This window comes from Equus caballus, chromosome 15, assembly GCF_041296265.1.
Source record: "Equus caballus isolate H_3958 breed thoroughbred chromosome 15, TB-T2T, whole genome shotgun sequence".
Lineage (NCBI taxonomy): Eukaryota > Metazoa > Chordata > Mammalia > Perissodactyla > Equidae > Equus > Equus caballus.
In genome coordinates, this window is record NC_091698.1 from 41,435,219 (window position 1) to 42,588,651 (window position 1,153,433).

The 1,153,433-nt window shown below is 36.1% G+C and overlaps 1 protein-coding gene, 5 long non-coding RNA genes and 1 other non-coding gene across 10 annotated transcripts; 5 read left to right on the top strand and 2 right to left on the bottom strand.

Moving 5' to 3' along the window:
• The first annotated feature begins 6,335 nt into the window (after positions 1–6,335).
• LRRTM4 (leucine rich repeat transmembrane neuronal 4) lies at positions 6,336–756,962 on the top strand. 4 transcript variants are annotated; one of them, XM_070236231.1, is made up of 5 exons: positions 6,336–6,577; positions 21,578–21,667; positions 31,186–31,465; positions 31,805–31,885; positions 33,703–35,503. In XM_070236231.1, exons 4-5 carry the CDS (start codon positions 31,882–31,884, stop codon positions 35,253–35,255), a joined length of 1,557 nt encoding a protein of 518 aa, XP_070092332.1. In that variant the 5' UTR covers positions 6,336–6,577; positions 21,578–21,667; positions 31,186–31,465; positions 31,805–31,881; the 3' UTR covers positions 35,256–35,503. The 4 variants fall into 4 exon arrangements, with proteins under 4 accessions (XP_070092332.1, XP_014586555.3, XP_023474592.1 ...); XM_014731069.3 differs by lacking the exon at positions 31,186–31,465 and adding an exon at positions 755,716–756,962 and having other exon boundaries at positions 6,347–6,577; positions 31,509–31,885; positions 33,703–35,249; XM_023618824.2 differs by lacking the exon at positions 31,805–31,885 and having other exon boundaries at positions 6,365–6,577.
• Positions 193,225–272,287, bottom strand: LOC138917835 (uncharacterized). The gene is made up of 3 exons (XR_011426355.1): positions 272,043–272,287; positions 197,026–197,105; positions 193,225–193,762 (listed from the first exon to the last, which is right to left on the bottom strand). It is a non-coding gene; the product is annotated as an uncharacterized lncRNA (long non-coding RNA).
• Positions 274,319–333,165, top strand: LOC111768057 (uncharacterized). Its single transcript, XR_002800048.2, has 2 exons — positions 274,319–274,434; positions 328,591–333,165. It is a non-coding gene; the product is annotated as an uncharacterized lncRNA (long non-coding RNA).
• Positions 345,974–349,887, bottom strand: LOC106781726 (uncharacterized). Its single transcript, XR_001378432.3, has 4 exons — positions 349,678–349,887; positions 348,541–348,667; positions 347,490–347,659; positions 345,974–346,372 (listed from the first exon to the last, which is right to left on the bottom strand). It is a non-coding gene; the product is annotated as an uncharacterized lncRNA (long non-coding RNA).
• Positions 565,327–569,858, top strand: LOC138917837 (uncharacterized). The gene is made up of 2 exons (XR_011426357.1): positions 565,327–565,425; positions 567,049–569,858. It is a non-coding gene; the product is annotated as an uncharacterized lncRNA (long non-coding RNA).
• On the top strand, positions 581,534–587,370 carry LOC138917836 (uncharacterized). Its single transcript, XR_011426356.1, has 3 exons — positions 581,534–581,670; positions 584,317–584,386; positions 587,254–587,370. It is a non-coding gene; the product is annotated as an uncharacterized lncRNA (long non-coding RNA).
• Positions 756,963–857,612: 100,650 nt separating the features above from the next.
• LOC111768263 (U2 spliceosomal RNA) lies at positions 857,613–857,803 on the top strand. The gene has a single exon (XR_002800442.1). It is a non-coding gene; the product is annotated as a U2 spliceosomal RNA (small nuclear RNA).
• The last annotated feature ends 295,630 nt before the right edge of the window (positions 857,804–1,153,433 follow it).

The following is a 1,153,433-nucleotide window of genomic DNA, read 5'->3' on the forward strand; positions in this document are numbered from 1 at the left end:
AGACTATGGGCTGACTAGGCTCAGGAAGGGCCATCAGTGCTCAGACTGGGACATTAGCAACAGGAGTAGGGGCCCTTGTTCCATAATAGTCATCGTTGTAAATGTTGGTGGTATTTTCCAGCTTCAAAAAAGCATCTTTGATATCTAGCTTTATTATTTAGCAGTAAATGAGATGGAGCACTTGGAAATACCAGGTGAGGGGGACCTTTGGGAAGTGTTCTGAACTTCTGGATAAGATGGCCATGTGGAATATGGAGTGCTCTCTTTGCGATGTTATTGAAGGATGTTATTTCCCAGTTTTAAAATAACACTCTTGTGTTTAACACTACATACTACAGTACATTTAGCACTGCATATTATAGTATCGTCATTGGGCACTGGTTGTATTTTTGCATGAATATGACTGCTGTTTACTTCCCTAATGTGTTATTTTTTACCCTTTCTGAGTTGTTGCTTTGTGGTTTTGGATGACCAAATCTTAGAGTCTCTGTGTTCTCATTTTGACAATTAATTCACTTGCATTTATAGTCATAAAGGTTTCATTATTTTACCTACTCTTTGTTTTGAAATATTGGAAGCATTGTATAGGATGGATGATCAATTCCAGGTGGCATGACCACACATGACTGACAGGATTTTTTAAAGTAAACTTTTCATTTTAGAAAAGTTTTACGTTTAGAGAAATGTTGTAAAGACAGCACAAGGAGATCCCATACACCCCATGCCCAGTTACTCCTACTATTAACATTTTACATTAATATGGTAGATGTGTCACAGCTAATGAACTAATATTGATATGTTGTTATAGCTAAAATCCGTACATTATTCAGATTGCCTTAGTTTTTAATGTCCTTTTTCTGGTCTAGGATCCTATCCAGGATACATTACATTAGGCAGTCGTGTCTCCTTAGGATCATCTTGGCTGTGAGTTTCTCAGACTTTCCCTGTTTTTGAGGACCTTGATAGTTTTGAGGAGTGTTGGCCAGACGTTTTGTAGAATGTGCCATAATTGAGATTTTTCTATTTTTCTCATAATTAAACTGGGTTATCTCTTCCAGAAAGGAATCCAATAGAGGTAAAGTGCCATTTTCATTACATAATATTAGGAGTACAGGCTATTGATATAACTAATCACTGTTAATACTAACCTTTATCATCTGGCTGTAGGTAGTATTTGAGTGGTACCTCCACTGTAAAGTTACTTTTTTTCCTCCCTTCTCATATTGTACTTTTATGAGGGAAGTCACGGTGTGCAACCCACACTTTAAAAGTGGACAGTCGTCATCCAGCCCTTTCTTTAGGAGTGGCATGTATACATAAATTATTGGGAATTGTTCTGCATGGGAAATTTGTCTCTTCTCCCCCATTTTATTTATTTATTCAATTATTTATATCAGTATGGACTCATGGATATTTATCTTATACTTTGGGTTATAATTTAAAAATATGTTACTTATTCTGTTGTTCAAATTGTTCCAGCTTTGGCTATTAGGAACTCTTTCATTTGGTTTCTGTGTCAGTTTCACATACCTCTGTCAATAGATTGTCATTGTTTTTGTTTTAAGTACTTTCTTGATTTCCGGAATTAAAAGATGCTCAAGGTTCATCTGTATATTTTCTATCTCAGCCCTTGAATTGGCCATCTTTCCTTGGTTTTGCTTTTTTTCGAGAATGTTATCAACAGCCAAGATTTGCGTATCAGATTTCTTGCTACTTCTAGGATGCTGATATTCTGTGTCCTCTTGTATGACAGAGCATGGAAGCATATATGTGTATACTAACCTATATATATACAGAGGTCTATAAATTTATCCATCTATATCGATAATAAACTCAATGAGTTCATACTGATGTCTTCAACTCTAATCCATTGCCACATTCATCATTCTAGCCTTCTCCTCTTGCTTGCCTGTCACCTCCAACAGTGAGAAGCTTGGTTCCCACCATCCGTCAGCCATTTACTTAGTTTTTTAATTCCAGTATACATGTATAGTGATTTTAAAACTGTTAATCCATGTCCCCATGGAAAAAAACTTTATCAGGTAGGGTATAATGCTTCTGTACAGTTCCTTTTGCCATTAGTCACGGTCTCCTCTCATTTACGAAGAAGGTTAGGTCAGCACCTCTCCTTCCTTCTCCCACAGTGGGGCTAGTCCATACATTTGTAAACAGTGAGATTCTTTTGTCACAGCCCCTGGGGTCCCATGACGTCATGAATGATTTTTTTTACATTTGCATACATTAAAGTTCACTCTTTCTGTGTTCTGTTATGTTTTGACAAATACAGAATGTCATGTATGAACCCATTACGATATTATACAAAATATTTGCATGACCCTAAAAATCCTGTGTTGTACCTCTTCAACACTTTTCCTTCTCCAAATCGATGGCACCCAACAATTTGTTTTGCATCGGTATGGTTTGGCCTTCTCCAAAAAGTTGTGTAAATGGAACCATAAATTGTATTGCCCTTTCAGACTGCTGCCTGCTTTTCATGGTTCCCTAAATTTTTTCTGTTTTCAGCTATGATGACTTTTGTGATGTTTTTCTTTTTCTTCAAAAATTCACTAGCAATTTGGGGAAAAAAACCCCAGCTTATTTTAGTGCAGCTGTTAGTTACCTTTACACCTTTACCTTTACCCTTAAATAGATTCTATGTAGAAATCAATTTTAAACGTATGTCAAATTTCTAAGCACAGTCGTGTATTGCTTAATGATGGGGATGTGTCCTGAGAAATGCATCGTTGTGCTAACATCGTAGAGTGCACTTCCACAAATCTAGATGGTACAGCCTACTACACACCTGGCCTGTATGGTACTAATCTTATGGGACCACCATCATATGTATAATCCGTCATTGACCAAAACATTGTTATGTGCTGCGATACTAAAATAAAGCAGATTTTTAAAACTACATACAATAAAATAAAATTATCTTTACCCTTCTTTATGGAATATAAGACAACCCATTTTAGCTTTTAAAATTTTATCTTTCCTCATTTTTCCTCTCTGTTTTAGTTGGTATAACGTGATATTTCAGACCGTGTTTGTGTATTTTTAAATGGGTTTTCAGGTGATAATATTAGTAATAATAATTATTAGTGTGTATACACATATATACACGTTTTATACAGTATATGTATACTCCCACATACTTCAAATTTGCATTCTTTTGATAACCTTTTTTGACCGTGCTTAAGGTATAATTTTTTTTTTAAGATTTTATTTTTTTCCTTTTTCTCCCCACAGCTCCCAGTACATAGTTGTATATTCTTAGTTGTGGGTCCTTCTAGTTGTGGCATGTGGGACACCGCCTCAGTGTGGCTTGATGAGTAGTGCCATGTCCGAGCCCAGGATTTGAACCGATGAAACACTGGGCCACCTGCAGTGGAGCGCGTGAACTTAACCACTCAGCCACGGGGCCAGCCGCAAGATATAATTTTTTTTTTTTTTTTTAAATAAACGTGCTCTTTTTTTTTTTTTTTAAAGATTTTATTTTTTCCTTTTTCTCCCCAAAGCCCCCCGGTACTTAGTTGTGTATTCTTCGTTGTGGGTTCCTCTAGTTGTGGCATGTGGGACGCTGCCTCAGCGTGGTCTGACGAGCAGTGCCATGTCCGCGCCCAGGATTCGAACCGACGAAACACTGGGCCGCCTGCAGCGGAGCGCGCGAACTTAACCACTCTGCCACAGGGCCAGCCCCAAAGATATAATTTTTAAAGTATTTTCTAGTATCTATTTTTTTTGCAACCACAAGATTTTACAAGAGTTTTTTCACAGCTTTGATTCAATTTACTCTTCATTTGCTGTTAATTTGTTGATTTTTCTCTTTATCATTTTCAAAAAGTGTAAAGTCGATTCACAGTCAATATCTGTCAAAGGAGAGTCGGTTGCCAAGGGTCAATATCTGCCCGCCATCACTGTATGCTATCTATATGTAGATCCAGTTGCTGCGACTTTATCCATCAAACGTTAGCTGTTCAATTTTCCTGTCCCTAAGCACTAGAAACAAGAATGGGATGGTCCTTCTCATACAGTCAATCAAGTTGGTCAGACATTCTCTCAGTCTCTTCCCTTAAAAAAAATGTCTAAAAGTCTCTGAGATATGAGGCATAGTTTATCCTGGTTTTCAGCATGGAAACATATGTTTTCTTATTCTTGAATTACTTTGCTAATTTCTATGAAAATTTATGAGGCTGGGGTTCTTCAGTCCATGGAATTATATCACTCTGTTTTCTGGAAACTCAAACGTGTTTTAGTTTTCTCTACGTTTGGTCATTTTGATGAAAATTCATCTCTTTTTCTGTCATTTGAAATGATTCTAAATTACTTATTAAAGAATAGATGCTTTATGATAGCCAAAACATTTTTGATAAAAATTATCAGGAGTATGACACAGAAAATTTAATTTATATGTTTATCCTCTATTTTCACCCCCTTCCTCATCATAAAAGGGAAAGTCAGATCTGTGATAGAGCCTAATATTTTACCTGATACTATTAGTGTGTGACAATTTATAGAATGTATATTTATTTTCTTGTTTTTTTTTTTTTAAATATAGCACTGGGCTGTTACACAATATATTATTTTTTGTTTGCTTGTGATTGAAATAACAGAGTCTGTTATGAAATTGAGAGGGATTTAAGAAATAAGAACTTAAAAATTAAAAGAGCTCCTCTGAGGGAAAAAAGGATGTGACACAGTAATAATGTTTAATAATGTTGCATGATCATTTTTAGCATCTCCACTTGAGACTAAGAGACATTTGCATCGCTAATATTTTAAATATGTTTCTTTAAGGGATAATATTCCCCAATCCCCAAACAGAAACTAGGAGAAGAATTCTCTAAGAAGCACTAATTGGACTCTTGAGTATAAAAATTCCATCTGTTTTTAAAGGACGCTTGTGTGTTAGCAGCAGAATATTTCTACTATAAAAATATCTTAATTCTAAAAAAGGCATATAGAGCAAAGTCCTAAATAGCCATTATTTAATTACCCAGAATTCTCTCTGAACTAGTATTTCTAAAAAGCCTACCTTATGAAGAACCAGTGATTAAAATAATAGTCCTGAAATGCACTTGTTTTAAGATTCTGTAAAAATAAAAAGCATTAAAATATATTTGTCATGATTTTCATTACTAAGTCTATCTAGTTAGAAATATTTAAACAAAAATATATCAACTATGTTGCTTACCACACGTATCAAAACTATTTCATTAAAAGAAGACCTAGGGGCTAGTCTGGTGGTGTAGTGGTTAAGTTTGCACACTTCTCTTCTTCGGTGGCCTAGAATTCGTGGGCCCAGATCCCAGGCAGGGAGCTACACATGGCTCATCAAGCCGTGCTTTGGCAGCATCCCACATACAAAATAGAGGAAAAGTGACACATCTGATAGCTCAGGGCCAATCTTCCTCACCAAAAAAAAAGAAGAAAGAAAGAAAGAAAAAAAAGAGAGAAGACCTAGCTCCATATATTTATTGAATACTTGAGATATAACTACATTTGACCAGACACACTCACATACACACATTTTGTTTTTAAAAAATTAGTTGCAGGATGTCATTTCTACTTACAGGGTAAAACCTTGGCTATCCCCCCATGTCTTCTGTGCTAACTTCCTTTCTCTGTGGTAATTTTCAGTAAAAATACTTAACATCAAACAAAACTTATATATACACACACATATATTTAACATGTATGCATTTTTTACTACTGCATGTGATACCAGATAAAGTATGCACAAAAATTCAACTTTCCTGTTGTATTCATATTTTTCATAAATGCTTGCCCTGACTTTTCTTTGCAAGGTCTGTCTGTTATCTTTGACTTTATAATGGATTTTAATATTCATAAATTCCAAGTAAGTTAGAAATGTCCAAGAACTATATTAGGTCAGACATCAACATCACTTTCATCATCAATAGAGCTCTAATCAGCAGGGTGATCAGGTTTGTTTTCAAATATCCATGTTCATTTCTACTTCTTTCTGCAAATGGAGTAGGGCAAATGAGATTTCCAAATGAACGCCACTCTCCCTGGGTAGCCACCTCCATACTCTAATCTCTCAAATTTCGCAATGATGGAAGGAATATGAAGTTGAGGAGGGATAGCTGTATCAGTATCAGGGATACCGTAACTGTATCAGTACAAGGATCAGAGCTGTTAAAACATGGCCCCCGGTTCTTTGACGCACTCCCTTCTTTTGGCAGTCTCGTTGAAACCTGGTCAGGCTTGTGACTCCTTGGACCACTGTGGACTGAATGATGCTCTGTGACTCCTGAGTCTGAGTCATAAAAGATGATGTGGTTTCTCCTTTGTTTGGTTGTAACACTTGTGATTGAGTCCTGCCTGGGTCTGTCAGGCTGCAAGGAAGCCAAGAGACAGAGACAGAAGCCACACATAACTAATCAGCAGCCCTTGTGTCTGAGTCATTGAAGAGCAGGTGCCAGACGTAGGAGTGAACAAGTGTTCAGGGATCTCCTCATCCTTTGAGTCTTCCCAGCTGAGGCCCCAGATACCATAGAGCAGAGAAGGCCATCCCTGCTGTGCCCTGTCCAAATTCCTGTCCCCAGAAACGGTGAGCATAACAAATTAGATGTTTTAAGCTGCTAAATGTTGATTAATTTGTTACACAGCAGTAGTAACTTTAATAAATGCCATCTTCCTGAAGAATGCTTTGGGAAACTTTTCTAAGATATACTGCAGGCTGGTTGAGGGAAGGGGAAATTGGCCCCTGGATTTACTTATAAACAAAAGGGGCCCCAAGAAGAGTGGCCCTGACCCTCACTGCCTTAAAGTAACAGACAGAAGTTCTAGATACGGGAACAGTGGGGATGGGATGTTTGTGCTGGAGTTTGCGGCAAGCAAATTTTAATCTTATGAGCTATTCCTGAGTATGCATTTGGTGTTGGCAGGGTAATGTTTACATCTTGCTCTGCTTTGGTCTACACTCTCAATAACATAATACAACCCCCCTAAAAGTGTCTACTAAGTTCAAGTATGCTCCTTTGAGAAGCAGGCCAGTATCCCAACTCAGTACACACTTCTAAATACCCAAGAAGTAGAAACCTGTGAGCGTGTTGGTTAAGTGCCCTCATGCACTGGCCAGGGTATAGCTTGTGCTGGCCTTTCTAGAAGCAGTAGCTCTGAGAAGAGCACTGAGCACAGGATTCGCACGACTTATTTGTATTTTTAAAATATAATCTCTGCTGTTCAGTGTAAGATAGATTTGAGAAAAGCAAGAGTAGAATTGCAGAGGTTTCTTGCAATAGTTCAGGTGAGTGATGACAGTACCTTAGATTAAGGAGGTCACAGGGGACAGAGTCTCACTTTATTTTGAAAGTAAACCATAAGAATTGTTGATGGATCCGGCCCATGGTGGCGATGGTAGAGGTTACTCTTTTTAATTTAACTTGCATTTATTTTATTATTTATCAGAGTGAACTTTTTTTACATTTGTTATTTGAGTATCTATGTTGCCATTCATATCTTTACTTTTCTTACTGTTAATATGTTTATCTTTTTTTATGATGCTTTTAACTCAAATATGATCCTAATAAATCTTCTTAAGCAAATTAACCCTTCCACTTTGGTATATTTTGCTGGTACTGTCCCAACTTATCATTCCCCTTTTACTTCTGCTCGTAGTATAATTAGATTACTATTTCAGAGCTTAACATTTTTATTCCTGAGTATTTGGCTTTACAAAATGCACTACTCTCAACATGTTTTTAAGTCTCTAGTTTAAATCTAAAGAAACAAACACCAATGTGGATGCACTGATGTAATTATGTTCTCTATCCTCCCTAAATTTTAATACATTTTTAAGGAAATAAATAGAAAATAATGTCTCTAAGGAATAATTTATATAATAGGCTTTACTCAAAGCAAATTGATTTCTGATTTCCCCAGACATATTTCTACTAACAAAAGATTGAATTGCTCAGAAGCCCATACCCCTGTGTTTTTGTTTTTGCTTTTCCCGCCAAAACAATAAGCTGTATGATCAACATCTATTAAGTTGTGTCAGATTTCTTCTTCATTCTGTGAATCTTCATTCTGTGTATCTCTAAATGGATAAAGAAAAATACAATGAAAATAAATGATTCTTTTTTAATTTCACTTGGATTTGAAAGATATGAAGGAGGAACAACATATATCTGCTGTAGAGTCTTTATCAGCTCTAAGTATTGAACCAAAAAAGACCTCCACGCACACAGAGGGTCAAAGCAATTGTCCACGTGTGCTTGCATGTGCTTACTGACTTTTGTCTTCCTGGAGTAGTCCTAACTCAGTGACCAGCTTGTGGCACTGTCAAAGCATGTATCTTGAGAGAATAAATGAAGTTTTTAAATGACAGTTATATAAATACTTGATTATTCACAATTACACTAATTATTGGTAAATGTCATTTGGTTGTTCAAAACATGATCAATTAAGAAAGCATAGAGACCATAGATATTGGCAGCTAGGTCTAGGGGAAATATGATTTATTTTATGGCATACATTTGTGCCATCTCTCATGAAACATGCAGGCATTAGAGAGAATCACATAATTTTTAAAGCTATAATGAAGAGAGTTGTAAAATACATTCAACTCATAAGAGCAAGGGGAGGAAATTGGAAAGAATATTATGTTTTTGCTTATATGTGGAGATCCAATGCAGGTATACAGATACAAATATATATATATATTTGCTTAAAAAAAAAAACAGAAAGGAAAAATTTAAAAACTAAGTAATCCTTACCCTTTAGGGAAAGAGAATAAGGGTCAAAGTACAACAAGATGGAGTTTTTTTTAAATAATTATTCTACTCCTTAATTTTATTTATGTATTTGTTTTTTTGTTGAGGAGGATTGGCTCTGAGCTAGCATTTGTGTCAGTCTGTCTCTCTTTTGTATGTGGGACACTGCCACAGCACCGCTTGATGAGCCATGTGTAGGTCCATGTCTGGGATCCGAACTCGTGAATCCTGGGCCAGCAAAGTAGTGTGTGCTAACTTAACCACTACACCACAGGCTGGCCCACTGCTTAATTTTTTACTGTATTTACTACTTTATTTTTTTTTTAAAAGAAGACAATTTCCATACAAAAATGGCACTTTTGAATTCACATGTCATAGTAATAATGATGGCAGCAGACAGCCACTTTTGGTGTAAGTTCAGTTCCAATGCACCACTGCATAAATTAACTGCAAATTAAAAAAAAAACAAAATATTTTCTGCTAAAGGTCTGCCTGACTCAGCACCCTCACCTCTTTCTTTGCTTTTGGGTGGACCCACTCCACATACTTTTGGTCAGACTTTCAGTCTGTCCTGGTGGTGAATGTGGGTAGTTTCATTTGAAGGAAATGAAGCCTGATGGAGCCCAGAATGGTCTCGCTGGATAGGGGAGCATGGCCAGTATTTGCTTACACACCCAGAGCAGCTACAGCCAAATCCAGATCACCCTAATTATCTTGGTTTAAAATGCACAGGACATTGTCTTTGCAATTTAATAATTTAATGTAGAGGGAAGAGAACACAACAGCGTTTCGTATTTCTAATGATGCCACCAAAAAGTAAAAAAGTAAAAGGAGGGTGCGGGTTTTTCTAGCAGAAGTACTTGAGTATCTTTCTATAGTACAAGGAAACTGAAATATGTAAATGAAAATATTTACCATGTTAACTGATCCTCTTATTGAACTTTTAATTCTTGTTTTATTGTTTCACAAATAATGGAAGCTAATCCAGTATTTCCAAATAACTACTATAAGCTGTTTGATTTTTCCCATTCTCCCTGAAAATAAGAGTGAAGGAAATTATCTTTCAAAAATTTAGGGGCCCAGCCCCATGGCCGAGAGGTTAAAGTTCCGTGTGTGCTGCTTCAACAACCTGTTTCACAGGTTTGGATCCCGAGCGCAGACCTGGTCTACTCACCACCCATGCTGTGGCAGTGTCCCACCTACAAAAAGATAGAGGAAGATTGGCACAGACGCTGGCTCAGGGCTAATCTTCCTCATGTAAAAAAAGAGGAGGATTGGCAATGCTTGTTAGCAAAGGGCAAATCTTCCTCAGGAAAAAAAAAAATGGAAAAGCTCTTAGCTCACAGGTTGTGCAAAAAGCAAGCAGCTGGCTGGAATTGGCCCAAGGGCCAGGGTTTGCCAACCCCTGATGTACAGTGACAGCTTCTTTTGGTAAAGGAAGGAGGGAAAGCCTTGTTGCTATTCTTCTGGTAAACAGGAGAAAAGTGTGTTCTTTTTTAATAGCAAAATGTTTACAAGCAATTTAAAAAATAATAAATTAAGACAAGAAAGCTATCTATAATTCTTATCCCTCTTAAGTGACTTTTTTTTCTTTTCTTCCATCCACCCAATGTAGTTTTATATAGTTATTACTGCATAATGGATATACATGTACATTTGGCTTATTCTTTACTTACCTAAAATTGTTTCTCTTATTGCTGCAGAGTGTCATTAAATTCTACTTAAGGGTTATATCGTGTATTATTAAATTGATTGAAGCAATTTACTTAACCTAAGCACAGGTACAACAATAGTTAGATGATTCATTCCAATTTTAAAATGGTGATGCTGTAATGAACGTCTTCAATTTTTTGGAGTTTCTGCCTGAGCATCAATTTTGGCAAGCCAAGGTGCTAAGTCAAAGGATATGTAAATATATATATACACACATATGTATATGGTTATTGATAAATTTTGTAAACTTGATTCCAAATTACTATGCTAATTGTGTATCCCACCAGAAATACTTATACATACATATTATAAATACATATTAACATTTATTGTTTTTAGCACTTCTTAAAATACTACTATATGCTTTATGTTTGAATTTGCATTTATTTTACCACAAAAAGGTCCATTCACATTTTCAGAATTCCCCATTGCATTTACCACATAAGAATTGCATTTTCCTATCTGTTGCTAGTATAGCTCCTTGAATATTGATGTATTTTTGCCAGTATTTACAAGCTTTTTTTCGTAAAGTGTATTTACACATGGTCTCTCAGAATTGCTTTGTAGATTAACTGGCTTTGCTTTCCTGTTTAATTATATTTTGGTTATAGAGAAATTAGTTTTAATTTTATGTAGTCAGTTGAGTCATAATATCTTTATTTTTCCTTTCACTTCCATGGCTAACAATGTCTATTTTTCCACCAATCTGATAAACTTTCCATTTTGAGCCTACTTTTTATACTTGGAATGTTTACTTTTGTGTCCACCTGAGATTTAATATAGTTTATGATATGAAACATGCATACACAAATTTTTAGGAATTCATCTATCCAATGGAAAACTGTATATAATCCCAGACCATGGAAATGACATAGCTAAGGAGAAAAATCTGTAATCCTCTGTTTAAAAAAATAACTTGCAGCAGCTTATGCTGACCCGTTTCATCACAGAGGGGACCACATTTCATCATTTCCTGGCTGTCACTGTTGGGTGTAGGGTACCCAGCAGGCTGCCGCATTGGTTCTGGGCCAGTAGACAGTAGCAGAGTTTGAATGGAATGAGGCCTTTTCTTCCTGAAAGGAAAGATGGAGAGATGTGCATTGTGAAATGAGGGTACACTGGTGGTTTCTGGAGTGTGGTTCCAGGACCAGCAGCATCAGCGTCACATGGGAACTGTTAGAAATACAGATTCTTGGGCTACACCTGAAACCTACTGAATCAGAAACTCGGGGACAGGACCCAGCAATCTATGTTCTAATAAGCTCTTGAGGTGATTCTGATGCACATTCAAATATGAGAACCTGAGACCCACTGGTATACGAGTCAGGACCTGCATTTGACTTTAATACGTAAACAGATCTTTCCTTTGTCATTTTCAGTTTTTATATGTTGAAAGATATTTTTATTGCCTATTAATAGCAAGCTCTACTTTTAATTTTTGAGGAACTACCATATTGTTTTCCATAATGGTTGCACCAATTTACATTCCCACCAACAGTGCACAAGGGTTCCCTTTTCTCCACATCATCACTAATGCGTGTTTTCTTTTGTCTTCTTGATAGTAGCCATTCTAACAGATGTGAGGTGATAGCTCATTGTGTTTTGATTTGCATTTCTCTGATGATTAGTGATGGTGAGCACTTATCACGTACCTAGTGGCCATTTGTGTCTTCTTTGGAAAAATGCCTGCTTGGGTGCTTTGCCCATTTTTAAGTGGATTATTTGTTTTTTTTGCTATTGAGTTGTATGAATTCTTTATTTTGTACATTATCCCCTTATGAGATATATGATTTCAAAATATTTTCTCCCATTCTGTAGGTTATCTTTTTGATTTACAGATTGTTTCCTTTGCTTTGCAAAGCTTTTTAGTTTGACATGGTTCCTCGTTTATTTTAGCTTCTGTTTCCTGGGTTTTTTGGGTATCTCATGCAAGAAATCACTGCCGAGGTCAATGTCGAGGATTTTTTCCTCTAGGAATGTTATGGTTTCAGGTTTTACGTTCATGTCTTTAATCCATTTCATTAATTTTTGTGAATGGTGTAAGGTAGAGGTCCAATTTCATTCTTTTGCAAGTAGATATACAGTTTTCCCAACACTGTTTATTGAAGAGAGATTATCCTTTCCCCATTGTGTGTTCTTGACACCCTTGTCAAAAATTAGTTGACCTTATATGTGTGGTTTTATTTCTGGGCTCTCTATTCTGTTCCCCTGTTCCGTGTGCCTGTTTGTAATACCAGTACCATACTGTTTTGATTACTGTAGCTTTTCAATATAGTTTGAAATCAGGACATGAGATGCCTCCAGCTTTCTTCTTTCTGAAGATTGCTTTGGCTATTTGGGGTCTTTTGTGGTTCCATAAAAATTTTAGAATTGTTTGTTCTATTTCTATGAAAAATGCCATTAGCATTGTGATAGGGATTTCAGTGAGCCTGTAGAACTCTGAGTATTAGGGACATTTAACAATATTAATTCTTCTAACCAAGAACATAGATATCTTTCCATTTATTTATGTCGTCTTCAATTTCTTTTATTAATGTCTTACAGTTTTCAGGTTTTGTACCTACTTGGTTAAATTTATTTCTAGGTATTTTATTGGTTTCAATGCTATGGTAATGGGATTACTTTCTTAATATCTCTTTCAGATAATTCACTGTTAGTATATAGAAGCACAGCTGATTTTTGTATGTTGATTTTGTACTCTGCAACTTTACTGACTTCATTTATTAGTCTAGCAGTTTTTTGGTAGAGTCTTTAGGGTTTTATATATATAAGATCATGCCATCTGCAAAGAGACAGAATTGTACTTCTTCCTTTTGATTTGCATGCCTTGTATTTCTTTTTCATGCCCAATACTATTGCTTGGACTTTCACTACCATGTTGAATACAAGTGTCCTGGACATCCTTTTCTTATTTCTGATCTTAGAAGAAAAGCTTTTAATTTTTCTCCTTTGAATATGATGTTAGCTGTGGGCTTGTCATGTATGACATTTATTATGTTGAAGTACGTTTGTAGTAATTTCTTTATATATTCTATTTATTAACCCCTTATCTGATAAATGATTTGCATATATTTTCTCTCATTCTATAGGTTGCCTTTTCATTCTGTTGATTGTGTTCTTTGATTTATAGAAGTTTTAAATTTTGATGTAATCCAGTTTATGTACTTTTGCTTTTGTTGCCTGTGTCTTGGATGTCATATATAGGAAATCTTTGCTAAATCCAAAGTCATGAAACTTTCCCCCTGTTTTCTCTTAAAAGTTTTATAATTTTGGCCTTATGTTTAGGTATTTGAGTTAATTTTTGTATATGATGCAAAGTAAAGTTCCAAATTCATTCTTCTGCATTTGGATATCCAGTTTCCCAGCACAGTTTTATTTACTATTTTATTCCCTTGGTCTATATAGCACAATTTCTGTAGAGATGTATGGCATAATTTCTTGATAATTATGATTAAAACTTTAAGAACCATAGAGTCTATGTAACTTGATTACCTTTGTTCAATTATTTCCTTGGAATAAATGCCTAGAAATAGAATTGCTGGGTAAAAAAGAATGCATGTTTACACACATTTCCAGATATTCTGAAATAATCACACTATCAGGATAAGAGTTCATTTTCTCTGAACTCTTATTATCAGTGGATATTAACTATCAGCATTTTAATCTTTGTCAGCTGGCTACGTTGTTTCCTTTTTTTCTATTAGTATATGTATAGCCATAAATATTGTGTATTAATTTTATTACCTTGTAAGTGTTTCTGTATGTTCAGGATTTGGAACATGTACTTAAAATGTTCTTTTAAGAAATATTCATGAACATTAATGATGGAAAAAATCACACAAGCATTCATGCAGAAAAGACATGTCATCTATAAAAGGTGAAGAAAAGATGTAGTTGGACTCAGATTTCTCTGCATACAGGAAGGCAATGAAAGATGGATACAAAATTTGAAGTGAAAAGATTGTGACTGCAGAAATTTAAATTAGCGAAACCATCTCACCTCACAGATTCTCCGAACTGCAAAAACTCACTTAGAATGCCGCTCACATACCGATTCTGAAAATCTTACATATGAATGGGAAATTAAATAGTAATAAAAAGGATAACAGTGATATAAAAGAAAGGACAATAGGCAGTGTGCTAGTAAAGCATAGTATTGTCATTATAAATTGGGGTGCAGGAAAAAATTAAAATTGTGATAAGCAATAAAATATTTCGTGGAAAACAGAGCAATCTGAAACTGAAGTAAATCAGGTTGCCATGATAAATATTTAGAAATATCTATTTAAGTATAGTCTACAAAAGTTATCTTCTATTTTCAAGAATGGCAGGCTGAAAAAAGAATGTATAACTTCTAAACCATTTGAGCCCAAGTGAAGATTTGAAATGTGTACTTGAGCAGAAAAAGAAAGGATAAGTATGGAAAACATAAAGGAAGATAGTCAGTCTCAAAGTCAGAACGATCAAGAATTACTTTTCAGGGCCAGCCTGGTGGGGCAGCAGTTAAGTGCGCACCATAAGCTTTGGCGGCCCGGGTTCGTAGGTTTGGATCCTGGGTGTGGACATGGCACCGCTTGGCATGCCATGCTGTGGCAGGCGTCCCACATATAAAGTAGAGGAAGATGGGCACGAAGTTAGCTCAGGGCCAGTCTTCCTCAGCAAAAATAGGAGGGTTAGTGGCAGATGTTAGCTCAGGGCTAATCTTCCTCAAAAAAAAAGGAGTTTCTTTTGTTCAAAAAAAGAGAGAAGAGTTACATTTCTTCATCTCTAATTGTGTGGAATATGGTGCAATTTAAAGTAAACTTGCAAGTATTATTAACACAATTATTTTATTAAAGCAAAACAGAAAAAACTATAAATACAAGGATAAATTAAAATAATAATAATGAGAGACTTAAAATATCACTTTCATCTTTGGCCGAAAATAAAGAAAAAAATTAGCAAGTCATTAGAGAAATATTAATGGGGCTATATTTGTGTATATATGAAAAAAGACAAAGTATTGTAAAATCTTAATGTGATATATAAATGCAGTCTTATATTTTATATATTAAACTCTAAGGAAATATCTAACATCTTTCCTAAAGTTGAAAATGTGCACAACTTTTTATCATAATTTAAGAAATCTTTGAAATAATAATTAAAAAAGAAAACATTAAATCTCTTTCTTGGGGAAATTTGGAGAAAATTCAAATTTCGCAAATAATGCCTTCACAAGGAAAAAATTAAAACTATACTGATGTAACTGCAAATTAACAATAAAAATAATATCTTTTATTTAAAATATTTAGGATATTTTACGATCATATCATGAGAAAAATTGATTCTCTTAAATTTTTATATTTTAAAAAATGGAAAAAGCATTCATCTGAAACTTAGAATATAGACAACAACAATAGGAAATATAATGGGAAAACTCAGTATAAATGTTCAACAAAATAACAAATATTGTTTAATAAATCTAAGCATATTTATTTGAAAAGGTCAATAAGAACCTTTGCTACATTTAATTAATAAAATTATTACAAAAATATTATTATAAATAAAAAACTGATAAAACAATAGGCATTACTGGCAGAGAAAACAAGTTTTATAAATGTTTATTTGATCAATAAATTTTTTTTAGAATTAAAAGCACTTTTAAATTTGTTTAGAGTTTAGGAAATGATGGAGTATTTCCTAATTCATTTTAAATAAACAAGAATAACATAGATAAGAAAACCTAACACTGCAAAAGAGGAAGTTACAGATAATAAATTATTAATATATGCCAAAATTGATTTCATCAATAGACCAATACAACATTTAAACATAGAGTTCATTCCACTAGTGCAAGTATAATTCAATACTTGATAACTGTAAATATAATTCATCACATCAATAGTTTATGTAAGAAAAAATTATATGACTATCTCTATTGAAGCAAAAGATAATTTAAAAAATTCAACACTAGTCTTCGAAATTTCTTAGCAATCTATGAATAGTATAATCACTAAACATAAATTAAAGCTATTTAGTTCTACTAACCAATATCAAACTTCATGCAGAGACATGAAGGCAGTATTTGAATGCACCCTCATAATTTTTCATCATTGTTTTGTAATTTTTGATTATTAAAATGAAAAATATATTTTTTTACTTATTTATACAATTGTATACAAAAGTAATTGTATACAAATTAAACAATTATATACAAAATAGACAACATGTTATTGTCTATTTTGATTATTAAAATAAAAAATAAAATGAAAAATAGAACTATGGAGAAGCAGGATGCTTTCCTGAAAATCACTTAAAAATTTAAAAACATAGAATTATTTAAATAGATCTTGGTATATTCTGTTAAAGAAACACTGCAGAAAAATATCTGTTGACATAAATATACTTATTTCTTAGTAAAAATATGCCTTCCAAAAAGACTTACAATTTAGGATTTTTGTAAATTATATAGGCATGTGTATCTGCATATGTTTAATCATAATATTATTTTAAGTTTCTACTGAAGACATTAATAGTGGTTATCTCTAGGGGAGAGTACTATACGAAATATATATTTTTTTAAATTTTCAGGTTATACCTATTATGTATTACTTGAAATGAAAAACTAAATGCTGTAAAAATAGAAGAAGCAATGTTAATACAGGATACAAAGAAAACTGATAATCAGCGTGGGGTAAGGTGTTTAATATACTACGATGTTGACAGAATTTGGTAAATGAGCTTTTAAATGTAGGATTATATTCTAGTAAGTGGGAACTTTGCTCTGGCAGCTGTGGTTAAAAGGAGAGGTGTAGCATAGAACATTTAATTCCAGGGGTTCCTTTTACATGTGGAACCCAGGAAGTACATGACAGGATTTGCTATTTTTCTCAAATTCATAATCTCTCCGAATTTTGTAAATTTTGAATCTTTCTTCTTTCTCCCTCTCCCGCCTTCTCTCTGTGTTTTTTTCATTCTCTTACTTTTTTTCTTTTTTTTTCAAACCAGGTTCTTCTCCCCAGGCATTATTTAAAAATTTGATAGAATGCGCCTATGTTCCCCCAATATTGCACAAATTAATAAATCTGTCTTGGTGGTCTCTTGCCACCACCACACGTTTATACAAAACATGTGCACAGACCTTGCCCTAATTCTTAACAGTGATAGCAGAAACTAATTTCCAGCTTAGGCAAAATATATTGAAGGCTTGTGAAAAACAAAAGGGCATTGTCCCCAGATGTGGTTACTGTACCGTCATCTCTGTTCTCCTCTTATTCCATGGAGCCACCGCCATACAAAGACTAGATCACCTCAGCAACAGAGAGTGACAGAACTCACTCACTCGCAGTTGTTCCCTCAAGGCATCCAGCCACCTACTCCCTAGAGCCTTTTTCTTTTCATTCCAGTACCTGCATGATGTCACTTCCATTAGGAGGTTGATGGCCTCGAGCCTAAGACCTTCAGGACAAGCTGTCAGAATGTAACTATCCGTCCCAAAGCCAGGTCCAAGCACTGGGTTACCTAGTCTGAAACAGAACTTGGGGAACCTCCGCAAAATGACCCAGGTTGGTCTTTGCCTCTCTCAGCCTTTTTCCCTGTAGGCTTTGTCTGCCAATATGAAATCAAGATAATCCTTCCTCCTCTCCTCTAGGCTCTGGATTAGATGCCCTCTGGTTAACCACTTGGACACAGATCTTCCCAAAACAAAGAATAATTTTCAGCAGAAGTACAGTCTAAATCTAAAATTAGTGAAAGAAACATTATATGCATCCATTAGAGCCGTAACTGCAGCCATAACTTTCACAATGAAGTGCCCGATACAGCCTCAACAAGAGCCCCAGTCAGGCACATGGGAGTTTCCCATTTTTCAAGAGTTAGCTGGTCTTTAACTTACTTTTACTTTTACGTGAAAGCTTAGCAGAAAGCCTTCAAGAACTTAAAAGCCACTGAGAATAAAAAAGTTTTAGCAAGCAATGTATTCCTGTAGAAATGTAGCCAACATAATGTATTATTTTCCCACCTGCCAATCTGAATTTGAATATTTCTCTCCAGGCAGACTCGGGTTAGTGTCGCTTAGTGAAGAAATGGTGCCATAAGACACTCGTCAGTGCCCCCCAACAGAAAACTCACTGGCAGTGTGTGGATATTTTGTCTGTGAAATCCCTTGAATTGCTTGATGTGGTTGTAATATTCTATTGTTTTTCCAAGCCATTCTATTTATAGAAATTAAGACATCACCACAGGAAAACAGCCTGAAGCTTGTACGAGGGTCTATGATACGTTACAGACGTGTTTAGTAAATCTTGTCTTGATTTAAGAATTGACACATCTTGTCTTGCAGGAACGCCAGAAGTTTAATTTTCATTCCAAAGTACAAACGAGCACATGTTAACGTAGTAATTGAGTATCGCATATCTCATGTGTTTCCTTCTTAATAACATTAAGAATAAGGACCAGTGACTTCTTAGTCTGTTGAATTGTTCTGAGGCTGACACAAATTATAGTTTAAATTTATTAAAAATTGCCAAGTTTGAATTATTTTTATGGCACTCTAGCCACAATTAACTAACTTTAGGCTGATCTTTTAATATAAATGATAATTTTTACTGTCTAAAGAAAGAATTGGAGCTGGTGCTAGTAAATGTAACTCTTCTTTAATATCATTTTATTTAAGGATAATGTTAATTAAAATTTGTATTAATAAAACTATGTTTCTAATTTCTTTGTCATAATTGTGTTTTCTGAGTTTCAAAAATAAAGGGTGATTAGACTATTCTAACAGCTAATTTAGTGTCCACTCATCTTTTAAATAATATTCAAATATGTTTTGAGATAGCCAATAGTGTCTTTCTTATTTAAGATACATTTTCCCTCTATTAGCCTTTAGTTTAAATTGATTAGTAGTTGGAGAATGGTATCATCAGTAAGATGATGTGAGAAACACCTCATTCTGAAAATGTCCATCTTTTTTAGAAACAAAATTATTCCAATCTTCCATTTTGAAAATTCTGAAGAATGGACTTTCAGAGCCTAATATTTTGAGACCAAAAGAACCTGTCAAGAATAGCAGTGCCTTCACATATTACATTTTCTTAATTTGGAAATTCAGATGGTCTTATAGCATGTGAATAAGTAAATTATTGTGGTCTTGAAGCTGATTGACTTTTAAAAATATGTACATTAGTAATCATTTTGTCTTTAATAATTTTAACATAATGAAACATATTGACTTTAATTCTTCTATTTGGTTTATACTAAATGTTATTTTTTGTACTTAAGACCTTTCTGGAAAAATTCCTGTGCTTAGATCCTGCCCTTGATTTGTGGTCTCTGAATTTTCTTCACCCTCCTCTACTTGAGAAGTGGTTCTCAGTGTGGGAGAGAGTGTATTTTGGTCCCAAGAGACATTTGGTAATATCTGACGACATTTGAGATCTTCATAACTGGAGTGGGAAGTTGTGACTGGTATCTAATGGGTAGAGACCAGGGATGCTGCTGAATATCCTACAATGCACAGAACGGCCCCCAGAAAAAGGATTATGTGATCTAAAATACCAGTAGTGCTGACCTTGAGAAAGCCTGCACTATGGTACCCATCAACACTGAACCCAACATTTCCTTAGAAAGCAGCTCTGCCAGCTTTGACAGCATGGGTGAAGGCTGTTTCAACAAAGTGTTTAAGTGTCACATTCAGTCAAGTCACTTATGAAGTTAACAAGTCAATCAACCACAAGTCACAAATCAATAATAAAATAAGCTTCATTAGCTCCTACATTTTCTCTAAGGAACAGTTTGCTAAATCATGCAAGTAGAAATAACTCCATGTGTGTGCAGGTATTAAAAAGGAAAAAGCGAATACTGTTAATATGCAATTTTGTTATGAAATAAAAATATTGAATACAGTGTTTCTTTATTACTCAAGAACTCTTTTACCCTGAAATTTATGCATGAGTTTTACATATTGGTCATATCCACTAAACACAGCTGTAGCATTAAAACACCAAATATTGCCTAAATCAGCCCTCTTCTCATCAATGTGGGTTTTTGAAAATAACTCTCAATGCATGATCTTAATTATTTAAATAATATCCACATTTTTGTAGAGTTATAATAACATACATCTCTCTATATATACGTTATGCAATATCTAGTTACATAATTATGTGTCTATATTGATGTGAAAAGCAGTGTGATGCAGAAACTTCGGAGTCAAATTAAAAGTTAATATTGGATAAGAATTTAGCAAATTAAAGCTCAGATATATTCTCTGTATCATGATTAACTCGCAGACAATTTGACCTGAAAGGGTAATATAAGTAAACATTGAATTGTTATACAGCCTAAGAAGACTTGAATTACAAGAATTTTGCTGACACTTCTGTTAACAAACAAATGGCTTCCAGCTTTATAAATTTGTTCTCTGTCACGGGCCACAGGAGTAATTCGCCACATTCTTATTGTACGCTTTCGGTACTTAGTTTTATCACACTCATGCATTATGTTAAAAGATAAACTGAGGCACGTTAAAATTTTCAAGAGTTTATTTCAGCATTCAGATCAGGCAACACCAAACCCAAAGTGGTTAGGAACACTACACCGGCAGGAGAGGTTTTTATAGAGAAGATGTGGAAGCAAACCAAGAAAATTATTTGATTGGTTCTAGCTTAGGGTGGCCTTAGTTTGGAAAGCCAGGTTGGCTGTTTGTAGTTGGTTGTTCTTAAGTTTTATATTCTTAGATTTAACTGCACTGATTCTGGCTTAGGTTTCAGTTTGCTTACATAGGCTGCTAAGGCATCGGAGCCACCCCAGTCTAATGGCCTTCTTGTTTAATTACTTTAACTATTGTAAGTTTTTTAGTATTATTTTACCGATCTTTTAAACTATATGCATTATTTCCTTTAGGAAGACAGAAAATAACTTGAAATTGGATATATTGTATATATTTATTCGTACTCTCATTTCTAATACCATGCTAAGTAAGTGCTAGTAAATGATTCTTCATGGCATAACGTATTCTTATCTTTCCTAGTTCATCTTGGAGTCAGTGAGTTGTATTTGTAAAATATGTAGCTGGAGAGAGAGTTAGAGAACGTGAGAACAAAAAGAGAAGTTTCTTCTAAATGTGCTAATTTTGCCTTTAGGTCAGTTGCTTGGCTAAAAAACATGTGTGATGAAAAGTCTGGGAGGCCTCAGCCCACCAGCCGGCCATCAGCGTGACTTCCGTCATTCAGGTCAGTCTTTGGCGGAATGATACCATCCTCTGCAGGACCTAGAAAAGTGGTCAGTCCGTCTTGGACGCAGTTCAGCATTCTCCATTGTTCCTTTGCAGGAGATCTCAGCCCATGCAAACTTGTTAGAGGGCAGATGCCCAGAGGTTAGAGCTCCCATACTTTCTTGAGTCGGAGGGTGTTCGTTGCCGAATTTAGCTCTGAGGATTAGTCGTTTTCCATACAACTTTTGTTTAGTATAAAAGTCAAACCTGGTCAGGACTGAATCTACCTCCAGGACTGTGGGAATTTATAGCTCCTGCTCGTGTTCCTCCACACTCTCAGCGCAGCTCCTATAGAACAGCTTCCAATGGGCCAGCCTTGAGGCTAAGGTCATGGCTTCGGAGGCCGACTCCATGAGTTCTAATACTGGCTTCACCATGTCATTGGCTGTACAGTCTTGAGAAATTTATTTTAAAACCCATACCTCTGCTTCTTCATCTGTAAAATGAAAATTGGAGCAGTACCTCTAGCATATGTTTGAATAAAATATATAATGTTTTAAATACAACCGTATTTTTACAGGCAGTCATTTATGGCAAGTAAAAACATGCATAAAACAATCAAACTTGTGTGTTGGGGGTGCGTGTTTGTGTGCATACACAGATACATATGAGAAATCAATGTTTCTAGTACGGAAGTATTATTTTCTGATGGGACCTATGTTTCAGGGTAATATGTAGATAGTTCTTATTTACATTCTAATTATATATTAATCATTAAACCCACAGGGTGTAGGGACTGCAGTGATAAGCATCTGAGTTTGTGTTGCCTTGCTACTTATGCTCCTGCTGCTGAAGGATGTTCATTTTCTCATTTGCTATTGTCACCATTAACTTCATGCTGTCTGCTTTAGATGAGAGTGACTCAGGGTCATTTGGGGACCTTGTAACATAAACATATATCTCACTTCCCTAAATAAATGCAATACTCACTCTGAAGTTGCTACAAATTGTTCTATATAAACTCAACTTTTAAGTTTTGGGTTTTTTTCCCCCTCAATTGGGCTCTCTATTGCTACAAATAAGGAGAGTTTACATTTGGGATATATTTAAGATTTCTTTTTCAGTTAAATGGCTTTGTTTAGAAATAAGGGGCTAATTTGTGAAGTCGTGAATTGCCTTATAAAAGACTCTAATCTGGGCAGGTGGCAGTTAATGTCTTCTCATCTAGTTCACTAAAAAGTTGTTCTCAAACATTTTCTTTTTTCTTTTATATAGTATATGAGATAGATGGAGAGATTTTTGGTAGCTGGTAGAATAGTCTGTGATCGGACTAATTTTGTCAGGGTGTATAAGGAAGCAAGATGACCAAATATTGCCCTAGATTTTCCTAATATTTATAACTTATTTGTTTGCTAATTCAGGTAATATGCAGTTAATCAGGGACTATTAGCCACTAAAGCAATCTGATGCCGTCTTTTAGAGATTATTGGAAAAAATGTTTAGCTGAATTGTGCTATTACTGAGGTCATGTTGCTGGTTTATAGTTGAGCCTGGACCATAACACAGGTCGCCATGGTGATAGTGCCAACGCAATAAGACCTGTTTGACAGAAGGGCTTGAGCAGACCTGGGAATGCCCTGGCAATATGGTCAATAAGAAAGAAATAAAAGCCGATTTTCTCTTCTAAGAAAAAAGTTGATAGTGAAAAATGCAAAAATATATACAGACAGGCTCATTTGAATATTATTAAATCTATCACAGAAAACACTGAACTTGCATTAATTAAATATGAATATATTGCTATACCTCTCAATATGTGGATATTGATATGGAGATATATACATTTAATACTCAAAATAACCTTAGAAATTATATGTTATAATTCTGTTATTTCCATTTTACAGATAAGGAACTTAAGTAAGGACTGGTTAACTTAATTTTTTTATATCCAGCTTTGCAGAGCCAGATCTTTTTTGCTCACTGATACGGTGCATACTCAATAAGTATTTGTGAAATGGAGAAACAGCTCATAGAGCTGCATCAGAATGCAAACCGGTCTCCTGTTTCCCTCAATATTCCTGTTCTTTCTAATGTACTGTTTTGCTTTCATTTGGAAACATGTACCAGAAAGAGAAAGAATCTCGACTGATGGTGTTATTCAAGACTTCGTGCATTAGTTGATACAGTATGCCTGGTTGGGCTACTTCAGTCAAAGCTGTTCTGTATAGTACTTCACAGAGGACCATGCACGTATACGCACATCATATGATGACAATGAGTGTAACTATCTAGCGAACAAATAGAAAACTTTTGTTTACGGAAGACATTATAAACCACACTTTGTAGAAGGCCAAAACCAGTCCACAACAGCAATATGATGACAGTTACCAACATATAATTGCTAGATATGTCAGGCCGATATGCAGAAAATAATAAACACAAGTACTTACTTAGTAAATGTGTTTTTTTTTTAACCAGCTGTATAAGCGTGAATACTACTGGCAATATTATAGCAAAACTAAGCACTTTATAGGTCTTTATATGTGTTGCTATCATTATTTATTTAACCCTCAAAATCTCTGTGCTGTACAAATTTGTGTTACCATTCCCTTAATTATAGAAGATAAACATGAGATGTAAAGGGCAAAGAGATCTATCAGAATGGTTCAGATACAAAAAGGAGATTAGAGAGTAAAATAGCTATTCTAACCAATCAGCCTGCTGTAATGGATGTCTGATTGAAGGTGTTTATGTAGTCAGGAAAGATACTTAGTTTAAAATCATTTACAAAGTATTCCAGATCTTTCCATAATACAGTCAGAAACTTGATCAATATCTGAAATTAATTTGTCATAATTTAGAGTAACATCAACACTCTTCTGGTACCATCTTCTAGCCTTCTGACTCATAAATATTGTAGAAGGAGAATTATAACCATACAGACATTATCAAAACGGTTATAAATTTGTCAAGCCAATTCTTTTTCTGTGTCACTTTCACTTTTTTTGGCATAAGTATAGATTTTTTTCACATGTGTAATCAATAAAAGGAATACCATTTTGCTTTTGTCATAAAAATTATTTTCATATGTTAGTGGGTGTAAACATTTTATTGATTAATATGTCATGTTTCAGTAAAATATCCTAGTTTTTTGAAAGTTTATTTTTGTGACTTGTTTTTTTCTTGTCTTTCTAGTAATACTGCAATGCATATGTTTGAATATCGTATTCTATTATTTTAAGACATCCTAGGATGGGAACACTAGGTTAAAGGCTAGGAATGTTTCCATGGATCTTGATACATAGTGCTAAGTACATGACAAAATAATTATTCTAATTTATATTTTCACTATGGATATAGGTTTCACAATAAACATAAAACATGTACAATATGATTTAAAATATAATATCTGATAATATAGTCAGTATGTTGTTTACCTTTTATGTCTTTTCCTAGTAGGGATATAAATTTTATGTTTTCTTCTAGTCTGACTTTCTGAATTTCTAATAGCTTATTACCCCATCTATATTGTATGCAAGTAAAAGTTCTATTCATTTGCTGAAATCCTCCATCTTATGATCTAATTTTTTAAGATAGTAACCACAATTATTTTTAAGCCTGTCTGATAATTCTCATGTTGAATCATCCGTGAGTCTGTTTCTATTGTTCATCTGTTTTTTCCTATTATTTATTCAAACAAGCCAAGCATTCATCTCTCCCCAAACTATTTTCCTGTTGTTTTCTTTGCTACATTCTTTTCCTTTGTCTTTCATTTTTGCCTGGTTCACTCCTACTCATCCGTTTTGTCTCACAAACTTTGAGTAATTTATTCATTCCACAAATGTAGAAGAGCATTTTACTTAAAAGTACATTAAAATATTATTTCCAAAGATTCCTTTCCTAATTCTCCAGTAATAATTATCTCCCACTATTCTGTTCAATAACATCTTTTTTTCTTTACTAAAATTTATTATAATCTATAAATTATAAATTTATTTTTGTTTTCATTGGTTTAATGTCCAATTTTCATCAACACCAACCCTATTTTATCATGTCTTACATTTTCGCTATCTACTTATTAATATCCTATCATAATATCCTATTATATCCTGTTATATCATATCCTATTATAATATCCTAGCATAAATTATTTATTTTTCGTGTGTGATGTTAGTTCACTGGTTAATAAAATGAGACATAGGAAGAGTCCATTTTGTGTGTGTGTGTGTGGTTTTGGTTTTTTTTTTTTTTGAGGAAGATTAGCCCTCAGCTAACTACTGCAAGTCCTCCTCTTTTTGCTGAGGAAGCCTGGCCCTGAGCTAACATCCGTGCCCATCTTCCTCTACTTTATATGTGGGACGCCTGCCACAGCATGACTGCCAAGGAGTGCCATGTCCGCACCCGGGATCAGGGCCGGCGAAGCCCGGGCCGCCAGAAGGGAACGTGCGAACTTAACCGCTGCGCCACCGGGCCGGACCCAGAAAGAGTCCATTTTTGTATGTCTGTATTTCAATACAACTTTTGCTGTGACTATATTAATAATATGAACATTATCTTAATTAATATACATATTGGGCCCAAAGGTTTTCAGCGTGGAGATCAAGATTCCTAAATTCAGCTGAACGCATATATAAAATGTTATTTTTCTTTAAGTTTGTAACAAGTTAAGTAACTAATTATCACTACTATGAGAAATGAGGTACTGTTAAACCATGATAAGTAAATTGAAAAGGGAGAAAAGGTCGAAAAGGTCCTTTATTTTGAAAAACATGATTCGAGGTTTCTCTTCATGTTGAAATTGAATTATGCACATCATTAAAATGTGTCTTGATGAGTACATTATTTTTAAACGTGCATGCATGTATTGTGTGGTTTCAGTGTGTATGCGTGTGTGGAGGAGAAAGCAGGCACAACATGTTAATTTTGCCTTTTTACCATTTAAGAGTGAAGTTAGGAAGTTTAGGAATTGGTGAATGAGAATGGGAAGAGGTTTACATATTGAGAATAAAGTGAGCATAGTACCATGACATGCTGATGCCAGAGTAGAGGAAGATCAGAAGGTTAGTGGAATGTTATGTTTTGTTTTTGCTTTTTACTTATTATTTTTGTTTGCTTACATGTTTGGTTGGTTTATTTATTTATTTGCATGGTGTATGCTTTCTGTTCCCAATATCTATCATAACTCCTTATTCTATTTACACTGCTAACATAAATAATCCCCTGTAATCTAGTAGTTTAACAGAGCTTTAGAGTCCTGGGTTCTGGTCAGAAGAAGGAGAGAGAGACCTTTTATCTTGACTCCCTGGACCTGGAAGTGATCCATATCAATTCTGCTTAGAGTCCATGGTGAGGATTGGTTACACGGTCCCCACCTGAATGCAAGGTGTGCCTTGGCGGGGCCGCCATTTTTTAGTGGTGACTTTATACTTCAGAAGAGATGCGCACGTTATTTTTCCTCCCACTTTCAATACATGTTTTCTAATAAGCTATTCCCAACACCACTTCAGGGGTAGAAAAGATGACCTTTATGTAAACCACCCAGGGAGTCTCAAGCCTCTGGGCACAGAAAGTTATTCAAGAGTGGGAAAAAAAAGACTGCACCGGAGTCACTGCATGCAATGCGACATTTACTATTGGTTCTTGAATCTTAATGCACATGGTACTAGAATTACTGGAGCTATCTTGAAACCAGAATCAGAATGGAAATAACACATTGGAAGTTAGGCCTGAGAAGTGGACCAAAGGATCCAGTGATACCTCTAATTTCTGGATCAAGCTGTGTCTAGCTATAGAATTCTCTTTGGCGTGATGTAAAATAATTTTCCACTTTATTTTCATTCAATTTGGGTTGAGATTTCTTTCACTTGTAATTTTTAATTTCTTAACTGACACAGCCTTTTAATTTTCATTAAGGAGAACATACTATTTTAGGAAAGAAAGAAGTTATTGAAGGTATTGAAAGTAACATTGTGATAATAGAAATTGATTGAGTACTTGATTGAACCAGGTCATCACTAACATTTAAGTGTTCAAACTAGTTCACTTTTTGAGCAATAAATATGTAGACCACTAGGCATGATGGTATGCTGGTAAATGTTTGACAAGTGGCTCTCCAACTATTGTTCCAACATGAATACTACCTGATATTTTTGTTTCTATTAATGGGTAAGACAAAAGTGAAACAACAAAGACATATGTTGGAATTTCACTTGTTTGTCAACGATGTGAGTGACTTCTTTGCTCAATCAGATAATAGATATCAAAGACTGGAAGAATATTTCTCAACTTTTGTGTTATTTATAATTAAATGGCTACAGACAGAGAACTTTTAAGTCTAATCTGTATTACTAATATTTTCTTCATCACTTTCTTAAGTCTAGACGCTCAACAAAACAATAAATCATGCTTTAAATTTTGGCTTTTGCTGATTTCCTTCGTGTAAATACTCCTACCATGGTCAGTGTCAAATTATCAAGTGAGGTCACTGAATGTTCTTTGAGATAACAAAAAATCCTGTTATATATACTTAGTTCATGAAGTCTCAATTTAGTAAATGAAAGTAGTAAGTCCACCATATTAATCAACACCTCATATCTCATGAAGCGTGAGCATTCTCCCCCTGTTCCAGTGTAGGACCAGATGGAAGTGGGCCATCCATTACCTAGGAAAATAAAGGAAGTGTAGTCAGCTTCCCTCATTCTTGCTTACCTCTTCCTACACTAACTCACCTCTTCCTACACTTACTCGCTACTGTTTCTGACCTTTCCGGGAAACTTGTTTTGACTGGTACAATTGTAAAAGGGTTTTTTGATTTCTGGGCCTAGCAGATGTCAAAAGATATTTCTCTTTCTTGTGGGCGCATTGATAAATCTTTAATAGCCACATTAGGAATAATGCACAAAATTTCCCATGACAAAGATCACACATTTTTTCTTCATCTCTATGATGCATGTCCAAACTTGATTGGCTTCTGTTTGTTTTTTTTTTTGTCGATTTGTTTCAGTAGTGCACTTACACAGACTCTTACTATTGGGGGTATCACCAGGATTTAAAATGGCTTCAAGCTGACTCTCTCTCTCTCTTCTCATAGCCCTCCTCTCTTCCATGGAAAACTCTTGCATGTACTTTTATCCAGACCAACACTGAAAGTGAAAGCCAATCCCAACACTACTTTAACTCTTCTTTGCTTTGACAAACACATCTCTTACCCTCTGGATTTCTCAGACAGGAATCAGATACCATTCCATAGTGCTGGGCTCACAACTGGAAACACACATCAAGCTCGTCAAGGAGCCTGTAGAAATCCCTTGCCGTAGAATTAAACTGAGGAGCTGACATACCCCTCCTTCCCTTGGGTGAAAGGTGTGTGTGTGTTTGTGCATGTGCACACATGTGTAAGTGATACCAGGATACCTCATTCCAAAGAAATCTTCCCCACAACATTCTTTGTCACACCCAACTCTCTTGATCCGTTTATGTCCTCGCAGTGTGTTCAGGAGACCTGTAATTGATATTTTACAACATCTTTTGTAAATTGTGCCTATGATCTAGTATCTACTTTGGAATACAGTGTCTACTAAATCTTAGTACTTCAAACGAAACTTGCATTTGAGCTGGTTATTGCAGCATAAGTGTGGGTAGCATCATGAGATTTTTCCAATCCACTATCAAAAGCTGTTCTCATATCTTGTATTCAAACCAAGGAAAATTTATATATATCTCACATGTACCTCACATTCATCATATTTAAAAAATTAGCAAATACAAATAGATAAAAAATCATAAAAGATGAAATAAAATACATCCAAAATCCATCTCCCAGGAAAATCAGGTCTGTATATTTTATTCTGGCCTCATGCAAATAAAAAAATGTACAGAAATAGATTCCCTGTCATCCTCTTCTAGTACTTGCGTTCTCTGCCCCACCCTCCTTCCTTTGTACATTACACATTCGCTATAAGCAAGTACAAACCACTTTAATTTTAATGGCAGCATGTGTTCTATTTCATGAATATATTAATTTTCCTTAACTAATTCTCTGTCATTGAGTATTTAGGTGGGGTTTTTGTTTTTATGTAAACTACACTACTATGAACGAATTATATGTGTATCGTTTATGTTTATTTCCTTAGAAAGGTATACCTCTTTCATTAACCAAATAAAATTGCCTCTTTTGGTGTTCATTTGCATTTTAATAGGTATTAAGCCTTAAGCCAAAGACACACATTTCTAAAATAGAAATTCAGGTATCAGTTAATGGGAAAGGGATATATTTGGGGGACAAATTACCCCTTTCTGTTCCTTGAGAAATCTTAGTAATTACACGATTGCCTGTGACTGCCTATTCATAAATCTGAGTCAAATGATATATGTTATTCATGTGATAAGCCCTCCATGCTTATTAATATTCTGGCAGATAATACAAAACCAAAAAATATTTCTAAAAATATTTCCAGTGGTCCACAGCAACTCTAAATGCTTGTGTAAAATTTATTTGAACTTCTCACACCTGCTTAATTAGGTTAGCAACTTACCTAACAGTCTTTCTCTGTACTACTTTGTATTGTTCTTCTGGATTGTTCCAGAATTTATTATCTGCCAGAGGATTATGAAATAAACAAGTAGAGAAACAAAATGGAGGTGATGCATTCTATTATTTTTTTCAAAGTTCAGTACAAGTTCAAGGAAAGTGTGTGTGGGCTTTTAAAAATACATGTCTCAGGTATTTCATCATTTCATCCTTCCTAATTCTAAGGATATTCTGCAAATTTTAGAAATACAGAGATGATGTAGAGCTCACATGTTTTTGTTTTCTTGAAATTACAGATTATGAAAGTGACTTGCATAAGAAAAAAACTGCATTACAAATGTAGACAAGTTTAAGAAGTGACAGCACTAAGGATGTCAAAGTGGAATTCTATCCTTATCTAACATTTAGTTTCTCTTAGTTACCTTCACATTTAGTAATATAGTATTATAGAAACCGCTTTAAGACTAAAAATGTGCACCTTTAGAAAATAATGATCTAGACTGTTTGATAAAATGTGCATAATGGCAGAATATGTTTTATTATCGGGGTTGGAAATTTAAAAATTAGACCTAAAAATGTTAGATGTAACTATCTTTAAAAACGATCAAATTACATTTTTCCCTTGGGTAAGTTTGTTCCTCTATGTGATTTTCTTTAAAAATGTAAATAAGTAAAACAAACCAACAGCAACAAAAACAAACCTCAAGTTATTTCTATTGTTGAGAAAACATAAGAAATCTCTTGTGATATGTGCAGCGGAAAAAAACATTTCACGTCAAGGCAACTTTTAAAAACTACTACCTGCATAATATTTAGAGAAGCAGTATTTTACTTAATATTTAATATCACCGAATGGAACACCTTGGCATAAACCTTTTATAATTTGTGTTATTGGAGAGAAAAAAGTGATCCTGTGCCTTTAATTCCCCTTTCTGAGAGAGAGAAGGCTGCACACCACTGACAGCCTCACTTGTTCCCGTCTTTAATGTGCAATCTGTTTTCTCCAGCGGAGGGCACTCAGTGTATCACAAACTCAAGCATTAGCACCAACAAGCTCTGAGCATCATCAGTCTCTGGAAAGCCTTCTGAATTAGACAAGAGCTGCCTCTCAGCACAGCTACAAAACACTTTAAACCTGACCAGCTAAATGGATAAACCTAGCCTGCACAGCTTTTAAACTGGGGTCTCATACAGCACAGGAGGCCTACTTGCTTCAAGAACTGAAAATCCAGAGGATGAATTGCTTTATCTGGGAATGGCAAAAGCCAGCACAATAAGGAATGCCAGGTATTCTGAAGATTTTCTTTTTTTTTCCTCTTTTTTTTTACAGAGAAGTTGGTTACCTTCGAGATGGGCTGTAGCTCTTTTGCACAGATTGCCAATTACTGCTGATGGGTCTCTGGTGAATTACACAATGGTCCTCAGAGCCTAGAGGCCCACCCCCTCCCCCCCAAGGCTTCCTTCTCCCTGCCCCCCCCCCCATCCTACCCCATGCTGGGATTTTTTTTTTTCCTATATGTATATATATATTTTTTCGCCTGTCCTCTTCGGGGAAGTTTGTATGGGGCTTCTCGCTCACATGCGGGATCAGAATGGTGTGAATGACAACCGCACTGTGTCATGAAGGTGGCGGTGGTTTCAGCCCGAGAGACCAAATAAGAAGAAAGCTGAGAGAGGGGGGCAACGTTTTTGGATGACAAAGGATGGGTAAGTGAACTTTTGTTGTTTCCTTCTTAGCAAAGCTGATCCTCTTGGCTTCCTATCCTCAGTCATGGCATTAGCTGATAAAAGACGGAGAAACAGGCAAAAAGCAGCAGCCTCTGAGTTTGCCAGTTGACTCACTGTAGTTGCTATTATATTTTTAGATCATTTTCCTCTTTGTAGTTTTTTTTTTTAATCCATGAATGCATAACACGGACTTAAACAGACTCTAGAGGAATATCTTTAAGACTGTCTCTACCGTATGCGTATCCACAGCTTGGGAATTGAGCATGAGATAAATGTTGTGTTTGCTTCTATTTCTTGATAATATTAACAAGCTTGTATTTCTGGTTGCCGTCAGGAAGATTGTTCCCACTTTACTGCGTGTGTGGAGGGGTGGGGTCGTTACTTTATCAGAGGTCGCCCAAGGGCTTGTTTTATCTTTGAAGCTGTATCCTGAACACAGCTTCCAAATTTCCAGCAGTCATTTGCCAGTCTTATTTTTTCAAGTGTGACTGGCTTTTTCCCCCCCTTTCTCCTGTCTGGGAGAGCTGGAATGTATTTCAATGAGTCTGTAGCTGGCAAGAGGACAGAGAGCAAGATCGGGTTTCAAATAAAAAAAAAAAATACTTAACTGGTTGAGTCAAAGAAGGAGAGTTTTTTGATTAGGGGTTTGGCTGATTGCCTCCTGGTTAAAAATATGAATTTTTAAGAGAAATGAAGAAACTGCAGCACACGATAGGATATTTTTTTCCCCACCGCTAAGATATAATAAATCTGCTGTTGACAGAGGAAAGAAGTCCCTTAACATGCTGTGACTTGGAAATGCAGTGTGAGTGCCAATAGATTGCAACTTTGCAGGTTTTCTGAAGTTAATGGCGGTAGGGGAGAGAAAAAAGTGAGTGAGAAATTTGAGCAAGTTGGCGTGGAGGGGAGGGGGATAACCAGTCTGCTTCTCTCCTTGTTTATCCCTGAAATGTACAAAAGCAGCTGTGTGAAAAATAACAGCAAAACTGACACTACCCAAGATTATTTCGCCCTGCATGCAAATGTTTAATTCGAATTTGATGGTCTTAACTTTGGAGTGTCCTGTGTTACCACTAGTTAGGGCTCTGAGCAGATGTATGACTGGGCAGGACAGCCACAGTAGGTAGCTCTTCCTGACTGTTGAGAGCATGTATGCTTATGAACACATGGAGAGTACCTCACCCTGTTATTAGTCTTCATACCATGCTTCATCAGCTGTCTATACTAGTCCCAATGCCATTTTTTCAGAGCTCATATATTGTGATTTCATTATGCAATAAGGATTCAATTTCAGGCAGGGCAAACTTGGGTTACCTTGACAGCTTACTGAAGCTCCTTTGCCAAATCACAGCCTGTTTGCTAAACTCAGAAGGACATACAAGTGTGGGGCTTAGTAAGTCACATTTTTGCCATTACCAAGAGAATTAGAACTCTTCCTTTTGGTACTGGCGTTCAACAGAGTGACTAGCCAGATATTACCATTATTAAAATATGGGCATTAAGTGATAAGATAGTCTCTGTGCTTTTCAGTGTTGATCTACATAGGAACTCTTGAAACTCAGGAGGGCTTTTCTTAGTTCTCTGGCACACTGGTGATTTGACAATCGAGGAAAGAATGAAACCTAAATAGCAAATGTGCAACACTGAAGAAAACAAGGCTTTAGATGTTAGATACATTGTGCTTAAATCAGCTGCCCCATTGCTACCTAGATGAAATGCCCCTGATATTGGTAAGCTGGTGGTGATTTATATTAGTAGCTTTACAATGTGCATTTGTCTTCTTTTTAATATTGTAGGTTTCCATTTAATTACGCAGCTGAGAGGCATGCGTGTGGTGCTAGTGCTTCTTCCTACACTGCTGCTTGTTATGCTCACGGGGGCTCAGAGAGCTTGCCCAAAGAACTGCAGATGTGACGGCAAAATTGTGTACTGTGAGTCTCATGCTTTCGCAGATATCCCTGAAAACATTTCTGGAGGGTCACAAGGCTTATCACTGAGGTTCAACAGCATTCAGAAACTCAAATCCAATCAGTTTGCCGGCCTTAACCAGCTTATATGGCTTTATCTTGACCATAATTACATTAGCTCAGTGGATGAAGATGCATTTCAAGGGATCCGTAGACTGAAAGAATTAATTCTAAGCTCCAACAAAATTACCTATCTGCACAATAAAACATTTCACCCAGTTCCCAATCTCCGTAATCTGGACCTCTCCTACAATAAGCTTCAGACCTTGCAATCCGAACAATTTAAAGGCCTCCGGAAACTCATCATTTTGCACTTGAGATCTAACTCACTGAAGACTGTGCCCATAAGAGTTTTTCAAGACTGTCGAAATCTTGACTTTCTGGATTTGGGTTACAATCGTCTTCGAAGCTTGTCCCGAAATGCTTTCGCTGGCCTCTTGAAGTTAAAGGAGCTCCACTTGGAGCACAATCAGTTTTCCAAGATCAACTTTGCTCATTTTCCACGTCTCTTCAACCTCCGCTCGATTTACTTACAGTGGAACAGGATTCGCTCCATTAGCCAAGGCTTGACATGGACTTGGAGTTCCTTACACAACTTGGATTTATCAGGGAATGACATCCAAGGAATTGAGCCGGGCACATTTAAATGTCTGCCGAATTTGCAGAAATTGAATTTGGATTCCAACAAGCTTACCAACATCTCACAGGAAACTGTCAATGCGTGGATATCATTAATATCCATCACCTTGTCCGGAAACATGTGGGAATGCAGTCGGAGCATTTGTCCTCTATTTTATTGGCTCAAGAATTTCAAAGGAAATAAGGAGAGTACCATGATATGTGCAGGACCTAAGCATCTCCAGGGCGAAAAGGTTAGTGATGCAGTGGAAACATACAATATCTGCTCTGAAGTCCAGGTGGTCAACACAGAAAGATCACACCTGGTGCCCCAAACGCCCCAGAAGCCTCTGATCATCCCCAAACCTACCATCTCCAAACCTGACCTCACCCAGCCCACCCTTGAAGCACCAAGCCCTTCCCCAGGGTTTCAGATTCCTGGCACAGAGCAAGAATATGAGCATGTTTCGTTTCACAAAATTATTGCAGGAAGCGTGGCTCTCTTCCTCTCGGTGGCCATGATCCTCTTGGTCATCTATGTGTCTTGGAAACGCTACCCAGCCAGCATGAAACAACTTCAGCAACACTCTCTTATGAAGAGGCGGCGGAAAAAGGCCAGAGAGTCTGAAAGACAAATGAATTCCCCTTTACAGGAGTATTATGTGGACTATAAGCCTACAAACTCTGAGACCATGGATATATCCGTTAATGGATCTGGGCCCTGCACATATACCATCTCTGGCTCCAGGGAATGCGAGGTATGAACCATGATCCTCCTAAAAGCATTTCTACTGCGGGGAAGGAGAGGTAAATGTTTGAAGCTCTAGAGGTGTCTCTAATCACTAGAAAGATTAATGACCCTTTTGCTTTTGGGTTTTGCTCAGTGTGAAAGGTTACTTAATTAAATTACAACCACCAGGAAATTGACTGCTTTTTTTTTTTAATGGTTGAAACTTGAAGGAAGTTCATTCAAGGATGAGATTAAGTTGGAATAAAGCACTATGTTAAAACATCTGTTTTTTAACAGTTTGTATGCAGGGGTTGGACTTACAAAACACACATACACACAAACGAAACTTTTCATTCTGAAATTTATGTCTGGTTCTTCTTGTTTGACTTTTGTAATGGAGTAAAGAAGGAGGGGCCAGCTTAATTTAAAAGCAAAGTGATTTTACCAAAATTCCAGGAGGTAACGAAGATTTAAACCAAAGAGCAATTTACCCAAGGGTTGATTTCGTTGTAAATTTTTAGTTTTAATCGAAGCATGCAACAGGGACCTCGCGGGGAAACCTGTCTTCGTGTTACTTGCCATTTAGTTATTATACCAGCACAGAGAATGTCAGAGGCCCTACTGTGTCATTGTATTAGGCTTTTAAAGGTGTCTTTCTTTACTTTCATTTTTTCCTTCTCTCCTTCCTTTTTTTTTTTTTTTTTTTTTTAAACTGGACGTAGATCACTTTTCAAGGTTTTCTTAAGTGCTGGCTATTTGTATGTAATCAGAATGAAACTTAAATTCTATGTTTTGGCTTTGTCCCTGGTAACTACAATCAGGTCATGATGTTGTGGATGATTTAGCAATAACATAATGACAGGCATAACAGGGACTGTTTGTCAGTGTTGCTGTCATCCCCAAAAGAAATAATGTGTATTCTTGTTAAACTTAGTGATGCAAATATTTATAAATAAAAAGAGAGAGATTTGAATTTTGGGTAGACTCTCTTTCTGTAACATTAGCCTCAAAGGAGGGCATTTCATGTATGCTGTTTTCATTTTCATGAGAGTTCAGTTTGGACCCAGTTTCTGATTATTTTATTTTAAAGATCACTTATGGGAACATGTTTATGAGTAGAAAAATAGAGATTTCCAATTTGTCAATAAGTAATACTGGATGCAAATTTTTCTTTTTTTGGTAAAGTTGATCAAAAAGTGCACAGATTGTGACTGCCAAGACCTCGTTGCTGGAATAAACTAGTGAAGAGAGTTTGAGTTCTGGCATTATGTTGTCTTCTTACCTGATTTTAGATGATTACTTTTTTCAAAAGAGAGTTTTAATGAGTATTTAAAAGATGTTGCCTTTTTTGATACTAGTTATAACAGCTGGAAAATATAATTTGCTCTTTGATGAAATATACCCAAATCTTTCCATAGTTCTAAATATAGATGCTAACGAAAATGGTTTCAGACAAAGCACTGAGTTTGAAATAATCTCCAACTCAGTGTAATCTGGAATATTGAACTGTCCTTCAGAGTTCATTTTCTCTTTTTTGTGTATGATTGAAAACAAGAGAAATAATCCCAGATAATAAATCTCTAAAAGAAACCTGTGTAAGCAATTGCCCTTAATAATTAAAGAGAATAAAAGATTTTACATAAAAGTCTAACAAGGCTTGATGTTTTTATTGCAGGCCAACATTTGTACAATATACATCAATATTAGTAAAACAAATTTATCCTGTTTTATTCTAGATTCTCCTTATATTTTGTGATCCTTTTAAAGGCTAGTAATATAAGAAGAAAGGCAAATCCAGGTCAATTTCATTCATTTTCTTTTGACTTTTGTAATACAATGATGGTTTTCACTTATAAGAATCACCACAAAGAAAAAAAATTCTTAAAGAACTAAGACTTGAGAACATTGGTTCTAAAACTTTTCCAGAGATGTTAAATTCCAGAGATTATTCCTTCAAAGACCCTAGGCATTACCATGATAGGAACAAAATACAAACATGTTTTATTCTGTAAAAGTATGAGTGTTTCAAAACACGTTTTGATACTATGTTATGTAGAGTGGAGTTTATGGTCATGAAATTGCAGTGGCATTGTTGGAGATGAATGTAATGGTAAAGCCTAAACAATGAAGAATTTAATGAATTATTATAGTGAAGTCGTTGAGCCAAAATGGCAACCGTACAGAAGTAGATCAAACTCTCCGTGCCCTAAAAAGTGGAATATACTAGGCCAGACATTTAAGACCTTTAACTCCGCCAGAGTGTGAGGGATCCAATTAAGCTCTGTTTAAATGAATGTTGGCGTGTTTTGAAACACAGAGAAACACACGCAAATCTCAGCCGCCACTCCTCCTTTTTGACAGGATGTTTGGTGAATTACAGTTCTAGGTGGATATAAGGAATGAGGAAAAGGAAATTCTCAGAAATTATTGTGAAAACCATGATTTTCCCTTACTGCTTTGTCACCCCAGAGTGTAATTTCTCCTGTTGAGAAATACCCTCTTAGAGAAAACGTCTCTACAAAATGAAGCCAAGCGAGAGGAATGATATGCCCAAGTTTATGATTTTTAGGAAAGTAGAGGTATGCTGTGTTTTAGTCATGTTGGTTTCAAAAACATCACATATCAGTAGCTTAGAAAACTAGAGAACCATTCGTATATTTATGATACAATTTTGTGAGAGAGTGTTTTTTAACTTCAAAATGCCAAACTGTACCCAATAAAGCCATAAATATTTAACTAGAAAACTTAGCACCAAATGCTAATTTTCTAAGATAGTGCCTTGAAAATAAATTGCATTAAATTGAAAATTCCGCTTATCCAACTAATGTTATATAAAGTCATTATGATCTAAATATAGATAAAGTATTCATTTTGTCTATTTCTTTTAAGAAGAAAGTAAAAATATTCAGATTTCTATTGGTATGATATCTGTGAGCCACCACAGAAATATAGCATGCAGTTTTCAAAGTAAATAACTTTGGCTTTATTCTTTATGAGTTTTAATTTTGAAAAGTCCACGTGCACATTCTATGCTAATAAATTGAAGGAGAATATTATAATAACTTAGGCAGTAAAAATCTCTTATATCTATAAAAGAGGAATAGAGTAGATAGTTATGAATAATTAATATGATATATGGCACAACTCTAATAGATACATACATCTCAATCATCATACTTTGACTGGATCAGTGTGCTTGGTTGAACTGAATCATTTAATTTGTCTGTCCTCAATATGTGCTCAGAAAAGAGAACTTAAAGCCAAATGGATACAGCTTTGCCTAAAACTTAGTAAGATGTCATTAAAAGAGAAAATTACAAAGACTTCCTTTTGAAAATAGCTTGTGAAATTTTCCATAGCTTTCCCTCATTAAAAATTTTAGGGGAATTATGAAGTTATTTCATTCTATATACCAAAATTTTACTTAAAGATTATTCAGAACAAAATTGTGAATACCTGATTCATCTAGGATATATTTTATCAACTGAAAACAGCAAAGACCTTTATAAAATTAGTCATCATGAATATAGGACAAGAGAGAACATTTCTAGTTTGTCTTTTGAATTAAAAGAAAATGAAGTTGGTAAAACTTTGAAATGAATAAAAGTGGTCTCTAAAGAGATTCTCCATCTAAAGTGTTTTAAAAGTTAAGTAATTGAAATATAAAGTTTAATGATCCCATAATGCTAACAGTGCTGCCATTAGGAAAATGGGAGTATAGGTGACATTATAGGTATATATTTTCCAAATATTGGATATTTTGGTTATACTTTTCAAAATCAAATAAAATATACATATGTTGGTGGTCAGTTTAAGCTTATATGATTTCTTTCACTGCTGTGCAGTGAAATGGTATAAACCATCTCTAACAGTTTACATTTATATTTACTGAATATATTAGGTCAGATCCAAACTATTGATTTAAGGGAGATTATTAAGTTCTTTCTACACTTTAGAAATTGACATCTGAAGTTCATATGTATTCGTTCTTGGAATGAATTTCCAGGAGCTAGAAAGCATAATATGTTCAAAGAGGGTTCTAAGTGCAGCAGGCCCTGTACCCTTGAGTTTAATATACACTTACCAATATGAAGTTACAGAAAATGAAGCTTATTTTGGTGGCTGACTACTACTGTGCCATGTAAAAATGTTATAATTGAAACCATAATTTGTATATTCACGTAAAGTATATTTGTGTGTATGTTTGTAAGTATGTAATCATGTGGATGTGTTCATATTCAGAGAGGGAGAGATAATATAAATATTTTCCATTAAAATTTTTGTCCGTTTTGAAGATTTGAAATACTGGTGAAAAAAGTCTTGAATTATAATTACCAGAATTTGTTAGTCAGGAACATACTTCTTAAGGTAAATGTTCAGTCATCTCTAAAATTATAAGTATCTTATGTCTAGATAGTCTAAAGTTCTTTTTTAAAAAAAACAATTTAAAGTTTACATCGCCATTTTTTGTGTAACTTGGGGCTAGTCACTTCATTTATCTGTGACACATCACTGAATCGACTAGCGCAGTATATCCCAACTCAAGGCATTCCTCAGATCAGGAAATTTTGTGAAATCTCTGTGGTCATCCCCAGGACTACAAGAGCAAGATGAGATATGGAGGGAAAACTGAGCTATTTATGTTCATTGTCAATGAGGAAAGAAAGGACTTCTTGATAAAAATCGGGGTGCTCAGGTGAGCAGCCATGTAATTTCTTTATGCTTGAGGGGAAAAACACACTCACACACACACACACACATGCAAACATTCAATCGAACACGCACGCAAACTTATATATCTTTTAAAATCTCCCAAGCAACTAGTTCTTTTAAGAGCATTTAAACTGTGATTGCCTTTTCAAAACTCTATTGTTTGAATCTAATCCAATTAAAATCTGTTTGTGAATAGAGTTTTCATTTGAATCTGCAAATGGTAGGAGTGAAGAGTGACAGCTACCAAGAAGGAAAGATTTTCAAACTGATGTTTGTAAAGGGTTCAATTCCTTTTTCAAGAATTAGCTCATATTCGCATCTCATGGACGAGGGTTTAGTAATTGGTTGTTCTCTAAGATCTCAACTTGAGAAGTCTGACTATGGTCTTAGGAATGTGTACACACTCCCATAATCTTGATATTTTTCCAGGATTTTTCTTCTTGAGACGTTTCTATATTCAATAAACTCTTGTCATCCTAGTTCTTGGTAATTGCATTTATAGATAGCTTTATGCTTTGGAAGTTGCTCGGTGATATTAGCACTGGGGACTTGGTGACTCCTCAGAATTCTCATGTGTCTAGAGTCTCATGATTCACTAAATCAAAGTGAAACAGTGGCAACCTGTATATCACTGGACATTGGGAGTTTTGAAGAATTCATAGGTCTTTTGATCAGTGAAAAGCATGAAAGTGGTGTTGAATATGTTTGAAAAATTAAAATTGCTTTTTATAGTACTAGAGGAACCATCATTCATTGGGTCAGTTTAATAAAATCTCAATATTCTTAAAAGGAAAGGGAAATTATGAGGGTATTTTTCTCATGCACTGCATAAGCCATTAAAATTTTAACTGTAAATTAAGGGAGGTTGAGAAAAAGCACAGTATTTCCTATGGTATCAAAATCACTGTCTTTTTAATAAACAGCTTTAATATGCTTGCAACTGCTCGATATGTACAAAGGCTATGATTTATACTCCTGCTAAAGAGTCTTAAAAATAATACTTTCACTGTCAAGAGAAATTAACGTCTAAACAAATGTAGCTACAGCAAATTAGTCCTTTAAAAGTAAGATGTTTGACTTTAAGTTAAATCTTATATATTGTAATTCTTGTAAACATGAGGCTTGGGAATGAAATGACAGCAAAGCTGTTACACATTAATAAAAGGTTAATGTAATAGTGAGAATACAAAAATCTCAGAAAAGGTCTTGTCCAAAAATTATGAATAAGCCTGAGTAAAAGGAAAACATTGAACAAAAAGCTGATACCTGGATATCAGGTAAATAATAAACAAGTGCATAACTAAATAAGATTACAATATTTAGCATTATTGTTTAAATATGGAAATGAGATATCCTTGTATTTTACTATTACATAAATGGTACTCTTAAATGTGGGTATCAAAGTAACTTTGAAATATAATTACGTTTAAACAGCCATATACAATTAAACACCCATATATCCCACATAAATGTTTCTAAAATACTGAAATGTATATTACACAAATAGTAGAGTAATATATATTATATGTTTGAATAAACCCTGTTGTTTATAAACCTATACAGTTAACAGGAATTGCCTCAAAAGTAAATATTTGAAGATGTTAAAATTTTTTCAAAAAATCAAAATAATGTCATGTTTCCTGTGTCATTGCCTCAAGTTGTCATGCTGGTTTTCTGAATTTTGGGGCATCCATGCCCCCATCTCTTGGAAGGTTCTAATTTCCCCTTTACCTCAGTCTTGTGTGTATTTACTGAATTCTGACGCCTCAGATTTAGGGGTAAAGATCTAATCATTAAATCTAGCAAGAAGAGTCATCTTTTTCAAAAATATAAATTCTTGTAGTAGAAGAAATTAAGGTACAGTAAACATTTTTATCACTCTGGTTTTAAAAGAAAGTTGTAAGTTAAAGAAAGAGTAGCTATAACACCAGAGCAAAATTTTCTGCACAAATTTATAAGGATCATTTTTACCTAATGCTGAAATGGTTGGAGTCTTCAAATCTCATTGAATTAACAAACTAAAAAAGGGCATTAATTTTTAACAGTTATTTGAATATTTGAATCAGACAAGCAAAGATAAATATAGATTTGTTTAAGAAAACTCACTCTTTTTTAGGATCCCAGTAAGCAAATGTGTACTTCCAATTAGAAATATATAGAGTTATGAATTGATTCCATTTGGGGGCCATTTTTAGGGTTAGAGCAACACTAGGTAGAAACTAATTTTGGAATAACAAATGATATAGACAAAGAGAAAATACTAAAATTGTTTTTTTTGGAAAGTCAATGCTACTTATTTCATGTTCACTGTATATTTTCATTTTAAAGGATAGCACTTGTTTTGCTGCCTTCTTTAAAAATTAAATGTCATCAGATAAAGCATTTAAATTACGCTGATTTTATTAAAGCAAACAAACATAAAAACAAGAAATAGTCTTTGGGTATAAATTTTATGCTTGCTTTTTTCAATTCCTTCCTCCTCCCTCAAGTCACATTTACTGAAACATTGGTTCTTTTGTTTTCTCCTAGAGACCTAATTATTTGCAATGCTGGAAACTATTAAAAGTTGATTTTGTGTCCTTTAACTGACTCCTATTAAACACATTCATGTTCAGATGAAGCCCTGAAAATATTGCTTGTTTGTTTCAGCATAAATTTGATCGTGATGCATTTCACTATTAAGTATTTGATATTTACAGTTTTAAATTGAATCCTACTATTGTTAAGTGTTTCTAGGAAGATTTAAAAAAAGAAAAAAATAGGAATGGAAACTAATTATGTCCGAGTCCTTTTTAGTATTGGTCTCCATAGATGAAAAATTGTTACTTTCTTCTGTGTTTATAGGTCTGTAAAATTAATAGCAGAAGGTCAACCTTGAAGTGCTTTAGGCTGGTGGTCAAACCACAACATGGACCAAAATTGCATTGGTCCAGTGGTTAGATCCAGGGGTGAAAAAGAGGTCTCGAGATTGAAACTGGCTCACTTTCCTTCTGTAATATTGGACAAGTAAATATATATCTGACCTTTCTGTGATATAATTTTCCATCTCTTGAACTGGGATAATAACTTTCCAACTAGTTGAAATGATTAATGAGCTACTATTCGAAAACCACTCTGAAATCCTCCATGAAAACTTCACTGTAAATATAAATGATTATTAACCATAAGCCCTACTGTCTACTGAAAAATGCAAAATATTATATAGCTGTATTATTTTCATTGTTATTATTAGTTACAATGATGGTTATAATACTCCCTGATGTAGAAGCAAGTGTTGTGGTTACGTTTTTACTAACGTGAATAATAAACCTGACCTTTCAGTCCCTTGTCTGAGCTGTAATTTAGTTTGGGTACCAGACACACTAATATTTAAATCATACCTCAGAATTTTTAAAGTATTCCCTTGGCTGAACATTGTATTCACATTTCAAGGAAAGCAGCATTTACAATTCTTTTATTAGTATTAGTTCTAAAGAAAACATGGGTTACAGAAACAACTTATAAATTTCCAGTCTGATCAATATAGCCCTTCAATTCATTTTCTTAACTAGTGGATGCAGTTTTCCTTCTCCCGAAGGCTTTATGCATGACAAGTGGGAATTTTCGAGCACTATACAGAGTGTTCCTTGTGAATAAAAAGTCGTGATTTCAAGAAGACCTAATACTTCTCTAGAGTGTATATATATATTTATATATATATATATGTACTCTAGTCTATAGTCTCTCTATATAGTCACATTTAATGCTTTGGTGTTTATAATATGTATTTATTTTGGTTGAATATAGTATGAGCTCTTATTTTCGCATAACTACATATTATATAATTCCTACTTTTGTCCTTTTGCCTATAATATGCTTTAAAGTGAAGTACCTTTCCTTTTAAGTTCCCCCATGGAATACGTCCTGTGATGCTATTGTGTGCTATGGAATAGAGGGTGCCACTGATACAGATCCTTAACAAAAACAAACACCCTACAGGCAAAAGCAGAGTGTTATCTTTGCTAGAGAAGACAGTAAGTTGTTTTATTTGTGATTGGAAAGGCAGAATTATTCCAAAGTGAGGATTGTGCCAGTTGTTGAATATGTCTCTTCCAGTTATGTATTCTAGAACTGGGAAAATAACCACAGGATGGGTTCAGGGACTCGCAGGCCCCGTTCTGAGATGGAGCTGAGCTAAAACTCCATTGATCACCTGACTTCCATGAGCTCCTACCCTGACCGGGAGACCACAGTGATGTTTTAGACCTCCAGGAATTAGTGTCATTTCAGAGTCAATGACCAGTAATCCCCCGAAGTCTGCTTCCTCTACTTTCTCAATGCACAGTCATATTGGTAAATAGCTATTAAGTCCCTTGGGGAAGGCCAGGGGAAAGATTCAGAGTATACATTTTTGATAGTGTAGCAAAGTCTTTCCTCAAGGGGATCTAACCTGCTTTCATTCAAAGGGTTATAGATCTTTAAACTTACTCAAGTCATTATGAAGCCATGACTCTATTTTGATAATTCAAATTAGACTTCTGTTCGCTCGACCTAGCACTGTTCTGCTTATACAGATCGAGTAAGAAGCTAGTAGACCACTCATGTACTTTTTTCTGGGGACATCACGATCAAATAGACAACATGATAGGTCTCTTTTGCTTACCGCTTTAACTCTGCTGTCCTTTAATGGTAACCACGCCTATATTGTCTTTGGCAGTTAAGTTCTGACACTAGCCCCAGGACACCCAGGGATCTCATCTTTTCATTGTTTTTAGAGATATGAGTTTAGTGGTAGCTCTTCCCACTGTAATTTCTGACCCACAATGAAGAGTGACTACATAACCATTAGCTCTGACCTTACTTTTCTCAATCTCTTCCCCCTCTCCGGATGCCAGTTATTCAATCAGTTTCATCTTGGGATGTAGTCTACAGTACTCTGACCAGAATTGTTTCTTAATTTTTGAGAATCGCTACTTAGATTTCAATCTTAAAAGTTGAAAGATAAGAGAATGTTGTTAGTAAATACAAGTTTTTAACCTTTAGCAAATTGTTAAAACCCTTTGGCTCTCTGTCCACTCACGATCTGTCTTTTCTCAAATGATGGAGGATAAGAGATGATTTTAAATTGGTATTCCAACATTTTGCCCCTTTAATTTTGGCATAACATCTCTCTTGAGAAGTGTATACAATTCTCCATGGAAACATGAAGATTGGCAAGGATCATTGGCCTAGAAAGATGGTAGCATCCATTCTCTTTCTCATTGCATTTTTTACTGAAAATGATTTGGAACATAATGATTAATTACATAAGCAAATACACTATTTTGTCAGTGTTGTCAGACAATTCGTACTGTTGATGCTAAACAATTAAATGCTATTCTGAAATATGAACAAGTATAATTTTGTGGATTAACCTGATGTATTTTCTTTTTCATTATTAACTAATTATAAATGAATGCTTCTTTAGAAAGTGTTGAAAACATGAGACTTTTAAGAAAATAAACAGACCAATTATCAAAAATCTCACTATGCAGAGATACTATTTTAAAAATACTGCTACATTTACTTCTATGCATAGGTATGTGTATGTGGGTGTCTATAAACTTAATTTTCCGTTGAAAATCTTAGGTATACATTTATATACTGTTACTTTAAATTTTGTATTTTGTGGTGAATAGTACATCTTTTAAAAACATCGTATTTTGAAATTACATCCCTAAAATGTGTCATATTTTACTTAAGCCTTTCTTTTAGCTGCGTATTTATGATGCTCCGTTTCACTGTTATAAATATTTCTTCAATGACCTTTCATTTAGCTAGATACCTAGAGGAGAAAATACTTAGAAAAGAGAATGAAAACTTTAAACTTAACTCGTATTGCTAAATTACTCCCTCAGAAATATATACCTATTTGTATCACCACATGCATTGTATAAGATTTATCATTTCCCCACATATACACAAACATTATTTATCCTTTTCTTTTAACGTTGGCATGGTATTTTTTAGTGTTAATATTTAGATCTTTGACTTTAGTGCAGTAGAATTTTTTGTATGTATTTTGTGTTATTGGGTTTCTTATTTTGAAATATGATGTATCAACAGTCCATGAAGTTGATAATAGTAGTTTTCATTATGTTGTCTTACATTGCTTTTATTTTTGGAAAGGCCTTGCCCATCCTATGTGTAAGTAAACATTCACTATCTTTTGATCATTTCCTCTAGAGGTTTATTTTTATATTTAATTCTTCAATCCATCTAAACTATGCTTTAGTATATCATGTGAAATATAGACCTAACTTGTTTTTCTCACTAAGGAATGATAATTTTTACAGCGTGTTTTACTTAATGTAAAATGTTCATGTGTCCACATTATTTTTGTGCTTTTTATATTCTTCCCACGGATTCACTCTCTCTTCTTGTACCAGAACCGTATTTTCACACTATTATACTTTTAAAAATATATTTTAATTTTTATAAATGTGTCTTTATTCCTACTACTAAATTACACATATATTTTTAAAAATTGTCTTGGTTATTGTTTGCTATTTTGATTGGAAATAAAATTTTACATCTCTCTCTTCCCCCTCTCTCTTTTTTTCCCCCCAGAACACACACACACACAGACATGCACATTTATGGTCTTTTGACTGAGATTATGTGGATCTGTGACTCAATTTAGAAGTAATTGAAACCTCTACAGTTGTCAAAAGGAAATGTTATAGGTGGCATAAAAATGGCATAGAGCTCCATTGGTAATAACCATTGTAATAACCTTGTAATAACCATGTCCCTAATAAAGATGAGTTTATATGCTTTATTTTAAAATTCTAATATATATGTAAGAACCTATGTGTGCATATATGCATATATAATTATTATCAACATTTTTACCAATCCATTGATTTCAGTTCATTTTTAAAATTTCCAGTTCAACAATAATTTTGTAAAACACAAAATATGTTAACTTTCTAATACTTACATTTATTATTTACTTACTTTTGTATATTGTAGTGACTGAATCTTCTAGAAAAATATTAAATAATGAAGGTGATTTAGAGCAACATTTTTTTGGCTCCTAATTTTGATGGGGCTGCCTCCTGTGTCTTTGTCCATTTTATCATTTTATTTATTCATTCACTTATTTACTCAACAAAAATGTATTGTGTACCTACATTAGTAGGTGTTAAAAGTGGGCTCAATGCTTGTGTTTACAATAGTGGATAAAATACTTTGTTTTAGATAAAACTTTATCATATTTTTCATGCCTATAGTCTCATTTATAAAATAAACATCAGGATGGACATTAAATTTTGCTAAATGACTGTTTGGCATTCAATTGTTCTCTTTTTGTGAGGCATATCTTTTTCCTCCACCTTTTAGTTATTGGTTTCATGAATCGTATATTTTCATTTCAATATTATTTGTATTTCTGGAATAAATTATGTTGTTTCTTTCATAATATCTTTTCCTAGATCAACTCTCATTTGGTTTATTTTATTTTGTTTTCTATTTTTGAATCTCTATTAACTAATAAGGGAGGGGTCAATATTATGCTCTCTTTATCAATTGACTTGTATTTAATAATTTATCTTTTCCTAGCTCTGAAATGGTTAAAATAATATGGACATTATCTTTTCTTTGATATTAATAAAATATCCACCAAAAACGGCCTTTGTAGTGGCGCTTTTTGGATATAATACTGAGAAAACATTATAAATCTTATGTAAATCTGTTTGCCTTTTTATGTCCTTTAATCAGAATGTTGAATTGTAGTTTCCTAGAAAAATAGCCATTTCACTGAAAATCTAGCATATATAATGATTTATTTTATGTAATAATTATTTATTCTTAAATATCTTCTCTAGTCATATACTTGTCCATTCAATCACTTTGGACCACTATCCTAGAAACGATAAATGAGGCAGTTGAGTTTCTTTGATCCATAATCTTATAATTAGAATAAAATTGTTAGATCATTTGATGTACTTTTCCTTAAGAATGTAAATTTCTTAAAGATGTAAAAATTCCCCAAGACTTAGTTTTTGTATTTTAGTTTTGTTAATTTATTCTTTTTCATAATTTTTTCATAACTTTTTCATAATAATTTTTTCATAATTTTTCGTAATTTTCATAATTGCTGAAGATTTTCAAATTTATTGATTTTTTTAAAAACAAGCAGAGGAGAATTACCTTCAAATGATAGGGAATTATATCACTGTTCTACTTCCCAAGGTATAACATCACCTATGTCTGAATGAACCCAACAAAACTCCCAGACATTCTAACTGATTTTTACCTTGTCATCCTTATCTTACCTTTCACTTTCTAATACAGCCAAATTATTTTTTTTGAGCTAGATCAGGGGTCAGCAAAATATTTCTGTAAAAGACCATATAGTAAATATTTTAGACTTTGTGGGCCATATGGTCTCTGTCATAACTACTTAACTCTACCAATGTAGCGTGAAAGCAGCCATAGAGAATATATAAAGGGAGGCACATCTGTATCCCAACAAAACCCTATTTACAGGAACATGTCCAAGTCTGGATTTGGCGCATGTCTTGTAGTTTGCTGACTCCTAATCTGGATGATTTCCATAGGCTTTTGGACGTGCTGGAGGCTTACCTACCAAAAATGAACAGCATAGAATTTTCTCCTAACACGCTATCTTCTGGTACTACTGCCCTATCTTATCCTTCCCCTTCACAGAAAATCTTTCCAAAAGACTCTATCCTGGTCTACATTCCCTCATCAATTTGTCAGTTCTTCAACCCATTACAAACTGTCATCAGAGCCTACCAAGTCATCAAAATAGCTCTTATTAAGTTTGCCACTAACTTCATTGTCACTAAGTTAGATGAATTCTTTTTTTATTCTTTGCTTCACTTTGATATCTCAGTAACATTCAACACTTGGTCTTTTACTTTTTCTTCAAATGTTCTCCTCCCTGGAATTCTATACGCAATAGACATGGACCATTCCCTCTGCATTTCAGCATGTTCCTTTTCCATATCCTTTGTAAGCTCAAATTCCTCTACCTGAAAATTATGTTTTCCTATGGCTCCATCCTTGCACCTCCTCTTATGCCACTGTATTCTTTTTTTCTCTCTCTCTTTGGATGATCGCATTTACATATGCAAGATACTTTACCATTTATTTTTTACTAACAATGAATGGTTATTTCTCTATTGCTTGACCTCTTCCCTGAGCTCCCCACATGTATACCAATTTCCTATTTGACATCTGAATTTAGATATTTAAGAGATACCTTAAATCCCCTGCCACACCAAACCATGGTCTTTCTTTCCAAGCCTGATTTTCTTTTGGTGGTTCTTGTCTTGTGAGTGAAGCTATCCATTTCTGCAAGTCAGATTCGTAGGCATCATCCTTGACCCCATTCTCACCCTCACGCTTCATAAGCAATCCATCTTGAAGTCCTATTGATTTTACCTGTGAAGTGGCTGTCATATCTGTCCATTTCTGCCTCCACTAGTGCCACCTTTTGCCCCATTTAGTCTCCCTAACTCAAATCCTTCTCCATTAGATTTATCTTCTACACTGCCCTCATGGTGCATCTTTCAAAATGAAAGCTGATCGTGCCAACCTCCTTTATTTAAAACGGTTTAATGGAGTTCTGTTGTTCTTAGGATGAAAACTGAAAGCCTTAACATGACCTTTAAAACCCTGAATAACTTGGCCCTGCCTTCACAGATTCTTCTCACCTCACACTCCCCCTCCTCTCAAATCTCCATCCAAGGAAACCTACATGCTCTGTACACTGGCCTCCTTTTATTTCCCTCCTATTTGTCATGTTCTCTCCTTTGACGACAGCATTGTAATGCCCAGCCCTAGAATGCTACTCACTCCATCCACTTGGTTAATTCCAATTCATCACCTCCTCAGGAAGCCACTGCTGAAATCCTTGCATTGTCAAACCACACTATTTTATTCTTGCTTACCACTACTTCTTTTTTATTATTTGATTAATATCCACGATTCAATTTGAATATAATCTACCCAAGGGAAGATAATATAACTGTTTTTCCTTGACTTTATATCTCCAATGCCTTACTCCATGTCTTGTATAGAGTAGGAACTTAATAAATATTTTCTGAAAGAATAAATGATTGCATTCCCAAATTTTACTTCTCTTTATTTGCTGTCTTTTAAAAATAGACTCTCTTCTTTGGCAAATTTCTTTATAAATTTTGTCTCAAAGAATTGTAAGTTTATTTCATTATTTAAAATTCAATACGATAGATTAATTTTAGGTATAGACTTCAATGTGGCCTATTTTTTAATATACATTTTCCTCACAGACTTTTTTCATTAATATGCCATTTTATTATACAAGTTTATGTTCAAGATGACAAAATATGTAAGGGCAAAAACAAGAAAATGCCTTTGTCTAAATTTTATTACCATTTTATAGCATAGTTGTGTATTTTTGTTGCACAAAATTAATAGAAGCAAGTCATTTATAATCTGCCATTTATTTAACATATTGTGAACATATTTATCCATCAGTAATCATTCATCTACAACATATTTTAGTTAGTGGATAATATTGTATGTTACTTTACTGTGCATGGGTTCCAGTTTTGTTTTGGTGGTGGTTTCAGCATTTTTGGAATATAGAAAATAAAGATGACCACCTCTGACTGGTGTCTTTCCAAATATACTTAATGTTTAAAAATTTATTTTTGTATCTCAATCCATCTTCTACACTTCAACGTTTAAAAAAATTTTGGCAGTGATCTATTCCAATTTAGATCAAAAAGTATTTTGTGGATTTTTTAATATTCATTACTTTGATTACTAATGATACGTGTAATTTCTTACATTTGTTTGACCTTTGTTAATTTCACATTCTGTATTTTAAATTCATTTTCTTTGTGAGTTCATAATTTTTATTGACTTAACCTGGGTTTTAAATTAGTCTATGAATTCTTTAGCTTCTATAAAGATCAAAGATGTTTTTGTCAGAGCTTCTCATTCGTTGTTTAATTATTTTAAGTGGGATTTTGGTTGTATAATTAGAAAGTTAATTTCACATATTTAAATTACTCTATATTTTATTATTTCTTCCTTTATTGTATGGTGCAAAGGTTACCTCCAGAAAATATCAAATAAATATTCATCCTTATTTTTCTCTAATGGTTTCATGGTTTTATTTTTTGCATGCATATCATTAATTCAACTAACTTTTTAATGTCAAAAATTTTGCCTGTTTCCTCAAACTCATTTGTCATTTACTCACAGCTTTGAAATGTTATATTCGTTAACTTACAAAACATTAAATACTTACAGACACATATATTAAAGTTTTATGCACATATATTTATGTTTAATGTGTATGGATTATATATTCACATATATGCTTCAATATATATACAAATATATATATATATGAATACACATGCTCTTCTGCTAAACTTTTTATTTTCCTAATGCTTTTACCATACTGCTTAAGTAATATAATCGGTTAAGTTACACTTCATTATTCATATTTTTAACATATTTTTGGGTATCCTTTTCATCCAGTTTCTGTATTTAATTATAAAAGTCACTATAAATATATATAAGTGGTTCTTTTCCATCATCTTGTTTTCTGTTGCCTTTTATCCTCTCCAGAACCATATTCTAGAAAAAAGTCATTGTTAACACCTTGCTCTGTATTCTTATAGATATTTTCTATGCATATATAAAGGAATACATTTTTCTTCTCAAATAATATTATACTAGCTGTACTGATCTAAATTCTGTTTGTATGCTTTTGGATTTATTTGTTTCATGTAATATATCTTGGACATTTCCCCTTGACAGTAAATAAAGATCTACCTCTGTGTTTTTACTTTATTAAAAAGGTTGTCTAGTGGTAGACAAGTGAGATGCTTGGGATATGGAGAAGACCTCTAGAATTACTGTGTCAGTGCCCTAATAAAATTTCTTTGATACATTTATCAGAATTGTGTTATTTTTAAAGAATTACCTGGAGTGATTAATATCTTTTAAATTCTAAATCTTTCATCATGGTATATGGTAAAGCTCTGCTTATCTTAATTTCTATTTGTGAGTTAAGTATACAGTGAAATGCTAAAATGTTCTACATATAGGGCAAAATTTATTTATATATATAATATGATAATTAGTTTCTGATTTTTGTTCCTCACATGAACATAAGGAATTTTTCTTTTTGAATATTTTCTACCTGTTTTTTGCTATCATCAGCTAATGCAGATTTGTGTGCTTGTGGGTGGGGTTGTATTTTTTTAATGTGTCTATTCCAGCCAGAAACAATAATATTTCAAATGTTAATTCCATATGTTTCAGTATGTTTTCTTTGTTTTAATAAATAGTACATTCTTTATTTATCCATTCTCTCTCAATGCTCCCAATTGTTAAAATTCACATTCTTTATTCTATATTATTGGACAAACTTCTAAAATGCTGTTGACAAACTGGGAAGCTCTGAGGGTACTCAACAACTTCCCCCTCACTTACCTCCACCGTTGTTCTGAGGAGGAAAAGCATTACTCTGGATGATTGGGGCCAAAAAGATGGATTGTTCAAAGTGATGGAGAAGTGTTTACAGCTGATAATAAGACTCTTCTGCAGGAAGAGGATGCAATAAAGTGCAGCAATCCTCACATGAAAGTATGCCTACTCTGGGAAAGTAGACTTAGCTACATTGCTCTAAGATATAGAGAGAAGTATCAGTTTCTTCTTTAGTGTCCTTTATTAAGCTTCCTACAGCTCTTACACTCTTTTGAATGGAGAGACCAAGAAAGCCAAAATAAGCATGTGAGTTTGGGACAAAATGTTAGGCAGGTCCTCTGTTCAAATTTGCCCATGGGTTGCACTTCATGAAGCCTAGGCCAACTCATGCCTTCAAGGTCAAGAGAGGTAAGTAACGTAGTGGTATCTGAAGCAACATCTATAAATAAATAAAGATTAGCAATTAGTGAAAACCAACAGTTTGCATAGTATCTGTGAAGGCATTCAAGATTTTAACACTTCTGGACAATTAAAATAGATTTAGTCCAAAGTCTTTTTTGGTTACCTAGTTAGAGGGACTGACTGTGAGCTTTAAAGGTTTGAAAGCTGTCTTTGTGATTTATGGGTTGTCCACTCCAATTTACCAAAGCTAAGATTAAGAATTAAAACCATGGCAGAACTTGGCAGCTTTGAGGCTTTTTTTTTACATTCTTTATTCCCATCATGACTTTATCTCCTTGCATCCCAGAGACACAATTAAAATCTGGCATAGCTGGGTAGGCTCAGGTCAGTGTGTAGAGAACTAGAACCAGTTCTAGTTCCCTCAGGGACTTATAAATGCTGAGATGGCTCTGCTTCTCATGGACACGTTTCCATACAAAAAATTAAACTCCCAAAGTAGGAAAGATCTAGTACAGGGTTTCACAACCTAAGCCTATTGACATTGGAGGCAAGATAATTGGCAGTGGGGGATATGGGAGACTGACCTGAACATTGTAGGTACTATGCCTGGCCTGTATCCATTAGATGCCAGCTTCAACTCCCACCCCCAAGTTGTGACAACCTACAATGTCTCCAGATATACCAAATGAACCCTGGGGGGAGCAAAAGCAAAATCAACCATGGTTGCGAACTGTTGATGTAGCACAGAAAATCTGATCTTGGAGAAGAAAGGTGCATTTCTGTAGCAGAGGATGATTCATTAGTGATCCTAACACTTCAAGAGTTTGATGTCATATGTAGGGAGCAAGGGGTAATCTATGCAGAGATTGGCAGGTGTCTCTGAAGTAAACTAAGGCTCATTTCAAAATGGAAAGAAATTTGGTGTGTAAGATTTTAACAAAGTGGTGTCAGGATTTTGTTGATGACGTGAATGATATGCTTTGCTTTATCATGACTCTTAACCAAGGTTAAAGGACTGACAGGTTTGTACAGATAAAACAGCAATATCCTGTTCCAGGAAAGAATGAGAAGAAGAAATGAACGGTTTTGTTGCCACCATAGTAATATTGTAGACCTGGAGAATTTTACAGGAGGAGAAGCAAGTTCATGGCAGAGAAAATACATCTTTTCACAAGGTTCCTAAGTAATTGGGTTTGGGAAACACAACTAGCACCAAGCAGTCCTACAAATATTTAATGCTTAGTTGGACATCAGTGAATTTAAGGCTGTGACTTTGTTTGTTTGCCTAGTATATGTATGGAAAAGAGAAGAAACCCTAATAAGAGAATTTCTACACTCAGTTCAACGTTGGACAACCTGTAAGGCAAGAATCAAGGGGAAACTGAAAAGCAAATAAAAAGTTTTGAACACACGAAATGGAAATGTACGAGAGGAAACTAGCCTCAGGGAAAACTTGGGGATTGGCAGAGACATTTCGTAATTTTCCACAATCTCTAAGAAGATAGTTTTTCAAATGACTTGCTCTATTGGAGGAAGCAATTTTCACGGATGGTAGAATTTTCTCCTATTATATGGGAGAGATATGGTTAAACTCTCGATGAAAGATTTCTTCCAATTGAGTTTGAGGCTCACAAGTAATGAAATCTGAACAAATGCTATAGACATACTGGTACAATGGAGAGGCTGAAATTAAAAAGAAAATGATATTTTTTCTTCTCTCTGTAGAAATACTTCGGAGTCAAAATGACCTGGGCTCAAACACTAGCCCTGCCATCTTTAACTCTGGAATCATGGGCAGACTATGTAGCCTGTGTCAACTTGTTTTCTTATCTATAAAATACTTATACCATTTGTACCTTATAGGGTAATATGAAGCCATCATTTGGTAAAGGACATAATATAGTCTCTGGCACACAGTAGTGATGGCTACTATAGTAATGTTATTATGCTTGTAGTATACCACCTCTTCATCCAGATATCACTAATTTTTGGTGATGTCTATTACTGTATCAGCATTTTAACCATAGAACAGGATATGTGGTGTCATTTTGGAATATGTCATTATAAAAGATAAATAAGATTATAATTATTCTTTCTCTGTATACGTATATAAAATTTCATATAAATCTGTGTATCTATATAGTATGTGTGTGTGTGTGAATGTGGATGTAGAACCAAACTTAAAATATTTGTCATCTTAACTTCTTGAAGCTATAGAAAAGCGCAACATAAGGGAAATGTGGAAAAAGATCTTGAGTATAGGCTCTGAAAAAATCTCAAAACTGCAGCCAATACACAGAGGGAAATCTGTAGCACTAAATGCCTATATTGGTAAAGAATAAAGATCTCAAGTCAATGACCTCAGCTTCCACCGTAATAAACTATAAAAAAGAACAGCAAATCAAACCCAAACTAAGCAGAAGAACATAATTAATAAAGATAGAAGTTGAAATCAAGCAAGTAAAAACAGAAAAATAATAAAATTGATGAAACTAAAAGTTTATTCTTCGAGAAAACTAATACAAATGATTAAACTCTAGTCAGACTGATCTGCAAAAAAAAGTACAAATACACAAATACCAATATCAGGAATGAGGGAGGTGAGATCACTCTAGATTCTCAAGGTGTTAAAAGCATATTAAGGGCATATTACAAACATCTTTTTGGAAATTAATGTTACAACTTAGATGTAATTTACAAATTCCTTGATAGACACAAGCCACTAAAGTTTACTCAAGAAGAAGCAGATAACTTGAACATCCCTATGTTTATTAAAGAAATTAAATATGTGCTTAAAAACCTTCCCACAAATGAAACTCCAGATTTAAGTGGCATCTCTGGTAAATTCTACTATACATTGAAGGAAGAAATAATACAAATTCTACACAAATTTAAGAGGACTCAAGAGAAAACTAGAGAGGAGGGAACATTTTCCAACTCATTCAGTGAGATAATGACTACACTGATAATAGAAATGGATGGATTAAAGGAAAAGGTAACTACAGGCAAACATACCTAATAATCATATGTATAAAATTTCTACGCACATTTTAACAGATCATCGCCCCCAAGGAATAATCATGACCAAGTGGGGTTTATCTCAGAAACACATAGTTGGCTTAGCATCTGAATAGCAATTGACGTAATTCATTATATGATATAATTAACCTAGAATTGTCTTAGTACATGAAGATAAAGCATTTGACAAAATCCAACATAAATTTCTAGTAAAGATAGAGCAAACTAGGAATAGGAGGGAACTTTCTCAACCTCGTAAAGGACGTTTATGACAAATCACTTGTTAGCATCATACATAATAGTGACAAATGAGTGCTTTCATCCTAAGATCAGGAACAAGAAAAGAGTGTCTGTTTTCTCCATCTATTCAACACAATGTGAAGTTCTAGCCCATGCAATGTGGCAAAATAAGAAAAAAAAAGGCATCCAGGTTGGAGAGAAGTATGTAAAACTACTTGTATTTGCAGATGACATGACTGTCTATGTAGAAAATCTAATGGCATCATGAAAAAAAAAGAAAAAAAATTCACAGATATGAATTTAGCAAGGTTACAGGTTATAGTATTATTACACAAGAAATCAATTGTATTTCTATATTAACAACAAACAAAAATTTAAATAAGCAGTGCTGTTTATCCAACATCAAAAAATATAAATTGCTTCGGAATAAGTCTGACAAAAATGCCCAAGACTTGTACTCTGCAAGCTGCAAAATATTGCACAGGGAAATCAAAAAGATATAATAGGTGAGGCATAACTTGCTCATAGATTGGAAGACCCATATTCTTACCATTTAAGTTCTCCCTAGATTGATCTACAGAATCAAGATGATTCCAACCAAAATCCAGCAGGGTATTTTTTTGTGGAAAATGACACATTGATATTGAAATACTAAAATTCATACTGAAATGCAAAATACCTAGAATAACCAAAACAGATTTGTAAAAGAAGAACAAGTTAGAGGACAAATTACCTCATTTCAAGACTTACAAAGCTTTAGTATTCAATGCAGTGTGGAACTGACATGAAAATAAATAGATCAATGAAACAGAGTACAGAGCCCAGAAATAAACCCACACATATATAGCCAACTCACCTTTGACAAAGGTGCAAAGACAGTTCAGGAGAGAAAGCATAGTCTTTTCAACAAATGATGTTTGATATCCATATGCAAAATAATAAAATAGTAAAACACTTCATACTTCATACCATTTTAATTGTATGAATCATAGGCCTAAGATTATAAAACTTCTAGAATAAAACATAGGAGAAAATCTTTGTGATTTTGCAAAGCATGATTCACAAAAGAACAAAGTGATAAATTAGACTTAATAAAAATTAAAACTTCTGCTGTTGGGAAGGCACTGTTAAGGGAATGAAAATAGAAACCACAGACTGAGAGAAATAGCTAAAATGGAAATGACGGATCTCACTGAGTGTTGGAAAGATGTGGAAGAGCTAGAACTTTCATATAATTCTGGTGAGAATGTAAAATGGTAAAATCCTTTTGGAAAACCATTTGGCAGTTTCTTAAAAAAACATGAACCTAGCCAAGTGACCTAGCCATTCTACTTCTAGGTGTTTCACCATGGGATATGAAAGCACGTGCTCATACAAAGACTTGTACATAAACGAACACAGCAGCTTTATTTGTAATATGCAACAACTGGAAACAACCCAAATGCCCATCAAGAGATTAATGGATAAACAAATTCTGGTTTATCCATGCAATGGGACACTATTCAGAAATAAAAAGGAACCTATGATTGATACTACAATATAGGTGAATCTTACAATATTTATGCTGAGAGGAGGAAACCAAACAAAAAAGGACACATTCTATGTGGTTCCATTTGTATAAAACTCTAGAAAATACAGACTAATCTATAGTGATAGAGAAAAGATCAGTGCTTTCCTGGAACTGGAGGGGATTGTTGGTAGGTAGACTGAAAAGGGGCACAAGCAAACTTCTGAGAGTGGTGAATACATTCACAATCTTGATTGTATTGGTGGTTTCACCAGTGTATACATGTGCCAAACCTTATCGGATTGTGTATTTTAAATATGTGCAGCACACTGTATGTAAATTATACTTCCGTAAAGCTGTTAAAAAATGCAACCACAGTCTTGAAGGATAATCTGTGGCCTGGACCATGCAAAATAAAAAGAAAGGAGGGAGGGCAGTGCACAGACTTGGGGACTTTTCTGTAACAAGTTCTTAGAGTAATGGAAAAAGAAGCAGTAATGGAAAAGAGAGCCTCGCTTCTAATCCTCTGCTGGTCTCCTTTCTGAGGGCCTCCCTGCCCAGTCCACAGGTCTCAGCCTATAGAATGACTAGAAGTATCTAAATGTTGGGGAACTGTGGATCTAGGAGCACTAGCACAAGTCATTACTCATCATCCACAACTTAGAGAAGAACCACTGACAGCCATGAGCAAGACCAAGGATGATTTGGTAGCAGAGATCTAGGGAGTGGACTGCCTGGGGGTAAAAAGCAAAACACAAAACAAAACAAATGAGGTTGTTAAAGGCACTTCTGTCTCTACGTGTTTTAAATCTAGTTTATTTTTCCTCACTTAGATTCTCCAAACTCATAGGCCAAAGCTTGGCAGGTTTTCAGTAGTCCATGATTATTGACAAGAACAGCAGCTGCTTTTACTTGTAAATTCTTTAGCATGTTAAGGAAATACTCTACTTCTTCCGGTTTATGATGAGTTTGTAAGAAATGCATATTGAAGTGTATCATATAGTTATGCCATATCTATGGAGATGACTTCTGTTAACTCATTAATCAAGCTGACTTATTTTATAATTTTCAACCATTGTCGCTTTATCACTAGAAACTATTTTATTATGGAATATCATGGTAATATATAGCTGAAGGAAGTTGGCTATAAAATACTAAATATTTTGAATCTGTATCTGTAAAGAAAATTAATTAGTACTTTTTTTTTCCTTTGTCGGTTTTACCAGCAAAGTTAAACTAGTTTTGTTAAATGCATTATGAAACTTTCCATAATTTCTGTATTCCTCAATAAGTTGTTTTTATTTTTTTGGCAAGGAATATTGGCCCTGAGCTAAAACTTGTTGCCAATCTTCCTCTTTTTGCTTGAAGAAGGGTGTCCCTGAGCTAACATCTTTGCCAATCTTCCCCTGTTTTTTATGTGGGATGCCACCACATTATAGCTTGATGAGCAGTGTGTAGGTCCCAGCCTGCAAACCCTGGGCCGCTGAAGCAGAGCACTTGAATGTAACCTCTACGCCACAGGACCAGCCCAACTCAATAATTTAAAGTCCTTAAAAATAGATACTATGGAGGCCGGCCCAGTGGTGCAGTGGTTCAGTGCACACGTTCTGCTTTGGCGACCTAGGTTTCTCCAGTTCGGATCCCCAATGCAGACATGGCACCACTTGGCAAGCCATGCTGTGGCAGGCGTCCTACATATAAAGTAGAGGAAGATGGGCATGGAACTTAGCTCAGGGCCAGTCTTCCTCAGCAAAAAGAGGAGGATTGGCAGCAGTTAGCTCAGGGCTAATCTTCCTCTAAAAAAAAAAAAAAATAGATACTTCATTTATGTCATTCACACCTAAAATTCTTGGGATCCTATGTCTTTTGGGGAAGATACATCTCAACTCACTTTTATATAGCTGCTATGGTCAGGGATTTATTTATATAGTCCTCATGAAACAGTTTTGAAAATTTCTATTCTTTAGAAATTAATTTGTAAGAAATTCTCAACTTATTTGCAAAGTGATAAAAATAGAAAATTTAAATAATAAAGTAAAAGAGCAATGTTTCTATTTACAGTTTTATAAATCATTTACTTTTGTATGTTCTTAACATTTTTCTTATGCACCGCTGTCCAGTATACTTATCTCTTCTTTTCTCTTGATTTTGTTTTCAGGAAGTTTGCATATATTTATCATTGTTAACAAAAAGGGCTTTAAGAAGTATTTATTGAATATAAATACACTGTCTCCTGATTTCTTATTACTGCTTCAGTTATTTTTTTCTGTTTAATTTTTATTAATTTATATTTTGCCTTAAATATATGTTCTTATACCACTTATATTACTAAATGTGATAAAATTTCCTTTTTTGTTTCATAATGAAACATGTTAAGTCCATGGCATTTCTTCAGAGTATAGTTTTGGCTACATTCCGTGAGTTCTGATGGATACAGTTCTGATTTTGTTGATAATTTCCAAATAGATTTTATTTTCTATTTTGTTGTCTAGTTTAGCCTTAGGTTTATTAGGGAGAATGCTATGCTTTGGTTTTTTTGTTTTTGTTTTTGCGTTGTTGATTTGTGACTTTTAAAAACAACTCATTAATTTCTAATTTAATTGCATGAATTTGTTTTTACTTTATAAGACAAATTGAGTTTTTTTGTTGACTATTGCACAAAAATTTTACAGTGTTATGGGCTTTGGGTATGAAAATGTATTATTTGTTTCTATGGTATAAGTTTCTATATATTAACCCTCATAATGATATTATTTAAGTTGTATAATTTCATGCTTGCATTTTGCTTATTGATCTCTCAGAACTGAGAGCTGTATATTAATTTCATACAGTTTTCTGCACCTCAATCCTTAATTTCATATTAGATCCTTACATCTTGATCTGTTTTGTTTTTAGTATGAATAGGTTTGTATATATCCATCGGTGCTCTATATTACGTCGCACATAAGTTTCAGGAATTCTTATGTCCCTTGGGGAATATTTCCTATTACTAATAGTACCAATTAGGAATATATATTTCTACAATCAGAAAAATTCTTTTTACTGAAATGCTATAACATTTTATACTAATTTTGTGATCTTGCATAAGATGTTTGAGAACCATAAATGAAACTGGCTGGCCAGTTTTCCAGCTGATACAGTTTCTGGGTCTTTGAAACATTAGTGGAGAGTAAGGGAGGGATTAAATGTTTGCCAAATTACTTTTAGGGACCACTATTTCATGACACTGTGCATATTTATTCCATGCTTTATTTGTCTAATGCTTTGGAGGGTATCCAAAATTTGTAAAAAGATTCTCTCTCTGTCTTAGTTCTCAATCTTATTTTAAATTTTCATCATTTTTTATTTGTATATGATTTAATGATAAATTGGAAAATATATATCAGAGTCCACTAGAGATATGACATTTTATGTTTACACAAATATATATGTTTAACCAAAAACCCACACATATAATTTTTATATCTGTCAATATCATAATTAACTGTTATTAGCTCCCTTAAATTGAGTAGGTCTAATCTACTCAATTTTAAAATAAGTTGATTGAACAGGTCCATTATAATAGATGTAACATTTTACAGCATAATGTCTTTATCTTTAGATAGCAGTTGAATAATTTCAATAACATTTTGTAAAATATGAACACACCTAAAAACCAAGATAGACGTGTTCTTTAGCAAGGGGCTGGTTACCTCCATTGTACACACTTACATCTCCTATCACACTCTAAACCTGCTTTAAATATCATTCAGAGCGTACTGAGGAAGGTAAAGGATGGGAAGAGTACGTGAAGGTGATTAGAACTTAGAAATCTAAGAGTGTGGAATTGGTTATCTTAGCCCATCCAGTTATAATTCTTACCTGTTGTAAGAGAACATTGCTGGTTTTTTTGAAATACTGAATTATTTAGGTATGCTACAAGGCTAATTATGGTAATTATTCCTCAGGCACTGCAGTCCATGTTTTTGAAATAAAGAAAACTCTTAAAGATGCGTGTTGTTCTAAATGTTGAATATGTTTCCTTTAGTAGGATTATTTAAAACAGAGTAGCTTATTTTTGTGAACAAGCTATTCTCAGTCATTTGCCTTGTCATTTTGTGAAACCTTAAATCAGAGTCTATGTTAGATATGGTTGTTTAAATATTTTGAATATCAATCCCCACTTCTCCAAATCACAGTAAAATCAGCTTCTAAGAGAGACCAATAAATGGTAGGTAAATTGCAGTTCTGTGTAAATGAAAACCTGAAGGACCACCTGTGGCTATAACTCATGTGCTCTCTGCTACCAAAGGGTAATATTTTCACAGGTTCAGAGAGATTATAGTCTTCCGGACAAGAGGCAATTTGAAGAGATCAGAAGCAAACATCATAGAATAGTGTTGAAAAATCAAGATGTATAGAGACCATCTGACTATCATTGCATGTATTACTAATACATATACCTGTTAGATAGAACAGTGGACTTTGGGTAATGGTTTATAAGGTTTTGTGAGGTCACAGTAGATGTGGATTATTACAGCCCCTTGCCCCATACCAAATAGTTCAATGCCTTATATAAGACTCGTCAGAGTACCAGGTTCAAACATGGCAAAGTCTGTAAGTGAGTGGATAAGAAAAAAAGGTGTAAGTCAGTTTATTAAATTCTGCAATTGATTAGATTGCAGATAGATAGTATTAGAAATTAATTCATATTTGTACTTCTACTAAAGAACAGCTTGTTATTTTGTTCGATAGATCTGCAAATATGTCACTTTAAAATTCCTTTAAAGTTTCAACATGTTGCTCTTTCCATTTAAATTTTAGATTTTCATTATTTTACTGAAAGTAAAACACATGCTTTGATGTTCTGTAAATTATCTGTGCTGCTAGAAATGTTTGGCTGTTTAATCTTGCATTCTTTCTGCATGCCATCTTATCTTTGACAGTCTTCTTCCATTCAAATGAGAGGAGAACATTCCAAATATGGATCTGTCATTTTTACATGTTTATCACAAGAGTTGGAAATGGACATTATCACTGTTGTGAAACACCAAATGGCATATCACTTTATGCATTAATTCATTTCTTCATTTTAGTGCACTTATTTAAAAGTATAGAGGCTAGTGATCAATCACACTCCATGTGTAATAATAGTTTTTTTAACTTGCTTAATAATACAATCCTGTGTCGTTTAGTGACAGTTATATGTTCTGAGAAATGTGTTGTTAGATGATTTTGTCATTGTGCAAACATCATAGTGTACTGAAGGGAAACAAAACTTGCCGCTCCAAAATGTGTCTCTTTAACATGAGGATTATTTTAGGCTGATTATTTTTAAGATATAAAATACTCAGAAAGTTTTTTTTGTTACCTCTTCCTTAAGTATCTAAAAGAATTCAGATAATAAAACCTGTCTTAAGAAGCAAGCTATCACCTTAGCATAACATGAACAAGGGGGTAGACAGGGAGGAACCTAGAAAAGCCTGTTTGTTGGGCTCCCCTCTGTGTTCTTCTGTTTCTGTGTGGCCAAACACTTGTTTCCAGATGGATGCTTCTTTTAACCTACCTATGAATTGCTTTCCTTCCCTTTGAAGTCCTTGACTCTCTACTCCCCACATCTTCTTTTGTCTTTAGCTGAGGATGGTATTTAAGGTGAGAGCTTTGGATACTTAGGTGAGACACTTGGTTTTCCTGGGTTTCTCCCATGTGTGCATGTTATTAAACTTTTGTTGTTTTTCTCCTGTTAATCTGTCTCATGTCAATTTAATTCTTAGACCAGTCTGAAGAACATAGAGGGGTAGAGGAAAATTTCCTCTTCCTCTACAGTACTTATACAAACCTGGATGGTATAGCCTACTGCACACCTAGGCTAGGCACACGTGAAGCTTATGGGACCACCATCATATATGCGATCTGTCATTGACTGAAACGTCATTATGCAGCACATGACTGTATTGCCTTTTTTCATAAGAAATATGCCCTTATAGTGTATCCATCCTTGTAATCTATAATTATGCCATGTCTTTCCTTAAGGTAGTCACAAAACAAGCACATTATAGTTTCTTACACAAAATTCTACTTGATAGAATGAATGAAGAAAGGGTTTTATTATTTTTTTTGCAAGATAGATAAGTATACAAGAATGGAAATCAACATTTTCTCTCTCTCTCTTTTTTTTTTTTTTTTGAATAGGGAGAGAAAGAAAAGCATACTCAATTTTTTAATTTGTTTCTAAAATCCATTAGTTAATATATCATTAACGTCCATGAAAATAGCTGCCATCCCTGTTTATTTCTGATGAAACTGCTCTATTGAGTGGGAAGGAAATGGATATTCAAATCAATGTGAAGCAATAGCCAGTTAAAATAGTCTTCGTTACTTAACTGTAGAAGAAGCGTAGATAAATAATAATCACTATTTATTAAGTATGTCCCTATAAAGCATAATAGAAGTTTTTAATTTATTTTTAAAAATATAGCCCCTCCTTTGAGGAAGTATATGAGAGACATTGACAGTCTTCATTTTTGTTGAGTACCTCCAAGGCTGTCTTCTTAAGAAACAAATCTTATGTCATACTCCTGATTTGAAAATCTTCTTGGCTTCCTTTCACTTCCTGATAACATCCAAACTCCTAACCTTTTTATAATTTTTTAATCTGATTTCAAACCTCTATGGATTAAAATGCTGGTAATCCCCATTACATGTATTTCTTTTGCAGCAAAAGCTGTTGGTCCACAACTATACAGGAACATCACATTTTTCTTTACTTACTGGATCTTTGTTCATAGTCCTCTGTAGATTACACTTTGCCCTATTTTATCTACATGGAAAATCACCCTTATTTAAGATCCATTTCAAATTTCATCCTTAATTCTCCAAGTGACTCAGTGGTGCCCTCTTATGTATTCCCAAGATTTGCATGCTCTCACTGTCTTTCTCCTCGTTTACATTACATGATCCACTTTGTGAGAATTCTTTGTGTACATACTGTTCTCTACATTTGAGTTTGAGCTCCTTGGGTAAAGACCTATAGTGTATTTATCTTTTATATCTAGGAATCTGGTAAATTTTATGGCACACTGAAGCTTCTCAAAAATAAATTTTAGAAGTAAACATGTCCTGAAGAACATATTAAATATTGCAAATAATCCACTGAACAGAAACCAATTCTGGAACTTATTATAAATTCTACTCTATATCTTGATTCATTGAGCATTTTTGTTTTTAACCTGAGTTTTCCTAATCTCTCTACATCTAGATATTCTACACCTAGATATTCGTTGGTGTTTTCTATTGATAAACATGTCGTTAACTTTTGTTTGTGCTTGGGTAAACTTGGGTTGTAGTAATTAAATCCAATGATTACAAGATTGCTTTTTTATTAGCTATTAAAAACACTGAAAGGAAAGTGAGTTTATTAGCATAAAGAAAAAAACCCTGAAATTTTTTTAACTTTCAAGTATTTGTATTTAATCAAATAAAAATAATTTTTAAATTGGAGTTATACTTACTAGTGTCAAAATCTTTTTGTGGATGTCTCAAACATGTTTCTGCTTAATATACTTACAATAATACATTTAAGCAAGTTGTATTATGATTATTAATGCCTGGCTCTGAGCAGTATCCTTGACTTTGAGAAAGAGATTCTTAAAAGATAAACTATATATATATATTTTTTTTTTTTTTAAGATTGGCACCTGAGCTAACATCCATTGCTGATCTTCTTTTTTTCTTCTTCTTTCCCCAAAGCCCCCCACTACACAGTTGTATATTCTAGTTTCAGGTCCTTCTGGTTGTACTATGTGGGACGCTGCCTCAGCATGGCTTGATGAGTGGTACCATGTCTGCACCCAGGATCCGAACTGGCGAAACCCTGGGCCACCAAACAGGGGTGCGTGAACCTAACCACTCGGCCACAGGGTTGGCCCCTAAAAGTTGTTTTTACAGAAAGGAAGTCCTCATACTCTAGACCAATCTTGGATCTATGGGCACTCCTTTGCAGTCTTAGGTCTGGCTCAAAGATAGAGACATCCTTTCAGATACAGACAACTAACCTTGCCAAAGTATAGGAATGATTCCATGATCCGATACAATACAAGCCACCACAAAGGGGCAGACCACCTAAGTGTGTTAGGGAAAAAAAATAGAATATATTGAAAATGTCAAATATTAACATTGGGCTGTAAAAAATAAGTCAACTGCCCAAGAAATCACCTGTTGCTTAGTGAAATGCTTGGTTACCTAGTGGCCAAAGCCATGACTCGGTATCTCAAACATTACCCACTGCCTGCCTCTGAGTAACGCCACTAATTTCTTAACCTATGTGTGTCTCGGTACCTTTCAGTTAGGCTCAAACTAGTCAAATAGACACAGCCCAACTGTACTTCACTACACTAGGTTCTAATGGTAATACAACAACATATGTGATTGGTACTAGATAAACCTTCTAAAACGGAGTTAGCAATGATGTAAAAACAAAGCGAAACACCCACTTTGAAGTATGGGGTTAAAAATTCTATATAAGATAGATGCTCCATAGAATCTCTGACATAGAATAGACAATCAATAAATTCAAACTATGATTAAAGATATTGACATCCCAGCTACCCTTAGATGGGCAGCTTGTTGCATTAACCAAAAATCATGCTAGCGAACTTTATTAGGTAGATAAACTTGTTTTTTACACCAATCCAACAAGGTTTTCTTAGTCCATATTCGTTCGGACATCAGCTTACACTCAAGGTCACTTTTGTTCATTTTTTTTTTATAAGATTGGCACCTGAGCTAACAACTGTTGCCAATCTTCTTTTTTTTTTCTGCTTTTTATCCCCAAATCTCCCCAGTACATAATTCTATATTTTAGTTGTGAGTCCCTCTAGTTGTGGCATGTGAGATGCCGCCTCAACATGGCCCGATGAGCGCTGCCATGTCTGCACCGAGGATCCCAACCAGCGAAACCCTGGGCCGCTGAAGCAGAGCGTGCAAACTTAACCACTCGGCCACAGGGCCGGCCCCTTATTTTTGTTCTTCAGCTGCTAGAAGTTCTCCTCAAAAAGGAAACTCCACTCAAAATCTTCTTCCCAGGATTTTGGCATCCTCTGTTCTGTACTCACTTAGCTTCCACATAAATTAAAAAATTTCCAATACAGTCTTCTAGATTTTCATAGAAGACAAAGAACTCACTTATATATAATTGTTAGATGATATATATTGTGTTATAACTTAGAACCTCATGACATTTAACCCAGTAACATGAAATTCTAGGCTAGATAGAAAAAGATTTTGAGGGAAGGGACAAACATGTTTTACTATTCATCAGTTAATACTAATTAGTTCCTATTAAACGAAATACATTCTAAATAAATACATGAGAGAGAATTTTTAAACCTAATTTTGAAAGTGATACATACTACAATTATTTGTATTAAAGTCACAGAAGGATAAAATATATTTGCCATGTGGTCTTATGTCTAAGAATGTACCAGTCAATATATTATATAATGATTTTAAGCTTCTTTTAAAATTATCATGTAATTATTCTCTTCTTATCTGGATCAAGGCCTCCCTGGAATCTGTGTCAAGTTTTATTTTCTAATGCATTCAGGTAGAATGGAAAATTATTCACATGGCTTATTGTGTCCTTTAAAAACTATTTCTATGGATGGGCTGGCCGCATGGCCTAGTGGTTAAGTTTGGTGTGCTCCACTTCGGTAGCCCAGATTTGGCTCTCGGGCACAGACTTAGACCACTTGTTGGCAGCCTGTTGTGGCAGCAACTCACACACAAAATAGAGGAAGATTGGCACTGATGTTAGCTCAGGATGACTCTTCCTCAAGAAAAAAGAGGAAGATTAGTAACAGATGTTAGCTCAAGAGGAATCTTCCTCAGCAAAGAAAATATAAAAATAAATTCTATGGTTGTTTTTATGTTCAAAAATACATTTTTAATGGTAATTTATGTTTCATTTTTTCTTTCTTTGCCTTTTCATTTACTTCCTGTAGTCTCAAAAATCTCATGTAGGGTGTTCGATTTACAAGCCAATGCCTTGTAGGAAATCAAATGAGAAATAAAGATTCCTCTTACTCTCTCACAGTTGGAATAAAGATTGGCCAAATCATATCGCAAAAAGCACTAGCAACTTCAAATTAGTGAGAATCATCTATGGTCGTTCATAATGTGCTTCCCCCATCCATTATCTTCTTTTTATTAAAGTCACTAATTCAAACTCAGGAAAAGTTTAGCTATCCATTGACCTGAAACATATAACATTTGATTTGAAATTTTAGAACATTTTTCATTATTGTCATACAGCTGGATAGAAATTAGAGTTGTATATTAGTTTCAGGCTGTAAAAATTGCAACAGAACTTTAAAGCAATCCAGGACTGCTGAGAGAACTGCATTTCATGCTTAGTGTCAGGTCCCAAAATAACTAGAAGGAAAAAAAACCTCCACCCTCTTCTTATGTTATTCTATAGTCATGTGAAATAAGTGAATTGGAGCAATTGCCCTCGTCCTTTGGATAATTATAGTTTTTTGGAATAGGGTCTTTCTGTTTTATGTGTCTATAGAAAGAAGTATTTTATGTGTCAAGGAATGCCTAAGACAAATACCACACACTTCCAAAAAAAATCTCACAATTTCAAATTAAGAAGCAAAGAACATGGAAGGAGAAACAAAGCGTGGCTCCTAGTGCGTAAGAAAACCTGGGGTGGTGAACTCTCTGCTCTTGATTTTTCCCCTTAGCTTTATCTAGAGCCTAGAGGATGAACAGGCACCAATAGCAAGAGAACCACTATTCTTGCACTATTTTAATTTGATCAAGCCTCTATATTTGGTACCTAGGCAAAGGCAGAGTCCACCTACTCTGGGATGCTTAGTTCTGTGATGTGCAAAAAAGAGGAGGGAACTAATGGAGGGCTCTGCTAAAGCCAGATTTTTCTCATAGTTAAGAAAGCAGGTTCTGGAACCACATTGCTGCATTTAAATCTCAGCTCTGCGTTATCCTTTCTGTGATCCTGGGCGGGTTACTTTACTTTTCTGAGCCTCAATTTTCTCTGCTGTAAAATGTGAAATAACCGACCATGCCTCAGAGTTGTAAAGAGAGTTAAGTGAGCTAATGTATATAACAGTTTAGAAGAGGAGTTGGCACAAGGGATGTGCTCACTAATGTTGGTTAGTCTTCATGTTGCTTTTTCCTGAAAGGTGCTGATATGTGTGGAGTGGATGAATACTCTCGGGGGAAGAGTTGGGATTCTCTTGGCAGAGAGGGGATAGAGGGATGGCAAAGGTTGTGTTTCCATATAGGTCGTATCTGAAAAATCTTCCAACAATTCAAGAGCCTGTCAGATGTGACAGTTTTGGATGTGTTGGGTCATTCAGTGACCCTCTGTTGCATTTGGATGTAGAGTTCAACTGTGAAGAAAAAAGCAAGAAAAACCTGCACCAGAGCTATTGTAATTTTGTCTGGCTGTCTGTCTCTGTTACTCTCTGGCTCTGTCTCAGGTACATACATGCATAAACACAAGGACACACATCGCCAAAGCAGCCACATATACCAAGTTTTGAGTGTCAGAGTGTTGGAGAGTGATGCTGAATGACTCATGTGGCTTATTCTTTTTGTAACTTGTGAGCTTTTATGCCTGCACTTTCTTTTTACCCCCGGCCTCCCCTGCTGCTGACAGAGCTTAATTTGCCTGCCTTATTAATAGTGACAGTATGGAGTAGCAGAAAGAGATCTATCTAGGAATTGAAATGATCCATTGATTGATTTGCTTGAGCCTATTTGCCTTTACAGTGGTGAATTGAACAAGTGTCCACTGAGCAGCTAGACATTAACCCTGGATAAAACGGCTGCTAATTTTCCATGGGCTGTGCTCTCTTTTCTTTGCATCTGCATTGGCTAACATGTTAAGTAGAAGGAATACACTATTCTGTTGGGAAAATAAGACAAGAATTAGAACAAAGCACCTCTAAGGAAGAGTGAACATCTTCTAAGTTAGCTGAAAATACTCTGCGCCCAGGCATTCGTGCTAGAAATATTTTACAGGGGCTCTGTCTCTCTTCTCCTCTGTGATTCTTCATACTTGATATTTCCTCTTTAAAGTAGAAATTCATGAACATCTGCTTCACTGATTAAGCAGGATTTGCTGAGGCTGATACTCAGAGGCAATGTAGTTTAAAAGATAGAGCATGGTCTGAGGCAGACCCCATGTCTTCCTTACACCGAATTCGAATATTGTCTGCACTGGTCAAGCACTATAGCTCTGGAAAGTTCAATTCCTCATCTGGATGGTGGTGGCATCACCACCATATGCCAGATTAAGCTGGGAGGAAGGGGGAAATGAGATCCTAGATGAGAACTAGGTCATGAGAACTCATCCTAGATGAGATCTTAGAGGTTCCTCGTGTCATATGTAAAGTATTATTTGAAATATGTTTGTTTTTCTCTCTAGACATCGAACCTTTTCCTATTTCTGTGTTATTCAAATGTCCGCTGATATGCAGCCTGGGGAGAAGATGAAGTGTGCAGTCATTCTGAAGGGGTCTGAGGAGTCACTGGCATGAGAGAGAGGGCAGGAAATGACACGAAGGGATGGCAGGATTCCTCCTTTAACCCCGAGACCCATTGTGGCTTGGGATGACTTACAGGGCAGTAATGCACTGTGTACTTTCTGCAGGTCATGTCACTTTCCCACTCAAAGTCACCTGCCTGTTAGTTATCTTTGTTTAGGAGTCTGCAGAGATTAGTACCCCGCTAAGGTGCACACTCTCCAGTAAACTCTGAGCGCTTGCGTTTTGAAACCTCCAGCGCTTTCACAAAGTGCCATGCCTATTTGATCTCTTTTATGTCAGATATATTTTGTTAACAGAAAAATATTCATTTCTGGAGTATCTCACTTCCTATACATTTTTGTGATGAGTGGTAGAGAGCCCATTAAAAGATTCTCACATTCACTTTCATATTAAAAAAAAAAAATCAGACACTCACGTTAACGAAAAGGTCAACAAGGAAACTAAATTGCTTAAGAGACAGAAAAATCCTTATATAAAAATAAATACTGAATTACATAAAAATCCTTCACCCTAGGGGACCGATCAAGACTAGCCCTTTATTCTTTTTAGAAAGGATAAAAATTGTAAACTCCTCTGTGGAATGATAACAGACGTGGTCTTCACATCAGAGACTACTTACAGGTCTTCAGAAGTAAGTGCCTCTGAAATGACATGAACAAATAAAATGCGTTTTCTCTAATTGGATATCCTGGAAACCAGATTGTTTTCCAGGAAAGGAGTTAGTGTGTATATAGCAGTGTATGTGTAGAGACAAATACCTCTCGATCAATGGGCTTTTGTCAAAAGTGTGAAAGTTGCTCAGTCCTAAACTAAACGCTTGCACAAGCAAAGTCTCTTTCCTTAAGGGATCCAGAAAAAAGAAGAAAATATTTAAAATACTGACTACTGATACAGAACACGGTGTGTTTAGATACACAAAGTTTTCTCAGTAACCTGTTTGAAGTCTAATAATTCACAGGAGACCGAGGAGTAAGGCGTGGATATTGGTTGTGGCACTTCATCCTGAACATTTTGAAAGCTGAGCTGTGTCTTGTGTAATGCAGAATATTTGCAAAGATGTCAAGATGAATTTGGACTTAAAAATAACATTTTTATCTTAAATTACATTTCATATTAACAATAAAAAAAGATGACTTTCCATGAATGAAGTTTGAAATAGTGTGTTTCTATTACCTCCATATGAAATCCTGATCAATTTTCATGACGGGTGAGATAGAAAAGAAAATAGAGGGGAAGAAAAATATTTAGGAAGCAGGAAGTAATAGTAGAGAGAGCAGTGGTTTTCAAAAGTGCCCAAACTGGATTTTAATTTAATTAATCTTAAAATTTAGAATCTGTGTAACTTGGAAGAAGATACTAAACATCTATGAGCCTGATTCTGTCATTCTTAAGATGGAATTAACAATACCTGCCTCATGTGGTTGTTGAAAGAGTAATAAAATGTTAATACATTTCAAATACTATGTGGCACAGATATGCATCTGAAAACAAATCAATTTTTTTTTTTTTTTTTTTTTTGCTGAGGAAGGTTCTCCCTGAGCTAACACCTATTGCCTATCTTCCTCTTTTTCCTGAGGAAGATTTACCCCAAACTAACATCTGTTGCCACTCTCCCTCTATTTGTATGAGAGCTGCCGCGACAAAATGACCAAAAGTGGTCTAGGTCTGCCCTGGAACCCGGGCCGCTGAAGTGGAGTGTGCCTCGTTGCTTTGCCAAATCTCCTCGGAGGACTTCCTTTCATTAGAAGGAGAGTAATTTTTGTTCAGAAAATCATTGTTTTTGCCATGGATGTGTCCATCTGTTGTATCACCCAGAATACTTCAGCTGTATCTCACTAAGTACTTATATTTTCTATGGTGGCTCTTGATGGTCTAAAAACTGCTTCACTGAATCCTCAGCAGGTCTTCTTGAATTGTACATGAAGCTAGTGGTCACTTCACCTGGCCTACACTCTGCCTTCCTCTCTGTCTCTCCCTCCTCTTCTTGCTCCTGTCCCCCAACCCTTTTCCAATGTCCCTGGAGAAGGACGTTGGAAAACCAGTAAACTGCCCTGACAGAGATTAGCATTTGTCATCCTTTTGTCACATTTATGGGATAGAAACCACAAATGCATGTACACACATACACGTATTCCTTCAGAATTAATTTATTCCACATATACCTGCATTTATCTTAATTCTTTTTGAGGTAACATTTTTGAAAGAGAAATTAATAACATATTCCTAAGGCAAGAGAAAGAGAATCATGTTATCTTATCCCTTAAAACCATCACTCAATTTTTTGGTAAAATATGCGAGAGTAAATTGTTCACTTAGACTATTAATTTAAAAAAAAATTGACTATTGCTGTAAATAATGTTTGTAACTAGCTTTAGTTACATCATAGACAGTAGCAATCATTCCATGTCATTAAATATTCTATTGCAACATTATTTTTAGATTGAATTATTTACCATCATAAAGATTTTCCAAAATAAATTTGGCTCTGATTATAGCGTTAACTACAACTCATACTTTCTACTCTTTTCATTATATTCTAAAAATTTTCTAAACAATGCTTTTGATTTTCTTCTTGATGTAAGAGTTATTAAAGAGAATACTTTGTGCTTTTAAATTTCTAAGGTTTTCTACTAAAATTAATTTGTGGTTTGTTGCATTATGATCAGCTAATGTGACCTATTATTTACTGGCTTTGAATTTTTGTATCTAATTTTCACTTAGAATATTATTAAGTTTTCTAAATGTTCTACAAGCACTTAAGAAAGGTATGCTCTTTGTATTTTAGATATTTCAGTACAGAGCTCTTAAATAACTCCTATCAATTACATTATCCTATTTCTTTTTTTGAGGAAGATTAGCCCTGAGCTAACATTTGCCACCAATCCTCCTCTTTTTGCTCAGGAAGACTGGCCCTGAGCTAACATCTGTGCCCATCTTCCTCTGCTTTATATATGGGACACCTACCACAGCATGGCTTGCCAAGCGGTGCTGTGTCTACACCGGGATCCGAACCAGAGAACCCTGGGCCGCCGAAGTGGAACGTGCGAACTTAACCGTTGCGCCACCTGGCTGGCCCCTACATTATCCCATTTCTTGATCATCTTATTTACATTTCTCCAAGTTAGATATGTCAAGGACTGAAAAAGATATATTAGAAATGTTCCCCTAAAAGGGTGCATAAGTTAAAAATTTTTCTGAAAAGTAATGTTTATGAGTCTCACACATAACCATCAAGTGTTTCTTCTCAGAGAGAAAATGGAAGTAGGATAACTGGTTAATTATTTTAGAAAAAAGAGGTAATTGTCGATATCATATAGCAATAGTAGTGTTCATTCTGAATAAATTCGTATCATATAAAAATAGTAACATTCATTTTGAATAAATGGGACATATGGAAATAAATGAGATCATTAAAGAGCCAGAGAATGTAAAGGTGGACGTTTAGCCAAGCATGACTGGGAGAAGGGTGTTACAGGCAGGTCACAGAGGGGGCAACAACAAGGAAGGGAATTCTTCTTTTGCATACAGAGCCCGCTAATGAGTTCAGGTCGTTCATGATTCTTCTTTTTACATCAGTAAGCAAAGTTGTCTGGATACTTTTTTTCCCCTGAGAAAAGATTCCATTGAAGTTTTTACCCTGAGAAAAGACTCCATGGCTTTCATTGAATTTTCCCATGTGTCTATGTTAGATAAGATCACTATTGATAATAGGGAAAGGTAGAACTGTATTTTTTGTATGTCATAAAACCTTAAGTGAATTTATAAGGAAAGAGATAGGCAGAATATTATGATGGACAAAATAGTTATTTTATTAAAGAAGAAAAATAGACCTTCAAACAAATCAATCAAAGATAAAATGTCATATACCTTAAACTAAAAGAGACAAAGGATACAAATAGCCAATCTAAGAAAGAAGAAAAATAAATTGCCAATATATGAAGAAATGCCCAAATTCGTGTGTAAAGACATGCAAATTACACTAAAGAATTAATTACCTTCTTTTCCTTGTCATAATGGTAAATATTTAAAATATTATTAAACTCTAATGTTGGTGGAGAATGGGTAAACCTTTCTAGAAGACAGTTTAGAAATATCTATCAAAAGACTTCAAAATACGCATATTATTTAACTTAAAAAGTACACATCAGAGAAATTGACCTATGGAAATAGACATTCATTTATCTTTGCCTTCTCCGTAGAAAAAAATTCTACAAAGAGGGGAAAAAATTTCTACAAAGTAGAGGAAAAAACTCACTATGAGGTTACGGTATATTCCTTAAATAAAATACTATGTGTCCTTTCAAAATAGGTGACATATTGGGGCTGGCCGGGTGGCACAGCATTTAAGTTCGCACCTTCCACTTCGGCAGCCTGGGGTTCACCAGTTGGGATCCTGGGCGTGGACCTGTGCACAGCTTGGCAAGCCATGCTGTGGCGGGCCTCCCACGTATAAAGTAGAGGAAGATGGACATGGATGTTAGCTCAGGGCCAGTCTTCCTCAGCAAAAGGAGGAGAATTGAAGGCAGATGTTGGCTCAGGGCTGATCTTCCTCAAAACCAAACAAACAAAATAGGTGATATGTTTGTGAAAACTAGCTTAGGCATTGTTCATTATGATACTAACCTGTGATATCTAGCAATATGCAATGGGCTATAAAAATGATGCAAGCTAAAATGATAAATAAATGAATTTTTAAATGATGCCGGTTTATCTGTGCAAATTTGAAAGTTTGGAGTTTTTTATTTTCCTAATAGGATTAATGCGGCCCCTCCAAGTAAGCAAAATCGATTGTTTATGAATGAACTGAGTTGTAAAACAACACCACCTATGCTTCTTCATGGGCGTGAACTGGAGTTAACTTCCTCTGTAACACACAGCTGGTGTATTAGGGAAAGAATAAGTTTACTTTCTTTTACGTGTTTTGGAAGAAAATATTTTCCCATCGAAGTACGTTTTCTCTCTTGGTCACGAATTTTCCTTGCTGCCCATATGTCTGCCTTTCACAAGATCAGTTGTTTACAATACACTAAACCTTCCCTTTCGCACACTTTAGTCTTGCTTCGCAAAATGAAATTTGGACTTTTGGGTACCAGCTGGATGAGCAAAGTTTTATGTTATCGTCCTGTGATGCTGCGTGGCAGTCAACAGCTATGTTGTGAAAGCCTTAACTGCATTCATATTATAAAATTGTGTGCTGATTATTTGACAATTTCATCATGTTCTGCCTTTATTATTTTATAAGGAATGCAATATGAAAGAATTGCTAATTGTCCCACACAACGTAATTGAACCAAAGGTGATCGTTGCAACACCTGCAGAAAACAACTCATTTTGACCCTTAATCATAAATATATTGGATTGAAATAGGTCAATATGGATTTAAATAGGAAATTGAAGGAATAACTAGGGGTTTTTCGTTTTCTTTTAGCGATTTTGTACCAGAATTCCTATAACATTTATTTGACTTTTGAACATTTTATTTCTTGATTTAATTTTGACTTTTTTTTTTGTCTAAACCAAATCTATCATTGATTCTGTTCCCACCTTAGTCTTGACATCATTGTAGAAGTTCAGCCCTACTGAGAAGTTTCCACTGAAATAGGCTTCTGTGTCTATTTTATATAGTATAAATCATATAAGAATTGGCCGTTTCGTTCTGTCAGAAAGCCATAAATACGGTTGTCAACAAAGCAAGAGATGGGACTGACAATTTATAAAAAAATTGTACCTGTGTAAACAAATAGCTTCAGCTCCAGACAGATACCTCAAATCTACTCAACACCTTTTGCTTCTGTTTCTCTGTTGCTGCCTCCCTGTTTTGCTCTCTTACCTTCCCTCCCTCTCTCCTTCCCGCCTGTCCTCTGTTAGCCTGTCCCTCAACACATGTTAATTTTTGAAGTAATTTTCTTTTGACTTTTTCCTCTGGAAATTAAACACACACACACACACACACACACACACACACAAAACACTTTGTTTAAGTGTGAAACCCATGGTTGATTATTTTTTTCCTGCATCATTGACCCAGAAATAACAAAAAATCACTTATGTGTTTTAGTGTAATACCAATGAGAGATGATAACAAAACAAGGACAGAACAAACAAATCCACCTGGCTCCTGTTCTAAGCAAAGGAAGTGACAATGAACCCTTTCCGAATTACCAGGACTAATTGAGTAAATGGTTATTTGTGAGAATGACTTACAAGCGGGCTTGGCTTGACGGTTGGAGTCCTTCAAATTCTACCTGCGAAAGAAATCGGAGAAAGTGCACGATAGAAGGAAATCTTTTTCATTTCTTTATTAGTGTCACATGCCCTGGTTCCGAGAAAGCTGTCAGGCAGATGTTTCAGCTTAAATACCCCTGGCAGTAACTTTATTGAAAACCAACACAAATCATGGTCAGCTATCAGTTCTTACTCCCCAAAGAAACAATTAAGTCAAAGTGACAGCTGAAAGGCCCTCAGGAGGTAAAAGGCCAAGCTCAGGGTGTCTGAGTGGAAGGTGTTCTATGTCACAGTTGTCAAGTTCCAGTCGGGTCAGTGGTCCTTGCTTCATTTGACTTTACTTGTACCTCAGTCCCACTCATTTCTAGAAAGAAAAAAAAGGACTCATAGAGCTATCAGATGAACACTGTGAATAAAATCAATCCCATTAGCCTGAAGGGAGACCAAAACTCGTGTCTGAGTGATGTTAATTTGTGTCTATGTCTTTGATTTCACATATTTTCTTATTATCACAATAGGAGTATTTATCTGAAAACTACCTCCCTCTGAATTCTTTGGTAAATATTTGTTTCAAATGCTTAAATGAGTGGTTAATATTGCAAAATGATTATTCAGTATTTTAATACTATTTCATAACATTTAGCCATGTTCAAATTGCTTTTACATTCATTATCCCCCTTGAGTCCTTCACTATCCAGAAAAGTAGGCAGGGAAGATATGCTTGGATGTGTGTGATAGTGCCAAACCTGAGTTTCGAAGTCTTAGTGACTTGATAATGAGCATAAGATGGTATGTGTATGTAAGGGTGTGTGTGTATGCAAATATGTATGTAATGTGTGTGTATGTAATGTATGTGTACATAAGTGTGTGTGGGTGTCTAAAGCCCAGGAAAAGGCCGCCCAGTACAGGAGTAGAGCCCTATTTTACAGCTCTGTGTCCTCAATCAGTTATCCACTCTAGGCTGCTTTCTCATTTAGATCAATCTTTGCCCTTATCTATTTAGTATTCTAATTTAGGAATAATAATAAATCTTCATATCACAATTAGTTTAATAACAAGTGATATGGGCTTGACTGTGATCAAAAGATGATAAATTTGGTTTAGAATTGTACATACCTGAAATGCACTTGTTTAATTCGTTCATTTATTCCTTCATTTCATTCACCAACCAAATAGTTATCCACCAACTTCATCTGGAGTGATACTAAGGTGGTTAGGAACCCAAACACGCTTCCTGGTTTCATTTCTTAGTGCTGACAATTACCACTGAGTAATCTTAAGCGATTAAGTAATTGACCTCTTTGTTATAAGCTTTTTTATGTGTAAAATGGATGCAACAGCCCCTACAACGTTAAATTATTGGGATTATTACATGATGAAATGAGGGATTATTACTACTGAGTATCTGCTACTGTCCAGGCACAGGCTGAAGCACTGGAGACACAGTAGTGAGGAAAATAAACAAGACCCAGCTTTTACAGAATCCCCTGCCTTCTAGGGAAAAATATGACAATAAAAATGAACAAATACAGTCGAATCTCATCATTCGCAGTAGTTATGTTTTGTAAAGGTGCCATTAACACGGAATTAACACACACTACCCCATTGCTCCTAGGGGAAATTCACGGTAGGTTCCTGTGAGCCTCTCGTCACAACATTTTTTGTCAGCCGATCAATACGTAACCTTGTTTTATGTGTGTTTCTGCTTAAAGACACCTTATTTACTATATGTTGTTGATTCACTGGCATTGAACTCATGGCCAGCAGCACTGTAACTCACGCCTGAACCAAGCTCATCTAAGACGCAGCGCGTTTTCTCTGTAAGGTCCATCATATCTTTCTCACACTTAGGAACACTACACAGCACTTCAGAGTACACTTGGGGCCATCTTAAACAGAAAAATCACCCACAAAAGGCACAAAAACTGCGAAAAATGTGGAACAAAATAGACTGCAGAAAGGACACTTGTTTATAGTATGAGAGCTGAAACAAGAAAGCAGAGAATTTAACCTCCACTGAGAACATGCCCCCTGGGTAACAAATTTTTCGAAGCTCTGCACGTGCCTGTGAATGACCCTGAAAACACTGCAGATATTAGGTTTCAAGTTCCAAGTAGATTTTAGTGAATAGGCTAATTTGCAAATACTACAGAATTTGCAAAAGAGGAAGGACTGTGTGTGTCTAAAATAGAGCAGGTGGCAAAAGTGTTATGGAGAAAAAGAAATCAAGGTAAAGGGGGTAGACAGTGCTGGTGCTGTTGGTGGTGAAGGTGTGTTATATATCTAACACAGTCAGCAAAAACCTCTGTAACAAGTTGACATTTGAACAAAGATCTTAAGAAAGTTAGGGAGGACGCCATGTGGGTATCTATCAGAAATGTCTTCCAGGCAAAGAACAACAAATACAAACAACTTGAGGCAGAATCCTAATCATTTGTTTGAGGATCAGCAAGAAGGCCCGAGAGCTGAAGTGGAGGGAGGTGAGGATTGTGGAGGAAACGGGGTTGGAGAAATTGCAAGGGGACAGGTCACATGAGGCATTAGGGCTATGGGAAGTCAAGGGGGATTTGAGGAGCATAATCTGCCATAATTAAAGTGGATCATTCTGGCTTTTGTGGACAATGGATGGTAGAGAGCCAAGAATTCATTTAGGAGCCTACCACAATTCCAGAGCTCCTTGCAGAGTTTGGCTGAATGATGATGATACTCAAGACTGGGATGGTCAGAAGTGGTCAGATTTGGGGTATTTTTGGAAAATAGAATTGATAGGATTTTCTTATTGTGTATAAGGTATAGGAAAAAGGAGTCTATGGCAACTCCATGATGACTCTCTGAGCAACTGGAAGAATGAAATTGCTTCCAATGAGAGGAATGACTCTGTATGAAGGGTGGCTTGGGGGGAGGGACAATCAAGAACCTGGTTTTGTGCATGCCAAGTTTCAGAGGCAGATTTGAAATGCAAGTGGAAATAGCAAATCCGTAGCTGTTGTGTGAATTTGGAGTCTAGGGGAAGGGTCTGGACTAGAGATGTATATCAGGAGTTAGCAACATATGGAGAGTATTTCAAGCCAAGAGACTGGAAGGGATCACTGAGCAAGAAGGATACAGATGAGAAGAGGTGCTAATACTTAGTCCTGCACAGTAAATTACTAGATGATTTGTGGTCTTGATAAGTGTTTATACCTGGTTTTTTGGTACTAATCGAGTCCCACAAAATTCCCCATGATTTTCAAAACAATTGGCATGATCTTGTATCTTCATCCATATAATCTAAATGGAAAGGAAAACCTGTACATTTAAAAAATATTGGGTTCTATTTTAAGGACACTAGAGTGTGATTTTGTGTTCTATAATTTCAAAAGCAAAATCTTAAGACAAATATGTCATAAAACACTACATGAACTGCTAATTCTGACCAGGAGCCACCCTATGATGCTGAGGTTCATTTTTCTGGACGGTCAACAACCAAAGGTTGTGACTGTGCCATAATCATTCTTACCTTACCTCATGCAACGGTCTTTGGATCTATCTAATGATTGTTCCACTGACTCACCTTTTTGTTCTTTATTGCTTCATTGGGTGGCAAACTGAGTGCCTTTTTGTGGGCTAGTATTTTAGTTATTCTAAAAATATACATTTTCATGTCTTCCTTTTGAAAGTGTTTCATGCTTTCAAACACTTGCTTTGTGTCATTTGGTCTCTGTTTTATGTAATTTTCAACATATTTGGCATCAACTTGGTGTGCCTTCCAAAATCTTACGTCCATCCATCTGCTTGTCCATATGCCAAAATCTGGGATAAATTGCTCTTAATCCTGAGTTCTCAAGGGAAGAGTTGGACTACTTGGAATGAAATATTCTACCTTGCTGTCTGACATGTGATCATGAATGATACATACAACTTGCTTGCCTAATGTTATACGTTTTTGAAATGTGTTTGCCTACAGCCTGACTGCCACTGCTTTTCTGTAGAGTTCTATGTCCATCGTAAGAAACTATGCCTAATAGAGCTGATACAAATTGATCCTGAGTGATGCACTTCTTACCCTATATGACCCACCCATGCCTTTCAAAGCAGTGTATAATCTTTCCTTTCCAGGAGTAGAAATTTATTGTGATTGGCTGCACTTTTATAAATAAGAAACATTTGTTTTACTCAGTTAGGATATTAAAGTAATCATCACCTAAAAATGGAAGTAATTATATCAGCCTTATCTACCCTCAAGCGTTTTATAAAAATGTCAGAATGTGTATAAAGTGCCATAGGAAAAGAAAGTTGTCCTTGAATATGTATAAATTATAATAGTGAATATAGCAATATATGTATTCATATGTATATTTTAAATATATATGTGATGTACATACATAAAAATTTTTAATCCTCTTCCTTTTCCAGAGTGAGATTGATATCTTTAGTTTGCTGCAATTCATCGTCTCACTTTCTTAAAATCTTTTTATATATTCATCAAAATTAGGGCCTTTATTCTGGAATCAGATGAAAATGAAATAAAGTCCCTGGCTTTCTCATTTGCATAATTGCAAAATTTTGATTTATGTGTTAACCTGGCACTAATTCCCATTTATTTCTTGGCAGTGTCTTTACTGTTAGCAGCAAGCTTATTTTTTCAGTACATTAGCTCTCTATTACTAAAATTCAGTTTGAATTCTTTGTAGGATTTTTCTCCTGCCCCCTGACACATTCTCTCTTTCTCCATCAAATAGGCTTCTGTTTGAGCAGTTTATTAGCGGCTTTCTGTGAAATAAAGACGCTTCTGTGTGGGCTGCCGTCTCCCCACTGCCCCTGCTTTCAGAGGCAAACCCTTGTGGCTTCCTCTGCCCAGGAGATTCTGTAGATTTTAGAGATCACCACTGCAGCCTGACTGCTTTCCCCAAATGAAAATGCTTAAGCAAGAATCAAGCTAATCTCATTCCCTCTTGTACTTCCCGCCTCACTCCCTTCCTCTGTCCCTTTTAAGCCCGCAGCTGAAGTTGGGCGCAAAGGGACAGTTTCTGTGCTCTGTAACCGAGGCACCATCCGCACCAGTGGGGCATGATCTGGCCCTCCTGAGTGAAGATCTGAATTGGTTTTCAACTTCAGCACAAATGGGCAAAAACAGGCAACATCCTAGGTACTTCGAAAGCATGAAAATCTGAGGGTGGGCCCATTTAGCAGATGTGTTCTGTCATGGCCTCAGTGAGTGAGAGTAGAGCTCTTGTGCTGCTCCTGTGAGGGAAAGTGAGAGGATCAATCTGGAACTTAGGAGTCTGGCCTGTGTGGGATAGACATCACGTCATGGGAGTTTGGGCATGCAAAGTGGGCACACAGGACGCCAGCACCAGGAAGAGAACAGGAAGAGAGCCAGGCAGTATGTGAAGATTTCCAGACTCCTCCAGTTGGAATGAATATCCCCAAGTTTGGGTCAAGAGTGCCTGTGATGGCCCCAGAGCACTCTGCAGGGAGTCCTAAGCTGTCACTCATCATGCTGCATAGTAATTGCCCCTTGATGTGCCTGTCTTCCCCATAGACTCTAAGCCCAATGAGGGTGCCCCAAAATATACCAGCTTTTCAATGTTTGAAGAAAGAAAGAAAGAATCCTCCAAAAATACTTTAAGCATAGCTCAATTTTATAGTGCATTGCAAGAGAATGATCAATTTGTCTGACTGTGGGCTTCCCGTGGACAAGGAGTGTGTATTACTCATCTTTGCATTCTCAACAAATAGTGATTCTTAGTTCATATGATTCCCAAGAGCGTAACATAGTACTGTACTCATAGTAAGAGTTAAATATTTGACATATGCGGACACAAGTAGGGAAGTGAAAAAAAAAAATCAGTGATAGCCAAACATATAGCTAATTAATGTGATTTTGATGAAATGATTTTTCCTTGCTACTCTCTGATCCTTTACTCTTTATTTTCTGGAGAAGAAGAAGAGGAGGATAAAGTAAATAGCACAGCCACCAGCAGGATATTCCTTGATGGATATTTATAATATCATAGACATTTTGGAGAAAAAAGGAAAAAGCTAATGAAATAAAAGCAAAATTCAAGAATAAATAAATAAACAGAAACCCATATGACCTTTTCACCCCGTGGCTGACGTAGAGAACTATGTAACTGTCTCTGATTGCATCTCAAAAGTAAACAGTAGTGGAGGAAAAAAAGACAAATCAATAAATAACCTCTGACATTTATTCAAAATATTTTTTCAGGGTTGACACTCATTGATTTTATAGCACACAAAATGTGTTTCCTTTCTAAAAGTCTTGCCATTTTCCCTACCACCCAAATTTAAGGTCATTTTATTACTTTTTTCTCTTAAAAATGTATGATTTTCAGACTAAAATGTCATTTTAAATTGTGTCTCAAACCACTGTTCCACTCTTTATGTACTCAGACTTAGCCTAACTATTCATCAGTTTACTGTGCTTGGGCCTAATTTCTTTGACATGTGTCATTCTTGGAATATATCCAAAAGAGTCCCCTCACTACCTTGGTGGCTGAGTATGCAGGTGTACAAGCCTACACACACACACATGCAGTCATAAGTGTGCACATGAATGTGTGCGTACATTCTCAGGCTATCTGAAGTGGAATTTATCTGAGCAACCGGACTCTTCAAAAGGATGTGTAAAATGGCTAGATGACTTTAGTGAAGTCCCTGGTGCATGAGAATCCAGAGCAGCAACAGCATGGCTTTTGTTCCCAAATGCCCACAAAGATGGAGAGGTCATGCTGAAACTGTCCATGGAGGGTGCTGAGTCTTGCTGTTATGTGTCAGGAGGGTCATTCCAAACTGAGAGACGTGAGTAAAGAGAGAAACTTAATGTGCTAACCGCCAGACCTGGTGAGAAACTCAGGAGTCAGAGCTGCCCGCTGTCCCTGAGATGTATCTTTTAACCACACAAACTCCACTCCCTCTCCCCACCCTCAAAAACAGGACAACGGCCATAAAAACATTCTTGTTTATATGAAAATGTTAGCACGTAAAATGTGATGTGTCGTCTCAGTAACTATAATAAATTAGCGAACGGACAGTGAACGTTGCAACGGTTTGGAAGCTTTTATCCTATCCCTAAATATTTTATTGGAGACGGTTTATTCCAGAAACAAAGGATCGGAAAAGGAACTTTGCTGTGTTGGTGTCTTACGGATCTAAACTTGTTGATTTTCGACAAAGAAAAGCAATGATTAAGAAGCGTGATGTTATCATTTAACTGTTAATAATAATATAAAATGAAGAGATGCTTTAAAACATAAAATAGGTGACAAATTGGATTGTTTAGTAAATGACTTTAGAGAGTCGCATCAGCCACCTTCACTTCCTTGCATTAATGCATCTCTCCCAGACCATTAACCTCAAACTTGAGGTTATAAAACTTGAAATACTTTCACTTAGCTGCCAGATATTCTCATTATTTTTTTTTCTTGCTCAGTGGTAACCAAGACCAATTTAATTGCGACTCCTCTGAAATAATTAATTTGAGATCTTTTAAAAATCACAATTCTGCAGAAGCAGGGTTCTTTTCACTTCCATCCAATTAAATCCACAAGCCTTTACTGTCCCCGTATGCCCCTTTCTGATAAGCTTTGTTCAGAATTGAAACTCTGTGGAGAGCTGATCTGAATTTAATTCTATTGTTTCTAAGAAATGTATCCCATAGTCAAAGTCTTGTTGTTTTTCTCTAAAACAAAGATCTCCTCCTTATAGAAAAAGAGTCATGGTTACTTAGGGCCCGAGTTAGACAAGTTTTATGTTCTACGAATGAATTATAATCACAAGTAAAATAGAGGCGCAAAGGAAAAATAGTCCATATTGCATTTGAGAAGCCTGCTGTTTTTATCATTACCTTAGGTGCCAGCTGCGTGTATGTATTGTTCTGTGACGCCAGTCTAATCAGTGCAGAGACAGGGACACAATATCCGTGAAAACCAGAGAAATTTTGCTAAAAACAATAAACCCAAACAGAAATCATAACATCATAATCGTTGTATTCTGAAAGAAAATGCTTTCCGGGGCAACCAGTAGGTAAAGTCTTTGGCAGAAACAAATGTGTTTTCTACTTAGAATTGTTGTGTTGAACCAGGTTTAGGAGTCTTAGGTGCCTCTTTCTGTAATAAAATTATGGAGAATTTCCCTTGTCCCCCACTATGGTCACTAGATAGAATAACATCTATTAGAACAACTCCTTAGGGATTGAAAAGGATGTCTTTAGATATTTGCTTTTAAAATGCAAGTGTCCTTGGGAGAGAGAATACAACAAATTACTAACAACTCTGATTTTATGAACTCACTTTTCTCCCTCACAAGAAAAATAGACTAGCAGTGGGGAAAAGTTGTGTTAAATGAAGACCTTGTACATATAATTAATTCCCATTTCATACAATCCTGCAAGATACATGTTGTCTTCAATTTGTGGACGGACAAACTTTTAGTTCACATAGTTAAGTAACTGACTAATAGAAGTAGAGATTTCATTGATTCGTTAATCAAATATTTATTGAGCACCTACTATTTTGCCAGGCACTGTTTTAATAGATATGTACTATATACTATGTAGATACCATGCATCAGTCCCAAACCTCAGGAAGATTGTAGGTTTGTGGTGGCAGAAAGGCAATCAGCAAGCTATATGACGGTGCGGGGCAGTGATAAATGCTGTGATGAAAAATTAAAGATTTGAGCTTCTGAGAGTATGGCAATTCGTATTTCATAATTTTCTCTACGATGATTCCCCTCAAGGTAAAGAAGGATTGTAATTAATTTGGTTCTAAAATATTAATAGTTTCATGAGGTATCTCTCCTTGTGTCATTTGTTTATTGCGAAAGTATTATTTAAAAGCTGTGTCTTCAGATGCTCATCTACATAAGAAATACTTGGTTAGCTCGTTTTAAAAATGCTGATTCTTATTGCCCAACCCAGAGGTTCTAATTTAATAAACCTTGTTAGAAGATTATTTTAGTAAGCATCTGAGATGATTCTGCTGCAGGTAGTCCACTGGCCACCTTTTGAGAAGCAATTATCCCAAAGAATGGATAATTAACATTGATTATCCACTGTGGTGTCAGGCCCCACCAGCGAGGGTTCTGAAGAACAAAAGTACTCAAGGCCAATTCATATCTGAGCACTGCTTTGTTCAATACATATGACTCCCGAGCCCTTGAACTATGCATGGTCCAAATTGAGATGAGCTGAAAGTGCAAAATACACACTGGATTTTGACGACTCAGTTAAATAAAAGAGAATGTAACATAGCTCATTAATAATTTTTATATTGATTAGATGCTGAAATGATAACATGTTGGATATATTGGGTTAAATAATATATATTGTCAAACTAATTTTACCTACTTAAGCATTTTTAAATGTGGTAACTAAAAAATTTAAAATTATATATGTGACTCACATTATAGTTCTATTGAACTGTGCTGTCTACACCAATTATGAGCTATTGTTTATTTAAAAATCTATGGAAAATGAATGCACTCTTATCCTAAACTTGCTTCCTGGGGTCATGTTACCATGGCATGTATGGGTCTTTCTGATATTTCCTTGGTCTTATCCCATCCCGGCCCCATGTGCTCTCTTTGCTTGCTATGTTCTGTACCAGTCTGCATCCAGATCATTTGCTTTGTCTGCTTTTTCCAAACAAGAAACCGTCGCTACTCTTCTGTGATCCTACTATTCCATCAACCTCACTTCAAATCCCATCTTCTCTAAGGAGTATCCCCATTACCTGTAACATTTATTGTGTAACTCTGTACTTGTCAGTTCATTGATCCACTCAAAAAATGATTAAAATGGTGCAATGATTAAGTTTCTTATTGTATACTGTAGAGCAACCAGAGATGTGGAGTCCAGAGGAGATGTGCAATCACTGACGACACTAATCTTATAAAGCATGTCACTAGAGATGGTGCTGCAGTGGAACTCTGATAAAACATGTACATTCACTTGATTACTCATGATTTCACTTGTAGAAAAGGGATTGAACTAGGAGGAAGGTAACAAGGGCTGTGAATGAGAAAAATAGCATCTCAGAATCATCGTCAGAACTGTAAAATATGTAGTGACCTTTCATTCCTACAAAATATGGTTGCTATTTTCTAGTGAGTTTTCTTGGAGAATAATTGCAATCATAAAAGTGCACTTAGAAACCAGGAATATTTTCCAGTGTTGCGCTGCATTACAGGTATCTATAAGCTATGATGAATTTAGTAATTATGAACATGTGAAAGATTTTGATTTATTGATTAAACAGAGTATTTGTATTCATACATAATATTTAAGATTTGAAATGGACGGGTTATTCACAAAAATACCTTAACATACAAGAAAACAGGGGTTCGTTATTTCTTTGCTAAGATGATATAATCAAATAATAATTAAATCCAGCGTTAAAAATCAAAATAATTCTCTTAGCCATTTCTTCTTTGAGACTTTCATAATCTTTGCCTAGATCCTTCTCTCTTAATTCAAGTTGCCCTCACTCCTTAACCCTAACACACACACAGACACACATACACACGCACACGCACACACACACAAATGGACTCTTCCAGAAGGCTCTCTTAAAACAAGGAAGATTGTCCTAGTCCCAAAATTTTAAAAATCATATGTGCATTGATTTCTGCACAGGTAGGCGATTTGTGTGATTTTCTTTTTTCTTGTGCTGATTGCTAATTAGGGCGGATGCAAGACCTGCTTTGTCTCCATTAAAAGCCTTTGCTTGGGAGTAGTTCATCATCTGTGAATCCAGCAACAGCATGAATATCAAAGAGAGAGCTGTTGGTAGATCTTCCTGCCACCTGTTTTTATTTTTTTATTTTTTTCCTGATGAGCCAGTCGTGCATTTCCATATGCTAAAGAATTTCCCTGTAAGGCTTCCTTCTGCCAGGCCAGGCGGTTTATTAACTGGCGGAGGTCAGGAGTGAGGGTAGGGCTGGGTCAGGAAGTACGAGGAGAAGGCTGGACTCTCTATTATCCTTGCTGCTGTTCTCCGCTGAGTTTACTCAAATCTCTACCAGGGAAAGATGCTATGCTGCAACAATTCCTATGTGAAGTAAGGCTTTCCAAATGTCTGCACTGATTGCTTTTTTTCTGGAACGATAATCATTCCTTTGAGAGATTTGGTTTTATTTTGGTAAAGACTTCTCTCTGGCAAATAATTTGCTATATCCTGGGATGCAATAGTGAATACTCCAGAACTCACATCATGGCTTTCACGATACCGTGAGGAGGACAGCAAGCAAACTGAGCTTTACAACAGGGCATAAATAAGTACTTTGGTTGAGTTATGCCTGCGGTATTATGGGAACAGAGTAGGTGGGGCATTGAAATCAGACTTCCCAAAGAAAGTATCAATTGAGCTTCCGGGTTAAGCAAGTAGAAAACTAGGGAAAAAGAGAAAGGATGCCCTTAGTTGCTCTCAGAGAGAAGTGAATTCAAGATACCATTTTATTTGAATGTTCAAGGGTTATGGTCTAATATTAATTAGTATGTACAGGAAAACATAAACGATCGGTAAGTTTTTGATAAAAGCAAGCAGACAAAACAGATAATTGGAGAAAGGAATAACAGTTCGGTCAGCCATTTGAGGCAGTTGACTGAAAAATCATTCCATTGGTTGCTCAGTACAGTTCAGCACCCCCAGGTGAGGGACCAAAACCAGCTGCGGAGCAGGGGTGCTGAGTGAGAGGGCTGTGAGGGTCCCAGACCCTCAGAATGAATTGGGTTAACTGAAGAGGTTGCTTGGGTTCTCAGCCAAAGAGTGATATGCATGCAATTTTTAAAAAAATAATTCGTTATTTCAAAATAATCATAAAAGTAGTCCTCATTAGTAAAATGGTATTTCTTATGGCTGTTTTACAGTTTTGTATCACACTTATTTTTCCTGGCATAGAAGGAATTGGAGGTGGGAGGTATTTTGACATTTTCAGTCCATATGACTCTGAAGTTCTTAATCCTTGCCATGGCAGGAAGATATGTGCATTTGGTCACAAATCAAAGAAGATATTTAACCAGCACTCTAATGAGAAGAGCCAAGGAAATACAAATATCAGGGCTGCTGGCAAGTCCTGACTCTGAATAAATTTCTTTGCATTTGAGGATGCGTACAATAACCAGAAAATCAAGTCCGTGGTAACAGTGGATACCTGTGGGTGAATTATAATCTATTCTCATTGATAGCTCTACATTTTATGAAATAAGTATATAGTTTAAGTCAGAGAAAAAAAGGACTTTAAAATCAGCATATACAAATCTGGTTTGTGTGTGTATAGGTATACACGTGCACATAAATGGGTGTGTATGTGTGTGAACATACACTGATGTTTTTAAAAAGGAAAGTTGGGGGCTGGCCCTGTGGCCGAGTGGTTGGGTTCGCGCGCTCCGCTGCAGGCGGCCCAGTGTTTCGTTAGTTCGAATCCTGGGCGCGGACATGGCGCTGCTCATCGAGCCACGCTGAGGCACCGTCCCACATGCCACAACTGGAAGGGCCCACAACGAAGAATATACAGCTATGTGCTGGGGGCTTTGGGGAGAAAAAAGAAAAAAAAATAAAATCTTTAAAAAAAAAAAAAAAGGAATGTTGAAGTACACCAAAGGATTAATTAAAATTTTTGACTCTGAGTTGAAGAATTTTTTCTCCCAATTACTTCTTTGTAATTTTCCAATTCTTAAAAATTTAGTCTATATTCCATTTCTGATATTAAATGGAGAAAAACATTGCTTTAAAAAATGTCAGGCTTGGTAGAGAGTAATGGAAATGGGTTGGCTTACCCCGTGTCAGAAATAGATTACTAAAGCACGGCTACTTGGAAGTTACTGCTCCAACTAGGGTGAGGTCAAGGGAGCTACATTCCTGGGGACTTTTACACTGGTCCTTTCCTGATGCCCTCAACTGAGGTTCAGAGAGCCAATCACTCTAAGAAATACATAATGCATTCTCTAACCAGCAAGTCAAATATTTAAAATATTTATATCTTTCCTACCAGCGTACCTCTAAAATAATGACTGCATCATTTCAAAGAGAAAGTTCTTTTCATGATCAATTATCTTATTACATGTGAATAATTATTTTGGTCAATGAACTATATAAATCACCATTTTAAGTTCAATTTTTTGTTTGTTAGGACTTACAAAAATGAGCTCAAGAAATAAACCAACTGAGAAAATAGGTTTTTTTCTTGCCTGAACGTATGGATGTGCAAAAGAGATTTGTCACCATCATCTTCAGACTATAGTTATAATGGCTTCTCTCTTACTGATGACACAATGCCCGAAGTAGTTAAGTAACTTAAGCAAAGTTATCAAGCTAACAATGGTGCACTTTCAGCCTTGTCTTAGTCCAGTAGTCATACTATTTCCACTACGCAGAATTAAATTTGGTTTAATAAGAAAGAAAAAAACCTACCTCTGACATGGGCAGCGGCCTAGGTTAGCTTGATTATGGGGGCGTATCAGAGAGTGAGTAGATTAAATATAGAGAAATTGTATGTTATTCAGGAACTGTACAGATACTTAGGTAGTCAGTCAGTTCTCCATATGTTTTCCCTGTATTCCTCTGTGCATCTGTGGAGAATGCGGATGTAGAATTCTTTCAATTAGTTCACTCAAGTGGAAAAAGAAATGTAGTAATTTGAAGATTATCATTTTTCATCATGATCTTAGGATAGACTGGGACTTGATGAGATGGTCATTGTAATAAGAAGAATTATGTGTCTAAGGATAACACAAGGCAGAAGCCCATTGCTAAAAGATAAGATTAACTCATGAGCATGCAACATTCCATCAGCATAAATTATTATTCAAGAGCCATACAATTTGGTGGTAAGCTTTCTTTTCTTTTCTAACCAAAACCAATTCATACATGAAGAGTAAAAAGCTTTTTAAATATGTCATGGAAAAAGAATTCTCTTCTCTCTCCCTTGTTTTAGTGACATATGTTTCACTGAAATGTATTTCACCGGAGTCTCAGATAGCATTGATATTAAATATGTTTAATATGAGCTGTTTATATAAATACCATGGATGCCACTATATGGTGTTTTGCAAAGGACTAACATTTTACAGAATTACTCTATAGTGGGAACTGGGCAAGGGAGATGATCAAGGGCTGACTCCTAATCTTTTAAAGAAATTAACTTTGTATTGTGTTGAGAAGGGCTTTTAAATGCGTTTCATGGGAGGACCTTCCCACTCTTATTTGCTGTGTATGTATACCTGTTTATTTAAACATAGGAAAAACAATCTTAACTTTAATATGCTGAGTTTTAGGTACATCTGAAAAAATCACCTTATTCGTGTCATTCACAAAGATCAAAAGCCTGCTTCACTTTTACTCCTTTGAAATGATCCACAGTTTAGTAGTATGGTAATGAAGGTTAAATAAAAACCCAGCACACCTCTCACAGGAATGAGGTGAAGACAAAGTCGATTTTTGGAGGAGATAAGTAATAGTTCCTTCTGGCATTTTATAGACTGGAGAGCTTATTATTTTAGGTATTTATTGTTATTTTGGGTAAGAAGTGAATATCTGAACTTTTTGAACAAATATAAATAACAAGTTGTGATATATCCTAGGTTTTTTAAAATAAGAATTTCCATATAGTTTGTATGATAAACTTTAAAAAAATCCAGGGCCTGGCCCCATGGCCGAGTGGTTAAAATTCCACATATGGTTAAAGTTCCACATACTCCACTTCAGCAGCCCAGGTTCACGGATTCGGATCCTGGGCGCAGATCTACTCCACTCACCAGCAACACTGTAGAGGTGCCCCACATACAAAAAAAATAGAGGAGGATTAGCACAGACGTTAGCTCAGGGCAAATCTTCCTCAGCAAAAAAGAAAAAAAAATCCACATAGATATACTATCAGAACAGGAAAAGAACCTGGTGTGTCATGTTCCCACTTATATAGATTGCTATTCCACTGGACAGCTCAATGCATATTTAAGACAGCAATCAGAGCTCACACATTTAAATTTCCTGCTTAATTTTCGAATTTCCGCTGAAATGATGAAAAATAATGCAATAAAAGTGAAAATCCCTATCAACACTAAAATCTCTTAAGCCACTGGAATGTAGAAAATATTGAAGAATTTCTGTAAAGTAAATTGTAGCAATGAACATCATCATAGGCCAGTCAACCATCCAGTGAGTCTGCAAGGATGGGAAAGTCCGCCTGGATATAAAAGATAGTCCCACTAACATTCTTTCATTTACACCAGCAGAAGCTGGAGCCAAGGGCAGCCTTTGGGCACTTGATGGGAAGTACAAATTGGTTTCATTTTTCCCTTAGATTTCCACCAAACACTGGAGTCAATTCCATGGGACAACTCTGCAGTGGTGTTGCCCACCAGGTTACATTTGGCATGTGTGGCCTTTTAAGTAAATCAGGGCTGTGCTACAGCTGGCTCCAAATAAAGGAAGTGGTGCCAGCTCTGAAGAGCACCACTGACCCAGCTAATGCCTGCTGCTCTGAGAAATACAAAAAGAAACAATTTGGCAGAAAGGTGAAGTACTAGGTTTCGGCTCTTTCTGGCTATAGCTCCCTTGCTACTCCACGCTGGCAAGTGAAAAGAGAGCAGCTCTAAACCTTCTCCTTTATTCTTTTGTCTGGTCTGGAAATATTTGAACAGAGATCATCATAATCTCTGATAGATCTCATCACAAATCCCAAATCTGGAAAAGAACTCTTGACTGTCTGCACTCTGTAGGGATGGGAAACTGTTGGACATATGCGAGGACTAGGTTTTAAAAAGAGAGTTAATCTAAGGATTCAAACCGATGCTACCTATGAGACAGATTCGGCCTTTCTCTCCCCTGGGTCGTTTTTACTGTCATCCAGTTGGGCTCCTCTAGCCTGACTTCCTTTCTCTAAATGCACGTCTGCAGTGCAGCCAGAGTGATCTCCAAAACAAAACTCTGTCAGGAAGGCGTCTCTTAGAAAGTGACCTTTGGGCTGAGGCATGATGAAGAGAAGAAGGTGCCAGGTGATGCTATTTGGCAAGATTGTTCTGGACAGAGGGATCCAAAATGTCAAGTCATTAATTCAGGGATGAAATGGGTTTATGAAGGGAAAAAAACAAGTCGAATGGCTTCAGTGCACTGAGCGAAGAGGAGAAAGATCAAAGATGATACTAGAACATTAGGAAATAGACAGTAGGAAGATCACATTAGGTCTGGTACATGATACAGCATAAGAATGTTTTTAAAGGGAAATGGAAAGCTGTTTAAGCGTTTTGAAGTAAGAGAGCTATATGTATGATTTATGCTTTAAAATATCTTTCTGGCTTCTGTGTGGAAAATGAACGAAGGCAAGGAGATTGGTGTTAAAGCTCTTGCTGTAGGCCAGCTGAGAAACGAAGGTGATTGGATCAGAGTTGTAGGTAAAGAGTTGGATTATGTGCTGAGATGAAAAAAAACTTTAAGAGTTTTTAGATTTGTGTGTTGAGAGATGGAGGTGATGAGAGAAAGGAAAAAATCGAGAATGAGTTTTAGCCTAACCAACTCCCTCTTACTGAAATATGAAAATCTGAGGGAGAAACAGATTTTGTGGTGAGAGAGGGGAAAATAAAGTGTACTTATAAGGCATTGTTAAGCTTGAGATATCATTAGATAGTTGGATAATGAAATATTCAACTCCAGGGGATGATCAGAGTTGGGGATATGGTTTAAAAATTAGCTAGTTGCGGCCAGCCTTGTGGTGCAGCAGTTAAGTTCACATGTTCCACTTCAGTGGCCCCAGGTTTGCCAGTTCAGATCCCGGGTGTGGACCTATGCACCACATATCAAGCCAAGCTGTGGCAGGCATCCTGCATATAAAATAGAAGAAGATGGGCATGGATGTTAGTTCAGGGCCAGTGTTCCTGAGCAAAGAGAGGAGGATAGGCGGCAGATGTTAGCTCAGGGCTAATCTTCCTCAAAAAAAAAAAAAAAGAAAATTAACTAGCATATAGATCATATTTAAAAACCATTGGACAAAAAGAAATTATCAAGGGAAGAGCAAAGAAGGTTTTCCAAAATAGCACAGGGGAAAAAAAATAGAGTTTTACAGAGAATGAGGAGTCAGCCAATAAGAGTGGGGGTAGGGGATGATGAGAGAGAATGAAGGATGGTGTTACAGACAACTGGAGAAGAAAGTAGGAGGGTTTAAATAACTGTGTTAAATTCAAAGAGAAGCATAACAAGGTAAGGTCAGTACGTAGACCATGGATCTGACAGATGGAGATCACTGATGACCTTGATAAGAACATTTTTAAGAAGTGAAGGGGTGTAAGTTTTACTGGAAGAAGTGTGAAAAGGAGGCTGTGGCAGATGTAGGACATAAGGGCAAAGGAGGTTTTCATTTGGTAGAAATTACATTAAACATGTTTGTGGGTAGATGGGAATATCCCAATAGAATGAGAAAGATTGAAGTTGTTGGAGAGAAATGGGATAATTTCAGAAATGAAGTAAATAGGGGAGTAAAAACAAGATAGAAACTAGATTACCAAGGGACAGACTGACCTTCCTTAGGAGCATGGACAGTGAACTTACATTATTGTCAGAATGCAGAGCAGTTGTGGAAAGAAGTCTTTCTCAAGAAATGCTTGGGAAGCGTTTCTCAATTTAAATCATCAGGAAGATTTAAAAAAAAGAACAAAAATCTCTTCTCTCTGTGACACTAACTGGATGATGTCCATAGCACTCTGAACAGTGGCACTTAGCTGCTTTTCAGTACACACTGAGAATTTCTGCTGCAGCCTATGAACTTTATGCTTAGCTAGGGTCTGTTGAGTTTGTTCCCAAGTCTGTTTCTACACTGTGCTTGTTTTTAATAATGGAATTTAATTAAATATTAGATAAACTTTGAGACCTGCCTATTCTATGGAAACTAATGAGTGATTTAAAAAATGTGGTAAGGGAGATCACTGAAAACAATTGCAATAGAATTAGGTGTGGGCAAGACAACTCTAAATGATGGGGAAAACATAGTAAAAAAGCAGATTCTGCTCTCAGATTCTCTGGCTGGTGTGTCTAAGTTCTTGCTCCACTTTTAAAACATAAAAAATAGATCTCTATCAGAAGATAAATCAAACTACATTTGTATGTTTTAACTTACATTAAAAAAAGAGATTTGCTTTATCCTTTTATAAATTCCTGATTTAATAGAATTTTTGGAATAATTGAACAATTATGAGATCCAGTCTATTACAGTCACAGAAACATGTAACTGCTAACTGTAATATGGGCTCTAAAAAAAGGGGTGTGAGCTGTTAAAAGGGGAGATAACAGAGGAGGGAATCTTGTATGTGGAGTATTTAAAGAAACTGAGTTGAGATGTGAAAGATAAGCAGATGCTCACTAGATGAAGTGGGGGTGATTACTCTGAAGAATAGAAATGTTGAGAAAATGTGGCCAATATGGCAGAACGTGTGGAGAGGAAAACAAGGGAAAACACAAGGTAAGAAGAATGATAAAAGTATAAATGAGAGGCTTAAATGTGAGTGGGGTAAAGAATATATAGGAAGAGAACTCAAAAATATGCCTTTTGCAATAGATATACCCCAAACAAAATACCACAGAAACATCAAAATAAAAAAGACAGAGAAACATTGACAAGCCAAAGAAATGCAGAAGATAATATTAATAGAGATAGGAATATTAATATCAAGAAAAGTAGAATTCAAGGCTAAAAGAATTTATCAAGTAGCCTTGATCATTATTTTACAAGGATCAAATGTATAAGTGTCTACAGTTCATACAGGCCACAAATAAATCTTTATAAGCTAATATCTTAGAATGAATACTTGCAAAGAAAATAAAACTTCAAGAAGAAATTGATAAAATTAAAATCATAGTGGGATATATTAATATACATATCTATATTTGGCATATCAAAAATCGCAAAAATATGGATGTTTGATTTAAATAATATTAGCAATAACTTTCGATCAGTAGTTCTATATCAGACTTCCTCCCCTATTATCAGAAAATTATTTCCAAATATGCATAAAGTATTTGTATAAAAGATCATTTACAGTATCACGTAGAGACCATCAACAGATTTGGATGAAGCAATATAAAGCATTTACTCTTGTGAAAAAGTGCTGTGAATAAAGACCTGGAAGCTGAACATATAAATCTTAGCTCTTCTAGTGACCCATGGTGTACTGGCTCTAAGTCATAAAATCTTGGCTGAAAAAGTTACCATTTTAGCTACTGTTAACTCATCCTCAATCTCACTTTCTATTTTTGAGTATGACTCTCTAGCAGGACCAACTACATAATTTGCAGGACTCAGTGCAAAATGAAAACGCAGAGCCTATCGTTAAAAAATTATTCGGAATTTGAAGACAGTGATAACAGCACATTAAACCAAGCACAGGGCCCTCTGAGCTCAGGGCCCTGCGTCACTGCACAGGTTGCACATTCCTCTGCCTCCTAACGTGATCCATTAAAATGATTCTCCTCCATCTTTACTCCTCAATTTAGCCCATGCTCTCTTGCACTTCCCTTTTCACATACAGACTCTTCTTTATTTGTTAGGAAGGTCATTAAAATGAATTCATGACGCATTCATTTTCAAAACCTTCCAAATGTTCTTATAGCTCCTAGAATAAAATTCAAAGTTCTTACTAATCAGACATCTGTTTTCTTGCTTTCTGTTTTTCCCTTTACTCCCCACATCCAACCACATCCAATTCATCAGCACTTCGTGTCAGTTCTACTACCAACATATATCCTGAATTTGTCAACTTCTCCACAACCCCACTGCTGTCATCCTACTCCACGCTACACAGATCACTATGATAACTTTCTACATGCTCTCCTTTTACCTGTTTTTATCTTTAGTTAAGTCATTCTCTTCGCAAATGTAAAAGAACTTTTAAAATCATAATCATGAAATGCCTCTGATTAAAACATTTTCGTGGCTTTGAACTGCATGTAAAGTGAAATCTGAACTCTTCCCCTTGGTTTACAAGGATAACACACATGTCTTGCCCCTGTCTAGCTCTTCAACTCCCGACTTGCCTGGACCTTCATTCCTTATCCTTCCTTTATCCTGTAAATAGAAGTTTACCAGACACATCAGGAATACTACCTTTAAACACTCCAAACTCATTGGTGACTAAAGGCCTTTGAACTCTTTACAGATCCCTTTGCCTGGAGGGCTTTTCACAACTCAGAGTAGCTCTTTCTTATCATTTCTGTCTCAGTTCAGCTGTGGCATTCACAGGCATTCTAACCAGAAGTGGCCTCTTGCCTCTTCCCCACTGCCCTGTGGATTGTATGCAAAGTAATTGTTACTATCTAAAATCACCTTATTTATTTAGTTAGTTAGTTCTGTTTCCACCTACTGCAAAGCAAGATCTATGAGAGCATCTTGCTCTTTGCTGTATTATCAGTGCGTGGAATAATACCTAGAATTTAGGAGAAACTCATAAGATTTTAAAGGAATAATTACAAGTAGAAATAGTACAAGCCTCATTCTCTAACTCCTGTGAGAAAATTAGAACTGACAATAAAAGAATAAGCGAGCCGACACAAGTGTTTTCCCCACATCCCAAATAAGACAAAAGTACACCAATCTGATTTTGTATTCGAGTCTCGACTCTAATCAAGTCCACTGAACCTCTGTGTTTCATTTTCCAGCTCATCAGGAAAAATAGCATGGATGTTCAGATTGCATCTAAAAATTAATCAACAGATATTTATTGGTTGCCTCTTACAGGCATTGAGCAGGATTAGATGATGTGGGAAATTAAAAAATCTAACATGCAATGCTTGTGTCATTTGTTCAAAGGGACCGGATGCTATCTAACAATGCCGCACGTGGGATATGCTGAAAACGCTAAAGAAACCCACAAGACAGACTGGGATGGGGGCACCAGGGATGACCTCAGGAAGAGCTCATCTTCAGATAAGGCTTTCAAAGGTGGCCTGGCTTGGCCTGGGACTGGAGAACGAGACTTACAAATGTGGATGTTGTCCTCTCCAAAGGAATTTTATGGGACTGTATGTGAACTACTTTGGTTAGTGCAAAAATTTACATATAGAATCTGTGGAAAATAAATTAGAAAGTTATGTTTAGTTAGATCATGGTGATCCTTGAATGCTAAGTGCGTTTAAAAACTAAAAGGTAGACAATTTGTAGATTTATAAAGCCTTTTCGGCAGGGGAGTAATATTGACGGAGTAGCATGTTATGATTTAGTCTACAGTAAATTGTAGAATAGATTGGACTAGCAGGAACTTGGAGCTGAGAACCAAAGTTGGACTATTACAATTGTCTATCTATAAGTTGAGAAGTGCTTCAGCTGGAATGTCTGCAGTGGAAATTGAACTGGGGAGATAGAAATAGCAAGCCTTTAGCATGTGGCCAGATGAAGTTGCTTTGGGAAGAAGAGTCGTCAAATTCTTGGGTATTGTTCCAACTCTCTGCAATATGGAGATTGAGAGGGAAGAATAATAGATGGGGACTCCTATGAAAACTGGATTTCTACTTACATAGATAGATGTGTCTCTTTTTTATTTTTTCCAGTTTCTAAAAGTCCTGTCCAGGGACTGGCCTGGTGGTGCAGTGGTTAAGTTCACACGTTCCACTTCACCTGGCCGGGATTCACCTTTTGGATCCCTGGTGCAGACCTACGCACTGCTTGGCAAGCCATGCTGTGGCAGCCGTCCCACATATAATGTGGAGGAAGATGGGCACGGATGTTAGCTCAGCGCCAGTCTTCCTCAGCAAAAAAGAGGAGGATTGGTGGCAGATGTTAGCTCAGAGCTAATCTTCCTCAAAAAAACATAAAATAAATAAATTAAAAACAAGAAAGCCTATCCTGTCGTAGTGCTGATTATTGGCACTTAGGTAAAGAATAAACACACTTGTGTATTTTCTTTATTACCAGAAAATATTTAGTTAAAAACAGAATCAAATATATTATAAAGCCGTCTGTTCCTCTGTTATTTGTTTAAGTTAAAATTTAAATTTAAGTTCTAGACTGATAGACCTCGATTGGGAAGCAAATTTTTGGTTAATGAAAATGGAACAAGATAATTTTTATTATGTGCCCTGTAACTTTGTACTTGATGAGATGTGTGCGTGTGTGTGTGTGTGTGTGTGTGTGGTCAGGGGTGGAGAGTTAATATTAGATAACTCCCCAGCTGTTGAATAGTGTCTTTCCAAGTAGTGTTAGGTGTCATCAAAATATTATGTTAAGATTTTTGAAATAATTACTTTAATACTTCAATGACAATTTTTCATGACTACATTTTTACCTGACAATTGTTTCTAAGGTAATGATAGCAAGCATTCACCCAATAAATATTTATTTAGTGCCCGCTCTCTGCTAACCTGAATTAGGTGCTGGAAATGTAACACTGTACAAGTTAAACATAATTCCTGACCTCTCAGAGCTTATATTTATTATTCATTATGGACCTGGTACTGCTTATGTATTTACATACTGTATCAGTCAAGGTTTATTGCCAAAAGCAAGAGAAACTGGCTGATTTGAGTATGAGCAGAATTCATTAAGAGTGGAGCTGAAGAAGAGGCTTTGAGGTGACATAACCTCTAATAGTGTCCAAAGTGATGCCAAAGGAAGTGATCCAGTGAAGTTACACCGTGGTCACACCGGGCCTCAGAAGCTGCAGTTGGTAACTCTGACCCCACCAACACAGCACACTGGACCGTAGACCTGCGGCTTCTGGGAACGAGATGTGGCTGCTGCCGGTGGCTACTCTTTCCACAATGGATTCTGTGTAGTCCCTGCTGCTTTATATCAATGGCTTCTGATTCAAGGTCTGTGGACGGTGCATCTAACTGGCAGAGTCTAGGTTATGTGATTGCACCCCGGTATAAAGGAGGCTGGGATGTGAGCCTGGTGCTTTTAGGTTCTGTAGATGCAGGAATACTTGCCTCGTGAGGTGGGATATACCCTAAATATAGGAAGCTGGCTCAAAATCCTGAAAAGGCAAACAAGCAACAAGCACAAATGACAAATACCCACTCACTGTGCATTATCTAATTTAAGACTTACTACAATTCTTGTATTATTATAATTATCTAAAGTGTACGATAACTGACAAGCAGAGATTCTAATCAATACATTGAATAGCCAACATTTTAACCAGGTCCTTTTAGATTCTAAAACCTGTGACAATGACCTTGTGCTGTAAAACTTCTCTGAATTTACATACTTTTGAGATATCTTAATGTACAATTAAGATCAATAATTGTCTTAAACATATACTCATGTTGGTTGAAATACTCAAATTCCGTAAGATTTTAGATCCTTTATTAACCTAAAATCTATAGCCAATGACAGAAAAGGAATATATAAACTTAAAGAATACTTCGTATTTTTAGACTCAATTTACTGCCCTTCCTTGTGTTAGGACTCATGATATATGTCACACGGACACAGAAGAATTGTCAAATGCTTCTAATTTATCTAAGTTTAAGATCATCAAATTTCAAATATTTAAATGTCAGTTGCAAGTTCATTAAAATGGCTTGAACCTGTCACTTTCCATAAATATCATGCAAGCATCATTGTCTATTGATATGGTCAAATTTGAAAAAATCTCCTAAAAATAAACAATGCTTTCTTAATATTGTTAGATAGATTCAGAAATAATATAATACTTTGAATCTTGGCAAAGAACACCCACTTAAAAAAATAAGATATTAGAGAAGGGACCACTATACAACCTGGTATTTCTACTCCTAGATCTACTCCAAGAGACTCCTGCTCATGCTCACACAAATATTTATAGTACTATTGTCCATAATAGCGCAAACTAGAAATGGCACAAATGTCCGTTAACAGGAGAATGGAAGAAAGATTTTTGCTTTATACAATAGAATACTATACAGCAATAAAAATAGATTAATTATAGCTACATATATCAACATGAAGGGATCTCAAGAACATAATATTAACTGAAAGTATTGTCACAAAAATATATATACAGTGTGATTTCATTTATATAAATTTTAAAACCAGGAAAAACCTAATAATATGCTATTCTGTGATATACCCATAGTGGTGGGATTATAAAGTAAAAGAAGGGAAAGATTTAAACAAGATTAAGTGCAGTGCTGACTTCAGAAGTAAAGAGAAGACATGATCAGAAATTGGTACATAGGAGGTCTCTAAGACACTGGCAATGCTTAATTTTCTGTGTAGTTTTTGTTTTATTGTTCTATTATTACCTTTATACAATATATACAGGATTTACACACTATTGATTACATAACATAATCACATTTAATAAAAAAAGAAGAGAAACATTAATGTATATATTAACTCCTTACTTCATGCCAAAATCTATAATCTTAAGACTTGATTTGAGGTGACTTCGTTGGGGGCCTTTGAGGACCTGAATGAAAATAGGACTAATTCTATGCTAAGCAGTTGGGAAGGAATTTGAACTCTGCAGAACTCTTCCCTTTCTACATCCATCCTTTCTAACATCTTTCCCCATTTCTAAAGGAAATACAGTCTGCAAAGGGTTTTACCTCATTTCCTGTCTACCAAAATATTCTTTTGTTTCCAGTGTGCTATATGTAGGAACCAATCAGCTATCAACAGCATTGCTTTTTTCTGTCCTTTCTTTCTTTTCCCATCTCCCAGAAGATCTTTTATTTATGTCTTACTCTCTTTTAGATTTTAAGTAGGAATAAGTTAATTCAGAGAGACCACACATTTGTACATTTACTAGCAATATATTATTAATTAAATAATTATTACATTCGTAATTAGGTAGTTATTTATGGACTTTTTTTACAGTGAAGAAAGCAGCTTATTTTAATGGCAGAATTATTTCTGGGAGCCGAGTGTGTTATAAATTTTTTGACAAATTCGGATGAAGTGATTTTAGTTTCATCCCAAGAATGTTGTGTTAGCATGCTTATAACTACCAATCCTGGCACTATTCATATACATCATGTGGTTCTGCTTATACATGATTCACCTATTAGGTTCAGAAACGAATTAGAGTAATATTTACAACTGATTTAAATTGACCCTTGGATAGTCAGTGAATTAAAAAAAATAAATAAAGCGAAACAGCACAACCAACCAAAGAAATTTGGACACAGGATAATTAACTCTACTTTTACATTATTATGTTAACCAGGATTCCAAAAGCAAGACAGTGGCTGACAAAAAAAAAAAAAAAAAAAGTAAACATCTAAATACACAATATATTAGTTATAGGCCCCTTTTCCTGCAAATCTCATTGTCCCATTGAATCAACATTGGGCATACCACAGAGATGATACTATTTCTGTCTCTTCAACAAAACTACTCCCTTTCCTCTTCCTAAATCAATAACCCAATAGTGAACATACAGGAGGGTGCAATTTCTACATATAGGAATATTTTCAGATTAAACTTTTTCAAGGTGTTACTATCATTAGTAGAAAAGAAAAGACATCGGCATTCTTGTCCTAGCTCTACCACTAATTAGCTGCGTTATTTTGAACAGCAGCTTTATCACTCAGGAGCTGTTTCCTCCAACTGAATCACAGAGTGCATACTGCAGAGTGTGGGCCATATATATGCCAGACAGGTATGTTTCATTTGGTTTGTTATAGTATTTTAAAACGCTTTGCATTCGTTGTCAGCATTTAAAAATTGGAGTTCTTCACTTAAATATCAAGATATCGAGTGCCCTGTGCATTTCTGTGGCTCCTTACAGGTTGATGTGTATATTCTTCCCGGAGCCTGAATTCATCGACCCTCCTCCCACACAACCTCCATATCCAGTCATTCACCAAGTATTGTCAACTTTATCTTCTGAGTAACTTTCTAATTCATTTCTCCTCCCCATCCTCAAAGCATTGTCACTGTCCTTGCTCACATTATCACTTGCCTGCATTATAGCAGTAGATCGCTATCAAAACTTTTTGCCTACAGCCTCTCCTTGTTTCAATCAAATGTGATTTTATTCCACGACACAATATTTTTAAAAAAATTCTTCTTTGTTAGATTTAGGACAAATCCTAGATCATGGCACAGACAGAGGGACAAGGACACTAATTGTAGGCACTGCCTGATTCAGAGCTGTTTATGCCACCTCATTCTCCCACATGCAGTCTCCTTCCTGGGCTCAGCAAACTTTGCAAATCTGAATCTCCACAGGATCTCTTGCTTTGGGGTCCTTGTATATGCTGCTTATTCGCTCTATCTGCACCACCCTTCCTTCTGTTTTTTCCTAGTTAATTCTTTCAGGAATTCTATTATACTCACTTCCTGTGTCTCTAACTTGAAGGCTCTGCCACAAAGTTCGGTCTTCCTCCTCTCTGGTCCTTGAGTATTGTGTGCATGTTTCTTCAATCGCATGGATCATCACCAAATTTGTTTATTAGTCTAACTCACTCAAGATCTTCTTTCCATTCATGAAATACTCAATTTCAAAGACTATTTTCTTGCTATCTCTTCAGTCTTTAGTAAAATTAGAGACAACTATCTCTTAAATCACATTTTTTCCTTTCCAAAGGGGTCAGAGAGCTAATTGCATCAAAAACACTGGACATTTGGCCCCGTACCAAACCTACTTAACAAAAATCTCTGGAGGTGGGGCTCTGAATTCTTCAGATCGTAAACATATATGTTAGGTAACGTTCATACCTATTGAAATTGAAGAACCACTGCCCTAAATGAATATTTGTTGAATGAATGTGTCTATTCCAGCCTATTTAGATGTTCATTTCAACTTATTTAATTGTGTTTTCGACTTAGGCTAATCATAGATTTTCCATTTTCTTGATTTCACATCTATTTTCTTGAAAATAACATTTTTATCAACCTAGCATTAGACTTATAGATCAATAGGTTCAGAACTCAGTGGAGCTGGGTATGAGATGGGGCTCCACCTGGAGAGGAAGTCTGTAATTGCAAAGGTGCTGTTGACAGATTCTTAAAGGACAGATTTCACATAGAGTACAGAAAAATGAAATCTAGCCAGTTAAAGGACTTCCTTGTCTAAGGCTCCTTGAGTTGATTTAAGTTATTAAGTGCCTAGAAAGTATCACGTGTGATTAGTTTTGTGCGGGACCACATTTAAACAGTTTTGAATTAACTGCTAGCACTTTAGTAACGTGGGCATGGGACCTGTCAATTCCTTCTTGGTGCCATTATATTAAATTTATTTCCTCAGAATCCTGAAGAAAATCAGAAAGCGAAATGAAACTATTTGTGAGCGTCAACTGAAAAATGAATTACGCATTTTGGCTTCCTCCTACTCATTCTGCCCTCTGCTCCCATCCCCCACAAAGTATATAAAATAATTTTTATAATGCTGTGGTGTAATTTTATGACTAAAACCAAAGATATTTCATAATGGTGAAAAATGGAAAGTTTGACAAAATAAGGATTAAAACTTTTGCTAATCATTAGGATGTGGTTTTAGTCCCAATACAGTAGATTATGACCAGGCACACAGAAATGAATGATCTTCTGTGCTCATGCCTCCTTCCCATGGGGCTCCTAAAGAGGGCACACACACAAGATGGAATAAGAGGAAGACAGAGAAGCCCTTGACAAGGCTTGGCTAAGATGCAGAGCTCTGGAAAAGGCTGAGTTGGAGCAAGCGTGTAGAGTTAAGGCTTCTGTACGTATCCGTAGTCCTCTGCTTCTAATTTCAGAATACCTGTGGTCAGTTGTATCTGTGGAGCTTCAGAGAAGGCCATGTTGCAAGTTAATCTTTTAGCAATGTGGAACTGGAGGAGAGGGAAGTGACTGTTTCTTGAGGGTGTGGGTTGGTGTTGTGGAGTAGGCTGATTCAAGTTATCACCTATATCTGCCCATCCACGTAAATCCAAGGAAATAGAAAGAAAGGGTAAAGAGTCTCATGTTGGAAGCTCGGAATGGGAGGAGGCAGGATGAGAGGAAACAGAGAGAGGACAGCCACAGCTTCTTAAATTTTAAGGCACTCAGTAGTAATCATAGCTCAATCCATTTTTAATATTTTAAACTATCTAATTAACATCTTCTCCTCCCTCTAGGAAGAACATAGAAAGGGGGTAGGCAGAAGTGTCCCTGGAATAGGAATAGGCACTCATAACTATCCCTAACCCTTTACCCTGCTTCCTCTGCCTCCTCCAATTTTTATTTTCTCTTTACACTTTGCACTCAGGGGTCAAGACTGCAGGAAAGAGAAATGAGGCTCTCTCCTTCTAAGGAGGAAAATGGAACTATAGCGGGCGTCTGGCTTTCTTCTATATGGAGTTATTATTCAAATACTTAACAAATTTTTTATAGTCTTCTGAAACCTCTGAGAAAGACAGATCTGCGCCTCTAAACCCTCCAGGTCAAAAATTCACCCTGATTGTATTTCCCATCTCAAAACATGCACAGTCACAATTGTCCAGTCTGATTCTCTAAAGTTTACACAATGAGCCCCACATGTGAACATGATCCAAATGACAATGAAGCATGGATTATGGTTCAGCACTATGGAGTCCTACAAATTCCATAACCCATCAGAGATATTAAAATCCAGATCTGAACACTCCTTTTCCTCTCTCTTATACAATGTCCCCCCAGAATCAAAGTTCCCAGTTGTGACGGTGAGAAACTCAGGATTACTCCATATTTATAGAACTTAGAATGGCAGCATAGCAAATGGTAAGGAGTATGGGCTCTTCAGTAAGTCACTTAGGCACTCTGTGCTTCTGCTCTCCCACCTGTAAAACAGGTAATACTGCAGTGAGGAGGGAATGGCCTAATGCAGGTGAGGTGCTTCCAACAGTGCCCAGCACATCGCAAGTGTTTGCTAGTATAACTCTTAGCACTAAATAATCAGATTAACAAATATTTCTCTTTTTCATCCCATTGTGAGACAAAAGGAGGAAGTAGAAGGAAGTAGGGGAGCGAGTCCAGTGGCCGGCGGTTAAGTTCGCACATTCCGCTTTGGCAACCAGGGGTTCACCTGTTTGGATCCCAGGTGCGGACCTATGAAATGCTTGTCAAGCCATGCTGTGGCAGGTGTCCCACAGATAAAGTAGAGGAAGATGGGCACGGATGTTAGCTCAGGGCCAGTGTTGCTCAAAAAAAAAAAAGGAAGAAGAAGAAGGAAGTGAGCCTAGCATTGGAAGATGGGGAAAGCTCTCCCTTCGCAGTTGTAATATCGTTGATATTGAGCCCCGTGATTTCCTTTTGTTAATACAAATGCAGTACAATTAGTAATAACATATTTGACTGGTCATATTTATTTTGTAATGTGTGTGTGTGCGCGCGCATGTTTAAAAAAATATTTTATTCACTTTTTTGTGATCGGAAAAAAAGACCTAAGAAAGTAAGGAAGAGAGTCAGAAAAAGAATCATCTGTATGGCCTCCTTCTCTGGTTCTTTTCCCATTAGAACACGTCAGATAATGGTAACTTTAAAATCCAAGCTGCAAAGAGGAACAGTTACTTGAATATATATTTTGGTTTTCTTGGTAATGCAATTAGAATGCCACAGATGCAAAATTGTAAACTATTTTCCTCTAGGGCTCTAGTCATTTTTGTTGTAGGCTAAAGAATAATTTAGAGATGGGGCTACGGAAGGTACTGTGTAGATTATGAGTAATAATTTCATCATTGAAGTAAAGGGCTGCCCTCCACCAGAAGCCAGGGATGCTCAGGGCTTGCCAGTCATCCGAGGGTGTCTGTAGTTGAATCCCAGTGCTGGACAGGAGGTCATAACACCCTGAGCCATCCACATCACAACAGCTGATTCTTATGCAAAATCTTTCTGACAGTGACAAAGGAGCTAATGCCACCTTCTGTGTAATATGGCACATGTCCTACTTTATAGCCCCTTGAGAGTGGCTAAGAAATTAATTATAGAATGATTAAGGAAAGGGAGCATTTTCATAATTTGTTTTCTCTCCTTTGCACCTTTCTCCTGTTTCCCCCGTGGTTCACTCATCTAATCTCCTCTTTAAACAAACAATGAAGGCCGCCTCTCTTCTTATATGAAAAAGGAAATGTTTAAGAAATCAATTGGACCAGTTCAATGCTGAAATTCCCACATTCAACATTAGTTGCCAAAACCTTTATGTGGAAACAGCTAAATCCAAGAACACTGGAAATATTCGCCAACAACGTTAAACTACAGTTGAGTCTGCCTAACTTGACATATGTGTCCCTAAAAACCACTGTGATATGCAAAATTGTGCAATAAAATCCACAGAACATGCTGTAAAATGCAGTTGGGGATGCAACACTCAAAAATGTCATCGGAGATATATTAAAAACACAATTATAGGATCTATTTAATAAAAAGTGTAGCACTTTTATATATATGTTGAATGGTAAAGATATATAGAAATACCACAATAAATATGGCACATAACCTTGAAAAATACCTAAAGTTAACTTATAGAAGTGGACTTTAGAATGATTGGAGCTTGTGAGTTATTATATAGTGAGAGTGGAGGGTTATTCAGATTGGACACCAGATGTGGATGGGCATGGTTAGTAACACAGTGAATTGAGGCAATTGGTAGACATTTGTAGTGTGTTCCCCACCTGGCTCCATTCTCTGGGTGAAGCTTTCTGCATTCACCTAGTGTTCTTGCAGATGCAGTTGCACATAAGAAAATGTATTGGGGCCGGCCAGGTGTTGCAGCAATTAAGTGCGCACGTTCCACTTCGGCAGCCCGGGGTTCGCCGGTTCGGATCCCGGGTGCGGACGTGGTGCCACGTGGCAAGCCATGCTGTAAAAAGAAAGTAAAGGAAGGTGGGCATGGATGTTAGCTCAGGGCCAATCTCCCTCAGAAAAAGAGGAGGATTGGCAGATGTTAGCTCAGGGCTAATCTTCCTAGGGAAAAAAAAAGGAAAATATATTTATATCTATACAAATACATCTATGTCCTTATAGATATATTTGCTTACATCATATGTATAATATATTTACAATTAATAATAATAATATATATTGTACATACCTATCAATTGCCTTGAAAAAAATTTGTGTCTTCAAAATAAGTGTTACAGTAGAACTGACTTTAGCAAAACTAAGTGATACAGTGTAGTAGAATTATTTGGAGTTATTAAAGTATTGGAGAATCTAATGAAAGGTGTGAATCTTCTCCCATAAATACCCATATCTGCAGACATTCATGGACATTGTATATACAATAAGATCCCCATCCCTTACGATTTCTGTCTTTGGTGCCATGTTCAAGTTCTTTTGTATTACAGGATTATATACCCTCTTCACCCTTGTTTTGTACTAGTTTTGATTCATAATTTGGGGACTATAAACTCTCAAATAACAAATATTTGTCTCATCAAAGAACTTTCAAGTTTCTTCCCAAATATGACTCCATTGTAGGGGGTACCTTTATGAATCTCCAAAGTCTGAGTGATGATTTCCATTGTCTTTCTATACTGGTAGAAAGGAGTGGCATATTTCACCAAATCTGGATTACAGAGAGAGCCAGATTCTTTTTTATGGAGGAAAATTGCATTTGTTGGGTGAAGTTCGCCTACAAGGGCATCGTGATGTTACAGTAGCCGTATTTAAAGTGCTGTCTTGTTGTGGCTCAACTCCAAACTCTGACTCGCTTACATCAAGAAAATGAAAGAGGAAAAACAGTGAGGCCCATGTTAAATCTTAATGAGGCCAAAAACGGGTGAGTTTACTTTGGAACTAGACCAAATTAGGCCCCACAAAGGGCTAATTATTGTGGGTCATTAATGGTACTAAATTAGTTGCAAGAATAACTTAAATATCTTTTTATTCTCTTAATTTTCAATAGTAGTTCTATTTTCTTGTTGAGGAGGATCAGCTAAAGCTGTAATCACTGAAGATCAAGGTAGAACAGTGGTTCTCAGCCAGCGACGATTTTGTCCCCAGGGCTGTTTGGCAATGTCTGGAGACATTTTTACAACTGGGATGGGGGATGTGCAGCTGGTGTCTAATGGGGAGGACTAGAGATGCTCTGAACAGCTAACAATACACAGGACAACTTGCCGCAAAAAAGAATTACATGACCCAACCATGACAGCATTTGAACCTGGCCACTAAGGTTTTACATATATATATAATACGTATGGATAGATAGATAGATAGATATCTTAGTAGTGTTAAGATTGAAAAGACATGATGTAGAAGAAACATAACATTTTGTTAATTTAAGTAAATGAATAGATTGATTATTGCATACCGAGTGTTACATTTAGTAAAGCATTGGTCTGTGCCACCTATAAAAATTATACGATGTTGCGGATGTTTTGAAAGTTCTTACTTTCTGTTACATATCACCCCCCAACCTCGTCTCCAAGTAATTCAGAACATGTCACGTATTTTTTGCTTGATTTTTACAACATCTCATTTGGCAAAATAAAATTAGTAGTAATACTAATAATGTCAATAATTAGCCTTTATTGACAGCTTACCATTTGCCAGACACTGTTGAATACTTTGCACATTTTATTTCATTTAATTCTCACAACAGCCCATGGGATACATACTGCTTTTCTCACTGGTTTACAGGTGAGGGAACGGAGCGGATGAAAAAATATAGGATAGGGGAAAAAAAGAGCGATGAAAAATATGTGCGAGAGGCTTGATGCATGAACGGTAGAAGAGTCATGCCAGCCTCAAGGATTTGAGAAGGAAAGTGTCTCAGAGGCAGAGAAAAATGATGAAAACTGATAGCACTCTTCTAAAGGTGTTACACATGTTGACTCACATAACTCTCACAATAACCCTGTGAGGTGTGTATGCCTGTTACTCCCATTTTACAGATGAGAAAACTGAGACATAAAGAGATTGAATAGCTCGTCCAGTCAATACAGTTGGCAAGCATCTAAGACAGCATTTGAATCTGGGCACTAAGGTCCTAGCATCCATGTTCTTAACTATATTCATTTGTTTTAAAGAAGATGCTTGAAATCTAAAACAAGGAAAATCAGTGCCTGAGATGTCTGGACAACATTTCTAAGCATGTCAGTTAGGAATTGATCTCTTTTTGGTGATCATCAGTGTGTGTGTCTGTGTGATAGAGAGAGAGAATGCAGGTGCATATGCTCTGCATTTTAATCTTTTTATAGACCACTTAAAATAGGGTAATAGAGGAAAGTGATATGATGGTATGTGAGACTGATTATTTTTCTCATATTTTTCAACAAATAGAAAGCTAGAGGCTGAAGTAACTCATTGAAGGAAGTTGTTCAATAATCTGTGAATGTTAATAGATACTTCTCTTTAGAGTCTAGTGATTATCATGTTTGGCTGAAATCAATATTAAAAGATTTTTGCAATTTTAAAGCTTACTTGAAGTTTGAAGTTTAAATTACAACAGCAATATATGATTATTCAATGAAGTGAAATAATAAATACAAAGAGATATCTGTGGAAAGAATATCACGCGCCTCCATTCTCCCTCCTCATACTTACTCCCATCCCTGAAATAATCCATTCTGTCAGTCCAGAGTCTGCCCTTCCACATAGTTTTATTTTTGAATAGCATAATAAAAGGAAACATCTATAGGCTTAAGAGTCAGCAATTATATCACTCCAGTGAAAGATTTAACTTCAGAAATTATGAATTTTTTCTGGAAATATAAAAGTTACTTTTGTTGAGTAAATGATATCCTGGAAACTTTGTGACTATGTGACTTCCTGTGTGTATCAACATGATCCACATCTCTTATGAGTGAACAGTATATTAAACGTCTGTCTGTGGGCACCTGTCTACGGCATAAATGTTTCAATGATTGAGCGTTCTGTTAATAAAAAATAACTTTAATTCTTAATTATCATGTTACTAAGAGTCCCTGAAGTTTGTTGTGTCAACCTTCTTTAGAGGTATCCAGTTAGCTCTTATTTACTTGTTAAATGGACTTCGCAGCCATCCCCTAACTTAATTTAATTCCTTTAAACAAAGCTCTCATGGTGTGACTAAGATCTGATCAGCCTGTTCTTGTCTGCATGTTCTTGTTCAAGCTTCCCTTTATACATCTACTTATTACTCTTTTTATTTTTTCTGAGGATTCAACCTGAGTAAGAGTCTTCTCGCTGTTGATGCGTGGCAGCCTGATATTGCCATAGCTATGAATCATAACGGTGAAGACATTTAATTTAGAAAGGAATCAATCCACAACTTCATATCAAATGTCTAATATTAGGAAAGCTATTATACTTTTTGAGACATTGCCGTGGCTCTGAAAAGTGCCTACAATTGTATTACATGTTCTTTCCATGGAACTCAGAATGCTTCACATGTTATATGTTTTATCGTTCTAGGATGTCATTCAGCTAGTGATAGTAATAATTACAATAATGATAAATAGCTAACATTCATCGAGTGTCAGATGTTGATAAAGGCAGTAAAACATTAAATATTTAGTTCAAGTATATGTTGCTTCTAAGATTATAAGAATGTCATCTATAATAACCGTTTTAGTAAAAGTACCTATATGCACTATCTACGCACCCATTTGTATTTTCAAAGTATGTAAAAGTAATAAAATGATATTGAGCACCATATAGATGTTATAGTCTCCGTAGCACCATTGTTTTTTTCTCTGGACAACTACCAAGTTGGCTAATATGGATCTGCATCCCAAGCTGACCCCCTTCCAACCCCTGTGACTCAGAGCAAGGGTCATTTTGCATCAGCTCAAATATGGTCAGTTCTTTTTCATTCTCCCTTTTCGAAACCTTTCTTAGAATTAAAAGAAAACACACAGCACACAAAGCCCTAGCTAGATTGACTCCTACCTGCCTCTACAGCCCATCTTATACAATAACCCAAATTTTCTTTCCATTGGAGCCACACTACCTTTCTTTGAGACCTTTTTTTGGCCACCATCTCTCATGCCACAGGAATCTGGGGATTGTTTTTATTTCTGATAGTGATAAGAAGAAGAAGAACGAGAAGGAGAGGAAGAGTACAAGTAATAACAGGAGGCCCTAGAGTGTGTTCCTGGAGCTGATCAAAGCACTATCCATGTATTATATGACTCAGTTTTCACGATGGCCATAAGTGTAAGACTCTATCAACATGAACACCTAGAATGATCCCATCATCTCCATGGAGTTAAAATCTTTTGGCTCAATCAGACTTCCATCCAAGTGTCACTTCTTCAGAAATATCTTCTTTGACCTCTTTGACTTGGCTGAATCCACCTAACATACAGCTAAAAATACACTGTTCACAAAGCCTTGAGTGCCAAGTGCAATGAGGAAAAGAAGCTTCTTGTTTCTCACCATTGAATTCTCAGAGTTTCTTATAGGGCCTGGAACATAGAAAGTGTCAATAAATATTTGCTCCATCAAAAGTGTATATTTGATATGTGGGGTTTAAAGAACTTTAACACATAAGGATTTTCATGTCTTGAGGCAATGTTTATAACAGAAGAGCTTGACACATGTGCAGGTTTCAGGGAAGTCACATAGAAGGTGCTAATGTAATCACTACACTACTTGATAGGCAGTGTGTCATAAATTTTTGTTTCTGGAAGGAAGAAACAAGTTGTGGTATATAAAATTTCCTCTTGCTTCCATCCAAATACATGAACTACTGAGTGTTAGAAAATCTGAAATGCTATTAAATGTAAGACTCATCATTTTATATACTTCCTAGGAAGAAAATGGAAATATGACATGAAGCTTCTTGTTAGTTAGAATCTTATATAGTTTACTTATTGAAATAATGCTTTTAGACTATTTAGACAATGATATGTACATTAATAAAAGGAAAATATATGTGAAATAAATTGACTATGGTTCTAAAACCTGTTCACATTTAGGGCTCTGCTCTTCTGTATTAGATTTTAATCCAGAGTCCTCTGTGCCTATGGCTTTCCATATTACATTGCTCTCTAGGACACTGAGAATGTTTACAGTGCAGAATTTCTGAAAATAATACTTCACCATTGTCTCTGCTTTGTTTGCTGTTTTCTTGTCTTGTTTTGTTTTTCCAAGCTGATGACTTCTATTCTGTTTTCTTATTTTTTACTTTATTTTTTGTTGAGGAAGATTGGCCCTGAGCTAACATCTGTGCCACTCTTCCTCTATTTTGTATATGGGACGCCATCACAGCATGGCTTGATGAGCAGTCTGTAGGTACACACCAGGATCCAAACCCACGAACCCAGGGCTGCCGAAAGGGAGCACACGAACTTAACCACTATGCCACCGGGCTGTTCTGAAGTTTTCTTGACGATACTTTATTGTTTTTATCAGAAAGAAAACTTCTAGACAATAATGAGGACTCATATCCCTACCTCAGATGGTCCCTAAAGGGTTTATTGACTAAAACAATGAGCAGCCACAGTTGTCTAGCTAAATGACCAGAAATAACAAGTTTATACTTATTCAAGAAAGGAAAACTATGTCCAACTTCCATTTAGTTGACTGTCAATATAAGATGTGAAAAAAGTGTGCTTGGAAGTCTCATTGAAATATATTTAGTGATTATACACTGCCAACCATGTGTCTAGCAGTGTGATAATTTTTTTTGTGTGTGGGGTGGTCATTATTTCTTACAACTACGGCCAGATAAGCTTATTATCTCCATTTTACAGCTGCCGAGAGAGAGAAACAGAGTCATTGACTTGCCCCAGATAAAATAACTAGTAAAAAAGCTGGCATGTAAACCCTCATTTATAAATGTAGAATAGCAAGAGTATTTAGTTAGGTGATTGTGAGCATTAAGTGAGGTAATAATCCACTTAATATTCTTGGCACAATACCTGGAAAACAGTAAATATTCAATACATGCTAACTATATCATTCATTTGTTCAACAAGTATTTTTTGAGTATCTACATGGGATTAGTAACTGTTCTAGGCACTGGGTAAAATTAAAAAAATAATCATCATTAAAAAACTCAGTCCTTGCCCTCCTGAGCATTTATTCTAGTGGATTGTTAATAAAGATCTACCTTTTCAATTCTGAGGACTTGGTGTAAATAAACTATAACAGCTCATCTCCAATTAAGGTGAGATAGGGATATTCAGACATGAAGGAGACTTTCCATAAATTTATTAAAGTATACAAATTTATTAACAAAGTCAAGCTCTTCAGGCAGACTTTTTCAGCAGATTTAGCTCATTGTGAGAATAGTTTTTGTGAGAGTAAATAATGTAGGCAGTTCCGACACATGCAGTCGCACCATAACAAACCTTCTTCATTAAGTTTGGGAAAGCACCTCTTAATTTACATATGAAATGGTCAGTCAAGACTTCCATTAAAATATTACACCCATTCCTGCAACGCCAAATTTATGTGACTATGGAAGAAAAATATATCTAAATTTTCCTGTGGCATTTATAACTATACTCATCTAAAGGAAATTTTTGTGTGTTTTGAAAATAATATGTAATATAAGCAACCACGTCTATTAGAAACAAATTGTATTTGTACTGCCTTTGTACGAATTAATTCAGTACCAGTTAATTAATTCATAACTGCTGAATTAGTACTGATTTGCAAGCTTAAAGACAGGAGCTGCTGCGTTTTAGTTTATTTGCCATTAACATTCCAAGCGACCAATGTCTAAAATAAAATTATTTTCACAGTAAATATTTAATTCCTTAGTAAACGTTAGAAGAGAAATTTATTCCTAATTTTTGTTCCCAGTAGACTGTGCACTCCTGTGTGGTGTTATCTCTCACACATGATTTTTAATATATTCTCGGGCTTGTTTGTAGAATATTTAATTTCATCTCTCTGTCCTTTGCCAGTGCCACATTACTTTAATTACTGTCCTGTAGAATAACTTATTATTCGATAGAGCAGATATCACTTTCTATACTTAGACGTACAGTCTAATTTTTAAGAGCACAGCCTCTAGGATCTGCCAGCTTAGTTCATTTTGTACTAGCTGTGACATTCACAATAACACTCACATTTCCCCTGCCTCACTTGCCTTGTCTGTAAAATGGCAATACTGATATCACCTTCCATGTAGCTTTGTTCTGAGGATTAAATGAGATAATGCATGCAAAATAGCACAGCACTGGCTTTTAGAGAGTGTATAGTATAGTAGTGTTGCTATTGTTTTATTATTATTTTTGCTGTTTCAAGAAAGTCCATATCTTTTTTAACATAATAACACTGTGGACTTCCAAACATAATCCTGTTTGGATTCTGACTGATATTGCATTGAATTTAGAGACTAATATTTGGAAAGAGTAATCCATAGTATAATCGGAAGTCTCATTCAATAGATTTATTTATTTAACTAATTTCTTTCTGCAAGATGGTTACTTTTTTCTTAAGCTCTTGAATTCAGTGAAGATTTTCAGTTTTTCTTATTAGATAATAGAAAAAATAAATACATATCACTGTGATTATTTCCATATTTGGCCATATGTGGTTTTATTCCATAACATGCAAATATGGTAGAAGGAGGAGAAGGAAGAGGTAGAAAGGAAGGAGAAAGGGAAGATGAAGAAAACTGTGAGTTTAACATTACAGATCCTTTAATATATCAACTAAGAGCTTTGAGTGGTGAGTTATGTCTAATTTTTTCAGCATCCTGAGTCTGGTCCTGGTTTTATTGCCCTTCAATAGATACAGCTTCTTAGGCTTGAAAAGGTCAAGTAACTTCTTCAGCTTCACATCTGTTCAGCCTGAATCTGAAGATCAGGAACTTAACACTGCTGTCTTAGCTCCTTACTCTCTACAGAGCCTGTAAGAGCAGTTTGAGTTACTCTGCCTCAAACAACTTGCAGAACCATTCCTTAACTTCTAATTGGCGAGACACCTTGGTTTACTTGTGTTATTAAGTCTAGTTCTGTTGCATGATGCCCACAGGAAAGGGTCTATATATTTTATGCTTTTCAGAAAGTTTTGAGATTGTGTCCTTGCTACAAACGAGACCTGCTGTTGTAAAATGTTCCACGTGCTTCCTGGAATAAAGAACTGTTTCCTATTTAAAGTCTTCAGTTTGCTACCTTTTTGCCTACACCCATGCTAATAACTACCGTTAGTTTTTGAAAAGATTTCTTTAATTTATATTTTTCTAGTTATCGTTATCAAGATAGAAAAACTAGCTTTTAGATTCTACTATATATTTTATTTCCACCCTCCCCACAAAATAAGCATTTTTTAAAATACTGTTCTAAATTCACATTACTGCTCTATTAATTTCTATATTATGTAATCAATGTCAAGATTATTTCTGGCAGGGGCCGGCTAGGTGGCGCAGCGGTTACGTTCGCACGTTCCGCTTCTCGTTGGCCCAGGGTTCACCGGTTGGGATCCCAGGTGCGGACATGGCACCGCTTGGCACGCCATGCTGTGGTAGGCGTCCCACATATAAAGTAGAGGAAGATGGGCACGATGTTAGCTCGGGGCCAGGCTTCCTCAGGAAAAAGAGGAGGACTGGCAATAGTTAGCTCAGGGCTAATCTTCCTCAAAAAAAAAAAAAAAAAGATTATTTCTGACATTCTTATTCAGTGCTATGACAATATTCATCACTCTACTGAAATACATGAATTTTTTTCATTTCATGTTTGGCAATTTAGTTTGTATATATTTTAGATACTTTGTAAATGATATTTCACAGGCTCTGAAGTGAGAATATATTAATTACAATTTTATGACCTAGCTTTGTTTAGTTTTAAGAAATTTAGTAAAAGTGTCATTTATACAGTAACTGTGACATCAGTTACAAGGGTTTAAGTCGCCATAACAACTTGATAATAAACTTGTTATACATATAGAGTATCCATACTTAAAGTATACTGTTAGTTATTTATACTTGTTTAATAATCTCTATATAGTTTCTCCTCTGCTCTCATTTGGAGGAAATTAAAAAGAAAATGACATATTATAAATGCTCAGTAAAATATGTGCTTATTTATTTCATTATTATCTTCAGAGAAGAAAACTATTCAAAAAGGGACTGAGATAATATTAAATGGCTCATAGAAACAAAAATATCTAAAATAGATATTCATTAAATATTCTGGCCTTATGTTTTCTATCAGACATGATTCAATTAATTTCTGCAATGTGCTTTTTATGTTTTTTTAATCACTTTGATAACTTTACAAGAGCCATGTTGGTGTTCTACATTTATCTAGTGAGTTAAATCTCCCTATGAGACGTATACTTTTTTCCAATTCAATGAATTTTCATTCTTTTATATGAAAAGGTTATGCCCTAATTTCCTCAAAGCAAGTTGGTTATTTTTTAATATATTTTTTCAAATATTAGGTATAATAGCTCTAATACTATGGCTTAAAAAGTCAGTGGGGTTGAGATAATATAATTACCTTGTTTTCTTGCATGAGTCAACAAACAGAGTTCTGTATAATGTGAAGCTCCTGTGAAAGGCAGAGCATATTTAAAATTTCTCATGCTTGCCTGCTCAGAAGGCCATAGTTAATAAGCTCAGCTTTTCATGTTTAAAAATACCATTGATATTTCTAATTTCTTTAACTATCCAAACCATTTTGCTTGATCAAAAATTCATAAAAATCATCTTATTTAGCCAACTAGAAATGGAACTAGTCAGTATTGTTGAAAGATCTTCTTACTTACAAAGGATACTCTTAGCAAAATTATTATACCCTGAGTTCTTTCTAATCAGGTCACTGTCAAAACAGATAATCATAATTTTCTTTCTAAACCTATAAAACAGACATATAAGAGTCATTAGTATACATTAATTATCTCTATTAATATTTAAGTTGTTATACTTTGTGTGGATTCTTAGCTAATGAATAACAACTTCTTTGTTGTAGTTATGCCAAGAACTGATTGCAAGGTACTTTAACTCTATATCTTTAAACTTGATTTGTTTATTATTTTACAAGTTTAGAGAAACAGTTGACAGTTATCCTTATAGGACCAACAGCAGAAAGTAAAGTCTTGGTAAGGTTAAGCATGTAACGATTTTACTTCTTTTCTCTTTTATTATATTTCATCATCTAAAGATTGTATATCATGACTTACCCATTGACTCTATCTAAAGCTTTCTAGAATCTTTTTATTTGTTTATTTATGTACATGTCATTTCTGGAGGTAATGATTTCTACAATAGACTAATCTCTTTACCATTGGTCTTAACTTTACTTCTTCCTAACATCTAAGTCTGATTCCTAATTTTAATTTCATTTTTTATGGCATTATATAATTATATAAAATCAATTATATTAAGTATATAATACCATAAGTGATTATCTATGTATATAATTAATGTAATTGATTTTATATAATTATCTAACAACTTTAGTATTGATCTTCAAAGATAGATGATTTTCCTATTTTTAGGATTCTAGTCATCATGAGATGAGAATTACTGGCACCGCCTGGAGGACAAGTATGTGTAATGGTCATTATTGTAACTCTACCACTTTGCAACGTACTTGACTTTATTAAATGGTCTATAGCCTTTTAATGATTTCAGTACCTGTTCTGGGCATTCTTTCTTGTAGCAATCCATAAAAATACACAGCATGTTTTCATCACTTTGAAAGGCATTTCAATCATTTTAGTATTGCTTTTAATATCTTTCCTTCAACACTCTGTCTTGTTTGAGATTATCAATGTCTCCCCTAATCACATATATTTCCACATAAATGGAAAATCAAAACTACCTAGGGAGAGATGTTCGTGTGGAGGAAATAAAGGAATTAAAACTGAAGGAAGGCATGAATCAAACATGTCTCTGATAGTTCCATTGATCTTTGATTTTTTTTTCCCCGTGTTGTTCTGGTCAAGATAAACATGGTTTTAGTCTCCCAGCTTTACAGTTAAACAAGTTTTGCTTTCATTGTTTTATTTTATCCTCCTAATCATATTATATAAAGTGTACATTGTGGTCTTTATTTTAGAAATGAGAGACTATGCATAGATAGGGTCATTGACCTGTCTAAGAATTTTCAGCTGAGCCATAAAGCAATTCAATGAAGAAATGGTTGAAAAATAAAATTTGAAAACATCTTATGATGCAGTTTCTTTCCATGAATTGTTGAAATGCCTTCAAGTCTTCTAATTACTTGAATCAAGTCTTCAACATCAATTATGAGGTCCCAAGAAATCTCAAAACTAGAATCTGGATTGAAGGTAAAGGAAAAAGTCAGTTGAGTGACCTCTCAACCACTTTAAATGTAAATCAGTGGTTCCCAAATGGGCATGATTTTGCCTCTCAGGGGACATTTGAGAATGTCTGGAGACATTTTTAGTTGTCACAACTAGGGGTGGAACCTCTACTAGTATCAGTGAGTAGAGGCCAGGGATGCTGCTAAACATCCTACAATGCACAGGCTATCACATCACAACAAAGAATTATTTGGCTTAAAATTTCAATAATACCAAGGCTAAGAATCCTTAAAACTGGAGGATCAGGTCTCTTGAGGTAGGAGATGGACACAAAACCTTCAATTTAGCTGTAGTGTATATATTGACTCACCAGTTTCCGTGTCCTTCCTTCTGCTCATGAATATATGGTATGGTTTTCAGAGGTAAAATTGTTATGGTCTGCTTTGCGTTTAATTCCTGGTTCTACCACCATTGGCTTAATAATCTTGGGCAAGCCATTGAGCTTTATTTACCTGCTAAATGGGAGTGCTGTAGTAGCAATTTATAAGTTGTGGTGTTGTTTTGAAGGTAAAATAATACAGGCAAAGCACTGAACACTTAACCTGGAGAGTAAGTGCTCAATAAAGGACAGATATGTTAATTTTGTGCACCACTGGTTGTGAAGATATATCAATTGTGGTGTGCAAAATATTTAACTTTGTTTTCATAACTCTAATTAATTTCTACCATGAGCTTTGAGCCTGGTAGTAAAATAAAATTAGTCAATTGTTGATAAACTAAAATAATGCATTAGTTTCTTAACTTTTGTTAAGGGTTATTGTGTTCTTTCTTTGTTTCTGAAGTTGCATGTAAGTTTCTGAATCACATCAAAGGCCTGCGAAAGGCGGCTGGGTTCTTGGTCACTATTGGTCCACTTTGGTATCTTTGGCAGCCTCTTTATTGCCCTCATCCCCGTTCAGCAAGAGCTACATGCTGGCATTTGGAAGACATTTTTTCCAATCTGGGCTCTGATAGATTGTCCTTACCTCACTCTGCTTATTCAACATCCTAACCCGGATGTTACTTTCTGCGGCTCTGTGTCCTCCATAGGGAACTTTTGGATGTTATCCTATATCACTTTGTCCCTGTAGGAAGCTCAATAGGGTGATCTCACATCTAGACACAGTAGTCAATTATGTGTAACTTTAAAGCTGCGGCAAAATATTCATGTCCGGGGAAGTCTAGAACCTGATCATGCAGGTCCATGAAACCAGGCGAAGGTATCCTCTGCTCTAGAATCCCAAAACTTATGTAGGGATTCTATTGTTCCCCTTCTAATGAAGCTCAGAGAGGGTGGAAACACAAAATAGAAGGATGTTTCTCAGGCAATTTTTCCAAAGTTGACTTAATTCCTATGTTCTTCTCTCTGATGCTTCCCATGTCTCAGCTCAAAGGTGAGTAAAAAGAGGTTTATCTACTCCTTCTGTAGCATCACAGTGGCTTGGAAATTTTTCCTCCAACCCTGTTGTTTGTGTTAGGACCTCAGCTTTCAAAAACCCAGAAGCCAAGGAATTCTCCTTTTGTCTTTTAATGTCTGCTATGGCTTCCCTTAATTGATAACAATATGGCTGAAGGTCTTATGGTGATGAAGAGTTAGAAAGGGATAGGTAAACTTATCAAAGTATTATATAGTCAGTATATTATCTTGCTTTACTACACAGACACTCCACTTCATAATGAGAATATATTATAGGTATAGTGTCTGACTTTTAGAAATTTAGGCATTCTTAGATTTGTTAACATTGGTGCAAGGTTGAGATGGAAAGTAATCCTCCTCTTGGCTCAGCAACCTCTTTTGATTGTAGGATGGCATTGCTGATTCTGTTTGATCTTTCCCTGTTCTTATTTCCTCAAAATGTAGTATTATAGCTTTAAACGGATCCTATTTTTCTCATACTGCACTCATAACTTTCTGTCCCTCTCTTCTCTCCTATACCCATTCTTAAGGAAAATGGGGTGTCCTACCTGAGTCCTTCTACAAAGCAGCAGTCTTCAAACTGCTGAATGAAGCCTTTCTTCGTGGTGCAGGAAGAAGGTTCATGGGTTCAAAGGGCATGGATAGATTTAAGGGATTTAATTTCCAGATCCACATATACTATTTCCTAAAACTGACCTACCTGGGAACTGTCTACTGGCTGCAGATTTTTTTCCCACCTCCTTTTTCACAATTGCTGCACACTTGTTATACAGAAGAAAGATGCAACTTTCACCCAGCTACCATCTTTCCGTTGACAAGAGCTATAAACACCTCCTGGGCTCCATGCAAAGAGGCAGTTGAAGATGATTTGTTTCTGAAGGATAGCGCCAGGAACAAAGCAAAGGAAGCATTAATAAATATTTAAAGGGACAGAGTCTTATTTCATTCTAGGTACATACTTCTTGCTTATAACTAGAATGAAATAAGACTGCTTCTTTTAATATTTCTTACCAGCACTTTCTTAGTATGTATATGTGTGTATATGTGCGCATGTGTATACACATATATATATATGCCAAATGTGTATTAATCTCTTAATCTCTATCTCTCTACCTATGTAAGAATTAGAATTCACAGTGAGAAAGTTGTCACAAGACGTAAGCCGTGTGTTGATTTTCATTAGAAAAAAAGTCTTACTTTTTCTGAGAGAAATGTTGTCTAATTTGGATGAATGATTTGACAATGAGAACTGGCTTTTACCAATGCAGACATTTTCCCTAAATTGAATGAGATAAATCTGCCACTTGAACCTTTAATAAAATGTAAATTTTAAAGCATATACTATATACAATTTGCCAAAAAAAAATTTCGTAATGATTTGAGCATAAAATAATCTTAGGGGTCAACTTAAAATGTACAAGATGTTACCTAGTATTCCAGTCTTTGTATGGGACACGTGACTAAAATTTTTGAAGGCCAAAGTTTTAGAAAGCTCTAAAATATCACTGGAATAAACTGGAACTAGTAAACTGGTATAGTAGCTTTCTGCAACCCATTCTTTATGTAAGTGACCAACTGCAAGCTAATCCTACCTTATAACAGCAATCATACAAAATATCTTCCCCTGAATTCATTTATCTTCACTGAGTATTTTTGGAATTTTCACATGCAAATTGCAAAGTTCATCCGCACCTGAAATCTTGTAGTGGTAGTTTGGAGAAATGTGTACAAAAGATAATATGTGGCAGGATGTTTTTTAATAGAAATAGTATTTCATATTACTAATTAAATCTTAAACTCTTTAATGTAACTCTCAACATAATGTTTGGTTTGAAATTACTAACATAAACAGATAGGTAGGTAGATAGACAGATAATAAGTAGAGAATGTGAACTAGGAAAAAGCAGACCATTAACTAAATGTTTTAAAACATTGGAACTACTTTGAATACTAGATATAAATTACTAAGTACATTTGTTTCTTAATAAAGTGAATGTTTTCCTATCTGTACCAAATGCAAATTTAATGAATATTTAATAATGTTTCCTTATTGATTCTAGGATACTTAATACTTTCTACAAGGCTTCATTTGTCTTCATTGCCCTTGTTTTCAGAGGAAGACAGGTATAGCAGAAAAAACAAGGATTTTGGACCCAGAATTTGGACATTTGTTTTTACATGTGATCCTATATTTTGAATTAAAATAAAATGTTTAGTTAAGATATTTAGTATAATAGTGATAAGATTAGCTGGAACAAGGTAAGACTCATTCATTCATTCATCTATGTATGACAGGTTTATCCAATGGCAGTGAGCACCCACTCTAAAAATGAATGAGATATAGTCCATATATACAGTCCATGTTTTACACAGGAAACTTTGTCATTGCACTACAGTGTCCTAGAAGTACAGAGTGGTTTTACAGAATGCTATAGAGCCCCTGAAGAGAAGCATCTAGCAGTATCAGAGATCCAGAGAGGGAGTCCATGTGAAGTATTCAGTAAAACTGAGCTCTGCTTGATGAAGAGGTGTTTGCCAGAAATGAGAATGTTGGGGGACATGCCAGGCAGACAAAACAAAAATTCTAAATGCGAAAGTACATTCTACAAGAAAACTTAGTTTGTTTGAGAAACTCCACGCAGTTGCGTGTGCCCAGGGAGTAGGGTGCATGGGTATGTGGCACAAGACTTGGACAGAATTAGGGAGGTATTGAGGATAAAATTCCTGAGGTGTTAGGCAAAGCAATTGAAATTAATTGCAAAATCCTGGAAAGCCTTTGAAATATTTCAAGTAAGGAAATGATAGTATAATATTTTTATTTCGTCAAAATCACAATAATAATTAGTATGGAGAGGGATAAGTGTGCATTATGGAGAGAAAGGCCAGTTAGGAGAGGTAAGAAATAATAATAAGTGAACTGAGGTAGTGACAATGCAAAGAGAGGAAAAGTATGCAGTTACTTTTATGATAATAAAGTCTTCTAACTTAATAATTCATTAAATGTTGGATTAATGAGAAGGAAGCTAAAATGACTCCTAAGGCTTTGGTGATTAGGTATAAGACTATGTAAATGTTACTCCTTAAAATACAGAATACAAGGAAAATGACCCACTTTGAGGAACAAAGCAATGAGCTCAGTTTTGAATGTGTAATTTATGACATTACAAAGGAATACTCAGGTGGGGGTAACCATTCAATTGGAAATATAGCTGGATTTCAGAAGGGAGGTTTGTCCTTCAAATAGCTCACCAGTATACAGCAGTATATATTCTATATTGGTCAGCATTTATTCCCCTTGTAAGTGACAGAAACCCAACTTAAACTAATGTAGAAAGAAATAATTTTTCACTCATATAATATATAGGGCTGCTTTTGGGTACAAATTTATGTAGGGTGCCAAGATTTCATGTCTCTGTTTTTTGCTCTGGGTTGGCTGCATTTTCAGGGTACATTTGAAGGCTGCCATCAGCCTTAGGCTTCTCACAACAATGACTACTGTCTAGAATCCATGTTTTTATGTCACCAAAACCTAGGAAAGATAGAATGTTTTATTCCCCCCAAAACATCTCACAATTCCTTTACTCAGACTGGGTTACTTGTGCTCCCTGAACCAATAAGTATGCGTAGGGTACAGTATTTGCTGATTCTCATAGGTTAATCTTGTCTCTTTGGAGATATGTGTAGCGTCAAATTCACCTGGAAACACTTGGGCCAAGAGTGGAGAAGGTGATAGTTCCCCCAAGGAAAATTGGAATATGTTACCGAAGAAGGGAAATGGAATATTGACCAGGCAAAAACAAGAACACTAAAGGGAAAAAAAAATTGAGATATATCCATTAGGTACAGCAATAAAACCATAGGTTTGGAAGCAGATTACCTTAGATAGTGTATAAGAAGGAAAAGATGTAATCTTGTGGTCTTCTAAGGAATTGCCAACGTTTGAGGAGTCCACAGTGAGTGAAGTTTTCGCGAAGACTTTTTTGAATGAAAGAGCATATTGTAATTCTTAGATCATTTTCCTGGATCATAACTGATATCTCATAATCTATTATCTGGAATTGTTCTTTAAATGCTTTACTTCACTCTTGCCCACATTGGAGCTCAATTGCCATTTGTCTTACCCCACACAGCGTCATGAGTTCTTTCTGCACTTTACTCCCACTGACTCAGCATTCCTGTGCTTAGAAGAGCTTGGATAATTTACTGTGTACTCCCACTTTTAGGTTATTTATAAAAGTCTTTAAATAAAATTACTTCAAGCTTGGGGAATGACATTGTTAAACTTCCCCACCCAGTAGAGAACTAATTTAGCTCTCTGTTCTTTTTCTCCTAACTGTGTCTACTCCTTATCTATCATAACCAATATGTATTTGTTAAGCAGCACAATATGTGCTTAAAAGTACACCAGAGACTTGGGGCATACTGATTAGTTCAAAGACATTAAAGGAATTCTACTTAATCACAAGGAAATTAAACTTCGTTTTTTTAATAGTATCAATGATGAAACTTTGCTTAAGAGCATGCATTAGTTATGTCTCCATTTACTCTTCTGGTTCTTCCATTAACGGAAGGCCTTACCTGTCTTCCCTATTGACAATCCACAGGTCAACTTCAACATTTCTTCTCAGTTTTAAACACTCATCCAATCAATACTGAAATTACTTGGAACCTCTTCCTGAAAAGACTAGAACATTTCACAGAATTATTACTAAGAATGGGAAAAGGAAGGGGCTGGCCCCGTGGCCGAGTGGTTAAGTTCGCGCGCTCTGCTGCAGGCGGCCCAGTGTTTTGTTGGTTCGAATCCTGGGCGCGGACATGGCACTGCTCATCGGACCACACTGAGGCAGCGTCCCACATGCCACAACTAGAAGGACCCACAACGAAGAATACACAACTATGTACCGGGGGGCTTTGGGGAGAAAAAGGAAAAAATAAAATCTTAAAAAAAAAAAAAAAGAATAGGAAAAGGAAATATTTTACTGTGTTAAAAGTCCTTCTCACTTACATTATATGAGTGATCCCCAAATGTCACACTATGGGCTGGAGCCAGTCTCCTGATAGCAATTTTAACATGCCAAGGTGAAATGACAGAAATAAAGACACTCACCATAGTTTAACAGAAGGTTATGCTTATTTAGTTGAAAGTTCTATCCATATGTCCTTTTTATTTTTTTGCTGTCACTATATCCTTCCTTTGCTGATGATGCGATTATTGAACAAGGAAGGTGGGCATTTTTAACATCCATCTTTGGGTAATGAAAAAGTTGGTAAGTTTATGTCTGTTTTCCATACGTCTTTAAACATTGTATGGTTTGTAAGATTCTGTATTAGTAAGATTGATTTATATACCAATAGGCAAAGAATTTCGTCTATTCAGCTGAGCTGAGCTTTCAAGATATTTGTAAAAATTTCATATCTGAAAAATATAGTGTTTTCCCCACTGTTGTCTCCCTCTGGCACGCTGACAGCCCTATCACATAATCTGAGATGAAAATATATGTTAAATCAACAGGTCAACTACATAACTGCGTCACATGGAAGATTCATCTTCAAAACAGACCTTAACTATCTCATACTTCTCTAAGAATTTTAACTGCAAACTACCAGTAAAGGAGAATTTTCTCTGTATTCTATGTTGATGGTCAGATTATTGTTGCCTGTGTTTATGTGTGCATGAAAATGTGCACTTCTTTCCACTTCAGGAAGAAGGTTCCCAAGGTAAAAATATTTAACTTGATGAATGCATTGGTTTTTAAAATAGACAATATACATGAAGGTAGAATTAAGGCAGGGATACATGACTTGAAAGTCTTGATTTGTTATTTGTTCAACAAATATCTCTTAGATACTAACAAGGTCCAAGAACTTTGCTAGGTGCTAGGAATAAATAAAATCATATGGGGTCCTTGCCCTTATGGAGCTTAAAGAATAAGGGGACACATAGGCATTTATCAATAGTCTTACAAGGAAGTGGAAATTCATACCTGTGAAAATAGAAAAGAAAAAAAAGTATGGATTTGTATACTTATGATATATCACATATGCATATCAGAGATTTGAAGAATAGGTGGAAATTAATAGAAAGGGAATTCAAAGTAGAGGGGGAGGTGAAGGCCCTGAGACTCCACGGAAACAGATGAATTTGAGGGGCTAGTTGATGCTGCAATGAGAGACTGGCAGGGGTAACTCAATGTTTCTAGGAGAAAAGGGAAGCCTATAAGTGTTTTACTCAAATTCCAGTATCAGATTAATGTGATGAGAGTCTTGCTCTGGCTAAATGTAGAGAATGGACTTTAGGGGAGCCTGGGGGATGCATGTGGCTAGATGATTTAGGTTTCTATTGTAGCTTTTAAAGATGGAGATAATGCTGGTTTATGTTAAGAAAATGGTATTTGTGATAGGAATGTTCAGAAGTCAATGAGCTTGAGTAGCATTTAACAGGTATATCTGAGTGAATTTTTGGTGGATTGGGTAGAGGAAATAAAGAGACAATGTCTAGGTAGACACTTAATTACTGACGTGAATAACCAGATGCATAGGGGTTCCATTACATGAGAAGACAAGATTTGAAAGGAGACATAGACTAGACCATGCAGAGATCACAATGCCTTTGAGACAGCCAGGAGAAGTTGTAAAGGAGGCAATGAATACAGATGTCTGGAATTAAGAGTGAGACCTGGCCTAAAGATACAAATTTCCTGTGCCTCTCCTTATAGGTGTCAATAGCTATGTATCTGATTACCTAGGGAAATAGTATAGAGTGGAAAGAAGAGAGATTTTTAGACTGAGTCATGAGAAATTCCAATCAGTAGATAAGGTGAGGCTCCAAAGGAGGCGTAGAATAGGCAGGCTGATGTAAAGAAAGAAACACGAAAGATAAATGACCAAAAAGCCAAGGGAAAATGTGTCAACAATAGTGAAAGCTGCTTAGAGGCCAAGTAATATGGTGGTTGGAACTGACCAATGGATTCAGAAAAATAGGTTTGATTGGTGACCATCATGAACAACTTTAAAGTAGAGTGATGGACTAAACTAATGTCTAGGCTGAGAGCTGTGTAAAAAGTCAGAAAATGGACAAAGTGAATATAGACAGCTCTTACAAGAAGTTTGTCTATGAAACTGGAAGATCTCTTACTTGCTCCTTACTTTTCAGACATTGCATTACTTTGGACAGATAAAAGCAAGAAGAAGCAAAACTTAAGAAATATAAATGAAAATATTTGAAAATTATTAAATACTAAATTTCTGACAGTACGAGTGCAGTTTTATTTAGCACCGGTCTTTTTGTAATTAGCATAGGTTTTGCTTAATCATCCTCAAGAATCTGCCACTGTGATTCAAAGATGTTTCATATTCCATTTAAAATATCAAGCATCTAAAATAAAAAAGAATATATTAGTTCACCTCCTGGAGCTTCGAGACATTTTAATAAAAACAACTAACACTAATAATGGACTCATTAACTTTTGCCTCTGCCATCTATAGCGATCCCTGCGTCTGTAGCCGAACACAGTATGACTTCCACCAAGAGTGTATATGAGATTAAGGCTGGAATTTCTTCAAGTTTGTAGCAAATGCCCAAAACATTTATTTGTTCTGATGCATTTTTTGTTGACTAATCTCAAGAAATTCACATCAACAGGAATGGCAATTTATACAGTCGTCTCTAAGGTATTATTTGATGGGTTCTGGAAATTTTCCTTTACTAAAATATTTAACCCATCCGAACGTTGTCAACAGAGACATCACACATTATGAAATATGCTTTCCAGTCTGATAAGGAGCTGGTTTTGGTTAAAATTAAAATATTCCATAAAAGAATGGTGAATTATGTCATGTCCATTATTAACGTTTTAGTGCTAGAGTTTATCTGATACTATCCAAAGCAACAGTGAGCTGATATCACCTTATTCTATAATGAGGCATATTATGAAGATCTTTTGAAGGCCGAGGAGCAGAACAAAATGTCCAGAGCTAAAGCACTCTCCATGGAGGAGGGGTGAAATAATATTATTTCAAAGATTTTTTTTTCTCAAATTCAACTTTCCAATGGTTGGTTATTTTATCATCCTCGCCATCAACAACAGCAACAAACTAAAACATATAGAATGCTTGCTGTGTTCCCAGCAGTGTGGCAAGTTTCCATGATTATTAAGGGCGGGAGCGTCACACTAAACCAGAGCTATTTAACTTCAGTGTCTGAGTTCCTAACCCTCTCAATCACTGTAACACCTGCCTAGCCCAAAATTATTGACATAAATTGTTTAATAAATATGCAGATTCTTATTTAGGTAATGGCTAAAATACATGAATAGATAATTTAGAAAAGATATAATAAAATTAGTAAATATATAAAACAAATTTAATCTCATTAACAGCCCAATAAGTGCAACTTAAAAACAATATAGCAACTTATATGTAATTATTCATGAAATGTGAATGGTTGTGCCAAAAACTAGATTTCATTTGCCACTTTGGTATTCTTGTACCGTGTGGGTGGGGCTCATATACCATGAACTAGGTCACCAGGCATCCATTCCTAAGTATCTTATCTCTTTTATGGAAGCTAGAAAACTAAACATCGTATTTTCCTACACAACTTCTAGTCAGGCATGAACTTGCACCACAATTCTCACCAATGAGAAGTCAGAAGAAGCCTGGGGGGAATTTCTTGCTTATCTACGTACAAAGACATAGGCTTGAAAGAAGGTTTTGGCCCTTCCATCCTATTTTAATCTTGCCCCTAGATATGGTGCTATGGCTAACGAATCCTGACCATGAGGCAGCACTAAAGATGGCAGAAGAGAATAGGAAGAATTTGTGTTACTAACGACACCATTGTGCCGCTGTACTAGCCCTGAACTTTATATTATGTGAGATAAACAAAACATCTCTTATTTAAGTAATTGATATAGGATGTTCAGTTCTTTGCTGCGAAGTGCTTTCTTAATCTCTGCAGAGAGCGATTTGTCTTTATGTCTCAATAGTCTTTAGAATGATGAAATCTTATATTCAGTTATTTAAATTCTGGGAATTATTCCAAAGAGATGGATTTATACAAGACCTACATGCCCTAAAATGAATGAGTTTGGATAAGAAATTATATTATTTGCAAAGTTGTTGATTTCAGCACTATTTATAGTATTGAAAAGTAGAAAAAAATTAAATGGTAAATAGGGATTGAAAAGTAAATTAAAAAAGTGATGTTTATTTAATGGACCATTATCTAACAATAATATGACTCTTAAAAATGAATAATGAGAACACTTATTTTGATATAAATAGAAAGTTAAAAATTAATATTCACTATCATATTCAGTATGATTAAAATGCTATATTAAAGCATATGTAGTGCTAAATTTTGTTTGAAGTTGATATACATTATGGAATATTTTTCTGCTTTTTTATCATCTATTTTTCCCTTAATAAGACTATAGTAATGAATAATAGAACTTGTAAACTTTTAAAATTTTCATGCAAAGTTTCACAAACATGAATAATAGAACTTGTAAACTTTTAAAATTTTCATGCAAAATTTCAAAAACATACAAAAATAGAAAGAATATATCATGGATTCGTTGCTTCAAATTATTCTACCCATATTCCTACACGTAGCCTCTTTTTCCATTCTAGATTATTTTGAAGCAACTATCAACATCATATCAGTTTTCTGTAACAATTTCAATCTATGTTTTAAAAAGATAAGAATACTTCATGAAAATATGACCCCCATATCATTGTCACACCTGGAAGGATTTAAATAATTTCTTAATATCCTAATCAAATATTCTATTTCTTTTCAAATTTTTCTGATGGTCTTATAAATTGTTTTGTGCTTATTTGCATTAGTATGTTCCATGTATTGCAATTGGTTAATGTGTCTCCTCTGTCTCATTGTTTCCTTGCAATTTACTCATTGAAGAAACTGAGTTATCTGTCCAATAGAATTTCTCAAAGTCTGGATTTAGCAAATTGCGCTTGGCTGGTGCCATGTGTTATGTTCCTCCATCAGACATGGATTCAACATTTTTACAATAATATTATGTGGATGGTTGTGCTCTTTCCTGTCTATGTGATATTAACAGCCATTGATGATCAATGCCCCAAATCCACCTTTTGTTAGAGATTGCAGAAAGGTGGTATTTTACTTAAACATTCCTACTTCACTTATTAACTGAAATACCTCAAAAAGAAAATTTTCATCTCTTCAACTATTTGTTTATCTGAAGGTTTCTCCACCCAGGTGCTATTGATAATTTTAGAATGGTAATCCTTGCTTTGAAAGGTCGTTCTGCGCACTGTAGGATGTTTAGTAGCATCCCTAGCCTCTTCCTACTCGATACCAGTAGCATCCTTCCCCCAGTCGTGAGAAATAAAAATGTCTCCAGACATTGCAAAATTGCCCCCAGCTGAGGATCACTGGATTGTCTTAAAGTTCAAACATATAAAGCAGGATATATGCTTGGTTCTTTTCTTTTATTTGTTAGTTTATCAGTTTTCAAAATGATGAGCTAGTTCTCAAGCTTTCCTTAGAAGAGATAGATGAGATTTTTTCTTTCTTTCTTTTGTTTTTTTGATGAGGAAGATTTGCCCTGAGCTAACATCTGTTGTCAATCTTCCTCTTTTTACTTGAGGAAGATTGTCGTTGAGCTAACATCTGTGGCAATCTTCCTCTATTTTGTATGCAGGACACTGCCTCAGCAGGGCTTGATGAGTGGTGCTTAGGTCTGCACCTGGGATACAAACCCGTGAAGCCTGGACCGAGAAAGCAGAGTGCGTGAACTTAATCACTATACCACAGGGCCAACCCCTGAGATTTTTTCTAATAATGTTATGAACTCGTGATTTTAAATGTAGTTTATGTCTTTGAAATCAATGTAGTTACTATTCCAAGTTATGCTCATGTTTTCTTATTTTTTATCTGTTTGAGTCTCTTCAAGTTATTTCCTAAATTCATTTGATACTTCTAGTGGCCTTGCTTCCGGCTATAACAAGTTCATCCAAGCTAATTTTGTACATTTCTCGCCCAGGCCTAGAATCTGCTATTTCTCCAAGGAGCTTATTTCTTTCCGTAGGAAATAGAATTTAAAGTGTAATCCAGGCGCTTGAGGTTCCCATCAGTTTTTAGACCTTTGCAGTGGACAAAAATAAGAAATTTATACATACACGCATACATATATTTATGTATATTATATTATATTATATATATGTACATATATTTATGTATGCGTGTATGTATATTTACTTGGATTCATACTTCCAATTCAAATTCAGGAGTACAAAATTTTTGCTTAATCTTTAATCCTACACAGGTACCTCTTCCTCCACTGCTGCAAATCCCAATAACCAATAATATCAAGTTAGTCACTCATTTGCTTTATAACCGTAGTGGACAGACTCGAATGGTGTCCTTAAATCTCCACTCACTGGTAGTCATGCCCTGGTGTCATCTTACCCTTTTGAATGTGGGCTGAACCTAGTGACTCACTTCTAATGAATGGAATTCACCAAAAGTAATGGGACATCACTTCCCGGATTAGATTATAATGAATGTGACTTCTGTCTTGCTGGCTGTCTCTAGTTCTCTCACTGGGTTTGCTCTGAGAGAATCCATCTGCCTGTTATGAGCTGCCCTATGGTGAGGGCCACGTGACAAAAAACTGAGGAAGACTTCCCACCAACAGCCAGAGAGGAACTGAGGCTCTCAGACCAACAGGCCGGGAGAAATTGAATCCTGCTAACAAACACATGAGTGAGCTAGGAAACAGATCCTTTCACAGTTGGTCCTAATGACTGTGGCCCCAGCCCACACCTTGATGGCAGTATTAAGGGGAACATGAGGTACAGGCATTCAGTTAAATTGCACCCGGAATCCTGGCCCTCAGGAGCTGTCAGATAATAAATAGTTATTCTTTTAAACTGCTAAATTTTGGGTGCAGCAATAGGTAATTAACATAATAACATACACACACAACCTGGTCTCATAAGAAATTGATCTATGGATGTAGATATAGATATATAGATATAGATATAAATTTTATATTTCTATAAATTATATATATATTTTATCCTTACCACCAATGATTGGAATATTGCAAATATATGTAAAAGAGTTTAAAAAATTTGGAATCTTTTATTTTTGTCCATAGTACTTAAATTACTAGAGATGGACACTTGAATCATTGTGTTTTAAACTCACTTAATATAATTCCTATGTGTGTGATTATGCCACTAGATCAATACCAAAATACCAAATTAGGTTCGTTATTTTATTTTTCTTTTCATTATTATAAATTTAGTTTTGTTTTATAATTATGAATATATTTATATAGTTCTAAGGTTAAATCCGTAAGCAAGGAATATTCAGAAAATTCTATTTTCCAGCCCTATTCCTTCCATCCTATTGTTTGCCTAACCTCTCCTCATGGACAACTTTTTGTTTTTTCAAGAAAATATAATCAAATGAGTTAATATATTTTTGTCCTCTCTTATGTATATTAGGTAATGTTAGCATATTCCATACATTGTTCTCCGTGTGTTTACTCATTTGCCAGTATATCCTAGTTCAGGATTTCTCAGCCTCTCCATAGTTGACATTTGGGGCTGGATAATTCTTTTCTGTGAGGGGCTATCCAGTATTGTAGGACATTTAACAGTATCCATCTTCTCTACCCAGTAGGTGCCAGTAGCACCTCTCCACCCAGTTATGACAACCAAACATATTTCCAAACATTGGCTAAGGTCGATTGCTTTAGAGAACCACTGTCATAGAGATGAAATGTACCCACACTCCTTTTTGTACAGCTTCGTAATACTCATTTATGTGCACATACCGTGGTAGATACAGTCTCATCTTTTTTCACGAGTCTCTTATTGATAGACATTTTGGTCTTTTCCAGGTTTTCGTTATTACATGCAGCACTGGAGTAAATAGTCTTGTGCTTTTATCTTTTATATATTTTGGCCAGTGTATGACAGAAATAGATTCCTAACAGTAGGATTGCTACATCAAAGTCTAAATGCATTTGTAGTTTGGCAAGATATTGGCAAACTTTCCACTCCTCCATAGGTTTTGAACTCTTTACTTTCCCCAGCAATATATAAGACTGTTTCCCCATGGCCTCACCCACAGTTTGTTGTCCAAGTTTAGGATTATTGCCAATCTGATAGGGAGAAAGGGTATCTCAGTGTCATTTTTACTTGCATTTCCCCTATAAGCAAGAATAAGCAACTTTTCTTATATTTATATTCTTTTTTTTCTATGAACTGTCTGTTCATATCTGTTGCCCATTTTACATTTAGTTTTATTCTATTTTTCTTTTAGGAGATCTTTACCTATTAGGCTCATTAACCATTTGTAATGTAAGTAGAAAATACTTTCCCAATTATCCGTTTGTCTTTTTACTTGTTTACAATGTAAAATTTTTTAGATTCTTTCTTTTATTTTATTTTTTTGGCTGAGGGAGATTTGCCCTGAGCTGACATCTGTTGCCAATCTTTCTCTTTTTTATTTGAGGAAGATTAGCCCTAAGTTAATATCTGTGTCAATCTTCCTGCACTTTATATGTAGGTCACAACCACAGCAGGGCTGATGAGTGGGATATGTCGTGCCCAGGATCTGAAGCCATGAACCTGGGCCACCAAAGCGGAGCATCCTAAACTTAACCACTATGCCACAGGGCAGCCCCTTGGATTCTTCTTTCTTAAAAAATTTGTTGGTATTTGTCTTTATTGCGTCTTGATTTTGAGTAATGATTAGAAATTCTCTCACTGCCCAAAATAGAGAGGAATTTAGCCACGCTTTTTGAGATCAATTGTATAGTTTCTGAATCATTTTATATTTATTCTGATGTAAGTAGGAAGAGGAACCATTTCAATTCTGTCTTCTTCAGTGTGGCTACCCAATTTTCCCAACATTGCTAATTTAAAAAGTTCACCTTTTCATCACTGACGATTAGAGAAGATACCTTTATATTATAATACATTTCCAAACATGTTGGGTCTACTTGAAGTTTTTTAAATTCTTTTCTTAAATACCTTTATCGAGGTACATTTTACATGCCTTGAAATTTATTTGTGTTGAGGGTAAAATTAAATGGCTTTTAGTAAATTTACAGAGTTGTACAACCATCACCAAAACAATCACTCCAAAAAGATCTCTTGTTCCCATTTGCTATCATTCTCCATTACTATCTCCATCGCCAGGAAACCACTCATCAACTATCTGTATTTTTAGATTTTCCACTTCTGGACATTTTATATAAGTGGGTTCATATAATATTTGGTATTTGTGTCTGGCTTCTTTCATTAAGCATAATATTTTTCAGGTTCATCCATTATGTAGCATGTGTCAGTACTACATTCCTTTTTATCATCAAATAATATTCCATTGTAAGGATATACTACAACTTTTATCCATTTATCAGTTTATGGACATTTGGATTGTTTCCACTTTTTGACTACTGTGAATAACGTTGCTTTGAACATTAACACATATGTATTCATATAAACAATACATATTTCATTTCTCTTAGGTGTATGTCTAGGAGTGGAATTGCTGAAATATGGTAAATTTATGTTTAATTTTAAAAGAAACTTCCAAACTGTTTTTCTGGATTTCCTCTTCTTTAACTTCAGTCTGTCTATGTGTCTAAGTCACACTAATTATAGAAAATATACCTTTTATTGTCTGAAAAGATAGACCCCCCGCCCTCAACAAGATATTTCCTGACTGTTCTTGCTTTTTTTTGTTTTGTTTGATTTCAGTTTTGAAAAATGGCAATTTAAGATTAAATGAAATTTATGAAGTGAGGAGGACAGCCATTGGTATAATATTAAGTTTTTGTATTCAAGAACGAAGAACACCTTTCCATTCGTACCAAGTCTGGGAACTAGACTTGCTTCTAGTTTTGTGTCTCTCAGAAGTATAAGTTTTAGGCTTTTCTTTTTGGGTCTTTTCCTGGATTTCTCCTGTTTTATGAATTATTCTAAATGTAGTTTTCTCTTCGATTGCATCTTGTAACAAGTTGTTGCTTTTTTTATGAACCCCATTGGTTTTTGTGTTGATTTTATAATTTTCTACTTTGTTCAATTATCTGGTTGTTTATAGTACATTTCCCGTTGACTCTTGGGTTTTCTTGATCTATAATAGTATTATCTGAAAAACAAAAACCCAGGAGTTTTACATCTTTCTTTCCAACTCTTATGCCTCTAATTGCTTTCTCTTTTCTAATTGGATTGGATAATACCACCAGTAAAATCTAAGTAATGGTGGAGATGTGGATATCCTTGTTTTAATTGTGGCATTATCAAGAAAGCCTCTATAATTCTCTGTTGAGAAAGATGTAGTTTTTGGATGGGGCATCCCTCAATCCTTATTTTATGAAGGAAATTCCCCTATAGACCAGTTGGACCCAGGTTTTTGTTTGGTTTGATTTTGTTCTCTGTAGAACTTTCTTTCTTTTATGGTAACTGGCCTTTTCAGACTTCTGTCTTTATTGGGGAGAATTTTTGTTAAATTGTGTTTTTCTAGAAAACTATGTATTTCATCTAGATTTCCAAAGTAGTTTCTTTTTAAAAACATTATCTGATTCAACAGTTATTTTGCTTTTATAAATTTTTAAAAAAATTTTTCTGTCTGAGCTTCTGAACTTTCTTTCCCCAAACTACAGTCCACCTTTTTTTTTCCTTTATTGGGTTGGCTAGCAGTTTGTCTATTCTTACCATTTTTTTCAAAGAAACTTTTTGTTATATAATGGTTTTACTATATTTTATTTTGCCACTGAAATATATTTACAAAGAAAATCACTGAACATGCAAAATAAAAAAAAAAAGCCTGAAGAATTAATAGCAGTCCCATAAGAGAGGAGACCAGCAGAATCATATGCCCTGGGGTTCAAGTCAATGTAGCTTCCAATTTTGGCTGTATTGAGAGAAATTTGTGTGTGTGTGTGTGTGTGTGTGTGAAGATTGGTCCTGAGCTAACATCCATTGCCAATCCTCCTCTTTTTGCTTGAGGAAGATTGTTGCTAAGCTAACATTTGTGCCAGTCCTCCTCTATTTTGTATGTGGGATGCTGCCACAGCATGGCATGATGAGCAGTGTGCAGGTCTGCACCTGCGATCCAAACCGGGGACTCCGGGCCCCCAAAGTGGAGCATGCAAACTTAACCATTGTGCCACCGGGCCTGTCCTGAGAGAAAATTTTTGAAAGGAAACAGGATGGGGCTTTTTCACATGTGTTGCTTATAGCTGAATTGGCTGTCATTCTATTTAAATATGAATGTCAGAGGACAAATTCAAAAGTAAGAGTCTTACAAGTCTGATGTATACCTGATTAGCTGTCATTAAATTTATATTGAAAGGATACGCTCTTTTAAAAAATAGGAAACCCAGGAAGTCTGTGCAGAATTCATAAATTGAAAGTGAAAGAATATTCCATATTTTAGAATTCTTTAAATGCTGAGCATTACCTGTGGACAACCCCTAGGACTACTTTCAAGTCCATGGTGAAAAATTCCAGCTCTTGGCTCTAGGTATTGACAGTGAGTAAAAACAAACTTGTTATGAGCAACTTGGTTCAAGAACTCATACCACAAATGGGATCAGCTCTGTCTACATCCGAGAAGAGACAGTCTCTGAACCGTGAAAACTGCTTTTACCACTTTTGAATTAAACCTAAACTGAACCAGGGAATTTGTATCTTTATCCTCAGGCACATAAATGTGGAAAGTAACAATTTAAAGTAATTATTTTAAGGATTAAGCAAAATCTGAAGCAAACCCACCACTGGCCAACACTGGGGAACCAAGAGAAATGGACTGAGAAGCACTAGAAACCCAAACTTGAGATGAGGGACCTCATCGGTGAGGCCTACGAGGCGAGGCCTGTGTACATAGAGCCACCAAATACCCCTGATGTCACCATGCCTCCTCCCTCGATGGCCCTGTTAACCTGAAAATGTCTTTGTTGATGCTTGATACTGGCTCAAAAATTGAGGGTTTGAGCTCTACTGTAAAATTCTTGTGTGCTGTAGTCCTATAGCCATGGTACTGACTTCCTTCTCTTACACCAGGGTTTCTCAATCTGGGTACCGTTGACATTTTGGTCCAGATAATTCTTTGTTGTGTGTCTTGTGCATTGTATGATGTTTAACAGCATACCTAGCCTCTACCCACCAAATGCCAGTAATAGTTGTGACAACCAAAAATGTTTCCAGACATTGCCAAATGTCTTCTTGGAAGAGGTGGGCACAATACAAACTAATGCACTATATTTGTATTGACCATATTCCTTCTATGATTGATCAATCATTCCTTTTGTATCCCTGGATGTATACAGGTGGAAGGGACAGGCATTGATTCATCCTTGTTTTCCTTTTTTAAAATAGCATTTTTTAATCTTGTATGCTTTTTCTTTTTAAGTCCACCAAAATTTGTTCTGTAATTCCCATAGTGAACAATGGGGCACAAAAATGGAGATTTATAAATTAGTAATAGACCTCAAACAAAGCATAACACATGTTGGGGCTGGCTTGGTGACGTAGTCGTTAAGTTTGTACACTCCGCTTTGGCAGCCCCGGGTTTGCAGGTTTGGATTTTGGACTTGGACCTTACACACCACCCTTAAAGCCATGCTGTGGTGGTGTCCCACATACAAAGTAGAAGGAGATCAGCACTAATGTTAGCTCAGGAACAATCTTCCTCAAGTAAAAAGAGGAGGATTGTCAATGGATGCTAACTCATGGCCAATCTTCCTCAGCCAAAAAAACAAAAAAGCTTAACACATGTCAAAATGTGGGACTACCTATTGCCTGAGTATTAATTCTTCTTAACCATGAATTTCCTTAACCAAGCACATGAGCCCTATGATTAATTTTGGGCTTAGGTGTTTGTAATCACAACATAGACATTAACACAAAACAAACAAATAGACAAGTCCACACACAGGGCAATCAAGAAGCATTTATTTCCTCATGGAACAATTATCTATTGTGTCTACTGTATACCAAGTACTATTCTAATTATTTGGTATACCTCAGTAAACAAAAGAGACAAAAACCAGAAAACATTTCATGCCCTCGTGGAACTTATAATCTAGTAGGAAGAGATAAACAATAAACATGATAAATAAGTGAACATTAGGAGGCAGGGATCCTAGAGGCCATCTGAAGAGTCTGTTGGCCACAGTAGGTCAGTGACATGGTATATTGGTTATATTGGAAGCTGATAAATGCCATGGAGATAAATAAAGCAGGGAAGGGGATAAGGAGTATGTATAAGGGATAAGTTATGTACATGACTCAGAAAAGAACATCTGGGATAGGAAGAGCAAGTTCAAACACCTGAGGCAGGTGAATACTTTCCATGGTCCAAGAGTCATGTGGCTGGGACAGGATGAAGGAAGAGATTAAGTCAAAGAGATCTTGAGGGGGACACTGGCTTGTGCAGGGTCGTATAGGCATAGGAGGACTATGTATTTTTATCTGAACACAATTGAAAATCATTGGAAATTTTTGAGCAGAGATTTCTTAATAACATTAAGATAACAAAAGTCTTACTTCAACTTATGGTTTTTGAAATAGGCCAAGAGCGTATACTACAGTGGTTAAAAAGGAATTTTTCAGGGCATCGAGCACCACCTAATAATTGTCTAACCCGATCTCAAATTTCTTTTTGTCTTTGATATATAAACATAGTTTTTCTCAGTTAAATATCTTACAAAGTCATTAAAAGATTGAAATGAATGAAAAATATATTAATCCACCAGATCAGGTAACATATTATATTAAAAAAAAATAATTAAGAATACTATGTCCAACAACGCTGTTGTCCCTACCTCACAGAGTCAGTTTGGAGAACTCCACAAACCCACATGGTTTGTGTCTTAAGAAACATGCCAAAAATTTAATTAGAGCCTCAGCTAAGAACGCTCCGACAGGAATAGCTGCAATCGGGTCTTGTGTACTTCTCAATGCCAAGGGCATCCCTGTTACAAGCTCATATTTGCTTCCTTCAGGCATCATCCTATGCCACTAAACTAATTTTCAGGACTAGTCATCTAATTAAGATAACTGTGTTCTCCATCTGGTCTTTTCTCTCCTTCTAGAACTCCTATAATTCAAACACGTAGTAGAGTTGTGTATTTTCCTTATTTCTGAAGCTTTCATTCTCACTTTCCATTATTTTTAAAATTTTGCTCAGTGTTTGTGTTAGTTTAGGCTGCCATAACTAAATACCACAGACGGAGTGGCTCAGACAACAGAAATTTATATTCTCACAGTTCTAGAGGCTGGAAGTCCAAGAGAGGGTGCCAGCACAGTTGAGTTCCATCAGGGTTTGATTTCTGGTGAGAACTGTCTTCCTGGCTTGCAGAGTGCTGCCTCATGGGACATCCTCACACAGTGGAGAGAGAGAGAGAGATCTCTGTCTTTCTCTTCTTGTAAGGCCACCAATCCTGTTGGATTAGGACCCCACCCTTATGACCTCATTTAACCTGAAATACTTCCTAAAAGCCCAATCTCCAAATACAGTCATGTTGGAAGTTAGAGCATCAACAAATGAATTTGGGGTGGGGGGGGGGACACAATTCAGTCCATAGAAGTATTGTCAAATAATTATCCTTATTGGTATTCTAGACCATTAATTTTATGTCAACATTTATCTATTCTGTTATAATCCTCTTTTGGTTTGTAAAGTTTAAAGTGCATATATCTATATCTATCTATACATATAAACATATGTATGTGTATGTGTGGTATATATATGTAAGTATATATGCATATATATGTATTGTATACGTACATATATATATATATAAGTAGTGTGTATACATATATATGTATGTACAATACATAGAGGACAAAATTATGTAAACTTCACAGATCACTCCTTTGTAATAGAGTCTTGATTTCTTCTAAGAATTTGAAATATAGATTTTTTTCTTTGAGCCTAAAATTCTTCAGAGAAAATCACCTATAGCAATTTGTCAGTTTGATCATTATCATTCAAACCACTGAGTCAAACAGTAAGTTCCCTTTGTCTACTTATACTATTCCATGCATAATAGACCAACCCTCACCATGAGTGGGCGTTTATTATCTGCTTGCGAGTTCAGGGACTAGGAAGTTGCCATTCATCAGACAGTAAACAGAAGCAATTCTTTCCTTGTGGGCTGAAAATAAACGGGCCTCAGAGCTGAGTCTCTTCAGGAGAATTAAGGGGAGCTTCCCAGTTCTCAGTCTTTGATGAGAGGAGAAGGAATAGGCCTATTTCAGTTGCATGATTGAGAATTAATTCTATGTTTTGAATAGATCCTCTAGAGGGCAGCCAGGACAGCAAGATCAGCAATATTTCCCCATGTTAGCATAATATCTGGGCAGAGGCAATTCATCCCTAATGTTGAAGGGATGCTCTGGGCCAGTTAGTGCCCAATAGGTACACTCCACTGGTTCACACATACAAGGAGGGCTCAGTACCAAGAATTCCCGCGTGTGGCATCCCATTAACCACACTCCCATGCCTCCCCCATCCCTCTTATCAGTGTCTGCTATTTATATTGATTGAGTCAGCCTTGCAGGATATATTACAGACAATGTCCTCCTATGCCTGCTTTGCTCTGCAAAAGTCAGAGTCCCCGACACCTCTTTGACTTTATCTTTTCTTCGTCTTTCTGTTTGAGGGGTCAGAGTCCTTCACAATTTTTAAAAATTTATTTTCATGCATCTTGTGTTCTTGTCTTATTCTCTTAAAAAGAGAAATTTGAGCAATTTAATAAATGTTCGTTTAGCAATTATTTGCTGTCTTGTGGTGTTTATACAATCCTCTACTAGGTATAATTGGATAAATAATGGAATTAAAAGAGACTTCATGAGTTTATTATATAGTTAGAAGTTCAGACATGGTTAAATAAACAGAGATAATTAAAATAAGCCTGGATAACCTCTTGCTGACTTTGCTATAAAGTCCTGTAGAAATACAAAATAGTGTTGGTCAGAATGAAATTAGAGTTCACGAGGAGATTTATTGAAGAAGCTGTCCTGAAGCAGTTTTAAAGGAAGTCAGGGATGTGAAGGGGCAGAAATTGTTACCTAGCCTGTATCAAAAAACAGCAAATATGAGAATAAACAAAGGTGCAAGGAAGATTAGAAGATTGTCAAGTAAGCCACATTCAGGTATAGCTTAGTTGATATGATTTAAAAAACTCTTAAATTTGCTTTAGCATATATTTTTTATTCATTTAGTAAACATAATTTTTATTTAACTCAATACATTTCAAGCTTCATGAGTGCTAAACAATCTAGTTTCAGTGATAATTATCAGGTTTCTACAATGTGATTAGTTGTATTATAGGAAAATAGAGTGGATCCGTGCCTTATTCTCTGATTTCACTAGTTGTCAGCGTAGAAATGGTACAAGAATATGAAATTCATACCTCTTCCTTTGACCCAACCTCAGATAAAATCTGAATGAGTCTTGGGGAGGAAGGATTTCCCTAGCAACGAACCACGGAATCTTCATAGGAACTATTCTAAAACACAGAAGTGATGCAAAAGACATAGTTTGCAAGAGTGGCAATCAGGAGTTTCAGTGGCTGTCTGATGGAAATTCGTTTGGGCTAATATGTGTGGGTCCCAGTAAATCAGGATGAAAGAAGAACCAAACGAAAAGAAAGATTGCTTTCTCGTGATCCTCCCTGCTGCTGACTCAGAAACTCTTGCAAGTTCTTAGCACTTCTATTCCCAATAAAATGGTGAAAATGAAATCATATAAAACGGATAAACATAGAAATGCAATTTCTAAACCTGAGGTCTAAAAGTTGTTCTATTTGAGGTAGGGACTACTTACTTGATGATCTCACTCAGCTTTAATAAGATATGAGCCACACAGTGTGCCTGTAAAATGACTTATGAAGGGACTCTGAGCATGTGATCTTTCAATCATAAGATTTAAAAGAGTCAGATTATTTGGGGACCAGTGGGGTGGCATAGCGGTTAACTTTGCACGCTCCACTTTGGAGGCCTGGGGTTCGCTGGTTCAGATCCCGGGTGCAGACCTATGCACTGCTTGTCAAGCCATGCTGTGGTAGGCATCCCACATACAAAATAGAGGAAGGTGGGCACAGATGTTAGCTGAGGGCCAGTCTTCCTCAGCAAAAGAGAGGAGGGTTGGTGGCAGATGTTAACTCAGGGCTAATTTTCCTCAAAAAAAAAAAGTCAGATTATTTGAATGTTTCACTCTAAAATGACAACTTAAGTAATTATTTGCAATAAGCTTCCAGTTAAACTAACACACAACAGAATAATAGTTTATGCATTCAAACGTCTAGAGTGAAAAAAATGTTATTAAGTTAAAATGCTTCTTAGAGGATTAAGTTACTACTATGTAGTTTTTTAAAATGGTTACCTTCTTATCATATTTTCAAATTCCTTGCCTACTGCTTTTGAGACATCTGTTCTTAGAGACAATTTAGGGAGTTAAAGCATATTAGCAGGCTATTTACAAAATGAAATTGAAAGTAAATTAAATAAATTTACTCTTCAAAGCAAAAGCAGAATTTTGTGAAATACTAAAAACTTAAAAATTAATTTGTATTGATTTTAGAAAATATTTTTGATTCTTCCTTTTGAGAAATGTAAACCATTTAGGTTGGGGGAAAAAGCTTTTATTTTTACAGATTTACTATAATTTATTAGGGCAAGAGAAAATATATCTGAGGTTAGTTACTGCCCTGCGTCCTTGAAAGCTCTGCATCCTGTTGTGAAAATAATAAAAATATAATAATTTAGTGTACTGGCCCACTTATCCTCACAAAGTATTACCGTAACACAAAAATAAGCAGGAATCTGCTTTCATTGCATTTATATTTTTATTGTCTATTATATTTATATTTTTTACTATAATGCATGATATATAAATGTATACTTGTATTAGCTATTCTCAAAACAAGTACTACAGATTTCTTACCTTTTAAAAGCTATTTTCAATGTAAAAGTTGTAAGAAAATCCATACACCAAAAATGTCCTTTAATTGATAAAGTCAGTACTTAAAGGAAGAAGTAGATATGGCAGGTGTGTCATTTTTGTTCACTGACCTACTTCCAGCACCTAAAGCCACGTCTGGCACAGGGAAGGTACTCAAAATGTATTTGTTGAATACACAAGTGGCTGAGACTGCTATGATCATGTGTGTTCACTGTTGAATTCTTAAAGAAGGAGGTATAATGGCTAATGAACTCATATCTTTGAAGGCTTTTAAAGTATTTTTTATAACTAGGTCTAATGAAAGATGAAATATTATAGTATTTTGATGGGACCACTTTCTTAAGAGAGTCATTTATTCAGTTACCATGCTAACTTCTTTATGTCTCATTTTTTCTTTGACTCAGTTCCTTCAGTTTTTCAGCCAGAAAGGAGCTTTTTTTTACTAAAGGTGGGAAGTCTAATTCTAAGCTTTAGTTTTGTCTGAAGTGGTATGCTTTTACTAGTATTCCATTAATAAATGTCATAGTAAGAGAAAGCTTTTGACTATAGTAACTTTCTGTGTTCGTTTTTAGGGAGGGTCAGAAAAATTGGATTTTTTTAATTGAATTTTTAGCAATTTTAATGTTTGGCAATTGTAAACCTTTGTAAAAGGTGGGACATATTTATTAACAAACCCAAGGCATTCAATGACAACCCTTACAAGTAAATGTTTGAGTGCATACCATGAGTTACACATTTATTTCATTAAAAATCCTATGTCGACTGAATATTCCATAAGTGACAACAGAATAATTGTTACTAAAGGCCAAAAGGTATAATAACATCAGGCCTGCTCATTCTTAGGCCCATTATGGGCATCATGGAGGTGAACACTTATTAGATGCTAACTGTGTGTCATTAATTTTGCAATCATGATTTGAAAGTCTACAAGATTTAGAGGACAAAATGAAGGCAATATTATTCTATACTATAATAAAGCAGATTGGAAAAATGCACTCACTACACAAAGGTAAAAGTATAAACCATATTTTATTTTAAAGGAAAAAAAATGTTACATGAACTATGGAGAGAAAATATTTTTATATTCTCATACTACATTTTGTTTCTAAAGTATAACTTAAGAGAAATATTAGCCAATTATATAAATTACCTACAGAGGATTTTGGTCATAATCTAGTAATCCAGAATAAATCAGTCATTTGGATTTGATCAGTTAACTAGTATTTAATCAATGACACTCATTTATTTTTATTTATTTACACATGTGACAAATATCTAGGGAGTAGCTAAGAAGTACCAAGCATGGTGTTAAAGTCTGATTCAGAAACTGCATTGGATCTCATGGAATCAAGGCCAGTAGGGTACACACAAATAAATAGGCAATCGCAATGCAAAATGTTGAGAGAAAAGAGCAAGGTGCTATGGAAAATTTCTAAGAGATATCCATAAAGGGGATTCTACAGGAGACTCCTAGAAAAAGTAGTACTTATGATGAAGCTGTATGTTGAAAAGGAATTAACCAGGCAAATGAGTGGGGAGATAGAGGGTTTTATGCAGACAGAACAGTACACACAAAGGTTCTCATAGGGAGTCAAAAGAACATGGTATTTTGCAAGACATAAATGTAGTTCTAAATGGTTGACACATGGAACTTAAGGAGGCCACATGGATAAATCTGAAATTCACCAAGACATCTTGATAGCTACAAAACTGAAAAAGAATGGATTTGAGGAATTAATATACTCTTGCACCTTGAAAAAAGGAAAACAGTTTTCAACTGGTAGATATATTGTAAAGAGTAGTCTTTAGTACAGAAAAAGAGAATAAGCATTAGCATGAAGAAATGAATTTCTCTAAGCAAGGTCTGTTAAACATAATTAAGGTAGAGTCATTCTTCCATTATAAGTATTGTGTACAGGAGTACGATTTTCCTAAAAGTATTCCCTCAGAAAGAAAACAGGTATCAAATATTTGGGTAAAGTGGGCCAACTTATTTACATCGTCTTTGGTGATTTTACAGTGAATTTGATTTGCAGTCCACAGGAATGCAAACACTTCGGTACAATTTAGAACCGTAATCAATATTCACTCCTGCCTAAATCATTACCATTAAATCTTTCTAAATCTGTTATCAAATGATTGGATTTCAATAGGGCTTTAGAGATTATCTTGTCTAACTGCTTTATACTGTAGGGGGAAAAAGCCATTGGAAATAGTCAAACTCCATCTTTTTTTCCCTCACCTTTGTTGAGGTAAAATTGGCAAAAATTGTATATATTTGAGGTGTACAATGTGAAATTTTGATACAGGTAAACATTGTGTAGTGATTACAGCAATCAAGCTAATTAACAAATCACCACTTCAGGCAGGTACTGTTAGTTTAGTTTTGTTTTGTGATGAGAACATTCAAGATCTACTCTCTTAGCAAATGAAGCATCTTTAATTTTAGTTTTGATGTTTGATTTTCTAGCCAGGTAGCTCACGTATTGTGAATGAATTATCGGTGCTGCGTTTGTTTGAGGGGGAAAAGGGCGTAAAGTGTGTGAAGGGAGGATGGGGGAGATTTGTTCGCAGGTCACATCGATCAATAAGCTTAAATTTCTTGGCGAGAACCCCAGACTGCTGACTTCACTCTCGCTCCTCCCCTAATTGTCTTTGTCTTCCTGAGAAAGCATGACGGGATCAGAACAATCTCTAATCACTATAAGAAATTGTCGGAAAAAGAAGTACATTCTTTGCTGATGGCAAATTATACTTAAGAACCTGTTCTTACAGAGTTCATGATCTCTAATCGGTTCTAATGCTGAAAGTGGCTATGGTTGGCAAAGAAATAGAGACAATTAAAACACCCTGAGACAAATGGAAGTATGAACAGGGTTCTGTGGGAACACAGAAGGAGGTCACTAATCAGACAAGGTTTGGGGACCGAGCAAGGGAAGGCTTCACTGGGCAGGGGCAATTGAAGCTAGCAGGTAAGCTGTCCATATAACACGCAGTATCTCTGTTTTTCATAGTATTTATCTGACTAAATTATTATTATCTGTGCTCTTGACCATCTCCGCTTCAAGGCAAGAATCTGGCCCTATCTTTGTTTTCTCAGTTCATAGTACCGTGCCTCATACTTAGGAAACCTTCAATATCTGTTTGTTGAATGGAAGGAAGATAGGAAAGGCATAAAAAGGAGAGAGGAATGTAGGAAGAAACGAAAGAAAATGAAAGAAAGAAATCTAACAAAATCAAGCGGAATTAGGAGCATTTTTTATGTCAGGAAGCAGTCTAGTCTTTTTCCAACCTTCAAGCAGGAGGGTCAGTCAGCAGTATTGCAAGTATTTTCTCATTTTTCTGGTATAATGAAACAGATTTGTGATAAACTCTGCTTGCAGGAAAGTCTCATTGACTAGTGGTGAACAAGTTGCCTGCCGAGTTAGGGTCAAGGACCCCAGCCATCTACACAGTCGAGAATATGTCTGAGGGAATTAATATAACTCTGCATGGAACTAGACAGAAATATGATTGATGTTTTCCTGGTGCTTTGTACTTATAAAACATGGATCCCTATGTAAACACATCATTCCATTCCGGCAGATGATAGCATCCATTTTTTGTGAGTGGAGGGTTAGAGAAGGGCAGCCCTATACTGGGCATTTGTGTTTTGCTTCTCAATCTCAATTCTCCCTCCTGCTGGAAACAGTTTCACAAATTTCCTGTGAGAAATTATCACTCTACTTCTCATGTTCAGGTAGAGTTTGCTCCAACACCAGCTGTATTGGCTTAAACCAACTGGACAATCCATCTCATGCCACAATAATTGGTTCAGAGTAGAACGAGTAACACATTCAGAACAAAGATGATCAAAGGAAGCATTTGCTGGGACTTCTGAAAAAGAAAAATTTTCACTGTCTTTGGAGTGTGTAGAGCGAGTTTGGGAAGCTGGGACTCCTGAAGTCAATTGGCTAACATGAAGGGAGGAAACGGAGGAAAGGGACTTGAGATATGAATCTTAATGACTCGGTTTGAGCCTTAACAGTAAGTACAGTCAGACCTACCCATAATCTTTTCAGGTCCATGAACCAACACATTTCTTTTTATTTTAATACAATGTGGGTCAGGATTTCTTCCAATTACAAGAAAAAGAACCCTTAATGATGCAAGTAGTGAATGAGGAATTATAACACCAGTATTTGAATCAGTAATCTTGCCACTAACCAACTGCACTTGGGAGCAAGTCACCTCTACTTTTATGAAAACTGACTACAAAAAAAAAAAGGAAAAATCTTTCCTGCCTACTTCAAAATACTATTGTCAGTCTCAAGAGAGATGATGTATGTGAAAATACTTTTAAGTAATACATTAATAAACACATAAATATAAGGAAATATTATTATTACCTCATATGATGAACATCACTTTCTTCCTTCTTACTGTTAATGAAGCTGAGGTACAAAAACTAAATAGTAAAAAGTTAAATTAAGATATTTCAACTTCCTATACAAATTCATCTCTGCCACCTTGTGCTGCTGGTAAAATGTAGAATAATTTTCAAAATCATATTTCATTAATGGTGGTAATTTCTGATTAATTATTACACACTTCTCCCTTGATACTCCTGCAGCCAGTTACCTTTCTGGGCTTTGATTACACAGACATGACCTTGTGTTTCAATGTTGTCATGTCTTCTGTTACAGACAGACATGATTTGAAGCAGCCAAATTTCCTTTTTACAACCAGTAATTCACATTTAGGCTGTTCAAAATACTCTTGGGGTTAGCACATCAAGAAAGCATTATCCCAAGATTAAACATTGGTAGCTGCTTTCAAAATGCTTGCCAATATGGAATATTTGCTAGGTGGCTGAACAGATGCAACTGTAGTATGCTGTAGAGATTTAGGGAAAACTTAACAGTGGAATATATTAAGAAAGGATTCCTATTTTTTCACTGTCTAGTAGTCTTTCTTTGGAGATAAATTAATTTCTTTTGAGTGATATCCTGCTAGAATCTTGGCTGTATTGCAAACTAAAATGTTGGTTGCCTCAAGATTATCTACCTGTGTCTAGTGTCCTTGTCCACTCCACTGACCTCTCTCTCTTTCCTCCCGCTGAAGATACATATATTTGTGGGACGTACTTGGAGGTGCCCATGAATAATGCCAAAGAGAGGCAGAACTTCATCCTGTGGAAATCAGGAACAGGTGGTCAGTTCTTAGAGAATGACACAGTCATGCCTATGGGAGGACTGGGGTTGCAACAGGTGGCCCAGCTGATACCACACAGGCTCATTCCTAAAATAAAGTGAAATAAGCAAGGGACAACATGGCCTCAGAAACTGGAACTAAAATCCCATTATCGGTAGTCCATGTGTTCCTCAAGGATAGAGATGGGGTTTTATTTATGCCTGCCTTTTAAAGCCAAGCATAGTGCTTTACGTGGGTAGTGAGCCTTCCGTAAATTGGCTAAATAAATGCATTGGTGGTTGTGGTGGGGTAAGCAATGTAGTAGAAACTCAAGATCCTGGAGTCGAATGCTTGGGTACCCTATCCTGAGGCAAGGCATAAGGGAAAGTGATTGGAATCTAGGGTCCCACCTCACCCTTACATTTTGCTGAGGCTGCTTGTGGTCTTAAGCCAAACATGACTTAGGGACACAAAAGAGACTAAGCCTGTTGGATAGACTGCCAGCAGAGTCCTTTGTAAGGGACCAGGGGAAAGTGGGGAGAAATGAGGGAGGGGCCTGAACACGTGCTCTAGGAAGCCTTTCTTGAATGTTCCTTTCAAAAGTAATCGATTTCTCTACATTTTATTTGTAGCAATTTATAATACTTAGTAGATTATGCCTTGTATTTCTAATACTCATGATTTATTATTCCTAGTAAATTATAATCTCCTTGAAAATCAGATTCACGTCGAGTCCATCTATTATATTCATGTTACCTCAATATTGTTCCTTCTACATAGGAAGTTTCCAGTGAATATTTGTTGAAGGGAATTGAGCCCAATGTCGTTAACTTGCTAGCTTTTTATGGCAATGGTGTATGTAACAGAATCATCTGGAGAGATTTCAAATATGCAGGCCTGCTCTGTCTACCAGAGATTCTGATGCATTCAGTCAATTTTGGGACTCAGGACATGATTTTAATAACCATTCTCTAGATGATTCTTATATACATCCATGATTAAAAGATCACTACTTTAGTGAGTGGAGAAGAAAATGGAATTAAAAGATCACTCCAATACATGTATCCCTAGGAGAAATTTCAATTTGACCAACTTTTCTTTAGCATCCTCCTTCTCAGTCAGTATTCTTCTCTTCCTTATGGACATCCCACTCTTAATGTACTTTCCCATAGGAACTATCTCACTTAATTAGCTGTCTGCTAGATTGGAAAGCAATCCCTGATCAGGTGTTAGGTGATGCTTCCTAGGGTGTTACATCCTGTAAAGCAATTTCAATTTAATAGAGAAATGTGAGGACCAAATCTTTAGGGCTTAAGATATCTAATAGGGGTTTCAAGCCAGTATGGGAGCTATTTCTGGGCAGGGAGGTCATTAAAATAGACCTTAAAAATCACAACAAAACTGGCTCTCTGCTCATGTATCTGGCCCCATTTCCCCAAATATCAGACCCCAGTTATACCTGACGTGAAAAATTTCTGGTAATTTTTCTTCTATTGAATTTTAAAGTCCTGATGTTAGAAAATACTTTTTTGGTATCTATTTGTGGATTGTCTTTTTGTATAATATCTTTTAAAACCTTTGAGTCTTTTGAAATATATATATATATACACACATATATATATATGCAATATCTATGTGAAAAAAACAAGTTATTCTTCCAGAATCTTCAGGAAATCATGATTTGTGGAACAAGTTTAGTGGTGACAGGTCAATTAATCCAAACTGTTTCCCTGCAGAAGCCAAGTCAAGATTTTCTTTTTGGGGACTTTTTCTACCTTCCTCATCCTGATATGAAGTTGGACAAGAAGGGGCAGGATGGCCACCAGAGGAGAATTGTGTGCTGCACCAGGAGGTTGTGAATGCCTCGCTTTTCTACTCTGGGTTTGATTAACATTGCTCCTTAAACTTTTTTGGTCAACCTCAATATGAACTCAGGGCAAATAAGATCAAACTAAAGACAATACTCTTCTGCTTAAAAAACATGTTTTTGGGTTTTATTATTGGTTTTTATTTTTTAAAGAGCAAACGCTGAAGAAATGGTATTTCTTATTAAGGAACTTTGTGTCCTTTATTTGTCTTTTTTAAAACTTCTGAAGGAAGTAAAAGCACACATGCACATGTACACACAAACACAAATACGCAAATTATACAACCTAAAAGACAAATAAACAAAAGACCTCCAATTGGTTAAATGGTACTGTGTATCAGACACTCTCACATATTTATTATATTTAATCCACATACTAATCCTGTGGCAAGAAACTATTATTGTCTTCATTTTTTTTCCCAGCATTAACTGCCTTGGTGAAAATCCCACATAGTAGGATTCAATGCTCATTAAAAAAAAAAAAGCTTTCCGTGAAGAATGTTACTTGTATGAGTAGATGAAAACAGCTATATTTTTCCCAAGAGAAGTTGACTCAATTATAGTATTTTTTAAAAAAGTGCAACTCGTTAGTGTCAGTAGACAGCAGAACATGCACGTGTGGTTCATTACGTATTTTCTTAATTGATTGTTTAATTGATATTAATTTTTTTGTGCAAACGTATTTATTAAACAGAAACCATGACACCTGCATTAGACACTAGGGATTTAGCATGGGCATAATTTCTTCTTTTGAAGAGCTTCAGTCTAGTGGGGAACACAGAGATGTAAAAAAGCAATTATAATACAGAGTGACAGGGACCACAATGGGGAATCAGAGTTTGACAGAGGAGGAGCACCTCACCCTGACAAGATGATTGGGCAGTTTCTGGAGACATGCAGGGCTCACTGGTAATTTAAATGAACATAGCAGTCAGCGGCCCAGTTGCTGCAATTACTTATTTTTATGAAAAAACACACGATGAGAATTATTTGTACACAGAATTGCAGCAAATTGAGTATTGATTTTATATTTTTTTTTAGGGATTTAAATTCTAAGCAGACAGATGAAAGCCCTAATTAGTAGCAGCATTTTTTAATGACTTATTTCAAATTGAGATTTATGACCTGATACAATTTGGTCTATAAAAAATTATATCTGGATAAATATTTTAAACCATGATAAATATTGAGCTATTAACAAAGAATCACTAAATTGGAAGATAAATTTCAGCAGCGGATATGAGAGCAAATATACTAATTCCATGAGATTAGAAAGCATCATGAAGGGATATCATGTGCGTGTCAGAGGCCATACTTTTTTTTTTTTTTTTGAGGACAATTAGCCCTGAGCTAACATCTGGTGCCAATCCTCCTCTTTTTGCTGAGGAAGACTGGCCCTGGGCTCACATTCATGCCCATCTTCCTCTACTTTATATGTGGGACACTTGCCACAGCATGGCTTGCCAAGCATTGTCATGTCCTCACCCAGGATCCGAACCGGTGAACCCTGAGCCGCCAAAGCAGAACATGCGCACTTAACCGCTCTGCCATCAGGCCGGCTCCGGCCATTTTCTTACAAAACAAATCTAGATAGGAGAAGATCATTCCCATTAGGAGGCAGGATTAAAGGATAGGAATAGAAAACATCAATGAAGAAAACTGATTTTTAAAATGGGGAATAATTAGAGGAAAATATACTTTCTAATAGAGTTGATAAAGTTTTTTGAATGTTTGTCAAAATAGAGATTCTTATATGTTTGAGCCTACAGACTTTGATTTACAAATCTCTTCTGAAACTTACCAAGGGTAAAAGGACAGGCTACGGGTTTGGACCCAAGGAACAAATAGTTAGGCATTTGGGTTTTTTTTTTCCCCGGTTGCCAGATTTTTCTTTTTTTTTTTTTTTTAAGATTTTATTTTTTTTCCTTTTTCTCCCCAAAGCCCCCAGTACATAGTTGTACATTCTTTGTTGTGGGTCCTTCTAGTTGTGGCATGTGGGACGCTGCCCCAGCGTGGCTTGATGAGCAGTGCCATGTCCGCGCCCAGGATCCAAACCAACGAAACACTGGGCCACCTGCAGTGGAGCGCGCAAACTCAACCACTCGGCCACGGGGCCAGCCCCATCCCCTGTTGCCAGATCTTTTGATGATCACTATATCTTCAAAACCCACACCTGGATCAAAGAGAAATCATTCAAACACGACTTGGAAAAGGGCCTAAGCTAGTGTTTAAAGACAACTTTGGAGGCATTGAAATAGCCCTGAGTAGTAGAGAAAGCTATTTGCAGTCCTTTAAATGCATAAATATGATTTTTACATGGCTCTTATTGTCAATATTTACCAATGACCTTTAACAGCCGAAACCAACAAACAAAAACAGAAACTAATGAAAAACTCAAACGTAAAACAAAACGTGTCCTCAAAAGTAGATGTGCTTTTGTCCAAAACTAAAGCTTCACTCTTCAGAGTACTTGGTAGTTTGGAATCAACCCATGGTGATTACAGTCAGCAATCCAGATTTTCATGCAGGGATTACGTTTTACACATATTACACCATATTACACTCATTTTACATGATATTTCAGGATATGTTCGAAACATAATCTAAGGTAAATTTACTTGGTTTATATACATTCTGTATTCTCCTAACCAAGTATTATTTCCTTGACCCTGTCTCAAATTGTTCTCACATCGGGGCATGAAAGATTGGCCTACATGTGGAAATTCCTCTGCCCTGATGAATACCACAGAGCAAGCAAGCCGATGACAATTCTTTCTGAGATTTTCTTGATAAGATTTACTTTTCATTACAAGTGAGCTCAATAATCCAGGTCCAAAGAATAAATTCTTCCTCTAATTAGAAATTATCTATTTAAAAGATTGGCTTTATTGACCAACTTTACAGTAGTTAACTTCGTAGGATATGCATCAGCAGCCTGCTGAAGGAGAATTTATTTCTCCCTGGGCATTGGGCAGTATAGTTTCCCAGGTATTTCCCATTATAATGGAAAGGCCTATTTTTTGGTAGTCACATTTTTTAAGATACAAGATTACTGTATTCTAGTCTTTCCTTGTTATTTTTGGATTTAGAGCAAGAAAAATTTTCTTTATACTGTATTTCTTTGTGTGAAATGGAAATAGTCTCTTATCACACTGATGGAAAAGATTTTAGCTCAGTCTGTACACTGTATATAGTGGTCTGATGACAATCAATTTTTTATATTAATTATATTATTGTTTTAAAATAAAAAATGATTTTCTTACTACTAACCTAAACTAACATTAGCAAAAGAGATGATGTACGTAAAAGTTCCTATTAAGAAATCCAGTACATAGTCATTAGTTGCTTAGTTTAGCAGTTGATTAAAAAACTTCTCTCTATTTGAGTTTTTGGCCCAAATTCAAGTCAGCAGTTTCCAGGTATATCCTTTGTTTTCCCCTTAGTTTCCTATTTGTGTCCCCATCCTTCAACTGCTGAAGGAAGAAAGGTTGCTATGACAAATATCAGTCTATTAAAACATGCCTAAGAATATTGGTTTGCCATAATTTGTTATTAATGTATTCTTTCATTTCTTTACCCAATATCTACTGATTATGTGCTGAGTGTTAGGCTTTATTATAGGAATAAAGGTAAAGAAGTTAGTCTTGCTCTTAAGAATTTCATTTTCTAGTGCGAGAGTCAGACATGAACACAGAAAGATGGTGGAGAGAAATAAAAGCTATGGAAACCAATGGAGGAGACTTTCTAGACAAAGGAGATTATAAGGAAACTGCTGCCTCCCTTACTACAGTAAAACAGAGATAATCCCAAGGATGCAATGCAAGAAGACTGGGCTGATGTGGGATGGCTAGATCTGAACTCCTGATTCTTGGCTCTCAAATTCCCCTTCCCGTTTATGGCTCCTTACCAATTACAGCTGCCAACATCTCCTTTGTTTCAGGAGTAGCTCTGTTGCTAAACTAATTTCAAGTGATTACAAGAGAAATACTGAAGGGTATGTGTTTGAATCGATATCGAATACAAATAGGGAATAGCCAGGTGAAGTTTGAAAGGGGAGTGAAGGAAGAGATATTGACAAAAACAGAATGTTTCTTGATGACAAAGAAAGAGTGTTCATGATGTAATAGGCTCAAAGGCGAAATGAAACTATGTTCAAAGTCCAAGAGATATATCACATTCAGGTACATGCATGTTGTTCAGTAGAATAGAAATAAGGCTTTAAAGGGTGCCAGTGGGAAGAGGTGGCCCACATCATGGATATTGCCTGTCTCTACTATATTTGGGGGCTTCCTCCACCTCTGCCACGGTTTTGAAGAAGTAACAGTAGTGCTGGAATTATCTAATTCCCGGAAGGGCAACCAAGTCAAAATTAGCGTTTTGCCCATAAATCAAAGTAAATTGTATTAATTTGGTTGCAATTAGAGTGAGACTGATAAGTGGAAGCTTTCAACTCAAACATCTGTGGAGGCTGAGTTTTTGTATTAGACTTTTAAAATTACATTATAAGAGTAATTTAAATCATGGCTTACACCTGCTATTTAGTATCGCTGATTGCAGAGTATTTCATAAGTTTATAAATTTAGCGTGAAAAGTGACATCACATTTACCAATAGTGTGAAAGTTCAATGATTTAAAAAGGAGGAGGGGGAGGGATTCATGAAAAACATTAGAAACATTAAATTCAAGATACCCAATAATTCCTGGTGCTTAACTAAAAATACTATTTTTTTGCTTTTATTTCATGCAGCTACCTATTTAGAAGTTCCCTGTGGCCATTTTAATTAGCTTTGCCACCACTCCTGTGAGATAGGCAGATAGCAAATATGTTGGATTAGATTAATCTGGCTAGGGCTTAACTATTTTTTACAGATATTTAGAGGTTTTGATAGTGTCGAAAGAAAACCCCAAATACGGTCAGTCCATTTGATAATTTGCTGAACTGAAGCATTCAGAGATCAAACTCTTATTGTGACATACATGTTAAGTGTGTATTCAGCTACGATGCTCTCTCAGCATTTCCTCGCCTCCTAAGGGCCTCTTTAAGTTCTTAAAGGCAAATGTTTTTCTTGCTCTAAGAAGAATTAAATGCATGTCATTTTCTGAAATGTAGTACTCAATAGAGAAAGCCCCAATATTAAAAGAATTTTTTTATATTACAATATTACTATTGTAAAATGCTGACACATCAAATCGAATGAAATTCTTTGCCTGTATTAAGTAGCAGTCATCTGAGAAAAGATGACGGGAAAATTAGAGATAGTGACAACCGAAAGCGTGCTTTTTCCCCGGCACACAATTACGACAATTTCAAATTTGCTTTTCATTTCTATAAATCAGTTATGTGACCATGCTTTAAAGTACAGTGACTTGCTAAATCAGAAACTAGCATAACATCAAGCAGCATTCCTGTAATAAGAGCTGATCTAAGGACTATTCTCTTACATAAACAATAAATTAGAATAGAAATGGTATTGTCTTATTCATCCAGGCAAGACAGCTTATGACTCCAACTGCCTCATGTTAAATGCCAAGATGGATCCTTTAAAACTATGACAATAAATTGCATTGTATTATATTTATCTATATGAAACTCTATGAAATGATAAAAAAGTGTAATAAACATTTTTCTTCTAGTGAGTACAAAAGAAAAACCCTCTACCAAATTTCCTTTCCTAAAGTGTGTCTGTTTCTCATATAAATGAGAAGAAAAGAGATATACTGACCTATTAAAACAACAACAACAATTAGTTATATTTAGTTTTGGCCTTTGCACGATAGAGTTGGGGGTAGGATAGGGTTAAGTTTCAAGATGATGATGGCAAAATGTGATACATAAATTTGAGGGCAGACAGAGAACAAGATTTGAAGTGAAGAATTGTCTAAGACTTACCTCAATTATCCAAGACATGCCAGTTATCTCAGAATTATCTAGGACCTACCAAGTCCCCACCCCATTACAGAGGAGTTAGAAAGCATTCATTAGATACTTACTAAGTAGAGCAATAAGATAAAGAATAAATAAAAGTTCAGTATATTAGGTGGTAAACTTCTACAGTCTTCTCAATTTTCATTATTTCCTATTCATTGTCCATTCATTTATTCATCCCCTCTTTATATAAATATTAAGTACCCACTCTACTTCAAGTACCATACTAAGTACTAGAAATCCAGCCAAAGCAAACCATAACTCCTGGTCTCAAGGCAGTTGCAATCAGATGGCAATGACAAGACAGTGAGTAGCAGTAAATGATGTGTGGGAGTGCGCTCAGGGGACTGTGGGTACACATAGGAGGGTAAACCAGTCAGCTCCCGGGGACTGCGCAGGCTTTCTGCTGCTATAGAATTCTGAGGAGAGACCTTAAAATAGGAGTTATCAGAAGAAAAAAGCAGAAAAGGGGGTAGCAGGGATTTTGGATAGAGAGAACCACGGTTAGCAATATATATCTATAGAATCAGAGATAATTGTCAAAGGGCTGAAATTACTTAGGATTGGAGCCCTGATACCAAGATGGCAGTGGAAGGTTTATTTTTTGTTTTGTTTTTGGGGGCAGGGCAGTGGTTCATGAAGGAATAGCCTTAAAATTTCAGGATGGAAAGACAAACTGATTTTTAAGTGTTTTCCCTGGTCACTTTGGGGACTTTAAACCTTACCTAAGGTTAGTAGGGAGTCATCATTAGAGGGTTTTCAGCACGAAAATGGTCTAACCAGATTTTTACTTTAGGAGGATTTTTATGGCTCAATGTGGGGAATGGCTTAAAGGGAGGGAGATACGAGAATGCTTTTACAGAAATCTAAGAAATAATAATGTTGTCCTCAATAAGGGTAGTGACCAGTGGGAAGTAGAAAAATGTACACTTTTTATGAGCAAAAGGACTAAATTTTTCTAATCTACCATGATAATACAGAGCCATGAAGAATGTAGATATTCAATAAATATGTATAGGCATCCATGAAAGGTCATAAAGGCCCTTCTCAGACTATTCTTTTTTTTTTTTTTTTGATTTAAGATTAGCCCTGAGCCAGCATCCACTGGCAATCCTCCTCTTTTTGCTGAGGAAAATAAGCCCTGAGCTAACGTCTGTGCCCATCTTCCTCTATTTTATATGTGGGACGCCTGCTACAGCATGACCTGATAAGCAGGCACAGGTCTGTGCCTGGGATTTGAACTGGCGAACCCTGGGCTGCAGAAGCAGAGCACGGGAACTTAATCACTGTGCCACTGGGCTGACCCTTCAGAAAGTAGAGCAGGAAAAGAAGCAGGGAGACTTGTTAGGAACCTCCCTCAATTGTCCAGGTGAGTACTTTGGCCTCGAACTCAGACAGTGGCATACAGGTGGTAGATATGGATTTTTGAGATATAAGCCACCTACACATGTTGATGGATGAGCTGTAGGATGAAAGAGAAATAAAGTCAATGATAGTTCTAAGCATGTCAGTCTTGGAGGCCAGATGCAGCATAGGACTAATTCCTCAGCTGTAGGCATTAGAGCAAATTGTAGGGTCAATTAATCAGCTGTAGGCGATAGAGTAAAAGCTGTGAAAAGGCAGAATAGTTCTGATGGAGGAAAAACCTAAGAATGCACCATCATGCCACCAAGTAAAGGAAGTGTTTCAAGAAGAATGGGATCAACATGGTCAGATACTGAGAAGTAAGATAAAGGTGAAGATGGAGAATTGGCCAAAGGCCTAACATTGACAGTTTTTGTGGAATTGTAGTGCTAAAATGTGGACTTGTGGCTGAGGTTCAAGAGAGGATGGGAGAAAAGAAGTAGGGGCAGTGTTTACAGATTGTTCTAGGAGAGTTTTGCAGACACAGGGAACAGAGAATAGAAAGTGGCTGGACAGGTGGACAGAGAAAGCAGCCCCTCCTTTCGGTAAAGATTGGAAATATTACAGTATGTGTGTTTGCTGATGTGATTATCCAACCAAAAGGAAAAGCCTGATGAAGGGGAAGAGATTGAGAAAAATTGCTGATTTAGGTTCTTGAGTTGGTTAGATGGGAAGGTTTTTTGTTACTGTTTGGAGGGTTGTCTTCCTATAAACAGGAGAAAAAAGAGAGTAACACGTGCAGGTGAAGATATAGTTAATGTGGAGGAGGATGCACATGTTCTTTTCTGATTGTTTCTAGTTTGTGTGGTGTGGAAATGACAAGGAAAAGCTCTACATACCTCTAAGTACCTTGTGAATTGCAGTGAAAGAAAATAAACAAAGGAAAAACAGCTGCTGCTTGAAAGGATTTCCGAGGAATCCATTTTATTCAAGGACAGCCTGGTTTCATGAAGGAGATGTTCAGAGAAAAAATTGAGGGAGTCTGTTGATGAGGACATATTTTGAGAGCCAGAGGAAGGGTCTGAGAGAGGGGCTCAAATTAGGCTGTGTATAGCATGTGATGGGCATATGTGTCCAAGTTCAAAGTATTGCATTTTCTTGAGACTGAGTGGTGTCATAGGTGATGATGCTGGAATATTAGGGAAGAGTGGTGGTCTGACCAGTAGAAGAGTTTTGTGGCTCTGCATCCAGTCTTTTGGGATCAGTTGTGAAGCCTGGGATGGGGATGAGAAGTGGGCTGAGCCTTGTGGGCTTCTCCTTAAATCCTGCAAAGGCAGTGCCTAGGCAGCTGAGGGTCACTTGCGAACACGCTCTGTGCCAGCCCACATGACATTATCCCATTTAGTTATCTTAACACTGTGTTACAGAGCCCATTAGTCCGTCATTCCATGAATTAGCGTTAGGGAGTTTGAGGCGCCTTTACCCAAGTTTTCTGAGATTTCAATCCAAGTTTTCTGACTTCATGTTCTATGCTTTTAGCCACTTCTAAGTGAACAAAGTGAAGAAGGTGCTAAAGATTGAACTTGCACTTCTTTTCCAATTTCCCTTTTGGAGTTAGTGTGGTGTCATGTTTAAAGGCAACGGCACGGAGTTTTATGTTCTCAGAAACTTACTAACTGTTTGACTTTGGGCAAATTACTGAAATGTTTTTGAGTGTTTGATTCTTCTTTATTTAAATGTAGACAGTAAGGAACCACCTAATGTATAAGACTGTTGTGGAAACATAATGAGAATTCACTAAATTAAAGGTCCACAATCCCTTATCCATAATTCTGAAATCCAAACATTCAGAAAACTGAAAGTTGTTTTATATTTCATTTGACATCAAAAGTTGACCTAAACCTACAGGGATTCCTTTTACCCTTTATTTGTCCCATTTACTATAGATGTCTTTACATTTATCTGAAAAAATGTCCTTGTGTTTGATTATGGGGTGTGGCTGGGACCCCTCTGAGATATAATATGCTGTATCCAGAATATGTGCATATTACGTTTCTAAAATCTGAAGTATTCTGAAATCCTAAATATATGAGGTTTCACAGATTTCAATGAAGGTGTTCCAGACCTGTTTTATTATCATTATTCATTATCCTTAACCAGGATATGTTGTAGATTGTTATGATTATGTGAAATAACTAGTTCCTTGGCAAGAAAAAGATATTTTTGTCATAATACAATTAGAAGAATATAACTTACATTGGTAGAAATGTTTGAATTGGAGTATTTATGCCGAAATAGAAGAATTGGAAGTTCAAAGTAGGGCACAATGAAATGGAAGCTACTTCTGGGTCAAGCCAGCTAGCTGGCTCCCTGAAAGTCTGATGGGGTAGCATGACCTACAGGAATCTGCTGCATTCCTAAGTCTAGCCTTAAGCCTTGCAGCCTTAGAAATCTGTCAGCATCTTCTCAAGAATGCATGTGTCACCTGCCGTTTGACTCACCTAAATGAAGCTCCTGAGATTGGGGTGTAAACTGTAATGCCAGCCTGGTAATTTCCAGTGGGAACCATCACTGCCAGTGAAATCAGATATACTTGGTGCAGAGTCTCCCTATAGGCAAGGGATGGAGAAAGCCAAATTATACTCAAGGCGTCAGTTTAAAAATGTTCTGATAAGAGGATGGCACATTTGGTCCAGCACATGGGAAGACAACGATATGCATACCTCTGTTTATTTAGTATAGAATCAGGATAAAAGAAAGGGGATGATACTATGAGTTTAAATGTTTAGTGGCATATGCATGAGAAAAACGGGGCATAGTTTCACACAAAGCATCTTAGTCAAGATAGAGGAGACAAATCAAATTCTTGGGCCGGGGCACCTCACAGCTCAGCACAGCTCTGGAACGAGAATTGCAGAGGTTCTTCTGTGTGAGTCTCCTTTGTATCTGTGCTCTGCAAACTGCCACACCCCCTTAGCGAGATCCATTCTTTTTCAGAGATGATAAATAATTTGATCAGATTATAATTACATCCTGCTGGCCTGTAAGCCATCAAGTCTCTTTAAAATGCCTTTCCTTCTCTTTTCCCTGATTCATTGTCTGCTGATGTCTGCGTTTAATTAGCAGAAATCAGTCTTAGAGGTCTTCCCTCCACCTCCTGTTTCCAGGATACTGAGGGTTAGCACATGGTAATAAGGAAGGACTGAAAATATAAGCAATGGCCATGAACTGTGCAATCAGAGGACCCGGGTTCCAGTCGTGATTTTATAACTTATTCTAAGATGGGAGTTCTTACTGTATCTGTTAGACAGTAACTATGCAATTGGAAATATTTTAGTATGGCCTTACATACTTATTTTGATAATCAATTAGACAATGCATGTAAAAAGAAACTTGAGAAACAGAGAAGTCTGTTTAAATTGCATTTATTTGGCTCCCAGCGTATGTTGCACACTCTTTGCACTCCAGTAGACGTTTGTTGAATGATTAAGGAAATCAATGAGTAACCAACTGTCAATTATTGTGTCTTGCTGTATTGGAAGCCACAGGTCGAAGCTTCCTGTTATGCATAACTTATCCATGGGTAAAGTGAAGAATAGCAATAAGAGGAGACAGTAGCAATGTACTATCTTCAATGTATGACTAGCTTTCTCTTAAGAAATATATATTCAGACATTGATTTCAATTGACCTTGTTGCTCGACACTCTAGCAGCAACAATGCCACTCAATCACTCCACTGTTCCATGTGTACTTCAGGAAACAACTGTCGTGCTGGATGCTGAGTCTCACTAGTAAATTACTTACTCGCTGTCAGCTATGTCCCTGAAACATAAACCTCTGACACTGTTTTTCCTTAATCTCTCATAATCTAGTACTCCTTGTTTTTGTCTGTCATGAAAAAATCATCCATAATCTCCCTTGGATTTTAAGGGCGTTTGAGTTTGTTCCTTATTATCAAGGGGAAGACCATACCATGTGTATGTGCCTCGTGTGGTTTATTCAGACAAACTTTCACAAAATATAGGCCCTAGATAGAGCTGTCAGTTCAGTTTTCTTTCTTTTTTTTTCTTACCCAATTCGCATTCTCTCTCTCTCTCACTTTCTCGGTCTATTTCTCTCTCTCTTCTTCTCTCCCTCCCTCTCTTCCAATCCCTCTCCCTTCTTCTTTGTGGCCTCTCATTTCTTTAATTTATTAAAATAAAATAATATAAATAAAAATAACATTTTGTAGAGCCTAGAAAATTAAGCTCAGAAATTCAGACGTAATGCAGTAGCAAAGGAGAGACACACAGTATGGATTTTTGAGAGCTGTTAATAATCATCTTCTAAACAAAGGATCCTGCCTTTGTGTGCTCTGTTGAGTACTTCATCCACCAACAATGGAAAATAAGTGTGGATGGCAACACTGTGGTCATCTGCCTACTATGGATTATCCTAAAGACCTGTAGATTGGGGCGAAGAACCAGGGGTGAATGTAGACCCGGTGTGCCTCCTCATCAAGAATATTTCAAGAGATCACTGTAGATACTTCATAAAAATCTCTGTATCTGTTCAGTTTAGTGAATATTGAATAAGTGAGGATCTCTAAAGTATTAGGTCTCTCTTATACAATAGGTTGAAATGAACACTGGAGGAATAAAGTATTAAAGAAAAGAGGAAATTAATATTTTAAAAGACCATATATAAAACTACTAATTAAAATCAGATAATATATGTAAAGACCTCAGTATGTAATAGTTGCTCACTAAATGCTATTTTATTCCTTATGTATGTTGACTTACAAAACATTATTTGTTATATCATTTTCATGGATAGGTAAATTTTATTTAAGAAAAGAATGACTGCGGGTATTTTCCTTAATGTATCCACATTCTGAGGAAAGAAATAGATGCAGTGAGCACAAAATAATAAAAGCAATGGCAAAGCCAACAATAATTATGATTTACATTATTTTATTTAATATCCTGTCAGCAAAAATAATCCATAACCAATCTATAAATGAAAATTTGGGGTGAGTTTATTCTGAGCTAAAATGTGAGGACCATGGCCTGGGGCCTTTCTTCCCGAAGGAAGAAAGGGCACCAAAGAAGTGGGCTGGACAGAGTGGTTATACACCCCCAGAGAGGATGTTTCACATATGACTGAAATGTCCCCTTTACAATAGTCATGAGACTGTTCTGTCGGCACAGCGATTGATGGACACAGCAGGTAGGTCTGCTGTCTCGGCGAACACTGCAGGGTGACAGGTCTGTTGTCTCGAGGTGTGTGGTCACAGGTGAGCTGGGTGGTCAAAGGTGAGCACAGTAATCAGTTCCTAGCCTAAGGAAAGGTGCTTATCCTTAAGGAAATGCCAATGTGGGGGGAAGTTGCACCTTTATCTTAAGGCCATTTGTTCCTGCCATTGTAAATGTTTAAAGCAGATTTACAATGCATGCTCCATGGCCATGTCCCACCCTTTTGGAAAAACAAAGTCAGGCTGAATTAGGTTTACACCAAATGGTTTCCTCAGTTACTCCAGTATGTCCTATTGCTTGCCATTTCTATTTGTCAATTCAAAATAAACTATCTAGTAGTTACTATAAATAAGCCCATTTTACAGAAGAGAATGCTGAGACACAGTTTAAGTAACCTGTTCAAGATCTCATAGGCAATCAAGAGAAGAGTTAGGATCTAAACTCTAGTCAGTTGGCTGAGGTCTACAAGAGAGATGAAGCTGTTAACTAGCCCAGAAATTTACACATGTGCAACTCCAAAGTAATTGTCTTGTCATTCAAAGCACGTGCTTCGGACAAACGGTCATTGGTAGATTCAAAACTTTGAACACATTTTTAATCAGTAGTGATCAATTTCATCTGCACTCTCCAACATTTTCCCTCCTTGCTAGGGAACAGTTGTGTTTTAAGAAAAGTAGGAAGTTAAATTATTTATAGAGGATTGAATTCAAATGATCATATTTTAATTTGATTAAGTGGCTGGAAAGAATAGAATTTAGCTGCCCCAAGAGACTGTGTCCCCAGGGCAGCTTTAAGAATGGCAAGTGCCTCTGAATGGAGGAGATCCTGAAATACTTTTAATTTTCCCGTGTTTCTACGGGCTAAAATGCCTTGGTTTCTGGAAATGAGAGTAGTTATTCATTGGGGCAGCATGCATTTGGGGAGTCATTTGCTGTTTATCATGTCTTTCAGAGAAATAGGAAAAATAATAAATATTTAATTTAAATAAGTAACTAATTCAGTTGCTTTTGAATGTTTCCAAATGTTGAGTTTATCACACAGATAATTCATGGAGGGAACTTCCTTGTCTGTTAATAATTTAGTAATATTCAAAGGGCGTTAAAAGATAGGGTTTTAATGTTCTCACTGGCAAGAAAGAGGCCTTTCTCTGTTTGATGCTTTTCCTTCAAGAAAGAACATTTTAAATCTTTATCCAGGGACATCTTGCCCAGGACACCAAAGTAGCTTTCTCCCTTGCAGTCAGGACAAACTGTGCCATAACAATTTTGAGCACCCAGGTATTAAAAGGGCATTTTGGTCAAGGTTGATCCCAAATTTCTACTTCTATGACCATAATTCCTACAACTTTTGACAGTCATTGTGCTGTATTCTATCTGGTACAGAGAAAGTACAATCGTGTGGTTTCTGTGTCCAATGACAATACGGACACAAGTATAATTTAACCAAGATTGTTAAAAAATAGATAACAAAATCAATTTGAAAAAAACAAAAAAACAAACTGGGCTTTTTCCCTCTAGCTTCAGTGCAGGGAGAAGCGAAATATGTTTGCACTTTCGTATGCCACGCTGTGTTTTGCAGAACTCTTCTTTCCTTCTAAGCGTACAGACCACATTTGCCAATATTTTAATGAAAGTCAAGGTTTCATAAAAAATTATCTGTTTCTGTAATATATATTTATTTTGTATACTATTCTTTTATCTCACGAGTGTTGCCTTTTTTGTTGTTCAAAGAAATGCGTGGTTTGTTTTTATTTTTAAAAGAGGAAAATGGTCTTTCTGATTTTATTTCCACCCCAAAATAATGTAAGTGAGGTCATTTAGATCTCTTCACTCTTAGCACATCTATTGCTAAAATATTCTTTTTGGTGACTCAGATGTGGAAAGGACATGGATCCAAGTTTATTTGTGGGGGGCCGCCATCTAGAAACTGAAGAGGAGAGATTGCCCTGGGCGATCCCAGGAGAGCTACCTTGAAGCTTGACTTTCTTCTCTGTGTTGTTTAAATCTATCTTTCTGGAGACCAGCTTTTCTGTTCTACTTCTGTGTATTCTGCAAACAAGGAGTAGGGTGTCCCGCCTCCTTCTCTGTCACTTCTGGCCACATCAAAGGAGGGTTCTGTAACATCAAGGGAAAGTCTTTCCAAACAGAAACTTATTTCCATTTAGCATAGTCACACGACCTCTTGAACCTACCAGTTCAGCTAAACTGGAAATATTTTTTACCCAGAATGGTCAAAGGAGTTCCTAGCAGAAGAGTTCCATTCTTTCCCTCCAGTTCCCACCTTTCTAATTTAAGGCACATTGTGGGGTTCTTTTGGCTTTTTTCCCCACTTACTTAGCAGCAGTTTGCATTGCTTTTTCAGAAGTAAATGGCTGTCCTTCAATTAGATGCCATTTCAATTGAATTAAGTAGCGATCCCTTGAGGAATTCAAAATGTAGCTGTCTTCCTTCCCTATTAACAGAGCTGATGCAAGTTTTCTCTACGTTTATTCACCTTGACTCATTTCAGTCAACTTCTTATATGAAAGGAAGGGGAGTTTTAGTTGCCTATTCTGAAGTCATCACTATTCTCTGAAGACCCTCCGTGGAATAAGCTTTCGATCTTTGGCATCCTTAGACTATTCAGTTAAGTCACTATATGGGAAAGTGATATTGCTATGCTTCACTGGCCAATATAGAAGGATTTTATAATCAGAAGGCAGAATAATAAATCTCAAGTATTTTCTATTTTCATCTTAAATCCCTTTTTAACCTCACATCTGTAGTAGAAGATGGTACTTTATTGATAAAAGAATAATTTAAGGTTTGGGAAATAAAATACATCAGTAAGAAATAAAAGAAAGATCTGAGAAAAAGCTTTCATAGCGTCTGGATTTACTGCATTTTAATAAAAGAATTTCTAGACTGAGGGGTCAAATAAACTAAATTTACCTTTTTGTGTCATTCATTTAACAAACATTTAACAAGTACTCACAGTATGCAAAGCTGTGTGTAGGTTCCGTGGGAGAGATAAAGATGAATTAAACACAGTTCCTACCTGTAAAAATCTTCGGGGAGACAAGAAATATGCATAAATAGCTCGACTACAAGCTCAAAAAATGATGAATGCCATAAGGGGAGCATAAACAAAATCTATTGAGTTCAACAGCTGCAGATATTACTTTCTTGCTGAAGATAAATGTGGAATGAATAGAGGCATGTATGTAGGTGCACATACACACACATCCATATACATGCCCGGGGCCCTTTTATGTGTTAATCAGTCTTTAACATGTTAACCAGTCTATAAAATAGATGAATCATTTTGGTGGTTTTAATAAATGAACCAACAAAAATAAGCATGTGCTACTGATAGAATCTACACGATTCAAAACATGATCCTGATTTTAACGTTTCAAGAAATATTTCAGTACAAATATTAGTTACAAGACGTGAAACATATGAAATGATTAATAAGGAGCAAAATGAACTCCTTGCCTCTTGGCAAATGTCATAGACCTACATCCATTTGTATCTAATTATTTAAAAAGTGGCAAAAATTAGGAGGAAAACTGGACCATTTAAAAAAGAAAATCTAACAGCTGATATAATACTGAAATGGGTATTCAGTGAATGTGAAAGCATCAAAACATTTTGTGAGTGCATTAAATCATTTGAAATAAGGCCTTGGCCCAATGGACTTAAAGCACAGAAATTAGGTTTTGAAAATAGCACCAGCCAGCTAGTCTCATTTGTCTCTGTGAGTAGAGAAAGAGCGAATGCATTATAATTATATCAAGACAAGCTTATGTTAGATTTTATGAATTTTCAAAGAAAGCAACCTAAATATGAAGGAAGCATGGAAGCAATTTATTAAGAATTGTCAACTTATAAAACTCATGTTAACCAAAGAAGCTTGACAGAAGTTGTAGAGGAGGTGGTCTCTTCAAGGCAGTTGGTACTGTGGCATAGTCAAAACCAACTAAATCCAAGTACTGGCTACTTTGGGGTCTAGCTATGTAATTTCAGGCAAATTTTTAACCTTTCTGAGCCTTTTTTAGAAGCATATATCTTAAAGCTAGGATAACATTAATACCTACCTCATTGACGGTTTTAAAAATGTAATGAGTTTATTCATGTGAAGTTTTAGACTAGTATTTTCTCAAATATTAACTCTCAGTAACTAACTCTTCTCCACAAAGCAAAAACAAAAAACCAACAGCAAGGAAGAGAGGGAGAAAACAGTGACACGGGGAAATTGATTGTTGCAAATATCATGATGATACTTTACTCTTCTGCGTGAAAATCTAGATGGGACCCAGAGGTATTATAACAGAATAAAGATAAGTTCCTTGAATTTTTTATTCAAATCTACTTTATTTTTACACAATTAGCTTTCCGTTCCTCCAGTCTTTTCTGGCCCTAGATTTGCTTTTTTCTGGTATCCTTGATTTAAAATTATGAGCTGTGTTAAATGAAATGTAAACCTATATCTGTGTTAGAAAGTGGACGGACTCCTGAATGTTGCAAAAATGCAGGTACTATATCCAATACTTCACTGCTGTATGTCTGGCAGATTAAATACAGGACATCTGGTTAAATTTGAATTTCAGATACGCAAGGACTAATTTTTTAGCACAACATTTTAAATTTACATGGGAAGTGTTTTTATTAATAAATTATTGTCTGTTTATCTGAACTTCACATTTACCTGGGCATCCTCTTGTCAACACAAATAATCTGTAGTCAATCCAGAAATCAAAATTTGGGGTAAGTCATTATGAACCAAGCTTGAGGACTATAGCCTGGGGACTTCCTTCCCCACGGAAGGAAACACACCAAAGTGGGGTGTACAGAGTTGTTATATACTGTCTTGGAACAAAGAGCATACATCACATATGACAGGAATGTCCCTTTTACAAGAGTCATGAGATTGCTTTGCCCACACAGCAGGTCAGTGGTCACAAGGTGAGCACAGTGAGTTGGTAATTAATCCTTAGCTTCCAGGAAGAGATGCTTATCCTTAAAGAAATGCTGATGTGGAGGGGAAGCTACAGCCCTATCTTTAAGGGCATCATTCTTATCTTTGGGACATTGTAAATGTTTAAAGCAGATGGACAATGCGTGCTTAGCATTCCATGTCAGGGCTTTCCAGAAAAACAAGGTCAGGCTGAATTAGTTTTAAACCAAATGGCTTCCTCATATACTCCAGTATATCCTATTGCTTTTCACTTATTTAACACTGTATTTTTGTTTGATAAATCTGGCAACCCTGGACTGTAGGAAGCCCACCCATCTCCAATGTGTAACCCAAAAACAAATCAATCAACAAGTAATTCTGTACATTTATCTCAGTCCCTGCTGCCACCTCCTTTCTTTAGACCTTAATCATTCTGACCCTAATAATTCCAAGAGCCTCCTAATTGTCTCTGGCTTTATTTTCTCCTTCTTCCAATCTATTCTCCACCCTGTAGCAAGGTGATTGTTCTAAAACACAAATCTGATCCCAGGACTTGCTTGCTAAAAATTTGTCAATGGTTCCCCAGAGCTCTCTGGATAAAATTTCACTCCTTGGTAAATAATGTAAGGTAAAGCCCTAGGTGGTCTAGGCCCTGCTGTCTTCTCCAGTTGATCCATTGTAAATTAAACTCCAGCTACAGGGAGCCTCATTCTGTCTTGATTCCTCTGCCTAGAAAGATATTCTGGAACATTCCCCACTTCCTCCCTTAGCTAACTCCTGCTCTCCAATCTGAGTCATGTGCCTTTTCTCTTATGTTATCCCATAGTGTTCCAGTTTTAGCACTTTCTAACAATTATCAAATAACACTGCAATTGCCATTTTCACTCTTTGGTACCCCCGGTAGACTCTCTGCTCTGAGAAGGAAGGAACTGTGTCTTTTTTAACTTTACTACACAGCGCTCAACACATTTTGAAAGTGTTGAATGAAGAAAGAGATCTTTAATAATATATCAGGGCAGCAGGTAAGATGAGAGGAGAGTATTTTTGAAAAGCTATTGCCACAAAACTAAAGCCATCCTCTCAGTCAGCTCTCCTGTTTTGCTCAACTTTGATAATTCATTGGTGGCACAGTTCTTGACATGCTAGGTAAATGACATCCAATTATTGGTTTAAATACTGCAAAGGATTATAGGCTAAAATATCTTGTTTTTCTATGCATTGAAGACAGAAGTGAACTAACATGAGCTGATGAAGAATTTCCTTACTTTCAACCAAGGTCTTTTCAAAAATCTTTGATTTAAAAACTATTTATTTCTCAAAGGGCAACATGCACACAATGTTCAAAAGTATAGAAAGCATCCTGCTCCACAAACCCAGTCACTTACTCCCCTTCCCAGAGATAACCATTGTCAAAATTCCCCATGTGTCCTTCCAGAAGCGTTTTATGCATACACAAGCAAATATATGCAAATAGAAGCACACACACATTTCCATTGTTTCTATGGGTAATTAAATCCTCAGCTGGTAAAGAATATAAAGTTATAAAGCTTTCATCTGACCTATTCAAGCAGTGGATTTCATGAGAATAATTTTTTTTCTTGGTTTCACTGTTTCAATCAGTAATTAAGTAATTAAATATTCATTAATAAAGAATTTGTAATGTCCTGATTACAAATTTTAAGTGGGTCATGCTCCACAAAAATATGCTCCCTTTCACCATCTCAGGTTTTTAAAAATTTAAGCAGGCAATCTCTCTGAATATTATATATTTCCTTTGTTTTCAGTTGCATTTTTGAATTTCCTATTTCTTTAGCAATATTTGTACACTTTCTCAGTGCTCAAAAGGTTTAAAAATTAAAATATGACCTGTCTACCAAGTAAAGAATTAGATACATCTTAATAAGACTATAAGTGAAATCAAAATATTAACTTCCTAAAACCTCTTTCTTCTAAATTATTCAAAATTGTATTTTATAATTTGTTTTGCCTCTTAACTCTAATTAATGTAAATCAAAATTTTAAGTGATGTTTATATCAAGATCATTTTATTTAGATTTTGAAAACATAAGTCAAATTTATGACACTTTTACAGTAATAAGACTACTTGCAATTTTAGCTTTCTAGAAGATAAAGAACATCCTGGTGACCAATGTTAAGAGCAGAGATCATGCTTCACATATATTATGTCTAAACTTTCATATGTACTAATTTACTGATGATATAAATTATTTCATACTACAAAATGAATCTTGACTGCTATGTGCAGCTTGTATGAAAATTGCAGTAATGTGTGAGTACCTCTAGAAGCACAAAATGGTATAATAAGGAAAAATGGATGCTCTACCTTTCTGGGAAATGATATTTTACTCTGCAAGAAGGTACTGCCTTCCTGCTAAGTTTAAAAGTAAATACATGTGTATTTTCTCTTATCTAAGCCTGTCCATTGCTCAGTTCTCTCCACAGTGTCCAAAGCATTGTCCATCTTCCAGTGCCAGAGGTCATGCAAATTTTTACAGCACTCAGATACAGTTGCCTGATGTTTAAAAGGAATAGGTGGGGGCCGACCAAGTGGCAGTGGCATAGTGGTTAAGTTCACACACTCTGCTCTGACAGCCCAGGGTTCACTGGTTCGGATCCCAGGTGTGGATCTCCACACCACTCATCAAGCCATGCTTTGGCAGTATTCCACATACAAAGTAGAGGAAGATTGACACAGATGTTAGCTCAGGGACAATCTTCCTCAAGCGAAAAGAGGAGACTGGCAATAGATACTAGCTCAGGGCTGATCTTCCTCACTAAAAACCAAAAACAAAAAGAATAAGGAAAAATGTGAAAAAGTGTTTCCCTCAAGTCTGAACAGTATTATTATGAAAGTAAATGTTTAGCATTGAGACTTATCCTCTGCTGGATCTGAATGCTAGATTCTTAGTGACAAAGTGGCTGTGTTCTTCAGTACATACTGTGTATGTGTTTGTGATATGCCAAACCCTCTAAAGCCCAGGACTCAGGGCAGGGGTCCCTCTCGCCCAGTTCTAAGGGTAGCACGAATGTAGTCATTGAATTGTTGGCCTTGTCTAATGATGATTGCCATAAAGCCTGCCCATTGGATTTGCAAAACCTAGCACAGGGGCCAGCCGTAGCTGAGTGGTTAAGTTTGCACACTCTGCTTGGGTGGCCCAGGGTTTTGCCAGTTCAGATCCTGGGTGAGGACATGGCACCACTCAGCAAGCCATGCTGAGGCAGAGTCCCACATAGCACAACCAGAAGGACCTACAACTAGAATATACAACTATGTGCGTGGGGTGGGGGGGCAGTGGTGCATTGGCAATGAATGTTTGCTCAGGTGTCAACCTTTAAAAAAAAAAACCTTGCACAGAATCTGGCATATATTAGGAGGTCAAGAAATGAAAAGAAGGAAGGAAGGAAGGAAGCAAGAAAGGAAAGAAGGTTCATGTTTGTATTTTGCTTAGGCAGAGAAAAATTATCCATGCCTGTGGGATGATGGGAAAAGTGAGGTTTGTTAGCTCCTTTGGCAGTACTATCTTGCATAGGAATTTCAAGTTCCTTTTGGTGCTAAGTAGTTTGAATGTAAGGAAGTATCAGTTGTTTTAAGATGATCATCCAGGAAATAGATTTAAATTACCAATTGACTTTGCTAATTGGATAACATTTAAGGATTCACAAATGTCAAGGTCTTTTAAAATCTCTGTCTTTTGGTTCTCTATCTAAACAAAGAGCCAATGAGTAAATAATCACCTTGAAATTATCCACCTCCTTGTTACTTTTGGCTCATTAACACGATGGAATGGTTCTACCTTATCACAACCCTCATCCGGCTTTATCTTTGGCCCTGGCTCCAGGAAAGTCTGTCTTCAGTACTGTTTCTGTAGACAGAGGTTGACATCTAATTTATTCTCTCAGATTTCCCAAATTTCTTTTTGAAACAAAACCAAGCAGTTTTCATCCCTTTTAATTCTTAACTCTGTTCTTCTGTGGGCATATTAAAATACAGTTATAATAAAAATATAGTTAATTTGATTTGCAATGACAGTATGATTGGCAGCTACTTAAATACTTTAAAGTAAGATTGTAAAATTTTTACCTGGCATTTTTTCATGCTTAATTGTGCTTATTTTTTGATAATACGTGTGAATACACAAATGTTTTGGTAGACATTATGGGAAATCCTCCATCTTTCAATATCTAACTCTATAAAATCTAATATACCCTTGGAATTTCTCAGTATGTTCTAACTTCCAGCTAAATGGTTATATTACATTAATGGATAATTGTATCACCCAAATTACTATTTGAAGAACCCTTCCATTTATAAATAGAAATTTAAAAATATATGTGACAAAGTATATATATTTATATAAAATAGTATATTTAAATATATGCTATTTTACATATTAATCTATAAATTTATTTTATTAATTCACTGAAATGAATTAACAACATAATGAATTAACGACATAAACACATTCACCAACATCCCTGCCTTAGGATGTGTTGACAAAAGGACTTGGAGAAAACATTCAACTAAGTTCCAAATTTGAAATACAATTGACACTAAACTGATTCACTGCTATTTCATAAATAATACTCCTTCATGTTTACTATAAATTATTTGATATATAATGATCGTAATAGAAATAGAAACCTTATAAATTAGCCTGGGTTAAAAACAATATTTATAAATCTTAAAAATGCCTATATTACATGTAACTGTAACACAATTGCAGGAGAGAAAAATAATTTGTCTCCACTAAAGTGAAGGAAAGAGACAATGAATGAAAAAAAGAAACTCTCAGATTTATTTTCCCCGTATCAGGGGCTGCAGCCTCCTTCTGTATTGGTGTCACAGCTTTGAATGTCTGATGTAGAGAAATAATATGCTGGCCTTGTAGTTATAAGATCTGTGCGCCACCAACTGCACGGTGTGACCTTGGACAAGTGACCGAATCTCTATAGACTTGGACTAGATGATATTTATGGTCTGATCCAGCTTTAACGTTCTATATCTAATCTAATCTTTTCTGTGAAGATTCATTTCACTCACTTCTCTACACACTGGACTTGAAGGACTGTTTACTCTCAGAAACACTTACTTTTTTATTTTTGAAGACTGAAGCTACTAATCTGACTTTTCCTTTCTTGAAGATGGTCATGTTGCTTAGTCTTGCATTACACTGTCAGGTAAATCAATTTGCCACACAGCTACAACAGCCTTCATCCAGTCAGGAACAAAAAGTCTGCATCAGAAGAGTGATTTGAGCAGAAAAAGAACAAGGACCTGATCTTATCCCAGGTCTCCTGAAAATATGAAGTAGAGAACCAATTTAACTATTCTCTATTATATTTTTGTTTCACGGTCAGTGAAGTGGTATATAATGAAAGTTTGATGATGTTTTAATATTATGATCTCTATGCAAAAAACATAACATGGTAAAGTAATTTTATTAACTATTAGCGTTATGCTTTCCAACTCATTACCATGTCCCTAGTTTTGCATAATTTTTCATCAGGTGGAATGACTTCTGTTTATGTAAACTAGTCCTTGTCAAGAACTGTGAAGGCCCCAAGATGTTACCCCACTTGCAAGCTAATGAGTTGGCCTGCCACACTCTCATAGAAGCTGGCAGAAGGTACATGAGGACCAAAGGGAGAGCACACAGCACAAGCTTTGTGTTCACATGGCTCCTCTGGACCCCTCAGCCCCATGGATGGTATGGAGTCTCCAGCTTGATGGTGAACTTGATGGTTTATGTGCCAGCTGAGAAAACTTGAGCTTAGGAAACCCCAATCTTTTAAAGAGGACTGCTAGCAAACCTGCCCATCTTTGCCCCAGATGGAGACACCCTGGACAGCAAAGAAAGCTGCCCTTTGCTTGGAAGACATGCAGAAACACATGAAATCCATGAAGAACTGTCTGTCAACAGTCTTCATAAATAAACAAAAATCAAAAAGAAAACTTCAAAAATTTATCTTCATATATAAATCAGCATCCTCATAAAAATTAATCTGTCCTCTTTCCTAAGGAAGAAGCAGAGATGCCATAACCAACCAAATTTAGTCATCTAACATCTATTAAATGCTTATCACATTGCAGGTATTTTCATATATACCTTTAATCTAATTCCTAAAGCATCTCTGTGAAGAATATTATACTGTTCTCAGTTACATAGGTAAGGAAATTAATGTTCATGCAAGGCATATTACCTGCCTCTTGGTCATAAAACCAGTCCATAGCAGCATTGGGATTGAACTCCAGTATAACACATTGAGAAATAATTTGTATGAAGCCTTAAAATGGAGTGAAAATAATAACCAACTTTTGATCACAAAACTTTTCTTTGTTTTACTGACTTGGTAGATGCACTGAATTTATGTAATCATCTTGTTAAGAGGTAGTAATGTCCATTATATAAATGTGCTAATATAGGATCAAATAGATTTATGGATTTATGAAATCAGTCACTCTTATTTATGCTAGAAATCTTATTGATCTAACCTCTCCAACCCTACTTTTTCCTCTCTTTGGTCTTTTAGTTGTCAAATGCAGTTATTTTAGAACAATTTGATGAGGAGTTAGGCTCAATAACATATCTTTAAATACTTTCTCTTAGAAATCTGTTTATCTTCTATATCAGAACTTCTAAAATGTGTATCATGTAACATATTTTAAGTATATTCTAAGTCTTTATTTTCAAAAAGAAGACAGAAGAAAAGAAGAATAAAGTCTACATATTAGCTTAGTACTTCTGGTAACATTAAATGGAGTGAGAAATTCTGAGGTATGTATATTTATTTCCCAAGCATGTTTTTAAATTAATCTTTTCAATCATTTTAAGAATAGCATAAATCGTACTCATTCAATCTGAGGTTTTTCATTGGAAAACGACTCCCATTTTGAAGCTCAAGACTGTCATAGGTCAACTGCCCAAGTAGTAAGTGAGTGGGTTAATCGAGGAGCAAAGAATTACACTACACAAACATTTTCAAAACCAAAAATAGCTAAGAGGATTTGTTCTTTACCAGTAAATCTACTTCAGAAATCTCTTTGGAACCACAGTAAACACAATTCTATTCTCTTGCCTATTGTTAATGTTGTTGTTAGTTGACTTAATTTTGGCTAAGCCCTAAGGATAAAAGGTTGAGAAGTGTACAGTTAGAATTATTAATGGAATTTGTGAAATCAAATGGGTCATTAGAGAACAATTGCATCTGATCCCTTTTGTACAATTCTATTTTCCATTATCTCTTGATCTGTTTCTCATGCTCAATTTTTAGCCTACAGAGATCCTACTGTGATTGTCACCTCAAAATGCATTGCCCAAGAATGTAATTTTTTGCCTTTCTATCCGTGTTTTCGTTCTTCACTTCATTTTTCTTTTCTACACACTTTTCACTTGACATGGTGTTTAGAAGAGTAAGAGAAGTCCAGTATAGCTGGAAGATATTAGATCTCTGTAAATCCCAACTACTTGAGTATTATAACTTTCATAGTTTTGCGATAGCATATATTATTTGTATAACATGAACTGTGTCTTTAGTAGAGATGAGTTTTACTTTATGACAAGATAAAGCTCACATATATTAACTTAAAACCTGACATTGATTCATCTTCACCTACTTTCCTTCACAAGTATTTTGCCTCATCGAAACTGATTTATTCACTTTCCTAGAAATAGTCTTGCAAATTCCTCTTTTTCCCAACTCCTTTTCCTTTTCACAGAGGCAGGTAAAGACAGGTGCTGCTCAACTTAGGTCCCATCTTTTTTTTTGAACTTTTCCTTGAACACACCAGTCCCCAGTGACCTTTCAGTTTTATCAACTTCTAATGGTAGCAAGAAAAGTAGTGATAAGTAACTAACACTTACTGAGAGCTTAATATATGCTAGACATTGTACAAAACACCCACTTTCATGTTTAATTCTCATAATAATGTAACGTTAAGATATTTTAAGAAAGATTGAGAAACTGAGTATTTGCACAGTCAAATAACTTGGATAAAGTCACACAGCTAATCGATGTGGGAATAAAGATTCAAACTCAGGTTTTCCAATCCAAGATGTCACACTCTAAACTAAGCCATCAAACTTATAATGTTTTTAGTGATCTTCGTTTTTTAATCTTTTTTATCTTCCTAATTATATTACCAGCTCTTTGAGGGAAAGGACAATGTCTTATACAGTTTTTGGTCCCGCAAAGAGTCTAATTTCTTGTACACTAAAAAGTTTTAATGAATATTAAGTAATTAATTGAACAACTGATACAGTGAATTATAAAACATCCCATTTAACAAACTATAAATATTAAGACTAAGAACAAAATAACCAACATTAGCTTTATTTATTCCAGCACATCTCTGTTACTCCTGTATATCCAGCTCTCGTTAAATTAAGCACTGAGACACAGCTTATGTAGTGGTTCTCATATTTGGGCTTGCACCAGAATCTTCTGGAGGGCTTGGCAAAGCACAAATTGCTGGAATCTACCTTAAGAGTTTCTGATTCAGTAGACCCGGGGTACATCCAGTAATCTGCATTTCCAACAAGCACTTAGGTGACGTTGATTCTGGTATTCCAGGATCCACTCTTTGAGAACTACTGGTTAGTGATTTTAGAATCAGAAGGGTTGAGCTAGAACCCCAACTCTGTGACTTATAAGCTGTGTGAACTTAAGCAAGTGATTAATATCTCTGGGCCTCAGCATCTTCATCTCTATAAAGGGGACATTAGAATTTGTGTGTGGATTAAATGAGGAAGCATACGTAAATTGCTTAGAACAGTGCCTGGCACATATATAATAAGTGTCCAGTAACTATTAACTATATTTATTTTTATATTAACTGTAGTTATTAAGTTGCAAACATCTATATCACCAACTCTTTCTCAGACTGCCTGTTGTGTTGTCATGCAAAAATCAAAATATTGAGAAATAGACTCTGAGCTGTGATTCTCAGAGTAGAAGAAAAGCGTGAGGTATGAGAACAATCTTAGTAGAAGATCCAAACAGGTGTGAATGAACACAGAGAGGCTCATAGGGAAAAAATGTCTGTGAGAAGAGAGAGAAAGCAGGATGATTTACAAAGGGACAGAGTAAAAGTCAGAAAGTCAGGTTGTTTTAAAGTCAATTTTTAATAAACATGGGACCAAATCTGAAGTGTACAAAGTCAAAGATGAATGTTTTAAGCATAAAGTGATCACTCCTTTATGGATACTTAACATGATCCATAGTTTTTTCAATCATTTTACTTCAGTTAACAAAACATGAAATTGGTGTAAATTCCAAATTTAATTTTGAAATTTAATTTAATTTTGAGGTACAAATATTTTCCCTATTCCTTGTGAATATGCTAGTACTAAAATTAGAAACTGGGGTAATTTTGCAATTTATTGCTCTAAATGGAGAATCTCCATATTTTTAAGCAGCCGGATGTACTGTGCAGGGTTCCATTCAAATTGGGTTTTTTTAAAGAGCAAAAGTAACCACATAACAGGATAATACCGAAAGATGTAAAAGATGTGTTTTTTGGTATGGCTAGTCCTCTACCAACTAACCCGTTTTCAGGTTAGATCCCTTGTAGGCTTAGCTTTTGACTTAAACCAAATATTCCTTTCTGCTTTTAACAAGACCACTTCATTCTAATCTAAAATGATAGGAGAAAAAACAGCAGTGGCATGATTTCCAGCTTAAACAGTTTTTGGTAAAAGGTCATCCTGTGGCCACTGTTGTGAGAATACGTTCCTGATTATTTTTGCATACCTCACGAGGCAACAAAAAGGTAACCAAAACAAATTAACGTTGCCAGGATTTATGTAAAGGACAAATACTTCTGCCAGTGCTTCTCAGACTGTAGTCTGTGGGTGCCTGCCCCAGAATCACACAGGATCTTTGGTAAACATTTAGGTCTCTGGGCGTCTCCCAGCACCCCTGACTCACAGTCTCTGGGAGTTGGCTCATGAATCAAATGTTTTAGAAATACCACGGGCACTTTCTTCTAAGCCTGTAGCTATCTAATGTTGATGAGTGCAGGCTTCCTGGGAGAAATTATATGGTTAAAAATAATTACATTTTCTTCCTTTAAGTTAGGAATTGTGCAAATCAATTAAGGATGCCAGTCAGTGAATAAAATATCTGCTGAGAGAGCAAAGCACATATTAATAAATATTTTATTTTATATTTACCTTGAAAAATGCTGCCATATTTTCATGTATGCTACAGATTTAACACAGAAAAATCTTCAAAGGGTATATAATAAACCTTGATACTTGAGTCTTGACCATGGTAGAAGATTTCTAGAAAAATGTTCTCTTTGTACAAATAGTCTCACCCTGAAAATATCTAAATAGATATTTGTATTACATGATAACAGTACAGAAAAACATATATCCTATAGCTTGTTTATTAGTATTCTGATTGAGAAACTAAAATGACATGCATTTATTATATATTACATAGTATAAATTATATAAATTTTCCCTTTTCCCGGAAATCACCCATCTTGTCAGAAGCAAATAAGAGTGGTCTCAAACATTCTTTTTCTGTGCAAAAATGTGTATGTATGATTGTAGAGTAAATATCTAGAAGTGAATTTACTGGATATTATTTTTCAAAATACCACTAAATTATCTACTTAAAAGGTTATGACAACTTACACGTTCATCAAAACATTAAAAGAATCAACTCTTTTTTCCAAATTCCTATTTGCATTAGCTATTAATATACTTTTTCATCTTTACTTGTTATATGGGTAGAAATGGTATGTGTTTATTATAGTTGGCATTTATTTAATTATGCCTGAGATTGCACATTGTACGCTTGTTGGCTATTTATATACTTCTTGGCCAGTTTTGCCATGGGTCTGTTTGACTTTCTCTTATTGATTTCTAAGGGACGTTTTACATTAAAACAATTGCCCTCTTGCTGTCAGTTGTTTGCCAATTTTTTTCTGCTTTGTTTTTTGTCCTTCAGCTTGCTTTATTATATTATCTATATAAAATTTATAATTTTATATAATCAAATTCATTAATATTTCCTTTTCTGCCTTTGGTGTATGTAACATGCTCAGAAAGTCTTTTTATACTTTGCTAAGAGTGAAATCTCTAATTTATAAATCTGCATTTCTCTGGTGCTCTCAATAGATTAATAATAATTATTATTTATACTCTATTACGAATATCTAGTTTACATCTGCTTTTACTATGTTTCTTGTGTTCTTCCCATTCAGAATAATTGCTTTACCTGATCATAAGGGTAACTTTTGTAAAGAGCTTAGAATTTCAGAAAGGAAAAAAGAAAAAGAAAAATCATTGATAGTGATATTACCCAAATACTAAAACTGCCACTAGTTCGTATATATTATGCACTTCTTTTCTTATGTTTTATCTATCTATCTATGTATTGCTGTGCTAATCAATTAATTTAGCCATGTTTTTACCTCATTGCATATATTGTTTTAGAAAGTAATTTTAAATATGATGTATCTCATTTTACCTGAAGTTCCTTGAAAACATTAATAGCCATATAAGCACTTTATTATACTGAGATGCCATAAATTTTAAGCATGCTAATTCCAATCTGTTTGCTATTTTATTAAAAATTGTGTTGAATATCTTTTTTTCACAGTCTGCTGAATAAAATTACCATTATAAAAAGATCTTAGAAGTTGAATTCCTGAGTCAGTTTGTCTGAATATATTTTGAGCTTTTTCCATAAGTCACCAAATAGCCCTAAAGAGATAATTTACCGACGGTTATTTCATGAGTTGTAAATGAGGATTTTCATTTAACTGAAACCTTGCCAACGTTTGATAGTGTTTCTTGAAGTTAGTCTATAACAATGAAAATTTTTGAAAATTTAACATACAAAGGATGTTTCTTAGCCTAATTGTGTATATCAATGGAATATTTGCCCTTGTTGTATCTTAAGCATAGTTCCTAATCAGCCATAAGTTTAAAGGTCTACTATTTGAGATGTTTGCTAAGAATTGTAACTTCACAGTCTACTGGCTTAAAAAACATTACCTAATGAAATTTGAGTCACATATGCCCTTGTGTTGCCTGCTACCTGCATATAAGCACAATATTATGAAACTGTAGATTACCAAATATTAAATGAAAATTTTAAAAGCAACCAGAAATAAAAGATAGATCAGCTACAAATTAATAACGAGACTGAGAGCAGACTTCCCAACTTCAACGTAAAGGTCAGAAAACAATGACATCATGTTTGTAATTTATTGAGAAAAATAACTGCCCCCCAGATTAACAACCGTTGAAGAAAGATGGCAAAATAAAAGATAAAATAAGGTAGAGTTTATTCATAAGGCTTTTTCTAAAGAACTACCACAAAGGTATAATTCAAGGAGAAAAAAAAGTAACCCAGCAGAAAACAGGGAAATAACAATTATGAGCAAAGAAATTAATAGTTATGTAGGGAAATCTATATATAATTAACTGTAAATATCAATATTAATAGCAGGACCTAGTGAAGAAGATTAAATTTAAGGTGGAGGTAAAATAGAGGACAATAATAACAGGTAGTGTGTCAGGAGAGCCACTGGAGTTAAATTAATCTAAATGCCAGATTCTACTAGAAAGGAGAGTGGAGTTGTATATTTTATTCAGATATTGTCACGCCAAATTTTCATGTTAAAAATATACACATAAACAGTAAAATCACATAAAGATAAGGTAGTACTTCCAAACCAGTGAAGAGAAAGAGAAGGAATAAAAGTTAATAAAGAAAATTTCATCAATGAATAGATGTCCAGAAAGGGGGAGAGGGTGAGATAATCACTGATAATAAAAGCACAAAAGGTAGCAAAAATAAACCCAAAAATATTAGTAATCAAAATAGGGGGAATCTACTCTTAAAGGTCATAAATACATATTTGATGGAAATATACATCAATGGGAAAATATACTAAAAGCATATTAAATAATTCCCATTAAAAGCAAAAAATGGGAAAGTATACTAAGCAGTTATTTACAAATGAGAGCAACATTAGACAAAATGAGAAAAAAGAACATTTTGTAGTGATGAAGAGCATCGTTATGCATAATGACAAAAAGAAGACTTCAGGAAGACATATTTCTGAGCCTTTGAAATGTGTAATAGCAAACACTATGTCGCCTAACACATTTCAGGCAAGCCTCTAGCTTCTTTATGTCACATACATTAATTAGCTCAATACTCATCCAGACTAGACAGGAGGGTCCACTGAAAACATGAGGACACTGAGGCAGGTGGAAGTTGAAGTGCCCAGTCCGAGCTCACACTTCTAGCCATGGATGAAGTCAGCTATGCACCCAGGAAGGCTGGCTGCAAAGCCTGGGCTGCTGCAGAACCTTAGGAAAGCTACACAATCACAGCAAGAGACTTTTCCCTCTCATCTGAAAGAAGGCAGACTGAACCCAAGTACATGTGGAGCTTTTAACAACATCTAATCACGTCCCAGGGAGCAAAGAAAGTATCAAAAATACCCAATAGTTGAAAACAGACAGAGCGTGTTCTCAATGCACTCAGGTACTTATCCAGAGAAAGATATGAGAGCTCCCAAAACACAATATATACAGTTTTTAAAAGACAAACATAGACAGACATAGACACACACACACGTTAAAGAATTGCTCTAAGAAGAAATCACAATAGAAATAATGTATATTTAAACAATGAAAATACCAAATATCTAAACATGTGGAATTTATTTATTTACTTATTTATTTATTTGTTTATTTAGAGGAAGATTAGCCCTGAGCTAACATCTGCTGCCAATCCTCCTCTTTTTGCTGAGGAAGACTGGCCCTGAGCTAATATCCATGCCCATCTTCCTCTACTTTATGCATGGGATACCTACCACAGCATGGCTTTTGCCAAGCGGTGCCATGTTCTCACCCAGGATCCGAACCCGTGAACCCCAGTCTGCCAAGAAGCAGAAGGTGCGAACTTAATTGTTGCGCCTCTGGGCCAGCCCTGTGGAATGAATTTAAAGCAGCCTTTGAAATAAAAATTATAATCTTAAAAATAATAGACTAAAGATAGAAAATGAATTAATTTTATTTATCACAAGGAGGCAAAAGGAGATACCCCCAAAAGTAGTAAGCAAATGAAAAAAGCAGGTTTAATAAAGGGGAAAATGAATTAAAATATAGAAAACAATTAATAGGCCCCAAAATTGTCATTTGAAAAATAACATAGACAAATATATGGCAAGATTACAAACAGGAATAAGAGATTAAAAGTTCAACATAATGACATTTAAATGAAGTAGGTAATATAATTACAGATACAGTTTTAAAATTATAAATGGATATTGTGAATAATTATATATCGGTAAATCTCAAAACTTAGGCAAAATGGGCTTTTATAGAACAATCTGAACTGACAAAATATTTTTTAAAAGATATAAAATTTTGATAGGAAGAGAGAGATTAAATTAGTTTTTAAAAGATTAATAGGTTGATTTTACTTTAAGAAAATACATGCTAAAATACAAAATAAAGAGTTAGCATATTCTATAAAGCATTGAAAATATAAATATATCCTGACCAAAGACAGTGTATCTCAGACGAGCAAGAATGGGTTAATATTAGAAAATCTGTTCATGTAATTCATCACATAAACTGATTAAAAAGATTAAAAAATCATGTGATCTTCTCCATTGATTCAGAAAAGCATGTGATTAATATTCAGTACCCCTATGAGTTTTATTTATTTTTCTTAGCAGTTTGTGGATAGAAGATTACTTCTTTAGCCTGATAAGTATTATTATCAAAAACTCGTAGAATATTCTTTTAAAATAAGAAACATGACACAGATGCTACAATTTAACATTGTCCTGGAGATGCTATCCAAAAGATAAGACTAAAAATAAAGTGAAAGGTGTAAGAATTGGAAAGAGGAAATAAAATTGCCAAAAATGTTATGATTATTCGTAGAGAAAATTCAACTACTACCTGTAGAATATTACACATAACCTTTTAGATCTAATGTTGATAGTTATAAGATCAAAATACAAAAACCAATAGTGATCTTGTTTACCATAAATAAACAACTAGAAACTCTAATTTAAAAAAAAATTGCCCACACAGTGTTCAGGTCTTGGTGTCCAATACCATTCTCCTAGAACAGGAATCAGAGATCCCTGGAGAAACGATTGATTCCAGGGCTGGGGAAAGAAATACACAAAATAAGCCTGGAGAATCTTTCAGTGCCAGAAAGTAAGAAAGTGCTCAAAATACAAAACAATGGAAGCATCTCAATGGGACGCAAGAGTCAATCTAAAAGAACTCTCAATGGACAGAACGGGAGCAATGCGAGCAACCGAATAAATAACATATTAAATCATAATCCAAAGCATAAAATGAGTCCAGACTGATATAAATAATTGATAAAATATAAAATATATATAAATATATGGGAGAAGAGACAAATACCCATGCAGCAGAATTCCAAATATTTCTTGTAGACATTCCCACCACCCCAAAGAAAGGAAGGTTAATTCCCCACTCCTTGAGTATGAGCTAAGCTTAGTGACCCATTTCTAAGGGAAGAGTATGGGACTGGGAGAAAAAGTAAGTTGACAGTGGAGAGGCTTCACAAGCTCTACCTCAGGCAGGTGACCAAGGCTAACATCATCAGTGATAAATCGTGTTAATAGCATGATAAATCATGGTAGTTCATAATCGTGAGAATAGCATTTTACTTCTGTGGTCTTCTTCCACAAAACCCATAACCTCAGTCTAAACGTGAGAAAAACATAAGATAGAGTTTAACTGAGGGACGTTTAAAACAAATAATTGACTAATTGTTCTCAGAACTGCCAAGGTCATCAAAATCAACGTGGAAGAAGCTATCACAAACCAAAACAAACATGAAGACTAAACGTAATGTGGTATTCAGGACAGGATCAGGGAAAAGAAAAAGAATATTAGGGAAAAACTAGTGAAATCTGAATGAACTGTGGAGTTTAATTAATATAACATAGCAATGTTGTTTTCTTACTAGTGACAGATGTAACGTAGTAATGTAAGAAGATATCTATAGGGGAAACTAGGAGAGGGGTATATGGCAACTCTGTACTATTTTTGCAATTTTTCTGTAAATCTGAAACTATTCTAATACAAAAAGAGGTTATTTAAATAATTTGTTAAAGGCAAAAATTGCTCACAAAACGAAAACCTACAAGATACCCAGGAATAAATCGAACAAAAGGGGTATAGTTATCATACAAAAATTATTTTTGAACCACACAAACACCTGAATAATAGAGATATTTATCATTTTGATGGACAAGACAAATCAGTTTTGTAAAACTTCAACTATCCCCATGTTAATCAATATGAAGGGTCAGAAAACTATGACCCACAGACCAAATCTAGCCCATGGCTTGTTTTTGCACTGCTACATAAGCTAAGAGGGTTCCGTTTGTTTGATTGTTTTTTGTGTTAAAGGATTAGGGAGGAAAGGGAAAGAAGGAGAGGAGGAAGGGAAGGAACATAACAGGGCTCACAAAGTTTAAAATATTTACTATTTGGCCCTTTACAGAAATAGTTCATAACAATAATGATAACAGTATCTAACATGTACTGAGCATTTACTAAGTGTCAGGCACTTTTCTAAGGACTTCACTTGTTTCAAATTTTTTTCCTCTCACAAACCTTCCATAAAGCGGTAGTCATGTTTTCCCACTGTACAGAGAAAGAAACCAAGGCATAGAGACAGATAGCTACTTGCTCAAGGTAACCGAGCTAGTAAACAGTGGAGCATACCTTCCAATTCAAGCTGCCTCCCTCTTTTGTTCGTACATTTGTAAGCATTCATTGGAATGATCATACCAACTTTAGGATCATGGTTATATCTGAGGTTGACGAAAGGGAGAAGGCTTGGAGATAGAGACTTAGATATAAATATAATGTACTCTTTGTTTCTTTCCTTGCTTAGATTTTTTTCCCCTAATTTTGTTGTGTCCTTTCCTCCAGAGAGAGTTAAATGCAACTGTAGCAAAATATGAACAACTTCTGCTTCTCAGGAGCATCTACATTTTTAAAAAATCAAATTAAAAGATTCCTCCTGAGTTTGAAAAGGTGATGATCTGAAATTTCTATAATTTGACTCTCCTTGAGTGGTGAGGTTCACAGTGAGAGAGAAAAGACGGAACGGAAAGAAGAAAGGAATGGATGGGTATACAATTGTAAAGTTTGTTAAGAAAAAAAAAGGTTTGGATTAAGATTCAGAAGAAATTTAGGAAAGAGGAAACTTAGGAAGTTTAGAAGATTGAAAGAAACTGAGGAAATTGAGAAATAGGTAGGATCATCCAATGATCTCTGGAAGAAGTTCTTCTAGAAATTGAAAGTCACAGTAGAAAAAAGAAAATTAATAATTTTCTTCCCTTTCTCGAAAGGAGACTCAGGGATTTTTCTCTCCAAAATGACTTTGGAACTTAAAATTTATAGCAACTAGAGCAAGTAGTGTTACAACCACAGAATGTTTGATACTGAATTTTTAAACTACATACAGATAAATCTTTGGCACCAGATGGTCTCTAGTCAAGAGTTTTGAAGGCAATTAAGATTGCCATTAAAGTTGCATCAATAAAAACAAACAGCCATTGAGAGTACTCACTCTGTTGGAATCTCGTGACCAAGGGAGGGAGTTGACTTTCATCCAAAAAAAAAGTCCTACTATAAACTCTAGAATCTAGTAAGCTTCACTTCCATATTAGAAAGATGGTAAAATCTGTGCAAAGATATTGCTGTCACTCACATTTAAACAAATACCTTTGAGAAAAGAAATAATGTGTGTTCTTTGTTTGAATAAACCATGGCTATCTAATATGGAAACGATAGGGAAATGGGTACTAGGTTTTAGTAGCTGGATTATCCTTATTTAACATCTTTGTAAATTATGGAAAGAGGAAGTTCGCTGCCTAAGTCTCTGCTAGTCAGTTTCCTCTTCTGTCTTCAATATATTTATTTCCATTTGCTTTGAAATTCTTTCTTAGCTTCTCAATCGCACATTTCTTCGCAGCTTCTTTGCTTTTAATTTTAGTCTTTTCTTTCCTGCAGCTATTTCCTCCAGCCTCACATGTTCATGTAATCTGTTGAGTGTGCCAACCTTCCCAACATTTTATATTTGTCCTCACAGTGGCAGCTGTGGATAGGCAGGATGTGGACATGAGCTTGCCCCCTGGCTTCCAGTCTTAGGCGGTGGAGGAGCGCACATCAAAAGCTCTCTGTGTAGTTTCTCACTTCTACCAAGGCTTTGTCTTGTTTGACTCTATAACAGAGGGGGTTCATCTCCATTTCCCACTACACAGTTTTGTGGTATTGTCAATTAGTGGGCATAGTAAAAAACAAAAACAAAAACAAAAACAAAGGTAGGCTTTTCTCTGTGCAGGGACCCAGGCTGTTTCCATTCCTGCCTCAACTTTTCTGGCTCTATGTTAACAGGAATGTTCCCTGCAAAGGGAACCTGTGCTTCCACTCTCGCTCCATCCCCACTACACTCTCTGGCCCATTATTTTCTATGAGTTGTATATCTGACTACAGCTTTACAAAGGAAGGGAAGGGCAGGAAATGTGATGAAATCCAAATAAGGTCTATAATTTAGTTGATAGTAAGGTATCAAGTCCAATTCCTGTTTTGTTTTTACTTTTTGGGTTTTTTTTCAGGGAAAGATTTACCCTGAACTAACATCTGTTGCCAAACTTCCTCTTTTTTTCTTTTCCTTCCCAAAGCCCCCAGTACATGGTTGTACATGCTAGTTGTAAGTCATTCTAGCTCTTCTATGTGAGCTGCCGCCATAGTACGGCAACTGACAAAGGGTGGTGTGATTCTGAGCTCAGGAAGCAAACCTGGGCCCCCAAAGCAGTGAGCACCAAACTTTAACCACTAGGCCATCAGGGCTGGCTCTCCAGTTCCTGGCTTTGATGTTATGTGTTTATACAAGATGTTTTCATTGAAGGAGGCTAGGTGCAGGGTACCTGTCAACTCTCTCTTCTCTTTTTACAATCTCTTGTGAATCTAATATTTTTCAAGTAGAAAGCTTAAAAAAATTAAAGGGGAGAAGATGTTTGGCAGTGAGTGTCCCATATACCTGAAAACACAGTACCATGGTGTTGAAGGACAGCTGTTCCATTTTATGTTTTGTAGAAGCTTTGGATTTCTGAGTCTGAAGACAGAAATTGAAGACAAATCCTTTTCTAACAATGTTTTCCCAAGTGAATTTTATTTTGGAAAGCAAATCCTGGTTGACTATAATGCAAACATTCAATATATTATTTGTTTACTGCTCCCACAATCTCTTTATTACTCTTGGAGTTAATGAAATGTCTTCAAGGATCCTCTTTCTAAGTTGTCTGTCTAAATTTTAAGCGAGTCTTCATTTTGGCTGCTCCATCTTCCTAGTATGTGTTTCTTTATTTTTTCGTTTTAATTTCATTTTCTTTTGTTTTATTATTTTATTTTTGAGGACTGGGAAAAGTTGTATAAGGATCTATAAGCAAATGCCATTTTAAGCCAAAAGTGCCTGCAATCTGGTTGATATTCCTTATGACCCTTTTTAGTAAGCTTTTTTTTCCCCAGAAATCATTGTTTATTTCTGTGAGCAAGTAAATTGTGTTTGACCAGCTGTTCTATTGCACTCATTTCCAGAAAGAATTGAATTTGCTTCTGAACTCTGAACTCACAATGGCTAAACTTGGCAAAATGTGTTTTTGCATCCCTACCCCAAAAGACCAAGCCCACAAAGTTATTACTATAATGTGATTTCAACTGTTGGCTTCAAACAAAAGGGAGGCTTCCAGCAACTAAAACAGTATATTTCCCATGAAGGGCCATTTCTGTGTCTTACGGAGTGAAGAAAGCACTGTTAATGCTGAAATATTATTTGCAATTTATTCTTATTATTGGATGAATACTAACATATGTGGAGATTTTTACCAGACCTCAATAACTAGTAACCTTTCAGCAGTTTATAATGAAATGACTATGTTGATTTAGGATTTATAATTAAGAGCTTTTAAAAATCACCATTATTCCTGAAATGTGCAGTGAGGTTCTTTGTGTTAAGAATTAAAAAGGATTCTTCAAATCTCGTACTGTGCTCTGCATCTCGGTGACTCCTCACCTAGCAAAATTGTGAGCATATAGAGGACATCCAGCAGATTTTTTTTATTAATAAGAATATAAATAAATGAAAGGCAACCTGTTGAGCAGCAATTTTCGATGGTGTTTCTACACGTTTTGGGACAGCTTTAATCCCAGGTTATATTTTCAGAAATGTTTGTATAATGGCAAGCCTTGGAAGAGAGAGAGAGATTCTCCCCTCAGGACAGAGGGCAGATTTGTTCCTGAGCAGAATAACAAAGATGGCGTCTTCCTCCTGCACAAAGTTGGATGAGTCTGCCAGCAGCCTGTTCTAATACGGTCAGGTGTCGCTTAAGGACAGGAATCCATTCTGGGAAATGCGTCATTAGGCGATTTCATCGTTGTACGAACATCATAGAGTGTAATTACTCAAACCTAGATGGTATAGACCATTCGCACATAGGCTAGACGGTACTAATCTTATGGGATCACAGATGTATATGCAGTCTGTCATTGACAAAATGGTCTCTATATCCCTCAAATTAGAACATGGCACATGGCTATATTGGGGTTTTTCTAAGTGTGGTTGGTTCCTTAGGTATAACATAAATCCACTGTGTTCACAGAATCCCTGTGGCCATATGCATCACCACTGTGGGACTTGGGGGCACCAGGAACCAAAACAAACATAAGGCTCATGATTCTTGGTGAACCACGAGTAATAAAGCACTTTTTCTCTTACCCATGAGTTTTGCCTCTCCTGGAAGGATGTATGAAACTGTGGCAGACTAACTTGCTAGCCTTCAAGTGGAGTAAAATCTCATTCCCTTCAAGTTTCTTGGCATAACCATTTAGCGTGGAGCACATTACTGCTTTTTGAGTAGCTAGGGAGACCAGGGGGCCAACGGAAGGGCTATAGGATTTGGAGGATTAAGCTCAGAAGGAGGAGCCAGCAGAAAGGAGAAGTTGAAGGTATGCAGTCAGGTCCTAGAACATTGCCAGGAGAATGCTTCCACCTAGAATTGCCAGGAGAACGTCAAAGGCACAACAGTAAAGCGTGACTTGCAGCAAGAGGAATGCCACTTCATCCTGCAGGATTGGAGAAAAGAAAGAAAGGGCGTTTGCTACAGTAGAAAGTTTAATAGATAAAGAGGTGAAAAGTTGAGGTAAATCAAGCCTGGTGGCCACCATTTTCTAGGTAGTCAGGCTGTCAGCTGAGAGGCAGCAATATGGAAATTGCACACCGAGAAAGTTTGAGGAAAACAGATAGTTCTGAAATTGTAAGTAGGAGGAGATAGGGGAAGTAGCTGACTAAAAACAGGTAATGGGATCGGTAAGTAGTGCTGAGGCCCCAGCTGAGTTTAGAAAATATAAATCTGTAGAGTTTTTATTATACACTGTTACATAATGGTCTCTGGCAGAATCAAGTTGCTCTGAAGTAGGAGAGAAGGCAAATTTCAGAAGTTTTACTTTCCTAATAAGGACAAAGAATAATATCCATTGTTGACGATCTTGGAATGAAAAAGTGACATACCTAGCCCAGATCCTAGCTAACTGTACATCCACAGATGTAGGTGACCATTGAGATGATGGACGAGGAACATCCCTTTAACAGAGGACTCACCCTTTGATCCTCCAGTAAAAGATGAAACTGACATACATGTTCTGATACCTTTTTATTACATGATACATCCAACTAGTCATATTATGGGTTAAATCCACCTTGTCTTGAAATCATGTATTAATTGAGGGGCCTTGGGCGTGAAACTAGGGCTAATTTGCATGGATACCTAAGTTCTTTTTATTATTGAAAACTAACCAGACCATGTCACCAGGGAGCTATGAGTGATGGGGAACTTCAATGAAGCACTTGGAAAATGCATGTCAGTGAAATTCTTAATAATAATAAATCCTCTGACAAGACAAGAGCACTTAAGTCTGATGGTGACAGTTTAGTTTACAGAAATAAAGCCAATGTTCTCTGCTCCATTTTCAGGGTCTGAATGGTTTTAATCATGCTGCTTGGCAGATAGCTACATCAATCCATCTCATCATATCTAAATTCTGCCATCTTTAGCTAGTCATCCATAGACATATTTCTAAACTTCAAAAGCAAATCAAACCTCTTTTTATTTTTGTTCAGCAACCATAGAAACATTCTCTCATTTACAGTTTAAAAATGAATGCAACCCCTGAGAAATGAAACAATGCTCTCTATATCCCCCAAATTAGAAACATAAAGATTACTGTCAAATAAATCTATGCAAAGGTTAAGGTTTCAGGAAGTAGTATGCTGGGGGCAGTGGTTAATATACTTAGACTCGAAAACCTGATGGGCTATATACCTACCCTCTTACATCGGGATTTGTCCCCATTTTCTGATCTGCCCCCCTTGCTTTCTCATGTCAAACTTGCTTTTTTCCAGGCCTGAGTTTAGTTTAGCCTTAGTGGGGAGCATATCTCTCTGGAAATGCCCTTCTATTGCCAATTTGTAAATAATTGTTGGACCTACCATCTGATCCATAGTCCCTGTGGGCCCCTCAACTCCAGTCTGCTCAGCTGCTTCTGGTAACTTGCTTCTGTTGATAATAAAAGTTTGGGGATGACCTCAGTCTCAGTCTTTTCCTGGGATTCCCCTATATCATACACACAGCCCTGCTTCAATATACTTAATTTCTGTTCCTTTCCTATAGCCTGACCTGCAATGGATTAAAAATATAATTAACTGAAGGCAATGCCTTATTTATTCCTTTATCCTCAGCTTCTAGCACAGAGACTTGTACCCTGCTTATATTGTTGCATAATAGAAATACGACATGTTCTCAATTCACATAAACCATAGAGATTTGAATTTGGGCTCTATTACTTTAATTGAACTCACTGAACCAAAGGTTCCTCATCTGTAAATAGAAATATTAAAATATACCTCGTGGTTTATTATGAGGATTAAACAAAAGCTATTCAAGCTAGTTTATATTTTTTACAAAGGTAGCTTATGTTTAAGGATTCAAGGGTAGCTCATAGTACCCCAAGGACAAGGATAAAGAAAGGACTCAGAAGAAGACAGTATGTGAATATTGCCATGATTTTCATGTTCCTTCTCATAAACGGTTGATGGCACATCTGCTATCTTCTTTATTTCTTGAATCGGGTTCCTCTTCCTCTCCCAAACACATGGTAGAAATGGGTGAGTCACCTGGAGAGAAAATGATCTTTCTCTCCTTTAGCCCAAATTCCAAATTTTTTGGGAAAAGACAGGTTGCCTTAGCTTGGACACCTGCCCACACCTGCTCCTGGGTGAAGGGGGTAGTGAGTTCTGGCAATGTCATACAATAGAAAGCCAGTTCTTCTAAGCCACCACTGGGAGCCTATGAATCAGGGGACAAGTCTAGGTTAAGGCAGAGGAAGCAATATTTTGCAACTACAGAGTTGATGAATTAAAACACAGATTGTAAGAAAATATCATCTCCTGGAGCTTTGTATGATGATGGAAAAGAGCACCCAAAGTTCAGCTATTGCAAACTAGGAAATTCTACTTGATTTTCATTAATTTACAGTTAAATAGCCATGTGTAACTAGTGACTACTGTATTGGACGGTGTAGCTATAGAATCTTGTAGTCAATAAATGGAAGCCATTAATATGAGGTAATCTATAATTGTTTAGTGAGTGTGTAAATGAACCTCTCCCAATCTAGACCTGGAAGATGACAGAGTACACTTACCTATCATCTCTTATTATTCAATCCTGCTGTTTTTATATTTTCTGCAATTTCCCCTGTTCTTTAGAAACCTGGAGACAGGAATATCCTAGGAGAGGTGCATTAGCATTGCTCCAAAAGAGTAGATCTATCTGAAGCCTGCAGTGGAAATCACTGAGTTTCCAAGGGTGAGGAAATTGCCAGATGTTGGATGAGGGGAGGGAAGTGAAAAAAAGAGGTAAGAGAGATGTATTAATAAATCTTTGTCTACTCCACAATTTTACATGAGAGATGCCCTGTTCAGAAGTCCTTTAGGTAAGTTATTCAATTCCAAACAAGTTACTACCTCAAGTAGAAAATGAGATATTGGGGCCAGTCCAGTGGCGTCGTGGTTAAGTTTGCGAACTCCACTTCAGTAGCCTAGGGTTTGCGGGTTCAGACCCTGGGCACAGACCAAGCACTGCTCGTCAAGCCATGCTGAGGCAGTGGCCCACATAGAAGAACTAGAAGACTTACAACTAGGATATACAACTACGTGCTGGGGCTTTGGGGAGGAAAAAAAAAAAAGAGGAAGATTGGCAACAGATGCTAGCTCAGGGCCACTCTTCCAAACCAAAAAAAGCATACCTCAAAAAAAAGAAAAGAAAACGAGATATTTACTCACAATTTAAACATTATCATGCACATATTCTCATAGTGGCAGCTGGAGTTCTAATCATGAACAAAAAGAGACAGGCTCCTGTGTTCATGTTGCTCATTGTCTAGTAGATGATAAAAAAAAAAAAAATCAAAGAATGATACCAACAAGTGCAAGCATCATGGGCAGAAGCACTGACCTAGTTTGGGAGGGCAGGATCTCTGTGGAAGTACCTCTTTAGCTGAGAGCTGCAAAAGGATTTTATCTTCATATAAGAGCAATTGGAATTCACTAATGACGGGGAAGAGGAAGAGGGAAGAAATAGTGATGTGACTAAATTTGCGACTTTTTTTTGTGTGTGTGAGGAAGATTAGCCGTGAGCTAACATCTGCTGCCAATCCTCCTCTTTTTTTTGCTGAGGAATACTGGCCCTGAGCTAATATCCCTGCCCATCTTCCTCTACTTTATACATGGGAAGCCTACCACAGCATGACTTGCCAAGCGTGCCACGTCTGCACCCGGGATCCAAACCAGAGAACCCCAGGCTGCCGAAGTGGAACGTGGGAACTTAACCGCTGTGCCACTGGGCTGGTCCCTAAATTTGTGATTTTTAAAAGATCATTTTGATTTTAGTTTGGAAAGACAGATGGGAGGGTGGGAAAGTTAAGTTGCTAATCCATTATCTGGAGCAGAGATGACTTGACCTATGATGTTGATGGAGATAGAGCGACACTGATGCATAGAAAGATAATAGTAAATACAATTTTTGAGACTGGAGAGGGTATTGGACAATGTAGATGAGTGTGAGATAAACAACATTGATGACCTTTCTGTGTCTCACTTAGCTGCACGGATGGTGGTACTTTTCACTGACATAAGGGACACTGGAAGTAGGGTTTGAGAGAAGAGGAATTATAGATTAATTTTTGATGAGATTGGCCTTTAAGATACCCAAGTGGAGATGTCAGAAAGTTAGAAAGTTAATATATGTGCCTGGAGCTTTTAAGAGTGGTCAAGGTTAGAGATATATATTTGTGAGTCACGTATTTATTGGGACAAAGCTTGGGGTAGAAATGAGACAATCCATGGTGAGAATACAAAGTAAGAAAAGGAAGCCACTTAGGAATTAGCCTTGAAGAATTTTGATAGTTGATGACCGTAACATGGCTGCAAAGACAGAGGAGGAATAACTAGAGAAATAGAAGGACAAAAATATGTCTTGGAAGGCAGGGAAAAGCATGTTTCAAGGAAGACGGAATGGTTAACTGAGGTGAATCCAACTAGGAATTTAAGTAAGTTGGATATGATGAAATGACCATTAGATCTGGGGACCTTGGTGAGAACTGTTGTAGAAGAGGACAGTTTGAGGACCCAGTTTGGATTGGGTGAATGTGTGAGAGGAGGTAAAACAATGGAGGTAGAAATTATGAACGATGCTTTTAACACAGTTGGCTGTGAAGAGGGAATTCATTATAGTTATTTTGACTTAATTTTCAAATAGATACATCAATCAATTTGGCACATTTTATTTCCCATATACAGCTTTCCCTCACCATCAGAGAGTAGAGCATTCCTACCAAACTTTTCCTAAGCCAAAATGGCCTGAGGCAAAGAAGCAGTTACCGTTAATTTATATAGGAAAAAGTTTTGAGCCTTCCCAGACCCAAACAATAACCTACAAATCATACCAAATAACACATAACGCCAATGTATAGTGAAAGCAGGAACGATATAATAAATACACAGCTTCTGTAAAGCAGAAACAATGTCCAGTGCAGTTTCACTTAGCAGAATCGGGAAGCCAGCGAGCACACTGTAAGGCTGCGAGGTGGTGGTGATGATCGTCTGCTGCGCTGAGTCTGCAGAGGTTCCGGTGGTGGGATGTAAGGAGACTACGGTGTGGGAGAGGGAGGAAGAAAGTCATCTGCTGACATCGCCTAGTGTCTGAATCCGTAAGGGCAGGCCGTCACTAACGTCTACACTTTCTTGTCTGCCTGGTTCCATGTAGAAGATCAAAGTTCGTCATCTGCTGTGGCTGATGTGGTAAGCTGGAAATAGGACAAGATGCTTGACTATTAGCCTCTATAACAGATCATTGCAAAAGAAACGCTGAACGCTATTTTCGCTTTATTTCGTAAAAACGAAAATCCTCTTCAGATTTTTTTTTCAGTGCTGATGTAGGTCTTTCATCAAAGCGAGGTGGCGTAGAGTGAGCTTTAAGATAGCCGGGGACACATATATACAAATATGTATATATACATTTCCGTCAACGGGTAGGAATACATTGTTTAGATTTTTTAAATATATGACGTAGAGAAAATAAAGATGCAAATAAAAACATCTACAATCTCAACACTAACACATTTTATTTTCTTGTATTAATAGGTGATAATTATATTAATATGTATTAATAAGGTAACTCCAGAAAATTCTTACTTCCTTTCCCTCTGTTTAGGTGGAGGTCTTACAACGTATTTTAGAGATATGCCAAAATTTAAATTACTTAGCTTTGTGAAAAAAACCTGTGTCAAGAGAGAAATCATGAGAGCTTTTCCGGTTGCTTGATTACTGAACGACTCCTTGGTTTATTCATAACTTTTTCATGTAATTAAAAAAATGCTAAATGTTTCACAGAGCTGGAACACAGGCATATAGGATGTAATTAAGCGTTATATTCTGGAGACAACCCTGAACTTTCTAGTACTTGAAAGTAACTATGTGATAACAAGACTTCTTTCATTGACTCTAACATTTTTCTGAGAACGTCAATATTTAGCAGTAATCTTCTTGGTAAATTTCACTCCACTTAAGGCTATTTTTTACATGAAAGAGTTAAAATATAGATCTAGATTCTACCAGTGGAAAGAGATGTTGCTCTTTTATTTCATTTTTTGTTTTAAAGATTACTAGTTCTTACATTTCATTAGTGTTCAACGTCTACCCTGAAAATAGAGGTAGAGATTTGGTCCCTGAAAGAGTTGATAGAATCCATAAAAGAGAAATCCTTTTTGCTGGAAGGATCAATGTTGGTTTAAAAGTTTGATTTAAATAAATGTCGTTTGTTTATCTGCTAAGAGGTAGGATTATGTGATTATTGGGGATTTGTTCTACTCTGGTGAATCTAAAAGCAGTGATTTTCCCACACAGAAATTACTGCAACAATGATAATAACAAAAATAACAGAAGTGATTCTGGTTATGATAGTGATTCTATGATCTCTGGGCTCATTTGATATGTCAGGAACGCTCTTTATTGGAATGGATTTTGTTAGGTTGCTTCCTTCCTTCTAGGGGTAGATGCTGCATTAGAGGCTATTGAGTCACTGAGGGTGAGGCAAACTGCCAGAAGATGGAGGAGGCAGCAAAAGGAGGGAGTGAAAGGGCATGATAAGAATTACAGAGGGCATGATAGGAATTCAGATGGCTGTATAAATTCAAAGAGAGGTGTCTCCAATTTTCATTATGGCTGCTAGGCTGTTAGAGAGTTGTCCCTTTAAAATATATGTAGGTAGAAGTTTTATCTGTAAGTGAACATTTAGTCCTCTGCTGGTAACTCCTCCTTTCTTATTTGGACTTAAATCTACAATTTCCTATAATTCTCTAAGTCCTTTAAAATGGAATCAATCTTTTAGCTTTCTCCAAATACAACCCCTATATATAGCAGTTAGTTTGAAGACTCAATTTTTAGACGAATTTTAAACAAACGTTTGCTGAGGTGTAGAAGGTAAACATTCTTGTGCTCAGAAGCCATTCATCCTGCTACCATGTGGCAGGTGTGCTGATGTTGAATGCAAATATTCATGCAAACACAGAGAGGTAAACAAGAACTTTTTCTGTTTTTTGGAATTGTCCATGGCATTCTCTGCTTCTAAATGTATGGTTTATGAGAAAACCTTTACCAACTTAAATTTCCCTTTTGAGACTCAAATTTAGGTGTATTTCGGGGGAACACATGTATCCCTCATTTATCTTTAGTAATTTTGTAACAGTGGTAAATGTGTCAATCATACTTGGAATTATAAATCACCTGTAATTGAAGCTTTCCATTATACTGAGAAGTACTCTGCTTCAATTATTTTAAACGGGTTCTTTTCATTTGAGAATTCAAAGAGTTATATAATATGTTTAGTTAAGATTCCAAAGCATTCTTCCTAACACCTTCTTGAAAAGGAGGAGATAAATCTTATATATATATATATATACTCTATATTCAGTTAGAGCTGTAGGCTACACATAGGAGATGCAATTATTTATGGTAAATTCTCCCCCTTTTATTGAGGACCTGATGTTAATAAGACAGTATTTTGAAGAGCACATTCATTAGTCATTTACTATTTATGTCCCAATTCTGAGTCAGAATAGAATTTCCACTTAGATGTAAAGCTCAATAAACCATATCAGGATGAGAGGACATGGAATTCTTAAAATTGTGCATGGCCCTGGTTCCTTAAAGGACATAAGGGAAATTACCACCACTAGACCTGTTCAGTGAGATGACAGTAATAATACCTGGCTTTGTTAGACTCCATCTACTGCTGTCATTAGGGACAACGCTGGAGTCTATGTCAGTTCAGGATGATATGCTATATTCTTAGGGGCACATTTTTCTTTTTCTTCTGCTTTCCTATGCTTTTTAGTTTTGTTATTTTTCATTCTTGCCTCCTACTTTTTTTTTTAGAAAAATTCAGGTCCAAAAACTAAAAATATGTGGATAGCCCATGACAACTACATAATATAAAATTTGGAGGTATAGTACAATTTTTGATTATGAACCATGGTAAAGTTTACTGTGGATTTTAATTATGGACATAGTATAAATTCTAAAGAGACAAAATCACATTGAGGTTAAGAAAATGGATTCTGGGGACAAACTGCCTGGCTTCAAATCCTCTGTTTGCCACTCACGACTTAGTGTTCTTGGACGCGTTACTAACCTCTTATAGGCTTAATTTTCTCGTCTGTGAAATGGCTGGCAATAATAGAATCCGTACAGATTCTTATGAATATCCTTTGTTAAATACAGAAAATCATACATTATAGGTTAAATTCAAATTCAATTAAAAATTTCTTACTTTTTAAATTGAGAAATGTGCTAATTGACTCTGGGCCAGTTTGAGTTGTTCACAAATTGACTACTGTAGGTCTCCTGATCCTACTGGCCCGTTTTGTCTTGAGAAATCTCTAAATCAGACACTTAAAAATAGGACTTATTTATTTGGTTGTTATGGACAAAAAGTTAAAGGAAGGAGTAGCAATAATCTTCTCTTTATGGCCCTGATAGCAAGGTAAACAAGTCAAATTATTTTTCTTACCACTGGTCAAATTTTACTTTATATAAACTGCGGTCTTTGGAAACAACAGCTGAATTAGGCCAGTCCCCATATCGCTGTTCCTGGGGAAGAAAGAAGAACAGGTTCAGTTTTAGGGTAACATGGACCACGATAACATCAGCCTGTGATCAAAGCTCAGGCTTCTCTAATAGTCTCTCCTGAACTCTTGTCTTTCAAACCAATTGATTTCTCCCCCCCAAATTTTCACATTAGAAGTGTTGCTTTGTTCTCCGATTGGTTTATGTTGTCCCGGTCAGAGTGGTGTGAATCTAAGTTCTATTTATGCTTCCCTTACTTAGGGAGACCAATCTATTGTACTATTACCTTCTTCGAATTAGGAAATGCTGAGCATAGTTAAGAGGAAGATACGTGTGTTGTTAAGACTATGAACTCTGAAGACAGACTGCCTGGATGGAATCCAGGAAATGCCACTTTCAGCAATTCAAGTAACCTTTGTGGGCCTCCTATTTCTTATCACTATCAATGAAATATCAATGGCTGTAGTAATGGAAATGGAGAAAGGGAGATGGGTTTAGGAAATATTAAAGAGGCAAATATTTGATGTTGGGGTGGAGTGATCCTATGATGGCACCCAGAGCTTATGTCACTGGTCTTAAGTTTACAAAGTCCTTGCCTGTTTTGTTTGTTTGTATTTGTTTTTTATAGTGAATTTAATGGATACTTTGAAGGTTTATCAGGCATAATTACTCCATGGAAAAGATAAGTGGGATGTCTTAAACCTTCCAGACTATTCTTTCAAGTACTTTAGCCATAAAGAGAATATACAGAACCACAGCAGAAGATGTAGATTTGATGTAACATTTTCTTTTAAGATGAGATAAAATTGAACATTATAATTTATCTAAAGGTAATAAGCAAAAAAAAAAAAAAATAAGTGAGGATGGAGAGAATAAAGGTGATTGAAAAATCACAATATCTCAAAAAGTACAAGGGAAAGAAAGCTGGAGAAAGGGGAAAATTTTGCTTTAGAAAGGAAACCTCTTCAGCTAAAATGGGAGGGAAGCATAGAGCAATGCAGAATTTGATTCATCTGCCAGTGGCAAAAGGAGGAAGTTTGGAAAGTTCTTGCCCGATTGCCTTTTTCTTTTCAATGAAGGAGGAAAGATCATTTGATGAGAGGAAGGAGGGAGTGAGGCATATGGGATCTGAGGAAAGAAATCAATATTTAGAAGAGTTCCTGAAGGAGTTCATATAGAAATAACTAGGAGCATATTGAGGAGGATCTGGCAGAGTTTAGAATCTAGATGAAATTGGAGATTTCGTGAGACTGTCGCAAGATTGTGAGCTTTCTCTTACACATTCATTCAGCTGTCCAAGACCAGAAACAGCGAAGCTAAATGGTTGTCGTCATGTCAGCCTGGGACAAATGGTGGGTCAGTAAACAAGAACATGGAGCCCAATGGTGAGATGAGGAAAATGTGGTGGCAGATGCCATTGATTCTGAGTGAAATATTGAGGGAAAACAATTAATGGATTGGGAGAAGATTAGTGTAGGAAGCTGCCATAGAACTTTAAAAAATAGGTAATGGGATAAGAGTATCCTAGAGGGGTAAACGGCTACTGACTAATGGAAGTTAACATTCCCAATTGATTTGTTGAATTTTGTTAAATCCTATTCAGTTATATCACAATGCCTTGGACTATTGGAAAGAGTCTAGAGCTCAAAGTCCCAGGTCTGCTCTGCTGTTCTTTAGCAAGGGGAGGTTAGGAAAGTTGCTTAACTTCACTGGACTAGTTTATTTATCCACAAATTACAGCACTGTTTGTTTTTGGTAGGCATTCAATTCATATCAGGTGAACAAATTAGTAAATAGAATCATTGGAGTTTAAGGATAAGGTTGACATGAGTTGTTATAACACATTTATACAACACTACATTTCCATTTCTCGGATATATAAACCTATATCCTGTTATTTTTATTTTTTTTGAGGAAGATTAGCCCTGAGCTAACATCCACTGCCAATCCTCCTCTTTTTGTTGAGGAAGACTGGCCCTGAGCTAACGTCCGTGCCCTTCTTCCTCTACTTTATATGTGGGATGCCTGCCACAGAATGGCTTGCCAAGTGGTGCTGTGTCCACACCCGGAATCCGAACTGGCGAACCCCGGGCCGCCGAAGCAGAATGTGCGCACTTAACCGCTGTGCCACTGGGCGGCCCCTCATTGATACAATATTTTAAACAGATTTACAAATACTGTTTGAACTTTGCCAGTTTTCCCACTAATATATGTTCAGGTCCAAAATCCAATCCAGCATCCTATGTTGCATTTAGCTGTCATATTTCTTTAGGCCCCTCCAATCCGTGACAATTTCTCAGACTTTCTTCCTCTATCATGAATTTGACAATTTTGAGGAATACTGGTCTCAATAATGTCTCCTTTAACTAACTGAAATTGGCCATAATATATTTCAAGTTAATTTACCCTGTTGAGTTGAAGTGCAAAGATCTCTATGAAGCAAATACTACGTACGGGGTACTTTGCATACCTTGTCTCACTCTTTGACTTTGCACGACCATCATCTGAGGGAAGTAGGACTGCTCACATTTTATAGTTGAAAAATATGAGGCTTAATGCATTGGTTACAGTGGCAGACCCAGGATTCAAACCTCAGTTTATGAAAGATGTGTGGCTCAAAATCTCAGCCTTCCCTACTACTACATTGCTCTTAGTTTGTAGAGAGACTGAAAAGCCTTCTTAAGGAGAATACAATTTGCAGCAATATATTCCGTAATACCTAAACATCCTATGTCTTAAAGACCTGCACATTTTTCTCTAATTAGAAAAATGCTCAGAATAGTGAGAGAATGGAGGAGGGGGATTAGAGGAAAATGAGATGGTAATATTTTAAACTACAATATTTAATATAATGTGGTATTGATGAAAAATAGAATGAAAAATTCAAAAAGAGACCCCAAAACTTGCAAGAACTTTCTATATGCCATTTTATATGAGAGAGGAGGTGATTGCTTATATCAAATGTTTCATTTAAATAATCTGATTGGATTGGGGAGGAAAAAAAAATGAGAAGAACCCTGTCTCACAACAGACTACAAAATGAATTTGATTTAGATTAAAAAGTTAAAGTTGAAAAACAAGATTATAAAATAATTAGAATCCAAGGTAAATAGTTACCTGATTTTAGGCTGCAAAAGATTTATGACCAAGTCCAAATTCAAAATAATAGAGAAAAATTTGATACATTTGTTACATAAGATATAAAAAATTTAGTAATCAAAGGCATCAAAAATTAAGGTGATAAATTAGTAAAATGTTGTAATTAAATGGACAAATATAAGATTAGCATGATTAAAATATGAAATATTTTCATCAATCAAGAAGAAAAAGTTGAATCACCTAATGGGGAAAGGGGCAAAGTATCCAGAGAGGTAAGTCATACACACACATGATTATTCATTAACCAAAGTTTCTATTAAATATTGGTAGCCCACCAGTAATTAAAACATTTTTAAATTCAATGGCAAAGATCTCAAAGTTATTAACCACTGTTACCAAAGCCACAAGGTCACGGGCAATCTCATTTGCTGCTCTTGGGGATACATATTAGAAAAATCTCTTAGGAATGAAATTTGTCAATATCTATTGTGACTTCATATTCTTGAATATAATAATTCAATATCTAGTAATTATCTCATTGAAAAATATTCAAAGGTGTAGAAAAATTATGTATGTAAATAAATACTATTAAAAACTGTAAAAAACCACAGAATAGAATATTTTCCTGGCATAAAACATCATCATTTTAATGGAAAGGTTAAGGAAATGATTTTAGCCTATAATAATTGGGGAAAAGTTTGAGTCTAAAGCATAAAGTGTGATCTTCATTTTGTCTGAAGTATGATATATTCCAACATACTACTCAGTAACATAGAAAAATATAGAAGGAAGTATATTAAAATAATAACAGTCCCTCTGGGTGGTGAGTTAATTGTTTTTTCACTCATTGTCTGTGTTTCTTGAGTTCCTGTAATAAGCATTCATTACTTTAAAATGGGGTGTGTGTGTGTGTGTGATATTCGTTATACTAGTGTATATAATTAAAAGTTAGATGTGTTTTAAAATATATATATAATGTTTAATGCAATAAATCATACATCTTCTTTACCTTAAATTTATGAGTTTTAGTCAAATTTCCAAGTTTGCTGTGGTGACATGCTATCTTTTAATTGTCTGTGTCTTCTTAACACCCAACACATCTCCAGGAATAGAGTGAACAGTCAAACCTGGTTTGGCGAATGAATGAAGTTCATATTTGTATGCATAACTCTTGGGAAGATTTGAAGCAGACATTTAGCCCAACTAGATATTTTCCATTTAATTAGTATTCAGGAGGATCGGGAATATTGGGGAAGGATTTTCCTAAGCACTGATTAAAATACCAATGTGGAATTGAATATGTTGCCATGATTCTTGATTTCCTGTAGAATATTCCAGCTGTGCTAATTTATAATGTGTTGTGGGAAATACGAAAAGGTCAGAATCTTCTTTGCTCATTTTGCAACATAATGACACTTTTTGCAAAAGATTGTTCTTTAGTTTTCATTTTATTTGTTTTTCTTCTTCAAAGACTTTTGAAATTAGCCTGCACTTCCACTGTCTAAACAAAAACATAAAATCAACTTAAACGTTTTGAAGTTAGGAAAAAAGTACGTGAATGTAATGCCTACATATAATAAAATATCTCAGGAAAAACAATTTAATCTGATTCTAGTTCATAACCATTAAACACAAGAGACTATAAAGTACATCATGTAAATATTATTTTAAGTCACTAAAAGCTAAGGATGACACCGTAAACTTTTTCAAACTGAGAGGAGGAAAACACGGAAAATTGCTAAGTATCAGTGTTTCATAATTATAGTCAAATGGCACAGTGCACTCTTTCAAAAAACTTCAAATGTGTTAATTAATTTGACCTTCATAGCAATTATAATACCTACAATATGGCATACACTTACGTTTTGCAGATAGGAAAACTGACATACCAAAAGGTTGAATGGTACATCTAAGATCCCACAATCAGTTAGCCCCAGTGGGAAGATGGAAATTCAAATTTTGGGTTTTATAATTATTTCAAGTGGACATTTGACTATTAGCCCTTGTGGTTGATATACACGTTTATGTGACTGTGCATGCTGAAATGGTAGCGTAGTGCCCAGGCACAGAAAACATACAGACCACTTGTCTTACTGATTTCTTTTAACAGACATTTTTTATATTGTTCCTTGTTCTCATTTCTAATTAACTAAACAGAAGACTCTTTTTGCCTTTTCTGTGATTTTTGATACTGCTCTAGATTGTAGAAATACATTTCTTCTGCTGTCTGAGGTTTAGCATGTCAGAGTAATCTTTTTTTTCTTTTTACTTTTTAAAAAAATTTATTTTATTGCACTAACATTGGATTATAACATTATATAGCTTTCAGATGTACATCATAATAAATTTCGAATTCTGTGTAGATTACATCATGTTCACCACCCAAAAACTAATTATAGTCCATCCCCTCACATGTGAGCCTAATCACCCCTTTTGCCCTCCCCCTCTCCCCTTCCCCTATGGTAACCACCAATCCAATCTCCGTTGCTATGTGTTTATTATTGATTTTATCTTCTACTTATGAATGAGATCATATGGTATTTGACTTTCTCCTTCTGACTTATTTCACTTAGCATAATACCCTCAACGTCCATCCACTCTGTCACAAATGGCCAGATTTCATCATTTCTTATGGCTGAGTAGTATTCCATTGTGTATATATATGACATCTTCTTTATCCATTTGTCCCTTGATGGGCACCTAGGTTGCTTGCAAGTCTTGGCTATTGTGAATAATGCTGCAATGAACATAGGCGTGCAGGCATCTTTACACATTTGTGTTCTCAAGTTCTTTGGATAAATACCCAGCAGTAGCATAGCTGGATCATATGGTAGATCTATTCTTAATTTTCTGAGGATGCTCCATACTGCTTTCCATAGTGGGTGCACCAGTTTGCACTCCCATCACCAGTGTACAAGGTTTCCGCTCCCTTCACATCCTCTCCAACACTTGTTGTTTTCTGTCTTGTTATTATAGCCATTCTGACCAGAGTGAGGTGATATCTCATTGTAGTTTTGATTTGCATTTCCCTGGTAGCTAATGATGTTAAACATCTTTTCATATGCTTGTTGGCCATCTGTATATCTTCTTTGGAGAAATCTCTGTTCAGATCCTTTGCCCATTTTTTAATTGGGTTATTGGTTTTTCGTTGTTGAGATGTATGAGTTCTTTATATATTTTGGATATTAACCCCTTATCTGATACATGGTTTGCAAATATCTTCCCCCAATTGTTAGGTTGTCTTTTCATTTTGTTAATGGTTTCCTTTGCTGCGCAGAAACTTTTTAGTTTGATGTAGTCCCATTTGTTCATTTTTTCTTTTGTTTTGCTTGCCCTGTCAGACATGGTACTTGAATATATGCTGCTAAGACCGATGTCAAAGAGCGGAGCATACTGCCCATGTTTTCTTCTAGAAGTTTCATGGTTTTGGGTCTTACATTCAAGTCTTTAATCCATTTTGAGTTGATGTTTGTTCATGGTGTAAGGTAATGGTCTACTTTCATTCTTTTGCATGTGGCTGTCCAGTTTTCCCAACACCATTTATTGAAGAGACTCTCCTTTCTCCGTTGTATGCTCTTGGCTCCCTTGTTGAATATTAGCTGTCCAAAAATGTGTGGGTTTGTATCTGGGCTCCCTGTTCTGTTCCCTTGATCTGTGTATCTGTTTTTGTGCCAGTACGATGCTGTTTTTGTTACTATGGCTTTGTAGTATATTTTGAAATCGAGGAGTGTGATACCTCCAGCTTTGTTCTTTTTTCTCAGGAATCCTTTGGCTATTCGGTGTCTTTCATTTTTCCACATAAATATTAGGATTCTTTGTTCTTTTTCTGTGAAAAGTGTTGTTGAAACTTTGATAGGAATTGCATTGAATCTATAGATTTCTTTAGGAAATATGGACATTTTAACGCTGTTAATTCTTCCAATCCAAGAGCACGGGATATCTCTCCATTTCTTTGTGTCTTCTTCGATTTCTTTCAACAAGCTTTTATAGTTTTTGATGTACAGATCTTTCACCTCTTTGATTAAGTTTATTTCAAGGTATTTTATTCTTTCTGTTGCAATTGTAAATGGGATTGTATTCTTAATTTCTCTTTCTACTACTTTGTTGTTAGTGTATAGAAACACAACCGATTTTTGTTTTTTGATTTTCTATCCTGCGACTTGACTGTATTCATTTATTATTTCTAAAAGTTTTTTAGTGTATTCTTTAGGGCTTTCTGAGTATAAAATCATGTCATCTTCAAAGAGTGACAGTTTCACTTCTTCTTTTCCAATATGGATCCCTTTTATTTTTTTTTCTTGCCTGATTGCTCTGGCTAGGAATTTCAATACTATGTTAAATAAGATTGGTGACAATGGGCATCCTTGTCTGATCCCTGTTCTTAGAGGGATAGCTTTCAGTTTTTCTCCATTGAGAATATTTTCTGGGGGTTTGTCGTACATGGCCTTTATTATATTGAGGTATTTTCCTTCTATACCCATTTTATTTAGAGTTTTTATCATAAATGGGTGCTGTATCTTGTTAAATGCTTTCTCTGCGTCTATTGAGATGATCATTTGATTTTTATTCTTCATTTTGTTAATGTGGTGTATCAGGTTGATAGATTTGCAGATGTGGAACCATCCCTGCATCCCTGGAATGAAACCCGCTTGATCATGATGTATGATCTTTTTAATGTATTATTGTATTCAATTTGCTAGTATTTTGCTGAGGATTTTTGCATCAATGTTCATCAGTAATATTGGCCTGTAATTTTCTTTTTTCGTGTTGTCTTTGTCTGGTTTCATTATCAGGATAATATTGGCTTCATAGAATGAGTTAGGAAGCCTCCCCTCCTCTTCAATTTTTTGGAAGAGTTTGAGAAGGATAGGTCTTAATTCTTCTTTGAGTGTTTGGTAGAATTCACCAGGGAAGCCATCTGGTCCTGGACTTATATTTTTTGGGAAGTTTTTGATTGCTGTTCAATCTCATTACTGGTGATTGGTCTATTCAAATACTCTACTTCTTCTTGGTCCAGTTTCGGAAGGTTGTATGTTTCCAAGAATTTATCCATTTCTTCTAGATTATCCAATTCTTTGGCATATAGCTTTTCATAGTATTCTCTTATTATCTTTTGTATTTCTGAGGTGTCTGTTGTAATTTCTCCTTTTTCATTTCTGATTTTATTTATTTGAGCCATCTCTCTTTTTTTCCTCAGTGAGTCTAGCTAAGAGTTTGCCAATTTTATTTATATTTTCAAAGAACCAGCTTTTAGTTTCATTATTCTATTGTTTTCTTTGTCTCTGTTTCATTTATTTATGCTCTGATTTTTATTATTTCCTTCCTTCTGCTGATTTTGGGATTTGTTTGTTCTTCTTTTTCCAGTACCTTTAGATGTGCTGTTAGATTGCCTATTTGGGATTTTTCTTCTTTGTTGAGGTAGGCCTGAATTGCTATAAACTTCCCTCTTAGAACCACTTTTGCTGTATCCCATATGTTTTGGCATGTAGTATTGTCATTTTCATTTGTCTCCAGGAACTTTTTGATTTCTCCTTTGACCAAATTATTGTTCAGTAGCATTTTGTTTAATCTCCACATTTTCATGGCTTTTCTGGTTTTCTTCCTGTGATTGATGTCTAGTTTCATACTTTTGTGGTCAGAAAAGATGCATGGTATTATTTTGATCTTCTTAAATTTATTGAGACTTGTTTTGTGGCCTAATATGTAATCAATCCTGGAGAATGTTCCATGTGTATTTGAGAAGAATGTGTATTCTGTGGTTTTTGGATGAAATGTTCTATATATATCCACTAAGTCCGTCTGGTCAAATGTGTCATTTAAGGCCAGTGTTTCCTTATTGATCTTCTGTTTGGATGATCTATCCATTGGTGTAAGTGGAGTGTTAAAGTCCCCTACTATTATTGTGTTACTGCCTATTTCTCCTTTTATGTCTGTTAATAATTGCTTTACATATTTAGGTGCTCCTGTGTTGGGTGCATAGATGTTTCTAAGTGTTATATTTTCTTGTTAGATTGTTCTCTTTATCATTATGTAGTGCCCTTCTTTGTCTCTTGTTACAGTTTTTGTTTTAAAGTCTATTTTGTCTGACATAAGTATTACTACCCCTGCTTTCTTTTCTGTGCCATTTGCATGGAATGTCTTTTTCTATCCTTTCACTTCCAGTTTGTGAGTGTCTTTAGATCTGAAGTCTGTCTCTTGTATGCAGCATATACATGGGTCTTGTTTTTTTTATCCAATTGGCCACCCTATGGCATTTGATTGGAACATTTAGTCCATTGACATTTAAAGTAACTATTGATAAATAGTATTTATTGCCATTTTGTTACTTTTTTTCTGGATGTTTTAGTAGTTCTTCTCTGTTCCTTTCTTTTTCTATTGCTCTCTTCCCTTGTGGTTTGATGGCTTTCTTTAGTAATATTTTTGACTTCTTTTGTCATACTTATTTGCTTATTTATTATAGGTTTCTGATTTGTGATTACCATGAGGATCCTATGTAATATTCTATGTATATAGCAGTCTATAGTGAGTTGATAGACTCTTTAGCTTGACCTCTTTCTAAAAGCTCTTTTTCACTCCCCTCCTCCCACAATTTATGTTTTTGAAATCATAGCTAATCTCTTGTTTTGTGTCTATCCATTACCCTCTTATCATTGAAATAGTTAATTTTAGTATTTTTGTCCTTTAATCTTCATATTATCTTCACAGTTGGTTGATCTGCTACCTTTACTATATTTTTACCTTTACAAGTGATTTTATTGCCTGGTTTTTGGGTTTTTTTTTTTTTTTGATAATTTTTTATCCATATTTGTGGTCATTACTTTCCCATTTAAATAAGTCCCTTCATCATTTCTTGTAGAACTGATTTCTTGGTGATAAACTCTTTTAACTTTTGCTTGTCTGGGAAGCTCTTTATCTCTCCTTCCATTCTGAATGACAACCTTGATGGATAGAGTATTCTTGGCTGTATGTTTTTTCCTTTTAGCACTTTAAATATGTCAAGCCATTGTCTTCTCGCCTGTAGGGTTTCAGCTGAGAAGTCTGCTGATAGCCTTATGGGCTTTCCTTTTATGCTACTTATTGCCTTTCTCTTGCTGCTTTTAGGATCATCTCTTTATCTTTAATTTTAGACATTTTAATTATAATGTGTCTTAGTGTGGGCCTCTTCGAGCTTATCTTGTTTGGAGCTCTCTGTGCTTCCTGTACTTGGATGTCTGGTTCCTTCCTTAGGTTAGAAAAATTTTCAGCTATTATTTCTTCAAATAAATTTTCTACCCCTTTATCTCTCTCTTCTTCTGGGACACCTATAATATGAAGGTTAGTGTGCTTGATATTGTCCCAGAGTTCCCTTCGACTGTTCTTATTGTCTAATTTTTTTTCTTTTTTCTGTTCAGCTTGGGTGATTTCCTCTAGTCTTTCGTCTAGCTTGCTGATCCATTCTTCTGTATCCTCTACTCTGCTACTGAGTCCCTCTAGTGAATTTTTCATTTCCAGTATTGTACTCTTCATTTCTGTTTGGTTCTGTTTTATATGTTCCAGTTCTTTGCTGATGAGCTCACTGTGTTCATCCAGTCTTCTCCCAGTATCTGTGAGTGTCCTTATGAGCTTTTGTTTGAACTCTTTATCAGGTAGGTTGCTTATTTCTGTTTCATTTAGTCTTTTTTCTGGGGTCTTGTCCTGTTCCCTTGCTTGGAAAGTATTCCTTTGTCTTCTCATTATGCCTATTTCTCTGCGCTTATTTCTATGTATTAGGTGAGTTGGCTATGTCTCCTGATCTTGGAGAAGTGGCCTTATGTAAGAGATGCCTTTTGAGCCCCAGCAGTATGCTTTCATCTCATCACCAGTCCAAATGATCCAGGAGTGACCTGTTTGTGGGATACTTATGTCCTTCTGCTGTGGCATGGTTGCTCTTACTGCAGGTACCCAGGGAGTCTAGTCTTTCCTTCCCTGGACAGCTGTTTGTAAATCCAGTTTGGGGAGCCTCAGCACCATTGGCTACAAGGTCTAACAGCACACTCCTGTTGGAGCTTTCCTGTTAATTGGGTAGGTACCCAGTGTAGCTAGTTTCTAGGTTCAGGGGCTTACAGTTGCTATAGGCCTCAGGCCTACAAGGCATTTTCAGTTCTCTTGGAGTGCAGCTGAGTGGGGCTGGCACTAGTCACTGGGAGCACTCAATCGTTTCAGGCTTTGGAAGGTGGGGCTGATCCTTTTTATGGCCTTTTGTGGAGCACTGATCTTCTGCCACTGATAAGCCTTCCCCACCCCCCCGCTCTGGACCACACACAGATCAAAACAGTACTGGTCTGTGCACACTTCCCAAGCCCCTGAAGCATACTCCAATGCCCCATTGCAGAGGCCCCCACCTCTCCACAAATGCCCCCCACAGTTCACCTGGTCCTCACACAGTCCCTGCCCCAGAGAGGCAGACATGCTTGCCTGCCTGTAGAGGATCAAGGCACCCAGTCAATGCAGGCTGACAAGTAGCCTGAGGGCTTACTGTTGGGTGGTGCCGGTCCCTAGGACTTGGTGCCTGCTCTTGCTGAACTGGATTAAATCTGTGCTCTAGTGGGTGTGGCAGACTCCTGGGATAACAGGCCGGGGGAAGAACCTCAATGGTGTCCGCACATTAGCGCACATGGTGTCTGTGTCAGCACACATGCACCAGGTCAGAACAATGGCCCCCACTAAAGTCTCAGTCTCTGGAGAGGTCCCTCCTCTCACCAAGATGACCCAAGATCCCACCAGGTGTCTCTTTTCACCAAAGGACTATCGGCCTTCTCTCTGGGGATTTTAGGTTGCTGAGACAGGTGAGTTTGTGTGTGGGTCCTTTAAGACCCAGAGCATTTAAGCTTTCATCTGATAGCTTTTCTGGGGGTATCCCCACTGCAGTCAATAGCCAGCAAAGCCAGATAGTAAGACCCTTGTGTCAGTTGTGCTGAGTCTGTTGGATGCTTATAGCAGTATCTGCCCCTGCTCCAGACCTCACTCCTCCAGGGAGGGCTGTGTACCTTAGGGTGGCTCCTGCCTGATCAGCTGAGAAACTCTGCTGCTCTCGAAGATGGCTTTTTTTCTCTCCAGCAGGAATTTCTGCCTCTTCCGCCTTAGTCGAGACTGTCCCTTGTTATAGGGGTTCTTTTTATCCAGTTTTCAATTTCCTATCCAGGGTAATTTTTCCAAAAATAGATGTAACCTGCTTGTGTTCATGAGGGGAGATGAGTTCAGAGTCTGCTTACACCGCCATCTTGACAAGACCTCCCAGAGTAATCTTTGAAGCTGTCTCCTCTTTGATTCTTCCATCTTCATATGTTTTCAATTATTATTTTTATTTGAGTTATTTATGCCTTCTGTTGAAATCTCACTGCCAACACACTAGTAGAGATTTTTGTAACCTAAGCCTAGCATAATTTAGGAACCTCCAAAATTGGTCTAATATCCTTTAGAATATCTTTCAGACCACCATGAAGTCTAGCTTCTAGTAAATATTCTTAAAATTTTGCAATGGTCACGTTATTCCTCTGAATAAAATATTTGTTTCAGATACTGTATGATATAAATTAAAAAAAAAAAGCTTTATCCTGGTATTCGAAGCTCATCTATTATTTCCTCCCAACATCAACACCGTAGAGGTTTGACACAAGTTTCACTGCATTGTAGCAGAACCAGTGAAACAAACTGCCATTCCTCAGCAGAGAGTACTTGTATAGGCTCTGTATCTTTGCTCTTTCAGACTGCCTTTCCTCTTTACAGGGAAGTGAAATATGTCTATATATATTTAAATTTATGCTTCCTGGCTGAGCACTTTGATACTGAGAAAAATAAATAGAATCTATGAATTTTTATCTTGTTTCTGAATATGCAAGTTTTTCAATGATAGCCTTATTGTTATAGCAATTTGTGGCCATGCAAGGGATCAGAAAAACTGATGGCTAGTAAGAATAAGTTATTTTGGGCTAGCAGGTAGCTATTTCAACATTGATACTTTCCTGTGAATGTTAAGAAATTCTCAGAGAGACTCTCCAAGGGATTCTGGAACCCAAAACCAGAACATTCAACATTTACTCTCTGTTGTCCAGTATAAATTATGAAGGAGAGAGGGGTCAATATTATAAATTTTATCTTTAATTTCAAAAATACCATCCCAATTTTGGCTATTTTTATATGAACTGGAATTAGTTGGGGAAGACTTCCCAAAGATGCTATACCACAGTACATATGGAATAATAAATAGCACTTTCATTTTATTCATTAGACCATAGCATAGCAAACATTGGAAGCAAGTTATTAGGCATTTGGGTGTTTGAAATACAAAATCCATTCTTGAGATGATCCTATCCTTTCTTACATTCAGTAGTACATTTCAGCGAAATAAGACATTCTATAGAGTTATGAGAGAGTCTGCAAGTGTTTAAATTGTTTTCATCCATTCTATTTTTATCTCCAAGTATATTTAAAATCCATACAAACCAGTTGAGGAAATAGTTAGCAGCCCTTGACCAACAAGGGAGACAGAGACATGAGCACTGTCTGTGTGCCACCCAGCTCCCTGTGGATCTGTGACTCTGTTCTCAGCACTGCCACTTTACCTGTAAGAGCTGGGAGTATATTCATTCCTGTCTCTAAGAGGCCCCTTAGCCAATGGCTGACTAGTGTGGAAGTATGAAAGAACAGTTGCCTTACCAAGAGCTGAGAGAAGCTCTGAGTTCTCTCAGAGATCCTCTATATCTTAGAGACACCCTGTGGTATCTGGCTAAAGCTTGAGACTGCCTGAAATCATACCATTGCTTGTCTTTTTCCCCTTTCCTTGTCCTATTTCCCCCATTCCCTTTCCAGTGTCTCCTGTGAGAGCACTTCCTTTAATAAATACTTGCCCATGACTCCTGGTATCCAACTTTGGTTCTGGGAAACTCACAGAGTCATATGCAGATGGCATCACTTAAGAATGGGGATTTCTTCTGAGAAATGCATTGTTATGGGATTTTGTCGTCATGTGAACATCATAGAGTGTCCTTACGCAAACCTTGATGGTATAGCCTACTACACAACTAGGCCACATGGTACTAATCTATGGGATCACCATTGTATGTGTGATTGTTGTTGACTGAAACATCATTATATGGTACATGACCGTAGTTGGTTAGTGAGAGCCAAGTTTAGAATGTGCTACTCAATGTATAGTCCTCAATCCAACAGCAGCAGTAGCACCCCAAAGACATTAGAAATGCTAATTCTTTGGCCTCACCCCAGATCCAATGAGTAAAATTCCTAGGAGATATGTCCAAGAAATTTGTGTTTCAAGAAGTTCTCTAGATGGTTTTTACACATGCTAAAGCTTAAGAACCACTTGTCTGGAAATGCAGCCCCTAACTCCTAGCCCAGAGCTCTTCAACATCTTTCTTTCTCTCCCCTACCTTTGTCTTCTCCTACCATTCTCTTCTCATTTTCTTTAACTTCCTTCCCTCCTTCCCTCCTTCTTTCCTTCCTTCCTTCCCTTCTTCCTTATTTTCTTCCTTCCTTCCTTCCTTTCTTTCTTCTTTCCTTCCATGTGTCTACCTATCTATATATCTAATCATCTACCATTTACTCTCATCTAGTTAGCAAGGTAAACAAAGGTATTTTTATTTATTTGCCTTTTCCTCTTTATATGTTGTAGGCTTTCCTCTACATATCTTGTTGCTCAAGGAGTTACTTACCCTCACACAGGGAAGGAAGGATGATCAGATTTTTCATCCCTGTACTCCTAAACGAATCATAAGCAGCTTAGATCATAAGTGGCTGCTGTTTACTAGTTATTCTACTTCACTCTGTGTTTTTTTTCTTTTAAGAATCAACACCATTCAAATAAGATATAGTAAGAAATGAAGTTACCTTCTAAACTTATTTCAATGTAATAACTTTATGAAAAATATTGTTTCGCTAAGTGGTAAATGATTTGAGTGATGGGTAATTACTGTTAGATTGGTCATATTTTGTTTTTTGATGTTCATGTACAATAGGCATAGTATTTTGAAACTTACCATGTGCTAGGTACTGTCTGATAACATAGGAATTATCTTAATTAATCCTTGCAGCAAGCTTATGACATATGAACTATTATCATACTCATTTGTAAAAGAGGATGCTCAGGCTGGAAAGGATTAAGTAAATTTCAAAGTCATTTACTTTTATGAAAATTTCTACCTGTCTGTAGACTCCTAGAAAGAAAATATCAGACATAGCCAACTTGTATATTCTTTAAAAATTCATTTATAGTTTTAAAGAACTTGTAATTAAAACTACAAAGAGATTTTTAAAACTGGAAAAAGTGAGTTTAAACTACAATTGACAGAATAAATAGGCAAACGTATCTTAGATTTTTAAAAAAAATAAGAATGATGAGTGACTTGCTCTGTCTGATACCCAATAAAATCTAAGTCTGTAATAAGTTAAAAATAATCAAACTGGAACCAGAATACCAAAGTAAATGGATCAGTCAATGGCATATATATCTACATATATGTGCAAATGTGTATGCATGTATACACACATACATGCTTACTTATATGTGTTGCCTCAATATACAAATATATATGCTCAAATATAGGTACAAAAGTATACACACAAATACAGAAGTAATACATGATAAATTCACACTTCATATCAGTGGGAGTGAATTGTTCAATAAGTTATATTGGTCTATGTAGATAACAATTTGGTTTAAAAATTGTTTTAGTCTTACACCAAAATAAACTTCAAAAGGTAAAAAGAAATAATAAGCCTATAAAATAACTATATGAGAAAATGAATATATTGTTTCAACATGGTGTCATTATATCTATGAGTATAATTCAGAAAAGATATGTATAAGGATGGTTCACTCTAGTTTATATGAAATAAGGAATAAGTTGAAACTATCTGAATATCTACAAATAGGGAATGGGCTTCATGTATTATGATTTAGGAATACAACGAAAACTATTTAGTCTTCAAGCATGGTGCTGAAAAGTTTATAAATGAAAAAAAATGTTCATACAGTGATCAACAAAGAATATACACTTTTTTATTTTTTGCAGAGAAAAAAGAAAATAAAGCCTTGAAAAATATACAGCAGAAGTTAACGTCTATTCACTGAAGGCACTAAAATTATACTGATTCTTACTTTCATCTTTAAGTCCTTCATTTTTAATGTTTGCATTTTCTAATGTTATGCATCTAGCCTATAAATTGTGATATAAATAAAAACATTTTTAAAAGTTCACATTCCATCTTTTTAACATGTGTTAAAGCGGTACCTAAAAATTTAAAAATTGGCATGTATGATGCTTAACTTAAATATTGTTCAATTCAAATTCACAGAATAAAGTGAGTCATAAATTTTAATTACTTAAAACTATTAATAAGGACATATGTGTAAAATTAATTACATCTACTTGTTTTGATTTGCTTAATGCTACCAATTAGGTTCCTTGCTAAAAACCTTGCAATTAGGTTTCCAGTTTTTATGTTCTCGTTTGTTTCTCTATCAGTCAACTTTCACTGAAAAGACATTTATAATAGCTCACACTAAGGAACAACAAAAAACAACTGTTCTTTCTTATTCTCCTTAAAACCCTGGAGTTTCCAAGCCAGGCTGCAATAAAATCTTATCTTGGTTTGGAAGATAGAATTGTTATGATGCTTAAGGGATCGCTGTATTGTCACGTTTAGACCAATAACTCACATGAAAATATAGCTCCATCAAGCAGAGACAAACCTGGTCTCTCCTCAAATGTAAACACCTAGAAGAGTGAGAACTTTTGATTATAACTCAGTTCCAAGCAATTTCCTAGGCTAGTGAGTGTTTTAAATAAGGTGGGTCATGCATAAAATTAATTGCAATTCCTGGAGTTCACAAAATGATCCAAGGGTGATGCAGATCACTTAATAATTGCCAGGGTAATTTGTCTTCAGTGTGTTAGGTCGCCGAGGGAGCTTGAATTTACTCTTCATTGCAATCAAGTGTAGGAAACTAACACATTTTTCTCTGGCCATCTGGTGAGTTGTACATCAAATCAGTAATATGACTTCACTCCTAAAATCTAATTATTATTCAAACATTGGTAAGGAGAACTAAACAAATAGCTTGAAACTGTTATTCCATAACATGGAAGGTCAGGCTCAGTATCAAGAGGAGAGTGAACAGCTTCTCGTGAATGCTAAACAGAGGAAAAGAAAAGTGGTCCTGTAATGATAGAATCTCCCCTCATTACTGATTGATGTTCGTATGATTGACTAGGAATTATGGCATGCTTATGTACCTTGATCCTTCATTTCTCATTTTAATTTACACTGTCACATATTTCAAACATGTAATGAAGGTGACTTTGTTAATAAAATTGTACAAAGTGAAGCAAGGAGGATACTCAGAGAAATGTACACAAGACATATCAACTGTTCAAATATATATTATACAATCAATATTTCATTTAAAAATATTTTTATAAACACAAATTACACACACACATATACTCATGAAAGAATCCCATTGTCCTGTGTACACTTTTTTCATATTCTTTTTCTTCGTGTTGCTGTTTTGTGTTAGTGTGATCCTTTTGTCCCTAATTTGCTTGGTTCCTGCCTTCTCATTGCACACATTAACCACCAAGTAGAGGTGAGTTAATGACTTAATACAAATCCTTCTATACTTTTCTTTATGGTGGTGTGTGTTTGTGTTTGTGTGTGTACATACTCATAGGCATAAGCACACATATATAAGGGTTTGTCATTCTTTCACAAAAGTGTATTAATTTTTGCATCTTGCTTTTATCATTCAAATATATCTCATGGAAATGCTTCCAAATAATTTGGTTTATTTCTGTTTATCCTTTAATGTTCCATGGTGCAGATGTGCCATAGGTCATTAGCCATCCCACTACTGATGGGGCTTCAATTTGTTTCAAGTCTTCTACCGTTATACAGTAATAAATGCCGCAATAAACAGCAATCCAATTATATCATGAAATATACTTATTTCTAGGAAATGGAATACTTGGATTGGGAATATCTTACGAAAGAGATAGTTGTTTTTGAATTTTATGGATCTTGACCACTGGGTTTCACAATGCACTGTAATAACTTATGTTTTCACCAATAAAGACTTTGTTTGGTTGTTTGCCCTTTATTTTTTTTCAATGATAAGCTTCAAGTGATATTTCACTATAGTGAAATAATTTTATACACGGCATATTCCTGAGTACTGGTAAGTGTGAAAAACTTTTTGTTTGGGAATATTTTGTAGTTACTAATTCTCTGCTTGCTGGTGGAAATAAGGTTTCCCAACTCTGTTGTTTGTACCTTTAACTTGTCTGTGATATTTCTATAAATTGTTTAAAATTATCTTTATACTTAAATATATCGCCATTTCTTTCATAGTTTTAGGTTTCAAGTCTTGGTTATCCCTTAATGATGGATTATATATAATTTCAGAGAAATCTTGTGGAAATTTTTTAAAACAATTTAAATATTTGTTCAATTTTCTCAGATTCTTCTAAATCCATTCTCTGACACTTCAGCATTATCAGGTTCTGTGTGGAAAAAGTTATTAAGGAAAAATTTGAAGTTCCTGAAATGAAGTTTCCATCATTGAAAAGTCTGAATGTAGTACTAGGGGAATAATTGAAATTTATTATTGTATGTGGTGTAAGATAGGAGATATAATTTTATATTCTCCTAGATAGCTAGCTAGCTTTCTCAATGACAATAATTAATTTGTAATTTTTTTTTGCCTACTGAGTTGGGATAACACAACTTTCATAATTCATATTCTCATTTACATTGGAGTTTTACTTTTATAGATTTCCTATTCTCCATTGACTTTTTTTTTTTTTTGCAATTTCCAATTTGCATATAGATTTTATTGTAGTATATTTACAGGTTTTCTAATATATGGTAAAGTATGTCCTCTCTTTCCTTTGCTCTGTAGCAAAAATGTCATTGGTATTTTGGGGTAGGCCAGTAGCATAGTGGTTAAGTTCGTGTGCTCCACTTCAGTGGCCCAGGGTTTGAAGGTTCAAATCCCAGGTGCGGACCTAGCACCACTCATCAAGCCATATTGTGATGGCATCCCACATAAAATAGAGGAAGATGGACATAGATGTTAGCTCAGCAGCAATCTTCCTCAAGCAAAAAGAGGAAGATTAGTAACAGATGTTAGCTCAGGGACAATCTTGAACAATATTCCCCTCACACACAAAAAATGGATAGTTTTTTATGTATTTATTTTTTTCTTATAAACTTTAGGGTCATCTTATCTCCACTCCCCAACTCCAACAACAACAAAAAACATCATCAACAACAAAAATGTTACATTTAATACCTTTTATAATTATTTTAAATGTATAGTTTATTTTGGGGAAATAAGCCTCTGATCAATAGCACAGTATCACTTTCCATTTGTTTACATTTTATTTCTGTCCTTCAAAAAGATGATTAGCTCTTTTCTTCACCATTCGTTCTGGACCATTCTTTTTTTTTTTTCTTTTTTTTTTTTTTTTAAAGATTTTATTTTTTCCTTTTTCTCCCCAACGCCCCCCGGTACATAGTTGTGTATTCTTCGTTGTGGGTTCTTCTAGTTGTGGCATGTGGGACGCTGCCTCAGCGTGGTCTGATGAGCAGTGCCATGTCCGCGCCCAGGATTCGAACTAACGAAACACTGGGCCGCCAGCAGCGGAGCGCGCGAACTTAACCACTCGGCCACGGGGCCAGCCCCCGTTCTGGACCATTCTTATGAAATTCATTTGTAAGTACTTTCTAGGTGTTTTTATAATTGTGAGTAGGAGATTATTTTTTATTTCTCTCTGCTTTTCCAGGTAACTATTGCTTGAATAGAGACTAGCTGGGGCTTTATTTTTTAATGTATTTACCTCGTATGCAGCCAAGGCACAAAAGTCGATTATTAATTTTAATGGCTTTTCGCTAGTCTCTAATATCAAGATAAATAGAGTATTATCTCTAATTTTCTGAAATTATTTCATTTTCTTACTGCTTTCACTAGATTCTCCAATACATTGTTGATTTAAAAAATGGAGCTAGCCAGTATCCCTATCCACCTCCTCATATTACTGGAAATGCTTTTAGTGGTTTGACATTTATAATCATATTTGCTGTCAGTTTTAATGGTCTTCTGTTTTTGTTTTTTAGTTTTTATTTTAAGTGGCTGCTTTACTTTATCAAATGCCTTTTCATTTAATTTTCTCATTAGTTTGTGGATGCAAGATTATGTTGATAGATTTTTTTTAATCTAACCCCTCTTCATTCCTGTAATAAGTTCTACTTAAATGTGATCTTTTTTATATTAATGTCTTCTATTTGCTATTATTTTTGTATACTTTTTGTAACTATGTTCATAAATAAAATTCGATCTATAGTTTGTTTATATTTATTTATTTCAAAATATAAGTTCATTGAAGATATTTTAAGATTGTATAGGAAAAGGATAAAACAAATATCATAATCCTAATAGAAATAAATTTTAACATATTGTTTTTATACTTTTCCAGATATATACGCTTTAAAATTTGACATTCTGCTTTGTACACTTATGAATTTCACTTTACAATAGATTTGTGTATTTCCATGACATTATATGTGCTTCTACAATTGTATTTTAGGGTCTGCATCATGTTCCATTATAATTTTATGGAAGCATTTAAACTCTTCCTTTTGGTTGGAACTTTATTTGGACTTTTCCAATTTTTCTTGTCTTATGAATAGTACTAAGTTTAATTGTCAGGTCAAAAAGTGTACTCCTTTAAGCATTCAGGTAGCTTGTGCCTATTTTCAGTTTCCAGGTAATATACAAGATAGCCCTGTTCTCTGAAACTTTAGCAGCAAAAGAGACAGTATGTATATTTGTGTGTATTCTGCGTTTTATAACCATTTGATTCTTTTTAAAAATTGTTCATTCATATATTTAACAAATATTTATTGAGCACGTAATAGGTGACAAGACACTGTTTAGGCATCATTAATTATACATGTGTATAGATAGATAGATGTAGACATATATAGATATAGATATTATCTTATTTGATGACTCGCTGGATCATATTTTAGACTAATGCTACCAAAAGTGTGATCTGCAAACCAACGCAAGTTCAAAAACACTATATATTTTGAGATTAAACATTTAGAAACTTTTATAGCAATTTATCAGAGTATATGTCTGTTGAATTTGAATATAAAAATGTGGACTTGTATATTATTTTTTAATTTTTTGCAATTTGTTTTCATTGTATTTTATAAAACTGTATATTCATGACTGATTAAACAAACACAACTAATCTTTCACCACAGATGGTTTGAGAAACATTATTATAGTAAATGACGTATTTTTCCCTTTGTAGGTACACAAATCCACATCAAATTAAATAACACACAAAACACACATAAAAGTGAATCCACATAAAATTAATATAAATAAATAAATAGCATTCCATAGCAAGGAATAACTTCTGCTAATATTTTGGTGAAAGTATTACTCAGGATCCTAGCATGAAATATCTGGTAATTAAAATGAGGAGATTAAAGAGCGAATTTAACAACAAATATACTACTTACAAAGGCGTTAAAATATAATGACCAGAGATGCTAAAAAACTCCAGGAGTTGGGCCAGTGTAAAACCATCATATCGCCTGGGTCAGACAGAATAGGAGGCAGTGGTTACTTGAAGTCTGTGGAAACTCTAGCTTATTAGGGTTTAACGGCTTGACAGGAGTTATAGCCTTTAGCCAAGGCTTGCAACCACTATCAAGTCACAGCCCACAGGGAGAGCACTGAGGAATAAGCATTTTCAGTCTCCTGCCCTTCCTACTCTGTCAGTGCCTTACGTTGGCCAAGACAACTGGAAGCCATAGTGTAAGGGCATCCCATTGATGTAGTCCCAGGCACGGAGAAGTGGGTGGAGATTGTACCCATAGAGGAGATTGAAGGATATGTAGCATAATGTAAATGATTTGTACTTTTGGGCTAGTGTGCAAATTAAGAAATATATAAATATCATTTAGAAAATACTATGTCCTTATACTCTACAGCCTTATGCTCTATAACTGTCCTTAAATTCTATAACCAATTAAAAAAAAGTCGATTGTAGTGATTATTTCCTTTTAAGTAAGTATTCTCAGCATCATTTCAATGGCTGCTTATATTATTTAATTAAACTTCTATTATTGGTTATTTTACATTTCCCTGAATTATTCAATATTATAACTAACTCTTCAATTGAAAACCCCATAGCAACATTTTTGTCTACATCCATGATTATTTCTTAATTTGGTTTCCAGAAGTAGAGTTCCTCAGTGAAAGTTTTTGAAATATTTTGAGGCTTATAATTATTCCAAGGAATATTATACCAATTTAAAATTCCTACTGACAGCATATATGAATGTCTGTTTTTCACATCCCAGTTGCCCACGTCCAAATGTAGGTACATGGACTCTTTCCCACACACATGTGCGTACATACACTTGCACATATCTACTTCTATCTCTGTCGTTTTCTTGGCCACAGATACTTTCTCATGCTTCTTAAATTTATATTTATTTGATAGCAAAATGAAAAGTTTTTCATATCATTTAACCGTTTGTATTTCAGTTTCCTGCAAATTGCCTTAATATGGTTTTACCCATTTTTTTAAATTTAGTTATCAACGTATTAAAAGTCAATTGAGAAGAGAGCCTCATAAAATAGGGTGAATTAAAACCTTATGTTGTCATGTGCATTGCAATATTTCCCCTGAGGTATAATCTACTTTCACTTTATTACATTTGCTTATCACAAAATGCTTTAATTTTCTTTCAAATCTATATTTTTGAACACAATTTCTGCCTTTGTATGATCTTGAAAAAAATATACTCAAACAATTTTTCTCATATCCTTCAAAATTTTTTTCATTTATTTTCACTAAAACTGACTTTCTTTTTGGTTTGCCACTCTATGAATTTTAACACATGGTTAGATTCATGTAACTACCACCACCAGTTGGGATACAGAAGAGTTTCATCGCCTCACCTAGAATTACTCCTTTATAGTCAAACTCTCCCCTTTGCCTAACCCCTGGCAACCTCTGACCTGTTCCCTGTCCTTATAGTTTGCCATTTCCAGAATGTCATCCAAAGGGGTCATACATTATGTAACCTTTAGAGAATGGCTTTTTTTGCTAAGCATAATACCTTTGAGATTTGTGTGGACTGTGATGTGTAACTACACTTTATCAGTTTTTATTGGTGAGTAATATTTCATTGTACAAAAGTACCACAGTTTGTCTATCCATTTATTTGGTGAAGGACATTCAGGTTGCTTTTGCATTTTATGGTTATCAATATAACTGCTATAAATATGATGTACATGTTTTGTGTGAATGCAAGCTTTCATTTCTCTAGGGTAAATGTCTAGGAATGAGATCACAAATTCACATGCAGGATGTATATTTAACTTTAAAAGAACTTGCCAAAGTATTTTCCATCATAACTCCATAATGTGGCAGTCTCACCAGCAATGTTTGAGCTTTCCAGTTACTGCACATCCTCCCCAGCAGATGGTATTGTCAGAGCTTTGTTGTTGTTGTGGTTTTATTCTAGTAGGTGTATAGTGATACCTTGTAATATTTTAATTTGTATTACCCTTGGAGGTTCAACAACTTTTAATGTGCTTGTTAGCCATCTGTGTACCTTCTTTGTTGAGATGTCTATTCAAATCTCTTGTCTATTTTTTTTTCTGTTGAGTTGTTTGTTTCTTACTGTTGAGTTTTAGAGTTCTTTACCTCTTCTGGATACAAGTCTTTTTTGGATATAAGTTTTGAAAATATTTTTTCCCAATCTGTGGCTTGGCCTTTCCTCTTCTTACCTCTGCAGTTCTCAGAGAAAAAATTAACTTTTAATAAAGGCGAATTTACCATTTTTAAAATATATTTTGACAGTCTCTATTTTTCTTTTTAACTGGTATGATTACGTAATTTATATTTAACATGGTTATTGATATGTTTGGAGGTGTTTTTTTTCTCTATTTCTTTGTTTTCCTTTTATTCACTTTACAATTTTTTCTTTTCTTCCTTCTTCAAATTGTCTATATATATTTATTTCATTTAGCCTTTTCCTGAGTGTTTTACTATTTCTATGATTTTTTTAGTAGTTGCAGTTGCTTTAGAGAGTTTTGTCTTTAGTGTTGAGCAGTTTGATTATGATATATTGTATCTCGGCGTGGATTTGAGTTAACCCTGTTTAGGGGGCTCTGAGATTCTTAACTTTGTGAATTCATCACTTTCACAAAGTTTGGAAGTTTTCAACCGTTATGTTTAAGTATTTTTTTCTGTACTACACTCTTCTTTTCTTCTAGCATTACAATAACAAATATTAAACTTTTAGTATTTCCCTGTAAGTGCCTTAGGCTCTATGTTTATTTTTTTCCTCAATCTTTTTCCTCCTTGTTGTTCAGATTGGATAATATCTATTGATACATCTTCAAGTTCACTCACATTTTCCTGTGTAATTCCCATTCTCCTCTGAAGAGCAATTCATTATTTTTAGTTCTAAAACTTCCATTTACTTCCCCTTTATTTCTATTTCTCTACCAAGACTTGGCCTGTCTCAATGCATTTGAAGAGAATTCACCCTTACTTCCTGGGGCATGGTTATAATGGCTGTTTGTAGTCTGTGTCAGATAAGTCCAACATCTGTGTATCTCAGAATTAGTGTCTGTTCATTATCTTTTTTATTATGATACGTGAATATAATTTATTATGGTAATATCTTTTGTACAGAGAGTAATTTTGATTAGTATCCTGGGTATTTTGAATATTATATTGTAGAATACTCGGTCCTGTTTACATCATATAGACAATGCTGAGTTTTTGCTTCCTTTCTTGCTTGCTTGTTTATTTTAGCAGGAATGTGTGAATACCACTCTATGGCCAGACTGACCTGTATTTTTAAATATCTCTATTTATTTTTTTATCCAAGCCTTCCATGGCTTTTTCAAGACACCTCATCTTTTCTTCTATTTCTCCATTGCCGCAGGCTAATGCCCTAAGGACCTTTATACCAAGTATATGATTTTCATGGAGCACTCTTCCAGCAATTCTGCTTGCCTAACTTCTTCTCTACTTTCAGATAGAGCCTTCCTTCCCTGATCACCTGCATACTTAAATTTGTATCATAATTTCTTATTACCTCATAGAACAAAATACGAAGGTTTTATCTTGCCTACTATTTGTCTTCACCATTTAGATAAATATGTCAGTTTTTCACCATACGAACCAGCATATAGTAGGCACATACCAAATACACAAGTATTTACTAAATAAACAAATCTACTAAATATAGCTAAAAATTCTTTCATTATTCTATCTTTAAAATATATAACAGTCATAGTCATGATCGTTTCAATTTGTTTAACTGATGTCTTTTGCTCTTTTAGAGATTTCTTGAGAAAGTCAGTACAAGTTACCTAAGTACTACTGACCATATATACCTAAAATCAGAAACCAAATTTTTAAAATAGAATACAGAATAAAAAACTTTTTATCACTACATGTTTGAGATTAACTTGTCTTTGAAAGTTAATATAAGTTGCATAAAACCCAATAACTAAATTGGGATTTGGGAAGCCCTTATGTTTTAATTCAATAATATGGTTTGCATTATTGTCTGTGAAACTTGTTAATATTTTTCCTCTAGGGCAATGTATTTTATGATGGGATCAAGACAATTACCTAGGATAACCCTATCATAATGTATGTTAGAAAATATGAGAACTCTCCATTTCCTACAGAATAAATAACAAGTGTACCTGTGTTTGTTAGAACTGCTTTGGTTCAAGTGACAGAAACCCAATGAGCTGGCTAAAGGAATATAGATGTTTTGGCTGTTACCTCAAATGACGGGGGGAGGAACTGGCTTCAGAGATGGCTGGATACAGGGCTTAAATTCAGTCTTTCCATCTACTTCTCTCATATTTTCTTTCCTTTCTATGGCAGCTTCAAACTCTCTTACTGTAAAAGAACTGTATTGAGATTCAGTACAACTGTATCACAGTCCCTTGACGAGGGATTAAGAGTGTTGTTTTTCTATCAAGTTTGGAATCCTTGGGAAAGCACTAATGGCCAAGTCTGGATCATCTTCCCATTCTCAGGATTCTAATCTGGCTACTGGCATAGGGTCCTAAGTTTGAACCAGGTTGGGGCACATCCACTGGTGTGTCCATGGAGTAGAGTTTGTTAACAGAATATTTAGAAGCAGAGAGAATAAGATTCCTGGGCATGGAAAAAGCCAACTAAACAAACAAACAACAGCATCTAGCTATCACAGTACCTTTATTAATTGACTCTTCTGCAGCAAATAATCCACTGCAATTTCATCTATATTATCTTTCTTAAAGCAATCTTTATCCTCCCAATAAGTAATTTCATTTTTGTTTTTCCAGTGAAGAATCTGAGGCCTAGTCAGATTAAATAATTTGTTTAAGATCCAATAGCTATTGAGCAGCAAAATGGGGATTCCAAGTCCTATCTGAATCCACAACTATTGCCCTTTCTACTACACTAGATTATCTCAATTTTGGCACTATTGATACTTTGGGCTGGATAATTCTTTGTTGTGGGAGCTGTCTTGAACGTTGTAGGATGTTTAGCAACATCCCTGGCCTCTCTTCACTAGAAATCAGTAGCAACTCCTGACCTGTACAGTTGTGACCACCCAAAATATCTCCAGACGTTGCTAAATGTCCTCTGGGCTGAAAAACCATCCCAGTCTAGAATCATCGCTCTACACTACTGATTCCCAACATGTGTTCTGTGTACAGAAATCCCTCATGATGCTCCAAGAAAAAGAAGAGCACTCCATAGACAAACAAATTAAAAAGTCTCTCTATATACTGTAACTTCATGGTAAAGACATTATGTAGTACATTGCTATAGCAAATAGCTCTGAGAAATCCTGCAGTAATGAAATCTGTCCAAATTTTATTTAACTTAAATGTCTTCTTTCTGAATCACCCATTAACTCATACAGAACTTCTGTGATGCTATGACACTTCATCTGTCTTGATCCCTATGCCTTTGAGTATTCTATTAAGCCCTTTACAATCTGTCTTTCACAAGCTATTATTCTCTACAAGGAATTTTTCCAGCTCAAACCTGGGAAAGATCCTGTAGTCTTTACAAATGCTTTCTTTCTATTCATAATGCTCATCTCTTTTACCCTGCCTGATAAACCCAAATTCATGCCTAAATGACCCATATAAAGGAGGCAGCACTTAATATAAACTCCCTAGTCTTCCCCCAAAATAAAATATTTTATCTCCATGGCCTCTCAGCTTTTAATCCAAATGGTCAGGTGGCATTCGTTTTTTTCATTCATTCAACAGATATTTATTGAGTGCATTCTCTTGTGCTAAAGGACTGTATATGAGGTTCTGGTTCTCATAGGGCATAGAAGCTAGTAAGGAGGAAAAGAGTTAGGTAATTATCAATAAAAATATGATAAACATTGTTTTAGAGGGAGTATGGATTACTCTATATGACCATAGCAGCTGAAACAACCTCTGATAGTGTAAGGAAAGGCTTACATGAAAGAAGAACATCTCAACTGAAACCTCAAAGCTAAGCAGGGTCCGCTAGGAAACAAGAGCAGTGGGGATGGAGAGGGGCATCCCAGGCAGAATGGAAACAGGAACAAAGGCTCAGAAGCAAAGGAGAATACATTTCATTCATGGAACTGGAAGAGCAAAAAGCTTAGGAGGACCTGATCATAGATTGTGAGCGTGAGAAGAGGAATCTAGTAGAAATGGGGATATGTTTTCTCCACCTGGGTGTGTTCATTAGAAATTAAGGATTACGTGCTAGTCTTCATGTCTGCATAGGAAGTGCCTGACTCATGTTAGTTATTCAAAAATTATTTTTGAATGAATGCACCTTGTATTCTAGATAATCCATGGCAGAGTGAGAGATAAGCACTGTACATCACTGTGCTCATGGAGGATTTCATTTCGCTAGCAGAACATCTGAAATTGGAACTGCAATATGCTTTATATCAGGGTTTGACACAGCTTGAATGTTCCCTGACTCAGAGGTATTTTATGAGGTTGTGTGATATGCACTGTTAAATTTCCTCTCTATACTTTCACCAAGTAACTTTTTTTTTATCTTCTTTTACTTTGAAATGTAGATCATGCTCCCTGAGCAAGGTCCATATTTTTATTCTATTAAGCAACTTATATGAGCAATTCTAGTGTCAAATACCTGAAAAGAATATTGAAATCACGAGTTATGGAGGCCAAATTAAAATCATTTCTGATGCTCAATGAATGGTAAATCAAGAGAATGCAAACATGGAGGCACTATAAATTCTTTTATTTCTAGATTAATATGAATTCCTGGCTCATTATTCCATCCCTACCAATTCTTCCCCAAGTCTAAGCACTCCTCATTTTCTGCATGTGACAATGAAAGAGGTCAAAAGGTCAACAATCTGTGTAGAGCAGTATTGTGGTTAATTTAGTGCTATTTCAGCATATAGGTATATACATTTGATTCCTTGAACTTGAATACCTAACCTTTAGTGAGGACTTATGATGTGCCAGGTAATATACTAAAGTCATTAGACGTATTAAGTGGTATAATCCTCACAGTAGTAGTCTTATATTGCAGGTTATTTTATTATTCCAATTTTATAATTGAAGATACCAACTTATAATGGTTGTTTCCCCCAAGATCTGTGATCTTCTAACTGTGGATTTATATCCTTCTGACTCCAAAGCCATGTTCTTAACCACTGCTATATGATACCACCTATAGCAGTGCATGGCTGAGAGTGTATATTGTGAAACCAGACAGATGTATACTCAGTTGCTCTGTGACATCTTTGCTGTTGAGGATGCATTGATAGTGTGTTATCAATTTTTTTAAAAATCTATCAGAATGTGGTATACTACATTTTATATGGAATCTATTTTATACTTGCATTCCTTTAAGTACATGTAAACTCATATTCAGAATTTAGATTTATGGCCTTTAAGTGTTTGCCCACTTCTTTGGTTACAGATTTCAATGTGTATCATTCTAGAAAGGAAACGAAGTAGCATTCGTTAGCGAGAATAAAATCAATGTGAGGGTTAAGAGTAAACACTCTTCTCATGACAACCTTTCCTCTGCTCAGGAGATGAGCCTACACTTCTTCACTTGTCACACTATCCCCAGCCTCTGAGAGAGAAAACATGGCTCTCCTTCTCTTACCTTCCACCCAGTCTCCGTATATCTGTCTCTGACCCGTCTTCCATTGGGGAGGAGAAGGCAACAGAATACAGTGGGAGTTTTTAAGGAATAAGAGTCTAGAAGCCTTAGTAATTAGCTATATGGTCTTGACCACTTCATTTACACTTCGAGAGTCTCATTTCTCTCATTTCTAATTTAGAGTACTAATGCATGCCTTACCACTAAACAAGGCTTATTTATTCTTTTGACAAATATTTATTGACCACCTGCTACATGACCATGCTGCCTTTATGGAATGACATGGGGAAGATAGATACTAAACAGACAAATAAGTATATAACATACTATTGAATAATGAGAATTGCTTTTGATAAAATAAAGCAGAAAAAGAGGGAATGGACAGTGATAGGCACAAGAGGATGCTTCAGGTAGGGTTGACAGGGAAGATTTTCCTGAGAAGTTGGCATCTGAATGGGGCATAAATGAAGTGAGGGAGCAAGCCATGGCTTTCTGAGTTGTGAAGTGCTATGCTAATATTTGATTTTGTTAATTTAAGTCCCCTCAAATTTATTCAGAGTGTGGGTCTCAGAGGAGGGAAACAGCGAATTTCCTGGAATAATGAGGTAGGTACAGCAGAGAACAATGATGGGGTGAACAGTGCCTGTCAGAAGCCTCTAGTTCATCCAGGAGGTACACTGGGGTCTCGGATGCCTTTAACTAGTTATGGTGCTAAATGATGTCTGTTTGGATATGTGAATGATTGAGTGCTTGTAAATCGATGGTACAATTAAATTTTGGCATGCCAAATTATTTCACAAAGCCATTTCAAGGCAGTGTCTTATTAGATATATGGTAACTATTCCTTAAGTGGTTACGCTGTAAAAGCAATAGGAGATGGATAAGTAGAATGTCACTGCAGTAACAGAAACTTTCTATGTCTCTGCCTTAAGAAGACAAGTGACTTTAAGAAATTAGATCAGGTTTGGGGCGGGCCCAGTGGCGTAGTGGTTAAGTCTGCACCCTCTGCTTTGGCAGCCAGGGGTTCATGGGCCCAGACCCCAAGCACTAACCTAGCACCACTAGTCAAGCAACACTGTGGTGGCATCCCCCATAAAACAGAGGAAGATTGGCACAGATGTTAGCTCAGGGCCAGTCTTCCTCATAAAAAAATAAAAATAAAGATTAGACCAGGTTCAAGTAATATGTACTTCAATTATGACCTCACTGATACATGACATTCTTCTTTCACCTAGATGTAAAAGTGATATTTCTGTAAAAGAGGATTTATTTAGTCTAGTTAAATAGCTTTGAAACTATTTTAACATTTAAAGCAAAGAAGGCAGCTGTACTAGCCCTGGTTATGGCTGCAAGTAGAGACTGATTATGAGAGATGCTTGGCTGTCCCAATATGCAAGAATCATTGACCTCCAACGACCTCCAATACTCTGATGGCAGAGAGAGAGAAAAGACATATACCCTAAAACTATTAATTTTAGGAAAGATAATGACCTAAAAATCATATTTAAAATATCTTATGGAAAATGATTATAAAAAACTCTTGAGTATTTTAACATATTTTATAGAAATTGTAGGAAAAATTTATAGTTTTGATCAAAAATTTATTTATGAACTGTTAAAGGTCCAAGGCTCTGATAGGGCTTGATGAGGGAGTGTCTTTTCTTAGAAATAATTTCACAAAAGAACAGTAAAGATGCTAGAGTAGGGTCAGAAAATTACAACCTGCAGATGAAATCCAGCCCACTACCTGTTTTTGTAAGTGAAATTTTCTTGTAACTCAGCCATGCTCATTCGTTTATTTATTGTCTAGGTTGCTATTGTGCTGCACCATCAGAGTTAAGCAGTTGTGACAGAGACTATATAGTTCATGAAGCCTAAAATATTGATCATTTGCTCCTTTACGGAAAAAGTTTGCTGAGCCCTGCACTAAACCCTAACCTGTTGAGTACAGGGATGTTAATTAGACATAAGAAATTAGCAAGGGATACTTGCAAGAAGCTCCAAAATAACTTCTATCTGAAAACCCCTGACAGAAGAAGAGATGACAAATTTGGTTTTGAAGGGTGTGCCAAGAGGGTTATGGACCTGTTCACTACATTCTACAAGGCTAGGTCAGCAATACTTCCGTATGCCCAGGGAATGTACGAGGCGTCACTGTGTAGGGAGAATCACAGTGCGCGTTTTGTTATCGTACCTCATTCAACCTTACAAAATCAGATGCGTGAAGTACTATTTTATTCCTATTTAAAGATGAGAAAACTAGACTCTAGAGCATTTAAGACTAAATAACTACAACTGTGTAAATACCCAAGTTTGCCAGACCTCAAAGTCTACGCTCTTTATAGTATTAAACAATACTATTTCCAATGAAATACATTTTTATACATTATTTTGAAAAATTACATAATTAAATACATTAATAGACTCATATATAAGAAAGTTCTACTTTAATACAAGTGGATAGTTACCAGAAAATAAATAGTATGTTTAAGTATTTCAGGGATAAAAAAATGAGATACAAATATTTGAATTATTTACTTTAGTATGTCTTGGGAATACATAGGGTGAGGAAAAGGGAATTTCCACTGAATCATCTTTGGAAGAGATTCGTGTAAATACCGAGAGTAACTTCAACTTTATTAACATTAGATAGAGACACGCAACAACCCAAGAGCTTAATTTAACCAAGACTTAAATTATGAAAAGTATTAGAATAAGCCTAATTTGGAGTTAATTTACTCATTCATTCAAAATATGATTGTTGAATGCCCGCTAGGACCTAGGCAGCGGGGATGTATCAGCGTTCAAAAAAAGACAGAAACTCCTGTCCTCATGGAGCTTAAACTCCAGGAACAAGAACTATGACAAATAAGTAAGGTATATATTATTTAGAAATGATCAATAGTTATTCTATTGAATTCTCTTAGTTATTCTAAATGATTTGTGTTGGATACAGGAACAAATTACAAAAGATAAAGGAAGGTGGAGATACTGGGACAAGGTGCAGTTGTGAACTGTGTGATGAAGATGGGCCTTCCTAAGCAGGTGTAATTTGAGCAAATACTTGAAGACCATGAGGGTGTGGCTATGGGGAAAGGTGAAGTGTGAGCATTGGGGGCAGAGAGAAAAGCCAGGGCAAAGGCCCTGAGACAGGAACAAGTCTGTGTGTTAGAGGATCAACAAGTAAGACGTCAGCCTGACTGAAGCCAAATGAACACGGGGCAGGGTGGGTGGAGTAGATATCATAGAATCACCACAGGGACAAGATTGTTCAGCGCTTGTCCTATTGCAAGGTAATGGTTTTTTATCTTAAGTAGGAAGTGCTTTGAAGGTTTTGATCAAAATTTTAAGTAGATGGAATCTGGAAAAATACAACAGAAGCCCCAGTTCCACGTTGGGCCAATTGGTAGCTTTTATAACAAAGAAGAGTATCATATAATATCCAAAGTAATATAAGCTATTAGCAAATGGTAATGCATTACCAGTATCTGTAAGAACTTAGAACCATTAACATGGGAAAATAAACGAAGCAAGCTGAAGAAAGAATTAAAGAGACTGTATAAATGGGAAAGGAGAGTATTAGAATTAGAAACTAGCATTTCCTAAATATCTATTAGATGCTAGGCACTGTACTAGCATGAGAGATATATTATTGATCAAAACACCTCTGAAAGAGTTGTTATTTCTATTTTGCAGATGAGGCAAACACTCAATGTGGCCTTATACCTAGAAAACCTAGCATATGTAATGGTACCTATGGTGGGGGTTACAAAACTAAGAGAAAGGAGAAAGACTGTTATCCTATCCTTGACTAAACCTACTTCTTCTCTAAGTAGAGTGCCATGCTGCAAGTAAGATGCACAGAAACTCAAGAATAGAGGTAAATATACCAAGGAGGGATTTAACTGTGCTGTATTCAGTCAAAGCTTAGGGCTCCCGAAAATTAAAATGCGAATAGCTAGAATCTCGAATAATTAAAATCATACCATTGTATAGGTAGGTGAGAGATACAATGCAGTACAAGGACGAGTAACTATTACATTATGCAAATCAGTATAAATCCAAGTAAGTGTGAAAAAGATGTAATAAATTGAGGGATGTTGGAGTATTTTAATATTATTACTGAGGAAAACATGTTTGGAACTATAGCTGACCCTTCTGTGGTAGCTCTCTAAGAACAAATTGATTAAAACATTTCCTTGAAGCCTAGTTAAAGATGAAAGTCAGGTAGAATTTGATATACGGTTTGGCTAAGGGAAGAAATCCTATGACCAATTCTGATATCATCAATATACATACATACACCACTAATAAAAATTCTTTACGTTAGAGCAAAATCAAATTTATGATTATGGGGAAGGTCTATTCTAAATGTTTACTAATAATCGGGGCTGTAATTTACAGCTCCTGGTGTCTCTCTTCTTTGATTCTCACCAGAACTTCCCAAATATCCAACCCACTGTTTTTGTGACATGTCATATTTACTGTTTGGCTTCCTTATGAGTCTAAATTCCCACTGCCCCAGTCTTGTTGGAGGAATGAGTGCAATTAAATCTGAAAAAGATTTGTTTGTATATTTCTTTTTGTTTGCTTTGTTTTGTTTTTACCAGATTGCGATGTCTATGAGAGCCCTTGCAGTCTGAAGAAGTTCTATCCCAGAGTTTAGCCAGTTAACAATATGAGACAATTCTTCCTAGAAAACTAGGAATGCAAGATTTTCCCAGGAAACATATTTGCATTTTTATTATTTGTAACAATATTTGTCACTTTGCCCTGATATTGAAATTCATCTTAATTAATGAAAGTACACTTTCTGTCTTTCTATATAAGTTTTTCAATACAAATCTGGTATTCAGAGAATTTTCATAAAAATAATTTAGTTTCACATGCCCATCCATTTCTTTAGGGAAGTAATCCATGTCCATTCCATATGATCTTGGCAGGGCTTGACACAAAGATTTGGGCTGTCAACGGTACTTGCAAAAATTAGAGATTTTACCCAGTATCAACTGTATTAAAATCTTTGAGGATACAAGTAACCGTAAGGGAGAACCAAAGCCGGGAAGAGTCTGGGACCTCAAACACCATTCCCCAGATCCTTTCTTGCCAAATCCAGGCCCAGATTAATATAGGAGGTTGCTAATCATTGTGTGCGATCACATGATTTACAGAAGTGAAGTCACAATCTCTCTGTTTTCGCTTAGACAGGTTCATAACCTAGGTACACTTTCTCTCCCAACGGCAGCACTCAATAAAGGAAGAGAATGGGTTGTAGACCTCCTCCTTATTCATTTATTGCACACTTTCGATTACAGTATCTTTCCCTCTCCAGACTTTAAGAGGAGGCCTGGTAAATGCTTGCTCCCACCCCGTTGCCCCAGTAATAACGATTGGCCCAATGAAGGATATGTAAACCAAAAAGAGCCGATGAATCTTCCCTGAAATTTATATATAAGTCCTGGGAGATGGAGTTTTTTTATTTTTTACTACTGGGGTTGCTAAGCCTATATCATGGAAGGAATACATGTCTGAAGTAAGAGAGAATAACCTTAACGTGAAGAAGAAAACAAGCTGGAAAGAGAACTGTAGAGAAAGAGAAGAAGAGAAAACAAGATAAAAATACTGAGTCCTGAGTTAGAACCAAAGTTGTGTTTTTCTTTGCATCTTTAGATTCATCCATCAGTTGTACCGTTTTTCTTTCAAATCACATAGACCAGTCTTTAAAAATTAGATTATTGCTGCTTTCCAAAGACTTTAACAAACAAAAGTATAGAGAGAAATCTTGACTTGAGTCCCACTGCCTCATTTCTATAATGGATAAAGTACCATATTGATATTTTGACAACTTAATCATTTCTTTTTCCCATAACATAGAGAGCATTATGAAATGCTTGGCTTTGAAATTGATTCCAACATTGAAAAGAATTAAATACGTGAAACTTCCCATATTTTGTTTTTTCGAATAAGTAGTTTTACTGATGGAAAGTTTAGAACAGGTTTTGTTGACGACACAGATGCTTGTAAAAGAAAAAAGAAACCACTCATTATCCAATTACCTAAAGACAACAACTATAAAATGTAATTTTATTCACATATATATACAAATATATACTACATATATACATATACATACACATACATATAAAATAGAAACCAGATTATAAATACAGTTTTTTGTTTTCATTTGATTTCCCACGCCATAGGAATTTTTTTGCATCATTAAAATTCTTTGCAAGCATAGTTTTGGAAGGCAGCTTATCAGCTTATTATTCTCCAGTTAGTGTAGGATGAAACTCTTTGAAGGATCACTTCTCTCCCCACTCAGCAAAATATAAACAATTAGTAATATTTTAAATATCAGTATTTTGATTGCAATCAACACTATTGAATAAAGCGTTATTAATTGGATGCATGTCAGCTCAGTCTGTGCGTAGTTAGCTTTTGAACCATGTGGGAACATTATGACTAACCAAGTTTAAGAAAGCAAATAATTAAACACCAAAACAGCTCTCAAACTTTTGCTGATTGCTTGGTCTGTGCTGAGCAAGTGGTCTCCCCACCTACAGTCCTGCCCCTCCAGATCAGCCCTCTCCAAGTGACATTTACCAAGCGGCACTTCTAAAATACAAATCTGAGCCAGTCATTCTTTCATCCAAAGGTCCAACTAAATCAAGTCTCTTGTTTAGAGGGGAAGAGGAACTGGTCTCCTGTGATCTGATCCTGCCTTCCTTGCTCTCCTTGCCCCATTTCCCATAATCCAGTGAAGCCCAGGTCAGTTCATACTCCAGTCAAGCCCAGTCCATTCTTTTAGCTTCATGACTGTTCCTTGCCTAAATAAACTCACAACTTCTGGCTGAGTAGGATTATTCAGTATATTCTGTTTTTCTTTTTCTTTCTTTCTCTTTTTTTGGTGAGGAAGACTGACCCTGTGCTAACATCTGTGCCAATCTTTCTCTGTTTTGTATGTGGGATGCTGCCACAGCATGGCTTGATGAGTGGTGTGTAGGTGTGTGCCCTGGGTTCCAAACCCATAAACCCCAGGCTGCTGAAGTGGAATGCACAAACAACAATTCTGCCACCAGGCCAGCCCCTCAGTTTATTCTTATAATAACGGGATTATTATTTACCCATATAACATCTTCACCCTGGCTAATCAGACCGTCTTGAAAAAATCCTATACATCTCTCAAGACCCCAAACAAATGCCAGCCACTGCTAAGAAATTCTTCTTCATTTTCTTCTCTACCTCACCCACATTATAGTCCGAGGTGAATATCCTCTCCCCTTTCCTCTCTCATGCTCTCCTATGCACTTGTTGTGAGGGCATCTATGGCCTGTGCACCATATTTGTCCATGTGCCTGACACCCTCGCGAACCTGAGCACCTTCAGGCGGGGACCATGTTGTATGCAGCTTTAGAGCTTCAGAGCAAATATAGTACAGGGAGCCCTCCCTGACTTTAGTTTTTCCTTAACACTTAGCACTGTTAAACAAACTATAGGTTTCAAAATAGTACATATATTTTTTTTAATTGCTCGTCACTCCTTCTAGAATGTAAACTCCCTGAGAATAAGATTTTGTTTCCATTGTGTTCACACCCATATTTCTCACCTGGAAGAATTCCCAGCCCAGCACATATTAGGCAAGCAGTCAAATATTTAATGAATGAAAACTTATGTTTGATTAGAAAAAAGTAAAGGTACAATTTTACATGAGCACTTTAGGGTAAGTTGGGCTGAATTCTGTAAAGTTCCTCACAGCTGAATGTATTTTAACCAGTCAGTGGAGCCCCACAGCTGCTCCTGGATGAGTGGGTGGCTATCCTAGGGTTCATGTCATCCTGGGACAGGTACCTGAGTGCTCTAACCTCAGAAGAAGACTGTTGGTGTTAATGTTCAGTGGCCATCTCGTGTAGGGTTCACAAAATCCTGGGTTTTCTCTAAACTTCACAAGTGAGAAAACTCAGTTCAGAAACACTGAAGGTGCCAGGTCAAGTTTCCTAGGGAGGTGTTGGACCGTTTGGCCTGTTGCTGTCTCACTTAGCTCTCAAGAGATCTCTACTCCGAGGGAGTCTATATCTAGAGCATGCTTAGTGCCTTTTGAGGTACCAGGGCTGAAGTATAGAAGCCATTCATCAGCTTGTTTCAATTTATGTGCCTATGGTACAGCCTGAAATCCCTAAATGGGAATAAATCACCCACCGAGTTGTGCGAAGAGTCCTGTGTAACTTCTCCCAATGACAGCCCTTGTAAACTGTAGATCATAGCTCCCTGCACTCTCCCCCAGGGCTTCACATTTTGCTCATGAATGTATAATAAATTGGGGAAGTTAAAGTTTTAGCAACTGCCGTTGTACAGCTCCAATCCTTCTACGTATCCTCAAACTATGGCCTGAAAATGTTCTCATGGAATAGTTGTGATCAATGAAAGAAAGAGGATGAGAGAAGGAGGGGAGGGAGGGGAGAAAGAAAGATGACACCTACCCTCATTACTGGAAATTTCCCTTTTCAACTACACAGTTGTAAAAATGTCAGCCGGAACAGCCAGCTTCAGGATTCTCCGCGGAGAAAGCAGTGAACTCTCTGGCAGCAATCATATCCGAAGCTGGCGAGGTTGCTATGACTGCCAGCGCAGAGGTTTTATGAGGCTGCGATTGTACAGAGAGCTGTATTGAGCGAGCCCAAAAAGCAGCAACCTTCACCTCCACCTTTGAGCTCACTTGGACTTTAAATTTGACTTAATCTCAGGTTATATCAAGCAGTCTAGGGAGTTAATGGATAAAACCTCTTTGCTGAAATTATAACTTATATTACCAAAAATAAGGGGTCACCAAGGGTTTCGCATGGTATGTAATAAGAAATGCAATGCCATGTCTCTCAATACATGTATTTTGATAAAAGGCAGATTCTGGATATAAATCCGTGAAATGACAAATCCACCAAGTGGCTTTCTTTCTCTCTCTGTTGTCACCTCCCTTCTCCTTTGTTTTCTCTGTCTCCAGTGTATCTTGCCTGTGACTGCCCCGTCCCCTCCCTTTAAATTCCACCCCCCCCAACCCTTTTCTCTCCTCCTCACTACCTCTCTTCCTTTACTTGTTTTATTCTGGCTGACTTCTTATTTTCCTTTATTCTGTTTTTTTTTTCCCCTTTGACTAATTTTCACTTGCATTTCTCGTTACATTTTTCCTTCTACACACCAGCTACTGTGATTGTTTTTGAAAGGGGTAACCATGTGACTATCACTGGGCGTCCTGTCCCCCCAAAAAATGCTGCCTAGAGAAGGGAGGGCCACCTATGATTGAACAAAGGAAAAGTAGAAGGCAAATGACGATGACATCACTCTCAATTGCCATCATTTCATAGAAGAGTAAGGGGTCCTTCAACTCCTCTCTCCTTTATCCCTACTTCCCCCCACCTTTGTGACCTATTGTTCACCCCTTCTCTTTGTTACCTATAGAGAATTTAAATTGCTTTTTCAAATACAAAGCCTACTGTGACTAAGGAGCAGTTTTACGTAACAGTCTTTCATACACTTAGCCAAATAGCTCTTCATTGTTATTGATGCTACTAATTACCCTGGAAAAGAGAGTTCTACACCCACCTAAGTCATGTGCAATACTGGGGAGCTGTGGGGACCCAGAGTCTTGAAATTATGTGTAAACACAATTTATATCCCATTCTCACGTTACGCCATCATTGTTTTTTTAATCTTCTATAACTTTTTATATTTTGTTCAATGTGATTAGGCCCATAAGTTATTTGTTCACACAGTATTAACCCTGGTTCTATAGTATATGTAAATAGTTTAATATGAATAATTTGCCTGATTGCTATCCTTGCATCCAAGTGATAAGATGTCCTCTACATTTAATTTAGCAAGAAAACTTTCCCCTACTCCTTTACTGAATCTGTCTTAGAAGAGAGAACTGCAGATTCAAACACAAAATGAAGCAAAAAATAAAAATCTTCCTTTTGCTAAGATGGGTCTTGCAGCAGAGACAGCTCACGCCCAGGTTCAGGGAACTTTTTAAATTCTGAAATTAAAACAGGCATGTAAGGGAAATGGAAGCTCTTAAGTAAAATCAGTGAAAAGGAATTTGTCAAATGGTGGTCTCAAACCTGCGTGAAGTAAGCATGACATTTTTGTGACAAGATGGTTACAGAGAAAGGGAAATGAGTCCAACAGGATGTAATGCAGTATCTTTCATTCCATTGATTAGAAATGAGATTAGATTCTATAGATCCTCTTCAAAGTAGAGATGGAGAGAGGAGCGATCTATTTAGATGATAAAAAGGTAAACTATGAGTGGTTTAAACATGACCCATAATATTTCTTCTGCCAGAATCAACCCTGGATAAAGCTGATGCACTGCCTAGGAAGAAAAGCTTTCACACAATCTCTACCAGTACATAGTACAAAGAGCTGAGAGCTGAAACCTGCAAAAATAGTTGGTATCACTTCAGAAAGAGTGCCCTCACCAAAACCAACCAAAAGGGTAAATTTCCCACACCTCGACATGAAAGGGCCCTCAGAGAAGGAGAGAATTCTCTTAGCAAATGACTCACTGGTAAGTCCACGTCTTTGAGGGGAGCCTTGACCTTTTCCTTGTGCTATTCTCACTTCCATCCCCATGCTGCATTTACTTTTTATGACATCTGTACAATCTAATTTTATTTCTTTTCCTTTCCGAGGTCCAGAATGTTCTATACACGAGCAACAATTTGACATCTCTACTTGACTGGCTCATATGGGTTCCAAACCCAGTACATCCCATACTGAATTCACATCTGTAACCTCCATAACCAGCTCTACCTCCAATACGAGTAAAAGTTGCTTTGGCCAGAAGAATGAGAATCATCCTGGAGATATTTTGTTCTTTGCCAACTGCCCAGCTGTCTTATTTTGAGTTCCCTAGAACCAGAAACTGAGACAGGGATGTGGATACACAAGATATTCTGTGTCAAGAGGGACGGTCCTTGGAGACCGTCCGTCACTGGCTTGGGGTGTGGTTATGAAGAATGAGGAGTGGTATCTAACTTCCAAGGAGCTTCTCAAACCTTTTCTCCAGAGGGTGTTAGCTGGGAGCCTAGCAGCCGACTGAAACAGCAGCTGGTCAGGTAGAGAGGATTTGGGTGGGCACCATGGTACCATTTCACCAACTATATCTAATTCCTCACCAAGTTTTATTAGCTCAAATTCTTTAATAATTGTTGATTCAGCTAATTTTTCTCTATCACTCTACCATCACCCTTGTTCAAGGCAAGAGTTTTGCTCCTCAAGACCACAAACATATCCTCCTAATTATTCTTCACAAACCTATCTGTATGCATCTCGCATCTATCCTCCACAAAATAGTCAGTGACTTCCTTCTAAAAATGAACAAAACCACATCACTGCCTTACTTATGACCCTTGGGATGAATTCACAAATCTATAAAGTGGCCTACAAAATGCAGTAAGATCTGTTTGGTGTCAACCTCTCCAGCCACACAAAATGCAGTATGATGTGTGTTGTGTCAACCTCTCCAGCCACTTCCCTGACTATATATCCCCGACCTCACTCTGCTTCAGCTTCAGGAGGATGCTACAGGTGCCTGAAAGCAAGAAATTGCTTCTTGCTTCATGGCTGCTGTACACGCTGTTGTCTCTCCCCTAAACCCTTTTCTCCAGATGAAGCTAGTTCTAGATAAAACTCTCATCTTCAGGGGCCCTCCCCTAGCTTCCTGGACTAGATTTGAGCCTCCGTTTATCTGCCCTCACAGTACACTACACTTGAATTTTGTAGCACTTGTGTCAGAAATATATTTGCGTGTGTGTGGGCTTGCCTATTGATGTGTCCATTTCCTATACCCGACAAGACTGTTAAGCTCCATGAAAGCAAAAACCTTCTCTTCTTTATGTTTGCTATTCTGCCCCCCCTTTCCAAAACTCCTTAACACAAGCTAAACTCTCAATAAATATTTGTTGGAGGAAAAAAAATCAATAAAGTCAAATACATGTGGGATAAGAAGACAAAACCAGAAATATTGCAGCCTGTCTCATCTGAGCTCTATGACAACCCCACGGTTCCAGCTGAGATTTATTTAGAGCTGTTTTTAGGCAGTGATGGTGTGTCTGAAGAATCTGTATTCTGTTGGTTAGGGAACATAATCTGAAAACTTTTTCATGAAGACTAATAAATGCAAGCCTAATGTCCAATGACAGAACTAAAACAATTTAGTAATGAATTTGATGTCCTTTATTCAAGGACGTCACTCATTTACTCATTTCCCTTTCTCTGTAACCATCTTGTCACAAAAATGTCATGCTTACTTCACGCAGGTTAATTCATGGGTTGGGGGAGTTCAGTGCCTCACAAGCAGTGGAGCATCTTCCCAAAGGATTTTGGTCAAGAGCGAGTTTTAGGGTCTTACAAGTGTTAACAGGGCATGATTGGCTAGGAGGCCAGGGATTTACTTAGAAGGCCATCAGGTCCTACGTTCTAGGGTAAGGGAAGCTAAAGCTGAGTTGGAGGATTGTGATGGTGTATGTTTGGTTTCCTTGACAAGTGTTTCCTCTAAGTCCAGGCTGACTTAGGTTTAGATTTGTGACATACGCCAGGCCACTGGGGGCAGCCTCCATTTTGTGGGTCCAGATATACAAATTAACCTCATCACTAGTAATTATAATAAGAGCAAATATTTTTTGAGTGATTACTGTTATATATGTACTTTTCTAAGCACTTCATATGTATTAACTCCTTTAATCCCCATATGAGGGACTATTATTTTCCAAATTTATGTTTGAGGAAATTGAGACCTAATGATGTTAAACAACTTGCCCCAGGTGACACAGCTAATAATGGTGAAGCCAATATTCAAGTCCAGGATGAGTTTTCTTAACACCCATGCTTTCATCCGGGACACCCATAGTATAAGGTTTAAGAGTGTAGACTTTATAATCAGAAAGACGTCATTTTAATTGTAGCTCTGACAATTTATTAGATGCGTGATCTTAAGCAAGCCATTTAACCTCTCCAAGTCTGTTTCCTTATCAGTGAAATGTAGGTAAGAAAAGCAACTGCCTCCCAGGGCAGCATTTAACATAAAGCCTTTCCATTAAGAAATGCTCAAATAATAATAATTACTGTCATAGCCATTGTGATTCTGTGTTGAGGTGCAGAAAGCCTAAATTAAACTGGCGTAAGCAATAAAGGGAAATGGTTGGTTCATACAACTGAAAAGTCCAGTGTAAGATGGACTGCAGGCAAGAATGAGGGCAATATTCTCCAGGACCCAAAATTTTTCCAACTCTGTTTTTCTATGCTAGCAGCTTTATCTAAAGGCTAAATCCCTTCATGATCTCAAGATAATGGCAGACAGTGAGGATGCTGGCCTCTTTCTGGTTTACAGGGAGAGTATTCCTCCTCCAGCCGCTAAACAAATTCTGGGGAAGGAAGTTCTGGGATTTACTCTGTTCAGAATAACTGTGGTCGTGAAGCAAAGTGGACAGGAGATTGCCATGAGCCGTTGCAAAGATCTGGGCTGGCTGCTCATTGGAGCAAGAAGAGTAGGAAGAACAGAGGCTGCTGTGATAATCAGAGTTCTTCCCAGAAGCCAATGCCACCCAAACCTTGTATGTTCAACACAATGGAAAGTAGTTTGTTCTCCCAAGGAAATGCTGGATGCTATTGAGAGACAATGATTTTGTATGGACAACCAATGAATTTTCACTAAAAATTATTACTGTTATAGTGTTGTTGTGAATGTAAATGTCTATGTAACAGGTATTGGGTGATGACGTTTCTATTTTGCACAACCGGTTATACATAACAAACATTAGAGAAGAGAAAGAGAGCATGTAGTCCCAAAGTCCCAACTCTCAGTCTTGGACCTTCTCCAGCATATGTGTGCTCAAATCAGATGGATTTTGAGAATTGTGTGTGGACTCTAGGTATTTCACTTTTTTAAACTAATTTTGACACCTGTTTGATGAAGATTTCTTATTGATATTGGGTTCTGTGAAGGTTATTTTTACCCTAGAGCTAGCTAGGTAAGTGTTCCTGGCAGAAGCAGTTTCCCCTAAAGCCATGACAGACACATTTTTATCATCACCTATAGAGTTTGTATGAATGCATTGTTTTCTCCCCATTGAATGCAGCAATGTTCCAACATTTAGGAAAGTATCTGTTGAATGAATTGTTAAATTTGCTCTCTCCCTTAGTGAAAGCAGAATCATTTTTAGTTCATCTGTGATATGGGATCACATCTTGAATTACTGAGTTTATTCTCAAAGTGGTTAGCAGAGCCAGATGGATAGTAAATGTTCTTAATGTCAATTTATTTTACTTAAAAAGGTCTGTTTAGATCACATAAGAGGAGTGGTAAAGTAGCATCATAGTGAAGCTTCGAGACGGTTACCCTTATAATTGGAGAAGTTCGTTGTCTTCACCCTTGTCTACCCACCCCCTCCCACCTCCCGGGAAATAAAATACAGGTGTAACTGTCAGTCTTCTTCATAAATTTGAAAAACAATGCTTTTGTAATCAAAGAGCCTGAATTAAAAAGTCCAGTTCACCAATTCACAGATTCTGTGTAGAATTTACTTTGATTACCCTTGAAATTCAATTTCTCCATCTGTAATGGAGAGAAATTAATAAAAAGAATTTTAAAAAACCTTTTCCCTCCTACAGTGCAGAATTTCCTATCCTAAATTTCAATTTGAAATAATCTGATCAATCCTTTTAAGAGAATGTAGAAAATAAGTTCTATTGAATTTACAACAAAGCTATGTAGCAACAGAAGGTTTCTTTGTTCTGTGTTTATAATCTGTTAGGTCAAATGCTTACACTAAAAGTCTTTTAACTTTCCCAGAATTAATATCTTGCCTCATTTTTTAAATCTCAAAAATTTCTAAATTTATTCTCTGCATGACGATCTTACTTTAAAAATAAAAAGCATCACTCCTCCCTTGCTAATGCTAAATTCACACATCAAATTTTGGCATGGTTAAAAATATCGATCTAATGAATATAAAATATGAGGGTTTCCCCCCTCCCTTTCATCTTATCTCACGTCAAGTCATAGCAACGAATTTATTTTTCCTGTCTTCATTCAGCCAACACTTATTTAGAACCTACTGTGGGCTAGAATTAGGCTACAGGCTGGGCTAGTTAAAACACTTCCATTTAGATTCTGTAATGTCTCCTGTGGGGGAGGGCTCTGCATTTACTGCACTAACAATTGCCTTTTGGTTATGTAAGACTGATTTAAAAAGAGAAAATGGTCCCATTTATATACCTAAGGTTTCCAATAAAAGGCAAGCTGAAAAATTGATTTCCATTGCCTGCACACACACATAGACTAAAACATTTTACCAATAAAATCTACCTCCTGTTTCTCTGGGCTTGTAACTTCAATATGCAGTGGGGAATCTGTGCAGGCATGCAGGAGAGAAATGTTCACTATTCTTTAATCAAAGAATCTAAAGACAGACAGATTGAAACGCATCAGTTTCTAATAACCAGCAGATGGTGCTTTTAGTAGTAAATTTATAAGAGGTTACTTGAATATTCTTTCTGTAGAGGTTTTTTTTCTTTTTAATAAAACTAACCAGAAAGCAGACAAGGTAATATTTTGCCATGACATGAAGCAAAGTCTGTATCTTTTATTGTTATTAACGTGTGTACTTACAAAGCTCAGCACAGCTTTTCCAATATCCCTATCAGGTATCTCTCAAATAATGAGAGAGATGAAATAACAAAGAAACTGAAGTTAATATGAGTATTAGAACCCAATGATTTATTTCACCACTGGGCCAGCCCCTAAAAATTGAAAAATTGAAATGACTCAAAAAAGTAAAATTATACCATGAAGGTAAGATTCTTGATCGCTGATAACAACTATATTAACATTTGCTCTTAGCATATTTTATTTGGTCTCTTTTTTTGGTTCTGGCCTCCATTTCTCTCTTTTTCTTTCTTCCTTTTTTTTTTTTTTTGTGGAAGATTAGCCCTGAGCTAACTGCTGCCAATCCTCCTCTTTTTGCTGAGGAAGACTGGCCCTGAGCTAACATCCGTGCCCATCTTCCTCTACTTTATATTTGGGATGCCTGCCACAGCATGGCTTGCTAAGCAGTGCCATGTCCGCACCCAGGGTCCAAACCAGCGAACCCTGGGCCACCAAAGCGGAATGTGTGCACTTAACCACTGTGCCACCGCCTGGCCCCTCTATTTCTCTTAATCAACTGAATTGTATTATGCTTTTCTGGTTGGTCGCCTCAAACCCTTTTTAGACAGAAATTGACTTTAAATAAATAGGTAAGTAACACTAGGTAGTATATGGTGTTTAATAGTATAACAGTAATTTCAAGTATGTTGTTCAAAGATTAGAGAGGAAAATCATGTTAATTTAACTTTTTTGTGGAATAGCTGTGCAGATCACATTTGAGGTCACCACAATGTGAAGACTAAATGCCTTCTATAATAGCATGAGAAGTTTCATTCTCCTTCCACGGCCAATGTCTACTAGGTGGGAAATTAAACATGTTGGTGAGACCACCCTGTAACTCTCTTTTATCAGCTGAAACATGGGAAACCACAATTACTTTTATTTTTATTGTTTTTACCCTTTAGTCCCTTGTAAAATACCTTAAGCCTGTGTGTAGCAGTCATTTTATCTCTCATTTAAAAAAAAATTGTGTTATTATGGTCATAATGGTTTATAACGTTGTTTAATTTCAGGTATATATTTTTACATATCACTTTCTGTATAGACTGCACCTTGCTCATCCCCAATAATCTAGTTTTTATCCGTCACCATACATGTGCCCCTTTATCCCTTTTGCCCTTCCTCCCATGCCCTTCTCCTCTGGTAAACACTTATCTGTTCTTACTCATGTGTTTGTTTATCTTCCACATATGAGAGAAATCATACAGTACTTGTCTTTCTTTGTATAGCTTATTTTGCTTAACATAATACCCTCAAGGTCCATCCATGTTGTTGCAAATGGCACAATTTTGGCTTTTTTATGGCTGAGTAGTATTCCATTGTGTATCTATATACCATGCCTTCTTTATCCACTCATCAGTTGACGGGCAGTTGGGTTGCTTCTGCATCTTGGCTATTTTGAATAATTCTACATTGAACATAGGGGAGTGCATAAATCTGTTTGTATTTTTGATTTCATGTTCTTTGGATAAATATCCAGTGGTGGGATAGTTGGATCATATTGGATTTCTATTTTTAATTTTTTGAGTTATCTCCATACTGTTTTACATAGTGGCTGCGTGAGTTTGCATTCCCACCAGCAGTGTATGAGGGTTCCCTTTTCTCCATATCCTCTCCAACATCTGTTATTTTTTGTCTTATTAATTATAGATATTCTGATGAGTGTAAAGTGATATCTCATTGTACTTTTGATTTACATTTCCCTAATAATTACTGATGTTGAACATATTTTCATGTGCTTGTTGGTCATCTGTATATCTTCTTTGAAAAAATGTTCATATCCACTGCCCATTTTTTGATCAGGTTGTTTGTTTTTTTGTTGTTGAGTTGTATGAGTTATTTAGATATTTTAGAAATTAACCTCTTGTCAGATAGACGATTTGCAAATCTTTTCTTCCAGCTGGTGGATTGTCTTTTCATTTTATTCATGATTTCCTTTGCCTTGCAGAAGGTTTTTAGTCTGATGTAGTCCCATTTGTTTATTTTTTCTTGTTTCCCTTATCTGAGTAGACATGGTATTCGAAAAGATACTGCTAAGACCAGTGCCAGAGCATACTTCCTATATTTTCTTCTAGGAGTTTTATGGTTTCAGGTCTTACATTCAAGTCTTTAATCCATTTTGAGTTAATTTTTGTGTGTGGTGTAAGATAATGGTCTACTTTCATTTTTTGCATGTCTGTGCAGTTTTCCCAGTACCATTTACTGAGGAGACTTTCCTTTCTCCATTGTAAGTTCTTGGCTCCATTGTTGAAGATTAGCTGTCCATAAATGTATGGTTTATCTCTCATTTTTGACTTGAGCATGAATGGAATTAGCTGATCTGACGCTAATAAGGAGAAGACAGGGCAGAGGCACTAGGGTACACCATGTCTTGGAAAGCTCAAAAAATAGCAAAGTAGGAGTGATGGAGGGTATGGGGAGCCTGAAGCTATTGGAACACTTTCCCCTGAAAAAACCAATAGGTGGGGGTTATATTATTACTTTTTCCTTTCCATTCGTCATTAAAAGTAAATGTAAATGGAATTTGCCTTCTAAGTAGGCAAGGCTGGAGAGGATACTCAATGATGGTTTTCATGAAAGTCAACAAAGTGCATAAGCCTGGATTTTGAATCCCTGAAAGTATACATGAATTTTCACATTTAGGGTGAATAACATGTCTTCCATGAACAACAAATGTTGATTTTAGTATAACCCAAATATATGTGCTATAGTTTCTTTAAAATATAGGTATCCTTACTTTTAAAGCCAATAAGCTATTGTATTTATTGTGACATGCTGAGAGAGCTGCACTTGTACAGCTTACTCTCAAATTTCAGGACTTCTCCCTACAAAATCACACACGTTCATCCCTCTGTAATCCCAAATCTCTATCAGCCTCGTTCCTACAAGATACAGGAGAAGGAACATAAGGACAAGTTGGAAGTATTCAAGAACTCTCCTTGGTCTCTGAATCACTACCCCAGCCACTCCAGCAGGACCCACCTCAGTTTGAAGGGGCAGCACGAGAGATGGTTGGATGAAATCAACTAGAGGGTGGGGTTTAGCTAAGTTATTTGACTTTTATTGGGACTTGGGGCTGGCCTACAGCAATATAGGTACAAAATTGTGAGTGTCCCAAACTCCACTCGTGTTTTCTCCACCTGCAGAGCATAAGTTTTGTGTTAATTCTTGGATACTCCATTTTAAAGAAATAAATTACACCCCAAGTATATCAAGGGAGTATGCTTCTTAGGTTAGCTGCTGGGAACCTTCCAATAGTGAGAGTGATAATAAAATTTAAAATATTAAAAACATTTCAATTTACCCTAAGGTTCTTTATATTTCATTTTAGGTTTGGAGAAATGCTTTTGAAAATAAGTTTTTTTATTCTTTACCCACTTAATCAAATTAGACACCTCTTTAAATTCTAAACTAGATCTTTTTCTTTAATATGTATAGTTATGAATATAGTTCTTAGAGTTGCTATAAATTAATATCAAAACAGCAGTCCCATTAATTTCCCTACAGCTTTAGATTCACATGGTTCCTGGTTACTGAGCTATATATATCTTAGCAGTTTCCTCCCCGCCTCAAAGTCCCAAATATCAATATAGAGATTTCTCTCCTGAAGATGTACCATTCTAGTTGTTTTTTGTTTATCTGTATCATATATTAGCCTCATTTTCAGCTTAATAGAAAAAGGTTGATATCTATATTTGAGAAATGAAGAGTTAACTTCCAAAAACATGGCTGGTTTTTCTTAATGATAATTTTTGATCAGGAATCATAGGCATAAATAAATTATTCAGTTTGAACAACATTTTGGGATAGTCACTTGCCAACAGTTACGTTTGTGACATTTCCAAGGACATTTCCTACTCTGGAAAGCAAGGCTATAGTCTGAATAACATCATGTACCTCATGATGGGATGCACTGAGAAGGGCTCAACGTCACTTCTGTGCTGTTCTTACCCCAAAATCCATAACTTCAATATAGTCATGAGAAAACTGCAGATAAACCCAAACTGAGGGACATTCTACAAAATATTTGACCAGCATTCATCAAAATTGTCAAATTCATGGTAGAGGAAGAAAGTCAGAGAAATTGTCACAGATTGAAGGGTCCTAAAGAGATATGACAGCTAAGTGCAATGTAGGATGCTGTATTGGAGTTTGGACCTGAACATATATTAGTGCAAAAACGGGCAAAGTTCAAATAGTATTGGTAAATCTGTTTAAAATATTGTATCAATGGGGGGCCCAGCCCAGTGGCGCAGCAGTTAAGTTCGCACGTTCCACTTAGGTGCCCCAGGGTTCGCTGGTTCAGATTCCGGGTGCAGACATGGCACCACTTGGCAAGCCATGCTGTGGCTGACATCCCACATATAAAGTAGAGGAAGATGGGCATGGATGTTAGCTCAGGGCCAGTCTTCCACAGCAAAAAGAGGAGGATTGACAACAGATGTTAGCTCAAGGCTAATCTTCCTCAAAAAAAAATATTGTATCAATGGAATTTCCTAGTTTCTATTATTGTTGTTCTATTATTGTTCCACAGTTGATGAGCTGTTAACAATAAGGGGAATCTGGGTGAAAGTGTAACCAAACTCTGTACTTTTTGGTAATTTTTCTTTAAGTCTAACATTATTTTGAAATAAAAAATGAGCGGATAGGTATTTAAATAATCCATAAAACTCAGAATTTTACAGAAGTCAATCAGATTTACCTTAGCTTTCAAGTGTTCATTCTTACAAATCTTTATATTAGTTTAGCTTCAAATAAGAGTCTGTGAAAAGGAGTGTTATCATGCCTAAGAAATTACTCCTTCTACAATAATAATTATCACTATAGTATGAAAGAAAACAGTATACATGCCACATAAATGAATTGATACTGCCTGTTTCTTTACCCAAATTAAATAAACTATTCTATTTCAAGCCAAAATGATATTAAGTAAGGAGGTTATTAGATTTGGGCTCTGTCCCTTGAAAAGGGTAGTTATATTTTCTAGGTGTCATTTTAATTTTCAGCCAAAAGGTAATGTGATCTGCAGCAGTCCTGTGGAAGTTCTGGGTCTCAGCTTACTTTACAATGCTGCTCCTAAGCCCTTCAATGTTTAGTCTGAGCTTCCTATGTGTCTCCATATGAGTCACGTGAAACAGAGACAGGCAATGTATGCTGGCTGACTTACCATAAAAATGTGCTGTAAATAAAATTGAGTGTTAGGAATTTAAAGGGAAATGTTGATTTGGAGAGGAAAACAATAATACACTAGTTTTCCATATTCTGACCAAATGAAATCCACCATATGAGTCTTTGTTAACATTATCACCAACCTATGGTAAATCCATGTTATTTTGATAGTTCTTCAATGAGAGATTGTTTTTTTTTCTCAATAGGCAATTTTCACTCAGTGGTTTTAAGTCTTATCTATGTAGACAACAGAAATAAACCAATAAATCAAATTTCCTTATTAAAAGATTGCCATCCAGCCTCCCACTTGTCCCCAGCTCAGCAGGATACTGGCTGAACTGACTGATGGTTTACTGATTCCGTGGGAAGACTAAATAGCATTATCTCATTTTAGGAATACCACTTGATGCCTAAATGAAAAAAAAAATGCATAAGAAAAAATGTCTATTTCGGGTGTGTGATCATCTTACAAATATACAAACAGTGGAAAATATTATATTAATTGGCAGATAACACAATTTACTCTAGACCTATATAAAGGAGTTAATGAGAATTCATAGGAATAAAGTCAAAAAAGCTAAAAGAAAAAAAAAAGCAGTAAGGAATACCTAAAAAGAATACCTCAAACAATATAGAAATATTTATTTTAATACCTATTAGAAAAAATGGCCTGAAAGAAAAATCTTGCCTTTTAACTAGAGGATGAATACCAAAGCTGATGGCTTTGATCTTTTTCACATGTTTTGTGATTAGTTATGAAATGGCATAAAACTGAAAAGATGATAATCACAGTTAATGTTTTGTATTATCTATTTTAGACTGCTAACCAGCTCCCTTGATATACAGCATATAAATTATAATATACAAATTGTTTTACTTTTTTCACTGCACATTTGTCAGAAAAATTTTCTCAAACTATAAAAGGTTTTTAAATGTGATTCTAAATGTTTGTATAGTAAATTCCCTGGTAGTTGTACAATGATTTATTTATGTTCTCTCTTATAATTTGGTTCCTTAGGTTGGTTCCAATTTTTCATTGTTAGAAATAGAGCTGGGATAAACATCAGTGTTGATTAATTTTTACCAGTGTTGAGCTATTTCTTAGCCCTAAAAGTAAAATTGCTAGGTAGGCACAATTTAAAGATTCTTGATACTTATTGTCATACTGCCCTCCGGAAAGATAATAACAATTTATATTTCCACCCCTGGTGTATGAGAATATTTGCTTTGCCAAACTCTTGCCAACTCTATGGAAACACTTTTAAAACTCTATGCCATTTTGATTGCTGGAAACTAACATTTCACTACTTCAACTTGCATTTTTTTTAACAATTTACAATTGACATGGAACATTTTCTCCACTGCCAAGTGGCAGATGTTTTCTAATTGTCTATTCAAACTCTTAGCCTATCTTATTTCTAGCCTTTACTGAGCACTTCCTATGCATCATTCTGTAGAACATCTTACATATGTTATCTTTGATCTTGACAGCCACCCTGCTTGGAAGGCGCAGTAAACTCCTATTTATAAATTGAAGCTTAACCATGTAACTTGCCTTAAATTACGGAATAAGCAGTAAGAATCCAGAACCACTGTACCTCTGTTTAAAAAAAGAAAGAAAAAAATCTCACAGGACAAGAGAAGCAAACAGAAGCTGATTTTATTCTGATAAATTTACCAACAAGAGGGAAGAGAGAACAGATCCAGTGTGGATAACCCAGTTCTGCTGAAATGAAAGTCTGGAGAGTTTTTTAGAGCTGAGGTTGGGGAGGATCATAGGTCACCTGTGTTTGCTCATTGGCCTCACCTGAAGGAAAAGGAAACTTTCTTGTGTTTTTGTTGCTAGAGGTAATTTGACAATTTGGAGTAAGTCTCTTGCCAAAATTAGGCTCCTACCCTCCCACAGAAACTGGCAGGGAGGGACACTATCTTCCTTGGTGGTTATATTCCAAAGAGGTAGATCTCAGATCCTTGAGAAAGACAGTACTAGCTTGGGAAACTGGCGAGAGGCTTTAGGTAGAGAAAGGATTTACAATTACGCTGACCTTACAGTTAAATTGCTCCAAGAAAAGGGAAGTTAGGGGCCTAGAGTCAAGAGGAAGCCTTTCTGAAGTTTAGGGGAAACTGAAGCCTGTCTTCGTTACTTCCAATAACCTTTGATAGTCAAAGAAATTAACTCTATGTTAGTCATAATTATTGCAAATAATTTTCAACAACTATATTTCACTTTATAATTTAGTAAATTTTGCAGTACTAGCAATCTCTACTGAAGAAAATAAGGAACAAGTGAGTGGTAGGAAAACTTTATTTAGACTGGCTATTTATATATGTTATACAAATGCAAAAAATACCTACTTTTTCCAATTAACAATGTGTTTTAAATGTTGTTTGTAAATAACGATACTCTACAATCTCATTCTAAATTTCTGTTGACATTTTATCAATGTTTTATAATTTAAGCAAACCCATATTTCATGTAGATGGTTATCAATCTAATAATAAAAATGTGTACATGCCATATACTATTCCAGAAATATTATATTTTTTTGCATAATAATAATAACGTATTGTTATTATTTTATAGTACATACTATATTTTCTAGGTACTTCGCATTTAATTCTCTCAAAAGTCCTAAGAGGAAGGTAGTATTTTCGTCTCTATCTTTAAGATAGGAAAATTTAGAGGGGCGGAGCAAAATGGCAGGGCGAGCTGACCTGGGATTCTCTCCCCTCCAAAATACAACAAAAGATTGGAAGAACTGAATTTCAGAGAATAAACATAATGCCAGCTCGTTAGAGACCTACAATACCAAGGAGGCGGAGATCATAAACTTTGCTCACACCCTCGGAGGCACTGGAACAGTAGGAGAGAACATCGCTCCCTCCCCTAGAGTCTGCGATCGCTGCGCGTGGGTCAGGAAGGAGTGGGGGAGGGGCCGCGCGACCAAGGGATCATCCAGGACTCCTGCCACTGATTCAGTGGAGACCCACTGATGGGGGGAAAGCTTCCGTCTGCGGGGACCCCATAAATCAAGGGCCTTGGGAGACCAGAGAACAGAACTGATCTGAACCCAGACCAGTGCGTGTGAGTAACAGCCCCTCCCCCCTAACAAAGCCAGTGGGCGCAGCCATCTTACCCCAAGGCGGAGAGCTAACATGCCGCTCTCGACCCCCATCTAGTGGCGACAGGCTGTAACTGCAACTGAATTCTACCACCATGAGAAAAAACCGCTCCTCTACCATCCAGCAATTTATAAAAGCCCCAGACCAGAAGGAAAACAATAAAAACACAGAATTAAGTCCTGAGGACTTGAAATTAGGTAAACTAAGTGATAATGAATTCAGAGCAGCTATAATCAAAAAACTCAATGAGGTAGAGAGAAAGATAGAGAAACAAGCTGAGTTCTGGAGTTACTTCACAAAAGAGATTGAAATCATAAAGAAGAATCAAACAGAATTACTTGAGATGAAAAACACAATGGACCAGATAAAACAGAATATGGATTCCCTGAATGCCCGTGTAGACAACCTAGAGGAGCAAATCAGCATAATTGAGGACAGACAGGCTGAATGGTGCCAGACAGAAGAAGAAAGAGAACTAAGAATTTTAAAAAATGAGGAAAATCTCCAAGAATGGATTCAATGAGGAGTAAGAACATAAGGATCATAGGAATTCCTGAGAATATGGAAAAGGAAAATGCAGCAGAAAGTGTGCTTAACGAAATTATTGAAGAGAACTTCCCAAATCTAGGGATGAACGGAGAAATGTGTGTAGAGGAGGGTTTTAGATCTCCTAGATTTGTCAATGTAAAAAGACCCACCGCAAGGCACATAATAGTATGGCAAATAGGAATGATAAGGAAAGAATACTCAGGGAAGTAAGAAAAAAAAAGAGAATAACCTATAAAGGAGCCCCTATCAGACTGTCAGCAGATTTCTCTACAGAAACCCTACAAGCTAGGAGAGAATGGAGTGATATATTCAAAGCTTTAAAGGATAAAAACCTTCAGCCAAGAATAATCTATCCAGCAAGAATTTCGTTCAGATATGAAGGAGAAATTAAATCTTTTCCAGACAAATAAAAGTTAAGGGAATTTGTAACTAAAAGCCCTCCATTACAAAAAATCCTCAAGAAGGCTCTCATACTTGAAAAAAGAAAAAAGGGAGAAAGGGGACACAATCCACAGACTAGGGAGACCGATGGATAGAACCAGAACAGGATAGCAAATATTCAACTATAGCATTAGGGTAAAAATAAGGAAACTACCAAAACAAGGACAATCTTAGCACTCTAACTGCAAATTAATAAGACGAGGTGGAATAAAAAATGAAAATAATTATTTAGGAGGGGAAGAGCAAAGGGGCTAAATCAGTATTGGTCGAGTAAGTAAGAGACCAGCAGAGAATAGACTATATTATACATGAGATTCTAAATACAAACTTCAAGGTAGACACTAAAATAAAGTACAGAACAGAGTCACAAATCATAGATAAGGAAAAATCTAAGAAACCCAGCATAAGAAATTACAGTATTAAATGGGTAAGATGAAGCACACAGGAAAAGAAACACAGGAAAACAAGATAATGAGTGACAGATTGACAGCATTAAGTCCACATGCATCAATAATCACTCTCAATGTGAACGGATTGAACTCTCCAATAAAAAGACACAGAGTGGCAAAATGGATTAAAGAACAAGATCCAACAATTTGTTGCCTCCAGGAAACACACCTCAGCCCCAAGGACAAACACAGACTCAGGGTAAAGGGGTGGAGGACAATACTTCAAGCAAATAGCAAGGAAAAAAAGGCAGGTGTTGCAATTCTCATATCAGACCAAGTGGATTTCAAAATAAGACAGGTAAAGAGAGACACAGAGGGACAATATATAATGATCAAAGTGACACGTCATCAAGAAGCAATAACGCTTATAAATATCTATGCACCCAACCCAGGAGCACCAAGATTCATAAAGCAACTATTAACAGACCTAAAAGAAGATGTTAAAAACAACACAATAATAGTAGGGGACCTCAACACCCCACTCACATCAATGGACAGATCATCCAGACAGAAAATCAACAAGGAAATAGTGGAGCTGAATGAAAAACTAAAACAATTGGACTTAATAGACATATATAGATCACTCCACCCAGAAGGAGCTGAATACACATTCTTCTCAAGTGCACATGGAACATTCTCTAGGATAGACCATATGTTGGGAAACAAGGCAAGCCTCTACAAATTTAAAAAAATTGAAATAATAACAAGCATCTTCTCAGATCATAGTGCTATAAGGCTAGAAATTAATTACAAGAAAAAAGCTGAGAAAGGCACAAAGATGTGGAGACTAAACAACACACTACTGAACAAGCAATGGATCATTGAAGAAATTAAAGAAGAAATAAAAAAATACCTGGAAACAAATGAAAATGATAGCATGCCATACCAACTCATATGGGATACAGCAAAAGCTGTATTAAGAGGAAAATTCATTGCAATACAGGCACATCTTAACAAACAAGAAAAATCCCAAATAAGCAACCTTAAAGCACACCTAACTGAACTAGAGAAAAAAGAACAAATGAAGCCCAAAGTCAGCAGAAGGAGAGAAATAATAAAAATCAGAGCAGAAATAAATACTATTGAAACGAAAAAGGCAGTAGAAAGGATCAATGAGACAAACAGCTTGTTTTTTGAGAAGATAAATAAAATTGACAAACCACTAGCCAGACTTACAAAGAAAAAAAGGGAGAAAGCTCAAATAAACAAAATCAGAAATGAGCGAGGAGAAATAACAACAGACTCTGCAGAAATACAACAGACTATAAGAGAATACTACAAAAAACTATATGCCAACAGAATGGATAACCTAGAGGAAATGGATAAATTCTTGGACTCCTACAATCTCCGAAAGCTCACTCAAGAAGAGGCAGACAATTTGAACAGACCAATCACAAGGAAAGAGATTGAAACAACAATCAAAAACATCCCAAAGAACGAAACCCCAGGACCAGATGGCTTTCCTGGGAAATTCTACCAATCTTTCAGAGAGGATTTAATACCTATCATTTTCAAGGTATTCCAAAAAATTAGGGAGGATGGAACACTTCCTAACACATTCTATGAGGCCAACATCACGCTGATACCAAAACCTGACAAGGACACCACGAAAAAAGAGAGCTACAGGCCAATATCACTGATGAACATAGATGCAAAAATTCTAAACAAAATTTTGGCAACCAGAATTCAGCAAGTCATCAAAACAATCATACATCAGGATCAGGTGGGATTCATACCAGGGACACAGGGATGGTTCAACATCCGCAAATCAATCAACGTGATACACCACATCAACAAACTGAGGAATAAAAACCACATGATCATCTCAATAGATGCAGAGAAGGCATTTGACAAGATCCAACAGCCATTTATGATAAAAACGCTGAACAAAATGGGCATAGAAGGAAACTACCTCAACATAATAAAGGCCATATATGACAAACCCATAGCCAACATCATACTCAATGGGCAAAAACTGAACCCCATCCCCCTGAAAACAGGAACGAGACAAGGATGCCCTCTATCACCACTCTTATTTAACATAGTACTGGAGGTCCTGGCCAGAGCAATCAGGCAAGAAAAAGGAATAAAAGGAATCCAAATAGGGAGGGAAGAAGTGAAACTCTTGCTGTTTGCAGACGACATGATCTTATATATAGAAAACCCCAAAGAATCCATTGGAAAACTGTTAGAAGTAATCAACAACTACAGCAAAGTTGCAGGGTATAAAATCAATTTGCATAAATCAGCAGCATTTCTATACTCCAGTAATGAACCAACAGAAAAAGAACTCAAGAATACAATACCATTCACAATCGCAACAAAAAGAATAAAATACCTTGGGGTAAATTTAACTAAGGAAGTGAAGGAACTATATAATGAAAATTATAAGGCCTTTCTGAGAGAATTGGATGACGACATAAGGAGATGGAAAGACATTCCATGTATATGGATTGGAAGAATAAGCATAGTTAAAATGTCCATTCTACCTAAAGCAATCTACAGATTCAACGCCATCCCAATCAGAATCCCAATGACATTCTTTACAGAATTAGAACAAAGAATCCTAAAATTCATATGGGGCAAGAAAAGACCCCGAATTGCTAAAGCAATCCTGAGAAAAAAAGAACAAAACGGGAGGCATCACAATCCCTGACTTCAAAACATACTACAAAGCTACAGTAATCAAAACAGCATGGTACGGGTACAAAAACAGGTGCACAGATCAGTGGAACAAAATTGAAAGCCCAGAAATAAAACCACACATCTATGGACAGCTTATCTTTGATAAAGGAGCTGAGGGCATACAATGGAGAAAAGAAAGTCTTTTCAACAAATGGTGCTGGGAAAACTGGAAAGCCATATGTAAAAGAATGAAAATTGACCATTCTTTTTCACCATTCACCAAAATAAACTCAAAATGGATTAAAGACCTAAAGGTGAGACCTGAAACCATAAGGCTTCTGGAAGAAAACGTAGGCAGTACACTCTGACATCAGTATTAAAAGGATCTTTTCGGACACCATGTCTTCTCAGAGAAGGGAAACAATAGAAAGAATAAACAAATGGGACTTCATCAGATTAAAGAGCTTCTTCAAGGCAAATGAAAACAGGATTGAAACAAAAAAACAACCCACTAACTGGGAAAAAATATTTGCAAGTCATATATCTGACAAAGGCTTAATATCCTTAATATATAAAGAACTCTCGCAACTCAATCACAAAACATCAAACAACCCAATCAAAAAATGGGCTGGAGACATGAACAGACATTTCTCCAAAGAAGATATACTGATGGCCAATAGGCACATGAAAAGATGCTCATCATCGCTGATCATCACGGAAATGCAAATCAAACTACACTAAGATATCACCATACACCCGTTAGAATGACAAAAATATCTAAAACTAATAGCAACAAATGTTGGAGATGTTGCGGAGAAAAAGGAACCCTAATACACTTCTGGTGGGAATGCAAACTGGTGCAGCCACTATGGCAAACAGTATGGAGATTCCTCAAAAAACTAAAAATAGAACTACCATACGATCCAGCCATCCCACTACTGGGTATTTATCCAAAGAGCTTGAAGTCAGCAATCCCAAAAGTCCTGTGTACCCCAATGTTTATTGCAGCACTGTTTACAATAGCCAAGACGTGGAAGCAACCTAAGTGTCCATCAACAGACGAATGGATAAAGAAGATGTGGTACATATATACAATGGAATAGTACTCAGCTGCAAAACAGAACAAAATCATTCCATTTGCAATAACATGGATGGACCTTGAGAGAATTATGTTAAGTGAAATAAGCCAGCAAGAGAAAGATAATCTGTGTATGACTCCACTCATATGAGGAATTTAAAACTATGGACCAAGAACAGTTTAGTGGATACCAGGGGAAAGGTGGGGTGGGGGGTGGGCACAAAGGGTGAAGTGGTGCACCTACAACATGACTGACAAACATTAATGTACAATTGAAATTTCACAAGATTGTAACCTATCAATAACTCAATAAAAAAAAACTGAAAAAAAAAAAGAAAAGAAAATTTAATCACAGAGATGCTAAGTTACTCCCCTAGGGTCACACAGCTAGAAAATGATCTTGCAGAGTAGCTTTTAATTAGTAAACCTCTCAAGCATAGAACGTATATTGTTAAGTGAAAAAAGACCTGAATAAAAAGCAGTAAATATGTTATGATCCTATTCTTGGAAAACTGGTACAGATATACTTATGAAATGTATAAAAGGCTATAAACCAAGATCTGAACAATGCTCACAGGGGCTGGCCCAGTGGCACAGCGGTTAAGTTCACACGTTCCACTTCTCAGTGGCCCAGGGTTCGCCGGTTCGGATCCTGGGTGCGGACATGGCACTGCTTGACAAAAGCCATGCTGTGGTAGGCATCCCACATATAAAGTAGAGGAAGATGGGCATGGATGTTAGCTCAGGGCCATTCTTCCTCAGCAAAAAGAGGAGGATTGACAGTGGTTAGCTCAGGGCTAATCTTCCTCAAAACAGAAAAAACCCCACAGTGGTCACTTCTGTTTAATAGGATGAGTTTTACTCTCTTCTTTTTGTTAATATTTCAGGGTAGATTGAATTTATGATAGTACGTGATACATATTTATTTTTAAAAGGTATGATTGATGAACCTTTCATGTTCACTGAACATTAAAACACAACAAAATATAAACTAACAAAATGTACCAATTTGAGAAATGTTATGATTATAGAGATTCTCTATCATACTTTTGCAGTATTTGAACATTCAAGAAAAGAAATAAATAAAAATCTAGATGCTTTGAATATTATACATAAGCTTGATCTAACACATGTGTGAAAATTTTCCTACAATCATCTAAAATGTAGACATCCTCCAAAAATTACCTCTTTGGCCACACAGGATAGTATCAGTTACATTGTCAGCAATTTAGAGATAGAAAGCGAATTTGTTTCAAAATCCAGGATAGCAATTTCTGTTGCAATGTTTTTTCATTTTACCATAGACTTTTGTAACAAAAAATAAATAGATTTTTGTTCAAAGGGGAGTGTAATAAAGCATTAAAATATTTTGATTTTGAGTATTGTTTCCTAAGGAAATTGAATGTTACTGCGTGGCCTTTGGGGAATCATTGAATCTAGGGGTATTTTAAGTATTGAAAGAGAAGGAAATCAGCACTGTTTGTTTCAGGGAGAACATTCCGTCAACAGTATGTGGGATGAACCGAAGTGGAGGAGAGACTGGGGGCAAGAATACCATGCAGATGATCAGGAGAGCAATAGATAAACAAGAGGGATATCATGTGCAGAGTCCTTAAAGAAGATGAAAAATAATAGGGGACAAAAAAGCATCAGGAAGGGCACTCGTGGATGCCAGGATGAAGGGAAAAGGTAGAGAAGAATATCAGAGCAACAGTTCCCAGGGGGCTGTTTGGTCTTTGAAGGTGTGTTTTGATTTAAGCACCTGAAAATTTACCTCTGTGATTTGGGTTAGATTTTCCTAATGGTGCAAGGAAATAAAACAACCTAAAGAGATGATGCCTACTTTTTCTATAAACTTATTTACTCTAACTTTAGGTATGCACCATTGTCTTTCTGAAGACCTTTCCCCTTCACTTCCAGGACTCTGATCAAAGAAGAGTTGTTGGTACCAACTCACTTGACCTTGTTCATGTGACTTTATCTACTCAAGATTCTCCTTCAACTTTGCATGATTCTAGAAGGGCCATATCAAATTTCTATTTTAGTTTTAGAGTTATTTGAGTTGGTATTTGATTAATATTTTTTTCTTTTTTCAGAGTAGATCAGGCTTATCAGATGATGGATTTCCATTTATTTGCTTGGATGAGATTTAAAGACAAAGTTTAAGCCACATTATAGAAGTGTGTGTGCGTGTGTGTGTTTTGAGAACCACACAGGTAATTATGCAGAGCTGAAATAATTGAAGTACAATTTTTATAAAACATAGTGAAAGCATATTTATGTATTACCTAGCAAGAAAATACTTAAATTTAGAAATATTTTTGTCTCCAAACGTTAAATTTTTAAGTTGGGCTTCAAAGTGGATAATTGAAGCTGTGTGTACTGATCTAAAATTAACTGGTAATGTCAGCAAAATAAAATGGCATTTACATAATTATGTTGATACCTTATGATGTTACTGAAGGGGATCCAATAACAGCATTTTTCACTGATTGAAACAATCACAGTCCAGAAGAGGTTGAAATCCAACACGAATAAGCAGGTCACTTGTACATTATTAGAAGATTTAAGTGACATCTAATTAATACTGAGAAATTATATACTTTTGTAGACTAGAACATACTATTGAGAAATAAATGGGAGAAACTAATCTTAATGACAAGGATATGTGGGCAGCGAATGGTTTGAAGTCAAACAACTTTTAAAACAAGCAGCGCATATTTCAATAGCTTAAGTGTCCAAGGTTGGAGTTGGGGGTATGGGTGGAGGTTATGGGAACTCACCAACTCTCTAACATTGAGGATGATAAAAGGCAAAATGTACTATGCCTACTAGTCATTTGTGGAATAATAAAGAGAAAAAAATCAGAATCCAAGGCCCCCACATGGATTGCCTCCTACCCATTTAGAATTGCCAGGGTAAGGTTAAAACAAAATTTACTTACATTTCTCCTGACAACTCAGTATTTTGTTAGACTGTCTTTCAATGTTTAGTCCATCTTCATTTTCTAACAAAGCTAGAATTCTCAAGCCTTGTTTCTTTTGGAATTGTTTTTTAAGTCTGTGTGTGGCCTATGCCTTGAGCTTACAACCAAACTTGTCTTCCCTTCCTAAGTTCCTTTTCATTCATGCTCACTCTTTCTTGTGACTTTATATCTTTGGCCCATTATGGCTTTTCAAATAAGTGTCACACTGATCACCATTTACTTAACCAATACATAACACATACAGTCTTTAATACAATAGTTGCCTCTTATCCATGGTTTTACAGTTTTACTGTCTACAGTTTCACTTACCTGTGGTCTACCTTGGTCTGAAAATATTAAATGGAAAATTCCAGAAATAAACAATTCATAAGTTTTAAATTGCACACCATTCTGAGTAGCCTGATGAAATCTCAAGCCATCCCACACCATCGAACCCAGGATGTGAATCATCCCTTTGTCTAGCCTATCCTCTCTGTATAGGCTACCTACCTGGTAGTCTCTTAGCAACCGTCTCGGTTATCAGATTGATTGTCTTGGTATTGCAGTTCTTGTGTTCAAGGTAACCCTTATTTTACTTAGTAAAGGCCCCAAAGTGCAAGAATAGTGATGCTGACAATTCAGATATTCTCTTACTGTGCCTAATTTATAAATTAAACTGTATCATAAGTATGTATAGGCAGAAACATTGTATATATAAGTTTTGGTACCATCTGCTGTTTCAGGCATCGACTGGGGGTCTTGGAACATATCCCCCACAGAGAAGGGGGGGACTACTATATGCTGTCTACTGAGCTAAACACTTTACAAATATTAACCCATTTGATTGTCAAAACAACCTTATGAGAGAGACAGCTAGTAGCTTAATTGCCTACACTTTAACGATGCAACGAGCAAACTGAGAATTTGAAACTTGCCCAATTTCCCACAGCCAGTAAACAGAGTTCAATCCCAATTATTGTGACTCCAGAGATTATGCCTTTAACCCAGATACTGTTTTCTTCCACAGCAGCACTCACCCTTTAGGTGCCCTAAATTAAGTGATTCCGTCTGAGCCCCAGATTACACCTATACTCTTCTTTGTAATCAGCAGAAAATGGGAGAGTTTTAATAAATGCAAAAATGACATACAGAGAACATTTTTAAAAAGGCCCAGGCTTATAAAGTTCATCAGATTTCTACCGTGCACCCTAATTTGTTAATCTTGGGCACTATTTTACAGTTGCATTTTAATTCAACTCAATTTTTGCCAAAAAAAAAAAAAAAATCCTAGGTACTCTCAAATAATTTGGGGATATTCTGTGGCAATATTTGCAAACCTCTAGTTGACAATGAAAAGCAAACTTTGCAGTCCAAGGCTTAATTTCCTTTGCAAATGAAAATCATGAATTGGGAGAGATTTAAATATTTCAAATATATCACATTTTTACTTTAAGAATGAGTATATTAGGTCAAGTGACAGGCTAAACACAAACCATTTAAGCACGTATGTATACATATATATATATATATATATATATATATATATAATACACACACCATATATATACCTATATTGCCATGATTATTATTCCCATTACTGTGATGCTTATTATTATTAAAAAATTAATTAGTCATGGTTGCCTGATACAGGTATTGACATATTGGCTGTAGTTGTCTGATCCATAGCAGCTGCTGGGCTCTTAGATCAAGAGAAGCCTTTGCTGCCACATCAGACAATAGTCTTGTGACAGCTGTTCCATGTTCGATTGAGGGAGCACAGATGAAAATAACAGTCTCTCCACGCTTGTGAGACTACAGTTGAAAATGAGCAGTTGTCCCCCTTCCAGACAACTGCTATCAAACTCATAGAGCCTTGAACTAATTTGCACCTGCCCTGCACTAGAATGAGGCCCGCAGAGTCCTTGAGGCTGGCAAGCTCTTTGCTACTGAAACGCAAGAAGGGTCCGTATTCCTTTTCTGAAAATTCAGCTGTTAGAACCAATAATTGTACAACCAATGATAAAAACTGCCTCAATGATTTTGCTCACTTTCTATCATAAAATATCTTTGTTTTGTTGTGTGATATATTTTCCTTATGGATAAATTTTAAGAATAGATAATAATGACAAAATGGAAGTCATCAATAATCCTATCAAATAGATATAGCCTTTGCTAACATTAACGTATTTATCCTTCCTATAAACTCACAAATGCACACACAGAAACACACATTTTTAGCTACACAGAAATATGAGGTTAGCATACATGCTTTATAATCTCTTTTTTCATGTAACATTATCTCACAAAAATGTTTTCAGGTCAATAAATATATCTCTTTTTTACCAGGAGTAAGAAAACTTTTTCTGTAAAGGGCAAGATAAAAAATATTTTAGACTGCTGGCCAAATGGTCTCAGTAACAGCTATTCAAATCTGCCATTGTAGCTTAAAAGCAGCCATAGGCAATAGTTAAATAAATGAGTGTGGCTGTGTTCTAATAAAACTTTATTTACAAAAACAGGAAGTGTGCCAGAATTGACATGCGGGTCATAATCGCCCATCCCTGACCTACACTATTATTATAAGGTTGGCATAAGCTTCCATAATATGGAAATGGTATGGTTTATTTCAGCCGTTTGCTCCCATGGGATTTCTGTGTGCTGTCAGCCCTTTATTGTTATAAAAACTCCTGCACTGCCAAGGATTCCCCTGCAGGCATTCCTCTCAGTGCGGTGGCTAGTATCCCTGAGGGCCAGCTGTCCTATTAATTAAAAACTCTCCCAGCCTGGCTGGACTTCCAGGCCTTCTCCTTCCCAGCCTGAGGGCTTCTGTGGAGTTCGGATTTCCTCCACTATGTTGTCTCAAGTGTGTCCCATTTTATCAGAGACGTTAATTACAAGACAGGATCTCATGGGTGTGCTGTTTTATTATGGTCATATCTGCACATCATTTTGCAGACATTCTGCAAAATATTCAGCATTTGCATGGTTCTTTTACATAGCTTGGAAGAATGATGAACTTGATTTTTCATGTTTTCACGTTTCCTAAGTCCTAAGAAAGGGATGGAGAAAGAGTCAGACATTTGTCATTCTGACTCCTGCAAGACCTGTCCATTTGATTTTTTTTTTTTTGAGAAAAATTAGCCCTGAGCCAACGTCTACTGCCAATCCTCCTCTTTTTGCTGAGGAAGACTGGCTCTGAGCTAACATCTTCTTTGTGTGTGGGACAACTGCAACAGCATGGTTTGACAAGCGGTGCATAGGTCCACACCCAGGATCCTATTGGGTGAATCCTGGCCCACTGAAGCAGAACATGTTAACTTAACCACTAGGCCACTGGGCAGCCCCCTGTCCATTTGATTTTCCCGGACATGTTTCTATTCTAATGTCATTTAAAAGTGCATTATTTGAACTGTATGCCAGCTTCTGCCTTTCTGCATTGGAAATGGTCAATAGAGAATCATCATTAAAGGTTTTATTTCTGCCTTCTTGTTTCTAACTCATGTTTTCTTTTTCTTGAATTTGTTAATGAAGAGAAATATTTGGGCTTTTTTTCTATCCCTCTTAGGAATATTTTTCATTTGTTTTTGCAATTTGTATCGTCTATCTCAGGAGATTCTGAATTTGAAATTCGATTATTTTGTGATTTTGAGTTTATAATTTGTGGTGTTTTTTTAAGTCAAAATTTGTGCATTCCACAGAGATTTAGGATGTGCTTACCCAATACCCAAAATGCCCGAATATGGTGTAATTTGATACAGACTGCTGCAAAAGAAAATAGTTTGACCTAAAAGAGAATAGGTTTGTCTTGTATGAAACCTTGTCGATGTACATGCATTGCCATGGTGATAGATGTCAAAAAGTGGGGATGATGGAAGACAGGTGGGAAAATGTAATGGCAGTTATTTCCTCTGTTATATAGTGTATGGACTAAGAAACAGTGTCCCAAGATGACAGAACAGTACATAGAGGTTTATGTATTTTATTTCAAATGATAAACAAAGAAATACTGATCTATAAAACTCATAAGAAGAGTGGAGTTAGTATGCAAATATGAACTACATTCCTCAAATTGAAAGGAGCTAGTAAGTTGATACTGTTTGAAGTTAAAAGTCCAGAAGTTGAGGTAGTACCCTGTTATTGAGAGTTATAGCAGGAACCAATGTAGTAATCAAAATAGAGTTGAAATAGTTCTCTTAGGACTGGAACTAAAATTGAGAAAGGAAGGTACTAGTGTCTTTCAACTTTCATTTAGTATTATTTTCACCATTTGAATCTTTTAAACGTGAATTTGTATTGAATTTTATTAATAATGAAAGAAACATCACATTTAACATCAGGTATTGTATTATAATTATTGTTTCTTTTTAATCTTTTCCTATACAGATGCAAATAAAATGCCAAAATCATATATGTGTGTGTGTGTATATATATATGAAACTAAATTATTAAATTTTATAACAAGCACAAGTCAGAAACATTGATCATATACAGAAAAAGTCTCTCTCACATTTGTTAATAAATGAAAGTATAATAAGCACAGCTGGGAAGCAAAAAGTAACTAGTAATTTATATTTTAGAGAAAATTTCATGTTGGTCTCTGACTAATTTATATTTTATTCTATAAGATTTCAATACCCAAAGTAGACTAGAAAAATGTATAAAAGCAGAATATAGCTACTATTTTAGAAAAGTATATAAAATGAAAGATTTTTAATTTATTTTTAAGATGATTAAGAACATTAGGAATTCATCCCATCAATTGCAGTTCATTGCTTGGCATTTAACTTTTTTTTTCTATTTTGTCACTTTATAACCTGATCGAGGAACAAAAAAGTTTATTTGAAAGTCAGGGTCACATGTATTGAACTCTCTTCCAGATATAGTTGCTTCTCATATCCTCAACTTGGAAAGGTAACTGCATCACAGAAAATTGCATTAAGTTTATCCCTAATTGGCCTCAGGTTAACTGCTTTGGGCAGGAGAGGAGGAGAGAGAGATTAAGGATTTATCAGCTGCAAAAGCTGAATAGTCATTTCAATACTAGTGGTGTCACATTTGCATACCATTTTGGGATATATCTGTTCCCAATGCCTCAGGTGAGACTTAATGGAAACTGTGGAGTTTAAGGTTTTGCAACACAAGGCCATCAACAATATCCCAAAGCCCTGGTAAATTGCAGGAGAGCTACTGCAAGGAGGTCCCATACTATCCTGATGTGAGCTGTTGTCCCTGCCACCTGTCATTGTTGAGTGACCTGTCAGATGCTGCAGGATGCAAAGGTGCACAAAATTTGATTTCCGTTGTTAGTTGATATATCACAAAGGCAATGCATATTAAAATTCTTTTAGAAGAAATCAAAGCTTTGACTTGGCAATTTCACTTAAAAGAATTTGTCTTATGTACATAATAAGAAAATTACAGGATTAGCGATAATATTGAAAAATTGAACCTAATTACATGTATATCCACACATCTGGGATTGAATAAACAAGCTGTGATGCATCCATGCACTGAATGATATGCAGCCATTAATTAAAAAGATGTGGATGTGGTCATAACACATGGTTAAGTTTAAGGAAAACGTAGATTTAAAAATGATTTGATCCATTTATACACACAAATATACACACATACTGTTATTTTGGCTTAGCTATACTTTCCGAATAATGTATACTGAATCAATAGCCAGGATTTTATAGATATATTTGTAGAATCTTAGAATGTATAGGCTTATTATTTTATTATGAGAGCATAAAAGAGATACTTCTGGTTATGCTATTTGAGGATATCACTTTGCACAATTTTCAGAAAACACAACATCCACCTTTTTTTACTTTAAGGTATCGTATGAAAAAGTCATCTGCCAACTTTTAGTAGCATAACAAAGCAATGGTTTTAAGAGCTTGGCAGTAACACATGGATATGCAATGAAAATTTTAAAACTTGCGTTGACTTTTAGGACTATGCCTGTTGAATATTAAATACCTGAATTTGCTAGTGCCTAAACCTCTTCATTCAGCATAATATATATAAACTTTAGAACTATTTTAAAGGCACTCATTTTATTAAATGAAGAGCAAGGTGGAGAAAGAAGTTGACTACAAAATATTTTGTTTTATAATCAATTATTTTAGCTACGACCTGTACTGAAACTTTGTCTCTAAGACTTGTGAAGTTAGGAAAAAGGTTGTAAGTGGGATTGGCATTTGAATGTTTTGATAATTTGAGCTCAAGCACACTTTTTAACATGTTCTCAGGAATCTCAAATTCATTTGCAATTTACTTTTATGTAGTATACAGGATTTGCATTTGTAACACAAAAAAATAAAAGAAATTTGACAGGAGGTAAACAAAACAGCTTAATTCATATATAAGTCAACAAAGAAAACTAGGCAATTGGTGTTGAAGTAACTAGTTTTGAGTTGTAAAAACAATCATTAAATAATCTCAAATAATTGAGCTTTATGTGTATCTTTTCAACCCGACTTTATATGGTCCAATGTTCTCAGAAACTAATGTGCATTAAAAGTGTTCCTTCCTTTCATATATATACGTGGCGTGGTGTTGCTAGTATGAAGAATTAATCCACAATGAAAGAATGAAAGGATAGGCTTATTTAGACTGCATAATTCTTGGTATATTATAAAGGGAACTTAAAAGACATTGTAGCAGCTGCATATTGCTGTGATGCTGAAAGCTATGCCGCTGGTATTTCAAATACCAGCAGGGTCACCTATGGTAGACAGGTTTCAGTGGAGCTCCCAGACTAAGACAGACTAGGAAGAAGGACTTGACCATCTACTTCCGAAAAAATTGACCATGAAAACCAGTGAAGCATTGTCTGATACAGTGCCAGAAGGTGAGAGGATGGCACAAAAAGACCGGGCAAGGTTCCGCTCTGTTGTACACAGGGTCCCTAAGAGTTGGAATCGACTGGATGGTACGAACAACAAAAAAATGGACACAATAATACCATTTGCACAAGGTTATTTTAAGGAATAAATGAGTTAATGTCAGGAAAGCACTGAGCATAATGCCTGATCACATAGGAGTTGCTCAGCACATGATAGTTATTACATTAACACAATTCTTCATTATTGTGGCATTACCCCACATCGTCTGGCAGCCATTGGAATAAACCAGAGAGGCAAGAGGCATCTCTGTCTAACTTGTCTGTCTGACTTCTGTTCATGCTATGTCTCAAATATTTTTTCAGGTACATCATTTGACTATTCTTTTTCATTCATTTATGATCATTTTCATGGATAAAAGTAGTTCCATTAAAGTAGCCTAGATGATGGGCCACTTGCCATTAAACTCTACACTTCTTCCTTCTGGATTCAGGAACTTGGCACTCACTTATCACGAGAGCTCTTTTCACTCATTCAACGAATTTTTGTTGAGTGTTTCCCACGTGAGCAGCACCGTGGTAAGATGTGCTGAGGTTGAAGAGATGTGGACTTCAGGACACTAACCTGTTGTGATAAAGTCTGAGCCACAATCAGAAGTGCCAGGGTCCCACCGCTCACCACTTGCAGTGGACACGTTTGTTCTAGTTCATCACTTTTCCTTCTTCTCTATCCAAAGGAGTAGGTAGAAGCCTTTATCATGTTAAAAAGATAAATTACAGGGGCTAGCCCGTGGCTGAGTTGTTCAGTTCACATGCTCTGCTTCAGCAGCTGGGGGCTCACTGGTTCAGATCCTGGGTGCAGACCTACGCACCACTCATCAAGCCATGCTGTGGCGGCATCCCACATAGAGGAACTAGAATGACCTACAGCTAGGATATACAACTCTGTACTGGGGCTTTGGAGAGGAAAACAAAAAGAAGTATAAATTACAACCACCTTCTCTGCTAAAATTTGCTGGCTTTGGTCAAATCTACTTTCAAATACATATTGATCAACCTGTGACAATTAGACTTTATTCTGGAGAAGAAGAAAAGATTTGGGGTTTTATGCAAGTGACTGAAATTTTCAGCTTTATGTTTTAGAAAGATTTCCATGGTAACATTACAGAGGGGGCAGGGCAGATACATAGGCAGGAAAACAAGGGCTTGAACAGTGACAGGGCCTAGCATGGATACTCTACCCAATTCAGTAGCTAGAAGCTTCTGCCTGCTTTCCTGAGCTATTTCCGTCTTTTATCCTCCCACCTCTGCCACGCTTAGTGGCTTTCAACCAAAGGTTAGGTTCCACTAAGAAACACTGTATTGCCCCAACATTAACTGCACACAAGCGGCTCTGTCTCCTACCTTCCCTAAGATTTTTCTAATGGCACTTCCCCCAAACTCATTCCACAGACCTAGGAAAGGGTGTGTGTGCAGACATTTCACTCCAAATTACTGAAGAAATCTCATCAAGGATGTTGGGGTAGATTATAGCAGCTCTACCTGCTGTTGCCAACACAAGTCCCTCAGCTATTGAAAGAGTTCCCATGGGATATTACAAATCAGAGAAAGAGTAAGGAAACATTTATTGCAAACACCTCCTCTCCCCAATAAAGTAGGGACAGTGCTAGACAATGTTATCTGTGTGTTTCATTTAATCCTCACAACAATACCGATAGGCATCTTCTGATTTCCAACCCCATAATTTGTTTAGAGGAAATCTTGAGTCCTCCTATTAGTGCTTTTGAGAGCCATTTGCAAAGAAATCAACATGTGAATTATCAAGCTTAGCAATTAAAAGTAAATATATAAATGGGGCTGGCCCCGTGGCCGAGTGGTTAAGTTCGCGCGCTCCGCTGCAGGCGGCCCAGTGTTTCGTCGGTTCGAATCCTGGGCGCGGACATGGCACTGCTCGTCAGACCACGCTGAGGCGGCGTCCCACATGCCACAGCTAGAGGAACCCACAACGAAGAATACACAACTATATGTACCGGGGAGCTTTGGGGAGAAAAAGGAAAAAATAAAATCTTTAAAAAAAAAAAAAAGTAAATATATAACAAAACTGACTTTTAAGACAACGATTAAATTGATCTAATATTTCTTGAAATAAATGAAAAGAACCAGAAATGATATCAGGATGCCACGTTGAATCCAGACTGAATAATATTGTGACACAATTCTTTATCTTTGCGTTAGATTTATATTTTATTGCTTTAAATTTGGAACTCATTTTTGGTGACTTCTGATGGAAATCTTGCTGCCCTGATGTGAGTTTGCAGTGATGAGGAGAAAGGTACGTCTTTATTTCCATCTATTCCTCTATCGCTCCTCTGATGCGTGGAAAATGAGCCCATTTCTGCTTAGCTCTCTTTTTCTACCTAGATCACTTAGAAACTATGTCTAAAATAGTTTTTAAATGATTTCACCTGTTCCCATTTCTGTGAGTCTTCCATAGCTTTCATTTTTTGAGGCGTTGCTAAGCGATATCTTAACTTTTCTTCATTTCTTGTGATTCCTTAGTTTCTCCGTGTTGCAGATAAATTTTGAGTAGAGGTCACACAATATGCCGTTTCTACCCTGTGTTTGAATCTCTCTATGGCCCAAGTTTAATATGAAGAGAATAGGATACTATTCATTTTCAGTTCTATTAGCAAAAACTCTGCCTAACCATTCAAAAGTAGGGAGAAATATAATTACATGAGTGGATTGCCAGCTGCCTCCTGCACTCCCCTTCTGTCTCGTGGGACAGAATAAAAGTGTCTGCAATTATAGTTCAAATCTCAGAGGAATATTAATGTGATAGTTTTAGCAATAGCTTTCTCGTTTTTTATAAAGTTGTGTTAATAAAAAGAATGGCTCTGGTAATTTGGCAATATTACATTTTGTTATAGTAATTACTACTTAATATAGTCTATGTGACATAATGACATAAAAAAAATCTTCCCAGGATATACACCATTCCAGGGTAAAACCTCCTCAACTGCCATTCTTGTTTATTAAATATTTTCTGACAATATTTTATGCTGATAGTGCCAACTTAAATTCTTTTTAGCAATGCTTTATTTCTTTAGCTATGGTGTTATATTTTTCAAATTTAATTACTTTAGTATGTAAACTCAAAATTAGAAATTCTCAACATTAAATGGTTATAAAATTTGGAAGGATAAAACTTATCCATTTTCCTTCAAACCTGTTTAAATATGTAAAGCTAAACAAAAAAGCAATCCTAAAAATTTCATGAAGTGTCTATTTCAGAGTATACTGAAAATGTGGAAAGTATATTTTTCTATGATAGGTTTATATTTGTACTGTTAACCCTAGACAAACTGGAGAGTCCAAGTAGCTTTAAAAAAGGCATTGTAGGGCTCCTGTTAAGGAAAAAAAAAAGGAAGAATTCTATTTAGAGTCATCTAAAGTGCTTTTCCATTTACAGCAACCATATTTTTATTATGATTTACATCCTTCTTTTAACTTAGTATGTATTCCTATTTTTAACTATGAAGGCACAGAAAGCACAGGATACCACAGAATACAAGTTCATATTCTAATCAGGTAGGTGAGGATAATTGATAAGCACAAAATGAACATAGCAATGTACACATTTAATATAGGCCTCAAATCCTTTTATAAGAAGTAGTCATTAATAAATGATCTGCACGCATATTATTTGTGTCTGATTTACATACAGCAGCGATGGCTACCATTTTGTGAGAGCTTCCTTTGTGCTAGATGCTGTACTAAATAGTATGCATGGTTATAATTTATTCTTCACTAGAACCTTGTGTGCTGTTTATTATAAACTATAATGAATGGAGAATTGAGCCACATATTAAGCAAATTACTCCAAAATTACCCATCTAGTCTTTGATAGAACTCGGTCACAATCCTAGGTTGTAATGCTAAACTGTCTTAACACTTATTTTGTCACCTGCCTTTTATATAAAAATACCTTAGGAATCTGATCAAGGTTTAAAATATTTCTATTTTTCATCTAAATAGTAGCACCAAAAGATTCATACAAGTCTTCTATCTATGATAACAGTTCTGATTAACGAAAATGACTTGTGAATAATGATTTCTACAAATTAAATATAAAGTAATGCCATGTTTTCTAAAAGACATTGCTTTTATGTAGTCTATTAGACTATGTGGGCTTCAAATAAACTTTTAAAAATCATCGTCATCTCACATCACGTCCTCACACTTGGTGACAATGTGTTGTTATGTTTCCATATATCTGTCAACATGTTTTCTTTGAAAGGTTAAAAGTATTTCTTTTCAATAAGTTATAATGGATAAACCCCTCTGGATTTTCTGCCCACCTTTTAGAGTCTCAGTGTATCTTACAATGGATAATGTGACAGTTTCACTTAGAGAGGCTTTTATTTTCCTGCACTCGATCTTAGAGTTAGATGGCTGAAAGTAGCAAATATTATGCCTCCACACAAAAAGGAAACAGTCTCCCAGTTCTTCCAGTCATGAGACTGAATTTTGAAGAGTCTATTGTCTAGTTCAGGAGTCTTTTGTGAATTGTTTTATTCAAATATCTTTCACACTTACAATGTGGTAATGAAGGAATGTAATTGTGATATTTACATATATGTATATGTATACCTCATGTGAGATAGATATATTATGACAAGTAGGAAGAACCACTGTGCATTCCTCTTCCTTGTCAACAAAGCTGGTCTGCATCATTGCCAACAACCATGTAGAGTGTCAAATTAACAGTTGAACTGTTATTCCTATATTTGTTTTCCTAATTTTTTGCTTTAGCCAAATTGTAAATCTCCCTCTATGTCACTAAAAAGAGAACACTTTTATACAATATATGAACATATAATGTTTTATATAAAGATCTTTATACCTCATCTTTTGTATATTTTAGAAATCATGTTAGGTGCTTCTCACAGACCTTAATCAATAACAAAGGTTTATCACTGTTAAGTTAGAGTTACAATTAGTAGTAGGGTAATTTCAAGTGCCAACAAAATTCCATTTTCTTTTTGGAAAAATAGTACAAACACAGCACTGTTTTACTCAAGTTATTTTTCCTCTGTAGTGATAGCAGCAGGACACTGATGAATGTAAAATTAATTAGTCAAGGGGCTGGCCCCGTGGCCGAGTGGTTAAGTTCGCGCGCTCCGCTGCAGGCCGCCCAGTGTTTCGTCGGTTCGAATCCTGGGCGCGGACATGGCACTGCTCGTCAGACCACACTGAGGCAGCGTCCCACATGCCACAACTAGAGGAACCCACAGCGAAGAATACACAACTATGTACCGGGGGGCTTTGGGGAGAAAAAGGAAAAAATAAAATCTTTAAAAAAAAAAAAACTTTATAAAAAAAATTAATTAGTCAACTGTAAATGTCATCAGATTCACTTGTGGAGAGGGTTGGCCAATGCATTTTCAGTTCATGATCTTGGTCCATCACCTATCCTGGTTGTTTTCAACTCCGGTTTTGCATAAAAACAGCTTCTAGAATTTTCAGGAAATATTCATTCTTAGATTCCATTTGAGATGTTGTTTTACTCAGTTGTAGCAAGATCTGGGAATTGATTTACAAAGTTCCTTTAGTGGTTCTTGTCTGAAATAATTTTTAGAACCACTTGTCTATCTTAATTAGATGGTCTTCATTTCGTGATAGGTCCACACAGAATTCTAGGCGATGTTACTCTCAATGACTGGTTAATCCACTTGTCTCTTGATCTTGGATTATTTAAAGGCAGAATTTAGTCTCTTCTTTTTGAGTTTCTTACAGATCACATGCTCATCCATCATACTTAATTCCTAAGCGTTTTGTGTCTAATTAGAAATTTAAACCATATCACCTGCTTTGGGGAATGATGCAAGATTTAAAAAAAAAGCAGCAGCAGCAGCAGCTCATTTTCTTTTTAAGTGGGTAAGCCTTTGACCACGTGATCTTGTGTCAGTCCTAAGGTGACATTGTAATCATAAGGTACTGCCAGTTTGGGTAATTTGGAGAACTTAAAATTGATGATCTAAGGACAGGGAAAACACTGAAGTGCTGCCTTCAGGGGCAACATCTAGATGCTTCTGAAAAAATGGTAGCCAGGCTTGGTAAGAGAAGAGCCCCCAGGTATAAATAGACCAAAAAACAAGCCAGGCTTACTTAAGCCCTGGGGCCCAAGATGTAGAAAGGAAGCAGAAAACACTGGCTAGTGCATGCACGAGGAGAGTCCCTAAGATCAACCTTCTAAGTTCTGTCTGTAGTTTTCCCTTTCCCCCCAACACTTGATTTATAGAGAAAACATCTAAATAGAAGGTACTAACCTCATCAGGTGTAAAATAAAATGCAGGGGCTATAGAATAATTAGAATGATCTCTGTAAGTCAAATAATCAGTCTCATTACATTTTAGCAAACTTATTATACAACAAAATTGGTCCAACAGTCTATTCTTTTTTACTTACTATGATGCAAAAGCCATATAAAAGAGGAATTTTTTTAACAGTAAGAGGTAGAAAGGAGCTTCTGCAGCCTGCTTGTGACAGCTAGAATGTTTGAGGAAAATCTCCACATAGATGCAAAAGAAATATGTGGCAAAAAACAAAACAAAACAAAGACCCACCACCAACAACAACCAAGCGAGAGTATAGAGGAAAACCCATTCCTTACCTATTGGAGCTGTGATGAGGCTCAAGGGCAGAGAGACGTCTCTTCTGTGCTGATTCCAGGTCTCATCTTACGAAACAGAAAGAGGCCTGGCCAGATCCTTCCCTCCCAGCTCTCAGAAGGAACCCATCCTGCTGACACCTTGATCTCAGACTTCTACCTCCAGAGTTGTTAGAAAGTACATTTCTGTGCTTTAAGCCACCCAATCTGTGCTACTGGTTACGGCAGCCTTACCCATCCGCTCTAATGATGGTCAAGTCGTGTAATTGGATATATTAATTTGTCAAGGTTATTCTTGGAGAAGGAATTTCCCTGGACCTGCTAACATGAGCCTGAAAGTGCTGATCCACATAAGAACTCCTAATTGACTTCTCAAATTACGTAGGCTTTTAATTTAAGGAAAAAATATATGTCTTAGAAAAATTATGAGTAGCAGAAACTTTTCTGACTAAAAAAGAGCTTTTAGAGGCTGGCCCAGTGGTGGAGTAGCTGAGTTTGTGCGCTCTGCTTCAGCAGCCCTGGGTTTGTTGATTTGGATCCCAGGCACAGACCTATACACCGCTCATCAAGCCATGCCGTGGTGGCATCCCACATACTAAATAGAAGAAGATTGGCACAGTTATTAGCTCAGCAACAATCTTCCTCAAGCAAAAAGAGGAAGATTGGCAACAGTTGGTTGCTCAGGACCACTCTTCCTCACCAAAAAAAAAAAAAAAAAAAAGAGGGAGAGAGAGAGAGAGCTTTTAATATAGAGAGAAACAAATGTTAGGAAATAAACTCCTTCTGCTGTATCTAATGTGATATAAGAGAATACTGTAGTTATGTTCTTAAATATGTGAAAGAAAAGAAATCATGTTTGCTTTAATTTAAACACTTAAAAAGAATGACCATATCATCAATTCTAGAAATAGTTTATTAAATTTATAACAAGTGACAGTGATGTAAGCACTATGGCTAGAAATGCTAGTATTATTGTAAATATGTAAAGTTGGCTGTATCCTAGAAATAAGACAATTTTGATCACCTGGAGTCATTTTATGCTTATAAATTTTTCATGACCATTAAGCAAATGTACTTTGCATTACAACATTTAAATATCTCTTAAATGGAACACGTGGGTTAAATGTAGGAAATAATTGTATGTACTGAATGTTTGTTTTGATTTTTCCAGCTTTAAAATATAGACGCTGGTAAAATATAAATCCTGTGTGCATTACCCATTGCAACTGAGCTCAATTCTTTTCCAGTGTCATTTCGAGTTCCCTGTTGCCATAGTTGCTGCTAAGAAAATGCGTTTTTCCAAAAGATTTATAAATAATGATTGCAATGTTTTTAGCTCTTTGTAGTGAAATACAATATCCAAAGCCTCTGAGAAGAATATAAATCCAAGCACTAGGGAGCCATTCAGGTCACACTTGAGTCTTGTTACAAGTAGGGCAAGAAAAGTGTCGCACTGGTATCCATTAATGTGCATTCTCCTGCCCACTCAAAAGATAAATTCTGTGTACTTAGGTTCTGAAGACATATATAAGACTGTCTTTAAGCTTTATATCTGCTTTCGTTGCTCCAACATCTTGTCAAACAGAAAAAGGTGGCATTTATTAACCCTTTTCCTTTCAAATATTGCTTGCTGTCATCATTCTTCTAAATGGTAACTTAAAAGACTTAGTTTGTATGAACAAGTTTTGCCAATTGCTTGCATTCTTAATGTCTCTGAAAATTAGGTAAATGCTAATTTTTAGTGTTACAGGGAATCAAAGATCTCTACATTTGATAAGTTGATTTTAATTATGACTCCATATAAGTTGAAAATAAATATTCAAGCACCATTTCCCTCATTTTTTTCTCCAACAATCAGCACTATTTAGTAATTGAATAATTCATTAAGTTATCCTACATATAGTACAAGCCTTCTGAAGTACAAAATGTACTCAAAAAACAAAAAAGCTGAAAGCAGAGAATAATGATAACCTATAAATGTCTACCATCCAGAAATAAGGAAAATTTTAATGTTTTTGATGTACACACATACACATAAATCTGCACATAGGTACACACATCTGATAAACATGTATGTGGCATAGACACACATATTACTTGGCTAGTCTAGGCTATGATGCAGTAGCAAAACCAAATTTCAGTGAGTTGAAAAAACAAAAGTTTATTTTTCCCTCATCCTTATGCTCGACACCGTCAGCTGGAAGAGTTTACTTCCCTTGGTTACTCAAGGACCCTAGGCGGGCAGAGTTCCACCATCTCATTGTGAGGCGTCAGGGTTTACCCTGGCAGGGAGGCGGGGCTGGTGCTGCAGGCTCCCACAGCAGCAAGCAAATGTTTTGGCCGTAGTCCAGTAGCCACAGGTAGTCACATGACCCTGACTAATGGCAAATGATGGGTAAGTGTGCTCTCTCATATGTCCGAAAAGAGGATAAATGGCTTTGAATAAGCACTAGAAAGATCACCCACAGTGTTCTTCTGCACAAATATTCATTCTCTTCTTTCTTCTCTTATTCTTTCTTATTTATGCCTCTCAAAAGTCCATATATATATAGTAAACTTAACCTTTAGCTTATTTTTATCTTGTTCAATAGTGTCAATAATAATAATATTTGCACGTTAATAAGTAGATATCTATATCAATAAGCAGATATCTATGTCATCATTTTAGTGTCTCCCTGATTCCATTATATGGATTTGTAGAAAAATTGTCCACTTTATCCACTTACCCCTTCCCTGGTTTTTCTCTAATAGGTTAAACCATGCGGTGTTTACAGTGCTTGGCAGATAGTGTGTCTAACAAATCATATAGTTTAAAATTCTCCCTCCTGTCTTGTATATGTTTTCATTTGGCACACACTAAGTTCTTAACAAATCTTAGCTCTTATTATTTTGGGTCATAATCACCACTTTTTTCATTGGAGTCCCATTTTTACTACACCTTGTGAAAACTTCTCAATTTCTTATTTGAGGACATTTTTTTCCTCCTGATTTTACGTTTTGGTTCTACTTCCCCAGCTTGCCATACTTTCCTCTGGATTTCCATGAGCATTTGAAAAGGAAAGTAATCAAGTATGCAAGCTCAATGTAGCACCTTGGTACAAAACTGAAAATTTTCCTCATGACACAATAAGGCATATTTTAAAAGCATACTGGACTTAAAGTCATGTGATATGGATTTAGTTTCCAATTCTGCTAGTAACTAGTGATGTGTTTTGGAGAAATACTCGAATGGAGCTGAATTTTTATTTTACCTTTCAAAAAAAAAGGAATAATAACAGATTTGCCTAAGACTTATTAAATAGAAAAAATATAGATCACATGTAAAATATAATGGCCACTTGATGAAGGTTTGTTTGTTTATTTTCCTCTTGCTCTAAATTTTTCTATCTGAAATCCTGAAACACACAGAAACTTTGCTAAGTATTCGTATGTGAATAGTGTTATAGTACTTTTTGATCTTTACTGGAATTATTTAAGTTGATCTCATTGGAAATAAATAAAAGACACCTATGTACATACAAAAGAAATTCTAATTTTATGGCTTCTTAAAATTTGAGCTGTATTTTTGAATTAAGAATGTATCAAAATATACAAGGTAGAATTTGAGGAACAAATAGTATAAATTAATAGTAAAATTATTGACTTTCCATTTTCCAATTCTTTTAACATTACTTAACACTTTATTTTTTACTCACAAAAGTCCACATTTTACACCAAACTAGTTTGGGTCGTGCCAGCATTTTAATTAACCCCAATATGCTTAACAGAGGGATGTAACAAAGACTTATCCCCACTCATACAACTACTGTTTTTCTTCCATCTCCTACCTGTGTAATAAAATCACAAATAATTTTTCTAGTGTTAAGAAAACCTACTAACAGCTACTAAATACCATCCTCTGGGCACACACTGTTGAATAGGGCACTGTCCCTACCTTTTCCAATTAGGAGAGAAAGTGGAGTTATCTGTGGGCTCTGATAGCAGAAAAGGGTCATGTCCCCCAGCAGCAATGCCCTCCTGTATGAGGTATGTCTTAAAGTGAGATGGAAAGATGCCTGAGCTGGCTGATCACTGGGAAGTCAGGAGTCATAGACATTTCTGGCAGCAGATGCAGCAAGAAGAACACAAATTCCAACAACTGTAAGTCATTGAGTGTGGCTGGAGCATTTAAAAAATCCTGGAACTGTAGGAAAGGCAAGAATAAAGGAAGCTAGAATTATAGGTAGGGCCATGTGAAGAGATTTACATACTAATCCTAGAGTTTGGACTTTGAAAGCAATGGCACACCATTGAGGATGAAGTCAAGTACCCAAGGAAAATTATCAAATGCATGTTAACCATGCTTCAGTAAATAACATGTGATGACTGGGAAAGGACTGTCACTGCTACCGGCGATATTAGCATCCACGTTTGTGTAGGCTGGGATTTTTATCTGCTCCAGCATGTCTCATGAATCATGAAGTTTAAGATTCTCCTTCTAGTCTTGTACATGTTTTCATTAATTTTCATCCTGTTTTACTTCACAAAATATTTAAGGTTGCTTACAAAGCATTAAAAAATTAAGCAATCAAAGTCAACTGATAAAGAAAAAGTAAAACCCTTCCTAATATTATGATAGGGCAGTAATTCCTCCTGGATGTTTTTCATGTGCTTTCCCTGAGGGATTAAGAATAAATTAACTAGGAGCCAGTGGCCAAGAGAAAAGATGAAGGAATACTATTCTGAGAAATATGGAAAATGGCGAAAGAGATTAGTAATGTGTGGTTCTTCATATTAAACAGAGATTCACCTCAGAGTTTGGAAACATTGAGATGTTTCGATTTCAAACAGAACCGAATAGACAAAAATCTTAACGTCTAGTCAATGAATATGAAATCCAATCAACATGCCCACTTTGGAGCTAGAAGTAGGCCTGAGTACAAGCCCCAGAGTCCAAGCTGTCAACAGCAACCCAGATTGCCCTCCAAACAACAGTTCCTAAAATCACAAACACACCTTCTTGATCTTGCATATATTGCTGTTGGCATGAGATAAAATACCAGGTTTCTTTGTCAACTGTGCATTCTGAAGCCCATGGTTAATATAAATGTTAATCAGGGTTATGATAGTAGCCCCAGGGATTATGGTAATCGTGTAGCACATAATGCAGGCATGGCTGTTTCCATTCAAGTGTAAATATCTAGTTAATGAAAGGTACAATCACTTAACAGACTGTTTCTGTAAGCTCAGTTTAGAAAGGTCAGGGCTATAAATCCATTATCTTTCAAATTTTCCTTTGGAAAATAAAACACCTGTTTTGTATTAGTGCCTAAATTAAGACATGTTGTTATGGCAAGGAATGAAAAAAGGAACTGAATTAAGAAAGGAAGTAAAAAAATATTCATAATACTACCACTGTGTGTAAACAAACCGCTTTCACATGTTGGTGATGTGGGCAAGGTCTAGTTAATGCATATAGTATTGTTTTTATGTTTTTTGTTTCTTTGCTGAGGAAGAGTCACCCTGAGCGAACATCTGTTGCCACTCTTCCTCTATTTCCTACGTGAGCTGCCATCACAGCATGGCCACTGATAGACAAGTGGTGTGTAGGTCCACGCCTGAGAACTGAACCTGGGCCACCAAAGTGGTGGGCATGGAACTTAACCACTAGGGCACTGGGGCCTCTAACACTAATTATAAACATATTTTCAATTTTCCTTTTTGTGTGTGTGTGTGAGGAAGATTGGCCCTGAGCTAACATCTGTTGCCAATCTTCCTCTTTTTCCTTGAGGAAGATTGTTGCTGAACTAACATCTGTGCCAATCTTCTTCCATTTTATGTGGGATGCCACCACACTGCAGCCCAAGGAGCCTGGTCCACGCCTGGGATCCAAACCTGCCAACCCCAGACCTGAGTGGAGTGCATGAACCCAACCACTATGCCACCGGGTTGGCCCCCATTTTCAAAATATTTTAAATGGCCAACGATTTTCCATTATATGGATGAGCAATAAATTAATTGATCAATTGCCTCCTTACTGTTTTCCTTTCCCAATGTTTAAAGAGAAGTAATGTGGTCACACTTGTAACTTTATTTTTGTGGCTCCACCCTGGCTGGCTTCCGGAACTGAGATACCATTGAGCAGGAACAGAACCTGAGAGCACTGCTGGCTGCAAGGAAGTCTAAGAAAATGGGAGACAGGACAGTTAAGATGAGTTTGAACCTTTTACAGTATTTAGTTCCTAAGAACTATACAAATACTGTTCCATTTCCTTCTCAAAATTAAATTTTGCAGTGTCAAATTTTGAAAGCAGGCAAATTTTTATTCCTTTGTATGTATTTTTTTCCCTGCCTATGAACTTTACAATTCAAAAACATTGCAATGGTATGTTGATGTATTGGACATGTTGCCCTGAAAAATAATGAGGTTTTAAAACCTGTGTGTATCATTTTTTAAATAGTTTATTAATATCATCCTCTAATACGACATTGCTTTTTCGCTTCTGTTCCTTTTACTTTTCATCTTTCGTTGGAAACATCCACTTGTCAGATACTGTTCTCTTTAGCAGATCCATCCTACTCTATGTCATTAATCTATTTTTACTTCTTTTTAAGCTAGTTTGTTTTCCATACCAGTTTCTGCAACATTATGTTTGTTATTTGTCTCCAAATTGTATTGGAATTCCGTTGTTGTTGTTGTTGTTTTACTTTCTTTATTATCTTCCTTTTTGTGTTTCTCCTTTAAATTTATTACTTTAATTTTTAAAATTTGTCTATTCTTTCTGCTTTGCTCTGATCTATAGGGACCACGCTCTATTATGATTTGGTAGGTCAGTTTTCTGTGTTTTCTTTCTGAAGCTTCTATTGGGTCATATTCAAAGGTAGGACGATCCCCCGAATCATGAAGAAGCTTTTCTTTTCCTCTTTTTCCAATCACAGGACCAATGTTGTTGTAGCTTGTTGTCTTTTCTTTGTTTTTACTTATCCTTAAAGAATGTCCGGATAACAGACTTGTCCAATGCTCTCATATTAATGGATTGCCTTTTTTTGCACGTGTGTTTGGATATGTATTATAACTAGGCATATGTATACAATTTCAAGGTAAAGGATGAGTAGCCATGAAGAGCTCCCTGTTATAATAGCTACTCACTGTAATTCTTCTGCCGTTCTAGGATGGTATCCTTCCTCTCCATGCACTGCTTGGTTCTCTGCATTGTGAAACCCACCGTGTGAAACAAACAAGTCAAAAAACAAACTACAGGTCCCTTCCTGAATTTTCCTAATACCTTCCCCTTTCTTCTTGTCTCCTGAGTAACCTACACAGGCTTACCTGTGCACGGATGCTGCATTGGCTCATCAGCACTGACTCGCCAAATGGGCCAGTGGGGTCTTGTTTTAGGATTCCCGCTGTGAACACATTACCCTTCATTTTCCCTATCTACTTTTCCCACTAGTGTAAAGATGGAGAGGCTGAGATAGGATTGGGCAGGAAAATTACAAGATTAATTTCGAACAGCTTTTCCTTCAGGTAGCTCATAGCTTCAATTAGTGTCATTTTTTCCCCTAAATATATGACAATTCTGAGACATTTCTTTGGTTGTAATTTCTGTCCATGGTCTTAATGAGTATTTTTATGAAATCTACTCTAAACTAAATTAGAAACTCCTATAGAGATATCAATTTAAAATAGAAGTCCTCTTCTTAGCTTCTACTGTTTGTCTTAAATATCACTGTGTGGTTACTACAACGTGACTTTCTTTTTTGCTGGAGTTTTATATATATATTTGTTGGTGGTGATTTATAGTGAAAGAAAACTGCCAATTGAGAGAAAAAAGTCATTTGCATTTTATAATGCTAACATAGCAGATGCTTAAAGGCCAAAATGTTAGTTAACATTTAGCATGTTTTTAATCAATTAGGTTAGTTTTTATGACATTATGATTAAATTAGATAAAAAGAGTATGATGATTACTAATTAAAAATTCTTAGCTAACCTCTATTTTTAAAATCAATATCATAAAAAATGGCTTAGAATGATTGTTACTGTTTACTTTGGCCACCTTTCATTTTATGTACTTAAAAGCGCCCTTTTACTTTACTGAGTTATTCATTAAAATGAGTCTGAAGAACAGTCTTAAGCTCTTCAAAAATCTAGATTTTAATCTGTATACCCCAGCTGAATTTACAAGACTGAAACGGTTCATGAAATCAATCAATCCACAGCATTCTTTCAATTCTGTAAATAGCAGGAAACATACAAGTTTCCCATATATAAGATTATAATCTTCCTAAGGTTTATTAGATTATAGTCTTTCCATCAGTCACATTCAATGCAGTTTAACATGCCATGAAATATAAACTTAGACATCTATAATTACATATAAGAAAAAGTTATTTATATTTAAGGAAAATATTTTGATTTATCATTTTGTCTGTCACTGCAGAATTTTATATTACTTCTTTAAGCTTAGATTTACATTCATTTTATACTGTTGCCATCCAGTGTGGCTTGCTTTACCCTACCTTGTGAAGATAGAGATATATCTAATTGGCAAAATTTAGAAGGCATAGAATACCTAAATACTGGTGTTGCTTGTCCTCTTCTATTTTACACTATCAGGAGCAAGTTTTAACATTTCTCCTTCTTAGGGGATTTTTTTTTTTTAAGATTTTATTTTTTTTCCTTTTTCTCCCTAAAGCCCCCCGGTACATAGTTGTATATTCTTCGTTGTGGGTCCTTCTAGTTGTGGCATGTGGGACGCTGCCTCAGCGTGGCTCGATGAGCAGTGCCATGTCCGCGCCCAGGATTCGAACCAATGAAACACTGGGCCGCCTGCAGCAGAGCGCGCGAACTAAACCACTCGGCCACGGGGCCAGCCCCTTTCTTATGGGATTTTTGTAATGTTTGCTTGCAATTAGTCATGCCACTATGTTTTTGTATTTCTGTTGGCCAAGTAGATTTTTAAAAAATGTTGTGTTAGGAGTGAAATTAAATTTATGCAATTATTCTCAACAGTTATTTAAACTTAGCACTAAGGCATTTCCTTTTACTGCAAGTTGAAAATACTCCCATTGCTTTTTAAAGAGAATCGGTTCTAGAATGCTCGCAGATAGGTATTGGGTGTGTTTCTACTGCAAGAAAATAAAAGGGCAGGAGAAACCGCAAAACATTAATAGAATAAACTTTTTCGGCCAGTTTCACTGCTATCAGAGGTTTATATCATTTGACCTTTAGTTAAACACTCTGAGCCTCCAGGAATAAAGGCTCTATAGTAGCATTAAGTATTATTGTTCTTATCTTCATTATCTAAATGCAATCTTTAAACTACTTAAGATTCACCTCTCACTGTTGGGCACTTTCCTTAATACCTCCGTAATTGTAGAAAGGACTTTGATGAGTGTATTAAGGTTTCCCCAGCTTCTGAGTGAATTGCCTGTTTAGTAGTAGATAAACAGACTTCAAGGGCTATTGAGATTATCAACATTCAGTTTCCTTTGATTTCTTTATTTTCTAATTTCTTTAAAATTCATCTCTTTCTCACTACTGTGAAATTGTGGGAGCAACCACCATGTTAAGGTGGAAGGAACACAGAAGGACTTAGAAAACAAATTTTCCTAATTCCTTCATTAACTTTGAATAAAATGCTGAGAAAAATTACTTCATCACCTACAGAATGAAGAGGACAGCACCAGAGACCTCTGACTTGGAATGTTGGGATTACTCAAGCATGTATTTAGTGCATACTGGGTATCCAGTCATCTTTTCAGTGATTTGCTATCACTTAACAAGAAATATGTCACCTGTCTACACGGAATTTTAAGTATAGCTGTATTTTTCTTTTTAAACTACTTTCTATGTTTAAGGAAAAAGACATTAGGTTGAAAGAGAAAAACATTTTACATTTGAAATAAAATGTAATTTTCCACCAGTTTAGATAAGTTTGGATTTCTAATATGTGTTATTATCTGACTTTAGCTAGTATTAATAGAAAATTATTCCCTGGGACAATGACTACACCATGAGAATTATCATTGACAGATCATTGTGTGCATCTTTGATATATCAACAACTATATGTGAACATCCTTCCCACGTGACACACATCCCAAGGGAACACTTTGGCAACAAGTTGCTGTTATCTGTTGACTCCTAAATAAGGAGTGAGCATTGCTTGTTGGACAAAGAAAGGAACACCATAATACAATTCAGAATCCACCTAAGGAATCACAAGGCATTATTTTTATATATGCAGGAGACAACACACAAACAAGTGCTCTCTTAAAAACACACATGCACATACAGTATGAATGAAAGTTGTTGGATGTGTCACCTGTATTTTATGTTTAAATATGTTAGGAAGCGTGGTGGAACTAGAGAACTGACATAGTTAAAGTGGTCAAGCTTTCTCTTAGTGAACTCTCTACGCTTGGCTGTTTTTGTCACTTCGTTTGTGTGTTTTCCTTAACACATTTACTTAAGTCAGGGCTCCTGTCTCACCCATTTGCATGTACCTGTCCACAATTGAAATGTTGAAGCTGTTTGAATGTAATACGTATCATTTCTGCCATCCCATTTTTCTTCTACTGTGAATTTATAAGTTGGGAACAGCTGCAAATTGATAGCCTTATTACCTAAATCACAAATCAGATCAGCCGTTTCTTTTACTATCAATGCTCAGTCACATAAGAAGTTGATATGGGAAATTCCCTGTTTCACTCCTACTAATTCTAAATTTGCCTTTATTATTTGTTTAAGTAAGTAATTAATATTTCAGTCATGGTGGCTCACAGTTCCTTGGCAGATGTTTGGAGATAGCGAGCGTGAGAAAGTACTAGTGTCAACCAAATGGTGATAGATGGAAGCTCCAGTTAAGAAACAAATCTAGAACATAAAATGGTAAACCCATCATGGAAATTCCTCAAAGAATTAAAAATAAAACTACCATATGATCCAGCAATTCCACTTCTGGGTATTTATCCAATAGAATTGAAAGCAGGATCTTGAATAAATATGTGCACTCCCATGTTCATTGACGTGTTATTAACAATAGCCAAGAAGTGAAAATAACCTAAGTGTCCACTGATGGATGAATAGATAAAGAAAATCTGGGGGACCGGCCCGATGGTGCAGTGATTAAGTTCACATGTTCCACTTCGGTGGCCCAGGGCTTGCCAGTTCGGATCTTGGGTGCAGACCTACGCCCCACTAGTCAAGCCATGCTATGGCAGGCGTCCCACATATGAAGTAGAGGAAGATGGGCGCAGATGTTAACCCAGGGCTAATCTTCCTAAAAAAAGAAAATCTGATATATATGAACAATGGAATATTATTCATCCACGAAAAAGAAGTAAATCCTGCCATTTGCGACAACATGGATGAACTTTGAGCACATTATGCTAAGTGAAATAGCTCAGAGAAAAACAAACACTATATGATCTCACGTATATATATATAGAATCTAAAAAAGCTGAACTCATAGAAAGAGCAGATTGGTGGCACGCACTGGGGCTTGGGGGAAAAGAGATGTTGGTCGAAGGGTACAAACGTCTACTTATAAGAGGACTAAGTTCTGGGTATCTAATGCATAGCATGGTGACTGTAGTTAATAAAATTATAAACTCGAAAGTTGCTAAGAGAGTAGATTTTAAATGTTCTTACCATAACAATAAGAAACTAAAATGGTAATTATGTGAGGCGACAAATGTCTTGACTAACCTGATTGTAGTAATCATTTTGTATCAAATCATCACATTGCACACCTTAAACTTTATACAGTTATATTTCAATTATATCTTAGTAAAGCTAGAAAAAAATAAAACTAAATTTTAAAAAATGTGGTATGTAAATACAATGGAATATGAATCAGCATAAAAAAGAAAATTCTGTCATATGCCTCAAGCATGTACCTTGAGGACATTATGCTGAGTTAAATAAGCCAGTCACAGAAGGACAAATACTGCATGATTCCACTTATTTGACATATCTAAAATAGTCAAACTTTCAGAAGCAGCAAGTAGAAAGATGGTTGCCAGGCACTGGGGTCGGGGGTTAGGGAGTTGCTGTTCAATGAGTATGGAGCTTCGTCCACGCAAGATGAAAAAGTTCTAGAAATCTTCTGTACCACATTGTGCAGATAGTTAAAAATATTGTATATTCACTTAAAAAATTAAGAGGGTAGATTTCATGTTTCATCTTGTGTGTTTTTTACCACAAGAATAAAATAAAGGGAAGTGACATTGTATGCTTCAGAAGCTGGTTCCAATTGTGAGTCAGACCTTGTAACTTTGGGAGGGTGAAGAGAGGGCTGGAAAAATGGAAAAGCCTGGATACATAAGCTGGGCTAGTTGTTAACTTTCTCACTGAAAATCCATTCTATTAAAATATTTAAACCTTTTTTAAAAATCTAAAAATTATAAACTCTGGAAACACTGTTATGATCTCCAGAAATCATGGATAATAGGAGGTTCTGGAACTGTGAGGATGACCTTTGCCAGCCTGTGAGCTGCTTCTAGGCTTTCACAGTATCTTATATCACAAGAAACACTAAGCATGAGTTTCTGGAATGAAACAAGGAAGAGAAGAGTGGGACATTGGGCAAACATTAGCCAAATGAGATTGACATTGATTTCAGATGAAATTCTTGAACCAATTATAAAGGAAATTATTAGTGAGTACTTGCAAGAAGGAACACACACCACTCAGCTTCAATAAGGGTTCACACAAACTAAGTCATGTCAGACTAATTCAATCTCTTCTTTTAATGGGGTTAGTAGCTTAATAGATCAGGGGATATTAGAGACACTGCAGAGAGGGTCTGGATTTCAGCCAGGCATTTGACAAGTCTTCTGATGTTTTCATTGTTGACAAGGTAATTAAAATAAGCTGGATTTAGGGGCAATTTCTGCTTGAAGAGAAGTTACGATAATGTGTAAATAATTTTATAATATTAAACTAATGATAATTACTTATTTATAACTTTATGTGCAAGCCACTGCTATGTGCTTTACATGCATACTGTAACATTCTTAATCCTCATAATCTATGAGATTTTATACAAATTCTTCAGGTTAGAAAAATGAAGCAAAGGAAGTTTAAGTACTTTGTATAAGGCCATGTGGATAGTAACCGGCAAAGCCACAATTTGAATGCAGTAAGTGTAACTTCAAAATCATACCCTTAACCACTGTGTGATACTCCACGTGATTTATTCTGTACCCTTACACAATTTAGTTAATTATACCAATGGAAATATAAAAGACACAGTCATCAGTTTTGGCATATTCTGGACAACTTAATTAACATTAGAGTTTGCCTCCCTGAGTTAGTTTCTATGGCTATTGCAACAAATACCCACAAACTTAATGGCCTAAAACAACATAAATTTATTGTCTTACAGTTCTGTATACTTGAAGTCCCACACAGGTCTCCCCAGGTTAAAATGAAGGTGCCAGCAAGGCCACATTCATTCTGGAGGCTCTAGAGAGAATCCGTTCTCTTGTTTTTTTCTGGCTTCTATAGACTACTTGCATTGCTTGGCTTGTGGCCCCATTATATCTCCAAAGCTAACAACGTTGCATCTCTCTGTGACTCTTCCATATCTACATCTTTCTCTGACTCTCTTCTGTTCTCATATTCCACATTTGTGGTTATTATATTGGGTTCACCTAAATAATCTAGGATAATCTTCCTATTTTAAGGTCAGCTGGTTAACAACCTGAATTCCATCTGCAAACTTAATTCTCTTTGTCGTGTAACCTAGCATAGTCATATTTAGGGGGATGTCAATATCTTTGGGTAGGCCATTATTCTGTCTACCACTCTTCTCATAATTCATTATAGTCTATATGTTATAGCAAAAGTGAAATTTCTAAAGCATACTTCTGGTCAAGCGTATATTTGTGACTTGGTAAGCATTGTTTTTTCTTCCCATAATTGCTTGCATATGCTTGCTAGTGCAATTTCTAGTTTAATATGTCTTGCTTAGAAACTTGTACTCTCTCTTCATTACATTATAGATAATAGTCAACCAACTTCATAGCTTATATGACTCGTAATGGCCTGGAAATTGAAAATTGTTGAAACTGGGTGATAGATATCTGGGGGATTTATTACATTAGTCTTCTTTTGCATATATTTAAATTATTTAATAATAAAAATTTAAAAATAGACTCGGGTTTAATGGTCAGCTGTATCGTGAGAACAATCTAAAAGCTAATGCGATATGTACTAAAATAATAGAATTGTAATAAGTAGAATAAGAGAGCAGGTGTTCAACAGTATTATAATGGTTAAACAATTGACTTATGATATCCACTTACAAGTATTACAATGGAAAAAATGTAGACAAACTGGAACATGTTCATAGGAGAGTAGCTAAAATGATGCATGAATAATAATCTACATGAACTTGGTGAAGGAATAATATTTAGCTTGGCCAAAGGGAAAAAAAGCTATAATATTATCAAGTATTTAAAGAATCATCGTAGTAATAAACAAGTAGGTTTATTTCCCCTGACCGCTGGTAAGACAGATATTTAGTAGGCCCATAGAAAGAGTTTTTGATGTCTATAATGATTTGAGTTATTCAAGATGAAAGAGCTGTCTTCAATGACAGTGAGATGAATGACACTATGAATAGGATCCAAGCAATTGTTTGTTGGACTTCAAATGTTTGTGGTTTCTTCTAACCTAGGCTGAGAATTTGGTAATGGATGAAACTTTGACGGTTTTAGTTTGTAATAGTCTCTAAAAACATTCATCACATTCTACTTGATTTCTCAGTTTTACAGTCACCATTGCCTATTATAATCACACTAAAGTATTTGGACAAGACAAGTGAAATCTCATTGCTTTGAGCCAACTTACAAAGGCTTGTCTATGCATCAAGTAAGATCAAGTCAAATAAGACTGAGGGCAGCGGGATGTACTGCTGCACTTACTAAAATCCATGAGGGTGGTTATGGGAGGAAAAAAACGATACTTGCCAAACGGTATTGAGCCAGAAAGTGGTGGAATCTATATGGCATGCACTACTTCCTAACCCGACCTCTGCAAACTGTGAAATCAGATATGGTGGCTGGGGTAGCTATGTTCCCCACACGTATCTGGATCCTTCCTCCTCAGCTATATTGGGTTAACTGTCCCCTTGTCTCACTCTAGATATGCCCTGAAACTCATATTTTTGGCTTTTTAATTTTCTTGCCAACTCTTCCCATATATCTTTATGCAATTTTGGGAAAATCTTTTTTCAAGTGACATTTAGTGCTCTCCCACCATGATTTTCCAGGCAATCTCAGTCTCTTATCTATTGCTGTGAGATGCTTGAAGAATGAAAAACACATTTCAAGGGTGCCAATCAAGCGTGCACAGGCACACATATGGTGAATTTTTAAGCTCCTTCCAGCTATCATAAGACAGTATTACATGCAAAGAAGATGTTTTTCGTTTAGTAATTATTTAAGCCTCCCCATTTATGTATAGATTTAGAATTTTTGTAAATGTTTCAGAGGTATAATCTCTTTTGATCATTACAAAACTGTTAGAAAAGTGGCATGAGGAAACTGAGACCCACTGTCTTTGCCCAAGGTCACATTGCTGGTTGAAGGTCAGCAGGAGTTTAGAGATACTGCTGCTATCTCATACTCATCCCACTAGACAGGAGGAGAACCAGGCTTTGAACCTTGGACTTGTAATTATAAGTTCAGTGCTCTTTTCACTATGCCATGTGACCTTTCCAAGTGAAATGCCAACATGGTAATTGGCTTTCACTGTGACTTTGAGGCAGTGATTCTTCTGGGGGAAAGAGAGAAACAGAGAGAGAGAGAAGCAGAGAGAGAGAGGAGAGAACAAAACTCCCAAGTGAACCACTCCAGTTAACCCTAGCAAATGAATTTGATTTATTTTTCTTAGGGACCTAATCAGGGTTGGAATTAATCTGAAATGAATAGCTACAGTTTTCTCATCTTTAGTTTGCCATATAGAGCTACTTTAAAAAGTACTCAGTGACATTTTAGAGTAAATATGACAAGCAAATGTAAATGTAATTACACAAGTCATATATGGTGTGAGTCATTTGTAAAGTTCACTACGAATGAGCTATACTGCACAGAATCCATTTGTCACTTAAGAAAATGAGATCATCTGCTTTTACATAGGAAGGGAGACATTTAACAGTGCATTAAACTCAGTCTAAGCCAGAAGATGTCCAAATTATCGTTCTCCAGTGGACTGGGTTCAAATAATCTAACCACGAGCATATTCACCACTTGCTCCTTTCTTGACAAATGCTGGCAGAGAAAAAGAATGGAAAATCTGAAAAATATGTGTATAACTTACTATTTTGTGGATTTGAAAGAGTATATGAATAAAAGACAGATGGGTTTCTCTTCTGTTTAACCTCTTCATTATTTCATGTCTCTATACTATATGTTTTCATAATACACAAGTTCTGATTTTCTGTGAGATTATATGCAATTAGCAAACAATGATTTTCTATGAGATATAATTGGCCAGATCAGAGAGAGAAACGTTAAACTCATACTGAACTAAAATGAAGTATTCTTCACTGCTACACAGAAGTACTGAAAACTGAAAACAGTAAAATTTATTTTCTTAGGAATCATGCTCTCTGTGCCATTGTTGCTGTCTTTAATTGGTTTTGAATATAACTGTTTCCAACAAGTGAAAGTATAGAACAGAGGTATGTGCCACATTCTAGAAAATTATTTCAAAATGCACATTTTGGATGTTCCTTCTGCCCTGACATGTGCTCTATAGCTTTTGGCCTTGCCTATTATGTTTTAAAGAATGAACACGTAAGAGCACAGAATACTGATGGAGGGTATAAAGCCAGGGAGAAAGTGAAATAAACCAATGACAATGCTTACCCACCCTTGCCCTCTTCCCTGGACTCTAAATCTGACTTCTCCTCCTCCTTATTTTTGTTTGGCATTGTTGAGTGCCCTGCTCCACCCCCAGCCCACCTCATCCTTTATCAGAGAGAGCTCTCCTCTTTCCTCACTGCTAGAAGACAAGGGTGGTTTCAGTCCCCCATGTTGCTTCTTGCTTCTAAGCTTTTTCCTTCCATAAGTTACTCCAGCAGCTAAGGTTAGAGACAAAATGTCTTTAGAAAAAAGTATATATATATATATATATATATATATATATATATTTACATTTTACAGTAGTTATGTCTACATATACTTCCTATGACAAGATGCCTCCCTCCCTCCTTCCCACCTTCCCTTTCTCCTCTTTCCCTTCTCCTTTCTTCCTTTCATCTTTCTACCTTTCTATCTTCCTGTCTGTCTTTCTAGCTTTTAGCATGTTATATATTTTTACAGCGCAGCGTTTCCTTGCAACTCTGAAGTAGTCAATTTGGGGGCTCTTTGGCAGATCCCCCCCCAAAAATCGGCCCGTTTCTAATGGTTAGAATTATCATTTAGTGATAATGGTAGCTCCTTAACTTAACAGACAACTCCAGGAACAGCAGTTGAGGATCGATTTAATACTTTTTTTTTAACTTTGTTTGCTTGTTTTGCCTGTACCCCTTATAACTAAGTCAATTAACTCTTCTCAACTCAGTGACTGACTTGTTTCCCATTTAACTCCTAATTTTTGAAAATCAGTTCTTCCCTAAAGCCTTTACAGAAAGAGAACTGTCTTTTTACATTTGGAGAACTCCAGTGAAAGCTCATCCTAGAAGTTGAACACAAGTAAACAACTTTTTCCTAGGCAAAAACCTCTAAGAAAATCTCTCACTACCTTATTTATCTCTTTATCTGTTTCTATCTCTTTATCTATATTGTCTGTCTCTTTGATTTGGCATCACATTAGCCTTGAGGCTCCATGAGCTTCCTAATGCTTGCATCTAATATCAGGTTACAAGCCAGGCATTGTAGCTCAGCTTGAGTACAGGTGAGCACAGATGAGCTTCAGCCTGGGGAGGAATGCATTTTGTAGAAGCTTGGAGCTCTATCTCCTCCTATAGATCTGCTGGAAGCTGGGCAAAAAATAACAATAGTTTTAAAAGCCCTACTAGTTTAAGCCCCTTGAACCAATTTGTATGCTCCCAATTTTATTTTCTGGGGTATTTTTGCAGAATAACATAGTCTACAGAATAATTTTGTCTGATTATCAGTTATATTTTTAAATTATATTCAAGAACATGTACTAAGCTTCTATTGATTGCCTCAGGCTATATTTGGTTCTATAAAAAATTCGATAAATATTAATTTAGCACCAATTATGGAAGAGACAGATCAATGCCTTGGAGAGAGGGGACGATCAAAACGTTATCAAGAACCACCCTCATTTTACAGGATTTTATAAACTAGCTTAAAAGTTATAAAGAAATCCCTGCAGGAACAAATAACAATGCAAATCAGTGTAGGTGGGTACTAAATGTGTGGCACAGAAAAGTTCTGTGGAAGAGATTATTTTAGGCAGCCAGAGTGGCTTATGCTTACGTCAGGTGGGTTTAAATGGTCCATAGCAACCATTTTCTTTCCTTTCTTCTCTCTCTCTCTTTTTCTTTTAAGACTTAAACTTTGACTTTTATACAGTATGTGGTTTCCATCACTGTTAGGATTCTAGTGTTCTCGCTCATTAATGCTTATCTTTGTGTCCTTAGTGACTCTCAGAGAGCCTGACACATGCAGTGATATCCATGGTTAAGTGACTGGAACCCATGCACAATGTGAGCCACCAAAACCCTGTTACTCTTTGTTTCTTTTCCAGCTACACACTCTGTCAAGCTTTCTGGGTTTTGCAATTTTAAGAAAGAAGGGAGGACCTAATGACACATTTTTAGTTAACTTGTTTGTGGCTCCTTTTATATCCATTTTAACAATTAGGTACCCAGGTCTTCAGCGGATATTGTCAATGGGTCGTAACATTAAAAATCCAAAAGCTATTTTATGATATTAATATAGCCAAAACAATCCATGTGATCATGTATTTAATATAACAGAAATAATAGCTTTCTTCTTTGTTTGTTTTTGGTCAAAGCCTTTGGCACATTTGAGTTTATTAATGATGTCACTTGGAAATTACTGATTGAGTACCTAAATTTTAGTCTTTAAATACACTGAAAAAAGAAAAGTCCACAGAGGTATAAAATATTTCCCGACACCAAATTGGAAGCATTTTTGTTGATTTTTAAAAGAATTCTACCCATAAAAAAATATGGATAGGTAGGTGAGCACATTTATCATCCAAACACAGTGACCTTTATTGCACCTGTGGTTTCATCATGCTCTTCTGCAGTTTGAGATATTTTTCCACAGGTGCAGTTACAGCCAGGAGCCAAGGCCACAGTTAAAATCACTGAGTGAACATTAAAACCCTTGGGTTCCATCTAATCTTGATGCTCATTAACCTTTCGGTGATAGATTGTTTAGTCTCTTAATATATAGATTGAACAACAGAAAAATCTCTTGCTTGATTGCCAAGAAGAAGCTTAACATTGTGTGTGTGTATATTCATATATGAAAGACACAAAGTAAAACAGAATAAGAGCATGAGGGCTTGGAAATATAAAATTAACATTATTTCCCCCGAGTGAACATAAATACTGCCAGAATAATCAAATTAATGAATCTCAAGCATTGTTAGCTTCTATTTTTAGGAGACTAAAAACATGTTTTGTGAGGGCCATTTCCTAAGAGTTTTCTTGTTACTAAAATAAGTAAGAAATAGGCATCTTGCATTTACTGGTAAGGAAAAACGATGTCGGTTACAGAACCTTAGGATACATAACTGGCCATATGTTTTATAAAATCAATACATTATAAATATATAATCATCAGTTTAAGAATCTCACAAGTTGTGTCTATTTCTAAATGCCTTCGGATGTCAAAAGCAAAACAGAAAACCACAAACAACTTAAATTTTTACTGCTTCTTTTATATATTGATCTTGCTGTTTTGTTTCTAAAGAGAAAGTATAAAATTGGAACAAAGCATTGTACTTTTTATCTCCTTTAAACGTTATAAAAACCTTAAATCTCATCCCATAAAATTTAATTCACTATTCATCTTAGAGGTTTCTTAAGTAATGATTGCCGCATAAAATCTACCCAAATCCCTGGGTTATTTGTGTTTTGTGTGTGAAGGTGTTGCCCATGTTAGACTCAACATTAGCTTATATTCTTTCTTCTGTTAAATCCATATCAAAAGAAAAATAGAGTTTAGTAACTAAAATTTTTGCCATAGTGATTATAAATTTAGAGTAATAGACAAAACAGGGTAGAGGTCGGTTTCTTCGGATTGCTGGTTCATTGCATGGGAGAATGTAAACTGTTGAAAATAAAACAGATGCTATGAAAATTATCTGGCTTGTATTTAATTTATGCAGTTTTCCCATTAATAGCATTATCTATTTAACACATCCATTACATATCCTCAGTGTTAATTTAGACAGAAAAAATGTAGCAACTTCAAAAGGAAATCTTCCATTAAATTAAGGATATTGACTTTAATGGATGTCCCAAATAGACATGGAAATTAACAGGATGAAAAAACAAGTTGATTAAAAGTGGTCCCATTATAATTTGTTGTGCCACATAAAATGAAAATATTAAGATGGAATTCACCAAAAAAAATAGGGCCGTCAAAAGCTCTTTTTACTTTAAAATACATAACTTTAAAAACTAAGTCATAGAATCTTATGTAAAAATATGGCTTTCTACAGTTTTGAATAAATCTGTGTCTTGCAAAAAAAAAGAAGATGATATTTACAAGGCTCACTTTGTTTTGCTGGTCAAGGAATTGGAAATGGTGATCTACGCACTTGGTTAATGACCTCATTTCGTAGAACCTCTGTACCTTCTCAGAGACAGTGAATTGCTGCTTCTTCCCCCTCCCTCTTTCTCCTGTTTGTATCCTCTACCTTCACAAATAGCTATTATGTTCATTAGATTGTTTGAAATTCCTTTTTAATGATTTATTCTTTTGGACCTTAAAAGATTTTTATTTTCAAAGCCACTCCTATTAAAGTACCAATATGCCTGAGTCATCGACTAACCAGCAACTCAATAAAAGTCGTAGACAGCAAGGATTATCCAAACTGATCAGAAGGGGGAGGGGAAGCAAAGATCAATGAGAATGGGTACAATATAGGACCTGGGGTAGGGAAAACGGGGTTTAACAGCATCGGCTTGTGAAAGGGAGAGTGAGTGGGGACTAAAGGCAAACTATTCCTTCTTTACAACATTGTTTACGTCTAGTTCAGCAGTTTAGCTTATCTTTTTTTTACTTACCACTTCATCTATTCAAACTGCTTTATTGAACACTTGTAATCCGATTGGCCTTGTGTAGGCATTGGAAATAGAAAGATAGAGATGACAGTCCCAGTTCAGTCTAATGTAATAATGAGCTATCAATGTAAATTATCATATTGTAATAAATTTTAAAAATATTCATTCATAGTATATTTACTGAGGATCTTCCCTATGCTGGGCATTGGCCATAATGTTGTTAGACAACATTACTGTCTTTAAGGAGCAATCTAGGGGAGAAGGACAGAAAATTAATGTTTTTATTGAATAAATTTCACATGCAACATTATGTAAATTTAAGGTGTGCAGCATGTTACATTGATACATTTAAATATAATATGGTAGCTGGGGTAGCAATATTTATCATGTTACATAATTATAGTACAGTATTACTGTCTATGTTCATTATACTGTGCATTAGATCTCTATGCTTATTTAGTCTTCGCTATAAGTTTGTACCCTTAAACACTGTCACTCATCCACCCTCCCCACTACCATGCCGTAGTAACTACCATTTTACTCTCCATGTTTTACAGTTTTAACATTTTAGATTCCACATTTAAGTGATATCATAAAGTACTTGTCTTTGTTGACTTATCTCACTTAACATAATGCGCTCCAGATCCATCCATGTTGTCGCAAATGGAGGGATATCTTCCTTTCTTATGGCTGAATAATATTTCATTGTGTATATGTACCACATCTTTTTTATCTGTTTACCCACTGATGGGCATTTGTGTTGTTTCCCTCTCTTGGCTATTACGAATAATGATACGATAAACATAAAGTGCATATATCTTGTCAAAACCCTGTTTTCATTTCCTTTGGTTATATAAACAGAAGTGGAATTACTGGGTTGTATGATAGATCTATTTTTAATTTTTTGAGGATCTTCTATATTGTTTTCCTAAGTGGCTGGACCAATTTATATTCCTACCATCAATATATAAGGGTTCCCTTTTCTCTACATCCTCACCAGCATCTTGTGTTCTCTTATCTGCTTGATGATAACCATTCTAACAGATGTGAGGTGTCATCTCATTGTAGTTTTGATGTGCATTTCCCCAATGATAAAGGATGTTAAGCATCTTTTCATGTGTCTGTTGGCCATGATATCCTCTTTGGAGAAATTTCTATTTAGTTCTTCTGCCCATTTTTTAATTTGATTGTTTTTTGTTGTTGTTATTGAGTTGACTGAGTTCTTTATACATTTTTCATATTAACCCCTTATCCAATATATGGTTTGCAAAAGTGTTCTCCCATTCTGTAGATTGTCTTCTCATTTTGTTAAGTGTTTTCTTTTGCTGTGTAGAAACTTTTGAATTTGACATAGTCTCATTTGTTGACTTTTTTCTTTTGTTGTTTGTGCTTTTGACATCATGCCCAAAAAATTATTGCCAAGAGCAGTGTTGATGAGCTTCTTCCCTACATTTTCTTCTAGGAGTTTTATGGTGTCAGGTCTTATGTCTAAGTTTTTGATCCATTTCTAGTTAATTTTTGTGATTGTGGTGAGATAGGGGTCCAATTTCATTGTTCTGAGTGTGTTTCTCCAGTTTTCCCACTGTCAATTGTGGAAGAGACTATCCTTTCTCCATTGAATATTCTTGGTTCCCTTGTCAGATATTAGTTGCCTGTATTTACCAGGGTTTAATTGTGAACTCTACTGTATTTCTTTGGTTGATGTGTCTATTTTTGTGTCAGCACCATACTGCTTTTATTATTATTCCTTTATTGTATAGTTTGAAATCCAGAAGCAGCATACTTCCAGCTTTGTTCTTTTTTCTCAGGATTGCTTTGACTATTTGGGGTCTTTCGTAGTTCCACACAAGTTTTAGGATTGTTTCTTCAAATAGAAGAATTTGGAGAATGCTTTTGGTATTCTGTGAAGAATGCTTTTGGTATTTTGATGGGGATTGCATTGAATCTGTAGATGGCTTTGGGTAGTATGGCCATTTTAACAATACTGATTCTTCCAATCCATGAATATGGGATGTTAATTCTTCCACTCCATGAATATGGATGTCTTTCCTTTTGTTTGTATCTTCTATTTATTTCAGCAAACTTTTGTACTTTTTATTGTATAGATCTTTCACTTCCTTGGTTAAATTTACTCCTAAGTATTTTATTGTTTTTGATGCTATTGTGAATGGGATGGTTTTCTTTATTTCTATTTCAGATGCTTAATTATTTGTGTAAAGAAATGAAATTGATTGCATGTTGACTTTGTATGCTGCCACTTAACTGAAATTGCTGATTAATTTGAACAGCTTTTTGACTGATTCTTTGAGATTTTCTGTTATATAGGGTCATATCATCAGCAAATAATGAATTCTTCCTTTCTGATTTGGATGTCTTTTATATCTTTGCCTGGCCTGATTGCTCTAACCAGGACTTCTAGTACTATACAGAATAAGAGTGGTGAAAGTGCATATCCTTGCCTTATTCCTGACCTTAGGGGAAATGCTTTCAATTTCTCTCCATTGAGTATAATGTTAGCTGTGAGTTTGTCATATATGGCCTTTATTATCTTAAGGTATGTTTCTTCTATACCAAGTTTGTTAAGGGATTTTATCGTGAAAGGATGCTGAATTTTGCCAAATGCTTTTTATGAATTTATTGAGATTATATGATTTTTATCTTTCATTTTATTTATGTGATGTATTACATTTATTGATTTGTTATGTTGAACCATCCTTACATCCCAGGGATAAATCCTAATTGGTCATAGTGTATAATTCTTTTAGTGTGTTCTTGAACTCAGTTTGCTAATGTTTTGTTGAGAATTTTTGCATCTATATTCATCAGGGATATTGGTCTATAGTTTACTTTTCTTGTAATATTCTTATCAAGTTTTTGTATCAAAGTAATCCTGGCCTTGTAGAATGAGTTTGGAAATGTTCCCTCCTCCTTGATATTTTGGAGGAGTTTAAGGAGAATTGATGTTAATTCTTCTTTAAATGTTTGGTAGAATTCTCAAGTGAACCCATCTGGTTCTGAAGTTTTCTGTGTTGGGAGTTTTTTGGTTACTCATTCAATCTCTTTACTCATTATTTGTCTGTTCAAATTTTCTATGTCTTCCTGATTCAGTCTTGGTATGTTGCATGTTTTTAGAAAGTTATTTGTTTCTTCTAGGTTATGTAATTCATTGGCATATATTGTTCATAGTAGTCTATTATGAGTCTATGTATTTCTGTAGCATTGGTTGTAATGTCTCCTCTTTGATTTTTAATTTTATTTATTTGATTCTCTTTTTTCTTAGTCCAGCTAAAGGTTTGTCAATTTTGTTTATCTTGTAGAATAATGAGCTCCTAGTTTCACTGATCTTTTATATTGTTTTTCTAATCTCTATTTCATTTATTTCCACTGTCATCTTTATTATTTCCTTCCTTCTGCTAAATCTGGGCTTAATTTGTTCTTATTTTTCTAGTTCCTTGAGGTGTAAATTTAAGTTGTTTATTTGAGATCTTTCTAATTTCTTAATATATGCATTTATTGCTATAAAGTTCCCTCTCAGAACTACTTTTGCTGCATGCCACAATATTTAATATGTTGTGTTTTCATTTTTATTTGTTTGAAGATAATTTTTTATTTTCCTTTTGATTTTTTCTTTGACTTAATGGTTATTTAGAAATATGTTGTTTAGTTTTCATATATTTGTAGGTCTTCTCACTTTCTTTCTGTTGTTAATTTCTAGTTTCCTAACATTGAGCTCAGAGAAGATAGTTGGTATGATTTCAGTCTTCTTAAAGTTGCTAAAATTTGTTTTGTGGCCCATCATGTGATCTATCCTGGAGAATGTTCCATGTGCACTTGAGAAGAATGAGTATTCTGCTGCTGTTGGATGAAATATTCTGTATATGTCTGTTAAGTCTATTTGTTCAAAAGTGTGAGTCAATTCTAACATTTCCTTGTTGATTTTCTGTCTGTATCTATTCATTGCTGAGAGTGGGGCATTGAAGCCCCCTACAATTATTGTATTGTTGTCTATTTCTATCTTAAGAGCTGTTATTCATTGCTTAATGTATTTTGGTGCTCAGATGTTAGGAGTGTATATATTTACCGTTGTTATATATAATGACCCCTTTATCGTTATATAATGACCTTCTTTGTCTCTTGTTATTGTTTTTGGTTGGAAGTCTATTTTCTCTAATATAAATATGACTACACTCACCTTCTTTTTGTTTCTGTTTAATTGGAATATCATTTTTCCATCCTTTCACTTTGAACCTGTGTGTATCATTAGAGCTGAAATAAATGTCTTGTAGGCAGCATATAGTTGGTCTTGTTTTTTATCCATAAAGCCACTCTGTGCCTTTTGATTGCTGAGTTCAATGCACTTACATTTAGGGTGATTATTGATATGTAAGTACTTACTACTGCCATTTTATCTTTTGCCTTCTGATTATTTTTTCTCTCCATTTTTGTTCTCTTCTCTTTGTGTCTATCTTTGTAATTTGCTAGTTTTCCATGATGTTTTTGCTTAGTCTCCTCTTTCTTTATGTGTCATGTCTCTGCTCCAGAGTTTTGCTTTGTGGTTACCATGAGGGTTACATAAACCATCTCATAGATAAAATAGTTCTTTTAGAAAATTAATTTTGAAACCCCACAAAATTTATATAATATCTTACGTGTTGACAAATGCACAGAGACAACGAGAGTGTTACAAAAGGAGCGATAACTATGCTTATTGAGAAGAGGGGAGGGATGTTTGGGAAAGGTTTTAAAGGGGAGTTGGAACGTGAGCTGTCTTGAAGGAGGACTAAGAATTAATCAGGCAGAAGACTCTAGAGAAGGAATTGGACATTCTGGGCAAATGATCACTGCAAATATAATTGCCTTGAGGTGTTAAACAACATGATATACTCAAAGAAATTTAAAGAATAACTTATGCTTGAACTACCTGTGCTTGTGGACTAAGTATGCATAGGATTTGGTGGTGGAGGCATGTTTTGGTAGGAGATAAGAATAAATAAGTAATCTGTTACTGGATTACAGAACGCTTTTAATCCTAGACTGAGAGATTTGGCCATTAACCAACCATGGAAGGATAGACAAATGGCATAATAAGATTGATACTGTAGAAACTTCAGCCTGAGTGGTAGCCTGGCACATCACTTAGAGGGGCAGCAGAACTCAAGATCTTTTAGGAGGCTCTTTCACAGTCTAGACTCCAGGTAGCTAATGAGGCATGAACTAAAAAAAGGAGAGTGGGGATGATATCAGAAATGTAAATGGCCCAACAACAATGAGGAAGAAGAGTAACATGGATTATCAAATAAGGATCCTTGAGAGTCAGGCTTCTGAAAAGGAACAGACATTTTTTATCCAGAAAATGCCCTAGTAGATTTTAATTTCAGAGTCTTTTACCGTATGTATATTACCACATCAAATTTAAATTATCTTTTTCATAGAAAAGGACGTTTGGAGGAGAACTAAGCCAGGGTGACCTTATTTTTATACCAGTCATCATACAGAGACCTGGATCTAATCTCCGTTTAGCGGGCATAAAGAAAGGGCAAAAGGATGCAATTTCACAACCTTCCTTGGCAAACCAAGAGTAAGACCTATTACTTTTTTCATTTTTTTCTTCCAATTAAGCCCTAACTTTTTGATTTTCTAGGTCACTTTTCTAAGCTGTCCTTTTCTTTCTTAAAACCAGTGACCTAAATACATAACTTATTAAGATAGAGGTTTTTAGTTCTGCCCAAGCCTCTGCAGAGGGATGCAGATGAACAAGTGCTGCCTTATCAGTCAATCCAGACCTTTGTCACAGTTCAGATCTTAAGTCATCATCTTTCTCCTTTCATGCATGCCTGTGGCCAGATGACCTCAACTTCTATGTCTCTCAGGTAGGAAAGTCCCAGCTAAATCTGTGTTGAAAGAATGTTCCTCCATGAGGCACCCATGTTGCTTAGTAACCAGGCAACGTAATTCAGAATTTAAGGAACCAGGGCTCCAGGAGTTTAGTTCAAGCTCTTTCCAATAAATCGCTGTTCCCAAAGATAAAACATTTACCTATTCAGTCTCTTTTATTACTTGATTTTTGTTGAATGTTATAAAATTTTTGTATAGAGCATATGCAAGACAAGCACAGATTAAACAAAGCTCCTTGTGCTCTGAGAGAAAAAGAAATTAAGAAAAAAAAACTTAACAAAGGTCCTTGTTTATAAGAGTTCTATGTAATTATGCTCTGTGTGACTAAGCACCTTTTTCCTTTCATTAAAGTCATTAGTGATTATCAGCAATTAGTATATTTGAATTTCATTAATATTCTTAAATGGTACTGGCTTAGAATGTCTAGCAGACATTTTGATTCAGTAAGTTTCATATAATGACATATAATCTATTGTCTTACTTAAAGCCCTGAATGCTCATCATTAACAAGATGGTATGCTAATTGCCTTCCTTTACCTTGTCTTTTCACTACTGTTTTATCTCTGTGTTTAACATATTCACAATAACTTAGTAATATTTATTAAGCCTCTTTTATGCGCCAGGATTCTTGATAAATTATGAGTGGATCTAACCATTTCCAGGGCTTCCTGTTTTGCAAAGTCTAGTTAGGCAGACAAACATTTAATCAACTAATCACAAAATATGTAATTATATGTTGTAACAGTTGGTTTGAATGAAAAATGCAGGAAGCTGTGAGAGTTTATAACAAGAAAATATAAACTCAACATAGGGAAAGATGAAGCAACAGGAAAGATGCCCCAGAAGAAATACAATTTGAGCTGAAATATGGAAAACATTTAGAAAGTAAGAAAACGGAAGGAGGAAAACAATGAAAGAATCAGTATGTGCAAAGTTCACTGGTTCTCAAGCTTTAGAGTGTATCAGAATTATCTGGAGGGCTTATTAAAACATGAATTTCTGAGTCCCATTCTAAAGTAGGCCTGGGGCAGAGTCCAAGAATTTGAGCTAATTGCATTTCTGACAAGTTCTCAGGTCATGCTGGTCCAAAGAATATACTTTGAGAACCAGTGGGTTGGCAAAATTGAAGAAAGGTGATTATGGTTAGTCCACTGTGACTATGGCACAAATGATTGAGGAGACAGAAATGTAGAGAGAACACAGATGAATTGAGGTCTACAGATTTTTTTTTTCACAATTTTAAGAGCAGTGAGTGTGACCTTAGTGTATTTTAAGCAGGGAACTGAGATGATCACATCTGTCTTAAAATGATCACTGGCATGTAATGTGCAGAATGAATTGAGGAGGAAGTGAGAATGCATGCTGGAAGAGCAGTTAGGATATTATTCCAGAGGTTCAGAGGAAAGCGATGGCAGGGTGATAGGAACGGTAATGCAAAGATTTAGAGAGATACAAGGCATACTCAGGAGGGAAAAATCAATAAGATTTGGTGATAAACCAAATGGTAATTTATGGTGCTATCCAGGGAGCAAGATTCCTGGAAGAGGGCCAGGTTGGAGGTGGAGGTGATGAAAGGAAGAGGGAATTATGATGTGGATTTAGGATATTGGGAATTTCTTTTAGTGGAAGTGTCAAATGGGCATTTGGATATATTTGGACCTAGAGCTCAGATGAGAAGAACGTGCCAAAAATACAAATGGAAAAGTCATTGCCCTATTGATGGAATTTGGAGTTTTGTGTATGGACCAAATCCCATAAGATAAAAGTATAGAATGAGAACATGAAAAGACCTAGAACTGAGTTTAAGGAAACAAAACTTTACAGAAAAGAGTATGAGCTGATAAAGGAAACAGAGGTAACAGCTGAAGATGCAGGAGGAAAAAGTACATAAATTGCTGTTCAGATGCCTGATCATTTTCGTATTAGGTAGTCTTGTTTTTCCACTTCTGCAGATGTTTAGGATCCTCCATTTAACATCAGTGCTCCAATGATTTACCAGCATCTACCAAAACTTTTTCTCTTTTTACTTTTCTTTTTGGAAATTCTAATTGTCTAATACTGTGATCATATAATTCATGGTCCAAATTAGGATTTTTTGAGCTTGAAAGTGGTATTATCAATAAATATGCTGGAAAAAACTTCTAAACTGGACTGACCAGGGCAAACTGGAATATATAACTGTTTCCATCAGTGACATGTTGGATCTTCTGGATTAATATTTTAAATTTTCTACTATATTCTCTCTTATTTTCAATTGCCTCATTTTCTACTTTCTAGGGGATTTCTTCAATAATAATTGAAACACTAAAAAGCTTATTGGAAGATGTATTTGGGGACATTTGTTTCCTGGTGACTTTACTATACAGAGATCAGGAGGAAAGCAGGGTATAACATTTTTGGGGAGACCCCTCACTCCGCCAAATATTAGTGTTTGAATGTTTTTGTTCGTTTGTCTGTTTCCTCTGGATAGTATAACTTATTCATTAATCTTCGAGTCTCTGACCTATTTTCAGGGAGCAGAGTGGCGGAGGCGGGGCTCTGAGTTTAGCACGTCGACCTTTACGCACCCCTGTTTCAGCCCGATGCCTTGTCCCTGCACTCCGTGAGCCCTGACATCTTGCACATCCGGTGCGTCTACAGCTCTGTTGATCTGTAGAATTGTCCCCCTGCTTCCTGCAGTCAGGAGAACTCGGCCTTTCAAACATAATTTCAGCACCAGTCTCTCACTATCCACTATCATTCCTGCCAGACCCTCTTGGGAGACAGGTGGGACAGGTAGGCCCTTTTCCTTTTTTGTTTCTTTTTTTAATTTTTAAATTATTATTTATTTGAGGAAACTTAGCCCTGAGCTAACATCTGCTGCCAATCCTCCTCTTTTTGCTGAGGAAGACTGGCCCTGAGCTAACATCCGTGCCCATCTTCCTTTACTTTATACGTGAGACACCTACCACAGCAAGGCTTGCCAAGCAGTGCCATGTCTGCACCTGGGATCTGAATTGGCGAACCCCGGGCAGCCGAGAATCTGAGAGCGCGCACTTAACCACTGTGCACCCTGGCCAGCCCCCAGGCCCTTTTCTTATCAGAATCCCTTCTGTAGATCCTGGAATGTAATTTCCTCCACTCTGCTAAATTTAAAACTCCTTTATCTTCTTTGTTTTCCAAAAATCAGTTGAAATATTATTTTGGTTTTGATGTTTGCTTACATTTTTCATTTAAATCTTATTCCACTTGAAATTTATTTTGGATGTAACATTAGGTAAGCATCTTCTTCATTTTTTCTCCTAAAATAATCAGTTGTTCTTCCCCAATATATTTAATTATCCATTATTTTCTCATCAATTAGTGATTCTAACTTTATTATAGACTAAAGACATATACACTTTCCAGGGTTTGAAAAGCCTTTTTTCAAGGTTTTGCATGTATTAAATCAAATGAAATTATATGGAAAACTGTGTAGCACATTACTTTGAGCATGTTACTAATACAACAGATATTACTGTCCTGTTTCCTTCTCCAGTACAATCATTAGAGTAGTGAAAATACAGCTTTATAAATATGCTGAACAAGTAGAAAGCAGAGAAAAGCTTTACTTTTTATATCATTGTCCCATTTTTTCTCTCTTGTATTAAGCAGACCTCTCTTTTGTCCTTTTATTAGCATATTAGGATGACATGATTTTAAGGCTTTCTCAACTTATAAAAGCCATTCCCTGTGACTTCTCCTGGTGAATGGCTCATTATATTTTCCAAGACCCTGTTGTTTTACCATCTTTGAAAACAAATAAAAATGACACTTCTAAACACTCCACTAAAACAAATTAGATTTATTCTGAAGCGTTCAGTGAACAGCATTTTGAATGAGATCCATAATGGGCTTTATAATTAAATGAATATAGTCATTTCATAGAGGCAATTCTCATTAGTAGAGCAGGATTGAGATGACCGTTTCATTCTAATTGTGCTGTGTGTTTATATAAGGGGCCTCATTTTAGGGTTGGTTTGAATAGATTTATATCTAATCACGTCTTGACACCTAGTGCATATTTGAAAGGTAAATATTACTGCTGTCCCAAAGCAAAATAGTCTTAATAAAGACATTTTTTTTCCTAGTAATTTGCTATTCTTTGATTCCTACTGGATAAAAGAGAAATTAGATTTCTCATATTGTTTTCTATTAATTACTGGGGTTTTCTTTGATTTCCTTTCTATTATGTATTGAATGTGTCTCCTAAAAATTTATATGTTGATATCCTACTTCCCAAAGTGGCTGTATTTGGAGATGGGCCTCTAAGGAAGTAATTAAAGTTAAATGAGGTCATAAGGGTGGGGCCCTAATCAGACAGGATTAGTGTCCTTATAAAAAGAGACACCAGAAAACTCACTGGCTCCCTCTCTCCGCACACAGAATGAGGTAAGGCCATGTGAGATGGAGAAGGCTGAGATCTGTGAGCAAGGAAGCGGGCCCTCGCCAGTAACCAACCACTCTGGCCCCTAATCTCAGACTTCCAGCCTCCAGAACTGTGAGAAAATAAATTTCTGTTATTTAAGCCACACAGCCTCTCGTATTTTTATGGAAGCCTGAACAGACCAATGCAGCCTCCTATGTGCAATTCCGAAGTACTGATATTCGAAGTTGCTATGAGAGTAGGTATGTAAGTATTGGATGAAATTTTATAGAAAAAATTTGAAGATGTGTGAATTTAACATATCTTTCTACAAGTTAGAACCTTTCTTACCTGAAAGTCTTCCTTTGTATAGAGACCATTAAGATAAGGTACCAAGAAATATTCGAACATTCCACCAGTACAGAATGAGACTCCAGGTAGAATTGTCTAGGTATAAAAATATGTATGCAAGTAACTTCCTTCAGTAGCATATACTTTGAAAAAGTGGAGTGAAGAGTCACTTTACAGTGGGGAAAACCTATCAAATACCACCTCAGCCAGGTAATTAAGGATAACATCAATGATAAGCCATTTTAATGTATGTACTCTGGGTATGATGTGATATTCTTGCCCAAAGTGCGTAACCACAGTCTAACTATGAGAAAAATACCAGAAAAACCCAAATTGAAAGATAGTCTACAAAATACTTGACCAGTACTCCTCAAAACTGCAAAGATTACCAAAAACGAGGAAAGTCACAGAAACTGTCACAGTGTAGCAGGGTCTAAGGAGACATGAACAATAGATGCTATGATGTTCTGGATGGCATCCCGGAACAGGAAAAAGGACATTAGGTTAAAACTAAAGAAATGCAAATAAAGCATGAACTTCAATTAGTAATACTGTATCAATGATGGTTCATTAGTTATGACAAACGTAGCATACTAATGTAAGATGTTAACAATAGGGGAAGCTGGGTAAGGGATATATGGAAACCTGCTGTATGATACAGCAACTTTTCAGTAAATCTGAAAGTACTTAAAAATAGAAAGTTTATTTAAAAACTGTATATGTAAGGGATGCTATTTTTTAATTTGCTTTTATTCAAAGTCAACAAGACCCATAGACCAGGATGGGGAACCTCCTCTCTCCAAGGGTCAGTCGTCCTAATGCTGTTAGGAATCCTGCACAGACTCACTTATCCACGTTGCATCCTAAGACCCTATCCAGGGCACAGTGTATGTCAGTCAGGAGAGGCTAGGCTTAGCAATTAAAAAAGAAGTGACTTAAAGTAATCCAGGTTTATTTCTTTCTCATGTTTAATTTCCAGTTTGGGACCCCAAGGGGGTCTGTTTACTCAGAGACCAAGGCTGATGGGCGCTTCATAAAACACTAAGTTAAACAAGGTTTTCAGGTTCACCAGAACAAGGAAAGATACCCTGGATAATTACATACGGACTCTTCACCGCCTTAGTCTGGAAATGACACGTTACTTTCCCTCACAGCCCATTGACTAGAATTTGTCATATAATAACTGCCAGCTGCAAGAAGACTGGGAAATGTAGGGAACAAATGGAATGTTTGGTGGTCAGTAAATTTACCACCCATTCTTTACTACTCCTTGGCTTACTTTTATTCAATTCCTTTTTTTACTGCTACCTCCAAAATATTTGATAACTGTACTTTTATGAACACTGCTTAATTTTCAATGCTCGCAGTGCTCTCAGTCCCTTCTCTAGAGGAACGGTGAACCCCGTTGCAGATTCCAATTTTCCACCATCTCCTATAGACTAAACACAATACTCATGCTTCCTTCAATTTGTGCTCACTTAAGACTTATCAATGGAAATAAAAAGAAACATGAAATGTGTGTATGTGTAAATACAGGAGATGATTATTTTGAAGTTAGTGCCTAGTACAAGTACAAGTACAAAAGTACAAGTTACCCTATGTTTCATCTCCAAAATCGTTACTCTGAGAATGTCTCCCCTTCCAGTGTCAGAAATTAGTATAAGGTCCCCAACTGCATTTTGATCAGGCTTGGTGAGGCTTTATTTTCATAAGGAAATTGTCCTCTTGCCTCCTAAATTGGATAATTATAATTCCAAAAACCCACTCAGAAATGTAAATGCCCAATCGCATATGAAAATGCTATGTTTTGACATGCATTTATTGCATCTGTGCCTATGAGTATACTCGAATTAGCTTTTGCATCCTGGTGCAAGCTCAGTTTATATTTACCTTTCTTAATAACATCAAGAACTAAATGATGACAAATTAGAATCTCTTTCATGATGCTGTGGTAGTTAATGGTTATTAAAAAAACATATTAGCAAATTTTGGCAAGACGTGGTTTGCTATCTCAATGCTGCTCCCCATTTGTGCAGTGATATGTTATGAATCACAACTAGTCATTGAAACTCACTTCTATAGAATATATTCTGACCCCTGATATACAGACCACACTGCATTCTATACTGAAAGCAACCGTTCAACTAACTTGACACACCCACACACCCACACACTCACACACACACAATTTCTTGGCAGTTCCAATCTGTTTAATGATGAGTCAAGTGGTAGGGAAAAATTTGATGTAGGAGGGGACCTTTGTATACCCTTGTGCTGTGTTCATGTTTTCAATCTCTTCAGCTGCTTCCATAAAATTTCAGATGAGCATATTCTGTCCCTCTGTAACCTGTGCTGTAACCCGTAACTTTGTAGAGCTGAATATTGTGTAAATTCTAAAAATATTATCTCTCTGTTAAAAATCTGACAGACTTTCTACAATATCTCCATACAGAATTTTCTCCTGCTGTCCCAAATGGAGGCCTATGATCTATTAAGCTGATCTTTCAGTTCACGTCTTTAACCTCCTGAGAGTGAGCTTTTGTTTGTTTTACCACTCTCCAAATAGAATGCCCTCTCCTTTCCTTTCTGTGTTTCTCTTTCCATTCACAAAAATTAACTAAAGAGTTAGGACTCTATTTTGACCTACAAGGCTCTTGATATGGGTTGTTCTATTGAACCTCTTTGTTTATCAAACACATGAGTGTTACACATGGAAGCGATGAAAAGTCAGCTAGTTATATCAATGTTGAATAAATTATTTCCTCTCAGTCTTGCAAATGGTGTACCCTCTGTATTGAATCATGCTTACAATCTTAATTCACTTCTCTCCATTCCTCACCTAGGCCACTCTTACTCATCCTTAATGTATACCCTTAGGAATCACTTCCTTCAGAAAGGGTACTCTCACGTTTTAATCCTGTATTTGGTTTCTCACCTATTGATGCCATATTCCCCATACTTCCTGTGTAGCCTATCTCACTGTATCATAACTGATTGTCCATTTGTCTAGATCCATCTTGCATTTTTCTTACAGGATAGAATACGTCTGTCTTGATTATTATTGCTTTACCAATGTGGCACATAGTCCTTGAAACATAGGTAGCCCTCAAAAAATTGCTGTTGAATGAATTCAAAATTAAATATTATGATTATGACTTGTATTGAAAATATGTATTGAAAATTTGCTATATGTCAGGCACTCTGCAAGTCATGTTTATTTCTCAACACTTAAAAATTCTTAAGATCAGTATTATTGGTCCTATTTTACAAGTGTTTGAGAGACGGTTTTGAGAGGTTAAATAATTTGTTCAGTGTCACACAGCCAGTTAACGTAAGAGCCCAGGATTCACATCTAAGCTTACTTGATTCCTATACCCATATTCTTGATGCAGCGTATTGTCACTAATATTAGTACTTTAGAGGACACTAAATTCTTGTTGTTTTTGTTTAGGTGAAGAAGATTGGCCCTGACCTAAGGTCTGTGCCAGTCTTCCTCTGTTTTGTACATGGGATGCTGCCACTGCATGGCTAGATGAGTGGTGTGTAAGTCTGCACCCAGGGTCTGAACCCACGAACCCCAGGTCACCTAAGCAGATCACGTGACTTTAAGCGCTACGCCACTGAGCTGGCCCCCTGGAGGACACTAAATTCTTTTTTAAAGTTCTGTTTGTCTTTGGACTTTCTAGATAGTGCCAAATGTCTTCCTGATACTTTCTGGTCAATAATGTACAAATTTAGTTATAATCATTTTATTATATCTTTTAGTCCAAGTCTCTCTTCCCTGCTCTTCCAGACCCCCTTCTCCAAATCCCTGCTGTCACACATTTTTACTCTTTTGTTTTGTTTTTTTAAAAATTTGTGCCCAATATCTTCTTGAAAATATTACCCATATTGTTCTAGGTAAACCTTAGGAGAACTTGGTCTCATTCTAATGAATGTGCCACTGAGATTTTCATTTGAGTTGTGGAATTTATATATTAAAAAATGAGGATAGTGGGGACATGTAACCATCTATTTGTCTGATATTCAGGTTTTGGATAATTTTCCTTAATACAACATAAACAATCATTTAATAGTAACACAAAATATTTCCTAGTTTACTATCTCAGTGCTGTGTGCTTATTTTATTTAATTATTTTTGGTCTCTTTTTTTTGTTGTTGCTGACTTCTTATTCGGAAATAATTATAGAGTCACAGGAAATTGCACAGAGTGTTTTCAGGTGCCATTCACTCAGTTTCCTCCGTAGGTTACATCTTACATTGCTATAGTACTGGTTCTCTGGTTTGCTACCGGTTTATAGCAAAACCAGGAAACTGATAGTACCATAAAATGTGAATATAGTTCTATCATTTTATGACATATGTGTATTGATGAAACCACCAGTGCAATACACAATCAAGATACAAAACTACTTCATCACCGTAAAGATCATCATTGTGCTACTTCTTTGTGGTGGTGCCCAGATCCCTTACTCCTCACTATTCCTAAACCCTGGCGAGCATTGATCAGTTCTCCATCTGTATAACTTTGTCATTTTGAGAATATTGTATAAATGGAACATACAGTATGTGACCCTGAGGGACTGGCTTTTTTCCCTCAGCACAATGCCCTTGAGAACCATCCACATTGCTGCATGTATTGATATTTTGTTCCTTTTTAATGGTTACTAATGTTCCGTGATATGGAGATACAACACTTTGTTTAAGCATTCATGTGTTAAGTAACAATTTTGTTGCTTCTAGTTTTGGCTATTAGAAATAAAATTGGTGTGAAAAATCATGTGTGGGTTTTTGTGTGGATATAAGTTTTTATTTCTCTGGGATACATTTCCAGAAGTGCAATTGATCTGTTTTATGGTAATGTATGCTTTAGTTTTTTAAGAAACTGCCAAGTTATTTTTCATAGTGACTCTTCTATTTTACATTCCCACCGAAGACATGTGAGAAATTGAGTTTCTTCACATCCTCACTGGCATTTGGCGTTGTCACTATTTTTGATTTTAGTTGTTCTAATAGATGTGTAGTGATATCCCATTGTGGTCTTAATTTGCATTTTCCTAGTGACTGTTGATATTGAATGTCGTCTCACAAACTTATGTGCCACTCATGTATCCTCTTCAATGAAATGTCTCTTGCCCGTTTTCTACTTTGTTGTTTTTCCTGTTGAGTTTTATGAGCTCATTATAAATTCTCAATCTAAGTCCTTTATCAGATATGTGATTTGCAAGTGTTTTCTCCCAGTCTATAAAGTATTTTTTTCATTTTCTTTACAGGGTCTTTCACAAGGCAAAAGTTTTAATTTTCATGAAATCCAATTTATCTTTTCTTTTCTCTTTTATGGATGTCTTTTTGGTGTCATGTTTATGAACTCTTCACCCAGGCTGAAGGCTCAAAGATTTTCTCCTATGTTTTCAAAAAGTTTTGTAGTTTTTTGGTTTTATTTAGACCTACAGTCCATTTTGAGTTAAATTTTGTATAAGTTTTGAAGTTTAAGCTGAGGTTAATTTTTTTTGCCTGTGGGTATCAATATCGCTCTAGCACAATTTGTTGAAAGATAATTCTTCCTTCATTGAATTTCTTTTGTCTCTCTGTCAAAAATCTGCTGGCTGTACTTCTGTGGGTCTGTTACTGGACTCTGTATCCTCTTCTATTGATCTATATGTCTATCTAATATCACACAGTCCTGACTACTATGGATTTATAATAAGTCTTAAAATGAGGTAGACTGACGAATCCTACAATTTTATTACATTTTTCAGAAATTTTATAGCTATTTTATTTCTTTTGATTTTCCATATATCTGCCTGCAAAGTATCTTGCTAGGATTTTGATAGAAATCATGTTGACTCTGGATGTCAATTTATGGAGAATTGATGTCTTTCTTATGTTGAGTCTTCGAATTCCTGACCATGTTACATCTTTCCATTTGTTTAGACCTTCTTTGATTTCATGATCATTTTGTAATTTACAACATACAGGAGTTATACATATTTTATGAGATATATACTTATTTCTCTTCTTTGAGGGGTTATAACTGGTATTGTATTTTTAAGTTTGATTTTCATATGTTCACTGCCAGCATATAGAATGCAACTGATATTTTTATGTTTATCTTGTACTCTGACATTTCTCAACTCACTCACAAATGCCAAAATGGGGTTTTTTGGGTAGTTTTTTTGGATTTTCTACATAGACAATCAAGCTATCTGTAAATAGGAATCATTTTCTTTTCAATCTGTATGCCTTTATTTCCTTTTCTTACCATATCCTGTCGGCTGGAACTTCCAATTTTATGTTGAATAGCAATGGTGAGATTGCATAGCCTTGCTTTATTCCTAATCTTAAGGAAAAACCCTTTAGTCTTTCCCCATTAAGTATGGTGTTAGCTATAGATATTTTTTTTATCAAGTTGGAGAAGTCCCTCTACTCCTAGTTTTCTGAGAATTTATGTTGTGATTGGATGTTGAAATTTGCCAAATATTTTTTCTGTATCAGTTATTAAATTGTGTAATTTTTCTTTCTTAGCCTATTAATATGATAGGTTACATTTCTTGATTTTTTAATATTGATCCAGCCTTGTATTCCTGGAATAAACTCCAGTTAGTCACGGTGTAAAAGTCTTTCACATATTTCTGAATTCTTTTTGCTAATACATGGTCAAGGATTTGTGTGTCTATATTTATGAGAAATATTGACCTATAGTTTCCTTCTTGCTTTCTCTCTACAGTCTTTGTCATCTGGATTTTTTATTTTTTAGGAAAGCTTGTTTAAAATTGTTAATTCTTATTCAAATGTTTGGTATAATTTTCCAATGAAAACTTTTGAATCTAGAGATTTTTTTTTCAGAATTTGTTAAAGAAACAATTCAGTTCCTTAATAGTTATGGGGCTATTTACATTGTCAATTCATGTTGGCTGAGGTGTACTACAATTGGGCTATTTTATCTATGTTGTCAAATTAATTTTTGCAGCGTTTTTTGCATTATTCCCTTATTATCACTTTGATGTCTGTAGAGACTATAGAGATATCACTTATTTCATTCATGTCATTGATAGCTTCTCTTTTTTTCTCATCTGTTGTGCTAGAGGTTTGTCAATTTTATCAAACTTATCAAAGAACCAGATTTTGTTACATTGATTTTCTCCATGGTTTTTCTGTTTTTTCACTTCACTGATTTCTGCTTGTGTTTATTTGCTTCTTTCTACATGCCTTGGGTTTATTTTTGCTCTTATTTTTCTAGTTCCTTAATGTGGGAGGCTAGATTTTTCATTTGAGGCTTTTCTTTTTTGTTAATGTAAGCATTTAGTGATATAAATTTCCCTTTATTGCTACTCGAGCTGCATCTCACATATATTGGTATGTTGTAATTTCATTTTCATTCTGTTAAATGAATATTTTTTTATTTCTTTTGAGGCTCTTCTTCGACCCAGGGATTATTTAGAAGTGCAGTGTTTAATTTCCAAGTGTTTTGAGATTGTTCTGTTATTGCTCTGTTATTTATTTCTACTCTGATGACATTATGGTCAGAGAATATACCCTGTATGATTTCAATTCTTTTTAACATTTTGAGTTTATTTCATGGTTTAAGATATGGTCTTTTTGTGTTATGTGTTCTGTGGACATAATGTGTCATCTACTGTTGTTAGGTGGAATATCCTATAAAAGTGTATTAGATCCTGTTGGTTAATTATGATGTTGAGTTATTTTACATTCTTGCTAATTTTCTGTCCAGTTGTCTATCACGGCTGCAGAGATGGGTGTGCAAAGGTTAACTATAAATATGGATTTGTCTATTTCTCCTTTCAATCTGTCAGTTTTGCTTCACATATTTTGCAGTCTGCTGTTTAGTAAAACTAAATACACACTTAGTGTCACTGTCTTATTGGCAGATTGACCCTTTTGTCACTATGCAATGACTCACTTTGTTCCTGGTAATTTTCTTTGCTGTGAAATCTACTTTGTCTGATACATTAATATATCCTCCCCTGCCTTCTATTGGTTATTTGCATATTCTTTATAAATACTTTCACTTTCAACCTGTATATATTATTATATTTTAAGTGAGCTTCTTGTAGACAGCATATAATGGCATCATATATTTTTATTGGCTCTTTCAATCTTTGTCTTTTAATTGTTATATTTGGATCATTTACACATAATGTGATTACTGATGTGTCAGGGCTTATGACTCATTTTATTTTTTGTTTTCTGTTTGTTCTCTCCGTTTTTCATTTCTGTTTTCTTTTCTTCTCTTCCTATGGGTTATTTGAACATTGTTTAGAATTCTGTTTTAATTTGTCTATCCTGCCTTTAAGTGTATTTTTTGTGTAGAATTTTTGTATATTAGCTCTAGATATTACATTATGTATAAATAACTTAGTCTGCTGGTGTCAACGTGTTACCAGTTTAAGTAAAGCATAGAAAACTTTTCTCTTTTTATATCACTCCACCTTCCCTCAATTATAATATAATGGTCTTAAATATTTCTGGTGCATTCATGAGAAGTACAATAGACAGTGTTATAATTCTTGCTGCAATCATCTGATATAATTTAGAAAACTCAATAGGAGGAGGAAAGTCTATTATGTTTCCCCATAGTTTTGCTTTCTGTTGTTTTTTCTTCCTTCCTGATGTTCCAAAATTTGTGGGGTGTTTTTCATTTTTTTTCTAATTGGCTACCTTTCTTAAGCCATTCTTTTAGGGTAAGTTGTCTGGCAACAATTCTCTTTTGTTTTTCTCTTTTGCTTCTTTTGTTTTATTTTCCATCATCTGAGCCTGTCTTGATTTCCCCTCGAAGGAGATTTTTGTTGGCTATAGATTCTGCAATGATAGTTTTTCTGCATAAGCGCTTAAAAACATGCCTCTTTCTTTGGCCTCAGTGAATTCTGTTGAGAAATTAACTATTAGAAAATTTTTCTGCTCTGATAAGATGTTGTTTCTCTTTGTCTGTTTTTAAAATTTTCATTTTTCTTTAGTTTTCAGAAGTTAACTATTATAAGCCTGGACATGAATTTCTTTGGGTTTATCCTGTTTGGGATTTGCTCAGTTTCTTGAATCCGTAAGTTTGTGTCTTTTGCCAATTTTATTCTTTGAATATATTTCTTTGAATACTTCTCCCAGCTCTACCCCTTTGTCCGCCTACTTAGACTCTGATAACACAAGTATTAGATCTTTTGTAATACTTCCAGAGATCCTTGAGGCTCTGTTTTTGTGTTATTTTTCTAGATTGTTTTCTTTCTGTTCTATTTGCATAATTTCTATTGTTCTCTCTTCATTGTTCTACTTTATATCTTCTATTTCTTTGCTGAGATTTTCTTTCTTTGTAAATTTACATCAAATATGTTTATAACTGCTCATAGAAGCATTCTTATGATGTGGGATTTAAAACTCTTTTCAATAGATATTTCTATCATCTGGATCATCTAGGTATTGGTATCTCTGGTTACTTTTTCTCATTCAAGTTGAAATATTCCTGGTTCTTGGTATGTCAAAAGATTTTTTTATTATACTCTGGATATTTGAGGGGCTATGCATGAGACTCTGGGTCTCATTTAAATCTTATTTTAGTTGGTCTTCTCTGACGTTGCTCTGGCCACTCATTAGTGCCAGGTTACGGTGAAAGTCCAGATTCCCCACTCAGCCTCCTTTGACACAAGTGGAGGAGCGACTTCTCTTTACTACTGAGTAGTGATAAAGTCCTGACTCTCCACTAGGCCCCCTCTGACACCACCTCAGTCAAGAGTAAGGAGCGGGTTACCTTGTTACTGTCAGGTGGGGATGGAAGTGCAGGATTCTCACATGGTTTCCACTGACACCAAAGTGGGAAAGGCGGCTTAGTCATCACTCACTCTTCAAGGATGAAAGTCCTGGCTCATCACTCATACTTCTTTGTCCACCCTCACTGAGAGAAAGGTTAGGCAACTTTTCATAACCAGTAGAGAGTGTAAATCTTGGTTCCACCCTGGGCATTTGCTGGTGTGGGTGGAAATGGGGCCACTTGTTTCTGTGGTGTTTGGATAGAGTTAAGTAGCTGTTTTCTGAAAGTTTTCTATCTTTCTAGAGTGCCTCTTTTCTGGTCACACTAGAGAGGTGCAGGCTTTTGTTAGGGTTCTTTTCTTTTTTTTTTTTTTTTGTCGATGCCCTTTGGTGTTTCCAGATTACTGGTTTTTGCAGTAGCAAGTCTGACATATATGAAGAAAAAAGAAAACCCACAGGACTTACTCCTGGGTCATACCCTGCCTGCCAAACTCCCTCACTAGTCAGCCTTCTCCTCTCTAGTGTTTTTCTTTGCAGTTGGCAGGAAGAGTGGAGAATTATCTCTGCTTCATCTTTTAGGAAACTGAAATCTTTGCATGTTTATTTTAGCTTTATTTATTCCAATGTTTTATGTGATTAATTTCTTAGTCATCTGGTGTACATATTTAGGAGGTTTTTTTTTAGGTTACATTGCATTTTGAAACTATTATATTTCTGGCAACGTTGTTTGGTGCCATGATTTATGTATTACAGATGAAAAGATTAAAAATAAATACATATGTATATATACTTACTCATAGGTATAGAAATATATGTATATTTATATGTATGTCCCTCTTCCCTAAATTGTGTGGATCCAATTGTTTTCTAGCTCTCTGGCATTATTAATTCAGGAGAAAAGTCTGCCATTAACATAAAATGTTGTTTCACTGTGAATTGGATTTGTGTTTGCTCCTCTGAAAATACTTAGAGAATTTTGTTTGTTTTCTTTATCTTTGACATTTAAGACTAGCTACAGAGATAAGTAGAAAGTTAAGGCTGTCTATGTATTTATGCTGCATGGTCGTTTTTAAACCGTCTTGATCTCCAGACTCAAGTGTTCCTTCATCTCAGAAAGATTCATTTTATTACTTCTTGATGGCTGATTTTCATCTTATTCTTGACCGCAATCTGGACTACTAATTGTATTTCTGGGTACATTTCGTGTGCCTTCCTTGCTGTCATAATTTATGTTCTCTTTTCCTTTTTCTTAGGCATTTTGTGAAAGATTTCTTAAAATTGACATCTAATTTACTCATTTGGGTTTCCACAGTATCCAGCATTCTGTACACTCCCTCTATTACAGTTTTTACATCAGTTATCATGTTTTTCATCTGAGGTGAAACATTCGTTTTTCTGAACAGCTGGCGCAAGAATTCCTCTTAGAGAGAAAACACTATTGGAAAAATATTTTGTTTGTGGATGAGAAGCTAAGGGAATGCTTAGGAAACCGAGAATGATTGCTGAATTGTAATGTGTGAGAGGAGAAGTGGAGAGAATCAAAGAGATCCTGGAAAGTTCTGAGGCACTCATCCTGACTCCCCTGGTGGAGCTTCAGCACATTTTCAGCATGTGGATATTTGGTGAATCAGCGTGATTAATTTTTGTTTGTTTGTTTGAAAATGGAAGTACTAAATGTCATGTTTTATGTTAGGGCCAATATATTAGGGCCATTAAGTAATGCAAGAGACAGAGAAAGCAAGAAGTATGTAATCTCTTTAGCGTTGGCATAGATTCTTGGGGAACCCTTGGACTTCCGAAAGCTACGAGATTGGTGGGGAGGGGAGTAGAATCAGGCACAGAAGGACTTCTGTTTAAGCCACTCCCCACCACCACCAAAAGAAAGCCAGGGATGTTTCCATGCAGCATGTGGGTAACGTTTGTTTTCTTGTTCCCAATTCTTTCCTTCCTTATGACTCCTTCTTTTAGTTTCCGTGATGGTTTTTTCCTTGCTAACCCATTGTGCTTGTGCTTCATGAAAATTTCAGGAGGGTCATCTCAGATTTTTGGTTTGAATGGATTACACCAAAATGAGGTAGGAAGCAAAACATTCATACTCACTTGAATTCTCTGTTCCAGTTTAGAGACCTTCAAATCTGAAGACTTAGGGAGGAAGCTAGATAACCATGATAGTAAGCATGACATGGTTCTGTCTCCATTTTTGTTGAGCCCCTAGAAGTTGGTTAGGGCACTGTTCCTTTTCTCTCAGAGACTCATTTGACCTTATTTATTAGAAAAACAAACAAAAAAATCAAACCTCTTTGCTTAGCAAGTCAAACTGCCCCAAGTATAAGCAAGGAGTAATATATGCCAACACAGGATCCCCACTCTGTGTGATCTCAGGCATTTGTGACCTTCCCCAGGGCCACAGTTGGATCAAGATTTACACCTCCCCGCTGCTCTAGCAGCTTCCCTATCTCTGATCCCAGATATTCTGGAACAAGAATGCGGATCTGTTGGAATCTCCTCCACATATTTCAGGTCAACGGTTGTCTTGAATTTGGTAAATGGTGAATTTGTTGGCCTTTCATTTGGTCTCGTTCTTTCTGTCTTATAGCTTGCCTCAAGTCCTCAAAGTTTCTTGCATACTTTTATCTGTCTGATAGTGTGTGGGAATATTGATATTTTTAAAATTTGGTTTTAAATTAACTTAATTATGCCTCTGGGCCCCCATTCTACAAAGCTGGTAGAAAATTCAATTTCAGAAATTCTCATTCTCTAACAATCACCATGCACTCAAATATCATCACCCTTAAAGAGACAAACTCTCCTTGGGCTTTATTTAGTGCCATGACAGTGAGGGATTTGCCAAGAAGATACCATGGAGGTGAAGCCTAGAAGCCCATGCAGCCATGAGAAGCAAAAGAGTGTAGTGGCTGAATGCACAGGTGGTGGAGCCAAGCAGTTCGGAGTCACATACCATCTCTACTACTAGCTGTGTGCCATTGCCTATCATATAACCTCTTGGCCTCAGTTTTTTCTTCTGTAAAACGTAAATTCTAATACCTGATCTCAAAGGAATTTTGTAAGGATTGAATGAATAAGTGCAGGCAAAGTTCTTGGAACAGTGCCTCACACACAGCAAGGTCAAGATATATGCCTGATATGGGGTTCCCCTGAGGTCTTGCCTTCTCCCTGGGGTGCTATGCGTTCCCAAGAACAGAGATTAGTCAGCCCCCTCTCACACTTAGTTCTTATCTAGCGAGCTGCTTCTTAATTTTCCTTCTTCCTCCGTTTCCCTGGACATCATAGGAGTCCTCTTTGCAGAGCTTAAAATTGCACAGAAAAACAGGAAGTACTTTTGCTTTTGTCTGGTCATCCAAAATCTGTGGGGGAAAAAAAAATCCCAGGTACTTTCTAGAAATGGGAGGAGAAGGGTAAACACATAAGGACAAAATACAAATATTATCCTGCCATACGGGATCTATGCCTTCCATCATTTCAGTGGGAATGTTGGCGAGAACTAGAATTTAAATCCATCTGCTTAAGCTTTTATCTTTCTGAAAAACTTTGATAGATTTGTTTTTTTTTTTTAAATCTACTTTTTGCTAACTGGGATCCTATAGAATTTATGATTTCTTCAGAATATAGAGAAATTGTTTTTACTAGGTATACACTACGATAGTAAAATTATAGTAATACAAAATTGAAAAGGGGGCTTGTTTCTTTGGCTGTTCAGATAAACCAAAACAGTACATCAAACTTTTCACCTTGGATTATTCCATTCCCTGTTAAATGTATCTATAATTTCAATATTACTTGTGATGTCCTATTAATAGTTCTTAGACAGCTAGAGTGACATAAAGTTTGGTGTTCTAGTTTACTTCAAGGCTTTCAGGCTCCAATGGTACTGGGAATTGATTTTCTATGAAGTTTTGGTGGCATAGAAATTAATTATTTTCATTCCAGTTGGATAGGGGTTTATAAAAATTATCTTTATTTGGTATCAATATTTTATGCCCATGCTTTTCTTTGCAACTATATAAATATACACTGATTTTGGTTCATATTTTAATTTGCAAATTAAATATACGCACTTCTTTTGTGTCCATGTTTTATTTTGCAAATGATTGCCTATATCTATATTTTTGTAATTTATAAAAACACCTAAAACTTATGTATATATAAATTCATATATGAATATATATTTTTACTTAATGTGTATACATAAAATGTTTCAATTTTCAAAAATTGTTTTTGACTATCCAATGACAGTCATTTCTGGTGCCCTAGGACAACCGAATTTCAAAATAAAACAGTCTCCAAAGTTAAAATAATATACCAATAACATATTGATATAGTAGGTACAATTAATATTATGTATCATATTATATTAATTTATATTATGTTAATATATATTAATGTAACTCATATATTAATATATAAATTTAATTAATGTATTAATATTGTTAATTTATAATTAATTTAAATACTATCGTAGTAAAATGACCAATTGCTTCTATAGGAAGTACTAAACCTAAAAGCATACTTTCAAAATATTAATTAATATCAATTTTTGTGGGCAACATACTCTCTCTCTTTTTTTTTGGTGAGGGAGATTGGCCTTGAGCTAACATCTGTTACCATTCTTCCTCTTTTTGTTTGAGGAAGATTGTCTCTGAGCTAACATCTGTGCCAATCCTCCTCCATTTTGTATGTGGGACACGGCCACAGCACGGCTTGATGTGCAGTGTGTAGTGAACCCTGGGCAGCCAAAATGGAGTGCGCACACTTAACCGCTACACCACCATGCAGGCCTCCAGTGGACAACATTCTTATTTACAGACGTAAGCCTAATAGATTTTCCTTAACATTACTCATGCACATATTGGAAGAATACCTCATTCTCACATTTTTGTGTCACTCAAAATTTTCTCTCCAACTTCTTAACAATCCCAACATGTTGGCAGAGAAATGAGAGCACTGGGAGATGTGGTGAGCACCTAAGTTATGAAAAACCAGAGCCCACATGGAGTTACTAGGTGGTTTATAACTTTCAGACACAGGATCTTCAAAACAGCAATGGATTCTGCAAAGTAGTTCTGTTCTGAGAGCTGTATGTGAAGAACAAATAGACCTATTATTGTTAAAATGCCTGTCTAAAAGACACCATTGCTAGAAACTAGAAAACACAGGGAAGATTTTTCAGAACTCTAAATAGAAAGAAAAAGGAAATGTTTCAATAAGTCATCTACTGATGCGATTTTGTGATCACTCGGTTCACCTATATCAAGTTTTAAGTGCCTAGGAATTACAGCTGCTCAAGTTTGTACATTGTATATTACTTTCCCCTTGTGAAGTTATATTTTCTTTTTATTTTAGTTACTGCTAACGTTTCATTAATTTTAAATGATTTATTAATTTAAAACATATTTTAAGTGCTTATTATCAGATTTTTAAAAACAATATGTGGCACACTTCTGCACTTTCGTTAATCAAAATGTTATGTGCACACCAATCAATATAATTTTTCAAAATCTCACCCTACTAGAAGGATGTTTATTTACAAAATGAAATAAAAATTGCATTGATTACAATAGTGAATTTTTGATTTTAAAAATATTTTAAAATAGTGATTTATGAATGTAGGTCTAAAACATCACATTTTGCAAATACTTTTACATAAGCTGGTATGTTTGCCTGTGAGAATAGTCCTATAATTTCATCCAGAGGTATGATATTGTCATTGATAAAAAATAAATCATGACAACGGAAACAGTGATGATGATAATAATATGCCATTATGTCTGTAAAGAGCTTTTATATCCATTATATTGGATCACCCCATCTATATTGTGAGGTAGGCAGGAATTTTCATCTTCATTTTAAAGCCGGGAAAACCAAAAAGGGCGATGGTTGAAGAAGCTTTGTAGAGTAGAACGGTCGGTGGCGATGGGAATGCTCTGTGCCCGTGCTGTCCGGTTCACTAGCCACTGGACTCACGGGGCTGTTGAGCACTTAAAATATTTAGTGTGACTGAGGAGTGAAATATTTAATTGTATGTTAATTTAAATGTTAATAGTCACACATGGCAATTTTGAATAGCACAGGTACTCAATGCTGTTCATTTATATACTGATTCACTTATTTGTCGTTGTAGTATGTATATATGGGAGAAATGGCAGCAGATTTGGACCTATGACTTCTGAGTCCTCCCATCGTACTGACCATATTATGGAGCCTGCGAAGTACCTTGCCTAATTCCCACTTTATGGGGAAACAGTGATTAGAAAGCACATTCAGATGGAGATTTTTTTAATTGCTGAGCAATTAGATTGTAGAATATAAACTGTTGATGAGCCACTGAGTCTAGTGAAATAATTTGTTTTGTCACTTTTAAATGTTTCTATCTTGCATCACACATATTTCAAACTAAAGGGAGCTTTGCCTACTCAGCTCTAAAGGTGACTACTCAAACTAGGCATTGGAAAAACCCAGAGAAGATAAAGAATTGAGCTAAGGATTTGCAGAGAATTTAGTGGCATTTAAGATTAATGGAACTGGCTGACCATGTTATGTGGTTGACCCACGTAGATTCTTGGCAAGTAGCAAGGACCAATTTTCTCTTGTGAGGTTCCAGGGATAAAATCCATGCAATCCAAATGTTACTTCACAGCTCCAGTGTTCATTTGGAAACTGGAAACGGATATCTCTACTAATGATTGAGAAAGCCACTTTAATCTCTTTCATTCCTTCCCATTCCACAGCTTAAAAACCCCCAAAACAGACATTATGTGTTAATGCAAAAATTATCTCATAAGCTGAATTGAGAGCTAGTTCACTTGACGAAGAAATAGTGTAGACTAACCCATGGTGACACTAGAAGCTATGACAAAAATGTGTTTAAAATAAGTGTAGTTGGTTTTTGTTTCCCCTAAACAAATCTTAATTCTGAACATCAATAATTTCTAACCTTAGGAACACACCGAATTCCACCTTTTAGGAAATTATTTCTGCCTGTCTCCTTACCCTTGGAGATTATTGCCTTCTTTGAACTTTCTCATAATCCCTTAGCACTTTTTATTTCTGTCTCATTCAATGGCATTTATCATATAATAATTAACTATTTTGGTGTAAAAAAACCCCCAAAATTTAGTGGCTTGAAAAACCATAATCTCACAATTTAGATGGATCAGGAATCGGAGCTTGGCTTGACTAGGTCCTCTGGGTTTCTGGGCCTCTCATAAGAGTTCAGTCAAGGTAATGGCCAAGGTAAGGGTCATAGCAAGGCTCCACTGAGAAAGAATTCACTTCCATGGTTACTCATGTGGACGTTGGCAAGATTTGTATCTTGGGCTGAGGGCCTTAATTCTTTGCTGGCTACTGGCCAAAGTCCTCCTTCAATTCTTTGTGGGCTTCTTCATAGAGCAATTAAAAATATTGCAACTTAGGGGCTGGCCTGGTGACATTGTGGCTAAGTTCATGCACTCTGCTTCAGTGGCCCGGAGTTCATGAGTTTGGATCCTGGTCATGGACCTACACACCACTTATCAAGCCATGGTGTGGCAGTGTCCCACATATAAAGTAGAGGAATTGGCACAGATGTTAGCTCAGGGCCAATCTTCCTCACACATACACAAAAATATTGCAGCTTACTTCATCGGAGTGTGCAAGTGAGGAGAGGCAGAAAGAGAGAGAGAGAAGAGAGGCTGTGAGAGAGAATGAGAACACCGAGGAAATTACAGTGTTTGTGACCTAATCTTAAAAATGCCTTCCTATTACTTTTGCCATATACTATTAATTGTGAGCATCTAGATCTGGCCCACCTTCAAGGAGAGAGGATCATATAAAGGCATGAATATCAGGATGGAGGGCATAATTGGAGTCATTTCAGCAACTGCCTACTGTAACATCTATAGTTAGGTCTCTACCAATCTCCCCATATGTTTGTTCCCATTCTGGTCCTTCTTGCAAATTTCTTTTAAAACATCTAGATATGGGTATCTGTTATGGATGATAACCTTAAAATACTATTGAACAAAATTGAAAAGTGATGTAAATACTTTATTTCAAAGGCTGTGATATCAATTGTCACTTTCTTAAAATAAATTTTTAATCATAGTAAAATGCATACAACATAAAATTTACCATTTAACCAGTTTTAAGTGTATAGCTCAGTAGTGTTAAGTACCATCACATTGTTCTGCAACTGGTATCCATACTTCCAGAATTCCAAACTTATTATAAAGTTACAATAATCAAAGCAGTGTGCTACTGGTGTAAAGATAGACTTATAGACCAATGGAACCGAATAAAAAGCCCCAAAATGAACTCTTGCACATATGGTCAATCAGGGGCCAATGGTGTATGTCATAGTCTGAGTCTGAAATCCTTTGAACCAGGGATGCTTATGTCCGAGAGGAGAGGAGATGAATGTCTCAGCTCAAGCAGAGAGAGCGAATTCACCCTTCCTCTGACTTTTTGTTTAGGCCCTCACCAGATTGGATGATGCCCACTTGCATTGGTGAGGGTGATCTTTACTCAGACTACTGATTCAAAAACTAATCTCTTCTGGAGACACTCTCACAGAAACATCCGGAAATGAGAAATAATATTTTAGCAGCTCTCTGGGCATCCCTTAGCCCAGTCAAGTTGACATAAAATTAACCATCACGTTAACCATCAATTAACCCCTAGTCCTTCCATCTGGGACTTGTAGTTGTGCACACCGAAAGATGAAATAGCATCTTCCAGAGCTTTACCTTATACTTCACCTCCACACAATAATGGTCCGTGTGCACTGGAAAAGAATATGTCTTCTGCTGCTGTTCAGTGGATTATTCTATAAATGTCAATTAAGTCAAATAAATTGACTTAATATATTGAAGAACAAATAGAGTTCTCCAGATTTTCTCTATTTGTACTGATCTTCTGTCTACTTATTCTATCAATTACTGAGAGAGAAGTATTGAAGTCTCCAACCCAATTTGTGGATTTTTTATCTGCCTTCATTTCTATTAGTTTTTGCTCTATGAATTATGAAGTCCTGTTAGCAGGTGCAAAATGTTTAGGATTATTGCATCTTCCAGAGGTGTTGACCTCTTTATCATTCTGGAATGACCTTCATTATCCCTGTTGATATTCCTGTAATGTTACTATAGCTACTCAAGATTTCTTTTATATTAGTGTTTGTGAGGTATACTTTTTTCCCATCCTTTCATTTTTAATCCATCTATAACTTTATATTTAAAGTGGCTTTTCTATGGACAGCATATAGTTGGGTCTTGCTTTTTCATCCAGTCTGACAACCTCTTTCTTAATTGCTTCATTTAGATCATTTACATTTAATACTGTTGATATGGTTGATTTAAAATCTAGTGGATTGCTGGTTGTTTTCTATTTGTTCCATCTGTTCTTTGTTCTAATTTCCTTCTTTTACTGCCTACTTCTAGAATGATTTGGTATATTTTTTATGGTTCCATTTTAACTATTGTTCCATTTAAAGCCGATGCAATATTGGCTTCTTATTTATTTCTTTATCAAAATCTACATTTGAATAATATTATACAATTTCATGCAGTATGCACAAGTATGCCCAGCAGTATACTTACATTTCATCCCTCTCTTTTTTTGTATGGTTATTGTCCTATATTTTACTTTTACATGGGCATAAATCTACAGTGCATTACTATTATTTTTATTTGGACAGCCAATTGTATTTAGAATGATTAAAAATAAGAATAAAAACATCTTCTCTGTTAACCTTTATTTAGAACATTTTTGGAGCTTGCTCTTTATTTCGCATTTCTCTGTATTATAGTCCTTCTGTCTGAAGAATTTCCTTTAACATTTCTTATAGTGACGGTGTGCTGGAAATGAATTTACTTAGCATTGATTTGTCTAAAATATATTTGTTTTAATTTTAAAAATTATTTTTGCTGGGTGTATCATTCTGCTTTGACTCTCTATTTGTTTTAGTATTTTAATCATGTCACTTTATTGCCTTCTGCTTCGCCTAGTTTCTGACCATAAGTCAGCTCTAATTCTTGCCTTTCATCCTCAGTCAGTGTATGATATATAAATATTTTTTAATGGCTTCCTACAGATTTCACTCCCTTTGGCTTTAAGCAGTTTGAATATAAGATGTCTAATAGTTTGGATATAATATGTCTTGCTTTGTTTTTAATATTTCTTCTGCTTGGATCTGTTTGCATACAATTTACGCTCTCCCAGAAGTACACTGTTATTTCTTGGTACTTTGTGCTTGTTAGCATGGTTTTGGGGTGGCAGGACACAGGGAAACACGGGCAGATCTCTGTTTTCATGATCCAGATTCAGTGTTAGGCAGGCACTGTATGTCTTTGTCTTAGAAGTTCTGCTTGCCCTTACTGTACCTCCTTCCTGGAGCAAATTCTGTCTTATTTCTTTGGTATTTTTGGGGAGAAAATGTCCTGCACTCCTCCGAAGTGAGGGAACTGCCAATGGTATTGGTATAGCTTCTGGATTCAGAATTGCCCCACCCCCAATGGTAGGGTTATTTTTCTTTTGCTATTAGCTATCACAGAGTGGTTTTTACCTATGCCCTGGGGCCACAGGGTTTGCTACCCCTTACCAGGCATTCTAGAGCTGTTGTACAGTAGAGAAGGGTCTAAGTGGAGTTCTGTGCCTTTCCTATCCTAGCAGCAGTCCCCTCCTCCATAGTTACCCACCGAATGAGGCTCTCTCCAGTCTACCATTCTGTTCTAAATCTTATTCATGAGGACTTGATGGAGATTCATGGAGAAGAACCCTCGAGTGAGTGCAAACTCCCTTGTGTCTATAGCTCCCAGTGATTCTGCACTCTCATTGTGGCTCATGCTCAACCTTGAGAAGTTCATTAAAATTCTGGTGTGAATATTTCTTACTTGCTAGTAGGACACTCTGTCTTATCTTCTCATGCTCTGCAATAATTTAGCCAGTGCTTGCAAACCATTTCCATTGGGTAGCAGTGGGAGTTGGTTCTTCAATTTCAGGCTATGTTGTTGCCTTGTGACCTCTGCAATCTGGGTTTAAGAAAGTTTAAACTTTCGTAGTCTGTATGGTTTTTCTTTTCTTTTTTTTTTTTTTTAAAGATTGGCACCTAGGCTAGCAACTGTTGCCAATCTTTTTTTTTTTTTTTCTGCTTTATCTCCCCAAACGCCCCCTGTACACAGTTGTATATTTTAGTTGCAAGTCCTTCTAGTTGTGGGATGTGGGACGCCGCCTCAACGTGGCCTGACGAGCGGTGCCATGTCTGCGCCCAGGATCCGAACCCTGGGCCGCCACAGCAGAGCACGCGAACTTAACCACTCGGCCATGGAGCTGGCCCCTGTATGATTTTTCTTGTTGTTAGGTTGAGAGTTAGGATTTTAACAGATTTCTGAATCTTTAATGGCAGCAGAACTCCTGCATCAGGCTCTAAACAACAAAAACAAAAGCTAAGAAGGTGTATCTAATATACAATTACAGTTGAGAACTCCAGAAACTTGAGTACCATGCATGGCCTCTAATGCTGTGTTGTTCAACCCTGGGTGCGGATAGGATTCACTAGGGGACATTGTCTAAAAATACTGATGCTCAAGTCCCAACCTCCAGAGATTCTTAATTAATGGTCTGAGCAGAGCCCCAGGCATGGGTGTTTACTAAAATCTACCTAGGTCATTCTAATGCAGAGCCAAGATTAAGATGACTGCTCTAATCATCCTAAATGGTCCTGTAAGTATGTGAATCAACAAATTTCAGCAAATGTACCATGATATTCTTAAATCTATTATAATTGAAAAATTATTTGAAGATATTGGCTTTTTAATTCTACTTCCTTGCATGAAACCAACCAAGGTCATATTTTTCACACTTGTAGATACATATTCTACCTGAGGTCATATCCAAACTGTAGTCACAGATTGTGTGAATCATTACAGTGATTTGATTTTGTGAGCTAAGGAGAGAAGTGTCTTTTCTAAAGAGTTAAATGAGCCCCCTTGGGCTCTTCTTTTGTCCTGGTTGGATAGGATATGGGCTGAGTTTCCTTTGAATGGTCTGCACAGAACATTAGAAATATGGAGGGAGGCAGAAACAACAAGGACATACGTCTCCTCTATATGATCTGTTTTTCCATGACCCAATTCAATAAATGTGACCATATGTCATCAGATACATCATATAGTATATAGCTGGCACACACCTGCAACTCAGAAAATAGTCTTAAATAAATAAATCAAATGGTTACCAGGCAAGTTTCATGCACATGAGCTATCCTCTGAGGTTTTGATTTACAAAAGAACATTTTTAATAAAATGTTCTTAATTATTAGGCAATCTAATTATATATGAATTTATGGGTGAACAAAAACATTGAAATTTTCAAACTATGGAGAATTTGAGATAGAGAAAACTTGAAGTATAGAATTTGTGATATAGAAAATTAAAGGAGCAAAATATTACATTATAAATATAAATAGAAGCATCAAATTAATAAAAAAGCATAGGTACAAGTGTGATTGCAAGATATTCCAGGATTTATACTCATAAAGAAAACAAGTTAAGAAATATCAACTCTGAATTTTATAGACGTAGCTTTAATATTTCTACTTTTCTGTTATAACCCATGTAACGGTGATGAGGCTCCCTGAGGCCTAGTTATGGGTTGTTTCAAAAAGTAGCTTTAAAACCAGTCTCCAACCGAGGACTATGCCAAAGAATATTAAAGATTGGACAGAAAGGAGAGGAAATTGGTAGATTTTAACCTTTGAATCATTTTTAGCAAAGCCCAAGCCTCTGAGTACTTCATAAACACTATTTTATTTCTGCAAAAGGAGTAAGTCTAAGATGTTAATTTGTCATAAGATTTGTGACCGCCAAAAGGTAGACTTCCTACCCATTTTCACCTCAGAAAACTCAAAAATTTCAAGCAATGCACTCTCTTTATCTTTCTCTCTATCTATATTGTACAAATTTAATTTTCTTTTAAAGATTTTTGCTTGAAATAGTTTTGCCGTGCTTTCTAAAGGCAAATAATTGAGTTCATCATATTCTTCTGACAATTCACCTCAGAACTTAGAAAAAACATTTTCACTCAACTGCAAACATATTATGAAAAATAATATGATTTTAAAGTGTAGATGGATTCCGTGCCTTGAAGAACCACTGATGTTAAGCACATTTTAATTTTTTCTGTTAAATTCCTAATTTAGCAGTGGATAAGACCCTAAGATGTAATTATTGAATGTTTATGACAGTATATTCATGTTGCCTTTACAAAACTTTTTTTTTATTGAGTTATTGATAGGTTACAATCTTGTGAAGTTTCAATTGTACATTAGTGTTTGTCAGTCATGTTGTAGGTGCACCACTTCACCCTTTGTGCCCACCCCCCACCCCACCTTTCCCCTGGTATCCACTAAACTGTTCTTGGTCCATAGTTTTAAATTCCTCATATGAGTGGAGTCATACACAGATTATCTTTCTCTTGCTGGCTTATTTCACTTAACATAATTCTCTCAAGGTCCATCCATGTTATTGCAAATGGAATGATTTTGTTCTGTTTTGCAGCTGAGTACTATTCCATTGTATATATGTACCACATCTTCTTTATCCATTCGTCTGTTGATGGACACTTAGGTTGCTTCCACGTCTTGGCTATTGTAAACAGTGCTGCAATAAACATTGGGGTGCACAGGACTTTTGGGATTGCTGACTTCAAGCTCTTTGGATAAATACCCAGTAGTGGGATGGCTGGATCGTATGGTAGTTCTATTTTTAGTTTTTTGAGGAATCTCCATACTGTTTGCCATAGTGGCTGCACCAGTTTGCATTCCCACCAGCAGTGTATGAGGGGTCCTTTTTCTCCGCAACCTCTCCAACATTTGTTGCTATTAGTTTTAGATATTTTTGTCATTCTAACGGGTGTAAGGTGATATCTTAGTGTAGTTTTGATTTGCATTTCCCTGATGATCAGCGATGATGAGCATTTTTCATGTGCCTATTGGCCATCAGTATATCTTCTTTGGAGAAATGTCTGTTCATGTCTCCAGCCCATTTTTTGATTGGGTTGTTTGATGTTTTGTGGTTAAGTTGCGAGAGTTCTTTATATATTATGGATATTAAGCCTTTCAGATATATGACTTGCAAATATTTTTCCCAGTTAGTGGGTTGTTATTTTGTTTCAATCCTGTTTTCATTTGCCTTGAAGAAGCTCTTTAATCTGATGAAGTCCCATTTGTTTATTCTTTCTTTTGTTTCCCTTGCTGTTTGCTTGAAGTATTGTCCTCCACCCCTTTACCCTGAGTCTGTGTTTGTCCTTGGGGCTGAGGTGTGTTTCCTGGAGGCAACAAATTGTTGGATCTTGTTCTTTAATCCATTTTGCCACTCTGTGTCTTTTTATTGGAGAGTTCAGTCCGTTCACATTGATGGGGTGAGAGGTTAGATGAAAGCAGCCATGTAAGATCCTCTTGTGGCTGCACAGTTAGGCTTGGTTGCCTGGGGAAGGAAGACGGACTTTGTTCTAAAGATGCAAGAGAAAATCATGAGACTCATAAGAGGCCAGTCCAGCCAAACAGGGCACTATTTGGAATCAATCTCTGAAGCAACTCTCTGGATTTGCTCTGTGGAGAGCACACCGTTCATGAATGACATGGAAAGATATGTATCAAGTAGAAGTTAAGGGTTCACATTCTGTTCCTAGACAGAAATGCTAATGTTATATAAGCAATTCTTCCTCTTTAATAGTAAATCTTAAAGAAATAAGTAGAGTAGATGACTCGGGAAATGTGTTAGGGATGAGTAAAGACAAAGGTCAGATCTGAAGTCTACTGGGTAATGATAGCTACTATCCCATTTATAAGCAGAGTAGATTTGACACGTCTGTCTGCCTGAGTGTTTTCTCCCATTCATGTTTTACCACTCAATATGTGCCCTGCCAAACTTGCATTTTAGATAAAAGAAGTTGACCTGGAAGATAATGAGGATCATTCCATGGTGATGTTGTAACATCGCTTTGCTAGAGTTTCTTTGAAAACTCTGAACGAAGGAATACTCTGAAGGAAAGCAAAAGGTATATGAAAAGTAAATTTTGAATCGAGTATTTAAAGTGCCAGCTTACTAAACATAAAAAAGAAATCAGAAAATAAATTTCCATTTTTGGCAGGGCTAAATTATTAGCTTGCATTATAAAAAAGTCAAAATACCTAACTTTAGAAACATTTGTTTGTGTAATGTTCTATACTTTAATATAGATTCGAGTGCTTATAGATTTATTTCAATGCTTGTTTAATTAAATGTCTTTTTCCTTTCTTCATACTATACTGTAAGCTCCATGAGGGCACCCAGCAGGGTTCCTGTGACATAGTTGGCTCTCAGTAATTATTCCCTGAATGAATGAATGATGAATGAGTTTCTTCCTGTATTCACAAGTTGACAAATGTTCGCTATAAAGGACCAGATAATAAATGTTTTAAGCTTTGTGGATCACATAAATTCTCTATCTGGATATTACTCTTTGTTTATAAATTAAAATATAAAAATGTTAAAACCATTCTTAGCCTGCGGGCTGTGTCAAAAAATGCCATGGATGAGATTTAGCCCACAAGACTTGATTTGCAGACCTCTGCTCTATGTTTTCAATGGATCTTAATTTGCATTCTAAGATCTCTGGTTTTCTGAGTTCCCTTTCAGTTGTACATCAGAGCTGGTCCTTGCCAGCTCAATACATGAAACTGGCAAGCACAGCATGTAAGGCCTCTGTTTGTGTATGCACATGTATGTGTGTGTGTCTTTGTGTGTGTATGTTTGATGAGCCTTTTTATCAGCATACTGTTTAAGTTAAAAAACAAAGCAAGGGGCCAGCCCGGTGGCATAGTTGTTAAGTTCACATGCTCTGCTTTGGTGGCCTGAGATTCACAGGTTTGGATCCTGGGCGCAGACCTACACACCACTCATCAAGCCACGCTGTGGCAGCATCCCCCATATAAAATAGAGAAAGATTGGCATGGATGTTAGCTCAGGGACAATCTTCCTAAGCAAAAAGAGGAAGATTGGCAACAGTTGTCAGCTCAGGGCCAATCTTCCTCACCAAAAATAAGTAAAAATAAAGGCAGGGATTGTATTTAGGGTTGTCAGATTAAATTCAGGTGTCCCAGCTAAATATGAAGTCCAGTTAAAAACTGAATATTTTAAAGCATGAGCATGTCCCATGTAATGTTTGAGACATGCTTGTACAGAAAATTATTTTTTGTTTATCTTAAATTCAAAGTTAACTGAGAACTTTGTGTTTTTATTTTCTAAATCTGGCAAATCTTGGGGAATTAATTGGAAATCCTGTGAAGAACAGTGAAAAACAAGTATGTTGGTCCTATACAAAAATGACCATTACAAAATAGAAACTATTTTGTCTACCTTTTCATCATAGCCTGTGTTATTTTTCCTTGTTATTAAAGTAATAGCTATTTCATTTTAAAAAAGTATATTAAAGATAATCTCTGCCATTCTATGGCTATACCATTCATGCTGTTCATTTAGTCTACGTTTTCCTTACTCTTATAGTAATAATTGAGGACTAACTATGTGCCAGGCACTATATATATGCTTTATGAACATTTTCCTCATTTAATATGCACAAAATTCCCTGTTATATAGACGAGAAGACTAAATATCAGAGAGTTAAAAACAAAACATCAGTAAAAGTTTAAGGAAAAAAAATTTCAAAGACCATGTAATTAGCAAGTGGTGGAATTACCTATTCTTCTCAAGCTTTTTATGTTTAAATTATTTTTAGAGTGAGTCCAACTGCCAGCTGTGAAACAAAGCTTTCTATTACTCTTCTTTGCCCATCAAGAATCATTTTGCACTTTGGAGCATTCCTAGACTTTTGTCTTTATATTCTTTTCTCTCTGATGATGCTCACCAATTTATGTAGTTTTAAAGAGAACAATAGTGTCTTATTTATATGTATATTCCCAACAGTATTTAGCACAATCTATTATATTTATATGGGTTTAAAAGTATGTTTGATGAATAATTTAATAACATTGAATAAGTACTAGTTATAGATTAATAATGGTGTGATTGCCTAGTGTATGTGTTGAATGAATGCATAGGGTGTGACTCTTTTATATTAAAATCTTCTGTTGTGAAACTAAATTTACAGCAAAATACTGAAAACTTCAAAGTGAGTGACTTTTATGAGCTGCCAAACAGGGACCTAGGCACTAAAAAATTGGAGGAATGACCAGAGTAAAATAGTCCTGTCTCCTATAGTGTATATTTTTCTGGGGAAGACAGACAGACATAGTATTTCAAATGGTGGTAAATGCAATGAAGAAATATAAAACAAGATGAGTCAATAAAAATTTATTGTTGAGGATGTGATATTTTTTATGAGAAATTTTTTAAAAGGCGACACTGATAAGGTGATATGTGAGCAAAGATTTGGAGAAAATAAGAAAGCAGCCATTCAGCTATTTAGGAAAATAGCATTCCAGGCAGAAGAAACATCTAGTGCAAAACCCCTGAGCAGATGTGTACTTGGGTATTCAGGGGAGAGTCATGATACTAATGACATATATGCAGCAAGGTGACATCAATCCTCTACTCAAAACCGTTGCTCTACTGCTGTTGTCTGGAGAACATTCATTAGAAGGGCAAAAGTGGAAGCACAAAAAATTGCTCGGAAGCTATTGTTAAGTCCAGGCAAGCGATGATGGTGCCTTGGACTGTGGGCAGAGCAGTGGAGGTAGGGAGCAGAAGTTGGAGTCTAGATATATTTCAGAAGAATTGTCAACATAATTTGCAGATGGCTTGGATGTGGAGTATTAGGGAAAGGGAAGTCAAGAAGACCAAGTCAATTAGTGTAAGTATCCAGAAAAATGTGGTTACTATTCAGTGATGATGGGAAGACTGAGGAAGAAGTAAGTTTAGAGGTGGACAAATTTGGACTTACTAAACTTGAAGTACTAATTAGTAGCCTAGGTGAAAATTTCCTTGCAGAGAATAGAAGGTTAGAACTCATTTATTTATGACTCTCTTACAAAGTTGAGAAGTCAATTGGGTAAAGGAATACATAGTTTAGAGTAGAGATTGAAGCTAGAAGTATAAAGTTGTTACTCACTGATTACAAGTGATACTCAAAGTCATGGAGCAAGAGGAGGTCATCTGAGGAATGAGTATAGCAAAGTATATAGAAGGACCAAAGGCTAGGATGCTTTAATTTTACAATTCGTGAATTCAAGTGTAATCAAGCAAAGGAGAATAAGGAGGAGTTACTAGTAAGTTAGGAAAAGAATCAAGAATGTGGTAACCCAGAAACTAGTTAATAAAGAGCTTCAAAGGAGAGAGGGAACAGGATCAACACTGTCAAATTCTGCTATTAGGATGAGTAATATTAGAATAGAGTAGTGATTATTTGATTTGGAAACATGGAGATGGCCTAGCACTTTTTTTTATTGGATCATGGGGATTTTCATTAAAAAGGGAGAAAGGTCAAATAGTCAAAGAGCACATCAACTAGTCCCCCTCGTTCACTGGGAGATAACTCAGGGAGACAGAAGTAGCAGGTACTTGGGTCTCATGATGCACTTTCATTCTAAGGTAAACTCCAAGTATCTAGCAGGAATGGACATCAGATTTCAAGTGAGGGAGCCTGACTCTTGGCTTTGGGAATTTTATGCAGCGTTAAGGAAGCACTAGCTCTTCTCCTGATATGAACAAGGGCAGGACACAGCAAGAATACATACATTTTGACAGAACCTTGGCTTCAGCCCAATCCTGCTTACTCAGCGTTAATGGTTGGGAGGAGCACCAGCCCTTTCCCTGGGGTGATCAGTGGGCTAGCATCCATGTCTTGAGCTCGAAGCTGTGTAATGTAAAAAGCCAGCAGCAAGATTCCCCACATCAGGATGTGCAGTTGGAAAACCATCAGACCCTCCTCTGGCATGATCAGGTGAGCTGAATCTCAGCTTTGAGGATGTCCAGGACTGAATACCTTATTCGTGGGCCTCTCTCCAGTTTCCATTGAGTTTTGCAGAAAGCGTACCCCTATTCTGGGTGACAGTCTGCAGGAGATCAGTCTGGGATGGGTCATCTCTTCTCTGTCAAAATGGAACAAAAACAAATTGGAACAGATTCAAGAGAGAAGAGGAGGACAGGAAGTGGAGTAAAGAGTTTAGATAGCACTTAACAATGTAAACAGAAAATTATCATGTGGGAAAAAAGAAATTTGGTGGAAAGATCATGGATTTGAACAGCATCCACTATTATTAAAATCTTAGACCTGTTAATGGAACGCAAGCATAAAACTAAGTCTCTTTGATTCTCCGTTTCTTCAGATTTTCTCTGCCCAGGCTTGCATTGTGCTATAAGAGTTTATAATTGTATTCTAGTTCAAAATCTAGTTAATATTATAGTTAATAATATATAATAATGTCTCTATGACTCCTATATTTTATTTTTCCTGAAGATCCCTAAATGGTACTGATAAATTAATTACTATTTAAATAGTAATAATAAAAAACAAAATAGACCTATATAATTTTTCAAGAAAAAAATAATAATTTAGCCACATGTATAAGACAAAGACTGGAAAGTACAACCATATTTTAAAACCTAGAAAATGTATTCCTTTAAAGAATTCTTATTATAAATACTAATTATATTTTAAAAGACAATAATTATTGGGCAAAATAATTTATAAATTTAACTGTGAAAATTAGTTAGACCACAATATGTCATCTTTATTTAAAACACTGTAAAGCAAGAGAGAAATAGAGTTTAAAAAAGAACAAACATATGTAAGACCTACTTATACTAGGCCCTGTTGGATTAATTTAATCAAGCAACTAGTCCGGGACATGTTTATAATTAAATTGACCTAGCTTTGTCATTGTACGACCCTGTCTTTGTGATGTTGAAAAGAAACAAGACTCTTTGATTAATTGCCAGTGTAAAAATCATAAATGCTTTCACCTATTTATTTTTTGCTCCATTGTTTCCTCATGGTTTTCCTCCTGCTCAATGACTCCTCGGCCTTCTAGTGTCATTTTTGTAGACACTACATTGAATCATTTATTAAACTGTGTTTTTAAACTTTCAAAATATGCTCATTAGTGCTAAATTTATTTCAGTCGGCAAAACTCTTTGGCAGTAGTATTAAAATAAAATAAACATTGAGTGTGAGCTATGGCAATTTAGAAATTCATAAAAGTGCAATTTTCTCTCCTTTTGTTTCTCAGAGGCTGTACATTAAATTCTTAAGGCAGATTGCTGCTAACACTCCTAAAACTGGGGGTGGGGGCTGGAAAAGTGATGGAAGCATTACTCTACCAAGGCAGATATTAGCAAGAACTAGCACTGAGAACTACAAAACCAGGTGGCAGTGCTATTAACCCAACCTCAGCTTGTTCCTAGATATGGCTGGGAACAACTGTCAATGAACACATTTCATTAACTTTCCATCCAGTAGAGTATGAGGCAACACATGGAAAATGTAACCTGGAGCACAGGGAAAGAGGTATTGGATGTTAAACGGATGAATTTAGTTCAGGTCTTAGAAGCATAGTGTGTGCTCTCTGTCTAAAATCCATCATCTTCCTAAAATCACTCAAATATTAGTGCATTCTCCCTTGTACCTGTGCAAACAATTTTATTTTCAGAATAATAGTCTGCCCAACTGTGTTCCTATTTAGAGATTCAAAGTGTATCAAAAAACAGGTTTATAGAATGTATGTTTTCCTTAAGAGGAAAAACCTATATCTAAGAACAAGTGCTTTACTTATTTATTTATTTGTTTTTTGAGGAAGATTAGCCCTGATCTAACATCTGCCGCCAATCCTCCTCTTTTTGCTGAGGAAGACTGGCACTGAGCTAACATCCGTGCCCATCTTCCTCTATTTTGTATGTGGGACAGCTATCACAGCATGGCTTTTTGCCAAGTGGTGCCATGTCCGCACCCGGGATCCGAACCAGCAAACCCCGGGCCGCCGAAGGAAAACATGAGCACTTCACCACTGCACCACCAGGCCAGCCCCTGTGTTTTGCTTATTAAGCTCAACAAATGAATGTTATTTTTTTGATTTTTGAAAAGAGTTTACATCATTTGACAAACTTAAAGCACTATTAAGTGTAAGGAATTGTTTTAGGCAATTGCAAGGTATGTATCATCCTGTTATAAACTATCAGTAGAAATCTTAGATGATAGAAAGATGAGAGAAATACCAACAACAACAGAATTGTGTTTTATTCATTTTAATTCGGGATATGGAGCATAAGTGGAACTTTAAATATTTCTATGCTCTAGTGACAAAGACATTGAACTATTATAATAAAAATTGAAAAGGGATACAAGTTATATCTGATCATTAGTAATTTTATTTTTGCTTTGTGACCTCTAACTACTTGAGTTCATTTTACTCAGTGTAGGAGACGGAGTGAAAGGAAAGAATTCTGAGAGTTACAGGCTAAACAGTTACAGGTTAAATTTGAACATTGCCTTGTTCAAACCATTTTAACAAAATATTAGAGTTGGTCTTTAAATTTGGTTCTTTATGATTTTGAGAGTCATCTGATCTACAGTAAGCAAATGTGTGTTTCTTTAGAAAATAAAAATATTTCAAGATAAAAATATAACTTTATATGTAAATATATATAACTTTATCCAGCTTATAAAATGTTTAAAAATATTGAATAAAAATGTACACGTTTTTCACTCATTTTTACTGCCGTGCGGTAAGAATCAGTTACCTATCAGAAGTAATAGATACTTATTATTCATTTCCAAAGATAGCTATTTGGTGTCATCTCTGTAGATGAATAAGAAGAGCTAGCTCTGTTTTCTCTGTCAAATATTATCTTTTAATGTGCTACTTTATACCAAAAGCAAAGACAAAATGATTTAGGCAACTCAAATCAGTTTTCATATACATTTTATTTTTCTCCCTAGATAAATTTAAGCTGTTCAAGGGCGTGGCTATATTATGTATTTCATGTATTATGTATTTTCACCATAGCATATATAGGTGTAGGCAAATAGTTATTATTATTTATGTACAGTGTATGATTAAAATGTATACAAGCATTGTTAATCAATTAACTCAATAAACATTTATGGGGAATGTTAAACTAACATGGACGCACAGACAGTAAGTGCCCTACTATTTGCCTAGGAAATAATAAATATTTGTTGAAAGGCAGAAGAAAGGAGAATGAGTTAATATGCGTACTTAGAGGAGTGTCAGGCACACCAAAGGCAAGTTATAAACTTTAGCTGTTGTTATTGTCATTAAAGTGACCTCTCTGAAGTCACGTAGCTGCCCAGTGGCAAAGGTGTGGCTCAAATCCTCAGGTTCTTTTCTGCCAAACTTCACTTGCCAGCATACTCAACCCTGAGATGAATAAATGTCAGGGAAGTATTTACACAGTGTCAAGGATCTTCCCAATATTTTTATTAGACCTGTTGTAGAGATGAGAAATAGCAATCTCTTCTCAGAAGTTATCAGCTCTGTGAACAAGGGTACTGCATACTTGTTTACCACTTATCACATCCTGGCCCTGTCTTTTCCTGTAGACTTCCTGACTGTGAAGGAGCGCTCCAGGAATTCAGATTCTAGGGGAAGGGACTGGAGGCCTCCTGAGATCTTTCATTCTAGCAGCTCAACAGCCTATGCTCTTTGATCAGTAATTCTAGATGGTGACCAATACAAATCTATGATGTTCTAAGTAAATACAAAGAGGACCTGATGATGTAAGCTCTGCCTTTCTATGCTTCTCCAATTGCTCTTATCACAGAATCAGGTTTCACAAACCCAGACACATTGAGAGAAATACAGCTGATGCTTTTCTCCTTCCAAAGAATTCAATGAAGCATCAGACTAAAACTATCCTCTTGCCTCTTTTATGACAACCATGCCTAATTGTTTTTCAAGAAAGAATTCCATGGTAAAAATCGGAATTTAATGTTATTCATAGGAATTTCACCATGCTGCCATTCTGTGGTACTCTGGCAATGCCCAGCACTTATCATGATGCATTGTCATCTTCCTCACTTTATTTTATTTTATTTTATTTTATTTTATTTTTTGCTGAGGAAGATTCACCCTGAGCTAACATCTGTGCGAATCTTCCACTATTTTGTATGTGGATCACCGCCACAGCATGGCTACTGATGAGTTGTGTAGGTCTGTGCCCGGGAACCAAACCTATGCCACTGAAGTGGAGCGTACCAAACTTAACCACTATGCCATGATGCTGGCTGCCTCCCCACTTTATTTTGAGCCCCTTGAGGGCAAGGGTCCAGTCTTTTTATCTCAATATCAATAACTCTTTGCTTAGTAACTGGTGCTATTTATTCAATGAAGGCATCAAGAATTTTGCACAAATAGCATTGCAAAAACCACTTTAGCCAAGCTGATTGAAATTCTTGCTCATATGAAGCTGAATATGTGGCATTAAATAAATGCCCAGGTGGCTACAGCTGGGAGAAATGTTTGCTAACACTACCAAGGAAGGATTGTGGAACCAATGGTTTCAGATATTTAGGGGAAATATCTCCAGATCTTTTTCAACTTATGAAACTGTTTGCTCTTCATTAAACATGGGACAGACCTTAAAACTATTTCCAGTATCACAGGGCCAATCAAAAAGCCAATAAAGCAGAAGAACCCAGAGATGTAGAGAATTGAGAGATGTCATTTCTGGGCTAAAAGATAGCTATTTCCCCCTACTCTTTTTCTTCTTTACTTGCAGAAAGCTCACATTGACGATAACAGATCTGAATGCATATCCAAAATAACTCAACCAAGAGCAATTATTTTAGGGAAAATAGAGCCGTGTTTTGTTTAATTAACATTTATGGACTCTGTCATGTGTTAGGTGCTCACAGCGAGGATAGTAGGCAACAAAGGAGATACAGTCTCTAATCTGAGGACACTCCCATTGTATTTCTTTGGGAATCAAAGTACGTAAGATATGTATATTCCATGCTGTCATGAGCAATTAAGGATAAAGCAGATTACTATATGAAAATGGGATTAGTGTAGACTATGCTAAAAGTATTAATTTTTAGTTACTGCAGATAGAAAACCTTATAAATTGTCTGTAATTGGTATAAAAGCACTTAGAAAGTAAAGAAACCATCTCAATATAGACGTGATGGGACATGGAACACTATCACAGAGCAGCAGAGCAGAACCAGCATGACCCAAAAAACAGTCACGTTTGCCTTGACGCTTCTAGCTCTGGCTTAAGTGAAGAGTAATTTGAACTCAATTCTAGAAACACAATTTGTGTGATTTGCACATTATCTTCAAATTAAAGGCTTAATGTATAAATATATATATGTTCATTATGTGATATAGCTCACATCATATTCAGTTAGTATAAACTTAATGACTATATATAAACCAGATACGTATTATTAAATATTAATATCTCTAATATGTTGACTTCAAAATCCTGGTGCCTAGAATAAACAGGTTAGGTAAACAAGACTCAACAGGAGGATAAAATGGCAGCCAACAATAGCTGTGCATCAGTTACCTGTAGAGTTTGAAAAAGAGAGAACATTCAATGTCTGGGTACCAGTCCTGAACTATCCCTGGAAATCCTTATTCACTGGCCTAGGACACGCCCTCCCAGGTTTTCAAAAGTCTCTTCAAGTGATTCTTAGGTACACGTAAGTTTGAAACCTCTAAAACATGTCTGCCTTAACAAGGCTAATTTCTGTGCTTATGTCACATGTTATCCTTTCAAATAGAAAACACTAATTTAGGGGACTCGGTTTTACCTGCTTAAGTGAATAAGCTACCTTCAAGGGGATCATTTTAAGGAAATACTACTATTTACAAATACATCATATATTTCTTGAAGTAAGGCCATTATTATTTCTCCTAAGAAACCCTTTATTAGCCTTGCCTTCAAGTTACTCTATGCACAAAAACTTATAAGCTCTCACTTATTTAAAAATATCTAGGAGGTCTGGCACCATGGTGTAGTGGTTAAGTTCGGTGTGCTCCACTTCAGCAGCCTGGGTTCGTGGGTTTGGATCCCAGGCACGGACATGCACTGCTTGTCAGCCATGCTGTGGTGGCAACCCATGTATAAACTGGAAGAAGACTGGCACAGATGTTAGCTCAAGGTTAATCTTCCTCAAGCAAAAAAAAAAAGAAAGAGGAAGATTGGCAACAGATGTTGGCTTAGGGCTAAACTTACTCACTTAGAAGAAAAAAAAAATCTGTGATTCCTTTGCAACCACGTCCACCCTAGTTTTCCATTTCATATTCTGGCAGTGGTGTCCAGCACATTTCACCTCATTGTTTGTCCAGGAAGTTTCCCATTACCACTTTGAAATCCCGGAAATGCTTCAGAAATCATGTTTTCTAGTTTATAGAAGTCCTAGTTGCATTGCTGTGGAAGGGCTTTTCAAAGCATTATAACCCTTAGCTTTTCTACAAGCAATAGAAGCTTCCCCTCTTTATTCTTATACCAGCTCCAGCAGTCTACAAGCAGCATAGCAAGGAATAGGAGCAGGGATCAAATGATGTAGGCGATGGGGGGAGGGGGTCATATAGTTAACCAATAATTTGCCCCTGTTGCCATTAGCAATGGTAATTCTAAACAAAAATGATGTTCATAAATATATACCCATTATTTCAAACGTTTTACTAATTAAGATGCATAAGCAGTTAAAATCTATGAGGTTTTACTAGAATTGACATTGTTCAGCAGTGGCAAGTAAAACCAGTCCGTCATTCTGCAGAAACTTGACTGACCAAAGTTCAAGTAAACTGTAAGAGAAGGGAAAGACTGGATGTTTAGCCAGTTCTGAAGCAGTGCTTCACTACGGTGAATAAAAAAGTGCCTCATAGCTACTTCAAATGAAAATGATAGGAGCTGAGAGTTCAAGTTTCAACCCAAAAGTAAGGCTTCAATTCACTTTCGCTCTGGGTATGAGAGAATAAGCCAATTTGTGTTTAATGAGGAGATACCAAGAATAGTTAAAGAAAAAAATAGGTCATAATTCTATCCTGTTAAAGATATCGTGTTAGACTACCTCCTAATTAGCCCATGACATTTTCTTAAAGGCAAGTGATGCGTCTGGGCATCCGAGTGTCCAATTGTACCAGGGACTTTGAAGTGTATTTTGGGTCAAGCCACTCTTCTCATTAATGAAGTATCTAAAACACCTTTCTACTCACGAAGGCCACGAGTTTTAAGAGTGAGAGCATTTCCCTTGACCTATTTCATTCAAAACGTTCTTCCACAATCACTTTTTCTTTCTTTCCTTTTTTGTAGCATTTTTTCCTTCTTAAAATGTCTTTTGATACATAAGTCATTGTAGTTGAAATTTGAATACTTGTATTGTTAAATGAGGAAGACTTATTGTTAAAACATAAGGTTTGCTTATGTTAATTGATAAAGTAGTAGCCATCCAAAATTTACTACATTAAGGCCCATCTGGAATATATGGATAGTTTTGATCAATTTACTAAAAAGAGGCATTTGGAAAGTTACTAGGTCTAATGTAAGCCAATTAAATTACACAGGAAACTTTATTTTATTTAATCCAAAGAAAGCAGATTCTAGATTATTTAATAAAATAAAAGAATATGAGGATGCTTCACAGAAACCTATGTCACCCTGGAATAAAGACGAGAGACTATCTCTTTAGATGCCAAACACTAAAACATCTGTTTCATTCAAGGAAGGACTATACTCTGACCGAATTATAAATAAATATGTTTGCAGACAAAAGAGTTAACAGATGGCTGGAAATGATTGTCCATATCAGCGAGTGTTAGCAATGGTAAAAAATAGTTATATAAAAACATACTAATTTTGCCACTTACCTCTTTTTCATATTGTACCTAAGGGAAAATTTCATAGTACAAGCATTGCATGTAACATGAATAACTATGAACTCAGGAAGTTAAATATTCTCATAGGTATTTTTTCTATTGAAAATGGCAAAGTAATTTACTATTCTGGAGACAATTTAAGGAAGCTTCAGTTAAGTTCTGCCGTTGTACAGAATAATTGTCATTGCACTGAAGGTGTAAACTAAATAAAGTAAAAATAGCCTCGTTTGTGAACCAGCTGTGCATCTGGCATGAAACTGGGCAATGCAAGCAGTATATCACTTAATAATACTAACAATAATGCAAAGAAATATCGTCATGCCTGCTGTAAAGATAAAGAGAATCTAAATGGCAATCAAAGTCAATTAATAAAGAATAGGCATAGTTGGGATATAAACATGAGTCTCTTTAATTCCCAAGCTACAACTTTATCCCATGCATCCTTTTCACAGGTCCCTGTTTTCATTACCTTACTTGCATGTTAAAATTATATTGTGATATTGTCTCCATATCGGATCATTAACTCTTAAGTAAAGGTAAGACTTAATTAATTCTTTATTGCTAGAACAAAGCCACGTCTTCACTTTGGCTCAGTGTATAAGCTCAAAGGGACATCTTGTTCATCCCACAGGGGGATTTTTTTCTATTGTGATTAAGAAGACTTAGCATGAGATCTACCCTCTTAATAATTTTTAAGTGCACAGTACAGTGTTAACTATAGGCACAATGTTATACTAAGTCCCTACATTTCAGTTTCCTCTAAGACTCAGGATGTAGCCTTGTAACAGAGGAGCTGAATGGCTGGTTGACATTTTGGTTCCATGTTCGTTACATATCTCTTCCTTATCTACTCTACTACAAGGATAGATGAAGTAAAGCACTTTTCTCTCTGCTGGAGTGCCGTCAAACAAAGGATTGATTACCCCTTCCTAACAACCCTCAAGTCTCCCTAGCATATCTGAACCGAAGCTAGCTGGCAGATAAGAGAAGAGGATAGCTCAGCCTATCCCATTAGTCCCATATAGGTTGTGAGAGTCCTGAGCTTGGATGTTATAGATTTCAGCACCCACTGGGAAAGGACAGCTCATGAAAAAGTCTTTGTTTTTTGCTGTGGAAGATAACCTAGGGCCTACTTTCAAGTTCTTTTACAGTAAAATGGTGGCAGCTAATGTTATTGAAAATGTACTATGTGCCAGGTACATTAATATGTATTACGCTTAATTTGTATTACATTTATATGCTTAATATATATTCATTTGTTCTTAATGAGAACCCTATGAGATAAGTGCTATTATCATGAAGTCCATTTTGTAGGTGAGGAAGCTGAGGCCAAGAAAATTTAAGGGACATGACCAGATGATGCAGTGACTTGAGAAGCTGATTGAGATTCAAAGCCAGTCCATCTAGCTCCAGAATTCCTGCATTTCACCATTAGTCTACACTGCCCATCTCCTAGATATCAGATTGGCAGTGTTCCTCAGGTGCTTGCCAAGACATCACTTTGCAAGCTAAAGTTATCATTGATAGTACTTAAAACAAAATGAAAATTATATTTAAGAATGTCATTCTTGACAGAATGACCTACCAATATATTTTGTTTCCCTGTATCATTTGTAGGAGTTAACTGTGTTGATGAGAGTTGCTATGCCACTGATTCAGAACAATTAACTTTGATTAGTAGATCAATTTGCGACCTTGAAACAAAATTTTGACAGATAAAATTCTTCAAATAGTATATTTTCTGCATTCTTAATGAAATACAATATAGTGCATTATGTGATCAGTGGGTACAAAGAAATAAGATTGCTTGCGTGAAAACAACAGCTCATTTCTAAAATGTTTCATTTCACTTTATTCTCAAAGACTGAGTGCACAAAATAAATACAACACCTTTTTTTTAACCAAGAAAAAGATTGTATAAACAATTGTACCAGAAGTAAATTATATCTGATGTAATATATATACTAACCACCTTGGGGTTTTTGTATCAGACACAGCATGGTATAAAGTAAAGGGCACATATTTTCAAACAAAATAACAAATTTGCATTCTCAAACTATATTATAATTTACCAGTTACTTGATAAAAGAAAATTTACTTAAATTTCTATACCACTATTTTTCTTATCTATAAAATAGGAATACGCATATTTATCACATGAATTAATTATCAAGATTACATAAAGATAATATAAACAACTTAGTATTTATTAATAGTTCCATAAATTCCAAAGTGGATTTACATTTTTACAGAAACTCTTCTGTATAATATTGTTACTATTATCATTATAATAACTATTAGTATTTTATTAAGTAATCAACCTAGAATAATGACTTTTTGGTAAACATTCTAAACCTAATAATATCATTTGGTCATTTCAATAATGCTTTCTGGCATCTTTTTTCCTGTATACTTAGGTCATATGCCATACATTGTATGCATTTTTCTTTTTAAAGATTGGCACCTGAGCTGACATCTTTTGCCAAACTTCTTCTTCTTTTTTCTCCTTCTTCTTCTCCCCAAAGCCCCCCAGTACATAGTTGCATATTCTAGTTGTGAGTGCCTCTGGTTGTGCTATGTGGCACACCGCCTCAGCATGGCCTAATGAGCAGTGCCATGTCTGCACCCAGGATTCAAACCGGCAAAACCCTGGATCACCAAAGCGAAGCGTGCAAACTTAACCATTTGGCCACGGGGCCAGCCCCCATATACCTTATGCATTTTGACATGTATGTGTAATAAGGAAAGAAGGATATATTTCATTAATCCTGAAATTCATTACTATATGCATGGTACTGGATCAGGTGCCATTGGTACTAACAGACATATTACTGATTGTTCCTATCCACAAAAAGCTAATTACTGAGTCTGGCCGGGTGGCATAATGGTTAAGTGTGCACTCTGCTTCCTTGGCCCAAGGTTCATGGTTTTGGATTCCAGCCATGAACCCACATATCACCACTCATCAAGCCATGCTGCGGCAGCTTCCTGCATACAAAATAGAGGAAGATTGACACAGATGTTGGCTCGGGGACAATCTTTCTGAAGCAAAAAGAGGAAGAATGGCAATGGATGTTAGCTCAGGGCCAATCTTCCTCACCAAAAAAATAAAGAAAGAAAGAAAGCTTATTACTAAGTTGGGAAGAAAATTTTCACGAAGAATTAATGAACATGATAGTACACACTAAAATTTTATTTCCATGGAAAAATTGGAGAATACTGCTGCATATAATAATGTAATAATTAAATTTTATTTGTATTACATTTAATATAAGATAAAGGGTGGTGAAAATTTGAATTATCTAGAGAACGCCTATGGTAGATTTAACATAAGTGTCTTCTTTGGTAGGTTTTAAAGTGTCAAGAGACATAGCCATGTGACTGGAATCTTTCTGATGGCCCCACTGGCATTAAATTGATGCCGTGTTTCATCAAAGTGAATTCATTTGCCCACTGCACTTTGCTGAAAAGACTAGTGGTAGAGTTAGAATGACCGTGATGATAATAATTATTAGAACCAGAAAGAAATATATACATTTGGATATTACTGAATAAAGATAATAAGTATTTGATTTCCTTTAAATACTTTATCTTTGGAACCAAGTTGTGAGTGGATTGGAGGTTGGGTCAATCACTTGCCCATTTGCTTTCAAACCTATTTCTTTGTCTGTGTCCTCGCCCAATATTTTCACCTAATGTAGACACAGACAGGAGATTGAGGGAAAGAGAATGGGAGAAGCATGCCTATATCTCATTGTCTCCCTCTGTTTTGGGTTGATTAAGGCAGTATCTGCTTTCTCTTTCACGATTCTAGTAGCTGTTGGGTGAACCCTCTCCGTCTTTCAAGCTCTTGCACGGTGCTCCTAGCACTTAGTTTCTAGTAGCAATATTCTTTCTTTGTCTTTCTAGCTCTAGAGCTGAGAATACTTTGTATACTTACTTGTCTTTGGGTTGCCCAACCTTCCTCAGTGTTCAGCTTTTCAGTACATCTGTATCTAGTTGCCCATATTGAATTATTCTATGCTATTCCCTGGACCCTCTGTTCCTGGATGTACCTTGAGCATTGGAGCTGTTCAGAGGGATGTTTTTCTGATGGAGTCATTGGTGTAGAGTGACTACACTTTCACATCCAGTGTGCCTCCCAGGCAATGGGTGGGCTACGAAATCTGTTACTCCATTGCTCAGCAGAGTTTCTTGACCTTACTGCACAACAGAGACAGTGCAATAGGCCTCTTTCCATGCTCCATATGTGCCCCTCTTTCAGCTGCAGATTTGGGAAATTAGGATGAAATTGCCTGATAGAATAGGTCATTCTTCAGTTTAGTGAAATGATTAGCTGAAAGCTCTCAGGTAGAACCTCTAAACAAGCTCTCAATTTCTGTTGTAACTTCAAAGACATAACTAGAAACTGAAAATGCAAGGGGGGAAAATGGCAGATTAGGAGTCAATCTGAAATTATTAGAGTTTTATTTTCACCATTAACCAGCTGTATAACCAAAGGTTATGGGGAGAGGGAGAAAGATTGCAGGGAAAGGGGACTCAATTGAAAAGATACATAAAACTATTCATGAATATGACACAGAGACACAAACAAAAAAATATGATGATTCGTGCTTTATTAGGCTGGTGAATTATATGAAATTTTCCTCTTCATTTCCTCAATTATTTTTAATATTATTTTGTGACTTTTTTGAAGAATTTTAATTTATTTTAAAGGATTCTATTCTTTCCCGATGTTAGCTAGCTAAAGGAAAGCTTTGTGAGGGGAGGAGGAAGGAAATACAGAGAAAGAGAGGCTTTCAGAGCCACGGTTTTCCAGAAAAGACAGGACTCGATGAGTTTTGTGTTCTTATGAGATAAGAAGCGAAGAGGCTGTAACTAATGGGGGTGGAAAAAGGGCAGCATGAGGCCCAGGGGTGGTGGGCTCAAGCCAAGACAACTTTGCTCTTGGCCTCCTTCAAATGCCTAGTCAATCCCTGGCATGTTAGAAATTATCAGAAACAAAATTAGTTATTATTTCTATCGGTAAAATACACCTTGGTATATTTGTAATGGACTCATAGAGTATCCTAGTGAAAAATGAAATGCTCATAAAGTCTGTATAGATGGCTATATTATTGCATTCTGGGTTGAGAACAGAAAGTTTTGAAACCAGGAGTAAAGAGTTACTCTGTAAAGAAGCAAGAATTGTAGAATGTGAAGTAGATTTAATAGGGCTTTACTTTTGTGGTCCTGCTGAGTTACTATTATCTAAAACACACAAAAGCTGTTTCACCTTGTTCATGGTTTCTTCTAATGGCTTTTCCCAGATAAAAGTATTTTCAGTGTGTGATTATTGAGGTCAGAGCATTGTTTCAGTGTAATTGTTTTTTGTTGCCTTTTATTCCTTTCAGGAAATGGCATAAGAAGATTACAGTTCACTAGAACACTTGATGCTTTTTTTTTTTCCACTAAATAAATCAGACACAGGTAAATGGTCAGATTGACAACATCTTTGAGTGTTCCAACAAATGGGCTTTATTTAAATTGTACCATTGTTGATAATACCTGGCTCTAAAACATCGTCTGTGATTTAAAGGACATTGACACTGCCATTGCAAGAGGAGTAACAGTTGTGATGTTGGTGCTTTTGCAGTTTGGTAGTGAATTGGCTAGTTTTCTTCTTATGTACAAAAGCCTCTCAAACACTCCAGTTTTCTCTGAGTGCCAACGAGGTATTAACACTGTGATTGATACAGCTGCACATTGAAATGACCTGGAGAACTTTCCCAAAACACTGATGCCCAGTCCTCACTTCCAGGAAATTCTGACTTCATGTTTAAGTGTGGAGATGAGGCAAGAGTATGTTTTAATGTGCAACTTGGTTGGGAAATATCCTGTGAGGAGACAAAAAGGAAAAACAAAAAGTAAGGCAAGATTTCTCTCCTATAAGGAGTTTATAACCTTGATAATTAGACAATCATCAAGGTCTTATGTCCTATAGGAAAGTGGAATTGAGGAGCCACGTGAGGACAGAGTGGTGATCAGGCAGATAGAGTATTCTAGATAAGTCGTTAGCATTGAATCACAGAATCACTGACATCTCTAAAACATGCCAGTTTTCTTGTAATTCTATTTTGTTTGTGTAGTACAAATAGCCAACTGTGTTAATTTCTCCCGAATATATATATTTTAGTATATAATGTAACTAATTTTCCATCAAAACTTTCAGGCCACTGACCTTGGCATTTTCTGACAAGCTGTTAACTTGCACATGGTTTCATTGTTCAGTGTAAACCTCTGGCCTCCCATTTCCCACCCTGGTCCTATGAGCAGTCATCCTTCTCCCCAAACCCCCCTAACTCCACTCCTTCTCCCTAGATAACCTAACCGCATACTTTCTGACATAAGTGTGGCCATCCCAACTCCTTCTTCAACAATTGACCAATATCTCTACCTATAACCTTTTCTCTTCCCTTCTGACTCAGTGAGTGGAAGTTGTCTTCCTCCTACAATCTTCACATTTGCTCATGCCAGCCTCCTCATGTATGGAAGTAATTCCTTCACATAATTGATTCTGTCTATCCTTCAAAGACTTGTTGAAGCTTCAACTCAGGAGAGGAGGCTTCCAATCATTTAGTTTGGGAGGGAAAGAACAGGAGGGAATTAAAGTCCCTTATAGCACCTATTCCCCAGATATAATGTGCAATTATTGGTTAAACTGTTGTCTTGCACACAATGTGCTATACCCCTTAAAAGAAGCCACCATGCCTTATTGAACTTTCACTAACCAGTACCTAGCACGGAATAGAGTCTACAGAAACATTTCCATCCAGAGAGCAAAAAATAGAACATGATTTATTTTGAAATAGCTTATGGTACATATAATACATTGTTTATTGATGAGCCAGAAATATTAAGGAGAACCTGGAGGCCTGTAAAAATCTCCACATTACCCAGAATTATTATAGGCATTTAAAGGTAATAGCATAATGAGATATTAAGGAGACTTACTTGTGAAACTTTGTATGAATTTATAACAAATGGCCAAATGCTGTGAGCTCAACTCTGCAGTGGACAATAAGTCACAGCCAGCTTGAGAGACAGCATCAATTATAACCTCACCCTGACAACTTGCCACAAGGAGAGCAGAAGGTAACATCGAAGTGTGTCCCAAAAGTTTTCTGGTGAGAAAATAAAATGATATCAGAAAAAACACAATTTTTTAAGTTTCTTCAATCTGAATTTCAATCGGTTGCAAACAAAGGGCAAAATGGCAAGTTGTGTTTTGCATGGAATGTTTCAGGCTCTGAAGGGGTGTCACGGGAAGTTGTCCATGGATAACCTTGCGGCCTCTGTGGGATGATTCGAGTGGTGGTGCTCCGTCAACTGGAGTTATTGTCAGAGACTTTTCTATAGTTTGGTAATTTTTGGTCCCAATTTAAATTAGCTGTATTTCGTTTGAAATGTGACCCACGCTGCCTTAATTAAGGCCATTTTTATTGATCTGTCAACAAAATCATTTGGGGGATGTTGGAGAATAGAGAACAATTGGACTGTAATGTTCAGGCAGAAGGATGCTGCAATCATTATGTAGCATTGAAAAAAGAAACAAAATCTCTAGAAACATCATTATTAATGGTGTCTGAAGTTTATACATAATGTGTTCATTCAGCCTTCATAACAGAATGGGTACATTTTCCTTATAATAGCCATGATGGTTTTTTATAATGCAAATAATGCTGAAAAAAACCCCATGGGTTTCCATTGGAATCAGAATAACATCCAAATGGCCATGGTGCACAAAACGTAAAGGATCTAGACCCCGCTACTTCCCTGACCTCATCTCACTCCACAGTCTCTCTTCCTCTTTATGGTTTAGCCTCCTTTGCTTTCCTGGTCCTTTGCTCACATCACAACACTCTCTTCTGAGAGCCTTAACCTATGTTGTTTCTTTTGCCTGGAATGGTGTCTCCCAGATCTTTTCAGTGCTAGTAACTTCTTGCTGTTCATCTCTGAAGAAAAGAGTCATGACTATCTAGTCTAAAATAGCCCCATTCGTTACCTCCCAGTCTTCTGAATCTCCTTATCCGATGTTATTTTCTTTCTTGGCACCTTTCAATATCTGATATGATCTCATTTCTTGGTTTCTTGTTTCTTTGTTTTCTCTTGTCCTCTCTTGAATATAATCTCTATGAAAACAAAGGACCATATTTATCATGTTCACTATTGCATCCTCCGAATCTAGGATAAGAGCTACTCAGATAGTTACCCCATGAATGAATAATTGAGTACTGTAATGTACTGTATTTAAATGTTGCCTTATTCCAAACTGGAAAATGTTCATAGCCTTCCAATGAATAACTAATCACCCTTTTGATTTCTAAACATGAGGAATCATAAATCTCTCGAATTAGTTCTGGAGTTACATAATACCAACAGCCTTATACTTCTGTTTAATAATGATTTCACATTAGACTTACATTGGAAATAATCACACTAGTTCTGGATGCTACTGGCTTTATATCCGATGGTTATACTTATTTCTTTCTTACCCAAGTCGGGGGGTGAGTGCGTAGGTAGGTTATGACAATTGATGGGTTAATTTCTTCACTTATTTAGCAAGTATTTATTGAGCACCTCTTATCTGCTTAGTGCTGTGCTTGGGGTAAGGCATAAATTGGAATGGCCCCAACTTGCATGGAGTTTACAGTTTACTGAGAGACCGACCAGACAATGAGATGGCTCCTTAGAATGAATCACAAAAAGTGCTATGATAAGGGAATGACAGAATGCCAAGGGCACACAAAGCTGAAGTACTTGGTTCAGCTTAGCCTGTCAAGGAAGGTTTCCCGAGGAAGTGGCATCAAACCTGAGCCTAGAAAGGTAAATAGGAGTTAGTCAGAGTTAACCATGTAACCACCCAGCCTGATCCATCAACTAGAATAATTGCTGGAATCCAATTCTGAAAATGCTTCATTCTATTTCTGGCAGTGTTAAATTCAGTTTTCTTCCGAATGTACTCTACCTGGTTGCTATTATCAATGTCATCATCATCATCATCATCAACATTTATTCAGTGAAAAATTACTTATAAACTCTGTATGTATTTTATTCAAGTATTCTTCATAGTAACCCTGGCAGTAGGTACTAAAATTATATTTATTTTATATATGAGGGAGTGAAACTCCCAGCATTTTACCCCAGCTCATCCTGCTAGTCAGTACCACGTGATTCTATTTTCTGCTGCTCTCGGTGATATCTTCATTGAACTCAGTTTGCTAGGGAGATGCTCTCCTTGGTTGGTAACATCGGTCGCATGTCAATGTAGACAAAAGGTGTGCTTTAATGCCCTGGTTTCCATATCTGACACTGACCTTGTGACTTTCAGGTCATTTCAGATAATGGCACTGGACACTTACCATGTAGCTTCAATTCAGATGTAGAGTTGCTATAGTGACTTACTTTATGACCTAGCAAGAGGGAAAGTGTCCTCTGCCTCAGGTTGCTAGGTTTAGGATTATTGCTACCTTGAATTGTAAACTTCTTTAAGATATCTTAGTGGAACAGAATGTTCTTCAACTTAACCTTATAATAGAACATTTTGAGTATAAAGTTGCTAGACAGAGGGGAGTTACCATGCACTGGCTGTACCAAAGTAAGCATCTCCTGTGAAGACTAGCCAATGCCTCTGAATGAAACTTCTGTGCTTGACTCTCTCTTCTAAGAAATGCATTTTGTAGGCCTATAGCTGCCACTGATAGTGATTCCTCTGATGGATCTGGACAAAGTCCATTGAAAACCTCCTGGGAAGGATTTACCATTCTAGATGCCGTTAAGAGCATCTGTGATTCACGGGGAGAGGTCAAAATATTAACATTAACAAGAGCTTGGAAGAAGTTAATTCCAACCTTCATAGGTGACTTTGAGGGACTCAAGACTTCAGTGGAGGAAGTAACTGCAAAGGTGGTAGAAATAGCAAGAGAACTAGAATTAGAAGTGGAACCTGAAGGTGTGCTGCGATCTCAGGGTAAAACTTAGCAGATCAGGAGCTGCTTCTTACGGATGAGCAAAGAAAGCGGTTTCTTGAGATGGAATCTACACCTGGTGAAGATTGTTCAAATGACAACAAAGCATTCAGAATGCTACAAACTTAGTTGATAAAGCAGCAGCAGGTTTTGAGGGGGCTGACTCCAATTTTGAAAGAAATTCTACTATGGGTAATGCTATCAAACAGCGTTGAAGCTACAGAGATATCATTCATGAAAGGAAGGGTCAATCAATGCGTGAAGTCATTGTTGGCTTATTTCAAGAAATTGCCACAACCACCCCAACCTTCAGCAACTACCCGATCAGTCAGCAGCCATCAACATCAAGGCAAGACCCTCCACCAGCAAGATTACAACTCACTGAAGGGTCAGATGATGGTTAGCATTTTTTAGCAATAAGGTATTTTTTAATTAAGATGTGTGCATTGTCTTTTTCAGACACAATGCTATTTCATACTTAATAGACTACAGTATAGTGTAAACATAACTTCTATATGCATTGGGAAACCAGAAACTTTGTGTGACTCACCTTATTGCAACATTCACTTTGTTGGAATGTCCTGGAACTGAACCCACACTCTCTCTGAGGGATGCCTGTATTTATACTACTGCTATTAATAATAATTGGTAGAAATATCATTTATAAGGAGTTGTCAGATGGGGATGTTAGTGCCCAGATCTCCAGATTGACATGTCTGGGTTTTTTTTCCATTTTAGCTAATTTGATTAAGTTTTTCACTTCACTTTCCGTGTAAAGAAAATGTAATCATCAGCAGAAGTGATGATTTTAAAGCATACCCAGGGGAAAATGAAACATCGAGGATTCCCAGAGAGATTTGATAAGTTTACACAAGTCACTCTTTCCACTATCTGGGACCACTTCTATTTCTAGCACCCTTTTACTGTTACTGACAACATTCCCAGTTGAACTGAGTAATTTACCCTCTCACCTGACAGCAGCTGTCATTATAAAAATTGCCAAGCCAATTCAGAGAGCATCTGCACAATGGGGGGACTTAAACTTTTAACAACCTTCAAGAAAGCCTAGACTCATCACCACCTCTTGTCAGCTTGTACATGAGCTCATCTTTTAGTTGCAAAAAGTTGGCAGATTAGAAGATTACATATGACAGATCTGAAATAGCATCCATGACATCCCTCCCTAGTAGTAACTCTGAAAAGAAGCATAATGAAAAATCATATTTAGAAATTTGATAAGTACTTTACAAATTGAAGGAGGTTAGGTTCATGGTTAACTATTTATAATCTACTCCGTTTATCTGTAATAAAGACCTAGCGATCTGTGATTTTAAACCTCACCATTTGTCACAGGTTTTGAAAAATTTTTGTCCACCAAACTATTATTTTTAAGTGATAATTATTTCATTTTTCAAAAATTCAATCCTAAACACAAATATAATTTTCAATGTCCAGAGATCAGCATTATATAAACCAAAGTAAGCACATGGGCTTAAAGTAATTTTAGGCAAAAATAAGGAAATGTAACAATTTGTTTTTCTTGAACCCTCCTATGACAGATGACTCCCATTCTGGTTTCTGTAATTCTAAAATACTCTTTGAGTGCCCCTCTTACTACCTGTGTAGTTAACCTCTAAGAATCCAGGCTATCAACCACTGCATTATTTGAACTTCTCTCTTTCTTTGTCTTTACTATTTGTTCATACTTTGAAGTATGTTGTTCAGACTTTGAACTGCCTCTTCTCTTTTCTTCTTTTATAACCCATTGAGTCTAAGCCATGGAAGTATAAACGATAACCTTCCTCAAATAATTTTTACTAAAAGCCCAAGGTGGTACAGTGTATTTACACTGTGATGTGCTTATTTACACTTGCCTCAGCTGACTTAGGAGGGCTTTTTGCCCCAAGTTTTCTGTTATAAGCCTACAGATGATTTCGGCTACTGGGTGGGAATAGGCAGGCAGTTGTGGCAAGTAGGCTTTAAAATCCCAAACTCATATTTTATAAGTAGTGAGTCATAAATAACTTAGAATTCTATCCAGCTCTCCTTTACCAGTTTAATGAGGTAAAGGAGAGCAGTCATCATATTAAATTATGTCAGTTTTTCTGGGAACAGGTGACAGAACAAATCATTTCAAACCCCCTCATTGTACATTCTAAGAATCCGCTGAGGATGATAACTGCTGACCTTTGTAGCAATGAGTTGTAGCTTGGGGAAAAAAAATATGAGTGAAGATTATATCTTACTGAACATTTTTACCTTAGCTAAAGTGATTCTTACCAACCCCCACCCCTATAAAATAGTCTTCTGACAACAGGGATATATCCCTTAAAGAGAGTTTCCTAGTACGGATAGTCACGTTGCTCATAAACATTTTAGAAAGTTAATTGCTTTGTCCAGAACTGAATTCAGAGGGTTTGTATTTGAAATAAATAAATATATATATACACATATTACAACAATTATATATTTACATATATACATATATAGAGAGATGTATATGTACACATAGATTGAATAATTTTTGTCAGCATATATATATCTATATATAGGTATATATGAAATTAAACTTTTGATCAGAAAGTTACATTATTAAGAGAGCTAAAATGTTATTGTTTCTTTAAAGTTCCTGGGACATTTAAAAGAAACTCAGTATTTTTTATTTCATGTTCCCTTAACGTCAAAATCAGTATTTCCTAAAGGATGTTTCAGAGGCCATCAATTACATGAGATGCTTCATCAGAGAAATAGGGCTTCCATAGGGGAGTGAGTTGGGAAAGGCTGTTTCTTCTAAGAAGTATATGATTCTATCATCATAGAGGAGGTTCTAAGAAATTTGCTTAACGTTGCTTAATCTAGCATCCCCTGCGCCTTTGATTATGAAATTAAACACTTCTTGGAGACACTGAAGTGCTGAAAAAAAGAAGTTTTGAACTTTTCAGAGAAATTTGTGCTGTATTTACGAAGGGTTGCTTCAAATGCTTTTTTTTTAAAGATTGGAACCTGCACTAACATCTGTTGCCAATCTTTTTTTCTTCTTCGTCTTCTTCTTCCCAAAGCCCCCCAGTAGGTAGTTGTATATTCTAGTAGTGAGTGCCTCCGTTGTGCTATGTGGGACGCTGCCTCAACATGACCTGATGAGCGGCGCCATATCCGCTCCCAGGACCTGAACCTGCGAAACCCTAGGTTGCTGAAGCAGAGCACGCGAACTTTAACCACTTAGCCACCAGGCTGTCCCCTTCAAATGCTTTTGATTCCTGACTTTCTCTTGGTTATGACATGTGACGCTTCCGCTTATCTTGGGTGTGGTATTCCTGAAACTAATTTATGTTTGCTGTTAATTAATTATAATGAGTAAACCTCCCTTATTGAACAACTATAATTGTTCCTTGTCTTTAAAGTATAACAACATGACAACATAGGATGTTACAAATGGTATTTCTGTCACTTCTGTCAGTTACATTTGAGCAGAAATTGTGGAGATTCTTCTATGCAAAGGTTTGCAATTTAAACCTTTTCTCTAACCTTACTCACAGACTCAGGAAAAGCAAAGTGGGATCTGGGGATCATTTAGTCTCAATCTTTTATTTTTTTCCTTTTTTACAGAAGGGAGAAACAAAACAAAATGGAGAAAACAACTACTCCAAACTTAGAAACTTTAGTGAAGGTGGAATCTACCATTAAGGAGGCATTCTAGCTTGACAAAGGAGACCATGGGCCTCGGAACGAGACTGAGGTCAAATCTTGTCTCTATCACTTTTTAGCCATTTGATCTTGGGCCAGTGGCTCACCTTTGGTGTTTTTAATTCCCTCATATGTACAATGAGCATAATAAGAGTACCTGCCTCAAAGAATGGTTGTTTGGGGCCAGTGAGCTAAAATATGTAAAACGCTATTATCTGCTACATACAAGTGCTGGGTAAGTATTTGCTGTTAATATTTTTAAGATTCAAGTCTCTGATTTCTAGCTAAGTATCTTCAGAAGACTATTTAATGTCCCTATAGGGAATATTTAATAATATTCAATGATTTACCATCCAATAAGTACAATCAAAAGGACCTCAGGAGGTTTGTGATAAAGGGTCCAAAGTGTCAAAGCAGAGGTACAGACACCAAAGACACAGAGGATTTCAGAAGTTGGAAAGGACAGTCACTGTGTGGTAGGCTCCCAAGATACAAGGGCTAACAGGGCAGATGGGGTCCCTGACTATGTAGCACTCACAGTCTGAAGCAAGTGGTTATCACAAGTAAGAAGGAAAAAAAAGTGTCTGGAGGAAACGTGATGAGCGCTAAGAAGATAGTAGGCAGAATGCTTAGAGAGAGACCACCTGGGTCTATGCTCGCCTGAGTAACCAAAGGGAGCTAGTGGAGAAGACTCTACAGAGGAGGTGCATTTGTGCTGTAGTGTAAGAATGAAGATCATCCAGTAGCTTGGGAAATGCCAATGGTTGAAAGCAAATAACTAAATTCACTGATTTTTATAGCTATTCGAGTCTTTTAAAAAAATCTGGTTTACAAGTTCTGTATCAGATATTTCCAGGTTTTTTTAATGCTCTCTGAACTTTCACCCCTGCTTGCTTCCAAATAATAGATTTTCAATTTAGTTTGCTTGAATTACAACTTCTTTTAATTTTAATCATCTTTTAATAATAACTAAAGAGTTAGAATCACTCAACCAGCTTGACCATGTTGCATCTGAAACTAATGGAGGCAAATATTTATGATTTCTGAGCCAATGGCATTGGCTAATGTGAGCTTTTGAGCTGCTTTGCTGATACTCGGGTTTTCTCCTTCTGACGACAACCCAACACTAGGAAAGCTGAACCTTCTGGGCTCTGTGTGGTGAGATGGGGAGAAATTCTGGCCAGTGAGTGGCATAGGGAATGGCATGTGTCACTACCGGGCCAGAGCTTCAGATTGTACAAGGCCCTCCAGGGGCCCCTTCCTGCTGAGGCAGTGAACAGGAGGTTGTCAAGATGAGGTCTCAGTTGCCCTTGGTCCTAGTGAAGGTGAAATGAGCAAAGCAACCCTCAATGCAGAAGTTACATGGGGAATAAATAAAAGTTTGTTGTGGAAACTGTGGAGCTTTTAAGAGTGTTACTGTCCTGCAACATGATCTAGCGTAACCTAACTGAAACTCGTATCTATCAACATAAAATCATGTTTATGTGTGTCTGTGTATTCCTTTTCCTCTTAAGAGTAAATAAGAAAACTTAAATGAAAATAGAATTTAACACAGTATTTCCCCTGGTTGATAATAATGCATGCAAAGAAAAAGAACTAGAACTTTCTCTATGTCTTTGGAAGACATCAAGTTTTCAATAAAGGAAAGAAAAATAATTAACCTAATATCATTTCCTATCATAATGATATATTAGATAAATAGATGGGAAGAATGAGCACGGCATAAGAGATGCTCCCTGTTCAGATGAAGTAACTGAAATTCAGCTAAAATGAGTCAATTTCCCAAGGTCTCTTAGAAATATAGTTGAAAAATCATAAATTATACCTCACTGAGGCCCAGTTCCAGTGTGCTGCTTCCCAACTCATTTGCATTTTCAGTGTGTGATTTATTGCATAAAGATTAACGGGACAGTATCTTAGAGGTATAATAGATTGACCTCAATTATTTCAAATAATAGCATTATATTAAAGTTACATTAATGTATTTGAATAAGAAGTTGTAAGAGGGTTTTTTTTAAGTCTAATAATCTCTAAAATCAGCAATCTGAAATAATAGTAACTGCTGCTCTTCCTCATTTCATATAACACAGATGTATGGGAAACTAATGACAATTTTGCTATTCTATTTTACTTTGTGTAGGTTATAAAGAATAAACAATGTGTCAGGTTCACTTTCCTATTTTCTTACATGACCTCAATATTCTCAAAAGTAATTTCCTTGGAACACATTTATTTTAGAATGTCTTAATTCATTGCCATTACTTAATGGGAAAACTATCGAGAGATTTCCACTAAGATCAGAAACAATGCAGTGATGGCCACTATTTCCACTCCTATTCAACATTGTGCTAGAGGTACAAATTTAGGAGGTCTTAATTTTAAAAGGTTGCCTATTGATACGAGGAAGGAAAAAAAATGCTTAAATTTACCAATAGATTTAGTAATTGGGACTGATGAAGCCAAAGGTTAGAGACCAAGAAACTTATAGAATGAAAAAGAATAAATCTGGTATTCACCCAACACTGGAATAAAGCAATCTGTGGTGCTACAGTCATTTCTCCAATTATTCTAAAATTTCAGCCTTCATCTTTTTAAAATGGTTTATTTCTCCTATTTTTATTGTTCTTATATTAAGTATTCGTATATATTTTCTTGCTTTTAAATTCACTTTCATAAATCTTAGGTTCAACTTAAAGTTGTTAAATAGCAATTTGTCTTTTATCTCCTCCCCTGTCCTATTTTGATGTTGTGTGTGTGTCTGGAGTTCTCATGTTGCCCTTTCACTATTTAAGGTCTCTGCTTAGCTCTGGCCAATGTTATCCTCTTCCTAAAAATATAATTTCCTTTTCACTGCCACTAACATTTTGGAAATAGCAAGCTAAACAAATACACCATTATTTCTAGTATATTAATAAATGTTAAACATTTTCATCCATGAAAGTGATATATTTGGGTTTTAATATGAGTGCTCAAGAGCCATAATGAGAAATTGTGATTTCTGCCTGTCCTGGAAGGTTAATGACTTTTCTACACATAGGGAAGTTTCTTACAAGATTCAATATTTAGGCTCCATTTAAGATAACACCCCTTCTATGAATTCATTTCCTATCCATACAGTGGCCATATATTCTTGTTTGAATCTGAAGACTCACCATAATTAACAGCACCCACTATTCTCTCTTGAGATTTCATATCCCGTTTGGATAGAAAATTGTATGCTCACCTACCAACTCTAGAAATCAGAAAATTAGAATTGAAATTATCTTTATTTTTTGTTATTGTAGTATTTTATTAATGCTTATATTCTGGAATTTATTAAATTTGGAATTTAGAATGTCATAGTTTCATTATACGTATATATGTATAATATAAGCAATGTATTATGTATATTATATATGTAATTTTCATCATAAGTTAAAGACAAAAAATGTGACATTGTCTATATTTACAACTTTACTTACATACAGTGCATTGAAATGCAGCTAGCAGATTCTTGATAAATTTTGAATAAATGAATGATCTTAGTTTTAGATATTGTTCTTTATAGTAGGTGTTCAGTTTTCCTATTTGTTGTTGTTAAAGCTTATTAAATAGATGTATAATGGTCTTGGTTATTTAATCTATAAATGCCTAGGTTTTTAAATTCTTTATAATTCATCTCTCCAGGATTAACCTCTTTTATATTTCTATGGAATAGTGCCAAAGTAAATATTTATAAATATTAATAATTCACTATGTATTTTCAAGCTGTAAGTCAATCCTAATCTATTTTCGGAGGCACGTCATTGTAGCAAAAACAAGTAGGATAAAAAATTAATTCCTCCTACCCAATAAACTTCTTAGAATATAGTACATGCTTATTTTAAATAATTTGTAAAAATTCAGATAAATACATAGCAAATTTATGAAAACAAATTGGAATATTATTGAATTTAATTAATTATATATCAAGGGGTCTTTTGCATCATGGATTGTCAAACATTTTGATAGCTCCAGCCTATTGTAAGTAAAGAAAATACCGTGAATTTTAAATATTTTGATTTTTTAACTATGCTATAATGGATATCCTTAAAAAACAGTCTTATTTTTTCCTTTACTTAATTTGAATGCCACTTGTGCTCTGATGAGTGAGTCTGTTTTGCTGTAAATGGAAGAAAGCCCAAACGTGTTGAATTGTCTGTAGTCAACTTGGTATCATAACACCCTCCATCTACACTCTCTTCTGTGGATGCCAAAGAGTAGCATCGGGTACATGTTACTCAGGTCCCCTTCCCCATAGGTTAAGGCTCAGATTCTTCTAATGAGAGGCCACTGTGCAAGGTTTGGAAAGCTGAAGAGAAGGACAGGCCTTGGTTCTCTGGGTGCATTGTAGCCAGATGAATGGGTAGTCAGGAGGTTTACAGTAATTTACCAGTAAGCTCTTGAGAACATCCTGATTTGTTGATGTTATCTGGGTACTTGGTAGAACCTTCTACAGATTCTTGAGAATTATGGCAGTTCCCATGTGTGGAATGCTGAGAACCTCACACTTTAGCTTTTCATGTTGAGATGTTTGGTAGTGGCTTCCTTGACTTTCTTTCCCCAACATATTCAAATGTTTTCATCCTTCTTATATTAAATTCTATTTTTCTTTCTTTTTTTTTTTTTTTTGCTGAGGAAGATTCACCCTGACCTGACATCTGTGCCGACCTTCCTCTATTTTTTAGTATGTGGGCCACCAGCACAGCATGGCTACTAACGGAGCCTTGTCGGTCGGTGCCTAGGAACCAAGCCCTGGTGCCGAAGTGGAGAGCGCTGAACTTAACTGCTAGGCCATCAGGGCTGGCCCTACATTAAATTCTTCATACCTGAAATGTGTGAACCAGTTTCTGCTTTGCTCTCTGAATCCTGACTGATATGCCAACTAAAAGTAGCCTAAATCAATGGACTTTTATTTTCTGATATAAGAATTCTGGAGATAGCTGTGTTTTAAGGTGATTATATCAGGGACTCAATGCCATTGTGAAAGACCCCATTCTCTCTCTTTCTTTCCACGCTATCCTGAAGATCTGGGCATTTTCTCTTAGATTGGCTCCTCTCTTCATTACCACTCCAAGACCTAGGCAAGAGGGCCCCATGACACAACCATCACTCAGCACCAGTGAAACATTTCTCTGCATCTCTCACCCTAATCCTCAAAACAAAAGGTGACTAGAGCCAAATGCCTGGAAGGTGTGTGAGTTCTGCCACTGTCCTTTCCAGAACAGTGAAATTTTAAGCAATAGAAGCACTTAGACGAAAGAAAATGAATTAATTTAATAAATCCTTTGTCTTCAAGAGTGTGAGTCCTGTAGATTCTGGCATAATCTCTTCCCAGAAGAGAAGAGTTTCTAATTTTTTGCTTCTCCATGTGTTCTTCATATCATGTGTTCCTCACATACGTGTTAGTGTGTCCTAACAGTGTGCAACAGTTGCATGGTGACAGAAAAATATTCTGTGATATTAAAAATACAAATTTCTCTCAAATTTGTATATACATAGTTCTACAAGTAGCATGATTAAGGCATGAGAGCAATTTTTATTCTTACAACTAGATAGCTTCTTAAATATTTTATAAAAATATTTAACAATATTTAATTTATTTTCAAAAAATTAAAATTTTATATTTATTTGAATAATGTAAATATTGTCAAAAACATGGGGGAAATGCACAAGCTACAATTTAGACTGAAAATCATCAGCTTTCTTTTTTCCATGTGCAGTCTGTGGTTTGTCTTACTAAGCAATGATATTCTTTGGAATAATTCAAATATTATACATGATGCTTTCTGAATCTGCCCAGAGGTGAAATATCTTGTGAAACACACATAAAATTTGACCTTAAACTCCTCTTGGATACACAATGGTAATGCCATCTAAATTCTGTAAAAACAATTTGATTTAATATTCATGAGACATGAGACACACTAGAAGCAAATTGTGTTCTTTGAAAGAAAATCAAATTAATTTTGAACTTGTGCTATCTACAGTTATTTGGCATGGTTGACAAAAAGACAGATTTAAGTTTGGCTATTTCACTTTGGAAAAGATTAAAATTATTTTTAAATTTTTTTAGAAAACATTACTTTTTACTCAAAAAAATTTGAGTCATATAATAGCAATTTATGAGGAAATTTTTAAAAATAACCAAGAACTAGAATAACTCCAGAAAGGTCGTCTAGTTTAACATCATGCTCAATACATTTATGTCAAAATCTTGATTTAAATAACTATTTATTTTGCTGAAATGGAAGTAAGGATCATAAATGTATGGAATAAAAAACATACAATTTTTTAGAAATATATGCCTTTATTTTATTTTTCTTATAAACACCCCAGCCCTTCAACACCCAGCATGTACAATATCACTTAAATTCAATTATCTTTGGTATTTTACCAATTTTCAGTTGTATAAAATTCTAGTTTCATGTACAGATATTTGGAAAGTTTATCTGTTGTGGGTAGAAGGTATATCATATCTTATTGACCAGCTGGATATATTTACTTTTACCTTGTAAATGTTTAAACACATTAATTAGTAGGTAGGACTTGATTTGCACTATTGCCCCATCCTGTAAAGGTTAGAGGTGGACCTGCTCCTCACATTCTCCAAATTATGGTTGTAGTTCTAGGTGGTAGAGATGTAGAAAAAGTTATTTTTACTATTGTAAAGGAATGAATTAACCTTTCTCAAAACTGTTTCAACAGATGTTCCACATGGTAATTTATTTATTCAAGTATTATACTTCTTCTTGAGTTCAGTCAAATTGCATTTTATCAAGAAAATTTTCCATTTTATACACATTTTTCAAATTTCTAGCATATAGTGTTTCTTATCATTTTAGTCTCCTTAGTACTTATCATCAGTATTTTAATGATTTTTATCCTAGTGAAATTTGTTAAGGAAATGTATATTTCAGTGGTCTACTAAGTATGTTTCTTTTTTAATCATATTTTTGTTTTTCTGGTTTTTAATCAATTTCAGTTATCTTTATATTGCCTTTTACCTTATATAGGTTGGTTTTATGTTTGTGAGATGACCTTTAGTTTAAATTCATACCTTTAATTTTTTTCTTGATATAGTAAACTTATTTACATATAAATATTTATCAGAATAGCGCTTTGCTGATATTTTGTAAACTTCCATATGCAGTGTTCTTATTGTTCTTGTTTTATTATTGGCCTTTTTAAAATTTTATTTCCTCATTGAGAAGTTATCTAGTAACATTCTTTGAAAAACAAAGTTTCGAGTAGTTTGATAGTTTATCACGAATTTAAAGCTGTATTACCTATTTCCATTTTACTGCATGGCTTTCAAAGAATATGTCCTATGTATACATTTGGAAACTTACTGAGATTTTATTGGTTGCCTCTTAAACAATGATATTTAAAAATCGTAATACTATAATGTAGTTTCCATTTTCTAGGTACAAAATTTCATATATCTTTATTAAGCCAAGCTTGTCAATTTAATCCAATAGCATAGATAAGATTAAATAGAACTTTCTCTGGAAAGCATTCCATGCACAGTTCCTGATCCCAGACTAGGTTAGCTACGCCTGCTACACACTGCAATAGTATCTTGTCATTTCTCTACTGTGCACTTATTCAACTGAATGGTACTATATATAATATTATATTTCCATATTAAGCTATAATATCAGTGAGGCCAGAGGCCCTATTTATCTCGTATGTACTTATTAAAATTTTGTATGGTGATTATGTATCATGTGTGCACGTATGGTCTGTATTTCTAGCACTTAATACAGTGTCCAGCTTGTGTCCCTGAAGTATGGATGATAGGCAGAGGAGATTTCAAGATGGATAGATCATGTTTGAAATGAGAGTGAAGCATCTAAAGGGAGATGCCAATAATATGGAGTCTAATGCCCAGAAAGGCAAGTTGGGCTAGAAATATACCTGTAGAGGGTGGAAACAGGAGAAAGGACCAGGGCAATTTTTTTAAAAAATTGACCAAATACATAGGGAAAAAAATGAGGAACATATGGTATCTAAGACACTAAGAGCACAGGCAAGTATTTGAATTAGCAAATGACTGGGTCAAATGGGATAAATAGAGAGACAGGGAAGTAACTGGAAGAACCTTCGGACCAGGGAGGGTTTTATTTTGTATCATTGTGCTCAGAGATCACATGTAACATGGAAATAGTGATTGGAGATTGAAGACACAGTATAGTCCCTAAGAAGGTCAGAAGGGATGAGCTCAGAACACATGCCAGACACTGGCCTTTGATAGGAGAGGGTGCCCGTCCTCTGTCACAGAAAGGAAGTGCAGAAAGGGCTGATACAAATAGCTTAAGAGTTTCAGGGAGTAAACAGTCAATCTATTCAAAGTCCTCAGGCCAACTTTTTAAGAAATAAAAGCTGAATTTAAAAGTTTGGTATGCAGGGCCAGGCCCAGTGGCTGAGTGGTTAAGTTCATGCACTCCACTTTGCCAGCCCAGGGTTTTGCCAGTTTGGATCCTGGGCACGGACCTAGCACCATTCATCAAGCCACGCTGAGGTGGTGTCCCACATAGCAGACCTAGAAGGACCTACAACTAGAATATATAACTCTGTCCTGGGGGGCTTCGGGGGGAAGAAAGAGAAGGACAAAAAAAAAAAGAACTTTGGCAACAGATGTTAGCTCAGGTGCCCATCTTTAAAAAAAAAATTAAAAAATAAAATAAAATTTGGTATGTAGTACAATTTAAATCTAATTAAAAACTGTAAAAAATACCAAGAAAAAACAGAACAATATATAAAATGTTTGCAACTGCTTTTTTTAAAAATAATTTCATGTAGTCGTATATTTTTGTAAGAAGTATGGATTACTATTTAATCAAAAGAAAAAGTTTTAAACCAATTTACTTATTTCTCTTTTGATTTTCTCCAAAATCTTTCAATTTACATGCTTCTATGGAGGACATATTTTTCGTTTTTGTTTATACAAGTTCAGAGATGAGGCTAAGAAGATTCACAGATTTTCTTGTTAAAGAATGGAGAATTTAAAAAAATAAAATAAAAATAAAGAAATATCATCAAAAGAGATGGACAGCACAGATATTTTAGAATGGCTTTTGTATAGGAGGCTCTGAGAAGGTAATTCTTGCAGAGCTGAGTAGCTGAAGGAGTCATCTTGAGAGAAAACCCTGGGATAGAGGATAAGATAGGGAAGAAGCCATGCCCGGTGCTGCTGAAGTCCAGTTACAACAGGATCCCACAGGAACTCTGGAGCATCAGTGGCACTACAGCTGTTCTTCACGCAAGCGGGGCTGGGTTCTTGATAGGCCTGCATCCGTCAGTCATGGGCTACAGGCCTCCGTCCCTCCCTTAGAGTTTCTGAGTATGGTAGCTCCTGATGTCGAAAAAGGTACAGCTCTAAGCATTTAAGCAGCCATGGATGGGTACGTCTGCAGTCAATCGGATCCGGGTGAGACAATTGCACTTTTGCGATGAAGGATAATGGAAAAATCCTGTCCAGGGAAGTCAAAAGATTAGGGTCTAACCCTCATTCTGCTTTTAATCAGGGCAAGAATCATTTTATTCATAGTGAAAAAGGCAATTGGGTTAAATAACTTCTAAGGTTATTTTCAGCAATGTGTTTTGGTAGAAAGAACATGGACTTTTGAGTGAGAAAGCTATTCAAATAGTTGTCCACCAGTAATTAGTTTACTTCAGGTCTCAATTTTTTTTAATTTATGTGAATGATAAATCCTAAATCAAATTATGTGGCTTTATCTAATAAAGCTCTTGATGTAGTCATCATCAATAAAAGATTATTTACTGAAATAAACAATACATACATTACCTCCTTATATAACCTTTGTCTCTGTAGTTCAGGTAAAAAAATCTCACCATTCAAAGCTATCAGTATGCTTTCAGTATATGGATGTTGCTAAAACCATTTTTAGTTTTTCATCAAAATAGGGTTTACAACTCTTGTCTTCTTCTTGGCCTCACCCATTGACTATAGGTCTATAGAGGCCATATAATCAACATAGTTAAAGTAGCATAAATGAAATTAAAAGAATTTGTTCTCGTGAGAGTGCAGTGATTGGCTCATTTTGTTTGTTGGATGAAGAGAAAGATGTTCGAAGTCTATAATCTCTGTAATAATCACTATTGTTTTTCACTCTTTCCCAAAAACCTTGATTCACTCTATGGTCCTCAGATACCACTTGAGCAGATCAACATATTGTGCTAAGTGTTGATTTCTATTATGACATGGTTTAATCAGTATCAGCAAGATTCTTTGCGTAAATCCCAGCAACGTGGAACACAAAACCTAGTGTTGCTACTTCTAATAAAACTTCGCTAACAAAATAGGCAGCCAATTTACTGGCCAGAGTTTACTGATTGGATTCTTTTCACTGTGACGTTAATATAGTAATTATCTTGATCACTGTGTATTTCGTCATCCCTGAAATTTTGCATCTGAAATGAATTCCTCATTCACCTTACACTAGTCCTGTCTCTGCTCAGGAGCCCAGGATGTTCTGTATGAAAACAACTGTTGATAATCAGCCATCCTTCATGCAGAATGAAAGCATTGAATTTAGATCTTAGTCTAGAAAATAAAAAACAAAAGAAAATATTATGGAAAATCTGAGATTAAGGGCATCTTTGCAAAGGTATAAATTTATGTATCATGAATCTAAGCATAAGTTTGGACCAAAAAAAGACACACTAAAAGTTATATCAAACAAGTGTCAGTACTGATGTGATATTATTTAGCGAACAATATAAGGATTAAAAAATGGAATAACTTTTTAAATGCAAGTCTATCAACCTGTTGCCAGTAGGTTTAAGTAGTATTCCATTTTATGTTTTCATCATGATGTAATACCTTTTTTATTTTTATTTTTGTATTCTTTTAAAGATTGGCACCTGAGCTAGCATCTGTTGCCAATCTTCCCTTTCTTCTTCTTCTTTTCTTCTCCTTCTTCTTCTTCTTCTTCTTCTTCTCCCCAAAGCCCCCAGGTACAGAGTTGTGTATTCTAGTTGTGAGTGCCTCTGGTTGTGCTATGTGGGATGACGCCACAGCATGGCCTGATGAGCAGTGCCATGTCCACGCCCAGGATCTGAATTGGCGAAATGCTGGGCTGCCAAACTTAGCCACTGGAGTGTGTAAACTTAACCACTTGGCCACCGGGCCGGCCCCAGTAATACATTTTTTAAATAGCTCCTCTGATGACTCCAAAACTTATTAGTAGACCTTGGCGGTTTTGCTGTGGGAGTTAGCAATAATATGGAAAACCAAGCTTCTCTCAACTCATAGCTGGATATCAAGTATTAATTGCCTGATATAAATCTCTCTATAAAACAGTTGGAAGGATCATATAATTGATACCCAAATATAATAGAAGCACCATTTGGGTGGGAAATTATTTCATGCCAACTAATTTTCATCCTAGAAAATTACTTTTCTCATATGAGATCTATGGCGTTTTAATTGGATTTAACTTTGTCATTGTTTATACAATCTCATTATCTCAAATTTTTTGAGAAATACTGTGCTTTCTAAGTGAATATTGGCATGTTCACTGATTTATTTTTCATTTGGCAAGCACTTATTAAGTGCTTAAATTTTGTATAAGGTAATACACTAAGCAAAGAAATAAGAAACAAATTCTGTTATCCAGAAACATAAAATCCAGGAAGATAACTGAGAGATATTCACAATTCATTTCAACCCAAGCAAATTTCTGATGAGTACCACATGAGAAGCACAGGCCATATTTGTTACAGAGAGAGCAAGCACCTCCTGATGATCTTGGAGAGCATGATGGAGAAGATAACATCTCATAACATTAGAACTGATAAATTGCACTGTAGAACAGAAAGATTGGATGTAGATTATCTCAAGCACAGAATTGAATATGCAAAGAAAGTAAGGTATGGAATCTCAATTTAGGGTCCTGGGAACTAGTTTGACTGAAGTTCTGTGGGTCTGATATTGAAGAAAACTAAAAACAACAAATATTCGCTTCATTCTGTCACTTTGTAGCCTTGTGATATTAAACACATTACCTATTTTCTTCAAGTGTCAGGTCATCATTTACCAAGTAATGATAATAATAACTAATATCTATTGATTACTATATGCCAAACACTTAATTAAAGGTTTTACAAAGATTATCTCACATAATCCTCATGTAAAGCTCATAGGTGAACTCTCATTTTAGCCAACTAAAGCTTGGAGAGGTTCAGTAACTTGCCTAAAGTCACGCCACTCGTAAATGGCTGAACAGGAATTCAAACTAGGCCTGTTTGACTTCAGTTTCCATGGCCCTAACTATGGCATTATACCTCCAACTATCTGCCTTGTCCAATTCTCAGAGTGAAGGTTAGTTTTAAAAGATGTGTGTGGTTTGTGGGCACCTATTTAATCTTGAATGAGAAACAGTCTCGGCATGTAATTTACAGTTTTTTTCTTGTTTGTATTTTAGTTTGATTTCTCCACCTCCAACTCTTACACCATAATCACCCCAAACGTGCAAACATACCACACTGCTGTGTGACTTCGGTCACTTCCCTGTGAAGTGACCTCAGCTGTGAAGCACTCAGCTGTGAAGGTAAAGTAAAATGGAAGTTCTCTTCTCCAAATTGTGTGGGGTGGGTGATATTTTAGTAACAGATCCTCTACTCATCCATTTCCAGATCCAACAGAGTGACAAATGCATGAATGTGTTGGTTGTAGGGGAGGAAGAACTATTTCTCTACCCTCCAGATCCTTCTGACTGATCTAAGAATTAAATTGAAATGAGACAGAATGATAAGAGAAAATCAAACAAAGTTTAATTATATGTATATGGGAGAGAAACCCAGGAAATCTGAGTAATTCACCAAAATGGCAGAAGCCACTACCTTAAGTATCGTCTTCAGCTAAAGACAAAGGAAGACATTGGGGGTAGTGGTTTGGGACTTCAAAGAGGAGGGAGACAATTTACATGGAGATGGAAAAGAAAATGTTGGATAAACAAATGATAACCATGCTGGGGCTGGCCTGGTGGCACAGTGGTTAAGTTCACACATTCCAATTGGGCAGCCCAGGGTTCACCGGTTCAGATCCTGGGTGTGGACATGGCACCGCTTGGCAAGCCATGCTGTGGCAGGCATCCCACATATTAAGTAGAGGAAGATGGGCATGGATGTTAGCTCAGGGCCAGTCTTCCTCAGCAGATAGAGGAGGATTGGTAGCAGATGTTAGCTCAGGGCTAATCTTCCTCAAAAAAAAAAAAAAAAACTCAAATGATGACCATGCCTTGTAAAGACAATGAGAGACAGAGAGGGCTTTAACTAAATGGCCATTACTGGGTTCCTCCCTGTCTATCACATCTACTTTATATTATACTATAGTTATCTTATGGTATAGCTGCTTCTTGGAACAGGCCTTCTATCTTAAATTCTGTTAGATGGTTATGCAGAAGATCAGAGTTTCTTCCAGAGTCTTTTCTTCTTAAAAAATAATCAGACCAAAGAGATACATTTTGGAGACTCCCCATATGGTCAAAATATGACCTTTATCACTGATACAGTTGGTTTGAAAATTACTTTAGATCTGTGGTTGTGTGGGCTTGCTGGTGATTCATCCCAAAAGCTCTGGACAACTACAGATTTTCCGTATCATGAATGTCCTCCTTACCGGAAGACAGGGAGCAGACCAGAACATGTGGATCTGAGGACAGCCTGGCTGAGTCAAACATGCTCAATTCCTTCTCCAAAGATAACTAAATCAATACCCCATTCCTCTTCCCACAGGAGAGAATGAATGGCCAGTGGGGAGTTAAAGCCCACGAGTGTCAGTTTAGGTCCACGGTTTTCATCCCAGGCTATACTGTGGACTATGTAGTACCCACCAACAAGGAGTTTCCTTAATCAATCTGATGTGAGGCTCAGGCACTAGCAATTTCCTCCATGTGAAAAAATAAAGAGCCTGAGGAGTAAACCTCCCCCAAATCAATGCCACTTTATTTCCCAAATACATTGACCAATAAGATACAAAACTACATAGTATCTTTCTCGTTTTCAGTTTTATTAACAAGGAAGCAAACATTAGAATATTTCTCCTGATGAAAATTATGATTTCCACTTTTACATAAGGAGGTACAAATTTAACATTCACGTGGAAATCAACATCCCCCAAGTCTTCTTAGTATTTATGGCTGGGATAAGAGAAGACTAGAGTGAAATGGAAGATGACCCAGAATCATTCCAAGAGCAAACTTTTAAATGGAACTTTTTTGAAAAAATGTTTTATATATAATTCTAATAGTCTGAACGTTATTGTTGGCATTGCCTAGCTATACTAGTAGCATTCGGGGGTCAGGACAGGAACGATAATTCCACTTCCTTTGTAGTGTTTCTTTTTTAGATATGTAAACCAATTGCTAAAGATATTCTCACTAGAATATAATTTTTATAAGGAATTACTTATCAATTTTCAATAATCTCTCTCTGTGGGGACTTGAGAGGTAAGTAATGAGCATGAGTCTCAATGCTGTCACTTCCTTCCCAGGAATCCTAGGGCAGGTCAGGATTGTCCTTTTTGTGGCTGTGTTTTCCCATTTTAAACAAGGAGATAATAATTCATATATTGGAAAGACATTATGAATACGAAATTACTAATGCACGTAAAGCTCATTCAGGGGTGTACGTGTGTGTGTGTGTGAAAGAGAAAGTGAGAGAAGAAAAGAGAGGAACTATGAATAAGGTAAACTTCTAATAAACTCACTCCCGCTGAAGAATTCTGGGTCATAATTTTCTAGCTCCATGGGAAAGCAGATTACTTTCATATAAGTAAGTTAAGTGGAATGAGGTACAATATATTAATAATACTTGTAAACATTCAAGAAAAATATTGAAAACTTTAGGCATTTTAGTGTTTCATTAGGCTGCAGGTTATGGAAGTGACCCTAATTTCTTATTTAGACATAGAGTTTATTTTAATATATTCTCATAATAACTTTCATTAAACATGTTAATAAAATATATATATATATTTTTGGGGGTGAGGAAAATTTGCCCTGAGCTAACATCTGTTGCCAGTCTTACTCTTTTTGCCTGAGGAAGATTGTTGCAAGCTAATATCTGTGCCAATCTTCATCTGTATTGCATGTGGGACACCACCACGTTCCACGGCTTAACGAGCAGAGCATAGGTCCATGCCCAGTATCCAAACCCTCCAGCCCCAGCCTGCTGAAGTGGAGCACACAAACTTCACCGCTAGGCCACCGGGCCAGCCCCCAATAAAATATTTTTTGATGGAAGAGAAATTAAGAACTAGATGCACAAAATGGAGACAAGGAAAATAACATTCACTTTATAATCTTTGTTTATTTAGCTATATATATATTTGGCAACCCATACTACACTTGAAACCATTCAAATCTTTTTGCAATTGTTTCTTCTGTGGTTTCAAGGTAAGCTATCACTATTACTTTAATGTTTTATTCTAATATTTTTTACTCCTTTTTAAAAACTCTTTTTAATTCAATTACCTTGGCTAGTCCTTTCATAACAGTGGAGAGGTCAGATGTTTCTGTCTTGTCTTGATCTTAATGAGAAGGCCTCCATTATGTAGAATTTTAGCTGTTCTTTATGATAGATAATCAATTTTTATTATGGTATTCACTTGTCCTTTCATTTCTATTTAGTAAAAGTGTTATATTTTGTTAAAAACCATCTACATATGTTGAACTTTATCCAATGCTTTTTAGGGGACATTGCTCCAGATTATATGTTCTTTTGCTTTAAACCTCTCAATGTGGTGAATTTTTATTATCACATTTCCTAATACTGCACCACTATCAGACTTTTGGGGTAAAACAAAGATTTTTGATTTCTCTATTTTTTTGTCACCTCTGGTGATTTGAAGATGTATATCCTAAGATTATTAGAATACTTGTTCTATTTTAGTAAGAAACAAAATGTCAGACCTAATTATTCTTACTAAAATCATAGATAAAACTGAATCCTTTGCTCTTCTGATGTAAAATGAAAATTTTTTGCGTATTTTTACTTCCTTGCCCATTAAGCTTCTTCCCCCCATTGAAATATCACATAGTTATTTTGGTGAGAAACTGTGGATTTTGCCTCTGGATGATAACGGTTTTTTGAAAGAAAATATGTCTTTTACTTCAGTGTGTTTCCATTGATTGTGTTTCATAGCCATGTCACCAGTAATTGTTTAGATATTAAATATGAATATGACTGGTTTTATTGCTCATAATCTTTTCTTTTATATCATCATTTTGCTATAATTTGATATCAAACAGATACGTTTTCTTTTATGAACTTTGTGATTTTTGTTGTTTGCTAATGTTTATTGACAGATTTTTTTTTTTGTCTATTTTTGTACTGGTGCTACACTTTGTTGAGATTTTTCATTGTGTTGTATAGTAAGGCGGGTGCCCCATATTGTTATTTTTCTGAACTTTGCTAGATATCCTTTGATTACTTTTTCTACGTGTTTTTTGAAATAATCTTTTTAAATTGCCACTCCCCCCCAAGAAAAAACCCTGTTGCTTTTTTTTATTGGCATTACATTAAATTTATTAGTTAACATGGGGAGAATTAACATTGTACCTCACAGTTTGAGCTGACTGTCCATCTGTTATTCTTCTGTGCTATTTGGGAATATTTAAATTAGCATTCATACTCTGGCTCATTTTTTGAAAAATATATGCCTGGGTAATTTATCTTCTTTGTTGTTGTTTGCTATTTTTACAGGAAGTTTTGCTTTTGTACCTGAAAGCTCGAATTCCTTCCTTTTGTTGTGTGTCAGTGTAATAGTAGTTAATTCTTTCCTGACAGGCACCATTGCGCTCTTCTGAAGCCATTTTAAGCCATTGTCTTGTTTTCTCCACCAGCCATTCAGTCAAATGCAAATCCCTGGCACTATGATGAGAATGCTCTGTGCTGCCTCTGGTATCTGGGCCATTTCTCTAAGTCTTTACTAATATTGTTATTTGCTCAACTTTCCTCCATTCCCTTTTCCCCATCTGCTCCACCATCAGACATCAAATTGCTGGTGCAAGGTAGATTTGTCCGTGGATCTTTTGGACACCCTGCCCATTATATCCAGGCAGGATTTTCCTTCAAGCAGTAAATCACTGGTCCTGCCCTCAACCCAGTCTAACCTGAAGACATTTCTCAAAACATCTGTTCTATATGCCATCCTATGCTAGAAACAATTTCTACTCATTATTATACTTCTTCGGTAAAATGATTTGGGATTAGGAATTAGGAATGGACAGATTAATCCATGGATGCAAACTATAGTCTCCATTCCTCATGTCTTATTCTTTTAAGTCTATTAAAGAGAAAAGATTAGAGTTATATCAGAATCAAACATAAAACATTAGAGGGTAGAATTAGTATAGTAAATATAAGTGTCCTTAAACTTTATATAATTTAATGGTTATTATTCATGCCTGATTCTGAAAGTATTTATACTATGTCTGGAGAGATTGGAACAGAGTGTTCCATAACCTTCTGGATTTACTATTTTTTTTCAACTGATTTTTGTGATATCTTTTTGACATAGCTTTTACGACAAATGGATATTATTAACTTACAGTACACTGGCATAAATGAGACAATCAGAATTTTCTTCCAAGTACAAATAGAAGTGAAATTGACATATATTCAACATCATGACATTAATAAATAATTTTCATGATTTTTCACAGACTTTCTGGAGAAAAGAATAGTGAAAGTTATATTTTTTTAAAACAAGTGTTTTATATGAATTTCTCTACTAGACTATTAGTTAGGAAGTACTAAATCTCTATTTTATTTTGGGGGAAATTGACGCAAAGAGAGGTTACACTACTAACGCAATTCACACAACCAATTAGTGGAAGAGCCAGGATTTAAAGCTATACCATTAGACTGTATAGCCATACTCTGTAACATATTAATATTGTGATATTGGTTCTGCGTATACAAAATATAAACAGGAGAGAGAGAGAGATTAGGCGGGCCAGCAGGCATGCTTTAGGGTCTCATTTTGCCATGAACTAGTATTCTCCATTTTTTGAAAGATAGACTGTCTTACCAGAGGACTGGACTGGGGTTCAGAATCAGGGTACTGTCATTTCTGTCTAATGCTGCTAAAGTTGTGAATTCTTTTGTATGTAAGAGAGACTATAGCGGCCTGCTAGATTCGCATCAAACTCTTCTGTGTTCTTACATTGCTTCTGACGAGTTTGCAGATGCTAACTTCTTAGATGTTGATATCCAAGACTAGAGCTAATCTTATAAGCAATTCTTATAAATTGTCTTGTTTTTTGACCATCCACTTTCTCATTAGAATTTCTAGTCAGCTCTTGAATATAAGCTTTCAGTTCTTAAAAAAATTTAATTCCATTATAACATTATTCAACACATTTAGATATTCTGATCAATAGTCTTGTTTTGTTGGTGAATTTTTACTTATGTTTTTCTAAAGATCAGAGAAACTAGTGATTTAGAAGAATTGGGTTTCTATGTCTATGGCCAAGACACTTCACTTTTGACTATATTGAGACGTGCATCCTGGATGTAAGATGATTATGCTGATAAGACATCAGTCTTGTCTTAGTAATAAAATGAGTTGGCTCTTATTCTCATTTTTTTTCTTCCAGCTGAAGCCCGAATCATCCTTATTAGGACAGTTTTATGGTCTAATTTTTTTAATAGAGTAAAAGCTGACATAAATCAGTGGAAAATCGAACATTAAACCCCTAAACCTTAAATGACTTTACTCTCAACTTAACCACACAGCCTTCTTGAAATACTGATGAATGACAAGTAATTACTTACTCAATGTAATGCCTGTCAATCAACTGAACAAACAATTGCTAAATCTCACATCATATTATTGAGCAAAACCCCAAGCAACCCACAGGAGGAAAAGTTAAATATTTCAAAGACCACTGACTCAGGACATCTGTAAGTACATTTATTCTGACTTCGTTCATTGACTTCTTTGACTTACTCTAGGTACAATGCCAAATTAGATTTCTTAAAATAGAGTGAGCAATCCTAGCTGCTAGCACTATATTTCAGGAATTTACTTACTGACATGTTAATTCTGCTCGCTAAAATGGAAAGGATCTTTGGCTTGGCATTCAGAAACCTAGGTTTTGTTCCTTTTCCACTTGCTGACTTTATCATCAACCCATAGATTGACGGAGCACTTCTGTGCCTTAATTATGCATACCCTGTCTTCATCACAGAATTACAAAGATTTTTTGAATTATACAAAAATGCCCTCAAAAAAGAATTTTGAAAATGCAGTTTACAAAAACTAAAATACAATTATTGACAAAGATTAAATTAAAAATATAAATCCACATACACAGATATGGATATCTACATACATTTATAAGGATTTGAGAGGATGTGGGAAATTTGGTACTACTTATGTGAATGGAAATTGGCCACACTTTCTTTGAGAGCAGTTTCACCATATGAGTCACATGTTTTAAAAGTGCACTCTTTGGCTCAAAGATTCTCCTCTAGAATTTGATCTGAAGGAAATAATATTTTGCTGAAAAGTTTAGTTAAATATATAGCAACAGATTTGTTCAAATAAAACAAGGGAAAATCGATGTTTATTATTAAGGAATTCATTAATTAAACCGTTTAACAGTTACATGATAGAAGACTGTGCAGTCATTAAATGAATATATAAAATAGTGAAATAGTGAAAAAAGAGCTTTAAAATTTATGCATAGTATAATTTCAAATATATATGTTATCACTGAGCAGAATACTTCTCTTAGCAGAATAATTCCAGATGATTTCTATATTCTCCTGCATGCAATTTCTACATTTTATTTTTCACATGAGGGAGATTCGCCTGGATTTTGTATGTGGGTCACCACCTTAGCATGGCCAGTGAGTGGTGTGGGTCTGTGCCAGGCATGCAAACCCACAAACCTGGGCCACCAGAGCAGAGTGTGCTGAACTCAACAACTACACTGCAGGGCTGGCCCAATTTCTACATTTTTAAGATGCTTGAACTACTTCTCTTTTAAGAAAATATTTATTCATTACAATATAACATTAAGATATAGCAGTTAATCACTGACATGTTTTGAGCACTTACTCTGTGCTGGGCATTCTTCTTCTAAGAGCTTTACATGTATTAACTGATTTAGCATGAATTAAGTTGTTGACATTGCTAAGCATACAAAAGAATCTTTCTCCTTTGGGTCACTTATTGTAGTAAAAGTCTCTCAAAAAGGAATTTTGTGAATTATAACTGGCTCTAAATCTTCTCATGAGTTTTGGAGACTTCCGATTGGAAGGGAACAAAATGGAAGCGTCAGGGAAAGTTCTGAGAGGGGATCAGGAACATCAGTGGAGTCAGCTGCCTTCATGTATGGGGAGGGATAAATTCATGAGGGTGGTAACTCAAGTGTTAACTGAAAAGAATCCAGTCCTTAAGAAATAAATCCAGTTCCAGTGTCACCTGAGACCTGGGGCCTCTTGTGCATATTTGAAAATGTAGACCTCAATCATGGAAATTCTTTAGACAGTGGAAGTCCTAGGAAAGGATTCTGACTTGGCAGGTTTATCTTCAAGAAGCCCCACGTGCCGGCTCCATTGCCAAGTGGTTAAGTTTGCATGCTCTGCTTCAGTGGCCCAGCGTTTTGCTGGTTTGGATCCTGGGCTCGGACATGGCACCTCTCATCAGGCCATGCTGAGGTGGTGTCCCACATGCCACAACCAGAGGCACTCACAGCTAGAATATACAGTTATGTAGTGGGAGGTGCTTTAGAGAGGAGAAGAAGAAAAAAAAGAAGATTGACAGCAGATGTTAGCTCGGGTGCCAATCTTTTAAAAAAAAAAAAAAGGAAGCCTCACTTCATGAGAATGAGCAGACTTCAGAACAAGAATGCTTTTGTTAAAATAGATCGATTTCTGCACCCTGAGAAATTTTAAGAGATTGGACAAAATGTTGAAGTACTTGGCAGGTGGAAGACGCTTAGAGACAGAACATGGTGGGAAGATGAGAAAGCAGTGAGCATTCGCATAGATTCCCTCCTGATATTTTGGATTAAAAAAAATGCTCTCGCTTTCTAAACATGGTACTAAGAGAATTCTGAGATATGAATTAAATAATTTGTTACTGGCCATGCCTTATGACTGTAATGCAGATGACTATGGCTTGGAGATATTTGGAGTAGTAGAAGGCCTGAAATATCATAAACTCAATTGATCAAATGAGTCTCCTAATCACCTCAATTCATAGCATAATACAAAGCAGTGTAATTTGTTTTTTTGTTTTTTCTTTTGCTTAAGGAGGATTAGCCTTGAGCTAACATCTGTGTCAATCTTCCACTATTTTGCTTGAGGGTCACCACCACAGCATGGCTGATGAGTGGTGTATGTCCGTGCCTGGGAGCTGAGCCCATGAACCCAAGCTGCAAAAGCAGAGCATGCCAAACTTGACCACTACACCATGGGACCAGCCCCCAGGAGCCTATTACTTTTTATCACTTTGGTCCTGACAATCCAAATGTAAATGATTTAAATTGTTTGTTCCCCATTTCATCACCCTCCTGCTGCCTGACTCTTAATTTGATCATGAGTGTCTTTTCCAGAGAAATTATAAAGAAAAAGGAAAGAAATTGAAACCAGATGTAGAAATATTTTCCTGTGACCACAGGGGTGACCACATCATCCCAATTTGCATAGTCCTCACCTAGTTTTACTCGTGAAAGTCAGGTATTGTGGGAACTCCCTTAGTCTCAGGCAAAGCAGGGCTTTTGGTCATGCCAATTGTATCATCTGCATAAATACTTTAACACCGGTAGAGAATTATATCCAGAGTGACAGGTGACAAATGTGAAGAGGCACTGACAAACTGGAACGTGGTTGCACAAGTCTAGAAACATTAACCTGATAGCTGACTTTCAACATCTAAGGAAATTTTATATCAAAGAGGAAGAAAGCAATCTGTCACTACAGTCAAGGATTCAGTGGGAAAACAGTGAGCTTGATTTTTGGCTTAAAACAGTAAACACCATTCAGACCCCCCAATTTGCCTACACCCACTACCTTCAAGCTTCAGGGCTCAGGTAGATAACTTCCTATTATTAAAGCAAGATTCCTAAGCATAGACTAAATATATTTAAATGTGTGTGTCAGGGGAATTGTGTAGAAGATATTGGAATTGAGAGTTAGACCTTAAGATCCTGCCTAACTTTGACATTCTGTGATTCTATGAAGAGACCACGGAGAGGAACATAAAATGGAAGCATTTTCTGTCTTCGTATTTAAACTGACTACTTTCCTGGGATGACACTTTACTCATTTTTCCTTCATTCAACAATACTAATTCAGATTCTATATGATCTGGCAAAAGGAAATGAAATCATGACCAAATTCAATTTTAGATCCTATAAGTTCAGTTGAGACTCTGTTCTTAGCTATTGATCCCTGGATTTATTTATGATTATTTCCATGGCAAACTCTTCATTCCAGGTAATTAGGATCATGTCTTCCTTTTTGCTGTACTGTCCTCTATTGAACAAATCACCCATCATTCCCAGCAGATCATATCATTCCTTGCTTTACTAGACTTTTGGAAGATCTCACAAGAAATCCCATATTTGTTGTTCTTTTGATCTCAATATACTTATATTTTTACCGTATCTTCTCAACCTTTTTTTTCCCTCACTTTAGAAGAGAAATCGATTGCTGTCTTTCAAGCTGTGATATCTTCTTATCACCCCTTCCAAGTACTTAAGAAACCTTGACCAAAATTTGTACTAATTTTCTTCCATTTGAAGTATCTCTGCCTTTAGAACATTTCTCTCTGCCTTTAATATGTTCAATTCTCCTCATCTAGAATAAAAAGTGTTCTATTTGATCTTACTGCCCTGACAACCTATGATATTTCTTTCCACCCCTTTTCCTAAAAAGTATATTGAATGAGTAGTCTACACGTTACAAACTACAAAGTTAAAAGAGATGAGATTACTGCATATTGATTGCTTTTTCCTGTCAAAGGTTTACAATATCTGTCCCTATAGTTCTGTTGGTAGGCAAGATACAGATACATTTACAAGTAAGTTCTGTTCAAAGTTTTTGTCCAAATATGTGAAAGATATTCTCCTTTCTTTTCTTAGATATTTGGAGATATGTGTCGTATGAGGGAGGAGGAGAAAGATAAATAGGCAGAGGAGATCAATTAAATTGAAGTAGCTAGTAGAAAACATAAACTATGACTGAAGGAACGGTTTCAGAAGACATCTCCATTTTCTGAAGCATATTACTATATTGCTTAAAAACAAATAGTATGATATTATTGTTTTTCTTCAAGAATATTCTCATGGCTCCTTAAATCCTTATATATCGCACAAAAAATGGCTTGTGGAACATGTGTCTTACCATGCATTGCATATGCCCACACCTCTTCTTGACTCTAGACAAGAACTGTCTAATTCTCTTGTATTGTTTTGCTACTTTTTAATTTTTAAATTATTTTTTGACTTAAATGGTTAAACTTTATTTAGATGTTCAAATGTATTCTTAAAGTTTTGTAATATTCTTGACAAATTCTTTCATAAAATTGAACATTTGTCAAATCACTGATCTCAGCCAAACTCTTATAAGAGGCCAATATCAAATTGAATGACTGCTCAACTGGTCTTATTTATTATTTTCTTTGTGAAGCAGAAAATATCTTAAGACATAACTTTACCTCCACAATAGCTTGATGACACAGCTGGAGTAGTACTGTCTCCAGTTCTACTTAATAATGTTGGAGAGACAAAAATGAAAAAAAACTCATATGTTCATTAAGGAGAAGAGGAAGAGAAAAAGCAACCATCTTGTAACATTTTTTTCATAGCAAAATGTCCAATCTAGGTGAATAAAAAGATAAATGTTGAAAATAAAGACATACTTTATGATGCTAAAAATTATAGAATGACAAATAGTAACAAGTGTTTTTGTGGGGGTAGCTAAGGTGTTTTTTGTTGACCGAAGTGACTTATTGAATTGAGCATTTATGACGGGTGCTCAATTCTCCATTTTTCTCTTCCGTTTGCTGTCTTGACTATAAGCATTCTAGCTGAGATAGCCTTTCTTGGTCTGATGCCCAAAGTGAAGAGGACATGGGGCAGAGAGCCTCACTGATAAACATGGAAATGCACCATGCCTTGCAGATAAATCTTTCTTATTTTAAGCTACTGGTATTTGTGGTTTACTTGTAACTTGACCATAACCCTATCTATCCTCACTGATACATCACAGGGAGATCATGGCTGATCTAGAATAGGAATAAATATCACAAGATATTTATCATGCAGAGATCACTTCTGAGAATTTCTGTCGTCACATTTTTGGGGAAAGGGTAAGCAAATTTTAGTTGTGTGATGAGTAGTTACACCAAGTTAGACGAAAGAATACTGTTGTTTGTCTATTGCAGTGTAAACATTTAAATGAAGGTAGAAGGATGTCTATAGATGCTGAGTAAACAAAGAAGTACACTGTGCTGAATTATCTATTGTAAACATTGTATCAATGCTACCCCAACATGAAATCTTTTCCGGAAGCCTGGAACTACATTTTCCAGGATTTCTTTATATTTATGGGTCAAGATAAGAGTTTCTCAGTGAAATGCATCCCTGTAAAATTTGTAAAGTGCAAGAGAAGGGAAAGCAGTTATATCCTAGTAACATCAAGTTTTTGAAAATCACCAGCTAGGTTGGTAACAGACTCTTTCATTGTGGCTACTGCATGAGCCAGTATTAATCTATTAATTAATCATAATAGTAATTAATTAATCTAGAAATCTATTTATCATCCATTTATAGCTATGGCTTCCTGGAATTTTTTAAACTACTATGTACCTAATAATATAGTTTTAAAATACATAATGTAAAATTTGATACATCTTTGAGGAGAAATTGAAAAATCTACTGTCCTAGTGGGAGATTCAAACATCAATCTCTTAATAATAGATAGAGGAGGTAGTTAAAAATTCAATAAGATGACAGGACTTTTGCATCACAGGCCTATCTGTAGTCAAATGTACAATGCTGCTCCACTCTCTGATCACAAAGATATCAAGTTAAACATCAGTATGAAAAAGATAACTATACTCATACATTTGAGAAAAGGTTATCGTTTTAAAATGCATCAAATATCACACACAGTGATGAAATAGAAACATTAATTTTAAAGTCGAGAACAAGAGAGATAAGTCCATTATCATGATTTCTACAACATCAGATTTACATGTGTTCATGTTTTTAGTTTCAAAAACGTATCTTCTTGGCCTTTTGCTGATATCCTTATTCTATTGAATTTATACTAACTAAAATGACCCTTCACACAGTTCTTGACATCTTATTGACAGACTCCACTCCTCATCACTACCTTCTTTTTCTTTCTCCCTTCCACCAATACGTATAAAGTTCCTACTATAGTAGACTTTGATATGCATCAGTGAACAATATAATATTTAGATTTTCTAATATTAAGTAATCTCTCTCAGATATATCTTTTAGTTCATGGATTTTGTTTTTAAAGTGTTAAATTATTATGAACCCTGTACAATAACTTAACAAAGATTATTGTGGAATATTTAAGAAATACGAAATGTTTAAAGAGCAATATGCCCACTAATGACCTGGAGAGGAAAAATGCATTAGTAAGCAATTGAAGGCCCCATTGTGTCCATTTCCAATTGCCGTCTTCCTGTGTCACCCTGAATTTTATGTTTAAATGCATTTGTTGGCACTGATACTACGCATATATTTCTAAATAATATATGGCATTGTGTGGGTTGATTTTAGTCTTATATTATTGGCACCATTCTGAATACATCCTCTTATCATCCTTTTTTTTTTTAACTAATGGCCCTTTTAATAAATAAAGCTTGAATTGATTTCTTTTTTCTTCTATCTGAATTCCCATTGTTTGAATATACTATAATTTACTTAACCTTTCTCCTAGGGCTGGACATTAATTTCAAAGACTTTCATTTTATTTTTAGAACTTTTCTTTTTCAAATCTGCCTGCTTCTTTTTTTAGTGCCCTTTCTTTTCTTTATAGTTGTTATTCTTACCTGTATTTCTTAAATTACTTGAAAATCCTTGTCTTGTAGTCTTCTGTCTGACCCTGTCCTAGTTGGGTTTCCTATTTGCTAAGCTTTCTCTCTCGTAGACCTTCAGTTTCTTCACGTTGTTTGTAAATTATGATTCTTTGTCCCTGAGCTCTCATCTTCAGTACAACCCCCTGCCTTTCTACAGACACATGCAATTTGGGGAGTGCTCTGTGCACTAGAGAGGGAGTCTGAGGGTCTGTTTCTTTAGAAGTTAAGCTTCTTGTGGCTCATGGAAAGAATTTTTTTCTAGTCTTCTCTTCAATTATAGATCAGCACTTCAAAACTTTGTGTTACACAAGGGGCTCAACCCTTCTCCAGCATCCAAGGCACGTGGAGACACCTTCCACTCCACGTGGAAGCCATCAAGGACAGCGCCGAGGGCCTATATGCAAATGCTAAATTTTGGTGTCCGATCCCACTTTTGCACTCCCTTTGCATTCTTTCTTCATTTCTGGCACCGTTTGTCCCTCCTAGATCAGCTATGTGTTAAAAGATATATGTAATATTTTTTAAACTTTTTATGTGTTTATAGCCAAATTTAGTATCACTTTGATTTATCACAATCCCCATGTTGTCCAAATTTTTTAAAAATATTTTATCATTGGGGCTGGCCCCGTGGCTGAGTGGTTGAGTTCGCGCGCTCCGCTGCAGGAGGCCCAGTGTTTCGTTGGTTCGACTCCTGGGCGCGGACATGGCACTGCTCATCGATCCACGCTGGGGCGGCGTCCCACATGCCACAACTAGAAGGACCTACAACGAAGAATATACAGCTGTGTACCAGCGGGCTTTGGGGAGAAAAAGGAAAAAATAAAATAAAATAAAATCTTTAAAAATATATATATTTTATCATTCATTTAATTCTATCTCTGGTGACTTCTCAAACTCATATAAGTGCAGTTTGGATTAGGAAATATATACTTTATCTTTTAGTAATTTTGGTGTAATTAAGTATAATTAAAAATTCTATTTTTACTGTAGGATATGTGCACATTTATGAATAATTATATGTGTGTATGTGTATAAAGAAACTAATTTTTTATTATTTAAAGATAAATTGGAAAAAATCTACTTTAAAAAAACTCATTTAATATCAGTGTATTACTCAACCTTGGATTTATATAAGACTTAGCAAAGGGTAAAATTCTTTTTTCCTGTAAAAATTAAACAATAATGTCTGAATATCATAGAAAAGTAGAATAAATAAACAAAGAAATTGTATGCAAGCTTTTTTCTTTTTTGAGGAAGATTGGCCCTGAGATAACATCTGCTGCCAATCCTCCTCCTTTTGTTGAGGAAGACTGCCCCTGAGCTAACATCCCTACCCATCTTCCTCTACTTTATGTGTGGGACACCTGGCACAGCATGGCTTGACAGGTGGTGTGTAGGTCCATATGCAGGATTCCAACCAGTGAACCCTAGGCCACCCAAGCGGAATGTGCGAACTTAACCCTGCACCACAAGGCTGGCCCCTATATGCAAGCTTTTTTTATTCTCTTTCCCTATTTGTATTTAAAACAGAATTTTACTTGAATACTATTCTGCTGCCATGTAACTGTTTTCTTTAAGTCAGCAAGTAATTAATAATTATCTCCCATGTCAGTTGACATAGCTTGCCTCATCCCTGTTAACGAATGCCTAAGAGAACCCATCATGTAGATTTATACTAACTGAAGGTTAATAGCACAATGCTCAAAACAAATCATGTCTCATTTAGTTCTCACAACAATCCTCTGATGAAGACACTATTACTATTCCCATTGTAAAGGGTCAGAAACTGAGTTTTACAATGGTTGAGGAATTTTCACTAGAAAATATTACTAAGAAGTTTCAGAGTCCTGAAATCAAACAGGCTCTCTGACTCCAAAGCCCATGTCCCTAACTGTTATTACACTGTGCACAGTCCCATCAACATTCATGTAACTAACTCCTATTTTTCAATGTTTAAGTTTTCTTGTTTCATATTTTGTCTTTGCTATCACTAATAACTATAAGCTAAATGTTCTTAAGTATAAATGAAATCCACCTTTCAAAAGGTACCTTTAGTCTCAGTATAAATTCTTAGAAGTGAAAGTATTGAATTAAATGGCTATTTTTATTGCTTTTAATGCATTTTTGCAAATTACCACCCATAAAGTTTTTACTAATATACAGACTTACTTCAACAGTTTAGGAAAGTGCCTTTTCCCTAGGTTCATGCCAATATGCTTGTAATCAGCCTTGTGTCTTTGCCAATCACCAGTTGCATTGTGAAAAACTAAAAACTACAAAATGCATTTTTATTTAAAATTAATTATTGGGATTAGGTTGATTACTTTTTCAATTGTTTGATTGCAATTTGTAAAATTCTTCTTTTTATTGATGGATCAAGTGCACAGGAGGTTGACTAAGAGAAGAGAGAAAACTCAGATAGGTTGTCTCTCAAAGGAACTATAATGCATCTTTAGCCAATGTCTATAGTTGTGAGATGTGGAAAATAAGGAGAAGAAGCTAAATAGCTTTGCTAATGTCACAGCTTTTGTGGGAGTGGCAGGCTTAGAACCCAAGTCTTCACAAAGCCAATTCAGGACACTTTCCACTATCCTACAACACCTCTGAATTTGATGTTAATTGAAATTGATCAGATCTTTTAGTAGTTGAAAAGTTTGTAATTGAAAAATATTGAGAGTAATAGTAATTTATCCTAACCTCTTGTGAAACAATTCTGAAAGTTCTACGATGTATCTTAAACATAGTGTCTTACAACACATTTAGTGTGATAAAATAAATTAGATGTCAACTGTGGACTGCTATAAGCTTTTAATAATTAAATGCTTCCTCTGTCACCAGGGACAAAAAAAATGCACTCTTTAAATCAAGAGGATAATTATTTTTCCTGACAAGCCTTCACTGTGCTTGATTGAGATTTTAGGATGCATACATATGAGTTGACAGTTTGCATTTGCTACTTTCCCCTAGGTGAAATCTAAAAGCATTCATAAGTTTTAGTATTAATGAGAACAGAAGCCATTAGCCCTAAACACACCCTTTTAGCTCAAAGGAATATTCCACCTGGAAAACTGATATAAAGATATGTCTCATCATGAGATGAAAATTCAGCATTTCAAATAAGGCATGAGACTCTTTAATTTGAGACATAATAAATAAAGAAATTGTGCATCCCTTTTTATGGTAAAAACTGTATTTGTCTTGGCTTTTCAAGAGGGAGAAACTGACTCACTTTACGTTTTGCATTAAATTTACATGAGTTAGTATTTCTTAGATTTTTAAATTGGGAGCTGTGCAAAATATTCAAAGAGCTAACCTGAGTGAAGACTATGGACTTAGAAAGCAAGGCAGCCCTAAGCATCTGAAAAACTATTACAGAAAAAGTGGGCATGGACCTTTTCCCCACATCTTCAGACAACACAGTTACGGCACAGTGATGCCTGTGAACAGCACAGCACTCATCTGAGACGCCTCAGCACCTCTTTCTCCAGAAGTTTCGGTGCTGGTTCTAATGTGGAGGAGGTCCTCTGTGAGTGTTAAAGGTAATAACAAGTTGCATTGTTGCAAATTTCAAGACAGGGCAAATCTTACAGTAAATATCAAAAAAGAAGGATGAAAGTTGAATAGGAGAAAAATAATGAATAAGAGGCACATATTGAGTGATTACTCACTCATTATTATATGTTCTCATGTATTAGCTCATTTAGTTCACACAGCAAGTCCTTGAAGTATAATGGCTATCTCTATTTTATGAACGAATAAACTAAGACACAAAAAGTGAAAAAATATGTCCAAGTGCCATGTCAAGTGTGGGGTGAACCTTGGCCATGAGGCTCGAGTGTGAGCGCTTTAACACCGTGCCCTCTGGTCTCTGCTGGGGTCAAATGGCAGTCTCATATGATGGCCATGAAGATGCCAGTAAGGCTTCTTTATAGCCCAAATTCCCAAAAGAGTTAGGTGAATGAGGTGGCATGTAGTCAAGACATCAATTAAAGATGTGACGCAAAGAAACAAGTTACATCTAATGTCTAATTTTCTTCTTTGCATTTTCCAAATGTTGGTTAAATTTTCCATCCACCTTGTCTACATGCTTATCCCTTTATTATACTCAATTGGGTAAAATTCCATGAAAAGCGTTATTGCGGTAAATATCTTCTTGTTTAAAAAAATTAAACTAATGAGCCTAAATATGAAAAATAATGAGTGGGATAGAAAGTCTTTATGAAAAGTTATTTGATCGGGGTTATAGTCAAAAAAGAAAATAAAACCTTTTTGTTCCTAACCTTACATACCATGCTTAAATGAATGCCAATCTGCTTCCTCTTGTACTATGTTTTTAAGTGTGTAAATGTATTCAATTTGTTGAATAAATGGAAGGTGAGGCAAGGAGAAAACTCATTTTAAAACAATAATGGGGAAAGACTCCAGTAAAGAAGGATTAAGTCAATGGAAGTGGATATATTTGTTGAGGGGTGGTGTGGGAGGGAAAGTATGATACAGTGATTTGACTTAGAAATATTATTTTTATTTATTTTTGAATAATATAAGCATATGGTATATGATTTAAAAAGTGAAAGTGATATCCAGTCACCTCAGTTTCAGAGCCCCTCAGGCTGTCTTTTAACAGACAACGATTATATTAGTTTCTGGAATATTCTTCTTCAGTTAGGGAAAAACATTATATATAAATGTATATTGGTATGTATACACGTCTATGCATATATGTGTATACATCTATGCACATTATACATATAATGGGACATATATGTATGTATGTATATATATAGTGTATGTGTGTATATTTATATAATATGTGTGTGTGATTATGTAAATGCAAAGCATAATGCCACTTGAAACCAGGCATAATTCACTAAAAATGAGAACATAAAATGAGTGAGGGCTTCTGGGTCATTCCTATAAATGTAGTTAGTCAATCAATTTGTCTGTTTGTAATTGAGTTCCTGCTATATAGCAGGCTTACGGGACTGCAAATGCGGTATTTTATTAGCAAGATGTTGAAATCTTCATTTCGTTATGAAATAATTCTTATTTAAAAAAAGAAAAAAAGGAGGAAAAGAGAGAAAGAATAGACCAATAGAGCTATATCCAAGTTTGCCTGGTGACATTGTGGTAGGCTGGGCCTTTTGTACTCCATTTCGAAAGATAAGGAAAAATGCAAAAGAAATGAACGTTCGGGTATCCCATTATTCCTATTACCTAGTCCAGCAAACCGGTAGGAGAATTTTCTTTCAGTTTTCACAGGCTTATCTAACAACTGAGCTCAGCTCCATTATTTAAGGCTCAAATTCTTTGGCAAAGTAGTTGATCTTTTCTCTCTACTAAATAGATGACATTCAAGAAGCAGCTAGGAGAAGTATTAATGTACAAATTAACCAGGAGTAAATACCAATTTTCAGCCTTTCTTAGAGAAAAAAAAAATGGCTCCAAAGAACCACATTGCTTGTCTTCATCAAGTCAATAATGTATGTAAGCGAGGCTGTGTGAACTCCTGGGCAAACCTAAGGAGAGAGCTCCATCAAGTCGGGAGGGGAGCTAGACAGCAAATGATTGGGGTGGCCGCCTGGGAGTCTAAGCTCAGTGAGGTGTGAGATGCTGGCAGGTAGGCACTTAGAGCTCACCAATGAGGCATACAGCCCCTAATGAATATGTGCCTCCACCAAGCCACATTCAGAAGTTCTTACATGATTCTTCCTTCACATAGAGAATTTTCCCTCAGTAGCTTAAATCCTCCCCGAAAAGCCTATGTCAGAAATCAATCTCCTTAATGAAAACTCCAACAGGTTTTTTATGCTCCCTGACAAAGTGATTTCCACATTTTTCACAGATCACATACATTTAGCAGGTATTTATTCAGCATCCACAACAGGACACACACTCTGACAAACTCTTTCTTTACTTCAAGAGACTCTGTGAGCCTCAAGTTCTTCTTTAATAGACCAAGGAATCTGTGAAATTAGTGAAAGCTCCTGATGAATGGTCTTCAATTGAAATACAATGGGAGACATACCTGTGAGCCACTACAGAATTTTAAAATTTCTAGAATTTAAAATTTTTTAGCCTCATTGAACAAATTTTTAAAATGGTAAAAGTTAAAAATGTTTCACTTAAACCAATATAGCTAAAATGTTATATTTCAGTATATAATCAGTAAAAATATTATTCAGATATTTCTAATTTTTTTCATATAAAGTTTTTGAACTCCAGTGTGTACTTTTTCACTTACAGCCCATCTCAATTCAGGATGGCCATATTTCAAGTGCTCACTAGCCTTGTGTGGCTGGGTCTACAATACTTATCAACACAACTCTTGATTCTAGGCTCAGAAAAACATAGTGTGAATATATACAAACACAACTTTGAATAAAATTTCAGGGACTCCTTGGACCTCAAATTAAGATTTTCTGTTCATATTATTAAATGTTTCTTTTAAAAGATATTTCTCTTTGGAATTGAAGAGATATCTTTAAGGTGGCATAGGATAAAAATCTTCCTGAGTATAGACAGCCATAAAAAACTAAAGGCAGACGGAATTAGGAATCTCTGCTATAAAAGTACTATCCTTTACTGCCTATCTTTTTTTTCTTCAATGAATTATGAATATGGAAAATTCTTGATAGTAGTTGACGAATGGCTTGTAAATTGCTATAACTATCTACCCAAACAAAACTGCTTCTGGAGCCATGAGTTGCAGGTGTTTCTTCTTCACCTCTTTTCTAATTCCAAACCAGTCCTTTCCTCCTCTCCTGTCATGTTTCTGTCTTCCTATGTCAGCCTGATTCCCATGTTGCAGCAGGTGGAACTAGATGACGTTTCGCTTCATTTCCATTATTCAAATGCAACAGAATTACCATTTACAAAAGTAAATTGACTAATGTGGGGAATTGTGTTTTGGGCAACACCAACTAGTTATCTGTCTAGTTCTTAGAAAAGAAGGAAAATGATAAGATGCACTGAGGTTAAATTCCTCACATTCTTAGCATAGCAATTTCAATGAAAGTTCCAGCTCGATTGAGTTGTCACGCTAGTTCGCATATTTATCTCCTTATTTGTTTTCCACCATCAGTTCAAGGTATGCCAAATAATTTTCATTTTGCAAGACATCCAAGCCATTCTCAGAATGCATTTGCCAGGCTGAAATCAATAGCAACCGAAGGAAGAGCTAATTACACATGTTCATGAGGTACAAATTAGAAAAGAAGGTAGATGCTATAAAGGAAGCGGTTTCATGCCAAGGGATGGAGCCATAGATTTGGGCGCCACGGCATCGCAGCCATCTTGTAAAAGTGGCTAATAAAAATCACTCATATTGAGTGCAAAGTGTGCTCAGATTATATAAATTAGGAGGAAATCTCCCACGATAACAAGTGTAACATTCATTTCATTATTAATAATAAATTGAACAATTTTTCACAGCACCAAAATCTGAGTGAAATAAGCTCTATTTGAATAAATATTTAGAAGAATCCATGTTTAAAAATATTTTTAAATGGCCTAAAACCTATTCTATCCATAAGTAGGTTAATCTTTCCATTTTATTTAATCATTTGACACAATCTCTAGTATATACCTCCTTACAAATCATCCCAATTCATATGAATGCTCTTTTTTTAAATGTATATTTTATATTGGATTTTCTCAATTAAGTTCAGGAGAGAGCTTTAACTGAAGCTGTCAATTCTAGCAAATAAGTTTTCTTCTAAATAGTGTTTGCAGCCGTACAACAGAATAACTAGGAATTTGGAGAAAATAAAAGAACTTCAGTTGTAAGTGGGAGAGTGGAGAGCCATGGGAGAAAAACTTGTCTTAATGAGATGGAAACCCAAATTAAGAGGGTCCTGGTGAGGGGATAGAAAGGTGATGGAGTAATGTACGTGACAGATCTTTTCTAATCACATGAAAACCAACCCCTCAGAGCCTAGAGAGAAGCATAGTGCCATTAATTCTGCTCTGCTCTCATGCACACTGACAGTTCCTGTCCTAATTGAATGTGCTCCTAGAACATATGTTTTATTGTCTGAGCTGTGCTGTTAGATTTGATATACTTGTGACTCGTGTCATCTGGGAATGGGAAATCCCGCTTGGAGCTTATATCTGTATCAACGTCTTCCCTGAGCAGAGGGTATTTAGCATCATATTGTATTGGCAATAAACAGCAGGTGTAAATATAAGAACCAACAACATTGAAATCATCCTTTGAACTTTGTATGCGTATAGAATTAGTGGAAAAGAAATATATGTATGGAAAAAAATACCTTAAGTCCACTCATCCTTACGTTTATGTAGTATTCTTATTTTTCTCTAGGAAAGATGTACAGTTTTTAAAATTGAAAATTGTATTGATTTCTATGAAATCAGATATTGCACTAATAACCACAGCTTTCATTATTAAATTAATCTGAATTCATTTGTCAGGTAAACTGGCTCCCTCTAAATTCTTTTTTCTAAATGGAATACAGTATTGCTCAAGTAATTTTTGATCAGAGAAGAGGAGAATGAGGGAAAGAGGAAAGATCCTTCATTGTTTACATTGTCGGAATAAGTTGCTTAACTGGGTAAAGGAAATTATTTAAGATTGATTTGACTGCTTGGAGATTTGAATTGCTTCCAACACTCCAAAATGGAATGTGTCCATTTGGGTGAAACAACAAAATACTAGTGAAACACATGGTTTATTTTCTGGAGTCTCTGGGTTCTACTTCATAGAAATCTCTGGCTTTTAAAGGATCTAAAAGGGAGAAAGGGCAGCTAGAGAAAAAGAATGTTTTAATTCTAGTTACTCTAACCTAAAATTCAGAGCCTTCCATTTCTTGCTAATTTTCAAAGACCCTCAGTTGAAACACAGCCCTTTGTTTCACGAGTTTCCTTATAAATTTGCTGTGTTGGCTTAGTTTGGCTTTTCAGTTCTAAAGTTTAAAACAGGTTGAACCTAGTACCATATCTCTAGCATCTATGCCATTTTTCCCATATAAACAAAGGTGAGCGGAGTAACTGATCTTGAAAAAGTTGGTAAGCTTGGGTTGAAATGAAGATTGTTGAAAATACAAACTGTTAGAAGAATTTTTGCAAATATCCTTGTCAAATTTAGACTCGAACCCTTTCACTGTTGTAATTCTATTCCCAGTCCTTAGATTCTCAATCATTACAGAATAATATGGAGACAGCAACTTAGAACTGTAGGAACAAGTGTTCAATGATATAGTGTTTGAAGATTAATTCTAAAAGTAGGGTTTAAGAGCAAAAATAAGTTAATATACACTGAAACAAGAAGTTAAATATATACCATCAACTGAGAAGGTCTGAATATAGATTTTTTAAAGGCTGCCTTTTTAAAATTGCTTACAAAACTTCAAGCAGATGGAGGACTATAGATTAAAGGTGACATACTGAACGGACTGTAGCAGTGATGGAATTTGAAAAACTCTGGTCTTAAATTTTCTTGGCAGCAGGGTAATCTTTGAAACAATTTATTTAGTTAATATTTCTCTGTTGGTTGCTCTGTTCTTTACTTTTGGAGTTTCTCTTCCATCACTATGGTATCCTTCCCAGCTTTTTGCTCTACCCATTATCTTTATCTCTTCCTGTTCATGTTGCCATTTTTTCATGCCGAAATGAATACTTTTCCTTACAAGTCCATAAATTGGTTTTCTACATGTTTTATTTGCTGCACATTATTTTTACTATTTTATTTTTAAAAATTCTCTGGGCCAGCCCAGTGGTGCAGTGGTTAAGTTCGCACGTTCTGCTTCTGTGGCCCGGGGTCCGACAGTTCTGATCCTGGGTGTGGACATGGCACCGCTTGGCAAGCCATGCTGTGGCAGGCGTCCCACATATAAAGGAGAGGAAGATGGGCATGGATGTCAGCTCAGGACCAGTCTTCCTCAGAAAAAAGAGGAGGATTGGCGGCAGATGTTAGCTCAGGGCTAATCTTCCTTAAGAAATAAATAAATAAAAAGGAAAAACAAATTTTCTCCAACCATGTTTTTGTATCAAAGCACACACTCCACCGTCACTCTTTCCCCAGTTGATAAATTCAGTCCTCTCAAATCGCCTTGAAAGTAAGAATTTTCTAGAGGTCCTTCCAGAAACTCTATTGCATCACTATATATTTGTTTTTGTTCCCCGCATATTTTCTCTTCTTTAGAATTACTGAATCTCTTTAGGTGGCTTGTGCTGTTTTTTCTCTTTGATCATCTTCCATGTGGTTGTCTATAGACTATCATACAATTTGAGAGCTAAGGGGAATTCTGTCATATTTGTGACTCTCTCTTCTAATTTCTTTACTAATATCATATAAAAAGAGAAGGGAAAGATTAGCCCTTCTGAAGTTTTATTTTTCTAGGGCTGAAGTCCTATTGCTTCTATCAGCAGAGCAGATCTATAGATAGAGACAGATGGAGGCAGCTATGGCAGATAATCTTGTCTGGGGGCCAGTTCCTCTCAATGTAATTCATAGCTGACTCTGTGTTACCTTCTCTAACCAGCATGACTACTGTCATGAGAAAATAGTAGTATTTTTGTTCTCACTTAATATAGTAATCTTGTCATGCCCTCAGTAAGTGTGGTGAACACTTTGACGTGTTCCCATGTCTCCCTTCAAGGATCGGCCTGTCGCCTAGTTGTTGGAAGTGCTGTCAGCAGGCAGCCTTCAGGTATTAGCTCTTTCAGGAATTGCCTTAATTATAGAAAGCCACTTTATCCAAGGCCACAGCCCTTCCCAGGAAGATACACATTCAGTGACTGATTGACTTGGGGTCATAAAGGCCTGACCATCTTGGCTCACCTTGGAACAACTCAGAAGGACCATGCCAGCTCCATGGCTTCTCACTGGGTTGGTTGAAACTATCACTGGACCTTCATTACAGCTCAGCTTCTCCTTCTGCTTAATCTCTTGTCCTTCTCCCCACTTCCACAGGTGTTGTCTCCAAGGGTGTTTCCTAATAAATATCCTAAATATTAAGCCCTGTCCTTGAATCTGCTTCCAAGGGAACCTACCGTGGGACTACTTACTAGTTATATGGAAATGACCTCAGGGCATTTCAGTGGTGTGGACTCATCAACGGTGAGAATTTACGGAGGACACATACACTATCTAGATCTAGTCTCAACTGATTGTCCCCAGTCTCCCTTTTAACTCCACCCCTTGCCTCTAAGCTAGCAGTTGACATTGGAAATCTTCTCTTGGTTTTACCCCTTTATTTTCTCTCTGGGCTCTTACTTTCATCTTGTGAACAATGAATTGATTGGCTCTTTCCTCAATCCAGCCTCTCCTCCTTTATATCTTGAAGAAATTCTGAAAAGCTTCTGGCTTTTGGATGATACAAGTGTCCTAGATTCTCACACTTTGATTGTTTGCTTTCTCTGTTCATGTACACCATTGGTTATTGTTACTGAAGTTTTGGAGACAAGGGGAAATCTATAAGCGTGAGCTCATATCACCATCTTGAAACAGATGCCCCTGACATATTCTTGATATCAGAATGAATGTCTTTCACCACGACAGCGAGGGAAAGTAAAACAGCACTGAAATTTATCAAAAATGAAAATGAATAGATATGACAGTGTTTTTTCCTATACACCATAATGAGATTTTAAGGTCAAATTAAGATATAGTTAATTATCTTACAATCATTTTGATTATAAATATCTGCCGGTTCAAATAAGAGAAGAGCTGCCAAAAAATTTCTAGTTGAGGTTGCTTTACTCAGAATAGTTATAGTTGGGATTAGGAGTATAGATTTAAAAATCATCCATCATCCAATCTGGATTTGAATGCTGGATCTTTCATATATTTACCTCGAGATTGGTGTTGGTGGTGTTGATGTTAATTTTGTTTGAGTGTGAGGACAGATAACGTGAATAGAAGTAAAATGTAATTATTTGATACAACGTGATTCCCTGAACTGAAAACTTAGATTCGTACCATGGCTTTGTCACAAGAGAAGTGAGACCTTGTGAAATTTTTTTGACATCAATGTCACCCAGTTTTCTCGTCCATAGGTGCAAATTAAAAAAAAACAAAACTGGTATATTACAATGTTCGGAGACTACGTGTTATGAGAATCAGATTAAAGGATACATCGAAAACCATCTTGAAAGCGTTTTAGTATTGTAAACATGGAAGACATCATCACCATCATTCTCTTCTTCAATCTATCTTTGTCAATATCCTTTCCTGAAGTTGGTAGAAGGTTCTCACTATAAAGTTCAGGGGTTAGGGACGGTCTTGCTATTCTACTAAAATTGATTCACCTGACTTATTTATTGGGACAAACATCTAGAATGTGATAGTAACTAACCTTTAAATTCAAGAATTAATTGTTAATATACTGGACTTTTAAATTGAAAGTGCATATTATCTTACATACTTATCAATAGAACTATCAACTTTTATTTCAATTAGTGAAGCTTTGAGAGAGATAGAGTTTGTGCGTGTGTCTGTGTGTGTGTGTGTGTGTGTGTGTGTGTGTGTGTAGATGGTGATAAGCAGCGACAAAAAGGAGAATGGCTCATTAGGTGTTCGATCTAGTCTAGTCCTTGGCCTAAACATCCCAGGAAACCATGGAAACAAGAATAAAAACTTAGTCACAGGGTGCAAAATAGAAGATTTTCAACCTGGTGAAAAAATCTCAAAAATTTATGCTGAACAAAGGGCAAGGCAATTTGATGTTGTAAACGTCTTCACATGTGTTGAAGGGTATTAATTCTAAATGTTCAGATCACTGAGGAAGACTTCTAGAAATCATTTTCTAGAATTGTCAAGCCTGTGACAAAACTATAAAACCCACAATCTTTAGTGTGAGGTACACTTCTTATATGTGTTCTGTCTAGACATCAGTGTGTTGGTAACTGTGGAGTTTTCTGTCTGCTTCAGCACTGGCTCCAGCACAGATAGTAAACATGAATTCTAGAGACAAATATAATCAGCAAAGAACAGCGTTAAGATTAAGATAAGAGACTTTGGAGTTGAAGCCTGGGTTTGTATCTTCTCCCTGTTACCTCCTTGCAATGAAATTTTTCTGAGTTTCGGTTTCCTTAACTGATGATTTGTGATACTTAGGGCTGTTGTGCCATAATATAAACCAGTAGATGCAGCATATAATAGTCAAAAAAAGTTTATAGAATTAATAACAATATTAGGAGTCACTAACACATGTCAAGTGAGTTTTGGAACTCACTTTAAAAAATAAAATTTTATCGATTTACTCATTTTACTATATTGTAAGTCTTCTTACATAGAACTGGAAAGTATTTCCTTGTAATTCTCATGTTTGTAGTGGTTACTTTCAATGGGCTAGCTTCCAAATTTTATATGTATATAAAAGCCTTCAGAAATAATGCTGCAAAGAAAACCCAAAGAATTTTCATAACAGTAGACTTCCCCATAATCATTTATTGAGAATTTTCAGAAGCTATCAATAACTTTCTCCTTCATGGCAGATTTATGAGATGTTTGTGAATGAAATGATGCAGAGTAATCAGAATGAGTTGTTGTAATAAGAAAATGTAACATTTATTTTCTAGATCAGTGTCTCCCATAACCAGTTTTATTGTGTCTATGTGGTTCTGTCACTGACCATATTGGTGTCTAATCCATACCTTGTAGGGGCTTTATAATCTCAGAAGACCCTAAGCAACTCTGTAAAGACTTTGTCCTCACTAGAGGGTAGAACTCGTCACTAATGACTGTGTACCATGGCTATGATGAGGACAGAAGTGAGAAAGCATGTGCCATTGGACATAATGAATGTCCCTCAAAGGAAGAATGATCCATCTCCCTGAAAAGGGACACATGGGCCTGCCTCATGCAGAGAAAGCTCTAGAGTCCTTTAACCCTATTAAGACTGTGGCTAGTGGTACAAGGCCTACACACTGGCTCCTGTCGGCCAGGGCACTGATACTGCAGTGGGTGGAGATTGTTGATCCAGGATTTTCTAAATTTAGATTGGATGTTTTTCCCAGTCCATTTTTGGTCATTGCTGTTGTGTTTCACCTATAATTTTCAGTCAGAGTAATTTCAGAATTTCTATTTGCAATATCTTTCAAATAAAATCATTGATGCCTCTGAAATTTTTGAATGCCTTTAAGGGTCTCTCAATCCTCTTCTGCAGAAATAAACTTGCCATTTACTGTTAGTTAGTCTTATCTTCAAATGCGCACATTCCCCCTTTACGTTGTAACCTGAGCATAGATGCAGTAAATAAAGGACTTATTTATGTCATTTAATTCACTTTGTGATTAATTCCTCACATGATGAAAAAGATATTCTCATGAGTTTTCTTCACTTGACATGTTATCAGGGCTCTGTAAGCCCAGGGCTCTGTAAGATTTCAGTGAACTTTTTCTCTAGAAATGATGTTTTCAGGTCTATAAAGTCAATAGATAGGAAGATAAGAACTAAAATTGTAAAACAAATTGAAAATGAAACAAAAAAGTTCATTACATTTGTGAGTTACAAGAAATTTGATTCATTTAGTCACGTAAAAATGGAAGCATTGAGTCCACTTTTTTGGTGTCCCTTAAGAGGAGAGCAAGATGCATAACTAGCACAAATATATTTAACATATTTTTAAATAACAAATGTCTCCTGAACCTTGAACTTCTTGTGGTTACCATAACGCTAATGAAAACTATTTTCCTAATGGAAAAAAAATGCGTGTGAGAATATTGGACAAAGTCATCAATCTAAAAGCAATCACCTCAAACTGGGCAAAGTGCCCTAGTCTGCAAGCCACCTGCTGGGATACTTTTTTTTTTTTATGGTGAGATTGACCCTGAGCTAACATCTGTGGTTAATCTTCCTCTTTTCGCATGAGGAAGATTGTCCCTGAGCTAACACTTCTGGCAATCTCCCTTTATTTTGTGTGTGGGATGCTGCCACAGCATGGCTTGATGAGCAGTGTGTAGGTCTGCACTGGGGATCCCAACTTGCGAACCCCGGGTGGCTGAAGTGGAGCACACAAACTTAACCATTACGCCACCAGGCTGGCCCCAGCTGGGATACCTTTTGCATCTTATAAACAAGCCATGACACTATAAGATCTTAACTTCATACAAATTTAATTTGGTCAATTTCGAAGTGCTAGCATCTTACTTTAAAACAAAAATGTGCTTATTTTCATCTTTATTATCTCTTGATTCTAGATGTTTATGGATTTTTACTCATGAACTCTCTAAATATAGATTTTGAGTATGTATAATATAGATATATTGATAGATGCGGATATATTTTATATTAATATTTCATAGAGTTTTTCTAGTACTTTTTAATCTTTGCTATTTTCAATGTTAGCTACCAAGGCAGAGTATATTAATATTGATTTTTGGATTTGGCATATATAACTCATTTTTAAAATCTCTTCTTATTGTATTTAAATAATGAGTGGTTTATAATTCCTCAAATATGCATCTGGAAAACAAAATAAAACAAAGTACAACTGCATACTTTTATCCCAACTGACGGTGGTAACCCATGCCTCAAGAGTCTGGGTGACATTTAATGGCATAGTGGTAATATAATGAGGAGGCAATTATCATTCTGCTCTTTTTTCATGGTACCCACAGGACCATGCTGCATGAACATCCATGCAGAGAAATAGTTTAGATCATTCTGCTTATGAATCCTTCAGAGATGTTTCCTCCTATGTATTTACTAGTCAGGTGTATTCACAGAAAGTTTGTTGAGAAAGGGGGGCTTTTTTTCTTTTGAGGAAGATTAGCCCTGAGCTAACTACTGTCAATCCTCCTCTTTTCGCTGAGGAAGACTGGCCCTGAGCTAACATCCGTGCCCATCTTCCTCTACTTTATACATGGAACACCTACCATAGCATGGCTTTTGCCAAACAGTGCTATGTCTGCACCAGGGATCTGATTCAGCGAACCTCGGGCCGCCAAGAAGCGGAACATGAGCACTTAACTGCTGTGCCAGCAGCCAGCCCCAAGGGGGGCTTTTAAACCCTATCTTTGAAAACATTACTCTAAATTTCTCCCCAGTGTCTTCACCATTGACATTTCCTCCATCCTGTACAGCCCAGATCAGGCAGATCTTTGACAAAATGAACTAATAGAGAAATTTGCGTTTGGCATTTTCCCACCTTCCTATGCAATGCACCACTCTTTTAAAGTAAGTTACATTCTGATAACACACAATATATTATGAACCACAATTTTGGTTCAGTTAAGATCCTAAACCCACGTATTACATTGCTGAGCAAAAGACAAGCTAACTCCGTCAGTTCAGTTTTATGCATTTAACATACCAGATTATCATGACCAATTAGTGATGGAAATACTGGAGCTAAGAGAGTTGGGATTTCAAAAGAGCTGATGTTTCATTCCAGCTTTGACACTAACAACGGCACTGACCTTGTTTAACCTCTCTGAATCGCAATTTCTTTGTCAGTAAAATGGGAACAACATTATTACCTCCCCCATAGGTTGCCGTGATGATTACTTGCCTATTAAACATTTACTTGCAGCTTTGTTTAGGATGCATTCCCATATCAGGCTCCACTGCCTGTCTGATACATAGGGAAATAAAATAATAGAAGAAAAATTAAACATAAATAATTATATGTTATTGCATAGGGCCTGGCATCCAAGATAATAACTGTTATTATTTTTTACTCTGGAAATTTCTTCAACACTTTCCACACTTTACAAATAATGATGAAAAAGAAAATAAAACTCTCAGTCTGTCACAGCCTTAAATAACCCAAATAATGGCATGGAAGACTAATAACTTTTACTAGCCTTGAGGAAAGGATATTGACCTCTGGAAAACCTGAACAATTGAATAATGCCTACTTCTTGATAAACTTAGATTTACACCAAGTGAATAATACATTCAATTATGCTCATGTTTTTGTGAAATTCAATAAGTCTTTCCCTCTAACTAATTTCCCTAGTAATAAATCCATTACAAAGCACTGATACACATTAAAAACAGCTATGACAAATAACTCATATCCTTGGCCCGACGCCACACTTCAAACTTCTGTGTTCTTTTTCACAGTCTTTGGATAACAAACATGGATTAAGTCTTGCATATCACAAACTGAAAGCTGCATTGAGCAATACTTTCAGGCACAGAATACAAGTTACTCAGAAGAAAAGAAATAAGAAATTTGTTTTTACTGATAATTTTGGTCTCTCTCTCTTCTCTTTCTCTCTCCCACACACGCACACTGAATATGAAGAAACAAATATCCCTCTTTCTTAGCTTTTCTAACAACCCAGTTATTTGCTCTGCTCCTAAAGTTATACCTTTCATGGTAAAGAGCTAGATTAAAGAATAATGAGGTAGATATATATGGGGGAAGCCAGAGAGTGTTTGACGGAGAATTTAATTGTGAATGCACCATATAGGTCTGAAACATAGAGGGAATGGTAAGGCTCCTGGACTTGTTTCCAGAACAAACACAAATTGAAGATTTGTAGATCAAGGCATTTGAGCCTAGGTTCTCACTTTTATTATTCTCATTTGTTAGCTAGAGGCAAATAGCTTAATTAGACAAGAAGATAATATGTATTTTTCTCACATATACAATAGGTGATTCTCAAAACCAGTGACAAGGATAAAATGAGGCATATTATAGAAATTCTGGTAACTGCCTTTTCTGAAAGCAAAGTGATTACTAGATTCAAACAACTTATAGAAAGATGATAAATCACGACTTACCCTAATGAATAAGAACCTCCAAATGGGATATTAGAAGCTTTTTGGAGGAAGACTATGATAGCTATATCTCTGTGACTACTTATGCTGTTGTAATTTGAATTCTAACCTTAACATTTCAGGAAACTTGAAATCATCGATGAGCACTCTAGGTTACTAATAGTTGCTTTCCTTAAGCAATGCCTTATCTCAACGGATAAACCACTGAATTTCACTTAATAGTAGACAGTGACAATTATTTGAAAGGCCTGATGGTCACACCGTGCAGACAATCACTTACTTGACATATACAAGGCTCTGTGGGGCTGCCAACCAGGTTTCTATAGAGACTCCCCGGAAACTTTGTGTACCCCAGATTAGCTATCTGCGGAGGACACTTTATCCTTCCCTTTACTTAAGATCATGTCTGGCAAGGCTTGATTCTTGCCACAAAGGAGCAACTGCAACACTTCTTTGAGATACCTCAGCGAAACCAGAAATCCAAGTTAGGCCAAGTGGGTTTTGGGTCAGGCAACTTATCAAACATTGTAAAAGTTTGAGAGAACCAACTTGAAATACAAAGAAAATTTGTGTTAAGTAAAGCAACAGAGAGCTTGGATCCACTCATTAAGAGGGGCCTTTTGTGTTTGTGCTCCACACAGTTCTGATTTTGCACTGTCCCAGACCAAATTAATTACTTTCATCTTCCTTGCAGGAGGTGTCCAGTAATTTAGGCACCCACCTCTGCATTGCAAGCATTTGTTTGTGCAGGGGATATGGCAGTGTTGTCTTTCCCTCACCTTCACCTATAAGAGTGTTTGGTATCAGCATTCAGTGGAAGTCTTGTTTGCTCATTATTTGAGACCACTGGAGAACCAAGAGATCAGTCAGTCCTGTGAGCTGTAGAGGGGAGTGAGCTGCTCTTTTCTTACTCGCTTTATCCCCTACATCAAATCAATGCTCTCAGGCCATGGCTGTGGAGCTGGATCCCTGAAAATATGCCTTGAGAATGAGAAGCCCAAGAAAACAAAGGAGATTCAGAGACACAAATGCATATTGTTTGTTTGGGAGCACATGTTTGCAAGGACAAAGTGGAAAATCAAACATGATGTGAATAAAAATATGAAAAACTCAAATTTCAGTACAATTTTCAAGTATAAAAATGTTGGCACTATTCTCCTTTCTCATTATAAGGCAAAATGAAATCTTGTCTTTGACTGTAAGAGAGAAGCACAGGGTTGGAAAGGTTTTACATGGTGTTACCGGGTGGGACATCTTCAAGTGATTTGTCTGTAAGGTAGCGTTACTCATTGTGTCTGAGTCTAACTATCACGAATGCATAGGCCCAAACATCAATGGGAACAGCTTTAGTCTTAAATTTGAAGATACACACTAACGTGTTTGTAACTTGCAGAATTTCATATCTGGGCTCTTTCATGGCTGTCTCATACCTCTAAATCCAGATGTCAAGCTTCGGATGAAAAAAATATCCAAACCTTACTGATTGCTTAGAAATGTCATTTATTATATGCATGAACTTTTTGATTTCTGGGGGGTTTTTCCCCTAAAATAATCCGATTCTGGTGCCCAAAATTTAGCAGCTTAAAACAACAAACATTTATTACCTCACATAGTTCCTGAGGCTTAGAAATCTGGGGGCTGCTTAGCTGTATGGTTCTGACTCAGGGTCCCTCCTAAGGTTGCAGCCAAATTCTCCATCAGGGTGACTATCATCTTTGAGGACGTGACTGGAGTTGTAGGATTGGCACCAAGATCACTCGTGGTTTTTTAGCAGGAGATTTCTCTTCTTGCCCCATAGACCTTTCTATGAGGTTACCTACAAAATCACTTCCCCTAGATCAAGTGATAAGAAAGAGAGAGAGAGAATGATTAAGATGGAAGCTGCAGGCATTTATAACTAATCTCAAACACAACATATCATAATTTTCCTAATAGTCTATTGGCCACACAGACCAATTTTGGTATAACATGAAGGGAACTACACACAACATGCATATCAAAAACCAGGGATCATTGTGGGCTGTCTTAGAGATTAGCTACAATATAATTTGTTAGTTTGTTTAAACTAATTTGATTTAATTGCTTAAATCAAAATGAATAATTTTGATTAATTTACTCATTGAATATTTGTTAATTACATACCATGAACCATAAGGAACTTACAAGATAGCCACATAACAGGAGATTAAAAAGGAAGTGAGAAAAGCTGGAGTTGGGTGGGCTCAGGAGTCCTTGGGAGTGCTAGAGTCTGGGTGGCCAGGGAAGACAAACAGCTGAGTAACTTCTAAACTGAGGAGGAGAGAAGTAAAATAAAAATGTCAGGGAAGTAAGAAACCAGGGCATACCATGTAAATTTTTCAGTATATTTAGAGGATAATAATAGATTGAGTGGGAAGGGGAGAAAGATGGATTTGTACATAAAATAATTAAAAACCTGCAGAAAACCAGTAGTAGAATAAAAAATAAATTCCAGGGCCTCTCACTAAGCCTAAGTTTGCATGTTATAATTCTCAGGTGCCCTCTGAAAACTAGAAAACAAAGAAGGGTAAATATCTTTGAACTCAAAGAAATACAACCCTCTCTTGGAAAAAGCCAGTGATCCAAACACCTTGCAAGGATTATATGCCTGATTTTCCTTTTACCATCCTGATACTCATCATCTACTTTGTTCTTCCATTTTTAGGTCTTGCTAAGTCAAGCCCCAGAGGACCCCATTAACAGCTCCAAACCTTTCCAGGAATGACCTGACAAGACCCTTATGTCATTTCACATTTCTCTCTTCATCCCACATTTCACTTGTAGGATGAGAGAAATCCATATAAAGTGAGTTTAGAGAATTGATTTCCCATGAAGGAATCCGTCTTTCTTACTTAAATAGCCTCTCTTGTAATGGAATCACCATTTTACTTACCTTTGGGACATGGACGCAGAACTTTTTCCTTTCATTGCACAGGGAGAAATATACTACACCACAGGCAAGGAGAAGATACAAGAAATGATACAGAAGCCTAGAACAATGATCTGCCCACCTCCATCACCCAAACCTTTTCTCTCCTGCTCTTCACTGTAAATCCCATGATCCCAATATGAAATTCCTACATTTATTCCCTCATTGACTTGTCATTGTTAATGATGCTTAAATATAACCTTTTGTCTCTCCAATTTTCAGTTTATCTCTAAGAATACTGTTTATTAATGTATTCCTTTATTAGGTCATGTCACTTTGAATTGATCAACAATCAAGGCAAGTTAGCTTTACAACATAAAGTCGTGGAGTGTTTTGGAAAAAAAAGCAATTGAATGGGAGTAAGCAACTAAGGATTCTGTAAATGTAATTTACTTGGATCTATGGAGCTTAATAACTTAGTTATTTTACTTTCTTATTCTAGAAGATCAATTTTATTTTTACTCAGAATATGCACACATGCATGTATATATATATAGCCCAGAACATATATGCATATATATGATCCAGTGTATGTGTATGCACATATACCTACCTATACACACATTTATATGTATATATGCACACACAAACATGTGTATGTATGTGTCCAATCCTTTACTTGCTTAAGTCACTGGAGTTGGAGCTCTGTTACTGACTTCAAATGAAATTTCCAATATGTGCAATGGTTTGTCAAATCATATAAACTATGAATGATATCTCTTATGTTTTTCAGTGTAGAGGTTTAAAATGTCCATATCTTTATATCTTTCTTAAATCATGCACACACACACACACACATTAGGGATATGCAATATACTTGCATTTTATTGGTATGTAGACAATAAATACTGTTAAATGTCAAAGAAAGAAAATTCAGGGAATCATCCAAAATATGGTCAACTTATTAGTGCAGGACAGTCCCGGTTAACTTCTGTTGCCTTGGTGTAATTATCAATAACCTCAATCCTAATGATAAAGGAGGTTTGACTTCAACGGGGCTTTTGGGTGGGAAAGAGCAGGAGATTAAAAGCAAAGCCTGATCTATCAAATTTGTGCCAGTCTTCACCTGCTCTATAATGGAGGAGAGAAAGCTGGACCTGGCACAGACCGCGTTCACATGCTCCTCTATCTCTAATGGAAGGCTTTCTAGAATATCTTCTTCGTCTTCATATAATATGTCATCTAAACTTATAGTAAAACTGGTTACAGAATCTTTAAATGTCATCTTACGACCAAGAACAACTGTTTCACAGATGACATTTAAAATATGGCTTTCTATTGTGAGGGCAAAAACTTACAATACAGTAGAACAGTCAGAGTCCAGCAAATTTTGTATGTGCACGGTCAAAAATTTTAGAAGGAAATCCTGCTAAAGTCTATCCATGATGGAACTGGCAATGACTTTGGATCCTTTTCAATCAGATTCACATCTCAGTTGGAATAGTCATTTGTTTTTATGGATTTTGAGGAGTTCTGTTTAGGAGAATTGAGAAAGGAGTAACAGCCAAACTCTTGATACTTATTCAAAATGTGTCCTGCTCACCCAGGCCCAGAATACTATGAAAGCTACACATTTCTACTTGCTGGTTCCTGTTCCCTGGAGACACATTTGCAAGACATGCTGGGCAATAGAAATGTTTTTGAAAAGTCAGCATAATGTTATGTATGAACCTGAAGAAGATGGATGTCATGAACTACATCACAGCGAAAAACAGTATAGTCAGCAAAATGTCTTCCTGCCATGCTGCATTGTCTGGAAAACATGCTACCTAAATCTGTGCTGATGGCCAGAGCAGTACAAAATGGAATAAAAAAATATTAGCACTCCCTTCAGGGAACTGGAAACACAGAGAGTGACTCCAATGTTGCCAATTTAATCAAAGGCTGACACGGAGTCACAGAGGTGGCATGGATCATCTGGTGAGATCTGTGACTTGGATAGGAAAGAGATCTCCATCGGACCTTGTTGAAAGCTTTCTTCCAGCACAAATTTGGCTCATTGGCACTGAAGTTTTGTTTTAATCTTCTGAACCAGTGCTGCTCTGTGCCAAAATTTATGACCAATTTTGTCTTAAAGTAGAGAGACTTAAACATTACTGTTTCTTTTTTATTGCAGTAACATTGGTTTATCACATTATGTAAATTTCAATTATATAAATGACATACATCATTATATTTCAACTTCTGTATAGATGACATTGTGTTCCCCACCAAAAGTCTCATTGCCATTGGTCAACATACATATGTGCCCCTTTACCCCTTTCTAAACGTTACTCTCTCTCTGTCTTTAATGTCACAGCGTAGAAAGAATCATGTCAGTCTCACGATTCTTTGACACTGTCCTGAATGTCTTTAACCTTGCCTCCTGCTTTTGTTGCTCTGAACAGCCCCAGGCCCCTTCCACATTCTGTTACTCTTTGCCCTCATCTTCTTCCTCATCCTCATGTTTGGGTTCTCTTTACCTTTCACCCCAGTTCCTCCAGATATAGGACTCTGATTCGAACTTTCCCCATGTCTAGTCTGATTAAAGTTCTGTCCCCACCTCTAACTTCTGTGGCTTCATTTTCCTTGACGTCAGACACCCCTGAGGCTCTGCCTAGACAGCTGGGTAAATCACTGCTTTACCTGCCAGTAGGCATTCCCTATCCTCAACCTCTACTACTCCCTCCACTAGTCCATAGTGGAAAACTTTCTTTGCCTCAGCAATTTCTAGATCTCCCTTATTTCCACTGTCTAAAACTGTTTGCAATGCCACATCAGGTGTGACATTTTCTCAGTCCCTCACCAGTACCCAGGAAGAGGTACTTAGATTACTGTCAAGTAGGAAAAGGTAACAGGTGAAGTCTCATGATAGTGTTTTAATTGGAATACTGATGTGCATGCCATGAAAATCACTGTGATGCCATCCAACATGCATTAATATAGCAAATGTCAACCCCTGACATGAAAACAAGACTAAAAACCTATATTTTGTGTTAACTAGGGAATGGTTTCCATCATTGTTCCTTTAGAAGGTGAAGGAATAAAATGAGATGAAATTAGGAATTTCTAAAACAGAAAAAAAAAAAAAAAACCAAAAGACAAAATAACCCTTCTCCTTCTCATCCAAATTTCATTCCAAAAATGTTTTTTTTCCTTCATTTATCTCTGTAGTGAATATGATATTTAAGGTCAGGGCCTAGGTATGGGATTCATGAACTTAGGCCATTGTGAATACTTTCTGCCCATGTGTGTTTCTTAATCTCGCTGTTCTTTGCAAAGGCCCGATCCCACACAAAATGCATGGAAATTAATGAACGTGGGTGAAATACTGCAGCATTGCTATTTAGGTTCCTACACGGTTTAGTCGGGGTTTCCTCCTCTGTTTATTTACTTGAGGCTGTAAGCCAGAAAACAGAAAAAAAATTTAATTAGAGTTCAACAGGAAGGTTAATTTACTTTAGCGTGAGAATATGAAAAGCATGCCAAAATAGCAAGTAAAAAGACTGAATTATGAACCACATTGCTTCCTCCAAACTTCCCCCGCCCCTTCCTCCTTCTCTCTCTGTCATTCTCTCTCCATGTGGGATTGGGGTTGTATATAAAGGGGGGAAATTTTTGCTTGTATGCTTAACTTGTTTCTCCTCAGTTCATCCATTTGCTTGCATAACAGGTTTCCACTCTGCAAATTAATTCGGGTACTCTGTGTTAGAGGGAGAAAAACCATTTTCCACATATTTGAATTGATTCTAATCCATTTTGTTTGTTGTTCTTAACACATTGAGCCATGCCAGAAATTTTTATTATAGGTCTCATCATTTTCTGATTCTCAGAGTGGATACATATAAAATGTGACATGTCCTAAATAAATAAAAACCTTGAGGAAATCTGAGGGACTGCTGAATCACTTTGAGTGATAAAGTCACACAAATAATATTTGCAAAGCTAGTTACTTCTCACTCATTACAGATTGCCAGATTTTCTGAGTTTTGCCTCTCGTTGAGCTTATTGTCCTTTATTATCTGAGAGAAGCTTTTTACTTGGGTAATTTTCTATCATTTATTCAGTTAAGTCAGTGAGCAGACTCCCATGGGGAAAAGTACATTTATGGATGTGGATGGTAGAGCATTAGAGTAGAATATTAACATCCAATTGCCCAATATCAAATTTCCTGAGCTGCACATATGCAATTTAAAGAATGTTGCATGCCTGTCCAAAATATGTCCTTTTAAATTTATACATAAATATATAGTGAATCCTACATCATGAAAGCTTTCTGCAAAGTAAGGTACTTAAAAAAGAAACCAAAGATAAAAATGTATCATCAGGGCTCATTACACTTATTTTTACACTACAAAAATATTTTTAAGGGGCCGGACCCGTGGTGCAGCAGTTAAGTTCACGTGCTCTGCTTCAGCAGCCCGGGGTTCACCAGTTCAGATCCCCGGCATGGACCTATGCTCAGCTTATTAAGCCATGCTGTGGCAGGCAACTCAACATATAAAGTAGAGAAAGATGGGCACGGATGTTAGCTCAGGGCCAATCTTCCTCAGCAAAGAGAGGAGGATTGGTAGCGGATGTTAGCTCAAGGCTAATCTTGCTGAACAAAAAAAATTAATGTGCTTATCATGGCACTAAATCTCATAATTTGATTCATGTATAGAGTTGCATGCGAATAGTTCCCATTGAACTCAGTCATTTTGCTCAGGGAATTTTTGCACAGCTGCCTTTTATGAACTAGTGCTTAAATTGCTAGCTGTTAACAAGAACCTTGTTAAATGCATTTTCTATTTGTTTATAAAATAATGTATGCTATATGGGATGCATATTTCTGCATAAACATATAAATAAGGTACATGTCTGTACCTTCTAAAACAAAAATAGCAGTGTCAACATATTAAGCAATTACTGATAATTATATTGCAAATTTTTGCAGAATTTTACAATGGTCTTCAATCTCCTATATTATTCCAAAATGTAAATTTTAATCAGGTTTATGTTAAGTTCTTACATCTGAGGACTCCACATTGTAGTGGGAGCTCACCACAGGGTGGTCTAGATTATTGCTACCTTCTTATCTTTCCCCAAAAGACAGTAACCTTAAACATCATCTCACTTACTTATAGCCAGTGGTGCAAAGTGGTTGGCTAATATCATCTACTCAGGGAAACTGGACTAAAATCAACCCTCAAATTAAAGGAGAAATCTGTAACATCATTATGAATCTCTGGTTGTATAATAATACTTCTGCTGTTTTTCTGTGGAAATTTATTCATACCAGAACCTCCTCTCATCTTCTGAACTGTTATAATTTTGTTTCATTTCCATGGTATAAGAATCTTTCACTTTTTGTATGTCTTGTCCACTTTGTAAATTCAAACTTTGCAGAATTTTCTAAAGCGAGTTTCTCGGTTTTAGTCTTAGATATGTGTTTTTTAAATGTGAAGCATTGAAATAAATATATATTTTCTTAGCACTTTTTTTTCCCTTAAATCGAGGAGACACAACACCATTTATCCTCTGTCTGGGAGAAGTAATTTATTATGCTGTGTTCTTATCTAAGTGCAGCTCAGTTTCATTTAAAAGAATGTTCGTATTGATATTAAGATGAGGAGCTGATGATAAAATCATCATGTATAGTTTAGTCTTGAAAAGTTGGATATTTACTCTTTTTTTTTGTTGAGGAAGATTAGCCCTGGGCTAACATCTGCTACCAATCCTCCTCCTTTTTTTTGCTGAGGAAGACTGGCCCTGAGCTAACATCCATGTCATCTTCCTCTACTTTTTATATGTGTGACTGCTACCACAGCATGGCTTGCCAAGTGGTGCCATGTCTGAACCCAGGATCTGCGCCAGCGAACCCCTGACTGCTGAAGTGGAACGTGCAAACTTAACTGCTACACCACCAGGCCAACCCCCAGATATTTACTCTTATGTAAAACAAAATTTAGAGTGCTACAGGTGTCAAAAGCATTAAATGAAATGGTGAGTTCCTAATTGCCTTTCACTTTCCTTTTTCCATCCTATTTCCAAAAAACGAATTCTTTCACCTAGACGTGAAGGTTTGAAACTAAAACTGTCTCTTGTCTTGTTTATCTCTCTTGTCATTATCTTCTAAACAGTACACCTACACACACACACACACACACACACCCCACACAGACACATACACCTCCTGTATTTCTTTTTCCAGATTTGCTTCAAAATCATTCTAAACACTTGAGGTTCTGCACTGAAGAGCTGTAGACTGCTGTTAAAAACTCAAATTAAATTACGTATTCTCAGATTGTCAGAGAACAAGAAGTGTTGATAGAAAAAAGTTTTCCTCCCTTGACACCAATACCATGCATTGGTGAAGTGGATGCCGTGTTTGGCTCTATCAGAGATGTCAAAGACATTTTTTGAATGTGCAGATTTTGTTTTCCTACCAAAATAAAGACAGTCCTTTATAGAAATATATATATTTCCTGGCACTCTCAAGGCATTTCTCAATGGACTTGCATCTAAGAAAGTGAGCTTATGAAAGACAGATGCTTCAATCTAGTTTTGAAAATGAAGCATCAGAAGCATGAAATTACATTATTGACCTAGAAAATTAGTGAAGTATTTGAAAACCTTATGTACCTCAAGTTTCAGAATACTTTAAAATGATCCATTTTAATATTCTACTTTATGTTATTGAACTAATATTGGAGAAGAGCTCTGCTTTAAGTAGTTTTGATGACTTTCTTCCTGAAACACTTCCTCACTCTTTAATAAAGCACCACTTTTGAAATTCTCACCACCACCCTTCACCTCAATTTCTGCTCAGGTCCTAGGCTGAATTTAACAAGTATTTCTCCAAATAGACCTACACGCCACGTGACATTTTCTTAAATCTCTTAGAGTCATTCTAGAAACATGTAGAACCATGTGGATGATACATTTGCTGCTAGTTGAATATCTATATGCTCTACCACATATCCAGACCTCTCGCAAATACCGAGGGCCAATAGGATATGAGCAGTGATGTGAAACCAATCTGGACTAAAGCCATTTTTCAACCTCCCAGCACCTCTTTCCTTTTTGGCAATGACTGTGGCGGCCAAAGTAGAATATTCACAAGAGAGAACTATCTTGGATCACAGGGTCACCATTTGGAAGTTGTTGCAGAGATATGTCCAGCCGGTAGCAAAATTTCCTTGAGTAAAAGCAGGCATTTATTTGTTAAGGCATTGAGATTTGAGGGTTATGCATAAATGTGGGTCATCCTTACTAATATAAGTGAGTGCTAGCTCTTAGACACAGCAGGTTCTAGACCAACTACCCAGAATATCTGTATACTTCAGTTCCAGTCATGATCTAGAGTAGAAAAGAAACATGAAAGAGAGGAGTAAGTTACCCAGAGCAGGGATATTTAAAATTCTAGAGATCTAAGCCAAGATTCATTTGGAAATTCTGCTACAAAAGCAGACTTTCACCATTGGTTACCCCCCTTTTTAAGATTACCTAAACAATTTTGTTGTCTCTTGAGTGTATTTTTAGGAAGTAAGCTCCAAGGGGCAGAGACTATCTCTATTGGTCTGTCTACAGTATCTTTCCCAGTACTTGGAGCTGAGTAGGCATACTCAACACGGCTTACAGGAATGAATGGTTGCTTGATAGCTATGCCTATGAGTAAAGTTCCTAGGACAATAGTTGGGTTGAATTTTGATCTTAGTTGCTCTTCAATCAAAACATTTTAAAAAGAGATTTGAGCTTGAAATATCAGGTGAATAGATAAAAGTGAAAATAACAGTAATCTTCGCTTGCATTGATTGGACACTAACCAGGTGCCAAGCACTGTGCTAAGCGTGCTTTATATAGAATAATTGTGTGTCCAGCTGGCTCAAGAAATCTTGTTGTGTGTGTGTTATCTCAGCGAATAGTGCCTCTTCTCAAAATGTCCTGATTAGAATAAAAATGTGTGATCTGCCTAGCCTTATAGGATTTTCTTATTTGATTTTCAAGGAATCTCTACACCTTTATTATCCCCATTTGAGAGATGAGAAAACCAAGGCCTAAAAGTTTGAGTAACTTGTCCCTAGCTCTCATATGATTAATAAATAACAAGTCAGATAGTGTGGCTCCATAAATGCATGTCCCTAACTACTAACCCTGACCACCTTCCAGTTATCAGGAACATGTCTATTGCATTCAGGGATAAATATTCACCTTGATTGATTCAATTTTACTAGATTGCAAAATTTTACTTTATCAAAAGTTGAAGAATCTCAGAAATAAATGTGCGTAATGATGCCTTAGCAATGTTGCATGCTCTATCCATCATTGAGAGATTTTGAACATTAATAATGAGCAAGCAGGATTGAAAGAAACTGTGTGCCTGCCAACTCCTAAACCGCAGCAAATAATAAAAATGGAGTTAGTCGATGACTTATCAGCTGCCTGATGTTACTAACGAGAATATAATTTTCTTTCATGAAGAAAGTAGATACTCTTCTGAGTTTGAGGTAGTAGTTTTTTCTAGATATTACATCAATATCAGTACTCAATGTTCCTTAGCCAAGCTATCATTTAATAATGTTTGGAAGTAAGACTAGCACTTTATTTTTTAAGGATATTTTATCAGTTTTTTTCCTAACCAAGGTGACGTGAAATGGGCTTCACTCCCGGTGGCAGTGTCTACAAAATTTACCAATTTCTAGCAGTGACAGCATTTGATAAAAGTCATGGCCTTATGCAAATAAATGAGGTCAGGGTGAGGAGGAGGAACATTTTCTGAAGAGAAGAAATTTACTTTTTGTTATAGTATGAATTTCTAAAGTCAATGAACATGGGAAATAATAATTTAGTTGTGACATAAACTCTAGATTGTAACAATAATACATTTTCTGTGTACGATGTAGAAATTTTGAACTTCCCAATGCTGGAGTTTTGCAGATGGACAATAAGTTCTTCCATAGTGCTGGAATCATGTCTCCTCAAACAGCACACAGACACTTAAACCCAGTTAACCCTTGAAGTTTTAACCCACGATTAAGCTCCAGCACCTAAAACAAGTCTGGACTCTATAAATGGTTTTGAATGTTTGAATAAATTAAACCGCCTATAAGACTTTTTAAATACATAGCAAAAATGTATATTTATGTGTGTGTGCACACATTTTGTGGATTTCCCATATGATTAAAACTCTTTTTTAAATTGGATCAGCTAATTATATTTTTTGCAGCAACTTAACTGCATAAATAAGTTGTGACTGGCAAGGTTATTTATTTGATCATTGCTGATATAGAGAAATACTTCTCATATACTTGCCATTCCTTTATGGAGCAAATGATTTATGGTAAAAAAGGGAAGGATATCACCTCAGGAAAAATTGACATTGGAATTTATAATTGAGAATTAGATATAGTGTGTAATGTATTTCCTCAATTCTTATGAAGAAAAATGGATGCATGTATTATTAAAACATGTAAGAGATAATATTTAAACAGCTTTTCAATGAAAGGAAAGTAACATTTTTTGCTATTGAGTAATTCTGAAATTGTATATTTTCCAAGGTTTTTTCCCATCTTAGTTTTGATTCCTTAAAGTTACACAAATATTTGAAAACATGTTCAGACAAAGGCTTATTACATGGATGTTCATAGCAACGTTATTCATTACAAAATAACCCCCCTCAATGTCCGTTAACTGATGACTAGATAGATAAAATGAGCCATATCGACACAATGGAATACTTACCCAGCAACTAAAAGGAAGAACCTATAGATACATCCTATGACATGGATGGACCTCGAAAACATACCCTGTGATAAAAGCCATAAATAACAGGCCATATATTATTGATTACATTTATACGGTACACCTTGAAAAGGATAATCTATGGAGACAGTGGTTGCCTGGCGCAGGTGTGTGTGTGGGGGATGGTGTGTTTGTGTGTGTATGTACGTATTAACAGTATATGTGCATGAAGAATCTTATTGGGGTGATAAAAATGTGCTAAGAGTGATTTCTTGTGTTGGTTGCACAACTTGGTAAATTTACTAAAATATCATTGAATTTGATACTTTTTACTTGGGTGAATTACATGATATATAAAAACCTTGGTTTCTTTTGAAAATAGAAAGGGAGGTTGACTACATAGGGGAGCAGAATGAAACTCTATATTTTGCATAAAATGAAAAAAGGAAGTCTTTACTCTGTGAAAAATAGAGTATTGACCCTTGTCAGGCTTTGGAGGACTATACTGTCTGCCTTTGAAATTCTCCCGATCCTCTGAACAAAACGTAGCAGGTTATGCTGTGCTACATACAGGTAAAAGGAAATGAAGTATAGTTGGCTATTTTCCTCCCGGTTAGAAAGTGAGTGGATAATAACACTGAATTTAAAATATTAAGTTACTAAAAATAACCTGCAAGCTTTTGTGATTAGCCCTCCCTGAACTGTAATAATAATATATGTCAATAATTACACACAATAAATATTTACATTTTTTTCTTTTGGGTTTCTCTACATAGACTGCTTTAGTGTTAAATTGGAGTTGATTCTTACATTTCTGTTATTAGAAATGTTAGTGAATAAAGTCAGTGTTCTAGATTGACCATGTTACATTACATACGTTTAAAAAAATTTAAGTGACATCTTCCAATCTGTCTAATAAATCATATTGTTGTTGAATCTCACTGTGTTATACGTATAACTTGTATTTTGCTTTTTTGCAAGATACTTTAGTGGGATTATTGGGGTAATTTCAGAGGCCTCAGATTCATGCCCACTTCATCTTTATCCAGTAGGCATTACCTCCGGGAAAGCTTGTTACACACCATTTCTATATGACTTCCCATCTGTTTAAATCCTTCATCAGTGATTCTTGAGCATTGCACTTAACAATCAATAAAATGTTTTGTGTAACATTGAAAAGCTATTACAGATTTATTAATTGCAAAACCCATAAAAAGGAAAAACACTCCTTTAACTTCAGTAATGACTTTTCAGGATGATGTCCATGCCTAGAGTTGTATTAATATAGAGTCATTTCAAATAAATATGGTAATAAGATACCACATATTTTTGCCACTTTATAATCCACTTATAGTCTCAGTGAAAACTGGTAGCTTAATTTCTTCATTGGTCATTCAAGAAAATAGCCAGTTACAAGTTCAATTTGCAAGGAAAACTTAAACAAATAGAAATAAACAGTAGTAATCACCAAACACATTTATGAAAAGTCAGTTTTCATATGCTTATGCTGCAGACTGCTGGATAAGTGATTGTACCTTGAGATTGGTTGGAATGAGCCTGGTTGCATTAGAAACAGCCTCAGATTCCCATGGGTACTTTTCCTTCCATGTTTCCTCCTCCTGCCTCACACATTGTCTAAATTAAGTGTATGAGACTAAAGGTAGTGGTGAAAAACCCTTTCTTTTTTTTTTTTAAAGATTTTATTTTTCCTTTTTCTCCCCAAAGCGCCCTGGTACATAGTTGTATATTCTTCATTGTGGGTCCTTCTAGTTGTGGCATGTGGGACGCCACCTCAGCATGGTTTGATGAGCAGTACCATGTCCACGCCCAGGATTCGAAACAACAAAACACTGGGCCTCCTGCAGTGGAGCACGTGAACTTAACCACTTGGCCACGGGGCCAGCCCCTAGAAGAACCCTTTCAATACTTCCTTTCAGTCATGAGCTAATCAGAGCAGCTGTTTCATTCTCCTACATGCCTTGTTTGAATTCTTTATTTACAAGCTTTCAAAAACTGAGGCCCTATTCATCTCCAGAGACAGAATTTATTTTTTAATTTTTTTTCTTTGTGTGTGGAAGATTGATCCTTCTTTAACATCTATTGCCAATCTTCTTCTTTTTGCTTGAGGAAGATTGTCGCTGAGCTAACATCTGTGCCAATCTTCCTCTATTTTATGTGAGACGCCACCATAGCCTGGCTTGACAAGTGGTGCTAGGTCCATGCCCGGGATCTGAACCTGTGAACCCAGTGGTGCCGAAGCAGGGCGCACAAATTTAACCAATATGCCTCCAGGCCGGCCCCCAGAATTTATTTTTAATAATATTTTTTCCTGAGTACCAAAACAAAAGTTTAAGGTAGAAATAGTTTTAAAATATTGTCAGGCGTGAAAAAGCAATTTGAAAGTGCTCACAATTCCATGGCCAGAGTTAACTAATCTTAATATTTTGGAGGACATGTCTCCAGTAGTATTTCAACAAAATTGTATTCAAACTGTGGATAGTAGTGTAGGCTGCTCCTGAAAATAATATACCATTGATACTTATACATGCTTTTTGACAAATGTCTTTCTATGAAAACATGATAAACAATAACACAGTATTTCAATTTTTCATGGGTATTTCTCACATCCCTTCCTTTTGGGGTCAAGAATATTTCTGATTTCAATATTATGAACAAAATTGAAATGTTATTGTGGGCAAATATTTGCACATATCCATAACAAAATTATTACGATGAATCTTATGGATAAGAAATTCCTCATGCAAAGGGCATGAACATTTAAAAAAATTTAACGTATAATAGCAATTTATGTTTGTATCAATTTAAAATTCCATTAACAATCCTTACTGGATCCAGTTTTATTTTCTATAATTATTATCTTATAAGAGATACTTCAACAAAATTCTGTTGGCAGATTTTGATTTATCTGAAGATTTTATTTTTATTTGATTTGATTAATTGGTTTTTACATGATAGTTTAGCTGAGTATAAATTCTAAGTTGCCAGCTATTTTCTCCTAGTATTTTGTCATTGTTGTTTGTGATTTGTTTTGTTTTTTTCTCCCAGTATTTTAAGGAGTCAGTCCAGTTGTCTTTTCTTCATATGTGCTTAGTTTCCTACTGATCAATTTTCCTCATTGCTTTAGTGTTCTGGAGATTGACTCCACGTGATTAGATGTGGAGTTCACTTGCTTTATCCTAGTTAGGTCTTCTTGCAATGTCTGCATCTAATTATTCACATCTTTATTCAGTTATGAAAAACATGAAGCCCTTTGACTTTATGTATATCTCCGCCTCATGTTCTCTGCCCTTTATTTCTTGAACTGCAATTAGATATGTATTTTCCCTTCCTTATATATATTCCATATATATATATTTATCTCTATAGTGGCTTGTGCTACACTGTGGGTAATTTCTTCACATTTATCCATTTACTAATTCTGTCTTCAGTTCTTTCAAACGTTTATTTTGCTTTTAATTTTAGTTATTTCTTCAACTCAAAAAGTGCTATTATTTTACTTTTCCTTGGCTTTTGTGCTCTTGTGTTTTGAGTCTCCTTTCCTGTCTTTAACAGCTTTATGCATGTTAGTTTATATTCTTTATCTGATATTCTGCTAATCTGAAGGAAACCATGCCTGCATGAGATCTTCACATTAGGACCCTGGCACTCACCGCTGAATTGGACTGAGCTACACCCATCTCTGTTTCAGCTGCTGTCGTCAAATTGTCCTCACCAAGCTTTCCAGTGAACACTTCTTGACTATTTTGAGATTCTTCTCTTTTCACGTTTATTTGATCCCGTGTTGCCTTCTGCACAAATGTTGATAAATCTGGGTCTTTAGCTCTTAGTGGTTTTTCACCACCTAATTATATTTTGAGGTTTGTGGGAATATTTAGTTTTGTTGTAGCTATTGTGTGTGAGTTTGAGGTTTTGCTATCCTAGTGGTACAATCTGTCTTTAAGGGAGCACCCAGCAAATTAAAAACCTACCCCACCATTGCCTTCAAATTCCTATAGGTTATTCTTACAAAGAGAAGTAATTCGAAGATTCTGGTAGGAAAGTGGCATGATCTGGTTTTCATTTTTAAAAGATCACCTGATTGTTGTGTGGGGAATGGATGGTTCCGGGAGCAGGAGTGGAAGCAGGGAGGCCTGCAAGGAAGCTTTCATATCAGTTCGGGTGAGAGATGATGTTGACCTGGACCAGTGAGTCAGAGGTGGAGGGAATACACAGAAGATGGTAGCGATATAGAGGTAAATGTAGGCAGACTGGGCTGATGGATTCCTTCTGGGTGTGAGGGGAAGAGAGGAATCAATGACTTCTAGATTTTGGCCTTGAGGAAGTTGATGTTAAGTAAGTTGAGGAAGATTGTAAGAGGAAAAGGTTTGAGCAATAGAAATAAAGAATTTTGTTTTGATCTTGTTAAATTTGAGATGCTTATTAGATATTCAAGCAGAGTTGTCAAATAAGTTCATGTCTGGAGTTCCAGTGACAGTTAAGGACAGAGATCCATCTGATTTAGCCTCCCTTTTTCTCTTCTTTGAATCCTTTTTTTTTTTAAATTCCAGGAGAATTCCTTTAATTAATTAACAGTTGAGTTTCCTGCAATTTGTGATCTGCCATTTACTGCCTCCACTATATTTTTAATTAGGGCAACATTTCCCTCTGAATAGATTTTCCCTCACTTGGAGTATTACCCTTTTCTAACTGCCTATTATGTTGTAATATATATAATACCCTTATGAATTAATTGAGAGTGCCAATTAAAAACACCATATAGTTCACATTGTACATCTATTTTTAAGAGGATATTCGTATAGAGTTCAAAGATTGGTTGCCTGTTTTCAACTGCTCAATCTATTCACACGCCCAGTGAACAAATGTTTTCTTATTCTCACAGATGGATGGCTATTTTTTATCCTATTGGGGATTTTCTTGGAGATTGCATGGAGCTGTTTAAATCTTTCATGATAAGAGACATGGAAAAAGTTTGGATTCAACTTGCCAATTTAAATCTTCAATTGTCTGTGCCATCTCGCTCAGATCTATGGTATCTCTGGAGGCCAAAATGTGTCTTTTATGTTCTGTGGTGACCCAATTTTTTTTTTTGGTGATACCTTCCTTCTTCAGATGTCATGACTTCCCTCATTAGCAGCTACGTTTGGCAGTGGCCTCTACCTTTAGTGTTCAGCCTGCTGTCCCTCAGCCGTAAATGAAAGCTGGAGTGAATGAAATGATGCAGTGTCTTATCTGTGTGAATTCTTGCACCTTGTCTAATATTTGGAATTAATGTGGAGGTTGAACTTTGTTCAGTACAGATGATAGCATATTTACCCTTGGATCTACTGTCTACCATATCAGCAAACTTTTTCTGTAATGGGATAAATTATAAATATTTTAGCCTTTTCATGCCATATGTTCTCTGTCACAAGTATTCACCTCTACCTTTGTAGTACAAAATCAGCCATAGACGATACATAAATGAATAAACGTGACTATGTTCCCATAGAACTTTATTTACAAAAGCAACTAGCAGCTTGATTTGTCACCCTAGTCACAATTTGTTGACCCCCATTACGTGGTATTACCGAGATTTCATGGGAAAGCATTTCCTTTGCCTTCAGAGTTTCCCAAGTCAGCCCAAGAACTCCAGAATTTTGTATTGTTTTAGCCCTTCCTTCAGTCTTTTTCCTGCCCTCAAAATCTAAAAGAAAATTTTCTTGTTTTGGGGCTAACAGTATTTGCCACTCACCTTATGCCCCTATTGCATAACTTTGATCATTTGAAAAATAATTTGATAAAATAAATTTAAATATGTGCTGAGATCTCCATCTTGGAATGTGTTTCATTTGGCTCTAGTTGGGAAAACATATTAAATGTTTCAAACAAAGGGTGACTGTTTACCCCAGTGATGGGAGTTTAAAAGAACTCTGAGGTAATCTAGAAATTCATAACTGCTGAAAGCAGCCATCACCTCTAGGGCTGGTGAAAGAAGTGGGACTGGACGGAATTAACTAAACCTAGGAGCAGAGAGATGGCTATCCATGAATACAGGGCTTTGATGTGGGAGGGGGATGGGGGAGCAACACTTAAGAGGTGCTTGGGCTTCTGAGGAAAATAGCGAGGCTGACTGGTACTTGGACCCACAGGAGGTGCATGGCGAGGGGATAGGAGGCTGCAGTGTGCCTGATACACTACTTGCCTAGAAGACATGGCAAACCTGGGATCTGAGGACAGAAAAAAGCTGAAGGCTGGAGCCAGTTGTTCACTGCTGGAACATTAATAGTAACTGGAAAGGAAGAAGGAAGTCCCTTTGCCTGTGCAAAATCTCTACTTGGTTCCTGCCATTAGCATTATTTAACAGAATGCTAACTGACTAAGGAAATGTGGGAAATGTAGTTTGCAGAATCACGTGAAAAGAAGGTTCTAAAATAAAGATGAGCTTTGGGCTGCAAGACAGTGGTAAATAACCAGCACAAACTGAATTTAGACATCTTTACCTTAGGGTTTTAATAGGCTAACTATGATGTTTGGGTGTGGGGTAGGGGAATAGTACAAATGCCATATTTAGAAATATTGCTTATCAGAATATATACAAAAATCTAAAAACTTTGCTGTCAGGTTAACAGCATTACTCAGTTTTGATGGTACTTGCCTAATCTTCACTCTCCATGGTTTGTTGAAAAAAACACTTTTGGTCAAACCGCATTTCATATAAGGAAGACTTGTGGTATTGAGAATGCCATTATTCCTAGGTTTCTAAGGTTTTTTTATATATATATTTATATATATATATAACCTTAAATATATATATATATAAAACATATAAGGGCCAGCTCAGTGGTATAGTGGTTATGTTCATGCACTCTGCTTTGGCAGCCCAATGTTTACAGGTTCGGATCCTGGGCACGGACCTGCACACCGCTCATGAAGCCGTGCTGTGGTGGCATCCCACATACAAAATAGAGGAAGGATGGCACACATGTTAGCTCAGCAACAACCTTCCTCAAGCAAAAAGAGGAATGTTGGCAACAGATGTTAGCTCAGGGCCAATCCTTTCACCAAAAACAAAGAAACAAAAACATATATATTAGCATATATATTGTCATATATATTTTAAGCTACAGTCATAAATAGATCTTATTACTATGTATCTTGCATATATTTCATATATCTTATATAATTACTAAATGTATACATGTGTCTGTTTCTTGAGAAGCAAATGCTTTATTTACCAATAGTTTGTTTACCTCATTGATTGTTTGATTACCTCAAAGATTGTTTACCGCATTTATTCATTTAAATATTTTTCAGTGTCTTCTATGCATATAACACTGTGCTCAATCCTAAGGAAATGCAAAATAATATTTTTAAAACTTGCAATTAAATAATAAAATTTCTGGGTTATAGAATTAATTAAAAGAATCGGAGCTAATTTAGTGAGACCTGGAAGCAATTCCCAAATTTGCATGTACTTTAGTATAACCTCTTAGTGATAACATTTTTAATAACTATCTTACCGTTATTAATTTAACAAAATAAAAATATTTCCACATCATCTAATACCCAGTCCATATTCTTTTCTGATTGCCTCAGTGATTTTTTTCCCCAATATTTTGTTTATTTTAAACCACACCAAACATGGCTGCCCACTGTATTTGAATATTACGTCTCTTAAGAAGTTTTAAGAAACTCTTCCTTTTATTTTTTATGATATACATTGTTGGAGCAGCCAGGCTGTATCCTGTAAAATGTCCCACATTCTGGATTTGGTTGACTGCTTCCGTGTGGTGAGGTTAAACTTGATGTTCTAACCTTACTATTTCCTGTAAGCCAGTGTTAAAACTAAGGGTAGGATTTGACTCAGCAGCAATGCTTTTGCAGCAAGAACACTTTATGGGGGGTGCTGTGCATTTCCTATTACGTTGTATGAAATTTTACAATATTAGTGGCTGGGAATTGGGAGATGTCCAACACGAAATTTAGTTTTTAGAAAGTACGTCAAGGTGTTGTGAGTGTCATCTGATGAAGTGCTTAATGGTATAAAATAAATTCTTCGCCCAAGTTAGCGTAAATTCTTGAGCCAGTGATGGATACTCCCTCTTCTATCACAGTCAACATTATTAATGCAAACGTGTCAAAAGAGTGCGAGGAGGCTGACAAGAAGGTTAATGTGTAAATGATGCAGAAATGACAGAAAATTCATCGCATCTTCGTCAAACGACCAAGAAGACACCAAAGGAAGAGAAAAAAAAATCAATGAGCAGCTTAGGGAAAGAAAAGAATAATTTGTGGAAAGGATGATTCAGCTATTCATAAAATAATTATGTTATTTATAAAATACCTGTAAGTCATGGTCTCTAGGAAGTAATGCATCTGCACTTTTGCACATGACATTTGAGAAAAACACAGAAGTGACAGTGAATAATATTGTATTTTAAAAATTATGTTCAGATGTGTTAAATTTCAATGAATTTCATTATATTCAAATACTTTGAATATTACCCAGATTCCAGAGGTTTCAGTTAATCATCATAATCAATGCAAACAACTGTTTCTCCAACTTCTTGACTGAAACAGACATTTACACATGTTGGTCTGATTGTTCTATTAGTTAACATTTATCATAAATTATTTCTTATTCACAAAAAACATAAAGGATAACATTCATGTGCCCAATATATACCTAATAAAATAAAACACTATAAACTCTGTTGGAGTCTTTTGGGTACCCCTCCGGATTGCATCTCATTCTCTTTCCGCTAAGGGTAACCATAGATGTGTATACAGTCGTTCCTCAGTATCTGAGGGGTGTTGGTTCCAGGACTCCCGCGGATACCAAAGGGGACATGGACAAGTCCCTGAGGGTTCTGCATCCTCAGATTCACCCAACCACGGATGGTAAACACAGTACATACAAGATTCCAGGCTGGCTGAATCTGTGGAAGCGAAACTGTGGATACCGAGGGCGAGCCGCATACAGATCCTTAAACGTGTACAATATGGATACATGAGCTTTAGTATGCATATAAATGAAATCAGAATATATGCATTATTCTTCAGCTTTTGGCATAACAATATCTTTGTGAAATTCATTCATTTTGACATGTATATGTTTAATTCATTCATTTTCACTACTATGCAATAGTTAATCATGAGAACATCACTTTATTTTTCTGTTCTCCTATAAAGGGACAGTATTTGGTATATAATTATTCTGCTAGAGAAATAATAGTATTATTATGAACATTCTTATGTATGTCTTCTGGTGCAAAAGTTCCTCTTGATTATACCTAGGAGTTTATGTATTTACTAGATAATTCCAAATTGCACCCTAAAATGCTCTTGATCAATTTAAATTACCACCACAATGTATGAGTTTCCATTGTTCCATCCACTCACCATCATTTGACATTATCATACCTTTATATTACTGCCAGCCTAGTAGATGTGAAATGGTAGGATTTATAATATCATCATGGTTTTAATGTTAATTTCCCTGCTTAGTAGTGGGGTTTAATAATTTTTCCTTTTTTATTGGTTCTTCTGGTTTCCTTTATGTAAATTGCCTCTTCACACATTTTGCTGATTTTCCCATTTGTCTTTATTTTATTGACTAGTAAGCAATCCTGACATATTCTAGAGGCTAATCTTTTGTGGGTATTACATGTTATACAGATTGTATTTCCTAGTCAGTAAATTGTATATTCGCTTTTTAGTAGAATCATTTGCATCGCAGAAGTTTAAAACTTAAACATGATCAATTTTATCAATCTTTCTGTTTGTGGTTTGTATTCTTTACATCTTGTTAAAGTAGTTTCCTTACTAAGAGGTTCTTATGAATACAGTCTTATATTTACTTTTGCACATTTTAAAGTTTGAAGTTTTACATTTAGGTCTTGAAACTGCAACTATAAATTTGTGTCTATGGTAAGCGGTAGATATCTAATTTTATTTTTTCCCATAGGAATAGCCTTTTCCCAGATATTATTCTTGAATATTCCATCTTGTCCCAAGTGATCTCAGTGTCATCTGTGTTACATATTAAGTTCCCATACATAACTATCATTCCTTTTTCCTGAATTCTCAACCTTTCTTTGGTCTAATTGTCTATCTCTCTATCAACGCGCATGTATGATTATCACATTGCTGTAATGATATTTGATAGGCTGGGTTCTCTCAAGTTGATTTCTTCAAAGTTGATTAACCGTGGCCTTGTCTTCCACATACATTTAAGAATCAAGTTCTAGGTCTAGACGCAAGTTTTAGATCCACTTAGGATTTCTATAGATTTTGAGTAAGAACAGTAATTTTCCTTTTATGGAAAAGTGTTTATCTTGCCTCAGTCTTCAAATTTACTGTCACAACATAGTTCATAATATTCCCTAATTAACTTTTAAATTTCTATTACATATGTAATTTTTTCGCTTTTTTACTCAACATTTTTATTTGTTATTTTTTGATCATGAATACTCTCTAAAGAGCTTGAAGATTTAATCTTTTAACTTTTTCAAACAACTCTTTTCTTTATTGATCCTCTTATTGTGTCTTTTTTTCTTCATTAATTTCTTTCCTTCCTCGTTTATTTCTTCATTATTTTCTTTTACAGCCTTGTATTACATATTCTTTTTAAATTCCTTAACTTAAGTGCTTGGATAATCAATTTTCACACTTTATTTCCCCCCAAAATGAACATCACAGCTTGAAAATTTCATCGGAGTATGACATTAGCTTAATTTGATGTTACATGTTTTTATTATTATTTTAGTTTTATTTTCAGATTTCCAATATGATTTCTCCTTTAATTCATGAGTAATTTAGAAACATACTTTTTACCTTTCTTGATATTTTTAGATATATTTGTATTTACTTTTATTTAATATGTTGTGAATACTATCTATATGACATGAAATTTTTGAATTTGTTGAACATTGCTTTGTTTTGCATAAGCTTGATTCCAAGTGAAGAAGAATTTGTATTTTTTAATTAGTAGAGAGTTCATAAATAACCACAAATAAGCTGTGTTAATCACATTATTCAATTTTTTTGATTCTTACAATTATTTAAGTCTCCTATTCTTAACATCTATATTCCCAAATAATGGTGAGTTTGGTCAATGTCTCATTATAATTTAGACAGTTTTGCCTTATAAATGATTTGCCAATGTCAATAAGTAAATAAGTCCGTAAAGCATGAGAATTTTAATATCTTCCAGGAGAGTTGTCACTTTTTTGTTGTTAAAGTTAATTTTATTGAGTTTATGATAGTTTACAATCTTGTGAAATTTCATTTGTACATTATTGTTTGTCAGTTGTGTTGTAGGTGCACACCTTCACACTTTGTGCCCAACCCCCACTCCCCCTTTCCCCTGGTAGCCACTAATCTGTTCTCTTTGTCTACATGTTTAAATTCCTCATAAGAGCAGTGTCATACAGAGATTGTCCTTCTCTATCTGGCTTATTTCACTTAACATAATTCCCTCAAGGTCCATCCATGTTTTTGTGAATGGGACGATTTTATTCTTTTTTGTGGCTGAGTAGTATTCCATTGTATATTTATACCATATCTTCTTTATCTAATCATCAGTTGGTGGGCACTTAGGTTGCTTCCACATCTTGGTTATTGTAAATAATGCTGCAATGAACATAGAGGTGCATGCGACTTTTGGAATTGCTGACTTCAAGCTCTTTGGATAGATACCCAGTAGTGGGTTATCTGGGTCATATGGTATTCTATTTTTAATTTCTTGAGAAATCTCCACACTGTTTTCCATAATGGTGCACCAGTTTGCATTCCCACCAGCAGTGTATAAGGGTTCCTTTTTCTCCACAACCTCTCCAACACTTGTTAATTTTTGTTTTGGTTATTTTTGCCATTCTAATGGGTGCAAGGTAATATCTTAGTGTAGTTTTGATTTGCATTTCCCTGATGATCAGTGATGATGAACATCTTTTCATGTGCCTATTGGCCATCCATATATCTTCTTTGGAGAAATGTCTGTTCGTGTCTCCTGCCAATTTTTTGATCGGGTTGTTTGATTTTTTGTTGTTGAGTTGTGTGAGTTGTTTATATATTATGGAGATTAACCCTTTGTGGGATATATGACTTGCAAATATTTTTTGCCAATTAGTGGGTTGTGTTTTTTGTTTCAATCCTGTTTTCCTTTGCCTTAAAGAAGATCTTTAGTTTGAAGAAATCCCGTTTGTTTATTCTTTCTATTGTTTCCCTTGTCTGAGAAGACATGGTGTCTGAAAAGATCCTTTTAATACTGATGTCAAAGAGTGTACTGCCTACATTTTCCTCTAGAAGCCTTATTGTTTCAGGTCTTACTTTTAGGTCTTTGATCCATTTAGATTTTATTTTTGTGAATGGTGAAAAAGAATGGTCAATTTTCATTCTTTTACATGTAGCTTTCCAGTTTTCCCAGCACCATTTGTTGAAAAGACTTTCTTTTCTCCATTGTATGCCCTCAGCTCCTTTGTTGAAGATTAGCTGTCCATAGATAAATGGTTTTATATCTGGCTTTCAGTTCTGTTCCATTGATCTGTGCATCTGTTTTTGTACCAGTACCATGCTGTTTTCATTACTGTAGCTTTGTACTATGTTTTGATGTCAGGGATTGTGATGCCTCTAGCTTTGCTCTTTTTTTGTCAGGATTGCTTTAGCAATTCGGGGTCTTTTGTTACCCCATATGAATTTTATAATTCTTTGTTCTATTTCTGTAAAGAGTGTCATTGGGATTCTGATTGGGATTGCATTGAATCTGTAGATTGCTTTAGGTAGTATGAACATTTTAACTATGTTTATTCCTCTAATCCATGTATATGGAATGTCTTTCCATCTCTTTATGTCATCATCGATTTCTTTCAGGGAAGCCTTGTGGTTTTCATTGTATAGGTCTTTCACTTCCTTAGTTAAATTCACCCTTAGGTATTTTATTCTTTTTGTTGCAATTGTGAATGGTATTGTGTTCTTGAGTTCTTTTTCTGTTAGTTCGTTATTAGAGTATAGAAATACTACTGATTTATGTAAGTTGATTTTATACCCTGCAACTTTGCTGTAGCTTTTTATTATTTCTAATAGTTTTCCTATGGATTCTTTGGGGTTTTCTATATATAAGATCATGTCGTCTGCAAACAGCAAGAGTTTGGCATATAGTATTGTCTTATAATCCGTTGTATTTCTGCGGAGTCTGTTGTTGTTTCTCCTCTTTCATTTCTGATTTTGTTTATTTGACCTTTCTCTCTTTTTCTCTTTGTAAGACTGGTTAGGGGTTTGTCAATTTTATTTATCTTCTCAAAGAAGCAGGTCTTTGTTTCATTGATCCTTTCTACTGCCTTTTTTGTTTCAATAGCATTTATTTCTGCTCTGATTTTTATCATTTCTCTCTTTCTGCTGACTTTGGGCTTTGTTTGTTCTTCTTTCTCTAATTCACTTAGGTGTAATTTGAGGTTGCTTATTTGGGATTTTTCTTGTTTGTTAATGTGTGCTTGTATTGCGATGAATTTCCCACTTGATACAGCTTTTGCTGTATCCCATATGTGTTGGTATGGCATGTTATAATTTTCATTTGTCTCCAGATATTTTTTGATTTACTTTTTAATTTCTTCAATGCTCCATTGCGTGTTTAATAACATATTGTATAGTCTCCACATCTTTGTCCCTTTCTCAGTTGTTTTCTTGTAATTAATTTCTAGCTTTATAGCATAATGATTGGAGAATATGCTTGTATTATTTCAATTTTTTTTAATTTATAGAGGCTTGCCTTGTTTCCCAGCATATAGTCTATCCTTCAGAATGTTCCATGCACACTAGAGAAGAATGTGTATTCTGCTGTTTTTGGATGGAGTGTTCTGTATATGTCTGTTAAGTCCAAATGGTTTATCTTTTCATTTAATTCCACCATTTCCTTGTTGATTTTCTGTCTGGATGATCTGTCCAATGATGTGAGTAGAGTGTTGAGGTCCCCTACTATTATTGTGTTATTTTTAATATCTTCTTTTAGGTTTGTTAATAGTTGCTTTATGAATTTTGGTGCTCCTGTGTTGGGTGCATAGATATTTATAAGTGTTATTTCTTCTTGATGTAGTGTCCCTTTGATCATTATATACTGATCCTCTATGTCTCTCTTTACCTGACTTATCTTGAAATCTAATTTGTGTGATATAAGTATTGCGACACCTGCTTTCTTTTGTTTGCCGTTAGCTTGGACTATCATCCTCCACCCCTTCACTCTGAGCCTGTATTTGTCATTGGAACTGAGGTGTGTTTCCTGGAGGCAACAGATTGTTGGATCTTGTTCTTTAATCCATCTTGCTACTCTGTGTCTTTTTATTGGAGAGTTCAATCTGTTTACATTGAGGGTGATTATTGATGCATGAGGGCTTAATGCTGTCATTCTGTCACTCGTTTTCTGGTTTTCCTGCATTTCCTTTGTTTCTCATCCTGTGTGTTTTAGCTTACCCATTGACTTCTGCAGTTTCTTATTTCCTTACTTATTTTTTGTGTCTCTGTTCTGTTTTTAAGTTTAGTGGCTACCCTGAAGTTTGTATTCAGAATCTCATGTATAACATAGTCCATTTCTGGTGGCCTCTTATTTCCTTACCCGAAACTGATTCAGTCCCTTTCATCCTTCCCTCCTAAGTTATTATTGTCATCTCATTCCAACTTGTGTTGTGAGTTTGTAGTTAAAGTCATAATATTGTCTTTGTTTTTGGTGTTTTCCTTCCCTTCATGCTAATGTTATAGCAGTATATTTGCTATCCTATTCTGATACTATCTGTTTGTTTCCTTCTCTGTGTTTTGTGACCCCTTTCTCCCTTTTTTTTTTTTCAGGTATGAGGGCCTTCTTGAGGATTTCTTGTGGGGGGGGGGGGGCGTCTCGTGGCTACAAAGTCCCTTAGCTTTTGTTTGTCTGGGAAAGCTTTAATTTCTCCCTCATATCTGAAGGATAGTTTTGCTGGATAGAGCATTGTTGACTGAAGATTGTTATCTTTTAAAGTTTTGATTATGTCATTCCAATCTCTCCTAGCTTGTAAGGTTTCCACAGAGAAACCTGCTGAATGTCTGATGGGGTTCCCTTGTAGGTTATTTTCTTCTGCCCTGCTGCCCTGAGTATTCTTTCTTTGTCATTCACTTTTGCCAGTTTTACTACTATATGCTTTGCAGTAGCTCTTTTTATATTGACCTCTAGAAGACCTGAAAGCTTCCTCCACACATGTTTCTCTCTCATTCCCTAGGTTTGGGAAGTTCTCTGCTATCATTTCTTTGAGCACGCTTTCTGTTTCATTCTTTTTGTCACCCTCAGAGATACCAATAATTCTTATATTGCATTTCCTCATTGAGTCAGCTATTTCTCAGAGATTTTCTTCATTCCTTTTTAGTCTTAGTTCTCTCTCTTCCTCTGTCTGGAGCCATTCAACCTATCTATCTTCGATTATGCTGATTTGCTCCTCTATGGCGTCCACACACACATTCAGGGATTCCATATTATGTTTTATTTCTTCCATTGTATTTTTCATCTGTAGTATTTCTGATTGATTCTTCTTTATAGTTTCAATGTCTTTTGTGAAGTAACTCTGGAACTCATTGACTTGTTTCTATATATTTTCCTTTACCTCACTGAGTTTTTTAATGATAGGTATTCTGATTTCATTATCACTTAATTTACCTATTTCCATGTCCTCAGGACATAATTCTGTGTTTTTATTGTATTCCTTCTGGTCTGGAGCTTTATAAATTGCTGGATGGTAGAGGAACAGTTTTTGTGCATAGTGCTATTATTCTCTTGCAGTTACAGCCTGTTGCCACTAGATCAGGGTCAAGAGCCGCATATTCTGAGCCCTCCACCTTCAGTGGAGATGGGCGGCACAGTGCGGGTTGGGGGAGGGCAGGCACTTTCTCTTGAGCACAGACCCGATTTCCCTATCAGCTCTCACTATCTACTCTCCTGGCATCTTGGCCTGTTGAGGTCACCCCACTGGAAAGCTTTCACCCTGTTAGAGGGCTTCTGTCTGGGCTGCACGTGCCAGTGGGAGTCCTTGGTGTTCCCGCAGATGCGTGGCCCCTCCCCAACTCCTTCCTTCACGGAACCTCCTGCAACAGCGATCCCAGTCTTTAGGGGAGGGAGTGAAGATCTCTCTTACCCTGTTCCAGCTCCTCCAAGGGAGGCTGCAGCTTCTCTGCCCTCCGTTATTTGGCTGCTTTGGGTCTCCAAGGATTCCTGTGCTATTAGGATATTTTTTGTTGGAATATGGTTGCTCCTTTTTGTTGTATGTTGGAGGGGACATAGTCCTGGGCAAGCTCACTCCACCCTGATGCTGATGTCACTCCGAGAGTTGTCACTTTTATCATTATATAAAAATTCTCTTTATATCTAATATGTTTTTAACCTTAGAATATTTTTTCTTGAAATTACTGTAGCTCTGTCAGCTTATTAATTAATATTCACCTGCCATGTATTTTCTCTTCTGTTTTCCAATGTTCTATTATCCTACCTTTGTACTGTGTTCTTTATAAATACTGTAAGAATATCTGTATGTAAATATGTTTGCATACAAATTTTACATTTTGAATAAGGCCTGAAAATCACTCTTTTTTACTGAAGAATTTAGTCCAATTATCTTAAGCTGACAACTGATATATTTGGAGTTATTTCTGTCACTTTATATGGGCTTTCTCTTTATTCTGATTTTCTGAGCTTTATTTTCATATGTTAAAATTCTTCCTCCTTTTGGATTGATTAAAAATTTATTCAATTTTTCCTGGTAATAGAAATTATATAGTCTATTTTTAGTGTTTATAGTTACTCTCAACATGCTAACATTCATACTTGATTTGACAATATCTATATCTCTTATCTCTACCCCACTCTAAAAGCAATTCAGAAAATATATAGTATTTTATCTTTTATCACTCTATTCCATTTTATAAGATCTTGTAATCAGATATTATTTAACTTTCATTTTGTCTTTTATTCCGTTATTGACATTTTTATTATTTTGTACACTCTATTTTTCTTTATATATATTTATGTGTTAATCAATTTGCTTGCTCACTATTCTTTTCTTATATATCAATCCTTTCTTTGAAAATATTTTTTTCTTATTCCTGGAAAACATCGTTTTAGAGCTCCTTTACAGAAAATCTCTTGGTAATAAATTTTCTTTATTTGAATATGTCATTTTTTTCTTCATAACTGCATGATACATAAACATATTTCAATTCTAAATTGAGAGGTTTTTGTTCAACATTTTGAAGGCATTATTCCCTAACTTCTCCATTCTGTTACGGCCATTGAAAAATCTCCTAATTCTCTAATTTACATCATTCCTTAATTCTAAAATATTTAGTGATTATCTCCTTTACCATTACCTCTCTTCCATTCTCTGTTATATCCACCTGAAACATCAATTAGATGAATGGTAGACTTTCCTTGTCCTCTAATACAGTATATTTGTGGGTATTAGTAAGCAAGAGGCTGTTTGTAGACAGCTAGATTCAGGCTATGCTTTTCCCAAAGTCTCTATCAATGGTTTGTGCTGCTTCTCTGTCTTGGAGGCAGTTCACTGTGACCAGTGTCACTATAAGCTGAGGGATCTTCTGAGGCTACTGCTCCTAGGCCCTCCTGCCACTCAATGAGTCAACTCACAGTACTAATTGGGACTAGCTTCATGCCTGCACCATGCACCTTTCCCCTTCACCTTAGGGCTTCCAGTGGCTTCTGAGGCATGAGGCACTGTGGGATCTATTTGATGTCTGCCCATGTGCAAGCTGTTAGTGTATGGAGTTAACCTCGTAGGTGGTAAACTTTGACAAATAGGAGAAGAAAATCAGTGGTCAAGATCAATTCTTATCTCTTTCTTCTTCTGGTTCAGGCAAGACCAATCATTCAACTGGTCATGAAGTTGTGACCAGCTCAGTAACACACTCAGCGCATTCAGTTATATTTTTTGTCCCTGCTTCCCTGCTTCACTTCCCTTTTCCACTCACTTTTGCCTCCCTGAGATTGCACTCCCCAACAAAGTGTTAACATATGGTCTTTTGCCTCAGGAAAATGGGAACCTGGAAAAAGACATATATTTATGTAGTTTTATATTTCTGTTGCTTTATTTTCTGCAATATGTCTATTGGTTCATTAATTCTCCTCAGTTATTTACTTCAGCACAGTTATTAAGATTTTTTTTTCTACTGAGGAAGATTAACCTTGAGCTAACATCTGTTACCAATCTTCCTCTTTTTACTTGATGAAGACTCACCCTGAGCTAGCATCTGTGCCAGTCTTTCTCTAGTTTGTGTGTGAATTGCTGCCACAGCATGGCCAATGACAGGTGGTGTAGGTCCGTGCCCTAGGACTGAACCCGGGCCACTGAAGCAGAGCATGCTGAACTTAACCGGTAGGCCACAGACCAGGCCCTGTTGAAATATTTTTAAATTAAATGATTATATTTTTATTTTGTACATTTGTTTTCATAAATTCCCATTCTCTTTTGACAATACTATGTGCCTTTCTACTGTTGCCAATACTATATTTAAACATGCTCATTTTGTAAGCTTTATCCAATTATTTTTATTATCTTTAGCCTATGCTGTTGGTATTTGAGTTCTATTTCTTAATGTTCTTAATGATTCTCACTCACTGTGGCTCGTGTCTTCATGTACTTGATAATTTTAAATGGTGAGCTTAGGTTTCCCAAGATTTATTTTGTGAGACTCTGTGAAGGTTGGTTGAAGGTCTGTGCATCAGGAGAATATTTAGGCTTAATTCAGCCAGGTGTTCTAGGTTATTGTCAACCTGGGAAAATTTTAAGTGAACTTATTGAGTGGCATTTTTTCCTGGACCATTCAGAAATTATAAAATCAGATTCCTAACTACTGAGAGTAGGTTGTGATTGTGAATTTTTATGGGTGAGATTTTTTCCTACCACATCCTATGCCAAGATAAGTAAATTAGCTAATGGTTTTGACTTTGCCAGCAGGAAGAATTTTTCTAGTCCACCAGTTCACTTAGGATGTAAGCCTTTGAGAGTTCAACTTGACTGTGTGTGTGTGTGTATGTGCACACACATCTCTTTGATGCTGTTTAGCCTAAGGTCTTGTTTCCTGTTTACAGAGCCGTTATTAAAACTCAAGCTGCCAACAAACAAGGCTTTTGCCGAATAAGATCAGCAACTATACGCTGGTTGCTTTAGTTTCAGTATTAACTTCATTCTCATTTCTAATTCCCTCTTCTTTTGGGCCTCTGGTAATTTGTAATACTATGTTGTGACCTCAGCTACAATGTTTAATAGTTGTATTTTTATATTTTATCCAGAATGTCTAGGTGTGCTTTGTCAGTTGCTTTTTCAGGTTATTTAGATAACATTGCTGCTAGAAACAGAAGTCTCTTCTCTAACATTGAATTATGGTGTTAATTCACTGAGCTAGAGCATAGCAGCCTTGCACCAAGTGTTTTTTAAAATTATTACATACGGCCTCTAATCTTAACTTCTTAAAGACTAACAAACATGAAATATGCTTGAAAAATTAGAAGAAATGCAACATTTAAGAGGCAACAAAATATGTTAGTGAAACACATACACTTGGGAGGCAGACAGCCTGAGCTTAACTTCTGATTCCATTGCTTCTGGAGTGTCAGACCTTGGAGCAGTCACCGATCTCCTTGACTTGCTTTTCTTACCTACAAAATGAATGCACGAATAGCGGTATCTACTTCTTTGGATGGCTGTGATGACTAACTGAATTCATATAGGAAAAGTGTGTAGAACAGTGCCTGCCACATTAAAATGCTCTATGAATACTTCCTATTATTATTATTATTATTGCTTTTTACTGTCCACTTTTGGTGCAATTCTGAATTACTTAATCAATTTGATCAAGGTAGTCTTTCACCAGATTGTTTTAAACCTGAATTTAACTCACATGCTTTCACTCCTTTTCAAAAACTGGCTTACATTATAATAACAATGGCATAGAAGAGTTTGCTCCTTTTGGTTCTTCATTATCCATGTAGGTTGTGTGTATGTGTATGAGGAAGATTGGTGGTGAGCTAACATCTGTTGCCAGTCCTCCTCTTTTTTTTTTCTTGAGGAAGATTGTCACTGAGCTAACATTTATGCCAGTCTTCCTCTATTTTATGTGGGATGCCACCACATCATGGCTTGACAAGCAGTGCTAGGTCCACACCCAGGATCTGAACCTGCAAACCCCAAGCTGCCAAAGCAGAGCACACGAACTTAACCACTACACCAGCAGGCTGGCCCCTATCCACGTAAGTTTTGTGTGGATAGGAATATGCATGCCAATAGGAAATATTTAAAAGATTTAGGAACAGAGAACATTTATAAACCATTTGGCCTCATCTATTTTACATTGGCTAATCAGTTTGCGATAAGAAGCCATATTTAAACAAGAAGAAAATCATTATATGATGTACAAAATGCTGAAAATACACAAAGAGAATATGATATCAGTTCAAAATAGAAAATTATTTGATTATTCTCTTTAGTTGAACACATTTTTCTTGGTAAAAATTAAAGGAATTTTGCCAGGCAGAAAATTGTGTTTCATATAGTATTTGCTGAAAATGAGCACATAGCACCTTCGTTTTTCCCTAGAATACAAAGCCAAGCTATTCTTTCTTAATACATAATTCTGTGTAGAGAATAGGGAATTATATAAGTCTTTAATAATTTTAGTTTAAGTTAATCTATCTTTTACTGAGAGAATCAGGTCAGAGTCAAAAGCCTCCCTAAATTTGTAAACAATATCCTTAAAACAAACAAAAGAAATGTGTATGTATGTAGGTACTTCTTCCAACTCTTCAAACAACAGTTCTTTTGTGCGTGTGAGGAATATTGGCCTTGAGCTAACCTCTGTTGCCAATATTCCTCTTTTTGCTTGAGGAAGATTCACCCTGAGCTAACACCTGTGCCAATCTTCCTCTGTTTTGTACCTGGGGCACCTCCACAGCATGGCTTGATGAGCAGTGTGTGGGTCTACGCCTGGGATCCAAACCCACCAACCCTGAACTGCAGAAGTGGAGAATGCAAACTTAACCACTATGCCACCAGGCTGGCTCCAAACAATGATTCTTAAGCTATTTGTTAGCCTATCATGCTTGCAGATAAAGAAATGTCAAAAAATAGAAAGCTGACTATAAGAATATTTTCATATATTGCTGAAAAAATTTTCTGATTTATTTACTATATATATCTATATATATATATTAAAATGATAAATGTGATATTAAAGAAAAAATAGTTCCATAAAATATTTCTTCATTAGCTCAGATGTATCTAAAATTCTTAAAGCTAGTCCATCTAACACATAAAAGTATTTTCTTTTCAGCAATAGAAAGAAGTTTGCTTTGGAAATTATACTACTAAAATCAACTCAGCTTTAGTGGATATTTAGGCATTCACTGTTATATTGCAGATATTTTAAAATTTTTCTTATATAAAAGATAACTTTGACTTTTACAATACATATTTTAGAATTTAAAATTTATTGTGTATGTGTGTGCATTTGTGTGTGTGTATAAAATTATCACCACCACTATTAAGCATTAAAATCTAGCCACCATTAATGGTCCAGTGCCTGTCCTATAGCTAATAATTTGAAAAAATATAACTGTAATTTTATATATGCATATTTATCTACATTACAAATTTTGAGTGCTTGAAATGTGTTCTCAACTAAGATAAATCCCTATATAGAGTATCAAAATTTTTTCTCATGACAATATTACATAGTAAGCACTCTTATTGTAACTATTTATGATTAAGTCAACTGAGGCTTGGAGAGGTTAAATAACTGGAGGATATATCTGGTAAATGGCAAATCAAAGTCAGTCAAGCTCCGGTGACTATGCACTTAACCATTCTTTCTAGATAGACAATAGAGGATGTAGACAATTCCTGAAACACCTGTGAAGCTAAAACATAAACAAGGTGACTCAGTATAGGTAAGATCACAGTAAATTTGGAATTAGTAAATGTGATAGAATTAGATACATTGTAAGAGAAAATCAAATTAAACATGATTATACAAGAGAGGCACTAGTTTCTCAAGTAAAATTCTGGAGGCTGCTATGGAAATTCAGTTTGCAAAGTCCTCCAGACCTAAGCTAATTTCAGCTTGCCACCCTTCCATCCTAGGGTGTGGTCTTTGTTTCCAGATTCAAGATGGTTGCTAGTAATCCAGCCATTACATTCTATACTACAGGCATCAGAATGCAAGGCTACTTGAAGCTAGGCAAAAGACAAAGTCAATTTTCTTTTAAGGAATGTTCATTGGATGTTTTCCCAGTACTTTTATGTTTATTTACCATTGGTGAGAGATTAGTCATACTTTTTATTTAAAAGAATGCTTCTGTCCACTTAAAAATTAGGAATTAAAGAAGATGGGTTATAGTCAACACAACACCAGAGTGAGTAAAAGGAGTATTATAGTAGTAGTATAGTGGTATTATATAGTATTTGTGTCCTTTTGTGCACCATGAATTTCCCACCATCCTGATTCTTGTTTTATGGGAAATAAAATGGTTTGGAATTTTCCACTCCACTTACAGAGAAAATAATGAACAAACCTGGACATATTTACCAAAAACACATGTGTACACTAATATCATTTTGTATCAATGAGATGAGTAATTGACATAGTTAAAAAAGCTATAAATTAAAGAACAACAGCCCTGAAAATATCAGCACATCACTGAACTTATTTTTCCCTTCTTGAGGATGAATAAAGGCTTGGAATTATTCCAAATATAAGGCACATAACAAGCTGGTCTCCTAAAACAATAGAATATAAAGAAAAATTAAAATGACTCAATATTCCTTGTATTGTGTACATAGTATTTGTGATGAGGCATTTGTGTTTCTTCTTTAAGAAAAAATGTACAACATATCATAAGAAGTAATGAAGTTCTTGTAAGAAAAGGGCAAACATGTTCAAAACAGAAAGATATTTTTCTCTGACGTTCATGTCAGAACCAAAGAGGTGAGTGTAATTTTTTGTTTTTTATACTTTATATTGATTTTTTAAAAAGTAAGATGAGAAACACAAATATGTGCGTGTATCTGTGTCCACATTTTGTTTGTCTTTACGAGTTCTCAGTTTATTAAGTCAGCAACAATTTTCTGCCCTGACCTCTAGACTGTATATGAATGGTGCCCTTTTGAATTGATTTCTTAAGTAAAATTGTCCTTAAGTAAAATTGTAAAATTGTCATCAACAGTGGAAACTGTTGCATTCACTCTAAACATTAATTTCTAAAATATGTTTGAAATTAATAACTGTTTCTGTGGCAAAACTCTTGAAAAGAAGGAAATAAAGCAAGATGGGAAGTTTGGGGATCTGGCTCCCTCTAAGCATTTAGTCTAAAATTAGTCACCTCATAGATGTTCTATAAATCAAATTGTAGTAAAAAAAAACATTGAATCAACACAAGCAACTGGGGAAAACAGGAATCAGTTGTACCTCAGGATCAAAATCCAAAAGGACATAGCAATATTCCTGAAATTTTACATGAAGCATAAAGATAAGTGAAAAGTATAAAAGAAAAGTTGATGAAAAAAGGCCTTCAAGAGAAGAGGTATTTTTCTGGGATCTACTTATCTTCTTGAAAGATAACAAGGAATAAATAAACAGCAAAATAAAAATTCAAAACAAAGATAAAACATAGGTGTAATTAAGGTTGTTAACCTTAAATCTTTCAGAGAATGTATGTGGATTATAAAATAGTAATCCCATTAGGATGAGATTTGGATAACAATTTTCATTTATTTGATTATTTGGAAATAAAAACCAAAAAGCTTACTAAATGAGTCTTTCCTAATGGATTTTGTGACTGTCACTATTGGGGCATTGCTTCCAGAAATGAGTACATCTGATTGGTCGAGGAAGATATTTAGTCGACTCAACAATCACCCATGACAAAAAAGTGAAACAGTTTTTCAGGGTATCACATTATCAGAAAATTAGGTCTAAGACATTTTTTAAAACCTATCCAGAACGCATTTCCAAACTGATAAACTACTACTGAAATGTAAGATTTGAGAAAAATATGTAGAATCCAAATCTTTCAAATATACCTGGCATTTGTTGGGAAGAAAATTACTTCTCTGCAATAAACCAGTTGAAAGTGATGGAAACCTGAATTCTTCTGGTGTGAGTGGCAGGTAGACATGTTTGTCTTTATGCACACACACGTTTGTTAATTTCTCATATATTTATTTAAATATGTGTATTGATTGCTGTCAGGTATGATTTTAGGTGCTAGAAATGTATCAGGGAACAAGACAAGGATCACTGTTTTCATGTGGCTTCTATGAGAGCGACAGATAAATAAAAATAAACATAAGCATAAAGTCAATTATAGACTATGACAGAAGATAAGAAATGCAATGAATGAAAGAAAAAGTAGATCAAGGTGAAGAGGATTTGTTATATAGGAGTGTGGGAGTCCTTGAGAAGTTTCTACTAAAGCAAGGCTTGGAGGAATGGAGAGAATCACCAAGTTTATAGCTGGGGATGTGGGCAGAGAGAATGGCAAGTACAAAAGCCCAGAGGCTGGAGTTCTTCCATTTAACTGTAGAACTTGAAGGAGGCAGTTTGGTCCAGAGAGATGAAAATGGAGCAAGGTAATAGCAGAGGAGCGTTACCCATTACCCAGGAGCTGACCACAGAGGCCTTATAGGCATTGTAAATACCTTGCAGATGGGAGATGATGACTCAGAGCAGGGTGTTAGCTGTGTTGGTGGCAAAAGGGGTGAGGTTTAAGTTCTGGACATATTGAAAGTGGAGCTTTCATGATTTGTTCAAGTGGGCTGTGAGAGACAGGGAGAAGTCAAGGATGACTTCAAAATTTTGGCCTGAATCGTTGGAAACATGGAGTTTCCATTAACCGAATGGAATGGATGCTGGTCAAACCAATTTAGGGTAGAGCAGTGGTCATGAATTCAATTTTGCCAGGTCAAACTTGAGATGTCTGTTAGACTTCCAAGTAGAGATGTCAAGAGGGCAGGATATCTGCTTCTGGTGTTCCAGAATGACCCCAGAATATACATTTTAGAGTGCTTAGTATTTGGAAGAGACTTAAAGCCAGAGATGGGATATGCACAGGGGAGTGAGTGTAGGCTGAAGAAGGTGATCAAGGACAGTCCTAGAGCAATCCACAATTAGAAGGAGGTTGGGGATAAGAGGAAGTTGGCAAAAGAGAATGAAAACAAGCAACCAGTTATGTAGGAGGAAACCAAGAGAAGATAGATTTCTAGAAGTCAACTGCAGGAAGCATTTCAAGGAGAAAAGAGTGATCAACCTTTTCAATTGCTGCTAATGGGTCAAGTAAAATGAGAAGTGAGAAGTAAATAATATTGAACTTAGCAGTGTAGGGTCATTGAAGACCTTGATGAGAGCAATTTTAAAGTCATTATGGGGATGAAATCCAAATGGGAATGAGTTTAAAGAGACTGAGAATTAAAGAATTGGAGACTGAATATAAATAATTCTTTTGAGGAATTTTGCTGGAAAAGAGAGGAAACAAATATAATAATTTTTAAAAGTGCATTTGAAAATATATTCCTATGTAAAATGTATATTTAAAATAAAATTAAATTTAAAATGTGTTTCTATGATGGGAATTATATTCTAACATTCCAAAAAATTTGAAACATACAGAAAACTGGAAAGAAAGCAGTAAACGAAGGGAAATAAAACCCACCATTATTCTATCCTTCAATAAACAATACTTACTGAAATTTTAATTAATAATTATGAAGTTTCATGGGACAGCAAGACCAGAGGTCAGAAAACATTTTCTGTAGAGGAGACCGTAGTAAGTCTTTTAAGCTTGTGGGTCAGACAGTCTCTGCCCTGACTATTCAGTTCTACTCAGTTCCACTCACGGCGAAAGCAGCCACAAACACTATGTAAATCAATAAGTGAAGCTGTGTTCCAATAAAACTGTATTTACAGAAGCAGACATTGAGCCCTACTTGCCCTGCAGGTCATAGTTTGCCAGTCCTTGTGCAAGACTATCATGGCATTTAAGATTCCAGTCCCTAGCTTTAACTCCATTAAAAGCTGAAATGTTTCATATTTGTAAAGTGCAAATCCATTACTGACAGAAAAAATAGTTTTTTCTTTTGTCAATGTACTTCTCTTTATTTTTAATGTATTTTAAAGCATTTCCCTGAACAAAAAGTGTTGGCGAGCATCTGGAGAAAAGAGAATGCTTGAGCACTGTTGGTGGGAATGTAAATTGATGCAGTCACTGTGGAAAACAATATGAAAGTTCTTCAAAAGATTAAAAATGGAATTACCGTTTGAACCAGCAATCCCACATCTCAGTGTATATCCAAAGGGATTGAAGTCTGGATCTCCAAGAGATAGCTGCACTCCCATGTTCACAGCAACATTATTGACAATACCCAAGATATGGAAACAACATAACTGTCCATCAACAAGTGAATGGATAAAGAAAATGTGTTATATGCATACACTGGAATATTATTTAGCTTTAAAACAAAGGAAATCCTGCCATCTGTGACAATATGGATGGACCTGGAGGACATTCCGCTAAGTGAAATGAGACAAACACAGAAAGACGAATACTATCTGATCTCATTTATATGTGGAATCTAAAATAGTCTAACAATTGGAAGCAGAGAATGGTGGTTGCGCTGGTGAGGGGGACAAAGGGAGGTGCTGGTCAAAGGGTACAAAATTTCAGTTAGCTAGAATAAATAAGTTCTGGAAATCTACCATACAACATAGGGCCTACGATGAACAATAATATATTGTATACTTAAAAATTTACTAAGAGTGTAAATCTTATATTAAGAGCTCTTACCACAAAAGAAAAAACGGGGAGAGGTGGGAGGAAACTTTTGGAGGTAATGGATAAGTTTATGGCATTGATAGTGATGATAATTTGACAGGTGTTTACTTATCTCCAAACACATCAAGGTGTATACGTTAAATATCTACAGCTTTTTGTATGTCAATCATACCCAGATAAAGCAGTTAAATTTTTTTCTTTAGAGTCAATTTTAACAGAAGTCTCTACATGTTTTCCATAGCCTTTTGCTTATTGTACAAGGTTTGCCACCGTATTATATGTGTATCAGACAATCAGATTTTTACCAAAGTCCCTAAAGATAAGTAGCTCCCTAAAATAATGGCAATTGTTCTACCATATATCATGACAGCTCATCCACACAAAAGACTTTCTGACTTGCTAAGTTAATAAAATATTGATTAGAAAAAATATAGTTTATAATAAATGAAGAGCAAGGCCAGCTCAGGCAACATCATTATTATTCTACTTTGTTGCTAGTTCCTCCGTCATTTGCCATTTGCAGGACCACAGAGCAGTGGAATAGAATGAATATATATATTCAAATGCATATATGAATATATATAGAAAAAAATATATATATATATGTGACTTAGCAGTATTCCAATATATATACCACATCTTCTTTATCCATTCATCTACAAATGGGTGCGTGGAAGAACCTTGAGAGTATTATGCTAAGCAAAATAAGTCAGACAGAGAAAGATGAATACTGTATGATTTCACTCATATGTGGAAGATAAATGAACAAACACATGAATAAAGAGAACAGATTCGTTGTTACTAGAGGGGAAGGCGGTAGGGAGAGTGTGAAAGGTGTAAAGGGGCAGCTATGTATGGTGATGGATAGAAACTAGAATATTGATGGTGAACATGATGCATTCTATATAGAAACTGAAATATAATAATCAACACCTGAAATTTACACAGTCATAAGCCAATATGACCTCAATAAAATATTTTTTCTTCAATAGGAAAGGTCTCTTTCCTTGTTTTTGTTGTTGTTTTAGAAGAAATTGCGTATGAAAATAAAATACTAATGTAATACTAACATAAGAAGCTAACACTTAGAACCAATTCAACATTGCCAGTCCCTATTGGATTAATTTTGGCAGATACAGAGATATAAGATGATGGAATTTTTAAGGAATCTCAGATGATTCATGGGAGTATATAACAACAACAAAAAATTAATCTCAATGTTGCTTATTGCCTTATAGCAAAAGAGTGGCTCCACTAGCTCAAAAAGAAAGTGAAATCTGGAGTTCATGAACTATAAGTATTGGGAAAATGGGATTAGAAACCTCTTGATTAAAATGGAAGGAATCACATCCTTTTACTTCTTTGTATCTCTCTGTCTTTACTTAAAAATGCAATGCTCCTTTTGTTACAGAGAGCAGTGAAGATTAATTATTTGACATATACTAAGTACTATGAATGTGCTTCATGTAACTTTCTCATTAATCAAAATGCAAGCTCCTTCAATCTCGGTCAGTGTACTATTTTTAAAGGTACTGAGTGTATTGTACACGTATAAAGACAGACTAAGAAACTTTTTTTATTCCTCCAGAACATACTGTGGATTTTTACTAGCCTGATCACTCCTAGTCCTTGTAATCTCACAGGAGCTATGTTGATGCTGCTAGAAGTCCCTCTGGATCTTGCATGCTGGAGTGTTCTCAGTAAATTCCAAGATTCTGGGCTGTAATTGGTAAAGACAGGTGAGATCACCTTACCTAGCCCCAGCGAGTTAGATGTTCCACTCTGGTCTAGAGGCAGTTCTGGAGAGTTAGAAATGTCTACTGTCATACCAGAATTTTCCAAAGTTTCTGACCTAATTCCAAATAGTTCCAGAAAGAGTTGGAAAATATCTCTGACATATCTCATCTGTGGTATCTCTTAGGATGTAGTAATTCTTATCATGTTCCCAGACTGGGAATAAGCTAGTACTGGCCAAGTTTCCTCCACTCACATTTTCAGGTTGATTATAGTTATTTAAGAAGTGGATGGATTTAAGTCATTTAGTGAAATCTGTGGTGCAATTTATTGATGCTGCTGTTATAAGTGATAAGGTGACTTGCTACACGTTTGAAAAGAAGCCCTTATATCATTCACATAAATCGATATATTATCCTCTCTTCTATTTGTATATAATTGTTCATACTGTGATATATTCCATGTACATACTGATGCACAGGAAAATGCCTTATGGTTTTCAGACCATCTAGGTACCACTCAACAAATCATCTATTGGAGAAGAGAATTGCTTGCACTAGTTGCAGTGTGCATTTTAGAGTGGCTGCATTTTTTGTTGTTGCTCAATGTCTTTATTGTTAGGGTAAATAGGAGAGAAAAAATATTCCTTGAAAAAGGGATAAATGATGTAAATTTTAGTACTTTCAAATCCGGCATAGATCTAATAATAAGGAAATACTCACAGTCTGTTTTCTCAAAGGCTGCTTTTACAAATAAAGTGTCTGTTCATGGATAATTTGGACAATGAAAGAGTGATCTCAAATCACACAACTTAAAACTAGCAAATATGGACAACGTAAACATTATGTTCATTTGCATGAATTTTATCCTATCATTTCTACCAATGTAACATTTTAGGGTCATTTAGACACACATTCAATGACATTACCCATGCTTTGTTTCAATGTAGCGAAAAGAATTACTCCTATTCCCACAAGAAACACAAGGAGATATTCATGTTCCTTTGTTATAAATAAGCAAAACACTACAGTGTATCCTTCTCATTATCATGACAGTTGTTACTATAATATCTGTTTTTTATGCACTGCTTGTTTTATTCTCCAGCCATCCTTCAAGCATTAGGAGAGTGACGGGGGCTGAAACCGTTATCCCATTTTTCAACTTGTGAATTAAATTACATTCCATTCGGGATTCATTTGGTGAAATATTCTTTAAAGTATTTAAAATATGCAAATACATTGCAGCCTGTGCATAATATGTATCGCTACAAATTAGAGTAGTTAACTTCTCAAGTTAAACTCGGCGCTAAAGGAATTTTTTTCGATCTTCCAAGGACGGGTGAGTTCTGCTAAGTATTGTAACTCAGTGACAAGCCGTTTGTGTTAGATGTGCTTCTAATTAATGTTTTCCCTAGCTGCAGTATCCTTCTCTTCGAAGAATGTCTCTGAGAGAATGAAAATGCCTTTTTGCTTTATGTAAATGTCAGGAGCCTCACCGATCAACAGAGTGCCAGAACAAAATTCTGAAATAAATGGAAAGAGTTTTTGGAAAAGAATCTGTATCAGCCTTTAGAAGGACCCTATGAGAAATCAGCTTAACTCCTCATCCTACTCCTTTTATAACAAAGTTGAAAATTGGCTTTAAATTTTGATTCTTATTATCATATTTGAATCCTATTTGCATGTATGAGAGAACATATAACTTATTTTTATGACAAGTTCATAAAAGGATCTTAAGCAGTATTTAATGTTATTGCCACCACAGCTATAACCTCTTAATCTCTGTAAAGCATGTCACAAATTTTTGTCAAATAAAAACTCACTAGAAACCCAAGGCTCTATTTAGTCTGAAGAAACTTAAAAGAATTTAACTGCTGATTTCCTTCCTGAGACTAATGAACAAACTGACAGGGAATCCTGCTTATTTGTGATTGTCTGACGTTTACAAGTAGAAAGAACAATAATTAAATAAACACTTTTCCTTCAAATTCAAAATTCTGGATAAGTTTTGGAAGGATATACTATATATTCTTTATGTTAGCCTGTTTCAAATTCAGATCTGCCATGTATTGGTGGGGGCATCTTACTTACTCTTTACTCTGTAGGAAATCATCACTGATGGTAAAACAATAAAATAAAATAAAATGTTAATTTTGATTCAAGAATGTTGATCTGGTTTCCACGACCTAGAGATAGTTTTTGGTTTAAATTGACAACTAATTAGCAGTCTGGAATATTGTCACCCACATTTCCACTGAAATACTTACAAAACAGAAAAATCTTCTTGGGTTCTGAAAAAAGACAAACTTAAGTCAAACTTCCACTGATATGTCTAGTTGTCCTTTAAACCATAATTTGATGGAACTTATTTGATTAACTCAAATGCTGGTGTACCTTTGCAATGCCAACTAGGAATTACAGGAAAATCTATTCTCAGCTTTTCCACCTCTTAGTTTAAAAAGTCCAGATGGGTAGCAAATGACCTGCCATCATTCTAGAGTTTAGGGCTAATTTCTAAAACAGCCCTCCTTACCTCTGTTCCAAAATCAGGACTTCTCTTTCCACTTCCAGTTGGTGACCCTAATCTACAGCCATAAAATCTATCCATCCAGATATAGATCGATAGATGATATATATAACTGGGTAGGACAAATTCAGGAAAGTGCAATCTTGGAGATTCAATCACCACAAGTAGGATGCTATAGGCTTAATAAGAGAAATAAAGAATCCAGGAATGCTGAACATTTAGTCATGTGTTTCTGTAATTCCAAGCAGTAGGGGAAAGAGAACATGCTCTTTTATTACTGCTAATTCCCACATGGTGAAGTCAATTTCAACAGTATAAAGTATTCAAGAGATTGTGGATGTACTTTCCAGCTACAAATTTGAAGCTGCTGATCAACCAAGCCCAAGGATACAGGCTGTGCAAACAAATGCAATCCACATACCTACACTGTAAGCAAAGGTTGGTTAGAAATAGATGTTCTATGTTGAGGACAGTATAAAAGTTGAGACAATAAGAAAACAGAATAAAATTAAAAGAAATAGATAAAGGTGAATCTGGGGCAATTAAAATATCCATTAAAACATCTAAAGTTGCAGTAAAGATAATGAAACATAAAATAGACACTGCCATATTGAATTATTGATATGAAGGGAAAACTATAAAATTTTTCAGAATGCAGAAGCACAAATGTACACAATGACAAGACATTCATAAGAAATATAATGTAGACCTAATTAAGAATGTATATCTCATAAGTACAAATGGTAAATCACGTAAATTTAATAAAACTCCCTCACCTGAAAAGAAGACAGGAAAATACAAATGAAAAGGGTGTGCCGCAGTCCTAGAAAATAAACCTTTGCAGAAGGTCACATGTTAGGCCATGGTTAATTTTTAAGTATTATAAAAAGAAAAAGTATACACAAATATCCAGACATAAAAAAACAAACGATCTATAGAGGAAGGAAAATCAATTTTCCCTTGTAATACAAGACTGGAATCAGTATTATATTTTCCATAGTAATACACATTCACTCCTTTATACTCTATTTTACAGTGTATTTGAATATCACTAAAAAATGAAAATCAAAATTAAAAATCAATAATGGGTAATTTTTGGTAGAAATAGACTGATCTTCATAGCCTAAAGATTAAATCTTAAGGAAATAAAAAATGCTAATGATTTATGGAGTGTAATATTGGAAACGTGTTTATAGGAGATACAATAACGTAGAAATGAAATATATAATAGCAAGAAAAGTGCCATTGACATAAGCATGTTACCAGACATTATATACACTATAACCCCTTATTCTATGTATAATAAACAATAATATATTAATAAATCTATTTAGATGACTGGAACAATATGCATGAAAATTTTACACTATGTGATAAGAATTGGATAGTTTTCCATTTCTGCCCTATTTTGCTAAATTTTTTTTGCGATAACTAAGTCATATTTAATAAGAAAATTAGAAAACAATATTAAATTTCAATGCTATAAGAAAATTTTTATAATATAGTATCATAAAATTATATGAATATGTAAATTATAATATTTTGAGGGAGAAAAACCCCTGGGATACCTACCAAAATTTTAATAGTGATTGCCTCCTTATCAGTATTTCTCAGACCATAATGTGCACTTGAATCACTTGGGGGTCTTGTTTAAAAACAGTGTCTGATTTTGCTGTCTGGGCTATGGACTGACGTTCTACTTGGCTAACAATCTCCCAGGTGATGCCAATGTGACTGATCTGAGCACCACACTTCAGGGAGCAGGGATCTGTATGGTCTGCTTCAAGACAATATTTTTGCTTCTTCATGCTTTTCTGTATTATCAAAATTTTTAGCAATAAATAATATATTCTATTCTATTTTACATAATAAATTTATATGTAAGTTCTGTGTATGAGGAATTTACTGTTGTTAGTGCCATCCAATCAATTCTGACCCCTAATGACCTTGTGTGCAGTAGAACAGACCCCTGCCCAGTCGGTTTGCGCCATCCTCTCACCTTCCGGCACCGTATCAGACAATGCTCTGCTGCTATTCATAGGGTTTTTGTGACCAGTTTTTTTCAGGAGTGGGTGCTCAGGTCTTTCTTTGTAGTCTGTCTTAATCTGGAAGCTCTGCTGAAACCTGCTGGGATTTGAAGAAACCGATGACATAGCTTTCAGCATCACAGCAACACAAAGCCACCACAGTATGACAGACGGGTGGTGTGGCTCCCTGACTGGAAACTCACCCGGCTGCCAGGTGAGAGCACCAAATCTTAACCACTAGACCGCCAGGTCTGGCTGATGAATTTATTATGTTATCAGAAATGTTTACATAATGAAATTTAAACCAGAATATTTGTGATACATTTTCTCCTTCCTTCTCTGTAGTCTTTAGTGCAAGCTAGCAAAGCTGTTTCTGCCTTGACAAACCATATTTTCCAAAGCTTTCTATTGTGATCTGACAGACACAAGTACTTGGATAACAGAAAATCATATAAATTTTAGATATTGTGGAAGAGATTGGTAAGGCAGTCTTGAGTGATCCATGTGGGATATTTAAATCTTAAAAATCATATCCCCCAAACCTTTGGATTCATTTATTTTGAAATCAAATATATTTATGCGTTAAGGCCATCAATTTTTTTCCAGGGAAATAATGCCTCAATTATAATGAAAAACTTGTTGAATAATTTGTTTATAACTATGGCAACATGAGTCAGCTGGATATTCAGCTAAAGACCACTCACTTAAAAGAGATTAACCTATAATTTTTAAATATAGTCAGCATTATAATTAGTTGATTTAGTTTTCTTCTATTGTTATGCTGTTGACAGGAGGCTTTAGTTCCCAATCTGATCTTTTTAAATTGACATCATGGAATGTAAAGAGATGACTCTTTAATAACAACTTTGAGTTTTCCAGATAAAAGATTACATATATAAAGTAATACTATATATATTATTAATAATGTATGTTTTCCTATTAGGCAAAATCAAGTGACAATTTTTGAGGGGTTAGGGAGAGTAGAAACACTACTGGATCGTTCAGTGCTATAAACTAAAATGAGAAAGTCCTACCAAGTGAAAATTGTAAATGCCAGTCAGTCGTCATACTTTGTATCATCATCCAGCCTAATGCTGCCTGGGCTGCAGCGTAGGTGTTATATACACGAAGTTGAGACACTACTCTCCCCAACTTTCTTTTACAACTGCTAGATATTGGATCCCGTTTGAAGATTTTTATTTACCAACAATAAATATGGTATGATATTCTCGAATTCTACTATTTGTAAAAGTCTATAGCATACTTCCCTATGAATGGGAACAAATTCTTCAGCAGGTGGTTATTAAACAAAATAAAACAATTAATTTTAGATTTGTTCTACCTGTTCATAACTTTTCTAAGGTTAGAACCTGAGTTCCTCTTATTATTTATTTATTTATTTTTTTGAGGAAGATTAGCCCTGAGCTAACTGCTGCCAATGCTTCTCTTTTTGCTGAGTAAGACTGGCCCTGTGCTAAAATCCGTGCCCATCTTCCTCTACTTTATATGTGGGACATGTGCCACAGCATGGCTTGACAGGTAGTGCAGAGGTCCACACCCAGGATCTGAACAGGCAAACCCCAGCCCGCCAAAGCAGAATGTGCAAAATTGGCAGCTGTGCCACCAGGCCAGCCCCTAGAACTTGAGATTTTTAACAGTCTTTTTCAGGCTTAGCTTGTGTTGCAAGAATAATTCTCTGCTTCTCTTTTCTTGCCACTATGGCCGTAGTTATAACTGATTGTGTATTTCTCATCTTCCTTGTTGTGAGGCAAATTCAGAAGAAATGTTCTAGTAGGGTATGCTCCATTACACTTCAAATATTTAGGATTGGGGCACGATAGTTAAATGAATGTTTGAAATATGAGAAAGCTATCTTTATATCATTCATGAATTTTCAATTTTCATTGAATTATATTAAAATACTATAAATCATAAATATAATAAGCAGTTGTAGTCTCTAGGAAATCATTGCAATATAGGAATACATCAATAATAGTTTACATTGGGGAAATTTTTGTTGTTGGAACTTTCTGATCCACAAAGGAGATCAAACCTCAAGTTATGCAATTATTATGTAGATTCTAAGGTTCACAGTGGGATTTTATGTGTCATCTTTACATCCTTTGTGAAGATTTTGATGGTTTGTTTCTGGTCTTGAAGATATAGATCTCAAGAATTTCCGTGAAATATTCTTCATGCTCCTATATTTACTTATATGCATTATTCCCAAAGTGTATGTGACCTCTAGAGATAGTAAAGAGAATAAAATATTAGGCATGAATGGAAACTAATCCCCAGGTTCTGGTTAGGATTAAAGCTAAAGACTGAAGGAATGTAGTCATTGCACTTTAAAACTTCTTAAAAAAATTTAGTTTTTGCTAATGTTTTAAAAAAGATACTATTGTATAATTTTTTAGAAAATTTAGAAAATTAAAACAGGAAAATGAGTAAATAAAAACCACTTGCCAAATTTTTAGTGATAAATGAAACAATATTATCATTTTAGTTTGCTTTTCTGCATAATAGAAAGGTATTTTTAGTAGAAGTAAATAATAGTAGGAATATTTTTAATACGTCATTGGTCATTTATATTTTATCTTTAAAATATTCTATATAGAGGGACATCAGTGAAATGGCAGAGTGAGGACCTCTGAACATTTGTCCCATCATAAAATCAACTCAAAAACTGGCAAAAATTATTTGAAGCCATGTTTTCTTGACTCTTGAAATTAACCAAAGGCTTGAGCTACCTATAGAGCATTTATTCACGAAAAACCAGCTGACTCTCAGTAACAGCAGTGAGCTTTGTGGCATTTTATCTTGTTCTAGTCCCATCCTGTGTTCTTAAGCTTGTCAGTAGTCTTGATAAAAATAAAATGGCCTGCATTTCAGAAACTACAAGAAGCAGAAAAAAGCAGGAACTCTTTTAAAGCTTCATTCTCAAAGAATCGTTCTTATCTAATCTGTTTGCCGGTTGCCTAGAAGTCTCTACTCAAAAAGTTTGTCTTTATTTGTCCTGACTCAAGCTTGCCAAGGCCAAAAGGTTCTCCCAAGGGGTGTATCCAAAAACATTTGCAGGCAATTGTGTTAAACTTTACAACTGCCTGGAGCAATGGTATACAGCTGGGGCAAAGAGTAGACTAACCAAAAAGCTCAAAAGAAAAAGCCAAGGAATGCAAGGCTCATAAGGGCTTTGAAAAACTACTATATATTCCTGGGAATCAAGAAATCACCCATATGTGTAGGATTGTGAATATGCTCAGGAAAGACTTAACAAGGCCCTAAGTTGGGGCCAGCCTGGTGGCATAGTGTTTAAGTTCACACACTCCACTTCAATAGCCCAGGATTCACAGATCCAGATCCTGGGCATGGACCTATGCACCATGCATCAAGTCATGCTGAGATGGTGTCCCACGTACAAAATCGAGGAAGATTGGCATAGATGTTAGCTCAGGGCCAATCTTCCTCACCAAAAAAAAAAAAAGGCCCTAAGCTCTCACTGCTGGTTGATTATGAGGCTTTGCACACCAGGAAGTGAAGGCTGAGGCAGAGTTGTAAAGTAGCTGGCTGAGTGTTGAAGGCAAACCCAACAAGTGCACAGAGACCATTGGCAAAGAAGGAAATTATCAGTTGCAAGCATTTAAGAAAATCTCTGTCCATTCATTTGATAACTAATACACTGAGTAGAAACAATAGTGGCCACATATAAAAAAAAAATAGACTTTGCAGAATTAGTGCAGAAAAGTCACTAAACAAACAACAACTACAAGCAGTAACAACAACAAACTCTGTTAGATCAAAAAGATATAGCAGTTAGAAACACATGTTCACCCAACCACAGAGCCCTCGAAATGCCAGAAGTGAAAACTAACAGACTGATGTGAGCATAAAACAATTAATAATAATTGGAGATTTCATTAGCCCACTTTCTACAATGAAGAGAACATCTAGACAGATGATCAACAAGAAAATAGAAAACTTGACAGACACTATAAACCAACTAGACCTAACAGACATCTATAGAACAGACACGTAGACATATAGCTCTATATACAGAACACTCTACACAACCACAGCAGAATATACATTTTTCTTGAGTAGACGTGGGATGTTCTCCAAGATAGACCATAGGCTAGGCCATAAACCGAGGCTTAATAAATTTTAAAAGATTGAGCCCTACAAAGTATCTTCTCTCACCACTAGAGGATGAAGTTAGAAATAAATAACATAAAGAAATGTGGGAAATTCACCAATGTATGAAAATTAAACTCAAACTACTAATTAACAAATGAGCAAAGAAAAAATTGCAAGTAAAATTAGAAAATACTTTGGAATGAATTAAAAAATAGCGTATAAAAAAATACGTATTGTAGCAAAAGCAGTGTTCAGAAGGAAATATATAGCTGTAAACGCCTACCTTACAAAAAAAGATCTCAAATTAATGACCTAACCTTATACCTTAAGAAATCAGGAAAAGAGTGACAAATAAAACTCAAGGAAAATAGAAGAAAAGAAATAATACAGATTACAGCAAGAAACAAAACAAATTATAAATAATACAATTGAGAAATCAACAAAACCATAAATTTGATTCTTTGAAAATATCAAGAAAATCCACAAACTTTTAGCTAGAATAACAAAGAAAAAAAAAAGGAAAGATAGAGAATGAGAGACAAAAGACTCAAATTACAAAAATCAGGCATGAAATGGAAGATATGACTACCAACCTTGGAGAAATAAAAAAAGATTATAAAGAATGCTATGACTACTTATGTACCAACAAATTAGGCAACCTAATGAAATGGACAAATCTCTTGAAAGATGCAAACTGCCGCAAATACCCCACGAAGTAACAGATCTATAATAAGTAAACAAATTGAGTTTGTAACCAGAAGACGTCCCACAATGAAAAGCCCAGAAGCAATTGGTTTCACTGGGAGATTTGACTAGACGTTTAAAGAAGAGTTAAAACCAACCTTTCCTAAAATCTTCCAAAAACTAAAAGAGGGAACACTTTAACTCATTCTGTGAGGCCAGTATTACCAAAACAAGACAAAAGCAGCACCAAACAAAACAAAGCAAAACAAAAACAAAACACACCAATATGCTTTAGCTGCAAAAGTTACTAAAAAAGTACTAACAAATCAAATCTAGCCATATATAAAAAGGATCATACAGCACAGTGGAGTATAATTTATCCCAGGAATACAAGGTTTATTCAACAAATAAAAGTTTAATCAATGTAATATACCATGTTAACAGACTACAGGGCAAAAACCACATGATCATCACAACAGATGCAGAAAAATTATTTGACAAAATCCAATATCCTCTCATTTTCACCTGTGAAATCCTTTCACATTTTCAAATGAGAAAATATTCACATTTTATTCATAAACACTCGACGGCTCACTCTACCACATCTGTAAAAAAACACAGGAACAATTCAAGGATGTTTACAGTCACCACTTCTAATTTGTACTGGATGTTTTAGCCAAGGTAATTAGGCAAGAAAATAAAATGAAGGGACTAATTTGGAATGGAAGAAGTAAAACTACCTCTATTTGCATAAAATATGATCTTACCTATAGAAAACCCTAATGAATCCACAAAGAACAACTTGATCAAGAAAATGAATTCAGCAAGGTCGAAGAATACAAGATCAATTGTATTTCTACACACCAGCAATGAAAAATTTGAAAATTAATTAAGGGAAACAATTCATTAATAAGACCATCAGAATGAATAAAATACTTAGGAATAAATTAAATCAAAGAAGTGTAAGAGTTTTTCATTGAAAAGTATAAATTATGTTGAAATTACAGACTACCTAAATAAATAGAAAGACATCCTGTGTTCATAGATTAGCAGACTTAATATTGTTACGATTAAATACTCCCTAAATTTATCTGCAAATTCAAGGCAATACCTGTCAAAATTCCAACTGTCGTTTTTGCAAAAGTGGACAAGCTGATCCTTTAATTCACATGGAAATGCAAGGGACACAGAATAACCAAAACAATCCTGAAAAGAATAAGAACAAATTTTAAATTTGGAGCACTCATATTACCTGACATCAATAATTAGAAAACTACAGTAATCAACAAAGGGAAATATTTATATATTATAAAAATGTTTACTTGTATTACATATAACATATATTTATATATTATAATATTTATATGGTAAAATATACTTATATAAAAATTATATATCTAATAAGTGTCTAACATTCAGAATGTATCACAGACTCTTACAATATAGTAATAAAAAAGACAAACAACCCAATTGAAAAATGGACAAAGGATTTGAATTGTCGTTTAGCCAAAGAAGATATCCATATGACCAAGAAATACATGAAAAGATGCTTAACATCATTAGTTATTAGAAGAATGCAAATCAAAACCACAAATACTACTTCATACCCACTGTGATGACTGTAATCAGAAAAAATAGAAAATAACAAGTGTTAGCTAGGATGTGGAGAAACTGGGATGCTAATGGCTGCTGGTAAGAATGCAAAATGGTGCAGCTACTGTGGAAAACACTTTGCAGGTCCTTAAAAGTTAAATATAGTTACCATATAACCCAGCAATGCCACTCCTAGCTATACACTTCAAAAAATTTAAAAATATATCCACACAAAAGCTCACACATGCATGTTAGTAGCAGTATTATTCATAATAGCCCAACGTGGTAACAACCCAAATGTCTATCGACTGAATAAAAGAAAAATAAAATGCAGTATAAATAGTCATGCATTGGAATACTATTCAGCTATGAAAGAAAAGAAGTACTGGTACATGCTACAAAAAAAATGCATGAACCATGAAAATATGAAAATAGTGAAAGAAGCCAGATACAAAAGTTCACATATTGTTTGATTTCACCTCTTTGAAATGTCCAGAATAGGCAAATTTATGGAGATAGAAAGTAGGTTAGTGGTTGCCAGGGCTGGGAGAGAAGAAGAATGTGGAATGACTGAAATGCAGGTTTGAGGTTTCTTTTTGGAGAGATGAAAACGTTCTGAAATTGGGTAGTGGTGATTGCATGACTGTGAGTATACTAAAAATCACTGAAGTGTACATTTCGAAAGGGTGACTTTTATGGTATGTGAATTATATCTCAATTTAAAAAGCAAACAAACAAACAAAAAGGCTGAAGCATTAAGAGCCAAAGTGAAATAGTCAACCAGTTTCTGGCTGGCAGTTGTTTCCTTTTTCATTTTGTAGGCAGAATTGTTTAGGAAACAAGAAGTCATATATCAATAATTTGAAGTTTCTGGTCTTATTTCCACAATAGATTATACACAGATAAACCAGCGTCTACATTTTCTAAAACAACAAACAACAAATTCCCTATATATTTCTCGTTCCTATGTCACCTCTAGTATTCATATATTTTTATTAGTATGTGTATTAATTTGTAAGAACTATTCATAGGTGTACTCATTTAGCTTCCCTATGGATTGATGCTATGTGTCTCAATTTTTCATTTTGTTTACAATTTATTTTATGATATTTAAAAGACATGAAATGAAACTCTGTCATGATTTTCCTTTCCATTTTTGAGATGCATCAAGACTTGGATATGCTTATATATCTAGTTGCATATCGTTTTTCATTCATTTTGATTGCACTCAGCAGGAGGTTTTCTCTCTAAAGTGAGGCTATCTTTGGGTTTAGGGATAATATCTCTTACTATGTATTGGATTATTGCTCCTCCAATTTCTGTTTTCTTCATTCTTTCTAAAGTCCCTATTTTATATATATGTGTCTTGAAATTCAACCATCCTAGTTCTTCTCTTTACGGATTTCTCATAATATTTGTCTTATTCTTTCCTTGAATTCTGGAGGAATTCTTGCTCTTCTCTTCTAATGTACTGACCTTTTTCTACATTATTTCATCTAATCTTTAAGAGATGCTTCAAAACTTTGCTTTGTTCTATCAAGACATGACCCCATGGCCCCTTACTCCACTTCCCCATTGCTTACTTTGAGGTCCTTCTTTTTTGTGAAGCCCAGGATCCTAATCAGAAGTTGTTGTTGCCTTACCTTAGTACCAAGTTTTATTATCTAGAGATACTTTTCTCTAGTTTCCAATGAACCGTGAGGCCCTCAGCCCTTTCCATCATCCTGTCTGCTCTGCCTTTTATCTTTAGAAATTCCTTTTAGCGTTTAGGATTTTCTCTTAAGTTTTGTAAGAGATTTATATGTTTTGTATTATTTTCTTCCTTCAGTCATTTCAATAGGAATTAGGAAAAACTGGTGTTGAATTCAGATTGTCTCCTGACAGACATTCCCTTTGCCTATTTCCCTGCATTGTGTTGCAATAGGCAGCGAAAAGCCCAGGACAGGGTATATTTCCAGTTCTATTAATGCCAAATTACAATTATAATGGAATCATGTATCTGATGTGTCTACTATCCAACATATATCAAGAACTTTTTCTCTTTTTTGCCAGAAACACATTTTTATTGATTTATTTGTTTATTATTTTTATTTAGGTATAATTGACATATAACATTATATTAGTTTCAAGTGCACAACACAATGATATGATATTTGTATACATTGCAAAATGATCACCACAATAAGTCTAGTTAACATCTGTCACCACGCATAGTTACAAAATTCTTTTTCTTGTGATGAGAGCTTTCAACATCTACTCTCCAATCAGCCTTCAAATATGCAAAATAATCACCATGCTGTACATTACACCCCCATGACATATTTATTTTATAACTGAAAATTTGTACCTTTTGACCCCCTTCACCCATTTCATGCACCCCCCGCCTCTGGCAACTGTCAGTCTGTTCTTTATATCTATGAGCTTGTCTTTTTTGTCTTTTTTTTTTTTGTAGATTCCACATATAAGTGAGATCATGCAGCATTTGTCTTTCTCTGCCTGACTTATTTCTCTTAAAATAATGCCCTCAAGTTACCTCCATGTTGTTGCAAATGGAAAGATTTCCTTCTTTTTCATGGCTGAATAATATTCCATTCTGTGTGTGTGTGTGTGTGTGTGTGTGTGTGTGTACACATATAATTATCACATTTTCTTTATCCATATTTCCAATGATGGACACTTAGATTGATTCCATATCTTGGCTATTGTAAATAAGGCTTCAATAAATAAGAAGGTGCAAGAACTCTTATACTACAATAATAAAAAAATTCAAATAACTCAACTGAAAAATGGGAAAAGGATTTGAATAGACATTTATCCAAAGAAGATATATACACATGAAACGATGCTTAACATCATTAGTTATTAGAGAATTCCAAATGAAAACCACAAAGAAACGCCACTTCACACCCATGATGATGGCTATAATAAAAAAAAGAAAAGCAAAAAAACATTCACTGGGATGTGAAGAAAATTGGAACCCTTGTGTGTTGCTGGTGGGAGTGCAAAATGGTGCAGCCAATGTGGGAAACAGTTCGGCAGGTCCTCAAAAAGTTAAACACAGTTACCAGATGACCCAGCAATTCCAAAATTGCCCCTAGACCCCCAATACATTGCCTTTGAGTAAATCTGGAGTTTGGCACTCTCCCCAGGAGAACTCAGGCAATGCTCATAGGTTTGTGATTAGATCAGATCATGGTCTGGAATTCAGCCCCCACTTACCCTGTCAGCCAGGCATTTATGCTGGACATAACATGCACAGCATTACCAGTCATCCTTGTTTGAGTAAACTCCTAGTAATTCTTTAAGACTCAACCTAAACGTCACATCTTCTTTAATTTCTTTTTAATAAAATGCCAATCTTCAGTGGTCTCATATTATTTTAACATTTCATGCATTCCTTTTGTATATATTTCCTTGTGTACTTGTCTACATATCAATCTCCTGTGTGACAAGGACAGCCTTCCATTCTTTTTCATGTTGGGGTTTAATCACAGTAGGTGTCCTAATAAAGGGAAACTGCTGAGCTTTCACGTTAAGCTTCTGAAATCCCATCTAGTAATAGACTCCCTGTGCCTTAGTGACTCTTTTGCCACAACTTGAACTTTAAAATGAATCAAGTTAGAGAACTTGGACTTCATAGCATGACTCTACAGCTGTAGGTGCCTCCTCCCAAGAAGACAACGCCCCTTGGTCTCCTATGTTTACGATATTTACAACATGCCCCTGCTTTTCTCAGTCCCTGCCTCGTTTCATTCACTTAGTAAAACAGATCTGGCAGGTCCAGTTCTACTATTAACCCCTTGTTACAGACGGAGGAACCGAGATATGTAAAAACTTAAGTAGCGTATTGAAAGTCACAAAATAGTAATTGATAGAGCCAGGATTTGGAAAAAGCAATCCAGCTCAGTGTCTGAGCGCTTCTTTTACAAACAACACCATTGGTCACTTTCTAAATGTCTGGATTTTGTTTTCTGGGTTTTTTTCGTGAGGAAGACTGGCCCTGAGCTAACATCTGTTGCCAATCTTCCTTTTCTTTTTCTCCCCAAAGTCCAGTAGATAGTTGTATATCCTAGTCGTAACTCCTTCCAGTTCTCCTATGTGGGATGCTGCCACAGCAGAGCTTAACGAGCGGTGTGTAGGTCCACACCCGGGATCCACACTGGCAAATTCCAGGCTGCTGAAGTGGAGCGCACAGACTTAACCGCTACAGCACCAGGCTGGCCCCAGCATCTGAGCTCTTAGCGAGTGTGCTGTTCTGCCTTTCACTAATGCAAGTTGTAACTATTAGCGTTGTGGAATCCAAGAGGGAAAGCTATAGTACAACAGTTTTCTTCTTTGAAAAACTGTGGCTTCTTTCACACCATCCTGGATTTACTTTGTAGAGATTGTTGGATGGTGTAGGAAGGATATTAGATCCCATTTCACATAAACAAACATTTACTAAGCACCAACTATTTACCTGGAGCTGTAGATAGTATCTCACACATATGATTTAATTTATATGAAATGTGTAAAGGTGGCATCATTTTTCTTTTTACTAATACAAAAATGGAGGCTCAGAATTCATGTCAACCATGCAAAAGGTTGATAAGTAACTTGGGAATAAACTCTATGCTATTATCAAACGGGAGGAGAATCTAATGATAAGATGAACAGAGCCTTCTGATTTTAGAGCACGAATTTACTGAGCTTTAGCCAAATGTTTTGTTCCTGTGTTACACCCAGATTCTTGATATTGAGTATGCTTCTCCTGAATCACAGCCTCAGGCTTTTCCCAGGATTACAAGCAATCTCATTTCATGTAATCCAGAATGCTACTGTGTCAGACTCTGTTGCTACAAAATGTGATTTAGTAGCTTATAGTACTATTTATTTACTCGTCCAACAAACACGTATTTAGCATCTTCTAGTGGAAAGTTGAGAGGCTGAAGATGATAAGACCCAGTAATAAAAGATCAGCAAAGTGCAGGACATGCATTACTTTTGCATTGTTTTTTAAATATATTTTTTCACAAGTAATCTCTACTATTGTAATGCGAGTTCTCTGGGTGCAAGGGCTGTGTTTTTTCTCTCTGTAATTTCTGAATCTATCACTGGGAATTAATGAAAAGATGGGAAAATTTATGGCTCTAAGTCCAGCAGATGTGTGGGAAAACAGCTCTGTCGCCTAATTAGCAGTAGGAAAATAATAAAGTTCCCTGTTGAGTAGTAGTAATACTTGAAAAGATTTTAGTGAGAATTAAAAGAAATAATGCTTACAAATTGCCTGCTGTAATACTTGACATGTGATAGTTTTTCAATAAAACATTAATATTATTAATTATTATTACAGGTGTTAAATCAAGATGTGTTGAATAAACCACAGTAGAGTGAAATAGGTGTTATAACATTAAGCAAAATTAATTATAAAGTTTTATCAGATCACAGGATATCTAGGGACTAGTTGTGCTTGAATAGGCAGCCTTCAGAATGGAGGTGACATCTTAGGTAGCTTCCCCAAGAGGGGATAAAATCTGCCAATGGGAAAAGGCAGGGAGAGGAAGGTACCAAAAAACCACAGCCGAGATGGAATATTCAAAATTTCCCTCTATGACAAAAATTTTTCCCGAAAGAGCTGGATAATTTTATAGGTATGTATTCCTTAGAGAATATGAAGGAAATGCATCAAGCAGATCTAAGATGCCATTCATCTCATGGGAACAATGTGCTCAATGATACAATTCTGGCCTGAGTGACCTGAAGGTGAGATGGGCCCCTCTAAGGTCCACACGTACTTCACTGGCTTGGAGATGTGGTGGATAGCTGCTCTGTGAAATTATTTTTGGCACGTGCCTTTCAAAGGATCTATCTGTGTCTTCTGTCACACTTTGTCTGAAGATCTCAGGGAGGAAGAAATTGTCAACTTTGAAATCTACTTTTATTAAGTTATTAACATACCCTTTCTTAACTTACTTTGAAATCTACTTTTATTAAGTTATTAACATACCCTTTCTTAACTTCCTTTGGAGCCCTCAATGCTTTCTCTACCATACATACTGCAGCAAATGGGACAATTATCAGGTTGCCCACTGATGACCTATTTTAAATAATACGTAATCATACTGTTGTAACACATCCTTTGGCTGTTATCACTCGCTTAAGCTTAAGCAATATTATCTAGGGTGGGAGTACTTACTGGATAAAATTAGGGTTCCCCAAATCTTTTTATTTTTTTTAAACCAAAGCCAAATCAGGTTTGAGATGAAAATATTAACCTTTTTTCCCAATGTATTTCTTTTGAATTATGTTTCCACATTTCATGAGTACATTAAGGAAAGCAAGGAACAACTTGTAATGTTCCTTACAGTCATGCTGTGAGCATGCCCCCCCCACACACACAGGCACACACACTTAATGTTTCCTCCCACTCATACTTTTACTTTTGAATCTATTTTCCCAAATAGCCTTAGTTTCCTTCAGAAAAGTAATTCAGATCATCAAGAAGCTTTATTTTAATGACGTGCTAGACTTCCAGTAACTGCAGAGTGGAGTTGATTGAATTGGGGAGAGCCCGAAGAGGAAGGATTAAACATGTTTATTATAAAGTCAGAATTTTTTGTTTATTATAATAAGCATTTGACACTATGGGCAATATTGAAATGGAGTGTTTCCAAATTCTACTCAACTTAATTTTGACCAAAAATAATGGACAATTTTTAATGTTGTTGAAGTTGGAGTTGTTATAAAGTGGGTTGGTTTAGTTTTGAACTTGAATGACAGATTTGCCCTTTATGTTCAATTGCATCTTTTAAAGACTTCTGGAAAAGAAAGTATAATTTGGAAAAGACTACACGCAGATCTTCTGTTGATAGAACCATTATCACCAAAAAGAGAAGGCATTATTTTCCTGTTTTATATTTTTTTCTTCCCAGGACAGTAATTGTACCCATAATTTGGTGGAAATACAAAAGCATATGATATAATGGCCCCATGGTTTGCAAACACACAAGGCTAAGGAGGTAACATTACATTATTCTAAATAGAATGAACTCAACAGATGTAAAATAAGTCTTTGGAGATCTTGCTGTGATTTAAAATGTGAACACAACAATGACCAGCAGGTTATGCTACCATAAAAAGGACAAGGGGAGCTAAACATCGAAGAAAAATCATCAGAAGAACATCTGAGCCCGAAAATTCACACTGACAATTAAGGCCCACCTCTACCTTCCTGCATCTGTGCTGCAGAACCTTGTGTCTTGTGCCAGCATCACAGAAGGCTGAAGAGTGATTAAGCTTTGGAGATTCATAAGCCACCTGCCCCAGCTGCACTTTATTGGAGGCAAGAATAAGACATCATGAAAGATCCAACACTGTGCTGTGTTAGGGAGAAAGAGAGACAGAGAGAAAAGAGAATACCTGAGTTATCATCTGAGTCCTGCCTCTGTCCCCAGTTTTTAAAGTATTATCACACTTTTTTTTATGGCTGAATAATATTTTCTTGTATACACATACCACATTTTCTTTATCCATTCTTCTATCAGTTGATACTTATATTGCTTCCATATCTTGGCTGTTGTAAATAATGCTGCAATGAACGTGGAAAGTGCATATCTTTTCGAATTACTGTTTTTGTTTTCTTCAGATAAATACCCGGAAGTGGAATTGCTGGATCATATGGTAGTTCTACTTTAATTTTTTGAGAAACCTCCATACTGTTTCTGTAGTGGCTACACCAATTTACATTCCCACCAATAGTACACAAGGGTTCCCTTTTCTCCACATCCTTGCCAACTCTTGTTTTTTGTTGTCTTTTGGACAATAGCCTTTCTGACAAGTGTGAGGTGATATCGTATTGTGGTTTTGATTTGCATTTCCCTGATAATTATGATGTAGAGAATCTTTTGATGTGCTATTGGCCATCTGTATGTTTTCTTTGGAAGAATATCTCTTCAGGTCTTCTGCCCATTTTCAAATCTTGCCATTTCCAATAACCTTAATGGAACTAAAGGGTATTATACTAAGTGAAATAAGTCAGAAAGACAAATACCATATGATTTCACTTATATCTGGAATCTAAAAAACAAATGAACCAACAACTCAGAAACAGACTCATAGATCCAAAGAACAAACTGGTGCTTGTTAGAGGGGAGAGGAATGGGGGGATGAGTAAAATGTGTGAGAGGAGTAAGAAGTACAAACTCCCAATTATAAAATAAAGAAGTCATGAAGACATGATGTACAACATAGGGACTATAGCTAATAATATTGTAGTAAGTTGTTTGATGACAGATGGTCACTAGACTTATGATGGTGATCATTTCATAATGAATATAAATGCTGAATCACTATGTCGTATACCTAAAACTAATATTATGTGTTAACTATACTGCAATAAAAATGAATAAATAAATAAAATATCAGCATAATCACTATGCATGTTGAGCAGACAGAAAAACCAGGTCATTTTCCAGATAGGGCTTTGTTGAGTTGGAAAACTTGCAATAATTGCCAGATCAGATTGCTCATCAGTTTAAACACTGATTAAAATTCTTATTAGATTTGAATTGATTGCATTCGGTGGCAAGTATTAGTTCCTCTCCTCAAATCTTGAATTTTATCATTTTTCTGCAGACTGAAATTCTGCTCTGTAGGGCTCTAGTATTTTAAATGGGGAAATTCTTATCTGCTTTTCTCCCTGTCTTGTGCTTTTTGATTACTGTAGTTCAGAAGCTAAAATAAACTGCAAATATTGATGTTCCCATTTTGTTTAGATCTTGGAGTTATTGCCTAATGAGAGCAGAAATTTACCAGATTGGAGGTATGTCCAACAATGTAAATATGCAGAATGTTATGCAGGAAAAGAGAAAGTAAGTCTTTTCCAAGGGTTAATTCAAGCCAAAGTTGAGCAGTGAGACAGAAGTGTTGGACTCCTCTCACCTTGCTATCCCCTTCACACATCTCTCACAGACATATCCTGGAACAGTAGATATTTTTCATTGTAGCATGCTTTATAAGGTCACTTGTTCTTTATACATTCTCAAGGAGCTTTCATCAAATATTTTGTTTAATTGGCTCATTAACAGCTATCAACTATTAAGTAGTGTGTAGTTGACTTTGAAAGTCAACTCGGGTTCAATTTGTTCGTTAGGCAATGATGATAACACAGAGTGACTAGTTTGGATATATATAATGAGAGAGAAAGCTAGTTTAATTAACTCATGGTTGTTCACACTAATGAATCTTAGTTTCATACAATTTAATGGATAGGATTTGTGTGGTAGATCATTCAAAATGGTGGATAATGGAAAACTATATTTGAGAGTTGGTTTGATATATATAAGAACATGATATTTTATACCAATCTGAGAATTAGCAATGCTGCAAACAAAGCAGGGTTAATCATGCCTATCAGGCCCTCACGCTGAACTCTCTTCCTGGAGGGATTAGGATGTTTGTCATAAACCCTCAGACTGATGCAGAAGACCAGCCTAAAGCAGAGCTGATGCCATTTCGACAGCTTCGGCCTCACGTTAAGTGAAGAAGCAATTAACGTGTTAGCTCTCAGAATCTCAGTGGGTTTATTATTTTGATTTTGAAGACCACTCTTTTTAGATTCTTGTAGACTGGAGTAAATTAAGGAAGAGATGAGGGCAGCCTGAAGACTCTGGATGTAACATTTGAATTACTGACATTAGCAATAGGAGCTTACTTTTAAGATTTGCCAAATATAATCATGATAATTGCTACTGTTATTTATAATCTAAAGGATATTGTATTATCTAATTTGCTTCTCATTATGACATTGTGATATAAGAAAGAGGACTCATTTTATAGATGTAAAGAAACTAAGGTTAAAAGAAACTAATGGCATCTGCAAAGTTATAAATTAAGGAAGCAGCAAAAATAAGACTTAAGGTGATATTTTTGACTCTAAGTGATGCGTTCCTTATAATGTTATAGTAAAACATAGTTTGCTTCTTAATATAACTTTATGATTTGCACTTGTTTCTACTTCTACTTACATTGAAAAACATAGACACACACACAGAATAAATTTATATAAATTGTGTTAAGTGATAATTAAACGTTTATGTGCTAGGCATCATGCTAAAATCTTTCCATGAATTATCCTTCATAGCCCTCAAAACACCCCTCTTAAGAAAATACTATGTTTTCCCTCAATTGGGAAACAAAAAATTAACTGCATCTTAGATAAATTCCAATTACCCACGATAAGAGCTATTAAATGGCAGAAGCCAGATTTGAATCATAAATAAATTCTAGATCCAGAGCTGTTTAGTGTTTATAATAGAGTGTATACCGCATATAGTATTCCCTTTGCTTGATATCAGACTTTCTGTATTTTACCATGAACTTAAAATAATTGTTAAATTATCTAGTATAATCTTATGTTTTCATGCTTGGTTTTCCCAAAAAAATTTGAATTATTTTTGATACAAATAAGGAAATATATAGCCATGTTTCCTTAAAACACTGTTTTTAAAATTCCAAAAACATATTTACTTAAATCTCTTTTCCAAAAGATGCTGATCCATTTTCTCCAAGGACCTTAATCTGAACTCTTCCCATTTACTGCTTAATGATTTTGATAGCATCTTTATTATAAAATAATTGCATATTGACCACAGAAACTTTGGGAAATGCCCTCTCCCCAAAAAATCACATGGGAAAAAGTCATCAATAATTTTTCCACCAAAAATTATAATTAACATTTAGGTATATGCCTTTACAGACTTTTTATCTAAGCTGACATGATGAAGAAATTAAGGCAGAGGGATATTGTATAACTGGCCCAAGGTCATATAGCCAAACCAAGATTCCATCCAGACAAACTGACTCCAGTGTTCCCTACAATCAAATAGATTATGTGTTTATATGTGGAAAACTCTCTTAACTGAAGGGCCACACACAGACAGACAGGCAGACAGAGGGCCACACTGGGCCTATGAGCCATAGTTTGCCAACCACTGCTCTTGACTGTTACTCTGCTCTTCTTCTCAAAAACAAAACAAAACAATGAGCTTTGTTTTGACTGTTTCATTCCTTAAGATGCCTGTTTGACAATCAATTGGAGATATCAATTGGGAAGAACTGGAAATATGATTTGGGTTATAATAGAGTTGCATAAAGCAGAAAAAATACATTTAATATAAAGAATGACTTTAAAATGTTGGAAAAATGTCTTTTGATTTACCTTTCCACTCCTCCCAAAAGGGGACAGGTATAAACCATTGAGGAAGAATGTACCGCCCTTTATGACTGCCTAACGCACCGCCACTGTACATGGGTTAGTCACTTGGTATAGAGCAGGCCCATAAAAGAAAAATGCTCTTCTGGTTTAAGAAATCCCCTATAATTCATTTGAAAAGGGAACAAAATTATTGAGTCTCTTGCCAGTGACTTGATCCTAAATAACTTATGCTGGTCAGGAAGATCGAATGTGTTCCAAATGATGATTGAGAACGAACTGGCACCTCCTTGCAGAGCTTGTGTTGATTCTAGGCCAAAACATAAGCTATTATGTTTAGCTTCTTGCTATTTCATTTTAATATCTAAGTGCCGAAGCTACCCAAGTGAATACAAAGAAAAATAGAAAGACTTGGGGATATTTAGACAACTCTACCGAAGGAATTATCCACTGTGACAAGATAATGGTTTATGATGGAAACACAAATGGCCTCCTAAATCCCAAGACATTTGTCAGGAAATAAAAAATTGAGACAAACACAATATATTTATTTTAAAGTACATTGTTTTAGGATGATAGTCTAGTGTCTTTGATTCAAGTATGCTAAATAACCATGATTAAAATATTATCCAGATTCAGATTCAGAAAACCATTGCCAAGTTTAGCAGATAAAAAAAAAAAAAGACCATCTGACTAAGTTTAGTGGAAGAAGAAAAAGACTTTGTTTTCAAAATGACAACTTTTGACGGGCTTGAGTAATGAAGGAATTTATAAAAGTTGCTCGGTAAATGGTTATTTTAATACTCACTGAATCAGGAAAGTCTCATTCCTAAATATATTTATAGGCATTCAAAGAAAGAAAATCAGGTAATGAAAGCCAGGACTTAACATCTTTAGATTCAAAAGAATGAACTGTTAAATATTGCCCATATTGAATTGATCCAAGAACCCTATTTCAAACAATTATCTAAATAAGATTGTTTGAATCCTATGCCTAATGTGGAGAAGCAAAAAAGCAAAAAGAAAAACAAAAACCTGTTGCTTTGTTATACATTTACACTAGTTTTCATTAATGGCTGGTATATTTTAATTATTTAAAATTCGTTCCTGTATTAATATGTGTTTTAATCAAAAGAACTCAGTATTCTAATTCCACTTGATATATATTAAAAACCTAAAGATGGTTACAGAGTATTTTACTTTTTTAGAGAGAACAAAAGAATAAATGGAAGAAGAGATAAAAGTAGGGATGCAAAAATTCTGAGCGAGAAAGGAAGGAAGCAGAAAAGAAATAAAGAGCCACAAGAGAAAGAAATTGAGGAGAGAAGGATTGTAGCTACAGAGGTTACTAAAGCTTCATATTGCACTGATGATGTATTGGGCCTGCCTCTCCTCATTTTCCCCCAAGGACTGCGGACTCAGCACAGACCTGGCCTTGGTGGGTACCAGCTATAGGTCACATTAACTGGCCACACTCCAGCCCCAGCACTTTTTTTAAACTGAGATATAATTGACATATAACATTATATTAGTTTCAGGTGTACAACATAATGATTCAAAGTTTGTATATTTGTGAAATGATCACCACAGTAAGTCTAGTTAACATGCATCACCACACGTAATTATAATGTTTTTTTCTTGTGATGAGAACTTTTAAGATTTATTCCTTAGCAACATTCAAATATGCAATACAGTTTTATCAACTAACTATAGTCACCATGCTATACATTGCATCCCCAGGACTTATTTATTTTATAACTGGAAGTTTGTACTTTTTAACTACCTTCATCCATTTTGCCCACCCTCACCTCCTGCCTCTGGCCCTCTCCCAATCTGTTCTCTGCATCGATGAGATTAGTCCTTGTTTTGTTCTGTTTTAGAGGCTACATGTAAGTGAGATCATACAGTATCTGTCTTTCTCTCTCTGATTTATTTAGCTGAGGATAATGCCTTCAAGATTCACCCATGCCATTTCAAATGGCAAGATTTCCTTCTTTTTTATGGCTGAGTAATATTCCATTGTATATGTATTTTTTCTTTACCCATTTATCCATCGCTGGCCACTTAAGTTGTTTGCATATCTTGGCTGTTATAAATGATTCTGCAATGAACATGGGGGTGCACCTATCTTTTTGAGTTAGTGTTTTCATTTCCTTTTGATAAATACCCAGAAATGGAATTGCTAGATCATATGGTAGTTTTACTTTTAATTCTTTGTGGAAGCTCCATACTGTTATCCATAGTAGACAACATTTTACCATTAGTGCACAAGGATTCTGTTTTCTCCACATCCTCACCAACAATTGTTATTTGTCTGTTTGAAAATAGCCATTCTAACAGGGATGAGGTGATGTCTCATTGTGGTTTTGATCTGCATTCCCTGATGACTAGTGATGTTGAGCACTTTTTCATCCACCTTTTGGCTGACCCTAGCACTTTTCACTTTATTCTCCTTCAGGCAGAAAGACTTAATTATACAACGAAACACAGACAATTTAAAAGAATGCCCCATAACTAAAGACCTCTGGTTGTGACCTACAATCTGCTGTAAGATATGAATAGGTTCAAACACATTATCTTTCCTTGAAATTTTTTGTTAGCTAGTTTGAGTTAGACAACTGAAGGAATTAGGGATGGGAAAATAAAAATATCATTGTGAAATGTTGCTATAGGGTGTAATTGACACCAGAGGCCTGTGAAAAATTCAAACTATTGACCAAAAATTTATAGAGGAACAGAAACCTGCAGAAGCCAGTGGGTAGCGAGCTATGGAAAAGCTGGCACAGGAAAGGGGACTGATTCACATTTATGAGCATATAGATTCTTGTGGGAACTCTCTCAGCTCCAGGTTCCACGAACCCCTAGCCTACTATGAATATTATTCTTAGCTTTCCATAAAATTCTCTCCCTCACTCTAAATCCACGCTAAAAGAGGTTTTATTTTATTGTATTTTATTGTTTATTTTATAGCCCATGCTTCTTGACCCTGGCTGCACATTAGAAGCGTCTGGGGAGCTTTTTAAAATTACCAAGAGGTCCTAATTGGATGGGTCCGAGTGTGGGCAAGGCACTGGGATTTTGTATGAATGCTCTCCAAGTGACTCGAATGAGCAGCCAAATTGAGAACCACTGGGCTAGTTTGGTTGGTTCTCAATTCCTTGAAATCAAAACAGCCTGACTAAAATTCATGTTATTAATAGTAAGGAAAGGTAAAATTAACTACTGCTACACTATGATTTAACTACTAAATTGTATGTTACTATACTGTGAACTAGCTATTCCTCTAATTAATGGTCTTCTTGTGGCTAATGATAAGCCAATTAATTTGTTTAGCTTGTTCCAGGTTTCAAAGCATTTTCACACACATTATCTGAATTGCTTTCAACAGTAAGTATAAATTATACTGTTAGCCTACTCTGTTCTACCATTTTTTTTTCCTGAGGAAGACTGGCCCTGAACTAACATCTGTTGCCAATCTTCCTCTTCTTTGCTTGAGGAAGATTTGCCCTGAGCTAACATTTGTGCCAATCTTCCTCTATTTTGTATGTGGGTCACCACCACAGCATGGCTGCTGATGAGTGGTATATGTCCGCACCTAGGAACTGAACCCAGGCTGCCAAAATGGAGCATGCTGAGTTTAACCAATGGGCCATGGGGCTGGCCCCCAGAAAATTTTTACATATCCATAGGTTTCATAATGGCATCAAAATTATCTACACCTTACCCCATATTGTATAGATATTGCCCTCAAATTTAATTTATATAATATTTTTATAGGAAGCATAAAATGTGTAGTAATCTATCTGAATCATTATATATCCTTTTGATCAGGAGTTAGCAAATTCTGTATCAGGGGTTGGCAAAGGTTTTCTGTGGAAAACCAAATAGTAAATATTTAAGACTTTGAAGACTGTAAAGTCTCTATTGCAGTTACTCTGTTATTGTAGTCTGAAAGCAGCCATGTGCAACAGGTAAATGAATTAATGTGGCTATGTTACAATAAAACTTTATTTACTAAAAGAAGTCGTGGGCCAGATTTGGCACATGGGCCAAAATTTGCCAAACTCTTAAAATTGTACGAATTATAGTTGAGCTGTATAAACATTTCTTGTACTGCAATCATTATCTTTCCAAACTTGGCATATATTCACAGCAATATGAAATGTTAAACATTTTCTCAGTGAATGACTTTTTTAAAAAATATTTTACTCTATTCTTATTTTATGTGTAATTATCAATGAGAGCCTTTTCATACATTTTATGTGTTCTTCAATCTTTTTATTATTTTCCATTGATCTTCAGCCTTTATTTATGTTATTTAGTTATGTGCCACATAAAGCCATTTAGATCAACAATGGAGCACATGTACAACAGTGGTCCCAAAAGGTTAGTACCATATAGTCTAGGTGTGTAGCAGGCTATACCTTCTAGAGTGTACACAAGTAAGTACACTCTATGATGTTTGCACAGGGATGAAATCGCCTAATGACACTTCTCTCAGAACATATCCCTGTCATTAAGAGACTCATGACTGTATTCTGTTTTCTGTTATAGCCAATCTGCTTTCTATTGCCTAGTTTGTATCTGAAATTTATGTCAGTCTTATTCTTGTACTTGTCCTTGATCTCAGATTGTGAACATTTCTGTGACGTATAGAGGTGCTATACTTTTGACTCTAGTGGAAAATATAAATTTAAGACTTCTTTTCAAAAAATCTTCTCATTTCTTAAAGCAAGCTGATTTCACAGGAGGACATCTCAAATGCTTTGGCTGCTTTTCTTTCCTTTAGACTGCCTTATCTTTTCATATACCAGATGATTATTCTCAAGTTGGTTTTAGAAATAACAAGATGTGTGCCCAGAAAATAGAGTATAGTTGATTTTTATCAGCACTTGGGCCTGTTCTTTCTTGAGTATGTCAGGCCCACTCACAAGAAAAAGGAGCAACTTAGATGCTGTGTCATTTTTTTTTCTTCAGCTATCTAGGTGCCCATGGAGGTAGTGCAGGGAAGCAGAGCAGGAGGCCGTCCCGGCAGGGTGAGCAGCTCTGTGCTGGACAGCTCCTTTGCTGTGTTTGTTGTGGAAACTCTAAGCCAGTGGAGTCAGTGAACTCCTTCTGTGCCAGCACTGGTCGTTTCTTGGGAGCCAGCCATCACAGGCCCCTGGTCTTGGCCCAGCCTTGCCATCAGAGCAAAAATAAATGCAGCTGCTCAATCCTACTGTGTGGAAAGTGGACGATCTGGTTGCAAATAAACTGTTTAACGGAAAAGTTTGCAAATAAATAAGTCAAAAACAAGCTTGTTGAAATGATAAATTGGTCAAAAATGAATTTTTCCAGTCACTGATTTTGCAATTTTTCCAGTCACTGATGCCTGCTTTACTTTTAAAAACAGCAATTACTCATACTAAAGAAATAGCAGTCTGATTGTTTCTTCTTTTAAAGACAGTGGTCAGCCAGTGGTAACCTCTCTAGTTTTACAAATCATGAGTCTTCAAATTAAGTGTGTAACTCTCTCTAATTGTAAATGGGTGCCCCTAAGGCAAAGGTTGTAATAATATCTATACTTATTAGGAATGCCAGATTAATGAGATATATCTAGTTTTGGAATTTTCCCCTGAATACTACCTACTTTAACTGTTTAGCCATGTTTACTTCATTTATCCTACATAGTTTTTAGTTCTTTTATTATTAAATAGCTTTGATAAAGTTTTTCTTTCTTCTTTTTCTGGTGAGAAAGATTGGCCCTGAGCTAACATCTGTACCAGTCTTCTTCTATTTTGTATGTGGGATGCCACCACAACATGGCTGCCAATGAGTGATGTGTAGGACTGTGCCCAGGATTCAAACGGGCTAACCCCAGGCCACTGGAGCAGAGCACATGAACTTAGCCACTATGCCACCTGGCCAGCCCCAGTAAAGTCTTTCTTATAAAGAAACAAGATGCCCAGTGAAGCAAATAAATACAAATTTCTTTACCTTGAGAAGTATTTGTCTAGCACCCTCCTCACTCATCATCTATCAGTCATCTCTATCCCCTGGTTTGCCTAATTATTTGACAAGTAAAGTGGATGCCTCTGGAAAAATGTTTTAAAATCAGTGATTGGATAAATGCACATTCCATTTCTTTGTAATTTTGAATAATGAGCAATATATTTTTTAAAAGTTCACTTGGAACCGTTCCTTGTGGCTTCTAACCACTTGTCCATTTGGATGGGAACTTGCAGAATCTATGCTCTATGTAGGCATCCTCTCCCAAGGTTCACCTTTCTCATGGCCTGCCCTCTTATTGATTCCTCAAAAGAGCTCCCTGAAGTAGGTACCATCCTATTCCCATTCTACAGACAAGCAAACTGAGGCAGTCTCACAGTTAGAAAGTAAGCACAGCCAGATTCCATTTCAGGCACGCTGACTCAGAGTTGGAACTCTGAACCTTACCATACATTAGCTGCCATGGAATTATTTTTTAAAAAGTCACTAAGTATGTTTCTAACTCAAAATCACTTATATTTGAACTAACTGTTCTACCAATCAATCATATTAGGAAAGGTTAGTTTGAAGACGCACTAGTGAATGTATCTGATATTCTTTGGCTATTGTTTTAGTATCTTTCCTATATTTTACAAATTAAACAGAAAAAACTGATCATATATAAATTTACCTTAGATCAAAATTTCCATTTAATTTTTCTTTATGTTGTTTCAGTTTCAAAGTGTGACCTAATTGTGTACCCAATGTTCCTGCTATGTTTGGCAAAGAGACCCATTAATTCTATTACCTCTAGCAGGATAAAAGGGGAATTTTGAAATGGCTAGCAGCTACAGATCAATACCCTAACTCAATAGAGATAATTATTGAAATCGCTAGGAGACTAGCAAGCTGTCAGCTGTAAGCAATCATTTTAGGCCTGGGATAAATCTGCAGAAAACACAAAGCAAACTTTAAGTGTATTATTTTAAAATTGAGAGTCATATGCCTATGGTTGTCTTTCAGATATCCATTTCCACAGATCTGTTATCATTGGTGCCTGATGACATATATTGATTTTTAAATACTTCGACCCACTAAGCTTCATATTGAAACTTAATTTTTCTATCTGCTGTTTTTCTCATTCACTATGCCTGTTTTTCTGTCTTCCTGAACTATTAAATTTTGTTCCTTTACTTTATACTTTTAAATATGAATATCTTATTTGGACTTAAGCACACACAGTGATCAGTCGTGGAAATTTAGGAGAACGGGTTATTGTGTATCTACAATTGAAAGTAAAATGTCCTGTAAACATATCATTTCTGCATCTGAATTCTGTCTTAATGATACATTTGCATTTTATCTTCTCCTTATGGTTTCTTTGAACCAGTGAGGTTGTAGTTATCATCAAGGACTCTCTTCTTTCTCTCAAATTCCACACAGCTTTCTGTTTCTCCTGAACAATGTCAGTAGAATATCACTTTATTTTCATTTGATTTTTTTTGGTCCTTTTTTCTTACCTTCTATCTTGGGATTCCCAGCTCCTTTTCAAAAATTACTGAATGGGGCCTGAAACCTTATTATATTCGTGAATTCAAATGGAAAGCTATTCTATTGTATATGCCCTGAAGAAAATCAATGAGGCTAAGCTTTACATCAAGCGCATTTTTCACTTTTGTTTTGAATTTCTGTGTCAGCATCCTTAGTCTTATAAGAAAATAATTAAAATAGAAAATTAATAAAACCTTTCACAAGGATATTTACACACATGCAGACACACACAATGCCATATTATAGAGAAGAAAAGGCAATGCTTATAAAAATGCCAGAATAAAACCTATTGTGTAGATTCTGAGCACAATATCATTATAAAATTTGGTAGCATATGGCTTCTTCCTCCAATTCATTAAAAAAATGAAGTAAAAGACAGGAGGAAAATTTGTAACTTATTAGATGAGTGATATGGCCATAAAGGGCATCATTCTCTCTTTTGTGCAAAGGGCGATGTAATATTGTTTCCTTTTGTGTGCCTTTTCCAAGGTGATGGCTCTGTTGCTTTTCTTTATTGATCTCTCTTGTGGTCAAATGTAAAGAATGTCTCCAAATATAACCTTCCTCCCACCTATAAATAAAATACACTTTTTAAATGTTATATACAAATTACTGCAGGTCCTTAAGGAAAAATGGAAATGCAAGCATTTAAGACCCAAGAAACAATTACATTTCCTAAAAACAGTAGCATACTGGAGGGAAATGGATGGTTGGTTTTCATAGATGCTTCCACTGTCATGGAAACCATCCACTGCTTTTAGTTTCCTGTTTGATAAGGGGAGACAAAGAGTGGGGAAAAAAAGTGAAGTCTATCCAGGTGCTCAGATTGCAAATTTGATAATCAATTTAGTCTTTATGTAAATAGTTAATGCTAACAGATGACAGCCTTACACAAAAACTGGCTTTATAGATGTCTGGGGACCTTTAAAAGTTTGTTGTATTATTTATCCTAGAGAAAAAGTATGGAAAGTAGTTTCAAGCCATGACATTACATGTATTAATTTTAGGAGCACACTCGCACACATGGCTAGTGATCCACTGGGGGAATACATTTATTTTGGTTTCAACAGTTTAGTTCTGGGCATTAAGATGATAGATTTATCCTCATCCTAAAAGTTTTCTTTTGAAAGTCAAACTTCTGGAGTCTGGAGGGAAGCACTTAATTCATTTGACAATAAAAACTTCTTCTTTGAGGAGTATATGGTGAGAATTGAAATAGTTCTATGACTCTCATTTGGCCTTTCTCTCGAAATAGCCTCCTTTTGATTATCTTTTCTCCCACGTCATAACAGTAATTCTAGTAAATATCTCTAGTGCATGATTTCTCAAATCCCTCACTGGTATTTTGGACTGGATCTTTCTTTGTTGCTAAACAATGAAGGATGTTTAACAACATCTTTGGCTTCTACTCATTAGATGACAATAGCACATACTCCTAATCTTGACAATGAAAAATGTCTGTAGGCCTTACAAAATGTCCCATGGGACACAAAATCACCCAGGGTTGAGAACCATTGCTCTAAAATTTAGTGTTGCCTGTTGTCTTTTTTCAAGGTCTGGTTGACCTAGATACATGCAAGTAAATTACCCATTTGTTTGAATCATTTGAGAATATGAGACATTGGCACGGCAATTATTTAGAGAATGGGTGAGTGGATTATCAAAATAATTACAGTAACAATAATAATAATAGATAGTATTTAATGAGTACTTACTATGGCAAACACAATTTTAAGCAGTTAAAGTGTATTAACTTTTTAAATACGCACTTAAGCTTATGAAATAAATAGAATTACTGTTTCCCTTTTATAGAAGTGGAAAGTGAGGTTTGGACAGGTTAAGTAATGTCAAGACCACCTAGCTACAAAAAAACGTAGGTAAGAGATTCATGTTGCAATATTCAAGATATCAATATCGATCAGAGACCTAGTTTTATTCTAACAGTGTCAAGCGGTTAGTGATGATAACTTTTGTTGAATATGTGAATTCACAAACCCTTGTGGGTTCAGGTTCTGAGCCTTCATAAAGGTGCCTTAAATTTATTACACTACTCCTTTGATACCTGTTTCTTTAAACTTAGTTGATTTCCATAGATTGAGGTTTTAAGTTGAGATGGTAAATCAGTATGGTACCTAACAAGATCGTAAAATTGATGGGATTGGGCTAAGTGTAAACAAAGAAACACAAATGTAAATAGCATCTGGCATTAGGGCTCAGTGAAAGAAACTGGTGGGGCCAAGGGCCTGCTGTAGAAGAGGACTGCCCAGCCCAGGGAGCTGCAGCTTTTGAGCTCCAGCTAATAGTTGCCATGCGAGAATGTGAGGTCAGGGATCTCAGATCTGCTGATTTCTCAAAAAAAGCGGAAGTCTCTGATTTTTACATGGAATTTTCTGATTTTAATGCTTATAATTAATTAAAATGAAAGAAAAGAAGAGGGAAAGTATTTGGTCCAACAAAACACAGCTGTAGACATGTACAGTCCATTGGCCACTGTTTTTGATCTCTGCTCCAAATAAGTGTCTTTAAGTTAGACCATATCATGGGGTCCATTCTTTATTAGGAAAAAAACAAGAAAAAAAAAGAAGAAAGAAAGAAAAAAGGACTATTGCTCTCACACTTATTCAATTAATAAACTTTTGGTCATTCCACTGCTTTTTTGATCATTTCTAGAAGCACTCACTGATCATTTCTAGAAGTCTACGAAGCACTTTTTAAATACTGGTATCATTAAATTTTCATGAATAATTTTGCCATCTTAGAGGATATTGAGCCTGTTTCACAGAAAAGAAAACTAAAGAGTTAAAAGATTTGCTCAACTAATCTAAATTTGTTATATGTCTTGTAAGAGAGTCAGTTAGGTAAGAGATATTGAGACTATTTGGCAAAACAACGTCTACGTTTCTTTTTACTTTGCACCTGTTCAAGGCAAGCAAGGAATATTATACTCATGTCATCAAAATTTACCGAGATACTCTAAAAACGGCTTCAAAGGCAAATGTACAAAGGACAGTAAATTTTTTTTCTTTCAAATTCATGGAATTTACTTAGACTTTTCTTTTGAAGCATAGTTTTAATCATAGGCATATAGAAATTCTCCAGTTGACTTTGCAGTTTTTAGAGGGTTTTATTAAGAAGCTTTAACACAAACTGACTTTATTGGCTAATTTCCAAAAATTGATCTATGTTGACTGTCCATGTGCTTTCTTTAAATAAAATAATTCATTAAAAAGGGGTTACAACACCCAAATACATGTATGGTTCCACCTCTCTTGACTCACTTTACCATAAAAACAAATTTTCATGCCAGTGTTTTGGCAGGCCAATCTGAATATACCCCTACACACACACATAAAAGAAAATTATGCATACACACATACATACACACTTATCTATTTAAAATAATGATTGTTTTGTGCGTAAGCAGAAGTATATGCTACTTTATCTTTCTCTATTAACACAGGACCTTCCATCACCCGCACCTGACTTCATTGGCAATTGGCTTTTATAAGAGAACGAAATAAAAATGCAGAGAGATACAGGATGAGACAGGAGAGAAATGTGTTTTCTATCAAAATATCTTTGTATATAGATATAAAAATAATCACCTTATTGAAAAAACACAAATGTATCACTGAAAAAAAAAAGTTAACTCATTTCATATCTATTTCTGAGGGGAATAACTAGTGTTAACTTGTTTCTGTTGTTATGATAATGTTCAGGTTTCTGTGGATATACAGAAATAATTTGAAAGCCACTTAACCATTCAGTGGTTCTCAACTGGGACTGCTTTGTACCACCACTCCCCTGTGCCCCTCCCGCCCTGGGACATTTAGTAATATTTGAGGATGTTTTTTTATCGTCATGGCTGGGAATAGAGATGCTATAACATATAATTGTAGAGGCCAAGGATGCTGCTAAAGACATCTTATAATGTCCCTCTACCCCAACAAAGAATCAGCAGTTCCAAAAAGTCAACAGTGCTGAATTGAGAAACCCAAATAGTTTATCGTGTAAGTATGACTGATCTATTGGGTGATATGTGTTGAAATTTGTCCCCCCCAAATTTATATGTTGAAGTCTAATCCCCAGCACCTCAGAATGTGCTCTCATTTGGAAACAGGGTCATTGCAGACGTAATTAAACTATAGTGAAGTGACCCTGGAGTAGGGTGGGCCCCTAGTACAATATGACTGGTGTCCTTAATAAAGGGGAGATTTGGACCCAGACACACACACAGGCAAACATGATGTGACGATGAAGGCAGAGATCAAAGTGATGCTTTACAAGGCAAGGAATGCCAAAGATGGCCAGCAAAGTACTGGAAGCTAGGGGACAACCATGGAACCGATTCTTCTTCACAGCCCTCAGAAGGAAATCAACTCTGCTGACACCTTGATCTCAGATTTCTGGCCTCTATACCTTTGGGACACTAAATATCTGTTGTTGATGCTACTCTGGTTGTGGCACTTTATAATGGTGGCCCTAGCAAACTAATACATTGCACTTTTAACTTCTCTGTTACTATTCAGTTTACTTAAAGATTCTGCTTAGGAAGAGGTGTGAAAAAGAAATAATAGTAACAAAATAAGCTGTGCCTGCAATGACTGACTAAGACTCAGTTCATTTAGCAATGCACCCACCGAACTTAAATCAATGTTAGGTAGGAAATCAAAACAAAGACAACAAATATTTAGCTAAAGTGGTGCCAAGGCACAGTAGGAATGCCAAGAACAAGGATTTCTTCTTGTAAAGGTTTCTCCCAGCCTGAGATGTAACATATTTCTGAAACACTAAACACACTTTAACTCCCAAATTGTGACAAAATGTGTCTTTATTCTTGGATGCTTGTTCTGAGATAGGAGCAGGACCTCTTCGTGCAGGAAAATGCTAGCAATCAAAATAAAGAACTGATGGATGGACTTCAAGCCCTTCCCTCTTTCTACAAATCTCTCTGTCTTGTGAAGGCATTTCTACATATCAAGCTTCTTCTTCCCTTTCATTCATCCAGCAAGCGATACCTCATTGAGTTTGAGGATCACTCCAACTTAAATACTTCAAACCCTTCAAAGTCATCCTGTCTTTCCCTAGATGACAAAAACTCTGTGTTCGTGTGCGTGCACAGGCAGATATACGCGTGTGTGACTATACTGTGGAGCAGATCTCCTTCTGCCTTTTGCTCTATGCTTCAATTTTTTTAATCTTATTCCTTCCATCGTTTTTCACAGCGTGAATGAGGCATCTGCTTCCTGGGAAGAAAATGGATAACTCGGTACTGCAACCTCAAGTGTGCATGTGTCAGACACGTCAATGTCTCCCTGCTGAGCAGTATCTGCTCTAGTCATTCTGCCAAAGGCTTCTCCAGGAACTCCGTCACTGAGACTGTCTGCCAGGGCTCTGTGGCAATTGAATATCAGATTATGTTCCAGTGTACTATTTGGTGGAGTGATAAAAATTGTAGGCTGACACTAGACCTCCATTTACCAAAAATTTATAACTATTTTCCTAGAAAAAAAATCTGCCCATTGCACATTTTGGACTTTGGTTGTCCTTTTGTGTTAACAATTGTCCCCAAAGATAAAGTTCATAGACGCGCGTAAAGGAAGGTAATGTGTCCTATTGGAAAGAGTATCATTTTAGAATCAGATACCTTTTCTTCTAGGCTTGGAGGGCGAGCTCTAATGCAATGTACAGCGCACAGGACCAGCTATGAAGTATTTTTCCCTAAATAGTTGAACTACCATCAAATTAAGACTCTAGACTTAGCTACATTTAGAGGTAATATGAGAGAATAGAGGAACAACTTAAATGACACTAAAAGGAATCAAACACACAAATCCAGAATGTGGGACATTCTATAGGACAATTAATCTGGTTTCTCTGAGAAGTCAATGACAGAGAGAAAAAAACGAAGAGTGCTGTTCTGTACTAAACTTAAGAGAGAGAGCACCAAATGCAATGTGTGGATTGGATCTTGAGTCAAACCAACTAAAAAAACATTTCTGAAGCTATCAGGGAAATTTGATCATGGACTAGATATTTGATAATACAAAAATTATTGCCAATTTTGTTTTAGGTATAAAAATGGACTTATTCTTATGTAAAACTGGTCCATATTTTTGAAAAAGATGAATACAGATGTAATTTGTAGGTAAAATGACATGATGCCTGGAATTAGCTTTAAAATATTTCAACAAAAAGAAACTAAAATAAAAATAAATGATAAATGAAACAAAGTGAGGCAAAAATCTTGATAGTTGTTGAAACTGAGTGATGGGCATGTGAGAGTTCATTTGTTCTCTCCTTTCTTGTGAAGTTTGAAAATATTTGCAGCACACATGCAAAAAGTAAGAATACCAACTTTAGAGTCCCACAATTCCTGGTTCAAACTTTACTAGTTTTCTGCTGGGTTAATTTATTAACTTTTCTAATCTATTCGCATATTCTGTTAAGTGCCATGTGACCTTTTTATGTAAAGATGATTTGTGTTGATATATTTAATGGGTAGGCACATAACATACTTAGTGTTTTGTAACTGATGTGTTATAGTCACCGTATTTTCACTACTGAAATATTCTTGCAGATACATGCCACACGTGTGCCAGACTACCTCTAATGTGTTTGTGTGTAATGCTAAAAACCATTAAATGTGGAAAGAGCATCAAATAAACCAGTTATCATACCCAAATCCCCTCCAACACACTTAGCTAATATCTGCATTTGTCTAGAAAAATACATTATCACAACTTTGAAATCTGTATGAATTTCCTCTTTTAAAATATTTCCCTCTTCCAAGAGAGCAGGATCAAGTATAGCATTTTTGAGCTTTCCATACAAAGTAATATTTGGACTCTTTGATGTAATTGACAATTTCAAATAAATATTCTAAGCATCATATTTTACAGATAATCTTTAGTTGAGCTATTTTGTTTTAGTACTATATGTTTAATTCCATTAAAATAATATTGCCTTTACAAATTTCATGCACTTTATATTCAAATGTGTTCAAGGTACTCAAGTGTAAAGGACAATCTGTCCTTTAGGTGTGTATTCCCATACAGCAAGGACTGAGCAAGGCTGTTCTAATTCCCAGGGCAGTCATTAAAATACCCACAGGAACTTGCTTAGAAGGTTTAACGCATTTGTGATTTCAGTGTTTTTTTTATTGTTATTACCTGAGAAGAAGATGAGGAAGAAAGATAACATAAATGAAGGAGGAAATGAGGAAATCCTCCTGATTGAAACACTGTGCATCCTGGAATAAGTGTGCAGGAGTCTCCTTAGCTGGGATGCTCGCTAATCTCCTGCCCAGGATTTGGGTTGAAAATTGTTTTTGCCTGTTTGTGGGCTGCAGAATTGACTGTTTTGCTATTTTAATTGCAAATAAATTATAATTGATTTCCTTTTTATCTGACATATAGAGCTTACCATCCATTCGTTATTATTCCAGTAGAAATCCTTTGCTTTAAGATGAAGGATGTTTGCAAGAGGAATTCTGCCAGATTATAGGATCATTAGACTGGTCCTGATTCATCATCCTTCATAAGGTTTGGCTGTAATCTGCACATTTATATGATAATATTCCAGTTATGATTAAATGATCCCATATTATACCTTTCAAATAAGACAGCACTTGCTTAACTCTTTCTCTCTCTTCTCTCATTCGGTGTCACTGTTGATTACGGCTTGAATTTGATTTCAGTAGACTACATAAATTGAACATAGCAGCATTCATTTAGGCTTCTTAAAAACCCTTGTGCAAGCATTACAGGAAGACCCTTCAGGAAATTAGAAATTTCTCGGAAGTGCTTCTTGTTGCTATGTTGTATGTTGTGTTAGAATTGGAGGATGCTTGTTGAGAAGCCAGGATGCCTGAATCTTCATTTTCTATCCTCCTGTAAACAACACTTCTGACAGACACTGAGAAAATTTAAGCATACAGAAGAAGGTCAGCTGTCAGTTGAAACATTAACCCCAAATGTGGATGCCTAGTCTAGAGGCAGCCTCTGACCTACAACTCAAATAAACAAGTGACCTCTTTTCCTCCCAGGACCACACCCGTTTAGATATCGGTATCAATGAAAAGTGGGTACAGGAAACAAAGAAGCAAGGAATGAGAGAGGAAGGCTTACTCCCCAAGAACAAGGGCAGAGCTGGGCTAACAAAACCACACACAAGCTTTTCTAGGCCTGAGGAACTCCCAAGCGAACAGGGCATCTTTACAGAAGGGAGACAGAGTCCAAATGAGCACCCCCCAACACAACACCAGATTTAGCTTTAATTCCTTTGCTTGGCACAGAGAAAACCCTGCCCTTCACCACTATGGTCTGTTCCAAAGGCTTTGCCCAAGGAGAGTGGGAGGGGTCGGAGGAAGGGGAGGAGGAGAAAGGGGAGGAGCCTAATGTCCCTGAGGCTGCTGGTGCTATTATTACACCTTTACACTTCCATCCTTGGAAGTGCTCTTGATGAATATAAGTTTATAAACACTACATTAGGAACATTAAATTATATTATATTCACATAAATGATTTACACATGATCATATGGATTGCATAAAATTAGATTTTATTTTTAAAAACTTTTCCTGTGTAATAAACAGACCCCATATTTTATTCTAGACTCTATTATATATGTAATTTACAGTCTTGCTATAATTCTGATTTTGTTGAGTACAATAAAAACAGATATTAAGTAACTACTATGTTTCATACATCAAATTAAATTTCATGATAGAGTGCTTTTCATAACTTTTTTTCTTAATTTTGACTTTTTATTTTGAAATAATTTGAGATTTACAGAAAAGTACATTGAACAAAGAATTCCCATATATCTTTCACCCTTATTACTCAAATTTTAACATTTTGTCATATTTGCTTTATCATTTTTCCTCTTTCTCTCTATTTTTTTCTAAACCATTTGAGAGCATAATGACTATTTACCCCTAAATACTTCGCAGTGTATTTCCTACAAAACAAAGATATTCTCTTATATATCTGCATAGTGTAACTGTCAAAATCAGGAAATTGAGTGATACAATGCTATTATCTAAGTCATAGACCGTATTCAGAATTTTCCAATTATCCCAAAAATGTCCTTATAGAAAAAAAAATCCAGGGCCACACATTGCCTTCAGTTGTTATTTCTCTTTGGTCTCCTTTCAGTTTGAAACACGTCCTAAGTCTCACTATATAGATAAAGAAAGTGAACTCACAGTTTGTCTTCTCTAAGACTATAAAAATAATGAGTAGTGGGCCACCCCGTGGCCCAGTGGTTAAAGTTTCACGTGCTCCAATTCGGTGGTCTGAGGTTCGTGAGTTCGGATCCCGGGCGAGGATCTACTCCAGTGCAGACCTACTCCACTCATCAGCCATGCTGTGCTGTCAGCCCATACGCAAAGTAGAGGAAGAGTGGCACAGATGTTAGCTCAGGGCTAATCTTCCTCAAGAAAAATAAGAGGAGGATTAGCAATGGATGTTAGCTCGGGCAACTCTTCCTCACAAAAAAATAAAATAAAATAATGACTGGTTTCATGTCCAAATACCTATTCCTTTGTTCTCTTAATCTCATTCTCAGTACAGTGGGCTATGTCACCTTTCCTGCCTTGTATATTGGGAAACATATATGGTTTTGTATTTGAGTGTTTAATCTCTACACTTGCCATATGCCAAGATTCCAGAGTGTTTAGATCCACTGAGAAACCCATTTAATAGTGCTTCTAAGTAGGGCTCCAAAATAAAGAGCTTGATGATTTTCTTCTTTTTTCTCTTTTTACTTTTTACTGAACTTACTGAAGCTTGGTTGAAATTTATCAATTTGACAATCTCTTTCGGCTTCATATGATTTGACCTTATTCAAGCTTCATTTAGATTCTCAGTAGATTAAACAAGACCTGTTTATTTTTAGTTATTACATGGATAGCATTTGTCAAAATCTCTGCAAGCATTTAGCAAATAAAGAGCTGTAATTTGGGTACGTAATGATTATGTGTAATGTATAGAACATAAAGAAGATGCAAGGTATATGTCTTGTTGAAGGGAAGAGCAATTATATGTTAATTAGTATTATAACAAATGAAAGAAAAAACCCTAGCAAAATATTTACAGTTTTATAAGGCTTCATGGATTTGGACCACAATGGAATCTGTGACAGCATCACTCAGACTAGTATGTTTTTATGTTTTCTGCTGCCCTGCCCACCTGTCCAGTAACATCAAGTTAAGCATCAAAGTAACTTAATTTAGGCAACAAGATACAGCAAAAATCCATAGACTCTTGCTTATAAGGAGGGTCTATTGTAATTTCACGTAATTAATAGATAACTTATTAAATAATTCATTAATATTAACTAATGAGAAAATTACTAGGGCAAGTTTGGTTCCTTCTGCAAAATTATTCTATTAAAATAATTTAAAGATAGTCTTCCCCTTTGTGAGCTCCGTGTTGTTCTAACGGAATTTGCAATAGTTTTTGGCTTTGTGTAAAGACCCAGGCAAATATAAAAGCAATCAAACAATGTTTCTTGGAAATGAATAACATGAAAAAGAGAGAATATTCTAATGCAAAGATCCTATCTGTGTGTGTAAACAAACACAAGATGGCATTCAATTAATAATATTTGATATGGTATAAAAAGAAGGCTGCTTTTTATTATTTCAAAATAGTGTAATTTCCTAAAAACTAGAAGACAAACTTGTGTGTGTGTGTAGTGGAAGTTGTTTTGTAGAAATAGACATATAATTTAGCCTCAAAAATTGCCTCTGCATGCTAGTTCTAAATACATCCTCTCAAATTGAATGAATATATTAGTGATGACAGAACATGAGGAGATATATGTATATTATTGACACTGAAGGAACGGACACTAATGATGAAAAAAACAAAGTTTGTGTAAAACAAATACACCTGCATCTCAGTTCATATTATTCTGTGGCTTTTCTTCATTAAAAAAACACTAATTATATTAATTTTAAAAAATAGGGTGAAAGATGTTTTGGACTCATCTCACCATGTGCCCCCTGGCTCAGACTTAAAGTCTCTGTCAAAAAGATAACTCAGCTGCCATTGATCTCTTTACTCTCAGAAGCGGTTCCGTGATGCCCTTGTTCTAAGATGACAGATCTGTTAAATCATAAATAGGTCATAACTTTTGTTTTCTTAGCATTTTATAAATTAAATACTTCTCTTGTTCTACTTGAGCAATGAAAACATTTTGATTTATTTTTTTCATTAATTGCATTCATTGCTATACTGCAAATGTATAGCCTAATTCGAATTTCTTATGAATTGAACGAGATTTTAGAAATCTATTGACCTCCATGGGACTTCCAGCATTGCAAATGTTGTCTTGCATGTTTTACGGATTTTAAAACACTCACTATATTTCACTATATAACAGGAGCAATGCCACATGTAATATAGTTCCTAAACTCATTTATTGTTTAATCTGATATAGGAATCAGGTGTGCAAAGAAATAAAATGCAAAATGAAATGGTTAGCCCTATGAACAGTTGGGTAAGTGAAGGAGAAACTCTCCAACTGACTTCCTCTATTTACATTGTGTTGCGTGATAATTGAGTCGCCAAGAAAACCATTAATTAATTGTATTTTCAGGATGAGTTCTTGAGGATCGGCTTTGCAAAAGGCTGAAGGACAGCAAAACTGGGGTACAGAAAACTGCTTTGCTAACAACTCAGGTCTATCAGTAGCACAAATCTTATAAACCAAGAACAGATGCTCTTGGAGATGATGGTAGAAATGAAATCGAAGGGAGCCCAGAATTTTGCATCACTTTAGCATTTGGAATATGACAGATAATGCTGAACATGACTTCATAGAGTCTGAACAATACTTTGTAAGTTTTTTAAACTAAAAGTTTAGCCATCAGAATATAAATGTTAACTTATGAAAACCAAACCAAACCAAAACAAAACAAAATAGATGCTATTTTAGGATTGCAGTTAGCATGCCTAAGGTCAAGTGAATTCTAATAGCAAAGCTGTGCCTGACTGTGCACAGCAAATAACAATCTATTAGGCGAATTTCCAATGATGAATTTTTAATGCAATGTAGTGATTAAACCGTGGTCTTCATTTGCCTCTTTCTGAAGGATTTGTAAAGAATGATTGAAAACCACAGTAATGATATTGAATTAGTCCTTGCAATTTTTCTACTCAAAAGTCCGTAGAGATTTTCCTTGGAAATATAGTGTATATTTATCAATAAATATTCAGGAAGGAAATATAACTGATGTAAAAAAAGGAACAGATGGATGTTTCACTGGAGAGAAAATCTGCTAACTGTAATTATAGGGACACTTTGAAGACCACCAGTCTCAGTTGGACTTCAGCAAAGAATGTGAGCCTGTGGATTCAGACAGTTTCACTGGCCACTAGCCTCCTTCGAACACCTTTTATTCCTAAAGTCCTTGAGAGAGTAGACCAGATAAATGTGTACTTCCCACCAAGGGCATAATATAAAACCAATTTAAATTATGAAATTAAAATTGAGAGAGTACTTAAAATCTATAAAAATTTAATTATGGGCAAAAATAAACTCTAGTTGTAGATGCTCCCAACTGAAAACAAACAAAGAAACAAAATGTGTCTACTGGGGACCAGACAGAGATATCTAAATTGCATGCTTAGAAAATAATTGGAGAATTCCTTCTCATGATTTGAGTCTTTGCATTTTGTACAAATGGAGATTTGTGTTTCCTATGCACATGAGACACCACATGTTAAGTGAGTGTGAGGCTTTTTCTTTGGTTAGTCTAGGAAGAAAGAAAACAGCTATGAGAGAAGTCATTGACGAGGTTATATTTACAAGTAATGCTTCAAGCACTGAGAGCCGAACAGAACATTTAGGAGCTGTGTAGTGCTTGAAATTGCCTGCAAGGCAAGATTAAACAATGGTTGTAGAGGGAAATATTATGGCCTACAGAGATTTCAGTGACTGAGTTCCTTATAAATTCAAGGTTCATAAAATGGTAACAGGAGACCATATTGTTTGATGACAAATCTGAATTTTATCTCTAAAACAGTTTATATAAGTCATTTTAGTACTCATTGAATTGGATGAAGACCTTTGCTGGGAAGCCACGACCCTTGAAGCTTATATCCTCTCTTTCTATAGTGAAGAAATATAAACGCATGCATTGTCCTGGCCTCCTCAATGATTTTAGCCTAGCAGTGGAATCCCCATCCCATTGCCTCAGCGACTTGATTTGAGGGAAATTCTGTCTCACAGTTTCATCCCATTGACAGGCCACCTGGGGAAATGCCAGAGTTGGTAGTGGGGGGCTGGGGTCCCTAGAATGCTAAGCATCTGAGTAACCAACAGTTTCTGCAGGGTTAAATAGGGCTCAATCACTTCTAGAAACTTTTAGGTACTTTCCCCACAGCCTCAGATTAGTAAGAAGTTTCTTTGCCTTACATGAATCTACTGAAGATTTAAGAAATTCCTAGTTGAGGTGGGAGGGGAGTGGATAAAACCTCTCTCACCATCTTCCTGCTTCAGTCACTGTTATTGGGTCAACTGGAAAAGATTCTTCTTTCTTCTAGAGTTTCATCAATATTTATGCTTATTACCCCAAAGCCAGACTTATCAAGTCCAATATTTCCAATATTTTGAAGTCTCTGTACTGAGTACTTAGGAAGTTATAAAGAAATATCGTCAATGTTCCACAGTATACGTGATACATTTAAGAGATAGGATAAATTCGTGTGAAAAGAAAATGCAACATTTAGCAAGCAATGAAAATTCAAAGGATGGTTGGATTGCAGGAACCTAAGCATTGGTAGAGATCCACCTTACCTGGGCTAGTCAGGAAGGACTCTGCTGAGAATTGGATATCGGAGCAGGATCCTCAAAGCAGAATTTTTAAGAGATCAATTTTTGTTTGCCAGAAAAATTAATAACGTTACAGGAGTTGAAAATCAGCCTGAACAAAGAATTTATACTGGAATAATAACACTTTAGTTAATGAAATTATGAAATCTGTATGTAGAATTGTGTATAAAGCCAGAAATGCTACCACGATCCAAATGAATTTTATTTTGCCATTATTTTATTTTTCTATCTTCTCCCATATCTATAATTTTTTCTTCAATATTTTCTCTCACTTTGGTTTCTCATGTCAACATAACGCTTTCCTCTGATGTTTCTGTGTTATAATTTTCATTATTTTTTAAGCAAGTGATCAAATTTTACTTGTGCATATGAATAAGCTATCAATTTGTATTCTTTAGCTTTTATGTGGCAATGTCTACACCACTATGGGAATAATATGTCTTAATTAATTAAAGGTCCAAACTAATTCTTTGAGAGTAAGGCACTCTAACACCCTGGGGAGGTACAGTTGAAGTCTAGAATCTAAAAACCATTAGCCTGTTCCTCAGAGCCTAATCAAATCAAATTCTAAGGAGACAGATTTTCAAAAAACCTCCTGATAATAGTCAGAAGATGCCATTATTGATTAGATTTGTTTAACTGCTAACAATAGTACAAATTCTTATAAAGTATTAAATGCTCATGTTATCTTATAGTCAAGGTTTATTTCAGAGAGTATTGCATTTTTTTGTGAAAAGAACACTGGGTCATGAATCAGAAGAGCTGGAATTTATTCTCTTTTGTGCTACACTATATGATAGGTGTCCCTCTCATAAGAAAAAAGATATTATCTGGGCATTCAGTCCAACAGGGTTTCTTGAGGATCACATGAGTATAAGTATGTGAGATAATTTGAAAAGTAAAAAGTTGTAAATATCCATCTGTTATTTTATTTAAAAAAACATTTTTCCAATCTCTTAATACGTCTCTAACCTATTCCAAATCTGGCTTCTAAAAACACAAGGCCACCATATCTGAAGACTAAAATGACCTTTATCACTAATAAAATAGATTTAAAATAATCCTCCCAGCCTCACAGAATTTGCTCTTTCCAGGGTCAAATGATCTTCATTTGGCTAAATACAATTGACATTTCTCTTTCCTCATTTTACCTACTTCTCAGTAGCCTTCAACAAAGCTGACATCACCCTCCTTCTTCTCTTATTGAACCCAAGACACTACGATCTCCTAGATTTCCTCCTGTGCCCTGGAAATCGACTCTCAGTTTCCTTTGCTGTCACTTCAACTCTTAATTGATCTCTAGTTTTGTGGAAAGAGAGAAGAGTTCTCAAGATTTTGTGCTGCATTTCTCTTTCTTACCTGTAATTTCTTATTCAATATAGTTTTTAAATATCAGGTAATTTTTTAACATATCAATTGTGCCTTGATTATATGCTTAATCTCTTTATGACTAGAAACAGCTTATTAATTTATAATAATTATAATATTATTTTAATATTAATATCATTTTAATATTTAATATCATTTTAATTAAATGCATATTTACTGAAAGCCTGCTATGTATCAGGCTTAAGACAGGATTTTGGAAATAGAATAGTGAATGTGTTACTGAATGAGGCTTGTTTTGCCTGCCGCACAGTACACCAATCACCAAGATGATGAGTTTGCAGCAGAGAAAGAGTTTATTCACAAGGCAGCCAAGTGAGAAGATGGAGAAAATGTCTCAACTCTGCCTCCCTGAAAATGGGGATTAGGGATATTTCTGGGATAGAGGGGCAGGGTGGTCTGAAGTGTGGGAATAGATGATTGGAGGTAAGGAGAAGTGAGGTAGTTGATGATCTACACAAGTGTAGTTAATCTTCATGGCTCTTCATAGGGTGCATGTTTACAAAATAGTGGTGTTTGCGTCATCTGAGGGTGGAGTTTTTGGCTCCCTGAGGTCAGGAGGTCACCTATTGGTCATTTGCACAGGCCTAGTTGATGAGTTCGTGGTCTCAACTGGCCTGAACTAGACAAGGAATCAACTCTCAGTTGCTGAAAAACTTGAGCACCCCATCTGTTACCATGGTGACCCAAGGGTCAGAGATGTTATCTATAGGGTGGGCTTTAGTAATGCATTATTCTATTACATTTGCAAACAGGCAACTAAGTACAGTTAAAGCAAGTTGGCCCCCAATTTCAAAAGAGACGGATCAAATTTTGGCCTGAATGTGACAAACAATGTAGACACATTCAAACGGTATTCCTCACAAGGGAGTGAAACTCCATTGACTGATGCTATGCAGATATAAATCTGATTAGTTTTGTCATCTGATCGAGTGCTGGACAAGATAACACATAAGTCTAACATTCTATGAAAAATCTCCAAGAACATCTTGTGTATTATAACCACAACTTTTCATTAGCTGCCATTTTGACATTATTTACTTTCCTTCAAATAGAGTTGGTTTTCTTTCAAAATAACTATTTCAAAAATAGTTAAGTCTTAACATGTACACTCAAAGAAAAGCTGTCAGGATAAAATACTAATGACAATATTCATATTTTCCCAAAATGTGATTATAGTTTCTACAGAATATATGCATATACTCATTCATTCATCATATATGCATATGAATGTGTATATACATGCATACACACACACACAGTGCAGAAAGGCACAAAGGCACAAAGAATAAATTAAAAATTTAGAAATTTCCCTAAATGTTTTATATACATAATCTGAATATTTCTTCTTTATGTTCATATTTATTTTTTCTTCTTAAATATTCAGGTTTCATACTATATATACTGTTTAATAATATTATAGCTTTTACTACCTAAAAATGAATCAAGAACATTTCCTCAAGTCAGTAGATGGTTTTGTCCAAGTTAGTTTTAATTTATACCTTGTATTTTATCTTAGGAATATGTCGTTTACATGTCCTATATCTTTTTGTGGATGCTATTTTTCTTTTTTGTAATTTAGAAGACATAATTCTAGTGTTAATTTTATTAGTATATAATTTTTAATGATTTTTAATTAAAAATGAAAGACTGAATCAGTTTGTATCTATGTATTACCCTCATGAGTATTCTAGAGCACTTTTAAATATTCAACTCAATAAAAGTTGATATAGTTAGATTTGTGGTGCATTTTATTAGTTTAATATTCTTTTGGACATTTTAGTATTATTCTGGGGCTCAAGGAAGGGACAGGAAATGAGATGGGAATTAGCCTGTGTGTTTACACACACTCATACATTCATGTATATACAAGTATATATATATGTAGAAATCTTTGTAGAAGTTCCTAAGATATGTATATAGCCCTGGTTTCTTGCTTTCTAGTGCTGAATTAATACCACATGCTTAGTAAAGGTAAATGGTTAATATGCTTGGCATAACTTATGTTTTCTTTTTGCCAAATCAGAGCACCTGGATACTCTTAAACTCTCAAACATAATTATCTAGGAACTCTGAGGTAATTTTAAAATTTGGCAGAACCTTTTAAATGTGGAAAAAACAATTAAAAATAAAAATGACATTAACAGAACCATAAAATATCCCTCCTCATAATTTATAGAAGATGGCATGAAAACTTGAGATGGTCAGTCGTTTTCCTAAGCACCCTGTAGAATCTGTTTGCTTTAAAATTAGAACAGGTTGATTTTAGATGATACCAAAAACAGAATCTAAAGTACATCAGAGAAAGAATAAAGATCCAGCTGTAACAAACAAGAGAATATATGTATACTTGTCATAGGATGCTATTTGTGACATGGAAAAGGACCACCCCTTATAGAATCACATTGTCTTAGAGTTGATCACCATTGTTTATAAAATTAAACTACTCAATGAACACATCTCGTCTACAATAACTCTGGAAGATAAAGTCCACGCTGTGATAAATGATTGACAGTGATGGGGTCTGGGACTAACCCATTTTATTTTTGAATAGTTTCAGTTGAGAAGTAGTACAGCGTAGCAGTTAAGAACATAATTTCTTAAACCAGACAACCTGGGTTGTCAAATCAGTCCCACAACTCATTCCAAGTGACCATGAGAAAGCCACCTAATCCCAATGATCTTAAAAAGCTTATCTCTACGCACTTATAACGGTTCTTGACATATTAACTGCTATATGAGTTAAATATCATTAATATTCCATTTTTTAAAGTTCTTCATTTTATTGAGATGAACCTTCTCTATAAAAACTGTCTATTTAGAAATTAATAGTTAGTGTTCACTTAACTCTGACAATTGATAGCATCGTTTATATGGATAATTATAATTTTTACTAGAGTTTAGTCATATAGAATGCAAAGTCAATAGTCTCGAGCATTCCCGCCATGAAACTTTCCCCTGAGTGTCAAGACAAGATGAGGAGGACAAATAAAAATCAACCGCCATTAATTATCAAGGTTTTGATACAATTCTTCAGCTAATTGTGATTCTATCTAAATCCATTGTCATCCTAGTTTGGCCTCCTGGATGAAGAAAAACTTGTTTGTTCAGTTTAAACATTATTTCTGCAGATAGAGAAATCTCCAAGTAACCACCTTCCAACCAGTCAACATTCTACCAATTATAACATATACCATTTTTGTAAAGTGATATCGACTGAAACATATATTTCTATTTCAGAGGTGTTAGAAATGTGGAGGGAAAAGAAGAATCTTCAAATCAGTGAAATGATGTACATGCTTTTCTAGCACTTTCTATTTCTCCTTCATAGAACTTATTAAAATTTTGATTGATTATGTAATTATTTCTTTAGTAACAGGTATCCCCAATCAGAATATAAACTCTGTGAAAGCAGAGTCTCTACCTGACTCATTCATGATCTACTCACAGAATAAATATTAACTGAGCACCTGCCATATGCAAAGTAATTTGCTGGATACAAAGAGAAGCAAGCAGATCCTTTCTCCCACAGAGACCTCAGATGAATCACAGCATCTATCACCATTTCTGACACCTACCAGATATCCAATATGTATGGCTTTGAAAGTAAATGAATATGTTTCCTCATATAAGGACGGTCCTCAAACACTCATATTTGAATATGTCAACCGTGTCCCATCAGGCTTTTTTTTTCTAGCCAAAGAGCTGGCAAATAATTTTCTGTGAAGGGATAGATGGTAAATGTTTTAGGCTTTGTGGTCCATGTGGTTTCTGTAGTAACTACTGAATTCTACCATTGTAGTGAAATCACAGCCATAGACAATGCATGAACAAATAGCAGTGACTGTGTTTCAAGAAAACTTCATTTACAAAAACAAGTGGTGGGCTGGATTGGCCCCATGGATATATTGCCAACCACTGTAATATACCAGCTGCTCTATATAGATGTGTTAAATAGCACCAAGCTACTCCTGTCAACTCTTTCTTATATTGCATGGTGTTCAGAACCTCACTATTTTGGTTGTTTTTCTTTGGGCACATACGAGCTTTTGTAGTCTATTTTCAGGCATACACCTAGTTTGAGCTTAATGTCACAGAGTGTATCTAGCCAGTGGAGTCTATGGGACTGCTTCTCTCCCATTATTGGATACTATCAACAATGGTTTAAAATCTGGATCATAATATGGATTCTTACCAAGCTCATGCTCACCTAAAACTTCTGTTGGCTGCTAGATCTTTCCTATTCCCTATTTGTGCCATTTTGAAGTTAAATGTTTATACAATTAGTTATTATTTTTGTATTTATGGAAGTATGTTAACATTTTTTAAATGTTAATTTTGTGAACTATTCTATTAGTTGATCTTCTATCATCTGAAAATTTCGTAAGCTTTACTCCCATAATTTCCTTGAAATCCTTAATAAAGGGACACCTGAAACCTCCCTCTAAAGTGGTACAAAGTTATTAATCAACTCCATTTAGGTGTAATTACTGAACCAGCTGTGACTCTAGATAATCTTACTATCAAGTCCACAAGGTAAACATCAATTTCCACAGAATTAACATGTCAGACATTGTCATACTTGGAGAAAATCAAGACACAGGGCACTTGGCATTTTTGATGAGGTCTGTCAATCCAGTAATCTCATCAGAAAAGTAAATTATTTAGATTGACATGTCTTATTTTAACTGAATGTATACCTGCTTATTCAATAGTTGCACTTTTTATGAAGTTGAGAAATGCGTAGTTTTATAACTCAATTTAAACTTTTGCTAGAGCTAGATATTCAGCTTGATTCCAGAATTCATACTTTGTTTAAACATTATTTCTTTACCTCTAGTTTTCTAATATTTAACCCATTTTTCAATTTCTGGAAAGGAATTTTTTTCAAGGAGTCAGCAAATTCCTTTAAAATTATGGGCTATTATATGTGTATCCCTAACTATTTAGCTGATGAGCTCTTTATGTGCCAACTTACTACTCCTTTATAGGATTAAGTTATGAATTGCTTTTTCATTTGATGCTTTCATCTCTTTAAAATTGCAAACGATTTTCCATTCTGGAAAATACATTGGCAAAGTGAAAGTTGAATTTTTTAGACCAGTCTCTGCCTTCAGTTAGTGTCAGCTCATATTCACCATGAAGGAACTCCTATTCCTTTTCTGTCTTGCTCTTAGATAAAAGTCCCTTTCCTTCACTTTAGTTTATTATAACCCTGAACTGTACATGATATAGGTAATACTTTTGACTTCCACTGTGAAATATTGAAGGAACAGGAGTTCTCTTTCTGTAGTTAGCCTTCAAGACTGTCCAGACAATCTCATTCACCCCTCTTGCTTCATATTTCAATGTGTCTTTTGCTTCCTAAAGCCTTCAATTTTGATGTGTTAAAATATATTTAAATTATTTAGGGAAATATTCTTATTTCAAGACTACTTTTTTATTTCCAGAAATGTGCAGGGTACCATAATAATTCTGATAATGTTGGATTTTTCCATATTTTGTAAAAAAAATTAAAAAGTATCATCATCCCACCCACACCCACTGAAACCCTTCCTTTCATTTGTCCTCATCTCACAGGTGAGTCTCCTCTAAGGAAAAGACCTGCCAAGATGGGAATGATTCCTATACCAGTTTTATTTTCTCTTTTTTTCCCTTGATGAAATTAGCTATGTGAGAGAGAGGGCTAAAGATGGAGGATTGCTTATATTCCTTGGGATTATGAATAGCACAAAAAAAATATTTTAAAAGTCAATTATCTTGGTGATGGGAGGAAATGTAGTTGTAGATGTGTATAGTGTTTGTTTGAACTTCCCCCAAACCCCACATAAGTAAGGACAAATGGTACAGCTAAATTAAAAACCCATGAATACTGTTTACTACAAAACCAGGTGACAAGGTAATCCCTATAGACCCTCAAATTCAAGTAGGTAGTGACACAAGACCTATTGGCTTCAGGAGAGAAGAAACAGAAGAAAAGCAATAAGGTGTCTGATGGAGCCAAGAATAGGAGAACCCCAAAATAGGCAACAGGTATTTACTAGAAAGCATAGATGGGCCAATCTGAGATTTCAGGATAAAACTGGGAAGCATTTCACTCAACTCAGAGGTGGGTGAGTGCGGTGTCCTGGGCTCAGGTTTATAGGCATTGAAGGAGTATACTACTTGTGAACTCTCAACACCTACCAACATGGGCTCTCTTTAGTGAGGAGCAGCTTCTTGGAGTGGTATCAAAATTGAGCAGGGAAGAAAAATAGAAGAAAAGATCATTCCAGACAAAAGTAAGGAAAGAGGAAAGCCAGGAAGGTTCAGAAGGTAAGCTGCCTTATTTTTGAATGTTATAGACAAATAACAGAGGAAGGAACAGTGACAAGTTAGAAAACTATCCTGGCTACTCTTTCCTCCTAAAAGTTGAAAAATCCAAATCCACACAGAACAGATCAACCCACAAAACCATAATGACTACAACTTGCTCTTCAAAGTGAGCTCAAAAACAGTAAGATCAAAATATACAATACGAAAGAACAGCATAAATCAGAATTTAAAAATTTAAATTAGATAAGCTCAGAAAAGCAATAAAATTCAAAACAAAAAATTATTTCTGACATAAAGATGAAACTAAAAGAAACATAAAAGCAAATGAACCAGATAATGCCTTAAAAAATACAAGACTAAAAGAAATAAAAATGTTTAAAATGTCAAGAAAAGATGAAGAAAAAGCTAAAATATTCAAGCTAAAGTGACAAATATTGAAGAGAGAAAAAGATAAATCCAATGCGTAAATAATGGCATACATAACAAAAGAGCACATCATGGGCCTGAGGGCAATAAGCCACAACAACAAACACTGAGAGAGTTATAATAAAATTACTAGACTTTAAAGAAAAAAATAAAGAAGAAAATCACCTGTGAATGCTGATTAAAAAAAAAAAAGAAAATGAGGGACCAGTCATGTGGCTGAGTGGTTAAAGTTTGGCACACTCAGCTTCAGTGGCCCAGGTTCACAGGTTCAGACACCGGGTGTGGACCTACTCCACTCATCAGCCATGTTGTGGAGGCATCCCACATACAAAAGAAATAGAGGGAGATTGGCAGAGATGTTAGCTCAGAGCTAATCTTCCTCAAGAGAAAAAAGAGGAGGATTGGCAATGGATGTTAGTCAGGGCCAATCTTCCTCACCAAAAAGAAAAAAGAAGAAAGAAAGAAAACAAATTTAGGGGAAAAATTGATTATTATTAAAATGGTCAAAGGCAGTGGTTTATTCCATGAGAAAAGCTATACATATTTAAGACAATAAAGAAAATAAATGTGAGCCAAGAGTTTTATATCTACCCATCTTGACATTCAAGTATAGAGCAGAGCATAGTCAAATTGTTATCAATATGCAAGAACTCAGGGTATATTGTTCCCATGAGACCTTCCTGAAAAATCCATTAGAGAACAAGCATGAGATGACCAAAATTACTAGAGAGAAAGTGACATAGAACTGGTGGTGAACATGAAGTACAGTTACTTATAGATTTAAGACTAAAAGAGGAAGAAAGCATAATTACACTAAATGGCAAAGAGTTCTAGAGTCATGTCAAAATAAGTCAGTGTATAACTTAATAAGGCTCCTAATGATTGAAATTGGAAGAATTGGAACTTCAGCAAGGATAAAAATTGCAATTGATTGAAATCCCCAAAATATGATTGACAGTTATAATATTTTTTTTAAAACGAGTCTCCTCTCAAGAAGATGGAATAAATCTATTTTGTCCTATTCTTTCCACTAATTACAACTAAAAGCCATGGACATCATATATAAATCAAAAGTAGGAAGACTTGGAAAGATGGAGAGAAGAAGGCATACTCACCAGAGATCTTGGACTCAAGGAGCAACACAGTGATGAGTTCCTTGGGTTTTCTTTTTGCCTCATATATTTCAGACTTGAAGGTGGAGAAGCTGGTAACCCAGAAATGCCAATATGTACAGACAAAAAGTTCCAGCAAAGTTAGTTACTTCTAGCCAAGGGACCAGGAAAGGGATAGTCTAGTGAGAGAAAAAAAGAGAAACTTTTTCAAGATAAATGCTCTACGGCCTCCAAACACCACAAAAAAACCATGGCCCCAAAAGACAAAGCTCAATGATGGAGTTCAATGACCAAATGTGGAGTACAGGGGAAAGAATCAGTGAACTGGAGGATAGAACAATAGGAATTACGCAATCTGAACAGCAACGATAAAATAAGCTGGAAAAGAATGAATAAAGATTCATGAATCTATAGGACTATAACAAATGTCCTAATGTTCATGTCATCAGACTCCTGGAATGAAAGGAGAGAATGAGCAGAGTTGAAAAGTGTCCAAATTGGGGCCAGCCCTATGGCATAGTGATTAAGTTCACATGCTTTACTTCGGTAACCCAGGGGTCACAGGTTCAGAGTCTGGGCGTGGACCAAGTGCTGCTCGTCAAGCCACACTGCGGCAGTATCCCACACAAGATAGAGGAAGATTGGCACAGATAGCTCAGTGACAATCTTCCTCAAGCAAAAAGAGGAAGATTGGCAATGGATGTTATCTCAGGGCCAATATTCCTCACACACACACACACACACAGGCACACACACAAAATGTTGAAGTAAATAAAAGCTAAAGAGTTCTCAAATCTGGACATAAACCTACAGACTGAAAAAGATAAGCAAATCCCAAACAGGAAAAATCCAAATAAACCATGCCAAGAATCATCAGAATTCAACTTAAGAAATCTAAAAACAAAGAAAAACTCTTAAAAGCAGCAAGAGAAAAATAAAACTTAACTATCAGGAAAAATCAATTTGATTGATAGTAGATTTCTCATCAGAGGAAGTTGCACAGTATCTTTCAAGTGCCAAAAGAAAAGAACTGCCAACCCAGAATCCTGTACTGAGTGAAAAGATCCTTCAAGAGTGAAGAATAAATCAAGATAGTCACAGATGAAGGAAAACTAGAGAATTTTTGCCAGAAAACCTACTCTAAATTAATGGCTAAAGGAAATTATCCAAATAGAAAGGAAACAATAAAAGAAGGAAGCTTAGAACGTCAAGAAGTTTGTAAGGAACAATATGGATAAATACAATAGAATTTCTTCTTCTCTTGAGTTTTCAAAATTAGGTTTGATAGTCAAAGCAAAAATCATAATGTGGTGTGATATGGTTCTAAATATATGTAGAAGAAATATTTAAAATGATTTTATTGTAAGTGGGGAAGATAAAGGTATACAAAGGAAGGTAAATTTCTTACAGCACTCAAATTGGTACAATAATGATGCCAGGAAACTGTAATATGTCTTGTTTGTATATACATATATACACATTACATATATAGATATACAATGTAATATCTAGAGCCACCCCTAAAAAAGCTATACAAATAGAAACTCTAAAAAACACAATAAATAAATTGAGATATAATACTAAAAAATATTCAGGTAGCCTATGTAAAGCAGAAAAAGAAAACAGAGAAACAACACACAGAGAATAAACAAACAAAAAATAAAATGGCAGACATAACCACTAATATATTGATAATTACACTATATGTAAATGGACTAAATAGACTGATGAAAAAATTGAAAGTAAAATAATAGAAAAAAGTTATCTTTTGCAAATATTCATCAGAGTAAAGCAGGAGTGGATATATTAGTACCAAAAAAGTAGACTTCACATGTGAAAATGTTATCAGAGACAGAAATGAAAATTAGTAATGATAAAAGATTCAACCCACCAAAAAGTTCATAACAATCTTAAACATGTATGCAACAAACAACAGAGCTGCAAAATACATTATCGAATTGAAAGAAGAAATAGACAAGTCCACAAATATAGACAGCCCTTCAGCACCCCCTTTCAAGAACTGATAGAACAACTAGACAGAAAATTATCTAGGATGTATAAGAACTCAACCACATTATTAACCGATGGGATCTAGTTGATATTTATAAAACATTCCACCAAAACAGTATCATACACATTCTTTTCAAGTGCCCACTGAACATCTACCAAGATGGAACAAAAAAAACCTCAAAAATTTGAGATAATTAAAATCGTAGACAGTGTGTTCTCTCACACCATGGAATCAAACTAAAAATCAATAATAGAAAGATAATAGGAAAATCCTCCAAAACTGTGAAACCAAAAAGCATTTTTAAACAATTTATGGGTGATAAAGGAAATCTGGAGGGAAATTATAAATTATATTAAAGTGAATAAAAATGAAAATACTTATCAAAATGTATGAGACATAGAAAAGGCAGTGCTATAAAAAAAATTATCTTACTAAATGCTTATATTAGGAAAGAAGAAAAGACTCAAGGCAATAATCTAATCCTAGAAAAAAAGAACCTAGAAGAAAGAACAATTAAACTAAACCCAAAGTAAGAAGAGAGAAAGAACTAAAAAAAATTGGAGCATGGACAAGATCTGTATGAGGTAAACTATAAAACTTTGATGAGTGAAATCAAAGAATAATGGAGAGATATTCTATGTTCATGGATAGGAAGACTCAATATTGTTAAGATGTCAGTTCTTCCCAACTTTGTATGTAGATTTAATGCAATCAAGATCAAAATACCAGGAAGCTATTTTGTTAATATTGACAAAATGATTCAAAAGGTCATGGGCAGAGGGAAAAGACCCAGAATGGCCAATACAATATCAAAGGAAAAGAACAAAGCTGGAGGACTGATGCAGCTACAGTAATCAAGACAGTGCAGTACTGGCAAAAGAATAGACAAATAGATCAATGGACCAGAATAGAGAGCCAAGAGATAGACCCATACAAACATAGTCAACTATCTTGGATAAAAGAGTAAAGGCAATACAATGAGGCAAAGATAATCCCTTCAACAAGTAGTGCTGGAATGACTGGACATCCGCTTGAAAAAAAAAAAAAAAACTAGACACAGACTTTAAACCCTTCACAAAACTTAACTTAAAATGGAACAAGGACCTAAATGTAAGCTGCTAAACTGTAAAACTCCAAGAAGATAACAGAGGAGAAAATCCAGCTTACTTTGGATAAGGCGATGACTTTTTAGATACAACACCACAGACCCGATCTATGAAAGAAGTAATTGATAAGCTAGACTTTATTAAAATTAAAGACTTCTGCTCTGTAAAATGCATCAAGAGAATTAGAAGACAAGGCACAGACAGGGAGAAAAATGTGTTCAAAGAATACAGCTGATAAAGGACTTCCAAAATATATGAAGAACTCTTGAAACTCAACAATAAGGAAAAACAACCTGGTTAAGAAACAGGCCAAATACCTTATCAGACACCTCACCAAAGAAGATATAAAGATGACAAATAAGCATAGGAAAAGAAGCACCACTTCATATGTCATCAGGGAAATGCAAATTAAAACAACATGAGATACCAGGAAATACCTATAACAATGGCCAAAATCCAGAACACTGACAACAACAAATGCTGGAAAGGATGTGGAGCAACAGGAATGCTCATCCATTACTGGTGGGAATGCAAAATGGCACAGCCACTTTGGAAGACAGTTTGCCAGTTTCTTAGAAAACTAAACATACTCTTACTGTATGATCCACCAACCATGCTATTTTATATTTACCCAAAGGAGCTGAAAACTTCTGTCCACACAGAAACCTGCACATGGATGTTTATAACAGCTTGATTCATAATTGACAAAACTTGAATGCAATCAAGATGTTATTCAGAAGATGAATGGATAAATAAACTGTAGTATATCCTGTCAATGGAATATTACTCAGTGCTGAAAATAAATGAGCTATCAAGCCGTGAAAAGACATGGAGGAAACTTAAAAGCATATTACTAAGTGAAAGAAGCCAATCTGAAAGGCTACATACTGTATGATTCCAACTATATGGCATTCTGGAAAAGGCAAAACTATGGAGACAATGAAAAGATTAGTGGTTGCTGGGAGGAGATGGAGGAGTGAGGAATAGTCAGAGCATAGAGAATTTTTAGGATAATGAAAATACTCTGCATGATACTGTAATGATGGGCACGTGTCATTTTACATTTGTCCAAATTCATAGAACACAGAAAACCAAGAGTAGACCTTAAGGTAAACTATGGAATTTGGATGACTATTATTTGTCAATGTAATGAATGTAAGTTCATCAATTGCAACAAATGTAAAAAAACATGCATTTCACACTGCAAGAAAGCCCACACTGGACTCATGTCTATGCACTCAACTTTCCTGATGGGACAATGTAATAGCCTACTAAAGATTTACTTGCAGTACACAAAGACTACAGAGAAATGTTGGACTCCGATCTCATAAGAACCAGTGTATATTTTGAATCTACAATAAATATTCCTCTTTCCTTTATAGCCAGAATATGAAGGTCTGGAAATCAAGGGGTAGAAGTAAGAGTGACTCCTTTTGCATTTTATTTATTTTTATCATCTTTTTTGAAGAATCATTTCTGTGCAATAAACTATGCTCTTTTATACCAAGAAGAGAAAAAAAAATAGAAGCAGAAATCAATAAAATGGAAGACAAAAGAGCAATGGAGAAACTCAATAAAACAAGAAATTAGTTCTTTGAAAAGAATTCTAGACAAAATGTTCTTAGATTTGACCAAAAAAAAAAAAATGACCCATAAAAGCAAAAACCATTGATAAATTGCACTTCATTAAAATTAAAAACTTCGACCAGTGAAAGGTCTGGTTAAGAGGATGAGAGGAAAAGCTACAGAGTAGGAGAAAATATTCGAAAACCATATATCTGACAAAGGACTATCATCTAGAATATATAAAGAACTCTCAAAACTCAACAGTAAAACAGTAAACAAGCCAATTTCATCATGGGCAAAACGTGAAGAGGCATTTCACTACAGAAAATATACAGACTGCAAATAAGCACATGAAATGTTATTCAACATCATTAGCCATTAAGGAAATGAGAATCAAAACTTCAATGAGATGTCACTTTGTATGTATGAGAATGGCTAAAATTACGATTAGTGACAACACCAAATACTTGAAGATATAAAGAACCTGGATCACTCATACATCACTGATGGGAATGTAAAATGGCCCAACCGTACGGAAAAACAGTTTGACAGTTTCTTAAAAATCTATACATGCAAATACCGTAGAACCCACCAATTGTACTAAGGATTTATCAAGAAAAATGAAAATATTTGTTCACAGGAAACCTATACACATTCTTTTCATATCCTTGTTCATATATACTGTTGGAGGGATCTGGACAAATAAGACACTAGATCTCTGTATTATTTGTTACAACTGCATGTAAATCTGCAATTATCTCAAAATAAGAAGTTTAATTAAAAAAATATTCGTGCTATAGTGTTGTTAGTTTTCACCAATAGTGTATGATTTTTAACATCTAGTATTTATTAAAATTCTAAAATGCCATGAAAATTAATAAGAAATGCGCTTCGATGTTACAAAACTAACACATATTTAGTAGTTGGGGAACATTTTTTTTAACAACAGCTTTCTAATAGGTAAAAATGAGAGTCAACTCAGATGTTCTTCAACAGTTGAATTGTCAAACTGCAGTACGTCCATAACATGGAATACTACTCAGAAATAAAGGAGAATGGACTATTGATGTACACAACAACCTAGATGTACAGAGAATTATGCTGAATGAAAAAAGCAAATTCAAAAAGATTACTTATTGTATCATTCCATTTTTATGAAAGTCTTGAAATGACAAAACTATGAAAGTAGTGAACAAATTCGTTGTTGTCTGAGCTTACAGATAGGCTGGGAGTGTGAAAGCAGTGACTGTGGCTTTAAAAAGGTATCAAAGAAGGACCTTTGTGGTGATAGAGACGCTCAGTATCATGACCCTATGGACCTCAACAGCCTGGTTGTAATATTACACTATAGGTTTGCAAGATGTTCTCACTGGGGGAAACTGGGTAAAGGGTAGATGAGATTTGCCTATATTATTTCTTACAAGTGCATATGAATCTAAAATTATCTAAAAATAAGAAGTTTATAAAAATAGAAGCTTATAAAAGAAGAAGAAAGAAAAAGCTTAGTTGTCACCTTTGGAGGACAACAGGGAACCAATTCATTTTCTCGAAAAGTAATAAATAATGGGGAAAAAAATCTCGCCTTTATCCTTCATCTAGCAAGCAGATATAATATGCTTCCTGAAGGAAGAAAACATCATCTGTTGCCTTGACAAAGAGATAAAGCTGAGTCTAATCAAGCCTCTGGATTCAGCTGCCTATTCTCAGGAAATACAGCTGACAAAAGAATGTTGGACTGCACCATGATTATGAAATCAGCAAAATCCAGATTGTGAGATGCCCCGGAGTCTTGTACCCCAGAGAGCAACAGAACAATCAAAGATGGAGTGAGAATCTATAGATTGAACAGTGACTTAAAGGACACATCATATTTTTAAAAATGAAGAAGATTAAACTGGCGTGTCTAAGGAAGTACATGTTGATATTAAAACTAGAAAAGTTCACAAGAAAGCAACTGCTATGAAGTCAGGAGAGCACGAAATTTTCCAGGGAAGGAGGGAGTTGTGATTGAAGGGGCACACTTGGATAAGACTTCCAGGGGGCTGGCCAGGTTCTGTTTCTTGATTTGGGTTATGGTTACAAGGATGCTCACTTTATAATATTTCATTAAGCTCTACATACATTTTCTTTCTTTTTTTTTTTGAGGAAGATTAGCCCTGACCTAACATCTGCTGCCAATCCTCCTCCTTTTTGCTGAGGAAGACTGGCCCTGAGCTAACATCCATGCCTATCTTCCTCTACTTTATATGTGGGACACCTGCCACAGCATGACTTGACAAGCAGTGCATAGGTCCGCACCCAGGATCCAAACTAGTGAACCCCGGGGTGCCAAAGTGGAATGTGCAAACTTAACTGTTGTGCCACCAGGCTGGCCCCCTGTTTTATTTTTTGATTAAGGGTTTAAGAAAGGAATTTGTAGCTAACCTTTTCCCAAATTTTAAAAATACTTTGAAATCCTTATTTTAAATTTTTACAGTATACCATTGTTGGATCTACAATATTTATATAATCATTTGCTATACCAGGACATTTGTGTTCTTTCTAGTTTTTAATTATGATTAATAAAGGTACGGCAAGCATACTTTTTATTTAAAAAATGATCTTGAAATATTGACTGTTATGGTTTCAGACATGCTGGTCCTTTGCTTACAAAGTAAAAATATATAAAACTATTATGACCTGAACATTTGTAGTGTAATTCTTTTACATTTAAGCAATACATCTCATGCTTTATAAGCTGCTTATTTTTCTACATTAATCTACTTGATGAGACATTATTGCATTCTGAGACAAACAGGAAGCCAGTTTTATAGTATAAAACTAAAGAGCCCCGCTAATATTAGAAAAAATTGAAGAGCAAATGAAAAGGATACTAAGTCCCATCTCCACTCTTGATTTTTGTGTAGCCTAGATTATTATCCTCCTCCAACTCCTCCTCAAATATGGGAAAATATAATCTGTCTTCAGATCCACGAGAAGAGTTGTATGTAGATTTGTGGTTGAAGAATTCTTAAACTTTTCTATGTTTTAAAAATATCTGTTCCTTCAATTAAATTGATATTCAGTATACAGGGAAACGGTGATTCAATTTGTCAATATTATTTACAGCTCCATGGCCAATATTGTAGACAATATTAATATATTAATAATAAAAAAACTAATTATGCATTTATTGCTTACATAATTATGAGATAATTATATTACTAATGCAAAATGTCTTTCTTTGCTGTTAGACTCCAATAAAGATATTTTTTATAATCTTTACTTGGCATTTAGTGTGCAATAAATGCCTTCATAAATATAAATTTAACGGTTTCTTGAGAGAGCCCATTTAAAGTAATAAATGCATGTGACAATGATCTTGTTTAGAACATATGAGTTTTAAATACTGAATAGATTACAATGTATGTTGGTTCCTGGGAATTATTCTTCTTTCACTGAATCTGGAATTTAAAGCCATTTTTCCCAAGAGACGTTATCTCTGTTGCAGCTTTCAGTTACTTGTTAACTTAAAAACACCAGGTAACCATAGATTGTGATTGTCTCGAAAGATCTTTCTTCGTTTTCATCTGTATGCTGTTCTATTGGGAGTTTGAATATATTATTAAGTATAAAACATGTTATTGGTGGATCTCTCTTAGTACAATTAGGAGAAACATGTTCTATGTTATGATAAGCAATTAGATCCCAGCAAGAAAGAAACCTCATATATTATAAATTCCTAGCAAATCAATATGATAAAACTGATGGTAAAATGGATGAGTATTTTCAAACCTATCATTACTGAGATATAATTACTGTAAACAAATACTATTCACAAATCAGAAAAATGTTAAAATAATTAAACAGATAAGACTTAAGAAGGTTCTGATGCAGCCCTTTATCACATAATAATGACTAACACTTGAGTGTATGACTATGAAACATATGTAAGTAATAAACTTTCTCTAAAATGACACCTCTTATAAAAGAAATGGAAGAAAATAGGAACAAACAGATCTTAGTGAGTCAGGCTTTCCTTCGTCTATTCAATCACTTATTTATTTATTCAACAAATACATTGAACTACTTTGTGCCAGTCTCTACTGCAGCACATAGCAACACGAACAAAACTGAGTCCATGTTGTCAAGGACTTTATAATGCAGTGGGAGGAGAAAGAAATGAGCCATGAAATGGATATGTAATAGCCCAGTGGTAAGTCCTGTGAAGGAAACTAAAGAAAATTAACAGGGAAATGGGACAGGGTTGGGAGGTGCTATTTTATATGGGTGATTAGGCCAATAGGTGATTAGGCCAATGTCTCTGATAAGGTGCAAATAGAGCAGGGTTTTGAAGTAAAGGAAGGAGTTAGCTATATGCCTTGAGGGAAAAGCATCAGAAAGAGGAAATGGTGAGTGGCCGGCCCAGTGGCGCAGCAGCTGTTTGCACGTTCTGCTTCACCTTCCAGGTTGCCAGTTTGGATCGCAGGTGTGGACATTGCACCGCTTGGCAAACCATACTGTGGTAGGCATCCCACATATAAAGTGGAGGAAGATGGGCATGGATGTTAGCTCAGAGCCTGTCTTCCTCAGCAAAAAAGAGGAGGATTGGCAGCAGATGTCAGCTCAGGGTTAATCTTCCTCAAAAAAAAAAAAAGAAAGAAAGAAAGAAAAGAAAAGAAAGAGGAAATGGTGATTAAGACCCTGCAGCATTTAAGGAACAATGAGAACGTCAAGTGCAGTTGGAATAATGGCTGATGAGGCTAAGAAGGGACAGAACTTGTGGAGCATGGTAGGGCATGCTATGGAATTTGGACTTCCCTCATGAAGATGGGAAAGTGTTAGAAATTTTGAAAGAGAAGATATAATTTTTGATCTGACGTGTTTTAAAAGTTTCACTCTGGCTTCTGTAAGGAATAATACTGCAGAGTTGGGGAGAAAGAATGAGAGTGGAAGCAGAGCCTGGGTAGGAGCCAAATGCAATATTCCAGGACCAAAGTAATGGTTTCCACAAAAGCAGTTGCTTGCTGTAGAGGAGGTAAAAAAAGATCAGATTCTTGATATCTTTAAAGAGTATTTTGGTTTGCTGTGGTATGAGATGTCGGGTATAGAAGAACGAGGAATTGACAGTCATGCTAGGGTTTGTGCCTGAGCAACTGGAAGGCCAGAGATGCTGTTCTAAAGTGGACAAGAAGGGAGGGGAGATAGATGTTCCAGTAGAGATGTCAAGTAGGCAGACAAAAATATCTCTAAATTTAATTCTTATAAATAAACATAATATATTAATTCACACACGCATATCTATGCAGAGAGACAGTGTGTTATGAATGGGATGATGTCTGATATTGTCTGGAGAAATTTATTTGCGCGTCATCAGATGTATATGATATTTAAAACCATGAGACTACATGTGATCCCTCACATAAATATGCACTAAAAAGAGGTCTGAAGACTAAACCTTGGGGCTCTCCAATACATTGTCCCTCCCAGGGTAATCCATGATCTGTAATAATTTGTGGTTTTCTCAATTCCTTTTGCTGGAACAATGCCTAGTTTTAACCATGTGGGAAAACTGGAATGTACCAAATAAATGGCCCCGGAATGATGGTGATCCACTTGGGAACGGAAGTTAAATCCCTACCTCAGATATCACAGCAAAATACATGTGTATATTGAACACTTCAATGAAGATGTAATAAAAACCATAGGGCAGCTATGAGAAAATGTTTATTTGATCTCAAAGTGGTGCAAGCATTTGAAAGTCAATCCTTAATGGAAGAAATGGTAAATTAATAACATAGTAGATGTAGCTACATAAAAATTGAAAAAAAATTTGACATGTCAATGAACACCAAAAAATTGAAAATAAATGGCAAATTAGAACTATGTGCTTTGCATTATAGATAACAGAAAAAGAGTAATAGCTTGTACATTCATGTTCTACATTTTATAAATTGCGCTTACAAATCTGGAGGAAAAGAACACCTCAATAGAAATATGGATAAAGAACATTAGTAGTTTATTTACCAAGGAAGAAATAAATACCACAGTCCAATTAACCTCTTAAAATAGTTTCATCAATAGTTATCAACAAATTGCAAATTAAGAGACATGCCCGCCCAAGCACATGGCAATATTAGAACTAGGGTAGCATCTGAGCTTTGCCAGGGTGAAGAGTTTATAGCATTGCTAATGGGAATGGATGTTGGTACAAGTTTTCTGACATAATTTGGCATTAGTGATCAAAATTTTAAAGATTGCTAATAATGTGTGGACTAGAAAAAATCTTTTTGGACTTTACAGCAAGGAAATAATGAGTTTATTTAAATAGTGGCATTTGATTCATCTAATTTTATTTTTATAAGGTATGAAATTGTTCACTATCAAGGATTCATCCTTTTCTGTTGTTGTTTGCTTCCTTTTTAAAAAAATTTTGATATATGGACACAGATGTCTTTTTTTTCCTCATCCTCTATTAGTTGGAAAGTATACATCCTGTTTTAAATATTTATATTCACCACCTTTAAGATTTTATAAATTTAAATTCTAAACATTGTAATGAAAAAGTTACTTTCAGCAAATATTTGCATTGTTATTGTTTTGTTGTTAAATCTATGATATCTGACTTTGTGTATGAGAGTTCATGTTTCACATTAAATATTTTTAATGAAATGAAATAAATTTTTTCAATGAAAATGCAATTTGAAATTAAGATTGTTTTATGGACATACAAATTCCTCGTACTCAACTCTATGTCCCAATTATTGCAGCACTCATTACTAGACATTTTATACTAGAGTATTATAACTCTTGAATTGTTCATTTAAATCCTTTCATTCTGTTGGATGTGTTTTTTTTTTCCCCCTCGAGTCTCTAATTTCTTGGTCACCACTGAAACCTGTCCTATTTACGGATTTTGTCTCATGACACTTGGCCGCCTTTTCTAATATTTCAAGGTCGATGATGATTCCTTTTATTTAGATACAAATCTTTCTAATGTTCAGGAATCCTTCATGTTATTACGTCTTTGATTATTGCTTGTTCACAATTTATTCGTTCTCTTCTTCAGGAACTCTTCTCTTCATATATGAGATTTCTGTTTTCTGTCTTATTAAAAAATCTTCTTTAAAGTCTTCACCTCGGACATTTGCCTATGAATACTGGGGTTTTTCATACTTTATATGAAATCAAAGATTCTACTGTCTGCATAGGTGACCATGATTTTATTGCTTATGAATATTTTCATTCGTGGTTTCTCCTTATCTTTTAATCTTTCCTAATATCACCATCCACTTTTTATTGTGTTTATTTTGCAGTCTGCTTTCTTTAATCATTGCAGGTATTTTTGTTTCATCTTTGATATTTCCCCCTTGTTTTCAGAATTTATGTTTTCCTCATTCTCATTGAAATTACAGACAGGATGACTTGAGAGTGATTCCTCATATCTTTACTCAATCTTGACTCGTAGAATCTAACATCCAAGGAAAATTTTTTCCAAGATTTAGCCATGTGGATGATTCCTTTTCATTTTATGTTCCCTTGGGCTTTTCCAAAAGTCTTTTAATGGAGTGAGGAAAGGTTACAAAGTTGACCTCAACTCAACATTTTTCCTGGAAATCCTCTGATTCATGTTTTTAAGTGGTTTCGGACACTTGATTTCCATTCATGGTTTTGGCTTCTGACGTTCTACTTTTGTATCATTGAACACTCGCCAACTTTCTTGATCTATGTACCTTTCATTTCTCAGTGAGTCAGTGAGTTACCTTCTGATATCTCTTCTTTGTTCAAATCTTGGTTTGGACTTTAGATTTAAGTATATTTGCCCTTTCTTTTCCGAACTAAATGCTAAACTCTTTGACTTAACATACCTTTTATCCATGCAGAGCTTAATAGAGGTAGCACCATAAATAATTGCTTATTTATTTTCATTTGAGTAAAATCTTATCAAAGCTGATATGGGTTTGAAGTGAAAAGTCACAAATTTGTTTCAATATTTTTACATTATTGCAAGTTTATGTTCTTTAAAATTTGGAGACTGTTACCAAAAAAGAGGAAAAGGGATAGAAAGCAGTTAAAAAAATGATTCACCATTAAATCTGTTGATAATTCTTATTCTTCTTTAGAGCAGTATAGCTGCTTCTCAAATAGAACCTTAGTGAACATATCCTTTGGATATTACAAATAGAATAAAATCCACATGGTATGAATCAGGCAAACATGATAAAATTAATGCAGTGCACACTGTAATTCAAATGTCTTGATATTTTACATGTTATTTTAAAAGACACAGTCAATAAAAAATTAAACTAGATGGAATGATCCTTTAGACAATCCACTTCTAACTATAATTGTTTAGAAGGTTCTTAGTAATTCAGAAAGCACATTATGCACTCAGAGCTGATATTCCACTGGTAGAGTTGGTACAGTCATGCCATTTGTTACAATATTAAACTGCTTGTACTCTGGTTAGTAAATAGCTTTTAGCATGAGCTTCCTGAGTGGCTACCCACCCATTCTGCCCCTGCCACCTGGCTATTGAGATTAGGAGCTCTTCAATGCTTCTAAAACCTTTTAATCACTGGTGCATGCATATACTGCAAATTAATTTTGGCATACTGTGACGACTCAGTCTTTTACATCAGCCATTTTTAAAAAGCATTTATTATTTCCTTTTGATATTCAATCCATCTTTTTCAATTGTATAATTTTAAAAAAAACAATCCTCAGATTAAAGCATCTATTTCTCCATTAAAAATTGAACCTTGCTCTTACATGGCACTTCTTTTTGATATGAAGAGGCATGGAATAAAAAGAGATGACCTTACATTGTCGGTGTCAGAAAGGAGCTTTACATCTGGTGGTGGAAACAGTCCATAAATAATGCAGGGGAGAAGGCAAGGAAGGAATGGTGTGGGGGAGGGGTGAGATATGGGCACTACAAACATTACTGTAATTTCAATAGGTCCTAGTAATAAGGCAGATATCAGAAGATCAAGGTGGTGGCTGGGGCAATTCAAATTTTATTCCAGAATTGTACCTGATAGGAGAGATTTTTTTCCTTTGCCTCTCCTTATCTTTCATTAAATCATACTATATATTTTCTTTCAAAATAACATTTCCTGGAACATTTTACTAAATATTCACAGCTGTACCTAATACTTACTCACATTGTCTTTATAGATATTGAAATCTTCCTTTTAATACTTATGTATCCTTACAGTTTAATATTATATTGCGAATCTCTTTAAAAATATAATTTTAGTTCAGATAAAACAATACTTGGGGGGCCAGCCCCATGGCCTAGTGGTTAAGTTCGGTGTACTCTCCTTTGGTGGCCTGGGTTTGCAAGTTCAGATCCCGAGCGTGGAGCTACACCACTCATCAGCCATGCTTTGGCAGTGACCCACATACAAAATAGAGGAAGACTGGTACAGATACTAGCTCAGGGCTAATCTTCTGCAAGCAAAAAAAGAGGAAGCTTGGCAATAGATGTTAGCTCAGAGCTAATCTTCCTCAGCAGAAAAAAAAAACACAAAAACAATACTTGGGTTAATACATGTGTGTGTGTATTTGTATAATATGCAAAAAAAAATTCAAATAAAACTTTTTAAATTCAGAATTTTAATTTTTGTAATACAATAAACTACTTTTCAGGTGTTGTATTAGGATTTACATATATATGGTATAATAATTATAATAGAGTCTGATACCAAAGATTTTTAAAAAATTAGATTAGTCAGTATTACTTTGGTTGTAATTTTGAAACATAATTTAAAAAGTAGTGAAACTCACTATAAATATTGTAAAAATTTAGATTTTTTAAAATGCCTATGTTGGGCTGCAACTAGTCCCATAATCATTGATTTGTTTAAAAACCAAGCATTTCAAATGTGGCATTCAAGTAGAAGGTTCCCAGCTCCACCTTCCAAGTTGCACAAAATGTTTCATTTCTCTGGGCTTCATTTCCCTGATCTGTAAAATCAGGAAAGTATAATATCTACCTCCTAGCGTTTTAGTGAGGATTAGATGGGGAGATGCACGTAAAGTGCTTCCAACAGCCCCTAGAACATAAATGTTAGCTATTATTATCCTCGTTGCAATAAATCAAAAGGTGCTTTCTCTTGTAGTGCTAATCACTAAAGAGCATCCCACAGAGTATACCCCAGTGTCATCTAATCTCTAGTAAAATTGCTTACCCAAGGCAAAGCAAATGAAATTTTGTTTTACTCAATGTTTATAATGCATGATTTAATGTTAGAGCTGTGTGTTGTTCCCCCATTGCCTAGGCTATATTTTGACTTAAATAGAAGGCATGTGTACTCATCGCTTGTTTATTTAGCTAGATAATTTATCAATATTTGTGAGAAGAATATTTGTGGTAACTAACTTCAATCTCTGGAGCACTGATCTAACTAGGGTCTCCTGCCGAGTACTTGTAGAAATGGTTGTTGATGAAATGGCATCTAACATAAGGAATAAACAAGAAAAAAGTCATGCACCGTGTCTATGAAGTACCGTAGAGGTGATTAAGGGTTCAGGATATTATGCTACTCCCTAAACTAACTTGCTTCAGTGGCTCCATATCTATCCTGTCTCCTTTTTACCATAATCCCTCCTCCCTGGCCTTTTCCCTGCAGTTATTCACTAAGCTACTGTGCAATGGAGAAGAGGGAAAAGATTCCAGTCTCTTAGCACGCAATTCTGAAAGACATGACCTGTTGAAATATTGGTGTAATTTATTTGCATTCTGATTGTTGAGGAAAAACAGAACATAGATTTAGAATATTAAAAAGAAAGAAGAGAAGGAGGAGGAAGAAGAGAGGAAGAGGAGCAAGTGGGAGAGAAGAGGGAGAAGGGGAGGAAGAAACAGAGGGCGAGGGGGAAAGGGAGGAGGAGAAACAATCTTCGCTATTTCTAACATGAGCTTTGTAGGAAAGAAGAAAGAGATTAATGCTCATCCATCTGGCGGTGGGGGCTAGGTTTCTCTTAAACCTAAACATAATACAAGACTCCCTCCAAGATTTTTTTCTGTGCTCCTTAGAGGTACAGGGGCCTAGGGATATTCAAACAGGAAAGATTAGATATTGTGATTAGCAGCAGAAAAGGGAAATTGGATTTTGTGGTTATAACTCAACCTACTTCAAGAGATTATTTGAAAGGATTATTCATGACATACATTTGAGAGAACTCATAGTATTTTTCCAGCAAAATAGTTGTGATCTATTAAGGGGTCATGAGTTTAGCAAGGGGAATAAAGAATTACAGATCACTTTGTTAGTTGAGATTTTTAACTTTTATAATGTGACATAAATTTTCACTAACTATAGAGGAACTGGTTCTCTCATCACAGTGTGAAATCTGAAAACACCCATGCCTTGAGTTGTTGAAAGCCTTAGAATTTCAAAAATGTGCATCAAGGGTCTTTCTCATTCTATTTGAAAGAGAAAGGTATAATTTCTCAAGTTTATTACTTTTGGCAAAAATGCAAAAATATTATCTGCCGGCTTTTTCAGTAAAAATGCTCATTGCATTTCAAACAAAATACAAACCTCACTGGCTTTTGACACAGCCATAGAGAAGAATGTTCTAGACTCAGTGCTTAAAACGTGTTTCCAATTATGGAATTCCTACTATCTATCTTTACAAGCATTTTAAATCTAGTTATTTTATATTTTTCAGAGTGGTTCATATATATTGTCTCATTTAATCCTCAAATGGGAAAAAAATTAAATGAGTAAAATGTGTTTCACTACTCCCTAGATGAGAAAAATGTTCTAAAAACAAAAAGAGAAGAGGCTACACGGCTTACTTGTAGTCATCCAACTAATTAGTAACAAAGAAGTGTTTTTCCTCCTTTCCCTTCTTTTGGATTTTTTCTTTTCCTTCCTTCTTTTAAGGACTTGAATTGTCTTATTCTTTTTTGCTAGACTCTTTGCGATCAATGGCATGTATTTGTGAGGTAGGTATTGGTGTTAGTATTTGTGGCATTAATATTTAAATTTTTTATCTATGCAGCATAACTGTTCTCAAAATTTAGAGAATGAAACAAGAAAATATAATTTTTCTTGATTTTTGCGGGTCGAAAGAAAGTTTCTTTCTCCTAATCTCACCTGGATTTACTCACACAGCTGTATTCAGCTAGCAAGGAGCGCTACAGGCTGGGCTTAGTTGGGATTGCTGGCATAACCGGGGATCTCTCTCCACATGTGTGTTCTTTTCTTCACATAGTGACAGCTGGCAAACCCAGGTGTATAATCATTTATCATGTCTTTGCTTGTGTAATGTGTATTGATGTCCCTTTGACCATGATATTTCAGATGGACAAGCCCAGAGTCAATGTGAAAAGGCATTCCCTTAATGCATGGGTGCCAGAGGGAATGATTCATTGAGAATCACTAATGTAACACTTTCTCCTATTCTGCTCTCTGAGTCCAATGATTGATGCCCTACTCCATCTGCAAAATATACTCACACCCTTCCCAAACCTCAATATCTTCAGAACTTCAATATCTTATCCAAAGCATTAGTCTTGAAGTTCATGTTCCTTACATGTATTAGTTCTGAATATTGATCATTTTTCTTATTTGCAGTTCCTTTAGTGTGTTCATGCTATTCCAGGAATCCATAAACTAAAAAGACAAGTTATACACCTTCATACTGCGAACATACAGTGATGAGACAAGCACAGGATAACTGCAATAGACACCCCTGTTCAAAAAGTTAAGAAATGAGAGGCAGTCACTGATCTACAGCAATTCTGAAAATAGCTGTCTGTCTGTTCTCAGGATTCCCTTTTATAAGGGCAGAGAATGTTCCTAGCTTGTGATGTGGCTCTGTTCCTTAGGAGTGTCATTCTCAGATCTTTGTTCCTGGTGACTCTTGGCTCTATGCTAGGAGATATACTTCTTTTTCTTTAAGAAACAAACCACTGTTTGAAGCTGATTATCTTTTCAGGCTGATTCATGATCATAGAAAACTGTGGGCATAGGGATATCTTTTCATTTTGAATTGCTTCTGCCCCTTTTACTTCAATCTGCTAGCACTCCCTTAGAAACGTGGTGAGTTTCGTATGCACGTAATGGTTATTTGCATTATGCCTCCAAAGCCATATCTACAATTATTTCTGAAATAAACCTCTCTCTATTTTTGGGTAGAGTGTTGGGATGACCAAAGCCTTTAAGATTATTAGAAACAATTTTGTGTAGCTGATGGGACTGCTTGGTACCTCCATAATGTTTCTAGAGTATTAGCAGAGGATCTTAAAGCTATGCTAGACTTAATCCTTATTGTGAGGCCATTTCTTATTTTGAGAATCTTACTAGTGGGGACGACTGGAGAAAATGCAGTTTTCTTTTCAAACCGAGGAGGACCCTCTATATTTCTATTAACACCTCTTATAGACCGAAATGTTCTAGCTTGGTTCAGCTTTCTCTTCCTGCAGATTATTGCATACAGCTAAAAGAAGCAAATTTATAACATCCAGTCTGGAAATCTTAGAGTCACAAGTTCATTGAGTACATTTTATGTTTTCCAAGTAACCACAGGATACGGCTTTGCCAATTTTTTCACAACGAAAAACACAAATAATTTTTTTTTCAGCCTCCAATAATAATTTCTTCACTTCCTTTCCAGCTTCCACTAACATTTGTCTGCCATTCTCCCAACCTTCACCAATAGCCTCCTTGCCACTTTTCTAGTCTCTGCCTACTACCCAGTACCAAAGCCAGTACTACATCTCTTAAAATTTCTATTACATTAGAGCCCCACTTCCGATAAAATTTTCTGGTCAATTATCTATTGCTGCATAATGAGTACCATTAATGTAATAATCTATAATTGTGACCAAGTTTACCTTCTTAAAATTGATTTGCATGTATTGGAAACAAGAAATTGGCTTTATCTGCAACTGATTTAATTTTTATCACTTGGTTAGCAGTAGGAATACATGCTAACCCTTTTAAGCAATTACTGTGTGCCAGGCATTATGCTAAAGATTTAAATTCATTTCCTCATTGTGTCTTCAAAACAGTTCCTTCAGTGAGATTCATAGCATCATTTCACTGGTGTGGTAAGTGAGGCCTAGGAAAAGTTTGTAACCTTCCCAAGGTCACATAGAAAGCAATAAATCTGGGATTCAAATCTTATTATTCTGACTGCAAAGAGAGTACTCTTAAACACTACGTGATGTTGCCTAAATAATATTGCATGTCTGACATTAAGACCTTTGGGGACCTAATAATGCCAAAGATGTCAATAATCAGAGTCAAAACACTACGTTTTCTTTATTTGTACAAAAGGGACAAGCTTAGTATCCAGTAGTATGTTCTTGAATAAATACCAGGGTGTAAGCCTCAATATCATCCTTTGTTAGAGGAGCTATATTCTGACTTTGTAACAAGCCTAAAAATTGAGTTTCTATATTGCATTCAAGAAGTTTTTCACATAGCACTATGAAATGAACAGCAGATTGTGGCTGTCCAAGCAGTGAGATTTGAGATTTGAGCTGCAAATTCACTATTCCTGTGACAAGATTTTCTTCCTTTTTCCTATAGAGACTGAGAAGGGGGGCAGGGGTGCAAATGAAAAAGATCAGAATTAAAAATATTTAAAGAAATTATGCTTTACCACATTCAAACACAAACCAATGTTAAAATTAGACTAAAATATTGCTACCCCTTAGAAGTCCTTCATTTGCTTTCGTGAAAAGAAAATAATTCTAATTGTCATGCCAATGCTTTATATGCAAATTATAATTTTTGCACAGCATCAGAAGACTTACACCTTTTAAAGGGCTTTAGACCTTGTCCTAGCAATTGTGTTTTCTTATTTAGTTAGTAAGCTTTCTAAGGTAAACCTTCAGCCTAATGTCTTGTAAACTATTAGCAATTCAGAATTTAATTTCAGGAAAGAAAAGTGTATGTATGTCTTATCATAATTAATATCTAATGATTCTAGAAATTGGCTTAGGTGCTGTTGTTATAATAAGAAGTGGAAGAGGTTGGTTTCTGCCCTCAGCTCAGAGGGCTGCTGTGAGAACTCTGAGTCAATAACCATCACGAGTTAATCCATACACAGCAGTCTAGTGCAAAAGGTTACCCAGACACAGGTATGTTATGGCAGCTACATGGTTTGTTCTCCGAAAGGACGTAAATGAGAAAGTCCCAGCCATCAACAACTAAAAGAACACTTAGGAATCCTTCAGGTATCAAAGAGGACTTTACACCCTTCCTGTTCTCTTTTCATCTGCCCTCAGTCAGATAAAGAGCAAAACCAAAAAACAAAAGCAATTGAGAGCTCAGAACTCTATGGCTAAATGAAACGTACTTTTGAACAAAGAAAACAAAAGCATTTTTCTTTAGGGGAGCTATTTTTCATCACATAATAGAAATTAAATGTTTGAAATGGAAAGTTGATTCCAAGAACATCAAATTGCAAAATAGTTCTTTCAATTATTTCTTACGCTAAACAATTTGCATGTCATGTCTACAAGAGGTCAAGTACGTATTGATTTAAACATACATGTACATTAGCCAGATAGTTAGATTTGCATTAATTATATACAAAATCTATTTACATATCAATATTTCATTGTGAATATTTGTTCACATCTTATCTCTATTGAGCCAACACTTCCTATTTTAAATAAAGATATTTCCTGATATATACTCCTTTGACTATTATGCAAACTTCCTGAATATAAATGGATGGGAGTCTCATATTCCAAAAGCTTATTGAAAGTTAAAATTAATCAAATAACGTGATGAGAAGACTATGTAGATAGTCATTCCTAAAATTGTCTTTCATATTCACCATTTATTTTTTAAAATATTTTTATGATTACTCTGGGTTGTGGGAAGAGGAACAGGAAGACAGGAGTTATTTACATAGATAATGTATTTGGTATAAGTTGTTCAGGACCCTTCATGGGTCTGATTTAACTGTCCGTACTGGTAGTGAATTGCTTCTCTGTAGATGGTCCATAGCCACATGAGAGCTGTGGGCACACTTTTGCTTAGCTTCAGCAAATGATCTCTTTACTTGTGTTTATCAAATCCTAGGAGGTACAGTTAATGGAGAGGATAGGTTAGGAAGAAAATATTCATTTATATCTTTCTCAAAATTAAAAAGAAAAAGTAAATGGAAAAAGGGATGAGTAAAGTCAGTAAGGATGACATTTGTTCTACAAAAGGAGCTTCCAGTAGATAGCTCTTTTTAGTAGATAGTTCATAAGTATATTTACTAAAATGAGATTTAATTTCAATGTGACATTTAGAGAATACACATGTTTCTTACAGTGTCAATGCAGCAGAGTGAAAAGAGAGCAGGCCTTGGTTAATATCCTGTTTCTGCCTTGGAAATGATACTCATTGTCTGTGGCATCAGTGTCTTCATCTATAATGATACTTATCTTGGAAAATTCTTTTTGACAGAATTTAAGGGATAGCAAACAAAGGACAAAGTCCCTACAGCCTAGTGTTGCTTCTCTTCCCTCAGCCCTTTAAAATGAGTAACATCCAATAAATTTTAGTTGAGTGTAATTGAGAAGGAAGCAAGGAGTATTCATGGTTTGCTACCCTGAAACAGAGAAAACAAGATATGATCTTAACTACAATCAAATAGAGTGCTACTACACATTTCTCTGCTGGCTATGTCTCCCTTATATATATTTTTTTAAAGTCAATACAGTATCATTTCAAATCTCCAGTTGGCCTTGCTTCCTAATCAGTTTCTGCAGCCAGACACAGAAAATGTTGAAGAAGGCAATAGGTAAGAATGTGAAGTTCCTAGAAATGGAAAGTGTAATTCTAATATGTAATTCACCAAAGGAAATACTTCATGGCCTCCCTTTATCATTTGTGTGCAGGTGCCTCTGTGGGGGTAAGTTTATTTGCATTTTCAGGGACAAGATATTCTGCATTTCATCAGAAATAGGAAGCCAGCCTGAGAGGAGAGAGGCAATCCATGTGTTCCAGTTGTGAACGGATGTGGAAACCTTTCCAGCTGAGTTAGCACATCAGCATGGCTGCAATACTTTTCAGGCTTTATGGTACCAGGAGGAAAATCTCAGCTTTTGGTTACTCTCACAGTCTAAATTTGAAGAACTTGTTATGTTAATCAATTAGAACTTGTTTCTTTTCCCCCTTCTTCCTCACTCTTCCCTCATCATCCAAAAAGCAAGGCTAGGTTAGCATGGTTAGCCATCACCTCTGCATTTCAATTTCTTTGACATTTCAGATCTAGTATTTACAGATGTTTCTAAGAGATTTCAAGTTTACAGTTTTGGGTTGTTTTTTCTATGTACTTCATGGATTCACTAGGCTGATGAGCTTCTCTTCATCATTTGTTTCCTACTTCAAAATATATTCCATGGCAATGTTGTTTCTAAAAAGTAAAATGTCCTTCTTGTGTCAGTACAGTTCAATCAGAAAAGTAGAACCAGTAGGAAATACATATTAATAGATATTGCAAGGAGTTGGCTTATACAACTGCAGTTGGGAGGAGCTGGCTAGGCAAGTCTGAAGTTCACAGGGCAGGAAAGGCAGATTGGAACTCCAGGCACAGGGGAACCTTAGGTCTAGAGGGGGAAGCCTCAGCTCCATTTTTTAGACCTTTCAATTGATTAAATTAAGCCCACCCTGATTATCCAAGATATTCTCCCTGATTGTCAACTGATTATGGACTTTAATCACATCTACAAAATAACCCTCACAACTGGGTTAGCCTGTAGTAAATAACTGCAGATGGTAGCCTAACCAAGTTGACACATCAAAAGACCATCATGGTCTCTAAATAACCAAGTTCTTTGAAAGAAATGAAAAGTCAATCATAGTACAACTATCTTATTGGATATAGTCATTATTGTACCGTCATTAAAAGTAATGTTTATAAAAAGTGTTATGAGATGGCATCAATGCCTCTTCTGCAATGTTATTGAGAAAAAGAATAGTCAATTATATAAGTGGTGTTTATTAACTATGGCAAAGTTCTTAGATGAAAGAGGCACAGGACATGATTCATATTATAGGATGGGGTTGTCTTGTTTGTGTTCTGTAGATTTGAAATGTTTCAGTGGGCAGGTATTCTTTTTATAACAAGTTAGCATTTAATTTATAAATAGAACTTATACTCATATAGCCCTGCATTCTAAACATACTTATGCTCGTACTTGGTCTATCCCTTGACCATCTGCTTTTGCCTAGTTCTCATTGCTTCTTCCAAATTTGGTCTTCTCAGTCTTATTTGCCCTCACACACCTCTGTCTATCCATTCCCTCCAACAAGCTTTGCTAATCCATAGCCTGAAGGGGAAGCAAACAAAAAACTCTTCATGTTCATACTCACCATGCAAACTTGATCCTACTCATCACATTCCCTCATCATACTCACAGCACAAGGTTGAGAATTTACTCACTTAAATTCCCACACGGGGGAAAGAAAAAAAAAGTAAGGTTATTTTCCATAACTAAACCTAATCTTACTTCAAACTCCCTTCATCATAGATACAAGGATCCTCATTTTACCCGTTTTACCCACTGAGAAGTCAATTAACTCACCCATTTGAAAGCAACAGACTCTCTCAGCTTAAAACAGCCTCTTTATAGATAATGTGATCTCATTGGGGTAAATAGATAACTATTTCAAAATTCAAATTTCTTGCCTGAGTTATTTCTCCTATCACACAGAGTTTTTCTTCCCCTTCTTCCACACAAGAGAATACATAAATTTATTGGGAAGATTGCTATCACTATTGGTTTTGGGGTGATGTTGACCTCTGCCCCTGTTGTCACCAAAGACAAGAAGTCAGAGGCTTCTTTGTTATTCATATTCTGTTCTCTCAGCACAGGCTGTGGAGGCAATTGTTTTGGAAGATCTTCTCTGTGTCGCCATTGATATGGATATTCTTGCTTCAATTTTTGATAGTGTTTCAGAGCCTCTCAGGCCTGGCTGTGACTTCTATTTGACTTCTAGTTTGCCCTGAAATGTTCCTTGCTAGGCCACTGTTCTCTCACAATGGGGGTCTCACAGGCAAGCTTGCTCAACAGGAAGACCCCCTTGTACTGCCTGGGAGCTGAGTGAGAATGGCAGGCACTTTCCTCAGGCTATGCCTTTGCCAAACGTGTCAGAAGACAGCATCTGTTCTAGGCAGCCAACTCACAGGAGCAGAAAAAACAAACTGGAGTCAAGGTACACACCTTCTCCTTCTCTTCGCTTCTATCTCGAGTGCTCCAAGTAGTTCCACTTCTTCCCAATGAGATGCACCCCAACGTTGGATAAGTAAAGACCTCTGAAGATCTCTCTCAATAGGAAAGCTGAGAGAAAAAAGAAGATAAAATGAAAGGAAAACGAGAATGATGGCAAGTGGGGAGAAGGTTATCTAACCTTAACCATTCATAAGGTATTCTATTTAATTCTGTTGCAATTAAGAGTGTTCCGCTTGAACATTTATCTTTTCCTTGGTGAGGTGTGCCTTAAGCTTACCTGTCACTTAAAATGCCCTGCACTCATTTATATAGGTAAGTTATTAATGGTATTGTGAGTAGTAATTACAAACAGATATTATGTATCTGCGTTGAATGAGACTCAATTAGGAGAGCAATCCTTGTTTCAGTGAATAACCTTATTTGTTTTTCTCATTTTACTTCAGTTATTGTATATTAGATCTCTGCAAAACAGAGCCCTAGTTTTTGCTGAATAGGGGCATAATCAAATGATTTGCGGTTACTCAATTCATGTTTCCGGGTCTCAGTTCCTCATCTAGAAATTCAGTCTGATAATTTTAAAAAACCATGTCTAGTTCTAAAAGCCTATGATACTTTTACATTAAAAATCACATTAGAACTTTGACTTCAAGTGCAATTAGCACTCATCCATTCTGCCTGGGCTCTGTAGGTGATTCTTTATACTCATCATGATCTCGGCATTGAAGTGATTTTGTGTCAGTATCTGTCATGTCAATTTAAAAAAAAGAAGAAGCAGGGAAAGGAGAAATATACCAACACAAACTCTGCAGGCATTAATTTCTCAGCGTAAAAACGTTTTGTGCACCACAGGAGGTTTCATTAGAACATCTGTTGAAAACCCCTATGTTGTAATATTATTGAGATGATATTTTCGAAGAATAATTTCAATTTCGATAGGACTTAGAAAGAGTAGAGTAAGCTTTCTTGTCTGCCTGTGATGCGTTGATACTGTATCGGTTTAGTTAAGCCTGAACTACATTTCCCAGAATTCATTCCCTGTAGAGGTTGAGATTTGCATTGGCCATAAAAGACATTTTGCATAAGATTTGAAAGGCAGAAGTAAGGCAATAACCATATTTTTATGCTTTAAAGTTTAAAGCAGGGCTTTAAACACTGTGGCAACTGGCACCTGTTGTCACTGATCTGTTACCTCACCTTCTAAGTGCGGGACAGAGTCTGAACCTGTAGCTTCCCCACCTCCCACCAGTTTCTTTTCTTTCAACAACTCTTGAGTTTTGGACCACATGAGTGGGTAGATCCATGGTAAAGGGCCCCAGCCTGTCAAACAAGGCACCTATGACATCTAGGTTGGAGGTGGTGAGAAACATACTCGTGTGGTATTTTATCCCCATGTGCTCCACTTTACGTTCTTGTCCACAAAGAAAGTTTCCTCTCTAGCTGCCAATCAGGCTAACCTTTAGAGACGTCAGAGTCAACATTAAACACAGAGGTTAAATCTTGCATGGACTCCTCCATCAGTTCCTATTATTATATGGGGTCTAACCCCAATAATAAATTCCTCATTTTAGTTCTATTCTGTCCTATATGATAGACACTAACATGTATGGCTATTGAGCACTTAAATGTAACTAGTCTAAATTGAGATGTGCTGTAAGTATAAAATACACACTGGATTTTGAAGACTTAGTGTAAAAGAATGTAAATAATCTCACTGATAATATTTTTATGTAATTGTATGCTAAAATATTTTGAAAATATATTAGATTAAATATATGAAAATTAATTCTATCATTACCATCTTAGTCAATTCTAAATGCTATAACAAAATACCATAGACTGGGTGGCTTAAACAACGAACATTTATTTCTCACAGTTCTAGAGGCTGGGAAGCTCAAGATCAAGGTGTTGGCAGATTTAGTGTCTCATGAGGACCCTCTTTCTGCTTTGCAGAGGAGCCTCCTTGCTGTGTCCCCACATGAAGGAGAGACAGAAAGCTCTAGTCTCTTCCTCTTCTTATAAGGACACTAATCCCATCTGGGGGCTCCACCCTAATGACCTCATTTAAACCTAATTACCTCCCAAAAGCCCCACCTCTCAATACCATCTCTTGGTGATTAGGGTTTCAACATATGAATTTTGAGGGGGACACAATCATTCATCATCATGTTATTCACATAACATCTTTCTTCTTCCTTCTTTTAAAAGTAAAAGTTTGACCAGAAAATTGGCTACTAGAAAATTTTAAATTACACGTGTGGCTCACAGTATATTCCTATTAGGTAGTACTATTCTAGATTACTCATAACACTTATGATATTCTCATAGAAAGCTGACTAATTCATTAATTTTAATATCCCCAGTTGCCCAATGGATGAATAATATTATAGAAAGTCCCCAAAATGATTTTTATGTCCAGCAGATCAATTCTGTTTGAATGTTGGTCTTACGTGGTGAGAATGGTGAAGGAACATTCTCTTCCATGGCCCCAAAATACAATCAATCTCAACCTTAAAAATTTCCTGTGGATAAGACTTTAGTTGATTAATCTCACTGTGAACAGTGGATTCACTCATTTATTTATTCATTCAATGAATATTCTCTGAATACCACCTGAGTATCAGTTACTCGTCTAGGTCCTAGGTGGAAGGGATACAGTTTTGAGCATGTTACAAAAGGGTCCTGCCCTGATGGAACTTTGAGTTTAATGAGGGGAGACGGATGGTAAACTAACCAAAAGGATGATTAGAGAGTTTGAGGTGTATCCTGAGCAAAATGAGAGAATAATACGACAGACAGTGACTGGGAGTGGTTTTCTTTAAATGGCTCAGACAATGATCACTTCTTTCTTCAATTATTACAAGATGAAAGCTTACATTATTTTAAAAGGAATGAATTTATTAATAAAATAAGTGTACAAATACAATAAATAATTTCAACTTTATTTATTTGAAGCGACAAAGGGGAAATTATAGAAAACCATGAATATGCAAGTGGAGTTGATTGCCATTGATACACAAGGTATGGCTACTGGGATGTTAGAGCTGATGTTTTCAAGTTTAATGTGAAAAATGCAAGGCTTACCAGTTTCTTAGCTTTACTTTGAGTTGTAGACATAAAGTAGAAGATCAGATATATTTTTATTAGTGAGTATGAAGGAATTGTACCTCATGGAGATTTTAAATATGTTTATTAATATTTAATGTGTCTGTAGGAGGCTTTGAAGGATGTAGTTCATACAATTAGAACTTTTAAGAGGGATGAGTCATAGTACATGAATCATGTTTATCTCTTTTGAAATTTAAAATCACCAGCAGTCTTCCAAAATGCACGTTCAAGTTCTAGGGAAAATATGAGACGACAAACCTCTCATGATAAAGAAGGGATGCCACAAAACACACTTGAGAGAAAAACCATACTTCTTACAACCTTCAAGGTTATGCTTATACAGTAATCGCAAGGGAAGAAATTCGTTGCATCCAGCATCTTTCTTTTGGGTGGACCCATGAGTTGTCTATGAATGGTGTCAGCTTTCTACTTGTGCCGAAAACATTCAGTGGGGCAGTGCCAAAGCAGTTTTGAGAAACTTTTTCATTGGTGCCAATTCTTATGATGGTGTGCTCTTAGCATTTGCCTTTGAATTTCAAATGGTTGTAAAACTCCAGGGGTTCACACTCTGTGAATGAAACGAGACAAGAATATGTCAGCAAAACTGTTTAGCTGCATTTCCTCATTTTGTTTTTTTCCTTCTTGGCTCCAGTGTGACTTGAGACATGGCATACTGTATAACACAGTAAAAGTGTTAGACAGAAAGTGCTAACCCAGTCAGAAACAGTGAATCTGACAAGGAGGAAGCAATAAGCTACTGGAAAGACATTGCTGACGCCTTGCCATGCCTTCAGGCCTAGAAAACAATTATAAAAATGGTACATTTGGAAATCACTATGTTCCAGGCAGAAACAATAAATTGACTGAGTTAATGTACATGATTTGACTACTGATGTAAGCGTGAGCTATATGGCAAACACACTTTAACAAGAAAGACAAGAGTTTAGTCTGGTACCCAGATGTGATTCAAATATACTGCTGTTCTGCACTTCATTGCCAATACGTAGTGAATTTAATTCCCCCAGCCCCTACAACATTTGTTTCGTGGTGGCAACAGCAGCAATCTCATTCAGAAAGCTTAACCAATGTCACTTCCATGGTTAAGTCAAACTGCCCACAGTTATGCTGGCTTTTGAGTAAAGCTGTATTATTTTGGATTGGACCCCTATATTCTATGACATCTCTGTAATTCTGCTTCTTGGAATGATTAAGAAAAAAGTAATACAGACGAGACTGTACTATCAGGCATCCAAGATTAGAGGTTTTACTTATCAGTTTTCCCTTAGTGTCTGGGATAAACATAAAAGTGTGGACCACCAATTCAAGTAGTTGTTCCTTTAGTCATATGACTATGATGTAAAGAAAGTCATTCAGGATGACATTAATTTACGTTAACACCATACTACGTTCAAAGTTTTCATTTATTTTTTCTTTTCATTGTCTCCTTCATCAGTGTATCTGGCCAAACCTAATAAGTGGTTGGCTAAACAATAGAACTCTACAATTGTTCATATGGGTATGGTTTATATTTTCCTTCCATATTTCAATTTGGGGCAGTGAAAATTAACACTTTAGATAATGTATCTTGGACATAGTAAAAATGTGCATTTTCAGTGAATGCCTCAATTCATTAAAGGAACAATGAAGCTATATGAAGACTGTTTTGGATGTACGACAAAATCGCTTAACCTCTGCCATGTCTTTTGTGGGATGGTGTAGGTTATGGTGTTGCACTCCGCAGCTGATTCCAGGACAGTAATTAGGAAAAGAGCCAATTTGCTATTCATGAAACTCTCTCTGAAGCAGAATAAAACATGTGCAGCCTTTCTTTTCAACTGACCCATTGCAAGAGTGTTGTAAATACCTTGCTCTATTCCATACCCTTAAGTAAGACCTGAGTGGTGAGATTTAGTTGTAAAAATATTCACTAATGTGCCAGCCAAATGTACAATTTATGCACACATTCGTGTTGCCATTTTATTAGTCAGAGAAAGGACTCTGGAAGATCAATGCTTCCTTGAACCTTGGCATCAATTTTTCCTTGGCCCTCCTATGGATGGAAATGCCTGTTTCTATTTATAGGCTTTCACTGCTTTCCAAATATATTCTTTCACGTGGGAATGGAATCTGATCATATAGCCAATATATCTCAGAAGATTTTACATGCATGACTGCTGTCTTCATATTGATCTTTTAAAATTGCTGTAATATGTTGCATTGTGCCTAAAGGCACTCAATGTTTCTTTTAATATAATACACAAGGGAGCCTGGATGTCCACTTCCTCTTTTCACTCACATCTCATCTGTGAATTCTTAGTTTTACTTCTCTTAGGGAACAGAATTGCAAATGTGCGTACACTATATCTTAGGTGTTCAAAAAACAATATTTCTCTTTATGTTTTATAAGAAAAAGCTCTAATTCTCTTGAGCTTCCATTTTTCTCCCAAGGTCTCCCAGGTTTCCCAAGTTAAGTGGGTCTTTCAGATTAACTCAAACTCTTCTGAATAAAAAGTCATTGAAAGGTCAAAATAATCAACATTTAAAGCCATACTGCGTATTCTCCCCCCTATAAAGTTTACCTGTTGCCCTCCTTGAATCTGAATGTAAGAGAAAGTTTGTATGAATGTGTTTGGCTAGAGACACAGTTGGTCCAAAAGCTGTGTTTTGGACTTCTACTGATCTTCACAGGGTCCAGGGCTGCCCTGGCTTCTTCTCTTTGTGTCAGGGTCTGGTGTCCACTGAGTTTGGTTGGTCCTGCCTGTTTCTAGTGGGTAACTTTTTGCCACATGCCAGAGACCTCTGTGAAGAGGTTTTCAGCCCCTATATTCTGATCCTAGACTTTTATACTCCATCATTTACCTTCAGGTATTCCATGGCCTCCAAAGTCCAGGATATTGCAGCTTATTTTTCTGCATCACGTTGCAGTCTCTGAGGGTCTGCTGTACAGTCCAACAACCAAGATACCTTCCATAAACCGACCTCTCTAGACCTCAGAACACCATGTAGAATAAAGGACTTTGCTAAGGGCAATAGCCCCTGACCCTAATGTTGAGATTTTCATCTCTTCCCCCTACCTCACCCTCAACATAAAATTTTCCGGAGGCTTTACTTTTGGAAGCGAATACTCTTAGGTGATAATCCTCAACTGCTTTTTTTACCTTTGCCCAATGATCATCTCTTTGACATCTGATCTGAGTAAAAGTGAGATCTGAGAATTAGAAAAAATCTTTTTCTCAGCAGGGCCTGGGTTTAAAATTATTGTAATTACTGGGATTCCCAAAACATTAGGTATGAGGTTCAAAAATGATGAGTAAACCTTTATTTCAGGCCATATTTTTTCTCCCCTGAAAGAATGGATGCCCTTTGTTTAAGAGTTAGAAATTCTCAGAAAAGCATGATTGAAAAGGAATGAACATATATGAGAATGTATTTTAAACATATGTCAGCTTTGAGTTTTGATCTATTTGTTCATTTAAGAACTTGGACTCTGGAGACAGACTACCTGGATTTGGGTTTAAATCCTGACTCTTCTGTTTACTACCCATGTGGTCATGAGCACTACTTATCCTCTTGGTGCCTCCCTTTCTCTGTGTGTAAAATAAGGTTAATAAAAGTATCTATGTAATCACACAAGGATGTTAGTGAATGAGATAATGTTTGTAAAGTTCTTAGAATAATTCCTGGCATATTATAAGCTCTGTATGAGTAGATAATGATAATAATAATAATCAAATAAAAATAAACTGGAATCTACTATTATCACAAATAATTTGCTTAAAAAAAACAAACACAGGGAGAAAATTCCATCAACAGGAAGAAAATAACATAAATAAGCACGTAAGAAGCTGAAGTTACTGCCTAACGGACTCTGAGAGAAGAAAAATTGGGTATATTCTTATTGCAAAAGTAAAGATTAGACATGAAAAAATTAAGAAATGAATAGAATTTAACTGAGTAGCCACTATATGGCAAGTCTGTTCTAGGTACTGAAATTCCCACTGTAGAGAAGACAAACAAGTTTCTGGCCCTGTGGAGCATGCATTCTTAGTGTGAGTGAAATGGCTATTAAACAAATAAAAATGAACAAAATAAAATATTTAAAGATGCTCCAAAAAGTCAACTAAATAAATAGGACAAGTTAATGTGGTAAATAGTGACGGAAGGGCGAGGGAGAGTTCAGATTCAATATTCCAGACGACACCTCTGATGAGGGGCCTTTTAAGCAGAGACCTGAATGATGAGAAGAAGCCAGTCTTGGGAGGATGTGAGAGTAAAGATGCCAAGGGCACATCAAGGGTAGAGAAAAATGAGCTCAGTGTTTCCAGGAAACACAAAGAGCAGTGTGGTGTGAAGCCTTGGGGGTTTAAGCAGAGGAGTGGCACATTCCGTTGTATGTTTCAAAAAAGAGTATTCGGACTGCAATGAAATAAATAGATTGCAGGGGGCTAGTATGGAAGCAGGGCTACCACTTAAGAGGCAATGGTTATAGTTCAAAGGAGTGATGGTTTCAGCTGGGACAAAGTCAGCAGTGGTGCTTATGAGAAAAAAGGCCCACACACCAGAAACTTGGAAATAGGGCTTTTGGTATTTGTTGAGGATCTGCATATGGAAGAAAATGAGTCCCTCCAGCCAGGAATTGGGCATTTACCCGACATGTCTCATTAGCACATCGCTTTTACAGTTCTGCTTCGTACACGGGTAGAATCCCAACTTCCCCTCTTTCCAAGAGTTGCTTTGGGGTTCCCAGTAAATAGACTTTAAAAGCTATTTGAAAAGCAAACTAACATATACAGCTGAAAGGAGGCCAAATGTACATTGGAAAATAAGAAGAATCACAATATTACCTGAGAACACAGGGTGTGACGCTGAAGATGTGCAAAGGCAGCATGATTTGATTCAGAGGAAGAAATATTGAGTGTATGTTTTATCCATTGTGTGCAAGAAAATCAGTCAAGCACCGTGAACACAAATCTTTACTTGAAAATGCCAGGCATGAGAAGGCTCCAAAAGAACATGCTCACTTGGGTCATGAGGGTAGAACGTTTTAAGGAGGTTTGGCAGGCGGATGAGTTGCTGATTGAGTGATTTCAGTAATAGTTAGTAAGGGTGGTTCTAGGAAAGGAAGATATTATTTGTGCAGATCACCAGCTATTGTTTATACCATATGTATTGTGTCAAGAGGAATCGGGGTTAGCAGTTAGGAGCTGAGGTCGTGCACAAGAGGTGGTGGGAGAAAGACAAAGTCATGAGAAGTGCTGTAGACAATTCTCAATCCTTCACTGTCTCTCACATTGAGTTTTAACTTTTAGGATGTCTTACCTGGCTTCTGTTGGCTATGGAAGGGGGACATTTTGTGGTTAGTAGATGGAGAGAAGTGGCCATGAGGGCAAAAGAAACAGATCTTAAGGACGAGAAAGCTCAAAGATGTTGCTTTGCTTTTTTTGGCTGTTTATTGATTCTGTTCTGACCTCTCATCCCCAAAGAAGAGAAATTCTCTCAGGCAGAGGAGGGGAATGTTTTATCCACAGTGATGCTCCCTACCCACCAAACACTCTATCACATATACACCTTTGGCTTAGGAATATTATTAGTGCATTCTGATAAGGTTATCTTACTGAGGCAACAGAGTAGATCACATTCCTGGGAGTAGGGACCCAGGCTCTCCATTGAATATAGTAATCACTCCAGATCCCTTGCCAATTATTCAGGGAAAAAGTGTGATCCTTAAGCAGAAAAATCAGACCCCACAAGGTAAGCCCAAGGCAGGCTGGTGAAGAGCTTTCTTCTCTCTTTGGGCCTCACTGTTTGCACATAGGTTTCAAGGAGGGTGGCAGGTGTAGGCTTCTCTGAAGCAACTGCTAATGTGATAACTGTCACAGCCCAGTGAGTTGGCACGTTGATGGGGCCGGGCCTATGGCCTCAGAGAGAAAGGCAGGATAACACTTATTAGTCAGCTTAAATATACTTCACATGTATTCTTTTTGTTATCCCTTGGGTGTGGGAAGAGAATTCTGTTTTTGTGGCTTAATTTTGGTGTTGTCCTTGCTTAAATGTCTCAAACTGTTCTTTGCAATATAAGGCAGTAGATGGCTTCTCTTAGAACAGGTATTAAAGGGGACAGTGCCTTTTCAAGGACAGAGCAGTTCCCAGGGCATGAGAATCAGGGTTTCCCATGAAAACTTTCCTCCACTGTACCGTGGAGGGAAATGGATTGATTTTAGGGAATGAAAAAATGGAAGCTTCCTGAGACAGAGAGCAGAGCCCAAATCATAGCTATGGAGAAAACTAAGAGGAAGATGAAGGAACAGCCAGAGTAATCTTAGTTATTCTGTTACTCAAGAGCCACGTTTCCAGGACACCCCAAAGATGCATATCTCTTCTTCTTCTTGTCCCACAAACTATGCAATGATGGGACAGGAAAGTGATGCCTCCTACCTCTTCTCACTTAGGGCATCCCCTTCTACAAAGACACAATACTGCACCTTTGCAGTCTGCTGTCCCTGAGGACACTTAGTGTTAAGTTACAGGTTGTCCCCGTGATCCTTCCACCCCTCACACGTCAAAGATACAAACAACAAGACCCAGAGCATAACCATGCTCTGCCCTGCTATTAGCAGGTGTGCCTACTCAACCTGTCACGTTCTCTCCCAAGCTATCTGTTCTGATAGCCCTTGGAATTTGAAATGTCAGCATCTGTGTTATGCGAAAGACCATGCAATTGCGAACACTTTATTTCTCCTAGAAATCTTTTAAGGCTGAAAAGAAGATAGACTGTCTTCTCAGTCCCGAAGAGGAAATTACTCCCCAACGAGGGCAAAGGATGCTCCTGTTCTTCAGCTGCCCCCACAGGCTCATTCACAGTTTGATTCAGGGTCACGCTTTTCCACCTATGGACACGCTTTCCCAGTCTTTCTCCGTCTCAGCCGCTGTCTGAGGTTTTTGTCAATTCATCAAGTTAAATGAAGCTCAGAAACCAAAAAAAATCGCATAGGCTATATTTTTCAGTCTACCTTTAGTAATGTGTAAAGAAGAACGATCTATTGTAGTTTCCTGGCTGAAAGAAGCTATTATCATTGTCCATTTAGTTTTTTCTATAGTATATAGAACTGTCATACTGCCCTTGTACACTTTTAAACCATAACAACTTAGTTTTCTGGTGCAACAGAAACCATCTGAAAATGTCATTTTGAAGCAGTTTATAAAAGTTTGGAATCTATGTTATGTAATTGTTCGAGTGCTTTCTTATTGGAGACCCTGAGACAAGTGAAAAATGGCTACAGCCATGGAAACTCTAAATGGCATGCTGTGGAAGACAAAACTGAATCCAGTATTAGCTGGTGAAGAAAATTCAATGCACCACATATATGCAGATTGCTCATACTGTGTTAACAACTTAAGTAATTCAAGTTTTAAAGTCTGAAAGTCGAGAAAAGGTAGAGAAACTTCAAGTGCCTTTCTGTTGTTCTCACGACTCAAAACAGGGTAGTTTAGCCTGCCTAAGTTGTATATATGTTGCTTTTATAAAATCGGGAGAAATTGTTTATGTACCTCCCATTATTATTTGCAGACTCCTCACCAGCCCTTCTTTGGTTCCTTTTGTGTTTTCTTCCTTGGATTTACGCCTTTTTACGGCTCTGTGATTGGCCCCCAGGGAGCCTTAAGTCACAGTCAGCATCACCAGCAACTGAAGTACCTCTCGAGATTCTGTCAAGATATTTTCTGAAACTGTTCACTTGAGAATTGTGTCTGCTCCCAGGATAGGAAATGGAAAGAAACACATGTTAGGGCAAGTAGGTACAGTTCTTATACTGTTGAGTAATATTCTTTATGACTCTGATTTAATTACATTGATTTATTGATTTTGCTGCAGTTCAGTTTCAAAGTGTTTGGGGTGAGTCATAACCACAAAGGGACTATAAGTCAGAACTGAGCGAAAGAAACTTTAACTCATGCCTGATGGTAAGAACAAAAAGAAGAAAAAACAAAAGAAAAATGAAGAAAGAGTAACCAAGGATAGTGCCAATGCCTCTTTTTTTCACATTGGTTCTTTCTCCAAAGGGACAGCTGATTATAAGAGTGAATGTCAAACTTAAATGTGTACAGAATTCACCCAGGGTTACTTGTTAATTATACAGATTCCAGAGTCACAGCCTGGAGATTCTGACTTCATCATTTTGCTGTTATTTTATGGAGGTTGAGGGTATTATGCGTGTGTGTTTTGTGTGTGGGAGGAGGGGATCCATACGTTTAATCAACACTCAAGCTGACTCTGATATAAATAGTAGAGGAACCACACATTAATATCAACCCCATTCACAGACGCCCTGGGAAGACACTCCTTGCCAGCTGTGTGTATGATCCCTCTATTCTCCAGTGGAACAGACAATGCAACCTTCTAAATCTATGCAGGAAATAGTAAGGATTAAATAGAACAATCTGCATAAGATATTGGGCACAGCATATGACTTGTAGTTAGATACTCCATGAAATGTTAGTTCTGTTTCCTCTAGCTCTGTTACCATCCATATATCCTCACATCTGACTTCATGGGGTTTTCTTTGTAAAACAGGAATTATACAAACTAGTAGAGTGAGTCAGGAAGTGGAAGCAGTGTGGTCTCAAGGAAGGTTGGTCTGAACTCTGTTGGATCTTATGAGATAGTACCTTAATTTGGTAACATCATTTTGGGTTCCCAGGTTCTTATTTCATTCCCGTTCATGAGTGATGAGGTCTGAGCCAGAGGAATGTGCATGCTAAATAAAATATCCAAAAAACTAAGGTAAACAAGAGATTGCTAAATCACCAAATTTATAGTGAAAAATAAAACATTTACACTGACAGGTGTGTCAACATATTTACAATCAAGAAACTCTGTTATTATATGCAAACCGCAGGGGAACCAAAAAACAAAATCAGGACTGAGTAATAATTCACTTCTAGAAATCACTGTCAGGGAAATCATAAATAATTGAAGTCCATTTTATTGAGCTTCATAAGTTGACAGTTGCTTGGGGAGCATAGAATCAGAAGGAGGGTTAATTAAAATTTTACAGGCTTTGGAATAAGACATTCTGAGAAATCCATCTCAGAAAAGTCGTATTCTGCAAAATTACTGAAAATAACCTGACAATACCTTGTCCTATGGCTCTGGCTCCATCTCCCTCGACCAGAACCCACATTTCCCAGAATCCATCAGGTGCGTTTAGCAGTCTTGATATGTGCTAGTGATTGCTTTCTGGATATATTCAAACACTGAAAAGTTCCTACAAAGCATCTTCAGGAAGGGGTTGCTAAGAAAAAGATTGTATTAGGTATGAATCTTAGGCTAATAATTCAGTTACGCAAAAAAAAAATTTGGTTTTCTAGAACTACGCTTCATTTTGTTTTTCAGGCAAGAGATCATTTGTATTAGGACTGCATTCAGGAATTAGTACAGCTTTATAGCCGTCCTTGTTTATTCCTGTTAAGTTTTAGTGATATATGTTTTAAACAAAATTTTACTTTACCATAAACAATCATTAAAGAGTTGACTTTTCTCCATAATTCTTCATAGTAATAGCCCCACTTCATATTCTTTTATTCTGAAATATTTTTCTCTCTTTTGGTAAGCTGAAAAAAAGAAGATTTTCCAGGACGCTAAGCAAAACTACACAAGTTAACACAGCTTTCATTAATACAACACTGGGAGTCTCATGATTTAGTGTCATTGCTGTTTTTAATTTAATTTTGTTAATTTTTTAATTTCAGCTTTATTGAGGTATAACTGACAAATAAAATTGTAAGATATTTAAAGAATACATCGTGGTGATTTGGTGTATGTGTATGTTGTAGAAGGATTCCCCGCATCTAGTATCTAGCATATCTAGTTAATTAACACATCCATCAGTTCACATATTTTTCTTTTTCCTTTTTTTCTTATGGTGATAACATTTAAGTTCTATTCTCTTAGCAAATTTCAATTATATAATCCAGTATTATCAACTATAGTCACCATGATTTACATTAGAGCCTCAGACCTTATTCATCTTATAGCTGCCATTTCCCACCCCCTAGCCCCTGGCAACAATTTTCTTCTCTATGTTTCTACGCATTTGACTTTTTAGATTCCACGTATAAGTGAAATCAATGCAGTTTCTGTCTTTCTCTGTCTATTTCACTTAGTATAATGCTCTCAAAGTCCATCCATGTTGTCACAAATGGCAGGATTTCTTTCTTTCTCATGGCTGAATTATATATATACCACATCTTCTTCATCCATTCATCTGTTGATGGACATTTAGGTTGTTTCTCAGCTATTGTGAATAATGCTTCAATGAATATGGGGTGCAGATATCTCTTCAACATGCTGTTTTCATTTCCTTTGGATCTATACCCAGAAGTAGAACTGCTGGATCATATGGTAGTTCTATTTTTAATTTTTTGAGGAACCTGTATACTGTTTTCCTTAGTGGCAGTACCAATTTACATCCCCACCAATAATGCATAAGGGTCCCCTTTTCTCCAAATCCTCACTAGTACTTATCTCTTGTTTTTTGATGATAGCTATTCTAACAGGTGGGAAGTGATATCTCATTGTGGTTTTGATTTGCATTTCCCTGGTGATTAGTGATGTTGAGGTTTGGCAAGGTTTAGTTTAACTCCATGAGCTTTCTAAGTCATGTTTATCTAAACCAACAAAGCTATCTATCTTTTGTTTGTTGGTTGGTGTAGGGGGTAATGTATAATTCTTAGATTGAGGAAATCTCAGCTTGTTGATCTGCATTCCGTCAGAAACAATGAGAAATGCATTGAAGGGCAATAGACCAGAAAACATTGAGTCAACTTTTGGTAAAGTAGCAATGGTCACATGTGATCTCTTTCATATCATGTCCTTACCTAATTGTGAAATTCCCATGCCTACGCACATGACCTTTCTTCTAACTCACACTTCCTTAAGTCTATTCATGATGAACTAAATATGATCAGATTTTGACAGAATATTGCTAGTTATACAAATCATTATTGAATTCAATTTTATATGAGAACTATTCATAACATCCATTTAAACAATACAATATATACAATATTATATTAAGGAGCTCTTCTTAGAAGTGAAAATAATCTTACAACAGAGCATGGTTGTATCTTAGAACATAAATAAGATTCAGGGTTTCTAAGTGCTTTCCTGACAGCCCTATGGCTCCTTTCTCTCATCTGGATCTAAGGATCCACCAGGTTTTACCAAGAAATGCCCCATCTTCTTCTTTGGTACGCTGCACTATGTTTCTTTCAAGTCCTTTCAGTATGGGATATTCCAAAAATCTCTATAGAAATTTCTATACTGGAACTAGTTATCAGGCTCCGTGTTCAAATATAACCCAAACCTCAGAAGTATATATTAATCACTCCTTTTTTTTGCTTCATAGGACTCAGAATCACCCTCACAGGTCCCCTGGTAGCAGCACCTGTTTGGTTTAGATGTTCTGCAGCTTCAGGAGCATTGACAGGTGAAAAGAGGCAGTCTCATCCTTCTGGAAGAGATCCCAAATCTTTGCAAATGCTTCTTTTGAAACTCCTTTCACTTTGCTTAATGGATGGGTGGAATAATATTCCCCATGATCACTGCACTCCTAAGAATTCCCCCAACTTTTTCACTTCTTTTTGTATGGACTGGGAAGTTAGAAGTTGAGCAAGGAGGTCAAAGTAGGCCCTTAAGCCTTGATGGATGTTGTTGTCCCTCTGTGGCTAGTGACTATCTTAATAAGAATATTTGGCATTTCACAATTTTTCCTCGACTAAGAGTATTGGCTGAAGTTCCTCTGCACTTAGCACCCTGCCTGGCACATATTAATTACTAAATAGATATGTGTTGAATAAATTAATCAATCCCATTTGGTGCCTTTTTATACATGCTTAATTTTATGCTTTTCTATCGAAATCTAAGGTTATTTATATTATCTATCTTCCTCCTGAACTAGACAATGGCCTCTTTACACTTTACTTTCTAGGTAGCCCGTCTACGTTAAACATTACTGTTATTTAGAAGTTTGAATTCATCTTTTACAAAATATACATTATTTTTCCCAATGGTGTAAGTCTTTTACTCCCATCATTACAGTCCTCTTTCTGGGTTCATGTTTTATCATATCTTTTGTTGTTCATTTTGTGAGCATTTGTTTATGACAAATCATTTTGGCATTGGAAATTTGATGTTTTGTTTTAAAGCACATCTGGAAATGGTGGTTCAGTCATGTGTAAAATTTGAGGTTGGCTGTGATTTTCTTTCAGACCTTTGAAAATACTCCCTTGTCTTTTGGTGGTTATTGGTACTGATGAAAGGCCTGTATCAGTAATTGTGATTCCTGTATAGACATTCTGATTTTTCTCCCTGGTGGCTTTTAAGAATGATTTTCATCCTTGTTTGGAAATTTCACAAAGTATTTAGGTGTGTGTTTAATTTTATTTATCCTGATCAATACTCTTTGGCTATACGGCCAATGATTCATGTCTTTCATTGATTCAGAAAACAACTCTGCCATTATTTCTTTAAACATTACCTCTTTGCCATTTTCTTTTTTCTTCTTTTGAAACTTATGTATATGTTGAAGAATCTATAACTATCTTCCATTTCTCTTAACCTTTTTTTCTATGTTCCATTTGGCCATTTTCTCGTTATTACCTTACAGTTCAATAATTTTCTCTACGCCTGTGACTCACCCAAGATTTATGACATCTATTTCCTTTTATGTAACATTTTCAATTTCCAGGCTCTCTAATTGGTACTTTTATACCTCATCTCTTTCATATCTACCTGTGTTTTGTTTCATAATTTTCTTTTGGTGATTTATGAATGTTATTTCTTCCTTTACCCCTCCAAATAGTTCAAGGAGATTCATTTTATGGTCCTTTTCAGAAGATACTGCTGCATTATCTGCATATCCTCATAAGTTAATTCTCTCATTTGTTGAGTTCTCTGGCTACTTTTTAAGTTACTAGTTTTTCTTTGTGCTTTGGACTCTGATATGTCAATTCATAGTGAATAAGCGTTCTTGTGAATATGTGCAAGCATCTATTTTTTACTTCTCTTGATCATCCATCTATGTCTAGTGGTTTCCACTCTGCAAACTGGGATCCTACATTTAGAATCACTTTTGGTGTTGGAGTTTCAGGGCTGTCATCCTGCAGGAGTGTCACAACTCTAACTCCTGAATCTAGGGGGCCTTAGCCCTGGTGCTAACTAAGTGGACATCTGTTCCCTCCAGCTTTCCTGGGCAGTTGTGCCAGGCAGTGATTATAACATTTTTATGTCTACTTTTGTGTTTTAAGATTTGAACATGGCTCTCATCTTCTCCCACACACAGGATAGTTTCGTACCTCTTAACCTGATAGAGTCAATCCCTCCACCAGCCTTTGATATTGGAAATTCAAAGAACTGTAGCTAAGACTTCATTTGTTGTTGTGGGTTTCAGTTCCATAGGGATATCTATATGGTGTAAAAATACTTTAACTATCATTTTTATGTGTTTAGAATCAAGGTAGGAAGGATTCCGGATGAAGTCACTGCAGTATCTTGACAAGAATTCACAAGGATAAACATTCTGCATTCACATTTCTTTTGAACATAAATTCAAGGACAAAAAGAGATAAATTAAATACTTTGCTCTTGAATATGCTGCCTTTCAAATATGTATAAACTTAACTCACAAAGAACATTAAAACAAGGAATTATCTAGGTAGCTCTTTAAATTCAAAATTATTTGAATTACCTTTCTTTCTATCGCTATGCATTTTATGAACTTTACTTCCATATACCAAAGACTAAAATTTAAAAGTTCAGTTTCACAGGTCATATTTCACCTTACAATCTCAAGTCATAATAAGACAGACTTGTCAGTTATCAGATTCAACTCTGAGCTCTACCCTTGGAACTTTCCTCTTGATTTAGATCAAAATGTCAGGAGAGGGTTTGAGCAAAAATTTTATTTTCCTACTTAGGTAGGGTAATCATTTAACTTGGATGGAACGCCATATATTAGAGTTTCCTAACTTTTTCTGAATAGAACTTTTTGTGCATTGCTATTGATAATATGGGGAAATCAATTTTACGTGTTTATCAACTAATAGCAGATAATACAGTTTATTTTCCTTTAAGTGCTGTGTTCATATAATAATGAATTATATTTTCAGTGTATCAAATATAAATTATTTAAATAATTCCCTTATTTTGATGTTCCTTGGGAAACTAATGTTTCATAATATCTTCTGGAATCAATCTATGTCAAGAATTGTGCAGCATCTGAAATTTTACCCTACTTGCAAGCTAATTTGTTGGCCTGCCACAATTTCAAGAATGCTGGCAGAAGTGGTGAGGCTCCTGGGTCAGAGACCAAGGATTTTGTTTCTCACAACAGCAGCATTAGCCAGAGCTTCATCTTGGTTTTCATCACTTCTCTATGCCTCCCAAATGCTACTGAGGAAATGCAGAGGACCTATTATGGATGCTTGCCCCTGAAATAGTTATGTTACAGGATAGGGGATGAGAGTTAGGGGATTCACCATCTTTACTGAAAGCAGAAACACATCCGCTCTTTGTCTGAGTGAAGACAGATGGGGAGAGGAGATGTGAGAAAGGGTGGAAGAGATGTTACCTAATCCAGATTGCCCTGGGAACATAACCCTGAGAAATAGTCCTTGTAAAGAGCGATTAGGGTGTTGTTGCCTTCTTGGTTTACCTAGCAGGAACTTGTGGGGAGGCTTAGGGTTCATGGAGGACTGCCTCTCTCCAAACCAGATGAGGAAGAGCTATTGTGTAACCCTTATTAGACAGTTAAAGAATAATACTATCAACAATAAAAAAGAAGAGCCAACAGTTGCTAACTAAGGTGCCGGGGGCTTCAGCTACTTTGTCTGAATTACCTTCTATCATCTCCCCTCTTGTACTTTTAATCACTCCACGTTTGAGACAAGAAAACTGTCTTAGCTATTTTAAGTCACTTGCCCAAGGCCAATATAGACAGAAAAAAGGGAAGGTTAGAGATATCTTAGGAGTGATTTTTACAAAATAATAATAAAACAACTATAATAATAATAATCTTTTATATGCCAGATACAGATTATTAAAAATCTAATCCTCCCAATAACACACTGAGGTTCATTATTGCTATTTTCTAGCTAAGAATACTGAGACTTAGGGAAGTTAAATAAGTTTCCGAGACTAGGAGTAATTGCAAGAAGAACAAGTATAGCTCCAGAATATGTATTCTTAATCCATTTGCCATCTTGTCTGTCAAAAAATGATTATAGCTTCATATTCATGAAAGGACCCTTTTTTCCTACTACACCCAACACATGCAACTTTTGTTTATGCTATTTTCATACAGTTACAGATTCCAAATATTAATTAATTTGTTTTAGTGGAGAAAAAAATGAACTACTCGCTTCAAATCTTGAGATAGTTAATTAAAAGATCTTTGTTCTAAGGTCCATCATAAGCTTTTGTGGGAAACTGGGAGCAACATAAAGAGAATGGAAACTGGGCAGACCATTGTGGATGCCATATTAAATAAATGGTCACATTTCAAATCTGTCCTTCTACTCCGCCACTCAATCACTTTTTTCGAGGGGGAGGGAGGTCTGTGAACAAGACTGACAATATCTAATGCATTCCAGAAATAGAGACACCAGAATGAAAACTTTACAGTGAATATAATAATATATAGAAATTATATTCGCTAGAATACTTATTGGGGAAGCAGTGAAATTGTTGGGAAAAAAAATGTTTTGATAAGATGCTTGAAGTGGGAGTTAAGAACAAAAGACACACATTTGCTCTGTAAGAGTTGATAATGGCTAAACTACTTTCTAACTGGGTATGCCTGAGGTCATTTGATTCACTAAACAATATGATAGGATATATTTTACCAGTTTACAGATAGTAGCTGCATTGTTTTATTTTTTTTAAGTCTTTATATACATATATATATATACATATTATAGCCTAGTTTTAGATTCACAGCAAAATTAAGAGGAGGGTACAGAGACTTCTCATACAGCCCCTGGCATAGTTTCCCCAGAGTACATTGCCCCCTAGAGTGGTTCATTTGTTACAATTACTGAACCTACATAGACACATCGTAATCACCCAAAGTTCATAGTTTACATTAGGATTTGCTCTTGGTCTTGTACCTTCTATAGGTTTGAACAAATGTATAACGGCACACATCCATCATTATAGCACACAGAGTATTTTCACTGCCCTAAAAATTCTCTGTGCTCTACCTATGCATCCCTCCCAACCCAACGCCTGGCAACCACTGATCTTTTTACTACCTCCATAGTTTTACCCTATTCAGAATGTCTTATAGTTGGAATAATACAGTACATAGCCTTTTAAAACTGGCTTCTTTAATTTAGTAATATGCATTAAAGTTTTCTCCATGTCTTTTCATGGTTTGATAGCTCATTTCTTTTTAGCACTGAATAATATTCCATTGGCTAGAAGTGCCATAATTTATTTTATCCATTCATCTACTGAAAGACGTCTGGGTTGCTTCCAAGTTTTGTCAATTATGAATCAAGCTGCTATAAACATCTTTGCAGGTTTCTGTGTGGATCTATGTTTTCAGCTCCTTTGGGTAAATACCAAAGAGCATGATTGCTGTATCATACAGTAGAAGTAGGTTTAGTTTTCCAAGAAACTGGCAAACTGGTGGCTGTGCCATTCTGCATCCCCACCAGCAATGTATGAGAGTTCTTCTTGCTCCACTTCCTCTCCAGCATTTGTTGCTGTCAGTGTTCTGGATTTTGACCATTCTAATAGATGTGTGGTGGTATCGCATTGTTTTAGTTTGCATTTCCCTGATGACATATGATATGGAGCATCTTTTCCTATACTTATTTGCTATCTGTATATCTTCTTTGGTGAGGTGTCTGTTAAAATCTTTGGCCCGTTTTTTAATCACATTGTTTGTTTTTGTTTTTGTTTGCTGAGAAAGATTAGCTCTGAGCTAACATCTGTTGCAAATCTTTCTCTTCTTTGCTTGAGGAGATTAGCCCTGAGCTAACGTCTGTGCTAGTCTTCCTCTATTTCATATGTGGGTCACTGCCACAGCAACGCTGACAGTCATGTAGGTCTGCACCAGGGATGTGAACCCAGAAACCCAGGCCGCTGATGTGGAGTCTGCTGAACTTAACACTATGCCACAGGCCTGGTCCCACATTGTTTGTTTACTTATTGCTGAGTTTTAAGAGTTAGTTGTGTGTTTTGGATAGCAGTCCTTAATCAGAAGTGTTTTTTGTAAATATTTTCTGGCGTTCTGTGGCGGGTCTTATCATTCTCTTGATAAGCTGAATTGTTTTTTGTTTTGCTTTTTTTTTACAGAGGGAAATCTGAAGTTTTCTGGTAGTAATTTTGGTAGGCAAGTGATAGCTGCTGGCATAACTCAGTATTTCATGTAGAAGGGTTAACTGGGAGAAAATACTACCTGTGGAACTGAGGAGAGGGCTTGGAGAATAGAAATATCTAATGAGGATTTTTAACATTATTTCACTGTGACATGTGCCATGTGATCATTGCATTTTATATTTTCTTCAAAATATTTAGTGAAAAATTTTTGGCTTTTAAAAGTTTTTGGTTTTCCTTTTTGAGGAATTTGAAGAGGTGGCTGTGGAAATATGTGATTTCAGTAGTCACAGGGTAGTTAGTGGAGTCTGTGGTACAATAAAAAAAATTGGACTCTCATGTGGACTGGATTATTCCATCAGCATAAGTTAATGGAGAATAAATTTCTCTGACTTTACAGTTGTGTCAAGGACACTATTATCCTCAACTACCTCGATGCCCCCAATCTAGGTCTTAGAGGTATCTTCACCACGTTTTGATAGATTGCTGACACAGTGTGAACGTGTGAAACACTCATTTTATTCCATTCTTCCCTTATATTTAAGAAGAGTTGCTACAAAATTATTGGGTTCATGTGTTCAAGTAGTTAATACAACAATGACAGAAGCTGGGAAGAGGAAAGGTTAGGAGAAACTAGGTTGACTGCAGACTAGAAGATAGCGGAAAACCACTAATGATTGGAAGCAATCATAGAAACAAATAAAGTAGGCAAAAGAAAAAAGAAACAAAAGATAGAGCACGAAGAAAGAATCTATGAGTAGCTTACTGATTTAGCAATATTTTTTATCACACAATACTGGTAATTTTTTGAGCATTTACACTATATATTTACCTTTCAAAAATTATCTTCACATATTATTCTGCAAATACATTGTATATAGAAAAAATATACTCTGTCAGAAGCGTTACTAGTGCTCACCAATTTTGAGGGCATATGAGCGACTGTATGTTCTGGCCCTCTTCTAGTTAGGCAGTGAAGCAGTGGAAAGCCCTGCAGAACTCTCCTGGTGCTCCCTGTCCAGGCCTCCACAATCAAGGAGGCCATGTATTCACATGGGCGCATCTACAGGATAGTGGAGACTCTGTCATCCTAGGTCTCTTAGTAACCATGGAACAAAGCCCTCAGCCAACTTATTCTGGACATAGAGCATGAGAGATAAGTATATTTTATGGTATTAAGCCCTTGAGCTTTCAGAGTTGTTTGATCCCACATCATGACTTAGATCACTCAAGAACAATGAATACCAAATAACATACAGAAACTTACATTTTCTTTCTGTACTCCATTGTGTGATTATAAACATTCCCTGGGGTACATTGGTTCTTTGGAAATCACTGCTTTAGAAATCACCTGATGAAACCAAGAGAATAGAGAGACATGCATGTTCAATTGTGAAACTTCTTCTTTGGAGTTTAATTGTTAAAGAGTAAATCTATGTGTCACATCACTTAGTACTGAAGAATTTGCGCTTTGTCACCAGGTGAAGTGTGGGAACCTGTTTCACATGTAATGAGCTGTCGTATTCTGACTACAACCAAATCTTATGCATCCATTGGTTGTAAAAAGAAATGTCACTTCTTAATACAAAGAAAATATAGCAAGTAATAATGAGCTTGCTGGGGCTGGCCTACTGGCATAGTGGTTAATTCATGTGCTCTGCTTCAGTGGCCCAGGGTTTGCAAGTTCAGATCCCGAGCACAGACCTACACACTGCTCATTAACCCATGCTGTGGCAGTGTCCCACTTACAAAATGGAGGAAGATTGGCACAGATGTTAGCTCAGCAACAGTCTTCCTCAAGCAAAAAGAAGAGGATTGGCAATGGATGTTAGCTTAGGGCCAATCTTCCTCACCAAAAAAATAAAAAATAAAAATAATAATGAATGGTCTATTTAAAGACAATTCTTACACAGAATTTACAAAGAAGAGATGACCAGATAAATGAAATTGGATTCATTGTGACTAACCTATATCAGTCTTCCCAAATATGAATCTGATCTTTTTCTATTGCTTTGTACAGAATGAGCAAGGGAAGACTTAATTGGAGCCAGTTTCTTCCCACCAGTGGCTACTGACTTTCAGATAAATACGGCATCAAAACAGTTCATGCAACGTAGTTGTTTGAAATTTTCTCTCTAGCAATTACCTTACAAACTGGGGATGGGACAGATTACTTGTCATGTTTATCATGGTTGCACATGATAAAAACCAAAGTCAAATTAGCTAAAACAAAAGAAGAAATGTATTGGCCCATAAAACTGCCAAGTCCAAGAAGCAAAACTTACTCCAAATATGGCTTGATCCAGCAGGGTAAAGAATATAATTAGAGATCTATCTGTTTTCCTCCATCTTTTGGGTCAGATTTTCTGTCTGTTGATTTCATCCTCAAGCAAACTTACCCCATGTTCCAGAATAGCGGTGCCAGGTCATTCTGGGCTTCCATTGTCTTCAACTCCTGAGATTTTAGTAGCAAGACATATCTTGCATATTACTCCCTACCAAAAACATTCAGATAGACAACACTAGATTATATGTCTACTCCTCTGAACTAGAAGTACAAACAAATGATTGGTCTCTTTGTAGAAGGGGGAAACTTCCAAAGGGAAAAGACACGAGTACCCTGTAAATGAACAGAATCTGCCACATGCAGGGAGGACCTCTGATCTAAGTTTTGCAATCCATGTCCCCATCATATCTGCAAAAGGAATTTATCCACTATATTTCTGGTTGAAGACTATGAGAATCACCTGCAATGCTAAATCTTCTGTAGCTCAGTGTGTTTATTAATTATACTAGAAAAGGGCATAATCATGATTAACTGTACAAAGAACTGATTTTTAAATGTATGCTCTTTAAGGGTTCAAGTCAAGCAGTGAAAATTTAAGTCAATATGCAGAAGGGACATGTTAGAACATGTAGCATTGCTAAAAGGCAAACGACCAGAGTCCAGTGAAAATCTAGAGTTAACGTCATTTAAAATACAACTAGATTAATCAGTCATATTTCTGGATGGCAAAGCAGAGGATAAAATTCAAAGTCACAGTGTGAATAGAGGGTCAAGGATTCCATCCCTTACTAGAACCAGCCAAGTGAAAGATTGTGAATTGAGAGCTTAGAGGTTCAGATGAAGTGTTTGTTTTCAGCTCTTTGAAACTTCTAGGCAAGTGGGTTAGTGGGGTGAAGTGAGGCAGATTCATTTTCTCCTGGTTGTTCATTAATGATTCATATTTTCCTTCAGTATTCTCTTTTCTCATTAAAAGTGATGAGTGTATGGTATGTTAATAAAGCTACCATAATATACTAAGACTGTGCCATTAAAAGAAGCCAGCTTTTAGCTGGAAAAGAAAAAAGGCATTCAATTTCATCTCCTTTTTTGATTGCCTCTCATGTGTTACCCAGAAGCCTCTAACTTCCTGGACTTCTTAATAAAAACTTCAAATCATGCAGCAAGACTTTTGACATAACAGAATTTTCACTAACATCCTTTCAGCAGCTGGCAACTTTTGTCTCAGGAGGGGATCTCTCACCCTGCTTTGGGTTATTAAAGCTAATTAAAGTGATAACCAGTGTTTGCCTTACTGTCACTCAAGGTCTCTGGAAGGGGCATCCTCTTCCTTCTCATTCTTCTGTTCCTTTTTTATAGTATTGGCAGAAGAAAGAAAGGAAATGCTACCCCACTGGGGCTCTAAGCTGAAAGCAAATCTCTCTGGGAATCGTTCTTCTAATACAGAGAAGGCAATTTCTCAATTTGCTCTTAGGGAAACATTATCTCCCCGATTAATTCACAGCTGGGAACTTGTTTAAATATACACAACTTTTACATGTTTCTAATACAAATCCTTTCACCGAATTTTCTAATTGGGAATGTATCTTTTTTTCCTTGAAAAATAATTTTCAATGAGAGTTTAAGGAATTTCCTGAAGAGTATCTATGTTTGATAAAAGGTGAAGAATTATTTTTGGAGGAAAATTATAAGAGAAATTGCTTTGAGTTATGGGATTTTGAAAGACCCAATCACAAAAAATTCATTCCAAATTCAAAATACTTTAGTTTGAATATCTACAATGTTAAAGTATTGAAACGTTTATCCTCTGACTTCCTCCAAAACCCAGAAAAAGAATCCTTATATTTTTTGAAACTTAATAATTTTTAACAAACCTCCACTTTACTTCCTACTTATGCAAATCTAAATATGTTATGCCTATTTCAGTTTTTTAACTATGTTAACTTGAGAGGGAGCAGTATAGTTAGGAATGCTTTGGGCTGCAAGTGGACAGGAAATCCAATTAACACGAGCTTAAACAAGTAGACGTTTTCCCTCCTACAGAAACAATTCTGAGTGCAGGTTAGTGCTGATTCAGTGGCTCCAAGACATCTGCAACGTCTCAGGTTTCTGCTGCTTTTCCGATCTTCCAACTTTAATGTGTTGGCCCTTGGTCTCAGATTGCAAGAAGTCTTCTCCAACTTCAGCATCACACCCCAGTTTAGGGCAGAAAGATGAAGGGGCTGCAGAGGGCCTTCTGACTGAGTCTCATCCAGATGACCTCCCCTTAAGTCTCATAGGCCAAAAGGACATCAAATGGCCACCACACATATAAGTTATCTCAGAAAGAAGGGTTTGCGGTTGTAGAACAGTTAACGCTACACAACAGTGTCCGATGCTACAAGTCTCTGATGCTTATTTTCTGTGAGAAAAACGTGTAAAGGCCACCAGATACTCCATTGTTCCTTAATTCTACCAGAAAAAAATTCTACACATTTTTTTCACATCGAAACTTTTCTGAATCTGAGAAACCACTATCAGTCAATGTGTACTAATATTAAATACATTTTACACTCAAAAGGAAACTATTATACTAACAATGCATCTTCAAGCTGAGAAAACATGTCGGATATGAATCACAGTATGTTAATTCTCAGTCACATGATCCCTTTGTGTTGTACATGTCTATTTTTCTAGAATGAGATTACTAACATTTTAACATGGTAAATTTCATTAAAACTATAAATAATTCATAATTGTTTAGGTAACCATGTGGTGAATCTTAATTCAGATAATGATGACAAACAGCAGGTGTCAGGCAATCACACTGGGAATTACCCTGCTCATTTTCAAATGAGCATTTGTTCAATTTTCGATACTTTCTGTCTTAAAAAGTCCACAAAGAAATAGCTACATGCCATCCAAGAGCACAACTTCCTTGTGGCCCCAGTATCACTGTTTTGATTGGATTCTTGTCTATAAAATAGATCATTATGAAGCTAAATGAATTTTAAAATATTTTATGGTATGATCTTTTTCTCTTGCTGAAATGATTTACAGAGTTGGATTATGTGAAAATGATTGGGACTGATCCCCAGATCATTTCCTTTCCAATCTCATGAATGATTTTGAAGAATGAAATATAAATACAAGGGTCAAACTGAGAAATACTACTGTTTAATAATGTATTGCCTATAGTCTAGAAAAAGGGTTTGGATCTTAAGGCCAACTTGGACCCCTCTGCTCCATTCTAACTATATCATTATCTTGCATATTTAGGTTTGTTAAAACATTCCTGAATCGTACAGCAACTTTTCTATGCTGGCAGAAATGAGTGGTCTTTATCATTTTAAGCTTATTCTTAAATTAAATGAAGTACTACTGAAATCTTTTTGATATTATAGTATTATATAGTGTGAAGAACACAAGATTTATAGTCAGAGAACTTAAATATGAGGTTTTATTTAATTTGATGTGTGACCTTGAGTAAATCTTTTATCTGCATTTCAGGCATAAGAAAAATTGCTTAAGAAATGTTTTTATACTTGTGGCAAAAGAGCCATGGCTGTAGGAAAAAGATTGAAAAATAAATAAAACTTGCAATTTTCCACCCCTCATTTCACTTAATTTGCAAGTGTATCCTATTTTTACAAGTCTATTTAAACACTGGCTTTAATAATTTACTTTGGGGTTTGTTTTACCCCTGATTCCCTTTCATCTCAGGCTTTCAGCCTCTCATTTGTACAGCTCTGGATTGCACCCAAGTCCCTCCCGGCTCTCTGGATCTCCTCTTGGTCCCCAAATGCTGCAGCATCTGGAATAGGTCACATCTCATCACTCAGCCTGGTTTCCCCCAGCTGGTCACAAACTCCTCCACCACCCTATGTCACCCATAGGGGGCCAAGATGCTTGGAAAATTATAAAGAATCATGTAAATTTACCTTTTGATTATCATCCCTGAAACAAAGGTAATGGAGTTCAGATTCTTCTCTACTTTCCATTTAATTTAAACCCAAAGAAAGTAGCCTACTTGCTTGAAAGTAAAAATCTTTACATGGTTAAAAAATATTTTCCATTTTGCATTACTGGGATGTTTGGAGTGAAATTATAAATGTTAGAAATAGTCTAGGAATTCATATTATTTTGATGACTTTCCTACTCAGTAGGGTTTCTTAGATTTTTGTTTTCAAATACAACAAGACTCAGTGAATCAATGGAGGCTGATAGCATACTTTCTTTTAAAGGTCAAATAACCAGAGAGAAGTAGAGGAAATATGGCAAATGGAAGATCATAACAATATTCATGAACATATAGTGCAGTAGGACCCAAGATTGATGACATAAGAAAATAGAAACTCAATGAACGCAATCCTTTTTTTAGCAAACATATTTCTAAGTTTTTTAAGAATGATCTTCTATTAAAGGGTCAATAAACCTCCTCCTGGGCAGTTGAATTTCAGTTTCCCAAAGATTGATCAAGGTACAGACACTGAGACTCCTCAAACTACCTTATTTTTATATTTACCCTTTGCCCAAAGTCTATTGCAAAACTCACATTATGTGTTCCATTGCTGTACATGGAAGCCTAGACTTTTTCTTAATTGATTTTTAAAAATTAATTTAGAATATATTTCCAAATAGTATTAATATTAAATTTCTGTATTTAAAACAGCATTCGATGTGCTAAGCCCTACTGGCTCTGCCTTGGCAGAACCTATGCAGTAGGAGTAAATGCCCCAAAGTGAATGGAGTTTTCTGTTGATGGTGCCTAGGTGCTCTTCCCAACTGTGTATTCTTGAGTGAGGAATATTTGAGAGATAACTTTTTTCTATATTTTATTATTGTCTGAGTTTCTCTTTTAGGACAGAGACTGTGATTTTCATTTTCACATCTCTGTATTTCCCACACGTAATCTGTATGTGTTGCCTAAAATAAGGTCAATAAATGTTGATTAGGGAATGAATGAACACTACCACTTTTTTAGTGTAACAAGATAAATAACGATTATATTTATTCACTGAATCTGAATATTTTTATAGCATTTACTATGATGGCAAGCACTTGCAATTGAGCGAAACAGTATCTGATAACTACATTAATCATCTCTTTACAATTTTGCCCCAAAGAAATTGAAGGCCAGTGTTAAAGAACAAGCCTATCATATTCACCAAGATAAGAACACTTAAATATCAGTGTGTAACCATGGGAGACTTAATTCTCTGATTTCCACGAACATTTGAAAAATTATGAGAAATAAAACACAATCCAAAAATATAAAGTGATAGTTCCTCCACTCCCCTTAATCCTTTAACGGGCCTTTCTACCCAATCACTACCTCTGGCATTTGTTGAGATCTAAGCGTAAACTCTTGGAAACTTTTCTCATGGTCATCGAATGTTGACTATGCTTATTTCAGGAGGCATTACTCTGGAACTCGAGGCACTGGGGTAGAAGTCCCCACCACACCTTAATCAGTTACTAGCTTAAAAAGTGCCTGCTGTTTTTCATTCACTTGCTAGCATACCTGGCTAGGGGTTATCTGTCTTAATAATCCTGGTGCCAGGAACATGTCTTCTAGGAGAGTGGCTTCTTTCTGTAACTATCCATCTTCTCTTTACTTGACTTTTTCTGCAAGAGACACATAAAGCCGTAGAGATATCCCATTTGTTTTTCCTACCACCTTTAATTTTCTTATAAAAATTAATATACTTGAAAAATGTAAACAATGTAGATTTATTGTTCAGAACCATTTTTCCCCCTTTTGGCAACTTATGAAGCTAAAAACAAACTAGTTTGAACAAATGTGTAACTTGTTGTCTAGTCCATTCGGGCTGCTATAACAAAATGCCACAGACCAGGTAGCTTATAGACAGAAATTTATCCCTCACAATTTTGGAGGCTGGAAGTAAAGATTAGGGTGCCAGTATGTTTGGCTGAGAGCCCTCTTCTGGGTTGCAGACTTCTCATTGTATCTTCCCATGGTGGAAGGGGCTAGGGAGCTCTGTGGGCTCTCTTTTATAGGAGCATTAATCCCTTCCATGAAGGCTCCACCTTCATGACCCAATCACCTTCCAATACCATCACAGTGGGTGTTAGGATTACAACATGTGAATGGGGGATGGGGGTGGGAGGGCAAGGGGAGACACAAATATTTAGACCATAGCACTTTCCAGAAATGCTCATGGAAACTGAGGATATGGGTGCCCATACTTCAGCAACAATACCACCCAGGTACTCAACTGTCATTAGCACATTTTCTACATTTATCATTCTCTGGGAATCTGTAATATTCTTTTGTCTTACTGAAGAGTCACTTTCTAGGCTTCTCAGTCTGCAGAGCAGCAATGGTTACCTATGCTGTCATATTATAATTATAGTTACCTAAAGAAAGTCTAATCTCACTCTCCATCATCTAAAATCCAGAGAAGGGAATGATTGTCTGATTGTGGGTCCCATCCCCCACACTACCGTGGACCAATCACCTGTGTCCAGGCTCTAAATATAAATACCTGGATACAATGTGAGATGAATGGCATCAGAAGGGTTGGGTCACCAGAAGAAAGGATTATGAGGGAAGAAAGTTACCATAATAAGTGGAATAATGGGTTTAGGAATCTAGACATTACTTCAGTTAATTCACTATTTTCATATATAGTCATGATGCTGTGCTCTTAAATTATCTTCAAAGAGTCACATCTTCAAGATCTTCTCCCTCTCTTCTATGTTTAAAAATTTCAAAGACGTTTTGAGCATACAAGTATGGTTTAAATTATTTAGTGTCAAAATTGTGACATGGCTCAATACAACAATTGGTGAGGTGGGAAATGGAAATTCTGATTTTAGATAAATCTAATTGACTGTAAGGAATATTAAAATAGTAATAGCAAGAACTTTTTACTGAGGGATTTTCTCAAGAGTGTTTTCTATTAATTAATTTAATCTTCATAACTATGATTATGCCTATTTTATGGATGATACTGAGGCCAGAGAGTTTTAACTTTCCAATGATCACAAATTTAGTGAATAGTAGAACTTTGATTTAAACCCAAAAACTTGTTTCTATAGCCTATGCCTTTGACTCTCAGAATATTCATAAGCAGAATGAAAATAAGATGATAGTGGGGACATACTCTAGAGGTTTGCTTCCTATTTCCCTTAGACAGCATGTGGTCTTGTTCACATTCTCTGTGGTTCATGCTACTATCTCATCTTATTTTATCTTCTGCTTGGGTTTTTCTATTTGCTCATGTTTTCTTCTCTCTCATATGTTCAATTTGTGCTTGGCCCATCATGAAACCAGCGATACTTTATAACTTTTCTTAAGGAATCTTTTGAGCATCAGTTCCCACACCTAACTTACCCTTTCTCTCAGTAGTCCCTGGTTATAGAAGATGAGACTTAGAATATGAGTGGCCCTGCTCATAATTTGGGGTCAGGTGACAAGTCAAGAGTTGCTGAGTGACCTTTGGATGGTCACTCTTGGCTTCAGTGCCTGTTTCTTATCAAGTCAACTGGGGACAGTATCCTTTGGTATAAAATGTGGTCACCTTGATTTAGCCTTTGTCACAAAAGCATAGTAGGTACTGTAAGACATGTCTCAATATCTCATAATACCATCGTTAGTTTTAAACATTTACTCTGCTAAAAAAAAAAAAGAAGAGAAGAATTCCCTGACTGAGAATATTTTTAAACTTGAAAGAGATCTTAAACATTATTTACTACAGCACTGTTCTTCTTTATTAAGGAAATGGAAAGTAAGATGGTAACATGTCCAAAGTCGTCAAGCAGCTGATTAGATGCAGTGATATTTACAGTTTAGGTAAGATTACAACTCCTTTCTTTCAAAGAGCTTAAAGTCAACTTGAGGAGAGGAAATTCACACCCACGTACAATGTCATGAGAGATATTGCTTTATCCTATTAGAACTTCCACTCTCTTATATAAACCTACACAAAATAAACTCTGAAAGGAAAGCTTGTTCTGCTTCTTATGCATGCTCCCTATACAATGAGCCACTTCCTTTTCATTTACTCCTTTAAGAATAAAACTGGCAGAAGAGAATAAAACATACAATTGCTTGCTGGCACTGATCCTATTTCCAGCTTCAGCCAAAACATTCAAAGCCTTCTCCCCATCCATCAAGCTGATCTGATCAACTTGATCTTTTGACCTTTTTTTTAATCTCTTCCTGCCCTTCTGAGAAGACTATTTTATCTTCATAGAGAAAATAAAGGATATCAGGAGGGTTCTTTCTCAGCCTCCCATCTTCCCCCAACTTCTTCTCCCCAGTCATATTACCAACATGAGTGCTCACCTTCACCTTCCTTTCTCTCTCAGCAGAGCATGTATCCTGCATCTATCCAAGGCAAATCCCTCCTCCTATCATTTAGCCTTTATTTCTTCATTCTTCTTAAGGTAATTATTCCAACAATCGTTTCCTCTTTTGAATGCTCATCCATGTTCTCCCTATTGGCTCTTTCTCTCCAGCTCATAAATATGCTTAACTCTATCACCTTAAAAAGAAAACAAAGAAAGCCAAATTTATGTCTCGCTTTAACCATGTTATTTTCTTCCCTTCACAAGACTTTTCTCTACCTTCCATGGTCCAGTGACTTCCACTGTGTAGAGGATAAGCTTGGACCATGTTGCTATGCATTCATCTATTCAATCAACAACTATTTATTGAGTTTCTGCTGCTTACCAGTCACCGTGCTGCTGTTGGAGGTACAGCAGTGTTTGGACAGATATGGTCCCTGGCACCAGGGAAGGACAGATGGTATTTCAAGACATGGGCCCTACTTATCTTCTAAATTCTGTCTACATATCTCTTTATATCACTATCTCGCTATCATCTATCTATCTATCTATCCATCTATCTCATGCACTAATTGAAACCTGTGCTTTAAACATAACCAAGCTTTTGCAGGTCCATGAATATACCTTAAAATGTCTTGATAATCCTTTTTCTGTAGTGCTTTCTATGTTCCCTCTATTTTTTTCTCTGTATCTTTCAAAACTCAGTCTTTTCAGTCTGGATTGTATACCCATTCTCTGTGTTCCCACATCACTCTCTCTCTCAATTATCACGTCATCTCACACTAGGTTGTACTTATTATTTCTTTATTTGTCCATCTCTACCACTAGCATATGAGCACCTGGGCCTCTTGTTATGCGGATATCTCCTTTCTATGCTCAGTACCTAAAATCTGAAGTACCCTAGAAAGTAAGACTTTTCTTTCCTAGGCTTCAGCAATCTGCAGGCAGAGGTGAGGTCAAATTAATGGTAGTAACAGAAAACTCCACTTGTTCTTGCCTGCTCCTGCTCCTGCAGGATCTCAATGACCTAAATGTACACTCCAAGCATTTCTGGGAGTCCCCAGGGGGTGTCGGATATGTGATCACATGTGCATCTGATAACACTGGTATTTGCTATTACTTAGGTGAGCAACTGCTGAGTACTCAGCGGAGGCCAGGCATCCTCATTGACCACTGAGCTCCTGGTCTCTATGGCTCTTTTCTGATCACTGAGAATCACCATGAAAGTCCACATGATACAACAACTTTAATATCATGTTGTGTGTGGAAGAGAGGGCAACACCTCATTTTTTATTGTCTGGAGACATAAGGATTTCAGACTGTCTCTCGGTGTCAAATATCAGGCTACATAAAATAGCTTATGCAGCTTCCCCTTCATGTCTGTCTCCTCAGACTTTAGATCGAGTCCATTCTGCAAGGTAAGGGAAGACACTGCAGTGTTCTGCACCACCCCCATCCTTATCTCAGTCCCCAAGTGTCGGCATCTAAAAATCTCCCCTTTCACCTCTACCAAAATAAATAAGTCTTCATGAAAACCAGCTACTTGAAGATCTGTTTATCAGTTTACCAGGCACTCCCATGCAAGTTTAAGTTTCAATTTCTGCTGAAAGTACATCTTATAGGTGTAACCTCTGTAAATATGTGTTGATTGAATAAATGACAGACTTAATGAAGGAATGATTAAGTGCAGTGTGATATCTCACCAGTTTTATTTTTATTCTATGTCTATCTCATCCATTGCTTAGAATGAAAGAATCTCAAGCTAGAGGCTACATGAGTGACTGAGCATTTGGATTGCAGAAAATAAATGTGAAAGCGGAACATTGGAAAAAATATATTTTCATGTTATGTAAGAAAAAAAGTCTACAACCATTACCATTCGTCATCACCAACATAGCTAAGCAATAAAATCCTCTAAATTAAGCCAAGCATGTACCTTCATTCTTTTTTCTCATATCTAAATTTCAAACAGTTAAATGATTCTGAAAGAAGTGCCTCTGCAAATCATTACTTTTCTCTAGCAGAAATGAAAGGACCTTGCCTTCAGAGTCAATCATGCTGACTGGCCTGGTGGAGGAGGGAGTTGGTTTGTAGGCCAAGGGGGAGAAGAGTTTAGGAAGCCTCATAAAAGAAAGAAAACTATGAGAGGGCTAATGGTTGCCATCAGAATATAATTTGTGTGAGAAGAGCCAGATAACATATTAACCTTCCCCATAAGGCTCATAAGCCATGGGTTTGACCATATGGAAGCTCACATTCACACTGAGTGAGTGTAAATAAAGGTTTTCAACTCCAGTGCTATCAAAGCCATTTATGTTTCTGGCTCAGCAAGCCTTTCAATTCTTTCCTAGACGTAGTTAGCATAAAAGGGCATCCCACTGTTTTCACTACATTTGGATAAAAAAAAAAGTTTATACCCTAATCCTTATTTGTTTTCTTCTAATAGGTTTTTGAAAGAGAAAACACATTTCCTATGCTTTAGATTGCTCTTTCATGTCTGAAATATAATAAAGAATCACCAATTGACAACCATTATACTAAGAAGAATGAAATGTCACATTTTCCTGGTTTCAACACTATCAATATTCCAAAAGAAATAAACCTTTCACTGAGTTATGTCTGTGAGGACCTAGGAATCAAATGATGGTTGGTGATGGTTATTGCATTTATGCCCTGGGCATCAAGAGGCTGCCTTAGACACTTTGCAAATCAACAGGCTGCTGGTTCTAGTGTGAATGACTGCGGTGGGTTAATGCTCTACCGCCTTCTGAAACTTTAGTTTCATATTGAGAATAAGCCAATACTTGCAATCTTTTAGAGTTAGCTTGCAGTAAAATGTCTTCACGCTGCGTGTACTCTATGCAGGAAATTGTGATTGCCACCAGGCGGGTAAGGTTATGGGTGTTTGCACCTAAATTGATCAAAAATTAAAGATCACATATTATTCCCAAGAGAAAACCTTAGCAAAAGATTTCAAATATGCAAAAACAAAATTGAGGGGGTGGGTACGGAAAATCAGTATAACATCTAGGTGTTTTATAAAAAGAAAAGGATATTTGCTGTTGTCATTAAGAATGCCAGGGGACGCGGAAGCAAAGTTTCCATTTTGAATTTATTAATACTGATGTTGATTAGTGAACACCCGAGGGGAAGGACCAAGTTATTAGCTCAAAGGGAAGGTTCCCATTGAGTCTGAGAACTATCCACGCCTGCACACATGTTCACATGTGTACACACACACAAACACACAATACAATCAGCATATTGATGCCTTTTAATGCCATAAAAGCAGATGCGATCAGATAAGGGTGTGTGTGGGTAGAGAAACAATTCTGTCTGAGCCTGGGCCATACCAACATTCAGAGGACTATAGAGAAGGCAGAGACAGCAAGGAGACTTAAAAAGAGACACTAGTGAATTATATAGGAACCAAGAGAGTAAATAACTACTGATATACAATCTAACTATTTGTCTCATAATGAATAATTAGCTTAGTCAAACTTATTATTCATATGTTTTTGTTTTTTCTTAATTAAATTGTTCCATTAAATAAGGGACTCATAATTTAAACATGGGTTTTTTTATACAAAGCCCAATATGTTTTTCTTTCCACAGATGCTGGGTCTAATTAGGACATAATTTGATTTTATTTGTTCTCTTGATATTATTATTTAAAATATATTTGATGCAAACACATTCTGCTATTCTTGAAGGGCTCTTTGCATGGTTAATAATGTGATAAGCAAGCAGAGCGAAAGTTTCTAGAAGAACATCTTTTATGCATTTAAATCCAAAAGGTTTATAGAGTATGTCTATAAATGGATTGGAGTTTGCAAAGAAGTTTGAAACCCTTCAATGTAAAATGCACACAAACCAATTTTCAATAGAAGGACCATATTTATTACAAAGAGAGTTACAATTTAATGAAAAGACACATTTTTTCCCCAAAGAATTAGATTTAAGAAAAGAGGAAAATCCGTGCACATGGTATGAATGACCAGGAATGCAATCTACTTATTTCGTTAGGAAAAAAAAGAAACAGGAAGTGATCTCTCCTCAAAATTTTCTTCTGACTTCTTTATTTTATATCTCCAAAATTCATATGTTTGTTTCTAAATAACTTAATAATTATTTGGTTAGCTACAAAATAAATAAACAAGAGAGACAAAGGTACTGATTCGACTCATTACTTCCTATAAGCTTGGCCAGTTATTGTGGCACCATGAACACACTTCAGGGCTTTTTCTAAAGGACTTGCTCTGCCAAAAATGGACCAACAATAAATCTTTTTAATGTCTGTCTAATGTTTTCTGCTTAGCAGAGTACTTCTACAATTAACTCCTAACATTCGTCTCGTGATCCTCTTTTGATTGTTAGTGGAGGTATAATTATCTTCTTTTATTTTTGCTTTATGAAAATTGAGATGCAGTGATGCTAAATATGTCCTGAATCCAAAGGAGTATTAGGGGTACATAATATCTTCTACACCATTGTTAGTCCTTTCTGAAAACAACCTCTTTCTACTTCCAGATTTTCCCTGGAAAATCACAGAGAATTAGACCAGAAAAATGCACTTCTTCTATTCCTATTAGGTTTTTGTCTTCAAGCTCCTAGTGAGTAAGTGAGGCTGCATCCTCCTTGCCTAAACTAGGTGATAAGCAGCAAAGAGACCTGTTTCTCACCACATGCAGGTCAAAGAAGGGTCCTATTTAGGAAATCACTGCGAGGAAGAGAGATTCAATTAGCATAAACAAATTAGGGGTCCCCCTAGCCTGTGATAGACTGTTTTCATAAATGGGTCTAGCGGGATGCTGGAACCAGCTCACGGATAGGGTCATTAATGCTTGTCTCTTCCCATCTCCACTTTTAATGATGTCACGTTGGTAGCTTTAAACCCACCATAACCATAACAGTAGTATTTACACCACAATAATCAGCCAATACTACCAATTAGGGCTGTTTGTTTGTTTGCTTGTTTTTGCTAAACATTTGTTAGTGTACCACGGTACATGGCTCCTGTGACACAAATAACTAGCCACTCTCCAAAGTGCCACTTGATTCATCAATTTTGAATGTCAGGAAATGTGGAAAATACAGAAATATGAAAGAAAAAATATTTTAAAAACACATGCCAAGATGATCATTGTTGAGCACACCCATTTATGCATGCCCCTCATGATTTTCTTAGATTATAAAAGGAGTAGAATAGTTTAAAATGATAAAAGAATGTACATTTTTAGAACTTTTGTAAATCATTGTGTAATATACTTCAGAAATATTTTTGGAAAGTTAAATTTCTGATGTCAAAATATTCATTTGACTTTATTCTCTAAAATATAACTAAATTTGCCTTTAAACCCTAGCACAATTTACTGAAAAATCTACTTTTTGTACTCACTTGAAATTCCATTTTTATTAGAAACTAATGTGTAGGTATACACCTGGATTGTTCTATGGCCTTTCTTTTCATTTCCATTATGTCTGTATGTGTATCCCAATGGAAATCCTGCACTATTTTATTTCTTACAACTTTGTAGACATACTGAGGGTTTACTTACTCTTGTAAAATACACCATATGTTTTAATAATAATACAATCATTGGTATTTTCAAGCTTTCTAGTGTTCAGAAGATAAGTGTTACTTTCTCAAAAACCTTTTCTTAAAAAAATTTCAGGAGTAACAATCTCAAAATACATTTAAAAATCTGTTAGATCATTGTTAATGTTTTGGTATGTCAGAATAAAAAATACATATACTTAAATACATATGATGTATTAATAATCATGTAGTTCAGCATTAGAAACCATACATTTATCTGAACAGATGGAAAAACATTTTTCTAAGAAACTGGAAATTATTCTCCTTACATACTATGTTCTTAACCGGTTTACTTTTTTTCCAAAAAGAGATGGAGAGTACATTTTCCTCCATCTTGAAAATGTGAAAATGACAAGCAATACCAGTTACATTTTTTTCTGAATATATGTTTCATTGATCCTTTCTTCAAGAAAAGCTGAAAAGTAACTTTCCATCACATTTATCCCATGACACATAATTTCAACTGTGAGAATTAGTTACAAAATGAAAGACAAATGATGGAGCAGGATTGACAGATGCTAGTAATTGTATGTGCTACCTTGGTTATTCTGTTCTGTCCAGGCTTCTATATTTCATTTTGTCATCCTTTATACATTAAGCTTACTCATCCATCTTGTAGAAAGATGGAAAATTGCATAAATGGGTTATTCGGTTGTATTAGCACTGATAGAATGGAAATGAGCGTTACCATCAAAAATATGTATTAGAGCTCATCAGAAGCGAAACCCCTTGTCTCATAGGAAAGACAGTATTTTCTTGGGCAGAGTGTTCCAAATACCACTGAAGAGTTCTTCCCATCTGAAGACTTAGACAATGGAAAAAGTAAATAGCACGTACCTTCAGGAGAGTGTGCATGTCAAATGTAATACCTATTTTCTGTATTACACCCTAGAGAGCTAAAATTTCTGAGAAAATATTTCTTCTGCTTAAAAATATTTAAAAATCAACAAAAACAACAATTTAATCTAATTGGAGGTAGGGAAACTAGCACTCTGTTATTTTATAAATATAATAAAATGAAAACATTGTCAATTGATGTAGAACACTTTGTAATTACAATTTTCAAGACGTTTCATCATTTAATCTATGATTTTAGGATCATGGAAATCATACCCTAATTCAGCGCCACTGATCCCTCAACAATTTCTTTGTCAGCTGTCAAAGTCTCCTTCCAACTACCATCAAATATATCACTTTTTATGCAATAAAATTAGTTTCTATCTCACAAGATCATGTTTCCAATTCACCTCAAGGGATCAAAACCTGAGTTCACTGTTTTAGTATCAGAGAAGGCATTCTCATTTTGATCTGGTCAAAACAGTGCAAACTTGTCAAACATTGGTAGAAAAAATGTTTTACACAATATGCTAGCCTGCCTGTTAAAGAGAATTCAAGAAAAGGAAACACACACTCAACTCTAGAAAGCCTTTTCGTTGTACTTGTTCCATGATTTCATATAGCAAACGTTTTTCATGAGAGGTGACATGATAAATCAGACACAAAGCTTGCCATCGGGGATTCCAAATGCCATGAGGTTAGGGACATCAACATTCTTATTTATGGATGTGCCTAGATTACCATATGGCACACAGAGGGAAGCTAAAAAAAGTGTTCAGTCAATTAATGAATTATCCAAGATATATACAAAGCAGAGAGTGATAGGTGACTTTGAAGGGCTATTAATTAGGAGTTTGCATATATTTGGAGGAGGAAGAGATTTTCTCTCTGTTGAGGCTCACAATGGGTGTTAGTCACACCCACATGTCCTGTCACTTTCTCTCATCTCCTTGTCCTCCTCAGTCCTCTCTCATCTCACTGGATGAGCAGATTTGACCAGAATTTTCAGGAAAATATTATTGTTCCCCTCTTTTTCACTAAGACAAACCCTTCTGGGGAAACATCACTTGAGAATGGTTGAGTTTTCACTTGAGTGCCTGACTTCTGGGAAAGGGCTAGAAGAACAACCAGGCTCCGTACTGCATCTTAAAGGGAGGCCATGAAAGAAGAATTATGGCCATTACACTAAAGATTTCTGTTCCCCTGCAGGTCAATGAAACAGCACGATTTATGGGATGAAATAGAACATTCTCACTATCGTCATTTGTACTCATTTTATAGAAAAGTAAATAACCATTCATAAATTTTCAGTACAATTTAAATGTTATTGATTTTTTGGTCTCTGTTTTATCCATGTATTTCTGGAGGAGGGGGTTATTTTCCTATATGTCAATGGAACTTTGAAAAAGAAACCCCACAAATGAATGGTTTAATGTATTTGTAAATACATTTAAATACAGTTAACACAATTAAACTCTGGTATCATATTCTCAATTCCAAGCTGACTCTTTGTTTCCCTTTTACTGTCCAGACTTGCACTAATATTCCTCAAACAAGGGGTCATACTGATAACTATTTCTTCCTTAAGATCAGAAGTCTGCCTAAGTCTGAGACCGCAGTCCTGCTACTGTTCTATCTGACAGACACCTCTGATTCCAATTACCTGTCTGAATCTCTCCCAATGCCCCTGATGTAGTGATTGGTCCTCCCAATGAAACTCAACTGACACCCTTTATGGGATTTACCGGCTGTTAATCATGTGCTTGCCTCTCACCAATTGCCTGTCACCAAACGCTAGAGATTGATGGTTGTCAAAGTTCAGTGTGCATTAAGAATTGTCAAGGGAGCTTATCAGAGGTGCATATTCCAGGACGTCTACTCAAGACATTCTGATTTGGGTAGGTTTGGCTGGTAAGGTGCCTTTTTAATGAACACTCAGCCTGATGCAGATACAGATGATCTTCACAACAGACTTTGAGAAAGTTGCTATTGAGTCTTTCTTATCTGTCTGGGAAGACTGCTCTCCACAGGCTACTGTTCTTTCCTCAGCACCAGCCCCACCGCAGAGAGTTTTGCTCCTGTCTCCATCTCAAGAATCTTGGAGTGTTTCGACCGTCAGATTATCTACCCCACCTCTCATGCTGCTTTGTGCTGTCCTCATGTTTTTGATTCTGTAAGCCCTAGAGATACTTTTAGAAGAGAGGTGGGTTCTAAAGAGCAAAAAAATCAATAATCCTGAGACTTAAGTGGGCCTCATTTACATCTCAAGGGACACTCCATACTGATCTGGTCCCAAAGTCATCTCCTGAAACTGTAATTAATTGTAACTCACCTTCTCAACCTCTAACTGACACATTTTGGCATAATAAGCAAAATACATCGTTAAACACCTTCTAATGAAATCAGCATATTCAGTTGTAAAATAGAAATCTAATTACATTGCTACCGCTCTAGGCTGTGAGGTTTGGCTTTATATAACTTTTGGCAGAACATATGTGAAGATGGTGTGAAATTGCTTCGGGGTATTTTCCTTTTGTGAGAAATTATAGGTTTCATAATGCAAACCAATTATTTTTCAGGAGTTGTAGAGCTAAGGATAATAGGTATTCTACAATATTTATAATATTCATATGTCATGCCACGAATATTGCTGAGTTTATGTAACTTCTCATGAATCAATAGGCTACTTCAAGAGTAAGGACCCACACCAACGCGCTTATCATTTTAATAGATAAGAAACCAACAAGGGGCATTTGGGAATTTGCAATAGAATAAAAATTATTTTTTCACTATTTACAATCCTATTAGTTATCATGAATGCCGGAAGAAGAAAGATTTACAGAATTGAACAGTGTGAAATACACTTTTGTGTATGAACTAAATAGGCAGCATAATGTATTTGTTGAATCTATACATTGGCTTTTCAGAGATTTTGAATATTTTATCACTTTCACCCTGTTCACTTATCCACAATTATCAGATTATAAGTCCTAATTTTTGGAGCCATTTTAGATGTCATGGAAGGAACACTCTACTGTGTATCATGGAATTAAATTTTGAGGCCTGTTTTGAATCTCCCCTGTTGAATGACCCTGGGCACATCACTTAACTCTGTGAGTTTCAATTTCCTCCCCCTAAAATGAGTGAGTGGGACCATGTGACCTCTAAAATTGTTTCTGATTTGAAGTTACATGAAAGTTATCAGAAATCTCAGCAGAATAGAAATATTTTGAAGAAAACACAGACCAGGAGAGACAGATTTGAAAATTTGGGTCAACTACTAATTTTGTCTAATCCTTAATTTCTTATCATTTTTAAAAGAATAAAATAGAACAATTTGAGCTCTTGCAGTTGTTGTGAAGTTTAACAAAGACAAAAAAGCTAAAAACAAGTGGCAAATGGTCCATAATATAGTTTGAGAATGCAGTAAGTTCTCAAACATCATTACCAATGTCATCGTCTTCAACTATATTATTACTGGTATTGTTTTTATTATTTTGTTGTTACGGCATTTTGTTACTGCTGGAAAATTTTGGTTCAGCATGGAATGAGTTTTTAGCTATCTGTGTGTCTACCTGAAAGGCTTGAAATTTCTCTATAGTTAGAGCTGCACTTGCAACTTTTCAGGAGTTGTGTTTCTTGGAGGAATTCTAGGACATCTGCTCCTGAATTGAGGCAAATACTAAAAACATCATTTTTCTTGCATTTTGCATCTCCATATCTGGCACCAGCTGGAAACACGGAAGGTAGAAAACAAAAACGATGAGATAGATAAAAAAGATACCAGAACTTCTTCAAGATAGAATAAGGTTTAATTTGCAGAATGCCTGGGTAAGAAGCAGGCACTGTGGTTCTACTCCCTGGGCACCTGGACCTGTTCTCACAAGGGACTAATTAACTATTTAGTGGACTGCTCACATGAAGAAGGGTATCTTTAAAGAGGACCAAACGCTGTTCCTTAAACATGTTTCTAAATTCTAAAACAATCAGACTCCTTCAGCTTTAAAAAGTGCAATAATAGCAAAACCTTGGATGTACTATAAGATGAGAGGAAAGCCCTTTGGGAGGGCAATTAGGTCTCTAGGTCTCTTTATTTTGCAATTAGCAAAGGCTAAATGACTGCAAGGAAATTGACATCTCCCCAGGCAGTGGCAGGGAAGAGCTAGGTTTTGATTTAATACATTGACAGCAAAACTCTGGGATTGCAAGATTTTTAAAAATAAGCCACAAATCGATGAGTCGGGGGATCTACATTAATTGCTTTACTGAGCAGAACCTTTGAACTCTGAAAGACTGGACAGGAGCCTGGACTGAGAGAAGAGTGGTTTCACAGGGTGAGGATCCTTACTGGGTCATGTGGATTTGCCAGGTGTTGTGCACACATCACTTGTCTTTTCCTCTTTACCTGTTCCTCCTTTGTAAGTCCTTATCCCTCTCTTCCTCTGGCCAACTCAGGAGACAAAAGTTAGCTAAAGGCAAAATGAGCTAAGGATTAAAGAAAACTATTGGGGAAGACTTGGTTGACTGTGGAAGAGTGACTGTTTCTGAATGTTTACATATATCCAGTGAAAGAAGAAATAGATAAATAGATAGATACATATATATACATACATAGATAGATAGATAAAGAGAGGAGCAGAGAGAGAGAGAACATGCAAAAGAGAAAGATTTAATCTGATTTTATGTACCTTGTCAATTTGATTTATATACCTTTATATTTACATTTTACCTACCCTATATATTATTAGATTTTAGATCCTTTGGCAGATTTGATTTTCCTTTTAAAAAGAATCCCCAATATGTTTTCATTTACACTTATTTGATTACCATTAGTGAATTAACAGATTTTACATATGCCTTATGAGCCATATTTTTTTCTTATGTAAGGTTTGCATAAATGAATACCAGAATATGCGCCAAAATGTTAATGACAGATAGATGAATGATGTAATTGACATTTGAGTTTCTTCATTTTGCTTACTTATGTCTTTAATCTTTTAATCATCCCTTCCTGGCTTTTTAATCAAATAAATAGATGACAATGGCATGCCAGTCCTCAATCAACATTCATTTGTCTTCATATTTGTTAAACAACTACAATGCATCAGGCACTGAGCTAGTTGCTGGGAATAGAGATATAAATAAGACATAGTGTCTGTTCATTTAGAGTCTAGTACCCAGGAGGAGAATCTAATGACTATTAATAATATCCAGGGGGCCAGCTCTGTGGCAGAATGGTTAGTTCTTGTGCTCCACTTCAGTGGCCCAGGGTTCACTGGTTTGGATCCTGGGCAAGGACCTATGCACCACTCATCAGGCCATACTGTAATGTCAACCCACAAAGAAGAACTAGAATAACTTACAACTAGGATATGGAGCTATGTACTGGGGCTTTGGGGAGGAAAAAGAGCAAAAAGAGGAAGGTTGGCAACAGATGTTAGCGCAGGGCCAGTGTTAAAAAGTAAATAATAGTAATATCAGTATTTACAAGGTGTTGTTAAAAAGAAAAGCCAGGGGCAGGACCAGTGGCATAGTAGTTAAGTTCATATGCTCTGCTTCAGCAGCCCAGGGTTTGAGGGTTCGGATCTCGGGTGTGGACCTACTCCCCATTCATCAAGCCATACTGTAGCACCATCTCACATACAAAATAGAGGAGGATTGGCACAGAATTTAGTTCAGGGACAATCTTTCTCACCAAGAAATAAATCCAAGAAAATAAAAAACCCAATGGGGAAACCCACTTCTCAAAGGAAATGAAATGCAATGTGAGCCTTACAGAATTAGTAGAAATTTGACAAAACAATATATGTAGCTGAGGAGAAAGGATATTCGAAGAAGAGGAATCATCATGGGCAAAGGCATAAGTGTTTATAACCGTATCCAGTTTGATGAATTATAAATTATTTGTGTGATGGAACATAGGCTAAGCAATGGAAAGGTTATTTGAGAAGAGTACAAAAGGAGTTAGGCCATAGGTCAAAAAGCACCCATGCCCACATTCCAACAAGATTAAGAGGATTAAAATGTGTTCTATAGGCATTGAGGAGCCATTGAATGGCCTTATGTTGGAAGTGACATGATCAAAATTGCCACATTGAGAGAACAAAGCAATTAAGTTGTGTTGAATGGATTGGTAGGTGGAACTATATATGACATTATTAGAATCAGAGTCAATAGACTATGCAACTAGAGTGGAATAGATCAGAGACAGAGTTAGGAGGTAAAATCTGGAAAACTTTCTGTCTAATTGAGTTTGGAGCATGATAGGGAGGAAGGTGTCCGAAATGAGACCCTAGTTACTGATTTGGTTGAATAAGTAGATGATTGTGCCTCACCTAAAAACGATAAATTCAATGAGAAGTACTCATTCTGAGAGGAGAGACGTATTAGACAAAATAGGTGAAGCTGTCCAGAAGACACTAAAACATGTGAGTTAAGAGAGTCACAGATGATACGTGTTGGAAAGAGAAAATTACGTCAGTTAATTCATTTTCAAATTCATTTATTTGATAAATAGTTGGGTTGGTAGCTGTAAAACTTGAAAATATGGATGTTATTATGTAAGGAAATATGTTAGAGCAAAAATTGAGAAGGCTGAGTAGGCATATTAGGGGAATAATTAAGAACCCAAATGAAAAAGAAAGACAATGCAGGCAACCTGAAAAGTAGTCAGAGAGGAAGGAGGAAAATCAGCTGAGAATCTTATTAAGGATCCCAAAGAGGATTAACCAATGGTGTCAAACACTATAAAATGTCATATAAGAATTGAAAAAATTACTTTGGAAACGCTAATTAAATTGTCATTTTAAGCATGAGACTTCCATTTTCTGTAGAGCAAATTTGTTGGAACGAGATTCTAGTAAGACGGAGAAGTAAATGGAAGATGAGAAAGTGGCAACATTTCCAAGAAAATTAGGTACAAAGGAAGGAGAGAGAGAAAAATAGTTTCAAAAGGGCAAATACAGAATAGACGATTTTTTATTGCATGTGTTTACAACAAACAAGTAGTTCACTTGAATGGGGTTTTTTTAGGTGTAGAAGAGGCTTATGCATATTTAGAAGCTTCTGAAAAGGATATAATGATTTTTTTTCCCCTTATATTGCCAAGTGAACCATAAATACGAAGGCAGAATCTGGAGCAAAAACACACAATAGACGCAAAGATACTTGCATTTACTCCCAAGCCAGTCCCTTCTATCTCCTTTCTCTTCTTTCTCCTCTCCCTCCACCTTCCTTGCTCCCCTCTCCCCGAGTTCTCCTCTACCTCCTTCTCCTGTTTCGCCTGCTGCTCCTGTTCCTCCTTTTTCCTCCCCCACTTTTCTTCTCCTTCTTTTTTGTTCGCAGTTCAATGTTATGTTACAGAGTGCAAAATATTTATTGCCATTGACTATAAAATCTGTCAAGAGAACTTGGTTTTGGAATTGTCACTGATGCTTTAGAATCCTTCCTCAATCCTAGTATAGATTTCACCTTTCCTAACACTGTTGTCATGTTCACAGTCATGACAACTTGGAGCCTTTTGTCACTGGAGAGCAGTTGCTGGAAAACCACTTTGCAGTTTGATTTTGAAGCTGAGCGGTGGGTATCTGACACCAGCCATTCCTAAGAGAATGGTATGAGGGGTTTGTAGAAAAGTAATTTTAAATTCTGTTTCTACTTTACTGCTGTACTTTTAGGGATGATAATTAGTAATTTTATTTGGATAGGTAGTTTATTATCCTAAATGAGCAAACATAATTCATATAATAATAACATTTTATCAAATATTTTTCTTATGCAAATTTGTTTTCAAATACTATGTATTTTACAATTACATTATGGTGTTTATTTGAAATGCTTAATAAAAATTTTAAGTAGTAGAGTGAAGCATTACTTAAATGTTAATTCAAATGCGAGGATCCAAGTCAGTTATGAATAATGATTTTTGATTTGCAAACTGTGATAATTCTAAGACTATATTCTAAGATTCTAAGATACAAGTTTACTTCAGGTCCTAAAACACGATAACAGTTTTCATTAGATAGCCCCAAGGTAAATGGTTAGAATTTAAGATATTTACACTGAGACCCATACGCCAATTGTTATGATCATAAGATTTTTCTTATTTATCTGTTGATGTACTGGATTTTTGAATTGAGTTTTGAATATTCAACCAGCCTTGCGTAGCTGAAATTCATCCCATTTGGTCGTGGGGTATAATTCCTTTTATACACTGTTGAATTTGATTTCCTAATATTTTATTAAGGATTTTTGCATCTATGTTCGTGAGAGATATTGGTCTGAGGTTTTCTTTTCCTTTTTGTAATATCTTAATTTGGTTTGGTGTTAGAATAATACCGGCCTCATAGAATGCATTAGGAAGTAGCCCCTCTGCTTCTGTTTTCTGGAATAGATTGTGGAGAATCTGTATCATTTCCTCCTTAAATATTTGGTAGAGTTCACCAATGAAACCCTCTGGGCCTAATGGAAGGTTATTAATTATTGAGTCAATTTCTTTAGTGAATATGGGCCTATTCGGATGACTATTTCTACTTGTTTGAATTTTAGTAGTTTGTGTCTCTCAAAGAACTGGTTCATTTCATGTAAATTATCAAATTTGTGGGTATAGTATTTTTTTATTATTCTTTGCATGTCTGTGGGATAAATAGTGAGAACTGCTTTCTCATTTCTTGGCATTGGTAATCTGTGTCTTTTCTTTTTTTCTGTTATCCTGTTTAGAATGTATCAATTTTATAGATCTCCTCAAAGACCTAGCTTTTGGTTTCATTGATTTTCTCTATTGTTTTCAATTTCATGAATTTCTCTTCTCATTTTTATTAATTATTTTCTTCTGCTTGATTTAAGTTTAAATTGCCCTTTGTACTCTAGTGTCATAAATTAGAAATTCAGATTTTTAATTTTAGATATTTCTTCTTTTCTAATATTTGCTTTACTCAGCCCGTTCCAAAAGCATAATTTTATTTCAGTTTTCAATACATCAAACAATCTAAGTCTATGACAAGTGGTACAGATGCCTGCAGGATTATTGTGTTAGATTAAGGCACAGGGAAAAACTGTTAAGTTTCAACACTCTTGTTGGAGGATGGTGCAGAAGGATAGGAGGGAAATTTCAGATGCTCTGACTTTGGATCTTATAGAAATACTCTGTATGGTAGACCTGGAATTTATTATAAAATTATTTCCTCCAAATATCTCATGTCATACGTGGTCGAGGAAACAGACCCTAGAGAGCAACTAATAAATCATAAATATATGACTAGTTGGATTGTTTACTGTTTAAAATGTTACCATCCCCCCTCTATTTCCAAATAAACTGAATTACTATTCTGGTCACAGCTATAGGCATTCATGTTGTTTGGTTTATAAGGGTTTATTTTTTAATTCCAGATCAATTTGGAGGACATCCATGGAATTTTATCCAATATCTATTGACTAAAATTATTTCTCTTATCCAAAATGCTATAGCATTCATAGTTGTAATACATTTTTTAATGTATTATAAGATAATTTTAAGAAAGAAGAATTTATAATAAAATATTAATAAAACATATTAATTACTGAAATATTAGAAAAATCTACATTTTATAACACTATTTCAGAAATTTTAAATACTAATACATCAATGAGTTTTTTAAATCATGTAATTTTGGTCACATGCTTGGGCTAAAAGTGCTTCAGTAAATATTCATCTTTCATTAACCTATGTGATTATTGTTAGATATTTAAATTGTTTACAATCTTCGCTATTATAAACATGGCAATGGCCTTTATCAATATTCATGAATATTTCTCGTGATATTTCTGAAATATGGAAAACTGTATCAATTAGTATGCAAAATCCGAAGGCTTTAGAAACATAAATCTCAATTTCCCCAGCCCCTCTTCCTCCTCCTCAAAAACAAAAAGATATTTTTACTAGAAATGTATGAGTTTTCATTTTATAGCTTATTCAATACTTAAAACATGGCTTCTAATTTGATAAGAAAAAGTGGATTTCATTGTTTATTAATTTGAATTTCTTGAATTATTTTTGAATCAAAATGTTTTTGCAAAGTTTTCTTGCCCATACGTGGTCATTGTGTATTGCCTGATCATGTTATTTGCTCATTTTCTATTTAGAAATGTATTTTAATAATCACTATATCAATAAAATTTTTTCAGATTTTTTTCCCTTACTTTTTCTGGGTGGGTGCAGGTATGGCTGTGGATGTGTGTATATGTATTTTTTCCTCTATTCCAAAATGTACACTCTTGTCTTTGTGGTGGTGTTTTCATTGGCCATAACTTTCAGAACAATGACTACTAATCCTAAAGATCACTGTGCCCTTGACTTAAGAAGAAAGTATTTAGGGTTTTACTGCTTAATTTAATATTAATCCTTGATTTGTAATATACATAATTGTTATATCAATTATATTTTCAAAATCCACTTTTAGTAATAATTGCTCTTTCAAAAATGATAATTGAATTTTTAAATACATTTTCTACCTCGAGTAAGGTAATAATATTGAAATTTTCATTCTTTGATCTTATTAAACAATATTTATACTGAAGTGTTTTTGCTTCCTTAGAAGAAAGGTGGATTGACTGTGTGTATTATATTTTAATATACTGCTAGAATCTTGTTAGAATCCTAAACTGGATTTTTCATTTACATCTGTAATTGGGATGATCTGAGGGTGTGTATCTGCGTGTACGTATACACTAGTTTTTAGTCATCTTTTGACTTCAGAGTCAAGACGGCATAGTTTGCGTATTCCATCTCGGCAGCCTGGGTTTCTCCAGTTCGGATCCTGGGCACGGACCTACACACCACTCATCAAGCCGTGCTTTGGCAGCATCTCACATAGAAGAACTAGAAGGACCTACAACTGGAATACACAACTGTGTACTGGGGCTTTGGGGAAGGAAAAAAAGAGGAATACTGGCAACAGATGTTAGCTCAGAGCCAATCTTCCTCACCATAAGGAAGCGTATTTAAAAAAAAGAAATATATTGAAAAATTTGACATTTTTAAAAATACTCTGATAATATTCAATAGCATTACAATTGTCTGTGTCTTGATGTATTGAATGAGCTAACCTATAACACCTTCTAGGATTTCTTTCAATATAATTGTCTTTTCTTAGATTTTTCTAACTCTTCTAGCAATAATGTTTTATTTCACATTATACTAGAAAATCATTCACTTCAACAAAATTTTCAATTATATTACTATGAATTTGTTCAGAGATTTATTTCATTTATTTTGAGAAGTTAAGACATTCACATGTTAAAAAATAGGAACAGTAAAAGTCATGTCAGTTTACAAGTTCAATACTTCATATTCAGCTCCTCTCCCTAGAAAGAAAAACACTCTTTTGTTGGTTATTAGCATAATTCTAAATACTTCAGTTATACCTCTTTATCTGATTTATTAATCTAGACAGTATATTGTTATATAACCAACAAAAATTGAGAGATGGGGGAGGAGAGGTGGAAAGTAGTATAATCACACAACACCCTGAGTGTACAGCATTTATAACCACCACCACCCATTTATCCCCCAATATATACTACGTCATATTAATCTGATCTTGTACAAACTGTCTGGTACAAAACTGTCCTCTTAGATATTTCAATTTGGTTACTCTCTTTCAAATCTCTAACTAGTGATTTGTAGTGATGTCAAAATCAGGTTCAACCCCTCAGTTTTAAAATGTTCTTCCTTACACAAATTTTGTATCACTCTAAGCCTCAGTTCAATCATCTGTAAAACGAAGTTGTATTAGAGACTCCATAAGGCTATTAGAGGGCTTAGAGTTAACACATACACATGCATTTCACATAGCATGGTTATCTCCAATGTATGTGAGTGATCAAGGAGAAAACCTCAGAAAACCAGAAATACTATACCATAGACTGGAAGGACTTCACCGAGTAGATGGCTAATTGCAGAGTAACCAAGTTCAAACAAGAGTAATGATTGTTTTCTTTCTTAACCTTAAGATTTAACAAAAGCTTTGAGGACTGATGGAGCAAAGTCAAAGACCATAAAAAGGGAATTTGGAGAGAAGCCAAGATAAAGAAGACCAAGGTAAAAGAAACTGCCTTGTGAATATTTGATTTGTAGAACTTACTAGAAATTATGAGCTACAGAAATGAAGTCCAGGTTATATATGGGTAGGACATAAATTTGGTCCATTTCCCACAATGTCTATACTCAAAGTTCTGTTACAAAAATAAATAAAGTAACTTCATAATGATTATTCTAAGGTTGTGTCTTACTCTAATACATCTGCTAATTTATCAAAGATTAAACTGCCTTAAGTAAAGTTTAAAAGTATATCATTGACATAAAATGTGTTCAAAATCAGATACACATATATGTGTATCATGTATCATGCAGAGTCTGAGAACCAAAATAGATTTTTGCACTGTCTCTATTTGCTGATAAACTCTCATTTTAGAATCGAAGAAACTGACGCTCAGGAATCTGAAATGACTCCACCGATATCACACTGTTTCTTAGAATGTTGGTCTAACATGTGGTCCATTTCATATAGATCTCTCTGTTCAGCTGCTTAGGTTACCCAGGGTACTTCTTTCCTCAACTATTTTGGCTAACGATAGAATGAAGAAACTATATTACATTGATGCTTTTTAGTGATGGTAGCCAATCCTGGCAACGGATTATCATATAGTCAGGTACCTTAGATAAAATTTGTTCAGGAACAAGATAAGAACTTAGGGAAAATAAGCACCAAAAGGTTTCACATTTTAAAAGATGAATGTTAATTGGAGAAGAATATACTACAAATCTATGATGAATCATTCTTTTTTCAAAAAAAAATCCTCTTTATTGCCATATATGCGTCTTACTATTTCTTAATATGATGCTAAGCTAGGAATTTTGATGTCCATATTGGTCGTCATACTGATGTGCAAGGAATGTGGACACCACACTTACCCTGCAATGCACACGTACACCAGAAAATATAGAATGGGCTTAAAACAAGTTTTATTGGGGAGAAGTCACAGACAGAATGACAGCAGGGTGCAAAGGCCTTAGTCCTACTATTATCCTGTGGAAAGAGGTGTTGGACCTGAAACATAGCGAATTTACAGAAAGTGCCTTGCATCTTCCCTCCCCCTGCCATAACTCCTCAATCCCATGGTGCTGCTTTAACTATTTATAGGGAATTTAGGAGGACTGGGAACATCTAGGTCGCTAAGTAACAAGGAGACCTTTCTCTGGGAAACATCAAAAACTGGACTTGGATTGCCCAGACACAGAAGTTGCTAATATCAAATGAAATCTTTGTGGCTATCCATTTGGCCAACTCAATCTTACTGAGCGAGTGTACTACAAGCCTACTGAAAGGTGGAACATAGGATCTAGGCAAAAATTTTGTCTTTTTTCACGTACAGAATCCATTTCTGTTAATTACAAGAGGCATGGTTTTGTTGTTTTATTTTATTTTGTTTCTGAATTGAGAAACTAACATTCTTTATTATTTTTGCACAGACTAGATAAGGGCCTAATATTATAAATAGCCAGCCCCGGCCATCTAGTGGTTAAGAGTTGGCACTCTCATTGCTGCCGCTTGGTTCATTTCCCATCAGGGAACTGCACCATCCATCTGTCAGTTGTTAATACTGTGGTGGCTCTATGTTGCTGTGATGCTGAAAGCTATGCCACTGATATCTCTAATACCAGCAGGGTCACTCATGGTGGACAGGTTTCAGTGGAGCTTCCAGACTAAGACAGACCAAGAAGAAGGACCTGGCCACCCACTTCTGAAAAAATTGGCCATGGAAACCCCATGAACAGCAGCAGAACACTGTCTGATATAGCACCAGAAGGTGAGCCGATGGCACAAAAAGATGGAGCAGGACAGGGGCACTAGGAGTCAAGACTGATTCAGTGGCACTAACAACAAATTGTTATAAATCTTGGAGAAAAATGTGTAAAATTGTTGCATTTTTCTCTTTAAACAAGTCTCTTCTCTAGATTCTTACCTCTTCCATTTTTTACGTTTAACCAAAGATGTCTGTTTGAGGTAAATATCTTCAACTGTTTAATGTTTATTTCTGCATTGGCAACACATTTATAATATAAACATGATTATTTTTCAACAAATATAAGGTCAATTTAGTAGGAAAAATTTCACACATTAAACAAAAGTATTTTTAGTATCCAAACTTAAAAATGTCAAGATTTTATAGTGGTAATTCCAATTTGGATATAAAAAGCTGAGAGCATTCCCTGGAGTACCAAACTCTGTAAAAATCTTTAATTATTTCTCAACCACCTCACAGAATACAAGTAGTAAAATGGTAATTAATGGTAATTATTTCTGTAAATATATAGAATATGTTATACTGTGTTTACAGCAATATTGATTCTTTCATTTCAGTAGGGTCTAACTCAAGTAGTTGAATAACTCACCAACTAAATGATACTTAGGTGCACCTAAAAATTGCCGCTTTTAGTAATAATGCAAGAAAACTTGGAAGTGATTCTTTCCAGGGGGACAATATGTCAATATCATATCCCTCAAAATTTGCTAATATGGTTCATTGTTTCAAGCTATTATGGAATGAAGATCACTATTATTATTCATTAAAGTCTATACCGCAAAATATTAGGAAGGATTTTGATCCACATTCTTATATTTAGTTCTGGTTTTACACATGTTTTGGCATAGTCTATTTACTTTTCTATAATTCAAAGCTATTAATTCACACTTGAGGATTTACAAATGAAAACAGTTTCCTTATTGAGACGTGGTGGTGAGTTGGAGAGTCTTAAGGATGATTACTTTGGCAAGATTTTTAAAAAGTAATCGTAATTAATTCAAACTGGTTTCTAAAACTCTGGTATTGGTGCCAATTTCAGGAAAATGATAGCTATTCAAAATACTTCCCATGGTAGGAAAGTAAAATCTTATTTAAAAGAAAAGAGATCAAGAAAATCTATAGGATATCATAAATTTCATGTAGCGGAGGCAAAAGTAGAACTTGCATTACGTAAACTTAATCTTTCAAATCAGAGGACAAAATTTTACTGAACATCCATGTATATATCAAGCCATTCTTCAATCTCTAAATTGCCTCACAATCTTGTAAAACATGTTAATCTCCTTTTCACAAGCAGTTGATAATGTTTTGTAATGGTCATCAAGACACAGGAGAGGTGCATCAACAAGAACAAAATTATATAGGAATGCATTGTTTCATCACTTCTCCCATCTCCTCCCCCAGCCCCTTTTCCACACTCTGGAAAAGAACAAGGCAGTCAAAGTGCCCCAACTAGGAAGACGGTCAAGTCCTGTTTCCTGATGATCACTCAACTACACACCTCTCTCAGAAAGAAAATGTGTAATTAGATTCTGAAAGGTCATTTAAGGTAGCCGTTCTTTGATAAAGTATTTGTCACATTGGCAAGGGCAAAAGTCTGGAATTACAATTACAGGTCTTTCCTTGATGTATAAAAATATTAGCAAGCTAACATATTTTGAAATTCTGCATCTAATGTTGCAGCTAAGCTTTATGATAGGAGTTGGGAATTTCAAGACTCACAAATGATAATGTGGACAAATCTGTCATGTTTGGGTAGCATCTCCTCTCTCTGTCCAAAGATTCCCAATTATATTGAATAGATATTTATTCACATATGCCACCTGAAAATAAACCCCACTGTCTATAACGTTGGATGATCAGAAAAGTCAGTATATTACACCATCCAATAAGGGGAAATGTTTTTATCCTGCCATCATAATAAATAAAAATGAAAATATGTAATGAGTTAATAGATTTGCACCAGGGATGCTGACAAGCAAACTGAAAATAGGATTTTATATTCTCTGATCTTTTACAAGTATTGATTCCAAAATTACGTTGGAAAAATAAATCATCTTGTGACATTACTTTTATTTCCCCCACAGTCCTAGCATAGTATATTAGGCACAGCCATTATTCAATAAAAATGGTGAGCATTTATTGACTGTTTACAACATGCCAAACATTCTACTAAGCACTTTAAATATATTTCTCAATTTAAACCCCCTAAGAATGGTATAAGTTCAGATATTTGAGACTAGATTGTAAAATTACAGAGATTTTATTTTAAGAGAAAAAAAGCTTGCCTAGGGTCACACAACCAGGAAATGCAGTCAGGTTTAAAATCGATGTCACGTGATTCTAGAGTCCTCTTAACCTTTATATTATCTTGACCATCAGGAAATTATTCTTAAATGACTGCGATCGTGAAAAGGAAATCTGGTATTCCTGTGAGTGTGTGTGTATACCTGCTAATGTGAAAATTTGTGATGGAAATACCACTTATAGCTGGCTGTATTTTTATGATATAATTTTTAAGACTAGAAATCATCGATAAAGAGACCATGCAAGTTCATATTGCTTTAGGGTTCCTTTAGATGGAACAACTTATACTTTTAAAATCTCAACTATCTTCTTTTTTTAATAATAATAGTGTTTATTTTTATAAAGTTCAAAAATAGAAAATCAGGAAATAGAAAAATAGAAATCTCACGTAATTCCACTGCTCATGTTTTCTATACGAACACATGTATATTACATATTATATATTATATATTATACATAATATTAGATATATTTAATGGAGAACTTATAGCATGATCACTAATTCTATTTTTTAACAAACTGGTGATCACACTATAAATAGTCTGTTGTAACACTGTTTTACTTAGCCAATATACAGGCATACTTCTTTTTATTGCACTTTCTTTATTGTGCTTTGCAGATATGTGTTTTTTGTGAATTGAATGTCTGTAGCAACCCTGCATGGAGCAAGTCTATCAGCACCATTTTTCCAATAGCATTTGCTTACTTCGTGTCTCTGTGTCACATTTTGGTAATTCTCACAATTTTTCAAACTTTTTCCTTATTATTGTCTTTGTAATGGTGAGCTGTGATCAGTCATCTTTGATGTTTCTATTGTAATTGTTTTGGAGCACCACAAACCATGCCCATGTAAGACAGTGAACTTAACACATAAATACTCTGTGTGTTCTGACTGCTCCACCTACTGGCTGTTTCCCTGTCTCTGTCTCTCTCCCACTCCTTGGACCTCCCTATTTCCTGAGACACAGCAATACTGAAATTAGACCAGTTAATAAGCCTACAACGGCCTCACAGTGTTCAAGTGAAAGGAAGAGTCACACGTCTCTCACTTTCAGCCAAAAACTAGAAATGATAAAGCTTAGTGAGGAAGGCAGGTCAAAGCTGAGATAGGCCAAAAGCTAGTCCAAATAATTAGTCAGGTTGTGAATGCAAAGGAAAATTCTTGAAGGAAATTAAAACTGCTACTCCAGTGAACATGTGAATTATAAGACAGCAAAACAGCCTTATTGCTTATTTGAAGTTTTAGTGGTCTGGATAGAAGACCAAACCAATCACAAAATTCCCTTAAGTCAAAGCCTAATCCAGAGCAAAGCCCTGGACTCTCTCCAATTCTGTGAAGGCTGAGAGAGGTGAGAAAGCTGCAGAAGAAAAGTTTGAAGCTAGCAGAGGCTGGTTCATGAGGTTTAAGGAAAGAAGCCCTCTCCATAACCTAAAAGTGCAAGGTGAAGCAGCAAGTGCTGATGTAGAAGCTGCAGCAAGTTCTCCAGAAGATCTAGCTCAGATAATTCATGAAGGCGGCTACACTAAACAACAGATTTTCGATGTAGACAAAACAGCCTTATATTGGAAGGAGATGCCATCTAGGACTTTCATAGCTAGAGAAGTTATTGCCTGGCTTCAAAGCTTCAGAAGACAGGCTAACTAACACTCTTGTTAGGGGCTAATACAGCTGGTGACTTTAGGGTGAAACCAATGCTCATTTACCCTTTTGAAAATCCTACGGCCCTCAAGAATTATGCTAGATCTACTCTGCCTGTGCTCTATAAATGGAAAAACAAAGCCTGGGTGATAGCACATCTGCTTACAACATGGTTCCCTGAATATTTTAAGCCCACAGTTGAGACCTACTGCTCAGAAAAAAATATTCCTTTCAAAACATTACTGCTCATTGACAATGCACCTGGTCACCTAAGGGCTCTGATGATGTACAAGGAGACTAATGTTTTCATGCCTGCTAACACAACACCCATTCTGAAACCCATGATCAAGGAGTAGTTTTGACTTTGAAGTCTTATAATTTAAGAAATGCATTTCTTAAGGATTTAGTTGCTATAGATAGAGATTCCTCTGACGGACCTGGGCAAAGTAAATTGAAAATCTTCTGGAAAGGATTCACCGTTTTAGATGCCATTAAGAATATTTGTAATTCATGGGAAGAGGTCAAAATATCAACATTAACAGGAACTTGGAAGAAGTTGATTCCAACCCTCTTGGATGACTTTGAGGGGTTCAAGACTTCAGTAGAGGAAATAAGTGCAGATGTGGTGGAGATAGCAAGAGAACTAGAATTCAAAGTGGAACCTAAAGATGTGACTGAATTGCTGAAATCTCATGATAAAACTTTAATGGATGAGGAGTTGCTTCATATGGATGAGCAAAGAAAGTGGTTTCTAAACATAGAATCTACTCCTGGTGAAGATGCTGTGAAGATTGTTGAAATGACAACAAAGGATTTAGAATATTACTTAAATTTAATTGATAAAGCAGCAGCAGGGTCTGAAAGGATTGACTACAATTTTGAATGAAGTTTTACTGTGGATAAGATGCTATTAAATAACATCGCATGCTATAGAGAAATAGTTCCTGAAAGAAAGAGTCAATCAATGAGGAAAATTTCTCTTTCTTATTTTAAGAAATTGCCACAGCCACCTCAACCTTCAGTAACCACCCCCTTATCACTCAGCAGCCATCAACTAGAGACGAGATCCTCCACCAGTAAGAACATTATGACTCTCTGAAGGCTTAGCTGATGGTTAGCATTTTTTAGTGATAAAGCATTTTTTGACTTAAGTGTGCACATTGTTTTTACAGACATAATACTTTAACAGTCTTAATAGACTATAGTATAGTGTAAACATAACTTTTATAGGCACTGGGGAACAAAAACTTTGTGTGTCACAGTTTATTGATATATTAGCTTTATTGAGGTGGTCTGGAACTGAACTTGCAATATCTTCAAGGTATGCCTGTATTTGGAACATGAATCCATAGTATGAAATAATCTTCCATATTTTTTTCAATATGATATATTATTCCCTCTTTGAATATGTTAGAAGTTGATTAGTTTCCTATTTTTTGGTAATGAGAAGAATGGAAAGGAAGATGTGAGGTCGGCTATCCTCATGAGATAACTTGATTTTTATGTTCTTTCTGCTTGTAGTCTGGGAAAATCACTGTGGCATCAGGCAATTTTCAATAGCTAGTTTTCTGTTTGGCCGTATAAATATATGTGAGCTAACACCCATTGCCCATCTTGTTCTTTTTCTGCTTGAGGAAGATTAGCCCTGAGCTAACATCTGTGCCAATTTTCTTCTATTTTGTATGTGGGATGCCTCCACAGCATGGCTGATGAGTGGAGTAGGTCTGCCCCCGAGATCCAAACCCACACATCTGGGCCACTGAAGCACAGTGTGCAGACCTTTAACCACTCAGTCATGGGGCTGGCCCCCACGTGGCTATATTTTTATCTCTAATACACAACAAGTTAGTGGCCATGAAGGTTGTAACAATGGAAGTTGTCTGTTCCAAGTGCCAGCAACAATGGGATGCATTGTCTGTAGGTATTTTTAAAATAATAATAAAACAAAATGAACTGGCTTTTTTCTTTAATCACCATGAACTTTCATTTAAAACAATTTAAGTGATACAATACTCTTCCCTGCCTGAATGTGGATCACCCCACACACACCCCTTGGTATGCCACTGCTCTTAACCCTTATAATCATGCCCCAAAGCCTACTAAGAAAAAGAAGAGTTGCTTCACATGCTGTCTTTAAATTCTGTGTAGCCAACATCAAATACTTAGGACAGCTTATTTTGCATGTTGATCATGCATATTGCTTAAGTTTTTTCCAGTAAGTGTGTGCCTTATCTGTTTCAGATACTGCTCTTTCCTCTGTCCCTTCCCTATTCAAATTAAGGGATGTAGATTTGTTCTTCCCAGCTCTCTTATGTGCACTTCTAATGGAACTAAACTCATTTTTCAGAAGTGGACAATTTCTTTTATGTCTTCCAACTTGTCTTCTCTATTTCCAGGAATATTTTGATGTTTGTGCTATTAGATAACAGGCTAAGCCTCACCTCTAATACTGATGTGGGTTTTTCTTTTCCTATATTTATGGTGCTACCTTCATTTCAGGATTTTCCAGAAAGGGGCCACTAGATTTCATGTTCAAATTGAAGTTCTCTCCACCATGACATTTATTTTAAAGTTAATATTGTGACAAACAAATGATATAGTTTTAAGTTTAAGAATTTACCAAAAGGAGCCTAAAGAGTATTTTAATAGAATACTTTGGATAAAGATTAGGGGAAAATTTGAAATTTCAAGTTTCAGCACCAAGCATCAGAAGTCATAATTAGCCAAAGGGACACTCTAGACTTAAGAGGCCTGATGCTCTTGATGCTGGACATAGTCAACAAATAGTTCAATATTCTAGGGAAGATTCCCTTGGGAAAACCCTAACAGTGTGGGGCTACCTCTGAGTTTCCCTTTCAGCACCAAGGACAGCCACCTCAGGGTATTACACCGCCTACAGGATCATTTTTTAAGCAACAAGCCTGGAAAAGTCATCCAGCAAGGTACTAGCTGAGGCAGTAGGTTGATGAGATTTCCAGATTAAGAAGCCTGAGGAATACTGCGTATTTTACCTTCACAAATAGCGTGTAATTCTTCTTTCATTTAACAGCTAATAGTATATATAAAATTACTGTTCCCTAGAACGCCCTTTCAAAAGCTCTGTTCAACCACTGGAAGGCATGGGGTGTGGGTTCAGCTCTGGATTAGGCAATGATCAGGTTCACCAGAAGCTAGCATACTGACACTTCCCCTCCAGGATTCAGTGAAAGGGAGGACAAAGGAAGAGATTGTACAGGGTGTACCCTCCAAATCATTTGCCGTTCTTTACGTTTTAGAATCTCTGAGGGAGCCTATGAACTCCATCACCAAGGTGTGGCAAACCTGTCATTAGTCCTTACAGATGGAAATATCCATATCTATCTGTCTTTCATGACAGGATAATCCTTAAGAACTTAGAATCTTTGTGTAGTTCCTAAGCATGTGACATAATTTCTGACAGACTTTCTATGCGTTCTGTCAATTTTAGTGACTAGGAGATAATTCCCAAAGTTAATCTGTGGATCACTCATATCCAAATTGCCAGAGTGGCTCAATATAAATTCAGATTTCTTTACATATTGAATTGCAATATCTTAAGCATGGGAGTGTGGTGACTGAAGTTTTAGCAGCATCTGGGGTTATTCTTACACTTGTTAAGGTTTCAAAATCATTGACCTAAATTACCAAATAGTGCTTATTTTTTAATCTGGATCCTCAGCTATGTCTTAGATTTCTCTACTGAGTGACATCTTCTCACACTGCCTTCTCCTCCTGCTTCATAGATATGAACTGTCAGATCCAGAAGCTTTGTTTAAACTGAAAAACTGACAGCTATTGAGACTTGATGGGAAAGAGATTCTAAGACCCTCATAGAATCAGATTTTAGCTCTGCAACCCGGAGAGGAAAAGCAGAAGGTGTCTGAAACAGCTAGTTGAGAGGTAGGATTTCCTCAGAGCCCATTAACTGATCAAGAAAATAACACCAGGCCTTTGAGGTTTCAGTTTAGGCCTCAGCCAGAAAATTATGTTCTGCAGGTCAAACCCAGACCACAGTCTGTTTTTGTAAATACTCTTTTTGTTGGATCATAGCCATGCACTTTCATTTACTTTTTGTTTATGGCTGCTTCCATGCGACAATGGCAGAGTTAAGTAGTTTTAGTAGAGACCATCTGGCCAGGAAAGCCTAAAATATTTACTATCTGGCTCTTCACAGAAAAGTCTTACCAATCCCAGGTCTAGGATAATTTTGTTCTGGGTGTAATATCAGTTTAGAGCAATAGTTTTATTTTATATTCAGTGAAACATGAAAAGCTATCCTAGATCTGCTTTCTTGGTTCAAATAAAGCAAAGAACATAGGTGAGATTCAAGTCTTCTGTAGGCTGGGCGTGGAGGGCAGGTTGAGACTTCTGGGTCTCATTGCAAACCAAAAGGAATTTACATGGAAATGGATGCTAAGTTTAATTTTTTATGGTATTTAATATTTAAAGCAGTATGAAACCAACTGAACTAGGAGTTTAAAAGGGTTCTATTTGGAATATTCAGTGTTCTCGTTATAAGTTTCCCTTCTCTGGATATGGGTGGGTATATTACAATATTAGCCCTTTCAGATGATTATGGGGCTCAATTGTCCAACTTTGAGTTGGAAAGTCCATCAGCACATAATGCCAGCCAGCCACAGTCAGCCTCAAAACTTCCATCCATCAAGAGGTTCTGTCAGAATTTTTCCTCGTTTGCATTCTGGATTCCTGGGAAGAGATTGTCACAGGAAATTTGGCAATATGGTGGTGGCACAGGCCCTCTGACTAGTCAGTGGGTGCAAGTGGTTCGTTTCTCTATAAATATTTGATGTCATATTAAGGGAAAGGATGCAGAAATGTTTCAGCCATGGAATTTTGTATTTAGTGAGACATCTCTTTTTCACTTTGTAAATTGTCTTATTGTCTCAAAGATGTCCAAGGCTTACAGCTGAGAATAGCTGAAATTGTGAATAGAATCTCTATTAAAGTTAATACATTTGCTTGTTATTTTAGGAAGTAAAACAATATTTTTTACCTTCAAATTCTTAAAATTTGTCTCTTCTACTGTGAGAACAAAGGCCCAGAGAATATTATTTTCAGTGCAAAGAAGATGTGGTCCAATGATCTGTTTTCCTACAATTATCTGAGGAAATATTTTCTTATTATGGAGAGTAGAGTTGAAAGGAAATTGTCTTTGTGGATAAAGTGGGAAGTCTTAAAAAGTGACTGGAAAAGATGCCACCCTTCAGACTAGCAGAAAAGACTCAAGTTAACTTCACTTTCCTAATCAATATACTTACATATTTATCATTCAAATTGTCTGCATAGTGATCAGCAGACACTTCTAGTCTGTTAATCACACGAATATTATTTATTTATTTATTTTTATATTCAGATATAATTGACATATAGTATTATATTTGTTTCAGTTGTATAACACAATGATTCGATATTTGTATATATTGTGAAATGATGACCACAATAAGTCTAGTTAACATCCATCAATAATAAAACTTCAGTTTTATTATTACTTGATGTTTGTCAGATTACCTTTAAAATTTGGGACAAGTAAAAGTAATTTATTTATATGCATTTTCACTTAGTAATTTTTTTCCAGTTATTATTCAAAGAAAAGCTAATCTATCAGTTGACTTTTGTATAAATACTCTAGGGCTAAAAAAATCATTAAATTATACATGGTATACTTATTATATTTTATTTCTTCCTTAATATAGAAAAATGCTAATATGCAGATCTATTCTTAAATCACATTGATGTATTCCTCCTCCAAAGTGTTGAAATGAAGTAGAACAAGCTGCATGTGAATGCATCTGTCTGGTCTATTTGGAGACACGTTGTCAGGAAAACAATGAAGTTTTCCTGACATCTGGGAAACTCAAGTTCATTTCAGGTTCATTAATGATGCACATTTAGGTATTGGGCAAAACAGCCCCTGAATAACTCAATTTCACTGTGTACTAATGGTGATAACAAAGCTCTTTCCAGGAAGGCAAGAGAATATGCCACTAAGTACACTAACCCTAGTAATTGCTTGAGTCTGAATTGCTTCCATTCAAATAGACTAATGTACTTCCAGATAGCATTTCATTAATTCCCAATCAATAAACCATTAACAATGCAGAGGACACTATTATTAAATAATCCAAATCTTATATTTTCAGGAGACTTGACCTTGTGATAAGCTTTACAATTATCCAGAAATAGAAGTACTAAACTATATTCTGCATATGCTAGTAAAGGTACAAACATATGACTCAACCGCTTAAGGGATATTTGTCATTTTTTATTAAAACATAAACATGAACTCTGGAAGCAATAAAGTAATGTTCTATAGCTTTCAGTGGTGTGGAAAAATCATATTGTTTCATCACCAAAGGTTTATTTTATGAGGGACTTCAGCATTGGCACATTTAAAATCATCAGCTTGTCTTATATTTGCTTCAAAATAAGGATAACTGATTCTCAGGTACTAATTATGGTCAAACTTAGGGATACTGGAACAGAAAGAGTTTTATTAGCTTTTTGAAAGGAAAGCATAATGTTCATAAATATGTTTCTTTGAGATAGTTGCACACTTATTCTGAAGGCTACTTTTTCACGTATAATTATTCTCATAATGTTTTATCTGCACTTCAATTTATTCAACCAACACATACTTATTGGCAATGAACAAAAGAATAGCAAAACAAAGTTCTTGACTTCCTATGGTTTAAAATCTAAATATGACAGAGCCACTTCTTGAAAACACATTCATATGCAGCTGCACTTAAGAGTTTGTTTAATTTTTTTAAAAAAGATTGTGTCATAGCTCAATATTTTCTATTTTTACATTGAAAATAATCTTAATGGGGCACCAGTTTAATTATATGTAGAATGTAGTATTTTGTGTTTTTTTTTTAAACTGTTTTTAAAAGCCATTATCTGAAGCTTTGGAGAGTGATCTGTTCTGATCCAACAGATATTGTATCCAGCAAATGAATCATTATTGCCTTGATCCATAAGAGGATTCAGTTTTTTGCCTAATTTTTTCAATTCAAATAAATATTCATGTTCTTAATTTTGGAGGTTGATAGATTTTCTTAAATAACTCCTTTTACTTTGCATTAGATGGAGTTTGGAAGCTATAAGCAGAGATGATTCTCTGCCATATGCTTGGTTAAATTGAGCCACTTAAGCTTGAGGTTATGTTGTACTTGTGACTGATTCCATCTCAATATCTGAGTTTGGTGGAAATGGCTTCAGGTATATCTGAGCTAAAATGTGATACCATAGAGGTCTTCCAGAGGACATTTTATGATATACTTCTAGGCTATTCTTTAGAATTATGAGTTGCTCTTACTTTTTTCGTGGCAAGACTGTTTAAGGATTACTGAGCTCTCGTGAATATGCTCAGAAATCTGGGAGGGCTTGCTTGAGTCTTTTCCTGTGGGTTGCCTCTACGACTACTTTTTTCATCATTTTAGAATCCACTTCTCTTTGCTTGCATCATAGCCTCCACTCTCACTCATTCCTGTCAAGCTTATGGCTCTTACTGCTGACGTTTTACTGTCTGCTAATTTTAGATTTTTTTTCTATCTTATCTCTCATTTTTCCTACATACTTCTTTTCCCATGGCTCTTAATTCTGGCTACAATGAAACTTAGTCTATGATCTTGACCAGTCAGTGGTGACACTGCTCACCTCTTTTCTGTTGAAAGAGTTACTGCATTTTCTACATTTTTCTAATATTATCATCATAAGTATTTTATATAAAAATAAATATATTTGCAAAATCAAATGTGACTTCAAATATCTCAAGTTGTTCAATTATGACAATTCTGTTAGATATGAGCAAATTATCACAATAACAGGGAAGTAACACATTTACAGATAAGTCAACTGAAACACAAAGAGATTGCATGTAAGAGAAGAGTCTGAGATTTTTCCACATCCTGTGGTCACTGAGCATCACCATTTCCCTGCTAATGTTTTTGGCATGATTTCTATGCCACCCCCAACAGCTGAAATTCCTTTCATCTATCAAGTCTGGCTGAAAATGTTATCTGTTCTATGAAGTGTTCTGTGAACTATTCAAGCAGAAAGAATTGTTCTTTCCTTGGGATACTTTGTTCCAGCCCCTCGAAGAGCAGGTTTTACATTGTATTATATTAGTTGTATATAGCTCTGCATCTGCTTTATTGGGAATTCCGTGAGAGTGAGCAGCCTGACTTCGTTATACTTATATCCCAAGTGTTTAGCACACAGCCAGAAACTTAATAACTATTCATTTACTGAACTCATTTTTAAAAATTGCACCCAGATTCAGTGTTGCCTTCAATAGCCCAGGATGCCTCAGAAAAAGAAATGGGTCTTAATGCATTTTTATTAGCTAAAACACTGTTTCTTTTTCCCCAAAGCACTCTATTTCTCTTAATTGTATGAAACGGTTGGATTTGGGTGTAAATATGGAATATTCACTAGAGAGAATTAAACCCATCAATCATTTAAAGCAAATGTGGCTTTTGTAAAGACTTAATCACCACAGGCTTCAAATCTCACACAGATAGCTTAATATAAAATTAGCAAAATATTTCAGATCAAATCCACCAAATATCATGTACTCATTACCATAAAATGTGCAAACTCTAGTTATGATTAATGACATTATTATGAGTTCAAATCTCATTACTGAGTATTGCTGAATTTACTTGCAGTTCAATGTTTAAATATAGTAAGATTAAAACTATTCAATGAGTCCTTATAACTTGTGGCAAATTATTATTACTTCCTCCAATTGCTATTGTAATATTGTTAATCATAATGAATTCCTTTGAAATTCAGTGGAGCAGCAATATATTATTCCATATGCATTTCCACTATAAATTAGCTCTTGTGACTGAACTGCCTAAGAACAATTATTAAGTTACTATATAACACCTGCGGAATTATAATCAGACCAAGGAATTGATTCCAAATGAAATTACTATTACTGGTTCTACTGGAAACGGAAACCAGATAAACGAAGAAAGATGAGACATCCTAAAATAAAACATTTCTAAATAGTCTAAGATTATTAAATTTCCTTTGCAAATAGGTCCAATAGACTTCAACGAGAAAAGATTAAAATGCAAAGATGTTTGTCTTCACGTGACAAAACCCAAGAGAGTTCAGTCATGTGGGTTACACACATTTCCAGTCTAATTAAATGGTGAAAGGATTTATGGGTACAATAGGACCATAGCTGCAAGGTGTATTTGTCATCAGCTCTATCTGTAAAGTTTGCTATTCACAATAACAGTAAGTAATGAGGGCAGGAAGAAACAAAAGATAGGCCTGTCTCTCTTGTCATCAAATGGATTTTCCCCTCGGTGATGTGGGTTACTTGCTGTTGCTCAGCAACCTGCAGCTCTCACAGTATTTGGGGATGTCTGTCTTAGGTCCAAGTTTCCTTTTTCTCTATCCTCTTGTGAACAAAATGGACTGAGGATCTGGAAAAAGAGAAAAATGCAAATGCCAACTCGTAGTGTATAATTTTAAAAGATGCTCCAGTCAGGGCATGAGGGAGGAAGATCGGCATATCTGGGCAGCTAATAATTGTTTGTCTTTTTATTAGAGGAGTTGCCTTGAAATTTTTTTCTTTTCTTTGGTCTTTGCTAAGAATGTAGTGTAAACGTGCCTATTCTCTCGAACCCAAGAATAAAAAACACATTTTCAAAGTCAGGCATAAATGATATTGTGATTAGTGGATGTATTGTATTATTTATACCTCTGCTCCTTTCTAATAGGCAGCTGTCCTCTCAACCAGGTTATCAAAATTAGGATGCTGTTTGTATGTGTATATATGTGTCTTCATGCTTGCATGCATGGGTGTGTATAAATATCTATCCATTTGTCTATGTGTCTGTCTGTGTAAAGTAGTCTCATTTCTCAATTTTATCTGATGAATTGATAAATCTGAATATCTAAATTGATTCCTTGAACATACAAATGTGAATTAAATAGGGGTTAGGCAGTAGGTAAGGCTTGAATATTTTTGATATGATATTGATAAATTAGAGCTTTACAAAACAAGTCATTATTCCAACGTAGTGTATTTAGTTTATAATGAACATTCTCCAGAAAAATCTGGCTTTAAATCTCAGCATGTTCACTTTACTGGATTTGTTATTCTGGGCAAGTTATGTATCCTATCCAATCTAGTTCTTAACTTTCTCATCTCTGCAGTGGGGGGACTAAAAGTAATAGGGCTATTATGAGGCTTGAAAGAGAGAAAGCGTATAGTATCTCAGTGTAGACTCGAGATCATTGAATGCATTCAACAAATATTACTTCTAATTATGCTGCTGCTTATTATTATCAGCTTATCACTTGTATTCGTTCTGATTGATTTTCAGTTGACAAGCACATTCGGCATTTCAAGAGTTTCAGTTTTTTCTGTCTTAATCTCACTGTTTCCTCGAAATTCTCAGATCAGGAACTGAGTTCAAAATCCCTTCTTCCTTCATCCAAAACTGGTGACTTCTTTACACTTATGAAGTAAGTTCTATTTATCGTTCTAATCATTTTATACTTCTTGATATGCTAGTCTGTAAGTGTTCTCTCCTTTCAGGCCTCCCTGGTTATGTTCCTTTTCAAAAGAAGGAAATTGGTCCTTTGTTCTGTTCCCCACCTATGTAGGAGAGGTGTACTTCATTTGGCAGAAAAAAATATACTTTGAATAATAGTGCATAAATAAATTCATGTACACTGAATGATGCTTCAAATAACATTTTAAAATTTTAGAAAAACTTCACAGAAAAAATTAACTTCTCTTTTTTGTGTTATATAATTTTGAAGATTTTAGACCAAATTCTTACTCTAAGTATGAGTTAGTGAAGCATTTAATGTTTGTTACATGCCTACTGTGTTCCTGAAATTGGCCAGGCTTTATGTATGCTGTTGTATGCTTCCATTTAATGAATCTAGCAATGCAGAAATTATTATCCCAATTTTAAAGATGAAAAATTGGGGTCCATAAATACGAACTTGCTAGGTTCATTCAACACTAGCAAGTGAGAGAGTTACCCAATGTGTATGACTCTTTAGAGTATTTTTTTTACCACTGCACTCCTAAAATGTCTTCAAACCTTAAAGTCTTAACTTTGCTCTTAAATCTAGTCTATAGCTGTGTTTTCAAAAACATACAAGAACACTGGGTGCCTTCTTTCTGATTAGCAGACGTTCAGTCTTGTCCCAAATGGCCACAAGACATTGGTCCATGCCAAAAGAGCCTTGATATTTGGTCATACTTGGTCCTGTCCAAAACATCCATGGAAACATTTGGTCCATGCCAAAAGCTCCTTGATACTTGGTCCTATCCAAAACCATTTGGCATAGACAAAATATGCTCATGGACATTTTAGACAGGACCAAATTTCAAAGATCTTTTGTTGTGGACCAAATGTCTTATGGACATTTCGGACAGAATCAAACATCCTGTAAGTCTTCTTTCCAAGCAAGCAAGAATAGGTTTTATATTTCTCATATATTTGTTGTGATTTGAATTTGCCTTTATAGTTATGTCTTAGTCTGCTGCTAACAAAAATATCATAGATTAGTGGCTTATAAACAACAGAAATTTATTTCTCACAGTCCTAGAAGCTGAAGTCTAAGACAAAGGCACAAGAAGATTTGATGTCTGTGAGAACCTGCTTCCTGGTTCACAGACCACACTGCTCACTGTGTTCTCACATGGGGGAAGGGAAAAGGAGCTTTCTGGGGTCTCTTTTTTGAGAATACTAATCCCATTCACAAGAGACCCACCCTCAGGACCTAGGTATCTCCCAAAGGCCCTACCTCCAAATACCATCACAGTGGGGATGAGTTTTCAATATATGAATTTGGGGGGACACAAATGTTCAGTCTGTAGCAAGCTATAAAGATAATGCAAAAGTACAAAAATTGTGTGTTAGTTTATGAACATACGTTTATATCAGTCCCATTTAGGATTTAGAAGTGTAATTTTCTTGGAATATTTACTCCCCTAGAAGACTTTCTGCCATCTTTTAGGAAAGAATGTAAGCAGGGAAAAATTGACTTCTAAGGCATTCATTATCTGTGGAGATAAGACACAATGTGCATTTATGGCAAAATGCTACACTTTGATGGCACTGCATTGAGATTTCCAGGAGAAATTTAAAAAGTTAAAATCTCACTACTATATTTAAGATAAATCCCTATTTTTAAGAAGAAATTGAGTGGACAAGAAGCTTGAGAACGGATATATGGTTTTCTTACCACAATTTCTCAATTGTAGACGTAATTATGGCTACACATTTGAGTGACTTCAAAGTCAAAAACTACTTTTGCTGTTGTGATTAAAAATGTCCACTGTCCTGTAATTCTTTTTGGAAAAAAAAATATACACACTTCTTCATCATTTAAAATAAGATTGCTTGACATGTTTCATTTTTTACCCTAAAATGTTTTCCAGTTGTATTAGTCAACTTTTTCTTGTTTCCCTGTTCTGTTTGTTGTTGAGGTTCATTGCAAGACTTTAAAAGAGGATTGCATTACACACGTACAGGTCTTTTCTCACAACCTTAATGGATATTTAGGTTAAAACGTCTTTGTAATCAAAATCCTTCTTATTCTGCAGAAAGCTATTTAATACTTCGTATTACACCATGAATCCCCTTTCTGCCACCAACCACACTGAGCATTTGCCACAGCAGTTTACTCTTCATTTCCACCAATATTGCCCCAGGCCTTATAGGATCATTTTCAATCTGCTAAAATAAAACATGATACATTTTATGGTGGTGGTATTTTCACAATAAATGTTTCTACACTGGAAAAGTTGTTACTCTGAGACCAATAAATATACATTAAAGTGAGACTTACTCTCCTCAGGAAAATATAAAAAGTGTCATTTAGATATACTAGTTGCTTTATCTTATGAACAATTTTCTTGGAGTTGAAGTTACTTGCATATTTTATCTTCTTTTAACAAAGACAAAAGTAAAACTATTAAATTATTACATTGGGTAAGAATCCCTTCAGTTAATTGTATTTTGTTTATAACAATCAATACATCATAATATCCTGCTGTTTACTATGCCAATGACCTTGGACAATACACACACCTGTCTTAAACCTAAATTAAGGTTTTCAAATCCTAAAATCTGGGTCCTGACTCCACAGGATGATTTCTACATTCTCCAAACTGTGTGGCTTCTTACAGCAGTCCTGGACACCTATAACGACCTCCCAAGTAAGCTCTGTAGAAACCTCATAATTTGTCATCTCCTTTCTTATATCTAAGCTTGGGGACTTAGGGACATAAGTAATACAAACTTGCACCTTTACAGATATGTGATTTTACTTATCTTTTCCTTCACTGTGAAGATCTTTTCACTTGCCTTTGGTAAATTTCCTGCCCATTCTTCCAAAATAAACTCCAGGAATACCTGGAAGAGCCCCTCTCAGTTGACTAACTGAATACCCTGCAATCATAATCATATTTTCAGTAGATAAATATGATTATACTTTTGGAACAAAATGGAAGACAATCACATGGAACTTTTTTGGTCTTCTTTTGCCTCCCACTAATTGCCATCTGTAGGTGAAACTAACCACACCAGCTTCATGATAAGCGGTCTTCTTGCATCCTTGTAAACAATGTATTCTGCTCTCCTCGTCATTCATCAAATATTTATTGGGTGATTACTGCTTCTCAAGCACTGGAAAAATTGCTGAAGAAACAGCTGGAAAGAAGATAGTTATATCCCACCAGAGAGCTTTCAGTATTTTTAAACAAACAAGTAGATGAAGAAATAAATATAATGTTGTAAGTACTGTGAGGAGGGAAGTATAGTAAGATAAGAGTCCCTAAGAAGAAATTTCATCCAGATTTGAGTGTCAGGGAAGGCTACCTGGAGGAGGTGGCATGGCATATGAATCAGGAGTAGAAGGGAGAGGAATTAGAAAAGTATGACTCAGAGTGGTGATAGCATGTTCAAAGAAATAAGGAAGAGCATACATGAAACAGAATGAAGGTTACTGTGAATGGAATGTATGAGTGTGAAAAGAGATGAGACCTGGGAGGCAAGCAGGAGGAGATCAGGAAGGGCATCAGAGGCCACATTAACATTTTAGGTTGGAGAGTGATGTAGTCATATGTCCTTATCATATGTCCTTTTGGTGGCTCAGTATAGAATTTGGATTGGTGATCCAAGACTAGAAGCAAAGTCAAGACTGTAATCAGGGAGACCAATGATAAGGGTTTAGGAACACTCCAGGAAAGATAGGATGATGGCACAGGGGAATGGCCCTAGGTATGAAAAGACATGGATGGATACAGGAGATATATAAGAAAGAGAAGCTATCAGAGTTTTGACGTGTGGGATTGTGTGTGAAGGAAGAAGACAAGCAAGACGTGAAGGTTGATACTCATGATTTTGGCTTAAAAGAATGAATGGATTTCGGGGCTGGCCCCATGGCCGAGTAGTTAAGTTCAGGCGCTCCACTGCAGGCGGCCCAGTGTTTCGTTGGTTCGAATCCTGGGCGCGGACATGGCACTGCTCATCAAACCACGCTGAGGCAGCATCCCACATGCCACAACTAGAAGGACCCACAATGAAGAATATACAACTATGTACTGGGGGGGCTTTGGGGAGAAAAAGGAAAAAAATAAAATCTTTAAAAAAAAATGGGCAGAGGATATGAACAGACATTTAAAAAAAAAAAAAAGAACGAATGGATTTCAGTGCAGTTCATTGAAATACATAATAGAGGAAAAGGAGTAGATTTGAGACAGAGGGAGTAAATTCATTTTGTGGTATGTTGAGAATTAGATTCCTGCAGGGTAAACAATTAAAGCCATCCAGAAGTAGCTGGATGTAGAAGCCTGGAGGTCATGAGACCATTATAGCAGAATCCAATTATTATGGATAGAGGAATAAATTGAAATGAGAAAGTGTAGACCTTAAATGTAAATACCTCTTTATGGCATGATTACTGTTTCCAATGAATCTATTGACTTAATGATGCTCAAATCTGGTTGCATATTAATCATCAAGGGAGCTTTAAAAATGTTGATATTCTGGCCTCATCACAGAAAATTAAATCAAAATTTGGGGATTTGAGGATTTTGGAATTCAGGAATTGGTGTTTTGTAACAGCATTCCGGAAATTCTAACGTGAAGACAGAGCTAAAAACCACTGATTGTAGAGTTTATCTACTGATTATCATTTTATGGTATATTTATAATTCTCAAAATTTTATTGCCTGTCTTCTTTTGCAAGGAAAAAGAAAGGATCAGTAAATATATACTTTATGACCAAATAATGTATGATGTAGAACTAGTTATTACAACACATAGTCTTAATTATTAGCAATATTAATTATCTACCTTTACAAAATATCATATTGTTTCTTGGATGCATTCATCCTGGAGCCAGAATCCATAAGACAGACATTAATATGTATTTATTACCTAGTGTTTCCTGCACTCTAATTAAGAATTCTATACAAATTTTTCATACAGCAAAATATTAAATGATCTGTAACTACTCTGTAGCGAGTAAACGAAAATCTCTGGATCCTAGAACTTGCTTACTTTCCCAAGGTTCCATTGTAAATATACTAACACATAGACCCAGTGCCCATAAAAGTTGGAGTTGAATCTATCAAGTATATCATTTTTGTAATACAAATTAATACGTTTCATTCTTTATCTGGCTGAAAAATCTCTGTTTCAGAATGTTTATACTTCAAAGAACAGTTAACACAGAGGTTTAAGCATCAGAAAAATGTATTCTTTTGTCTGTTCTCCTCAGGGAGCAATGCACTAATTATCTCTAAATCTTAATATTCTCTCATCTGACTCTTACATGGATGCTTTTAGAATGTGTTTAATAAGAACTGTCATTTTTGTCTGAAAATTAATCAAATATCGCTCAATGTATAAAAGATATCATAGTGTACGTGTATCCTGCTAGTGAATGCTGCGGTGATAAAACCATTTCTTCTTTTTTTGGTCTTATTTTGGAAATAATATTTTCCATAAATTTAATTTTATCTCCACATGTATTTCATCTTAACTTATTTTTTATTCTTGTCTTATATTCCTTTGAAAGACAAATGCAATTCAAGCCACAAAATTGAGAAAAAAACATTTGAGTTGCTATATCAGCTTTGAGAATCAACCTCAATTCTGAAGACAACAAAAGCAGTAAGAAGTCAACAGGTAGTGAAATGCTGTATGAAGCTTGGCTTGCTGGACTTCAAGGAGAAGACAGAAAGAAAAAGTACCCTAACTGAGAGAGTGATTTTTGCCAGAGCTAGGATATTCTTAGCTTAAAGTCTGGGCATAAGAATGGTACCCATGTCAGCAGAGTGTCACGAGGTCAGTGGAGATTTAATCTGCACATCCACTTCAGGAACTCTCTTCCTGAGGTCTAGACAGCAAATATAATCTGAGATCCGCACATCTAAAAGAGAAACAAGGAATATTTGAAGAACCAACCCAATCTAGCCTTGAAATAATGAATCATTTGTCAGAAACATTCATTTGAATATAGCAATCCATAGTATCAATCAAGTATATCTTAGAAAATTCCCCAAGATATTTTTTTTCCTAAATCTGCTGAGAAATGCAGAGAATTATGGATGATCTCTAGGCAGTTAGAAGCCACTGAATGTTGAGTTACTAAAATGCTACCCCTTAAAAATCAGGCCATCTAACTGTCTGAAATACCTGTAATAGTTTTGGATAACATTTGTTCCACAATTTTAGGGTCAGAAGAAAATTTGTTGATTAACACGGTCAGGAGAGAAGCACAGCGTCTATAAGAACATTAGTGAAATGTTAGTTCATTCTTTGAATACCAAGACAGGGCCGCTAGATAGCTAACAATAATGTATTTTACTTTCCATAATGTGAATATATCACTGGGAGAGAGTATTCAGCTAGGAACTTCATTCCCAGGCTTCCCTTTCATTTTGACAAGAATATGTGACTATCTTTCACCCATGGAAAGTGAGGGGAAGGGATGCAGGAAATTTCCAATTTTTTAAAACTTTTTATTGAGATTATGATAGTTTACAACCTTATGAAATTTCAGTTGTACATTATTGTTTGTCAGTCATGTTGTAGGTGCACCACTTTACCCTTTGTGCCTACCCGCCACCCCCCTTTTCCATGGTAACCACTAATCTGTTCTCTTTGTCTACATATTTACCTTCCACGTATGAGTGGAGTTATTCAGAGATTGTCTTTCTCTATCTGGTTACTTCACTTAAAATAATACCCTCAACATCCATCCATGTTGTTTTGAATGGGACAATTTTATCCTTTTTATGGCTGAGTACTATTCCGTGGTATATATATACCATATCTTCTTTATCCATTCATCAGTTGATGGGCACTTAGGTTGCTTCCATGTCTTGGCTATTGTAAATAATGCTGCAATGAACATAGGGGTGCATGGGACTTTTGGAATTGCTGATTTCAAGTTCTTTGGATAGATACCCAGTAGTGGGATGGCTGAGTCATATGGTAGACATTTTCCAATTTTTAAGGTGCAAGCATGTCTTCACTATTCTTTCCCTCATTTGATGTTGAATCTGGTGGATTCCAAGGCCATAGGGAATACTGGAGCTATAAGATGAAAGTAATCTGGGTTCAGGAATCTTCACACAAAGGAACGTCTCCAGGAAAACCCACACTGAAATGTTATCTGAGTCAGAAATGTCTATTGTGTTAAGTCATCGAAAATTTAAGGTTTGTTACAGCTTCAAACCTTACCCTAAGAGTACAATCACCAGAATTTTTCCAATGACAAGTTATCAGTTAAAAAATTGCTAGAAGGTATTATCTCCTATTCTAGTAAATGTAGAAGTTTTTGGAGTATAAAAATTCACCTAGAAAGTGGGATATGTGGGGTTTCTAGATTCTCTAGAATGTTTATATTCTCCTGCTGTAATCCTCAGAAATAACACTTCATAGACCTAGTAGCTTATTCTGATTGAGATTTTCCTGCTCTTTTGTTAGTGGTATGTCGCTCCTCTGTTGTCACTTACCATTCCTGATATTTGGGGGCTTTTTGTTTATTTGTGCTTTTTTCTCTAGTCTCCTTTTGATTAGCTACCGAATAGAGTCCTCATTAATGGGTTGAAATAGGTGAAGGGATATAGTTAGTTATGAGGTCCTATAATCTGTGGGACTTTTGAAGAGGTTATCAGAAAAGACCACATACCCACCACTCCTGAAATCTATCCTAACACAACTATTACAGTACAAGTTTCTTCTGGATATGTAGATACAGAGGACTCCAAAGAAGGGACATTTTATTCCTTGTTTCCACATGGGCCTAAATCTCAGGCACTACTGAATTAAGTTGGACTCCATAGATATAAAAACTCTCTTGCATTGAGAAGATAGGTGTGAGATCTATATGCTGATAGACCTAGTGGATTCCTGAGTTCTCTTTTCCTCTACATTTTATCTATAAAATATCTTACTATTTTGATGGCAAGGGAAAAGTCTAAGGAAAAAAGGAGAGGAAAATGCATATTTTCCCTAATGTTTAGTACAGAGTTCATCTGAATTGTCTGTCACAGGCTTAAGATGGGGCCTTATCCCAGAAAGCAGGCAGATTCAGACCCTTCAATTATCCCATAGACTAGTGAGGAGAGAGAAGACGACCATGAGCAAAGAATTTAAATATAATAGATCTGTAATGGATCTTAAAATTAAAAGGTCTCCACTTAGGATTGAAATATAATCAATATCCTTGATCATGATCCAATGTTATCAATATTTCTAGAGTAGAGGGGGATCAGGGAATGAAATGACCAGGATTCAAGAGCCTTGAGCTCTTCATAGAAGCCAACAAGTATCTGAAATGATAAATTTTGTTATGATAAAATAATGGTAAAATTGTCATTATTATGATGATGATCAACAGTATTATACATAACTTTTGTGCTATTTTTACGCACTAGACAGTATGCTTGAGGTTGCAAATAAATTATTTCCAGTGAACCACATGTGCAAATTGAGGCCAGATGTGTTCTACGCCCAATGCCTAAAATGTATGAGTTTATGAGTGTTTTAAACTTTATTATTTAGAAGGTTTTTCACACCTTACATTTCCACTGGGTTCATGCCTAAATGAGCAGCCTGCCAAAAGTCTTAAAACAAAAAGATGTAAGAATATTACCTTATCTGTATAAGTACTTAATTTTCTATGTATAAATAAGTGAATACATTTGCGTAGACACATGCACATGTGTAAGTGGCATTTAAACAAGTTTATTTTAATAGTTTATCCTATAGAAATCTAAAGCAAATATATGAAACATAAATTATGATCACATAATGATCTATTTGAGGTCAAAGTTTATGCAAAGTGAAGTCAATTCATAAGTGGACTTCTAGGGAGCCCAACAAGGCATGAAATTCATGCCGAGAAATGACCCTAGTGTTGTGTTGTTCATGATTTGTAGATCAACAAACTGAGGACAAGAAGTTAAATGTATTCACAATGTCATAAATACATGAAAAGACATCAGATCTCCATATTCCCAGTGAAATATTCCTTTGACCATACATAAATACAAAATAGATATGTTACATAACCCAACGATTTAATGAAGACAAGTGGAAGGTGAATCCTTCATTATTTGAGTGGTCTATTGCAACTACATTGGATTTTTATAATATCAAGAGTATGGTTTTAGGCATATTTGTTTTTGTAACAACAAAACATAATACATCTTCATTGATATTACATTGAATTAAGCAAATTTAATTTATAGTTGTTTCTTTTGAGAGGGTTAGAAGTTCCCTCACCTCAGAATTTAGGTGTCAGTTCTAGAGTGACATAAGGCAGCTGTTGCACAGATGTCCCTGAAATACTCGAACAGACCAGAAGACAGTCCTCATCATAAAGAACTCCATGATACTCCTAAACTATTAATCTACCTGGAGTCCAAGGGATAATGCAAAGATTTCTTCACAGTTCCTCCGTGGTTACTTTTTATTCTTGACTGAGTTAGCTTAACACTGGCACTTACCTTTCCCTCACCCCTGCCTTTGGTCAGTGTGTCTTATCTACTCCAACACTTGGCTTCATCCTTTAATCCCATTGTCAATCTCATTCTATTTCATACTGTCATTCCTTGAATCTCTAGTTCTGGCTCAAATGCTTGGCTTCTGCAAATTGCAAGTCCCACTTCATTATGACAGTGCCTTTTTTAGTCTAGGCATATATCTAGGACAAAAAGATAGTTCTCTTGTTAACTTGGTTCATGTGACTTAATTTTACTGCATCATATTGCTCAAAGACCCCCTTCCTACCAAGAGTGCGGATGGAAAAGGGGCAATGGGAATTAATGGAGAAGAGGAAACGTTATTCACCCCTTCCCTTGATTAAGGACATGTAGGTTGATTCCAAGTTTTCTTGGCTATAATTTCTTGGATGATAATCTGTTCTCTCTACTATTAGCCTTACAGAAATGTGTTATCCTCATAGTGTCTGTGGCACAAATAATTTTATTTATCAATAATATCAAAGATGTGTTTAAACAATAGTTGATGCCAACAAAACTCCCAAACATAATCCATAGTTCCAAAGGATCTATAGTGAATAACTTTGCTACATAATCACAAACTATTGAATACTAAATCCACTTTGCTTCTTTTCCTTCCCTGGTCATTTCCTTGCTAGACTCCTTTGTGGTATAGACTGGATTTATAACATTATGACTAGTATAGGACTGTATATACAGACTTTAAAAAATACAAAGAACACAGGATGAAAATAAGACCTTTTATGATATGGATAAATAAAATATGACTAATTTAAAATGTTTTGCTCTTTGTATTCCCTATTGATTTTTTATTATATAATATTATAAAAGAGATTAATGTATTTCAAAAATCAGTTTCCATAATAGCCTTTCTGTTAGCATATAACTGTGATCAAACAAAAAATTGTTCTAAGAGCACTTTCTGCAAAAAACAAAAAGTCACTTAGCTTTTAAATCTAAACTTGTTTGAACAATTTGTCTAAAATAAGGAAAATATTACAGAAAATTTCTAGGTCATTCAAAATGTAGTATCTCATTCTGTTCAGTGAAGCTTATTATAATCGAGGTCATTAATTCATACATGCAAACATTCCATGTGTTAAGTCACATCTCCCAAAACGTAACTACAAACAATAAAAATCAGTTATGAAGAAGCTCTTTCTAATAAAAGTACATGATCCATAATGAGCAAAATTGTTCTAAAAGATTCATTATAATTTGAGATAGAATTTTTACAATAATTTATATTCCTTTGTCTTTGAAATTAAGAAATGTCATAATGGCTTTATCACAATTTCTAAAATATGATCAGTATGAAACTCTTTGCCAAATGCCCAACCTTGCCAGACAGTTAGGGCCAAATGAAGCCTTTTTGATTAGTCTAAAACATCAAGGCTAATCGTTGCACTCTCTCTGGACTTGCCAATTAGGTGGATGTAGAACTGAGGAATGTTAGGGGGAAAAAAATCAAAGCTGTTGAAATGAGCTGATGACATGCAGCCACTAGTCAGTAGAAATTTTCTTCACCAGAAATTATTTTATAAAATAATAGAAATTGGAAGGAAAATCACATTATTGGTTATTTTTAAAATTCTGGGGAGGGAAAATACTTAGGAGAATTTTAATGAAGAAAAGCCAATTAAAAATTTCCAAATATTGGTGCTGTACCGTGGCTGAGTGGTCAAGTTCGCACGTTCTGCTTAGGTGGCTCAGGGTTTCGCTGGTTCGGATCCTGGGCGCAGCTGATCAGGCCACTCTGAGGCGGCATCCCACATGCCACAACTAAAAGGACCCACAGCTAAAATGTGCAACTATGTACTGGGAGGATTTGGGGAGAAAAAGTAGAGAGAATAAAAGAAGATTGGCAACAGTTGTTAGCTCAGGTGCCAATCTTTAAAAAAACATAAATCCCCACATATTAAACAAAATCAACGTTTCCCTTACTCCTTCATTCTTTCTAAGTAATACTTTGATTCAATGATTTACTACTTAAGTGGTATTAGAGCTGACGTATTTTTAAAAATATTCTAAAAAATCAATTAGATAAAAATCAATTGATAAAATTCAATTAGACGTACTCACTATCTTACATAATACGTAATTAAAATACAAGAATTATTTGATGCATAAACAAAATCAAGTTTAAAAAAATGAGCATTCCATCCAAAGATCAGAAATGAAGGAATACCCCACTGATTCTGGTGCCACTTTTTTCCCATCATGCCAATATAAGGAAAGCAGTTATCAAAGTTTTATGCTAGGTGTCTTTCACTGGAATTTCCAAAAAACTTTGTTTCCCCGCTTTGTCTTATAGCTAGATGACTGAGATTTTGATTTGCATCAGTTTATCACTTTCATGAATATTTTTGTCATGTGCATCATAGTTATGGCTGAAAACTTTTAAGTTAACTGTTGGTTTATAAGTCAGGAGCATCATTCACACTGTGTGCCACGTGTATTTTCCCCCTTGGAGTTGAGCAATACAATGACCACGCCAAGCACTGTGTTTCTATAAATCTGTGTTCAGTCCTCAGATGTTGCTTTTTAAGGCTCTTCCGTAGCTTCATTTTGTTATTGAAACCATAGATCTACTGACAAGATAGTGTTTTCATAGCTTCTTAATTGCATCCTAGAGTGGGAAATTTACCAGTAAAAGAGAGACTGTGACTGCAAAGTTCTTTCACACACAAAGTACAACCTGACCTGAAAAAGACAGTTTCCCATTATTTGCGTTTCAGTTGTTAGCTACTCAATGCCATTTTTATCTTTTGTCTTTCCTGGTTTTGAATGCTAATAAGTGGGTACTGAGACCATTCACACTGGTTATATTATTCTTACTTTCATCTTCTTGTCTATTTTTGGTGAAATGAGATTGAATTCAGAAAGTTTGGTAATCAACATATTTAAGTAAAATTCATATCTACAGCCATATCTTTTTTTTTTTTTTTACTCCTAAAGATACTGAATTCAGAAGGGAAAATCTCCAATTACTTTCCAGAATTTTATTTTTATCACAAATGTAGCTTTACAGGGTTTTAAGATCAAGCTACTCAACAACCTAATACATTCCTTGTTTCTTTCATCTGAGTAAATGACCATAGGATTCTTTCATGCACACATTCACTCAACATACATTTAGTGAGCATCTGCTTTTTGTGAGTCACACTACAGCTCACCTGTTTTTCAATAGGAACAGTGTGTGCTGGAACCAGCTCACACCAGCTTACAAAAGAGATTCTGTGAATCTCTTTCTAACTCCATGCTCAGTGGCATTGTGTTGATGCCTTGAATTTGACTATGGTGGGAATAATTACTCTCTGCGACTCAGCAACTGCTACAGATCAGGACATTGTCTGGCTTGCAGAACTGGTTGTTAAACATTTACCAGCACATCACTAAATACATATCTTCTAACTATCTGAGAAAGATACATCAATTTGAATTTTACGGCTAAGACGTCTGAGATTCCAAAATGTTAGTTGGCTCGTTCCTCATCGCTTGACTGTCATGTATATAATCAGATCGAAATGCAGGTTTTCAGACTCTAACTCAGTTACTTTTTTCACCCTTGACCACAGTTGTTACTCTGTATCACTAAAAAATTAAGTCTTCCAATATTGTTTATTTCTATGGTAAAGTTACACGGTGTATACGTGCACATATATATGTACATATATACCACGCACAGTCTCTATTTTATTATTGTATTTAACATAATTACTTGTAGTGACGTTTCTGAAGAAACTCTGAATGACGAGGAGAGAGATATGAGTTTATTTAAATCCTCATGAGATTTTCCTGCAAAGTGTAGTTCTCTATTTCCATTTAATGTAGAATCTTGCTTTGAGAACTGGAATCATGATGCAAAGTGAACACTGGTAAATCAATGTGAATATTATTGACATCTTGGCCACTGACTTGAAGATATTATTTCTCAGCATAGGGGTCCCTGTGAAGGGCAGACCATTATCAATATATTTTTAAATTTCTACCTTTAATATTCAAATAGAGTAAGAAAGGGAAGCATGTAAATTTGGAATGAAGGGTTAAATTTTTCATCCACTTTCCCAGAAATGTCATGGCTGCCTCTAAAGCTAGTGTTTCTAGCTACACTAATAAACACCCGGGAGAGATCATTCATTGAATCTGACACTAATGCTGTGCCCAGAATTTTCTCCTTCTTTATTTATGTAAATCATCAGTCTCTGATCCAGTCAACATGTTGTAACTGAAGAGAGATTTGCCTGGCAGCTTTCGATCAGTGTAATGGATACTACTAACACACCAATGGATGAAACCCTGCATATTATTATTATGTCGAGTCATGATACCCTAGAAGGAATTCAATTATTAATGCCAGAGGCTAATTTTACTAATAAATTCTAAAAAATTAATAAGTACTCCTCTCCTCTTACACACCTCGGTTATATTAATTTTTCTTTGCTACAGATAAATAGGCAAAATGTGATTCGTACTACAGTACTAGAAAAATGACCAGCCTCTTTGGGTAGGTAGCTATTTGTGAGGATAGAAAGAATGCCTACTTTTAGACACAGGGAAACAGTTTTAATATATAGCAACTGGCAGGTTATGCAGTATTGAATGGGATAACATGCAACGCTATTGTTTGAGAAAGCATGTCTCTCATTGATTACTCACTGATTACTTTGATATGAGATTCACATGAAAAGAACTGATGTTATTTCATGGCTTTTCAAAATGTGCTATTTAGATATATTTATTGTCATTTATTGTAAGTTGATTTACTGTTGCATTCAATGATATTTATCTTCTTGGCTAAGGCTTATGTCCATAAAAATAGGATTTGAGGAACTAAAGACATGCAAGTATCGCAAAGTATTTTTCTCTATCCTTCAACTGATGTGTGAGGTTCTGTCATTTGAAATTAATTTCTTTATGGTAAGCATTTTCCTGTCTTTATGTATGTGTGCATATACACACATATATGTATAGAGTGATTTTACGCATGTGTGTGTGTGTATAGTGTGTGTATATGTGTAAGTATATGTTGGTGTGTGTATGTGTATTTCTTTTTCTCAAAAGGCAAAGACTCCAGAGGATTAATACGCTGACTGACTGACATATTAGTATGAATGAGCTTACTTCCTCCACCACTGCCACTCTCAGAAATAACTTATAGCTTTTCTCTCTGATAGGGGAAGTGACACTTCACAAAGAGAATAAAGCCAGAAGAAGAAAGTCATTGGACTAAAAACAAACTTCATCTACTTTAAAATTTGCCCGTGGCAAGTTCTGGCTGTATCTGTCTGATGCAGATTTTAGAGGGTTATCAGAAAGTGATAGGCTTTTCAATCCTGGTAATCATCCAGAAAATGTCTTTCTATATACAAATGAGACAACTCAGGTCCAGAGTACGGACTGAATACAAAAGAAGGATGTGCCCCTCTTCCCTTTAAGGACACCCTTTGCACTCATTGCTTCCATTCACATTCCTTTGCCACAATTTAGTACAGTGGTCAAACTTAGCTATGATGAAGACAGGTAATATCTTTATTATGGGCAGCTCTGTGTCCAGATACAAGTCGGAGATTTTATTGCTAAGAGAAAGAATGGGAGAACACCACTCAAATAATGGTAGGAGCCCCTCTTCTCACATATGAACATATCTGTCCCCTTCCTAAGGGACTTAGCCTCAAGCTTGCAGTCAATTCATGTTTTCATCAGAAAGTCTAGCCACTTGGGATATGGTCACATTTGGATGTGATGCCTCATGCCACGAGATACCTGTTTCTGCCTCAGCCAATATACAGTGTGAAAGAGAAACAAGATAAACACTATAAAATTCAGTTTGAACAGGGAGAAATGAGGATAGCACAGCAGTCACTGTGCTTGTTGTGATCAGCTCCCAGGTTAAAGTAACTGGAGCCAAACAACTTGTGGAGACATATTTTTGAGTCTTAAGACTTTATTTTTTTTACTTACTAGCCTCTCTGCTCTGCCCATCCTTCTCTCTCTCAACCTAATGAAACTACCTTGATATTAAATTATTTGTTGGAATTTTGAGGGTACTAATTAATCGTAAAACCCTCACTTGATAGTTCTGAATCACTTGAAAACTAAAATAAGACTAAGATAGGTATCAAAATATCAGCTTTATGGCTGGTAAATTTGGACTGAAGAAAGTGCATTGGACCTGAGGTCCAAATGGAGTTCTTATACTCTGCTCCTTTAAATCAAGCCCTTATGATCCATCTGTGGAGGCAGTTGGATCTTTAGGGAACATGTGTACCTAGCTAGCCAACTGGATTTTGTCCATCTGACACTGAGGGCAAGGAAGAATTGTCCTGATCAATAGGACAACTGGGAGGCATTAGGTGATGGAGGTAGTAGAGAGTGAGAAAGCCAGAGTAAGAGTACAAGAGAAAGAACACATGCGGGAAAGTTATGGGCACACCGGGGAACCTTGTCCCACATGCATGAAGCGAAAAAGGCCTTTGCCAAGAGAATATCAACTAGACTATCAAGGAGGGCGGTACAACAAAAGGTCAATACAAGGAATTATGGGAGAGTAAGGAAATGGTTTCCCCTCCCTATTTTTCTTCATTTTGTTACAGAAGATGATTTTAAAATAATGTTGATAGCCATGAGTATTATTGCTAATATTTATTAACGTAGCTTACGTTTCTCCCAAAAAATGTCCAGAATGCAAACAATTACTTTTGTTGAATAGCTTCCTTATTTATTTGATGGATATTGAAGTTATCACCACATTAACATGGATTTTGTACTTGACAAAGAAGTTCAATGTTTTTTACTTCATTTTTATTTTTAAAGGAAATAAATTTTCTCTCAATTCTCGCTCTCCCTGTCTCTTTTCCCCTCTCTCTCATTTCTTTTGTTCCATGACCCTATAGCCTTTTGCTTACATAGAAAACATACTGCCATAAAACAAATTTGTACAAATTCGTCAAACAAAAGTCTAGTACCTCAAAAATCCAACAGGCTCTATGCAAATCAATCAGCGCTGACAGAAGTGCTGTAAATATCACTAGAGCTGGGGTGAAAAAGTTCCTTTGCTATCAGAAATGATTTGATTGCAAGTAAGAAATTGTCAGAAAAATAAAATTATGATTTATTTTTAAACAGCACTTTCTAATTTATCAAGCATTTTCACTGCTTTCTCATTTATTCATCACAGCACCTCTTAGGCAGCTATATATCACTGATCATTATTTTACAGACTAAGAGACTAAGGACAGGAGGAACACATGACTTTGTCCATTGAGGAAACCCACCCAGACTTGTAAATCTGGCCCTCTGATTCCACATCCCTTGCTCCCCCGACTATAGCATGCTGAAGTCAGTAGTGAAAAAGCACTCCATATGTCACACAACATGCCATCAGATTGTCCAACTATTTTGAAGAAAATCTCCCAGAGAAATCAATGACCAAGAGAGAATTGCAGAAAGCAGATGGTGTCAACAGCACACTTCTGGCGTGGCATCTGCGGTTACTTCTGTGCCTCTAGATTGGATTGTACTTACACCAAAAGAGCCAGTATGTGCAAAAAGAAAGAAAATAGTGATAAAATAAGAACAAAACTTTCAGCATAGACACATTTACTAATTGCAGAACTCCTGATGGATATGAACCTACTGTGCGGTGTGTGTCTTTGTGTGTGTGTGTGTGTGTGTGCATGTATGTTTGTTTGTGCGTGTGTGCCTGAGCATCAGCAGAGGCTTACCTAATGCTCAGTGAACGCTGTAAAGCTTGGAAGCCCAGAGGCCAAAGGGACCCCAAGAGACTCACCTAGAAATCACAGTAATGGAGTTGCAGTGGTAACCCCCTACCTAATTACAGATGGTGCTCAAGGCAAAATCCCATTAAGACAAGTTTTATGGGTTTGTTGCGGATTGGCTGTTAGAAATTACACCATCAGTACACAGAGCCTGAAGTCAAAACAGTACTGATCTCCAGTCTCGCTGCAGAGAGAGAATAACTGGAAAAACCCAAAACCAAGAAAACCTCACAAGGAGTTCTCCAACTTAAGCTGGATTCTGTTCTAAGAAAATATGCTATGTCAAGGTTTTAAAAAAAAAAACTCTAATTGCTATTAACATATTTTTAAAGCTCTACTACAAAGCACATTCACCTTTTTTTATTATTATTCTGAAAACAAACTCGAAAGATAGGATATGTGAGATCCCTTTGATTTTCACTTGGAAGCGCTGTGTTCCGTTAGTCAGATCACTGATGTTAGAATGTGTGGCTGGACTCTGAGTCTTGTACTCTAGATCCGTGAGGGATTTACATGGAGGGACTGCTGGGCAAATTTTCCCTTTATTATTACGTAAGAAGGGCTTTGTCTAAATACCCTGCAGTCTGTGCCCTGGTAAATATGCTGGACTACACATGTAGTCTAAGACCTTACTTGGCGTGCTTAACTTAATGTCAAGACTAGAAGTATGCCTATTCTCTCACTTCTCCTTAAGTCTGTGCCAGAGCATGTAGACTTTCTCACTCTAAAAGCAAAGGAAATCCCAAAGGAAAAACCGAAGTAGAAAAAACTAAGAACTAGAGCAGAGCAGACCTAAAATTCTCAGTTTATACTTCTTCCTCCTGAACCCAACTCTGGCTGGTTGACAAATATTTTCCGTAAATATCCAGATAGATAGTAAATGCAAATACAGCTTTGTGGGCTATAAGATCTCTGTTGCAACCACTCAGGTTTGCCACTGCAGCATGAAAGCAGCCATAGACAATTTGAAAACGAATGGGCACAGCCAGATTTATTGTGGACCATAATGTGGCCCGTCAGCCTTATTTTGCTGATCATCTAGGGTCTTTAATAAGCGAGCTGCTTCTCTTAGTATGAGGAGACTCCAGACCATCTCTCCATGAAAGAAGTGCAGAAAATGCTAGGGAGAGACTATTAACAAATAAGAGTAATCCACAAAGACAAGCAAAACAAAAAAACACCTTTTTCTTCCTTTCATTGGTATCTCTGACCCTTAACTCTATGGCCTAATTCGTTATCTCCTTGAAGCATTTAGAGGTGCTCCTAAGAGGCTGAGCTTGTAGTCTCAGACTTTAAGTTAAAATTCGTATTCAATAGTATCCTAAGGAAGTTTTCCTTCAATAGTAACCTAAACCTATAATTTGATCATCTGCCCACATTTGCAATGGAAATCCTCACAAAAGCCATATTCAACTCAGTCTAAAAGAGCATACTACGTGACATAAAACTTTCTAATGTTTAAATAAAGTTAAATACAGTAACACAGAACCAATCACAGGAAATATATTTAATACGATGTTATGTTAAAGGTGACCACACTACAAGTTTGCTTTTGGATAGTTTTTGCTTACTTTTTTCATAGCGTATGCCAAAAAGTGACGGGAAATTATCACGAATTAAGTAATAACCTTGTCAAGCATTTTTATTCTTTGAACTGATTAAACGTTATTCTCTTAGCTTGAAAAAATTGAGAATCAGTCAGTATTCTGGGCTATAGTTTTCCTGTTCATCTAAAGAGAAGGTAATTTGGCTTCCTTGAATGCCATCTCACCAGCACCAGCAGCTTCATCCCATTCCCTGAAATTATTTAAGGCCTGACCGCCTTTAAAATGCATGAAACCGTATTTGCTCTCAATGTTCTAGTCTTTGATCTGTCACCACTGATTGTTCTGCATCATCAAAAATCCTCAAAGCTTCTCCGTGAATAGTGGTCAGGTCCATAGGCTCACTACAGCATTTGATCTTGAAACCACACAATTGCAAGTCTTTACATCTCAGCTTCTAGTCCTGCACTTGTTTAAATACATTCATAACACTTCGGAATGGCTTTTGCTGTTATCCAGTAAATTATACATGATACCACTTTTAATATTTTAAATGAGAGAACTGACAGTCAAAATAGAGAATTCCAATTAACACTGAATTTTTATTTTATCAATATTTTAAAAGATTTTAAGCATCAGATATGAGGTGTGATTCTAAAGTGTGACTTTTGTCACAAACTTAAATTTCCACATCCACATGGCTCCTGTCCTTCTATTCGAGTCAACATTTATTATGTGACTATTATATGTCTGATGTAAAGCCATGTAAAAATTGGAAAAGTATATTCTCTGCCTTCCAAGAGCATGAAAATTAGAAAGGTAATTAGGGTATATGTTTTACAAAATTAGTCAGCTTATTTGAATCATTTTGGTGGAAATACTTTTCAAGAACAAGACCCACAAAGTAATAAATCTAATGAGAAAATAAATCTTATTACTTAGAGGAGATTTACCTCCTTTTACCTGCTTAGTCCCACTGTCTCTTGTCCCAACTGTTGAGAACCCAACAGAGAAAAATCAGTGCTTTGAAACTAAAAGATTCTTGAGAAAAACACCAAAACATTAGGTTGAATTTGTAAACTGAGAAACCATAAGGTATAAATTAGGAAGTTAAATGACATATGTTCATTAATTTGCTACCTCTCTAACAGTGTATTAATGAGGAGCCCGTTGATTGCTCATGATGGAAACCCAATTAAATTAGTGGAGGAGAATAGAGAAACATATTGACTCTTGAAATATACATCTATTGGAAAACTAAACCATGGGAAAGGCGGTAGTTCCAAAAATCCACCTCTGTCATCAAGTCTTTGCTATTGCATCCTTTGTCTCTGTTTATCTCTGGCATTTGCTTTGTTGGCTCTTGTGCCTGACCTGTAGGCATTACAGCTGTCAAGAAAAACAAAGTCTTATATCTTGGAATTTTTATTTTGGAGACTTTACAGATTTCTTAATCCCCTCAAGTTCTAAAATCCTTGGGCATAATTCGATTGGCTCAGCTTGGGACAGGTTCACATCCCAAAGAAAATCAACTATGTATATATATATGGTAGGGACTTAGGTGATCAAGTAGGTATAACAAAGGGAGGACTCCCAGGAATAGTGTAAGATAACCACTGATAAAGGCCCCAGTAGAGATCCACAGCAAACATATCAAGTATATGTTTTGCAAGTGACTGATAACCATAAATGCAAATATCGTAAGTAAAATCACCATAAGTAGTTGTTGATTTGCAATTTGAATGCAGAAATAAATTAAGCAGATGTAATATATTATGTCTCCATTCATCATGTTGGCACAGTTTCATATTCCTTTGCTATGATCCTAGTGAAACTAGGAGGCGGTTTCATAGTTACATGAGATTTTCTAACGTAGGTTTTTGGGAATTTTGAGATAAGGAACAGTATGTGATGCAACCAAGGGGTAATTTCTTTTTCTCAATGAAAGCATCATTATTGTCAGAGTTATAACAATTCATGAAAATGTCAATTGCAATTTAGTTCTCTTTCATTTCATCAATTTGCTCTTCAATAATAGACAATGATGGGCTTCTCATTAGAAGGAGCAAACCAAAGATTGCACGTGTTGTGTATAAAATTTATTGTACTTAATATAGAGAGAATCAGTACTATTGTTGATTGGCTATAGCGTAGACTTGCTGGAAAAGTTTTTCTTTGTAAGACTATTTATTATAGTTTTATCTTGAAATTTTTAATGAAAGTTTTTAAGATCTTGGTTAATCCTTCATAAAAGCACTCAAATGCATCCTATATTTCACTAAGTCTTCTAAATATTCACTGAATGGAGAATCTTATAACCAGTCCCAAGTGGAAACAGTTATATTCCTCAATTTATGAAAAGTAGAACTTAAATTCACTTAGAGAAATAATTCCTAAATGAAGTCTTAGACTCACCTGTTCTTTACAAGGATAGAAATTGGAAAGAACAACTTTGTAATAACTTAATTTTATTTCTAAGGGCCTCACAAACTATTTATTATTTTAAAAAAGATAATTTGAGGGTAAATATGACAACTACAATGAATACTGTTAGAAAAAGGTTTTACTCTCTATAGGATGCTTGTGTTATAAATACATGTAAAGGGTTTCTCCCTGAATATATTGTGAGTAGAGCCAGTTCTAATATAAGATGACATGCATTTGTAATAATCACTGTGCTGTGTAAAATCTCACAATAAAAACCAAAGGGCCTATAGGAAAACTAGGATTGGGTCACAACACTTAAGAACTTCATTAGAGGGGGCCTGCCCTGTGGTCGAATGGTTAAGTTCGCGCGCTCCACTTCCACGGCCCAGGGTTTCGCTGGTTTGGATCCTGGGTGCAGACATGGCACAGCTTGTCAGGCCACGCTGAGGCAATGTCCCACATGTTGCAACTAGAAGGAGCCACAACTAAAATATACAACCATGTATGGGGTGGGATTTGGGGAGAAAAAACAGAAAAAAACAAAAGAAAGAAAAAAGAAGATTGGCAACAGTTGTTAGTTCAGGTGTCAATCTTTACAAAAAAACAAAACTCCTTTAGTGACACATTTAAGAAGATAGGACACTAATCAAAACAGTCACACATTTTCTCACATAGTAAATGATTAAGAAATACATGAACATTGCCAATAAATGGCACTCTACCTTGATAATGGCCTCAAATTTTTTGTGGATGTGGGCATCATAGACTATACTAGTTTCTGTTGCTTGCATAGCAAATCATCGCAAACTTAGTGGCTTGGAACAGCACCCATTGTTTATCCTATAATTCTACAGGCCAGAAGACCCGGCACAGTTAGCTGGATCCTCTGCTCAGGGTCTCATAGGCTGAAATCAAGGTGTCAACTGAGGCTGCCATCTCTATTAAAGCTCGGGTTCTCTTCCAAGCTCATTCATGTTTTTAGAGGAACAGATTCTGGGATCACAAGCTTGAGGCCTCAGCTCCCAGAGGCCACCCTTCTCCACAGGCAGCTCACCACGTAGCTGTTCACTTCTTGACAGCCAACAGGAGAGCATCTCTTACTTCTTTTGTCTCTGACCTATAGCCCCTCTTTTTAAGGGCTCACATAATTAGGGAAGGCTCACCCAGAATAATCTACTTTATATCAGTTAAAGTTTACCAATTAGGGAACTTCACTGTATTCGAAAATTTTCTTCGCCTTTCCGATGTAGTGCATCATAATCATGAGAGAGATAACCCGTCACCTCTGCCAGGTTTTGTTGATTAGAAGCAAGTTTCAAGTCCCTATCACCCAAGAGCAGAGGATGATACAAGGACGTGAGTCATTGGAGGTCATCTTTGAATCCTGCCAAAGACAGAACAGGTACAACTTGTGAGTTATTATGTAGTGGTGGAAGGAGGGCCGTATGAAATTGGATGGAAAGTTTTAGCACAAGATGTGGATCAGTAGGGCTCATAACCCACGCAGTGAATTGAGGTAGCTGGTAGCTTTTTAAGGTGTGTGTGTGTATTTCTGAATTCCTATGTGGTAGCTCAGTTCAGCTGGATGCAGTTTTCTGTATTCAGCTAGTGTGTCTCACAGGTGAAATCATGCATAAGCAAATGCAAAATTTGTATTATGCTCAAATTGTTCCTTTATATATCAGTCGTGTCGAGACTAATGTGCATTTTTAAAACAAGCTTTATAGCAGAATGAACTATACATATTTATCTTTCTATTACCTTTAATACTTAGAATGTTGGTATATAGTGGAAGTTTTGTAATATCTTTTAAATCAAATAGAATTGAAATAAACTTTGGAAATTGGGATAGATACACAAATGGCCTTTAGTTCAATCCATCAAATGCTTGCTTAGTTGTGTTCATGGCTCCAACGAACCAAAGAAAAAGAGAAATGGGATAAAAATGTGGTTAATCTACATAATCATGTAAGCTCACAGAGAACAAATGAGGAGAGTTCAGGAAAATAAATTGTAAAGACAGCATGGTATAGTTTGGATACCTGAGTTCCAATTTAAAGATTACATTATGATCTCCTTTATGAGTATTTTGACTTGATTTTAAAATACATGTTGGGGACAAGTGAGTTTCTGAGAGTAAATGAGTGTCTGTGACAGGAACTTTCAGAAAGACGTAAATAGGTTTGTCTTTATTTCTCACTTGAAGTATTTGTAAAGTGCAGCCCAGGTAGTCAAGCCTCCACTATATTTAAGAAATTTCAGCTTATCTCTCAATAGCGCTTCCTCCATGGAAAAATGATCAGGAACCTAAGCAAAAATAGACTAAGTGTCAAAACAAGACATGTCAAAAACGTTTTACATCTGCACAACAGCAATATTAAGGATGCCTCATGGGTAGATCACCTAATGTGACTATTTCAGGAATGTGAAAAAGACAATAAGAAGATAATTGTTGGAGACTATATACTTAATTCAAATTAGCATCTGAATTACCACTGAAATAACTAAAGATATGTAAAATGAGAGTGCTCTTATTAGCTTTTGTGAAATACAGTATGGAAATTGCATCAAAACAGGACAAATTTAAGAATTTTGTGCAAAATACTAGTGCAGTGGAATTTGACTAAAGGAAGTGTCAAACAAACTATAAATTAATGCATGCACAGGAAAGGCTTTCCTAGAACATATGGGGTGTGGATGGGGTTTAGGAAAAAAAACTTTGTGGTAATTAGAAAAAAATGTAGGAAAAGAAAATAAATGAAGTGGTTAAGAAATATAAGAGTAAACATGAAAATAAGACGTTTATTAGTTATTGAAACAAAAGTGAATTTTGTTAAAAAAAATTTTATTGAAAGTTATTGACTCCCAAACTAGTTAAAAAACAAATAACTAAATGCCTTCGGTGAGAAATACATCTAAAAGAAAAATGCATTGAATGATAATAATACAGGGATGGATAAATGTGCAGTAGATAAATACGAACAGAAAAAAATAATGCCTGTGATAATCTTAGATAATATTTGACAAAGCATAATTTTGGTGAAAAACATTTATGATTCATTCAACAAATATTTACGTAGTGCCTGCTACAACAGGAGCAGCACTGAGTGTTTAATATCTCAAGTCCAGACTGAACACTTTGTGTCTTACCTTCCCCTCAGCCAGGTCTTATCTAACGATCTGGTGGCCAGCTTTATTCTCTCTGTCTTTTCCTAAATCATCCCAGGAATCCAATGTTTCTGCTACACTAGTCATGCAGCTATACCATAAGCGTTCCCCTGCTCTACAGAGGAAGCAGCTATAATTACGGATACATGCAATCTCTGTTAATGTTTTGATGTAGAAATTACAAATTTTGTTTGATGATCACTGAAGAAGTGAACTCGTGGTGGGATAGATTATGCAACAGACTAGCAGTATGATCCTCTGCCCATTCATGGCTAAGGTTACTAAAAAATTCCTGGATTTTTAAAAAATTTAAATAAGCCCAGGAGAGGAGCAAATCAACTTTAAAAATATGACACAATCAATGAAATATGAATGCTAATTGGAGTTTGGATGCTATTACATAATGGATTTTCTTTAAGTTTGACAATGGCATAGTGCTTACGTTAAAAGGGTTTTTATCTTATAGAGATTCTGTAGAAACAGTGAGAATGGGGCATGGGGACCATGTGGGAGAAGTGAGTAGGAGAGTAGATGAAACAAGATTTGCCTGTGTTGATAATTGAATGAAAGCCCTTGAGAGATTCAAGAATTTTTCTGCTTGTATACACATGTGAAATTTTCCATGACAAAAAGAAAAATGAGCCCAGTAGCAATGAGCACAACTGGCGCACGGATCTTAGTTTCTAATGTCATTCTTAGCAAAAAGTACCCAGTTCTCCTTGGAGAAATGGCTTTGGATTCTAAGACTGAGGCAGGAATACACAGGATGAGAATGGAGTATCTTGTAGTGACAGAAAGTAAGGAACTGCTCAGAAACCAAAGCAATAGAGACATGTCAGAGAAACATAGGAGTCAATATGAAAGAGAGCAATTACCAAAGCTGGAACGATTTGAGCCACAGAATAAATAATATAACTTATAGTATAGAGTAAATATCTGTGAGTCCACACAATATAAATAAGTTAGATAAATAAATGGGAGAAAGAGACAAATCTCCCATACAGAAGGATTCCAAATCATTTATACATGTATTACCTGCTCCAGGAGATGGAGCTTAATTTCCCAACCCTTGAGTGTGGACTGTGCTGGATGTCTTGCTTTCACAGAATAAAGCATTGAAGCGGGGGTGGTGGGGGGAGTGACTTCAGTGAAGAAATCTGGCAAACATTATCTCTGCAATGTATTCAAGAGTAGCACCACCAGTGATAAGTCATCTTAATAGCATGTCCACTTGATGTGATGTGATGAGAAGGCACTTCACCTTTGTGGTCTCCCTACCAGAAGCCCACGGCCCCAGTGTAATCATAACAAAAACATCAGACAAATCTACATGGAGCAACATTCTACAAAATGCCTGACCAGTGCTCCTCAAGATTGTCATGTCATCAAAAGTAAACAGAGTCCGAGAAACTGTCATAGCCAAGGAACTGTGAAACCGTCATAGCCAAGGAGACACAATGACAAAATTTAATGTGATATCCTAGGTGAGATCCTGGAACAGAAAAAGGACATCAGGCGAAAATGAGTGAATCTGAATAAAATATAGAGTTTAGTTAATAATAATATAGCAAGAGTGGCTTCTTAGTTTCACAATGTACCATACTAACATAAGATGGCAAAAATGGGGGAAATGGGGGGAGGGGTGATGGGAATTCTGTACTATCTTTGCGACTTTTCTGTAAGTCTAAAACCATTCTAAAGTAAAAAAAACTTTACTTAAATTGAAAAAAACAGAGAGAGATAGAGAGTAGGAAAAAATGTTTCAAATGTATAAATTAATTAAAGTGTGATAGAGATCGGGCCTGGAATAATGTTTTGGCAAATGAAGTAGAAGGCAAAGACCATTTGCTGAGAATCCACCATGGGCTAGACGTTGTGCTGGGTGCTTCATTTTACATCCCATGTTGTATTTCTGGCTTTTGCGTTATTCTATATTTAGACACACAAGAAAATACCTCTAAACCAACAAACCAGCTCCAAATAGCTACCAGCCAACTCTCCCAAATTACAAATAAATCAAATTGACAACTTTTGGATGTCATTAGGGCCTACATATCACCTCGTGTGACAGTTATGAAAATGAAGTCTTCTCCAGGTTCTAAAATAAATTACTAAAACCTCAATGTCATTTTTTCCTACAGTGCAAAATCTTCAGAATTCTATAGGAAACTAAACCTTTATTTCAAAACCAAGCATTCAAGTCTGGGGATTATAAAAGGGATGTCTACAGTCTAAAACTGTGCTGAAAAATTCAAAGTATTATGGAAGGAAGTTCTGGAAAGCTAGGATTTAAAGCAGTTTATCTGAAACTAACAGAGGATTACATCAAAGTGTATTCTTTTGGGGAAAAATATTTTTATTTCTATAGAACGGTAGAGAAAGAAGATAGAAAAATGTGGAATAGCTACAAATTAACCATTTTCATCCAGACTAATGTCATAAAATCTCTTGCAGAGTGTTTTTTATTATCTGTGTGTAGGTGCCAAAAAAAGATCCTGAATTATTATTTTGAAAGAGTTATGTGGAAAAATTTCAGTGGAAAAATATCTAATTGGAATTCAATTTGAAGAATCAATATATTTATTGAGAGTTTATTATGCAAAACACTAGACTAGGTTACTGGACATAACATATCAAGAAAATATTTGTAAGTAAAAGATTATGAGAATTTGTTAGACTTGTATCAATGGAGATATTGTATTATTGCATCTACTTAGCACTGGAGAGAGAACCAGAAAAAGACCAGACAAGAAGACAGACTTTCTGTCACTTCAGTGTTCATTCTAAGACCCAATTCTATCAGAATATATATTTTTTTAACCTTCAAACTTCACTTATATGTCATGGTGTTCATTGGATGCTGAATCAGTTGAGATCCATTCAACTGAACCAAAGAGAATAGCCAAATAAAATAGCCTTAAAACAGAGTTTAATAATATATTTCATATAACAAGGCAGTCACAGGAAGGTGGTTCAGAGGTGGTAAATCAGAAGTTGAAAAATGTCAGGGCTCTTATCATCTTCTACAATTCCCTCAGCGTTCCCCTCAGATTCATAGGATGAAGACCACAACTCCAAACATCACGTCCTCACACAGCCGTGTTCGAAGTGTGCAGAAAAAGATTAAGTTGGGAAGCCCAGGTTGATCAAACCCTGCACCTTCCCAAGAAAGGTTTGCCTTCAGAACTGGCCGTTAGCTGGCTCCTGGGAGATGAACTCTGAGCCCTTGGAATATTCTGGCTGATTTTTAAAAATGTTTTGTGTTTTGTTTTGTATACCTGAGGTCTTGGGCCATGAGGTACCAGGTTGATCAGATAGTTTATACTAACAAAGTGGTTTAAGTGAATGCCTTCTTTGCTTTGGGGAGTTGAAGTCTGAGTGAGGTCAGTCATGGAGGTGCCGCACGCCTATGTGATTGAGTCTCCCCACATCCTCCCCAAAAACTCTGGACATTAAGGCTCGGGTGAGCTGCCCTGGTTGGCAACACTTTGCATGTGTTCCACACATTGTTTATTGGAGAATTAAGCACATCAGTGTCATTCCACTGGGAAAGGACACCTAGAAGCTTGTACCTGGTTTCTCCCAAATTTACCCTTTGCACCTTTTCTTTTTGCTGATTTTAATCTATACCGTTTTGTTGTAATAAGCCCTAGCCCCGAGTATCACAGCTTTTCCAAGTCCTTTAAATCCATCTAGCTGATGATCAAGCCTGAGTGTGGTCTTGGGGACCTTCAGCTAAGTTGGTATCAAAAATGAGAGGCAATGAGGACATTATTCTCACTCATGTCTCTTCTCACCATGAAAGGAAATCTTTCCCAGAATTCCCCCTGAAGACGTCTTAATTTTCTTTTGTCAGAACCAGGTCACAGGGCCACTCCTAGCTGCAACTGAGGCTAAATTGAGACTGTGGCAATTTTAGCCTCTATCATGTATGTTAGGCTGTTATTAAGGAATTTGGGGCAAGGAAATGGCTGTTAACTGGGCCACCAAGAGTGACAACACAGATAATTTCCAGTTCCTTTATAATTTTACATCCTCTCTCTTCCCCTTTTCTGGCCAGTCTCATTTACTCTAAAATGCTTTTTTTATTTACATTTTTGAATGGGGATAAGCCTTTGTGTCTCACTCTTGTATGGCTTATGTGATAAGCCAAATAAATTCCTAGACATAAGTTAAAACTAATGAACAAATGGAACATAAAGGTAAAATTCTGAATTATATGAAGAGATTTACCCCAAGTCAGTACACAGCTGTACAGAGGAGATTTAATTCAAATATGAAACTGACAGAAAGAAAACGCAATGTTATCGTTTGATTGCACCTCAAGTAAAAAACCTTAAACATTAAATAAAATAAAACAATATTTGCTGCAAATTTGCTACTGTTTTGTGATTTTTAATGCTTAGTCTAGCAACTGGTTAGAACTTTCATAAATGAGTGAGGAGGGCAGGCATTTTTCATGAAAGTGTATTTCTTATCCATTGAGTGTTACAATTTTTAGTATTCATAGTTTTGTTAACATAGCATTGTTATTTTCTGTGAAAATATATTTTCTGTTATATTTGCATGAAGTAGTCATCCTGGAAAAACAACGAATACCTTGAAATATCAAATGGTGTGTTTAATTCTCTTCCCTACCCCTCTAGGAAAAAAATGCCACGTTTTGCCTCTTATCAAGATTGCAGGCTAAGTTCCAGACAGAAGAGATTTTCTCTTGCCCCTACAAAAATGAGGGAGTGGGGAGCACTAATTAAGATAATGGGGATAGAGAAGAGTAAAAGTAGAAAAAGGCAAGGAAATGAAAATCAATGCGGAACTTACTGCTACTCCTCCTCAGGTTCATCCTGAGGCAAGAGTCGGGAGGACTGTTGGGGATATGACTGAGAATGATGTGAACTGGAAAGAAGAGGAATTCAGGAGCTCAGTTTTATCATCTTCATTCCTGGTACTCAGCAGCCTTGCAGAGTTGGGCGCATCGTGATATATGCACAATAAGGAACCCCATACAACTCTCTGAGTTTTCTATGTAGGTAAATGGCCTGGCAAAAGACTTAACAGTTTAGAGTGACTCTGAGCTAAATACACAGCTTAGTAGAAGGTGTTAGCCCATCCACTGGAGATACATACCATGTACCTCTGGTTAGGAACACAGAGAGTGGTTGTTTTTTTGTTTGTTTTTTGAAGAAGATTAGCCCAGAGCTAACATCTGCTGCCAATCCTCCTCTGTTTTGCTGAGGAAGACTGGTCTTAAGCTAACATCCATGCCCATCTTGCTCTACTTTATATGCAGGACACCTGCCACAGACAGGTCCGCATCCGGGACCTGAACTTACGAACCCCGGGATGCATAAGCAGAACGTGAACTTAACCACAGCACCACCAGGCTCGCCTCCAGAGAGTGTTTTTAAGAATGACAGTGCTAGGAATCCCAGCGTAAAATAATATATTTAAATTCAAAGGGTCTTGGATAGAGTTCTGGGAACTTTGTGTACCAAGAGTCAGCAAATTTCACCCTCAAGCCCAAGTAAGCCTGCCTCCTGTTTTTGTAAGTGAAAATGTAATGGAATATAGCCATTTCATTTAAATGTCATCTATAGCTACTTTTATGCTACAGTGGCAGAGTTGTGTTGTTGCAACAAAGACTGTATGGCCCACAAAGTAAAAAATATTTACTATCTGGCTTTTACAGAAAAAGTCGGCCAACTCCTGCTCTACACCAAAAAGAATATATTAACAAAAGGCACCTGTGTATGACATGCTCGAACAGAAAATATGGGCGCAGGCTTTCATATACTATAAATTTTTTGCTGTAGAGTCAGAATCAACCTGAGGAAGAGAGCAAGAAAACTCAAATATGGGGTTTATTTGAAATGTGATAGCTTTATAAATATTATCTTAGCTGGATTTAATTTCCCTGGGAATAACTAGATAAATACGCCTGCTAAGAAGCAAGCTGGGGTTCCAAGTCAGAAATTAAAGTTAGTTCTATAGATATAGTTGCAACTTTGTACATCTGAGTTCTGTGGATCTAGAGTTATAGGTCACAAGATTTTACCTCAAAACTCCATGGATCTGAAATTAGTGAGGGCACAGTGTCTTTTAACATTTTAATTTGCCTATTTGATTTTTTTCTCCTGTCATTAGTATCCTGCGTGTGATTCTTGGATTTCAACTTAAGAAATTATATATATATTTTTAAGAACTTGGATACAATCAGATGCTGGTAATTTCTCATAAGTATTTTTCTAAGTTTTGTGTGTATCACTCTACCACTACTTTGGTTAAATTATTATAATCCTTCTGTTTTCTTCTCTCCTCTGGAATTTATGTTCTACATAGTTTTTATCTCTACCATCTGTTCTGCGTGTTACTTTTATCCTCCAGTCACTTCTGTCTCTTTATTCTTAACTTCTGATTGTTGAGAAAATTTTTCTGTTTTCAAATACACTGATTTGCTCTTTCCAGTTACCAAGCTGTGGCTCACTACCAGATTACCTTGACAAATGCAAGAATTACCATTTTCTTCCAACAAACATTGCCTCAGTAAAGTTTGTTTCTCGTTATTTAATAATTTAGCTGTATGTTCATAGAAACAGCGTGCTATTGAGTCTTGATGAAACCATTTACAGTTTTCTTCAGTTTTTATAATAACTTTTTATAAAGAGACAAATTCCCAAGTGGTCCCTTTATTTGAACTTTTTATCATATTTTAATATTTTTTACCTTTTAGTTAGCCCTCAAAGAGAACATTTTACTTATCTACCATGTCCTAGACAAATGGAAATGATTGAAATGGTTTCCACAAGGCATGACATGAGGTGCCTGAATGACTCAGTGTTCTGAGTATGGAAGAATTTAAAAAAAAAATCCCTTAAGTGTAGGAGGTTAATGTGTCCAGCTACCTTCACTTTAACCACTATTTCTTGCAAAATGTCAGAAGTCTGAGCTTTGGGGGCAAAAGAATGGTAGTACAGCTTGAGGTAGATGGAGAAAATGATCTTTGCCTCTCTGCTAAAAATAAATCTTGCAAATTTGTCTCAGGCAGGGTCCCCTATTAACAGAGAGACAACTTTAACCAGAACAAACCTCAAGGCATCTGCCTGTTGTGATTGTTAGGACTGAGTCCCATCTTGATATCATTTTCACTTGCCAGATAGACTTTCCTGAGGACACTTGGAATACACCCTCTCCGTCACACTGCACCCATTGGCCCATTTATTCTTTCTTTCGGCTGTTCTCACTCCAATCAGGATGACTTCACCGTCTTTACTCTCAAGATCCATCTCTTTTACCCGAGGCAAATATTTTCTTGCAAATGGTAAATCACCAATGGATTGTTTTTCTTTCCATTTGGTCTCATTTTAAATTTTTTGAGAGATTTCTAAAATTTTTTGCCATTGGGATCACACTCTTTCCCAGATCCAGCACCAGTTCTTATTTCCTGTTATATATTTTATTGGATATGTGGAAGATGGATTTTCCCAGCTTCTCTGTTAAGCTCAGGTGCACAGAAGCTTTCAACATAAACGGAAAAGGGCATTGTTTAATTTTTATTTTATATACATAAGGCATTTGAAATTTTCTTTCTACCTCTAGTAAACTGAAGTTATTCTGTGATTTATAATCTTTGCTGTTAACTAATAATGTAAGTATAGACACAATATACTAAAAATGTAATTATGATGGTGAGCAACAAAAAATTAGTTAAACTTGGAAATTACTCTGTTTTGTTATTAAACAAATAAAACTTTAAGTTAAAAAATTCTAGAAATAGAATTATATAAAGTGAAACACACACTAATGTAAATTTTCAATTTAAGATTGTTGGGTCACAGAAGAAAGAATGAATGCTATTAAAACATGCAAGTCTCTACTTCTCACTTGAACACATTGCTCACTTTTTCAAGTTGACACAAATGTGATATAAGATTTTTGATAATATATTTAATAATTGTGATTTAATAGTCATACAGTATAATTTTACTATATGAACAGAATCTCTACACTTATTGGTCATTGATGCTTTAGAAAAACAATTATCCTCTAGATTATGAAGCAAAACTGAAAATAACTCCCAATGTAAAGGAAAAGTAGAGGGAATACAGTATGCATTCTTTATTCACAATGCAAGTCAGAAAGAAAATAAGAAAAGTAGACTAAAGAAACAAAAAGAAGTGAAACTTCTTGCAAATGAAATGAATTAAAAATAGTAGTCACAGATAAAAGAGAAATTAAAGTAATTAAATGTATATACTGTTCTATTAATAAATATAAAATTATTGATATAATGCATGATGTTTTAGGGCAATAGTAATTAAAATAAACAAAAACAAAACAGAAAACATGAATAGAATGCAAACTTTGGAAAAAGATTTAAAGTTGCCTAAGAATATCAACACCAAAAGATAGTTTTATGAATAAACATTTTCAAACTTTATTGTGGAAAATATTGTTGACTAGAAGTGAAAACTGGAAGCTTCATATTTTTTAATAAAAACCCTCATTCTAAAATGTTTTATAGGTAGCATACAAAAATTAAAACTACAGACTATTCCTCAGTTGGGAGTATAGATAAAAAACTAATAAACAAAACATGATTGCAACAGTTTCAAGGGTATAATTAGAGAATAAAATGCTGGGACAAAGTGTGTTTTATTCTGAGAATGAATGAAAGATTCAAATGAATAATTCAGTAGTATTAAGTTTATTAATATAAATAACAAATTAACATAATATCAAAGACAAAAAGAACACAATTGTTTTGATATACGCAATAATTACGCTTTATCTATTTCAACATTAATCCATGAAAATCTTTATTTAAATGACTGCTAACAGAAGTGCACATTTTTAACATTAAAGAAATATGTTTTTCTAAACAATATACAAACATAGTGGCAAAGGTCTAGAATATGCTCTAAAATAAAAAAGAAACAAGTCTGTTGATCAACATTATTATTTTACATATTTTCTAATACATTTAATCAATACTTATATACACAATAATTGAAATAGGAACTATGAATATTGGGAAGTAGATGATATAATTTATTTGTAGATGTTAAAATTGTCTACTTAAAAAAGGGCATTTTCAACTTAAAGATTTTAAATTAACAAGAAAACTCAGTAATGTATGTAGTTAACTAAATGAAAGACGTCGCTTGTCCTTTATCAGCAATAATCAGAGAGATAATCATAAGAAAATTATACTACTTACATTAGAAAAAAATATACTCAGCAATAAGCTTAACATGAAACATACAAGATATAGGAAAAATATATTGCTAAATTCTGATGTTTCCAACATGCATAGATCTCTTACAAATCAATAAATATAACACATATTCCCAAGGGAAATGGATAAAGATCATAAATAAGCAAAGCAGAAGAAACATAGATTCAAAGATATGTTCAATATGAATGGTAGCAATAATGCTAGAAAATAAATGATAAGATTTTTAATTTGCAAAGCTTAAACTCTATGATGATAACCAGTGTTGTCTACGGTAAGATAGATTGAGCCATATGATATCAAGAATTTTTTTTGTGTGTGAGGAAGATTAGCTCTGGGTAAACATCTGTGGCCCATCTTCCTCTATTTTAAATGTGGGATGCCTGCCACAGCATGGCTTGGTAAGTGGTGCATAGGTGCCTGGGATCAGAACCTGTGAATCCCAGGCCTCAGAAGCAGAGTGTGTGAATTTAACTACTATACCACCAGGCTGGTCTCACGGATTTTTCTTTTTTGGTTAAATCTAAGTTAGCATGAACTTCTTGAATGACATTATCTCTAAGTGTCACAATAGTCTTGGAATGTTGCTTGCCTATTGCCTGTACTTTTTTTTTTTTGAGGAAGATTAGCCCTGAGCTAACTGCTGCCAATCCTCCTCTTTTTGCTGAGGAAGACTGGCCCTGAGCTAGCATCCATGTCCCTCTTCCTCTACTTTATATATGGGACGCCTACCACAGCATGGCTTGCCAAGTGGTGCCATGTCTGCACCCAGGATCCAAACCAGCGAACCCCGGGCTGCCGAAGCAGAACGTTTGCACTTAACCGCTGTGCGACTGGTCCGGCCCCTTGCCTGTAGTTTTGTCTACGAATTTATCCTAAGAAAATGACTAAGGGCAGATAAAATTTTATATGTGCAATAGATTCATCATAGCTCTGTTTATAATCGCTAAAAAATTGGAAGCAATCTAATTGGAAAATGTACTGAACTAAGACACATCCCTAAAATGAAATATTATCTATTTTTGCTGAAGTGTATTTATTGACATGAAATAATAGTTGTGATAAATCAAAAATGTTTACAGAATATTGTGTATAATGTGTCCCGTTTTATTATTCACACATATCTAATCAAAAAGGTGCATGTCATAACTCACTGTTTGTAGTTCATGATGGTAGAGTTATGGACAATTTCAAACCACACACACAGGACTATACACACACACACAAACACACAAAAATCCTAAAGTTTTCATTTCTTCTAAATTGGAAAATATGACTTTTAATTGTTTTATGTAATTCCATTAAATGATGTATCATTAATTTTCCTTGTTTAGCATCGTTTTGCAATATATAAATGTATCAAACCAAAACATTGTACACCTTAAAACTTACACAGTGTTGTATATCAATGTTTTCATTTTTTTCTTCTTAGTTCTTTCTTGAGTGTGTATATTACAATTAATTCCATTTCTATTGCCATTTCTCTATCTCTCTTTCTTTCTCTCACTCTCCATATTTCCTTCTCTGTCTCTTTCTTTTCTCTTTCTCTTATTTTCAATTTCGCCTCTTGAATAAGCATATCAGAGTCCTGTTACGATCCATTCAATGACCCAGTAGCTCGCCTCCCACTGCCATTAACCATAGGAAAAAGCTATAACTCATTAACCATGAACCATAGGAAAAAGCTGTAAATCTCAAGTACTAGATTTAAGGTTTCTGAAACGCTTGAGAGAATTACTGCAAATAGAAAGATTTATACCACGGTTAGGTGTGCAATCATTTCTAGAGAAGGACTATGTTCTGTCATAGCCATTTGTACTTCGTGGAAAGGACAACAAAATTTTCAAGAAATCCTTAATGGACTTAAAATAAATAATTGTGAAAATTCTGATAACAAGATATATCTATAACAAGATAGCTTGTTATTGTATTAACAAGAGGTATGGTAAAATGATCATTCTTTTTACTGCACTGGTTCTACAGCACATCCATCTCTTATCTTACTGAAGGGTTCTTTTGTAAATTCAATACCTGATTGACCCTTATTCTCTGCACACAGGTTATTTTCCATTATGAAAATACTGTCGTAATGATACATGCAGTTGTAAAACATAATGTCGACATCAAGTGTGTGCACAGCCCTGTCGAATTGGTAGGGCTCCATGTCCACTTATCTGTGACTGTTTTCTTCCTTGAGCAACAATCTCAAGGAAATATGGCTCCTCAAGGAACCAGATTATACTGTTCTTGTAAGTTAGTAGCTACGTGATAGAAACTGCATGACTTCTTCCATCTTGGCCTCCACGAAAGGGTAAAAATATAGAAAATATTTAGCAACTGAGGCACTGATCTTCATAATATAACTTTTAAGTAAATAAGTCTTTTCACAGTGATATCCTTGGAGTGAAATAAAATCATAAACAATCACGGAGTGAAACTTGGACTTATTTCATATAGTAGGACTTTAATCTTTCAAGACACTTTTTTGGGTATATTCCATCTCCAACTTTATTTTATTACTGTTATTTGAGTCAGGTCTGCTAAGGGTAACTGCTACTGCCGCCGTCTTCTTTTCTTTCTAGAATAAGTTTTTAGCTGCATATTTATATTAACTTTGTATAAAGATCTATTTAAGGTAAAGTATGAATTAATTCCATCATCAAATGTTTTCAATAGGCCTATTATTGTTATCATTAACATTCTGAGCCCTAGGTATATGTTTTTATTTACAACTTCAGAAAGTTGTAAACATATTTATTTAATGCTTTCATGACAGTGACAATATCATCACTATGATTTTGAGAAAGGATAATTATTTTATTTTCATTTGGTAACTCATATTGGAATAGTGTTTGACAGGATGCTAAATGTTACATAGTTTACAGTGTATGGTCTTAGAAACAGATAGACCTGTGTTCATCTTAATTTTATTTGTTCTTATCTGATGAATTTATCCTAGCATTTTAAAGCATGAGCCTTATGCAGTTTCCATATATAATATGAGGATTATAAAGGCAATCTTATAGTGTAATCATGAGGATGTAAAATATATGAAAATGCTTGGCATTTATTAGTATAAAGTGAAAAATAAGTTCCTCTCTTACTTTTCTCTCTTTTAATAAAGGTGCCATGCAAGGTTATCCCAAATCAACTCAAGTTTTGCCATTTTTATGTTTGTTCTTCTCTTTTTTATTTTTTTGTAAAACCATCCATTCCATCTTCCTCTCTCTTTTTCTCTTGCCCTAGATAGTTTCTCCAAGATTGTTTTTGTTCTCAACAAATTGACAAATTCCATTAGGCAATCAGCTGATACAGCTTAATTGGAAGCAGGAAGACCTGCTAAGCATACTCCAGTCCTACAAGAGACAGCCCATGAAGTGGACTCACATGCTGCTGAGCCCCAAGGGCAATTATAGTCATGTGGGATGAACACCGAACTGGGGATGCTGTGTCTGAATCCTGATCCTACCATGCTGTGCAAATGTGGGAAGTAACTTCACTTCTCTCAATTTCAGTTCCTTATAAGTAGGTGGGAATAGAGCTAGCATCCAGTATCGTTGCAAAGATTGAATGAGATATTGAAAATGAGAGCTCCTGGCTTTGACATTTTCAGTACATTGGATTCCTAAATTTGAAGAATGGCCACTTGATGATGAAACATTTGAAGGATTTCCTTCAAATCTTAAATCATTTGAGTCACTAAAGAGTGGATAGAATAGAATAAATTATCCACTAAAGGTTTCCATTATAGTGAAAAAAATCATATTAGTAAGAAAAGCAGCATATCACCTTTCCTGGATGCAAACCTTTCTGTCATCAGTTTACTAGTAACTGGATCTGTAAATATTTGAAACCCAGGAAAACAGACCAAACTTGCCACTTATGTATAATGAAAATGCCTTATGGAAGTTTCTTCTTTTGATTTATCTCAGTTGCAAGAATACGATGTAATTGACTGCTACTCAGAATCCTAATTTCTCTAGACAACAAGGTCATCAACAAACATCACCAACTTAGATAAAATAAGTTTCTGTAGTTTTAATGAAATCTGGTTGAAAGATAAGTGAAACAGTTCAACATATTTAACGAGCTGAGAAGCTGTTTTATTTGATTGACAGTGTAAAATTACATTAACCTGACCCACCGAATTTGTTAGATTATTATAGCAAAAAGTCACACAACTCTCTGGAAATAGAGCTAATTAAGAGACACCAAGAAACAGTAAGACCTCATATGAACGTGATAACGTTCTCAAAAACTCTTTCAAATGGACCAGGAAAATATACCAATTTGGGGGTAGCTGATGTAGAATTCAATTTTAAAACTCGGGCAGTATGACTCTAGATAAACGTTCAGTGAAAAGTAAAATGATGGTGAAAAACAGAACTTAATACAGAATGCAAGCCCAGGTAAAACTTAAAATAGGCAAAGTTTACCAACTGACCCAAATCTCGTCTGACAACTGTCTCCTCCTGTTATCCCAAGGGCTGCCATTATAGTCCCTCATCCATAAGGTCCCAATTCATGGTTATCATCATCCATCTCCATCCCCAAATTCTAGACTTTCCAGACTCCTCTCAGTTATCAAAATCCAAATGCCTCATGCTCTTTTTTCCAAGAGCCTTTGTGCATGCATTGGGTACAAAAAAGAAGTCAGATATATGCGGGAATTTTTCTTTAACTGTCCTTCATAATAAGAAGACTCAATGTCCCCCAAAGAAACCCATGTCCTAATCCTGAGAACCTGTGAATAGTTAGGCTACAAGACAAAGAAGAATTAAGGTTACATATGGAATTCAGTTTGCTAATCACCAGACGTTGAAATAGGGAGATTATTATGACTATGTGGATGGGCCCAAGATAATTAAAAGGCTCCTTATAAGTGGAAGAATAAGGAAGGAGAAAAAAGTGAGAGGGAGATATGACTGTGGAGGAATACTCAGAGAGATGTAATGTTACTGGCTTTGAATATCGAAGAAGGAGGTCATGAGCCAAGGAATGTTGCCAGCCTCTAGAAACTGGAAAAGGCATCCTGGAGCCTCCAGAAAGAAACCCAGGTCTGCTGACATCTTGATTTTAGCAAAGTCCCATGTAGACTTCTGAACTACAGAACTATGAGATAATGAATTTGTGTTGTTTTAAACTGCCAAATTTGTGGCAATTTGTTACTGCAGCAATAAGAAATAACTCTTTGATTCCACAGAGGGATGCTCATGGTGCCCACTCCTATCAGCTAAATTACTGCCAGAAGCAGAAGTGTGCAGGAGGGGTGAGCGAATTTTGCTGACTTTGGGAGCCTCAGCCAATAAGGAAGGGGATAGTAAAAGTACTCAAATAGGATCAAAGGAGTCATTTTCCAGTCCCAGATTTCTTCTATCGAGACACATATCCACAATATGATATCACTTACACTGTCGAAACTAAAAAAAATCAAACTCGTGAAAAACATAGAGTGAAATGGTGGTTACCAGGGGAAGGTGGGAAGGAGATAAGATTGATGTTGTTCAGGTTACAAACTGACAGTGAGTACTAAGCAAGCCTTAGAGAACTAATGTACATATAGTGAATATAAACAATATTGTGCTATAATTCTATAATGTGATAAATAGTGCTACAGGCGTAATCATATTACAATATATAAATGTACCAAAGTAATACATTGCATACCTTAAATATATACAATGTTATATGTAAAATGTATTCATTAAAAAAATTATTTAAAAGAAAGACACGTATCCATAGATAATGATTTGACCTTCTGGGCGTTAGTATGTTCTTCTGGATCTCAAACCAGAACAACCCTTTTTTTTTTTTTCACTATGCGCAGAGGCATTTTAATATTCCTAAAGGGTTGTCTCTGAGCCTTCCATGGACAGCAGAAAGGGAATAAAAGGACAGAAGTTTAGGAACAGGAAATTGGGGCTTTCCCACACTGTCCTCCCTTTCCTCTCTCTGAATCACAGTGGCTTCATTTAAAACGTGATTTTTGTCAGGGCTGGCCCCATGGCCAAGTGGTTGAGTTCACACTCTCTGCTTTGAGGGCACAGGGTTTCGCTGATTCGGATCCTGGGCGTGGACCTAGGACCACTTATCAAGTCATGCTGAGGTGACGTCCCACATAGCACAACTAGAAGGACTTACAACTGGAATATGCAACTATGTGCTGGGGGGCTTTGGGAAGAAGAAGAGAAAAAAAAAAACGATTGGCAACAGATTTTAACTCAGGGCCAATCTTTAAAAAAAAAAAATCAATTTTTCTCATTAAGATCCTGTTTAAAAACTATCTTGAAAAAGAAAATTAATGTACAAAAATGAGAAAAGAATTGTTAGAAACTGCCTGATTAGGTGTATTTTTAGGTCTCCCACAATTCTAAAATCCAGTTCTAATCAACATCTACTAATACATAATTCAATTCAATAAGTGTTAATTGAATGCCATAACATTTAGTATTGTTCTATTTTTATTTAACATGTTGTATTTTCCTGTAATAGGAATAATTCCCGTAATAACCTTTGTCAAGAAGGTTAATTCATATATACTTGTCCATCAAATGAATATGCCACAATTTTTAGTCATTATCTTGATTTTGTAAATGCAATGTGTTCCAATTTTTTTTATTTTAAATTATGTTGAAATGAACATCTTTGTACATAAATCCTTGACTACATTTCTTAGTTCAATTGGGCTATTTGCTAGAAGTGCAATTATTTATTCATTTATTCAAGAAGTATTTGTAGAAAACCACAACGTAGCAGAAACTAGTCTGTGATTTGGCGGACAGGAAAGAACAAAACAAAATCGTTGTCCTAATAGATACATTAGAGCAAAATAAATATGAAATATAATATTAGGAATGCCTGTTGCTTTGAAAATAATTAAACAAAATGAAGGACTAGAGATGATGACTGAATTTAATAGCATGAATTTTTAAGACTTGTGATGTGTATTTCTAACTACTTAATACTTAGAGAAAGCCATATTCTATATCTACAAAAGATACACGTGTGTATCCCACACTCTACCCTTCTGTTAGAATACGGTAAGTTGTTAAACGACATTCAAGGTCTATTTGGTGTGGATCTCATACAAACGTCACTGTTCTAAGTTTTGGGGATTCTGTAGTAAATGAAGAAATGTTCTAGCTTTCATAGTTGTTGCTATTTAGTAGATTACCTTTTGTTATATTTGTTCCCAACATTTCACCCAGTTTTTCTTTTACTTCTTAATTTATTCATAACTGTCTTTAATGTTTGGAAGTTGTAAATGCACATGCAATTCAATCTATCAATATTTGAACTCACCTTAGTTGCTTTGCATTGGCCGTTTCCTTCATGTGTAAAGTCTTTCTCCAGGAATCTTCACGGTTTATTCCTCACCTCCTTCAAGTCTTTGTTCAAATATCACCTTCATAAGACCTACCATGGCCAGTCTATTTACAACTGTTAAACCAATGGCTCTCCACATTTTCTGTCCTTCCTCTCAGTAGCATTTACCATCTACTATTATAAAACACAGTGTACATAGGTATGATGCTTGTTTGTCTTTCTCCCTCTACTAGCATATAAGTTCCAAGAGGGCGGAAATTTTGGCAGTTTTGTTCACCTCTGTATCCCTAGCTTCTCTGTCTATATATTTGTTGAATAAATTATTGAAGATCTTTCTAATCTTGAGGTGTGTTAACATTAACCTGTATTTCATTTTAATTCTTAGTTTTATCTCTTAATCAATTTTTCATTTTGATGTAAGGAGTTAGGTAAGAGTCTCATATTTATTCAAATGTGTAGTTAACCAATTTTTAGTACCATTTGCTCATAAACCTTTCTTTCTCTATTGATTTGTGGATACAGCTTAATCAGTACATTCTTATATAAACTAGCTTATGTTTCTGGGAAAACCAATCTTTCAAAACATTTCAGCTGGCTAAATGAAAAATTAAAATGAAAAAGTAGAAATTAATATTAGGTAAACATATGTGCAAAAGTTACAAGTAAAATTATATATATCTTATACATTTTGTAACAAATATTATGGTCTTTTAAGATTTAGTAGACATCTTCCGTAAGATTCCACATCTCCAGAGCTATTTGCTCAGGAAACTCTACACGACTGTAAAAAATAAAAACATCAACACAAATTTGAACAGGGGACTTTAATTAAACTATTTTGTACCGTCACTCATTACTGTACTAACTTTTATGAATGTTTTGAAGTTACTCTTTTCTTAGAAGCAAAATTTTGACTTGCAACATGTGAGGGGAAATTATTTCAAGGGCTATTTGTCACATTCCGTGAAGTATAACTATATAATCTACTGATGTCCAAAGATTGTTAAAAAACAAACATTCCATTTAAAATACCTAATTTTTAGGATATCAAGAGAAGAAAGTGATTTTGCTGAGGCATTCCTATGTATTTAAAAGTAAATACATGGTCACTATGCAATGAGTATATATTTTAATTTTATACAGAAATAAGAAGCAGAAACAGCCAAGACTATAACAAGATACACGTAACTCTTAGTAGACAGTCTTTAAATAAATTTGCGGGAAAATTTACTTACAAGGAAAGAGAGCCTCTATGAAGTTGTCACATTTCTTTTGGCTAAATTGTCTTACACTAAAGGGAGTTTAATCATTTGCTTGTGCCCTCTCCATCTCCAATCCATTTCTAAAGAGAAACTCTGAAGGAGGATTTGGATAAAGGAGCAAATCTAGGCCATCTTTTAGAAGGTGGAGTTTACATTTGGAAAAATAAAGAGATTAAAATATTTTTTCTATATAAAGTCTTTCCTTTTAGATTGTCTTTCCTTTAGATGGCTTAATTCTACTGACATGGAAAAGAGGGGAGAAGGCTTGTTCTTCTCCCCTGTATGGAAGGAATAGCACTGTTCTTATTAGTTGGCCAGCCAGGAATAGAGGTGAGACTCAAGGACAAGTGACCACAGAGCAAATGACTAGCTTGAATCTGTGCGATGAGAATTAACATATGGCCAAGCACAGGTCACTGAAGGCAATGGCATTTGGGGAGGCCATGGACCAGACAGTGATTAAAAATTGTGTTTGTCGAAAGTGCATTACCTCCTAGTTGTACTAATTAGAGATACAAATTGATATAGGTAGTGTAAGAGCTATAATGGCTTTCTTTAACAAAAATCTAAGAAGTCAAGACTCCATCTTACTCTTTTTCTCTTTTTTATTCATCACATCTAATATTATGCCTATTTACCAGAGATTAATTGCAGATAATTTTGTCATAATATTATATACTCTAGAGAGAGTACAGTGATGTAAAAGATCCATGAGAAAATTCACAAACTTCAAATTGATTCATTTTAGTTTCATCTACAGTAGACTTAGTAATAAAGATAAGTATCAGTTATCATACAAGTTCTTGCTTTTACTTTAGATATGGGGATGACATTTGAGAGGTCACAGGTGTTGTATGACCACATGTCTTTCCTCTATCCACTCGTGAGTTTAAGTTTCAGAGAGCTAAAATTTTCTAAATGCAGCATGGAAAGTGATTGCATTGTCAGACAACCCCTGCTCTGCACTGCATAAATAACTAAAATCTGGCTCAAAACTTGCCTCCTCATCTCAAGTTTTCAGAGAACTTGAGCTGCTTTCAGACTCCCTGGAGAAATGACAGTAGAGTTGTCTAAAGAACCACCTCCTTTCTGAAATTTAAATAACCTAAGAGTGTCCATCTTAGTTAAGTGCACTGGGCACCCTCATTGGAATATTCTCTTTCCCAAATTCAGAACAATTAATAGTACAGACTCCAGATTTCAATGAAACACCAATTTCCATGTTTTGCAAATGTATAATTCACACTTTTTGTACAATTTCCATTAGTTCGGTAGACGTATTTTATTAGTTCACTTTTTATAATTGTTTAACTCTATCTTTTATGTATAGCAAGTCTTGCCATATAATGTGTTCCTGGTACAAGGAAGATGTCATGTAAATCTCAGACAGCAATCACAGTCCCTAAGATAGTGTTATCAGAATGCATCCAATAAACACTGCTAACTTGAAACAAAAGGATTTGAAAATCAGGCAGACTCTTCAAGATTTGATGAGATCACGGTTTCATTAACTAAGTGAAAATAGAAAGAGATCATAGTTTTAAATAAAGTGATTCCCTTCTTGGTAGACTCTCTAAACACCTGATATATGGCCTATAAATTTTAAGCCATATAAATGTTTGCCAATTACAGCATATTTATTTTTTTGAATCTTTGCCATTTCATGAAAAATTGCACCTGAGACAAGCCACATGAATTGTTCAAGCTTGATGATTTTTTTGTTCCATAGAACAGAACATAATTTGTAATGCCCTGGCCAGGATCAGGTAAAAATTAAAATATGTCTGTATCTGATGAAAACCATCATTTTTGTATTCAAAGCAATGCACTTTTTCACTTTATTTCATTTTTGTTAACCCTGACTGCATAGGGTGTGGTGTTTGTTGTCTAAATTATTGTTCAAGTGGTTTTTTTGGCCACACCATGGGAAAAATGTAACCAAGAGTCTAAACTGTGTGTATGTGAGCTGCAGAGAGATGCTAACTTAGTGTATGCATTTTAGATCCTCACATTTTTCTTTTTGAAATTTTCCTGTAAATAATATTTTGTGGGGTTCATCTCTGTAATAGATAATGATCTTTAACATCTTTGGGACAAGGCAAAGTGTTTTCCCAAGGACACCGACTTGGCACTAACTCGCCCCTGTATTCACACACACGGTAGCACACCAACATCCTGAGTGCTTTTATTCACCCTGTAAACCTGGCAGATGTGATCCCAGTGAGGTTCCACCGTATTCCACAGCTGAGTGGAGCCCATATGTTATTGAAAAGAGAAAAAGAAAAGAAGAAGATTAATTCAGTTGTCAAAGTAAGTAATTGGGGTTATGTTTCCACCCTCCCTAGTCTGCACAGAAGTTAGCCATTTTCTTAATTATTTATAAAAAACAGAATTGGGCTCAATACCACTAATATATTTTTTGAATGTTTACCCCTGTGGCTTTTCACGTTCTATTCAGATGGAATGATGAAGGCACAGATTGTTGTCTTAATTGTACAACCTGAAGAATGTGCTGGATTTGTGGACAGATAATGAACAGACCCAGAGTTAAAGGTAAAAGTAGAGAAATATTTAAATCTCTAACCTTGTTTGCTTCTCTTTGTCAGAAACCATGACTGGGAGGGAAGAGCAATTCTGAGGGCTGTATTTTCATTTATTTTCAATTCTATGCCCATTGGCTCAGAGGATGAACGATTTTAGCTGGATATGTCACCCAAGTCTCACTTTGTTCTGAGAATCTATATCAAAATGAGATAATATTTGTGACCTCGATTTATAAATCGTACAGACTACACAAAAACTGCATAAGGCATTGTTTTTATTATGACCACTTTCTCTTTTTGATGGATAGATGAACTTGAGAATAGATTCACTAGAAAAGAACTTATAAGTAATCTATTTTATAAAGTTTATTTGAATATGAGGTATTTCTATCCATAGAAAATCAGTCTACCATCTTCCACAAGTTTTATATAAATAGAGTTGGAAATTAACAAAGAGTGCTGTAAAAAGCAGATTAAGTTACAAATAGAAATGCAAATGAAGTGCTAAAATTTTATAATGGGAAATAGCTACCTGGGATTGTTCTATTTTGCTTTGCTTTGCTTTTTCTAAACAATTGCATGGTCTGCCAGAATATCTTTCCTTGTTTCATTTTAAAATGAAATGTCATTCTCTAACTTTTGGTCAGTGAATTTTCTAAAGAGGAGAAAACTGCAAGATTACTATTTATTGTTAAGAGATAATATAATGCATAAATGAAGTTGTTATTGAATTGTATTATTTTTAACTACCTAGTAGAACTATGTGTATTTGTGCACATATATTGTGAATAAACAATGCATGCATGTGTGTGTATAAACCTACATGTGTATACAAACCTATATATACACACATGTATACAAATATATTGTATACACATTACAGACATAGAAACATATTATAAACATGCAATATAGAAACATATTATAAACATGCAATATATGTATTTATGTCATACATACACATACACACAGATGTTTACAGATATCTGGGAAGCAAGCTTACAATCAAGTGGTTAAACTATTTCCTGAGTTGAACACCCAGTTTATTAAAAGAATAAAAAATGTCACGAAAGCTACTTGCAAAAGATTTGCAATGGTGATTTTTTTATAATAACTTCACCAAACAGAATTCAGAGCCTTACAAGAGTTAAAGCCTGGCTCATTTTGAAAATAGGAACATTAACATAAATTTCCAGCACAATGCCATTTGATTACAAGCACCATATTGAAAATCAGCTGATCTGCTGTTTTTAGCTGTTGTAGCAAACTAAGACTCTGAAATGTTCAATCGATTACAAACGAATTGATAAGATGAATTAAACATATTCTCCTCAAAAGTGGTCAATTTAGAAAACATTGGACAAGACCTGTATGTAGATATATATCGGGGATTGGATGACTGAGTATTTTGTACAAATAAGAACGATAGTATCTTAGAATCCCAGGCCCACTGGGACCTAATATACTATGTAGTCCAATAACCATCAGTGCTTGAATTCTTGCTAGTGTATTCTCATCATAAGGTTTTCTAGCGTGTGGACGAATGCCCACTGCCTCCTGAGAAAATCTACTTCGTTGTAAATACCATTTAATTTTAGAGACTAGAAGTTTTGAATAGCCAAAGTAGATCTCTCTGTAAATTTCATTCACTGGTCATCTTTGTATATCTTTAATAACAGACCTCGATAAAAAACAGATCTACATACAGTTAGTAAACTAGTCTTTTTCAGTATAAGATGCACATTTCAATTTATCTAATTGGGATAATTACTTGTAGTTGGTTAACTTAGCTGTACTTCTAAACTTTGAGTTCAGGCCATTTAAAATCTGTCACAGTTCTCAAATGACATATCTACTCATATTTAAGGAGGAAAAGTTGTTTGCTGCACAGCAGTTCATGACTAAATGAAAGTGCCTTTCTCCTTGTCTAGTGTTTAACATATGAGACTTGTACAAATACAATGTGTCCTAAATATGTATAGAATTTTGAGAAAAACACTTCTTTTAGGTCCTATTTAGAGCTTTTTTTTAATCCTTGGGACCCAGAGATGAGTCTATGATTTTTTTAATGGAAGAAATAAGAAGGATAGAATACATTGACACAAGTGGAATCTTCTCTAGTTCTGACCCTGAGATTTAATTACTGGGTCACACCTGTCAGGAAATTTGCCAACCTCCTTAGGATGAGTTCCCTTAAGGGTAGTTTCTAAGTGTTTCCAAGAATTAGACTCGTGAAGGACCCACGCCTTAACTGGAGCAGAGGACACAGGTTAGACTAAAGTTGATACCCTACGTCGGTATACATGCACATACACACACCCACACGCATGCATGTACATCAAAATAGGATGGGGATGAGTCAATATCCCTGTAGAGTTCCACTAAATTTTTCCTCTTTTTGTGCGTGCATATATTGATCAGAACCATTTTGATGACAATAACAAATATCCAACTAATCCATGTCATAAACCGGCCTGGAGTTTACCTGTTTGTATTGCTTGTCTTAGACTGTACATGGTTAACCTATTCTGGAACAATACTTTGGGGTTGTTCACGTATTTTTCTTGCCTTGAAATAGGCCAAATAACCTAGAAATTATCTCCCCTTTGGAAGGTTGAAATAACTCACTGAGAATTATCTGTATTCAGAGTCATTTGATTATTATTTCTTTAAAAATGTTAAGCAAAAGTTTTCAGAGATTATTACGTGATTAGAAATTTTCCACTCTACTGAGGTCAGTGATGGATTTTTTAAAAGGCCCTCCTTTATTGGAAAATTTCCCCTTTTTATTTGGATGCGACTTTCAAGAAATATAGTTCCTTGTATATCTTTTGAACAACATATATTTGAACTCATTTTAAAGGTCAGGTGTGAAAGCTTTTTCTTTTAGTACGAAATGTAAGTAATTGATGTTTTGTAACTAATCAAATAATTTTAGTTCTTTAATCTCATTTGAGGATTGATTTATAAATTCAAATTCTATGGTCAGTTTTCCTTTAACTTTTTGTATATTGATTTTTTTGCTTATTTTTCACTGATAATAGTTATGTCTGTTTCTTGGAGGTTCAAATTAAGCAATAGTCCTCTAATTATGATTTTCAATATCTTTTCACACTTTAGGGACAACTTTGAATATATCAATAGGAATGATTCTTAATAATCCCCAAGCATGCCAATGAAGTACCCATTCAATGTTTCCTACCACATTTCCTTCTAAGTCAATATTTCCCCGACATTTCTGAGGAACACCAGTTCTTTAAGATGCTCCTTGAAAAATGACTTGAGGAATAAACATATTTGGAAAAGGAAGCATACTTCATTTCCCTCTTGGAGGGCCATAATAAATATTTAAAATGCTGTTGATTTTCGGAGTTTAAAATATGCAAAATCATCTCACTTTTTCTAAACGTATTTCACTTTGAATCTCCATTTCCCCAATGATTTTTTTTTCTCTTAAAATTAAAGTTATTGACATCCTGTGGTTCCTTGGAACGTGTTTTGGGAATTCCTGATACATACATCACTGTTTTTAGGTTTGCCAAAAAAATTGCAATTTACACTTAAATCAGTTTTCAAAAGGCCTAAAATGGGAGAAACTATGCCTTATGGGCCTATTAGCTCTTCCTAATTTGCTAAAATCTACTCTAGAAGCAATAAAAGCGGTGTGAGCATTATAACATTTACATCATGGACCTGGCAGGAACTTTGGTAACAGAATGAAACAGCTAGGGCTTTGGCATGGAACTCTGCTACCATCAGTAACTAGAAAACAGGGACTATTGTTCAAGGTCTGAAAATGGAAGAGAAAGTAATCAAAATATAAATTTGGCAAACAAAATATAAAGAGAGCTTGTAACTTTGTATCAGAGAGGACAAATGAGACTGAGAAATGTAACCTAGTGAACAGTTTCCTGGGATGGATAGATTAGCCAGAGGGCAGAGTTTGGGTTGGGGTCAGTGGTTAAAAGACTGAGTTTATTGTGTGATGGCTCCATAGGCTCTGTTCTCTTTCTCTGTTGAGGGTGTTAAGAGATACATCAGAAGCTGCAAATATTCCGGTGGAAGCCTACTTTTCTGTTGCTCTGGACATCAAGTCCAGGCAACGCTGTAGCCAGTATGAGTCCCAACATTCCCACTGCTTCTGTGCAAGTTGGTGAAGTTGGTGAACTCCTCTGCTTCCATTCCCTCATGTATAAAATGGAGGTGATAACTTCGTAGGTTCTTATTACATTAGAGGAGGTAATACACCAAAAGCACATAAAACAGGGTCAGGCACATATTAGGCTTTCTAAAATAATAGCAATTATTATTGTTGTTTATATTATTATCAGTGATATAGAAGTTTAAAGACTTGTATACTGTTGGTGGGAATGTAAATTGGTGAAGCCACTATGGAAAACAGTATGGAGGTTCCTCAAAATTTAAAATTAGAACAACCATACTATCCAGCAATTCCTCTTCTGGGTACTTATCCAAAGAAAACAAAAACACTAATTCAAAGAGATATATGCACCCCTACATTCATTGCAGCATTATTTACCATAGCCAAGATATGGAAGCAACCTAAGTGTCCATGGATAGATAAATGGATAAAGAAGATGTGGGATATATACAATGGAATATTACTCAGTCGTAAAAAAGAATGAAATCTTTCCATTTGTGACAACATGGATGGACCAAGAGAGTACTATGATAAGTGAAATAAGTCAGATGGAGAAAGTCAAATACCATATGATTTCACATATATGTGGAATCTAAAAAGCAAAACAAACAAAACAAAACAGAAGCAGACTCATAGATAAAAGAAATAAACTGGTGATTACCAGAGGAGGGAGGGCTGGGGGCAGTGGGCAAAGTAGGTGAAGGGGATCAAGAGGTTACAGACTTCCAGTTATAAAATAAATAAGTCAAAGATACGTAATTTACTGCATAGGCAATATAGTCAGTAATATTGTAATAATGTCATATGGTGACAGATGATAACTAGCCTTATCGTGGTTATCACTTGGTAATGTATGTAAATATCGAATCACTATGATATACACCAGAAACTAATAGAAAACTGCATGTCAAATATACTTCAATAAAAAAATAATAAAGTAAATAAAAATTCTTCTAAAAAATGTTTAAAGGCATGTAAGTTCTTTCCCAAATAGCCAAATATCCAGATGTCTTGCAAAAACTTGCCAATTCTATTGGACACAGCTTCTTACTATTGGAAATTGATCAGAGAGATACCAGTTGTAATTTAATTGTACTAGAAAAGTTTTAAAGCATTTCCATTTTAACAGAGTATTGCATGAATTCTTCATGTAAACTGAGACTGAATTTAAATTTCTTTTAATTTTTCTAGTTTTAATAATAATATCTTAGGGCAATTTCACTAATACAACAGCCCTATTAAGATACTTATTTTCTACACTGTAAACTAAATAGAAGCTATTCTGCACTTATTTTTATTTTTTATTTCCCCTTTTCATATTCTAGTTCTTTATCTTTTTAGGGAGATTAGTTTCTCATCTGTAATATGTGCTGCAAATATTTTTTCCTTGGTTATCTTTTGTCTTTGCCGTCGTGTTTTTTTCATGAAACTATTTCTCAAATTAATTAATCTTTTTTATTTTTGCTTCCAGATTTTGAGTTATAATTAGAAAGACTTTCTCTATTATCAGTTTATAGATTAATTCATCTATGTTTTCTTCCAGTAGTCATATGGCTTCATTTGTTATAATTGGATATCTTATTCATTTGGATTTTATTCTTATGTAATGTATGAATCCAATTTCATCTTTTCCACATGGCTCTCTAGTTGCCTAATACCTTTTATGAAAAAGTCCATGTTTTCCCCAGTGATTTGCAATACCACCTTTATCATATGCTAAATATACACATGTATTTGGATTTATTTTTCCTCCTATCAATTTTAAACTTTTCTTTTTATTTTATTTTTTGAGTTGCTATTATAAACTAGATTTACTCATCCAAATTCTGACTAGATCTTATTCATATAAAAAGGTTATTGACTTTTGCCTGTTCATTTCATATTCTGCCATCTTAATGAAATTTTATTGCTTGTGTTAATCTTATCACTGATTCTCTAGGGCAAGGGTCAGCAAACCTTTCTGAAAGAGCCAGATGATAAATATTTTACACCTTGTTGACAATAAATTTCCTGTGACACCTACTTAACTCTTTCAGTGCAAAAGCAACCATAGACAATACACAGATAAACACGGTTGTACTCCAATAAAACTTTATTTATAAAAACTTTACTTTACAAAAACAGCCAGCCTATGAGCTATAGTTTGCTGACCCTGCTCTAGAGTTGCCAACAACAGTATTACGCCATCTAGAAAAGGATATTTTAATTTTTTGTCCTATTGCTACAACTCTAATACTCTGTGCTCTGTTTGTTTGGTTTTATCTTTTGTCTGACTGTGTTCATTAACACTTCCAACGCAATGTAAATATTCGTGGAGATACTGGGTATCCCAGCCTTTTGTACATCCTTAGTGGGAAAACCTCTAGTGTCCCCCAGTAAGTATAATGCTGGCTTTAGGATGGAGGCATAAGCTTTTTACTGTGTAAAGCAAGTATCCATCAATTCCTATTTTATTTAGTGTTTTTATCAGAGTTAGGTATCGACATTTATAAAAGACCTTTTCAGCATCTACAGAGATAATCATAATTTTTCTACTTAGATTTATTAATTTAGTAATTTCTATCCAAATGTTAAGCTATTCTTACATTCTTAGGATAAATCTTTCTTGACTACATTGTGTTATTTTTAATGTGTTTTGTTTTTTTGCCGACATTTTATTTAGGAATTTTGCATCAATATACATAAGTGAGATTGATTGATGATTGTGTAAGTGAGCATGTGTGCATGGACATGTTTAGACACTAATGTTAACTTTGCTTCATGTAAAGAATCTGGATGTTATTCTACTTTTTATGCTCTGTGAAAATGCAAAATAACATTGTGATTATAGTTGTTGGAATTTTGATAGTTGTCTTGTAAAACCTTCTGAGGCTAGAAATTATTTGCATGTGGTAGTTCTGTGCGAATTTTCTCTCTCCCACCAACTGAAATACTTCGATTCCTTTTTCTTCCTTAAAGTAATTTTGTAAAGATGTTGCCTACTCTTTTGTTTACTTTTAAAGTCTTTATAATTTTCTGGACAAGCAATAACAAGTGATTCTTTTTAGGCAGGAGTGAGTGATTGAGTTGGTTTGCTACATTTCTTTAAGAGCCTTTTGCTATATTTAGGTAGTTTTTGTTTGTTGCTTTCTTTTGTTTTATTCAGCAAACTTCTTGGTGGGGAGATTGTTGGAAAGGGCTGGGCATGTCTTCTGTCTTTATGTTCTATTTTGTTTCTGTAGAATCTTTAATTACTTCTTTTCCTTCACCAACAAGCCTTCCAATGATGCCTCCTCCTTTCACTTCATCCTTCCTCTTTCCCTGAAGTGGTACCTTAAGGCTGCCATTTTTGTTCCCTGGAAATTTCAAGGCATTCTGTTGCCTTCTCAGTAATCATCCCTCTGACCCAGCAGTCTCAGATCTGTTCTGAGTCTTCCGCATCAGGTGGGCTTCTCTCTTCCTGGGAGTGACTTCCCCTGTGCTCTGCTGTTAGGCCCTGCGGCTCTCTTCTTTCCCAGTCTCTGCCTAACCCTCTTTTCTGGCATTCAGGTCAGAGCTGGGTCTGCTTATGATATTTATTGCCATAGTTCTATATAAATTACAGCAGTGTACCATTATCTTCCTACCAATTACGTTTTAGTAATGGAATATGGTCGGTTGTATTTGCTATTTTTGTTGATATGTATGGTTTTGGGAAACATTAGTTGGCTGCCATTGTCCTATGGAAACATGAACATTCTCTATTATTTTTTATACAGTGATTTTCATACGCAAACATGCCTTGGAGATATTGTAGGTTTGGTTCCAGACCACTGCAAAAAAGCGAATATCTCAATAAAGTGTCACACAAATTATTTGGTTTCCCAGTGCATATTAAAGTTATGCTTACACTATATTATATTCTATTAAGTGTGCAAAGTGTTATATCTAAAAAGCAACGTACATATCTTAACTTAAAAAATATTATTTTGCCACAAACGCTAACCATCATCTGATCCTTCAATAAGTCATAATCTTTTTGCTGGTGGAGTGTCTTGTAAAAAACGCAGTATCTGCAAAGCACAAGAAAGCAAAGTGTACTAAAATGAACTATACCTGTATATATAATTAAAAACATTTTTTCTGTTTCCTTCAGATGTTAATTTTGTTAAGGTATAAATTTTCAATGTGCATTAACATATTAAAAAGTATTAACTAGGGGCCGGAATCATAGTGGTTAAGTTCACGTGCTCCTCTTTAGTGGCCCAGTGCTTGCAGGATCAGATCATGGGTGCAGACCTACACATCGCTCATCTAGCCATGCTATGGCGGTGTCCCACATACAAAATAGAGGAACATTGGCAGAGATGTTAGCTCAGTGACAATCTTCCTCAAGCAAACAGAGGAAGATTGGCAACAGGTGATAGCTCAGTGCCAATCTTCCTCACCAAAAAGACAAAAAAAGTATTTACTGAGTCTGAGGAGATATGCACTTGAAACATTCTAAAGAAAATGTAATCAACATTGACAAGATCTTATGTCCACCTTTGGTCTCTGGAGCAACTTTTGATAATTACATATATCATGCTAAGCCATGATGTTAGAATTTGTAGGGTAGAATATTAAGATGATCAGGACATAATAGCTATTGTTCTTGCTTCGCTTGTGAGGCTTTGCCTTGTCCCTGTTTGAAATTTTCATATGAGGGAGTAATAATCTATGAAGTAAAAACACTATTGGATCTGGAATCATGAGACTTGGGTTCTAACAAACACACAGGGCTAGACAGTCATGAACCTTGGCCTTCTCAGAGTAGAATTATTGGGTTGGTGTGGTCAGATGACAAAAATCCAGCTCCAAGAGTCTAAGGTTCTCTCTTGCTCTTGGTAGCATGTGTGCCTCAATTATCTCTTTTCAGTCATCCTGGATGGAGCATTCACCAACAAATGACCTCAGATCTTTTTTCTCTTAAGCAAATGACAGAACTCCCTGAATGTCCCTGCAGTCATCCAGCTCAAAGCAGGTCACAGAACCGAATGCCCCGAGATGAACAGTGGTTCAATACCTGCGGCTGTGGCCTGCAGATTCTCGATTGCTTCTTTTTGCAGTCATTCCCTCTATCTCCGTCTCACTCTCTCCCTTCTGTCTCTCGCTCCTCTCTCTCCCTCCCTCTTATTTGTCTCTTTTTCTCTCCTACATGAACGAAACACAAAGGAAGATAGAGCAAGTATAATTTTTCTACTACATCATTTACACACCCATTGAGAATGTGGTGGGGGCCACTGCTCAGGTTAAGCACAGTCCTTTTGCCTGCCTGTCACCTTGTTAATTGGATCATCAGTCAACTTGACCTTCTATTTGCTTCAATCAGTATCCTCAGACCTTTGGAGCCAAAGTATTTGTATGGATCTGTTGCCAGGTTTCCAGTCTATCTTCATTACCTTCATTTATTAAACTCACATTAATCTAATACTAAACACTAATAATATTTAAGAATCATGAAAATATCAAAAGAAGTGATAGTTGATTTTTCACTTTAATCCCATTGACAATGAAAGACATATTTCAAGCAAAGGCCTTTCTCATTTCTTTCCTGTAAGACTTTCTCATTTCTGTAAGACCGTACACTCAAAAAGCAGGATTTAGTCTATATAAAAATATTTATTCCTCAAAATCAGTATCTGGTTTCTCCATCTAAGCTGCCTCTAGCTAAGAGGATGGTGGTGAAGCATTTTCAAAACTGAAATCAAAATCTTAGTTCACTAACAGATGAGCAAAATGGTGATTAAGATAATATTATTAATTTAATATCAATTGCACAGTTAATCTAACCAAAGCAAAGAGCAAATGTTCCTACCTCTCCTCCATGAAAAGAAAAATAAATAGTATTTTTCAAATTCAGTTTTTGATAAAAGGTTTTTTGTTTTTTTCAATTTTTTTTGCCTGTGTGATATTGTCATTCTAATTCAGAGTTAAAATGAAAGTATTACCATGGGATATTTAAATGCATAAGCTTCTTGAAGAAAAATACTTGAAAATATTGTTAAAATATTAGATTCCTGACATGCCTTAGTTGAAGAATTTAGTTGTACATTCTTTCTCTTAAAAAGGATAAAGCAGAACATGTCAAATAAGGTAACTGGGCATCGAATACTTTATAACTACTTTTTTGACTTAATCAACAAATCATAAAAAAGAAAAATCATTCTTTGGACATGGAACCCGGTGTCAGATGCAATAGATGGAACATTATTTCTCCAGAGTGGCAAAGAAAAAGTACTGAACAAAATAAATATTATAAAAGAAAATCACAAAAGGCAAGGAAAGCAGTGGTCCAAACTAAAACCGAGAGAAAAGTATTGGATCATTAAAATGAAATTTGAAATTGAGGTGATAATTTCGATTGATAAAAGATAATTACAATGCATCCACCATATTGAAGTATCAGAATGCCTTTCTTAATTGCTTGAAGCAAGCTACGATGTTTGTTATCCTTAAATATATTTTTAGTATTTTCAGTACTAAAAGATATGCATGTGCATTAAGAAAACAAATCTTCCCATCCACAGAGAATAATTGTTAAACTTTGGAATATGACCCTTCAGATGTCTGTATGTGTATGTGCAGGAACAAGATATATATTATCTTACATATTGTACATTATACAATTATACATATATCTTGATTATTCCATGTCAATAAACATATATCTATAACATAATTTTACATACATATTAGGATACCATTGTGAAAATAGCCATATAAATAATATAAACAATCCAATCTCTAATATTGAACTTCTGGGCTATTTCTTGCATTTAATTGTTATACCAAGAATATACTTGCAGCTAAAGTATTTCTTCTTTAAAATTATATGTATATACACAAAATACACAGATTAGGACTATATATATGTGTGTGTATATATATATATGTAGACATATATATAGTATATGGGTCAAAGTGTATATACTTTCGAAGGCTTTTAATAAGTAGTAACAAGTTCAGCTCCAAGAAGATTGTCATTTTATCCATTCATAAGGAGAATAATAGGATTTTCACCTGATAACTTAGGCATTATCTTTTTTCCCTTGGTCTTGACAATCTGACAGCCAAAATGTAGCACATCATTATTTTAGGTTACATACCATTGGCTGGTGTATGTATATAATATAAATTATAAATTATTAAATTATATAAATGTAAACATATATAATATATAGTAAATATATTTATATGTAAATATAAACATATATAATATATCAATATAAACAAAGGGTATTAAATGTTGCAATTTTTTGTCACTCTGTTACTGTTTTGGATGGATGGTGATATTTTCCACATATTTACATCTATCATGTTTTTCTTTCAATTATTGGCATTACTATGAGGCTTAGAAAAAATTCCCCTGTGTACCACATACAGGAAATACCAAGTTAAATTAAAGACTGCAAATTTTGAAGATTTTATACGTTTACTTTCACAGTACACTTCTACCCTCTTGAATTTGTTTTGGCATATGATACTAGATAATTATTTTCTTTCCTCTTTAATAAATTAAACAGTTCATTCAAAACCATTTTTGAATAATTTATACTTTCCATATGGGAGAGCATGTGCTCATCTGTATATCTTTCTTTGATTTATATTTCATTTCATGGATCTCTCTATACATTCTGGTATTAGCTTCACAGTTTGAAAAATGAATAATTGTGATGCAGTAATAATACCATGAAAGTCCTCTTTTACTATTATTCTTTGAAGTATTCTGAAATACGCATTTGGATTTATAGACAAATGTGAAAGTCAATGTATTAAGTTAGCAAATTTCATTAAAACTATAGGTCAGTTTTGTTGGAATCCATGCCCTTCTCGTGTTGTCTTCCATCTAGAGATAGTGTCTTATAGTATAATAAGAGAGTTTCACTTATTTTATTCTTTTAAATCTATCAGGAATAAGACAGCTTTGATTGTAAAGATCCTGCACATACAATGTTAACATATTTACAAAGTGTTTTATATTTTTCTTTGCCAATATATTTTTAACCACTTATTTTCTCAACAGTGATTTTTAGTATCTAGGAAAGTTATATTTTTGTTTCTGTTTTGTAACCAGCCATTTTCACAAACACTCAATAAATATATTGGTTTTTCAATTGTTTCCCTGGGGTTTTCCAGGTAGTAAAATATATCACCTTGAAGTAAAGGTACGTCTCTTTTGTTCCTCCATATTCATTCGTATTATCTCATTATTGCTTTTATTGCGTGAGACAGAGCAAAGCTTATAACAGTGCTGATCATGGGAATCCTTACTTATTCTCGCCTCTAAATGGAGCGCTCTAAAGCAGAGTTATTTAATCCATTCTGTGGACATTTAAGCTAATTCATGTCCCCTAGATATTACACAAAATGTACTGATGTGTAAGTTTAAAGGTGTTTAATTATCATTAAGGATGAAGTCTCAAAAGAGTTTGTGACTCAAATGGTTAAGACTATTGTTCATTATTGAGTAAAACATGGCTATTTATTTGAGAGAAGTATCCTGATCACAGTAAGGGAAAAGTATTATAATTTTTTGTTTCCTGATTCTTTTTTTCTCATAATTTTCTTAGTTTTGTTTTCTTTGCTTTTCTCTTCAGAATATTGACTTTTCTCAAATGCCTTTTTTTCTAACTTCTTTTTTTTAATGATTTTTGGTGAGGAAGAGTGGCTCCAAGCTAACATCTGTTGCCAATCTTCTTCTTTTTTATTTTTCTCCCCAAAGCCCCAGTAGGTAGGTGTATATCCTAGTTGCAGGTCATCCTAGTTCTTCCGCGTGGGATGCCACCACAGCGTGGCCTGATGAGGGACGCATGAACTTAGCCACTCGGCCACAGGGCTGGCACCCTCAAATGCCTTTAAGTTTCACCTTTGGTTTGATAAATTATGTTGAACCTTTTTAAATTTAGAGATGGGTTCCTTTTGTTAGAGTGTGCTACTCCATCTTTTAGCTTTTTGGAGGGTGCTATTTTTGTGAGGTTTGTTTTTCTGAGCTTTTTGCTAGTTTCTCCAAATGAATTGAAAAGATTTCTACCTTGTGATCTGGAAAAGTTTATATACAGAAATATTATTTATTAGTTGCATGTTCATATGTAATTTCCATAAAAATCCCACAGTCTTATGACATTTTCTAGACCTGTTGGTTTGTTTTCATCTAAAGTCCCTTCCTGTTTACCAGTCAGCTCAAATGCCCCATGTCTTCTGTTGCTGATTCAGTTAGCATTGGCTGAGCACACAGTGCCAGGTAAAAGGAATACACCTCTAACTAAGATGCTGCTGCTGCCTTTTAAGGTTTACAGTCTAATAGGAAAGGATCTTACTTTACAAGTCACCATTCCATCTCTTTTTAAATGTATTATTTCTTCGTAAAAGTAATCATGCTTATTAGAGAAAGTTTGGAAGTTGAAGTGATCGTATTTTAAATAGAAATAATTTGTGATGATGGTGGAAAAGTTGTAGAATACAGAAAGTTATAAAGTGGGAAATCAATCATAATCCTACTATCCAGAGAAAACCACTATTAACATTTTGGCATATTTCTTTCCAGTCTTTTCTCTGTGCTTATCTTTTATGACCATTCCACACATAGAATTTTGTATACTGCAATTCTGCTTCCCATTCTATTGCAAGCATTTTTCCTTGCCATTGAAAAGGTTTTGAAGGCATAATGACCGTATAAAATGACATCCTATGTGTGCACAATAATTTTCTTGAAAGTGCCCACTTGGATATTTAAGTTGTTTACATTTTTTCGTTTTGATGAACATCTTTATTCACAAATGTTTATCCACTTTTTATATTACTTCTTTAAAACAGATTGTAAGAAACAGAATTACCGGGTTGAAAGTCTCAACACTTTAAAAGCTTTAGTACATATTGCTGAAGAGCAGAAAGATTGCTTATTGTAGCTTATTCCTTTTTCTCCCCCCTGCCCCAGTTTTGTTTTTGTTGTTTTAATCAGATATATATATTTGGAATCATACTTTATATACAATTTTATATTCTACTTCTTTTGCCTAACAAAAACGTTTTTTTCACATTGCTATGTACTATGTGTAAATCTATGAATAGTCACATGATAATGTTTGGATATAATTACGGTTTGTTTAAACATTATTGGAATTTAGTTTTTTCCCAATATTCGGCATTATACATAATGTGGCTCTTTGTGTATTAAAGTAGACCTTATGGTAGCTGTGATTTGGCTTTGGAAGGCTGGCTTTGAATTCCCTGCTCGTGTCTAACCAGCTCCTTGACTTAGGAAGTTTACTTCCCTTTTTAAAGCTTCTTTCTTCCTCTCTTCATAGAGATGTTGTAAGAATTCAATATAAAATAATAGAACAATGAGTCTAGCATAGTGTCTTACAAAAATAAGTACTTACTGCAAATGGGATTCAAAGGCATTTTTAAAAAATTACATTTCCCTTAGTTGGCTTGCTTAGTTTAAATTATGTACCAATAAAACATCTAAACCTTTATTAGGTTAAGATCAGTATAAAAGACCTTTCTTCTAGCCGACTCACTCACTTGGAGGTTGTCTGCTGGCTCAACTTTATTCTTCCAGATCACTGAAGCTAAGATGGCTGACAAAATAATTTTCAGGCACTGTGAATGTTGCCCATTCCCCAATTCCTGAGGGAAGAATCTGTGAGAAAAAGTGGGATGATGGGGAGAGTGGGGCATAATGAGAAACTTATGACTATTTTCTTGGCTAATGGGGATCTTCTCTTGTCTCAATCCCCCTACCCAACCATGCACACCCATTAGGGTTTTTGGATTGACTTTTTGATTGGGTTCATGTGAATCTGGTTCTCAAACTTTAGCTTTGCCTGGCTACAAAAAATTTGAAAATTTGTCACCTCTGTTCCTTCCTGTTAGATAAATGTATAGAGTTGCTACTAAAATGACCTTCCAAGGCTAGGTCTCTTGGTATCTCATGGCACAGCAGAGTGGTGAAATCTGCCAGGAGAAATTCCTCTGAGGTCTAAAGAAAGGCTTAAGGACTGGGAATGTGCTGAAGATGAAGGGTAGCACTCAGATAGCAATTAACATATCCTTCAGTCAACAAACATTTATGGGCCACTTACTATGTGCTAGACTTACCACTACGTGGTGGAGAAGCAAATATAAATAGGACACAGCCTCTCATCTCTGGGCACCCCAACCTAGCTTGGACACTGGAGCATAAAATGATTAAACATACAGTGGAGTTCTCAGAGAATCACGTGCTAAGAGTTGTGGAGAAAGGATTTTGTACTAGAAATTAAATTTTATTTTTATTTTTTAATTTTTTTTTTTAAAGATTGGCACCTGGGCTAACAACTGTGGCCAATCTTTTTTTTTTTTTCCTGCTTTATCTCCCCAAACACCCCCCCATACACAGTTGTATATCTTAGTTGCAGGCCCTTCTATTTGTGGGATGCGAGTTGCCGCCTCAACGTGGCCTGACAAGCGGTGCCATGTCTGCACTCAGGATCCGAACCCTGGGCCGCCGCAGGGAGCTCGCGAACTTAACCACTGGGCCACGGAACCGGGCCCTAGAAATTAAATTTTGAACCAAGTTATTGTTTATGGGTAAAGTCTATCAGAAGATATACAATGAAAGAATATGGATCTAACTTAAGACCACTTTCACCAACCAGGGTATTAATAAAAGAATTTGCAGCATATTCTTAGCATAAAAATGCAGTTGGTAAGCTTTGCAATTGGAATTACGTGTGAATACCAGTGTTGGATTAGAATAGAGAATGAAATTCAAACATTATAATATTTTAAAGGAGAAGTAAGAGTATGAAAAGATAATTTAACAAAATATGCTGGAACACAAATGAGAAGCTAGATAGAAAAAACAGTTGTACGCAAAAATATTGACTTTTTTTTTTCATCTTAGATAATAGGGACTAAAGAGGTTCTATTTCATTTTGGATGATGGTTATTAGAAAAAATTAGGCTTAATTTTTTTTTCCTAAAATGTTAACACCAGTAGAATTTAAAACAGACTCCTGAAACAATAAAATTAACATAAATTCAGTATCTATGACAAAAAAAAGAGAAAATATAAAGCAAATGAGACAGCAAGAACACACTTAAAAGAAGAAAGCAAACTTTTTACCTCAAAAAGTCACATTCTTAGATAATAGCAGTAACACAAAAACATATATTAGCATTAAAAATGTAAGTGAAAAAATACCCTACTAACAAAAGACAAAGGAGTTCATATACTGTGTGTGAATAGTAAATTCTCTGAATTGTTGAATGTCTGAAAATGTTTCATTTTTGTCCTCATATTTGATTGCTAATTAGGCTCTACAGAATTTGGGTTTTAAATTCATTCTTTTAAGAATGATAATGGTGTTCTTCATGGTCACCAATGAAAAATCAAATACCACTTGGGTTCCTGTTCCCTTATTAGCAGGCTGTGGCTGCTTCTGTTGCACTAGTTGTGGTCATGACAGTCATTGTGCTGTGGAAAAAATTAATTTGGTTCTCTCTCTAGTCATGGCCTGGTGTTCACCAGGCTCCAGGGCCCAGGGGGCTGAGCAATTTGAAGCCGCTTGTCTTCTCATGGCCCCAAATAGTTTGCATTCAATAGTTTTTGAGTTTGTCCTTTCCTTCTTTGTTCTTTTTTGTTTTGGCGCTCTCTTTCTGGAATACCTCTAGGCAGATGTTGGATTTGCTTCACTGAGTCACCATGTCTTTTAATTTCTTTCCTTTGATGTTTTCATCTCTGTAACTTTTGGCTCTATATTCTGAAGTTTCCCTGACTTCAACTCGCAAACCTCAACTATTTCCTTTTTATTACTTAGACCTTAGATTCAATTTATATCTAAGTGACTTTGATTAGATTTTTATCAGAATGAAAATAAAGTTTCCAAAAGGAATAAAAGAATAGCCAAATTTTGGGGTTTTCGTTCCTGAAATAAACACAGAAATAACTAAATTGTAATTTAATATAATTAATTGTAAAACACAGAAGTAAGGCATTCTTAATGTAACCTTTTAACTTTTGTTTAAAATTTCAGTAATCATAGGTATTATTTTACACTTCACCCTAATACACTAAATAACATGCAATTATAAAGTGCTGATCCTTTAGTTGATTAAACATTGTTCATAATGGTAAAATTGTCACTAATTCCCGAAAAAATCTTTGTAGAAATGTAAGCAGCAATATAATTTAAAAGTGGACTAATTGTTTTAAAAATGTATAAACTCTTCCTTTTTAAAGTTGCACACAAATTAAGGATATGTTAACTAATAAAATATCATTTTTGAACCAACTTTTTTCAGACTACTCACTTAAGATTGAAGGAAATAAATGAAATAATTGAGAAAACTTTGGGACCGGCCCAGTGGGTCAGTGGTTAAGTTGGCACATTCGGCCAGAGCAGCCTGGGGTTCACTGGTTCAGATCCTGGCTGTGGACCTATGCACTGGTTGTCAAGCCATGCTGTGGTAGGCATCCTATATATAAAGTAGAGGAAGATGGGCACAGATCTTCTTAGCTCAGGGCCAGTCTTCCTCAGCAAAAAAGAAGAGGATTGGCAGCAGATGATACCTCAGGCCTAATCTTCCTCCAAAAGTAAATAAATAAAGAAAAAAGAAAAGAAAAGAAAAAGAGAAAACCTTGTTAAAGAAGCAAGACAGAGAAACTGCTCAAAATAAAATGAAATTTACTTGTAGCTCTTAAAAAAAAGTGTTAAAATGCTAAAAGTTGTAAGACCCTTCTATATTTACCAAAACTGATAAATGCTGGATGAAAAATTCCCAAATTCATAAAATCATTTCAGTTTAAAGTATAGTCTAAAGTGTCTAAACTAGAGACACTATATTTTTAATATTGAAAAACTAGAGATTGGAAACATTTATTTTAACCAATTTATCAGTGTGGCCCTCAGGGCACCATTATCTCTTTTTATTGCATGACTTATCAACTTATGTTTGTTACTGTTTTATTTTTAAATTTGTTATTAACATATAACATTACATTAGTTTCAGATGTACGACATAATGCTTTGATATATGTATATGTTGCAAAATGATCATCCCGATTTATCTAGTTAACATCCATCAACTCATATGGTTACAATTTTTTTTCTTGCCATGAGAACTTTTAAGATCTACTCTCTTGGCACCTTTCACATATACAATGTAGTATTATTAATAGTCACCAGGCTGTACATTACATCCCCATGACTTTTATTTTATAACTAGAGGATTTTTTGTTTTGACCGCCTTCACCCATTTCATCCGTTCCCCACCCCCACCTCTGGCAACCACCAATCTATTATTTTTTACCAAGTTCCAGAGTGATTTTTCTATATCTAAGCAAAATAAAATATTTCATCCAGAGTTGTAAAAGTAGATAAATATAAATACTATGTCCTGTTTTCAGAGTCACAATAAGAAGTCAATATATAAAATCATAAACTAGTTATACCAAAAATACATGATAAAGTAGCTGCCTCTTGTGAAGGAGGGAATTAGGATGAGAGGAGGAGAGAAAGGGAAAGAGCAAAAAGAATCACCCTCAACTTTACATATAAGAATTTGTTAACAAGAAAAGATCTGAAGGAAATATGAAAAATCATAGACAGTATGTGTTAATTTTGCACATCAGATATATAGATATTCATTATATTATCCCATGTATTTTTCTATATTTTTATCTCAGGTGAACAAAAATTAAATTTTTTCCCATCATGTAATGACTAATAGAGATACCTCAGTAAAAACAATATTAATTCCCATATATTTCCCAGGCCTTTAAACTAACAAAAAATTATGTAACAATTTTTAATCTTAATGCAATAATGCAAGGTTTTAGGTTTAGGTTTATGCCTCCTTACATCCCAGCATTACATCTGGTACTTCATTAGCTTTTATAAGTCTTTTAAGTCAAGAGATGTTGCAGATGAACATTATTTTAAAGTAAGTTGTAAATATATTGATTTAACAGAAATCAACCCAAACCTTACTCATTTCTTGAAAAAATTATTTCCCTTTTTCTCTAAAATCTTTAGCATACTGTGTTCTTTACTGTGTGTGTATAATTCTTACCTCAAGGGAAAACACCAATTAGACTTGATTAGAGAGTAGATTCCTTGGGGACAGCTAGAGGAAAGCTCATTAAATTCAATTATCGTAAAGATGGCAACAAGTTGAAAGCTCTCTTTTCTTTTAACTTGTATTCCAACTCAGTAAATACTCTCACTGAAGATGTGTCCCCAAGTCGGCACGCCTCTAATGAAGCACATGTTTTTAACCAAGTGCTATGACAAAATTCAGTTGAAGTTAACAGTTTGCCTGTGCAGCACATATTGTCTCAAGAAGTATTGTTGCCTTTGGAAGAATAGGATATGTTCATCGAGGACATAGAGTCACCGGGAAGATCTGGCAGGTCATGGGAGGAAAAGGAATCTCAGCCTACATAAAAACATCAAACTTTTCCATATCAGAAATGATTACTTGACAGCAGCGGTTAAGATAAAGGATATTTCTAGAATATATAGAGGAGTCAAAGGACAGAGTTATAGACTCTGTGTTTCTTAACATTTGCTACTCATCAAAATTCAACTTGTCTAACCCCTTAAATATCCATTACCTGCAATGAAAAAATGGATGGAAATGCATCTTAATTACTTAACTGATTTATTCATTCACTTACTTGCTCATAATTCACTCATTTTTCAACAACGTGTTCCAACAAAATGTGTCAGATAGGGGCTTGACATGAGACTAGAAAGCTGGCCTCCTGCAAATTTAGAGAACTAAAACTAAATCAGTGTATAGTCTAAAAGCAATAGGATGAGTAAATATGAGAAGTTTATGTAAATCGTAGAAAAGTATAAAGGAAGGAGAAATCATTGAGAAGTATTAAAGAGGGGGCACTATTTCTCTTAAAGGTCCTTGAAGAAGTCAGAATGTGGTAGGAATTAGCTGATAACCACAGCAGACACATCTTTTACTGTCTCTTAAGTTTTACCATAGAAATAGTTACTTACCTTATTTAAGGCAAATACATGCCCTTCATGTGTGCATCATTAAAAAAAGCCCAAATGGACACAACTGTATCCTTTAGTGATCATTTGGCTCTCTTTATCTGTATGCTGCTTGGTTCATGTAGAAGCTTCCAGTTTCAGCCATTGTGCAGCAGAATATAAGGACATAAAAATAAAGTCACAAATCAAATGCTGCTCCAATAGGAAAATGAACGAGAGATATTGGCAGACAATCTGTAGATGAGAAATGCAAATAATTATAACAAATGAAGAGATGTAAATTAGTATAATAGATAAATGATAGATATGTGAACAGAATATTTGACTTTCATCACATAACTGTAGCATGAGCGCTGAGGCTGTCCTCTATAAAATAAGTAAACTTTAAGAAATAAACTATACCCACTGTTAATATTACTAATCTTAATCTTTCAAAAAAAGTAATCTGGCAGTAGTATCAAAAGCCTTAAAAGTATTCTACTTGTAGGAATTTATCAGAAATAGAGAATAGGGTTCAATTACAAAGTTGGCCACTGAATTACCTAAAATAGCAAAGCATTAGAAATAATATCAATGGCCAACAAAAAAATAACTTTCTGAATAAACAATGGTCCATTCATGTGATGGAGTACTACACAGCTATTCAAAAATCTTATTCTCAATATTAATCATCATAAAATATACTCATAATTTAATTTATGTATTAAATCAGGCCATTTATTTGCCCAGTCATTCATTTACCAAATGTTTATTGCCATTTTACTATATGGCTAGCTCTGTGCCTATTTTGAAAGTACAGTGGTGTGCAAGACATTGTTCTTGCCCTCATTAGGATTCTAGTCTAGCTATGGAATTAAACAAAGAATCAGGCAACTTAAATGTGATACTATATGTGTGTTGAGAGAGAAGAGCAAGGTGTTAGGAGAACACAACCAAAATTTGGCAAAGCAAAGCTTTTTGAGTCAAAGTCAACTTTGGCTTGTCAAGACTTCCTCAAGTGTTGTCTAAGATGAGACAAGAAGGAGGAGCAGAACTTAGGCAGACAAAGAGTATTTGAAAGAGTTCTAGGGAGAAGAAAAATTATATGCCAATGTCCAAAGAAAAGAGCAGACATTTCCTATACAGTATGATTTGAATTTTCTGGAAAGTACTCCAACATACTGAGAATGATTCCCTGTGAGAGGTAGGTGTTTGATCAATAACTTTTTTCCTAGGTTTTAAAATTTTTCTTAAATGTTATTTACAATAAACATGGTTTACTATTAAATGAGGAAAAATTAACCTTATAAATTTTCAAGAGATTCAAATGATCAGAGGAGACTGGCCTTCAAAAGAGGTAATCAATACTTAAATTTATTCTGTACACTGTTTGTGAGTTCTCTATGTTTTAATACATTAGCATCAGGATTGAGATATCAATCTATGAACCCGTGTCACGTGCTTCACCTATTAAAATTTGTGACTTCAGGCAGCATACCTTGATGACTAACAATAAGGTCATACAGTAAAATGTTACCCAGCAGCACAGGTTTATCTTACATGTTCCAGGGTTACAAAGCTATCACAGAATTTAAAGATGGGGCAAAGCATTAGTCTAATTACCTGCCTGAAGGCCGCAAGAGAAATCAATAATTGCTCAGGGGATCTAGCTTTTTTTCCAGAGCTGGTTTTACAACTAGGCTGTGTGTATATAGATGACTGACTAGGTGATGGGAAATGCACCTGTGTCAAGAAGGGCTCTGGGTCTGAAAATGCTAGCCAAACTACCGAGTTTTTTACCACTATGATGCAAATGGATTTCCTCATCTCTTGAAAACTTTTGATATTTGGATTTTCTCCTTCAATAGAAAAAGACCCAAATTATTTCTGTTGTTAATATCAGCACCATCATCTACAAAGACAGATTTTTGACATCTTCTCTGTCATAAGTTACTATGTAATATGCTGGCATTAGAGAGAGAAAGGACATTACACACGTGCTTAGGATGTTTCACTCACTTAGAAGGGTCTTTTAGGGAGACAAGATGTGTTTGTACACCCACCAGCAGTATCAGTAATATATTTTAAGTGCCGTGTAAGTGACACAAACACTAAATTCTTAGGAAGAGCAAATGAAGCCAAACCTGTACATGGAACGTAGAGGTCAGAGATGACTTCCTGGAGATGTCATCTGAGTACTTCAAGAAGGGGAAATATAGGCAAGTAGAGGGTGACATTCAGGGAACTGCTTTGTAGTGAGCAAAAGTTTTTTGGAAATTAATTGTAATTTTCTTCCATTATTCATTCCATTTTTGCTATTGGTCTTACTGCATCATGGTTGCACAATTGCTTTATTATAATTTTAATAGAGGTTTCATGAATCTGACTTTAACCTATCCTGAAGATCAAAAAGAATTTAAGATTCCTATATTGCAGTTACATTCCCTTGATTGTAGGCAAGATTTATCTCCTTTCAACATTATATATTGACATTTTATTCAGAACCAAATTGTATTGGTTATCTATTGCTATATAACAAATTGTCTCAAACTTTGCAGCTTAAAACAACACATCCATTGCCTCACAGTTTCTGTGGGTCAGGAGTCCAGGCATTGCTAAGCTGGGTATTTTGCTTCAGAGTCTCTCACAAGGCTCCAGCTAAGGTGCTGGCCTCTGCTGAGATGTCATGTGAAGATTTGACTGGGGAAGAATCCTCTTGCAAGCTTATTTACATAGCCGTTGACAGGATTGAATTCCTGTGGGCTGTGTGACTAGGGGACGGAATTCCTTGCTGGCTGTCAGAGGTAGCCCTCAGTTCCTTGCCACCCGGGCTATTCCAGAAAGCAGTTCATAACATGGCAGGTGGCTTCATCAAAGCCAGGAAGGGCAATAGCCTGTTAGCAAAACAAAATTTACAGTTACATGTAAGGTAATCACAGAAGAGATATTCCATCAACCGCTGTGTTCTGTTAGTTAGAAACAAGACACCGTTCCTGCCCATTCAACGGGAGGGGATTATACAAAGGCATGAGTACCAAGAGGAAGAGGTCATTGGGGATCAACTCAGAGTCTGCATGCTGCACAAATTCACATGGTTTATATGCTTAAATGGGATGCATAAGTTATGGCAGAAACACAAGACTTTTGATTCAATACATGTGATTACTCAAGATATTCTTGACTTAACTCCAATTATGCCCACTGCCATTATCTGTAATATCAAGAAATTTGACTAGATCGTTTTAGTGTTAATATTTATTGCTGTGCAACAACACAGTAATTTGAAGCTGTAAGGTGAGTTTGGTAAAAGGCTTTTTAAACAATATTTCTTTTAAGTGGAAGTTCATTTTTTTCCTACCTTGGTAACTGTACATGATATGAAAATTGAGACAATGTTTGTTATCTCCAGTGCAGAATATGCCATTTTAATACATGGGTGTCCGTACTGATGCTGTATTGATTTTTTAGAAAGATTTTATAATCTACATTGTATTGTGTTGTCCGTAAGATGTACAACTTTGCACTCTTAATCAGCAGCAATGTCTCTGGATTCACTCAGGGAACAAAGTTCAGCACAAAAGTAGGATGACTGAATCGTGTATTATTGGGGATCAGCTAAGTTGAGGCATTTCTATGTGTGGTTTCCAGAAGTCTTACCTTTTAACAATCTGCATTCGTATAACCCTGTGTATAGTGGTTATATTTATATTATACACATAGATTTGTGTCACAAGCATGCAATTTCCATGGCATTACAGTGTTGACCCACTTTGTTCTTAGTAAATTTTCTTGACTTTTCCTACTGAAGAAAGTCACTTGAGAAAGGGAAAGGTTTAACTCTCATAAGTTTGACACGTGCACAAATGGAGAAAAATAAAACTGTAGAATGATAAGAAAGGAATAGGCCTGCTACTCTGCTTAGCAATGGAATCAGAGATACTGGAAAAAAAGAGTTCATTCACCTGCTGTATACCTGAACTTGCTATATAACATTTCCCCACAGCTCCCCCACTGTATTTTCAAAAAAAAAATGTATTCAAAAGATTTCAGTTCGTTCTTTTGGGAAACCCTGAGCATGGAATTGGGGGTGTTCGGAATATGCTCACATAATCATTCAACAGTACAGGACTTGGTGAGAGATGCCACAGAGGGTTATATCTCTTATTGTAGAACACAGCACACAACAATTTTGAAAGCCCTTGTCAGACTACTCAGCAATTCCACGGATCCAAATGCAAACTATGTATTCTTCCTGGAGAAGGCAGTAAAAGGCATTGGTATGCAAAAATGCTGAGCAAGCAGGAAACACTGGAGGACTCCAGTAGGATAAAAGATCATATGTCTTTCTGGTGAGAAATAAAAGAAGGATCCTGGCTACTAGTGAGCATTTAAGATACCAGGGTACTTCTCCCAGGATGGGACTGTTAATCTATGCGTTCTGGCAATATTCCAATTTGAGTAATTGTTTTCTCGCTCCCTAAATTTCTCTTTCCTTTCCATTTATATTGAAAATGTCTCACTTTCTTTCCTAAATAGATTACACTGTCAATCATCCAGAAGGGCATATTATAAGAAAGCAAATGTAAATTTGTGTCGAAAACGTCAAATAATGTGCAAGTACTATTATCTTTATCATTACCATTATTTATATGTAGTTTTCTCCTAAAATATTTTGTTGTCCTTGGGTATTATTTTAGCTTGTGGCTTTCTTTCAAATTCTCTTGTAACCTTGTAAATTCTCAATCCTATTTCCTAAGTTAAATAAATTCATTTTGCCTTTGGTTATATTGCATTTTGACCTTAATAGTATATTTACTTATATCGTACATAATAATGGCCATGTTTTTAAGTATATATCTGAAGTTGGCAGACATTTTTTAAAGTTCTCCCTAAAGGTCTGACCTTTTTTTAAAAATCAATCATCTACCCTTTCCCATTTCCCATTCATTTTTCAAATCAGCCTCAGAATAAGAATAAATAGTATCTCATGAGAGTTCGAAGCTTTGCCAGTCTGCATTTATAAGTTTAAGACAAGCCAAATATAAGAAATACATGAAGCTGGTGTCCATTCTGTTACACAATACAAAAAGCAAAGAGGAGGCTCTGTCTCAACCTGCTGCTTGAAAGTGTCTCCTTACCTTAAGGTTTTATTAGGTTTTCCAATGCAAAACCCCAGAGAGGTCAAAGAAAACTCTTAACCTTGGACACACTCTTCAGTCAGATCAATTCCCTATCTTTTCCTAAAAGCAATGTTAATAGGGGGGCCAAGGAAGGAATAATGAGAATACAGGTACTTGAGAATAGGAAGGGACAAAGCGTGATTTAACGGGGGTTAAAAAACGACTTCCCAGAAAAGTATCCAGAATGATCACAGATATACCTCATCCTCTTTCATCTGAGTCTGACTCAGTTTAAGTTTTTATGCTTCTCTTTATTTAAGTGACCACGCTCCCTCCTACATATTACCTATTGCAAACCCACTGGATATTTTTTGATTATGTTCTTAGCACTATTTCCACATATAAAAATAACCTGAACTTCCTTAAGTTGAGTGAAGGCTACGCTAGGCTTTTTTATTCTGCTAAAGCCTTTCTCTAACATAATCCTAAAATAGCCCCATGAAATTGCTGATAGATCTGTGGGAGTTTAATGCATGTATTTCAGGGGAAAAATTAACCATGTGCAGTGTACAAAGAACATTCTGATTGAAAGGTGCTATATAAATGAGATATTTTTTTTTTATTTTGTTCACACTCAAAAAAAATTTGTTGAAAACTGACCACGGCATATGTCTATAGATAGAAGGTATTGAAATTTTAATAAATGTGATTCAGACTTGTGTAGGAGCATGGGCTGGGTCTTAAATCTGATACCTCCATGAGCTGTTAATTGAATCAACCAAGCACAAAATAATATCAGAAAGATCTAACTTTGTTTTGAGATTTTCGAATGAGAATCTACTTATAAAATCTTACTATAGGTTGAGTGAGGTCAGTTGAAAAAACAAATCCTTGATTCCATCAGATGACTTTATATTCTTTTCCTGACTCAGCCTATGATATTCACATCAGCCAGAATCCTAATATCCTGTGTAGGACAGAGCCTCTGCGTCAATAAGTAGTATCTCCAGAGCTGAACTGATTCAGTAGGGTTTTCTTTGGTTAACTTAGCAGTAAGAATCAATAAGCAGTTCTTAAAAAGTTGATCTCTCTAGAAAATTCCAAAGGCTATTTAAGCCAATTAAAGCTCAATCCTCTCTATCCTGGGACTTAGGTGGAATTACTATTCCTAACTGGAATGAGAAGGAATATACATGTATGTGTGTACATGGACGTATTACAGGAAAGGGCTATGTCGGATAGAAATTATATTCTATTCCAGACAACATGCTTCCTAGTGCTAAAAACTAAATTGACAAGAGCAACCTATTCCACAAGGTTAAGCCAATGATTACATATTAAAGTGGCATTATCAAACAGGGGAAATCTATGAGCAGTGATGGGAGTATATTGTTTGTGGTTTCAGGATCACTGCAGCATCAGTTGTACATTAAGCTAATGGGAAATATGTCTTCAACTGAAAAATCCCTGAAGGATTTATTATAGCAGCTAACATCTAACATTCATAAAAGGAAACAAACAAAAAATTAAAATAAACACACTTAGCATCCACATCAAATATACCCGGAGGAAATTAACAGCATAGGTGTTTCCAGGGTTTTGGTTACATCCCAGGTATTTTATCTTTAAATCTTTTACGCTTGGACTTATTTGTGTCCAATTTGGCTTGCAAATGTGATCTGAAGGTTTTCATATTTGTATTCAGTGGTAGAATTTGTTGTAAAGCCTCAAAGAAAACTATCCAATAAGCATCACACAGAATCCCAATGCTTCTTGTTCAGTTCAGTCCATCATTCTCACTTGTTCATTGACTGGTACAATGCAAGGAGACGAGAGTTACCTAAAGTGATGTGACACAACATGACACATCAATCAAGGATTGTTTGGAAAAGGATACAGTTCAGAGTTTTAAAAGCTTTGCCTTTTGGAAGGGAAAGATTTTAAATTTGTCTTAGAAAAAAAAATCAAAGATGAAGGGCCAATCCAAAACTGAAAGAGGAAAAAATACAGTATCGATCCAAATGCTGCTTGCTGAGTCATAAGGAAATTGAAATTGCTCTAAGGAAAGAAAGGTAACCAGCAGAGCTGATGAAAACCCTGAGGAAAATGTTCAAAATGAGATCACTGCCTCATAATCGTTTCATGTTGGCAAGCTTCTCAAGGCTTCAAAGAGAAGGATGGTGGGAACTGAGATTGTTCCTCAATGGAAGGGCATACAGATAGGTTTAAATTAACTTCTGAAATGTTCAGTGACCCTCAAAGGGACTTAATTCCTTATCTTAGGCTAGCTCTTGCAGGGAGGTGCGTAATTGTGATTCTTTTTTGGCAGAAGCATTATCCTGCTCTGGAAGGAATAGCACCAAATGACTCTATTTTGTTTACATTCAGGGATTGGATGCAGAACAGTGCCAAGATCCCTCCCTACCTGCTTCTTTCACTCCAGCTACTAAGTGAAATATTATATAGTATTTTTATAGATCACCCTGATAGTAACGTATGTCTTCTTTGAAATAATTTAAATGATTTCAACATGAGAATTTTGATATACCAAACATTTTCGTAATGCGAAGTAGTATTCTGGACCCTCTCCTTAATCTTCGCAGATCTGGAGATAAATTTGTTTTAGTTTCTTACTTACTCTCTGGGAATATGCAAAGTGACAGTCTTAATACATCTTTCTTTCATATATTAATCAGGGTCATCAGATGATGACAGCTCACTCTTTTCTGTTTCAATGCATAGTCTTCATCTTTTCTTTAGTCCAGATTCATGTTCTATGCATGTGTATTCTGTCTGATTTATTCCTTTGAAATAAGGAAGTATCTTAGAGATCCCTTGATTCTAAAATACCATTTAAATCTTCACTTTTAGCAGTTATGGGAGGGAGCTCAAAAGGATGTGAGTCCAGATTGCTCGATGAGAAGTTAAGCAAAAACCTAGGGAAACATCCATTTTCAAATTAAGAATAAGAATTTAATCAAAGGATAATACCTTCCCTGATAAAGTGATGAGGATGGACGAAAACTGGATAAGAAGTGCACAACATTGCATTGGAAAGGATTATTTAATTTTATAAACTGTATTAAAATGACCATTGAGCTTAGTGGAGCATGCACATCCCCTAGATCCCAGGGTGTTGTTGGCATCAATGCTATATTGGCCTTTGACAGTTTTTTACTACGTGAAAATATCCAAAAATGGCTCCTGAAAGGGAGACCCTGGTATTATGATTAGTCAGGCAATAAATATTTATTGATCCCTTCTTGCATGAAGCAGGGTAGACCATGAATATCAAGATGGACATGGTCTCTGCCCTCATGGAGCTTACAGTCCAAAGGGAAAGAAAGAAATTGAACACAAAATGCTAAGTAACTTCTTTAAAAAAACGTGTGTGCAAAGTACTAGGTACTTATTGCTTGTGCCATGGGAGGTGTAGTGGGGCAACCTAATTTAACCAGAATGAGGGTGGGGAATGTTGTCAGGATCCCAGTAACAATTTTCTCCCACGAGAATATGAAGAATGTAAGTGAGCAAAAACAAGATTTCAGTGGGATTCTAAGCACCATCTGATACTGAAATCACTTCTTAAAAGTCCCCAACAAAAGGTCTAACTCTCTGCATAAATAATTCCAGGGCTGAAGACGTTTCCACCTCCTGGATATTTTGCTCCATCTTTGACTCACTTGGTTACACAGTGAAAGGCAGTTCTTCTACTCCGTATTCCACCTTTGGAGCTGAATTCTGCCATTTTGAAAACAAATAGAATTAGTTTAACTTTTGTTCCTCATGACCGTATTAAAATACTGCAAAAAGGCTACCATATTTTCCCCAAGATTTTTATTCTTTTAGCAAAATTCCTTTGAGGGAATATTCCTAATCTACTTAGTAACCCTGAACTTCATCCTCTAAGAGAGATGTAATTTGTTTGTTTTCCCCTGCTAAAATGTAGTGAGCTAGTTAATGCCTAAATCTTAAGTCTTGCAGATTTACTTTTTTAAATCAGAGTGCGGGATTTAACAATTATTTGTATTAAATTTCATCTTATTAGGTGCAGCCTGATATTCCAAATACATGAGGACTTCTGGATCTTATTCAGTCATCGAGTGTATTTCAGGCCCCTGAGTGTTAATGATTCATGAAATATGACTACTTCTTCTTCTATATCTTCAGAAGAATTGTTAAAAATCAAATTAGTAATAAATATATAAGGAAAAACGATTTTTTCCCTCTGTTTTCTATTAATGTCCAGGGGCTGTTTTAGTTATTTGTGTACAACTAACATCCACTGAAGAGTGTTATTTTAAAAACTGTGGACTTGACTTTAAGCAAGGAAAAGAGGGAATCAAAGGTAAATAAATATAAAACTCTTCTACTTGCAAAGTATATGGAAAACTATGTTAAATTTAATGTCAGGCAGTTCAGAATTCATATTCCGTATCTGCTAAACTACCTGTGTGACCCACAGGACATTACTGAGCTCTGCGTCTTGATTTTCTGACATGGAGCCACACACACACATGTGCGCTCGCGCACACACACACACACACTTCTATGTCTTACTAAGACATTGTGAAGACTGAATCATTATACGCACATACCTGGCTCTTGGCAGCTAGATTTTCTCTCTTCTCAGAAGTTTTACAACAGCCTGGGGGAGATGGGCAAGTCCACAAATAGAAGAATTTGAATGAAAGTGGTGGGTAGGTGGGAGGTAGAAGCGTTCAGAGTGGCGTGTGTTTAAGTTATCAGCTAAATGCTTCCAGTTCTGAATACTGGTGCAATAGTGTCTGATTTTAAATTCTGTCCTGGTAAAAGCAGATAATTGGAGGACAGAAAAATAGTATGGAAGTCGGATCTGCTTTGGATTATAAAACTGAATATACAGATGGTGCTGTCCTTACCAAAGAGATTTTCTGCAAACAGAAGAATTCATCTTGCTGGCTAGGAGTCTTCATTTATTAAAGTTACATTTCTCTCTTTTAATTCCAATTCTCCTTCAAAGTCAACAAATCCATGTAAGATCCTCGTTTTCAGTTCTTAGATTGTTCAAACGTGAATCAACAGAATTCAGTTTAACAGAGAAATTGCATTTATAGAGCATCCTCTGACGTCATCATTGCTTTATATACTATATTACAAATATAGCATATATATATTAAAATGTCTATATACGATATTTTCCCTCCCTCTGCTCAATGTACAACCTTCTTTTTCTTTCAGGCAAGAAGGTCATACTGCTCCTATCTATCGCTATTGTGTCTAGTGTAGAGCAATGACCTTCACGATGATCTTTTCAGGACAATAGCATTTCTCAGCATCTGTTTCTCACCTGAGAAGTGGCAGTTGGCTTTATCATCCTTTTTGTGCACTTCCCTGAATAAAGAACAAAGTTCACAGCAATTTTAGGTTGGAGCAACAGATAACAAGTGATTGCTAGATCTCAAAGAAAGCATTTTCTGAGCGCTGCTGTGAATTTCCATTTTATCCATGCTTCCTCATCTCCCAAGGACACACTCTCCTCTGAGAGGGGCTTGCTCCAGGAGTACAAACACCCACTACAACCGAACCTTACCAGGCACACAATGAGAGGCACCAAATGGCACCCAAAGGGCAGGGATTTGGAGGTAGCAGTCCCATATTTTCGACTATAATTTAGTTGAAATAATGGGGCAAGCATATGTCATTATTTACAGCAATGTGAAAATCAAAATCAAAAGCCCTGAGTTTTGTTTTCAATGTCTAAGCGAGCAAGCATCTGTACTTGTGGCTCCATATGAATGTACTTGTACTAAGCATAGAAACAGCCTAAGAATTCTCACAAGGAATATTCCAGCCAAAGAATGCATCATTTGACACACATTGCTTTAGCTCCTTTGGGCCCTAAACTGACCACAGCAAGACCACAGGATTTGTTGATGTGTTTCATATGTGTCTGCATTGCTTCACATAAATGTCACCGTGTATTTAAGGCTAGAGCAGACTTTGTTTTATCTCATGGGAAATTCAAAGCCAGCATAATACTTCTATAATCCTCATCCCAAATTCCAGTTTGGAATTATAAACACTAAATGCCTTTAGCACCGTTATATTAATCTGGATCATTGTATTATATTATGATTTCTACAAAGAGGAAAACTAAAGTGAGAAAAAACTTTTCTCAAATAAGTAACTGAGTACTCTCAGCCTGGAGATTTCAATGCCTCTGTCAAGATGAAGGAGCGGCAAAGACCAATGCAAATTTCCCAGGAAAGGACGGAGATAGTGGCTGTTGAAAAGTTTGCACTGACACTTGAGCTAAGAAAGCAAAGCACTACCCTACAGACCATCGGGGAGAAGTTGAAACTATGAATGAATCAGACCACTTTGATGGAGAAGTGGAATAAAACTTCATGCCTGTTGGAGGTAAATAACGTGCAGTGTAGCTATAAGAAGGAAAAGGAAATCAATTTATGATGTGCAGAGAGACTTTTGGTGACCAAAAATGTTTTAAAAGTGCAATCTCAGGCTGATGCTTCATGTACTTCATAGTCTTCTGAATTCTTTGAATTTTAGAATATGAGAATACATAGAACATACATTTAATCAAATCAATGAATTATTAGCAATAGTAAGGTGAAAATTGACCTCACTCTCCAAAGAGTACAATTTGTCTGAAATTAGACATATAGAAATTGATATCTAACGGGGCAAAATGATTTGCCAAAGGCTACTCCCCACTTAAATACTAAGTCACATCTTCCTTTTTTGACCCCAAAAGGCTGCTCCCTCTCGAAAAACCGTATCAACTACTTTCTTAGTCAAAGAGAAAGTGGTTTGATTTGTTTCCCTTTTACTTACTCTTAGTATTTATATACTATGTGGTATTATAATGAGGCCTTTTCTCTTAAAACCTGCTTTCTTTTCTCAAACTTATTCCATCTTATATAAATCCTATACTTGATCCACATTCATTACCAACTCGATATCTCTTTCCTTCTGGTCCCTAATTCTTTTTTTTATCACATTATTTTAAAATCTGAGGAAATGTATATATATTTCTGGAGCTTATAGAAAGAGTTTTTAAATCACTATTTAAATCTGCCTTTTATCAACACAGTCTGGTTTCTCTTTTACAAAAATTGGGAAGGACAAATAGAACAGAATTGAAACCCAGAAAATTATAGCTAAGTTCGACTCTCATAGGAGTTTCTTAAGTAATACTAAAGACATACACACTTGCAAACACACACACACACACACACACAAATATTCTTTAAACAAAGGGTACACTTTTGTCTAACCCATAAAGCAAAGGGTGTAATATCATAGCATCTATAGCTAGCCCAGAGGGATATTTTCTAAAATAGTCTTTGCTAAGTTTCAAGGTAATATCTAGTCTTTGCTTCCAACTATGTTTCTGCTTCACATGTGAACACACAAGTTTTTTTTTCATTGGTGACCCTTAGATATTATTTATATCAAGTGAATAACTTGAACTTCTCTGGCTGCTCCTTGCTGCCCAAACAAACGCTAAATATTGACCAAGAGCTAGCCTCAGTAACATGTCTTTGCAGCCTTCACTAAGACGTGTAGCAATACGACGGTTTAGGCCAATTGACTACTTTAAGCTAAACCTCAGAACATCATATATTTGTGATATCATTAGAATACATTATAAGTTTGGCAAATCTTTTTCAACTCTTGGAAATATTTCTAGTTATTATGTGTCTCTTCTAAAGGTATTGTGTTGAAATGAATTCCCAGGCCTTTCTGTACTGATTGAAAGACCACCGTGGACTGTAAGTAATATCGTGGAAAGAAATGACATTTCTTATGCCACGTATTTGCATTCTAGGGTCTACGATTTGGTTATAGGATTGAACAATTTTAACAACTTACACTAGCAGCCAATTTATAAATAAAGAAGCTGTATATTAATTTATATTCAGAGATGAACACTACACAAGACCGTAATATTCATGTCCACTGAGACCAAAGAAGTCCAGGTCAAAATCAGCAGGTGGCTTGAGCTTGAAAAGCAAGTTTTGCTTCATTTTTATGAAAAAGGAAAGGAGCTTCTTTAAACCTGTGGGACACATGTCTGTGATGGTCTGACTTTCATATATTCGTATGTTCTGCCCTGCATTCATATGAACGTGCACTGTTACCGTTTTGGTAACAAAATGTTGTACCTGTGGTTCTACCTCTTTTCTTGGCTTTTATGAAAGTATGCCCTTATCAACACATTTTAACTGATGCCTTTTAATTCAACACTTTTACATTGACCTCTAGGAGCCAAGTAAACATACACTTTAGGCATTATAAGAACAGCCTAGCAAAATGCCCCAACAATGAGGAAACACATGACTTTCGAGAATAAAATTGTGAAAAGACAAGATGTCAATGAGCAATTGGGAAATTTCCTCCAACAAGGTACCAGAGTGCAGCCTTAGAAAATTCTTGGCACTATTAGCATGTCATTTTTATCAAGTACAATTTTTACATAACTACTGAAAGAATATTGATAATGACTCATCTGAGTGAAAAAGAAAATGGGCAATTGATGACCATACATTCTGAAGGATTCTTCATTACTCTTCAATAGGTAAAACAGCTCTGTCATTGCAGCAAGATTATTCTTTTAGTGCCAAGTATCAAGTCATATATTGACATTTGCTCTGTAAACCACACAGTGACTGGCAACTGGTCTTCCAGTTTCAAATTATAGAGAGACTGTGCTAGTCAGGAGATGTGGATCACTACCACCTTAAATATTATTTTTATTATTGCAATTTTATAAATATTTTTGAGTTGTTTAGACCTTAGTTTCCTGCTAATTTAATTTAGATGAGGAAATATTTTAAGTCCCCAAATCCCTGGGATGCCAAATAGCTGAAGTTTCTGAAACTTCAAAACTCTGGTCCATTCGTCAAGAAAATCTTTCCGTGGAGGTGTCTTAGAAGCCAGTTTGCAGCTCTTCTCTGGCAAAAGACAATATTGTGTGGCATCTTTAAACCCAGCACATACAAGAATAACTGCTATTGAATTTACATTTAAAAAATAGTTATTTATACTTTCCAAAGCAATTTCCTATATTATTATTTTAATTGTACTTCATAAAAAACCATAAAGCAGGAAGGGCTGAAAAGTATCATCTTTAACTTAGGGAGAAGATAAAGGATATGAGTTGAGTGAAAGGACATTAAAGTCAGAAAGACTGAGTCTGAATCCCCGCTTTATCACTTGTTGACCATTGCTTTCTTAAAGGTACTTATTGTCTCTTCCCTCAGTTCTCCAGTTATAAAATAGAAATAATGGTACCACCTACTCAGATGGTTGTTTTGAGCAATATATGATATCTGTTAAACACATTGAATATTGCCCAGTACGTATTAGACACTCAATGAATGCTCTCTATTTATATTAACAGTCTTGCTTTTCTTTCTTTTACTGAGGAAGATTAGCTCTAAGCTAACATCTGTGCCATTCTCTCTCCACTTTATATGTGAGTTGTTGCCTCAGCATGGCTGACAAATGGTGTAGGTCTACACCCAGGATCCAAACCCGTGAACCCATGCTGCCAAAGTGGAGTGTGCTGAACTTAACCACTAAAAATGAGACACAGAGAAGTTCAAATGATATACACAAAGCCGAGACATGGTTAGTGTAGTTGAATTTACAAGTCACTCTCTTTCAACTGTTGAGCCAGTATCCTTAGCATTTCCCTAAGATATGACCGTGTATGACTCAGTGAAAAATATATGAACAATAAAAAGTTACATGGAAATAAATGATAGGGACAGTCATATATGCCATGATTTCTGCCTTTGAAAACCAACAATTCTAAACTTTTGACTAGAGTTTTCAAATTCTCTGCAGCTGTTCACTAGATACAAATATTTTGTTACAAATAATGAAAATGTAATAAATAATTATATACACTTATATATAAATATATATTGATAATATTTGTAAATAAATATGTTTCAAACAAAAAGGTAATGAAAATATATACTATAACAGTAAGAGATGAATTTATTTTAAGTTGGAAATTATTTCTATAATGTTTTCTTTTGTTTTATTGATTTTTTCTAAAAGAAGAAATGTATGGGTTTTTTTTATTATTCTTTTCATTTTTATTTATTTTTTTTCTGGGGAAGATTAGCCCTGAGCTAACATCTATGCCAGTCCTCCTCCACTTTACATGTGGGTTGCTGCCACAGTGCGGCTGATGAGTGGGGTATGTCCCAGCCTGGGATCCGAACCTGCAAACCCAGCCACTGTAGTAGAGTGTGCTAAACCCAACCACTATGCCACAGGGTCAACCCTGAATTTTTATTTTTGAGAACTTGGGAGGGGAAAGAGAAAAGTAAGAAAGCAAAAATCATGCCATGGCCAATTCTAAACTTTGTTGTATCATTGTATATATGTTATTTTAGACATATATATATATTTAATATTTCTATTTTATGTATGTTTATATATTTTACAAAAACACTACACAGGTTTATAACATATTTAACTTGATATACAGGAAAATATTTCCAATTGATATATATTGTTTTTAATAACAATAAAATACTTTATTGATAAATAAGTAGGAACTTATTTTAAACATTAACTTATATTAAACATTTAGGTTGTTTCCTGTTTTTTCATATTTAAAGGACACTTGTAGGGGCCAGCCCAGTGGGGCAGCGGTTAAGTTCCTATGTTCTGCTTCAGTGGCCCAGGTTCGCTGGGTCAGACCCAGGGTGCAGACCTATGCACTGCTTGTCAAGCCATGCTGTGGCAGGCACCTCACATATAAAGTAGAGGAAGATGGCCACAGATGTTAGCTCAGGGCCAGTCTTCCTCAGAAAAAAGAGAAGGATTAGTGGCAGATGTTAGCTCAAGGCTAATCTTCCTCAAAAGAAAAGGACATTGTAGGCAAATTACACAAAGCAAGATTAACCCTTTAACAGAAATTCCTAGAAATCAAATTTCTGAGGTAAAGTATAGGCATATTAATAATTCCTTTAATACCTGTAGCCTAACATTTCTTGGTAACAGATATGCCTATTTTGATATTTACATTTAAGTACAAAGAAACTACTTAACCTGTACTTTAACCATATTGGATATTACATCCAACATAGTATTAGTTGGAAAATATATAAATTAATAAAAATAGTGCCTTGTTTTTTTCAATTTGTGTTTCTTGATTACCAGAATGATTGAATGATTACCAGCGTGACCACTTATAGTTCTTCTATGAATTTTTAATTTCAATTTCTCACTTTAAAAAATTCCAGAATAGGCTTTATCTAAATGAGTTATACTATTGCGTCTCACCTTCAACAGCAAGATTATTTGTGCTTCTCTTGAAGCTCCCCATCCTAGTTGGGGGCCCTTTTATCAAGCTCCCATAGCCCCACAAGGTACCCAAATTGTCAACAAGAGCGTTATTCCTCTTCCTCCAAGTTAATGCCCTCAGATCTACATTCTAGACTCAACTGCATTATATGTTTTTAGAAAACGTTCTTACATTTTGACATGCCTCAGTTATTATTAGCTAGCTTTTGTTTTAATGTCAATTAAAAATCATCTGACTTTGTATATGCTTTTGGTGGTTTCATTAAACAGAGTGTAGAGGGCAGAAGAGGAAGCTGGTTTGAGTGAAGTGTATTTTCTCTAGCAACAATCTAGTCCCAGAATGTGTTCTACAATTTTGTTTGGTTTTCAAGGAAACTTTATAAAGTATTTGACATGATTCTACTATTTGTCAAATGAGAAAAAAATTTAGACTGTATATTTTCTTTTATAATTCAGTGGAAAATTTATAAAATTTTAATAGCTTTGGCTCTAACTGTCATTTAAGGAGAAAAAATGTTTTCTTGCAGAATATTTTAAGTCCTAAGGGGAAATTGATTCCCGAGAGCAAGAGCTAGCATTAAAGGATTGTCAAGAGTATGAGGTAGGACGTTTGTAAATATCAATCTTTGTCCTGGAAATGGATCAGTACCTTTCTTCAGTTATTTCAGCAATGATGTTTACTGCCATAATGACTGATGACCCACAAGGGCTCCCTGGTCTTGTGACTGTTATGTCTGTCCTCCTCTCCCCTTGCTCATTTCGCTCTTGATGACTCCTCAATCAGGCTTTCCCAGCTCCTGACCAAAAGCCTTCACTCTAGCCATTCTCTCTGCCTGGAATGCCCTTCTCCCAGACATCTGCTTGAGTAAATCTTTTCTGTCTTTCAATTCTTTGGTCACTGCCTCAATGCATCCTGTCTGGGCCATCTTATTTATTACTGCAATGTACCTCCTCTGGCCACCAGACTCTCTTTATCTTCCTTACCCTGATCTACTGTTTCTTTTCTTTTTATAATGCTTATCAACATCTAAAATATTATATATTTCAGTTATGTATTATCTTTATTATTGATTGTCTTTCTCTTTCTTTTAGAATCTCACCTCTGTGAGGACAGAAATCTTTTTCTCTATTTTACACACCGGTGTATCCCAAATGACCTGAATAACTCCTGGCATATAGTAGGTGTTCAATAAATGTTTTTAAATAAGTAGAGACATCGTAAGGTAGAAATTTTAAGGCAGGCTCAGTAGCTCAATTTTTGTCACCAGATTCCCAGGCAGTGGTGTGCTGCATGTTCAGTGATCGGTAGTGTCAATTCACCCACAGTGGGACTATTAACGCTACTAAAATTGGCCAACAATACAAATCATGACTTTTTTTACCCTCAGAGAGTGGGTTATCCGCACACCTCTGGACCCAGGTCTTTCGTTCCTTTAGTTCTACTGTGCTCATCGATTGGGATTTTGGTCCTTGCACTTGTTACTTCATGATTGAAAAATGACTACCACTTCAGCAGTATCAGGACTCATTTTGAAGATTAACGTGTTTGCTGAGGGAAGGCAAAAGCGAACTCTTAGCATGACTCGCTCTTTTATCAGACAGCCAAAGCTCTCTTGGAAGCCTCCTCAAGGATTAGCACTAACCCCCCATTGGCCCATATTTGTCACAGCACCATCTGTGAGCTGCATGGGAGACTGTGAAAGTAAACGTCTAGCAATGGGAAATCGTTTACCACTATTGCCTTAGAGTAATCATAACTCGTCTCCTGGGAGTGTAGTTGTATCCCTGAACAAAGTCAAGAATAGTTGCTAGGAAAGAAGTAGAACATGAAGGCTGTAAGATTGCCTACAGAGTGGTTCCAACTAAAGGCAGACCATGATGAAAGTTTTTCTTAAGTATTGAACTCTTTAAGAGACAAAAAGATGAGGATCTGGAATTTTGAGAAGAGGCAGATGCATGTGAATTTTCAACAATATCCACAACTGGGAGGGAAAGGCGAATGAACTTTGTGGCATAAGAAAATACATTCCCTTAGATGCCACGCATGGTAGGTTGGCATTCTGTAGGATCAGCTCTAGTACTGAGATTGCATTTGTCCTTACAGAACATCGAGTTCCATACTTTTTGTTTTCTTTTCCCTGTGGAAAATGACTTAATCTGGGATTTATCTTGACACTTTTTTGATGTATTGTATGAATGATATTCACTGGGGAAAAAATTTTAAAGTACTACTTTCAAGATCTTTCTTTAGGATTAATAATTTTTTATCTGTGCACAAGCGTTTGCCACTTAGCCTACTTTGAGTAGTACTATAGAGAGGTTGCTTTCAAGTATGTGTTGTGGGTAGCATTTCTTAGACAAATCATCCTCAACTGAGCAGTGTCCCCATTCAAAGACAGCTTTAACATCCAAAGGACAAGGACCAGTGTTTGGTTTGTCCTAGAAAAAAATAAGCAAGAAAGCAATTGAGTTCTATTTAGATGGTGACAGGAGCTCTCAACAATGTGGATGTTGAAATAAAGGCAGACTTGTATTAAAAAAAAAAAACAAAAAACACAATCTAGGGAGAGTGAGAGCCTATCTCAATTCAATCAGTTCTGTTGATTATATTTCTTGAACATCTCTTGAATCAATTTTTGACCTCTCCTTCTTCACCACAACTATATTAGCAACAAAAGCTCCTCCCCAATGCATCCTCCACACTGTACCCAGCCTTATCTCTCCAGCACCAAATCTTATCACATCAAAGCTCTGCTACACACAAAAGAAAACTGAAAAATCTTTAATGTCTCCCAAGATAAAGCCTGGATTTTTCAGCACAGCATAAAGCTTTCAACAGACCGTGCCAAGTTACGAATCCTATGTCATCTCACACTATTCAGCTTTCTGTAGTTCACAGAACCCTGCCCTTTTCTGAAAATAACCCACACTTGTGTTTGCTTTCACATGTGTTGTTTCTTCTAATATCAAAATCCTCTTCTGTCTGAAAAAACAGCTCACTTTTTTGCTAATTTCCACATTGATATATTCTGCAACCTACCATCCTCTCCACAAAGCTATTTTTCACGCTTTTTCTTATAGTAAACATTTAAGGCAAGTATAGACATGAATTGGATTATATGGGTATTTTAATTTATTTGTTTGGATGTGTGTATCTCCCATCTCACTCTTTGAGTTCTCAAAAAGTTAAGAGTATCTAATCATAGTTGCATGTTTCCAGGGAAATCAAGTTGAAACTCCTATTGAACGAATAGACTAATCAATAGTTATTATAAATCTACTTATAAAGAAGCTTGCAAACAAACACTAAAATAAGAAATGATAACATAAGAGAGCATAAAATTACATCCAAAAGTGATGAACAAATAATTGACTAAAAATATTCAGAAAAGAGAGTAGACGAAATCTGATGTAATTATTATCGAGTTCCAGATGAGAATTAAGACTTCATCTGGATCTTGATATAGGCCTAAAGTTTGCATAGTCTAGGCAGGAAGGACAGCAAATAATGCCAAAAAGCAGAGATGACTTTGAGGATGGAGTGAAGCTGTGATTGGGGAGGAGCCTAGGTTAATGGTGCCTCCAGTTTGTGCTGGGTGGTAGTAAGAGGCATGATTTATAGAAAAGGTGCTATGAAAGGCTGCTAAGTTTGGAGTACAAGATCAGAGTCGGAATTCAAGCCAGGCTTACTCACGTGTGACTTTCAGGAATGTTGTTGTGATGATAACATTAAATAATGCAGGTGAAATTCCCTAGAGTAATGTGTAGTAGATAGTAAGTGTTCAAAATTATTAGTTAAATCTGAATAGAACTAGAAGAAATGAAGTTTCCTTGAAACATTAATGCACATGCAATTTGATTCCACCTTCAGTAAAAGCGAGTTACATTAAAACTCCAGAATCATCAAAATGGTGCTTTTCCTTCGTCCCTTTGCTTGTAATCCTGGGAATTGTTTCTTACGTGATTAGCAAATAGGGTCAAAACTATAGCATAGTTCAAGATCAAAAAAATGTATGTTTAATTTACCACAGCCCAGGAAAATAGCTTTACTTTGGGGAAAGGCTCTTAGGGAAACCTGGAGTGTCAAACAAACAAGTAAACAAACAAACAAGGTATGCAAGTTTTCTTGGAAGAGAACATTTCTGGATTTGAAGGAAATGGAAGGTCATCTACTCCAATTCTGTCAAATTGTTGATAAGAAAACTGAGCCCCGAGGATATTAAGCAACTATCTAAAGCCATAGTTAGTCTAGAAGGATAGCTTCTAGAAGATGGTTTCACAGTCTCCATGATCTCTAAACCAGTAAGTCCGTCTCATTGGGTCTAGGTGGGCATCTGTCAGCAACAGTAAGATCAGGTCCTGTGTCTTCATCTTTAGATCTTTCAGGTAATTCACTTGTGCTCAATGCAAATCCATTTTTAAGGCATGAAGAGATGCCCAGACAAAAACCCAAATTACATTTGCAGCAAAACCCCTGCTATTTCAGTACATTAGCTACAGATTCAATAAAGGTAAAGTGGTTGTTAAGCTTTTCAGCTTGAATGGCATCATTTTTTTTATTGCACTTGGAAGAAAAATGTGGTGGCACCCACCCAAAATCATAAAACCAGAGCATCTAACAAAAGATGCTGTGAGCCTTGAGCTCCATTATAATTTCAGATTTGGTGTGCTTCCCACTCTGTAAATCACCTGAAATTTACAGCTGCACCTGCAAACCCAAGCACGAGGCTGAACTCTTAGATAAATAGAATTGCTCATAGTGTTCCCTGAATGTGCACGCTTAGCAAAACTGGGCTCTCAGCCCAAGTGGGGTTCTAGATTTACCCAAACTGGCTGCTTTTATTTAGTGAAAATCTATTGGAGCTTTGGGGATTAAATATATTTATAAATAGTGTCAATCTTTTAGATGTCCTAAAAGAATCAACAATAAGACACATGGGGAAATAAATTAATATGTTGTAAATCTTAGTTGTGATATTTGATCCATTTTTAGTTTTCTTTAGTTTTTCCATTTTTCCTATCATTATTAAGAATTAATTAATTTTTAGAATCATTCAAACATTAACAGAATATTTGTTGAGAAAATTGCTCATATAATACTGGAGCAGGTGCTACAAAGCATGTATGCATACACACACACACACACACACACACACACATCTAATGACATGGTGACCTCATCCTGCTCTTCAGATAAGCAGAGATGGGAAGAGGAGAGTGACACTTGTTAAGTGCCTTCTATGGGCAGAGTACTCAGCATATAACGGGGAAATATGCATAGCTTTCATTTCCTACTCTCCTGTATTTCTTGCTTAAACATGTCGTTTAACTTTTGCAGTAATTGCGGATCCTCATTCTTTTCATCCCTAACTATTAAATGGCAAAATTGAGGAATAGAACTATTCATTAGTTTGCTTAACATTACTGAAATATTAGTGCAACCAAGATTTGAAGCCACTTTTCTTAGTCCTAATTCCTGGTCTTTCTATGCTGTCATGGTCTGGTCTGTCCACCACATAACTGCTTACTTTTCACTGAGTTTCTAGTAAATGTGTCTCTTTATGGAGACTATCGAACTTTGGGTAGGTCTTGAAAGATAGATAAGATGTGAATGACTGAAAAGGAGGAAAACAAATGGCATGAAAGTGCAAACGGGCAAAAAGGATTTGGATAGCACAAAAAAACCCTAGTTTGACTAAATTAGTGTGTTTAACTTCAAGATTTGTGAGGCAGAAAGTTGAGAAAGATGAAATTAGATTGAGAAGGATCTAAAATAATAGAGAATTCAAAATTCAAGGACGAAAATTATCCATTAGTACCAAATGATTGCCACTAAAGGCATGAGGACACATTTCTCTCTGCCGTCATGTATACCTGTGTTCCAAGAATCAACTCCTTTCACTACCCTCCACCAACCCCTTTCAGTAGCTTCCACCAAATAACTGTCAATCACTTCCCTTTTCATGTGGTTAAGAAGGGATAATAGAATTACAAATCAGTTCTTGGTATGAGAGAAACATATCATTAGCATTTTCTTTTTGGGAAACTGTTTTGAACTTCTAAAGGATTGCAGAACATTATTTTAAATATAGTAAAAGAAACAAAATTATAAAATACAGACTCAAATATAAGGATATGGTAATCGCAAGCATTTTTAATAAGGTAATTTGGTTTGACAAAAATTAAGAATGTGGGTTTTTTTGGAAATTATTTACTAAGGAAAATATTGATAGAGATTATTGATCAGCATGATCATTTTTCTTTGAACAAGTGATTCCTTTTTAAAAGTCACCTTCTATGGAAGTATAATTAGCAATGCTTTCATTTTATGAAGAATTTCCCCCATCATTATTCTTAGAAATGCAAAGAGTTTATTTTGTTCAATTTGTTCTGTAGGACTATATTATAGAGATACATATTTTTTACAACACAGCTTGGTAATACTCCAGCTCTGTGTTTTCAGCTTCCCTTAATTTGCACAAAGATATCACACCACAGCAGAGAAATTTCCATTTTTCCAAGAAGAGAAATTATGATGTCCCAAAGAAAGGTGGAGGAGGATCACATTGGTAATGTGTGTCTTGAGCATAAAGGCAAGAAGCCCTTTAGAAGAGAAATGGTCGTCCCCATAATTGCCTTTCCTTGATTCAACCTACTCTCTCTTCTTTGCACTACCATCCCCACACCATTCTCAAAGCTTGGAAACTGTCAGCTCTTATTAGGACTCTGTACTAGCATTTAACTCAAAAAAACAACTTTATTTCCATCCTGTTTCAAGGGACACTTTAATATAAGAATATTACTTAGGGAAAAAAATGAGGTCTGGTATGGTAGAGAATATAGATCTAGTTTCTGCGACCTGTTACCAGTGGATATTTACTAACTAGGATTCTTCAAAATATTTGCCATAAAGCATGCTCATCAAGGAGAACGACCTCATGAAATATGTTTCCAGAATTCTGGTAACTGTTTCTTGCTCCTGCAAAAAAAAACCAAAAAACAACAACAACAAAAACAAAAAAACAATGTCTGTTAATATGTAAATTCTCTATCACTCCAAATGCTCTACCAGAAATAGACATTTACACTCGGTATAAGCACGTGTTCCCCTAACGTTTGTTGATCAAGTAAAGGTTTTTTTCTTTTTTCTGAAATAGTTTATTAATATTTACATGTTAGAACACAGTTTACAAATCTTCAGCATAAGTTGTACATGGTAATTCATCTATTTCAAATAGAACAAAATGGTAATGGAAATGAACTTTAAAATAAAGATAAACTGGAGATTTTACCAAGAAAATCTGTAACTAAAATTGACAAGATGAAATTTAAAATCTGAACATAAAATGAACCAAGTGAGATTCTAAAAATTTTCAAATTAGTCCCTAAAAAGGCAGTTGATTTAGAAAGATTTGTGAAAAATAACTTAAAATTCGTTAGGAATATATAATTCCCAGGTCTTTAGCCAATGGAAAAAGGAAAGAAAGTAAGAAAAAAAAGAAAGAAGTAAAAGATGACACTACTTGTAAATGGTAGATAAAGCTATTGTTTTTAAACATTATTCTTGTCTTTATAGTAATTCAAGGGGATCAACTGGGAAAAATAATTTAAATTAAAAGTAGAATTCACTATGGTAGCAAACTCAAAGATAAAAAGGTATAAATAAGTATTGTTCCCATATAACATCAATATACAATAATAATAAGTCAAACTATAGCAGGAGAAAAAGTCACACATATACCTCCTGGAAAAAAAAGAAAAAAAATCCAAAAGAAAATAACTTAGAAAAAAATATGAATAAACTCTGGAAAACTGCCAAAATTGAATTTTTTTCTAAGATTTACTAAAATTTAGCCCTGCTTAGAATCTCGCTACCCCTTTTTAACTGGCCAGTAGCCCTTCCATGTCTGACTAGAGCAATCCTTATATTCCTCAAAAATTCCATCAAATATCCTCCATGAATAGATTGTTTGCTTTCCAATCTCATCATCTAGAATGGCATGCATGTGCCATAACCTCTAACCAAATCCCGGAATGCTACATATTTTTTTCATGTCTCTTGATTTAGTAACAGAGATTCCTTTATCACTCACCCCTGACACCAATCCCCAAGAATCAGCCAAGCTCACAAGCTCAGTTATATTCTACTACCTAACATCTTTCACAAGCCAATCAAATAGCATCTGATCTTCAGATCCAGGACCACCACTATAGCATACAAGCTGCACATCCATATTGCACTGATTAGGCACTGTTCATTACTGTTACTTGTTTACATCTCTCTCTCATTTAGCTATTTGAGGTTGGTGATCAACCCTTATTAATCATCGGATCCCATGGCTATGCTTTGCCCGCATAAGGAGCATGTCTATTGAATGGATAGGCAACCGGATGAGTGAATGTCTTTGTAAGGGTTTAACAGAAGTCTTACGTGTACTGAGATATAAAAATTTAAGATGTCAATTTTTTAAATAAATGAACTCAAAGTTTTTTATAAAATTCCATTAAAAATCAAAAGGCTGTCTATTCTGAAACTTGACAAAGGGTTAATATGCATAAGCAATAATATTATCTTTAATAAAGGTAACAAAAATTGGGCCAGTGTAGAATATCTACAAATAAGTAACAGAATATTAAAATACACTAGAATGTTTTCTTGTCCTTTAATCAAACAAATGACTTTTTCTTTCCTTTTGTCAAATAGAATTTTCCTTTTATAAAAGTTACTTAGAAACTAACAAAAATTAAAATAAGCATTTAAAAGAACCTAGAATATCCTGCTGGCCATATTTGCCTTTTATAAACACAGAAACTTACTTTGGTAAACTAATGGGAGAAAAATCTGTGTTAAAAATGGGCCAGGGAGGTGGGGAAGAGATGATGAAGAACAGGAAAGTTACTTGCCCGTGTGAAAATTATAAAATGCAAGCAGGATTTATTTTAGAATTTTAAGAACTTTTTTCAAATTTTTCCTAGTATTCTATCTGTGGCCGTTGGTACAGAAAGCATCTTTTTTGTTGTACAGCTTATTCCAAGTAAAGCATATTAAATCCAATAGAATCTTCACCACAGCCCATTTCTTTTGGGAACGGGGTGCAAGTATGCTGGGGGTGAGGTGATGGGGGAAGGAGGATGAAAATATATTATTTTATGTAACTTACAATCTTTCCCTGACATTCCTGCCATGAGAATAAATATTCATTTCTTTATACCTTTTGAAGCACTTCGCTTAAAATGGAATGTTACTAGTTGGGTTTTGCTATCTGATCTGGAGAACACTGTTCTAAGAAATAATTGCCCATTTCTCTTTCAAACTCTAGCTAAAATTTCACTTTCTTCACAAAATCTTCCCCGAACCCCTCAGTTGTAAGAATTTTTTAAAATTTCATCTCAATTCTAATAACTTTCTTTATATTTATCATGTGAAACTTTTTAGATTTTAATTTCAATGCAGTTAATTATGCACATTTTATCCTACATCCAACAGATGGTGGGTTATGTTCAGAAAAGCTTCTCGATAGATCTCATTTTGTATTTCCAAAATACAAAGATGTTCTTAGTATAAAGTTGGGGGAAAAGTTTGAGTATTTATTAACATTTGTATCTAATGACACAAAGCAGGCAAATCAACTAAATATTCTAATTATCCAGAAATGTTTGTAATGAAAAGTGTTCCTCTTTTTTTCTGTGCTCCGTTAATATAGCAATATTGAGTGTTTTTTCTGATGATGGATGATAGTAGATAGATAAATAGAGAGAGAGAGAAAGAAAATATCAACCTGATAAAATCTGTACATTTGCAATTATCCAAAATACATAGTATTAGTTTTGAGCAAAATGTTTCTCTCTTTGAGGTTTTTTAAATTTTATTTATTTATTTATCTTTTGAGGAAGATTAGCCCTGAGCTAACATCCGTGCCCATCTTGCTCTACTTTATATGTGGGATGCCTACCACAGCATTGCTTGCCAAGCGGTGCCATGTCTGCACCCAGGATCTGAACCAGAGAACTCCGGGCCGCCAAAGCGGAACGTGCACACTTAACTGCTGTGCCGGGCTGGCCCCTTTTTGAGGTTTTTTTTTTTACGGTACCTGGACTAAGACCAACAGAATGGAATAAGGGTCCTAGGACAAAAATTTTAAGGAAGTTCTCATCAGGGCGGTGCAAATGTGGGGTCACCCCTGAGAGTGAGTGCCTCCTTAAATTTTGCCCCCTAGGTGCCTGGCTCACATCACCCTAGTCTCTACAACTCCCCTTTTTGGGATTATCTGCTTGTTTTATCAGCTTTCTTCCAGATTTCCAGTGCCTTCCCATGATGTCTAGCTTCTGAGATGTCTTCTCTCACTAGCGCCCAAAATCCCAATCATATTTTGGAGCCTCTCTCTCCTATTTCCATATCAAAGCTCCAGTTGCTTCTGAACTATTCATGGGGAGGCGACTGTCACCTAGACAATTTTATAAATAGCCGTTTCATTTTTGAGATAAAAAGACTGAAAAATATTTTATTTTAGCTTCCCAGGTAGTACTTGCATTTTACAGAAAATGCCTGAATCCTAAGGAATGTATCTTTAGTGTCCCCAGTGGTCCCCTCACCTCCGTGCATCTGCTCCCATGACCCAATCCCACTGTCCACCTCCAGCCTCCAGCTGAGGCCACCTGCTGCCGGCCTGCTTCCTCAGCTGTCTACCTGGAGCTGCTACTCACGTGGCTGCACCAGATCCTGTCTTGTTTCCAGTTTGTTTCATATACTTTTATTTTCTTATTTACTGCTGTTTTTCAGTTGTGTTATATGCATTGGTTTCGTTACTTTGATTGTATTTTAGTTTCTTTACAGTCAGCTTTTTCCACATTCAGACTTTTTTTATAAATCAAAAAACATGAATTCTCTGACATCGACGCTGATAGAAATAGGGTAAAGGAAGCTACAGATTTGGGGGGGCAAGATTCTGACTTGCATCACTAAAATAAATTCGTGTTTGCAACCTGCCATACCTCTGCCTAAAGCAAGCCCTGCAGGCCTGCCTTTCCCTCCTCCCTACCACTGCCTCCTGATGGCGATGAAAGAATCCCATTGTCATTTCTTAAAATCAAGTGAACATATTCTGCTTTAAAAGAATGACTAATCAGCCCCTAAACTGAAATCCAACTCCACAATGTGTGTGAGTCTGGTGGCGTTATATCAGCTTTCTTTATTAAAACTCTTATGCAACACTGATCCATGACTAAGTAAGACATTCAATGACTTTAGAAGTGCGGACAAAGAGACATTATAATCAAAAGCCTTTTTTTCTCAAACAATTTAACCCTCTTTGTCCATAGAAACGATGGTAACATAGTTTTAGCTTGACATTCAGTGATGCTAAACCACGTTATTGGAAATTATTCATTATTTGCTTTGTTGCTTGTTTGCTAAACTTCTGCTGAAAACTAAACTATATAGCAGTAGATAAAGAAAAATGGTTTAATTTAACTTTTCCTGACATAGGTATGAGAAAACACGTAAGGAGAGATGATTCAGTTCCCCAAAACCAAAAATCATTTCTTACTCAAGTAAATATTAATAAAGAAATGATTGTGAGTGCTTCAAAGCATAGGCTTTGGAGAAAGAAAGACTTAGTACTGATGTTGTTTCAGTTTTGTACAATGGAGAATTTTAAACATACACATAAATTGTATTGTATGAATAATCCCCTTGTAACTACCACCCAAACTCAGCTACTATCAACCCCGGCCAGCCCTGGCTCAGCCTCACCCATCCAGCCTGCCTGCTCCAAATTATTTTGAATGTATCTCAGAAATCATATCATTTCATCTTTTAATATTTCTGTATGTAATTTCAAAAATGGGAACTCACTTTATTATCATAACCAAAATATGATCAGATGTGAAATTTAAAAGTAATTTATTCTTATCACCAAATATCCAGTGAGCATTGATGTTTCCAATTGTTCGTTAATAAGAATTGGTATTCAGGTCTTGCTTTTCCATTTATTTCTGTATGGCCTTGCTCTCCTCGTCTGTAAAATGAGGTTAAAAGCCCCACCTGAAAGGTGTACTGTGAGGATTAAATGAGGTGACCCATATATATAGAAACTCCTAAGAAGGCGTGTAGGGCTTTCAACTCACTCAATTTTTTTTAAAGATATTCTTATAATGCAATTTTAGATATTTTTAGAATATGCACTAAATCTGAGTCATCAAAAAGTTTTCAAGGTCAAATATAAAAATTTGAGTCTGGAAAAGCTATAATCACACTCTGACCATCTTCTTTGTCTTCTGTCTTCTCTCTTCTCTGGCTTCTGTATATTGTGTGGAGGCCCGGGAGTGTGGCTCCACCCAGGTTCATTACTCTCACTTCTTCCTCACACAAATTTACTTGTTTGTGCCCCAAAGAGAATGGCCATCACCTTTGTGTCACTTGGAAATGATAACAAGGAAAATCACACCAGGATGCTTGAAGTTACTGATAAGAAAAACAAGAGTGACAATGTGTAAAGTTTCTTATTTACTTTAGAGCATAACCTTGAGGCTGTGGACAATTTTTAAGCAGCAGAAATTTCTCTGTGCATCTGAATCCATAGAAGAGACAGCCAACTCCAATTATGTATTTATAAAAAGTAATCTTCCCTAATGTAGATAGATCTTATAAAGATTTATCCTAATCACTTTCCACTTACAAGAGTCAATTCCCTACCCATTTAAATTTGCCACTAACACAGAATTGCCCTTATTTTGATATCATTTCTATTAAAATATGGGAAGGAAAAGTGTTAAACTAATTAGCTTAAATTGCCAAGTTGAAGCTAAAGTCAAACACATTTTTTAATGATAAATAATACTCAATTGCTAATGAGGAATGTCCAGATTTTGTTTCCTGTGAGCAATGTATGTATCAGCCCATTTTTCCAGTCTCACTAACATCTTTTTAATTTTTGCCCATTTGGTATGTGAAAATAATTTCTCTTTGCTTTAAGTTGCACTTCTTTGGCTTCTAGGGTGGTTGAATATTTAATATTTTATTGACTATTTTCATGTGTCTTTTATGAATGTTTATGCTCTTCTTGTATTTTTCTATTGGAGCATTTGTCTTTTTCACGTTGAATGTTTTGATCATATGTACACAGAGCAGTTTTTTCTGGTTTTTTTCCAGGTTGCCAAACTGACTTTGAACCTCCTATATTTTGACTGGCATTGTGTCTTGAATACTAATAATCACTGGAATTACATGACATTTAAAAGTTGGGGATTTCAAAGTATTTCATAGTAACGAATTCCCATCCTGCCCCAGTCTTAAAAAGGCCTTTTAAAGACAATACATTGAAAGTGACATTTTCCTGGATGTATGGTCAGAGAAGTAGCAAATGGATGATCAGAAGCAAGAATCCAGATAGCAATACTAACTCTATCCTCTCTTTTTATTGTTTTCTTACCTGTTTTCCTAGGAAATAGAAAACTACATCTCATTAGGGCATTTGTGCAAACTGAATCAGTTGTTGAGTTTTTTGTTTTGCTTTGCTCTGGTTTTCATTTTTTTGTTTTAGGATGCTGTCTTCTCTATGTGAGAGCCAGCATTTAGAATTTTGAAGCTCACTGGTATTGCTCTATGACCTTGTTAGGTGATGGGGAACATTCCTTCTGATACACTTAAGCATTTGCTGGGTGCTGGGAGCAGTGTTCTGGGAGTTACAAGGAAAGGGAAGGAGTGGCTCTGGTACTACCCTCAAAAGGCTGGTTTTCTGGAAGACAGCTTCTGAAGGATGCCTTTACTCAAACAATTAAGTTACTTTTGCAATTTATTTCAGAACCTGTTTGCACTACCACTGTATTTTATTTAAACAATGATTTTGAAAAAAAAGAATAATAATGCCAATTTGATCTTTATGTATTTCACGAAACTTAACTTAACATAACAAATGGCTGTTAGCCCACCTTGTCTTGAGCCCATACTCCCTTACTAGAAAATTCATTTTCAGAGGGGAAACAATGCTGTGTCACTATTGATGGTATTCAAAAGAGTACCATGATCGAAACCCAGAAAGCAAAGTTAAAGGAGGGTCCTTCTGAAATGGAAGCAATATTTGCACAGAGAGCAGGCCTCCCTTATTCATCATTGTGTCCTCAGGGCCAGGCTCAGTAAGTGGCATGCAGTAGACACTCAATAATTCTTACTGAATAAGTGAATAAAAGAAGAATTCAGGATTCCAGAATTGTTTGATAAAGCAAGAATTTCTTAACGTGACACTGACATTAGACTACTTCTCACATGCCAGGAACAAATACCTCCTTTGTGCAGATTTACAAGATTCAGCATTTAAAAGAATAAAATTGTATTTTGAAATTACCTGAATTATTGAAAATGTTTATAAGCATAGATAAACTATTATTTGATAAAGAAATCAGTTATACGATATATACAAATATGTGCTTCCAAATAAGATAATCTAGTCTACCATGTAGGAACTGTTGTGTTAGAATAATAACAATTTCATGACGATTTTCCAGGATGACCATCTCCAGCAAACAGGCATGATTAATTGGAAATGACAGGATCAAAATGATCTAGCAGGATGACTTGATGGGCAATTGAGGCTTAATAGATTAGAAAATATAATTAATTACTTAATTATAAGGAAAATGGATATTGTTTGCAAATTGTCAAGTTGTTGTACAGTACAAATAGTCCACTGATTTCTTTATTAATTTAACATTACCATTTAAGATTACCATTAATTCAAGATTTAGGGGCAGTAAAATGTTTTCAGTTCTGAAAAAGATAATTGGGCATTTTTTCCTTTCTTCTATGACTCTTGCCTTCTCTGACACCTGACTAGAACTGCTAATGGAATCTTGCGTTCTTGCTTTGAGAACTTCTCTTTCAGAAATTGTTGTCATTTGAGGATAAAATGTCTGTATCTCTCTACCTCATTGACTCCCCATCTGTTGTCAACAATCGTTCGAGAGCATTTCTTATTTTCCTCACACTCTCTTAATTTCTTTTTCTCTTTTTAACAGTTTCATAATTAACACTATAGTGTGGTAAATATCCTTGGGAAAAATGCTACAGAAATATTTTAGTGCAGAATATTTACATTACAGAGGGCTTGAAGTAATCTGGCTCCTATAATGACAACCAAATTCCCTTTTTTTAAATTAAGGAATGGATGGCATGCATTTCATTGCTAGTATTGTTGTTAGTAAACACAAAATGATCATGTAAAGTAAAACAAATTGGATGCATGAGTTTGTTTTTGGACAAAAATTAGGTATCTTGAAATAATTGATTATTAAATCCAGGATAAATTGCTAAGATTTTCCCAGATCAACTTCAAAAGTGATTCTTTGCTTTATGCAGTCCATCAGTCCATCAGTGAGCTCTTATTAACACCTCCCATGTCATTGTCAAAATGAAGAATATTATTTCATTTAAATAATATCAATTACTTAAAAATGCGTTTTCATATTTTTCTGGGTGTTATTGCATATGCGATTCAGAAAAGAAACTGTAACATTTCAGAATTCAATATGTATTAACAGCAGCCTCAAGTAGACAGTGGCATTTTGCATTTCTAGAGATGGACTAGACATTGGGTGGAGCAATGGTAAATGGATTCTAAAACTAAGCTGCAAGACATTTGAGGTAACAAAATTAGAGTTAGTTTCCACAGGCTGAAATTCTTGTACAGAGTTGTGAAAAATAGTAGGATAGGGCTGAGACTGTTACATTGTTTGTTCCTACTCAATACGTTTTCCTTCTTGATTTAGGGGTATACATAAAATATTGCAGAAAGACTTCTTGTAAAAACTAATTACAATCTTAGAAGTAGGAAAACAGCTACTATAAATATTGTACAGAGTAAACAAGTTGAAAATATGCTTTTGGATAACTCAGCCAAAATCATTTCTTACAGTGACATAAATTGAATGATAAATGCAAATAGGCATCTCTTGTATATTAATTAGTTGACTTTTATGACACTTTTGAGACTGTAAATTTAAATAGTACTAAAATGGCTTGAGCATCCCCAATTTTTGCTTCTGGCTCCATTCTTAAAATGCCTAACTTCTGAATGTGACAGAATGATCCCATCTTAACATTTCACCCTGACACAACATGAGGAAAATCCTCTGATTTCACGATATTGTAAATTATTTTGATTTACTGCGGTAATAAAACTTATATTAAAATGTTCTTGGAACAGAAGGGAAAAGATGAATTAAAATAATTTCTCTCAGACCAGCCTTAACAACCATGACCAAGCATAAACCTTAGCCCTTAGTTACATTCTTCTCTCTACTTCCTAGGCCTTTGGGAAACACATTCCATACTGAGTTGGGCAAGATCTTGGATTCTGAACATGTAGATTTGAATCTCAGCTCTGCTACTTACTAGCCATGTGACATTAGAGAGAGTACTTAACATCTCTGAACCTTTATTCCTTCATATATAAGCTTGGATAACATTAGATCTTACCATATGGGATTGTTATCAGAATTGTGACATATATGTAAAGCATTTATCACAGTCTCTAGTGCATAGTGATTATTCTTTAACTGCTAATTATCAATAGCATCATCATCGTTGTCTTTATAACCAAACAAGGAACAAAAGGACAAGAAAAGACAGAGCTATTGGAAAGACGTATGGAAGGAAATGAAGACGGAAAAGAAGACAAGAAGGCAGACAGAATACCCTGGAGGAGGCACTTGCAAATATTGTCCTGGGCATGATCGAAGACGCTGACAAAACAACAAATAAGGAAGCTACTATTTATTGAGAAATTACAATATGCGAAGAGCCTTTGAAACGTACTTGTTAACTCATTTCAAACTTGTATCATAGGTGTCACAATATTTTTCAGTTTACAATGAAACTGAGGCTCAGAAAAGTTACGCAGTTGGATTAAAGTCACGTATCTGTATACTACTGACAAGCACGGATTCATATTCAAGTACTTTGATTTCATTTTTCATGTTTTAAAAAAAATTTTACCATGTGTCACTCATTATATCTTCAGGCTAGAAAAACAACCTCCAAATACAAATACACCATCTAACAATTTTATTCCTCTAATAATTTTCCTCTTTTCCCATTTAAAACCAATTCCTATAAAACTTGGGAAGGGGAGAGGGCCCTCTGACTTATCTCTCAACTTCTGCCCGACTTTCTGCCATCTACACTTCTCATTGGTAGCAATAGAGAAAAATAAATATCCTCTAGGATTTAAGATGTTCTACGATACTCCAGAAATTCAAAAACATTGCTGATTAGATGCATAAGCAAATACATACCTAATACCCAAATAAATGCGAAAATTGTCAAATGACTGGAGAAGTTTGATATTGCTTTTCTTATTGTGCTTTTTTCCAGAAAAGCCCCATAATCTCAGGCCAATCCTAATGTTTTTACTTGATATAATTGGAGCATTTATTGAGTCAAATGATTAAAGCTTAATAATATTATTATAAGTCCAAACCAAAATAAATGACACTTTTCATTCAGAAATTTCTCCTCCTTCCTATGTGTTCAAAGAGGGGTTATAATTTATGTCATATTTTGTGTGTATGCCTCTGAATATTTACTATTGACTTTAGAATTTAAGATAATCTAAGGTAGTAGTTTTTATCTTTTTAACAGAAACATTGTGTTTCTCACCTCATAAATCTATGCACCTGTTAGGAGACATTTAGCTAACCACATTTGTTTTCACTGGTTTTTCTTCTTGGAGCTTTTTTTCCCACCTTTGTTAAGGTATAATTGACAGGCACATATTTAAAAGGTGCAATTTAGAGGGCTGGCCCTCTGGCTGAGTGATTAAGTTCGAGAGCTCCTCTTCAGTGTCCCAGGGTTTCACCCGTTTGGATCCTGGGCGTGGACGAGGCATCACTCATCAGGCCATGCTGAGGTGGAGTCCCACGTGCCACAACTAGAAGGACCCACAACTAAAATATACAACTATGTGCTGGGGGGATTTGGGGGAAAAAAGGAGAAAAAAAAAGAAGATTGGCAACAGTTGTTAGCTCAGATGCCAATCTTTAAAAAACATAAAAAATAAATGAAAGGTGCAATTTGATCAGTTGATGCATTATATTTTGAAGAATAAAATCAGTCTAGGAATTTAGGTGACTTCCTCAATACACACGAAGCTCTGGATTTGAGGATACTACCATGGACAAAGGATAAATGAGAAACCAAAGAATGATTCCTTTAAGCTAAGTTAGAACATTATTGGTCTCTCATCCTGCTTATGATGTTACCATGAGGATGATGGAACATGTGCACCAGATCAGAGTTAGGTTGTAAGGATCCTGACGTTATTAGCTCCCAAATACCGTATAGTTTACAAAACATTGCAATAGTTTAGTAAAAGTTCCCATCACCTAATCCTAATGTGGAGGGAGGGTATTTTCCCCATACCAACAAGCAGTGCTCCAACACCAGCTGGGTGCCTTAGAGTTTAATTCAGTTCTGACACTGTCTACTCCAAGATAGTATCAGATCTCACAAGTTAAGGGTTCAGCCCCATAAGACTGCCCCTTACCCACACTTCAGATACCAGTCGCAAGTCCAGGTTGTCACCTGTGCACTTGACTGACTGGCTTTAGCTTGGAGGTTCCAACAACCCTCACCTTGTGTTCCATTAGTTTGCTAGAGCAGCTCACATAACTCAGGAAACATTTTACCCACTAGAGTATCAGTTTATTATGAAAGGACATGAGTTAGGAACAGCCAGATGGAAAAGATGCACAAGGGGGAAAGGTATGGGGATAGAGGGCACGGTTTTGTTGCCCTCTGAGTGCTCCACTCTCTCGGCATCTCCAGATGTTCACCCATCCAGAAGCTCTCAGAACCCTGTCCTTTTGGGTTTTTCTGGAGGCTTCATTACAACAGCATGATTGATTAAATCAACAGTCATTGAGCATTGAATTCAACATCCAGCCCTCACCCCTCCCAGTGGGTTGGGGGTGGGGCTGAAAGTTTCACTCCTCCATTCATGGTTGGTTCCCCTGGCTACCAGCCCCCATCCTGAGGTGCTTTCTAAAAGTCACCTCATTAACATAAACCTAGTTGTGGTGGAAAGGCACTTGTTAAAGACAACAAGATACCCATTTCACTGTTATGTCTCTGAAGTGATTTTAGGAACTGAAAACAAGAGACAAAATATTATGACAAAAGAAACTCCCTTTGCTCTTATTGCTCAGGAAATTCCAACGGTTTGGGGAGCTGTGATCCAGGAACAGTGGACAAATGAGTGATCAAATAAGTATTTCTTATAAATAACAACATCATACATAGTAATTTAACTGATGTATCTTCTTCCTATTATTAACTTTTCCACATATGAAGGGAAAATCAGATCTTTCCGGTCTTTGAAAGCTTTTATTGGTCACGATTAGGGGAGGAAGAAGATTTCTCTACACAATGTATGTCCTTCTGGCTGGTCTATGATTTAAATTGACATGAAACAGAATAACAGAGAAAATCAAAGCTTTATAACATATATACATGAGAGAAACTCAGGAAACTGGGTAACTTGCCAAAATGATGGAGACTGTTACCTTAAATATTATCTTCAGCTAAAGACAAAGGAGGGTATTGAGGGTAGTATTTTGGGACTTCAAAGGTGAGGAAGGCAATTCACATGGAAATGGAAAAGCAAATGTTTGGTAAACAGAACTTTGATAAGAATGGGCTTAGCAAGGACCTTCACAGTCTACCAATATCCAGAGTTATCTATGGTGATGGCTTGCCCTGGTGATGGGCCTTTTATCTTAAATTTTTTTACACAGGGAGAAGATCAAAGTTTCTTTTTGAGTCTTTTGTTCTTAAAAATAATCAAGCCAAAGAGACACATTTTAAGGTGGCCAATTCTCATCCCCGACATGGTCTACTAGCACAGGGACATCAGCCCTCTTTAAAACCATTCATTTGGCATTTATTCAAGTACTGCTATGTAGCTGTATGTAGTATTTCTTCTATTCTTATTTAGCGATTTTTGTGTATGAAACATCTTTCCAAAGAGATCTATACATTTTATGTATGTATCATCTACATGAGTAGGCTAGAGTATAAGCTAAAAAACTAAATATTTTGATATTCCCACAAATCCTAGCTCAGAGTTAAAAAGCAGACTTTGAATAGGAGTTTGAGCCAATGAACATGGAGAAAGCATATGTAGGGGAGGAAGACATTTCCTCTACTCACTCTTGGTCCTTCTAGCCAGGCTATGAATTAAATTCACATGAGACAGAATAAGGGGAGAAAATCACACAAAGTTTTATAACATGTATACATGGGAGAGACTCAGGAAAACTGAGCAACTTGCCAAAATGGTAGAGGTTCTCATCTTAAATACCATCTTCAGCTACAAAGGAGGATGTTGGGGGTGGGGAGAGTCATTTATGGGAGATTACCAGAAAAGTATAGTAAACAAGAGTAAAGTTATTATGCAGATTTAATTCCTTGCCTTCCACGTTGATAAGAGTTTTTAGAGATAAGGTCATCCCCCTTCTTCCTGGTACAGAGAGGGAGACACCTTTACAGATGGAGATTTCTTTTACAAATGTAAATGTCTCTTACAAAGGGTAACATCTACTTTTCAGAGTTTCTCTCCTGTCTGCAGCTTTTATAAGTAACCAGCCCAAAATAATCCTCATGCCAAAGAGACATATCTTGGGGTGGCCAATTTCAATCCCCCACATATATTCATCCCAAATGACATATTATCTAAAAGACATGATGAGTATGATTGTGGTGGGATAATATATTTATATTGCTCAAAAAAAGACAGCAAGCAGAAGTGGAAATGGGCTAAAGATGCTCTTAACTGTACTCTGATCTTAAATCTACATTTTACAACTATTAAAGAGGTCTGCTTTTTGAGGCCATGGGCACAAAAATAATGATTTGTAAAAACTTTACAAACATTCCTAGAATCTAGTATTATCCTACATGATTGCAATAATGTGAACAAAGAGCCTTGAGTACACCTGCAAACATTGATTTACTATTCTAATTCTAGGAACATATGCAAAGAGAAAACTAACCAATTATGCACAAAGATTCTCACTGAAGAATTATTTGGTGTAATGGATATTTGGTAATTGCCTTTAAGTCCAAAAATAAAGCCTTGTTCAACAAAATCATGGTTATCTATTCAATGGGTAATTACACATCCTTTAAAAATTACTTATATGAAGGATATTTGATGGCACTGGGGAAAAGAGAAAAAAGAAACAGAAGAATGTAAAAATTGCCTTTGTTATTTATAACTAAATAAGACAGTATGTATTTAAGGTACAGACATATCAAAATATTATTTTTCTATTTTCTCTAAGAAGGAAAATATTTTAAATTTTTATAATTTAAAATTGTCTCTATTTTAAAAATATTTTATGATGAGCATATTAAACATTTTTATAATCACAAGATTTACTTTGATTTACTTTGATGATGAGGTTAAATAACTTTTAAGCCTAACTCAATGAAAATTTTATTATGTATGTTAACATCATATTTTATAATGATATGCATTGTATTTATTGATAATATACATTTACTAATGTGAATTTATAACTGGATATTCCTATATGTAGTTAGTTCAACTGAGAAAACTCAATCATCAGCTTTTTACAATGATCAGATTATCACATATTTGAAAGGTGCGTTTTCTATAAGATGAAGTTTTTTTTTAATTTACTTTCTCTAGTGCTGAGATAAAATATGTTGGGTATAGATGAATTTATGGATTCAACTACTCTGACCCACTTAGAATATCCATACAAAGTTGGAGAACAAATGGCATATTTACAATCAGAGTTTGCTGCACGGATGTGGATGAATAAGTCACAAAGGATTCTTTTAAAGGAAAATAGGAGCTTTAAAATAAAACTCCTCGCCCTTTATGATCACTCCCTTGCAGAGTTCATTTACTTTTATGGTTTCAACCATTATTTCTATGTCAAACAACTCCCAAATCTGTGTTTCCGACCATGATCACGAAGCCAAGTTCTGGATTCATATTTCATACACAGTTCCACTTAGATATCTAACAGTCACTGCAAACTCAGAATAACTCATCATAACTCTCCCGGCCAAATAAACATGTTCCATTTTCTAACTTTCCAATTTTGCTAATAGTATCAAAATGTGTCTGGTGTACCATACCCCCTCCATTCTCGCAGCATTAACAATATAGTAGTGTCTGAATTCTTCTGGACCCTTTAACTACTGGGTTAGATCAATCAGCAGGTTCTATTGACTCTTTCTTCTCCTAACTCTCCATAGCTTTCTCTTGCAACCACGTGCACTCTAATCTAGCCTTCATCACATCATGTCTAGAGACCTGCAGTCGCTTCTATCTTGGACATCTTTAAGTACACTAGAGAGGTTATAACTGGCTTGTAATCAATCTCACTGCCTCATCCACGAGCTATAGTTAACTTACAATAGCAAGACTTGGGAATTAGAATGTTTTTTCAATTCAGTCTCTACATACTGAAATACACTTGTCTAACGCATCTTTGTTATAATAAACTAGATATATGTTGAGAAAATCCAAACCTTAATAAAAACAGTAAAAATATTAATTCTCTCTTCAACAAATTTTTATCCAGGACCTAAGAGATTCTTAGTCTTCTCTACCCTATTAAGCAGGATAGAGAAAAGATGCACTTCAAGGACACACTAGAACAATGTATTAACAAATGGGCTATAGGAAATCACGAGATGTGCAATCCAGGTCATGGTCAAGGAAAAAGTGTGTGTGTGTGTGTATAAAGCTTTAATCAACCTGAATATAAGTGTAAAGTATCTGCCTCACATTCAGCATGTTCTAGGTTCAATAAGGATGCAGCGAAGCCTAAGACAAACTTCCAAATGGTTTACAATCAAATTGGTGATAGGAAACTCAGACACGATTACAAAAGCAAATAAGATAAAATAGAACAGAGACATCTCTAAGTATCAAAACCTAATTTGTGCATGTCAGTGTGTTGTAGAGCGATTTTTCAGGAAGTGGGAGCCCTCATTACATTATTTTAAATGGGGGAAATAGAATGGGTTCCCAGTGTATCCAAACCTCCAAACAGCTTCCTGTAAATCACTAAAATATTCTTAACCAACAATATAACAACCCTCTGAGGATTTCTGCAGAGTAGAATGTTTTTAGGATAACAATTATCAAATTATTTAACATTTAATAAACCCGAAAGCATGTGTTTATACGTAGAATACAAAGATACCATACTGTGTCAGATATAAATTACACTTCTTTTCTGCAGCGCAGCAAACATGAACCACCATATAACTTCTAAAAATCAGAAGAAAAATAGTAAAGATACCAAAGATGATCTCTGATTGGCACCCAGGTTGATAGTGCTTGGTAGGTGCTGGGTAGACACAACACTGGGACACATGAAGGGCTAAATTCTCGGGGAGGATGGGGAAGTGGTTAGTGACGACAATGGGATCTCATGAGAGAGGCTGAACAGAGAGAGTAACATTCTAATATCCTTTTGCTCAGGCTCAACCTTTTCATTGACGTCTGAATTCATTACAGCAGTGTTACAATTTGGATCATGAATTTGAGAAACCACTTTGCAAGTCATTATAGCAAAGGTTGAGATTGAATGATCAGATAGCAAGGGATACACTTTTTTATTAGCTACTGAGTTGTGTGTTTAGGATTATACATGATATAGAAGGAATTACATAGATGAGGGTCAACAGCAGGGCTATGATAAATGGGTAACGCCCCAGGGACAGCCATTTCAGTGGGTGCTAAAGTACTGTTAAAGTATTCCTAGGTATTCGTAGAACAGAGAGGAGAGATTCAGAGACCACGGGGAAAGGTTATTTTTAAAGGATATACACACAAAGGAGTACGCACACCAACACACAAAACAATGAAAGTACATAGGCAGAAATACCAAATTTGCACATAATATTCAGTAGCTGCAAACCATCTGAAATTCTTAATATATATATTCATTATATATGTATGCTTATTATATATGTGTATTCATTATACATTTTATATATATGTATATAGAGATAGGCACACACAATTTATTATATTGTTACCCATGACTTAGTATTTTCCAATTACAAAATAGAATTAAAGAAAAAGAATCTCGGGGCCGGCCCCATGGCCAAGTGGTTAAGTTCACACACTCCGTTGCAGGCGGCCCAGTGTTTCGTCGGTCGAATCCTGGGTGCGGACATGGCACTGCTCATCGAGCCACGCTGAGGCAGCGTCCCACATGCCACAACTAGAAGGACCCACAACTAAGAATATACAACTATGTACCGGGGGGCTTTAGGGAGAAAAAGGAAAAAAAAAAAAAGAAGAATCTCTACCAGTAACATCCCTTTTAAACAAGACGGGAGGTGAAACATTGCTAACTTTATAAAAGCACATGAAAATCTCCTTAAAAGTAAGTAATTGGCTAGTAATTAAAAGCCAATTATGCTAAATTGTAACCATATAAAATTCTATTTTTAAAACTGACTGTAATTAGAATTATGACATTGTTTATATTTGTATTTTATTTATTGGGTCAGATAAATAGTAGAAGCTAAATCTGGGGTCTAAAATTCAATCAAACTAGTATTAACATTGGGTGTATTTCAGCAAATTTGTCCCACTTGCTTTACCTTAAAGATAAATTGTTTAATATAAATGTTTTTACCTACTTTTAAGTAAGCATAATCTCTGTCTATTTTTGCAATGTTACTTCATAACAACATTTCTTTTAAGACATTTTGATAAGATAAAGATTAATTTTAAACGTTAATATGAGGACAAAATCTTAAAACACAATTTCAGAATTCAATAGACACAAATATTCTCCATTCCATTTCATTGTTACGTTCCCTGGAGCGCTCGTACGTACACACCTTACACAAATTCTTTCTCTCTCCTCCTTGCTCTCTCTCTCTCTCTCTCTCTCTCTCTCTCTAAAGCACACACAGCTACATGCAGAGGACTTATTTTAAAACATAGAAACATAGACAACAAAAAGGCAAGCAGGAATAAAATCTCTTTCTGGTCTCTATTATTCCTTTTCCATTACCTCACAAGAATAAAAAATAAAATCCCAGAAGGTGGAAATTAAAGGTCAAAAAATGTTCTGTTGATGCTAATAACTGAAAGCACAAGGTGCAGATTAAAACAAAGAGGCATGCATCTATTAAGGATAAAAATAGAGTAGATACAGCTGGCTTAAGTATAGGATAACATAGCTTTAGAAAAATGTAAATACTTTGATGATGGTAAAGACAATGTGCCATCTTGCACACTGGGTATGAAAGCATTTGGGATCTCTAAGATTCTCCCATGAAAGAATAATAGCCCTGGTAATCAAATTACTATTCCTTCTGACATGTAAAATGGTGATATTTGTTTCTGTTCTGGGAGGTTTTTGTTACACATTGGCAGCAGGTTAAAGCTGCTCAGAGTCCTGCAATACATGATTTGGGTCGTCTAAGGTTAATTGGATGGACAATTAGTCTTTGGTCATCTGTCATGGATGCCGTGGATTCCCACCAAAGAAGGTGAATTAAACTAAATGACCATTCATGTGTTTTTTCATTCTCCATAATTCCATTACTCTAAAAATAAATTTGGTCAAATTATCTGAACGAAAGCTATGAAGTGTACAATCTTGATGAATTAAAATGTAAGGCAGAAATTCAATACTCTAGGAGAGTAGAGGGCAAGAAGCTGCTAAAACACTAGAATACATTGCTTTTACTTTATTTATTTATTTTTTTTTGTAAGGAAGATTAGCCCTGAGCTAACATCTGCACCCATCTTTTTCTACTTTATATGTGGGACGCCAGCCACAGCATGGCTTGATAAGTGGTGTGTAAGTCCTGGCCCCACATTGCTTTTACTTTCTGAAAGCATGTTAAAAACTCAACAACCCAAAGAAAAAGAGAAGAGGAATTCAGATTAATTGAAATATAAGCCTTGTTCTCCACAAGGGTTTATATAACACAAATTAACTGAGTAATTAATCTATGCATAACAGTGTGTTGAGCAATAAAAAAAAAACCTGCAGTTTACATGTTATTACAGGGTGGGAAAGAGAAGCCCTAACCAATCAAAAAGCAATTACATGGCAATCTATGATCAAGTACCTGATTGTTGTGCAGATTATATGAGCTCTGGGGTCATGGGTGAACAGCTTCTCTTTCAAATGAAATGATCAATAAAGGTAGGTGATAGTAGGAATAAACTGAATCCATTAGACAGGGAAGACCCTAATATTTATGAGATTAGAGAAAGAATACAAATAGACACCCTAGCTTCTATCCTGCTCCTTTTCTCTTTCCACCTCTGGCTTCTCCTGCACACAAGGTGCCTTATGCATGTGCGTAAGGACAACCTCAACCTCAGTTTGAAACTCTGCCTATAACCTTGTTCAACACCCAGACAACAGTTGCTCTTTGCTATGTGTTAGGCCTGTGTGTTCAGTCTCCAGTGGAAGTGGGCTTTGGGGTCATTTGGACAGGGAATTCAAGATCTGGGTTCTAAGACTGTGGACTTGAAGGACAACACAGGCTCTGAGTGGGCTCATTCCCTTGGCTCCATAGACCCTAGTATACTGGGGATGGTCACAGTTGGAATAAAGACAGAGCTAGGCTCTTCAAAGCAGAAGGTCTAGGGCAGAATATGATCAGCATATTTTGTGGTAAGAAATTACTGAAAAGAATCTCAAGGCCTAAAGACTGATTACATACCACAGACTAAGAATTAAAGAGAAATTTACAGTAAATTTTGAGGTTATAAGGCAAGAGGTAGAGTTGAAGGTGGGAATGACTAAGGAAGACTGTAAAAATGGGGTCATTGATTGATTTATTGCTGGGCATATTAAATTTGTTCCATTCTTCTACAGCTACAAAGTGAAAACAAGCTGGGAGCTGGAAGATGAATTTTCTTTCTGTTACTATGAGGAGACAGTAGGCCCTGTGCTTATATCAGCTTAAATTAGTTAAAGTGTCTTTTGTAAGTAAAGAAGCAAAGTTCTAACTGTTTTTGAAAACACAGGAGAAAATTCAGTTGTACCTGGCTTGTATGTCACACACAATTTAATAGCTGTAGTAAGAAACTGTTAACTCCCTAATGGATCCCTACACTCTTCTCTTGTCCTTTCTCAAAGAGCAGCACTACACTAACACTTGAAAAGGAATTTTTCAGATTCCTCATAAGTGTCATCATTTCTTTCTGTGAACACTTCAAAGCGGATGAAGTCAAGAGAACCAGCACTAAGTCTCTTTGAAATGTGCATTACAATGAAACAGCTTCCACTTCGTATTACTGCTCCATTTTTAGACACTACACATAGAGCATTTGGGCCCAAATAAGATGCAATTATGGAAGAGCTGAAATGGAGACGGCCTTTGCCTCTTGAAGTTTTAAGAGCTATGTCCTTTATTGCAATTTGAAAGTGAGCGGCAACTCTTTCAAGAACTCAGTAGTGTCCTAAATGACACGCTCAGGCAATCAGGCAATCACTTACCATCATCAGATCATTCAATGCTAAAGAGAAACTCACAGGAGATAATTCTATCCCAAAAATTGTTAGCAATAAAGAAATGATGAGAGAAATGATTCTTCTTTTCATTAAATCCAAAATCAGTGTGTAAACACTTAAGCTTAAGCAAGACTGTTCTAACATAGGCAACAAATCTTCTATTCTCTCACTCTTTCCCAAGAGTAAAAGCAAATGACACTTTCCTGTGTATTCTGAAAGTAACATTTCATTTGTTCTATTGTGTTCCCAAACTAGACTATTATATTTAGATCAGTAACTGTGGAAAATGGAAATTCTGATTCCTGAGAAAAAGCAACAATAGCAGTAATATTATTATAACTATCTAGTTCCTATGGAGAGAGAGTTTTAAAGTCAGACATGAGGGGAGAGAAAAAACAACCATAAGCACCTGGAATCTCGATAGATGTTAGTATTGCCTGAAACTAAAGCAACATATTTGTAATCTTATCAGTACTCAATATATTAATCTTAAATACACAATCTAAGAAATAAAATAAGTTGGCTGATTTCATTATCCTCATATAGAACTTTTTGTACATGAATCTGAAAGTTGGTGAATTTAAATGACACATTTTCAGAATCAAATGAGAAATTTCTGAATGCCATGAAATACATGTCAATCCACCAAGATTTAGTCATCACAGTCATCACAGTGTGTAGTTTTTAGCATCACCATGATCTTTAGATGAAATCTGAGCAGCATTTGGAGGAAACAGTGCAGAAGGATATGCCTTTGTTTTAAAGGAGACTCACAATCAGTAACCATTAGGACAGGTGAATCAAAATGGCAGACCCCTGGAATATGAGGCCTCTCTTTTAAGACCCAAAAACATTCTTTGCAAGTACTTGGGAATGATTAGATCTAGTGACACTAACCCTTGCTATTTAAAATGCCTACAGAGTTGAAACATACACCAAATTTCTGATTTATTATTTTATAATGGGAAATAATGTCATAAGGCCTAGAATACTTGAAGTCAGTGTGATCAGCACATTTTCTCCTCTGCTATCCAACACTACAGGGAGCCAAATCAAAATCAGAAACCACCTTATAGATTTACCACAAGAACTAATGTTCTCAGGGGAGAGAAATAGTCGAAAATCCATCACATCGGCACATTCTCTCCGTGAGGTGGACGTACAAGAGTCTGAGGGTGGCTGGGTGAGCATGGAAACAAAACCAGAGAATGAGTGATTGCAAGGTTAATGTACCTGCCTGGGAAAGCTGGAAGCTGCTCTCATGATTGTGATGAGTTTCCCTTCAAGAATGGAAATACACATCCCATTGGCTACAGAACTTTACAGTTATTTCTGCTCCAGCGATGGACTTTCCATAAGAGACAGAAATGTTTTGAGATGATGGTTAATGCACACTTGTTGCTGCATAGCACTTGAATCAGTGTGATGGACATGTTCCCTGGTGACTTTCCTTTTTTCTCTGCGTTTATGGCTGACTAAATCTTTCTTCTGAATGACACAAGATTCTTTAAGGGGTTTAATGCAGTTCATTTAAAGTACTGCTAAATCCTTCTGGCTTTGTAGCTATTCTATCTCCTACACTTGAATTTCAAAATCCATTATATATAACCCATTATTTATAGATTATACAAATTAGATATATAATATATAAATACCTTTATTTATTTCTACGTAGCAGTTTATGTTTCAAAGACAATCCATTTTCTTGCTTTTCAAATTCATAGAGAGTACATCAGTGTAGTCCTTAATATCACCAACCTTATTATTTTCCCTGTCACAAATGATTAGATTATGTTAAAAGGGTTTATGTAACTTAGTTAAAGCTACACATCTGGGGTGTAATGATACTTAGATTCAAAACCAGCTGTTTCTCACTCCTAATCCTAAATTCTTCACCACTATATTAAACCACTTGGTGGTTTTTCTGTAATCCTTTCCTGTTCGTTTTGCTAAATTCTTTGTAACATTAACAATTGCATTTGATAATAATCCAGCATCTACAATATTAAGAAAAAAAATGTTTCTGTCCAGTTACCATGGCATTTATCTGGTGCTCTTCCTAGTAAAACTTATGGATAACACTTGCTTATTTGCAACCACCCCTTCCTTATTTCCCATTGTCTCCTCATCAGTCTAGGTGGACTTCCAACCATTCAACTCCAGTGAAACTTACGTTTATCAAGGTTATCAACTATTTTATGTTAGCAAATTTGATGTTCACTTCTTTGATTTGTTTTAATATATTCAGAAAAATTAAATGTTTCTTTCATTAAGTAAATTGTTCTCTTGGAGATGGAAACTCCGTAATCTCTTGGTTTTCCTCCTATTTTACCACCTTCTCTTTCTCATTCTCCTTTCCTGGCATTTTCCCTTTGACTTAACCTCTTAATGTTTTAATGTGCCATGCTCAGTTCCAGGCCTTGTTCTTCTCAACCTCTGCACTCTCTTCCTAGGTAACTTCCTTCCTCTCATGAATTTATACACCGTTTATATGCACACATTTGTGTTTCTAGCTCTACCCTCTCCTCAGCACTCCAAAAAGTGTATTTGATAGATGATCTATCCATCATCTTATACTTAATACATATAAAATAGACTTTTTAACTTGCTTCTATAGCCATCGCCCCCAAAACCCTCACTCCTGTGTCTCCCTTAGTCATTTCCATTTCACTAAATGGCATCATCTGCACAATTGCTCAAATCAAATGGTTAGAAATCATCAGTAATATCTTTCCCTCTCAATTACATCCAATACATCAGTGTATCAGTTCTCTCTATATTCAGAATGCATCCTGAATCAGACCATTTCCCTGTATTTCCACTACTACCCGGTCACATCTTTACCTTCCTACTACTGTCAGAATGGCTCAACCAGCCATTATCTCTAGTTTAGGCTGCTGCAATAACCTCTTAACTAGCCTCTCAGCTTCAACTCTTGGACCCTTCAATCCAGTTCTCCACCCAGCATCTAGAATGACTTTGTAAAATGTAAAGCAGATAATGGTTTTTCCTGCTTAATTCTCTCCATTTCCTTCCATTCTTATTTTTTAAATTACATTTAGTGCTAAACACAAATGTTTTATCCTGTCTAAAAGATTCTAAATTGTCGGATCCCATCTGACCTTCTGCCTGCCTCTTATAAGAACACGTGTGATCACATAGGGCCCCCATATAATCCAAGATAATATCCATATCTCCTGACCCTTTGTTTAATCACTTCTGCAAAGTACCTTTTGCCCTGTAAAGTAACATACTCATAGGTTCCAGGGATTAGGACCTGGGCATCCCTGCGGGCCCGTTATTCAGCCCATTGCAAGCCCCTATCTTCCTCTCTGAGAAAGGGATTTCCCCATTCAATTTTGCACCCTTTCGTTTTGCTCAACATGTACTAATCACACTCTTTTGTTGTATTCTGGTCACTCATTCGCCATTGTGTGTTTGCATTTTTCAGTTTCCAATCACTCTTGGCTAATTCTCATCATTCAAGTCTCGGGTAAAAATTCTCCCTCTCGAAGAATACTTCCTTGACTGTCTAAAACTTCCTGAACATCTAAAATAGCCACTGCCTCAAGTCATTCTCTACTCTGTTATGCTGTTTTCTTTGCTCTATAACACATACCATTCAACAAGTATCTGATGCATTTATTTTTAAAGTTTACTCTTTATCTGCCTTACTAGAACTTAAACTCTGAGAACTGGGTGCAGATCGCTATATTCCCAATTTCTGGAAAATTTGCCTAGAACATTGTATTTAGCAAATAAGTCTAAATAAAGTAAATAAATGAATAAACAATACCCCAAATGTAGGAGTTGAGTGTGTTTAAGGTGTCATTTGATGTTCTCTAGATACATTCTGTGACATCTGTCCCTATTTCTTTGTTCCCATTCTTTCCCTCTTTGGGAAGCATTCCATCACCCTCTCCATCCATTCAAACTCTACTATTCTTGATCCAACAAATATAATCCCAAACACCTACCCTTCCATTAGAAACTTCCTATGACCAATCAGGTTTATCTGCCTCTGAAATGCCAGGAAACAATGCTAACACACCTTTGGTACTTTTTGAATCATTATTCACTGGTCAGGCATTCAGCAAATATTGAAAACCTGTCTAATATGTACAGATTATAATTAATAGGTGTGTCCCCCATTAGATCTACCTACCCCTAGGGCAAGGATTATGTCTTGTTCCTGTCTGTCTACTTTTGTGTTAGTGTTACAAACATAAGCAATAGTCAAAATAAAGCAGTCTGATGATTAATTTAATGAAGTGAGTGTATTGGTACCATACCACTCAGAATAAGTATTTATCAAATGGCTTATAATTTATTGGTTGAACATGAAGACATCCCAAGGCAAACCTGAAAACATTACATTTATACATAATCTATGAGTATCAATTGAAAGAAAATTTTTTTCTGAAACAAGCATGTCAGGATTAAAAAAATTCTCTTTGGAAAGACAAAATTATGACAATAAAGTAGACATAAAATAAACGCATTCTAATTTTTTTTCTACTCATTAATTTATGATGGAACCAGGCAGGTGTTATAACTGTCAAAAGAGACTGCAAAGAACAAACATATTTGTAGATCAGGAGTATTGAAAGATTGTGCAAATGGAGACAAAACTGATCTTCTATTGAAGGGGAAGTAGGGAAGTGTCTATTGAACCTCTACCAGACAAGACAATTTGTGTGTCTATAGATAAGAATTATTTTTGCATTACTATACATTACCTCTAACTCACAGAGCTGTAAAAAAGCTCAAAAACAAGGAAAGATGAGAATCGGATAAATCAGAGGGATGTCCTATAGACAATGCATAGTTTTCCATTGGAGCACAGAATTTTCTCTAAGTCATTGAACTCAGGCCTTTCTGGAGAGGTTAAGTAGACTGAAAGTGAGTGACTTATAATATATTTATTAAAGTAACAAGAAATGCATCATGTATTACATTATAATTAAGAAGTAAAGCACGCATGTTTATATGCTTTTATTTTTCTAAGTACTGTTTTACATAAATTTAATATTTCTGAACATATATTGCAAATGTTCTCCAATATTCTCTTTGTTCTTTAATTTTGTTTGTTTTGATATCTAAAAATTTTAATGTTTATATAAATAAATCAATTAATCTCCCTTCTTATGCTTTTATTTTATGTATTATTATGTTTTTGAAGGACTTGGCTTCCATTCATTCCCAATGAACAAAAAACATTTACAAATTTTCTTTCTTTATTTATTTTCTTGGTAAAGAAGGTTCACCCTGAGCTAGCATCCGTTGCCAATCCCCCTCTTTTTGTTTGAGGAAGATTGTCCCTGAGCTAACCTCTGTGCCACTCTTCCTCTAGTTTGCATGTGGGACACCGCCATGGCATAGCTTAAAGAGTGGTGTGTACAAGCCTGGGATCCAAACCTGTGAACTCTGGGCCACCGAAGCAGAGCATGCCAACTTAACTACTACACCACCAAGCCAGCCCCACAAATTTTCTTTTAGTTTTTTAAATGTTTTATTTTATTACATATAATACTGTAATTCACATGGAACTTATATAAGAGATGACGTAGAGATCTAAGATAGTTAACTATGTAATCTATAGTATATTACTTAGTTCATCCTTGCTACATCAATAAAAATGCAACACTGTTTACATACTTGTATGAATAACTCACTACTTTAGTGTGTTTGTGAGTGTGCATTTGTATCTACTTGGTATGAATAATGAGCAGCAAAAATTTGTCTCATTGCATATTTTCATTATTTCTATTTGATTACATATTCAGAGCTATTTTCCATACAAATTCATTTTTAAGAATTATTAAAACAATACAAGGTTAGAAGGAAAACTTTTATTGTTTCTTTTATTCTTTGTAATAGTGAGAAAGTAACCTTCAATTTTTATGCAAAATATAAATTGAGTTTATCACATAGTCAATTGATATTAATATGTCCCTATGCTTGCATTTGCCTAAGTTCCTATATTGAATTTCACTCTGTTCCTTTGTATCAGGATTGATCATTGAAAATAGAATATAGTTATTTGGGAACATACGTAAGTTTTACTGTATTAGTTTCATATTGCTGCATAACAAATTATTCCAAAATTTAGTGCCTGAAAATTATAAATGTTTATTGTCTCAAAGCATCCCTGGATCAGAAATTTGGTAGCAGCTAAGCTGGGTAGCTCTGGCTCAAGGTTTCTTATGTGGTCGTAATCAGAGTGTCATCAGGGGTGGTAGTTATCTGAAGACTTGAATGGGGCTGAAGGATCCACTTCTAAGATGGCTCATTCACATGGCTGTTGACAAGAGACCTGAGTTCTCTGCTGTGTGAGCTTTTTCATAGACTGCTTGAATATATTCACATGAGGGCAGTCAACTTACCCCAGAACTAGCAATCCAAGAGAATGCGAATAGTAAAGAAGTGGCAGTACCTTTTAGGACCCAGTCTTTTGAGTCACACACTATCACTCCTGTCTTATTCTATTAGTTAGAGACGAGTTATTAAATCCAGCCAATTCCGGAAAGGAGAGGAATTAGGCTTCACGTTTTGAAGAGAGGAGTATCAGAGAATTTGTGAATATGTGTTAAAACAACCGCATTTACTGAATTTGAGAGTTTTCGATTTTAATTGAAGTTTTTAGCCAATCTCATTAACAATATTCTATTTGGTCTTAATTTTTCATCTTAATTCTTTCTGGCTTATTTGTTTCTTTGTTCTCTTCTACTGAGATGCATTTTTCCCCAACTTTTTGCTATAAGGACGAAGTGTGCTTCTTTCATTTCCTCTTGTGAATTGTAGGTTGTACAGTCTACTTCCAATTCTGCCATGGGAGCTGACTTTTTCACCTGATCATTTCATGTTGCAATCATTGCATCCCAGTTATTGCTGATTTTACCTGTATGCATTTTGGCACAATTTATTAGTTTTAAATGTTATTTTTTTAGGTATGCCATCTTTCCAGTACCTAGAAAGGTTTTGTAGGTGTTGTTATTCACTGCTTCATGGATAAATGAAAGAATTTTATTATTTTCATATGAGTAAAATCTTGGCTGGATAAAAAGTCAATGGTATTGAAATTTTATTTCAAATCTCCTTAGGCCAATGGGCAGGGGTGTATTGGTTAATACTTAACCTCTGGGGGCTGGCCCAGTGGCATAGTGGTTAAGTTCATGTGCAGCAGTTTGATGGCCCAGGGTTCATGGGTTCAGATCCCAGGTGTGGACCAACACACGGCTCATCAAGTCATGCTGTCACGGCACGCCACATAAAATAGAGGAAGATGGGCACAGATGTTAGCTCAGGGCCAATCTTCCTCACCAAAAAACACGAAAAAAACCTCCACTTAACCTCTGAAGTTAGTCAAACTTAGGGACACATCCTCCCTTCATCGTTTATTAGCTATTACTTGTTTCTCACTTCAGAGTGACTTGTTCATGTTTTCTGCACAGTGCTGACTAATTTCTCTTTTAGTCTTGGTTTTTTATGTTTACTAAGCCAGTTATGGTTAGCATAATTTCTTTTTTTATTCTTGGGGTGGTATTTATTTTTTTACATGCAGGTTTTAATTAACTCGGAATAAAATGATCTCTTTCTTTGTCTCTAAAGGTTCAGAGTTTTTTTCATCTAAGTAAAGTCCGTCTCTCTCTTTTTTGTTTCCTATTTTTTTCTTTTATTATGATTTACTAGAATGTTATTAGTTTCTCCTTTATGAAACATAATTCTATTTATTTTTGATCCCTTGTTCTCTTTTTAGAAACTAATAAATTATTAATTAGGTTTTTTGTCAGCTTAATTTTTATTTTCACTATCCTAACATCATTTTTAATTCTACTGTAATGTTTTAGGTTACTTATATAATATTTAGCTATCTTTATTTCTGCCTTTTTCTTAGTCAAATCATTTTCCATAACATCTTCAAATCTTAGCAACTTTTATTTGTAGCTCTTATTTCATAAAGTCCATGTTTTATTGCAATTATTTTTGAGAGCACCAAGTGCATGTTGTTTAAAAACTAAATGTATTCTTTGGAGCGAATTTGTTTCTGGAGAACTGATTTTTGTCTGATTCTGGAATAGCATATTTTCTTACTATCAAAATTTTACTGAATATTTTCCTGGGCCAAATTTGCCTTTGTAACTTTACTCGTTCTGTCATAAGAGTTTATTCAGTTCTACTATTTTCCAAAACCAGAATAGATTAATTTGCTTGGGATTTCCTCAGAAAAAGTCATTAGACTCTGTTCCAACATACGCTGGGCAGTATACGCGGACGACGGCCAAAGAGTGAGGTCACTGGTGCATTTCTTTCTGCCCTCATTTGGTAACACTTTTACATGTTCTTTACAGCCCAGTTGAATAAGGTGAGAATGTTGCCGTTTCAGGTAGAAAAGCCACCTTCCACTCCCCCTGCTGGGATGGGCATTCACTGGCTGTGTCAGTGCATTACCTGCAGCGCACCTCTTTCTAAAGCACTTAATATCAAGGAACCAGAAGAATCAAAGGAAATAATCCATGCCAGGAACTGAAAAATGGTGTCAATATCCATTACTTGTTTTTATTTTACTTGATTTCTGATCTCCATTGAAATGGATTCAGTCTCTGGGGTCTCTTTCAATCTCATTCTCTTAAGTTTTGTATATCAAAGAAGAGCAAATTTTCCAAGATGTTTCAGAAATAATGAAGGCTTTCCTCTTTAAGAAATATAGCAATTATATTAGAACTCAGGAAGAAATGAAAATGTTGTACATAATACCCAGGGATACGCTCAATCTTTCTTCTATTTTAATTTAATTCCACCTCGAACAGAGGGACCAGATATATGAATTAGCTTACTCACTTTTTTATGAGTTTCTCCTATTGTTGAATCTCAGTTCTTGGATACATTTAAATAAAGCACAATCATCGCTTCTTCTTCTTCTTCTTCTTTGGTGAGGAAGATTGGCCCTGAGGTAACATCAGTCACCAATCTTCCCCTTTTTGCTTGAGGAAGATTGTCCCTGAGCTAACATCTGTGCCAATCATCCTCTATTTTGTATCTGCGACACTGCGACAGCTGGCTTGATGAGCAGCATGTAGGTCTGCACTGGGATCTGAAACTGTGAACCCTGGGCCACCGAAGCGGAGCAAGTGAACTTAACCACTACACCACCACGCTGGCCCTGATCATCCCTTCTTAAATGTGTGCTTCCATAAAATTTTTGGCCCTGTTTTGCCTTACGATTATATGCCACATTATGTTGTAGAAGAAGCTCATTTTTTTTAGCCTGGTCACAGACTACTTAGAATCAGTCTCCCATTTATTTTTTATATTCAAATGTCAGTGGAATATAGTGCCCTGCTCTGTATGCTGATATAACCCATGATTTTACATCAAAACATATATCTAACCACCTTATTTTTAGTTCACAAAATGGATTAATACACAAAAGTGTATTAAGTGATGTCCTACCAGTTTGCCCTAATTTTCAGTCTCTAGAGAACAAATGTAATGGAGAATTCAGAGTCTGCAACTGCTTCCAGCTCTTTCTTTGCCTCAATGATTTTCAATTTTATTAGCACAATAACAGCATTCATAGTTTTACACAGTATTAACTTATAAATACACATTATCAATATTACCAGTTTGATGTTTAAACTTGCTATTTCTACTATTTTTAATAGAAAGAGAGTTTCAGTCACTTGATTAATTTTTGTGATAATTGATGGTGTGTTCTAAGTAATTCTCTATAGGCAAAAAGCACTAAAAATAATAATATATAGTTGGGTAGCAATGTCTATCTAATTCCTTCAAGATTAACATAACCAAAGCAGAGTTCTTTGTTTTTATGACAGATTTCCTCTAGTGATTCCACTTCCCGGGGATTAAGGCTAAAATGAAGCCATTGCTCATCTTAGATTCTTGTTGTGCCTTCACTCCCATTCCCATGAGGGCCTGGAGCAGATTTTAAATTCTTCATTCTTCCCCAATCCCACTGACATGGCAATAGCCTGGGCCCTAATCTGGCCTTCCATCTTGTCTTTTCTAATTTGATGCAGCAAGAAATTAGAGAGTTTAGGGACAAAATGTTAAATGAGAAAAAGTAAGCCTCAAGTTGCAGACCTGAGGAATGCCAATATTAAGAGGCTAAGTAGGAAGGCAGACTATGCAACAGAGACCAGGAGAAAGGCTATGCAAGGTGAGAACTTAAAAAGCATCAATTAAGTAGCTTTTAAAGTTATAGCATGAGCAAAATCCTGTGTTAAATAGAATGAGAATTGAGGAAAGAGAGGGTGTTAAGTTTCCTTTGTTTTTTTCCTTAAGAAATTTTAGTAATGGGCAAGAGAATTGGGAGGTGGCTTACTGAAAAGACATGTGGGATCTGGAGAGTTTTCTTGTTATAGTTGCCATCGTTGCTAAGATGATCACTATGAGGACATGGCGGGCATGCCAAGGAGGTACAGAGGTGGAAGATTCAGGTCACAGAGAGGGTATACTGATGGTCTGGAATTCCTGAAAAAGCAGGAAGTTGAAGGATTGGTCTTTCATAGGAAGGCTATTAAAACTGGAGGAAAGAAGGAAGGCTGGTTGCACACGAACGCAGAATTTTAGATATGATGGCTGGAATTTGAGCAAGTTCCACCTGATGTTATCTATTTTCTCAGTCGAAGGTTTAATCAGTGCTAGGCTGAGAGTAACAATTTAGAAGATGAATCACAGTTTTAAGAAGAAAAGAGAAAGTATGAAAGTATCACTGTTGGGTGTAGCAAAGTCTTTGATTTCCAATTTTATTCATGATTGTCTTAAAATGGAAATCTTTTTAATGTTATGAAGTGAAATCTGTCAATGTTTAAGTACCTCACCTACTCACAGAATGTTAAGATACAGATTGTTTGTTGGTTCATTTTCCAGGCCCAATTGGTCAGCCTTTGTTTTAATTATAGAATGCGTCCTTCTCTTTCTTAATTTCTTTTGCTATGTTTTGCTACATTGACCACATTTTATTTGCTATTTATGCATTTTGATTCGGGGAATATGCATATATTTTTATGACCTTGAGCAAATAACATAACTTCTCTGTGATTCAGTTTCTTCATTTGTATAATAAAGAAAATACTAGTATCTCCCTCAGAGGTAGTTTTTTAGAAAGAAGATTAAATGATATAATGCATATATGGCATAAGATGGCAATAAATGCTAGCTGTTATTATTATTGTTTACCATTAACTTATCCCAAATTATTGAGTGATATAGTTAGCTTTATTCTAGTCTATTATTTTATTTTAAGTGATAACATTTTTATTTTATCAATTGTAAAAAAGTGTGGGATTTTAGACACAGAATACTACTTGTTACATTATTTGTATTTCAAGAATTGTTCTGGTATTTGTTTTGTTTTATAACCATGTCAACAATGATTTAGGATGATACAACTTTTACTGGTTTCACTAGTATTTAATATACCCTGACCTCTTTAGATTTTAAGTAGTTTATGTGATATTTTACTTTGTCTTTATTTTTTTTAGGATAAACCGTTTTTTAAAATAATATTCTCGGGAAACATATCTGAACAATTATACGTCAGTGTAGGTGGGTGTCTGCTCATGTGGGTGGGGTGATATACGGGTGAACTGTCATGTTGGAGGCTATCTCCCTAAGGGCCTGAAATGTTAGTTAGATGGGACACCTAGAGTGAGAATTTGGAAAGCATCAGTATTCTGCTTGTGAGGAATTGAGAACGGGAATACTGGTTGCCACATTCCTTTTACTTTACAGTACTTTTCTCATCTTAGCATTTGCTCACTCCAGCTGAGGAGTTTGAGAGACCATGTTAATTCAGACTCCGTGTTCAATAATGTAATGAGTCGTGGCTGGAAGGAAAGCATAGTTTTCGTGTATTTTATTTGTTTCTGAGTTTTTAAAGTAGGAAGTTGATATTAGGAGAGATTATGTCTTAGTAACTAAATTCTACCATATTATTCACCCACTAAAGGAACACAAGAAATCAATAAAGCACTACGTTTTAAAAATAAGTTTAAAGAAAATGTTTAAGTTAAAAATGTTTAATTCACTTTTGGTCTTACTTTTAAAATAAAAAAATGTCTTTAGGGGAGAAGAAATATGTTACTAGCTTAAATATACATTGCAATGAATAACGCACTGTAGCTTTTTTTTTCTTTCCTTGACCAAAGGCTACCAACCACAACATCCATGCTTCTGTTGCTATCTGTATCCTCATTAGCTTTTTAAAGAACTTGCTCTGGATTTTCATTCATTCCGAGTTTAAGAGAGCATGAAACCCTTTAGTGTTATGTCCAACATGATTATGTTTTATAAATGATGATCAGCTTTATGCTAAATACCCCATCTCTTCTTCCCTGGAGAGGAAAACCGATCCTTTCTACACGATAGGTATAAACCTGGCGTATCTGGAGCAAGATGATGCTTGTCTGCAGCTCAGATTCATTAATACAAATTTGATAGGATCATTAACAATATCTTCTTTTCAAAGAGCATTTAAGCATATTTTAAAGCACTTTTCATTTTTAAATGATACTAAAGGAGGTTTTCCAAGGCAGTTGCAGAGGACTTGAGTAGATATGTTATGGGCGTGGCCTTAGTCTCTGGCTCTTATTCTGACTACGCCCAAGAACTTCTAGTGCCAAGAATGGAATAACAGAACCTCATCTCGTCAGCTCACTGGCTCTCCAACCTTGGATGAGATACTTAACCTTTCTGAGGCCATTATTTGCCATTTAAAAGTAACTAGGATTGCTGTGAGGATTAGACAGGTACTACTCATTCTATTCCCAGCATAGTAATTTGATAAATGTTTGTTAATTGTTCCGTCTTCTACATCCTGACCCCAACTCCACTCTGCGCAGCCTCAATCCTCATGCCTTTTACTTCTATAATAATCTTGTCAACTTTAGTACACCAGTGAAACCTCCAACTCAGCCGCAACCTAACCCGGATTTCCAATCTGATCCCATATTCCCTATGAAACGGCATTGTCACTATACAGCAAAATGAATTATCAAGCCATTGAGACTGTTTGCTCATTGTTACTAGAAACAACCGTGCCCACTCCTGGCATTCACCATTGCTTTCAGGCTGTTCCGTCCCTCTGAAATTCTCTTCCTTTCTCCTTCCTCTCAGCTTGAATACATGCATTCTTCAGAGAGTAAGCTCCACTTTATTCTAAGATTTCCTCACCCCCCTGCAAATGCATCTGTTGTTGATACCACAATTCCAGGATTTAATAGAATGATCTGGCCTAACCTGAACATGCAGGGCTATTCCTGGACTGTGTCTTTGCTTCTGTGAACTGCAATTCTCTGTGGGTGCGCTTCACCAAAGATCCAAAGCTATTTTTGTTTCTTATTTGGCTTTTATAAGAAAAAGCATTAACGTACTCAAGTACCAGTGAACTTTGCCTTCAGTAAAAGTGACATTTTGATAATCCACAGGTAAATCTGAGGCACGCCACAAGAAAGGAGAAGGAATAGGAAATAAGAAGGCAGATTTAGGGGCCTTTCTGACTAGTGTCACCAGCTGAAATTTGTAAGACTCAACGGGATTGGTCTAGCTTATGAAACGTGGAGCTAGCCAGGAACTAATTATTAAGAAAGTATACACGGTGGCTGATCATTAAAATTATATTGGAGCCTTTTAAAAAATACAGATTCCTGGGTTGCGCTCCTACAGATTAAGACTCATCATTATAGATCTATGTATCTGCTGTCTTAGACGATGCTCAGATACTTTTGATGAGCAGCCAGCTGGAGAACATTGTGTTCCAGAAAGCGGTCTTTCATTATACTGCAGATCTCTGTGGGGTCCGTAGTCAAAGCAGCCAGTAAACTCTTGGTGACCATAGTACTGAAAGCTGCCTACACCGGGTGGTGAAGGGTCTGCTAATGATCTTTGCTAGAACACCTCCTGTCACCAAGTCCCTTTAACTCACCCCTTTCCATGAAATCTTTTGTGCATCAGATTCCGTCTGGTACCAGCAAGGTAACCTTCTCCGGGCAGACAGAGGAAAACAGGGAGGACAAAGTGCAGATCTGTGATTTTGATCTTCTCTATGTTGGGATCTGTTATTCTGGGAGGATTAAACAGAGATAGGTCTAAGGAATTGTAACCTCTCATCTCAAAATTTGTAATAATAATAGTGATGATTGTAATAATACAGGAGAAACAAAAGTAAAATTGAAAAATAAGTTATTAGACAAAGTAGAAGGGAAAAAATAATGGAAGGAATACAACAGTTTGCAGAAGACCTCCACCAGTTGTCAGTGACAGCTAAAATATCCAAAATATGGGAATTCAGTCCCCTACGTTAATATCATATTTCGTTTCATTCCACATCATTCCATTTTATTCCATTCATCTCTGATGTATATCTATTTTATGTGTACCTGCAAAATCGGTTTTCCCTGCTACTTCTAAGACTTGCACTCGATAAGCAGTCTATGATTTGGTCCAAACCCAACCTGGATTCCCAACTTTTCGTGGTTCTCAAAAGAATCCATTCACACAATCCACTCATAATAGTCGCTTTTATTGTTGTTTTTTCCATTATTACTCCAACTACTACTTCCCCTTCTATGCTGCTACTAACTTTGCATAGTCCTGTTTGCCAGATCCTGCTTTAAGTCGTTACAGATATTAAGTCATTTAAACTGATAGATATTAATTAATATAATCATCTGTCTCAGCTGGCATCTGCCATATTTCCCGCCATGTGGACTTGCAAAGAGCAGCACAGCTGAGACACAGAGACAGGACCTCTTAATTCAGCTTAAATCCCTTGCTTCTGGCAGGCCTGGGGGCAGGGCCCTCTCTGTAAGTGAGCGACACAGCTGGCCTTTACCTAAGCTCTTTGAGTTCATTTTCGGTCACTTGCAAGCAAAACACGTCAACCCAATTTATGGAATTAGTCCTCTTTAGGGGCTGGCCTGGTGGCACAGCGGTTAAGTGCACACGTTCCGCTTCTCAGCAGCCCGGGGTTTGCCAGTTCAGATCCCGGGTGAGGACATGGCACTGCTTGGCAAAAGCCATGCTGTGGTAAGCATCCCACGTATAAAGTAGAGGAAGATGGGCACGGATGTTAGCTCAAGGCCAGGCTTCCTCAGCACAAAAGAGGAGGACTGGCAGTAGTTAGCTCAGGGCTAATCTTCCGCAGAAAAAAAAAAGAATTAGTCCTCTTTAAGTTTCAGTTGGGCACAAGAGCTACAATGTTTCTGTGTGAAGAGTCATTGACTCATTCAGAAAAAGTAATCTTTAACTGATTTTGTTTACCACTTTGTTTATTTTAAATAGATAATATTGTCATATATTTCAAAAAGCAGAAAGTTCAAAAGTAAAGCACCTAGTGAGTTTCCTTGCCATTCAAGTCACCTCCCCCGTCATCCTCTCCCCTCGACCTTTCACCCTGATCAGGGAACTGGTGTCAGGAGTTTCTTATCCAAAAGTATATATTCCTATTTTTTAACTTATACAAATAACAGCATAATGAACCCACACTTTTGCACTTTGTTTTGATTTTTTTTCTCTTAACATGATATCTTGAATATTGTTTCTTTTTAACTCATAGAGAGCTTCATTATTTTCAAAGTTCTTTTTTTTTTTTTTAAAGATTGGTACCTGAGCTAACACCTGGAGCCAGTCTTTTTTTTCCCTCCTTCTCCCCAAAGTCCCCCAGTATATAGTTGCATATTCTGGTTGTGAGTGCCTCTGGTTGTGCTGTGTGGGACGCCACCTCAGCACGGCCTGATGAGCGGTCCCATGTCCGGGTTCAGGATCCAAACTGGTGAAACCCCCGGCTGCCAAAGCTGAGCTGGCGAACCTAACCACTCGGCCATGGGCCGGCCCCTAAAATTTCTGTATTTTAATCCATTTTATGGATGTACCATAATTTATTTAGCCCAACTCCTCTTCTGGAGCTTTAGGCTGTTTAACCACTTTTGCTAATACAAAAAATGCTACCGTGAATAATCCTGTATGTTTGTTGTTTTGCACATATAACATTTCTGTGGGATTAATTCCTAGGAGCAAAATTACTAGGTGAAAAGGCATACGAATTTTGATAGTGGGGGAGGCTGTGCATTTGGGCAAAGGGAGCATGGGAAATCTCTGTACTTTCCTCTCAACTTTGCTGTGAACCTAAAACTGTTCTAAAACATGAAGTTTATTTAAAAAAATTCAAAATAAAATAAAAGAGAACAAAAAAGGTATATGAACCAAAAGTATTTTATAAGCCCCTACTGTATACTACATTGTCAGGTTCTGTGCTCAGTACTAAGAATGCAATGGGAAACATGCATGTTTGCGTGAGGAAGTGAAGAGCTGGTTAAAAGATTAATCCAATCAAACTGAAAAATACCCATGGTCAGTTTTCTAGGTTTCATTTGTGGGATGACGAGAAGGCTTTTTTAAAATTTCATATTATTCCACCCTGTAGCTAACACCTAAAATTATACAATTAATGATTCGTTTGAAATAAGCATTTTCCTCTCCATAGCGTTTTTTGAAAAAAACACAAATCCCTTTAGGAAAAATGAAACCCTAAAAAGGCATACCTACAACACTGTTCTAACCATGCCGAATCATAACTATGTGTGTATCTGCCTCGCCTTCTAGACCGTGCTAGTATCCAGGATGCCCATGTTTAGCATAGAATTGCTACTCCATAAATGTCTGCCAAATGGAATTGCGTTAAGTAATGAGTCAAAGTGTTAGGTGATTTACTATGTGCTCTGCTATTTGGTTTATGACATACTTTTCTCTATGATGGGTAGGGTCAAATTGGCAGCCAGAAATCATTGAGTGCCCTGGGGTAAGGAGATTTCTAATGAAATGGGAGAAAAAAGAAGTAGGAAAGAAGAGAGAGGAGGTGCTTTCAAAGACACACTTGACCCCTTTTACAATTCTGCTACTAACTCATGCCATAAACCCCGCCTGCTGATGCCACGGAAGAGCTTTCCTACATCTGACTCAGAGGCAGAGTATGTTATAGGGATTGCTTATTCCTCATTTGTGTTTTCTTTGATTTACATGGTAAATAGACTATTTTCTTCAACCTAGGATGTATGGACAGATAGTGGAATTTGTTAGTATCCTCATAATGGACAAGAGGGTATTCTCTCACAGTTAGTATTCTCATTAGTTGTGGAGAAACATAGATGAAGTAATTGGGTACCAAGTGGAGGTGTTACCTCTTTTGATCATCACTTGGAGATCATTTTAATACTAGTAGGAGAATTGATGTAAAGAGTGAGCGGGATTTGAGACACATCCTCCATCCTCTTCACCAAAACCTCTGTGTGACCTTTGACCAGAAGGCTGATAAAATTGGATTTTTAAGCCTTCAGTATTTCTATGGTCATTATATTTTTACTAAATGATACCCATGCCAAAGGGATACAAGGAGCCAACTGAAGACCCAATGACCAAATGACCAAAGCTGGAAGAAGTTGAACAAGAAAATAAATATTGCAGATTGTAACCCAAAGTATAAAGTAAATATCCATGTAATATTAATATTAATAGATGATGGAGTAAGTAAAGAAATGAGGGAGAATAGAAAAATGTCCAGTGCAGAATTTCAAATAATTTATGTTGATAGTCCTCTTCAAGAAGGAAGATCATAGCTCCTTATTCCTTAAGTGTGGGCCAGGCATGGTGATTTCCTTCCAAAGAGTACAATATGGAAAGTAGCAGGGGAGAGTAACTTTATGGTGGATAAATCTGACAAATACTTCCTCAAACAGGTGATCAAGGTTAACATCAGCAGTGATCACTTATGTTGATAGTATGCACCCTTGATAAATTTAATGAGAATGACACTTTCCCTCTGTGATCTTCCTCCCCCAAACCCATAATCCCAGTCTAATCACGAGAAAAACATCAGGCAAATTCCAATGCAGGGCACACTACAAAATACCTGATTAGTCCTCCTCAAAACTGTCAAGGTCATGAAAGACAATGAAAGTCTGAGACTCTGTTAGAGCCCATAACACGATAAGGAGACACAAAAACACAATGTAATACAGGCTCTTAGAAGAGGAAAAGGACACTAGGTAAAGACTAAGGAAATCTGAATGGACTTTAGTTAATAACAGTGCATTAATTTGGTGCATTAATTATAACAATATAATGCCAATGCTTTACTAATATAAGATGTTGAGAATAGGGGAAATGGAGTGTGCAGTATATAGGAACTCTCTATACTGTATTTTTGGTGAAAACTCTTCTAAAGTTATTTTGTAAATCTACAATTGTTCAAAAAGATTTTATTACAAAATTAACACCCCCTCTATCCTCCTCGTCTGCCCATCCCACTGCTACAGAGGTAATAAAACCTAAATCTTATCAACCAGCCCTAACCTGAAATTCCAAAGGGAAGAAATGTACCAAAAGCAAACTTGGATCACTTAATCCTTTTCTGCTGCCTGGGATTATTTATTTTTCTGGTCACATAAATGAGTAGTTTACCTCTAAAATCACATGGACTATACGTTTTTTTTAAAGGGGAAAAAATATGAGCAATTATAAAAAACAAAGTGGTAATAGATATTTTCATACTGGGAATTTCATGTCGAGACTGCCCATCGGCAGACCCAGGGCTTTCATATTTCTCTGACACAAGGCAAAGTCAAGCAAGCCCAGGGTTGAGGAAAGACATCTGATGAAACATCTGATGAGAGATGGCCCTTGTCTGACAGAAGCAAGATTATACCACTCATGATGATTTAAGTAAAGAAAAATAGTTCCTATAAACAATTCCCCAGTGGGTGATTTCCTGTGCACATCTTTCCAGATGAAATATGTATATACATATTCCTCCTTTAATGGATCTAAGGATTTTTTTGGGTTTTTTTAGCAGAAACATATGGAAACTTTCTCTAAATCTGACCTTGGAAAAGGCCTATTTTAATACAGAAATTCAGCGAAGACACCAGTTCAGATTCAGTATTCCTCGCATCTTCAGCCTTTGCACAAAAAGGCTGCCTTGTTGCAGAATAGCATCTTGGTAACAGTCTCCTTCACAGGAGGGCATTGGGGCTGGAGACGACCCATCTATAACGAAAGCCGATAATTATGCTGATTTAAGTGTCTCTTGGTGATATAGATTCTTATCAAGCTCGTGCTGAGCCTATTAAATCTTATTTCAATCCTAACCAGTATCCCCAGTCAATTTTAACCACAGTTTAGCAAGCTGCCACTCTCAGGCCTGCCCAACAGTCTCTTAAGACTGGAGAATTTACTGCCGGGCCAGGCATTCGTTAACCACTGTCCCTTCTCACAGAGCATTTCATTGGTTAGCAGCCAGGAAAACACTCAATGAAGTTTTCATTCTGTCGGTCCTTCTATAGTACCAAGCATATACATAATATAATTAAATGTCAAAGAAGTTTATGTGGTGTTTAAGTGACCAGAATGGATCCTAGATCTGAAAATTGGCTTAGATATATGAGATGGAAGCATACACTGTTTCATCCCTTCTTCCGGACCTCAAAGACTTCCACTAGCTGTGTTTATTATTCAGTTACACTATAAATTTTTTCTTAGTGCTTTATGAAGTTCAAATAACTCCATTTATCAAATGAGTATAAGTTATTTTAACATTTTATTGCTACAGGAAAAAAAACCTCAGTGTTTAAAATATAATTTTTATGAAACATATTTAGTATAATGGGAGTAAAGAAGATGGCAGATTAACACAAGAAAAGTACATGAGTAAACGTATTATATAATAAAAACAATGAATGAGACCAAGGAAGAAAGACATGCAGCTTTGTGTTCTTTGCATTCTGCACCCCTGCTTTGTATCTTCCAAATCAAATGATGACTTACTTTCAACCATTGAGAATTTGGATTCAAGTTTGCTGCCTCCTTGGCATTCAAGTCTTGTAAAATGAAAATGGGAGGGCTTTGTTTAACAATTTTTTGGAAGAGCAAGCACGGGGTGTTTTTAAGAGTGGTGGCACAGGTCAAACACACATGAATCCAGTCTTGCTGGTGCTCACAGCTTTCTTATGTTGACCCTTGCATCCTACATAAACACGTTCGCAGACAACCCTAACTAAAATGGTAGGCAACAAAGAATAGGTTTTCCCTTCAGATGGAACGCTTTAGGTAAACTCTCATCGCAGGGGAGAGTTGATGCTGTGGTTGCTCTCTCTGGGCTCTCAGGTGGCCTGCTACCCTCCCTTCAAGGAGGCAATGTCCATTTGCTGACTTATCAATGCCCAAGAGCCCTAACTCCTCGCCCCCTTTCACTCTTCAAAATGTCTATGCATCTGTCATTGAGACTTCAAGCCTCTGCAAGCTGCTTTGTGACAACTACAAAATTGAATGAAATACACAGGCTAAGGGGTGCTAATGCTTATTTTTGTTTAGTAGCATAAATTCATGAATATTCAAAAAAATTGGGAGGTGCTTACAAATTGTCAGGAACTCTGTATCTGAGCATGTTGATAGTAGCTTTTTGGACCAAAGCCTTGACGGAACGAAGTGCCTCTAACTGTGGAAATTTCAAAGTCTGTGGCTGGCACATCAAAGTGAGAACAGGGCTAAGATGGGGATGCGGTGGTTGGGGAATTTTGGAAAATATAAACAAGGACTTTCCATTTCCTTGTTTCTTTCGTTTCTTTCAAATGAGTCATCTTCAAATATCTCATTTGTTTTCAGTGGATCTAGTTACTAATATTTCTGACCAATAATTATAATATTATCACACTATTAAATAGTGTGGTATTTTTCAAAATAATGGAAAGTACATGTAAATGGTAAGAGGGAGTTTGTAAGGTTGAAAAAAACTAGAAATAAATCTCTTGGATTTCAGTTTCTTGAGAAATCACATTCACGCCTGATCAGCCTGCTTTTGTAATGTGGTTTATTCATTGATCTCAAAGCACAGTTTTCTTTAAGAGGCCAATAATCCTACTGAATCAGGGACTTTAAGATTTTAGTGAAAAAAGTGAAACACCAGTAAGCAAGTTGCAGCTGCAACAGGCTGAAAAATAGTCTTATATCTGGCGTACAATTTCTATAGATTTTAAGACAGAAAAACAACACACTTAAAATGTTTAAAAAAATCGCTAAGTTATATTGATGCTCACTATGTAGCAGGCTGTTTATATCAATGATCTCAATGCAGTTGTATTATCAATACCTAAATTGCCAAAACAAGCACCTTACCTCACCAGTAGAAGGAAAATATAAGAGAAAAAGATGATCAACCTCAGTCTTCACAAGATTATAGGAAACTAGGTATCCTCATACCCTGTTAGTGGAAGCATAAATTAGGAAAACCTGTCTTGAGAATCATTTTGAAGACTGTTCACATCTTTTAAACAATGTAATTTACTTCTTAGAATTTAATCTTAACTTATAATTAAGGATAAGAATTGTTTTTATAAGAGAAAATTAAAACCATGCAGTTAAAAGAAAAAGGATAGATCGGTTAATGAGTGACTATTGTGTGCCACCCACTTTGAAGGTGGTAGGACTATAGTGATTAACAAAAACCGACAATGTCCCTGTATTCATTCAGCTCACCTTCTAGTGGGGAAGATAGAAAATAAGAAAAATGAGTACATAAATAAATAACATAGGATCAGCTGGTGATAAATACTATGAAGAAACACAAAGCAGAATGTGGAACTACAAGTCACAGGTGATAATATTTTTTATAGCTTTGTCAAAGCAAGAGTCTCTGAGCTGGGGACGTTTGAGTAGGAACTGTATGGAGTGACAGAAGGAGCTATGGCAGTGTCTGAGGAAAGGTTTTACACCCAGAGCAAACAGAAAGTACAAAGACCCTCAGAAGTAAGTGTGGCGTGTTCAAGGATCATTAAGGAAGTAACTGTGGCTGGAAGCAGCTGAGAGAGAGGAGAAGGATAAAGAATAGGTCAAAGAGGCAGCCACAGGCCAGTCATCCAGGCTCTTGTAGACCAGAGCACATATTTTGGTTATTTTCAGTGTGATGGGAGGGCATTGGTGGGTTCCAAGCAGAGGAGTACCTCGTCTGACATATTTAACCAATGATAGAGGCAGTAAAGTGGAAGAAGGGAGTCTTCTGTGGCAGACTAGAAAAGAAATAATGATTGCCTGGCTAAGGGTTAGCAGTGGAACAGTGGGAAGTCTATAGATTATGGATTTTTTTTTTCAGGCAAAATAACTAGGATTTTCTGATGATTGGATGTAGATTGTGAAAGAGAAGAGTCATGGCCTGAGCAATTGAGTGATGGAGTTAGCATAAATAGTGGGGGGACACCTGGGGAGGAGAAGGTGGTGCTGAGATAGCAGCAATGAACTAGAAACATCAATGTTCATACTTTAGAAGAATACTTAATAAAATTGGAAACTATCCAAGCTATGTTATGAGATATAAATGATACAAAACTGTATGTACAATAGGATTGTATGTGTATGTGTGTGTATAGATAAATGGCTAGTGATAAAAAGATGGTAACGTTATTTATCACTGGTTGGTGCGATTATAGCTGATTCTGATTTTCTTCGTCACTTCATTCTCTATTTTCCAATTTTTTTTACTATAAACATGTGTATTGAATCAGGGGGAAAAAATCATTTGAAATAGCTTTGAAGATCATGGAGAAAGATAATTAGGGTAAAATATGGTTGAGAAAGCCCAGCTGTTTGAAAATCACTTGAAGCATCTGACAAACACAAAACACAGCTGGCATGGAGGACAGAGATATTATATAATTTGAATTCTTTACTGTCTTTGCTAAAATGGGAAAAGAAATGGAGGAAAACATCCCTTTAAAATAAGAAGATTGCCATCTATTTTCTGAGTCGAACTAAAAAAAAAAAAAAAATTCCAGCCGAAAGTTCTCAGCAATGCATACCGTTTTTGAATTTCCCGACTAAACGTGTTGCAAGACAGTGCACTGGCCAAGCAATGTTCTACATCACTGGGGTAATGGCAGATTCCAACTCATTCTGCACCAATTCTAAAACTTGAAGTGGCCTTCAGAATACTGGTTTTTACTTTCTAGGAAAATGAGAAAGTGTGCCAAAGTAATGTCAACAGTAATTTTGCAAATTTAAAAACAGCATCAAGTATATGTATGCATGAAGAGATAAAGGAAAGGACAGCTCCCCAAATGATGATGCTGTCTGTTTCAGAATGATTGGATTTTAGGTGATTCTATTCTCTCCTTGATGAGTTTTTGTATTGTTTTTTCAAAAACAATGTGCGTATGTTATTTACGTAGTCAGAACATATTTTATTGTGCGAAAGCAATGAATGAGCATTATAGAAATTTAGAAAAATAAAGACAAAATACAATAATAAGTAAAAAAACTATGAAGACAGAAATAAATGGATAACCATGATTATTACAAACAGAAGAAATCACCACAATCAAGATTTTATTTTACAGTATTTCATGTACATAGACCTGTATGAAAGTTCATTATGCTATTCTGCGAATCTATTCACCCATAATTACCTAGTCTTTAAAATGTGCAATATTTTCACAGTGTGAAACAAGGAGGGTATTCAACAACTCATCCAACTTGTCTTCATATGCTGAAAATTTGCTGTTCATTGCGATAAACAGCATTTCAGTGAGCAGTTCCAGAGCCAAGCAGTGCTGATGATTTCTCTGGGGTAGATAATTCCTTGAAGTAGAACTACTAAATGACTAAGTAGAGAGAGTCTTTAGTCCTATATTGCAGGAAGGTTTGTATAACTTTACACACTCCTGCAAGTGTAATCTATGTGCCCATACTTTGCTTACAGCGCATTTTATCAACCTGTTTGTAAAATTTTCTCCACTGATAATTTTTTAAAGTCCCATCATATTTTTAAATTTACATTTATATGTTTACCAGTGAAACCGTACATTGTAATGTTTATGAACTATTTGTGTTTCTTAACTTATGAAATACATTTTTAAGCTCTTTGCCTGTTTTTCTATTGAAATGTTTATCTTTGCTTAAGAGCATTATATATTAAAGATACCAATATATTACATCATAATAATACAAATATGTCGATAGGTTGATCAATTATTCCTTTCCTTTGAATTGCTATGGTATTTTATCACCATCCAGAAATTTAGATTTTAAGTTTATCAAAAATATTAGATATTTTAAAAATATTTAGATTTAAAAAAATTTCTTTTTCTTTCTAACTCCTGTCTTTAGAATGCCTTTGGATAATTCTTCTTTACTCCAAGTTTGTACAAATGTTGAAGTATGTTGTCTTTTAATATGGTTTGATTTTTCACATACGCACTGAGTTTAAGATGTTTAAAATGAGATTTTTCTCTTTTATCGTTTAGGGTAGTTTCTACTTTTCTTTTTCTCGAACTGCCCAGCCAGTTGTTGAATAACTCCTTTTCTCACTCATTTGAAATATCAACCTCATTGAATTCCTGATTCTTAGATGTGCTTACATTTGTTTGTAGACTTTGTATTCTGCTTCCAGAAGTCTGCTTGGCCTGTACCAGCATCTCAGCTTCATTTATCGCAGCTGCAGTAGGCTGAATAATGACTGATAAATATCAGGTCCTAATCCTTGGAACCTGTAAGCGTTGTTTTATATGGAAAAATAGCCTTTGCCTATGTGATTAAGTTAAGGGTCCTGAGATGAAAAGATTATTCTGGATTTTCTGGGTGGGCCCTAAATGCAATCACAGGTGTCCCTATGAGATAGGTAGAAGGGGATTAGATGCACACAGAGGAGGGGATGTGAAGGCAGAGCAGAGAGACATTTGAAGATGCTGGCCTTGAAGAGTGGAGTGACGTGTCCACAAACCAAGAAATGCTGGCAGCCACCAAAAGCTGGAAGAAGCAAAGAACAGATTCACCGGTCATGTGTGCAGAAGAGCTGGTCCTGTGCACACCTCGAATTGAGCCCAACGATACTGATTTTCATCTTCTGGCCTCTCGAACTATGGGAGACTGCATTTCTGTTGTGTTAAGCCAAATTTGTGGTAACTTGTTATAGTAGCCACAGGAAACTAACGCTGAAGCACTGTCACATAATTTATTTTCAGATAGTCCAAGATATATTTTAGAATTGTTTTGCTAAACTTTTATAACCTTTCTTATTCATTCCATAGCTATTTGTTGACAGTCTTTCTATGGTGAGCTCTGATTGACATATATTTCTCTAGAAAACCTTGGGAATAATTTATCAAATTCTAGAAACAAAGGTGCTTGTAGTATTTTTCATACATTTTATTAAATATTTGAACTAATCTACTAATTAATGGAGATTGTGGGAATATTAAAATAGGTTTTCATATTCAGAAATTTCCATTTTAGGCAAGTCTCATTTTATGTTCTTAGTTGAAGTGACATTTTCCTTTCTTCTTATATGTATGGATGATATTTCTTGTATTTATCCCAATATTTTAAATTAATTTTTGTCGCTATTATACATAGACACAGACCAAGGAGTCGCTTTCGGTTTAGGCAGTGTTTTTTTTGTTTGTTTTTTGTTTTTTGTTTTTTTAATTCTGGAAACTAGCAGAAAGAAAGAATGCTATAGCTATAGAGATAGCTAGTTTGGATTTGGGGATTTTTGATAACCAACTTTCTATTTCCCTACAATTAATTCATTTGGAATCAATAAAAAATTGATACTACAGAAATGCTACTTAGGGTTGCAGATGGTGAACCACAAATACGTGAAAACATTGATAGCTATAGAGAATTGAACTGGCAATATCCATGTGGGTCATCAACATAACTGAGTTAAGAATCAGAATAAATAGGACCAATATTTAAAATAAAATAATAGGAAATATTCCTAAACTGGAAAAGACCTGCATATTAATACTGAAGGAGCTCATTATACTTTATGTAACATTGACAGATGTAACCTTCCTTTGTGTAGACTTAACTGTGGGCCCTCTAGGACCAGTTCAAACTGACCCTATCTTATCAACAGAAGACTTTTCAGGGCCAAGCCAAACATTTGCAAGTCACAGCAGCCAGAGCACGTGCAGAGGAGAAAATCTTGACCCGAAATGACCCCAGAACCAAAGATCCTCCCCCTACCACAGAACCAAAGAACAGGGACACCACCAGAACGTGGAAGTCAGACTCTTATCAGAAGCGAGGGATCCGTTGTCGAGGAAGATCTGGTGTTAAAGCCCCTTCCACATCTTACCTTAAATGTTTAAAAACTTACAATAAATGTTTAAAGCTCTCCAATCAAAACCTGCCAAACCAACATTTCTGCATACCTGACTGTTCTCTCTAATCTCTTAAATTTTGCCCAAAACCGTGGACTGGGGAGGCAGATTTGGGGGCATTGCCTCCTGTCTCCTTGCAGGTCGACCTCACAATAAACTTCTTTTTTCCTTTCTCAAAAGCTGATGCCATAATAATTGGCTCTTTATGCACATTGGGCAAGAGAATGCCCACTTTGTGTGGTGACATGGATACTGAAATTAATTTTTGACTTGCAAATATAATGAAAAATGCCTATAAATATCCCAATGGAGAGGGACAGGGAAAAGGTAAGTTTACTCATGATGGAACCAAAATTGTATTAGCTTTCATTTCTCTGCCACAACTAATGAGAAACAAAAGATAATGGAACAAAACCATTGGCTTTTAAAGGAAAATATTTTACCCAAATAAGCTGTTTTCCTATATAAAAGTCACAAAGGATGTTCTAAAGCATGCAAATGCTCAGATAACATATATTTAAAAATATTGAATATTTACTCTAAGTGACAAAAAGATTTAGTAAAATTAAATTTAAGACATAGGTCATGTAACACAAACTTATTGAAAATACATTAAGCTCCCCCTCTACCAATGGGAACACGGAGGGCTATGTCTAATGGGGTGGGCATGTTAATTAGTCTTTTTAGGGCTCTTTCCCACCAGTGGGACTTGGATGGAATTATCTCCATCTGTTGAGATCATAGAAGACTGAACCTCAAAAGAAGGAAGTTGGGGTCATAATTCCTTTCCTCTCATGAGGTTTTCAAATCTTTCAAAAAAAAAATTTGCCTAGCTCTTTCAAGAGGTTTTGAGAAGGACAGCCTTTGTCAGGCAAAAAAAGGTCATAATTAGTCCTTTCCCTATGACAATGGGTGCCTATTCACTTGTTAGCATAAATAACAGGCCACTCAAATATTTAGGAAATTGTCAAAGTTCTACTCCCTGGTGATGTGATTTTCTGTGTTCGCCTAAATTATCTGTTGACAGCTTGAAAATCTGTTCTAATTCACTGTAAGCAATTTGGGAAGTGCTTATCTATCTAAATTTTTTTCATAGCATTATGGTATAGTATATATAGTATGCATAGTGTCTTGTATAGATCTATCCAGTGAAAAAGATCAAATATTTTAACAACGCATCAAAAAAGGCACAAACCAATCAGAATAAATTTCTCACAAATCATAACAGAGCATGGCTGATATTCAGATGAATCATAACTTATTTGGTTAGTCCTGCATTGATGAATAGTCTCCAGTTATTCAAATGTATGAATAACATTGAAGAGTTATACGGTTTTGTGTGTATGTATTTGTGTGTGCATGTATGTGTGAGTGCGCTCATGTTCTTTTTCTTAGGTAAAATTTCAATTAACGCAATTACCAAATCAAAGGGCATACACATAAATATGTCATAATAAATTTTGATACATATTTCCAAGTGACTCTCTAAATATAATGAACCAATTAAAATTCTCACAGTATGGTCCCTGGTTCCACGTAATATCATCAACAAAAGATATTATCACTGTGTGTCAGGGATGCCCAAGACCACCTCCGGATTTTCTAGGAGGACTTGAAGGACTCAGCACGTAGTTGTACTCCTGTTTGTAATTATTACAGCAAAAGGGTACAAAGTCAAGTCAGAAAAGGGAAAAGGCACATGAAGTGAAGTCCGAGGAAATCCAGTGCAAGCTTCTGAGAGGCTTCTCTCAATGGAGTCACACAGGACACTCTTCATTTCTCAAGCAACAGTTGCGGCAAGACTTGTGAAATGTTGTCTAGGAGGAAAGCTCCATCGAGCTTTGAGACTCAATGTCCTGGCTTTTTAATGGGGCTGATCGTGTAGGCACCTTCTGCCTAGCACATACCAAAATTCTACACTCCCAGAAAGAAAGCAGGTGTTCAGCATAAAACATATGGTTTGTATCTAAGCACTCTGATGATGGGAAGGGTTGAGGATAGATGAACAAATGTGAAGCATACCAAAGGGAGAGTGATTTCCCTGAAACTTAGAACAAATGGCACAAACCATTCACCTCATTCCAGAGGCCCCTGGACCCTACTTGCCTAAAGACTTGAGTAGAAACACTGCCTCATACACTCACGTTCTGTGTGAAATTCAGGAAGTTATTTAATACTGCTGAAGCCTCAGTTTCCTTACTGGCAAATCAGCAATTTTTTCAGAGTAGTAAAGAATCGATGAAGATTTCCACTTTTCATCAAGATGGGGTAACAGATACAGGATTCGCCCTCCCACCCATATCGCACAAAAACCCAGACAAAATATGTGAAACAATCGTCTTTGAGACAATGGACATCAAGTGATGCCAAACAGTAAACCCTGAGAGACAGGGACCAAATAAGGTGATGCCTCTGATGGTTCCAGCTTACTGCCTGGAATGAGTTTCCAGGCTACAGTGCAGGGACGGGAACCTAGGCAGACCCCAGCTGACTTCTTGAGTTGAGGAGATGGAGCTGAGAGTCCTTAGCAACTGGCATTTACAACAAAAAGTACTAGAGAGGGGAGGGTTGCACAGGACAGAATTCCAGAGATGTACAGAGAGGTCCCATCAAGAATTCAGCAGAAGACTGAGCATCAGCAGCATCAACATTACTACTCATAAGGCGCTTTCTCTGGCCTGAAATGCTGTGTTCTCTGATCGCTACTAGAAGATGCAGCATAGCTTACCTTGTACCATAGGTATATGATTGAATATTGCACACACACACGTACACACACACACTTTTCCTAGTAACCTATAAGATCTTAAAGGATACCTAAAAGATATACATATATCTTTCCACCTTTGGATGCACCTACGGGTACATAGTTCCTAGCAGAGTGTTTCACAGAGAGTATGTCAAATAAACGTTTCCCGGAGTTGAAGATTATCATTCTATAACCGCTTGGCCCAATTTCGATATCCACCTGATCTCTGGGGGTTAGTATTTAATTTCACGTGTAAAGTTAAAGTCTACGAGTTCCTTCTTATACAGTGAGAGCTTGTTGTTATTATGGTTGGTTGGTTGTTTTTAAGCAGACTTGAAATACATTTTTTTTAATGCTGAGACATACTACTAGTATAGGTGGAGTATTGTACCAAAAACCACATATATGATCTTCTTTTCTTACTCGGCAAGCTCTTTTCATATGACTATGAAAAATCCATTTCTCTAAATATGAGCATTGGTATTTTAAGTATTCTGTCTGCCTCTAGGTTTGTGTGCTTAGATAAACAAGAGCTGACTTTCTTTCTGAGACAGAACAATATAATCGAGAAAACTGGAATGTAATGAAATTTATGACCCAGATCTGATACAGAAACATGAGTGGGTGATAGGCTAAGCTAGTTAAGAATTCTTTGTTTCATTTTTGTTTTTCCCCAAGAATTCTCTGGGGTTTGAAAGTCTATTTCGTATTGGAAACTAGCTTATTACAATGTTTTGACTTGATTTCCTATGACAAATATTGTTGGCAAAATAAATAAGTATAGCTGTGGATCCTGCGGTGCCTTATCTGCTATGTGTCTGTAAAGTGTGTGGCTCTACAGAGCTCATTCTGTCACCAGTTCGCATTATGACATTTCTCCATATGAGAACATAATAGGCATTGAAATTGTGTCTTTACTGGGCCTCACAGCTAAAGAAAGTTTTGCGTCCAATTCAGAAGCATCCATGTGTTTTTCTCTTGTCCTAATGTGTTTTCTATATATGTGGCAGAATACCATTTTTTGCTCTATGAATATCTACACCGAAGTAGAAGCCCTGAGTTCCCGAGTCAGTCGTCTTCCTTATGGTATCTTGGATTCCATATGATATTCTTATTTACCTTTCTTTCTAAATTCTCTGATAAGTCATCTAATAACTAGCTATGAGGCTTATACTCCAATTTTCTAGTCAAAAGGCTTCGTTTGATTCTCAAACCTGCTCGTGAATGTGGGTATTGTGGACTTTGGGAAGCGACTTAGTTTCTTCAAATAGGTGATGCTTTCTAACATTGACTCCCAGAACTGTTGAAGGGATCAAGGTAGAGGCTGAGAAGGCGCTCTGGAAAGCCTTTCCACGTGTGTTTTAGTTGTATCAGAGTTTTGGCTAGATACTTTCCTAAATCCCTTGCAGCTCTAATGGACTGTGGTTCTATCATTCTCTGATTCCAGTTTTGACTTGCAAAGCAGTATCCGTGTATCACATCAGAGAACTTGGGGGATGCACTGGAATATCAATTCTGGATCCTCTGAGGCCATCAGAGTAACAGCCAATAAGTGATGTCCCCAGGAAATGATCTCTTGTCATTTTAACATCAAACTGACTTATCAAGCAACTGGGAAAAGACATAAGGAGTGTGTTTTTTCCATATTTAATTGAAATACAGAAACACGCCCTGCCATTGTTGCAGCTCAGTATTCATTCATGACCCTCTCTGGAGTCCAGTCAGAAAGGATTATTGCCTAAATTAGGTTTCCAAGTAGAGAAACACATTAAGCTAAAAATTAGACTGTATCTATGGCAGAAACAGTACAATTATATCAAATTATATCAGAGTATATTTATACCAACAATAAGATACTGACATCTTACTGATTAGATTTTCCTGGAGGTCCATCCAATTAAGCAACAGTACAATAGATTGTTCCCCAAATCCAAAAGATGTAATTCATGAGAAAGTGGTAATGGGAATTATTTTATTAATAGCTAATGCTTATCGGGTGCTACTGTTTTTCAGGCACTGTGTTAAGCCTTTACATGTATTTTCTTATTTAAATCCCACAGTACTCTAGGAAATAGTTTTCATTTTCCTCATTTTAAAGGTGAAGAAAGGGAGGCTGGTTCAAGATCATACAGCCAGCAAGGTGTGAAGCTGAGATTTGAACCCAGGCAGTAGGAGTCCAGAGAATTAGCTCCTCAACAGGATCTGTTCCATTGGAGGGGCGATAACTCCTAATATGTTTCTTTCTTTGTTCAGAACCAAAGAATATGCCTGAAAAGTGGAGGCAATCCAGGACAATCTTGCATCACCGTATCCCTGCAGAGTAGGAACGTAAACACCTCACCGTGACTGCCAAAGTAGGGTCAACAACTGCCTTATTATTAGTTTGGACTTTATTTTTTCTAGTTTTGTTGTGATCTAATCAACATATAGCATTGTATATGTTTAAGGTATACAACATAACGATTTGATATATGTAGATATTGCAAAAGATCACCACAATAATTCTAGTTCACATCCGTCACCTCACATACTTACAAATTTTTTTCTTTGAGATAAAAACTGTCAAGATCTACTCTCACAGTAACTGTCAAATACACACTACAGTATTGCTAACTACAGCCATGACGCTGTACATGACATCCCCACAACTTCTTTATCTTAGAACTGGAAGTTTGTACATTTTGACCACCTCCACCCAATTCTCCCACCCTGTCTCCACCTCTGGCAAATTCCAATCTGATTTATGTTTCTGTATGTTTTTTTTTTTTTTTTTAGATTCTACATATCAGTGAGATCATACCGTGTTTTCCTTTCTTTGTCTGTCTTATTTCAGTTAGTGTAATGCCCTCAAGGTCCATCCACGTTGTTGCAAATGGCAGAATTTCCTCCTTTTTATGACTGAATAGTATTCCATTCTCCCTCTCTCTATATATACCATATTTACTTTATCCACTCATCCATCAATTGACACTTAGGGTGTTTCCATGTCTTGGCTACTGTAAATAATGCTGCAATGAACATGGGGGTGCAGATTATCTCTTTGGGATAGTAGTAATTTTTTGGATATGACACCCTAAAGCACAAGCAACAAAACTGAAAATAAACAAATGGGACTACATCAAACTAAAAAGCTTCTGCCCAGCAAAAGAAATGATCAGCAAATGAAAAGGCAGCCTACAGAATGGGAGAAAATATTTGCAAACCATACATAGGAAAAGGGATTAATATCCAAAACGTGTAATGAACTCATCCAACTCAATAGCAAAAGAACCAAGTAATCGAATTAAAAAATGGACAAAGGACTTGAATAAACATTTTTCCAAAGGAAGGTATCCAGATAAGCAACAGGTACATGGAAAGGTGCTCAACATCACTAACAATCAGGGAAATACAAATCAAAACCATAATGAGATATAACCTCACACCTGTTAGGATGACTATTATCAAAAATATAAGAGAAAAAAGAAGTACTGGCAAGGATGTGGAGAAAAGGGAACACTTATGCACTGTTGGTGGGAATGTAAATTGGTGCAGCCACTATGGAAAACAGTATGGACGTTCCTCAAGAAATTAAAAATAGAACTACCAGGGGCCAGCCAAGTGGCATGATGGTTAAGTTTGCAAGCTTCACTTTGGTAGCCCAGGGTTAATGGGTTTGGATCCCGGGTGCGGACCTGTACACTGCTCATCAAGCCATGGTGTAGCAGCATCTCACATACAAAATAGAGGAGACTTGGCACAGATGTTAGCTCAGCAACAATCTTCCTCAAGCAAAAAGAGGAAGATTAGCAACATATGTTAGCTTGGGGCCAATCTTCCTCAGCAAAAAAAAATATAAATAAATAATAGAACCACCATATGATCCAGCAATTCCACTTCTGGGTATATACCTAAAGGAAGCAAAATCACTGCTGGTTTGGACTTTAACTCCTATCCACAGAACAGAAGTCTAATGACCTATGCTTAGACCTGTGGTGTCTCCTTCCTTAAGTCTGCAATAGCTGCTTTGGAACTTCTAAGAGTAAATCAGAGTCTCTGATGCCAGAAAAGATCTCATTCAAGAGTGTTAAGATGAAGGAAGTCTAGAAGAATGAACAAGCAAGAGAGAGCATCTACTCAACTCTCCCCAGCAGAGCTGCCCTAGGTCACCTACCTCAGGCTGCTCATCCAAGAAAGCAGCCCTTGGTCCTGGTGGCTACCAAGAAAAACCAAACCATCTGGAAGTGAAATAGATGAAAAGCTAGAGATAAAAAGGAGACAGTTCGAGCTTACTTTAAAGCGGAGTCCTTGTTATCTCCCAACCAGGAAACATGGAAAAAAGAGTGAGAATGGAAAGAGACTATGTGTTCATGTCCCATGACTTTCCTCCCTTTGAAACTTTTATCCATAGGCTTGAGAACCTAGAATTGGGCCATTCCAGATCAACACTCCTCCCTCATTATTGTGACTCATACTCAAGAATGAGTGGGGAATGGGATCCATGATGGAGGTGTCATAAACTCCTCAAATTTCACTTTGTTACTAAACTTAAAAAACAGAAACTCTGTAAAGTGATATGCCATGGAATGTAAAAACAAAATCTCATTAACTTTTGCAATTTTCCACTTTAGTGATCTATTTAGCAAGGTATAAGCTTCCCAAAGAAGCCTTTCTTCGTCACTTATGCTTTTTGAGTTGCTCGTTGGAGATGAGTATTCTGGAAGAGGTAGAGGGCACTAGAGCAGAGGGAGTGAGGAGGACAAGAGGCTGCCGAGCAGCAGCAGGGGCATAGAAAACAGAAGTGAGGGTTTCTAAGGGTGAACCTCACCTACTTGACCGCTGTTTCCAGTGTGCTCCCTGCTGTTTATATTCCCCGTCATCACTACCTTGGCTAGCACACACAGTGCCTTGGTGTGAATAAAAACGAGTGAGCACCCCCTCCATGTGATTGCAGCCCAACTCCAGGTGCTCCCCTGCAGGAAGGGAGGACAGGTGGAACGTGGGCTGGAATTGAGCTCCCTCATTTGTGTGTCTGGGCAACTTCTGAAGGGCATAACCTGACAAACCCTAGGTAGTGGTTCTGCAAGTTGATAAATTAGTCAATACCTCAGGCTTGCAGCAAAGAACGACAATGACTCAAACTGAATTTGAGAACAAATTGCAGTTTTGGGTCCTATGCAATGAAGATGAACAAGAAAGATCTATACTTATACTATGAAATTAATAAGATTATGTGGGGTTGTTGGGACTTACCTCAATCTTTACATCAAAGATCTTTACCTTTGATCTAAATCAAAATCCTGTGTCCTTTTTGTAAGACTGAAATGCATTTCTTTCAGAAGGCAAGAGGTAAACTAACTATGACTTGCTAAATATTACATTATAGCATATAATTCTTCTTTATAACCTCCACATATCATAGTATGGAGGTGGGACAGAAGGAAGGATGGGCTTGCTTCCTTCTTTGGCCTAACTGGCTCCTTTGCCATCTCTGTCCCATCCATTCTTCTGGCATTTAAAGAAATTGGGGATTAGAGACAAAGCACTAGCGCCTGATTCTAATCTCAAACTCTATCCCTCGCCCTAATGGGTCCTCAACCCCGAATTCCACAAACCCTAGCATCTCCAAAGCACAAGGTTCCATATTTACTGAGAAGCAACTTTTAGTAGAAAAAGGGCAGCATGCAGAACCCGAAAAGCAGGGTGCCATGTACAGCTGTTTAACTTGGCATGAGAAAATTTACTTCTCTAAGGCTCGGCTTTCTCACCTGTAAAATATGAAAAATGAAACCTCCTTTTCAGCAATTAGGAAATTAAAGGAAATACTGTACATAGAAATTATTTTTGAAACTATGAACTCCATGACATGACAGCATTTATCATGATAATCACAGATCTTAATACAAAAGCCTCTCTATATTTGAGAGTCCTCAACTATAACACAGTGTTAGTATTTCCTTCCTCAAATGAATTCAAAGGGTCTTCTTTCTGAAGTTACAATGATAGAGTGAGTATAAAAGGACATTGAACAGAGACACAGGGTTTCAACGTAGTATTGTTACTTTTCCTTCTTATGTCATTTCCCTCTAATGGGATTACCTTAAAAAACCTTAGCATTAAATTTTTATTTCAACTTAACCTTGCTTTATAAGCTTCCTTGTACTTATTTTGAAATTCTCTCTTTTATTTGTCCTTGGCTATCATTAACACAGCCACGGTTAAGTCTACACATGTTAAATAGAGAACATTACACTTTGGATCTTTGCTGACTTCCTGGTACTAGTAAATGTGACCTTGTGTTCAAGCTCATTTTAGTTCTGATTGAGTAAAAGAGAGCTTATTCACTCATTGCCTTTCTCTGGAGTCTGCATTTAATATTACAATGTCTGATTATAGTTATTCATCAGGGATAGCTGGGGACAATAATGTGATTGACTAATTCTTTTTCTAATCCAACTCTTAAATGTTGGCGCCTCTCATCCATTTTTCTCTTGACCCTAAGGCAGAGTCAATTGCTGTTCTACCCACGTTTATGTAGGATCTTGTGCTGAGCTCAATTACATTTCTTAACACATTGTACTGGAACTATTTATTTACTTGATTCTCTCACTACACTCTGACCTTCTTCAGTTTTAATCATGACTATGTCCCAGCACTTAGAATCAAGAATGCTGGCTCATAACAACAATTGCAACATATATTCTTCTCTCCCTACACCAGGCAAGTTTCTAACTGTTTTTACACATATTACCTCTGTTGAAGAATATTTTTTAAATGGTAAATTTTCATATAGACATAAATGAACATGTGTTAAAGATTTTACTTAACTTATATTGAAGATACCAGACAGACGTTATAATTCATTTAAAGACGTCAAAGAAACACAAATTTATATAAAGGATGGCTGAAAGGAAATTACAAATAGACAGAAACTGGCTTTTCCATGGCGAGGAAGGGAAGTCAACTTAAGCGCCATCTGACAGAATGTATTTTTTGTCTATAGATAAGAATTATTTTACATTGTTGTACAATAACTCCCATGGGATCAGAATCAGATAACCTGCAAAAGTATACTCCAGAAAATTCACAATTTTCCACTGAAGTGCAGAGTTTTTCCTATAATTCTTTCAATCCTCACAACATAGGCTGTATTCATTAAATTTAACCAGAGCACTAAACTTTCTTAACTCCATAGAAGATTCCTTTTCTTTCCTTTTCCATGTTTTTAACACTCACTCCCCATTTTCAACTCAGCACCTAAACATTAAATATTTTGCATTGACCTCAAAAGACAGTGGGCTTCCTACCTGTTCATCTTGAACTCTGGAAATGTATAAAATGATGGAACATAACATCTGAGGTTGTGCATAGCAGGCTGCATACAGAATACAGAATTCTGCATACAGACAGAGAAAAATAAAAGAGACAAAGATCACTATGGGCTGGAAATTGCCAATAATTTTGGGGGCATATTCAAATCTCCTTAGGCCAATTGTGCACTATCTCTGAAGAGATCTTTCTCCATCAAAGCCCCATCATGTTTCCCAAATCATTTTTATTTTCCGCATTCCCTTCTCTCATCCCTATTAGAGATACGTTTTGCTGTCTGCCAGATCATTGCTTCCTTTAGAGCACAGATACTGCCCTTCCTTCCATTTCCTTTGCCACATATTGTCTTTCTCCAGTTGTGGATAACAAGGTGGGAATTGTTCCCAGACCACTCCCATGTGCTTTCCTTAGATATGCCTTCGGGTTCCCCAAGTCACCGGGCATGGATGGACTAGAAAAAAAGGTAACAGTTAAATTTGCTCCCCAACATGTTTTCCCTGTGTTCAGCCAATCAGGGTGTCAGGAACTTGCTGACAGGAATGGCTTTGACTGATGCTATCATCATGAAGAAAAGAAACAGCAAGGGAAGCAATATGAAAATCCTGTTCTCTCTGCATTCTTTAAGCAGACTATTTTTAGTTTGTCAACCAGGAAAATGAGGTATTCCTTTGCAGAAATCTTATAGCCTGTTGACACAAGATAAAGAAATTGAAAGGGGGCACCTTGGAAAGCAGGAATCAAAAAAGTGGGAGAAACTGTCTGAATTCATCTGCACCTCCCCCAGATATTTTTAAAACGAAATTACCTCTCCGCTCTTAGCTTTCTTGTTATTTTGCTTCGCTGTAGGTTAAAGAGTAGAGAAAGAAAAGGAAAATTGAATCAGACAACTCCCTCAAGGATTAAGAGAGCTACATGGCAAATATTCAAAGTTTTCATTCAATTGAATGAGAACTACTTTTATTTTTTGAATATTATGACACTGAAACCCATGACAGAATAGAAAATATACAAACACTACTAAGCAAAGGTCAGAAAAGTTGGTGAAATGGTCAATAAATTTACTTATTTAACATTTGTGTTTTCTTGACTTTTTCCCACATATTCTGAATATTCTCTTTCAGTACGATCTCTGCCATTTTCAAACTTATAATCTAAGGAAAATTGATCACTTGGCAAAGATTGTTTTAAGTGTGGCTTATTTTTAATGGTTCATGGTTCACTTGGGAAAATAGGCTAGAAACTTTCTTTATTGCTATATGCACAGGAGAGAATTTGTACTTCTTTTCCAATCAATTATGGCAAGTTTCCCAGATGAAGTTGAATTTGAGGTGAGGGTTGAAGATATAGCTTGCCAAGATGTTCATCTAGCTTATGTTTTCTGGACTCACAGACTATTAAAAACATAGGAGCATTGAGGCATCATTCAGCTAAAGTGTGTATTGTTCAGAAACCAGTCAATTTCACCGTCCCTGATTAACTTCTGCTGCAGATAGTTCTACTCTTGGTTCATTTTGTTTCTGGTTGAGCCACAGGCAAAGCTTTTTCTTCCTCAGGCAACTTTGGAGATTCTATCTGGCTGCTCTTTCTCTTTTAATGCTCCACATTATAAATAAATTCAAGAACATGATGGATTCAAGTCATGCTATGAGTTTAAACATGGATTTGTTAAGCTTCTAACATATCAAAATCAATTTTATTTTCCATCAGGTATTTACAACATCTCAGTTATATAAATATGAGAAAGGTAAGAAAACATTTTCTTACTTTAATATCTTAACATATCCTATCTAACCATTAGCCCTACTTATGGTCTTTTATGTAGAAGGTTATTACTAATATATGTTCAAATTAAATTACTGGTAAAAAATATAAACACTAGAGGGGCCAGCTCAGTAGCATAGTGGTTAAGTTTGCGTGTTCCACTTCAGCGGCCCAGGGTTCATGGGTTTGGATCCCGGGTGTGGACCTACACACTGATTATCAAGCTGAGCTGTGGCAGCATCCCACGTACAAAATAGAGGGAGATTGGTACAGGTGTTAGCTCAGGTCCAATCTTCCTCACCAAAAGAGAAAATAAAAGAAAGAACAATAAACACTAGATACACATTCTAAATTAAATAAAGATTCCTCCTGCATTATACAAAAGGTGCCTAGTGATGATCTGTTTCTAAAATATGGTATGAACTATTTGGTTTCCCAACTAAAATTCACTCTCATGAATTACGTCTTTATTGAAAGTTCTCCCGAGCTACTTTAATAAATATACTACTGATATTATAAAGTACGTCATTATAAATCAACGCTCTATTTTGTTTAATCCTTCTAGTTATTAATTTTCTCAGACCACTTGTTCCACGTGTCTAACTTCAGAGAGAAAATTCTAGGCTCATATTTGAGAAAAGATTCCTCTCCTTACAAGGCCTGTAAAACAATAATTAAAGAAATTCTCATTCCTAAGTTTTATGCAGACTATTCAAAATGCAGATGTCAATGTAAACACAAGATCAGAATTTTCAAGTAGTTGTTTACACTTCTATCTTTGAGAATGCATGTAGCAAGATATCTTTGGAGGACTGACATCTATATAGTTTATTTCCTATTGCCGAATAGATCAAATGCTGATAGAGCCGAATTATAAGAATGACAACTGGAGAACATTGCCTATAGGGACTTAGGGTAGGACAGAATAAAATGAAAAGCCCCAAATTGCTCCAGTGCATCCTACCGTGCAATCTGACACTCAGTTATTGTGAGCCTCTATTTGAATTGAATTTGTTTTGTGCAAAATAATTGATTTCACAATTGAAGCATTTCACTACATGCTGGGCCGAGCAAACAGTTTTCTTTAAGGCATACTTACTAAACTGTCTTAGTATTCAATTTTGAGAAAATGAGTAAATAAAAAATCACACAGAAAGAAATTCAGTCTTGACAAAATTACTGGCCAGCACAGCTATCAGTATTTTAAAAGCTGTTCAGATGTAGGATAATGATATTAATAAGATCATAGAAGCTATTCATGCATGACATAAAAAGAACATAACATTCATCATTTCAAAAATCTGTGATGCCCAATAATAAATACAACTTAAGTGAATGAAATTACATAGAATACCAAGATTTGAAAATATGGCATTTATTCATATTATGTGATTATAAAAGAACACAAAAATCAGCTTAATCTCTTCACCCAGTGAAAAACACAGCACTCATTTACCTATACATATGCATATGTGTTAGATTTATTCTAATGGAAATCTAGTAATTCTGATCTGATGTGCAGTTTTCATTTGACCATTTATATATGAAAGTTTCATGTTTTCCATAATAATTTTCAAAGTTTACATAGGGTTACAATGCATGAATTAATGTCATGTAAGTTATTTATCTGAATAATATATTTAACTGAAGAAACTGGGCTTCTTTTTCAAAAAAATTAATCTAGTACCTATACGTCTTTTCTTGCGATACATCTATATCCAGGACTAAACATTAAATCAGATAAATATGAATTTATCATGAACTTTCGAGATTTTATGGCTCAAAATATAAAAGCTTATTTTGAACTTAATTTCCAAAAATAATTATTTACATTTTACCACTTTCTCAATAAAATAAAGAAAATACAGAGCTGCCCGTGGCTGAGTGGTTAAGTTCCACTTTGGGAGCCCAGGATTTCGCCAGTTCAGATCCTGGGTGCGGACATGGTATCGCTCATCAAGCCATGCTGAGGTGGCGTCCCACATATTGGGGCCAGAAGGACCCACAACTAGAGTCTACAACTATGTACTGGGGGGCTTTGGAGGGAAGAATAAGAAAACAAAAAAAAGAAGGAAGGTGTTTTACAAGGTGCTAACCTTGGGAAAAGAAAATGTTTTTTTTTTTTTAAAGAAAATGCGAGTAGCAACTCTTTAACATTCAGACATTTGTCAGCACTCCAGTTCTGCATTTTTTCTAATAAATAATCTAGTATTACTAAGCACTTTTGTTATGAGTCCTTTATAGTGGGGGCTTGTACACATCCTTCTCTCATCTCCTGAAATGCTCATAATTGAACATTGCAGTTCAAATACATCTCTCTCTCTCTCTCACACACACACACACAAGTACTATCACCTTGGATTCCTTTGAAAAATGCTATTGTATTCTCTCACTTCATGCCTTTGCACATGTCTTTCCTCTGCCAGAAACGTCGTCTTCCCCAACCCAACCCCTTACTTGGTTATGTGACGTCACAGATCTAGATAAGGAGTATCCGTCTGCTGTCTCATTACACCTCTAGGACTCACTCGTGTAACTTATCATGTTGTCTCTTTTCTCCACCAGACCACGGGCGTTCAAAGACAGGGGCCTTGTGTGTTTTGCCTACTGTATATTTATCCCCCAGGGTCTGACTCAGTGGCAAGTGCAATTAAATGTTTGTTAAATAATATGTGGGCACTGAAGAAAAAAATAGAATATGTACATTAACGGAAAGAAAACGTATTTGTTATACTTTATAGCTATTTTCAGAGACAAGGTTAAATGATTTGTTTTCAAATATGGCTAAATTTTCCTTTTATTTTATTCAATAATTTATTAAACCCCTTCTTGAGACATCCTTCTCCCCCACAGATTTATTTCATTATATTTCTTTCTTTTAGTTTCTTGATGCAATGTTTAGTTCACTTAATTTCATTCTTTTTAATACTAAAAAAAATTAAGGTTCTACATTTTCCTTTAAATAAAAATAATGCAATATGTTAATTCTATGATGCTAAGATTGTAATTGTTCCCCATAGTAATTAACACTGGCCATTTTGTAAAGAACGCTTCTCTGACTGTTCTTGTACATGTTACTTCTAGCACCTAAGTATGCAAGTCTCTAGGGTATATATATATATATATATTTAAAGAATAAAGGTTGAAAGGCATTTTTAAGGAATCTATAATCTTTGAATAAAGATGTAAACAATTGCTATATGTTTGGTACGTCCCTAATTCTAAGATACACTCCTCTCACAATTTAAATTGTTTCCCTGGCAACAATTTAAAATTTCTGCAATCAGTAACTAATTTAAAATCAATGTAGTGTGGTTATATGTATTATATTGTTAATTTTTCTTGCAAACAGCAATAATCATCTTAAATTTAAGAGGTATGTGGCATTGATAGAATTTAAAAATTCTGAAAATATTTTGTAGCTAGTAAATAAAACTTATTGATTCCAAGATAAAGCCTCCCATATCCTTATTTTTTATTCTGTCCACATGGTCTGTCAAAAGTTGAAAGAAATTTCTTGGTTTCTCTAGGGATTTTTTTCTTAAAATATTCTTAGTTTTGTATATTTTTTGGATATATTATTCTGTGTAATGATCACTTCTTTGGAAATTTTAATTTAACTTAAAGCTTTATCTTCTACTTTTTATTTTTAGTTATTTCTTTGCTTTGAATCTACTGTATCTGGAGTTAACTTTTTCTTTCAATTCAACTTCTAGAAGGAAATTACATCGCTGTATCAATTAATGATGAAAAGTTTATCATTTTACTGACTCACATGTATGCTAGACTATACACTAGGTTTTACTGGAGTGATGTGGGTTTTGTCAAAGAAAAATTGCACTGGAGAGAGTTAAATATGCAAAAAAGATTTTATCGGAAACTATTGCAATAAGGGAGAGAGACTGAACTGAACTCTGCTGAGAGGAAAGGCTGGAAAGTTTTCAAGCCCTCGGGTGAGCCAATAGAAAGTTACTGGAGGACAGTAGGGGGGAAATTGATCCATAGGATTAGGCTATACGTCTTTGCTAATTGGTACTTATTGAAGTTAGACTCCTACTGTCCCACAGAGACTAGGAGATGGGGTGCTATCTTATTTGGTGATTACATTTCAAAGGGATAGTTCCCAGGTCCCTGAGAAAGACATTTCTGGGTTATAAAATGGGCAAGAGGCTAGGAAAAGACTCAGTTCTCACAGAGGCAGAGAGATAATTTGCAATTGCAAGTTTTCTAAACTAAATACTCTAAAAGAAGGGAGGCCCCTGGGCCAATAGTCTGGAAGAAACTTGTCTAAAGTTCAGCCTAGCTGAGGTGAAGGCAAAGACTGCCTTGGTCAGTTTTACAACTAGTTTGTTCTTTCTTTTACATATTTGTCTCTTTCAATAATTGTCTTCCATTACTTTAGTGCTTACTATACTGTTAACATTTATTTAAACGTTACTAAATTTCCTATTCTCTTTGCCCACAACCACTTCTTTCCCTTAAGTAATTCTTTGTAAATTTTTGCATTCATCTCACACCCGGCCCGTAAGTTTGGATGTTTATTTTGTTCTTGTTTTACTTCGAGGAAACGAGGGAAATCCTGGCCTGTAGTGTCCCTCAAAATCACCTGGGTGGCTTTTCCTCAATCCCTCACTGCTCACATGGAAAGCATTCGAGTCCTTGTGGATATTAGGTTGAAGGGGCTATTGATGAAAGCAGACTGAATTCTGGATCCTACAGCCTTACAGGCAAAGGAAGAGATCAGCCCCTGGGGTCTGTCAAGAAAAAGCTCCTCTCTTTGCTTGTTTGGGCTCACCCCTGCATTTGTCGTGAGGTGCTTTTGAGGCCAGCCTTAAAATGAACTGTTTTTCAGTTCACCTAGCAATGATGCAAGGAACGGCACATAACCTTCTTGATGTTTCGGGGAATTGCTCTGGCCAATGCTGTTTGAACTGACAGCTCTGGGCCTCAGATCTCCCAGGTGGCTACTTAAGAATACCATGGAAGCATGGTGGTTCAAGAGATGCCGCATGGAGCCATTGCCTCTGTTCCACCTCACCTCTATTCCTCACCCTTACAAATAAGGTCATTTTAATGGGATTTTGCCTGAATCTCATCTAAATCAGATTGCGTAGTTCTGAGTCAGCCATTGTTTTCTTTCTTCTGTCTGGCTCCTACTGCCAGACAACCCCACAAAAATCCTCTGAGGTCATAGCAAATGGATGATACTTTATACCGTTCCCAAACAGCTGATACAGCAATTCTAAACCCTGCACACAAACACACACACACACACACACATACATATTCCCCCATCTTTTTCATCCTTTAGTCATTTCTTCCAGTTGAAAGTGAGATGACATGAGGGTTAGGAATCCGTGATCACAACTCTGTATTTTCAACAATACTTTGTCATTTATTTTGTGGTTGTTGATTTTTCTTTTGTTTTTCAGGATTAAACTGAGTTAGAAGCTAACCTGAGAGACGGGGAAATATTAAGGAGCTAGGAATGACATTGTTAACCGGAAATCTAATGCCTGCAAAGGCTTGCATTTGACAGTCAGAGTCAATTTTTGCTTTGGATCTTTCTAACTATTGTATAAACGAGGAGCATTTGCTAACGTTCTATTTTTTGAGGATTACAGAGACAAGACTAACTTGGACTCTTAGAATATGCAGCACAGTGTGAGTACTTAGTTGACCTAGAAAAGCTCTCCAAGGAACTGAGAAACAATTAGAAATTTAAATGCATGAAAATGGAGACATATTTTATGTTATGTCAAATGTTTCAATTGTACTACTGGGGGGTAAGAGACCTTCTATGACTTTGTTGCTGGATTTTTTAATGTTTAATGTATGAAAGGAGACATTTGTAACATAGCTTACTTTTTTTTAAGGAAGATTAGCTGTGAGCTAACATCCACTACGAAGCCTCCTCTTTTTGCTGAGGAAGACTGGCCCTGAGCTAACATCCATGCCCATCTTCCTCTACTTTATATGTGGGACACCTACCACAGCATGGCTTGATAAGTGGCATGTAGGTCCACGTCCAGGATCTGAATTGGTGAGTCCTGGGCTACCAAAGCAGAGTGAACTTAGCCACTTTGCCACTGGGCCAGCCCCATCATAGCTTACTTTTTTGTTTGTTTGTTTTTGAGGAAGATTAGCCCCAAGCCAACATCCACTACCAATCATCTTTTTTGCTGAGGAAGACCAGCCCCGAGCCAACATCTGCACCCATCTTCCTCTACCTCATATGGGTATACCCTCATGTGGGATGCCTACCACAGCATGGCTTGACAAGCAGTGTGTAGGTCTGCACCCAGGATCCGAACTGGTGAACCCCAGGCTGCTGAAGCAGAACATGTGAACTTAACCACTATGCCACTAGGCTGGCCTCAACATAGCTTACTTTTGATCAGAGGATCTCAATATATTTTACAGGTAGTTATTCATCTTTAAAAAAAGTTAGAATGACCAGGAAAATAAATTGGCCTTTTTCTCCCAAAATAAAATATTAACAAGTAAATAGAAAACACATAGTAGACATCAACTGTATCCCAGATATAGTGCAAGATGCTTGAGGGCTACATAGATACAGGACAAAATCTCTACCCTTGGAAACTTTATATATGAAGTAGTCCTTTTGTGGTCTCCTGGTGACAGTTATTGGAAAGTGACCACCACCATGAAGTCATTAGAGACAATGGGGAGATGGGAGTTCAGAACAGCAAAAAGTTACTCCTGTTAGGTAATGGGTTCTCTGGAGGAATTAGTATTTTATACGAATTTTGAAGGACAACAATTTATGAAGTTGGAGAAACTATAACAACCATAGTCCATCCCACATATATTATGTTACTAAACCTTTAAAACATGGCACCATTTATAGAAATATGTCCATTTTCCCTCTAAGCCCTTTTTTGGAACTTCCCTTTTCTTTCTAGGTGATGACTCCAGTCAATTGCCTTTCAGCCTGATTACCTACAGCCGGTGACTCTTCAATTCCCTAAAAAAAACTCTAAAAATCACATTGTGCATCAGAATCGCCTGCAGGGCCTGTTCAAACACAGGTTCCTGGGCCCCAAACACAGAGGTTTGCTTCAGGAGGTCTGGGGTGGGGTGCAATGGTTTACATTTGTAACAAGTTAACAGAGTCACCCTGCTGTGGCTGGTCTGACAGACCGCTTCTCTGGGTTCTAAAAAAAATTGTCCCTTTTTCTTCTAATGCATTTCTGATCTTGGCGTGGTGGAAACACAGGGCTGCTCCAGTGTAATACCATTACCATTGAGTTAGATGAGTACTGCGAAACAATTGCTCTGTTCATTCAGGGCCTCACAAACTTTAATATGCATATGAATCATACAGAGGCCTCCTTAAAATGCTGATTGAGAATCAGTAAGTCTGGAGTGAGATCTGAGATTTTGCATTTCTAAGAAGCTCCTAGGTGACATGGACTACACTAGGAGAAGCAAAGTGCTAAAGGACATCAGGCATAGCACCTTAACAACCATATGAAAAACAACTATTTCTCAGCTGCAAATGACCTTCTTTTTGGGGACATCTCATATCCCAAATTCATCTAATCAGTTTCACAGCTTCAGTTATATCGTCACTGTCAACTACTCCCAATAGAAAAGATCTGTTTGTTCTCACAGAAAACAGAGAATAAGGTAAAGTGGACCTTAAATATCTTCCAAATTAATCCCTTCGTTTTACTTATCAGGACATTTTTCTGATCTTTCCTACATCTGATTGGGAATAAAAAGAACATGGCATAATCATTTGAGACCTCTTCTTTTGTGTTTTTTCTGCGTAGATTTAGTCTAAAAAAAGAAGAGTTCCCAAAGTAGCAGTGGCAGTATGTGAGGCCAAGGAAGCAGAATGATCCTCCTCGTCCTGTGGAGATGTTGATGACCTTCACTGGCCTCTTTTTACGGCTATCAAATGAAATATATCCTTTACAGCCCCACTGTTCCTGAAACTAGTTGGTGATGATGAACAGGCCCTTAAAGAAACATGAGTCATTTCTTAAGCAGTGCCACAAGATACTTCATTTGATATCTTTGTCAAACCTCTTCATAACACTAATTAGACTGATGTGCACATCAGAAGAAAACATTTCTGTGTGTCAGTTTCATATGAATTTCAATACAGTATGTCCCCAGCACATTCTATTCTCTACAAAGGATGAACAAGGCAATTAATCTCTCCCAATCCTTCAGTTTATCCTGAACAGTTTTCCTGATTTCAGTAAAATTTCTGAAATGCCAAGAGAATACCTTTGTCTTGCCCTGTGAGAGGGATTTTTACGAGAAAATTGCCATGAGAAATAGAGAGTTTCTGATTTCTTGTTTTTTGAGGATTTACTTTTGTCCATAAGAGGACAAAGTAGAACACTTTGAATTTACAAGCATAAACTTCCAATTTAACTCTTTCCATATACAAGTTTAGGACAAATATGTTGTGTGTTGCTCTCAATTAGTCATAGAAATTGAAAATAATTTTTTCTCTTGGAAAAGATAACTTTATATCTTTAGAAAGACTACTTAAATCTCTTTAAAGTAACTGTCAATTCCTAGGTAGTTCTTTTGAATGCTGGAAATTCTCAGTTGACCTAATGAAAAACCAATATTTCCTCTAAGACAAAATCTTATTTCACTCATCCCCAATGAATCCATTTATCATAGCGTCAGGCAGACTCAACTCTTGATATTAAGTACTAAACGTATTTTTTGTGAAAAATGGCTGGACTAGGTTACCATCCTGAGGATTGTTGCATGTGAAGCAACAACTATACTTTTCCCCTTACTGTCATAATTCCTTAGAGAACAAATCAATTTGCCCACTTCTGAAAAGCATTTTCAGGGAAACTATTGCTTTGAAATATCAGCATTTCATATTTTTAAACCAAAGCTCTTACATTGATAAACTTTGCCTTTTTAAAAAGCTTCAGATCTCTAAATAATATGCACATAAATTAAAACCTGCTTTTTCTGTGTTTCTTATGTACAGGCTTGAAGACTCAATTGATTATACATCACAAATTCCTTATGAAATTATATTTTTTTTTCAACGCACTGGCACTTGGAAAACTAACATTTAGGTGATTTTATGCTTAACATTTTATTAAATCCCAGGAATAGGCTTAATCAATATTTCATACATTCTTTCTGCTTCTGATGGTTTGAATACCGTTCAGACAAAAGACCGAACCTAGTTTATTTGAACATTTAGGTGCCAGAGGACAGACCTAAGCTGGCAAAATAGGCAATGGACAGAGAGGAAAGAGTGGAAGTGAAGAGGCATGAAAGAATAAAGGAAAAGAGGAAACAGAAAAAGAGAAGAAAGACAGGAGGCAAAAAGAAAGGAAAGACAGAGGAGGAAAGAGAAGAAAAGGGCGTGCAGAGTGTGAGCGTAGAATGCCGTCAAGAGTTGTCTTGGATGCCACTCTGGAAATATCTTGGTGACTCACATTTGAATGATTCACGAGAGCCAACTATGGCTTTCTGTGCTGCAGATAGTATGGAGTCGTCTATTTCCGAAGGCAGCATGCCTCTGTGAGATAGTGGTTAAGCGCCCAGGCTTGAGAGCCATTTTCAGTTTGTGACCTTGAGCACGTCGTTTCACCCACGTGACTCAGTTTTACCACCTTTGAAATGAAAATCATATTAGCGCCCAAGTCATGGGACTCTCGTGAACAGTAAATGAGTGAATTCACACCAGGCACTTATAAAGATGGGTGACAGAGACATCACTCAATCTATGTTAGCACTAGTACTGGTGAAAGTGGGCCAGTCCACCTCTAATTTAAGCAAAATGAACATGATGTTAAAGATCCATTTCAACTGCTGCATATGAGCCTAAAACTCCATGACAGAGTCCCAGAAAGAAAGATTGTGCACTCAAAAGTTTTAACCAAAGAGAATTTAATGAAGGGAATTTTATAGAAATGAGAGCAGTGTTAGAGAAGATTCCGCAAGGATGGTGAAGAATTCAAATAGAAACAGCAGGAAGCTGCTGCCCACCTCCCACTCCTTCGGCCTGAAGGGGTAGAGGGAAGATATAACATCATCAGATCCAAGTAGGAGCTACAGATGTGAGAGAGGGCCCATCCTGAGGGCCCATCTAAAATGAGCTGTAACCATAGCACAGGGGGGCTTGACAGCAGCACTTCAACGTTTAGATCAGATAATCCCTTTGTTGTTGCTGTGGGGGGATGTCTTGTGCATTGGAGGATGTATAGTAGCATCCTTGGCCTCTGCCCACTAGATGCCAGTAATACCTTGGTCTTGACGACCGCAATCTTAACCATAGAAATGCCTCTAGCCATTGCCCAAATTGCCCCACATTGAGAACCACTGCTGTAAAAGAACCAGCCACTCCAGAACTGTAACAAGGCCAGAATGGGTGGCAAAGAATAAATACTCGGACCTCCCTCTCCTGCTACCACTGGTGCCTCTCGTTAATGAAATAAATCAAAGCCAGATAGCAAGGGAGCTTGGTGAAGGAGCCTAGTCATAGAATGAGCCTCCTTGGGCATAAGGCAGGGCACAAAAGGATGGGAATGGGTCTGAGGAGACAAAAGGAGAATAACCAATACACAGTTCAAAGACACGCATCACTTTAGAGTTACCTGGACCCCTTTTCACTAGTCATGACCCTTTGGGATAACAAAATTAACAAGGGGTACCCTGCCTTATAGCATCATAGGAAAATGTGTTGATGTCATGGACTCCCGTTGGACACCATGAAAGCTGTAGCTCTCCATTACTTTGCTATACTCTGCTATTAAATAGCAGGATTTCACTCATCTCTCTCAAGAAATTTTTTCTGGAGGTCTGTAGAAGAATTAACAGTACTTTCTCACAAAATGGTTTATCAGCTGCAGCCAGATTTCTTCCATCACTGTGATAGCCTCCACCCTCCTTGATGCAAAGCCTTAGCAGTCCATGCTGATAGTGCTTGTGTTAGTCAGCTCAAGCTGCCATAACAAAATACCATAGGCTGGGTGACTTAAACCACAATTCCGGAGGCTGGGAAGTCCAAGATCAAGGTGCTGGCAAGGTAGCTTTCATTCTGAGGCTTCCTCTCTTGGCTTGTAGGCATTGCTAGCTCACTGTAGGCTCACATGGTCTGTTTTTTATGTGCACATGGAGAGACAGAACAAGCTTTCTGGTGATTCTTCTTATAAGGACACAAATCCTATGGAATCAGGGCCCCACCTTTATAATCTTATTTATCCTTAATTTAATATCCTTAGGGGCCCAAATATAGCCACATTGGGGATTAGGGCTTCAACACGTGGATTTAGGGCGGGGCACAACATTGAGCCCATAACAGAGCCCAACCATGAGAATACCACTGACTAGATAAGGGAGGAAAAGAGCTGCTCTTCCCCAGAAAAGGGCAGAATGGTTTCCTTGACAAGTATATGCCACCTTTAGTACTCTGTGTTTCACAAAATCTCTCATGAACGTTTTCATCAACTGCTGACCTCCCCAACCTGCTGACCATAGGTGACAGACAGGAAGGGGAGGTCATTCTACTCCCTCTTTTATTCTCCTCCATCTTCCTAGTCCCTGCTTACACAGGTTCTCTTTCTACCCGATCGTATTACATAAACTCCCTACCTATCAAGGAGACAGAGATGGTAAAGTCTATTGTTTACACTAGTAGCTTGTTGACCTTAGGTTAGTTAAACAGAAATTTCTTGTTTCACCCAATAACATAAATTACAATTTTTCAAATGTTCAATATTTTATAATTCTCATTGTGTGATCATCTCAGTACAAATCAATGAGGTTTTACTACCTGCTTAGCTAAAAAGATAATGGGGCCTTTCCATGTTTTCAGTCAGTTAAATACAAATTACCTGTCATCGTGGAAGGTGGTTCTTTGGGTTCCCATATGGAAGTCACATAAAATTAAATCTATCCAAGAATATTGTGGGCCCTTTTTCTCCCAAATTCCCAATGTCAGACTCAGTTCCAAGAATCTCAGACTTCTCTGAGGGTCTAAGGTCATGATAAAATAATAAACTTATTTATAATAAGTTAAAATAATATGTTTTAAATAAGTTTATTGATGACTTACTATTATAAATAATTATTATTATTTATAATAATACTCCAACAAACCACAATTAAATTGGCACTGTAAAAATTTAGTCATTCCGTTGAACATTCTTAGTAAGATTCAATGAATGTGACCCTTCTTGCTAAAAGACTATGGTTTATTAGCATTAAGATACAGTTCAGAAATGAGAACTTCCAAACTAAGCTGTTAACAGCAGTGGGAAATTGGGAATCTAGGCTAAATATTCTGACTAGGATCAAGCACTCAAATGTCAAGATCTAGGAGAAACACATAAAACTAGAACACAGTAGTTGATTAGAAGTGATCTCCTTTGTCAGTCAGAGTAAAGGGTATCTGAATCATAAGAAACAGCTGAGAAAGCTACCTGCATTCATTGAAGTGGTTTGGGATAAAAGATAGTTAATGATGGAATCAGAATTCAAGAGGGCAGGGTGGAATTTTTGGTAAGAAATGTAGAAAAGTAATCTGGGCAGGGAAAAAGAAAGAGAATATTGTAGGAATGGAGTAGAGGAGGAATGGATACTCAGAAGAGGTTAGATTTGGGGTGTTGGCCAAGGAAAACAATGAAACGCAGCACGGTGCATTTACCCAACTCCTCTGGCAGTATGTCAAACAGTCCAGCTACTCAACTTAGCTTCATTCTGAAATAGGGACCAATGGAGGTCGTCTGTAAAGTTAATATTCCGTAAAGTTGGCAGACTATGAGAATATGGACATGGTGGCCCATGGGAACATGGCAGTAAGAGGGAATAAGCCCTGTGATCTTTAGCGGGGTAGGCTGCTGGAGTTGTGGGTGGTAGGTGGAGGGTGGGAGAATAGCTCCTTCAAGCTGTTCTCCATAGTCTCACACATACAGATCATTTCCTCCTATGATTTACTACCACAGATGGCTAATTTCATCAATTATATGTCAACTCTTACTATTTCCAGTGGCAGAAGACACCCTTTTATAGCCCCCTATGTATATTAGTATTGGATTGCTTTAAAGCAAAGATGAATTTAATGATCCTTCCCTAAGCTTCTTCTAGTCATTATTGCTTACTTGCTGACACTTTGGGGTTTTAATTCTTTTTCTTTTCTTTTAAATTTATCACTTGATGGAAATAATTGGGAGGTTTGAATATTTTTCAACAATGGGAGTCTTTATTAGCTTTTAAGTAGATAAAAATATCCTTTCTTCCCCGTAGTGCAAAGTGGAATGGGCTATTACTACCATCCCAGTAAATTAAATTACTTAAAAAAAAATAAAAGAAATAGATTGTGAAAATGTTTAGCCAAAGGAGTTCTCCAGCTGACTGAACATTTATGAGTACTTCCCCATCGCGGCAAGGTAAATTCACCTACAAGTAGCTATTTAAAAAACATGTGCATAATGATAGTTGTTACACTTACCCAACTGAATTACACCTAACTTTAGACAGAAGAGGAAAATATATACATAACCAAATTGATGATAACTAAAAGGATGGCAGAATAATCACCGACAAGAATATGAATAAAGCCTAGTGAAGAAGCTCAAATTGGTGAGACAGAATAATTAGCAATAATGAATTGAACTTAAGAAAAAAGAAAATTTAATTGGAGAGTGAAAAACACACATATGTGCACCATGTTTGGTGACTTCTGACTGAGAAGTAATCGGCTTTGTTTTGAACCAGGCGGTCTCCAGGCAGGTGTGGGGAATTAGGTAAATCATACTGTGTACTCCCTGCTGGGCTGACATCTTTAAAGGAAAGCAATCTGAATTTAACAAGAAGCAGAGTTCTCAACCTTGGTTGCACAGTTGAATCACCTGGCGTGCTTTTTCAAACTAGTGTGGCCTGGGCTGTACCTTAGAAATTCTGATCTAATTGATCTGGGATAGGGACCAGGCATAAGTATTTTTAAAATCACCTCAGATGTGTCAAAGTTGCAGACAGGACTGAGAACCACTGCTTTGAAGGGAGCCTTCATGGTTGATGAAGTCCCAAAGGGCAAATGAAACGGAAGGCTAGGCACTCCATTTCTTGGCTTCCATGAAGGGTGGGATGGATTGATTGCTTAGTTTCTGTGAAAGCAGCTGTAGCAATGTCCTGCCCCCTCCATGTCCTGGATCTATGGTCATTCTCTACTGCTCATGATAACTTCAGAATGCTTCGTTTGCCAGAGACTAAGGCAGTGTTGAGCTGACAGTGAGGATAATGGCTGAAGAGATTGAAGCTAGGGAAGCCATTCTCTACAAGGGCATGTTTTGGGTGAGTTGGATAGATTGTTAAGATTTTAAAAAAGAGCAGCTTTTTGCAACATAACCCTGGGCAATAGGCAACAGTTAGCAGATGTGCTGATTGTATATAGAAGCTACATGTGGCACCAGACTTTTTCTTGGTGACTTCATAAGCATCCATTCTTTAGATCAGAAACTACCTGATAAGCATCTCACTCTCTCTTCTTTCTTTCCTTGTCATTTTTCATACACCTCCAGTGTCGCGTTTTACCATAAATGATGTTATATTGTAAAAATCTGCTCATATCTGTCTTCCACATTAGACTATAGGTTCTGTAAAGTCATGGACTCCTTTATTCATTCTAATATCTTTAGTTCTCAACACAATGCCATGCATGCACATATTGGGTGGAAAGAAAATGTTTGTGTTCCATCCTAGATCCAGCCTAGGCACATCCTAGTGCCCGTTTGAATTCAAAGCTGAGAATGGATGGGAGACAGTAGAAAAAGTCAAAGGAAAGGGAGGAGTTCCGATTTTGAGGCAAACTCTTTCAAAGAAAACCTAATTCTCTAGCAAATCTCTCTCATAAATTCATATATTTTTTAGCACATATTTATTGACATATTCTAGCCAGACAGCAGCAAACCAGTCAGAAAAGCTCTCTAACCGCATGGAGCTGACATTGCTTATGTTCATGCTTACAGCAGGGGAGAAAACAGACTGTGAAGGGGCAAAGACACACATGATCATGGATATTTAACATTGTGATAAATGCTGTGAAGAACATAAACAGTGTTGAAACAGGGAACAGCTTACATGCGCCGATAGGGATGGGGTGGCATTTTAGACAAGGTGATAAGGGAAGACATTTAAACCGTGGCTCCAAAGATCAGCATAATCCCCCTGCAGAGTTGGAAGCAGGCTCCCAAGGAAAGGCAATGGCAACTACAAAGGCCCAGGTATGGGAACAGGCTTGGCGAGGTTGAGAAACAGAAAGAAGGCGTTTTAACTTCTCCACAAAACAAAACAAAACCTATTTATGGTTACATGACCCATGAACCTTACCTCTTTTACAAAACCACCAACGTTCTCTCGGGCTTTGTGTTATATGCCATCATCCACCCAGGGGCAGGTTCACTGGCTTAAGTGTTGCTTAAGATCTTCACTAAAAGGTCATTGGGCGTTTATTCTGCCAGAGCGTGTTTGATCGAAATGACCTGAATAGTGGCTTCAGAAATCCCACCTGGAGGTTCAAGTCTGACTTCTAAGTACCAAGGTTGCTTGAGTCCAGCTCTTTGTCTGGTATCCACTGAGCGCTTTAGTCCAGAGTGGAAGCTTGGACTCTTCACAAGGAAATCTGCAATGCCCACTGGCTAGGAGTGCTTTTCTCCCATGGCTTTACTGATTCGGGTTAGGCAGTCTAAAACACAGGGAATTGAATCAGGTTTGTCTCATCCTATCCGTTCTGAATAAGCGACTCGGGTAAGGAACTTTTATTTTGTTCTTTTTCATATACCCAGAACATACCACAATGCCTAGCTCTCAGTAAATTGACCACAAGTAAATAGTTTTTGCTTTTTTTAGTGGTTGGAAAAAGGTCAAAAGAAGATAAACATTTTGTGACACCTGGAAGTTATACGGAATTCAAATTTTTCAGTGTTCATAAATCAATTTTTATTGAAACAGAGCCTCACTTGCTCACTTGCATTTTTGTCTGTGGTACTTTCATCCTATAATGGCAGAGTTTGGTAGCTGTGACAGAGGCTGTATGGGTGCAAGCCTGAAATATTGAATACTGGCCCTTCAAAAGTTTGGCCACCTCTGTGATAAATATTCGCCACATGAGTGAATGAATACATAAATAAGTAAATTATGATGACAAATTCACTTTTAGATAATTACCTCTAAATAGTATAAACTCCACGGCAGAAATCCAGGCATTAACCTAGATCTTAACACATCTTATTTAAACTATAAGACCAGTATTATGATTATTATGTTTTTCACTCTGACAGAGTTTACTCATCTGTTTTAAACATCTTACCATAGATGTGACATGGGAATGAGTGGAAAAGGAGGCTTCTGAAGGCTAACAGTCTTCATAATACCCGTTCTTTTTTTTGTTTCTTTGTTTATAACAGCTTTATTCTTTTTTTTATTGCAATAACATTGGATTGTAACATTATATAGCTTTCAAGTGTACATTGTAATGCTATTTCAAATTCTGTGTAGATTACATCATGTTCACCACCCAAAAACTAATCATAGTCCATCACCACACATGTGTGCCTGATCCCCCCTTTTGTCCTCCCCCTGCCCCCCTTCCCCTCTGGTAAACACCAAACTAATCTCTGTTGCTGTGTGTTTGTTTGTCGTTGTTTTTATGTTCTACTTATGAGTGAGATCATACGCTATTTGACTTTCTCCCTCTGACTTATTTCACTTAGCATAATACCCTCAAGCTCCATCCATGTTGTCACAAATGGCCGGATTTCATCATTTCTTATAGCTGAGTAGTATTCCTTTGTGTATAAATACCACATCTTCTTTATCCATTTGGCCCTTGATGGGCACCTAGGTTGCTTCCAAGTCTTGGCTATTGTGAATAATGCTGCAATGAACATAGGGGTGCATGTATCTTTATGCCCTTGTGTTTTCAAGTTCTTTGGATAAATACCCAGTGGGATAGCTGGATCATATGTTAGATCTATTCTTAATTTTCTGAGGATACTCCATACTGCTTTCTATAGTGCCTGTACCAGTTTGCACTCCCACCAGCGGTGTACGAGGGTTCCCTTCTCCCCACATCCTCTCCAACACTTCTTTCCTGTCTTGTTAATTATAGTCATTCTGACCAGAGTGAGGTGATACCTCATTGTAGTTTTGATTTGCCTTTCCCTGATAGCTAATGATGTTGAGCATCTTTTCATATGCCTGTTGGCCATCCATATATCTACATCAAACTAAAAAGCTTCTGCACAGCAAAGGAAAACATCAACAAACCAAAAAGACAACCTAACAATTGGGAGAAGATATTTGTAAACCATATTTCAGATAAGGGGTTAATATCCAGAATATGCAAAGAACTTATACATCTCAACAACCTAATTAAAAAGTGGGAAAAAGATCTGAAAAGAGATTTCTCCAAACACCAGTATTATTTATGCATCACTCTGCTTGACTGTTCTAAAATATATTCAATCAGAATAAAAACTTTCCATTGTATTTTCTAAATGAGCTTCTGCTATTTTTGTAATTAAATCTACATCACCATGCTTCTTTTCATTAAGATCAGCCAGTCCCCCAAGAAGTTCTATTTAAACTCTGTTAGAATTAGATTATTCATCTCATTCTATCAAGTATGTGAATGTCCTTCTGGGGTTTTCTTCCTTTTGTGTTTGTCATTTGGTTCTAAACTTTTACCCTGGGATACGCAATTCTCCTTTAAAAAGCTACATGACTGGGGACGGCCCCATGGCTGAGTGGTTAAGTTTATGTGCTTTGTTTCAGTGGCCCAGAGTTCACTGGGTCGGACCCTGGGAAAGGACCTACATACTGCTCATCAAGCCATGGTGTGGCAGCATCCCACATAGAAGAACTAGAAGGACTTACAACTAGGATATACAACTATGCACTTGGGCTTTGGGGAGAAAAAGAAAAAAAAAGAGGAAGATTGGCAATAGATGCTAGCTCTGGGCCAATCCACCTCAACAACAACAACAAAAAATGACCTGGTCTTAAAGAAAAAAAAAAAAAGGTACACGACTACAAGAAATTCAGTCTCCTTATACATGAATTTCATTTCATTTTATTTTTACATTTTAAAAAAATGTCTAGCTTTTACTGCATACCCACAGCACTATTGAATTGGATGTTTTGGGAGGATCACAAAGGAGTATATCTTCAAAAGCCAAAAAAGTCAGTCACATTTGGATTAGATAAGATGCATGCTCCTGCATAAAACAAGCTACAGATGCTATTAACTATTTAACACAAAACTAAGCAGAATACTACACAAACTCACATGGAAACTAGAAATACGCTACTCCGAACATTGTGGAGAAACCGAAAGTGAACTTGAAAGGAAAACAGCTCTAATGCCTGATGCTTGTTCCTTCCTACCATTGGCATTCCTGCTGCTTTTTATTTATTTCCTTTTCTAAATTTCTGAGAAGGGATTACAAAGCAAACCTTAAATTGAATCTGTTTCATGTGCTAAGTTTGTTTTGGTTTGTTTGTTTTCTTTTGTACGGTTTTGTTGATAAAGTTTCCAGGAGTAGATTTGGGCTCAAGTCATGATCACTGTCTTCTGTTTGAGGAAAGACTTGTCTTCTGTACATCATTGTAGATCACTGAAAACTTCCACAGTTTCTTCTTTAGAGGGGAAAGATGTGGGTTTTGAAATTTCATTGTCTCTACTTTTTATTTAAGTACTTTGGAAGCAAATTTATGTAGATTTCGCTTAAATAGGATGTCTGTCTGCAATGCAGTACTGGGGGGACTTTCCTCTTTCTAATTCAGGGGCCAGAGCTACAGAAGGAAAGCCTTTAGAAGTTAATACTAGCTAATTAATCCAGCTCATTAGCCCCAAACTTCACTGAATGCTGAGAGGACTGCTAATGTAATAAGCTTCCCACTTAATGGAGTCAAACTTAGCTCCAAAGAACAGCTAGTACCTCATTTATTAACTTAATCAACTCTCTCGACACCTCATAGACAAGGCGTCCTGGCAGGAGAGCTATAAAGATGTAAGTGGATGTTCTCTTCTGTTATCCCACGGCTGACTTAAAAGTTAAAATTTGGACAACCTTGAGTGCACAAATAGTACACATTCCACCTTAAATAAAAACAGAACAATAAAAACAAATGCTACTGTGCAACTTTTATCAGAACTTAACTTTAAAATGGTCTGAATAGTCCAGTCAGTATAAAAAGCCAACATCTAGTGTGTTTAGTATCGAACACTTTACAAGCTGGAGCTTCTGTACACACTTGAGCCCGTAAACAAATGGAAGTGGGACAGTTATCAATTTGCACCATTATCTTTTTTTTTCTTTAAATATTGTCTAAAAGTCAATAAATTTAATGAGCATATTTAACAAATACTAATAGATTATTATTAAATTTTTCACATTATTACTTATTTAATCTTCAAAGTGGAAGAAAATAAGATTGTCATTGTTCTTTCATTCAACAAATATGTGAATACCTATTAGATACCCAAGCAATGTCTAGATGATGAAATTCAATGAGAATACATTTTAAATTGTTTCTCTCTTCATTCATTTTCAGTAAGTCTTGCCCTTTTCCCTAATCCCTTGGATTTATCATTTTCTCTGGAATTCTTGAATCTTATTTCTGGAGATTCTTCTCTATTATGGTTACTACTTAGGGAGGAAGGTTTTTGTACGTGTATAAAGGGTTAGGATGTCAGACCTTGCATGGACCCCCTTTTTAAAGAGAGGTTTCATTTAATGAACCAGTTGATGGTGGGGAGAGAGAGAGAGTAGCTGCTGTTGAAGGCAACGGAAGAACAAGAAATAAAAGGCAGGCAGAGAGGTTTTGTTTTACTATTATCACTTGAAGAACACACCATTTTCTTAAATAGAAGGTGAGTTTTCTGGTTCAGTCACACCCTTGTTTGGCTCTGTGTTCCACAATGGGAATCCTGGGAGTGAGTGTTTTCTCTTTCTCCTCTGCCTCTCAAGCTCTCCTTGATTTTACTTATGGCTAGGGAATTGTTGAAAATCCTGCCTTTTCTTCCTTCCTCCCCAGTCCTGGACCCTCAAATTTGCTGAGTGTTTCATAGTTTACCTTCCCGGGTCTAAAACAACTTTTCCTCCGGTTGCGTTGACTTACATGCCGGTCGATTTCTCTTATAATCTGTTCACCTCTCTGCTCTATCTTGTGGGAATTTCTAAGAGTTTTTGTTTGGAGATCGAAAAATAAACATCTCTATTTAGAAAAAAACTGTTAATTTGAATAGTAAATTGGAAGGTAGTAATTAGGGCTCAAATTTCCGTCTTGATGCAGAAGAACACTTATTAACTTTTGAGTCCAGGGTACTTTTTCAAAATGATGTTTTAAAATAAGCTTCATAACAAATGTTTTATAAATAATGTCATATGATGTTGAAAGTTTTGCTTTTCAATTAACAGAAACTAATGCTTAGGTAATTGGTGCTTTCTAATTAGAATCAAGGCTTCATAAAAAAAAAAAGAAGAATGTTTCACTGTAGAATAGGATTCAATAATGTAATTTGATACATTGGTTTAGAATCATTACTCATCTTGAATCTTTTTTACGTTATAAATGCTTTCAGATATTTAAAACCCAAGAAGGCATAATTTATGAAAAGGCAATTGTTAATTTAATTCTCACGGTTGAGAAGGGAGGGATGAAATCATATTTATAGAAACTGTCAATTTTACAACTCAGTCCAATGTCTCATATTCTTTTTGGAATGAGGTGAAGTGGCCAAGCAACTCTGCTTCTCTGCGGCCAGCTGGGGTTTTTGCCCCCGGGCTCAAGCGCCTGTGATGAGCTCCCATGGGCCCTCGGCTAGCTGGCAGGTTTAAGATGTCTCACTTGCTCCACAAGACCTTCTATCCTCCAGTGGTCTAGCCTGGGCTTGTTCGCAAGGTGGTGGCTAGCTGGGCCAGGATCCTAAGAGCCTTGGAACCCAAACAATGTCATTGCCACTATATTCTTTGGCCAAAGAAAGCCACAAGGCAAGTCTTAAAGCAAGGAGTATTTAAGTATTTAAAGCAAGAAGAAATAGACTACTTCTTGGTGAGAGGAGCTAGAAAGAATTGTGGTCATTCAGGCAATCTACTATTGTTGAAATGTGACACTTGGGAACTGTGGCAGTTGTGTGTCCAGTCAGGTGGAGGAAGCAGTTTGGCAGTCAAGGTATGAAGAGAACTTGCAGAGATTATCAGGCATGATTGACTGAGGGGACCCTGGTGACCTGTGTGTTCCTGGTTTCAGGTGTTCCTGAAACCCAGTGGAAACATTGCTTTTCCCTCAGTTTAGCTGTTAAATCCTTTCTTGTGTTTATGAGTCAATCAGATCTCCCTTTTACCCAACTAACCTAAATGAGTTGAGGTTCTGTTAGCTTTACTCAAAATTCCTGAAAAAAAATCTCTACTTAAACTTGTTTACATTTTCTTATTCCCTGTCCATTCTTGTCACAGACTAACATAGTGAGAAGAGTAAAGGCTAAGCTGTATATTCATTTAGCTATTGCCCTTCATTTTTTAATCAAGTTTATTCCCAATAAACCAAGAGTCCATCTTCATTAAGCAATTCAACTATATTGAATTCCTCATCCGAATTTGCAGGATGGTACTTTTTAAATAGTTTGAATACTCAGACACTACCCTTTAATTCTGAAAATTAGAGACCAAATGTCATTTAGGAAATTGAAAATCAACTTTTTATGACTTCAATCGAAAGAACTCATACTGAAACATGAACAATGTTCATGAAAAGTTAATAAATAAGACTAATGATATTGCATGGTAATTTTAGAATGATCAGGCTATTAAACTACTTATAACTAATACTACTACCTTTGAGAAAAGAGGGCAACAATATAGGAATTTCATGCTCATAACAAGACTGAACTTCAAAAGCCTTTCATGATCACATATATCGAGTCCATTTCACATTGTTCTCACACTTACTTTACAGACACATTCATTTCTCATTTTAAGTTTAATTATTATGGATGTAAAATTATGGGATCTGAATCAATTTGCAGACTTTTGCAAGTCTATGTATCCCTCTATAATTTTGCCCTTCCTCCCGAGATTTAAAAATATCCCCTTTCCCTGACTTCTCTCCTTTAATCACTTACACTATGAGCCACTGTGATTGAGAGGAGTGTGTTCTTTTATACTCTCTCCAGCATGTTGGAAAAGAAACACGTTCTGGGAAAAGAGTAAATGATGTTTTTAGAAAACCAGAACATACACTAAGGTTTCTAAGCTTCTGAGCGTACAAAGTAGGACTGAAAATCTCGGTTAATGAGCCACCCTGTGACCCTTCACGTCCTTGCATCTCTCTGAATGGGAACTATAAGACAAAAGACGGGGCACATTTCCAGGAAGGACACTGCCGTGTTGAATAAAGCTAGAGTGGGAATATGTCTTTTCGGTATATTCCTTCTTTTTTGAGAATCAGAGTACTTTCAGAGTTCTCTGAAATTTATAGAGGTAAATGAGGTGTCATTAGTATCCCCATTTTCAGAGATTCAGAGGACGCTCAGGAGGATTAAAGTGATTTATAATTAGTGATAATAATGGCTCCTCCCGTTTGTAACCTACTTCAGATTTAGTTATGAAATATGCCTCCATAGAAGTTTATATGCTTCTATAAAAGTTTAAACTCAATTTGAGTTAAAGTCTTCATATTCTTGAGACAAGAAAATGACAGAATTTCAGTATAGTATAATATATTCCCCCGATGAGATTCCTTCATTCCATGTACCACACCCATTATCTGTAAATAAAGTGCAGCTTCTGATGCAATGAGCAGTCAAGCATGCAGATAAGGCTATCTTTAAGTAGTGTTGTTGTCTTGTGCTGCAGAATGAAGTCCATCAGAGAGCTGATGGAACACAGGGACCATTTGGAAGAGCTCTAAGAACACATTTACAAAAATACCAAATACACATTAAGGGGAACTTAAGGATACTTTGTTTTGGCTGCTGGAAAGGAAACAATGATACACACAGGGACCCAGGTGGTTAATGTACTGTACATTATTACTATAAAGTACAGTCTCTTAGCTCCTCAGAAACCACAAAGTCAGTTGATTACATGGTGCCTACCGAATAGCCTTAAGAGTAACGAAGCAAACATCTCTGATACCCTTTCAGAGCCTGCCAATTCACTTGGCTTTTAAATTCTTGCTATTGGGCTTCTGTGCAGGAGGGAACTTTACAATGTTTTTTACCTTCCTAGAGGTTCTAAGCCTGTCTCAAATATAAGACAGAAAATGGCAGGAGCCTTGGTTCATTAAAATAAAAAACAAACTGGTCCAACTGTAATAGCAAAGCAAATTTTCTGAATTCAGAGATGATGTAATACATATATCTAAAGGTCTGCCATTAATGCAGGTCCTTTGACATTTGAATCAAGTTAATTGGAAGGCAAATACTGCAGTTTCTTAGATGTGAAATTGTTCTTTCCGATTATAGTTCAACTTTAGGGACTTTTATATTGAAAATCCAACAATGTACACATATGTGCTGGTGGTTTTCATCTTTAGATTAACCCGGTTTTCAGAAGGGTCTGTAAGACCCTCTCTCACTCTCCCTTTCACTGTTCAAGCACGTTTGTAGATTCCAGCGTCTTCTCATTGCAGAGACTGGAGAAAGACAATTCTTGGTGCTACAAGTCAGCGAACAAAACCATAACCCAGGCTTAATGTTTATTTTGATATCTTTTAGTAATTTGGCTAATTTGGAGACAATGAATTATTCCTTTAAATGAAAGTGTGCAACAAATGTTCTATATCCAGTCAATGTTGCTGTCATTGGAAATAATTTGGTGAATTTCTTCTGTTTTTGAGTTATATTATTCCACCTATTAACAACAAAAACATTAAGAGGGGACTAGGTAATTCTCAGGAAAGTCTGCTTCATAAAATTCTTCCTGCTGAAATGTCAGAACAAAGTGGTTTCATTTCTATGCTTTTTGAGAGTTTTGGTGACCCGTGACACCAATCCCAGATATCTCTACCTATCCGACACACTGCAAAACCCTATGAGGTTTCCTAAAATAGAACTTGCTGACAAACATTTCATGTCTAGACCTGTACTGATTTACTCAGAGAGGTCTATATGAATAAGAAGAAAAAGAAATCACTATAAATTTGGGGCAGATCTAACTTTATATTTAGTATCTGGTACTCAGCCATGTTGTCTTATAATTTGTTCCTTGCCGTCACTGTCAGCAGAGAAATTAATGTCTAATGTCCAGAACATCTCTGTATCAATCACAACTTTGACCTAGTATGTATTTTTTCTCAGATTTTTTGTGAGAACAGAATTGTACATTCAAGGTTATATCAACATTTGGTTTGATGAGAAATTATCTCTTCTTTATTCTTTCTCAAAAGACTTGCTGAATAATGGTGAATGCCTTCCAGTAGAAGTCAATGTGCCTATCCAAAAAATACAGCCATATATATTGGTTTAATTTTCTCATTCATTGAGAAAAACAGCGAATTATACGTTACAAAAAAAGAGACTAGTAAAAGCACGATGGGAATTTATCCAGGTTATTGCTGATCACATTAAAATGAATATGTGCTTTGATCAAGTATTGTTTAAAAGCAGTTTTTACTGTGATTCCAAGCTAAAAAATATCACAATGTAATTCAATAGACTCACACTCATGCACACACACAAATTTGAAACAAAAGTTTTATTAAACAAGGTACCCTTACTCATATGACACACACTCTGATACTTTCTATTCTAGTTAATTCAATTTTTAAAATGTTTATCTGGAATCACTAAATTGATTTTATAACCTACTAATGAGTTGTAATCTGCCATGGAAAAGATTGCTTTAATCTTTATCTTTAAAAATGTAAGGAGGTGACTTTTTAATAAGCATAGAGGTGTTAAAAACATAATTCTCATACAAACAGATGGTGAATTTGTGTCAAAATTTTATTTAACACATTAATGAGAATACCAGGAAAAAAACAAGACCTAGCTTGAAGAGCATTTGAAAGATTTATATATTAATAGGAGGAATGGATTTTGAAAATAAGGTTGCTAAGTTCGATATAAGACTGGTTAACTTCCCACAGAACAACTAAGCTATGAGACCTTTGGGGCTTAACTTCTCCATAAAATTATAAGAATTTATCAACTCTGAAGTTTAACCTACAGAAAGAGTCAGCTATACATTCAGGAGACAGGTAACTTATCTGTTATTTTAACAAAGCATTTATGTGAAGAAGTGCTAAATAAATAGAAAGTTGTTAGCTAAGTTCATGCAAAAGCTCAAAGTGCCATAGTGTAACAGAGACAGCAACTTCAGGAAATAACTACCACCCCTACCCGCTGTAGGACCTGGGGACTAAAGAAGATGTTGGAGTCATTAAAATTAACAAAAGCTTGGAGGAAGGGCTTTGTGGAGATGAACCTCAGACTTCCCTGGTGCTGGAGTGTCTGAGGGGGACATGATGGCATGAAATATTGGAAACGCTGCCAATGTTGAAAAGACTACAAACTAGAATCGCCTGCTGTTGTGGGATGGTGCTGTGACAGCTAGAATGAAGAAGTGTTGTTGGGGTAACTCTGTGGAGCAGGAAGAAGCAGAGAGGCAGCTTGCCATGGGAGCAATTGCCCCTCTCTCCTCTAGCCTGGCCATCTCCCTCCAGTGGGCCCCACTGGCAAAATCTAACTGGGAGCAGCAGGTCAAAGAGAAATGTGGTTTGCACAACCCCACCTCAGCATCATAAATGGAACTACAGAAGTGGGCTTGGAGCCAAGAGACAATAGTTTAAAGAGGTTTAAGTTTAAACCCCTACAGGATGGTGAAGCGTTTGCAATTTTATCATCTGTGGACTGTCAGATTGTATCAGGAGTGTCAGATTGTATCTAGTGGGTTATGAGAAACACTATAGCATGAGATCAAAAATAAAGCAATTATCATTTTCCTTTTTCTAAGCTTGGGCACATTTTTCTTTATCAGAAATTGTAATAAAAACCTGTGGTGGTGTAATAAAAACTATATACTATAATTTTAATATTTCAGCTTTTCCTATTAAAAGGATTTCTGTAGACTATTATTCAGGTCTATTATTCTAACATAAGACACATATTTGACTTGTTAGCTTGAAATCAATAACATTACATATTACGAACGCAAAGATATGCCCACTGTCATGATTCTGGAGTTCTTTTGTCCAGAATTTATAGAACTGATAGAAATGATCTGTGGGAAATTGGGATTTTTTTTTAAATTTAAAATAAAAGATATATATATGCCCATAATAAAGATTTCAATTGTATATAAAGATATTTTTAAAAGTAAAAACTTTCTCTATGTTTACACTTATATTTACATGAAATGGATCATACTATACATTCTTTTCACTCTAATTTTTTTCACTTAATACCATATCTTGCCATATTTCAATAGATTGCTAACTCTGCAATCTTTGTATTATCTGCATTCAAAGATATGAATGTACATAATAGATTTTAAAATTTCTTGTTGATGGGAATTTAGGTTGTTTATTTCTGTTATGGCCATAGATAGATAGATAGATGGATGGATGGATGATAGGACAAGCATTGAAAAATCTTTATATATGATATCATATATAAAATCACATATGAAAACTGTACTGCCGGGTGGCACAGTGGTTAAGTTCATGCGCTCTGCTTGGGCGGCCTGGGGTTCGCCGCTTCCGATCCTGGGTGCAGACCTAGGCACTGCTTATCAAGCCATGCTGTGGCAGGCTTCTCACATATGAAATAGAGGAATATGGGCACGGATGTTAGCTCAGGGCCAGTCTTCTTCAGCAAAACGAGGAGGATTGGCAGCAGATGTTAGCTCAAGGCTAAGCTTCCTGAAAAAAAAAAAAAAAAGAATATGTATATCTGGACAAAACGATATCTAGTTAAATACTAACAATATTATTCTGCTTAAAGTTTATTAATAGCTAAATCAGCAGCTAATGAATAAAACAGCATGAAAGAGAACAAAAGACAATACTATGAGCGTCATCTTCTTTTCTGTCCAAAATATTTTTATAATCAGTCTTTCCCTTTCTCACATCCAGATGCCACACCACGTGAAGCCCTTGCCCTATTACAGCTACGACCAGCCCGTGATCGGGTACTGCCAGGCTCACCAGCCGCTCCACGTCAACAAGGGCTACGAAGCAGTGTCTCTGGAGCAGGATGAAACCCCCAGCCTGGAGCTCCGGCGGGACCACAGCTTCATCGCCACCATCGCCAGATCGGCAGCGCCCGCCATTTACCTTGAGAGAATAACAAACTAAGGCGAAAGCCCACTCCTCATGGGGCGCCTTGACGAGGGGAGGGGGGCCTTCATCTTAAAGGAGAATGGATGTCTAAAACCATGCAATCGAACGAGCTCATCGTTCCAGTTAAAACATGACGTAGAGGAAAGAAAAAAACAAAACTGCTTAAAGAAGGCAGCGGTTGCACTCACCTGCAGCGTAACCAGGAGAACTACAGAACTTTCTTTGCTTTAAAACATAAAACAAGCAAAAATGCTCCTGGATGTAAATAGTAAAAGTGTCGAGTTCTTATAAAAATAGATTCCACGCTAGCTACATATAGGTTTGTTTGTATATTTGCTTTTTCTACACTGCATGGTTCCTGGGCTGGAGAACCACACGGGGAAACACCTGGGGTGGGTGGGAAGTTGGGGGAACAATACAGTTTTCCTTGTTAGGTGTGTGTAACTCTCACAGACTTTATTTCAATTGCTTTATTTCATGTTTCCTTAAAAAATGCTGTTTGTTCTTGTTTCGTTTGTTTGATTTTTCTTTTGTTCCTGGTCAAGTGATTCTGTTTGCAATTCTAAACATGGGCATTAAAGCTTATGTTCTACCAAAAGAAAATTTGCTTTACCACAGATGATGAGGAAACAAAGTTGACCACAAAGTTTATTAAAACTACTGGAATGAAAAACCAATAAAATTGGGGCAAATGATCCTTCAAGACACATTGTACACAAGGCAAGGAGTATTGATTTTTTCCTATTGGCAGTCCACACTGTGAGCTCTCTCTGTGTAAAAAGTCTGAAACGGGGACCCGTGAAGACCTCCGATGGAAAAGACCAGCAAGTATTCTCATGTGGGCTAGGCAGATGTGAAGAACAATGGCCATGTGGTCAGTGAATAAAACTGCCAAGCTGACAAATTTCTAAACATATGATAATGTGTAATGTTGCTTTTTAAATTATCAATTAGCTTTTGTGTAGTTTTTATCAATAAAAGAAAAACTGTTGGAGAAATAAATATATTATTTTGTGGTTGGTACACCACAGCCCATCTAATGTTGAGTGCTTTGTCTCTATAATGTGGATCCTTCTAGCCTCTATCAGGGCAATTCAAAAAGAATCAATTCGTATTTTTCAAGTGCCTTCTGTGTGTTCTCCCGTCAAGTAGGGAGGCCCTACATGGTGTAGAAAAGAAGTAGGAGATGTGGCTTATGCACTAACTCATTTTATAATTATTTTTTGAGATATAGGATGCAACTCAAGTAAAATTATAAAACAATCTGAGAAAAAAGTAAGTATCCATGGAAGGGGTAAACGTTGCATGATGTAGGAGAGAAAGAACTGTGTGGGAATTGATTACTATCTGAAAGAAGCATAGCGATTACCTATTTTTTATCAAAGGCCATGCCTATGCACACATCCGTTGAACCATTTTCACTTGACTTCTTCAGTGCTATGATGTTATATCATAGCAATTCTCTGACTCACTATGGACATTATCCTGATCTAGCCACTGGTCAGATTTGTAGTTCTATTTTTAAAGCAAAATTAAATTATAAAATTTATGTCATCCTTTATTAGGTGAGGATTTTGCATTTTGAAGGTGCTAATACATAGTGGTACCAGTGAGTTTTCTGAAGAACTAAGTTGATAGCTGCAATTCATTGAATTCTAAAGTCTGCTAAAATAATAAGAGGCTTGTGAATACTTTCACATCAAAGTTGACTAGCATAGAGTACTGAGCATGTTTTCTCCCCCGAAAGTCATTCTGTTTCACTACCACTTTAAATTATACTTGAATTTAAATTCTACCTTAATTGATAAAAATATGTGACATTAAAGAAAATTCAGTTGAAGTTTTTTCACATTGGAACACAGGACTCTTGCTGTCAGATTCTGGTAACTTTCCTGTTAATATTTATAATCTGGATTAGGTTCGATCTGGGTATGTTTCCTATTTAAGTAGAATGAATTGACTATGAATTTAAAAGTTAAAGATAATTCTTTGGCCTTGTGATTTTTCTTTTAAGAATTGTTTAATAGATTTGCAGCAGAACATTTTGGAGTGTCTTCCCAAATTATGAGGATTCTGTTAACCATTCCCACCTTCACCATCTATCCAACATCACCCTTGTATCTCATCCGCCACCCCAGCCCTGCCTGAGGTGATTTACTAGAGGTCATACCTGAAAAATCTTGATCAAAACTGCCTTAAGTCAACTATTTATTCTGTTTATTTCTATTTCTTATAAGCAAAAGAGTCCTAAATTGATAACATTCTTCACATTATTTTAAACTGCTATATTTGGCCCACACTTGCCTCAGGTCTAGCATGAAATAGTGAACTACCAGCGAAACAGGTAGCGTTATGAAAATGCTATGCCCTCCACATATGAAAACTTTAAAAGAACTTTTTAAGAAATATCGTTGACCTATGCCAGAGCAAGTTTATATTGAGCTTTGGAAATTGACTGATCGTTAAACAAAAAAAAACCCAAAGCCAGCAAATAAACAACCCCCCCAAACAACTTTGCTAGAGTAGGTTTGGAAAAGCCCTGAGTTGAAAAATTCAAGCATTGCGTGAGGGGCCAAGTAGGTTTTCAGGGAAAACATTCTCTTACAATAAAGATAGTGATATTTCCACAGAGGACTTAAGAGTCAAATGTTGGATTATTGATTCTTTAAGCCCAAAAGTCTATTATGTCTATGCTGACAGCCTGGTATAACCAAAAAGGGTGCAAACCTTCTGTTAGTCACCACTCAGGCAAAATTAAATTGTCTGGGGCCCTCGACAATCTGGAACAAACTTGTCTATGCAGGTCACTTTCATCACCATTTAGGCCTCATTCAAGTGCTTTGTTATGCAAACTGATTACCTGAGTCCCCTCTTCTCCCTCAACATGAAAGAGTGTAATTTTGAATTATTACCCTATGCGCCATCCAGTGAGTTAAATGGCACACATGGCGTCCTCTTCATGTGCAGGGGAAGAACTATGTCACACCTCTGGAGGTATTTTGAATTTTTGTTTATTCTGGGTCTAGCTAATATAAAGGTTTTTCACTATCTTCTAAAAGTCAGGAATTATTTTGATTCTACTTACTTTTCTGGTTGAAACTTTAAAGACCCCTCTCAAAGAAAGTTATACTCTATTTCAGGACTCCTCCTAATTAGTAATTTGATTTTATACTATAATTTTTATTGAACCTCTGAAGGCTATGAGGGTTGAGGAGCATCATGAAGTATTTATAGAGCAATGACATTAAAACCATGCCTAAAAGGAACTGTGAATGTGATACATACAGATTGGAACAGCCAATTAATTATTCAAACATTCTGATTAAGGTTTCTATAAATATTCTTAGTGGTGCTGAGTTTGCTTTTACTTATTGTATCATGTAATAAGGAAATATCTAAAATCAGAAGCCTATTATTTGTATAGGTGTAACTGGTTTCAATTGTAGCTCAATTCACCATATTTTATATATAACCTTCTGAGACTAAGGATATAAATAACGAGTCATCACTTGCAGGATGCCAAAACCCCAAGCACTTTCTAAAACCAAGAGTAGACTAAGTTATGGTATTTCAAATAATTTCACTCAATAATAAAGCAATGTGAGAGGAAGGAGGACTCGAGGAGGAGGCCCCTGGCATCTGTCATTGGCTTTCATGGCCACTTTTATCAGCAAGTAGCTTGAGTGCAGATTTGCCAAACCTACACTACAAAGTGATCCATCTCAGGAAACTAAAAAGGGGGAGAAAATGTGGTATCTCAGTCTGTAAACCTTTGTATTTTATGAGCAATCAATACATGGGAATTAAATTTGGGAATTTTCGTTGACAGATAACTTAATCATTACTTAATAGTGTAACGAGACATCTAAAGAAAACAAATCATAGAAATGTCCAAAACAAGGAATGGTATTTTTTTAATCTAAGCTTTACTGGTCAAATCACACCTGGAATTTAGTGTCAGTGTCATACCTCCAAGGGGACATCTACAGGGATAGTAACCAGAATATTGAAAGTAGGCTATCCATAGCATATGTCCTGGCATGACGAAGAATTGGAAGCAGGATCCTTCACTGGGTGAAGCTATTAAAGCCTTACAGACAATCAAGCAGTGAAGAGAAGCAAAGAGAAGCAGATTCATTCTGCTCTACTGGCCCAAGACAGTCATGCAGTGCTGGAAATTGATGATTTAACTGACAAATCCAAGGCTCTTGTGGGAATAACTGTCGAGGTCCTTGTCAAACTCCTCATCTCTGCACCCTCTAATTTCAAGCAGTATATTAGTCTGCTCAGGCTGCCATAACAAAATACTATAGACTAGGTGGCTCAAAGCACAGAAATCTATTTGCTCACAGTTGTGAAGGCTGGAAAGTCTGAGATCAAGTTTCCAGCAGGGTTTGGTTTCCAGTGAGAGCTCTCTTCCTGGCCTGCAGATGGCCACCTTCTCTCTGTGTCCTTACACAGCAGAGAGGGACAGTGGGCTCTTTTGTGTCTCCTCTTATAAAGACACTAATCCTATCAGATCAGGGCCCCACCTTTATGACCTCATTTAGCCTTAATTACCTCCTTATAGGTCCTAGCTCCAAATAACAGTTGCATTGGTGGTTAAGGGTTCAGCACAAGAATTTTGGGGGAACAAAATCCAGTCAATTCAGAATACAATAGCAGACAGGAAACAAACAAAACAAAACAAAACAAAAAGACAGCTGCAGGATACCAACTAAAATGATCCAACTGATTTTACAGAGAAAAAATACATAAGGGAAAGAGCCAGTTCATTCTAGCAGAAGAATGCTTGAGGCAAAGACAGATTAGTTGAGATTCTGAGTGGATCTGAACTCTAAAAGGAGACACTATATGGTTTACTTTGTTTCAGTCACATGGAGTATTGAAGTCTCCCTTAAAAAGGTCATCCAGGAAGTTAATTAACTAAGTTTTATACAGTATTTTAGTGTTTTTAAGGAGATGTATTACTTAGAAAAAAACATTTCCCAAACTGGTTTTATACTAGTCCCATGATGTGCTTTGCACAAAAGGGCTCCAAGGTCAAGTAACCCTAAGGGAATGCGGCATATTTTATCCACCGTCTCGGATAGTCTCAGTGCTCATTAATATATTAAAAACCTTTCAGAGTTCTCTAGTAAATAGGCTGTTTGAATTCAGCATTTCCCAATGTTATTGCATTGTGGAATATTCTTCACTGAAATAACAGCTTTGAGAACCTATAGAGTTAACTTTCCACAGAGTACATTTAGGAACATATTGTATGTCTGATGAAGGGCTATCTGACGAAGAGCTCACCTAGGGAAGAGAAATAGCATTTAGTGTGGGCGTAGAGTTCTAATACCTACAAGGATAGCTTTCTGGAAGATATTCCACTCTGAGAAAGAAGTATTTAATTTTCCACCAAAAATAAATATTTATAGCTTTTGACCAGAGTATATTATGCAAACAATGCATAGACCAGCAATATCTACAAAGTATCTCAGTTCTCAATATTTTATCATGGTTTGGATGAAATTGGGATATTGTGTTTAGTCACACTTTGAAATTCACCTAGAGTATGATAAGTAGAGTATTGAGATGTTGGAAATCACAACAGAATTGTGGAATAAACCGGAGAACTTTAGAATAAAGAAGAGATTCAGGTAGGGCAAAACATTCCCCTCTTCCCTGATGGAGATGATTGCAACACAGAAAGTGAGAGGGTGCTAGGAGCCAGCCCGGTGACACGGTGGTTAAGTTTGCACATTCCCCTTCAGCGGCCAGGGGTTCACGGGTTTGGATCCTGGGTGCAGACCCACACACTGCTCAACAAGCCATGCTGTGGCAGTATGCCACATACAAAGTGGAGGAAGATTGGCACAGATATTAGCTCAGCAACAATCTTCCTCAAGCAAAAGGAGGAAGATTGGCAACAGATGTTAGCTGGGGACCAACCTTCCTCATCAAAAAGAAACGTGGGGGAGTGTGCTTGCTTCCTTTTCCAGATGCAAAAAAACCAGGACAGATAGTACAGGATGGCAGCTTTTAGTTAAATGTATTCATTCATTCAATAAGTATTTAATAAGCATTATTATGTGCCAGCCACTCATCTTGTCCTGTTAGAGATTATAATATCTCTAAAGATATTTTACAGACAAGAAAATTAGCTATTGTATTTCATGACAAAAGTGCTATAATAGGCAAGATCTGGGTAGAACTGAAACACATACTAGAGGGACATAATTGGCTAGCGTGGAAGTACAGCACCGAGTGTCAGTAAGATGGAAAGAGTATTCCAAGGAGTGCAACAGTTAACCCAAAGATAAGAAGAACATGAAGGCTTCAAGGTACCAGAATACAGTCAGTAAGGGAAGAAGTGGCACAAAGGGAAGTTGGAGAGGTAATCAGAGGCCAGATCATGCAATATGGAGACAGCTTTGCTAAGGAATTTGGGCTTTAGCTTAAGGAGTTCAGAACCAGCAACCAGGGTATCACAGACGGATGTTAATAAGAGCAGTAAAGATATCATTTTGGCTTTGGTATGAAGACTGGAAGAAGGGAGACAGACCAGACCTTTGAGACCAGTTAGGAATCTACTGCAATATAGCACTTAAGAGATGATTAAGGACTTACCTAGGAAAACACCCATGGGAATGAAGAGGAGAAAACAATTAAAAGGATAGTTGATTCATAAAGTACTTACTATGTACCATGGACTGTTCCAATAATTGTATATTTAATAACCCACAAAAGTCCTTTGAAGTAAGTATGCTTACTATTGTTAGCTCCATTTTACAGATGAGGATTCAAGAAATGGAGAGGTTAAGGTAGTAAGTCATAGAACCGTGATTCAAAACCAAGAAGTTTCCTTAAAAGAGATCTCTTAGCACCTATGATCTATGACTTCTTAAAACTTCACATGAGAGCTATGTAGGAAGTCGAAGCAGCAGGACTATGCAATTGGAAGAAGGCAAAGATTGAGGAAATGTGATGTACTGAGGATAATGCCCATATTTCTGACTTCAGCAACTGAGAACATTTTGTTGTTATTGTCTGAGACAGCAGCCACAGAAGGGATGACCTGGTTTATGGCAGAAAATGATGAATTCTCTTTTGGACACATTGACTTTTAAGAACTTGAAAACCTTCGGTGGTATCATTCAAGGGCCAGTGAGCTAGGTAGATCTGAAGTTAAGAAGAATGATAGGGCTGTATGTATTAGAAAGTGATGTTGAATCCATGGAAATTGAAGAAATGGATCAGGGACTGTGTATGAGAAGGGAAGGGGACCATACCAGAACTCTAGATAACAGCAAAAGTACGATCAAAGGAGAAGCAAAAAGATTATCCAGAAAAATATCAGGACAACAAGAATTACAGATTTCACTGAAGCTAAGGGAAGAGAGTATTTTCTAACTTTGACAAACAGCAGACAGGCCTATCTTGGCAAGTAGTGAAAACTCGTTCCTGGAAGTATTAACATGGATATCTGATGTCCAACTCCAGGACAGTGTACAAAGTGGTTTGTATTAGTTAGGAGTTTAAACTAGATGACACCTCGATTCCTTCTAACTATAAGTTCTTACAATTCTGTAGATTTCTCCATTAAAGGTGAAATGATATATATTCCTAGATCCCCAATATGTGTGATGATTCTCAGTACTTGAGATAAAAAGCACATCCTGGAGTTCATTTTCTCAGTTTTATTTTCTACCAATTTTTAATTTGGTATGCAGCTATGGTAGGCGGGATAGATATAATAAAACACATAGTATCTGTCAAACTTCCCAATATCTAAATTAAATGTTGAATGACTGGGGAACTTCTATGGCACTTATTTCAAATTACCTATGAACTACTCAAGTGTTTTCAAGCTTGCCAAGATTCTGGAGCTTGGCGTATAATAGATATCCAACAAACATTTGTCGGAAAATGAATGAATAAAACAAATCCATGGTATAAACATTAGTGTTTAAATTTAGTGTGAGGAAACTGTTTGTGAATATAGATCTTTTTAATTTTCTAGCTGCAGAATACATTCCAATATTTATTCCATGGAGGGTTTGTACCCCAAGGACAATCAAGGATCTTGCCTGACAGAAACAGAATGATTGTTTGAGTCATCTCGTAATTTTTACCTTTAATATTAAATATCTCTGTGTGTAACAAGTTCTAAAACTTGCCTGGGGAATCTTCTCTTCTCAGGTCATAAAAATTAAAATTTCCAATTTCTTATTAATATTTAGAATTCCCTGCCCACGCGCACACACACACACACATCACTCACTCACTTTAAAATGTTGAGAAAGAATAGGATTAGCTGTGTTGTTTATATAATGAGACTGAAACACACCAGATTAGGTCCAGAAAACCTGGAATACAGTCTGACTCCATTTCGGTGTTTGACTGCCGAGAGCTTTGAAGTTCCCTTGTTCCTCTCTCCCTTCTGCCTCCCACCTGGGTAAGCTGATGAGAAACCCTGAGTGCTTCCTCCCTTGGAGCCAGTGGGAAGTTCAAACCAAGGAAGCCCTCAGCCTGTGCACAGGAAGCCACACCCCAACCCCACCCTGTAACTTCCGTAAAGCCAAAGCCAGTCTCCTTTCCCTGCTCTCTCAAGACCGTTTTTGAACCAGCTTGGGAGCCTGCCCTATTCTCTCCAGAAAGTCTCATTATGTGAGTAATAAACCTTTTCATAACCCCTTGGTGCACGTGAGGTGTCATCTGTCCCAATATTCAAACCAAAACAAAAACCCAAACAGAATGAACATTATCCATAAATTACTAAGATTTCTGGGTCCCTCCAGGGGCCTATAAATTATCAGACTAATATTTAGCACAAATTTCTGTGACAACAACACTTAGTAATGGTCATGCTCTTTTTTATAGTATGTTACATCATCAATATTTTTCTTTCAGAAGAATGATTCTCATCTGTTTCCTTTGTTTATTTCTCATTGATAAACTTTTATGTGTGAACTTACATAGTCAAGTCTTCTTTCTCCTAGTGGGTAAAAGAAATTAATGAACATATACATGGCCCAGGGCAGCTTGCCTTGGCAAATTTGCAACACTCTATCAACTAATCCAACAAATATCCTACTGTCTGCATAGAAGTCTGAAATATTGACGAGCTGCTTCATGGATGAAGTAAATTTCCTTTTTCAAGTATATTTTTTAAAAAGCCTTTGGTAACCGCTTAGTTTTTCACGTGTTCCCCAGGGTACTATAGTAGAGGCTATGCCATGTTTACCACATCGCTTTCTTCTCCTGTAGAACACTGAAAGACTGTATTCTCAGTATCCCTGATGGTTAGATTTCAACCAATAAACGAGTTCTCACCACCATAAAAGCAAGTGGAAGTTATGTTATGTGCAGCCTGAGACAGTTAAGAACAGGTGGGAATTCTCCATTCTCTCTCTTTCCAGTCCATGTAGCTGGTAGAGAGATCCCGGCTTCCTGAGTTATCATTTAGGAAGAGGTTCCGAATGCAGCCACCCGAACACACCATAAAATGCTGGTAACTGGAATCTTGTGTAAAGCCACAAGGATTTCATAGGTACTGTGACTGCTGTAAAGCTTAGCTTGCTGTGACTAATATCAATACCAAAATGTCCATAAGCCAATTATTTTGTCAACTAAATACAAAGAGATATCTATGACTCTGAAATGTCTTTAGCCAGTTTCTTTAGTATCAACCAAGACAAATGCTAAATCTTTGCATCCACAGATGTAGTATGTTTAAATGCTCTTTTTTATAAGAATCCTTTTTGATTTTCTACCCTCCAAATATTTTAATTGCTCTCACCTATACCAAGGTCAAGCTTATTTTTCTCAATTTCCAGTTCTTTTTAAGCTCTTTGTCTTTTTTATCTATCTTCCATATTAACTTTTCGGAGAATACCTTGCCTTTTGCAATCCATCTTCTTAATGTGAGTACATCAAAAGGGGCAGGACACAGGGACCCTTGCCATGGCATTAGAAATTGTCCCCAGAGCAATCACAGAACTCGTTTAATAACGTAGCCTCAAAAGTAAGATAAATTACCTTGCCTAGAGTACGTCTTTAATTTGTATATGTCTATTCTCAAGATCTTATTACTTATTTCAAAGAGCAAGGTAAATTGCCTGCATGTATGCTAATGAACTAGCTATTTGAAATCATTACTTCTTTACAATCAGTGCCGTTGGATCCCTCAGGATTTGAAGTACTCTTACCGGCTAAGTGTGGCTGTATCTTACTCTCTCTGCAGAAATGCGGGACTTATTGACTAGCTGCTGCATAGATGAAGTAATTTTCCTTTTCAGATATATTGTCTTTGTAAAAATACATTGCCAGGTTTTTATAATCCTTCCATTTCAATCTCTTTTTAACAGAGAACAGTATGAATACATCAAAAAATTTAAAACATCATCCAAATATTAAAGTGATTTCTTTAAGGCGTGGACAAGCAAATAATGAAATATAACGCTCTGTTAAGTTATACGTGGCAGCTGTTTAAATCGTCTTTAATTTGGTTGTAAATAGCTACCTTTCGAAATTAAAATTGTGGATGGTTTGTAAATTGTGGTGTTTGTTGAGACAGATACATTTCGGTATTGCAAATCTGGAAATAATTTTAAAGATATGGCTTCTCCTATACCTTTTTAGATTGAACCACAAATCAGTGATAGTCTTTCTGTTGATTATTTAAATTGAGATTCTGAATGCTAGAATAGGTTCACATTGAATGCCCTTTTCTTTCTCTAAACTCCTATTTGTTTGTAGTGTTTATTTGTATTTAAATAGGTATCAATTTATTAACCTATTTTATTATTTTTTAGATTTTTATTAATTCTTCTTTTCTTTTTTTCTGATGAGGGTGACTGGCCCTGAGCTAACATCTGTTCCCAAGCCTCCTCTTTTTGCTTGAGGAAGATTGTCACTGAGCTAACATCTGTGCCCATCTTCCTCTATTTTGTATGTAGGATGCCACCACAGCATGGCTTGATGAGCAGTATGAAGGTATGCACCCAGGATCCAAACCTGCAAACCCCAGGCTGCCTAAGTGGAGCATGCGAACCCAACCACTATGCCACCAGGCCAGCCCCTAATTCCATATTTTTATTTAGCATTATTTATTTGTAACTCTTGATTCCCTACCTAAAGTTTAAACTCTTAAAGAACAGGACCTCTATACCACGTAAAACCTGTTGCATAGCAAAATATCCGTAAAAATTTGGGGGGACATTTATGTATATATGAAATACGTATGAAATATATAGTTAGTAACCCCCACCCCATTTGATATAGTTCTATAAACCTGTATAGATGCTTGCATCTAGAATGTATGGAGCATCTATTAGGTACATACGCACACGCACATGTATATATTGATCACAATTAGGTTGCGATGCCCAGAATATTATCTAAAATCTTAGAATTTGTTGGACCAAGGCAAGCAATGATGGCAGCATTTAAGACTACTCTTTGTTTTAATGATGCGAAGAATGTCTAAATATTTAAACAACAATTCTTTAAATGGGTTTTAAGAATTTTTGTAAATGAAGAATGAGGCAGATATGTCTAAGAGATAGGAATTTTTTCAGTAGGACCTAGCCACAGTGGGGAGCAGCCTGTCTCATCCTACATTGTTTGGTTCACAGAATCTAAAAAGAGAGGATTCACTCACCCACAATGGTCCATCAGCTGTCAGTTGGCTGGTGAAATAGTAAATGTCTCAATAAGAGATTTTCCATGGTACCCATGACAGAGTTGTGCTTTCTGTGCTACAAATTTCATGGTAATTGACTGGCTGATTAGTATTTAGAAAGGACAGCTTTTGTATTTGAGATCAAAATAAAGTTTATTGTCTACCAAGTAAGAGAGAAAGCTTTGAAATCTTGCTTTTACTTACTGAGGTCTTTCTTGTTTTCTCTCTAGAAATGGCTAGAAATTTATCTTTCTTTCACCAAATACTTAACAGATTTTAACTGTGGCTGTGGTATAATAAAAATATATCTATTTGGTCCTTGCCCTCCAGTTCCTGCTTCAAAACCCTTGGAATTTCCTAAGTGACTCCCGGCCAGCAGAGCAGGGAGGCTGGCTAGCTTTAGGATGGGGGTTGGTTGCCATGAAAAACAACCCCTTTCACTTCTACTCCCTGATGATCTCTTAGGAGGGGAGAGGGGCTGAAGACTGAGTCCAATCACCAATGGCCAGCGATTTAATCAATCATGCCTATGTAATAATTCCTCTATAAAAATTCTTGAACAACGTGGTTGAGGGAGCTACTTGGTTGTAGCTCACATGAATGCTTTTGGGAGATGGACCACCTGGAGAGAGCATGGAAACTCTGTACCACCCCCATACCCTAGGATGCCCTACGCATCTCTTCCAATTGGCTGTTCTTGAATCGTATCCTTTATAACAAAGCTGTAATGGTAAGTACGGTGCTTTGCTGAGTTCTGTGAGTCATTCTAAGCAATTATTAAATCTGAACAGATGCTGTGAGAATCCCCCAAATTGTAGCTGCCAGGCAGGCAGATGTGTGGGTAACCTGGGGACCTTACTTGTGGTAGCATCTAAAGTGAAAACAGTCTTATAGGACTGAGTCCTTAATCTGTGGGATTTGTACTAACTCTGGGTAGTTCGTGTCAGAATTGAGTTGAATTGAACGGTAGGACACACAGTTGATGTCACAGAATTGGTGTTAGAAAAACAGAGGATGAGAATTGGTGTTAGAAAAACAGAGGAATTGTAAGCAAGCAGTGCATGGGCTATCTTCCTCACATTTTCTCCCTACCTGAACCTATATTGCCATTTTCATCCACATTATCTTTTAAGATCAGCCAAAAAGATTAATAACATGTGGTGGACCAAATATAGCTGAATTTTTTTTTAAATTTCATTTCTAATTATAAGAGTATTATTAAAATGTAGAACACGTGTAAAAAAAGGAGAAAATAGGAAGAAAAAATTCTTTATAATCTCAATGGTCCAGAAAAACAAAAAGTTACTAGATACTTTTAAGGTTTGCATATATATAAAAGTACAAATTGTTTTTAAGAATCTCCTAATGGTTTGCATACTGACTTCGGCTTGCTTCTAATACATTATTATCTTCCCATGTCAAAAATAATTGTAAATAACATTTTTTTATAGTTATGGGTCATCACAAGGAGGTTCCATACCTCATCATTCTGATCATTGTTTAAAGACCTCACATCAAGAATGACCATTTCATAAGCTCCACAGATACTGATGACAAACCTGGAATCAAAAGAGTGGTTTTTATGTTACATTTCTATTTTATTTTTTTGCAATCTATTTTAGATGTAGCCAGATCTAGGACAAAACAGAAATGGGGGTATATTTTTGTTTTTGTTGATATTTAATTTTTATGTACTTAACTTATCTGGTTTATTGTTAATCTAAGCAATATGATCATCTTCACATATAATTGCATCCGTGTTTATTAGGGCGTCATTCTTTGAGTCTAAAATTTATGTAGAACTTACTTCACCTTATAACCACCTGATTAAGAACTCTGGCTCCACAATCAGGCAGAACCATAAGTTTGATGACTTTTTAGCCTCTATGAACCTCAGTTTCCCCATTTGCAAAGTAGGGATGATTAAATGACTCACCTCGTAGGATTACTGTTAGGAATGAATGAGATATTGAGGGTATTAGGTTGTCACAGAGCCGAGAAAACATTCAATAAATTTTAGCAATCCTCAATATATTTTTTTCTTCAAAGTGTTAATAATCATCCCAAGATCCAATATGAAATACTTGATTATTTCCTCACTGACTAAAAACACCACATTTATGGTGTAATGCACAATTATGTAACATGATGGTGTGAGGTGCTGACTAAGATTCTTTCTTGCCCTGGGAATTTAAAAAATATAATAGGGATCATCCTGGAGAAAATCAGCCCATTGAAAATTAAATTATTGGGGGCCTGCCCAGTGGTGCAGTGGTTAAGTGGGCATCTTCCGCTTTGATGGCCTGGGGTTCAGCAGTTCGGATCCTGGGTGTGGACATGGCACTGCTTGGCAAACCATGCTGTGGTAGGCGTCCCACATATAAAGTGGGAGAAGATGAGCACAGATGTTAGCTCAGGGCCAGTCTTCTTCAGCAAAAAAGAGGAGGATTGGCAGCAGATGTTAGCTCAAGGCTAATCTTCCTCAAAAAAAGAAAATAAATAAAACAAAATAAAATCATCAAAGTCTCCAAGGTGAAGTTCAAAGTATGTCTGGTTCTTGTCAAATGACTCCTAATACAACTTAGGCACAGTATAAAGGACCTTAGGAAATGTCAAGGGGAGACAGTGAGAGAGAAGGGCAGAACCAGGAAGAACATTCTTTGAGCCTAGAAGTTTCATATTGAGTGTTGCTTTTTTAGTCTCCACAATATTCTCGATCCCCTCTCCGGGTCAGAGGGTGAACATTTATACTGACTGTATGTCAGCCGGAAGTTGGCTATTCATTTGTTTTCTTTGCTGAGGAAGATTCGTCCCGAGCTAATGTCTGTGGCCAATCTTCCTCTATTTTGTATGAGTTGCCACCATAGCATAGTGTAGGTCTGCGCCCAGGAAGTGAACCTGGGCCGCCCAAGTGGAGCACACTGAAATTAACTAGTAGGCTACTGGGCCTGGCCCTTAAAGTTGACTATTCTTAAACATAGAAGTTAGTGCACTTTTCTGGTCTGAATATTTCTGAATGCGTGAAGGTCCGTGGAGTGTCTCCCTGGAGGAGCAATGCCTGTCAGAACAAAATTGTTGCCTTTGCCTACATTATTTTGTGAGAGTTCCAAAAAAGTTTAAGTAAGCCTTAATTAAGGGGAATAAAAGGATCATCTCTTTGCTTGGAACCTACGAAAACATCAAAGACGACCCCAAAAGTTACCATGAGAAAGCACAGAGCAGTGGAAACTGGCCCCACAAGCATGGTGGACTGATAAAGAGAGCCACACATGAGGAGAAGCAGGCTTCAAAGGAATGAATGCGTGAGTGTGAAGATGGCTGAGTCCTGCAAAGGGCCACAAATGCCAGATGAGCAGCTTGGAATTAAATTCTCCATCAAGAATCACCATTGGCAGGGCCTCCACCAACACTCAAAAAATAATGCCTTATAGATAACCGTCTTGATCGGAATCATTGCCACCACAGACATGCAATTGCTCACATCACAACAATTACAAACAAACAAGAAGGGGTTGGCTGACACACCAGACAGGTCACTAAAAGATATACTCCATTTCCCACCACATCTAACTCTTGAGAAGCAGACACCAGGAAGGAGATCAGTGACTGCTGATGGGAAAATGACATACTACTCCCCCGGTGTCCCCTCTATAAGTTCAGCCTGAGGCTAGGGATGAGAAAGTTGCAGGGGAGAGAGGAAACTTTGAATTATATGTGCAATTTAATTTTTTTAATGGACTTATATTCTTTAATAATGGTAGGTATAATTAAGTGATTGAACCAAGATATGATCAAAAGGGTCAACTGCTCAAGAGGAGACGTGCTCTCAGTTGTTAGCAATTTTGGAAAATTAAAATCATTTTATGTTTAGACTACAATGGTAAAACATATACAAATATTATTTTATCTGGTCCTGGACCTTTCAGTCAATTTCATTAAATTACGTCTTCATTGGTAGCAGAGAATCAGCCTACTTAAATCATTGTAGTATTATTATGTGATGAAATATGTGCATTCTCACCATCATTAATATTCTTTTGAAACATATTTTGGGCCAGAGGTCCTCAAAGTGTGGTTCCCATATCAGCAGCATCAGCATCACCTGGGAATGTGTTGGAAATGCAATTTCCTGGGCCCCACCCCCAAAATGTGCTGGATCAGAAATTCTGGGAGTGAATCAGAATTCTAGCAATCTGTGTTTTGACAAGCCTTCCAGGTGATGCTGATGCATGCTCAGGTACCAGAATCACTGCTCTAGGCTATTTTCTACTTGTTTCTTCATTCACCTTCATGTTAATGATAAAAAAATTTTTGTATTATCTTAGGAGAGGCTAGGTTGTGCTGCAATCACAAATAATCCTCTGATCTCAGTGACTTAAAATAGCATAGGATTATTTATTGTTCATGCTATATACTTATTGAGGGCTGGCAGGGAGTTCTGCTAATCATTAGGCACTAAGAGGCACATAATGATGGAACAACCACTATCTCTGGCCTTGTCTTGTCAGAGCTAAAAACCAAAAACTTCAGTAACTCCCTAGACTAGGAGATCCAGAGAGTCATAAATATGAAGCAGTGGCTCTCTCTGTGGGCAGAGCTCTCAGAGCAAATAACGTGCCTGCCTTTCTACTTGGAGTACAGCTCAAAGCAACCTTCTGTTCAACATGCACGAGTGTCTACAGAAACCCAGTATAGTATTATGCTTCCAAGTCTTGTTTATCACAGATTCATCACTATGGCATTATGACTCTCGAAAAGAAGTGTTACGGCAGATTTACTGCTTTTGGCCCTGAAATTCACATTTCACCATATTTCCAATTTTACATTACATTTATAGACATACTACTACAGAAGAATTAGTTACTATTGGGCTTTAGATCATCCCTGCCAATAGAGATAAAATGGCCAAGATCTGGCCATCCATTGAATCTTTAGCAGCCTCAGATCCATTTGGCCTCAGCTTCTAGTATAACATAAAAGTCTGTGACCCAGGATAAGAGGATGTGGTGAGTATTATATACAATAATTTGAACCTTATCTGATACTTCCTTCCAATGATCCAGTAATTCAAATACACATACCACACACACACACTTTCATAAATACTCCAAATATTTCATTGTGGTATATGGTTAAAGTTCATGAAATTTCATGTGCAATTCCACTGTCATCTTTTGGGTCTCTTGTCTGGACAAAATATTAAACAAAAATGATGTTTCAGAGACTGAGTTGAGACAGGGAAAACAATAATGAGACAGATAACATATTCGAAGGCAAGGCATGTGCTTAAGGAAAGGTACACACTTCATAGAGGATACTTATAAGGGTTGTGCAGGGAAAATTAGAAGGAAAGAGTGAAAGGAATTATAATCAGCCATTTGATTATGGATCCTGGAATCAAATCTTTAATTGTTTGCACTTTATTTCTAAAAGTTTGGAATTCAATAGGAAATTTCATGACAAATAGAGAAGACTTTAATATTACCCGCAAATTATCCAAATATTAGGAATAAGGCAGAAATGGTTGGTGACACAATCATTCAATATTATATGAGAGAAAAGCCCACCCAAGAATTGACTGGGGGAATGTATGTAGTTCATCTCATTGCTCATTATTGACTGAAGGCTCCAGATTTAGTGAAGTTACCTATTAACATACAGGTTAATCTGACACTTCTTTGTCAGATTGACTATAAATAACCTGCTCTTTAAATATCTTTTGAATGGCCGTAACATCTCACTGGCTTCTTTACTAATTAATAAATTAAGTAAATTATTTTCAAGTATTCATTTGATACTTACCTTAGAGTTACGATTTATCTTTTTGAAAAATATACTGTAACGATCTGAATCTAAAACAAATGAAATTCTCAATGCTTGAGAGTGGTTCAGTTTTTGGAAGACTCATAAAACAGAAGACTCTAAAATAGAGTTAAATACTCATCACACTCGGGAAAAAATGTTCAGTCCAGTAGGGTAAGAGATGTTCCTGTGGGGCTGAAGGCAGTTTGAACGTGGCCACAGGTAAGGAAATGGGTCGAGGCATAGATGCTCGAACATGTTTCTTGCCTTCTAGCCAAACTATGACTATATTTTTCTCTAAGGCTAGAAAAATTATCTTACATCCAAGAGATTGGATCTTAACGTAACTCAGAAGGAAGCCCAGAAAATACAGAGGCTGGGCAAAAGGGGATGGAGGTCTGAATTGCACATGCCAATCCATTTTCCCATCAATTCCAGTTCTTACTACATGACTGCCTTGTTCTGAGACAGTGGAAAGGATCCATCACAGTTCGTTTGAACTCTCTTACACCAACTCATCCTCCACCCCAGACTTAATTGCTAGAACGTCACCCAAGATCAGCTAGTCCTCTCATTAGCCAAAAATGCATCTGACATTTCTCTTAAGATCACAGACAATCAGTGGCTTGTGTGTGAGCTGTGGGATTATACGTGCTGGGGTGAAGGGTGGGCTGAATAAGGCTGAGAAGCAAAGTGCATACCACCATTCCACGAGCTAATTTAGTATTTAATATATTCTTTAGAGAACCAGGCCCACTGAGGGCAAAGTCTTAATTAAAATATAGGTAGACTGCACTGAATTAATTACTCCCTATGGCTTTAGTTAAGAATTGTGCTAAAGGGACAATCTCATGTAGAACCAGATGATAGTGGAAGACTTGTGTTTCCCTCTTGCAAGAGTCCTTGTCTGCAGAGGTTGATGCTTTGAGAGCACAGACGTCAGGAAACCAATCTGTTAAAAGTCTAATTCTATGTGCTGAATTCTTGAGAAAAATTACGGCAGGGTGGCTAAATGTGTGAACTCCGCAGCCACACTGTCTAAGTTCAGATCTTGGCTCCATCCCTTAATGAACCTCTGTGGCCTTAATAAGCGAGACACTTAAGTGTCTTCTGCCTTTCCAAGCCATGGGTGGGGTTTTTATCTAAGACACTTAGAGCAGTGCCTGCCAAATAATAAGTGTATATTGTTAATATTATTATTCTCTTCCACACTAGAATTACATGGTACAGACCCATAGTGAACATACTGTTTCCTGGCACTGGTGAGCTGAGCAAAAGGTGGCGGGGGGGAGTGGGGTTACAGTGGATGGGATGACAGAATGATCTACTTTGGGGTTCACTTTGTTTTCTCTTTTGGTGAGGAAGATTGGCCCTGCACTAACATCTGAGGCCAATCTTCCACCATTTTGCACACGGGATGCCTCCACAGCATGGCATGCTGAGCAATGTGTATGTCCACACCTAGGATCTGAACCCATGGATCCCAGGCCACCAAAGGGGAGTGCACAATCTTAACCTCTACACCACCAGGCCAGCCCCTCTACTATGGGATTCACTTTGAATTTCACTTTTTGTCTCCCTACAAGTTTTCCCATTTTAATGTCTGAACATATAGAGCCATGGTTCTCAACTTGGAATGATTTTTGCACCTCCCTCTACCAGGCGACATTTGATAATGTCTGTGGACCTTTTTGATTGTCATAAATGGTGCATGTGGAGGGCTCTTACTTGCATCTACTCAGTAGAGGTTAAGGATGCTGCTAAACATGCTCTACAGGACAGCCCTCCACAACAAAGAATTATTCAGCCCAAAATGTCAGAACCACCACTGTTGAGAAACTTTGATATATAGTGTTTTGATTTGATCAAACACCTGGGGATTAGTAAGGTCGGTACATAAACTGATTAAAATGGAAAGAAGTACTGGGAAGCTCTGCTCTGGGACAGAGATTGCATCAGTGGTAATTCACCCTAGGGTAGCTACAGAGGTCTGGAGACTCCTATCGCAAATAAACTGAAGGGAACCATGAGCTTGCAGGGATAACCGAATTAGTTCTTAGGGGTCTGTTATCAGATCTGGCAATAAAGGCGCCTCACAGATCATTGTTTTCCAAACTGCAGATCATGACCCATTGCCTATGACCCACTGATGAAACTACGTGGCACATTAAAAGGATGAAATAGAAGGGAAAACAGTAAAAATATTACAATATTGATGTCATTACCATGGAAATTGTAAGACTCTTTAAAAATATATGTCTATTATTGATCACAATGAAAACTATATTTCTTAATACAGATCACAGCTAAAAATGCTCAAAAAACACTTTTAAGTTTGCTAGGTTCCTCAGCATTCCCAGTTTATGAATCAATATTTGTCCTCCAAGACCTATTTTTCACAGCCTGAAAGTAAATCCAAATTTGGTACCATCTGTAAATTTGTATGAGAATATACGTTTAGACTTAGAAAAATTACAAAGACTATAAGAACGTAGGATACTCATCCAAGTAATAGTATGACATATTTCTGATGGCACCATTTGCTTATTTTTATTTTTCTTTACTGTTCAAAAATTCTATAGTGAATTTGTGTTACTTTTCTAAACAGAAAACACGCACACATAAGAACTCTTGCTATCATTGAAGAAAACTATTTCTGATGTAAGACTGACGGGTAACACAGGTGTTACTGGGTTCAAGAGTGATTGATGTAATAAGGAAGAAGGTTGTTTGAAAGAGGAGACAGAACATGGAGGGGAATTTTTGGATTTTTGTTTTTAAATAAACTCTGTAGGTTTATAGGTCAAATCCAGAAAAAGTTGAAGTTTATGAAGACAACACCAAAAGAGGGCTTTAGAAGTGGTTTTTGAAACAGGAATATTTCCTGATATAACACGTGAAAATTGATATTCATTTGATTTAGCAAATTATTTGTTACTGTTAAAAATTAGCTATCTCATAAACTAACAAACAGACAAAGAGAACTGTTTAGTGGTTACCAGGGGAAAAGGGGTTGGGTGGACACAAAGGGGGAAGGGGCACACTTATATGGTGACTGATAAATAATAATGTACAACTGAAATTTCACAGTGTTGTAAACCGTCATAACCTCAATAAAAAACTTAGCTATCTCACCATTAATAATCACATTATCTAAATACTTAGAGGCATAAATAAACATGGCACTGCTAAAATGAAACAAGCAAAACCCCACAAAGCCTTATTGCTATTCTTCCCAATCACAGAAAATTACACTAGATTGTTGTTTGGAGCTCAGTAGCTTTAAATGAATTTCCAGGAATCCAAATATTTATGGTAAACAGAAGATCATAAGTATGTGGTAACGTATAAATCACAAATTATTTATGGGCCATTATATGAGATGAATTGTTTGCAAATATTTATAAACTATTCACAAGGCACACTAACCTTTTGAAAGGATTTATCATGTAGCAGAATACATAAAATTTTGACAGGTAACAAATAAATCCCTTGTAAAATATTTACATTGTATCAGTCACACTAATATTAATTAGCCTACTCATTACTTCAAGTAATTGGTAAGTGATTTACAAGTTAGTCGTCAGCCAAGCAGATGAGGCTTTACAGCTTGATACAAATATATCTTAAGAGAGAATTAGGGGATCCAGTTTGTAGATCTTCCTTTGTTTTCCTGCTGAAGACTGAGTGCAACTACTATAAATTCCGGCCGTAGAAGGATCATTAATTTGTGGGAATTAGTTAGCTGATGACAATTTGGTAAATGGATCAAGATTAAGAAGTCATAAAATTTCCAGTAAAGGGAGTAAGTAGCCCAAATCAGAGTGGCTTACAATAACACAAGTTTATTTCTAGCTCATGCTACAGGCTAAGGGTGGCTTTTCTGGGGTTCTACTCCTTTTGGGAGACAATCCTCCACAGTTCTCTCATATTTTTGAATGCCTTGTGAGCAGAGGCACTGCTTGACTTCACTCTGGACCATCTTTTCAGAGCGGTTTGTATAGTGAACTGCCTTGGAAGATAGCCTCTGAAACAAAGGGAGCACCTGTTTACTGTCCAGTATAATAAAGTTAAATTTTCCCTCTGGGGCAAAGGTCATGCAGGTTTGTTTCCATCCATCATAAAAGATTTGAGTTCCTTAACTGAAGGTTTGCATACATGAGCTCTCCGACCTGACCTCCTCCATGTCACTCCCAGGGGATTTGGAGGACAAGGTGAACTGATGTGAAATGTGATGCTTATACTGCTTGCCTGTGCTGTGAGGAATATTTTTTTCTCTGACCCAAGAGTCTCATGTGTTCTACTATAACACAGTGGGAGGCTAAAATTCTTAGCTTGCAAGTAGGGTAAAATCTCAGACCCTTCACAATTGTTAATGGTTCCATGTTGTTTTTACTCTAGGAACCAGGAAGATAGAGCATTACCCTTCCTCTCTTCCTAGGAGTGTTGGAGTGGCCACGGGCAATTTGGATATGTTGCGGGATCTTAATACATAGATCAATGAATAACTGAACTCAGGATGTAGGTGTGAATTTGGGTGAAAAAAGTACATCTTTATGTTCAGTGATTAGCAGTTCCTTTACTTATAAATGTAGGCATTAAACCATAGTAAATTAGCAATATCTGTGATTATTTTTCCCTAATTGACATTACATATGTTTTATATCATTATAGAGTTATAATAGCTAGCTCAGAGTATCATTTGCTTGTCACTGCTTTGACATCACAGGGGTTAGATCTTGTTATTTAATGTAATAAAGACATATTAATATATTACAATCTTAGTTTATAAATGTATTTCAATAAAATTGATTTATTTTATAATATTATTATATTATTTTATCCTTAGTATTATGAGAAGCCCACAGGCTACAGACTGTCAAAGTTTCAGATTGCCAAAGAGGCCCAGGCACCAAAAAGTTTAAGAATTCTTAGGCAAAGAGGAAATTTTGTAGGGAATACATGGAGTTTGGGTTTAGAGGGATACATTTATGTGTCTCACAGTCACTTCTGTGTATAATTAAGTTATAGCTCCCAGCACCAGAGTAGGAATGGCTTCTGGGAATACTCCTGCCACCAGCTGTGCTGACTCACAGATGAAGGCGTAGGGCCAGTGGTCAAATCACAGAGCGAACATGTCTTCTAGCATCTGGCCTTAGAAACGTGTGGATAGAGGAGAAGAAATAAGTTTTGAAGACTATGGAGCCAGATGTAAATCTTGGCAAAATTCTCCTAACCATCAGATTTGTCAACTGTATGCCCAGGATTCAGGTTTTATGGAGCTTAATTAAAACAGAAGTTTGCTTCTGTCAGAATATATTTGAAAATTTAGGATTTATAATTATAAACAAACTTTTATTTCTTTTGTATGGGAATTAGTCAAAATAAAACTAATTCTAGCTATTTTATTTATGGTGCACAATTCTTTAGCATTAACACAAATAGAGAGTGTGTCTGAGTGTGGAGATATATGCGTTTGCATGCAAATGGTGTGAGATTACATCTCTTAAGCATCTTGACCTGATAAATGCTAGGGTTCCACCTGTGTAGCAAAGGAGCCTAAAGAAACAAATGTTGCTGTGAGAAATCCCTAGCACATTGATCAATAGGTCAATACAGTGAATGCAGCACGAGTGATTCGATTACCAATTATGCAGCTCAATACAAAAGAGTGCCAATTTTAAATAAATTTGGATTATTCCTGTGCATGTGTTAGTTTTAGACTAATTCTAATTATTATCTCCAGATTTATTAATCATACCAAAATTCATATACAGTCAAAAGGAAGAATCTTAGTGGACGCTAGACGTGTGAAGTGAAAGAAAGAAGACCGGCAGAAATTATGATACAGGAAATCAATGACATTTTTTTGCAGTCATTGAAAAGAAGAGCGTAGTTGTGTATGAACAGATAAGGATTATGCATAGTCATCCAGTTAAGTAAAATATGTCAGGCAAAAAACAGTGTAAAAAATACGACACAATTTGTTTGACAAAAAAACACATGCACAAAGGTGTGTAAATGCGTGGATCATCTCAGATTTGACACACAGTTATGAGCTAGTGTGTCATTCTGAAAATAGTAGATGGATACCAGGGAGACAGATTTATTTATTCATATATACCATTGTGTCTCCTTTGGATTCTGCAACATTCTAAAAGGGTTAACTACTTAACAAATGCATGTGTAAGTAAATTTTTATTTCAAATATTATTCTCAAAGAGTCAAACCACAAAATGCATCTATATGGTAATTATGAGACAATCCATCAAAAAATATCCATAAAGGAATTAGCTAAACGATATCAGGCAAGCCATATTAGCAAATCAATATTAATGGGCAAGTTAGTAATCCAGGTGAAGAAATTAGATAAAGAGGATTATTTTATTTTGACTAAAATTTCTCTCCAGAGTGAAGATGTTTTGTCATAAGCATTTATACATACATACATTATATATAGCATCAAAATGCATGAAGATATTGTCCAAACCCCAATTTTAGTGGAAAACTTTGACTTAGCTCAGTTAGACTTGGAAAATTAAAAAGAGAAAAAGTATATATGAAACACCAAGGGTGGAATATTTATCTTTAGTAATAATGTTGCTTTCATAGTATCATATTAAATGTAGTACCCGATAGAGAATATATACTGTTTTTAAACATCCATGCATGTTTTTAAAAAGTGAGGTAACAAAGAACAAATTATGGAGACCACATTGTCTGACCTGCACTAGATGATTTCCAAAAAGTAATAATGAAATAAATCAAAATAAACTACTTGGAAACCAAAAGCACTATCCTTAATAAGTTTTAGGCCAAAGAGAAGTCAAAACTGCAATTACAGACTTTAAGAAAAAATGAAGAGGACAAGACTACCTATCAAGGCGTATGAGATGGAACAAAAGGTAAAGTCAGATGAAAAATAGCAGCAACAGATACTTTCATTATGAAGCAAGAAGCAATAACTAACGAATTCTGCATTGAATTGTGAGAACAAGATCTATATTCCTAAAGACTATAAAAATACAGGGGAAAAAGATTTAAAAATAAGAGGAAGAATAAAAACGAAATGAATAAATTGGCAAACATAAAAATTGAAGAACTGATAAAAAAAAAATCCTGGCACTGGTTATTTGAAAAGATCAATAAAATGGACAATCTTCTGACATGGTTAGTCAGAAAACATCAATAAATACGATGAATAATTAGAAACGGTTATTAACCACAGAGAACTGCAACTTGAGATGACATGTGAGAATAGGATTTTTTTTTAAGACGGGAGAAGCTTGAAAATTTCTAAATTTGAGGGAAAGAGGCAGTAGATAGAAATTTATTGAATAAATGCAAGACAGGAAATCACTAGTGCAAGGTCTTCGAGAAAGCAGGAAAGCTCCCTAGGGAAACACCACCTGATTGCTCAGCAGTGACAGTGTCACCCAGAGAAGTCCCTAAAACATTTCCCATGTCTCATGAATTGTTTTTAAGTTTTGCTTACTTTTAGGAACCAAGGCAGAACCTTGCCAGATGGCCAAACCGCAGAACTGGTTCAAACCAGAAAGGTCCAAGATGGTGATGGGGTGCCGTTTGCAAAAGGAAACTGCCTTGTTCAAGAAGGGCAGATACACACATGCCCCAAAGGCCCCCGCCTTGAGTGATAACACGGAGATCCCTCCCCCTCCATGTCCCATAAGAACCCTGCTCGCCTTCCCTTCTGAGAGAAGGTGTTTGAGAGCATGAGCCCTGACTCATCCATCCGGTGATCAAGGAAGAGTGAAATTTCTGCTCTGCTCTTCCAAGCCTCAGCTCGCTCTATTGGCGCGAGCGGCTCTGGGGAAAAGGACCCACGTATAGAGCTCGGTGACAACAAGAGAAGCAGGAGACAGCACGCGTGTGTTGTGTAACAGCCAGACTCCCCACTGGGCCATTCTCTCACCTGGGTTGCCCTGGGTGAGACTCCTCTGAGAGGCAGAAGCTCCGCGAAGGCCGAGGGCGCGATGAGCTTGCTGAGTTCCTCTCATCCTGGTGCCTGCGGAAGGCTGTCCAGTTCCCGCTGGGGAAGAATGAGAAACGCTCCCTCCTTCAGATTTGATCTGGTGCAAGTGATTAGGGGGCCTTTATGTGGTACTACCTGGCAAGAGACTTTTAGGGTGAGGGGAGAGGACACAACTAGGAATTTACCTAACAATAAACGTACGAGCTTTGTATGAACACTGGTCCACACATACCTTGTAAGACAGGAGACTTGAATAAAAGGAGAGGCACTGGAGGTTACTAAATGAGAGGAGTCAGTACTGTGCTGATGTCAATTCTCTCCAAACTTAGTTATCCAGTTGTAATCCCAAGGCACTTTTTTACTTTTTAACACCACACCAGGATTAAAAAATATGTGAGGATAGAAATAATATTTAAAAAGAAGCATAATAAAGGGAAAATGTCATCTTCAGAAATTAAAAATATAATTAAGCAACAATGGTTAAGAGAAGAAAACTCTGCATAAAAATAGTTCACATAAATCTTAAAAATCCCAGAATTAGAATCAACAGAATATCGTGTGTATAAGTGTATGTGTATATGTATGCATGTGTATACATAATTTAATACTTTATAAATTTGGGTTTTCAAATTGGAGAAGTATGTGTATCATTATATTAGGAAAATCGCTTCAATAACAACAAAATAAAGTTTGAGTTTCTACTTTACAGCATGCATCACAATTAAAACCAAAGTGGAAATATTTAAAAGTAAAATTTTAAATAATTTAACAAGTGTTAAAATATACATATTAAGTGCACAAGAATAATATAGAGTAATGAGTAACATTAGGAAAATGTTTAAGGCAGGAACCATAAAAATGATATATTTAATAAATAAAAAATAAAACCCTGTAAAAGAAATATCTCAAAGTTTAAAGTAAAATCATCCTTTATAAGAATTTGTAACTGGGGGCCAGCCTGGTGGCGCAGCAGTTAAGTTTGCACGTTCTGCCTCGGCGGCCCAGGGTTCACTGGTTGGGATCCCAGGTGTGGACCTGGCACCACTTGGCAAGCCATGCTGTGGTAGGCATCCCACATATAAAGTAGAGGAAGATGGGCACGGATGTTAGCTCAGGGCCAGTCTTCCTCAGAAAAAAGAGGAGGATTGGCAGCAGTTAGCTCAGGGCTAATCTTCCTCAAAAAAATAAAAAGAAGAAGAAAAAGAATTTGTAACATAAAGAAAAACAATTACAAGTGCGTCCTTATACAAAGAGTCCTAAAGAGATGTTAGCGATTCTATTTATGTAACATCATTGAATTGGCAAAATAAGGGATGGAGAAGAGATTAGTGGTGTCTAGGGGTCAAGGATGCTTGAAGAGAGGAGTGGCTGTGATTACAAAGGGATAGCACAAGAGAAATCTTTGTGGTGATGAAATAGTTCTGTACCTTGATTGTAATGGTGGTTACACAAAATGATAAAAACGGTATATAACTATAAACACTTATTGTACCAACATCAATTTCCTGGTCTTGATATTGTGTTGTAGTTACATAAGATGTAAATATTGGGAAAACAAGGTGAAGTTTACACAAGAACTGAATTATTTTTGCAACTTTCCATGAGTCTATAATTGTCTCAAAATAAAAACTTAAAAATATGGGAAAAATGGTTAAGATTGTGTAAACAACCATTTCCTACGTGTATTCACATACAGATACACAAACAAGAAATAAACACGTCCAATCATTTTGTGTTTTATACATCAGTAATCAAATCAAATCTAATGAAAATACCGAAGGTAATTTTGTTTTTTCTTAATTTATGAAGTTGTCAAAGAAAAAATGTCTTTTGAGGTGAGAACGTTGAAATTCTTACACTCTACTACTAGAAGTTTAAGGTCTGAGAAATTAAACATCAGATACAAAAAGTCTAAGATTGCATATCCTTCATCCCAGCAATTCTCTTTTTGTCATTTATCATGAGAAAATAATAAAGGTGGTTTCATACACGTCGCCTCAAGGTTATATGTTAAACAGTAATTTATAAAAGTTAAAAATTACAAAAAGCCCAAGTGTGGAATAATAGAGAATTGGTGAAGTGACTATGAAACATCCATTAGTGTTATAATGTATAATAATATATATGTATATGTGTGTATATATATCTGAAAATACGTATATCAAAAGTTATTTTGTGATAGAATTATTAGTAATTTGTATTTTCTTCATTATATCAATTCTCATCTTGTTTCCAGACTTTCCTACATGACATATATATTATTTTTAGAACCAGAAAAATAAGTAATTTAGTTTAAAATGTATTTAAAATTGAACAAAAGAGAATTTATCCACATCAAGTGGTTACTGAAATCTCCTGCTTTCAAAAGGCATTCAGGGCTCTCTGTTCCACAAGCTAAGATAACTTGACTTCCTTCACATACATCAATATAATGTGTGATTAGCAATTTTATACTGATCAATGCATGAATGTGACATTGGACATAGTCATTTATTTTGATCCTAAGTATCTGCTCCAAAGACTTTGTAGCTTTTTGCCTGTATGATTTAGTCGAACTGTTGTCTTTCTAGGAAGAAAGCAAAACCTTTCCTTCCTTCTCCGATTCTTGTCTGAAACAACATCGTCAATCTAGTTAATGGTGAATAAGAATATTAGAGACATGTGTGACAATTGAGGTGGAAAAATTAGGTTCCTGCTGGCAATTACCCATCACGAGCAGGTTGACTGATTGCCAGAGCTAAAACACATGCAAACTGTCAGCCGTCATAACAGGGCAAGTATCCCAGAACCTTGGTGCAGCGTCAGGTAGAAATTCAGTTTTCACTGCTGGGAACCTGCCCACGATGCCACCCATTCATAATCTTCTCCCATCAAGCCAGGTCCACACATTCAGAGATGTCCATCATTCCAGCAGTCAAATATATGTCCTGTCAGATACATTCAATGGCTCTCATGATAAGTTGGACTAGAAGTGACATGTTACACATGATTGAGTAGAAGGGCATATCATATACAATTCCTGCTGTCATACTTTGTCATTCTATTTCTATATCTAGGTGAGGGACTTAACCTTGACATTTCCTAAACTCAAATATTATGGCTGATTAACAGGCAAGACAAATGTAGAAAATATTTTAACAAGTTGCATGTAAAACAAGGCCATGATGATAAAGTAGGTAAGTCAAATAATCAAATCAGTTTGATTTTGAATTTTGAAAACGAATGTATCAAGATTGAATAAGAAAATCAAAATGGGAAGCATGGTGACATTCAACTTCAAACTTTGCCTAAATTTTAGGATGCCAAGATTGAGCACAGCGCTGATGTGTTTATAGGTATTATCTCCTTTACTGTGAGGATATATTTCTCATTACACAAAGGAAATATCTATAAATCAACAGTGTATTCTATTATATTCAAATGCATTCATGGAAATCTGACTTTTAGCCAAATTCAGAGTTGATTGGTCTTTGGCAGATAATTCCTTCCAAAGTTAACCAAGCATTGACCACGAGGAGCAGGTGGGCAAACATTTCCTTCACCTCAGATTTTTCCTGACGTTTCCGTCAATGGAATTTGGTTGGTGTGATCTCACTAACTTCTCCAGATGAAACTTCTTTTTTCCTCTATCTCAGGGACATGAGAAGGGAGAAAGCTTACTCTTGGCTTCTCTCTGCAGCTTCTCTACAAGTGTTTTATAATCTTTCATTAAACAGAAAAGAGAAAATAACGTCTGCCTTTTGACACCATTCCGCTATTATCCTGGCAGCTGTTGCCTGAACAATTCCATATTTGAGATCATAGCTGTGACTTAACCCCACATGTTTGTGGCCTATCCAACGACCTGGCCTCAGCGATGCCTTGGAAACATTTATCCTCCCCTCACCACAGCATCCACAGCTGTAGGAATAGCATACATTTTGTCATCTTTCAATTTTCTCTCCTTTTTGAAAACCTTTAATTTTAACACATAATTCTGACTACTGTTACCCACCTTACTACATTTTTAACTCTCTTGCTTTCTCCAGTCCTGTGCTTTAAGACTTATGGAGAATACCATCCTTTTTGTTTTTTTTTGGTCTCTTTCTTTCTCTCTTTTTTTATTGTTTTATTTTATTTTTTTTGGTGCGTGTATGAGGGATATTGGCCCTGATCTAACACCTGTGCCAATCTTCCTCTATTTTATGTGGGATGCCACCACAGCATAGCAGTGCTAGGTCAGTACCCGGGATCTGAACCTGCACACCCCGGGCTGCTAAAGCAGAGCACGTGAACTTAACCACTAAGTTGCCGGGGAGGCTCCTCTCTTATTGTTTTTGTAAACTTGGATTATTCTAATTACACATTCAAATTTTCCCCACATCTTCATACTACTATTTGCCATTTTACTTTCTTTAAATTGGCTCATCTTCTTTCTTAAATTTGAGAGAGAAAGTAGTGAAGAGGGAGAAAACACATGTAAGTATAGTAAAGACCACAGTGTTTGATAGAAAAAGTCACACCCTGGTTTAGAGAGCAGAGCTAGACAATGCCTTGTAGAGCTGAGGGCTGGGGCTAGTGGTCTAGATAAGATAGTGAGCAGTGAAGGAAAATGATAAAAAGGTAGCTACTCCAGGAAGAAACTCCAGGCTTCGTTTGTTCATTCAGTCAGTAAGCATTTATGGAGTACCTACTAGGTTGCCTGGATCTAGACAGTTGGAAATATCAGTGAACAACCCAAAAGCTGTGCCCTCACATGCCTTACATTCTAGTGCAAAGAGACAGAAAACAATAGGCATAATAAGTAAGCAATTCTATAGTATGTTAACCGGCAAAAAAGGAAAAATGTATGTAAAGAAAAGAGAAATGTAGAAGAGAGTAAGGGGTGATGGAGCAACAAACAAATACATTCCGGGTTGCCTGGACAACAAGGAAGCTTGGCTTAGACTCTTCCTACTCTCCTTGCAGGAAGGATTGTAGCTAAATCCAGCTTCTCATGGGATCTCCCTTCCTCTGATAGGACATTCTACAAATTCCCAAGGGTCCCAAAGTCTTCAGGGGCTGGGAAGCTGGCTTTCTCAGACAACTCCGGTAGAGCAGGCTTCTAGATGTCTGACTGACATCCCAGGCATCTACATATCCCCCCACTGACTCAGCTGTTTTCATGCTTACAAAGGGAATGAAACAGGGATGTGGGATCTTCCTTGGATTTCTAACCCTACTTCATGTCCCCAAGAATGCCCTGGATCTGGCAAGCTTCTCTCTGTAGAAAATGGGGGCTCTGTGGAACTCTTGCCTTCTCTTCTTGTTGACGCCAGATTTATAAGACTTCTGAACAAAGCTTGTCTCTTAACTCATGCAACATGATTTGTGGAATTTGTCCCAAGCCCTAGAGCATGAGAGATGGCATCTACAAAGGGACTTTTCTCACATAACAAATCTTTATTTCTTCCCCTCATAGAGTTTTGAGATTTAATGGGCATAATCCTGATTATTTAATTTATAATATAATATTCTTATGATGTGCTTTATAAATATAAAAAAGTATTTAAAATTTGTGTCCATGAGGAAAGCAAACATTATCAGGGGTTTTAACAGACAGTATAAGGAGTTACTACAGCAGATTTTGAAGAAAAATTAAAAAGGAAAATGGGATAGTGAATTAGCAGAGCTAATAAACGCTGGAAGTAGCTTCTACTTGTACAGCTGGGGGAGAAAAAGGAAGAGGTTAGGATTATCAGATCATAGAAGCTTAGAGAAGGAATTCCATGGAATTGGAACTCTGACCCCTTAGGAGAGTCAGTGCAGATCAAGGACTGGTACCTCAGCATCCTGGAGGAGAGTCCACACTGAGCTACCCAGACCTCCATGGGATGGCCATTTCTCTTTTCCTAATTTTTTTAATGTTATTCATCTACTCAGACATATTTCTTTTTCCTTTGTAGTTTCTTCTAAGTTTTGAATAACCTGCCTCACTCAAAACTTATACAAATATACATAAGTTTTTCTGCTAACATTTTTACAGCTTCACTTTATTTTTCACATTTCACTCTTAATACATCTAGAACTTATCGTGGGGGTTAGAATGAATTAGAGATATAACTTTGTTTTCACAAATAGGGAGAAATTGTCTTTGATACTGTATGACAAATAGTCGTTTTTTACTGATTCAAACTGCCTCCTTTATTATATTCTAATTTTGTCCATATTTTTTAGATTGTGGTGAAAGACACATAACATAAAATTTACCATCTTAACTGTTTTTAAGTGTGCACTTCAGTGGTATTGAGTACCTTCATCATGTTGTACAACCATTATCACCATCCATCTCCATAACTCTTTTCATCTTGTAAAACTGAAACTTTGAACCTATTAAACAATAACTCCCTATTCACCCTCTCTTCAGCCCCAGGCACCCACCATTCTACTTTCTGTCTCTGTGATTTTGACCACTCTATGTACCTCATATAGGTACATATCCTCAAGGTTCACCCACATTGTAGCATGTGTCAGAATTTTCTTCCTTTCTAAGGCTGAATAATATTCTGTTGTATGTATATACCACATTTTGTTTAATCATTCATCTGTCAATGGGTGCTTGGGTTGTTTTCACTTTTTGGCAATTGTAAATAATGTTGCTATGAACATATATATAAAAATATCTCTTTGAGACTTTCCTCTATTAAAGGAGAGAAGTGGAAGTGGAATATACACATATATATACACACGTATATATGTATCCAGAAGTAGTATTGCTGATCATATTGTAATTCTATTTTTACTTTTTTGAACAACCACCATACTGCGTTCCATAACAACTGTGCCATTTTACATTCCTGCCAACTGTGCACAAGAGTTCCAATTTCTCCACATCCTCGCCAACAATTGTTATCTTCTGTATTTTTTTTCTTTGGAAAGTAGCCATCTCAATGTGTGTGAAATAGTATTTCACTGTGGTCTTGATTTGCATTTCCATAATGATTTGTGAGGTTGAGCATCTTTTCGTGTAATCACCGGCCATTTGTATATCTTCTTTGGAGATATGTCTATTATAGTCCTTTGGCTGATTTTAGTCAGTTTTTGTTGTGGTTGATGAGTGGTAGGAGTTACTTATATGTTCTGGATAATAATTCCATAGCAGATACATGTTTTGCAAATATTTTCTCCCATTCTGTGGGTTGCCTTTTCACTCTTCACTCTATTGATTGTGCACGGTTTTAAATTTTGATGTAATCCAATTTATCAATTTTGTTGTTTTTGTTGCCTGTATTATTCAGGGTTCTACAGAGAAACAGAACCAATAGGAGTTCGTTCTATTATACGAGTTGGTTCATCGAGCTATGGAGGTCAAGAAGTCCAGTAGTCTGCTGTCTGCAAGGTGGAGAACCCGGAAAGATAATGGTATGATTCAGTCCTAGTCCAAAGGCCTGAGAGCCAGGGGGCTGCTGGTGTAAAATATGGAGTAAAAAGGCCCAAGAACCAGGATCTCTTAGGTCAGAGGGCAGGAGAAGATGGATGTCTTAGCTCAAGAAGAGAGAATTTACCATTTCTTCACCTTTGTCTTCATTCGGGCGCCCAAAAGATTGGATGATGCCCACCTGCATTGGTGAGTGTGGATCTCTTTACTCAGTCTGCTGAATCAAATGCTAATCTCTTCCAGAAACATCCTCACAGACACACTCATAAATAGTGTTTTACCAGCTTATCTAGGCATCTCTTAGGCCAGTCAAGTTGACACGTAAAATTAACCACCACACTGTGCTTTTGGTGTCATAGCTAAGAAATCATGGCGAAATCCAGTATCGTAAATATTTCCCCTTGTGGTTTCTTCTAAGAGTTTTTATAGTGTTAGCTCTTATATTTAGGTTTTGATTCATTTTGAGTTAATTTTTGTATATGGTTTTAGGTAAAGATGTAACTTCATTTTTTCAATATTCTTGAATCTTTTCCTGACTTTTTTTCTCTTTCTATGAGTGTCTTTCTATTCCTATGCCATTTCATGTTGTTTTAATTAGTATTGCTGATCACACACACACACACACAAGTGTATATATTTGTGTATATATATGGATGTGCAATGCCTCTGACATTACACTTCTTCTCTTCTAATGTATTAGATAATCTAAGTTAAACTGACTACATATCAGAACAAATTAAATATGTATTTGACTCCCTTGGAGGACTTGTTTAATAACTGAATACTGGATTTTAACTCCAGAGTTTCGGATTCAGCAAGTCAAGTACGGAGCCTGAGAATTTACATTTCTAACAAGGTTGAAGTGATGCTAATAATGCTGGTCTGGGGAACACACTTTGAGAATCACTGGCCTAAGGTGTTTGTTCTTCAAAACAAGACAGAATTATTTTTGTCAAGTTTCAAAAAAAACTAGTCGTATGTTTTTATTTAAAGTACATTAGTTCTTCTTAAATTTTTTAAAGACATTGCTTTCAAAAACTTGTCTTCTAAATTGCACTGATAAGATCAGTGTATGGTTCTTTGTCCCACTGGATTTATAACTGCAGTTCGGTATTCAAATTCTTGTTTCTAACACATTTTCAGCTCACTATATATACTCACTGTACACAGATCAAATGTTCTTTCTACACACCACCTAATTGTCTGGTATCCTAAACCCATTTAGTATGTTAACAATTCTGATACTAGAGTGAATTGCTAAAGCAGATCGTTTTGTTTCTATCCAGTCTACAGTACTTTCATCTTGTAGACTAAACACTGGCTGTGTTATAGATATAGTCTTGTCCTCCCACAGCCCTGCTCCCAGCTCCACTCTAGTGTGTCTCACCCAATGCCTCTGTGGTTTGATGTTCCTGTAGTTTATGGGCAGACAAGAAAAAGAAAGACGAAGGCTCTATGTGTAGAAATAATATTCTGACCCCTTCATCACAAAACATCTGGGCAAAAGAAGTGAAAAAAAAAAAAAAACAAAGAGACAGCTGCCTGCTTTTTTGTAGATGACAAAAACCCTGCATCTCTGAGACTGACAGCAGATGGTGATGAAGATGATAAATGCCTGCTACCTTGTTACATGAAAAGATTCAGTACAAGTAAGTACCATCCCAACACAAATTCATCAGTTTTGTAATTACTGCTACCTTCTTCTCAGAAGTTCAAATTGGGATGCTTGCTATCTTAGTTCTTGATGTTTTTGTCACTCCTCTCTCACCTCTATGTGTAATTTAAGATGTTAAGGGAGCGGGTGGGGGGAACTCAGGTTAGATACCATTTTAAACCAGAAGTCTCCTTGAAAATGTTGGCTTTTCATAAAAAGAGACAATTTTATTCCAACCTCCTAAGCAATTATTAGAAACAAGCAAAAACTTGACAAATAAAAATTTGTTCATCAGAGTCTTTCTTATTTATTTATTCAAATGCCTAAACCCCTTATAGACATAGAAGTAGTTTGTTTTCATTGCAATATTTTTGATTTACTTAATCTTTTTCAATATTTTCATTAATTTCTTTTCAAATGGTTCTTAAAAACAAGAAACAGTGCAGAGTCTTTTCAGTACAGGTAGAAACTCAAAATAAAATTAAGAACACAGAGAGCATCTGTTTCATCCAATAGGATATTAGTACATTGGTCTTTGAAAACAAACTAGTTAATAAGCAGCCCCCATGTTTAGCGTTAATCATAAAATGCTTAATATATTCATTTAGACAAAATGTCATTTAATTAATAAAATGTTTTTATTTTGGTGAGGAAGATTGGTCCTGAGCTAACATCTGTGGCCAATCTCCCTCCTTTTGCTTGAAGAAGATTGTTGCTGAGCTGCTGTCTGTGCCAATCTTCCTCTATTTTGTCTGTGGGACACTGCCAATGCATGGTTTGATGAGTGGTGTGTAGGTCCACACCCAGGATCCGAACCCATGGACCCTGGGCTGCAGAGGCAGAGCATGTGAGCTTAAGTACTATGCCACTGGGCTGGTCCCTAAAATGTTTCTTTTTAATTTTGCACTTCCTTATCTTTACCAAGAAATGCAAAATTGTGGAAAGAAGAGACAACTTTTTATAGTATAAGCATTTTAGCTTAAATATAATAAATTGTTCTTTTTTTTTGGGTTTTTCTAGTAAATGAATCATGACCTCATGAATGGTGACAGCAATAACATTACTGGAAATTTACTTTTGAAATACGTGTACTTGGCTTGCTTTTCTTTTGTAAGTATAAAATATTTTAGTAATATGTCTACTTCATCGCCATGACTCACTTATTCCACAGAAAGTCCCATCAAGTTTTCTAGAATTTTTTTTTATAAAACCAGGCCACAGAAAAAAACCCTCAAACAGAAAGAGATCAAAGGGTTTTTTTGAGAGTTGGAGGCAGTTTTCAATCATTTTATAGTTAGATTTTTTTCTTCTGTTTTAGAGTAAACATGGGATCCCAGAAGAGGCAGTAGAGAGACCAGCCAGTCTACTCAAGATGTGATAGTGGTGTTCATGTCTTTTTCTGTTTAAAAGATAGGGTTGTCTCCTAGTAATCTAACTTTTGCTCCCCAAAGTAATTATTTCATATTTAATCTTTACAAAGTTTTATTTTTATGTCTAGCTCTTTTAAGCTACAAACTTGGGCTTCGTTTTTAACCCAATCTGAATGTTTAGCACATAAATATCAAAATCCACTAACTAAAGTGAAAAATGTTTCCTCTAAGATCAAGAACAAAGCAAAGATGCCCTTTCTCACAATCCCTATTCCGCATGGTACTGGAAGTTCTAGATGGTAAAATAAAACAAGAAAAAGAAATAAGAAGTATACAAATTGGGGAGGAAGACCTATAACTGTCTTTATTTGCAGATGATATGTTTGCTATGTAGAAGATCTCAGAGAATCGACAAAAAACTTCTAGAATAAGCGAATACAGCAAAGTTGCAGGATACAAGGTTAATGGACGAAAATCAATTGTTTTCTTATATGCCAGCAAAGAACAATTGTAATTTGAAATTAAAAACAATACCATTTACAGTAGTATATACACACATAAATGATATATTTAGGTATAAATTTTGTGAAAAATATATAGGATTTATATGTGGAAAATTATAAAACACTGATGAAAGAAATTACAGAGGATCTACATAAAAGGAGAGACGGAGATTTTGCTAAGATGTCAATTCTACCCAACTTAATCTATAAATTTAATGAAGTCTCATCAAGATCTAAATAAACTACTTTGTAGATTTTTTTTTTCTTTTGAGGAAGATTAGCCCTGAGCTAACATCTGCAGCCAATCGTCCTCATTTTGCTGAGGAAGACTGGCTCTGAGCTAGCATCCATGTCTGCCTTCCTCTACTTTGTATGCGGGACGCCTGCCACAGCGTGGCTCAACAACTGGTGCATAGTTCTGCACCTGGAGTCGGAACTGGTGAACACCGGGCTGCTGAAGAGGAACATGCAAACTTAACCGCTGCACCCCCGGGCCAGCCCCCATCAATAAACTACTTTGTAGTTTTTGATAAACTGATTCTAAAGTCTGTTTAGAAAGTCAAACAACTTAGAATAGCCAACATAATACTGAAGAACAAAGTTGGAGAACACACACTATCCAATTTCGAGACTTAACATAAAGCTGCAATAGTTAAGACAGGGTATCATTGGCAAATTCTAGACGTACAGCCCTGAATCATGGGACAAAATAGAGAGACCAGAATAGACCCACACAATTGATTTTTGACAAAGAAGTAAAGACAAATCAATGGAGGAAGATTATCATTTCAACAAATATTGGTGGAAAAATTCAATGTCTATATGCAAAAAACTAGAAAACCAACAAAGCAAAAACTAAAAGCCTATCATAACCATTCACAAAAATTAACTAAAAAATGAATCATAGATATAAATGTAACATGCAAAACTGTAAAACTTCTAGAGTCAATTATAGAAGAAAATCTAGATGAACTTGGATTTGGCAGTGAGTTTTAGATAAAACACCAAATATGATCTATAAAGAAAAAATTGATTAGTTGGATTTCATTAAAATAAAAAACTTCTGATCTGCAAAAGATACTGTTAAGACAATGAACAGACAAGCCATATCTTAAGAGAAAATACTTGTAAAACATGCATTTGATAAACAACTTGTAGCCAAAATATACAAAGAACTTTTAAAACTCAACAAGAAAATGAATAATCCAGCTAAAAAATGTGCAGAAGATCTCCACAGACACCCTACCAAAGAACATTATGGATAGAAAATAAGCATATGAGAAAACAATATCATGTGGATCAGGGAATCGAAAATTAAAACAATGAGGTATCACTATGCATCTATTAGAATGGCTGAAATTCAAAAACCTGACAGTATCAATTTTGTCAATACAGATAAACTCTCCTTAATTTACGGTGGGAATGCAAACTGGTACAGGCACTTTTGGAAAATAGTTTGACAGTTTCTTACAAAGTTAAACATAGTTTTATCACAGAATCCAGCAAACGTACCCCTAGGTACTTACCCCAACTGATTTGAAAATTTATCTTCCCATAAAAACTTGCACTTCAATGTTTAAAGCAACTTTATTCATAATCCCCCCAAACTGAAATCAACCAAGATGTCCTTTAATAGGTAAACAGGTAAAAAAACTGTGGTATATCTATATGATGGAATATTTTTCAACAGTAAAAATAAATGAGTAATCCAGCTATGGAAACATGTGATAAATCTTAAATGCGTATTGCTAAGAGAAAAAAAATCCATTCCGAAGAGACTACATACTATGTGGCATTCATACATACATACTGTATAAATTCTGTAAAAGGAAAAACTATAGAGATAGCAAAAAGATTTGTAGTTGTCAAGGGTTTGGGGAGGGTGGATGGTTGAGTATTTAAGCACAGAGGATTTTTTATGCCAGTGAAACTCTTGTATGTGATACTGTGATGGTGTGTAAATGACACTATGCATTTGTCAAAGTCCATAGACATTTACAACACAAAGAATGAATCTTACTGTATGCAAGTTATAAAAAAATTATTTAGGTGACCAGGGGATACCAGAATAAAATGAAGAATGTACAATTTTACTGTATTCCAATACATGAAAAAACTTCACTGAAGGGTATGCGGGATAAAGGCGCTGACTTAAGTAACCTTGAAAAACAGTGGAGTCAGTAAGACTAAAAACAAAAGAAACTGAACATAAACACTGTACTGAGCTGATACAGTTGTTTCCCACAGAGGTATGAGTTAATTCTACCCCTGCTCACATGTATTCTGAATTCAACAATTAAATAAATCTATGTGATTATGGGAGCCAAGTTTTTCACTGTTGCAGTGAGAGTTTACAGATAAGCAAGGTGAAAAGGCTAAAATGATCTATATAATAATGGTTTAGAGTAGGAGACCTCAGTATAAACTCACACTTATCTTAATATAGATACAGATAGTTATATATAGAAATATTTATAGATATGTGTATACACCTGGTTAGTATACACATATAATGTCCTTGTTCTGTCAGCTGAGAGGACCTGCAAATGACATATCACTTGCAATAAGCACACCTAGCAGCCAAATCTGGATTTTTAATACCATTTTCCGATTTGAAAAACTGGGACTCCTTGGAGCGTTTACCTTAAACAGACAGCTAGTTATTTCTCCACCAAAAATGGGTTTATTTGGTATCAGAAAAGAATTGCGATTCAGGGTCTGTAAAGATGGTGAGCCACATGCAAGTTCCCAGCAGCAAAAGAGAGGAGAAACTCTTATAGAGGGGAAGAGGAAGTTGGGAGGGCTACTGCACACCAAGAGTTCCAGGTGTAGTGGCTTTTTATTGCCTGACTTGTGGCAGTCTCTCATTGGCTGAGTTTCTTGCGTGTCGAGAAGTCTTTCTTCTTCCTGTTGGGCTGTGCTATCCACGTAGGATGTAAGAGCTCCCCATTTTGGCCTCCTGACTTCAATTCAGTGAGGTTTCTGTTTATTAATTTCCATAGGAGAAATGAATTATTCTAGGACAGGGACAGGAAATGTGCAGATTAAGCCTGGGTATCTTATAGTGCCAGAAAGTAAGGAAGTATACACACACACTCACATACAGACACACAAACACACACATACACACAGACTAATGGAGTATGTCAAGGGCTATAGAAGACAGCTGAAATAGCTTCCAATGGCGAAAACTAGAAAAGTTTGAGATATAAGTAAGTGTAGTAGGACTGTATTAAACAAAAAGAATAAAATAAATGTCCATAAATCCATAGTGACATAAACAAATTATTGAATAAAAAACACATGTGGGAGAAGAGACAAACTTTTCCATGCCAAAGAATTCTAAATCAATTGTGTAGATATACTTCCCTGAGGGAAGTGGAGTATAACTCCCCACTCTTTACATGTGGGCCAAGTATAGTGACTTCCTTCCAAAGAATGTGGCATGAAAAGAGGAAAAAAAGAGTAAATTTACAATGGATAAACTTCACAAAGACTACCTCATTCAGATGATCAAAATCAACAACAGTGATAAGTCATGTATCATTAGCACTATGTGATGAAAATGGCACTTTACTTCTGTGGTCTTCCTCCCAAAACACTATAACCCAGTCTAAGCACAAGAAAAACATTGGAAAAATCCCAGTAAAGGAGCATTTTACGAAATGTCTGACCAGTAGTCCTCAAAACTGTCAAGGTCCTTAAAAACAGGGAAAATCAGAGAAACTGTCACAGCCAAGAGGAGTCTAAGAGGACATGATGTCTAAATGTAATGTGGTATCCTGAATGGGATCCTAGAATAGAAGGACATTAAGTAAAAATTAAGGATATCTGGATTACCTACTGCCAGGTAAAGGACGTCTGTTGCCGATCATCAGGAGTGGCAGTCTGAGCACTTCTGCCCACTGCACCCTGGTACTGGAGTCATGAAGGAAAGCACAATGAGGTCAAGTACTGGGCAGAACAAAGCTTTACTCACACAGAGAAGAGATGGGGCAAGATCTTCAGCAGTGAGTATTAGTCCCCCACGACCAGTGGGTCCCTCCCAGGGCAATTGACTGGCATGCACCCATCTTGTACTGCAGCGGAAGGACTCTGTCTCCTCCCCACAGGGGACAGATATAAAAGCAGTGTTAGCCAGGGGCCATATAATGCACATGCTTAAGCCAGACAAAGGACATTGAGTCTGAAACAGGGTTAAACATTCCCACACAAGATTACAAGTTAGCATGGGCTGTGTGGGCTCTTCATCTCCATGAGGAATTGTTCCAGGCCCAAGGTCCATTCTTATGAGACCAAGAGAGGGTCAAAAGACTGTCTGCATCTGTATGTGTGAGACTGCCTTTCCCAACAGGAATAAAGTATGGACTTTATTTAGTAAAAAGTGAAAACTCATCTAAATTTAAGAAATTTAAATCATGCACACACACAAAGTTATATAATGTTTAACAACTCCATTTCTATAATTCAACATCCAGCGTGATAGAGAGGGTCGCACTCAAGGAGCAGGAAAGGTGACCGGGATCAGAAAGCTGTCTCTGGCAAGGTAAGAATCTTCCCTTTAGAGTCTTAGTTTGAGATTTTCTGGCACGAATGGATGCTGAAGTTTATCAAATGTTTGTGCTGCACATATTAGGCGAAACACTTTTCTTCCCATTGCATTATTCAATTTTCTAATGTTGAAAAGTTTGGTCTTGCTCAAATTCTATGTATTTTCCAGTTTGCACTATTTTATCTATTTTTTAAGGGTTTGTTTTTGAAGATTGGCCCTGAACTAACATTTGTTGCCAATCTTCCTCTTTTTTTTTTTTTTCCTCCCCAAAGCCCCTTAGTACCTAGTTGTGTATTCTAGTTGTAGGTCCTTCTGGTTGTGCTATGTGGGCCGCTGCCTCAGCATGGCCTGATGAATAGCGCCATGTCTGCGCCCAGGATCCGAACCAGCAAATCCCGGGCCGCCCAAGTGGAGCACGTAAACTTAACCACTTGGCCACGGGGCCGGTCCCATTTTATCTATTAATTATCGGAAAATGTGTGTATAAATCTTCCACTTTGCTGGTGGATTTGTCTGTTTCTCCTTGTGTTTGTGTAAAATTTTGCTTTGTCCATGATACATTGAGTCTAATGTCTCCTCTACTCCTCGGAAAGTTATATCCACGATGTCTGCTGTTTTCATTGTTTCTCTATTTTACCTTGCATTCTTCACAAAATCTAATTTTAATAAATATTTTTACTAGCCTCCCAACAACACAAGGATCAGGAGTTTAAGTCCAGTCACATCCCCCCAACATATGAAGTACTGTTATTTAGTAGTTTACTTCCACTCTACTCTCCTTCCCCAATATTTGATGTTATATTATTATTTTATATAGCCAATTGTGGTTTATAATCACCCATATATTTATCAGTACCTTAAACTCACTTTTTTCTTAAATTTCAGATATTCCATCTGGGATCATTTTCATTCTTCCTGAATTTTTTTATTTAGGCACTCTTAGTAATTAAACCTTTCAGTTTTTGTTTGTGTATGATGTCCTTATTTCATTGTCGTACCTAAAATGTAATTTTGCTGAAAAATAAAGTCTATTTTTAAAAGAAAACTCCTTAAGAGAGATACGATTAAAACAAAAAAATACCGGGAAACATTTCTTTATTGTCTAAGTCTGATTTGACAATGCTTTGTGTTAGCTCCGAAGTCTTCTGTGTGCCCTTGCCGCCGTGCGGAAGTCAGCCATCCGGTCTAATTACCGTTCCTTTTATAGATTATCTTTCTTTTCTCTTTAGTTAGTTTTAAGATAGTCTCTTTTAATTTGGAGTACAGTTTTATTATCATCTAGTTAATTGAAAATTTCTTTTTATTTCTGCTGCTTCAGATTAATTTAGTCTCTTGGATCTGTGGACCTTTCAGTGAATTTTTCAATAATTCTGGAAAATTTTTATGTTGTCATTTTGAATATTACCATTTCCCCATTATACAGACATCCCTTCCTGGCAGTTCTAATTAGGTGTAATGTTAGTCTCTCTCACTTTATGTTCTATGTCTAAGTTCTTATTCCTGTTTCCTCATCTTGCTAAAATTTCTGTCACATTCTGGATAATATACTTGAATCCATCAACTTTCTCACTAGTTATCCTCTTAGTTATGTTTAAAATGCTGGTTAATCTAGCTAAGATTTAATCTTATATTTAATATTTTCTCTTCCTGAAAATTTTCTTTGATTTCTTTTCAAATCAAACATAGTAAGCATAGCTATTTTATATTCTCTGTTAATTTCACTCTTTGAAATCTTTGCAGATCTAATTTGTACTCTATTTTTTTAATGACTCTCATTCATGTTGCATTGTAGGTTTTCTTTTCTTTTTTACTAAGTGAAATAAAGGTTAAGTCATTTAAAATTTTTAATAAAACTCCAATTTTTTAATAAAATATACATACAGAGAAGTAAATAGCACAAACACTTGTCTCAAGCAGTTTTATCATGATGTAGTTTTCTGTGGATTTCTCCCAGGCTCTATACACGTTGGAGCTGAAACCAGACATCTCCATTCAGTTTTAAATTGTGGTTATTTAATTTATTTTTTGCTCCACAATTTTCACTGGTTTCTTTTAAAGTTATTTCTAATTATATTCCTTAAACATAGTTGTAATAATTATTTTAAAATCTATAATTTGTAGGTCCAATGACTGGAGTGTCTCACAATTTGTTTTCATTATTTGATGTTTCTAGGTTGCTTTGTTCTAAATTGTTTTGCTTTATTGAGCCTTATTATTTCTTGTTGTGTGCATGAAGTTTTACTTACTGATTTGTTTGCATAAATAATTTTATCCCAGTAATATTATCTTCCCCTAAAGAGGACATATGTCTCCTTATACCAGTCATCTGGGGTCATCACACTTATGTGACTATCTCAATCCAATTTCATGTATTGAGATTGTGAGGATTTTGAACTGGAGCACCCTGCCATGGAATGTCCATTTGCAGGCCACACTTATTCCCAGTGTGAGCCGCTGCAGATCCCAACCAAAGTGAGGGCGTGTTCTCCAGGACCACATCCCCACTTACGTGAACTCTAAATTACAATTCCTACCTCGCCTACCACATGAGATTCTCAGAAGTGTTTATAAGCTGCTAACTCTCTCAACCATCTCCTGATATCAGCAAAGGTCTCCAAAGGAAAGAGCTGACCTCATGTAATCAATACCCTAAGCCTCTGTCCACCACTAGTGAATCTTGACTCAAAAATAATTTACTGGGCCAGCCCAATGGTGTAGTGATTAAGTTTGTATGCTCTGCTTCAGGGGCCTAGGGTTTACAGGTTCGGATCCCTGGTGTGGACCTAGCACCGCTCATCAGGCCATGCTGTGGCGGCATCCCACATAAAATAGAGGAAGAGTGGCACAGATGTTAGCTCAGTGACAATCTTCCTCAAGCAAAAAAGAGGAAGATTGGCAACAGACATTAGCTCAGGGCCAATCTTCTTCACATACATAAGAAACCATAATTTACCAATTTGTTAGTTCTCTGATGCCCTCATGGAGATTTTTAAAATATTTTGCAAATCTTTTCTAGTTGTCCTCACAAAAAATCTTGGTCCAAATTACCTACTCTGCCTTTAAGTCTTATTCAATAAGTTTATGAGGTAAGTGCTCTTATTTTCTCCATTTTCGGATGAAGAAACTGAGCCGTAGAGAGGATTAGCATCTTCTCCAAAGTCACAGAGTTAAAAAATGGATAGCCGAGACTGGAGATGAAGACTTAGAGTCAGGTTGAAAAATCTACAGTGTATGGACAGTGATTGGGAGGTTGGTAGATGATAGTTTGCTTAAGGAGAGCTAATTTTTCATGGTCCAGAGCCCTAGAAAGTGTGTATTTCACAGATGCCTCACAGAAAATTTGTGGAGGGCAAATCAATAGAGCAGTGGCAGTACTCACCACATAACAGAGGTCAGTATGCTTTTGTTATCTAAAGTGCCTGCTGTGGAATATCATCTCCCACACTGGGTGAGTGAACAAAGAAACTAGTTCCCTTAAAATAAGTCTCTAAAAGCACTTTTCTTCAAATATAACTCTATTCTTACAGATATTATTAACTTTAAGTTAATTCGGGCTGGGTATTTACACTTTCTATCTACCTCTGAGAAGGAGGAGGGAAGAAAGAAGGAAGAAAGGTCTGTGTGTGTGTGTGTGGTGTATTGACACTGGTTCTGCTACTGTGCGTGTGTGTTTCTTTCCAAGCTTAATGTCAGAAAAGTAAAATTAAAATCAATACTATAACTCAAAACATGCAGAAATACTGAAATAAGAGTAACCAAACAGTACATTCAGAAGACTGAAAGGAAAAAAGAAAGGATGAAAGGAGAGAGAAAGATGAGACAAGGGAGAAATGAAGGGATAATTGAGGGGAAAGTAGTAAAAATCAGGGCAGAGAGACAGAATGAGTTAAAAATGGAGCACACAGAGCGAAAATAATGGAGGATGGACAAAGTCGGTAAAAGGGAAATTAGGATAACACGTATTGCATTTGTTCAAACCAAAAGTTTAAAACAAGATCATAGGTAAAGATGAAAGGAAAACTATACAAAGGAAGGGAGGTAGCAAGTCACTTTCAAGGTTTTGTAGTACAAGAGAATACCTAAGACGCCCATGGTCAGTACTATTTAATCAGACTTTGGGTGTAAATGATGAGAATGTGTTTTTCAAGGTTGTTTGTAATAGTCATCATAGATTGGGGTGTAGAAGAGTGTTGGGCTACTGAAATGAATTTGCTTTAAGGCAATGTCTTCATATCTTGCTGTAATAAACAATTAGATGTGTGTAAAAACAGAAACTTGAAGGGGATAGTCTAAATTTCAGGTATTAATGGAGTAACTTCTAGAAGGTATTCAAAGAGGTGATGGAGAGATTGTACTGAATGATGCTTAAAGATTTTATTTCCAATTCTAAGGTTTTTGATTTTGTGTCTATTGATATACCACTTCATATTCTTTTAAATATTAGCTTGATAGGGTCAAACAAGCAAGAGACTTTAAGCAGCTGGATCAAAATTCTGTGATATTCAGGTTGTCTGACTTTGCTTAAGCAGTCATCCCAAAAGAAGCTAAACCAAAAAATAAATAAGGCTGCTAGTCTGAATTCATGCTGCCTAACTACTGTATTAAAATAATGCTGAAAACAGTATTATTTTAATTAAAAGGTAAGTACTGGCCTATAATATACTCCACTCTCTACGATACCAGTGTTAGCAAATAATATTTAACTGTCGTTGTCTCAGCCCATTAGCTTCTCCATCTGGTTATCTTATTATAGTGGCTCAGTAAATTAGTCAATGTTCTTATAACCTCCAGGAAACTCAGAACAGGTCATGTCTTTTGCTAGATTGACTGGAAATTGCTATCATTAGGCGGCGTGTCTGTATTCTCTCCAAGAGTTAATGGGCACAACTGTAGAACGTGTCTGGGCCTGTGGCCTGTTGTTTTTCTCTCTCTCTCTGTAGACCCTAGAGCAATGCAAAGATGTATGACCAAGGCTTTTGTAGGTTTATTCCTGAAAATACTCCATTAGCCTCAACAGTCCTAACTGTATCTTAACACTGAATTGCATTTGTCCATTAATAGGAAATCTGGACCGCCTTGGTTCTGGGATTTTGTGTGACATCTGAATGCCAAGCAGAGAGCTTTTAAGAGTCTTTATTGTTAGAGGCTGCCATGTGGCTGTGGGTAATGTCATTTGGGACCAGATTACTAATATCCTTTAAGTTATTCATAGCTTTTCTTCTTCATTTCTAAATAAACATCTATTATATTAAATGTTTGCCAATAATTGTAATAACTGTGATTTTCTAATAATTTTTATTTTGCTTTTAATATCCTCACCCTGTGTGCTAACCACATAAAAGTGGAAAAAATCTAAAATTGTCAGGATATCTTACAAATTGTGAACTATGTGAGAGACGCACTATAATATGTACAAAAATTTGGACAAATCTGAGTTGAAATTTAAGATTAAGATGTGTGCTTCGTAAGACTTTGTATTGTGATAATCTACATAAAATAGCTAGCTCAGAGGTTAAAACACACAGAGGCAAGACAAGATAAAGAGACAGAGGAGGAGGTTGTGGGAGGTGGGTATGGGTGGCTGGATAAGGAGACCTAATCAAGTGTGGAATGTCCCTGTGGCTAAGGAGTTTGGAACTATAATTTTAATTTTGGAAGGTAACCAGATCAAATCAGTGCCTTGGGAAAAATGAGCTGGCAATCTAGAGGGCAGAAAGCTCATTGCTTTTTCTTCTTTGCAGTTTGGGAATGTAGCACTACATGTGCTCCACGGAACAGTGAGAGATGGGAATGTGTAAGCTTAAAATATAAATTCACCTTGCAAACAAATTTTAACCGTTCTGAGTATGGTCTCCTTACATGAGTATCAGTCACATTTGAAATCACAATATACCTTTTATTTTCCAAATTGGGGATTATTTACACAAGGAATTCTTAAAATGGAAAGAGAATATAGTGTCAAAACTCTCTTAAAATGCACCATTTTCCTCCATAGTACCTCTGCAATGATGAAAAAACTTATCTTTAAAAAACCCAGCAAACCACAGTGTGGACACATCTATTTGGGGGAAAAAAAAAATCTCTTGCTTATGTTTGAAATGTTAAACACCCACCTCCTAATTCTATTTCTTTCTTTCTACTTTAACTGTATTCTGTAATAGGGATAATATCCTGTGTTTGAATGAATATAAATGTATATTTTTATTGACATGAGTATACTTACATCAATGTGTATCAGTGATTTATATGTATAGATCTTTTGCAATATGGACAGAAGGAGTAGAAAAGAGAACGCAGAACAGAACGGATCAACAAATCAATCAGCCTGTTTAAAACCTGCCTGGTTTCACATCCTGAAATATTGAGAAAGGAAACAGTTTGCTTTGTTTTATCAAATTGTGTCAAGTAGTTTTACTTCTCAAAGGCTGCTACCTCTGGTGTGTAGGAGACGGTAGCAGCAGGCTAATGCACCAGAACAGCATGGAATAAGCGCAGGGTCAGCCAAAGCTGATAACAATGCCAGCAGGGGAAAAAAAAGTCACCTCGACTCAAGGAGAATTCATTTGGATGTAGCTATAGCTGTAGTTTAGGTAATAATTTCTGATTCTGCTGCATTGGGACGTTTTCTTTGAGTTTTATTTCTTCTCTGTGTGTTTTGTTTTTATCCTCAATGCTGATCAGATCTGCTGCGCTTCGTCCATCTCATCTCATTCAGTTTCGCTGCGACTGTGCCTCAGAGCACCTGAGGAAGGCCTGGTGGAATAGAGGGTTCCAGTGAGCAGTGAATACCCCGTGGCACACAGCCATTGAGTGCCAGAGTTTGAGTGTGATCTCAGGTTTGTCTGAATCTGGAAGTCAGAATGTCACTGCTGTAGTATATTGCCCTTCAATGACAAGGGGATGAGCTGTTCGATTTAGCTGCTGCTTTGGTCCTCTAAGGATATTCCACATATATTGAATAGATGTTGCTCTTCTGCTGGGCAAGATATTAGGCTCTGTGAACACAAGATGAATAAGACTTGGTGGTGCCTGCCCTCTGCGACTAGCACAAAGCTGGCATGCATTAGCTGCTCATGAAATATCGGTAGAATGAATGAGTATGTGCATTTCAATAACTTAAGGTTTAATGGATTTGATGTTATTAAAATAGTGTATTAGGTTTATGAAATACATGCATATGATCATTTAAACCACAATTATTGCAGATATTACTATAATAGAATTAACAGAGATGCTCACTTAATGAAATGAGCTTTTCTTTTCCAATGATATTTGACCTTGTAATACCACTTTCAAAAGCTGGGTGATAAGCTTCCAGGACTAAGAATAGCTCCAGGAGGGAAAAGACAGTATGACAAACTGCTCTGTTAGCCATGCTGCTGGGTTACAAAGAAGTCTGAATGTAGAAAAGAACTAAGCAATAATCAGACTGTAGAGAAAGACACCTGGAAGTGGAGAAAGAAGCCAATGAAAAAAGCATGATGAGACCCACTCTCCTAGTAAGTTCCATGTGTGCCAGGGGAAACAAAAGGGAATTTCCACTTAGGTGGAGAAGGGGCTGTGAAGAGATTTCTCTTTGAAGATCTGAAGGGCAATAGCATGTGTACAGTTCCTATTTTGTCACAGAATTGTAGAGTCGAAGGAGAAAACGCTCAGTGGAACATCTGCTGTGCAAGCCACGTCAACAAAAATAAGCAGGCGGCAGAATGAGTGCATCTGCCCAACACTGGGCACGTGCAGGGAGATTGTGAGAAGAGAGCAGCAAAGATGTGGCATAATAAGGAAGGGCTTGGAGGGCACGTGCGTCCTTCAGATTTCCCCAGAGCTTCAGAGGGAGGAATTGCAAAAGGGTTAATCATCCAGAAGGTGCTCTAAGGTAGGGAGACACTCTTCTCAAGCTGGCTACCAAATGGAAAGGTGCCTGCGTAGGAAATGTACGCACAGCAGCTCAAACATAAGAGCAGACTGTAGAGTCAGTTGATCATCCTATGTGTGGAAATCACTGCATCCAACAGGGGAGTTGGTGGAACTCTCAGGACCTCCTTTGCCTAAATGAGTAAGTCTGTCTGAAGAACCATGACATGCTCAACCCCACCAGAGTCCACCCAGCATGGCCGAAGTCTTCTGTTGCGTGTTGGAATGAAAAATTATGTGGAATTCTAAACACCAGCATATCTCATACTGAGCAATGCACCATTTTAAATACCGGCAAATCTTGGGGGCCCTTTGAAGGAGCAGGATTACCTACAAAATGACCATTAAATATTACAATGAATTTCCTGAGCAACATGTTATCTGTGACCGAAGTCCCCACCTTCTTCTGCTAGGTTGACTGTAACATCCTATAAACTCCAGGTTAAAACTTTGTGCCAGAAAATGATCTGAAATCCATTCATACTAAGGTCTAAAAGACAGATTGATCAAGAGATTTGCGACTTTTTCCTTGCTATTTCTTTGTAGAATTTCACGCTTGTCAACATCTCAATCCCCGGAACCTGTGAATACGTTACATACATAGCAAAAGGGGCTATGCAGATATGATTAATTTAAAGACACTGAGATGGGGAGGGTATCCTGGATTAGCCAGGCGGGACCAATATAACCACATGAGTCCTTAAAATGGAAGAATCCTTCCTGGCTGTGCTCAGAGAAAGACATATGATGATAAAAGGAGGATCAGAGAGATGCTAGGTTGCTGGCTTTGAAGCTGGAGGAAGGGGCCATGAACCGGAGAATGCAGTCGGCCTCTAGAAACCAGAAGAGGCAAAGAAACAGATCCTTGCCTAGAGTCTGGAGAAAGGAACTTAATCTTGACACCACCTTAATTTTAATCCAGGGAGCTCATGTCGGAACTCTGACCGCAGAATCGTAAGATAATAAATTTGTGTTATGCCGTTACGTCTCTGGTGACTAGTTATAGCAGCAATAAAAAACTAATATGGTGTTCCAGCCATTTATTTAGGTAAAATATTTTCAGGTGCACTATTAGGTCATTTAAGAGTCCTTTTTCAACCCCTTCATAAACTCATCTATGTGTCCTACATGTAAGTTTTGCCCTTATTTAAGTAAAACTTCCACAAGATGATAAAATAATCTAATAACTAATAAGTGAAAAAGACTGCTTACCTAGCTAATTAGTGAAATCTAATAAATTTCCTTCTAACTTCTGAGATGGCAGAAGAAATTTCCCCACAGATGTGTCAAATGTAACTCAAATATTTTGGAGGGATTTCTGGAAAGATTTAATTCTAGTATTCCTAACATAAATCATCAAAAAAAAAAAAAAAGAGGGTGAAAACCCTGCATTGGTGTTTGAATTAGTTGTATCTTTATGCCAAACAGTAAAAATTTCTGCCACATGGAGTATAGATGGGACAGGATATGAAGAGAACTGAGAGTGAAAATGAAACTCACCATCCCCAAAATTCATCACGACATAGCAGAATTTGATAGAGAATGTGTGGGTGTTCTTTTTTTCCTCAAGCTCCTAGCTTAGAGAACCAAAGACTAGAGACATCAATGTGACCCACAGAGGGGAGACACAGGATCAACAACCTTCCATTTGGAGGACCTTTCCCCACTGAGTGTGAGAAGCTGAGGCAGCTGGAGCCTCACAAGCCTCAGGCTTATAGCTGAAGAAATGGGGGTTGGGGTAAGCACAAGGGTACTTCCTGAGAGTGTAGGTCTGTTGTAGCACTGGAAAAGATGGCAGTCACAATGAGAGTTGTCAAGACAGAAACTAAATCTCCCAGTGATGAGGTCATCCAGCTGAGATGACCTTCACCCCTTCCCAGCATTCCCAAAGTGCTGACAAATCTGGAAACTAGAAACCTGCTCCATCTTCACTTCTCTTCCTCCCAGCGGAGTGCTGAGGGGACAGATTCTGAAGGCCAAGCTCCTACTTAAGTATAAAGATAACAAAAACCTTCTCAAATATGCACACCATCAGGATATTTTCCACTACATACACTTCTTACTACATCATTTGAAAAAGTATCATAGCTAAACGAAAGATTGCTACAAGAGAAGATTCCAAGATCCCAAGGAGAGAGAAGTAATGTTCTAATTAAAATTAAGGTAAGATTTAGATCTATTTATACTAGGATAAGTTTTACATGTGTATAATACACATATTTATGCATTTTATATATGCATAAAGACATGTATAGCATATATACGTATATTTAATGCATCTGTCATTCATAATTTTCAGTTGCAATATATCACACAAATAAGGAGACATGTATTTCCTGTTTGATTTTGTTGTTGGTGGTGGTGGTGAGGAAGATTGTCCCCGAGCTATGTGAGATGTCACCACAGCATGGCTTGATTAGTGGTTGTGTGTAGCTCCGTGCTGGAGATTTGAACCTGTGAACTCCGGGACACCAAAGGGGAGCACATGAACTAAACCACTATGCCACCAGGCTGGCCTCATCCTGTTTGATTTTTATCACAGGATTTTTTAAAAGTATTCAGATCCCTTATTTTATATAAAACGTCAACTCATGGACAACTTTCAGTCATATATCCACAACTTAAAATGAAGTACAACTCTCTAACTGGCTGATTTATTCTAGTTCAACAAAATTCTTCTATTCTGTGTGAAAAAATTTTTTATATTTTCTTTTTGAAAAAAACTTTTAATGAAACAAATGTCTAGCATCTTATGGAAGAAATGTATGTGCTTGGTGTAAAAAAATCAAATAGTACAGGAAGTTGTAAAATAAAAATTTTCCTAACCCCTCTCCCAGGGCCTTTCCTCAGAGGCAAACACTTAGCAGTTTGCATCTCTCCGTCTTCAAGAGGTTACTGATAAGATCTTAAATGATGTGATATTTTTATCATCAATGTATTAATCAAGTTATTTTTCTTTTGTTTGTTTTAAATTTATTTTTATTAAAGTAATGCATTTACATACTTAAGTCAAATTATTTACAAGATTTATAATAAAAATTAGGAGTATGCTGTCCTTTTCATCCCCAGAGGTACTCACTTTAAAAATTTTAAAATATTTTACCTGATTTTTCTGGAAATCCGTTTCTGAATTTCTAAATAATGTGAGTCTACACTGTTATTTCTTGACATTCTAACTTCATTCACAATTTATGGACTTCCTTTTGTGTAAAATGAGGATTTTTTTCCCCCACAGCTGTCAAACTGCTTCCTCCTTTTCCTTTCCTCCTTTTTGGTTTGTTCATATTATGTGAGCATGGTTGCTTTTTTCTATGCATCTCAGATTATGTTTAAAAAAAGACTCCTCTATATGTCATCATTTTAAATGGAATAACTAAGAAAGGTTAAAAATCAAAGAATGAAAGCCTGTACAAAAACACAAAACTTCTGGAGGTGATGGATACGTTCATAGTATAGGTCGTGGTGATGGTTTCATGGATGTATACTTACCTGTAAACTCATCAAGTTGTATAGAGTGAATATATACAGCTTTTTGTATGTTAATTGTACCTTAATAAAATGCTATAAATAGGGGCTGGCCCCGTGGCCGAGTGGTTAAGTTTGCCAGCTCCGCTGCAGGCAGCCCAGTGTTTCGTTGGTTCGAATCCTGGGTGCGGACATGGCACTGCTCATCAGGCCACGCTGAGGCAGCGTCCCACATGCCACAACTAGAAGGATCCACAACGAAGAATATACAACTATGTACTGGGGGGCTTTGGGGGAAAAAAATAAAATCTTTAAAAAATAAAAAAATAAAAAAAAAAATAAAATAAAATGCTATAAACAAAAATGTTTAAAAAATGCAAAAGGCATATGCAAGCAAAATCAAAGTAGTAGGCATAATATTAAAATACAAACTGAATTGAAGTTTAGAATCAATATTTGAAAGAAAAAAAGACCCAAATTCTTTTGTGAGATTTACAATCTTCATGTGACAGCTAAAAGAGTTATTAAGTTTATTTTTTAAAAAGCTTGAAAGATAAAAAGAAAGCTTTCAAGAATTACACAGAAAAGATGGACAGAAAGTAGAAGACCCAAATCCAGCTCTCTAGATCTTTGATAGAACACAAAACGTGATAAAGACATAGATACATAAAAACTGAGAGCTTTTCCCTATTCCTAGAATGTTCACTTGCTAAACTAAGTAGGGAAATAAATTTTCCATCCTAAACACCAACAAGAAAGTAATTTATTCAGATAAAATTTACAACAACAGAAGTTTTGGCACCCATGTGAATAAAACCTTAAAAGTTAACCTCTATACAAAAAAAAAAACACAAGAAAAAATGACTAAAAAGACCCCATCGTCTTTAATAAAATCCAATGTCATAGTGAATTACTTCTATTTAATTTATAAATGTAATGCAATTTCACTTGAAATGCCCAAATGATTTGTTCTAGGACTTGAAACGTTATTGTTGAGTTCATCTTGAGGACCACTGCATTAAACTTTGAAAAGTGACTGAGGTTGCTTTGTCCTGCCAGCTATTCCAGTGCATCCTACAGCAACAGCAATTTGAAACAAGCAGCTCTGTTTCCAGACAGAGGGGCAAGCACTGAAGCTGAGTGCAAATCTGATAATATCAAAAAGAATTACGTTCAAGCTAGGCTTTAAAGAATTAATTATTCAATAATCTGTGCTTGTATATTTAGCTGCCTGCATTGGAAAAAAATATTAAATAAAATTTTTACCTCACTGTATATGCCAATCTAATGTCAAATAGTTAAATTGTACAGAATAAAATCATGAAAAGGCTAGAATAGAACTTAGCAAGTATTTTTGTTTATAACCATCATAGGGAAAGGCATTCATTCTAAGGGTAATATCAAAGAGAAACTGGAAGGAAAAGGCAATAAAAAATGTATTCTGAATGCCGAACATCATCATAAGCAACATAAAGACAAAAATTGCAAGCTGAGAATCATGGGGAGGTAGTAGGGGGAAGGAATTTATCTTAGAAAATGAGCAAAGGTCCTTGTGGTGAATATGGCACACTGGCCATTCAATTTCTTCCCCAACCTTGTGGCCAGCCTTATAGCTTGATGGAGGCTGGGTAGCCAGAGACCTCTTTCATGAGACTCCCTTAGTGCTTGGGCTGCAAGCTCATGTGAAGAAGTTGGAATAGTACAAAAATGTAAGAGACCAGTGAGGCCATGCTTTTGCTCTTCTTGCTGCTTCTGTAGGAAAGTTCAGTTGTGGAGGAGATTGGTTTTGTGGCTGCAACTGTAGTGATGGCCCCAGTGGATATTCCATAGCTTTGCAGACATTAATATGCAGCATCTGTTAGGCTCATATGGACTGGAACTTGAGCATCACTGGAAGAGCAGCCCCTTCCTGACTCCCAAGCTTTTGAATTGGTCACCAGCCTCCATGGTGGACCAGTTCTGAGGTATTGTACTCAAGGTCATTGTGTTCAGTCAGGATCCCTAGAAGCAGAGCTGAGATGGGGATTTTTGTATGAGTGATTTCTTGACCTAATGCTCTTAGGAAAAGGGGAGTTAGGGAAGCCTGATAAAGTGGGCAGGGTCTAAGCAAGGATGTAGCCTGTGCCTGAGGGGAGCTGAAAATTTGAAAGGAACTCTTGGGCATCAATTGCACCACCTTGAAACATCAGGACTTTTGTACCTCATATCAGTCAGTTATTGGCTGCTAGCTTCTTCTGGGGAGGAGGGTGGCCTAACCTCCAGGGTAAGGCTGTTCTCATTCAACCAAAGAAAATTTTAGGGAGAAGTGGGCAGCTGTGAGCCAACTCACAGCATCTACAGCATGGTGCCCTGGCGGGTGAGGGGACCCTGGTGGGCCACCAACAGCATCCACTCTATTATACATGTTCAGCCTCCAATCTGTGTTTCCAGGTCTTCCAATGATTTTATAAGCATATAATGCCCTGTACATACTCTGATTGCTTGAAAGAGCTTTAGTGGTTTCCATTGCTTGCAACTAAATTCCGACAAAGAAAATCATGAAAAGGATTTATGAAATAAGAAATAGAAATCGCCAACAAAATTATTGATAGGTGTTTGGCTTTACTGGTAACCAAATATTATAAATTAGAGGAAAAATGACATTTTCCCTATGTCATTAGGAAAGATTAGAAAAGATAAATTTCAGGTTTCCTGTGGTATAGAGAATTGAGCATTCTAATAAGTGCTAGTAGTTAAGCTTAAATTGGTGCAGCTTTTCTGGGAGAAAACTTGCTAATACATATCAAAATCTTGAAAAATGTGCATTTACATCCTCTTTGACCACGCAAATCTGCTTCTAAGAATTCCAAGGAAACAATTTCTACTATTTGGAAAATTCATTTAAAAAGTTGTATATACCATAAAATTCATCACAGCAGTATTTATATCAAAACATTAGAAATAACCCAAGTGAAATAACTGATATCCAGAATGTAGTAGAAATATACATTATATGCATATATAATGTGGTAGGAATTATATATCTATATATACAAAGATACAAAAATTATATATCTATATATACAAAGATTATATAACATTTCCTCATTGTATATGCATATCAGCAGTACACAGCCGTCAAAATTACAGAAGTCTAATGACACTGAAAATTGTCAGGAGACGTACACGGAAAAGCAGCCTACAGAAGAGTAAGTAAACAAATGACCTGATTTTTGCAAATATAGTTATGTGTGTATAGAAAAACGCTAGGAAGAACTAGCACCAAAAGTTTACAGTCCCGATCTCAATGTAGTGGAATAATGGAAAATTTTTATTTTATTCTTTTTTGCTTATCTTTATTTTCTATTTGTCCTACAATAAGCCTGTATTATTTGTGTAATTTAAAAATGTATTGTATTTAAAAGTTGAGGGCCATTTACTTATCAGAATTCAGTCCTGGTAGTTGCAGGACTCAGGTGTCTGTGTTACTAAATCAACCAAAATTTGATGTGGGCTTTGAAATCTTTTTGGATTTTTTTTTTTTTTTTTTTTTTTTTTGCTCTTCCTTGGTTTTCTGAATCTGACACAAAGACAGAGGAACAAATGACTTGTCAATATTCTCTTTCATGCTTCTCCAGATAGTCTGTTCACACCTAAAGCTGCAGTATTTATCTACCCAGTGGACCCAAAGAAACACTGTCAGGAAAATACCGCTTTCTGAGAGGGTGCCATGATTCGGGGAATGGAAATTTTTATCTGTCAATAGACTGAGAGTTCAGAGGGCCAGGTAGTCTTCAGGTTGTGATAGGAATTTGAGCTGTGAGTTTGTTTCTGTGTCATGTTTTACTTGCTCTTTTTGAATGAACAGAACAAGAGCTGAAATTAACCAGCCCTCTCCCAACCCCCGCTTCATATTGTAATTTTAACCTTGTTCACCGCATCAGCTCTTTCCTGTGGCTGATTCAAAGCAGGAGCAAACTGTGGATTCATACTACATATATTCATCAGCTCCAAACTTATGTAGCTATTCTGGAACATTCTGCAGGGTTGTCTTTTGTTATGACCTGCTGTAAAACCTGATGGTGTGTATACTGTAAACATAGAAAGGTCTAGCTAACAAATGGGTCTCTAGTCATTTTAAAAAACCCATTCCTACTTTAAGATATTTTACTTGTGTGTTGGAGCATGCACTTTATTTAGAAGTTCCTTTATTATTATTTTTAGGGATTTAAAATTATTTTCTTCTCAAATGTCACAGAATGTCTTACCGCCCATCTGCTCGAGAGGTATAATTATGAAACTGACAGTCTTTTTTGACACCTCCCTGAAGTGGGAGGAATGAACACATTTTCATTCAGTTTGGGAACTCAAATTCTTGGCTTTCTTCTTTTCCCTGTAGGAATGAGCCTTTTGAACAGGGTTCACATTACATAAGTGTTTGCAAGATGTGTAAGAAAACACGGACACTTTGTAAGACAAGAGCCCGGCTGACATGCTCAACCACTTAAGCCACGAATGGCATTGGTTAGTTGTCATTTCCACCAATGATTATCTAATTCCAGCCAAACACTTAGATAATGTTTACACACCAGAGTTGCCTGCATATGTGCCTCTTCAGAGCAGTGTAGACAATACAGGACACTGTAATATTAAGCTCTAACAGTAAATAATAATATTTGTTAATAACCTTATAAACAACACATTAAACATTATGAGATGATATTTGCTTAAAAAATATCGAACTATCATTAGTTCTAGTCCATTTTTAAAGAATAATACAAAAATTTCTCTATTGCAAGCATAGTTTCTTTGAACGGTCTTCATGGAATTTATTATTTTTTTAATACTATTAAGAAACTTGAGATGAGTCACCCACTTAAAAGATCACTTTGGGACTGACTGATATATGCTCATGATAAGCTGATTCCATTCAGTGTGGTCTTTGATGACCTCTGACAAGGTGATAATTCTGAGTGGCTTTTTAGCACCTGTAAAGCAGAAATTTTGAGACTGAGCGTAATTTCAGAAATAGCTATTTTTGTAAGACTGGGAAGATTTCAATTCTGGTAGGAAAAGGTCTGAGTAACAAGTTATCTATTTGCAGAAAAAGAAAAGTCATTTTTTAAGAGTGCATCAAAAAATAAACAGAGAGACAGAGATATAGGCACAAGGAATTACTCTGGAACTTAAAGATATTAGAATGGTTCAAGAATGTGTGGCTTATTCTAAAACTCAAGATGTCAGCTTAGATCAATCCAAACCTTTTTTAGGTATTATAATGTGATTTGCAGCAAGGAATGGAGCGGAAACCCTGGGCCCAGCTTATAATGTAATTAGGAAACATACATCTGTGAAAACTGTAGAAATTACATCGGAGTTAAAGATAATTAACTTTTGAAAGAGGAAGAGGTTGCCAATGGTTTGTTTTATCAGTAAAGGCTTAAAACTGCTTTGATAATATCATAAGAGGAGTTAACGGAGAAAATCTAAGATTACACGTGTTCCTGTAAGGCACCTTACTCTTCCCACCTAAAGGCCTCTTATATGATGATTTTTCTGTCTAAATATCTTCTGCTCCAGCCAGAACCATTTGGAGCCATTACAATGCACAGGTATGAAATGACAATAGCAGAAGTGGGAATGACAAGAAGCAACAATTTATTGAGTACCTACTGTGCCAGTCACCACCAATGTGTAAATGTTCTCATTTAACTGCTTCCCCTCATTATAGAGTAGACATTACTGTGCCCATTATTCTGATGAAGAATCTAAGGACAATGAGAGAATGTCACTCACAGAGAGCTAGAATGAGGTAGAGTAGGACCTGTTTGACCCCACTGTGTCATGCTTCCCTTGATGAAGTATAGTTGTGTAGTTGTGAGAGAAGAACGAATAAGACATAGATATTAGAGATGATTTAAAAGTAATAATAACATATGGCCGTAAATAAAGTGACAATATTAGTTTCAGTGTCAATTTTGTTTTTGTTTTTAACAAGCTTTTGGCTTTAGATTGGGGCAGGAGCCTGGTTTACAATGGAGCATCCAAACAGACGTATGCATTGGGCAGCTAAGATGTATACGTGGACAGAGGTATGTGTTACATGCTCTTAATACAGTCCTTTATACCGATAGGAACTTAAAAAATACTTTATATTGGTCTACTCTGATGCCAAGAGCTTTAGAATAAACCACCTTCTTGAACTACTATGGTATTCTTAATTCCAAAATAATTCCTCATGTTCTCATTTCTGTATGAGCAAGAAGATGACAAGAGAGAATATATGCTGTAACTTAAATCTTTTCATGCATGTAGTTTAATATCAAAGACATAGTAATGTCATTGCAGGTCAATATGTCTGTATGAATCAGAATTGAGTACAGATGAAAACTAGTCCTTTTAAACATGAAGGTCTTTAATCCTGGGAAGTAGAGGCTCCCACAAATCACTGGAAGAGCTGGCAGAGAGGGTCTGGGCTGAGATGCATAGAGCGACCCCCACCTAGAAACTCCAGAGAACCAGCCTGCCAAGAAAGGGCCAATTCTGCCACAATCCAGAATCTTTAAAATGGTGGAGCTGCTGACTCAGATGCTTGAGTTCTGATCTGGGGATAGGGAGCTGCTGTCAGAACTGTTGGCCCCAGAGCCCTGTTATGGCTGCTTGATATGCAAGAGTATAATGGATGTTTCAAGGGCTATTGCCTGTCTCTCTACTTAACTTAATTGCAGATTCAATGCTCAGGCAAGTGTATCTAAATGGTGGGTCCTAAATTACATCTGGAACTCCAGATGCAAGGGAGTCTGGGAAATGTAATATTTCGCTGTCCAACCTCTTCAGTGAAGGAAGGCACCCTTAAAGCCGTTTGGAACAGATGACCAACAAGGCAATATAGCATGTACACCACAACAGAAAAGCATAATACACCAGAGAATTTCTCTAAGGCATGTTACTCAAGGCGAAAGGAAAAACTGGTGGGCAATTGGCAGCCAGATTCAGGTATATAATCATTGAAGAAAGCAATGATTGCTCAGCTCTGAGCAGCCTTAGAAACCATTGGCATAATGAGAAAGACATAGGAATTGGGGAATTTTATAAAGCCTGTGGTGTAAACTTGGAGCCTTCATCTCCATCCTTTCCAAGATTCCCTTAGTGAGTTGGTTTAGCGCCAACAATAAGATTGTTTCAGACCCAGGCCAGGGCTTTTCTGGACCATGCTCTTCTCTCTTTTGTATAAGTAAAGAAGGTGAAGAACTCCATTAAAGAAAGAGATTGAGTGGATTGATCCTAGAACCATAATGATGAAGTTTATTTCAACCGATCTCTCCAAATCCAATAGAGCTGTATGTTCTCGATGCACTTGGAAAATGATCATTCCATATGATAAATTCATACTGCAAACCCTTGTAATGTGCCAAATGAGCTTTTATGTGACACAGTAACTTTTAAAGCTTGCCAAAACTTTGAAATGTTGGAAAAGGTGTTGCTAGCTTTCAACATGTGCTAATTGGGTTTGCCTACCCAGATGGCATAAAAGGAGAAAGAAAAAAAAAAGAAAAGAAAAAAAAAAGGTTCCAGCTTCTTCTAAACTGTTTAATCAAGAAAAAGAATAGGGATGACCCGTACAAAACCAAATCATTTAGCCTCCTTGTTTACATGGTTGGATACAATGATTTTATTTTGTTTATTGTGTTGGGGGAATCAATGTATACAGTTACTATTTAGGATAAAATAGAATTGCAACAGCATAAAATAATTGAGTTCCTATGAGATTCTGAGCACAGTTTTCAGAATCTATGACTTAAAGTGAACCATCCAAATTTTACAATTATATAAATGGATCCAATGTAGCTCCTTAAACAGTCACTTCTACGTGAGAACATTGATAGGATTTTCTTGTTTCTCTGTATGATTTCTGTACTGAGTTTTATACCAATAATCACATCTTTTTTTCTTTTGGGGCTGGAGTTGATATAGTGCTTGAAATCTACCAAACTGAGATATAGCTACTTTGTCACCTATAATTGACTAAGAATCAGTTACCGAAGAGAACGTACTATTTTCTGTTTTTAAAGGTCCATGCTTCTTGATGCTCTTATTGACCCAGTATCATGGGTTTCACTCTTTTGTGTGAACAGTTTACATATTGCCAGATATTTTCAAATAACTTATAGCATCTAGATTTTTAACAATGCTTTTCTGCCAAATCAGTCACCAAACCAATTAAGCTCCTTCAACGGCATTAGTCCTTCTTTCTGATATTGTCTGATATTTGATTCTGTTAGAAAACCTGGCAATCTGACCAAGAACTAACAACCAGGAGGTATGACATTCTTGGAAATGTAGTGAGTGATTGATCTGGGTAAGCAAACAAGACACCTTATTGAAAGCAGCGGCATCTATGGTAAAAAATTTAACTGTGAAATTATCATTTTGGTACAAAATCAGAAGTACAGTAAAATTGTGTTTTTATGTATGTCCAAATACTTAAATTTTTGTTTTTTGAGGAAGATTAGCCCTGACCTAACATCTGCTGCCAATCCTCCTCTTTTTGCTGAGGAAGATGGGCCCTGAGCTAACATCTGTGCCCACCTTCCTCTACTTTTTTTTTTATATGTGGGACACCTGCCCCAGCATGGCTTGATAAGCAGTGCATAGGTCTGCACTCAGGATTCAAACTGGTGAACCCAGGGCTGCTGAAGTGGAGCACCTGAACTTAACCACTGCACCACCAGGCTGGCCCCAATTATTTAAATATTTTTAATTTTAAACACCTAATAGAATCAGCACAAGAACACAACTTCCCCCATCCTTTCCTTGAACCTTATTGAAACAACCAAATGAATAGGGGGAAAGAACCTGAATAATTCTTGGAATCCAGGTAAAAAGTAATTAGATTTAGAGTGAATCTGATATGTATGACAGCCTTTGGACAAAATAAAAACAAACAAAAGGGAATACCAAAAGGTGACTTACAATTTTCCCTCTGTGAAAGAAATGTGGCATTGCAAGAAGCTAGTAGGGAAGATTATTACAAAGCCACATTAATGCTCTGTAATTTGAAAAGCCAAGAGATTTGCTATGAGATGAATGTTTGTGTCCCCTGGAATTCCTGTGTTAAAACCCTAATCCCCAATAAGATGGCATTTAGAGGTGGGGCCTTTGGGAAGTAATTAGTTTTAGATGAGGTCATAAGGGTAGAACATTCATGATGGGATTAGTACTCTTAGAAAAAAGAAAGAGGCACCAGAGCTGCTTCTCTCTACTTTGGACCATATGAGGATACAAAGAGAAGATAGCCAACTTCAAACCAGGAAGACGATGGTCACCTGACACCTGCTTTGTCAGCACCTTGATCTTGGACTTCCCAGCCTCCAGTACTGTGAGAAATAAGTGTTTGTTGTTTAAGCCACCCAGTCCCTGTATTTTTGTTATAACAGCTGAACTGACTAAGACAACATCATGCCATACCCTGGTACAGAAAATGATTTTGCCACCATGGATTTAGGTTTGGGGTTGCAGTGGTGCCCAGGGCACATGTTGTACCGGAGAGAATGCCTTCACCATGACGTTACTTTTTTCTGATATAATGATCAGAAGAACCAAAATGAGTTCTAGTTCAAAAATATTTTTCAAATGAATGAAAGAAAAAAACCCCCAAAATCCAGGAAAGTAAAGAAAGCATAAGACTATTAGAATAAAATATAGGCCATCATTTGTTATAATACTTGATGGTGAAGTTTTTTTGTTTTTTTTCCTAATCACACAAGGTAAGACAGAGTTCATAAAATGAATTAATATATACATAGGGATGTAGATAGCTCACTATGTACATTGATAAATAGTACCATATTAGTAGCTGTTGGTTAAAAAGCCCAAAGACTAGTTTAAAAAGAAAGTACACATCAGAACAATTATAGATTTACATACTTAATATAAAGAAAACACAAAACAATTAGAAATGGTCCTAATTATCTTTATAACCTTAAAGAAAGTTAGAATTTCTGACCTTTATTTTCTTATTTTTAGGAGAAGATGATAAAAGTATTTTTTCCGTATGTATGAGGAAAGTTGAGGTATATAAAACTTGTTTCAATATTGCCTAGCATAGGGTAACCATCCAATAATAATGATTTTAAGTGTTTATTTTAAACCCTCATTAATTATAATCTCTTTACCATGGTCTATAACGTCCTGTATGGTCCAGCCCTCCTGTCTCACAACACTGCACCCCTTGAGAATGCTGCACAAGCTGTTTTTGCTGCTTGGAGACCTCTGTATGGCTGGCTCCTGCTCATCATTCAGGTTTTAGTTCAGTGGTAGCCTTCCCAGCGAGGTCTTCCTTGGCCACTGCATCTAAAGCAGGTCTTCCAAACCATCCCTAATCACTCTTTATCATGGAAGTTGAAATTCAAACCTTCTTTCTTTTCCTCCTAGTGTTTATCACAGAATGGTAGGTTGACTTGTACCCCCCAAAAAGATATGTTCAAGTCCTAAGTCTCAGGACCTGTAAATGTAACCTTTTTTGGAAATAGGGTCTTTGTGGATGTAATCAAGTTAAGATGAGGTCATATTGGATTTGGGTGGGCTCTAAATCCAATGACTGATATCTTTATAAAAAAAGGAGAGAAATATTTGGGCACAGAGACATAGAAGATACACACGGAGAGAAGAAGACAGAGGCAGAGATTGGACAAGTCAAGGAACCACTAGAAGCTGGAAGAGAAAAGAGAAAACATTGAGAACGTTTTCTCCCCTAGAGCCTTAGAGAGAGAATGGCCCTGCTAACGCGTTGATTTCAAACTTCTAGCCTTCAGACCTGTGACAGAATAAATTTCTGTGTTTTGAGTAGCCCAATTTGTGGTAATTTGTTACAGCAACCCCAGGAAACCAATATATATGGTTTGAAATTAACGTTTATTTTTGATGTTCTGCTTATTATCCGTCTCTCTTCAGGAGCACGTGTACCATTGAGAGCAGAAGTTTGTCATCTTCACCAGAGTATTTCCAGTGACTGAAATGATGCTGCCTGCAGCACTGGAAGTATTTATTAAATGAATAAATGGATGAATGAATGAAATGAACATAATAAATAAGTAAAATATAATTTATTACAAATGACCAATGACTATATTGAAAAATTTTCCACTTAAGTAATAATCGAAGAACTTCCATAAAATGAAAATGAGATAAAATTTTTAATCTATTAAATTGGTATTTAAAAATCTTCATAATAACCATTCTCAGCAATAATAGAGACATATTTTTTCTCACTACTGGTAGGTATTAAATTTGTATAACCTTTTAGGAAAAAGAATTTAATAATACATATTCTTTGACTCTTTCCATTAATTTATTCTAGGAAACCATCATAGAAGTTGCTTTTTCTCTATAAGTACATTCCTACTGGGTTTGTTTGTAATAGTTTAAAAACTTGAAACTGAAACTTGAAAAATAAATGATAATAGAGTTGACTAAATAAATGTTGGTACCTTAAGAATTCTATATTTATAAATATAACTTAATATAAAATATTTTAATAGCATAGAGACCTGCTCCTGGTTTATTGTTAAGTGAAAAAATATTAGGCTATAAACAGGTAGTGTGCTATTGTCTCAATTTTGTAAACATATAAATATATTTGCATATATTTATCTATCTATATATGTTTAAAGGCTAGATCTGTTAGTAGTAGTTATTTCTAGTTTGTGGGGTTCAAGAAATTTTTTGTGTAATTTTTTATATCTTCCTACATTTTCTACAATAAATAATTACTACTTTTATAATCAGAAAACAATTATAAAATGAGAAGAATTGAACAAATCCTTCTTTCATGAGCCAGCTATAACATGTCCTTCAATAATGCTATTGTGCCTGTTATAAGGGATAGGCTTGAATTTTTCTGTCAATAATACTTTTAAGTCTAGACATTTTCTATAGCTAATGATTCTAACACAAAAAACAATTAGCCAATTTACAAGTCAGAGTTCATTTACACTTCTCTTGGGAAGCCTAATAATGTGTTACTTTAACCTGTACCTTGATTATACCATACTTTGATAAAATATGAAGTAAAGACAATCCAGCTGTACACACACAATGGGAGGCTCACACATGGTTTCCATTCTATAGAATAGTAATGACTTTAATGAAAGCTGAATAGTTGATCTAAAATTATTTTCCTAGGAAGGAAAAATGCCCTAATTAATGAATTTGTTAATATTTTTTCTCCTATGACCATTATTCTTTTTCCAATTATGGAAAAAAAGAGCAAAAGTCATGATTTTAAGAACTTAGGATTTCATGTTAAAATCAGATATTCCTGACCCCATATAAAGGCACCATGGTTGCTTTGTGAGGATGGAAATGAGAAATATAGTTAGTAAAATCTGTGCTCTAAAATCACTGGGAAAATGATGCCTTTGTCACTCACCCCCAGTGGTAAAAAAGAACCACAGGCTCAGGGAGAGTCTGGTTGGGTGGGGTGAAGTGCAGCTGCCTGTAGGGGAGACCAGTCTGCTGGTACTGTATGCCAACCCTGCCTCTGCCAGGCACTGGCTCTGCACTCTCGGGTTATTTATTTAAGTGCTAAGGACCTTTTCCTCGTTCTTAAAATAGCGTAATAATATCTGAAGACTTTCTTTAGTACCTAATTAGTGCTTTGAAAATTGTAGTGATTGCCTTTTCTCAGGGGAAAAGGCAGCATATTTCCACCTAATACCCCAAAAGCTCTTTCATTGTTCTTGTTTAGAAACATACCCATCACTCTTGGAGTGGTTTATTTAACTCTGATAGTTAATTTACCCGTAGTCTCTTCCCGTTCCCCTGTCAAAGTTAAGAGAGAGCCTGACTTCTCTGTTGATATTTCAGTCTTTAGGAGGATGAATCTGAAACTTGTTGACCTACTTCTGCTATCATTACCAAGAAACCCAGGCATCCCAAGTTACAACTTACAAAGTCAAAGAAAGGCCAAAGACCAAGAGTCTTTTCCTATCATCTGAGAGCTGGTGTCATTTTTAGTGATTCTACCAAACCAGAATTATTTCTCCTCTGTGTTTTAGCTGTCTCCTGGGTTTGAGTCATTGATTATCTGGATGAACCAGATCAATGATTCTCAAACTCTTTGGCTTAAAGTATTGGCACTCAGTGAGTTAGTGTGAGATGGTCTTGCATTAGTACAAAATTGCAAAACAAAGTGTTGGTTAATTAAAAGTATAAGTTACTGTTTCTTCCTGGTGCCATATTCCAATATCTTGTTTGCACTAAAGTACATTATATGTGTATTTAGTAGAGTAGTAGTATGACATGTTGTTTTTCAACTTAAACCATGATCCCCTGTAAAATTTTGAGATCTTTCAACTTCTTTGGACTGTAAGTCTTATCTTTCCATCTCTCTTCTTTGATCTGTTTCTTTTGGCAGGGCCAAGATTAACTATAACTAACAAGGCTTCCCTCATTTGGTTCAAGGATAAAGTTCAGAGGTTTTGAAAGATCATCAAGTATAAGGAAGTGTCACTAGAGACTACAACCAAGATTATCCACACCCTCATATTGCCAATTGTCATGTATGGGTGTGAAATCTAGACAGGAAAAATAATGATTCATTTGAAATAAGGTGTTGGAGGAGAGCTCTGTAGACACCATGGACTACCAGAAGGATGAACGAGTGGGTCCTAGAGCAAATTAAGCCTGAAATATCACTGGAGGCAAAAATGATAAAACTGAGGCTGTCCTACTTTGGGCACCTCATGAGAAGGCAGGAATCTTTGGAAAAGACAATAAACCTGGGAAAAGTAAAAGGAAGCAGAAAAAGAGAAAGACCAAATATGAGATGAATTGACTACAGAAAGGAAGGTGTAGGCATGAGTCGATAGAAGCTGAGTAGGGCTGTTGAGGAAAGAACATTGTGGACATCACTTATTCATGAGGCTGCCAGGAGTTGGAGCTGACTTGGCAGCATGGCATGTAACAATGACCCTCCACATGCAAACACTACATCTAAGACCCTGGTACATATTTGCCACTCAATTACTATTTATTGATTGAACAAATAAATACATGAATGATATATTGAGAGTCTGTGATAATCATGTCTTCAACTTTGCATCTGATATACTAAGACAATTCCAAAATTATTAGAATGATAATGGAAGAACAGAGTTTCGCTAGTTCAGGATGCCTTTGCAGCTGTTAAGGAAAAAGAAGTACAGAATTCAGCTTCAGAGCTCTTTTCCAGGCGCTGGAGAAGGGAGTCTAGTGAGTAAGAGCGGATTTGCAATTACACCTGTAGTACACTCATCAGTACAGTGCTCTAGTCTCAAAGGGCACTCAGAAAGTGTGCTCCCCGATGGTTTCTAACCTTTGCTTTATTTTCTTTCTCTTAGGCTTACCAAAATGAACCACACAGAAACAAGGCTCACATGTATAATCATCATTTGCCAGTAAGTTTTGTAGCTTTGCATTTCACCTAGACATTTTTTCCCCAAATCATTTTACACATTAGAGTAAATCTACATATATCTCAAGGGTTACTCCAATGTGAATAGCCTTTGGTTTGGGAACAGTGTTTTTAGAAGGATGATAATAAACAAATTTAAAAAGTTATGCTAAATTGTTAAATAAGACCCCAGAGGCACCATAAAACAGATGAGAAGTGACTTAGAATAATTTTTATTTACTTTTTTGAATAATAACCATTTTTTAAAATCATTTTGTTTTATTTTGAGCTGAAGAATGCTTGGTTTCCTCTTGCTGATATGTTTCGTATTTTATATAAATCAAATAAAATATAATGATTCTGTGATCTTTGAGAAATCTCTTATGTGAATCGGTACTTAGTGAGTTAACCTTGGGCGGGATGACCCTGGTTGTGATGGAAGTATTAGGAAACTGTGAGGCGATATTGTCGATTTCAGTGTCATGAGAGCAGTATTAGGCCAGTGTTGTAAATATATGCACTGTGCCTAGTGCTGTTTTAGGAATATACAATGATGCATCACCCCCACTGAAGGATATATTGCTACTTCTTGTCCTGTATCTTGAACTTTAAGCACCTTTCAAGGGCCAGGGCTTCTTCCCTTCAGACATTGCAGTCAGTTAAGCTGCTGAGTTAGTCTGCAGTCAGAATAAAAAGATGAAAGAGTTAAATTGCATTTTGAACTGTGGAATGTTATTGTTCTTTCCACCCTCGCTGTTAACGGGAGCAGCTATTGTCTCTTTTACAAATTAAAGTGAAATTTTGAAATAATTGAATTCATTGTATTAGATGGACAGGTCAGAGATGCTGGAAAATATTCATATACGCACATGCACAAAACACATTACACGACTGCAATATTCTTTCATATATAAAATATCTCATTTACACTCAATGTACGCGGAAACAATTAAGAATATGGCAAAGTATGAATATGAAGGCTGTTAAAAGATCAGCTCAATATCTTCTTGCTGAAAACTCACTGCTGTGTTGGCCTTGACATGACCTATAGAATTTTATGTTGGCAGGAAACCAACTTTGAAATTTGCTCTGTAGCAAATCATTGTGGCTATATACTTCCAGGAATTAAATCCTTTACATCGCATGGCAGTGTTGCCAGAGAGCATGGAGGGTCTCTTCTGATAGGAGCCATGAAGGAAGCTTTGGCCAGAAATTCAAAGCCATATGTTAGTCCTGTCAAAAATGATATGGATCTGCTTACAAAAACCTTGCTCAGTGGCTTTGCCAGGAACCCTGTGGCCGTGTCCTGCCGGAAAGCCATTGCATGCGTTATCTCTGCCAGAAATTGATTCTGCCCTGGGATAATCTAACAGCACTAAAAACTCAACCTCTGGGTTTCTACTGCCAGACTTTAACTATTAACAGAGATTGTGAGTGTATAACAGGGAAATAAGGCTTATTTGCCCTCTCTAGGGTGAGGGTGGGCAATCCTGTTGGCTTGAAATACTTGGAGTTAATTAGCTTTTTGGAAAGGATTCCTGGCTAGGATTATATTAGTTATTTGTTTCCTGATGCACAAGAATTCTAGCTAATATTTCCCCAAGAATGGACTTAAATGACGGTTTTATTTATAAGGAGAAGTGGATGAACAAAAGGAAAAGTCAAGATATTTTGTTTACAGAAGAGTTGTTAGTATATTATAAAGTGCACTAAATATAAACTTAGCGTTTGCTGTACAAAACCCAAAGTAACAACAAAGTTCCCTGTTTTGATATTTGTGGCAAAACCAGCTCATGACAAATAACTCTGTGATCTGCAGTGTAGTCAGTACTACACATAGACATTTCACTTTGAGAAGAATATAAGAATATACTGCAGTGAAAAACACTCAAAGTAAGTCCATGTATATATTTGGCATATTTGGGATTTGAATTTTTAAAGACATTTCAATTTTAAATGAATGGGTCTGTTTACCAGTGTATGTAAAACTGTGTTATACAAAGTACAGTCCATTGGCTAATGCCAGTTTCTGAACTCTTTGTTTTTGGTCCACATACAGAGCAGTGGTGAAAATCAGTGGAAGTGCTTAGAGAATTTACAGCAATGTGATATTGCTGAAAAATTTTTATTATATTTTGTAAAATATAAATCTGAAATATATTGGAAATTAAAAAAAAAATCTCTACACCACCTGCTCTAGATATGGCAAACTCGTCATCATTTTCTGTTCTTCTCATGATTGGACATCGCTAATCAATCACGGGCTTGATTAAACTGTTCCTTTATCACTGTTCACTTAGACTTTGTTCATCATTTTTCCAATATTAGTAACTTTGTTCTATAATATTTGTACACTAAGTTTGGTGCCTTGAAACTTGTAGAGAAATGGTGATGGGTCAGCCATCGACTCCAATGGAAGCCCCTTTTCCTTCTTACCCAGTTCCATTCTGGGGAACTTAAAAAAGATTATTTGTCAAAAATGTGGAGTCCTTGTGTATGAGTTCCCTTGCCTATATGGCTGACTCTAGTTGAAGAACTAGTGTGTAATTTCTCTTATTAGTAGGAGATATAAATTCATTCACAAAACGTACTTTGGTCCTTAGTTTTGTCAAGGGTATAATGATGTCAGGTTCATGGCCGCATGGTTTAATGAGAATCAATTCCTGTAATTTCTGTTATCACCTATTCTCTTTACCACTCAGACTCCTTAACAAATCTGGGTTTCAAATCCTGCTACTGGCCCCTACAAACTATATACAGTCACCCTTTTGTTTTCAAAATTAGGTATCCTTAAGTATCTAGTCCATCTGTATCTTTACCCAATAATTACTTTTAGAGAACCCAGAATTAGCTGGATCCTAAGCCTGGCTCTGGGATTACAGCAGGAAAAATGTGGAGACCATCTCTGTTATCAGGGCCGTCACTATGTTGCAAGGAAGAAAAAGTGTTAAATAATTGCACACATTACTATACAAATGCTAATAGAAGAAAAGAGACTAATTGGTTTTTAGTATAAGTCATATAACGGCATAATATATAGTTATATAACATGATGACATATACTTATATTTTTTGCAATGAAAACATTTCCAGAACATATTGTTTGGAGAAAAGCAGGTTATCAGGACAACATATGTAAAAAGTAAAGCTATATTCTTTCAATTTTATGTGTATCAATCCAGAAAAAATAGTATTTGGAAGGAAATTCACCAACATGCTAGCTATGTAATAATCTGTGCTGGAGAATTTGGTAGTTATTTTTCTTTGTCTCTTGAATTGTTTTAATATTTTACAGTAAGCCTTATAGGTTCTACAAAAGAATAAATGTTAGTTAATTTTAGATGGAATAAGTTTATTCTTAGGTTTTTGTTGCTTGTCATTTGGTTGTGTTTTTGATGATGGAAGATTTTAAGTTATCAATGCTTTCCTTTTAGTTTCTACCTTTGGTATCATGCATAGAAAGGCTTTCTCCAGAACAAATACCTTATTAACAGTTATATTCTAGTTATATTTTTGGTTTCATGTTTTATTACTAATTCCATGATCATTTTGAAATTTATTTTGATACATAAAGTGAGATAAACATCTTCTTTTGGCCAATTATTTAGACATTATTTATGGAGTAATTTGAGTATTTAATGCAACTTAAAACACCATCTCATTCATATACTAAATAGTTATATAATCTGGTTTATTTCTATGCTTTCTGTTTGACTTATCTATTTGTCTAATCAGTGGCCAATATTATATTATTTAGATCATTTTGACCGTATAGATGACTTTGAAATTCTTTAATATTAGCCTCCAAGTAATCTTTATATTTCTCTTCCATTTTTAAATTTTCAATTATTTTTTTTCAAATTTAAACATGAACATTTTTTCCCTGGAATAAATTTGCATACAATTATTTGAGACAGAATTACCGTACATTTTTATATTGAATTTGGAAGAATTTTGGAATAATCTTTAAAATCTTATAAAACTGTATAATTAGGATTTTGACTTGAATTACACTCAGCTAATTTGGGAATCCTTTTCCTATTTGTATTATTCAACCTTCTATTCAATATTAAGATCAAACCATGCCCTTCTTATTTATTAAAATCAATAAAATATTACTATTCTTTCTATATATGTCCTACACGTTATTATTATGATATTCCTACTTATTTGACATTTCTTGTTATTGTGCTTGGAATATTCAGTTTTTATCAGTTATCTATTATGAAAACATCTGTTGCTATTTTATGTACAATGCTTTAAAATTATCTGTCGGCAATTAAATGACAATGATATGCTAGCTAAAAATTGAAATGGGTGTATTTTTCATATTTTTCTGATCTCTGGAAAAGTTTATATGACAGGATCCTTTCTCCTCTTTTTCTTTTGTTTTTCTCCCATATGAACATCTCTTCCTTTAAAAGTTGGCATCTGGCTATCTCCTTTTCTGCTCTTTTCCTCTAGCTTTAGATGTGTGTTTTCACATTTGATCTATTGTTCTTTCATCCCTAAAGCCATTTTATCTCTCCACAAGCAGCCAGAGAAAAAACATTTGTTTCCCCTTTGAACACTGGATTTAAGAATTAGGTAAGCCATGATTAGCACAACCTCACAGCGTGGGACTGGAAGGAGTGGCACCATATTTAATACATGAGTGTAAATTAGTTCTTAGCCTCAGGAACAGGTCTCAAACATGTTCAAAATTTTAAGAAACGTAATTGAGGCTTAAATTTCATTATTTTAATACAAGCCTGCATCTGATACTGAGATGTAGTAGTATAGCCAAAGAACTCACACCGACTGGGCTTACATACCACTCCCAAGGAGAGCTTTATCTTTGTTTGTTTCTTCAAGTACATGATGTATATAACAGCAGTCAGCCTTTTTCAAATGTAGTGTAAAATTCCAGCAATCCCAAAACCTATATAGTTGGAAATCAAGTGATTTTGTTTTGCTTTGCATCACTTCTTTTATTAAATAATTATTTTTGAGTCCTCTCTCTATGGCAAGAACTCTTCGTATGACTAAGGATATTGTGGTGACCACACCAAAATTTTAGCCTAGCGGAGTTTATATTTGGAGGGTAAATCGTAAGTACGTGAACACATAAATATTTTGGATAATAAGTGTCTCTAAAACAACAAAACAACACAATGAGGTACAGAATGACAGGTGAGATTCTGTTGCTGCTTTAGCTAGGATTGTCGTATGAGGCATCTCCGAGAAGGTGACCTTTAACATAAACGTTGAGAAGAGGACAATCATGCCTAGATTATTCCAGAAAGAGGACAGAGTACATGCAAAGAACCTAAGGCAGATCTAAGCTGGGCCTCCTCCAGGGACTGGGAAAAAAACCTGTTTTTCTGGAGTATAGTGAACAGGGAGGAATGGACAGGAGAGCGGAGAAATCATGTAGGATAACGCTGAGCTTAACTTTTAGTTTCCCTCGCAAATTTTCCCTGTCCATCACAGTCCTCTGTTGTCTACCTAATGGGTAGTAGATGCTCAATAAATGTGACTCAAAATAAATATAGTCTCTCAAAAGACTACATCTTTAATTATAGCTCTTGTTTTAAAATATAAACTTACAAAAACTAAAACATAAAGTTAATTATGAGTATTATTTTCTTCTGTGTAGCAAAACAAATGGCTCAGAGCTGACTTTTTTCCTCCTTTCTTTTCTCACAAATTCTGGAAAATGAAATATAATTAACTCTCGATAAGAGTTTTCCATTTGCCTGGAAGAAAACACTGACAAACAAAATTAAATTTCCCTTAAAAATTAATTGTTTCATAAAGAGAAACCCAAACGTTTTAGAGTGTTCCTATTTCCAAGAATATTGAGTCACATTTTTATGCTGTTAAAAGCTATTGAACAACTGTAGTGCTTTGAAATTTCGAGAACATCATTTGCATTCAATTTATGACTTTCCTCTTTTTTACCCTACTCCCATTACGGATGTGGCGTTTTTTTAACTTCATATAGTATGAGTCTTTTTATGTGTTGGATGATTTCTTTCTTTCTGCTTATCCTTACTAAGGCACTGTTTTATCATAATTATCATCAAAACCATCACTATCCCCATTACTACTACTTGTTTCTGTGATAGGCTGGTAATCATTTACTATACCCTAGCTGTGCCTGTTGTTATACCACTGAAATAATCCTACAAGGTTTGGTAAATACGGCTGCCCTGGAGCTCCCACACGACTGCTGATACCCCAGCCCCACCTCGGAACCTCCTCAATATCCACCATGATAAGGGCCAATGTCAGGTCCCCAAGACCCTGTTCTAGCATCAAAGCCTGAATCTGCCCTGACTGATGGGTGGCTGTGATGTGCTAGTTTTAACATACTTTAAATATTACCCCTGCTTCTACGAATCAAGCACTCTGAGCAGGCAACGTGCTGAGCACTTTAACTATATTATGTTATTACAAGAAAATAAATTCAACATCCTTGTGTAGCTGGTGTTATCTCCATTTTACAGATTGGAAAAATGAAGCTCAGAAGATATTAAGTGACTTGACCAAGATCACACTGCCAGTAGCTGGCTTGGCTAAAATTGACCTACGATTGTCTAATTTGAACACCTGCACTGTCAAATAGGGCTTTGTGTTTCTCTGGTAATAGAAGTTATGTGGGTACCTTTGATGCATGTATATATCCTTTTTCATCTGAGATAAAAGGAAAACAAAATATTTTTGACAGCCTGAAATCTACTGGATTGGGGAGGGACTTTCTGGGGAAGGCTGATATCTATTGGGTGAAGCATTTCGTGATTAGTCCTCAAGGTCTATGGGCAGAATATTTGCTTTCATTCTGAACTCTGTTTAGAAATTTTAATGCTAACTGGAGAAATATTTCCAATGAGGACACAACAATATTTTCCCTGAATTGGAAGTTGAGTAAGACTGTTACCAGGCCATTTTGTTCTTCTGAGGTCAGTTGATAAATAGCACCCCCCTAAAAAAAAAAAAAAAGAGTGTTATGATGTTTTCCAGGTCACAGATCTTAAATATCAAGGGGTAATGGGTTGTTGTTATGCTGTTATGCTGTGGAGTCAAAGAAGATTATAGATTAGGTGGTACCCATAGGATTCCTAGGGTGCATGTTGTTACTACTAGGTTTAAGAGTAACAAATAATATAAAACCACTGCAATCCTACACAGGCAGAACCACTGAGGATTCAGATCCAGGACTGAAGGCTTGGGCCATCCCACTGTGGACAGATTGCTGATCAGTTGTGGTGCTGGGTGAACAGAAAAGTAACCTGTACTTTTTACTGGAGAAGAGAAATCATAAATCTACCTCTTGCCACTAGTCGCAGAATTAATGCACAATATACAAGTATTGTCTTCCTTCCCATGCATGCGTGTGTGTGTGTGTTGGGAGACAGAAAGAATTTTAATTTTCTCTCATTTTAACCATTGTTGACTATAATGGGTTTAAATACCATTATGACTTAGTTGGTAGTTTATGCATATACAGAATGTATTCAGGCAGAAGTCAGGGAACACTGATACCCATAGATCATGGTGACACAGTACATAACATGACTTTGGATTCTCTTTTTAGTGAAGAGGTAAGATATTTTGCTTACAATATGGGATAGTCGCATTAAGGTAGGCAAGACCATTGTTTTGAAGCACGGGAAACATATATTGATGTTGAATATCAAAGTTTTAGAATACAGGTAATGTTAATTTTTACAAGTCAATCATTGGACTATCGATGTATGGTTGAGAACTTTCTTGTGTTCAAGTCTTAACAGGAACCAGAATCCTCTGTCTGCTATAGACACTGAGAAACTAGCCTCCCTTGCAGAAAAAGGGCAGGCAAAGGATTTAAGCCTTAACGTTTCGACATGCTCTCTGACCTTGAATTGGGAGTTAGTGATACATGGAAGTGGGAACAATGTAGACTCAATTTTGGTCATGGTGGTGGTGGCAGCCATATCAATTTTCCAGTTGCAACAGTGCACACAGTGGCTTTCTGTATCCTGTACATCATCGTCAGTGGAATAAGCTAGAACATCCAGTATTCAATGACAGTGGCAGTGGATAGATCTCAATGTAAGTTGCCCTTGATTCCAATTGTTTCCCAAGTATGATCTCGAGGATACCTGGTGATTCTGTGTGTGAATTAATATCCTTTCAATAAACCTCAGGTTCTTCTATTGCTTCCAATTAAAAACTCTAGATGATACCTTGGATTTTCCTATTATATTTGGTCATTTTAGTGCAAATGTGGCAAGATGATGTTGTATTAAATACTGTAGACTCTGATTTTTAATATGGACAGGGAGCTCCTGTTATTTTCTCACTTTGAATTTTTATTGGAACTCCAAATACATCATTAATGAATTCTCTAGAGAAATATGACAGCCTCCAGCTAAAGTTGAAAAGTCAATTCTGATCAAATGAAACCAGTCCAGGCTGTTGCTTTATTCTGTTTTTTTCCCAGTGACTATAAATGTTTCAGGCCCTTTCCCCCTCCATTTAAATTCCCTAGTTTAATTTCAAATAATATCTTGGTGAAAACAATTTTTATTCTTTTTTAGTTGAAGCCTCCAGTTATAATGAAGCTGATTTTTAGTCCAATTAATGAGATTAAAGAATCTGAGTTTTCACCTCTTTCCCTTAACTGAATCTCATAATGATTTTTAAAGGTTAACTCATCACCGCTTCAGGGATCCGTGTTTCAGGTCTATTGTCGTCTCATTATTGAAGTAGATTTCATTATATCCAGACTCATTACGAGTTCCAGAATACTATGCTGGCTTCCACTCTTTCTCCAACATCTGGGGTGCTATAATTGTTCATTAAGCAGCCACCTCTGAAAGGTTTGCACTTTATTAAGTAGCCCATTAATCTGCCTGCTTGGGGCTCTGAAAAATTGTATGTTAATTTCTATTGACCTTGCTTTGCCTGTTGTATATTTTCAGCAAGTAGCACCCACAAAGATGACATGGTCATCAAATTCTATGCCATTGTTTTTATGTAAGAGATCTCTTTACTAGAAATGTTTGCTGTTCATCAATAGAGTTTTTTCATTCTTCTAAAAAAGAAATGCCTGCTTCATATTTGGAGCACTAAGACATTTTTAATAGCATCCTAAGAAAATTATTTTCGATGTCTTTCCCCAAGGATTTAGTGACTGGCTTTTACCATGCTCTGATAAAGTGCTTACCTGGAATCTGCCTGTTTTTATTAACTGGAATAGAAAGTGGGTCAATTCTGTGGATCCCTAATTTAAAAACTATCCCATTCCTTTTAAAAGACATTTGTTGTTTTTAAATAGTTTTTATTACAAAATTACATGTATTTATTTAAAAGTACTAAATCTTAGAAAAGTGCAAATAAGCAAGTGGAGGAAAATAAAAATCATCCACAATTCTCTGAATGACAGCAAGAGGTAACAATTTTGTGTTCACCTATATCGGCTCTCTATCCTCCATTTATTCATAGATTTATTCATTCATTCATTCAACAAATGTTTTTTGAGTCATGCTAATCCTAGGTTCAGCTCCTGGCCATACAGTAGGGAACAAAATAGATTTTTAAAAAACTCTGCCCTGATTAGATATATATAGATGAGACACAGATACACAAATACCCACACTGACATACGACATCCTAATACATATTCTCTTAACAACATGCATGGTCAGCATTTTTCATGTCATAAAATATTTAAAACATTGTGTTTTTAAAACTGAAGTGAAATACAAGTAAGAAAGTCAACAATTTTAAAAGTGTGCATTTCAGTGGCACTTGATACATTCACATTGTTGTGCAACCACTACCTCTATATAGTTTCAAAACTTTTTCATCATTTCAAAAGAAAAATTTCATATCAGTCAAGCAGCCACTTCCTTTTCCCCTACCCCTTTGTCCCTGGAAAACACCAATTTGTTTTCGGTCTCTGAATATTTCTGAATATTCTTAATATTTCATGTACATGGAATTATACAATATGTGATGTTTTTTTAGTGAGAAGTTGTTTTAGTTCTTTAACTTAGCATAATGTTTTTGAGGTACGACCATGTATTAACGCTTATCATTGCTTCATTTTTTTATGGCTGAAAATATTGCATTGTATGTATATATCACATTTTGTTTATCTATTCAACAGATGATGGATATTTGGGTTGTTTCTTCCTTTTAGCTGTTGTGAATAATGCTGCTATGAATAGTCATATGCAAGTAATTGAGTACTTGTTTTAAATTTTTAGGGATACATACCTAGGAGAATTGCTAGGTCATATAGTATTTCTATATTTAACTGTTTGAGGAACTACCAAACTGCTTTGTCAGTGGCTGCCCTATTTTACTTACCCACCAGACATGTGCAAAGGTTTGAATTTCTCTGTATCCTCACCAGCACTTGTTATTTCCAATTTTTAAAAATTATAGTCATTCTAGTGAGTGTGAAGTGATATCCTATTGTGGTTTAGATTTGCATTCCCCTATTGACCACTAATGTTGAACATTTTCCCATTGCTATTGCCTGTTTGTATATCTTCCTTGGAGAGTTATCTAAGTTCTCTGCCATTTCTTGAGTTGTCTCTTTTGCTGTTGATTTATAAGAGTTCTTTACGTGCTCCAGATACTAGACCCTTATCAGATATGTGATTTGCAAATATTTCTTCCCATTCTGTAGGTTGTCTTTTCACTTTCTTGATAAGCCTTTTGATGCATAAAAGTTTTGCATTTTGATGAAGTCCAATTTATCTATTTTTTTCTTTTGTTCTCATGCTTTTGTTGTGATATCTAAGAATACATTGCCAATTCCAAGGACACGACAATTTACTCTTATGTTTTCTTCTAAGAGTTTTATAGTTTTAGCTCTTATATTCAGGTATTTATCCATTTTGAGAGAATTTTTTATATACGGTTTAAGGTAGTAATCCAATTTTATTCTTTTTATCTTGGAAAGTTTTATTACCCCTGCTGCCAAGACCAGCTAGGCAACCAGCTGAAGGGGCAGATGGAATTAATAGACAGAATGTAGTCTTTATAATAGACATAATACACTCTATATTATTTAATGGGACAGGGGACCATCAGCATCAAGGACTGAGGTGAGGTCCCTCTGATCGCCACGTATTTATTTGCAGGCAAAGAAGTACAAGTATAGCAGGAACTCATGCCAGCAGCGATATGCAAGTCAAAGCTCAGCAGTTCTAGTCTTCCTCCCTTTAATGTACCCGGCCCTACCCAAGGCCATTCTCTTAGGGAGTATCCTAGGAACAAACAATCAGCAAATTATACAGACGGTGTTCTGTTCCTGCAAGGGCCCAGGGTTCCTAAGCCCCTTGCCTTCATGTCTGATAAGATACTCCCTTCCGGCCTTTGATTCCAAAGCACAAACAATCTAGCATAGTAATTTATGAAAATCAGCAGATCGCATATTTCTCAGCCACCCATTTTGTAACTTGTTCTTGCTGAGCTTAAAGCCCTGCAAGAATGTTGCTATGGTCTCCTGCAACATACCCCCTTCATTTTTTTTTTTTTTTGAGGAAGATTACCCCTGAGCTGACTGCTGCCAATCTTCCTCTTTTTGCTGAGGAAGACTGGCCCTGAGCTAACATCCATGCCCATCTTCCTCTACTTTATATGGGGGATGCCCCCCACAGCGTGGTGTGCCAAGTGGTACCATGTCTGCACCCAGGATCCGAACTGGTGAACCCTGGGCCACTGAAGCAGAATATGCAAACTTAACTGCTGTGCCACTGGGCTGGCCCCAATCCCCTTCATTTTTGAAGGAGAATTTTGCTGGATATAGAAATCTTGGTTGACAGTTTATTTGTTCAGCAATTTAAAACTACTATCCCACTTTCTTCTGAATTCCATGGCTTATGGTGAGAAATTGATACTAATCTTAGTGAGGACCCCTTATTATGTGACAAGTCAGTTCCCTCTTGCTGCTTTCAAGATTCTCTTTTTGTCTTTGTCTTTTGATAGTCATATTTTAATGTGTTTCAATGTGGATCTTTTTTAGATTATCCTTGTTGGAATTTGTTGAGTTTCTTTGATGTGTGCACTCACATCTTTTATCAAATATGGGGAGTTTTCAGCCAATATTTCTTCAGATATTCTTCCTGCTCCTTTCTCCTTTCTCTTTCTGGGACACCCATTATGTATATGTTTAGTATGATTGATTATGTCCCACAGATCCCTTGGGCTCTGTTTTCCTTTGTTCTTTTTTTCTTTCTGCTCCTCAGAGTGGATAGTTTCAGATGGCCTGTCTTCAGGTTTACTGATTCTTTCTTCTGCCTGCTCAGACCATGAGCAGATGCTATTAAAACCATCTAATAAGTTTTTCATTTCAGGTATTATAGGTTTCAGTTCCAGAATTCCTGTTTGGCTTCTTTTTTCTAAAAAAAATGCTTTATTATGGTAAAATAAACAACATGTAATTTACCGTCTTAATCCTTTTTAAGTTCAGTGGTGTTAAGCACATTCATAATGTTGTACAATAATTCCCACCATCCATCTCTATAACTATTTTCATCTTATAAAGCTGACACTCTACACCCATTAAAAAATCACTCCCTATGGCCTCCTCCCCCGGTCCCTGGCAACCACCATTCTACTTTCTGTCTCAATAATTTTGACTGTTCTAAGTACCTCATATAAGAAGAATCATACAGCATTTATCTTTTTCATGACTGTCTTATTTCACTTAGTATCATGTCATCGAGGTTCATCCACGCTGTAGCCTATGTCAGAATTGCCTTCCTTTCTAAGGCTGAATAATATTCTATTGTGTATATATACCACATTTTGTTTATGAGTTTATCTGTCAATGGGCATTTGGGTTGCTTCCACCTTTTAGCTACTGTGAATAATGCTGCTGTGAACATGTGTGTACAAATATGTCTTCAAGACCCTGCTTTCAATTATTTTGGGTATATGCCCGGAAATGAAATTGCTAGATCATATGTTAATTCTATTTTTTAATTCTTGGGAGGCTGCCATGCTGTTTTCTACAGTGGGTATGCCATTTTACATTCCTGCCAACAGTGCCGTGGGTTCCAATTTCTCCACATCCTCTCCAATACTTAATTTCTCCTTTTTTATTCAGAGTAGTCATCCCAATGGGTATGAAGAAGTATCTCCATGTGGTTTTGATTTACATTTCCCTAACGATTAGTGATATTGAGCATCATTTCATGTGCCTATTGGCCATTTGAATATCTTTGGAGAAATGTCTGTAGAAGACCTTTGCTCATTTTTTAATTCAGTGGTTTGTATTATTGTTGTTGAGTTTTAGGAGTTCTCTATATATCCTATATTAATCCCTTATCAGATATATGATTTGCAAATAGTTTCTTTCCATCTGTAGGTGACATTTTTCTGTGCTGATATTGTCTTTTGATGTACAAAATTTTTAAATTTTTATGCGGTCCGATTTGTCTATTTTTTCTTTAGTCGCTCTTGCCTTTGGTGTCATATCCAAGAAATCATTGCCAAGTCCAATGTTGTGAAGCTTTTGCTCTATGTTTTCCTCTAAGAGTTTTATAGTTTTAGTTCTTACATTTATGTCTTTGATCCATTTTAAATTAATTTTTTATATGGTTCAGGTAAGAGTCCAACTTATTTATTTCACATGTGGAAGTTCAGTTTTCCAAGTATTATTTGTTGAAAAGACTTTTTTCCCCATTGTGTGGTCTTTATACCCTTGTCAAATATCATTTGACCATATAAGCACAGGTTTATTTCTGGGCTTTTTATTCTATTCAGTTGTCTGTCTTTATTCCAGTACCATAGTGTTTTATTTACTGTAGCTTTGTAGGAAGTTTTGAAATCAGGAGGTATGAGTCCTTCAGTTTTGTTCTTTCTTTTCAAGGTTATTTTGTCTATTCAGGGGCCTTTGAGATTCCATATGGATTTTAGGATTTTTTTTAATTTCTGCAAATAAAAAATCATTCGGATTATGTTAGAGAGTACATTGCCTCTGTATATCTCTTTAGGCAGTATTGACATCTTAAGAATATTAAGTTTTCCCGTACATGAATACAGGATGTGTTCCCACTTATTTTTGTCTTCTTTAATTTATTTCAGCAATGTTTTGTCGTTTTTGTTGTACAAGTATTTCACTTCCTTGGTTAAGTTAATCCTAGGTATTTTTTTTTTACGATGCTGTTATAAATTGAATTATTTTCATAATTTCTTTTCCAGATTGTTTGTTCTTAGTGTGTAGCTAACATTTTTTGTGTGTTGACTTTGTATCCTGCTACTGAGCTGAAATCATTTATTAGCCCTAACAGTTTTTGTAGAATCTTTCCTGTTTTCTACATATAAGATGATATTGTCTGCAAATGGAGATAACGTGACTTCTTCCTTTCCAATTTTGATGCCTTTTATTTCTTTTTGTTTCCTAAAAATTGTTCTAGCTAGAATTTCTAGTACTATGTTGAAGAGAAGTGGTGAAGGTGGGCATCCTTATTCTTGATCATACAGAAAAAGCTTTCAGTTTTTCACCATTAAGTATGATGTTCACTGTGAGTTTTTCATATATGGATTTTATTGCTTGCCTATATTGATATAGTTTCCTTCTATTCCTAGTTTGTTGAGTTTTTTTTTTTTTATCCTGAAATGGTGTTTGTTAAGTTTTGTCAAATGTTTTTTGTGCATCAATTGAGAAGATCATGTGTTTTCTTTTCCCCTTCATTCTGTTAATGTGGTATATTATACTGATTGATTTTTGTATGTTGAATCATCCTTGCATTCCAGGAATAAATGTTACTTCAGTGTGATTTATAGTCCTTTTAATATGCTTCTGAATTTAGTTTGCTAGTATTTTGTTGAGGATTTTGCATCAGTGTTCATAAAGAATATTGGTCTATAGTTTTCTTTTCTTGCCGTGTCTTTGCCTTGCTTTGGTATTAGAGTAATGTTGGCCTCAGGATAAGTTAGGAAGTGTTCCTTCTTCTTCAATTTTTTGAAAAATTTGAGAAACATTCATGTTATTTCTTTCTTAAATGTTTGATAGAACTCCTCAGTGAAACCATCAAGTTCTGGGCTTTTCTTTGTTGCAAGATTTTTGATTACTGATTCAATCTCCTTACTAGGTGTAGGTCCATTCAGATTATGTTTCTTTGTGATTTTGTCTCGGTTGTTTTTTGTCTAGGAATTTGCCCATTTCATGTAGGTTACTCAATATTTTTGGCCAAACAATTGTTCATGGTACTTTCTTATAATCCTTTTTGTTTATGTAGAATTGGTAGTGATGTCCCAACTTTCAATTTTGATGTTAGTAATTTCAGTCTTCCCTCTTTTTTCCTTATTCTGTCTAGGTAAAGGTTTGTCAAATTTGTTAATCTTTTTGAAGAACCAACTTTTGATTTCATTGATTTTATCTATTGTTTTTCTATTCTCAGTTTTTCTTATCTCGACTCTAACCTTTGTTATTTCCTTCCTTCTGCTGGATTTGGGTTTAGTTCGTTCTTTTTCTCTAGTTCCTTAAGTTACAAAGTTAGGTTGTTGATTTGAGATCTTTCTTGTTTTATTATGTGAGCATTTATAGCTATAAGTTTCCTCCTTAGCAATGCATTTTCTGCATCTCATAGTTTTGCTATGTTGTATTTTCATTTCCATTCATTTCTAAGTACTTTCTAATTTCCCTTGTGATTTGTTCTTTGATTCATTGGTTTGTTTACTAATGTGTTTTTAATTTCCACAATTTTGTGAATTTTCCAGTTTTACTTTTGTTATTGATTTCTAACTTTAATCTGTTGTGGTCAAAGAAGATACTTTGAATGATATCTATCTTTTTCAATCTATTGAGACTTAATTTGTGGCTTAATATATAGTCTACCCTGGAAAATGTCCCATGTGCACTCGAGAAGAATGTGTAGACTGTTGTGTTGGGTTAGAGTGTTCTGTATATGTCTGTTAGATATAGTTGGTTTATTGTGTTGTTTAAATTATTTGAGCATATTTAAGACAGTTGATTTAAAGCTTTTGCCAAGTAAATGCAATGCCTATGTTTCCTCAAGGATGGTTTATGGTAAGTTCTTCTATGAATAGGCCATACTCTCCTTCTTTTTACGCTTTATAATTTTTTGTAAAACACTGGACATTTGAATGATATAATGTGATAACTCTGGAGATCATATTTCCTTCCTCTTCAGGATATTCTTTTCTTGTTGCCGTATTCTGTAGCTGTTTTTTTTTTTTTTTTTTTTTACTGATTTTTCTACAATATTTTTGCAAAGTCTGTATTCACACTTTCTCACTTCTGTTCAGTGAAATGTGAAAGCTTAGGGTCTTCTCAGGTCTTTTATGAACATATATCTTGTCCTTGGAATGCACATGTCTTTCTAAACTCTACGGTATGCATGGGCACTTTTGAATTTCAAAAAAAAAACCCTCTCTCCTCAGCATTTACTCCTGGGATTTAGATGTTTTATTGTTTGCCATAATTATAATCTTTAGCCATGGGCCACAACAAGTCTTTCATTTGCCTTACACTGTTTCTGTGGAATACCTACCACTTTTCTACACTGTGGGAATTCTTTTTTAGGTGAAGAACCACTTTACGTCAGTTTTCAGGTAGCCCCCAGGCATATTAGAACAGATAAACACAATTCTGAGAATAAGGTCTATTTTGCCCACTGTGGAATCAGGGACCAGGGATCCAGGCTAGTAAGTTTGCTGCCATCTTTGAGACAGCCACCAAGCCAAGGGGGAGGTGGGGCAAGTGCAAACAAAGTCATGAAAAAGATTTTCTACTGTTTTTAAGTTACCTTTTTCTTAATTCAGTATTGACCTGATTGCTGTAAGCCTTTGAGTGTTTTCCAGAATTCTGACACAATTGATTCTAACAGTTTTTGTTTGATCTTTCACTATTCCTATAAGTGGATTCTTGGAGAATTTTTACTGATGTCCTCTTCTAAAATATTCTTTTTAATATCTACAATTATCTGTGTATAGAATACTTTAAAATATAATGTAGGTAATAAATGGTTATTTTCCCCCATTTGGATAGAGCCTAATTTTCTGAGACTAGTATAGGGAAGTTGTTCTGATATATCTGGATTGACATATCTCAACCGAAATGTTTACTCTCCCACTTCTGCTTATGGGGTAAAAATACTTTAAAAATCTTTAGACTACAGTCTTCTTTCCTGGAAAAAGGGGATGATCATTCAGACTTCTGAACATTTATTGTCAGTATGAAGTAAACAATGTGTGCAAAGTGCTTAGTACTGTGCTTAGTGTATTGAAGGTGCTCAAAAAATAGTAAAGAAAGTAATTGCCACAAAACTTCTTTGCTTATAGCTATGATTATTTTCTTAGGATGATGTTCTAGAAGAAAAATTGCTGAAATAAATGGGATGTACATTGTTTGGAATTTGAGTTAATATCAACAAAATGTCCTTTGAAGTTGACCACTTTACTCATCTTTTGTGTAAAGGTCTCATTTTCTGCTCTCTTACCACCTGGCTCTGTTGTACCTGCACATGAGGAAGGACATAAAAATGATGATTTCCACAGATTCTTCCTGTATTCACTTGGGCTTACAGTGTCATTTTATACTGCCTATCCCCTACTTCTACTTGGTTTAATAGCAACAGTTCAATTTTGTTCATTTTTTTCTACCAAAGTGCAGAAAGATAGTAGACTATGGATGTGTGGGGAAAGGACCCTTTCAAATCCTCATAGACATCACCCCAGAATAAGGTTGTGGCTCTCTAATTCCTGATGATTTTAGGGCCTGTGTTTCTGAGACATAAACCTGTAGAGAGAGGCATTACACATCGTTAGGAGTGACCATATAGTTGACCATCAATCCAGGACACTTTTCCCCCCAAAATTTCACAATAAAATTTTTTAAACATACAACCCCAGGACACTTTTGAAAGTAACAGGAGATTGTCTGTGGCAAACTGTGACACATAGGTTATCTGTTTACTTAGTTAACTCCAACAATCAAGAGTCTGACTTTTTTTATCAATCAAGAATTTGATTGGCATTCAGTCTTGAATTTTTTTGGTGGAGGGATATGTACTTTCGCATTTATTTTTGTTGATTTTTTTGTTTTGTTTTCTTTTGTTTGAGGAAGATTAGCCCTGAGCTAACTACTGCCTGTCCTCCTCTTTTTGCTGAGGAAGCCTGGCCCTGCCTAATATCCATGCCCATCTTCCTCTATGTTATATGTGGGACGCCTACCACAGCATGGCATGCCAAGTGGTGCCATGTCTGCACCCAAAATCTGAACTGGTGAACCCCAGGCCGCTGAGAAGCAGAACGTGTGAACTTAACCTCTGCGCCACCGAGCCAGCCCCCTATTTTTGTTGAGAGGTGATGTGAGGCTGCATGACATTTTCAACTGTAAGTCATCCTTCTTCTGACATATAGATCAATGTGGTAAGTTGCTTTATGGTTCAACATACTTGTTGCCTGTTCTTGGGGATCCCTCTTTGAGGTGGCTCTCGCTATGGAGTATAATTCTGGCTCTGTTGGTCTCCAACATGAACAGATAACTTACTTCGGCCAATGAATTACCAATGAAATTTAAGTGAAAATGCCAATACCCATTCCCCACAAATTCTTTCTCTATTAGCTCTGATTTACATTAGCTACATGAGATTGGCAATATCCTAGCTAAGAGCTGCTCTGTAAGCTTGAACACTGGAGTAAAACAACATGAAACAGAGTCAGAGCCAACTTATAATAGACATGTAATTTCAGAGAGAAACACACCTTTGCTGTGAATCACTGCGATTTGGGAGTTGTTTGTTGCAGCATCATAATTTAGCCTAAACTGACTGATATAGCCAGTCTACTCAGGGAATGGTTTATCCCAGGCTGGGAGAATTAGAAACAATTAGAATATTATTGCTTATTTGACAATTTCTTCATTTACTTGCCTTTGTCTCCTTCTCACATCATACCTCCTTACTATTAATGAGATCTATTTCAATTTATACCCCATTTTCATTCTTCATATACGTACAATTAAGGATAAAATGTCCTGCTTATTAAGGATCTACAGCTCTAAACTAGATACAATTCATAAAGACTTTGCTCCCTGTCTGGACTTCATGATCTATACATGGGGAAACTTGGACAGGGATGTTTTGACTTCTGTAGGAGGCCACAACAATTAAGTCCAGTGATTTCATTCATATCAGAGATTTTAGTTGAGCCCAGGTGCCCAAGATAGGAATTTAGAAGGAGAATTTCATTCTAGGTTTCTTAAATTTGAAGCACTAGAGAAAAATCTTGGAGAGTTAAATTGTAGAAGTGAATATATTGTGGGATAAAATCATGTAAAATAAAGATTTTGAATGGGTTCTTGAAATTTGGAGGCAAAAGCACAGAAAACCTATTTCAAAATATAATCCTCAGCTAAAGTACCTTTACTCAAAATACTATCTAGGGGTAAAATTTATCCCAACTTTATCTTAAGAGGTGTGTTATGTTTGTAACCTTTGGGATTGGACATCACTCTAGTGCCTTTCATATGGGCATTCCCGTATAAAGTAAAATAAAGTAGCCCTACGAAAGCCTACACCTATTGGTTAGGGTGTTTTAAGCCCTGAATACAGGATGAATTCCACAAATTGATTTCAGTGACTTCTGAAAGGTCTTTTTAAGAAAATCTTAAATTACCCCCTCCACAAGCTACTAGTTGATGCTTGGAAATAGTCCACTGGAAATTTTGACGGAATTTTATGGAAAGAATACTAGATTGAAAATTGGATAATCTAAGTTATAATCATGAATCTATCTCACTTAAGCTTTTTGGATTTTAGTTTTATTCTTTGTATAATGAGGTTATTTGATTCAATGTTTTCATGCTGGTCTATCTAGCAAATTCCATGTAGGACTCTGGATACATCAAACTCTTTTTCTCACTGAAAACTCCCATGTTTGTTTGAAATTCTCAGTGTAATTTTTGACTGGGAAAAGACTTAAAGGGTCATCTAATCTAAGGACTTGGTAAATGAGTCTCATGTTGACCCAAGGGACTGTATATTCGACAGCATAGGAAGTTGCATAGCTCAGTTCTGGTCTAGAGAATGCTTTCCACCACCACAGTGGTCCCTCTGTTCTTATTAGTGTATTTCTAATGAAGCTGGAACACTGATATTTTCTCCTTCTACTTTCTTGTTGCTGGCTGCCAAACCAGGCTTCTTTCATGAAATATAATGCCTTTCTGGAAAAAGAACGAGCGTAAGAAAGACTTGCGAAACAGCAACAGACACTGGCAACAGCAACTCTGTTGGCAACTGAGGGGAGGGAGGGGCTGGGGAGCCTGTCAGTGTTCACAGCTCCAGTGAATGGTACTGAGCATATGCTAGCCTTGCACTGTTCCTTATCACTTAGAGGAGAGCTGGTGGATTCAAGTAAACTCAAGCTGTCTCTTTCAGGTAGAGCGGGAGGATATTTATATAACAAAGAAAAGTGCTGAGTGTGTTTCTCAACGTTTGGAGTATGAGGTAGGGACCACTCCAAATGTACCACTTTGGGCTAAACTTCTGGAAAATTGGAGTGGATATTATGAGCCCAAGCTTGCTTGTATATTTATTTCTTAGAGATTTTATTTTGTATCCCTCTAACACAGTGATATAGGAGGACATAATTTATGAGAGAGAGAAAGAACACAATTAAACATCAAGTTTTTCTTGAGCTTGATTTTGTGATTTAAAACCTACAAGACCTGCTTTGACAGACAGTCCTATTACTAACAACAAATCACGTCTTAGCCAAGCACTTCTGTTAGTAATGATTTGTCAGGCAAGTAGCTCAGAATTCTTTTAGAAGAAAGCAGTTCCGAGCCAAATCTCTCTTTCCCATCAGAGCTCTTTTATTGGAAATCTGAAGATTCATATATCTTGGAGACCATCAGATGTGGTATTTTCCTGAAAATATATAATCGTCAGTTTTAGCTTTGACTTTAACAAAGGAAACATTTCTGGTGGTACCCAATAAGGAAAAGATTGGATGTGAATTCTTTTTCTCTGCATGAATTTCTTAGGGTATAGATAATTTAATATTTTTATGAATAGTTAAGTAATTTCACAGGGGAAAGTTTAAATCTATTCTTTAATTCAATGGCTTTTGCTGAGCACCATCTCTGTGCCAAGCATTGTGCCAGGTTCATCTTTCCAAGTAGCATGGTATGAACTAAGATAGACAAAAACAGGTAATAAAATGATAGCTAGCCATTATTGAATGCTTCCTATAAGCCAGGCATTTATCTGTTTATTTTTATATTTTACATGTATTAACTCACTGGCTCTTCTCAGTAACCTAATGAAGTAGACATTATTATGGGCCTCCATTTCACTCATGAAAATACTTAGATATAGATAATTTAAGTATCTTTCCTAAGATCACTCAATAAATAAATGACAGAAGCAGAACTCAAGTCAATAGTCACATTGAAAAAGAATATTTAGAATATATCCTGTCATTTTTTTAGATGATTATAGCATTTCCTTCTCAGCACACTGGATCATATTTGGCCATGCTACTGTCGACGAAAATAATCCATAACCAATCTATAAATGAAAATTTGGGTGAGTTTATTCTGAGCTAAAATGTGAGGACCATGGCCCGGGGTCTATCTTTCCAAAGGAAGAAAAGGCACCAAAGAAGTGGGGTGTACAGAGTAGTTATATCCCCCAAAGAGGATGTTTCACATATAATTGAAATGTCCCTTTTACGATAATCGCAAGACTGCTCTGTTGGCACAGCACTTGATGGACACAGCAGGTAGTGTCTCGGTGAACACTCCATGGCAGGTATGTTGTCTCGAGCTAGGTGGTCACAGGTGAGCTGGGTGGTCACAGGATGGGCACAGCAATCAGTTCCTAGCCTAAGGAAACATGCTTATCCTTAAGGAAATGCCAATGTGGGGGGAAGTTGCACCTTTATCTTAAGGTCATTTGTTCTTGCCATAGGAAATGTTTAAAGCAGATATACGATGCATGCTCAATGGCCACGTCAGGCCCTTTTGGAAAAACAAAGTCAAGCTGAATTAGGTTTACACCAAATGGCGTCCTCATATACTCCAATATATCCTATTACTTGCCATTTCTATTTGTCACTACCCACTGGCAGTGAGGGAGGGGCTGAGATTAAGCAGGCTAGGCGTGCATGCTTAATTCTAAGAGATCATGGCTACCTCTGGTCTGCTAATCCTTGGAGTCCATACGGTTGTGACAGGCAGGGCTCACCCAGCTGTTTCCTTGTCCTTCTCTGCCTGGCCCTTTTCTCATCCTGGATCCCTTGTTTCCCTTGACTTGCCAGATAAGCAAGTTTCTTGTGAGTTTTGTATTTTCTATATGGCTATTTTGGGGGGACTGGAATAAAGCTGAGGGGAAGATTAACCTCTGGAGTCTTTAACTCTGGAAGTAGATGTAGAGATATTATTAAATTTTTTTTAATATTAAAAATATCAATATTATTAAATGTAAAGTGTATCATCCATTTATTCTATATTAAAGGCAGAATGAATTATTTCTGAGAACCAATTCTAGAGCTTAGAACCCAAATGTAAGAAATCTAATTTAAGTTGTTAAAAATATTTCAATGGAAAAAATTTAAAAATACATAAAACTTATGAAAATGTAAACAAAGAGCATAATTAACACATATTTTACTATGTCATTCAAAATAATTTAATTTAGCCCTAGAAGGAATTATAATGAGGTAATTTACAGTGTGAGTTCTGGAGTAAAGAGAGTCTTATTTTAAATTCAGGTTTCATCTTTTCCTTTCTGTGTAATCATGGACAAGCTACTTCTTGTTACTGGAGTTAGCTTTCTTCACAAATGAAAATGGCGCCAACGTAGTGTGTTTCTCAGATTTGTGCTGTGAAGATAAAACAAGCTATTGCAGGTGAATATCTCAGCAGAATACCTAGTAGTGAATAATAGATAAATAGGGAGAAACCAAGAGAACACACCAAGAATGATGGATGGAATCACTCTAATGAATGGCCGTGGACATCACATTGTAGCCAAGGGTGGTGAAACTCCACAAAATCTTTCTAGCATCACACTTGCCTGTTCTTTGCTGGGTGTTTTCTACCCTAATTGGTTCTTAGCCCTATGCCTCTCTTTAGAAATTCCTACATGTTGAGCCAAAAAGCCTGCCAATTTCTGACTTCCCATGGTTTTCACAGGACATGTTATCAAAACCCTAGTGCAAGTGAAAAGCTTTAAACTTCAGTCTTGTCATGGGTCTACCTGAAATGAACTGTTGATTCTTTCAAATAATACTTATACAAATAATATTCTTTCAAATCTTCTTTACAGTGTCAAGATGATTTCACCATTTGATACAATAACACATTTTCTCCTCATTGTCCTGTAAGGAACCCATTATTAGCCACATTTTAAAGATGACATGTTGGAGAAGCTCAGTCAAAGTTGAACCCAGATCACTGGATTCCAAATCCTTTGCTTTTTAAGCCTCAACTGGTTTATATAGTAAATATTAAAAAAAATCAATATAGTTTCAAATAGATGGTTTAGTCAATGTGATAAAAACACTCAGAGAATGCTGTCAAAGCCCAGGATCTATGTACTTATTGCAGAGCTGATTTGAAACCTCAGCCGCATTCAACATGGTCCTTTAGATTTGCCTAATATCTAAACCTGACTCATTTATTTTTTTTCTCCCCTTCATAAGTAGCCTGTTGAGGGCAATTTGGGTATAGTGGTGGTTACGTCCTGCCAACGGAGTGGAGAAATACTGAGATATCATGCACCATCAATCATGCAAATATAACATATGTCCGTATGTCCAGGGACCAGAAGAAATCACACCACACCTCGAGCATGCCGCACATTCTCACTAAATATTTATTCTTGATTGATGAATTGCTTAAAATATGACCAGGTCACTGGGAAATCAGGCAGGGAGCCAGATAGAATTTGAACGAGCTTGGCTTTTTGCCCACTCCTATCATAATGTGTGCCCTTCTTTCCCCACTAACATTTAAGGTTGTGAAACACAACCTGTCATCTCATTCTCCACTTGGCTTTTTTTTGGCTTAGACTGAATTTGTAAATAAATTCACTGATATTGACTTGCAGCAAATGGCTTTTAAACTATAGTACACATAAGAGTCACTTTGGGGAATTTGTTAAAAATACAAACTCCCCAGTAGGTCTCACCTCAGACATCTGAGTGAGACAAAGAAATGTGCACTTTTAGCACACGTGCATTGTTGGGGCCACACTATAAGTAGAGATTTTATAGAGAAATCTTTATGTTTAATTTTAGAAAGAGACAGAGGGTATTAACAACACATTGTAATGTTTATTCTAATAAAGTGCACTATCCTTTTTTATAGCAACTTTGACACAAATCTTATCATTAAACCAGCTGGATCTTTGATGATTACCAACACTATCAAGTAGTTTTATTAATCAGTTATTGTATCACCTCTCTGATGGTTTGACCTTCAAAATACTTCTTGGGTTCATGTCAATGATATTAATCAGCCTTGGGCATCATTAACATGGAATAAATATTCAGCCCTTTAACAGAAGGAAAAAAAGGAATTTTAATCATTAATTCTGCATGCATCATAATTTATCCTTTTATTTTTTATAAATGTTAAATACATCTTTTCCATTAATCACAAATAAAATCAAGAAAAACACAGGTGTAGGGTATAGAGGAAATAAGAAAGAAATTTTATAATTTATTATAATAAGTATATCAGAAATTGATTTTAAGTAAGGTTTAACGAGAATTCAGTGGTCTGGTGACGATATTGAAATTCATTATTTAGCTATCAAATTTGAATATAGCAGCCATTAATGAGTCTCAATGTTATCACCAGATCAAATTTGAATTTGAATTTGGCTCTCAAATTTGAATCTCCTACTGTGATACTGGTTAGCCTGTGCTGATATTAGTGATGGTAGATTGGATTGTTTTCTCTGTAATTTCTCTTCTTTTGTTTGATTTATTTTAAATCGAGGGTTAAGATACATGTGTGTTAAAAGTCCTTTAATAGATATTTCTCTCTCCCCTGTTGAAGTTGATTGCATTCAGGTTTCTTATAATATACTCAGAAATACGTTAAGCTCTCTCACCTACAAAACGCTCTAAGTTGTGTTTTGTGGTCACCTGTGGGGCGGCCTATTTAACTCTGTCCGGGAACTACTCACCCCTCCTGCAGAGCCAGACCAGTGACTGCTTCACAATTCCACTCCCTGGCTGTAGGTAGTTGGTCAAGGTGTAGAACCCTGAGTAATACTGGGTCAGGCAGGTTTTCTCTTCATCAAATTGAAATTGGGACCAAATAATTTTTCTCTATCTATGCTGCCTCTTAAGTGGAAAAGGTACACAGTCCCTCTTGTGAACTGAAAAGCAGAGAAAGCTCTGCAGAGAGAGAAAAACAAAACAGATATAACTCAAATTTATATTTCCACCTGGACCTCTCCTCTGAGCTCCAGGTTTACGTAGACAACTGTCTACTTAACATCCCGATTTAGATGTTTAAGAATGTTTCTAACATAACATGTCTAAGCCTGAAATTCTAGTTTTTCCTTTCCAAAGTTTCTCCATCTGCTTTCTCCCCCAATTCACTTAATGTAACTACTTACTTTTTGCATGTCACATACAAAAAACTGTGATCTTTTACTCCTCCTTTATTTTATGCCCTATGATTTTCAGAAAATTCAATTGACTCTTTCTTTAAAATATATTCAGAGTCAGATCATTTCTCACCGTCGTTTCTGCTTACTTTCCTCATCCATGCTCCCATCATCTCTCACCTGGGTTACTGCAACAGTTGCCTATCAGGTCTCCTTACTTCCTTCTTTCACCCTGTACAGTCTATTCTCATAAGAGCAGCCAGAATGATTCTTTAAAATGTAAAACTCTGTAACTTCTCTCATCAAGCCCTGTGACACTTCCCCAGACTGTTCATATTAAATGTCTAAGTCATGTCAACTGCCCAAAAATCCCTCTCTAGAACTTGTGAACCAAAAGTCTGAACTAATACACCCAAGTGCTCTGATGGCCTAATCCCGGCCTTGTAAGACTTGGTTTTCACTGGCTTTTACTATTTATAGTGATTTTAGGCAAATCTTCAAACCCATCTAAGTCTGAGTTTGCTCCTCTTTAAAATGAGACGGACATCTGCTCTGCTACTTTCATCACATCCTTTTGAGAATCAAAATTGGAAATATATGCACTCGTACTACACATATATAAACAACTATCATTGGAAAGTAACACAAATCTTGTACTTTGGTATTCAAATAGTAGAAGGAGTATAGCATCTAAACAATACATCTCTTAGAGTGAAAAAAACATACTGATTTAGATTTCATCTTTATTAAACTATAAAATTCTCTTAAAACTACTTAAGCCAAAAGTGAACTTGAGGGGGAATCTGAAAGATGGTTATAGTAGAGGCTGGGGTGTAAAGAGATTAATACATATAGAAAATAATGTGTACAACCAGAGTGCCAGCTTGTTAATTTCATATAAAAAATAGATACTAAGGATTCCTAATCAGTGTATTCTTTGCCATAGACAGGGTGAAGGAAAGGTCACATAATCAGAGAGGAGTTTCTTTGTCTATTTAGCAAGAAAATATGTAATAAGTCAAGGTACAAATTCTAATATACTTTGCAAGTTTTCATCAGATGTCTGAATTTGGGAGACCAATAAAATATAAGTCTGTCCTCATTCCTGAGTTTTGATTCCTTAAGTACTATTCAGTGGTGTCAGATAGATGGTGATACAAACATCATAGAGCAATGCAATGAGGGGAAAAAAAGATGATTGACATAGTTGTCAATTCCTATTTGCTTAATAAAACCACTTAGGAAAAAGAACACTAGCAGACATAAAATAAAGTAAGCATTAATATAAAATATTTTCACTGACTATTTTCTCATACCTTTCCATTTTATAACTTCATGTCTCTGCATTTGGAGATCGTCACATTCTACTGAGGCAGCATGGCTGACACCCAGTGCCTCCTCCAGCAAGGGAGCAGAGCTTTTTTCTGTTCTCTTTATGAGTCAGCATTAATAGAGATTCAACTCCTCTTTAGCAACTCAGAGAATCCTGCTTTCCTGTTGATTCAATGCAACTAATCAAGCTTTTATGAAGTAGGTGTTTGGAAAAAGAATTTTCTCCTCAGGAAAGAAGTTGGAGATCTGTCCTGGAATGCAGCTAGGCTAGTCCTTACTAAACTTGGTGAACTCAACAGTACCTCCTTTTCCTATCCTTAGAGGAAATGGGCTGAGTCAGAGATGCTGCAACTAGGCATTAAAACCCAAGCAAACAGGGGCCTGAAGGGCAGCTGGTCTCCCTGGACATGAGGAGGTCGTGATAACAGGAAAGCGCTGATACAGTTACATCTGGCATCCCTAGTCTTAATCCCCAGAAGACTTGGTTCTCCCATTCCAATTTTGAGGATTAGTTTTTTCAGCCTCCACTTGCCATGTCAACATGGATTATTAACAGGGAATAGTCAACTGGATGTGCCTCGTTGGAATTGAGCACTCACGGTGGGCACAGGCAAGAGTTTTGAGAAGCAAGCAGATGGTAAAGGACCAACAACACATTGCAGAGAATATTTTCCTGTTGGTGATAGGCAGCAACTGAAAGTTTTAAGCCATATTTTATATTTGCATTAAAAAAATACCCTAGTGAGCATGGAGGATGAACTGGACTGCAAGAGTGGACAGAACAGACCCAATGAGAAAACAGGAACACTAATTTAGGCTGGAAATAATAAGGATCTGAACTAGGGCAAGCAAGTGAGAATTTGAGATGAGGGGAGATAATTAAGAAGTATTTAACTAGATTTCATGATGTGAGTGGTTGGAAAGAAATAAATTGTTGTGTTAAATAATAGAGTTTAGAAACTTTCTTGCTCTAGGACTGAAATACCAAAACCTAATTAAGATTCCCCCCTCTGGCGTTTCAGAACTAATTTAGAAAATGTTTCCCTAAATCTAATGCTTCCTCCTCTTCACCCTCACACATAGAGTTTCCTGACTACAGTGGTTTCAGCGTGGGGAAACTAAGGGAAACTCACTATCTACCCTCCAGAGATGTCATGTCAAGCCTGGTCAGCTAGCCAACTGATTAGAACCTGTACTATTTTTTTTAGGACTTTCTAGCTCTATCTCAGGGTTTTACACTTATTGACTTCCCTTATCTGTCATAAATGGATGATCTTGATTAATTACCTGGAATCCATCAGACCTTGAAGACTTCTAATTTCGATACTCAGAAATGTACCCCATCCTAGTTCTTCAAATTGGAACCATTTGGGGGCACTTAAGATGTCAAAAATTGCCTTAAATCTTCCATAGTCCTTTTTCTACTTTTTTCCGTTATAAGTTTTCATTGTTGCTCTTTGTCACCATTTTTGCCCTGGGTAGTTGCTTCAGTTTCTTCCTAAATTTAGCCCTCATTCTCTTTAAGTGTACCATATGGCTAGGAAACTCTGGTGGATAATAAGCCCTATTGGGCTCTAATCCACTTAGGGCTTGGACGACGCTTATAGGAAGGGATTCCCAATGTTGGTTGTCCATTAGAATCACTTGTAGAATGAAAAACGGAAAATGAGAAAAAATATATATATGTGAATGGATTAATTCTTGGATGGATAGTCTGTTCTCGTTGATCTAGATGTGAACTAAATATCCCTAGTTTTATCAAAAGCTTGCCAAGTATTTTTGACAAGCTATCAAGATTGAAAAATATTTTTAACAGGTTATATAGTGCAACTTCTTACTTTCAAACGGGGGTAATATGTGACCCAACTAAGGAGATTCTCATAGCCACAGGTAGAAGTAGAGTACAGAACTTCTCTCTAGGACTAGTGTTTTTCTATTTCTAGCAAATTCCTTGTCTTAATTGCTTGATTCAAATAATTAATAAGAATATGTATCTCATTGTAAAACCTAACCCATAAATTCTTTCCTTCTGGTGGGTCAGTAAGCATTGAAACCATAAGCTACCACCTATTGCTCAGCCAGACCTGAGGACTATAATATTTAATAAAGCCTTATAAACATCAAATCTGGTTATACTCAGAATAATAGCAACTATTTAGGTAATTCACCAAATGTGCACAGCTAAAGTCTTCAGGAGCAGCCCAATAAATATAACATGGACTGAAGTGCTCAACTGCCAGTCTTGCCCATAATTCTCTTTTTTCAGTGTTTAGGAACTTGAGCTGCTGACAAATATTTGTTAGCATTACTCAAACCTGTTTGAAAACATGTTACACCATTTTTGATTATGGGCATGTGTTCATGCCAGATGACAAGAATCTGTTTGCGACCTGTTATGTTAGTTTTGAGCCTCTTGGGAGACCATGATAATAAAAGTGATTGCAGGCTTAACCTCCACAGTCTGTGTGATTCTCCCTTTATTCTTAGGTTTGACGTTCTGGTTACCACCACATCTCAAGCAAACATTATCTTTTCTTCTTTTATATGCAAAGTTATTATTTAAACCTACTTGGCTCTGTGCAATACTTCCTCCCTATCAGTGAAAAAAAAACCACGTCACCTGACAAACCTCTCCCCCGTGCCAGCATTTACCACAATAATTTTTACTAAGTAGGCGTGCCATATTGTGCTGTGGATGAATGCTTTTAGATGACTCATTGAGTAAATCTGCTTGACAGTGCCTTTTGTCCCATATCTTTGCAGAGGTGTCATGACTCAAAATGTTCATCTCTCTATGATTTTCTGTAAGGCACAGCCTAATGGGACTAGGCTGTTCTCTAGTAAAGGCTGCCAAACTGGGAGTTCCTGCTCTGTGTGACTTATTTTCTCAAGGCATTCTGGGAACTTCCAATCAGCTACCTAACACTGTGGAAAAGACTCAAGGACACCTAGAAAAGATGCTGACTTGAGCACAGATTTTTACCCTGTCACACACAGTCTTTTCCATTACACAGCTGAAATTTATGGAAATGTATATGCATGTGTGTGTATACCTAGATATGTATATGTGTGTACATATAGATATATACAGTCTTTGCTGATAGGATGGGCTTCTTTAGCAATGAAAACTCAGAAAGGGTGCTAATTGAAGGGCACAAAATGGGATAGTTTTGATGAGTTCTTGTGCAGTGATATTGAGGAAATATGAAGGTTGACTTACAAATCTCTAACCAAAGAAGTTGTACACAGTTGTAGACAATAATCAGAGGAAATCCTGGCAGAATACCACTCAGACACTGTAATTTGGAGTACTGCCCAAGGGAACACAGAGAGAGTACCCAACTTATCATCAACTTGGCTAAGATTAAATATTATTCAGAAAAAAATGACCTGGAATGCCAAAAGACATGCAAAAGAATACGAATAAACAAAAATGGCTCCAGTGGGGTGATTGTCCCTGATGTGGTTTTTAATTGAAGTCAAAGGTCAAACTGCTGCTTCAAAAATTGGAGAGACAGACAGTCAAATACAGAAAATTATAATTAATAAGAGTAGACACCTCCATGGGAACCAGTACTAGGGTAAAGATAAAACCCAAACTGTACTTGGCAAATTGCTAGAATTTAAATGTGGGCAATTTTGGGAGGTTAAAATTCCACGGGTGGTGCCCAGTCTTAGGGAGGCCCCCACACTTGATTTTATTTTACTATTTTATTTCATTGAAGTATATTTGGCATACAATATTATATTAGTTTCAGGCCTACAATATAGTGATTCAATATTTTTATACATTCCCAAATGATCACCATGATATGTCTAGTTACCAGACAGAGTTATTAGAATATTATTGGCTATATTCCCTATGTTGTACCTACATCCCCATGACATTTATCTTATGATTGGAAGTCTGCACCTCTTAACCCCCTTCACTTATTTCTCTCACTCCCCCCCACCCAACACTTTTATGAGTTTTACCTCCAGGAGTCCTACCAGGTTCTCACAGTGAAGACTGGAGAAAATCCCTTCCTGCTTCTGGCATGGGAAGGGGAGAAGTTGCCAATCTGAAATACTCCTAGAGAATTCTATTCTTCTTAATCAGGCCTACCCTCAGAAGAAACTATTTCACCAGAGCCTAGATGGCTGGGATTTTACCCAAGTCTCACCAACCTGGAGGAAGGGGAATCCCCACCTGCTGCCTGCTCCAGCCTTGTACATGGGGAAAGAAAAATACCATCTCCAGTCCCCACTGGCCTTCTATGTGGGGGGGACGGGTATACCCAACTCCAGCCCCTACAGCTCTCCCTGCCACAACTAAAGAGGGGAGAGGGGAATTGATAAGCACGTGTGAAGGTCACAGCCCACAGGCACAGGCTCACTAAAAGACTGAAATTAATTACAGGACTATATAATGCTTTTATTCCTCCTTCCCACCACATCAATAGAGTTCCTTTATAATAACAGGAGAATACCATGGTAAGAACTGTATATCTAAGACTTTACTTAAAACAAGTTTCCAGGAAACCCCAAGGACAATACAGGAGACAAAAACAGGGATACCAGAGGAAATTTTAGCCTCTGATACCTAAAGCCACAGAAAAGCTAAATAGAGCCAAGCCTTAGCCAGATAAAAATAAAACTCACACCAAAAGCCAATTTATCTCAGATCCTTTTACCCAGTACACCATGTCCAGCTTTCACCTAAAAATTACAAGGCATACTGAAAGACAAAAATCTCAGTTTGAAGAGACAAAGTGAGCATCAAAACCTGACACAGACAAGGCAGAACTGTTGGAATAATCAGACCAGGAATTTAAAGCAACTATGATTAATATACTAAGGAATGTAATGGAAAAAGCAGACAACATGCAGGAACAAATGGATAATGAAAGCAGACAAATGGAAACTCTAAGGAAGAATCAAAAGGAAATACTAGAAATCAAAAACATTGTAACAGAAACAAAAAATGCCTTTGGGCACATTAATAGCCTGGGTACAAATGAAAAGAATCAGTGAGCTTGAGGATCAGTCAATAGAAACTTCAAAAGCTAAAACACAAAGAGAAAAAAACACTAAAAATCAAAACAAAACAAAACATAATATCCAAGACCTATGGGAGAACTATGAAACATATAACATACGTATAATGGGAATACCACAAGGAGAAGAAAGAGAGAAAGGAGCAGAAGGAATATTTGAAGCAATGACTGAGAATTTCCCAAAACTAGTGGTAGGCACCAAACTACAGATCTGGGAAGCTCAGAGAACACAAGCAGGAGAAATGCCAAAAATCTACACTTGGATGTATTGTGTCCAAACTTCAGAAAATTAAAAGAAAAAAGAAAACGTTGAAAGAAACTAGAAAAAAAGACAAAAACAAAACACATTACCTATAGAGGAGCATAGAGAGAATTACATTGGACTTCTCTTCAGAAACTAAGGAAAAAGAGAGCGGATTGAAATACTTTAGTGTTGAGAGAAAAAACTAAACAAATTAAAATTCTGTATCCAGAGAAATTATCCTTAAAAAATGAAGGAAAAATAAAAAATTCCTCAGAAAAACAAAAGTTGAGGGAACTTGTCACCAGTAGACCTGCTTTGAAAGAAATATTAAAATAAATTCTCTAGAAAGAACTAAAATGATGCAAGTCAGAAACTTGGATCTACATAAAGAAAGGGAGAGCATTAGAAAAGAAATAAAGGTCAGATAAAATATGTATATTTTTTATTCTGAATTGATCTACCCACCACCTCTCTAGTTTAGTATACATAAAGAGAGTTCTACTATCATCAAGAGAAATGAAGGAGAGTGCACTCTACGCTTTTGTGGCATAAAGCAAGCCATAATAGATCTCCCTTAAATGAAGAATAAAGTGTCTGGGAACCTAAAAACAAAAACAAAACCTGAACCTACAAAATATTTTGCCAACCAAAAGAAAGAGATGAATATATCACCTGAGAGGGAGAAAAAGAACATATTTTTTACTCACAATAAAATCAATGGGAGGGGCTGGCCCAGTGGCATGGCGATTAAGTTCGCATGTTCCACTTCGGCGGCCCAGGGTTCACCGTTTCGGATCCCGGGTGCGGACCTAAGCACCTCTTATCATGCCATGCTGTGGCAGGCGTCCCATATGTAAGATAGAGAAAGATGGGCACAGATGTTAGCTCAGGGCCAATCCTCCTCAAAAAGCAAAAGAAAATTCAATGAAACATGTAGCCTATGAGATAATAAATAAAATGGAAGATAAAACATGGAAAGAATATGCTGAGAAGAAAGCAAAGAGAGAAGAGAAAGATATAAAATAACTTTGTGGTGTAAAGGAGGATTTTAGGTGAACTCCAGCTAAGTTAACAAAATCAAACATTATGCTAGCAGTGGCAAATGGAAATTAAGAAAAGAACAGCATGAGGGACAGTGAGGACAAATTATAGACTCTCCACGAGAAGATAGAGGAAAAGGAGAAAGGGAGAGAAAGGTCATCAAACTACAGCAGACGAGGGACAGACAACGGACACGAAATATCTGGTGATGGAGATTCCTAAGAAGAGACAAGGGCAACAGAAACAGAAGCAAACAACTATTCATATGCTTAAATAAGTGCTACCATCAATCAATAGATAAATAAAAATAAATGTTACGTTAATGGAAAAGTGATGGTTTAAAAACACAGGCACTAAATTCTTAAACACAGCATAGACTAAATCACTGCTAACTATCGTTATAAAAGAATGCCAAAGTAATTCTGTCATAGCAATATATTTTGTGCGTGAAATTAACAATAAATTAGGCCAAAGATCCTACATTATTAAAAAAGAAAAGCCTATAGGTGGAGAGATCATGGTCATGGGATGAGGAAATTTTGTTGAGTCATTTATCAGAGGAGTGATTTGCTAAATGATATTTCATCTTTAATTCCAAAATTAGATAAGTATAAGGCCCACAATTTTCAAACTCTTAAAATGAATTTCTGTTAGAATGGAAAGATAAATATATACCAGGAGTATAAATGCTCCCTGAGCGGACCGGGTGCTGCTGTAAAATAATAGGATTTAGTGGAAACTTCGCTAACTGGAGAGAGGATGTTCTATCTAACGGGATTAAATCCAATTTCTAAAAACATCAGTGGCCAAAGAAAACACATCTGTAACCAGATCACTCCCGGGGCCTCTCTAATCAAATACTCAAGACAGTAACAAAACAAAATCTGAATAGCAAACGACAGAAAACGAAGGCAAAAGGAAGTATACGCATTTTTTTAAAAAAAGTGTGTGTGTATAGAAAGAAACTCGTAAAAATAAATACAAATACTTTTATTTACATTATTAAAACTCTAAGAAAGCACAAATTCATTTAGGAAGCAATAATGAGAGTTCAGTTCTCTCACAGCTGAATATCTAGCACAGTACATTGAGCCAACATAATAATGACTGAACAAAGTCATGAGAGGTCCTCAGAGCCTGTTTGACTTGACTTTGAGAATAGAAGTCACTTACTTTGCTGCCATTGGATGAGCTCTCCTTTTCATTTTGTCATCATAGCTCTCCCTAATTTCTATCTTTTTCAAGAGACTTTCTCTTGATATATTACCTCCCTCTGATCTCTTGCATTTCTAAGACTTTTGCTTACCAGCATCCCTTCCACCTAATTTAGTGCTTAGCTTCCACTACCTGTTAATTTTTCAAGATTTGTTTTTCATCTCTGTTCAGATTTTGAATTTACTGAGGACAAGGGCCATGCCTTACACTTTCTCCTGATCTTCAACAATTTTGAGCATTAATTTTGAAATGAGCCCCAAATAAACAATCAGTTGATTGATTAGTGTGCTTGCATGTGACAAAGTTTCCATTTGGATTTAAAGGGAAAAATAAGCAAATGAAGACACACTTTTCTGCATTCTCTGCTCTAAGAACACTTTGAAAGGCAATGATTGAACCTTCACTCGCTCTGGGACACAGTTACTTGTGACTTCTTGATATGATCATGTTTCTGTGTCCCATAAAATATAATGCAGTGTGAAAATCCAAAATAGCCTTGGTTTATGGCTTCTCGGCCTTTTGGCTAAGATCAAGTGTAGTATCTGTTCTTATCAGCTTAATATCTGATTGGTCCTCTATCCAAGGACAATATATTAAATGGATTTTTGGAGCTGGGAGATGGAATAAGAGACTGCTCCGTCCACTCCATGCATAGAGCTGGTATTGCAGTACCTCCAGGAATGGTGCACCTCCACTGGGGGAATAAAAAAAAAATAGCCTTGGTTTGATGCACAAGAGTCAAATTTGAGATGAATTTTTCAGCTCTCCAGTAAATCTAATATATATATTTAGTGTGCAAGTAAACTTGGAAACCAGATTAAAGATCATGTGTTAATAAAATCAAATTAACTTATTTGTATCTTATCAGATGTTTCATAAGCTATCCAACAGTTATTTTTAATTTAATATAACTATTAGGCATTGCATGTTTCATGGAAATACTATAAACTGGCAAGTTTCTCCCACATCTTACCAAGTACATCTTGATAAATAGAGAAAGACTGGGAAGTTGGCTAATAAAATCCTCATACTTTAAAATGAGTAGCTGACAAGAGAGCCAAGTAGCGATGGCAATAACTATGTGAAATATTTTTTCTGGCTCTGCTTTAGATGGTGTAGTTCACTATTAAAGTAAAATTCTCTTTCTGGAGATTAGCTCGAAAAAAAAAGAAACCTGTGCTAAAGGGAATATTTAGTATTAGGACAAATGGTTTGCCTTTTGCTGGCAATTTATACCTACAGGCCTAAAAGAAAGAAAACAGTTCAAAAGATGCTGTCTTAAAAGGTAGACTATTGTCTTCAGCGGTATTTCAAGCTCTCCTGAGGCTACTGGAGATCTTCCAGGATCCAAGGTCAACTTGATGGCTTAGAGGGAAGTGATCTGAGGGTAATGATGGATGATCAAATTCAGGAGATTTCTTTGCATGTAAAGTTTAATTTCCACATATATTTTGGGTCTAGTGCTAATTTTCATGAGCTGCAGAGATGAAACATAAGGTAATACGAATGTATGATAATATACAAACTACTAGGATGCTATAGAGAGGTAATTTCTAAACTTTACTTAGAGTTATAAGGTTCTTAATTATATGAGGATGAGGCACCAAGAGATCTTTTTGTTGAAATGAATATGTATTTTTATATATGAATCAAATATACTAAAACTATACTGTTTGTTTTATAACATAAACTATATAAACTAAATAAACCAACAAAAATAAACTAAAAGTTAATTTTATTAACATGTTGGGTTTTTTCCCCCACTGACTTTTATAACATCTAGGCAGTTTCAAAAAACAGAGTTGAAGAGTTTCGGTTGTAATGAGTTAATGTTGGAACAGATGATCTGTAAGCTGTCTGTTCTTTCTCAATGGCGAACTATGTTTGCCACTAATAAATTAATCTATTTAGAACTTACGTTTCAGCATTTTCCTGTCTTCAAGTTTATTGTGATTTAGAACACAGACAGAAGGCTAAGAGTGAAAATTGAGAGAATGCTGTTAATGGTCAGAATCAGCCAATAAGAAGAAGATGACGGGTTCAGTTTGTGATACTGGAAGTAGACATTGAATGGTCTCCAAGTTTGATTATCCAGAAGTTAATGAGAGAGCCCATAAATCTGGGTGCAGAAGAAAGCTGAGAATAAGAGGCAGGGGAAGATCAGAACCTGGGGAATCAGCCAAGTTGGCCACAGATGAGAAATTAAAAAATTGAGGCTAATCTTATTGATGTGGCTGGATAGCACTGCTCACAGCAAACAGATTGATATATCCATAACTGATCTTTTAACAAACATTTATCTCGCTTATTCTTGTATCTCAAAAACATAAATCAGGAAGAGGTGACCTGAAACTTGTGGACCCACAGTTGCTGTGCAATGATGTTTGCTTAATGAGCATGGGCATGAAGATTTTCCTGGGTGCACAGAATCCAAAGTTGAACTATAAAGCAAGGGAGCTCTTGGGAGCAATGAATGAACCTGACATTCAGGCTAGGAAACCTAAATCCCCATCTAGATACAGAGCTTGTTTTTAAGCTCTCCTGCCTGTTTTTATGCCAGCCACGTGAGAAAAGATTCACTTGGAAACTGAGATGGTGCTAAGCTGGAATGAAAAACAGTGGACCAAGCTGTGTAAAAGCGGATCAAGGACTGACAATAGTTCTGCCTCTGCTATCACCCTTAATAAATGACACAGGTCATAGACGTTTATTATTTTTTAAGTATATTTTAGCCAAACGGCCTTATTTGTCAAGGTCGATATGACGTAACTGAGGATAGACTGAGTAATAAGAAGTCATCAAAAGGATGGAGTTCCTGAAATAGAAGTTGGGAGTAAAAATATAGTAGGCATTGTTGTTAATGTGGCCCTGTTTAAAATGCTGAGCAGTTGGGGAAAAAGTAAGCAAAATTCACACAAACAGAATCCAGAAACCTCACAAAAAGAGCAAGAAATACCTTACTAGCCGTGGAAGTAGAAGAAATGGACCAGAGAAGACAAAAATGGAGGTAGTATTTGAAGTGCTGAAGAGCTGAGAAATGGAAGAGAATTTCAAGCAGAGAAATAGGAGGTGAAAAGGGAAAGGTGTAGAGACTTAAGAGAGGGGGGCTCATTCCATTTGGAAATGGGGAAATTCAATGTGGGTTGGAGTTTGCAAGCATGAGGATGATGTTCATGGATGGAAAATGTAACGGGAAAGATTAGAAATAGGACAGATTATGGAGAACTTTGTGTGTTGTGCTAAGTCACAAAGAATAATTTCATAGATAAAAGCTGTGTATAGGATTGTTTTAGGAGATAAATCATGCGATTAGATTTGCATTAGTAACAAGGTGGGGCTAAAGATGAAGCCCAATTAGGGAGTGATTATAAAAGTTTAGACGGGAAATGATGAGGATTTGAGCTAAGGTACAGATAAGGAGGATTAATCTTACTGACTCAGTGAGTAAACATAAAATAAATGATGAGGACTCAAATGATGGTAATTATTATGGAAACATAGAAGAAGAAATACAATTGACCGGAAAAGGTGGCTGGAGAAGGGTGAAGTTGAAGGAGATGTCTAGCTTTCCTCCATTTTTATGGCTTGAGTAAATGTTGATGCAAAAAAAACAAGAATTCTGGAGTACAAAAGGAGAAACAAGGTTGAATTTGGTTTTGTTCATATATGAGTTTAGATGTAAAAAGACATGTTTTATTTGGAAACATATTTGAGGTTAAATAATACATTGTCGATGATGCTGTAAACTACCTTATCCTAGGATAACCTAAAACTTGTAAGGAGACGTTTGTAAAATCTTCTATTTTCTTTTTTAGCATCTAATTGGAAATTGTATTATATATTCTTTATATCAGTGCTTATCTAGGTTTTACTTTTTTGAGTGTTAAAAAAAAAAGAGCCAGGCACAAAGAAAGTTTTGTTATTAAGGTTTTGTATTAGATCAGGAGTGAGAGAGAAACAGAAGATATATTTTATATTTCTTCAGATCTTTGATATTACCAGGGATAATGGTAATTGTGAAATCTCCAAGGGAGATATGAGATTCTGAAAATCAAATACATTACTTTAAATTTACATTATTCCCATCTGGGGATTCCTGTGAGCCTTAAAAGGGCCTGATACAGAGGAGTGTGGTCAGAACTCGTAGCTGCCTTTAGGCATCTACTAGGCAGGAAGCCTTCCACATCTATTAATAGACAACTCTCCGCTATGCTTTAAATCTCTACCACCTCCTCAAGAAAGCCTTTCCAAATTCCAAGCAAAGCTAGGCTTCCTCTCTCTCCTCTACAAGACTCCGGACATCCTCTTGTCAGTAATTACCTCACTAGGATGCAACTGTGTGAGTGCATGTCTGGTCGCTGTCCTCTGGCTCAGAGCTCCTCTTTGTTAGGGACACAGTCTCATTGCCTTAAGCATTTCTAGTCACCAGCAGAGTGCCTAGCATATTAAGTTCTGAAAGTTGTTTTCAGTCAGTGAATGGGGAGTGAATCCTGCACCAAATGAATAGCCAGAATCCTACCTGGTTTTGAGGAGAGCATCTGCCCGTGGGGTCAACAGGCCTGAATTCCTGGCTCTGGGTTCGCCAGAAGGACTCACCCCACCCTCCGAACCTCAGTTTTCTCTTCTATCCAAGGTAAAATAATATATTTTTCTCAAAGGTTTACTTTGCTGAATAATTGAGAACATGTATTCAGAACACTTGCAAAGTAGTAAATAATGCAATAAAATGTACTTCCTCTTCATTTCCTGTTCTCTCTTCCAGATTCTCAACTACAATTCTGTACAAAAACTCCTAAGAATATGTATGTTTCCAGATGCCATGATAGTATGGTACTTGGAAATTTGTTTTTATCTTTTAATAACATTCCACTTTGTCCTTGTTGACACTTGCATAATCTCTAGCCAAAATAAAAATAATAATAAAAATCATTTGTAATGATCTCTAAAATGGTGATTTCCCTGGATGACTCATGGGAGAATGATTCTAACATTATAGATAAATGGATAAATTACGGGAAATAAAAATGACAGGGAAAACTGCTTTAAATGCTATATTCATAGTTTAACTATACAGTGTCCTAAAATGTTGCAATGCCTTGTGTAAGAAAAGTCAAAATTAGTATACAGTTACACAATCTTTGTGAAATGCCTACTACTGTGTTACTACTATAGTTATGTACTTTTTGTTTGCCTTCATTTCTTAAGCAATACTCAGCCAAAATAGCACATATTGAAGGAGTGACAGGAACTTGCGGCCTCAGATCATCCTTATTGGCATGTGGCTGCAGAGGCTAATTGCTCGATCCTTATATCAGCTTTCTCTTCCTGAGTGTGAATCCTTGAGGATGTTACCGAGCTTCAGTTTTCACATGTACTAAATGGGTAAAGTAATACTCTACAGGATTTTTGTTATAAGTAAATGAGATAGCACACATAAAAGAGTACCTGACACATAGGTAGTGCTATTAATAATTAATTAATTAATATTTTAAGCAGCAATATTAAATATAAAATCCTAAACATTACCAATAGAAATAATAATGAAGCGATTACATGAAATATGTTTTAATTAAATAGTGTATATATATATATACATTTACGTATATATTATATAGACAAATATATATATATATGTGTTTTATTTAAGCGTGGTTACTCTCTTTGGAAGACCATACCTAACGAGGTGACTTTAGGTTTATTTTTGTGTAAGTGTGTATGGGTGATTTACCTATTATATCTCAGCTTCAAGTCCTCTCTTCCATACTTGGCTCTGAGATGCTCAGAGATCTGCAAGCTACAGTTTTCAGATTCCTTTGCCATTTGATGTCTTAGTTCTAGCAGAAGCTCTATCAGAGGAAGATAGGAAAGCAGGATGAGGGGAGACCAGACATTCTCTTCTGTTTACAGTTCATGTCAGTATCACTTCAGCTTCACATGACAGTTACAATGTCATTCTCCATCTTCTTTCGGTGCTTCCAGCCCCAACTGGCTATGCTTCCCTCAGCAACCCATGCCCCAGCCATGCAATGTATCCCTCAGAGATCCAGGAAGCAGGATTCTTGGGCCCCTCCTGTGACCTCCTAGGTTTAGATAACACCACCTCTTCCATCCTTCAGCTTCCTCAGTTATTATTACCTGGGTTACCGTAGTCTTAGGAATAATATCTGCCTATTGCAGTAACTAGTATTTGGTCCCCTTTTCATTCATTAAATCTTTTAACATCTATGCACCAATTTTCTGTAGAAAATCTCTCCTTTTTTTGGGGGGGGGGGAAGTTAGCCCTGAGCTAACATCCACTGCCAGTCCTCCTGTTTTGCTGAGAAAGACTAGCCCTGAGCTAACAGGCTTGCCCATCTTCCTCCACTTTATATGTGGGATGACTGCCACAGCATGGCAGATAAGAGGTGTGGAGGTCCCCGCCCAGGATCCAAACCAGCCAACCCCAAGCCTCTGAATCGGACTGCACGAACTTAACCACTATGCCACCAGGTGGGTCCCTGAAATCTCTTCTTGCTGAAATATCCAGGGTGGCTTGTGTTTTCCTCAATGTTCTTTGACTGAGTCAGCACATAACCACTATTGTAAAAAAATACAATTAATTTTGTTCCCTTAAATGTGAAGCACTAATTGCTTTTTATTTGATATTTCCTTAGAAATTTGGGAATTATTTTGAAAACTCTATGTAGCACTCTCCAGCCAAACTTCCTGCAATGACAGAAATATTCTCTAACTGTACTTATGCTATTATGCTAACTGCTATTATGGTAACCACAAGTCACCTGTGGCGACCGACCACTTGAAATGTGGCTAGTGTGACTAAAGAACATAAATTTTAATTTTATTTCATTTTAATTAATTTAAAATTAAACAGCCACATGTGGCTACTGGCAATAATATTGTACAACCTGAGCTATGCAGTTGATGAAATCATTAAATTTCAAAGACTTGCAAGGGTATGTTTTATCAAGCAGGCAAAATATCTTTTAAAGAACTATAAGATCACAATGATTGATTCTAAGATATTATAGTGCAACGAAAGCTCACAGAATATAGATAAGTATTTTATACGAAAATAAGCATATGTCATGATAACCTGAGCTATTATTTAATATCTTGAAGACATTTACAAACTTTTATCTAAGAAAATGAGCACAATTTAAGATTATATTATGATCTTCAGTCTATATTTTTTAACCTAACTTTATATTGTTTGCATTATTCTCAAACCCTTACATATTCTTTAAGAACATTTTGTTAATGATTGCATATTATTACATGGAGAGATCATAATTTATTTAACCATCTGATAGAGTTGGATATATAGATAATTACTGGTGAATCACTATTGCAAATATTGTTTTGATATATTTCTAAAAGTGGAATTGCTAGACCATTAAAATAATATTCTGACTATAAAAATTCCATATCTTTGATGCAGAACAAAAGAAAAGAAACAAGAATATTTATAGTGTAAAATATCCAGCAGAAATCCATCACTCAGAGATAAATACTATTTAAAGTTTTCGTATGTATTTTCAATCACTTTTCTAAGCATTCTCATATATTTGATCAAAAATCATGTCAGATTGTACATACCCTTCAATACCTTGCTTGTTCATGAATCATTATATTATGAAAATTTTTTTATGTTAATATTCTTTTACAATATAAGTTTTTAATTCTGCATGCCATTTAATACTGCATACCACAATCGACCTAACTAAAATCCTATTGTTGAGCATTTAGAATTTTTTCCATTTTATCAGTCATATCTACTTACCTCCATAAAACATTTTTATGAACATCTTTTTACAGACATCTTTGCACATATCCTTCATAATTTTCTTAGAATAAATTTTGAGAGTATGAATTAATAGGGCGGAAAGTATAAATATTGCCAGGATAGTTAATGACCATTGGCAAATTGCTACAAGAACGTGCCAGATTTGCTCTCCTATCAGGAGTGCCTCATTCTCCATTTCTTTGCTATAAAGCAGTAGATAACCTTGAGCATATGTTTGCTACTATTTAAGTGAGATTTCGCCACACTATTGTTTATCTAATTATTGCTGGCATAGAGAACATATGTTCAATTTATATTTCACCCAGACACCTCATTGATCTGTTATTATTACAGTTACAAAATACAGTCATCAACTGCTCCTTTCTGACAATGTGACAAACAATCTGAACATCCTTCAGATACAAACACTTAGAAATACTGTATGAGCTTTTTAAAAACAAATTAATAAGTAATGAGTAGAAGAACTCGTAAGAAACAGAGAAAAATCCTCAGGCACCCGAAATAAAGAACTGAAAATTACTGTAATTGCATTAGAGTGGAATTCATTCTGGCAATTTAAGGCCTGAGTTTTAATACTCACGCAGGTCAAGCAAATGCTTCCTTCTTGCTAAGTGAGTTGTGAAGTTGGAAGGAAGGCCCCATATTTGGTTGGGACTATTCAAAAGTCTGCATGAACCCTTTGTGAAAAGACAATATTCAAAACATTTGTTCTCACACTGGGAGACTGCAGAACTGTTGAGAAAATCTTTGGATGTTTCTGCGTAGGTAGGGCTTTCCAAACAATGAAACCTGGATTAAAGGACAGGACTGGGAAGTGAAAAGATGATTTAGACCTCTCTGGAGCAGAGATTTACCTCCCTGGAGATATGTATTTACATTTCAAAGGAGTATTATGTCTGGAGCTATCATTTACATTACAAAAGATTTGTTTACACTAAAAACCAAAGTATTCTTTCCCTCTTCTGGAGGGGAGGAAGTCTCCTGTGCAAGCTGTTTTATGAAAACTCCCAAATGCCAGGGGCCTACCCTGTGGTGTAGTGGTTAAGTTTGGTGCACTCCACTTCTGCAGCCAGGGTTTGTATCCCAGGTGTGGACATAGACCACTCATCAGCCATGCTGTGGTGGCAACCCACATATAAAGTGGAGGAAGATTGGCAACTGATGTTAGCTCAGGGCTCATCTTCCCCAGCAGAAAAAGGAAAAATAAAAAACCCTCCCAAATTACTAGTTCAAGGTCCCTCTTTTATAGTGCCTAACTATAGAAGAGTGAAGAATTGGAGAAAAGGGGAACTGATATTATTTCTGGTAATAATGATAATTTGCCTTGATTCAGAAATTTTGTTCACTTTCATAAACAAATAAAATATTAAAAATGTATCAGAGATGACAAAAATGTTGCATATCTTTGCTTGAGGTCCAGGTGTGGAAAAGTCTGCCCTGAGAATTTAAAACCACTAGTACATAATTTACCTAAGTTTGATGTTTCTATTTATGCTACTTGACTGGTGCTGGAACTTTCAATCTGAGAAATTAATATGGATAGTAGTATTGAACTAATTATATGCATGTGGTTTCTGTCAGAAACCAATGAAAATCACTCTGGAAAGCCACTTTGACAAGCTAAGGCACAGGAATTCAAAAAGAAAGAAATAGTAGGCAAATATGAACTAACCATTAGAGTTAAAAAATACGCAAGGCAAAACCAAACACAACGTAAATATAAACAGCAACAAGAAATAACAGCAATAATAGAAAGCATGAATTTCAGATAATGGAAAAAATATCAGAAAGAGAATATGATATGTTTTATTATAATGATTAAGGACATAAATTATTGAATCATAACTCAAAAAAAGAAAGGGGCCAGCGCTATGTCCTAGTGGTTAAGTTTGGTACACTCAGCTTCTGTGGCCAGGGTTTAGTTCCCAAGCGCAGACCTATGCCACTTGTTGGTGGCAATGCTGAGGAAGCAACCCACATACAAAATAGAGGAAGATTGGCACAGATGTTAGCTCAGGGCGAATCTTCCTCAGCAAAAAAGAGAAAGCTAGATTTGAAAAAGAGCTGAACCGAAAGTCTCAAAAATTTAAATGTGTAAATGAATTTAAAAACCCTGTGGATGGATTGTATAATAGGTTGGACAAGTCTAGGGACAGCACTCATCAATTTCAAGTTATAGCTGAGGAAATTATGAAGAATGAAACAGTAAAAATGCTATAAAATATGATATTTAAGGATAAAGTGAGAAGATACTCATGTGAACATTGCATTGAGAGAAAGTGATAATAAAGAAACTGAGGAAAAGAAAACAATAGAATTGATGATGGCTGAGAATTCTCCACGATTGGTGAAAGTTTCCAGAAAAATAATTCTTAAGGAGAATAATTTAAAATATATTCCAGCTTAGGTACACAGCAGTGAATCTGCAGAACCAAGTATAATCATCAAAGCAACTAGAGAAAACAGGAATTACCTACAGAGACAAACAGTTGTTGGATATAAGTCTAACCTATGCTGACAGAAAGCCTGGAGTTGAGGAGAAGGGAGAGGTTCATTGGGAAGGGATACAGGAATTCTATAACTTGAGGGACATTTGTATATCTCGATTATCAAAAATTATTAAACGGCATGTTCAACATGAGTGCATTTTGCTATCTATAAATATACCATGTGTTAAAAATGATTAAAGAAGACAATTTAGATATGATAAAGTTAATTTGTATCTCCGGACCTAGAAAATGGAGGCCACTCCAGTGGTCTGGCCCACACCACAAATTTAAACCTAAGTCATCTTGCATGTGTGGAAACGCCTGCCAAGGAAACCTAACATATACCATCATGGTCCTCCAACTCAGCTTTACCCTAGAAAATACGAAGTGCTAGTTTTCTAAGAAAATCCCTGATGTCTTAGCCAATTATGCCGTTTCCACGTTGCCTCTTCTAAGACTATAAAACTCGCTCTTACCCAAAAATCCCTCGGGAAGATGCTCCACTGCTCATGAGGCACTGTACTCCCCCAGTCCATGGATTGTTCTCGCTGAATAAAGGACATCAAACTCATTACTAAATTGTTCTTGTTTTGCTATTTGACAGCTGATATAAACAGACTTTATTTAACACTTCACAAAACAAGCAATCTGTGCTCTGAAAGGTCGAGAGAACTGCAAAGTAGGGCTGAAGTCAGGAAGCTTTGATAGGATAAAGAGTAAGGAACAAGGAAATAAGTATAGAGCCCAGAAGTGGCTTGGCGTTTGGGGATGGGCTGGCTGGCTATATTGCCTTTCTGGTCAAGCAGAGCATTTACAGGGAGACAAAAGTTACCTAAGTTTCCCTTTCCATATATGGCACCCCATGCAGCAGCAGGTCCATCTTGGGCCTAGAAATTTCTTTTAACAGAGGGAAATGCAAATGTCAATGTCAGTGAGATATTCCACACGTATCAGGATGGGAAACTAAGTCTCAGTGGGGATAACAGAGCTGTAACACTTTGCTGGCAGAAGAGTAAATTTGTATAACAGCTTTGGCAATGTCTGGTTACATCGGAGTTGTGCATATTATCAAATTCTGACATTTCACTTCCAAGTGGCATCTCTGTAAAAATTCTTGTGTATGTGCACAAGAAGAACTGTATAATAATGTTTATATTCATGTCCTTTTATAAAAGAACGGTAAATCATTTGAGGTGTGTTTGCATGGTAAATTAAAGTTTTATCATTTAAAATGAATGAATTAGATGCCTAAATTCTCAAAAAGTATTTTGGTATGAAAGGGACTTTACATAAGAAAACAACAAATTCATTTGTGTAAATTATAAAAAACCCTGTCATATTATTTATTGTTGATAAGATACACAATTGTGTAGGAAAATAGTAAAAATTGAATGGGAAACCAACATACCCATTTCAAGATGGTAATAGTAACTTGGAAATGCGGCGGGGGGCAGTGTCCCCTGTATCTCAGGAGTGGGGCTTTAGTTTTATCTGTAATATTCCAATCCTTTTATTTTTTTTGAGGAAGATTAGCCCTGAGCTAACATCCATGCCCATCTTCCTCTATTTTATATGTGGGATGCCTGACACAGCATGGCTTGATAAGCGGTGTGTTGGTCCATGCCTGGGATCCGACCTGGTGAATCCTGGGCTGCCAAAGTGGAGCACAGGAAATTAACCGCTAGGCCACTGGGCCAGCCTCCATTCATTTGTTGTTTTTTAAATAGAAAAGAGATCAGATAATTATCTGGCAAAGTTTTCATATCTATTTTATTTTGGCAGTGGATATGATGGTGTCATTATTTATATGTTTTGAATATTTTGTAATTAAAATTTTAAAATAAAAACCAAAATAAAGGTTATCTGCAAATAGCAACATTATTGACTGCTTTACAATGTTTGACTTCTTCATTATGGCTGCATTGAAAACTACAATACAGTCCTAAATAATATCACAGTAGCTCTGTATTATTTCTTCATTTTAAAGAGGAATGCTTCTGGTGTTTCATGGTCAATATGACGGTTGAGTATAATGCTGGCATATCAATCTATCTATCTATCTATCTATCTATCTATCTCCTTTTTTCTCATTTTTTGGTGTTAGGAAAAATCCTGCTTAGAATATTATATAAACCAATGAGACTTTTTTAAAGATTGTTTTTATCAATAATGAATATCAAATTCCATCAATGGCCCTCTGGCACGTTAATCATATAAGCAATATAGTGTAGATTCTAGGAATTAAGAGCCAGACTTCCTTCACTGAATTTCAGTTCCACCCCTTGACTTTGTAACTTACTTGCTCTTATTCCTCTCTTAACTCATACTCATTTATTTTTTTTAAGGAATTTTGGCCCTGAGCTAAGACCTGTTGCCAATCTTACTCTTTTTGACTGAGGAAGAGTGTCACTGAGCTAACATCTGTGCCAATCCTCCTCTATTTTGTACGTGGGATGCTGCCACAGCGTGGCTTGAGGAGCAGTGTATAGGTCCCTGTGTTACAGGCTCTTAACATCAGCCCTGCTATCAGTTCCCCCACAGTGAACCCAGCGTATATGGGGTTAAAACTAAAACCCACCGCCCCCTTTCCTGCTTCTCTAACTCCACTCATATGTAAATACCTGTTTCTTTAAACTTGGACTCCTTGAGCCTTACAACTAAATGGGAGTTACAAATTGTTAAAAGCCCAGGTGACCTGGAGTTGGAGGCACACTAAGGTTTAGCTAATCATGTGTCCTTGAAGTTTGCCAGGAAAGCCACTGTCTCAAGAATATCAAGGAGCAGATCCTTCCCAGACCCCAACTCCTCGACTCCCAGCGCTCAAACCCGCCTCAAACAAGAAGATGAGACAATGGCGAAGGATGCCCACCTGCCATCCTCCTATCTCACCATCCCCCCCACCTTGCTGCAAGCAGCCTCTCAAGGCCAAACGCAGGCTGGTGGGGAAATGCCAAACTGCACAAGCTACATGCGCCCCCTCCCCTACCCAAAACCCCAAATAAAAATCCCTACCCATTCCTCATCGGGGAGCTAGCAATTTTTGAGGCATGAGCCCTTGCTTTGCTCCCTGTGCCTGGCATAGTAAAAATCTTTCCTCTCCACTCAAGACTCTGTTCTCGTTATTTGGATTGGCATCGGGTTCAGAGACCGAACTTTCGGTTACACCTGCTCAGGATCTGAACCCACGAACCCTGGGCCGTCAAAGTGGAGCATATGAACTTAACCACTATGCCACTGGACTGGCCCCTACTGGTGTAATTTTTGCACCCATTTCACAAGTAGATCTGGAAACTAACTAGATTAGGTAAGCAAATCATTTAGAACAATATCTGGCAAAAAGTGAGCAATCACTAAAATGATAGCTAGTGTTATTAGACATTTATTTTTTCTCCACTTATTGATGATGAAGTCACTCAGATAATCCTTATTGAACAATTAATATAAAATAGACATTGTTATAGTCATTGGGGATAAGGTAGTATACAAAAACAGGCAAGGTCTCTCTTTTCCTAGTATGATTTGCATAATAAATTCTATTAATGTATTTCTTAATATTCAAGCATCTTTCCATTTCCAGAATAGATCTCACTTGATTATATAGTTGGCTTTATTTGCTAATATATGTAGGATTTCAGACTCCATATGCCTAACTGACATGTCCATAAATATTTTTGTGAGTGTGTGTTCTTTTTCATAAGATTTTTAAAATGCCCTGAGCAGTTAAAATAGAATAGAAATGATGGGGCCAGCCCGGTGGTGCAGCAGTTAAGTTCATGCGTTCCACTCTGGCGGCCCAGAGTTCCTCAGTTCGGATCCCTGGTGCAGAAATGGCACCACTTGGCAAGCCACGCTGTGGCAGGCATCCTACATATAAAGTAGAGGAAGATGGGCATGGATGTTAGCTCAGGGCCAGTCTTCCTCAACAGAAAGAGGAGGATTGGCAGCAAATGTTAGCTCAGGGCTGATCTTCCTCAAAAAAAAGAAAAAAAACAATAGAAATGAATTTTCATAAAGCCTAGTATTTAAGCCATTTACCTGAGATACCACTCCTCTGCTTAGTTCTTCAACTTTCAGTTTCTTATATTATTCTTCAGCTATTATTATTAGTTATTAAATATTCTACCTGTTCTTTAATAATATTTTAAAATTATAAATTTCTTCAGAATAGTTTGTTCATTGTAATTTTCAAATTAGCACTTTAGAATTATATTTTTAAAATCACCTCTATATGAATGTTAATATGTTCCTTTTCTTATACATAATATATTGAAATTTTGCCTTTATTCTGTGTCATGAACGATCTTATTTGTTTGTCTATTTTATTGATGTTATTCAACAAATTAGGGCTTCACTTTGTCAATTCTTCTTTTATCTGTTGTTGGATAAGTTACATGCTAATTTCATCTTTATCATCATTATTAATTACTTCCTCATACATTTATTCCATTTGTCTTACCGTATTTGCTTTTTATTTTTTCCTGCTTAAAAATTTTAAAAAGTAAAGCCTATTAAATATTCCTGTCGGTACAACTTTGCCAATATCTTATTAGTTTTGATAAATGTTATTCTCATTGATAATAATTTTTGATAACTTTGAAATGCAATTTGCAATTATGATTAATGTTTTCATCCAAGGAGACATATTTTATTAACTTTAAAGTGGTTAGACTCTGTTACTCAGTTATTGTTTATTCAAAACCAGTTTCTGAGTAATTGCATTGCTTTGAAGATAATGCATGCTCCATAAATAATTATTGCAGTTAAGATATACTTCTACTGATTGAAGTGGGAGAATATGATTGAGAGAATTTCTAAACTGAGAATGCCCTGAAATTTTCTTAGTGCCTAATATGTTATCAAGGTTTATTCTTCTTCCAAGGAAAATGTAATGCAAAAGTATATCAATTATTTATAGGGGAAATATTTGATGTAATAGATTTCTATATAATGCAGGAATATATGTGTATTAGATGTAAATGTCATTAAATCTTTTGATTATCGAAAACAAGTTTTTTCATCAGTCAATTGTATACCCACCTATCAACCTGAATCTGTGTGTGTGTGTGTGTGTGTGTGTGTGGTGTGTATATTTGCTTGCATGGGTGGTCAAAGTCTTACAGCATTATGCTCATGTCCCACCTGATGTTATGGCATGTCAAATGGTCTTTCATTGCAGCTGTTTTGTTTTATTTCAATGCTCTTTTGTGGACATACATATATTCAGGAGTTTTATAATTTATTGTAAATTTTATATTCTATGAATACAAATATCCTTGTCTTTAGATGTAACTGTTCATTTTATTATTTTCACTAGTCTAAGCTTTTAATTTTATATCATGTCTTCCTTATTTTTTATTTTCATGTATCTGCATGTGTTTTAATTTCTTTATTAGGTAGAGTATTTCAAGAATTTACTTTCCAGAAAGGTAGTATGTTTTGTGGACAACTTTTTGTTTCAACAAATAGCCCATAATATCTTTCTATAAAGTTCACATATGAGTTATAGTTTGACAGTATAAATTTATACTAAATGTTTTAAACGTTGCTCCATTGTCTTCCAACATTTAGAATTTGAGAAAATAACATTTAATTAAATGCATATCTCCTATATTTATACATTATCTGTATTTTTCCTGTTTGAATAAATTTAAATATCTTTGTCTTTATTTTTAAAATTTAGAAATATAACTGCATTTCATCTAAGTCAGTGTGTTTTTTAATTCATTTTACATCGTATTTCAGGAGCTCTTTTAAGTTGAAGACACTCATCTTTCCAAAGGAATTTTCTTCTAATATATTTATTTTATTATTCCATCTTTGTATTTGCTGGAATTCAGTTTTATACATTTCTATATCTTTGTAATAGTTTGTATGATTATTTTATGCTATGCATTTTGGTGAAAAAGGATATATTATATAATCAATTATATATTTTGGGCAATATAATTCATTAATTGGAGTTAATTGAACAAAGTTTTAAATCAGTTTCAATAGTGAGATTTTAATTAAGCATTGTCCCTGAACTTAAAAGTAAAGAGTTTTTCTTTGGAATCAGACTGCCTATTTTTAATCCTGACTTTTACCCTCTAGCCAAAGAGCTTGATTGAGTTACTGTATCATTCTGTACCATGGTTTCCTCACCTGATAAACTAGCATAATAATAGTATCTATCTTATTAAGCTATCACCATAGATGAAATGATATATGTGAAGGCCTCAGAACAGCATTGGCATAAGTCGTGCATACTAACTTTGCTATTATTATCAAGTTTATTGCTTAAATCCATGGACTTGAGGTTTTAGACTCACTTCTAGATTCTTCAACGTACTTGTTATAAACTTTTGGGCAGGTTACTTAAACTCTTATATCTCAGTTTCCTCATCAATAAACTTGAAACACTAGCACCTAACACATATCATTCATGAGAATTAAAGGAGAAAAGAAAAAATATAAACAGAGATGTAACATTTAGCACATCTTGCATAGAATAATTAATAAAAAAATATTATCCTTCTTAGAATTTGTAACACGGTGTCTGGACGTATTGTCGAATTAAAGATCTATTAAATGAATAACAAAATATTTCCCTCTTATTGGGCATTTAGAGTATTTTCTTTTTTTTGTTTTGTTTTGAGGAAGATTAGCCCTGAGCCAACTACTGCCAGTCCTCCTCTTTTTTTGCTGAGGAAGACTGGCCCTGAGCTAACATCCATGCCCATCTTCCTCTACTTTATATGTGGGACGCCTACCACAGCATGGCTTGTGCCAAGCAGTGCCATGTCCACACCCAGGATCCAGAGTAACAAACCCTGGCCTCCGAGAAATGGAATGTGCAAACTTAACCACTGCGCCACTGGACCGGCCCCAAGTATTTTCAATTTAATGATTCAAAACATCTATGATTATCTCTCTAGACAATTTTATACATATATATTATTAGTATTGACATGTATAAGTGAAATATATATGTCAATACTAATAACCTACTTTTAATTTTACAAGTAAAATTACCATGCAAAATATTGCAATGAATATATTTATTGTCTTCCAAAATATTATTTCAGTTATTTGCACTGTATGAGAGCTCTCATCTCATTGAAGGTTATTATTCTTAAAAACTCCACTATTATAAAAGTTGAAAAAACATCTTTAAAAAAATGCATTTCTTGGGGCTGGCCCCGTGGCTGAGTGGTTAAGTTTGCGCACTCCACTGCAGGCGGCCCAGTGTTTCGTTGGTTCGAATCCTGGGTGCGGACATGGCACTGCTTATCAAACCACGCTGAGGCAGCATCCCACATGCCACAACTAGAAGGACCCACAACGAAGAATATACAACTATGTACCAGAAGGGCTTTGGGGAGAAAAAGGAAAAAATAAAATCTTTAAAAAAAAATGCATTTCTTCTATTAAATTTAAACCTTTCTTTCCCTCAAAAGGCCTATTAACTATTTGTATTTCCTCCTTTGTGAGTCAATATTCCAGCTTGTATTACTTTTCTATTAGGATGTTAAATTTTTTATTTTTGATTTTAAAATTTATTTTGCATAACAAGAATATTATTTTACTGTCTCCCGCAAATACTGTGAAACATTTTTTTCTGGTTTATTGCTTCTCTTACCATTCATATTGAGACCTGTCTACTATTCAAATAAAATATGGTTATAAATTATTTAAATTTGAGACTAGTAATAACATAACACAAGTACATTTTATACACATATTTTTATGAAAGAAATAGTTCACACATTTTCCAGAAATGGGTCTCTTGCTGAATATTATATTTATGTCAGTGCTTATGTCCTCTGGGTTGCTCCTATGCTGTGATCTGGACCAAGATCACAATTGAAATCATTTATACTTTTATAGTATCTGGAGCTTATGCAAGTACAGTTCAGACATCAAGCTTTATCTACCCACCCAGCGTCACGGAAGCCAGTTCTTATGGCTTACCGGGACCATCAGGTGTGTGTTGAAGTGTCTAAACTTAGCTCAGCTAATTTAAACTTTATTAAAGATGTGGCTTGCATGTGAAGTCTGCTTGTCTTTAGCTATAGTTATCAATGTCAGAAGATTATTAGGGTATGAGGGCGTGGACCGTCTCTCTGGTCACAGATGGTGCGGATTGCAAAATGCCTGTGATGCATCGAACTTTTTGACTATGCTCAAAAAGGCAGTCTCTCAAACAGACCTTGCTTTGGCAAGCTTGCTGAAAGCTTCAAGGCGGACAATACATTTCCTTGACATCAGGTCTGAGTTACTGCCTTGAAGTGGGGTAGGTCACATACTTGTGTGTGTGAGCACTTTGAAATAGAAAACAGTGCTCATGTTTCAGAGACATTTATGAAGAGTTATGAATTTTATTTTCTCCAAAATCGCTGAAAACAAAACATTCTAATACATTAAAAGGTGAAATTATGGCATAAAAGAGCATTCAGAAAAGATTTAATCATCACACCGAAAATTAATTAAAGGGTCAAATAACTAAGTCATAAGTCATATTTGAAACATGGCCTGGCTCTGGGTGCAAAGAAAAAATGAAGGAGTTCTAAAGTGTTCCCTTGAGACTTCTTTGAATATTTTGCTCTTTTCTTCTATTCGGTGTTAGTTTTGAAGACAGGAAAAACTAGTCTTTTTTTTCTAACCATGCTTAATCTAAGTATAACTCTTTGCCTCAATTCTCTCTCTAACAAATGTTGCAAATACGTTTTGTGCTGTACATTACAAAACATTCTTGAAAATACAATCTCCAAATTAAGGTATGTATATTGAGTGCCTACTATGTACAAAGCTGTCATCTAGATATTCGAATTAAAATAGATACATAAGACTTACATAAGGGCAATGAGAAGTAAAGTTTCTTGAATTGCTCATGTGGTTGAAACTGGCTTTCTTTTGACTTGTAATTCCAGGCTACTTTCCTTCTTGTCAATGCCCCTATTATTAGCTTAGGGATGCCGATGTGCGTCCAAACTTAAAAGCGCAAAGAATCAGGTAATGAGTTACCAGTAATTCCTCCACTCATCAGTAAGCTTTGCCAACCCACCACACTGTGTCCACCACTTTATAGAGGCTGTGTTATGTATGCGGCCTGATGTTAACTGGAGCACTGCTGACACCTGTTCTGATGAAGAGACAATATCTAAGAATTTGGCCAATGGAATCTTGACAGATTGACAATAGAAAGATGCTTCTCAGTTGTGATGAACAGTGACAATGTTAACCAACAGCAATATCATGCTTAGTGGCGAAATAACAGAGGCATTCTAACTATGTTGGGAAACTAGACAGGGTCAACTGCTATTACCACTTTAATAGTATTTTAGAAATTTACCTGAGGAAGCAGAAAAGAAAAAAATTTGAAGTGTTATTGTGATGGCAATCTGACTATTATTTCTAGATAATATGAGTTTATAACTGGGAAACCAGAGAGAATAGAGAATAGCCAAGTAATTTGTCCAGAAAAAAATGAGTATATAAAAATTAATATTTGCCATATACTAAAAATAGCCCATTCAAAATATAATAGTGACACACTATATTTACATGTCTAAATCTCTGATCAATATACATTGCAATATATTTTTGTGAAGTACTTTAAGAAGATATAGATAAGAAGAATTGTAAATGACAAATGAACAAGTAATAAAAACAAAATAAAAGTGAAGTGATAAAATGGGCATACTTATGCACTTTTTTTTAAGGTATGCTCTTTGGTGAGGAACATTGGCCCTGAGCTAACATCTGTTGCCAATCTTCCTTTTTTCTCTCCCCCCAAAGCCCCAGTACGTAGCTATATAGCCTGGTTGTAGGTCATTCGAGTTCTTCCATGTGGGATGCCACCATAGCGCAGCTTGATGAGTAGTGTGGAAGTCCATGCCCAGGATCTGAACTGCTGAATCCTGGGCCACTGAAGTGGAGTGCAAGAACTTAACCATTCAGCCATGGGACTGGCCCTGCACCTTTTTTTTAAATTTAGGTCACATTGGTTTATAACAATATATAGATTTCAGGTGTACATCATTATATTTTGACTTCTGTATAGATTGCATCATGTTCACCACCAAAAGTCTAGTTTCCATCCATCACCATACACATGTGCCCCTTTACCTCTTTTGCCCTCCCCCACCCCCTTCCCCTCTGGTAACCACTAATCTTGGATTGTTTATATTGTTCTAAAGAGTAGTTTGTCAACACATAAATTTTTTTTTTAAACTTCATGTACTTATTGACTGGATAATATGGCTACCCAGAATGCATTTTAAACAAAGAAAAATAAGCATATGTGCAATGGAGCTTTATTTTTACTACTGAGAAGTGGAAGGAGCAAAATGTCTAGGAATAAGGGTCAGATTAAGTACATTATAGCGTTTTAGTAACACAAAATGTGATTCAACGTTAGATCTCAGTTTGCAGTATTAATGCTTATTGCTGTGGAAAAATGGACATAAATTTTAAGTGGAAAAGTTAGATTATGAAACAAGACTGAGATTTCAGTTCAGGGATGGTATATGAGGCAGATATTTGAATATCCAATAGGCATTCCAAACAATGTAACTGAGGCAGTGAAGGAGTTGGCTATCAATATCCATTCTGCTTTCTTCCTCTAGAAATTGAAGCCCTTACTTTAGGCTGACCACAGGCTGCCCAGCTATAGACTGCATAATCCAACCCGCCTTGTGACTAGTTGTGTTCCTTGGACTAAGTTCTGAAACTTGGTATGCATGTGGAAGGGATGCGTCCAGATTCCAAGTCACTACTTTAGAGGAAGGAGGCATGCTCCTCTTTCTTCCTCCATCTTGCTTCCTGGTGTTTGGATGTGGTCTTAAAATATCTTCAGCCAGGTGGAAGGCAGAACAAAAGATAAACAGATTCTGTTCCCCAACGTCATGGAGCTTCTAGATTAGCCCTCAAATTCTTCTGCTTGGACTTGTACAATAGAAGTTGCACTAGTTATCAATGTATTGCCCTTTAGTTTCTGTGATAGAGGATTTGGACCCTGTCAATGTTTCTCCATAGTCAGTAAGCATAATGCAACTTAGTCGGTAGAGGGAACTAGAGGGACATTTGAGGAGGAAGAGACTTCTGGTTCTGGTTTGCTCCTCTGGCCAAGCTCTTGCAGTGCACAATAGCTAGCAGTGTCCAGTGGCCAATAGCTTCCCAGGCACTTGAAAGAGTGGTTTTCCGGCAGATCAGGTAGAATTATAGATCCTACCATTGAGATGGGCTCCCTGATTTCAAAACAGATGATGAAATCTGAGAGTGGCAGATGTCACCTGGCAGGACTTACCTACCAAAGACAGGAAGAGCAATCTACTGAAAAAGGCAGCAGGGGCATACCAGTAATCAGAAAGCTTTGGCCTGCAGAGATGTCTGGCAGTGACTATTTGATCATGAAGTCTCTTGTAATGAAATAGTAGGGCAGCCCACTAGAGTATTGTTTGATCAGTATAACAGGAAAAACTCTAAGTCTGGTAGCCAAAAATCTGACTTGAATAATCACAATGGAGAGTCCCAGCCTCTCATCCAGTTTCCTGTCCTAAGTCAATTCACAGACCCTTTATTGAAAGCCTGGTCCCTTTGAGGAAGGAACTTGCACTATTGCCAAAAGTACACACAATAATAAATCTTCCTCCAAGCCTTTTCCAAAAGAGTTCATTTACTAGAATAACTGTACATTGGAGAAAAGGAAATGCTCAGACTTTTCAGAGATTACTGGTTTTGAATTGATGCTCATATCCATAGGTCCCAAATGCCACTGTGTCCCAATAAAGTCTGGTGAAGGAGTATGTGCTTATACCGCTCAGAAAGGGCACAGACTGTGAAGATATTTGTGTCCTATAGGAATTCCCATCAAAGGGCATCGACGGCATGGGAGACTCTTACTAATCAGGTGGACTCTGTGCATATTAATCAGCCTCTTTCTCTAGCTACCCCACTGTTTGCTCAATGGACCCGTGAAAAAAAGCGACCACGGTGACAAGTTCAGAAGTGATGCACTGGGCTCAACAATATGGCCTTATCCTCGCCAAGGAGGACCTGGCTAACACTACTGTTAAGTACCTAATCTGTCAACAGCAGAGATCAGCTGCTGCTCATATGGCACCATTTCTTTGGGCAAACTAGCCTGCTATCTGGTAGCAGGTTAATTACAATCGAGTAGAGATTAAACCTCACTGGAATAGATATGTGTTCTGGAATTGGATTTGCCTTCACTGACCCTAACACTTCTGCCAGCAGAACCATCCAGAGACTCACAGAACATTCCTCATAGCATTGCTTCTAATCAAAAAACTCGTTTTACAACTAAAGTGCAGCAGTGGGCTCACCACCACCAGGAAGCACCTAGGCTAATGAATGGCGAAATGGCTTACCAAAGACTCAGTTCCAGCTCTAGTTGGGAGATAACACCCTGAAAAGATGAGCTTGCATAATGGACCATATGTTTTTGAATCATAAACATTATACGGTACTTTCTCTTTCATAGCCAGAATACATAAATCCAGGAATCAATGGGTCATGGAGTGGAAGTGGCTCGTTTTACTAATATACTCAGTAACCCACTCAGAATTTTTGCTCACATCTTGGCAACCTTGAGCTCTGCTGATCTGGACTCCTTAGTCACCAATGTCAGAATACTTTAGTTCTATTTTCAAAATATACCCAGAACCCAAGAATCTATTACTGTCTCTATTATTCCAACTTTGGCCCAAACCACAATCATTTCTTGGCTGAACATTATCAATAACTTACCCAATCTTTCTTCTAGTCTATTCACATGGCAGTGATTTTTAAAAATGCAGATCAGATCATGTCTCTCCTCTGTTTAATACTTTCCAGTGACTCTTCCTCTGGTCCAGAGTAAAAGCCCCAAATCTTTGTTGTGCTTAACAAGGCACTACACTATTGGCAGACATTTGTCTCCTAACCGCATTTCCTTCCAATCACCTCCCCACCATGTTGTAGGCACATTGGCCTCCTCACTCTTTGAACACACTAGACATATTTCCTTCTGAGGATATTTGTGCCTAATTACCTTCTGCCCAGTGGACCCTGCTGAGAGACCCATATGATTAGCTCCCTGGCATCATGTCTGCTCAGATGATAACCACTTTTAGGGAACCTTCCGTGACCACCCTATAAAAAACGTCACCCCCCCTACCAGCACTCTCTAATACCTTTTACAAGTCATTTTTGCCTTCATCTTATATATTTGTTTGTGTTACTCCAACAAATTGGGAAAGTCCCCATGAAAACAAACTTAGTTTTATAAACGACTGAATCCCTAGCACCTAGATTAGGATTTCTCAACCTCAGCACTACTGACATTTGGGGCTGGATAATCCCTTGTTGTAGGAAGCTGTCCTGCGCATGGTAGGATGCTCAGCAGCATCCCTGGAGTCTACCGACTAGATGCCAGTACACTTTTGCTCCAAATATGACAACCAAAAACATCTCCAGACATTTTCAAATGTCTTCTGAGGGGCAAAATTGCCCCTGGTTGAGAGCCACTGATCTAGCTCAGTATATTGAACAGAGTTGGATGTTAGTAATGAATGCATGACTTAAATATCTGTATATATGTGCCTGGAAATGATTAGAATGATAAGCACTGAAGTGCTAATTGTGGAAAGATTATTTGTACATGTGTGTTTTTTGTATTTTGAAACTTACTACAGGGTCTCTTTACTACTTTTAAAGGAAAAAAATGGCAGTTAAGTCTGGAAGAATCCTCTTTTGGCTCCCATTTCCCAGTTCCTCCAGCCTATGTTTAACTTCTCTCTGCAATTGAGGATACTTTAGCCAAAAAAGTTTGTTCTCAAACTGATGCAGACAACATGACTTCCTTCCTTTGAGCTCCAGAAGTTTTTCATCACACATGCTAGTTTTCTCTTAGTTCATTTTGTTCTTATTCTCCAGGAGAAGGTCACAAAAAAACGCTATATATCTGCAAAGTGCATGACCATTGTTTTTACTTTTAATGGTTATTAAAAGCCAAAGATAACTTCATAAAAATAATTCAACAAGCCAACTTAGCCATTAATATTCACATAACTAGAGTCCTTTGGCCTTCTTAAGAATAAGTCTTCTCAATCTAGTAAAATGCGGACAACAGCAGTGAGATGATTAATCTAAACATTATGAGGTGCTGAAATAGATAAAGGATAGAATTGGAAGTTGTATCCATCAGTCCTCACTTTCTTTTGGAAATATGACTTGGTCATTGCTATGTTGTTTTAATCCTTAGAAAGTTGTGCTGAAAAATTTATTTGTGTGTGTTAAAATATCAAAGTAAATCTGCTTAAAAGTTAGTGCTTATTTATTATTTAAACATAAGTCTAACCATATTTTCTTTGCATATCCCTTATTCAAACTAAGAATATTCCTGTCCTTCTAGATACCCAGATTTGAAGCATCGGTACGGTCATTCTCTGGCACTGACCCACAATGATGATCATTTCTGCTGAGTGCTGGAGCATCATTAGTACTCACTTTTCTTATCCATTCTACTGTACTACTGCAGTCAGACATCAAAACCATAATTACTGCAGTAACCTACGAATGGCCCCTCCCAATTTCAGAGTCTCCTTTCCTCTAATTACACTACAGTGCTGCTCAATGCACCTCCCTAAGGCAGACCTCTCTATCTCTCTTCTCAGAACTTCAACAATAGTTGTCAGTTGAGCATCAAAAAGAATTTCAATCCTTTAGTCCAGCATATGAGGGTCTCTCTTTACACATCCTGAATATAGTTCTACAAATTATTTCTCCTTTATTTACTTCACATACAAACAGATCCATATATTTTCCAATTATTGTATCTTACCCAAAAAATATCTACCTAAAATGCTGTTATGGAACACTACCTGTCCAAGTCCTACCATTATCTTAAGCTCTTTCCAAACGTGTCCTTTTCCATGCTTTTGATGTAGCCCACCACATCAAGCAGTGTTCTGGTTTTCTGAACTTCTGAAACAATTTCATCTTCACATATCCCATGGCAGTTATTAATTTTCACCTTAGAATGTAGTTATGGGTGCAGATGCTGTAACTACTCTACTGTTGTCTAATAGGCTTCTGGAAGTTTGCACACACTTATAGATTGTTGTTTTCTCTCCATGGTCTTGACTATAATATGTGCTGAATAAACATACTTTCTATGAATAGAATCTAGATCTAATGTCCCTTAATAAATCTTATGGTCTGATTAAGATTCATTCGTGTGAAATCAAATTGGGATATCTTTCCATCATGATCATGAGTACAGTTACCCTAAATTCTGTTTGGGTGAAATCATGACCTTCAAGCTCAAAGAAGTCAAAAACCAGAAGAGAGTATAACCCTGAAGAAAGGTCACTGCGTTAAAGTAGATCAATTCTGTATGACAATGCCGTTTTCTAACTTCATGATCTCTAAGACTCTGCCCTCTAACTTTCTCATTTAAATTATACTTCTGCCTCTTACCTTAAACCTAACCCATATTCGCTAAGACCAATAAACTCCCAGAACTGTGCTTAGCTGGACTTCTAGGACTGGCCAGCCTTATGCCATTTGTGCTCCATGGGTTGATATGATGGCCCAGTCGATGTGCAAATATTCTCCATGTCCTCAGCGAAGAAATTTGAAATACTTTCCTTACATACACTGTTTTGTGTATGACCTAGTGATCTCTAAATAAAATGCTTTTAATTCCAAAGGATGCTCTTCATTTTTAAAAAGGCAAACAATAGTCATTTGCTTTGGATAATTTCTCTTTATTATAGTGCCACGTACATACATTTTTTTTTCATGCGCTTTCTATGCAAAACACTTTTATTGGAATACATGCAGCAGCAATTACAAAGAAATCAGGCTGCATTAAATACCTTACTCATGGCAAAACACTGCTGCTGGTCTTCTCACAGCTTAAAACAGATGCTCACAACTAGAATGCGTCTTTTTATAAATGTTAAAAGTAAATTCACTTCATTTCCAATAGGAGATGTGAGGAAACCAACACATATCTTAATATGATCAGGAACTTTCCAGGTTTTACTTCAGATCCCTATATTTACACATGCAATAGAGTCTGACATTTTAAGTGTTTTCATATTTGGGGCTGACAAGAGCCAGGCACTGGCGGAACTAGTGCTCTCAGTGATCAGTACATACTTTAAGAGCATTCATTTATGCCATTTTCTTCTAAATTGAAATAATGAACATAAAATTTTTTTTCAAGTTTATATGTTATAGGGACTAGAGAAAGGTACAATCTATACACTCCAAATATGTTTGATTTTCTGCAGATTATAATGTAAACAAGATAAGATTGAGGCCAGGATCAAAAAAATTTACAAGTTATACACATATAAAGGTATTGTATACTTGTGCAGTGAACAAAAATAAAATCCCTCTAGAGGTAAAAATTCTCAGACTTCCTCCACTGGGAGGGGAACTTGGCAACACAGGCCTGATAAAGGATAACATCCTTTTCAGCACCAAAACCATGTTCTTATTCATAAGAACAAAGTATGTTAAGTATAGAAAGGATATTGACATGTTTTGCTTCTAATAAAACCAAAAGTTATGTCAATAAGAGAACAGCTGAATTGCCCCAGTTAAGTGTCCAGCTATCACAGCTAATAAAAATACACAAATTCAATGATGTTCATATATATAAATCCTAAAACAGAAAAGGGCAAATAAAAGAGAAACAGTAATCAAGGAAATGACAAAAGAAAACTTTATTCTGCTAAAGGAGGTTATTATATTGGACATTCTAGTCTTATATCAAATTTTCAAAGAGACACAGTAACATATGAATTTGTGAAAGTTTGAAATTTTAATGTGAAAGTATTACCCCAAATTATATAAGCAGAAAGATAAGTGAACTTCTTAATTAAAGATGAGAAAGTTTGCCACACACAAATCACTCAAATTTTTAAACTGGCAGTACAGAAATAAAACCAAAAAAAAATTTTATATACAAGAAACTTTGGTGAGAATGCTATTGGTATTTTTAATTGTGTAAAAATTATTGATAATATTCAATATTAAAAAATAAATTATAACTCTGGCACGAAATTACCCTAACATCTGGTGGTAGGGGTAGACATTTCAAATTTCTTGTCTTGTCTCAGAGGCAGAAAGAAAATCAGATTTTTCAGCTTTGGGATATATGACTTCCAAGAAAATAGAGGCATGAAGAAAATTAGGAGAAATGAATAAAGTAACATTAAATCAAAATATCCATAATTAAAATATGTGTTTCAGGGGAATGGATTATGTTGTTCATTAAAGGAAAGACAATAAAATTGGTTTTTAAAAAATCCAGCTATATGATGTTAATAAGCATTGAACCTAAACCAAAATGGCATTAAGTGGTTGAAAACAAAAGAATGGGAAAATATAGAATGGACGAACACATAGAAATGAAAGACAAAATAGAATTCAAGGAAATACCACACCTGAATTGTGTTGATGATGTGTCATTGAGTGTGCTGGTTAATGAGCAAGGCTCTGGAGCCAATCTGGGTGGGTCTGGGTCCAGGGCAACTCCTTTGCTTGCTAACCGAGAGGAACTTTGGGTATTCATTCTGTATACCGGGTGTCTCCTCTGTAAAAGTGAAATAATAATAATGACCATAATACAGTCAACCTAGTAGAGATGCATGGCGTTTAAACACTGCCTGCTGCATAGGAAGCTTAGTAAATGTTAGATATTATTTAGTGTTCATTAAAGGTTTAATTTATCAAGTCAGACAGTAATGATAAGTCTCTCTAGGCTTAAAAAATTATGGTTGTAATGACTCAAAAATATTTTGATAGATATACAAATTAATCGACAAATCCACTATTGTAATGACATCTTAATTAACCTCTCTCTGAAACCGAGAGAAAACACGTTTTAAAAGAAACTATATAGAAATTTTAACAAAGCAATTAACCAAATTCTAGTCATAGGCAAACAAATATAACTGCGTTTGAAAGAACTCAAAATAAACTTGTATTCAAATAAATCTAGAATATTCAATAAACCAGATCATGTATTGAGCATTAAAAGGAACTCAACATTTCCAAAAGCAGAAAATATGTAGGTTATTTTTCTGAACATTATGAGAAAAATGGGACATTTGCAACAAAAGAATAGCATCCCCAACCCCAATTTATGTATGTGGAAAGTAAGAGACAGAACACTAAATTTTTCTTGCGTTAAAGAATAAATGAAAAAAAAAATTAGAAAATACTTTAAAATTAATGGCAATGAGATCACTACATATTTAAACCTGCCAGAGTCCAAAATGACACTCAAGAGAAAATGTAAAGCCTTAAATATATAAGAGAAAATAAGAAAGATTGAAAATGGATCAACTAAGATTTCAATTTAAGAAGTTAAAAAATAAATAAATAAATCTAAAAATAGAAGAACATGATAATTATAAAAATAGGAAAACATATAATAGAAACAGACGGTTAATATAAACAAACTTATTTTATAAGATTAATAAAATAGGCAAGGCTTGAGGAAATCTGATCAAGAAAAATGAAGGAGACCAAAACAACCAACAACAAAATTTTAAACAAGGACAAGGACATAACTACAAAACCAGAATAGTTATAAAAATTATAATAGTTATAAAAAGTAACAGAAAGCTGCAGGCAAATTTATTCACTAAATTTCAAATCAATTCATGTTTTCTGAAAATATACATTAATAGAGAGGTATTAAAATCCAAGGAGAATTAAAATACCTAAACAAACTAATAATCATAGAATCTGAAAAAAAAATGCAACAAAAGAACTATCTTTAAAATGGATGTCAAGTGCTGGCCATGTGGCCAAGTGATTAAGTTAACATGCTCTACTTTGGGGCTCGGGGTTCACCAGTTTGGATCCCAGGTGCAGACCTAGACATTACTCATCAAGCCATGCTGTGGTGGGATCCCACATAAAAGAACTAGAATGATCTACAACTAGGATATACCCTATGTAGTGAGGCTTTGGGTAGAAAAAAAAAAAAAAAGAGAAAGATTGGCAACAGAGGTGTTAGCTCAGGGCCAATCTTCCTCACCAAAAAAGCATACATAAAAAAAAAAAAAAAGGATGTCAGTTCTAAACAGTTGCAGATAAGTTTTACCAAAAGTTCAAGAAAGAGATAGTATCAATGTTAGAAACAAAGTTAAGAAAAACAGATATTAAAAAAAAAGTTACCCAACTTGTTTCTCAAGGCTAAAGCAGGCCTGAAATCAAGTCTGCACAAGCAGTGCACAGAAAGGAAAATCCAGATCAAGCCAAATTATGAACATAGAAGCTAAGCTTTTAAATATGGTATTTACAAATAGTGCCTGGTAAGCTTTCACTTAAAAATGAAACAATTGTTTATCATGACTTACTACGCTCAGGATTAAATTTTTTTAAAAAAATGATTATCTGAATAGATGATAAAAAAGACGTTTTTATCATTTTAAACACTTCTTTCTGATTTAAAAGCAAAATAAAATTCAAAAGATGTATTAAGCTAAAGCTAGAAGGACAATTCCTAAATCTTAGATATTTATAAGAAACCCAGAACAATCAATATATACCACTTGTGTTAAATTCAGGGACAAGAAGAAATGCCCACTTTCATTACTTTCGTTCAGAATCTCCCAGGCAATGAAATAACATTTAGAAAGTGATAAAATATCTATGTACGGGAAATAAAAACACAAAAGTGTCATATTAACTCAAATACCTGAACACTGTGAAGCTTCCTTTTTTTAGGCATAAAAGTTGTGGAGTCAGTGGTTATGATGTATCGTTGTAGAATAATTATGATCCAGATGTGGGATGAGGGAGAAACAGAAGAGAAAGATAAGAAAGAAGATAGAGGCCAATAGGAGGGGCATCTGTACATAGAAATTGCTAGGATAAAGAAGTTGGGGGCGGTGGAAAGAAACAAGTACAAAGAAAGAAACAGTCAAGGAAAGAGAGAGAAAGAGAAATGGAAGTCAGGGTAGTGTGGGGAGAAGGACTGCCATTATTTTGACATAGTTTTTGAATAAGTGTCTTAACCCAAACTTTTTCCTCTCTGGAAAGTTGTGTGGAAAGCATCTGAGTTGTCCCTTAACTCGTTCCGCCTCTGCTCTCTCACTGCTAAGACAATTTTAAACAAAGCATGTGTTCTTTGTCTTCAGTTCTCTAGTTCCTTTTCTTATATTTAACAGAAATATAGCTGGGGCTAACTTCTGGCAGCCAGACCACCATAGTTCTTTCACGTTTTGCATCCATCAGTGGGTGTCTATTTCTTGCATTTGCTCTCTTCTGCTGCTCAGCTTCCTGCTCGCATACCTGGTATTTGTGCCTGCTTATTCCTGCACTTGGGGCACCCCAGGTTTTGTGAGATTCTTTACGCTGTTTATCTGGCTTTCATTCTTGGCTGAGTGATTTTGAAAAAGTCAAAGCCTTTCTTAACTCTGGTTTCCTCATCCATAAAATGAGAATTATAATAGAGCTTGTTTTATAGTTTTGTTTTATCAGTCACTAAGATAATGCTTTGCAAAATGCTAAACAAATATTATTTTTAGAATGTCAGGATATCTTAGTACACTCTCCTCTGCTCCCAGGCACAATCGCTGAGCTATTATCAATAAATTACCAACAACAATTCAACACAGCTCTGAAGTTTCACCTGAATAGCCTCCAAATTATAAAACACTCAGAACATAAAAAAAGGGAGAGAAAGAAAACATTGAATGATACCACAGAATCACTTAACTTTAGATATAAATCTGGACCTCATATAAAAACAAATAGTTGTCACTTCAGTTTCTGGGCTCTGGTCTGCATTAAATATATGTCCGGCTTCCTAGGGAGTGAATATGGCACATTACCACATGTTATCAATACATGTCATGGAGACAATTTCTGCATCTTTGAATAGAATAGGAGACAAGATCATGCCTTTGTTTAAACTTCTGATGAATCTAACCTTGAATATATCACAGAAGTTAGAAGGAGGTTGACAGAATCTAGAACATTAGACAAAACCGTGAAAGACCTTTGGGAAACTGGAGATTGGTAGGGTCCTTATGAGGGAAGAAAATGGGGACCCAAAGTGAAGAAAGGCCAAGGCCCAAATGAGAGAACAGGCTGTAGAGGAGCTTTTTGATGTGTTCCTCTCTTTCCTCCATGCAGGCTGGGTGGAACCTTGCTTTCCTGTGAATTGTGTGACAGGAAAACATTAACGCCAACTGAACAGAAAGAGGAGGAGGCATCATAAACTAGTGCAGTCCAGCTAGGGTGGGAGAACAAGGCAGATTGCTTGGAGTGGTCCTTCTTGTGCCATCGTCCAACCCCAGGAGCCACATAATGTCAAGCTAAGGAAGGAGCTCTTAGAAAATAGGAATGCAGGTACTGCTGTTCTCTGATGGGAAAGGCCCCCTAAAGGAAGTGGCATACAAACCCTATGGGAACACCAGAAGATCTTAGCCCTGAAGTTTTATCCAAAAGACGCTTTTAAACTCAGCTGGACAGGAATAGCATAGAACCATGACTCTCATCCTTTCTCCAGGTTTACAATAAAACCAAGGTGGCTGACACCTCAAGAGAATAAGAAACCACAAGAAAAAATAACAAGACATTTGAGAGTTTGAGATCTATGAAAGTAAATAAGAAAATGAACAACTTATCAGTAAAAGAAAATAATAATGGACTACACACAGTTTGAAATTAAACCAAGCACAGTATGTATATTCTTACGGAGAAAGCACAGAATTAGTAGCAGACACATGTGCTGTATGAAGAAGAACCAATTGGAGATGCTGGTGTGAATAATATAAGATGTAAAATAAAGAACTAAAAATAGAATAGAGAAAAAATTGGTAACAGATGTTGACATCAAGTAATATTTTACAGAGGGGACATAAAAGGGTTAAAAGGAAGGCAAAACAAGGTGTAGACCTATGGAGTATAAAAATAGAAGTGTCATCACCCATAGCATACATATACCAGAAGAAGAGAAAAAAAAATAGGAAGGAATATTTGAAACAACAATAAAAAGTCTTGTTTAAAAGAAGACAAAAGTATATATATAGTATTAAACAGGAAGGTCAAAGCCCACACTTGTATATATTATTATAATATTTGAGATCATCCAATATAGAGAACATTCCAAAAGCTTCCAGAGAGAAAAATGCGGTAAGCCTACAAAGGTACAAGTATCAGATTAAAATCAGATTTTTCAACAGCTACATTGTATGCCAGAAGGTAATGAAATAATATTTATATGTTTATGGAAAATAAATTTGAACATATCTTTTTATCCAGTAAAGCCATAATTCAAGTGTGGGCAAAATATTATCCTCAGGCATATGAAACTTCATAAAATTTACTATGAAAAATTTTCTTTGAAAACACTCCTGAGGAAGTGCTTAAACAAAAATAGAAATGGATTCAGGAAGAAATAAGATATAAGAGATGACATTAAATAATTAAGCCCACAAATCTTTATGGTGGTTAAAATTAGCAACGTCCTCAAATACAAAAAAGAGCAGAAAAGATAGTTTTGTCGGGGTTGGGGGTTTAGCAGAGAACAGAGAGAAGAGAGAAATGGATATTGAAGTCCTTAAGAAAAAGATAGGAAGAAATACACATAAGTATATATAAAAATAGACATGTGTGTGAGTCACCAAGAGTAAAAATCAAATGAAGAAACTTTTAAATCAGAGAAAGAAAATTTAACTATTTAATACAGTTAGGAAAGAAAAAAGAAAACATAGTAACTAAAGAATCTGAAATAAAATGATATATAGAAAACCTGATATACAAAAGCAGAAGTCCTAATATAACAGTAATTATAATAAATGTAAAAGGGTTAGACTATTAAAAAAAAAGCTGAAGTCTCTTCAATTGTGTAATCCATATATAGGTCAGCCATGATAACAATGTTACTGGTAGAAAAAATATAAATTAGTGATAAATATAAAAAGCAGAAAATGAGAGAAGTGCTGTACTGGCTAAAGGAATAACAATGAGGTATCAAGAAGCCTGAATGTATCACGTCTTCTTTATCCATTTATCTGTTAAGGAACAGTTGGGTTGTTGTCATGTCTTGGCGATTATGAATAATGCTGTGATGAACATAGGAATGCATAAATCTCTTTGAATTATTGATTTCACATCCTTTGGATAAATACCCAGTAGTGGGATAGCTGGATCATATGGTATTTCTATTTTTAATTTTTTGAGAAATCTCGGTACTGTTTTCCATAGTGGCTGCCCCAGTTTGCATTCCCACCAGCAGTGTATCAGTGTTCCCTTTTCTCCACCTCCTCTCCAACAGTTGTTATTTCTTGTCTTATTAATTATAGCCATTCTGGGTGTAAGATGACATTTCATTGTATACAATGGAATACTACTCAGCCATAAAAAGACAAATTTGTGCCATTTGTGACAACAAGGATGGACCTTGAGGTTATTATGGTAAGCTAAATAAGCCAGACAAAGACAAACACCATATGACTTCACTCATATGTGGAAAATAAACACATGGATAAAGAGAACAGATTAATGGTTACCAGAGGGTAAAGGGGTGGGAGAGGGTGAAAGGGGTAAAGGGGCACATATGTATGGTGACAAATAAAAACTAGACTATTGATGGTGGACACGTCACAGTCTACCTGATATATAATAACATACACCTGAAATTTACACAATGTTATGTCAATATGACCTCAGTAAAATAATTTTTTAAAAAATCTGAATGTATGTAAACCTAAGAATAAAATCATAAATAAATCAATATCTGTTAGAATTCAGAGATTTTAATACCCTCTCCCAACATTTGGAAGATAATATATTAAAAAGATAAAAATTAAGCATAGTAAATAAGATATAAAATTAAGGCAGAATATTTTCACAAATTTTATCTGTTCAGGGTCACAAAATATACCAGATATAGTCTCTCTCTATATATATATATTTTACCATAATGCAGTAATATTAGAAATCAACAAATATAAAAGCAGATATATAGCAGCTGAAAAATTCCACACACTGAAAAATTATACTGAATAATTTTTCATTGAAAAAGAAATATTTAATGAAACAGTGAATATAAAGAAACAATTAATAAAGGTAAGAGTAGAAAACCATGATTTAAAGAACAAAAATGGAAGTGATAAAGAGAATTAAAAGGTGCTTATATTAAAAACTAAAAACCTTTTTTTAAATTCTAGCCAGACAGATTTTTAAAAAGGTTTAATTTAAAAAAGCAAAATATAGAACAGAAAGGGAAAGTATTTACCATAAGAGATTAAATATTTATTTAACATACAGATTAAAAATAATAAAATGTTATGATAATCCTCATATATTATCATAACATGAAAATAAAAGAATATAAACACCAACGAATTTGAAAACTTAAAAGAGATAGGTACATTTTTGGTAAAATAGAAAATGCCAAAATTGATAAAAGAAGAAAAACATTTGAACAATCAAACCAATAACCATTAAACAAAATAAAATAGTAATCAAAGACACTCTTCTCTACCTCATCTCCTAATAACCTAGTCCAAAGCCAGATAGTCCTTTATAAATGTTATTTTACCTATGCCCTTTCAAAGACTATATAGTTCTTTCTTAAATAAATTGTTCGAGAAAGTAGAAAATGAAAGAGAACTGCTTCTCTCCTTTTGTCAAATGAACAGACTAGTATTATAGTAGCAGAAAATAAAATGACACGCCTCGTTATTTAGGGATAAATGTGAAAACCCTAAATAAAATAAAGTACCTTTTACTATCCAAACTCATTCTACCCATATTCTCAATTTTCTACCTCCAAAAACAAGTAGATTTGGAAAACTTTTCAGGTAAAATTGTTGTTATCTGAACCCTGACTAGTGTCTATCCAAACTTTGGGAAACAAATAGATTTGGGTACAAGTATCTATCAATAAACAACTTTACTCTGAATCTTTGTCTAAAATCAGAAGCAGAAACAATCTGCCCAGGAAAGAGTACTTTTGCTTGTTATCCAGCTCTAAAATACCCAATAATATACATGTCACATAATACATCATTGTGTAGGTTTTATCTCGGGGATGAGAATTTAGTTAAAACATCACAAAATCCATCTATGTAAGTTATCTATTAAAGGACTAAAGGAGTACAATGGCATGATCATTTCACCAGATGCTGGAACAGAATTTGATAAAATTCAGTGCTAATCTCTGATAGATAACCTCAGAAAATAAGGAATAAAAGGGAACACCCTTAGTTTTGAAAAAGCAAAAGTTTACCCCGACTATGATAATAGCAAAATTTATGCATTACCCTAAGATGAGGAATAGGAAATTTCCTGCTAGCAGGATGTGTGATGGGGAGGGGAAGACAGCTTAGATATCTCTTATCAGGAGAAAATATAACAGAAAGTTTGTCTTTGTAAAGGATGGAATACTATAAAGCAGTCAAAAGTAAAGAAGTAGAATTCATATAGTACCATGATTAGATTTTAAAACAGTAATAAAGCAAGCTTCTGACAAAGATGTATAGCACAAAACCATTAACATGAATTTAAAAACACAAATATCAGAATACCCTTTTCAAAAATGCGTAATTTAGAATATATTTTAAATACTCTAGCTTTGGAGTCTATAACACCAGACTCCACTCAAGAAACTGAATAGCAGGTAGTTTAATACAGGATATATAACACAGAGAACTAGTAACATAGCTGTCAGAGGGAAGAACTGAAATTGGAGAAAGTGTCATAAGGACAGAAGCTACCAGTGCTCCTAGGATGGCAAACATGTGGCCAAAGAGCCAGGCTACATAGGGAAGCTAGGACTTCAGAGGAGCCACTCCAAGGCACTTTCATGGAGCTGTGGAGCTGGGAGCTGGAAATGTGAAGGGGGTTCTCCTACTGGTGCTGGAACACACAGATTACATGATTAGTAGGGCTCAGGGCAAAATGAAAATGTGTGGTCCCTCGTTCAAAACTTAAGAATTTCAAGATGGTGGCAGCAGAGCATTAATCAGAGTGTAGGGCCCTTATGTGTATGAGGTCCTGTGCTACTGCAAGGGTCTCATGCCCATGAAGTCCATGAAGCTGAGCAGCTGGGGGAGGCAGGGGTTCCTGGTAGAAAATAAAATCGTGGAAAGAGGGCTGCCTGGCAGGTGCTGGAGTCACAGCCAACATTGCTGAAATCAAAGAGAGATAGGAGGAGCATCGCCTGGTTTCTCCCTCTTCTCCGTGCTTCCATTCTCCCGTCAGTGCCTCCATAGACCAAACCTAACTGGACGCCAGAGGGTAAGGGACTGAATATTTATTTCCTTGTGTTAAAAAGCAGATCTGGGGAATGTCAGGGGTAAAAGCAGACCAGGTGAATCTGACAGTCAACAGTCAGATGACTAGCACAAGACCTCTCTAGGAGAGGGAAACAAAGGAGATAGGAGACAGAGGCTGAAATATAAATAAAATTCGAGATAAGCCTTATGCAGACCAAGACTACCAGTGTCCCATGAACTAAGCAACTTTGTGTATTCTGAGATAAACTACAACAAAACAATAACATTATTAAAAAATAATAAAAATAACATTAATGGGATGAGAAGTCATACAATAAAAATTTTCAGATTAGCCATCTGCTCTAATGCTCACTTAATTTGATCCCCTGGAGATCAGAGAAGCAATTGCTCTGCATTTTGATAAATCCACAGTATAATCATGGTACCGTGTCATTTCTATTAGCCAAACACTAGACCCAAGTTGAATGTGAAAGAGCAGTGATTTAGATGAGACAATTAGCTTGACATTTTGAAATTATTAATCACTGCTCTATGTAAAGAAATAGTCAGAACCCAGATTATTCAACCAGCTAAAGAGACAAAGGGAATGAAAAAAGATAAACACATATCTAGTGCTCAGAAAGATAAGAAATTGATCCATCGATAGGTGGCTTTTGCCCTTTAAATTCCACCTCATCTTCCAAGTAGACTGACTCGATCACGTTTAGGAAGGTGTGAGAAATATTCTTCCTTCTTGGCTTAGAGTGGAGTCAGGACAGATGGGCAGATTCTTGTCTTCATCAGTCTCCATCGTCGCTCCTGTGGAACTTTCCAAGCCAGGGGTGCCTCAACCACAGTGGGAAGTTGCTCCATACATGACCACCACAGTCTGCCGGAGATAATGAGGTTCGAGATAAATCTAAGAGAGACACCAAAGAACACAGGTTTCTTATTTCATGTTTGTGCATAAATTCTTTATTCCTTTCATTGGAAACATCACATTCCATATATCTTTATAGCCTCCATTTCATCCTTATATCTATGAGATGGACTACTCCTTTAAAATACCTTGGAGGTAGGCACCAATTTCTCCACTTGTCTGAGTGAAATGAGATAGATAATCAAAGCTATTAAAATATTAAAAGTTCCATTATTGCGTATCTATCTGAATGAGAAAACAATGGCTAGTAGGGTTAAAGGAAAATTAAAAAAAGAAGTGAAACATGCAACCTTTTGGCCTTTGTCAATGAGTACAGGGTTGTCTATATTCATAACACATGGAATTTGTGAAAAATCCACATTCATATTGATATAAATGTGTTCTCTTGATTACTTTGCTCAGTGATTATAGGCTGAGCTTTCCAGTAAATCAGAAACTTACTTGCTTCTGCTTTGGATTATTTTGAACGGGAAGGAAACAGCTCTGCACACAAAGACTCATTAGGGAAAGAAACACAAGAATTAATGGCATCAGTTCTACATCAATATTCCAGGAAAAATCTGCTTTGTCCTCCTCTATTATTTCAGGATCTGTTTCCCTTGCTTTGCTAAATGGCAATAATTCAGCCTTTGAATTTCTTGAGGAAAATAAAATTTGAATGTCAGGTTTAAAACCAGTGATTAGGAAGAGGTGAGCCCAAGGTGAAGAGTCCTTAATCCTCTAAAACAAATCCCTATAAAATCAAAAAGTAACTGAGAATTCTGAAAAGACTGTGCTGTTTGGGGAGGCTTTAAGTTGTCAGCATGATGTAAAATAGAAAAAGTGTGGAGATGTTCTCCAATCCCCTTGCTTGTCAATAGCATGCATCACAACTGACATGGCAGAGGTGACATTTGCAGAGAGACAGTGTGGGCACCCAGAGAAACAGGAGGCTACCCAGCTGGGACACACTGCTAACGAATAAAGGCAGAGCAGGGCCCCGGAGAAAATGAGGAGGGAGCAAAGGAGTAGTTGGTTCATCACTAATGGCCATAATCCCACTTCTTATCTCAAAAAATGTTTTCTCCTCTCAGGTCCTTCCGAACATCACTGCTCCTTTGGTATCAATCAAGTAACATTAGGTTTACTAAATTACTCCTTGTATGTACAATATTTTCACACAAAAAAAGAGCAAGCTGAAAGCTTCACAAAGAAGCAAACAAGTTTCACAGAGAGGCAGCTTCCTACGAAATTTCCTGCCCACTTCTGGGACCTCTTTTCCCTTCCTCTGAAGCATCTACCTTTGCTGAGGGGAGTAACAAGGACACCTGAGCAGGCTTACCATAGATCTTTTTCCCTTTACTCAGACACTGTATCTTTAAAACTATTTTACTTGCCTGGGTAATTATATATTTAACAACAATAAATGCTATACATGCTCATTATTGAGAATTTGTCAAACCTCATAAAATTACAAAGTTTTTTTCATAATCCAATTATCTAGAAATACGACTTTTAACATCAGCTATGCTTTCTAAAGGTTACACGCAGATGTATCTATAAATTGGGTTATCTCACTGTATATCAAATGTGGTATTGTACATTCTTTACGTCATGTTCCACCACAAATATTTTCTCACACCATTAAATAATTTTTGAAAACACCGTTTATGGCTACTACTTAATGTATCATCATGTAGATGTCCCACAATCTAGTCAAATATTGCCCCATTACTGGCCACGTTCATTTTTACCTGAGGTCGTTTAATATCTACTTTGTACTTTAGAATTTCAAGGACCTCTTCTCTAGTATATAATTTTCTCTCTAATATAAGTGTGTTGCTTTCCAATTTTACGTTCACAGAAGTAATTGAGGAGTCTGACTCCAGGCAAAAAGGCTATGTGTGATTTTTCAGGCTTGACCACAGGCAATTATAAGGTTTTGCCTGGCAGATCTTGTGGAGAAAACCTGCCGTCTCCACATTGGACTTGGGGCGCAGCCAGCGCATTAAAGTTTTCCGCAAGAAGTTGCGGTTAAGGACGCAGCCTCCGGTCCCCAGGCCCCTCAGCCATGCTCATACGCAGACCTGCGTTCCTAGTTCAGGTCCACCGGGACCTCCTTATCAGGGGGCTTTGACTGAGGCACTTTTGTCCACTCTCAGTCCTTTTTCACGCCTACTCCTCTTCCTGTCTCTCCTCCCCACTCCTGGTACCCTGGAACCATAAGATAGGAGCCTTTTGTTTAGTGCATCTGGGCTGTGGGATGATTTCCTGCACCTGCACTGTATGTCATCCGAACCTTGACCAGCGCTGTTCCATGAGGAAAATGAAACACCAGGGGGTGTTTTTCCTCTTGATTATACTTTCACAGTAAACCAAGAAAGGCTGGATTGTTACTTTCAGTTTGGCTCATTACCCTAACTGACCACCTCATCACCTGGCAGCTCAACATGAGTAGTTGTTTCTTTTCTCCATCTTTCAGATTTACAGTTGAGCACACTCTCATTTTTTTTTTTTCAGTTTCCAAAAAGAAGAGAGGAAAAACAAAGAATTAAAAATGAAATGAAAATGAAGAATGAATTAAGTGAAAAATGAAAAATGATAGAATAATGAGATTAATATTTGTAGGCCAATTTCTCTTTTTGGAGAACTGTTTTAGGCATTTTTAATCTATGTATCATATTTAATTGATATTTATTTTCTCCTGAAGTCTTCACAAATGTTTTATAAGGGAGGCATTATTTACCCATTTCACAGATAGGAAAAGTCAGAAGCCAAATCAAAATAACAACCTCTTGAAAATATTGAGCCTTCTCTCTGCAGCAGTCATCTGAGTAAATTTCCTCTTGGCAGGCAGTGAAATATTTTACAATGGAGACAGTTTATTTTCCTCATTACATTTAAGGACAGTATGTGTAAACAAATACCGAAGATCAACGTGCATCTTTGAGCTCACGGCACTGAATGAGACATCATTCTCCTTGATGTTTCCTCAGAAATGTGTTCTTGCCCTTGGGGAGACAAGATTTCCAGGGGAGGCAAAAGTAAAATCCTGACTTTCATCCTCCTTCTTAACGCCGTCTTTCCTCCTCCTCTCGTTGAAGGTGATTGTCAGGAGAACTTTATTCCTCACAGGAAATAAAGCATATTTAATTCCTGTCAAGTTGAACTCAAAAACTTGGACAGATGGAAAGAACATTGCCGAACACTGTGAGAAATGCACCTGCTTCCTGATCTCGCATGCTTCTACCATTTTCAATTATTCACCCTGGGGAAAGTAAAATGTCAATAATAAGATGGAACTTTATTATGCAGAGAGAAAAAAGTGCAAAAATAAGATCTAATCCTCTCCCTTAGGAAGATATTCATAAGAGGCCAAACAAAAATTAGAGGCATGGGTTTTGGAGAGGGCAGTGAGAGAAAATATACAATGGATGCATTAATTATAAGCAGGCCTGTTTACTAGTCCACCGCTCTAACAAATGTGCATCTGCATGCTGCATCTTTATGCCTGTTCTATTTCGGAGATTTATATTTGATGGGATCTCAGAAAAATGACACAGAAAATGATTTCTATAACTATTGCTGAAGGGAAATCACTGGAGGTCCATAAATTAGGCCTGTGCCCCATACTTCGCTAATTAATTGAAGAAGTTTCTTTGCTTGTCAGTGGTGCCTTGCACGTGCCTTATTTAAGTATGAGACATTTCAGGATCTTGCTAGACTAATTAATTTATCTATTCCTCAATTATGTTTGAGAGCCACTATGAACTATGGATGGGAGCTGACTTTTAGGATTCATCTGACAATGAATAAGGAAAAACAAACAAACCAACCCAAGCCTCTAGGAACTGGGCCAATGATGTAAAATCAGTCACTAGAGCGAATAGCAAGAGTATAAGAAATGGAAGCCACAGTGTTTTATAAAGCACTGTGAAAACACAGGGGAAAGAGACTGAAAGCCCATGAACCAAACCAGGTTTTTGTACGTTTCAGATGAGCCTGCTGTGGGTTAAAATATAGAAAAATCAGGAGTGTTTGGATAAGAAAAGTAAAATGATATGAAACAAGAAAAACTGTTTCGATATATTTGCTCGACATGTAAACACTTAGAGGGTGTTCATCGTTAAGTCTATCTTTGATGGCCAAAGATAAAATTTTATATTTTATTTGCAGCAAATAATATCAAACTGCATGTAATTGTAATATCAAGGCTAATTATGTTGTGTTAGCACTTGCAAATGCACTGGCTAATAAAAGTGCATTTGAATTCTCCTGTGTGTGTTTGTATTTCACACATTTTATATTACACAGGAAGGACTGCTGCTCAGTCAAAATGATATATGTGGGGATTTGTAATTGGTAAATCCTGAATGTGATCTCGATTATAGAATGGTTTCTAGGTGAGCTTAATTTACCAACAGCCACTGCATAGTTCAATCTAGTTATTTTTTTTTAATATTAGACATTTTAAAGGAAGTGGAAGGGGAAAATAAAGTAATAAAAATGGCACTAATTACTACTTCTTGTAATGCCCCCACAAAATCCCAAAGTAAAAGAGTTCCATAAACTGGATGTTCTTTCTCGGTCACAAATTGTAGTGATACCACTAGGGGCCTTGGCTATGCTGGGCTTCTGTTGTTTGTGACTTGGCTTATTTTTGTGGGGAAAATGCCAAGGATTTCTGGTGGCTCTTAAACCACCTTTGACGGAAGGAAATGTGCGCTACAGCATCAGCAGCCCTTGAAGGAGAGTAGCTTCTCTCAGAAGTCCCAACTCTCCTGACCTTCCGAGCAGGGCTAGGGTTAGCTCTCCCTGTGGCTTTGACCCAGGGCCATCACATTAAAAGTGAATTTCTTTTCTTTAGTAACTTATTTCCTCCTAATAGCCAGTTGGAGAAGAGAGGAGCTTGGCTCAATGACTTAAATTTAGGGAGGTAAGTCATGGCCATGTAAGAAATTCAAGGATTTTAATATTTAGAGTTAGCTAACCAGAACAAAATTATCTTAGACAAGAATATATTTTATACTTGTTAAACATCTGAACTGCAAACATGTCATTATATTATTTTATTCTGTTTTAAAAGGCAGAAGAGTCATCTTTGTTTAGAAAGTATCCAGAATAGGGGCTTTCAGATTTTCAACCCCAAGTTAGATAATCGCAATCAGAACTTTAAAAATATTTTTCATAGACTTCTCTGAAATGGATTAAAATTTAGTTATAAATCATTTCTAAAATGTATATGATATCTTTTCCATTTAATGAATGCACAATAAATGTTAAGTATTTAATAAAACAAATGGTGGGTACTATTGTATGACTAGGTAAAATAGTATCATTTTTCACAAAGAAAAGTGTCAGAAAAGGATATTCATAGGAGTAAGAGCAGAAATACAAAGCTCCAAAAATTTTGAAGGCAACAAAAATACCGTTTCCCAAGGATAAGCAGTTAAGAAAATTTATAACAGAGTAATACTATTACTGCTTGGTGTCTATATGACTAAGACTCTTAGTTTAAATATCCAAAACGCATTGGGATTTACTTGGTTTGTTACTGATATTATCATGTTACACATGTTTAACATAAGAAATATTAGGAAAATGTATAAATGATATTTTCCAGTTTTAGATGCAAACCTAAAAATGTCTTTGGATGTGCATGTGTGGGTTTTATTTCCCATTTTCTATGGATTTTGTTTCTAATTTGCCTCTTCCTTTGCCTTCTGCATCTCCAGCTAGAAATAAAAATCTTGGATTATGTTTATTCTGGGACTTCTTATTTTGTCCTCTTTAAAAAGAAAATTAAAACTATGATCATTTTGATTCCAACTCCTACCGCTAACTTTCTTTGTGTGGTTATTTCAAAGATGAACAACAACATCACACTTGGTGAAATCACAATTATTCAAAGCCTGTGTGTTCCTAGAAGATAAAAGCAATAGAAATATATGTTGTTCGTCTTTCTCGTTATTGATTACTAAAATTGGAATTGAGAGGCCTAATAATTATCAAAAGAGGTGTCACTTCTGTGTGGATGAAGTTCTTCTTGCAAAAGTATTGCTCAAAAATAAAATCAGTCCAGATTATGAAAAAATATGTCATCTAGAACCTTCTATATTTCATTATTTTATTACTTTTACTCATTTCTAAAATGATCAGCTATGTGTTTTATTTTTATGATGCTTTAGTTTATCAAGCATAATATAAATTCCAAATGTTTACTAATCATATTAATATGGACCTTGCAAAGATGAAAATAGTTTGGATCATATATTCCTGTAAGGCCATCAGTCATTTTTATGTTACAGGGAAATAATCTTCCTGGTATGTTTCCTGGGAGATGAACTCTCTTTTAAATCATCTCAATTTAGATTTTCTCCCCCCTCCCTTTGGAAAGTGTTTTATATGAGTAACAAATAAATAGTTATGATTTGTGCTTTTGCTGTGCATGCAAATCTTACATGTGACACAGAGAAGAAAGAATTCTAACGATTCATTGCAATATATTTGGAGAGATACAAATGCCCACAACAGTCTTTCTAATCTATAATATTGACTCAGAGAGAAATCACTGGAAGAGTAACGCTTAGCTTAAAAAAAAAGAAAACAACAGGAAAAGAAAGCTGATGTGTAATGCAGCAAATCGCTTTGTATTACTGGTGGGAAGGAAAGAAAAAAAAGTACATCTTGAGTATTTCTTGGTGTGACAGACAGATTCACGAATCTCAAAATTATGAAGGCTGCAATGGAGGAAAGAAGGAGTGAAAATGATTAAGTGACAGAGTAAAGCCTTATAACTGTGGAAGTTATACCTCAAAATCCTTTAAAGTATAAATAACCAACACATAAAATCATAGGGTTGGAGAAAGGGAGGTAAAAATATCAATACATCGGTTTTCTGTTCTTTCATGGCAGGAAGTTAATTTTGGAAATATTCAAAATGTTCAGAATATTGGAAATGTTGGAATGTTTGGTTAAAAGACACACTACCATGACTCCAATCTTTGAGGTATTTCAGGACTTTCCTGTCCCCATTAGCTTCAGAGGGATTATTTTTTGGGAACTATTATCTCAAGAAGAACTTTTGACCTTAAGTACTGCAATATTTTCCTTTCCATTTTTAGGTTTCTTTTCCCCCCTTAAATTCATGTAAAATTTAATACATTTACCTAAGAATATCATAAAATACTAATAAATATTTCACCTATCTACTGATATGTCTACTATCTTACCATCTATTGAAAAAATAATCTGGAATGAGGTTGAACAGTTATTAATAATTCTTATTTATGATTCATATTTCCTCTTCACATTTTTGATTAATCTTATATCTATCGATAGTAAAACCATTGCCCTATTTATTTATATTATTACTATTTGCCATGTTTAAATCTTATTGAATACCATACTGAAAAAAACTAAATAGTTAAGATAAGGTGTGATTAAATTTAATATTAGGTTAATTAGATGTCACCAGGCTCAAAATCGAAATTTCAAGCAACTTCAATTCCTCATTTATCACTAAGGAATCCAGGAAAATAAAACAGAAAATTGGTTAAAATTGTAATCATTCCAATAAATAGAAAATATAAATTAATAACTGAGGAGAATTACTAAAGGAATAGGAAACAAATTTAATTAGCAAATATTATAGTTGTAAGACCTAGAAAAATTAATAAGATGAAAATTACCATTTTTCTCTCTTCTTTCTCAAAAAAAGTGCATACCATGACATTCTTTGAAGTGTCCTTTTTTTTGGTGTTAGAAATGTTTCTAAGCTACTTTCACAGTGACAATGAAAAGATAATATTAAAGGAACACGTATAGTTTTATTTATCTCACCTCTTTAGCCACCAAGATTTCACTGACATCAAAGAGTTTGATATTTAATATATTTCCTTCCATGGTTAATATCACTGGGCACACAATGTAACATAGTAATAAAACCACATTTTTGTGTGTGTTTTCAATGTACCTAGCTCCTTTTGCTAGATATAATGAGACTACCTCTGCACATTCTTCAGAAGCCGCTTCCAACACCCTAGCAGAAGAAAGAATCTCTGTGAATAGTCAGCTGAATGCATAAAAGGGCTTTGAACTCTTGGAGCAGGATTTTCTGTTGTTGAGCTCCTCTGTCTGCTGCTTCAACTTGATGTCATTCTGTGCACTTTTCAGGCTATTAGACATTTTTAATATGCTGCGGTAGAAAGTGGATTTCAGAGGCCTTAATGGAGATCACAGGAGCTGATGCATAAAAATGTAGTTTAAGTATCAAAGGATTCTAGGACACCCATTAAAAACTATTGGTAGCTGGATGAGAAAACATTCCAGCCCTCACACAAAGCTGGGAAGGTAGGGTAGGAAGAAGCATAAAACTAAACAGACACAAGAGGTCTTTTCTCTAAAAAGGTGAAAGAATGGAAAAAATACTACATTAGCATAGAATCCGAAAAAATAAACAAGAATGAGAAAGAATTTTTAGAAATATAGTGAAGAATACTATGTTTTATTCAATAAATATTGTGCCACTTTCAACTTCCGCTATTTCATTTAATTTAATACTTTTTTTATGTGCTGCCAAATTGGAAGAAGTTTAACTGAGAGTACTGACTGAGAGAAGGAAGCCTCCAGAGCAGATTAATAAGGGATTATCTAGAAGCAACTTGGAAACAAGATCCTGTGTGAATGTTTCCAGAAGGGAGCAAGAGTGATGGCAGAAGTTTTAGGTTCCTCTCTGTTCTTCCTAACCTTGTCCCCACACCCCTACTCTCTATTCTTTCTGAGACACAATTGCTTTCCTCTGTTCTGCTTTCTTGGTTTTGAATATTTGAATATTGTTTACTATTGTTTTAGATAATTTTTTCTTCCTCCCAATAGTGCTTGACCTTTGAACTTTTGGCATCCAGAAGAGCTGACGGAAAGATTTCTCGGATGAAATATACCTAATGCTGTTTCATTGTATATTAATCTATCATTTAATTACTTGCTGTATTTCAACTAATAATAATGTGAGATCTTTGCAGACAAAGATAATGCACTATACGTCTTTTGGCTTCCATCACAGTGCCCACAGGGCCAAGAACAATGTGGTGGATTCTTATAGATAATTCTTAAATGGTTGTTTGGCTAAATTATCAAAATTGAAAGATTCACAAATAGCGAGAACAATCCAAAAGGAAAACTGTAAATAAGGTATTTTTGTCTTCAGTGTTATTTTTAAAGTCCCACTATAGTAATCTGAAAAAAAAAAAAAGAAAGAAAAGAAAAAGAAAAGCAATGCATGCTACACTTGACCCAGAGTGGAAGGAAGTAAATTTAAATGAGTTAAAAATTAGGACTAATTTTATGTGTTGAAATCTTTTGTTCCTAGTGACCAAAATCCTTTGAAAATGAGGACATTAGTTGAATCATGATATGTGTTATTTTTAAATTTCTAAACTTAGAGAATCAAGAAATTAAATTTGAAGGATTCTTAATAAAACACATCAACACAATTAAATATATTTATATTGTTTCCCATTCCACAATAGGAATCACAAAGTCATGATACATTTTAACTAAATTTCGATGCAGAAAAGAAAAAGAAAAAGGAGATAGGGTTTATCATCAAAAATCAGTTGGCAACACCTAGATGAACACCAGCTACCTCATACTAGGGAGTAATAAACAAGGCTGTATAAAGAATGAATCATGTCAGATTAATCTAATTTCCTTATATGTCAGAGTGACTTAGGAGATCAAGGAGAAGCAATAGATTAAGTACAACTTGGTGTTAACAAGATTTTCAATGCTGTTCCATTTAACACCATCAATCATTAACAGAGAAGGAAAAATGTGGCCAAGTCTCTACTTATTAGTTGGGTTGGCAGATATTTGGATAGTGTTTGACATAATGTCAACGGTGGCAAGGATGGAAAATGGGGTCACATCAACCCCTCCCCTATCCCATGGTGGTCTAACATGAAACAGTAGTCATTACATTTAAGTAAATTGATTGTTTTTCAATAGATCAATTATATCTTCTGTATGTTAATAATAGACACCAGAACATTTTTGTTTCAGGATGGACTTACAAATTTAAGAAAAATGGGGAATTTTGCCTTAATTTCCTCAACTACAAAATGACAATATTATTAAGGCCTATTCAATGTGCTGCTTATATTGAGTAAGAACTAAAGGAAATAATCCGTGTAAAATGCTTATCACAGGACTTGGCATATAATAGCACTTCAATAAATGGTGCTTTTTACAATTAATGTCATTTCCATCAGTGTTTAACTTGGAGGTTTTGAAACATGTAATTTTGTTTCCAGTTATTGTATGGCCTATTCTTCGCACTTTATTCACTGGCCACCTGATGTGAGATGCTTTGACTTTATATAGTGTGACAAACTCAGAGAGCAGAAAAAACTCAGTGCAAATATATTCCAAGTAATAGCTCAGATTAAATATATCAATTTTTCGAAAAAGTACCTTTGCACACGTAAGCAAAATTAAAATGAAGTAAAGAATCAATTCAAATTGCAATTTTAAATATAACCGCCAAGAAAATGATGTATAATTATTGGCTCTCATTTATGACAGAGTTTAACAGAGCTGTCTCTTCCTCCATCTATCAGAATTTTTCCACAGGTTTATATTTCCAGATATATTCAGAATACACCAATTTTTAGTTCAATTTTCCTTAGGTAACCTGATTATTTTCTTCAATTAAAAACTCTAAACAAGTTCTGGGCATAACTTGTTTGAAATTCGTCCACCTTCAAGGAATTTTTGTTCCTGCAGAAGCCTAACTTCAACTCCGATATGTCTTGGCAGATCCCTTCAACACAAACACAATTATTTGTGAAAGTAGAATTATTTAATATGGACTTATTTTTATAGATATGATGTCTTTTATTTGCTTTTTATATGCATTCAAGTCAAAATAGCTATGAGCTTAAATATGTTCATAGATTCAGTAAAACAATATACAAAATTACTTTATGAATTTTTTTTGCAATGAATATGTATTATTTCAATATTCAAGAAACAAGCAAAAAAATCTTTTCTGAAAAAATGTGAAGGCACTACTAAAGCATGGTTTACTATTGTTGTTCAATAGATAATTCTGTGTAACACAGGACCCCAAAACTCAGTGGTTTACAGCAGCAAGCCTTTTCTTACCGTGGGTTTGCAAGCCACCTGCACCCCTGCTAATGTAGTCTGGGCTCAGTTGTGCAGCTTTATGGCCCTGCTTCAGGTTACACGTTGGCTGAGCTTGACTGCAAGCAGCAGCTTGGGTCTATATGCCTCTAATTCTTCTTCGATCAGAGATTATCTGTTGTATACTTTTATCATGACAAATTATCGAAGTTAAAGGCAAATCAAAAGAGCAATCATAACTCAAGCCTCCATTAGCTTCACATCCGCTAACATCCCATTGACCAAGTACATCACATAACCAAGCTCAAAGGAAAAGTGTGTGGAATTTCACCATGATGACGTGGCAAGGATGTGGATGCCCAATTTTCAAACAGAAGGATGAAGAATTGGCACCAATAATTCAATTTCCCACAAAAGTTTGATGAAGCCAAGATCAACTAGGGACAATATCGAAAAGTACACGAGGATATTGAAAGTTATCTATCTTTCTATGCTCCTTTCTTCTCTTAGCATCAATCCTGGGATTCTGGAATCAATTCCTCACCAGCAACACCCACTCTTGCTTGTTATCCACACTTGCCCTCCCTAAATGAGACTCTAGTTGTAAACCTCTTACTGTATTGTCCACTACACTGTCACATGGTTATGTGTCATTCCTTTACAGTCAGATGGATAAAACATAGAAATTAATTCTCACTCAAGTGTTAATGACCAACTAAAATTTCTAATACTTTGGTCAAGGATGTTGGCATTTTGTCCTACATAGCTGAAACCTTAGCAACAGCCCATAGCATCAAATTAGTGTGAAGTATTTCAGGGTAGTGAGACATCTAAGGAAATATGGTGTTTAAGTATGATCACATTCCAATTTTTTATGCTAAATGAAGTAAGCTGAAAATATTTTTGGACTATTTACCTATGCTTTTGAAATGTCACTAGTGTAGGAGTATTTCTCCAATTATCTTCCACTGAGAATAAATTGAATAGATTTCATTAACTTGCATAACTGGGTCGTGTATTAATTTACAACCGTTCCTTGTCAGCTACCTGTATCTCCATCTCATTTTCTCCAATTGATATAAATGTGTTACATTAACCCAGTGTCAGTTCATACCAGGGGCTTCATCAACTCAAACCTAATCATTTGCCAAAAAGGCAGTCACTGAAATATAGGTTTAAGCTTTAGATAGTGTCAGAAATTTTTTCCCAGAAGATAATCAGGGGAATAAAAGGATGTAGTTATTGAATTTACCATTATATGAATGTGAAGGATATGAAATTACTGACTTTTAATACCAGAAAGGACTCTAGAAATCAGTTGTTCAAAATCTCTTCTTTTCGGATGAACAAAAAGAAGTGAGTTTACTTGCCCAAATCTATTAATGGCAGAGCTAGGCTTGACTCCAAATCATGTCTCCTTTCCATTATGCCAAGCTTATTACTCATGGTCATGGTGAGTAATCAGTTAAAGGTAACCCATTTGTAGGTAATTGATATTTTTACATTCTTATAATTATTAGGAAAAGAGGGTTACCTGAAATAGTCTTGGGATTTCAGTGATTTAAAGGAAAAAGATGAGCAAATAGCAGTAACTATTTTCTCAAATGGGGAGTTTGGTCAATGAATTGACTGTGGATCTAGTAATAGTCTATCGTTGCCTCAGCCCGTCTCCTGCCATGAATGATTGCCCTGGGTAATTTTCGGACAGATATTATCCACACTTGACTCCCCAAAGTAGCACTGAGCATATAGAAACCCACCTCACAATTCTCATAGTGTTGTTGTCAGGAATAGCTAATGATTGCAGAGCATTTTATAAAGGAAAAAGGAAAACATTTACATGCCATATGAATACCAATTTTGTGTTCCCAGTGGATCTCCAATGTTTATACCTAATAAGTACAACTCTTTTACCAGTAATTCTATGGCTACTATACGGGGCATTTGTGCTAGAAGCCAACAGATTTTCCAAGCCATAAGCAAAGACAAGCATTTACTACTTATTTATATTATATTCATTTGTTCCTTGTCAAAATTCTAAGAGAAGTTGGTCTTTAGGTTGAATAGTTGCTATTTAGTTTGAATAATGAATACTCACTGTTACATTTTGCAAATGGGCAAAACGAGCATTCACAAAAACTGATATTTATTTGACTGCCCAGGGAGCTATTCCTAGCAACAAAAAGTCTAAGGCTAGTCTTGACGCTCTAGGTAAAATTCAGCCAGCAGAGGCTTATTAAAATGAAATATTTTGCAAAAATCACAATCAAGCAGGAGAAATGAAGTACTAATGATTGGTGTCATCCCGAAACCACTATACATAGTGGCCCTACCCTGTTATTTTGTAAGGCCAAGAGAAGCAGCTTAGAATTATATATATTTTTGTCCACCTTTAACCCCTTTTAGCTGGAGCTGTGCTGTATCTGCTGGCTGAAACATTAGCCAAATGAACCCGCTGGCAGTTTGTCTATTTCTTCTCACTACACTAATATGGAAAATTAACTAGGAAGCATGTATTCTCTCCCGTTAGGCCGGTGGCACATTTACAAGGACATCATCAAGACTGTTCCTTTCGTTCTGTCCTCAGATTCTCTCTGGGTAGTTGGCGCTCTCTAGCCACTTGTAATTTCTCTTCATTATACTGTGATATGAGGCTATGGAGAGTCTTTTGTCGCAAGTGGCTATAGACATGGCTGTCGTTTTGTCCATTATTAGGTCAGTGATGTGAGTTTTGAGAACAAAGGCAATGGACATAATAATAGTTACTATTAGATATTAAAGTCACTAAATTATCCCAAAGGATCTGCAGAGAGGAGAGATCATTGCCCTTGTTTTCACAGATATATGAAGAGATATCGAATGACTTTTGCAAGGTCAAGAAAGCCAGTGGTCTGTAGAGAGAAGATTAAAACTACTTAAGTTCTTACAGCAGCATATTTTGTGAGGATAAAAGTGGCAATCCTTGTTCTTTTTCCTTTTTCTTCTACACAACCCCCAGGTAGACTGTGGGCTTATTTTTTCTTTTCCTTTAACAACAAGTTACACTTTTAATATTGACTATTTTATTTCCTCTTTATATGATGATAATTCTTTTTTAAACCAGAAAACATGCTTTTCTTTGAGCAATTCTCCTTGAAAGAGTATTTGAGAGAGAAAGCTTCCCCCCATTGTCTTAAAAATATCCTAGGGGGAAAAAAACTGATCCAGGCTCAGATGATATTGTTTTTTCTATTTTCATTATTCTGCAATAAATGCATTCAATCTTTGAAAACAAATGAGTCTCATGTGTACCCCTGAGCCTGGGCCACATTCAAGATGTGGACGATAGGAAAGGAGAGATGTCTTCAAGACTCTGCACGTCATCCTTGCTCATGTCTTTCATGGTATTTCTATGGGTTGACTGTGTGATCACAATTTATTCCCGTTTAGGACTATACACAATTGATATAAAATATTAACTTACAAATTGGTTCATATTGCTAAAAGGAAAATTTGTTTCAATTAGCACAACTTGTGTCAAACAATCCATCCAGGGTGAGAAACGGCAAAACTCTCAGAGTAATCTGTGGAGCATAATAATGACAATAATGAAACTTTGAATCAGCAGACTTGACTTTGCCAGCCTAGATGCTGCACCTGCTCCTTACGACCTGCTTTTGCTGCCTGCAATGTTCTTTCTCTAGATACATGCTTGGCTCACTTGCTCACCTCCTTCAAGCCAACCTCACCCTCTTAATGAGGCCTCCCTTGACTGCTCTACTTAACACTGCAACCTAACCCTCCCCTCCCCTGCCCAGACCTCATGACCCCCAACTCTCTTCTACCCTGTCATCATATCCTCCATGCTTATCACATTCTAACATGGTATATTATTTGTTTATTTATCTATTATGTTCATTTTTCATTCTCATCTCCTCTAGCTAGAATTTGACTATATGAGGGCAGAGCTCTTCACTGTGTTCTCTGATGCATCCAGACTGCGTGACCAGTTCCTGGCACATAGCTGGGGCTCAATAAATGTTTGCTAAAGGAAATAATGAATTTGGGTCTGGCTCTGCCACTATCTTGTGACTTTGAGAAAGTCTTTTTAACCTTTCTGGTTCTAAATATCTTGCCCATTTGCTGCCCCAATCTCAAGAGACATAGGAATATGTTTTTGCCTATTACCTCTAGAGCTAATTTATTTTAATATATGAGGAAATATAACCTGTATGGTATTTTTTCATGTGATAATAATGGTAGCATTTTATATACCCAGGCCTGAACTTGTTGTTCTTGTTTTTGTCTCCTTATTTTTGTACTTAACAATATGTCTCAGAGGTCATTTCTTACGAATGCTTAAAGAACTTCTTCATTTATTATGTAATATTTAATATGCTAAAATAAAAATAATATGACATATATAAAGGACAATGATTAACAAAACAAACACCTAAGACTTACCACACAGCTTAAGAAACTGAATATTATCAATAAAATTGAAATCCTGAGTCTCCCCCTCTGAAAGCATATCTCACGAGGTATCACCCCTCCCCTTCAGAAGGGGAACCAAACACTCTCCTGAATATAATGTTTATATTTCCCTGCCTTTTTGTACAATTCTACTATGTATCATCCTTAAAACTACATTGAATTTTTGAACTTCATGTAAGTGAGATTACGACATATATTTTCTTCTGTGACTTCCTTCTCTTATGCATCATCATGTTTCTGAGGTTCATTAAAGTTTATGAATGTGGTGTTATATCATTACTTGGTCTATTGCACAGTCTTGCCTTGAAAAATGCAATTTGTTTATCCATTCTCCTGGCCAAGGGATATTTGCATTGTTCCCAGTGTTTTGATACTCAAACCTTGCTGCAGATTTAATTCGTACATATGCTTCTTTGCACGCATGTGATGGATTTTCTCTGGGCTGTAGTCCTAGGAAGGGAAGTGCTGGGATTTTCGGATATGTGCAACTTCACCTTTACTAGATAATGATGTTTTCCAAAGATGTTATAACACCTTATATATTCTCCAACAGTACATAGAAATTCTCATTACTAGTCTATGCTCTCCCCATGGACATGTACTTCTGTTACATATCATGCTTCCAAACATGCATAGATAAGTCCCTGGGCTCTTGAATCTGTTCACTGAGTCTGTAGGGGACTATATTTCCTCCATAAAAATCCATATACATTTTGTTTATCAACATAAATTAAAAAGTAGCCTGTCAAGTTCCATAAAAAAATTTTGTTGGAATTTTGATAGGAATTGCATTGATTTAAATAAATCAATTTGGAGGAAACCAATGCAATTACAATATAGGTGACATCTTATTCTTTACCATGATATAATTTTCTTTTTAAAACTTTTATCACAGTAAGTGGTAAGTTAACTACAGGATCTTCAATAAGATCTTTAATAGAAAAAATGATAATAGCATTCTTGTCTTATTCCTGCTTTTGAAGAGAGTGCCTCTAATATTTTTATTACATACATTTTTGATATAGATTTTGATAAATGTGTTTTATCAGACAAAAGAAGATCTGTTCTATTCTTAATTGCTTATATTTTTATCAAGAATTTGTGTTTTGTTTTATCAAAAAGCATCTTTTCTACATCATCAAGATGATTCGCTTGGTTTTTCTTCTTTGATATGAGGATTTCTGATATTACCCTCCTCCTTTGCACTTGCATTTTTAATTAAATGGTATATTTGCTTTGCCAATATTTTGGTTAAAAAAAAAGGAGAGATGCTTGCAAACAAGTAACTTTAATGCATTTAAAGCAACATAATGCTTTTTCCAGATCAATGATGTAGTATTATTGATTATGGTCTTGACAAAACCAAATATATTTTCTTAAATTTTAGTTAACTGAGGTATAGCATGTATATATCTCTCCATACTCACATGCGTGAGTGTATAGAAACCTGTATCATGATACTATGACTGAATACCGTATGTAAAACACTTATCATTATTTAGTTGTATTAACTTCTATAGTAATTATTGATGGTTTTGTCACAGAAAGCAGCATGTATTTTAAAAACAATGCTAAATTTTTGTCTTCATAGTTGATATACCTGGGTTTATATAAATTATTGACAAATATTCGGGGGGAAGTTACTTAACCGCTTGATATAAAATTTCTTCTTTTATTAAGTGGAATTAGTGAAATCTTTATGACAAGAGTATTTTGAGGATAAAATGATGTATTTGTGTTTAATAAGTAGTAGTAGATTTTTGTCTTTCCTTAATTTCATCTCTAGGAGAAAGAACTGAGATAAATAACTTTAAAATCTTGGCAGCAAATATGAATTGCATATGTGAATAGTCAACTAATATAGACCAACCCTACTGAGACACGTCTCAATTTAAAGTAGTTTGACTTAAATTACTGTGAAATTAAAGAGCTTCTAAATTAGAAATTTAAAAAGCAGATCCTTCATTTATCTCTTTTATCAGAATTAATCCTTTTGAAAGTTCACTCAGGTCAAGTTTAATCAGTTGCCATCTGGGATACTTATAACAGAAAGCAACCCTGTAGTTTTAATGTTAATGGAATTGCACCAATAGGGTATCCCACAGAGTTAGTATAACGCAATAGGGTTAGTACTGTGGTTGTGATTTTCTCCTCTGTTTCCATGTTACATTGTGTATAACCCTAATCAGGGCACCTAGTTTGTACTGTAATTATTTGAGTACATCCTCATCCCCTTTCTTAGCCATGAACTTCTTTCGTTGGGCCTATGTCTTATTTGTCTTTGTTTCTTTAGTTTTTTGTACAGTTCTCTAAGCTTGTTGAATAGTAATAATAATAACAATAGCTAGTATTTTTATAGCGTTTTCTCTATGTTAGGCACTCTTTTCAGAAATTCACATTACTAATTCATTGAAAGGTCACGATAAACCCATGAGGTAGGTTCTAATAATACCCTACTTTATAGGTGCAGAACAAATGATTGAGTGAGTAAGTGTTCTTATTATTTATTATGCCTTCCATAAGCACTTATATATAGTTCCTCAGTTTCTTAGAAGAGAGAGGTTATATCTACGTGGCTCTCTTTACCTGGATGTTTAATAACTGTTTATTGAAAAGAATCATAGAAATGCCTTTGTATTTTTCAACATGTGATATGCCTCCCAAACATGGCTGTTTATATTGTTTTCACCCCTTTAAATATCTTCTTCATTTATATGCAAGGAAAATCTATGGGTTCTTAAAGATCTGATAGGAGCCCTAGCCAGTTTCTCCAAAATTTCTTACTATCTACCATCTATGGTTTACTGTAGCTTTTTGACGCCCTAACTCTTGAGTCCAGTACCACCACACACAAACTCACCTCCATCCATTTCTGTTTGCTCAACATCCTTCTTTCATACTAATCAATGTGCCTTCAACTTTGTCAACTCCTATTTAATCCTTGGCTTCTTTGAAATTCTGTTAAGAGCCACTCCTACCATTGCACTCTATTATCATATTTTAGATCCTTCCCAGAATAGACTTGTATCCACGACTTACTGCACATGGAAGGGGGATAAGATAGTATCCCTGAGGACAATAGCGCCTGAGCCTAAACCTATCACTGTCCCACGAAGAGAGATTTAGTGGCAGCAGCTGACATGGTAGCGCCATTTGGTCCCAGAGCTCCACATTTTGTTTTTTGTACATGCACAAAGAGTTAGAACAGATCTTGTGACTTCTCACTTTGTATTCCTAAATAATTAGCTGTTGGCCTTTTCCTCATTATACCTCCACTGTAGCCATTCTTACTCTTGAAGAATTTTCCTACACAGCTCTAAAGACTGCTCTATGTTCAGCTTAAAACTTGTCTTTGGGGCTGGCCCCATGGCCGCGTGGTTGAGTTCGCGCGCTCCGCTGCAGGCGGCCCAGTGTTTCGTTGGTTCGAATCCTGGGCGCGGACATGACACTGCTCGTCAGGCCACGCTGAGGCGGTGTCCCACATGCCACAGCTAGAAGGACCCACAACGAAGAATATACAACTATGTACCGGGGGGCTTTGGGGAGAAAAAGGAAAAAATAAAATCTTTAAAAAAAAAAAAAAACTTGTCTTAGACACTGAATATACAAACCAACAGTGGCCAGACCAAAAATATTACTAGAACTCTGACCCACAGCCTCTGAAACAATCAGCCCAGAACATTCAGAACTTGGTCAATGACTGCCAACTTTCTTATTTTTTGTCCCTCTTCCTAATTGAGGACAAACCAGAGAAAGACAAATATGTTTACCAAATCAGTCATATCAAATGCTGCTCCTAGTTAGCCTGTCTCCAGCTTCTCCATGCCAACAACCGCCAATCAGAGCACAGCTGATGATGTTTTCCCTTTGAGTCTCTCCCAAATGCAAGTGATAGTGGCTGAGTCCCTTGCTACAGCCAGCAGTGAATAAAGAGCCTCTGTTTGTACTCTTTTAGGTGGATTCCATTTATTTCTACAACTGCATGAGCGATCACTAAATTCCATGTCTGTAGATAAACTGGTGAGTTATAATACTTGTTTCTAGTCTAGAGAAAGTCATGGAAAACTGGATGTATCATCACTTGAAGATTACATGATCTTCCTTCTGGTTCTGAGACATCTAATTGCTAAGCACACCTGCCCCAAAGTGCCCATCAGCATTGTTCACAGACTTTTGAAATGGCCATGGTTGAAATTCCACTATTCCACTGAATTTTCCCTCCTCATCCAAAGGCAAGGATTAAATTAACTGTCTCCCTTTTCCTGATAATGGATATCCCCCAAAAGGAGGAGGAAATTAATTTCTTTCCTCAAGTAGATGAAGATCTTGTAAAGTTATAACCCAATCCTTGCTGGCCTAACAAACTCTGGTGTTCCCTGTCCCCGAGTCTGTATCTTTAGGAAGTCTTTATAGTGAGGTGAGAGGCGGTGTTAGTGAGGTGAGATGCAGTGGTTAAAAGCACAGACTGTGGAACCATGGATAAAACCCAACTTTGCTACTATTAGCTGTTTCATATTGGGCAAATACTTGGGCAAATTACTTATACTTTCTATGTACCTTTATCTTCAGAAATGGTAATAATAATCTCATCTAAACCATAAGATTGTTGTGAGAATTAAATGAGTAAATTCATGTGAAGATTGGAGACTACTTGCCATAATTAAATTTTCAATAAGTTCTTATGGTAATGATGATGATGCTTTTCTTCTCCAGTGTCAATTTTACTAAATGGAATGAGGGTCACGGAGCATCAAAGCTGGTATGCAGGTACTAATTTTTTTCTTTTCTTTTTTCAGTTTTTTTCAGGTATAATTGACATACAGTACTATATAAGTTTAAGATTTCAGCAGAATGACTTGACTTACATATATTGTGAAATGATTACCACAATAAGTTTAGTTAACATCCATCATTTCATATTAATACAAAAAGCAAAAGAAAAATTTTTTTTCCTTGGGATGAGAACTCTTAGGATTTACTCTCTTAACAACTTTCATATATACCATCCGGCTGTGTTAGCTATAGTCCTCATGTTGTGCGTTACAGCCCTAAAACTTATTTATGTTGTAACTCGAAGTTTGTACCTTTTTAAAAATACTTTTTATTTTTTTATTTGAGTTCATAATAGTTTACATCATTCTGAAATTTCAGTTGTACATCATTTCTTGTCTGTCACCAAATAAGTGCTCGCCTTCACCCCCTGTGTCCACCCCCACCTGCCTTCTCCTGGTAACCACTGAACTGTTTTCTTTGTCCATGTGCTTGTTTATATTCCACATATGAGTGAAATCATCTGGTGTTTGTCTTTCTCAGTCTGGTTTATTTTGCTAAGCATAATTCCCTCCAGGTCCATCCGTGTTGTTGCAAGGAGGATGATTTTGTCTTTTTTTCTGGCTGAGTACTATTCCATTTGTGTGTATATATATATATATATATATACACCACATCCCTTTATCCAATCATCAGTCAGTGGGCACTTGGATTGTTTCCATGTCTTGGCTATTGTGAATAGTGCTGTGATGAACATGGGTGTGCATATGTTACTTTGGATTGTTGATTTCAAGTTGTTTGGGTAGATACCCAGTAGTGGGAGAGCTGGGTCACATGGTAGTTCTATTTTAAGATTTTTGAGGAATCTCCATACTGTCTACACCAGTTTTCATTCCCATCAGCAATGTATGAGGGTTCCCTTCTCTCCACACCCTCTCCAACAATTGTTATTTTTATTCTTAGTGATTATAGCCATTTTAACAAGCATAAGGTGATATTTTAGTGTAGTTTTGATTTGCATTTCCCTCATGATTAGTGATGTTGAACATCTTTTCATGTGTTTATTGGCCATCTGTATATCTTCTTTGGAAAACTCTGTTTATAGCCTCTGCCCATTTTTTGATTGGACTGTTTGTTTTGTTGTTGTTCAGTTGTGTGAGTTCCTTATATGTTATGGAGATTAACCCCTTATCAGATATATGATTTGCAAACATTTTCTCCCAATTGGTGGGTTCATTTTTGGTTTTTATCCTCGTTTCTTTTGTGTTGCAGAAGCTCTTTAGTCTGATGAACTCTCACTTGTTTATTTTCTCTTTTGTTTCCCCTGTCTGGGAAGACATGGTATTTGAAAAGATCCTTTTAAGTTCTATGTCAAAGAGCGTACTACCTATATTATCTTCCAGAAATTTTATGGTTTCAGTCTTCTTCAAGTCTTTGATCCACTTTGAGTTTATTTTTATGTATGGCATGAGATAATGGTCTACTTTCATTCTTTTGCTTGTGGCTGTCCAGTTTTCCCAACACCGTTTATTGAAGAGACTGTCTTTTCTCCATTCTATGTTCTTGCACTTTTGTCAAAGATTAACTGTCTGTAGATGTGTGGTTTTATTTCTGGGCTTTTAGTTCTGTTCCATTGATCTGTATGTCTGTTTTTGTACCAGTACCAGGTTGTATTGATCAATATGGCTTTATAGTACATTTTGAAGTCAGGGATTGTGATGCCTCCAACTTTGTTCTTTTTTCTCAGAATTGCTTTAGCAATTCGGGGTCTTTGGTTGCCCTATATGGAGTTTAGAATTCTTTGCTCTATTTCTGTGAAGAATGTCATCGGGGTTCTGATTGGGATTGCATTGAATCTGTAGATTGCTTTGGGTAGTATGGACATTTTAACTATGTTTATTCTTCCAATCCATGTGCATGGAATCTCTCTCCATCCCTTTATGTCATTATCTATTTCTTTCAATAATGTCTTATAGTTTTCATTGTATAAGTCCTTCAAATCTTTAGTTAAATTTATTCCTAGGTACTTTATTCTTTTTGTTGCGATTGTAAATGGAATTGTATTCTTGAGTTCTCTTTTTGTAAGTTTGTTATTAGAGTACAGAAATGCAACTGATTTTTGTAAGTTGATTTTGTACCTCGCAACTTTACTGTAGTTGTTTATTTCTAATAGTTTTCTGATGGGTTCTTTAGGGTTTTCTATATATAAGATCATGTTATCTGAAAACAGTGAGAGTTTCACTTCTTCACTCCCTTTTATTCCTTTCTCTTGCCTAATTGCTCAGACCAAAACCTCCAGTCCTACATTGAAAATGAATGGTGATAGTGGTCATCCTTGTCTTGTTCCTGTTCTCAGAAGGATGGCATTCAGTTTTTCCCCATTGAGTATGATGTTAGCCGTGAGTTTGTCATATGTGGCCTTTATTATGTTGAGGTAATTTCCTTCTATCCCCATTTTCTTAAGAGTTTTATCATAAATGGCTGTTGGATCTTGTCAAATACTTCCTTTGCATCTCTTGAGATGATCATGTGGTTTTTATTCCTTATTTTGTTAATGTGGTGTATCACATTGATTGATTTGTGGATGTTGAACCATCCTTGTGTCCCTGGTATAAATCATACTTGATCATGATATATGATCTTTTTGATGTATTGCTGTGTTTGGGTTGCCAATATTTTGTTGAGGATTTTTGAATCTGTGTTCATCAGCAATATTGGCCTATAGTTTTCCTTTTTTGTGTTGTCCTTGTCAGGCTTTGGTATCAGAATGATGTTGGCCTCTTAGAACGTGTTAGGAGTCATTCCGTCTTCCCCAATTTTTTGGAATAGTTTGAAGAGGATAGTTATTATATACTCTCTGAAGGTCTGGTAGAATTCCCCAGGGAAGCTGTCTGGTCCTTGGGTTTTATTATTTGGGATGCTTTTGATGACTCAATTAATCTCTTTACTTGTGAATTGTCTATTCAGATTCTCTATTTCTTCTTGATTCAGCTTTGGGAAGTTGTAAGAGTGCAAGAATTTATCCACTTCCTCTAGATTCCATTTTGTTGGCCTAAAGTTTTTTGTAGTATTCTCTTGTAATCCTCTGTATTTCTGTGGTATCTGCTGTTATTTCTCCTCTTTCATTTCTAATTTTATTTATCTGAACTTTCTCTCTTTTTTCCTTTGTAAGTCTGGCTAGGGGTTTGTCATTTTTATTTATCTTCTCAAAGAACCAGATGTTTGTTTCATTGATCCTTTCTACTGCCTTTTTTGTTTCAATAGCACTTATTTCTATTCTGATTTTTATTATTTCTCTCCTTCTGATGACTTTGGCCTTTGTTTGTTCTTCTTTTTCTAATTCAATTAGCTGTAGTTTGAGATTGCTTATTTGGGCTTTTTCTTGTTTGTTAAGGTGAGCCTGTACTGTGATGAATTTCCCTCTTAATACAACTTTTGCTGCATCACATATGAGTTGGCATGCTATGTTTTCATTTTCATTTGTCTCCAGATAGTTTTTGATTTCTCCTTTAATTTCTTCAATGATCCATTGCTTGTTCAATAGCATGTTGTTTAGTCTCCATGTCTTTGTCATTTTCTCAGCTTTTTTCTTATATTTAGTTTCTAGCTTTATAGCATTGTGATCAGAAAAGATGCTTGTTATTATTCCAATGTTAAATTTATTGAGGCTTGCCTTGTTTCCCAACAGATGGTCTAGTCTTGAGAATGTTCTATGCACACTTGAGAAGAATGAGTATTCTGTTTTGGGATGAAGTGTTCTATATATGTCTATTAAGTTCAACTGTTCTAGTTTTTCATTTAATTCCATTGTTTCCTTATTGATTTTCTGTCTGGATGATCTATCCATTGATGTGAGTAGAGTGCTGAGGTCCTCTACTATTATTGTTTTATTATTAATGTCTTCTTTTAGGTTTTCTAAGAGGTACTTTATGTACTTTGGTGATCCTGTGTTGGGTGCATAGATATTTATATGTTATTTCTTCTTGATGGAATGTCCCTTTGATCATTATATACTGAATCTCTTTGTCTCTCTTTACCTGTCTTATCTTGAAGTCTACTTTGTCTGGTATAAGTATTGCAACACCTGCTTTCTTTAGTTGGCCATTAATTTAGAGTATCATCTTTGATCCTTTCACTCCCAACCTGTGTTTGTCATTGGAGCTGATATGTGTTTCCTGGAGGCAGCATATTGTTGCATCTTGTTCTGTAATCCATCTCGCCACTCTGTGTTTTTTTATTAGAGAATTCAATCCATTTACGTTTAGGATGATTATCAATATATGAGGGCCTAATGCTGCCATTTTATCACTCATTTTCCAGTTCTCCTGCATTTTCTTTGTTTCTCATCCTGTGTATTTTGGTTATGTAGTTTCTATGTTATGTTTCTTTGTTTTCTCCTTATTGTGTCTCTGTTCTAATTTTTTGTTTAGTGGTTACCCTGAGGTTTGTATTCAAAGTCTCGTGGATAATATAGTCCCTTTTCTGATGGCCTCAAATTTCTGATTCAGTCCCTTTCCTCTTTGCCTCTTAAGTTGTTTTTCTCACATCTTATTCCATCTTGTGTTATGAGCTTGTGGTTAAAATGACAATATTATCTTTGTTTTTGGTGTTTTCCTTCCTTTTGTCTTTAATGCTATACTTGAACATTTGCTATACTGCTGATTCTGTCTACCTATTTATCTCTTTACTCCATGCCTTCTAACACCTTTCTCTCTCTTTTTTTTTCAGGTATGAGGGTCTTCTTCAGGATTTCTTGTAGGGGGAGTCTTGTGGCTATGAACACCCTTAGCTTATGTTTGGGAAAGTTTTTATTTCTCCATCATATCTGAAGGATATTTTCACTGGATAGAGTATTCTTGGCTGAAAGTTTTTGTCTTTCAAAGATTTGAATATGTCATTCCAGTCTCTCCTAGCCTGTAATGTTTCTGCAGAGAAATCTGCTGAAAGCCTGATGGGGGTTCCTTTGTAGGATATTTTCTTCTGCCTTGGTGCCCTTAGTATTCTTTCTTTGTCATTCAGTTTTACCAGTTTCACTACTATATGTCTTACAGTAGGCCTTTTTAGATTGACATTTTTAGCAGATCTGGGAGCCTCTTCCACATGGATTTCCTTCCCTAGGTTTTGGAAGTTCTCTCCTATTATTTCTTTGAACAAGTTTTCTACTCTATTCCCCTTCTCTTCTCCTTCTTGAATATGTATAATTTTTATTTTGCATTTCCCAATTGAGTCAAATATTTGTTGGAGACGTTCTTCATTTCTTTTTAGTCTTAGTTCTCTCTTCTCCTCTATCTGGAGTATTTCAACATGTCTAGCTTTGATTATGCTGATATGCTCATCTACGATGTCTGCTCAAGCGTTCATGGAATCCGTATTTTGTTTTATTTCTCCCATTGTGTCTTTCATCTCTATTATTTCTGGTTGATTTTTCTTTATAGTTTCAATCTCTTTTATGAAGCAGCTCCTGAGCTCATTGGATTGTTTCTCTACATTCTCTTTTACCTCATTAAGTTTTTTGATGATAGCTGTTTTGAATTCTTTGTCATTTAGATTACATATTTCTGTGGCCTGAGGACTGATTTCTGGTTACTTGTCATTTCCTCTCTGGTCTTGAGATCTAATATAATGTTTGATATTGCTAGAGGGAGTGGCTCTGTTTTTTCACATCCTGGCATTATTTGTTCACAGTTACAACCTATTGCGACTGGGTGCGGGTGAAGAGCCATGTATTCTGAGCGCTCTGCCTTCAGTCAAAATCCCAGGGGCTGGAGCCACAATGAGTGGGTAGGGAGGAGGGATGCTTTCTCCTTCGTGCTCTTGGGGTTTTCTCCCTCTGCTTTCACTATCTGCTTTCCTGGGGTGGTGGCTTGATAAGGTCACCCCCTGCAAGAGCTTTTGCCCACATAGAGGGCTTCCAAGGCTGCAAAGACCCACATGAGTCTTTGATGTTCCCATTACCAAACGTCCCCTCTCCCATTCCTTCCCTCTTGGAGGCCTCCCGTGCTCCTGGATCACAGTCTTTAGGGGAGGGAGTGAAGTTTTCTCTTACCCACTTCCACCTCTTCTTAGGGTGGCCCCAGCCTCTCTGCCCTCCATCATATGGTTGCATAGATCTCTCCGAAGTTTTTTGTTTTGGGTTTGGATGTCCTCAGTTGGAGTATGGATGTTTATTCATTGTATGTTGGAGGGGAAAAAACTACTGGGAAAACTCACTCTGCCATTATGCTGATGTCCCTGCAGGTACCATTTTGAAATAACTGACATTCCAGCTAGCATTTTCTGCCTGCTATAATTTAGAACATTTGAGACACATATTATCTTTTCCAGTTTTATCTCAGTATTTATTATATGTGACTCCATGTGTTTGTGCCATATGAGGATTTTTGGTCTACAAAATATTTTGGAAAGATGAGAGCAGCCTGCTGTATGTACTGAAAAAGCTGCCTGTAGTTTTTAGAACATCATCATTGGTGAGTCTATTGTTCCGCTATGTAGAATTATTTAAGAAGGATCAGTTGCTGATGGTGAATATAAACCTTCTGATTTTGATGTAATTGATGTTGATGTTGGCAAATTGCTTCAACTCCCTCTTTTTTCCATTCCAATTAAAAAACCAATAAGATCATGTGATAAGAAAAAAGGACAGTACTTTTCTTTCTGTTTGCTTTAGCAAAAAGATCTGTATTTAATTGCCCTACTTGTTTTTAAACAATATGAGATAATGAGTAGATAAAGAAAGGACAGCCTTCCTCAGCACCATGTAGAATGGAAATTCTACCTGCCATACCATACTGATTGCCTAATTTCTTCTTGGATCATGTTTTGATGTGGGTTACAATTGCAAGACTTATACTGAATTAATTGTTTCTTTTTGCTCCATCTATTCTCCTATTCAAATTTACTCACTTTCACAGGTTAAAAACTCACCTGGTGAAATACTTAAAAATATATATCTTCAATTCTGCTCTCTCAACTTGAATATACAACTATCTGCTGGATATGTACAGTTAAGTAACCATGGTAGACGTCGAACTCAATGTGTCCAAAATGATACTGGCTCAACATAAAGTCGACATAAGGGAAGCCATATTGTAGAAAAGAAACCATATTGTAACTTTAAATGACCTCTGACTAACTAGCCCAGACATGCTTTGTGGATTTTATGGCCCCTCCCAGCTGCGATAAGATGATAACTTTGTTCTTTTGAGTTCTCTAAGAATATGATGATCCCCCAGGCAGAGAGTCTATGCTGATGGTGATGATCAATGATAACTGAAAGATCAGGGTATAGGACACTGTTCCGGTCTCTGATGCATATCCGGTAAAACAAAGGACTATCAGGAACTAAGACTAGATTTCTATTCCCACCTGGAGACCAACCACCTCCCCTCCCAGAAACCAACCCCCTATGTAACTGGCCTGTAGTCTTTCTGTAAGGTGATGTTTTGGGACATTAGTTGGTCATCTTCCCTCTTGCTAGCAAGCTGTAATAAAGAAAATCCTTTCTCTCTTACCACCTTGCCTCCTGACTATTGGCATGTGTTGCAGCAAGCAAAGGACTCCCCCTTGAGCAGTAACAAAAAATTAAGTATATTTTCTGCCCTATCTGTGACTGCTCCTGTCATCATAATTCCTATTAATGAGCTTCCATCCAAGCAGCACCTGAGCCAGAAACTCAAGCCTCATTCTAGATCCCTCTCTAGCATGCACTAAATAAAATCCAGCACTATTTCTTGAAAATATTTTAAAATCCTGCCTATAATGCTATCTCCTGCATTCCTTCTTCCATTTCAGACACTCAGAATCTTTGATATGTATAGTTCCTAACTGGTTTCAGTTTTCAGTCTATCCTTTGTTTAACCCATTCTGTGCTTTCTAGCCAGAGTGACCTTTTTTCCTTGGTCAAATGATCTGCCCATTTATTTGCCCAATATCAAAAATGTCAGGCCTATATAACTCCCATCCTTCAAATCCTTTGTCCAATCCTATTTAATCCTTTCCCAGAGGATAATGCCCACTGTTCTATTATGTTGAAAAAGTGCTCTAGGATCTATCCCTCCCTAACCCTACATGAGATACTAGTTAAGGAAAAAATTATCCATGACACTTGTTAAAGAACAGGAATGCAGACTTTATTCAGGGGGCTACTACAATGGGGTTTTGCAATAGGAGACAGAGACTGGGCTCAACTCTGAATACAATAAGAAAAAGTGGTAATTTATAGCCAAGGAGCAGATTGGATGGTGGCGGAAGCGGGATGGAAAATTACTAAGAGGAAGCATCAAGGATAAGGAGCAATTCTGGTTGAACTGACCTAACATGATTCTTGCTGAAGGCAGGCCAGGGTGATAAGATATAACTGGGGGATGGTGGAGGATCAGGAACCTGATCAGCTATGGAGGGTGATCAGATATTGAGGGTGGGAAATTCTGCCTAAAGCAACTTAGCAGAATTCTTGCTAAAATTAGGCAATGTAAAGTAGGACATGGAAGTACAAAAGTCAAGGCCTAGGTGAGAAGAGGATTCAGAGAAGCCTCACTGAAGTTTGGCCAAGGAGAGAATATGTCATGTTTTTCTGAGTATGTACTCTTAAAATGTACGTTACATGTAATCTCACACTGCACATGATCCTCAGCACTCTATTAAATCACCTGATGCTTTTGTTCTTGCTATTATATCTGCTACTTCTCTTTGTGTGTCTACTTGTTACACCTACTAGTAATAGCTGAAGCATTCTCCTCTCAAAGAATTCCCTCTCCCTGAAAATGGACATAGCGTTTTTCAGTAGAATGTAAGGGAGGAAGATTTCCTCTACCCACTCTAGGTCCTTCTGGCTGGACTATCAATTAAATTGACATGAGACAGAATAACAGGAGAAAATCAACCAAAGCTGTATAACATCTATACATGGGAGAGACTCAGGAAAACTGAGTAACTCACTAAAATGGTGGAGGTTCTCATCTTCAGTTACAAACAAGGATGTTGGGGGTTGGGGGAGTCAGTTATGGGAGATTACCAGAAAAGCACAGTAAACAAGAGTAAGGTTATTATGTATATTTAAGTCCTTGCCTTCTACATTGATAAGAGTTTTTAGAGATAAAGTCATCTTCCCTTCTTCCTGATACAGAGAAGGAGGCACCTTTAGAGGTAATTTTCCTTACAAATGTGAATGTCTCTTGCAAAAGGTAACTTCTATTTTCCAGAGTTTCTCTCATGTCTACAGTTTTTAAAAGTAACCAGCCCAAAATAACCCTCATGCCAAAGAGACGTATCTTGGGGTGGCCGATTCCAATCCCCCACAGGAATAACTACAATACTTTGGAGAATAAAATAATAGCAATTTTATAATTTTATAATAGTAGTAAAGTTTTAATAAAATAACAGTAATAATAATCTTATAATAATAATAATTATGTAAAAACCAAACTATTAGACTATAACAATTACCATAATGACTCCAGCTATTAGAATTTATTAAACAGATACATTTTAAATGCTTTGCAAGCATTAGCTTATTTAATATTTAATGCAGCTTTGCAAGAGAAGTATTATTCCCATTATAAGATGAAGAAACTGAGGCACACTATGGATAAGTTACGTGTCCTAGACCAGGGATTGGCAAACTATGGCCCATAACCCTAATACACCACACAACATTTTTTATATAGTCAATGAATTTAAAGAGTTGTAAACACAGACATACACACACAAAATTTGTGTCAGAGGTCATATGTAGTCCACAAAGCCTAAAATATTTATTTTCTGGTCCTTTATGATAAAAGTTTACCAACCCTACCATAGACCACAAAGGTTGTAAGAAATTGCACTGGGCTTTTACTAAAGGTCATTTTGACTACAAGATGTAGGTCCTTGATCATTAACCAAAATTTTATTATCTCTGCTATTATTACATTGACATTATGTGCTTATCTCACCTTTTTCACTGTCTTATAGAGTAAGTTCTTAGAGTCCAGCAGCCAAAACGGTTTGTTAACCTAAACACTGGTTGAACATTCAGTGATTTTGCATCACAGTATCTTTCCTGCTAATCCTATGACCTTTGGTTCTACTTCTGAAATCTAGGTTGTGATGATTCCCTGTGACTAGTGTACCATGTTTTGCTATCCACTTATTGTCTTCTACAAATCCTGCACAATTTACAGTCTTTGTAAGCTCAACATTGAAAGGAAGAACTCCCCTGTTTCTCCTCTACTCTCAATATTTCACTTTTGACACTAGATCTGTGGAGGGTTTTCCACATCAAGCAATTCTCTGACACTGGCTGAGTGTCCTATAATTAAGCTCAACTGTGATGCTATCTAACTGGAGATAAAGTCCGATCCCACAAGTGAAGGGTTCAGTCCCACAAGACTGCCACATTTCAGATACAATTTGCAAGTCCAAGTTGTCACGTGGGCTTCTGATTGATTAGCTATCAATCCAAGGTTCCCATGACCCCTTCTTCAAGTTCCATCATTTGCTAGAATAGCTCACAAAACTCAGGACAAGTTTACTTACTAGATTACTGATTTATTATAAAGGCTATAACTCAGGAACAGCCAGATAGAAGAGACGCATAGACCAAGGTATGGAAGAAGGGGTAGGGCACCTCCATGCCCTCTCTAGGTGTGCCACCCTCCCAGCATCTCCAAGTGTTGGTCAACCAGGAAGCTCTCCAAACCTTGTGCTTTAGGGATTTCTATGGAGCTTCATTACATGGGGATGATTGATTAAATCATTGACCATTGGTGATTGAATCAACCTCCAGCACTTGGAGCTGAAATCACCTACATTCTAATTACATCTTCCCTTCCACTAGCAACCAGCCTCCATCCTGTGGTTATCTAGGAGCTTTCCAAAAATCACCCCATAAACATAAACTCAGGCGTAGTTGAAGAGAGCTTATTATGAATAGTGAAAGACACCTTCATTGGTTTTATCACTTAGGAAATTCCAAGGATTTTAGGAGTTCTGTGCCAGGAAGGGGACAAAGACCAAATGTAGATTTCTTATTATAAATCACAATATCACAAACACAATCAGAGATTATTTTGAAGGAGTTTTCCTTACATTTTGACATAATTTTACTACTCATCCAGTCTGCCTGTAAGGCTGCCCCTGTGTTTTTGCATCTCTGCTGGGATTTGCTTTACTTGATTGTTTAATGTAAATGTAATTAGGGTTCCATGAATTTGTCCCACCGCACACTGATATCTATTTCTCTCAAAGCCTTGATTGCCTATTAGCCTGGTGTATAAATACCTTCTCTGTGAAATATGCTGTCATTTTTAATGAGTTACAGATCATTTAGATGGCATACCTAGTGTTACCTACATGAGAAGACAATCATTTGTATTCTAGAACATTAATGCCCATTTGTATTGAGACTAGCCCTTTTTCACCTTCTTTTTTATGAGTATTTAAGGTAATTAAATTCTGTGAAGTTATTATTCTAAGCTAATGAGTTACATATAGTATTCTGATGGGCTTGCCAAGAAGCAAAAGGCAGCAGGATTCCATGACATCAGTCATTAGGGAATGATGTCCACCGTGAGCCAGACACCTTACTTGTTTAAACCAGAATTCTCACATCTACTTGATATTGTCAGCTTGCTCCTGTCTTTAAAGAGTGCCCTCCAACTGAGCTTGCCTCTGAGTTATTATCTCATGCTCCTCTTATCTGCTTGGAATTCTCCATTAAAGAGAATTATGATAACAGAACAACAATAACAAAAGCAAATAAAAGCGAGCAGTACTTTCTGGGAAGGACCATCATCAAATATGTGGTGGAGGGAAAATATAGAACATGAAAGAAAATTACATAATATCATTTCCTCCCTCACTCCCCCCAAAAATAATTTATTGCCCCAGTTCTCTGCTTTTCTACACTCCAGTCACAAAAGCTTGGTTCCTGGTTTTTGTCTGTATGATTTAAGAAGAGGAGCAGGACAATCTTTCTGATGGTTCACTGGGTGTTAAATGCTAAAGGTTTCTTTTATAGTTCTCATTTCCACCAAAATGCTTACATTTCCAAATTTGGGAAAGTGATAGAGTTTCTCTCCTCTCCTCCCTCTCTCTCATTCTCTCTCTCTTTGTTTCTCTCATTCTCTCTCTCCTTTCCTACCTCTCCCCTTCTCATCTAAGAACTTAAGACCTTCTGTTATAATCATGAGGTTAATCTCTATGATCATGAATTTTGTAATGGCTATTTGGTCCCCTGTCAGTCATCATTCACTATATAATTTTTGCAATATTAGGCCAGTTGTTAGCTAAGATTACATAAAATTTCATTAGATCTGCATATTGCATTCACAAATCCTTAAGCAGACACTTATTGCCAAAACAGATTCAAAGGAAGATATACAAAGCAATCAATTAATTTTGTTTTTTTATTGTAGAGCAGTGTTTCTCAATCTTTTTTTTTAAAGACTTTAGTTTTTTCCTTTTTCTCCCCAAAGCCCCCCGGTACGTAGTTGTATATTCTTAGTTATGGGTCCTTCTAGTTGTGGCATGTGGGACACTGTCTCAGCGTGGCTCGATGAGTGGTGCCATGTCCATGCCCAGGATTCAAACCGACGAAACACTGGGTCACCTTGCAGCAGAGCGTGCAAACTTAACCACTCGGCCATGGGGCCAGCCCTTTCTCAATCCTTTTATCACATCTCAAGAAGCTTTTTATTTTTCCAAATAGCATCCCCATTACATTGTTTTTTTTACCCCAGACACACTGTATATTTATGTACTGAGTGTATAATTGTGCTTTATACACAAGACAAGTAAGAAGTTTTTAATCCTAAAAAACAAGTTTTGCCCCCTAAGAGGTGATATCACCCCAAGGATACAGCATGCATTACGTTCTTGGGTTCAAGTCTTTGCCCATGGTGAGTACTCAATTGAGTGAAGCATAGAAACTTTACCTCTATTTATATCCTTTTACCCTCCTCTATTTATAACATAATCTTTCTTAAATATTTCCCCTACATATATTTAGAATCATATTAGACTAGTCCCATCTTTTTCTTCAACCATCAAACATAACTTAGAAAATTCAAAGGAGAAAGAGAGTCTATTATATTCACCCATATTTTTGCTTACCGTTTCTTCTTCCTTCCTAACATTCTAAGATTCCTTCTTTCATCATTTCCTGTCTGTTTAGAGAACTTCCTTTAGTTATTATTTTAGTGTAGGTCTGCTGATTACACATTGTCTTAGGTTTCTTTCATTGGAGAATGCTTTATTTCTCCTTCATTCTTGAAGAATGTTTCTGCTGTGTATAGGATTCTGGGTTGACAGAATTCTTTTCTTTCAGCACTTGAAATATATTGTGTCATTTCCTTCTAGCATCTGTCCTTCCTGATGAGAAATCCACTGTAATTTGAATTGTTTTCCCCATATAAGTAAGGAGTCATTTTTTTTTTCTGATTGCATTCAAGACTTTTTTTCTGTCTTTAGTTTTTAGAAGTTTAATTATGATGTGTCTTGGTATGCATTTCTTCAACTTTATCTTGTTTGGGGTTCATTCAGCTTCTTTAATTTGTATATTTACATATCTTGCCAAATTTGGGGATTTTTCAGGCATTATTTTCTTGATTATTTTTTTAACACCACTTGTTTTCTCCTCTCTGTCTAGAACTTCAATAACACAAATGCTAGATCTCTTATTATAGTCCCCCATATTCCTAAGTCTCCATTCTTTTTTTTCTCTCTATTGTTCAAATTGAGTAATTTCTACTGTTCTGTTTTCTAGTTTACTAATTCTTTGCTTTGCTCCCTCCCCTTCATTCTGCTTTTGAGTCCATCTGCTGATCTTTTCATTTCAATTATATATGTTTTATTTCTAACATCTCCATTTGTTTCTTCTTCATGTCTTCTCTTTCTTTGATAACACTTTCTGTTTCTTTGCTAAGGCTTTCTATTTTTCATTTGTTTCAACTATATTTGTAATTGTTCATTGAAGCACTTTATGATGGCTGCTTTAAAATCTTTGTCATACAATTTTCATATCTCTGTCATCTCACAGTTTGCATCTAGCAGTTGTCTTTTTCATTCAGTTTGAAATTCTGCCAGTTTTTGGTATGATAAATGATTTATTTATTGAAATCTGGATACTTTTATATTATGTTTAGATACCACCTGTTATTTAAACGTTTTGTTTTAGTTTGCCTTGACACCTAATGAGAGAAGAAGAGGGGGCACTTCATTATTTCCGAGTAGAGGTAGAAATCCAGCTTCTATAGCTGACACGCTTTGACACCTGTAATTGAGTGCTTCCTCATTACTGCTAGATGGGTGTGCATTGCTGCTGGGTAAGGATAAGACTGTCAGCTCCCAATGTGATCTCCACTGACAACTGTGCAACATGATAGCAGAAGTGGCTTTATTACCTCTGGGCAATGGTGAAAGCCTTGACTCTCCGGTAGGCCTCCTTTAACACCACGCTAACAGAGAGGGGAAGGGGCACCTTTTTACTATATGAGGGGATTGAAGTCTAAGATCTCCACGTGATTTCCACCGATAGCACAGGATCAGGGAACCTCCTTAATGGCTGGCAAGAAGGAAAGTACTGGCTCCCTACTTGGTCTTCTCTGCCACTACCCTACCAGAAATATCAGAGTGCCTTATCACAACTTCATGAGGATGGAAGTCTAGGTTCCCCACTCAGCCTTTGCTGCTGTGGAACACAGTTTTTTTTATGGTGTTTGACTGGAGTAGAGTCATTGTCTAAAAGTCTTCCATCTTGCTAGATTGCCTTTTTCCTGGCCTTTTGGCTAGAGATAACAGGCTTTTGTTGGGGCTTTTTTGTCTTCACCCATTTGTATTTCCAGGTTACCAGAGTCTTCAGCTATAGTCTGAGATATACGAGACAAAAAGAAAATCAGGGAATTCACCACCATTCATGCTGTGGTTCCCAAGATCCCTTCTTCTCCCCACCTTTCAGGATATTCTTATGCTTGTTTAATATATAATTTCCAGGGTTTTCATTTGCATTTAGCAGAGGAATAAGGAAAAGTATAACCACTCCATTTGTGTCCTCCATTTTTATTAGTTAAGTCTGGCTAATCTATAGGGCAAAACCAATTGAAACTGTTCACCCTAGGTTTCCCCTCCTCATTAAAAAGCAGCCATGGGTACATATGACTGCACTAGCTGCCAAAAAGAATAGGAGAAAATAAACAAAAAGGGAATGAATTTTGAAAAGTCACTCTCTAGGATTTTGGCCAAATATACATCCTATTCTCTAACCAGACTTACCTGTAGGGTAATGGATGAGGTAAAGAAACATTGCGCTCCCCTTGGGAAAAAAAGTGGAAGTGTAGACTATATTGGTCACTCAGTGGGGTGGGTCTTCCTATGAAGGGAGAACATCAGCAAAGTACAAAAAATAATTCTGTTAAACCTTTGTGTCCACTTTCAGTTGTGCTGAGAATCCAGGAAAAAGGATTTGAACCTTCAGATGCTTCAAGGCCTTTCATGAATATCTTTTATTTTTGCACCCAAATCCTCTGGAATCTATCAAGATAGGTTATTAAATTTACCCCAAAGCATGTACTGTACTCCACAGACAGATCTCCTGTCTGAATTATGACAGCTCTGCTGCTCAATCAGGGGTCGAAGACAGTGTAATACTGTGTCCCAGATGAAAGCGAAAGCCTCGATAATAAAATGTTGAAAATATATAATATATAATTCCTCCAAGTTACTTGTACCCTAGAAAGTCCTAATATGTCAGCTCCCCCATCAAGAAGTCCACTCAGTTCCCACAGATGAATTAAACCTAAAACAAAATTAATTGCTCTCTTTTCTACCCAGAGATAAATTTAGGAATAGAGTATTGACAAAGCATCCCATTTCCTTCATCATTTCTAATTAGACTTAGTCCCACCCAGAGGGACCTCACCCTGATCACAGAGGGGATGCCAATAATTCTCCAGGGCTGCCTTCCTCAGCAACTGATGCGTATATTTAAGAACCACTCCCGTTTTTGAAAGTTCCAGAATAGCAACAGAAAACATTCCAAGCATTGAGCTCTTCAACACCATTTCTCCAGCCAAATTTATGCTCCCAACATCCAATTCTATAAAACCTACATGTACACTAGTATTTCCAGACTAGAGTAGATAGTACTATTTGGGATAAAGATGGTAGTCAGAGAAAACATGGCAAAAGAAAAAGAATTGTTTTTTAAAAATTTTTAGCTTGATCAATGGTAAGCCACTGCTTGCTGGTTAGCCAGAAATTGATACCTTTGAACTTTCCACTCAAATGGAAGAAATCTTTTATCAAAAGACTAATTTGACACTATGTTTCCAAAATCCTAAGGGGGAAAAAGTATATCACTCAGAATCTCTTTTCTCTCTAAGAGAGCACACCAAATACATCTGCTTTTATTTTTTGGTAAAATTTAGAAATTGAAATGGCTTTATTGCCCATCCCCCAAATCTTTATGGGGATCACCTTCTTTTCAGCGTTTGTGCCAAACATTTAAAACTTCCATTTTCTTCTAAATTTTCAGTTGACTCCTGTGTTTCTTGTACCTCAATTATCAATAATGAGCCTTGACCAGAGAGATAAAACACAATCTCTACACAGGCAGAGTTCCTCACGCTCACCACAGGCCATTCTCCAAGCAAATGTCATGATATGAAATGTCCCACAGTCCCTGTTTTCTGCCCTTGTTTTCATGTTTTCCCATTCCTAGAAGCATCCTGAGGCTTTCCGAGCCCTGTGCTGCCATGTTTCTGTCTTGGGAGCTACTGCTTCTGCTTTCTACTATGCAATTCCTTCAGTCTGAGAATCCTGCCTCCAAGCAGATTGTCATCTTACGCTCCCAGTTACTCCTGTTAGAAAACCTCTCTCAATAGATAACCAGATGGGAACTATTGGTACTACTGACACTGCATCCTTGGGCAGCTATTTAAAAAGTACTGCATCGTGTGCCATGTGCTCCTTTCCCAAACTCCATCTTTTGACTGCTTTTAAATTCCTGAGGCCGTGGAGATCTCTCTTTCCGCCCCTCATTTCTCTGGGGCCCATTTTCATTTCTCTTTAATGCCCCCCAATTCCTTTCAAACTACTTCAAATTGATCCTATTCCTTTTCTATTGTATGTAGGTATTAACGTCACTTAATCTAATTGTTTTCTTCTCTATTTCTTTGTATTGTTCATAAATCTTGCTTGAATTTAAGCATATAAGTCTATTTTCATCCAGTCCTATTTATCTCTGAGTGTCTGGTGTCCAAAGCCAAAAAAAAAACTCTGATAATATGCCTAGTTTTGAAGCCTTCTTATTTTATCATTTCATTATTTCTCTAATTCTTATGCGGTGTCCCAAATTCCTAAAACCTGAATGTTTCCAAACATTTAAAAGTCTTTCTTGTTTCTCTCTTAGTCTTGGATTGCGTTACTTCCATTGAGATTTCTTTTCCTAAGCAATCCGAGAAGAGAAAACATCCGTTATACTGAGAAAGAAGTCATCTTATTCCTCCTTGTTTTTCTGTTCAGAAACCCACTGTAGTTAAAGCAAGATTCTAAATTTTCCAAATTTATGGTTGTTCTTAATATGCAGCCCCTTGCCAATCTTTCAGTCTTATGTACAATACAGCATAAAGAAGAAAAGAGAATTTATGCCAAGAGCCAAAATACTCAACACATTGGCACCCTGGCTGACCTGATGGACACCTTTCCCAAGGTGCTAACCAGGGAAGAGCTACCCCCTCAGCACATGGTGCTGGCCTGTGAAAATATGCTGCCCAACCAGCAGTTTGCAGTTTCTTACAAAATGTTCCCCAGTCACAGAAATGCAGCCATAATTTTTCCCTTATTAGTTTCCAATTTTCTCTTTGCAGATATACAGTTGAGTCAGAAGTTTAAGAAGGAAGGACCAGAGGCTTCTCATAGTCTACGCAGGGCTTTACTTCCCTGATCAAGTGTAGAATCTGTTGTTCAGATTTTCTATTGCTCATGAGGGCTATTTAGTGATGGGATCTTCTGGGCCATGTAATCTTTTGTTTTCCTACAATTTGACACCACAACCCTAAGTCAGTCTCTTATTTTGGTAAACTGGTACGTTATAGAAGGTCAACTCATTTCATAGGCTACTAGTGAACCTAATGCCAAAAATAACAGCAGGCTTAACAGTATCCTGCCTCTTTTATCACAGGATGGCACTTTAATATCAGATCTCTAGGTTAGACCGGTATGATAGAAGAATAATGCCAACCCCTCACATATAATTTAAATTTTTCTTATAGTCATATTTTAAAAAGGAAAAAAAGATAAATGAAAAAGTAAAAAGAAATAAGTGAAATTATACTTTATGTAACCCAATATAGTCAAAATATTTTGCAGAAAATTAAAATGATTAAGGAGATATCCTATAATCCTTTTTTTTTTTTTACACTAAGTCTTTGAAATCGACTGTGCATTTTGCTCTTAAAGGACATATCAGTTTGGAGTAGCCACACTAAACATGTTTAGGAGCTACATGTGGCTAGTGGCTACTGTATTGGCCAGCATAGCTCTAGATGTTGTCATTGATGACAAGAATAGTTCAATCTGAAAGCAACGAAAGAAAAGAAAATCCCTCACAGAGCTCAGTACAGGTGGCCAAAAGCACCCACTTAGAGCCTTTCTATGGTGAGGTGGTGCCCAAGCAGTTGGGAATTCTTCATCTGTCTTTGTCATATTACCTTTGCGTTCAAACATTGAGAAGGAAATCACAAGGGAAGGCCCGTTACATATGATTGAACTGGCTCTATCCCAGGCTTGGGAGCAAAGTGAAGGTAGATATGGGAGAGGAGAGGGTGCTTTAACTCCCCCTAGACGCAAAAATTAGTATAGCAAAAAGCGTATATACGTGTAGACTTGACTCAGACCTAGGTTTGAACTTGGGAGCAATGTGCCAACTGTGGACCCAGAGTAATTTCCTTAAGTTCTCTTAGCCTTAAATGAGTCATTTGTAAAATGGAGATGATAATCCACCCACAGTGTCTAGCAAAGAGTAAGAGCTTAATAAATGGTATGTGGACGTGAACCAACATCCTTTCTTTTTGTTTTAAACATAGAAAAGAAGAATAGTAGTGATATGTTTATTAGAGTTATAGGCTCTGAATTGTAGACAATGACCTTGGGTGGTATTTGGTACCTCACCCTCATTTTACAGACAAGAAAACTATAAATATAGACCACACATCTGTTGAATTCTTAATTATCCCTTTTTTAAAGAATTTAATTCTACAAGCATCCTCTGTTGTCTGGATTCATCAGAGAATGAATCATTCTGGATGAGAGTATTTCTCATACCACTGGTGATTTATGTTCCAAATAATTTTGAAGAACTTTTATTTTGTGATAGTATTACTGCAATGTGTTTTATATGATAATGTTTTGTTAAATATGCTAAGTCTTTCTTATACCCTATAGGGAAAATTTAAAAATCAAGAAGCAGTTAGATAACTAAAAGAGAGTGGAAATGTCCTTTTGGATCAACAAGGAAAAATCCGTGGTGCGTTGGAGACGTATATGTTTTCTGCATCCCCACTACAGCAGAGAAGATTCCCACAACTCTTCTTGCCAGGAAATTTTTTACAGGAAAGAAGCTATCTGTAAAATTTTCAGCCAAGCTCACCAGAAGAAAAGGAAAAAGGAAATCACAACATGACCAAATTAGTAGGCGAACGTCAGTGTTTCAGTACAGGAGAGGCTCGGGACTGATTCAGGTAGACCTAAAAGAAAATTTCTAGGTGCGTCCAAAAATCCATATATTCTGAATTGTTTGTTTTCAACTCAGTAACTTTTCTGTCCCCACTTGAATTTACTTCTAAATTGCAAGGGAGAAGTCAAACACTACATTTCCCAGAAGTCTGTTATGGTTTATGGTTCCGGGTTAGAGCACTGTTTGTGAGGAGCAGCATTCCAAAGAGATTTGGAAGTTGGAAGAGAAGAAACTATTATTCTCCCTAATCACGTGGGGTGGGGAGAGGCAGCTCAAATCATTGGCAGCTACATTGTCCTTTGGTCAGTGCAATAGTCAGCATGTACTCCCATTCTTCAAAATGGTACCTTACTTGGCCTTCTTGATTAAGCAATGGAGTAGACTTTGATAATATCTATTTGTGTCTCCAGCCTCAACTTCAGAAATGACCCCTAATCTAGGAAATTACAGGCCTCCTGAAGGTATATCACTCCAACACAACCCCAAGAAATGTTTTAAAGTTCTTGAAACCCAATTTGTCCAGTGAAGGTGTGATGCTGAGCAAGATGCCGGTAATCCTATAAGTCAATAAAAGCTATGCCCAATAAAGAATTTTCTGATACTACAGAAGATGCATCCTATATCTTCCTATTTAATGAAGCTTAAAAAATGTCCTCTTCCTAAGGGATGGAATTTTTAGGTAGCAGTTTTATAGTTGTTGAAGGATTTATTCACCTCTGTCTACATCCAAATTTGGGATCCAACCAGGTGGGATTGTGCTTTCACTGTCACTCCAATGGGATGGAATATATAAGGAGAGGCTAGAACTTGGAACTATACCTACTTCCCTGGCAGAGAAGGCACAAGAGACCCAGTTACAGGTAGTTAGAGAAACTTCACGTTGGGCAGCAGCTTGATTTCGAGCAGCAGATTAACTTAAACAGCAGTTAGAGACAAATAGCCTAAATTGAGGTGGTGAATATGCCCCCAAAAGACGCACTGACAGGGAATCCAGAACTAGGTTAAATTCAAAAGATGACGCAGACCCATAGGCAGTGGCAGAAGGACTACAGCCAAAAGGCTGGAGTTTAAAGTAAAGAATCTATCCTTTGGAAAATGGATAATTAGAGCAAAACCAGCCTTAGAGAGACTAGAATATGAAGAACTTGTTAATTCATAGGAGATTGATTAGAGGGCCTGAGATGGGGAGTTCCATTTTATAATGTTATACAAAGTGAGGTCTTATCAATAGGACCAAAGTCCAAGTTTTCACAGCTGGTCTACAAAGTCAGGGCCAGATTGACTTAGCTTGCGTTATCCCCCAAATGAAAGTCTGAGATGAGGATATGTGTGAAGGTACTTTAACTCAGAATAGTTCAAGGAAATAGGAGTGCAAGACATGTGAGTGTATGAGAAGGAGAAAAAGCCAATACAGAGTCCATTTGAGAATTACAAGGGCAACTGGGGCATGATCCCTTCTTGGAGCTTTTGAAAGACATACAATGAGCTTCTAGAATTGTTTCCCCAAGGATGGACCAGAAAAAGTATTTTCTATTGTGGGTCCATTCCCTAGTGTTTTAGAATTGCTTCCCCTACCACAGGCATCAACCTCAAGATCTCCACATTCCAGGTTGGCATGTTTGCTTGACAGTAACTTCCCAGCAAATTTCTGTACACTGGAGAAGCCGAGGGGCAGAAAATGAGCCAAGGAGATGTCAGAAGGAGGTGATCAGAGAGTTGAAGCCCATGTGGACGTGTTCACTCAGCTGTGGCTGAAACCAGGGCCAGGCTGATGGAATGTGAGCCTAGCATGAGAAGAGTCCTACATCGACATAGTCATGAAACACGACTTATTGTTAAATACAAAATTCCACAGTGTTGACTTAGGGCTTCATAAATCTGTGCTGACAAATATTACTTCTAGATATAGAGGCAGGGATTAGCATAGAGATAAGGGTTACAGTCTACTCAGAGGAGAGAGGAAGGAGCAGTCTTTGTGAAAATATGCTCATATTTTAGGGCCTATTGAGCTGTCTGAAGCTCCACAACCACCCTCATTTTATGGACAACTCATTTTATACTCCCTTGCTCTGTTGCTTTAGCTGGTCACATCATTGTTCCAGATGGCACTGGGGAATGAGTGGCATTGAGAACCACTGGCCTGGTGCACAAACTACTTCAACAGATAGAATTTGTTTCAGAGCTGGATTATTTCATATTGACATAATCAGTTCCACTCACGTGACGGGCTAGCAGAGGCAAACAGAGATGCTTAAACAGATTAGCTCAGGTGTCTCAGTAATTTAGTACCAGGTTGGTGCTTAGGGAACCATGCTGGCCATTTCTTCAGGACTGAGGAATCTTGAAATCTTTTTTAAATCCCACGTTTCTCACCGACTCCAAAAACAGTGTTTGTTGGGAAATCACTTAGTATTTTGCATTTGTGTAATGGAAACAGGCTTTTGGCATCAACATCCCTGAATTTAAATATCTACTGTAACGTTCTCAAATTATATAACCTCCTGAAATTCAGTGTTTAAACTCTTCGATTCTTATTTTACTTAGCTACATAGAAAGATAATTAGACTATCATTTCTAATCCCTTCCAGACTCTAGCAAAGTCAGATCTTAGAACTCTTATAGAAGTGTTTTGTAAACCATGCCATGGAAATGATGAAGTTGAGGGGCATTTTTGTGTGATGTGATGATATGGGTAGTGATTCATCTTTGTCATGTGTAAGTTCAAGGTACATGTTGTGTAGTTGTGCCTCAATTTGCTTCATTTAATATTTATTTAATGTAAGATATGATTTGAGAAACAGGGCACAATGGAAGGGAGACCCAGCAAAACAGCTGCCCGGGCAGCCTTTTTATAAGACATGTTGAAATGGGTCCAAGGAACCAAAATATCACTGGAACTGTGATGAGTAAGAAAAAACAAAACCCAAAACAAACACCTTTGTGGTTGAATATTGTATGTGTTTGGAAGGAATACTTGATGAGAGTGTAGTTGGGGAAGGCTACGTCAATGTAATTTATCATTTTGTAGACTTTATTCTAACTCTTCTTTTTGGAGTATAATTAGGACCTTACAGAGATTTAAATTGTTCGCTCAGATTTTCAGTAAGATGTTGCTAAAATTGTCATGTTACTAACATGGTCAGGCAGCTGCTCCCAAGCTGATCCTTTGCTCTTTGGCACTGTCCCCCAAAAATCTTGCAATTCTTGCTTCTGGCATCATCAGGATATTCCAGGTTCATTCTGATGTTCTCCTGTGAAGGCCATGGAGTCAGCTACTCTCCATGGAGACAGTATGTCAGAGAGCAGTAGCTAGGGCCCAGGAAAGCCACCAGATTCCTTGTGAACAAATGGCATACTGCTCCTGCTGCTCTTGCAGAGCTGCCACGTGACAAGACTAGAAGAGATATTTCTTTTTATGGGTATAATTTTACTGTCTGTATTCTATAATTTTTATGTTTCAAATTTAAATAATCAACTTATTGTACCCTACTTTTCTTTCTTATTTTTTTCCCTTTTTGTGTGTGTGTGTGAAGAATGTTGCTGAGCTAACATCTGTGCCAGTCTTCTATGTTATGTGGGATGCTGCCACAGCATGGCTTGACAAGCCACGCTGGGTCTGCACCTGAGATCCAAACCTATGAACCCCAGGCCACTGAAACGGAGTGCACAAACTTAACCACTACGCCACCGGGCCAGCCTCCCTACTTTTCTTATAGTAGGAGGTTAAAGTAACTGCTAAGGTGTTCTACAATTCTGACAAAAAACATCAGAATAAATATTAATTTTTGCCAATCGAGCACACAAATTTCAGTCTTTGGTAATGGTTTATTCAATATTCTTTACAACAATATTTACAACAAAAATTTGAATCTTCCTTCTGCGATATGACTAAGGTTTCTTTACAGCTATAATGAAAATTATTCTGCTATACTAACAGAATTACATGAGAGATCATAGTGTAAAGGAGAAGGAAAATATGCAATTTTTGACTAAGAAAGGTAATTTGAAGACATACACAACTTAAAGCCAGAGAAGACAGGAAATGAGATATAAATAAGTGAGCTAATTGCCAGCATCCTAATTAAAAATCAACTTTGTTTGCAATTTTAATATATTTCTTTAACTTCAAATATGAAATAAGACCCAAAAAGAGAGAGCAACTGAAGGCAAGTACACCCACGTATGTTTCAGAAAATTCCTTGCTTTGAACAATTAAGAACAAATGCATAAAAGATTTCAGAGTTGATGGGAATTGTTTAAATGCTATTTAATTTGGAGGCAACTTCTTGCAGTTATTTCCTTTACTTTCTCTTGGCTCATCTTTTATTACTAAGAAGATTTGCATGAAAATAGAATTTTTGCTGCTTGAGGCTTTGTTTTATTCTAATGACCTGATAAAAATAAAAGCCGTAATAGGTACAACATTATCTGATTCTCCACAGAAAGCGGTGCTATTTAAAAATAGGACAAGAGGAGACAAAACTATCTTTTTTACTTCAAGCAAGGCACCTTATTTTACCTTGCCTGGAAACTTAATCTGATAAATTCCTTTTGTGCTCAATATACTGTTTTTGTTTCTTCTGGATGACACTGCATCTGTTTTCCCAGCAGTGGGATACCAGCTGATAATTTCAATTAAATTATTGACATTTAAGTTTTACAATGAGAAGGAAAGATAAAATCAATGGAAATGACTATAAGCAAAGACAAGTACACTTTATTTTAGTTTAAAATAAGTCAATATATAAATAAGACAACTCACATTTGTCTTATATTTCATTGTCTTTTCATAAAGCACAGTTTTGAAATGCAAATGTTCTGTGTGCATTTTTTTATTATCTTGCCACATTGTTAATTTTATTATTTTATTTTTTTCCGAGTTTGGTTTGAACATATGCTGGGTACATGAATGGATCCAGCTTTTGTGTGGCCTGAGTGTATTCAATTGTGCATGTGTCGGGGGGGAACCTCCATTAAGGAAAAACATAAGGCATATGAGTACAATATTAGATGCCTACATGGTTATTTATTTGGGATGAAGAAAGAAGAAATATAATAAATTTGTAAAAATGTGACAAACACCACCAAATTCACCAAATCCAGAAAAAAATGAGATAATTTCGTCTTTAATATTTTTCCTATATTTTTGGTTGCTTAGTCTATGATCACCTACTGGTCATAGATAATAATTTTACATTTTTTATCAAGAGAACAGAAAGAAAAATTAGGTATTCCTCTAACATGAATGATCAAAATCTGATAGTATAAAAATGTTTATTTCAGCTTCACACTCACTATGCTAACACAACATAAGTTTGTAGGATTGCTGTCAGATTTACGAAAGCATTGTCGAGGTTTTTTATATATGAACTACAAGATTTCAAGGCATTCCAAGACTTTTTGGACAGTGACTAAACTTAAACACTCTTTGAATTGACTACACTAGTTACCAGTTTGTCATTGCTGTCAAACAGGGGAGAGTTGGTCCTGAGGGTGTTAGTATTCCTGGAAGCCATTCCTGGACCAAGACAGTGAGTGATAACTTAATTGTATATTTAATCACATAAATATGTCCAATAAATACATAGTAGAGTTTCCCATTAACCCATTAGACATTTACCCCTAAGTCAACTTCCTATTAACCAGATGCCCATTGCATTTCATACTATATGACAAGGAAGGGTGTGTTATGTAGGAAAAGTCAGAGTGGAAGGAGCAATGGTTTTGGAAAATTACAGTTAAAATACCTTATTTTGAAATGGCAATGTAGGCTCCCCAAGAATCATCCTGGAGGAGCCCATGTAAATGAGCGATCTTGAGGCTTAAGCTTCATTCACTTCAAGGTAAATCACTTTATTTTTGCCTCTGATTGAGATGTTTGAGGAGTATAAAGATTATAAAGGCAAGGTGATATTCTGGCTCAAACTTGGGTCTAGTAAGTTGCCTTACATGCAGCATTATCCATAAACAGCAAAATACTCAAAAAATATGAAAAAGAAAGATTGCCAGACTACTCAGTGTTATAACACCTCTGACAACTGGAGCACTGGATGGTAACCTCTGCTTGAATTTCCAATGTATCTCTATAAACTGAGCAGAAAAAATCCACATCCCCATCCCTCTACTTGTGTGTGCATATGTGTGCACTCATACACACGCATGTGAATGCATGCATGCTTTTGACTGAGCCCACGCTGATTCTAATAAGATGATATCCTGGGGGAATAATAACGATTGTTTTCCAGATGAAGGAAAAAATCCTGATAACAGCACTTTCTGAAAAGTGTATTTTACATTCTACATTGGCTCACAGTTCCAGATAAGAGCAAGACAGTAAAGAGAGGGGTCAATTATACCCCAGTTAGCCAGAATTTCAGTTGTTAAAAATATACTAGGAACCTGGAGTTGGTGTGGAAATTATATGCATTAATATTCCTTCAGTCGTAGATAGAAACAGGAAGTCTTTCTACTGAACAAATAGAAAAAAGTGAACTTGAAGGCAATCTAGTTACACTGTTAGCAAATTTTAATATCAATAAGATTCTTGTCTTGTTCTAAAATTAATTAAATAATGAAAGCAACATGAGGCCCATAAAAACAAAAAGCCTTTAGAATAAGAGAAAGGGAAAACATTGTAAACAATCAGAAGAAAAGCGTACCATTAAAAATAATTAATATGGGGCCAGCCCAGTGGCACAGCGGTTAAGTTCAAATGTTCCGCTTCAGCGGCCCCAGGTTCACCGGTTCGGATCTCGGGTGCGGACATGGCACTGCTTGGCAAGCCATGCTGTGGTAGGCGTCCCACATATAAAGTAGAGGAAGATGGGCACGGATGTTAGCTCAGGGCCAGTCTTCCTCAGCAAACAGAGGAGGATTAGCAGCAGATGTTAGCTCAGGGCTAATCTTCCTCAAAAAAATAAATAAATAAAAAATAAAAATAGATAAATAAATAAAAATAATCTAAGGTAGAGTCCTGAAGAAAATGTCAAGAAGCTGTATGAAATCCCAAAAATGGTGTAGAAAGATATGGCTTCAATGAAAAAAGGGGGATAGTGGGAAATCACAGATTTGAAGGGAGATTGAAAGACAAGGTTGAAAAGTAGTCAAGAACCAAGGGAGCTTCTGAAGGTCAAGAAGAAGTTCAATAATCATCTGTTAGATGTCATTGCTATCTTGGGTGACAATAAGGAAATCCATCCTTAGAAGAGCCTTTAATTGGCCATGTGACCAGAAGAGTGACAGCCTGTATTGTGGGAGTGAAGCTCTGCCTCTCATCCAAACCATATAAAATTGGAGGTTTTCCAGAATTAGAAATTATGAGATAGATGTGGAGACCCCTCAAAATGATAAATGTCTCCTAGAGTTACTTTACTGGATAAGGAACAGTAGCCAGCTACGGGGGTTACCTCAAGGGGGGCACTTGGAATAGATCATGGGGGTGATCTATTCCATCAGTATGCATGCGGCTCCCTGAAGACTTGTGTAAGTCAATATCCTTGTGCTGACTCACCTTCTAAGCTATTTTTATTATTCTTTCCTTTCCAAAATACAGTAGTTGAAAATGTCAAAATCGCCTCCTTCCAATTTTTAAAATAGAAATTGCCTAAGATTTTCACTATTTAGAACATTCTTTTTGAGTTTGATTCATTACTGAATGCAGGATGTTATTGTCTAACTTCTGCTTTTCACCCAGGTTGGTGATCTAGAGTCAAGCAATGTGACCTCTACGAAGTCCCCAGTTGACTAGCGCCAAATCACATTCCACCCTAAAACTGCGGTTTACCCGCCAGCTCATGTTCTTCCTGATACCAGGTTAGAGTCACACAGAAGTAACAACTTTTACTTTGTGTGACTTAGAGCTGGTAGGCTCTGGGAACAGACTGCCTGGGTTCAAATGCCTCCGTCACTCCATGTGTTATATAACTTTGGACAACCTTTCTGTGACTTGGTTACATCATCAGGGAAATAAAGATCATGGAGGCACCCGCGTAAGGGGTCCATGTGAGGTTTTATTGAGTGGATCTACATGAAGACCATAGAGTACAAAGGGCAAACTCAATCTCAACCACGTTTACCGTAAAGTCTTGGTTGCAGCTTGTGGTACCTCACTTTACTATCTACTTTATTATGTTTTATTGTGATTTAATTACAATTAATAGAGCTCATCATAGGCTCCATCTTCCTGGAGACATGCAATTGAGCTATGAGACTCAGTCAATTTATCTTTGTAAAACACTATTGGTCTGTCCTTTTGTTTTGTTACTGCTGATCATTTCCTCCTTCTTTTGGCAAATTTCTTTTATTTTCTATGTCTATTTGGCTTAATCAAATTTCCTTTTACACCCTCTCTGTACTTACACCCACAAGAAATATGTGTATATAAAATTCGTAGACATAATGTACACTGAAAAGAAGTTACTTAAAATCTTTAAATCTTAATAGGGAAATGCATATACAAACTTCTTGAATAATATTTAATTGAAGAAAGAAAACATTACATATGTCAAAGCATGTTGATGGTGTTCCTAGTTACTAACATCAACGTCCATGCCCTACTGTGATTTGTCAAGGCTTCAAATCACCAGATTAGGGCAGTGTGACTGGACTGTAGAAAAAGAGCTTCGGCATGGAAAAGCTCAGCCACCAAGACGTGCTGCTTAAGAGATGTGATCTTTACCAACAGATATCAAGCCAACCTAACTAGGAGCATCCTGGGCACACACATCCTATCTTTGAGAGACACACATCCTGGGTGTATGATGGGAAGAGCAATTTACTCATCCTGGATTCTAAGTAACACTCACCAGCTTTCTTGGTTTTCTCCTAAAACCTGATTTGCACCTTTGAGTTGGGAAGTGTAGAGATGGGCCATCAATCAAATAAACTCTTCAATAATCTCACCTCGCTATGTGTAATAAAGTTTAATCACTGCATATAAACTAAGTGTCTAGAGACTATTATCAATAAGGCAAACTACTATGAATTAATTCACTCAAATCCTTTTGAAAGGTGTCAACTTTTCAATTTTTTAATTAAACCCTTAGAAATTATAAAGAATCCAGAGGAGACTCATAGCATATGTCGTTTATGTCAGTCAGTTAAACAAGAGTCTGTGCTATTTTGTCTTTATTTCTTCTGCTGAAAAGTGTGAATTGATAACAGACAAAAGGAAACTGTTTTTACCCAAAATGAGTGTGCAAAATATAGGATCAGGCCCTTCTTTGAAGATCTGAACTCACTGTTGGGATGGAAAAATTTGAAATCCAATGCCATTATGCCGTGTACAAACATTGTCTATCCCTTGAGTGCTTGGTAAATTGATTTTTAAAAACTACTTAATAGTTAGATGACTCAGTGTCTCTCTTAGACTTAGTTTGCGAGGCTCTCACACTGTTCAGTTCAGACAGGAACCCCCTCCCTGCTTAGTTAAAATCAGAGCTTTTCTTTGCAGTACCGTTAAAAACATAGACTCATTTGTGAAGAATAGGAATGATAAAAGAGAATTGAAATGCTGACTCATAAATATACAAGCATACACACACACACACAGACACACACACACAGCCTAAATCCATGTTCACTGCGCTTCTCATTATCCACTTCACCAGGCTAGAACTATTTGGCAATTACACTCCTCCTACAACTCGTTTGGTCGTGCTGACTGACAAATAGGAGTGGCTGCTACAGTAGAACTCCTCTATGAAATGTTCAATAAAGAAAATGATACTGATATAATAGAAAGAATGAGGGAAGCTGCCTTTGAAGACTATATAACCCACCCTCTTTGAAGGTGATTTAAAAATACACTGACTGTAAAATGTGGCATGCTTTCTTTTTTGTTTATCCTAATAAAGGGATTGATGTGACACTTCAATGAAAGTAAAATATTTCAAAACGAGAGACCAAATGCATGGGAAGTGATGACAATCAGGATTCATTCAAAGTAACATCTGATTAGCAAACTTTAATGACATCTTTAATTAAAACAGTCCGCACATTCAGATATGCAAGGATTTTTGTTTTATTTTGCTTGTTTGTTTGTCTAAAATTTGATCTAGTTTCAAACATCCATCCTTAAGAGATGACAGACTTTGTTTCAGTTCATTTCGTTTCTGCCTCTTTTACCCCCAGTGTCCTATCAAATTTCAAAGGGGCTTTTTATAATGACCATGAATTGAGGTTCTGGGATAAAGCCAAGCTATTTGGGGTGGTGGCATCTGATTATTGATGTCATATTCCATTTTGGCATCTGTCGGTATAGCCATTGCCTTCTCTGTCACAAAATATTTTTTTTTCGGATCCGAACAGGTCAATCACGGATTTTCTTACATTCTGGTCCACAATACCACTTCAGGTGCAGTGACTATAAATTCTGTGCCACTATTAGAAACATAAAATCCATGTTGTTGCTTCTATACCCTATAATGTTAACAGAAATTTGTGAAGCTCTCTAAGATCCTCTCTTCTGTAAATACTTGATGCAGTCATTAATTTTCTGGGGTCTTTATTCTGCTATGGACTAAATTGTGTTCCCAACCAGCACTCATATGTTGAAGCCCTAACCCCCAATGTGATTGTATTTGGGAAGGAACTTTGATAGGTAATTAGATTTAGATGAGATCATAAGGGTGGGGCACTCATGATAAGATTAGTGACCTTATAAGAAGAGGTCCCAGAGAGCTTGCTCTCTTTCTTCCTCTCCACCAAGTGAGGAGGCAGCAAGAAGGTGGCCATCTGCAAGCCAGGAAGAGAGCTGTTACCAGAAACCAACCATACTAGCACCCTGATCTTGGACTTCCAGCATCCAGACTGTGAGAAAAAAAATGTCTGTTGTATAAGCCACTCAGTTTATGGCATTTTGTTAGGCAGCCTGAGTTGATTAAGACGCTTCTTAGCAGTCAACCTGAGATGGAAGCCCACATTCCCTCTGTACTCCATTTTCATAAACTTATCCCTGTGATCTCCACAGTGCTTGACCAAGGAAGCAGGATTCAAGGATCTCTGTGAAGGACCCCAACTCTCCTCACATCCCTGGTGTGGCCTCTCTCCATAGCCTTGAGGATCATTTTCTATTTGAAGATGGTTAAAGGTTGTCTGTGATAGGGTTTTTGCTCCCAAATGTAGTCTGCCATGAATTCTTTCCACTCCATTCTGTGTCTAGAACTCTAAAACTTAAAAAGCAGGAAGAGACCTCTTTCTTTTCTCTTCTTTCGACAGTCATATTCCTTCCTGAGATATTGCTCATTTCCTGTGTGACAGGGTATTGAGCTCAGGGAGTAGAAGGAAAAAACAAGAGATGGACTATTAGTAATAGAAATAGCTATACCTATAATATAGATGTACTAAAGATGTAGATATAAAAAGAGAGATGTTTACTTATGTGTATACATGACATTTAATCTATATCAGTCTGTAAATTTGTATTATTTTCTTGATTTTATTGATAGGGAAAGTGAGGTCGATTGAAGCAGAACTTCTATAAAATTAGAATATAATTGAAGATGAGTTTCTAGGCCTCAAAAAAAAAAACCCCACATCTATCTTATTAAAAATCCCATGTTCCTGGGGGACTGACCCAGTGGCATAGTGGTTAAGTTTACATGCTCCACTTCAGTGGCCAGGGGTTCTCAAGTTCAGATCCTGGGGGTGGACCTACACACTGCTCATCAAGCCATGCTGTGGTGACATCCCACATACAAAATAGGGGAGGATTTTCACAGATGTTAGTTCAGTGACAATCTTCCTCAAGCAAAAAGAGGAACGTTGGTAACAAATGTTAGCTCAGGGCCAATCTTCCTCACTAAAAAAAATAAAATAAAATAAAATTCCATGTTCCCAAATTCTGACTGTATAGTTCCACAGGCATTTTGATATAAGCTGTATGTGTCTTTAGAATAATCTATGTTAACCTATATATTAGAATAATGTCTATGTTAGATTAATGTTTCCATGCAATGAACTTAAAATATTAAGTGTGATATCTATTGTCAGTGTCTGCTTGATCGGGAATCTAATGGAGTCTAAAAATCTCCAAATAATTCTGAAAATTAACTGGGAGAGAAATATCAACAACTTTTCAGAGAGGACACGATGGATCTTCCTGGCTGCCTCGGATGTGTTGTGAAATATAGGTGCACACATTGAAATTTTGAGTTTGCATAGACTCTAGGACCACCTCTGGAAATTACTAGTTAGTATTCTAACATTGCCTTCATTCATTGACTTGGATTCCTTCTTCCAACTGATAAAAAGAGATGTTTCATCTTTCAAAGAACAAAATACAAACTATTACCAACTATTTATGCATGCTGCCTCTATATTATAGTGGTGGAAACAGACACATAGTCTGCACAGCAATGCTTAGGTCATAGATAATTTAATTGGAAGTAAACACTTTTTATGCTTGTTGATTACAAAATATTTATAATCCCTTTTCAAAATAACCTAGCATATTTTTAAGAAAACAGATTACTTGCATTTGCATCTTATTTTCTTCTTGTAAAGCACGTAGTTATTTTATTAAGTTAACGAATTAATTAGTACTTTTGAAAGAAATGATAGCCTGGAATACGTTTTGGTGAATTTCTCCCAAACTTTAGTCTTATTAAAGCAACTTGAATCTTAGCCTGAAGTTAAATGTTCCCGCTGGGAATTTCTCTCATGATTCTCCCTTGCACGTCTTCAAAGAGAGCTTAGCTTTAAGTGGTCAGCTAGTCATGTTCTATTATCCATGTTTCTATGAGTAAGTCATAGGATATTTTAATTCAGCAATATAAATTTATGAAAGAAAAAATAGAAATGTGATTACTTTGTGTTTAAAATAAAAATACTCTAGACTCTGTGTTTATTTGCTAATAGTTTTCCTTATATACGGAAAATGTGACCTGGAATGCACAATTACTAAGGAAGGATACTCTCTAAATGAGAGAAAGTTAGATAAATCATTACACTTATCTTTGCTCAGCACACAGTCCTAAGCAAAACAAGATGGTGTCAACAAGCATAGAAAAGGAGCCATACAGAGACGGTGGTATCAAAATTGACTTGTTTTAGTTTTCCAGTCATTCTGCTCATCAGTTGCTTTAGACATCTGAGTCACTGAACCTATATCAACTCACAGCATAAGACTTGATGATTCAGGTGTAGAATCACCTGAAAAGTGTAATATCTAAATTTTGGTGACAAAGAATATGGAAAAGACTCTGATGGTTCAAAGACGGGGAAAATGCACATAAGCAAGATTTATGACATAAAGAAATATAATTCTCAAGAAGTAGAAGAAGAACACAATTTTGAAAACAAATTATTGCAGCAAACAAATATATTTCAGACTCCATTTGCTTTAATTCCACACAGAAATCAAGACTAAGCTTAAAAAATGTTAAAAATATGTTTTCAAATCAATGCACTTATTTAATTTTTGAAATGCTATATATATATATAAGATATTTAAATCTGTTTAAATAATGTATCTAAATCTAATCTAAATTAATTAAACAAAAATGGAAAAACAAAATTGCTTTTATATAATATTATGCCAACAAAATTCATAAGTCTAAAAAAACCCTTGGAAAAATGTAAATCAAGTTCATTCCTTTATGTTAAATATAAACAAGTCAACAAGTACTATTTTATATGGATATGAATAATTTTAGAAATATAAGTTCAGTTAAGTTTTTTTACTGTAGAAGTTTATAACCATCACAATTAAAATAAAAATAAAATTAGCAAGTCTATTTTTTTGAAGTAGAAAAAAAGAGTATAAAACATAAAATAAGATAAAAGTAAAATAACATGTAAAATCCTGTGTCTCATATTCTGCTAGTACTCACAGTATAATAAACCCCTAAGTCCACATTAAGTTGTTGGTGTCCTTCTTGTACTGATTGTTAAATATTTTAAATATTATTCCAGTTATCACAGGTGAAATGGATTAAAATTTCCTAAAACATATAAATGAAAAAATGCAACAAAAGAAAACAATAAAACAAAAAGCAAAACAAAACTAGGACTTGATACTTCCAGTTAAAACAGAGGAGAAAAACAAATATGATGACTGAAAAAATTCCGCAAACCAATAGCCCTTTCATAAAGAAACAGAAAAAGACAAAGAAATATAATTTAAGAAAGTTAGATGACAATCCTGGATGATCAATATTTGATGAATAGTTGATCCAAAAGGAGAGAACAGAGAAGATTGGGGGAAGAAATTACCAAAAAATAAACTGCCAGAAATTTTGCCAGAATTGAAGAACATGAATTTCTGGACTGAAGGGCTTACCTGTGACCTACACATTTAACGAAAAAATGATCCTACTCAAAGAACATAATAGTGACAATTTCAAAACATCAAAAATAGAGTTAACTAAAAGTTTCTAAAAATGGCAAAACATCAATACTATGGGATGGCTGCAGCAAGAAGTCAATGGAACAACCCCTTCAGAAATTTGAGGGAAAATGATTTCCGATCTAGATGTCTGTACAAACTGAAATGACAATTACCTATGAACAGAGAATCAAGTCATTTTCAGACATGAAAGATCCCAAAATATTTAAATCCCCTTCACTCTTTCTCTAGAACCTACTGATATAAGAGAATAAATTAGAAAACAAAAAGTGGCATATACAAAAGAGAAGATTCTCCTAGAAAAAAAGGAAAGAAAATTCTCAGGGCACTGCTGAAGGAAAGACTTAGTACCATAGCTGGGCAGTACACTTTAGAAATTACCAGATTAAGGGCAGAGTTCTCCAGACTGCCAAGTCTGCCCAAGAGTTCTGACATCAACTGCAATAAGTTTGGTCAAACTGCAAAGTCTGAGGAAACAGTCGCCACAAGACTTCCCTCACTTCAAACATCAGCTACAAATCAGGGGTCCCCAGGGCATTCTCACTTCTGACCAACTGGCTACAAATCTGAGGGTCCCTGTGGACTCCCTCAGGCTCAATAATTTGTTAGAATGACTCACAGAACTCAGAAAAATGCTGTCTTTACCATTACAGTTTACTATAGCATAAGGGATACCAGTTAGAACCAACCCAAGGAAGAGATGCACAGGGCAGATTCTGGGAGGGTTCCAAATGTGACACTTCCAACATCCTCAGGGATATGTTACCCTCTCAGGATCAGTGTGTGGCAATACTGAAAGAGTACTGTCAACCAGAAAAGCTCACCTGAGCCTCATCGTCTAGAGTTTTTATTGAGGTTTCATTACCTATGCATGATTGATTGAATCATTCCCTGTGTTGCTGAACTTGATCTCCAGCCTATTCTCCCGCCTGGAAGTCAGAGTTATATCACAAGACTCCATCTCCCAATCCTCTAATCACATGTTTGGTCTTTCTGCTATAGCACTACCCTTACTCTAGGGCTATCAGAGCGGCCAGCTACACTTCAAGTTACTTTGTTAGCACACTGTCAGTTGTTGTCCTAGGGGCCCACCATGAAAAACAAAGATGTTTCTATTAGAAAATTCCAGGAGTTTATGGTTACCCCTGCTCCCAGGGCCAGCACAAAACTAGACCTCTCTTTATAAGACCAAATTCCTACTACAGAAATTAACTATTTTAAAGCAAAAGTAAGGAAGAATCTAGGAATGAAATCTCTGGGAGTATGGGGTAAGTGATGAAAAAGACAAGAAGGACCACCTGGTGTGCTTGGCCATAGCAAAATGTTTTTGGTCACTTTTTTGTGGTTTTTTTTTTTTTTTTTTTTTTTTTGGAAAGTTATAGGCTGAATTAATGATAAATGTGTAGGAACTCACACATACATACGCACGCACACACACACACGTTAAGGCTTTATTAATTCCAGGGGCAGAAAAGGGAACTACAAGAAAGGCAAATGTACTCATAGCACAATTTGTAGCTCAGTTATGAAAATGCCTATATAGTCATAATAATATAAACACCAAATACTGATTTTACCAAATTGTCTTATAAATAAACATACTGAGAAGGGTGCAGAAGAACCACAGTGTGGAGGGGTTTGAAGGTGGTTGGCGTTCCTACTATTGATTTTAGTCCCCTGCATAAGAGTGCACTGCCAAAGTCAGCTGATCCACAGAAGAATGTAGACTTGCAAAAGGTTGCCAAAGTACTTTTATCTCACCCTGGATGCAGCCATGGCTTACCAACCTTCAGAGTAAGTGCTCCTCAAGAAAAGAAAGGGATTGAGGATACAGTTAAAGGGATATATTATACACAGTTAAAGGAATATATTATATACAGTTAAAGGAATATACGTGTGTGTATAATATAGATAATATATAATATTTGATCTAAAACATTGAAAAATAAACAATGGACAGTTTAAAGGAGTCACTGAAATAGTTTAAAGTTGTCATACAAAAGTCTGGAAGAAAATACCAAAAAGAGTAGCTATAAACATTGAACTAGTTTACTGCTAGTATGAGAAATTTGGGATGATGATCCAGGCAGCTTATTTTCCTTATGTCTTAACGTTATTTGACTTTTTATGCTATATACATTTATAACTTTAAGAAAAATTCTAAAATTGAAGAAAAGAAAAGAAAACATAAGGGAGGGAACACAAGTAAAGACAAATTAAAAGTACACACATAGTTTACTCTGGGAAATAGAAGAGCTAAAATAATTTGTTCTTCATTCTCTAAGAGATATTATAGAACATTAATTCTTTAAAAAACCCACAAAATTTTAAAATAATTCAAAAAGAGAGCACAATTCAAAGCACAGAATATAGTCAAAAAGGACAAAAAAGATAAAAGCAAGCTGGCAGAGTTAAAGAAACGAAAGAAAAATTAACACTGCTGAGAAGAATGCCACTTTAAAAGCGATACTAAGAACAAAATAAAATTAATACAACAGTAAATGTTGTCTTAGACACATGGCAAGATTGAATAATAACATAAAAAATGAAAAGAGTAAATATAAAAAAATGCAGTGGTGTGTTGATATTATTCACAAGAAATATATATCAGTTATAAAATATCTTGCAAGTAAACCTAGCATAGACGTGCACTTAAAAATTGGAAAAAATCAAAATAGCATAACAATGGAAGAATTTAACAGATGTTTAAAATATTTGTCATGGCAGATGTCATGGCCAGTGTGATCAAGTTCCATAGCCTCTGGAAGTGGTCTCTCTATTTTCATACAAGCAGTCCCATGGCCCTGAGGATGTCACCAAGGTGGTGATATAGGAGGCTTCTAACTTTCCCTCCTCCTACAGACACTTTGAACATACAGTACACATGGATCAACTACTTCTGAGAGAAATCCGGAAACTAGTTGAGTGACTTCTGCATTTTGGGTGACTAACAAACTACATGGAAATGGCCGGTGTCTAAGTATGGCTGGGATCTTCCCTGGAGCCCGAAAGAGCCAGTGGGTACTTCCCCAGCCCTTTCCATCCAGCTAGTCTAACAATAAAACCAAGTCAATAGCATCTCCCAGAAAGGAGTTTGTTCATACATCTAGCACTCCAAATTTTACAGTTACTACCCAAGGGACAGACCCAAATCACCTAGCTCTGCGAGTCAACGGGGCTTGCATTAATGAGTCCCACAGGACTACAGCAAACAAAGAAGCAGATTTTAAACAGGCACCTGAGCACTCTCCATGGCTGCACCCTCGGGCTCAGTGTAGAGGGAACAGGAAGAAATCCTCATTTCCCAGTTTCTCCCTGCAAGGGGTTTGACTACATCCTTCCCCAGCTGCTGCCTGAGGGTCTGGCTTCTAATCGGCCAGCGTCTAGTTGCTGACTGAGATCCTCCTGCAAACCCCAAAGAGCTGGTGGGCTCTTCTCTCAAATCGTCTCTCTGCCTGACTCTAACAATAAAACCAATTTTCCATCTTCTTCTTGGAATGAGCTTATCGACACGACTAGCACTCCAACTTTTGTAGCTGCCATCTGAGGGATGCACTGTCAAATCACATAGCTCTAAAAACAATGAGGCTTGGGATTCACAAGTCCCTGGAACCAATTTAAATAAAAAGTAGTTTTAAAGAAGGCACACAGCACTTCCTACAGCTCTGCTGCTTGGGCTCAGCACAGCAAAAACGCCTATCTTCCAGTTTCTTGCTAGAAGGGAACACTCCCAAAGTCATTTTGTGAGGCCACTATTACTCTGGTATCAAAGCCAGACAAGGACACTACAAGAAAAGAAAATTACAGGCCAACGTCCCTGATGAAGATAGATGCAAAAATCCTCAACAAAATATTAGAAAACTTAATTCAACAGTAGATTAAAAGGACCACACACCATGACAAAGTGAGATTTATTTCTGGAATGGAAAGAAGATTCAACATACGCAAATCAATTAATGTGATATGCTACATTAACAAAATGAAGGCTAAAAATCATATGATCATCTCAATAGATACAGAAAAAGTATTTGACAAAATTCAGCATCCTTTCATGATAGACTCTCAACAAATTAGGCATAGAGGGAATGTATTTCAACATAATAAAGACCACATATGACAGGCCCACAACTAACATTATACCCAGTGGTGAAATGCTGAAAGCTTTTCTTTTAAGATCAGGAACAGGAAAGGATGCCCACTTTGTCACTTTTATTCAATATAGTGCTGGAAGTCCTAGCCAGAGCAATTAGGAAAGAAAAAGAAGTAAAAGGAATCCAAATTGGAGAGAAAGAAGTAAAATTTTCTGTTTGCAGATGACATGATCTTATATAGTGAAAACCCTGATGACACCATCAAAAAAATTTTAGAAGTAGCATACAAATTCAGTAAAGTTTCAGGATACAAAACCAATGTACAAAATTCAGTTGCTTTTCTATACACTAATAATAATCTACCAGAAAGAGAAATTAAGCAAACAATCCCATTTACTATTGCACCATGAGCGACACTCTAAAAACTGTAAGACAGTCATAAAAGAAATTGAAGAGTACACAAATAAAATGCAAAAATATTCCCATGTCTGTAGATTGAAGAATTAATTTGTTAAAACATCCATGTTACTCGGAGTGATCTACAGATTCAATGCAATCCCTACCAAAACTCCAAAAGCATTTTTCGCAGAAATAGAGGAAACATTCCTAAAATTTGAATGGAACTACAAAAGTCCCCAAATAGCCAGAGCATCCTTGAGAGAGAACAAAGCTGAAGGCATCACACTTCCTCATTTAAACTATATTACAAAGCTATGGTAATCAAAACACAGTAGTGGCCTTAAAAAAAGACATATAAATCAGTGGAACAGAATAGAGAGCCCAGAAATAAATTAAGGCATATATGGTCAATTAATTTTTGACAAAGACACAAAGAATACAAAATGGGGTAAAGATAGTCTCTTTAATAAACGATGTAGTGAAAAGTGGACAGTCACATGCAAAAAAATGAAAACAGACCCCTATATTACCCTATACACAAAATTCAACTCAAGCGGATTAAATACATGAGCATGAAACCTGGAACTGTAAAACTCCTAGAAAAAAACATGAGAGCTAAGCTCCTTGACATTTTTTGGCACTGATTATCTGGATTTGACACCACAATCAAAGACAACAAAAGCAAAAGTAAACAGGTAAGACTACATCAAACTGAAATGCTCTGCACAGTAAAGGACACCATCAACAAAATGAAAAGGCAACCTATGGAATGGGAGAAAATATTTTGCAATCACATATCTGATAAGGGGTTAATATCCAAAATATACAGGGAACCCATACAATTTAATAGCAAAACCCCAACGAAATCAATTAAGAAATATGCAGAGAAACTGAATAGATATTTTTCCAAAGAGGTTATACAAATGGTCAACAGGTATATAAAAAGATTCTCAACATCTTCAGAGAAACGCAAATCAATACCTCAATGAGATATCATCTTACACCTGTTAGGATGCCTACTATTAAGACACAAGAGATAACAAATGCTGGCAAGGATGTAGAGAAAAGGGAGCACTTGTGCACTGTTGGTGAGACTGTAAATTGGTACTGCCACTATGGAAAACAGCATAAACATTCCTTAAAAAATTAAAAATAGAACTATGATATGATTCAGGAATGCCGCTTCTAGGTACATATGCAAAGGAAACAAAATCATTACCTTGAAGAGCTATCTGTACTCCCATGTTCATGACAGCATTAGTCACAATCCCCAAGACATAGAAACAACCTACATACACAACAGAATATTATTCAACCTTAAAAAAAGAAGAAAATTTGCCATTTGTGATAACATGTATGAATCTGGAGGGCAATATGCTAAATGAAATAAGCCAGATAGAGAAAGAAAAGTACTGCCTGGCGTCACTTAAATGTGGAATCTAAAAGAATTAAAAAGTTGACCTCATAGAAATAGAGAACAGAATGTTGGTTGCCAAGGGATGGAGAGCATGGGAAATAGAGAGAGGTTTGTAAAACAGAGCAAACTTTTAGTTATAAGATAAATAAAATCAGAGGACCCAATATATAACCTGTTGCTATAGTTGATAATGTTATCTCGTACAATTGAAATTTGGTATTAGTGAAATAACAAATGTTTCAAAATGGGACAGAATGGAGAACCTAGAAATAGACCTAAAAAATATAGTCAACAGATATTTGACAAAGGACAAAAGTAATTCAATGGAAAAAGTACTGTCTTTTCAACAAATGGCATTGGAACAACTGCACATTCACTTGCAAAAAATGAATCCGCATACAGATGCTACACATTCACAAAAACTATTTCAAAACAGACCATAGACTTAATGTCAAATGCAAAACTATAAGCCTTCTAGAGATAACATAGGAGAAAATCAAGATAATCTTGGGTTTGGCAATGAATAAAAAAATCATGATCTGTGAAAGAAAAACATTCATGTCAGACTTCAAAAAAATTACAAACTTCTGCTCTGTGAAAGACTACCAAGAGAATAAAGAGAAAATCCACAGACCAGGAGAAAATATTTGCAAAACACTTGTCTGATAAAGGATTTGCATCCAAAACAAAGAACTCTTAAATTTCAACAGTACGATAATAAACAATCCGATGAAGAAATGACAAAAGATGGCTCACAAAGCAGATATACAGATGGCAAATAAGCGTTTGAAAATATGTTCAACATCATCTGTCATTAGGGAATTGCAAATTAAAACAAGTCAATGACATACCATTATACATCTACTAGAAGGTCTAGAACGCAAAACATTGACAATACCAAATGCTGGCAAAGACATAGAGCAACAAGAACTCTCACTCATTGCTGGTGGGAATGCAAAATGGTCCACACACTTTGGAAGACAGTTTAGTAGTTTCTTATAATTCTAAACAGTCTTACATAAGATCTAGCAATCATGCTCCAGGATGTTTGCCAATGAGTGAAAAACACTTCCACACAAAAACTTGCATATGAATGGTTATAACAGCTTTATTCGTAATTGCCAAAAATTACAAGCAATCGAGATGTCCTTTAATAGGTAAATGGATAAACGCACTGTGGCACATCCATATAATGGAACATTATTTTACGATTATAAGGAAAAAAGAGAAGTAAAGTCACAAAAAAGACATTGAGGAAATTTAAATGTATATTGCTAAATGAAATAAACCAGTATAAAAATGCTGCATACTCTATGATTTCAACTATGTGACATTCTGGAAAAGACAAAACTATGAAGCCAATAAAAAGCACACTGCATGCCAGGGGAGGGGAAAGGAGGAAGAAGGATGGATAGATGGAGCACAGGGGATTTTTAGGGCAGTTAACCTATTTTGGATGATATTGTAACTGTGGATATATGATATTATGCGTTTTTCAAAACCCATAAAACTCCACAACAAAGTGAAGCCTAATGTAAACTATGAACTTTAGTTAATAATAATAATATATTAATGTTGATTCATCAATTGTAACAAATGTATAACAATAATGCAAGATGTTAATAATGGTGAGGGGGAAAAAGAACTTTTTGTACTATCTGCTCAATATTTCTGCAAATCTAAAACTATTCTAAAAATAAATATCAATTTCAAAAAAGAAGACATTGTATCAGAATAACAAAAAACATCTTTAGAGTCAAGAAAGAAGCAAATCTATAATTACCAATACTTTTTTCTAATAGATGTTAACCTTTATTCATTAATAGGCAAATTCATAGACTTTGGTTTTATTAAGAAATAAATGATTATTTATACATTCAACTTAAAGAGAGACACAAATGAAAAGAAAGCAAAACAAAGCAGGATAAATGAATTACTATATGCAAATTATGTTATCTTGGAGGAAAGCAAAAATCAGTGAACCAGAAATGAAAAAATTTAACTCATAAAAAATTCAAGTACTTTATCTTTCAAAAATTGAATAAAAAAGAACCAGTAGACCCTCTAATCTAGTATAAAGGATGAGAATGATAAATAGATAATAGAAATAATAAAATGTCATTAAACCACAGATAGGGAGATGAGAAAATTATAAGAGATATGTTATTACATGCAACATGTTAAATTTTAAAATCAATCATTTTAGATGCTTGCTTAAATAAAAAATTAACATCTCTTAAGCTAAGATTCATCTGTTGTCATGTTAGAATAAAGCAATGAAGTAAAAATTTTAGGGAACGAGAAAGTACAGAAAATAGTCAAAGCTTATTTTGTTATCCCTATATTCTTTATCAAAAACAATTGTTCCAATTATTATTGCTGCATAATAAGTCACGCCAAACTTAGCCTCTTGAATTAACCATTTTATATTATTGCAATGCTGTAGTCACATCAGGAATTTGAGGAGGGGTTGCTTGGGCTGTACTCATTTGTACCCTTTGTATTGTTGTTGTCAGATGTCCAAGGGGACTACAATCATCGGAGAACTCCATGAGGTGGGCATCCAAGATAGCTCCCTCACAGGGCTGATAGGACATGTTGGCTGCAGGCTAGGAGCTCAGCTGAAGATTCCACCCTAGTCCCCGTCACGTCAAACATGGAGGTCCCAAGGTGTACACTTCTTTTTTTGAGGAAGATTAGCCCTCAGCTAACATGTGCTGCCCATCCTCCTCTTTTTGCTGAGGAAGACTGGCCCTGAGCTAATATCTGTGCTGATCTTCCTCTACTTTATACGTGGGACGCCTGCCACAGTATGGCTTGCCAAGCGGTGCCATGTCCACACCAGGGATCTGAACCCATGAACCCCAGGCCTCTGAAGCCAAACATGTGTGCTTAACCTCTGCGCCACAGGGCTGGCCCCTCAGGGTGTACACTTCTTACATGGCAGCTGGATTACTTCAGAGCTAGCATGCGCAGAGAATCATTCAGAAGCTCCTTTTGTTTTCTAACCAGCCTCTGAAATAATGCAGCATCACTTCTGCTGCGTGTTGTTCTTGATGAGCCGGTCACTGAGGCCAGCCCAGATTCAAGGGGAGGGGGCATAAATGGTGGCAGCAATATTACACAATATTCTGCATAAAATAAAAGCGTGCTTCAGATGCTTTTAAATGTTCTGAGCATATAAGAATTCCCAAAATATATTTTTTGGGTAGTGGAATTTGGACTCATAGACTTTTGCCCACAAGTAGGCCTTTCTTCCTCAAAATGGAGAAGGAGTTCTGGACTATTTATATCCTCTCCTAAGGAATAAAACGGGACATGTTGACATCAGTCATAACATTATTACCTCTGTGCAGGCAGATTTGATGGGCAGGCCATCAAATTTATTAGCAATAACAACAGAAAGCTGTCACAATTTTTGGACAAAAGAAATGTATAGGAATTCTGCTTACCATATGAATTCTGTTTTGTGCAATAACGTAGAATGTATCTTTCTGAAAAATTTGTGCTGAGGACTTTAGTGAGATTTATTTGAAAAACAAAAGTTAACACTCATAATTCGTTGTATATATCTATCTTTTGCTCAAGAAAGAGAAGAAAAAGAGATTGCATGTTTTTAAAAAAATTTTAGGGGCTGGCCCAGTGGCCGAGTGGTTAATTTTGCGTGCTCCGCTTCAGTGGCCCAGGGTTTCACAGGTTCGGATCCTGGGCACAAACATGGCACTGTTCATCAGGCCATGCTGAGGCGACATCCTACATAGCACAACCAGAGGGACCTACAGCTAGAATATACAACTATGTACTGGGGGGCTTTGGGGAGAAGAAGGGAAAAAAAATTGTATTGAGGTCATAATAGTTTACAACATTGTGGAATTTCAGTTGTGCATGATTATTTGCCAGTCACCTTATAAATGCACCCTTTCACCTCTTGTGCCCACCCCTTAACCCCCTTCCCCTCTGGTAACCACTGTTTTCTTTGTTCATATGTTAGTTTATTTTCCACATATTAGTGAAATCATACGGTATTTGTCTTTCTCTGTCTAGCTTATTTCGCTTCACATAATACCCTCAAGATCCATCCATAATGTTACGAATGGGATGACTTTGTTTTTTTTGGCTGAATGGTATTCCATTGTTTATATAGATACAACATCTTCTTTGTATCAGTTGATAGGCACTTGGGTTGCTTCCACTTCTTGGCTATAGTGAATAATGCTGCAATGAACATAGGGGTTCATAAGTCACTTTGAATTGTTGATTTCAAGTTCTTTGGATAAATACCCAGTAGTGGGATGGCTGAGTCATATGGTATTTCTATTTTTAATTTTTTGAGAAATCTCCATCCTGTTTTCCATAGTGGCTGCACCAGTTTGCACTCCCACCAGCAGTGTATGAGGGTTCCCTTTCCTCCACATCCTCTCCAACATTTTTTATTTTTTTGTCCTGGTGATTATAGCCATCCTAATGGGTGTAAGGTGACATCTTAATGTCGTTTTGATTTGCATTTACCTGATGATTAGTGATGTTGAACATCTTTTCATGTGCCTGTTGGCCATCTGTGTATCTTCTGTGGAAAAATGTCTGTTCACATCCTCTTCCCGCTTTTTGGTTGGATTGTTTGTTTTTTTTTGTTTTTGAGTTGTGTGAGTTCTTTATATTTTGGAGATTAACCCCTTGTCAGATATATGATTTACAAATATTTTCTCCCAGTTGGTAGGTTGTCTTTTTGTTTTATTCCTGGTTTCCTTTGCCTTGTAGAAGCTCTTTAGCCTGATGAAGTCCCACTTTACTTTTTCTTTTGTTTCCCTTGTCTGAGTAGACATGGTATTCAAAAAGATCCTTCTAAGACCAATGTCAAAGAGTGTACTGCCTATATTTTCTTCTAGGAGTTCTATGGTTTCAGGTTTTACCTTCAAATCTTTGACCCATTTTGAGTTAATTTTTGTGTATGGTGAAAGACAATGGTCTACTTTCATTCTTTTACATGTGACTGTCCAGTTTTCCCAGCACCATTTATTGAAGAGACTCTCCTTTCTCCACTGTATTTTCTTAGCTCCTTTGTCAAAGATTAGCTGCCCATAGATGTGTGGGTTTATTTCTGGGCTCTCAATTCTGTTCTATTCATCTGCGTGTTTGTTTTTCTGCCTGCACCACACTGTTTTGATTACTATAGGCACTGCACTATATTTTGAAGTCAAGCATTGTAATGCCTCCAGCTTTGTTCTTATTTCTCAGGATTTCTTTAGCTAATTGGGGTCTCTTGTTGCCTCATATGAATTTTAGGATTCTTTGTTCTATTTCTGTGAAGAATGTCATTGGGATTCTGATTGGGATTGCATTGAATCTGTAAATTGCTTTAGGCAGTATGGACATTTTAACTATATTTATTCTTCCAATACATATGCATGGAATATCTTTCCATTTCTTTATGTCATCATTGATTTCTTTCAATAATGTCTCATAATTTTCATTGGCTAGATCTTTCACTTCCTTGGTTAAAGTTATTTGTAGATATTTTATTCTTTGTTGCGATTGTAAATGGAATTGTACTCTTGTGTTCTCTTTCTATCGGTTCATTATTAGAGTATAGGAATGCAATTGATTTTTGTAAGTTGACTTTGTACCCTGAAATTTTGCTGTAGTTGTTGATTATTTCTAATAGATTTCTGATGGATTCTTTAGGGTTTTCTAAATATAAAATCAGGTCATCTGCAAACAGTGAGAGTTTCACTTCTCCATTGTCTATTTGGATTCCTTTACTTCCTCAATTGCTCTGGTCAAAACCTTCAGTATTGTGTTGAATAGGAGTGGTGAGAACGGGCACCCTTGTCTTGTTCTTGTTCTCAGAGAGATGGCTTTCAATTTTTCCCTGTTGAATATGATCTTAACTGGGAATTTGTCATATACGGCTGTTTTAATGTTGAGGTACATTCCTTCTAAACCCATTTTATTGAGATATTTTATCATAAATTGATGTTGTATCTTACTAAATGCTTTCTCTGCACCTATTGAGATGATCATGTGGTGGTTTTTATTCCTCATTTTGTTAATATGGTGTATCGCATTGATTGATTTGTGGACATTAAACTATCACTGCATCACTGGTGTAAATCCCACTTGATCATGGTGTATGATCCTTTTAATGTATTACCGTATTCAGTTTGCAAATACTTTTTTTAAGGATTTTTTCACCTATGTTCATCACTGATATTGGTCTATAATCTTCCTTCATTGTATTGTCCTTATCTGGTTTTGATATCAGGGTAATGTTGGCCTCATAGAATGAGTGAGGAAGTATTCCATTGTATTCAATTTTTTGGAATAGTTTGAGAAAGATAGATGTTAAATCTTGTTTGAATGTTTGATAGAATTCTCCAGAGAAGCCATCTCATCCTGGACTTTTACTTTTGGGGGGGTTTTGATTACTGTTTCAATCTCTTTACTTGTGATTGGTCTGTTCAGATTCTCTATTTCTTCTTGATTCAGTTTTGGGAGGTTCTATGAGTCTAAGAAGTTATCCATTTCTTCTAGGTTATCCAATTTGTGGGCAAATAGTTTTTCATATATTCTCTTATAATCTTTTGTATTTCTGCAGTGTCAAATGTAATTTCTCCTCTTTCACTTTTAATTTTACTTGATCCTTCTCTCTCTTTTTCTTGGTGACTCTGGCTAAGGGAGTGTCAGTTTCATTTATCTTCTGAAAGAACCAGTTCTTTGTTTCATTGATCCTTTCTACTGTTGTTTTTTTTTTTTTTGAATTTCATTTATTTTTGCTCTATTTTTATTATTTCCCTCTTTTTGCTGACTTTGGGCTTTGTTTATTCTTCTCTTTCTAGTTCTGTTAGGTGTAGTTTAAGATTGCTTATTTGAGACTTTTCTTGTTTGTTAAGGTGGCCCTGTATTACTACAAATTTCCCTGTTAGGACTGCTTTTGCTGCATCCCATTGGAGGTGGTATGGTGTATTTTCATTTTCATTTGTCTCCAGATATTTTTTGATTTCTCCTTTAACTTGTTTAATGATCCATTGGTTGTTCAGTAAGATGTTGTTTAATCTCTACATATTTGTCCCTTTCCCACCTTTTTTCCTGGTAGTTGATTTCTAATTTCAAAGCTTTATGAACAGAAAAGATGCTTGATATAACTTCAATCTTCTTAAATTTATGGAGGCTTGCCTTGTTTCCCAACGTATGGTCTATCCTTGAGAATGTTCTGTGCGCATTTGAGAAGAATGTGTATTCTGCTGTTTTTGGATGTAGTGTTCTATATGTATATCTATTAAGTCCATCTGGTCTCATTTTTCATTTAAATCCAATATTTCCTTGTTGACCTTCTGTCTGGATGATCTATCCATTGATGTAAGTTAGGTGGTAAATTTCCCTATTGTGTTGTTGTTAATAGCTCCTTTTAGGTTTGTTAGTAGTGGCTTTATGTACTTTGGTGTTCCTGTGTTGGGTGCATAGATATTTATAAGTGTTATGTCTTCTTTGTGGAGTGTCCCTTTTATCACTATATACTACCCCTCTTTGTCTCTCATTATCTGTTTTATCTGGAAGTCTACTTAGTCTCATATAAGTGTAGTAACACCTGCTTTCTTTTGTTTTCCATTAAGTTGAAGGATCATATTCCATTCTTTTACTCTGAGCCTGTGTTTGTCTTCAGAGGGGAGATGTGTTTCCTGGAGACAGCATATTGTTGAGTCCTGTTTTTTAACCCATCCCACCACTCTGTGTCTTTTGACTGGAGAATTCAGCACATTTACATTTAGAGTGATTATTGATATAGGAGGGCTTAATGTTGCCATTTTATCACTCGTTTTGCAGTTGTTCTACATTTCCCTTGTTTCTTTTCCTGTGTGTTTCAGACTACCAATTTATTTTGGTAGTTCTCTTTAGTGATTTTTTCAGCTTTCTCTTTATTTATCATTTGTGTCTCTGTTGTGATTATTTCTTCAGTGGTTATTGTGAGGTTTATATAAAAAACTCATAGATGAGATAGTCCGTTTTCTGATACCCTCTTGTTTCCGTAGACTAAGCTGATTATATCCTTTTCTTCTTTCTCTTCTAAGTTATTATTGTCACTATTTATTCCAACTCTTGTATTGTGAGTTTGTGGTTAAATGATGAGACTAGATTTATTTTTGATGTTTTCCTTCCCTTTATCTTTAATGTTATAATTTTTTGCTAACCTGTTTTGATAAAGAGCTGCAATTTTCTCATTTTGTCTGCCTACTTATTTCCTTGCTCAAAGCTTGAAACCCTTTTATAGGGCCTTTTGAGCATTTCTTTTAGGAGGGATCTTGTGGCAGTGAACTCCCTTAGCTTTTGTTTATCTGGGAAAATTTTTACTTCTCAATCATAGCTAAAGAATATTTTTGCTGGATAGAGTTTTCTTGGCTGAAAGTTTTCATCTTTCAGAATTTTGAATTTATCATTCCAGTCTCTCCTAGCCTTTGAGACTTCTGTTGAGAAATCTGCTGAAAGCCTGATAGGAGTTCCTTTTTAAGTTATTTTTTTCTGCCTTGTTACTCTTAATATTTTTTCTTTGCCATTAACTTTTGCCGGGTATACTATCGTATGCCTCAGAGGTCTTTTTACATTGATATAGTTAGGAATTCTATTAGCTTCTTTCCTTTGCATTTCTAGGTCTTTCCCAGGTTTGGGAAGTTCTTAGCTATTATTTTTTTGAACAAGCTTTCTGCTCCATTCTCCTACTCTTCTCCCTCTCAAATACCTATAATCCTTATGTTGCATTTCCTAGTTGAGTCAGATTTTTCTCAGAGAATTTCTTCATTTCTTTTTAGTCTTAGTTCTCTCTCCTCCCCTGTCTGAAGTGTTTCTATATTTCTATCCTGCAGACTGCTAATTCTCTCCTCTATAATATCAACTCTATTATTTAGGGAGGCTAGAGTTTTCTTTATTTCATTCATTGTGTTTTTCATCTCCAACATTTCTGATTGGTTTTCCTTATAGTTTCAATCTCTTTTATGAAGAATTCCCCCTGTTCATTAATTTTGTTCCTGATTTCATTCAACTATCTGTATTTTCCTGTAACTTGAGTCTTTTTATGATAGCTATTTTGAATTCTCTATCATTTAGATTATAAATTTCTGTGCCTTCAGGATTGATTTCTGAGTGCTTGTCATTTTCCCTCTGGTCTGGAGTATTAATATACTTCTTCATAGTCTTTGATGATGTGGATTTGTGCCTCCACATAGTGATAGTTTCTGGTTGCAGCTTCCACTTGCCACCACTAGGTGGGAGTCAAGACTTGTGTATTCTGAACTGGCCATAATCCTAGGCTCACTTGTTCACAGCTGCTGCTTTTCTAACCTTTGTGCAGGTCCTCTGGCTGACTGGCTGAGCTGGAGCACTGGGTGGGATGAGGGGCATTTTCTTTCACCTGAGCAATTCGGGGGGGGGGTCACACTCTGCCCTCACTATCTACTCTCCTGGTGTGCTAGGCTGATGAAGATATCCCAGCAACAGCTTTGCCACCTTTGTGTGGGGCTTTCCCATTGTCTTGAGGGAGTTTGGAGAGTGAAGGTTTTCCCTCAGAGCACTACCTCTTCTCTTTCTCTTAGAGCCAGGCAGAGCCCCATGCCATGGATCACTGCTCTTTGGGGAGAGAGAATAAATCCCCTTACCTCTTTCCACTACCTCTGTGGGGTCCAGCACCTCCACATTCAGACCTTTGGCTTTGTGGGTCCCTCACACTTCTTTTATGTTGTGTCAATGTCCTCTGTTGGCTTATGAACGTCATTTTTGTTGTATCTTATGGGGGAGAGTCTACAGGAAGTGCTCACTCTGCCATGATGCTGATATCACTCCTCTCAAGATTGCACATTTTAAAGGATTTGGGTGCATATAAAGTCTGAAGTATTTCAACAAAGGTCAGATTATGCCCTCAAAAATTTATTAGAGGGAGGGGCTGGCCCCATGGCCGAGTGGTTAAGTTCGCGCACTCCGCTGCAGGCGGCCCAGTGTTTCGTTGGTTCGAATCCTGGGCGCGGACATGGCACTGCTCATCAAACCACGCTGAGGCAGCATCCCACATGCCACAACTAGAAGGACCCACAACGAAGAATATACAACTATGTACCGGGGGGCTTTGGGGAGAAAAAGGAAAAAAATAAAATCTTTAAAAAAAAAAATTTATTAGGGGGAAGAAATTACTGTTGACTAAAATGAAGTTAAAATATCACGTATAAATAAATGTAGGAAAAGTCAAGGAAAGTATTGGAAAATTGTCCCCTAAAAAATGATTACAAAGAGCATTTTGCAAGTTATCTCCTTTATCCTTTCAGGAAAAGATATTACACTGGCATATTACACTCCAGAGGTTATAAAACGTTGCAAGTCTTAATCTGAGCTATAATATAACCCTAATACAAAAAGCTAAAAAAAATCAAAAAAGTTACAGATACCATTTAAAATGTTAAGTAAAGTCATATGAAGACAAGATAGTATCTGAAACCGCGCTGCCTATGATTGATTCCCAGCTCCAATAATTACTCTCTCTGTGAACATGGGCAAATAACTTAAGTTCTCTGTGCCTCAGATCTTTCATCTTTAAAATGGGAGTGCTAATAATATCTCTTTCATATATTTATTGATGAATATATAAAACACTTTTGATATTTTACTGTCTATTCATATAAAAATGCATCATGAATACCTTTTCTCATCAATTTATCTTTTATAAAATTGGCTAAATAGCTATAGACTATTCCAATCTTTGGGTATATCCTAATTCATTTAACCAATTCTTTATTACTAGACATTTATCTTCAATTTTTCAATCTTTTAAGCCAATGCAAAAAAAAATAGCCCTCATCTTGTGTATTAGTGATTACTATTCCTGTATGTATTCCAAGAAATAAATTACTTGGAGAAAGGGAATGTAAGCTTCTCAGATTTTGATAAATATGCCTCAGTTGCTGATTTGCATGTTTCAAATTAATGTATCTCTGATTCCTATCCAACAATTAATGTTTTCTTTCTATTTTTCATTTTAAATCTTTGCTGGTTTGATAAGATAAAAAGATATATCATTATTGCATCAATTTTTATTTTTTAGTTGTGAAGTTGAGTAATTTTTATTGATCATGAATATTTAATCTTTGTCATTTACTTACACACGTGCAATTTCATTTTCTAATGGCATGTCTGGATTTTCCTTTTAGGTATGTGAGAGCTCAACAAACATGAACAAAAGGAATTCTTCAATTCAATGTCAGGTGTATTGCAAATAATTTTCCCTTATTTTTTAACATTCATCTGTTTGAGATTTATTTTTAATATAGATCTTTTGATTTTTATACTGATTTTTAATATCTATCAATTTTGACTTTAAGCTCATATTTAGAAAGAACATTCAGTTAGAAGATTATATAAAATGTGGTCTGTGTTTTCCAATAAACATTTAGTTTATGTTTGTGTTTATGTCAATATATTTAATTTACGTATCTCATTTTGTTATATAGTATGAGATAAATTTGATCTTTTTATTATTTTTACCAATAACAATAATGCATTTTTTCTTACTAATTTGGAATTTTACCTTTATTAAATGCTTATTTATCTATCTGAGTCTGTTTCTGGATTCATTACTGTCTTCTATTTACTCAATGGTTTGTTTGTGCCTGGAACACAATAGCATTTATTATATTATGCTATCTAACAAGGTAAAAGCCTCATTATTGCCATTCTCATAAAATGTTCCCGACTAATCGCTTTTATTTTTCCTAATGATCATCTTCTTTGGTTGCATTTTATAGATATTGTGCTAGAATTTTAAATTTGTAAAGCAATAACTGAAGCTGTCACAATATTATTTTACTGTTTATTAACAGAATATCTTTCTTCACTTATTCTAGTCCTTGTTTATGTCTCTCAAAAAAGGCCTTACTTTTCTTAATGTAGGTGCTTACTCATTTTTCACTTCATTTGTTCCTAGATGATTTGTGATTTTGTGCATATTGAGAGTGAGGTCATTGTCTTCTCTCTTATTTTTCCTCTTGCCTCTTGGTAAATGGTAACAGGTAATTAAAATATATATTACTCCTTAATATGTTTTCCTTGAGACTAGTCACTTTCTTGGATTCTCAAGTCCAAATGAATTTTCCATTGATTCTTATAAGTTTTCCAGTTAGACAGTATATCATCAGGATTCAATTCAACCAGAGAAGCAGAAACATTAAGATATTTATACATATAAGGATTTGACCTGACACAGTTGTAGGACCTACTTAAGCAGTTTCTATAAGACTGTTATCCTTGGGTCTGATGCTGGAGTTTGAAGTCCACCGGGCAGGCCATTGGGAAGAAGAGATGGTTATAAAGTGGGGAAGAGCAAAAATGTGCTGATTTCCAAAAATGAGCTGGGGCCTGGGAAGGCAGACAAAAATCCTTGTCAGTTCTTGTTGTCTCTGACTTTGATGGTACGGATATCTTGCAGAAACCAGAACTCTTCATCATCACTTCTGGCCCTGGTATAAGACAAGCTAATGGAGTGTTCAGGGGAAGGTAGAGCAGTTGCAGGCATGCTATGGTTTGAACATTTGTGTCCCCTCAAAATTCACACATTTAAATTCTAATATCCTATATGATGGCATCAGGAGGTGTGGCCTTTGGAAGGTGATTTGGTCATGATGGCAGAGTCCTCATGAATGAGATTAATGCCCGTATAAAAGAGACCCCAGAGACCTCCTTGCTGGGGTCCTTCCACCATGTGAAGATACAATAAGAAGTCTGTGACCAGAAGAGGGCCCTCACTCCATGATGCTGGCACCCCAATCTCAAACTTCCAACCTCCAGAACTGTGATAAATAAATTTCTGTCGTTTATAAGCCACGCGGTCTGTGGTATTTTGTAATAGCAGCCCCACCTGACTAAGACAAGGCCCAACAAAGTGAGCCAGCTGATAAATAGCAAATAGCAACATGTGTGGGCTACAAAATGGCTGTTGCTTCAGTTCTGCCATCTGTGTCACAAAACTCTCTCTTGTTGATCTTTTTTACTGGAAACCCAAGGCAAGAGAATTCTGGGAAATGTAATTTAGCCTGACCAAGTTGACACACTAAAATGCAAAATAGCTGCATTAACTGTAAATAAAGTGAGCACAGTGCCTTCCTTTCTATTATTTATATTTCCTTTCTTTTTCTTGTCTTATTTCCTATCTAGAAAATATTTAAAATAATGTTGAATTTTCCTCTCTTATTCAAGTTGAATGTCTGCATTCCTTTTGATACCAGCAGCTGTTGTTTTCCAATAGATATGTTTAGACTACACTATTATCAATCTATTCTTCTCCTATCAAAAATGCAGAACTTTATAATTTTTTTGGCATTTATTGTGATGATCTTTTTTTCTTGATATCTTTATCTGTTTACTTTTATTAATGATTACTTTCATTGATGAAGTTTCTGATTTTTTTATAATACTTTTTATTCTGTAATCTCTACCCCAATTTCCTCCTTTGTAAAATAATTCATGGGGCCTTCCCGGTGGCGAGACGGTTAAGTCGGTACGTTCCGCTTCGGTGGCATGGGGTTCGCTGGTTCAGATCCTGGGTGCAGACATGGCACCGCTTGGCAAGCCATGCTGTGGCAGGTGTCCCATGTATAAAGTAGAGGAAGATGGCCATGGATGTTAGCTCAGGGCTAGTCTTCCTCAGCAAAAAGAGGAGGCTTGGCAGCAGTTAGCTCAGGGCTAACCTTCCTCAAAAAAAAATAATAATAATAATAATTCATGCTTCTTTGGCAACTGTGATAATTAAATAAAATTTTTGCGTGTAATGTGCTCAGAACAACACCTGATACACCACAAGTACTTAATAAATCTTAGCTCTTATTAGATAGGTTGAAAGGAAAGAAACTCTGAATTGACTCCTCATTCCCTTTGAATTTTCCTCTAAAAAAGGATAGTAAGGTTTCTATCTGTACTGTGACTTTTCTAGGTCATTCTTTCTGTAGTTTATTATGGCTTTAGAGGTCACAAGATCATTGATTGTCTCAATCAAAAATTAAGACCTTATTGCCAATCTAGAGCTCACTAGCTCTCAAATGACACCAGACATAGGAAAATGGGCAACGAAATAGCCTCAAAGCAGTTATTTATAAATTAATACTCCTTAGAAGATCTTGGAGAAATCATAAAATAGTTATTAAACTAGACAATGATCCATGCAGTCTCTATATTGCACAGAAAAGAATTTCAATGAATTTTAATTGTAGATATTTTCTAAAAGATTAAAGTATTTTACACACATTGAAGAAAACATGACACTTTTCATTTTTATTATACATATGACTTTCTTATGGTATATATTCTTCTTAATAGCATTGCCATTTTTATCCAGTTTAAAAGTTAATAACTGCTTATTGTAGAAAATTTGGAAATTTGAAAAAAGTATGTTTTACAATGAAAAACATTTTTAAGATTTTTTCTGTGGCTGTATATACACATATATAAATTCTTATTGATGAATTATTGTAGATACATACTCACACATATATCCATAATATATACATATATTTAAATTACATATCCCACTGATAAATTTTGTGTCAGGCTCAGCTCTAGGCCCTAAGGATACAGAATGAAACAAACACTCACATGGGTCTCATTATCATGGAGCTTTCATCTTAGTACACATAAAAATATAACCGTATAATTTTAACAAATTGGCATCATATTTTTGGGACTTACTTTTTCACTCGTGTGTGACTGTCTAACCCAGTTTTTATAATGATACTCTTAACTACCAGTCAAGTTTAAACTCAGCTTCTTACAACTGTAAAGCCATGCTAGTTTTTTTGGAGAAATCTGTGCCTATGAATACAGTTAGCATTTTATAACTACAACTATTTAATTAAAAATGTGTTTCTGTCCAATAGATCTAAAAATGCGATTGCTTTACCAAAGTAGCAAAAGGAAAAATGGACACTATTCTATTGGAAACAGGTTGGATCATTGAAACCTGAAGTATATTGAAATATTTTGTTATTGTACAATTAAATGCATTTAGAGATGATTTAATTACCAAGATATTTGCAAATATGTGCACAGTCTGCGATTTTCTATATCTATAATGGAGTTTCGCAGAGCAAAGTTATTTAAGTTGGCACAAAGTCTAGATGTTTAATTATAATTATTTTAATCCCAAATCAATATATTGTGAACTTTTTTCCTTTAAAATACCCTTTATTTGAATCCAAGATTAAACGAGAGGAAGGATTTTAGTGTATATTTTCTACCATCTCAGTAGAAGAATCAAGTTCAGTAACAGGGTTAGATGCTGGTATTGAGAAATTATTCTCTCCAAACTTGGAGGCAAGGAGTTGGTGCTCAGACTTCTCACTGCCCATCAAATTCTAGAGCACTCAACTTACTGTTTTACGCATGAAATTTTTAGAGACAAAACTTCTCACCTTTCTCCTCCTTCCTCTGCTTCCTACCCCTCAAGCAATCAGTTTTCAAGTGCAAGGGATTCTCCTATACTGTTATTTCTTGAGTCTTCCCCTTTTAAAAAATTGCCACCACCAACTAACACAATCAGCCCACTTCCAAAACTTTCCAAGTGGCTACCCATTCTGTTCTTTTTAATTCAACTTTTACTAAACTTCCTAAAAGAAACTTTCAGCATATGTCAAAACAAACAACTCAGCATTTTGTTTTTAGGTAATTTAAACTCTTCTTGCAGGCATGTAACGTTATTAATTTAAGTGTGAGAGACTCTTTATTTAAATAAAAAAGGTCTAAGAGTGATAGACTTTCATGTATTTTCTTTCCTCATGAATATGGAAAAAAGACTAATTCATATTAATTCTTAATTGGCTTCAGAAAGAAAACCCAGAGTGTTTTTGAGAAGATAAAGCTTTGGGCTTCTGGATGGATGAGAACCAAAGCCAGCAACCACCACAGAAACACTTCACCAGAGGATCCTGGCCTCACCTGAGCCGCCTCAGGGTCTACAAAGCTGAGAAGTTGGGTAACAGGGACTAGGGGCACTGTGGGGGGAGGGAAATATCTAGAGTGGAAGTGGTTGAGATGCACTCAGCCTCCAGAGGGTCATAAGCAAATGCCCGATAGCCTTGTCTGACAGGCTCAAGGTGGGCAGGGTGAAAGGCGGGTGGCCTTGACCCTGTCTCAGGAGGGTCAGCAGCAAATGTCTTCAGAAACTTTCCCCCAAAGGACGTGGCCTCTCCCTAGCTGCATCTGAAGAGGCAGGTCCAAGAAACTGGAACACAGGGAAAATTCAAAGTTTCTTATGAACACAACCCATGTCTTTAACAATTGCAGATCAGAATTTTAAATCTTTTAGAAGTTAAAATTTAAGATCAAAACACATAATAACATTCTGTAGTGATCAAGTACTTTAAAAGTCATCTCTCTTAGATATAACAGTTGCAAAGGAGATGTCGTGATGCAAATTAGGATCTGCAGTTTTGAGGACAGAAAATATTTTCCTCGGTTTATTATTTTTTTATATCAAGCGGTTTGAAGGACTTCATTTTTAACGAAAAGTACTAGAATTGCAAGCATTAGAAAATTGGCTTGAAAAGCTCCAATTTACAATATAGAAGAAAACAAGTACAACAAAATTAACAAAGATAATATGACAAGTCATGTTTGGTATCTAGAAGACTTCCTTTCTATAACTCCAACCTGCATATTCAGTATCATTTTTACTATTCTTTAGTTGCTTACACATAGAGCTGTCCAACCACAACAAAAGTTGAATAAATGGATGCACCATCTATTACAATCACATTAATCCTGTCACTGTTCTCTCCACACAAGCCATGAACTTTCCCACCTTTATGCCTTTGCTCTGGGCATTCTTTCCATCATTTTACAAAGTCTATACTACATCCAATCTATTTTATCAGTCTTCAATGGCTACTCTGTCTCTCAGATCATCTAACCATTCTCTGCGTTACTGTCCCTTATATCACCCATTTATATTATTCTAATTCAATTGTCTGCTAATCTAATTGCCCTTAGCCCCTTCTCATTGTAACACAAGTATTTTACTTCCCAAAACATGTGCCTGGAACAACTTGTTTAACCTTGTGCTGCCTGAGTTTCCTTATCTGTAGAGTAAGGATAATAATAATACTGACTTCATTGATAATGAATAAAATATTATATGTAAATTGATTAGGACAGGGCACAGTCAGGTACAAAGTAAGCATTCTGTCAATTTTCATTATTAAATCTTTGTCTCTTTCGCACACACACACAAAACAAAACGTGAAGCATCTTTCTTCTTTTTTGTTCTGGTTGCCTCTGCAAGGTAGCACAAAGAACACTTACCACTTGAATGTTCATTATTGGAAGAGTCATATTCACCCCAAAGATACTGCCTACAGATGTCCCCGTGGGTTCTAATTGACAGGCTGCTAGTCCAGAGCTAGGTTCCGTGCAGTGGGAGAACGTCCTCCACTCCTGCTCAGTTCTGCCTTAGTCCCTCAGCCCTGAAGCATCTCTGACTGTGGCCAGAGCTCAGATAGAGTTCAAGGGACATGGGAGGTAGTTTATCATCCGTATCATCCCTCTCTTGTTCTCTTGACTCCTTTCCTAACCTCCTCATAACATTTCTATTTCCTACCAAAATTATAAAACTAAACCTCTTATGTATATTTATGACTCCATTGTAAACAAATATTGGTGTGGGTATATGTATGGTTTGAGTCTGTGTGCAGGAGGGGTGAGGAGTGCTGTATCCACGAGCAGCTTCCAAGCTTCTGCTCATTCAACAAAAATACGATTACCTTATCTCTTCTTTTAAGTTATCCCTTTACACCTTTTGTTACTCCAACTATTACAGTATCAACTAACTCTTTTTTACATTGGAAAGACACATATGTATCTCCCAGAGTTTTTAGAGCAAAGACGACCACAAAAAAGACTGCTGTCAGTAAGTTTCCATGGGTCTCTCCTTTTCTGTACATCTTGCATCGGCTTTTATTCCAGAATATCTTTACAAGGATGTTTGTACAACAAAAAACTTTGCAAGACGGAGACGGTGTCTCCCTTCTGGTAGAAAGCAGATTTGTTTCATTATCAGGATATCAAAGATAATGTCTCCCTTTAGGGCAAACTTTGGGCAGTTTTCCTTGCAGCCTATGAAAAAAAGATTAGGGTTTTCTAAGCTGAAGTTCCCCATTGTGATATAAACCCACTGAATAATTCCACCCAGACCACTCTACATTGCCACAGGACTGGGGGAGCAAGGAAAACTGATGCAAATGTGAAACTCTTGCCTCTCGCTGTGCTGTAACAAAGTTCATCTCTGAACCAGGAATCTTGCAACGTCTGTCAGTACTTATAAAACTGTGACAGGCTAACTGATTAGCTTGCAAATAGGGTAAAATCTCAGACCCTTCATAGTTCTTGACAAAGACTCAAAAATCCTTAGTAGACTAACTTATTTTTCTAATATGCAGAATAAAAGGCACTAATTTAAAAAATACTGAATGCTTAAATTTGCTTTATAATTATATTGCATTAGTTTCCACATATGGGTATGCAGGGGTCCCTTATTTTGCAATCCAATAGTTTAGCATCTGCTGGGCAGATATATTCACCTACAGTATTTGAGTTCACTACAGAAAGTTCAAGCACATTTTATACTGGAGCTTACGTGTAATTGCCTCTATGGCTTGACCTTCCCTCTCTCACTGTTTAGTAAATATAGTATATATTCAACAACTATTGCAAAATTTAATTATGTGATGAGGAAAAAAGGGGCTTACTCATTAGAAGTTATTATGCTAATAAAATATGAAGCACATGTCATACACACGCTTGAACAAATGAAAACTGGTAGCCTATGGGTTACACATAAAGAAATGAAAACCCCATGAATATATTGCAAAAGCATCAGATTTAGCCTATAAAGTTGCCCAAGCAATGTCTGCTGTTTGATATGTAGGCGAGTCAATGGCAAGAAATCTGCGCATGGAAGGGTAATTTTTTAAACTTTAACACAAGAAGACAAGACTTCAATTAATTGAAACATTCACTACAACAGAAATGTGCACATTCTCAGAACAGGAACATTTGTAATGATGGGGTTATAAACTAATATTAAGGTTTTCTTTCCTTCAAAGGAGTCTTTGGAAAGCAGGTTCCAAGTCACTCAAAAACTTACCAATACGATGGATATAAGCTGTTATGTATTGGTGGCTGATTATGTGTTTTTGTCTCTCCTACTTGCCTATTGTTGCTTTCATTATTAGAATTTTTTTTGTCAGTGAATATTACATGCATAAAATAGATCATTGTCCACCCAGATTAACTATAGATGCAAATAATGATGATATGGTGAAATGTTCATATTGTCAGTAACGTGTGGTCTTATATGACTGACAATGCCATATATACTTTTTTCCACAGAAAAATAAAAATTTACTGATCAATAATCCTCAGTGTATGCCGAACATGTCCTAATGAAGAGTGTATAGTTTTTGCTCATCCATCCCCACTGTTTGCGTCTATGCCTGTAACCATTGGTCATTATGATCCACCTGCTTTAATCTATGTTGATATTATTAGCATTGTGTTCTATGAGGCTGAATTTAAGGTACGTGCTATTTCCAAAGAGAACAACACCAGGCTGCACTGTTTCTTTTTTCTTTGCTGGGCCTTTTTTGGCTTTGAAGAAAGAAAATAATCTCCTTAGCATGGTCCAAAGAGGAGAGGACACAGGTGTTTCTCCGAGAGATGTCATTTTGTTAGTTCCACATGTGTGGCTTGTGTTTAGAGCCTCTGTAGTCAGCCTTGCCTTTGGATAGACACCTGCTACCCTACCTGGAGTGAAGATGCAGTCATATGTGATCTCCCTTCATCATCCCTGCCAAGTGCTTGCTGGGCCACCAGCTGAGAGTCAGACTAGATCATTGCCCAGAGGTACCTGCTACCAAAATGATAATTGGATTTTTTTCAGGCCTTCATGACTAAAAGCAAAGAGTTAAGTTAAAGATTAAAGGGAAATTCAAAGCAATATATAAAGAAAGCTCTGGAACTGAAATCCAATAACAGAGGCGCAAGTGATGATGAAGGTAGAGATTATCAAACCTTTTCAAAATCTTAATATGAATGGGATAACTGGTGACTTGAGTGCCTCCTTTCTAATCTTGGACCTCAGAAATCACAGCGGACCTTGAAGTGCTGCTCTTGTGTGAGAGGCCTGGCTGCTGTCCAGCTTTTCCACCCCATGCTACAGTCAGGAGCTCTGGGCACCTAGACTATAAGACAGTGCAGAAAATGAAATAAAATCTCCAGTCTCAAATTCTACAACTGCTTTTGGAACTTTATGCTCGTTCAGATGCCTGAGTTGATTCTGCTCGTTATTGCCCAGACTTGTTTCCTTATCCTTCTAATCTCTAGCCGTAGTGCCCAACTTGAATTCCAGTGAGTTCTGCTGTGCAATACTTGCCTACCACCTTGTTCCTGAACTGCCAACACAGGACGTGGGACCCTAGACCAGCCAGTTGCCCTGAACTATGGAACTTGCCTTAGCTTAACTCTTTCAGCATATCTCCTTGTTGAGATAGACACACAGGACTTGCCTCTTTTTGGTTTGAAACCTCAGGAGCTTCTTGGGCAAAATCTGAAGCTGACCCCCATAAACAGAGGCAAGGAGAGGCTGAAGAAAGAGGCAGACCACTCCAGGTCAGTAGGTGGCAGGTTTAATAAGCAAGTAAATTTACCTATGGAAGCTTGTCCTGAACAACTGCAAGTGGAGTAAAGCTTGTCTCCACACCCAATCACCAGAATCTTAAAAATTTATATAGAGGCCTTAAGCGGGTTCAGTCATGTACAGTGTCCAGATGGTCTCAACAACACATTACTCTCAAGGCTGTGACCTTGACACTGTTCCTAGTGTGGGAGTGGTAAGTGGAATGTACATTCCAAAGACAGCGGAGGGGTAAGGAGCCTCTGATTGCCTGGGTCTAGCTCTTGGACCACCCGACAGTCACATCCTCTTGATGACCTCCCCAGACACTCCACCTCTCTCAACCAGCTCTTACGATCTTACAGCCCTCTTCCTCCTTCACAAGGCACCCTGAGCAGTCAGCAAGCCGTTTCACTAGCACGGAGGTGGCTCGTTTCCTGGCTGTCTGGCTGCACTGGAGGCAGATACCACAGCAGCAATAGAGCCTCATGCAAGAGGAAACACAGATCAAGACAATGATCCCCAAAGTAAGTAACAATTTTTTCCACCCAGAGGCCCATGATCCAAACCACTGATATATTAAGTCCCCCAGGCTAGGGGTCGAATCACTCAGGACATTCGCTTGTGTCCTCATGTGATTTAATAAAGATAGTACTTTAGCAGACGCATCAGGTCTGAACACATAACATTCTGTTTGGATAATGGCACAGATGCCACCTTGGGAGGCAGGGATAATGTCCAAGGCCATTCTATTTTGGAGGACAGCTTTTCTCATTAGAGACATTGCAGTGTTCAGTAAGGACAGGCTTTGCTGGCTATCCTTTAAGGCTTGCTGGGTGAATTCAGTAAGGGCTTTTTTGCATGCATAACATCCTCCAGGCCAATGGATGGGACAAAGACAGCAGCCAAATGATAGAACCAGTGGAAACCAGAACATGTCCTTTTAGCCTTGTGTAGAGGGAAGTTGGCAATTTCTATTACCATGGGGCAGATCCTACCCTGTGACCTGGGAAAACCCAGGGTACACTAACCCAATCACCTAGGTGGAAGCCACAGTCAAAGATTTGTGCCACACAACCATTGACTCCCATTTGGGTCGACTCAATAAATACTTGAGTGGCACAAACAGTCAATGCCAATCCAGTGGCTATCTTACCATGACAGAATAACTAAACAGTTCCAGTGATAGCCATCCTATATCCATGTAATTGGGTTATTTCTGTTTAGAGTGATTTTTCGTTCTCAACATAGGGGTGTCCAGGTGTTAAAATATCTGTAACCCAGAGTGGACCACATGAATGCATCCCAAATCTGAGTGTAAACACCCATGGCTCTGGTGGTGGTATTTTTAAGACTCTTCCAGTCAGCAGTTTGATGGGCTGCCTGTGTAGTTTGATTGATAGCAAAAGAATATCCATGCCCAGTTTTATTGATGGTGTGAGCTACAGGCTAGGTTTCTGGATCCGTATTAGTAATATCAGATGAATTAAGAGGCTAATCCCAGCTTGTTCTTTCCCACCATGGCAATCCTGACGAGATGGAGAGAAGAATTGAAGAAAGATGTTTTCATCAGTTGCCCATCCCATGACGAGACACCAGAAGAGCAGCATAAGTCTAAGTTCAAAAAGACAGGTATTTAACAGGAACTTGTATGGGAAAGTCTTCTTCTTCTATAAGAATTGCATTTGTGGCCTGATCCTTATATATTAATGTGGCTGCAGCTTTAGGAATTTGACCTGGTTGTGCATACCATACATGTTGACCAGGGGAGGCAGCATGGTCAGGCATGAGGAGATGGACTGGGGGCAGGATATGCCATACCAGTAGCCCCACCCTCTCCCCTCTTTCAATGGTGTGTGTTCCATCCCAGGTGTAGTGTATTTCCACAGGTCCAACTTGCAGCAGGACAATGGGTTTCCAATGGAGACTGATTAGGGATGGGAAGTAAATTCCCCCATCCCAGTGGGATGTCTCATTGCAAATTCCAGTAGATAACACTTTTTCCTTAATGAGGCTTGGTGTTCTCAGCAGCATAGCAGGTTGATCCATGGTGAAAGGCAGGGCAGTGGCTGTCACCCAAGACTTCCATACCTTTATGGTGGTGGTTGTCTCAGAAGGGGTTCCCAGTCTGGCATAAGGGGCAATGCATGAGGCAACAACAGGCCCTACTGGTTGATCATTCAAATGTATAGAAACCTGGGACAGTACTTCAGTCCACCTGGCCAAGGTGATTTTACCTGTTGGTAGTTTGATGTGCTGCTTCATTATTCCATTTTTCTTTCCTAGCACCCCTTCTGCTTGCGGGTTATAGGGGAGATGAAATCTCCATTCAGTGTCATGTTCCTTTGCCAAGTCTTGCACATCATGACCTTTGAAATGTGACCCCTGATCACTCTGTATTTGATGAGGGTATCTATACATGGTACTCAGGTTCCCTAATGCCCTAATGGTGGCAGCCTGTTTTGTGCAGCAACAAGGGGAAAGCTTAGGATAGGCAGATGCAGTTTTTACACAAATTAAAGCATATTTAGGACCTTCACTCAGAGGGAGAGGATAATATAATCAATTTGCCAATCTTTACTGGTTGGAAACTCTGGTGTATGGTCCCAGACACCTTTGACAGTTGCCTTGGGTGTTGTTTAGAACACACAGGACATGCTGTCACTGCATTAACCAAGTCACTGTATTTCAAGAGCAATCTGGCTTCCTTGACAATATGCCATCCTACTCAGGGACTGTAGTGGCCACTCTTCAAATGCACAGCCTGTTGTATCTACTGAAGCATCAGTTGCTAGGACTCATACTGAGCTAAGGTATCAGTTTCCTGATTGCCAGGGGGTGTTACTGCCTTATGAGGGTGTCAGTGCCTTATGGGCCAAGATGAGGAAGACAGCGAGGACTGCTTCTGGCTCTTGCAGGTGAACTCAATGTCCTTCCACATATCCTGACCCCACAAGGCCTTATTCATGATCATCTACCCCTTGGCTTCCCATTGTCGAAGCCATGGGTTAATCCTTTTACAGCAACCCAACTGTCAGTGCAAAGGGCTAACTGCTATGGCTGTGTGATCATCAGCCAGACCACTCTGAGTTCAGCCCACTAGCTGATGCATTTGTTCTTATTTCCATCCAGATGGGGTCAGTGTTGGGCTGAATCATGACTATAATCCAAGTAGAAGAATTGAGCTGACTAGACCCATCTATATAGCAGGCATCAGCAAGAATTTCCCCAACTCCCTCCCTACAGGCCACAAAGGCCCCCGAAGGAATGGAGGTGGGGGCATTTGGAGGATCTACACACTCTTCCGGGCTTAGTAGCACCCACATTTATAGACACAGTGGGCTGGCAGACAGGTGCTCCTCTGCTGCAAATAGTCATGCCATTTAGTCAACGTGGCAATTTGAGCCATGGCAGAGGCGGGTGGATTGAACATATTCTCAACCCACGCCTTGATAGGAAGGGAAGTTCTTACCACAATATCCTGTTCCTTCATGAGAGGCTTTACTTGGAGGAGTGCTGTGTACAGGGCTAGGAGCTGTTGCTGTATGGGGGTACATTGGGATTTGCTCCCTTCCAGAGCTGGGACCAAAACTCTAGGGGATCTTTCTCCACCTATTGTCTCTGCCACAGTGCCAAACCCATATCTTTCAGAGTCACAGCTACATCTAACTCAAATGGTAGCCCTGCTTAGGAGATGTCAGAAGCCTTAATCTGCTTCACTATTTTTGCCTTCTCAAAGGCAGCTTGTCCCACATGTGCCCTTTCTTTACCAGGTGGACCAGGAGTATAAGGGATGGAAGCCCTGTGCCAGGTGGGAAATAAAAGTCCTCCCAAACCCAAAATTCCTACAAAGGCTTGCACCTCTTTTGCATTTTTAGGGGTTGGATAGACTTGAAACCTGTCAATCACAGCTTCTGGGACAATACACGTCTTACCCAACCAAAAGACTCCCTAAAACTTTACAGTGATGCCTCGGTCTTGAATTTTTTGTGGCTTCATCATCCATCTTTCACTCACAGATGTCCCAGCAAAATCTACAGAATATTCTGCAGCAGCAGCAAGTCTTCACATGTTAACATTACATCATCATCCTAATGTGCCCATTTTCCTGATGTGGGGAAGAAGAACAGGGACAGATCTCAGTCCACCATCCCACGACATATTGTGGGGCTGCGCAGGTAGCCTTGAGGAAGCACTTGAAAGGCCACTGTTACTGCTCCCACATGAAGGTAAACAGATCTTGTGACCAGCAGCCAGGGATATACTGAAAAAAAATTTGCTGAGTCCAGTACAGCATGGTACACTCCTTGGACCATGGCCAAGGTATCTAAGATGGTGGCAATGTTTGGCACAGCCACATGAATGGGGGCACCACCTTGTTCAGTTCTCAGTAGTCCATGGTCATATGCCATGAGGGCTTTTTTACCAGCTATACTCAGCTGTTGAAAGCCCTATGGACAGGGTACACAATACCCACTCAGTGCAGTTCTTGCATAGTTTCCCCTGTTTTCTTATGCCCCCAGGCAATTTATATTGTTTGACAGTTACCACTCTTCATGGGGAGGGGAGTAGACTTACTGGTTCCCAGTTGGCATTTCCCCTCAGCCCTGGTTTGATTACTCTAACTTGGAGGCAGAATTCATGGATAGAGGTTAGCAGAGTTTGACCTTGTAGGATGTCAATGCCAATGTGCTCTCTGGTATTGAGAAATAAAAACCTCATATTCTCATGAGGGAGAATGCCCAATTTGCAATGTCAAAGGGATCTTCCTAACCGTAACCATTTGTCCTCTGTAAACATCAATGGCGCTGAGGGGGCCAAAACACTTTTAAGGGTTACCACGTACTAGAGTACAATCGGTTCCAATGTCAACCAGAGCCATCACCTCTTGTTTATTTCTGGGGGACCAGTGAATAGTGAGCTCAACATGAGGCCTCTGATCGCCTCCAATGGCTTTCGTCTGGAGGCAATCTTGGCCTGCATCCTATACCTGGGGCATGGGAAGCACCCACCCTGAATAGGATTGTATCCCTGAGGCCTCTGCTGGACTAGCTGGAGTAGCAAGGATGGTAGGGGCAGGTAGGGCAGGTCTGAACTGTTATTTAGGTGTTAAGGCTTTCCACAGACAGACCAACAAAGTGTCAGGTTGCCGGTCTGTCTTCTCAGATGGGGTCTGGCAGCAATGAGGTCAAAACCATATTTGCTTCTGGGTTACTTTTATGGGACATTTTACAGTCGATTGGAATAGCCTTTTGACTTCTTAAGCTCCCTCTCTGTCTCAGGTCTTCCCACAGCCAGTGCCTGTTCCCGGGATTTGTCAGTTTCCCCTGGATCAGCACTAGGTTGCCCAAGAACATCAATGTCTTGTCCCACAACTGGGCTCAGCATGGGTATTAACATCCCATACCAGGTGCTGGGGATAGGGGTACTGGAGTATCTTGGTTTTCATTCTTGCAAGGAATATGGCCCAATCAGGGCTTTTGAAGACAGAGATGTAGATGGTTTATTTCTTTCCCAACCCCCTAAGAATTTGTTGTACCTTCTTCATTGATTTCCAGGGTCCTGCATGCCCAGGGAGATCCTCCTCATTGGGTCAAGTCTCCTTCAGGCTAGAGTAATCCAATCTGTATGGGAGTGAGTACCATGAACCCCCCAGCATGGTGCAGATGCTGCCAGAAGGTAAAGTGTGTAGTGATATTGCTCATTTTCTCTGCCTCCTGACCTGTCAGAGAAAAGCCATGCCACCTGTATCCCATAGTTACACTAACCACACCTGGATACTCTCCCTGGCCTTTTGCTGGAACTTGGAAGCTATATCAATAAACTCAGCTGCAGTATATTTTCTCATCAGGAACGCTTCCTGCAGTGGGGCTGCCCACTGGCTGGGGTTACTGTTGCTGTGCTTTTGCTTTGCTCTGTATTAGTGGTCACATTTGCACAGGGCCTTTTGTCTGTTTCACTGTCAATCACCACAATATCCTCCTCTTTGCTCTCCTCACTTTCCCAGGGATTGGTGTCCCAATTAAACTTTGTCACCGGCTCTTGGACCTTAATCCATGGCAGTTCGGGTCTTCCTAGTTTTGCAAAATGGCACACTCGGGTCTCCAACTAGTGATCCCACTTTCACATCTAGTCTGCAAGCACTGAAGCTAGCAGAGTAATGGGCAACCACACGTTCTTCTCTAACCTCAGCTCTTCTTCCAATTTTCTAACTCAAACTTCAGCCTCTAGTTGGGCACTGGTGACCAGCCAATGTGCCCACAGTCGAGGTCAGCCCACTGTGGCAGCCATGTGTTTCCCTTCTTTGTTGCACTGTGCTATGCTCAGTCCCTCAAACAAGTGCATTAAACCAATCAGCATTTTGGGGGCATCCCCATATACACGCCATGGTCCATAAGCATCTAACATATAGACCACTCTCCCCACAGAGAGGTCGATGGCCAACCTGGGATTTCTCCTGCAGATTCCCCTTTTTCAAGACCCATTTCTTATGCCTCTTGGCTGGCTCGACAATTGTTAGTTTGAAACCTCAGGAGCTTCCTGGGTGAGATCTGAAACTGACCCCTGTACACAGAGGGCAAACAGAGACTGAAGAAAGAGGTGGAGCACTCTAGATTGATAAGTGGCAGGTTTAATAAGCAAGGCAACTTACTTACAGAGGCTTGACTTAAGTGGCTCCAATTGGAGTAGGTCTCCACACCTGTCCGTCAGAATCGTAACGGTTTATATAGAGGTCTTAGCTGGGTTCAGTCACATATTCAGTCCAGAAGGTCTCAATAATACATTATTCTCTCATGTCCTTGAGAGAGCTCCTAGTGTGGGCATGATGGGCGGAAGGTACATTCTAAGGAGGGGGGAGGGGCTGAGGAGCCTCTGACTGTCTGGGTCTAGCTCTTGGGTCAACTGGCAGTCATGTCCTCTCCATGACCTCCCCCAACACCCATGGCTTCCTAATTTTGTCTGTCTGATACATGGCATCTGTCTAGCACCTCACGACCAATTTCTATAAAACCCTCTGTTAAATAAGTGACGATTGCCACCACAGTTCTAGTAATTCAATAAATTGAAAGCAGACACCCCCTATATTATAAACGCAATTTATTAAACTCACTGAAGAATTGCTTCTGGTCAGAGATATGTTTCATGTTTTTCTAGGGAATTCCTTCTCTGGTTACCATAGCGATAACTTCAGAAATTTTGATGTTAGCAAAAAAAGCCCAAAGCGATGATTTGATGAATATTCGATTGAGTATTTGATTCCTAGATTGTCTTATAAAACCTTTTCTTTTCAAACAGAATTAATTTTACCTCTTACACACACACCTGAGGCTTATTTTTTAATAAGTAAGGAAAGTGTCACAGTTACTATAGGTGAGGGATAGATAATTCATTAATTCAACAACAAGGCTTAAAACAAAGCCAATGTGTCTGGCACTGTGCTAGGTGCTAGGGACACAGCTGTGAGCATGATTTTCTGCCCTCTTGGAGCTTATAGCATAATAAGGAGGTGCTGTATTGATCAAGAAAAGTATTCTTTTCTAGAGAGTAATGTATTCATCATATGTTTTCCTTTCCTCCTCCTCCTTTTCTACTACCTTCAGCTTCATGCTTATGCGTAGTATGCTCATCACACACTTTTACGTTTCCTTAGCCCATGGACAGGAAGCAGACTGATTTTGCACTTAAAAAACACAAAAGTAACAAAAATGGCCTGTCTTCTCACATTCTAAAAATGAGACAATCTCCTCAATAAAGCAGTAGACAATGTAATAATTTATTGAGCAAATACTAGATATTCCCAGGGTTAAACAAAAGCGAGATACCTAATCCACTCTCAAGAAGTATATAACATAGTTGGAGTAAAGTCAAAACACATAATTATGAAAGCTATAGAAATGCTAGAAAGTTTTACATAAGTGAAAGATAACATTAAGTTGGAAACAGACAATCAGAAAACACAAAATGAGGTAGTTGGCAGTTGAGAGTTTTAAAAGGTGCAATTGGCATTTTGTGCAGATTTTTGAGGGGTTGGAAAGAGATACATTAGTCATTATGATGGGCAAATAATTTGGTATCTGAGAACAAATGTGTATTTCTAGTTTGGGAGTCCATAGGGTCTAGTGGGTGACAGAGTTTGCTCAGGCATTTTGTGAAGGGCTTCAATGCCCCTGGGAAGAGATTTTACTAAAATTTATAATCAATGGGAATCCAGAAAAAAGAATTAAGTTGGAAAAGAAATATTTTGGGGGAAAGATTAAGTGGAGATGAGAAAAAGCTAAGTTATAGGCCTAGTTATTATGACAAAGAATCTAATCATTGCAGCCTGAAAGAAGGTGAGAATGGAAGAGGGATGGAGTTGGGAAATGCAGGGGGAAGAAAATCCACAGAACTAGATGATTGGCTGCATATAGGTTTACGGAAATGGAGGTCTCTTCTTTCTCTTCTTCTAAAATGACCCCTCGCCCGCGGCCAAATCTACAGTCTTATATTATGATAATATCTATATGATAGACGAAGCACTATGTGAAATCATAGCCTCCTTCATCTGGCTTTTTTTTCTGCTTTGAGAGCTCCAACACCTCTAGAGGTAATAGGAAAAACTGGAAAGCGTTCTTATCCCCGTGGTACTTGAAACAGGGATCAACTGATCTTATTACATTACATTTAAGATTATGAGTGAACAGGTACAGCACACACATAACTGTGATTAAGTAAATGAGTTAAATAATGTGTGAGTTTCAATATGTCATAACCTTAAAAACCTAAATATTAACTAACGAGCAGAATATCATGCTACATATTTGGAATATTAACACATTTGTGTTGTATCCTGATAAATATTCATGCATATGTTTTAGAAATCAATCCACTGAATAATGGTGACATAGACTAAATACTTTATCTCATTTAAGTAAAAGTTTTCCCAGAATCCTGTGGTTTAAATATCATTTTATGCATTTTGGGTTGAGTGATCAATAGAGCAACAGTAGTAAATTTCTACTCTTAGCAGAGAACTATCTTCATTGGAATTGCCTACTCTCCTTTATGACACCTTCCATATGAAAGCTAACACTGTGCTCAATTATAGTCTAAGCTCTCCTTCTCCAGCTATGTTGGCCAACATCAAGCCAGCTGATGAATAGCACTGGTCAAATGAGACCTATCAATTTCCCGTTGGACTTCTAATGAAGGGGATCATATGACCTTCCCACACTCCAACAAAAGTATTTTGTTACTTTACACGTATTTGCTGAGAAATATCCACAGAGAACACAGTAGTAGTACATTGTCCATGCTAAGGAAAGACCTGAAGGGAAATTAGAAGTAAAAGAATAATTAAATACTATTTCCCATGTATAGTTCAAAATTCCCATTAAACAAACACCAGAAGACTATTCAAATGAAAATTTGTTGAATCAAATGTTATTTGACTTAAGTGTCACTAAGTTCATTATATATGACACAATATATGTGTCAGTCTTAATGTAATCTGATTTCCACCGCTTTATCATGTAAATCAAAGCTTTTGTAAAAATTACTATAATGGGAGGGGAAAGGAGACTCTTGAGGCTGTAAGTGAGGCTCTTACATGCTTTATATAGACACATGCATTACAGATTCTGTGAAAAACATTTTGCTCACTCTTTTTCTAGCTCCTCAGTGAATGTTACAACTCAGAAAGATTCTATAAAATGACCTATAATAGGAAAGGGGAGGGAAATTCATCTTAAGGAGGGAAGGCAAATGTCCAGTATGCACATTTTTTATTTTTTCCTGCATCAAATGTTTTGTTCCTTTCACTTCCTAACCCCTTAGTGAGTATTAAAGATAACATACAATGGAAATTTATTTGGTGGTGTCCTTGGCAGATTTTTTAATATTATAAATAACCAACAATAACCAAAAAAATTACATCCCTCCTTCCCTTTTTAAGGTATGGAATTTATGTGTGCTTTCATTCATTCAAAAACTTGCATATTACTTTTCGGTTTCCCTAAGTGAACTGTAAAATCTCTGCAAGCAGGGATTGTGGTTTATTCTTGTCTATATCCTTAATACATAGAACAATGCCTTGTAAATGAATAATAGGTGCTCAATATGTAGAATGAATGGATAAATCTGCATTCATTTCCTATAGAAAGCAGCAGGGGCCCACTAGCTACAATAGTGCTTTGGCTCTGGAGCTCTCTAAAAATGGCATATTGGATTTTTCCTTCAACGCAACAGATATAGCAATTAGCGAGTGATAAAAATGAACCTAATCTTAGCAGTTATTTGATGATGACCTTGTTTGTTCTGATGAGGACTCTCAGCTCGTATTTTAATGCTGCAGCTTACAGCTGCAGCTTTGTGACATGCAAGGCATAATTTGGAGTTCAAAATTGTTTATCAACTTTATAAAGAAATGTGCCGCAATGAATATGAAGCATGGAAGTGTGTAATCTGTAGGAAGTGAGAACATTTTCATTTAAAAATAATTGGAACAATGAAATACTACTCAAAGCTTCAACAAAGGGCAGGGAGTTTCCGTTGATGTGACAAATAAGCCAGTTTAAGTGCACAGAAGTCAGTAGAAATGATAAAGACCTCTGGGGATTTTAATCTTGTTTGTCAAGAAAAGTGTCACAGCTGTTTTTCTAAATCTAGAGAAGATAATCAGTGGCTGTAGTAAATAGAAAATGGATTAAATGGGAGAGTGTTGTTCTCTGAGATACCATAGCTTGTTATGCCAGAAACACGTTAACTTTTGAGAGGAAATAACATACAATGACATGATGAGATGTAATCCAAAGAAGGGTTCGTGTAAGCACATTTCTGCATTTCATACTTGCTAATCACTCAAGTACAGGGGTCTTGTGGAGAATTTGATCCAAACTTTGCTACCCTACAAGGTATTTCCACAGACACGTTATAGATCGGCTACAAGTTCTACCCATGTTCTTGCCTTTGTTTCTACTACATGAAAGAGTAAAAGTTTCTTCTGACTTCTGAAAATGCAACCAACTGTGCTACCTGATTCGTTGGCTGCTTCTTTGAATTGCTATTTTCTTTAGATGGGGGAATATGTGTTTTCTAGAGGTGATGCGAAAGTCTCAGAGGTGACAAATACAATTTCTAAAAGGATGAAAGACAATACCAAAAACTGCTCAGAGTGTAGTCTTTGTGTATATTTCTTATTAAGCAGCTCTTTATAGTGAAGGAATTCTCAAAATACCTCCAATTTTCTTCTTAAACCTTCTCAGAAATTCAGAAAAAAAGGGAATACATTTTATTTCATCTCAAATTTTCTAAATATTTTATGTCCATCATTTCTTCTTCTTTCATTTAAGTTGTAGCAATGTCATAGTGTACAGTGTGTTTGTGTGTGTGTGTGTGTGTGTGTGTGTATGTGTATGTGAGACTATCTATATTTCTGTAATTTGGGTAATTCATTTTCCTCTGAAATCATTACACTTCTGCAGTGAATTCTTTTAGAATATAACACGTTAGTCATCACAAGCATATTAAATACAAATTAAATATTTTCCACTCTGCTGCTGATTACAAGAAATATCAATTGAAAGGACCTCAATATAACAGGAAAAATTTTTCAAATATCCCCCAGGCCTGAAGTTGTCTTTTCCTTCCAAATTTGCTATAAATATCTCTGCCTGAAAGAACACAGAGAGAAGAGAACTTTCTGTAGTAACTATTGTAGTATGCAATAGAAGACAGCTATATTGCTGGAAGGCCTTGAATTAGTATTCATATCTTTGTTAGCTGTTTGGAACAAAAATAACGGTAAATATGAAAATGCAATTAATAAATAGTCCATGTTCCAAAACATGGACTTTTGGTAACAAAGACAGAATGAGTGAATGCTTTTGATATATATATCTGTCTTGATTTAAGGAAGCAGAAATTCTGATATTTGAGTTAATAACGCATAAACCATCATGGGGTGAGGAAGTAGCTGCATCATTGAAACTCGAGGATGCACTGAACTAACAAAACCTGGATGATGATCAAGCAGCAAGGACAGATAGATTTCTCTTACCCTTTCCTGTCTAAATGATAAGTTTTTGTGGCGAAATTGATAGTTAACATCTGGACTACACTATAATTAGACCCATATTTTATCAGTAAACTGTTGCAAACTTTTCCTAGGGTTAATTGCTTTTATAAATGGTATATAGTTGATTATACGGTGTTACTTTACTTTCAATTCATCATTTTCTGACCTTTATAAAGCCTTTGAATGAATAAGCCTTTTTAAGCAGAGGTACCTGAAATCAGACTAACATTATTAGTCAAGTGCTGATGCTAAGTTCGCGAGCAATCCTGCTGTGGCAGAGACAACTAACTGTCACCTAGTAATTCCTTCTCTTGGCTTCCTTTTGGTAACAGAACCCCCAGTTCAGCTGAGTGCGTAGCTTCCCAGATAGACACAGTATTTATGGGCCTCCCTTGTGGTGAGGTATGGTGTTGTCATCTAGTTGGGGACAAAAGTCTAAAATGATATATGCAACTTCTGGGCCACATGCTAACAGGAAGCAGTTTGCCCTTCAGTTTTACTCTTTCTCCTCATGGACTGGATGGTAGCAAACCAGATTCTTTCATGTGGGCAAAAAGAGCACCCTCAGAAATGGTAGAGCACTAAGAGGTGCCTAGATGTCTTAACTCAGAAGAATCCAGCCTGGAAAGTCAAGGAACTTGGCCTTTTAATTACGAATATGTAAACCCTCAATAAATATTTTATCTTGTTTAAGTTGCTATTATTTGATCTCTGTTAAAGCAGACAAATCGATGCCTTGGACCAACTTGTAGGATTTGCCTGAAAAGAAACAAAATCAAATAGAAGTTAAGAAGGATAGTCTTCATCAAGCAACTTCTATAGCCTGGGAAGGGACAGATGCTTTGTGATGCCTACACACACATGGGGAGTGCATGCTATATGACGGGGAAGAAGAGATATATAAATCCATGCCAAAACTTCTACTGAGAATAAATATTGACTACAGACTAGCAGTCTCTTTTCTTAGGATGAGCACAAAATGACTGTGGAGATATGACTAATTCAAAAGAAAACTTAGAGGAATAAAAATTGTACAATCTCAAATGCTAAGTAATATCCTATGGAGGGTGATGTCGTCAGTAAAAGAGCTGTATGGGGATGGCCCAGTGGCATAGTGATTGAGTTCACGTGCTACGTTTTGGTGGCCCAGGGTTCACAGGTTTGGATCCTGAGTATGGACCGAGACACCACTATCAAGCCATGCTGTGGCAGGCATCCCACATATAAAACAGAGGAAAATGGGCACAGATGTTAGCTCAGGGCCAATCTTCTTCAGCAAAAAAAGGAGGACTTGTGGCAGATGTTAGCTCAGGGCTAATTTTCCTCAAAAGAAAAAGAAAGAAAGAAAGAAAGAAAGAAAGAAAGCCTTAATGTGATGAAGAAAATAGCACATTTGCAATGATTTTTAGAACAATTATCATTGGAACATAAGCCCAAATATAGTCAGGGAGCAATTATTTATTGCAGAGAAACAACTTGGAGGATGTTCTGCTTTCTTGGGAAAAAGTGCTATTGTTTGGACACAAAGTCAGAGCTCATAGATCTGTTTTTGTTTGTGAACCTTCCAAGTTTCTGCTAGGGCTGGACGTCATGGATTTCTGATGCAACATCAATCAATTTTCTATCAGTAAAATCTTCAAAGAAGTAACCTCCTTATCTTAATTAGAAAAAATATGTTAAACTTGCCACCGACAATACCAATATATAGTCAATCACTGCAAAGAAGTTGATGAAGATATTTTGTCTCATTCTGCTACATAATTAAGAATTTTGCTTTGACATATATAAACTGGGGGCCAATAGAATATGAGCTAAGAGTTTTAAGATGCTTGCTTATTTGATATACACTAGTTAGAGTGAAGCGCCCTGCCTTATTGAATAGAATTTAATATAAAGTTAGAACATTTTTGGATCCCAAAGAGGTCATTATTGAAGCAAAAAGAAAAATTTATAACCAACTTTCTCCTATATTATAATTTGATCACTTGCCCCATTGACAGTGTAATACTGGGAAAAAATTGTGCTCATTCCAAATGAGAAGGAAAAATAAAATGTGTTATAGTTATGATTTACCTAAAATATTTTAAGTGCCCTTATCCTTAGTAAATCAGTTAATTCTCTCAAGTCCATAAACTCAGTAAGATGTAAAAAATATGCCATTGCCATTTGGCAGATAAAACTTTGAAAGCTAAGAAATGTTCAGTGACACTCTCAAGTTCTCAGAGCACGTGACTGCTAGAAGTTAGATCAAAAGTCAGATACTTGAACTTTAGAATTTAAAACATACCCATTTATGTTCCAATTCAATATAACCTGCAGGAGTACCGCAAGCATCATTTGCTGAAATTTTGGATTATTTTAAAATAGGGTAAGTCTAGACTTGTGTGGCCAGCCCTGCTGGTTGTCTACCCAATATACAACCTCCTTTTCTTTATTACTAATAGAATCCAGATTTTATTTGAGGCAGTGATGAACCCAAGTTAAAAATTCTATTTTGAAAGCTCTCTTGAAAATAATGGTGGCCCTGTGACAGAGGAACATATTTATGGCAAAAGAGATATTAACAAAAGTGTATTGAGTAAGACTTGCAGGAATGTTATTATCTTCCTTATAAACAGAGAAGAATCATCCTGCATGTGCTCTTTGATTTGGGTCTTCTCATTCTTTCTACCTGGAATACAGACTTAATATATAGGGGTAGAGCAGCTATCTTTGAACAAACTATATCAACTTGTGGTTATCTGCTTCTGGATTTCATGTTACAATAGAAAATAAACCTCTTACTGGTTTAAGCTGCAAGATAAATTGGGTTTATCTTGCTTACAACTAAAGAGGCAAGTTTTTTTAATCTCAAGGGAATTATATTCTAATAAGTCTTCTCATTGTTTCTTCTCTTCTTTCCTTCTGTAAATGTTCATTCAGGAAAACATTAAACAAATATCTTAATTATATCTATTATATGTCAGACACTGTCCTATAATAGGGATACAACTTTGAACAAGACAAATTACCTACTTTCATAGAGCTTACTTTCTAGTAGAAGAGATAGACCATAAGTGAATAATGATCAAGTAATTTCAAATCATGTTAAGAATTGTGAAGGTAATACAAAAGGGCAAAATGGCCAAGAATGATTGTGGGGCGATGGTAAATAAGGCAGTCTCATTCAGAGAGAAGGACATCTCTGACGGGGAACATTTGAGCATAATCTTGGCCAATGAAGGGAAATAAGCCTGGAAGAAGCAATGAAGCATGAAGAATAGCAAGTGCAGAGGAGTGGATGCATACATAAGCTTGACACATATGAAGAATAACAAAAATCACTGTTGTTAGATATTAGTAAGGGAGATTGTGGTAAAACATAGGGATGAGACACGGTGCTAGTCACCTCTTATACCCTGACTTACATCCTCCTGGCTAGGTGGAAAAATAAAGCAGGAAAAAAGTGTTAATGAGTCCAAGGAAAGTGAATCTTAAGCATGTAGTCAGAGAAGTCCTCATGGAGATGACATTTGGGCAGAGACATCAATGAGGTCAGAGAGCAAACCACTTGCATATCTGGGGAAAGTATGTTCCAGAAAGAAGGAATAGAGAAGGCAGACATTTTCTTGATGAATTCAAGGGATCACAAGGAGGTCAGAATAGTTGGAATGAAATAAGGATTGGGGAGAGTACAAGGAAAAGAAGTCACAGAGGCATCAGGCAGCCAGAGACCATTGAAACAACTTCAGCATCTACACTGAAAGAGATGGAAACTCATTGGAGAGTTTAGAACACAAGACCGACATGAACTTCAGTTTCAAAAGAAACATGCTAGATGCTGGTGTTGGAGGGATTCATAGAGAAGACACGACCTCTGGTTAAACCAAGAGATGGACCTGGTCAATCCAAGGCTTCTTATCCCCTCCTCTGCCCTTGGAATGTATATTTTACCTACTGTTCCCGTAGTCAGATCTGTTTCAAGGACACAACCTTGAGAGTGAGGTGTTGTTGAGACCACCTGGACGGAATGTGTGTGTGACTGAACCCAGTTAAGCTCTCTTTCTAAACCTTAAGATTCTGGTGGGCAGGTGCAGAGATCCACTCATCTTGTGGCTGCTCAAGATAAGTTTTCTACTTAAACTACCTTGCTTATTAAACCTGCCACCCACCTATCTGGAGTGGCCTGTCTCTTTCTTCGGTCTCTCCTTGCCCTCTCTGTACAGTAACCAGTTTCAGATTCAACCAGGGGAACTCCCAAGGCTGTAAACCAGTAGCTGGGTTGAGAGTAGACTATAAGGGTCAAGGTAGCAGCAGCAAAGCAGGTAAAAGCTGTTAAAATAAATGAGGATACTAATCTGATGGATCTATTTACCAAGTGTATCATCTTCACATTTATAAACTTAATTTTTTGATTCTTACTCTAACTTATTGGATGCCATGATTCTGAGTTCCAATTAATCAATTCAATATGTTTTGAAATATCCACCTGCCAGATATTACTTCTATTAAAAATCCAACTCTTATACATTCTATAAAATGAAGTTTTTAAATTCCTTATTCTTTGCTTTTTATCACTTACTGCTCTTTGTCACCTAGCTGGAAATGATTTGGTTAGAAGCAGTTTGGTAGAAGTCAAGGAAGTCAACAATGTCATTTAGTTAAGGCGATTTTGTGATTGATAATTTTGGTAAACCATGGAATAATTTTACCTGGCTTTTAAGTGTTTTAAGGATGTTTGTCTATTTTCTAGAATATTCAGATTTTCTATGCTATTTTGCAGATGTTTTTTAGGTAGTATCTAATTCAGACAACTTCTCCCAAATAATCAAAGAGCTAAAAGAATGCTACCTATTTTTTTTTTTAAAAAAAAGCAAGTTTGAAGAGAAATAATATTGCTGTCTTAATCATTTTGTGGAGAAAACAAATATTTAAAACCTTTCTTACTTCCAAGGACTTCTTGAGACCGTCTTCTTTAAAAGTGACAGCAGGATCTTCTAGAGGGTAATTTTTAGTTTACATTTTACTAGCACCACTTTTGTTGCAATATGGAGGAATATTTCTTTGTGCTTCTTTTTGTTCTTAGGAGTATAAGCTTGCTGCATGTTGGACCAGGCGTTGTGGTATCGCATCACTGAGCTGCAGGTAGATAAACCCAAGGAGCTAAAATCTTATCTTTTTGGTTCTCTCCTAGATTCAGCAGCAGATGTCGCATGGAAAAAAATATAGTGAAAAGATATCCGCAGGGGGAATCAAAAGATAATACACAGCCAACAAGGTGAGTTTGCTAGCTAATGAAGCCATGGCCACAGTAACCTTCTACTGCTCTTAACAAGGTGGAAGAAAGTCTGCTTAACACTTCCATACAGCTGTTATTTTTCCCGCTCAGCAGGTTCATTTCTTTAGGGCACACAAAAAATAGACTTTCGACTTCAAGTATGCCCTAGACTACTTCTATGCATGAAGAATGTGGAAGTCTGTAAGTTTGAGGAAAAATATTACATAAAACATTTTGAAAGAACCTAAGACAAAACTAAGGATTTTTTTGACCCATAATTTTTTGAATTATGATGAATTCAAATATTTAATGGAGAGGGATCGTTGTAATATTACAAGAAAGTTCTTATTTTCTGTAATATTCCTAAGAAATGTTCATTGATGTATATCATGATGGAATAAAAGTAAAAATGAATATCTCTCAATTTTATTTAATTGTATCAGAAGCAACAGTCTTTGAGAATTGCCAACTCGCATGTCCTCCCAGAAGAAACTTTGCCATTGGAACAATATTATACACATTTTTACCCCACCAGACTGTCAGAGAAACAATGCAGGCATTTGAAGCTCCTGTTTGATATATTGTAAATACTCAATAATGAAAATGTTTTAAATTAGTAGTCCATAGTTATGAAATGAAGCAAAACAAAACAAAACTCTGACAATGTCTCAGACTTTCCTTTTCTTGACCTTCACAGTTTTGAGGAGTACTGGTTAGTATTTTGTGTAATGTCCCTCAATTTGAGTTTGTCTTACTTTTTTGTCATGATTAGACTGGGGTTTTAAGATTTGGGGAACAATACAACAGATATGAAGTGGGCTTCTTCTCTTCATATTGTATCGGGGGTATACAATATCAACCTGACTTATCACTGGTGATGTCAACTTTGAGCACTTGGTTAAGGCACTGATTTCCAATCCTCTCCACTGTACATTACTGTTTTTCTCTTTCTGTTCTCTGTTCTTTAGAAGTGAGTCACTAGATGTAACGCACACTCAAGAAGATTGGTGGTGGTGGTGGTATCTGCGTATATTATTTGGAAACGTATAAGGAGGATTTGTATTTTCTCTCATAGACTAAACAGTTTTAACTGGGAGTTTAATTTGCTTCCTGGCCTCCATGAGAATAGACTCCATTTTCATGATTTCCTCCTCTCTCTAATCCATAGAAACGTCAAGATCCCTCCTGCACGTCACTGTGTCGTCAACACAGTATTCCTGAGGCTGTCTGGAGGCAGATCTGGGAAACCTTCCTTCCAAGCCCTAAATGCTTCTGAGGTTTTAGACCTTCCACTAAGCCATATGGAGGTTCTCAGAGATGGGTCCTGACTAACTTAGATGCAAGCTTGATTAATTTAACCTAGTGATATCTCCATTCTCTGGTCAGTATTTTTGTCTATATAACGTATTTATTCACTGAACGTTTTCTGAACATCTACCATATTCACGGCACTGTTCTAGGACCTGAGAACATGCCAGTGAACTGTATAATCAAGATTTTGCCCTTTTATTTAAATAGTTAATGAAGAAGACAATCTAATAAGAAAATAAATAAAAGTAAAGTAGAAATAAAATCCACAGAATGTATCCTTTGGACCATGAGCTACAAAGAATAATATGAAGCACAGTGCTTTGCACATTGCAGACAGTCAATAAATGTTTGAATGCTGAGTGTTGAACAGATCATTTGAGGGACATGAGCACAAGCAAATACACAGATTTCAGTAACAAAAGACAACAACGTTAAAATTCTCCGGCAATGATAGTGCATAATTGTCAAGTAGATAAGCAACCACATGAACATTCCTGTTTTTATTTAAAACAAACATAACTGGCCATAATTTATTAGCTAGACTACTGCATGCACAATTTGCCAGTATCTTTGGATTGCTTCCGCATTTTGACTTTGACTTACTTTCACAAAATATCTTGATGTGAGAATAATTCACAACTGCCAGAAATGGGGCACCTGTGGCTTCACAGAGCACTTAGAGCTCCCACCAGGGAGGTAAGAACAAATTTAGAGTCAGCAGGATGGACCTAGGAAAAACTGATCAAGACAATGATGCTAAGTTCAGATACAAGAAAGAATGATCAACTTAGATTTGATCCATACTAATGTGCAGTGGTGAGACAAAAGGATCAGATTTGATTTGAGTGAGTAGGACATCAAAACAAACAGAGGTGAAGAAGTTAAAGGCTTTCTAGTTATGAATCAGGGATTGATAAAGCAGGCAAGAAAGTAGAAGAAACTAGACTAAGAGATCATTCTTCTAATTTAATGACTGGGATTCAAATATATTCCAAAAGGAAAGCTAGAGGAAGAACAGACAGAAGATGAGTTAAGTCTAATGGACTCTTATGGTGGAAGATCTAAGGGGATTCCGTTGCCTGTGCTAGCCCAGGTGTGGCCAGGGCCACCAAGGCTGAAGCAGCCCTGAGGCACATTGAACATGAGAGCTCTGTACCTCCATGTCTTACTCTCATTGGCCTGTTCAATGTTTAATCTGAAGTTCATCACCAGGGGCAACTTGGAGAAGTAGTGTTAGTCACCTTACTGCCTTTCTTTCAAACACGTATGAAGATTTCAGTATTCATTATTCCTGAATTTGTTCAATAATCATCTGTGGGCCTATTATGTAAACAAAGATTATGCTAACTGTACTATTTCATTAATAGAACATTCTAGCATACTGTATTCTGCTGTTTGTGGTAGGACAGCTATTCACATTTTAGTAAAATGCTGAAGCTATGTATATAGTGCCCATGAGGGAATTAAATCTGCGATGGATATTAGCCCAGGGCCAGCGTGAAGCAAAATAATCACAACAAAAATGAAAAAGAAAGAGAGGGAGGTTTGAGCAAGTTTGTTTTTATAAACTTTAAGTGAGTTGTGTGGCTATTCCATGTGACGATATCCTTGAACTACAAGCAAATTCTAATGATGTCTGAAACAGTCCATTTTGGCATGGGATAGGTTGTTGATAAAGAGACAAATACCACTTTTCTGGCCAACAAAGCAGGCAAAAACAAAGCTTTATTGAGTGTCCACCTTGGGCAAGATACTATGTCAGGTGGTTCACATATGGTGTCTTGGTTAATTTTGATAAGAGATAGAGATTCAGTCCTTTATTATTAACCACTAGAAAATTTAACCATCTGCAGGAAATCCTCATGAGTTACAAAAGTGCCTAATTTTTCCGTGACACATTCTGATGCAAGTATGCTTTGAGGCAAGTATCCATAACGTGATGATTTCTTCAGCTGATGACTCAGCATTGGCATCTCACCCTGGACCATTGCTCTTCTGTCCTCTTCATGTAAGCTCATATCAAGTGATAGCAAACTCAAAGCAAAGGAAACAAAGTAAAAACATTATTTCTGTTTGAAAATGGCTTTGAAAAAAATCTAACAGGTCATTGGTCACTTATGTGTAGAAATATTAAGAAGGTAGTAATTATATATATATATATTTTTTAATGCCATTTTATGTTGGAGAGTATGTACTCTAATAGTCTAACAGAATATTAAGTTTCAAGAAAATTCCAGGACTGTCAGAGCTGGGCTACAATATTATTTCCACTTTCCAGATGAGGAAACAGGAGCTTAAAACAAGTAGAGAGAGTGTCGGTCACAAGGCCAGCAAATAGAGGCAAGAAACCTGTCTACTTCTAAAGTCATGTCTTTTTTGCACTGCAGCTACAACCTTTAGTTAAGTTGGAGATGGGCTAGAAATAATCTTTCTTCCCAAGGGCTTCCCATATGCTGTCACTTTTTTAACCAGAGAAGAGATTTACTTGACTTTATGACAAAATTGTCAAAAGGAGTAGAAAGACAATGCCAATGTGGAACTGGATTAATGAAGACCTAAGGAAAAATTCAGAATGAAAAGGAATGCCATAGAACCTTTAAAAATAGAGGCACTCCCTTGTCTTGGGGACTTTAAAGGTCTCATCTATAAATGCCACGTACAATAAATTGAACCACACTCAGATCATTCATCTTGGGAGAATGAGTCAAGCAATGTGTGAACTTCAAGCTGTCACTGCTGAAAATTGTGAGACCGACCTAAGACTTCACCTCTAGCAATCAAAATTGAGAAGTTAAAACATTCAATGAAATAGCTGGATGTTGCTTTTAGTGGAATTGATGCCTTTAGTTTAAATCACTGCTGGTGGAAGAATATACAGACGAAAACCAGCACTGTTTTTTATGGACTTGAACTAGACTTGAAATACAAGTTTGACAGGCTTCAACTTATCTATGAAAGGAGTTGCAAACTATTACGGAATCTGGACTGTATCCTGTCGGTTAAAGTTGGCGTAAGGGCGTCATTTAGAATTTAACATGGGGTGATTCTCCCAAGAATACATCCTGTTTCACTCCCGTGTGTTTCTATGTCATCTTATACTTATCTCTACATTATTAACTTTCATGTTGTAATGACATACTCCTCTGAATAGCCACCAGATTATTAGCTTTTGGAGAGTGGGAGCTTTTATACCAGCATGTGGCCTGGTGCATGCCACAATGTAAAGTCTTGATAAATGTTAAAATGAGTGATTTTTGTTTCAGAAAATTGTCATGGCAGCCCAGAACCTGGATTGGGGTGGGGAGAAATTGGAAGAAGAAGATTTGCGATTATTACTGTTGAGGAGAGGAGAGGTAAAGCTAACGTGATTTTAGGTAGTAGCAGTAAATTTGGAAAGGAGACAGTGTATTTATTTTAGCAAGTAGAATCAAAATGATTTGGTAATTAGTTAAAAAAGTAAAGAGAGGAGAGGGAGAAATTCAGGTTTTATGCCTGTGTTTCTTTCTAGGTGACTATGTGAGTGAAGATGTGATTAGTCAACATCAGGGAATCAGGGATGCAAAGGAAGAAGCAAATTTGGAGAATAGGGATAATGACTTTTGACATTTAATGGTTTTATGTCTTATTTCCAGGACTATGCTCGTATTCCTGGCCTGAATAACATTTCTGCTTCATCACACACTGCGGCATATCACCAACAGGACTGAAGCATTAACTTCTTATCCTTCCCTCTTTTCAAAGTCATTCTTTCATAATTAACTAAGTAGTATGTTATTTTTTTTTAGAATAAGTTATTTTCCCTGCCAAATATATTTTCCTGGAGCAAGTCCTTCCGAGTTATTTATATAAAATGTGTTTAGCTTTGTTGCCATGACTGAAAATAACTTTTGTTCTCAACCTTCTTAGCAGTTTCCCAGAGAAAATGTACAGCCAAATTCCAGAGAGGACGGCAGCCAATTACCTTGAGTGAGTTTTGATTTAATGAGTGAGGTGCTGTGTGTAGCCATCACTGCTCTCTTCTGAGTTTCCTATTTCTAGAGCTGTGATACACGGGGGAGGGCGGTGGTAGGGGAGGGAGACACATTTGTGTTTAAATCACAACCTTGCAGTATTTTCTTAATCTCCATGAACTTCCATTTCCCCATCTGTAATGATACCTTCCTCATCATATTGCTGCAAAGAATAAACGGAATAACATGAGGAATTTTCAGTTACAGATTTCCAATTACATGCTTACATGCCGGTTCAGTTGCTGCTTATGCTGTGTTCAAAGATTTTTTTCTTATATAAATGAGATGTAAAATTCATGACTAACTATAAAGAGCAAACAGAGAGCCACTAAGATGAAGAGATAGAAAACTTGTGATACTATTTTTTAATGTGAAGGTAACACTGAGCTTGTAAATTGTTGAATACGCTTTATAAAAGTACCAGGATTCAAAAATATTTCAACAGACTGAAATAGTGATTTGGAACTAATAAGACATTTAGTAAGGTAAAAAGTGGAGTTGACAGGTGTTATAAGAGGCCTAGAGACTTTTAGTTGATTCCTCAGCTAGTTGAACAACAATATGGCTGCCTAAACAGGAAATTCAGTCCTAATCAACATCAGTAGAGGTGGAGGGTCCAGAACAAGGAAGGTGATAGCCCCCCATTATGCTTGTCACTCATCAGACGTCATCCATGCAGGGGAAGAGGGAGAATTAGCACAAAGAATGATTTGGAAATAAAATGTCATATGAGGGATAGGCAAGGAATTGTGAAAGCTTAAGACAAATACTAATTTCATCTTCTGTAAGATGAGATGGGGAAGTAAGATATGCTCTAACTTTCCTATTCCATTTATCTATTGCAGCACAACAAGCCACCCCAAAACTTAGTCGTCTAACACAACAAACATTTTATTATGCTCATGGGTCCTGTGGGTCAGGATTCAGAAAAAGCACAGCAGGAAGGGCTCCTCTCTTCTCCATAATGTCAGCTGGGACGGTATCTTAGTCACTTGGGGCTGCTGTATCAAAATGCTGTAAACCAAGTGTCTTATAACAACAGGAACTTATTTCTCACAGTTCTGGAGGCTGGAAGTCTGAGATCAGGGTGCTAGCATGGTTCTGGTGACAGCCCTCTTTTGGCTTGTAGACTGCTGATGTCTTATAGTATTCTCTTGTGGCAGAAAGCAAAACTACCTTTCTGGCTTCTTCTTATAAGGGCACTAATTCCATTTGTGAAGGCTCCACCCTCATGTCTTAATTACCTCCCAAAGACTCCGACTTTCAAATACCATCACACTGGGGATTAGATTTCAACATAGGAACTTTGGGAGGACACAAACATTCAGTTCATAACAGATGACTAGAATAGCTCAGAATGCCTCAAATGAGTGAGTGGTAGAATACTAGTGGGCTAGTGGAGCCACTTTCAAGAAAGTTTATTTACTGATGGGTCTGGTGCCTAGAGTGGAATGGCAGAAAGATCAACTCAGCTATACTGTCAACCATGGTGGCTATATGTGGCCTCTCCAGCATAGTGGCCTCAGGGTAGCAAAACTTCTAACATGGCAACTCTAGGCTTCAAGAGTGAATGCTCTGGTGAACAGGGCAGAAACTTTATGGTCTTTTATGATCAACCCTGAAAATCACAGAGTGTCTCTTCTCCATTATCTATTGTTTGAAGCTGTCAAAGAGGCCACCCAGATTCAAGGGATGGGGATATAGTTCTCATCGTGCTTTAAAACCTTCACATGTCCTTTCCTTCTCTAAATGCTATTGCTTTCTATCTCATATTTAGGTAAAAGTGAGGCAGATTTTGGCTCAACGTGGAAAAGAGCCCACCTTATGTAGAGAATATTTGAAAAGGGAGGTTGCATGGCCTATCAAAGAGGGCTGGGTTTAGGAGAATGTGAAGAGAAAGATCTCATTATTCTGTGAATCTCGGGAGACTCACAAAACTTGGAATTGAATTACCACCACTATTAGGTGGCAGTACTTAAAACAGAAAAATCACATGAGATTGTCTTAAAGGCAATTTCCAAAGCATGGATGAGAGATCAAGAGAGAATGGATCAGTATTCACAAGTGGGTCATGATCAAATAGAAGGATGGGAAGTCACAAAACAAGTATTGTGCTATATCCAAATTAAGTATATGCTGGACTATGACCTGTACACAAGAAGGGATTTATGGCAGGGAACTGTATGCAATTCTGTGTGAAGATTTCTAAGCCATCATCATTTGTGATATTGAATGATGCTCCTTTATTAATAAGGTAGGGGAAACTGAAATTAGGAGGTCCTCCTTTTCTCTTCCATGGAAAGGAGGCAAGGCAGGCTGGCTTAACTGATAAATGGTAGTAGAAGTGTATTTTACTTGCAACTGTGAATTCATGGATCCAGTCATTGAGAACAAGATAATATTTAAGAGAGAAAGAAAGAGTGCTAAGGGCTGGGGGTGAGAAGCAAAATCTGGTCTAAATAAGTTGTATATTCAATGAAGACCTGAGCTATGTACCCAGAGTTGACGTGTAAGATCAAGGGTCAGAAAATCTACAAACAATGAAGCAAAACTACTAGGTGAAAACTGAATAGACTTTGGGTAAACACGTATCTGAGGATGGGCTTTTAGATATTCCATGCATGTGTTTAGGACAGATCTATGAGCTTAGGCGACAGAGCCCATGGAAACAGGATCTCATAAGGATGAGATGAGGAGGTCTCACATCTTTATCCACCTTTATCCATCACTTAAGCACCTATTCAGGATGGCTAACTAAACCTACTGGCCACGCATAGAAGAAACATAGGTAAGAGAGGGACAAATAAAGTTGTCATCAAATCCACACGGTGGAATTTTGCTAGAGGTTTACATGCTATCACATGAAATTGTTCAGAAAGGAATAAGTTTGCATTTTCAAAGTAGACAGAAACTTCGTATGAAAAAAAGTCCCAGATAAATATTATTGAATAAAATATCTTCCCAAAGTTGCTTTCTGTTTGCTTCCTAAGCATCTTCCTCTTTTTTCAGCCATGTGTCCTTCATTACATGGGCTACTTTCATCTGGCGTTTATACTCTGTTGCTATAACTCCTCTCACAAGGCAAGGTGTGTGACTCCATCATTACTCCCAGTTAGCACATTGTTCATTGTAATTTGCTCTTCAGGGTTTAGCGACTTTGCTTGGTTAGTTAGGTTTGCCTAAAACAGACAAGCCTACATTCCCCAACATGAACTATGTAAGAAGAAAAGCAAATTAATAGTGTCTGTTTGTAAGTGTCTGGAGACAAGTAAAACTAAGTGTAATTCAAGTAATAGTAGTAATTTATGAGCTTAAATCCCATAAAATGAACAGTGTTTTAACTGTGGCTTTGCAAGATCTTTTTTCACTCTCTCCCTTGAGTTTTTTTGTTTCTGTATCACTCCTGAAAATACCTCCATTTAAGAAGAGTTTTAATTTTCAAAAATAAATTAATCTGTTAGTCTGAGCTAATTAGTTTAATTTAAATTGGTTTTCATCTTATCTTTTGCTAAAACTAGGTTCTTTGAATGAGAAACAAATCTATGGATATCAATGCCTCACAAAAAATTTTCTTAATTACCACAGATAGGCTAATAACATCTGAATTACTCTTTTAATTTTTTTCAGTTCACATAAGTGCAAATTAATTGAAAATATCTTGGAAAATGGAGATAAGCATACCAAAGAAAATAAAAATCACTTATAATTGGTTTTTATATAATACTAATTTTGTGTACTTTCCTTCAGGTTTTATACATATATACATATATACATATATGCACACATATACATGCACATACATATAAGTACACATATGCCAAATATATAATACCATTTATTTTTTAAATAATTTTAAGTTAATTTAATAAATCATGTGATATACATATATAAATAATTCTTATAATTGAACTCAGAATATTTTCAATTTGTGTGGACCACAAATCTTTTTGGCACTTTAGATGGATTCCTAAAAGTAAACCTATGGTTAAAACCTATTCATTTGAATCTGTGCTTTTCAATACTTTTCTCCAATATTTTTCTCTTAAAATGGTCAAAGGAGGGTTACAATTGAGAAAAACTTATATCACTGAAAACTGGTGCTAGGTTCCATCTTTGTGCCAGAAAACATAAGGAAATTCTATAAACTATAAAATAAGACCAGGATAAAAAATTCAACCATTAACAACAAACTCTGGCAGGGGATACAAAGAACTAGTCACCAGTGACTTAGGGCCCAGGTCTAAAGTAACAAATAACACTTCACGCAGTCCATGAGTGAGAACTGAGGGACGTGGCCATGCCTAGTTGCAAGGAAGGCTGGGAAATGTATTTTCTAGCTGCTCTGAGCAGCCCTGTGTTCAACCACGTCTCTATTACTATGGAAGAAGGGAGAGTAGATTTTAGCGATCAATCAACAGTGCTGCCATACTATAATTATTACTCAATGCAGAAAAAGTGATTTTAATCACTGTATTTTTGTTCCCTATAATTTAACCCCCCCTTCTCTAGATCAAATCAAGTGTCTATAAAAGGCAAGTCTTTAGAGACCAAGTGTCTATAAAAGGCAAGTTTTTAGGAGACTTTATAGCTTTTGCAGAGATAAAATACAGAGTACATGAACTGTGGGTTGGATTAGCAACTTTTGACTATGTCGCAGACTTGGAGTTAAAAATGGTAAGCTCGGGGCCCCGAATTTGGAGCTCAAGAGTCATAGAGAGAACCAAATACTTCTTCTGCAGCTGTGGAAGAATCTCTTCTTAGCCTTGGGGCTGAGTTTGTGAAAATAAAATCCAAATGACGTTTTCAACTTTATTTAAAATTATGTATAGAGATCTCCAGAAGATCTTTCTTTTTCCTTAATTGATACTTTTTAATTTAATTGATCTTGATTTGGGTAGATGGGTGAAATATCTTGACTTTAAAAAAAAACAACTGGCTAGAAGTTTTCAGCTTTCTTCTGTCCTATGAATTATCTTACATATTCAAGAAGTTTTAGTCTTTTATTCCCTCATCTTGTTTGGCTTTTGTTTCTTTTTCATGATGGAAGCTTTTCTCAAATGTCTAAACTTTTCAGCTATCCTTTTTGTTGTTTTCCCACTTGTATCTAAGAATGAGAGGATAGAAAAATGACCAAGGCAGTCCTTTGGGGAAACTTGATACCTGAAAATCTTCGCTTTAGGGCTAATCGTGGAGGCAGAACTTAATGCTTGGCATTCGTAAAGACCAGTAGGAGTGGTGGTTTTACTCTTGGGTGCCAAAATGAACCCTAGACCATTTGCTCAACTTTTAGAGCAGAAACTTCTAACTTTTACTCAGGAAAAAATGTCTCGTTATAGGCCATTGAGTGTGTGGCGGAGGGGGAAAAGTGGGAGATGGCTTATACCATATGTAGACCTTTTGTTACCTCCATGGCGAGTCCTATTATTTATTCCAAATTTCTTTCCTACCTACCCCTCCTAGTTCTGGGCTTCCTATTCTAAATCATTCGATCTCTCCTCCACAATAGCCCAGTCCAGGCATATGACATGCTTAATGGTTTTACACAGTGTTTCACCAATGTCTTCTATCTACTTTCCTTCTTTCACTAAGGTATTTAATACTGTTGATTCTTGATTTAGGCCTTTTATTTCTTTTCTTTTTTCTTTTGTTTTTTCTGAGGGAGATTAGCCCCGAGCTAACATTGGCTGCCAATCCTCCTCTTTTTGCTGAGGAAGATTGGCCCTGAGCTAATATCCATGCCCATCTTCCTTTACTTTATATGTGGGACGCCTGCCACAGCATGGCTTGATAAGTGGTGTGTAGGGCCACACACAGGATTCGAACAGGAGAACCCCAGGCTGCCAAAGTGGAATGTGTGAACTTAACTGCTGCACCACCAAGCCAGCCCCCTGGCTTTTTATTTCTTTATTATAATTTTAAGGGATTTTAGGAGGCTGAGGTGATTAATTCAAAGATGAAGTCTGCCATCTTGAATCAACTGCATATTTGTTTGTATACAAATGAGAAATATTGTACATACTGTTTTGAGATTTTCCTTTTTAGTTAACTATGTAAAGGAAATATGTTGCCATTCATTAAATACTCTCCTATAACAATATTTTAATTGTTATGTGAAATAACATTTTATGGATGCACACAAAGCAATATACTTATTTGGAATAAATTATTTTCTCATTTTCCTCATTTTAAATAGTGATCAATACATTTTCTTGTAGTTAAATCTTTGTTCCTAGAATAATTAAACTCTTAGGATAAATGCCTAGAAGTTAAATTACTGAATGAATAGATATGCAGATTCAAAAATTGATGTGTTGCCAATTGTCGTATAAAAAGCCATGACAATTTATATTTCCATCACAAGTGGAAAAAAATATCCATTCTCTGAGTTTTATTATTTTCAGCCTGGGCCAATAGATAGTAATTAAATAGAGTTTATCATTGTTTAATCTGCATTTCTTTCATGACTGCACAGATTGAAGACGGTTTTATATGTTTATTAACCATTTGTCACTTTTATTGATGAACTTGAATTGTGTGTTCACACTCTTTGCCCATATTTCTATTGGCTTGTTCTCATATTTCTAATTGATTTTAAACATAGGTCTCTGAGATAAAGATATCAATCTTTACCCTTTTATTTTTCTTAATATTTTCCCACATTTATTGTTAATATTTTTGCTGGTTTTGATTTATTGATCTGAACGTTATACTGTAAAGGAAAAAATCTATCAAATTGTCCTTGTATTTTATCTCCATAGTATCATGCTTTAAAGTTTGCCTGTCCCTAAATTATATAAGTAGTCACTTTGATTTTCTTATAGTATTTTTTATTTAGCAATATTCAAATATGTAATTAATCTACAATCTAAGTAGGCATGTGAGCAAGAATCTACCTTAATTTTTTTTGGTCACATATTTAGCCAAATGACTCCCAAGCTATTTATGAAATAAAAAAGATTTTATGTATTGATTTGAACTGCCAACCGTATTATAAACATCAATTTGTGGAGAGCTGGAGTTGTTCTCTCCTATTCCATTTCAACTGTACCGTGTGTGTATGTGTGTGTCTGTATCTTTCTTCATTGTAGAATGAAGCAAAACCTGTGCATGCTCAATTTTTTTAAACAGATATGGGAAGAGTCGGGGGTCCTCGGTGTAGATTACTTTCTACCTCATGTGGTGACTGGATACTTTTCTCAGAGGTACAAAGAGGGAATGTGCACAACACCCATCCAGTTTCAGGATCTAAAAGGCTTCCTTTAGCCCTCTTTTATCCTAACTTCCTGATCTTCTGACTCTTTGTGAGGATGATTTACCCTGAGCTAAAATTTGTTGCCAATCCTCCGGTATTTTTTTTTTATTTGAGGAAGATTAGCCCTGAGCTAACATCTGTGCCAATCTTCCTCCACTTTGTATGTGGGATACCTCCACAGCATGGCTGATGAGTGGAGTAGGTCTGAACCTGGGACCCGAACCCTGGGATCCAGGCCGCTGAAGTGGAGCACACAGAACTTTAACCACTTAGCCACGGGGCTGGCCCCTGATCTTCTCATACTTCAGACACATGAGTTTTAGAAGAACTAAAAGATTCAGAGTGTGTTGTCATCAATATTCTCCTGCAAGTTTCAAGGAAAAAGAAGCTCTCACTTTCCTTTACAGGATGGTACTAAGAGGGTAGAGAATGGTCACTGTCAGTTTTCAACTTGGTTTTCCTCTGTGTCCATGTGTCGGGGAAAAATGTGGGGGAATTATAAAGGAAATTACTATATTCTTTTTCTTGGTTCCCTATTTCCTGAAGTCAGTCTGGACTATGATATGATCTGGAACCCAGATTATTTCATTTATTAACTCTCATCCAGCTCTCCCTTCTTATTCATGTCACTTGCATCCAGGTACCATTATCGAATAGTCAGTTAGACTTCGTTCATTAGGCTTAGGTTTAGTGTCATTTTTCTTCACTTTCTATTCCCTCAATAACTGCTTTTGGTGTTATAAAAAGAATTTGAGTGAAATTACATTGAAGTCTGTTTATGGATGTGATTTCCAGCCACTGCTCTATAGTTTCTTGATTCATTTGTTGAGAATTGACTAATATTAAATACGTAATGGAATAGTGTTTAACATGTCATAAACATTGATGTTGTATACTTTCCATGTTTAACAACTCCATTTTTAGAGATGCAAAGGAAATCTGTATCAACAAGCTAATTATTAACAATTATTGTATTATTGTGGGTCTTTTGTTTAGATTCTAAGGTTTTAGAATTGGACAAACTGGATTCAAGTCCTGTCTTGCACTTTATTGTTAATCTCACTGTGAGAAAGTCTCTTAATCCTTCTGCTCTTCCTCAACTGTGAAGTTTAAATGAGTTCAAGGCCAACTGCAGAGTAAGTTCCCAAAAGTGGGAACTATTGTTTCTCTTATTGTTATTAGCTTTCCTTCAAATGTCCCTTTATTTACAGCAGTGACACTCAGAGTGTGACGCCTGGACCAGTAACACCAGCATCAACTGGGCGTTTGTTGGGAACGTAAACTCTCTGACCCCAACCTGGACCTAGTAAAACAGAAGTTGTAGAGGTGGAGCCCAGCAATCCATAATTTAATAAGCCTTCCAAATTATTCTAATGCACACTCAAGTTTGAGATCCACTGATTTACCTCATGTCATTGTTAGCATAAAATTTTCAATAAATCTTTTTATTGGACCAAAACCAAAGTGCAACTAAACACCATCATGGCAGCCACACGTGATAAAATATTTATAAACATAAAACATTCATTCTTACTTTCCTTATAGACTAAATGAATATGTTAGCAATATTTACCAGGATATGCTAACGATTGACAAGCCTTACTCTAACTGTTGATATGCTAATTGTCAGTACTAGAATCATAGACCAAGTGAAAGTTCATTACTTTATATAAATAAGCTCTACTCTGTTATATTTTTTTCAAGTTGTATTTCAAATATAGGCCAATAGTTTGGAATTTTTCCATGTCACTTTCCTCTCAATCTTTTTCTTTTGAAAGAGATACATTTTTCATTAAATGCTTTTGACCATGAGTCAGAAAACATCTCCAGGCCTGCACCTCCAAGTTGTTATCAATTTACAGAGAGAGTTGAGATGACTCTGACCTCTAAAACTTTGCTTAGGAACTACCTTGCCAGAAATTTACCGTGTGAATTCTATGGTTTCAATTTTCCTGCATTATAGGTATCAGCTCAAGCTGGCAAGTACAGTCTCTGAGGTCAGCAGACAGTATTAATAGACACACCGTTCGTATTGCAGCAGTGTGAATGTGAAGTTTGAACCCACTGGTTTGTGAAAAAAACTGACAAAGTGTGTGTGAAACTTTCTGTAACTCCTCACAGTGTTCACTTTCGCTCAGGCTTTCAAAACTGACTTCCTCCTCCACCCCACTCCCATTCCCACTGGGTTTTTTAATTCATGTTTAAAAAATTGCAGGAATCTATTGTTGAACCTTTATGCAATTTCTCTTACTTTTTCAAGATATTCAAGTAGTGGCGCCTTTTGAAGTATCAGATACACTGTTCCCTTTAGGAGACTATTAAAGTAAAAATTTACTTTCTTTTCCCTAAGGTAATGCAGTGGCTTATCATTCACTTTCTAAATTCCTTAATTTTCTTCCTAACAAGTAACCATTTCATGTGCATTGTCCAATATCTGACAAGAATCTACTTATTTTAAAGCTGTTAGAATAGTTCTCAATATTCCTGAGGGGTTTAAGTTTTGAAGGCTTCTTTCAGCGACTTTTCAAAACTTGTGTTTCTCTTTGGAATACAGAAATAGCAATTGTCAATGCAATGTGCTTGAGTTTTTATGATTACAGATTAGTTTTAAACCCCGAAACTATCTCCATTTAGCTTTGAAAAACACTCGATGCTATGAAAGGTAAAACAAACATAAATTAAGCGTGGATTTCAAGAGCAACAACTAATTTTAACTTTTTAAATTATATGTCCTTTACAGACTTCAGGTGACAGGCACTTTCAAACCAATGGAGAAGCAACGTAAAAAAGGACAGGCTTTGGAGCTGAGAAAGAGATGACCACTTTACCACGTATGACCTCTATCTTTTGAACAGGCCGCCTGACCTGTGTGAACAAGGTCCTAACTACAGAATACAGAACTAAGACCTATTTTATATAGTTAATTTAAAATGAAGCTTAAATAATATATACCAACCTCTAGCACCATGCTTTGCACACACGGTAATCTCAATAAATGTATTTAGGGTCCCTTTTCCTGAACGCAACCGTCCTCAATCATGGATGAGAATCACCTAGTCAACCTTTATAACTGCTGATTCTCTCAGCTTTCCTGCCACAGATTCTGATGAAATGGCTCTGGGCTGGATTCTAGGCATCAGTAGTTTGTAAAGGTCCCCGGGTGATTCCAATGAGCAGCCACCGTTCAGAATCACTGCACAAAAAAAGCATCAATCTTGCGACTTTCATGGGCTTCAGAAATACCTGTGGAGATTTTGCAGATTTTATATGCCTGGCCTTTCACCTTGGAAGACTCTGATTCAATAGAATGGGACAGATTATCCTTAGGAGTTTCAGGAAGATATTTTCCTGTCACAGACTATTTCAGAATGTCTAAAATCTGAGGTTTGTTAAGACACCTTAATTCTGCCTCAGTTTCGCAAATGGCTACTAAGTGACTCTTACATTTTCTCACTGGAAGACAACAATTCTATGGAGTAGATGTGGCAAAAATTGTCACCCCTACTTGACAGATCAAAATTCTTGAGTTTAGAAAATCTAAATAAGCTTACCGTTAACACAAAGTAAATGACAATGATTAGACTCACATTTGGGTTGTGTAATGACAATAATAGTTGTTACAATTTATCTGAGAGCTTAATATTGCCAGGCATTGTGCAAGAGATTTGCATTAATTGTTGCATTAATTAACTGACTTATGCAGCGCCTATTATTTTACTCCCTCTTTCTTTTACAATCAAGGAAACTAGGGCTTAAGAATGGAGAATCACTTGCTTGAGACTACACAGCTACTAAACTCCAAAGCTATGATTTGAGCTGTCTCTCTGTCCCCAGCATCCTTGGACCAAGCCACCCATCTTTCACTGTCTCCTGAAGTTCCAGTGTCCTCTCCACTCTTTCACGCTGCTTGGGCAGCCTCAATGTCACCATCAGACACCATTTGCAGAGTGTTTTCTACTATTCTAATTCCTAGAAAAACAATAAGGAAAAATATGATTATCATTATCATTTTCTTGAACTATTTGACTCTGACTTTTGTCTCTGGTACCTGAACACTCAAATTGAGTCTCTTCTCACATCCATTAAGACTTTTTTGCTTGTTACCGACTAAAAACTCCAACCCAAACTTTTGTTTTAAAAATTAGGCTTTTGGAATTTTTTGGTTCATGTAAATTTGGAAACATCCAAAGCTAGAGCTAGCTTTAGGTTTCGCCTAATTTAGTAAGAGATGAAACAATGTCAATAGGGCCTAGGTTTGTCCGTCTCTTGATCAACTTCTATTTCCCTCCTTATCATGTTGGCCTCATTCTCAGAGGAATCAATTATTTATGATTATAAAGTGGATATGCTCTGTATTGAAGAGGGCAAAAGAGAAAACCTGCTCCCACAGCTCCAGCAATAATCGATAAACTGAGTCTCATGACCTATGATTGGTCATGTGCCCATCCTTGAAACAATCATTCCTGCCAAGGCAATGTGACAGAGGGCCTGGGTATGAAGTCTATTTCATGGAATCCTAGGAACTAGGAGTAGAAAAAAACACATTTCTGAAATCAAAATGGAGCTGCTGATGGAAGAAGGTGAGGTTTTCCTACGTCCTAAACTGTAATTTAGTCATTTATTATATTATCACTAGTGTCTCACATTTATATAAATTATCTTTCACAAACTGTATTTTTATGTGCATTAACAATTTCTGCTATTCTTACATTTTTCCTAATAAAATTTACAACCCACATGTTTTCTTTGAGCATTGCTTCTTGCCAATGTATATCAATATTCAGAATGAACTCATCAAAGACTTAAAAGTTGGATGGACAAAGTCCTCTGGCCATCAAGGGGATTGTAGGTACGGTTGCTTGGCAGGGAAATCAGGTCAAACTGGACTTCCTTTGCACTAATTAACAGGCTGATTTTATCATAGCTACTTAAGTATATGTGTCACTTCTAGAAAGCCCACATGCTGGCCTGTAGGGATTATTTATTTGGCCTGAGACTTCAGCACCATCAACAATGCAGCAGTAAACTCCACAGATCAGAATCTTTTGATTCAAATGTGGTGATAAGCCATGCTAAGCCTATATGGAAGACTAAAAATTATGCCATGAAATTTCTGCTATTTTCTTACTAACTAGAAGGGACTCACTCTTATTAAGGGCCCTTACAAGAAAGGAAAGGAGGCTTTGAAAGAAAGTATCTGTGAGAAATACTTTCCATACCCACTAAAGGCGGTCAATTCATCTGAATCAAATCTAACACACTATGCCTTTAGGTCATGATAGAAGAGTATTGTTTCAATAGGAATATGACTAAAATTGTGAAATATCTTCATTTTGAAAATAGGAAACATGTTTAAAAGTTAATATTTTACTATTAATTAACTGGTAATATTTTTGATAAAAATAAAAGAAGAGATATTTGGAGGATCTCAAAGTCCATTACTTTCAAAATCATGTCTCTATATATGGGGTTTGCTTGTGTAAAACTTCAAATAATAAATATAACTATAAAGACTATAGAGAAATGTGTTGAAAAGAATATTATGATCTTCCACAAAACTGTTTCGACATCAAGATATTGTAATTTTTTTAAGGTGAAGATAAAGAAGTTTTTCTTCAACATAGTATCTTTAAAAATATTCAGAGCATTTTCTGGGACCAGCCTGGGTACAGTGATTAAGTTCACATGCCCCTCTTCGGCGACCTGGGGTTCATGGATTTGGATCCTGAGCGGGGACCTACACACCACTCGTCAAGTCATGGTGTGGCAGTGTCCCGTTACAAAATAGAGGAAGATTGGCACAGATGTTAGCTCAGGGCCACTCTTCCTCAAGCAAAAAGAGGAAGATTGGCAACATGTGTTAGCTCCGGGCCAATCTTCCTCACCAAAAATATATATATATCTTTGGAGCATTTTAAGTCTCCTCTAATACCATAATTAATGAAAACACAGTTGGTTTACTTCTTATTCAGATTAAACTTTCAATAATTTTTTTCTTATAAGCTTCTTTAGTGAGAGAGTCAGACTGAAAACTTGACCTTTTGATTATTCCTCAGAGATTATTTCATATTCTACTTCAGTCAGAATTTTCCCCTCCGCTCTGATCCTTGTTTTGCCTTTTTCAAAGCCTGTGTTTAGACCTAGAATAGCATAAATTAATATTATCCCTCAGTTGAGGAGAGAGAGGAGATAAAAAGTGATTTTAATGATATTTCTCTAGACTCATAAGATTCAATACATTTTTAGCAAATATTCCTTCTGTTTAGGGCAAAATTATGAGAAAATTCTTTCACCTAATTTCTCTTTTGCAAATGCTAACTCTGTGTTATTTGACATGATGACAATTTCTGCCTAGCTGGACTTCTATAGACGTGCTAGACATGATTATCTCATTTTGATGCTTTTATTACAAAACGGTGCTTTCAACAATATGGGTCAATTCTTTCAAGATCTTGTCTTACACAAGAAAGAATTCTAATAATTGTTTGCCTTTCTATTGCTTCTGGTTATGAAATGACTGTTGCCGGTCCATGGAATAATTATCCAAGAGGAAAAACATCAGTGGAATTATAGAATTTTTAATGTTAAAGGACATCAAGTAACATTTATACTAACCCCTTTATTTCAAAATTGGATTACTTGCAATTCAAAGAGGTGAAGTGACTTACTCAAATCTAGGAAGCTAGGTCATAGCTCAAAGGTGGCATAAACTAAGGAAATTGTTCTCTTGCATTGAATTGATTGAAGGTCCATCAATTACCATCGCTCATTTTAGTTATTTATAAATCCCTTGAACAATATTTACCCTGGGGTGGTCCATGTTTTAGTTATGTGAGATATTGTATATATGTAAGGATTTACAGTATGGTGAGTGTTTCTATAAAAGCATAAGAAATAAGACATTAAGACAAAAGGTGGAAAAGGTTTCTAACTGATGGGTCCAGGAAGAATTTTCAGGAGTGATGGTACTTTATCTGCAATTTGAAAGAGAAGGAAGCGATTCCAAGTACAAATAAATGAATAGCTACTAAAGGTAAAGGGAATATCATATACAAGGATATGCCTCTTCAGGGAAAGGCACTAATTCTCAGACTAGAATGTAAGTTATACAAGGAGGAGGAGAGCCACAAGAGATTGGAAGACAAACAGATGTGAGAGACCCTAGGTATCATGCAAAGGGGTTTGAACACCGGCCTTTATTTTATTTGCAACTGGGAGTTCAAATGATCAGATTAGAAATTTTACCCTAGGTTATCTTTTCTCACCTTATATTCTCTGATTCTTTTATAATTAACTATATGAGGATGCCTACAGATGGTTTTTTCTACTCAGGACCTCTCTCCTGAATCCCATGATTATTGGACATTTCTTTGGCGGTATACTAATACACAAATTAAATATTAATAACACTGCATGAATTATTTTTATCTTCCTGAGTTTCTTCTTATGAGCTATTCCTGATACATGTTAATGATAGCAGTAGCCACACGGAAAGCCATGGATTCTTCCAGCTCTCTCCAGCCAGCCAGAAATCATTCAGGCTACAATAAAAGAGAACAAATTCCTCTTAATTGTTCCCTCTTAACCTGCCTAGAAATGGGGGGTGTACCCCTAATCTCCGAGATCCCCAGGAATTTTATTTGTTAAATGAATTAGAGTTCTATGCATTATTTGCCTGGTCAATTTTTGGGGCACAGGACCCAGTTATTACAGTGTGAAACAGCGTGAACAGACAGGTGATGAAAAACAAATCCAACGTCCCAATGAATATTCTCTGGAGAAAGTAGTATTTGAAAAGGAACAATCTGGAATTTTGGTGCCATTGTAGCTACTGGAGCATTATCATCGCTCAACCTATCATAATCATGAAAAGAGTAAGAGAAGATAAGAGTAAGTTTAAATACTACAGAGGCTGAGTGTGTTAAGCAAATACTACTCTGATTAGACTGGAGTTTGCCTGCAGTTGAATCTCAGCTCTTGTGCTAATAGTTATTTACATTTTTTTCATCTATTAAATGATAATGGAAAAAATTACCTCACAGGTTTTGGGAGGATTGGATGAATTTACACATGTAAAATATTCAGTACATTTCATTGCATATGTTCAAGTAAGCTTAATTCGTCTTTCCCTCCTATACTTTGTTGGAAACTTCTGAAACAAATAGACTAAATTTAATTCGGTTTCAGAAATTGAAAATATCTTCTGAGCTGGATAAACAGACATATAGGGAATAGTTTAAAGGAACTACGTAGGGACATTTCCCACTGGAATGGTAATATAAGAGTGACTGTAGGGAGAGAATTGCTTTTAACTGTTATGTTTTCCTGAATAGTTCATAAATGATAGTTTTGTGTGTGTATATTTTTTGTTTTGCTTTATATTTTTTGCTTTGTTTTAAGAAAACAGAAGAATGTTAATCATTTGTTTTTCTTTTTTTCTTCTATAATAAAACATATTAGCCTACACTGATACTTATACAGATATAATAAGCCTGATGATCTTCCCATAATATGAATTTAAACATACTGAAATTCCAAATGCTGTGAAAATCAATTATTTTATAAATGGGGCCCAGTTAAAAAATACACTTCAAACTCAATGGTTTAGGTTGATGTTTTAGAAAATAAAATGTATGAGACAAATAAAAATTAACGTTCAATTTGCTATAAAAACATGCTTGCCAAAGTCAGAATGATACATCTATCCTATATATGCTCCCTGTATATATACAACATATCTATTATTATATAAATGTATTAGCACAAATTATAGAACATCATTCCAATAATATTTCTATCTAAGAGAAGGCATTTCCCACCATTTTGCTCTTGTGCTCAGGGATTGCCTGTTACTTCCTGTGAATTTATTTGAGGTGACGGAAATGGACGGTGATACACCCATCTACGCACCACAGCCATCCCTTTTGCAAAGTGGAAAAGCTATCTACTTGTGTAATGTTGCAGACCAGAGTCTCCCTTTGAAACCAATTCAGAATTCCCCTTGCTATCTTCTGGATGCGAGGAGATACTTAGGAACAAAGTGTATCTCAAAGAGAAAGAAAGAATACACCACACAATTTTGAGCCAGATTGATTCCTTCACGACGCATGACACAGGAATATATTTTGCTGGCACTAATACAGATAAATTAACAATGACACTATTGTACTATTTCTAGTACACTGTTACATAAATGGATTTTGTATAATTTATGCAAACTGCTATATGTTCAGCTGAACCATTAAATCACTTCATTTCAAAATATCCTTTCAGTGGAACTAATGAAGTTGTAGAACATAGTCAAATAATAACAGGCTACAGAGACAGCTGTCAATATCATCCTACTGATTCATTTCTCACTTATAAACATTCTCACAGATGTTTAGGTGATTAGAAACAATGGTAGAGTAATTTTGCACAACTTTTGGAATCAAGAAATCAGTGTAGAAAAGCAAATAATAATTTTGAATAAAATCTTTCTGAAATTATGACATATAATAATTTAGCTTTCCAATTCATTATTCCTATCATCCTTTTCCCTTTTCCATCCTGAACAGATCCAGCTTCTATTTCTGGTTTCTATGTTTTCTTAATAATCTGCCACTCTTCCCTCCGCCATGTTTCGAAGCCTGGTGATATCGTTGAGCTTTCCTCTTCATGTCCCATGACAAAGATATCATCAGTTTTTCTTCTTCAAGCTCCCACAAACATCCTTTCTCCCTATTCCTAGTTGCCAACGTACATCAGAGGTGAACTCTCATTTGTGGATTTCCAGGCTATTATATTATCGTCAATGCCTTCCGTATGACGCTCCTCTTGCTCCCTCTATCTAGCACCCTGGGACCTCAAATACTGATTTGATAGTGACCTTCCTCAGCTAAAAATCTTTTAGATGACTGCCTGATCATGTCACATGTCACGTGAATAAAATGACCCTGGTTTACTTCTAAATTCCTAGCCTCATATCTCAGTTTTCATCAACCTAGGCAAGCTGTTATATTCACTATTCTCTGAAGAAATCCTTATAATTTTCCTTTTATCATACTATCTGTAAAGAATATCCTAACCGTAGCTTCTACCTATGGAAACTCTACTTATAAGACCTCTTCCTTAAGCAATCTTTCAATATTTCTCTAATAGTTTTATTGTACTTCAGGTCTTAGCTATTTTGTATTCCACTCGATTATACAAGTTGTCTTTTGTGACTCTGAGGACAGAATTAAAGTGTCAGTTTTTGCCCTTACATAGTATTTGTATAACCATTATGTGGTAGATTCATGTAAATATATAAAAGACCATTGTATATATATAATATGTATATACACACGTGTGTATATATACATACATATGTACATTCACACACACATATCTCCATACACACACACGCACAGACACACTTCTCTAATCACTACTTGGACTTGCTATCCAGGCTTACAAGAACCTTGGGCTTAAGGCACAAATCCTGTAATGTTCATCTTGTTGGAATATGAGATCCCTCATTAACTCAGAGTATTAGATGAAACAGTTGAGTTAGTAACCAAATCGACAAAGAACCAGTTGACTATATGTACAATTAAGGACTTTATCATTTTGCTCTTAGATTAATTATATGGTTCATTATACTGGAATGTGTGCTTAATTTCAAAAGTAGTTTTTTACTTAGATTTTGGTTCTTGCCATTTGGCTTTATGTCCTTTCCCTTTAAAAGTAAGAACTGTGTTTTGCATGTCTGACCTGTGGCAAAATAATAATGATAATAATAATAATAATAATAACCCATAGAAATAAGAAAATAAAGGTCTTTGCCCCAACAAACAGAACAAATTTTACAACAAAAATGACATACACAATAAACCAGTGGCTTCACTGAATAAGAATGGCCTGAGAGCATCTTTCAGCACTACTGTGCAAAACTATCAGCTAACATAGTGTAGCCGAAGCACTGAGGTCACCATAAAGACAGATGAACATTTTTTTCTGTAATCTATATACTGTTATGAAAAGACAACGACCTCATGAATAAAAGAGCTCAAGAAAATTAATTAATAAAGCATGTTTATAAGTAAACTTTATAAACTTTGAGCATCTCACCAGTACAAATTTCCGTAAGTTGATGATTTGAGTTCGTTTGTTTAAATACACTTCCTCTCATTTTTCATTAAATTTACTAAGGAAATTGGGGATGGGAATGTCTGTAACAACAATAAAAATCAAGAAAGGCTGGCGGGACGGTCCTGTGGCTGAGTGGTTAAGTTCACACGCTCTGCTTTTGTGGCCTAGGCTGTCGCCGGTTCAAATGCTGGGGACATGGCACCGCTCATCAAGCCATGCTGAGGCAGCATCCCACGTGCCACAACTAGAAGTACCCACAACTAAAAATACACAACTATATACCGGGGGGGGGGGGGCTCTTTGGAGAGAAAAAGGAAAAATAAAATCTTTTTTAAAGAAAGGAAAAAGAAAGGCTGGCATCCCCAGTTGAGGATTTTCTGTGATAAATTTTATAAGACCAGATTGAGGGAAATAAAGACCATAGAAGTAAAGAAAGTAAATGACTTCTTGGGAGATTAGTGGGCAGAGTCCCCAGCAAGACCCCCCTCAAGCATGTGGGAAAGGGCAGGATATGAGGTAGTGAGATGGCTGGGCGTGGGAAAGACTGGGATCTCAATTGTCTACAGAACTTGGAGCAATAAAGGCAACCAAAGAAGTGCTCATTGTCCCACCTGCACATCGGGTGTATGGAATGTGGTTTGGCAGTGCTAGACACACCTCATCTCTGCTTGAATTCTCCCTGACATTCTAAACACAAAGAGCTCCTCTAACTTGAGCTGAATGCCCTCCAGGTTGACTGTGGCACTTTCATCCTTCTTTGCTCCCCAGGGTGGGCGCCATGTTTCCTGAATCACCTCTCTTCTGTCTTATTTTTCTCCTTTGTTTCACTAGCACACAGGCTTAAGAAACATCCTACGAAGTACGTAGTAGATATTTTTCCTCAATTCTTTCCTGCCTGAATATCTTTACAATTTGTTGGCCAAGTATGGAATTGTATGTAGCAATAACTTTCTCTTAAGACTTGAAATCTTGATTCTAATTCTTGCAGGCGCAGTGTGCTGCTGGTAAGAAAATAATAATCCTTATCTGATTCTAGTCTCTTGTGGCACACAACTTTACTTCCCCTCGCTTCTTTCAAAAAGTTTTTCTCTCTTTTAGATATTTTTTCTTTATCTCTAATGATCACATTGATGTGTCTAGCTGTTTGTCTTTTTCATTTACTAGGCTAAACACTTGGTGCCCTCTTTTGAATCTTAAGACTACATCCTTCAGCTCTAGGAAATTTCCTGTATTTTAGCTTTTATAATTTCCCTCCTCAGCGTTATCTCTATTCAGTTCTTTCTGAAACTCTTTAGTGTAAAATTAGGCCTCATGGATTGGTTTCAAATTTATCTTTTTTTCTCTCATATTTCCTGCCCTTTCTTTTTCTATACTGTATAAAAAATTTCTTTAACATTTTATGTCTGAACATTCTACTGAATATTTATTTTACAACTATATTTTAATTTCCAAGAGTTCTCCTTTGTTCTTTTACTATTTAATGATTCCATCACAAATTCCAATTTGTGTGTGTGTTGGGGGCATTCCCCACACATCCATGCAATTCTTTGATAGCAACTGAGTGGCCTACCATCCAACTCAATTCTGACACGATCTACCTGAGGAAAGCATCAGATCTCACAGGTTAAGGGCTCAGTCCTAAGAGACTGTCCCCCAACCACAACTTTAAATGCTAATCGCAAGTCCAGGTTGTCACTTGAGGTTTTTTTTTTAAATTTTTTTCCTGAGGGAGATTCACCTGAGCTAACAGTCATTGCTTGCCAATCTTCCTCTTTTTTTGGTATGTGAGCCACTTCCACAGCATGGACACTGAGAGACATGTCGTGTAGATCCATGCCCAGGAATCAAACCTGGGGTGCCGAAGCATAGCACACACTGAACTTAACCACTAGTCCACCAGTATTGGCCCTCAGCTGGGTTTCTGACCAACCAGCTATAGATTAGAGGTTCCAAATACCCTTTCCTGGGGTTTAATTAATTTGCTATTGCAGCTCACAGAACTCAGAAACATTTTACTAACTAGATTATCAGTTTATTGTAAAAGACTATAACTCAGGAACAGACAGATGGAAGAGACGAATAGGGCAAGGCATGTGGGAAGGGGCACAGAACTTCTGTACCTTCCCAGTACCTCCAAGTGTTCACCACCAGGAAGCTCTCTGAACCCCGCCCTTCTGAATTTTTATGGAGGCTTCATTACAGTGGCACAATTGATTAAGTCATTGGCCATTAGTGATTGAACTTAATCTCTAGCCTCTCTCCCATCCCTAGAGGTCAGGGGGTGGGACTGAAAGTTCCAAGCCTCCAATCACATCGTTGGCTCTGCTGGCAACCAGCCCCGATCCTTGGGCTTTCCGAAAGTCACCTCGTTAACGTAACAAAAGACACATCTATCACTCTCATTACAAAAAATTCCAAAGATTTTAGGAGCTCAGTGTCTGAAATGGAAAGAAGACCAAATATATATTTCTTATTATAAATCACAATATCATATTGTTCAATATGTTTTTGACTGTCTGAGGATACTTATTAAAGGCTATGAGTGTTTATGTTAAAGTTTCTTTACGATTTTCTGAGTTTTGTTTCTGCGTTCTCTGATGATTGTGTTTTTGTCCTGTTTAATCTTATTTTTAATTTATGAATTTTCTTGAAATGTCTTGTGATCCTTGGATATCCATTAATATTTACAATTTTGCCCCTTGTTAAAAATATTTGAAAACTTTTTTGCTGCAAGAGAATAGAGAGGATAGAGACTCAGCATAACAGTGAGGCACATGGACTTGACTGAAGTGAGACTACTTGGGTTTGAATTCTAGTTCATTTACTTACTGGGTGCATTATGTAACTTCTCTGTGCTTCAGTTTTCTGACCTGTAGAATGGGAATAACAATAATATCTACCTTAGAAGGTGTGACGATTAAATTTAATATATATAAAGCATTAGAACATTGCCTGTCACATGGTAAGCGCTGGACTAAGGTTTACTGCTATCACTGCTGTTGCTGTTATTGCTGCTGGCTTCTCAGAACTCTGTGGATAGTACAAGAGACAGTAAAGTGAAGGGATCAACTGTTCTGTATAAAAATTCTCAATTAACTTCCCCCCACAATATCGCTATTTTCATAGTCCTTGATATTTTAAAAGGAAAACTAACTTCTTTCACTATAACGCATTCCACAAGTACTGTGAGTAACAGAATCTCCAGTTGTTTCTCCACTCCACCATATGTTTTCTGACCTTCAGAAATGCGTTTATAGTTTTCATTTGAAGATGTCCCATCTCTGTTCATTTTTTTATTGTCCATTTATCTATGTTTTATTCCTTTTGTATAATTTTAATAAAATCACAATGTACCAAGGATCAGATTGTCACATCAGAGTCACAGGAATCAGAGACATTACCCAGGATCAATTTTTACTAATAGTTTGGGACATAGATAATTAAGACGCACAGACAAGGAGGAGAGAAGACTTTCAAATTCTTCGTTCCCACCTCAGACACCTACTCTCTGGCAGAGAATAATACATGAGATTTTATAGGCTTCCTCACATCAAGAGGCATTTAAGTTATTAAAACCTCCACTTTGTACCCCAGAAAGTATATAGCCAATGTGACACTCTGAGAAGAACTGTGTTTCATAAATTCTCTATTGATTTACTATAAGTAATCTTTTTGCCACAGGCATCCAGTTAAGGGCATTCTGTGGATAAGATGTAGATAAGTTTTAAGAGCATTCTGTAGATAACTGAACTTCTTCTTCAAAATTATTTTGGCTGTAAATAAGTTCTTTTGTCTTTTTATATAAATTTTAGAATGAGCTTATCATTATCTACAAAGTTTCTTGCTATAAATTTGATTGGAATTTAGTTGAATTTATAGATTAGTATAGGGAGAATTAACATCTTAGTGACATTGTCTTCCAATTCATGAACATAGTACATCTCTCCACTTATAAAAATCTTATTTTGTTTTTCATCAATGTTTTATAATTTTCAGCATATGGATATGGTCACTGTTTTGATAGAAAACATATTATTGGTTAATATTATTCTATTAATATTGTTTATTATTACTATTTTTCTAATATTGTCTATTAATATTGTTTTTCCATTTCAATTTCCAATTAATGATTGCTTGTACAGAGAAATACATTTGATTTTTAGTTGTTGACCTTATATACTATGATATAACTAAACTCACTTTTTGGTTCTAGGAGCTTTTTTGTAGATTTCTGTAGACCTTCTATAAAGACAATCACAATTGTGTATGAGTAGAGCAAATATAATTCATTCCTTTAAAACCAGTATCCCTTTGGGTTTTTTTCTTACTTTTTTGCACTGGCTAAGAGTTCCAGTAAAGTGTTGAGTGGGAAAATAAAAGAAGAAATCATTTCCTTTTTCCATTCTTGTGGTAAAATCTTTTGATCTTTCATTACTGAGTATGTTGGTAGCTGTAGGTTTTTCATAGATGCCCTTTATAAAGTAGAGGAAGTATCTTTCTATGCCTAGTTTACTGGGAATTTTTATCAAGAATAGATATTGAATTTCCTTGAAGACTTTTCTTGATCTATTCAGATGATTACGTAATTTTCTCTTTTTGTTCTGTTGATATGGTGAATTACATTGATGGATTTTTGAAGTTTTTACCAGCTTCACATTTCTGGGTTAAATCTAATTGTGCAGTGATATATTATCTTTTTTTTTATATTGCTAGGCTGTATTCACCAATATTTTGTTGAGGATTTTTGCATTTAGGTTTAAGAAAGGTCATGCTCTGTAGTTTGAATTTCTTGTAATGTCTTTGTCTGGTTTTGGTATTACGGTAAGCTTGGACTCAGAAAATAAACTGAGGAGTTGTTTCATTTTTTCTACTTCCCAGAAAAACACATTTGAATTGGTATTTCTTCCTTAAATATTTTAACAATTCAGCAGTGAAGCCATCTAAGAATGAAGCATTATTTCTTGGGGGGAGGTGTTTTAAACAAAAATTAAATTTGGAAAGATAGATGCATAGATACACAGATATGTGGATATATAGTTTCAGTCACGTGCCACATAACAACAAGGATACATTCTAAGATACATTTGTTGGCTGATTTTGTCATTGTGTGAACATCATAGAGTATACTTATACAAACCTAGATAGTATAGCCTACTACATACCTAGGCTATGTGGTATTAATCTTATGGGACCACTACTGTGTATGCAGTCCATTGTTGACCAACATGTCATTATGCAGTGCATGACTGTACAGATAGATTAGATTAGATAGACAGATGAAGATATATTCCTTCTCCTTTATATTCCTTTTATTCTCTTATTTCTATAATAATAATGTATTGCTTTTCTAAAACAAAAGTTATTTTCAACTGTAGTCGGATTAAGGAATCTAATTAAATTCAAGTGTTCAACTGGAACAACAAAAATCTAAAAATGAGAAAAGTCTATAAATTTTTTTTTAATAATGAGAAAGACTTTTCAGAGCTACACTACAATAATAATTGCAACAAGATAATGATTCTCCAGGAATCAACAAAGCCATTAAATACAAGAAAGATAAGAAACAGATGTGTGAATGAGAGAGCAAGAAAATTTAGTTAGTGATGTAGATGGCTTTTGTAACAGCAGAGAAATTTTGAGTCATTCAGTTATAGATATTGGGACCAAAAACATGGTTGGTGAACTAAAGGTATCACAAAAAAGAATTCTAAGTTGAATTAAACATTGAAATTTAAGACATTGAAGATAAAAATGCCATTAGAAAATACAGATGAGTATATGTGTGCTATGGATTAAATTCTGTTCCCCCAAAATTCATATGGTGAAGCCTTAAGCCTCAATGTGACTAGGTTTGGAGATAGGGCCTTTAAGGAGGTAATTAAGGTTAAATGAGGACATAAAGGTGAGGCCCCAATCCAGGACTGGTGCGACACTAGAGCTCTATCTTTCTATGAGCGCACAGAGGAAGGGCTATATGAGGACGCAGTGAGAAGGCAGCAGTCTGCAAGCCAAGGAGAGAGGCTCCCCAGAATCTATCCCTGCTGACACCTGATCTTGGACTCCCATCCTCTAGAACTGTAAGAATATAAATGTCTGCTGTTTAAGCCACCCACTTTAAGGTATTTTGTTACAGCAGTCTGAGAAGATTGATACAACAGATGGAGGAAATTAGCCTGAACTTACGGCAAAAGGGGGTGGGGGAGAATCACAAAGTGAATGGAAAGATTTGATATATAATGAAAACTTAAATATTGAATCAGTTAGAAAAACAATAGTACCTACAACATTAAAAGATGGGCAACAAACTACAAAATATCGGCAACATATTGTATAAGAAGTTCATATGAAAAATAAAAGATGAATTTTCAAGATAGAATTTGAATAGACAATTTAGGAAAGACTGACAGGTGTTAAAGATTACCTTTTGACCTTGTTATGAAAAGAAGTTAATCCTGTCAATTTGCTGTGTCCCTGTACAACCTGAGGGGTAACTCAAGCATCACAAGGATTTAGGAGTTTGTTTTACAGAAGAAAGAGAATGCCTTCAAGGATCACCAGGTAATCAGCCCCCAGCTGCCATTAACCCCAGAAGTCAGATTGCCCAGAGACTTATCAGGAGTGAAAGACACACAGATTACCTGTTTGTTTCTCCAAAACTCCTCCTGCCACATCCATTAGCCCTATAAACTCCCCTGCTTTCTTCTCTTGTTAAGGCAGATTTGGAGAAGCCATGCTCCTGCACTCTTGTCTTGGCCAATTCTAGTAAACATTTCTCCATCTCCAAGCACCAAAGTCTCAGTGTTTAGCTTACTGCACATCAGACACATGAATTTGAGGTTAACGGGTTCAGTGACAATCATATCAGGAAGGATATAAACAACTATTTATACCACAAATATTTAATAAGCCCCTGTTATATGATGGCACTTTTTAAGGCAGAAGATATAGAGCTATCAGAAGAAAATTATTTCAGTGACTTGAATAGAGGTTAAATAGAGTTTAAATATGCATTTAGCTGATGTCTATGGGGCACCCAATGAGCAGGTCACTTCCGGATTAACACAAGGGCAAAGTTTTTCTGGACTTGGGGAAGGTCGGTCATGCGTCCCTGTGGTTTTGGCTCAGGAAGCTACTTTTGTCTGTAAACCAAACTTGCCTTGGTTCCTGTTTTCATGCCCCTTGCTTGGTATCATTGGTGTAATCCAATCAGTTAGGAAAGAAAGAGGGAAGAGGGAGGGAGAGGGAGAAGGAGGGGTGGAAAAGGAGGGGCAAAGGAGAAGCTGAGGATCCTCTATCAGTGTTGCTGTTAGTAGTTTCACAAAGCAGTGAGCCGAACACAATACTGTCTTCATGGAGTTGACAGGCTGATAGGAGGAAAGTGACAGGAAGTAAAACAAATACATAATATCAGGTGATACACTTTCTGAAGAAAATTGAAGCCGGTTAAAGAAGACAGGGAATAGCATGGCCCAGTGAATATGTGTCCTGGGGTAGCAGCGATGTGAAGAGAATAATCAGAAAAGCCTCTCTTATTAAGAGACACAAGGAAGGAAACAGGGAGTGAGCCAACTGGGTATCTGGAACAGAGTTCCAGAGCGTAGGGAATGACAACGCAAAGTATTTTGCTTGGCCTGTTCAAGAAACAGCAAAGAGGACAGAACAACCAGAGTAACTATACTGCAGAGAGAGGGAGAGATGTGGATCTGAGTTCAGAGAGATGAAGGAAAGGGCATGTCAGATTTAAAAGATTCTTGTAGACTATATTAAGTATCTGGTTTTTACTTCCATGAGATAGCTATCTTATCAGATGGATGTATTAATGGCCTAGGAGACACTTATAAAAAACAGTTTTAAAAAACTTTACAATTTGTTTATTGCAAATGCAGAATATGCTACAAAAACTGGCACTTTAAAATTAAAAATCAAAATTGTGTGATTAGAAATTTTAAGCATTTTTTGAGGCAGATATAACAAATTTAGGTTAGAGGGATGCAGGCAAGAATAAAATAAAAATCAGCATGAGCAATAGAAAACTGAAGGAAATCCCATTTCACTTAACGTATCTCAGGCAGCACATGATATCTTTCTATGAGTTGTATAAGAAAAGTTTGTGAAAAGATTAGTATTCTACTTTTAAATACATAATTCTATAATAATACGTATTATATTATATAACAGAAAAACAATGTTAGTAGACATTTAAAATAGCTAATTTTATTAAAACACAGTTTTCCCAACTCAACTCCTACCTAAAGAATTCTTGATAAGTTAAATATTTTTAATATTAAAAATCATATTATAGATTTTTTTCTTCCAGTTTTATAAGAAAGGAGCTTGGAAGTGTCCTCACAACAAGTAAAAAGCTGAACAGATGGAAAAATCAACAACTGGTCTTGGATTCATAAGAGAGGGAAGGACACAGGGCAAACTGTTGCCACCAAGATAGTAGAAACAGACAGGCACTACAGGGAGTCTTGGCTTCCTGGAGCAGAGACTCACAAATTGAAACCTCCACAGGAATGAGAGCCAGGACTGGAAAACCTGACCTATAATCAAACAGCTGCTGGAGGTTCAGTAAGGACAACTCTGAGAGGGAAAAACTCCAAAGGACTCAGTCACAGGGAGACCCCCTCAATACCATGAGATTTACCTCCTGGAGCTCAACCAGGTTCCCATGGTAAATATGGAGAAAAAATTCCCTTCTTCCAGCAAGGAGAAGGGAAAAGGAACCACTTTAAAATACACCAGAGCTATTCTTCCTAATAAGGCCTGCCATCACGGGAAACTAATTGACCTAACTTGCTGGGGTATTAGCAGAGTCTAACTGACCTGGGGGGAGGAAATATCAACTCCAGTTGTCCTAGCCTTCCACATGGGAAAGGGAAATACTCAAGTCCAACCCACTCTAGCCATTCTGTCCCACTTAAGCAGGGAGAATAAAACTAAGAAACACTTGTGAAGTTCATAACCCAGAGGCATAAGCTCACTAAAAGACAGAGACCTAATCATAAGGCTATGGAACACTTTTCGTCCCACCACACCTCATCACCCCACTAGCAAAGACCTATTCACAGCAGTTCCTTTTACCTATGACTTCATGTCTAGCTATCAAGAGAAAATTACAAGGCATACCAAAGACAAAGAACACAAATGAAGAGATCAAGCAAGCATCAGAACCAGACACGGCAGGGATGTTGGAATTATCAGAATGGAAATTTAAAACAACTATGATTAATACACTAAGGGCTCTCATAGATAAAGTAGACAACATCTAAGAAGAAAAGGACAATGTACTAGATGGGTGGAAATCCTAAGAAAGAACCAAAAAGAAATGACAGAGATCAAAATACTGTAAGAGAAATGAAGAATGCCTTTGATGGGCTTATTGGTAGACTGAACATGGCTAAGGATAGAATCTCTGATGTAAAGGATATATCAATAGAAGTTTTGAAAACCAAAAATCAAAGAGAACTGTAGGGAAACTACAAAAGGTATAACTTACATGTAATGGGAATACCAGGAGAAGAAAAAGAGAAAGGAGCAGAAAAATATTTGAAACAATAAAGACTGAGAATTTTCCCAAATTAAAGTCAGACACTAAACCACACATACAGGAAACACAGAGAATATCAAGCAGGATAAATGCCAAAAAACTTACACCTAGGCATATCATTTTCAAATTACAGTAAATCAAAGATAAAGAAAAAATCCTGAATGAAGTAGAGGGGAACTTATCTATGGAGGCACAAAGGTAAGAATTACATCTGGCTTCTCCTCAGAAACCATACAAGCAAGAAAAGAGTGGAATGAAATATTTAAAGTTTAAAGTATTGAGAGAAAAAATCCACAAACCTAGAATCTGTACCCCACAAAATTGTCCTTCAAAAATAAAGGAGAAATAAAGTCTTTCTCAAACAAGCTAAAGTTGAGAGAATTAGTTGCCAGTAAGCCTACCTTGCAAGAAAGTGTTAAAGGAAGTTCTTCAGTGAGAATTGCAATAAAGTATTTGATTATGCATACTTATGTATATAACTTATGTATAAAAATATGCATATCTCTGGCCCAGCCTCATGGCCAAGTGGTTAAAGTTCCAAGCGTTCTGCTTTGGTGGTCTGGTACATGGGTTTGGATCCCAGGTGTGGACTTACTTCTCTCACCAACCATGATGTGGAGATTTTCCACATGCAAAAAAATAGAGGACCATTGGCACAAATGTTAGCTCAGGGCTAATCTTCCTCAAGCAAAAATAAAAGAAGAGGATTAGCAATGGATGTTAACTCAGGGTGAATCTTCCTCAGCAAAAAAAAAAGAAGAGGATTAGCAATGGATGTTAACTCAGGGTGAATCTTCCTCAGCAAAAAAAATATATATGTATATATATACACACACTCAACCACATGTATATGCTTATGTATGCATATACATATTTGTGTGAATGACAATAATGATACAAGGGACGGGAAATGAGTGACAGCAATGATACAAGGGATGGTAAGAAGTATTAGGATTATTTTGTTATTATAAGGTACACTACATGTGAAGTTGTATAGTGTTATTTGAAAGTAGACTTTGGATTCATTGTAAATGTATATTGCAAACTCTAGGGAAATCACTAAAAGAAGGTAATAAAAAGTATAACTAATATGTTAAGAAAAGAGATAAAATGAAATAATCAAAAATGCTCAATTAAAACCACAAAAGGCATAAAAAAGAGTGAAAAGCAAAAACGAGAACAAAGAACAAGGTCAATAATTGAAAATAGTGATGAATATAGTAGATATTAATCCAACTATATCAATAACCACTTTGAATGTCAATGGCCTAATCTACCAATTAAGACAGAGACTGTCAGAGTGGATCAAAAAACACAACCCAACAATATGTTGTTTACAAGAAACACACTTTAAATATAAAGCACATATAGATTAAAAGTAAATGGATGGAGAAATATATACCATACTAACACTAATCAAAAGAAAGGAGGAATAGCTAAATTAATTTCACACAGAGTATACTTCATAAAGTAAGGAAAGTTATCAGAGATAAAGAAGGGTATTACAGAGTAATAAAGCAGTCAATTCTCCAAGAAAATATAACCGTTCTTAATGTGTATGCAACTAACAACAGAGTGTCAAATTACATCAGGCAAAAACTGATAGATCTACAAGAAGAAATACATGCATCCACTATCATAGTTGGAGAATTTGATACCCCTTTTTCAGGAATGGACAGATATAGAGGTATAAAATCAGTGAGGACATAGTTAAATTCAACAATACGATTAATCAACTGGAAATAATTGTCATCTCAAACTATTTCATCCTACAACAACAGAATGCATATTTTTCTCAAGTTTACATGGAATATTCACCAAGATAGACCATACTCTAAACCATAAAATGCACCTTAACAATTTTTTAAAGAATGGAAATCACACAGTATCTTCTCTCAGGTCACAATGGAATTTAACTAGAAATCAATAACAGAAAGATGACTGGAAAATCCCCAACTATGTGAAGATTAAACAACACATAGGTTCTAAATAACTTATGGGGCAGAGAAGAAATGTCAAGAGAAATTTAAAAGTATTTCGAACTACAGGAAAATGACAACACGGCATCAAAATTTGTGAGATGCAGTGTAACTAGTGCATAGAGGGAAATTTATAGCATTGAATGCATATATTAGAATACAGAATATAGAAGGAAAATACCTCAACATGATAAAGGCCATATATGACAAACCCACAGCAAATATCACTCTCAACAGAGAAAAACTGAAAGTTATCCCTCTAAGAACAGGAATGAGACAAGGATGTCCACTTTGACCGCTCTTATTTACCATAGTACTGGAAGTCCTAGTCAGAGCAATCAGGTAAGAAAAAGAAATAAAAGGGATTCATATTGGAAAATAAGAAGTGAAATTGTCACTCTTTGCAGAGGACATGACTTTATATGTAGAAAACCCTAAAGAATCCACTAAAAAACCTTTAGAAATAGTAAACGAATACATTCAAGTTGCAGGGTACAAAATCAACATACAAAAATTGGTTGCATTTCTATACACTAACAATGAAGTAGCAGAAAGAGAAATTAAGAATACAATCCCATTTACAATTGCAACAAAAGGAATAAAATACCCAGGAATAAACTTAACCAAAGAGGTGAAAGATCTGTGCACCAAAAACTATAAGACATTGTTGAAAGAAATCGAAGAAGACACAAAGAAATGGAAAGATATTCCATGGTCTTGGATTGGAAGAATTAACATCGTTAAACTTTCCATACTTCCTAAAGCAATCTATAGATTCAATGCAATCCCTATCAAAGTTCCAACAACATTTTTCACAGAAATAGAACAAAGAATCCTAAAATTTATATGGAACAACAAAAGACCCCAAATAACAAAAGGGTTCCTGAGAAAAAAGAGCAAAGCTGGAGATATCACACTCCCTGATTTCAAAATATATTACAAAGCCATAGTAACCAAAACAACATGGTATTGGCACAGAAACAGACACACAGATCAACGGAACAGAATCGAGAGCCCAGAAATAAAAACACATGTTTATGGACAGCTAATATTCGACAAGGGAGCCAAGAGCATACAACGGAGAAAGGAGAGTCTCTTCAATAAATGGTGTTGGGAAAACTGGACAACCACACTCAAAAGAATGAAAGTAGACCATTTCCTTACACCATGCAACAAAAATCAACTCAAAATGGCTTAAAGACTTGAATGTAAGACTCGAAACCATGGAACTCCTAGAAGAAAACATAGGCAGTACGCTCCGCTCTTTGACATTGGTCTTAGCAGCATATTTTCAAGTACCATGTCTGACCAGGCAAGGGAAACAAAAGAAAAAATGAGCAAACAGGACTACATCAAACTAAAAACCTTCTGCACAGCAAAGGAAACCATCAACAAAACAAAAAGACAACCTAACAATTGGGAGAAGATATTTGCAAACCATATATCAGATAAGGGGTTAATATCCAAAATATACAAAGAACTTATACATCTCACAAAGAAAAAAACCAACAACCTAATCAAAAAATGGGCAAAAGATCTGAACAGAGATTTTTCCAAAGAAGATATATGGGTGGACAACAGGCATATGAAAAGATATTCAACATCATTAGCTATCAGGGAAATGCAAATCAAAACTACAAGGAGATATCGCCTCGCTCCAGTCAGAAAGGCTATAATTAACAAGACAGGAAACAACAAGAATTGGAGAGGGTGTGGAGAGAAGGGAACCCGAGTACACTGCTCGAGGGAGTGCAAATGGGTGCAGCCACTATGGAAAGCAGTATGGAGTATCCTCAGAAAATTAAGAATAGATCTACCATATGATCCAGTTATCCCACTGCTGGGTATTTATCCAAAGAACGTGAAAACACAAATGCATAAAGATACATGTACCCCTATGTTCATTGCAGCATTATTCACAATAGCCAAGACTTGCAAGCAACCTAGGTGCCCATCAAGAGATGAATGGATAAAGAAGATGTGGTATGTATACATAATGGAATACTACTCAGCCATAAAAAAATGATGAAATCTGGCCATTTGAGACAGCATGGATCAACCTTGAGGGTATTATGCTAAGGGAAATAAGTCAGAGGGAGAAAATAAAATACCATATGATCTCACTCTTAAGTAGAAGATAAAAACAACGACAAACAAACACATAGCAACAGAGATTGGATTGGTGACTACCATAGGGGAAAGTGGAGGGGAGTGGGCAAAAGGTATAATTAGGCTCACATATGTGGTGATGGACTATAATTAGTTTTTGGGTGGTGAACATGATGTAATCTACACAGAATTCGAAATATATTACAGTGTACATCTGAAAGCTATATGATGTTATAATCCAATGTTACTGTGATAAAAAAACCAAAAATTAAAAAAAGAAGAAAGCTCTAAAATCAACAATCTAAGTTTCTACCTTAAGAAACTAGAAAAAGAAGAGCAAATTAAATCCAAAGTAAGTAGAATAAAAGAAATAATAAGAATTAGAGCAGAAAGCAATGAAATTGAAAACAGGAAATCAATAGTAAAAATCAACAAATACAAAAATTGGTTTTTTAAAAATATAAATAAAATCAATAAGCTCATAGCCAGGATAACTAAGAAAAAAAGAGTAAGAAAAAAATACTAATATCAGAAATGAAGGAGGGGACATCACTACAGATCTCACGGAAATTAAAAGGATAATAAAGGAATACTATGAACAACTCTATTTCCACAAATTTGATAACTTAGAAGAAATCGACCAATTCCTTAAAAGACACAATCTGACAAAGCTCACACAAGAAGAAATAGACAATATGAATAGGTCTCTGTCTACTGAAAAATTAATCAATAATTTATAACCTTCCAAAGCACAAAGCACCAAGCCCAGATGGATCCACTGGAAAATTCTGTGAAACATTTAAGGAAGAAATTACATCAGTTGTCTACAATCTTTTTTAGAGAATAGAAGCAATGGAAATGCTTCATAACTCATTATATGAAGCCAGATTTTCTCTCATAGTAAAACTAGACAAAGACATTGCAAGAAAAGAAAACTGCACCCCAATATCTCTTATGAACATAGATGCAAAAGTCCTCAACAAAACATTAGCAAATCTGGGGGCCAGCCCCATGGCCGAGCAGTTAAGTTAGTGCGCTCCGCTGCAGGCAGCCCAGTGTTTCATCAGTTCAAATCTTGGGTGCGGACATGGCGCCACTCATCCAGTCACACTGAGGCGGCATCCCACATGCCACAACTGGAAGGACCCACAACTAAGAATATACAACTATGTACCAGGGGGCATTGGGGAGAGAAAGGAAAAAAAAAAAATTAGCAAATCTAATCCAAAAATTTAAACATCGCAGTGAAGTGGGATTTATCCTAGCATGTAAGCCTGCTCCAAATTTTGAAAATCAATTAAAATCACCCATTACATCAACAGACTGAAAAAGAAAAACCACATGATCATATCAATAGATGCAAAAAAGTATTTGACAAAGTCCAACATCCATTCATAAACCTCTGAGTAAACTAAAAATAGAGAGGAACTTCCTCAACTTCACAAAGACGATCTACAAAAGAATCTACAGCTAACATCATACTTAATGGTGAGATGCTCGTAGCTTTCCCACTAAGATCAGGTATAAGGCAAGCATGTCCTATCTCACCATTCCTTCCAACATCCTACTGGAAATCCTTGCTAATTCAATAAGGCAAGATAAGGAAATAGAAGTTATACAGACTTAAAAGGAAGATAAAACTGTTTTTGTTTGCAGATGACATGATCATCTATGTAGAAAATCCAAAAGGAGTGACAGAAAAATTCCTGGAGCTAATAAGCAATTATAGCAAGGTTGCAGACTTCAAGGTTAATACAAAAAAAGTCAGTTGCTTTCCTATATATAAATAATGAACAAGTGGAATTGGAAATCAAAAACACAATATGATTTATCACCAAAAAAGAAAAATACTTACATATAAATCTAACAAAATATATACAAGATCTACATGAGAAAACTACAAAACTCTGGTGAACAAAATCAAAGAAAAGCTAAATAAATGGAGAGATTTTATGTTCATAGATAGGAAGACTCAATATGGTCAATCTGTCAGTCTTCAATTTGATCTATAGATTCAACCAAGATCTCAGCAAGTTATTTTATGGATATTGACAAACTGATTCTAAAGTTTATAAGGAGAGGCAAAAGACCTAGAATAGTAAATACAACATTGAAGAGAAGAACAAAGTTGGAGACTGATGCTACCTGACTTCAAGACTTATATAAGCATATAAAGCTACAGTAATCAAGACAGTGTAGTATTAGTAAAAGAATACACAGATCAATGGAACATTACACAGAGCTTAGAAACAGACCCTCATAAATGCAATGAGCTTATCCTTGACAAAGGACCAAAGACAACACAAAGGAATAAAGATAGTCTTCAAGAAATGGTGCTGGAACAACAGGATATCCACATGCAAAAAAAAAAGAAAATCTGGACATGGACCTTATAGCCCTTACAAAAATTAACTCAAAATGGACATAAATCTAAATGTGAAACACGAAACTGTAAAACTCCTAGAAGATAACATAGCCTAAACCTAGATGACCTTGGGTATGGTGGTGCCTTTTTAGATACAATGCCAAAGGTACAGTCCATGAAAGAAATAATGGGTCAGTTGGACTTCATTAAAATTTAAAAAATTTGCTCTGTGAAAGATAATATCAAGAAAATTAGAAGGCAAGCCACAGACTTTACAGCCCTAATAGAATGGCCACAATCCAGAACAGTGACCACATCAAATGCTGGCAAGGATGTGAAGGGATAAGAACTTTCATACATTACTGGTGGGAAAGCAAGATGGCGCAGCCGTTTTGGTAGACAGTTTGGCAGTTCTTACAAAACTAAACATACTCGTAGCATATGATCCAGAAATCGTGCTCCTTGGTATCTACCCCAAGGAGCTGAAAACTTCTGTCCACACAAAAACCAGCACACGGATGTTTATAAAAGATTTATCCGTAATTGTCAAAACTTGGAAGTAACTAAGTTATCCTTCCGTTGGTGAGTGGATAAACTGTGGTACATTTAGGTAACAAAATATTATTCAACACTAAAAAGAAATGAACTCTCAAGCTATGAAAATATATGAAGGAATCTTAAATGCATAAGTGAAAGAACCCCATCTGAAAAGACTTCATACCATATCATTCCAACTATATAACATTCTGGAAAAGACAAATCTATGGATACAATAAAAAGAGCAGTGGTTGCGAGCGTGGTGTGGGGAGGGAGAAATGAATAGACACAGCTCAGAGGATCTTTAGGACAGTGCAAATAACCCTGTATGATATTATAATGATGGATATATGTCATCATACCTTTGTACAAACCCACAGAATATACAATACCAAGAGTAAACCCAAAGGTAAACTATGGACTTTGGGTGATTATGATTTGTCAATATAGGTTCATCCTTAGTAAAATAATGTACCATTCTGGTGAGGGATGTTAATAATGGGGGAGGCTATGCAGGTGTGTGGCAGCAAGGAGTATATGCGAAATCTCTGTACCTTCTTCTCAATTTTATTGTTAACCTAAAGCTGCTCTAAAAATTAAACTCTTGAAAAAATCATAGCACATTACACAAGAGATGCTTCTCCAAACACTTAAGCTGTATTACTTTGAATGAATGGAAAATTTCAGAAGACAGAGGATGTTGATAGAAACAGAATTCACCTTTATAAGTCTAAACAGGGAATGTTTTCTCCTTTAACTATTAACAAAATTTTGCTTTTTATCTCACATGAAGGTTAAATTTACTTTTCTTTTTTGGCTAGTTTGCTTGCTGTGCCAAGAAAGTGAAATGAAAAGAACTAACACATAGCATCTCTCTTTTGACTTCATTGCCTTTTTCTAGAACACAAAATTATAAGTTAATTGGGAGACAGAATTAATGAGAAGAAAATAAATGTATTTCAAATAGTTCTTCTTTCACTGAAAATATCACCTTGAGCATAAGTGTTGTTTTCTGTTGTCAAAAGCAATTATTGCAAATGATAATAATCTTTTGAACCTGATTTTTTATGCATATTTCTGCCTGTAATTTTTTCTTACTCATGAAATGTTTTTATTTTGCTTTTTAAACAGTAGAATGAACTGTACTCAAGTGCTAATATACTTTTCTATCATATAGGGAAAACGTTATAAAATTATACCCCATGTTCCAAGCTTACTCCATTCACATGCTTTAGAGGTAAAACTTTGGACTGTTTCCTTTTTGATATTTTGAGGCCTAGTTTCACTTTTTTAATCTGTTTATTTATATGTAGCTTGGTTTCTTATAAATAAGTGATATATATTGATGCCATGCTATGAATGACGGGAAATCTGTGCTATCCTTCAACTCCTTCCCTTTCCACTCTTCTCAAATTTTACGTATATATAATCTGTATTATATACATATATATCTAATAAGCAATATGTAGCCAATTACCTAAACTTCTATTTCTTGATCCAACAATTTTAACATTATTTTTTTATACTATGTACAATAAAGAAAGTAGCAGCATTACACTTTCCTCTATCTCTTTTCCTGTTCTCTCGCTCTCAAAATCTCTCAGATAGATTTGCTTTTTTATATTACAAAGATTTATGTTTGCGCTTTTGTGTGTAACTAAGATTTTTGAATGCTCTTCTTGATTTTACAATTGAAAACCGCTAAGTGACATTTGCAATCTTATGATAATGAAAATATTTCTACAAAACCAGGAAGTGTGAGTGAGAGATAAGATACCATGATCTTAAGTCACCAACTTTCTGTCACTAAAAGGAGAATGTTCCAAGCATCTAGATCAAATAGGATCCATCAAACGCTCAGAATCAAACCACATTCTGCTTGCCTCCTGTTTAGACTGTGAGCTTTCTGTCGTTTGTTTGTTCGCCAGAGAAATATACGAGTCCTTTCTTATCCACAGGCTTAATTATGCTAATTGTCGAACAACTTAATACGTAGAGACTTTTTTATACATCTTCTACACATCCGTGACACTTGGATGTCTTTCCTTTGCCCCCAGTGCTAGCTCCACTTGTTCTTGGATTTCCTGACCTCTTCCTTACTGTACTGCTGTATGATTTTGCTGTGAACCAATGTCATAGAGTTCCCTTTATTTTTATTTTTCCAGTAAGACTGCAGGGAGATAACATTTCTGTAATTTTGAGTGTTTGAAAATGTGTTTATTTTGCTCTTGCAATTTGAGTAGGTGTAGAATTCCAGGTGCAACACTTTCAAAACCTAGAAAGCTTTCCCTCACTGACTTCTAAGTTCCAGAATTCTTGTCCACTCTCAGTCTGATCGTGTTTCGTGGAAAATAGTTGGCTTTGCCACTTTAGAATTTTTTTCTCTATGTACTTGGTATTATCTTCTGAAATTTTTCATGACATGTCTGGACATGTGTCTTCAAATTCATCATTATTGGCCCTCAGAGTCTTTCCTCAATTTGAGGAAATTTTATTTTCTTATGTCTTTATTTTTCCCACTTCATTATAATCTTTTTCCAGAATTTATTTTTGGAAAAGGTTGATATTATCTGGGTAATTAAATTTTTTTCTTGTAATATCTGTCACAGTTTTTTATCTTTTCAATTCTGGTAAAATATATATATAACATAAAATTTACCTTTTTAACCATTGTTAACTGTACAGCTCTGTGGTATTAAGTATATTCATAGTATTGTGCAATCATCATCACCATCCATCTCCAGAACTTTCTTTCTTTTTGAGGAATCTCGGCCCTCAGCTAATATCCATTGCCAATCTTCCTCTTTTTGCTTGAGGAAGATTATCCCTGCGCTAACATCTGTGCCAGTCTTCCTCTATGTGGGATGTGGGACACCGCTACAGCATAGCCTGACAAGAGGTAGCCATGAAGAATACTCTCCTTTACCCACTACCCCAGGCCTTGTTAACCTCTAAAATACTTTCTGTCTCTATAAGTTTTCCTGTTCTAGATATGTCATATAGATGAAATCGTACAATATTTGTCCTTTTGTCTTTGGCTTATTTCACTGAGCATAATATTTTCAAGGTCCGTTCATGTTGTAGCCTGTATCACAGCTTCTGATGACTGAATAACATTTCATTGTACATTTATACTGCATTTATTTATCTATTCACCTGTTAAAAGACACTTGGGTTGTTCCTATCTTTAGGCTATTATGTGCAGTGAACATTGGCATACAAGTATCTGTTGAGTCCTTGTTTTCAATTTTGGGGGGCATATAGCCAGGAGTGGAACTTTTGGGTCATATGCTAATTCTATGTTTAGCTTTTTAAAAAACCAAAAATTGTTTCTACAGTGGCTGCACCATTTGACATTCCCACTAGCAAGGTATGAGGGTTCAAATTTTTCCTTATCCTTGCCAACACTTGTTATTTTCTTTGCTTTCTTCCTTTCTTTCTTTTTATTTTTTGAGGAAGATTAGCCCTGAGCTAACATTCACCACCAATCCTCCTCTTTGTGCTGAGCAAGATTGACCCTAAGCTGACATCTGTGCCCATCTTCCTCTATTTTATATGTTGGGTACCTGTCAGAGCATGGCTTGATAAGCAGCACATAGGTCTGTGCCTGGGATCCGAACTGGTAAATCTCAGGCTGCCAAAGTGGAATGCGTGAACTTAACTGCTACACCACTGGGCTGGCCCCTCTTTATTTATTTATGTTTTTTAATTACAGCTATCTGGTAGATGTGAAGTATGTTATTGTGATTTTGATTCGCATTTTTGAATTGACTAATATCATTAAGCATCTTTTCATATGATTATCAGCCCATCATAAATCCTCTTTAGAGACATGTCTATTCAAATCTTTTGCCCATTTTTAAATTTTATTGTTTGTCTCTTTGTTATTAAGTTGTGAGAATTCCTTTTTTATTTATTTTTATTTATTTTTACTATTTTTTCAGTTATTTTATTGAAATCATAAAGGTTTATAACATTGTGTAATTTTGGGTGTACATTAATATTTATCAATTTCTGTATAGACTGCATTGTGCTCACCACTAGTAATCTAATTTTTATCCATCACTATACATATGTGCCCCTTTACCCTTTTCACCCACTCCCTAGCCCCCTTCCCCTCTGGTAACTACTAATCTGTTCTCTTTGTCCATGTGTTTGTTTTCCTTTCACAAATAAGTGAAATCAATCAGTATTTGTCTTTCTCTGACTGGCTTATTTCACTTAACATCATAATCTCAAGGTTCATCCATGTTTTTGTGAATAGGACAAATTTGTCTTTTTTGCAGCTGAATAGTATTCCATTGTGTATATATACCACGTCTTCTATAACCATTCTTCTGTAGCAGGGCACTTTGGTTGCTTCCATGTCTTGGCTATTGTGAGTAATACTGCAAAAACATAGGGGTGCATAAATTTCTTTGGATTGTTGATTTCAAGTTCTTTGGATGAATACACAGTACTGGGATAGCTGGATCACATGGGATTTCTATTTTTAATATTTAAAGAAATCACCATACTGGTTTCCATAGTGGCTGCACCAGTTTCCATTCCCACCAATAGTGTATGAGGGTTCCCTTTTCTCCACATTCTCTCCAACATTTGTTATTTCTAGTCTTGGTAATTATAGCTATTCTGATGGGTGTAAGGTGGTATCTCATTGTAGTTTTCATTTGCCTTTCCCTAATAATTAGTGATGTTAACCTCTTTCCAAGTGTCTGCTGGCCATCTGTATAGCCTCTCTGGAGAAATGTCTGTTTGTATCATCTGCTCACTTTTTGATCAGGTTTTTTCGTTTTTGTTGAATTGTATGAGTTCTCTGTATATTTCAGAAATTAATCCCTTGTCAGATAGATGATTTGCAAATATTTTCTCCCAGTTGTGGGTAGTGTTTTCATTTTGTTCACGGTGTCCTCTGCCTTGTGGATGCTTTTTAGACTAATGCAGTCTCATTTGTTTATTGTTTCCTTTGTCTCCCTTGCCTGAGTAGACATGGTATTCAAAAAGACACTGCTAAGACTGATGTTAAAGAGTGTACTGCCTATATTTTCTTCCAGGAGTTTTATGGTTTCAGGTCTTCCATTTAAGTCTTTAATCCATTTTCTGTTTATTTTTGTGTAAGGTGCGAGATAGTCTACTTGCATTCTTTTGCATGTGACTGTCCAGTTTTCCCAGAACCATTTATTGAAGAAACTTATCTTTCCCCACTGTATGTTCTTGGCTCCTTTGTCAAGATTAGCTGTCTGTAGATGTGTGGTTTTATCTCTGGGCTTTCGATTCTGTTCCATTGTTCTGTGTGCCTGTTTTTGTGCCAGTACCATGCTGTTTTGATTACCACAGCTTTGTAGTATATTTTGAACTCAGAGATTCTGATGCCTCCAAATTTGTTCTTTTTCCTCAGGATTACTTTGGCTCTGTGAGGTGTTTTGTTGTTCCATATAATTATTAGGATTCTTTGTTCTATTTCCATGAAGAATGTCATTGGGATTCTGATTGGGATTGCATTGGATCTGTATATTGCTTTAGGTAATAAGGATAGTTTACCTACATTTATTCTTCCAATCCAAGAGCATGAAATATCTTTACATTTTCTTATATCTTCTTCAATTTCTTTCAATAATGTCCTGTAGTTTTCAGTGTATAAGTCGTTCACCTCCTTGGTTATATTTATTCCTAGATATTTTATTCTTTTTGTTGCGATTATAAGTGGAATTGTATTCTTGATTTCTCTTTCTGCTAGTTTATTATTAGTATATAGAAATGCAACTGAGTTTTGTAAGTTGATTTTGTATCCTGCAGCTTTGTGGTAGGTGTTGATTATTTCTAATAGTTTTCTAATGGATTGCTTAGGGTTTTCTATACATGGAGTCATGTCATCTGCAAACAGCAAGAGGTTCATTTCTTCCTTTCCAGTTTGGATTCCTTTTATTTCTTTTTCTTGCCTAATTCCTCTGGCCCGAACCGCCAGTACTATGTTGAATAAGAGCTGTGAGAGTGGGCACCTTTGTTTTGTTCCTGTTTTCAGAGGGATAAATTTTAATTTTTCACCATTAAGTATGATGTTGGCTGTGGGTTTATCATATATGGCCTTTTATTATGTTGAAGTACTTTCCTTCTGTATCCATTTTCTTGAGACTTTTTGTCATAAATCATTGTTGGATCTTGTCAAATGCTTTCTCTGCGTCTATTGAAATCATCATGTGGTTTTCATTCCTCATTTTGTGATTGTGGTGTATCATATTGATTGATTTGTGGATGTTGAACTATCCCTGCATCCCTGATATAAATCCCACTTGATCAAGGTGTATGATCCTTTGAATGTACTGCTGTATTTGGTTTGCCAATGTTTTATTTAGGACTTTTGCATCCATGTTCATTAGTGATATTGGTGTATAGTTTTTCTGCTTTGTGTTGTCCGTGACTGGTTTAGACATCAGGATGATGTTTGCCTCATAGAATGAGTTAGGAAGCGATTTGCCTTATTCAATTTTTTTTGGAATAGTTTGAGAAGGATAGGTATTAGATATTCTTTGAATGTTTGGTATAATTCTCCAGAAAAGCCATATGGTCCTGGACTTTTGTTTTTTGGGAGGTTTTTCAGTACTGTTTCCATCTTTTTACTTGTGGTTAGTCTATTCAGATTCTTTATTTCTTCTTGATTCAGTTTTGGAGGTTATATGAGTCTAAGAATTTATCCATTTGTTGTAGGTTAACTGATTGTGGGAATCGTTTGTGGGAAAGTTTTTCATGGTATTCTCTTATTGTCCTTTGTATTTCTGCATTATACATTGTAATTTCTCCTCTTTCATGTCTCATTTTTTTATTTGAAACTTCTCTCTTTTTTTCTTGGTAAGTCTGGCTAATTATTTGTCAATTTTGTTTATCTTCTCAAAGAATCAGCTCTTTGTTTCATTGATCTTTTCTACTGTATTTTAGTCTCTATTTCATTTATTTCTCCTTAAGTTTTTATTATTTCTCTCCTTCTGCTGACTTGGGCTCTGTTTGTTGTTCTTTTTCTACTTCTATTAGGTTTAATTTAAGATTACTTATGTGAGATTTTTCTTGTTTGTTGAAGTGGTTCTGTATTGCTATGAATTTCCCACTTAGAACTGCTTTTGCTGCATCCTGTAAGAGTTGGTATGTTGTGTTTTCATTTTCATTTTTCTCCAGGTATTTTTTGATTTCTTTACTGATCCAATGGTTCTTCAGTAGCATGTTGTTTAGTCTCCACATATTTGTGACTTTCCCAACTGTTTTCTTGTAGTTGACTTCTACTTTCATAGTGTTGTGTTTGGAGAAGATGCATGATATGATTTCAATCTTCTTTAATTTATTGAGGCTTGCTTGCTTCCCAACATATGGTCTATCTTTGAGAATGTTCATATGCACTTGAGAGGAAGGTGTAATCTACTGTTTGGGGATGGAATGTTGTCTATATATCTATCAAATCTACCTGATCAAGTGTTTCATTTAAATCAAGTATTTCTTTGTTGACTTTCTGTCTGAATGATCTGTCCATTGATTAAGTGGGGTGTTGAGGTCCCCTACTATTAATGCATTGCCATTTTTTCTTCCTTTAGGTCTGTTGCTTTATATAATTTGATGTTCCTGTGTTAGGTGCATATATATTTATAAGTATTATGTGCTCTTGATGGAAAGTCCCTTTTATCATTATATAATGCCTCTCTTTGTCTCTCATTGACTTTTTTATCTTGAAGTCTGCTTTGTCTGATAGAAGTTGGCAACACTTGCTTTCTTTTGCTGGCCATTTGCTTGGAGTATTATCTTTTCTCCCTTCACTTTGAGACTATATTTGTCTTTAGAGCTGAGATGCGTTTCCTGGAGGGAGCATATTATTGGGTCTTGTTTTCTAATCCATCCAACTACTCTGTGTCTTTTGATTGGACAATTCAATCCACTTAAATTTACAGTGACTATTGATATTTGAGAGCTTAATATTGACATTTTATCCCTTACTTCTCTGTTGTTCTATATTTCCATTGTTTCTCTTCCTTTGTGTTTCTCACTACCATTTCATTTTGGTAGTTTACTGTGAAGGTTTTCTCTATATGTATGAATTGTGGCTCTGCTCTGATTTTTTGTTTAGTGGTTACCATGAGGTTTGTACAAAAGATCTCATAGATGAAAAAGTCCATTTTCTGATAGCCTATTATCTCCATTAGCTTAAGCAGTTTCCATCCCTTTCTTCTTCCCTTTTTGAGTTATTATTGTCACAAATTATTCTGTTTTGTGTTGTGAGTTTGTGACTAGGTTAAAGTGTTCATAGTTGTTTTTGAGACTTTGCTTTCCTTTATTTTTTTAAGTTAAATTAAGTATTTGCTACCCAGTTCTGAAAGTGAGCTGCAGTTTTCTTATTTTGTCTCTCTATTTTTCTCCTTGTTCAAAGGTTTGTAGATCTTTGTATTTTGTTTCCAGTATGAGGGCATCCTTGATAATTTCTTGCAGGGGAGGTCTAGTGGTGATGAACTTTCTTAGCTTTTGTTTATCTGGGAAAGTTTTTTTTGTCCATCCTATCTGAAGGATAGTTTCACTGGATAGAGTATTCTTGGCTCACAGTTTTTATCTTTCAGTATTTTGAATATATCATTCCATTGTGTCCTAGACTGTAAGGTTTCTGCTAAGAAATCCATGGAAAGCCTGATAGGGGTTCCTTTGTAAGTTATTTTCTTCTGCCTTGCTCCCCTTAATATTTTTTCCTTTTCATTTACTTTTATCACTTTTACTATTATATGCCTTGGAGAAGGTCTTTTAACATTGGAATAATTAGGAATTTTATTGGCTCCATGTATTTATAAAGCTGATTACTTGCCCTGGTTTGGGAAGTTCTCAGCTCTTACTTCTTTGTACAAGCTCTTACTTCTTTGTACAAGCTCTCTGTTCCTTTCTCCTGCTCTTCTTCTGGAATAACTATACTCTTTATAATTCTCTCCCTAACTGAGTCAGAAATTTCTCTAAGAATTATTTCATTTTTCTAAAATCTTAGTTCTCTCTCCTCCTCCATCTGAAGCATTTCTATATTTCTAACCCCTAAATCACTAATTCTTTCCTCCATAACATCATTTCTATTTTTTAAGGTTCCTGGATTATTTTTTCTCATTAATTGTGTTCTTCATATCTGGAATTTCTGCTTGTTTTTTTAATATATATTTTTTCAATCTCTTTCATGAAGTATTCCATCTGCTCATTAATTTTATTCCTTAGCTCACTGAATTGTCTTTCTAAGTTTTATTTTTGCTTGTTGAGCTTCTTTGTGATAGCTATTTTTAATTCTCTGTTCTTTAGGTTGAAAATTTCTGTGAATTGAGGGTTGGTTTCTGGAAATTTGTCATTCTCCTCCTGCTCTGAATTTTTGCTGTGGTTTCTTATGGTTTTTGATGAACTAATCTTTTGCTGGTACGTTTGTAGTAGTATCAGGTCACAGATTCCAACTGCTACCACTGGGAGGAAGCAGGAGCTGTGTTTCTAATCCCACCTCATCTGCTGGAAGTTGTGCAAGTACAGTGGTGCTCTGGGAAAATTGGCTGGGAAGTGTTCACACACAGGCTCAGGGCTGTCACTGCACCAAGCTGCATTTCCACTTGTGGGGCCAGAGTGGTAGTATTGGTGCTTATGCCAACTGGAAATGCATTCACGTGCATGTATATCTGCTGCCACCTCTTCTTATGGTCATGGCAGACACTGTGCTAGGTGGGTGGGGCCTCTTTGCAGAGTCTAAGCCTGGGCCACTCACTGAGGCCACAGTGGCAGGGTGGGCTTTCCTGCCAGCCAGGATATCATTTGTTCATGAGCTCAGGGCTTCTGCTGCCCCTGTCCACAGTCACGCCAAGGTATGTTCCCACTTTTGGGGCCACAGCAGTACTATAGGAGCTGACACCAGCCAGGAAAGTGTTCAGGCAGGTGCACATGGCTGCTATGGAAGAGTATGGGAGTTCTCACCTATCTCTACCATTCCCCCAGGAGCAAGTCCACCCACCTTCTGATGTATAGCTGCATGGGTCTCTCAGATGTCCTGTTGTGCTATAAGGGTATCCTCCATTGGTCAATGAATGTCCATTTAATTGTAGTTCAATGGGGGAGAGATAAAAGGAACAGTTCACTCTGCCATATTTCTCCAAAAATGTCACTCCAAGAATTATTTATGTATTCTGGATATTAAACTCTTATAAGAAACATTATTTTCAAAGTTTTTTCCTCATTCTATAGGTTTCCTTTTTACTGTCTTAATAATGTCCTCTGATATAAAAGACTTTTTATTTTTAAAAAAATCCAGTTTATTAACTTTTTCTGTTGTTGCTCATGCTTTTGGTTTTATAAAGTCAAGAAGATTTAACCCTATGTTTTCTTCTAAGAGTTTTATGAGTTGACCTCTTTATATAGGTTATTGATCCATTTTGAATTAATTTTTGTATATGATGTTGGCAGGAATCCAACTACATTTTTTGCATTGGAAATCCCATTGTCTGAGCACTATTTTTTGAAGAAACTGTTCTTTCCCCATTCAATGTACTTGGCACCTTTGTAAAAAATAAATTATTCATAGATGTAGATAGATTGCTACTATAATTTAATGGTTGTAAGATAACCTAGGCTTTCCTTTTTTGTATTTTCTTAATCAGAATAATCGAAATCACCAAATCTAGAATATTATCAATCATATCAATTAAAAGAATTTTCTTCCCTTCTTTGTATTTTCATATTCAAGAGATGTGCTGTAACTTCCTATTATCTCACAAATATCTTAATATATTTTAATATTTTACATTTATTTTTCTTGCTGTGCTGAATTATGTGATTTGGGGGGAATATTTAGAGTTCCTTACAAGGAAGAGAGGTCCTGTCAAATGCCTCAGACTCCTGGCACCCCCAGGAGGTAAACCAAGCATTAAGACAAAAGAAGAAACAGATTAGCCCTTCCAAATTCTGAATCTATATTTAAATTATTGAATTAAGATAATTTTTCCCTTACTCAACTGCCTGCAAAGAGAGAAATTAATTCCTTTATCAAGAAAGATAACAGATCAAAAGTCTCAAATTATCTCTGCAGTATTTCATACATATTTCCAGTAGGCAATAATAATACAACAAATAAAACATTAAAAATTGATATAAAATCAAGCAAAAAATAGATAATAGGAAAATAATCACAGGAAATCAAGTTATTCAAATGACCACACATGAACATTAAAATAACTGAAATAGTATGTTTAAGAAATTAATTTTAATTTCAGCACAGTCTTGGAAATTATAAAAAGCACAAGTGAAAATCACAAAAATTCAGTAGCTGGCATTAAGTCATTGGAGGTGTTTAATAGTTGATTAAACACAGTTTAAGATAGGATTAGTAAATTGGAATATAGTTCAGAAGAAACTATCCATATTTAACAAGAGACAAAATAAATAAAATTCAGAAAAGAGCTTCAGACATGGAGAAAAGATCTAATGTACGTGCAATTAAAGTCTCAAATGGAAAGGACAGATAGATGGGTCAGAGTCAAAGCCACATTTTAATAAGCACTGCACAATAATAGGCACTAGAAACAGAAGCTTTAACTACTTACCTTGCAGCAAAACTTCTGAAAAAAACAAAGACAAAAATATCATAAGGCAACTAGTGGAATAGTCATTCTCTCATCAAGAGAACAACATTAAGACTGAGATTTGAGGGGCCAACCCCATGGCCAACTGGTTAAGTCCTCGTGTTCCACTTCGGCAGCCCAGGTCTCGCCAATTCAGATGTTGGGCGTGGACCTAGCACCACTCATCGAGTCCTTCTGAGCCAGCATTCCACATAGCAGAGCCAGAAGGACCTATAACTAGAATATACAACTATGTACTGGGGTGCTATGGGGAGGAGAAGCAAAAAAAAACAGGAAGATTGGTAACAGATGTTACCTCAAGTGCCAGTCTTTAATAAAAAAAAAATTGAGATTTGATTTCGTGATGTGTAGCCAAAATATAATGCAATGATATCATCAAATGCCTTAAAGGAAATAACTGCTACCCTAGAATTTTCTTACCCAGTGAAAATAGCCTTCTAAAATGAAGAGGAAATAGAGGAACTGCTAGCCAAATTAAAACGGAAAGAAATCAGAGAAAGTATTAAAACACATTATAAGAAAGTCTCTTAGGCTAAAGGAAAAGTACTTCAGGTGAGTCTATGGTGATGAAAAAAGAAAAGTAAGCAAAAGAAGAGAAAGAGTAATTAAAAGTGTAAATACGTGGGTAAATCTAAATGGGTACTTACTCTAAAACAGTCATACTAATGCCTTGTGGGATTTAAAATATAGGGAACACACTCAACAAAAATAGCACAAAACTCAAGATTTGGTTGTGTTAAAGGAATTAGGTTCTTTGATTGTTGTGAAATGATATTCTAATTTATGCTTAATTTGATAAGACAAAGTCACATTATGTAATCTCTAGTATAACAACTAAAAGAATATAACAAACCAATAGGAAGGCAAATAGAATATTCAAGATTCTTAAGTAAACAAAAAGAAAGAAAGTAAACACAGAATGGGAGGAATGTTTAAACTTGAATAAATCAGTAAATATCTATAAATGAACTATTTCAATTTTAAAAATAAAGTCTGCCATACTAGATTAAAAGAATAAGTTCTGCTACATGCTGCTTACAGGCAACATACCTTAAACATAAGAACTTAGAAAGGTTGCAAATAAAAGGATGTAAAATGATACACTCTATAAACAATAACACAAGAAAGATGATTTAGCTATGTGTATATCACCTAAAGTAAGCATTAGAAAAGAAAGCATTAATAAAAAGAGCCATTTCATAATGATAAAAAGGTCACTCCATCGGGAATTTATAGTGTTAATAAATTTGAGTGCACCTAATAGCATGGCCACAACATATTGAAGCAATATTTGTTTTACATGGCTTTAATATGCATAAATTTCAATTACTACAGTTTAGTTAAACAACACCATTTTCTCAACATTACATTCCAAATTTCAGCTACTATAGCATATTAACTGCGAGTAATTACATAAAGTACAAACTTCGCTGCTATAGCTCTTTGGTCCACAAATTACTACTTAAATAACAGATGCAAATCATGGTCAGTGACATGAAAGTATGTTGGCAATCGGTTGCTGTGCATCTGTTTCTTAGTTTATGTACAGAAATCAAAGTGTGTCGTTGTGTTGTTTCTTCATCCCCATGTAATAAACCCATGTGACATTTTATAAAAAGAGATAATTGAAGAAAGAAATTGATCCACAAAGATAAAGCACAGCAAAGAAATGAAAAGTATTAAGACTGGAGGTGATTTGATTTGGAAATTTGATTGGGATGCAAATGGAGTTACGGAAGAAATAGCTGACTGTGGGAATGTTGACACTGCCTCTGTTTGAGTGTAGATGTTCAACCAGAGGAAGTGATGAATGCAGACTCATTGACATAAATGGAGAGCATGAAAGAATGAAGACGTCCTAGACAAAGTGATATTGGCAACAAAAATTCCCATTAACAGAAGCCTCGGAAATATTTCAATATATTGAAAGTGCAAAGGATAAAATGTTGGAAACTCACCTAAACTTAGAAAGGAGTATGATAATTCACCAAATCATAGAGAAGTCACTAATTCTGTACCATAAAATATACAATGCAAAGAAGAAGGCAAGCACTGTTCAAACTACCCAATCATTTTCTTACAAAGAAACACTTTGTTTCTAAATATTTCTAAAGTTTTATATCACAGTGTACTAAAGAAACATGAGTGTAGCTATTTTTTTGTTCCTCTATACATTTATAACTGACAATATGAGAGTTTTAATGTTCTCTAAAGGTTATAGAATTATCATTTTTATAACTGATTATTAAAATCATTTTGTATTATTTCAAGTTTTATGAATATTTCATGGTCTTGCACTATCATACAAAGGGAGTCTTGCCATATAATAAGACATCAACATAATTAAAAGGGATATCAGAAAAAATCACTATCTCAATGGGAGATTTATATTGATTTTACTCAGTAAGTAATAGAAAAAGACAACAAAATCAGGAAGAGTATAGATTCAAACTACATAGTTAGCAAACTGAGCCTCATTGGGAGATTTTATGATACATATGTGTGTATATATATGTGTATATATATGTATATATATAATTCCTGAGTGGTGTACTTAAGATTAGTGTACTCTTCTGTGTTTATGTTACATTCAAAATAATGTTAACTGACAGGTTAAACCACTTCTCCAGATCTCCAATCTACTGCAATGAAGACTCACAAAGAAATTTATAAAATTTGTGAAGATATTAAAAATAAATAAGCTATAATTTTAATGCATATTAAAGTTAGACGCATAGGATTGTAACACCTATAACGTTCTGTCGTCATCTCACATTACCTCCCCTATTAGCACTGCTTTTATGAATGTATTTTAATATTTCCTTCTTTTCTTTCATTTTGAGAGATTCTTATTAATAAAGGAAGGTAAATATATGCATTTACCTCCATCTAGGACACCAGTTGGAACCAAAATTCTCCTCTAACTCTATGCTATTTATGTTGAAAGTACATTAATTTGAATTGTTTCCTATTACCTAATGAACGTGGTCTTACCATCTAAACTAGACATATGTCTGCGTCTAATTTAGCAATATTGGTTCTTTTTTTTTCGCTTCTGAAAATCTGATAAGCTCCTTTCTATTTGGGACTTTCATGCTTGCACATGTGCTGTCCTCTTCCTGGAATGCTCTCCACTCCCTCTCTGCCTGGCTGAGTACTTGTCAGCTTGCAGGTTTCAGTTTATGTTAGATTTCTCTGCAATACGATCTCTTTGTGTCCTGATTTCCTTAGTGACAATTTTTATATTAACATGTACCCTCTTTGATACTCCTGAAATAAGAAGTAAGATCTGTTATCATGACAAACACAGGGGTAAACAAAATGCCTTGCTCCTGGTAGATGCTAAAATATTTATTGAATAAATGAATGTTAAGGAAGGTTATCAATTAGGACAGTATTTAGATATAAGTAATAAAAACTGATGAATTGTGACAAACAAATAGGAGTTTACTATTTTCACATAAAAATGTCTGGGGGTAAGCAGTGTTGTCGATGGTTCAGTGGCTCAACAGTGCTCTCAAGGGTGTAGACTCTCACTCTCTTTCCTCTCTACCATCTGTAGCCTCATCGATTTTATTCCTCATGTATGGCCCTTCACGTGAGGTTTCAAAATGTTGCCACAGACCCAGACATCACCCCACTTCCAAGCTTGGATGGAGGGTGCATATAACCAGTAAGAAAAAGATTTTCCAGAAACTCTCAGTAAATGCCGTTGTCCAGAACTGAGTCATGTTATCACCCCTGGCTACAAAACAAGATGAGAATGTCAGTGTATCACTCTTTCTTACTGTACAGTGGGAGATGGATAAGGGAGATAAGAATTGGGAATGGATTTGGGTTAACCAACAAAACTTGTCTTCTGCAAAGTCCAAATGTAGATTTCCATATATCCATGTGGACATATGGTAAAATTTATAAGTACTTATTGGTGGATTAAAGGATTTTCAGGTCTTCTGTTAGTATATACTCAAATAGCATCAAACCTGATAACTTTCCCTAAGGACAAGATCATCACTGGACAATATTCCAACCCCTTTCATGTTCAGCCACATGAATATAATACCGACCCTGATATCAGTTTCCCTACATTAAACCCAGAATATATGAGGTTAAAACCAAAACACTCATTCCATGCTTACTCCCTGGCTTCCTGGCTCCAGAATCCACTACCATCCATGGAGACAGACACCACCAAGGACAAGCACCTGGATTATCCCCTCCCTGCAAAGAGATACAGGCTGGTGGGAAAGCTGCTAACCAGCAAGGCCATATGCTCCCCCTCCCCTACCTAAAATCCCAAATAAAACCCATTCCTTTGAGCTTTTCAGGGAGTTTAGGATTTCAGCATCAGCTGCCCTCTCTCAAAGCTCAGCACTGTGCAGTAATAAAATTCCTACTTTCTTCCACTACCCGCAGTATCAGAGATTGGCTTGCTGTGCAACGGGTGAGCAAACTCACTTTAGGTTCAATATCAATTTGGTGACCCAGGTGGGACAATGTCCCAGGTGGATGTCTTGCCTGTGGTACACTGGCCTCTGGCTAAAGGCCTCTCTTGGAAGGTGTCCTGCAGCTGCCTGAGCCCCTTGTCACAGGGACAGCCCCCAAGGAATTGGTTGCTAGCCAGACATCATTGGCCCACTGTGCTTTTGCTTTGGTAGTGGAAGAAACTAGGTTTAGGACTTAGGAAGACATCCCTTGTAAGTAGCTAGTAGTTTTTGTTTTTGTCTTTGTGTTGACCTTTTCCAACAGGACTGGCCAGAAATAATGAGTACTAGGGCAGCCTTCTGGGTTCCATTTGTTTTGTTTTTGTTTTGCGGAAGATTAGCCCTGAGCTAACTACTGTCAATCCTCCTCTTTTCTCTGAAGCAGACTGGCCTTGAGCTAACATCCATGCCTGTCTTCCTCTACTTTATACGTGGGATGCCTACCACAGCATGGCTTTTGCCAAGCAGTGCCATGTCCACACCCAGGATCCGAACCAGCGAAAACCCAGCCACCGAGAAGTGGAACATGCAAACTTAACCGCTGGACCACCACCCTGGCCCCATTTGTTTTGAAGTCACGATGCCTCGGCCAAATTTTGGTAAGTCTCCTGGGTGTGTATAACCAACGTCTCTTGTCCTTGCTCATTTGGGAAGATCTGCATGGCGGATCTTCATTTGTTGGGTGGCCCCCGAGTATAGGACATGGACTAAGCTGGGACTGGAAGCACTTTGGTTTTTGGTTTTGGTCTTTGTTTTGACTTCCATTTGTGGTCAATGGTTTTTTGAAAAGTGCACTTGTTTGGTATTTGTTGTTGTTTGTCTGTTTGTCTTTCCTTTTAAAAGTGTTAACATGGGCAATGCTGCATCTATTCCACCTAAGAGCCCCTTGGGAAAAACTTTGGCTGACTGGTCGACCTATAGTTATAAGCCAATGTCTAAATGGGGATGATTTTCTTTTGTAACACCATGTGGCCACAATATTCTTTAGATTCCAGAGGAAAAAATGGGCAAATAATGGCTAATTAAGTTGGGAAACTTTTTAGAGTGCTCTTATGATAAACAACTGTTTTATTGGTACCTACGGAAAGACCAAATTGAAAGGAAAATACAATGACTAGTCTTAAGAACTTAATCAAACTTGGGGTCTCAGCTTCTTCTCATGGTCTTAGACATACTAATGAAAACATTAAGTTAACAAAAAGAAATTAGAAAATGAAGAGTCACAGGACTCATCCCAAGAGGATGAAAATCTTTAGCTAGTTATTAAAAGAAAAATGGGATAAATGGAACAGATATAAATAAAGTTAAAACAAAGGTTTTAATAAAACACTGCTTAAGGTTGGATGGGCTAAAGGGACCCCCCCTATAGCCTCCCCAGCATTAAGGGACATCAGACAAACCTATTCTATTCACCCCAGTTTGAAAAATTTAAAAGATCAGGAGGCAGAAATCAGAGTGAGAAACCTGACCAACAATTGTTTGGTGCAACAGTTAGGCACTAAGCTTAATAAGACTATAGAAATTAAAGTGTTTAAGCTAATATTATATGAAGAGGTTATGTCAACTTTGCCTTGTTATTTGCTTTGGGAATAAATGTTATGTCTAACTGGGAGTGCTTCCCCTACACTGTGTTGTAATACCAAGACTTGTTAATGAAATTCTAATGTAAGTTCTAATTAAAAGTATAAGAGTTAGTAAAACTAAAATAAAGTTTTGTAAAAATTTATATACTCAAATGGGCCAATTTCAGTTCACCCAAACTGGTGTATGCAATTGGAAAAGCCAGCTGCAACAATGGGAAGCCGGTTTTAATCTCTTGAGACTTCTAAATAAAATTAGAAATCCTTTCTGGCTCTTTAAGAAAAAATAATTAAATAATTAAACACGCCAGCAGCCAAAGCCAAATCTGCTGCTTTTGTCTACTCTCTTGCTGAACTTCCCAGCATGCTGAGCTTTGCTTCAACTCCCCCAAAATTCCTGATCTAAAATTGAACAAGTGAAAATAAGTAAACTTTTGAGATCATTTGGAATTGTAATGGCCATTCTGGGAAACCTGTTTCAGAAGAGGATTCAAAATCTCTCATAATGGAAGGCAGTCTTTAATTAATATGAAAAACTTCTAAGAGACATAGTTATTCAACATGATACAAAATGATCTTTGATGAATGAAAGGCTGTTTAAGTTTGCTGGTTTGATTTAAAATAAACGTGTTCTCAGATTTATCCACATTGGTTATGGTGCAGACATACAGCCTGGGTTTACTGGTCAAATGAGCTCACGTCATCTCTGTTACAAAATTTATCAGCAAAACTAGTAACTCAGGGTAACAGCAAATTTTGTTTAATGTCTGATGGAGTTTTTGTAGACAATCTAAATATAATTGTTAAGAACAGGTAAGCTAAATAAATGTAAAAAGATAAAAGTTTTTGGAAAGACTTTTTAACAATAATTATATGTGTTATGATGTATGTTCTTAAAACAACTTAAGATGATGGTTAGCTGCTGTAATGTCACATGAAGTTTTTGTTAAAACTGGATAAGAGTTTTAAGTACAATAATTATGTTTTATAGTCTCCATACTTAAAAGAGAGCTTCCAAAATCTTTTTGGAAACAAACTTTATAGCTTTATTAAGGTAAGTTAAATAATAACAGTTTATTGGAGATTTAGATCATTTCCACATAAGATAAAATATTAAAGATTAACTACTAAGCATATATTTGTCTGCCTTTGGTTTCTTATATCAAAGAAAATGAAAAGTGCTTAGGTTTATTGATAAACATGTTTTATGTATGGTGAAGAATTTTCTATAAAAAAACATATTTCTAAAAGCTCTGTATACAAGGAAAGTAAAATATATGTTTTCAGTAAAAAGATATAAAGAATGGAAATATTTTTGTTTTTTGAGTTGAGAAAGATAAATTTGTCGTAAAGTACTGGGACAAATTCTGAATGTAAAAAAGTAACCAAAGGTTTGTAAAAGTAAAGACCTAAAGAGTTTTATGTATGGTCAAGTTGGCTAAGAGTAAAGTAAATCCAGTTAAGCAAATAAATTTATATGTCAAAAGTAAACTGGTACAAAATTAAAACTTGGTTTCCTCTTTCTTAAAAGATAATTTTCCTAAACTTTTAATCTGCTCTTGATAAAAAGATTATAAAAAGGTTTCTTTACTATTTTAACTCTGTTTTCCCTTGACTGTTTCTATTGTCACTTCAAATAGATACCTGAACGTGTTTTTGCAGTGAACTTTGTCTCCTATCTGAACAAATGTTTTAAAGCTTTTAATATTTTTGACAAGCTTCCCCCAACACGCAAATATTCAAGTCTTGAATAAAATCTTTCTTTTGACCTGGAAGAGGAGGGAAAGTTTCTCTGGGGATTTTCAGAGGGCCCCTGGGACTTCTAGGAGAAATTTCCTCTCTTTCTATAAGAAAATGCTAAATTAATAAGGCTTATTTTGTATGTTAGATTATATGAGAAACATTGTCAAATAAGGAATGATAAACTTTCTTAAATGGCATTATGTACATGAATGTTATTGATATAAGTATTTTAAAAATTATCTGATCTATTCTGATTGTCAGCCATAATTCTGGTTATTATCTCAAAATGCTGTATATCACAGAGATGGTCAAATGCTTTTGTCAATTACCATTTTTGAATGCTTTGTTATTTGCAGACAGTTGCTCTTTTACTTTGATGTTTTTGCAAATATGTTTCATCTTCAGAGAAATTCATGGAAAGGATTCTGACACTCTAGAATACAGGTTTCCAATAAACTTTGAGATTATAAAACTACACTGGGTAAAAATTACACAACTCCAGCAGGGAAACTGATCACCTGACAAACTGCTGACACAAGATTAAGATCAAAAACCAATTACACATGACTGAATAAGCCAAGAGGGATGATTATAATTTTTATGGTTTTTTCATTGAGATATTGCTGATTTTTCATGTTTTGTCTTTTTCAGATTTTAAAAAAACTTTTTCTCTATTCTCTCAAGGAACTATGACTTATAGCAATTTGTAAACAAAATTGAAACATTTATCTTTTTCTCCCTATCTGAGCCATCCAAATGTAAAAAATCCTGATGAGTAAGTATTCTTATTCTCATGGCAATATGGTTGTTTGCATAAGTCCAATAAGAATCTGTTTTGCTTATAACAGGACACAATTGGAAACACTGGTTATATTACCAAGGCTTTGACTGGAACATCATATTTGAAAAAATATACAGGGTTAAATATAACAAGACAGCTTTTGAAGAATGAAGGTTGACATCCTGGAATAAAGTCATTTGGAAGTAGCGGCCTGGTACCTCGCTTATGTGTTCAGTGTCCTGGTAAGGTTGAGCAAAGAATGTCACTCCACTGGAGGGTACAAGGAACCTCAATATTTTGGGGAACCTCACCAAGAGAGGAGTTCACCCAAATCTGTAGGTGCTGCAGGTGGAATCTGATGACAGGTCTTTTGCTTGGCTTTCCTGGCCTGGAGAGGCCTTTAAAGTTCAACCTGAAATTCCTTACAAGGTTCCAGCAAAGCAGGTTTAAAAGAGCCTATATGATCAATTACTAGTCTTGCTGTACTTATGTAAATAATTATGCCAAATTTATTAAAACTAGACTCACTTTGAAAACCAGGTAGTCTTAATTTGGCTATGTCTAGTGAAAGTAAGGGTGATGTTAGGGAAAAAGATTATGTTTCAATGGAAACTATAATACACATTTGTGGATATTGAATTTTGGTTTTGTCAGCTGTCTTTAAGATTTTTGTTACATCTGTTAACCAGACTGGATCCTAAATTCTTTTATTCTCCTGAAATATCTGGCTACAAACCTCCAAACTAACATTTTCAGGGTTTTTTTCCCATCATTTTCATTTGGAGTCATTGAAAACTGAATCTGCCCTTTTTCTTGAAGCCTTGCAAACTGAAGTTGGAGGGCCTAATATAAAATTAAGAGAGATTCATGTCTACTGCTGTGTAAGGCACTCAAAAAGCTACCCGAGTGCTTGACGACACCATCAAAGACATTTCAAACTGCAAAAGATGCTTTGACCCTGACTTCTAGGAATCTTGATTTGCTGCCCCCTGTGTTCAGAAACTGGTTTATAATTTGCTCTAACCATTAACCTTGTTTTTCTCTTTTTGTTTCTCTAGGAAAGCTTCTTATTAAATACCTGGTTACTTACTTACATGATACAGGCCTAACTTCAGGAGCCCACCAGCATCATCACTTTATTAAAAGACTGGTTCAATGAGATGAAACAACCTATGCTTCATTTCAGCAGGAAGTAGCTAGATTGGTCACTGCCCCAAATCCCTCAAGATTGAAGGATAAACATAAGATAGGGGGAATTGATACTGACCCTACATTAGTTATTAGTTAGATATCAGTTTCCCTACATTAAACCCAGAATATATGGGGTTAAAACCAAAACACTCATTCCCTGCTTATTCCCTGGCTTCCTGGCTCCAGAATCCACTATCATCCATGGAGACAGACACCACCAAGGACAAGCACCTGGATCCATTATCTCCTCCCTGCAAAGAGATACAGGCTGGTGGGAAAGCTGCTGATCAGCAAGGCTATATGCTCCCCCTCCCCTACCTAAAACCCCAAATAAAAACCCTTCCTTTCAGCTTTTTGGGGAGTTTGGGATTTCAGCATTAGCTGCCCTCTCTCCTTGCTCAGTACTATGCAATAATAAAATTCCTACTTTCTTCCACTACCCCCAGTGTCAGAGAGTGGCTTGCTGTGCAACGGGTGAGCAAACTCACTTCAGGTTCGATGTCAAATATGTCTGAAACAATAAATCATGCAGACGGAATAACAAGTTTCCTGAAAATAAAATAAGAAATAAAGCAGAGTATAGCAAATATATCACATGATTTCTGCCTGGCTATCATCAAATTTGCTAATTCCTTTTTGCTGCGGCATATATATGATTCATTTTTCATTCAGCACAGACAAATTGAGCTAAAGGACATTAAATAACAGCTATAATTTTAAATCATCTCACAGTTCACAACCTCAAGGGTAATGTTATGACAGAATCAAATTAATTTATTTAGTTTTTCAAAATAATAAAACAATTCACTCTTACCTTTGTCTATTTCTGGACCCATACTACATTTTGATTCTGATAATATCCGGACACCAAAGATATAGCTTACATGGAGTTATGTCTATCATTGTGGAATTCAAGGTTAGACAAATCATTAAATAATTTGAGTTTTCTCCATATTCTGCTGCAGGAATCCAATGTGACTTCTCTTGACATTGGAATACCTGCTTCACTTAGAATTATTGTAACTAATGCATTAGTTTAATAACTCAAAAGTACACTATTGAATGACTCACTAATTTTAGTTGTGCTATCATCACTCTTCCATAAAAATGAAGTATCAGAAAAAAATCAAGGTTTTTGTATAGAACAAATTCACAGCCTGGATAGTTCTAGATTACTAATGAGTAGTGACCTTGCCTACCTGGGTAGATGCAATCATCTTTTCAAAACACAAAGAGTAAATCAAGAAAAAAATGAAGAAAATTTTTTTTCAACTTTCCTCATTCATTATACAATGCCCATTAAAGAAAATAAATTAGACATACAGTGAACAAAAAAAATCCATAATCCCACCAGTGGTAGGTAGGCAATCACAGATTGTGGTTTGCCACAATCCTAGTGCAGCGAGTCCTTCCAGAACTATTTTCTTGTTCTAAATCTCTGATTGCATGTGTGCGTGTGTGCATGCATGCACAGGCATGTGTGCCCACATTGTCATACTACATCAATCTTTGTAAACTGCTTTTTCATTCTATGTGAATAATATGTAATATATCATTATATATTTCTAGAAGTTATTTTTAGTGGATGTTATTGTGCATTTGTTACATAATTTATTCTATGTTTATTATTTCCTAGAATATTTTTCCAAAATCAAATTACTTTAAATTATTTTGAATAATATTACCAAATTGCAAGTCAGAAATATTTTACCAAAATAGTCTCCCACTGAGTGGCCAATTTTGTATGTTATGCCCTATTCCTCCTTCTCCAATTTCATTTAAGGAGAAGGAAGGCATATTCTCAATGCCATAATTTGGATAAAATGGAATCTAAATATTACTAAACATTTACCCATATAATTAACAACTTTCAGTAAACTTCATGAGGTCAGGAAACCTGACTGTATGCCACTGCCCATTTTGAAGTCTAACATAGTGCAAAGCATACAGTGAACAGTTAACATATATATTTATTAAATACATGATTAAAAGAATGCATTAATTTGTTCTTTTTCTAATTGCTTATTCACATGCTAGGCCTACTTTTCTCCATTGGGGTATTTATTATTTTATTTTTCTTTTTGAAATGAAATATATTTTTATATATTTTCCAACGTATCCTAGACGTTGTAAATATTTTTCACAGACTACATGTTTCTTTTATTGTTTAATTCTAAATGGGACATAATTTTCAAAGTTCAAAAGTAAGATAGAATCACAAAAATAAAGCGTATGTAAATATTTATATAATTTTGTCCAGTAAAGGGCTGACCCAAAGTCCAAAACAAAAGTAAATATTACTTGATGTGACTATATAGAAAGAAAGGCTAAAAAATCCTCACCAAAAGTATGAGTTACAAAAGCAATGACAAACAGAAAAATATATTTTGAATACTTGTGAAGAAGAGAGTGTTAGATTTAAAATGCGTGTATTTCTTATTTTAAAAAAAAACCTACCCTTTTATAAAAAAGAATGCATGAAAGACAGACATCACGAAAGATATAATTGACAGTGAATTATCAGATCTACTAATAAGCTGGTGAGTGCAAATAAAATAGAGATGTGACAAACTCACTGTCAACAATCTTTCTCATTGCTAACATCTAAAAGAATCACAATACTCAAAATTACTATGAGTGTGAAGAAATGAAATAAGCACACTCATTCACTATTTTGGGGAGTGTAAGGTAGTCAGAACAAATGTGTTGACACTCTACATATGTAGCTTGAAGGTGGCAGTAGTTGTGATGTAGGTGTGGGTCATTCACCTCCACAACAACCCAGCACAAACTTGGAGAGATGCACCAATCTACTATAAAGAGTGAGGGGAAGCTAAAATGTATAATTTACAAGTGAAGACAGACAAGAAAACTCTTGAGTTCTTCCTGCAGGTATGAATAGCAGATAGAACTCGGTTTTCCACTAAGCATCTAGCCATTAACCATTGGATCAGTCACATAGTTCCTAAGGGCAAACAATAATTCTCAGAAAAGGTACAATCAGCCCATGAAGCCCATTATTGTCCTAATTATGCAGTGGTTTTCAAGGCCATCCCACTCCCAAAGTAGGGAGTACTATACTACTTATTACACACAGCAGTCTAGTTTTTTCTCTCTGGTACAAGAAATAGGAAATTGGCCCTCCACTATATGTTTTTCTTCTTAATAACTACTCCCTTAGCTACCCAAAGATCTGTAGAAGCTTTGAAATTGCAATGTATAAAGGGCTACTTAAGCTTTAAATATACCATCATCTGCCTCTAGAGCAGTGGATCTCCACGTTGGCTGCACATTAGAATCACTTGGGGAGCTTCTGAAAACTAGAATGTTCAAGACCCACCCCCAAACAATTGCATCAGATTCTCTAAGGGTTAGAGAGGGCGGACACCCAGGTTGTGTTTTGTTGCACTTGCTTTTAAGCTCAACAGGTGACAGTGATGCAAGATAAATGTAAGGAATATTTCTCTACAGGAAAAAGGAACAATAATGTTCTTCAAGACTATCTACCTATGTCTACTGTCAATTTTCCCTTTACCATCAGTTAACAATTACAAATATCCTCATCAAAATTTTAATAGGACTAAAGCTGCCTTTCGCTTCTCTCAAAACTCTCTTCTGTTTTAGGCAATATTTTTCCTCAACAGGATCTTGTTGATGGCATCTAGCCCAAGTCCACCTGTATTTTAACAATGTTGATTTTATAGACTCATTGAAATAAGGCAGAAAACATGCCTTGGAGAACTATGAGGTGTCTCAGTAAGAAGGTTTTAGAAAGGACATGTTATAGGATATTGTCTTGTATCAGGATTTTGAGGCATGTTTAAGGAAGCATGACTTTCTGCTAGGTTAGATGCTCTTTGCAAGCCAGGATTGATTCTATGATTGGATATCTGAATGAACTTTCTCAAGGAGGCGGAAGAAACAAAACAAGGTTAAAGCCGTGATTGATGAGAAGCAGTAGCCACTCATGTTAACCAAGAAAGATGGCTGTGGGTCATTTTTGTGAATTGGACAGTGTTTTGTTTTCACCTGTGATCAGATATAATTATGGAGTTGTTGTGATTCTGCCTCTATTTATGGTCACAGAGAGACCTTGTATGATCTGGTATTCTGTGAAATTGTTTATGCTCAACAGAAGGACACTGCTACTAGGACAGCTAGGCCAGCTTCTACTGTCAGGGGAGCTCCCACTAGTAACCTCATCTGCCTCACTCTCTCAACCTCCATAGTCCAGCTACACTGAAATTCTTGCTGGCTATTCAGCACAGAATGTTTATTTCATATCATGGCCGCTGCCCTTACAGCCACTCATGCTGGGGACATCACTCCCTCAGACCTTCACATGACTGCCATCTTTCTACTCAAGCTCAAGTCGAATATCACATTTCCAGAGACACCTTCCATGACTACCTTGGATAAAGCAGCCCCCTCCCCAGTCATTTCTAACTCCATGTCACAGTTTATCTTCTACAGTGCTCTTAATTCAGAATGTGGTTTATTTGCTTTTTTAAAAAATAAAAATTGTATATATTTAAGGTGTACAACATGATGATTTGATATACATAGTGGAATCATTACTACAATCAAGCTAATTAACATGTCCATCTTCTCAAACAGTCACCATTTTTGTATGTGTGTAGTGAGAGCACTTGAAATCTTCTCTTAGAAAACTTCCGGTATTCAATAGCATATTAATAACAATAGCCATCATGCTATACATTACAATTCTAGACTTATCCATCCTACAAAGCTCCAACTCTGTTCTCTTTGATCAACATCTCATTTCCTTCATACAACCCACAGGTTTTGATATGTAATAGTCCACTATGATTGTTTATAAATTGTCCACTAATGTAATAGATTTCCTCTTTGATTCTAGAATGATTTCAGATAGATTTAGCAAGAATCACTAGCACCAGTCCCAATGAGTCTCCTTGCCTCTGACCAGGGCACTTTCTCAATGTGAAACCAGAGACAACACAACATTCTGACTGATTTAAGCCTGGGCCATGTGGCCCTTACAGCACCCTCTCAGTCCCAGCTTAGGAGAGAGGAACTAGACTGCATTACATGAAGAAATAATGGGGAAAAGACAGAGATATAGAATAAATAAGGTAATCAGAGAATGTCTGGGAAAATATTATTGTTCAAAACTAAATTGGATAGGTTGTATTCTTTTCTACTAAAAAAAAAATTACATTTCACCCAAACTAGATATAAATGATATTTTTACAACATTGACCATAGAATTGACATAGAACTGGCACTATGGTTGACTGGTTACTAGGTGTGCACTAACACTTCTACACACTAGTGAGATTCAATTGCTGGACGTTTAAAAACAGTTTTTCCATCCCTTCTACAACCTCTCACATTCTTTCCTATTAACACACTGCCAAAGATTTTTTTACATCTCATGGCCATTTCACATTTCTTATTTCCTCTTCTCCTTCACGCATTGAAACAGGCCCTGAATATAAATTAAATCATTCATTCTCAATTGTTCTACTGGTATGAGCATCTCAACATTGTACAAGTGATAAGTTATAAGTTCTAGATAAGTGGACACTTTTAGGTCAGGATAAAAATATTCATGGTGAAGAAAGCAAACAAAAAAAAAACAAAATAAAGGTTTTAGTCAAATATTTATGTCAATTTCTTCAGACTGGACTCTGTCTCGCTCACTCCTCTTAGAAGTTGTCGTGATATTTTTATGTTTTCACAAGCTAAAACACAGTCTATTTACAAGCCCACTTGATGTTTTCTCAGTAAACAATGAATTCTGGACACAGAAAATCTGACCTGATTCAAGTCTAACATTTTCTTTATTGGTCCAAAGATGATATCTCTTTCTTTATGTTCTCTATATGTCCAAATAGTCCAAAAACTCTTTTTTCCCCCAATTCTTGCTGATATTCATCATACATTATCACATAGAAGAATTATTCTATTTTTAAAAAGAAAAATATCCTTTCTGAGGCTGGAGAAAATGAAGAGAAGCTAACCATCATCCATAATCCATATCTTCACTGAGGTATCTAAATGTGGATAATGTGGATTTGAAACAAGGAGATAACTATATTCAGTCATGGCTCTATCTATAGAGATAGCATAGCTCAATGGATAATTGCCAACAGCCCAAACTCTGGCTTCAGAAGCCAACGTTTTAATCCAGGCTCCACCACTAACAAACTCAGTTTCCTGATCTGTAAAATAGAGATGAAAATATTACCTACCTCATAGGGTTACAGTATGGATTAAATGAATTTATACATATAAAAACATTTTGAATGTGTTCTCGATATATCTTAGCCATATTATCACCAGTTGTTTATCTATCATTGTGACAGGATGATGTGTGGAGTATTATATGCTTTCGTATACAGTCATTTCAGTCTCCAATGGACTGCATATATGATGGTGGTCCCATAAGATTAATACCATATAGCCTAGCTATAGGTAGGCTATACCATCTAGGTTTGTAAACTCTATGATGTTCAGACAAAAATAACATCACCTAGCAACACTCTTCTCAGACCATATCCCAATTGTGAAGTGACGCGAGTATATTTAATTCTAGGACTTGCCTCCATTTGACATAAGATATGTGAACTTGACTTTGCCTCATGGTGACCAGACACCAAGCAAATACTTAGCTTTCAAATTCCAAAATCTCAGGTGCAAACACAAGATAGAAACACTTTTCTTTCCTGTAAGTTAATCACATTCTAGATAAATAGGCTGTGTAACTTTTATTCTGATATAGACCAAAGGGTAGTGTGTGAACAGCAATTGAGGGTAGACATTAATGAAAGTGCACATTTTCATTAATCTCAGAAAGTGTACATTTTACCACCTTATCCTACTCTCACTTAAATATCTGGGAAGAAAAGAAGCAATGTAACCCAAGAGGATGTGAGAGATCCCAGACTTATGACATGATTCTTGAAGTATAGCTCTGGAAGCATCCAGTGTGACACCTCACAGTCCAGGCATGATTGCACAAGGTATCTAGGCAAAGTGACCTGAGAGCATCCCACTTACCCCAGGGTTCCCGAAAGGGCATGTACTTTAAACAAATGAGGGAGAGTTGAAGAGACCTTCATAGCCTCAAGACTAGAAAAAGAGAATACCAGAAAAGAGAGTGTAACATGGCACTTGAGCTGGAACTAGGAAGAGCAGACAGTTACATCTTAATCAAGGTCCTCACAGTGGAGAAAACTACTCTAGAATGAAAGCAACGAGTTCACTCAGGAAATACACTACAGTTCACTACAGAATGACCATGCCTAAGGATGAAATAAGTTACATTTCAACAAAAAGCAGATTAAGTAATTAACCATTAAGAAGAAAGATTTATTCGTAATAATTCCAGTCAGAAAATAACTCATATCCATCAACTGGTGAAAGAATAAACAAATTGTGGTGGGCGTATATATATATATATATATATATATATATATATATATGCACACACACACACACACACATGCACAATAAAATAATACTCGGTAATAAAAAGGAGTGAACTACTGATACATACAACTTGTAAATTCACCTCTCTCAAGGCCAGAAAATCAGTGGCGTCTCCAGATTTTACAACATGAGAGACTTCTCCAAGTTTCTAGGCCTCAGTTTCCCCCCAAATCAAGCACATACCTCCAGAGTTAAGGATCTCCCTCTGATGTTCTCACCCCATCTATACAGTTGAAAATTAACTTCCTAAGACTTGCTCTTAGCCTGGGATTCCAAGTTTTCAGCAAATTTATTCAGAAAGTCCCAATTCTGCATAAACACAAATAGATCTTCTTTATACCTTCACAAAGCTACAGACCATTATTCCTCATGAATATAGACACAACACTCCTTAAGAAAATACTTGAAAATCGAATCTAGCAATATAGAAAAAGAATAATACACTGTGACCAAGAGAGCTTTATCTGAGTAATACAAGGCTGGTTGATCATATGCAAATTCACCAAAGCAATCCACCATATTACTAGTTTAAAGAAAAAAAACTACATGATCATACCAATTGATATGGGAAAAGCTGTATCAAAATTGTTGACAAAATTCAACATTCATTCACGATTAAACTACTGAGCAAAGTAGGAGTAAAAGGTAACTCCATCAACCAGGTAAAGGATGTCTCTAAAAAATCTACAGCTTGCATCGTGTTTAATTGTGCAAGGCTGAAAATAAGGCAAAGGTGTCCACTCTCACCACTACTATTCAACAACATTGGAAGTCTTAGCCAAGTGAATAGACTATAAATAAATAACAATAATAAAAATGGTAAAAAGCACGCAGATTAGAAAAGAAGAGAGGAAACTGTCCCTGTACACAGACAACATGATTGTGGACACAGTCAATTCAAAAGAATCTACGAAACAATCATCTGGAACTGATAAATGAATTTCACAAGATCATAAGATACAAGGCCAACTCTCAAAAATCTTTATACCAGCAATGAACAATTGGAAAATCAAATTTAAAAGAAAACAATACTGTTTACGATAGTTCCCCCCTCAAAAAAAGGTAGACATAGTCTAATAAAACACATCTAGTATGTCTGTTGAAGACTAGAAAATGCTGATCAAAGAAATCAAAGAATATCTCAATAAATCAAGAGACACACCTTGCTCATAAATTTAAAAAGTCAAGAAGTAAAGATGTCAGTTCTCTCCAAATTTATATATACACTAAATGCAATGTCAATCAAAATCTCAGTAGGATTTTTGTAGTATTGACAAGCTGAAGCTAACATTTACGTGGAAAAGCAAAGGAAATGGAATAGACAAAACAATTTGGAAAAAGAAAAATAAAATTGAAATAACCACGCACTACCTGATTTTAAGAGTTATCAAAAAGTTACAATAATCAAGAGTATGGAATTGCCAAAAAGATAGATACATTGATCAATGGCACAGATTAAAATCCAGAAGTAGACCCTCCTGAATATGCCAATTTATTTTTGACAAAGTCAAAGACGATTCAATGGAGAAAGGACAGTCTTTTCAACAAATGTAGATGGAACAATTGGACATCCATATGACAAAAAACAAAAAAAGTGCCTTTAACTAAACCTCATATCTCATACACAGTTTAATTCAAAATGAATCCCAGATCAAATGTAAAATGTCACACTATAAATCTTTTAGAATAAAACACTTAAGAAAATATTCATCACCCAGATTTAGTTGAAAACAATTTTAGACGTAACACTAAAAGCATAATCTATAAAAGAAAAAAATTGGACATTGTCAAAATATAAGCTTTAGCTCTGCAAAAGACATCATTAAGAATGAAAAGACAAGACAGCCATTGATAGAAAACATTTGCAAGCTACACATCTGACAAAGGACTTGTATCCAGGACAAATTAAAAAACTCTTAAAAGAAAAGAAACAACCCAATTTGTTCCATATGGGCAAAAGATTTGAACATATACTTCACTAAAGAGAAAATACGTATGACAATTAAGCATATAAAAAGATGCTTAACGTCAATATTCATTAGGTAAATACAAATTAAAACCATGATGAGATACAACTGCACATCTATTAGAATATCTAAAATAAAAATTATTAAGTTCTGGTGAGCAACTAGAATTGTTATACATTGCTGGAGGGAATGCAGTATGGTATAGCAACTCTGGAATACAATTTGGCAGTTTCTTATAAAGTTAAACATTATTTATCATATGACTGAGCAAGCCCACTTCTGGGTGTTTAGCCTAGATAAATTAAAAAATGTTTACACAAAAATCTTTGCCTGAATGTTTACAGGAACACTGTTCACAGTTGTTCAAAACAAGAAATAACATGAATGCCCTTCAGTGGGTGCATGGCTAAGCAAACTGTGATACAGCCTTACAATGAAATACTACTCAGCAATTCTAAGGAAGAATCTATTGGTGCACACGACAATGTGGGTCTCAAATGCCTTGATGTGAATGTAAGAAGGTAGTGTCAAAAAGTTACATACTGTATGATTCCATTTATATAACATTCTCAAAAATACGGAACTATAGTTCTGAAATATACATCAGTTCCTGGGGTTAGGGATGGGGATCTGTGCGAGTGCTGAAAGATACCTCGAGGAAGATTTTTTGGGATGCTGTAACTCTTCTGTATCCTGATTGTGGTGTTGGTTACACTGATCTATTCATGTATTAAATGCTTAGAAATGTGCAGCAATAACAATAGTCAAAAGAAGTTCATTTAAATTCTTCTTACTCCTTCTAAGACACTTCTCAAAACAGTACTGACTCATGCCTTCAATGTCAGTTTTGTGATTTTTCACTTATTTTCTGCCCTTATAAAAATAATTTTTATTTATCAATCTATTAGTAACATTATGAAATAATCACTATATGGCAAGCATTTTTCCAGGTTCTTGGTGCTATTTTTAAAAAATGATGGTCTCTACGGGTGTACTTTTTCTTGTTGATAATTTGAAACTTCATCTTTATCACTTTACCCTCTGACAACAATTCAAAACTCTTAGCTTTTTTTTTTTTTTTTTGCCTTTATTTCAAGAGATTTACCAAGTTTGTTGACATTCTGGCAACACATGAATTTATATGCATCTTCCTTCTGCAGACTCCATATTCCTGAGTACTTTTGTGATTCTCCATAACTTCATTCAGTTCAACTCAACAGTTATTGGCAACCAGTATTTTCCATGAACTAACTAGGTTTAAAATTGAACCTAAGTTGAAACAGAGGCATAAAGCTTAGGAGGTCATGGAAGAAGACAACCTTTGTTTCTAAATGTCCTTGACCTCTACTTCAGATAGAATCTCCTTCTTATGCTTAAAACCACATTATTTAGTATTTCCTGATATGAAAGAATTAATGTTAATTTATTTAGATAAGCTAATAGTATTGTGAGCTTTTTAAAATGTTTTATCTTTAATATATATTGCTAATATGTTTACCGATTAAAAAATAGTATTTGAGATTTGCTTCAAAATTATTTGTGAAAAAGAGAGAAGTTAGTCAGGATACAGATGAAATCAGAGTGAGCATAAGTTTATAATTATTTAACCTGGGAGATGAATATATAAGGCTTCATTATATTTGCTCCTCTTTGGTATACAATTTGTTTATTTATAATAGAAATATTAAAAAAAAGAAAAAATAAAGAAAAAATTTAAATATTTCTACTGCAAGAAACTTTTTCTCATATCATATCATACTTATAGTCTGCTTAGCACAAAAATACCCAATTTCAATGCAGTTCAACAATTGTTCAACGTGCGGTCTTAGGCAGTCACCAAAGGATGATTGCTATATGAGCAAGGACACACAAATAGCCTTGACCTCAGAGTTGTGTCTAAGCAAGAGGCAAGCAGCAGTTTATACATACGGTATTTGAAACAAGACACATGTTTGTTGCCACCATCTTTAAATCAAGCCTGTAGTAAGGACAGTCTGCTCCTAGGTCCTTCTCACAAGCCAGTCTAAGCCAGAAGGCGAAGAGAGATTTCCTCACCGACAGAGCATCAGAGGCGCCTGACCTGCAGGTAGAGATGGGCCTGTGGACAGCCTGTTCCCAGGGAAGTTGCTGATCCCTCATAGTGTGGCTTAGTCTCCATAGGGCATGTCCCTCAGCATCCATTTAAGCCACAGGTGCATGGCTAGAAGGACCCCAAAAATGTCTTGGGATGGGTGATGTTTAATAGAATAGAAACACAAGAAGTTTTCAGTTATTAGTTGCTGCATTTGAGTCCTAAGGGTAAATAAAAATTACAGGTACTTAGATTCCTTTAAGTTAACTGTGGGATCCCTTTCAAAGAACTTTGTGATTTGACATTTGACAAGTGGCTTTTAAAAGACATATCTTGAACTTCTTTTAAGCTTTAATATGCATGCAATAACATCTCCTTCAGTACTCTTCCACTTAGCTGCATTAGCTAGTATTAGTTAGTATTGCATTAGTTAGGTGCTGCTTCAACCTCAGCATTAATTAATAAGTGTTTTGCCTGGCATTTTAAACACAATGTAATTTATGTGAAAGTAAATAAAGCAAGCACAAAGCCTCTTCTGTTGTTTTCATGTTTAGCTTTGTGTTTCTAGCTTTTGCTGTATCTGCAGAAGTTCTGTTGACATAATTCCTTCTCAAATGGAAGTCAGTGGCTTCCTATTTCATTCAAAAAGTATTTATGGGGCAGCTCCTTTGCGTTGGAGTCTGTTTCAAATTCCTGTTAACAGGGATGACCTTATTCCCGAGTGGAGCTTATATCATAACCAGAAGAAACAGAAAATATATGTTAATAATTGAGATAATTGAAACTTGCGTAAGTGCCCTGAAGAGGAAATGCAGAATGATGATAGAGAAAAACTTTTGTGTTTTAAGGGGACACCAACCTTAAGGAAGGTCACTCAAGAATGACCTCTCCAAAACGTGATGTTTTAACTGAGACCTGAGGTGTGAGAAGAAGTCAGTTGTGAGAGGCACCAGAGGATGAGAATATTAAGTAAAGGAAACTGCGTGTTTCAAAGTCCTGAGACAGGAAAGAACTGAGTTTTTCAAGATCAGAAAGGAGGTCTGTGTAGGTGGATCTCCCTGAGAATAGGGGACAGACATAATAGGGAAGATCATGTAGGCCTATCAGGCTAAGGTAGTGAGGCTGGATTTTATCTTTAGTCAATAAGAAGCTGTTGAAGGGTTTTAATATGGCTGGGAAATGATCATTAGTATTATGTAAGGGTGTTCTAACAGTATTGTGGAGAGTGTATTGTGGAGGGACCATAGTGGAAACAGTGAGACCAAGTATGAAGCTGTTGAAGAGCTGTAGGAGACACAGGAGGGGCATGTGGCTTAGGCGAGTGCAGGAGAGGGGGGAGAGATGTGGGCCAATTCAAGGTATATTTTAGATATAGACAGGATTGCTGATTTACTGGATATGAGGAATTAAGGACAGGGAGAAATCAAAGATAACCTCCTGGTTTCTGGTTACAATGAATGGCAGGATTTTCATGAAATGATAAAGGCACAGTAAGGTTTTTGAGGAGGGACATCAAAGCTTACTAAGTCTACAGAGATTTTCAACTGAGTATGTTAACAGGACAGTTGTATATATAACTGTGTCGTATTGAGGTAAATCCAGATGTAAAGATATAAAATAGTGAAACTTTAGCATATGGATGATTTTTAAATTTTATTTCTATAATTTTAAATTATAGGAGAGTGATGTCAGCATTGTGGCAGAGTGAATTGTTCACTTGGTTTCTCCGTACTAAGTTACAACTAAATGGACATTCATTAACCAACAAAGGATTCCCTGCAAACCACACTAGGATGTCTGAGAGATCCATGCAGCCATACATCTGAAGGTGGGGGACTCGATCCCCAGAAAGCAGTGGAAAGAGGTGAGAAGATCCCTCCCCCTCCTTGGTGGCAGCAATCTAGGTTATGGGTACTCACACAGCAGCCAGTGCATGACTGTAAGAGGAGGCAGGGGGCAGCCAGGCTTGCATGCAAACACTTTTGCTTTTTGAGTTGCAGCCAGGCTAAAGGAACACCCACAGTGCCACAGCAGCCCAGTCCATGGGAATGCTCTCCACTGAGTGGAGCCCCCCACCAAGCACAGCAGCTCAGGCAAGCCACCCGTGAGTGTAGAGCTCGCCTGTACATGTGAAAGTGCCTCTCCTCATCCACCTAGTGCACCAGCTTGGTCGGTCCCCTGCCAAGGCAGAAGTCCCACACCAGAGTGCCTGTACATGAGTATGTGACCTGCCAAGCAGCAGTAGCCAGCAGGGAAATGCAAATGAACCCTATTGGCACAACTTCCAGCAGATGTGGTGGGTTCAGAAAATACAGCTCCTGCCCGCCCCTTCCCCCTGAAAGGCGGCAGCTGGAATCTGCCATGTGACACTACCACTATCCACTTGCAAAGGATCAATTCATCAAACACCATCACAAACCATAGTAACACCTGAGAGCAGAAGGAAAGTGCCAAAAACCAATCCTGAAGTCACAGCAATTTGCAATCTAAATGACAGAGAATTCAACATAATTGTCATAGGGCCATCACCATTTCCCTAGTGGTTAAGTTCAGCATGCTCCACTTCAGCAGCCCAGGTTCAGTTCCCGGGTGTGGACCTGCACCTCTGTTAGTAGCCATGCAGTGCTGGTGGCCTACATACTGAAAAACAGAAGAAGATTGACATGGATGTTACCTCAGGGCAAATCATCCTCAGCAAAAATAAAATAAATTTAGACAGTTGTCACAAAGAAACTCAATGAGTTACAAAAAAGTTCAGAAAGACAGTTCAATGAGCTCAGAAATAAAATTAATGAGCAGAAGTAATACTTCACCAGAGAGATTGAAACTCTAAAAAAAAAAAAAAAAAAACAAATTCTGGAGATGAGGAACACAATTAATGAGATAAAAAATAATTTAAGGGCCGGCCCCATGGCATAGTGATTGAGTCCAGCACACTCTGCTTTAGCAGCCAAGGTTCATGAGCTTGCATCTCGAATGTGGACATACACCACTCATCAAGCCATCCTGTGGTGGTGACCCACCTAGAAAAATGGAGGAATATTGGCACACATGTTAGGTCAGGGCTCATCTTCCTCAAGCAAAAAAAAAGGAGGAAGATGGGCAATGGATGTTAGCTCAGAGGAAATCTTCCTCACACACACAAAAAAAGATAATCCTTAAATAACACAGTTGATGTTATGGAGGACAGAATTAGTGATTTAGAAGATAGAAATGCTTCAGGTAGAAGAGGAGAAAGAACAGAGATTTTTTAAAAATGAAGAAGTTCTTTGAGAAATATCCAACTCAATTAGGAAATGCAATGTAAAGATTATAGGTATTCCAGAGGGAGAAGAGAAGGAGAAAGGCGCAGAGAGCTTGTTCAAAGAAATAATGGCTGAAAACTTCCCAAACCTAGGGAAGAAACAAGACTTACAAATACATGAAGCCAATAGAATTCCTAATTACATCAATGCTAAAATAACCTTCCACAAGGCATATAATAGTAAAACTGACAAAAGTCAATGACAAGGAAAAAATATTAAGGGCAGCAAAGCACAAGAAAATAACTCACCGTGGAACTCCTGTCAGGATTTCAGCAGATTTCTCAGTGGAAAACTTATAGGCTAGGAGAGAATGGATTGATATATTCAAAATACTGAAAGACAAAAACTTTCAGCCAAGAATACTCTATCCAGTGAAACTATCCTTCAGATATCATGGAGAAATAAAAGCTTTTCCAGAAAACAAAAGCTGAGGGAGTTCATTGCCACTAGACTTTCCTCAAAAGAAATACTGAAGCCCTCATATCTTAAACAAAAGGCAAAGCTTTGAGAAAAGAGATAAACAGTCAGTCAAAATCAGAAAGTTGCAGCTCTCTTCAGAACAGGTTAGCAAACACTTAATTATGACATAAAAGATAAAAGGGAGGTAACCATCAAAAACAACTATAAACAGTTCAATTTTGTTACAAACTCACATCACAAAAGAGAATAATGTGACAACGATATCTCAGAAGGGGAAGAGGAAAAGGATGGAACATGCTTAGGCTAAAGGAGATAAAAAGCTATCAGAAAATGGAATATCTCATCAATGAGAACTTTTATACAAACCTTCCAGTAACCACTAAACAAAAAATCAGAGCAGAGCCACAAGTCATAAATAAAGATAAAACTGAGAAAACTATCACAGAAAACCACCAAACTGAAATGGCAGTCACAAATACAAGGGAAGAGAATCAATGGAAAGAGAGAACAAGTAGAAAAGAAGAAATAAAATGGCAGTATGAAGCCCGCATTAATCAATAATCACTCTAAATGTAAATGAATTGAATTCTCCAATCAAAAGACAAAGAGTACTTGGACGGATTAGAAATTAGAGCCAACAATAGGCTGCTTCCAGGAAACACAGCTCAGATCTAAAGACAAACATAGGCTCAGAGTAAAGGGATGGAAGATGTTACTCCAAACAAATGGCAAGCAAAAGAAAGCAGGTGTTGCCATGCTTATGCCAGACAAAGCATACTTCAAAATAAACAAGACGATGAGAGACAAAGAGTGGCAGTATATAATGATAACAGGGACATTCCACCAAGGGGACATAAAACTTATGAATATTTATACACCTAACACAGGAGCACCAAAGTATATAAAGCAACCATTAACAACCTGAAGGGAGAAATTAACAGCAACACAATAACAGTAGGGTACCTCAACACCCCACTTACATCAATGGATGGATCATTCAGACAGAAAATCAATAAGGAAATACTAGATTTAAATGAAACACTTGATCAGATGGACTTAGTAGTAGTATACAGAACATTCTATCCCAAAACAGCAGAATACACATTCTTCTCAAGTGCACATGGAATGTTTTCAAAGGTGCCATGTGTGGGAAACAAGGCAAGCCTCAATAAATTTAAGAAGATTGAAATCATATCAAACATCTTTTCCAAATGCAACACTATGAAACTAGAAATCAACTACAAGAAAAGAGCTGAGAAAGTCACAAATATGTGAAGACTAACCAACATGCTACTGAACAACCATTGGACCAATGAAGAAATCAAAGGGGAAATCAAAAAATACCTGGAGACAAATGATAAAGAAAATACAACATACCAACTCTAATGGAATGCAACAAAACTGATGCTAAGAGGGAAATTCATAGCAATACAGGACCACCTCAACAAACAAGAAAACCTCAAATTAGTAATCTTAAACTACATCTAACAGAAGTAGCAAAAGAAGAACAAACAGAGCCCAAAGTCGGCAGAAGGAGGGAAATAATAAAAATCAGAGCAAAAATAATTTAAATAGAGACTAAAAAAACAGTAGAAAGGATCAACGAAACTAAGAGCTGGTTATTTGAGAAGATAAACAAAACTGACAAACAGCCAGGCTCAACAAGAATAAAAGAGAGAAGTTTCAAATAAATAAAATTAGAAATGAAAGAGGAGAAATTGCAATGGATACTGCAGAAATATAAAGGATTATAAGAGAATACTATGAAAAACTATATGCCCACAAATTGTATAACCTAAAAGAACTGGATAAATTCTGAGACTCATACAACCTCGCCAAATTGAATCAAGATGAAATAGAGAAGCTGAATAGACCAATCACAGGTAAAGAGATGGAAAGAGTACTGAGAAACTTCCCAAAAAACAGAAATCCAGGACCAGATGTCTTCTCTGGAGAATTTTATCAAACATTCAAAGGAGATTTAATACCCATCCTTCTCAAACTATTCCAAAAAGTTGAATAAGATGGAAGATGCTTGGCCTAAGCAGAGAATTAGTTCAGGGAGAGGACTCAGAAAAAACTGAGAAGGTGGCTCCAGGGGAATGGGAGAAAACCCAGCAAGGTGATGTTGCAGAAACCAAAAACAGTGTTTTGAGTCCAGAGCGTCAAATCTCTCTTCATCTGTACTGGATCAACAATGTCCCTATTTTGTGCCTTTTAATTCATAGTCCACACAGAGTAAAAGTCTTCTGTTCAATTCTACTCAATGATTTTCTATTGACCTAAGAATACATTCCAAGTTCCTGAGCTTTCTCCTCAACGCCATGTCAGCGGGATTCCCTTCAAGTCTGAGCTAGCCTCACTGTCTTCCTTTGCACCAAATGATGTTATCTGCCATGGCTTTTCATGTCCTCTCCTCTACTTGAAATTCCACTTCTACAGTTTTTAAAATTTGGTTACATTTCAATTATCCGTCAACAAATATTGGTTGACAAATTGGAATGATGGAGTTAAAAAAAGAACTAGCTCTGAAATACAATTTTTAAAAAAGAGTAAACATGTCCAGTGAGCTTGTATCTCATTGCCCTCTGCCTCTGCATAATTCTAACGCTGTCAGTAAAGCACCAGCATTCAGATAGTTACTGTGGCTGGCAGTGCATACAGATAAGCACCCAAACCTCACTGTTCCTCTCCAATACATCAGACGTCTCTGGTGACCTACTCATCACTTTCTACCTCCTGCATGAATGTAACCTTGATTATTCTTCTCAACACTGAATCTCACCCATGTCCCTCTTTCTTGCCCCCAGATCATTATCATCCCAGGTAATATTAGTGTCACATCCAAATCTTGTCCCTACCCACTCTCTAGGATCGTATCCTTCTGCTTTCCCCCGATTGCATCTTGTGCTCTGCTTCCTGCTGTGCGAACAAAGGCATTGGACTCAATGATTCCAAGATCCCTTTCAGCTCTGCCATTCTCTGTGTAATTAGAGCACTGCTCTGTGATCTGTCTACAAATACAGAAGAAGTTCAGAGAAGGTTAGGGTAATTGAAGAACGTTTGCTAGAGAAAATGTGGACATTGAATACAGTCTTGAGGAATGGGAAGAATTTAAACTGGCAAAAAAGTTTGTCCCAGGTTGGAGAAACTACATGACTCAATGCAGGGAGGTGGAAAGAAAAGGTATGTGTAGAGTGACTGATGAAAGATCAGCTTGACTGGTTTAGTAGGTACAGATTGCTGGAGGGTAAAAAATAAGCCTGAATCAAACACAAAAAATAAGAAATAGGAAATAAACAAACACCTGAAGGTGACTGAAATGAAATCTTTAGTAATGGCAATGATATTCTGCCCTAGACTTTAAAAAAGCATTTCAAAGCCAAAGGACAATCAAAATTGAAGAATTTAGGATGAATTCATAACTACTATAAATACATTTTATGGCAGTGAAGAATCACTTTAGTGGGTTTCAATATATCTAACTATGCAGAATAGATAAAGAAATCTATATGAATTGTTTTTAGGATTTGACCCATACCTGGAGGAGGGTCCTTAGCTGAGTCATGTTATGCCAGCAAAAATGGAAAAGTGGCACTATCATTCAATCTTCAGAGTAGCTGTGCCAAAAAGAGTTGGAAATAAGGAGGCTTAGATCACAGTTCAAATCTTTATTCAGACCAGTTAATAGAAAGGAAGAATAGAAGGAAGGAGGAGAGGAAGGAAGGAATGAAGGAAGGAAGGAAGGAAGGAAGGGAGGGAGGGAGGGAGGGAGGGAGGAAGGAAGGAAGGGAGAAGGGATGGATTGAGCGAAGGAGAGAGGGAAGGAAAAGGAGAAGGGATGAGAGGAAAGGAAAGAAAAAGAGAGGAAATGAAAGGTCTTTTTCAGCCGTTCCATGCCCTTAAATATTAGCCATTTATATCACAAAAATTAGACACTCTTTTCATTGCAGGACAGGTAAGAGATACTGTTGATAGCAAAGGGTAAATCATTACTTTTCCTCAATTTAAAATTTCTGGCTAACTATACAGAAATAAAATTATTTTTTAACCTAGACACCATCTTCACATTAAATATCTGAATAAAGCTTAAGAATGTGTATGCTGTCTAAAATAAACTGAAGAAGGAAGGTAAATAACATCTAGTATGAGCTATATGCTTAGAACAGTTCTGTGTGCCTAACAATCATTACACCTTCAATCAATACAACAAACCTCAGGAATAGGTATAATCATTTTTCTCTCAGGGAGAAGGAAACTGATATTCAAAGAGTTTAAGTGATTTACCAAAGTATCACAACTTGAAAACAGCAGAGCTGGGCTATGAACTCAGTGAGTACAGTACTGGCTAACCATCGTGACCACCACTCACACACGTACACACATTCTACCCCAAAATGGGCCAAGATAACTTCTTTACAATAAACCTGTGCTTTTAAAATACGATCAGAAAACCACCTGCATCCAAATCACCTGGGAGGCTTATTAAAAACCTGCGTTTCAGAACCTGCCTCAGACCACCTTCACTGAAATGTGCTCTCCAGGTGATCCTGGTATGCGCTACAAGTTTGAAGCAATGAAAAAAATCAAACTACTTCCCATAAATCACATAGTATAAATGCCACGTGAACTCTTTAAACTAGTTATTCCAAACCACATCCTATGCATGAACTTCTATTTTCATCAAAATCTAATATCCCACAATATAAACCAAAGCCATTTGGCCACTAAATCCGACTTTCCAAAATGAGGCTTTTGAAAACAACCCAGAACTGAACTGAACCGAAAGACTGAAGAGTAGTCAGTGACAAGATGTGCAGAAAACCCAACTTTTCAAAGATGGAAAAGTATTGAAGGATATGAGAGATGAATAGGACGTGAATAAGTCAGAAACAGAAAATGGGTGATGGAAGGTTATGGCTGGTCAAGGAAGGACCTTAGGGACTCAAGCAACGTACATATTTTTAAAATCAAATTTATATTGAGGTATAATTTATATAGAAATAAAATTAATCCATGTAAATGTAGGGTTTAATGAATTTTGACAAATGCATGCAATCATGTAATCCCAGACATAATCACTATATAGAACATTTCTACAAGGTTACCTGTTCCCCTTTGCAAACAGTGTTCCTCACTCATAGCCCCAAGGTACATCAATTTGCTCAATTGTACCTCTTCTAAAATGCCATACCTTTAGCGGATGTCGAATTTTGTTAAATGCATTTTTCTGCATCTATTAAAATCATCATCCAGTTTTTCTCCTTTATTCGTTAATGTGATGAAATACATTGACTGACTTTTGAATGGTTAAATCAAACTTGCCTTACTAGGGTAAACCTCACGTTGTCACAGTATATTATCTTTTTACATATGCTATTTTGTAATACTTGTCTGCATTTTCCTTCTCTTGTAAAGTCTTTGCCTAATATAGGTATCAAAGTAATAATAATAATCTCATGAAAATGAATAACAAAGTTTTCCTTCCTCTTCTATTTTCTCAAATAGTACATTAGAATTGGTGTTTCTTCTTCCTTAGCTGTCTGGTAGAGCTCACCATTGAGGACATCTGGGCCTGTAGTTTTCTTTATGGGAAGAATTTTAACTATAAATTATTTTTTAAATTGATACAGCGCTATTGAGTTTTTCTATTTCTTCTTGAGTTATTTTTGGTAATATATGTGTTTCAAGAAATCGGTTCATTCTATATAGGTTGTTGAATTTATTACCATAACATTTTTCGTAATATTTTCTTATTGTTCTTCAATACTTATAAGCCCTTTGGTCAGGCCTACGCTGTCATTCTTGTAATAAGTAATTTGTGTCCTTTTTTTTTTCCTTGATTAGTCAAGCTAGCAGTTTGTCAATTTTGCTAATTTTTTTAAAGAACCGGTTTTGACTTCCATCAGTTCTCTTGATCCTCTCTCCGTCTTTGTGGGCCGCTGCTGTACAGCCAGTTAAGGACTGAAGTGTTTCTGAGGAATTTCTCTTCGTTCTCCTGCACTCATCCTAAACTTGGCAGACTACCCGGTGACTGTGATGAAGGTCAGTGGAAAGGATTTGGAAGGGACATGCAGGCTTTTGTGGCTGGGGGTCCTCAGGATTCTAACCATCACACCAGCCAACATGAGGCCATAAAATTTCGGGAGATTTCACTGTACTTCTACATATGCTGGGTTTTTCTTCTTCTTGCTCTTCTTCCAGGGATGAAAGTAGTCGGGGGCCTCTTTTCTTTATTAAATGTTTATCTTTTTCTACATTTTAAGTTTTTGAATGCTTAGCTCTCTTATGGGCTTTTCAAAATATACAATTTTGAGTATAGCCACCCTGTTCCCCTTGTTCCTAGAGGGTTTTTTTTTTAATAGAGTCTGTGTGATTGGGGTTGGAAGGAGAATCATTGGAAAATCATATACACAAATCAGCCAGGATACTTTCCCAGACTACTCTTTGTCCGATCACCATCTCTGCTACCTGCTGTACACTGGGGGATGTAACGTGAGCTCTGCTTTTTCACTGCCATTAGATTTATGATCCTTACTACCCTTCTATTTATTTCACATTAAACAACACCTGAAGGCAATGGCTTTTTGACATAATTTATTGGGATCTGATCTTGTTTTTTATAAACTGGGGTATATCACTTATTGTAGCCTATATGAAATGTATTTATGTTTCCTACCTGAACAGGAATTCTCTGAATTTGCTGCCTTCACTAAAATTGCAAACCTAAATTTGACTGTCTAAATAACCATAGATCAATTCCTTGCTTCTCTTCCCTTTATTCCTTCATCTCAATATGCTGTTGAGGTTAGACCTGTTTAGTCAGTCCTGCCAAGTCTGGTCAATGTGGAGCCTAATAAGTGCTTTCTAAAATTACTTCTTTATTCTTTGCATACACAAGAAGAGAAAGGTTTCTTTCTCAGAATCGTGTCTACCTCTCCACAAATGGTCATAGTTCCAAACAAGAAGCTCTGTGGCATCTTTATTTCACCAGTTACAAGACCTCATAAAAAACACATTGATTTTTACAAGACCTCTGTGCAATAATTGTAGATGTATTATTACCTTCTTTTCAAGTTATTCCTAAACCATTTACTATTTTATCATATTCCACTGCTTCTAAATATTTTATGGTACCAGATTTATGCTCTGCCTTCTCTTCCATCTCAACCCACCCCAATAGCCAATTTTTATTTGCTTTTTCATAGGAAAGCTTTTAGTTTCTTGGACTATAATTTCCCAAGACTACATTAAAAGTCAATTTTAATCCTTCAGAATTTCTGTTTCTGGGTCACATATGGATTGTATTTTCTGTTATTTTCTCATTAGAGACTTGTAAATGTTTTTCTTAATTTTTCTTTCTTCTCTAGTCCTCAAGATCCACAATTTTTTAAAAACAAGGGAAAACAAAATGAAACCATATCTTCTACACAAAGTTTGTTTTTAAAGACACAACAATTCTGTCAGAGGACTTCTGTGCTCTTCCCAAGTCGAAGCGATCCTTAAAGTCCTCAGGCTGTCTCTCATTCCTAACCGGGATTGCCTATTCTCATTGATGGATATGGGGGCATACTCTGCCAATTCCCTGTTATATTTCATTGAGGTGATGCCTTAAAACCATTGCCCTGTTACAAGAAATGAGAGATACATTTCATTCCCCAGGGTTGCTGTGTATATGTTTCTTTTAGCTTGAGAAGAAATAGGCTGCTTTAGGAGGAAGTAACTGTCAGGATGGGCTTGGTGATACTGCAGTAACCAACAATTCCACATCTCAGGGGAGTAACCAACAAAGTTTCGCTTCCTGTTCACGGTATATATTCCAACATGGACCATCAGAAGGGCTTCGTTTATTATTGCCACTCAGGCAATCGAACTGATGAATCCATCAATATATTTGCTTCCATGACCTCTGAGGCAAGGAGAATGGAACCCGGTAAAATATATCTAACTCTTGAAAGGATCACTTCTAGTCTTTGGTCACATTTCGTTGGCCAAATCAAGTCATATGGCCTTAAAAAAAAAAAAAAAGCCAAAACCTTCAGAAGGAGGAGAAAAGTATAACTCTGTTATATACTTAGAAGAAGAAGAACCAGAATACTTTGGATTCATGAGGCAAACTGAAATTTGGATTGACACATTAGTTATAACATGGAAAGCACATTTACTACAAGTCTTTGCCTATTCTTTGCCTGAAATATTTTTGATCTATTTAACCAAATACTGAAATTCTTTGAGCCATATTTTTGTGTTGACAATTTTCATGAACACATACCGTGTCGACCATTAGGGAAATTAATGCACTTAATGAAATTCATTGTATCACCTTTCCTACTGGTCTCACCCTCTTTTTACTTAATTTGTCCTTGATCTCTCTGGATAACATTTTTTAAAAATTGCATCTTTATCTGTATGTTTATCAAAAGGGCTAGATTATCCCAATGGGAGAGAAACTTACTCCTCTAAGCAGCATTTTAAAAGTATATCAAAGCTTAGTTAAAAGCATTTAGGATTACATATTCTCTCTAAAGAAAGAGGTATAGTTATGAACAAGATAGACAGTCTAGCTACCAAGGGTAACTGGCAATAAATGAATAATTTCACAGTTAGTGATCTAATTACTGTCAAAGACAAAATTAAGTCCAAGGCAAAATTAATAAAGTCCATTTTTCACGAACTTGTGGAAAGGGCTCCATCAGCCATCACTTTCATTTTCGCGTGGGCTCAAAGGTGTTAGAAAGGAGAGTAGAAAGCTGACACGCTTAGACAGGCTCTTATTGGCAAATATTCTATTAAGTTGGGATTTTTGAAGTGGTGAAAACTTTGTAATTGGTCTTCAGCACATTTGGCAGTCCCTGCTTGGCTTCAGGGATTAATCAAGCAGGTTGAGGACATTTCAAAAGAGAAAGGATTACTCAATGTTAGGAGCTGAGGGTTTTCTGAAGTCAGTCATTTCCTGGAACAAGTGGGGTTAGATGGGGTGTTTTTTACCATCAAATTGTCATAATGGTCCTTATGAGGGGAAATGGCTACAGTGGCAGGCTGGTTCTCATTACCATTGTTCTGAATGCTATAAAAAAGAAGTGAATGGTACTGAGGAATCATCTAATAGGTTCCATGTCCTACCCTGTGGGGTTAACAAAGGAAGGTTCCCTTGAGTAAGTCAGACATTACACAAATTTGAGTCCAGGTACATCTTTTCATTTTGGTCTTGCATATACATAGTACTGCATAAAGTTTGTTAATATATTTTTATTTATAATTAAATTTTTATTTACATTTATACATTTAAAAATGTTTACAAATATTTTTATGGAAAAAAGGTAAGACAAATGAATGGATCATTCTCTTCCAGAGCTTATACAACAGTTTTTCAATGTTAACGCTATTTACCCTCTGGGCTGGATAAATCTTTGTTGTGGGGGCTGTCACGTGATTGTAAGATGTTTAGCAGTATCGCTTCCCTCTACCCACCAGATACCAGTAGCCCCATTCCCCTGATCAAATGTCACAAGGTGCAGGGGAAGCAAAATAGTTCCCAGTTGAGAACCCTAGCCTTTGATGCAGTTAACTATGGCCTCATTATGAGAATGGCCACTCAAAGCAGCTATATCTTTCAACCTTATCAGGTGGAATTAACATTGACCTCATTAATTACTTTAGAGTGTGTAGTAAAATGTGTATGAGTTTTCAATAAACCTTGTTTTAGATTTTTTTTGAATATTCATTTGCGAGGGTTGATAGCAATGAATTTAACCCATCATCATTTTGCTTTATAAAAAAAGGGCTTCGATAAAAATTAACACTGTTAAATAAATAACTCTGTAATTGTCTCCTTTCAGATACATGATAGTACTGTACTTTCTAGTCCTTACTGTGTTTGATTAGGGCCAGATGACTTGTTCCAGCCATAGAATAGTGAGCAGAAGTAACATGTGTCGGTTTTGGTCTGGAGCAATTAAATGCCAATCTGAGACCCACCTGAGACTGTTTTCCTCTGTGTTGGGATTTTAGTAGTCGCTTTTACAAATTTTATAATGAACGTGCACAAGAGATATCCTAGACTGGAGGCAAATTATCACTTTTTACTTAAAAAGCAAATAACTACACGGATTCCCACATCCCATTTTTACCCCTGGAGCAACACAATGAAAGCCAGATCAAATCTACTATGCATGCAAAGTCTATATCTTAACTGGGGAACAGAGGAAAATGGATTTGTTTTTTACTTACATATGAGAGAAAAAGGCTACTGCCTCTCTCTCTCCTACAAAAAGAAGAGACAAAAACCTTTGCTCTCTGAAGATGGGACTAAATGGATCCTGGATTCTCACTCTACCTTTTAGAATGTGAATACATCTCTCCAAGGACCTGATAAGCCTCCACCCCACCCCTCCCCAACCCCATTTGAATCTTTGCTTTCTATGACCTGGATAACATCTTCAAGGTCCGGAGCTTCATTTTCCCTTGAAATCTAAAAGCTTACCTCCAGAATTAAGCAAATCTCTCTAGTAGATCTAGTAGATATATCACTATGTGTACAGTTGCATATTAATTGCCCAAGAGTTGCTTTCAGCCTAGCATCCCAATTTACAGGAAATTTTGTTCAAAAAGCTCTAACTTCATTGAAACACAAAAATGTTTCTCAACACTCCAAAGTTTCACAAGTCTTTGTCTGGTTTTGGTATAAAGTAATGCCAGCCTTAGGTAAACTAAGTTGGGAAATATTCCGTCCTCCTCTATTTGCCACAAGTGATTGTCAAGAATTGGTGTTATTCCTTCTGGAAATGTTCAGTAGAATTTTTGAGTGAAAGCATCTGGGCCTGGAGATTTCTTTTTTTGAAAAGTTTTTAACTACTATTTAACGTCTTTATTAGTTTTAGGACTATTCAAAATATCCATTTCATCTTGAGTGAGTTTTGGTAGTTTGTGGTTTTTGAGAAATTAGACCATTTCAAGTAATTTTTCAAATTCATATGTGAAGAGATTTTGTAGTATTCCCTTAATTTTTCTTAATGTCTAGCAAGTCCTTAGTAGACATATCATATATATAGTATCTATCTGTATATATACACAGAGTGGAATATTACTCAGTCATAAAGAAGAAGGAAATCTTGCCATTTGTAACATGGCTGGGACTTGGAATAATTATACTAAGTGAAATAAGCCAGATAGAGAGACAAAAATATTCTTTTCTAATATTAGTATTTGATGACATAAAGTTTCCTTTAAGATTGTTTCAGCTGCATCCCACAAATTTTGCTATGTTGTGTTTTCATTCAGTTCAAAATATTTCTAATTTCCTTTGAGAGTCTCTCATTGACCTGTGGATTTTGTAGGAATGTATTATTTAAATTCCAAATGTTTGGAGATTGTGCTTTTATCTTTCTCTTACTGATTGCTTGTTTAATTCATTATGGTCATGCGTGATTTCAAATCTTTCAAATGAGTTTGTAATATTACACAGAATACGGTCTATCTTAGTTTCTGTTCCATTGTACACTTGAAATGAATATGCATTTTGCTTTTGTTGACTGGAGTATTCTATAAATGCTATTTAGATCCATTTGGTTAATGTAGTTCAGTTCTGCTATATTCTTTTGATTTTATGTCTATTATTGAAAGCAGAGTCTTGAAATCTCCAGCTATAGTTATGGATTTGTTTATTTCTCCTTTAAGTTCGCCTAATTTTTGCTTCATATATTTTGAAACTTTCATTTTAGGTACACACAACCTTTAGGATTGTGATGTCTCCTGGGTGAATTTACCATTTCATCATTATGTGACATCTCTATTTCTGGTGATTTTTCATTCTTAAGTCTATTTTGATTGATATTAATCTAATCATTCCACCTTTTTGTGTTATTGTTCCTAATTATTTTTAAAGTATTTTGAGTGGTTTCCTTCAGTATTGCAATATACTACGTAACTTTTTAACAGTCCACTCATTTTACTGTATTTTATCACCTAAAGTGGAATGTAGAAATTTTACCACCAAACGGGTCCCTGTTCCTTCCCTTCCTATGCTATTGTCTTATGTGTTATATCCACTTGCACTGAAAATCCATCAGGAAATTTTTATAATATTTTTGTTTCAATTCTCAGAGATATTTTAAAGCACTCAAGAAGATATTAATGGTCTATTTTATTTACATCAATATTTACCATTTTTCTTACTCTTCCATCATCCTGATGTTTCAAGTTTCTTTCTGGAATTATTTCCCTCCTGTCAAAAGAAATTTCTTTAGTAAAAGTTTTAGAGCAGTTCTGCTGACCACACATTCTCTCAGGGTTCCTTTATTTGAGAAATATTTATAACATTTTCATTTTTGAAGGATATTTTCACTGGATATAGTATTTTGAGTTGACAGTTTTCTTCCAGCATCTCACAAATATGGAGCTACTTTCTCCTGGCCTCTAGGGTTTCTGATGAGAAATCTGTGGCCAACAAATCATTATTCCTCTGTTGGTGAAATGTTATTTCTGTCTAGTTGCTTTCAAGATTTTTTCTTTGTATTTAATTTTCAGTATTTGATTATGATGTGATTGGGCATGAATTTCTTGTGTTTATTCTATTTGTGGCTCAGTGAGATTAATCAATCTAATGGTTTATGGTTTTATCCAAATTTGGGAAGTTGTCACCCATTATTTCTTCAGATATTTTTTTCTTCATTGCACTTTCCTTTCCTTCTGGATCTCCAATGACTTATATGTTAGATCTTTTGGTGTATTTGCATAGGTCCTTGAGTTAATGGGTTTTTTTTTTAAATTTTTTTCTCTGTTGTTCAGATTGGATAATTTCTATTGATCCATCTTTAAACCCTTCCCTATGTCATCTCCAGTCTGATATGGAGCTTATCCTACACTGAACTCATCCTATGAAGATTTTTTAAATGAACACATGTCAAAGATTTTATTCTGTTCATTAATTAATAAGAGAATCAGTAAGATGTTAAGAGCAGTTCACAGAGATTTGATAAGCTAGGTATTTTTGAGAATTTATTAAAAAAATGTCTGAGATAAGGTTGTTGACCTAGACACAAAACTAATTAATGTCCTCCAGGAAAATGAGCTACAAAATTTGAGGTTATCTCTTTTCTGCTAGGGAGATAATTTTTTATGGTTTTACCAAACCCAAAATCCATGACTTAATGGTAACTTCACTAAGTCCAAGCATTTTGAAGAACAACAGTGGACTGAAGAAACTGCATTACCCTAGACAATCCTTAAGTAGGCTTTGGCTCCCCTAATGACGTTGAAAGGACATGCTACCCACCTACTATTTGCCTTATTTCCAATTTTTTGATAAGTTTTCTTAACAGTAAGAGAGAAGTAATGAGATTACTGGCTGGAGAAGAAACTGCAAATCACTCACAAGATCAGAATCTACACAATCAGAAACCAATAAAAGTATTGGTGCTGTCCAGTCATAGAGCAGATATGCTAAGGTGTCACTCACTTATCAGCTGTGGCAACAGGCGCCTTGTGAGTCCTTGAAGATGGATTCAACTCCTTACAAATATTGGAAAGCCCAGGGCCTTCCATGAGATTTCTGTGAGTTCCAAGAGGGCTTATATTTCCATGCACTTCTCGGCTCTGCACTCCTGCTTTTGTTGAATTAGTTCAATTCAAGGATCTTCTCATTTTTTGTTATTGCTGTCACTGACAGTAAATGTGCCTTTCCCATAATTTGCCCAACACAAAAATAAAACAAAACCCACTCACATTGGCATTTATAGGGACTTCACTGGAAGGTTTAGGAAGACGGAAAGATTTCTATTTCAAGTGCAAACAACTTAGATGTTAGCGATTCACGTTCCCCCAAATGATGCTCCTGCTTCTGCTCCTGCTTCTGCTCGTTTCTCAGATCTTTCCTCCTCTATCTTTGTTTCTTTTTGACCAAACAACCTGGTTAACTCTCTTAAAATAAAAAGAAAAATCATCACAGCTGCTTATAACTCAGATACTCAGAGTTTTAATTCCACTTTAAGTGAAATTTATTAAAATGGGCTTAAAGTTTGAGCCCTCCTTTCAGAAAATTTCTGGTGCCAGCTGATAAAGCAAAATTTTCCTTCATTTTTATAATAAAGCACTGTTTGCCCTCTCCTCCTACCCACAGCATTGTTCATTCCGTCCATGCTTCCACTTCCCGATGATTTAACCTGTTTCTCATCATAGCCAGGAGCTTCTTGTTCTTCCCATAAGTCCCTGCTTAAAATATGCAGTACTCAGGGTGGGGACCAGGGTGAGGCAAGCAAGGTGCTCTCCTCAAGCATAAAATTTATAGGTCACCAAACAACTCAATAATCAAGACAAATGATATTTCAATACACAATTTGTTTACAATATTTATAATGCATCCAACTAATGCAAAAAAAAAAAAAATCTATGGTGGCCAGCCCAGAGGCAAAGTCATTAAGTTCAGCAGGCTCTGCTTCAGTGGCCCAGGTTTGCTGCTTTCTATCCTGGGTATGGACCTACACCACTCATCAAGCCATGCTGTGGAGGCATCCCACACACAAAATAGAGGAAGATGGGCACAGATGTTAGCTCAAGGCTACTCTTCCTCAAGCAAAAAGAGGAAGATTGGCAACAGGTATTAGTTCAGGGCCAATCTTCCTCACCAGAAAAAAGGGGGAGGGGAATCTATGAAGAACAAAACATCAAAATTCCAAACAAAGGCAGGGTAGGTATTATTGGTTAATTTTTTTTTTTTTTTTTTGCCTCAGGTTTTAATATGGTTCTACACAGCACTGTTAGTGACTTTATTTTAAATTTTTCATGTTTTATTCATTATGGACTTCTTTGAATTAATTTTGATTTTTAAAATTAGTGCTCCTTAATACTATTTATCTCAATCGCTTAACCTTCTGACATCTCCTCAAATTCCAGGCCTGAGACAAGTGGCCCACCTACCCCACCCCAGCACTCTAATCAAGGTGAAAAACAAAGCTAATAGGAGTTCTTTCTAAGATATAAATACACAAATAAAAAAGATCTTTCTGGGACATAAAAGAAGATAGAAAGGTGGCATGGAGGATCATTAAGAAATTAGATTGAAAGTTGGGTCATTATACTGGCATATCCAGAGAACAACTGATGGCAAACAGTATTCACAGTCCAAGTGGCAGAGAAAGCTGATGAGGAAAATTCTGTTGGGCCTCAGTCTCCTCATGCGAAAACTGTGTGGGCTGTACAAGACCTGTGGTTCTCCCCTCCGGCTGCTCGTGAGAAAGGTTTGGGTAGATCTTTAAAAACATTGATTCCCCTGGCCCTATTCATAGGACATTAAGTCATAAACTCTGAGCTTGTGGCCTAGGCATCAGCATTTTATCAGTGTGCCCCCTCCTGGGAAAAATGCTCATTTGATATGAGCACATTTCAGTTTCAAGGATCTCACAGCCCCCTTGTCACCATCAAGAAGCCATCCATTGGCTCCAATTTAGAAATACATGCTTTACCCGATGCGGTTTTCTTTTGTTTTTGTTGTTATTATTTTATTGCCCAGTTCTAATATGTCTATTTGAATCTACTTCCATATTCTACTCTGCTAACACTTTTCCTCTTCTATTTGTTTCAATTGTGTCTGTGATCGCTTGTTGAAGCATGTTATGACAGCTGCTTTAAATTCTTCATCATACAATTCCAATGTCTGTGTCATCTTGGCCTTGGTGTCTATTGATTGCCTTTTCTCCTGCAAGTTGAGATTCTCTTGACTCTTCATATACTGAATAATTTGGGATTGTAGCCTTCACATTTTGAGTATTATGCTCTGAGACTCTGTGTCTTGTTTAAACGATATTTAATATTGATATTTTTGTTTCATCAGATAATCAACACAGTTGGGTTCCAGAAACAAATTCCATCCAGCATTCTGTTTATTGTGGTCTCAATGTCAGTTCCATTGTCACTGCCTTTGTTATTCAGATCTGTCCTGTGTGTGCATCAGCCAGCAGCCAGTCTGCGACCTGAGCAGTGGTCTCCCTCTGAGTTCCTCTTTCACTCATTTGGGATGTTGTTGAGGATAAGATCCATGTATGTTCAGCTCAGGGGTGAGCCCGAGAGTTTATACACCACTTTATGGAGTCACTTTTCTGAATTCCTTTCTGTCTGCGATCACCCTGAAATCCTGAGGGTCCCCTTTTAGTCCTCTATCCAGAAAACTGAGGCTTTATTTACAGTACTCCACCACACACTTCTTGTCAGTGTGCCCACCTCTGAGGCCAAGCAGGGTGAGGACAGAGAAAGCAATAGTGGTTCACTCCATCCTCTGGGAACCACAGATCCTCAAATGGGAAACTTCTCACTCACTTTTAGGTGTCTGCAGGCTCCTTGCTGTCAATGTTGACATCACCACCTTCCTTTCAAGTAAATTTACCTAGGGGCTGGGATGAGAGAGAATAAAAAAAAGGAGGAATGAAAAAGAAGAAAAGAAAATATGGAGATTCCTCCCACTGTCTCTGAATATTAGAAGACCCCTTTCCTGCTCCTCAAGTCAGAACTAAAGGGCATCTTCTGGGGTTCTCTGTGTCTGCAACAATATGCACTTCTGGATTTGGGGCAACCTTCAGCCTGGGCGGGTGAAGACCAAAGTTGGAAAAAAAAGACAAAATCACCACTGCTAGGGTAGTACTTCAAATTCTGTTCTTCTTCCCCAATCTGCATGCAAATTACTTCTCAGAGTCTTCAAATAGCATTCTCGTGCATGTTTTATAGCTCTATTCAATGGGAGAGACTGAAGTAAATACACTCTATTTTACCGGAAGCAGACCTGTTTACTGAGTTTAAATGCTTTTGACGAACAACTAATTAGGATGGCTCTGCTTAAAATGTTCATATCCTTTTCAAATGGTTATTTTTGTCAAAATAAATTTTAATGGCAATCTAATGTAATCACGACTCTATCAAGTGTTTGCCTGATTTAGTCGTCTTGATGGCTTCATATGTCACATGCCATATTTCCTGCCTTTTATTTAATTATTAAAAAATCTAAAATATATTGAATGAGTACTCTGAATTACGTACTTTCTAAGCACTTGACATGTATTAACTCATCAATTTACAAAATAAGCCTATGAAATAAGTACTACTCCAGATTTACAGGAGTGGGCCCTGAAGCATAGGAAAGTTTGCTTAGAAGTTTGCATAGCATAACTCAGCTAGAAGGAAACATCCGATCCAGGATCCCAATATTGGCAATGCACTACACTGCCTTTCGTGTTTACAATAAATAGCACGTAGTACGTTACGAGCTGAATTGTATCCCCCTCAATTTTGTATGTTGAGTACCCAGTATCTAATCCTCAGTAGCTCAGAATTTGACTGTATTTAGAGACAGGTTTTCACAGAGGTGACTAAAGTTAAAACAAGGTCTTATGAGTGGGCCCTAAACCAATATGAATGGTATCCATATAGGAAGAGGAAATTTGCACACAGACTTGGATAGAAGGAAGGCAGTGTGAAAACATGGGGATAAGATTGCCATCCACAAGCCAAAGAGAGAGACTTGGAACAGATCCTTCCCTCATGGGCCCTGAGAAGAAGCTAACTCTGCCGACACCTGGGTCTCAAACTTCTACCCTCCAGAACTGTGAGAAAATAAATTTCTCTTATTTCAGCCACCCAGTCTGTGGGACTTTGTAATGGCAGCCCTAGCAAACTAATATAGTAGAATAAACTTGATTCTCAAAGCACCAAAGAAAGTGTTACATGCACCTAATCAATAGGTGTTGACCTATTGAGATTTCACTCATTTAGATAAGTTGAGGTAGGCAGATAGTTAATTCAATTTTTCTCTTAAGCAAGTATTTATCAGTGTAATTTTCATATCTCAAACTAAGAGCTAGTTCTGCAGAGTGAGAGCTAGATAACAGGAGAACCAGATCTGACCAGAGCAGGCCAAGAGACAAAGGCTAAAGAGCTAGAGGGATGGTAGACACAGATTCCCCAGAGGGGAATGGACTTTGGGGATCCATAGGGCCATCATTTTTTTCTAGCATTTAAACCAGTTGTGCTGAAAAATCCAAATGAATGTTAGAATACATAGGTTCTCTTAATGCCAACATATTGGCATTGCTTTAGCACTTTTTAAATAGTTTAAGATCTATTTCATTTGTCATTTAAAATTTAACTATCTTCTATAAAACTAAATGCTTCTTCTAGGAACACTGCGATGTGCGGTTGCTTACTCCTAAAAGATATGGCTAGGGGAAATGGAACATAGATTGTGGGTTTTAGAATAAATCTCTGAACATGTGGACTTGTTCCAAAGACTGACTAAGACTCAAGGGAATGTTGGCTACAAATTATGGAGATTAGATCTGGTTGCTTGCTCTAACATCATGGCCAGAAGCAAACCTTACAAACTCTATGTATTTTTTTTCCTGTGAGAATTAGCTAGTATGCAGGGAGATAATAAAAATGAAAGACAGGGAACCTCTGTAAAAGATGGCAACTTGAGCATAACCGCCCCCTATCACTATCATAGATGCCGACTGAGATCAACAAAGGAACAGAAGCAGAGGGAAAATGCATAACAAATGAAGAACTATGAAATGGTGCCATCAATGGACCATAAAAATCAAAGAATTGTGATTGAATATAGCATATATGAGGCCATATTAGAAGAAAAACCTGACAACAAATCTCAGATGAGAAGGAAAATTTATTTTCCTGACAGGAGAGATAAAAGCACTGTGGTGTTGCCAGAAGTGATCCAGAAAGACATCGAAATCTGGAGAGCCAAGGGATGTAAGGAAGGGAGAGGACCATGACAGAAATAAAGAGCTATTATCTGCCTAGGATCAAAAGAAATGAAACCAGCTGTTCCAAAATGGCAATGGGTAAGTGAAGTCACATCAAAGGGACAGCAGGTGCATAGCTTCTCCCTGCTACATCAGGTTTCTTCTCAGCTCCAGTGGACAAAGACACAAGAAGGAAAGGGCATTGGCACAGCTGATGCCACGTGTTTGAAGCCTAGGCAAACAGAGATCAAGGATGTGCGTTGAGTAGAAGAATGACGTGGAAGAGAGAAGAAAATGTGTCAAGAATGAATTCTTCTTGAAGTGGAGCTCGGTACTTGGGCGTCCTTCCTTCACTAATCCATCCCACTTCACTCAAGTAGACGGACATATCAACAAACCAGCGATGCAAAATTTTGTCTACAAATCCTTCAGTTTAATGACAGAGAGGAGGATTCCAAGAGCATTTGGGAGAAAAGATGGGGAATAAAATAAAAATCACTCCATCCTACTTGGGAAAAACATTCCAGTCATGAAAAGGGTCTTTACTCTGACAAATAAAAATGGCAAGTAATAGGATATATTGGAGTATATGAGGAAGCCATTTTGTGTAAACCTAATTCGGCCTGACCTTGTCTTTCCAAAAGGGCCTGACCGAGGCCGTTGAGCATGCATTGTATATCTGCTTTAGAGATTCCCTATGGCAAGAGCAAAGACCCTTGAGATAAAGGTGCAACTTCTCTCCCTCTCCCAAGGTTGGCATCTCCTTAAAGATTAAGCATCTTTCTTTAGGCTGGGAACCAATTGCAGCGCTCATCTGTGACCACCCAGCCCGAGGCAACACACCTGCCACCCCGCGGCATTCACTGAGACAGCAGACCTATCTGCCGTTTCCATCAATCGCTGTGCTGACAGACCAGCCTCGTGACTATTGTAAAAGGGACATTTCAATCATATGTGAAACATCCTCTTTGAGGGTATATAACCACCCTGTATACCCCCACTTCTTTGGAGTGCTCTGTTCCTCTGTGGAAAGACTCGCCTGGGTTATAATCCTCAGATTTAAGCTCGGAATAAACTCACCCAAATTTTCATTTATAGATTGGTGATGGATTGTTTTTGTCAACAACTCAAAGAAAACTCAACAGAAAACAGATACCAGTGAGTGATCTGCTAAAATATTCCACAGCAAGAAATGGCAATCACATAGACAAAAAAGAGAAAAAAGACATACCTTTTTTCTAGACTAGAATATAATAGACACTTACTGTGTAAGTCAAGGAATGTAAGGAAACTGATCATTCAGTACAGTTTTGAAACTATTGCAGTAAAAGCAGTAAAATGATCTACAAAAATTCATGAAACTACAATCAGGACATGGTGAACAGTGAACAGAGATGTAAAATATGAACAACTGATATTGCTAAAAGAAATGCTCAGAATAGATGAAACAAATGGTAAAAAAAAATCATGAAGCCAATCATTCTGAACTGAAGAATGACCTAAAGATGATTAAGGGAATAACATAAGCCAGAAAAAAAGGAAAATCATTTCACTCTCATTTGTAATTTTGATTAAAAAAAAACAGGATAAAGAAAGAATCCGCTACAGACCCAAAAATAAGAGTCTAAACCATAATTCTAATTAGCTAAACTTGTCTATCAACAGACACATCAGGATTTTGTCTTCCAGTTTACCTTAGGTGGGATGGCCTATTACACATGGAAGGTACTTTGCTAAGGAAGATACCCAAGGTGGGAAACAGAGCCAGCTATAGACGGGACACCTAAATTTTGGCTGCGAAGACAAGCATGGCCAAACCTATAGGTCTAGTGGTTAAGATTCATTCTCTCTTCATCTTTGTCAAGGTTCATTTTGGTCAGGGAACCACAAGACCCTCTGTAGGTTGTCATTATGTGGTAGCGGTGTGTTTCTGTGATGCTGAAAGCTGTGCCATCAACCAACAACATCACACATGGTGAACAGGTTTCAGCAGAACTTCCAGATTAAGATAGACTAGGAAAAAGGACCTGGCCACCATTTCTGAAAAAACTGGCAAGGAAAACCCTATGAGTAGTGGCAGAGCATTGTCTGATATGGATGGGTAAAAAGACTGGTAGTGTTCTGCTCTGCTGTACACAGGGTCACTGGGAGTCAGAATCAATTTGATGACACTAACATCAAAAACAACAAACATAGAGAATAAAATTAAAAAAGAGCCTCATAATGACCCAGCAATTAATTTTTATGAACTTCCTTTCTCCTTTAATCCCTTTATATTTTTCACCGAGAATGTCAGGTCTTACATACAGCTTGTACTACGAGAAATCCAGCAGAGGCTGGAGAAGCCTGCATGCTGAGGAGCAGCTGACGATAAGTCAATCAAAGAACATAGGGAACCACACGAGAACCCTTCAATTAGAGAAGTAGCCTCTGGATTCAGCCCAAGGCTGAACTTGGCAGAACTATGATAGCATCAGTGCTAAGCAGAGGCTAGCAGCCTCCCACTCTCCCTGAGGAGGACTCTTGCCTGACATCTGCTCCTGATCTTCAAACTCCAAAGGGAAGTTTGCCTACTGACACAGGCAAAGCTCTTTCCCTCCCATGGGAGAGACGTTTCCATGTTCCTCCATAGCAACTTTTCATGCTTAGAATAAGGGAAGGAGGGAGAACTTACCTGCAGAAATAAAATGATAACCAGGGTAATTATTATATAGTACATGCATCTAGTAATTTCTAAGAATTTTGACCACTGGGTGTGTCTCAAGCCGAGTCAACTGAATGGCCACATCCTCAGAAGAGGCAACATCCATACACTTCCACTGCTGATGATCCCAGAGATGCTCAAGATCCTGGCATTTTATACCTTTGATTTCATGAACTCCTCCAATGACGTTGCATAAAGCCTCTCTCATCTGAATGAGTCACCATCAGTTTCTGTGAGTTCCAATCAAACCAATTTTGAATACCTTGAATAAAAGCTGTGGGTACCAGGCACATTAGTGGAGATGCTTAGATTAAGTGCTAGCCAATCACAGTCTCACCTGTGTTCACTTGTGACTCCAGGGACAAAAAGGGAAGCTTTGCAGAAACATGTAATTGTTTATAAGAATTGAAACTATTTTCTCTAAATTTTTATGATACGGATTAGCAATTCTCTGCAATTCCTTCTGAACAGGTCTAATCTGCTCTTTCCTACTCTGTTTCTGCTTTTCAGATTCTAGTTTATTTTGAATTTGAATCCTGGTCACTGACTGAGGGAGAATATGAAGTGGAAAATAGAATTGTTCGGATTCCTTGCGGCAATGATAGATAACTTAAAACAAGAGACTGATAAAGTCACATCTAAAAACCCTCAGCTCAACATGATGGAAACTCAGGGAATTCATGTGATACAGCTGAATAAACTATTTGGCTCAGTACAGCTGTTGGGTAAAGACTGTAGAAATTAAATTTTCTGAGATTCTTCTATGAACACTAGGGCCTTTATGAGAAAAGATTCGGATCCTTAAAAATAAATAAAATGGCAATAACAGAAATGAACTAGAAAATTTGAAGAATCACATCCCTCCAGTATCAGTTTTAAAATAGAGCCCCCAAATTCTTTGACATTTGTACCACTGAGACATGGGGTCCATAATCCCTCCCATCAAATGTAGACCCTGAGAATATTTGACCTGAATATGGTAGAAGTGACGCTGTGCTAGTTTCAAGGTCTCAGCCTTAGGCAAGTTACAGCTTCCATGTCACCTCTCTTGAGATACTTGCTTTTAGAGCCCAGTGTGCAAGGAAGCTCAAACTAGCCCAAGTGGAGACATCACATGGGCTGGCTTTGTGTGGATGTTCTGGCCCACAGCTATCATTATCCCCCAGATAGGTGACTGAAGATGCATCTAAATGATCCCAGCTCCCAGATGTTAAATCACTTCCAGCCTTCAAACTCTGCCCTGCTGAGACTTCAGAGGTCATAAAGCAGAGATATTGTCCTCACCATGACTTTTACAAATTTCTAGCCCACAGAATCTGTAAGTATAATAAAGTGGTTGTTTTATGCCACATAGCTTTGTAACAGTTCGTTATGCAGCAATATTAACCAAAACACACCTACAAAACTCTTTACGTGATTTCCCCTTGCAATCTTGCCATTAGTAAATAATAATCCATAAGAAAATGTGTATTTTTCTTATATATTATGAAAACTTTGCAGACAATTTGATGGTGCTTAACCAAGAAGAAATAAACAGAAATTTGCATCAGATGTAACATACTGTCATGGGTACAATAACTCCCCTGAGATTCTGTATTCTGCGTTCTTGTTCAACAACCAGCTACAGTTCTATGCAGGACTGACTACACAAACCTGAAACAGTCATGGCGAAGGCTAACTGACACTGAAAGGTCAAATGGAGAAGGAGTTTGAAAACATTAGGAGGCATGAATTTTATGAATTCTATACTATAAATATGATATTTTGCCTATCCACTGCCTCATTCTTGTACACTATTAAAATTCAGTGGATCATTTTTTTTCCTTTGTCAAGGGAATATTCTGGAATCTTGCAAAAGTGCTTTATCTTTTCTCCTTTCTTCATCAGTGATGATGAATTTTCTGATTTGGCCTAAAAGGAAGACTGATGGTTCTAAGATAATGACTTTTATTACCATTAACTTAAGCAGAGGATGACTTTGTGACTCGTGCTCCACCTATGACCCTTGGTACTTGATGCACAGTTATTGACCTAGCAAACACATTTTTCTCCTTTCCCATGTGTAGGGACCATCCAAAGCCAAGTCATCTCACCTGATCTTGGAGCACAATACCACTAAGGTTCTGCCACTTTATTCTTGCCACAGTCTAGGTTGCAGAAGCTTTGATCCCTTGGAGCCTACAAAAATATCAGACTGGTTTATTACATTAATGATGAAATTCTGACAGGACCAAGTAAACACAAGTAATAAGTTCCCTACACATTTTTCAAAAACATGTGGAAGATGGTAGGAGATAAATCTCACAACAAATGCAGGATACTGCCACAATGGTAAAAGGAACATATTGGTCTGGGCTTGTCTGAGGTATGCACTCCAAAGTGAAGGCACAGCCTATATCTCTTTTGACTAAAAGGGAAATATAATGTCTATTGTGCTTAGTTGGATGTTTTTAGTGGAGGTCATCTGTGGTAGACAGCTTCTAAGATGATTCCCAGTGACCCCTGAATCCTGCTATTTAAGTCCTTTTTAATCCCACACTTGAATGTGGACTGGATCTAATGACTTGCTTCTAATAAATAGAATATGGCAAAATTGATGGTATATCACTTCCAGGATTGTTACCAAAAAAGATTCTGGTGTCCTTCTTGCTCCCTCACCTGCTCACTCTGATGAAGCTAGCTACAAGTTGGAAACTGCTGTTTGAAGAAATCCACGTGTCAAGGTACCAAGAGAGACCTCTGAGCAACATTCAAAAAGGAACTAAGACCCTCAGCCCAACAGCTTTCAAGGAACTGAATCTTGCCAACAGCCACATGAGTGAACTTGGAAGCAGATTCTGCCCCGATCTGAGCCTTCAGATGAGACTGTAGCCCCGAACATCATCTTGGTTCAACCTTGTGAAAGACATTGAACTGGAGGACACAGCTGAGCTATTTCCAGATTCCTGACCCACAGAAACTGTGAAATAAGTCTGTGTTTTAATCCATTAAGTTTTAGGGTAATTTTTAAATGTTGAAACATTTAACTAATATATCACCTAAGATGGGCTAAAATCTAGTGCTTCTGCTCCAAGTACCTCACTACAAGTTGCTATTCAATATAGCTGCTGCAGACGGGGGGACTATGTGGTGTGTGGAGCAAACACACAGCAGAGCCGTGGGACAGAGAACCCTGAGGTCAGGATTCGTTTAACAAGAAATTGTTGTTTTTTTAAAGAAAGAGCTCCTGATCATAAGGGAGCCTAAGACCATTGGACTTGAACGGTAGCACAGACCAAATGTTTTCTGAACTCTCTAGCTAAGCACATCCCAAAGCATCCCATAAGAAAGTAGCTCCAAACGGATCCTGAAGATACAAATAGCTACACAAACACAAATCCGGTATACCTTTCATTCATTATATTATGACTTCGTGATATAATGACAAGTTAATGAGTATAAAAAAATTGAGCCTGATTCAGCGATGGCATGGCACAGTACGGTAGCACCAACCATAGGTGTTTTGTGTTTTGCAGCAGTGTTAAAACCCTTCTCAGGCATTATCAGATAATGGAGAAAAAAAATCTTTCCACTGGCAGATCTTCATAAACGACACCTTGTTTTTCACCTTGCCAGGAAGGGAGAGATGGCCTCAGGTCAAAATATATAGTGATTCTTAGACAGTGGCTAATAGTCTAGTCAGATATCTAATAATGGACTTTGAATGGCAATATTAGAGGATTTTAGGACAAGGAGTTTTGGTGAAAGAGCATGTGGCTGAAGATCTAAGTATGGAGTTCTAGCAGTGCTATGAAATGTCTGGTTTGCCATAGAATAGACTTAAAAAAGGAAAACAAAACAAAACTGGTCTTTCACTGCAGATGTCTTGAAAAGTGCTGGCCTAGAATCTGAAAATATTTGTATCCTTCATCAAAAGGCTCCCATTGCAAAATAGCTTCTCCAAATTCAGAAGGACAGAATGAGTCTCTGTGGAAGTCCATTGACCCTCTTTCTCAGCCAGACCAGCGTTCATACAAAAAGCCCAAGAAACAAAGTGAATAAAGAGGCAGAGATTGGGTATATCCATAGGTTTAACCACAGGAAATTTCCTCTCACAAAGCTTGGCTTGGTTATCCTTCTTGCTGAGACCAGCTCTAAACCCATGATATGACACCATGTATTAGAAGCTCAGTCAGTTTTCTGTTGTAGGTGGATTACATTTGACCCTTTCTGTCATGAAGGGGGCAAAGATTTGTTCTCACCAAATAGACACCTAATCTAGATTTGAAGTTGGTTTCCTTGCTGCTGTCAATATCAGTCATCCATGAAATTACTCAATGCTTTATACTCTACGTCCAACCAAGAAACCAATTCAAAATAAAAGAAGTAAACAAGGGGCTGTTGCTTGTGAGATTCACTGGTCTTATTTTGTATCCATCAGCTGTAAGCAGCTGGTTCTCTAAACAATAGAAAAGCCTACTGGAAGCTGGGGCAATACATTTCAGTGATATGATGCTGTTTCTCTCATAGACATCATCTATTTCTATCCTATAGAGATAAACCCAGTGTCATGAACAAAGGAGTAATGGTAGAGGAGACAAAGGGATCTATCAAGATTATAGCTAATAGCCTATCATGAAAATTTTAACTTCCTTGTGTTGTACCAAGCTAGAGGCTTTATCATGCAAGGTAATGGGCCCCTAATCATGGTTTCTCTGAAGTGGAGAAACTAAAAGTGTGACCTGTCTTTATGAAACTTCTAATGTCAATGGGGAAATTATGAAAAAGAAATATTTTTGAGGTTATTGAATCTGACCATCCAGGATAAATATGATGGGTATTATACAATAATATCCAGAAAAAAGAATGGTTTCTGTTATCTGCCTCCTGGTCTATCACCTCAATAGACAAGACTTCATTTTCTTCACATTGAGAACTTTCCTTGCTCCTCCATGCAAGTAAAGTTGCCAAGTGAATTCATGTGGAATACAGAAAGAGTACTGGAGGTAGTAAGTTATGAGCGTATTTCAGTTGGAAATTCAGGGACACTGGTCTCTGCAATTTTACAGTTACTCTAAAAGACAAATTACATATTTTAATATGTATCTTTCTTTCACTCCTCTATCATCTATAGGGTGTATTTTAAAAAGGAAAAATATTATTACTCCCCTCATAGATATAGAAAACTGAGATTTTATCAAGACAGATATAGAAGAAGAATAAGCATTATCAAAATATTTTGGAGTGGAGAATAGAGTACAAATTAGAACTCATTCAGCTGCAAGTAACATCAAATGATTTTAAGGACGTCACGTAACTGAAAGTTTGAAGTCGAGCAGGCTTTGCTTCATTTCCCTCAGGTTATCTTCCTCTTCTCTCCTCTCTACATCAAGTGGAAGTCAATGCCTTTAGCAGACTGGCCCTCACATGTAGGCACAAAAACATTCATAGTAAAAGATACCGTTACTTACTCTCTGTATCTAAAAGCCAGGATTGTTTTCCAAGGAGCTTTGGGACTTTTCTTCTCATGGCTCACTGCAAGAACTAAGTTATAGGTCTAATCCTACAATCTCTGAGAGAGGAGATGTAGTACACGTAGATCATGGAGCTGGGGGATGGTCATTCCTGAAGCTTATATGTTTGTGTATGAAGAGAGATCAAACACATGAATTAAAATTTGGGTGACGTTTAAAAGAGTGAAAGGGAGACATACTGAGAGGGCTATCAACAATATGCACTACAACAGAGACCTCATAACATAAAATTTTAATGCAGGAACTGGGAGTAAAAATGGCTTGTCCCCTATTGGAAAAGTTGTGAGTGCATTTATGATTGTATATGATGGTAGATGGATCATACTAGAATCCTGTTAGTTGGGGAATGAATTTTTCATAGGGAAGAATAATCTATTTGGATTCACACAGAAATGGACTAGTCCATGGCTATGTTTGTGCTGCATGATCCTGAACCTTTGGTCATAGCTAAATCACTTAATGGTAGACTCTTGATCCATGGAGGCTCATTTAGATTCTCTTTCTCCAGAATTTGAGGTCTTCATGGAGTAAACCAAAGACTGAAGATACCTGAGGTTGTCATCCTATTTTTAGTGACTTAGAGAAAAAGATCCATAAACTACAGCTGGTGAGAATCTAGGAGCTGCCCTTATTCATTCTCCTCCTGTAGTTTGCTTGTGTATCGGTTTCATCAATGCAGTGATCAACTCTGATACTTACCCAGGAAATTCTATTTTTTGCTAAAGTTTTTAATTTCCATTGTTTACAACCTAATATAATATTAAATAATATGGTATGCTGTCAGATTGGAAATCACTAATATAGGTCAAACTTTTAAATTTATAAATAAAGAAAGTGAATTCTAGAAAGTGTAAAGTGGTTTACACAATAATGCTCGGCTTCTTAGAAAATAAACTGTGATTAGAACCCATGTCTCCCTTTTTTTGGTCAGTTATTTTTATAGATAGATAGAAAAATGCTGAGTGCTTGACAATGAAGACAAAACTCTGGTTTAGAAGTTTTCTTTAGGATGTTTCGACTAGTGTTTTGTAAACATCCTGGGAGATTGGTGACCCCACTGAAAGTGCTGTGACCCACTTCTTGATATTTTCTAGGATTTAGTAACCTTTTCTACTTTTACTGGACACATTTTATTTTGAGACCTCCACCCTTCCACCATTGTAAGTTTTTCCCATTTTAACCTTAAGACATTTGAGGAATCAAAAGAGTTCCTGATCGTAAACCGTACGGGTGCCGATCCATTACAGTCCAGACTTCTAATGCTATAGAACAATAACTGTCGTTTTCTCAGATATAATGATGAAAGGAGAAGACTGAAAACACCCTTAAAGGAGAGTATAATACAACAAAAAGGTCAAATGAAAAGAAACACATGGGGTAAAATACTTTAAAAACTGTTAGGTAAAATAATCAGACCAAGAGATTGTAAACTGTGGGTTCAGCCTGAATTTATTTGGATTCTGACAACATGTTGGCCTTCAATCAATTTGTTTTATTTCCTTGAAATAGCATTCTCAGATCTTCTTCAGGTTTCATTCAATTCCATTCACCTTGGCCTTGAAGTACTTCAAACTTCTAGGAAATGTGGTAAGGATATTTATGTCTATTATTTTTCTAGACTGTGGAATCCAAAGAAAAGTTGATGCTCTTAATCTATGAACCCTTCATTTGCAGACAAAATGAGCAAAAGGCCAACTAAATTTTTGAGGGAGCACTGACCCATTCTTAGATTCTTAAATTGTAGAAGCAAAGAGGATACACACCTGTCTACCACATTGTCCTTCAAAAAGGAATTTATTCTGATTCCTGAGCAATAAGCCATAAGGATTTGGTAGGAAAAATGCTATTTTATCAATGTAGTTGGACACAGACTGAATATATGACTGAGGTTGGTCAGCAATGCAGAGCAATCTGCTTTCCAGGCCATTGGTCATGGAGAATGGCCCCAGATTTTGTGCCTTCTAGTTCCCTTAGTACTGTCTCTGAAGCAGATTGTGTCCTTAGTCAAAGGAATTTAAAGAGTTGGATTCAATGACTCTGACAACCCACAATAAAGATAATTTCTTAAATCACTGATTTGTACCACTGCTCAGGCAATTAGGATCACGAGTTCTTTTAACCAAGCCCTATTTTAAGTTACAGTTCTAGTGACTAAATTCTGGTCCTATTTTCCTCGTTGCTATCTCAATTCCCTGAATTATCTTTGCCTCCAAGGCCAAGGGTTAAGAAACTATAACTGGTGGTGAAATCCAGCCCACCACTTGTTTTTCTAAATAAAGTTTTATTAAACTATTATGCCCATTTGTTGATGAATTCTTTATGGCTACTATTGTGTTACAATGGCAGAGTTCAGTAGTTGTGACAGGGATTACTCGGTCTACAAAGCTAAACATGTTTACTATCTGGCCCATAACAAAAAATTTTCCTGTCCTTTAACCAAAACCCTGGCTCAACTCTTGCCAGTTGCCCCAGCATCCAGACCAACATTTTTATCTTTATTCTGTGGCTTCAACTCTCTGATGTCTGCTTGAATACTTTTCTCAATTTCTTCTGCATTTTTTTCTTGATATAATTTTTAACGCATTTTTTTGTTTTAGAATAACTTTAGACTTACAGACAAGTTGCAACAATGTGACAGAGTTCCTAATTTGCACCTTTTCCTCGATATATTTATTATAACTAATGATGAAATATTGACACATTATTAGCAACTAAAGTCTTTATTTTGATTTCCTTACTTTTGCCAATGTTCTTTTATCTGTTTCAAGATTCCATTCAGGATACCACAGGATATTTGGTCTTCGTAGCTCCTCAGGCTCCTTTACACTGTGATCGTTTCTCATTCTTTCTTTCTTTTTAATAACCTTAAAAGTTTTGAAGAATATAGGTCATATATTTTGTAGAATGTTCTTCAATTTGGGTATTTTTCTCATAGTTAGACAGAATTTAAGAGTCTTGAGGAGAAAGACCACGAACATTTTATCAAGGCTACATGAAATCAACATGATTTATCACTGTTGATGTTGACCTTCATCAACTGACTGAGGTAGTGTTTGTCAGGTTTCTCCACTATAAAATTACTCTCTCCCACTTCCCATACTGTATTCTTTACAAGGAAGACTATGCACTGTCCTTTGCATTTTGCATCAGCCTCCCTATGACAAAGTCCTGTCTTTTCCTTTGGCACCTCCATGTGACTCCCCAGCTCATTGTTGCTGATGCCTGCATGGATTCATGCTTATTTTCCGCCATCAGACACTCTGGATGCCACACACTACCATCTCATAGGCCCCTATCACCACTAATTGTTTGTGTTCATGTGCCCATCCCATCCTGGGGGACCTATCTACTTTCATTATTGTTTCTCTCTGTTTTGAATTGTGATCATGCCAATCAAAGTCACTTATAGCAAAAAAGACACGATTTGGCATAGATGGGGATGTGATGGTTGAAAGACAGAAAAAAATCTGTAATTATTATCACTAACATTTAATAACACGGAGAAATGTAACAATGATTCCAAATATGGTGATTTGGCAGTGATAGGACCTTAAAGTGACTTTATTTAGCAAGAACTTGGAAGCATGTGAGCAAAAGCTTTTGTCTTGCGAGAACAAGATTTGTAGAATTCTTGAGGCTAGATAGGCTCTTGGGTGAGATAATGGCTATTGATAGCATATAATGACATATGAAAAATAAGACATTGATGTAATTATCTATTTTCAGAAAAGGCAAAAATTTAACCAAGCTTACAATACATTGGTATGGGAGATGTCATGAGGACTCATAAAGCAGAGCATCCAGGAATGTCTCAGAAGAATGTAGGTTTTAATCAATTCAAAATTGCAAGTTTATGTAAAAAAAGTAAAAATGGGGACGAAGTAGAGAATTCAGTCAAACAAGAAATCTACTCTCCTGGCCAAGTTAGAATATAAGATAAACTTTGTGAAAATCACGTTTGGGTCAAGTGAATACTTTTAAGAATTGGAGTTCATTACAATGCAGGAAAGCAGTTAAGCTCCTACTTAGCTGAAGGTTGGAATTAACAGTACAGCCTGCCCTTGAACCTATTCATAGAAGCTGTAATGTTTATTAGCAAGTGAGAGACAGCCATTAAGGTGTTACTGCCTTAATTTGTATCAGGACATCTAAGAAATAATTTAATTAGCTATTAAATAGTTTTATAATTTTTCAATTTTTTTTTTAAATTCAATCTCTGACCAATTTGAGATTCACTAACAATTTCTTTTTTGGTAGCACAAGTCCATTAACTCAAAGTGCTAGCATTCCGAGCATCTAAATTTCAGTGACTTTATATTTTTCTTTTTTCTTAGAGGGTGTTAGTTAGTTTTGAGTGAATTTCTATTAAAAAAAAAGCAACAAATTATGTTGATAAACACTGCAGTTAAGTGTCCCTGTTTCTGCTGTGCAGACTCCAGCTGTGTGTTTTCTCATCTATGAAGAGCTTTGGGAGGGGAAGTTAACCTTATTCTCCCTGCTTTTTGTAAAGTGAGTCTCTCCCCTTTAAGATAGGTGATAATTAGAACAAGGAGTGAAGCATTTCACCGAAACATTTGACTACATAATTAGATAGGCTTAGTTTTATTCAGATTGCACAAAGAAGCTGCAGTCTTCCTGAAAGCAATGGGCAGATCCTCCTTTGGAGACCTTCTGTAGGAGCGTGCCCAAGAAAGGGCACCGGAGTGGGCTCCATTGATGGTGGCAGCAGTGGTGGTCGTGCAATGCCTGTGAAGGCGGGATTTGGCTCATTGTACTGTCAGAACTTGTTTTCATCCTTTTGCTTTGTCTCTGAATACATCAGATTTTTTTCTTCTGTGAAACCCACTGTTCCCAATGGGAGTTCTGAGTGAAAAGCTAAGGCTATAATTTGCTTTAGAGAAATATACAAAATGAGTGCATAAAGTATTTCTCCAGAGGCAAGTCTGAATTCTACTGCCTTAAATATTAGAAAAAATGATTGGTGCATGTTATTTACTCATTCGATCCAGTTTTACTCAAAAAGTACGATGACACATATATTTAAATATTTTATATTGGCCAAATATTCACAACCTTTGCTTGTTGTTATTATTTTAATTTATCTCCCGCTGGTCTTTTAATTCTGGACTTCCACTGCCTTTAACTTTTGAATTATTGACACTTTTTATAGTTTTGACATTAGGGTCATAGTCTTCTTGTAATTATCTGTGTCATCAATTCCTCATTGATTCAGAGATAAGAGTATTGAACTACTGGTCACCTTTGTAAACAGCATGTTCCTTAGATTGATTTCAATTGATGTTTCTTCAGTCTTTTATGAAAACTGTACTAGACTGAAATAAAAATAACAACTCTCAGGCCAAATAATCCATTCATTCATCATCATTTACTTAAGAATGTGGGATACAAAACATGGGATACAGAGACACTGATTCAGTCTTAAAAGATTTTCATTTGCATATATTTTATTCCACCCATTTCTCCTTCCCTCATTCCTCCTCCCCACCAGAAGACTAATGATGCCATGATATATGTCTTTACCTAGAATAGGATTACAGCGGATGCACATGGAGATGTGCTACCCAGATTCCTACTTGAAGGAACTACTTATCATCTCAACTACTGGGAGACTTGTCAGTCTCTTCAGAGATTGCCTTGGTTATAGAAAGCCACCTTGACCGAGAATGATCCATATCCAATAACTGATTGAGGCCAGGTTATAAAGGTCTGCAATGTTGACTCGATATAAGATAACACTGATGAGCCATTTCTGCTCCAGCACTCCCTACGGAGTAGGATAAGATGCTGCCTGACCTGTATCTTAGCTCAAATGTTCTCTCTGCCCAATCTTTCCTTTCCTTTCCTTTTCTTCTCTCTTCCATATCTCGCCACTAAACTCATCTCAGAATCTGCTTTCAGAAGACTCTACCAACACGGCCTTGCTTGTATCCAGCCTCATTTGAATTGTAGTTTGGTGACAGGCCTTTCCAAACAAGGCATTCAATGCTAGCCTCTAGCTGCAATATATAGAGATCACATGGCTGAACCCTAAGAAATGGCAACAATTCTAACATTCCCATAAGCTTTATGACACTTAAAGGGTGATAACAAAGCCAAAAGTTGTGGCAACGTTATGTGGTAGCAGAAGCAATAAGAAATAACACTTAATATATAAAAAGGATGTCAAAACTAGAATGATTTCATTACTTTGCTGTGGTCAACATCATGTAGCAAATATCGGCATAAGCAAAAAGGAGTTTAAGAACAGTTCAGTTCTGAGAGGGCAGACGTGGTCATAAGGGTCTTTCTGTACAGATGGTGATCTAACAGGGCAAAGTAAAAATGAGGTAGGACAACCAACTGATAGAAAACACCGACCGGCTTATTTCCTCACTGTTGGAAAATCAACACACTAGAGATGATCTTATAAAGACCTGAAGAAGGGGACTCCTACCTGTGTTAGGGAGCCCATAAGTGGTATATTAGATTAAGAATATGCAGATCATGACGTGCTGAATGAGGAGGCACAAGTCATCCACACGGGGTCAACAGGTAGCTCCCCCAGAATCTGAGCTCCGTCTTCAAAGAAGTGAAAACCCCAGGGGCATTTAGATTAAAGGTGCAGTTTCAATACACTCACACAAAGGAAGCGGGATGTGGGAAGGGTGTGGTGCACCATGAGCTGGGGAAGAGCAGTCCTCCGTCCCAGGTCACAAGCAAGCAGAAGATAGAGAGCAGATAGCAAGCACCTATTACTTGTAAGGTGATTGGGGTGGAGGTCACTAACTTTTAGAGGGCTCAACTCTAAGTGCTTGTTTTACAAGGTGACCTGGGAAAAACAAAGCCAGGGCTTGTGGAGGGAATCCCAAACCCAGGTCCCTATCTGACCGTCCAGACTCTGGGTGTGAGCACGGTTGTCAAACCGTAAAATACCTAGGTAGCTACTCAAAAGAGTTATTTTCTCATCACACTAATGCTAGAAACACATGAAGTCTGAAACCAACACCCAAAGTACTCCTTGGATTGAACTAGGTTCCAGGAATTCCTCCAGAATAAAGATAGAATGAGGAATTTTTCAGGTACACCTATTTTGGACTTGCTTCTGATGAGAAAACTAAAGTGAGATTACTACTATCGATGGAGAATGAAGTGATATGTGACCTGATATAATCTGGCCATCCCAGATATAGTCTTTTCTGGGGCTTGGTTGCCCTCCAACCACAGAGCAATCATCTCGGTGCATGGAGTGGACTACAGAGGTACAAGAAGGTGGGCAAGATTGCAAACCTTCAGCAGAAAACAATTTTGTAAAGGAAATGAAAATTTTTTGGTAATTCATTTAATTCATATTAATGGGGAAAATTTTGCAGAGATGTAAATTACAGAGATGTACACTATAACAATAAGTCATCTAATCTGAAGCTGATAATGATAGTTTATGTGAAAGTATTTTGTAAATTTAAAGAGACACAAAATGTTACTCTTAATCTCAGTCACTCAATAAATATGTTAATTGCATGGTGAATGAAACTACTGGAAACATTATTATCTATATTAGTAGTAGTATGAAAAGATCTCTTTGCCTTTGGTATGCATCAGTTTTTACATGTAGTAATTCATATTTAATTAGATATAGATAAATACACCTTGATATGTGTATTCATTGATTTCAGAGTCGACATTCCATAGATAATGTAGGCACAATCTCACTTTCAGGTAATCCCAGAAAAGGAATGATACTTTTTGGTCTCCATTGTAAGAAATCTAACCAAGAGTCCAGTCCTGATTTATTTTATTATCTAATATTTTATGGAAGGCTGTCGATATACCACCTGCTTCTATTGTTGCTAAAACATAAATGATCTCTGATTCCTTATGAATTCAGAATGCTGCACTCCACATTCTCTCCAGAAAAGATACTCTCAGATGATCTGCTATCGCACTTCTATCCAAAGCCAAGAGGAGAGAAAGAATATTTATGGAAATCTGACAGATCTGCAGTTCATTCATTTCATCCTAAGTGAAGGTGAGCTGCCTGAGGGAAATATGCAAGGATCATATTATTTGATTTCCTTTAATTACAATGCCCTTTCAAAGCAAGAATAATGTTTAAAAAGTGGTAATGGATCGTGTCTTTATTTCTTTCATTTTTAAACACTTGCGGCTTTGGATCCATTAGAGAATCTGATCAGAGCTATGAACATGTTCTCCAGAAAAATCTAAATCTAAGAAAAATGTCTGTATATATACACACACTTACTTTTACATTTACTTTCACTAGCGCATAGACTCCCTAATGCTTGTTCCTGGACCTTAAGGGACTCACAGATAAGAGGTCGAACCTTCCTCTAGGAGGAGCCTGTTCTCAGTCTAGGGTTTATCTTTAAGCATCCTGCTGGCTATTGGCTTCAGCTAATTTTCACTGCTAGTTTATTAGGAGTTTTGCACAGGATATTGAGTTTCCTCAAGGGACTTTTTACAATTTTACTAAAAGAATTTTCTTATTGACCTACTAATATGATGTTTTAAATTAGTAGACTTTTCAGATATAAGAACATTTTGGCATCCCCGAACTACTTCTACTTGGTCTGGTTTTATGTGCTGCTGGATTCAGGGAACTTTCTAACATAATCACTCTCAAGAAAAGGATGCTTTTCATCACTGCCAGTGTTCAACGTTATTCTGAAAGTGTGGTAATATAATGCTTCAAAAACAAAACCAAATAAATTTGCATAAATGCAGGTCAGAAAGATACAAAAAATTATCATTTTTGCAAAGGATATAATAGTCTTTTAAGAGAATTATTTCTTTTTAAACGTTTTGAATAAGAAATTTCAGTGAGTGGCCAAGTAAACAAACATACGAAATTAGTGTTTCCTTCATGATAACAAAAATTGTTGGAAAACCCAATGAGATAAAGTTTCTATTCACAAAAATAAATAATTCCTATTGTTTGTTAAAAATTATTCAGAGAACAAAATGTTAGTTAATGAAATTTAAAAATTTGTATAAACAAAAGCAACATATGGTAGATTCCAAATTGCTCCAACTATAATGGCTCTAGTGACTATATTAATGGAGGTTTGGAATTTGATGCAATAATTTTCATTTTATGATAGAAAAATTATAAAGGAGAACAGTGAAATAGCATTTGTCCTATTAGATGTTTCAGAAAATTAGACTTGGTGTTAGAAGTCTACAACTTTTGTAGAATATACAAATAAATCAATTAAATAGAATAGAAAGTCTATAAACATCCAAATATGTATAAACATTTTTATTGAAAAAATAACATTTCAAATTTTTGACAAGGATGTAATTCAGCAAATGATGTGGAAAAACTGTAAATTTACATCATATATCACTTATTACCCTAAAATAAATTTCATGTAGACAATGTTTAAATTAAATAATTTAAAAGCAAAACAGTGGAAATATAATTTAATATTGTGGTCTTCTGTGTATATAAGATCTGTATATTAATAGATACAAATGCAGAAATAAATAAGAATATTACTGGATTTTACTACATAAAACTTTAAAACTTTGGTTTATCAAAATCCCCTTAAAACAAACTGGGGAAAATGGAAACGTTTATTATAAAAGGTTAACATCATTAATTTATAAAAAATTGTTTAAAAGCAATTTAAAAGATGAAATGACCTTGATAAAACAAATAATCTAAAGATATAAATGGCAATTCATCAATAAAAAAACAGAAATGGATGTTCCAATTGTTGTCAATATTTACTCTTATTAGCAATTATAGAAATATGCATTTTAAAAATAAGATGACATTCATGTCTTTTATGATTGGAAAATAATCAAAGAAATGATAAAATCCAGTATCAGTGAGAATATGGTGTACTATGCTTTCTGGAGCACTGCTGAGAAGTAATTTTATCATATATCTACATCCACTTCTATATCTATATTTATCCATATATCTATCTAAATACTTTTAATGAGCTAATATGATACTGTTCCATTAGTAACATGTCAGTCATTTGTACCCAAGTTCAAAATTTGGGGCTTAATTGTGTTTTAAATATTTTCTATAATAAATATTTTAGTAATTGTGTAAAAAAAGAAAAATATAAATAAAAAGTGCTCACTTCCCACCAAAGTATTAAGTTGAAATCAAGGTTTAATATGGCCCTTGCATTTTGAGTCTGTAGATTGCATTCCAAACCAATGATCAGAATCCTCAGAACTTGTTCTCAAGCTTTGAAATCACAATCCTGGCAGTAAGCTTCCCGCAAATCATCATGGTGGCTGATCGGGTTGTTCAGACCTGTGCAGTGAACTCCAGCGGAAAGTGCAATGAATGATGATAAACGATATTGTTTGCAAAGGAAACACCTGGACCAAAAACACAGTCCTGCTTCTAAGAATCTTTGGAATTAAACTAAGCACACTGCTGAGTATCGTGAATAATAGATGCTTTACCTCTTTTAGCAATGAGAGGCAAATGAACCGCAGGCTGACAAAAGACTTAACTAGCTGGACATGACCAAATGGTTTGGGAATCTATGAGGAAAGATACTGCAGTTACCAAACCAGCAGGGAGAGAATGAATATTTGTCCTGAATTTTCAAGAACAGATGGGGCCTCTTGTGGTTAGAATTGTTCATTCATAGACCCACTAAAAACAAAGAAATAGTTGCACTTTTTGTATAGGGTACATCACGAAAGGCTACTGATATTATTTTGTATTCATTCACTCATTTGTTCATTTAATATGTATAAATACCAAACATTGGTCCAGCCCCTGTAAAAAATTAACAAAAAATATTAAAAATTACTCCGGCTAGGGCCGGCCTGGTGGCATAGTGGTTGAGTTCTCATGCTCTGTTTCAGCAGCCCAGGATTCACAGGGTCAGATACCAGGCACAGACCTACACACTGCTCATCAAGCCATGCTGTGACGGGGTCCTACATGCAAAAAATAGAGGAAGATGGTCACAAATGTTAGTTTAGGGCCAATCTCTCTCCCCCACCCCCCAAAAAATGTTACTGTGGAAACCAAAAGCTTTACTCAATATTATTGCATCAAATTTCATTCCTGATCATTATACTAATGCTTCTCTTCCCTGAAAGTTTCAGTTGACACATAGGATTCATTTTATGTCTCTCTGAAACGAGGCAGTGCAAATGTATATGCCAATGAACCTATTAAATTCAGCCGCAGGTAGGAGAGGCACTTTTTAATTCATAAAGCCCTTATAACTGTCTCCACAGTTTGTCTCCACTACCTTATGATATGAGATTCCTGACACTTGTCTCTGGCTCCAGGTCGTGGCTTTGTGTCCCCCACCCTTTATTTCCTCAGCAAATTCCTTTCTTCTGAGAAACTTGCTGCACCAGTGCCGCTCCTGCCTCAGAGGGCTTGAAGCTGTCTAGTTCAACAAACACCTCTATAAAAAGAAACTGCAGTTGGAAAGCATAATAAGCCCAGTTTTTTAAGTCATCAAGTTAACACACTCCAAAAATTGAGTAGACCCAATCAATTATGTCACTTAGGCTGACAAAAATCGCAGAATCAACTGATTCACTGGCTCACATATTAATAACATCAGAATGAAATGTCATTCCTTGTTTATGACTTTTCTATTGACAAGTCATTTAATTGTTATGTATTGCAACCAAAAAATGTGTCACATTATTAAAAAAGTATTTTTCTAAACTGAACTAAAACCCATAGGGAGAATAAAATTTGACGAAGACACTTCTGGAAAATCTGACACAACAACATATAGTAGTTATTCTTGTTACTTATTTTCATCTTTCATTTCTCATATATCTTTTGAATTTTGTCAATTAAGACATATTCATCATAATTTTTAAAAATATTTTAATAAGGAAGTACGTGTGTGTCTTAGCAACTGAGATTCTAATATAGATACAGACTATGGTTTCAAATAATGTTTTTAAATTAAAAGTGTTAGACTATAAAATATGCGGGGAAGTTATTTATGAGGGGCACCACTTACGTCCTACTCCTCAGGTTTCCAAGGAGAAGCTAAGATGACCTCTATCTCTTACACATTTCTTTATGCTGCTCACAGAAAAGAAGGGTTACCTGATAAGGAGGGATGTCTTTATATTTCTCAATCTAGTGACATCAACCCATTAAAAGTCCCTAAGCACTGGTGCTTCAGTCTCTACGTCTGTCTTTACTCAGGCTCTGGGTCAATGTATCTGTTCTGAAATCTACATTTCCCCTCAGATGTGAGGTCCCAAGTTCTAGATTGAGGACACAGGAGGGACGGGGAGTAGAAAGTATCAGCAAGCCCATTTGGTGTCGTATCCAAGACATGTCCACCAACCTAGATTGTATCAATAATAAAGCTAACACTTAAATTCCCATTAGTCTCACTCTGTCTCTGTAAATTCGGTCCAAGCTTGGGCAGAAATTAGGAACAATATCTATAGACAGCCTATAATTTCACAGTGTCAATATACTATTTGTTGATTACTCATTTCCTTACCAATCGATGCTCATAATTTTTGGTTATTTATAGGGCTAGCTCTGTATAACTTCAGAACCATAAAAATCCATCCAGACAGGATGCAAAATAGTATCCACAAATAGGCTGTTACTTCACCACTTTTGGAATCCAGAGGGACCAACTTAGTTATGCAGAAATTTTTTCCCCAGCTTTCCTCGTCCTATTTATTATTGACTATTTTTGATTAATGTCTTTCTTACCCTTATTAATTCGCAGAATATTGTGCAACTTTTAATTTTTTTGCAAGGGTATCCAGGAATGAGTTTTAGCTTTGGACTTCCATTTTTAGCTTTTTAATAGGCTAATGTTAACATACAACTGCTTAATAAACCCAGTTTTATCTCATAGTCTATGTCTTATCTATTTATTTTCTTCCATTAGAACCCAATCACTTGGTTTTGTGCACATTATAAATATACAAAATTAAGTGTATGGAAACTCCCAACATTTTTATTCAACACCAATTTCATTGAGTGACCTTATACATGAGACATCAACTCTAAGGTTGCTTAGCACAAAAAACATAAAACATTCCATAATGGCTGAAGTAAGCTTTTACTCTACAATGATTGTTTTGCTATTTAGAGCACATCCTAAAATGAGCATTTTTCTCTATGATTATGTGTCCATTTGCCACTTTTTATTTTAAGTTAGAACCAAACCTTTTATGAATACGAAACTGGTTCAAGTATAGGACAATTGAGTTCAAAAAGTTCTGTCAATTGCTTTCTTCAAACTTATTTTCCTGGCAAAAAAACAATTTATATCTAAAAGAAATATCCATTTCCTCTCACAAACAAGCCATGCAAAGTTAACCCTGATGAATAAAGATAGAAAAACACAGGATGAAATCAGCTATTTAGACTTAAAGTCTTAGTGGCTATACAGCAAATTTAGCAAATAAGAAAGTATTGTAAAAGGTTTTCTCAGGGAGAGTGGGTAATAGAATAAATCTTTCGTCTTACAAAATTGCTTATTTTAAGGAATTCTAGTACTATCCATAGGCCACATTGTTAAAATAGGTGAATAATATTCCTAATATTGTCTGTGATGGATAGCTGATAACTGACACAACTAGAAGGATAGATAAATAGATACTCAGAGGTAGATGCATATGTAGAAATGTTTTATTGGTATCACACTCTACATTTTATTTTTAATAGCATTTACTGTAATTTTAGTTGAATTTGATGGAAGAAAAATTGCAGTCAATCTGAAGTAAAACGGAATGATTTGATGATTTTTTTTAAATATCTCTTTATCTCAAGACGTATTTCTTAAAAACTTAATAAAAGATATATTTTAAAACATTAAGAGAGCGGAGTCATTATTATTTGTAACAGTCTGTTAGACATGTAGACAGTAAAATTCTTTCCCCCAGAGGCCTTCTTTGACACTCTAGCTAATTTATCTCTCCCTTCCCGTATTTGTTGTTCTGTATCTCATTATTCAGATTTGATTCCTTTAAGGCTTTTATCTACTAAATAAAACGATTTATTTACATTTTAAATATGCTCTCTGTCTTCCTTCATTAGAATATAATACTCCTGAAGACAAAACATGGTAGCACGATTTCTAAATGCTAGGTATTTATTGACTGAGTACCAAAAAAGATGAGGTAATTAGTGCTCCTACACTTCCTCCTTCCTCTCCTGCCAAATATTATCACTTATATTACTATTTTTACACTCTCAAGGTGTAATACAACTATATTTTGTTCTATAATCTCAATTCACACAAGTGCTTAGTCGTAAATCTGTGTGTAAATTAATTAAATTCTCATCATCATATGCTTTACCACAGTTTCTCCTTTTCAGGGTTCTGGATTCTCATTCAACACTGAATTAGCTGCATTTGGCCACTGGGAAAAATTTCCAAGAGTCACTAAATGCTATTCCCTTGAATTCTGTGCTATTTGAGAATGTCTGTCCATTGCCTTCTTACTTGAAACTTGTTTCAACGGGATATATTATTAGTGAGTCACAATTGTTTTCGGCACAGTTTTATAGGCATCATTTCCTTCTCTTCCAGCATTTGTGTTGTCATGGAGAAGTCAGCCAGAACTTCTCACTCTTGCAGATAACATGTCTTTATTCCTGGATATGTGAGCATTTTTCTCTTTTCCTAGAAATTTAACAATTTGTCAGGTCATGTATTAATGTTGATTATTCTAGAATGATTTTCTTAAGGAACACTACTCCCTTCATCTTTAGAATAACTTTCCTTCATTTCATAAAAACTTTTCTTCACGACAATTTTTAATCCATTTTTTCCTCTCCCATTGTTTGTCTTCTCTACTTCAGAAAAACAAATTATACTTCTGTCTGTTCACCTTTACCTCTCGTCATATTAAATGTCCTTCATTTTATTTATTTTTTCCATTATGTCATCTATTATTTCTCAAGGTTCCCCTATACATTAAGGAAAGATAGTCACTAAACAGCAAATAGATATATAAAATTACAAATTGTGATAAATGCTGTAAAGGAAAAAAGTTATTGTCTTAATGGAGTTATAGGAGACCTTAATTTATATCAGGTAGTCAAGAAAGAGTTCTCAGAAGTAATATTTAAGCTGTGATATGAAGGCAGAGTTAGAGTTCATGAGGTAAAGAATGGGGGAGAATCATTCCGTTTAGAGGGGACAGTGTGTGTAAAGTCTCACTCTGTACTGGAAAGTACTTGGCCCATTTGAAGAACTGAGAGATGGTCAATATAGGTGAAGCACAGCAAATACCAGAAAGAAACCAAAATGATTTAAAGTGATTTTTGAGAGGAAAGAAAAATCACATAGAGCATGGTAAGAAGGTCTATCTGAATCTAAATTAGACTATAATCCAAACAGTGGATTTCTTTTTAAAGAAGGAGAGGAGGTCTGCATAACAATAAAATGTCACTTTGGCATTCATATGAAATCTAGGGGGTAGGACAAAAGATGGAATGGGTAGACCAATAGGCAGTTACATTTTGGACAAGAGTTGATGGTTTGCATAATGGTGAGAGAGTGGACATGGAAAGAAATGGATGAATTTGGGGAGAAGTAGAACTGACAGGACTTTGCAATGGGTTGAGTGTTATAAATGTGAGTCAAATAAAGGAATATAAAAAAAATTCACATTTATGATTTGTACAAGGACAGATAAAAGCATCATTTACGAAATCAGGAAAAATGGAAAGAATGGTGTTGTTCGCTCAGTGGTGGGAGTTTGGAAGATAAGAGTTCTGTGTATATGTTAAATTTGTGATGTCCAGTGGATAGCAAAGTGAGATGTGAAGTAGGCTGCTGTGTACATAAATTTAGTGCTGAGTAGAAAGGTTATAATTGATAGACATAAGACTGAAAATATGACCTGTCCTAGTTATCTTGGTCTCCAATAACAGAATATCATAGACTGAGTGGCTTATAAACAACAGAAACTTTTCCTCACAGTTCTGGAGGCTGGGAAGTCCAAGATCAAGACACCAGCAGATTCAGCATCTGGTGAGGGTTTGCTTTCTGGTTCATAGACGGTTATCTTTTAACTTTGTCTTCACATGCCAGAAGGGGTGAGAGAGTTCTCTTGGGTCTCTTATCTGAGGGCACTAATCTCATTTATTATGGCTCCACCCTCATGATCTAATCACCTGTCTTAACACCGTCACATTGGGGGTTAAGATTTCAACATATGAATTGGGGAGGGGGGGGTCACAAATATTCAGCCCATAACATGACCTAAATATAGTACTTAATTACATAGAACTACATGATATCATCCATAGAGAGTGCATAGAAAAGAGAAACTAGTAATCATTTATTGAATATGTTTATAAATTAGGTACTATTTAAAACACTTTACTTCTATTAACTCACTAAGTCCTCATAATAATCATATATAGTAGGTTACTCTTATCATTCTGGTTTTAGATGAGTACTCTGAGGCAAAGAGAAGTAACGAACTCAGTGGCATGCAGTTAATTAACCGTTTTTCTGGAATAAAAAAAATTAAAGGAAAGAGTCAAGGAGAAAAGAGGTGAGGAGAGGAAAGAAGGAGAGGAGAGGAGAGAAAAATAGAGGAAAAAAGAAGAGAAGGGAAGGGAAAAGAAAGGAAGGGTCTGGGCAGAGCTCTCTCCTTGGGTGGCAGATGACTGCCTTCTCACTGTGTCTTCATAGAGAGAGAACGCTCTCTCGGATCTCTTCCTACAAGGGCACTAATCTCATCAGACCAGGGCCTCATGCTCATGACCTAATCTAATTCTAGTCACCCCACAAAGACCCCATCTCCAAATAATATCAAATTCTGGGGTAGGGCTTCAACATATGAATTTAGGGGAGGGGGACACAAACAGTCAGTCCAGAGGGGAAACGCAAAACCCCAGGACCCACCTAAGGTGAAAATACGATGAAATTCTATACTTTAAATAGGGACCAGGAAGAACTACTCCCTTAGCTAAGGTGAACCAGAAGAAAATTGGCCCTGAGTTTATAATATCAGAGTGATCCTGAAAACTTCGAATTGTGACCTTGGATTAATGTGGACAGTGACTGGTCATGCCCTTATGCGCCTACAGAGCAAACGTAAATCCTCTCCAGAAATATACCATTGTTCTCACTTCAAATTGTTTTACAAATAGAGAAACAGATATAGAAGAACATAAGACATCATGAGTGAGAACCACCCGAAAAAATAAACTTCAGTTACTGGAATTATCAGGCTCAGAATAAAAGTAAGCTATGCTTACTATGTTTAAAAATAAAAATTTAGCCTGAGAAATATGTGCAGGAAGCAAAAAACTATAAGTGAAATAGATTTTAAGTGTATTGAATAAAAATTTTAGAACTAAAAATAAAAAATATAGCAGCTAAGATTAAGAAGTCAGTAGATGGATTCTCAAGCAGATTAGTTACTTATGATTGAGAAAAGAATTTTTGAAGTGGGAGATAGGCCAAAACATTACCTGTGAAGCGTGAATATAAGCTATATATATTAAAAATATAAAAGAGAGGTTAGAATACATTACAGTGATATATTTAGCATGCCCTTTAATCACAGCTAATCAGAGACGAGAGCAAGAAAGGTGAAGAGGCAATTTTTGAAGATATAATGGCTGGAAATTATCCAAAACTTAAATTCACAGATTCAAGAATCTCAACAAATCTACAAGCAGAAAAAGTAAAAAGAAATCTACATCCAGACTCATCACATAGAAACTATAGGAAACCAAAGACAAAAGGAAAACTAGTAAAAGCAGTCAGAGAATTAGAGCAAATTTCCTTCAAAGAAACTACAGTTAAATTAACCTTTGACTTATCCAAAGCAATAAGGAAAAGCAGGAAAAAAGAGAATGAGGTGGTCAATATGCCGAAGAGGAGAAATGTTAAGCTAATATTTATACCATGTGAATTATCCTTCAAGAGTAAGAAGACAATACAGATCTGTTCAGACAAACATTTGCATGCTGATGTTCTAAAGCTATGTTAACATTACACATAATAGACATTAAAGCAAAAAATCTTACTATTACTCATATCAAAATGATAAAAGGATCAACTCACTAGGAAGATACAGCAATCTTAAATCTGTAAGTACCTAATTATGTGGCCTCAAAATATATAATGTATTAGTTCACAGTCCTAAAAAGAAACAGACAAATTTGAAACCACAGTGAGACATGTAACATACCTCTCTCATCAATCGACAGAACATACAAACAAAAATGATGAAAGGAGATAGGACATTTGAAAGACACTATTATAAAATTAAACTAAAGAACATATATAGAATTCTGCTTCCGATGTCTGTAGAATGTATATCCTTTCTAAGCTTGCACTTAACATTTATAAAAATTGACCATATGATAGACCCCAAAAACATAAGCTTAAAGCATTTATGCATATGTAATTTAAATAATTCAAGATATATTTTTCTTACCATAATGAAATTATGGTAGAATGTAAGACATGAATTATCTTTATGTATTAAAATTAAGAAATACACTTCTATATGTCATGGGTCACAAAAGACATCGTAGTAGAAATGATACCACATTTTCTTATCATCATCATTTATAAGGTCTGCCCAATGCACTAAGATAAGAAAAAGAAACAAGAGTTAGAAAGATTTGAAAGAGTTAATGTCATTATTTGCAGATTGACAATACAAAAATCCATAAGCAACAATATATTATGGTAATGAAGTATGGAGTTCAGCAAGGTGTCTGGAGCTGTCTGCAGGCTTTGAGAAAACAGAAAATGGTTTCACATAATTTTCTTAAAAAATGTGGTATCAAAAATCGCTGGGGGAGTATGGTAGGATTTCCAAACAATAGTGAATTTTCAGTTTGAAGTCTTGAGTTTTTAGGGGGCAGGGGTGGTGAGGAAGATTAGTCCTGAGCCAAAATCTGTGCCCATCTTCCTCTATTTTGTATGTGGGATGCCACCACAGCATGGCTTGATGAGTGCTGTGTAGGTCCGTGTCCAGGATCTGAAGCCATGAACTGTGGGCCACAGAAGAGGAGTGTGGGAACCTAACAATTATACCACCAGGCCGGCCCCTTGAAGTCTTGCTTTTAAAGCATAACCAGTCGTGTTATTTTCTCCTTGAAATTCCAGCTTCTCTACTGTAGGTTCAGAAGAGACAGATAGTTGGGGTAAACCAGGTTGGGATCTGGCCAAACAAGTAGGACAGAAGTATGTAACACTGATTGCTTTTAATAATAACGGAATGTAAACTCAGAGAGGAAGACAGAAAGAGGAATGTCAGGAATGGTGTATGATTACATTGTACACACACACAGAGCCAGATCTTGAAGAAGAGAATGAAAAATAAATGTTTTGTCTAATTATTCTTTCATGTTCTTTCATGTTTTCTGATTCATCCACGTCATTGTGTACGCTTACCTAGACACCCTGTGTGTACTTTGGGTAACACAAGGGAGACAAGAGGTGTGATCTGGGTCAGGTGAAACTTGGGAAGAGATTTACCAAAATACTTTTGGGAAAAAGAGAAAAATGATTTTTTATCCTTTATATTTTGAACCCTTATTATTTCAACTGGTTAAAGCAGCTTTTCCTTACCCCTCTATTTTTCACAATATTAAATTTAAATTTATCAAAGTATAATTTCTTTATAGTATAAAAATTAAGCATTAGAAATGTAGTGATGGAGAGAGGATGCATTTTCCATCCATACTTGGTTACTACGGACAATCAAAGTAAAAAATAGGCAAAAGGAATATACACTTTACATTAATATGAAGAAAGTAGTTCCTCTATATATTGAAGGCACGTAAGTTCATTTTAAAATGTATCCACATTCCAATAGAATACTTTATTCCAAGAACTTGAGTGCTTTCCACTTAGTTTCTGTACCTAGAATCTCTATGACTTTTCTATTTTCTCTCCTTAGAGAATATTCTTTTCTGAAGCTGTTCAATAGCCATCAACTTTGAATAATTTACTTCTGGATTTACCTTTTCCCCCATCTCTTTTTTCAGCTTTTATTCAAATTGTTTCAATGAAAACCAAAGAATGTGTAACATATATATCAGTCAAAAGACTTGTCTTCAGTGTCCATAAAGGAGCATTACAACTCAATATTAAAAAACAAAGAATCCATCCAGAACAGCCAAAGGATTTGAAAAGACGTTTAATGAAAGAAGATATACGAATGACGAACAAGCACTTAAAAAGATACAGACATTTATTAATTGTCAGGGAAATGCAAATCAAAATCCCATAGTAAATAACTACCCACCTATTAGAATGAAAAAACTCACCAAGTGCCGGCCAGGATGCAGAGTAACTGAGACACTCATACATTGCTAACGGTAAAACAAAATAGTAAAACCAATTTGGATAATGGTCAGCTGGTTTCATAATAAGTAAATATGTACCACCAGCCATTATACTTCTAGGTATTTACCCAAGAGAAAAGAAAACATATGTCCACAGAAAGATTTATACACAAATATTCACAGCAGTTTAGCCAAAAACTGGGAACAGCCTAAATGTCTTCCAAAAGGTGACTAAAGAAACAAATTGTGGATTTACCACCTACTTACTACCTAGCTCCAGAAAGGAGTACACTATTGATACATACAATAACATGGATAAACCTTAAAATCATGCTGAGTGAAAGAAGCAAAGCAAAAACGAGTGCATTTGGGCCACCCCCATAGCCCAGTGGTTAAGTTCGCACACTCCACTTGGGTGGCCCAGGGTTTCACCTGTTCAGATCGTGGGTGCGGACCTAGCACCACTCATCAAGCCATGCTGAGATGGCATCCCAAATAGCAGAGCCAGAAGGACCTACAACTAGAATACGCAACTATGTACTCGGGGGCTTTGGGGAAAAGAAGAAAAAAAAAAAGATTGGCAACAGATGTTAACTCAGCTGCCAATCTTTAAAAAGTAAAATGAGTGCATACAGTATGACATCTATTTATAAAATTCTAGAAAAATACAAACTAATGCATAGTGACAGTAAACAGATCAGTGGTTGCCTGGGGATGGAGTATAGAGGGAAATGTGGATTGCAAAAGAGACACGAGGAAACTTTGGGGGCAATGGAAATGTCCACTATCTTGATTGTGGTGCTACAAATATATCAAAACTGATCAAATTGAAGACGAAATATGTGTAACATATTATATTTCTATTATACCTGTCTGTGTGAAAAAAAAGTCAAAGAATGCCCTTTCTTGACTCATTTGTATTGTAAATGCTATCATTTCTATGAAACCTCACCTCTAAATGTCTACATTCATCTATATAATAAAAATAATCATACAATAATATGATTAAATTTAGGGGAAAGTAGCTTTAAAGTGACATCTAGAATTCTTGAATGGATATTGTGTAATTAAATGTACAACTTATTCCTGAGTAAATATTCATAATTATATCAACATATTTATTCCCCAGTCCCCACTAGGTGGTAGGATTCTTAAGGAAAATCATCTCTGATTAGTCATCTGTTCCAGCACCTAGCTCACTGATAGTCACACAGTAGGTATGCAATTAACACTTGTGGAATGAATAGATAATGCTTATGACGTTTGCTCTGCTATTTGGAGGTTTTCTGATGTTTGTAGGCTTTTGATTCTGTCCTCGACTGCTGAGATTGCTTTCTAATTGAGTTTTTGGTTTTGGCAATTTTCATGACCTGTAAAATGTACAATTCCCAGGAAACATTTAGAAGAAATGATATGGGGGAATTATTTCATCCAGCACCTTCAGTGTTTACATGATAGGTTTTATCCACTGTAATACCCATCTTCTATGAAAAAAATTCTTGTTTTTCTGTTTACAAAAATCATCTTACTTCTGTTGTCCTCAATTGCAGTTATTTTTGATTCTGTCATCTAAACTGCAGTATTTGTACACATAATCTCCATTCAAAAGAATATAGCACACTTTTTAAGCCATTACATACTCCTGGAGGTGTGTTTGTTATTACTTTCTGTGCCTCTATTGTCTTCTCAACTAGGAATCCATAACACAAAATCCTGCAAAGCTTTTGTCAGAAATGTCATAAAGGAATATGTTACTATAGAAGATGTGAATTCCATTTGGGCTTGTTTACCAATTGAGAGAGATATTCAAAGTAGGGACAATATTATCATCAAAGACTACACTGCAAATAGTAATAGCGATTTTTTATTAGCTCTTTCTTCAAGAAGAGAGAAACCTAATAGAAAACCTTTTTGCAAGATAAGTGCGTAAATAACCAGTTTTGTGCTAGGTTTTCCACTGCTATTACAATGTTGCCCATTAAGTGTATTTATGGAGTTCTTAGTGACAAGAAAATTGTTTGATGGACATATCCCACATAATGAGATTTTTCTGAAATTGTAGTTTTACTTTAAGTAAAAATCTGAAAATGTCCACAACAATATTTCCAGATGAAAGGTGTGGACCTGAGAGAATTAATGGAGACTCATTTAACCTTCAGCATCCTGGGAAGTAACAACATTTTTGAAAGAAAAAAGAAGGAAGAAAAACTCAATCTCAAACTAGTAACCATTTTTCTTTAGAAAAATACATATATAGAATATGGGCAAATAGAGTTTTTCAAAGGTTATTATGCTGCCCTGCTAAGGCATTTAAAATTCCTTGTTTTATGGTAAATTTAAGTGAAGGGCTTGAACATAGATATCTATTCATCTCCTAAGTCCTAACCAAATGACCAAAAGATACGTCAAAATAGGGGAAATCAGGGACCGGCCCCATGTGGTTTAGTGGTTAAGTTCACGTGCTCAGCTTCAGCTGCCTGGGGTTTGCAGGTTCAGATCCCGAGTGCAGACTTAGTAGCGCTCAGCAAGCCAGGCTGTGTAGGCATCCTACATTAAACAGAGAAAGACTGGCACAGATGTTGGCTCAGTGACAATCTTTAGCTCAGGGCCAATCTTCGTCACATGCACAAAAAAATTAATTAAGGGAAACAATCACACATTTGGTCAACTCCTCCTTAAATCCACTTCGACCTCTCAAATTAAATTGATCTTGTCAAGGTCACAAAGGATATGACTTCCATAATTCTAGGTTAAGAAGCACTTTCTTTTCTAACTCTTCTGCAGTGTTAGACTCAGCTGACTCCTCCCTCTCTTCTCTCCTGCTTTTTCATTATCTTCTTACTGATCAATCTTCTTTGCAACCACTTCTTTTCTTTAAAACTTCGATTTTGGAGTGGCACCAAGCTTGGTTCCTGTTACAGACTGAATGTTTGTGTCCCCCCAAATTCATATGTTGAAACCTAATCCCCAATGTGATGGTATTAGGAGGTAGAGTCTTTGGGAGGTGATTAGGTCATGAAGGTGGAGCCCTCATGAGTGGGATTATTGTCCCTATAACAGAGATGCCAGAGAGCTCTCTCATCCCTTTCATCATCTGAGGACACAGTGAAAAGACTGCTGTCTATCAACCAAGAAGTAGGGCTTCACCACTCACCAAATCTGCCGGTGCCTTGATCTTGGACTTCCCAGCCTCCAGAGTTATGAGAAATACATTTCTGTTTATACGCCACCCAGTCCCTCACTACATGTTACTTCTTTGTCAGTAAAGAGCTCTAACATATGTGTCTTTTTCATCCTTGAATCAAGGCTGAGAGGATAAGTCCTATCTGGAGTACGCTGCTTTCATGACAGAGAAGAAAGAATAACGGAAAAACCACACGATAACTCTTAAAGCTTTTTGTCCGGAGTGGCATATGTCACTTACACTCACATTTCAACAGTGAAAGTAAATCACATGGCCAAGCCTGACATCAATGGGGCAGGAGATTATAACCTTCCTGCAGGAAAGGTCAGTGAATAGTTGGGAACAATTAACACAATCTGGTACAAATGTTTAACAAGAATCTCAAAGTTAACATGTCCGAAATTTAAATATTATTTTCTCTCTCTTCAAAAGATGTGCTCCTCTCCAATCCTTTCCATCTCACTAAATGATATCTCCATCTATCTACTTACCCCAACAAGAGATGATTTGTGACTTGACTCATCAACCTTGCTAACCTCAGGTGGAGCCATTCTCCTGTTTTCCTGCTGCACTCCATTCATACCAGCCTTGGATCCTACAGTGCGCCAAACTCTTTCCCACCTCTGGTAAGTGCTGATAATCTGCTCCTGCAATCTGGACCACCCTCCTGCCTTACAGCTCTCTGATGAAATTTCACCTCCTTAAAGAGGCTTTCTCTGACCATCTTATGCAATGAAGAAACTCAAGCCCCCTACCCTTGAATGACTCTATCCTCTATCATAGCAAAGTATTTATGTTATCCATGCAATTATTTAATCTTTTTCATATTTATATATTTCTTAACTAGTTTATTGTTTGTCTCCAATAATGTAGTGTAAGCTTCATGAGGGCAAAGTTTTGTACTTGTTCTTTAATACCAGCTGTAAAGGAGATACTCAATAAATATTTGTTAAATAAATGACATGGTTTTCCAAAAATCTTTGAGGAATTTCTGCAGATACAACCAAAGTGAAGAAAGAAACAAAAGACTAACTTAAAATTCTCAGGGAAAAAAACCAATGCTTTCTTAGGAAGTGGAGAAGTCTGGCAGAAACTCAATAATATCACTGAGGTAAGAAGGTGAGAGAGAGACAGAAGAAAAGGAAAAACTACATATAAATTGCTATTTCACCTCTGCATTATAGTCATTCAGAAAGAAATATACATAAGGAATCTGGAGGGAAAGGAAAGACACTGAGAGCACTCTGTGTATTATAATTTTCGTGAAAAAATAATATAACAAGATGTTAGTTAACACTCTAAGAGAACCGACTCACTGTTCTGAGTGCTTAACTCACTTATTTCTAAAAGTAACCATCCGGTATTCCTGTGTTAGATTAAAAGTCAGAGGTAGAGAAAGGTACAGTAATGTTTTCAAGTTTGCACACATCTAATAAGTGGTCGTGTTGGGATTTGAAATTAAATCTTCTTGAATCTGCATCTTAACCACTATTCTCTTCTCTGTCACTTGGCTGCAACGGGGCTTCAATATTGCTCTGTCTTGTGATCTCAAGCTGGGTCTGTTTAGTAACCCAGAAAAACAGCTGTGGGGTGAGAGTTGAGAGAGCTTTCCTTTCTGCACCACCACCAACCCTTGAAGATGCCTTAGAAGACTTTCCAGCATCCTAAACCGCTGAGATTGAGGTTGTTCAGAAGACAGGCAAAGAGAGAGAGAGGACCAGAGACAGAGAAAAATACAGAGAATACTTTTCATTTACTGGTCAACCAATTTCCATAAAGAACTATAACAACTTTAAGATTGGAGTGTATTTGATCACGTAGGGTACTGGAGAAAGAATAGCCCATTTTTGAAGTATTCTTTTCATTTCCATTTTTCTTTTAATATTAAAAACTTGATTTTAATTAGAAAAGCTGCCCTTATGTACTATAGTAAAACTGATATCTACTCTGACATGTTTATGCAATACCTTCTAGGATTTGGTATCCAGATTATGTTACTTTCATGAAATGGATTAGAAAACCTTCCATTTTTTTCAAAGTCCTGTGACCATATGTAAAGCATGAAAAGTATGTATTTCCTAAAAATTTGAAAGAAAGGAGACCCTAAGATCTTCTCAGCCCGATTCCTATTAATGAGACAATAATTTTTTAATGCATTTTGAAATCATTATTGTTTTTTATGCTTTTACTTCCTTTGGTGATATATATTTTCCTAGAATATTACCCTATACATCTAGATTTTAATAGTTATTAGTAAAGAGTTGATGTTAGTTTTCTCTTACATGTTTAGAATCTGATCCACAATTATCCAACAAAGATGTGTTGAGGGCTGTTATGTGCCAGCACTGATCTGAGGTGTGGATATATGACAGCAAATGAAACAGACAAAAATCCGCACACTCATGGAGCATAAATTTCAGCGTAATGTAATGTCTCATTTCTAATATTCGTGATGTAGCTATTTTATTTTTAATTAGTCTTAACAAAGATTTGTCAATTTTTATTAATATATTGATGTTATGAACCTCAAAATGTACATTATTTATAGAGTCTTTCTATGTTTATAATTCATCAAGGTGAAATTGTTATTGATATTAACATATTTGCCTGAGTCCTTAGGATTGTTTCATTGTTCCTTTTTTCTGAGCTAAGATGAAAAACCAGTTCTTCCTCTTGCCCTCCTTTCTTTCTTTTCCTCCTCTCTCACTTCTTTCCTTCCTTCCTTTTTTCCCTTTCTCATTTAAAAAGAAAACAAAATAAGGCCATTAGTGTGCTTTTAAGTGCAAATGTGGCTGCATTACAAACATTTTAACATGGAATTGTGTCCATTCACGTGATTTCTTTTTTTTTTTTTATTAATGTTATGATAGATTACAACCTTGTGCGATTTCAGTTGTACATTTTTGTTAGTCATGTTGTGGGTACACCACTTCCCCCTCTGTGCCCTCCCCCCACCCCCCCCTTTTCCCTGGTAACCACCGATCAGATCTCCTTTTCAATATACTAATTTCCACCTATGAGTGGAGTCATATAGAGTTCGTCTTTCTCTGACTGGCTTATTTCGCTTAACATAATACCCTCGAGGTCCATCCACGTTGTTGTGAATGGGCCAATTTTGTCTTTTTTTATGGCTGAGTAGTATTCCATTGTGTATATATACCACATCTTCTTTATCCAATCATCAGTTTCTGGGCATGTAGGCTGGTTCCACGTCTTGGCTATTGTAAATAATGCTGCGATGAACATAGGGGTGCAACGGACTCTTGAGATTTCTGATATCAGGTTCTTAGGCTAGATACCCAGTAATGGGATGGCTGGGTCATAGGGTATTTCTATTTTTAACTTTTTGAGAAATCTCCATACTGTTTTCCATAGTGGCTGTACCAGTTTGCATTCCCACCAACAGTGTATGAGGGTTCCTTTTTCTCCACAACCTCTCCAACATTTGTCACTCTTGGTTTTGGCTGTTTTTGCCAATCTAACGGGTGTAAGGTGATATCTTAGTGTAGTTTTGATTTGCATTTCCCTGATGATTAGCGATGATGAACATCTTTTCATGTGTCTATTGGCCATATTCATATCTTCTTTTGAGAAATGTCTGTTCATGTCCTCTGCCCATTTTTTGATCGGGTTGTTTGTTTTTTTGTTGCTAATCAGTGTGAGTTCTTTGTATATTATGGAGATTAACCCTTTGTCAGATAAGTGGCTTGTAAATATTTTTTCCCAATTAGTGAGCTGTTTTTTTGTTTCAATCCTGTTTTCCCTTGCCTTGAAGAAGCTCTTTAGTCTGATGAAGTCCCATTTGTTTATTCTTTCTATTGTTTCCCTCAACTGAGGAGTTACAGTGTCTGAAAAGATTCTTTTGAAACTGATGTCAAAGAGTGTACTGCCTATATTCTCTTCCAAAAGACTTATTGTCTCAGGCCTAATCTTTAGGTCTTTGATCCATTTTGAGTTTATTTTGGTGTGTGGTGAAAAAGAATAGTCAATTTTCAATCTTTTGCATGTGGCTGTCCAGTTTTCCCAGCACCATTTGTTGAAGAGACTTTCTTTTCTCCATTGTAGGCCCTCTGCTCCTTTGTCGAAGATTAGCTGTCCATAGATGTGTGGTTTTATCTCTGGGCTTTCAATTCTGTTCCATTGATCTGTGGACCTGTTTTTGTACCAGTACCATGCTGTTTTGATCACTGTAGCTTTGTAGTATGTTTTGAAATCAGGGATTGTGATTCCTCCGGCTTTGTTTTTCTTGCTCAGGATTGCTTTAGCAATTCGCAGTCTTTTGTTGCCCCATATGAATTTTAGGATTGTTTGTTCAATTTCTGTGAAGAATGTTCTTGGGATTCTGATTGGGATAGCATTGAGTCTGTATATTGCTTTAGGTAGTATGGACATTTTAACTATGTTTATTCTTCCAATCCATGTGCAAGGAATGTCTTTCCATCTCTTTATGCCATCGTCAATTTCTTTCAAGAAAGTCTTGTAGTTTTCATTGTATAGATCCTTCACTTCCTTGGTTAAGTTTATCCCAAGGTATTTTATTCTTTTCGTTGCGATTGTGAATGGGATTGAGTTCTTGAGTTCTTTTTCTGTTAGTTCACTGTTAGTGTATAGAAATGCTACTGATTTATGCACGTTAATTTTATACCCTGCTACTTTGCTGTAGTTGTTGATTATTTCTAATAGTTTTTCTATGGATTCTTTGGGGTTTTCTATATATAGGATCATGTTGTCTGCAAACAGCGAGAGTTTTACTTCTTCGTTACCTATTTGGATTCCTTTTATTTCTTTTTCCTGCCGAATTGCTCTGGCCAGCACCTCCAGTACTATGTTGAATAGGAGTGGTGAAAGTGGGCACCCTTGTCTTGTTCCTGTCCTCAGAGGGATGGCTTTCAGTTTTTGTCCATTGAGTATGATGTTGGCTGTGGGTCTATCATATATGGCCTTTATTATGTTGAGGTACTTTCCTTCTATACCCATTTTACTGAGGGTTTTTATCATAAATGGGTGTTGGATCTTGTCAAATGCTTTCTCTGCATCTATTGAGATGATCATGTGGTTTTTGTTTTTCATTTTGTTGATGTAGTGTATCACGTTGATTGACTTGCGGATGTTGAACCATCCCTGTGTCCATGGTATAAATCCCACTTGATCATGGTGTATAATCTTTTTGATGTATTGCTGTATTCGGTTTGCCAAAATTTTGTTGAGGATTTTTGCATCGATGTTCATCAGTGATATCAGCCTATAGTTCTCCTTCTTTGTGTTGTCCTTGTCAGGTTTGGGGATCAGAGTGATGTTGGCTTCATAGAATGTGTTAGGGAGTTCTCCATCTTTCTCAATTTTCTGGAACAGTTTGAGGAGAATAGGTATTAAGTCTTCTTTGAATGTTTGGTAGAAGTCTCCAGAGAAGCCGTCCGGTCCTGGACTCTTATTTTGGGGGAGGTTTTTGATTACCGTTTCTATTTCCTTACTTGTGATTGGCCTATTCAGATTCTCCATTTCTTCCTGATTCAGTTTGGGGAGATTGTAGGAGTCTAGGAATTTGTCCATTTCTTCCAGGTTGTTCAATTTGTTGGCATATAGTTTTTCATAGTATTCTCTTATGATCTCTTGTATTTCATTGGTATCTGTTGTGATTTCTCCTCTGTCATTCCTAATTTTATTAATTTGCGATTTCTCTCTTCTTTTCTTGGTGAGTCTGGCTAGGGGTTTGTCAATTTTGTTAATTCTTTCGAAGAACCAACTCTTTGTTTCATTGATCCTTTCTATTGTCTTTTTTGTTTCAATATCGTTTATTTCTGCTCTTATTTTTATTATTTCCCTCCTTCTACTGACTCTGGGCTTTGTTTGTTCTTCTTTTTCTAGTTCTGTTAGGTGTTGTTTGAGGTTGCTTATGTGAGCTTTTTCTTGTTTAGTGAGGTCAGCCTGTATTGCGATGAATTTCCCTCTTAGGACTGCTTTTGCTGCATCCCAAATGATTTGGTATGTCGTGTTCTCATTTTCATTAGTCTCCAGATAAAATTTGATTTCTTCTTTAATTTCTTCAATGATCCATTGTTTGTTGAGAAGCGTGTTGTTTAGTCTCCACATTTTTGCACCTTTCTCTGCTTTTTTCTTGTAGTTGATTTCTAGTTTAATAGCATTATGATCAGAAAAGATGCTTGATATTATTTCAACTCTCTTGTATTTATTGATGTTTGCTTTGGTTCCCAAAATATGGTCAATCCTTGAGAATGTTCCATGTGCACTTGAGAAGAATGTGTATCCTGCTGTTTTTGGATGAAGTGTTCTATATATATCTGTTAAGTCCATCTGGTCTAATTTTTCATTTAGTTCTATTATTTCCTTGTTGATTTTCTGTCTGGATGTTCTGTCCATTGGTGTTAATGGTGTGTTGAGGTCCCCTACTATTATTGTATTGTTGTTGATGTCTTCTTTTAGTTCTATTAAGAGTTGCTTTACAAATTTTGGTGCTCCTGTGTTGGGTGCGTATATATTTATAAGTGTTATGTCTTCTTGGTGGAGAGTCCCTTTTATCATTATATACTGTCCCTCTTTATCTTTCTTTATCTGTTTTGCTTTGAAATCTACCTTGTCTGATATTAGTATAGCGACACCTGCTTTCTTTTGTTCATTATTAGCTTGGAGTATTGTTCTCCATCCCTTCACTCTGAGTCTGTGTTTGTCTTTGGGGCTGAGGTGTGTTTCCTGGAGGCAGCATATTGTTGGATCTTGTTCTTTGATCCATCCTGCCACTCTGTGTCTTTTGATTGGGGAGTTCAATCCATTTACATTTAGAGTGATTATTGAGATGTGGGAGCCTACCACTACCATTTTGTGTCTTGTTTTCTGGTTTTCTTCAGTTTCCTTTGTTTCTCGTCCCATGGTTTAATCTGTTCTGATGTAGAGCTGCTACTCTCTGTTGTTGTCCTTCTACTTATCTCCTCTGCTCTTGGTTTTGTAGCCCCTTTCCTTTTTCGGATTTTTCAGGAATGAGGGTTTTCCTGAGGATTTCCTGAAGAGGAGGTTTTGTGGCAATGAACTCCCTTAATTTTTGTCTATCTGCGAAAGTTTTTATTTCTCCATCGTATTTGAAGGATATTTTCGCTGGGTAGAGAATTCTCGGCTGTAGATTTTTGTCCTTCAGATTTTTGAATATATCATTCCACTCTCTTCTAGCCTGTAAAGTTTCTGCTGAGAAATCTGCTGATAGCCTGATGGGGGTTCCTTTGTAGGTTAGTTTCTTTTGCCTGGCTGTCCTTAGTATTTTCTCCTTGTCGTTGACTTTTGCTAGCTTCACTACTATATGCCGTGGAGTTGGTCTTCTTGCATTGATAAAGTTTGGAGATCTATTGGCTTCTGTCACCTGAAGATCCATTTCCCTCACCAGATTTGGGAAGTTCTCAGCCATTATTTCTTTGAATAGGCTTTCTGCCCCTTTCTCCTTCTCTTCTCCCTCTGGTATACCTATAATCCTTACATTGCATCTCCTAATTGTGTCTGATAATTCTCGGAGAGTTTCTTCATTTCTTTTTAGTCTTGCTTCTCTCTCCTCCTCTGCCTGCAGCAATTCTATATTGCCATCTTCCAAATTGCTAATTCTTTCCTCCATATTATCGGCCCTACTGTTCAGAGCATCTAGATTTTTCTTAATCTCCTCTATTGTGTTCTTCATTTCCAATATTTCTGTTTGGTTCTTCTTTATCGTTTCAAACTCTTTTGTGACATAGCTCCTGAACTCGTTGAGTTGTCGGTCAGAATTCTCTCTTAACTCATTGAGAATTTTAATGATGGCTGTTTTGAAGTCATCATCATTTAGGTTATATATCTCATTTTCTTTGGGATTGTTTTTCGTGTATTTGTTACTTTCTTTCTGTTCTGGAGATTTAATGTATTTTTTCATATTGCTTGATGATGTTGATTTGTGCCTCCGCATGGAGATAGAGTTTAGTTGCTCCTTTCACTTGTTTCAGCTGCTGCAGTGGGGGAGCAGCTGTTTATACTGCACCAACCAGGAACCCTGTCCGCAGTTGCTAACTGGGCCTGGGCCCCTCCTCGTAGCCACAGTGGCCCTTTGGATTCCCTCCTCTGCCGTGGGGGCCGTCACAGGGGGGCTTCAGGCTGCTGGTGCCTACTGTTGCAGCCCACCTAGATGTGCTCTCTCCTTGGGGTCTGCAACGGTGTTATGGGCTTTTCCAGCGGCCAGGGGTGGGATCACTTATATTTGTCACTCCGTTGCTGTCGGCACCCACAAAATCTCACTTGTCCTCTATGGGTCGCAGGAGAGCTATTGGCATCTTCTACAGTCTGTGGTTAGTTCACCTAGCTATGCTGCTTTTGCCCTGGGGTCTTCCAGCCTTGTGGCTGGCGGCTGCGTGCCTTCTACTGGTGCTGTGCAGAGGCTTTCCCTAAGGCTGCTGTGAGCCTGTAGGGTTTCCCCCTAGGCTACGAAGCTGGGTCTCTGGAACTCCCCCCAGCCCCAGTCCTCTCCAAGATCTCCGGCTATCCCTAGTCCCACGGGGCAGGCAACGGCAGCTGGGGGTCGCCCCGCCCTCTGGGATTCTCTCGGGGCCTCTCCCAGAGCTGTGAATGCTGGGCGTGGCCCCTCTGCTAATGGCAGACAGAGAGCTTTGTCTGCTGCCCAGGCGGAACTCCGGAGATTCCCCTCCGGGTCGCAGAGCCGGCCTTTGAAACTTCCCCCAGCCTGGTCCTCTCCGAGATCTCCGGCAATCCCTAGTCCCACGGGGCGGGCAACGGCAGCTGGGAGACCTCCGTACCCTCAGTGACTCTCTCTGGGACCCTCCAGGTGCTGCAAACACCAGGCGGGGTCTCCCTGCCAATGGCGGGGAGAGACTCTCCCCGCGGGCTCAGGTGTGCAACTCCAAAGTTTCCCTCTGCGTTTAGGAGTAATTGCGGGGGGTTTAGGTAGGGTTCTGGTCACCTGTTTCCACCGTTGCTCCTCTGTTGTGTGCTCGCTCCTGCCCTAGATGTGTGTAGGTCCTCTGGGGGCATCTGTTGGAAGAAAGCCGCTTGCGGGTACTAGGCTGCTCGTCGGGGTCGGAGAGTTTTCACCTATTTCCACATCCTCCCCGGGGAAAGTCCGTCCGCCTGCCGATGTATAGTCGCGTGGGTATCTCAGACATCCTGAGATGCTGTCTGGATATCCTTTGTCAAGCGATAAGTGTCCAAATAATTGTAGACTCGAAGGGGGAGAGACAAAGAGGACTACTCACGGCGCCATCTTGGATCCATTCATGTGATTTCTTATACAACTTATAATTCAAAATTGTCCTCCTCATTTACGCAAGAATTTTTTTTGTTTTGTCTTATTTTTGTGGGGAAAGTATTTACAAATTTCTGAATAATTGGATTTTGAAATTATTATTTATAACAGTGTCATTCTTTTTATATTTTACTTGCATTTTTCAAAGAAGATGTGGTCTGTACTATTTTGACTTTAGTATTTACTAAGGGTATAGATAAACCAAGGACGTGTGAAAAGACCATTTGATAAATCAACAGTATTAATTATATTATTTTGAATAACTAAATACTTCTTTAATTTTTGACCTTTGGACAGTTTTAAGATTGAGGGTTCAGTGTAAAATTTGCAGGTTTTCTGTGTCTCTATCCACTTTTCTTTCCACTTTATATGCATTTTGTTTTGAAAAACAACAAAATATATAAAAGAGGTTATATCCTAGTACTTCTATCTCTGCCATCATTCTGAATTAATAGTTGTTCATCTTTGTCATCTTTGCTGCAAGTCTTTTTTAAAGAAATAACATTTCAGGAAAAGCTTAATAGCTCTTTAGCCACCCACATTTGCTTCCACCATGGCTCCCTGCCCTGTCCCTTTCCCAGCTGCCCTCTTCCCTCTACTTGGGAAACCACTGCCACCATTCTGGTCTATATTCTGCAAGAGGTTTTTTTTTTTTTTAATACTTCTGCATACACTTACATCTTCCTATAAACATGGATGAATGTTTTAAATTTACACAAATAATATACTCTATGTATCATTCTGCACCTGCAGTACTCACCTAATTTTTTATTTCTGAATTCTACTTATGTTTTAATATATATATCTCATTCATCATTTTAACCTTCTGTAACATTTTCCAAATTTTTTCCAACTTTCCAACTATTAAACCCAATTACCTCATATCACTTCTTTCCCAAACACCTAACACTTTTTCTCCTATCCTCATTTATTGAAAATTCAGACAATGAGAAAAGAGCCATCATAAGCTCCCACCACAGCTACCTACCTATCGGCGCCTGAAGCTTTAGGCTCAGTCTTCCTCTTGTGCAATGAATAGACTGCCCATGAGCCTATCGAAGACTAGCTGCTCCACATACACACCAGGCTGTGTCTCCTTTTGCTCTGTCAGCAAGATTTAGTCCACTGTTTCCCTCTTTCTCTCTTGCATCATCATTTTTTCCCCTCTCCACTTGATTATCTGCATAGGTCCTCTTTAACCCCACATTGCCCTACTGCTATCACATCATTTTTCTAATCCCATTTTATACAAAAAGTTGTCCGGGCCGGCCCCATGGCCGAGTGGTTAAGTTCACGTGCTCTGCTGCGGTGGCCTGGGGTTTCCCTGGTTCGGATCCTGGGCGCGGACATGGCACCCCTCATCAGGCCACGTTGAGGCGGCGTCCCACATGCCATAACTAGAAGGACCTGAAACTAAGATATACAACTATGTACCAGGGGGGATTTGGGGAGACAAAGCAGAAAAAAAAGAAAAAAAAGTTGTCGACATTTTTTTATTCATTCTAAGACATTCCTTATGTGGCATATCACTAGCTAGAAGCCCCTTAGTTCATTCTTGCATTTCCTGCAATATAATTTGTGTACATTTCCCTAACAATTTCTGGTACACTAACAGCATACTTCTTTACCTACTCCTCAAGACGAAATTTTCTAGCGATTTTTATATTCCTTTGGGTCATTTTCAATGCTCAGTCTGTCATTAACAAGAAGTTAAATGCTATTTTGAAAAATGTAAGGTGTATAAATTGAACTTTAAACAAGCTAATAACCTTGAAGAATTGAAATAGAAATGTTTTGCACAGTGTGATGTTAACACTTAGAACTTACTGGCAAATCCACAGTATTGGTAGCAATTAATACAATGTGTTAGACAAAAGGAAAACGGATATTATTTACCATGACTGCCCACTCATTATAAGTCAGAAGGAAATACATGTTCTACTCATTGTCTTTTTATCTCAGCTATTTGCTACAGTGTTCAAATCCCCAGAATAATTTGCCCAAGGCATAGTTCTCATTAAGCATTGCTCTCACTAGAAAGACTACTAGTAGAGAAAAATTACTTATGAAGGTAAATTAGATTCACAGAACTTTAAATAGTGTAATGACTCTTTATTTTCTTCCTCTTTTCTGTTTGACCTCCTAAGCAACCAGTTTTCACGAGTCCTACAACTTGAGGTAATTGTTTCAGGGGTCTCAGAGCATTTAAATTACAAGAAACTATCTGTAGAAATAAAGGGAAAAGGAACGAGGAGTAGTTAACAGGGAAATAGGGTTTCATGTAATCAAAAATAAAAGGATTTCACCTGGAGAAGAAAATTGTTCCTATTTGTCAACCTCCTAACAAGATTCTTCACCCTACTCCTGCTAGCGGTAATACATTTGCTTGCTTACTTTTGCAAACATCATCGCTCTTTAGGGGCACCTTCTTGTCTTTGGGACATAGTAAATGTTTAAAGTAGATGTGCACTGCATGCTCAACAGGCCACGTCAGGCTCTTTTGGAAAAATGAGCTCGGGCCAAATTAGTTTTAACCCGAATGCCTTCCTCATAAAACCCAATATGTCCTATTGCTTGTCATTTATTTATCAAAATGTAAGAGCTTATGAAAGATCATGTAATATGGAAGATATAATAAGGAGGTCAAGGGATAACTTCCTGAAGAAGTGATATCTAAGAAATGTTGAAGAGATGTAAGGATAAAAGAGATGTGAAGAAAATGTAGAAATTAGCCAAGCAGGGAGGAGCTACAGGCACCTGCAACAGAATCTGACAAGGACTGATACATCTAAAGAATTAAATTAAATCAGCATGTCTGGCTGGAGCACAGCAAATACAGGAATGAGGCATTTTAGATGAATCAAAGAAGGGAGGCAAGGAGATATTACAAATGGGCTCTTCAACCATGTATGAAGAGGTGAATAATATCCTACTTAATTGGTACCAGAATATCTTCTGGCAAAGACTATCTTTGTCTGCAGAAGATCCTTGATTAGGCCTTTGATGTGAAGATAGAGCCACTGAAGGCAGAAGTATTCCTGATTCTGTTCTACCTGAGAGAGGGAGGGCACATTATTTTTACTTCTTTCCTTTTTTTTCTTCTGCTCAAATGAGGAAGAGATGAGAAGAAAGGTGTAGAGAAGAAAGAGGGGACAGAGAAACTGCTTTATGTTGCATTTCCCCGAAACAAAGCTCTTGACGTGGTTTTAGACCTGGGAGTTTATTTGAGAGGTGATCTCAGGACGTAGAGTGAGGGAGTGAAGACGGTGAGATTGGAGAAGGAAGGAAAGCCAATAAAGGGAGTGTTATTGACCTGGTAGCTATGATGGGTAACCATATTCCATCCTACCAGAATTCTCTGAGAAACCTTGAAGAATCTGTCTCAGATGATCTCTATCAAAAGTTTCCCTCAAGGGTGTTAACAACCCACACTTTTGCCTGCTTCTGCACACGGACTGAGCAGCTTCTCAAGGCAGTGGAGAAAGCCCAGAGGCAGAAAAGGTGAGATCTCGGGAAGGCACATAGAGCTGTCTGTGACACATGCATGAAATCAGGTGTTATGAGAAGACGTGGCATAGGACACAGAAGTATCTGCTATTGGAATGATAAAATGTTGGCAACTTTAGAGAATTAAGGATTCACAAGAAACTCAGGTATGAAGTAGGGGGATACAACTTTAGAAAATTCGAAAGTCTAATACACAACTTTAATTGCTATGAGTTGCTACAATATGAAATTTGATATGTTCTCACGCTCATGAGAATCTTCAGTAAATTCAATCACAGTTACATACATGAGCACACACACACCCCTTTTAGTGGGGAATAAGATACTTGATGGGAGTTAAGTAAAAGCTCAATTTTCACATCTGAGTGGCCTGAAGTGAAAAAGATAAAGCCTCTGCCAGAACTAGAACTGGAACCCACAGGGCTCTTGACAGCACCCATCCTTCCCCAACCTGGGGAATTTCAAAAAATCATGGAATCTTTACACCCCCAGGGGGCATCAAATGGTAATATGATCTAATAGTCCCCAGATTTGAAAGTGTGAAGATTCCAGGTGTCATCTAGTTTACACATATTAAGAATTTTGAACTAACAAGTATGGTAAAGTTATCTAAGAATTTTAAATACGGGGGGCCTGCCTGGTGGTTTGGTGGTGAATTCACACTTTCTATTTCAGTGGTCTGGGGTTGATGGGTTCGGATCCCAAGCGCAGACCTAGGCACCACAAATCAAGTCATGCCATGACAGCATCCCACATACGAGATAGAGGAGGATTGCCACAGATGTCAGCTCAATGACAATTTTTCTTAAGTAAAAAGAGGAAGATTGGCAATAGATGTTAGCTCAGGGCCAGTCTTCCTCACCAAAAAAAGAAAAAAAATTCAATACAAGCCTCACATGATCAATTCCGTTAAAAATAAATCATTCTTGCTGAAGGGTAGAGATTGGATTAGAATGGTGGTGAAAGTAGATTAGGGAGAAGAATTAGCAAATGTGTTGCCATAGTCACACCAAGAGTCTGCAAGGTAAAGGAGACAGGCGAATAAAAATGGTTACCATGGAGGTTTAAACAATTAGATAACTACAGGTGCAATTTACTGACATAAGGAATACTGGGGAATGAAGCAGTTTTAGGAGGAAGATGGGGGTACGTTGAATTTGAATACCCTATGGGAAAAAAAATGGAGATATCCAATAAAATTGACAGATCTGTCATTCAAAAAAAGAGCTTTGGGTTAGTGATAGTAATAAGAAGTCTCCTTCATAAACTGTATCTAAAACCATGGGAGTAGATGAGATCCTTTAAGATTAGACTAAAGTAAGGAAAACTGTATCTAAAACCATGGGAGTAGATGAGATCCTTTAAGATTAGACTAAAGTAAGGAAGAGACAGAGAGACAGAGGGAGGGAGGGAGAAGAGGAAGAGGAGGAGGGGAACAGAAGAGAAGACAAGACAAGAACATTTGAGGGAGAAAATACCCAGTCATAGGCATTTAAGGGCAGGGAGAGAACAAGGAGGAGCTATTAAAGAACACTAATAAGCACATTCAGATATGGGGGGAAAACAAGAGAACGTGCCCACAAAAACTCAAGAGAAAAGAATGTCTTGAAGGAGATGCCTAATGGTACAGTGTGTTCAAACGCAGTAAGACTGAAGGATGTCCATCATTCTAACAACCTGGAGGCTGGTGTGGCCTTGGGGAGGAGCGTTGCAGAAAGTTCATATATGATAGACTGAGACACGCCCATTGACTTTCAACCTGGAGGGCAGGGTGACCCTGGCGGGGAGAGTTTCAACGTGGTGATGGGGATGAGACCCACTGGAGGGAGCGGGAAGAGAAGTGTAAACATCAAGGGGCAGCAGCTGAGGGAGTTCTCAGAAAAACAACGGAAGTAGACATTCTTGTCACCATTTTAGGATGGAAAATTAAGTTTACAGAGGTTAAGTAACTTGTCAAGGGCCTCATAGTAAATATCAGACCCGGGATTTAAAATCTTTGCTAAATTCACTTAAACCTTTTACATCACATCTTCATGCATCATCTCAGCCTCAGAATGTGTACTGAAGATGAAGGCATTTTATCATATGCAAATTATACTGCCATAAAAACCATAACCATTAACATTAGCAATAAGATATAGGAACAACATGAAAAGAGAATGTAGCATCACCAAGTGTTAAACCAAAGCTAACAAGAAAATCAGGCATTTATTTATTTATTCATTTATTTACTTATTTATTAAGGAAGATTAGCCCTGAACTAAAATCCGCCACCAATTCTCCTCTTTTTTGCTGAGGAAGACTGGCCCTGAGCTAACATCCGTGCCCATCTTCTACTTTCTATGCCAGCCACAGCATGGCTTGACAAGCAGTGTGTAGGTCCGCACCAGATATCTGAACCAGCAAACCCCAGGCTGCCAAAGCAGAGAGTGTGAACTTAACTGCTGTGCCACCGGACTGGCCCCAAGAGCTTATTTTTTACATATTACTTTGACAAAGATTTTTTTCAAATGGGCTAGAAAGCCTGTTGTGAAGCATGCAATTCATAACGTGCTTCTGGGAATGTAATTGGAATTAACTCATGAGACTGTAAGCTCCTTTAGGGCAGTTTGCATGTCTTAATCATCTTTTTTTCCCCACTGCCTTTTATAGTTTCTGAAATATAATATGCTCTTATGAAATTTTTATTGCAGTTTATTGAATTACACTGAATCAAATGAATTAAGACTATGAATTCCAGTTCTACAATGTGATTAATTGTAAAATTATTTAAATTTAAGTGAGTATCATTCTGATTGTACGTGATTTGCTTCTGGATTACTTTGCTTCTGAGAAGTATATTTCTATTACTAAAAACTTATGTGCAATGTGTGACAGTGAGTGACTCCACAACTGCGTATATGCATGTTTTTGATTAGTAGGTCCAGCAAAGTGAAAGCCAATTTTCCCTACTCTTCTATAAATAGTTTTTGATTATTGATGTCTATTAATGTAAAATTTTACTTGTTATTTCCCCATTAAAGTTGGCCAGTTATAAACTGAGAAGCCAAAATGTACTGTATAGCTTTAAATAGAGTATCTGCTAAGCTTTTGCAACAAAGGTCACAAAAATCCTGAGCCTCAAGCAAAACAGAAATTTATATCTCTCTCATGTAAGGGTAGACAGTCTACAGAGGGCACATGGTTCTGCAGCATGAGGTCATTCAGAGACCCAGGGCCTTTTACCCTGCTGCTCTGGTATACCCTAAGGAAGGTTCTCAAACTTTATGTGCATCGGAATCTCCTGGAAGACTTGTCAACATAGTCTGAATCCACTCCCAGGGTTTCTGATTCAGTAAGTTTGGGATGGGACCTGGGAATTTACATTTCTAAAAAGTTCCCTTGTGTTAGAGGAAATAAGCTGATGATGCTGTTCTGGGGACGACATTTTATAACCCACTGTCCTAGAGTATTGGCTTACTCTGCCTAGAGCAAGCTACTGGTCAGCATGGTCCATCATGTACAGCTCAGGGAAAGAAACAAAAAGAAAAAGAAATGCATCTGCTCCGTTGTTTTAATAGAAAGACCTGGAATAGTTCGATATAGATAGATAGATAGATAGATAGATAGATAGATAGATAGATAGATGGACAAATGATAGAGATAGATGATAGAGATAGATATAGATATGGTTTTGCTCATATTTATTATTCAAGAACTTTGTCACACAACCATACTTAATTGCAGAGGCAGTGGTAAAAGTAGGCTCTAGCTTGGAAGATGTACACCTAACTAAAACACAGGAGGTTCTATGACCAAAAGAAGAAAAGAGAAATATCAGTACTGGGGGTATCTTAGCAGGCTCTGCCGCAACACAATAGATAAGGGTGTTATAAATTTGTTAAGACCAAGGAGAAAATCATCTATAGAAGGATATAATGATCATAATTATAATATCCAAGATTTCAGTGCTTATTGTATTCAAAGATCTGTGCTAAACACTTTAATGTTGTATATCTCTTAATTTCCCCAGGTATTTTACGAGGTAAATCTTGCAATACCCTCCATCCCTCCAATTTACAGGGATGGACACTAATTTATTATTGCAAGTTTATTAGTTAACTGATTTTGAAGTCAGTCTAACAATCTCAAAATGTACATTAAAAGAACTTCTCAATTTCTGTATTTTTTTTAGAACTTCCCAATTTCTAAAGTGTAATGTTTAAAATTAGTTCAGTTCTGTTTCATATCTTCAGAGTCCAGTCTACTTGTTATTTATTTGCCAATTTATTATGTTTAGGTATCATCACTTAAAAAACTTACTAATCAATATTAACTAACATATATTGAATATTTATCGCATCTCAGGCATTGCTACTTTTCTAGATTTTTAAAAAATGTATTACCCTATTAATTCATTTGACCCCTGAGACGAACTATGAGGCAGGCACTGTAATTGCCTTCATTTACCAATGGAAAAATTGGGGCATAAACCTGCTCAAGGTCACCAAGCCCATAGATGCTGAGCTGGGATTTGAACCCCCATACTCTGTGCTCTTAATCACTATGAAACTATGCTGCCTCTCAAGATAAATTATTATTCTATTAAAGGAGTACAAAAATAAATTCAAAAATAAGCTGTAACTGGATGGTGAAAAAAGGTTACAGGATTTTTCCCTCATAGAAAACATATTTTTCACGTTGATAAGAATGTCATGAAATGTATATTTCGAGAGATGTTACTAGGGAGTCATAATTGAGCTCAATGGAACTAAAATGGATCTCCAAATGAGTAGATGGTATCCATCTGCTCTGTTTCCATTTCTAAAATGTCTGCTTTTATTGCACGTTAGCATAAGCCCACTAAAATCATTCTCACTGTAATCATTGAAGTTTTAATGGAAAAACACATGGAACATGAAAGTGTAGTCTCTATTCTGTGCTTCAATTTCTTGTCTGCCATTCTCTCTAGAACTCGCTCCAGGCAGGCTTTCACTTCACTGCACTGAACCTGCCCTTATTTCAAGGCTTCTCATGAATCCATTGGTCAACCCCCCATGTTATGGAAGCAACCATCAACATTCAGTGTGGGCAATCATTCCCTTATTCTGAAGCAATTCTTCGCTTGACTTCTGGTTTGCCACTCTCTCGGTTCTCCTCTTGCCTCATTGGCTTCCCTTTCTGAACCAGTCCTTTACTCGTTCCTTTTCTTCTCCTGACCCTGACTTCTTTATATTAACGTAGTCCTTAGACTTTTACTCTTTTATTCCCATGTCTATAAAATCTTCTGTCTACCTAACCTGTTTCAAATGTTGAGTTCAAAATGAACTCATTGCACCAGTTAGATTCATGATCCCCAAATGGTAATACCTCATTGGCAAAATGCAAGCCTAACACACATCCAGTTGCCATTTTACCTTTCAAGCGCCTCCCAGGAGAATGCAAGTTACTTGAAAATAGAGGCTGTGTTTTCTTCAAAAAGGGATTCCCAGCACCTGGCGTAGTCCCTCACTTCTGGCAGGCACACAATCAATATTTGTGGAACACATTTTAAATGATTACAACAAAAAGAAAATAGATTTGAGGTCAAGGATAAGCAATGGTGAATATCATATGCTGCATAAATGCACTAGAAATTCCATCTTACAAAATTGATATTCAGATAACATTTGTAAATAATGCAAAAGCAATAATGATATCTTCATTACTTTCAAATACCTATCTGTTATACCACTGCACAAACAATGGGATAATGATAGGGCTACCCAAAATCCACCACCTCTAATGGAATGTATTCTGGTGGTAATTCAGATTGTCAGCTGTTGGGCATAGCCAAGTACATGCCACAACTCAACATCCTCACATACTAATTGATACCACTTAGCATATATACAGCTGCTTTCCAAGAGCTGATGGGAATTTCTTTGGCCATATAGAATAATCCAAGGAAGAATACTTTGGGTTTAGTTGTTTAGTGGTTAAGAGTAACGTTACGTTTCTGAACTTCAGATTCATTTTGTTTAAAACAAAAGGATAAAAACACCCATTTCATGTTATATGTATGTGCACTGAGTAAGACAATACTTGTAAAACATAGAATTTGCTGTGTGGTGCATTATAAGTGTAATTTTTTATAACAATTGCTAAGAATTTGCTATTTAAGGACAATGATGAATGAGAAGAATTGAAGTTTTCGTGTGCTTCAATCCCTTAGCATCCCTGTCTGAAGTGCACCTGAGCAGTTTATCTCAGGCAGGACAGGGCTGGAGGATGAATGACGAACAAATCCGAACCACAAATCACAGATGGAACTTCTTCACATTGAATTTTTTAATTAAAAAATATTTTTTTCAAAATTCATGTCTCCCAGCCTTTTCCCCCTCCATCATTGTTGATTCAGACTCATCTTAGGGTCCAGGTGAGATATAGAAGGGTGTCGCTAGGTGCATGTACTCTGAAAAATTCTCTGGGTATTCCTGGTTATGCAGCCCCATGCCCAGCTCTCACCCCCACACTTGGCTTTCACTCCGCATCTTCTTGAGAAACACTGATTTAACCATCACTCTCTTTACTTCCTCAGGTTTTAAGAGATATTTCAAAAATTCCTCGCTAGACTGCAATATACTTACAAAGGGGCAAAGCTTAATTCTCATCCAGGAGCTTAATGAGAATTTAAGTTAATATCAGGCCAAGAATAAAACCAGGTGATGATTTGATAAATAATTTCATCTAAAATGACAAATTCTATAAAAATATTTTTTTGCTGAATTAACTATATTTTCCTGAATTGATAAAACGAAGTACTTTTATTTTTGTTTTTTACTGTTTAGTCGGGGTTTACATCTACAAAAAAAGTGAAAGGACTAAGAGAGAATCAAGCTTGAATGAAGAGGTGGTTTGTCTACAGAGATGGGAGAAGCCGTTTTCTATTTCATTACCAAGAAGAGTTTTTACAAACTGTGGACAGTACTTGTAAAACTATTACAGTGCACAGTAATTCCTCATCCTTTCCTCAGGCCATGCGGTGTTCAGTCGAACTCAAATTTAGCTCTTTAAATGTCAAAGCATTTATTGAAGTCATTTGAGATAGGAATTTTCAAAAGAGCACAGTCTTATTAAACTGAATACATATAAACACACTATGCCTCATAACGGATGACTAAGAGACTGGTGATTTGGACAATTAACATTAGGCTTATGTTCAGGGAAACTGGCCTCACTAAAGGCCCAAGGACAAGGTGCTGGTTATCCTATGTTTTCATAATTTCCTTGTCTCTCTCCTCACTGTCAATGGACACCTTGGCACAGTCAATGTCAGGCTCAGGAATATTTCTCTGACTTTCTCCTTGCCAGACTTGGAGAAAACAAAGTGCTTGATTCACATGAGGATTTTTCCGAATTGGAGCCATGTTTGTTTCTTTCCAGATTTGTTGTGTTCACTGACTATGGCTGCAGGAGTCTGAGCTGTAGAGAAGGGAAGGGATAACCCGCCTCCACCCATCCATCGCTCACATATATTGACTGCATAGAAGCATCTTTGATAAGAAAATGATGCCACTTGCTGGAAGTTTCGGTTGATTTACATGGACTGTATAATATAGTTTCTTTGATGTCCAGCAGCATGAAAACAATATTGGTAAATGATATTTGTATCTAGCTAGCCACTAATTTATGTATATAAAATCTTTACATTTTATTCAGGTACAGTCACTTATCAAAGTGCAATCACTTTACTTTTCCCTGCAGATTGAAAACACTACCAATCAAATGACTCTCTAAGGTTCTCAAAAGGAGGAGAGAAAAAGAAAAACACCTTTGCTGTGTATTGTTAAATGTCAGCAGAAGTTACATTTAAAAAATGTTTAAAGGAATTTTAAACTCTAAGGTTAATGATCTTTTGTATTAATAAAAGATTCTATCCAGAGGAAAGAGGTGAAATGTGCATGTGAGTTAGTAATCAACTTGAAAGAATAAGGAGGCAACTTAAACCCAATTAAATGAAAAGAGTATTTGCACAATGCTTTCTTGGAGTTTGCCTAAATCCTTCATTGCACAAGTTGTTCCTGTTATAAGTACTTCAAATCAGAGTCTGAATAACAAACCATAGACGAAGGAAGTAAATTGAATCTGAAACCAATTAAACTCTAGCCTTAAACTGATTATTTTTCTTACATTAAGAGATATTGAACTGTTACTCATTTGCACTTGGCTAACTTCAGAAAGTTCTTACAGTCTCATGACATTTTTTTTTTGATAATAAAAAAGATCTGTGATGTCAAAAATACAAACCAAAGCCTATAGATCTGTTTCTAAGTTCTCAGAAAGGGATGCAATTTGCTAAATGCACAGTGACACTTTTTGGGATTTATATTGTATTTTTAAAGTTTGTTTAAAGCTGCAAACCTTACATGAAAGACAGTATCAGATATTTAGGGTGAACTGGGTAGAATTCTAGCTTGATTTTTACCTCTTTTATCTCCCAGGCCCCTTTGTCTGGGCTCTTGTGGTTATATAGAAATTCGTTTTCTTATTTCTCTCAAAATGTTTGGTGCTAGACTAAATAAGTGATACCACATTTGTGAGTTTATTTTGTTTCTTTCACATGTACTTACATCTTTTTGTATCTGTGTGGACATGTGTTACAGTAAGTTAATATGAGAACTCAAATTTAAACTTACAATTGGCACCAAGACAGCTGAGTATCTCAGGTTGTCTCCTTTGCCTTCTTAGATCCTTCAGGTGACCTTCAATTAGATGAGCTTTTCTCACTTTTCCAGCACATGGAGATAATGGAGGAGGAGAATAGCAAGCAGGGCAGCTCCTAGGAAAACAGCGGAATGAAACCATTCCACTCATAGCCTCCCCATCTGCCTCATTCAAATGGCTCCTCACGGCCAGCCTGCCATGGCTTACTGCTTGGCTCCAGAGACTTCGGTCCCATGCCCTCCAAGATATGTCCAAATGTATTCTTCTCTGTGACTCTTCAATAAATATTGTTTTCCATTTGTCTTCTTTTTTAAGGCCAATTTGTTAACCTAATTAATTTCTTGATTTCAAAGTGAATTTAGCTGAAGATGACTTTAGCAGCATCCAAACAAGGGATAAAAACCTTTACTCTTCCAGAGATAACATTTAAAACACTGCTGAATACACGGAGCCGTAACAAAACACCAAGACAAAATTAAACACTGGAACATTTATTTTTGGAAAAATTTTAAAAAGAAAAAAAGTAATCTAACAATCACCCATATTTTACCAGCTAAAATTAATAGGTTAGGGGGCAGGCCCAGTGGCACAGTGGTTAAGCGTGTTCTGCTCCAGCAGCCTAGGTTCGCAGGTTTGGATCCTGGGCGCAGACATACATCACTTATCAGTCACGCTGTGGCAGCGTCCCACGTATAAAAAAAACAGTAGAGGAATATTGGAAACAGATGTTAGCTCAGGGCTAACCTTCCTTGGCAAAAAATAAAAATAACAGGTTAGGTTTTGGTAAATTTAGTAACATGTTATTTAGTAATATGTGTTATATGTTCTATTTATTTATTTGTTTATTTGCTTATAAAATGTGAACACAACAGACAAAGTTAAAGTTTACCTGAACCCACTAGAAAAAATTTATGGCAGCTCTTTTTTCTTATATAAATCAATCACTGGTCTTGGTCACAGTCATTATAAATGAAAATAGATCATTAGAAAGAAGGAAAGGAATATTAAATGTGAGACTACTTCATGGCTGTAAGTGAATAAGCACTCCCCTTATTAAGTCCACTATATGTCAGATATTATATGTATATATGTTTGTATTACATATGATATATATTATATAGTATTTGTGTTCTATACATGTATATATTTTATACATGCAAATGTATGTACATATATATATATATATTTGCCCTCTTCCCACTGGCAAAAAGGCCACTGACTCTTCATTTGCCAGGTGAGGAAGCAGAGGCACACAGTTAAATGACTACTTCAAGGGCTCGGCTTCTAGAGACGGGATTTGATTTGAATCTGCTTGTTGTGTAAACCTGTGCTCCTGACTGAGCCACGCTCGCTGTTCATTCTGTCACCAACTGTGAGTTAAAATCTGACACTCTGCCTAGCATGCCACCAGCCAGGTATTTTTCACAAATTCTGTACCAGGTAGTAATCATTACAAAAATAGCATTTTTTAAGCATTTTGTATTTTAAGAACTTGAGATTTGATTTATGTCACTTAATGACCTAAAAAACCGCTTTGAGACAGTTGGTGTATTTTAACATTTGGATCATAGTTTGAAATTTGACTCATACACAGATGAGATGGGAATTGGCTGATACGATGAAGTATCATTGTGAAAAGGGGATTTTTTTGCAAATCGAAATGATTGCTTTAGCCAGATTCATTTTCATAAATATCAAAACCAATATTTACTGGCCTGGGCTACTTCTCTCATAGGGCATATATAAGTTAAAATATTAATTTTGGCAAGAGATTGGTTCCTAACATGGTCTAACTGCCATTTGGCATTTTAAAGCAATTTGAAATATTGAAGTTGTTTTTTTTTTTCTGGAAGACAATAAATACCTTTAGCATCTGCATAGCAACTATTGTGTAAAAAACATTTCAGGCTAATTTGGCTCAGTTAGAATGCAAAGGAGGATTCCATTGTTGGTTATTTAGCTGATAAAATTTCTCACTAACTTGGATGTCCCAAACCTAATCAGTCAGTATTATTTTTCTATGAAACTAGTTTGTATCCAATGGGATTTTTTTCCTATAAATTATACATGTAAAACTATGTAAATAACTAGCTATGAGAACTATTTTTCCTCTCTATTTCTCAAAAAATCTAATAGCATAAATGACATTATAGGAAGAATCAGTAACCAACCTGATGGAAGTATCCTACCTCAAACATTTTTCATTTGTCCATTTACGTGTATTCAACAACTAACTTAATTTAATAATCTTGTCTATGTCTTACTCATTTGCTTTAAATGATATAATTATCTTAGGCTAATGTATGTAAAGAAATATCGTATCTATTTTTTTTCTTTAAAATCAATCTTTTACATTGTCTCCGTAAACCTCTGTAAAACCCGAAGTAGTTTTTAAAATATTATTGCTTCCTTTTTTTAGTATTACTGTTGCTTTCACTGCTATAACAAATGACTTAAACGTACTCGGAAGGGGGTGCTATATAAACTCTACCACGTAAATTATAGATGGGGATACACACACAGATACACATGGTGCTTTATCTTGGCTTATTTTCCTATTATCTGATACATCACACATCAAAGATCTGACAAACATCCCGATCTCAGAGAAAAACAATTTGCTTCAGAGTTCTAAATTATGCTGTTCAGTGGAACAGTATAAAGATTAAAAAGTTAGCTTCTCAATATTCTAAAAATTACAATATTTATTAAGCTGTTGAAGTACAATGTCCCTTCCCCTAGTGAATTTTCTTTGGAAATATTAACAAAATTTACTTGCAATCTCTCTCTCCTTTTTTTTTTTTTTTTTTGGTACCCACAGTGCACCCCGTGCTGCAGCTAACACAGGCAAAGCGTAATTCTTGCTCCAGAACTCTCAGTATATAAATAGCTAAAAGAAAAATGCACTGCAATTACTCTGCATTTGCTTCTAATTGTTCTAATTGCCTCACTTCTCTAGAAATATTCACTCCTCAGCTTTGATTTTGCTGCCTTATTGTTTAGAGAGAGAAACAGTATTCTTATTTTTTTCCTTCACCATAACTGCACGATGGTTTGGGGAGGGGGAAATCTCTTAGTACTGTATATTAAGCAATGCACTTCCCTTAAAGATTACTTTTAAAGTCATCAAAGATGTGACATTTATGGAATCAAAATATGAAAGAAGGATTGTGCATGTGGGGTAAATGGCAGTACTTGCTGCTTTCCTTAAAGCACTTTCCATGATGAATTGATTAAATAGGCCAGGAGCAGAGTTAAAGAGATTTCCATGGATCTCATCCAGATAGAGTATTTACCAGCCTGTCCTCTGCAGTGCCAGGAACACTGTAAATAAGTTACTGAGCCTTCCTTGGAGCAGATACTCCCAGAAAGTTCACTGTTTTTTAGCTTATAGGGTAAAAAACATCTTTCCTCACCATTATTATTATCAGCATCATCTAAAGATCTCCTGCTAAATTCCAGACAAAGCATGAAGCTGAGTGTTTTATAAACATTATCTGGAATACTCACACCAATCTTGAAAGGCAAACAATGGTATCTTCATTTAACAGAGAGTAAAATTGAAATTCAATGTCTTAAATCACATTTGCAACTCCTTAGAATCATGTCTATTTGCTTCTAAGACCAGTATTAATTTTTCCTAAGCTGAGCTCGTTCCATGAGATAGCCTTAGTATGATAAACCACATATGATGAAATTCTGCTATCTTTTAAAATTACTAGACAATACTGAGATGATCAAGTTCAACATGCTCACAACTATAGTTTCATTCTATAAAAGTCAATTAAACATCACATTTTTCCACATACTCCTATGGGGTTTTTTTTATATGTGGGAACCACTTTACTCTTCTACAGCTCCTTTCTTTCACACTCTCTTCTACTGATGCTCATATTCTTGAAAGGCATTGAACAACGTGCAGCATGGGACTGTGATCATGGAGAGAAGGGAAACACACGAAGTGAGCCCCAAGATTGCTCCTGCTTTCTGCCTTGGGGCATTCTACTGCCACTGACTCAGCCAGAGCCTGCGTCTCCCGAAGCTGAAGAGGTAGAGAAAGGAGTTCCAAGATGCCGAAGTGGTGGGAATGTGCAAAGCAGAACGCTGGAGAGGGGAAGCTGCCCAGGGTGAGAGGGGGTCAGACGTATGAGTGGACATTCACTAAGCAGATACTGAGCTGGGGCTGAGCTGGCAGGTGGGACTGCCCGAGTCATAGAAGAGATGACTGCTAAGAGCAGACAGCTGAAACTTGATGATAAAGGCTGTGTAGCATAGGGGAATGTTGGAATAAAATAAATAAATAAGACAAGAAAACCATGTTATCACTTCAATAAATGATAAAAGCTCTCAGCAAACTAGGATTAAAAGAAAATTTTCTCAACATTTTAAGAGGCATCAATGAAAAGTCTACTGCTAACATTATGAGTGACTAAACACTTTTCTACTAATATTGGCAACACTATAAGGTATGTTCGCTCTCGCCATTTCTGTTAAACATCGTACTAAAACTCTTAACCTGTTCAATGAAATCACAAAAAAAAAGCAAAAGGCATAAAGTTTGAAAAATAAGAAGTAAAGTTGTCATTATTTACATATAACATGATCATTTACATAGAAAACCTTAAGGAATCTACAAAAACCACTATCTGGATTTAGCAAAACCACAGGATGCAAAGTCAATATATGAAATTATGTTCTATACACTAGCAAAAAGTAATTAGAAATTAAATTTTAGAAAAAAATTTCCTTATACTCACACCAAAAACATCATATTCTAGAAAAACTCTAACAAAATATATGTGAAATATCTATACTGAAAATTACAAAGCATAGTTGAAGAAATTAAAGAGAATTAAAATTATATTCATGCATTGGAAGATCAACTATTATTAAAATGTCTATCCTCCCCAAATTGGTATATAGATTCAGTATAGCCACTCTCAATATTCCACTAGACTTTCTTGAAGAAAAAGACACCCTGGTTCTAAAATTTATGTGGAAATTCAAGAATATAGAATAGCCAATGATCTTCAAAAAAAGAAACAAAGTTGGGGGCCAGCCTGGTGACTCAGTACATGGGTTCACACATTCCGATTTGGCAGCCCAGGGTTCACGGTTTTGGGCCCCAGGTGTGGACCTGCACACTCCTTGTCAAGCCATGCTGTGACAGGCATCCCACATATAGAATAGAGGAAGATGAGCACGGATGTTAGCTGGGGGCCAATCTTCTTCAGTAAAAAGGGGAGGATTGGCAGCAGATGTTAGCTCAGGGCTAATCTTCCTAAAAAAAGAAAAAAGAAACAAAGTTGGAGGACTCACGCTATGTGAATTTGTGAATTCAAGATTTACTATAAAGGTACAGTAATCAAGACAGTGTGGTGTTGGCAGTAGACTAGAAAACTATGTCATAGGAATAGAATAGAGGTTCTAGAAATAGAATCACTGTTCAACTTATTTTTAACAAAAATACCAAGTAAATTCAACAGGGAAAGAAAGTATTTTTAACAAATGGTAGTGAACAAGTGCATAAATATATAGGGAATAAAAATAAGCCTCAACTCCTACCCCTCACCACACACAAACAATAGTTTGAGGTATATTATACACATAACCAGAAAACCCAGACCCTGAAGCTTTCAGAAGAAAACATGGTAGAACATCTTCCTGATCTTGGAATAGATAGACCTCAAAGAGGACGTGGAACATACTAACCATAAGAAAAATAAATAAATTAGATTACGTACAGAATTAAAATACTCTGCTCATCGAATGATATTGTTAAGGATATTAATACACAAACTACCACGTAAGAGAAAATATTTGTGCTGCTATGTATCTGATATATTGTATATTCAGAATACATATGAAACTCTTAAGAAAATAAGCAAACCAATTAAAAGATTAACAAAAGAATTGAGCGGACACTTCAACAAAGAAGATGTGTGAGTGGGCAAGAAGCAGATGAAAAAATATACAACATCATTAGTCACGAGGGAAATGCAAATTAAAACTGCAATGAGAATTTCACAATCAGTAAAATGGATAAGATTTAAGAAAAGGTGAATAATACCAAACTAGACTATGGAGCAACTAGAACTCCTATACATTGCAGCAAGGAGTGTAAAACGGTACAACCACAATGAAACATTCATTGGCAACTTCTTATAAAATTAAATATACATCTACCCTATGATGCGGCAATTCTAATGTTAGGTGTATATGCAAGAGATATGTAAACATATGCCCACAAAAAGTCTTGTATGAGAATAGTTATAGTAACCTTACTCCTATTAACCAAAACATGGGAAGCAGCCCAAATGACTATTAAGAAAGGATGGATAAACAATTTGTTACATACTCAGAAATAAAAAACAAACAAACAATAGAATATACACATCCATTTTAAAAATGAACTAGTGATATGCAAAACAACATAGATAAGTCTCAAAACCAGTATGTCGAGCAAACAAGAGAGACACAAAACAGTGCATATTGTGTGCTTTCATTTATATGAAATCCACAATCAGATAAAACCTATCCATTGTTATAGAAATCAAACATTTGTTGCCTTTGGGTGATGGAGATTGATTAGAAAGAGGCAGGAGGGAACTTTTTGGAGTGACTGAAATGTTCTATATCTTGATAGGATATTGGTTATATAGGTGCATACATTTGTCAAAATTTACTGAATTGTATACATGGTATGTGTACATTTCACTGTGAATAAAGTTTTACCTCAACAAAAAATATGAGGGGAAAATTTGTATGATAAAACTGCATAGCCAGTTCTTAGCACTCATGAAGAAGCGTTGATAATATAAGATATTATATAGTTCAAGATATAATATAAGATATAAGAAGCGTGGAAAATATAACCAGTAAAAAATGCTATGATATTTGTCTCTCCTGGAGTATCCATCATGGCCAACTATAACACTGAAAATGCTGGTGAATGTTACACTCCGTAGCAAGGCAATATGGTACGTTTCATTCTCTTTCCTACGTATGTCTCAAATTATTTGAGCCTGTTCATTTTGTTGTTCTGAAATGAAAAAAGACATTACATTTTTAACGGTTTAATTAGTTTTAAAATCCTTCAAATATAAATCTTGGGAACAAATGCATCATTTTTCAAATATCTAGCTGGAGGAAACATTTATTCCAAAAAGCCAAAGGCCATGAGGGCAGAGAGAATGGAGAATTTAGAATTAATATATAGAAGCAATGATGCGATTTTAACTATAAATGAGATTAAACTATCATGTGAAATGTGCTCTGTAAACATAACTCACTTGATTGAGACTTCAATAAGCCAATAATCCCTGCTTTCATATTTAGCATGAACTTACAAATTAAAAAATTTGGTATTTTATATCCAAAAAGTTATAAAAGGAGTGGATTACTTTTTTCCCAAGAGATAACAACCATATTCTCATTTGTAACCACAAATTTCAAATAGGAATAAATATTCATTGCCATTCAACAATTATTGAGGATCCACCATATTCTGAGGACTGTGCAATGTCTAGAAATACAAAGGTGATAGCAATAAAGTCACAACAAAGGACACAGACTGACATGGAGCTATAAATTATAAATAATGTAAATATTTTAAAAGGTCTGTGTTCAAACTATTGTGCAATGGCTTTGAATTTTTTTTTAATTCAGAAATTTTTCTAGGAAAATATTTATAAACAAACAATAAAAAAGGCCCCCAAATATTCATTTATAAAGATTTATATCCTAGTATCCACTATATCCACTAAGAAATTGAAAACAAAGTGTCCAAACATAGTGAGTGGTTATATGAGCCTTGATGCATCTCTATCATGGAATAATATGCAACAATTAAACAATAACTAAGCAATAGGTTACAAACACCCCAGGCTTTGGACAAGACATTTGTTCTTTACCTATGTGTCAATTTTTCCATCCAAAAGTAGCACAAAAATATCTTCTTCATCTATCTTGCAAGATTATTGGGATGAATAAAATCTAGACATATAAACACTAAAATATAAGCACTTAAAAAGATTAAAATATTAAAAAATAAAAACCCACTATTTGAAGACAATGGGAAATTCATAGGTGAAAGCACTTCTTCTTTACCACAAAACTTTACATTCCTAGACTTAAGAATAAACCTATTACTTTTATGATTAGAAAACTAGTAAAAACAATGTAGTAAAAAAGTCTATTCTATTCCTGTGGGTTTTTCCTATGCTGACTGTTCAGACTGAGGAGGTTTTCGTAAGCATTTTCTGTTCACCACCATACAGATGCCTAACGTAGGGAGATACATTATCCATGGCCTTGGTTTGCACATAATGACCCTACATTTTTCTCATGAGAACACTTCAGACTCCATTTTCATTATCACACCCACTTCATAATTCTTGTTTTGGCTCATATTATGGAAAAAGCAGAATACACAAACCTACTTCAATCCTCCTTTAGTTTATAGAACAGGGCACCCAAAGAAGCATAAATACACAACACGTAGTGCTGACACAGTTTCTCTCCTCATAATCCTGGTTCGCTCTCAATAAAATGGCAGAAGTGGGATTTATTTCATCTTCAGATAGCAGAAAATAAAGAGAAAATTCTTAGGTCATAGCGGAGTCTTCATTGCATTCAGAATGGTCATTTAATTAGATAGCTCTCCATTCCAACTTAAGTGCTTTACTCCTAGTACTCTTCCATGTTGCCGCATAGAACAGGATTCTGCTTTTCCAAATGACATAACAGATTACTTCTATTAATTAATGAGTGAAAAGTTCACAATAGTAAAATATAGACTTAACTAAAAGAAAAATGTTCAGAAAGGTCTATTCAATATTCCATAAAATAATATCATGAAATAATCAAATGTTATCACATCCCATTGGTGAGGTCCAGGCAGTCATCTGAGAACACTACACCTTCTACCCCGACCTTAGATTAGAGTGACGAAAGGAGGTTAGTCTCCAATTCACACCCTGGGGACCTGATCTGGTTCACTGCTGTCCCCCTCTCATATATTCAGATGATTGATAGGGATAGCATCCAACCACAGCTTGTCCTTTCCTTTTTGGGACTCTGAGAAATGGGCTTTCACTATTTTCTAACAGAAATATTATAAAGTAGGAAGCAAAAAGCAAATAAAATTCTCTCTGAATACAAAATTTAGCTCAAGAATAATCTCATGGGAAGAGAGTGGTCTAAGCTTTGCTTTGTCAGTTAAACAAGACTGTATAATGCCCAGATAAAGCAAGCATTGCAACAGAGGAAATCAGAGGAGAGCATCCGAGGCCAGTTCTGCAGGATTCTGAGTCGCCTGGCCCTTCAGATTCACATGACCTACTGTTATGACAGCATGGCCTGCCACCAAAGGAGAGATTAAAGGCACTTCAGGCACACTGCTCTAAACTGGAAGATTGAATGTGAATAGTTTCAAAACTCTGCCATCTTGAATTAAATAGGAGTTCCTATCTACATCTTTCTGGAAAGGCCATGGCTTTGGAAATACTCAATTTCTCCCTCTCCCTCCTGACAAGTTAAATGAATCACCAGATCCTTTAGTTTTTGGATTACAAATATATACACATATATTTACAAATATAAATATATATTTTTTTGGGGGGTGTGGTTTGGTGAGGAATATTGTCCCTGAGCCAACATCTGTGCCAATCTTCCTCTATTTTGCATGTGGGATGCCACCACAACATGGCTTGATGAATGATGTGTAGGTCCACACCTGGGATCTGGGCCCACAAACCCCAGGCCGCTGAAGTGGAGTATGCAAACTTGACCACTACACCACCAGGCTGACCCCATGCATTACAAACATATTTTAAATCAATCTACTCTTCTCAGGAGCCTCCACCACTATCAGTATTCAGTCTCTGAGCACTCCGCTGGCTGTTGAGATATCACATCCCATATCTGAGCTCAACATCTTCTAAACCATTGTCCACACAATTACCACGGTAAATGTCAGAGTCTCACCATACCACAGACACTCTTGAAATCTGCCAAACCCCCATATTTCTTTCAGAACAAGGTCCACATACCTCATCACGGAGTAACCACAAATTCAGAGACCAAAGTTACCCCTGGGGCCAACGCAGGACCCTCATTCTAGTCTCTGCTCTCCTGCTTGCTTCGAGAAGATCCTTACCCTCTCCTGGGCCCAGGTTGCATAGGCAGTCTCTGTCTTGTAAGATTGATATGAAGGTTTAATCAAACACTTTACTTATGATATTCTTCACAGTAGCCAAGAACGAAGTAAGATTTCGAGAAATATTAGCTCTTATTATCATTATTACTAACACTACTTTGATTAAAAAAAAAAATCCACATGGGCTTTCTTTTTCTACCTTCTTTTTAAAAAACTTTTTGGTGAGAAAGATTGGCCCTGAGCTAACATCTGTGGCCAATCTTCCTCTTTTTGCTGGAGGAAGATTGTTGCTGAGCTAACTTCTGTGCCAATCTTCCTCCACTTTGCATGTGGGATACTGCCACAGCATTGCCCGACAAGCGGCATGTAGGTCCGCCCCCAGAATCCAAACCTGCGAACCCTGGGCCACCTAAGTGGAGAGCATGAGCTCAACCATTATGTCACTGGGCCGGCGCCCTACTATTATTTTTTTTCCTTTACTTTTTCTCTCTACTCAAGGGACTTGCAAATTATTTCTTCGTCCCAGACTGTGACATGCCTCGGTTGCAGTCATAGCTCTGTGCCTATTTCCCCAAGACAGGTAGGTGTGTGGTAGGCAGGAAAGTAGAATTATCTGGCCAGTCTCTCAATATAAGTCTAAGGCCTCAGGAAAATGTATGTGGTGTTGAAGGAAGCTTTCAGAAACATGCAAGAAGTGTCCCTTCCAGTCTAAACAGAAATTCCAACTGGGCTAATAGAGGGGAAACCAGAAGAGAGAGTTTTGTGGGACCCTGGGTCAGCAACGACCTAGCTCTGCTTTCTGTCTGCCTCCTGGAAAGCTGGAAAGACCGGAGTGGGAAACAGCAGCCCACAGCACTGAGGGAGACAGGTGTCCCAGAGCCCACACAGCGTTTAGCTCATTGTATGTGATCAATAGTTATTGACAGAAACATAACTGAAGTGAGTTATTTACAGTTGGTGATGAATAAACTAGACACAGAACTGGACCGTGGTCCTGTGACAGTCCATTTCTTAGGGATCCTTTCTCTTAATTCTTGAATTAGACATTTCACCCTTAATATCCATACCCATCTCCCCAGCTCGCAGCCTTCACGGATAGTTGAACAGTGAAGTAAACATCGCCACCCTAGAACAGGTGTTCCCATATTCTTAAATCACACTTACTTGGGACAAGATGTGTTACCAAAAAAAGATAGCTATTTTAATGACGCTCATCACGGTCATGACTGGCTCCGGGCTTTCAAATCTTCTCCCTCAACTGCAGCAAATTTAGAAAGCCTGCATTTTTTTAAAAGCATTCTAAAAGATTCAACAGTTTTCTCCATGTAATCAGAGACACTAATTATCAACCCTATTTCAGATAAAGTAGTAGTTAATGCCAATTTATCAAGATGGGAAATGAATCTGATTTTATTTCTATTGCAACTGTCCAAAGGCAGGTGGCTTAAGGCGAGTATATTTAGTTTAATGAGACTCTAGGGGATAAACAGTCTAAGTCTGAGCACCCTCATTATGCATCAGCAAATACAGCGACCTGACTGCTGCAAGAATTCAATTTATATTTATACAAAACATGGCCATAGCTAGTCCACTGA

Bases quoted from the DNA above. Each gene is read 5' to 3' on its own strand.
- LRRTM4 (XM_070236230.1), top strand. The intron at 35,250-755,715 runs GTATGAACCATG...TCTCACATCCAG, and splicing joins CTGGCTCCAGGGAATGCGAG to ATGCCACACCACGTGAAGCC.